The 807,500-nt window shown below is 44.4% G+C and overlaps 3 protein-coding genes and 1 long non-coding RNA gene across 5 annotated transcripts in view; 1 reads left to right on the top strand and 3 right to left on the bottom strand.

Moving 5' to 3' along the window:
- Positions 1-3,468, bottom strand: part of LOC141059138 (agouti-signaling protein-like) — a 484,013-nt gene extending 480,545 nt beyond the window's left edge. Inside the window, exon 1 of the mRNA XM_073555405.1 lies at positions 3,232-3,468. Within this exon, the coding sequence (XP_073411506.1) occupies positions 3,232-3,274 (43 nt within the window). The 5' untranslated portion in view covers positions 3,275-3,468. The remainder of the gene's footprint in view (positions 1-3,231) is intronic.
- Positions 3,469-94,803: 91,335 nt separating this feature from the next.
- Positions 94,804-178,216, bottom strand: LOC141059137 (uncharacterized). The gene is made up of 2 exons (XR_012222390.1): positions 178,164-178,216; positions 94,804-96,720 (listed from the first exon to the last, which is right to left on the bottom strand). It is a non-coding gene; the product is annotated as an uncharacterized lncRNA (long non-coding RNA).
- A 66-nt stretch (positions 178,217-178,282) lies between these two features.
- EIF2S2 (eukaryotic translation initiation factor 2 subunit beta) lies at positions 178,283-213,149 on the top strand. Its single transcript, XM_073555404.1, has 9 exons — positions 178,283-178,453; positions 190,839-191,019; positions 193,391-193,491; positions 196,210-196,345; positions 196,423-196,523; positions 199,562-199,710; positions 199,805-199,861; positions 209,842-209,927; positions 212,659-213,149. Exons 1-9 carry the CDS (start codon positions 178,439-178,441, stop codon positions 212,832-212,834), a joined length of 1,002 nt encoding a protein of 333 aa, XP_073411505.1. The 5' UTR covers positions 178,283-178,438; the 3' UTR covers positions 212,835-213,149.
- Positions 213,150-242,129: 28,980 nt separating this feature from the next.
- RALY (RALY heterogeneous nuclear ribonucleoprotein) lies at positions 242,130-748,536 on the bottom strand. Of its 2 annotated transcripts, XM_073555402.1 has the most exons (10): positions 748,211-748,532; positions 587,032-587,103; positions 391,681-391,950; positions 304,403-304,475; positions 291,373-291,420; positions 268,182-268,342; positions 267,984-268,094; positions 250,498-250,646; positions 250,139-250,178; positions 242,130-242,655 (listed from the first exon to the last, which is right to left on the bottom strand). In XM_073555402.1, the coding sequence occupies exons 3-9, from the start codon at positions 391,934-391,936 to the stop codon at positions 250,143-250,145; spliced, it is 834 nt and encodes a 277-aa protein (XP_073411503.1). In that variant the 5' UTR covers positions 391,937-391,950; positions 587,032-587,103; positions 748,211-748,532; the 3' UTR covers positions 242,130-242,655; positions 250,139-250,142. The 2 variants fall into 2 exon arrangements, with proteins under 2 accessions (XP_073411503.1, XP_073411504.1); XM_073555403.1 differs by lacking the exon at positions 587,032-587,103 and having other exon boundaries at positions 748,211-748,536.
- Between the last annotated feature and the right edge of the window lie 58,964 nt (positions 748,537-807,500).

Here is an 807,500-nt window from a genome sequence, read left to right as displayed (position 1 = left end):
ACATCTGTTTTATGATTTGCAATCGAGACATCTGACCTCCGTGTACTAGTTAAGGTCAAACAGAGTTTGTGACAATTCTTGGTTCAGTGTGCTACTCAAAGACAAATAAATCAATAGCTCAATGCAGAAAAGGCTGCAGATTGTGTATACTGTGGATATATTTTTATATTATATGCAAACAAATATAATTGAATTGCATCCAGCTTTGAGGCGCACCAAGTTCATTAACAGGTGCGCATGTCTTAATGAATTCAGCACTTCTTACTCCACTGTTCCCTCTAGTAAGATTGGCGTATAACCCGACAGTCTTATTGAATCAGGGCCTTAATGCATGTCGATTTGATGCAAGATATGTGCTGAAAATTCCCATTACTGACCTGTACAGCTGAATGGGTTTGTAAAACCCTTATACATGTCGCAGAGACATGTTCCTACATACCATTAAACTACTATTTTTCATATGTCTTTCGCATACTCGCCTGATTCCACATGTAAGAATGTCATAAATTTTATTCAAAGAACTAACACTCCAAGATCAGGTGCAAACAATGCATAAAAGACGAGACGAATAATATTCTGCTTTTGCTATCAATGACAAATGAAAAGTCTAATCATTGAATAACATAGCAATAAGTACAGTGGAGCTGTGGGTCATATTGAATGTTTACCAGGTTGTTATACAGGAATGGGCAGCTTAGAATAAAAAGCCCAGATTCTAAGTCCTGCACGAGGAAATGAAGGAAATGTATCATTTACAGTGACGTCTATATGCCCGCTTATTATGTTCATCCACATCTCCGCATCATCAGCTTGTAAATGTTTAGTATTTTATGCTGGGAAAATAGTTAAATTAAATCAAGTACACATTTTGATGTGCGATCCACCTTTTTCTTTCTCTTTAAAAGAACATAAAACATAGTGGGAACGTTCTAGAAAAAAAACAGCCACAAATGCTGAGTCAAACAGACACACCCAAGCCGTGTATATAGTTGGGTCACTTTATATGGAGTAATCTTCACTTCAATGGACGAGACAAAGTTCAGCTTCTCATTTTTCATTTGTTTTTTTTGTTGTTTTTTTTAATTTATGTTTTGTTCTACTTTCATCAATCAAGAACCTCAATGATTGCAGGGAGTTTGGAGTATATAAGGGTATGTGCACATATTGTGGATTACCTTGCGGATTTTTCCCCGTCGATTTAGTTAAAGGGCAATAGTACCATTCCAAACCTTTAGAAAGGGTTAATCGGTACAATCAAAGGTCCCAAATTGAGTGTCAGCAGATGTTGAGACTACAGATGTTAAGAACATATTAGATATTTATATGCCTTAAACACAAGTATATATATATAATGTATCATATATATATACTGTATATATAGTATAAAAATATAGTTTAAAGGAATGTAAAAATTAAATCTAAGTAAATGTTGTATTATTATTACTATCAAAGCTTTATCTTTTTTTTTTACTTATCCTACTTAGTAATCTTAATAGGCGCTTAACAAGTCATGCTGCATACATGGAGCTGCCAAGAGTCAGAAGTGTCAGACATCTGTGTATAAGGCCATGTGCACACGATGCAGATTTGCAGCGTTTCCGCAGCGGATTTTACCGCACAGAAACGTTGCATATCCGCATTGTGATGTACAGTACCTTTAGGCTGTGTGCACACGCTGCGGATTAGGTGCGGATTCATCCGTGCGGATTTTATAAAATCCGCAGGTGAAACCGCAGGTCAAAATACCTGCGGTTTTACCTGCGGATTGCTCTGCGGTTTTGTCCTGCGGTTTTTCATCTCCTCAATAGAGGAGATGGCAAACCGCAGGAGAATCCGCAGAAAGAATTGACATGTCAATTCTTTCTGCGGATTGAAAACCGCAGATAATCAGCACGGAAAATTCCGCACCGTCTGCACTGCGGTTTTTGATTCCCATAGGGAATCATGGTACTGTACACCGCAGCAGAAACTGCTGCGGGTCCGCAGCGGCCAAAACCGCTGCGGAACCGCAGTAAAATCCACAGCGTGTGCACACAGCCTTAAAATGAATGAAAAAAAAAAAAACGCTGTGCAGACGCTGCGGATTTTTCCGCGCGGTTTTCCTGCGGTACAAAATCCGCAGCATGTTACTTCTTTTGTGCGGTTTTCTATCTCCCCTGTTACCAAATCCGCAGGGGGAAGACCGCGATGGAAAACCGCACAAAAAACGCATGAAAACCGCGTGAAAAATGGAAGAAATCCGCAGGAAAAATGCAGGTCATTTGACCTGCGGTTTTCTTCCATTCTGCACGGAAAAATCCACAGGGCTCAAAACTCCGTCTGCACTCAGCCTCAATCAGTATTCAATAGCATCCAGTCAAAGGCAAATGATAATGCTTAACCTAGAACATCATATGAAAATGATATATGCTTACATTAACTTAGACTACGTTCCCACAAGTTTTCGTTGAGTTTTTTTTATATTGCGTATTTTCGAGAGAAAAAAAAAATGCAAGAAACCTATTTTTCTTAATTGGTGCAAAAATTGTACAGAAAATCGGTAAGATCAAAAAAACTCCCCCAAAGCTCATTGTGGGAACATAGCCTTCTAAAACTTGATATTAATGTAACTCAATATTTATACAAAATATTTTGATTAAAAAAAAAAATGCAAACTCTTATCAAAAGAAGTTGCAAAGTTAAATGTGAAAGGTTTGGGTTCTAGGTGATCTACAATTAATTTAAAAGCTATTTTTTAACTGGCTTTATTGGTAAAAATGACTTTATTTTCATTAAATAAAATAAATATACAAGATATTTTAAAAAATGTTGTATTTGTAGGAAACGACATCAGTCATTATAAAATATCTTCCCGCTCGTCTGTACTATGTTCGCAAACGCACTTTCAATGAAACCATATGTTTAAATATTTAGATGCCCCCTTATACAAAGCACCATAATTTTAAAAAAACTACCCAACTATTGGCTAATCTGGTTATAATACTGAGAAATACACTAATCCACAAAGATTAATTCAGCAACTGAATTCAGCTGCACTAGATCCATCTTTCTGTCCATCTTCCTTGCATTAGTCGCATTGTGTTTTCCAGTTAGATCATACCCACATAATGTTCCAAGTGACAGGGGGAAGAAAAAATGGATCTCAGTAGGTTAGACATATAGTAGAAGGTTGTGGAAAGGTCAATCTAAAATAGACTTAGAAGCCTCAAGAGTATCGAGCAGGACACCTACCTGATAACACGAGGGGCACGACCAAATTTGCTGTCTCTTTCATGAAATTTGAGCAACTTGAAGAGTAATAGCAAAAAAATCTGAAAGCAATTTTGAAAAGGAAGAGAAAAATGAAAGAAGAGCAGGTCAGTCAGAAAATAATACTGGCAAATAAAAATGATGGGAAAAGTAGAATTCTCCAAGTCCCGTCTCTTCACTGCTTAGCAGCAAAATGCACGTATTTTTTTCCCCAAATAAAGGCATTACATTTCAACAATGTGCCAGTAGGCTGGAGGTAGGGAATGTAAGTAAATACGCCTGTCCTCCTTGGAGACTTGTTTGCACTCTTTGTTTGGAAGTTATTTGGTGAAATCCATTGACTTTAACCCCTTAGTGACAGAGCCATTTTGCAGCTTAATGACCAGGCCAATTTTTACAATTCTGAGCACTGTCACTTTATGAGGTTATAACTCCGGAACACTTTAACCCCTTCACGGCCCATGACGCCTAAGTAGGCGTCATGAAAATTCGTGCCCAAACGACCCATGACGCCTACGTAGGCATCATTCTATAAATCGCCCTCCTGCGGGTCGGGTGACTGGGGTCACTGAAAGGTCACCCGACCCGCACACAGAGGACACTCTATGGTTAATCCCAGGGGGCGTGGCTTAGCCCCCACATGCCTACAATCGCTCTGATTGGCTGTTAAAAGTGAAACAGCCAATCAGAGCGATTTGTAATATTTCACCAATGAAATTTGGTGAAATATTACAATCCAGCCATGGCCGATGCTGCAATAGCAGTGGACATGGCTGGACACTGACACCTGACCCCCCCACACCGACTGGCGGTGCCGATCGGCCCCCGCCACCAATGGACGGCGGCGATCGGTTGCCGCCGTCATCATCTGCTCCCCCTCCCCTTCCTATCGCTCCCCCAACCTTCCGATTCACCCCCTGAAACCTAAGATATCCCGTCGTGGCTCCCGGTGTCCCGACGTCAGGATGATGGGCGCCGCCATCTTGCAAAATGGCGGGCGCATGCGTAGTGCGCCTGCCATTGTCCAAGATGGCGGCGCCCATGAATTTGCCGGCTGCCCGTTCATTTTTCGTTTTGATCACTGTGATACACTCTCACAGTGATCAAAATGAAAAAAAAAGTAAATACACCCCCCGTTTATCACCCCCATAGCCAGGCACAAATAAAAAAAAATATTTTTTTTTTTCCATTTAGGGTTAGAATTAGGGTTAGGGTTGGAATTAGGGTTATAGCTAGGGTTAGGGTTAGGGTTAGAGAAAGGGTTAGGGTTAGAAATAGGGTTAGGGTTAGAATTAGGGTTAGGGTTGGAATTAGGGTTAGGGTTAAAATTAGGGTTGGAATTAGGGTTAGGGGTGGAATTAGGGTTAGGGTTGGAATCAGGGTTAGGTTTGGAATTAGGGTTAGGGCTGGAATTAGGGTTAAGATTAGGGTTAGGAGTGGGATGGGGTTGGGATGAGGGTAAGGCTTGTGGTTAGGGTTAGAGTTGGGATTAGGTTTAGGGGTGTGTTGGGGGTTAGGGTTGTAGTTAGGGTTATGATTAGGGTTGGGTTAGAGTTTGGGGTGTATTGGGGTTAGAGTTGGAGTTGGAAGTGAGGGGTTTCGACTGTTTAGGCACATCACGGGGTCTCCGAACGTGACATGGCGCCACGATTTATTCCAGCCAATTTTGCGTTCAAAATGTCAAACAGCACTCCCTCCATTCCGAGCCCCGGCGTGTGCCCAAACAGTGGTTTACCCCCACATATGGGGTATCAGCGTACTCAGGAAAAATTGCACAACAACTTTGGGTGTCTAATTTCTCCTGTTACCCTTGGGAAAATAAAAAATTGGGGGCTAAAAAATAATTTTTGTGAAAAAAATGATTTTTTTATTTTCACGGCTCTGCGTTATAAACTTCTGTAAAGCACTTTGGGGTTCAAAGTGCTCACTACACATCTAGATGAGTTCCTTGGGTGGTCTAGTTTCCAAAATGGGGTCACTTGTGGGGGGTTTCCACTGTTTAGGCACATCAGAGGCTCTGCAAACGTAACATGACGCCTGCAGACCATTCCATCAAGTCGGTATTTCAAAACATCACTACTTCCCTTCCGAGCCCCGACGTGTGCCCAAACAGTGGTCCCCCCCACATATGGGGTACCAGCATACTCAGGACAAACTGGAAAACAGCTTTTGGGGTCGAATTTATCCTGTTACTCTTGTGAAAATAAAAAATTGCGGGTTAAAAAATCATTTTTGAGGAAAAAAAATGATTTTTTATTTTCATGGCTCTGCATTTATAAATTTCTGTGAAGTACTTGGGGGTTCAAAGTGCTCACCACACAACTAGATAAGTTCCTTAGGGGGTCTAGTTTCCAAAATGGGGTCACTTGTGGGGGGTTTCCACTGTTTAGGCACATCAGAGGCTCTGCAAACGTAACATGACGCCCGCAGACCATTCCATCAAGTCGGTATTTCAAAACGTCACTACTTCCCTTCTGAACCCCGACGTGTGCCCAAACAGTGGTTTCCCCCCACATATGGGGTACCAGCGTACTCAGGACAAACTGGACAACAACTTTTGGGGTCCAATTTCTCCTGTTATCATTGTGAAAATAAAAAATAGCGGGCTAAAAAATCATTTTTTGAGGAAAAAAAAAATATTTTTATTTTCACTGCTCTGTGTTATACACTTCTGTAAAGCACCTGGGGGTTCAAGGTGCTCACTATGTATATAGATAAGTTCCTTAGGGGGTCTAGTTTCCAAAATGGGGTCATTTGTGGGGGAGCTCCAAAGTGTAGGCAGACAGGGCCTCTCCAAACACAACATGGTGTCCGCTAACGATTGGAGCTAATTTTCCATTCAAAAAGTCAAATGGCGCTCCTTCCCTTCTGAGCCCTGCCGTGCGCCCAAACAGTGGTTCCCCCCACATATGGGGTACCAGCGTACTCAGGACAAACTGAACAACAACTTTAGGGGTCCAATTTATCCTGTAACCCTTGTGAAAATAAAAAATAGCGGACTAAAAAATCATTTTAGAGGAAAAAAAATGATTTTTTTTATTTTCATGGCTCTGGGTTTATAAACTTCTGTGAAGCACTTGGGGGTTCAAAGTGCTCACTACACATCTAGATAAGCTCCTTGGTGGGTCTAGTTTCCAAAATGGGGTCACTTGTGGGTGGTTTCTACTGTTTAGGCACATCAGGGACTCTGCAAACGCAACATGATGCCCGCAGAACATTCCATCATTTGCATTCCAAAATTGCGCTCCTTCCATTCTGAGCTCTCCCATACGCCAAAACTGTGGTTCTCCCCCACATATGGGGTACCAGCGTACTCAGGACAAATTGCACAACAACTTTTGTGGTCCAATTTCTCCTGTTAGCCTTGTGAAAATAAAAAATAGCGTGCTAAAATATCATTTTTGAGGAAAAAAAATGATTTTTTTATTTTCACTGCTCTGCGTTATAAACTTCTGTGAAGCACTTGTGGGTTCAAAGTGCTCACCACACATCTAGATAAGTTCCTTGTGGGGTCTAGTTTCCAAAATGGGGTCACTTGCAGGGGAGCTCCAATGTTTAGGTACACAGGGGCTCTCCAAACACGACATGGTGTCCGCTAACGATTGGAGCTAATTTTCCATTCAAAAAGTCAAATGGTGTTCCTTCCCTTCCGGGCCCTGCCGTGCTCCCAAACAGTGGTTTATGACCACATGTGAGGTATCGGTGTACTCAGGAGAAATTGCCAAACAAATTATAGGATCCATTTTATCCTGTTGCCCATGTGAAAATGAAAAACTGAGGCTAAAAGAAAATTTTTGTGAAAAAAAGTCCTTTCTTTTTTACAGATCAATTTGTGAAGCACCTGGGGGTTCAAAGTGCTCACTATGCACCTAGATAAGTTCCTTGGGGGGGTCTAGTTTCCAAAATGGGGTCACTTGTGGGGGAGCTCCAATGTTTAGGCACACAGGGACTCTCCAAACTCGACATGGCAACCGCTAAATATTCCAGCATATTTTCCATTAAAAAAGTCAAATGGTGCTCCTTCCCTTCCGGGCCCTGCCGTGCACCCAAACAGAAGTTTATGACCACATATGGGGTGCCAGCGTACTCAGGAGAAATTTCCCAACAAATTTTAGGATCCATTTTATCCTGTTACCCATGTGAAAATGAAATAATTGATGCTAAAAGAAAATTTTTGTTGGAAAAATTAAAATGTTCATTTTTTCCTTCCACATTGCTTTAGTTGCTGTGAAGCAGATGAAGGGTTAATAATCTTCTTGAATGTAGTTTTGAGTAGCTTGAGGGGTGCAGTTTTTAGAATGGTGTCACTTTTGGGTATTTTCTGCCATATAGAACCCTCAAAGTGACTTCAAATGTGAGGTGGTCCCTAAAAAAATGGATTTGTAAATTTTGTTGTAAAAATGAGAAATTGCTGATCAATTTTTAACCCTTATAACTTCCTAACAAAAAAAAATTTTGCTTCCAAAATTGTGCTGATGTAAAGTAAACATGTGGGAAATGTTATTTATTAACTATTTTGTGTCACATAACTCTCTGGTTTAACGGAATAAAAATTCAAAATGTGAAAATTGTGAAATTTTCCATTTTTTTCACAAATAAATGCAAGCATTATCGACCTAAATTTACCACTAACATGAAGTCCAATATGTCATGAAAAAACAATCTCAGAATTGCTAGGATCCATTAAAGCGTTCCTGAGTTATTACCTCATAAAGGGACACTGGTCAGAATTGCCAAAAATGGCCAGGTCATTAAGGTCAAAATAGGCTGGATCATGAAGGGGTTAAAGGATCCCGCTGATTCTGAGACTGTTTTTTCGTGACATATTTTACTACATGTTAGTCATAAAATTTCTTCTATATGACTTGTGCTAAGTTATGAAAAAAACGGAAATATGGCGAAAATTTTGAAAATTTTGCAATTTTCAAACTTTAAATTTTTATGCCCTTAAATCAGAGAGATATGTCACACAAATTTCTTATTAAATAACATTTCCCAATTGTCTACTTTACATCAGCACAATTTTGGAAACAATATTTTTTTGTTGGGAAGTTATAAGGGTTAAAAGTTGACCAGCGATTCCTCATTTTTACAACAAAATTTACAAAACCATTTTTTTTAGGGACAACATCATATTTAATGTCATTTTGAGGGGTGTACATGACAGAAAATACCCAAAAGTTACACCATTCTAAAAACTGAACCCCTCAAGGTGCTCAAAACCAGATTCAAGAAGTCTATTAACTCTTTACGTGCTTCACAGGAACTGAAGCAATGTGGAAGGAAAAAACTAACATTTAACTTTTTTTGCAAAAAAATTTACTTCAGAACACATTTTTTTTATTTTCACAAGTATTAAAAGAGAAAATGAACCATAAAATTTGTTGTGCAATTTCTCCTGAATGTGGGTGTAAACCAATTTTTGGGCGCATGGCAGAGCTTGCAAGGGAAGGAGCGCCGTTTGACTTTTTCAATGCAGAATTGGCTGGAATTGAGATCTGACACCATGTTGCGTTTGTAGAGCCCCTAATGTGCCTAAAAAGTGGAAACCCCCAACAAGTGATCCCATTTTGGAAACTAGACCCCTTAAGGAACTTATCTACATGTGTAGTGAGCACTGTGAACCTCCAAGTGCTTTTCCACAAAAATGATCTTTTCGCCCCCAAATATTTATTTTTACAAAGGTAACAGGTGAAATTAGACACCCAAAGTTGTTATGCAATTTGTCCTGAGTACGCCCATACCTCATATGTGGGGGTAAACCACTGTTTGGATGCATGGCAGAGCTCAGAAGGGAAGGAGCACCGTTTGATTTTTTCAATGCAGAATTGGCTGGAATAGAGATTGGATGCTATGTAACCATTTGGACAGCCCCTGATGTGCCTAAACAGGGAAAAACCCCCACAAGTAACACCATTTTGGAAGCAAGACCCCCCAAGAAGCTTATCTAGATGTGTGGTGAGCACTTTGAACACCCAAGTGCTTCATAGAAGTTTAGAACGCAGAGCCATGAAAATAAAAAATCATTTTTTTTTCCTCAAAAATGATTTTTTAGCCCACTAATTTTTATTTTCCCACTGGTAACAGGAGAAATTGGACCACAAAATGTGTCCTGAGTACGCTGATACCCCAGGAGGAACCACTGTTTGGGCACATGGGAGAGCTCGGAAGGGAAGAAGTGCCATTTTGGAATGCAGACTTTGATGGAATGTTCTGCGGGCGTCATGTTGCGTTTGCAGAGCCCCTGATGTAAATCAGAAGAAAAACCAATTGTATACACAAAAGAATTTTGCACATAAAATATAATAAATCCTCCTAAAAAATCAGTGCAAAAAAGACTAAAATATAATTATTAAATCATTTTTATTTATTAGAAAGCAACCTATAATTGATGAATATTAACAAATATATCCAATATAATATATATTAATTAATGATAAACAGCTGAAATTATGAGCACATAGTTTAGAAACCCAATAAATTATATATAATAATGAATATTTCAAACTACCATACTAAAATTAATTTTAATGAATATCACATATTAGATGTTCAAATATTAAATACCAATCATCTATACAAAAGGACAACTCCTTAAGGACTACACAGAAATTAAATAATGTGAAGAAATATACTGTATAAAATATATATGTAAAAAAGTATATATATGTTACCACAGAGTGTGCAAAAACATTTGTGCAAAAGCAAAACAGTGCTATGAATAAATAAAACAGCACAATAAATATTTAATTCATACAATATGAATAAATAAATTAGATATTATCACAAAAAGTGCAAAGTTTGAGCAATGACAATAAAGTGCTAAAAACGTATGAAAAAGTGCTGCAGTGCCATGTACTGAATAAAAATATATATAAAACTCAAAATTGTGCAAATACTGCAAATGGAGAGTGGCACTTTAAGAAAAAGAGTGCCAAGTGCTGCAATGAAAATAATCAAAAGGTGCTAACAGTGCCACTGTCCAAAGGGTTAATCCCAAGCAAGATAAAGCGCTGTAGCACTACAGAAACAATAAAGTGCCAAAGTACTAGAAAGAACAGGTAGTTCAAAAAATATATATATATATAACAAATCAGGGGTTTCACATACCAGGAAAGTAAAGTGTGCTCTATTCCCGACGTGCGTTTCGGTGCTTGCCTTCTTCCGGGGGGCGTGTACATCTAATGATGGTTTCCTCTCTATGATTTTACATTTCATGGTTTCTTTGTGAATGTTTCCAATTGATCAGCTGGTAGTATTTAATGCATGCATTTTTTTCTTTTTTTGTTTATGTTATGGTAATATTATTGATTAGTCATTTATGTAATATATTGGCTCTAGATATTATTCATTATCTAGAGTCAGCATGGGTTTGTAACTAATAAGTCATGTCAAACTAACTTAATTTCCTTCTATGACGGAATCACTGATTGGGTGGATCAAGGAAATGCTGTAGATTTAGTATATCTTGACTTCAGCAAAGCATTTGACAAAGTATCTCATACAATCCTTATTGAAAAAATGACTAAGTATGGAATGGACAAGGCAACTGTTAGGTGGATTCATAACTGGCTTAGTGATCGGACCCAAAGAGTGGTCGTAAATGGCTGCACATCCAGTTGGAAGAATGTCTCAAGTGGGGTACCACAGGGCTCTGTCCTGGGCCCTGTATTGTTCAACATCTTTATCAACGATTTAGATGAAGGAATTGAGGGTAAACTGATTAAATTTGCTGACGACACAAAGCTAGGAGGGATAGCTAATACTAGAGAAGAGAGAGGATTCAAAAAGATATAAATAAACTGGAGCAATGGGCAGCAACTAACAGAATGGTTTTTAACAGGGAAAAATGCAAAGTACTACATCTGGGCAATAAAAATGAAAAAAGCATATACAGAATGGGAGGAATAGGGCTAAGCAACAGCACATGTGAAAAAGATTTGGGTATACTAATAGATCACAGACTGAATATGAGTCAACAGTGTGATGCAGCAGCAAAAAAGGCAAATGCAATTCTAGGATGTTTTAACAGAAGCATACAGTCTAGATCACGTGAAGTCATTATTTCCCTCTACTCCTCTTTGGTCAGACCTCATCTGGAATATTGTGTCCAGTTTTGGGCACCACATTTTAAAAAAGACATCAACAAACTGGAGCAAGTTCAGAAAAGAGCGACCAGAATGGTGACCGGTCTGCAAACCCTGTCTTATGAGGAAAGGTTGCAGGATTTGAGAATGTTTAGTTTGCAAAAGAGAAGACTGAGAGGAGACTTAATAGCTGTCTACAAATATCTAAAGGGCTGTCACATTGTAGAAGGATCATCTTTATTCTCATTCGCACAAGGAAAGACTAGAAGCAATGGGATGAAACTGAATGGGAGGAGACACAGTTTAGATATTAGAAAAAATTTTCTAATGTGATTGTGGCAACAGTTGGACTCTTTTCCTCCTTGACAATATTGCTATTTTTTGAGTCACCATACAAATGGGTATGTGATAGGGATGGGCGAATCCTAAATTACTCGGAATCGCTAGACTCTAACGAGTCCGAGTGCAGGACTCGCTACTCGTTGCGAGTCTAGCGAGTCCAATGTTAAGTAATGGGGAAGCGAGTTTGCAGCGATTCCTCTGCTGCTGGACCCAGATTGACTGTCAAAAATGATCCTACAGTGATAGCGAGTTAGCAAAACTCTGAATGCTCTCGGATTTAAACTCTGAAAGCAAAACTCTGATTTAAACTCTGAAAGCAAAACTCGGATTTAAACTCTGAAAGCAAAACTCGGATTTAAACTCTGAAAGCAAAACTCGGATTTAAACTCTGAAAGCAAAACTCGGATTTAAACTCTGAAAGCAGAAAGCATTGATCTGAGAATCTGAGTAGAATACAAAACGGACCAAAACTAGGATTGCCATTGATTTACTTTGGACTCGTTACTGTGCGAGTAATCGCTTGGAAACTCGCAGAGTACCGAGTCCTGCGAGTCCCCTACTACTCGCAGAGTAACTAGTCCTAACGAGTAGATTCGCCCATCCCTAGTATGTGATTTATTACTGGTAAATTTATTTCAAGTCACCAGAGGTGTCTAATTCCAATACATCAAGGTCAGTCTACAGTGTTGTCACCTTCTCCACCTGATCTGTTGGTTAGTGCTGACATCACTGAAGAAAAGGAAGCACTGTTGCCCTCTCCACACACACACCTCCTGTGACAATACCAGTGACCAGTTCCCAGGAACATCCCTGTCTCTTGAAAGTTTTCCTCTGGACTATGGACAGAAGATGGATCCTGAGAGGATCCTTCAGATTCCATGTGGCAGGTGGATAAAGAAGTTGGAACAGAAACCTTTGTATCTGTTTTTCACCAACCTGGAAGAAGAGGTCCATTTTTCTCGGGATAACGGGCTGAAGTTGGACCCAGCGAGGGTGTCTTCAGTTTTCAGGTGACCGGTTGATTTAGAGGTCAAATCAGAAGCTTCCAAGTCCCTGCTTTCTACCAACCAGGAGGTCCTGGCTTTTGCATCTTCTGTGTCTGGAGCTGACCTCGCCGGGCACAAAGAGACTTGGCAGTCTGGGATCTCTGATGTCACACCTACCTCATTCTATCTGAGGGATGCCTCGATGGCTCTGACTGTGTGTGCTCCTATCCTTCTTCTACAAGTCATTCTGGTGGGCTTGAAGAAGAGGGGGCATAAAGTGGGGTACTGTAACAACTCTGCTGTTGTGACACCCCAGAGTCCGGTTGTCACAGTGACATTGCCTCCCTCTAAGGGGTGAAGTCATGCCTGGAGGCAGGAGGGGGGCCCCCATGCCAGGTAACACAGATTACATGACAATTCCTGCTGCAGGTCAGAAAGGGGAGCTTCCTTATAAATTCTGGCCAGGAGATGGGGTTAGTGAGTCAGTAAGGAGTCAGCTGCGAGAGTAAACAAGGGAGTTGTCATGGAAACGAGAGGAGCTTGAGCTCATGACAAGACAGTTAGTCAGTTGAGGAGGGGGAGTTGATCTGTGAAGAGGAAAAGGACAGGAGTGGAGACAAGAGGCTCCGGGGGGAACTAAAATTGCGTATAGGATACAACAGAGTGAAGCGCTGATATAAAAAAGATGCCAGAGTCCTTGGCTGGGCAAGAGCTGTATGCCCTGACCGCTGAATCTGGAAGTACAGGTGACTGCAAGTTCCTTGGCGACATTGAACACCTGAAGGCACGGCAGCAGATCAAGAGCCCGGGGCTGACAGTGAAAAGGACAGTACCCGTGATATAGGCTCATGCTGTCAGCCATACAGGTTTGAAAAAATCATGCAATTTAGGGTCGCAGCTTAGTTGCAAACAGCAGGGACCTGAAAACAGAGCTCAGAAGGAAGGTCCCAAACCCCATCTGGCAGGGTGGATCCCCTGAATGCCTCCAGGCGCGCCAGACTCAATCCATCACCTGTATGTGGTACCCTGGATTGCAACCACTTGCAAGTAAAAGGTAAAGAAAACTGCACCTCTCTGTGTCCTTCTCTTATTTCTCTGCACCCCAACGTTCACCGCCATCTGAACAATTAATCAAATATATTTGCCCTGTGGCCCCCGCTCTACCCAAGGGGAGCTGAACCATCTTGGCTGCGTCACCATCAGCCCCAGAGGACCAAAACCGCAGTGTTGGCGACTCATTGCCGAACACCACGGGTGGCGTCACAATTAAACATCACACAACTTTCCTCTATTTAATTACTGGACGCCCAGGGACACGGACTGGGTCACTGCCACCGTGACATCCCCTTCTAAAAGCCTGACCGGCCCGGTACTGAGTAATCTAAGGCCCTGCGGGGCGCTCCAACTGGGGTCACGATGAACAGTTGTACCTAGCAAAGCTGGGTACAAGGAGCCTGGCAAAGCTGGGTACTGTGTGCCATAGACTTTAGTAAATTGAGTGCTAGAGACTTTGATGAGCTTTTAAATAACCGCCATAACTGCGTCACACAGTGCGTGCGAGCAGAGAGGGGTGTGCCATTGTGGGCGGAGCCAGAAATAAAGCATGACGCGAAGCCCTGCCCGGGCTCAGACATTAGTGGGCGAAGTGAAGCTGGAGCTGCGCTCTATTGTGAGCAAGTGAAAAGCAGGAAGATCCGATTTGGAGACCAGGAGGAGCTCAATCCAGCCTGTCAGAGAGCAGCTGTTGACAACAGTAAAGGTACACTGAGGGAGGAAGAAAATGCCCAACTCGGGTGGAAATTCAGCGGCGGTCGCAGCCGCAGCCTCCATAATGCCACTATCAATGCCATATATACCAGGAGCGCCTGGTTACCACAGTACTCAGGGGAGTCGCACACCCTGAGTGATTTTAAGGAAAGACTATGTAGTTTGTTCAAAGTGTACCGCCTGTCTGGTCTGAGAGTCAAAAAGTCAGTATCCTCATTGGCCAGTTAACTGGTGCGGCCCAGAGGGAAGTAAAGTCCTGGCCGGACACTGATAAAGGAACTGTCAAACAAATCTTGGCCAGACTGAAGGACACTTTTGAAACCCGCACTGCAGCAGAGATAAAAATGAGATTCTTTGGGTGCAAACAAAGGGTGCAGGACAGTATAGGGGGCTATGCCCTTAACCTTCAGGAGGCGCTATGGGCCGTAAAGCAGGTTGACCCTGAGAGCGTGCAAGATTAAGATAGATTACTAACAGAGCAGTTTATAGAGGGACTCCAGTCTAACAATCAAAGGACACAGCTGCGCATAATGGCCCTACAAAATCCTGAATTGGGCTTTGCACACTTTACGGATAGAGCCATCCGGGTGCTGCGTGAACCAAATCCTAGCGGCACAGAGCCCTCTAGGCATCCAGCAATTACATACCAGCAGGAGACAGCATCCTTTCCAAAGACCCCTATTGAGACTGACACGCTGGCCCAAGATGATGACTCTGCCGCAGACTTACGTCTCAAAGTCAAGGAACTAACCAAAAGTGTGGCTGCACTCACAAAAACTGTGCAGTCTCTACAAGTGGCACCAAAGAAAAAGATCCAGCTGGCCTCCAGTCCAGATGATGTCCCGTGGCGACAGCAGCGGAGAATCCCACCGACCAGAGGGAGAGATAGCGATCGTTACGACGAGGACGGACAGCCCATCTGTCGCCGCTGCAGCAAGGTGGGACACCTAGCAAGATTCTGTTATTTAAACAAGCAACCCCTGGGGCAAAGGGTCAACCCTCAGGAGTAAGATGACCAGGCCCACCAAATTGGCGAGACAAGAACGTAGGAGGACGGTCAGTCCTGCCCGTTGTGATTGACGGCTTTCCGATGAACGCTTTACTGGACACGAGCTCCCAGGTGGCAACGATGCCATATGTTCTCTTTAAGCAGTACTAGGCTGATTCAGACATTACTCACAGCCAAGATAAAAACCTTGCCATCCTTGCCAGCAATGGTCAGCCCTTGCCTCAGCTGGGAGATAAATAGGTGACCATCAAGATTGGCCTATTAGAATTGCAATCACAAGGTTTGATTATAGTTGACATTGACAAATGAGAATGCCATCCTATGATCACTTTAGGCACTAATGTAATTGAAAATTGTCTTGGAGAAATTATTGTTTTGTTACAACAGGTAGCCGAGACCGCCAGCTCCAGTCAGCAGCGGGTCCTGCAAAAGGAGATCAGAGCCCTGATGCAGAGACAACAGGTAGAGCTGTCTGGTGGAGAAGTCGGTAGTGTCAGAGTAAGTGATCTTTTCCCCATTGCAGTACCTCCCAGAAGTGAAATGTTAATTTGATGTCGGGCAGCAATAGGCCTCAGGGGTCAAGATTACCAAGCCCTGGTAGAACCCATGTACTCTGATAGTAGGCCCACTATCCTGACAGCCAGAGGGGTAGTTGAAGTCCGCAAGGGGAGAGTACCAATACGCATCCTAAATTGTGGGGAGAGAGAGGTCCATTTACCCCGGTATGCCACCCTTGCTAAGCTGCTCACTGTCAGTAACAATGCAATAGAGGCACTAGAACCCTTGCTTCCATCTGGCAAGGTGGAAGAGAATGGCTCTGAAGGGCAGCAGGAGGATTGGTGTCAGCAGCTACACGTAGGCACTGACCCCACCCCTTCGCACCAAAAACATGGGGCTTACTGGGGGGCTCGAGAATTTGAACGGGTCTTCAGCAAACATCCTCTACACTTTGGGCAGGCAAAAGTGGTCCAACACCATATCCCCACCGGAGATCATCCACCCATCAAAGAGAGGTACCGGCCTGTACCCCCAGCGCACTATCAATGTGCCAAGGGTATGTTACGGGAGATGAAAGAGGCTGGGGTAATCAGAGATAGTTGTAGCCCCTGGGCAGCTCCATTAGTCCTCGTTAAAAAGAAAGATGGTACTATGAGAATGTGTGTAGACTACAGGCGGATTAACATCATTACACATAAGGACGCTTACCCATTACCTAGAATTGAGGAGTCACTACCTGCACTGAGAACCGCTAACCATTTCTTTACCTTAGATCTCACCAGTGGGTATTGGCAGGTTCATGTGGCAGAGGCAGACAAAGAGAAGACAGCATTTACAACACCAATGGGCCTCTGCGAGTTTAACTACATGCTGTTTGGGCTCAGCAATGCGCCAGGAACATTTCAGCGGTTAATGAAATGCTGCCTTGGACATAAAAACTTTGAAACCGTTCTGCTGTACCTGGATGACATCATCGTCTTCTCCAAAACCTACAAAAACAATTTGAAGCACATAGCCAAGGTATTCGAAGCCCTGTCCAACTTTGGCTTGAAAGTAAAGCCGTCCAAATGTCACCTTTTGAAACCCAAGGTGCAGTACCTAGGCCTTATGGTGAGCGTGGAAGGTGTGGCACCCGACCCTGACAAAGTCACCGTTATCCGGGACTGGCAAAGACCCAGCACTATTCATGAAGTAAGGCAGTTTCTTGGGTTAGTAGGCTACTACCTGTCACGGCACCGCCAGACTCAGGGCCTGCTGTCCCGGCCTCGGCCAGTAGGAGGCGCCGGACTATCACATCACCGTCAGACTCAGGGCCTGCTGTCCCGGCCTCGACCACTAGGAGGCGCCGGACTGTCCTATCACCGTCTGACCCGTGGCCTGCAGTCCCGGCCTTGGTCTCTGGGAGGCGTCGTGCTTCAACCCCGAGTGATGGCGGAGATAGTCATGAGGCTCCTGCGCAGGCGTCCGCTGGGCGCAGGCTTCGCTCCTCGGTCAGTCATGAAGGGGCTGGTGCATTACCATCCAGCCTGGTCCTGGGGGCGGTCCGGATGACATCATCAGCCCACGGGCCTGTGAGGGATGACCTGATCCCTCAAATACCTTGGGATTGCTCTTGCAGGCCGCCGGATATATTCTTGGTTCCCCTGCGTGTTACTGTGTGAATTACTGTTGACTGACTCTGACTTTTGCCTGGACTTCTGACCCTTCCTCTGCCTAACGATTCTGTACCTCTGCGACTCTCCTGGTTTATGACACTGACTTCGGCCTGGATTCTGACTCTGCTTCTGTCTAACGATTCGGTACCTCTGCGACTCTCCTGGTTTATGACACTGACTTCGGCCTGGATTCTGACTCTGCTTCTGTCTAACGATTCGGTACCTCTGCGACTCTGCTGGTTTATGACTCTGGCTTCGACCTGGTATCTGTCTTTGCCGCTGTCTACCATTGTTATACCATTTCTGCCTGACTGGTTTAGTCTCGGATATCATTACCTTTGTGTCCTGTGTTGGAATACCTTTCTGGCGACCGTCCTGCTCTGGTCATTGCTCCTATTCAGACAGCACCTCCTGGGCTCTGCTATAAATCCAGATCCCTGTATAGGGGTAAAGGGTATCAGTGTTTCTCGGGGTGTTGTCTGGCTGCAGCCCAGACCGCAGGCAGACGTCACACTACCGAAGATTTATCAAGGATTTCACCAAAATAGCTGCACCCCTGCAAGATCTCCTAGTGGGCCAATCCAAGAAAGCCAAGAACAAGAATCTTCCGTTCGAGTGGATCAAAAGGATAGGAGAGTCCTTCATCAGGTTAAAATTGGCCCTCACAGGAGATGAGGTCCTGACCTACTCTGACTATGACCAACTATTTGTACTTTACACTGACGACAGCAATGTGGGATTGGGAGCAGTGCTGTCACGTGCAGAAAGGCAGAGAGAGAGTGATTGCCTACGCCAGCAGGAAGCTTCATCCCACTGAGAGGAACCTCGACAACTACAGTTCCTTTTAACTGGACTTCCTCGCCATAGTCTGGACGGTAACAGAGCGCTTCAAGCAGTACTTGGCTTCTGCAAAGTTCACCATCTACAGGGACAATTATCCGCTAACCCACCTTGAAATGGCAAAGCTAGGGCACTTGAGTAGCGATGGATGGCCTGGCTGTCCAACTACGAGTTTACCATCAAGTACCGAGCAGGACAAAAGAGCGCTAATGTGGATGCACTGTCCAGGATGCCCAGTTCACCAGACGGGGGGAAAGATCCAGTAGAACTCGAAGAAGTCGAGTTACCTGCCTTCCACCGTCCAGTTGCAGCCCAGCGCTCCCAAGGAGTGAGGAATAAGCACTTTATCGTACAAGAGGTAACATTGAATCCATTACCCCATCATCAGTGGGAAGAGACACAAGATAGTGATCCAGCTGTTCGCCTAGTAAAGGAGTGGCTGGCACAAGCTGATTCACACCCTGGTCCAGATAACCCACAGGAAACACAGCAGTTATGGAAGGAGAGCGGCAAGCTGTTCATCTACGAGGGTAAACTGTGTTGGAGGAACATCAACTCGCGCACACACGAACTGGTCTGGCAGGTGGTAGTCCCGAAACGGGATGCGACAAAGGTCTTGGAGGCATACCACAATGGAGCAGGACACTTCGGGTGGAAGAAATTGGAGGTCCTACTTCGTGAAAGATTCTGCTGGGTTGGCATTAGGAGAGCAATTGAGAAGTGGTGCCGAGAATGTGGCTTATGCATCCTGCGCAGGAAAGACCGTAACAGCCAGCGAGCCCCATTACAGCCGATCATCACAAAACAGCCACTTGAACTGGTAGCCTTGGATCACGTGAAGTTAACTCCGAGTAGGAATGGCTACACCTTTGCTCTGACCATCGTTGACCATTACTCAAGGTTCTTGGTAGTCGTGTCTGTTAAAGACCAAACAGCGAAGACAGCAGCCAAGGCATTTCAGCAACACTTTTGTCGACCGCACGGATACCCTGAACAAGTGCTCACCGACCAAGGTCCAGCCTTTGAGGCAGAAGAGTTCCAGGAGTTCTGTAACATGTACGGTTGCAAGAAAATCAGGACAACGCCGTATCATCCACAGACAAATGGCATGTGTGAGAAGATGAACCAGGTAGTCATTGACTTATTGAAGACCTTACCTCTGGAAGAACGAAACCAGTGGCCAGAGAAGTTGCCAGATCTGGTAGATCTATATAATCATATACCGGTAAACGCCACCAATTGCACTCCGGCCTACCTGATGAAGGCAAGACCTGGCAAGTTACCCATTGATTTAGACATGGGAGTCTTAACACCTGAGACAACATCATCAGATGCAGACTGGAATACAGAGCGGCAGCAACAATACCACAAAGTGCAAGAATGTGTGGAGAAAAGTTTGCCTCAGGCAAGACAGAGGCAGGAAAGGAATTACAATCAACATGCCCCTGCAGTTCCCTTGACACCAGGAGAACAAGTACTCAAAAGAAAGAGATGAATTCACAAACTAGATGACCAGTGGGAGCCATACACCATTACACCTTCAGACTTTAATGACATCAAGGTATGCCTCATCAGCAAGGATAGAGGAGAAACCACAGAGGCAGCCTCAAGAGGTCATCTAAAGGTGTGCCCTGATCAATTGAAAGACAAAGAGGAAGTCCAAGACACTCCTCGGCCCACAGTAGAGGTGGAAGAGAAGATCCATACTATCCTTGGAGAATTTCCTCGGACGTGGACACAAGTGAATCAGGCTATCATAGTACCATTCCTAACTTTTCACCAGTCTACTGCACCAAATGAAGCAGAGACTCTTAATGAAATGGCTCCAGTAACAGATGCCACATCTGCAGTGGAATGCGGAAATCTTTCCCCTGCTAGCAGCTAATCTGTCAATCTCATGGTGAGTCTAAGAGTCAGGAGAAGGCAGTCCAGAATATCAATATTACACAAGTCCACGTATAGTGTAGTGACTAATGCACCAGCAGAAGACATTAGAGAACAGGGCAGGTCATCGGAGATACCTATACTGCGTAGATCCACTCGTAGTACCAGAGGTCAAATCCCTGTCCATTATAGAGAACACATAATGTGAATAAATTAATAAGAATGCATAGTTGTAACTGTTAAGCATGAGAGCCTACAGAGACTTACTGTATGAACTTTTTAAGTATTCGTAATAACCAGTTGAAGGACAATTGGGCCACAGGAATATGTGTGGTCAGAACTTAATTTGTAAATAGTTACCCCAACTTGGCCTTGAAAATAAGCCGCCGGCGTGGCCGAAAAACCAGGTCCATCTACAGAGTGCCCTGTAGCCATGCCCAGGGACGACACACAAAGTGGGCTAAGGAGGTTCCCACCAACCAAACCTGAGGTACAAGGACCAAGACAATTCCTGGATGGCAGCATAAGGACTGGTCGCTGCAGTAACTGTGTTATTGCTTCTTTTTATTTTCTGGTTTTGATCATTTTTACATTTTTTAAGACTTTCTAGATTTTCATTAATTGTTGTTGTTAACAATTCTTGTTATGTTTCCTCAGTCTGGGAGTACTGAACTTCACTGGGGGGAATGTGACACCCCAGAGTCAGGTTGTCACAGTGACATTGCTTCCCTCTAAGGGGTGAAGTCATGCCTGGAGGCAGGAGGGGGGCCCCCATGCCAGGTAACACAGATTACATGACAATTCCTGCTGCAGGTCAGAAAGGGGAGCTTCCTTATAAATTCTGGCCAGCAGATGAGTCAGTAAGGAGTCAGCTGCGAGAGTAAACAAGGGAGTTGTCACGGAAACGGGAGCAGCTTGAGCTCATGACAAGACAGTTAGTCAGTTGAGGAGGGGGAGTTGATCTGTGAAGAGGGAAAGGACAGGAGCGGAGACAAGAGGCTCCCGGGGGAACTAAAATTGCGTATAGGATACAACAGAGTGAAGCGCTGATATAAAAAAGGACGCCAGAGTCCTTGGCTGGGCAAGAGCTGTATGCCCTGACCGCCGAATCTGGAAGTACAGGGGACTGCAAGTTCCTTGGCGACATTGAACACCTGAAGGCACGGCAGCAGATCAAGAGCCCGGGGCTGACAGTGAAAAGGACAGTACCTGTGATAGAGGCTCACGCTGTCAGCCATACAGGTTAGAAACCATCACACAAGAGAGAGTTGCAGCTTAGTTACAAACAGAGCGCAGAAGGAAGGTCCCAAACCCCACCTGGCAGGGTGGATCCCCTGAATGCCTCCAGGCGAGCCGGACTCAATCCATCACCTGTATGTGGTACCTCGGATTGCAACCACTTGTAAGTAAAAGGTAAAGAAAACTGCACCTCTCTGTGTCCTTCTCTTATTTCTCTGCACCCCAACGTTCACCGCCATCTGAACAATTAATCAAATATATTTGCCCTGGGGCCCCCGTTCTACCCATGGGGAGCTGAACCATCTAGGCTGTATCACCATCAGCCCCAGAGGACCAAAACCACAGCGTCGGTCACTCATTACCGAACACCACGGGTGGCATCACAATTAAACATCACACAACTTTCCTCTATTTAATTACTGGATGCCCAGGGCCATGAACCGGGTCACTGCCAGCGTGACACCCCCTTCTAAGAGCCTGACCGGCCCTGTACCGAGTAACCTAAGGCCCTGTGGGGCGCTCCACTGGCATCACTGCATGGCCTTCCATCCCCACACACCAACTTACTCACTGCTCCAGGCCATGCTGTGAGTTCTATCTGCTGCCGGTTCCATGCTGCGTGCCTCTTGCTTCCTGCGTGCTCTCTGCATGCTTCCTGGCTGTGTGCATAGGGGGCGGCACCGGCACTCTCTGGTTTTTGTGGAATCAGTGTGCACCTGCCTAATGTGTCCCTGGCCAATTACCCAGAGGCCTCTAGCATTTAGGGCAGGTCCACTCGGTGGAAGCGGCCTATGCAATGCCTTTACTCAGTTAGTGTCTTGCTGCTGAGTTGACAGGTCCTGTCCTGTGTTTCACCTTCTCTGGAGGCTTGATTCCTAATCCTGTATCTTGTACCTGTCTGTCTGCCCTCCAGGAGGCAGAATATCCTGGTCTCTGTGTCCTTGTTCCTAGCCTTGCCTTTTACCTGTCTGTCCGCCCTTCAGGAGGCAGAATATCCTGGTCCCTGTGCTATTGTGCCTATCCTTGTCTTGTACCTGTCCATCCGCCCTCCAGGAGGCAGAATATCCTGGTCTCAGTGCTATTGGTCCTGACCTTGTCTCATACTTGTCCTTGCCGCCCTCCAGGAGGCAGAATATCCTGGTCCCTGTGTCTTTGCTCCTGTACCTTGTCTCGTACCGTTACCTTGTCTAGACTCGGTCCTACCTCTGTCTTGGTCTCCTTGTCTGTCGCTCCTTTCCCTGCTGTGTCTATCCTTGTGTCATCTCTGTCTGCCTGTGCTCTGCACTCTTGTTGCTTTGCCTGCTCTGCACTCTTGCGGCTCTGCTTGCGCTCCATACTCTTGCGGCTCTGCTTGTGCTCCACACTCTTGCGGCTCTGCCTGTGCTCCGCACTCTTGTGGCTCTGCATGTGATCCACACTCTTGCGGCTCTGCTTGCTCTGTACTTTTGCAGCTCTGCCTGTGCTCCACACTCTTGCTGCTCTGCTTGCTCCGTACTCTTGCGGCTCTGCCTGTGATCTGCACTCTTGCAGCTCTGCCTGTGCTCCGCACTCTTGTGGCTCTGCATGTGATCCACACTCTTGCGGCTCTGCTTGCTCTGTACTTTTGCAGCTCTGCCTGTGCTCCACACTCTTGCTGCTCTGCTTGCTCCGTACTCTTGCGGCTCTGCCTGTGATCTGCACTCTTGCAGCTCTGCCTGTGCTCTGCACTCTTGTGGCTCTGCAGGTTCTCCACACTCTTGCGGATCTGCTTGTGCTCCTCACTTTTGCAGCTCTGCTGGTGCTCCGCGCTGCTGCAGTTCTACTTTGTTCTGCTTCAGCTGCTGCAGAACCTCTTGCTGCTAACTGCAGCTACTCTCCACAGCCTTGCGGTTCCTCTCCAGTGTGAACAGGTCCAAACCTGTTCCTTCATACCCATCTATATTTCCATCCATCCCTTACCAGTACCTACACCTGAACAGGTCACTACCAATTCCATACACCACCCTTTCCTGTCCGTGTCACTGTGCATTCCCAGTCAGCCTTGCCCGCCTGCCTGTGTCTCAGCCGTGCCCAACCGCCAGTGTCTCAGTCGTGCCTGCCTGCCTGTGTCTCAGCTGTGCCCACCTGCCTGTGTATCATCCGTGCTCACCTGCCTGCATCTCAGCCGTGCCCGCCTGCCTGCTTCTCAGCTATGCCTGCCTGCCAGCATCTCAGCCGTGCCCGCCTGCCAGAGTACCAGCCGTGCTCACCTACCTGTCTGTCAGTTGCACCTGTCCTACCATAAATATCCTGCTCTCTGTGCTAATGTTCCTAGCCTTATCTTGTACCTGTCTGTCCACCCTCCAGGAGGCAAAATATCCTGGTCTCTGTGCTATTTCTCCTGACCTTGTCTCATACTTGTCCTTGCTGTGCCCTCCAGGAGGCAGAATATCCTGGTTCCTGTGTCTTTCTTCCTGTACCTTGTCTAGTGCCGTTACCTTGTCTGAACTCGGTTCTACCTCTGTCTTTTGGTCTCCTTGCCTGTGGCTCCTTTCCCTGCTGTGTCTATCCTTGTGTCCTCTCCGTCTGCCTGTGCTCCACACTCTTGTGGCCTTGCCTGCTCTGCACTCTTGTGGCTCTGCTTGTGCTCTGCACTCTTGTGCCTCTGCTTGTGCTCCGCACTACTGCAGTTCTGCTTTGTTCTGCTTCAGAACCTCTTGCTGCTAACAGCAGCTCCTCTCCGCAGCCTTGTGGTTCCTTTCCAGTGTGAAGAGGTCTAAACCTGTTCCTTCATACCCATCTATATTTCCATCCTTCCCAAACCATTACCTGCACCTCCTGTGTGAACAGGTCTCTACCTATTCCATACACCACTCCTTCCTGTCCATGTCCCTGTGCATTCCCAGTCAGCCATGCTCGCCTGCCTGTGTCTCAGCTGTGCCCGCCTGCCTGTGTCTCAGCCATGCCCGACTGCCAGTGTCTCAGCCGTGCCTGCCTGCCAGTGTCTGAGCCATGCCTGCCTGCCTGTGTCTCAGCCGTGCCCGCCTGCCAGATTACCAGCCGTGCCTGCTGTGCTCACCTGCCTGTCTGTCAGTTGCACCTGTCCTAGCATTCTGTTCCCCAGTGGGATCAGCAGCCACAGCCAGACACCACCATGGAGTGGCACCTGGCAGCTACCTGCCGCACTAGCCTGACATCACCATCAGAAGCTCCAGTGAAGACTGAGGTAGCTGCATTAGTAACGCCCCTTCCAGGGTAGTCTGGTTTGTGGCAAAGTGGGTCCACAACCCCCTCGCTCGTGCCAATCTGCCAAGGCGCGAGCGTGACACATTTAGCAGGGAACTTCAACTTTGCTGTCATTTATTGAAAGTTGACATGAAGACCTATGACAAAATCCCTTTTTTCTCGACCAAGTACAATTCATCCTGGGGAGGATGGTCCATGACATTACACTGGAAACTCATGACAAAATACATGGTTTAAGGGAATAAAGTTGATGATTCGCTCTCTAAATAGATAGAGAGACATTTGACTTAGTTAATGGTCCACTATTTATTATTCTCTTACAAAACTGGCTGCTCTCTTTCCCCAGTCCCGCACGCTCGGTGCCTTGGGGTGGTCTTCGACTCTGCGCTCTTTCAAACCACATATCCAAGCCCTCGCCTCCTCCTGCCACCTCAAACTCAAAAATATTTCTCGGATCCGCTCATTCCTCAACCACGAAACCACAAAAACATTAGTGCATGCTCTTATCATCTCCCGCCTCGACTACTGCAACCTCCTACTCTCTGGCCTCCCCTCTAGCACTCTGGCACCGCTCCAGTCCATCCTACACTCTGCTGCCCGACTAATCCGCCTGTCTCTCCGCTATTCCCCAGCCTCCCCCTGTGCCAGGCCCTTCACTGGCTTCCTATTGGCCAGAGGCTCCAATTCAAAGCCCTAACCATGACATACAATGCCATCCACAACCTGTCTCCTCCATACATCTGTGACATGGTCTGTAGGTACCTACCCACACACAACATTCGATCATCTCAAGAACTCCTTCTCTACTCCTCCCGTATCTCTTCTTCCCACAACCACATACAAGACTTCTCCCGTGCTTCCCCCATACTCTGGAACTCTCTGCCGCAACACATCAGACTCTCACCATCAACGGAAACCTTCAAGATGAACCTGTTCCGGCAAGCCTACAGCCTGCAAAGATCCTCGGTCTACTGAACCACCGCACGACCTGCTCTACCCTCTCCTACTGTATCCTCACCCATCCCTGTAGACTGTGAGCCCTCGCGGGCAGGGTCCCCTCTCCTTATATACTTGTGTGTCCCTTGTCTTACACATGTATATTATACTTGTCTATATTTCCCCTTTTCACATGTAAAGCGCCATGGAATAAATGGCGCTATATAAATGCATAATAATAATAATAATAATAATAATAATAATAAAAGTTGACAAAGGTGACGCTTTCAAAGGTAAAGTAATAACCCTCTATGATATTCCCTCTGCCAAGTTAAAGATTAATGATATCCCTTTAACACTATTCTCCTCAAGACAGGAATGCCCCTACCCTGCTTATATATTTTAGTAATGTGGCACCTTTTATCCTCTGTACATGACAGTTCCAAAATTAAATGCCAAACAGGCTATAAATGCAGGATGTTTGCAGATAATTAATTACTGTGCATAACTCAACACCACACGTCCCTTCAATTCATTCTAGCAGGATGTTGTTGAATTTTAATGTTAATGTTGTTTTCCAAAGATACTAATTTATCACTAATAAATTTATACTAATTTATTCATGCAATAGAAGATAATATACTGATTACTGAAGGTCCCACTCTAGTTACCCTAACAATCCTAAGAATGGGTCTCTATGCATGTTTGAATGAAGTGGATATTATGCATGTGTACATGCATTCATTGTTTATGAGACTGAAAAATACATGTGCTGTATTCGGCGATCCCCAGCAATCCCATAGATGACGAATATGCTAGTTGATAAGCCATTTGATGTAGTTTGGCATCTTGATTACTTCTTCCTCGATAATATAGTTACTGAAATGCAGACTAGATTTACCGTAATATCATGTGTAATGATTCCACTCCTCAATGTGTCTGGGATGCAGTTGCTGACAGCTCAGCCGTTCAATATCGTACAAGGGCATGCTGAAGCTGTAAGTACTTCAATTGACATCTCAGTGTTGTCATTCCCGTCATGCCGGCCATGCTGCTTGCGCTGCATGATCCCCATTGTCATGCCTGTCATGCCTCATTGTCCCCAGGTCCGGGTCCCTGCGAGCGCCCCACGGGTCTCGCAGTGTGCACATGCACCTCCTGACTGTGGTGCTGCAAGATGCCTGGAGCAGTGTGCACGCGCACCGAACTATCATGCCTGCCATGTCTGGTATGCCGCATGACTCTTGGAGTAGTGTGCACCTGCACTGAACTATCATGCCCGTTATGTCTTATGCAGCAAAACCCCTAGAAGCAGTGTGCACACGCACCTCGTGACTGATGAGCTGCAAGATGCCTGGAGCAGTGTGCACGCGCGCCTTATCTCATGGCTGCACGCCGCTGCTAGTTAACCATCCGTCTCTGCTCTGATTCTGCAATCCGCTGTATTCCTGGAGCCCCTGATCATGTGACCTTTCCTATGTTCCAGCACTATCTGATTCTGCAATCCTCTGTATTCCTGGAGCCCCTGATCATGTGACCTTCTCTATGGTCCAGCCAGTCTGATCTAGCAACGCTCTCTATGACCCAGGAGGATCTGAACTGGAAGTCCTTCCCTGGTCCTGACCCAGAAGTTCAGGTGCTATGGTGCTATATCAGACCACCCCTTCCTATGGTCGGGGCCTGAGTATCATGTTGCTTCCTGGCATGGCTGCTTGGTCTGCTCGGTCACTCCCTGTATTCTGTTCCCCTGCACTCTGCCCTGTCGTGCGTCTCTGCACATGCTCTGTGCTTCTACTCTTGTCTCGTGCCATGTCTTGTGTTGTCTTTCGTGCTGTGTTTGTCCCTGTTATGCTTTACCTTGTAGTACTTCCTCTGTTCTCTGCCTTAGCCTGTTTTGCCATGTCTTGTCTAAGCTCTTCCTTGCCTTGTTGTTCGTTTTGTGTCCAAGCCTAGTCTCAAGGCTCTGCCTTGACCCGGTTCTGGGCTCCGGCCTACGCTCCGCTGCTAGACTCGGGCGGCACGGTGGCTCCTGGGTTCGAATCCCACCAAGGACAACATCTGCAGGGAGTTTGTATATTCTCCCCGTGTTTGCGTGGGTTTCCTCCGGGCACTCCGGTTTCCTCCCACATTCTAAAGACATACTAATAGGGAATTTAGATTGTGAGCTGTTGTGAGTTCATTTTCCGTTCCACCAGTTGTGAGTTCTCCTTCCAGGCTCCCTCTGGTGGTAACTGGAGGTAGTGAGGCTGATTTAACCAGTAGAGATCTGCCACCTGATAATGAGGATGACGATTGGACCTCAGGAATCTCAGACTGGATTTAAGACAGCCGACGCCCTATTCTGCTGCTGGTGAATCCTTCTGGCTTTTCAGGTCCTGGTTTTCAGCTCTGTTCCAGTCATTTCAAGATAAGTTTTCTGCTAATGTTCACACTTGATTTTGTTGGTCTATTCAGTTTTTTGTGTGTTCAGCCAGCCCCGGCTGGGGCTGTGCTGAATTTCCACTCTTATTTATCTGTATTTGCCAATTTGCTTTTTGTCCCTTATTAGATTGGGCTCTTTTTGCTCTGTCTCAGAATATTTCAGAGTACTGATATAGTGGGAGAAGTCTAGTGACTTCACGGTTAATTTTGCTATCAGAAGTGTTGGACATTATTTTTGTAGGGTTTTTGGCAGATTGCAGACAGTGTCTTTCCTTTCCTATCCTTTCTAGTTAGTTTGGGCCCCATCATTTGCTCAGCCTATTTTCCTGCCTGTGTTTGTGCTTTCATCTTGTCTCACTGTCAATACATGTGAGGGGGCTGTCTTTCCTTTGGGGTCTGCTCTGGGGCAGTTAGTTTCCCCTTTTCTTGCTTTAGGCTTATTTAGTCCTCCGGCTGTGATGACGCGTCTAGGACCATCGTAGGTACGCTCCACGGCTGCTGCTAGTTGTGTGGTTAGGATCAGGGATCTGCAATCTGCATAGTTACCAACCTCTCTGGTTTTCTGTGACTTAGCTTGTTTAGTCTTTTTCTCCTCGGTGACCCATTCATAACAGAATCACCAGCCATACCGCAGATTCTAGGGTACTCAAAAGCAGAAAAAAAGTTGTTGAAAAAAGAAAAAGTGTCAGAATTTTTTTTTTTTAAATTTTTTCCTCTTTTTTTTCTGGTGCCGTAGGAGGATTTTTTTTTTCCTAATGGTGATTAAGCAATTGTCTGATCGTGTGGAGCAACTTGCTGCTGAAGTACAGGGAATTTCCACCTACCTCATTCAGTCACATGCTGCTGAACCTAAGATCCCTACTCCTGATGTGTTTTCTGGGGATCGGTCTAAATTTCTGAATTTTAAGAATAATTGTAAATTATTTCTTGCCTTGAAGCCTAACTCATCAGAGAGCTCTGTGCAGCAGGTTAAAATTGTCATCTCCTTGCTGCGCGGCGATCCCCAGGATTGGGCTTTTTCTCTGACACCTGAAAATCCTGTTCTGACTAATGTGGATGCATTTTTTCAGGCCTTGGGGTTGTTGTATGATGAACCTAATGCCGTTGATCAAACTGAGAGAACCCTGTTGGCATTAAACCAGGGTCAGGATTCTGCAGAGTTATACTGTCAAAAATTCCAAAAGTGGGCGGTCCTTACTACATGGAATGATAGTGCATTGGCAGCTCTCTTTCGGAAGGGTTTATCAGAGACCGTAAAAGATATTATGGTGGGATTTCCTGTTCCCTCTGGTCTGGATGATTCTATGTCATTAGCCATTCAAGTTGATCGGCGTTTACGTGAACGTAAGACTACACGGGAGGCGCTGACACCTTTTGAACAAACGTCTGAACCTAGTTCCTTTTGGCAATTACTCTGATCTGCTCCTTATCCACATTTTCTACTAAGACTTTCGTGGATTTAGGAGCAGCGTTGAATCTGATGGATTTGGACTTTGCTAAACATTGTGGTTTTTCCATAACGCCTCTGCAGATGCCTATTCCTTTGAGGGGTATTGATGCTACTCCTTTGGTGGAGAATAAACCTCAGTTTTGGACCCAGGTGATAATGCGAGTTGTCCCTTACCACCAAGAAAATTGTAAATTTTTGGTGCTGCATAATTTGCATGATACTATTGTTCTGGGCTTTCCCTGGTTGCAAACTCATAATCCAGTTTTGGATTGGAAGTCTGGGTCTGTAGTGAGTTGGGATTGTCAGTGTGTTCTTAGGGACACTCCTGTTTTCTCCACCTCTCCTCAGTCTCATGATATTCCTGATTATCTAGCCGATTTTTCTGATGTATTTAGTGACAGTAAGTCTGCGTCTTTGCCTCCTCATAGGAGTTATGACTGTGCAATTGAGTTGATGCCTGGGTGTAAATTTCCCCAGGGTCGGCTTTTCAACTTATCAGTACCCGAGCATGATGCTATGCGGTCCTATATTAAGGAGTAGTTGGCGAAGTGTCATATTAGACCATTCTCGTCACCTTTAGGTGCTGTTTTTTTTGTGGCCAAGAAAGATGGTTCATTAAGACCGTGTATTGATTATCGTTCCCTTAACAAGATGACGGTTAAACATCAGTACCCATTACCTCTGATGTCTGATTTATTCTCCAGAGTTAAGAGTGCCTGCTGGTTTACTAAGCTTGACCTCAGGGGGCGTATAATCTTATTCGCATCAAGCACGGGGATGAATGGAAGACGGCGTTTAATACTCCAGAGGGACATTTTGAGTACCTGGTGATGCCTTTTGGGCCCACTAATGCCCCTTCTGTCTTGCAGTCCTTTATGAATATTTTCCGTGACTTTGTGGATAAGTTTTTGATCATCTATCTGGATGATATTTTGATCTTTTCTAGTGATTGGGATTCTCATGTGGAACACGTCCGGACTGTGTTCCGGATTTTGAGGGAGAATTCCCTGTTTGTTAAGGAATCGAAATGCCTCTTTGGTGTACAGAGGATTTCATTTTTGGGATTTATCTTGCCTCCATCGACTGTTGTGAGTTCATTTTCCCCTTAACCTTTGATGTCTGATGAACTCCCTCTGCTGGTGAAGAGAGGTAGTGAAATTGATTGGGATGGGAAGAACCTGTCATCTGAACAGGCGGAGTGTGATTGGACATCTGGAATTTCTGAGTGGATATAAGGCAGCCAACGCCCTGCAGGGTTTGCTGGTGATCCTTTCTGCTCTGAGCTCTGGCATCCAGTTTTAGTTCCTGTCTACTAAAAGCTAAGTTTTTTGCCCTGCTATTATTCCATGAGATTTTGTCTGGTTTCCTTAGTGTTTGTATTCAGCCAGTCCTGGTTGGGACTGGCTGAATTCCATTTTTGTCTCTGATCAGTTGATTTCTTTGCTCTGTTTCCAGAATATATCTGAGTGCTGATATAGTGATTTTGATGTCTAGCAACTTCAGGGCCTTTTTTCCTATCAGATGGTTGGGACATTTTTGTAGGGTTTTTTGCGGATTGCAGCCAGCATCTTTTCTGTCCTGTCCTATCTAGTTAGTTGGGCCCCATCGTTTGCTCAGCCTGTCTTTCTGTCTGTGTTTGTGTTTTCATCTGTTTTTCACCGGCAATACATGTTGGGGGCTGTCTATTGCTTTGGGGTCTGCTCTGGGGCAGTTTAGATTTCCCCTTTCTTTCTTTAGGCTTATATAGTTTTCCGGCTGGTGATTCTGTTATGAATGAGTCACCGGAGGAGGAGAAAATAAAAATACAAGCTAAGTCCAGAAAACCGGAGAGGTTGGTAGCTATCGGATTGCAGACCCCTGATCCTATTCACCACAACTAACAGTAGCCGTGGGGGGTTCCTACGGTGCCCTAGACCCCTCGTCACAGCCGGAGAAATACATAAGCCTAAAGAAAGAAAGGGGAAATCTACAGTCATGGCCAAAAGTTTTGAGAATGACACAAATATTATATTTTCACATGATCTGCTGGCCTCTGGTTTTTATGTGTGTTTGTCAGATGTTTTTATCACATACAGAAATATAATTGCAATCATATTATGAGCAGCAAAAGGTTATATTGACAGTTAGAATGAGTTAATGCAGCAAGTCAATATTTGCAGTGTTGACCCTTCTTCTTCAGGACCTCAGCAATTCTCCCTGGCATGCTCTCAATCAACTTCTGGATCAAATCCTGACTGATAGCAGTCCATTCTTGCAAAATTAATGCTTTTATTTTGTCTGAATTTGAAGGTTTTTGGTTGTCCACCCGTCTCTTGATGATTGACCACAAGTTCTCAATGGGATTAAGATCTGGGGAGTTTCCAGGCCATGGTCCCAAAATCTCTGTTTTGTTCCCTGAGCCATTTAGTTATCACCTTTGCTTTATGGCAAGGTGCTCCATCATGTTGAAAAAGGCATTGTTGATCGCCAAACTGCTCTTGGATGGTTGGGAGAAGTTGCTCTTGGAGGACATTCTGGTACCATTCTTTATTCATGGCTGTGTTTTTAGGCAAGACTGAGAGAGAGCCCATTCCCTTGGCTGAGAAGCAACCCCACACATGAATGGTTTCAGGATGCTTGACAGTTGGCATGAGACAAGAATGGTGGTACCGCTCACCTGGTCTTCTCCGAATAAGCCGTTTTCCAGATGTCCCAAACAATCGAAAAGGGGATTCATCAGAGAAAATGACTTTACCCCAGTCCTCAGAAGTCCAATCCCTGTACCTCTTGCAGAATATCAGTCTGTCCATGATGTTTTTCCGGGAGAGAAGTGGCTTCTTTGCTGCCCTCCTTGAGACCAGGCCTTGCTCCAAGAGTCTCCGCCTCACAGTGCGTGCAGATGCACTCACACCTGCCTGCTGCCATTCCTGAGCAAGCTCTGCACTGCTGGTAGCCCGATCCCGCAGCTGAAACACTTTTAAGAGACGGTCCTGGCGCTTGCTGGTCTTTCTTGGGCGCCCTGGAGCCTTTTTGGCAAAAAGGGAACCTCTCTCCTTGAAGTTTTTGATGATGCGATAGATTGTTGACTGAGGTGCAATCTTTCTAGCTGCGATACTCTTCCCTGTTAGGCCATTTTTGTGCAGTGCAATGATGACTGCACGTGTTTCTTTAGAGATAACCATGGTTAACAGAAGAGAAACAATGATGCCAAGCACCAGCCTCCTTTTAAAGTGTCCAGTGGTGTCATTCTTACTTAATCATGACAGATTGATCTCCAGCCCTGTCCTCATCAACACCCACACCTGTGTTAATGGAGCAATCACTGAAACGATGTTAGCTGGTCCTTTTAAGGCAGGGCTGCAATGATGTTGAAATGTGTTTTGGGGGATAAAGTTCATTTTCTAGGCAAATATTGACTTTGCAAGTAATTGCTGTTAAGCTGATCACTCTTTATAACATTCTGGAGTATATGCAAATTGCCATTAGAAAAAATGAAGCAGTAGACTTTGTAAAAATTAATATTTGTGTCATTCTCAAAACTTTTGGCCATGACTGTAAACTGCCCCAGAGCAGACCCCAAAGCAATAGAATAGACAGCCCCCAACATGTATTGTTGGTGAAAAACAGATGAAAACACAAACACAGACAGAAAGACAGGCTGAGCAAACGATGGGGCCCAACTAACTAGATAGGACAGGACAGAAAAGATGCTGGCTTCAATCCGCAAAAAACCCTACAAAAATGTCCCAACCGTCTGATAGGAAAAAAGGCCCTGAAGTCGCTAGACTTCAAATTCACTATATCAGCACTCAGGTATATTCTGAAAACAGAGCAAAGAGATCAACTGATCAGAGACAAAAATGGAATTCAGCCAGTCCCAGCAGGACTGGCTCAATACAAACTCTAAGGAAACCAGACAAAATCTCATGGAATAATAAGGCAAGAAACTTAGCTTTTAGTAGACAGGAACTAAAACTGGATGACAGAGCTCAGAGCAGAAAGGATCACCAGCAAACCCTGCAGGGCGTCGGCTGCCTTATATCCACTCAGAAATTCCAGATGTCCAATCACACTCCGCCTGTTCAGATGACAGGTTCTTCCCATCCCAATCAATTTCACTACCTCTCTTCACCAGCAGAGGGAGTTCATCAGACATCAAAGGTGAAGGGGAAAATTAACTCACAACAATCGACTATTGAAATGGACCCGGCCAAGGTACAGGCCATTTATGATTGGGTTCAGCCTACTTCTTTGAAGGTCCTCCAGAATTTTTGTGGTTTTGCCAATTTCTATCGTAAATTTATTGGTAATTTTTCTGGTATTGTCAAACCACTGACTGATCTGACCAAGAAGGGCGCTGATGTCTCAAGTGGGATAACACAGGGCTCTGTCCTGGGCCCTGTATTGTTCAACATCTTTATCAATGATTTAGATGAAGGAATTGAGGGTAAAATGATTAAATTTGCTGATAACACAAAGCTAGGAGGGATAGCTAATATTAGAGAAGAGAGAGGATTCAAAAAGATATAAATAAACTGGAGCAGTGGGCAGCAACTAACAGAATGGTTTTTAACAGGGAAAAATGCAAAGTACTACATCTGGGCAATAAAAATGAAAAAAGCATATACAGAATGGGAGGAATAGAGCTAAGCAACAGCACATGTGGAATGTTTAGTTTGCAAAAGAGAAGACTGAGAGGAGACTTAATAGCGGTCTACAAATATCTAAAGGGCTGTCACATTGTAGAAGGATCATCTTTATTCTCATTTGCACAAGGAAAGACTGAAGCAATGGGATGAAACTGAATGGGAGGAGACACAGATTAGATATTAGAAAAAACTTTTTGACAGAGTGATCAATGAGTGGAACAGGCTGCCACGAGAAGTGGCAGATTTTAAGGGATTCAGAAAGAGAATTGGAGGGATCCAATGGCTGGATATCCTTAAAGACAAAAATGTCCAGGAAGGATGGGAAATCTTGAAAAATGAAATTCTCAAAGCACAGTTGTTAACAATTCCGAAAAGAGGGAAGAATAGGAAGCATTTAAGGAAACCAGGATGGATGAACACAGAACTTAAGCACATGCTAAAAAGGAAGAAAAAAATGTTTATAAAATGGAAAGAGGGAGGCATATCTAAAGAAGAATATAATGCTGTCTGCAGAACCTGCAGGGCACAAATCAGATTAGCTAAAGCTGAAAATGAACTGAGGCTTGCAAGAGATGTCAAAAGCAATAATAAAGGATTTTGGGGATATGTCAAAAGTAAAAGAAAAGTCAAAGATGCTATAGGATTTTTACAGGATGAAAATGATGAAATGGTAAGACAGGATGTTGAGAAGGCTGAACTTTTAAATTCCTATTTTGCATCTGTTTTCTCTCAGAAAGGAAATGCAACATCAACTGTTATTCACTGTCCTATTAAGGGAATAGAAGAATCCAGGATATCTATAAACAGAAAGATAGTGAGGAAACACTTAGCTAACCTAAATGAATTCAAGTCTCCAGGTCCAGATGAATTACACCCCAGAGTACTGAAGGAGATAGCAGAAGAAATTTTTGAACCCCTCTCCATAATCTTTGAAAATTCTTGGAGAACAGGAGAAGTGCCAGAAGACTGGAGAAGAGCAAATGTTGTTCCTATCTTCAAAAAGGGGAAGAAGGTGGACCCAGGCAACTATAGGCCGGTGAGTCTGACTTCTATACCAGGAAAGATCTTTGAACAAATTATTAAACAACATGTATGTCAATACCTGGATAAGAATGAAGTGATTAAACAGAGTCAGCATGGGTTTGTAACTAATAAGTCATGTCAGACTAACTTAATTTCCTTCTATGACGGTATCACTGATTGGGTGGATCAAGGAAATGCTGTAGATATAGCATATCTTGACTTCAGCAAAGCATTTGACAAAGTCTCTCATACAATCCTTATTGAAAAAATGACTAAGTATGGAATGGACAAGGCAACTGTTAGGTGGATTCATAACTGGCTTAGTGATCGGACCCAAAGAGTGGTCGTAAATGGCTGCACATCCAGTTGGAAGAATGTCTCAAGTGGGGTACCACAGGGCTCTGTCCTGGGCCCTGTATTGTTCAACATCTTTATCAACGATTTAGATGAAGGAATTGAGGGTAAACTGATTAAATTTGCTGATGACACAAAGCTAGGAGGGATAGCTAATACTAGAGAAGAGAGAGAGAGGATTCAAAAAGATTTAAATAAACTGGAGAAGTGGGCAGCAACTAACAGAATGGTTTTTAACAGGGAGAAATGCAAAGTACTACATCTGGGCAATAAAAATGAAAAAAGCATATATAGAATGGGAGGAATAGGGCTAAGTGACAGCACATGTGAAAAAGACTTGGGTATACTAATAGATCACAGACTGAATATGAGTCAACAGTGTGATGCAGCAGCAAAAAAGGCAAATGCAATTCTAGGATGTATTAACAGAAGCATACAGTCTAGATCACGTGAAGTCATTATTTCCCTCTACTCCTCTTTGGTCAGACCTCATCTGGAATATTGTGTCCAGTTTTGGGCACCACATTTTAAAAAAGACATCAACAAACTGGAGCAAGTTCAGAAAAGAGCGACCAGAATGGTGACCGGTCTGCAAACCCTGTCTTATGAGGAAAGGTTGCAGGATTTGGGAATGTTTAGTTTGCAAAAGAGAAGACTGAGAGGAGACTTAATAGCTGTCTACAAATATCTAAAGGGATGTCACATTGTAGAAGGATCAACTTTATTCTCATTTGCACAAGGAAAGACTAGAAGCAATGGGATGAAACTGAATGGGAAGAGACACAGATTAGATATTAGAAAAAACTTTTTGACAGTTAGAGTGATCAATGAGTGGAACAGGCTGCCACGAGAAGTGGTGAGTTCTCCTTCAATGGAAGTCTTCAAACAGAGGCTGGACAGACATCTGACTGGGATGATTTAGCGAATCCTGCTTTGAGCAGGGGGTTGGACCAGATGGCCCAGGAGGTCCCTTCCAACTCTACGATTCTATGATTCTATGATTCCTTCAATAGAAGTCTTCAAACAGAGGCTGGACAGACATCTGACTGGGATGATTTAGCGAATCCTGCTTTGAGCAGGGGGTTGGACCAGATGACCCAGGAGGTCCCTTCCAACTCTACGATTCTATGATTCTATGATGTGCTGAATTGGTCTCCTGAGGCTGTCTCAGCATTTCAGGAGCTTAAGCGGAGATTTACTTCAGCTCCAGTTTTACGGCAACCTGATGTCTCACTTCCATTTCAGGTGGAGGTAGATGCTTCTGAGATTGATGCAGGAGCTGTTTTGTCCCAAAAAGCCCCTGTGACTTCTAAGATGAATCCCTGTGCCTTCTTTTCTCGAAAGTTCTCCACATCTGAATGCAACTATGATGTGGGGAATCGGGAATTGTTGGCCATGAAATGGGCATTTGAGGAGTGGAGACATTGGTTGGAGGGAGCTAGACATCAATTTGTGGTCCTCACCGATCACAAAAATTTGATTTATCTGGAGTTGGCCAAACGCTTGTATCCTAGGCAGGCTAGATGGGCCTTGTTTTTCACGCGTTTTAATTTTGTGGTCTCTTTTCTTCCGGGCACTAAGAATGTTAAGGCAGACGCCCTTTCTAGGAGTTTCTTTGCCGATTCTCTTAATGTGACCGAGCCTACTACCATCCTAGGTGAGGGGGTAGTTCTTTCTGCCATTTCGCCCGATTTGAGACGCGCCCTGGAGGAATTTCAGGAGGATAAACCTGAGCGTTGCCCTATGGGAAAATTGTATGTTCCTGACCAGTGGAGAAAGAGAGTGATGTCTGAAATTCATTGCTCTGCATTGGCTGGTCATCCAGGTATTTTTGGTACCAGAGATTTGGTGAGTCCGTCTTTTTAGTGGCCCGCCTTATCTCGTGACGTTAGGAATTTTGTACAGTCCTGTGGGACTTGTTCTTGGTCTAAACCCTGTTCTCGTTCTAATGGGTTGCTGATGCCCCTGCCAGTGCCCAAGAGGCCATGGACCCATATCTCAATGGATTTTATTTCTGATCTTCCTGTCTCTCAGAGAATGACTGTTATCTGGGTGATTTGTGATAGATTTTCGAAGATGGTCCATCTTGTACCACTCCCAAAATTGCCATCTTCCGCTGAGTTGGTGCCCTTGTTTTTACAACAGGTGGTTCGGTTACATGGGATTCCGGAGAACATTGTGTCCGACAGAGGAGTCCAGTTTGTTTCCAGTTTCTGGAAAGCCTTTTGTTCCAATCTGGGAATTCAGTTATCCTTCTCCTCCGCGTTTCATCCCCAGACCAATGAACAGACTGAGATAACAAACCAGACCTTGGAGTCTTATTTAAGATGTTTTATATCTGCTGATCAGGATGATTGGGTCTCATTTTTGCCCTTGGCCGAATTCGCACTGAACAATAGAGCTAGTTCTGCCTCTTTGATGTCACCCTTTTTCTGTAATTTTGGGTTTCATCCTCGATTCTCTTCAGGGCAAGTGGAATCTTCGTTGTGAGTTCATTTTCCATTCCACCAGTTGTGAGTTCTCCTTCCAGGCTCCCTCTGGTGGTAACTGGAGGTAGTGAGGCTGATTTAATCAGTAAAGATCTGCCACCTGATAATGAGGATGACGATTGGACCTCAGGAATCTCAGACTGGCTGGGGCTGTGCTGAATTTCCACTCTTATTTATCTGTATTTGCCAATTTGCTTTTTGTCCCTTATTAGATTGGGCTCTTTTTGCTCTGTCTCAGAATATTTCAGAGTACTGATATAGTGGGAGAAGTCTAGTGACTTCACGGTTAATTTTGCTATCAGAAGTGTTGGACATTATTTTTGTAGGGTTTTTGGCAGATTGCAGACAGTGTCTTTCCTTTCCTATCCTTTCTAGTTAGTTTGGGCCCCATCATTTGCTCAGCCTATTTTCCTGCCTGTGTTTGTGCTTTCATCTTGTCTCACTGTCAATACATGTGAGGGGGCTGTCTTTCCTTTGGGGTCTGCTCTGGGGCAGTTAGTTTCCCCTTTTCTTGCTTTAGGCTTATTTAGTCCTCCGGCTGTGATGACGCGTCTAGGACCATCGTAGGTACGCTCCACGGCTGCTGCTAGTTGTGTGGTTAGGATCAGGGATCTGCAATCTGCATAGTTACCAACCTCTCTGGTTTTCTGTGACTTAGCTTGTTTAGTCTTTTTCTCCTCGGTGACCCATTCATAACAGAATCACCAGCCATACCGCAGATTCTAGGGTACTCAAAAGCAGAAAAAAAGTTGTTGAAAAAAGAAAAAGTGTCAGAATTTTTTTTTTTTTAATTTTTTCCTCTTTTTTTTCTGGTGCCGTAGGAGGATTTTTTTTTTCCTAATGGTGATTAAGCAATTGTCTGATCGTGTGGAGCAACTTGCTGCTGAAGTACAGGGAATTTCCACCTACCTCATTCAGTCACATGCTGCTGAACCTAAGATCCCTACTCCTGATGTGTTTTCTGGGGATCGGTCTAAATTTCTGAATTTTAAGAATAATTGTAAATTATTTCTTGCCTTGAAGCCTAACTCATCGGAGAGCTCTGTGCAGCAGGTTAAAATTGTCATCTCCTTGCTGCGCGGCGATCCCCAGGATTGGGCTTTTTCTCTGACACCTGAAAATCCTGTTCTGACTAATGTGGATGCATTTTTTCAGGCCTTGGGGTTGTTGTATGATGAACCTAATGCCGTTGATCAAACTGAGAGAACCCTGTTGGCATTAAACCAGGGTCAGGATTCTGCAGAGTTATACTGTCAAAAATTCCAAAAGTGGGCGGTCCTTACTACATGGAATGATAGTGCATTGGCAGCTCTCTTTCGGAAGGGTTTATCAGAGACCGTAAAAGATATTATGGTGGGATTTCCTGTTCCCTCTGGTCTGGATGATTCTATGTCATTAGCCATTCAAGTTGATCGGCGTTTACGTGAACGTAAGACTACACGGGAGGCGCTGACACCTTTTGAACAAACGTCTGAACCTAGTTCCTTTTGGCAATTACTCTGATCTGCTCCTTATCCACGTTTTCTACTAAGACTTTCGTGGATTTAGGAGCAGCGTTGAATCTGATGGATTTGGACTTTGCTAAACATTGTGGTTTTTCCATAACGCCTCTGCAGATGCCTATTCCTTTGAGGGGTATTGATGCTTCTCCTTTGGTGGAGAATAAACCTCAGTTTTGGACCCAGGTGATAATGCGAGTTGCCCCTTACCACCAAGAAAATTGTAAATTTTTGGTGCTGCATAATTTGCATGATACTATTGTTCTGGGCTTTCCCTGGTTGCAAACTCATAATCCAGTTTTGGATTGGAAGTCTGGGTCTGTAGTGAGTTGGGATTGTCAGTGTGTTCTTAGGGACACTCCTGTTTTCTCCACCTCTCCTCAGTCTCATGATATTCCTGATTATCTAGCCGATTTTTCTGATGTATTTAGTGACAGTAAGTCTGCGTCTTTGCCTCCTCATAGGAGTTATGACTGTGCAATTGAGTTGATGCCTGGGTGTAAATTTCCCCAGGGTCGGCTTTTCAACTTATCAGTACCCGAGCATGATGCTATGCGGTCCTATATTAAGGAGTAGTTGGCGAAGTGTCATATTAGACCATCCTCGTCACCTTTAGGTGCTGTTTTTTTTGTGGCCAAGAAAGATGTTTCATTAAGACCGTGTCTTGATTATCGTTCCCTTAACAAGATGACGGTTAAATATCAGTACCCATTACCTCTGATGTCTGATTTATTCTCCAGAGTTAAGAGTGCCTGCTGGTTTACTAAGCTTGACCTCAGGGGGGCGTATAATCTTATTCGCATCAAGCACGGGGATGAATGGAAGACGGCGTTTAATACTCCAGAGGGACATTTTGAGTACCTGGTGATGCCTTTTGGGCCCACTAATGCCCCTTCTGTCTTCCAGTCCTTTATGAATATTTTCCGTGACTTTGTGGATAAGTTTTTGATCATCTATCTGGATGATATTTTGATCTTTTCTAGTGATTGGGATTCTCATGTGGAACACGTCCGGACTGTGTTCCGGATTTTGAGGGAGAATTCCCTGTTTGTTAAGGAATCGAAATGCCTCTTTGGTGTACAGAGGATTTCATTTTTGGGATTTATCTTGTCTCCATTGACTGTTGTGAGTTAATTTTCCCCTTCACCTTTGATGTCTGATGAACTCCCTCTGCTGGTGAAGAGAGGTAGTGAAATTGATTGGGATGGGAAGAACCTGTCATCTGAACAGGCGGAGTGTGATTGGACATCTGGAATTTCTGAGTGGATATAAGGCAGCCAACGCCCTGCAGGGTTTGCTGGTGATCCTTTCTGCTCTGAGCTCTGGCATCCAGTTTTAGTTCCTGTCTACTAAAAGCTAAGTTTTTTGCCCTGCTATTATTCCATGAGATTTTGTCTGGTTTCCTTAGAGTTTGTATTCAGCCAGTCCTGGTTGGGACTGGCTGAATTCCATTTTTGTCTCTGATCAGTTGATCTCTTTGCTTTGTTTCCAGAATATACCTGAGTGCTGATATAGTGATTTTGATGTCTAGCAACTTCAGGGCCTTTTTTCCTATCAGACGGTTGGGACATTTTTGTAGGGTTTTTTGCGGATTGCAGCCAGCATCTTTTCTGTCCTGTCCTATCTAGTTAGTTGGGCCCCATCGTTTGCTCAGCCTGTCTTTCTGTCTGTGTTTGTGTTTTCATCTGTTTTTCACTGGCAATACATGTTGGGGGCTGTCTATTGCTTTGGGGTCTGCTCTGGGGCAGTTTAGATTTCCCCTTTCTTTCTTTAGGCTTATATAGTTTTCCGGCTGGTGATTCTGTTAGGAATGAGTCACCGGAGGAGGATAAAATAAAAATACAAGCTAAGTCCAGAAAACCGGAGAGGTTGGTAGCTATCGGATTGCAGACCCCTGATCCTATTCACCACAACTAACAGTAGCCGTGGGGGGTTCCTACGGTGCCCTAGACCCCTCGTCACAGCCGGAGAAATACATAAGCCTAAAGAAAGAAAGGGGAAATCTACAGTCATGGCCAAAAGTTTTGAGAATGACACAAATATTATATTTTCACATGATCTGCTGGCCTCTGGTTTTTATGTGTGTTTGTCAGATGTTTTTATCACATACAGAAATATAATTGCAATCATATTATGAGCAGCAAAAGGTTATATTGACAGTTAGAATGAGTTAATGCAGCAAGTCAATATTTGCAGTGTTGACCCTTCTTCTTCAGGACCTCAGCAATTCTCCCTGGCATGCTCTCAATCAACTTCTGGATCAAATCCTGACTGATAGCAGTCCATTCTTGCAAAATTAATGCTTTTATTTTGTCTGAATTTGAAGGTTTTTGGTTGTCCACCCGTCTCTTGATGATTGACCACAAGTTCTCAATGGGATTAAGATCTGGGGAGTTTCCAGGCCATGGTCCCGAAATCTCTGTTTTGTTCCCTGAGCCATTTAGTTATCACCTTTGCTTTATGGCAAATTGCTCCATCATGTTGAAAAAGGCATTGTTGATCACCAAACTGCTCTTGGATGGTTGGGAGAAGTTGCTCTTGGAGGACATTCTGGTACCATTCTTTATTCATGGCTGTGTTTTTAGGCAAGACTGAGAGAGAGCCCATTCCCTTGGCTGAGAAGCAACCCCACACATGAATGGTTTCAGGATACTTGACAGTTGGCATGAGACAAGAATGGTGGTACCGCTCACCTGGTCTTCTCCGAATAAGCCATTTTCCAGATGTCCCAAACAATCGAAAAGGGGATTCATCAGAGAAAATGACTTTACCCCAGTCCTCAGAAGTCCAATCCCTGTACCTCTTGCAGAATATCAGTCTGTCCATGATGTTTTTCCGGGAGAGAAGTGGCTTCTTTGCTGCCCTCCTTGAGACCAGGCCTTGCTCCAAGAGTCTCCGCCTCACAGTGCGTGCAGATGCACTCACACCTGCCTGCTGCCATTCCTGAGCAAGCTCTGCACTGCTGGTAGCCCGATCCCGCAGCTGAAACACTTTTAAGAGACGGTCCTGGCGCTTGCTGGTCTTTCTTGGGCGCCCTGGAGCCTTTTTGGCAAAAAGGGAACCTCTCTCCTTGAAGTTCTTGATGATGCGATAGATTGTTGACTGAGGTGCAATCTTTCTAGCTGCGATACTCTTCCCTGTTAGGCCATTTTTGTGCAGTGCAATGATGACTGCACATGTTTCTTTAGAGATAACCATGGTTAACAGAAGAGAAACAATGATGCCAAGCACCAGCCTCCTTTTAAAGTGTCCAGTGGTGTCATTCTTACTTAATCATGACAGATTGATCTCCAGCCCTGTCCTCATCAATACCCACACCTGTGTTAATGGAGCAATCACTGAAACGATGTTAGCTGGTCCTTTTAAGGCAGGGCTGCAATGATGTTGAAATGTGTTTTGGGGGATAAAGTTCATTTTCTAGGCAAATATTGACTTTGCAAGTAATTGCTGTTAAGCTGATCACTCTTTATAACATTCTGGAGTATATGCAAATTGCCATTAGAAAAAATGAAGCAGTAGACTTTGTAAAAATTAATATTTGTGTCATTCTCAAAACTTTTGGCCATGACTGTAAACTGCCCCAGAGCAGACCCCAAAGCAATAGAATAGACAGCCCCCAACATGTATTGTTGGTGAAAAACAGATGAAAACACAAACACAGACAGAAAGACAGGCTGAGCAAACGATGGGGCCCAACTAACTAGATAGGACAGGACAGAAAAGATGCTGGCTTCAATCCTCAAAAAACCCTACAAAAATGTCCCAACCGTCTGATAGGAAAAAAGGCCCTGAAGTCGCTAGACTTCAAATTCACTATATCAGCACTCAGGTATATTCTGAAAACAGAGCAAAGAGATCAACTGATCAGAGACAAAAATGGAATTCAGCCAGTCCCAGCAGGACTGGCTCAATACAAACTCTAAGGAAACCAGACAAAATCTCATGGAATAATAGCAGGGCAAGAAACTTAGCTTTTAGTAGACAGGAACTAAAACTGGATGACAGAGCTCAGAGCAGAAAGGATCACCAGCAAACCCTGCAGGGCGTTGGCTGCCTTATATCCACTCAGAAATTCCAGATGTCCAATCACACTCCGCCTGTTCAGATGACAGGTTCTTCCCATCCCAATCAATTTCACTACCTCTCTTCACCAGCAGAGGGAGTTCATCAGACATCAAAGGTGAAGGGGAAAATTAACTCACAACAATCGACTATTGAAATGGACCCGGCCAAGGTACAGGCCATTTATGATTGGGTTCAGCCTACTTCTTTGAAGGTCCTCCAGAATTTTTGTGGTTTTGCCAATTTCTATCGTAAATTTATTGGTAATTTTTCTGGTATTGTCAAACCACTGACTGATCTGACCAAGAAGGGCGCTGATGTCTCAAGTGGGATAACACAGGGCTCTGTCCTGGGCCCTGTATTGTTCAACATCTTTATCAATGATTTAGATGAAGGAATTGAGGGTAAAATGATTAAATTTGCTGATAACACAAAGCTAGGAGGGATAGCTAATATTAGAGAAGAGAGAGGATTCAAAAAGATATAAATAAACTGGAGCAGTGGGCAGCAACTAACAGAATGGTTTTTAACAGGGAAAAATGCAAAGTACTACATCTGGGCAATAAAAATGAAAAAAGCATATACAGAATGGGAGGAATAGAGCTAAGCAACAGCACATGTGGAATGTTTAGTTTGCAAAAGAGAAGACTGAGAGGAGACTTAATAGCTGTCTACAAATATCTAAAGGGCTGTCACATTGTAGAAGGATCATCTTTATTCTCATTTGCACAAGGAAAGACTGAAGCAATGGGATGAAACTGAATGGGAGGAGACACAGATTAGATATTAGAAAAAACTTTTTGACAGAGTGATCAATGAGTGGAACAGGCTGCCACGAGAAGTGGTGAGTTCTCCTTCAATAGAAGTCTTCAAACAGAGGCTGGACAGACATCTGACTGGGATGATTTAGCGAATCCTGCTTTGAGCAGGGGGTTGGACCAGATGACCCAGGAGGTCCCTTCCAACTCTACGATTCTATGATTCTATGATGTGCTGAATTGGTCTCCTGAGGCTGTCTCAGCATTTCAGGAGCTTAAGCGGAGATTTACTTCAGCTCCAGTTTTACGGCAACCTGATGTCTCACTTCCATTTCAGGTGGAGGTAGATGCTTCTGAGATTGATGCAGGAGCTGTTTTGTCCCAAAAAGCCCCTGTGACTTCTAAGATGAATCCCTGTGCCTTCTTTTCTCGAAAGTTCTCCCCATCTGAACGCAACTATGATGTGGGGAATCGGGAATTGTTGGCCATGAAATGGGCATTTGAGGAGTGGAGACATTGGTTGGAGGGAGCTAGACATCAATTTGTGGTCCTCACCGATCACAAAAATTTGATTTATCTGGAGTTGGCCAAACGCTTGTATCCTAGGCAGGCTAGATGGGCCTTGTTTTTCACACGTTTTAATTTTGTGGTCTCTTTTCTTCCAGGCACTAAGAATGTTAAGGCAGACGCCCTTTCTAGGAGTTTCTTTGCCGATTCTCTTAATGTGACCGAGCCTACTACCATCCTAGGTGAGGGGGTAGTTCTTTCTGCCATTTCGCCCGATTTGAGACGCGCCCTGGAGGAATTTCAGGAGGATAAACCTGAGCGTTGCCCTATGGGAAAATTGTATGTTCCTGACCAGTGGAGAAAGAGAGTGATGTCTGAAATTCATTGCTCTGCATTGGCTGGTCATCCAGGTATTTTTGGTACCAGAGATTTGGTGAGTCCGTCTTTTTAGTGGCCCGCCTTATCTCGTGACGTTAGGAATTTTGTACAGTCCTGTGGGACTTGTTCTTGGTCTAAACCCTGTTCTCGTTCTAATGGGTTGCTGATGCCCCTGCCAGTGCCCAAGAGGCCATGGACCCATATCTCAATGGATTTTATTTCTGATCTTCCTGTCTCTCAGAGAATGACTGTTATCTGGGTGATTTGTGATAGATTTTCGAAGATGGTCCATCTTGTACCACTCCCAAAATTGCCATCTTCCGCTGAGTTGGTGCCCTTGTTTTTACAACAGGTGGTTCGGTTACATGGGATTCCTGAGAACATTGTGTCCGACAGAGGAGTCCAGTTTGTTTCCAGTTTCTGTAAAGCCTTTTGTTCCAATCTGGGAATTCAGTTATCCTTCTCCTCCGCGTTTCATCCCCAGACCAATGAACAGACTGAGATAACAAACCAGACCTTGGAGTCTTATTTAAGATGTTTTATATCTGCTGATCAGGATGATTGGGTCTCATTTTTGCCCTTGGCCGAATTCGCACTGAACAATAGAGCTAGTTCTGCCTCTTTGATGTCACCCTTTTTCTGTAATTTTGGGTTTCATCCTCGATTCTCTTCAGGGCAAGTGGAATCTTCGTCCTGCCCAGGTGTGGACACTGTGGTTGAGAGAATGTAGCAGATATGGGACCAAGTGGTGGATAAGATGTCACTCTCTCAGGAAAAGGTCCAGCGATTTTCCAACCGGCATAGGACCATTGGTCCCCGGTTTAAAGTGGGTGATATGGTTTGGTTGTCGACTAAGAATATTCCTATGAAAGTTGCATCTCCAAAATTTAAGCCAAGATTTATTGGACCTTATAAGATTTTGGAGATTCTTAATCCTGTTTCTTTTGGATTAGCTCTTCCAGTTACGCTCAAGATCCATAACGTATTTCACAAGTCTCTGTTGAAGAGGTTTGTTGAGTCAGTGGTTCCTATGGCAGCACCTCCTGACCCTGTGTTGGTTGAAGGCAATGTGGAATATGAGGTAGAGAAAATATTGGATTCTCATTTGGTTAGACGGAGACTCCAGTATTTGGTCAAATGGAAGGGTTATGACCAGGAGGATAATTCTTGGGTCTCTGCCTCTGATATTCATGCCAATAGATTGGTTCGTGCTTTTCACCGGGCCCATCCTGATCGGCCTGGTGGCGTGGATGAGGGTTCGGTGACCCCTCCTCAAGGGGGGGTACTGTTGTGAGTTCATTTTCCGGTCCACCAGTTGTGAGTTCTCCTTCCAGGCTCCCGCTGGTGGTAACTGGAGGTAGTGAGGCTGATTTAATCAGTAGAGATCTGCCACCTGATAATGAGGATGACGATTGGACCTCAGGAATCTCAGACTGGATTTAAGACAGCCGATGCCCTATTCTGGTGCTGGTGATTCCTTCTGGCTTTTCAGGTCCTGGTTTTCAGCTCTGTTCCAGTCATTTCAAGCTAAGTTTTTCTGCTAATGTTCACACTTGATTTTGCTGCTCTATTCAGTTTTTTGTGTGTTCAGCCAGCCCCGGCTGGGGCTGTGCTGAATTTCCACTCTTATTTATCTGTATTTGCCAATTTGCTTTTTAGTCCCTTATTAGATTGGCCTCTTTTTTGCTCTGTCTCAGAATATTTCAGAGTGCTGATATAATGGGAGAAGTCTAGTGACTTCAGGGTTAATTTTGCTATCAGAAGTGTTTGGACATTATTTTTGTAGGGTTTTTGGCAGATTGCAGACAGTGTCTTTCCTTTCCTATCCTTTCTAGTTAGTTTGGGCCCCATCATTTGCTCAGCCTATTTTCCTGCCTGTGTTTGTGCTTTCATCTTGTTTCACAGTCAATACATGTGAGGGGGCTGTCTTTCCTTTGGGGTCTGCTCTGGGGCAGTTAGTTTTCTCCTTTTCTTTCTTTAGGCTTATTTAGTCCTCCGGCTGTGACGACGCGTCTAGGACCATCGTAGGTACGCTCCACGGCTGCTGCTAGTTGTGTGGTTAGGATCAGGGATCTGCAATCTGCATAGTTACCAACCTCTCTGGTTTTCTGTCACTTAGCTTGTTTAGTCTTTTCTCCTCGGAGACCCATTCATAACAGTGAGCCCCATCGTGAACAGTGATGATGATGTGTGCAAACTGTAAAGCGCTGCGGAATATGTTAGCGCTATATAAAAATAAAGATTATTATTATTATAGACTCTGTCCTATGGTGCTCTCTCGCACACTCCCTGACTAGTCTCAAGGCTCTGCCTGGACCCGGCTCTGGGCTTCGGCCTACGCTCCGCTGCTAGTTCTATGTCTCTGTCCCAGACTAGCCTCAAGGCTCTGCCTTGACCCGGCTCTGGGCTTCGGCCTATGCTCTGCTGCTAGTTCTATGTCTCTGTCCCAGACTAGTCTCAAGGTTCTGCCTTGACCCGGCTCTGGGCTTCGGCCTACGCTCTGCTGCTAGTTCTATGTCTCTGTCCTGAACCCTGACCCTGGCGTGTCCTCTGCACGCGCAGTACCTTGTCTTGAACTCTGTGCCTTGCCTCCATTTTTTGTGCGCCTTTGCACCTCTCGTACGAGGCTTTGCCGTGCTGTCTCGCACGCGTCTCTGTCCTGTACCTTTGCCTAGCCCTGCCTTGTGGCTGCGTGCCCTCTTGCACGCGCTTTTGACCCCCCGTGCCCTCCTGTTGTGCCTCAGCTGTGCCGCCTGTAGTCATGCCCGCCTGACTGTGCCTCGGCCGTGCTCGCCGGCCAGTGCTATAGTGGTTTCCGCCTGTCTGTGCCTCAGTCGTGCCACCTCTAGTCGTGCCCGTCTGCCTGTGCCTCCAGCCGGTACCGCCTGCCGGTGCCCCAGTCGTGGTTTCCGTGCTCCGTTGCACTCAAGCTGTTTCTCGCACTGTGCGTTTTTGTGCTACTCTTGCACAAGTCTTTTGCTTTCCTTGCTCTGTCCTGAACCTTGTCTCCCTGTCGTGTTCTGAGTTCTATGACCTGTCTTGAATCTTGCTTGTACCTTGCTCTGTGCTCTGCTCTTTGTCTTTAACCCTAACCCTGGCGTGCCCCTCTGCACGTGCAGGACATCTGTCCTGAACTTCAAAGCCCAACGTGTCCTCTAGCATGTGTGGGACCTGCCGCTAACCTTGTACCCTGGCGTGCCTCCTAGCACGGCCAGGACCATTCTTTGTACCGTGCCACTGGTGTGCCGCTAGCATGTGCAGGACCTTGAATCTTGAATCCTGGCGGCTTCCTTAGCGTGCCCAGGAATTTGGACCTCGAACCCTGGCGTGTCCCCTATACACGCACCTTGCCTAGTGTGTTTAACCCTGCCTTGCAACTTGCCTTGGACCCTGGCATGTCCCTAGCACGCACCCTGCTTCGAACTTTGCCTTGAACCCTGGTTTGCCTGCCAGATGCCCGGATCCTGCCGATCGCCATCAGAGTTCCGAAACCTGATGACCCTGTTTGATCATTGCCTGCTGTCTGGAGTCCGACATCATCGTGCCTTTGCCTGTACCCAGGCATGCCATCTAGCACGTACCATGCCATGGACCTTGCCGTTGCCTCGCACGCACCTTGCTGTGTTTTCCCTGTGTTATCACGTCTTGCACCTGATGCTACCCTGAAGTTTTCCTTAATAAAGATACCTTGAACCTACGTCTTGTCTTGTTTCCTGCACATCCCTGGTTGTCAGACACTCACATTGTGTCTTCATTGAGCCGGCCGTCTGGTCCCAGTAGTCGTGGTGGCTCACCCCCTTGGTCTTGCCCCTGACACTCCCTGTATAGGGGGTGGTTCCTCACAAGGTCAGCTCGCCCTCGGTGGGTGGGTGCCACGACCCAGAGGGTCCACTCTAAAGAAAAGTCGACTCAGCAGAAGCTGACTCGTCACAAGTGTCCAGTCTCGTGCAAGGGTGTGCTGAGCTGTCGGTGTTTTGATTGACAGCTCGGCCATCCAATCTGAGACTGGGTAGTGCTGGGCTGTCTCCAGGTGTGTTCATTTTCCCAGGAGGTTTCCAGGCTAATTAGCTGGGCTGTTAATCCAAGATCTTTGCCAGATGTAGCTTCAGTTAAGTGCGGTTGGTTTTCTATGTGACTAGTGTTTTCCTTGATGATCTTTTGTTGACTATCCTTGGACATCATTTTGACCCTTCATCTGTTTAACCCCTTTGTTCTGATTCGCTATTCTCCTGGTATTTTAACCTCGGACCATTATCTGACTACGCCTTTGTCTCCTCCCTCTGTTTAGGATGCACCCTCCTAGCGCTTGACCTTGGACTCCATGACTATATCAACTCATGGCTTGTCTCAGAAGTGACTCACATCATGGCTCACCATTAAAGCAAACTTGTCATCAGGATTTTGCAAAGTAAACTATAGCCATTGTAAGGTTAGCACCATTGCACTGATTAAAACGATACCTCTTGTTTAATGACAGAAAACCCCATAATGGTCACAGAAATAACTTGAATCTTGCAAAAGTAATAATAAATCAAAAATCTATGAAAATGAACAAATGAAAGTCAGACATTGCTTTTCAACCAAGCTTCCACAGATTTAAAAAAAACAAAAACTCATGAAATAGGCCTGGAGAAAAATGATGGTACCCCTGAAAATAATGTGACAAAAGGGACATGTTAAATTAAGGTGTGTCCACTAATTAGAATAACAGGTGTCTACAATCTTGGAATTAGAATGTCATCATATAGTGGAAAAATATTGTACACTAGAATCAACAATTACAAACATATACGTTTTTATTAAACATTAAAAATTTATTTAACATATATAAAGTAAGCATATTAAAAAGTGGGAAACCATAAGGTGGTGCAAAAATACTGAAAACCTCCACACACAAAGCTTACAGAGTCATTGTTAAGTTGTAAGTGAAAATAGGGCAGTTAAATACATACCTATAGTGGGGACATGCATACAAATAAAGATGTAGGTATCTATAGTTAGATATTAACCAAGGACCCTACATGGCCAAACATTACTTGCCACTCTGATAAACCCACTCCTAATGAAAAACAAAAAGACCCATTCTACTTCAGCAGCAGTATAAAAATGTATTACACATGAAGCAATACCTGTAGTGTAGGATACAGCACACACCATAAGACCCTAATGTTGGAATCAATGAGTAGGCATTATAGAGGGCTACAGATACTCACTGTGCTGTTTGGTGACATGGTGTGTATCACACTCATCATGGACCAGAGGAAGCGAAGGAAAGAGTTGTCTCAGGAGATTAGAAAGAAAATTAAAGACAAACATGTTAAAGGTAAAAGTTATAAGACCATCTCTAAGCAGCTTGATGTTCCTGTGACTACAGTTGCACATATTATTCAGAAATTTAAGCTCCATGGGACTGTAGCCAACCTCCCTGGACGTGGCCGCAGGAGGAAAATTGCGGACAAATAAATCAAAGAGATGAATAATATGAATGGTAACAAAAGAGCCCAGTAAAACTTCTAAACAGATTAAAAGTAAACTTCAAGCTCAAGGAACATCAGAGTCTGATCGCACTATCCATCGTTGTATGAGCCAAAGTGGACTTCATGGGAGACGAACAAGGAAGACACCATTGTTGAAAAAAAATCATAAAAAGCCTTTTCTTCATATGCTTCATTTTTCCGTCTGTGAACATAAAGCTGATGTGCCTGGCCAAAAAGTTCCATTTTGTCTCAATTGTTCTTTGAACATGCTCCCAGAAGCTTTTTGGCAAGGCACATCAGCTTTATGTTCACAGATGGAAAAGTGAAGCATATCAAGAAAAGAACACTGTCTCTACTGTGAAACACGGAGGATGCTCTGTTATGTTCTGGGGCTGCTTTGCTGCATCTGGCACAGGGTGTCTAGAATCTGTGCAGAGTACAATGAAATCTCAATACTATCAAGGGATTGATATACTATTGAGCATCTTTGGAAAGTGCTGAAACACGCCGTCTGGAAAAGGCAACCTTCAAACAAGAAACAACTGTAGCAGTTTGCTCTTGAGGAGAGGGCCAAAATGCCTATTGAGAGGTGCAGAAGTCTCATTGACAGTTACAGGAATAATTTGATTGCAATGATTGCCTCAAAAGGTTGTGCAACAAAATATTACTGTAAGTTAAGGGTGCCATCATTTCTGTCCAGGCCTATTTCATGAGTTTTATTTTTTTTTAAATTCTGTGGAAGCATGTTTGAAACGCAATGTCTGACTTTCATTTGTTCATTTTCATATATTTTTCATTTATTACTAGCTGAAGAGTCCGTCGCTGCCCGGGCATAGTAACTAACTACGGTTAGTTATAACAAATTATAATGATTATATCTATATATATATAAAGCTGACTTCAAGAACAACACAAAAAGTGTACTAGTCCAAGATATTTGTAAATAATGCAAATATTTTATTATTAAAAATTCATGAAAAAATATACACAGAACAACACAGGAGAAAGACATGAGGGAATGATGGACAAAATGTGCAAAATATGCTGCTGTTAATTAAAGGGCATACCACCTCACTGGAAAACAACCTCAGGAGCTAATTTATATATATCAAGATCTAAGTAATAACTCAATAGTAAATTAGAGCCAAGTGTCCAGAGTAACAATGGCTAACACAAACATCCACACCACATGTATGAATGATTGCTAATATGCTGATTAAACATATGGACATATGAACGGCGTTACCGGTTGTGATAGTGTGATATGTTATGTGGGTATCATTTTGTGTCTATTTATATTTTACAGATTTCCATAGTGTTCTCTTGTTGCCCTGTATCATTCCGTGTATCCCCCATATTGTCTAGAGTCTCAATTACCTTTCAAAAGTCTGATAATTGAATTAGCTTACTTACTGTCTGCAGCCTGACTGTATCTATGCCTCTTGATGAACCCCCTGTAGTGCCTTAATCCCCAAGGCACCTTTGTCAGGTCTGGGAGGCCTGAATACCGCCCCAACCTGTCTGACTACCCCTGGACATAAGGAGGGGGCTGGAGAGGACAGGAGCTGTGCAAGTCAGACCCTGTGTGGTGATGATCATGTGAAGACAGCACGTCAGAGAGAAGGAGAAGCATATGGACCCATTTTATCCTCTGTCTGCTGGATTATTGGACTCTCATCTCCTTGGACATTCATCCTGTTACTGAACTGCATTCGTGTTCTGGACTATTGTATCCTCAGTGTGGTGGATTGTTTATGGGCCTTTTAGTTTTGCCTATAATAAAGGTCTTGGGATTGTTCACACTTCCCTCGCTTTGTTGATTGTGTGGTATCGGAGAAGGACCCTGTGAAAACTGGTGGCAGCAGTGGGATCGAGTGTAAGGTAACCCAATGGAGAACCACCCACAGAGTGAATACATTGGACTGTATCCAGTTTACAGGAGAAAGCCAGAGACCTGGGCCTGAACTACCAGGGATTGACTAAAGAAGCCTTAATTGACCTACTGGTGGGTGCTAGCCCGGCCACCTCCTCCCAGATGTCTGAAGAACAGGCACTGGAGACAGGGATCCCCACCCCAAAAAGCCAGTGGTGGTGTGGTACGAAGAAGAGATGGCAGTTTTGGGCCCCGGCATCTCTCAGGAGTATAAGGAAGAGGCTGCCCACCGGGCACCGTGGAGACAAGAAGCAATGGAGCTTGAAAGAGGGAGTAATGCAATGTGGAGTGTAAACCCAATGATCCAGGAGCCTATACGGATCACCCGGACAGAGTTTAAGCCATTTGATGAGGCTTTCTGAGATATGAAGGGGTTCTTCAAGTACTTTGAGAAGCAGTGTTCTGTGATGGAGGTGCCCCACTCTGGCTGGATGTGTTTGTTAGTGGGACTCCTGAACAGAAGCATGGCGGAGGCTTACCAAACCATTGGCTCACAGCAGAATCGGGATTATAACACTGTAATGCGGACTATCCTGGATTACCATGCTATCACCCCTGACTCATATAGGGCCAAGTTCCGAGACCTCCCATGCACCACGGGGGGATCGTTTAGGATGTATGCACATAAGATGTCCCAGGCATGTCGGAGATGGCTGGAAGCAGAAAACGCCTTTACTGTGGAAGATGTTATACAGGCGTTCCTTATGGAACAATTTCTTCCAAGTGCCCCACAGAGGTACGGGAATGGGTACAGGAGTGCACGCCGTGTACCGTGGATAGAGCTGCAGCCCTGGCCGATGAAGCCCTTTCTATCCAACCGCAATGGAGGAGGCTTCTGGACAATGAACCACGGCCTGCTCCTGCGCCCCATCCACTTCTGATTATGTCTGCCCTTCAACCTAGTCGCAAGCCGATGACAATCACGCCTAACAATCCTGGGCCCCAACAGTTCTGACCACGACCTGAGGGTATCACAGAGAGGAGATGTTATGGGTGTGGGCAACCTGGACATTTGCAGTTTGTCTGTCCCTCAAGGATTCGGAGGGAGCCCCACACAGCCCCTCCTCGTCCAGTGCATCTTGTGCACTCCATCCTGCCTGAGGAAAAGCTACCACCACCCCCACCAGAGTGGACCATCGACCACGGCAGCATAGAAACCCCTCCTGGAGTGTACGGACTCTGGCCTTTGTCCTTTAGCTACCCAGAGCAACGGCAACGCCACCTGCAGGATATCTTAATTGATGGATACAAAGTGTCAGGATTTAGAGACACGGGGGCATTCCTGACTATTGCTGACCCCCCATGTGGTTCGACTTGAGGCAATTCACCAGGGTTCGGGAATTCCCTTAGTCCTGGCGGGGGGTGCCCGCAAATATATACAGCGAGCTTCTGTGCATTTGGATTATGGTTGTGGAGAAAAACTGTGTTGGATTGGAGATATGGGAGGACTTCCTTCAGATATCCTCCTTGGTAACGACATTGGGGAGTTACAGTGCCAATTTGTGGGAGCAGTCACCCAACTACAGGCCCTTCAAGCACTACGTCATCCAGACCTCACCAGGGAGCAACCACCACGAACCGCATCAGAGTTGGTAAGCAATGCGTTCGCTGCTACTACATTAGGAGAGTCTTGGGACAGAGAGGAGTTTAGGAGAAAAATAGAGGGTGACGCTACCTTAGCACCCCTTAGGCAAAAGGCAGAAACTGGGCACATGGGAGATAATAGGGATGGCTTCACTTGAGAAAATGGGATGGGGGCATTGCTCTAGATCACTGCGTTGAGAAACATGTGATGGTGTCTCCGCAGTGTTGGATGTTGATCTCCATGAGGTCACTCATCCTTATGTTCATAGCCTTTCACTAGGCATTGCTCCTACTAGCCAGTTTCCTACTCCACACTGATGAGGGGCAATACCCCGAAACAGCTGTCTGTGGATGGATACCATGTTTTGGCATAGGTGGTTTCCTTCATTGGAGACTGCCCTTCCCGTGGTTGTTCCTTCCCGGGGAAAGACCTGGCTAGTCATTGCTTGCGTTGAGAAACATGTGATGGTGTCTCCGCGGCTGTTGATTTACATGCTTTTGCATATTTCCCATAAGGGATGGGGGCATTGCTCTAGATCACTGCGTTGAGAAACATGTGATGGTGTCTCCGCAGTGTTGGATGTTGATCTCCATGAGGTCACTCATCCTTATGTTCATAGCCTTTCACTAGGCATTGCTCCTACTAGCCAGTTTCCTACTCCACACTGATGAGGGGCAATACCCCGAAACAGCTGTCTGTGGATGGATACCATGTTTTGGCATAGGTGGTTTCCTTCATTGGAGACTGCCCTTCCCGTGGTTGTTCCTTCCCGGGGAAAGACCTGGCTAGTCATTGCTTGCGTTGAGAAACATGTGATGGTGTCTCCGCGGCTGTTGATTTACATGCTTTTGCACATTTCCCATAAGGGATGGGGGCATTGCTCTAGATCACTGCGTTGAGAAACATGTGATGGTGTCTCCGCAGTGTTGGATGTTGATCTCCATGAGGTCACTCATCCTTATGTTCATAGCCTTTCACTAGGCATTGCTCCTACTAGCCAGTTTCCTACTCCACACTGATGAGGGGCAATACCCCGAAACAGCTGTCTGTGGATGGATACCATGTTTTGGCATAGGTGGTTTCCTTCATTGGAGACTGCCCTTCCCGTGGTTGTTCCTTCCCGGGGAAAGACCTGGCTAGTCATTGCTTGCGTTGAGAAACATGTGATGGTGTCTCCGCGGCTGTTGATTTACATGCTTTTGCATATTTCCCATAAGGGATGGGGGCATTGCTCTAGATCACTGCGCTGAGAAACATGTGATGGTGTCTCCGCAGTGTTGGATGTTGATCTCCATGAGGTCACTCATCCTTATGTTCATAGCCTTTCACTAGGCATTGCTCCTACTAGCCAGTTTCCTACTCCACACTGATGAGGGGCAATACCCCGAAACAGCTGTCTGTGGATGGATACCATGTTTTGGCATAGGTGGTTTCCTTCATTGGAGACTGCCCTTCCCGTGGTTGTTCCTTCCCGGGGAAAGACCTGGCTAGTCATTGCTTGCGTTGAGAAACATGTGATGGTGTCTCCGCGGCTGTTGATTTACATGCTTTTGCATATTTCCCATAAGGGATGGGGGCATTGCTCTAGATCACTGCGTTGAGAAACATGTGATGGTGTCTCCGCAGTGTTGGATGTTGATCTCCATGAGGTCACTCATCCTTATGTTCATAGCCTTTCACTAGGCATTGCTCCTACTAGCCAGTTTCCTACTCCACACTGATGAGGGGCAATACCCCGAAACAGCTGTCTGTGGATGGATACCATGTTTTGGCATAGGTGGTTTCCTTCATTGGAGACTGCCCTTCCCGTGGTTGTTCCTTCCCGGGGAAAGACCTGGCTAGTCATTGCTTGCGTTGAGAAACATGTGATGGTGTCTCCGCGGCTGTTGATTTACATGCTTTTGCATATTTCCCATAAGGGATGGGGGCATTGCTCTAGATCACTGCGTTGAGAAACATGTGATGGTGTCTCCGCAGTGTTGGATGTTGATCTCCATGAGGTCACTCATCCTTATGTTCATAGCCTTTCACTAGGCATTGCTCCTACTAGCCAGTTTCCTACTCCACATTGATGAGGGGCAATACCCCGAAACAGCTGTCTGTGGATGGATACCATGTTTTGGCATAGGTGGTTTCCTTCATTGGAGACTGCCCTTCCCGTGGTTGTTCCTTCCCGGGGAAAGACCTGGCTAGTCATTGCTTGCGTTGAGAAACATGTGATGGTGTCTCCGCGGCTGTTGATTTACATGCTTTTGCATATTTCCCATAAGGGATGGGGGCATTGCTCTAGATCACTGCGTTGAGAAACATGTGATGGTGTCTCCGCAGTGTTGGATGTTGATCTCCATGAGGTCACTCATCCTTATGTTCATAGCCTTTCACTAGGCATTGCTCCTACTAGCCAGTTTCCTACTCCACACTGATGAGGGGCAATACCCCGAAACAGCTGTCTGTGGATGGATACCATGTTTTGGCATAGGTGGTTTCCTTCATTGGAGACTGCCCTTCCCGTGGTTGTTCCTTCCCGGGGAAAGACCTGGCTAGTCATTGCTTGCGTTGAGAAACATGTGATGGTGTCTCCGCGGCTGTTGATTTACATGCTTTTGCATATTTCCCATAAGGGATGGGGGCATTGCTCTAGATCACTGCGTTGAGAAACATGTGATGGTGTCTCCGCAGTGTTGGATGTTGATCTCCATGAGGTCACTCATCCTTATGTTCACTACATTAGGAGAGTCTTGGGACAGAGAGGAGTTTAGGAGAAAAATAGAGGGTGACGCTACCTTAGCACCCCTTAGGCAAAAGGCAGAAACTGGGCACATGGGAGATAATAGGGATGGCTTCACTTGAGAAAATGGACTGTATTATCGAGTAACAAAGGTCAGTGACAAGGGCAACCCTGACGCAACGACCAGACAACTCATTGTCCCTCAGAAGTACAGGGCACAGCTAGTCCAACTGGCCCATGACATTCCCTTGGTTGGACATCAAGGGAGGAAAAGGACTGAAAAGAGACTCACCCAAAGTTTTTACTGTCCTGGCATCTCGCAGTCAGTTGCCCATTATTGCCGCACCTGCGATGTGTGCCAGCGAATGCGCCATCCACGAGCTCGACATAAAGTACCCCTGCAATCCCTACCCATAATTGAAGAACCATTTCAACGTGTAGCTGTAAACATCATAGCTCCTCTGGCCCTCCCCAGCCAGTCGGGGAAAAAATATATCTTGACAGTGGTGGACTATGCCACTCGGTATCCTGAAGCTGTGGCCCTGTCCAGTATTACAGCAGTCAAGGTTGCCAAGGCCCTTGTTACCATTTTTACCCGGGTAGGGTTTCCTAGTGAAATATTGTCAGATCTGGTCCAGTCCCTATGGCATACCTGTGGTGTTCGAGCCATTTGCACCACCCCATACCACCTGCAGACCAACGGACTATGTGAACTCTTTAATGAAACACTAAAAAATATGCTGAGGGCTTTTGCCGACGTTGAAAAAGACTGGGAAAAATACCTGCCACATCTCCTCTTTGCCTATCGGGAGGTTCCCCAAGAGTCCACAGGGTTCTCTCCCTTCGAACTACTGTTTAGCCGGAAGGTCTATGGGCCTCTCACTCTCCTGAAAGAACATTTGGAGGGAGACATTTCAGAAACTGGAATGCCCATCATTCCCTATGATCTAGAGTTCAGAAACCGTCTCGCCTAGCTAGCTACCTTGGCTAAAGAACATCAGCGAATGGCCCAGGCCAGACAAAAAACCTGGTATGACCGTAATGCCAGGACCTGGGAATTTATGGAAGGACAACAAGTGCTCATAATTACTGCTTCCCCTGCCAACAAGCTTCAAGCAGTGTGGGAAGTCCCTTATCAGGTTGTCAAGAAAATTAATGACACTATGTTATTGCCCTGGACTCTAGTGGTCGACGACAGAAAACCGTCCACATTAACATGCTGAAAGAATACCACGACCGATCTTTGCCTGATCTAGCCGTCTGCCAACCCCCTAGTGACACTGCCGCTGACGAGTGTCTCCCCAATCTTCTCCAGGTCACCCAAGAGGGAGGATCACTGGAACAAGTGCTCCTGGGCTCCCATTTATCAGATATACAAATGGACGATATTTTCGCCTTACTAAGGCCGAGAGTTGCTGCTTTCACCTTAAAGCCGTGGAAGACTACTTTTACCAGCCACCATGTGGAGACCCCTGGAAAACTCCCCATCCAGCAGGCTGCCTACCGGGTTCCAGAGGCTGTTCAAGGCATGATAAAGGACGAACTGGAGGAGATGAAACAACTGGGATTTTTTCAGCCATCTGACAGTTCTTGGGCCTCTCTTGTTGTCCTGGTCCCCAAGAGAGATGGTACAACATGATTCTGCGTTGATTACAGACGATTAAGTGATGCCACCAAGAGTGATGCTTACCCCATGCCCAGGATTGATGATCTATTGGATCATCTGGGCAGTGCCCAATTTGTGACCACGCTAGACTTGAGCAAGGGGTACTGGCAGATACCCCTAACGGAGGACCCTCGGGAGCGCTTGGCCTTCATTACTCCATTTGGGCTTTTTGAGTTCCTGGGAATGCCCTTTGGGATGAAAACTGCCTCCGCTACTTTCCAGAGACTGGTAGATCGACTGTTAGAACAATGTCAGTGTCATGGTTAGGACATGGTTACTGTCCTGTTCTCACAGGGTTAACTTTTGCCGGCCTCTCTTTGGATCTGGGAGGGGTACTCACTCCAGACTAGCATTCTCTGTCAGCTATACTGTTATTCTGGCTGTGTGTCTGACCGACCCCCCTGGTGTGCGTGTACTGCATTGCTTGTTTGATTCCCGTGTATGACCCGGCCTGTCCCCTCACTCTGAACTCCGTCTCACATTTTAGGTACTATTGTCTTCTCTGGTTCTGACCTCTTGGCTTGGCTATTGTTACTCCGCTACCATTTGCCCCTATTGTACCGTCTATTGCCCGTTCTGGTTTTCTGATCTATTGCTACATCCTGACTATCCGCTCTGTCTAACCCTTTGGTACTGTCCTGCTATCTCGTGCATTGACCCCGGCTTGATCTGGTTTCCGCCCCTGTCTGTGCCCCTTGGTAACTTTGTATACAAAAACACATGGAGTAAAGACATCCACCAAGGAAAATATAAAAAATAGTTTTATTCTGAAAAATTAATACTATAGACAATGAAGTACATAAAGACGGGTCACATAATAAAAGAGCTCCATATGATAAGGAATTCAGGTACAGAAAAAACAAACATGTAGCAATACTAACAGCAATGGAATATATATAATGGATATGCAGAGATAAGTAAAGTGCCAGTGCTTAAAATCTTACTTTCAGATATCCAGAGAATCCCACAAAGTGACCCCCTCATAGTAATAAACCATCACAGCATAATAGCTCAAAATCTTAGTCTGGAGGCCACATAATGAAAAACCTGTTCAAAAACGCTTACCCATAGCTAATTAGTATGCCACACGTGTAGCCCCTACGCGCGTTTCGCGTGGGCTTCGTCGGGGGGCTATGATGGCATGTTCTGTCCCACTCTCCCTTAAATCACCCCATCACAGCTGTGGAGAATCATCATAGATGGCGCATGTCATCACAACGGGACCCGGAGTTCGCGTCAACACATGGCGCCAAAATGGCGGTGCGGCTCACCCATAACAACTGGTGACGTCACTGAACCGCACACGTCATCAAACGGCGCCGGAAGTGGCGCGCCGGTTATCTCAGTGTGTAGGACATGCGCACTGATGATCTCCCAAGGCTGATCACCAGAACAACAGATGAAGTCATCGGACCGCCCACACAATACAGCGGCACCTAAAGATGACGCATCCATCGTCTCAGGATATGCGTTCTACCCATCTAGCGGTACAATCTAGCAACTGGAATCAAAAACAAATCCAAAAGCGCATCTCCAACAGCAATAAAGGAGATCTATAGATTATGAATCAATGCAATATTATATGCACCGCTGAACAAGATATAGAGTATAATATTCACAAGACAGTAACGCATCAGTGCACAATTAGCCCAATCCAGACCATTATAGACACGAAAGACACAAAATATATATATGAAAAAAAAAAAAAAAAAAAAAAAAAAAAATATATAAGTGTTATATACATAAGTGTATGATACCATATGCACTAGAGACACGAGGTGAGAAAAACCTCAATATGTATGAATACAGCTTTTTTCACAAAACTATCCCGCAGGATTATACAATAACATTATATATATATAATGTGAAAGAATTCGTTTAGAATATAAATAAATTCCAAAAGTGAAGTGAAAACGTAAAAAGTGAAATACAAATATATATTCAAACCACTATAAAGTGGAAACTCTACCAAATAGTGCAAAAAAAAAAAAAAAACCACATTTGTACATATATATATATTGCCCCTTGGTAACTTGTTCCGTAGTTACCTTTCTAGGAGTTTCCCTGCAGCTCCTAGCTCTGTGGAACTTAGGCCACACCCCCAGCAGTCACATGCTTCAGGTCCTGATAGTTTGAAGCACGCATTGTCACCACTGCTGCCCTGCTCCACAGGTATCTTTGAGCATGGTTTTTTGTACTCAGGACATGCGCACTGGCTCAGTGAGCGAGTGTAGTGCGGTGTTCCTGACATTATAGCTGACCGTTTCAGTTCTTTTTTTTTTCTCTGAAGGGAAAAAAAAAGTGTGTTGTCCTCATGGATCCCATACAAGCTTTGGCTGATCAGGTCAAGCACCTGACTCAAATGTTCCATAAACTCAATGTGGAACAGCGCACGATGGCCCATACCCAGCAACAGTTGGTGGTTACTGTGCAGGGGGCTGTCGATGCAGCCCCCGAATCTCCGGTCAAATTGCCAGACCCTTTCTCAGGGAATAAAAAGGAGTTCAGGTCTTTCAGAGAAGGATGCAAGCTTTTTTTTTCTCTAAGGCCCCGCTCCTCCGGGGATGAGTTCCAGAGGGTGGGGGTCATTATTTCCCTACTTCGGGAGGCTCCACAGGCATGGGCTTTCTCTCTCTCTTCCTCTGCTCCTGAACGTATGTCTGTGAATTTGTTCTTTGAAGCTCTGGGCACATTTATGATGAGCCTGATAGAGTGCGTCTGGCAGAGGATATGGTGATGAGTGTGACACAGAGGAGGCACTCTGTTGAATGGTTCTGCTCAGAGTTTAGACGTTGGACGTCTGAAGTATCCTGGAACGACGACGCCATGAGAGGGTTGTTTCGCAGGGGCCTGTCTGACCGTCTGCAGGACGCTCTGGCATTACATCCGCCTCCTGATACCCTGGAGGACGCCATGATGCAGGCGGTCCGTTTGGACTGGAGACTCTGTGCTAGAGGAATGATGCAACAAGAGTCTCCCTTGTACCCCAAATTGTGTGACACTGCACCTGTATCTGAGCCCATGGAGGTTGGGTCAGTCTCGGTTAAGGAGAAAGAGAGAAGGCACTGTAGAGACAACCTACTATGCTTTTACTGTGGAGCCTCTGGACATTGGAAAAGGAATTGCCCCTCCTGCCCTTCTTCAGAGAAACCATCAGAGAAACGACTGAGTCTGGGCAACAATCGAGGAGGTTGTCCAGACTCCCAGCTACATTTTTTCTCATGTATAAAAATAGTGCTCCAGGTTGAATTGGAACTTGCTGGCTGTCCTGTTATGACCACTGCCTTTGTCGACTGTGGTTCCTCCATTAATCTGATTGATGCCCAAGTTGTGACTCTTAATAAGATAGGGACAGTCAGGTTAAAAGACCCTGTTAAAATTGTGGCTGTGGATTCATCCCCTCTTACCCGGGATGAAATTTGTTTTATGTCTAATGTTTTATCTATGAAAGTGGGTTCCACTCATGTGGAAAATTTAAGTTGTTTTATTATGAATAATCTGCCTGCAGGACTGGTATTGGGAATGCCCTGGTTGCAATGCCACAATCCTCTTTTTGATTGGGTGAAGGGGGAGATCACCCGATGGGGATGTAATGATATTGGTCTGTGTTGTAACCCGGTTCCTTTTGTCAATCCGATAAAATCTGTATCTGTGTCATCTGTCGGTCTGGAGGGTATTCCGGAGTACCTGAGAGACTTTAAAGATGTGTTTTCCGAAAGCGAGGCTGAGGTGCTTCCACCACATAGACCATATGATTGTGCTATCGATTTAGTACCTGGAGCCAAATTACCCAAGGCTCATTTGTTTAATTTGTCCGGGCCTGAACGCCAAGCTATGAAAGAGTACATTAAAGAAAGCCTTTGCAAGGGGCATTGTTATGATTGAATGACCGTAGGAGGCAGACACAAAAATAGAAGCTACGTCCAGAAAACCAGAGGAGCTGGCAACTATCCGATTGCAGACCCCTGAACCTATCAACACAACTAGCAGTAGCCGTAGGGGGTACCTACGGTGCCCTAGACCCCTCGAACACAGCCGGAGAACTATATATCCTAAAGATAGAAAGGTAAATCTAAACTGCCCCAGAGCAGACCCCAAAGTAAAAGGCAGCCCCCAACATATAATGACGGTGAAGCAAGATGAAAAAACACTGACACAGATAGAAAGATAGGCTGAGCAAACGTTGGGGCCCAATCTAATCTAAACAGGAAAGGAAAGGAAAGCTGCTGTCTGCAATCAGCAAAAAACCCTATCAAAAACATAGGCCTGCAAACTGAAATGGAAAAAGACCCTGAAGCAACTAAGCTTCAAAACTAAATCAGCACTCTGGAATTTTCAGGAGACAGAGCTAAGGAGTTCAGCTCACCCCAGCAGGGAATGGCTGAAATCCAGAAAAAACAAAGCAAGGCACAAATGCAAAAAGCAAGGAAGAAAACTTAGCTTTAGCAGAGCAGGAATTCAGACTGGACTCCAAGGATACCACAGAGAAATCACCTGCAGGGAGAATGGGCGTATGCAGCCTTATATCCAGTCTGTGACTCCACTCAGCCAGTCATCATCATTAATCTCAGGTGTCTGATAATCAGACTCACTACCTCTCCTTACCAGAAGAGGGAGTTCCTCGGGCCTCAGTGATGAAGGGGAAAATGAACTCACAACAGTACCTCCCCCTTGAGGAGGGGTCACCGAACCCTCAACCATGCCACCAGGGCGATCAGGGTGTGCCTGATGAAAGGCACGCACCAGTCTTTTAGCATGAACATCAGAGGCAGAGACCCAGGAATTATCCTCCTGACCATAACCCTTCCACTTAACCAAATACTGGAGTCTCCGTCTAGCCAGATGAGAATCCAGTACTTTCTCTACCTCATATTCAATGTTACCTTCAACCAATACAGGGTCTGGAGGTGCCACTCCCGGAACAACAGGTTCAACAAATCTCTTCAACAAGGACTTATGAAACACATTATGGATTTTAAATGTGACAGGAAGAGCCAAACGAAAAGAGACCGGATTAATAATCTCCAAAATCTTGTAAGGTCCAATAAATCTAGGCTTAAACTTAGGAGAAGACACCTTCATAGCAATATTTTTTGATGATAACCACACCAAATCACCAACCTTAAACTGGGGACCAATGGTCCTATGTCGGTTGGAAAACCGCTGGGCCTTTTCCTGGGAGAGAGATAACTTATCCACCACTTGGTCCCAGATCTGGTGCATTCTCTCCACCACAGTGTCAACCCCTGGGCAGGCAGATGGCTCCACCTGCCCTGAAGAAAATCGAGGATGAAACCCAAAGTTACAAAAAAAAGGTGACATCAAAGTGGCAGAACTAGCTCTATTATTTAAAGCAAATTCGGCCAAGGGTAAAAATGAAACCCAATCATCCTGATCAGCGGAAATAAAACATCTCAAATATGACTCCAAGGTCTGGTTTGTTCTCTCTGTCTGCCCATTGGTCTGAGGGTGAAAGGCAGAGGAGAAGGACAACTGAATTCCCAGCTTGGAACAGAAAGTTCTCCAAAATCTAGACACAAACTGAACTCCTCTGTCAGACACAATGTTCTCAGGAATCACGTGCAAGCGAACCACCTGTTGCAAAAACAGGGGCACCAACTCAGAGGAAGACGGCAACTTAGGGAGTGGTACAAGATGAACCATCTTAGAGAACCTATCACAAATCACCCAAATAACAGTCATCCTTTGAGAGACAGGCATATCGGAGATGAAATCCATTGAAATATGGGTCCATGGCCTCTTGGGGACAGGCAAAGGCATCAACAACCCACTAGAGCGGGAGCATGATTTAGACCGGGAGCACGTCCCACAGGACTGCACAAAATTCCTGACATCACGAGACAAGGAGGGCCACCAAAAAGACCGACTCACAAGATCTCTAGTACCAAAAATACCTGGATGACCAGCCAAAGCAGAGCAATGAACTTCAGACATCACTCTCTTCTTCCACTGGTCAGGAACATACAACTTTCCACTGGGACAACGCTCAGGCTTGTCTCTCTGGAATTCTTCCAGAGCACGTCTCAAATCGGGCGAGATGGCAGAAAGAACTACCCCTTCACCTAAGATGGTAGCAGGTTTGGTCACCACAGGAGAATCAGCAAAGAAACTCCTAGAGAGTGCGTCTGCCTTGACATTCTTAGTTCCAGGAAGAAAAGAAACCACAAAATCAAAACATGTAAAAAACAAGGCCCACCTAGCCTGTCTAGGGTTCAAGCACTTAGCCGACTCTAGATAAATCAAATTCTTGTGGTCGGTGAGGACCACGACTTGATGCTTAGCTCCCTCCAACCAATGTCTCCACTCCTCAAATGCCCATTTCATGGCCAACAGTTCCCGATTCCCCACGTCGTAGTTACGTTCAGATGGAGAGAACTTTCGGGAAAAGAAAGCGCAGGGATTCATTTTAGATGTTACAGGATCCTTTTGGGACAAAACAGCTCCTGCACCAATCTCAGAAGCATCCACCTCTACCTGGAACGGAAGTGAGACATCAGGTTGCCGCAAAACCGGGGCGGAGGTGAATCTTCACTTCAACTCCTGAAAGGAAGAAACAGCCTCCGGAGACCAATTTAACACATCAGCACCCTTCTTAGTCAAATCAGCCAATGACTTGGCAATACTAGAAAATTTTGCTATAAATTTCCGATAAAAATTAGCAAAACCCAAAAACTTCTGGAGGGCCTTCAAAGAAGTGGGCTGAACCCAATCATAAATGGCCTGTACCTTGACTGGATCCATTTCAATAGTTGATGGAGACAAAATAAATCCCAAAAATGAAATCCTCTGTACCCCAAAAAGGCATTTAGATCCCTTGACATACAGGGAATTCTCCCTCAAGATCCGGAACACAGTTCGAACATGTTCAACATGAGAATCCCAATCCTTGGAGAAGATCAAAATATCATCCAGATAGATAATCAAAAATGTATCCACAAAATCTCGGAAAATATCGTTCATGAAGCACTGGAAGACAGAAGGGGCATTAGTGAGCCCAAAAGGCATCACCAGGTATTCAAAATGTCCCTCCGGAGTATTAAACGCTGTCTTCCATTCATCCCCACGCTTAATGCGAATAAGATTATACGCCCCCCTGAGGTCAAGCATGGTAAACCAGCAAGCACCTTTAACTTTAGAGAATAGATCCGAAATCAGGGGTAACGGATACTGATATTTAACAGTAATCTTGTTGAGGGCACGATAATCAATACAAGGTCTTAATGATCCATCCTTTTTGGCTACAAAAAAAACCCCAGCACCTAAGGGTGAAGAGGATGGTCTAATATGACCCTTCTCCAATGCCTCCTTAATATAGGATCGCATAGCATCGTGCTCGGGTACAGATAAATTGAAAAGCCGACCCTTGGGGAATTTACACCCCGGGTTCAGCTCAATAGCACAGTCATAACTCCTATGAGGAGGCAAAGACGCAGACTCGTTCTCACTAAATACATCATAAAAGTCAGCCAAATAGTCAGGAACATCATGTGACTGGGGAGAGGTGGAGAAAACAGGAGCATCACTAAGGGCACACCGACAACCCCAACTCACCACAGACAAAGATTTCCAATGGATTATGGATTTGTAACCAGGGAAACCCCAGAACAATGGTATCATGCAGATTATGCAACACCAAAAATCTGCAATTTTCCTGGGGCGACCCGCATCACCACCTGGGTCCAAAACTGAGGTTTATCTTTAGCCAAAGGAGTAGCATCAATCCCCCTCAAAGGGATAGGCGTCCGCAGAGGTGTCATAGGAAATCCACAACGTTTAGCAAAATCCAAGTCCATTAGGTTTAGAGCTGCTCCCGAATCCACAAATGCCTTGGCGGAAAATGTGGACAGGGAGCAGATCAGAGTAATAGCCAGAAGAAACTTAGGTTGAACACCACCAACAGAAAACGTGTGTGCAATGCGTTTCTCTCGTTTAGGACAGACAGAAATAATATGCGAGGCATCTCCACAGAAAAAGCACAACTTATTACGCCTTCTGAACTCCTGACGCTGCTCTCTGGAGAAAACTCTATCACATTGCATAGGTTCAGTCATTTGTTCAACAGGTGGCAACACCTCTCGTGCAGTTTTGCGTTCACGCAAACGCCGATCAACCTGAATGGCTAATGACATAGAATCGTCAAGACCAGAGGGAACAGGAAATCCCACCATAGTATCTTTTACGGCTTCTGACAAACCCTTCCGAAAGAGAGCAGCCAAGGCATTATCATTCCAAGTAGTAAGTACCGCCCACTTTCAGAATTTTTGACAGTACAATTCTGCAGAATCTCGACCCTGATTCAATGCCAGCAGGGTCTTTTCAGCCTGATCAATGGCATTAGGTTCGTCATACAACAAGCCCAAGGCTTGAAAAAATGCGTTCACATTAGTCAGAATAGGATCATCTGGTTTCAAAGAAAACGCCCAATCCTGGGGATCGCCACGCAGCAAAGAGATGACAATTTTAACCTGCTGCACGGAGCTCCCTGACGAGTTGGGCTTCAAGGCAAAAAATAATTTACAATTATTTTTGAAATTCAAAAATTTAGACCGATCACCACAAAATACATCAGGTGTAGGAATCTTTGGTTCAGCAGCATGTGAATGAGCAAGGTAGGCGGAAATTCCCCGCACTTCCGCAGCGAGCTGCTCCACACGATCAGACAATTGCTTTATCTCCATTGAGAGAAAAAAAAATTCCCCCTACGGCCTATATAGAGGATAGAGGAAAAAATATACACACTTTTTTTTTTTTTTTTTTTGCAATTCTTTCCTGCTATTGAGTACCCTAGGATCTGCGGTCAGGCGGGTGATTCTGTTATGATTGAGTGACCGTAGGAGGCAGACACAAAAATAGAAGCTACGTCCAGAAAACCAGAGGAGCTGGCAACTATCCGATTGCAGACCCCTGAACCTATCAACACAACTAGCAGTAGCCGTGGGGGGTACCTACGGTGCCCTAGACCCCTCGAACACAGCCGGAGAACTATATAGCCTAAAGATAGAAAGGTAAATCTAAACTGCCCCAGAGCAGACCCCAAAGTAAAAGGCAGCCCCCAACATATAATGACAGTGAAGCAAGATGAAAAAACACTGACACAGATAGAAAGATAGGCTGAGCAAACGTTGGGGCCCAATCTAATCTAAACAGGAAAGGAAAGGAAAGCTGCTGTCTGCAATCGGCAAAAAACCCTATCAAAAACATAGGCCAGCAAGCTGAAATGGAAAAAGACCCTGAAGCAACTAAGCTTCAAAACTAAATCAGCACTCTGGAATTTTAAGGAGACAGAGCTAAGGAGTTCAGCTCACCCCAGCAGGGAATGGCTGAAATCCAGAAAAAACAAAGCAAGGCACAAATGCAAAAAGCAAGGAAGAAAACTTAGCTTTAGCAGAACAGGAATTCAGACTGGACTCCAAGGATACCACAGAGAAATCACCCGCAGGGAGAATGGGCGTATGCAGCTTTATATCCAGTCTGTGACTCCACTCAGCCAGTCATCATCATTATTCTCAGGTGTCTGATAATCAGACTCACTACCTCTCCTTACCAGAAGAGGGAGTTCCTCGGGCCTCAGTGATGAAGGGGAAAATGAACTCACAACAGGGCATATTCAGCCCTCGGTCTCACCCGTGGCAGCCGGGTTTTTCTTTGTAAAGAAAAAAAATGGTGGGTTGCGACCGTGCCTCGACTTTCGAGAACTGAACAAAATTACTGTTAAGAACACGTACCCTCTCCCATTGATTCCTGATCTATGCAATCAACTCACGGGGGCCAAATGGTTTTCTAAGCTTGATCTACGAGGGGCTTATAACCTTATAAGGATCCGGGAGGGGGACGAATGGAAAACAGCATTCCTGACAACTGAGGGGCTGTTTGAAAACCTGGTTATGCCCTTCGGCCTCACTAATGCTCCTGCGGTTTTTCAGAACTTTATTAATGTGGTTTTTTCTGACTTGATTGGACGTTACATAGTCATTTACCTGGATGACATCTTGATTTACTCTGAGGACAGTCAGTCACACTTGCACCATCTGCGTACAGTTCTTATGAGACTCCGGGAGAACCATTTGTATGCTAAGCTGGAGAAGTGCTCATTTTTTATGCAAGAACTATCTTTTCTGGGTGTAATTGTATCCGGGGAGGGATTCCGCATGGATCCAGGGAAGGTTCAGGCCATTACAGACTGGGTGCAGCCTCATGACCTGAAGGGGTTGCAGCGATTTCTGGGCTTCACTAATTATTATAGGAAGTTCATTAAAGGGTTCTCGCAGGTGGTGAAACCCTTGACGGACCTCATTCTTAAAGGGGCAGATGTAAAAAATTGGTCCGTGGCCGCAAAAAATTCCTTCCTGGCACTAAAGAAGTGTTTTACTACAGCCCCTGTGTTGGTACAACCCGATTTGTCAAGACCTTTTATCGTCGAGGTCGACGCTTCGGAGGTGGGGGTGGGGGCAATATTGTCACACGGCCCCTCTACCCTGACTAACCTCAAACCCTGTGCCTTTTTCTCTAAGAAGTTCTCTTCGGCCGAGACAAACTATGATGTCGGTAACAGGGAATTGTTAGCAGTTAAATTGGCCTTCAAAGAATGGAGGCATTTGTTGGAGGGGGCCGCTCATCCCATTACGGTCATCACTGATCATAAAAACCTGGCCTATATCGAGTCTGCTAAGAGATTGACCCCCAGACAGGCTCGGTGGGCACTATTTTTTTCTCGATTTCATTTTACCATCACGTTCCGACCAGGGTCTAAAAATGTAAAGGCGGATGCCTTATCCCGAAGTTTTGATTCTGTGTCCCCTCCAGAACCTCCTTCCTCCATTCTTCAACCGGGAGTGGTTGTAGCCGAAATCTTCTCTGAGTTACAGAGAGAGATTCTGGAAGCACAAGCACAAGCTCCCAGGAATAAACCCCCAGGTAAATTGTTTGTACCCGAACAATTCCATCCCACACTTCTTCAAGAATTTCATGATTCTGTGTTAAGTGCACACCCTGGTATTGCAGCTACCCGGGGGCAGTAGCTAGGGGTTTTTGGTGGCCCTCTATGGGTACTGATATAAAAAGGTTTGTGAATACTTGTGGGGTGTGCGCGAGATCTAAAAGCTCTCAGGTCCGGCCGGCCGGGGAATTGGTGCCTTTGCCAATTCTGGATAAACCATGGACACACCTGTCCATGGACTTTATCACTAATCTTCCACCTTCCAAGGGCAACTCAGTGGTATGGATAGTGGTTGATAGATTTTCTAAGCAAGCCCACTTTGTGCCATTACCTGCATTACCATCTGCTGAAACCTTGGCCCGCTTGTTTATACAGCACATTGTTCGACTGCATGGAGTGCCTGTGAACATGGTGTCGGACAGGGGTGTGTAATTTGTGGCCAGGTTTTGGAGAGTGTTTTGAATGAAGTTGGGGGTCACATTGTCATTCTCCTCTGCCTATCACCCGGAATCCAACGGACAAACTGAATGCACCAACCAGTCATTGGAGAAGATTCTGAGATGCCTAACCTCCTCCAGACAGGAAGACTGGTGTGAGGTATTACACATGGCAGAATTTGCATTCAACTGTCGGATTAATCAGTCTACCAGAAAGTCTCCCTTTCAGGTCAATTATGGGTTTGTTCCGCAGTTTGGGGAATTTTCCCGTATGGATTCGGATTGCCCTGGTGCCGAGGGTATGGTACAACAATTAAAAACCCTCTAGAAGGAGGTGCAGGGGAACATCTCCAAAGCCCAGAAGAAGTTCAAACATTTTGCAGACAGGAGGAGGGGGGTGGTTCCTGTGCTGACAGTGGGGGGAAAAAGTCTGGTTGTCCACCCGTAACATCAAGCTTAAAATACCCTCTATGAAGTTGGGCCCCAAATTTATCTTGGGTAATGTGAATCATACATTTGGTCTATATTTTCGTGTCTAAACCATTATTTCCATAATCAGGGTTCTTGTTTCTATGATCATTTGTGGTTATCTATTTTCAGGTCCATTTGTTCCATCTTTATGTTATTTTCAGTGTTTAGTGCACTCCATGTCTTGTTATGCTATATATTTAGATAGTCTTTTTTGGGCACTGCCAACCATACATTTGCTTTACATTTTTTTTGTCCAGACCCTTACTTTAACATATAGGGGCCTGTGCATTTATGGTCATCTGTGGTCACTTACAATTAGATATATTTGCTCTATCTCCATGTTATTTATAGTGCTTAGTGCACTCCATGCTTTGTCATGCTATATTTTTTTTTCATCTAGTACATGGTTCAAATAGGTCTCTTTATATGTATGGATTTACATCTTTATGCATTATTATTCTGTAGGTCTTTGCCCAGCATATTGGAGGGGGTTAATACCAGGTTCCTATCTTAGAACCTGTTCTTTGGGAGTGTCTTCTATGGCCATTTTTGTTTCGGCCTTTTTAATTTGTTTTTATCTTTTGTCACTTGTGTGTGTTTTTGTATGCTAACAATATAGTAATAAAATATTTACTATTTTTGATAACATTTTGTCACATTTTATTGATTTTGGGGTCGATCGCATCCATGAAACACACTTCTTTTCTCCTTTTATTCGCATTGCTTCTTCAAGTGTGTGGATAGCAGTCCCCCGCAGATAGTTTGTAGTGCCCTCAAGTTCTTTTGCCCTTTGGAGACTTCAGTACCTTATTCATTGGAAGGGATATTCCGTTGAGGATCGGTCGTGGGTTCCGGCCAGTTCGGTGCACGCTGATCGACTGGTGCGGGCTTTTCATGCCAGATACCCTGAGAAACCTGGGGGTCCAGTGGCCCCCCATTAAGAGGGCAGTACTTTCATGGTTAGGACATGGTTAATATCCTGTTCTCACAGGGTTAACTTTTGCCGGCCTCTCTTTGGATCTGGGAGAGGTATTTATACTCACTCCAGACTAGCATTCTCTGTTAGCTATACTGTTATTCTGGCTGTGTGTCTGACCGACCCTCCTGGTGTGCGTGTACTGCATTGCTTGTTTGATTCCTGTGTATGACCCGGCCTGTCCCCTCACTCTGAACTCCGTCTCACGTTTTAGGTACTATTGTCTTCTCTGGTTCTGACCTCCTGGCTTTGCTATTGTTACTCCGCTACCGTTTGCCCCTATTGTACCGTCTATTGCCCGTTCTGGTTTTCTGATCTATTGCTACGTCCTGACTATCCGCTCTGTCTAACCCTTTGGTAATGTCCTGCTATCTCGTGCATTGACCCCGGCTTGATCTGGTTTCCGCCCCTGTCTATGCCCCTTGGTAACTTGTTCCGTAGTTACCTTTCTAGGAGTTTCCCTGCTGCTACTAGCTCTGTGGAGCTTAGGCCACACCCCCAGCAGTCACATGCTTCAGGTCCTGATAGTTTGAAGCACGCATTGTCACCGCTGCTGCCCTGCTCCACAGTTATCTTTGAGCACGGTTTTTTGTACTCAGGACATGCGCACTGGCTCAGTGAGCGAGTGTAGTGCGGTGTTCCTGACAGTCAGGACTTTGCCTGTGTTTACTTGGATGACATTGCCATTTTTAGCACAACCTGGGAGGAGCATCTTAAACACTTGGGCATAGTGTTAGACTGTATCCTTACTGCAGAACTGACCATTCGCCCTGATAAGTGCCAAATAGGGGTGGCTGAGGTGCAGTGCCTCGGGCATAGAGTTGGGGTGGGGCCCTAAGACCTGAGCCTGCCAAGGTGGAAGCCATTAGCAACTGGTGTAGACCCCAGACTAAAAAGCATGTACTTGCATTTTTAGTAACTGCTGGTTACTATCGAAAATTCTTTTCTAATTTCAGCACCTTGGCCAAGCCCCTAACTGACCTTACCCGCAAGAACATGCCTAGGAATGTGACGTGGATGACTGCATGCGAGGATGCCTTTTCAGCGTTAAAGACCGCCCTCATCACTGCTCCTGTCTTGGCTGCTCCTGATTATAAGCTCAGGTTCCTCATGCAGACAGATGCATCCATCTTTGGGATTGGGGCAGTGTTTAGCCAAGTGAACGCCGCCGGAGAAGAACATCCTGTGCTTTTTCCAGTCGGAAACTACTGGATCGGGAAGTTGCCTGCCACTATTGAAAAGGAGTGCCTTGCCATCGTATGGGAGCTAAAAAAATTGCAGCCATACTTGTATGGCAGAGACTTTACAATTGTTACAGACCACAACCCCCTCACATGGCTGAACCACGTATCAGGGGACAATGGAAGGTTGCTGTGGTGGAGCTTGTCCTTACAACCCTACAGCTTCTCCATCCAATACAAGCGGGGAAGCCAATGCCAGGACACCGATGGACTGTCTCCACAAGAAAAGCCATAGGCTCCCCAGGCCGACCTAGCCCTGCCACTGTACAAGGAACTATAAACGATTGAGCAATGTGGACTAAAGTGAGCAGGCCAAAGGTCTGTGTAGACCTCATGGCGTGCTCACTTATTATGAGGGGGGGAGAGGTTGTGATAGTGTGATATGTTATGTGGGTATCATTTTGTGTATATTTATAGTTTACGGATTTCCATAGTGTTCTCTTGTTGTCCTGTATCATTACGTGTATTCCCCATATTGTCTAAAGTCTCAATTACCTTCCAAAAGTCTGATAATTGAATTAGCTTACTTACTGTATCTATGCCTCTTGATGAACCCCCTGTAGTGCCTTAATCCCCAAGGCACCTTTGTCAAGTCTGGGAGGCCTGAAAACTGCCCCAACCTGTCTGACTACCCCTGGACATAAGGAGGGGGCTGGGGAGGACAGGAGCTGTACAAATCAGACCCTGTGTGGTGATGATCATGTGAAGACAGCACATCAGAGAGAATGAGAAGCTTAAGGACCCATTTTATCCTCTGTCTGCTGGATTATTGGACTCTCATCTCCTTGGACATTCATCCTGTTACTGAACTGCATTCGTGTTCTGGACTATTGTATCCTCAGTGTGGTGGATTGTTTATGGACCTTTTAGTTTTGCCTATAATAAAGGTCTTGGGATCGTTCACACTTCCCTCGCTCTGTTGATTGTGTGGTATCAGAGAAGGATCCCGTGACACCTGTGTGTATAGACGGGCTCAGCTGCTAGGTGGTCTAGGGAGGTGTGAGCACCCATCCCTTTAATGCGCATTTCGACCTTTGCCTTCGTCAGGGGGCACACGCACACTCTCCCTCATGCAGCCTTTTCATATTACCTATACTAAGTTATCAAGTTTTTTTATATATAAAAGTGTAGAGCCCCGCCCACTCTGCATAGCCACATTCACTATAATATCCCACATCATCCCGTCAGCCAGAGCTACCAGACTACTACCCCTAATATCCCACATCATCCCGTCAGCCAGAGCCACCGGACTACTACCCCTTTATATCCCACATCAACATTTGTGGGGTCTGTGCGGGGGTATGCAGGTCTGTGCGGGTGTATGCGGGGCTGTGTGGGGGCATGCGGGGCTGTGCAGGGGTCTGTGCGGGGGTAGGCGGGGCTGTGTGGTGGTCTGTGCGGGGTATGCGTGGCTGTGCGAGGATATGTGGGGCTGTGTGGGGGTATGCTGGTCTGTGCAGGGGTCTGTGAAGGGGTAGGTGGGGCTGTTCGGGGGTATGCGGGTCTGTGCGGGGCTGTGCGGGAGTATGCAGTGCTGTTCGGGGGTCTGTACAGGGATCTGTGTGGGGGTATTTGGGCCTGTGAGGGGGTATGCGGGTCTGTGCAGGTGATAAGCGTCGGGTTCCTGTCGCTGCACAACAGGAATCCCGAGCCTTGCATTCGACAGTCTCCCATTCCTCTCTGGCTGCAGAGGAGGCTGCTCAGCAGCTCTGTGGGTTTGGTTGCTGCTGCCACCTCTGGTCCAACTATAGCAACACATGCTGGTCAGCAGCGAGCTACTCCAGGGACTAAGTCCTCCTTTTGGTCCACTGAGCATGCTCGTGGGACGATCTCTCATTGGAGATCGAAGGTCACATGCGCAGGTCCTTCTCCAGCTCGGATTGGACCATCAGGAAGGTCAGTTAGGTCCTGGAAGGGCGCTGCTATAAAAGGTTCGCATGGCCGCTTGGCTATGCACTAATATAGAGAAAGATTTAGACCATGTGGAGTGAGTGTTGTATGCATGTATGAATGTCTCTGGTGAATGACTCATTGGAAACCCCTACCCTTGGAACGCATGTGTTGTAACCTAGCCTGCTAGCACCCAGGCTGAGGTCCAGGTAGAAGTAGAGTCAGAGACTGGCATCAACATCCACTGGTGGCTTTGTCTGTACGCCACGGTGCACATAGTCTGCACTCCTCTGTGTTCAGCGTTCATTAGAGGCGTCCGCAGGTGCGACGCCGCACACTCAGTAGGTCTAGAGGGACTCAGACTTCGTGTCCTTAGGGCTGAGTTCTGTGACCACATACTGAGCGCTCTCTTGCCAAGTGCTGTGAGTTTAATAGGCTCCGGCATTTATGTTCAGCGGTAGTGCGGCTCTGTGTCATAACAGAGTTCGCTTCTGTTCACACTGGGTGATGTTAACCCACGTGTGACTTTTTGTATACCGCTTTATTCTTCCACCATTACTAAGCAGCAGTTTACTACCCCTGCATAGTGGACCCCGGCCTGCGAACGCACCTTACTATTATTTTATTATTTGGTGCGTTCCGCCAGCCCTAACAGCAGGGGTATGCGGGGCTGTGCAGGGGTCTGTGAGGGGGCATGGGGTCTGTGCGGGGGTCTGTGCAGGGGTATGCGGGCTGTCAGCCCCCCACACAGACCCGCACATCCCACCACAGACCCCTGCACAGCCCGCTTACCCCCGCACAGACTCCCACACAGACCTGCATACCCCTGTACACCCCGCACAGCCCTGCATACCCCAGCACAGACCCCCGCACAGCCCCGCATACCCCCACACAGACTCCCACACAGCCCCACAGACTCCTGCACAGACGCCCGCACAGCCCCGCATACCCTTGCACAACCCGGCATACCCCCGCACAGCACCACACAGACCCCCGCACAGACTCCCACACAGGCCCGCACAGACCCCTGAACAGCCCCGCATACCCCCGCATACCTCCGCACATCCCCGCACAAGCCCCCGCACAGACTCCCACACAGCCTCGCATACCTCCGCACAGACTCCCGTACAGACTTCTGCACAGCCCCGCATACCCCCGCACAACCCCACATACCCCTGCACAGCCCTACACAGACTTCCACTCAGCCCCGCACAGTCTCCCGCACAGTCTCCCGCACAGACCTGCATACCCCCGCACAGACCCCCACACAGACCCTCACCGCCCCGCCTACCCCCGCACAGCCCCACATACCCTCGCACAGAGTCTCGCACAGCCCCGCATACCCCAACATAGACTCCCACACAGTCTCCCGCACAGACCTGCATACCCCCGCACAGACCTGCACAGACCCCCACACAGACCCGCATACCCCCACAGCCCCGCCTATCCCCGCACATCCCCACATACCCTCGCACAGACCCCTGCACAGCCTCGCATACACCCCCAGACTCCCACACAGCCCCGCCCAGTCTCCCGCACAGACCTGCATACCCCCACACAGACCCCCACACAGACCCGCATACCCCCGCCTATCCCCGCACATCCCCCCATACCCTCGCACAGACTCCCGCACAGCCCCGCATACCCCCACAGCCCCGCATACTCCCGCACAGACCCCCTCACAGACCCGCATACCCCTGCACAGACCCCCGCACAGCCCCACATAGACCCCCGCACAGTCCCGCCTACTCCAGCAAAATCTGTTTTGGTTTCATTTTCTTATGTTTTTTGGTGCACTGGTAAAAATTGCATGAATCTCTGACAAGATTGTTTAAAGCTGTGAACTAGGAGTCAAAAATGCTTCCAGGGGCAATGCCCATGATGTCCCCCTGTCATTTGAGCAGTGTTTCTTTCATTTTCTGACATTTTTAGACCGTGAAAGGACCCCCGGGGGGATCGCAGTAAAAATGCTCAGATCTCCCATAGACTTACATTGGGCTCGTTGCTCGGATCGAGCACCCAAGTATTCCAATGTGCTCGACCCGAGCAACGAGCACCCGAGCATTTTATTGCTCGCTCATCACTAGTAGCCAGTTATTTTCTGTATTCATTTGCTCTTTGAAACCTTATTTCACAGTGCTACAGTAGACCTTCTGGAGAGCAGATCTGACCTTTGTCACTTCTTAGACTCATTGCGCCTGAATTCGTCTCACATTTAAAGGTTAGTATTTTCTCTTTTCATTCATCACAATTGTTTATTTAGCTTGTTTCAGGAATGAATAATGTAAAGTGAATGGAAATAAGTAGGGTTTTCTTAGAAAGAGGGTGACCTTTAAGGCTCATTGCGACCTAGCACGTACTTTCTCGCTTCAGATTCTCTGCTGAAATGGCCAGTAAAATGTATAATTTTTCTAACCCCCTTCATGTTGAAGAAATAAAGAATCTGATGTTAAATGATGATGAGGAAGACTAAGTTAAGATTTAGGGGAAGAGAGTGACTGTAACAATTATATGTGTACTACAGAATCTGATTGCGTGGGATCATATGAAACTGAGACCAAAGTTGATGCAAATAAGTATATTTAACAAGTGTAACAAAACAAACAGAGCACTTCCTGCAATAGTAACGAAAACACAGCACAATATAGAATGATGCAAGTAAAGAAAAAACTAACAGCACTTCCTGCAATAGTAATGAATGCACAGCTCAATATAGAATTGTCCACAGTAACTGGAGTGGAGCGTGACCGCTAATATATCCAAACCAACAGTAATATAACGCAGGTGTGTACAAGTCACTAAACATAGAAGTACAGCAGAAAGTATGTGAGTAAACACATTGCTTTTAATGAGGCAGTCCAGCAATATTAAGAATAAGCACGCACACAGCGCTAAAGTGTAGAAGTCCAGCAATTATAAGGGTGGAAATGCACAAGTCACTTAAACGTAGGAGTCCAGCATTATATACAGTAGAAGTGGCATTAATCAGAGAAGAAAAATATTCAGGATTGAGAGTCCTCAGTAGTTGATACCTTTTAATGGCTAACTGAAAAGATGGTAACACATTGCAAGCTTTCGAGACTACTTCATCAGGCTAGACTAATAGAAAATCTGAAGTCACATATTTATGCACAATACAGCCTAGAAAAAATGCAATAGATAAGACAAGTGACGTGAAGCAGAACTATCAATATGGGAGAGGGAGAAACATAAATATAAACATTGGACCAGTTCATAGATAAGGAGTCCGGATGTTTTATGGTCCTCTGATTGGGGCCTAGTTCTGTGTTGTGATGCCCCCACACGGTTTTAAAAGGAAATTCCTTAATTGATGTAAAAAGACATAAATCCATGCGACACATTCATTCCAGCACTGAGAGTGTCAAAGTTCGTCATAAATTTGTACTCCCAAACACGTCTCTCTCTCTGAGATGTGAAGTTACCTTTCAATACCAGTAATTTCATATCCACGCTGCTGTGATCAGGGATACAGAAATGTTTTGCCACAGTAATCAGAGAAGGTCACTATGTGTATCTTTTGGGCTGAAAGTCCCGCACAAGTCCAGCACTGCAGCCCAGACTTACACAGACCTAGAAGAGATGATGATGTCAGGACTCCTTACTGGCCACAGCAGTTCCAGGGGTAAATAGCTCAAACTAGCAGTCCAGACAGTCGATAAGCACAGACATCACCAGGGAGACGCACAGACGACTGTAGACAGCAGAACATAGAGAGCAGAGCACCGAGTAAGGAGTAGCAGCAGCATGGAGTCCACCAGCTGGCAGGCAGGAGCTTAGGAGCCAACAGCAGCAACATACTTAGGCAAAGAGGAGCACACAACTCGAACTTAAATAATCAGGACAGACAGGAAGTTCCATGACAGGGCGAGATACAAGACTCCACATCTTGGATCAGGGCAAAACATGCACAAAGGAAAGTCTGGAATCCTTACAGTGACATTTCATCTTAAAATGAGGTGGTGGAAGAATGTGAAAGTGATTCAGGAACAGAGCAGGATGGTGAGGAGACTGATACAAATGACCAAGATACAGATAACACTTATTATTTGGGCAAAGATAAAAAGACCAATTGGAGCTAGAAGCCAATTACAGCATTAGCCAAAACACCAAGCGCTGGCTAATGGTCATCTTTTTTTTCACAATGTTGAATGTAGGTTGTATCTAGTGATGGGCGAGCACTAGAGTTGAGCGAAACGGGTAGGTCAAATTCAAAAAACGCCGACTTTAGCTAAAGTCGGGTTTCGCCGATCGAAACCCGACCATAGCGTGAGGTCAGCCATGAGGTCGCTGAGCCGAGCGCCAAAGTCGTGTTTCAAATAATGCTTCCAGTGCCTTTTCTCAGCCAATGAAGGTGGACGCACACTGTGGGCAACGCGATGACATGGGCAGCGGCCACCACCTTCTTAGAGAAGGGCATTGAAGTGATTGGCTGGCTTTGTGTGGCGTCACAGTGGCTATAAAAGGCCGTGACCGCCGACCGCCATCTTACTTCTGCTGATCTTAGACTAGGGAGAGGTTGCTGCTGCTGATGATTCTGAATAGGGAGAGCGTTAGGCAGGGAAGAAGAAAAAAAAAATAGCTTCTGCTGATAGCGCTTTTCACTGTACAGTTAGTGTCCAGTGAAAGGGGAGGATTTTTGTTGCGTGCAGCAGCGCTGGTGGTGAATAGGCTGCCTTTTAAGGCTACCTGATAGCTGCATTGCTGTGTGCACACTGCTGTTCAAACTGCTTTTTTCAAAGCACTCCAACTTTTATTACTTTGTTCTGGTGAGTTACCGAGCATTTTTTTTTCACACACAGTATAGCGGTGTACGCTCCTCACGCACTACCGTGTACCGGCTGGTATCACGGACAAATAGAAGCTATCTGGGTGTGACTCTGGAAAAACAAGCCTAGGAGATTTTCCATTTTTCCAGACTTACACCTTATAGAGCTGTCCACTTTTCAAACAGTTTCGTATATCTGCTGTTTGATCATGGTCAAAAATAGACAGAGACAGCGTGTGTAAGTCCGTATACAAATACACAGAGATTGACAAATTTCCATACATACACCGTATAGCGGTGTACGCTCCTCACACACTACTGTGTACCGACTGGTATCACGGAGAAATACAAGCTGTGTGTGACTCTGGAAAAACAAGCCGAGGAGATTTTCCATTTTTCAAGACCTACACCTTATAGAGCTGTCCGCTTTTCAAACAGTTTCGTATATCTGCGGTATGATTACGTTCAAAACTAGACAGAGACAGCGTGTGTCACTCCGTATACAAATAGACGGAGATTGACAATTTTCCATACAGACACCATATAGAGCTGTCCGATTCTCAAACAGTATTGTATATCTGCCATTTGCATTACAGTCACATCTATACAGAGTCAGCGTGTGTGTGTAACACTCCATAAATACATATATAGAGATTGTTAGTTACAAAAAAAGCATACAGCTGTACACTTCTGATACAGTTCCGCATATCTGCTTGTTGGAATACGGTCAAATACATACTGTGAGAGCGTCTGTGACTAACAAAATATATACGTAGATTTAACTTTTTTAATACACCTAACACAGCTGGATGCTCCTCATACAGTACCATCTCTCTGCTGGTATTTTTGGTACATTTTCCCAAACATGAGGAAGTAAGGTGGAAGAGTCCGTGGACGTGGGCAGGGGGGCGCAGCTGGTACTGATGGTGGTGGTGCATCGGCTGGTTCTGGCAAAAGCACAATAGCAGCTAAGGCAGGAGGTGTTGAGCCTGCGTCATCGTCTGGCCCAAGAAGGCCTGTAAGGTTCCCTTTTCTTGGAGTAGGAAAACCGCTTTTAAAGCCGGAGCATCAGGAACAGGTTTTGGCGTACATTGCGAAACAGCCACCAGCTCTATTGCCTCCTCTTCTGAACGTTCGAAACCTGCAAGCACGGAGTAGTCAGTGCAGGGTTCTGGTCAGGAAAAACACCTTTCCTTGTGTCCTTCACCCCCATCAAAAGTTAAGGATGCGGCAGCCCACACTTCAGATTACTTTATGGAGCTCTTTTCACATACCATGCCTGGGTTATCCAGTCAAATCCTGAATTCCCCAGTCCAAGATGAATCTGACATGGAGTGCACTGATGCACAGCCACTGCTAGATGATTCTGCTGGTACATTGACCCAGAGCACTACATTGCCCTCGCAGTCTACTGAGCCAGAATCTGACCCTGATGAAACTCAGGTGCCTCTTCCCGCATACTATACCACCTTACACGGTGACACAGAGGAAGGTAAAGAGGAAGATGCAGATGACTTTGAAGAGGAGGTGATGGATGACCCAGTTGTTGACCCGGATTGGCATCCATTGGGGGAGGAGGGTGGCGCTGGCAATAGTTCAGATAAGAAGGATCCGCAGCAGGCATTGAAATCACAGCAGCGGTTATCTGGCAGGCCCGTAGCTGTCCAAAAACGTGGACCAAAAACTAAAAGAGTTGCAGGACAGCATGGCCAGACGGTCAACTTAGCACAGTGTGCAAGGCCAGAAAATGTATACCATAGTAGGAAGAGTGCAGTGTGGCACTTCTTTGTCCAAAATCCTACTGATGAGGCAAAGGTTACCTGTAAGAAGTGCGGAAGGACCTTTAGCCGAGGTAAACAACTCAGAAATTTGAATACCAGTTGCATGCTTAGACATTTAATCAGCATGCACTTGCAAGCGTGGACGGACTACAAAACCTCAGGTACATGTGCACTTGCTGCGACTGAAGGTAGCCAGCAACGCTCCATCGCTTCCCCCACTGTAAGACCACCGCCACCGTTAAGCACACCACCAGCACTAAATGTTGAGGTGTCGTCGCAAGGCCAAAGCACTAAGGGAATAACAATGGTTTTGCAACACAACACTGAATCTAGGCCATCACCACCAATACCATCACCAACCCCCTCTCACTCCGTCCGGTCCACCGCTACTTCCCCCATATGCAGGTCTCCAGTCCAGCTCACCCTACCAGACACTCTGAGTAGGACAAGAAAGTACTCATCCTCTCATCCGCGTACAATGTGTTTGAACGGCTACATTGCTAAACTAATCTCATTAGAGATGATGCCCTACCGTTTGGTTGAAAGCGAAGCTTTCCGTGAGCTCATGGCCTATGCTGTCCCACGCTATGACCTACACAGTCGGCACTTCTTTTCTCGAAAAGCCATTCCTGCCCTCCACCAGCATGTGAAAGACCGCATTGTTCATGCACTCAGTGAGTGGAAAGGTGCACCTCACAACAGATTCATGGACCAGTAGGCATGGCCAGGGCCGTTACGTGTCCATCACTGCGCTCTGGGTTAATGTGGTGGATGCAGGCTCCACAGGGGACAGCGGTGGTGGAACAGTGCTGCCTAGCCTACGGTATAGGAAACAGTTGGCTGTAGGCTTTCAACCCTCCTCCTCCTCCATAAGCGAAAGCTCGTCCACAGAGCGCAGTCGCACGAGCACTCCATCCGCAGCTGGCAGTGTTGCACATGAGGTGTCCCGCTATCGAACAGCTAGTGGTAAGCGTCAGCAGGCTGTGTTAAAGATCATGTCTTTGGGCGACAACAGACACACCGCGGAGGTACTGGCCGACTACTTGCAGCGACAAACTGAGTCATGGCTGGGCAGTCTACATCTTGAGGCAGGCAAGGTAGTCGGTGATAACGGCTGGAATTTCGTAGCAGCCATAGCCCATGCAAAACCCACACACATACCTTGTCTGGCTCACACTTTGAACCTGGTGGTGCAGTGCTTCCTTAATAATTATCCGGAGTCAACATCCCTGCTACATAAGGTGCGAAGACTGTGCTCGCACATCCGTCGCTCGGCCGTACACTCCAGTCGTATGCAGAAGCTGCAGTGATTGCTCCACCTCCACAAGCACCTCCTAATCATAGACTTTGCAACAAGGTGGAACTCCACCCTGCACATGGTTGAGAGGCTGTGCGAACAGAGGCAGGCTGTAATGCATTTGTGGAAGGATACACGGGCAGGCAGTTTGAGGGAAGACATGGAATTGTCGGGTGTGCAGTGGTCAAAGCTGAAAGACCTCTGTGTTTTGAGGAATGCACACGACTGGTAAGCGCAGACGATGCCATCATAAGCATGAGCATCCCACTTATGCGTCTGCTCATGTAAAGTTTGACGCACATTAAGGATCTGGTGTCTGCAGCAGAGGAGGAGGAACAGGAGGAGGGAAGCCTTGCTGACAGTCAGCCATTGTCTGGTCAGGGAACTGTCCTGGATGAGGTGGAGGAAGAAGAGGAAGAGGAGGAGGATGGGGGGATGATTATTTTAGGCAGGAAGATGCTTCTCAGGGGGCAAGAGAAAATGATGGCATTCCAAGGTCAGGTACAGTGTTTGTGCGTGACTGTAGGGATGTGGATTTGCCAGAAAGTGCTCCTCCACCCAGCAGTGGCAGTGCATTATTGACACCTGGAACATTGGCCCACATGTGCGTTTATGGCTTGCGGATCCTAAAAAGGAACCCCCGCATTGACAAAATGATGAAGGATGACGACTACTGGCTGGCCAGCATCCTCGATCCACACTACAAAGGCAAATTACACAACATCATGCCACAGGAGAACCTAGAGATAATATTGGCTATCAAGCAACTATGGTAAAATGATTGTTTGAGGCTTTCCCAGCACACAGCAGTGGTGCTTGCTCTCCCTCGAGCCGTAGTGGGCACAATGGAAGAGGTGTTCATGGGGCACACAGCCCAAGTGGCTTTGGAGACAGGGGTTTAATGACCATGTTGTGGAATGATTTCTCAAGTACCGCTCACACGACTGCTAATATGCCCTCCTCTTCTGAAGTTTCAAAAAATGCAAGCACTGAGTTGTCAAGTGCTGGCTTCTGGTCAGGAAGAACCCCTTTCCTTGTGTCCTTCACCCCCACCAAAAGTGAATGATGCAGCAGGCCACACTTCACATTAGTCCATGTAGCTCTTTCTCACATACCATGCCAGGGTTATCAAGTCAAATCGTGAATTCCCCAGTCCAAGATGAATCTGACATGGAGTGTGGGTGGCCAGCCAGGGCAGTGGGGTTAATAGGTACCGGGCCAGTGTCTCAGAGGGATGTGTCACAGTGGTGGTGACCCGGTCCTTGGCCCTGGGCGTCCATGCAAAGGGGTGAATAGCATTTATAGGTGAATGATACGTGATGCCACCTGTGGTTTCTGATTAGATTGACCAGCGCTGCAGTGTCGCTTTTCTGGGACAGATTTTGTGGTGCAGCTAAGATGTAGAAGCCCTGCACAGGTAGGGCCATAGTTGCAGGGCAGATGAAAGATTTAGTAGATGGTGTGCAGTGCAGGATGTAGCAGAGCCATGTGCCAGGCGCAGGAGAAAGATGACAGACACAGTCGTGCAGTTCCTTTACCTGTACTTGGTAAGTGCCATCCAGGACCCAGAGTACAGATGAAGGAGTTGGTCAGCCTGGAAGCAAATTAGGAATTCTCTCTCTGCAGATAGGTAGTGTGGCCTCCGTTCTAGAGCTTATCTGAGGTACTCGCAGTACTGAGTTCACTGAAGTTCCCCCTGTTGACTCTCTTTTGGAACTTTCTCGTATGGCAGGCAGCCGTAGCCTTTTCCTTCTGGCTCACACACATCGCTGCTGGGGCATCCGAGCCTTAGTTGGGAACAGAGCATTTACAACTGCTACTTCCTCCTGTTTCTGCTGCAGGACCGTCAGTGTCCCTACAAACTCGGAGACCGGAATCCGGACCATGCGCTCCTGCTAGGAGTGAGCCTTAACTCTGCTCATCCTCCAGCTCCCCTTCTCACGTCCACACACTTCCCCTTCCCTTCACAGACTGCCCTAACTTCCCTCTTCCCGACCACAGAGAGCAGCTCCTCAGCAGTCAGGTTCAGAGTTCTCCCTGCTGGCCTGGAGTGGGAACTGTGTTGTGTGTTGGTTTAACTGCTTCGTTGCTCCCAAGCATGACATCACACTCCCTAGGAGGAAGGTAATGCCACTGTGGCGACCGTACTCCTGGGGGCGCCACAAGTGCACTGATGCCCAGCCACTGCTAGATGATTCTGCTGGTACATTGACCCAGACCACTACATTCCCCTCGCACTCTACACAGCCAGAATCTGACCCTGATAAAACTCAGGTTCCCCTTCCCACATACTATACCACCTTACACGGTGACAAAGAGGAACATGCAGATGAAAGTGCAGGTTCCTTGAGCAGGTGGGGGGCATACTCATGGGCGACGGCACCGGCACAGGGCCTCTCATAGTACGCAAAAGTGTCTTTGCTGGTGGGAGGGCCCACCTGCCGTCAGACACACTGCTGTACTGAGGGGCCCTGTGCCAGTGCCGTCGCCAACGAGTGGGCCCCTCCTGCTTGCTCAGGATCACAGCACTTGCAAAGTTGAAATACTTACCTCTCCCTGCTCCACCACCGTGACGTCTTCCGCGTTTCCTGACAGTGACATTCTGGTCAGACAGCGCAATGACATCACATCTGTACGCCCTCTGCCTAAACAGTCCAAGTGCAGAGAGAGATGGAAGATGGGGACGACGAGGAGTCCAGACTAGTACAGGAATTCCCTAGCGAGGAGACTTATTTAATTGTTTTAAAGGTTGGGAGCAATTTTTGGGGAGCACTATACTTTGGAGAATGATATATGGGGCCCACCATACACTGGAGCATTCCAAAGGTGGACATCAGACACAGGAGCAGCATTTATAGGGCCCATTATAACCTGGAGCATTAGAAATGGGGCCCATTATATATGGAGCATTATTTGGGCCCATAAGACACTGGAGCATCATCCATGGGGCCCATCATATACTGGAGCATTGTAAAGGGGCAGATTATATATGCATCATTATTTCGACCAATCGTACACTAGAGCATCATCCGTGAGGCCTATCATATGCTGGAGCTTTCCAAATGGGGGACATCAGACACTGGAGCAGCATTTACAGGGCCCATTATACACTGGAGCATTAGAAATGGGGCCCATTATATATGGAGCATTATTTGGGCCCATAAGACAGTGGAGCTTCATCCATGGGGACCAGCATCTACTGTAGCATTATGTGGAGCTCATCATATACTGTATCGAGCATTATATGGGACCAATGATTCTGTATGGAGAAATATATGGGCCTCATTACTCTGTATGGCGCACTATGCGGTGGCCGTAATACTGTATAGAGTAATATACTGTCTGTTTTTGGAGCTATTGGAGAATTTAAAATGGATATCAGTCATGTGATGTAAGAAGTGAAGTATTTTTCATTGTACTATACCGCTATTTCGCTGCCATATCAGAGGATCATGAATTGTGGCATATGTTAAAGGAGCCCAGTGACACTCTTTGGACCTGGGCCCACGAAAATCTGGAGCCAGCCCTACCCCCCCCCACAACTTTAGCCAAATATCCCCCAGTTTTCAATGCCTAACTATTACTATAAATTAAATTAAGGTTGACAATCTTAAGTAATAAGAATTGATGTTTTTGGCATTAAAATGGGCACTGTAGGTGTGTTTCCTGTCCTCCACTCACTGCCGACTTTTCTTCCCCATTGACTTGCATTGAGTTTCATGTTTCAGTTGGCCTTCGATTTTTGACGATAATCGGCCGATTGCGTTTGATTCGACTTTTGCGAAAGTTGGGAGGTCCGAACCTGACTCGACCCGAAAAAAGGGAAAGTCGCTCATCTCTACCTCCCACTATTAATATGCCTTCCTGAAAAACTTGGCGGGTGTCTATTGTTTTAATTATCCAGGAAACCTGATTCTGGTTGGGGGCATATACATTTGCAAGTGTCACCTTTGTATTTGCTAAAAAACCTTTGACAAAAACAAATCTGCCTTCCGTGTCACTTAAGCCAGTGGTCCCCAACCTTTTCTGCACCAGGGAGCAGCTTCAAGGCAGACCATTCTTCCATGGCCCGGCAGGGCGGGGATGGAGGTGTGACAGGGGTGGGGCTTTGGTCATAAGGGGGCAGGGCTATTGACGCGGTTGTAGTTTAGCAGTGCATACTTATCATTTAATTATAACATTTATAATGTGACTCAACTCACCATAGGTTTTGAATGAGTGGTAGCACCTGGCTTGTTTGTTTCTCTGTTTCAGTGGGAGCACTGGGTTACTTCTACTGATGACCGTCACTGCTAATGATGATTGGAACCTACAAGGAAATGGAGCATTGAGCACTTAAGAAAGATTGTACTGGAGTACTGTACATGCTGATTATTTTCTAATCATCAGAAAATGTATGTGTGGTTCCCCCCGTCCTGTCCAGCTCTGTGTGGCTCCCCCTGTTGTATGCATGGCTCCCGTCCCATCCTTGTATACATGGCTCTGCTCCCATCCTCCCATCCTTGTATACATGGCTCCGCTCCCACCCTCCCATCCTGTATACATGGCACCCCTGTCCCATCCTTGTATACATGGCTCTGCTCCCATCCTTGCATACATGGCTCCGCTCCCACTCTCCCATACTGTATGCATGGCTCTGCTCCCACTCTCCCATCCTGTATACATGGCTCCCCTGTCCCATCCTGTATACATCGCTCCCCTCCCACTCTCCCTCCCTTGTATATATGGCTACGCTCCCACTCTCCCTCCCTTGTATATATGGCTCCGCTCCCACCCTCCCTCCCCTGTATATATGGCTCCGCTCCCACTCTCCCTCCCTTGTATATATGGCTCCGCTCCCACCCTCCCTCCCCTGTATATATGGCTCCACTCCCACTGTCCCTCCCTTGTATATATGGCTCCGCTTCCACTCTCCCTCCCCTGTATATATGGCTCCACTCCCACTCTCCCTCCCATGTATATATGGCTCCACTCCCACTCTCCCTCCCTTATATATATGGCTCCGATCCCACTCTCCCTCCCTTGTATATATGGCTACGCTCCCACTCTCCCTCCCGTATATATATGGCTCCGCTCCCACTCTCCCTCCCTTGTATATATGGCTCCGCTCCCACCCTCCCTCCCCTGTATATATGGCTCCGCTCCCACTCTCCCTCCCTTGTATATATGGCTCCGCTTCCACTCTCCCTCCCCTGTATATATGGCTCCACTCCCACTCTCCCTCCCGTGTATATATGGCTCTGCTCCCACTCTCCCTCCCTTATACAGTATATATGGCTCCGCTCCCACTCTCCCTCCCTTGTATATATGGCTACGCTCCCACTCTCCCTCCCGTGTATATATGGCTCCGCTCCCACTCTCCCTCCCTTGTATATATGGCTCCGCTCCCACCCTCCCTCCCCTGTATATATGGCTCCACTCCCACTGTCCCTCCCTTGTATATATGGCTCCGCTTCCACTCTCCCTCCCCTGTATATATGGCTCCACTCCCACTCTCCCTCCCATGTATATATGGCTCCACTCCCACTCTCCCTCCCTTATATATATGGCTCCGATCCCACTCTCCCTCCCTTGTATATATGGCTACGCTCCCACTCTCCCTCCCGTATATATATGGCTCCGCTCCCACTCTCCCTCCCTTGTATATATGGCTCCGCTCCCACCCTCCCTCCCCTGTATATATGGCTCCGCTCCCACTCTCCCTCCCTTGTATATATGGCTCCGCTTCCACTCTCCCTCCCCTGTATATATGGCTCCACTCCCACTCTCCCTCCCGTGTATATATGGCTCTGCTCCCACTCTCCCTCCCTTATACAGTATATATGGCTCCGCTCCCACTCTCCCTCCCTTGTATATATGGCTACGCTCCCACTCTCCCTCCCGTGTATATATGGCTCCGCTCCCACTCTCCCTCCCTTGTATATATGGCTCCGCTCCCACCTTCCCCTGTATATATGGCTCCGCTCCCACTCTCCCTCCCCTGTATATATGGCTACGCTCCCACTCTCCCTCCCGTGTATATATGGCTCCGCTCCCACTCTCCCTCCCTTGTATATATGGCTCCGCTCCCACCCTCCCTCCCCTGTATATATGGCTCCGCTCCCACTCTCTCTCCCTTGTATATACGGCTCCGCTCCCACTCTCCCTCCCGTGTATATATGGCTCCGCTCCCACTCTCCCTCCCTTGTATATATGGCTCCGCTTCCACTCTCCCTTCCCTGTCTATATGGCTCCGCTCCCATTCTCCCTCCCTTGTATATATGGCTCCGCTCCCACTCTCCCTCCCTTATATATATGGCTCCGCTCCCACTCTCCCTCCCTTGTATATATGGCTATGCTCCCACTCTCCCTCCCGTGTATATATGGCTCCGCTCCCACTCTCTCTCCCTTATATATATGGCTCCGCTCCCACTCTCTCCCTTATATATATGGCTCCGCTCGGCTCCCCCATCCTACCCCATCATACTTACCCTCACATCGCTGACCTTCCTTCCGCTGAACTTCCCTCCCTGCATCTCGCAGCACTTCAGCTCCTGTGCGGAGCGGTCACGTGCTACCGCTCATTAAGGTCTATGAATATGGACGCCACGCCTATGGGAGATGAGTGGCGTCTATATTCATGACCTTAAATGAGCGGTACACTTGACCGCTCAGCGCTGGATGAAGCCGCCGCGCCGACAGGGACCGCTAGGTGAGTATCAGCTGCTGCACCGCTGCCAGCTCCCCTTGTGTCCGCGGACCGGCAAGGGCACTGCAACGGCCCGGTGCTGGGCCGCGGACCGGTGGTTGGGGACCCCTGACTTAAGCTATCTATAATAGTAAAGGGGAGGCCTTTTCTGAAGGCAATGCTCACTCCTTTTGACGCTGTGGAGGCGCAACTGTTATACCATATAGGAAACTGAGAGAAAAACATATTGGGACTCTACCAAGATTGAAATGGGTTTCTTGGATGAAAGCCACTTGTGTTTTTTGTTTTTTCAGGAGTGTGAGTATTTGGCTGCGCTTAGCTGGGGAATTGATACCTTTGACATTATAAGTTGCCACAGTGATCGAGCCCGAACCCTTCCGACTAGTCATTTAAAGTATCACCAAGAGAGTTCTCCGTCACAGCAAGATGCCTGAAATGATAACAGATACAGAAAAAAACATCATTTAACAAATTTTTTACATTAACATTCTCGCCCATCACGGGGGAGGTAAAAAGCACGCAAACATGAGCGGGAGAGTCCAAGTGGTGACCTTGGATTAATCAAATAAAAACGTTGCAAGAAAATTATCAAACATGTCTATAGTATAGAAACTATAAAAGGGTAATGATACATTCATATAATCATATATCAGAGATCAAAGATCCCTCGACTGAGGGTTCCTGTGTCTCTAAAAGACCTCCCTTCCGGTTGCATAAAGACATATAATATTCTGCTCAACACTGTCTAAGTCAGCCATACTCTAAAAGAATCTGAGGAAGGAAGGAATGTATGTAAGAGAATAATGTCCAACCAGAAATGTTAGAGGCCTAGACGACCAAATACTAAGATTTGTATTTGACTCAAAAAGCAACACGACCAGGCCTAGCGTTTCCTGGGATCAGACTTTTTTGGTTTAGGTGACATTTGTTTTTTCTTGAGAGACCACTCTTGTGGTCTTGTCAGTCTGGGCAAGGACCAACCCGTGTCAACGGGCATCCAAGAAGGGGGATCAATACCCATCTTTTCCCAGGCTGTCTCTAAATCTGTCGGGGATCGTATTATGATTTGGCGATTGTCTACATTGATCGCTAGCGCAAACGGATATAGCCATCTGTAGATCAAACCTTTTGTTCTGAGCTCAGTTAAGAGAGGATTGAGGATACGTCTTTTAGCCAAAGTTGAGGGAGTTATGTCCTGGAAAAGCTGAACTTGTGAGTCGTCATAAAGAATCTTGTCCTGTTCTTTTGCGCTTGCAAGGATGGCTGGGGTGTCCACAAAGCTGAGAATCCCGCAAATAATGTCTCTTGGTGGATCGTTTAGTTTCGGCCTGGGTTTTAAAGCTCGATGCACTCTCTCGATAACTATTGAGTCTGCTCTTTCTTGACCTAGCAGGTTGGCAAAAATTTCTTTAGAGACTTTAGCCAGTGTTTCCTTCGCAAAGGATTCTGGGATGCCTCTCAATCGGATGCTTTTTCTCCGACTTCGATTTTCTTGGTCTTCCGCTGCCAGCAGTGTCGTGTTCAGTTGTTGTTGTTGCTGAATAACTTAATCCCTGAGACATGATATCGCATCCACTAGTTCCACACTGGAGGATTCCAAAACCTCCACTCTTTGACCTAGTTGTTGAAGGTCTGAGCGTAGACCTGACAATTCCTCCATAATGGGTTTCATGCTTTGGGCCAGTAATTTTTTCATAAATGATCTGGAGATTGGTGTAGGGTCAGGCTGACCTGAATCGCACTCCGAGTCAGCACCACTAGTGTTTGACCCATCCAAATTATCTGATGAAACAGGTCTCTTAATGGACTTTTTGAGGTGGCCTGGTGTAGCTCCTGCCATCTTCTTTAAATATTTATCAAGGTCTCCCGGCGTTTTATGCATTTGTTCCTCAACTAAGTATTTACCTGCTTGTTTTCCACGCTCTTTACCTATTTTAACCATAATTGAGCTTAGGTCACCACTTGAACATGTAGGAGAGAAAAAAGAGTTAAGTATTGACTTTGGATGATGAACTGCCCGCCTTCGCTGTCTCCCCAAGCGATGTGAGGAAACAGTTTAGTAAACTAGAACAAAAAATCACACAAGCGCTTACCAGCAAAAAAGAAAACTGTCCTCTGCTGCTGAGGTCAAATAGGGGTCGGTGTCAGCCCAAACTACATAAAATAGCGAAAATAAACAGATTGACCTGCGCTATAGGACTAAAGAAAATAAGCAATGATAAAAACCAAATAGAAAACAACCCGCTCTAAAACATACATGGATAAAATAATGGCATGTACAGTATATATAACAAATAACTCACCAATAAAAGGCAGACCAAGCTGTCATTTGCATTGTTAAGGAGCAAGGCTCACTTAACCCCTTGGAGTAAGACCTCTGCCGTGCATTTTCTTACCTCTATCAAAGAGCAGCAGTCACAGCCACCAATTTGCATCACATCTATTGGTCTGCCTTTTATTGGTGAGTGATTTGTTATATATACTGTACATGCCATTATTTTATCCATGTATGTTTTAGAGCGGGTTGTTTTCTATTTGGTTTTTATCATTGCTTATTTTCTTTAGTCCTATAGCGCAGGTCAATCTGTTTATTTTCGCTAGTTTAGTAAACTAGCCATTGGCAGTCCATGTGTCCTAAAAGTGTGTGCAAACCAACTGTGTAATGTCTTTCAGCTCCTGTTTAACAGGAGCCTACAATCTCAGAGAATACCACAGCTGTGGAAGACCACCTGCCTGGTGCCGGTTCCCAAGATCACCTTTCCAACTTCCCTACACGACTATCGTCCAGTGGCCTTAACATCGCATGCTATGAAGTCGTTGGAGAGAATAGTATTTGACTACTTGTGCCCGAGGGTGAGGGCCTACATTGACCCCCTGCAGTTTGCATACCAGCAGAGATTGGGGGTGGATGATGCTGTAGTGTCTCTGCTACATACAGTACATTCATTCTTGGACAATGATGGAACTGCAATACGCGCCATGTTCTTTGACTTCTCTAGCGCCTTCAATACCTTACAGCCGCTCTTATTACGAAACTAGATGGTGGCCCGATTCTATCGCATTGGGTATTCTAGAGTCTCTGTTAAAATAAAAAATAATGATATACTCACCTTCCAACGGCCCCCGGACTCTGTCCCTCCTCTCACCACGCGCCCGGCATCTTCGGGTCCCAGTAATGCTTTGCGTGAAACACTGATGACATTGTGCTCTCGCGAGAGTGATGTCATCTCCGGCCCTTCTTGCTAAGCATTACCGGGACCGGTAATTGGTAGAATCGGGCCACCATCTAGTGTATTATAATCCTGTTACACTTGGAGCTGCTGTCACTGTTCTGCTGTTACCTAATGTATTGTACTCCATTTACACCCAGAGCTGCTGTCACTGTTCTGCTGTTATCTAATGTATTGTACTCCAGTTAATCCCAGAGCTGCAGTCACTGTTCTGCTTTTACCTAATGTATTGTAGTCCAGTTACACCCAGAGCTGCAGTCACTGTTCTGCTCCTACCTAATGTATTATACTCCTGTTACAGCCAGAGCTGCAGTCACTGTTCAGATCTTACCTAATGTATTGTACTCCAGTTACACCCAGAGCTGCTGTCTCTTTTCTGCTGTTACCTAATGTATTGTACTCCAGTTACACCCAGAGCTGCTGTCACTGTTCTGCTGTTACCTAATGTACTCGTTACACCCAGAGCTGCAGTCACTGCTCTGCTGTTATCTAATGTAGTGTACTTCAGTTACACCCAGAGCTGCAGAAGAGGTTCTGCTCTTACCTAATGTATTGTACTCCAGTTATACCCAGAGCTGCAGTCACTCTTCTGCTCTTACCTAATGTATTGTACTCCAGTTATACCCAGAGCTGCAGTCACTGTTCTGCTGTTACCTAATGTAATGTACTCCAGTTGCACCCAGAGCTGCTGTCACTGTTCTGCTGTTACCTAATGTATTGTGCTCCAGTTACACCCAGAGCTGCAGAAAAGGTTCGGCTCTTACCTAATGTATTGTACTCCAGTTACACCCAGAGCTGCAGTCACTGTTCTGCTCTTACCTAATGTAATGTACTCCAGTTACACCCAGAGCTGCAGTCATTGTTCTGCTGTTACCTAAGGTATGGTACTCCAGTTACACCCAAAGCTGCAGTCACTGTTCTGCTGTTACCTAATGTATTATACTCCAATTACATCCAGAGCTGCAGTCACTGTTCTGCTCTTACCTAATGTACTCCTGTTACACCCATAATATTAAAAAATAAAAAAAGGTTATACTCATCTCCAATCTTCTTTCCACGCGCCCGACCTTGCGTAATGAGTGATGCAGCAGTGATGCCTTTAACGGCTGTAATGTGCCTGTACAATAAGCAATGCGGCCGTGTTGCCGCGACGACTAAGCAACTGTCACTGATTGGTCGCGGCAGTTAGGCCGGATTTCCATTACAGACAGACAGAAAGACAGACAGACAGAATTAGACAATTATATAGTAGATAAGTTGACTGATATGGCAATGGATGAGGGGATGGTGAACTGGATAAGTGACTACCTGATGGACAGGCCGCAGTGTAAGGATGGAGGAGGTGGTATCTGGCAGTGCATGGAGCAGTGTGGGAGCCCCTCAGGGTACAGTGCTGTCGCCCTTCCTCTTCACATTGTATACAGCTGACTTTCAGTATAAATCCGATTTCTGTCACCTCCAAAAATTCTCAGATGACTCAGTGATTGTAGGGGGCATTGTGGGGGACCGGGGTGAGGAGGAATATAGAAGGGTGGTTTCTGACTTTGTAGATTGCTGCCAGACTAACTGTCTAGAACTAAATGTAAAGAAAACCAATGAGATGGTGGTGAGTTATAGAAGGAAAAAGGATTACTCAACGATCATTATTGCTGGCCAGGAGGTGGAGATGGTTGAGAGCTACAAATATTTGGGGGTTCACCTCGACAGTATACTCGATTGGAGGTGTCATACAGAGAAGGTTCACAAGAAGGGAATGAACAGACTGTACTTTCTGCGGAAGCTCAGGTCGTTCAATGTGTGCAGTAAAATGCTGGAAATGTTCTACCAGTCTGTAGTAGCAAGCGCCATCTTTTTTGCTATCATTTGCTGGGGCAGTGGTGTGCGAGTAGCTGACGCTAATAAGCTCAACAAACTTATCAAGAAGGCAAGATGTTGGCCTCCATCTTGACTCTTTTGAGGAGGTAGTGGAAGATAGGATTCAGAAGAAGTGCAGGGCTATAATGAACAATAATACACACCCACTATACGGGCTGTTCTTGAATCAGAAGAGTGGGTCGCCCTCCCAGGGCTGTGGGGTACTCGGTACCGGGCCGGTGTCAGCGGGATGTGTCACAGCAGCGGTGACCCGGTCCGTGGCCCTGGGTGCCCAAGTAATGGGGGAATTGAAATGGTGGAATGTAGTTAATGGAATAGTTCGTGACGCCACCAGCGGTGTTCGGCAAGTGAGATGTTAAGCCGATGCTGCATGCAGATCCACTGGGACTGATGGTATGGTGCAGCCAAGATGTGAAAGCTCCCCACAGGTGAAGCTGTAGTCCCAGGGCAGTGTAGATGTGGTTGGCACGGGGATGTAGCAGTGCCGGAAGGGTAGGAAGCAGACAAAGACACAGCGGGGTTCAATTTCTGTACCTTTACTTGATAAATGCAGTCCAGGGTCCTGATTACAGATGGTACTGGAGCAGGCTAGCCTGGAAGCAGCTCAGGGATTCTCTCTCAGCAGATGTACTGTGCAGTCTCCTTCTTAGCGCTTATTTGAGTGAAGTACTCCTCGTACTGAGTTACACTGAAGTTCTTCCTACTTCTCTTATTGTCTCTTAGAACTACCTCGTATGGCAGACAGCTGTAGCCGTATTCCTCTCTTGGCTCACTCCGTGCTGTTGTGCCTCCGAGTCTTAGATGGGAGTAGGCATTTACAGCCTCCTACTCCTCTGGTATCTGTTGCAGGACCGTTAGTATCTGTACAACCGTGGAGACCAGGCTCCAGTTCATGCGCTCTCGCTGTGAGGGAGCTCTCTTTCCTCAGCTCAACCTCCAGTTCCTCTCCACACGTCTGCACATGTGGACCTCCTCACACTAACTGACCATTCCTTCCTCTTGGCCCTCAGAGAGCACTCCTCCCCTCAATTCCGGTTCAGAGTCCCAACTGCTGGCCTGGAGTGGAACTGTGTTGCATGTATAGGTTAACTGCGAGAGAGACCCTTCACTGCTTCCAAGCATGACATCACCCTCCCTGGAGGAAGGCAAAGCCACTGTGGCGGCCATACTCCTGGGGGCGCCACATAGAGCACCTTCAGCAGCCGTCTAATCCTACTAAGGTGCAAGAAGGAGAAATTCAGGAAATCATTTGTGCCTACTGCTATGGGGATGTATAACAATTCACTAAGGGTGAAAGATGGCTATGATCTAGGGTTGGTGCACTAAGGGAAATGATCAGAGACTTGTGTACCTTTGTTTGTTACGTATTGTGGTTAGTCATGTGCAAGATCTGTGTCTAGTAACTACTCTATGTAATGCTGTTCTTAATGTTTTGTTTGTAATGCTGTTGTAATACCATAATTTCCCTCGGGATCAATAAAGTGTATCGTTTCGTATCGTATCATATTCATTATATCTAGGTATGCAGCATTCTTCAGATATTAACCAGTAGGTGTCGCTGTTGTTTTCTGGTGAACAGATTATGCAGTTTCAGACAATATCAGAAAATCATAGAAAACTGTATTCCGGGTTGTTCATAAAAAATACTTGACTGTATGTTCATCCACGGCAACATGGGGCCAGATCAGAGGGGTGCGCTCAGTTCTAATGTCCTAAGATGCTCCCAGCAGCCTATATAGCGACAGGGAGATTTCAATATGGTGCTTGTTTTTTTTTTTTCTTTTTCTAAGATGGCGCCATCCGCTCAACGGCGGGAAAAGAGAAAGGAGGCCGCACAGTACCGTATGTTTTGCGAGGATGCTGGAGCCGGGTGGGCTCCAGCAGCTCCGCTCACGCCACCAGGCTCAGAGGTCTCCCAGAACACCTCCTCCATCCGGTCAGAAGCTCACCAGCGCTGTCTCCGTGGCTCCCCAGCTCTCCCTCCTCCTGCCCCGCGCGCTCCCAAATCACGGCCAGGGAGAAGAAGCGCGAGGTCCAGGCAGCGCAGGTCCAATAAACTTCCATTCGCCTCCGCCAGGTGTCGAGATCGGCCCCTCAGCAGCTCTGCCTGTCCTCTCCTCCATCACAGCAGCCAGGAAAAGACGGCGTCTCCAGGCCTCACCAGAGTAATCCAGCCCGCAGGCCTCACCAGAGTAATCCCGGCCCGCTCCCACCGGAGCAACGACCTCAGCGAGTCGGTGAGTCAGCCTCCTCTCTCCCCTCTCAGGGCTTCAGGCGAGTGGGAGCGTGGTCTTTTTGCCCAGAAAAGTCTATTTTATAGTATATTTTGTGGCCTCAGATTGGGAGCTCAAACAACACACGTCTTGCTCTGTTGCTGCCTAGGCCATGCCCCCGCAGTTTGCAATTTTCACTCAGCAACATCCACTGCTGCTTGTTTCTGGAAAACAAAGAATAATGAAGACAGGAGACATGCACAAACACAGGGATCACAATAGATGAATCACAAAAATAAATTGATTTTATTTGAACACACACCACTACAAATATTTAAAAACACTTAAAACAATCCAAACCCAGTAAGCCCATGATAAGGCATGGAGGTACCCCGCCTTTCTATAAGGATACTATCTATATCAAAGATATAGCCCTACAAAACACTATCAATAAAAACACCAAGATAGCAGCAAAAAAATTTGATCCTAAAAATTAACTTTTATTCCAATATTTAAAACCTGGATGATACCAGTATAGGGAACAGGGTACATGATATTTTTAACATACAAATTATGCAATGTATCAGGGCACTACACTCGCCCTAATAGGCCCTAGTGCGTCCCTTCCTTGCCGCGGAGGTTGGCACCCTAATATATGCGATGTGGCGCCCCCGCTCAACGTCGGTGACCCTAATAACACCCTAAAAAAACCCTAATCCACGACGAGGATACACAAAAAAACACAAACACACAGAATTCCCGAAAATAACCCCTGGTGGAGAGACCATATACTGTCTCTAGGAGTGCACCTATTCTAAAACAGAGTGGTGGGTATATATCCACCCTAATATCTCGTAGTAAAAAATGCTTATGGTTGCAGCTCAATTAGAAACTTATCTCGTAGAAAAAATGCTAAATGCTGCATAAATGACAGACTGTAGCTTTCTATAAAAAATGTTTACACATAACAGCAATGCGTAGATCAAATCCAAAAGGAGTTCATCAGGAAAAAAATATTTGCTGATCTAACATATCCAAAGGACATAATAGTCCTCAAAATACACAATAGACACAATAGTCTCTTTTATAAGCGAGGATGGCAAAGAACACCATTAAATTAATTCATGGGGTAACCCAATGACCCAATATACAAATTGCCATCCATCAGTCTGTCAGCATAAAAATTCAAAAAGATACTTATCAGCCATCAGATGATATCGAGCCCAGCCCGACGCGTTTCCCCCTCTTAGATGCTGAGGGTTCATCAGGGGCAAAAGAGCACAAGGGGTCTCATCACCCCAGCCGAATGATCAATGCAGTGTGCGGCATGTTTTCTGTCTCCCGCCGGCTCATATTTACCGCCTTCAGACTGTGACGTCACTTCCGGTACCACGCCGTGATTGTGTGTCATACTTGCAATCATTGCAGTGGGGCACGCCCCCATACCATGTGACCACAATCATCACTTCCGGTAGCGCATCATGATTACGTGCACTGCTAGTGATCAATACACTGGGGTGTAGTCCCACCACCACATCATGTGACCCTAATCGTCACTTCCGGTGACATGCCCTGATCACGTGTGTCCCTCTCGGCGCATATCAAATCCTCTCCCCACGTGACCACACAGCCGTTGCCCACACTCGAACCACAGTGGGGGAGAAAACCACAATTGTTTTACAACCCACCAAAATTAGTGGGATTAACCACGGGCGTGTATTAGAGCAAAGGGGGCTAATATATACATAAACCCTAAGGCAGCATTATTCAGGGCTAGTAGAACCTGAAGAAAATTATATATCCGGATTACACCTCATTTTAAATATGTCAGTGTGCCATAATAACGTTACTTAGTCATAAACCGCATCAATAAGACATGATGAAAAATGTTGTTATTAACCCCTACAGGAGACACCTCTATGTATCCCAGCTAATCAAATGATCCAATAATAAGATGATAGATATCCAAGAACAATCTCTTTGCTCAGAAAGAGCATGAAAAAATAGCATGGTGGATCCATCAGATACACTAACTACAAGAAACTAGTAAAATTCAAATTTTCATTGAGGCCTTTAGGGCTTTGTGATTCTAGCCAGAAAATCCAACGCGTTTCCCGTTGTAGGATCTTCTTATCCCAATCCCCCTGCCTCACTACGGGTTGAACCCTTTCAATAACACAAAATCCAATCTGTTTCTCATCACCGCCATGAACAAGATTAACATGACGTGCTAGTGGAGTCTCTCTTTTATGTCTAATGTCTCCCAAATGTTCCCCAATCCGTATCCGGAGTTCCCGCTTAGTTTTGCCCACATAATCCAACGGACAGGAGCATGTGCACAGGTAGACAACTCCTGTAGTTTTGCAGTTAGCAAATGAGTTCATTTTATACGTTCTTTTCGTGTAGGCACTACTAAACGTTTTTGATGGTACCACATGCTTGCAAAAACTACAGTGTCCACATCTAAACGTCCCAGCCTGCCTATTTTGTAGCCAAGTCCCCTCCTTCTTATGTGGTTCCAGATGACTCTTAACCACTAAATCTCTTATGGATTTTCCCTTCCTATAGGTCACTGAGGGTTTGGGAGAAATTATCCCCCTGATATCTTGATCAGTCCTGAGTATATCCCAATGTTTCCTCAGAATCTCCATTACTCTTTTTGACTGGTCATCAAAGGTACCTATTAGTCTAGTCAAATTTTCTGTATCTTTCTTCTCTCTCGGGTTTAATAGTGAAGATCTCCTAGTCTGTCTGGCCAATTTAAAGGCAGGTTGAATGACATTGGTGGGATAACCCCTATCCTTAAACCTATCACACAGGTCCCTTGACTGGGCCTGAAAATCACCCCAATCGGAGCAGTTCCTCCTCAGTCTGAGAAACTGCCCCCTGGGGATACCACGTTTCAGGGGGAGAGGATGATGACTCTCCCACCTAAGAAGACTATTTGTTGATGTGGGTTTCCGGTACAGAGATGTTGTCAAAGATCCATCTTTTGCAATTGATATGGTGGTGTCCAAGAAAGTGATACTTTCTCCACCGATCTCATACGTGAAAAACAGGCCCATCTCGTTGGTATTCAGATGATCCACAAAGGATTTAAACGATTCTCCATTACCCGTCCACAGGACGAGGATGTCGTCAATATAACGTCCCCAAAATAAAATATTCGGGGACCAGATGACATCCTCATCACTGAAGACCACAGTGTCCTCCCACCAGCCCAGGAGCAGATTTGCGTACGTAGGGGCACAAGGGCTCCCCATCGCGGTGCCCCTGAGCTGGTGGTAGTACCTGCCATCAAACAAAAAGTAATTATGGCAGACTACAAACTCCAACAACTGCAACAAAAATTTATTATGTGCACCCATATGTACCCCCCTACCTCTCAGGAAATAGTTGACCGCCTTCAGGCCCTCCACATGTCTAATGCTGCTATACAGTGCCTCAACATCGATAGATGCTAGGATGGTACCTGGGTCAACTATAATCCCCTCTATTTTATTAAGAAGATCCATAGTATCCCTGAGGTAGGAAGGGAGGGTCACCACAAATGATCTCAACATTTTGTCAAGATAAACACTGGAGTTCTGACACAAGGCATCGATCCCAGAGACAATTGGTCTCCCTTTGATAGGGTCCGTGCCCTTATGGATTTTTGGTAATGCATAAAATGTTGCAATTACTGGCCATTTTGGCAACAGAAAATCGAATTCCTTCTTAGAAATCAGCTTGGTTTCTAGAGCCATTTTCAAGATTTTTGACAATCCCAAACTAAAATCCTTAGTTGGATCCATTCTCAAAATCTCATAGGTTGCTTCATCAGATAGGATGGCAAGACACATCTCAATATATTTGTCCCTATTCAAGATAACCATATTGCCACCCTTATCTGAGGGTTTAAGTACAATCTGCTTGTTATTCATCAGCCCCTCCAATGCTTTTCTCTCACGATACGAGAGATTGGGTAGGGTCTGTTCTACTTTGGGATTTATATTCCGTATCTCATCCGAGACTAACTGTAGAAAAATATCAATACAGCCAATCTCTCCTATCGGAGGTGTTTTTTTACTTTTTAATTTCAAATCTGAAAATGGTCCAGTTCCCACTCCCCGCTGTCCCTCCTCCGCCATCTCTGTTAAAAGGAGCACATCAGGGAGTTCGTCCAATGTTATACCAAGTTGCTGACATTTAGCCTTATCACTCAAGAAAAAAATTTTTTTCCATTTCAATTTTCGTGTAAATAAATTAATATCCTTTATCCATTCAAAGGGATCAAATTTGGTGGTTGGTACAAAGGAGAGTCCTCTCCTCAGTACAACAATCTCCTCATTGGAGAGAGCATATGATGACAAATTAATTATCTGATTCTTATATTCCTCCTCTGCCCTCACCTTGTTTGGTTGGTACGTTCCTTCAATTTGTAGGGGACCAAACCTTTGGTCTCTAAAAAAGAAGAAGAGGAGGAAGACGATGATACTCCCCCAACTGTGGTGGAGGGCTGATTTAGATTCCCTACAGTAGTATTCATTGATGCTCTCTCCGATGTTCTTGTATAGTACCTGTCTGTTCCTTGCCATCTCTTAAAGCCACTTCTACGGCTATGTCCCCTGTACCTAAAATGAGTTTTCCTACTGTTGTACCCCGAATTTCCCTCAGTGTCAGATGATTCAACCTCCGAGGATGATCTATCTGTGGGACAATAACTATTATCCGTGAGAGCTGGGTATGCTCTCTTTTCCTTGAATTCAGCTATGTCTCTTAGGAACTTTTTATGTTTCCGCTCCTTCATATACAGTTGATATTTTTCAACCGCAGTTTTAAGATTCTCCTCCTTGGTAGTAAAATCAGTAACTGTCTTAAATTTCAATACACTCTCTGTCAATTCTTTTACTTTCTGAGACGTTTTTTCAAGGGTAGTTTTTTCTTCATCCAACAGAACCTGCATCAGGCGTAAGGATGAAGATGTTAATTCTTCCTCCCACTTGGTTAACAATAGCGGGGTTCTACATCGAGGAGCAGGCATCAAATGTATCCGCAATCCACGTGGGACAATTTTTTGTTTAATATAGTTCTCTAATGACTGTACCTCCCACCAAGATTTGATGTTATCCTTAAATGCCTCAAGTAAATCAGAAAACAATGCCCTAAGGGATGGACCCGTAGTAGACAGGGAATCAGTTTCAAAATCAGAAAATACCTCTTTTGCATCATTCAGCCATTTTCTTGTGTCAAATGAACCCGACAGAAATCCAGCCATGCTAGTCCAGAAAAAACCTCAAAAAATATAATGGATCAAATACTCTGAAAAAACACCAAGATAGCAGCAAAAAAATTTGATCCTAAAAATTAACTTTTATTCCAATATTTAAAACCTGGATGATACCAGTATAGGGAACAGGGTACATGATATTTTTAACATACAAATTATGCAATGTATCAGGGCACTACACTCGCCCTAATAGGCCCTAGTGCGTCCCTTCCTTGCCGCGGAGGTTGGCACCCTAATATATGCGATGTGGCGCCCCCGCTCAACGTCGGTAACCCTAATAACACCCTAAAAAACCCTAATCCACGACGAGGATACACAAAAAAACACAAACACACAGAATTCCCGAAAAAATGACCCATGGTGGAGAGACCATATACTGTCTCTAGGAGTGCACGTATTCTAAAACAGAGTGGTGGGTATATATCCACCCTAATATCTCGTAATAAAAAATGCTTATGGTTGCAGCTCAGTTAGAAACTTATCTCGTAGAAAAAATGCTAAATGCTGCATAAATGACAGACTGTAGCTTTCTATAAAAAACGTTTACACATAACAGCAATGCGTAGATCAAATCCAAAAGGAGTTCATCAGGAAAAAAATATTTGCTGATCTAACATATCCAAAGGACATAATAGTCCTCAAAATACACAATAGACACAATAGTCTCTTTTATAAGCGAGGATGGCAAAGAACACCATTAAATTAATTCATGGGGTAACCCAATGACCCAATATACAAATTGCCATCCATCAGTCTGTCAGCATAAAAATTCAAAAAGATACTTATCAGCCATCAGATGATATCGAGCCCAGCCCGACGCGTTTCCCCCTCTTAGATGCTGAGGGTTCATCAGGGGCAAAAGAGCACAAGGGGTCTCATCACCCCAGCCGAATGATCAATGCAGTGTGCGGCATGTTTTCTGTCTCCCGCCGGCTCATATTTACCGCCTTCAGACTGCGACGTCACTTCCGGTACCACGCCGTGATTGTGTGTCATACTTGCAATCATTGCAGTGGGGCGCGCCCCCATACCATGTGACCACAATCATCACTTCCGGTAGCGCATCATGATTACGCGCACTGCTAGTGATCAATACACTGGGGTGTAGTCCCACCGCCACATCATGTGACCCTAATCGTCACTTCCGGTGACATGCCCTGATCACGTGTGTCCCTCTCGGCGCATATCAAATCCTCTCCCCACGTGACCACACAGCCGTTGCCCACACTCGAACCACAGTGGGGGAGAAAACACAATAGGTCACAACCCACCAAAATTAGTGGGATTAACCACGGGCGTGTATTAGAGCAAAGGGGGCTAGTATATACATAAACCCTAAGGCAGCATTATTCAGGGCTAGTAGAACCTGAAGAAAATTATATATCCGGATTACACCTCATTTTAAATATGTCAGTGTGCCATAATAACGTTACTTAGTCATAAACCGCATCAATAAGACATGATGAAAAATGTTGTTATTAACCCCTACAGGAGACACCTCTATGTATCCCAGCTAATCAAATGATCCAATAATAAGATGATAGATATCCAAGAACAATCTCTTTGCTCAGAAAGAGCATGAAAAAATAGCATGGTGGATCCATCAGATACACTAACTACAAGAAACTAGTAAAATTCAAATTTTCATTGAGGCCTTTAGGGCTTTGTGATTCTAGCCAGAAAATCCAACGCGTTTCCCGTTGTAGGATCTTCTTATCCCAATCCCCCTGCCTCACTACGGGTTGAACCCTTTCAATAACACAAAATCCAATCTGTTTCTCATCACCGCCATGAACAAGATTAACATGACGTGCTAGTGGAGTCTCTCTTTTATGTCTAATGTCTCCCAAATGTTCCCCAATCCGTATCCGGAGTTCCCGCTTAGTTTTGCCCACATAATCCAACGGACAGGAGCATGTGCACAGGTAGACAACTCCTGTAGTTTTGCAGTTAGCAAATGAGTTCATTTTATACGTTCTTTTCGTGTAGGCACTACTAAACGTTTTTGATGGTACCACATGCTTGCAAAAACTACAGTGTCCACATCTAAACGTCCCAGCCTGCCTATTTTGTAGCCAAGTCCCCTCCTTCTTATGTGGTTCCAGATGACTCTTAACCACTAAATCTCTTATGGATTTTCCCTTCCTATAGGTCACTGAGGGTTTGGGAGAAATTATCCCCCTGATATTTTGATCAGTCCTGAGTATATCCCAATGTTTCCTCAGAATCTCCATTACTCTTTTTGACTGGTCATCAAAGGTACCTATTAGTCTAGTCAAATTTTCCGTATCTTTCTTCTCTCTCGGGTTTAATAGTGAAGATCTCCTAGTCTGTCTGCCTTTAAATTGGAAGGGACGCACTAGGGCCTATTAGGGCGAGTGTAGTGCCCTGATACATTGCATAATTTGTATGTTAAAAATATCATGTACCCTGTTCCCTATACTGGTATCATACTGGTATCATCCAGGTTTTAAATATTGGAATAAAAGTTAATTTTTAGGATCAAATTTTTTTGCTGCTATCTTGGTGTTTTTTCAGAGTATTTGATCCATTATATTTTTTGAGGTTTTTTCAAGGAAGAGAGCAGGACAAAAACTGCCCAATACATATCACCACACTGGCTTCTTCATGGGCTGAAGATTCAGTGGTGTGGGTTCAATATAAATACTGTTCATAATAAATTTCAATGAGGCACAGCTAAGTAACTGTCACGGCCCCCGTCGCGCACCCTGCCACGGCCCCCGTCGCACGCCCTGCCATGGCCCCCGTCGCGCGCCCTGATACTCACCTTCCAGTGCCGCAGCCTCTCTCCTTCCTCCGTCGTCGGCGGCTTCCTCCTCTGACCGGCTCGCGGCCTGTGACGTCACTGCGAGCCCTGCGCATGCGTCATAGGCCGCGGCCGGCTCTCCCTGCCTGTTCTTATGCTCCGGCGGTGCCCTGACCAATGGGGGCAGGTCCTCGGCTATTTCAGGCCACCCTCCCATAATGGAGGCGCCTGATCGTTGATGTGCTCTCCGCACACTAGGCTCCCGTGCCCTTGCCCTGTGCACGGCTCCAGTCCTCTTATGTCCCCGCGCTTCCTTGCAGTTCCACTCCGGTCCTGTGTGTGTTCCTGCTCTGCCCTGCCTGCTTGTGTCTTGCCTGATTCCTGCAGTCCTACTCTGGTCCTGCCTACCCGTGCCTGTTCCTGCAGTCCTACTCCGGTCCTGCCTACCCGTGCCTGATTCCTGCAGTCCTACTCCGGTCCTGTCTACCCGTGTCTTTGTCTCCTGCTGTCCTACTCCTGTCTCCTCCTGAGGCCTACGCCTTCCCTGTGCTCGTGGGACCAGGTCATCTGTCTCGTTCTAGTCCATTCCGAGACGCCCCTCTTGGTACCGGCTGCCGTGGCATTCGAACCCCTGGGCCTGCTCCTAACGGTCCCTGTATAGGGGTCGGTCCCACCAGGTTGCTTGTCCGGGGCCCCTCGGTGCCACGGTCCAGAGGGTCCACTCCTGGAAGCCAGCCTTGCCTAGCGAAACGTTAACAATAACTTACTTTGAGCCACAGTCATGCCGGATGTGCTGCTCGCGTCAGACCAGAAGCAACGTTCTGCCACTATGCGTATTGATTACCAAAGTAGCATCAGAATCGTGCACGTCCAAAAAGACCAGAGCGGGATGCAGCACAAGTTCTGGAATACATCCATTAGGTCAAAATTTTCACTACACCTGTATATAAATTCCTAAAGGTGTATAATTTTCCCAAAATAGGGTAACTTGATGGAGATTTCTGCTCTTCTATTACTTAGGGGCTCTGTATTTTCAGTCCATAAACTATTCTAGCAACGTCTGGGCTCCAGGAGGAAGGTAGCTCTCCATCCCTCCTGAGTCTTGCTTTATGGCTAAGCAATACGGTACAGCCACATATGGGGTATTTCCACATTCAGCAGAAATTGTGAGACAAATTTGGGTGCCATGTTTACCCATTTCTCAGTGTTAAATGTAAACTCTGGGGCTAAAACAACATTTTGGTGGAAAAAATGTAATTATTTTTTCTTCACTGCCCAATGGTATAAAATTGTGACACATCTGTAGTGTCAATATGATCACTGCACTCTTAGATGAATTCATTAAGAGGTGTAGTTTTTAAAATGGGGTCACTCATTGGGGCTTTTGCTATTCTGGAACCTCAGGCACTCTACCAATGTGATATGGCATCCTTAAACCAGTCCAATCTAAACTCCAATATGGTGCTTCTTCCCTTCTGAGCTTTGCACAATGCCTCAAAAGCAGTTTTCATCCACATATGGGGTACTGGTGTACTCAGGATAAATTTTACAACAAATTTTAAGGTTTATTTTCCCCTTTTAACTTGTGAAAATAAAAAATAGGGCAAAAAGAACATTTTTGTGGGAAAAATGTGATTTTTTTATTATCACGGCTTAACATAATATACTTTTGTGATGCACTTGGGTGTTGGAGGTGCTCACCAAGCATCTAGATACGTTTCCTGAGGGGTCTAGTGTTAGGGTCGGCGGAACGCACCAGATATAAATAATGGAAGGCGCGTTCGCCGCCCGGGGTCCACCGTGCGGTAGATGACAAGACCGCTGCTGGACAATGGCAGATACGCTAGAAGTGCGAAACAGCGCTCGGGTTAACGTCGCCTGAGAGCGGACTCTGTTTAGTCACAGAGACGCCAAAGTATGAACTAGACGTAAAGGCTGAACCTGTTAGCTGCACAGGTCAGCCGGCGTGTGGCGTCGCAGCTGCGAACACCAAAAACTGCTACTACTGCAGCGCGGCCGTAACTGAAGCCGCTAAGCGACGATGCCGGAGGAGCCGGGCACCGACGGACGCTAGTGTAGGTGAGGAAGGCTCAGTGGCGTGTAGCCTGCCACAATCTGGAGCTGACTAACCCAACATACTGTCACCATTCGTAATATCCGAGGGAAGGGGTTTCATAATAAGTCAGACACCAGTCCATGCATCCATCACCATACACACACAGCATAATATGCTACACTAGCGCATGGCCGAGCCGCCATGCAGGCTTTTTATAGCCATGCGCTTCCGGGACCTTCCAGTACTATAGGAAGGACCAATCAGATCCGACATAGGACCTTCACATGTGACCCCTGCTCTCCACTGAGAGGACAAGTTGCGGGCATGCCCAGTCGGACGGCGCGAGGACTTAGCCTCTAGAGCAGTTCCCTGCAAAGCAGGTTGCGTTATCATTGCTGCACCAGAGGTGGCAGCAACATCCAGGCTCACAGAACGAGTCTGCGGGGAATGCCTGGTTCGCCGAGATTGCTGAGCAGGAGTCCGAGCGGTCGGAGGAGAATGGGAGACCGCAGGATGTCTGGCTCTGGATTCCTGCTGTGCAGTGCCAGGAATCCGACGCCTAACATTACCCCCCCCCTCCTAGGGCCCCCCCCCCGCTGAGCCTCACTGCGCTCAAAGGCCGCGATCAGGAGCGGTGCGTGAATATTTTCCACCGGCTCCCAGGTCCGAGCCTCGGGCCCATGACCCTTCCAGTCCACCAAATAAAATTTTTTGCCACGGACAAACCTGCGCCCCACGATGGCGTTAACCTCAAACTCATCAGACGATAAGTCTGATGACCCGGCAGATGACTCAGAAAACCGGACCATGTGAACTGGTTTGAGGAGGAACACATGGAACACGTCCGAAATGGCCAAATGTGGAGGTAGAGCCAGGCGGTAGACCACCGAGCTAAGTCGCTCGAGGACCTTGAATGGTCCAATGTATCGCGGTGCGAACTTGGGAGACTCAACCCGCAGTTTAATGTTTCGGGTGGAGAGCCATACCATGTCGCCAGGGGAGAAGCTTGGCGCAGGCCGCCGATGCATGTCGGTGGACGCCCTCATCCTTTCTTTAGATGCCCGGATAGCATCCTGAGTGCGATCCCAAATGTCCCGGGCCTCCACTGCCCAGTCTGCCACCCTGGAGTCAGTGGAGGACACTGGCATCGGGACAGGGACACGTGGATGTTGGCCATAGTTTAGGAGAAAGGGCGTCTGACCAGTGGAATCAGCCACCGCATTGTTTAGGGCAAATTCTGCCCAAGGTAGCAAGGATGCCCAGTCATCCTGCCTGGCAGAGACAAAATGTCGTAAATAGGTGACCAAGGTCTGATTGGCTCTCTCGACCAAGCCATTCGTCTCGGGATGGTAAGCGGAGGATAGATTTAGCTCGATGCTGAGTAAACTGCAGAGCTCCCTCCAAAACCGAGACGCAAACTGGGGACCACGGTCACTCACGATTTTGTCCGGCATGCCATGTAGACGGAATACGTGTTTAATGAACAAGGTGGCCAGACCTCGAGCGGAAGGCAGGCGTGCGAGTGGCACCAGATGCACCATTTTGGAAAAATGGTCGGTGACCACCCAGATGACCGTACTGCCACCAGACTTGGGCAGGCCAACTATGAAGTCCATGCCAACCATCTCCCATGGTCTATCCGCCACTGGCAGGGGAAACAACAGCCCCGCCGGCCTCTGTCTAGAGGGTCTGTTCCAAGCACACGAAACACATGCCTGCACGTACTCCTTGACATCTCGAGCCATATGTGGCCACCAATATGACCTTGCCAGGAGTTCGGCGGTCCGTTTTTTACCAAAATGGCCACCCACTCTGGAGGCATGTGCCCAGGCGAGGACCTCCGGCCGTAGCTGAGGAGGCACCAAGGTCTTGCCCGGTGGTACCGACTCGAGCGCAACTGGAGCCACGGTCGTAAAACTCTCCGGCGGGAGAATTAACCGAGGCTCAGCTTCTCCTTCCTCCGCTGAGACCACTGAACGTGAGAGAGCATCCGCACGGACGTTCTTCTCTCCAGAGAGGTAGTGGAGGGTGAAGCGGAACCGTGAGAAGAAGAGCGACCACCTGGCCTGACGGGAATTCAGGCGTTGGGCCGTCTGTAGATAGACCAGGTTTTTATGGTCCGTATATACCAGAAAGGGAAACCGGGCTCCCTCCAGGAGATGTCTCCATTCAGAAAAAGCCAACTTCATGGCTAGCAGCTCCCTGTCGCCGATGGAGTAATTTTTCTCCGCCGGTGAGAAGGTCTTGGAATAGAAGCAGGGGTGCTTCCGACCTTGAGCATCCTTTTGATAAAGGACTGCTCCTGCACCGACGGAAGAAGCGTCTACCTCAAGGATAAACGGCTTATCCACATCGGGACGATGTAATATGGGAGCGCCAGCAAAATGTGATTTTATAGCCGAGAAGGCCTTGGAGACATGTTCTGACCAAGCATTGGGGTTAGCTCCTTTCTTGGTGAGAGCAACCAAAGGAGCCACCAGTGTGGAAAAGTGTGGTATGAACTGGCGGTAGTAATTCACGAACCCCAAAAAGCGCTGCACCGCTTTGAGGGAATGGGGTTCCTGCCAGTCCATAACCACTTGTAGTTTGGCCGGATCCATGGCCAGCCCCTGGGCCGAGATGATATAGCCCAGGAATGGCAAGGACTCCTGCTCAAACTGGCACTTCTCCAGCTTGGCAAATAACGAGTTCGCCCGCAGACGGTCAAAGACCCTGCAGACGTCTCTCCGGTGGGTGGTCAAATCTGGCGAAAAGATGAGTATGTCATCCAGATAGACCACCACCGAGGTAGAGAGCATGTCGCGGAAGACGTCGTTGACAAAATCTTGGAAGACAGCTGGGGCATTACAAAGGCCAAAGGGCATAACCAGGTATTCGTAATGGCCATCCCTGGTATTAAAAGCTGTCTTCCATTCGTCTCCTTCGCGAATGCGGATCAGGTTGTATGCACCCCGCAGATCTAGTTTAGTAAAGATCCGGGCCCCCCGCAACCTGTCAAATAACTCCGAGATCAACGGTAGGGGGTATTTGTTTTTAACCGTGATAGCATTGAGACCTCGGTAGTCGATGCAGGGGCGTAGCTCTCCGTTCTTCTTCTGTACGAAGAAGAACCCGGCACCAGCCGGTGACACCGATTTTCTGATGAAACCCCTAGCCAGGTTCTCCCGGATATACTGGGACATAGCCTCCGTCTCAGGGAGTGATAAAGGGTAAACACAGCCTCGGGGAGGCTCTGTGCCTGGCAGGAGATCAATCGGGCAATCATAGGAACGGTGCGGTGGGAGCGTCTCCGCAGACTTCTTAGAGAAGACGTCCGCGTAATGGTGGTAGGGTTTGGGGAGCGAGGAGAGATCCGCAGGCACTTCTGTGGAAGCCACCTGAACGCTGCCCCTCAGGCACCTTCCCTCACAGTCCTTGCCCCAGCCCAGTATCCTCCCTGAAGCCCAGTCAATATGCGGGGAGTGGCAACGAAGCCAGGGAACTCCGAGGAGCACCTGATCGATGCCATTGGGCATAATTAGCAGGGACAGAGTCTCCCGATGTGAGGGTGAAATAGAGAGTCCGAGTGGGGCTGTCTGATGGGTCACCTGAGATGGTAACGGTGCCCCATTTACCACCCTGATGGTCAGAGGTTGGGGGAGTATCACCAGAGGGATAGCGTGTCTCTGGGCAAAAGTCGAGGACATAAAGTTCCCCTCGGCCCCGGAATCCAGGGTGACCTCTGCCTCCCAGGAGGAGGACCCACTATCTAATGTACCCCAGAACACCGGTTTGAGTGAAAAGGGTCCCACCTTGGATTGACCACCACCTACGGCCACTGAACGTGGTCGTCTTTTCGGCCGCTGAGGGCATGTGCCAGCCGAGTGGCCCAACTGTCGGCACTGATAACAGCGCACAGAGGTTCGCATCGGACGCAACTTAGTGCCGGTGCGAGACACCTCCATAGGCTCAGAGGGGAGGTGCTCCTGTGCGGGAAATTTCAGTGGCTCAGAAAAGGTGGGAGCCAAATTAACCCTACGTTTGGATTGCGCTCGTTCCAACCCGCGCTCCGTGTAGCGGAGATCAATGCGGGTGGAAACGGCGATCAACTCTTCCAAACTGGTGGGAATCTCCCTAGTAGCTAGAGCATCTTTTACGTGCTCAGCCAGGCCTCTCCAAAACACCGGGACCAACACTTTGTCCGGCCACTCTAACTCGGAAGCCAGTGTCCGAAACTGGACAGCATGATGGCTAACCGAAAGTGACCCTTGTGTTAAAGATAACAGTTGGAGAGCCGTATCGTGGGTGACCCGTGGTCCCAAGAAGACTTGCTTCAGAGCCGCGAGGAACTGAGCAGCCCCCTGTACCACGGGATCACCACGTTCCCACAATGGCGTGGCCCACTGTAATGCCCGGCCAGACAACAGAGAGACAATAAATCCCACCTTAGCACGCTCCGTAGGGAACCGTGCAGCCAGCAACTCCAGCTGGATGGAGCACTGACTAACGAATCCCCTACAGGAGGCACTATCACCCGAAAACTTATCGGGGAGCGGGAGGCGAGACATTGTCGGCAGGGGCAAAAGTGTGGGCGCACGTGAGACAGCCTCAGCGACTGTCTGAGCAGCAGCTAGCGCAGCATTCGCAGCTGAGTTGGTGCTCTCAATAGCCGCCAACCTGCTCTCCAGCTGCCGAATGTAGCGCTGCAGCTGCTGCACGTCTGCCATTGCCAGCCAGACCCTGGCGCTAGTGTAATGTTAGGGTCGGCGGAACGCACCAGATATAAATAATGGAAGGCGCGTTCGCCGCCCGGGGTCCACCGTGCGGTAGATGACAAGACCGCTGCTGGACAATGGCAGATACGCTAGAAGTGCGAAACAGCGCTCGGGTTAATGTCACCCGAGAGCCTGAGAGCGGACTCTGTTTAGTCACAGAGACGCCAAAGTATGAACTAGACGTAAAGGCTGAACCTGTTAGCTGCACAGGTCAGCCGGCGTGTGGCGTCGCAGCTGCGAACACCAAAAACTGCTACTACTGCAGCGCGGCCGTAACTGAAGCCGCTAAGCGACGATGCCGGAGGAGCCGGGCACCGACGGACGCTAGTGTAGGTGAGGAAGGCTCAGTGGCGTGTAGCCTGCCACAATCTGGAGCTGACTAACCCAACATACTGTCACCATTCGTAATATCCGAGGGAAGGGGTTTCATAATAAGTCAGACACCAGTCCATGCATCCATCACCATACACACACAGCATAATATGCTACACTAGCGCATGGCCGAGCCGCCATGCAGGCTTTTTATAGCCATGCACTTCCGGGACCTTCCAGTACTATAGGAAGGACCAATCAGATCCGACATAGGACCTTCACATGTGACCCCTGCTCTCCACTGAGAGGACAAGTTGCGGGCATGCCCAGTCGGACGGCGCGAGGACTTAGCCTCTAGAGCAGTTCCCTGCAAAGCAGGTTGCGTTATCATTGCTGCACCAGAGGTGGCAGCAACATCCAGGCTCACAGAACGAGTCTGCGGGGAATGCCTGGTTCGCCGAGATTGCTGAGCAGGAGTCCGAGCGGTCGGAGGAGAATGGGAGACCGCAGGATGTCTGGCTCTGGATTCCTGCTGTGCAGTGCCAGGAATCCGACGCCTAACATCTAGTTTCCAAAATGTGGTCGCTTGTGAGGGGTTTCTATTGTTTAGGCACATCAGGTGCTCTCCAAACGCGGCATGGTGTCAGTTAATGATTCCGGTACATTTTAAATGTCAAAAGGTGCTTTTTCCCCTTTGAGCCCTGCTGTGTGCTAAAACTGTAGTTTTTCCCCACATATAGGATATCAGTGTTCTCAGGAGAAATTTCACAACAAATTGTATGGTGCAGTTTCTCATGTTACCCTTGTGAAAGTGCAAAATTAGGGGCTAGAAACATTTTTGTGTGAAAAATGTGAATTTAATTTTTACGGCTCAACGATATAAACTTCTGTAAAGCACCTGAGGGGTTCATGGTGCTCTCCACACATCTAGATAAGTTCCCTAAGGGGTCTAGTTTCCAAAATAGCATCACTTGTTAGCAGTTTCCATTGTTTAGGCACATCAGGGCCTCTCGAAACAAGACATGGTGTCTGCTAATTATTCCAGCAAATTTTAAATTCAAAAAGCCAAATGGCGCTCCTTCCCTTCAATGCTCTGCCGTGTGTCCAAACAGTGGATTTCCCCCACATATGGGGTATCAGTATACTCAGGAGAAATTGCGCAACAAATTGTATGGTCCATTTTTTCCTGTTACCCTTGCAAAAATAGAAAAAAATGGGTCTAAGTAAAATTTTTATGAAAAAAATTTAAATGTTTATTTTTTCCTTGCGCATTCCATTAATTCCCATGAAGCAACTGAAGGATTTATAAACTTTTTGAATGTGGTTTTGAACATCTTGAGGGGTGCAGTTTTTATAATGGTGTCAGTTTTCGGCATTTTCTGTCGTATTTGCCCGTCAAAGTCACTTCAAATTTTATGTGGTCCAATGCTTTGTAAATTTTGTTGGAAAAATTAGAAATCACTGGTCAACTTTTAACACTTAGAACTTCCTAACAAAAAAAAGTTGCAAAAATTGTGCTGATGTAAAGGAAACATGTGGAAAATGTTATTTATTAACTATGTTGTGTGACATAATTCTCTGATATAAGAACATAAAAATTAAAAGTTTGAAAATGGCAACATTTTCAAAATTTTCACATAATTTCCAATATTTTCACAAATAAATGCAAGCCATATTTAAAATTTTTTTACCACTATCATGAAAACGATATGTTTCGAGAAATCATTCTCAGAATCAGTAGGACTTATTGAAGCATTGAAGCATTCCAGAATTATAACCATATAAAGTTACACAAGTCAGAATTGTAAAATTTGGCCTGGTCAGGAAGGTGAAAACAGGCTTCGGGGTGAAGGGGTTAAAATGAACGAATGATTGAAAAATTGCTTGAAAATTAGTGTTTAGTGCTTTTTTGACTCAAGGTAACTGGAAATATATGTAAAAATCAATGTAACAGTAAACATTCACTTTAAGGCACATTCCTTACATGTAAAATGCCAATTTGCTTTCCTTTAACCCCTTTCTGCCATGTGACGTACTATCCCGTCCATGTGCCCTGGGACTTAATTCCCAGGGACGGGATAGTACGTCACAGCGATCAACGGCGCCCACGTGGTGAGCGCCGCTGATCGCGGCCGGGTGTCAGCTGATTATCACGTAAGAACAAAACCGTTGGCACAACCCTGAGAATTGTAGGTGGTGCCCAAGTAGGATCCCAATCCGTGAACTAAATATATATAAACTTGGCACACACCAAAGGTTTCTGATGCAGAAAGGTGATTTTTAATTATACAACAGTACATACATACACAGACGTTTCGGTCTAGGACCTTCATCAATGTACGATATATTGTACTGTGAGATTCTTAGTGACAAGGCAGCACTTGGGATTCGCGGTGGATACTGCGTCCACACTCCACAAACCACTACGCAGTGGGACGGCTTCATGTGCCTCCTCACAGGATTGGTCTATCTCACAAAGCCCAGTCACTAAGAATCTCACAGTACAATATATCGTACATTGATGAAGGTCCTAGACCGAAACGTCTGTGTATGTATGTACTGTTGTATAATTAAAAATCACCTTTCTGCATCAGAAACCTTTGGTGTGTGCCAAGTTTATATATATTTAGCTGATTATCACGGACCGCCCAGACACGTTAACCCCTTGCACATCGCGATCAAACACGATCGCGGTGTACCGGGGGTTAAAGGGAAGCATCGGCAGGGAGGGGGCTCCCTCCGTGCTTCCCTGAGCCCCGCACAGCAGCGCAATGTGCAGCGCTGCTGCAGGGGGCTCCATCCCTGCAGGTCCCCGAATCCAAGATAGCGACGGGGACCTTCGGGGGCCTGCAGGGAGCTGGCTTCCTCATGCCTGCAAAGCGCAGGCAAGGAGGAAGTCTTGTGCAGTGCCTGTGACAGATCGCTGATCTGTCACAGTGATCTGTGATGTGACAGATCAGCAATCTGTCACAGGACAGTGATGTCCCACCTGGGACAATGTAATAAAGTTAAAAAAAAAAAGTGTAAAAATAATTTTAAAAAAATCGCTAAATTAAAAAATAAAAAAAAATATTCCCTAATAAATTCATTTTTTGGAAATAAAAAAAACCAATAAAAGTACACATATTTGGTATCGCCGCGTCCGTAACGACCGGCCCTATAAAACTGTCCCATTAGTTAACCCCTTTAGCGAACCCCTTAAAAAATAAAAACAAAAAACGAAGCAAAAAATAATGATTTATTATCATACCGCCGAACAAAAAGTGCAATAACGCGCGATCAAAAAGACGCATATAAATATGCATGGTACTGCTGAAAACATCATCTTGTCCCGCAAAAAACGAGTCATCAGTGAAAAAATAAAAAAGTTATAGCTCGCAGAATAAAGCGATGCAAAAATAATAATTTTTTATATAAAATTGTTTTCATTGCATAAAAGCGCCAAAACACAAAAAAGACCTAAATGAGGTATCGCTGTAACTGTACTGACCTGAAGAATAAAAGGGCTTTATCAATTTTACCGCACGCAGAACGGTGTAAACGCACCACCCAAAAGAAATTCATGAAACGCTGGTTTTTGTTCATTCTGCGTCCCAAAAATCGGAATAAAAAGCGATCAAAAGATGTCACGTGCCCGAACATGATACCAATAAAAGCGTCAACTGGTCCCACAAAAAATAAGACCTCACATGACTCAGTGAGTCAAAATATGGAAAAATTATAGCTCTCAATATGTGGTGATGCAAAAACTATTTTGACAATAAAAAGCGTCTTTTAGCGTGTGACAGCTGACAAATATAAAAACCGCCATAAATAGTAAATAAAAAAAATGTATTTATTTCCATTTTCCCATTAGGGTTAGGGTTAGAGCTAGGGTTAGGGCTGAGATTAGGGTTAGGGTTGTGTTGGGGTTAGGGTTGGAGTTAGAATTGGGGGGTTTCCACTGTTTGGGCACATCAGGTGCTCTCCAAATGCAACATGGCGTCTGATCTCAATTCCAGCCAATTCTGCGTTGAAAAAGTCAAATGGTGCTCCTTCCCTTCCAAGCTCTGCCATGCGCCCAAACAGTGTTTTACCCCCACATATAGGGTATCAGCGTACTCGGGACAAATTGCAAAACAAAACAACTTTTGGGGTCCAATTTCTCCTGTTACCCTTAGGAAAATAAAAAATTGGGGGCAAAAATATCATTTTTGTGGAAAAAAATGATTTTTTTATTTTGACGCCCAGGCGTTATAAACTTCTGTGAAGCACTTGGGGGTTCAAAGTGCTCACCACACGTCTAGATAAGTTCTGTGGGAGGTCTAGTTTCCAAAATGGGGTCACTTGTGGGGAGTTTCAATAGTTTAGGTACATCAGAGGCTCTCCAAACGCACATGACACCCACAGAACATTCCATCAAAGTCTGCATTCCAAAACGTCACTACTTCCCTTCCGAGCCCCGACGTCTGCCCATACAGTTTTCTCCCACATATGAGGTATCAGCATACTCAGGACAAATTGGACAACAACTTTTGGGGTCAAATTTCTCCTGTTACCCTTGGGAAAATAAAAAAATTGCGGACTAAATGATCATGTTTGTGGAAAAGATATTTTTTTATTTTCATGCCCAGGCATTATAAACTTCTGTGAAGCCCTTGGGGGTTCAAAGTGCTCACCACACATCTAGATAAGTTACTTAGGGGGTCTAGTTTCCAAAATGGTGTCACTTATGGGGGGTTTCCACTGTTTAGGTACATTCGGGGCTCTCTCCAAAGGCAACATGACACCCGCAGAGCCTTCCATCAAAGTCTGCATTCCAAAACGTCACTACTTCCCTTCCGAGCCCCGACGTCTGCCCATACAGTTTTCTCCCACATATGGGGTATCAGCGTACTCAGGACAAATCAACTTTTGGGGTCCAATTTCTCCTGGTACCCTTGGGAAAATAAAAAAATTGGTGACTAAAAGATCATGTTTGTGGAAAAAATACGATTTTTTTATTTTCACCCCCAGGCCTTATAAACTTCTGTGAAGCACTGGGGGGTTCAAAGTGCTCACCACACATCTAGATAAGTTCCTTGTGGGGTCTATTTTCCAAAATGGTGTAATTTGTGGGGGGTTTTCACTGTTTTGGTAAATCAGGGGCTTTCCAATCGCGACATGGTGTCCGATCTCAATTCCAGCCAAAAAAGTCAAATGGCACTGCTTCCCTTCTGAGCTCTGCCATGCGCCCAAATAGTCGTTTACACCCACATATGGGGTATCAGCAGTCTAGTTTCCAAAATGGGGTCACTTGTGAGGGTTTCCACTGTTTAGGTACATCAGGGGCTCTCCAAACGTGACATGGCGTCGGATCTGAATTCTAGCCAATTTTGCATTGAAAAAGTCAAACGGCGCTCCTTCCCTTCTGAGCTCTGCCATGCGCTGAAACAGTGGTCCCCCCCACATATCAGGTATCAGCGTACTCAGGACAAACTGCACAATAACTTTTGCAGTCCAACTCCTGTTACCCTTGGTAAAATAAAAAAAATTGAACCTGAAGTAATTTTTTTGTGAAAAAAAGTTAAATGTTCATCTTTTTTTAAATATTCAAAAGATTCCTGTGAAGCACCTGAAGGGTTAATAAACTTCTTGAATGTGGTTTTGAGCACCTTAAGGGGTGCAGTTTTTAGAATGGTGTCACTTTTGGGCATTTTCTATCATATAGACCCCTCAAAGTGGCTTCAAATGTGATGTGGTCCGTAAAAATAAAATGGTGTTGCAAAAATGAGAAATCGCTGGTCAACTTTTAACCCTTATAACTTCCTAAGAAAAAAAAAATTGGGTTCCAAAATTGTGCTGATATAAAGTAAACATGTGGGAAATATTACTTATTAAGTTTTTTGCGTGCCGTATCTCTGTGATTTAAGGACATAAATTTCCATTTTTTTCACAAACGCAACTTATATGAATGAAATTTTACCACTAGCATGAAGTACAATATGTCATGAGAAAACAATGTCAGAATCACCAGGATCCATGGAAGCATTCCAGAGTTATTACCTCATAAAGGGACAGTGATCAGAATTGTAAAAATTGGCCCGTCATGAACGTGCAAACCACCCTTGGGGGTTAAGGGGTTAATCAAGGAACCATAGTGATGGTGTCTCTGATTCTATTCATCATCCAGTGCCGATCAAGGGGCTTCTGCTGCTGGGGGGCAATATTTATCAGCATACCCATGGAAGGTCAGCATATCGGAGCTGACATTTGCAAAAAAAAACCCCTTTCTGTCCAAGCTCTTTAATTTAAGGAATATTTTCATTCAGTGAACCACTTATAAACTCTTTGATTCTTTTACATGTTATACATAATTGTTTTAGAAACGGCCTATATATCACGCACTTCTGTAAATGATATATACGGCAAGTCTACCTTACGTAGAGTTTAACACAAGCAAAATAGTTTTAAAATCTGTTGCAAATCATCAGGCAGACAGCCATTACTCACTACACAGCAATTGACAGTTGACAGGGTATGTATTCTTCGTGTGGGGTTTAATTAAACCTGTAAAATATATGAACAGCTCACAGAGGTGTTGCCTATGCTGGACTCTATAGGTAGTATAGAAATAACAGTGAAAGTTTCAATTGATTTGTGATAACTTACTACTTTTAAAGTTGTCAATCTAGTACTTTTGGCACAAATATTGTGGTAGGCATGCTGAGCCTCTTATTTCAATTATCATATGCTGGAAGGTGAAATGTTGCGGCTCACAGACAGCACTGAGCAATGTTTATAGTTGAGGATTTGTCACGCCACGGTCCCCGCTGGCTCCCACGCCGCTGCCATGGCCGCCCCGGTCACTGCCGCGGTCCCCGTCAGCTCCCACGCTGCTGCCGAGCATCCCGGGTCTCACCGCTGCTCTCCGCTCCCCGACACACTTACCCGTCGCGCGCTCCCGTTCTGTCGCCTGCTCTCCGACGGGCGCGCGCTCCTGCTTTGCTTCCTGCTCCTCGTCGGGCGCACGCTCACACTATGTTTAGGAGCGCACGCGCTCTCCGCCCCTCCTGAGGGCGCGCGCCCTCCTCACTCTGCCCTGGGGGGTCATGACCCGAAAGTCCTTGGCACATTCCCTATATCAGGCCGCCTCTCCTTCCTGGCGGTGCCTGACTATCATTTGTGCCTAACAAGTGATTCCGGCCCCACGTCCTGCTGTGCGTGTTCCTGCCTGTATCTCCACTCCCCTGCCTGTATCTTATCTGCTCTCTCCGTTCTCCTCTCTCCTAGTGCCTGGCAGCCCGTGGCTCCGTCCTGTCTTGTGCTGGTGTACTAGCTGTGTCCTCCAGTCTGGATCCTGCTGTCTTGTCCGTGTTTCCAGCCCCGTCCGCCATCCGTATTCCTGTCCTTGGGTGGTCCTCCGCCAGCTCCACCGGTCTCCCGCTGTGACTCCTGTGTCCGTCCTTGGGTACCAGCTGCCGTTGTGATAGTCTCCTGCGGGTCTGCCCCTAACACTCCCTGTATAGGGGGTGGTCCACCTGGTCAGCTCGCCTGTGGGGGGTTCGTTGCCACGCTCCAGCGGGTCCACTCCAGGAGTACCTCTTAAAGTCTCACAGGATAGTCAGGCTATGGATCCCGCTGGTACCCTGACCCCGACCCAAAAGGAACTTTTGTTCCTACGGGAAAATCAGGCGAGGATAATGTCGTTCCTCAAATCCATGGAGTCCCGTCTGTCGTCTTTGCAGGCCTCGGATCCGGGGAGTGCCTCCCAGATCGTCGACTTCCAGCAGGAGCTTGCCCAGCAACGCGACACTCAGGCCCACATTTTGAATTACATGGTCTCGGTGGAAAACCACCTGCTAGCTCTCCAGACCGCAGCCGCAGTCCCGGCTCAGGCTGCGGCTCCGCATCCGTCACCCCGTTTGGCTAAACCTCCGCGCTATAGCGGAGATCCCAAGCTGTGTCAGGGTTTCCTAAACCAGTGCCAGCTACATTTCGATTTGTCACCTCAGCAGTACCCCACCGACCAAGCCAAAGTGGCCTTTGTGGTATCCCACTTAGAGGATGAGGCGCTGGCCTGGGTAAGCCCCTTGTGGGAGCGAGACGATCCTTTGGTCTCCCAGCTTGCAACTTTTCTGGAGACTTTTCGTAAAGTCTTCGACGAGCCCGGTCGCCTGGTCTCAACCACCAAGTCCCTATTCAATCTCCGCCAGGGTACTCTCTCTGTGGGTCTGTACGCCATCCAGTTCCGTATGTTGTCCTCTGAGCTAGGATGGAACAACGAGGCCCTGGTAGGAGCTTTTTGGCGCGGTTTGTCCGCTCGAGTTAAAGACGAGTTGGCTGAGCGAGACACACCTACGTACTTGGATGACCTCACTTCCCTGGCAACGCGTATCGACCTACGTTTCCAGGAGCGTTCCCGCGAAGCTGCCAAGGAGAGAAGACTGCCTCATTCGTCCCCCTCTACACGCAGTCCTCCCCGCCCACGATTTTCCACCACGGCTTCAGCACCGGAGCCCATGCAGGTGGACCGACTCAAACCAGCGGAGCAGCGCCACCAGGAAAGACTCACACAAGGTCTCTGCCTCTATTGTGGCAGCGCCACTCATCTCCTACATTCCTGTCCGGTGAGGCCGGGAAACGCCTCCGCCTAGGGCAGGTAAGAGAGGCCTCCCTAGGTGTCACTGATACCTCTCTACCCTTGACCCTCTCCGTTTTGTTGAACCTGGGTTCCAAAAGTTTTTCTGAGGTGGCCTATATAGATTCAGGGGCAGCAGGGAACTTCATCCAGCTTGAGGCGCTAAAAAAATTGCGTTTCCTGTCAGGTCCTTGGAGACTCCCCAGCAGTTAGCTTCGGTCGACAGTGCTCTCCTGCTTGAGACCGTTACCTTGGTCATCGAAGAGGTGGAGTTACAGATTGGAGCCTTGCACCGAGAGAAGATAGCCTTCTTCGTACTGCCATCATTATCCCATACGTTTCTTTTAGGTCTTCCTTGGTTAAGGATACATGAACCTGTTCTCGATTCTCTGGAGACATTCTTCGTTGGGGTCAGTCCTGCCAGACTAAGTGCCTCCTTCCTGTGCAGCCTCTCAAAACTTCGCCACCCGCCACGGTGCCTGCAGGTTTGCCTCCGGCTTATTGGGCCTTCGCCGACGTCTTCAACAAGAAGGAGGCAGAGAGCCTTCCCCCGCACCGGCCATATGAATGTCCGATCGATCTTGTTCCAGGCTCTACTCCTCCCAGGGGTCGAATTTATCCTCTAAATCCCCTTGAGTCCCAAGCCATGACCGAGTACGTCCAGGAAAATTTGGCCAGAGGCTTTATCCGGAAGTCGTCTTCACCCGCTCGCGCAGGTTTCTTCTTTGTAAAAAAAAAAGATGGGTCTCTTCGTCCTTGTATCGACTACCGGGGTCTCAATGAAATCACAATCAAGAACAAGTACCCGCTACCTCTCATCCCTGAGTTATTCGATCGGCTGCGGGGGGCGCGAATCTTTACCAAACTAGACCTTCGTTTAGCCAACAATCTCATCCGCATTCTCTCCGGAGATGAATGGAAGACCGCCTTCAACACCAGAGATGGTCACTATGAATATCTGGTCATGACCTTCGGTTTGTGAAATGCCCCCGCAGTATTCCAGGAATTTGTAAATGATATTTTCCGAGACCTTCTGTACTCCTGTGTGGTGGTATATCTGGACGATATCCTCGTCTTCTCTCCTGACCTGTCCACCCACAGGAGAAATGTCCGTCAAGTACTGCTGCACCTGAGGGAGAATCGCCTGTATGCTAAGCTGGAGAAGTGCGCCTTTGAACAGTCCTCCCTTCCGTTCCTAGGCTACATCATCTCCGATGCAGGCTTACGCATGGATCCAGAGAAAGTGTCTGCTGTGCTCAACTGGCCGCGCCCCCACGGCGTTAAGGCAATTCAGCGATTTCTTGGCTTTGCAAATTACTACCGGCATTTCATTCCTCATTTTTCCTCTTTGACCGCTCCCATCTCCTCCTTGATCCACAAGGGAGCTAACCCTCATGTCTGGCCATCCGAGGCCGAGAACGCCTTCTTGTCTCTGAAACAAGCCTTCGCTACGGCACCCGTGCTCCATCGCCCTGAGGCTAATAAACCTTTCGCCCTCGAGGTTGATGCTTCGGCAACCGGGGCCGGAGCAGTGCTTTCTCAGAAATCCCCCTCCGGTCGGCTTGTTACATGTGGTTTCTTTTCCAAGACATTCTCCACTTCGGAATGGAACTATTCCATAGGAGACAGGGAACTGCTGGCCATCAAGTTAGCCCTGGAGGAGTGGAGGTACTTATTGGAGGGAGCCGTACATCCGTTCACAATCTACACGGGCCATAAGAACCTAGCTTACATTCGATCGGCACATAGACTCAACCCCCGGCAGGCCAGGTGGCCCCTGTTCTTCGGCCGTTTCGATTTTGACCTTCAATTCCGTCCCGGCAACAAAAACCTGAAGGCTGACGCTTTGTCCAGGTCTTTCTTGTCTGTGGATACTGAGGAAGAACCCACGCACGTCTTGGATCCTTCCAGGCTCATCACGGTGGCACCTGTCACGCTAATTTCACCACCTCCTGTAAAACTTTCGTGCCAGAGAAAAACCAGAGACGGGTCTTACACTGGGGGCATGTCTCCAAACTTGCAGGTCATGTCGGCCTTAAGAAGACGCTTGTCCTTGTGTCCCGCTACTACTGGTGGCCTACCCTTCTTCAGGATGTCTGAAGTTTTGTCGCCTCTTGTCCGTCCTGTGCCAAGAACAAGGTCCCTAGGCAGCTGCCCTCTGGTCTTCTACACCCGCTCCCAGTTCATTCGGCTCCCTGGCAACACATCGCCATGGATTTTATTACCGATCTACCAAGATCTACAGACTGCACCGTCATCCTTGTGGTTGTAGACAGATTCTCCAAGATGGCACATTTCATCTCTCTCCCTGGGTTACCCTCAGCGCCTGACTTGGCGAAAGTTTTCATCCATCATATCTTTCGTCTCCATGGTCTGCCTCAGCATATTGTTTCGGACAGAGGAGTCCAGTTCACCTCTGATTTTGGAGAGCCCTATGCCGGTCTATGAACGTCACCCTTGACTTCTCCTCATCGTACCACCCACAGTCCAACGGTCAAGCAGAGCGGACTAACCAGAGTTTGGTGAATTATCTCCGGCATTTTTCTAATGCCCACCAGAATAACTGGGCTGACTTACTCCCGTGGACAGAATTCGCTTACAACAATCATGCCAGCGAACCTTCTGCCAAGTCACCTTTTTTAGTCGTCTACGGGCAACATACGGGTGTACCTCTACCGGTTCCTCCTGTCTCGGGTGTACCGGCGGCTGATCTTCTGTCCGGGGATTTCTCCAGGATCTGGCAGGAGACCAAGACCGCTCTCGAGTTAGCATGTGACAGGGTGAAAAGACACGCAGACAAGAGGCGCTTAGACTCCCCTCTATATCATCCGGGTGACAAGGTTTGGTTATCCTCCAAGTTCATTCGCTTAAAGATCCCTTTGCATAAACTGGGACCCCGGTACATTGGACCCTTTGAGGTCTTGGCTCGCATAAACGATGTCTCCCACAAACTGCGGCTTCCCGCCTCGCTCCGCATCCCTAATTCCTTTCACGTGAACCTTTTAAAACCTGTCATTCTCAATCGGTTCCATGCCTCTACTACCCAGTCAACTCCGCCTGTCTCCGCTGACGAGGTATTTGAAATTAAGGACATTTTGGCCATGAAAAAGCAAAGAGGGAGGACCTTTTTCCTGGTTGACTGGAAAGGCTTTGTTCCCGAGGAGAGACACTGGGAGCCTCGGGAGAATATCCAGGCTCCTCGAATCTTGGCTACGTTTATTTCCAGCCTGCGTAGGGGGGCGCGTAAGGAGGGGGGTACTGTCATGCCACGGTCCCTGCTGGCTCCCACACCGCTGCTGCAGCCGCCCCAGTCACTGCCGCGGTCCCCGCCGGCTCACACGCCACTGCCGCGCTTGCCCCGGGTGTCACCGCTGCTCTCTGCTCCCGGCACACTTACCCGTCGCGTGCTCCCGCTCTGTCGCCTGCTCTCCGACGGGCGCGCTCCTGCTTTGCTTCCTGCTCGTCAGGCGCGCGCTCACACTATGTTTAGGAGCGCACACACTCTCTGCCCCTCCTGAGGGCGCGCACCCTCCTCACTCTGCCCTGGTGGGGGTCATGACCCGGAAGTCCTTGGCACATTCCCTATATCAGGCTGCCTCTCCCTCCTGGCGGTGCCTATCATTTGAGCTTAACAAGTGATTCCGGCCCCACGTCCCGCTGTGCGTGTTCCAGCCTGCATCTCCGCTCCCCTGCCTGTATCTTATCCGCTCTCTCCGTTCTCCTCTCCTAGTGCCTGGCAGCCCGTGGCTCCATCCTGTCATGTGCTGGTGTCCTAGCTGTGTCCTCCAGTCCGTGCCTGGATCCTGCTGTCTTGTCCGTGTTTCCAGCCCCGTCCGCCAACCATGTTCCTGTCCTTGGGTGGTCCTCCGCCAGCTCCTCCGGTCTCCCGCTGTGACTCCTGTGTCCGTCCCTGGGTACCAGCTGCCGTGGTGATAGTGTCCTGCGGGTCTGGTCCACCTGGTCAGCTCGCCCGTGGGGGGTTCGTTGCCACGGTCCAGCTGGTCCACTACAGGAGTACCTCTTAAAGTCTCACAGGATTATTGGCATGCTGAGAATAGAGTCCTATGTTTTGGAACAAAGATCACATCTTGGTGATCTTAGTGCACTTGTTATCTCAGTTCTGCAAGGATATTGCAATTCTTTAAAAAAAAGCAAGAAGCTTCCAGATGTTTATAGAAAATGGAATTCCAAAAACTTTTTCTTTGGGATTAATGTCAGAAAGAGGATTGCTTATAATGTATTGCTTAGCGTCTGCTCTGGTAAAGGGAAAATGGTGGTTGCACCTGTAAGCAGGTCACTAGATGAAACAAGCCGACAAGAACCAGGCAGAAGTAACCAACGTACAGTGGGTACGGAAAGTATTCAGACCCCTTTAAATGTTTCACTCTTTGTTTCATTGCAGCCATTTGTGCCTTGCCACAATTCTGTCTCTGAGCTACTTGGCCAGTTTCTTTGACCTCATGATTCTCATTTGGTCTGACATGCACTGTGAGCTGTGAGGTCTTATATAGACAGGTGTGTGCCTTTACAAATCATGTCCTATCAGTTTTATTAAACACAGCTGGACTCCAATGAATGGAGAAGAACCACCTCAAGGAGGATCACAAGGAAATGGACAGCATTTGACTTAAATATGAGTGCCTGAGCAAAGGGTCTGAATACTTATGACCATGTGACATTTCAGTTTTATTTTTTAATAAATTTGCAAAAAATTCTACATTTCTGTTTTTTTCAGTCAAGATGGGGTGCAGAGTTTACCAAATGGCTGCAATGAAGCAAAGAGTGAAAAATTTAAAGGGGTCTGAATACTTTTGATACCCACTGTAACTATTTATTCTCTGAGTACAAATATAGAAAGAGGGTGGTTTTAACAAAGTTATTTCTGGATAACAGGGTATTTACAGAGTATAATATTCAATATAAAATAATAGCAAAGCTATAATCAATGCACTAACTCTTGCAGAGCGACTTATATCTATCTAAGTACTAATGAGAACAATGTTCACAGTAACAATTATGCCACTATAACAATCTTCTCTATACTCTAGGCCCTAGCAGGAGTCTCCAGGTTCTTCCAGCTAGGATGCAATTCCTTTTTGACAAAGGCAAAGTCAATGCTCTCTGGGCTCGTGCACTCTGACTAGTCCCCACCCCATATATTGCACCACCTCAGACTGATCCTTGAACTTTAAGCAAATGTTGGAAGTAATGGCCCAGCTAAAAAAATGAAGGGAATTGACATGCTGCAGATTATTTTCTGAACCAAATTTGCAAGTCACAAATTGCAAAGTACGCAAGATGCTTCAGGTTTCTCATTCACTTTGCTGGCATCAGGATTCTTTCAATCTGCAAATGGACCAGGATGATTGATCCGTGTACATGAAAGCATGAATGAGGCCATGTACTGTGAGATTTTGAATGCAAATCTCCTTCCATCAGCAAGGGCATTGAAGATGAAGCGTAGATGGGTCTTTCAGCATGATAATGATCCCAAGCACACTGCCAGGGCAACGGAGTGGCTTCGTAAGATGCATAAGAAGATCCTGGAGTGGCCTAACCAGTCTCCAGATCTCAACCCCATAGAAAACCTTTGGAGGGATTTGAAAGTCCATGTTGCCCAGCGACCGGCCCAAAACATCAGCGCTCTAGAGGAGATCTGCATTGAGGAATGGACCAACAAACCAACAACAGTGTGTGCCAACCTTGTGAAGACTTACAGAAAACGTTTGACCTCTGTCATTGCCAGCAAAGGATATATAGCAAAATATTGAGATCAACTTTTGTTAATGAGCAAATACTTATTTTCCACCATAATTTGCAAAATAAATCTTGCCAAATCAGACAAGGTGATTTTCTGGATTTGTTTTCTCATTTTGACTCTCATAGCTGTGGTCTACCTATGATATCAATTACAGGCCTCTCTCATCTTTTAAGTGGGAGAACTTGCCCAATTGGTGGCTGACTAAATATTTTTTTACCCACTGTATGTACTGCATGTATACCAACTCAAAACAAGCTCAATTTTTGAGGGTTTTCTCTTTGTATTTTTGCATTCTGTGCAAGCCAGAGTATGGTCTCCCTCTCCTGAGCTGGAAATTGTATTTAAACGCTTCTCCAGACTGGTGTCCACTGGTTGGTACCCAGTCCTTTTGTCTGCCCTTATTCACACACTGAAGTAAACTTTGACACATGGTAAGGTTTTTATTATTAGACAGTGTAGGACCACCCCGATCAGAGTCACCTTGTCGACAGTGGGATGGCTTTTATGCTATTTTTGATCAAAATGAGTATTACTAAGAACTCTGAATTATTCAAATGTACTTTTGATTTTTACTTTTTTAGTTACAGCAGGGTTTTTGCTCATTTTGTCTCTTGTAGGTTTTGTATGCTTTATGGCCAATGTGAACATGTGTTATTTGCTGCATGTATACCAACTCAAACCATGCTCAATTTTTGTGTATTTCTTTGCATTTTTCTTCAAGTGCCTCCTTATGGTGCATCTTGAAACAGCCACACCGCTAGTTTTCAGAGAGTCCAGTTTTTCAGCTGATGTTATTTGTGGGATTTGAGGGTCCTGTTCCAATTTTTGGACCGAGCTGCGCCGAACGCAACATGTTGCATTTTGTTGCGGTCGGCGAAGCGTCAAAAGGACGCATGAGCAGGCATTCGCATACATCAGCATGGCCTGCGTTGGCGGAGCTGAATGAAGAGGTGCAACAGTGGGCGGGGCTTAATGGAGGAACTACCCAGCGCTCTGCAGCTCTGCTGAAAGCTAGTGTGAAACTAGCCTTATACAGAGAGTATGACTGCCCTAATTTAAGGTTTTATAAATTAACACTAATGTGCTACAATATTAACCTCTTTCAGGAATTGCTTATTTTAGGCGTTTAGGATGAAGTTTTTTTTTTCACTGTGGCATTGAAAGAGCTATGACATTTTAATTTTTCCTTTGGCTTAACCATATGAGGGCTTGTTTTTTAGCACGATGATTTGTATGTATCTGTGGCCACATTTTAGGGTTCATATAACTTATTAAGCTACTTTTTAACTTTTTAAGGAAAGAAATAGAAAAAAAGCATCAATTCTGCCAATGCTTTTTTATTAACATTTTAAATCGTAAAACATTCACCATGCTGCACAAATAATGTGTCAACTTCATTCTTTGGGTCAGCACAATTATGACAATTCCTCATTTTTATCAATTTACTTTTTTTTTTGCAAGATAATTACACTGAAAGAAAAAAAACACTTGTTTTTGTGTTGCTATATTTTATAGCCAGAATTTAACTTTTTTCCATCAACAAAGCTTATTTTTTCATGTTGGTACCATTGTGTGGTACATATGACTTTTTAATTTTTTTTTATTTCACTTTTTGGTAGGTGGAATGAACAAAAAGAAAAATTTTAGATCATGTATATATACATTTTTTGCTGTTCTGAATAATTATTCTGCGGGTCAATAAAATTGCGATGATTCATGTTGTTTTTTTATGTTACACTTCTTTTGGAAAGGAAAACACTTTGAAAAAGATTTTTTTTATTCTTAGACACATAACTTTTTATTTTTCTTTAGACAAAGAAGAATTATGACTTTTCTTTGCAGGAAAAACTGTAGTTTTGACTGGTATTATTTTGGTTATATACAACTTATAAAGTTATAATTGTGTACATTCAACTTATTTTATTTCAAGTCAATGAATGACTAGTCAAAAACAGTGACTGGCAAATTCAGATGCTCTAATGGGCATCCTGAGCCATTCACTTTCGATCAGAAGTTAGCGGTGCCAATGATATCACAACTCGAGCTGCACACATGCAGAGATGTGTGCACTGTCGGATAGTATCTGTCACAAAGTGACTGGCCCTGTGTGACACGACCCAACAATCGGTCAGTCACTAAATGGTAAAACAAACGCCGCTCTGAAAATTTGTGGCACTTCCCGAGCATATGTTATTGTCACTTCCATCAGTCTGTGTTTACCAGAAACCTGAGGGTCAGTTGATTGCCGAAGTGAACTCTGGTGGATCAAGGCGTCCTCACTGTAGGTTGCTTTCAGGTGAGGTCTGGTGTTGAGGGTCCAGAGGCCCCTCATTGAGGGAGGGGTACTGTCACAATCCATTTTTGGATCCGTGGCAGACCTGGATTCTGATGCAGGTGGTGACCACTCCCACCTTCCTGACTATTGGTTATACAGGTCCTTTTGGATACCAACTGTGTTGAATACAGGTGTTACAATCTGTTCAGTTTGTGACTCTCCGTCATTTTGTTGTAGTGTTCTGACAGCTGGTCTTTTTCCCCTGGTGCTGGGTTGTCTTTGGTCAGGTGATTGTATCACCCTTTATTAACCTGCACCTGTCTCCCATTCCTCCCATGGCTTGGAGCCTTGCTTTGCCTTCTGTGTGTTTAATTAGTGCAGTTCTGGGACCTCTGGTTCTGCTAGTCTTAGTTTCTGTTTACAGTTTGTTTCTGCAGCCATCTCTTTGTTTTCTATTAGGAGGTGACCCGTTTTTGTACCCAGTCCTTAGATCTTTCAGGGACCCCTTCCCTCTATCTATAGGTCTTCACTTGAGATTAGCCTAGGATCGTCGGTGGGTCTATTCACAAGGAAAGGGTCGCCCACTCCATCGTAGGGTATCAGCCTAGTCGCAATGCAGGGTCAGTTCTCCCCCTTCTACCCTAGCCCTGTGCTGCAGTACCGTAACAACAGGAGGTTGCTGGTGCTTTGGTGCTTCAGTTGAATGATATGATGATTCCCACCTGTTGTTCCTCACTCCCTGCTGAACGAGGGCGGTGCCTGAAGTACAACTTGCAGGCCTCCCGAAAAAACAAAAATGTATCTTTCATTCCAGAAAACCTTTCAGGGAGAGATATCTTGGGTTCTGGTTGAGCCTGCACCTGAGCCGAAGCCCCGAACCCCACCAACTGCTGCAGCGGCTCCAAACCTCACCACGCAGCACCCTAAGCTCATCAGTGAGGGTCTGAAGTAGTTGGGTAAAGGCCTGCATTTGTGCCATGGCTCACCAGAAAAAATGGGAGGGTTGGTTATAATGTCACGAAGTGAATGGCCATGTGTGACACGACAAAACATTCGGTCAGTCACTAAATGGCAAACCAACCAAGGGAACACAGGGACACAATTACAACGGTGGGCCCTGTGATAGGGGATGGGGAAATGGACACCTCCTACACTCTCCTGATGAGGTGCCCTGCTCTTACTAGCGTCTCTATACAGCTTCATTCAACCTGTCACCGAGCTGTACACCTTAGCCCTCACTTGCCCTGCATCTATCCCTAAGTAAGGAATTGGCAAGTGAAGACACTGGCCCCACCGCTGCACTAATACAACACAAGGTAAGGATTGACAGCCAGCAAAAGGTACAGGGTAACAAAAACCACACTTAACTTTCTGTGCTGCAATGCACCGCACAGCAGAGTAAGGCACCAGATAACAGCTGTCAGCTGAAGCACCACTGCACCAGCAACCTCCTGTCTTCAGCACAGCTGGTATCCAAAAGGACCTGTATAACTAACAGTCAGCTGATGCCTCAGGTGATCTATTAACAGAAGGTGGGAGTGGTCACCACCTGCATAAGCAAACTCACCAGCAATGTAATAACACGAGCTGCCACTGGGGGGGCAAAACTGATATTGTGAGAATCCAGATCTGCTACAGATCCAAAAATGGATCGTGACAGTATCATGCACACGTCTCGGCATATGGGGTTGTAACATCATCTGCATCACTTACTTCCTATTGTTAGTTCCAGGACATAATAGACCGTGTGTGATATGACAGTTATCCTTCAAAACCAACTAATAAGATTAAAATAAAATTCAAGGCACATTTCCTTTAATTTTCTCCATTGTCTAAAACTTTCTTATGCTGTGGAAACTATTTTCATTAGTTAGGTGCTAAGATAAATTCCAGATGGTTCAAAAATGTTTATAGACCATGGAAATGAACAAGAGCCTCTGAAACCAACCGTTCACTTTAGAAAGGTTTGTAATGACTCTATATATGAGTTTCACTTTTTGTATTGAATAACTAAAACAAACTAACTTTTTTATGATATTCTAATTTTGTCAGAAGCACATGTGAGTTGAGGTAAGTAAGGGTGCAGCCTAGTTAAGATTGGTGTACAGACCTTAGGACATGATGTCCAGGGAGCCTGGTGTGGAGATGCAAATATGCTCTAAGATAGTGGTGGTATGGGTGCATTGGAGGCAGTGGGTCTGTAAATAAGCGCCTGTGGTCGCACTTCCGGTTTCGGGGAGCCGGAAGCAGCTGTTGAGCAGATTTCCGAATGAGATCTGGAGCGCATAGTGGTGAAAGTGACTTGTGTAATGGCATCATGTGACGCTGAGGGGTTGTTATGGAGGCAGTGACTAATTAACATTGTAACATAGTAATATAGTTAACAAGGCCAAAAAAAGACATTAGTCCATCCAGTTCAGCCTATAAAATTGTCAGAATAAATCCCCAGATCAACGTCCTTCTAAAGAATCTAATAACTGTAAGATACAATATTGTTACACTCCAGGAAGACATCCAGGTCTCTCTTGAACCCCTCAACTGAGATTGACATCACCACTTCCTCAGGCAAGGAAATCCAGATTCCCACTGCCCTAACATTAACCCCTTTCTGCCATATGACGTACTATCCCGTTCATGTGCCCTGGGACTTAATTCCCAAGGACGGGATAGTACGTCATAGCGATCAGCGGCACCCCCGGGGGAGCGCGGCTGATCATGGCCGGGTGTCGGCTGATTATCACAGCTGACACCGGTACTATGTGTCAGGGGCAGTCGCGGACTGCCCCAACACATTAACCCTGGCACACTGCGATCAAACATGATCGCAGTGTACCGGGGGCATAGGAGAGAAGCGCGCAGGGAGGGGGCTCTCTCCGTGCTTCCCTGCGACCCCCGAAGCGACGCGATGTGCTGCTCTGAGGGTCCTCCTCCCTGCATGCCCCACAATCCAATATGGCCACAGGGTCCTTCGGGGGCCGGCAGGGAGCCGGCTTCCTCACTGCCTGTGCTGAAAGCAGGCATGAGGAAGCCTTGTGCAGCGCCTGTCAGTACGGCGATCTGACAGAGTGCTGTCTAAACTGTCAGATCGGCGATCTGACATCTCATAGTGATGTCCCCCCCCGGGACAATGTAATAAAGTTAAAAAAAATGTAAAAATAATTTATTAAAAAATCGCTAAATAAATTTAAAAAAAAAATATTCCCCAATAAATTCATTTTTTGGAAATAAAAAAAACCCCAAAACAATAAAAGTACACATATTTAGTATCGCCGCATCCGTAACGACCCGCCCTATAAAAATGTCCCACTAGTTAACCCCTTAAGTTAACCCCTTAAAAAAACGATGCAAAAAACAATTCTTTATCATCATACCGCCGAACAAAAAGTGCAATAGCGCGCGAACAAAAAGACAGATATAAATAACCATGGTACCGCTGAAAACGTCATCTTGTCCCGCAAAAAACAAGCCACCATACAGCATCATCAGCAAAAAAATAAAAAAGTTATAGCTTGCAGAATAAAGCGATGCAAAAATAATTATTTTTTATATAAAATAGTTTTCATTGCATAAAAGCAACAAAACATAAAAAAAAGACATAAATGAGGTATCGCTGTAACCGTACTGACCCGAAGAATAAAACCACTTTATCAATTTTACCACACGCGGAACGGTGTAAATGCACCCCCCAAAAGAAATTCATGAAATGCTGGTTTTTGTTCATTCTGCGTCCCAAAAATCGGAATAAAAAGCGTTCAAAAATGTTACATGCCCGAAAATGGTACCAATAAAAAAGTCAATTCGTCCTGCAAAAAATAAGACCTCACATGACTCAGTGGGTCAAAATATGGAAAATTATAGCTCTCAAAATGTGGTGATGTAAAAACTATTTTTACAATAAAAAGCGTCTTTTAGCGTGCGACAGCTGCCAAACATAAAAACCCGCTATAAATAGTAAATCATACCCCCTTTATCACCCCCTTAGTTAGGGAAAAATAATAAAATAAAAAATGTATTTATTTCCATTTTCCAATTAGGGATAGGGTTGGGGCTAAAGTTAGGGTTAAGGTTGGGGCTAAAGTTAGGTTTGAGGCTAAAGTTAGGGTTGGGGCTAAAGTTAGGATTAGGGTTAGGGTTGGGATTAGGATTAGAGGTGGGTTAGGGTTGTGGTTAGGGTTGGGATTAGAGTTAGGGGTGTGTTGGGGTTAGGGTTGGAGTTGGAATTGGGGGGTTTCCACGGTATAGGCACACCAGGGGCTCTGCAAACGCGGCATGGCATCTGTTGTAAATTCCAGCCAATTCTGAATTGAAAAAGTCAAACTGTGCTCCTTCCCTTCCAAGCTCTGCCATGTGCAAAAACAGTGGTTTACCCCCACATATGGGGTGTCAGCATACTCAGGACAAATTGCACAATAACTTTTGTGTACCAATTTCTTCTGTTACCCTTTGGAAACTAAAAAATTGGGAGCGAGAATATCATTTTTGTGGAAAAAAATATGATTTTTTATTTTTATGGCTCTATGTTATAAACTTCTGTGAAGAACTTGGAGATTCAAAGTTCTCACCACACACCTAGGTAAGTTCCTTGAGGGGTCTAGCTTCCAAAATGGGGTTACTTGTGGGGATTTCCACTGTTTAGACACATCAGCGGCTCTCCAAACACGACATGACACCCGCAGACCATTCCATCAAAGCAAGCAATCTAAAACATCACTACTTCCCATCCGAGCCCCATGTGCCCATACAGTAGTTTTCTCCCACATATGGGGTATCAGCGTACTCAGGACAAATTGGACAACACCTTTTGGGGTCCAATTTCTCCTGTTACCCTTGAGAAAATAAAAAATTGGGACTAAAAGATCATGTTTGCGGAAAAAATATGATTTTTTTATTTTCACGCTCGGGCGTTATAAACTTTTGGGAAACACCTGGGAGTTAAAAGTTTTCACCACACATCTAGAAAAGTTACTTGGGGGGTCTGGTTTCCAAAAGGGGTCACTTGTGGGGGGTTTCCACTGTTCAGAAACATCAGGGGCTCTCCAAACACGACACGTCTGATCTAAATTCCAGCCAATTCTGCGTTTGAAAAAGTCAAGCGGCGATCCTTCCCTTCCGAGCTCTGCCATGCGCCCAAACAGTGGTTTACCCCCACATACAGGGAATCAGCGTACTCAGGACAAATTGCACAATAACTTTTGGTGTCTTGTTACCCTTGGAAAAATAAAAATTGGGGGTGAAAAGATCATTTTTGTGGTAAAAATATGATTTCTTAATTTTATGGCTCTACATTATAAACTTCTGTGAAGCCCTTGGGGGTTCAAAGTTCTCACCACACATTCAGATTAGTTCCTTGGGAGGTCTAGTTTCCAAAATGGGGTCACTTGTGGGGAGTTTCCACTGTTTAGGCAAATCAGGGTCTCTCCAAACGCAACATGGCATCCGATCTCAATTCCTGCCAAATTTCTTTGAAAAAGTCAAACGGCGCTCCTTCCCTTCTGAACTCTGCCATGCACCCAAACAGTGGTTTACCCCCACATATAGGGTATCAGTGTACTCAGGACAAATTGCACAATAACTTCTGGGGTCCAATTTCTCCTGTTGCCCTTGGGAAAATAAAAAAAATTGGACCTGAAATAATTTTTTGGTGATTAAAAGGTAAATGTTCATTTTTTTAAATATTCAAAAAATTCCTGTGAGGCACCTGAAGGGTTAAACTTCTTGAATGTGGTTTTAAGCACCTTGAGGGGTGCACTTTTTAGAATGGTGTCATATAGACCCCTCAAAGTGACTTCAAATGTGATGTGGTCAACTTTTAACCCTTATTACTTCCTAATAAAAAAAATTTGGTTCCAAAATTGTGATAATGTAAAAATGTAAATGTAAACATATGGGAAATGTTACTTATTAAGTATTTTGTGTGACATATCGCTGTGATTTAAGGGCATGAAAATTCAAAGTTGGAAAATTGCAAAATTTTCAAACATTTCGCCAAATTTCCGTTTTTTTCATAAATAAACGCAAGTTATATCAAAGAAATTTTACCACTTTCACGAAGTACAATATGTCATAAAAAAACATTGTCAGAATCACCGGGATCCATGGAAGCGTTCCAGATTTTTTACCTCATAAAGGGACAGTGGTCAGAATTTTAAAAATTGGCCTGGTCATTAACATGCAAACCACCCTTGGGGGTAAAGGGGTTAATCAGCCTTTTTCTAAGCCTTAAAGACAATCTTGCATGTATTCAGATAACCAGTAACAAAGAAGTTTGACCATATGGTAATTAATTAACCGCCCCTTTCTATACGCAACTATAAAAACATGTATGAACAATAAAGCATCAGTATTGAAGGAATGTTATCATGTCACCCTTGGTGTGCAGTGTCATTTTTGATACAGGAAAGATGTATATCTTTGTACCATGTTAGCCAGTAGATAGAAAAATATTCAGAATTGAGAGTCCTCAGTGGTGATATCTTTTAATGGCTAACTGAAAAGATGGTAACACATTGCAAGCTTTCGAGACTACTCAGGTCTCTTCATCAGGCATTGACTAATACAAAATCTGAAGAATCACATATTTATGCACAACACAGCACAGAAAAAATACAATAGATAAGACAAGTGACGTGAAGCAGAGCTATCATTATGGGGGAGTGATAGACAGTTATGGCCATAAATATTAGAGCAGTTCATAGATAAGCAGTGAAGGTTTTATTGTCCTCTGATTGGGGTCTCCTAATGTGTTGTGATGCCCCCACAAGGTCTTAGGAGAAAATTCCTTAATTGATGTAAAAAGACATAAATCCATGCGACACATTCATTCCTGCACTGAAAGTGTCAAAGGTCATCATGAGCTTGTACTCCCAGACTCTTCTCTCTCTCTGAGATGTGAAGCTACTTTTCATCACCAGTAACTTCATATCCATGGTGTTATGATCAGGCATACAAAAATGTTTTGCCACAGGTAGATCTATTCTTTTTTCTTTTATTGTGTGGTGATGAGAATTCATCCTTGTTCTCAGTTTTTGCCCGGTCTCCCGATGTCATTTTTGAGAGCTCAAACACTCAGCCTAATTGGGAACGAATGAAGCACACACAGGGATATATTTATCTTAACCAAATTTCCTTCACAGCTATTTTAAAGACAAGTCCAGCAATGTTTAAATTGATATGCAAATTAGGCTGTAGATTTGAATCCTCTGCTACTCCAGCTCTATTTCCCCCCAGCACCACCTCAGCCTGTGTGACTGACAGCCTCTATGCTGTGTGACTTTAGAAAAATAAAGTCAGTCAAGAAGAAGGAGGCTGTGCTGTGTGGAGAATAGAGCTGACAGAGGCTTCAGATATACCACAACTATTAGTATATTAATTCAAATGCTGATTTCCCAGTAATGTAAAAATGGACTGGCGATGTGACCATATTGCTGGCATTGTCTCCTGTCCTGTTCCTAAACTTTAAACTAGTGCAATATGGGATGGGAAATATAAGGCCAGGAAAAATATGCAGCTACTGAATTCTTTTGAGAGCCCTGCTATTAGAAGTGGAAATAAAGAACAAAAACCACAAACTCTGAAAATAGAGAAGCAAGAGAAACCGACTGCAAACTAAAATGTGACTATACAAATGCACAGAATATGGGAAATAAAGAGAATTGAAGTTGCTAACACAGAGAGAGAGAGAGATATGATGTCATTGGCATCACTGAAACTTGGTGGGATGATACACATGATTGGAATTTAACCTTGAAGACTACAACTTATTTATTAGAAACGGAGTTAACAAGAAAGGAGGAGGTGTTGCATTGTATGTTAGGAAAACGTCTTCACAGAGATCCAAGCTTCAGAGACTGGTAGCTCTGTAGAGACTGCTTGGGTAAGAATTCAAGGAGAGAAGAACAGAAAGGACGCTATTGTAGGTGTTTGCTATAGACCACCTGGACAGACTGAAGATATGGATGAACTCTTTTTATATTGCAAGGCTCTGTTCTCAAAAACATATGACATAGTGATCATGAAAAATTTTAACTATCCAAATATTTGTTGGGAAACTCTCTCAGGCAAAATTGGTCCAGAAAATTCTTATCTTCTCTTGCTGACAACTTTAGCTTTCAAAAGGTAGAAGAGAAAACAAGAGGATCTGTAATATTGGACATAATTCTTTGCAACAGGGAGGAAATAGTTGAGGAAGTAAAGGTGGCTGAAAATTTAGGAGGCAGCGATCATGCTATCCTCAAATTTTGGATTACATGAGGAGGAAGACCAGTGAGGACTCAGACTTTAAAGTTGGACTTAAGAAATGTTAGGACTAGCGGAACGCACCAAGTAATAAAGGATGGAAACAAGGTGCGTTCGCAGCCCGGGGTCCACTGTGCAGAGATGTTTCCTGCTGCTCGGTAATAGCGAATGCTACAAGGCAAAATAATAGAAGAACACACATGGGTTAGAGTCCCCCGGTGTGTACAGGAGCGAGTTTTGTTGCTACCCAGAACTGCCTAGCCGCAGAGAATGAATACCAAAGCCTGTTAACGTCACAGGGCTCGGCCGGGTGAGCGCTAGTAAACAGTCTCAGGACTCTGCCCCAGAGGCAAAGGGTTAGAGTCCCTCTAGAGCACTAGCACTCGGCGCCGTAGCTGCGGTGCCAGCAAAAGAGTAACTGTACAGTAAGTGCACTAATGGTGCACGGCGCTGCGCTGACAGATGCCACTGTACATGTGGTACTGGGGTGCCTTAATCTGACCGGCACCGTATGGCGCTGAGGTGATGTGGCTTGGTAGCATAGTGGCGCAAGACAATGTCACTAGTAGGCACTGATTCTAAACCCTGATCAAAATCAGTAAAAAAAGGATTTTGAGGATTGTCATAGAAAATATTAAAAAAATCCTTGATGTCCCTCATCTCCCCCTCCCTTTTTTCTTTCCTTTACTATTTGTCATGAGGAGACAGGAGCTAGCACTCAAACCTGCATTTATGTAAAATGCAGTATACAGACATGTGAAGCAGCTTAATTAAGATGCAAGGAGTGCTCTTTATGCCCAAGTGACTGAAGAGGATGTGTATTGTCCAGAGAGAGAGAATGGAAAAGTCTTGTTAGATTTTGAGAGGATCAAAGAAGATCTCTCACCCTTTACAAATAGCTATGGTCACTGCAGTTAAAATAAATCAGCAGATAGTATGTCTCTGGGAGAAAATATAGAATATTGGAATTTCTATCCATCTGACATTCATTAGAAGTACATTTTCAGCACTGGGATAACTAGGCAAAAGTACACATATTTTCTCATAATTATAAACCCTGACAAAAGGCCCCAAATCCTTAGGGACCATATAACCGCTGGCAGCTAGGCCACGTTTGGTCTCTAAGCATAGATAAAATCCCAATACAAAATATTGACATCAGTCTGAAACTTCTGTGATTGCACTATGATGAGTTATTGCATAAATTGGGATTTCCTAAAGTCATGAAGGGCTGAGACCAGTCCACAACCCGGCCCTTGTGAGGTCAACGGTGTGTGGGTGGGACTCAGGGTCTGATAAAAATCAATCCCAATTATTATCACTGTTTGTGCAGAGAGTTATATATCATGTAATCAGGGACCCCATTTATTGATGGCCTCAAGCAAACTGCTCTCCTTCGGCTAAACTGAATCATCTCTGCGGTTAGTGTGGTAAGATCACTTGTTAATCCCTTTTATTTTCTGCAACTGTTTATGTTTTGTCCTCCTTGAAAAATCTTCTGTATATTTTTCCTAAACACTGCCTCCCTTTGGATTAAATATAAAATTTAATAGCTCTGATCATTCTGTTCTGGAAATTATGCCTCAAAGCATCCAATCGACCAAGGCAGAGTGGTGGTGGCTGCGAGTAGTCTGGAGTTATCGTGGAGTTAGCGTTGACTGTACCGGGGTGAATACACATATTCCCTGTATAGGAATTTGGAGGTGTACATGTCATATGCTCACCATTAATTTTCCCATAACCGGCCTAGTGGTGCGAACAGGCTGCAGTCTTCTCTGTTGATCATCGGCCGATGGTGTAATTGTCCGGATGATAGGGAGCAGCAGAGAGCTGTTCGCTCATAAGATCAAAGCGGGTGGTACTCGTCTCACCTTCCCGGCTGGTCATATCATGAATTTGTGGCATTAAGTCCTGACAAATAAAATCCCTGACAGCGGTATGTCAAAAGCAAAAGAAAACTCAAAGATGCTATAGGATTTTTACAGAATGAAATGGGTGAAATGGTAAAAAATTATATTGAGATGGCACAACTTTTAAATTACTATTTTGCATCTGTGTTCTCTAAGGCTGTGTGCACATGTTGCGGATTCTGCTGCGGATCCGCAGCGGATTTTGTCCTGCGGATCCACAGCAGTTTCTGCTGCGGTGTACAGTACCATTAAAAGCAATGTAAAATGAAAACCGCAGTGCACACGGTGCTGATTTTTCCTTGCGGATTTGCTGTGGTTTCAAAACCGCAGCATGTCAATTCTTTGTGCGGATTCCGCAGCGGTTTAGCACCTGCTCCATGACAGGTGTCAAACCACAGGGGAAAACCGCAGGCTAATCTGCAGAATATCTGCAGATAAACCGCAGGTCTTTTGACCTGGGGATTTATCTGCGGATTTAGACAAATCCGCGTGGAAAATTCCGCAGCAGAATCCGCAATGTGTGCACACATCCTAAGGCTAAGTTCACACGTAGCGGAACTCTTGCGGAAATTACCGCGAGAGTTCCGGAATTCCATTTCGCGGGAAAATCGCATTTTAAATTCCTGCGATTTTCCCGTGGAAAAACTAGCATTTTGCAAGCGTAATTAGCTTGCAAAATGCTAGCGTTTTCCAAGCGATCTGTAGCATCACTTGGAGAACTGATTGACAGGTTGGTCACACTCATCAAACAGTGTTTGACAAGTGTGACCAACTATTTACTACTGAGGCCGCCTATGCAGCATCAGTAGTAAAAGATAAAATGTAAAAAATAATAAAAAAAAATAAAAAATGGTGTTATTCTTACCTTCCGACGTCCCGCGCAGCCTTCCCGCCTCTCTCCACGCTCTCGTTCCCAGTAATCCTTTGCGAAAATGCCCGCGATGACGTACGTTCTCGCGGGATCGCGACGTCTCGCGGTAATTCGCGATGACGTCACGCGAATGACCGCGAGACTTCGCGATCCCGCGAGAACGGATTACTGGGAACGGGAGCGTGGAGAGAGGCGGGAAGGCTGCGCGGGACGTCGGAAGGTGAGAATAACAATATTTTTTATTTTAAATTCTATTTTTTACAGGGATATGGTACCCAAAGCCCGGAGGACAGTCTCCTCTCCTCCGGACCATGGGTACCATCCGCAATTGTTCTGCTTACTTTTCGCATGGTGTGCACAGCCACATGCGGGAAGTAAGCGGAACAATGCATTCCTATGGGTGCGGGATCGCCGCGATTCCGCAAAATTAATGAGCATGCTGCGTTTTTTACCGCAAAGCGATTCCGCCGCGGTAAAAACCGCAGCATTAGCACAGCATTGCGGAATCCCATAGGAATGCATGGGATGCTTATTTTTCGTGGCAAAATCTTGCGGTTAAAACCGCCGCAGAAACGCAAAAAAAACGCCACTTGTGAACTCAGCCTAAGAAAGTAATTGTAACATTAACTGAACTTAACGGTGCCATTGAAGTTCTCAGTTGCACATGGAAACATGAGAAGCAATGGAATGAAACTGAAAGGGAGATGATACAGATTAATTATTAGAAAAACATTTTGGATAGTGAGGGCGATCAATGAGAGGTTTAGGCAATCCTGCATTGACCAGGGGGATGGTCACGATGACCCGTAAGGTCCCTTCCAATTCTATCATTTTATGATTCTATGAAGAGGCTACTTGCATATAGGAATGAATACAGAGCTCCATGGAGATATCATACTGTGGTATATGGAGCGACTAAAGGTCTCTAGTATGAATTTGTAAGGATGCTACCATACAAGTTTAGGTAATGCTATTTGTATGTACCCTATTATTAAAACAAGCTCTTTATCATGTCTGACTGGGCATATATCTACTCTCATGTTAGACACTTACTATTTCCATGCTATGCCTACGCAACCCTTCTGTATCACTCCTTTTAAAGGAAAATAGTCAGAAATGTCTTTGGAAATGGTTTATATAGTGGACACCATCTGCAAAAATGTCCTTCTAATATCAGTTTTTCACATTTTTCATGTTCAACCCATATGGCTGTTCCTTAGTGTTTCTATAAAACCTCTAGGCATCTAGCTATATTTTTGCAACTGTGACTAAATGTCCATTACCTGCTGATTTCCTGCCTAATATTATTTCTCACATATTTACCATACAAGTCTTTTGACACAAACAGCAGGTAGTCCTGAAAATTACTCCCAAATGGCTGCTCGGATGCCTTTAAATCATATAGGTATTTTAATTGAAGCCACATTTAAACCGCTTGAAAGCAAAGCCTTTCTTCTCTGGACTTCTGAATAGTTTCCAGAGGTTAGTTGAGTTGTACTTTGTAACATGTGCCATACAATTTTAAACCATGTCTTAACCTTTCTGTGTTCCGAGATACAAATGCCTTAAGGTCCCATTACATTTAGCGATGCACCAGTAATCCCGACAACGACACGACCCGGTCAGGATCGCTGGTGCATCACTAAATGGTCGCTAGTGAGCTGCCACACAGGCAAATCTCACCAGCAATGCAGCAGCGGTTGGCGGTTGATACTTACCTGTCACATGCTGCGAGGGTGATGTCTTCCGCCCGCGTCCATGGAGTCGCTCGTCGGCGCCAGCAGGAAGCCGACGACGAAAAAAATGGACCATCCCATTCTCGCGCGATCAGCGCTATCCAGCGGGGAGCCAGGTCAGAGGTAAGTGTCACATGTAGCGAGATCGCTAGCAATATCACTGTTGCGTCACAAAATCAGTGACGTTTTAGCGGTATTGCTAGCGATTTCGCTATGTGTGAAGGGGGCTTTACTGTTACTAGAAAGATGCAAAGGAGGTGAAACTCTTAATAATCATCAGGGGAAATGTTTATTAATGTAAAATTCTGATTGGAGGGATTTTTTGTATATTTTTATCAGTCTGAAGCTCCAATATGCTACTATTGATGGCTCTCTTCACCACGATATCTGAAGAGAGATGAGTGAAACAATTCCTAATGAGCAGAATTCTTTACAATTGAAAACCAGATTCAACAGAATTCTACATTTTTCAGATTGAATTCATATAAATTCAGCAAAATGGCTGTCATTTTACTGGATTCATTATACAGCTTGGAAGGTATTATAAAGTAATAAAAACTTATACTCTTCACTCTTCTAGCTTTTGACTTCATGCTGTCATGTTTGGCACTGTGCAGGCCATCACGTGAGGGCTAATGCCAGAAAATCTGAAAAAAGAGAGACTCGAAAGAGCAAGTGGAAGACCTATTGGGACAAGACAGGTTAAGGAGGATCTAGTACTATGAAGTATAATTATCTTTAACCCCTTTCTGAGCCTCCATTTGGTGTCTGGAGATGGCAATTTTAATTTAGACTAACTTTATTTGGAAATCCAATCATATCTATATTTGACTTTCCTAGAGCTTGTCATGTAGGATCTCTCAGTTTAATACAGGAAGGATTTGCAGGAGCCTGTAGTTTATTTTATACATTGTAGATACAGATGATCTCTAAGATCTTCTTCAGTGCTCTATGCATTTTTTTTATTTTTTCTGCTATTTTCTATCATGATTTTCATTAGATCTGTTTTGTTAGTTTGGATTTGATAGGCCCTCTAGTTCCATCTAAAGGAAAATAGAAAAAAAGAAATCTTTTCCTCATGATAGGATTTATTTATACCATCAATCATATTGGTTGCTGTGTTAAATAACCTGAGTTTTTTGAATATACATTCTGATTAGAAAGATAGTTACTGTTACAGAATTGACCATTCAGTTTGGTACTATGAATTATGGCATCATCGATTTTTATAGAATATTTTTTCATCTTTGATATTTTCCCTACTGTTTATATTGGTTACCTGATTGATGTAATCCATGAAATTGCGTTATCCTTTCGATATATTTAAAGGTATATATATTTCTTGCTGATTGTCTGCGTTTCCACCATTTTTAGGATACATTGTTCACATGCTGCAGTTTTTGAGGTGCAGTTCCATGTCATTAGTGCATTATTATTATTATTATACTGCATGTGTTCTCCACCTGCCCACTTTTGTTTCATTTGTGGTTTTTCTCCCTTTTTTTTATTTAATCTTCTTGGCACATTGTTGCACCCAGTTATTATATTCATGTCATATTTTCCGTGGTGCCCACCTATATACTTATATATTATCTTCTTCAGTGCTGCATTACCGCAGTAAGTCCAGGGTGCCATACATTGAGCCTATTTTTCGCTGACGTCTCCTGCAAAGCAACTGTGACAAACTGAAATTGCCCTCTGCTCTACAGGCTTATTACCAATGTTACTCCAGTTTGTAAAGGGCGTGATTACAATAACATTAGGCTGTTTTCACATTTGTGTCTTTTTGCACAGCATTTCATCCGCAGCAATCCTTATCATGTTTCCCTATCTTTAACATGGTGTACACAGGGGCATGCGTTTTCATCAGTTCACATGCGTCAGCATACGCATGCATTGTTTTTCGGTGTGCGGCAGGGTCCGGCGAACACAACATGTTGGATTTTTGGAAGCAGCAAAAATCTGTAAAATATGTGCAGTCATGCGAATGCGTGCATCAAATAAATGCTTTACTGTCTATGGGAATGCATGCATACACAAGGACATGGGTACACACATGCGTTCTATATGCATGCGTTTTTTTTAATGAGTTGGCCCAGGAAGTGATTCATCAACCTGATAATTGAGAGCTCTATAAAAGGAAGTGTCGACACAGCAAGGCCACAACTCTCTGGACTCTGGATGATGCCACAACACTGGCTATTCTAAGTATAGAATCTTAGAAAATGTCATCCTCCCTCACTGCTGTTTGTACTTTGTACTAAATTTTTTTCTGTTTACTTTTAGACGTGTCGTCTGGCCTGGTAAAGTGGTTGGCTCCTGGTGCAGCAGGTTCCTTCAGTTTGTCTCCTGGTGTTGCTTTCTGGTGAGGACAACACTGTCTATGTAAGTATAGACACTTTAGAAATGTCTGTCTCTCTGAATGCTTTTTCTGTTCCTTGTAGACTGGCCGATTCTCTCTGGCTCAGTGGGTGTCTCCTGGTGCAGCGGTTTTCTCGTGGTCTCCTGGTGCCGTGGTTGCCTCCAGTTGCTGCCGTCTGTCCCTGACCTGTGCTGACTGCTGTGGTATTGGACTACTGCCTGTAATGTAAGTATTGTTGTCTTTTTTTTTGGTCTACATTGTTTTTGGATCTTTACAAGTTTAATTTTTCTTCTGTTCTTTTCTGTAGTGTTTCACTTGACTGCTGCCTGCTCTTCAAAATGTCCTCAAGTGAAGGACAGACTTCTTCCCAGGGTGGACCGGACAAAGATTATGTAATCACATTTGCTATACCGATTGGTATGTATTGACTGGCAATACTCTGCATGTGTTAAATCATTTAATTTCTTTACAGGTACCTGGCAGTGATGAAGAGCAGGAGCAGTGCAGTGAAGAGGATTCTTCCCAGGGTCGTCGGGCTCATGTGTCTCAGGTGGAAAGATGGAGTGTAAGTATTCCTTTCTTCAGAGTTGCAATACAATTTTTTTTCACTTTTACTTAAAACTCTTTTTTTCAATTTGATCTATAGGTTTCACAATGGTAAGAAGCCACACTGGATATAGACAACGAACAACTAATCCACCTTGTGCAAGAGCGAATGCCGTTGTGGGACACCCGTGACCATCAGCACTCCGACAATGTGGTGATTCAACGGTTCTGGGAAGAAGTGGCAATATCACTGCTGCCTGGTTGGTACCGTGCCACGCCGCGTGCCAGAACAGATTTTGGTAAGTATTGCAATGTGGTCTGAAACAGCAGTGGACCTGTGAATGGATGTGCAATGTTTTCTACATAGCAACATAGTAACATAGTTATTAAGGTTGAAGGAAGACTTTAAGTCCATCTAGTTCAACCCATATCCTGTCCTAACCTGCCCTAACATGTTGATCCAGAGGAAGGCAAAAACAACCCATGTGTCAAACAATAAGCTTCACATTGGGGGAAAAAAATTCCTTTCCGACTCCACATACGGCAAACAGACTAGCTCCCTGGATCAACGCAATATCAAGGAAACTATTGTTTATACCCTGTAAAATTATACTTTTCAAGAATGGCATCCAGTCCCTTCTTAAATTTTAGTTGGGAATCACTCATTACAACATCATATGGCAGAGAGTTCCATATTCTCACTGCTCTTACAGTAAAGAATCCGCGTCTGTGATTATGCTTAAACCTTCTTTCCTCCAGACGTAGAGGATGCCCCCTTGTCCCCATCACAGGTCTAAGAGTAAAAAGATCATTAGAAAGGTCTTTGTATTGTCCCCGCATATATTTATACATTGTGATAAGATCACCCCTAAGCCTTCGATTTTCCAAACTAAATAACCCCAAGTGTAATAACCTGTCTTGGTATTGCAGACCCCCCAGTTCCCTAATAACCTTGGTCGCTCTTCTCTGCACCCGCTCCAGTTCAGCTATGTCTTTCTTATACACCGGAGACCAGAACTGTACACAGTATTCTAAGTGTGGTCGCACTAGTGACTTGTACAAACTGAAACACAGAATAACACAGTATAACAAATGTATAAAAATACTCTGTTGTAAATTTGAATCCTGCTCATATAGTTACCATACACATGGTCAGGTTTTTAAATACATCGGATAGGGACTGCTCTGATATGGCAATATCTTGAAGTTTGGTAGAGCGGCTTAATATACATTTTTTGCAAAAAAACTTATCAACCAAATACCCTGTTTTGTTATCATCTTTTTACTAGCACTTGCTGTTTACTGTTACTTTTTTTACAACAGAGTATTTTTATTCGTTTGTAAAGGTACTGTCTCACTTAGCGATGCAACAGCGATCCCGACCAACGATATGATGCGGTCAGGATCGCTGGTGCATCGCTAGGTGGTCGCTAGTGAGCTGCCACACAGGCAGATCTCACCAGCGACATCGCAGGGGTCGGGGGTCGCTGCTTACCTGTCAGACGAGGCGATCCTGACGTCCTCCCGCCCGCGTCCACGCGTCGCTCGTCTCCACAGCAGGAAGCCCAGCAGGAAGCTGACGACGAGAAACAGTCCAGGACGTTCTCACGCGATCAGGGATAACCAGCGGGGGAGCCGGTCGGAGGTAAGTATCAGACACAGCGATATCGCTAGCAATATGGCTATAACGTCACAAAAACCAGTGACGTTATAGCAATATTGCTAGCGATATCGCTTAGTGTGACAGGCCCTTTATACTGAGTTTTTTTGTGTTTCAGTCTTTTGGTGGTGTGAACACTGTCCTACAGACTTGTTCACTGTGTGCATGGCCCATGTGTTTATATTCAATTTATATTCTAGTGACTTGTATAGAGGTAAAATTATGCTCTCCTCATGAGCATCTATGCCTCTTTTAATGCATCCCATTATTTTATTTGCCTTTGCAGCAGCTGCCTGACACTGGCCACTAAATGTGAGTTTGTCGTCCCCCCATACACCCAGCTCTTTTTCAGTGACAGTTTTGCCCAGTGTTTTACAATTAAGCACATAATTATACATCTTGTTTGTGCTACCCAAATGCATGACCTTACATTTATCCCCATTAAAGCTTATTTGCCAATCTAATTATTATTATTTTTTCCTCCTTCACAGTGAAGTGAATCAAAATCCGTTGGCGCTCGATGAAGGACCACTTCAACAAGGACATGTGAAAGGAAGTTCGGGTTCAAAGTGGTTTTGCTGCAAGGTTCCACAAATACAAGTACCACCGGGACCTTGCCTTTCTGAGGCCTACGCTTACTCAGCTAACGTAAGTATAGATTTTTTTCTTTTTTACTAATGTTTAATTTTTTTCTACACACAGAACCAGGAGCAGCACAACACAACCTTGATTTTTGAACTAATGTTTTCCCTTTTCCACACAGGACCTGGTGCAGCACCACACAACCCGGATCATCCTTGGTTGAAGTAGCCCCTTGGCTACCAGCCACTGAAAAGACACATTTCCAGTCCTCCACCAGCGATGGAGAAATCTTGCAGGCTTCAGAGGCTGGGGAAGAGGCAGCCGGTCCATCAGGTTTTCCCCTATCCCAGCCCTCTGCCTCTGCTTTTGTTGGGTCTTCTCGTCAGTGGCAGAGGGCCTGGAAGAGGTCAGGCATGCCCGAGTTTCTGCAATTAAGCTCAGCCTTCCAGGATGGGGTTAGGTTGATTGCTGACAGAGTGAAGAGTGGGTTCAAGGAAGTCAACAATTGCCTTGACCGCCTGGAAGCCGACCTTAATAGACCAGAAGGTAGTTTATATTTATCTCAGCAAACATTAAGGGTAAATTACATTACATGTACATGGTAACATCACAGGTACATTTAAACATAACAGGTATGTAATGTTTGACATTACAGGTATGTTTTAAACATAACAGGTACATTTAACTTAGTGGCTTAAATAATTTTGTCTTTCTATGCCACAAGTCCATTATCTGAAACAAAGTAAGCAGCAAACTTATCCCTCATCTGGGCAACTTCCACTGTGGTTCTCATAGGGTGAAATTGGTAATCATGCAATGTAACAGGTTCCTCAGGTTGTAAGCTTGGTAGCTCTTTTACCATGATGTAGTTGTGCAGAACTACACATGCTTTCACAACCTCGTCAAGAGTGTCAATTTTTAGATTAATGGATGTGCACAAAATGCGCCATTTTAATACCAGCAATCCAAATGCACACTCCACAGTTCTTCGTGCCCTTGTCAGTTTGTAGCTGAAATTTTTTTTTCTGTGATTTAAGTTCCGACTTGAGTATGGTTTAATGAGGTTGTCACAGATTTGGAATGCCTCGTCACCACCAACAACAGAAGGCATTAGCGGTCAGTGTTGGGCAGAGGTCGTGGCGGTGGAAAATTAAAATCATTCCCATACAGATGTTGACCCATGTCTGAGTTTTTGCACGTCTGTGAGTCATTGCCTTGTGCAAATGAGCCAATGTCCACGGCAACAAATCTACAATTGGCATCTGCAATAGCCATTAGAACAATGGAAAAATATTTTTTTATAATTGAAGTACTATGTTCCACTACCAGATGGTTTCATACTCCTAATGTGTTTGCCATCCACAGCCCCCACCCAGTTAGGAAAATTGCAAATTTCCTGGAATTTGGAAACATTTTCAATCCAGAGTTCACTTGTGGGTTGGGGGAGGAATTCTTGCCGCAGAATACCAACTAAAGCACGACAAGTGTCTACAATAATCCCAGAAAGAGTACTCCAATCCGGAATTGGAAATGTAATGAGGACAATGTCTCTCCAGTAGCCAGGAATCTGCAGAAAAGAAAATGAAAAACAAAAATCAGTACACTGCTTAGGGTTAGGGATAGGGTAGGGTTAGGGTTATTTGTGACAGGAGTTTCTTTTTCAACACTACATACCTCAGGGTGACCAAGAGACGTTCCTCAGCAGGAATTGCTCGACAGAGCTGTGTGTCCTGCCTGGCAATGGATCCTTGGACACGTAGCAGCAAATCATGGAAGCTCTGTTGCAACATCCTTGTGTAGTTAAAAAAACTTCTCCGGGTTTTGCTGCAGCTCGTTGTACAAAGAGTGGTAGGCTCCACGACTCTCTCAAAGTTCAAGGATGGGGTGTTGCCAATAGCGACGACGACGTCTTCTCAGTCTTTCTCTTCTTCAGTGTTCTTGACAAGCAAAGGCAGCAGCCAACTTCAATTGTAAATCCAGATCTTCTAGAAAGCAGTCCAGGTCATCTTGCAGCTAGGTACCGCAGCCAAAGACGAGGATTTCCTCAGTGCAGTGTGTCTATATATATATAAATCCCATGAGACACACCTACTGGGTGTCTGATGTCAAGGAAAATATACTGGAAAAAATTGGAAATTTCTAACGCCTGTGCATAAAAAATGCAAACGCATGCAAAAACGCATACACATGCATGTACATGCTGCATTTTTTGCCATCATGCGTAAGATGATGTGGATAAAAAATGCTGCATTAACATGCGTTTTTGCATGTGTTTGAGAATGTGGATGATACGCTGCAGAATCAAACGCAAATGTGAACCTAGCCTTACACAGGCAAATACAATTTCCTAAACAAGCACTGAGCAATAATATAGCAATCAGCATTCATTTACTTTCTTTTGTATGTATCAAAAATTAAGAGTTTTTTAATAATTAGGTTTTGTACTAATTTTCATCCTGTCCACCACCATCCAGTATCTAACACAAGTGGCAGACAGATGGCTGTTCACATGACGGTGCATTATTTAAACAGCATATATAGAATTAGTGTTTTGGGGTCCACAATATGAAAGACACTTGGAAAGACATATAATGGATTTGTCAGTATTAGTGATGAGCGAGTGTTCTTGTTGATTGGGTTTTCCCGAGCATGCTCGAGTGTCCTCTGTGTATTTTGGCATGCTCGGAGATTTAGTTTTTGTCAACGCAGCTGTATGATTTGCAGCTGATAGACAGCTTGAATACATGTGGGGATTCCCTAACAATGTATTCAGGCTGTCTAGCAACCGCAAATCATACAGCTGCGTTGACAAAAACTAAATCTCCGAGCATGCTAAAATACAGAGGACACTCGAGCATGCTCGGGAAAACCTGAGCAACGAGTATACTCACTCATCACTAGCTCAATATCTATTCTTATCATGTTGGATATTCAAACATAGTTCTAGGCATGGGATAGTATGTGGAAGCTTTTCTGCCTCAAGAACAGTTCAAGCAAGAAACCTGCTCATGGACTGTGTGTGGTTCTTCTCAAGCACATTCGACCCATGGACAAGAAGTTGTCATAGGTTGCACTGGAACCTGTAAAGGAAATAATTATAATCAAGAACATGAAGTTCCTGATGCTTTCACATAATGCTATTTGATGTATGCATTACGGCAGGGGTAGGCGTACCATTGGTACAACCTGTACACAGGGACAAAAGCAGTAAGGGGGCCACTTTCACTTCAAAGCATGAAGCAACTTCTGCCACAGTTCCATTTTTGGATTGCAGAGGTCCCATATCATGTTCTTGCCCAGGGGCCTTGTTATGTCTGTGTCCACCTCTCTAGTATGGTAAGAGAAACAATGCGGTCAGTAATACCCACTATGTACCAACGCAACGCAGGACCAAAGCAAGAAGCCTGACCAATAAGATTGAAGATCTGGAGTTGGTAATGTATGAGGAAAAATACCACATAGTAGGAATAACTGAGACATGGTTAGACGACAGCTAGGACTGGGCGGCTAACTTGCAAGGATATGATTTGTTTAGGAGGAATCGTAAAAAAAGGAAAGGGGGTGGAGTCGGTCTATATATAAAGTCCACTTTAAAGCCCACACTAAGAGAAGATATACAAGAGGGAAATGAAGAGGTGGAGTCTCTATAGGTGGAGATACAAGGAGGGAAAAGTAATAAAATCCTCATAGGGATTTGTTATAAGCAACCAAATATAACAGAAACCACTGAAAATGTATTATTGAAACAAATAGACAAAGCAGCAAATCACAATGAGGTGATTATTATGGGGGACTTCAACTACCCCGACATAGACTGGGAAACTGAAACCTGCGTATCTCAGAAAGGAAACCAATTTCTGTCAGTGACCAAGGAAAATTATCTGTCACAACTTGTGCAGGGCCCAACTAGAGGGACAGCCCTTCTGGACTTAATTTTAACCCCTTCGTGACAGAGCCATTTTGCAACTTAATGACCGGGCCAATTTTTACAATTCTGACCACTGTCACTTTATGAGGTTATAACTCTGGAACGCTTTAACGGATCCCGCTGATTCTGAAAATGTTTTTTCGTCACATATTGTACTTCATGTTAGTGGTAAAATTTCTTCGATATGACTTGTGTATATTTATGAAAAAAAACGAAATATGGTGAAAATTTTTAAAATTTTGCAATTTTCAAACTTTAAATTTTTATGCCCTTAAATCAGAGAGATGTCACACAAATTTCTTAATAAATAACATTTCCCACATGTCTACTTTACATCAGCACAATTTTGGAAACAAATTTTTTTTTTTTGTTAGGAAGTTATAAGGGTTAAAAGTTGGGCAGCGATTTCTCATTTTTACAAAAAAATTTACAAAACCATTTTTTTAAGGGACCACATCATATTTAAAGACATTTTGAGGGGTGTACATAGCAGAAAATACCCAAAAGTGACACCATTCTAAAAACTGGACCCCTCAAGGTGCGCAAAACTACATTCAAGAAGTTTATTAACCCTTTTCGCTCTTCACAGGAACTGAAGCAATGTGGAAGGAAAAAATTAACATTTAACTTTTTTTTTGCAAAAAAATTAATTTAGAACAATTTTTTTTTATTTTCACAAGTGTTAGAAAAGAAAATGAACCAAAAAATTTGTTGTGCAATTTCTCCTGAATACGCTGATACCACATATGTGGGGGTAAACCACTTTTTGGGCGCATGGCAGGGATTGGAACGGAAGGAGTGCCGTTTGACTTTTTCAACGCAGAATTGGCTGGATTTGAGATCTGACGCCATGTTGTATTTAGAGAGCCTCTGATGTGCCTAAACAGTGGAAACCCCCCCACAAGTGACCCCATTTTGGAAACTAGACCCCCTAAGGAACTTATCTGGATGTGTGGTGAGCACTTGCAACCCCCAAGTGCTCCACAGAAGTTTATAACGTACAGCCGTAAAAATAAAAAATCATTTCTTTTTCACAAAAATGATCTTTTTGCTCCCTATTTTTTATTTTACCAAGGATAGCAAGAGGAATTGGACCCCAAAAGTTGTTGTGCAATTTGTCCTGAGTATGCTGATACTCCATATGTGGGGGTAAACCACTTTTTGGGCGCACGGCAGGGATTGGAACAGAAGGAGCGCCGTTTGACTTTTTCAACGCAGAATTGGCTGGATTTGAGATTTGACGCCCTGTGCGTTTAGAGAGCCTCTGATGTGCCTAAACAACAGTGAAAACACCCCACAAGTAACCCCATTTTGGAAACTAGACCCCGTAAGGAACTTATCTAGATGTGTGGTGAGCACGTTGAACCTCCAAGTGCTTCACAGAAGTTTATAACGTAGAGCCCATGGGAGAGCCTGGAAGGGAAGGAGAGCCATTTTGAATGCAGACTTTGATGGAATGTTCTGGGGGCTTCATGTTGCGTTTGCAGAGCCCCTGATGTGCCTAAACAGTAGAAACTCCCCACAAGTGACCCCATTTTGGAAACTAGACCCCCTAAGGAGCTTATCTAGTTATGTAGTGAGCATTTTGAATACCCAAGTGCTTCACAGAAGTTTATAAATGCAGAGCCGTGAAAATAAAAAATTATTTTTTTTCCTCAAAAATGATTTTTTTAGCCTGGTATTTTTTATTTTCCCAAGGGTAGCAGGAGAAATTGGACCACAAAAGTAGTTGTGCAATTTGTCCCGAGTACGCTGATACCCCATATGTGGGGGGGAACCACTGATTGGGCGCATGGGAGAGCCTGGAAGGGAAGGAGCACCATTTTGGAATGCAGACTTTGATGGAATGTTCTGGGGGCGTCATGTTGCGTTTGCAGAGCCCCTGATGTGCCTAAACAGTAGAAACCCCCCACAAGTGACCTCATTTTGGAAACTAGACCCCCCAAGGAGCTTATCTAGATGTGTGGTGAGCACTTTGAACCCCCAAGTGCTTCACAGAAGTTTATAAACGCAGAGCCGTGAAAATAAAAAAAACGGTAATTAGACCTACCGGTAATTGTGTTTCCAGGAATCCATCCTGACAGCACCCTGGAGGACGTCCTTCTCATCCGTAGTGGGACAGGAAACCACGAGAGTTTAAAAGGATCCTCCCCCTACCATCCCTCAGTGATTTCACAAAGTAACACCTCTGGATGGATGCAAATATAGACTTTATTTAAACATCATTCTTCATACACATGTTACATCACAGTTGTATGGAAAGTATTATCGGGAGGGATCTAACAGTGCTGTCAGGATGGATTCCTGGAAACACAATTACCGGTAGGTCTAATTACCATTTTACAGGTCACCACCTGACAGCACCCTGGAGAAGTAACAAAGTATATTGGTTCTAGGGCGGGACTACTGCGTGGAGTACTTTTCTCCCAAATGCAAGCTGTGTGGATGCTATGTCAAGTTTATAGTGCTTGGAGAAAGTACTAAGACTGGTCCAAGACACAGCCCTGCAGATCTGTTTTGCCGAAGCCCCCCCCCTTTCTGCCCATGATGCCGCCATGGCTCTGGTTGAGTGGGCTCTAAGGTTCCCTGGGGGAATCTGACCCTGTGCTCTGTAGGCTATGCTAATAGTGGATCTAATCCACCTTGCTATTGTCGATTTTGACGCATTCTTCCCCTTGTTAGGACCTCTGTATTGGACAAAGAGGTTGCTATCCTGCCTCCAGGGTCTGGTTGCGTCCAGATACCCGAGTACAGTTTCCCTAACATCCAAGTTATGGTAGGCTTTTTCTCTGCTATTCTTGGGAGACTGGAAAAAAGAAGGGAGTACTACCTCCTGATTCATGTTGGAGTTTGAGACAACTTTGGGAAGGAAGGCCGGGTCGAGTCTTAAAGGTACTGTCACACTTAGCGATGTACCAGCGATCCCGACCAGCGATATGATGCGGTCAGGATCGCTGGTACATCGCTAAGTGGTCGCTAGTGAGCTGCCACATAGGCAGATCTCACTAGCGACATCGCTGGGGACGGGGATCGCTACTTACCTGTCACACCAGGCGATCCTGCGTCCTCCCGCCCAGCTCCACGCGTCGCTCGTCCTCACAACAGGAAGCGCCACAGGAAGCTGACAACGAGAAACAGTCCTGAACGTTGTCACGCGATCAGCGATAACCAGCGGGGGAGCCGATCGCTGGTAAGTATCAGACACAGAGATATCGCTAGCAATATCGCTATAACGTCACTAGTTATAGCGATATTGCTAGCGATATCTCTTAGTGTGACATGCCCTTAAGACTATGCGGTCACTAAACACCTGTAAGTAGGGATCCCGGGTCAATAAGGCCTGCAGTTCTCCCAACCTCTTGGCTGAGGTGACTGCGACTAAAAAAGCTGTTTTGAAAGAGAGATTACCCAAGCTCATTTCTGCCCCTATCTGATATGGCTGCTTGCATAGCATATTGAGGACTAGGTTGAGGTCCCAAGGTGCTATGCTCTTTCTAATTAAAGGTTTAAGTCTCTGTACTGGTCTTGAGAACCGGGCTACCCACGGGTGTGCCGACAGAGCTGAGTCGTAGAACACGCTCAAGGCTGCTATCTGTACTCTGAGTACTGGGTCTAAGGCCTTTCCTGAACCCCTCCTGCAAGAAGTCGAGTATTTTCGGGATGTCAGGCTGGTCAGTTCCGACTGTCTCCTCTCCACAGAATCTGCAGAATTTTTTCCAGATTTTATTATATACTGCCGCGGTCACGGGTTTCCTACTTGCTTGTAGGGTAGAGATGACTTCGTCCGATAGACACCTTGCTTTTAGGATCTGCCGCTCAGGATCCAGGCTGGAAGGCTTCTGGTTTTTGATGTAGGACCGGACCTTGATGAAGATCTTTCCTTCTTGGTAGGAGAACGGGTTCCTCGTCTGCCAGCTTTCTGAGCAGGGGAAACCAACTTCTTCTTGGCCAGTAGGGAACTACCAATATGACGCTGGCTCTGTCCTCGCAGATTTTCCTGAGGACTTGTGGAATGAGCGCTAGAGGCGGGAAGGCGTACAACTGGCCCCTGCTCCAGGATTGTGATAGGGCATCTATTCCTGCCGGATTTCCCAGTGGGTTCAGGGAATAAAAGGTCCTGAGTTTTGCGTTCCCTTTGTCCGCGAACAGGCCTACCGTTGGTTGTCTCCAACGGTCGCACAGGCTGCTGAATACCTCGTTGTTGAGCTCCCAGTCTGTTGCAGTTATCCTTCTCCTGCTGAGGAAGTCCGCGATCTGGTTCCGGGAGCCCTCCAGATGCACTGCTGTGATTGAGAGGACCTCTTTCTCTGCCCATCTGAAAATCTGATGTTAAGGCCTGGAGTGTTGGATGTCTTGGTCCGCCTTGGTGACGGAGAAAGGTCACTGTTGTGGTGTTGTCTGACAGAATTTTGACGTGTTTGTTCTTCACGTGAGACCCGGCAACAAGCAGCACTTTCCAGACCGCATGTATTTCTCTGATGTTGGAGGATCTTCTGCTGTCCTCCGGACTCCATCGCCCCTGGTAGTACTTTCCTGCAACGTGTCCGCCCCAGCCGAATAGACTTGCATCCGTTGTCACTACCACCTCTGGGGTCTGAACCCAAGAGACACCCGTCTTTAGGTTTCTCTGCACGGTCCACCATAGTAGCGATCTTCTGGCCCGGCGGGTTAACCGTATCTTGCTGTCCAGTGAGGACTGTTTTCTGTCCCAGGACGCTAGGACCGTGTGTTGCAGGTCGCGGGAGTGTAACTGACTCCATCTGACACAGGAAATGCAAGAAGTCATCAGCCCCAGGACTCTCATTGTGTCTCTGACCGATACCCAACTCTTTCAGAACTAACGAATTTTCTCCGGTATCAAGGTCTTCTTTTCGGCTGGTAGATAAGACACTCTCCTTTCTGAGTCTAACATGACCCCCAAGAATTTTATTCTGGGTTTGGGTATAAGATCTGACTTTGACCAATTTATGACCCATCCTAAATTCTGCAGCGTGGAGATTGAGGATTGACAGTCGACCCTGAGCTGGGTTACTGAATCGGCTATAATCAAGAAGTCGTCTAAATACGGGACCACCGTGATGTTTCGGGCCCTTAGGTGGGCCAGTACCTCTTTCATTATTTTTGTGAAGATCCTCGGTGCTAATGTTAGGCCGAAGGGTAGGCAGCGAAATTGATAGTGGTATATTGTGCTGTCTCTTTCGACCGCGAACCTGAGGTACCTTTGGTGATCCGGGTGGATAGGGACATTGTAATATGCGTTTTTTAGATCTAACGTGCACATTACCACGCCCTTCCCTAGAAGAGGAATCGTAAATTTTATCGACTCCATTTTGAAGCGCCTGTAAGTTACCCATTTGTTTAGGGGTTTGAAGTTTATTATAGTTTGGGTTTCCCCCAAAGGTTTTTTTATTGCGAAGAGGCTCGAGTAGTGTCCTCTGCCTTCCTCCTGAGCGGGAACCGGAGTCACCGCTTCTATGTCTAAGAGATCTTGAATGTCCAACCACATGGGGGAAGCTGAACTGAGGCGAGAACTGGTTACTAAAAATCTGTTCGGGGGCAGGGAGTTGAACTCTATTTTGTACCCCTTCGAGATGACCTGTAATACCAAGGGGCTGGAGGTGACTTTCTGCCATTCTCCCGAGAATTTGAGCAATCGCCCCCATACTCTGGTGGCGTCATTTCTTCCGGGAGCTGGACCCTGGGCCGGAAAAGATGTTATCTCTGTTCCTATTTCTACCCTCGCCTCCTTTGGGGTAGCTCCATCGACCTGATTTCCCCTTCCCCCTGTAGTCCGTTCTCTGGTTGTAACGGGGTCTACGAAAGGGCTGGTATCTTTTACTTTTCTCTTCCAGGAACCCCTTTTTTTCGTCTGATGCCTTCTCTAAGATGTCGTCGAGTACGGGCCCGAAGACCCTGCCTCCCGAGAAGGGAATTGAGCACAGTTTATTTTTTGACTGCATGTCGCCCGTCCAACTCTTAAGCCAGATAGCTCTTCTGGCTGTGTTGGATAAGGCCTGGCTTCTGGCCGTGAATCTAACTAATTCTGCTGAGGCGTCGGCCAAAAACCCCGTAGCTAACTTAAGTAAAGGAAGGGACTTTAGGATGGTTTCCCTCGGGGTTCTATCTGACAGGTGCTCCTCCAGGTCATCTATCCATAGATGCATGAAGCGTGCTACCGATGTCGCGGCTATATTCGTTTTTATGACCGCAGCTGAGGTTTCCCAAGCCTTCTTTAAGAGTCCATCTGCTTTCCAATCTAGGGGTTCTTTCAAACTTGAGGAATCCTCGAACGGAATTGCCGTCTTTCTTGATACTTTTGCTACCGGGATGTATATCTTAGGGACTTCCTCCCAGACTTTGACCTCCTCAGGGTCAAACGGCAGACGCAATCTGAAGTCTCTAGGGATAGTTAACCTTTTCTCCGCCTCCTCCCATTCCTCCAGTATCATCGCCCGTATGTGGGCATTTAATGGGAAGACCATCGAAGTTTGGGAGCGTAACCCTCTGAACATCTCGTCCTGTATCGAAAGGGAAGGAGGGGGTTCCTCAATCTGCTGCACCACCCCCAATAGTTCGTCTGTATCCCCCGACGAAAACAGGTATTTCCTTCCCCTTTCTGGGTGCTCTCTGATCTCTTCTTCCTCTGCGTCAGACTCGGATATAATGTCTTCGCATGATGTATCCGACTCCCTGTCTTTTCCTGGATAACTGGGGATTTGGCTGTGGGGTCTGGGGAGTGGTTAGACCGGATACTGAGGCCTGTACTTCCTCCCTGATTATCGCTCTCATGTTAGACATGAAGGTAGCCTGTTCCTCCCCCCACTACACGCCTTGCACAGGCGTCACAGAGTGTCTTTTGCCACGTGTCCTTCAGCTTCTTAGCGCAAACTGGACACTTTTTATCTTTCCGTTTAGGTTCCTTTCTCTCAGAGGTTGAGGCTCCCCCCTAGAACATACAAAACACGGGGTTCTGTGGGGTCTGTCCTTACGGGCTCTGCAGTGACCTCTTTCAGAGGTTACTCACGTGACCCTGGCTCTCTGCTCCCACCTCCGTCTTAGCCTGGTCCTCCATCTTCTCGTAGTGATGGAAACCACCGCTGCTGCCACTGTGGAAATACACATCCATAAGCTATGACGGGCCTCCTGGCTCTCTGCGCCTTGCTCCTCTGGAGTAGAGCCTGCGTACCACTGGGCTGCTGCCGACCTGCTCCTCCGGACGCCTGCCCACTTCACTGGTGGTCCTACACCGCTGCTGTGTGTGGTACTGACCGGTCGCTGTCAGAGGCCTTAGTGGCGCCGTGACCGGATGTGACGCGTCTGAGCCGATGACGCGACCGGAAGTGACGCGTCCCGCCTGATGACGCGACCGGAAGTGACGTGCTCCCGCCGGTGACACGCTCCCCGGCCTGCGCCGCACGCCCTGCGACGCGTGCCCCGGGCTGCGCGTCCTCCTCCGGTGGGGCGGCTTCCCCCGGTCCGTGATGCGCGCATGTTACCTCCGGTCCACCTCTCCTCGAACTCTCCGGGACAGGCGGGGAAGGCCCACTGCTGCCGGTGGACCGCTTGTGGGCTTGGAAGACTCACCAGAGGCGGCTGCAGTGGTGGCGTCAAGGGTCGAGAGCCCCCGTCAGGAGGAAGCGACCCGGCATCCGGGAGCAGCGCTACACCGGAGTAGCTGAGGGACCCTCTGTCGGGTGTCAGCTGCAAATATCTCCCGGTAGGAAGGGAAAAGGCTGTGCCCCCCGATCCTGACCATCTGCAAGGAACTGTCGGATACTCTCGTCGTTCCTATCCGCAGTGGGACAGGAAAAACAGTGAGGGATGGTAGGGGGAGGATCCTTTTAAACTCTTGTGGTTTCCTGTCTCACTACGGATGAGGACGTCCTCCAGGGTGCTGTCAGGTGGTAACCTGGAAACAATTCTAAAGCCCCCGTTACACACTGCGATATCGCTAGCAATATCGCTGTAAAGTCACCGATTTTGTGACGTTGCAGCGATATTGCTAGCGATATCGCTACATGTGATACTTACCTCTGACCGGCTCCCCCGCTGGTTATCGCTGATCGCGCGAGAAGCTCCTGGACCATTCCGTGGAGCTGGGCGGGAGGACGCAGGATCGCCGCGTCTGACAGGTAAGTAGCGATCCCCGACCCCAGCGATGTTGCTGGTGAGATCTGCCTGTGTGGCAGCTCACTAGCGACCACCTAGCGATGCACCAGCGATCCTGACCGCGTCATATCGCTGGTCGGGATCGCTGGTACATCGCTAGGTGTAACGATACCCTAAGGCTAGTTTCACACTAGCGTACGGGTGTGGTGCGGAGGGCTGCAGACAGCCGCACCTCCTCCCGTAAGCTCCGCCTACTTCGGCATGTGTACCCTATCTTTTGCATTAGGTATGCAGGCTGTGACGATGTATGCGGATGCCTCCACATGCGTCATTTTGACGGTGCGGCGACCCGCGTCGAACGCAACATGTTGCATTTTGGTGTGGTCGCCGCACCGTCAAAACGACACATGCGGAGGCATCCGCATACATCGGCACGGCCTGCATACCCAATGCAAAAGATAGGGTACGCATGCCGAGGTAGGCGGAGCTGACGGGAGGAGCTGCGGCCGAGGACGGAGCTGCACAGAGGAAGTCTGCAGCCCTCCGCACCTCGGGCATACGCTAGTGTGAAACTAGCCTTACCCTAACCCTAATTCTAAGGGTGTGTGCACACGTTGCAGAATCTGCTGCAGATCCACAGCGGATTTGGCCCTGCGGATCCGCAGCAGTTTCTGCTGCGTTGTACAGTACCTTCTTTTTCTATGGAAAATGAAAAATGCAATGCACACGCTGCAGATTTTTCTGTGCAGATTTGTTGTGGTTTGAAATCCGCCACATGTCACTTCTTTATGCAGAATTCGCAGCGGTTTGACACCTGCTCCATTACAGGTGTCAAACCGCAGGGGAAAAATGTAGGCTAATCTGCAATCCGAAGGTAAAATGCAGGTTATTTGACCTGCGGATTTAGCCAAATCTACGCAGAAAAATCTGCAGCAGAATCCGCAGTGTGTGCACACACCCTAACCATAAGGGTGTGTGCACACGCTGCGTAATGCTCTGCGGATTTTTCCCCGCGGATTTGAGAAAATCCGCAGGTCAAAAGACCTACGGATTATCTGCAGTTTTTCTGCAGTTTTGCCTGCGGATTTCCCCTGCGGTTTGACACCCTGTCATTGAGCTGGTGCCAAACCGCAGCAGAATCGGCACAAAGAATTGACATGCTGCGGATTTGAAACCGCAGCAAATCCACGCGGAAAAATCCACAGAATGTGCATTGCGGATTTCATTTTAGATAGATTAGAATAGTACTGTAGAATCCGCAGCGTGTGCACACACCCTAATTCTAACCCTAACCCCAACCCTAGCCCTAACCCTAATGAAAAATTTGAAAAAACAAAAAAAAAAATTATTATGTATTAGTGTGTGTGTGCGTTTTTTACTTTTTTTTATTTTGATACTTTATCACAGTGATCAAAATAAATGTATGGAATCTGCCGTTTGGCAGATTCCAGGCGGGCGCACTGCGCATGAGCCGCCCGCCATTTTCCAAGATGGCGGCGCCCACCGGAGCCCGGAACGGAGCCCAGGACCACCGGAGAATATAAGGGGGGGATCGGGGACCCTCTTTCTCTCTCCTCTGATGTGCGATCACATCAGAGGAGAGAGAAATTTAATTGAAAATCGCGGCTTTTTTTTTTTTTTGCGGTCGCCGTTAGGGTTAATAACGGCCATCGCAAAAACGGGGTCGGTAAAATCCGACCCGATTCCTGTTCTCTGGGGTCTCGGCTACCCCCGGCAGCCGAGACCCCGGAGAAAATCCGACACTGGGGGACGCTATTCACTTAAATCTCAGCGCCGTTAATTAAGGGGAAGCCGTTAACCAGGGGAAGAGTCTTGAGGAGATCATTTGCATATTCACAGTGCCTTCTGGGATAAGTGAAGAGTCTCCGCGAGCTCAACGATCACTGGGTTTTGGCCGTTGCAGCTGAAAAGAGGAAATCGGAAAAACCGCGCGCTCATCTTTCATCGTTTTTAAGAAATCTCAAGATGGAAGAGGCCAGGAGTCATTTGGTGAGCTGCATTTCTTGCTACATGTTCACAGATTTACCAGTGGAAAAGCCAAACTTCACATGCCACAAATGCAAGCTTGTGACCCTGTTGGAGGAAAAGTTGCAAAATCTCGAAGAGAGGTTAGCTACGTTGAAGATCATTAAGGAAGGTGAAGAGTTCTTGGACAGAGCAGAATTATCTCTTCATGTTACAGAAAGAGAAGAAATTCGAAGTGCACCTGAAGAAACAGAGGAATGGAGACAAGTGACCCAGAGAAGCAGGAGGATCAGGAGGCAGTCAGCACCCATACTGCTCAGAAACCAGTACCAGGCTCTCACGCAGGAAAACGATGAAGAAATACATCAGGATAAGACTTTGCCAACAAACAGCAACCTTGTACGCCTTCAGAGTCCTCCTGGATGGAGAAAGAAAAATGTTGTGAAGAAGAAACGGAGAGTGGTGGTCATGGGGGATTCCCTGTTGAGAGGAACAGAGGCCGCTATCTGCAGACCGGAAATAACTTCAAGAGAAATGTGCTGTCTTCCAGGTGCAAAAATTAAAGATGTGTCTGACAGGATATCAGGACTCTTCAGACCTACAGATGACTACCCATTCCTGCTACTACATGTGGGGACAAATGACACCGCAAGAAACGACCTGGAAACCATCTGCAGAGACTTTGAAGACTTAGGCAAGAAAGTGAAAGAACTGGGAGCGCAGGTGGTCTTCTCTTCCATCCTCCCAGTGGATGGCCATGGAACAAGGAGGTGGAATAAGATTCTGCAGGTGAACAACTGGCTACGTCGATGGTGCCGTCAGCAACGATTTGGATTTCTGGATCACGGAGTGAACTACTTATACGATGGACTACTTGCTAGAGATGGGGTGCACCTTACGAAGACTGGAAAGCAGGTATTTGGAAGTCGCCTTGCTACACTTGTAAGGAGAGCTTTAAACTAGAACAACATGGGAAGGGAAGCAAAAGACCAGAAAAAGCCATACACCTGACAAATGCTATTGAGAACTCTGCTATTAGAAGTGGAAAGGAAGAACAAAGACGAAAGAATCTAATTAATAAAAATATTGGAGAAAGAGAAACCAATCACAAACTAAAATGTTTCTATACTAATGCACAAAGCATGGGCAACAAACAAGGAGAATTGGAACTACTAACACAGGAAAAGAAATATGATGTCATTGGAATCACTGAAACTTGGTGGGACAATACACATGACTGGAATACAAGACTAGAAGGATACAACTTATTTGCAAGAAACAGACTTGATAAACGAGGAGGGGGTGTCGCATTGTATGTTAGAAATGCGTATATCTGCACAGAGATTGAAGCTTCAGAGACTGGGAGTTCTGTGGAAACTGTTTGGGTAAGAATACAAGGACAGAACAATGGAAAGGACACCATTGTAGGCATTTACTACAGGCCGCCTGTGCAAGCTGTAGATATGGATGAACTCTTTATGCATCAAATGGCCAAGTTCTCCAAAAAATATGACATAGTTGTCATGGGAGATTTCAACTATCCAGACATTTGTTGGGAATCTCTCTCAGGCAAAACTAACAGGTCAAGGAAATTCTTATCCTCTCTTGCTGACAACTTTATCTTCCAAAAGGTAAAGGAGAAAACAAGGGGAACTGCTACCTTGGATCTAATCCTTATAAACAGGGAGGAAATGGTTGAGGAGGTAAAAGTGGCTGGGACCCTAGGAGGTAGCGACCATGCTATTTTAGAATTTTGGATAACTAGAGGCGGAAGACCTGTGAAGACTCAGACGTCAAGGTTACATTTCAGAAAGGCAGATTTTAAGGGATTCAGAAAGAGAATTGGAGGGATCCAATGGCTGGATATCCTTAAAGACAAAAATGTCCAGGAAGGATGGGAAATCTTGAAAAATGAAATTCTCAAAGCACAGTTGTTAACAATTCCGAAAAGAGGGAAGAATAGGAAGCATTTAAGGAAACCAGGATGGATGAACACAGAACTTAAGCACATGCTAAAAAGGAAGAAAAAAATGTTTATAAAATGGAAAGAGGGAGGCATATCTAAAGAAGAATATAATGCTGTCTGCAGAACCTGCAGGGCACAAATCAGATTATCTAAAGCTGAAAATGAATTGAGACTTGCAAGAGATGTCAAAAGCAATAATAAAGGATTTTGGGGATATATCAAAAGTAAAAGAAAAGTCAAAGATACTATAGGATTTTTACAGGATGAAAATGATGAAATGGTAAGACAGGATGTTGAGAAGGCTGAACTTTTAAATTCCTATTTTGCATCTGTTTTCTCTCAGAAAGGAAATGTAACATCAACTGTTATTCACTGTCCTATTAAGGGAATAGAAGAATCCAGGATATTTATAAACAGAAAGATAGTGAGGAAACACTTAGCTAACCTAAATGAATTCAAGTCTCCAGGTCCAGATGAATTACACCCCAGAGTACTGAAGGAGATAGCAGAAGAAATTTTTGAACCCCTCTCCATAATCTTTGAAAATTCTTGGAGAACAGGAGAAGTGCCAGAAGACTGGAGAAGAGCAAATGTTGTTCCTATCTTCAAAAAGGGGAAGAAGGTGGACCCAGGCAACTATAGGCCGGTGAGTCTGACTTCTATACCAGGAAAGATCTTTGAACAAATTATTAAACAACATGTATGTCAATACTTGGATAAGAATGAAGTGATTAAACAGAGTCAGCATGGGTTTGTAACTAATAAGTCATGTCAGACTAATTTAATTTCCTTCTATGACGGTATTACTGATTGGGTGGATCAAGGAAATGCTGTAGATATAGTATATCTTGACTTCAGCAAAGCATTTGACAAAGTCTCTCATACAATCCTTATTGAAAAAATGACTAAGTATGGAATGGACAAGGCAACTGTTAGGTGGATTCATAACTGGCTTAGTGATCGGACCCAAAGAGTGGTCGTAAATGGCTGCACATCCAGTTGGAAGAATGTCTCAAGTGGGGTACCACAGGGCTCTGTCCTGGGCCCTGTATTGTTCAACATCTTTATCAACGATTTAGATTAAGGAATTGAGGGTAAACTGATTAAATTTGCTGATGACACAAAGCTAGGAGGGATAGCTAATACTAGAGAAGAGAGAGAGAGGATTCAAAAAGATTTAAATAAACTGGAGAAGTGGGCAGCAACTAACAGAATGGTTTTTAACAGGGAGAAATGCAAAGTACTACATCTGGGCAATAAAAATGAAAAAAGCATATATAGAATGGGAGGAATAGGGCTAAGTGACAGCACATGTGAAAAAGACTTGGGTATACTAATAGATCACAGACTGAATATGAGTCAACAGTGTGATGCAGCAGCAAAAAAGGCAAATGCAATTCTAGGATGTATTAACAGAAGCATACAGTCTAGATCACGTGAAGTAATTATTTCCCTCTACTCCTCTTTGGTCAGACCTCATCTGGAATATTGTGTCCAATTTTGGGCACCACATTTTAAAAAAGACATCAACAAATTGGAGCAAGTTCAGAAAAGAGCGACCAGAATGGTGACCGGTCTGCAAACCCTGTCTTATGAGGAAAGGTTGCAGGATTTGGGAATGTTTAGTTTGCAAAAGAGAAGACTGAGAGGAGACTTAATAGCTGTCTACAAATATCTAAAGGGCTGTCACATTGTAGAAGGATCAACTTTATTCTCATTTGCACAAGGAAAGACTAGAAGCAATGGGATGAAGCTGAATGGGAGGAGACACAGATTAGATATTAGAAAAAACTTTTTGACAGTTAGAGTGATCAATGAGTGGAACAGGCTGCCACGAGAAGTGGTGAGTTCTCCTTCAATGGAAGTCTTCAAACAGAGGCTGGACAGACATCTAACTGGGATGATTTAGCGAATCCTGCTTTGAGCAGGGGGTTGGACCAGATGGCCCAGGAGGTCCCTTCCAACTCTACGATTCTATGATTCTATGATTCTATGAAGGGCGCTGTGGTTTATGTTCCCTTAAAGACCGCCGCTAAAAGGTGTATCGGCGGTCGTTAAGGGGTTAAGCAACAGGCCAGATAGAATAACAGAAGTACAAGTCGATGGGCACCTAGGGAACAGTGACCAAAATATAACACAATTCCACTTGTCCTCCAGTAAGGTGCCTTGGAAGGGGGTTATGAAAACGCTGAATTTTTTAGGAAAGCAAAGTTTGATCAGCTTAAAGAGGACCTTCGCCGAATTGATTGGGACAATGTCCTCAAAAATAGGAGCACAGAAAATAAATGGGAAATATTTAAATCAGTTTTACACACCCACTGTGAGCTAGCCATACCGTACAGAAATAAAAGGGCTAGGAACAGGAGAACACCAATGTGGCTAAATAAGGATGTAAAAATGGCAATAAATAACAAGAACAAGGCATTTAGGAAGCTAAAACAAGAAGGCAATGAAGAAGCATTAAAAAGTTATAGGGAAAAAAATAAAATGTGTAAAAAACAAATACATTTAGCAAAAGTGGAAATTGAGAGACTCATTGCTAAGGAAAGTAAAACAAACCCCAAACTATTCTTTAATTATATAAACAGTAAAATGATTAAAATTGATGGTGTCGGCCCTTTAAAGAACAATGAGGGTGAAATCATAGAGAGCGATGTGGGAAAAGCAAATGTTTTAAATACTTTTTTCTCAACAGTGTTCACACAGGAAAAGGATTTGCCAGGGGAAATGCAGAGTGATAATGTAAACTCCCCATTAAGTATTACCTGTCTAACCCAGGAAGAAGTGCAGAACCGTCTTAGTAAGATTAAAATTGAGAAATCACCAGGCCCTGATGGCATTCACCCTCGGGTATTAAGGGAGTTAAGTAACGTGATAGACAGAACAGTGAACATAGAAAAAATTAAAAAAAAAAAAACTCACACAACAAGATATGGCCTTAACAGAACCCTGTCTGATGACAAATGCACATATAGCAGGAAGCAGCTGGCCTCCACTAAGGCTGGTTTCACATTTGCGTTTTTTAGCGCTGGAAAAAAACGCACACCTGCGCATGCGTTTTTTCCCCTATATTTAACATGGGTGCGCATACCTGCGCGCTGGTAAGCGCATGTATGCGATTTTCATGCGCTGCGTTTTTTTGGGGTGTGCGTTGGGATTTTCCAGACGCAGCATGTTGCATTTTTTGGCCCTGCAAAAAAGCGCATGCGCACATATGCGCACGTTTTGCGCTAAAAATGGCCATTATAGCCTATGGATGCGCATATGTGCGCACTGGCATGCTCATGTATGCGTTTTTTTGCATATGCGGTTTTTTTTTTAAACCATGGAATTTAGGGGTTTGGGTTAGAGTTAGGGTTAGTTAAGGGGGTTTAGGGTTAGGGTTATGGTCAGGGTCAGGGTTCGGGTTGGGTTTTGGGTCAGGGTTAGGGTTAAGTATGGTTTTGTTAAGGATTAGGGTCATGGTTAGGGTCAGGATTAGGGTTAAGTATGGTTTTGTTAAGGGTTAGGGTCAGGGTTAGGGTTAGGGCTAGGGTTAGGGTCAGGGTTAGGGTTAGGGTCAGGGTTAGGGTCAGGATTAGGGTTAAGTATGGTTTTGTTAAGGATTAGGGTCAGGGTTAGGGTCAGGATTAGGGTTAAGTATGGTTTTGTTAAGGGTTAGGGTCAGGGTTAGGGTTAGGGTTAGGGTCAGGGTTAGGGTTAGGGTCAGGGTTAGGGTCAGGGTTAGGGTTAAGTATGGTTTTGTTAAGGATTAGGGTCAGGGTTAGGGTCAGGATTAGGGTTAAGTATGGTTTTGTTAAGGGTTAGGGTCAGGGTTAGGGTTAGGGTTAGGGTCAGGGTTAGGGTCAGGATTAGGGTTAAGTATGGTTTTGTTAAGGATTAGGGTCAGGGTTAGGGTCAGGATTAGGGTTAAGTATGGTTTTGTTAAGGGTTAGGGTCAGGGTTAGGGTTAGGGTCAGGGTTAGGGTTAGGGTCAGGGTTAGGGTTAGGGTTAGTTAGGGTTTAGGTTAGGGTTAAGTATGATTTGGTTAAGGGTTAGGGTCAGGGTTAGGGTTAGGGTCAGGGTTAGGGTTAGGGTCAGGGTTAGGGTTAGTAAAGTCATGGTTTGGGTAGTGTGAGGGGCCACCTAAAAATGTTGGAAAAAAACGCAAACGCGGTAAAAACGCGCTAAAAACGCATACAAACGCATAAAAACGCTGCGTTTTTTTCATGCATGCTCATAAAAATGCTTGAAAAAAACGCAGCAGTTGTATGCTTATGTATGCGTTTTTTCAATGCGTTTTTTTGCGGGAAAAACGCGCTGCAAAAAAAAGCAAGTGTGAAACTAGCCTAATAGAGGCAAGGGGCAGCTCAGGTGCAAACTACTGATAAAAAACAACCACCCCACACCTAACAAACCATGGTGGGGTTGGCTGCCTAGTAGGAAAAATGCACATAGATAAGGCTTGCATAGGACGTCAGTCACACATATGTAAGTGTGATGCAAAGTATCTGGTTTGCAACCTATTAATGATGCCCATAGTATTAGCAGGTGGGCTGCTACAGAACTAAATGTGATAGACAGGCCTCTATTCCTTATATTTAAAGACTCTATAGAAACAGGGTCTGTTCCTTTTGATTGGCGGCAAGCAAATGTGGTACCAATATTCAAAAAGGGGTGTAAAAGGGAACCTGGAAACTATAGGCCGGTAAGCTTAATATCTGTTGTGGGTAAAATTTTGGAAGGGTTTCTAAGGGATACCATTATGGAATATCTCAATGTTAATAAATGTTTAGCTCCATATCAACATGGATTTATGAAGGATCGCTCCTGTGAAACTAACCTGATCAGCTTCTATGAGGATGTAAGCTCTCCAATGGACCAAGGAGAATCATTGGATGTCATTTATCTCGACTTCTCTAAAGCATTTGACACTGTCCCACATAAAAGATTGGTAAGTAAGATGAGAAAGCTTGGGCTAGGGGAAAATGTGTGTAGATGGGTAGGTAGCTGGCTTAGTGATAGAAAACAAAGAGTGGTTATTAATGGTGCATATTCAGATTGGGCCAGGGTTACTAGTGGGGTACCACAGGGTTCTGTATTGGGCCCCCTACTATTTAATATATTTATTAATGATCTAGTGGATGGCTTACACAGTAAAATATCAGTATTTGCAGATGATACAAAACTATGGAAGGTAGTTAACACAAAGGAGGACAGTTTGCAACTACAGACAGATTTGAGTAAATTGGGGAATTGGGCTGAAAAATGGCAAATGAGGTTTAACACAGATAAGTGTAAGGTTATGCACATGGGAAGGAGAAACAGATGCTACAATTACTTACTAAATGGGAAACTGCTGGGGAAATCAGACATGGAAAAAGACTTAGGCATCTTAGTCAATAAGAAGCTAAATTGGAGTGCCCAGTGTCAGGCAGCTGCCACCAAAGCAAATAGGGTCATGGGATGCATTAGAAGAGGTCTGGGGACACGAGATGAAAACATAATTCTCCCTCTGTACAAATCACTCGTCAGACCACACTTGGAGTATTGTGTGCAATTTTGGACGCCGGTGCTCAAGAAAGACATTACTGAGCTTGAAAGGGTTCAAAGGCGGGCTACTAAAATGATAAATGGAGTTGGTTCACTACAATACCCAGAAAGGTTATCAAAATTAGGTCTATTTACTCTAGAAAAGAGAAGACGTAGGGGAGACCGAATATATATGTACAAGTATATCAGAGGGCAATACAGAGATCTCTCCAATTAACTGTTTGTACCAAGGACTGTGACAAGAACAAGGGGACATTCTCTTCATTTGGAGGAAAGACAATTTCTGCACCAGCATAGAAGAGGGTTCTTCACTGTAAGAGCAGTGAGGCTCTGGAATTCTCTTCCTGAGGAAGTGGTGATGGCCAACTCGCTGAATGAATTTAACAAAGGAATGGATGCTTTTCTTGTGAGTAACAATATAGAAGGTTACGAATAACAGAATATTATAGGCAGATGATTGACCCAGCTGAGGGGAAGGAATTTTGTTCCCTATGGAGAAAATTGGCGTCTACTCTGTGGGTTTTTTGCCTTCCCCAGGATCAACAATGCAGAACAGCTGAACTTAAAATTGGCTGAACTAGATGGACATAAGGTCTTCCTTCAGCCTTCAAAACTATGTTACTATGTTACTGTACATCAAGGTGTGAGAGAAATGTAGACATCAGGGCCGCTTTTAGGTAAAGTGGGGCCCTAGGAAAAGTTTAAAATGGGGCCTCAAATGCTAACATATTGCACATCACACAGAAGCATTTCGGTTGTAGTTACATGCGCTGAGTTCAGGCCGCTAAATGAGTGTGATCGACAATACTGAAGTCATTCAACACTTGTTTCCCAGTTTCTTTCCACTGTCTGAGAAAGAATGATGGGGATCACTAACAGATCACCATACAGTATCATGTTATCAGCAGCACATCTACAGTTTACATCCCATAGACCTCCATATAATATAATGTGCCCCATAGTCCTCCATATAGTATAATACACTCCTCAGTCCTCCATATAGTATAATACACTCCTCATAGGCCTCCATATATTAAAATACACTGCCCAGTCCTCCATATAGTATAATACATTCCTCACAGTGCTCCCTATAGTATAATGCACAACCATAGTCATCCATGTAATACAATTAACTTCCCATAGTATAATGCACCCCATTGTTCTTCATATAATGTATTCCCCATGGTACTCAATACAGTATAATACAACCCACATATAGTATAATGCAGCCACCCCATAGAGCATAATGCAGCCACCCCACACAGTATAATGCAGCCTCGCTATACAATATAATGTAACACCCCCATAGAATATAATGCAGCCCCAGTCTTATAGTATAATGCAGCCACCCCTTAGAGCATAATGCAGCTACCTCACAGAATATAATGCAGCCACTCCAAAGAATATAATGTAACCCCCCATAGAATATAATGCAGCCCCCCCTCATATAGTATAATGTAGCCCCTCCATAGAATATATGGCAGCCCCCTCATAGAGTATATTGCAGCCCCCCATAGAATATAATGCAGCCCTTTATATAGTATAATGTAGCCCCTCCATAGAGTACAATGTAGCCCTCCTCATATAGTATAATGCAGCCCCCATAGAATATAATGTACCTCCCTCATAAAGTATAATGAAGCCCCCATACAATATAATCTAGCCCCCCACAGTATGTAATGCAGCCCCCCATAGAATACAATGTAGCCTCCTCATATAGTATAATGTAGCCCCCTCAGAGTATGATGCAATCACCCCCATAGAATATAATATAATACAGCCCCCCCATAAACTATAAAGTAACCCCAAATAGAATAGAATACAGCCCACCTCCCCACAGAATATAATGCAGCCCCCATATTATGTAACACAGCCTCCCCCATAGATTATAATGTAAAATGTACCCCCCATGGTACATAACACAGCCACATAGTATATAGCCCAGCCCCACATGGTATACAGCCCAGCACCACATGGTATATAGCCCAGCACCACATGGTATATAGTCCAGCACCACATGGTATACAGTCCAGCACCACATGGTATATAGCCCAGCACCACATGATATATAGCCCAGCACCACATGGTATACAGCCCAGCACCATAGTATATAGCGCCCAGCCACACTTGGTATATACAGTATAGCCCAGCCCCACATGGTATATATAGCCCAGCTGCACATGGTATATAGCCCAGCCCCACATGGTATATATTGCCCAGCCCCACATGGTATATACAGTTGTGGCCAAAAGTATTGACACCCCTGCAATTTTGTCAGATAATACTCAGTTTCTTCCTGAAAACGATTGCAATCACAAATTCTTTGGTATTATTATCTTCATTTAATTTGTCTTAAATGAAAAAACACAAAAGAGAATGAAGCAAAAAGCAAAACATTGATCATTTCACACAAAACTCCAAAAATGGGGCAGGCAAAAGTATTGGCACCCTCAGCCTAATACTTGGTTGCACAACCTTTAGCCAAAATAACTGTGACCAACCGCTTCCGGTAACCATCAATGAGTTTCTTACAATGCTCTGCTGGAATTTTAGACCATTCTTCTTTGGCAAACTGCTCCAGGTCCCTGATATTAGAAGGGTGCCTTCTCCAAACTGCCATTTTTAGATCTCTGCACAGGTGTTCTATGGGATTCAGGTCTGGACTCATTGCTGGCCACCTTAGAAGTCTCCAGTGCTTTCTCTCAAACCATTTTCTAGTGCTTTTTGAAGTGTGTTTTGGGTCTTTGTCCTGCTGGAAAACCCATGACCTCTGAGGGAGACCCAGCTTTCTCACACTGGGCCCTACATTATGCTGCAAAATTTGTTGGTAGTCTTCAGACTTCAAAATGCCATGCACACGGTCAAGCAGTCCAGTGCCAGAGGCAGCAAAGCAACCCCAAAACATCAGGGAACCTCCGCCATGTTTGACTGTAGGGACCGTGTTTTTTTCTTTGAATGCCTCTTTTTTTCTCCTGTAAACTCTATGTTGATGCCTTTGCCCAAAAAGCTCTACTTTTGTCTCATCTGACCAAAGAACATTCTTCCAAAAGTTTTGGCAAACTCCAGCCTGGCTTTTTTATGTCTCGGGGTAAGAAGTGGGGTCTTCCTGGGACTGCAGGGCAGCTTGAACTTGTTTGGATGTTAGTCGAGGTTCTTTATCCAACATCCGCACAATCTTGCGTTGAAATCTCTTGTCAATTTTTCTTTTCCGTCCACATCTAGGGAGGTTAGCCACAGTGCCATGGGCTTTAAACTTCTTGATGACACTGCGCACGGTGGACACAGGAACATTCAGGTCTTTGGAGATGGACTTGTAGCCTTGAGATTGCTCATGCTTCCTCACAATTTGGTTTCTCAAGTCCTCAGACAGTTCTTTGGTCTTCTTTCTTTTTTCCATGCTCAATGTGGTACACACAAGGACACAGGACAGATGTTGAGTCAACTTTAATCCATGTCAACTGGCTGCAAGTGTGATATAGTTATTGCCAACACCTGTTAGGTGCCACAGGTAAGTTACTGGTGCTGTTAATTACACAAATTAGAGAAGCATCACATGATTTTTCGAACAGTGCCAATACTTTTGTCCACCCTCTTTTTTATGTTTGGTGTGGAATTATATCCAATTTGACTTTAGGACAATTCATTTTGTGTTTTTTCATTTAAGACAAATTAAATGAAGATAATAATACCAAAGAATTTGTGTTTGCAATCATTTTCAGGAAGAAACTGAGTATTATCTGACAAAATTGCAGGGGTGTCAATACTTTTGGCCACAACTGTATGAATCATGGGGCCCTATAGCGAAAGCCCTACCACCCCCACCAAGAAAACAAAATAAAATGTGAAACAAAATATGAAGCAAGGTCACATATCTCATAATTTTGACCTTACAATGTAATTTTGCTCCTATTGCAGCCTCTTATTGTTCCATTGTTCCCACGCATTAAGATACCCCTTTCACGGGCCCCCCATATATTATGACACTAACGAAAGTGCCCCCACAGTATGATACCCAACAGTGAATCCCTCCACAGTACGTTTCACATGCATGGTATGATGACTCGTTGATAACCCCCTGAAAATGATGATATCCCCAACGTTCCCCCACATAGTATGATGCTCAACAGTCACCACAACACAGTATGATGGACCCCACGCATAGTATGACGGCTCCCATATAGTATGCTAGCCCTTCAAACAATATAATGGCATGCAAATAGCCCTCCAAACAGTAAAATATCACTCACCTAGCCCTCAAAATTGTATAACTGCGCCCATATAGCGCTCCAAACAGTATAATGACCCCAACACAACCCGCTAAACAGTATTATACCCCTGCATAGCCATTCAAACAGTATAATGCCCCCACATAGCCCTGAAAACAGTATAATAGCTCCCACATAGTATGATCAAACCTCATAGCCCTCCAAACAGTATGATTGGCTCCACATAGCCCTCCAAACAGTATAATAGCCCCTTATAGTCCTCCAACCAGTACAATGCCTCCCACATTGCTTTCCAAACATGAACCGAAAAAGATATGGAAGCTTTATACCAATAAATTTTTCAAAAATGTTTATTTCAATCAATATTAAGCAATAGTGCAAAAAATAGTATATATACATGGGGACAACAAATACAAAAATAAAAGCCGCAGGAATATTCAAGGTATGGATTAATGGGATATGTCCATTGCACAAATAAATAGCATAGATGTTATAAAGGCCAGATGGTAGAATATATATTAATTATAAATATAATGTGCAGAACAATGCTTGGCAATGTAAAAAATGTCATATATTCAAAGGCCTAAGTAGAGATATATAGATTTCGTAGATTAAAATTTCCCTGGACAAAGCCAAGTGCGAAACGCGCGTTGGGGTGCTGCCGCTCTCAGGTATGGATACTGACTCTCATTAGCACATGTTTTGATTCGAAACAATTGTTTTTCTATCTTCCCCATTAGTGCCTCTTTGTGCACAAGCACTTTACAAGGGATTAACCCTTTAATCAAACAATAGTTCCTTATGGGGTTATTTTCTCTCTGCACATGCACCTTTTTTACTAATTAATGGGAATCTATTGTTATGAGCACTAGTCACTTTAATCTAGGAAACATATATATCTCTACTTAGGCCTTTGAATATATGACATTTTTTTTTACATTGGCAAGCATTGTTGTGCACCTTATATTTATAATTAATATATATTCTACCATCTGGCCTTTATAACATCTATGTTATTTATTTGTGTAATGGACATATCCCATTAATCCATACCTTGAATTGCATAATATTGATTGAGATAAAATTTTTTGAAAAATGTATTGGTATAAAGCTTCCATATTTTTTTCGGTTCATGTTATTACAAGAAGCACCAACTGGTAGGCAAAACGTATTACTTTGAATCATAGCTTTCCAAACGTAGCCCACCGCACAGTAGGATTAAACCACATAGCCCTCCAAATAGTATAATGACTCCCACAGAGCCCTCAAAACATTACAATTTCCACCACATAACTTTCCAAATGCTATAATGGCCCCCACAAAGCCCACCACACAGTATGATGACTCCACATAGCCCTCCAGACAGTTTAATGCCTCCCCACATAGTCCCCAGAAAAGTATAATGGCACCCCAAATAACCCTCAAAACAGTATAATAGCCCTCACATTGGCCCTCCAAACAGAATAATGGCCCCACGTAGCCCTCCAAACAGCATAATGCCCCCACATAGTTGTCCAAACATTACAATACTCCCCATATAGCTCCCCAAAAGCTATAATGGTCCCCACGCAGTATGATTATCCCATGTAGCCCTCCAAACCCTACAAAGCCCCTGATATCTTTCCAAACAGTTCAATATCCCCCATAGTCTTCCAAAAGATATATAAAACATGACCTGCTGGGGTCTGTGAGGACTGGAATTTGGGAAACACTGATATAGAGTTGAAAGTGTGATGCTGGGGGTAGGTCAGCAGCGAGCCCCCTCTAACTCACAGGCCCCAAAGTGGCCACGTGGTCAGCCACTACGGGCAGGCAGTTGCTAACTATTAGAGATGAGCAAACCTTTTAAGGTTCGGTTTGGCGATGTTCGCCAAACAATTCACCGAACAGTTTGCCAAACATAATCGAACACCATTGAATTCAATAGGAGGGGAAACCAAACGCATAGAAAACACCTTCAAGGGGGCCCAAAAGCTGCCAAAACAGCTCAAATTAGGGGCAGACGGCAGAAAAAGTGGCATCAATTGACCCATCAATTGCACAATAAATAAATAAAAAACCATTGTCGTCGGTTCCCCCTGTATCTGCATCCAGCATATAGACACAGTTGAAAGTGTGATGCTGGGCAGGGGGTGGGCTGGCAGCGAGCCCCCTCTAACTCACGGGCCCCAAAGTGGCCACGTGGTCAGCCACTAATAGTGATATTGCATTGGGCTAAGAACCTACTGGCAGGCAGTTCCTAACTACTAGAGATGAGCAAACCTTGAAAGATTCAATGATGTTCGTCAAATAATTCACTGGAACAGTTTGCCAAACATAATCGAACCGCATTTAATTCAATGGGAGGGGAAACCAAACACATACCGGTATATAACACCGGGCCAAAACAGCTCAAATTAGGGGCAGACATCAGGAAAAGTGGCATCAATTGACCCATCAAATGCACAATAAATATATACATAAAAAAAATTGACGTGGGTTCCCCTGTATTTTTGATAACCAGCCAAGCTAAACCGACAACTGTGGGCTGCAGCTCTCAGCCTTCATAAAAGCTGGTTATCAAGAATTCAGGGGTCCCCACACAGTTTTTTAAATTATTTAAATAAAAATTTTTTTAAAAAGCATGGGGTCCCCATTTTTGCCAACCAGCTGACAGCTTGGGGCTGGTATTCTCAGGTTCATAAAGGACCATGGATATTGCCCCCCCAGCCTAAAAATAGCAGCTCACAGCCGCCCCGGAAAAGATGCATCAGTCAGATGCGCCAATTCTGCTGCTTTACCTGGCTCTTCCCACTTGCCCTGTGGTGTTGATGTCACCTTTGTATTGTCCGGTGACATCAAACCCATGGCTTAGTAATGGAGAGGCATCTATAACACATCTATCTGTAACTAACCCCATAGTGATATTAAATAAAAAACACACACACACAGAATAAAGTCCTTTATTTGAAATAATGACACAGACTCCTTTTTTAAATTAAACCATAATCATATCATTGCCCAGTCCACTGAAGCCAATGTCCCCTGCAAATGAATTAAAATAAATAATATAATAAACAACCATATTCCTCACTTGTCTGAAGTGAAGAGATAATCCATAATGTACCACGGCGACCCTGATGACTGGTAAAGCCTTCACTAATGTGACTGCTCTACCCGGCATCTGGAGACACACTAACAGGAGCATGTAATCACTCTTGCCATGTGTAGCACTGAGATGCAGTAAAAAAAAAAAAATCATCAGCGTTCATCACCTACAGCACCTTCTCACGCAGCAGTGCCGTGAGGTCACCAGGACTCATCAGCTCAAGAAGCCCCGTGACCTCACTTATGGCAGCTCAGGCCTACACACTGCAGGAGAGAACGCTCTGACCGACGGTAACGATCTTACCGGCGGTAACATTACCGCCGATCAGAACCGCCGTGTGCACATAGCCTTAATGGAAACATGATCATTTACCAAATTTTGCTGATTTTTAGGAATTTTGCCAAATGTGCAAGGTTCTTGCCAACTTTGAGATTGCCGAACGTTTTCCGAACACGTTTGGTCATCTCTACTGACTACTTGCCTGTTCTGCCCTGGGACGAGCTATCCCAGCTCAGGCTTAGGTTCTCCTGCTTACTTTGATCACATCAACATCTTCCGAGATCTTAGTGCCGAGATCTCCATCTGCGCATGCCCCAACAGCCATTTTCCCGGAGACCACCGAACAGTAAACCATGTAAGTGTGGGGGCTCTGGGCTTTCACAAAAAGTCGGTAGAGCTCTCGCACCGCCAAACTCCCGCAGCGGTGCACATCGGAACACCCCCTCATTACAGCCTGCGGCCTGCAGCAATGCTCGACTCTTGCCTCCTCCAGCAGCGACCCTAGGACCCCGCTCCTCCGTGGCCAGCAAGGTATATCCGCATTATAAGATGCACCCCCATTTTCCCCAAAAAGTTTGGGGAAAAAAAGTGCATCTTATAATCCGAAAAATACGGTATCTCTCACACAGTTAAACCAGATCACATGCTTTGAAACTGACAAGGGGCAGTACCCCGAAACACAGTGTCTGAAAATTGAGATTCTGGTTTTCGCTTTTATCCTAAGTCATGTAACAAGGCTCGTTAAAGGGTTGACATTGACTTCAATAATTGCAATTTCCTATAGGTGGCACTAGAGTTGTGTCATTGGCTACAGCAGAACAAAGTGAAGGTTCTGGAGAGGCCATCTCAGTCTCCTGACCTCAATATCATTGAGCCACTCTGGGGATCTCAAGCGCGCAGTTCATGCTAGGCAGCCCAGGAATTTACAGGATCTGGAGACTTTTTGCCAAGAAGTGACAGCTTTACTATCTGAGAAAATAAAGAACCTCATCCACAACTACCACAAAAGACTTCAAGCTCTTATTGATGTTAGAGGTGGCAATACACGTATTAAGAAATGGGGTATGTGAACTTTTGATCAGGGTCATTTGGATCTTTTGGGTTGTCATTATGATTTAAAAAGAGAAAACCCAGTAGTTTGACAATAAATGGCTTCACCCAACCACTAACCATGAGTGCAGAAAAAGTTTTGGTGTTATCATTCAGATTCTCTGAAAAAAGGCCAAGAAAGCAAAAATTCTGCTGGGACATGTACATTTTGAGCACGACTGTATAGCCTTGTTGTATTGAAAAAAAAAATCCTTCGACACAATTTCGAGAAATGGTTCCATGACCAAATCAAGGTAACACTGAGCTATTAGTGTACCTGAAATAAGGACTACAGGTGGATATAAATAGTCTACACACCCCTGTTTAAATGCCAGGTTTTTGCTGTATAAAAAGAAAAATATGCCAATAAAAATAATTTCAGAACTTTTTCGACCTTTAATGTCACCCATAATCTGTACAATTCAATTGAAAAACAAACTGAACTATTTTTGAATAAAATGAAAACCAAAGAACTAAAATAATGTGGTTTCATAATACTTACACTGTTCCCGAATAAGTATTTCTTACACTCAGTGGTTGCAAGTTTCAGACAAATTCTGGTCAAAGGTTTTGCACTAAGGTATGAAGGCTTTCTCTGTCCAACGAACTTGTGAATTGCGGTAGGTCCAACTCCTATGAACCCCAGAAATCCTGAGAAGTGGGCTCTGAAGTTTCCCATCAGAAGGAATTAAAGGATGAGGATATGCACCTCTGCCCCATATATTCCCGGTGGGAGTGGCTGGAACCCCAGCAATAAGGACATTTCTTCCTATCGTAAGGGAAAAGAGCCGCGTGCATGCGCGAGGTGTGAATGACGCCAGCACTTGTAAGCCATGTTATCACGCTCACATTGGTGCAATAGCATGTTATATGGGCCGACTAGTCTGGGGACACAAACGCACCATGGACTAGTCAAAGGCCTCATTGACATATCATAGAGGGACTTTAGAAATACTTCTTATAAAGATCTGCTTATGTGTGTAATGTAATTATGGGACAGTAAGGCAGGGTATTTCCATATGCACACACAACTGCTGGTGGTCCTGGGGGCACGGGGGACCTGACAGGTTCCTTTTAACCTCTTAACAATAGGCTTTTTAACGATGGCAGTTAAGGGGCCTTATTCCTCAGCGCCACTTTGTAACGGTGCTGAGAAATAAGTGATTAGCGCCCCCCCAGCGTCAGAAAATCTCCGAGGTCTCGGCTACCGGGGGTAGCCGAGACCCCAGAGAGTATGATTCGGGTCAGTTTTTACTGTTCCCAGTCTTGTGATCGCCATTATTCATCGAATAACGACGATCGCAAAACAAAAATAAAATAAAAATAGTCTGATTTCCTATTAATTTCCCTCTCCTCTGATATAACAAAACATGGGAGAGAGAAATGGGGTTAGAGTTGAGGCTAGGGTTGTGGGGTCTATAGAACGGGCTGTGTCGAGGGTGGAAAGGTTGAGGTAACGCTCCGCGCGGGCCACTACAATCGCCCTTTCATGATGCCAACTTCCAAAGTGCCCAACCCGCCTCCGGGGAGAATAAAGCTTTATTATTTTCTTTTACGAGACTTCAGCAGGATGTAGCCCCCCAACAATGTCACCTACAACCACAGGACTGCCCACCTTACTAACAGCACTAATGGGGGCAGGTTGGTAGCACTAGCATAATAGTGAGAGCAATATGAGGGCAGAGGTTACCCATAAATAAAAGACTCTGTCATGTAAACGTCGTCAGCTGGAATTCACCATAGAGATTGATGGGAGAGAAAAATTTACCATAACGGACGGTCACACTGCAACACTTAGGGCATAGGAGACGGAAGAACTACACTTCCCAGGTGGCATTGCGGCGGCGCAAGCTTTTTACCTGCTTGTCGTTATCCTGATGACGTCAGGGTTCCAGGACGCGTGCGCACAGACGAGTGAGTCGCTGAAGCTGATGTAAGAGTAGAGACCGGGTGAAGCGGGCATACAACGAGGCACAGCACGGCCGTGTACACACTGACCATCTCCACACCGCAGCGCAGGCAGCACCGGGAATCGACGCCATCATGTCAGGAGACGAGGTGAGGAAAGCGGAAGCACGAGGGCGCAGGACACATGTGCGTCGCCGGCTGCGGGAGGGAGGGGAGGCCTGAGCCGTGCGGCATGGCAGAGCCGTGTGAGCCGTGGTGAGGGGCGGCTCTGTGGCCTGCTCCCCGCCCTGGTCACACTCTGCTCCTGTGCCGATCAGTGAGGTGTGCCCCATCTGTAAATGTATGGGCGATGGGGAGCCTACCCGTCCTCAGTAGTGACTGCCCGCCCTACCATGAAGGGGGACTAGTGCCACCTCCTGATCCAGCCCTGCTCTGGTATTACAGCCCTGGTGTGTGGTGTCCCTGGGGGGAGGTTAATGGTGCTGCACTCACAGGGAGTAGGGATGTTCTGGGGGGAGGTTAATGGTGCTGCACTCACAGGGAGTAGGGATGTTCTGGGGTGAGGTTAATGGTGCTGCACTCATGGGGTGTAGGGATGTTCTGGGGGGAGGTTAATGGTGCTGCACTCACAGGGAGTAGGGATGTTCTGGGGTGAGGTTAATGGTGCTGCACTCATGGGGTGTAGGGATGTTCTGGGGGGAGGTTAATGGTGCTGCACTCACAGGGAGTAGGGATGTTCTGGGGTGAGGTTAATGGTGCTGCACTCACGGGGAGTAGGGATGTTCTGGGGGGAGGTTAATGGTGCTGCACTCACAGGGAGTAGGGATGTTCTGGGGGGAGGTTAATGGTGCTGCACTCACGGGGAGTAGGGATGTTCTGGGGGGAGGTTAATGGTGCTGCACTCACGGGGAGTAGGGATGTTCTGGGGGGAGGTTAATGGTGCTGCACTCACAGGGAGTAGGATGTTCTGGGGGAAGGTTAATGGTGCTGCACTCACAGGGAGTAGGGATGTTCTGGGGGGGAGGTTAATGGTGCTGCACTCACAGGGAGTAGGGATGTTCTGGGGTGAGGTTAATGGTGCTGCACTCATGGGGTGTAGGGATGTTCTGGGGTGAGGTTAATGGTGCTGCACTCATGGGGTGTAGGGATGTTCTGGGGGAAGGTTAATGGTGCTGCACTCATGGGGTGTAGGGATGTTCTGGGGTGAGGTTAATGGTGCTGCACTCATGGGGTGTAGGGATGTTCTGGGGGAAGGTTAATGGTGCTGCACTCACGGGGTGTAGGGATGTTCTGGGGGGAGGTTAATGGTGCTGCACTCACGGGGTGTAGGGATGTTCTGGGGGGAGGTTAATGGTGCTGCACTCACAGGGAGTAGGGATGTTCTGGGGGAAGGTTAATGGTGCTGCACTCACAGGGAGTAGGGATGTTCTGGGGGAAGGTTAATGGTGCTGCACTCACGGGGAGTAGGGATGTTCTGGGGGGAGGTTAATTGTGTTGCACTCATATTAGATCCTTGCCTATGTAGTCACTACACATCACAGCTAATGGGTGCCACCTCCCCTCTCAGTTTTTGCCCATTTACAAGCTGACGAGGGTACATGTGGCTGGTAGAGTGGGTGGTCCGATAATGGATACAGGAGAGGTTTGGGTATTTAGTTTAGGTAACACGTCCCCCAATCACTCTTATTGTCTAGCAGTATATGGCACAAACCCACAATGAATAGGCCCTATGGATGTAGTAGAGGTGGATATGTTGCACCCCATCTTAGCTAGAGAGGAGAGTCCCTGCAGTATATGTGTCTGAAGACCCCACTTGTCCTTTCATTACATAATCGACTTTGGGGGTCTCCTCATTGGTTAGTTCAATTCTCTAAAATCTCATTTCATATTCAGTTGAGCGCCTCCCGGCCATCTCTGACGGGTCCATAGACCACGATGGAGAGCATGTGAGATTATCGCTCCACTCAAACGGAACCGTTCAGTGCTGTGTGCCTGGGATCAGTGAGGGTCCCAGTGATCTACGGAATATGTGATAGCAGCACTGCAGCCTTGCAGCTCTGGGGTCAAATCCCACCAAGGACAACATCTGCAAGGAGTTTGTATGTTCTCCCCGTGTTTGCGTGGGTTTCCTCTGGGTACTCCGGTTTCCTCCCACATTCCAAAGACATACTGATAGGGAATCTAGATTGTGAGCCCCAGCGGGGACAGTGCCGATAATGTCTGTAAAGCGCTGTGGAATTAATGGCGCTATATAAGGGAGTAAAATTAAATAAACGTTAATTAATTGACTAGTATATGATGATCAGCATACTTTAAAGCAATGTTGGCACGCTCCAGTCCTTAAGGGTATACTCCCACGGTCAGTATTAAGGCTGCACTTTGGACGCAGCACATGTTCGCTCCATCCAAAGCGCTGCCGGCTTTTGAATGCCAGTGATTCTGCATGTGCTCATTGATCCTTGCAGATTTACAGCGTCCTATACATTGTATGGGTGACTTTATCTTGCGGAGACTGAGCGGCTCAGCAAGATAAATAGACATGCTGAGGTCTAGAAAGACGTGCCACATGTGCGTCTCCGCATGGAAGCCGGAGGCGTCCCTGCACGCATAGTGGACATGGGATTTCATGAAATCCCATCCACTATGCTGTAACATCAGGACGCTGCGGAAGTACACAGCATCCAATCCGCAGCGTTTACTCACCGTGGGAACATACCTTAAGAGAATTTAAAGGTACTGTCACACTAAGCAATATCGCTATAACTTGTGACGTTATAGCGATATTGCTAGCGAGATAGCTATGTCTGATACTTCCCTACGACCCGCTCCCCCGCTGGTTATCGCTGATCGCGCGAGAATGTCCAGGACTGTTTCTCGTCGTCAGCTTCCTGCGGCGCTTCCTGTGGAGAGACGAGCGACGCGTGGACACGGGCGGGAGGACGTCAGGATCGCCGTGTCTGACAGGTAAGTAGCGACCCCCGACCCCTGCGATGTCGCTGGTGAGATCTGCCTGTGTGGCAGCTCACTAGCAACCACTTAGCGATGCACCAGCGATCCTGACTGCGTCATATCGCTGGTTGGGATCGCTGGTGCATCGCTAAGTGTGACAGTACCTTAACATCATATTCTTAGGATTTCCTTCGTATTGCACAGGGGATGGAATTATCAATTGGAAAATACAATGCAAACCCTGAAAACAGGATATGCTGGGGAACACTGCTTTACAGGGACTCCGACAGTAGGTTCATGCTACCCAAACCAAGGGCGTGATGACTCGGACACCGGCTGCGTTTTTGCTGTGGCATTTCAGAGAAAACATACCCGCTCTAGTCATGCTGCCTGTGGTTTGGGCCGCATGCATCTCCTCTTAAGTTCCCTTTAATGCCTCCTTGCTCTCATGCTACTGTGGAATGCCTGGATGGATGAGACTCCCCGTTAGGAGCAGGGCTGTGGAGTCGGTGCTCATTTTGGTGGAGTTGGTATAAAATGGACCGACTCCGACTCCTAAAATATATAATAAATTGGGTACAGTAGTTCAATGCAGGATGTGCTGAATATTTTTTCATAGGAATTTGGGAAAGTTATGAAATGTCCTATAAATGGCTGTTATATTCCTGATCTAAGGCTACATTCACACACAGCGTTTTTCCTGTGTTTTTTGAGGATACGTTTTTCAGCTGCAAAAGCAGATCAGCTTTCTAAAAAACCGCATCACCTGAAAGGTTTTTGAGCTCATAGATAATGTTTTCAATAGCAAAAGCAGATTAGAAATCTGCTCTATCTATCCATTTATCCATATCTGTCTATCCATATCATATCTGTACCAAAAAGAATGAAAACCGGGTAGTACACCAATATATATTCTGTTCTATCTAAATATCTTGATTATTGGATCATAAAAATGATTAAATGTCTGAGGTTCACATTGTACTACAATAAATTTTTCACTTAAATATAAGCAATATGTGTGGGAGTCGGAGTTGGAGTCGGAGTCGGAGTCGCAGGTTTGGCTTACCGACTCCACAGCCCTGGTTAGGAGCCCACTGTATTAATCAGGGGTGCTGTTTCCAGTGATTAACCCCATTTTATGCATGCAGCTAAATACCCTGACCGTTATTGGTGAGGAGGATCCTAGATCTGTTTTCTGTTCTTAGTTCCATGTTTTTGCTAGTAGTAGAGCACAAATGGCTCTGTACATTGACTCTATTTACCAGGCTGCGTCCTCAGTTTCTCAGTGTCACGTCGGTCACCTTCCCGTGGCACTTTATTGTGCAGCAGTTCCATCAGGCTTTGCTTACACAGGAAATCCGCATACATCTAGATCTGCAGCGGCTGGTATATGATGTATTGTGCTTTCTCCTTGTGTGGCCATATATATTGAATAACAAGTAAGGAAATCCTTTTTTTCTTTCGTTTGTACATTGTCTTATCTTTTGGAGTTAGTGCCCTTTTATTAAAGAGACAGTGGCCAGAAACTGGCATATGACATTTGGCTTCAGTTGTGATTATCTGATCAGCTATCCATATGCAGGCAGCATTATTACAAGCTTCTTTTTTTTTTCCATGTGCTGACATCTATTAGACATCGGGCTCAGCGGCCCACACATCTGCCTTCAGCGTGAAGCTCAGTGTACCCACTAGAAGGTGGAGGATGTGGCCTTATTCCCTTGACAGTATTTGGAATCCAATGTCGACAGTAGATCGTACAGAAAGAAAATGATCAGCGAGAGAATCGCTTCTCTTCTGATTTGCCCATTTGTGGTTTTCACACAGAACTGATAAAATGGTGACGTGGATAAGGCCTAGAGTTGAGACCCTACGGAAACGTCTGCATCTTGTGAGTGATTAGCGAGAAAAGGCTGAGTACTGCGTTCAGCTTCTTTTTCTTTATTGTGGTTATTGGGGTTATTGTGGCACCTTAGATGCAGAATGACCCGTTACCTGTGCCACCTCTGAAGCAGGTACAGGGCAGATTTGGGGCCGGTGATGGCACTCTCCATACAAAAACTTCCCACCGTCATAGAATTTTCAGTGTATGTTTTCTAAGTGGAAAATCTGCAGCTTATTACACAAATGGCAAAGTGGATGAGGTTTTACCAAGTGACACCCACACATGGTGAAGTTTAGCCCTTTGTATATAATCTATAACATTGTAATAGTGATTACTGAAACAAGTCCTGCCCCATGATCCTTTACACTTTGTGGCAGGAGTCACTCTCCACCATATTGCCAATAAATCCGACGGGCGTAGCCAAGATGCCGGGTATATTTTTCAAGAAAGCCTTTTTAAGACATAGAAAAGTTAAAAATCGTGATGTTTTTTCATGCCATCAATTGGAAAATGACGAGATTTATACCTCGGCCTTATGTGGCTAAGATGCCGCATTTTTTAACTTTTTGATGTCTTAAACAATAAGATTTCTTGAGGAATATACTCATAATCCTCGTATCTTCTGAAAACAATCAGAAACGTACCTACTAGCGAATAATAAAAAAAATAATTTACGCCAAGATTTGACTGTAAGCCTTCTCTTAGGACATGGGCACGGGGTGAATATGTGGTGGAGAGTCCACTGCAGTATTTAGTCACTGCAGAATTGTCATGTGTGCATGTAAACCCATAGGTTTATGATCCCATGGTGATTTGCCTATAATATTCCTCTTAGAGTTTTTGTGGACAAAATTTGAAATATTCTCTTTTGCCGTAAGTGCAAAATATTCTGTTTTGCTGTATTTACCCCCCTTTCAATAGTGACAACTAGTAATGATCACCCTGCCCCCCCAGAAGAAGCACATTGCGTCACGAAATGCGTGTTGGGGTCTGCCTCATCCACGACTGCAGCAGGTTTGTTTCCTCAGTCTGCCCATGCTCTGTTACTTTGTGTCATCTAGTATACCGGATACCTGTTAGTGCCTGTACTTAGCCCGGTTCCCTCCTGGATCCTTACCTGTATTTGGAATGTCTTCGTGTGTGTGTGTGTGTGTGTGTGTGTATATATACAGTACAGACCAAAAGTTTGGACACACCTCATTCAAAGAGTTTTCTTTATTTTCATGACTATGAAAATTGTAGATTCACTCTGAAGGCATCAAAACAATGAATTAACACATGTGGAATTATATAATTAACAAAAAAGTGTGAAACAACTGAAAATATGTGTTATATTCTAGGTTCTTCAAAGTAGCCACCTTTTGCTTTGATTACTGCTTTGCACACTCTTGGCATTCTCTTGATGAGCTTCAAGCGGTAGTCACTGGAAATGGTCTTGAAGGAGTTCCCAGAGATGCTTAGCACTTGTTGGCCCTTTTGCCTTCACTCTGCGGTCCAGCTCACCCCAAACCATCTCGATTGGGTTCAGGTCTGGTGACTGTGGAGGCCAGGTCATCTGGCGTAGCACCCCATCACTCTCCTTCTTGGTCAAATAGCCCTTACACAGCCTGGAGGTGTGTTTGGGGTCATTGTCCTGTTGCAAAATAAATGATGGTCCAACTAAATGCAAACCGGAGGGAATAGCATGCCGTTGCAAGATGCTGTGGTAGCCATGCTGGTTCAGTATGCCTTCAATTTTGAATAAATCCCCAACAGTGTCACCAGCAAAGCACCCCCACACCATCCACCTCCTCCTCCTCCATGCTTCACGGTGGGAACCAGGCATGTAGAGTCCATCCGTTCACCTTTTCTGCGTCGCACAAAGACACGGTGGTTGGAACCAAAGATCTCAAATTTGGACTCATCAGACCAAAGCACAGATTTCCACTGGTCTAATGTCCATTCCTTGCGTTCTTTAGCCCAAACAAGTCTCTTCTGCTTGTTGCCTGTCCTTAGCAGTGGTTTCCTAGCAGCTATTTTACCATGAAGGCCTGCTGCACAAAGTCTCCTCTTAACAGTTGTTGTAGAGATGTGTCTGCTGCTAGAACTCTGTGTGGCATTGACCTGGTCTCTAATCTGAGCTGCTGCTAACCTGCGATTTCTGAGGCCGGTGACTCGGATGAACTTATCCTCCGCAGCAGAGGTGACTCTTGGTCTTCCTTTCCTGGGGCGGTCCTCATGTGAGCCAGTTTCTTTGTAGCGCTTGATGGTTTTTGCCACTGCACTTGGGGACACTTTCAAAGTTTTCCCAATTTTTCGGACTGACTGACTGACCTTCCTTTCTTAAAGTAATGATTGCCACTCGTTTTTCTTTACTCAGCTGCTTTTTTCTTTCCATAATACAAATTCTAACAGTCTATTCAGTAGGACTATCACCTGTGTATCCACCAGACTTCTGCACAACACAACTGATGGTCCCAACCCCATTTATAAGGCAAGAAATCCCATTTATTAAACCTGACAGGGCACACCTGTGAAGTGAAAACCATTTCCGGTGACTACCTCTTGAAGCTCATCAAGAGAATGCCAAGAGTGTGCAAAGCAGTAATCAAAGCAAAAGGTGGCTACTTTGAAGAACCTAGAATATAAGACATATTTTCAGTTGTTTCACACTTTTTTGTTAATTATATAATTCCACATGTGTTAATTCATAGTTTTGATGCCTTCAGAGTGAATCTACAATTTTCATAGTCATGAAAATAAATAAAACGCTTTGAATGAGAAGGTGTGTCCAAACTTTTGGTCTGTACTGTATATCTACATACATATAAAGTTACTACCTGTGTGATACTTTTTTGACTCCTATTAGGCGCTCATATAGGCCTATATATCACTACCTTGCTCTTACGTTGCACTAAGGTGTTGCTGCCCTTTGAATTTTATATATTTGTTCATATTTCTACCAAGCTTTGTTTGTATAAAACTTGTACTAAAGCTATATACTTTTTTAGTACTGCTGTTATCCATTTCTCTTTTGGTTATCCCATTCAGTAGTGACAGCTGGTGATGAGCGCAAGTTCTTGTTACTTGGTTACGTACCGAGTATCACTGGTGCTCGAGTGACATGTTGGAATCCCCATCGCCAATGTTTTACAGCTGTTAGATAGCAACAATACATGAAGGGATTGCCCTTGTTTGTCAGGCAATCCCCGCATGTTTTGTGGCTAACAGCTGCGGAAATCGAACATGTCACTCGAGCACCCGCGGTATTCTGTGCATACCCGAGCATCCTAGGCAAACTCAAGTAATGACCACCAGTGAGAGCCTTTCTTAGGAAAAAAAAAAAAGCCCAATACCCCGTAACCAGATAAGTGACGTTACCGTTATCGGTATAGTTTCCTCTCAAAACAAGTGAGTTTGGCTAAAGCGAAATCTGTCCTGGTAAATGTAGTCTTACCCAGCAGCAATCAGTATTTCAGCCCCCAGAGAGCCTGAAGTGTTGTCTGCTCCTCTTATCACCAGATCACCACAGAGAAATGTTTAATTCTTTGCCCCGCTCTCCTCTAAACAACTGTTTGCCATGTGTGTCCATATGAAGGAGGACCTCTCAGTCATCTGGAGTGGGGTGGGGAAAAGCCATCCAGGGACCTCATCAGACTAGTCGGGTGGACCTCATCAGACTAGTCGGGTCTCCCCAATAGTCCTCAGCTAGCTTTTCAAACTATTGTTTTCTATGCAATGCTGGAGCTTTTCAATCATGCAGCCAGACTCTGCTTCATTCTGACCATAGTTTGGGCAGTGTGAAGCTGTTGACAGGATTTCTTGCATTTGCACTGTATATTACCTCTGGTGTGGCTTCAACTTCCAGTAATCTTATCTGCCAGAAATCTTCGGGTTGAGTTCTCCTGAGCGAAGCTATCAACACAGTTACAACTCCTGCTATTGGGACCTAGCCCGGACATACAGTTTGTGATGCTCTGTGGATGGTTGTCTCCTGGTCTGGTACAGTCACTGTTGGGTTGGATGAATATATGTTGCACCAGGTTTATTAGCTTAAACCCTTAAGCCCCAAGGGTGTTTTGCACTTTCATGCCCGGGCCAATTTTTACAATTCTGACCACCGTCCCTTTATGAGGTCATAACTCTGAAACGCTTCCATGGATCCCGGTGATTCTGACTTTGATTTCTCGTGACATATTGTACTTCATGTTAGTGGTAAAATTTCATTCAAATAACTTGCGTTTATTTGTGAAAAAAAGGAAAATTTTGAAAATTTCACAGTTTTCCAACTTTGAATTTTTATGCCCTTAAATCACAGAGATACGGCACACAAAAAACTTGATAAGTAACATTTCCCACATGTTTACTTTACATCAGCACAATTTTGGAACCAAAATTTTTTTTGTTAGGAAGTTATATGGGTTAAAAGTTGACCAGCGATTCCTCATTTTTGCAACACCATTTTATTTTTACGGACCACATCACATTTGAAGCCACTTTGAGGGGTCTATATGATAGAAAATACCCAAAAGTGACACCATTCTAAAAACTGCACCCCTCGAGGTGCTCAAAACCACATTCAAGAAGTTTATTAACCCTTTAGGTGCGTCTGAGAAATTTTTTGAATGTTTAAAAAAAAAAATGAACATTTAACTTTTCACAAAAAAATTACTTCAGGTCCAATTTTTTTTATTTTACCAAGGGTAACAGGAGAAGTTGGACTGCAAAAGTTATTGTGCAATTTGTCCTGAGTACGCTGATACCTGATATGTGGGGGGAACCACTGTTTCGGCGCATGGCAGACCTCAGAAGGGAAGGAGCGCTGTTTGACTTTTTCAATGCAAAATTGGCTGGAATTCAGATCGGACGCCTTGTCACGTTTGGAGAGCCCCTGATATACCTAAACAGTGGAACCCCCCACAAGTGACCCCATTTTGGAAACTAGACCCCCTAAGGAACTTATCTAGTTGTGTGGTGAGCACTTAGAACCCCCCAGTGCTTCACAGAAGTTTACACTCCCGGGCGTGAAAATAAAAAAAACGTATTTTTTCCACAAACATGATCTTTTAGTCCCCATTTTTTTTATTTTCCCAAGGGTAACAGGAGAAATTGGACCCCAAAAGTTGTTGTCCAATTTGTCCTGAGTATGCTGATACCCCATATGTGGGAGAAAACTACTGTGTGGACACACGTCGGGGCTCGAAAGAGTAGTGACGTTTTGGAATGCAGACTTTGATGGAATGGTCTGCGGGTGTCATGTTGCCTTTGGAGAGCCCCTAATGTACCTAAACAGTGGAAACCCCCCACAAATGACCCCCTTTTGGAAACTAGACCCACCACGGAACTTATCTAGATGTGTGGTGAGCACTTTGAACCCCCAAGTGCTTCACAGAAGTTTTTACTCCCCGGCGTGAAAATAAAAAAATCATTTTTTTCCACAAAAATCATATTTTTGCCCCCAATTTTTTATTTTTCTAAGGATAACAGGAGAAATTGGACCCCAAAAGTTGTTTTGCAATTTGTCCTGAGTAGGCTGATACCCTATATGTGGGGGTAAAAACACTGTTTGGGCGCATGGCAGAGCTTGGAAGGGAAGGAGCACCATTGACTTTTCAACTCCGAATTGGCTGGAATTGAGATCAGACGCCATGTTGCATTTGGAGAGCCTCTGATGTGCCCAAACAGTGGAAACCCCCCCAATTATAACTCCAACCCTAACCCCAACACACCCCTAACCCTAATCTCAGCCCTAGCCCTAACCCTAGCCCTTATGGGAAAATGGAAATAAATACATTTTTTTAACTTTATTATTTTTCCCTAACTAAGGGGGTGATAACGGGGGGTTTGATTTACTATTTATGGCGGTTTTTATATTTGGCAGCTGTCACACGCTAAAAGACGCTTTTTATTGTAAAAATAGCTTTTGCATCACCACATATTGAGAGCTATAATTTTTCCATATTTTGACCCACAGAGTCAAGGTCTTATTTTTTGCGGCACGAGTTGACGTTTTTATTGGTACCATTTTCGGGCACGTGACATTTTTTGATCGCTTTTTATTCCGATTTTTGGGATGCAGAATGAACAAAAACCAGCGTTTCATGAATTTCTTTTGGGGAGTGCGTTTACACCGTTCCACGTGCGATAAAATTGATAAAGTGCTTTTATTCTTTGGGTCAGTACGGTTACAGCGATACCTCATTTAGGTCGTTTTTTTATGTTTTGTCGGTTTTATGCAATGAAAACTATTTTATATAAAAAATAATTATTTTTGCATCACTTTATTCTGCGAGCTATAACTTTATTTTTTCACTGATGATGCTGTATGGCGGCTTGTTTTTTGCGGGACAAGATGATGTTTTCAGCGGTACCATGGATATTTATATGCGTCTTTTTGATCGCGCGTTATTGCACTTTTTGTTTGGCTGTATGATAATAAATCATTATTTTTTATTTTTATTTTTTAAGGGGTTCGCTAAAGGGGTTAACTAATGGGACAGTTTTATAGGGCAGGTCGTTACGGATGCGGCGATACCAAATGTGTTCTTTTATTGGTTTTTTTTTTTTTTTTTTATTTCCAAAAAATTAATTTATTGGGGGAATATTTTATTTTTTTTCTAATTTATTTGGCGATTTTTTTTTTTTTTTTTTTTTTTTTTTTTTTTTTTTTTTTTTTACTTTATTACATTGTCCCAGGTGGGACATCACTGTCCTCTGACAGATCGCTGATCTGGCACATCACAGATCACTGTGACAGATCAGCAGGCTTCCTCTGCACTGAGGAAGCCGGCTCCCTGAAGGTCCCCGTCGCCATCTTGGATTCGGGGGCCTGCAGGGAAGGAGCCCCCCGCAGCAGCGCTGCACATTGCGCTGCCGTGGGGGGCTCAGGCAAGCATGGAGGGAGCCCCCTCCCTGCCGATGCTTCCCTTTAACCCCCGGTACACCGTGATCGTGTTTGATCGGTGTGCAAGGGGTTAACGTGTTGGGGCGGTCTGTGACCGCCCCTGACACATTGTGCTGGGTGTCAGCTGTGATAATCTGACACCCGGACGCGATCAGCGGCGCTCACCATGTGGGCGCCGCTGATCGCTATGACGTACTATCCCGTCCCTGGGAATTAAGTCCCAGGGCACATGGACGGGATAGTACGTCATATGGGATTAAGGGGTTAATAAATTTGGTTTGACTTTCAGCTGCGTATGCGCCAAAAAATGTACTCAAGTCATGTGATGATTAGTAGTGATGAGCGAGTATACTCGTTGCTCTGGTTTCCTTGAGCATGCTTTGTGGCTGCTGGACAGGCTGAATACATGTGAGGAATGCCTGTTTGTTAGGGAATCCCCACATGTATTCAGGCTGGCTAGCAGCCACAAATCATGCAGCTGTGCTGACAGAAACTAAATCTCAGAGGACGCCAAAATACTCGGAGACCACCTGAGCATGCTCGGGGAGACCTGAGCAATGAGCATACTCGCTCATCACTGATGATTAGTAATGTAGAATCAATTTGTTGTTTACTTGCCAAGTCTGAACAGGGTGTATTTCTACATTACGAGTCACATGATTGGAGTACATTTTTTGGCCCATAGGCAGCTGAAAGATGCACCCAACCTATTAAGTGTAGCATCCTGTTGGCTCTGGATCCTACTAAACATCAGTCCTGTTAAATTTCTCCATTTGCTTTTTATATGTAGAAATGATAAATTGATAAGTTTTGTATTTTAGATGATATTCGACCCTACCATGACCAGAAAGAAAAAAAAGAAGAAGAAGCCTTTCATGTTGGATGAAGAAGGAGGTGAACAGCCTGTGGAGGAGACACAGGTTCCTGAAACGAAAGAAGTAGAACCAGAACCCGTGGAAGAGAAGGATTTTGACCTGGATGAAGAGTCCTTTAGGAAAAAAGGTATTGTAAAGATATTCTATATGCTGTGTTGGCCATCAGGGTTATTTGTTTTGTCACAGACTGCAGCTTTTCCGTATGATTGTTTTTCACTTTGAGAAGACTGGTCCCATTCTGCTCCATCAGTAGTCTTCTTAAGCTCAGGAGACCTGTTCATCCTGTGAGACAGGAGGGCAGCCTGTAATACCTATACACTCTGTTCCAAATTATTATGCAAAAAATATTTCCTCATATTTTCTCTAAATTACCTATATGAATTGCAGTCATTGTTATTTTCCAGTCATCTAATATTCTAGTATAATTGCAATGTTTTTGAACAAACTGCCTATGAAAACAGTATATTTTTGAAAATAAGAAACACTCAAAATGCATGTTCCAAATTATTATGCACAGCAGAGTTTTCAACCTTTTTATTTTTATTTTGAGCAAATAAATGGTCAATTGTGAAATTATAAGCATTATCAGCTAATTACAAAATGAAATCAAACAGTTTTCAAGTCAAAACTTTATTCTAGGTGATGTTTCATTTGCACATAGGACCCCTTGTTTGAAAGAAGCTTCTGAACTCTCTCGTCCATTGAATTTGTCAGTGTTTGGATGATTTGTGCTTCAATTGTTTTCCATGTGGACAGAATACCCTCCCAGAGCTGTTGCTTAGATGTGAGCTGCCTCCCGCCATCATAGACACTCCTTTTGATGATTCTCCCGAGGTTCTCAATGGGGTTGAAGTCAGGGGAAGATGGTGGCCACACCATAAGTTTGTCCTCCCATAGCAGCCAGAGATGCAGATGTGTTATTTGCAGCATGAGACGGTGCATTATCATGCATGAAAATGATCTTGCTGCGGAAAGCACGGTTCTTCTTCTTGAACCATGGCAGGAAGTGCTGTTCTAGAAACTCCACATAGATTATGGAGTTCATCTTTACCCCTTCAGGGATCCTAAAGGGGCCGACAATCTCTCTCCCCATGATTCCAGCCCAAAACATTACTCCACCTCCTCCATGTTGGCGCCTTAGCCGTGTTTTCATGGGGTGTCCATCAACCAGCCATCCTCCACTCCATCCATCTAGACCATCGAGCATTGCACGGCACTCATCGGTGAACAAAACAGTTTGGAAGTCAGTCTTCATGTATCGTTTGGCCCACTGGAGCCGTTTCTGCTTGTGTGCAGTGGATAGAGGTGGTCGACAGGATGGCTTACGCACAGCTGCAAACCTCTGAAGGACCCTGCATCTTGTTGTTCGGGGGACGTTGGAGGCACCAGCAGCTTCAAAAACTTGTCTGCTGCTTTGACAAGGCATTTTTGCAGCTGCTCTTTTAACCTGACGCAATTGCCTGTTGGAAAGAGTCCTCAGTTTTTCCTTATCAGCACGCACACGTGTGTGCTGGGAATCAGCTACATACTTCTTGATAGTGCGATGATCACAATGAAGTGTCTTGGCAATGTTGATTGTAGTCATGCCTTGACCTAAATACTCCACAATTTGTTGCTTCTCAGCAGCCGACATCCTTTTTCTTTCCCATTTTGGCAAAAAATGTAGGCTGCTTAATAATGTGGAACAGCCTTCTTAAGTAGTCTTGCCTTTATTTGGACACACCTGCCAAACTAATGTGCACAGGTATCTGCAATTGCTTTCAGTGATATAAAGAGCCCTGACACACATCACCATCAATGAGTTTAAATGACAAACAAAAAAATTCTAACCTTATCACTCCTAAACTTTTTGCATAATAATTTGGAACACAGTTTATAGTAGTAACTGTAACAAAATCATGTCACAACACTTTTGTTAAACTGTAAAGTGGCCCACCTTTTTAAGGTGACCACCTACACTTAAAGTTGAGCAAAAAATTCCCAGTACCTCTTCCCCCATATTCATTACATATACATCCATTTGTGCCAAAATTGGTAGCTTTAAATGATCTTCAGCTGTGTGTGGCCTATAGGATCAGAAATTTCACTTGACACCTTAAAGGGAATCTGTCAGTTGGATGAACCCTCCTATATTGGCATATAGGTAATAGGAAGCCGAATAAAATGAAACCATAACATCTGCGATCCGATGTCTTCTTCCAGTGGAATCCACGCTTTTCTTAAATGAGCTGTTAAGATCTATCGGCCAGATCTATGGGCCAGAAACTGATCTACCTGGGAATCTGCCTCCACAGATTATTATACATAAAGGGTGTGTTAGCAGTGTGATATGCAATGGTTATTAGTGAGATGTAATGGCTGATCTCACTGCAGAGATGTGTGTGCGTATAACTGACCATTTAAATTCTATCCTATCCAAATCATTCCCTCCCTGAAAATCCTGCATTATTGCTCAAGGTCCATGACAAAGTTACTTGAGAATAATATTTCTTTCCTAGATGCACCAGATGATCTGGATGATTTAAATTTCTTCAACCAGAAGAAAAAGAAAAAGAAAACTAAAAAGTTTGATCTGGATGAAGCAGAAGATGGTGTTAAGGTACCTGGAAGTATTACTTGAATTTGTGCTATATGAACATTTATTTGGCAAGTACATTGAAATTAATGAGAGAGATTTATATTTAAAATAACATTTTTGTGGTGTTTTTATTGTTTTGTATTGTTTTTCCCCTATAAAATTTTGACAAGAAAACAAATAAAGTGGGTTTTTTGGCTGGCCTTGTGATATCGACCTGTCCTCAAGATTGGTCATCAATTTGGATTCGTGAGAGTCCAACACAAGGTCTCACACATCATCAACCGTGGTCTTCTCTGGATGTTAACATTCAAATGCCCCGATACAGCATGGCTCCCTTTTGCTGGTTAGTGATTACTGCAGAAAGTTGCATTGCAACTCCACCTTGTTCATCTCTGTTCACTGTGTACGTCTGGCCGCCGACAGAGGGGGTTACGGCTGATCTGTGGGGGATACGGACCCCTACCAATTTGATATCCATAACCTTTCTTAAAGATGGGTCCCCAATATCACAAGGTCAAAACAGTCTTGCAGTTTTCCCGTAGGCCACTAAACTTCATGATATTCTGATGCTTCCTGTTCTGTGGAGATGGTCTTTCAGGAGTTCTCATTATCACAGGTAGGATTAGAATTGCAGGTAACACGTTCACCATAAGTATAGGCCACTGTTCTATCTTACTACTCCCTCTTTTATCTTCATATGTCATCAAGCATGCAAACAGCACCTTGCCTGTGTTTTGTTCCCTTGGCTGCTGTAAACCAAATCTATAAACTGCTGTCCACAAATCAGCCGCTTAGGCAGGATGTTCCCCATAATCATTGGAAGAAAATATAATTGCAAACTGAAATGCAGAAAGCAATGTTTTATTCAAAGAAAGTTATCAACTTTCTATATTGTTTTTAAAAGGGGTTTCCAAGAAATGACACTATAATAATCATTTAAGGGATATTCCCACAATCACATTATTTTTCATAGTGCACTGTAAATGTGCACTTAGCCAGAATCCTACTCCACACTGATGAGGGGCAACACCCCGAAACAGCTGTCTGTGGATGGATACCTGGCCTTGGTATTTCCCTTGTCATATCTGTAAACTCGTAAAGAGCTGGATATTGACTTAAAGGACCACTCAATATGGTGGTAATGGTGGTTTCCGAAAGGAGCCACTCCTTGGCTGGGTCCTTCCCTGGAGGAAGATCTGGCTAGTCCCGTGTTTGAGACTCTTAAATGAGGCTCCACGGACTTTATTTTTATATAGACTACGTCCAACAAAGTTTTTCGTGTGTTTTTTTTTTTTTTTTTCAATTTCCGTGTGCACCTTTGTGCATTCTGTGTCACAGATGTGAATGGGTAGTCCTATTCTTACAGAGCTGTGCCTTCATGATGGGGTAACAATGCAGTCGTACCCTGGCCAGGAGATGATTTGAGGGCTCAAAGGTAACTTTGGCCCATCAGAGAACGATTAATATTATTAAAAACCCATGAGAGTTGTGGGTGCTGTTAAAGGGAACCTGTCTCCAAAAAACGCTATTAGCCTACAAATATGGGGTTAATCTGTAGGTTAATAGCGTTATTAACCTGCCCGGAGCCCGCATTTAAGCCGAATGCTGCGGGGAGAAAATGAACTTTATTCCCTCCTCCCTGACAGCATTGGGGTTTTAGTCACAGGGGAGGCGCTGACACAGCGGGCTCAATTACCGCTCTGAGTATACAGGGCGGCAGCTGTAGCCACACCACTGGCCTGGACTGACAGCAGCTCTGCAGTAAGGCCCCGCGATCAATCAGGGCCGGGGGTGCAGTTACAGCTGCCGCCCTGTAAACTCAGAATGGTGATTGAGCCATCACCGGCATCACCCACTTGACTGAAACCGGAATGCTGCTGGGGAAATAAAGTTAATTTGCTCCCTGCAGTGTTCGGTTAATAACGCTTTTAACCTGCAGATTAACACCATATTTGCGGGTTAAAATCTTTTTTTTTTTTTTTTCTATTGACAGATTCTCTGTTAAAGGTTTTACACTGGGACCCATTAGCCTTTGGTTACACCAATTACCTGACCCACTGATATTTGATACATTATAAAGTAAATCTACATGTAGAATACAGTTTTTCTGTGCCCTCTATGCCCCTGTACACAGTCTGATGTCTAATCAATGGAGGTGTTGTGACAGATAGCTTTCCCTTTTCATAACTCCTTAAACACTGGACTTTCCATGGGATAGATTGGGAGGAGTTGATAACAGCTAGTTGATAAATGTCACTCGTTTAGTGTCTATCCATGGTGTCTGAATTATTATGATGACAAATTCGCTTTAAGACCAATCACCAGGTTTTTGCTTCCTCATCTGTGAGTAGGAAAATACACCCTAATTCCGACCATGTATCATTTAGTTGGTGCAGCTATGGTAACACAGTCCTTTAATGTAGCATGAAGCAGAGCTGAGAAAGCAAACCCCGCTCCCTCCACAGCTTTCTATGTACATTGTCTATTGGCAGTAAGCTGCTCATCACAGAAGGGAGTGGAGTCAGATGACTTGGCATGAGGCAGGTAGTCACAGCAATCATAATGTCCTAGTGATAAAACCCTCATTGTAAGTAAACAGCACACAGCCTAATAACAGACACATTGCATTCAGTGTTTTAATCTCTACTTCTTGGTGTCCTCGGGTTACATAGCAAAACCTGCTGACAGACTGCTCTAAGTACCCCTTCAAATTAAGATTTTCCTAATGTTTACTTCTAGAATCTAAAGATTGAGTCTGACACTCAGGACGCCTCCGAGTCCCAAGAAGATGATTTGGAATTCATGTTAACAAAGAAGAAAAAAAAGAAAAATGTTAAATTCCCAGAGGATGACGACACCAATGAAAAAGATGAAGGTACGTGAGAAGGTGTTATCTGAAAAGCATTTTGTGATATGACTGAAAGTTATGACATTTTGCGTTCCACATTACAGCCTTCGAAGAGGAAGACCTTAAAAAAGATGATTGCATTTCCTTCAGTTCTCAGCATGGACCTGCATGGGCTGGAACTGAAAGGGACTACACATACGATGAGGTGAGTGCTAGATCACTGTACTGATATAAAAGGGACTGTTACCACTAAAATCATGGCAGAAATCTTGTAAAGTGAACACTTGGGTATGAAGAATATTAGCAGCTCTTAACCCCTTAATGCAGAATGACACATTAGCTTGTCAATGTTGGGGGTGCCTGTGGTTGGAGAGCGATATCGCTGTGTCCGTAAAAGTCCAGTCTATCAAGGTATAAAAATTTATCATCCGTAAGGTAAAAGCTGAGGCATGTAGAAGCAAAAAATATACAAAAGCAAAACGCCACACCAGAATTGCTTTTTTTTCAGTCACCATTCTCCCCCCTCAAAATGAGGTGTAAGAAAAATCTATGAAAATGTCATATGTACTCCATATTGGTATCGCTAAAATCGTCAGCTTGCCGTACTAAAAAAAACAAGCCGTTGCGGAAACAAACTTTACAAGTCTTTGAAAATGGCAACAAAAGCCAAAAACATTTATTTTTCATCACTTTTAAATAAAAAAACATGATCACACTGACCTGAAGCATCATGGTGCTAGGCGATTATTACTGTACAATGATTGCCATAAATAACAAAACACACAGAACCAGAGGCAAATAGAATGAAGTAGAAAAATAGAGCAAAAAAAACATATGAAGAGAAAAAAGACCCCTAAAATATAACTTTTATTTAAAGTTGTCTTAAAAATATCGCGTGACTAGGCTAGGACACAGTACAACAAAGAAATCAAGCCACAGTGTATCCATTTATAGTGAAAAAATGAAAGGCAAGCAGTCACAATTTTCTATGTCCAAAGGCACTATATCAGTAGTGAAGAAAGAGGAAACTCCTCGCTGTCTGTTCACTAAATGTATAAGATGGAATATACTTCTGTGTTTGATGTAACAGAACAGACATTTATAGGACTTTTAATGACTCCGACCCAACAGCACTGGTCACTACTGAGCCTGTGCATAAAGTGCAGCACAGATTCATCTCAGCTAAAAGCCCCGATCCTTAGATCAGGAACAGAACAGACATTTATAGGACATTTCATAACTCCGATCCCACAGCACTGGTCACTACTGAGCATGTGCATAAAGTGCAGCACAGATTCATCTCAGCTAAAAGCCCAGATCCTTAGACCAGGAACAGAACAGACATTTATAGGACATTTCATAACTCCGACCCCACAGCACTGGTCACTACTGAGCATGTGCATGAACTGCAGCACAGAGTCATCTCAGCTGAAAGCCCAGATCCTTAGATCAGGAACAGAACAGACATTTATAGGACATTTCATAACTCCGATCCCACAGCACTGGTCACTACTGAGCATGTGCATAAAGTGCAGCACAGATTCATCTCAGCTAAAAGCCCAGATCCTTAGATCAGGAACAGAACAGACATTTATAGGACATTTCATAACTCCGACTCCACAGCACTGGTCACTACTGAGCCTGTACATAAAGTGCAGCACAGATTCATCTCAGCTAAAAGCCCAGATCCTTAGATCAGGAACAGAGCAGACATTTATAGGACATTTCGTAACTCTGACCCCACAGCACTGGTCACTACTGAGCATGTGCATAAAGTGCAGCACAGATTCATCTCAGCTAAAAGCCCAGATCCTTAGATCAGGAACAGAGCAGACATTTATAGGACATTTCATAACTCTGACCCCACAGCACTGGTCACTACTGAGCATGTGCATAAAGTGCAGCACAGATTCATCTCAGCTAAAAGCCCAGATCCTTAGATCAGGAACAGAGCAGACATTTATAGGACATTTCATAACTCCGAATCCACAGCACTGGTCACTACTGAGCATGTGCATAAAGTGCAGCACAGATTCATCTCAGCTAAAAGCCCAGATCCTTAGATCAGGAACAGAACAGACATGTATAGGACATTTCATAACTCCGACCCCACAGCACTGGTCACTACTGAGCATGTGCATAAAGTGCAGCACAGAGTCATCTCGCCTATTGATTTATTCACGTAGGCTGCACACTCCGATTTATTTTAGCATGTGGAATTAAAGCAGAATTGAATTATTGCTGTTTCCTTCCTCCTTACGGAACAAAGATACTTCAAAAATAACTTAAAATATGTTGCTAAACAGAAAAAAAAAAAAGCTTTCAGTGACATGTCAGCATATAAATTCCTGTGATCATACCAGCATCAGCATTGATTCTGAAAGGTAGTGTATCACAGTGTCCACAAAAGTAAGGCTTACAAGCGTGCAATTTTACTTTACACTTTCTGGTCAAAGTCACCGGTGTTCAGTTTGGAGCTTAAGGGGGTTTTCCCACAAACAAAAGTTTATTTTAATTAATACATCTTGGAATGATAATCCTTTCCATAACTGGATGTGTTTAAATAAAATGTCCCTGTGCTGAGATAATCTTATAAATGAGCCCCTGCTGTGTACTGTGTAATGGTCGTGTCTCACCGTACAGGAACATGGTCTGATCATACTACAGCTCCTGGGCAGGGAAGGATACAAAAGAGGGTATACACACAATGGGACAGCACGGGATCACAGCAAATTATTTCTGTGTAAAACGTTGTTGAAAAACAGGCAGTGAAATGTCTTACCTCCGAAAAAGAATCAGCTGTGAGCCTGTGCTTTCTTGTCTGTATACTCTTTTTCTCCCCTGTCCAGGAGCTGTGGTATGATCAGACCATGTCCCTGCACAGTCAGACACGGCCATTACACAGTAGGGGCACATTTATATGATTATCAAAACTACAGCAAGGAACTCCGTACATGACACACCTCTGGAATCAGGATCTCTGTCTCTAAATTATGCTACCCTCAGATTGGATACTGTGAACCTCATGAGATTCCATTTAACACCATTAATAAAATACGGACCCAGAGAAGACATAGTACATGCTACATGTATAAATCACAATTTGAGAACTGGTAATGTCCTGAAGAGACCCAGCCAAAGCTTATAGAGCCTAGGTTGTAAAGTACAGTATCTAGGAACATACATATTTTCTATTCGGATGATGGCGGCATCTTCACGGACCAACAATTCTATTTCTTTCAGCTTCTTAACAGAGTTTTTAACATAATGCGGGAGAAAAATCCAGACATGGTAGCCGGAGAAAAAAGAAAATTTGTCATGAAGCCTCCCCAAGTAGTCCGAGTAGGCACAAAGAAAACTTCATTTGTGAACTTCACAGATATTTGCAAACTGTATGTGCTTCATTTTTATATATTCTATATATTGCATCATTTACGTTCTTGTTTTCGGTAGCATTTTTAATTCTACATATTTTTAACTTTTCAGATTACATCGTCAGCCAAAACATTTACTGGCTTTCCTATTAGCTGAATTGGGTACCAGGTATGTCTACGATACGCACACCCCTCCTCCATGGTCTGCAGAGAATCAAATGTGATGAGATTTGATAAGAACCCCCCGCTTCTTTACGACATGTCTTGATTAGCAAACACGATTATTCCCCATGTAATAACAATACTGATGCATATTTTCTCGTAATGCTCTAAAATACAGTAGGGAAAATAAATATTTGATATACTGCCGATTTTGCAAGCTTTCCCACCTACAAAGAATGTAGAGGTCTGTAGTTTTAACCGTAGGTACACTTCAACTGTAAGAGACAAAATATAAAAATCCAGAAAATCACATTGTATGATTATTAAATAGCATTTTATTGCATGAAATCAGAATTTGATCACCTACCAACCGGCAAGAATTCTGGCTCTCACAGACCTGTTATCTTTTCTTTAAGAAGCCCTCCTCCTCTGCACTCATTACCTTTTTAATAATTGCACCTGTTTGTGAACTTGTTACTTGTATAAAACACACCTGTCCACACACTCATCAATCACCCTCCAACCTCTCCATCATGGCCAAGACCAAAAGCTGTCCAAGGACAATATTGTAGACCTACACAAGGTTCGAATGGGCTACAGGACAATAGGCAAGCAGCTTGGTGAGAAGGCAACAACTGTTGGCACAATTATTAGGAAATGGAAGAAACAAGATGATTAAAAAATCTTCCTCCATGCAAAATCTCATCTCGAGGGGTAAGGATGATTCTGAGAAAGGTAAGGAATATGCCCAGAACTACGTGGGAGGACCTGGTCAATAACCTGAAGAGAGTTAGGACCACAGTCTCAAACATTACCATTATAACATGTGCAAGGTCACTCACTCCAGCACATATCCAGGCCCGTTTGAAGTTCACAAATGACCATCTGGATGATCCAGAGGAGGCAAAAAGGTCATGTGGTCAGATGAGATTAAAATAGACCTTTTTGATATCAACTACAGAATAGTATAGAATAATGGGTGCAATCATAAAAAAGATTCAATGATGAATCTGGGCTTTAGACTTGTATTTGGGTGAGATTGTAGAGGGCCCCTCTTGCAAATTATTATTATTATTATTTATATAGCACCATTGGTTCCATGGTGCTGTACATGAGAAGGCGTTACATACAAATTACAGATATCACTTACAGTAAACAAACTAACAATGACAGACTGATACAGAGGGGAGAGAGGACCCTGCCCTTTCGGGCTTACATGCTACAGGATGGTGGGGGAAGGAGACAGTAGGTTGGTGGGTTGCAGCAGTTTCGGTGTTGGTTGAGGTGATATCACCGGTAGTGGTGAGAGAGAAGAGGTAGCGGGGTCATTGCAGGCTGTAGGTTTCTTGAAGAGGTGGGTTTTCAGGTTCCGTCTGAAGGGTCCAAATGTGGTTGATAGTCGGACTTGTTGGGGCAAAGAATTCCAGAGAATAGGGGCTATTCGGGAGAAGTCTTGGAGGCGGTTGGGTGAGGAGCGAATAAGTGTGGAGGAGAGAAGGAGGTCTTGGGAGGACCAGAGATTACGTGAGGGAAGGTATCGGGAGATTAGTTCAGAGACCTATGGGGGAGACAGGTTATAGATGGCCTTGTAGGTCAGTATTAGTAATTTGAACTGGATACGCTGAGGGAATGGGAGCCAGTGATGAGATTTGCGGAGGAGTAGCGAGGAGATGAATTAGTCGGGCGGCAGAGTTAAGGATGGACTGGAGAGGTGCGAGGGTGTTAGCAGGGAGACCACAGAAAAGGATGTTGCAGTAGTCGAGGCGAGAGATGATGAGGGCATGCACAAGCATTTTAGTAGACTGAGGGTTGAGGAAAGGACGGATTCTGGAAATATTTTTAAGCTGGAGGCGACAGGAGGTAAAAAGAGCTTGGATGTGCGGTTTGAAGGACAGGGCAGAGTCAAAGGTTACTCCGAGGCAGCGGACTTCCGGTACTGGAGAAAGTGTGGTGTCATTAATTTTTATAGCTAGGTCGGGTAAGGAAGATCTGAGAGATGGAGGAAAGATGATGAGTTCAGATTTGTCCACATTGCGCTTGAGGAAGCGAGAGGAGAAGGAGGATATGGCTGATAGACACTCTGGGATTCTGGACAGCAGAGAGGTGATGTCTGGGCCAGAGAGGTAGATCTGGGTGTCATCAGCATAAAGGTGGTAGTGGAATCCGTGGGACTTTATTAGTTGCCCCAGACCAAGTGTATAGATTGAGAAGAGTAGGGGTCCTAAAACAGAGCCTTGGGGGACTCCAACAGAGAGAGGATGGGATGAGGAGGTGGTGTGGGAGACGCTGAATGTGCAATTGGAAAGGTATGAGGAGATCCAGGCTAGGGAAAGGCCTTTGATGCCAAAGGAGGAGAGGATCTGTAGTAGGAGGCAGTGGTCAACTGTGTCGAATGCAGAGGACAGGTCTAGAAGCAGGAGTATAGATTATTGTCCATTTGATTTGGCTGTAAGTAGGTCGCTAGTAATTTTGGTCAGGGCTGTCTCAGTGGAGTGATGGGGGTGGAAACCAGATTGTAGATTGTAAAAGAGCAAGTTAGATGATAGGTGGGAGGAAAGTTCAGCATGGACGTGCTGTTCCAGGAGTTTGGAAGCGAATGGGAGCAACGATATTGGGCGATAGCTGGACATAGCGGTTGGGTCGAGGGTTGGCTTTTTAAGGATAGGCATGATTCTGGCATGTTTGAAAGCAGAAGGGAAGGTACCGGACGTTAGTGATAGGTTAAAGAGGTGGGTTAGGGATGGGATAAGTGTGATGGTGAGGTTGCAGAGGAGATGGGATGGGGTCGAGTGCATAGGTTGTGAGGTGCGATTTGGAGAAGAGACGACTAAGCTCCCCTTCATTGATGTTGGAGAGTGAGGTTATGGGGTTTGGGCATTGGTCTGGTATACAAAGGGGTTGTGGTGGTTGAGTGATGAAGACTTGCCTTGTTTGGTCAATCTTGTTTTTGAAGTGTGTGGCAAATTCCTCAGCAGAGATGAGGGAGGTTGGAGGAGGTAGTGGTGGGCGGTGGAGGGAGTTAAAAGTTTTGAATAGCTGTTTGGCGTTGTAAGATAGGGAATATATGAGAGTTGTGAAGTAGGCCTGTTTAGCAGATGTGAGGGCAGATTTGAAATCGAGTGTTGCCTGTTTGAATGTGGTGAAGTCAGCTTGCGAATTTGTTTTCTTCCAGTGCTGCTCTGCAATCCTGGACACTTGCCAGAGCTTTTTAGTGGTGTTGTTGTGCCAGGGTTGTCTGTTGATACGTCGCATTCTGCCATGAACGAGATGGGCAACCGCGTCAATAGCTGATGCGAGAGTGGCATTGTAGAAAGCAGCGGCACTCTCTGTGTCATGGAGTGAGGATATGGATGCCAGTGGTAGAATAGAGTCAGAGAGCGCGTGGGTGTCTAGGTGCTGTCTAGGTGCGCAAGGTTTCTGCGGGGGTGAGCATGTTGCTGGACCTGGGTGCCTGGTGAGGAGGACAAGGATTAGAAAGTGAGTAGATGGTGGTTAGATAGAGGGAGAGGGGAGGTGGTGAGAAAGAGAGCAGAGACGGGTGAAGACCAGGTCCAATGTGTGTCTGTCTGTGTGGGTGGCCTGGCTACATCCATATGCTAGTAACGCCTTACACCTGATAACATCTCTACTGGCCCCAACATGGCTGTACAGCAGTAAGTATTGAGTTCAATGCAACAAATGAATTTAGCAAACATTCAGTAGGCACTGTTATATACCATTAAATGAAAGGTTGCACTAGATGACAGCAAGCAGAGATTGTACCATTAAATGAAAGGTTGCACTAGATGACAGCAAGCAGGGATTGTAAGCAGGAGCAGAGATTGTACCTGTGTGAAGAGAGGAGAGGAGCTTGATGTTAATTATTGGCCATAGTAGTAACTGCATCTTCAGATACTTTTGCTGCAGTGATACTTATGCTGCAGGGAGACACACGTGCCTGACCCGCACACGTGCCCCCCTAGGCGGCATCCGGCAAATTAAACAATATTTCTCCTACGCCTCATTGGGGGACACAGAGACCGTGGGTGTTATGCTGCTTGCCACTAGGAGGACACTAAGTAAACACAGAAAGTTAACTCCTCCCCTGCAGTATACACCCTCTCGCTGGCTGGGAATTCCCCAGTTCCTGCTTAGTGTCTGTAGGAGGCACTTGGGTCTGGTTTCAGACCCCACCGTTTTTATTTTATTTTTTAATTTTCTGTAAATTTTTATTTTTTAATTAGTGGAGTGAAGGGGGCGACGGTTCCTTTCTACGGCCTGCTCTCCCCCGAACCAACAACAGGCAAGCACATGGAGTAACCCTTCACATACCTTTCCTGCGACGAACGGGGCTGATTCCTCTGACGATGGTTGAACGGATACGAGGGCAAGCGCAACAATATCGCACAGGAGTGCATGGAGAAGGACCTGAACAGCGCTTTTTCGGATCCCCTGAATCAGCCACAGAGCTCTCCGTCCCCCTACCCAGAGGGAGGTCCGATTGAGCATACCTCTTTAAGCTCTCCATCCCCCTGCCCAGAGGGAGGATCGATCGAGCATCCCCCCCCCCCATTCAAGAACTCCTCGAGCTCTGCTACATCAGCCCAAGAGGATAAGAAGAATGGACTTCGGCGCTGACTTAGGCACTGGAGTTGAGGTATGGGGTCGGGTCCTGCCCCCGGGAGAAGCGCTGACTTAGCGGCGGCGCACCAGCGCCCCACCGCGGCCCCGCGCGCTCTCAGCATCTTCAGATGGCCCCAGAAATTTAGTCCCCGGCCTGCTAGGCTGCAATTTCAATAGCGCCGCCCACTAGCGCCTACGGCGGGTAGGCCAAAGATTGAGCCCCCTCCTTTTCCGGCCTACTAGGCCGCAATTTGAATAACGCCGCCAACGCTATTGCCGCCGCCCCCTCCTCTTTGCGCCTCCTGCTCCTAACGAGAAGCACAATTTTAATCTCGGGGGCCATGTCTGTTACCTCTGCTGCAGTTAACCCTTGCAGGAGCTGCCGAATACCGGGCGACGCCACAGGGCCACCGTTTCTCCTCCCGGGGGACATAACACAGGACAGAGGGTAAGCTGCATCTGCCCTCAGATTAAAGCTTAACCACTTCACGCCACATTCTCTGCAGCTGCAGCCAGTCCCTGCCGTTAACCCTTTCTGGAGCGCTATGCATCTCTCGAACGAGACTAAACGGGCTGTTAAGAAATACACCGCGTTTTTAATCGTGTGTACCACTTGCAAGTCTGCCCTACCCAGTGCACGTTATTTACGGACCGCACGGCCTGCACCCAAACTGCGCTCCAACGCCCCTCGCAGCGACTGGTGGCGGGTTTCCTGCGCCTGGTACCCCTGAGTGGGCTGCACCCTGTTACGGTCGGTGGAGTCTCTGACCCAGGCTATTCTCCCTCCGGGAGGACTATTTAAGTCAGGAGCCATACTCGTCCAAGGGATGGTCAGGTCTCTGAAAAAGCGGACACATGGCGCGTTCCCTAGTCACGTTCGCGCTTCAGCATCAGCGACTCCTGTCTCGCTCGCCTCTCCTGAGGTTCACAGCGAGCATGCCTCTGACTTCGTATCTGACGCGTCAGCCCCTCAGAATCCCCCAACTGATCAAGAGTCGCTCAATTCTCTTATAGAATCAGTCAACAGGATTCTGTAGTTGGACGAGGAAATTATTCCCGCTCCAACACTCCGTCTCATCTATGGAACAAGCGTGTGCGCTGTTATTTACCAGCGTCCAGTAACATAGGGATTGGCCACATAAGTGGCTCACTGGGCAAAAGTATACTCTGGCTAAATACTCCAGACCTATTGAAGGATTGATTACAGTTCCCTCCGGTGAACCTTCCTGTACCGCGTCTTGCTTCTACAACGCTCCTATCTGTTTTCTGAGGGTACCTCAGTCAGAAACCCCTCCAATCGTCAAAATTGACTACCTGCCGTTCAGTATTTGGAAGCTTCAGGAGCGTTTTTTTTTCTCCATCCTTCGTGGCAGTTTAGGTCACCAAAGCAATGGCCGCTTGGGCAGAAGTCCTGATTATTTCATTCCAGGGCACCAATCTTCTCCGCAGGCAACCACTGTCGCCAGCCAGATGATTCACACAGTGGTCTTTGTAGTAGACGCTTCTTTTGATACTGCCAATTGCGCGGCTCAATCTGCCGCTAATGCAATCTCCATTAGAAGAGCCCCACGGCTCCGCGGCTGGTGGGCGCATGCCACTTCGAAAAGATCGTTGACTTCTCCCCCCCTTTCAAAAGGGTTGTCCTTTGAAGAGAGACTAGACCAGCTCATTTCTGATTTTACCAGGGGGGAGAAAGTAAATTCCTTCCTCAGTAAAAGGGGCTGTTCGGCTGTTTTGCAACCAACAGCCGACACATTTTCGATCTTCTCGCATCATACGGACCTAACCGTTCTTGGAAACCCAGGCCTAGGGATTCTGGATCTGGGGGAGCCAGATCTCATAGATCTACCCAATGACGGCAATTGGGTCAGGAGGCTGGTCTTCTTCGAATACAATATAGAATTTCTTCTCCCCCTTCAACCCGGGGGTTTTACTTTCCTTTTCCCCCAAGAGAAAGACAAGAGTCTTCCTTCGGGCTGTTCAGGCTCTGCTAAAGGACGGAGTCATCATTTCGGTCCCCCTTCACGAAAGGTTTAGGATTATTCAGACCTTTTTTTTTGTGTCTCCAAAAGAGGACGGGACGATGCGACCCATTCTGGATCTCAATTTGTTAGATCAGTTTCTCAAAGTACGGTGATTCCGAATGGAAGCTCTCCCATCAGTTGTCGCTTCTATGGGAAAAGGGAGAGTTCCTAGCATCCACCGACATCAAGGACGCTTACCTTCACATTCCGATCTGCCCATCCCTTCAGGAGTCCCTGCATTTTGCAACTCATGAGAAACACTTACAGTTCTTGGCTTGTCCTTCGGACTCGCCACCGCTCCCAGGGTTTTTACCAAGGTCATGGCGGCTGTCATGGCCATTCTTCACTCTCCAAGATTGGTAGTGTTACCGTATCTGGACGCCCTGCTCATCAAGGGTCCGTCCCTTCCAGCCCGTGAGGAATCTGTGGATAACAGTAGATACACTTTTTCGCCTAAGGTGGAAGACTGTGAAAGGTCTTTCCCAGGACCGGCTCGCACTTCCCACGAGTTCACCACCCTCCCTCAGGAGAGACCCAAGCCTTACATCAAGCAGCGTGGTCTCTTTTTCGACCAGTTTCTCACTCCATCCGTTTCACCATGGGAGTTCTCGGAAGCATGGTGACAGAGATGGAAGCAGTTCCGTTTTCCACCGTTCCACCTCCGTCCTTTACAACATGCGTTGCTGTTAGCTTGGAACGAGAACCCGTTCTCCCCGGATCGTCGGATTCCTCTGTCCCTGCGGGACGGGCAAGCCCTTAGGTGGTGAACATTGAGGTCCTCCCTGAATCAAGGGAGGTCTTTACCCCCACTAAGATGGTTGGTAGTAACCACCAACGCAAGTCTCCTCAGCTGGGGTGCGGTCTCTCGTTGCCACACGACACAGGGTGATTGGTCAACCCGAGAGTCACGTCTCCCCATTAACATTTGGTGACACGAACAATCACATTAGCTCTACGGAGTTTCCACCTCACCCCATTGGGTCTCAATCCGACAACGCCACGGTTGTAGCGTATATCAACCACCAGGGAGGAACCCGGGACAGGATGGCCATGCACAAAGTGAGTTACATCTTCTATGGGGCCAAGACCAGCCATTCGCCCATCTCAGCAAGCCACATCCCGGGCTTGGAAAATTGGGAGGTAGATTTTCTCAGTCACCAAGGCATTACCTCGGGGAAGTGATCTCTTCATCTGGAAATCTTTCAGCAGATTTGTCTTCATTGAGGGACCCCGGATGTGGATCTCATGGCCTCAAGACTGAACAACAAGGTTCCTCGGTTCATTTCCCCGATCGCGCGATCCATGCGCCATCAGAGCGGACGCTCTAGTTCTGCCATGGCACTGTTTCCAACTCCTGTACATCTTCCCCCCTCTTTCCTTGCTTCCGAAGGTCATCAAGAAGATCAGAGCGGAAGGAGTACCAGTGATCCTAGTCGCGCCAGATTGGCCGCGCCAAGCATGGTATGCAGAACTAATACAACTGGTTGCCGACGTCCCCTGGCAACTTTCAGATCGTATGGACCTACTCTCGCAGGGCCCGATTTACCACCAGAGCTCTGAGGCCCGGTCTTTGACAGCGTGGCCGTTGAATCCTGGTTTTTAACTCGGGCTGGGTTCTCTCACGTCGTGATCTCCACCATGATTGGTGCTAGGAAGCCTGTGGTCATGCGCATATATCACCGCACCTGGACAAACTTCTTTTTCGTGGGCAAGGTTCATGGTCAATCACCTATGTTGTTTTTTATGCTGGCCATATTGGAATCCCTTCAATCTATATTTAGATCAGGGCTCGTGCTTTGCTCGCTCAAGGGCAAAATTTCAGCCTTGTCAGTGCTTTCCCAATTTGCCACCAGGCTTCAAGTCAAGACGTTCATTCAAAGAGTTTTCCATGTGGCGTCTCTTTATAGAAGGCCACTCATGGGGCCTTAACCTGGTTCTCGGGGCCTTCCTTTTCGGACTGCTGCAGGACGTACCACTGACCGTCCTCTCTTGGAAGGTGGTCTTTCTAGTGGCAACTACGTCAATCAGATGAGTTTCGAAATTGTCAGTCCTGTCCTGCCGTTCTCCTTTTCTGCATTTTCATCAGGAAAAGGTAGTCTCAGGATGTCCCCGTCCTTCCTGCCCAAGGTCCTCTCCTCTTTCCATCTCAACGAGGAATTTGTTTTTCCTTCCTTTTGTTCTGGCGCCAGTCCATCGCATCGAGAAGGTCCTCCACACCCTGGATGTGGTTAGGGCGCTGAGACGGTACACCTCGCGGATGGTTCCCTTCCACAAGTCAGATGCCCTGTTCATGCTCCCAGAGGGGCATAGGAAATGTCTAGTCGCATCATAAGCAACGCTAGCAAGGTAGATTCGCTTGGCGATTCAGGAATCCTACCGTGTCAGGAAGGCTCCTGTCCCAGCTAGGGATTAAGGCACACTCTACCCGGTCAGTGGGTGCCTCTTCGCCCATTCGGCACCAGGCCTCGGCAGACCAGGTCTGCAAGGCTGCGACTTTGTCCAGTCTGCATACTTTTTACAAGAAATTACAAAATTCATTCTCAGGCCTCTCCGTGAGGCTGCGACTTGGTCCAGTTTGCCTACCTTTACAAACACTGCCTAATTCATTCTCAGGCTTCTGCGGATGCAGCTCTCGGCAGACGCAGCCTGCAATTGGCAGTACCACGGTGTTCATTCAGTGGTACATGGGGTATTAGCAGAAATATGCTCCCCACCCAGGGACAGCTTTAGGACGTCCCACGGTCTCTGTGTCCCCCAATGAGGCATAGGAGAAATAGGGATTTTTGTGTACTCACCGTAAAATCCTTTTCTCCGAGCCAATCATTCTGGGACACAGCACCCACCCTGTTTGGCCTATTGGCTCACTGTAGCATCTTTAGGTTTTGACAGTTATGCTTGTCATTCGTTTAATACTCCCTACTGCTTTTTTTACGGAACTGGGGAATTCCCAGCCAGCGAGAGGGTGTACACTGCAGGGGAGGAGTTAACTTTTTTCTGTGTTTACTTAGTGTCCTCCTACTGGCAAGCAGCGTAACACCCACGGTCTCTGTGTCCCCCAATGATTGGCTCGGAGAAAAGGATTTTACGGTGAGTACACAAAAATCCCTATTTTCATGGCTCAATGTTTTGGTAACCTACAGATAACGATTGCTGGCCATGACTTAAACTAGCACTTCCACAACAATTGGCAGAATAAAGGTCACTGTCACCTGTGTATATTTTACATCCCATAATCAAGAGTGGGTCCAAACGATGAGAGGTGGCCAAACTCTTTTAAAGTGACTGCGATGGTCATTAGCACAGGCAAGTTTCTGCTAACTTGTTTTCTAACGCTTTTTTATTTTTTTTCTCTTTTCTGCAGTGGCTCTATAGATGGTAACAACCAGTTAGTCATCAAGGGTCGATTCCAACAGAAACAGATAGAGAATGTGTTGAGAAGATATATTAGTAAGTGCTTTTTATTTACTGATTAATGTTGTGTGATGGCTTACTTCTACAGTGCTGTGGAGTCAGTGTCCATTTTCAGACTCCTAAAAAATACAATAAATTCATAGTCGAAATAGTTAAATCCAGCTTTAGAAATCCGATGTATAAAATATATCAAATTTAGTAGGTAGATTAAAAATAAGACCGCAGCATGGTAGTCACTACCCTGGCTTGGGGAGATGATAGGCAGACGCGTTTTAGACCCTCAGGTCTTTAATCATTGCAATCTGATATATATTTGATATATTTTAAACATCAGATTTATGAAACTGGATTTACCTTTTTCCACTATCCATTGATCTCTCTGTGGCACTGCTGGATTCACCCTGAGGAAGCTACCGCCTAGCGAAACATGTGTTGGGGTGGGCGCATAGGAGTGTGAACTTGTCTTGGGTAATGACTGCTAGACTTCATACCTATATGGATGTGTCTATTACCGTAACTCTCACTAGAGTGTTTACTGCTGATTATTAAGTACCGTATATACTTGAGTATAAGCAAAGGCACCTAATTTTGCCGTGGAAAACTGGGTAAGCTTATTGACTCAAGTATAAGCTGGGTATGCATTGTCATCTCATCCCTGTCCTAGTATGCGTGGCTTCCCCCGTCCTGTCCTGGTATGTGTGGCTCCCCCTGTCGCTGTCCTGGTATGCGTGGCCCCCCCCTGTCGCTGTCCTGGTATGCGTGGCCCCCCCTGTCGCTGTCCTGGTATGCATCCTTCCTATTACAGAAGCTACAGAACTGCTGGAAGCCAGGACCAACGAGATGCTACGAGGGCACACTGAAGCGTGAGTAGGATGTCTTCTGGAAGCCGGCAACTGCGGGTGCCACTGTGCGCGCTATGAGAAATGAATATTCATTTGTCTTTAGCAACGGCACAGGCTTTAGCCGCAGCCGCTGGCTCCTCCCGCCGCTCCCCCTCCCCGCTGGCTTTCTGGGACAATTGACTCCTGTATAAGCCAAGGGGGGGCCTTTTTCAGCACAAAAAAAATATTGTGACAAACTCTGCTTATACACGAGTAAATACGGTATTTGGTGGATGTTCCATTGTTTGTGACATGGGCATCAATGTGGATGTGCAGCAGCAGTTGATCTGTTATTTATGACTATATACTGCTGCAGTCCAGATTTGATTACCCACTTGAATGATATACTTACTATCAAATGGGACCTAGTTACTTTAACTCAAAGAGATGGTTGCAACATTATGATTACTGTGTAGTAGAGTTGAGCGACTTTGGTCGGATCGGGTTTCGTGAAACCCGAATGTAACAAAATTTGAGTCGGATGAAACTGGTCTGACTAGGGCAAAAATAAAGTCGGAGTTTCATCCAAAACCCGACCCCAATGCAAGTCAATGGGGAATAAAAGTCGGCATTGAGTGGATTAATGTCATCCGCTCAATGCCGACTTTTATTCCCCATTGACTTGCATTGGGGTCGGGTTTCGGACGAAACTCCGACTTTTTTTTGCCCTAGTCGGACCAGTTTCATCCGACTCAAATTTTGTTTCATTCGAGTTTCATGAAACCCGATCAGACCAAAGTCGCTCAACTCTACTGTGTAGACATTACCTTATAGGGCATTTACATAGATAACACTCCCTGCTCTATTTACTCTGGTTTCAGTGTCACCTTTTTATGTTTTGTGCTCAGTTGATTACGTGTTTGTATATTTTGTCTGATTTTAACATTTTTTTCTAATAAAATGTATGTAGTTTTATTCATATATCATGGACTCATTGGTGATGTTATGTTAAAATATGTAATCGAGTCGCTAATTAATTGACACATGGGTATTTTCTGTATAGATATGCAGATGTTGATTAGGAGTTTCTTTGTTAGAATTAAAGGATTTGTTGGGTAACTAAAGTTTGATGGGCTCTCATGTATCTGATATTGATGACCTGACGCCCGCAGGCTGCGGCTCAATGTAATCTCATTGGATAGAGCTGCACGGTGCATCTCCAATTCTTGTGCAGTGCCCGCTGCCAGGTGCTGCAGAACAGCTCTTATTCAAGAGAAATTCTGAAGTACATGGCAGCGGCCTAACACAGTAACTGTTTAATGCTTGTTTCCACACGCTTGTCCTGACCCGAGCAGCCTGCCTAATGAGCATATATGAAACGGTTCGCTCATGTCAGGAGAACCAGTAGGAGAACACAGACTAACTCCCATGGACGTTTATTGACTGACCAGTAAAGAAAGATATGGAAAAATGTCTTTAATAAAAAAAATAAAATTCAGGTTGTGTGTGGTGTTGTAGCCTTGGATGAGCAGCAATTCCAGACTGAACCCTTGGAACAGGTGTGCAGTCATTTTTGGGAGAAAGTAGTCGATTATTACTAATCACAGAGGACCCCTTTGATAAATGCATCCTCCACCTGCTCCCTTTCTCCTCCTCAGCCATTTTTTTGTTATTACAGTACAAGTGACTGGAACCATCATGTTTATTACTCCGATTCGTTTTTGAGTTACGGCTCATCTAATAACGTGGTGTAGATTACTCTGCATTCTGTTTGCAAGCAGTGCGCCGGTTTTAAAGTTACCAAACTGCATGAATTTGCCCTTTCTGTTGTCATTCTCTTTGACATTTTTGTGACCTGCTTTATAATGGTCTTGACTATACTTGGCAATTTGCACATTTGTATTCTGGAGCTATCATTTACATATGCATTTTTTTTTTTCTAACAGAGGAGTATGTGACTTGTCACACCTGCCGGTCGCCGGACACTATCCTGCAGAAGGACACCAGGTTATATTTCCTGCAGTGTGAAACCTGCCATTCTCGCTGTTCTGTGGCTAGCATCAAAACTGGATTCCAGGCTGTCACAGGCAAGAGAGCACAGCTCCGCGCCAAAGCCAACTAGCCGGCCTGTCCACCCGGTTGGATTTTTACAAGTGCTGTTTATGGATCCAGGGCACAACCTGACAGTCAGGGAGTGGTAACCCTCTATATTGCAAAGAATGATTTGAGACTGGGCAAGAAAATATTGGCTTAATTTTTTCTGTTCTTGGGTAAAGAATTGCAAAAATACGACAGTGAAGCTTATCATTTGATAATCGCGTCACGTACAGAAAATGTTTTACCAGCTGTGAGGATAAATGGGAAGAATATGCATTTTTAACCAGACTTCTGTAAAATGCAAAAGTACATTAAAGTTATTATAAGATTCACAGAACAATCAGATTATATTTGTGTTCTTAAATGTATGTTTTCTTCTGGTTAGGTACTTTTGTCAAGTTGTAGATCTTAAGTGTCTTAAATGGTCACTATTGTTTTAAACAAATTTTGTATAGAGCAATCATACAAATGAATATAGGAAGCTTAGCAGAAAAATATTTTCTCCAATTACGGTGGCTCACTAAGGGACCAAATTAGAACTGGATATGGAGACTGCAGGTAGTCAGGGTTTATCTAACTCCAGCACTGGATTTACAGCTACACTGCTTAGAATTGCTTTAAAATGTTATTCATGCTGCTGCTGTTTGTCTGTGCTACATAAACACAGGAGAGCAGGAATAGATTATTTTTGTGTACGGGAGATATCACCGCATCTAGACTCCATCCTCTGACTCAGACAGCTAAAAACTAGAGTATGCAGAGAAAGCAATGAAAAATGCCAGATACAAGTCATATAATGGCTAGAAATATTTTTCTTTTTCATGGCATTGGGGGGACTTGCTACCATAGGCCCTGACACTAGATTTAAAACAAAAAAAAAGCAGATTCATCAAACAATTTGCATCAGAAATCTGGTGTAAAGTTGTTCGAAATGTGAAATTTTTGCACAAGTCCCTGCTTTCACCCCTTAGTGTCAGAGTCAAATTTTAAAAATCTGACCACTGTCACTTTTATGTGGTAATAACTCTGGAACGCTTCTACAAATTCCAGTGATTTTGAGATTGTTTTTTCGTGACACATACTTTATGATAATGGTAAATTTAGGTTGATGTGATTTTGTTTATTTATAAAAAAAATCAGAAATTTGACCAATTTAAAAAAAATAGCAATTTTCAAACTTTGAATTATTATCCCTTTGATTCAGATAGTCATACCATAGCAAAAAATTAATAAATAATTCCCACATGTCTGCTCTACACCAGCACCATTTGTAAAATTGTACTTTATTTTGTTACATTTTTAAACCTCCTAAAATGCTAGCAGCAATTTTTCATTTTTTTCAAGGAAATTTACAAAATTATTTTTTTTAGGGACCTTTCCAGGTTTGAAGTGACTTTCGGGGTCCTATATACAGTCATATGTTAAAGTTTGGGCACCCCTATTGATGTTAACCTTTTTTCTTTATAACAATTTTGGTTTTTGCAACAGCTATTTCAGTTTCATATATCTGATGGACTCAGTTATATTTCTGGATTCAAATGAGGTTTATTGTAGTAACAGAAAATGTGCAATCTGCATTTAAACAAAATTTGACCGGTGCAAAAGTATGGGCACCCTTATCATTTTCTTGATTTGAACACTCCTAACTACTTTTTACTGACTTCCTGAAGCACTAAATTGGTTTAGTAACCTCATTGAGCTTTGAACTTCATAGCCAGGTGTATCAAATCATGAGAAAAGGTATTTAAGGTGGCCACTTGCAAGTAGTTCTCCTATTTGATTCTCCTATGAAGAGTGGCATCATGGGCTCCTCAAAACAACTCTCAAATGATCTGAAAACCAAGATTATTCAACATAGCTTTTCAGGGGAAGGATACAAAAAGTTGTCTCAGAGATTTAACCTGTCAGTTTCCACTGTGAGGAACATAGTAAGGAAATGGAAGAACACAGGTACAGTTCTTGTTAAGCCCAGAAGTGGCAGGCCAAGAAAAATATCAGAAAGGCAGAGAAGAAGAATGGTGAGAACAGTCAAGGACAATCCACAGACCATCTCCAAAGACCTGCAGCATCATCTTGCTGCAGATGGTGTCACTGTGCATCGGTCAACAATACAGCGCACTTTGCACAAGGAGAAGCTGTATGGGAGAGTGATGCTAAAGAAGCCGTTTCTGCAAGCACGCCACAAACAGAGTCGCCTGAGGTATGCAAAAGCACATTTGGACAAGCCAGTTACATTTTGGAAGAAGGTCCTGTGGACTGATGAAACAAAGATTGAGTTGTTTGGTCATACAAAAAGGCGTTATACATGGAGGCTAAAAAACACAGCATTCCAAGAAAAACACTTGCTACCCACAATAAATTTTGGTGGAGGTTCCATCATGCTTTGGGGCTGTGTGGCCAATGCCGGCATCGGGAATCTTGTTAAAGTTGAGGGTCGCATGGATTCAACTCGGTATCAGCAGATTCTTGACAATAATGTGCAAGAATCAGTGACGAAGTTGAAGTTACGCAGGGGATGGATATTTCAGCAAGACAATGATCCAAAACACAGCTCCAAATCTACTCAGGCATTCATGCAGAGGAACAATTACAATGTTCTGGAATGGCCATTCCAGTCCCCAGACCTGAATATCATTGAGCATCTGTGGGATGATTTGAAGCGGGCTGTCCATGCTCGGCGACCATTAAACTTAACTGAACTGGAATTGTTTTGTAAACAGTAATGGTCACAAATACCTTCATCCAGGAACTCATTAATAGCTATAGGAAGCGACTAGAGGCTGTTATTTTTGCAAAAGGAGGATCTACGAAATATTAATGTCACCTTTTATGTTGAGGGGCCCATATACTTTTGCACCGGTCAAATTTTGTTAAAATGCAGATTGCACATTTTCTGTTAGTACACTAAACCTCATTTGAATCCAGAAATATAACTGAGTCCATCAGTTATTAGATATATGTAACTGAAATAGCTGTTACAAAAACTAAAATTGTAATAAAGAAAAAAGGTTAACATTAATAGGGGTGCCCAAACTTTAACATATGACTGTTTTGGGAAACCCCCCCCCCAAAGTTATACCATTTTAAAAGCACCACCTCGTGACATACTAAGAACTATCAGACAGTTTATTAACCCTTCAGGTGCTTTTCAGGATTTAATACATAGTGGCATGATAGGAATGAAAAAGTTGATTTTCACCTCCTAATTGTCACTGACTTTTGAACATGTTACCATAGCCGGCAGACTCTAAGGCCGCTATTTGCTAGTGAATTGACAAGGCAAACATCAGGACCACACAATCATGATCTCAGGGTGTCGATGGGGATAAAGAGGGAGAAGCCACACTCTTTTAAACATTTATATGAAGTAGTCAGTATTGGCAGCAGCATCTAAGGGGTTAAACAGATATGGACGGTGACAACACTGATCGTGGCTGATGCAGCAAGTTGTCAGCTATAGTGTACAGCCGACAGCTGCTGGATTGTTACTTGTATGGGGGTGCTAGTCTCTTATATCTCAGGTCAGTTAAAAGACTTATTGACGGTCATTAAGGGGTTAAAATGTTGCGAATTTTGGCATTCTTTCAGCTGTCCCAACTTTTTCAAAAGCAGGCATAATTTAGTAGGAAGTGCATGCCCAAGTGCACACACCAAATTCTAAAATTGCTATCGCTGATAACTGCGTAGGCATAGGCGGCGCTATCTTGGAGGAGGAAATTTTTTCTTTAACAAGATGGCGCCGCCGGTGCATGCGCAGTAGCACCTATTGGATCACCTCTAGATACACTGATAGCTGCTACTGCGCGGGCGCCATTTTGAAATGGATTTGTTTAATACTCCTCAGAAAAACATGAAGCATAGTTATTAACTACACATGAAACATGCGACTATGCCGCCGCCTGCCTGCAGAAGGGTATTTTGGTTTTCTTTAAGTATGTACATACAGTATATTTATTATGCAAACTAGGGAGGCAGGTCACTGAGGGATTAGAGATGTGTCAGAAGCCATACAGATGAATAACTAATCAGAGCACCACATGAAGACCCGCCCTGGAGCACGAGCAGATCATTAACTCAAAACTGAAAATACAGATTAAACAACAACCACAAGACGGACTTCATCACCCAGGTATCATTTCAATCAGTATAATAATAATAATAAATAATAATTTTTATTTATATAGCGCCAACATATTCCGCAGCACTTTACAATTAATATTGTAAAGTATAATGGTGCCAACCTGACAGTGTCTGTAGGTTACTGTGCACAATCCTGCTGACAGGCTCCCTTTAAAAGTAGTGAGCACATAGCCTTAGGTTATGTGCACGAGGAGTTTTTTTGTTTGTTTGTTTTCTCCTAAGCTTCTACAGCAGCAAAACCAAGTCTCAAAACTCATCTGAAGTCATTAAAGAAGACTCCATTTGCACATAGCCATGTTGTTTTTTTTTATGGTGGAAAATTGTTTTGTTTTTTTTTTGCCAGTCACATCACCCTATCTTCTATGATGCTGATAGGTCTGTGTGCTCTGCTTGTACTACTGCTCCTCATAGATGGACATAGTCTTCAAGACCTTGCTATCTGATTAGTCTGTGGGTTCAGATAGACTCCCTACTGGCCTGTCCCTCTCTGCTCCATCATGTCATTTTGGACCAGGAGGAACCCTGACACTATCCCCATTTGCAGTCACAACCCCTTTTGCTTGTGCTCTTCTTAACGGCTCACTCAGACTGGCGCATAACCAGCATACGACTCGGGACGAATGGTATCTGATGCTAATGTGACCCCGGCCTAACACTAGATCTGCATGGGATCCGTCGACTTCTCTCAACACTGATATGTACTGAATGAGTCTCTCTGAACAGATTTGGTCCATGATCCAGATCCAGGCAGGCTCCCCTACATCTGGGATGAGACAGGAATCCTTACCATCTCAACAACTGCCCATACAGGCCCATGTTTTCCAGAAGACAATATCTGCCGTTCCCATAAAAATGTCAGCCTCTCTTCACATAGGTCCACTTCGGCACCCTTATTCTGCTGTTGGGATAGAGCAACAAGGAGCAAGGGTGTTTTTGTTTTTATTTTTTGTTTCCCCCTGCCCTGCCTGAATTCTTAGGGGAACACCTCTGATGTTAGCCAAGAAAAATGCTACGCTGGCTTTGACTATCTGGTACCTTCATATTAAAGGTGAATCCGGCCTTGCCTTATAGAGAGAAGGTTTCTTTTCTGGAGGCAGCATATGTTTTCCTAGTCATTGAATTGGGGTAGTATGCCTGTAGTCATCAGGAGTAAGGCCACATGGAGTAACACGCCTGTTGCTCTCCAAAGAAAGTGAGCATCATGAAACCTCAACACGTGGGGGTTTCCAGTTAAAGGATTCCTAACAGACGAAAATCATGCAGCTGCAGAGACGCTAACATAATATACGAGCGCTCCCACATGCTCAGATAACACCTGAGCATGATATAAGATGTTATCCTTGCACATTCTCTCATCATTAGTTGGTATCTCTCCCTATTTTGTTTGTCCATGGAGTTTCAAGTTGCTCTGCTGAGCTTTTTCACAGATTCCATACCTGGAGAGTTACTTTTTACTTGCAGGATCTCTATACTAGCTAGATTCGTTTTTCTTACAGTGGGTACGGAAAGTATTCATTTTTTTTCTCATTAATGTACACTAGGGTGACCGGATCTCATATGGGGGGGGGAAAGATGTCAGAATCTTGTTCGTCTGGACCCCACAAAACGATTCCCCTTTCCAGATATTGAGAGAGCCAAAATTTGAGCTCGATCAAACGATGTTAACCCGTGCCGCTCGTCGCTCAAAGTTTGAAAAAATCCAAATTGAGGTATTTTAAGATTTAGGTATTTTGCATAGTCTGTTAGACTATAAAGAATGTGACAACAACATTGCAGAAATAGCCCTGACCAAATTTTCGAACCATTTGTGGTATTTGAATGCAGAGTTGGTGGGATTATCGTTTTTTGATCCCACCATTACAGACAATGAAAAGTTGTTAATGGCTAATAAATTGCTCAGTAGCACAGATGAACCATCAGAGCACGCTAACCTACATGAGTTGATAATTTTACATAGTTATCTATTCTAGAGCTTTTGTTAAAGTAGTTTTTGAAACGTCAGAATATAATGCTCGGCATTTGCTTACAACTTGCAGGACATATTGCTTTTGTTCTTCATCTTTTGTCAGATGGTCGTTAAAGTCGGTTACTTCCTACCTCTTTTAATTTTTCTTTCCTAACTTTTTGATTTACAACCCTAGCGTGCTCTGATGATGTCTGTGTCTTATGGATCATCCTTTTTTAAGTGAAGTGCAGGTTCCAGTTGTCCTGAAAACAATATGGTCAGTGGGGTTAAACACGAAGCTTCATACCGAGGGATGAGACTACCACTTGTATTGTGTTAAGCGTTGCATTTTCAGGGTGTGTGCACACGCTGCAGAATTTTCCGTGCGGATTTTGCTAAATCCGCAGGTCAAAAGACCTGCGGTTTGACACCGCTGCGGATTCCACACAAAAGTGACATGCTGCGGTTTTGAAACCACAGCAAATCCGCGCGGAAAATTCCGCACTGTGTGCACTGCGGTTTTTGTTTTACATTGATTATAATGGTACTGTACACCGCAACAGAAACTTCTGTGGATCCGCAGCAGAATACGCAGTGTGTGCACATACCCTTAGAGACAACTGAAAATTGGAGCCTTCAGAGAGATCAATTGGTGAAATAGGCATGTTACAATACCTAATGGCCAGCAATAGTGTCATTCCTTATAGTCATACAAATGACTAGAAATTCTGAAAAGTTACTTCAAATGATATTTTCCATGTAAAGGGTTTATCCAGTGCTGGCTAGAGCAGTTTATTACGAGAAGTGAGCGATGCCAACGATGTTATAACTTGCACACCTGTCAAGACGCCTGCACCAGACAGGTGTGTGGGTTATATTATGTATTTACCCCTTTAAGATCCTGAAGATTGAAGAGAACCAGTCACAAGGACAGACCTAATAAATGAGGGGCACAGATGAGGATTTCCTATTACACGAGTGGTTGCATGAACATCCATACGGGAGCTGATACAATGGTATTTGTATGCCAAAACCAGAAGTGGAACTTACAAAGAAAAGCTATAACTGATAGACCGACTCCTGTTCTGTTTTGGAGACACTCCTGGTTTTGGCATACAAATACTGATGAGATGCTGATGCAAAAATACTGATGTGTGAATAAAGCCTTATCAGACCATTGCAGTCAGCTACTCTGAAAAGGTCCTGATACCACAGTCTAAGCATGGATGGTGTCACAACATTGCTTTTAGGGCAGCTGTTTTTATTAGGAGGAATTAACTGAACTCACAGTGTGACTTGGGCAGTGCTGAGTATGAACAGCCCGTTGTATAATACTTAGTAAAAAAATATAGACATATCCTATGTCTTGTGCCATGCAGAAATAGTGCTAACTGCTGTTGCTTCAAAAGCATCCAGCACCTAGAGAGGTTAACACAGGAGACAGGGAGTGGTTAGCAGAGCCCCAGAGGGATTATGGGAAACTTGTTTACATTCTGGCAGCAGCCGAAAGGGATGAGTGGTCTATGATCTGTCTCTAAAATACGTTCAGGCAAGTGGACCATAGGGGCACAGGACTCCATTACAGAGTGGAGCTGGGCTACCCCTATACTGTGACTTGAGAAAGTCTATAAGGAACAGGAAGAGAAGTACGATAAGAAGTTGTGTTACAGGGATAATCTCCCTCAGCAAACCCTCCTCCATCTCACTGTCCTAGAAAAAATGTGTACTGCTGTGTCTTTTGTAAAGTGTCTTGAACTGTGCTAACAAAAGAGACTGTTAGTCAATGTGCCACTATGAAGCAGCTGTACTGTTATAAAGCCTGTGCTTAAGAGACTTGAATTGTACTGAATGTGCTGTGACATTAAACTACACTGTTCATGTTCATGAGGACTCTATTAGTGGTATCTGTGTGAGCAAGTGGATCCATCTTGTGCCTGAGGAAGCTGCAGTACATGGTCACCCTGAGTAACGGTTCCCCCCAGAGATCCAAAGAATTCATAAGAGCTGTTCCGCCCTTATCTGAACATAGCGGCGTGCACATAACACTTGGTTGACTGGACATGATGGGAATTGGGGTTTTGCAACATCAGGATTACCAAACGTTGGAGTTCACAGCATTACATAGTAGATTGATAATGAGTTGAGCCAGCAGGTGGCAGCAAAGTTATTCTCAGATCATCTATATCTAGTGATCTGTTGGACAAGAGTGGCATGCAGGAGGTGATTTATGCCGGGGTGCTGGCTGTCACTATTTGTGGGCCCCTTATCAGTGCCCACTAACAAAGAAACAAATCATCTCGGGGGCAATTATCTCAAAAAAACAAATAGGAAAAAAAAGCTAAAATCAATCCCTTTAATCGCTATTAAAACCATTTTATAATATATAAAAGTTGCAAAATCTGAGAGGTTAGCTACATTGAAAATCATTAAGGAAGGTGAAGATTTCTTAGAGCAGAATTATCTCTTCATGTTATAGAAAGAGAAGAAATTCGAAGTGCACCTGTAGTAACAGAGGAATGTAAGCATGTAACCCAGAGAACCAGGGGGATTCGGAGGCAGTTAGCACCCATACGGCTCAGGAAACAGTACCAGGCTCTTACGCAGGAGAATGATGAAGTACATCAAGAAAAGACTGTTCCCACTTCCCACAAAGAACAACCTTGTACGCCCTTAGAGTCCTCCTGGATAAAGAAAGAAATATGTTCTGAAGAAGAAACGGAGAGTTGTGGTTGTGGGGTATTCCCTGATGAGAGGAACAGAGGCCGCTATCTGCAGACTGGATATAACCTCAAGAGAAATGTGCTGTCTTCCAGGTGCAAAAACTAAAGATGTGTTTGACAGAATATCAGGACTCTTCAGACCTACAGATGACTACCCATTCCTGCTACTACACGTGGGGACAAATGACACAGCAAGAAACAACCTGGAAATCATCTGCAGTGACTTTGAAAACAGGTAAGAAAGTGAAAGAACTGGGAGCGCAGGTGGTCTTCTCTTCCATCCTCCCAGTGGCTGGCCATGTAACAAGGAGGTGGAATAAAAGCCCCTTTACATTTAGCAATGCACCAGCGATCCCGACCATGATACGACCCGGTCAGGATCGATGGTGCATCTCTAAATGGTCGCTAGTGAGCTGCCACACAGGCAGATCTCACTAGCGATGTAGCGATGCTCGGCGGTCGCTCTTGCCTTTCAGACGAAGCGATGACCGCCGTCTTCCGCTTGCGTCCATAGCTTTCTCGTCGGCGCCAGCAGGAAGCAGACGACAAGAAATGGACCAGGCCGATCTCGCGCGATCAGCGATAGCCAGCGGGGGGGCTGGTCAGAGGTAAGTATCACATGTAGCGATATCGCTGCTGCGTCACAAATCGGTGACGCTTTAGCGATATCGCTATGTGTAAAGCCCCCTTAAGACTGCAGGTGAACAACTGGCTACATTGATGGAGCTGTTAGCAAGGATTTCGATTTCTTGATCACAGAACAAATTATACAGTGGACTACTTGTTAGAGATGGTGTGCATCTTACGAAGACTGGAAAACATGTATTTGGAAGTTGCCTTGCTACACTCATCAGGAGTGCTTTAAAGTAGAACAATGTGGGAAGGGATGCAAAAGACCAGAAAAAGCCATACACCTGACAAATACTGTTGAGAGCTCTCCTATTAGAAGTGGAAAAGAAGAACAAAGACAAAAAAAAACTAAATAATAAAAATATTAGCGAAAGAGAAACCAATCACAAGCTAAAATGTTTCTATACTAATGCACAAAGCATGGGCAACAAACAAGGAGAATTGGAACTACTAGCGCAGGAAAAAAAATGTCATTGGAATCACTCAAACTTGGTATGACGATACACTTGATTAGAATACAAGGCTAGACGGATACAACTTATTTCCAAGAAACAGACTTGATAAATGAGAAGGTGTCGCATTGTATGTTAGAAAAGTGTAAATCTACACAGAAATTGAAGTTTCAGTGACTGGGAGTTCTGTGGAAATGGTAAGCAAAGATGTTGAAAAAGCCGAACTTTTAAATTCCTATTTTGCATTTTTTCTCTCAGAAAGGAAATGTAACATCAACTGATCTTCACTGTCCTATTAAAGGAATAAAATAATCCACACTAACCATAAACAGATGGTGAGGGAATACTTAGCTAACATAAATGAATTCAAGTCTCCAGTTCCAGATGAATTACACCCCAGAGCACTGAAGGAGATAGCAGAAGAATTTTTTGAACCACTCTCATAATCTCTGAAAATTCTTGGAGAACAGGAGAAGTTCCAGAAGACTGGAGAAGAGCAAATTATGTTGGTACCTTCAATAAGGGGGCGAAGGTGGACCCAGGGAACTATAGGCCGGTGAGTCAGACTTCTATACCAGGAAAGATCTTAGAGCAAATTATTAAACGTGTATGTAAGTACCTGGATTAGAATGAAGTGATTAACCAGAGTTATCATGGGTTTGTAACTAATAAGTCATGTCAGACTAACTTAAATTCCTTCTATGACAGAATCACTGGGTGGATCAGGGAAATGCTGTAGATATATATTTTTACTTCAGCGAAGCATTTGACAAAGTATCTCACACCATCCTTATTGAAAAAATGTATGGAATGGACAAGGCAACTGTTAGGTGGATTCATAACTGGCTTAGCGATCGGACCCAAAGAGTGGTCGTAAATGGCTGCACATCCAGTTAGAAGAATGTCTCAAGTGGGGTACCATAGGGCTCTGTCCTGGGCCCTGTATTGTTCAACATCTTGCACCCACTGTGAAATTTGGTGGAGGATGGGGATGCTTCAGCAAGGCTGGAATTGGGCAGGTTAATCTTTGCGAAGGACGTATGAATCAAGCCATATACAAGGTTATCCTGGAAAAAACAGTTGATTCCTCCTGCTCAGGCAATGTTCCCCAACTCTGAGGACTGTTTTTTCCAGCAGGACAATGCGCCATGCCACACAGCTAGGTCGATCAATGTGTGGATGAAGGACCACCACATGAAATCCCTGTCATGGGCAGCCCAATCTCCAGACCTGAACCCCATTGAAAACCTCTGGAATGTAATCAAGAGGAAGATGGATAGTCACAAGCCATCAAAGAACTGCTTACATTTTTCTACAAGGAGTGGCATAAGGTCACCCAAAAGCAGGGTGAAAGACTGGTGGAAAGCATGCCAAGACGCATGAAACTGTGCTTAGAAATCATGGCTGTTCGACAAAATATTGGTTTCCGAACTCTTCCTGAGTCAAAACATTAGTATTGTTGTTTCTAAATGATTATGAACTTGTTTTCTTTGCATTATTTGAGGTCTGCAAGCACTGCATTTCTCTGTTCTTTTGACCCAAAGAGAAGAATTAGACAAACTGAAAATTTTGAACAGGTATCTTAACGTTTGCCAGCACTGTATGTATACTTATCAGGTCCTGCTGATTCACTTGTGCAGATCCCAGGACAGTGGTTTAGGAGCAGTCATAGAGATGAGGAAGAGGGGACACAGGCACAGACAGTGCTGCAGACATCTTCCTGCCCTGATGTCTGACCACTGCTGTGAGACGGCCCCTCCCTCTCAACTTCTAACTCCACACTGCTGGGGGAGAGGAAGAGAGATGCACCGGGACTACAGAGGATGCACAGCATTATTCACTATAAGTAGTGCTGTGCACCCTCTGTGCACTTCATAAAGGGGCTGTAGACACAGGGGGCCTCCTTTGTGGGTGGGGACACTAGGTATCTGCATTGTTTCCCTGTCCCAAGCGCCGCCCTTGGTCCAAGCTTACAATTTCCATTCTAATTCTTATCAGGTGTTTGATCAGGTTGAGGTCAGGTCTAGTTCTTCCATAACAAATTCACCTATCCATTCCTTTATGGGCCTTGTATTGTATATGGGGAAAATTCATGCTGGAACAGAAAAAAGACTTTCCCAAACTGTTCCCAAAAAGTTGGAAGTATACTATTGTCCAAAATGTTTTGATATGCTGAAGCATTAAGATTTCATTTTACTGGAAATAAAGGGACCTGGTTCAACACCTGAAACTCTTCCCCTCAATAACATTATTCCTCCACCACCAAGTTTTCCAGTTGGCACAATGCAGGCAGGCAGATAACATTCTTCTGGCTGTTGCCAAACAAAAATGCATCCATCAGACTGACAGTCAGAGAAGTGTGATTCACCATCTCACAGATCACCTTTCCATTACTCCGAGTCCACTAGTGACTTACTCCATTTATTGCTTGGCATTGCCCATTATGATGTAAGGTGTGCATGAAACTTCTCGGCCATGGGTACACACAAAGCTTCCAACACAGTTCTTATGCTGTTAATGTCAGAGCAAGTTTGTAGCTATGCAGTTATTGAGTCACCAGGGTTTTGATAGCTTTTAAGCACTATGCGTTTCAGTTCTCTGCTACCTCACTTTAAGCATTATACACTTAGTGGCTGAGTTGTGGTTCCTCAAAGCTTCTACATTTTATAATATTCATAATATTACTAATAATAATATTTTATAATATTACCTACAGTTGATGTAGGAATATTTAAGAGTGAAGACATTTCATGAACTAACTTGTTACAATGGTGGAATTGTATCTGTCATGCTGTGATGGTCTTTAGTAAGGAAGGGGGGCCTCAAACTGTCCCTGGAACTGGGACCCTAACTATTCCTGTCTTAGGGGGACTCTTGAAGGTAGAGAGGCCCGAGTCTCTGACCTTACTAGACTCCTGTTAAACCCTTATCTGTCCCCTCTCCCATCCCATGAGGCAAAATGTAGCATGTTAATTGTTTCTGTTATGATAAATGATGCTGCAATAACTTACTTTGGCCACTAGAGGTCACAATTGCAGAAGAGAAGAAAGTTCTGGAAACAGAAAGTAGTTGGGACTGGAGCTTGTGAGGTAAAATGGAGAGAAGTCCTGCCTGAGATACACAGAGAGACTGGGAACCTGAAGTGATCCAAATTGGATGGTTTGACCCATAGGGAGCGGCTCCCTGAGTAAACTGGGATGTGTGACTGGTCACCGACTGTTTAGTTAGTTAGTGAGAGATAGATAGGATTCTCAGTATCTCCAAGAACATTCCTGTTACTGAGACTGCATATGAACTGATGGAGACTGTGTGAACTCCTGTATAACGAGATTCTGGTAAAAACGTGAATGCCATAGGAGAGCTCCATGAAGTACTACTGGGACTGATATGAATCTTCACCTGCACCTTTAGCAGAGAATTTCATCGTCTAGGAAGCTGATTAAATCTAGTGACCGGACATCAGAATAACAAGTCCAGTTGTTTGTTGTGGATATTCTGTCAGGGCATGCGCTCTGAGCACGCATGAAGAAGACAGTGCACTATGTACATATTGTGTTGGTTCATGTCATGTTGGTTTAGTCGTGTAAATATATATATATAGATAGATAGATAGATAGATATCTATATATATATATATATCAAGGGGAAAACAGGGTACCCGGAATCTATTGTAACTGAGGTGGGAGATGAGTTGTTACATAAACAAGACATAAAGACAAAACATGGATAACAGAAAACCTTTATCATACAAAAGCACTAGCCAACAATAGGGAGGAGGATAGGGACAGGGAGGAATGAACGAAATGGGACCCGGGACAACAAGATAAACAGACATGTACTACAGCAAACCACAGAACACTACTACAACTCTTCTACAACCACTTCACTTTAGCACACAGCACAGGAAGACAAATCTTTCACCAGCATGTTTCTGACCAGCATAGAAAGGGTCGTTAACCTCTTCAGCATCAGAGGAAACCAAACCCATTTGATATGGGACACAAATCACACCAAAGAAGACCTACGATTCATTACCTGACATGACTGTCTAATTACAGGTCTTCCAGGAGGATGTAACACCCTTGTGACCATAACCCCCTTTGTACAAGGAACCACTTGTCCCTCAGGACCGAGTTTATCTGGATAGGCCTCATGGAAGCACAAAATTATTTTACTGGCATTAACCTCAGATGCCTGTACCCATATCCTCTCCACTAGAGGACCATATCCCTTCCAGTGCACCAAGTATTCTAAAGAGCGGAGAACCATACAGTTGTGGCCAAAAGTATTGACACCCCTGCAATTCTGTCAGATAATACTCAGTTTCTTCCTGAAAATGATTGCAAACACAAATTCTTTGGTATTATTATCTTCATTTGTCTTAAATGAAAAAACACAAAAAGAATTGTCCTAAAGCCAAATTGGATATAATTCCACACCAAACATAAAAAAGAGGGTGGACAAAAGTATTGGCACTGTTCGAAAAATCATGTGATGCTTCTCTAATTTGTGTAATTAACAGCACCTGTAACTTACCTGTGGCACCTAAAAGGTGTTGGCAATAACGAAATCACACTTGCAGCCAGTTGACATGGATTAAAGTTGACTCAACCTCTGTCCTGTGTCCTTGTGTGTACCACATTGAGCATGGAGAAAAGAAAGAAGACCAAAGAACTGTCTGAGGACTTGAGAAACCAAATTGGGAGGAAGCATGAGCAATCTCAAGGCTACAAGTCCATCTCCAAAGACCTGAATGTTCCTGTGTCTACTGTGCGCAGTGTCATCAAAAAGTTTAAAGCCCATGGCACTGTGGCTAACCTCCCTAGATGTGGATGGAAAAGAAAAATTGACAAGAGATTTTAGCGCAAGATTGTGCGGATGTTGGATAAAGAACCTCGAATAACATCCAAACAAGTTCAAGCTGCCCTGCAGTCCGAGGGTACAACAGTGTCAACCCGTACTATCCGTCGGCATCTGAATGAAAAGGGACTGTATGGTAGGAGACCCAGGAAGACCCCACTTCTTACCCCGACACATAAAAAATCCAGGCTGGAGTTTGCCAAAACTTACCTGAAGAAAAAGCCTAAAACGTTTTGGAAGAATGTTCTCTGGTCAGATGAGACAAAAGTAGAGCTTTTTGGGCAAAGGCATCAACATAGAGTTTACAGGAGAAAAAAAGAGGCATTCAAAGAAAAGAACACGGTCCCTACAGTCAAACATGGTGGAGATTCCCTGATGTTTTGGGGTTGCTTTGCTGCCTCTGGCACTGGACTGCTTGACCATGTGCATGGCATTATGAAGTCAGAAGACTACCAACAAATTTTGCAGCATAATGTAGGGCCCAGTGTGAGAAAGCTGGGTCTCCCTCAGAGGTCATGGGTGTTTCAGCATGACAATGACCCAAAACACACTTCAAAAAGCACTAGAAAATGGCTTGAGAGAAAGTACTGGAGACTTCTAAGGTGGCCAGCAATGAGTCCAGACCTGAATCCCAAAGAACACCTGTGGAGAGATCTAAAAATGGCAGTTTGGAGAAGGCACCCTTCTAATATCAGGGACCTGGAGCAGTTTGCCAAAGAAGAATGGTCTAAAATTCCAGCAGAGCGTATCACACCCCATCACTACTACATAAACTAAACCCAACTATCCCTGACAATTGTTGGAGGTGTGGAGCTACAGGAGGAGACATACCGCACATATTCTGGGTATGCCCCAATATCCAGGGTTTCTGGAGGCTGGTGCAATCTCTTATTTATAAAGTAACTAACCTTCGGGTTCCCTTGGATCCTAAATTCTACATATTAAATATACCACTTGTTCAGCTGGGGAAGAGAGTGAAGCGGTTACTGTTGCATATGACCACAGCCGCCAGGTGTCTAATTGCCTGTAACTGGAGGTTAGCCCACCCACCCTCACTTGCCGATCTCCATTCTCGGATCCAAGATGTGAGAAGGATGGAGTATCTATCTGCCTTGTCAAATGACACGGTAGATCTTTTTGAAAGTGTTTGGTCACTCTGGGACACTTATTGGGCCAATAAAGAATAACAGTGAAACTTGGCCTTGATGGAAGCCTGAAATATTCACCTTCCCCGCTCCTTCCCCCCCCTCCTTATATTTCCCTGTCTAGTATTGTATTGTTCATCTTGTCATATTCCCTGTTTTCATTGTATTAGTGGATATTAAGATATGTATACTGATTTCTGGTTTACAGTTATTGCTAACAAGCTTGTGAGACATATCTATACATTCATGTACTTTTTCTGTATCTGTTTAAAAATGTTAATAAAATACACAGTTAAAAAAAAAAAATTCCAGCAGAGCATTGTAAGAAACTCATTGATGGTTACCGGAAGCGGTTGGTCGCAGTTATTTTGGCTAAAGGTTGTGCAACCAAGTATTAGGCTGAGGGTGCCAATACTTTTGCCTGCCCCATTTTTGGAGTTTTGTGTGAAATGATCAATGTTTTGCTTTTTGCTTCATTCTCTTTTGTGTTTTTTCATTTAAGACAAATTAAATGAAGATAATAATACCAAAGAATGTGTTTGCAATCATTTTCAGGAAGAAACTGAGTATTATCTGACAGAATTGCAGAGGTGTCAATACTTTTGGCCACAACTGTATGGGAATCCACAATTCTTGTTACCTGAAACTATATATGTTTTGAGCAATGACCTGTAGAAAACGTTGTGGATTTTAAGAGTTAGAGGAAGCTCAAGACGAAAGGCCACAGGGTTATTTACGGTGACAACCTTGTAAGGACCAATGAACCTATTACCTGATTTGCAAATTATTCACACTCAGGGCAGACCTGACTACTGTTTCTAATCAGCCTTGCGTTTGTATGTGTCCCCATGACCTTTCACTCGTTCTGAACCCCTTTCCATATCAGCAAGTGTGATGAAAAGAATTGTTTTCCCCCGGAACCCCATAGACCCCTACTTAATGAAGGTACAAACCTGAGAATGGAAGCCATATGAACCAAAAAATTGTGAGTTATCAGTGGACTCACTGTGACAATTGTTTAAGACAAAATCAGCTAATGGTAGAAAAGATGACCAATCCCCCTGGTTATCTGACACAAAACACCTGAGGTATGTCTCCAGACTTTGGCTTAGATGTTCAGTCTGACCATTAGTTTAAGGATGAAACGCCAAAGAAAAGGATGGATGCATCCCTAGGTGAGAATAAAATGGCCTCCAGAATTTAGATAGAAACTGGGTCCCATGATCTGACACTACATTGGAGGGAACCCCAGTGAAGATTCGGTATCTCATTGACAACACCTGAGCCAGGGTCTTAGCGTTAGGGAGAGCAGGTAAACAATGAAATGCACCTGAACCTATCCACCATAACTAAGATAACAGTCTTACCAGAGGAGGAAGGAGGATCTGTAATAAAATCCTTGGATAAATGTGTCCATGGCCGGTCAGGTATAGTTAGTGGTAGAAGTGCACAATGGAAGAAAATCCAGCTCCACGATAAAGTGAAAAAAATCCAATTCTTTATTCACTAATAAATTTCAGGAATAGAGGATAAAAGTATCAGCATAGATAGCAGCAAGCAGATGCGTTATTTGATAACGCATCTGCTTGCTGCTATCTATGCTGATACTTTTATCCTCTATTCCTGAAATTTATAAGTGAATAAAGAATTGGATTTTTTTCACTTTATCGTGGAACTGAATTTTCTTCCATTGTGCAACGTTCAACGCCTTGACACAGCGGTTCCGTGCTCCGATATTCATGAGGTCTTGACTGGTGAGCTGGACTTTATTTTATTATCTATTAGTGGTAGAAGTGCCCCAGGTGGACGAGTATGCACGCACAGACATTACAGGAAGACACAAAGTCGACTACATCCCAATGCAACTTTGGTCACCAAAATCAGTGAGGAAGGAGGTCTAAGGTTGCTTTACTACCTTGATGACCAGTGAGAGCCAAGCTATGATGTGCTCCTAAAACTTTGAGACGCAGATGCAAATAAATTTCCAGAAGGACAAGCAGGCGCATCCCCCTTGAGCCTACAATACCTCTCCCTCCAGCTCAGAACACATGGCAGAGATGACCACCCCTTCCTGTAAAATAAGGACAGAGTCATCCGAACAACCTTTCCCAGGAAAACTTTGAGACAAAGCATCAGCTTTGACATTCTTAATCTCAGGGTGGCAAGATTCAATAAAATTAAACCTGGTAAAAACAAAAAACTTCTAGCTTGTCTAGGATTAAGACGTTTAGTGGATCCGAGGTACAATAGATTTTTATGATCAGTAATGTCAGTGACAGGGTTGACTACCTCCTTCAAAAAGTGATGCCACTCCTCAAAAGCCAACTTGATGGCCAAAAGTTCTCTATTGCCTACATCATAGTTCCTTTCGGCCGAAGAAAATTTTTTTAAAGAAGAAGGCACATGGATGCCACTTACCAGGGGATGACCCTTGAAAAATCACAGCCCCAACCCCCACCTCAGATGCATCAACCTCAACAGTAAATGATTGGAAAATATTGTGTTGAATGAGTACAGGAGCCATGGAAAAGCATTTTTTCAAAGAAGAAAATGCCTGATGTGCGCAGTCAGACTACCTCGGGAAGTCTGTACCTTTCTTTGTTATGTCAGTGAGGGGTTTGACAATCGACTAGAAGTTTTTGAAAATTTTACGATAGTAGTTATCAAACCCCAAAAGTGTGGCAACGATTTCAATTTTCGACGGGTAAATTTATAGGTAGCATATTAGGGGAGCATACGTCACAGTGTTAGTAACATCTGTTTTTCTTTTGCAAAAAGAAAAAGGACATAATTATTAGCACCGGGTAACTTTTTAGCAAGTGCATTAGGGGAGCGTACCTTGCAGTGTTAGTGACGTCTGTTTTTCTTTTGACCAAAAAAAGAATAGTTAGCACTCAATAACTTTATACCTAGTGCATCAGGGGAACGTACGTCAGTGTTACTGATGTCCGCATTTCTTTTGCAATAAAAAGAATAGTTAATGCCAGGTAACTTGATAGCTAGTGAATAAGGGGAACTTATGTTGCAGGTGATGTGCTTTTCTTTTACAAAAAAAAAGAATAATTAGCGGACATTAATCTAGTGAACGTCACTGTAATTTCTTTTATACACTATTTTTTACTTCTGGATTTCTTTTCATTTTCTTTTTCTTCTGATCGTTTCTTCTAAATTTTTCCATTTTACTTTTTTCTTAACTTTTTTATTCTACATTTTTTCTCTCTACTTTTTTCCTCTCTACGTTCTACAATAAATAGTATTCTTTACACACAACCCACAGAATACACGTGTAAAAGCACCACTAACATAAACATCCCCAATGTTTTGAGCAATAAAATAAAAATGTCCCATTTGTCAAGAAGACACTATTCACCAGAGGAGGCAAATGCTTTCCCACATTCCTCAACTCTTCTTCCTCCTCCTCAGCATCATCTACCCAATATGGACTCCCAGCAAGGCGCCCTAGAACTGAAACAAACCCTTCAGCAATCAATTCCATATGGACTAAAATGATCAGTCTGTTATTCCGGAGTTTGTTGGCAGCAGAGGAATCCAATTTGATGCTACAGGCCTCACTGAAATTGACTTTTTCAAATTCTTTTTGAGGAAGGATATAATAAATCTTATGGTGATCCAGAAAAATGTGTAGGCCCATCAATTTTTCACAGAAAATCCCACATCATCATATGCCAGATGGATCCATTTAAAATTATATACAGCAGAAATTAGGATATTTTGGGGCATTGTGCTGCATATGTACATAGTCAAAAAACTAGAGCTTCTGCAATACTGGAGTACTGATATACTGTGCAGCACCGGTATTTCGTATGGCCATGAAAAAGACACGATTAAATTCGGCCAGTAGTTGACTTTCAGCAGAAAATCTGCTAGGGCATACAACCCCCAAAGATACTTTTGTATAGATGAATCTCTGGTTCATTTGAAAGGGAGACTAAAATTCTGACAATACTTGCCCAGGAGTGGAATTGAACTGTACAAGCTGTGCGAGAGTACCTCAGAGTACACCCACAGATTTATAGTCTATGAAGGTAGGGATACCCAAATGGACCGCCCTGAATGCCCCCCTATCCTGAGTGTGAGTGCAAAAATTGTGTGGGGATTGCTGCACCCAGTGCTGTATAAGGGTTATCACCTCTACATGGATAACTTTTACACCAGCATCCCACATTTCAAAACCCTCTCAGCCAAAATTACAGTATTGTAGAATGCAGCACTGCGTAGAAATCAGAGAAGCCTCCTTAAGTTGCTAATTCGGCAACTGCTGAAAAAGGGCAACAGCAGTGCCCAATGCAGCAGCAACATGCTGGTGGTCAAGTATAAGGACAATAGAGATGTCCTTAACCCCTTAGTGGCAGAGCTAATTTGTAGCTTAATGACCAGGCCAATTTTTTAAAATTCTGACCACTGTCACTTTATGAGGTAATAACTCCGGAATGCTTTAACGCATCCCACTGATTCTGAGATTGATTTTTCGTGACATATTGTACTTCATGTTATTGGTAAAATTTCTTCGATATTACTGGAAATATGGCGAAAATTTTTAAAATTTTGCAGTTTTCAAATTTTAGTTTTTATGCCCTTAAATCAGAGAGATATGTCACACAAAATACTTAATAAATAACATTTCCCACATGTCTACTTTACATCATCACACAATTTTGGAAGCAACATTTTTTTTGTTAAGAAGTTATAAGGGTTAAAAGTTGACCAGCGATTTCTCTTTTTTACAACGAAATTTACAAAACCATTTTTTTAGGGACCACATCACACTTAGGCCAGGATCACACATGCAAGGAATACGGCTGAGTCTCGCATGTTAATACCCGGGCAAGGCCGCCGACACGCGTGAGCGGAGCGTGCGGCTCCATGCATTGTGGCTGCATGCTCCGATCCGAGTGCCAGCGGCAGTGCCGGGTATTAACATGCGAGACTCGGCCGTATTCCTCGCATATGTGATTCCGGCCTTAAAGTCACTTCGAGGGATGTACATGATAGAAAATACCCAAAAGTGACACCATTCTAAAAACTGCACCCCTCAAGGTGCTCAAAACCACATTCAAGAAGTTTATTATCCCTTTACGTGCTTCTCAGGAACTGAAACAATGTGGAAGGAAAAAATTAACATTTAACTTTTTTACGATGATTTTACATCAGAACCAATTTTTTTGTTATTTTCACAAGTGTAAAAAGAGAAAATGAACCACAAAATTTGTTGTGCAATTTCTCTTGAATACACTGATACCCCATATGTGGGGGTAAACCACTTTGTGTGCACGGCAGAGCTTGGAAGGGGAGTGTCGCTTGACTTTTTTAATGCAGAATTGGCTGGAATTGATTTCGGATGCCATGTCGCATTTGGAGAGCCCCTGATGTGCCTAAACAGTGGAAACCCCCCACAATTGACACCTTTTTTGGAAACTAGACCCCTTAAGGAACTTATCTAGAATTGTGTTGAGCACTTTGAACCCCCAAGTGATTCACAGAAGTTTATAATGTAGAGGCGTGAAAATAAATAATCATATTTTTTTCTACAAAAATTATATTTTCATCTACAAAATTTTTATTTTTTATAAGGATAACAGGAGAAATTAGACCCCCAAAGTTGTTGTGCAAGTATGCAGATACCCCTTATATGGGGGTAAACCACTGTTTGGGCGCACAGCAGAGCTCGGAAGGGAAGGAGTGCCATTTGACTTTTTCAAAGCAGAATTGGCTAAAATTGAGATTGGACGCCATATCGCGTTTGGAGAACCCCTGATGTGCTTAAGCAGTGGAAACCCCCCACAAGTGACCCCATTTTGGAAACGAGACCCCCCCCAAGGAGTTTATCTAAATGTGTGATGAGCACTTTGAACCCTCAAGTGCATCACAGAGGTTTATAACACAGAGCCGTGAAAATAAAAAAAGGGGGGGTTATTTACTATTTTTTTATTTTGATCACTGTGATAGACTACAGTGACCAAAATGAACCAAAAGGAAAAATCGAAAATTCTTCCTATTGTTGCCGGGTGCCTGCTGGCAGATCTCCGTGGGCACACTGCGCATGCGCCGGCCATTTTCTTACCAGAAGAAGATGCTGGCAGCCGTGGGGGGAAGCAGGAGGACCCAGGGACACTGGGAGGTACCGGGGGATCAGGGACCCTATTTCTCTTTCCTCTGATGTGCGAACACATCAGAGGAGAGAGAAATTAAATGGCAAATCAAGCTTTTTCTTTTTTGCGATCGCCGTTATACAGTTAATAATGGCGATCGCATCACCGGGGTAGGTAAAAACCAACCCGAGTCATGTTCTCTGGGGTCTCGTCTACCCCCGGCAGCCACTGTGAATTCACGACGCTGTGGTTTACGTACCCTTAACTGCTGCCGTTAAAAGGCGTATCAGCGCTGTGAATTCACGACGCTGTGATTTAAGTACCCTTAACGGCCACCTTTAAAAGGCATATTGGCGGTCGTTAAGAGGTTAACTTGACCACCATACACCAAGACAACACCTTTGTTTCTGAGGTATCATAACAGAAATCCCAAAGCCAGATTGCATCCTAGATATAGGTTCATGGGGTGTGTAGATCTCTCAGATCTGGTACTCAAACCATACAGTGCCATGCAAAAAGCTAAAGTATGGTGCAAAAACGTGGCTGTGCACATTGTACAGATGGCACTTAACAATACTTTTGTGTTGTTTTGATGTGCATGTAATGCGGGGATCTTCCTTCAGTTTCAGGAGGTAATCATCAAGACCATAATGTTTGGCAGTCAGAAAGGCGAGCGTTCCAGTACCTTTGAAACTGATGATGCACGTATTATACCAGGTAAACATTTTTCAGGTTCCTCAAACAGGGAAGACGGGAAAAACACAAAAAAGGTACCCAGTATGCTCCAAGAGGGGGAATACGAAAGGACAAAATTTACCATTGTAAAACCTGCCCTGAGAAACCTGGCCTTTGAATTAAGGATTGCTTTAATGTGTAACACATGTCCATAAGTTGATAAATCTGGTTTTACCCTGTTGACACACCACACTTTTATATTCAGAAAAACTACACACAACTTACACAAAACCACATTATAAATTAATACACCAGTGCAACCAAAAACATCATCATCATTCCTATAACTATGCCTTCAGATGGGGTTTCCCCTCAGGTGTAAATGCACATCACATTTTGGGGTGCTTTTTTTCCTGTTACCATTGTGAAAATAACAAATTTTGGGCTAAACAACATTTTTGCTGTAAAAATGAGATTTTTTTTTAATTTCACAGCTCAACATTTAAAATTTCTGTGAAGCATCTGGCAGTTCAAGTTACTCACCACACATCTCGATAACTTCCTTGAGGTATCTAGTTTCCAAAATGAGATTACTTGTGGTGAGTTTCCACTATTTAGACACAATGGGGACTCTCCAAAAATGATGCAGATGTAAAGTAGACATATTTTAAATGTTATTTATTAACTATTTTGTGTGATATAACTCTGTGGTTTAAGGGCATAAAAATTAAGCGTTTGAAAATTGTGAAATTTTCACTAAATGTCCGATTTTTTCACAAATAAACACAAGTTATATTGAACAATATTTACTACTCTCATAAAGTACAATATGTCACGAAAAAACAGAATCTCAGAATCACTGGGATCTGTTGAAGTGTTCCAGAACTGACACTGGTCAGAATCGAAAAAATTGGCCTGGTCATGAAGATGAAAATGGTATTTGGGGGGAATGAGTTAAGCAGTTTTCTGGAGGTCTCGCACCAGTTTTGTGCTAATAGCTTTTCTATTGGAATAATGAGCCATCAGACTTTAATTTTATAGGATCCTTTATTTACAGCATCAAATAGCACAGATTTTACACGCTTTCCATACGTAGACACAATAGGTTTTACACACAAGTATATACTGTAGATCAGTTTGATCCTAGCCTTCTCCACCTGAGTTTGGTGATCGCCATCAACTTTTATTATTGTTGCTATGCACTCACTTCCCACGTAACAAGAAAGACCCATAATGTAACAGTACATTTATCTGTATTGAAATAAGGTATTTAAAAAAAGTTAGAAAACATTTTTATCTTTATCTGTAATTACATCCCTTATATGTACATACAGCAGCTTCTGCCCTTGTGTAAATTAGTGACACTGTGACTTCCACTAGACCAGTGACCAGTGCAAAATAAGGATATCACCAGGAACCTACTAATTCTGACCCCTCACATAGAAGGCGGAAGTGAGAAAATGGCTCATAGAACAGTACAGGGAATTTTTTCAGTGGATGAGCAGAAGTAATATATGTCTATGGTATGTTATATATATGATATATGTTGCTTATCTCAGCTTACTTAGGACAGTTTAATTTATTCAAAGTAGATTAAACCATTCAGATAAATCATATTAGCATAATTGTTTGACTTCGCTCATAAGCTCATATTCTTTCCTTTTGGCATAGGCCCTAAATGTAAAACCCATGTTACTCGGTGGCACTGTTCGCAAATATATATTTCTTATACAATCAAATTTCTATATGAACGTTATATTTTTCAATGTGCTCTATTTTTCCCACACAAATTAATGGAGACATTTACATGGTATTTAAAGAAATATTTCCAGTTTTTTTTCTTCTATAACTGCACCAATCGCAGGCTTAAATCTCACACTCTGGACTTCTGTTTTGTAAATCATTCTTATTTCCATGTAGAATCCAGACAAATTGGCAAAACCCCAAAAGAACCCTCACTAATAAGCTCTAAAACTTAACATATATTGATATTTAAAAAGTGGGGTGTTAAGATATTTGTCCCTACACTGCCTAAATCATTCTAATTGTAATTTGGGGGGGACTTGCGCTGTCCTAATAATTTGTCCTATCTTACCAAGAGATGTCACCATCAGATAATCTTTGCTCACGCATATCTATATAAATACAATCAGAAAGATTTAGGCAGTGTAGAGACAAAAATGTACAAATATCTAAATACTCTGCTTTTTAAATATCAATAAAGAAAAGTTAAGCTCATTAGTGAGAGTTGTTTTGGGGTTTCCCCAATTTGTTTGGATTCTACACACACACACACACACACACACACACACACACACACACACACACACACACACACACACACTTCCCTCAAATCCTTCATGTGGTTCCTTTTATAGAATTCTAATATATAATTCTAATTTCCAGTAGTTTAGCCTCCGCATTTCTTCACTTCAGCCTCCATCTTGATTCTAAAGGCCCGTCACACTAAGCGATATCGCTAGCAATATCGCTAAAGCGTCACCGATTTTGTGACGTAGCAGCGATATTGCTAGCGATATCGCTATGTGTGATACTTACCTCTGACCGGCTCCCCCGCTGGTTATTGCTGATAGCGCGAGAACTTCCTGGGCCGTTTCTCATCGGCCGCTTCCTGCTGGTCTTCCTGCTGGTACCGACGAGCGACGCGTGGAAGCGGGCGGGAGGATGTCTTCATCGCTGCGTCTGACAGGTAAGTAACGACCGCTGCTGCGTCGCTACATTGCTAGTGAGATCTGCCTGTTTGGCAGCTCACTAGCGACCATTTAGCGATGCACCAGTGATCCTGACCAGGTCGTATCGTTGTCGGGATCGCTGGTGCATCGCTTAGTGTGACGGGGCCTTTAGCTCTCATCCTATATTTTATTAATTTTTGCTCTACTATAAATCACATATTGCATCAGCACAGTATCACATGTCCAGCCAGAGATAGTAGCATTCTTATCTGCTGAATTTACAATGTGATTATCCTTCCCTCTATGTTCTCCTACATAAAGTAACTTATAAGTGTACATTAAGGGAAGTTAACCTGTGATCTCCTACATAATCTGTGTGTGACAGGAGCTGTGTAGTCATTATCATTACCTTTGATATGAGCTTATTTATTCCCCCTCCTCCAACCACTTCCCTGCTTGTTTAGAATGTCAGTGGTACATTCCATGTAGTTGAATCATATAGAAACTTCTATTGGCTGACATGGTGAACCATTGTGGTCATCATCGTGACCTAACTAAAATATACCATGAATTTCTAGAATGAAAGGTACAAAAAGGGACACCTAAATAAGGGGATACTAGCTGAATTACATATGGTGGTAGACTAGTAACAGGATATGTCAAAACACACAGCTGAAGTGCTACTTTAAGGTCTCAGGCACATATAATTATGGCACCATATAACCATAAAGATATACTAAGAGGTCATACTCCACCCATCTGACTCCAGTTTTAATATTGTAGAGATTATTGATGAAAAGACAGCACATCTAATAAAGGCTGGACTTTAAAAACCCTTTAAAATATGAATCCCATGCCAATTTATCATCATTATGTTTTGGGTTAGTGCAGGTGAATGAAGGGTACTGATACACGTGACTGGTTTGTAATTACATTTAAATTGCACTTGCATCCCAACTTTGAATGGCGTGATGATCCAGCATGCACCAGCCACTTCATTCATTTAATTCTCTATAATACCTCCAGAGATAGCTAAGTGTGCTCTTGTATCTGCAGCGTTCTATAGATATGAAGCACTGTGACCACGGCTTCATTCCAGCAATTTATGCTGGTAAGACCTGTAGTGATCTATAAGTTATCACTGATCCTGTCAATGGGTGATCACTTCTTACAGGAATATCCATATAAAATACAGTTACCAGAAACTGTCATTGCTACAATTTTGTCATACTCACTCATAGACTCTGTACAACATCTCAACATCTGTTTTAGGCCTCTTTCACACTTCAGTCTCTTGACGTCAGTTCCAATCCGTCAAAGTGTGAAAAAACGGATACGTTGCAGATTGAGAGAGAGAGAGATTTTTTCTGTGCCAGAACGGCTTTTGGGGTTAACTTTAATGAATGGAAATACTTCCAGGTATGCTCAGTTTTAAAAAGCGGAATCCGTTGACAGATTCCGTCATTTGATGGCTTGCAACGGATCCACCGCCCACAGGCTTCCATTGTAGCCAATGGCGGACTGCGACGGATCCACCATCCGCTATTTCAGCACAGACAAAAAATGTTACAGAGTCCGTGTGCTGCAGACGGCGGACGCTGAAATTCTGACGGATCCGTAAAATAACAGATGCAACGGACGACCATCCGTCACAATCTGCCGCTAATGTAAGTCTATGAGAAAACAACGGATTCCGCCCCCAAACAAACGTATCCTTTTTTTTTTTTCAAAAAAAGGGCGGATTTTGACTGACGTCAAAAGACTGAAGTGTGAAAGAGGCCTTACAGACAGGTGGCCACTTTGTATGGTAACTATGGATACTGTTACTGTATCCAACTTTTGGGATCAATGCTTCTAGGAGAATATCTGCATAAAGCCTCATTCAGACGGCCATAGTGAGACCATATCTTAACGCCTTTAGTATGCCTGCAACTCCAAGCGAAACTACGAAAGTAATGACCTGAACTAACAGGGTCATATACAGTTGTGCTCAAAAACCCAAAATATACAAATGACCCTGATCAAAAGTTACATTCCCTGGTGATTTTGGCCTGATAACATGCACAGAAGTTGACACAAATGGGTTTGAATGGCTACTAAAGGTAACATCCTCACCTGTGACCTGTTTGCTTGTAACCAGTGTGTGCATAAAAGCTGAGTGAGTTGATATTGTCAGTCATCAGTGTTCAAACTGTGATTAATAAATGGAAAATCAGGGGCTCTGTAAAAACAAAACTACGGTCAGGTAGGCCAACAAAAATTTTGCCCACAACTGCCAGGAAAATTGTTCGGGATGCAAAGAAAAACCCACAAATAACATCAGATGAAATACTGGACTCTCTAAAAACTAGCGGTGTGGCTGCTTCAAGATGCACAATAAGGAGGCACATGAAAAAAAATGGGCTGCATGGTCAAGTCACCAGAAGAAAGCCATTACTGCGCAAATGCCACTAAGCATCTCTCCTACAATACACAAAACAGCACAGAGACAAGTCTCAAAACTTCTGGAACAAGTTAATTAGGAGTGATTAGGCCAAAATTGAACTTTTTGGCCACAACCATAAATGTTACATTTGGAGAGAGGTCAACAAGGCCTATGATGAAAGGAAAACTATTCCTACTGTAAAGCACGGAGGTGTAGCGCTGATGTTTTGGGCATGTGTAAGCTACAAATCCACAGGAAACTTGGTCATAGTTGAAGGAAAGATGAAGGCAGCACGTTATCAGCAAAGTGAAGATTCTGGAGTGGCCATCTCAGTCTCCTGACCTCAATATCATTGAGCCACTCTGGGAAGAGCTCAAACGCGCATTTTATGCTTGACAGCCCAGGAAATTACAGGAATTTGAGGCTTTTTGCCAAGAAGAGTGGGTAGCTTTACCATCTGAGAAAATAAAGAATCTCATCCACAACTACCACAAAAGACTTCAAGCTGTCATTGATGTTAGAGGGGGCAATACACGGTATAAAGACATGGGGTATGTGAACTTTTGATCAGGGTCATTTGGATGTTTTGGGTTGTCATTATGATTTAAGAAGAGAAAACACAGTAGTTTGACAATAAATGACTTCACCCAACCACTAACCATGAGTGGAGAAAAAGGTTTGGTGTTATTTATATTCTCTGAAAAAAGGCCAAGAAAGCAAAAATTCTGCTGGGATATCGAAATTTTTGAGCACAGCTGTATATAGTGCTAGTCATTAGACCTACTATTGGTGCTAATCCAGCAATCTGAATGGGGCCTAAGGCCGGTTTCACATTAGCGCTTTTTCAGCGCGCGCACGGCCGGGGGTAGCTCCGCCCCCGAGCCGGCTCTCTGCCCGGCGTGCCCGCCCCTTGCTTGTAGCGCCGCCTACTAGCGGACAGCGGTGCCTGCGATCGGCGCACCCTATCTTTAGCATAGGGTGCGCAGATCGTGCGCAGGCCGTGCGCTGGTTGCGCTTTGACCTGTGCTGCGCACTTTTGACGGTGCGCCGTGCGCGCCAAAATCCGAAAAGTTTGATTTTGGCGCGCACGGCGCACCGTCAAAAGTGCGCAGCACAGGTCAAAGCGCAACTAGCGCACGGCCTGCGCACGATCTGCGCACCCTATGCTAAAGATAGGGTGCGCCGATCGCAGGCGCCGCTGTCCGCTAGTAGGCGGCGCTACAAGCAAGGGGCGGGCACGCCGGGCAGAGAACCGGCTCGGGGGCGGAGCTACCCCCGGCCGTGCGAGCGCTGAAAAAGCGCTAATGTGAAACCGGCCTTATACAGCATTGGAACACGGAATGATTTTTTGTACTATACAGATTTGTGATTCAGCCATGTGCATGAGACCTAAGGTGTCTCTGTTGTTATTTGAATCCAAATTTGCTTTGCAGTGAACCTGCTGCTAGATTCCAATTTCTATTCTTTCTAATCTTTACTAAAGTTGTGTATGTGGAGCACATTTAAGAATTTTCTTGCTACTGAATATGGGTATATTCACATCTGAAACTTTGTTTTCATGCAATTTTGCAAAACAGAAATTTTCAAAGAATTGTGTGGTAATTGCAGCAATAAACTGTGACTTGACCACACTGTGTGCATATATCCAAACTTAGAAGTGCTAAAACCAATGATAGGTTCACTTCTTCACCATTTTCAACCCCCAAGGCAGAGTGTCTTGTTGAATCCCTCTGCCTCAAGAGCACCCCCTATCTGACCCCTTGTAAGAAGCACAGTCTATTCTGTTCAAATATCCGTCATTTTGGAACATATTATAACATGGAATTGAAGGTCCAAATTCTGGCTCTCCATTCGTTCAGGTAAGGGTGAGTGCTTCCTTCATCAGACTGGTCACTGCGGTCTCATATTATAAAATGATAAATAATACTTCATGTTTTTACATCTTCTGAAAATCCAGCCAGCATTCTGTTTTCTCAGGGAGGCAGAATATAGGAGTCCATTCACAGAACCATAGCCATTACCCCTCGCAGATCACAAGCCGTCTTGTGCAGCTGCAAAGACAAAATAGAGATACCGGTAGTTATATGTAGAAAGCAAATACTAAAATATTCACAATATCTTTAGTGTCCAGGTAAATCCACTGAGTTACCTGAAAATTTAATTCATATAATTGTGACCTAAAGAGGCAATTTTTGAGGCTATTATCCAAAAATAGCAAAAGCATACTCCATACCAAAAAAGGCCACTTTATTTATTACAGTTAATGACAATAATGAAGAGAGATGAGTACTGAAAAAAACTCCAGATGCCTCTATGAAAAAAATATACACACAGAGGTACATTATAGGCTCATAGTAGTCTGTGCCTCCATACTACAGCCATGACCATGAATAAGATGCATTCAAAAAGGTTACTCATGGCCCTTAAAGGGAAGGTGCCGTGATTTTAATTTTTTATGTTAATAATTATTGATTATATAATCAATTATTTTTAATACAAAATTAAATGAACTACTTTAATAGGTTTTTTATTTATTAACTTTTAAGTTTGCCACTGGGGACTGCCATTTTCATTAGTGTGGGCGTAAGTGTCTGGGCACGACACTTGCACTCCTCACTTACGGCAGCCATGGGCATAAAAGCCAGCGGTCAGACACTAACCACATCTCTTACATTGAGGCCGCTCTGTTATGAGCTCATTTTCTGCTCCACCAGCTGGGAGTTCTCCTTCCATTCTCCCACTGGTAGTGACAGGAGGTAGTGAAGTTAGTTTAATTGGTAATGGTCTGCCACCTGACGAGGAGGATAGTGATTGGATTTCTGGAGTATCAGACTGGATATAAGACAGCCAGCGCCCTATCCTGTTGCTGGTGATTCAGTCTGTTTCTCAGATCTTGGACTTCAGCTCTGCTCCAGTCATCTCAAGTTAAGTTTGTTTTTTGCTAATGTTCACACTTGCTCGTGTTGGTCAACTCAGTTTTTGTGTGGTCAGCCAGCCCGGCTGGGCTGTGCTGAATTTCCACTCTTATTTATCTGTATTTGCCAATTTGCCTTTTAGTCCTTTATTAGATTGGCCTCTTTTTGCTCTGTCTCAGAATATTCCAGAGTGCTGATGTAGTGGGAGAAGTCTAGTGACTTCAGGATTAATTTTGTTATCAGAAACGTTGGACATTATTTTTGGTAGGGTTTTTTGGCAGATTGCAGACAGTATCTTTCCTTTCCTGTCCTTTCAAGTTAGTTTGGCCCCATCGTTTGCTCAGCCTATTTGTTTGTGTTTTCATCTTGCTTCACCGTCAATACATGTGGGGGCTGTCTTTCCTTTGGGGTCTGCTCTGGGGAGTTAGTTTTCCTCTTTTCTTACTTTAGGTTTATTTAGCTCTCCGGTTGTAAAGAAGGCGTCCAGGACCACCGTAGGCACGCTCCACGACTGCTTGTAGTTGTGTGTTAAGATCAGGGCTCTGCAGTCTGCAGTTACCAACCTCTCTGGTTTTCTGAGACTTAGCGTGTTTTGCTTTTTTCCTCCTCGGTGACCCATTCATAACACCGCTCCTCCTGCCTCTTAGCTGTGATCTGGGCATGCCCCCTGGGCTGTCCAGGTCACAGCTGTGAGAGGAGATTGTGGCCATTTTGCTGTAGCCCATAGTATATGCTGTGGGCTTTGTTCTCTCCTTGTCATTGTACACACTGCTCAGTGCGTGTGATGGCAGCAGCTGCCGGGGAGAAGCTGCTGGGAAGCGAGGGTTCGGGGTAAGTGTCTAAGTGTCTGCAGCAGAGAGCGGTGATCGCAGCTTGTAATTAGTATTACAGTACAGGCTGCGATCACCGCTCACTGCCAACCTGTTCAGAGCACAGCATGGAGATCATCACATTGCTGTGCCCTGACCAGGATGCAGCACTTTATGGGAGAGGGAGGGGCTAAAACAGGGGAAGGGAAACTCCGGCCGCCCGCGGTGACTTTTCATGCGGCCCATGGGCAGGTCCCAGGAGTCTGCAATCCTTGGGCGGAAGCTATATCCTGTCAGCTTCCAGCCCAAGTGCATGGTACACAGCGTTCATTACACAACGCTGCCTGCCTGGGAGCGGGGCTGGGTTAGCGTCCGGATGGGTGAGGATAGCATATGGGTGGGCGGGGTTAGCACCCAATGCGCTCCCGTCCTCCTGTCCCGGAAAAGGAGCTGCTACCATAGTGTCCAGGGCGATCTCTATGTTGGTAGCTCTGTGTGTGCCGACAACTCTGTGCCTGTCTGCTGGTGATTTCTGTACTTGCAGCTCTGGGCCTTTCTGATGGTGATCTGTGCCTCTCAGCTATGTGCCCCTGTGATCTCTGCATCCAGGTGGGTGGAGTTAGCACCCAATGCTCTCCATCGAGTCCATAGCAATCTCTGCCGGCAGCTCTGTGCCTGTCTGCTGTTTCCCTCAGTTATGTGCCCCCCTTTGATCTCTGTGCGTCCAGGTGGGCAGGGTTTGCACCCAATGTGCTCCCATCCTCCTGATCCAGAAGATCTCTGTGCATCTGGGTGGGTTAGCGCCCAGTGTGCTTCCTTCCTCCTGTCCCAGAAGAGGAACTGCTGCCATAGAGTCCAGAGCAATTTCTGTGCCTGCAGCTTTGTGTGTGCCGGCAGCTCTGTGCTTGTCTGCTGTGCCCCTCAGCTATGTACCCCCTGTGATCTCTGTGTGTCCAGGTGGGCAGGGTTAGAGCCCAATGTGCACCCATCCTCCTGTCCCAGAAGAGGAGCTGCTGTCATAGAGTCCAGAGCGATCTCTGTGCCCGCAGCTCTGCGTGTGCTAGCAGCTCTGTGCCTGTCTGCTGGTGATTTCTGTGCCCGCAGTGCTGTCCCTTTCTGTTGGTGATCTTTGCCCCTCAGTTATATGCCCCACTGTGATATCTGTGCCCCCTGCTATGTGCCCAAATATGATCTCTGTGCCCCCAACTATATGCCACCCTGTGATCTCTGTGGCTCCAGCTATGTGTCCCCCCTGTGATCTCTGTATCCCCAGATATGTGCCCCCTTGAGATTTATGTGCCCCCAGCTATGTGCCCTCCTGTGATCTCTGTGCCCCCCTGTGATCTCTGTGGCCTAAGCTATGTGCCTCCCCTGTTATCTCTGTGCCCCCCCAACTATATGCCCCCCAGTGATATCTGTGCTTCCCAGCTATGTGCCCCTAATTGATCTCTGTGCCCCCCTGTGATATCTCTACCCCCCAGCTTTATGCCCTCCTGTGATTTCTGTGCCCTCCAGCTATATTCCCCCAGTGATCTCTGTGCCCCCCAAGCTATGGGATGAAACTGAATGGGAGGAGACACAGATTAGATATTAGAAAAAACTTTTTGACAGTTAGAGTGATCAATGAGTGGAACAGGCTGCCACGAGAAGTGGTGAGTTCTCCTTCAATGGAAGTCTTCAAACAGAGACTGAACAGGCATCTGACTGGGATGATTTAGCGAATCCTGCTTTGAGCAGGGGGTTGGACCAGATGGCCCAGGAGGTCCCTTCCAACTCTACGATTCTATGATTCTATGATTCTATGTGCACCCCTGTGATCTGTGGCTCCCAGCATTGTGCCCCCTGTGATCTATGTGCCCCCCTGTGATCCCTGTACCCCCCTGCTATGTACCTCTCTGTGATATTTGTGCTCCCATGTCATCACTGTGCTCCTTGTGATCTGTCCGCTCCATCTATGTGCCCCCCAGCTATGTGCCCTCCTGTGATTTGTGCCCCCCTGTGATTTTCATGCAACCCCCAGTAATCTCTGTGCCCCCAGCTATGTGCCCCCCTGCGATCTTTGTGCCCCTCCTGTGACCTTTGTGCCCCTCCTGTGATCTTAATGCGAATATATAAATGAGGTATCGCTGTCATTGTACTAACCCGAAAAATAAATCCGCTTTATCAATTTTACCACACGCGGAACGGTATAAACGCCCCCCAAAAGAAATTCATGAATTGCTGGTTTTTGTTCATTCTGCGTCCCAAAAATCATAGTAAAAAGCGATGAAAATATACCATGTGCCCGAAAATGATACCAATAAAAACGTCAACTCGTCCGGCAAAAAATATGACCTTACATGACTGTGGGCCAAAATGTGGAAAAATTATAGCTCTCAAAATTTGGTGATGCAAAAACTATTTTTTGCAATAAAAAGCGTCTTTTAGCGTGTGACAGCTGCCAAACATAAAAACCTGCCATAAATAGTAAATCAAACCCCCCGTTATCACCCCCTTAGTTAAGGAAAAATAATACAATTAAAAAAATGTATTTATTTCCATTTTCCCATTAGGGTTAGGGTTGGGGCTAAAGTTAGGGTTAGGGTTGGGGCTAGGGTTAGGGTAGGGGCTAAAGTTAGGGTTGGGATTAGTTAGGGGTGTATTAGGGTTAGGTTTGTGGTTAGTGTTGGGATTAGGGTTAGGGGTGTGTTTGGGTTAGGGTTGGAATTAGAATTGGGGGGGTTTCCACTGTTTAGGCACATCAGGGGCTCTCCAAACGTGACATGGCATCTGATTTCAATTCCAGCCAATTCTGTGTTGAAAAAGTCAAACAGTGCTCCTTCCCTTCCAAGCTCTGCCATGCACCCAAACAGTGGTTAACCCCCACATATGGGATATCAGCCTACTCAGGACAAATTGCACAAATTTTGGGGTCCAATTTCTCCTGTTTCTTGGGGGTGAAATTATCATTTTTGTGGAAAAAAATATGATTTTTTTTATCTTTATGGCTCTACGTTATAAACTTCTGTGAAGCACTTGGGGGTTCATAGTGCTCACCACATATCTAGATAAGTTCCTTCAGGGGTCTAGTTTCCAAAATGGGGTCACTTGTCGAGGGTTTCCACTGTTCAGGCACATCAGGGGCTCTCCAAACGCGACATGGCGTCCGATCTCAATTCCAGCCAATTTTGCGTTGAAAAAGTCAAACGGCGCTCCTTCCCTTCTGAGCTCTGCCATGTCTCCAAACAGTGGTTTACCCTCACATATGGGTTATCATCGTACTCAGGACAAATTGCACAATAACGTTTGGGTCCTGTTTCCCTTTGGAAAATAAAAATTGGGGGTGAAAAGATCATTTTTGTGGAAAAAATATGATTTTTTAACTTTAAGGCTGTACGTTAAAAAATCTGTGAAGCAATTGGGGGTTCAAAGTGCTCTCCACACAGCTATATAAGTTCCTTGGGGGGGGTCTAGATTCCAAAATGGGTCACTTGTGGGGGGCTTCCACTGTTTAGGCACATCAGGGGCTCTCCAAACGAGTCTGATCTCAAATCCAGCCAATTTTGCGTTGCAAAAGTCAAACGGCGCTCCTTCCCTTCCGTGCTCTGCCATGCACCGAAACAGTGGTCCTCCCTACATATGGGGTATCAGCATACTCAAGAAAAGTTGCCCAATAACTTTTCGGGTCCAGTCTCTCCTGTTACCTTTGGTAGAATAAAAAAAATTGGAAATGAAGTAATTTTTTTTAAAAAAGAGTTAAATGTTCATTTTTTTAAGACATTCCTGGGAAGCACCTGAAGGGTTAATAAACTTCTTGAATGTGGTCTTCAGCACCTTGAGGGGAGCAGTTTTTAGAATGGTGTCACTTTTGGGTATTTTCCATCATATAGACCCCTCAAAGTGACTACAAATGTGATGTGGTCCCTAAAAAAATGGTGTTGTAAAAATGAGAAATTGTTGGTCATCTTATAACCCTTATAACTTCCTAACAAAAAAATTTTTGGTTCCAAAATTGTGCTGATGTAAAGTAAACATATGGGAAATGCTACTTATTAAGTATTTTGTGTGCCATAGCTCTGTGATTTAAGTGCATAAAATTCAAAGTTGGAAAATTGCAACATTTTCAAAATTTTTACCAAATTTCCATTTTTTTTAAACAAATAAATGCAAGTTATAGCAAAGAAATTTTACCACTAACATGAAGTACAATATGTCACGAGAAAACATTGTTAGAATCACAAGGATCCATGGAAGTGTTCCCGAGTTATTACATCATAAAGGGACAGTGGTCAGAATTGTAAAAATTGGCCCAGTCATTAATGTGCAAATCACCCTTGGGGATTAAGGGATTAAAGGACCACAAATCAGTGGTGGTTTAATAGCCTGTTTAGATAGGCCAACCACACCTTCATGTGATTGTTTTGCGTGCATAGGACATCATGTTCTCAGCAGCACATCTGTTTACACAGAGCGATTTGCTGCCAAGAATTTTTGAGCTTGCTTAAATATCATCCCACCCAATAAATAAATATTTTGCTCATTTGTTGGGTGTTTGCCAGGCTGTTTAGGCTGTGTGCCCATGTTGCGTTTTATAAGCGTTTCCGCAGCTTTTTTGTCGCAGCTGAAACGCTTAAAAATGCTTAAAAAGCGCATTCCCGTGCAATCCTATGGGATTCTGCAATTGCTCTGCCCATGCTGCGGATTTTACCGCTGCGGAATCGCATCACGGTAAAATCTGCAGCATGTCAATTAAATCTGCGGAATCGCGGCGATTCCGCCACCATAGGATTGCATTCAAATGCTCACTTTACGCATGTGGCTATGCCCACCATGCGTAAAGTGAGTGCTTCTTGTGCGGATGGTACCCAGGGTCTGGAGGAGAGGAGACTCTCCTCCAGGCCCTGGGTACCATATTCCTGTAAAAATAGAATTAAAATAAAAAATATGGTTATTCTCACCTTCTGACGGCCCCCGATGTCCTTAGCGGCACTCCCGGTACGTTCCGTTCCCAGGGATGCATTGTGCGAATCACCTGAGATGACGTCGCGTGACTGTGACGTCACAAAGGTCCTTCGCGCAAAGCACGCCTGGGAACAGAACGTACAGGGAGCGCCGCTAAGGACATCGGGGGCCGTCAGAAGGTGAGAATAACCATATTTTTTATTTATTTAATTATTTTTAACAATATATCTTTTACTATTGATGCTGCATAGGCAGCATCAATAGTAAAAAGTTGGTCACACTTGTCAAGCACTATGCTTCAAATCGCTTGGAAAAGCGCTAGCATCCTGCAAGCTAAAAACGCTTGCAAAACGCTAGTGTTTTGTGGGAAAACGCATGTGAATTCCGCATGCGTTTTACCCACGGCAGGGAGTTGCGGATATGCTGTGGAAAATTCCGCAGCATTTCTGCAACATGGGCACATATCCTCAATACGGCCAATAATCAGAAAACAAGAGTTCCTAGGAAAGCTCTTTTCCGATTATCGGCCTGTCTAACTGTACACTTAGACCCTTAAAAATTCTGATGAGTTGGGATAGAGCTGGATAATTGCAGTTTATCACTTTGTTTTAAATTTAGTAGTTGCTGCCCATCTACAAAAGCATCTTGAGTCCACATACATCCTGCATAAGAGGTCCTTTATCTAAGAGGTGAAATTTATTACTTTTCTCTCTTGACAGTAACTAAATTGGATATTACATAGAAAATTGAGAAGTCGTATAAACGTTGTTCCTTTTCACAATTGTGGAAGTAGAAATAATCCAGGACAATTATCAAGATAATAGGAATCAATTAAGTTTGAGTGGCATTTAGAGGAATTGGTGCTGTACCTTGTTAGTGGAGAGATGAGTTTGTATAGTGGCTGTTCTCCTGTAAGACAAAGAAGTGAAATCAGTGAGGACAACCTTCTGTACAATGTATCTACCATTAATTACCAATCTCGTTTATGCAGCAGATAATGGCTGCTCCCAATCTCAGGTAAATGAAGACTACTTAGAGTGACTTTTTAGCCGCAGAATTTCAATGATGGTCAGTTACCTGAGATAATTTTCTTCTTTGTCACAGATGGGATACATAATGAGCAAAATGGTAGTGATGACATTAATAATGTATGTTCTTAGCTAAGTTTCATCAGTTCATACATAGGGTCACTGCTCTGCTTGTCTTCTGTCTACAATGTAGTTCATACCAGGTCATCTGTGCAGTCATCATGTACAAGCTCTTCTCCTTCATCTCCATTAAGAGCCTCGTCTGTGACAGTGTCGCCCGCTTCTGAAGTGCTGTCGTCTTGGGAGAATTCACTCCGGCTGCAGTCTGATTTCTTCCTTGACGCTATGGCTGGGATAAGATGTTAGCATGTTTCAAATATACAGAAAAGTATTTATCAGTTTTACACATTTATCATAACCAAGCTTCTACACAGAGACTGAGAACTAATTCTACACAATTGTGGCACATATAGCAGATGACAAGACTGAATTCAAGGCCTTGCATAAGTATTGACTCTCCATTCCATGCCATGCTTACTGCTAAAATCCTGTCATGTTGGATGCCAACGATCTATAAAGCCAATAATATTAAGGGCCACTATCCAATATTAGTGGTGACTGAGGTCAGATGTGAAGCCTTGCAACTTTCATGGGGAAAAGAGTTGGGAGTGTTTCTCAGATGGCTGCAAATCACTGTCTAACTGTATTAGTAGCAAATAAATCATGATTTACTGCATCTCTATGGCCTTCAAGTGTCACCATTGCCTTTACAGTGGCTTCAGTGCATCCATTAAAGGAGCTCTCTGGGAGAAGGAAGGATGTTCCTAAATATTTAGCAAATCACACTTGTTTTGTCTAGGGAGGCAATTGCCAGCACACTACATTGGCCGCCATCTTGTTACACTGACAGAAACCTATCCAACAGTGTTAGAACAGGTGCCTGTGAGCATGTGCGGTAAGATGTGCTCTATGTGGATATTGTGACTGATCTAATATTGGAGATACCAAATGTGCTGAGGTAAGAGGATGCAGCTTACACTGCTGTCCACCATGCTTATCTACATATGTTCCAACTTTAAAAGGCAAAAAAACCCACAAAGTCCTTTAAATGCGCCCATACAGAAATAGTGAAGGCTATCCGTGTTTCCACATATTATCATACACCTTTCAGAGCCTCCACAGTGCGCCAATGCAGTATGTTGCCCCACAGCTCGCTCCCACAGTATGCAGGCTCCACAGTGCTGCCCAGAAAGAGTATGATTCTGCCACCATCCCCCTACTCACAGTACATTACCCCACACAGTATGATGTATTCACAGCCCCCCCTGCCAATATGTCAGCACAGTACATTCTCCCCACACAGTACACTCTTCCAAACGCGTTATGACACCCCTACAGTGCCCCCACACAGTATGATGCCCCAACAGTCCCTTCCTCCACATACAGTATGATGCCACCCACAATGCTCCTCTCACAGTATGATCTTCCCACACAGTAGGATGCCCCCTCCATAGTATGATGCCCCCACATTCCCTCTTCACATAACATGCTGTCCCCATTACACAATATCATGCCCCCACACAGTATAATGACATCCACAGTTTCTTCCCCACAGTATAAAGCCCCCTCATACACTGGAAAAAATTTTCTCACAGACCCTCCCCACTACCTATTTGACTGTGTGTCCTGTCACATCCCTGCTCCTGTGCTACTGACTTGGTAGCTGCTGCCCAGTCATGTGACCTGAAAATGTCATGTAAAACAATAACCTCAGCACTAACAAAGAGGGACAAATATGGAATTGCTGCAAATGTGATTTATTTTGATTTGGCGCCTATAATAAAATGGATATTTCCCTACATTTTAACCAATTTGTGACCTTTATCAAGGACAAAACTACAGGGTGGGCCAGGTATATGGATACACCTAAATAAAATGGGAATGGATGGTGAGATCAACTTCCTGTTTGTGGCACATTAGTATATGGGAGGGGGAAAACGTTTCAAGATGGGTGGTGACCATGGCGGTCATTTTGAAGTCAGCCATTTTGGATCTAACTATTTTTTTCAATGGGAAGAGGGTCATGTAACACATCAAATTTATTGTGAATTTCACAAGAAAAACAATTGTGTGCTTGGTTTTAACGTAACTTTATTCTTTCATGAGTTATTTACAAGTTTCTCTTTGTTTACAGCCATTGACATGTCGCAGTGGTTAACACATGAGGAGCGGATAGAAATTGTGTTGATGTCTAGTGAACGCAGTACCCGGGTCATTGCAGCAGATTTCAATGCAAGACACCCTATGCAAGAAAACTGTCACCACTCCCATTTTATTTAAGTGCATCCATATAAATGGCCCTCCAAAAAAGTTTGCCTCATTACTGAACATAATGTTCTGTGTAACTGAGGGTCCTATTCCAATTTTTGTTTTGCCCATTCTGCAAATTCAGCACGCCGATCTGGGTCACCAACTATTCCCATTTTATTTAGGTGTATCCATGTAAATAGCCCACCCTGCACTCTTACAGGTAGTGTTGCCGGCTTGACCTTACGTGGATCTAAAAAAAGGTCATGTGACATGGAGGTCTGTTGTGAATTCCCTTGCTCGGATTTCTGAGCCGAAGCTCCCTCTGCTCCCTCTGGTGGTTACTGAGAGTAGTGGAGATGACCAGGTTGATGGAAGTTCCCCACCTGACAATGATAATTGGGAACCTGGGATTACTGGCTGGGAGCAAATAATTGAGCTGGCTGCTCTTGAAGGTTGCTGGTGATTTTCCTCATTTGGAGTTCTTTTGTCCCCTGCTTGATCTGCATGGTTCAGTTAAGTGATTCTTTTGCTAATCCTTTGCATCTAATTTGGTTGTGCCTTTTTTTGCTTTCTGCTTTGTCGCTAGGGTTCACCGTACTCCCGGCTGGGGGCTGCGCTGGGCCCTGCTCTATATGTTACAGCTTGTTCAGTTTGTTCAGTCCCCTGTTATGTTAGTATCTTTTTCTTTGCTTCCAGTTTATACCAGAATGCTGATCTAGCGGGGGTGAGGTCGTGTGGCCTGAGGTTTTTTGTTTATCAGAAGTGTTGTTTTTTTTAGAGTTTTGTGCGTGATTGCAAACAGTGTCTTTTCTGTTCTGTCCTGTCTAGACAGCTTGGGCCCCACCGTTTGCTCAGTCTGTTTTCTGCCTGTGTTTGTGTCTCATCTTGTCTCACCGACAATATATGTTTGGGGGCTTTCTATTCTTTTGGGAATCTGCTCCAGGGCAGTTTAGATTTCACCTTTCTGACTTCAGGCTTAGTTAGTTCTCCGGCTGTGACGAAGCATCTAGGGCATCGTATGAACGCTCCACGGCTACTGCTAGTTGTGTTGATAGGATCAGGGGTCTGCAATCCGCTTAGTTACCAACCTCTCTGGTTTTCTGGTGGCTTAGCCTGTTCCTGTCATCCTCCTCGGTGACCCATTCATAACAGAGGTCATTGCAGGTCCTTCAGTCTCTACCCAGATGGAATGGTGGAGCAAGGATTTGATGGCTCCCTGATCCACCATTATACAGTTGAAGTCAGAATGTACCCCAGGCTCTTCGGATACTGGGAAAGCTCCCAAAAAAACAGTAGTGTCCTGCTGGATCTTGGATGTTTGTGAGAGGTATGCTTCCTGATATAACACAAGAAATACCAGGGGTGTTGAGGTAACAAGAGACAGATCATACTGTCCATATAAATGATGAACGGCTGTCTTGACCTGGACATAAGCTATAACTCTACTGTCAAGCTAGTTCAAGGTCAGCAGTCAAGCTTCTTACTGCACATGCTCACCAGCCCTGTCCTATTAATATTCTAAGGGCTCATACTTACGAGAGACTCACATGATTCTCGTGCGAGTCTCTCACTTGAAAACCTGGCACTGCTGACGGCACTCGGACTGGAGCGTGCGGCTACATGTATTTTTATGTAGCCGTACGCTCCGTTACGAGTGCCAGTGGCAGTGCCAGGTTTTCATGCGAGAGACTTGCACGAGAGTCGTGCGAGTCTCTCGCAAGTGAGTATGAGCCCTTACACTGTTTTCTGTCAGTATATCAAGATGGCAGTCATTATAACATATTAGTGATTAGTACCTCCCTAGAAAAAAACAAATGTGATTTGCTGATTGAAGGTATTTAGAAATTCATAATGTCTTTCTCTTTCTTTTTTTCTCCCTGGAGGAGCACGTTAAGATGGAGGTGGTTACCCATAGCAAACAGAACTCAGAACAACTAAAGACTGTGAAAAACCTCCAATATTATCACCAGCTGGAAGATTAAATAAATGTTCTGTCATCCTACATCCATCATTTTTGTAGCAGCAGTTGTAGATTTAATCTACTATATACTTACATTGTGATGTCTTCACATCCTGTTCCGTCCAGAATTCCAAGTGGCGGAAGTTCACCGACCGCCATATTGGGACACCCAAGTGATGGGTGTCTCAATATGGAAACTGCTGGTGGTACCAGCTTCTTGCGCGGTACCACCAGCGGAACACCGTCGCACCACATACACACACACACACACACTGTATACGCCGTATGCACCACACAAACACACTGTTTATGCCATACGCACCACACACACACACACACACACACACACACACACACACACTGTATATGCCGAACCCACCACACACTGTATATGCCGTACGCAGCCTCTTGCACGGTACCACCAGCATAACACCGTCGTGAACACGCCACCGCCGGGATCAGCCGAATGATTCACTGACCCCTTGATAAAGACGGGTCACCGTTGAAACGTTGCCACTTGAGGATCAGTAAAGTATCCACTTTTTTTTCACATTTAATTTGAGTGCTGCCTATTTTTTTACTTTTGTTAATTTGGCTGTTGGGACACTGCTGAATAGGTTTTGCACCAACTATTTAATTTTGGTAGTGCTGCCCTTTTTTTGATTTAATTATACATACATATATATATACTGCTCAAAAAAAATAAAGGGAACACTTAACATAATATTGTAGCAGAGTGTATCTTCTGAGAATCCACTGGTACACATAAGAGAACTTCACTGAGCAAGTTATCTTGAGTAAACAGTATTTAGTTCTTATGGGTAAACATGAGATAAGAGAATTCAGTAGCACAAAGCCCTGCTGCTGGCATAATAAACTCAAAAGCGAAAGTAAAAGTAACAACAACAAGAGAGAACTTCCCTCCCCACAATACAGCAAACATAACTTCACACTATCGCCATCTGCTGTCAGGCTAGTGTAAAGTCCTCCTTTACATAAACAGTAAGTCCATTTCTGTTGCATATGCCAACAAATATAACTTCAAGTAAATCAAACTTCTGTGAAATCAAACTGTCCACTTAGGAAGCAACACTGATTGACAATCAATTTCATATGCTGTTGTGCAAATGGGATAGACAACAGATGGAAATTATTGGCAATTATCAAGACACACTCAATAAAGGAGTGGTTCTGGAGGTGGGGACCACAGCTCACATCTCAGTACCAATGCTTTGTGGCTGATGTTTTGGTCACTTTTGAATGTTGGTTGTGCTTTCACACTCATGGTAGCATGAGACGGACTCTACAACCCACACAAGTGGCTCAGGTAGTGCAGCTCATCCAGGATGGCACATCAATGCGAGCTGTGGCAAGAAGGTTTGCTGTGTCTGTCAGTGTAGTGTCCAGAGGCTGGAGGCGCTACCAGGAGACAGGCCAGTACAACAGGAGATGTGGAGGGGGCCGTAGGAGGGCAACAACGCAGCAGCAGGACCACTAGCTCCACCTTTGTGCATGGAGGAACAGGAGGAGCACTGCCAGAGCCCTGCAAAATGATCTCCAGCAGGCCACAAATGTGCATGTGTCTGCACAAATGGTTAGAAACTGACTCCATGAGGATGATCTGAGGGCCCAACGTCCACAGATGGGGGTTGTGCTCACAGCCCAACACCGTGCAGGCCACCTGGCATTTGCCACAGAACACCAGGATTGGTAAATTTGCCACTGGCACCCTGTGCTCTCACAGATAAAAGCAGGTTCACACTGAGCACATGCGACAGATGTGACAGAGTCTGGAGACACCGAGGAGAGTGATCTGCTGCCTGCAACATCCTTCAGCATGACCGGTTTGCAGTGGGTCAGTAATGGTATGGGGTGGCATTTCTTTGGAGGGCCGGACAGCCCTCCATGTGCTCGCCAGAGGTATCCTGACTGCCATTAGGTACCGAGATGAGATCCTCAGACCCCTTGTGAGACCATATGCTGGTGCAGTTGGCTCTGGGTTCTTCCTAATGCAGGACAATGCCAGACCTCATGTGGCTGGAGTGTGTCAGCAGTTCCTGCAAGATGAAGGCACTGAAGCTATGGACTGGTCCGCCCATTCCCCAGACCTGAATCTGATTGAGCACATCTAGGACATCATGTATCGCTCCATACACAAACGTCACGTTGCACCACAGACTGTCCAGGAGTTGGCGGATGCTTTAGTCCAGGCCTGGGAGGAGATCCCTTAGGAGACCATCCGCCACCTCATCAAGAGCATGCCCGGGCATTGTACAGTAGGGAAGTCATACATGCACGTGGAGACCACACACAATACTGAGCATCTTTCCCTTGTCATAAGGCATTTCCACTGAAGTTGGATCAGCCTGTAATTTGATTTTTCACTTTGATTTTGAGCATCATTCCAAATCCAGAACTCCATGGGATATTCATTTTGATTTACATTGATAATTGTTATGTTCTATTGTTCTGAACACATTCCACTATGCAATGAATAAAAATTTGCAACTGGTTCATTCAGAGATATCTAGGATGTGGTATTTTAGTGTTCCCTTTATTTTTTTGAGTAGTGTATATATTAGCTATTGAACCCGTCCCGCCCAGGTGGTGTGCATTTTTATTGGTACAGTTTCGCCTCTCCCTCTCTCTCTCTCCACTCACAAACTCTCTCGCTCTGTCTCCTCACCCACCCACTCTCCATTCATCCACTCTCCCTCCTCACCTGTAAGGAGGTTGACGAGATCGTGGGTACCTGCGTGCCAGGTCCGAAACTAAAAGGGCTGCATCCTCTGTTTCCCGGGGGAAGCTTGAGAGAGGCAGACCTTCTCCTGTTGCTGGGGGGGAGCCTGAGTAAGCCAGACCAACCTTTGAACCCAAGAGGGAGGGGAGAGCCTGAAAAGGGCGCACAGCGTTGGAGGCATAAAAAGAGAAAGCGCGCGAAGCAGGGGGGTCTGGCACTGGCAGAGAGCAGTGCAGAGGGCAGCGCAGTGAGCAGCTAGCAGAGTGGTGGGCTCTGCTTCCCCCACCAGAGAGGACTGGCTTGGTGATGGGCTGTATAGAAGGAGCCCCCATTGCCTGCAGAGAGAGCCATGCAGAGCAGAGCCTGCGGAGAAGAGCCGTGCCAGCAGAGCAGAGCCAAGCCGGGTGCTGCAGCAGCCAGGGAGAGGAGTGCTCCGTCCAGGGAGCACCAGCGCCACACAGACCAACAGTGAGGACCGGAGAGAGAGACAGGCAGTGTGTGTCCGGTGACTGTCATAAAGGCAGGTGCCAGATGCTTCAGGATCGTGAGTATCGTGAGTGGGCTGCCTGAAACAGACTGGGAGCATGACCGTTATCCACACCCCGACTGTGCTAGAGAATATCTGCCCAGACACGTTTGACCTGACTTTACCAGTGCTTATTTTGTGGAGCCACGCTGGGCTCGCATAGGACTGTGGCCCTCACTATTGCTTAGCCACTACAGTATCACTAACTTGCAAGGATATGATTTGTTTAGGAGGGATCGTAAAAAAAGAAAAGGGGGTGGAGTCTGTCTATATATAAAGTCCACTTTAAAGCCCACACTAAGAGAGAATACACAAGAGGGAAATGAAGAGGTGGAGTCTCTATAGGTGGAGATACAAGGAGGGAAAAGTAATAAAATCCTCATAGGGGTTTGTTATAAGCCACCAAATATAACAGAAACCACTGAAAATGTATTATTGAAACAAATAGACAAAGCAGCAAATCACAATGAGGTGATTATTATGGGGGACTTCAACTACCCCGACATAGACTGGGAAACTGAAACCTGCGTATCTCAGAAAGGAAACCAATTTCTGTCAGTGACCAAGGAGAATTATCTGTCACAACTTGTGCAGGGCCCAACTAGAAGGACAGCCCTTCTGGACTTAATTTTAAGCAACAGGCCAGATAGAATAACAGAAGTACGAGTCGATGGGCACCTAGGGAACAGTGACCACAATATAATACAATTCCACTTGTCCTTCAGTAAGGTGCCCTGGAAGGGGATTACAAAAACGCTGAATTTCAGGAAAGCAAAGTTTGATCAGCTTAGAGAGGACCTTCGCCGAATTGATTGGGACAATGTCCTCAAAAATAGGAGCACAGAAAATAAATGGGAAATATTTAAATCAGTTTTACACACCCACTGCGAGCTATCCATACCGTACAGAAATAAAAGGGCTAGGAACAGGAGAACACCAATAATAGAACAAATCTCCAAACCATAATTTAATTGGTTATTAATGGCATAATTACCACATTACTAAGAGAAAAAATGCATAGCAACAACGACTCATTTATAGATCATGATAAACTGGAGAAAATAGAGTCTAGGCTAGTTTACAAAAAAATATCAAATTTTATTAATCATAAAAGGTGACATAAAATGTCAATGTATGCAAAAAGACACTAAACACAATACATGGGTGAGCAGACAATATGGAAAGGGGTACTTATATAATTAAAAGTGACCTCAAAACCCTGGAACGTAGCATAAATATCCTACCATCACGATTAGTACATGTGGGATAAAGAAAATATATATGTGCTGCCACTAGTCACAACGGTCTTAATAAGCAAAATAGTCCCAAGTGTAACAAGCATAATGCTAAACCCCAGGGTCCAAGGTTCCCCCAATTATGATCAATATCGTAAATAGACAAACCCAATAGCACTAAATAATATGGAGGAGCACCGGACGCTGCGGCATATGAAGAGACTAAAGATCCGTAACTATATTAAAAGTGTATAAGGCAGAACAGTTGAGATGAAATCAACCAAAATACATCGCTGATATGTAATTACCCATCATGCTTCCAAACGTGAAGGCAGGAGGACAAACCCCGACGCACGTTTCGATGTATAAACCTTCCTCAGGTTCATATGCCGCAGCGTCCGGTGCTCCTCCATATTATTTAGTGCTATTGGGTTTGTCTATTTACGATATTGATCATAATTGGGGGAACCTTGGACCCTGGGGTTTAGCATTATGCTTGTTACACTTGGGACTATTTTGCTTATTAAGACCGTTGTTACTAGTGGCAGCACATACAGTGGGGCAAAAAAGTATTTAGTCAGTCAGCAATAGTGCAAGTTCCACCACTTAAAAAGATGAGAGGCGTCTGTAATTTACATCATAGGTAGACCTCAACTATGGGAGACAAACTGAGAAAAAAAAATCCAGAAAATCACATTGTCTGTTTTTTTTTCATTTTATTTGCATATTATGGTGGAAAATAAGTATTTGGTCAGAAACAAGCAATCAAGATTTCTGGCTCTCACAGACCTGTAACTTCTTCTTTAAGAGTCTCCTCTTTCCTCCACTCATTACCTGTAGTAATGGCACCTGTTTAAACTTATCAGTATAAAAAGACACCTGTGCACACCCTCAAACAGTCTGACTCCAAACTCCACTATGGTGAAGACCAAAGAGCTGTCAAAGGACACCAGAAACAAAATTGTAGCCCTGCACCAGGCTGGGAAGACTGAATCTGCAATAGCCAACCAGCTTGGAGTGAAGAAATCAACTGTGGGAGCAATAATTAGAAAATGGAAGACATACAAGACCACTGATAATCTCCCTCGATCTGGTGCTCCACGCAAAATCCCACCCCGTGGGGTCAGAATGATCACAAGAACGGTGAGCAAAAATCCCAGAACCACGTGGGGGGACCTAGTGAATGAACTGCAGAGAGCTGGGACCAATGTAACAAGGCCTACCATAAGTAACACACTACGCCACCATGGACTCAGATCCTGCAGTGCCAGACGTGTCCCACTGCTTAAGCCTGTACATGTCCGGGCCCGTCTGAAGTTTGCTAGAGAGCATTTGGATGATCCAGAGGAGTTTGGGAGAATGTCCTATGGTCTGATGAAACCAAACTGGAACTGTTTGGTAGAAACACAACTTGTCGTGTTTGGAGGAAAAAGAATACTGAGTTGCATCCATCAAACACCATACCTACTGTAAAGCATGGTGGTGGAAACATCATGCTTTGGGGTTGTTTCTCTGCAAAGGGGCCAGGACGACTGATCCGGGTACATGAAAGAATGAATGGGGCCATGTATCGTGAGATTTTGAGTGCAAACCTCCTTCCATCAGCAAGGGCATTGCAGATGAAACGTGGCTGGGTCTTTCAACATGACAATGATCCAAAGCACACCGCCAGGGCAACGAAGGAGTGGCTTCGTAAGAAGCATTTCAAGGTCCTGGAGTGGCCTAGCCAGTCTCCAGATCTCAACCCTATAGAAAACCTTTGGAGGGAGTTGAAAGTCCGTGTTGCCAAGCGAAAAGCCAAAAACATCACTGCTCTAGAGGAGATCTGCATGGAGGAATGGGCCAACATACCAACAACAGTGTGTGGCAACCTTGTGAAGACTTACAGAAAACGTTTGACCTCTGTCATTGCCAACAAAGGATATATCACAAAGTATTGAGATGAAATTTTGTTTCTGACCAAATACTTATTTTCCACCATAATATGCAAATAAAATGAAAAAAAACAGACAATGTGATTTTCTGGATTTTTTTTTCTCAGTTTGTCTCCCATAGTTGAGGTCTACCTATGATGTAAATTACAGACGCCTCTCATCTTTTTAAGTGGTGGAACTTGCACTATTGCTGACTGACTAAATACTTTTTTGCCCCACTGTATATATTTTCTTTATCCCACATGTACTAATCGTGATGGTAGGATATTTATGCTACGTTCTAGGGTTTTGAGGTCACTTTTAATTATATAAGTACCCCTTTCCATATTGTCTGCTCACCCATGTATTGTGTTTAGTGTCTTTTTGCATACATTGACATTTTATGTCACCTTTTATGATTAATAAAATTTGATATTTTTTTGTAAACTAGCCTAGACTCTATTTTCTCCGGTTTATCAGGAGAACACCAATGAGGCTAAATAAGGATGTAAAAAGGGCAATAAATAACAAGAACAAGGCATTTAAGAAGCTAAAACAAGAATGCAATGAAGAAGCATTAAAAAGTTATAGGGAAAAAAATAAAATGTGTAAAAAACAAATACATTTAGCAAAAGTGGAAACTGAGAGACTCATTGCTAAGGAAAGTAAAACAAACCCCAAACTATTCTTTAATTATATAAACAGTAAAATGATTAAAATTGATGGTGTCGACCCTTTAAAGAACAATGAGGGTAAAATCACAGAGAGCGATGTGGGAAAAGCAAATGTTTTAAATACTTTTTTCTCAACAGTGTTCACACAGGAAAAGGATTTGCAAGGGGAAATACAGAGTGATAATGTAAAATCCCCATTAAGTATTACCTGCCTAACCTAGGAAGAAGTGCAGAACCGCCTTAGTAAGATTAAAATTGACAAATCACCAGGCCCTGATGGCATTCACCCTCGTGTATTACGGGAGTTAAGTAATGTGACAGACAGGCCTCTATTCCTTATATTTAAAGACTCTATAGAAACAGGGTCTGTTCCTTTTGATTGGCGGCAAGCAAATGTGGTACCAATATTCAAAAAGGGGTGTAAAAGGCAACCTGGAAACTATAGGCCGTAAGCTTAACATCTGTTGTGGGTAAAATTTTTGAAGGGTTTCTAAGGGATACCATTATGGAATATCTCAATGTTAATAAATGTTTAACTCCATATCAACATGGATTTATGAAGGATCGCTCCTGTCAAACTAACCTGATCAGCTTCTATGAGGATGTAAGCTCTCAAATGGACCAAGGAGAATCATTGGATGTCATTTATCTCGACTTCTCTAAAGCATTTGACACTGTCCCACATAAAAGATTGGTAAGTAAGATGAGAAAGCTTGGGCTAGGGGAAAATGTGTGTAGATGGGTAGGTAGCTGGCTTAGTGATAGAAAACAAAGAGTGGTTATTAATGGTGCATATTCAGATTGGGCCAGGGTTACTAGTGGGGTACCACAGGGTTCTGTATTGGGCCTGTTAGGAATCTGTGTCCTGCCATACTTATGCAGAGATCCAGATCCTCACATTTGTCTCCAGAGGCTAAGTCCTTTCAGCCAGCTTCTGAGCATGCTCCTGGAATGAGCTCCCATTGGAGTTCAGGAGTCAGGTGCTCAGGTCCTGCTCCTGATTCCATTGGTTCAGCTCAGGGCTCTAGAGATTTCCGGAAGGTCCCGGTCACTATAAAAAGTGTGCATGGCTGTTCCGCCATTCGCTAGTATTTTTCATACTTGCTGCTGTGTGTTTGGTGATGGATGCTTGGACTGGTGACTGACTCATTAAATATCCCCCTCCTTGGTTATTACGATTGTGTGAGTGATTGGGCAGCCGCCAGTAGCAGCGCTAGCGTGCTCCAGCTATACCTTCTCAGCAGCCAGCGTCCTGCATCGCGCCAGCGATATTGTGGTGTTTCCTTTGTGGTTCTATTCACACCGCGCTGCAATTGCAGTTCTCCCGTGTCTGCAGTTGCGACGCCTCCTGTCTTATTTAACGGTAGGTCTAGAGGGAGTAGTCCTGCTGCCTAAGGCTACTTCTGTGACTCTAAATACTGTGACAGTTTCGCTGTTAGTCTGTGTCCCTGAACAGACTCAGCGTATTAGTTTATACTTTTGCCTGCAGCTCTGTGAGCATAACAGAGCTCACTTCAGTGCACTTAGGGTGCAGTTAACCCCATGCACATTACCGCCACAGTGCTCTGCCTCTCTAGCAGCAGTTATATCACCTGCCGCACGGTGGACCCCGAGTGGCGAAGGAATTTCATTTATTTTTTATTTAGTGCCTTCCGCCACTCATAACAGGGCCCCCTACTATTTAATATATTTATTAATGATCTAGTGGATGGCTTACACAGTAAAATATCAGTATTTGCAGATGATTCAAAATTATGTAAGGCAGTTAACACAAAGGAGGACAGTTGGCAACTACAGACAGATTTGAGTAAATTGGAGAATTGGGCTGAAAAATGGCAAATGAGGTTTAACACAGATAAGTGTAAGGTTATGCACATAGGAAGGAGAAACAGATGCTATAATTACTTACTAAATGGGAAACTGCTGGGGAAATCAGACATGGAAAAAGACTTAGGCATCTTAGTCAATAAGAAGCTCAATTGGAGTGCCCAGTGTCAGGCAGCTGCGACCAAAGCAAATAGGGTCATGGGATGCATTAGAAGAGGTCTGGGGACACGAGATGAAAACATAATTCTCCCTCTGTATAAATCACTCATCAGACCACACTTGGAGTATTGTGTGCAATTTTGGACGCCGGTGCTCAAGAAAGACATTACTGAACTTGAAAGGGTTCAAAGGCGGGCTACTAAAATGATAAATGGAGTTGGTTCACTACAATACCCAGAAAGGTTATCAAAATTAGGTCTATTTACTCTAGAAAAGAGAAGACTTAGGGGAGACCTAATATATATGTACAAGTATATCAGAGGGCAATACAGAGATCTCTCCAATGAACTGTTTGTACCAAGGACTGTGACAAAAACAAGGGGGCATTCTCTTCGTTTGGAGGACAGACAATTTCTGCACCAGCATAGAAGAGGGTTCTTCACGGTAAGAGCAGTGAGGCTCTGGAATTCTCTTCCTGAGGAAGTGGTGATGGCCAACTCACTGAATGAATTTAAGAAAGGAATGGATGCATTTCTTGTGAGTAACAGTATAGAAGGTTACGAATAACATAATATTATAGGTACATGGTTGACCCAGCTTAGGGGAAGGAATTTTTTCCCTATGGAAAAAAATTGGCTTCTACTTTGTGGGTTTTTTGCCTTCCCCAGGATCAACAATGCAGAACAGCTTCACTAAAAATAGGCTGAACTAGATGGACATAAGGTCTTCCTTCAGCCTTCAAAACTATGTTACTATGTATATGGACTAGGGGCAGTGGAAGGTACCGGAAACCGACCACTGTCCCCAGAAGACAGGGTATTGTCGTTTGCCAGACCCCACTAGAAAAGACACTGCGCCCGCCGTTGCCAGCACTATTAAGTTCACAGCAGGAGCTGCAGTGCTAGGACTTCCTGATACGATGGCTACTGAATTGCCATTATTTGAACAGTTGCACTTCACTTCGCCATTTATACTGTTTAACTCTTTACCTCCTTGCGTGGACTAGTCCCCTGTAAATAAACCTGTTAACCCTTGCTCTGCCTCCCGTCCATCACTGCATCCCGCGTTCCTGTGATTTCTACACACCCACCCTATCTCCACTCACCCACTCTCTCCTCACTCACTCTCTGTCTTCACCCACCCTCTCTCCACTCACCCATTCTCTCTCTCCTCACCCACCCTCTCTCCACTCACCCACTCTCTTCACTCACCCGCTCTCTTTCTCTCTCTCCTCACTCACCCTCTTTTCACTCACTCTCTCTCCTCACCCACACTCTCTCCACTCACCCACACTCTTTCTCTCTCTCCTCACCCACTGGAGGCTTTGGACAGAAGGACACATCTCTGGTTATGTTATAGATATATTAGAGAAATTCACTTCTTTCTCATGAATTTATTATTCTTTTTCCCATGTAAGCCAGTAGATAGAAAAATATTCAGAATTGAGAGTCCTCAGTGGTTGATACCTTTTAATGGCTAACTGAAAAGATGGTAACAAATTGCAAACTTTTGAGACTAAAAGGTATCAACCATTGAGGACTCTCAATTCTGAATATTTTTCTGTCTACTGGCTAACATGGTACAAAGATATACATCTTTCCTGTATCAAAATGGAGGATACCAGAATGTACTGCATCTTTATGGAACTAAAACCACTTCTGAAGAAACGTGCACAAATGGACAGCAACATTTTTCTCTTATCTAAATGCAAAAAGGAGAATCTAATTCCCAAATATCTATTGCATTTTTTCTGTGTTGTATTGTGTATAAATATGTGATTCTTCAGATTTTGTATTAGTCTAGCCTGATGAAGAGACCTGAGTAGTCTAGAAAGCTTGCAATGTGTTACCATCTTTTCAGTTAGCCACTAAAAGGTATCAACCACTGAGGACTCTCAATTCTGAATATTTTTTTATTCTTTTTCAAAATTCTTAATTTACTGGTAAAATCTGTTTTTAGGGAACACAGACTTTCTCAATACTGAAATAGAATACAGTTATTGCTTATAAAGTTCTATAGAGAACTGTAACTGTCAATTCAGGAGAACCTCCCCCGCTCCATAGACCTTCATGAGCATCAACTGTTATATCTTATCTGCGTAATGTCAAAATCTGTCTTCACTGAATAAAGATTTTACAGATTTTACCCATGAAATGAGAGTGGAGGAGATACTGTAGAAGCAAATTTCTCTGATAAGATATATTACAAAGTTGATTATTTTCGTGTGTACTTTTGATTTATGAACTGAAAACTAAAACAACTGTTACTCTTTAACCCCTTAATGACCAGAGATTTTTTCTGTTTTGCGTTTTCATTTTTTCGCTCCCCTGCTTTCCAGAGCCATAACTTTTTTATTTTTCTGTCAACATTGCCATGTGATGACTTATTTTTTGCAGGATGAGTTGTACTTTTGAATGACACCATTGGTTTTACCATTTCGTGTACTCGAAAATAGGAAAAAAATCCAACTGCGGTGAAATTGCAAAAAAAACTGCAATCCCACACTTGTTTTTTTGATTGGCTTCTTTGCTAGGTTTACTAAATGCTAATACTGACCTGCCATTATGATTTTCCAGGTCATTACGAGTTCATAGACACCAAACTTGTCTAGGTTCTTTTTTTATCGAAGTGGTAAAAAAATTTCAAAGTTTGCTACAAAAAAAAAGAAATTGCGCAATTTTTTGAGACCCGTAGCGTCTCCATTTTTTGTGATCTCAGGTTGGGTGAGGGCTTACTTTTTGTGTGCTGAGCTGATGTTATTAATGATACCTCTTTTGTGCAGATACATTCTTTTGATTGCACGTTATTGCATTTTAATGCAATGTCGCCGCGACCAAAAAAATGTAATTCTGGCATTTCGATTTTTTTCTGGCTATGCCGTTTAGCGATCAGGTTAATACTTTTTTGTTGATGGATCAGGCGATTCTGAACGCGGCGATACCAAATATGTGTAGGTTTGATTTTTTTTTAATTGTTTTATTTTGAATGGGGTGAAAGGGGGGTGATTTGAACTTTTATGTTTTTATTATTCTTTTTCATATTTTTAAAAGCATTATTTTTTTACTTTTGGCATGCTTCAATAGCCTCCATGGGAGGCAAGAAGCTGCCACTACTCGATTGCCTTTGCTACATAGAGGTGATGCACAGATCACCTCTATGTAGCAGAATGACAGCATTGATATGAGCGCCGAGCACAAGGTGGCGCTCATAGCAATCTGTCATCAACAACCATAGAGGTCTCGGCAAGACCTCTGGTTGTTATGACAATGCACCAATGACCCCCAATCACATGATGGGGTCAACGGTGCGCGTATTTCGAGCCGCAATTCCACTCGCGCCTATTGCAGGCACATGTCAGCTGTTCAAAACAGCTGACATGTCTCGGCTTTGATGCGGGCTCACCGCCGGAGCCCTCATCAAAGCATGGGATACTGCCAGCTGATGTACTATCCCGTCAGCTGGCAGAAAGGGGTTAAAGAAATATTCACACGTGGCAGAATTTTTTATAGACATTTTTGGGTCTTGAAGAAATCCATTTGCTTATCACTGAAACAAACTGATTTTCAGGGCGCCTGTCATATGAATCATGCTTCCCTACCCATGAGCAGCATGAATCAGAGCTTGGCTGAATGATTGAATTGAGGAATATGTCTCTCCGAAATGCTCCAGCGTTTCAGAGAAACTATAGTTAGAGAATGAATCTGGGGACCATAGCTGAAGACAAGACCATTCAGGCTTCACCTGAGTGCAGGTTTTTCCCAGCATCAGTGCAGGTTGTTGACGGCTCTCTCCCTATGGTAGAGACCTGTTAATCACCTCTAGCAGCGCTGGGAAGAAGCTGTCGAGGTGGCGTTAGACTAATCTTGTCTCCGGTTATGTAATTATATTTTATCTGACACGCTGAAGCATTTCAAAGATGGTTATTACCTGGCTGCAGTCATGCAGGTACTGATTCGTGTGGCCTGTGGTTTGGGCAGCCTGATTAGAATGACAGGTTCCCTTTGAGGCTCATCCGTGTTGTTCAATGTTGTTAAATCTGAATGATTTTTGCTACCATTAGAATTTTTCCACATGGTGGCAGCATTATACTTTATTTGCAGATAAATATGTTTCTGTAACAGTCTTTTTTGGTTTTGCCAAATATGTAACGTAATATGAGCAGTGCCTACAGTCACCCAACATCAGCCCTTTAAACATGGAGAAGGATGAGACTAAAAATAAGAGGCACGTGGAACAAAAGACTTCTCAGCCTAGTTTAGGCTCAGTGTTCGTGGAGAATTTGTTCAGCTGACAGCTTTTTAATCTGAAGCATCAACCTGAGTCTGATTAACAACATACCAACCTGCACATGGCTTCTCATCTGTTATCTGCTCCAATCTTCCCAAAAGCGCATCAATGTTGGTTTTAATCTGTGTGAGCTCTGACTTGATGGCCTGAATCTCATTGCTTCTTACTACAGACAGCAGGGGAAATGCAGAACAATGTCATTGTTGTTCAGCAGAACATTAAGCCATTTCCCAAGTCCTAAATCTGTACTTACGCCTCAACTTAGCTGCATTTCCTGAGATGGCAGCTGATCTTGCTAACAGTTTGACTGGAAGAGCTGATTTTACCCGTCGCACCAGAGGCACTGTGACACGTGGCCGCTTCACTGGCACTGCCCTAGGAGCGGGCGACACTCTGCCTCGATACTCAAACAACCTAGGTGGAAGATAGATGAAATTACATTATTAGATAGACATTTTAGGTAGAAAAATCCTTTCCCCAACGTTCACTCAGTTTTTTCACATTCTCGTATGTCCAGAAACATTTAGGCTATCACTACACGACGACTTTGGCCGCAACATCTGTCCACCCATTAAACTGAAACAAACAACATTCGGATAACACAGGGAAGACATTTATATCCTGTCCATTTTTTTTCATGGAACTATTGATATAAATGAGCAAGTTTAATCTGTGAATTGGGTCACAAATAGACAAATGTATGGTTTTTTTGTGGGCAAAAATCTCCCCAGACATGTGAACATGACCATAAACTATAATGGGTTCGTGTTCAGTCTATGAAAATATGGAAATAGCATGTATGTGAAAAACCTAGTCTGAATGAGGCATTACGCAAGAGTAACACGAGCATATCATTTGGATGAGTATTATTTGATGTTTTATCAGATAGCACTTGGACCAATGTCATTCAATGGAGCTCAGCACAATTTCCGCGGACATGCACAATGGAGAAGATGGAGACATTTTGTTCTCCATCTTCTCACCTGTGCTACAGTTATTTCATCTGAGAGAATCAGATCACACTTTGCTAACAATTGGATCAGAGTGTCATTTGCATAATTGTACAGATTCTCTCAGATGAGAGGATCTACAGTTGTGTGGCCCTGGCCTTCAGGCAAGACTACAAGGTGTGGCTGGCAGCACTTGCCCAAAACTTCATCCACGGAAGTGGACAATGGAGGATGCATAGTTTTGTGACAAAGTGATTGGCCATCTCAAGTGTGTTGAAATTAGGCTATGTAGCAAGCTGCAGTGTGCAGGTCATTCCTTCTTCATACACCATGGGTCACGGCATAATCCTATACCCTGTGCATGCAGCCTGTATGACAGAATCATACAGTATCAACACAGAGAATTTTGACATGTATTTTTCTGGCTGAAAAAAATATATCCCTCCCCCCAAAAAAGCAATAACTCATTTTTTGTGTGTTTTCTTTAGGCATGGGGCATTTTTACTGCCTCTATCATCAAGAGACTAATTTTGGAACTTTTTTTCAGGCAAAAATCTCAGAAACAACTCAGGAAATGACATGTTGTTTCTATTTCCGTGCTGAAAAAAATCATGTGAAAAAGAGTATTGTAAGCACTATTGAATAAGTTTTTTAAGAGTATTTAAAGCATTTTTTAGGTGAATTTTGATGCAAAATATGTTTTAAAATCCTTATTGAAAGACTCAATGTGAACATACCCTTACTCAATAATCAGTAGCACACTGGTGAGCTAGTAGGCAGCATTTATTTTTTTTGCCTTGCTGATTTTTCACCTGTCAGTAGGGGGAGCTGTCACTCCACAGCTACAATGGATATCCATGTCTGAGCTATCAAGCTGCAGTTTAAAGGGGTTGCTGTTTAAATGACCATTTCGTGGATAAATTCCCTCAGTGTTCTCTGTTTCCCTCCATGTTTGACACCCTTGGTTACTTAGAAAATTACATAGTGACTGACATGTTTGTATAAAAGCAACGGTATTTAAAAATAAGAAAGCACATGGCACATCTTATACCTATGATACCATTTACACAAAGGTTCTCTTTGACTTGATCTTACCTGCTAGTTATCAAAGAGGTGTAAAGCCCCCTAAAGAGCTAATTGGTGGGGGAATTAGATCTATCCCCCACTTCTGTACTAATACAAACATCTAAAAATTCCCATAAAATGCCAAACCGGTGGCATGTTTTATTATATGCCTTCTACTAATATAGTAATGCACCTAAATTGTCATTGTTATGATAGATGGGATCTCTCTGTCCAAAGGGGCAAAATAAGGTCTGAGGTCTCTGAGATATATGTCCTCACATCCCCCAGGGTAAAAAAAAAAAAGATGGATGATGAAATTATTGTCCTCTAGCAAGTTAGAAATTCACGTTAGACATTCAGATGAGATTTCATAAAATCTCATTCACCATGAAGATCCTGCAATGTGCAGCAGGTTTTCCACAGAGAAATGCAGAGCAGAAAAGCTGCTGCCTGAATCTTGCCCCCTTGTTGTATAGACGTAATGGCATATATAATAGGTAAAGCCCCACGGTGAAGAATTAAATACCCCCCACCCTATATTTTATGGTGGGGGGATTTTGCCACTCAGTAGGGAGTCTACTTTTTGTTTTGCCCTCAACTCCATATCTCTTATTTGTTAACAGTGTTTCTCTGGAGAAGTAATAAAGTTTATGCTATCCACCTCGGCCTGTCTTTCCAAGGTTCCCATGGCAGTCAAATAGTCTACTGCTAGTATAGGTATACATACTATAGTATTTATAGAAAAACAAAAAGTCAGCTCACCCATCAGTTGTTACTGGACCCCGAGCACGGAAACTGTAGCGCAATAGGAAAAGCAATGGTCCAAGGTATAATCCAGCTCAAACAAGTCCGTTAAAAAATTCAAAAATTTTTTATTGAAAATACATTTTTCGTAAAACAATGGTCACACATGGGGGTTGTGATTTTTTTTTACACTGACCATTGTTTTAAGAAAAATGTGACTTGTTTGAGCTGGATTATACCTTGGACCATTACTATAGTATTTGGTGAATTTTGTTTACCTCAGTATTAGTAAGCCACAACCAGGAGTGGGTGATAAATCCAGAAGTGGTGACATGTTACTATTATACTTTTCCTCTGATTGTTCCTCTCCTGGTTTTGGCATACAGATACTGAGGAAAAAAACTCACCAACTACTCAACGTGTGCACATGGCCTTAGACTAATATCGGCAGAAACTGCTGACATCAATGGGTTCGGCAAACTGTCTAAGGCTACGTTCCCCTTATGAGCTTTGGTTGAGTTTTTGATGTTGTAGACTTTCTGCACCTTTTCTGCACCCATTAAGTAAAATAGGGTACTTGAATTTTTTATTTTCAATATGCAGCATAAAAAACTCACCAAAAAGATGTGCATTGTTGTAATTAGTAAAGTGTATTGTGGCATGCATTATTAGTGACAATGTTGAATTCTGCCTGACATAAGGGAGAGTTAGGGTTAATGTTTTGGACTAGCTCAGAGTGGGAGTGTCCAAGTGAAGAAACAGAGAGAGTTTCCTGTTAGGAAGTCAGATAGGGCCCAGCCTGCACTAGAAGCAGACCTATGGTATGACCAGAGGGCAGAGCAGCATGAAGAGGGTGTCCCTGATGTGATATACCAATAAAAAGGCTATGGATAGTGAAATCCAGAGCACAGATGAGGAAAAGCAATAGATGAAGTGAGTGATTTATTGGAAATGGGATCCGAGGCATGAGTCCTAGCGGGATAGTCCTGAGTTAGAAAGTCAAAGAGGTAACGGGGAGCATCAGAGCAGGAAATGCGAGATGAACAGAGTGCCCCGTGTGGTAGTTCCAAGGAGTTGATCAGCAGATAAGCTGAGGCTAAGAAGCTTCCTTAAGGGGAAAAGGATACGGGACTGCGGGATCAATTTCAGGACTCTCACTTACTAATTGTAGTACCGTCATTAGTGATGCGGTAAGCTCCTGAAGTACTGTGCTGAGTGGTGGTGATGACAGAGGAAGGAAGGACAGAGAAATGTGTAAGAAGTAGAGTTGAGCGATACCGTCCGATACTTCAAAGTATCGTATCGGATGGTATCGGCCGATCTTTAAAAAAAGTATCGGTATCGCCGATTCCGATACCGGAAGTCCCATTCAAGTCTATGGGACTTCCGGTATCGGAATAAGAAAAACCCTTTCCTGCCCTTGTACAGCCTCTCTGGGGTCTGTACGGGCCTTTCGGGGGGCTGTGCCGGCCTGCCAGGGGGTCTGTGCAGGCTCCGGTGGTCTGTGCCGGCCTGCCGGTGGTCTGTGCAGGCTCCGGGGGGCTGTGCCGGCCTGCCGGGGGGCTGTGCCGGCCTGCCGGGGGGCTGTGCAGGCTCCGGGGGGCTGTGCCGGCCTGCCGGGGGGCTGTGCCGGCCTGCCGGGGGGCTGTGCAGGCTCCGGGGGGCTGTGCCGGCCTGCCGGGGGGCTGTGCCGGCCTGCCGGGGGGCTGTGCAGGCTCCGGGGGTCTGTGCAGGCATCGTCCGATGGGACTACAAGTCCCATCGGGCGATGCCTGCTACCATGACAGTGATTGACACATTAGCCAATGATGGGACAGTAGTAGTCCCATCATCCGGCTAATGTGTTAAATGTAAAAAAAAAAAAAAAATTACATGCTACATACATACAACATGCATACTACATACATGCTACATTCATACTACATACTACATACATGCTACATTCATACTACATAAATACTACATGCAACATACATACTACATATATACTACATGCATGCTACATACATACTGCATGCTACATACATACCACATATATACTACATACATACTACATGCATGCTACATGCTACATACATAACACATATATACTACATGCATGCTACATACATACTACATGCTACATACTACATATATACTACATGCATGCTACATACATACTGCATGCTACATACATACCACATATATACTACATACATACTACATGCATGCTACATGCTACATACATAACACATATATACTACATGCATGCTACATACATGCTACATACTACATATATACTACATGCATGCTACATACTACATGCTACATACATACTACATACATACTACATATATACTACATGCATGCTACATACATACTACATGCTACATACTACATGCATGCTACATACATACTACATATATACTACATGCATGCTACATACATACTACATGCTACATACTACATGCATGCTACATACATACTACATGCTACATACTACATATATACTACATGCATGCTACATACATACTACATACATACTACATATATACTACATGCATGCTACATACTACATGCTACATACATACTACATATATACTACATTCATACTACATACTACATATATACTACATACATACTACATACATACTACATACATACTACATGCATGCTACATACATACTACATGCATGCTACATACATACTACATATATACTACATACATACTACATACATACTGCATGCTACATACATACTACATACATACTACATATATACTACATGCATGCTACATACATACTACATGCTACATGCATGCTACATACATACCACATACATACTACATGCTACATACATACCACATATATACTACATACATACAATACATTCATACAATACATACATAGACATACAGTACATATAACATAGAGTAACATACTTACCAATACTTGTCACATTGTTCCCCGAAGCCATTGTCTATTCCGGGATAAATATTAACATAACAAACCACAAAAATACTCACCCACGATCCGAAGCAGTCCACGAGTGTGTCCCACGACGATCTTGGGTAGAGAACTGCAGCATCAGATGATGCTGCCGTTCTCTACGGGCTGCAGGAATCCAATGACGGAAGGTAGGTATCCTTCCGCACTGTATTCCTCCGCCACTTAAAAAAAAAAAAGTCCCTAGTCTCACTTTATGCCATTGCTGCGTGGGAATTTCCCACACAGCAATGGCATAAAGTGAGACTAGGGACTTTTTTTTTTTAAGTGGCGGAGGAATACAGTGCGGAAGGATACCTACCTTCCGTCATTGGATTCCTACAGCCCGTAGAGAACGGCAGCATCATCTGATGCTGCAGTTCTCTACCCAAGATCGTCGTGGGACACACTCGTGGACTGCTTCGGATCGTGGGTGAGTATTTTTGTGGTTTGTTATGTTAATATTTATCCCGGAATAGACAATGGCTTCGGGGAACAATGTGACAAGTATTGGTAAGTATGTTACTCTATGTTATATGTACTGTATGTCTATGTATGTATTGTATGAATGTATTGTATGTATGTAGTATATATGTAGTATGTATGTGGTATGTATGTAGCATGCATGTAGTATGTATGTAGTATGTATGTAGCATGTATGTAGCATGCAGTATGTATGTAGTATATATGTAGTATGTATGTAGTATATATGTAGTATGTAGTATGTATGTAGCATGCATGTAGTATATATGTAGTATGTATGTAGCATGCATGTAGTATGTATGTAGCATGTAGTATATATGTAGCATGCAGCATGTATGTAGTATGTATGTAGTATATATGTAGTATGCATGTAGTATGTATGTAGTATGTATGTAGCATGCAGTATGTATGTAGCATGTATGTAGTATGTATGTAGTATATATGTAGTATGTATGTAGCATGCATGTAGTATGTATGTAGTATGTATGTAGCATGCAGTATGTAGCATGTATGTAGTATGTATGTAGTATGTATGTATGTAGTATGTATGTAGCATGCAGTATGTATGTAGCATGTATGTAGTATGTATGTAGTATATATGTAGTATGTATGTAGTATGTATGTAGTATGTATGTAGTATGTATGTAGCATGCAGTATGTATGTAGCATGTATGTAGTATGTATGTAGTATATATGTAGCATGCATGTAGTATGTATGTAGCATGCATGTAGTATTTTTTTTTTTTTTTTTTTTTTTTTTTTTAACATTTAACACATTAGCCGGATGATGGGACTACTACTGTCCCATCATTGGCTAATGTGTCAATCACTGTCATGGTAGCAGGCATCGCCCGATGGGACTTGTAGTCCCATCGGACGATGCTTGCACAGACCCCCGGACATCAGCACAGCCCCCCGGCAGGCCGGCACAGCCCCCCGGCAGGCCGGTACAGACCCCCACAGGGTGCACAGACCACCGGCAGGCCGGCACAGCCCCCCGGCAGGCCGGTACAGACCCCGGGCAGTCCACACAGCCCCCCGGCAGGCCGGCACAGCCCCCCGGCAGGCCGGCAGAGACCCCCGGAAGGCCCGAAATGACGGCGCATCATGATGCGCACACACCGCGCATCATGATGACGTCAGGCCGTCAATCAACTGAACTTCCGATTCCGATGCCGAATTCCGATATTGAAAAAATATCGGAAGTCGGTATCGGAATTCCGATACAGCAAGTATCGGCCGATACCCGATACTTGCGGTATCGGAATGCTCAACACTAGTAAGAAGTAGTGTTGAGCATTCCGATACCGCAAGTATCGGGTATCGGCCGATACTTGCTGTATCGGAATTCCGATACCGACTTCCGATATTTTTTCAATATCGGAATTCGGCATCGGAATCGGAAGTTCAAAGTTGATTGACAGACTGACGTCATCATGATGCGCGGTGTGTGCGCATCATGATGCGCCGTCATTTCGGGCCTTCCGGGGGTCTCTGCCGGCCTGCCGGGGGGCTGTGCCGGCCTGCCGGGGGGCTGTGTGGACTGCCCGGGGTCTGTACCGGCCTGCCGGGGGGCTGTGCCGGCCTGCCGGGGGGCTGTGCCGGCCTGCCGGTGGTCTGTGCACCCTGTGGGGGTCTGTACCGGCCTGCCGGGGGGCTGTGCCGGCCTGCCGGTGGTCTGTGCACCCTGTGGGGGTCTGTACCGGCCTGCCGGGGGGCTGTGCCGGCCTGCCGGGGGGCTGTGCCGGCCTGCCGGGGGGCTGTGCTGATGTCCGGGGGTCTGTGCAAGCATCGTCCGATGGGACTACAAGTCCCATCGGGCGATGCCTGCTACCATGACAGTGATTGACACATTAGCCAATGATGGGACAGTAGTAGTCCCATCATCCGGCTAATGTGTTAAATGTTAAAAAAAAAAAAAAAAAAATACTACATACTACATATATACTACATACATACTACATACATACTACATGCTACATACATACTACATGCTACATACATACTACATATATACTACATACATACTACATACATGCTACATACATACTGCATGCTACATACATACTACATACATACTACATACATACTACATGCATGCTACATACATACTACATGCATGCTACATACATACTACATGCATGCTACATGCATGCTACATACATACCACATACATACTACATACATACTACATACTACATATATACTACATGCATGCTACATACATACTACATGCTACATACATACCACATACATACTACATACATGCTACATACTACATACATACTACATACATACTACATGCTACATACATACTACATGCCACATACATACCACATACATACTACATACATACTACATACATACTACATGCTACATACATACTACATATATACTACATGCATGCTACATACATGCTACATACATACCACTTACATACTACATACATGCTACATATATACTACATGCATGCTACATACATACTACATATATACTACATGCATGCTACATACATACTGCATGCTACATGCATGCTACATACATACTACATACATACTACATGCTACATACATACCACATATATACTACATACATACAATACATTCATACAATACATACATAGACATACAGTACATATAACATAGAGTAACATACTTACCAATACTTGTCACATTGTTCCCCGAAGCCATTGTCTTTTCCGGAATAAATATTAACATAACAAACCACAAAAATACTCACCCACGATCCGAAGCAGTCCACGAGTGTGTCCCACGACGATCTTGGGTAGAGAACTGCAGCATCAGATGATGCTGCCGTTCTCTACGGGCTGCAGGAATCCAATGACGGAAGGTAGTTATCCTTCCGCACTGTATTCCTCCGCCACTTAAAAAAAAAAAAGTCCCTAGTCTCACTTTATGCCATTGCTGCGTGGGAAATTCCCACACAGCAATGGCATAAAGTGAGACTAGGGACTTTTTTTTTTTTTAAGTGGCGGAGGAATACAGTGCGGAAGGATACCTACCTTCCGTCATTGGATTCCTGCAGCCCGTAGAGAACGGCAGCAACAGCTGATGCTGCAGTTCTCTACCCAAGATCGTCGTGGGACACACTCGTGGACTGCTTCGGATCGTGGGTGAGTATTTTTGTGGTTTGTTATGTTAATATTTATTCCGGAAAAGACAATGGCTTCGGGGAACAATGTGACAAGTATTGGTAAGTATGTTACTCTATGTTATATGTACTGTATGTCTATGTATGTATTGTATGAATGTATTGTATGTATGTAGTATATATGTGGTATGTATGTAGCATGTAGTATGTATGTAGTATGTATGTAGCATGCATGTAGCATGCAGTATGTATGTAGCATGCAGTTAGTATATATGTAGTATGTATGTGGTATGTATGTAGCATGTAGTATGTATGTAGCATGCATGTAGTATATATGTAGTATGTATGTAGCATGTAGTATGTAGCATGCATGTAGTATGTATGTAGCATGCATGTAGTATGTATGTAGCATGCATGTAGTATGTATGTAGTATGTATGTAGCATGTAGTATGTAGCATGCATGTAGTATGTATGTAGCATGCATGTAGTATGTATATGGTATGTATGTAGCATGTAGTATGTATGTAGCATGCATGTAGTATATATGTGTTATGTATGTGGTATGTATGTAGCATGCATGTAGTATGTATGTAGTATGTATGTAGTATATATGTAGTATGTATGTAGCATGTAGTATGTATGTAGCATGTAGTATATATGTAGTATGTATGTAGCATGTAGTATGTATGTAGCATGCATGTAGTATATATGTAGTATGTAGCATGTAGTATGTATGTAGCATGCATGTAGTATATATGTAGTATGTAGCATGTAGTATGTATGTAGCATGCATGTAGTATATATGTGTTATGTATGTAGCATGTAGCATGCATGTAGCATGCATGTAGTATGTATGTAGTATATATGTGGTATGTATGTATGTAGCATGCAGTATGTATGTAGCATGCATGTAGTATACATGTAGTATGTATGTTGCATGTAGTATTTATGTAGTATGAATGTAGCATGTATGTAGTATGTAGTATGAATGTAGCATGTATGTAGTATGCATGTTGTATGTATGTAGCATGTAATTTTTTTTTTTTTTACATTTAACACATTAGCCGGATGATGGGACTACTACTGTCCCATCATTGGCTAATGTGTCAATCACTGTCATGGTAGCAGGCATCGCCCGATGGGACTTGTAGTCCCATCGGACGATGCCTGCACAGACCCCCGGAGCCTGCACAGCCCCCCGGCAGGCCGGCACAGCCCCCCGGCAGGCCGGCACAGCCCCCCGGAGCCTGCACAGACCACCGGCAGGCCGGCACAGCCCCCCGGCAGGCCGGCACAGCCCCCCGGAGCCTGCACAGACCACTGGCAGGCCGGCACAGACCACCGGCAGGCCGGCACAGACCACCGGAGCCTGCACAGACCCCCTGGCAGGCCGGCACAGACCACTGGAGCCTGCACAGACCCCCTGGCAGGCCGGCACAGCCCCCCGAAAGGCCCGTACAGACCCCAGAGAGGCTGTACAAGGGCAGGAAAGGGTTTTTCTTATTCCGATACCGGAAGTCCCATAGACTTGAATGGGACTTCCAGTATCGGAATCGGCGATACCGATACTTTTTTTAAAGATCGGCCGATACCATCCGATACGATACTTTGAAGTATCGGACGGTATCGCTCAACTCTAGTAAGAAGATGTTCCATGTGTTCAGAGAAACGTTCATGACGATATGCACCCACTATCTGTTGTATATAATTCCCACCAAGTTATTGTTCAGCAAAAGACAGTTTCTTTTAAGTGGTGTCTCCCTTATTGAACTTTAAGACCTGGTCCTGGCCAGCCAAAATTACCGTCACCATGCGGCCTGCAAAGGCGTGATGCCCCCATAGCTCAAGTACACACACCCAGCCAGGATCCTCATTTTCATATAGTGTGCCAAAGCATGAAATGCGAGTACCTCACCCATGGCTACTGCCCTGCGCCACGTTGCAAGGCAGATCTGATTTTAGACTGCTGATCATAATGTTGTTGCAGAGATAAGCCACCAGCTATGTCAGCCAGCTGTAATCATATAGAGAACACAGGATCGCTCATTCGGACTGTGGCATTCATAGATAAGCTTGAGAGCAGGGCTCTCACCCCACTTTGTATTTGTTGAAATATGTATTCTGTAATGTCTTTTCTGTACATGTTCCCTCTGACTTGTAAAGTGCAGCAAAATATGTTGGCATTATAGAAATATCAATGATTATTATTAGCAGTGCTATACAGTGAGCGTGCTTTACAGTCAAGGACAAAAGTGTTGGCACCCTTTAAATTGCTCAGGAAAATGAAGTATTTTTCCCAGAAAATGTATTTATGTATTTCCTTTGTGTGTATTGTAACTAGACAAAACAAAGAGAGAAAAAAAGGCAAATTCGACATAATTTCACGCAAACCCCCCACAAAATAGGGGTCACCTTTCCAAAATTGTGAAACTTTGTTTCAAACATATGATGCTCATTCAAATTCACTTGTGGCAAGTAACAGATGTGGGCAATACGAAGTGTAGTGAAGTGTAGATATGTATGATTGTGAATGAATGAGTGTGCTTTGGTAATACATTCATGTCATTATACTATTTTATACCTTTAGTGTTGTTTGCGCTTATTATTATTATTATTCCTTGATTGCGGATACATATAGGATATAGACAATGGTGGTTATTGAGTGCTATTATCTATACAATACTGGTCTCACATACTTTCCCATATAGTTATTTGTGTCTTGTGATTTCTTCACACCAAATATAGTAACATAGTTATTAAGGTTGAAGGAAGACTTTAAGTCCATCTAGTTCAACCCATATCCTATCCTCACCTGCCCTAACATGTTGATCCAGAGGAAGGCAAAAAAAAAACATCAGGCAATCAGCAAGCTTCACATTGGGGAAAAAAATTCCTTCCTGACTCCACATACGGCAATCAGACTAGTTCCCTGGATCAACGCAATATCAAGGAAACTAGTGTATATACCCTGTAATATTATACTTTTCAAGAAAAGCATCCAGTCCCTTCTAAAATTTTAGCAGGGAATCACTCATTACTAGTGTTGAGCATTCCGATACTGCAAATATCGGGTATCAGCCGATATTCGCTGTATCGGAATTCCGATACCGAGTACCGATATTTTTTCAATATCGGATACCGGAATCGAAGTCCCCATAATGCAATGAGCCACTGTTGTGGCTGTGATTGGCTGCTGAAATTATGTCATCATGATGCGCGGTCTGTGCCGACTGTGGGGGGCCTGTGCCGGCTGTCGGTGGTCTGTATGGGCCTGCCGGGGGCTTGTGACGGTTGTCGGGGGTCTGTATGAGCCTGCCGGGGGCTTGTGCCGGCTGTCAGGGGTCTGTACGGCCCTGCCAGTGGCTTGTGCCAGCTACCGGGGTCTGTACGGCCCTGCCGGGGGCTTGTGCCGGCTGCCGGGGGTCTTGTGTGTGTGCAGGCATCGTCCGATGGGACTACAAGTCCCATCGGGCGATGCCTGCTACAATGACAGTGATTGACACATTAGCCAATGATGGGACAGTAGTAGTCCCATCATCCGGCTAATGTATTGAATGTAAAAAAAAAAAAATATATACATACTACAAGCATGCTACAGACATACAGTACATACTACATTCATACAACATACAAACATACTACATAGATACTACATGCTACAGACATACAGTACATACTACATTCATACTACATATATACATACCTACATATATACTACATACAACATGCTACAGACATACAACATACATACAACATACTGTACATGCTACATACATTCATACAATACATACATACAATACATATAGACATACAGTACATGTAACATAGAGTACATACTCACCAATACTTGTCACAATGTTCCCCGAAGCCAGTGTCATCTATGAAAAAATATGAAAATAACAAACAAGCCATATACTCCCTGATCCACAGAAATCCATGAGGGTCCCACGCCGATTTCCTGTGGAGAACAACAGCATCAGCTGATGCGACCGCTCTCTACGGGGCTCCAGGAATCCAATGACGGGAGGTAGGTATCCTTCCGCACTGTATTCCTCCGCCACTGTAAAAAAATAGTCCCTGGTCTCACTTTATGGCAAAAGCTGCGTGGGAACTTTTTCACACAGCAATGCCAAAAGTGAGACTAGGGACTATTTTTTTTTACAGTGGCGGAGGAATACAGTGCGGAAGGATACCTACGTCCCGTCATTGGATTCCTGGAGCCCCGTAGAGAGCGGTCGCATCAGCTGATGCTGCTGTTCTCCACGGGAAATCGGCATGGGACACTCGTGGATTTCTGCGGATCAGGGAGTATATGGCTTGTTTGTTATTTTCATATTTTTTCATAGATGACACTGGCTTCGGGGAACAATGTGACAAGTAATGGTGAATACGTACTCTGTTATATGTACTGTATGCCTATATGTATGTATTGTATGTTGTATGAATGTATGTATGTAGCATGTTGTATGTACTATGTATGTTGTATGAATGTAGTATGTATTGTATGAATGTATGTATGTTGTATGTAGTATGAATGTATTGTATGTAGTATGTATGTTGTAAGTCTGTAGCATGTTGTATGTATGTAGTATGTATGTTGTATGAATGTAGTATGTATGTTGTATGTATGTTGTATATATGTATGTTGTATGAATGTAGTATGTATGCTGTATGTATGTTGTATGTCTGTAGCATGTGTGTATATATATATATATATATATATATATATATATATAATTTATTTTTTTTTACATTCAACACATTAGCCGGATGATGGGACTACTACTGTCCCATCATTGGCTAATGTGTCAATCACTGTCATTGTGGCAGGCATCGCCCGATGCCTACACACACACACGACCCCCGGCAGCTGGCACAAGCCCCCGGCAGGCCCGTACAGACCCCCGGCAGCCGGCACAAGCCCCCGGCAGGCCCGTACAGACCCCTGGCAGGCCCGTACAGACCCCGGCAGGCCCGCACAGATCCCACCCGCACACACAGACACGCACAGTGTCCGCCCACGCACCGCCCACACTCTTCCCCCCCCTCCCGAACTGGATGTGCAAGTAAAGAAAGGTTTTTTTTTCATTCCGATATTTCTGTCCCATTGACTTGAATGGGACTTTCGGAATCGGCGATACCAGATACTTTTTTTGTATCGGGCCGATCCAATCCGATCCGATATTTCTCTATATCGGATGGTATCGCTCAACACTACTCATTACATCATATGGCAGAGAGTTCCATATGTCATACTACATATTTATTTAACTATTTCTGGCATGTGATACCTATTATGGGCTAATTTCCATGTACTTTTTTATGATCTTTTCAATAAAGTTTATTTTTTTATTCTAAGATGATGTGGTGTTTCTACATCTTCATTTTATATGATTCATGCTGATTTGGTGTAAACAAATTTTTATAGTCCCCGTTATTTATATCATGCAAATGATTATAACAATATATGATTTATTTACTCTGTGATATCTTATACAAGTTGCTGTTTTTTTGCTTTTACCCATGGCACTTTAGCTAATTCCTCTGGATGTGGACGGCAGAGAAAAATTGATGAAAGGTTGCAACGAAGGATAGTCTGGATGGTGAATAAGCAGCCCCAATCAAGTTCCAAACAAATTCTAGCTGTTCTGGGTGTCATTCGTGTCAAAGAGAACTATCCATTGACATTTGAATGAAATGAAACGCTATGGCAGGAGATCCAGAAGGACCCCACTGCTGTCACAGACATAAAAAAGCTAGACTGCAGTTCACCAAAATGGACATGAGTAGGCCAAAATCCTTCTGGGAAAGGATCTTGTGGACAGATGAGACCAATATATAGATTTTTGGTAATGCAAATCATTCTATTGTTCACCAAAATCAGAATGAGGCCTACAAAGAAAAGAACACAGTACCTATGTCACGTCCGCCATGTCTGCCATGTCTGTTTGTCTCAAGAACTCCTGGAGTGATGTGCATGCGCATGTTTTGTCTGCTGTCCTGCATGTTCGCTAGAGCTGTGTGCAGACTCACCTCATGTCTGAGCTGCAGGATCCCTGCGTTTCTGCTCTGCCTTCTGTGATCTTCTCGTCATGTCTGGAGTCCTTGATCATGTGATGTTTCTTATGATCCTGCACTGTCTGGTTCTGCAATCATCTCGTCATGTCTAGAATCCCGGATCATGTGTTCTTCCTAGGATCCTGCACTGGTTGGTTCGGTGATCATCTCGTCATGTCTGAAACCCTGATCATGTGACGTTTCCTAAGATCCTGCACTGTCTGGTTCTGCTATCATCTCGTCATGTCTAGAATCCCGGAAGTTCTCCCCTGGTCCTGACCTGGAGGAGGAGGTGCTATGCCCTATATCAGGCCGCCTCTTCCTATGCTCAGGGCCTGATTATTGTGTTGCTTCCCTGCAAGGCTCTGGGTCTGTGGGGTTGCTCCCTCTATTCTGTGCCCTTGCACTTTGCTCTGTAGTGCGTCTCTGCACACGCTCCGTGCTCGTATTCCGCCTCTTGTCTTGTGTTGTCTCTCGTGCCATGTTTGTCTTTGCCTTGCTTTGCCTTGTAGTCCTTCTGCTGTTCTTTGTCTTAGTCTGTTTTGCTATGTCTCGCCTTAGCTATGCTTTGACTTGTAGTCCTTCCTTTGTTCTCTGCCTCGCCTGTTTTGCCATGTCTTGCTTTTGCTATGCTTTGACTTGTAGTCCTCCCTGTGTTCTCTGCCTTGCTATTCCTTGCTTTGTGTTCCTCCCTATGGTCTCAGTCTTTGCTTGCTCTGCCTCGCTCTCTCCTATGGTGCTCTGTAGTGCTCCCTGGCACACGCACCATTTCTCCTCTCCTTAGTGCTCGTTTCTTTGTCTAGTCCCAAGGTCTTCCCTTGGCCCGGCTCTGGGCTTCTGCCTACGCTCCGCTGCTAGACTCTGTCCTCTCTCTGACCTGGCTCTGTTTCTGCCTGTATTCCTTGCCTTGTTCCCTGCCTTGTCCTTGCATTGAACCCCGGCGTGGGTTCCCCTTGGCCGTCTCCTGTGCCGTGGTAAGTGCCACGTGTTTGTGTACAGCCGTGTGTACTGGCCAGTGTGGCGTGCCCCCTGCGTGGCTCTTGCACGCAGCCCTTCCTTGTGCCCTGGCGTGGCTCCTAGCACGCACCCTGCTCTGAACCCTGGCGTGTCTCTACACGCACTCTGTCTTGTGCCTTGGCGTGTCTCTACACGCACTCTGTCTTGTGCCTTGGCGTGTCTCTACACGCACTCTGTCTTGTGCCTTGGCGTGTCTCTACACGCACTCTGTCTTGTGCCTTGGCGTGTCTCTACACGCACTCTGTCTTGTACCTTGGCGTGTCTCTACACGCACTCTGTCTTGTACCTTGAACCTTGGCGTGTCTCGACACGCACTCTGTCTTATACCTTGTACCTTGGCGTGTCTCTACACGCACTGTCTTATTCTATGCTTTGGCGTGGCTACACACGCAGCCTGTCTCGTTTGCGAACCTTGGCGTGTCCCCTACACACGCACCTCGCTTTGAACCCTGGCGTGTCCCCTACACACGCACCTTGCCTTGCACCTAGTCTTGAACCCTGGCGTGTCCCCTACACACGCACCTAGTCTTGAACCCTGGCGTGTCCCCTACACACGCACCTAGCCTTGGACCTTGGCGTGTTCCCTAAACACGCACCCTGCTTGGATATCTGTCGTGCCTCCTTGCCTGAACCCTGGTTTGCCTGCCGGATGCCCGGAACCTGCCGACCATTGCCAGAGGTCCGGAACCAGATGACTACGGCCTGATGTCCGGAGCTGACGTCCGCAGCCTGATCCCTGGACCCTGTCGGCTTGCCAGCAGTCCGGAGTCCGATGCCATCTTGCCATTACCTGTGCCTAGGCGTGCCATTTGGCACGTACCATGTTATGGACCTTGGCGTGCCCACGCGCGCACCTTGCACGTTTTGCTTGTTTTCTCTGTATGTGATCTTGTGTTATTCTAATGAAGATACCTTGCACCTACGTCTAGTCTCGTCTTGCTTCCTGCTTGTCCTTGTCGTCAGACACTCGTCTAGTGTCCCCTGAGCCGGCCGTCTGGTCCCAGCAGTCGTGGTGGCTCACCCCCTTGGTCTTGCCCCTGACACTCCCTGTATAGGGGGTGGATTCTCACAAGGTCAGCTCGCCCTCGGTGGGTGGGTGCCACGACCCAGAGGGTCCACTCAAAAAATGGGCTCAGCAGGAGCTGAGTCCGTCACAACCTACAGTCAAATATGGTGGATGTTCAAAGATGTTTTCAAGTTGTTTTGCTTGGGCTCTGTGGGATGGCTGTGACACTGAGTGCTTTAACCATCCTAGATCATGGATCTTCCAGCAGGACAATGACCCCAAACATACCGTATTTTTCGGACTATAAGACGCACCCCAAATTTTCAGAAGGAAAATAGAGAGAAAAAAAAAATGTGTCAAATGGGGGTCCGTCTTACAGTCCGAATTCAACTTACCAGGGAAGGGATTGGCACAGGTGGAGGAGTGGTCATTCGGTGGTCCAGGCAGGTGCGGTAACCTCTGGGAAATCCTATCCCAGGCTGGAGCGGTGGCTGTGCTCTGTGGGGTGACGGGGCTCTGTGGGGTGGCTTAGGCTAGTTTCACACTTGCTTTTTTTTGCAGCGCGTTCTTCCCGCAAAAAAACGCATACAAAAGCATACAACTGCTGCGTTTTTTTCAAGCATTTTTATGAGCATGCATGAAAAAAACGCAGCGTTTTTAGTGCGTTTTTACCGCGTTTGCGTTTTTTTCCAACATTAGGTGGCCCCTCACACTAACCCAAACCATGACTTTACTAACCCTGACCCTGACCCTAACCCTGACCCTGACCCTAACCCTAACCCTGACCCTTAACCAAATCATACTTAACCCAAACCCTAACTGACCCTAACCCTAACCCTTAACAAAACCATACTTAACCCTAATCCTGACCCTAACCCTGACCCTAACCCTTAACAAAACCATACTTAACCCTAACCCTGACCCTAACCCTTAACCAAACCATACTTAACCCTAATCCTGACCCTAACCCTTAACAAAACCATACTTGACCCTAACCCTGACCCTGACCCTAACCCTTAACCAAACCATACTTAACCCTAATCCTGACCCTAACCCTTAACAAAACCATACTTAACCCTGACCCTAACCCTAACCCTGACCCTTAACCAAACCATACTTAACCCTAATCCTGACCCTAACCCTTAACCAAACCATACTTAACCCTAACCCTGACCCTGACCCTAACCCTAAACCCCCTTAACTAACCCTAACTCTAACCCAAACCCCTAAATTCCATGGTTAAAAAAAAAAAACGCATATGCAAAAAAACGCATACATGAGCATGCCAGTGCGCACATATGCGCATCCATAGGCTATAATGGCCATTTTTAGCGCAAAACGTGCGCATGCGCTTTTTTGCAGGGCCAAAAAATGCAACATGCTGCGTCTGGAAAATACAAACGCACACCCCAAAAAAACGCAGCGCATGAAAATCGCATACATGCGCTTACAAGCGCGCAGGTATGCGCACCCATGTTAAATATAGGGGAAAAAACGCATGCGCACATATGCGTTTTTTTCCAGCGCTAAAAAACGCAAATGTGAAACCAGCCTTAGGCTCTGTAGGGTGGCTGTGCTCTGTGGCATGGCTGTGCTCTGTGGGGTCTCTATGCTCTGTGGGGTGGCAAGGGCTCTGTGAGGTGGCAGCGCTCTGTCCGCAGCAGGAGTTCCAGGCTGGTGCGGCTGTGGTAAGACTGTGGTACGGCGGTGGCTGTGCTCTGTGGTGCGATGGTGTTGGGGCTCTGTGGTGTGGCAGAAGCGGGGCTCTGTGCTACATGGGGTGCTATGCCGGCATTTAATCAAAGCCCAGAAGCCCTGCAACTACATTGCTGCAATGCAGAGGCCTCCGGAAAGATGGCCGCTGGGGGCTGTGCATGCTTAGATTCACATCTCGGGAGACGAGATCTCGGGACGAGATCTCATTGCCAATATCTGAATATGAGCATGCGCTGCCCCTGGCGGCCATCTTTCCGGCCATCTGATGAAATACCGGCGGAACACCCCACACAGCACAGAGCCCCGACACCATCGCAGCACAGACCACAGCCAAGGCTGCACCACAGCTGTACCACATCCGCACCAGCCTGGGAAGGGAGGCTGCATTGGGACCGCCGCCACCGGGACCGCCGCCGCCACAGGATTTGTAAGTATATTGCGACCATAAGACGCAACCCCATTTTCCCTCAAAATTTTTTGGGGAAAAAAGTGCGTCTGATGGTCCGAAGAATACGGTACTTCAAGACGCACCCAGAAATGGATGGGTACAAAGTGCTGTAGAGTTCGTAAGTGGCAGCAATGAGTCTGGATCTAAATCCTATTGAACATCTGTGGAGATATCTTAAAGTTGCTGTTGAGAGAAGGTATCCTTCAAATATGAGAGACCTGGAGCGGTTTGCAAAGAAGAGAGGTCCAAAATTCCAGTTGAGAGGTGTAAGAAACTTGTTGATGGTTATAGGAAGTGATTGCAGTTATTTATTCCAAAAGATGTGCAACCAAATATTAATTTGAGGGCGCCAACAATTTTGTCAGGCCCATTCTTGGGGTTTTGTGTGAAATCATGTCCAATTTGACTTGTTTTCTCAGTTTTTCTTCTTCTGTTGTACCAAATACACACAAAGGAAATAATCGTGTATAACAAAATGTGTAATTGCAATAATTTTCTGGGAGAAATACTTCAATTTCTTGAATAATTTCAAGGGTGCCAACAATTACTCCACGGCACTTTGATTGACAGCCTGTTTTACGCACACATGCTGTACACACACGCTGCCGGAAAAGCTGTCAATCAAAATGTTGTGGAGTTACAGTGGAGTTATTTTCTGCACTGCCCCGATGACTAGAAGTGAGCAAGAATAACATTTCACTTTCCTCCGGTAGCCTCTGGTTCAGTAAGCAGTTACACAGGATTTACTTAACCCTATATCTGCAGGTAAATATAATTTCCCGATGAGACATGTTCCCTTTAAATAATAGGTAATTTTCTGATGCATATTCCCTTTATTGTCACACTTTTTATACCCACACTTTTCATGCATGTACACCAGTAAGGCTCTGATCACACATGCCTCTACTGCAGATTATATAATTTTTATTGAAAAAATAGTGTACCATGCTGTGCTTTTTTTCCTGAAAAATGATGGCACTCATGATAGTCAATGTCCGTTGGGCAACATTTAAGCATCATTCAGTTATCTGTGTTTTCTGGTACGTAAAAACACGGACTGTTGTTCATCAGTAAATAAACTACTAATCATCTCCTATGTATTAGGATAAGTTCCCTCATTGAGTTTTTGAGGCTGCATTTGTTTGCTGTGCAAAAGCACAGCATCTTGCAGTAACAGCAAAGTATATGGGATTTATAGAGATCTCATGCCCACTCTGCTTTTTTTATGTGACATAAATTGACCTGAGGTGCATGATTGAAATCCGCAACATGTCAATTTCTCTTGCAGGTATGCTCGCTGAGTTTAAGGTGCGGATTTTCCCCATAGATGCATTAGATGCGGAAAATCTGGAGGTAAAAGACTTTGTGTAAACACACTCAAAACGCGTATAATCTGCATATGACTATATCAATAAAGCTTTTTCAAAGCCAAATACCAGGAAGTATAAAAATGCAGCCTTATTTAAAACATAACATACCAAAAAGACAAAAAAACACAAAAATGCACGTGAAAAAGAAAAACAAAACTCAAAAACACAATGAAAAAATATGCAAGTTACCTAATTTACCTAATAGTTGCAGAAATGGTGGCGAAAATCTTCAACGTCAAAAACTCTCCAAATAGTCATCATTGGAATGTAGCCTTAGGCCAGGGTCACACCAGAGTATTTTCACTCTTCATAGAGAATTGGGACGATTATGCACATCACACTATGATCAGAGTTTTATCAGATTGTGATGATAGTGTGCTCCAATTTTACCAACTTTTCTATTCTGTCAGTCCAGGGAAATCAAGACAATGTCATCCGAAAGCAGTCTGATGATTTCCACCGACTCATTGACTTGCAAGGCAGAGTGCGTTCCGAATATTGGATCGAACTTGGGCGTGCTGTGATGTTTTCTTCTGACCTGCTCGGACCTCATGGTCCGAGAGCGATTCGATGTTTTGTCAGATCACACTCGGACCGAAAATACAGTCATGTGCATGAGCTCTTACAGTGTTAATCAGGGACCGCACTGTGTCGATCTGTGACTTAGAAAAAAACCCCAGATTTTTAGCAGATTACTGTCTACAAAAAAACAAACATGTGAACAGCCACAAAGAACATAATGGGTAAGCGTTCTATTACTGAAAAGCCAGCCAGAGCACCTATGTGAAAAACAGATGGCTGATTGAGGAATTACATAGTGATATAGGTTGAAAAATGACATAGGTCCAACATTTCTCGCTAACTTATTTATCATCACAAAGCTATTGGTTATCAGAAAGGCCTCCATGACCCCTGGAATGAGTTCCATTTTCCCATAACACGAGAGAAAAATATGTAATAGAGCTGTAAGCAGTCTAAGGCTATGTGCACACGTTACGGAATTGCCGCGGAAATTTCCACGGGAATTCCATAATTCCATTCAGCGGTAAATATGCGAGAAAACCACGTTTTAATTCCCACCTATTTCCCGCTGAAAAACTAGCGATTTGCAAGCTTAATTAGCTTGCAGAATGCTAGCGTTTTCCAAGCAATCAGTAGCATCGCTTGGAAAACTGATTGACAGGTTGGTCACACTCGTCAGACATAGTGTTTGAGGAGCGTGACCAACTTTTTACTATTGAGGCTGCCTATGCAGCATCACTAGTAAAAAGAGCTAATGTGAAAAATAAAAAAAATAAAAAATCGTGTTTTTCTCGCCTTCTGACGTCCCGTGCAGCGTTCCCGATCATCGCGATGCTCCCGGCAGGTCCTGTTCCCAGTGATGCATTGCCGCAATACATCACTGGGAACGGGACCTGCCGGGAGCATCGCGGAGGCCTGGGGACGCTGCGCGGGACGTCGGAAGGTGAGAATATGACGATTTTTTTTATTTTTATTCTATTTTTTACAGGGATATGGTACCCAGATCCTGGAGAAGAATCTCCTCTCCTCCAGCCCATGGGTACCATCCGCAAATGTTCTGCTTACTTTTCGCATGGTGGGCACAGCCACATGCGGAGAGTAAGCAGAACAATGAATTTGCAAAATTAATGAGCACGCTGCGTATTTTTCCGCGATGCGATTCTGCCGTGGAAAAATCCGCATTAGCACAGCATTGTGGAATCCCGTAGGATTGCATGGGATGCTTTTCTTTGAGTTTTCGCGGCAAAATCGTGCTTTTGAAAACGCAAAAAACCGCTATGTGTGAACACAGCCTAAGGGCTCATCCTCACTTGCGAGTGCCGGTGGCAGTGCCAGGTTTTCATGCGAGAGACTCGCACGAGAATCGTGCAAATCTCTCGCAAGTATGTGCCCTAACATGTATGATCGGAGGCAAAAATGTGGCTTTTCTGGGGACTCCAGTTCCTTCAAAATTATAGAATGGTAGATGTTATGATCTGCGGCTCACTCACAATTAGAGATGAGCGAATTTGTCCGTATTCGGTTTTGAATACGATTGGAATCGAATATTGTATTTGCAATATTCGTTGAACACAGTCGAACGTCATTGGAATCAATGGTTGTAGTAATTACTGAATATGTTGAAAACCGATCATAAGACATACATTTGACACGAATATTGTTCGAATATGTCAAAATCAGATTCGGGGACAAAATCCGAACAAATTCATTCATCTCTACTCACAATACCCACCATGCTCTTTGCCTTCATCCTAAATAAGATCAACATGTCTGGATAGGTCTTGTGAGCTTTCCCTTTCTAGGTTGGTCGGAGGATTGAGCACATTAATGCCATCCCTCCTGTCGTGCTGCCTTACAATGCAGAGATGTGATTGCATTTTGTAGACTCTGATTTCTCTCCTACCCCCCCCCCCCCCCGCCGCTTCAATGCAATTCACACTGTGACGGGAGAACAAAAATAGGTCAGAGTGCATTCACGCAGCTTCACTCACCTCTCATAAAACTCATCTCTGTAGTAATCAAAGTCAAAATCATAGCCGCTGTGGAGAGAGTAGAGAGAATTTTAAATTGCAAGCACACTGGGCTAGAAATGCTTTTCTAGACAGATAGGGAGGCATGAGCATAAGTGTCTGTAAGGCAAAGTCCTGCTTCTCGGACACATTACCCCTATTCCCCGATGGCTTCCCCCTGATCCTTCCATCCATCTGCAGAACACTAAATGACACATTTAATATGTCATTTATATTTAACCTTTCGTCTGCTGGGAGACTCGTCTACCATACTAGTCACATTTTCTACACATTGCGGTAACTGTGTGAAGCTGGGGAAAATACATTTCTCATTTTCTATTCCCTCATCAAAGAATGCATGTGTTACATTACAACACGGTTTCCTCTGTTTTAAGGATAAAGGATAAAAAGAGATATTGTACTTTTCTTAATACCAACAGTTGGTTACACAACAAGGCAACATAAATTTTGTCAATCCTGTGTTGTGCTCACATAGAGTTCTTTGATGTGGCATTTGAAGTGGATTTGCTTCAAAATCCATACAAAGAAATGCTTCAAATACTCGTTAAATACACGTTGGTGTAGATTTCGAAGCATATCAAAATTCACATCAATAGTTCACAGTGAACATAGAGTCTTTTCACTGAGTTTGTGGAGTGGAATTTGAGCGGAAACAAGTTTTTGAGGCGTTTTGAGATTAAGACTAGTGAAGAGCGACTATACTCGTTGCTTGGGTTTTTCTGAGCATGCTCGAGTGTCCTCCGAGTATTCTGGCGTGCTCAGAGATTTAGTTTGTGTCATCGACGCAGCTGCATGATTTACGGCTGCTAGACAGCCTGAATACATGTGGGGATTGCCTAACAAACAGGCATTCCTCACATGCATTCAGCCTGTCCAGCAGCCACAAATCATGCAGCCGTGTCGACAGAAACTAAATCTCCGAGCACGCCAGAATACTCAGAGACCACCCGAATATGCTCAGGGAAACCCGAGCAACAAGTATACTCGCTCATCTCTAATTAGGACTCGTAGAAGCGCCAGAAAGGCATGAGATGGCCGTACTCCGTCAGGTCTCCTATTCTTATGAATCACTCCCCTGACACTTGCACCACCGCATGTAACCATGTTTTCTACTTAATGGATTAAACTGTAAATTCATACAGGATTGGGTGAGTACTGCATTTCTTTCCATTTCTTATGATTCAAAACAATAATAATGTTCATTGTTAGGATAGCTTCCAAGTGGAAGGCACAAAGGAAAAATATGCTGGTGGAGGAACCACTGCAAAAATGACGGGTTTTTCCTGAAGTGGCTTTGCCTGGGAAAAATTGTCTAAAAAGCACCAAGCGCACATAGCCAGTTACTGCTCAGTTTCTGCTCCAAAAACCACACAGATTTTCAAGAAGTTTTTAAAGCAGAACTGAGCAAAAACTCTTCAAATCTTCCTCAAAACTGCTAAGATATTTAAAAACTAAGAGATTCTGCTATGTCCTAAAATAAATAAAAAAACTGCAAAAAGATGCCATGTGCACATAGGTACTGAGTGCAAACGTCAAGCTTTTGAGAAGTGTTGAGACTTGGAGATGGATTTGGAAGGTTTCCGCTTGAAAACCTGTTAAAAAAAAAATCTGTGTGCACATATAAAAATGTAAATTAAAAGCACGCTGAAGAAAAGTGTCAAAAATCACTTTAAAACGATGCTAAAAAAACATGTTCCTTCAAGGCAAAGACAAAATCCACATGTTTTTAGACGCCATAAGGCCAACATGCAAATTTGGTGAGTTTTTTTTACCTCAGTATTTGTAAGCCAAAACCAGGAGTGTAACAATCAGAGGAAAAGTAGAATAGTAACACGTCACCACTAGTGTTGAGCATTCCGATACCGCAAGTATCGGGTATCGGCCGATACTTGCTGTATCGGAATTCCGATACCGACTTCCGATATTTTTTCAATATCGGAAGTCGGCATCGGAATCGGAAGTTCAAAGTTGATTGACAGCCTGACGTCATCATGATGCGCGGTGTGTGCGCATCATGATGCGCCGTCATTTCGGGCCTTCCGGGGGTCTCTGCCGGCCTGCCGGGGGGCTGTGCCGGCCTGCCGGGGGGCTGTGTGGACTGCCCGGGGTCTGTACCGGCCTGCCGGGGGGCTGTGCCGGCCTGCCGGTGGTCTGTGCACCCTGTGGGGGTCTGTACCGGCCTGCCGGGGGGCTGTGCCGGCCTGCCGGGGGGCTGTGCTGATGTCCGGGGGTCTGTGCAAGCATCGTCCGATGGGACTACAAGTCCCATCTGGCGATGCCTGCTACCATGACAGTGATTGACACATTAGCCAATGATGGGACAGTAGTAGTCCCATCATCCGGCTAATGTGTTAAATGTTAAAAAAAAAAAAAAAAAAAAAAATACTACATACATGCTACATGCTACATACATACTACATACATACTACATACATACTACATACATACCACATACATACTACATATATACTACATACATACTACATACATACTACATACATAACACATATATACTACATACATACTACATACATTCTACATACATACTACATACATACTACATACATACTACATGCATGCTACATACATACTACATGCTACATACATACTACATGCATGCTACATACATACTACATGCTACATACATACTACATATATACTACATGCATGCTACATACATACTACATACTACATACATACTACATACATACTACATGCTACATACATACCACATACATACTACATACATACTACATGCTACATACATACTACATATATACTACATGCATGCTACATACATACTGCATGCTACATGCATGCTACATACATACTACATACATACTACATGCTACATACATACCACATATATACTACATACATACTACATACAATACATTCATACAATACATACATAGACATACAGTACATATAACATAGAGTAACATACTTACCAATACTTGTCACATTGTTCCCCGAAGCCATTGTCTTTTACGGAATAAATATTAACATAACAAACCACAAAAATACTCACCCACGATCCGAAGCAGTCCACGAGTGTGTCCCACGACGATCTTGGGTAGAGAACTGCAGCATCAGCTGTTGCTGCCGTTCTCTACGGGCTGCAGGAATCCAATGACGGAAGGTAGGTATCCTTCCGCACTGTATTCCTCCGCCACTTAAAAAAAAAAAAAAAAAAGTCCCTAGTCTCACTTTATGCCATTGCTGTGTGGGAATTATATGTAGTATGTATGTAGCATGTAGTATGTATGTAGTATATATGTGGTATGTATGTAGCATGTAGTATGCATGTAGCATGCATGTAGTATGTATGTAGCATGCATGTAGTATATATGTAGTATGTATGTAGCATGTAGTATGTATGTAGCATGCATGTAGTATATATGTAGTATGTATGTAGTATGTATGTAGTATGTATGTGGTATGTATGTAGCATGTAGTATGTATGTAGTATATATGTGGTATGTATGTAGAATGCAGTATGTATGTAGCATGCATGTAGTATATATGTAGTATGTATGTAGTATGTATGTAGCATATAGTATATATGTAGTATGCATGTTGCATGCATGTAGTATATATGTAGTATGTATGTTGCATGTAGTATATATGTAGTATGCATGTTGCATGTAGTATATATGTAGTATGCATGTTGCATGTAGTATATATGTAGTATGTATGTTGCATGTAGTATATATGTAGTATGAATGTAGCAAGTATGTAGTATGAATGTAGCATGTATGTAGTATGCATGTTGTATGTATGTAGCATGTAATTTTTTTTTATTTTTTTTTTTACATTTAACACATATTAGCCGGATGATGGGACTACTACTGTCCCATCATTGGCTAATGTGTCAATCACTGTCATGGTAGCAGGCATCGCCCGATGGGACTTGTAGTCCCATCGGACGATGCCTGCACAGACCCCCGAAGCCTGCACAGCCCCCCGGCAGGCCGGCACAGCCCCCCGGCAGGCCGGCACAGACCACCGGAGCCTGCACAGACCCCCTGGCAGGCCGGCACAGCCCCCCGAAAGGCCCGTACAGACCCCAGAGAGGCTGTACAAGGGAAAAACAGGATTTTTCTTATTCCGATACCGGAAGTCCCATAGACTTGAATGGGACTTCCGGTATCGGAATCGGCGATACCGATACTTTTTTTTTTAAGATCGGCCGATCCATTCCGATCCGATACTTTGAAGTATCGGACGGTATCGCTCAACTCTAGTCACCACTTCTGGATTTATCACCAACTCCTGGTGTTGGTTTAAAAATACTGAGGTAAAATACTGAACAAATATTCAAAGTGTACACATGGCCCAAGGCTAGAATCCCACGAGTTTTTGGTGGCTTTTGTACGCTGCGTATTTTTGAAAAAATGTAAGTAATTTATTCCACTTAATGAGTGTAGAAATTGTGCATAAAATCTGCAACATCAAAAGCTCACCGTGGCAACGTAGCCTAAAAGGAACGTTTCCTGAAGTGGTTTCCATTTGAAAAACTTGTTTTTAAATGTTTCAAAAACTCTGTTTCAGTCGAGCCTAAGGCCTCATGCACATAGCAGATTGTCAGAAGTTGTATCAGAGCACTCACTGTAGTGTATAGGGCCAGCATTATGAGCTGTAACAGTTTTAACAAAGCAATGTTGTACTTGTATTTGTGCAGTCGATATGTGACTACATATTAAATGCTAAGCACCATATTTCTTTTACAAGCCCCTATTTGATCCCTGGTATCTGCACAGCGAGATGTGGGTTACTGTAATTATGGTGTTTAACCAATTCTCTTTTGAAGTCATCAGTAATTTACATTCAAAGAGGCAAGATTTTACAACTTAATGGGATTGGGTTTAGATTTTTTTTTTTGTATCAAGGCCCCGATAAATCCTTAAATATGAGAAATCCAATAATTATTTTAATTGCCTTTGAAATTACTGCAAAACCGCTACAGATTTCTTTTATACTTTCAGTCTTACTAATTGGTTTTAAAAGATAATTGTGGCATGATAACCCTTTTAAAGCCAAGGGGAAAACTGAGCCCTTTGCAAATTGGGTTTTAGTGCGCTTTACCTTATAGTGCAGAATTCAGGGTTTGGTGTCAGCAACGCCCAGCAGGGGCCACACATAGCCACAAGGGAAAGATCTTTTGTATGATACGGGTCATAAATACTAGTGCAATAGTTACAGATATGATGTTTTGGTGTCTGTCACATTACATTGACTGTAAATTTGTTTGAGAAAAATGTCACCATACACAGTCTGAGATCAAAATAATCATCCTTTTTCATAAACCGCCTTCCACCCATCCTGCACAAACAACTACAGACCAGTCTCCAATCTCCCCTTCATCTCTAAACTGTTGGAGGGCCTTGTCTGCTCCCGCCTTACCCATTACCTCTCTACTTAATCCCTCCTAGACCCTTCACAGGCCTGCTTTTGCCCCTAAATGCGACAAAAACTGCACTCATCAAAGTGACCAATTACCTTCTGACAGAAAAATGTAACAGTGACCACTCTCTGCTCATTTTTCTCTACCTTACGGCAGCTTTCGACACTGTTTACCACCACATCCTACTCTCTAGGCTCCAGTCATTAGGCATTAAGGACACTGCTCTCTCCTGGTTCTCTTCCTATCTTTCTGACCACTCCTTCAGTGTTTTGTTCGCTGGTGTAGGGAATGTGGACTGACGTACGGACCTGTCTGTAGAAGAAGGGCGGAGGTGTAGTGTATAGAAGGTAGACTGTTGTAGTAAAAGAGGGAAAACAGCTGGAGATAGGAAGGAGGGCTGCAGTATTGGATTTTGACCATCAGCGGGCAATGGACAGCTGTGAGGTTAGGACTGAACAACAGCCATTGGCTAAGAAAACTGTTGAGTCATGGTGGGCAGGGTTACCAGAACAGAAGTGCATAAAAGAGGGAGAGAAGGTTCTGGAAAAGTCATTCAGCGAAGGGAGCACAGGAAACAAGAAGCATGGCTGAGGAGAAAGGAAGTTCCTGAGGGGACTGACAGTTGTGTCAGTTACGGGGGGTGGCCCTGACAGGATTAGACGCAGACAGAGACAGCAGAGGCCACAGACAGAGACAGCCTGGGGTACCACTAAATCGAACGGACTCGGACTGGTGAAACGCTGTGGTGATAGGCCTAGGGCAGCCACAGAGACAGAGCCGTGAGGGACGTCCATTTGTCAACGAAAGAAAGTGAAGGTACCCGGGCCTGTGTACAAAGTCAAGCAGCTACTGTGTGTAGCTGAGGGAATCGTCGAGCGGCTGCTGTGTGGGGCTGTGGAGAGTGACGAGCAGCTGCTGTGTGCGGCTGTGGAGATTGACAAGCAGCTGCTGTGTGCGGCTATAGGGATTGTTGAGTAGCTGCCGTGTAAGGCAGCAGAAATTAACGTGCCGTTGCTGTGAGGTGCTGTGGATCGTGGAAGGACGATCAATAAAGAAGACCTGTTGAACACGATCCTGTCTCTGTCTCAAGTCTGTCTGCGGCATGTAACGGACCACCCCCCGGTCGGTTGCCCTCACTCCTACCTTACCTACACTGGCTCAACTTCATCCCCTCTTTCTCTCACTGTTGGGGTACCTCAGGGCTCAGTCCTTGGCCCCCTTCTCTTCTCTCTCTACATGGCCCCAATTGGACAGACCATCAGCAAATTTGGCTTTCAGTACCATCTTTATGCTGATGACACACCACTATACACGTCATCCCCTGACATTACCCCCGCTATACTACAGAACGCCAGTGACTGTCTATCCACAGTCTCCAACATGTCGGCCCTCTATCTGAAACTCAACCTCTCCAAAACTGAACTTCTCCTACTCCGTCTACTAACCTCCTTAAATCTGACATTGCCCTCTCTGTGGGTGGCACCATAATAACACCCAGGCAGCAGGCGTGCTGTCTGGGTGTTACGTTTGACACCAATTTCTCCTTCACCTCCCATATCTAATATCTTGCCCGCTCTTGCTGCTTACACCTAAAGAATATCTCTAGAATCTGTCCTCTTCTCACCATGGAAATAAAAACCCTCACCGTCGCCTTGATCCAGTCACGTCTGGACTACTGTAATGCTCTATTAATTGACCTCCCCCTTACTCGACTTCCCCTCTCCAGTCCATCCTTAATGCAGCAGCCAGGGTCATCCATCTGGCTAATCGGTACTCAGACGTGTCCGCTCTTCGCCAGTCATTACACTGGCTGCCCATTCACTACAGGAGCCAATTCAAAGTTCTTGTTCTCACCCACAAAGCTCTCTACAGTGCGGCACCCTATATATATATATCTATATCCCAAGAAACACAGATAAATAAACTAACACTACTATATGAAAGTGGAGTGCATTATACCATATAGAGAACTATGGTGAGTGCAGTATACTGCATGGAGGACTATGGGGACAGCAGTATACTATATGGAGGACTATGGGGACTACAGTATACTGTATGGAGGACTATGGGGGTGCATTATACTGTACGGAGGACAATGGTGAGTGCATTATACTATATGGAGGACTATGGGGTGCGTAATTCTATTTGGAGGACTTCGGGGAGGGCAGTATACTATATGGAGGACTATGACAAGTGCTTTATACTGTATGGAGGCTTATGAGGAATGAATTATGCATTATAGAGGACTAAGGGGAGTGCATTATACTCTACTACAGTATACTGTATGGCGGACTATGGGGAGTGCATTATACTGTATGGAAGACTATGGGGAGTGCATTATACTGCATAGAGGACTATGGGGAGTGCTGTATACTGTACGGAGTACAATGGAGTGCATTATTATATATTGAGGATGGTGCTGGAAATGTGAGACATATGTGTCTGTTGAAATCTCTGCAGCCAAGTCCTGGCTGGAACAAGTTATGTCAGTATGGGCCAAATGGAAAAGACAGAAAAAGTGAATGACTTCACCAGAGAGAACATCAGCTGTAAGTCACTATCTGTAACTGTACTGTAATCTGTTACATGTTCTGCATGACTGATATCGACCACTATATGGTCACCATATGGCAGTAATATCAGTGCTGGTCTTTGTATAGAGATTGTTTTAGTAACAGCATGGTCATCTGCTGGGGTTCTCCTACATCCACTATTAGGGTTTAGTGATGGGTCATTCGCGAACGATCCGAGACAAAGAGCCGGCTTTCAGTGAGAACCATTAAATTCCCTGAATGGCTCTCACTGGGCATAAAATCCCGGTGTTCGGCAGATGTAACTCCACCCACTCATCAATTTAATTGGTTACTAGCAAGTGGGCAGAGTTTTGCCATGTGTGGGCATGGCTTCGGCTGCATTACGTCAGCAAAATATGTGCTCACATACTGTGAACACATTTTTAATAGGAATCCATTTAGGATCCAAAAAGAGCTGGCTCTTTTTGGTGAGCAGAACCATGAGAGCCAGATCACCGAAAAGAGCCAGACTGCCCATCACTAAGGCTAGTTTCACACTAGCATTCAGCAGCACTGCAGATGGCAGCCTACTTCCTCTTTTTGTTCTCCATTAAGCCCCGCCCACTGCCGTACCTCTTCATTCACCTCCTCCATGAACCAAACCCTACTACCCTATGCCTCTGCTAAGACATTATCGAGTGCATGGGAGCACTGGACTAACCACACCCTCTCCTGTGATTAGCAGATCACTGTCTATGGACATTCTACATAGAGCTGTGGTGTGGGCGAGGTCAGTTTACTCAGCTCTGCTTCATGCTACATCGAAGAACTCTGTGTCACAACTGCTGCTTCCAGTAAACTGAGTGATACATCGTTGGAATCAGGATCTCTTTTCCTACATCATGCTTCTTTCAGATGAGTTAGCAAAAACCTGCTATCAGATTCCCTTAATTATTTTTTGTATTTACATAGCCTTTAAAGACTGAAAAAAAAGTGTTCTTTTTTTTTAAGTTACGAGAAACAGCACCGCTCCTGTCTATGGACTATGTTTTTGGAATTGCAGCACATTCTCTTTATAGGGTTTGTGCAACAGCTCTCCCTTCAACTAAATATGGCATTAGATGCTGCTGTAGGGCATTTGCAGAGGGAACTGTGCAACATAGTTAGAATGGGGAATGTGCACAATACCTGCGGGTGTCAGATGTTGGTCTTGGCTGTCATGCATTATCATCTATCTATGTGGAAGTGTTCACTAATTTTGCAATCCATATTACTAAAATTACTAGGTAGTGATTTTTTGCTCTGGTTGCTTAGTTGAGGTTCAATTAAAGCCTTCCATTGCTTGATGCATACATCTATTGCTTCACTCCCCCTTGGCAAAGAGGTGTACAGTATTTGTTTTTGTCCAAGCCCAAAAGTGTGCCCCAACCACACTTTCTAAATTACTCTAGATTGTACTTAAAAGAATGTAACTATAACACACTGATAGCAACACTCAGAAGAAATGCTAGTCTAAGGGGGTCAGATTCCTTGTAGGAATGCTCGGACCTGACACTCATAATGTGGTGGTGCACTATTTGCTGGAAAAACTCAGGGAACGTGCCATCTTCAGTGCATAAAGAGGGCAACACATCATCATGTAGAAATTTTAGATATCCAGTGGCATTGATGTTTCCATTGATGAAGAGTAGCCCCACTATCTTTGTACTCCATATACCACACTATACTATCATTTATGGGTGTCAGGTCTGAGCATTCCTACATGAACAGTTTCCTGGAAAGTAGATTGGTTGTCGTGGGCCAGTTGAATGGCCACCAAGGTCTCCCGATCTGACCCCCTTAGACTTTTATCTTTGGGGTCATCTGAAGTCAATTGTCTATGCTGTGAAGATACGAGATGTGCAGCATCTGAAACAATGTATACTGGAAGCCTGTGCTAGCATTTCTTCTGCGGTGTTGCTATCAAGAGTGGGTGAAGAGGGTTGCATTGACAATCCAAAACAGTGGGCAACACTTTGAACAAATTTTATAAGTGGTCATAAACTTGTAAATAACTCATGAAATAATAAAGTTATGTTAAAAAAATGCACACCATTGTTTTTCTTGTGAAATTCTCAATAGGTTTGATGTGTCACATGACCCTTTTCCCATTGAAAAAAATAAAGTTGGATCCAAAATGGCTGACTTAAAAATGGCCGCCATGGTCACCACCCATCTTGAAAAGTTTCCTCCCTCCCATATACTAATGTGCCATAAACAGGACGTTGATATCACCAACCATTCCCACTTTATTTAGGTGTATCCATATAAATCCAAACACACAGTAATCTCCAGCGATCTCAGGCAGGATGGTAGTTATAAAAAAATATTCCTTTATTTCTTTTCGTTAAAAGAACATGTTACAGGTAGTGGATACCCCAGTGGATGGTAAAAAATCCAACGAGTTTCAACTCAGAAGAGTCTTAATCATGGGTTTTTTTTCATATCCATATAAATGGCACATCCTGTAGTACTAATAGTGGTCCTATTACCGGGCTTATTGGAGCCACTATTTTTACTAGATAATATTTAACAGAACAATTACGCACAAAAATAATCTTTGTCCTGAAATCTAAATCAAACTCTCCGGCAGCACGTTTTCTGACCATTATTAATTTCGGTGGTGGAGGAAGTGATTTTCAGTTGATGAATACGATGCCTGAGCCACTCAGGTGGCGTACAAACTTGTATATAGGTCCTTTATAGCTTCACTAGCTGAAGAGCCCGGCGCTGCCCGGGCATAGTAACTAACTACAGTTAGTTATAACAAATTATAATGATATATATATATATAAAGCTGAGTGTATAGCCCCGCCCACTCCGCATGGCCACATTCACTATAATATCCCACATCATCCCGTCAGCAAGAGCTACCGGACTACTACCCCTAATATCCCACATCGTCCCATCAGCCAGAGCCACCGGACTACTAATATCCCACATCATCCCATCAAAGCCACCGGACTACTACCCCTAATATCCCACATCATCCAATCAGCCAGAGCCACCGGACAACTACCACTAATATCCCACATCATCCCATCACAGCCACCAGACTACTACCCCTAATATCCCACATCATCCCGTCAGCCAGAGCCACCGGACTACTACCCCTAATACCCCACATCATCCCATTTGCCAGAGCCACCGGACTACTACCCCTAATATCCCACATCATCCCGTCAGCCTGGGGTCAGAACCAGAGTGCTGAGTGGAACGGTCCTAACTTCCATACCAGGGATCCCTTTAAGAGAGGCCTGGGGTCAGTACCAAAGCGCAGAGTGGATTTGCCCTGACTTCCATACCGGAGATCCCTTTAAGAGAGCCTGCGATCACAATCAGAGCGCTGAGTGGATTTGCCCTGACTTGCATACAGGAGATCCCTTTAAGAGAGCCTGGAGTCAGTACCAGAGCATTTGAAGGCAATTGCCCTGACTTCCATACCGGGGATCCGTTTAAGAGAGGTCTGGGGTCAGAACCAAAGTGCTGGATGGATTTGCCCTGACTTCCATACTGGAGATCCCATTAAGAAAGGCCTGGGGTCAGTACCAAAGCGCAGAGTGGGTTTGCCCTAACTTCCATACCAATGATCCCTTTAAGAGACCCTGGGGTCAGAACCACAGAGCTGAGTGGAACGGTTTTAATTTCAATAACCGGGATCCGTTTAAGAGAGGCCTGGGGTCAAAACCAAAGTGCTCTGTGCTACTTTCTGGGGGGCAGACAATGGCTGGGAGCTTATGTTCCCAGGGATGCTAGATTTCTCCCACCCAGTCAGCATAGGTCCCAACCCTCCTAATTCCCACGGGACAAACCCGATTTCTGGTCCTTATCCCGCCGTCCCGGCCGGGAAGCTTTCTATCCCGTGGTCGCATGACCGCAAAATACAGCAGAGGCCAGCCAGCACAGTGCGGGGATCGCCGTGTCACATCCACAGGGAGCACAGAGCTCACCTCCAGCCCAGCCCCAGGAAGCAAGAACCCGGAACTACAGCTACCGTATATCACCAAGGAGATGCGCCCCGTCCTGCAGCAAGTGCCCAGAGAGCGTGTGGTGCTGTGAGGACGCGGTCAGGAGCTCAGGTACACGGAACACGCTGAGTCTGCGGGGGGACAGTGGAGTCTCGGGGACAGAGAGGAGTCCGGAGGGGACAGAGAGGTCTGGAGGGGACAGTGGAGTCTGAGGGAGATAGGAGTCCGGAGGGGACAGTGGAGTCTGAGGGAGATAGGAGTCCAGAGGGGACAGTGGCATCTGGGGGAGAGAGAGAAGTCCGTAGGGGACAGAAGGGACAGAGGACTAGAGGGGTCAGATGACTCCAGAGGGGACTGAGGAGTCTGAGGGGGAGAAAGGAGTCCAGAGAGGACTACAGGGGACAGAGGAGTCTGGGGTGGACAGAAGGGACAGAGGCATCTGGGGTGGACAGAGGAGAACAGAGGAGTTTGGGGTAGACACAGGAGTACAAAGGGGACAGAGGAGTCTGGGGTGGACAGAGGAGTACAGAGGGGACACAGGAGTAAATGGGTGTGGCTTAAAATGGGTGTGGCTAGGGGCATGGCCTAAAATTTGTCGTAGCCGCCGCCGCCTTTACCCCTCTTTACCTTCTTCAAAACTTGGGAGGTATGCAGTCAGTGTGTGCTGAGGTGTTGTCAAGTGGGAAAACTTGCTCATAGCAACCAATCACAGATCAGCTTCTGTTAACCAGCTCTGGTGAAATGAGAGATGCTTAGTGATTGGTTGGTGATACACACATACATATATTCAGTTTTATATATATATAGATATACATAATTTCCTCTTTATGTGCAGGGAACATAGAACAGGAAAGTGATCCTTGTGTGACAGGAGAGCCCCATTGTGGATTTTAACAAGGAATATTCATTACAGATTAGCTAAACTACCCTAAAGAATTTTGCAGTATATTTTCTTATTGAAAAATGGTCCATGCTTGGAGGATTGAAAATACAATGAAGTAAGTAGACTTATCTAGCATTAATTTATCTTGAAGTATTCATTAGAGTTTACACTTATCTCTTACCTGTACAGTGCGGCCGTGGCACGTTTCAGGCCTTTGGGTCTGTTGGGCTTGGGCTCCCCTGCCATGTTGATATCTATTGAGAGAATTAAGATATGTTAAATCTTCTAGAAGTCTTAATGCGTGTCCAGTCATGAAAAAACTAAGCGCACCCTCTTCGAATTCTATGGCTTTAGGTATCAGGTCATCAAAAAAACAAATGGGCCTTAGAAGGTCTCAGATTACACCATCACTATGCATGTAACAAAACTAGCCTAAGCTGCGTAAGGATTGTGTGAAAAATTAAGTACACCCCATGAATCGGTGCGTTGTATAATCACCTTTAGCAGCAATAACTTGAAGTGATCATTTTCTGTGTGACTTTATTAGTCTCTCACATCGTCCTGGAGGAATTTTGTCCCACTCTTCCTGGCAGCATTGTTTAAGTTCATTGAGGTATGTGCTTGTGGAGAGTGACATATCAGCTCTGGCTTGTCAAGGTAAGGAGGCTTATTCTCCGTGAAATGCTCCTCTGGGAAAATAATAAATAATATGCAAGTTGCCTCTTCAGAGAGGAAGAAGACTTGAACTCATAGCGCCACCTGTTACATAAAGTAGGGTTCCCCAGCTCCAGTCCTCAAGGCCCACCAACAGATCATGTTTTCAGGATTTCCTTTGTATTGCACAGGTGATGCAATTATCACCTGAGCAATACCAAAGAAATCCTGAAAACATGATCTGTTGGTGGGCCTTGAGGACTGGAGTTGGGGAACCCTGATATAGAGTTCAAGTCCTCTTCCTCTCTGAAGAGGCAATTTGCATATCATTATCCCAGAGGAGCATTGCACGGCAAATAAAGCCTCCTTTCCTTGACAAGCCAGATCTGGTATGTCACTCTCTCTACAAGGAGAAACCTTACCCCTTAGACATCAAGTCCAGAGCCTCTCACCTAGCCAAATCAGTTCTCATACTTTGCACTGACGAGGTCCAATAGCCCGAAACACCGTGTCTGCAAATTGAGATTCTGATTTGGCTTTTATCCTTAGTCATATTACAAGACTTGTTAAAGGGTTGATTGTGACTTGTAGGATCGCTACTACCAACAGGTGGCGCTATAGAGTTCAAGTCCTCTTCCTCTCTGAAAAGGCAATTTGCATATCGAGGTATGTGGTCTTTCTTTATGCACAGCTGCTCTCTTAAAGCATAACTAAACCTTTCTACGTTTTTTTCATATTTCATTGCCTTCATAATTGCAAATAGATACGAAAAAAAACAAGAGGTGCACAGCTCACAAGATAAGACCACACAACTCCTGTCTAACTGTGCACACAACACCAAGTTCGGATTCAGTAGAAACCATAGGCAACGTAGCCTGTGCATTGAATCTGTACCTCACTCTGTGTAAAGGCCCCGTTACATTTAGCGATCCCGACCACGATACGACCCGGTCAGGATCGCTGGTGCATCGCTAAATGGTCGCTAGTGAGCTGCCAAACAGGCAGCTCTCACTAGCGACGCAGCGATGCTCAGCGGTCGTTAGTTACCTGTCAGATGTGGAGATGATGACGTCTTCCACCAGTGTACATGGCTTGCTCATCGGTGCCAGCAGGAAGCTGACGACGAGAAATGGACCAGGCCGATCTCACGCAATTAGCGATATCCAGCGGGGAGCCGGGTCGGAGGTGTCACATGTAGCAAGATCGTTAGCGATATCACTGCTGCGTCATAAAATCGGTGACGCTTTAGCGATATCGCTATGTGTAAAGCCCCCTTAAGCGATCAGCCAGGAGCTGTGCAATCCTCCCTCCTGAGCTGCTCATCTTTCAGGAGGGAGGGGTTTTAGCGATCAGTTGGGGTTTCAATATGAAAACATTCATCAATCTGCTGGTAATTATAAAGGCAATGAAATTTTAAAAAATATTAGAAAGGTTTATTAAGGCCCTGCCGCAGCATTGCAATACGCTTGAGGTCTGGACTTTGACTAGGCCATTGCAACTCCTTGGTTCTTTTCTTTTTCAGCCATTCCTTAGTAGATTTGCTGGTGTGCTTAGGATCATTATCCTGTTAGAAGACCCAATTTCGACCAAATTTTAGCTTTTGGATAGATGGTCTCATATTTTACTTTATAATTAATTATGAGCGAACGTGTTCGGGTAAGCCTAGATCGTCGCATCCTGGCACCATCCTGGTTGAAAACTATTTATCCCCCAGACATCGAATATAGTGTGGAATAGAACGACAGACAGGTATAGTATATTGTTGTTTGTTTTATTTTTGGTTTATTACAGGAGATCGAGGGCTTCGGTGGAATTAGGCGTTTGGTGAGTATAACTGTGTTTGTTATTTTTAAATAAAAAAGGAAAACTGTGTTTTGTTTTGTTTCTAATAAAGAACTTTATTCTGGCTGTGTGTTTATTTACAATATAACGATAGGATAACAATACAAAGGTGACATCAACCCCACAAATATGAACCCACTTGCCACCGCTACTGGGCAAGTGGGAAGAGTCGGGCAAAGTGCCAAAATTGGTGCAAATAAACATGTGCCTTTTCTGGTCAGCTGCAGGCTGCTATTTTTAGGCTGGGAGGGACCAATATCCATGGCCCCCTTACCAGCCTGGGAACACCAGCCCCCAGCTGTCTGCTTTAGCAAGGCTGGTTGTCAAAAATGGGGGTGGCCACGCCGTTTTTTACAATTTTTTATGTAAATAATTTTTTTAAAAAAGCGTGGGGACTAGTGTTGAGCATTCCGATACCGCAAGTATCGGGTATCGGCCGATACTTGCTGTATCGGAATTCCGATACAGACTTCCGATATTTTTTCAATATCGGAAGTCGGCATCGGAATCGGAAGTTCAAAGTTGATTGACAGCCTGACGTCATCATGATGCGCGGTGTGTGCGCATCATGATGCGCCGTCATTTCGGGCCTTCCGGGGGTCTCTGCCGGCCTGCCGGGGGGCTGTGTGGACTGCCCGGGGTCTGTACCGGCCTGCCGGGGGGCTGTGCTGGCCTGCCGGGGGGGCTGTGTGGACTGCCCGGGGTCTGTACCGGCCTGCCGGGGGGCTGTGCCGGCCTGCCGGTGGTCTGTGCACCCTGTGGGGGTCTGTACCGGCCTGCCGGGGGGCTGTGCTGATGTCCGGGGGTCTGTGCAAGCATCGTCCGATGGGACTATAAGTCCCATCTGGCGATGCCTGCTACCATGACAGTGATTGACACATTAGCCAATGATGGGACAGTAGTAGTCCCATCATCCGGCTAATGTGTTAAATGTTAAAAAAAAAAAAAAAAAAATACTACATACATACTACATGCATGCTACATACATACTACATGCTACATACATACTACATATATACTACATGCATGCTACATACATACTGCATGCTACATACATGCTACATACATACCACATATATACTACATACATACTACATGCATGCTACATACATACTACATGCATGCTACATACATACTACATACATGCTACATACATACTACATGCATGCTACATACATAACATATATACTACATGCATGCTACATACATACTACATGCTACATACATACTACATACATACTACATACATATTACATGCATGCTACATACATACTACATGCTACATACATACTACATATATACTACATGCATGCTACATACATACTACATGCTACATACATACTACATACATACTACATACATACTACATACATACTACATACATACTACATGCATGCTACATACATACTACATATATACTACATGCATGCTACATACATACTGCATGCTACATACATACTACATACATACCACATATATACTACATACATACTACATGCATGCTACATACATACTACATACATACTACATGCATGCTACATACATAACACATATATACTACATGCATGCTACATACATGCTACATACATACCACATACATACTACATACATACTACATGCATGCTACATACATACTACATGCTACATACATACTACATATATACTACATGCATGCTACATACATACTACATGCTACATACATACTACATACATACTACATGCATGCTACATACATACTACATACATACTACATACATACTACATGCATGCTACATACATAACACATATATACTACATGCATGCTACATACATACTACATGCTACATACATAACACATATATACTACATGCATGCTACATACATACTACATGCTACATACATACTACATATATACTACATGCATGCTACATACATACTACATGCTACATATATACTACATGCTACATACATACTACATGCATGCTACATACATACTACATACATACTATATGCATGCTACATACATACTACATGCTACATACATACTACATACATACTACATGCATGCTACATACATACTACATACATACTACATATACACTCACTGGCCACTTTATTAGGTACACCATGCTAGTAACGGGTTGGACCCCCTTTTGCCTTCAGAACTGCCTCAATTCTTCGTGGCAGAGATTCAACAAGGTGCTGGAAGCATTCCTCAGAGATTTTGGACCATATTGACATGATGGCATCACACAGTTGGCGCAGATTTGTCGGCTGCACATCCCTGATGCGAATCTCCCGTTCCACCACATCCCAAAGATGCTCTATTGGATTGAGATCTGGTGACTGAGGAGGCCATTTGAGTACAGTGAACTCATTGTCATGTTCAAGAAACCAATCTGAGATGATTCGAGCTTTATGACATGGCGCATTATCCTGCTGAAAGTAGCCATCAGATGCCTGTTCTTAGCTGAGAGGAGTGGTACCCAGTGTGGTCTTCTGCTGCTGTAGCCCATCTGCCTCAAAGTTCGACGCACTGTGCGTTCAGAGATGCTCTTCTGCCTACCTTGGTTGTAACGGGTGGCAATTTGAGTCACTGTTGCCTTTCTATCAGCTCGAACCAGTATGCCCATTCTCCTCTGACCTCTGGCATCAACAAGGCATTTCCGGCCACAGAACTGCCGCTCACTGGATTTTTTTTCTTTTTCGGACCATTCTCTGTAAACCCTAGAGATGGTTGTGCGTGAAAATCCCAGTAGATCAGCAGTTTCTGAAATACTCAGACCAGCCCTTCTGGCACCAACAATCATGCCACGTTCAAAGGCACTCAAATCACCTTTCTTCCCCATACTGATGCTCGGTTTGAACTGCAGGAGATTGTCTTGACCATGTCTACATGCCTAAATGCACTGAGTTGCCGCCATGTGATTGGCTGATTAGAAATTAAGTCTTAACACACAGTTGGACAGGTGTACCTAATAAAGTGGCCAGTGAGTGTATACTACATATATACTACATACATACTACATACAATACATTCATACAATACATACATAGACATACAGTACATATAACATAGAGTAACATACTTACCAATACTTGTCACATTGTTCCCCGAAGCCATTGTCTTTTAAAGGAATAAATATTAACATAACAAACCACAAAAATACTCACCCACGATCCGAAGCAGTCCACGAGTGTGTCCCACGACGATCTTGGGTAGAGAACTGCAGCATCAGCTGATGCCGCCGTTCTCTACGGGCTGCAGGAATCCAATGACGGAAGGTAGGTATCCTTCCGCACTGTATTCCTCCGCCACTTAAAAAAAAAAAGTCCCTAGTCTCACTTTATGCCATTGCTGCGTGGGAAATTCCCACACAGCAATGGCATAAAGTGAGACTAGGGACTTTTTTTTTTTAAGTGGCGGAGGAATACAGTGCGGAAGGATACCTACCTTCCGTCATTGGATTCCTGCAGCCCGTAGAGAACGGCGGCATCAGCTGATGCTGCAGTTCTCTACCCAAGATCGTCGTGGGACACACTCGTGGACTGCTTCGGATCGTGGGTGAGTATTTTTGTGGTTTGTTATGTTAATATTTATTCCTTTAAAAGACAATGGCTTCGGGGAACAATGTGACAAGTATTGGTAAGTATGTTACTCTATGTTATATGTACTGTATGTCTATGTATGCATTGTATGAATGTATTGTATGTAGTATGTATGTAGTATATATGTGGTATGTATGTAGCATGTAGTATGTATGTAGTATGTATGTAGCATGCATGTAGCATGCAGTATGTATGTAGCATGCATGTAGTATATATGTGGTATGTATGTAGCATGTAGTATGTATGTAGCATGCATGTAGTATATATGTAGTATGTATGTAGCATGTAGTATGTATGTAGCATGCATGTAGTATGTATGTAGTATGTATGTAGCATGCATGTAGTATGTATGTAGCATGTAGTATATATGTAGCATGTAGTATGTATGTAGCATGCATGTAGTATATATGTAGTATGTATGTAGCATGTAGTATGTATGTAGTATGTATGTAGTATGTATGTGGTATGTATGTAGCATGTAGCATGCATGTAGTATGTATGTAGTATATATGTAGTATGTATGTAGTATGTATGTAGTATGTATGTAGTATATATGTAGTATGTATGTAGCATGCATGTAGTATATATGTAGTATGTATGTAGCATGCAGTATATATGTAGTATGTATGTAGCATGCAGTATGTATGTAGCATGCATGTAGTATGTATGTAGTATATATGTAGTATGCATGTTGCATGCATGTAGTATATATGTAGTATGCATGTTGCATGCATGTAGTATATATGTAGTATGTATGTTGCATGTAGTATATATGTAGTATGAATGTAGCATGTATGTAGTATGAATGTAGCATGTATGTAGCATGTAATTTTTTTATTTTTTTTTACATTCAACACATTAGCCGGATGATGGGACTACTACTGTCCCATCATTGGCTAATGTGTCAATCACTGTCATGGTAGCAGGCATCGCCCGATGGGACTTGTAGTCCCATCGGACGATGCCTGCACAGACCCCCGAAGCCTGCACAGCCCCCCGGCAGGCCGGCACAGCCCCCCGGCAGGCCGGCACAGCCCACCGGAGCCTGCACAGACCACCGGCAGGCCGGCACAGACCACCGGCAGGCCGGCACAGCCCACCGGAGCCTGCACAGCCCCCCCGGCAGGCCGGCACAGCCCCCCGGCAGGCCGGCACAGACCACCGGAGCCTGCACAGACCCCCTGGCAGGCCGGCACAGCCCCCCGAAAGGCCCGTACAGACCCCAGAGAGGCTGTACAAGGCAAAAACAGGGTTTTTCTTATTCCAATACCGGAAGTCCCATAGACTTGAATGGGACTTCCGGTATCGGAATCGGCGATACCGATACTTTTTTTTAAGATCGGCCGATCCATTCCGATCCGATACTTTGAAGTATTGGACGGTATCGCTCAACTCTAGTGGGGACCCCTCTATTCATGATAACAGCCTTGTTGAAGCTGACAGCTGAGGGTTGCAGCCTCCAGTTGTGAGTTTTGCCTGGCTGGTTATCAAAAATACAGGGGGACCCATACCGTTTTTATAAAAAAATTATTTATTTACAGTGCAGGAGCGGCTGATGAATACTCCCATCCGCCGCTCCTGCTCTCGCTGTTATTAGCGGCTGCAGGTGTAGGATGATGGGATCAGTAGTTCTGTTAGCTAACACTAGTGACCAGAGGTAAACTTTATACCTCCGATCACAGCTGAGCGCTCACGCTGTCTTTTGACAGAGTGGAAACTGCGGCTCTCTGACCGGCGGGGATGATTTCATTGCCGATCAGAAGCGGTGTTTCCCACGCTGTCATGCACATGACAGTGTGGCAAACACTGGATGTTCGGGCCCCCCTTTCCAGTGAATTGGGTTCGGATCAGAGTACTGTTCTGGTACCTAAACCTGAACTTTTTGTAACTGTTCGGCCGAATTAGCCGTACCTGAACATCCAGGAGTCCGCCCATCTCTAGTCTTTGGCTCTCAGGAAATAACAGAAAAAAGTAATACCAACCCAGGTCATGTACAGGCTCAGACTTGCCCATAGTGTAAAAGGGGAATCCCCCGGTGGGCTCCTGTGCAGATCTGGGCTCCTAATCCCAATGTATGGGAACTACTTGGCATAATGCACTTGATTCATTCTGTACAGAAAAAAACAGCATCTCATCATTATTATTATATAGCGATAAAGGTAAATTTGTGAACGAGGTTAGTGTAATATTTGTATACAGGTGAAAAGTGGACCCCCCTCACAGTCACTGATACTGATGGGACCTTGGCACCCCAGTTCGACACTGGTCATGTACACCAATTATTTCACAGAAAATTACGACCTATAATATAAAACCTACAGTTTATTAGGTATAATTTAAAAAAATCACAAATGCCAGATATATATATATATATATATATATATAGGAAGTAAAGCCCCCAAATGGCAACTAAACATTTATGTAGGGGACCTACAGCGGGTTTGGAAAGTATTCAGACCCCTTTAAATTTTTCACTCTGTTTCATTGCAGCAATTTGGTAAATTTAAAAAAAAAAAAATTTCCTCATTAATGTACACTCTGCACCCCATCTTGACTGAAAAAACAGAAATATAGATTTTTTTTGCAAATTTATTAAAAAAGAAAAACTGAAATATCACATGGTCATAGTATCCAGATCCTTTTCTCAGACACTCATATTTAAGCCACATACTGTCCACTTCCTTGTGATCCTCCTTGAAATGGTTCAACTCATTCATTGGAGTCCAGCTGTGTTTAATTGAACTGATAGGACTTGATTGGTAAAGGCACACACCTGTCTATATAAGACCTAACAGATCACAGAGCATGTCAGACCAAATGAGAATAAAGAGGTCAAAGGAACTGACCAAGGAGCTCAGAAGACAGAATTGTGGCACACATCTGGCCAAGGTTACAAAAGAATTTCAGCAGTACTCAAGGTTCTTAAGAGCACAGTGGCCTCCATGATCCTTAAATGGAAGACGTTTGGGACCACCAGAAGACGTCTTAGACCTGGTCATCCAGCCAAACTGAGCAATCATGGGAGAAGAGCCTTGGTGAGAGAGGCAAAGAAGAACCCCAAGATCACTGTGGCTGAGTTCCACAGATGCAGTAGGGAGATGGGAGAAAGTTCTGCCAAGTCAACTATCACTGCAGCCCTCCACCAGTCGAGTTTTTATGGCAGAGTGACCCGACGGAAGCCTCTCCTCAGTGCCAGACATATGAAAGCCCGCATAGAGTTTGCTAAAAAACACATGAAGGACTCCCAGACTATGAGAAATAAGATTCTCTGGTCTAATGAGAAGAAGATAGAACTTTTTGGTGATAATTCTAAGCGGTATGTGTGAAGAAAACCAGGCACTGCTCATCACCTGCCCAACACAATCCCAAAAGTGAAACATGGTGGTGGCAGCATCATGCTATGGCGGTTTTTTCAGCTGCAGGTAAAGGACGACTGGTTGCAATTGAAAGAAACATGATTGCAGCCAAGTACAGAGATATCCTGGATGAAAACCTCTTCCAGAGTGCTCTGGACCTCAGACTTGGCCGAAGGTTCACCTTCCAACAACACAATGACAGCTAAAATAACAAAGGAGTGGCTTCAGAACAACTCTGTGTCCATTCTTGACTGGACCAGCCAAAGCCCTGACCTAAACTCAATTGAGCATCTCTGGAGAGACCTGAAAATGGCTGTCCACCAACATTCACCATCCAACAAGATTGAATTGGAGAGGATCTGCAAGGAAGAATGGCAGAGGATCCCCAAATCCAGATGTGAAAAACTTGTTGCATCATTCCCAAGAAGACTCATGGCTGTATCAGCTCAAAAGGATGCCTCTACTCAATACTGAGCAAAGGGTCTGAATACTTATGACCATGTGATATTTCAGTTTTTCTTTTTTAATAAATTTGCAAACATTTCTACATTTCTGTTTTTTTCAGTAAAGATGGGGTGCAGAGTGTACATTAATGAGAAAAAAAAAGAACTTTTTTGCATTTTCCAAATGGCTGCATTGTAACAAAGAGTGAAAAATGTAAAGGCGTCTGAATACTTTCCGTACCCATTGTAGGCCCTATTAAAATCATACTAGGTATGTATATTTTGACTTAATATTTAATAAAAAATCATCTCTCATATGTAAATGAGGGAGTTTTGGTACACCCTTAGCATGGCTTATCCCTTGGTGCACCGTCATGCCCCCTTATTTGAATAACAGAGTCCATACCATACAGTGATTGATATGTCTCCAAATGTGAAAGACAGCGCATTTACACTAGATGTAAATCAATGCTGACCCCTTCCTATCCTTGAAGGTTGCATCTTGTTAGAAATGCCATGAGGAGCCCCCTGCTCCTCATCTGCTCTCCATGTTCATCCCTGTTATATCCTATCCCATCAAAGAAGGAACTAATAGAAAAAACGGTAAATCCCATCTCTATGAAGTATAACTACAATTTTAATGTAGCAACCAGACCAAATAAAATTATATTGAACACTAACCATAATATAAAATTATACGCAGCAAGCAATCCACCAGAGGAAGTTCTGAATGTGTCAGCTATGCCTACTGAGGTTCAACATAACCCACGACAATAGAATAATAGAAAATGTGCTTATTTAATTTCTAGTCACATTCAGCAAATGACCTTTGATGAGTCAGATAAATACTCATTTATCTCAATGTGTTACTCTTCCCTTTATATGGAGGTTCTTCAGGAGATAATTAGGGGGGGGGGGTGTCCATAAGAAAAACAAACATTCTAGTTAGTTGTTCCCATGATCCCCAAATGTGCAATAAATGACAAGTAGAGAATGCTGGAGCACTTATATCAGCTGCTCCAACATATAGGCAGCACGCTACACTCGGTGGATGGTGTGTGTTTCAGCCAAGCTGTGCATGATTATGATCATTGTGTCTCAGGCACAATAAGGGACCTGGAAGAGGATACAAAACCAACGTACTACTGCTTCTGTCTTCTATTTTATTGAGAACTTTATCATACACAGAAGAAATTATACTTTTAAGGTCGGGATCACACATGCAAGAAACTCGGATGAGTCTCATAACTTAATACCCGGCACTGCCACCAGCACTCGGATTGGAGCGCGCGGCTGCATAGAAATATATGCAGCCATACGCTCCACTCCCGAGTGCCAGCGGCAGTGCCAGGTGTTAAGATGCGAAACTCATCTGATTTTCTCGCATTTCTTATCCGAGCCTAATGGTTCTATAGGACTTGGCAATCAGATGATCAGTAGGGGTTTGCCTGGCATAGCAGATCTGCTGTATTTTCTATTTTCCCCTGTTATTTGGGCATGTATGGATGCGCCGGTTACAGTGAGCAAAATCACTAAATGATCTGACATCTGACTGGGATGATTTAGCGAATCCTGCTTTGAGCAGGGGGTTGGACCAGATGGCCCAGGAGGTCCCTTCCAACTCTACGATTCTATGATTCTATCTCTCTGGGAACATATTATGTAAAAAAGTTTCACATCACAACATCAGTTAAAATACAAACAACATGAATAAAAAATAAGTACCTCACTAAAACCCTGAATAAAATACATTTTATTGCAAATGTTGTGTAAAACCAAAAAAAACAAGCAAAACATACATATATTTGGCACCACATGAGTAAATTAGATAATGAATTCAGCAGATTATTTGGTGTGAAACATGAATACTAAAAAAACTAACAAAACATACAAAAATTACTTTTTTTCTATAGCTGCATGATAAACAAACTTTATATATACACCACAATAATTTATATATATCCAAAATTAATACAATTTCTCCAACATAAAACAAGTTCTCATATAGCCACTTCCATTAAAAAAAGTTAGCGCTCCTTCAGATTTAGGTTTCTAATAAACGAGTTTTATCCATGTTTTTCACAGATAGAACTCATACCTTGTATAGACAACAACAACAAAAAACTAGATGTGTATTTCCTGTAGGAAGCACAGATAGTGCTTTGAAATGGTGCCCGGGCTGCCCCTTTAACAGAGACTTGCCTGCTGCCCCTGCAAGAATTTCAACTCAGGATCCGTTTTAACTGTGGTTGCCTCTCAGGGGTCACTTTGGCCTGTGGGGCCCCTCAGGGTCAGATTCGGTGGGCGGGGCCCCTCAGGGTCCGATTTTGTGGTCAGGGCCCCTTAGGGTCTAATTTGGTGGCCGGGGCCCCTCTGGGTCCAATTTGGTGGGCGGGACCCCTCTGGGTCTGATTTGGTGGCTGGGGCCCCTTAGGGTCCGATTTGGTGGCTGGGGCCCCTTAGGGTCTGATTTGGTGGGCGGGACCACTCTGGGTCCGATTTGGTGGGCCGGGCCACTCTTGGTTCGAATTGGTGGGTGGGGCCACTCTGGGTCTGATTTGGCGGGCGGGGCCACTCTGGGTCTGATTTGGTGGGCGGGGCCACTCTGGGTCCGATTTGGAGGCCAGGGTGGCTCAGCCTCCGATTTGTAGGCCAGGGTCGATCAGCCTCCGATTTGGAGGCCAGGGTGGCTCAGCCTCTGATTTGGAGCCTGAGGTCACTCAGCTTTCGATTTGTCACACCGGCCCTTTAAGACTCATTTTGGTGCGCCGGGCCTTTAAGAATCACTTTGGCGCGTTGGCCCTCTAAGAACCAGTTTGGCCACTGGGCTTCTAAATACACTTTGGCGCACATTCTCTCTCAGGGGCATGCGTCATGTGATGAAGCTAGATTTGCATTTGTGCTGTGGGTTTTGCTTTAAGAGCTGATATTATCTGGCAGAAACTGTGTCTTGGTAGGGTCATGTAAAGTTCATAGGCGTTGGCATAGTAACTGGGTTTGCCTGCACATATCAATGAGCTTAACTGGCATTTGAATCGCCTCAGACTGCCCAATGTATTCCTATGGCAAAATTTTCCCATTCAAATGCATTGAGACAATGCATTCCAATGACGGGAAAAAAAAATTTCAAATGCAAATTGCGCAAAAACTACAAATCCGATCGACATGAAAAATACTTAGCACACCACTCATGGATGCTGGCTTTGAAACGACACCTGAATGGAGTCTGTGCGTATAGCATTAATTGCAGAAATCAATTGAATAATAAGAACTAGATGTGTATTTCCTGAAGAAAGTGCAGATAGTGCTTTGAAATGGTGCCCGGGCTGCCCCTTTAAGAGAGACTTGCCCGCTGCCCCTGCAAGACTTTCAACTCAGGATCTGTTTTAACTGTGGGTGCCTCTCAGGGGTCACATTGGCCTCAGGGTCTGATTTGGTGGGTGGGGCCCCTCAGGATCCGATTCGGTGGCCTGGGCTCCTCAGGGCTTGAATTGGTGGCCGGGATCCCTCAGGGTTTGATTTTGTGGGTGTGGCCCCTCAGGGTCTGATTTTGAGGGTGGGGCCCCTCAGGGTCCAATTTGTGGGTGGGGCCCCTCAGGGTCCTATTTTGTGGGTGGGGCCCCTCTGGGTCCTATTTTGTGGGTGGGGCCCCTCAGGGTGCGATTTTGTGGTTGGGGCCCCCTCGGGGTCCGATTTTGTGGCCGGAGCCCCTCAGGGTCCAATTTTGTGGTGGGGCCTCTTAGGGTCTGATTTTGTGGGCGGAGCCCCTCTGGGTCCAATTTTGGTGGGCGGGGCCCCTCAGGGTCCAATTTGGAGGGCGGGGCCCCTTTGGGTCCGATTTGGTGGGCGGGGCCCCTCAGGGTCCGATTTGGTAGGCGGGGCCCCTCAGGGTCTGATTTGGTGGGCAGGGCCACTCAGGGTCTGATTTGGTGGGGGGGGCCACTCTGGGTCTGATTTGGTGGGCGGGGTCCCTCAGGGTCCAATTTGGTAGGCGGGGCCCCTCAGGGTCCGATTTGGTGGCGGGGCCACTCAGGGTCCGGTTTGGTGGGCGGGGCCCTTCAGAGTCCAATTTGGTGAGCGGGGCCCCTCAGGGTCTGATTTGGTGGGTGAGGCCACTCTGGGTCCGATTTGGTGGGCGGGGCCCTTCAGGGTCCGATTGGTGGGCAGGGCCCTTCAGGGTCCGATTTGGTGGGCGAGGCCACTCTGGGTCCGATTTGGTGGGCGGGGCCAATCTGTGTCTAATTTGGTGGGTGGGGCCCTTCAGGGTCCGATTGGTGGGCGGGGCCCTTCAGGGTCCGATTTGGAGGGCGGGGCCCCTCAAGGTCCGATTTGGTGGGCGGGGCCACTCTGGGTCCGATTTGGTGGGCGGGGCCACTCTGGGTCCGATTTGGTGGGCGGGGCCACTCTGGGTCTGATTTTGTGTGTCGGGCCCCTTAGGGTCCGATTTGGTGTGCGGGGCTACTCTGGGTTCGATTTGGTGGGCGGGGCCCCTCAGGGTCCGATTTGGTGGGTGGGGTCCCTCAGGGTCCGATTTGGTGGGCGGGGCCCCTCAGGGTCCGATTTGATGGGCGGGGCCACTCTGGGTCCGATTTGGAGGCCAGGGTGGCTCAGCCTCTGATTTGTAGGCCAGGGTCGATCAGCCTCCGATTTGGAGGCCTGGGTGGCTAAGCCTCCGATTTGGAGCCTGGGGTCACTCAGCTTTCGATTTGGCGCGCCGGCCCGTTAAGACTCATTTCGGTGCGCCGACCCTTTAAGAATCACTTTGGCACTCCGGCCCTTTAAGAATCACTTTGGCGCTCCGGCCCTTTAAGAATCACTTTGGCGCTCCGGCCCTTTAAGAGCTAGTTTTGCCCACTGGGATTCTAAATCCACTTTGGTGCACATTCTATCTCAGGGGCATGCGTCATGTGATGAAGCTAGATTTGCATTTGTGCTGTGGGCTTCACTTTAAAGGGAATCTGTCACCCCTTTTTTGAGATATCATATAATGATATCATTCAATTGTGTGTCACATAAGGATTCTCTTAGTACTTTTGCTTCCCCCTGACCCCGCACCTTTCATGCATAAATACCTTTTTTTATATCGGTAAAGATGTATGTAAACTGCCACGGTCCGGTCTGATGGGCGGGGCTTATTCAAAAGACGCATATAAATATCCATGGTACCGCTGAAAACGACATCTTGTCCCACAAAAAACGAGCCATGATACAGTGTTATCAGTGAAAAAATAAAAAAGTTATAGCTCGCAGAATAAAGCGATGCAAAAATAATTAGTTTTTATATAAAATAATTATCATTGCATAAAACTGCCAAAACATAAAAAAACGACATAACTGAGGTATCTCTGTAACCGTACTTACCCGAAGAATAAAAGCACTTTATCAATTGTACCGCACATGGAACGGTGTAAACGCACCCCCCAAAAGAAATTCATGAAACGCTGGTCTTTGTTCATTCTGCGTCCCAAAAATCGGAATAAAGAGCGATCAAAAAATGTCACGTGCCCGAAAATGATACCAATAAAAACATCAACTCGTCCCGCAAAAAATAAGACCTCACATGACTCGGTGGGTCAAAATATGGAAAAATTATAGCTCTCAATATGTGGTGATGCAAAAACTATTTTTACAATAAAAAGCGTCTTTTAGCCTATGACAGCTGCCAAACATAAAAACCCGCTATAAATAGTAAATCAAACCCCCCGTTATCACCCCCTTAGTTAGGGTTAGGGCCAGGGTTAGGGTTAGGGTTAGGGCTGAGATTAGGGTTAGGGGTGTGTTGGGGTTAGGGTGGGAGTTAGAATTGGGGGTTTCCACTGTTTGGGCACATCAGTTGCTCTCCAAATGCAACATGGCGTCGGATCTCAAATCCAGCCAATTCTGCGTTGAAAAAGTCAAATGGTGCTCCTTCCCTTCCAAGCTCTGCCATGCGCCCAAGTGTTTTACCCCCACATATAGGGTATCAGCCTACTCAGGACAAATTGCAAAACAACTTTTGGGGTCCAATTTCTCCTGTTACCCTTAGGAAAATAAAAAATTGGGGGCAAAAATATCATTTTTGTGGAAAAAATGATTTTTTTATTTTTACGCCCGGGCGTTATAAACTTCTGTGAATCACTTGGGGGTTCAAAGTGCTCACCACACACCTAGATAAGTTCTGTGGGGGGTCTAGTTTCCAAAATGGGGTCACTTGTGGGGAGTTTCAATAGTTTAGGTACATCAGGGGCTCTCCAAACGCACGTGACACCCGCAGACCATTCCATCAAAGTCTGGATTCCAAAACGTCACTACTTCCCTTCCGAGCCCCAACGTGTGCCCATACAGTAGTTTTCTCCCACATATGAGGTATCAGCGTACTCAGGACAAATTGGACAACAACTTTTGGGGTCCAATTTCTCCTGGTACCCTTGGGAAAATAAAAAAAATTGGTGACTAATTGATCATGTTTGTGGAAAAAAATACGATTTTTTTATTTTAACGCCCAGGCATTATAAACTTCTGTGAAGCACTGGGGGGTTCAAAGTTCTCACCACACATCTAGATAAGTTCCTTGGGGGGTCTAGTTTCCAAAATGGTGTCATTTGGGGGGGTTTCCCCTGTTTTGGTGCATCAGGGGTTTACCAATCGCGACATGGTATCCGATCTCAATTCCAGCCAAAAACGTCAAATGGTGCTGCTTCCCTTCCGAGCTCTGCCATGCGCCCAAATAGTGGTTTACCCCTACATGTGGGGTACCAGCATACTCAGGACAAATTGCACAACTTTTAGGGTCTAGTTTTCAAAATGGGGTCACTTGTGGCGGGTTTCCACTGTTTAGGTACATCAGGGGCTCTCCAAACGCGACATGGCGTCCGATCTGAATTCCAGCCAAGTTTTCATTGAAAAAGTCAAACGGTGCTCCTTCCCTTCTGAGCTCTGCCATGCGCCGAAACAGTGGTTCTCCCCCACATATCAGGTATCAGCGTACTCAGGACAAAATTCACAATAACTTTTGCTGTCCAATTTCTCCTGTTACCCTTGGTAAAATAAAAAAATTGAACCTGAAGTAATTTTTTTGTGAAAAAAAGTAAAATGTTCCTTTTTTTTTTAAATATTCAAAAAATTCCTGTGGCGCACCTAAAGGGTTAATAAACTTCTTGAATGTGGTTTTGAGCACCTTAAGGGGTGCAGTTTTTAGAATGGTGGCACTTTTGGGTATTTTCTATCATATAGACCCCGCAAAGTGGCTTCAAATATGATGTGGTCTGTAAAAATAAAATGGTGTTGCAAAAATGAGAAATCGCTGGTCAATTTTTAACCCTTATAACTTCCTCACAGAAAAAAAATTTGGTTCCAAAATTGTGCTGATGTAAAGTAAACATGTGGGAAATTTTACTTATCAAGTTTTTTGTGTGCTGGATCTCTGTGATTTTAGGGCATAAAAATTCAAAGATGGAAAATTGCAAAATTTTCAAAATTTTTGCCAAATTTCCGTTTTTTTCACAAATAAACGCAAGTTATTTAAATGAAATTTTACCACTGACATGAAGTACAATATGTCTCGAGAAAACAATGTCAGAATCACTGGGATCCATGGAAGCGTTTCAGAGTCATTACCTCATAAAGGGACAGTGGTCAGAATTGTAAAAATTGGCCCGGTCATGAACGTGCAGACCACCCTTGGGGCTTAAGGGGTTAAGGTCCTTTCAAGCTTGGTCATTAAAGGGAACCTGTCATCTGATTCATGCTGCCCAAACTACAGGTTCAAGTCAGACACAGGCTTCAGTCTGCAGTATGTATCCTATAAGTGTGTATCATACAAGTGTGAGATATGAATTAATCCAGAACGATGTATACAGACTGTGCCCTGCTATCTGCCACCATCGCACTTTAACCAGCATGTCTATATGTCTATTCTCCCTACAGGTACGTTACTCAGCTTTCCACACAGATTTTTTACCTCTGCTCCTAGTATTCACTTGGTACGTCACTTAGCTTTCCACACAGACTTCTTACATCTGCTCCTAGTTTTCACTTGGTACATCACTCAGCTTTCCACACAGATTTTTTACCTCTGCTCCTAGTATTCACTTGGTACGTCACCCAGTTTTCCACACAGATTTCTTACATCTGCTCCTAGTTTTCACTTGGTACATCACTCAGCTTTCCACACAGACTTCTTACCTCTGCTCCTAGTATTCACTTGGTATGTCTTTCAACTTACCCCTGCTTTACCCCAGTGTTATTTAAGAGCTTGTTTACTTTGGCTTGATCATACGCATCTGGTCTAGTTATCTGACCAAGATGAGCACAGACAACTCCTCTCTGCTTCACACCTGAATGCACTTTGTAGCACATACTATATATTGCATAACACAAGTCTGTAAACCTCAAAAAAAAGAATAATCTAGGGTTCAAGGGACAACAAGAGTATACCAGAAAGCACAAAAAGGGAAAACCCCTAAAAAATAACTTTTAATTCAATGATTAAAAAAGCCACACAAATGTGAAATCACTAGATACCAGGGGGTCACAAAAAAGAAAAACACACACTCACACCTATAATACTGAAAAAGCAATGATTTCTAGTGATTTCACATTCGTGTGTCTTTTTTAATCACTGAATTAAAAGTAATTTTTTAGGAGTTTTTCCTTTTTGTGCTTTCTGGTATACTCTATAACACAAGTCTGCCAAGACTTTAGTCTGCAGTGTGTATACTATAAGTCTGCATCATACAAATGTGAGCTATGAATTAATCCAGAACGATACCAGAAGAGAACTGAAGGTAACTGGATACACTCACTGTAAACAATCTTTCTGTTTGTTTTCACTCTCACTTTCTGCTAACCCCTAGTAAGGAACTGTTCATCTGTCCCTCCATCCTCCCCATCCATCTCACCTTCTCCTTAGTACTTTTCCTCAATGTACAATTCTCTGTCTCCAGACATAGACAGCCCACTCATGCCCTCTTCTGCTCCCATCTGCTAACACTTTCTCTGTTCCTCCTTACTGCTGGTGATATCTCTCCAAATCCTCCAAATCCTGGCCCTCCTCATCACATCCCCACAGTCATTTCTACCTCCTATCCATGTTCTATCACAACTTTCTGTATCCTCTTTAACCTTGTACCCATTCACCCGGGCCCCGCTTCTCCAGTCCCTCTAACAGGAGCTCTGTGGAACACTCACTCTGTGAAAAATTTAAAGAGGTCTGAATATTTTTCTTACCCACTGTACCACACTGCTCCAGTTGATTAACAGATCTCTCGCATGTGTTTACATAGGGAGAAATTTGTCAATCACCTTGAGTGGTGCTTGAAAACATCTAGCCTCAGTAGTAGAGTTGCGTATATTTGTTCGGGTTCCCCGCTTATTCAGCAAGCTATAGCGTTTACCAAATAGTTACAGCGGGAACTAGGATACATGGAGCTGATCGGCGCCGCAGCTACTTGTGTCATGGATGTGTCACTGTCATAGCACATGCATGGAGAGCCTGTGTGTTGGACTCTCCATGCATGTGCTGGGACAGTCGCGACACATGCAGCGCCAATCAGCTGATCAGCCGGCGCACTCCATGTATTCGGGTTCCCGCTGTAGCTTATTCGGTAAGCGCTATAGCTTGCCAAATAAGCGGAGACCCAAACAAATTCACTCAACTCTACTCACTAGTTCCTTCTCTGCCTATGTTCCCTGGATGAATTTTTTGACACTATATTTTCTTTGAAATATACCTGGTTGCAATTGTGTAGCCAAGCTTTGATTTATGCTGCCTGTGGTTTGGGCACCATGAATCGCTGACATGTTCCCTTTAGGAAGGACACACTGAATTTGTTTTTTATGACTAAGTCACTCTCAGCACCATTAAAAGACATTTCCTTTGATTGCCAGTTGCTGTCCACACATTGGCATTCATTGTGTAATGTGATAAGTACTCTGTCTTCTGTTCTCATGATCATGTCTCCTGTTCTGACCTTGCAATGGCCTCACTGATGTATTAGTTGCTGCTTGCTCCAGCCACTATCCTGCAAATCATGGTCTAAGGTTGACAACCAGCTCCACAGCAGTAATGTGAGCATGGATGTGTGTGCCAACCCCAGGAGAACCTCACATATATTATGCCAGGCGCTGCCAGGCCAGGGAGGGCAAGCATTTCATAGAGTGGAGAATCCAGCATTGCCTTGCAGAGACAGATTTAGAACATTCTGAGGAGTCGTTCTGAAGATTTACTGCTCTGTGCACAGCGACCAAGTCACAGTGTCAGTGACGTTTTATAATATTTGCTTGTCAGAAGCTAGAGGAGCTATAATCTGTCGGCTTTGCCTAACTGCGATGTGAGGAGTGAAATGTGCATAGAAATCTGAGAGGTTTTAGTTTGCCCAGAGATGAATAGAGAGGAAAAATCTTGATGGTCTTTTAGCACCAAATTATATGAGAGGCCTTGATGATGCTAATCTTTGATAAACTAATACAAAGGACTTTTTAATGAAGGTTATATTATGAAACAGAAGAAAATATTTCAGGGGCTAAAAGCTTAAAGGAAACCTGAGAGGCGATTCATGATGCCCAAATAGAGGACAGCAAGAATCAAAGCCTGTCTGCACAATTGACAGCCAGGTATATTATTCTCAGAAGCACTACAGCGTTTCATAGCAAATGAACTTTGAATCTCCAACTGAGAACCATAGCCGGAGACGACACTTCTCCAGCGCAGCCCTCGGCCAGCTCTTCCCAGTGCTGTGATTGACAGGTTTCACCATAGGTACGAGGGAAAGACAAATCAATAACCTGTAGATGCATTAGTAAGAGATAGCTGGAGGCCCTTTCCGGACTAGTCTGTTCCATAGCTGGATCTTCAAAGTAGATTTTTTCTGAAACTCCAGAACAGTTAAGTAATAATATTCCTGGCTGCAAATGTACAGACAGGCTATGATATATGCTGCCCACAGTTTGGGCAGCATAAATCACCTGATAGATTCCCTATAAAAAAATTTTTTTTAGGAACATATATACTTAGATTTCAGGGAAGTACACTATTATGAACATAATGAAGGTGCTTATATTCTTGAAGAGTTGAAAATGTTGTCCAGGACTTTAATATTGATGGACAATTCTTAGGATAGGTCATCAATGTCTAATTGGCAAGTGTGAAAAACCTGCCACCCCCGCCAATCAGATGTTCCCGGTTATGGCCACTATTTTGAGCTGTGCTGTACAGTTCTGAACTCAGCAGTTCCAGCCGTCAACATTAGGAACAGCTGATTGACAAGGGGCCGGGTGTCCTTAGGATAGGTCATCAATGTCTAATTGGAGGGGGTATTACATCCAGCACCCCTCACAATTAGACATTGATGACCCATCCCAAAGATAGACGGTCATTGTTAATGTCCCGGACACGTCCTTAAATAAGTCTATTATTATCCTTTACCTTTCAGTAGGTAACCATTCCACCATATTGAAATCTGGTCCTAACTATATTAAGGTTTACTAACAACTGAGGTTGAGGTTCTTGACAGCAAAGTTGGGACCATAATGCCACAAAGTGCTGCAGAAGATTCCACATGGCACAAACATAATAGAAAACTGTGATTTGCCTCAGAGGACAGAGATAATTAATCACGTAACCACTTGAAGTAAAAATCTTTAGTAGACCTTAATGCACATGATCAGCCTTAACATTAAAACCATCTGTTTAATATTATATGTCTCCCTTCTGCAGCCAAATCAATTATAACCCATTGAAGAATGTACCCTGCAAGAGCTGCAAAAGTGTCTTTATTATGCAAAGGGAGGAAATGGTTGAGGAGGTAAGAGTGGCTGGGACCCTAGGAGGTAGCGACCATGATATTTTAGAATTTTGGATAACTAGAGGAGGAAGACCTGTGAAGACTCAGACGTCAAGGTTAGATTTCAGAAAGGCAGATTTTAAGGGACTCAGAGAATTGGAGGGATTCAATGGCTGGATATCATTAAGGACAAAAATGTCCAGGAAGGATGGGAAATTTTGAAAAATGAGATTCTCAAAGCACAGTCGTTGGCAATTCCAAAAAGAGGGAAGGATAGGAAGCATTTAAGGAAACCTGGATGGATGAACACAGAACTTAAACACATGCTAAAAAGGAAGAAAGAAATGTTTATCAGATGGAAAAAGGGAGGCATATCTAAAGAACAATATAATGCTGTCTGCAGAACTTGCAGGGCACGAATCAGATTATCTAAAGCTGGCAATGAATTAAGGCTTGCAAGAGACGTCAAAAGCAATAAAAAAGGATTTTGGGGATATGTCAAAAGTAAAGGAAAAGTCAAAGATGCTATAGGATTTTTACAGGATGAAAATGATGAAATCGTAAGACAGGATGTTGAGAAGGCCGAACTTTTAAATTCCTATTTTGCATTTGTTTTCTCTCAGAAAGGAAATGTAACATCAACTGATCTTCACTGTCCTTTTAACGGAATAGAAGAATCCAGGATATCTATAAACAGAAAGATAGTGAGGAAACACTTAGCTAACCTAAATGAATTCAAGTCTCCAGGTCCAGATGAATTACACCCCAGAGTAATGAAGGAGATAGCAGAAGAAATTTTTGAACCACTCTCCATAATCTTTTGAAAACTCTTGGAGAACAGGAGAAGTTCCAAAAGACTGGAGAAGAGAAAATGTTGTTCCTATGTTCAAAAAGGGCAAGAAGGTGGACCCAGGGAACTATAGGCTGGTGAGTCTGACTTCTATACCAGGAAAGATCTTTGAACAAAGTATTAACCCCTTTCTGACATCAGACGTACTATCCCATCCATGGGACCTGGGCCCTTATGCCCATAATAATAATAATAATAATAAATTTTATTTTTATAGCGCCGACATATTCTGCAGCACTTTACATTTCAGAGGGGATTTGTACAGACAATAGACATTACAGCATAACAATAATCACATACAGTAGATTATAACAAATACCAAGAGGAGTGAGGGCCCTGCTCGCAAGCTTACAGTCTATGAGGAAAGAGGTAGACACGAAAGGTGGGTGGTAACAGTTGCCCTGATTGTATGGACCAGCCATAATGTTAAGTGTGTAACAGTACAGACACAGAGGGCTAATGGATGCATAAAGCATGTGGGAACATGATGCTGGGAACCTGGTTATGGTAAAACTTTTGGCTCTGCCACACAGGGATAGGTTAGGTTAATGTGTTGAGGCGATAGGCCAGTCTGAATAAATGCGTTTTCAGGACACGCTTAAAATTGTGGGGATTGGGGACTAATCGTATTGACCTGGGAAGTGCATTCCAAAGAATTGGCGCGGCACGTGTAAAGTCTTGGAGACGGGAGTGGGAGGTTCTGACTATTGAGGATACTAACCTCAGGTCATCAGCAGAACGGAGGGCGCGGGTAGGGTGGTATACTGAAACAAGGGAGGAGATGTAGGGTGGTGCTGAGCCATTGAGGGCTTTGTGGGTGAGGGTAATAAGTTTATACTGAATTCTGGAGTGGATGGGTAGCCAGTGTAATGACTGGCACAAGGTAGAGGCATCGGTGTAACGATTGGTGAGGAATATGATCCTGGCTGCAGCATTCAAGACAGATTGGAGAGGGGAGAGTTTGGTAAGAGGGAGACCGATTAGAAGAGAGTTACAATAGTCGAGACGAGAATGAATAAGAGAAACAGTAAGAGTTTTTGCAGAGTAAAAAGTAAGAAAAGGTCGAATTCTAGAAATGTTTTTGAGGTGCAGATGACAAGAGCGAGCCAGTGATCGAATGTGGGGGGCAAAGGAAAGCTCGGAATCAAGTATGACCCCAAGACAGCGGGCATGTTGCTGGGGAGTAATAGTGGAACCACACATGGAAATGGCAATGTCGGGTGTAGGTACATTAGTAGCGGGAGGAAATACAAGGAGTTCAGTCTTTGACAGGTTCAGTTTCAGATGGATGCCCATGGATGGGATAGTACGTCTAGCGCGATCAGCGGCACCCACGTGGCGAGCGCCGCTGATCGCGGCCGGGTGTCAGCTGATTATCACAGCTGACACCCGACACTATGTGTCAGGGGTGGTCACGGACCGCCCCCGACACAATAAACCCTTGCACATGGCAATCAAACATGATCGCAGTGTACCGGGGGTTAAAGGGAAGCATCGGCAGGGAGGGGGCTCCCTCCGTGCTTCCCTAAGCCAAACACAGCAGCGCAATGTGCCGCACTGCTGTGGGGGTCTCTTTCCCTACAGGTCCCCGGATCCAAGATGGCGACAGGGACCTTAGGGGGGCCTGTAGGGAGCTGACTTCCTCAGTGCCTGCAAAGCGCAGGCAAGAGGAAGTCTCCTTCAATGCCTGTGACAGATTGCTGATCTGTCACAGTGATCTGTGATGTGACAGATCAGCGATCTGTCACAGGACAGGGATGTCCCCCCTGGGACAACCTAATAAAGTAAAAAAAAAAAAAAGTGTAAAAATAATTTTAAAAAAATCGCTAAACAAATTAAAAAAAAGAAAAATATTCCCTAATAAATTCATTTTTTGGAAATAAAATAAAAAAACAATAAAAGTACACATATTTGGTATCGCCACGTCCGTAACGACCTGCCCTATAAAACTGTCCCATTAGTTAACCCCTTTAGCGAACCCCTTAAAAAATAAAAAACGAAGCAAAAAAGTAATGATTTATTATCATACCGCCGAACAAAAAGTGCAATAACGCGCAATCAAAAAGACGCATATAAATATCCATCATACCACTGAAAACGTCATCTTGCCCCGCAAAAAATGAGCTGCCACACAGCATTATCAGAGAAAAAATAAAAAAAGTTATAGCTCGCAGAATAAAGCGATGCAAAAATAATTATTTTTTATATAAAATTGTTTTTATTGCATAAAAGCGCCAAAACATAAAAAAAGACATAAATGAGGTATCGCTGTAACCGTACTGACCCGAAGAATAAAACTGCTTTATCAATTTTACCACACGCGGAACGGTGTAAACGCACCCCCCAAAAGAAAATCATGAAACGCTGGATTTTGTTCATTCTGCGACCCAAAAATCAGAATAAAAGGCAATCAAAAGATGTTACGTGCCCGAACATGATACCAATAAAAGCGCCAACTCGTCCCTCAAAAAATAAGACCTCACATGACACAGTGGGTCAAAATACAGAAAAATTATAGCTCTCAATATGTGGTGATGCAAAAACTATTTTTACAATAAAAAGCGTCTTTTAGCGTGTGACAGCTGCCAAGCATAAAAACCGCCATAAATAGTAAATCAAACCCCCCCGTTATTACCCCCTTAGTTAGGGAAAAATAATACAATTAAAAAAATGTATTTATTTCCATTTTCCCATTAGGGTTAGGGCTAGGGTTAGGGCTAGGGTTAGGGCTAGGGCAAGGGATAGGGCTGATATTAGGGTTAGGGATGTGTTGGGGTTAGGGTTGGAGTTAGAATTTGTGGGGTTTCCACTGTTTGGGCACATCAGGCGCTCTCCAAATGCAACATGGCATCTGATCTCAATTCCAGTCAATTCTGCGTTGAAAAAGTCAAATGGTGCTCCTTCTCTTCCAAGCTCTGCCATGCGCCCAAACAGTGTTTTACCCCCACATATGGAGTATCAGCCTACTTTTGGGGTCCTATTTCTCCTGTTTCCCTTAGGAAAATAAAAAATTGGGGGCAAAAATAACATTTTCGTGGGAAAAAAATATGATTTTTTTATTTTCACGCCCACTCGTTAGAAACTTCTGTGAAGCACTTGGGGGTTCAAAGTGCTCACCACACATCTAGATAAGTTCCTTAGGGGGTCTAGTTTCCAAAATGGTGTCATTTGTGGGGGGTTTCCACTGTTTAGATACATCAGGGGCTCTCCAAAGGCAACATGACACCCGCAGACCATTCCATCAAAGTCTGCATTCCAAAACGTCGCTACTTCCCTTCCGAGCCCCGACGTGGGCCCATACAGTAGTTTTCTCCCACATATGAGGTATCAGAGTACTCAGGACAAATTGGACAACAACTTTTGGTGTCCATTTTCTCCTGGTACCCTTGGGAAAATAAAAAAAATGGGGACTAAATGATCATGTTTGTGGAAAAAATACAATTTTTTTATTTTTACGCCCGGGCATTATAAACTTCTGTGAAGCACTGGGGGAGTTCAAAGTTCTCACCACACATCTAGATAAGTTCCTTGGGGGGTCTAGTTTCCAAAATAGTGTCATTTGTGGGGGCTTTCCACTGTTTTGGTACATCAGGGGCTTTCCAAACGCGACATGGTGTCCGATCTCAATTCCAGCCAAAAAAGTCAAATGGCAGTGCTTCCCTTCCGAGCTCTGCCATGCGCCCAAATAGTGATTTACCCCCACATATGGGGTATCAGCGTACTCAGAACAAATTGCACAATAATTTTTAGGGTCCTGTTACCCTTGGGAAAGTAAGAATTGAGGGTGAAAAGATCATTTTTGTGGAAAAAATATGATTTTATAATTGTACGGCTGTACGTTATAAACTTCTTTGAAGCCCTTGTGGGTTCAAAGTTCTCACCACATATCTAGATAAGTTCCTTGGGGGGTCTAGTTTCCAAAATGGGGTCACTTGTGGGGGGTTTCCACTGTTTAGGTACATCAGGGGCTCTCCAAACGTGACATGGCATCCGATCAGAATTCCAGCCAATTTTGCATTGAAAAAGTCAAACGGCGCTCCTTCCCTTCTGAGCTCTGCCATGCGCCGAAACAGTGGTCCCCCCCACGTATCAGGTATCAGCGTACTCAGGACAGATTGCACAATAACTTTTCCCATCCATTTTCTCCTTTTACCCTTGGTAAAATAAAAAAAATTGAACCTGAATTATTTTTTTGTGAAAAAAGTTAAATGTTCATTTTTTTGTAAATATTCAAAAAATTCCTGTGAAGCACCTGAAGGGTTAATAAACTTCTTGAATGTGGTTTTGATCACCTTAAGGGGTGCAGTTTTTAGAATGGTGTCACTTTTGGGTATTTTCTATCATATAGACCCCTCAAAGTGGCTTCAAATGTGATGTGGTCCGTAAAAATAAAATGGCGTTGCAAAAATGAGAAATCGCTGGTCAACTTTTAACCCTTATAACTTCCTAACGAAAAAAAATTTTGGTTCCAAAATTGTGCTGATGTAAAGTAAACGTGGGAAATGTTACTTAAGTTTTTTGTGTGCCGTATCTCTGTGATTTAAGGGCATAAAAATTCAAAGTTGGTAAATTGCGAAATTTCCGTTTTTTTCACAAATAAACGCAAGTTATATGAATGAAATTTTACCACTAACATGAAGTACAATATGTCACGAGAAAACATTGTCAGAGTCACCGGGATCCATGGAAGTGTTTCAGAGTTATTACCTCATAAATGGAAAGTGGTCAGAATTGTAAAAATTGGCCCGGTCATGAACGTGCAAACCACCCTTGGGGGTGAAGGGGTTAAACAACACGTATGTAAGTATCTGGATACGAATGAAGTGATTAAACAGAGTCAACATGGGTTTGTAACTAATAAGTCATGTCAGACTAACTTAATTTCCTTCTATGACAGAATCACAGATTGGGTGGATCAGGGAAATACTGTAGATATAGTATATCTTGACTTCAGCAAAGCATTTGACAAAGTATCTCACACAATCCTTATTAAAAATGACTAAGTATGGAATGGACAAGGCAACTGTTAGGTGGATTCATAACTGGCTTAGTGATTGGACCAAAAGAGTGGTCGTAAATGGCAGCACATCCAGTTGGAAGAATGTCTCAAGTGGGGTACCATAGGGCTCTGTCCTGGGCCCTGTATTGTTCAACATCTTTAGCAATGATTTAGATGAAGGAATTGAGGGTAAACTGATTAAATTTGCTGATGACACAAAGCTAGGAGGGATAGCTAATACTAGAGAAGAGAGAGAGAGAGGATTTAAAAATATATAAATAAACTGGAGCAGTGGGCAGCAAGTAACAGAATGGTTTTTAACAGGGAAAAATGCAAAGTACTACATCTGGGGAATAAAAATGAAAAAAGTATATACAGAATGGGAGGAATATGGCTAAGCAACAGCACATGTGATAAAGACGGGTATACTAATAGATCACACACTGAACATGAGTCAACAGTGTGATGCAGCAGCAAAAAAGGCAAATACAAGGATGTACTAAGAGAAGCTTACAGTCTAGATCACATGAAGTCATTATCCCCTTCTACTCCTCTTTGGTCAGACCTCATCTGGAATACTGTGTCCAGTTTTGGGCACCACATTTTAAAAAAGACATCAACAAACTGGAGCAAGTTCAGAGAAGAGTGACCAGAATGGTGACAGGTCTGCAAACCATGTCCTATGAGGAATGGTTGCAGGATTTGGGAATGTTTAGCTTGCAAAAGAGAAGATTGAGAGGAGACTTAATAGCTGTCTACAAATATCTGAAGGGCTGTCACATTGTAGAAGGAACATCTTTATTCTCATTTGCACAAGGAAAGACTAGAAGTAATGGGATGAAACTGAATGGGAGGAGAAACAGATTAGATATTAGAAAAAACTTTTTGACAGTTAGGGTGATCAATGAGTGGAACAGGCTGCCACGAGAGGTGGTGAGTTCTCCTTCCTTGGAAAGTCTTCTAACAGAGGCTGGACAGACATTTGTCTGGGATGATTTAGTGAATCCTGCTTTGAGCAGGGGGTTGGACCAGATGGCCAAGGAGGTCCCTTCCAACTCTACCATTCTATGATATAAACCCTTCCCAACCTTTTTTTGATGCAGGATTTATTAGACTCGGTTCATATTTTTATGTCTGCAGACGTATGATGTATGTATCAAACCTGTATGTCAATAATCAAATATGTTAATCTTCTCAACTATTCTTAGTGATACAAACAGGAAAAAGTATACTTTTTAGATACCGTATATACTCGTGTATAAGCCAACCGGTGTATAAGCCGACCCCCCTAATTTTGCCACAAAAAACAGGGAAAACTTATTGACTCGTGTATAAGCCTACGGTTAATGGTGGTCCAAGGAGGTGCTCCATTGATAAAACCCCCCCATATGCTGCTGCACAAGGGTTAATGCTGGCACATAAGATGCTCCATAAATACCCCCCATAATATGTTGCTGCACAAGGGTTAATGCTGCCCCGTAAGATGCTCCATAAATACCTCCATAATATGCTGTTGCACAAGGGTTAATGCTGCCCCATAAGATGCTCCATAAATACCATCCATATGCTGCTGCACAAGGGTTAATGCTGCCCCATAAGATGCTCTATAAATACTCCCATATGCTGCTGCACAAGAGTTAATGCTGGCCCAAGAAGATGCTCCATAAATACCCTAATATGCTGCTGCACAAGGGTTAATGCTTCCCCATAAGATGCTCCATAAATACCCCCATAATATGCTGCTGCACAAGGGTTAATGCTGCCCCATAAGATGCTCCATAAATACCCCCCATATGCTGCTGCAATAAAAAAAAAATAAAATGACATACTCACCTCTCCGTCGCTGGGGGCCAGGTGCCGGTGTCCTGAGCCCCCGGTACCGGCGATATTTACCAGTCCCTGTTCCATCGCCATCCACCACTGTGTCTCCCGGATCTCTGCAGTCAGTGAAAGCAGAGGGAGCACACTGACTACGTCATCGCACCCGCTGCCGTCACAGCAGGAGGACCCAGAGACACAGCAGTGCACGACTTGGAATGGTGACAGGTGAATATTACTCTGCCTCATCATACTCACCCCTCCTGGCACAAGGTCTTCTCTGCAGCGGCAGCCCCTGCTTCTCCCTCTGTCATCTGCTTCCTGCATTCAGCTGGTCATGTGGTACCACTCATTAAACTCATAAATATGTGCATATTCATGAGTTTAATGAGCGGTACCATGTGACCGCTGAACGCAGGAAGCAGATGGCAGAGGGAGAAGCAGGGGCTGCAGAGATGTGCCAGGAGTTGTGAGTATGGTCTCTAACACCCCCGCTCCCTTTCCCCCATCCACGCCCGGTATATGACTCACGTATAAGCTGAGAGGGGGACTTTCAGCCCAAAAAAATGGGCTGAAAATCTTGGCTTATACACGAGTATATACGGTAAATTGAAAAGTACTGCTATAGATTTCAGTATGTGCATATTTTTATATATATTTCTTTAAACAATAAAAAGGATTCAAATATTTTTTTTTAATATAAAAAAATGCAATGCAATGTAAAAAAAAGTACAAAACATAATGAATAGAAAGGGTTTTTTTTACAACTTCTGGCCCATTTTGGCCTATGGATACACTACATATTGCAGTAAGCACTAAACCTGCTGACATTTTCCATTTAAAGGGAACCTGACAGCTGATGCATGCTGCCTATTCCACAGACAGCATGTATCCGACCGTGGCTGCATGATTTCGGTCATATATGTCTAACTCTGAAATGCTGTAATGGGAGACTAGTCAGACAGGTTGGTTGCTGGAAGTTTCTCCCCATCCGCTAGTATATCCATATACATGTACGCAGGGAGAGACCTCTCAATACAGGGCAGCAGCAGGCAGGGAGAAGCCACCGCGGATCCAACTATCCCAATAGTCTCTCTTGCAGCTCAGTCCCCAGGAGCTATATGCTTTCCTTGAAATGCCACAGTGTTTTAGATTTACTGTATCTGGCTTAAATCATGCAGCCAGTATCTGATACATGCTGACCGCAGCTGTCTGATTTCTTATAATATAACCCACATCTTGATAAATGTGATTGTCACAGGATGATCAATGTTATTGTCAGTGCCTGAACTACGTAAAGCCCATGATTTTATTGATAATGATAGAGCAGTTATGCAACATTTTTCACAGCATATTCACATTTATTGGTTTCATGTTTGTGTTATAAACATTGAATGTTCAGAAAATATTGTCTTTTTGCAATGTTTATAAGCATTCCCAAGCAGAGTACCTTCAAAGTTTTCATAACCCTAAGAAGACTATTTTCTTACACTGTGTTGCCTATTTAAAGCACATCATTAACATCTAACAAGAAGCCTTGGTGTACACATAACGCAAGTGGAGAACCTAGATTCCGAAGCATAGACATCAAGAGACTATGTAAACCACTAATAAACATAATAGTTTTTGTCATATTATAATAACTACTGGAGTGAACCCTCTGGGCCGTGATACCAACCCACCCTGGGTGACCTGACCTATTGAGGACCACCCCCTTTACAGGGAGCATCAGGGGCAGACCCAGTGTCACGTGGACCCGTCCTGTGTGACATGACCCGCAGGCCGGTAACTAAAACAACAAGACACGGGGGAAGGGGAAACAGTTACAATGGTGGGCCTTGCGATAGGGAACGGGGACATTTAGACCTCCTGCACTCCCCTGAGTCTGTGTCCCTCACACACCTAACGTTCCCTAGGCTGGTTCCGCACCGGGTGCCAATCAGGATACCTGTCACCCTATACACCCTACACCTATCCCTTGCTAGGGAGCTGGGTAGTGCAGGCACTGGCCCCACCGCTGTACTAATACACACCAGGGAAAAATACAAACAGGGAAACACCACTTAGCTTTGCTCTGTTGCTCTTGCTCACAGCAACAGAGTCCACCACCAGAATGCAGCTTTCCTCCTGAATAGCTGCCACTAAGCTCTGTCAGAGCTGCAAGGAAATCCCCTCTGACTCCTTCCACACCAGGACTCTGACTCCTTCCACACCAGGACTCTGACTGTGCTGCAAGGAACTCTCTCTAGCTCCTTTCTCCACCCAGGATGGTTGGAAATGACCACTATCACCAACATTGATTGCAACACCAGACACTCTTTTATAGCAGAGCCAGAGCAATCACACCTGCTTTATAATCACATGCACTAAACTAAAGAAACCAGGGTGCAATGACCCTAACGGCCATCGGGGGCAAAACTAGAACTGAAACCACCACAGTGCAATGACTCTAATGGCCACCAGGGGGCAAAAACTATCTTTAAGCACCACAGCTTAAGAAAAAAGGTTACTAGTGATTTTATCTGTCATAATCCAACCTGGATCATGACACCCACGGGGATAAAGTACCACGACTGCTGGAACCAGGTGGCCGGCTAAAAGGAGGTGCAAGAGACCGAGTCTAGCAGGGTGAAGACGGGAGCATGCTGGGTACAGGAGTGCATAAAGTGTGTACACGGTGGCACGCTGGATACAGGAGTGCGTAGAGCATGTACACAGGGGCACGCTGGGTACAGGAGTGAGTAGAGCATGTACACGGGGGCACGCTGGGTACAGGACAGTGCAGAGTGCATACTTGGAAGCACACCTGGGTACAAGACAGTGCAGAGCGCATGCTGGAAAGCACGTCTGGGTACAACACAGTGGAGAGCGCGTACTAGGAAGCACACCAGAGTACAAGGTAGAGGACCGGAGTACAGAGAGCGACCATGCAGGCACCAAGCTGGCCTAGCAAGGAAGCAAAATGATAATCAGGCACAGTCTACAGGAAGAGGTTGCCTGATATAGGGAATGCACACCGAAGGACTTCCGGGTTAGGGACCTCCAGGACCATAGAGACGTCAGAGTTAGTGTGGCCACAGTCAGAGCTGCAGGATGTGCGCAAGTGCGCCCGATGGGGCCCGGAGCCGGGCACGAGACTGGAAGTGAGGATTTCGGGCAGCGCGCTTCAGCTCCAGAGGTGTTCCGGGATGCCGCGGACTGGGAAGTATGAGGAGGCACCGGGGAGAGCGGTGTGACACATATTTTGAAAACCATTTGAACAATCTAGTCTTGTCCTTTGTACTATTAGATTTTTATTGGTAAGAAATATCACCTTTAACTGGTGCACCAGGTCATGCATTATATTAACCCCTTCCTGACATCCGACGTACTATCCCATCCATGGGACCCGGGCCCCTATGCCCATGGACGGGATAGTACTTCTACCGCGATCAGCGGCGCCCACGTGGTGAGCGCCGCTGATCGCGGCCGGGTGTCAGCTGATTATCACAGCTGACACCCGGCACTATGTGTCAGGGGCGGTCACGGACCGCCCCGACACATTAACCCCTTGCACACCACGATCAAACATGATCGCGGTGTACCGGGAGTTAAAGGGAAGCATCGGCAGGGAGGGAGCTCCCTCCGTGCTTCCCTGAGCCCCCCACGGCAGCGCAATGTGCAGCGCTGCTTCGGGGGGCTCCTTTCCTCCAGGCCCCCGAATCCAAGATGGCGACGGGGGCCTTCGGGGGCCTGGAGGAAGCTGGCTTCCTCAGTGCCTGCAAAGCGCAGGCAAGAGGAAGTCTTCTTCAATGCCTGTGACAGATTGCTGATCTGTCACAGTGATCTGTGATGTGACAGATCAGCGATTTGTCACAGGACAGTGATGTTCCACCTGGGACTATGTAATAAAGTAAAAAAAAAATAAAAACAAAGTGTAAAAATAATTTTAAAAAAATCGCCAAATAAATTAGTAAAAAAAAAAAAAAATATTCCCCAATAAATTCATTTTTTGAAAATAAAAAAAACCCAAAACAATAAAAGTACACATATTAGGTATCACCGCGTCCGTAACAACCCGCCCTATAAAACTTTCCCATTAGTTAACCCCTTTAGCGAACCCCTTAAAAAATAAATATAAAAAACGAAGCAAAAAATAATGATTTATTATCATACCGCCAAACAAAAAGTGTAATAACGTGCGATCAAAAAAGACACATATAAATATCCATGGTACCGCTGAAAACGTCATCTTGTCCCGCAAAAAACGAGCCACAACACAGCATCATCAGCAAAAAAATAAAAAAGTTATAGCTCGCAGAATAAAGCGATGCAAAAATAATTATTTTTTATATAAAATAGTTTTCATTGCATAAAACCGACAAAACATAAAAAAACGACCTAAATGAAGTATCGCTGTAACCATACTGACCCTAAGAATAAAACCGCTTTATCAATTTTACCGCACGCGGAACAGTGTAAACGCACTCCCCCAAAAGAAATTCATGAAACGCTGGTTTTTGTTCATTCTGCGTCCCAAAAATCGGAATAAAAAGCGATCAAAAAATGTCACGTGCCCGAAAATGGTACCAATAAAAACATCAACTCGTCCCGCAAAAAATAAGACCTCACATGACTCGGTGGGTCAAAATACGGAAAAATTATAGCTCTCAATATGTGGTGATGCAAAAACTATTTTTACAATAAAAAGCGTCTTTTAGCGTGCGACAGCTGCCAAATATAAAAACCGCCATAAATAGTAAATCAAACCCCCCGTTATCACCCCCTTAGTTAGGGAAAAATAATAAAATTAAAAAAATGTATTTATTTCCATTTTTCCATTAGGGTTAGGGTTAGGGCTAGGGTTAGGGTTAGGGCTTGGGTTAGGGCTAGGGTTAGGGCTGAGATTAGGGTTAGGGGTGTGTTGGGGTTCGGGTTGGAGTTAGAATTGGGGGTTTCCACTAATTGGGCACATCAGGGACTCTCCAAATGCAACATTGCGTCTGATCTCAATTCCAGCCAATTCTGAGTTGAAAAAGTCATATGGTGCTCCTTCCCTTCCAAGCTCTGCCATGCGCCCAAACAGTGTTTTACCCCCACATGTAGGGTATCAGCCTACTCAGGACAAATTGCAAAACAATTTTTGGGGTCCAATTTCTCCTGTTACCCTTAGGAAAATAAAAAATCGGGGGCAAAAATATCATTTTTGTGGAAAAAAATGATTTTTTTATTTTCACGTCTGAGCGTTATAAACTTCTGTGAAGCACTTGGGGGTTCAAAGTGCTCACCACACATCTAGATAAGTTCTGTGGGGGGGTCTAGTGTCCAAAATGGGGTCACTTGTTGGGAATTTCAATAGTTTAGGTACATCAGGGGCTCTCCAAACGCAAATGACACCCGCAGACCATTCCATCAAAGTCTGCATTCCAAAATGGCACTGCTTCCCTTCCGAGCCCCGACGTGTGTCCATACAGTAGTTTTCTCCCACATATGGGGTGTCAGCGTACTCATGACAAATTGGACAACAACTTTTGCGGTCCAATTTCTCCTGTTACCCTTGGGAAAATGGAAAAATTGGGGACTAATTGATCATGTTTGTGGAAAAAATACGATTTTTTTATTTTCATGCCCGGGCATTATAAACTTCTGTGAAGCCCTTGGGGGTTCAAAGTGCTCACCACACATCTAGATAAATTCCTTAGGGGGTCTAGTTTCCAAAATGGGGTCATTAGTGGGTGTTTCCACTGTTTAGGTACATTAGGGGCTCTCCAAAGGCAACATGACACCCGCAGACCATTCCATCAAAGTCTGCATTCCAAAACGTCACTACTTCCCTTCCGAGCCCTGACGTGTGTCTATACAGTAGTTTTCTCCCACATATGGGGTGTCAGCGTAGTCAGGACAAATTGGACAACAACTTTTGGGGTTCAATTTCTCCTGTTACCCTTGGGAAAATAAAAAAATTGGGGACTAATTGATCATGTTTGTGGAAAAAATACGATTTTTTTATTTTCATGCCCTGGCATTATAAACTTCAGTGAAGCCCTTGGGGGTTCAAAGTGCTCACCTCACATCTAGATAAGTTCCTTAGGGGGTCTAGTTTTCAAAATGGGGTCATTTGTGAGGGTGTTTCCACTGTTTAGGTACATTAGGGGCTCTCCAAAGGCAACATGACACCCGCAGACCATTCCATCAAAGTCTGCATTCCAAAATGGCACTGCTTCCCTTCCGAGCCCCGACGTGTGTCCATACAGTAGTTTTCTCCCACATATGGGGTGTCAGCGTACTCATGACAAATTGGACAACAACTTTTGCGGTCCAATTTCTCCTGTTACCCTTGGGAAAATGGAAAAATTGGGGACTAATTGATCATGTTTGTGGAAAAAATACAATTTTTTTATTTTCATGCCCGGGCATTATAAACTTCTGTGAAGCCCTTGGGGGTTCAAAGTGCTCACCACACATCTAGATAAGTTCCTTAGGGGTTCTCGTTTCCAAAATGGGGTCATTTGTGGGTGTTTCCACTGTTTAGGTACATTAGGGGCTATCCAAAGGCAACATGACACCAGCAGACCATTCCATCAAAGTCTGCATTCCAAAACGTCACTACTTCCCTTCCGAGCCCTGACGTGTGTCCATACAGTAGTTTTCTCCCACATATGGGGTGTCAGCGTACTCAGGACAAATTGTACAACAACTTTTGGGGTTCAATTTCTCCTGTTACCCTTAGGAAAATAAAAAATTGGGGGCAAAAATATCATTTTTGTGGAAAAAAATGATTTTTTTATTTTCACGTCCGAGCGTTATAAACTTCTGTGAAGCACTTGGGGGTTCAAAGTGCTCACCACACATCTAGATAAGTTCCGTGGGGGGTCTAGTGTCCAAAATGGGGTCACTTGTGGGGAGTTTCAATAGTTTAGGTACATCAGGGGCTCTCCAAACGCACATGACACCCGCAGACCATTCCATCAAAGTCTGCATTCCAAAACGTCACTGCTTCCCTTCCGAGCCCCGACGTGTGTCCATACAGTAGTTTTCTCCCACATGTGGGGTATCAGCATACTCTTGGGAAAATGAAAAAATTGGGGACTAATTGATCATGTTTGTGGAAAAAATACGATTTTTTTATTTTCATGCCCGGGCATTATAAACTTCTGTGAAGCCCTTGGGGGTTCAAAGTGCTCACCACACATTTAGATAAGTTCCTTAGGGGGTCTCGTTTCCAAAATGGGGTCATTTGTGGGGGGTTTCCACTGTTTAGGTACATTAGGGGCTCTCCAAAGGCAACATGACACCCGCAGACCATTCCATCAAAGTCTGCATTCCAAAACGTCACTACTTCCCTTCCGAGCCCCGACGTGTGCCCATACAGTAGTTTTCTCCCACATGTGGGGTATCAGCATACTCAGGACAAATTGGACAACAACTTTTGGGGTCCAATTTCTCCTGGTACCCTTGGGAAAATAAAAAATGGTGACTAAATGATCATTTTTGTGGAAAAAATACGAATTTTTTATTTTCACGCCCGGGCGTTATAAACTTCTGTGAAGCACTGGGGGGTTCAAAGTGCTCACCACACATCTAGATAAGTTCCTTGGGGGGTCTAGTTTACAAAATGGTGTCATTTGTGGGGGGTTTCCACTGTTTAGGTACATCAGGGGTTTTCCAATCGCGACATGGTGTCCGATCTCAATTCCAGCCAAAAATGTCAAATGGCGCTGCTTCCCTTCCGAGCTCTACCATGCGCCCAAATAGTGGTTTACCCCCACATGTGGGGTATCAGCGTACTCAGGACAAATTGCACAATAACTTTTAGGGTCCTGTTACCCTTGGAAAAATAAGAATTGAGGGTGAAAAGATCATTTTTGTGGAAAAAATATGATTTTTTAATTGTACGGCTTTATGTTATAAACTTCTGTGAAGCCCTTGGGGGTTCAAAGTTCTCACCACACATCTAGATAAGTTCCTTAGGGGGTCTAGTTTCCAAAATGGTGTCATTTGTGGGGGGTTTCCATTGTTTAGGTACATCAGGGGTTTTCCAATCGCGACATGGTGTCCGATCTCAATTCCAGCCAAAAATGTCAAATGGCGCTGCTTCCCTTCCGAGCTCTACCATGCGCCCAAATAGTGGTTTACCCCCACATGTGGGGTATCAGCGTACTCAGGACAAATTGCACAATAACTTTTAGGGTCCTGTTACCCTTGGAAAAATAAGAATTGAGGGTGAAAAGATCATTTTTGTGGAAAAAATATGATTTTTTAATTGTACGGCTTTATGTTATAAACTTCTGTGAAGCCCTTGGGGGGTTCAAAGTTCTCACCACACATCTAGATAAGTTCCTTAGGGGGTCTAGTTTCCAAAATGGTGTCATTTGTGGGGGGTTTCCATTGTTTAGGTACATCAGGGGTTTTCCAATCGCGACATGGTGTCCAATCTCAATTCCAGCCAAAAATGTCAAATGGCACTGCTTCCCTTCCGAGCTCTGCCATGCGCCCAAATAGTGGTTTACCCCCACGTGTGGGGTATCAGCGTACTCAGGACAAATTGCACAATAAGTTTTATGGTCCTGTTACCCTTGGAAAAATAAGAATTGAGGGTGAAACGATCATTTTTGTGGGAAAAATATGATTTTTTAATTGTACGGCTTTATGTTATAAACTTCTGTGAAGCCCTTGGGGGTTCAAAGTTCTTGCCACACATCTAGATAAGTTTCCTAGGGGGTCTAGTTTCCAAAATGGTGTCATTTGTGGGGGGTTTCCACTGTTTAGGTACATCAGGGGTTTTCCAATCGCGACATGATGTCCGATCTCAATTCCAGCCAAAAACGTCAAATGGCGCTGCTTCCCTTCCGAGCTCTGCCATGCGCCCAAATAGTGGTTTACCCCCACATGTGGTGCATAAGCGTACTCAGGACAAATTGCACAATAACTTTTAGGGTCCTGTTACCCTTGGGAAAATAAAAATTGGGGTGAAACGTACGTACGCTGTACGTTATAAACTTCTGTAAAGCCCTTGTGGGTTCAAAGTTCTCACCACATATCTAGATAAGTTCCTTGGGGGGTCTAGTTTCCAAAATGGGGTCACTTGTAGGGGGTTTCCACTGTTTAGGTACATCAGGGACTCCAATCTGAATTCCAGCCAATTTTGCATTGAAAAAGTCAAACGGCGCTCCTTCCATTCTGAGCTCTGCCATGCGCCGAAACAGTCGTTCCCCCCCACATATCAGGTATCTGCATACTCAGGACAAATTGCACAATAACTTTTGCAGTTCAATTTCTCCTGTTACCCTTGGTAAAATAAAAAAAATTGAACCTGAAGTATTTTTTTTGTGAAGAAAAGTTAGATGTTCATTTTTTTTTAAATATTCAAAAAAATTCCTGTGACGCACCTAAAGGGTTAATAAACTTCTTGAATGTGGTTTTGAGCACCTTAAGGGGTGCAGTTTTTAGAATGGTGTCACTTTTGGGTATTTTCTATCATATAGACCCCTCAAAGTGGCTTCAAATGTGATGTGGTCCGTAAAAATAAAATGGTGTTGTAAAAATGAGAAATTGCTGGTCAACTTTTAACCCTTATAACTTCCTAACAAAAAAAAATTTTGGTTCCAAAATTGTGCTGATGTAAAGTAAACATGTGGGAAATGTTAGTTATCAAGTTTTTTGTGTGCCGTATCTCTGTGATTTAAGGGCATTAAAATTCAAAGTTGGAAAATTGCAAAATTTTCAAAATTTTTGCCAAATTTCCGTTTTTTTCACAAATAAACGCAAGTTATTTGAATGAAATTTTACCATTAACATGAAGTACAATATGTCACGAGAAAACACTGTCAGAATCACCGGGATCCATAGAAGCATTCCAGAGTTATGACCTCATAAAGGTACAGTGGTCAGAATTGTAAAAATTGGCCCGGTCATGAACGTGCAAACCTCCCTTGGGGGTGAAGGGGTTAATGTACTGAAGCTTACATAATATATACAGTTTGTATTAGAGGTTGACATCTGCTAGAAAATGTTCTGTTCTATTTCTTGGACACTACTATACTATAGCAATTATAGCGTACACACAATGGGGACAATTTATTAAGACTGGCTTTGCACCCACCATTCTTAACAAACAGGCTCACTGGATTAAAATGCGCCTATTTAATTAAGCGGTGCATGCCACTTAATGAATTAGGTGCATCTCAAGGACTGGAGTACGTTTCCGGAGTAAGTTACACCACCACCTTATTTACATAACTGTCTGGAACTGGCGTGAAAACATCAAAAGTCGCAATATATTTATGCAACCTCCGAGTTGCGCAAAAATAAAGCAGTATATCATAGTGTTTTACACCAGAATTCTGGCGACTGTCTGTGCTTTCTTTGCTTGTTCACCAAAACCAGGACCCTGCCACCTGGCTTTAACAAATCAGATAATGCTGTTACAATGCCATTCGTGTTTTGGATTTCTCTATTTTTACCCTTTAGTTTGAAAAACTCAATTTTTTTTAGTCCAGAAGCTCAGCTGTAAAATGCTTGCATTTTATTTTAACCATTACAGTCAAAACTATGCTAGTAAGTCTGTTACAGTATAAATTAGAATACACTCATGTCACGATAATTAGTGCTCTCATTATCTAGAGAGCTCCAAACAGCATCCCTAATGATGTTAAAGACATAGATATGAACACTGTACTGTCACAAATCATCCAGAGCACCAGACCTTGTGCACCTAGAATACATGTCCCTTCAGTACAAAGAAAAAAAGTTGATCCAACACTCATTGAAGTCCATCAATGAAAGCAAAAATGTATTAGAAAATAGTAAAATCCATCAATACATGATCAGAAATTTCTTTTCTTTGTCTAGTTACATGTTCCGAACCCCAACTCCCAGGTTCTGGTTACTAATAGCCTGGGAGTTAGGATTTCAAATGCATAACACTCTAAAAGCGTGTTACTCTTCTGATCAGGTACTGAGGGATTTTAATATTTTCTAAAGAATTTTTGTTTTCATTGATGGAATTTTTTTTTTTTGGAGTGCCAAAATAACTTTCTTCCTTGACATTATTTCACAAGACTAATTCCCTGCATTTTTCCTGTGCACCTTCAAATTGTAAATATTGAGAACGTGATGTGACTTGGAGGGTGGACAATTCGTCTTTATTTTGATAATGGCCTCTTAAGGTACTGTCACACTTAGCGATGCACCAGCGATCCCGACCAGCGATATGACGCGGTCAGGATCGCTGGTGCATCGCTAAGTGGTCGCTAGTGAGCTGCCACACAGGCAGATCTCACCAGCGACATCGCAGGGGTCGGGGGTCGCTACTTACCTGTCACACTAGGCGATCCTGCGTCCTCCCGCATGGCTCCGCGCGTCGCTCGTCGTCACAGCAGGAAGCGCCGCAGGAAGCTGACGATGAGAAACGGTCCTGGACGTTCTCGCGCGATCAGCGATAAGCAGCAGGGGAGCGGGTCGTAGGTAAGTATCAGACACAGAGATATCGCTAGCAATATCGCTATAACGTCACAAGTTATAGCGATATTACTAGCGATATCTCTTAGTGTGACATGCCCTTAAACCTCAAACCCCTACTAACAGGGTACACATTTGGTACCTATCCTTCACTTCTGTATCGCCTCTAAGTAAATTTCTAAGGAACTATCTAATTGAAAGCTGATAAGCCATTTGGGACATGGTAGAAGAAAGGAGGAGGCTGTGTGGCGGTAATTAAAATCGGAGATTATTGCCCTGGATCCTGGGATACTTAAGAAAGACACAATTCGTACAAATGTAATATTGGGGTTTGACTAATGTTTTCCTTTAAGAGACACCTACTGTTATACAAAAACAGAGGTCTCAAAAGCCATTTAAATATCTGTGAAGATTTTTCAGTTTTATTATGGCAAAGAATTTAAAGAGTATCCATAGTTTTAATTTTTATTTTATAAATCAATAGTATACATAAAAATAAGAAACTTTGCGATATATCTTATCAGAGAAATCTGCTTCTTTCTCCTCTAGGACTGATCATTCGTTCTCAAAATTCTCGATTCCTGGGAAAAATCTGCATTCTGTAAAAACAGAAAGTCCCATTGCTGACATAGGAGACGACAATTGGTACTGTGGTAGTGAGGAGATTCTATGTAGATGGAATGAGGTAGAGAAAGAGGCAGAGCTCCTCTCATCTACATAGAATCTTAGCAGCAGCAACTGTCATCTTTTGTCCCAGTAATGGTAAAATTTCTCTTCACTGAATACAGATTTTACCTGTGAAATAAAATTATAAGAGTGACAGTCTATAAGGGGAAAGGAACATTTTTCTCTGATAAGAATTATTACAAAGTTGCTTATTTTCACATGTATTATTGGTTTATGAAATATAATGTAAAATGATGGTTACACTTTAACCCCTTCCTGACATCAGACGTACTATTCCGTCCATGGGACCCGGGCCCCTATGCCCATGGACGGGATAGTACGTCTACCGCGATCAGCGGCGCCCACGTGGTGAGCGCCGCTGATCGCGGCCGGGTGTCAGCTGATTATCACAGCTGACACCCGGCACAATGTGTCAGGGGCGGTCACGGACCGCCCCCGACACATTAACCCCTTGCACACCGTGATCAAACATGATCGCAGTGTACCGGGGGTTAAAGGGAAGCATCGGCAGGGAGGGGGCTCCCTCCGTGCTTCCCTGAGCCCCCCACGGCAGCGCAATGTGCAGCTGCCGTGATCTGTCACAGTGATCTGTGGTGTGACAGATCAGCGATCTGTCACAGAACAGTGATGTCCCACCTGGGACTATTTAATAAAGTAAAAAAAATTAAAAAAAAGTGTTAAAATAATTTTAAAAAAATCGCCAAATAAATTACAAAAAAAAATAAAAAATATTCCCCCAAATAAATCCATTTTTTGAAAATAAAAAAAAAACAAAACAATAAAAGTACACATATTAGGTATCGCCGCGTCCAAAAAGACCCGCCCTATAAAACTGTCCCATTAGTTAACCGCTTTAGCGAACCCCTTAAAAAATAAAAAACGAAGCAAAAAATAATGATTTATTATCATACCGCCAAACAAAAAGTGTAATAACGCGCGATCAAAACGACACATACAAATATTCATGGTACCGCTGAAAACGCCATCTTGTCCCGCAAAAAACAAGCTGCCACACAGCATTATCAGCGAAAAAATAAAAAAGTTATAGCTCGCAGAATAAAGCGATGCAAAAATAATTATTTTTTATATAAAATAGTTTTCATTGCATAAAACCGACAAAACATAAAAAAAGACCTAAATGAGGTATCGCTGTAACCATACTGATCCGAAGAATAAAAGGGCTTTATCAATTTTACCGCACACGGAACGGTGTAAACGCACCCCCCCAAAAGAAATTCATGAAATGCTGGTTTTTGTTCTTTCTGCGTCACAAAAATCAGAATAAAAAGCGATCAAAAAATGTCACGTGCCCGAAAATGGTACCAATGAAAACATCAACTCGTCCCGCAAAAAATAAGACCTCACATGACTCGGTGGGTCAAAATACGGAAAAATTATAGCTCTCAATATGTGGTGATGCAAAAACAATTTTTACAATAAAAAGCGTCTTTTAGCGTGCGACAGCCGCCAAACATAAAAACCGCCATAAATAGTAAATCAAACCCCCCGTTATCACCCCCTTAGTTAGGGAAAAATAATAAAATAAAAAAAAAGGATTTATTTCCATTTTCCATTAGGGTTAGGGTTAAGGTTAGGGCTAGGGCTAGGGTTAGGGCTAGGGTTAGGGCAAGGGTTAGGGCTAGGGTTAGGGCTAGGGTTAGGGCTGAGATTAGGGTTAGGGGTGTGTTGGGGTTCGGGTTGGAGTTAGAATTGGGGGTTTCCACTGTTTGGGCACATCAGGGGCTCTCCAAATGCAACATGGCATCTGATTTCAATTCCAGCCAATTCTGAGTTGAAAAAGTCAAATGGTGCTCCTTCCCTTCCAAGCACTGCCATGCGCCCAAACAGTGTTTTAACCCCACATGTAGGGTATCAGCCTACTCAGGACAAATTGTAAAACAATTTTTGGGGTTCAATTTCTCCTGTTACCCTTAGGAAAATAAAAAATTGGGGGCAAAAATATCATTTTTGTGGAAAAAAATGATTTTTTTATTTTCACGTCCGAGCGTTATAAACTTCTGTGAAGCACTTGGGGGTTCAAAGTGCTCACCACACATCTAGATAAGTTCCGTGGGGGGTCTAGTGTCCAAAATGGGGTCACTTGTGGGGAGTTTCAATAGTTTAGGTACATCAGGGGCTCTCCAAACGCACATGACACCCGCAGACCATTCCATCAAAGTCTGCATTCCAAAACGTCACTGCTTCCCTTCCGAGCCCCGACGTGTGTCCATACAGTAGTTTTCTCCCACATGTGGGGTATCAGCATACTCTTGGGAAAATGAAAAAATTGGGGACTAATTGATCATGTTTGTGGAAAAAATACGATTTTTTTATTTTCATGCCCGGGCATTATAAACTTCTGTGAAGCCCTTGGGGGTTCAAAGTGCTCACCACACATTTAGATAAGTTCCTTAGGGGGTCTCGTTTCCAAAATGGGGTCATTTGTGGGGGGTTTCCACTGTTTAGGTACATTAGGGGCTCTCCAAAGGCAACATGACACCCGCAGACCATTCCATCAAAGTCTGCATTCCAAAACGTCACTACTTCCCTTCCGAGCCCCGACGTGTGCCCATACAGTAGTTTTCTCCCACATGTGGGGTATCAGCATACTCAGGACAAATTGGACAACAACTTTTGGGGTCCAATTTCTCCTGGTACCCTTGGGAAAATAAAAAATGGTGACTAAATGATCATTTTTGTGGAAAAAATACGAATTTTTTATTTTCACGCCCGGGCGTTATAAACTTCTGTGAAGCACTGGGGGGTTCAAAGTGCTCACCACACATCTAGATAAGTTCCTTGGGGGGTCTAGTTTACAAAATGGTGTCATTTGTGGGGGGTTTCCACTGTTTAGGTACATCAGGGGTTTTCCAATCGCGACATGGTGTCCGATCTCAATTCCAGCCAAAAATGTCAAATGGCGCTGCTTCCCTTCCGAGCTCTACCATGCGCCCAAATAGTGGTTTACCCCCACATGTGGGGTATCAGCGTACTCAGGACAAATTGCACAATAACTTTTAGGGTCCTGTTACCCTTGGAAAAATAAGAATTGAGGGTGAAAAGATCATTTTTGTGGAAAAAATATGATTTTTTAATTGTACGGCTTTATGTTATAAACTTCTGTGAAGCCCTTGGGGGTTCAAAGTTCTCACCACACATCTAGATAAGTTCCTTAGGGGGTCTAGTTTCCAAAATGGTGTCATTTGTGGGGGGTTTCCATTGTTTAGGTACATCAGGGGTTTTCCAATCGCGACATGGTGTCCGATCTCAATTCCAGCCAAAAATGTCAAATGGCGCTGCTTCCCTTCCGAGCTCTACCATGCGCCCAAATAGTGGTTTACCCCCACATGTGGGGTATCAGCGTACTCAGGACAAATTGCACAATAACTTTTAGGGTCCTGTTACCCTTGGAAAAATAAGAATTGAGGGTGAAAAGATCATTTTTGTGGAAAAAATATGATTTTTTAATTGTACGGCTTTATGTTATAAACTTCTGTGAAGCCCTTGGGGGGTTCAAAGTTCTCACCACACATCTAGATAAGTTCCTTAGGGGGTCTAGTTTCCAAAATGGTGTCATTTGTGGGGGGTTTCCATTGTTTAGGTACATCAGGGGTTTTCCAATCGCGACATGGTGTCCAATCTCAATTCCAGCCAAAAACGTCATATGGCACTGCTTCCCTTCCGAGCTCTGCCATGCGCCCAAATAGTGGTTTACCCCCACGTGTGGGGTATCAGCGTACTCAGGACAAATTGCACAATAAGTTTTAGGGTCCTGTTACCCTTGGAAAAATAAGAATTGAGGGTGAAACGATCATTTTTGTGGGAAAAATATGATTTTTTAATTGTACGGCTTTATGTTATAAACTTCTGTGAAGCCCTTGGGGGTTCAAAGTTCTTGCCACACATCTAGATAAGTTTCCTAGGGGGTCTAGTTTCCAAAATGGTGTCATTTGTGGGGGGTTTCCACTGTTTAGGTACATCAGGGGTTTTCCAATCGCGACATGATGTCCGATCTCAATTCCAGCCAAAAACGTCAAATGGCGCTGCTTCCCTTCCGAGCTCTGCCATGCGCCCAAATAGTGGTTTACCCCCACATGTGGTGCATAAGCGTACTCAGGACAAATTGCACAATAACTTTTAGGGTCCTGTTACCCTTGGGAAAATAAAAATTGGGGTGAAACGTACGTACGCTGTACGTTATAAACTTCTGTAAAGCCCTTGTGGGTTCAAAGTTCTCACCACATATCTAGATAAGTTCCTTGGGGGGTCTAGTTTCCAAAATGGGGTCACTTGTAGGGGGTTTCCACTGTTTAGGTACATCAGGGACTCCAATCTGAATTCCAGCCAATTTTGCATTGAAAAAGTCAAACGGCGCTCCTTCCATTCTGAGCTCTGCCATGCGCCGAAACAGTCGTTCCCCCCCACATATCAGGTATCTGCATACTCAGGACAAATTGCACAATAACTTTTGCAGTTCAATTTCTCCTGTTACCCTTGGTAAAATAAAAAAAATTGAACCTGAAGTATTTTTTTTGTGAAGAAAAGTTAGATGTTCATTTTTTTTTAAATATTCAAAAAAATTCCTGTGACGCACCTAAAGGGTTAATAAACTTCTTGAATGTGGTTTTGAGCACCTTAAGGGGTGCAGTTTTTAGAATGGTGTCACTTTTGGGTATTTTCTATCATATAGACCCCTCAAAGTGGCTTCAAATGTGATGTGGTCCGTAAAAATAAAATGGTGTTGTAAAAATGAGAAATTGCTGGTCAACTTTTAACCCTTATAACTTCCTAACAAAAAAAAATTTTGGTTCCAAAATTGTGCTGATGTAAAGTAAACATGTGGGAAATGTTAGTTATCAAGTTTTTTGTGTGCCGTATCTCTGTGATTTAAGGGCATTAAAATTCAAAGTTGGAAAATTGCAAAATTTTCAAAATTTTTGCCAAATTTCCGTTTTTTTCACAAATAAACGCAAGTTATTTGAATGAAATTTTACCATTAACATGAAGTACAATATGTCACGAGAAAACACTGTCAGAATCACCGGGATCCATAGAAGCATTCCAGAGTTATGACCTCATAAAGGTACAGTGGTCAGAATTGTAAAAATTGGCCCGGTCATGAACGTGCAAACCTCCCTTGGGGGTGAAGGGGTTAATGTACTGAAGCTTACATAATATATACAGTTTGTATTAGAGGTTGACATCTGCTAGAAAATGTTCTGTTCTATTTCTTGGACACTACTATACTATAGCAATTATAGCGTACACACAATGGGGACAATTTATTAAGACTGGCTTTGCACCCACCATTCTTAACAAACAGGCTCACTGGATTAAAATGCGCCTATTTAATTAAGCGGTGCATGCCACTTAATGAATTAGGTGCATCTCAAGGACTGGAGTACGTTTCCGGAGTAAGTTACACCACCACCTTATTTACATAACTGTCTGGAACTGGCGTGAAAACATCAAAAGTCGCAATATATTTATGCAACCTCCGAGTTGCGCAAAAATAAAGCAGTATATCATAGTGTTTTACACCAGAATTCTGGCGACTGTCTGTGCTTTCTTTGCTTGTTCACCAAAACCAGGACCCTGCCACCTGGCTTTAACAAATCAGATAATGCTGTTACAATGCCATTCGTGTTTTGGATTTCTCTATTTTTACCCTTTAGTTTGAAAAACTCAATTTTTTTTAGTCCAGAAGCTCAGCTGTAAAATGCTTGCATTTTATTTTAACCATTACAGTCAAAACTATGCTAGTAAGTCTGTTACAGTATAAATTAGAATACACTCATGTCACGATAATTAGTGCTCTCATTATCTAGAGAGCTCCAAACAGCATCCCTAATGATGTTAAAGACATAGATATGAACACTGTACTGTCACAAATCATCCAGAGCACCAGACCTTGTGCACCTAGAATACATGTCCCTTCAGTACAAAGAAAAAAAGTTGATCCAACACTCATTGAAGTCCATCAATGAAAGCAAAAATGTATTAGAAAATAGTAAAATCCATCAATACATGATCAGAAATTTCTTTTCTTTGTCTAGTTACATGTTCCGAACCCCAACTCCCAGGTTCTGGTTACTAATAGCCTGGGAGTTAGGATTTCAAATGCATAACACTCTAAAAGCGTGTTACTCTTCTGATCAGGTACTGAGGGATTTTAATATTTTCTAAAGAATTTTTGTTTTCATTGATGGAATTTTTTTTTTTTGGAGTGCCAAAATAACTTTCTTCCTTGACATTATTTCACAAGACTAATTCCCTGCATTTTTCCTGTGCACCTTCAAATTGTAAATATTGAGAACGTGATGTGACTTGGAGGGTGGACAATTCGTCTTTATTTTGATAATGGCCTCTTAAGGTACTGTCACACTTAGCGATGCACCAGCGATCCCGACCAGCGATATGACGCGGTCAGGATCGCTGGTGCATCGCTAAGTGGTCGCTAGTGAGCTGCCACACAGGCAGATCTCACCAGCGACATCGCAGGGGTCGGGGGTCGCTACTTACCTGTCACACTAGGCGATCCTGCGTCCTCCCGCATGGCTCCGCGCGTCGCTCGTCGTCACAGCAGGAAGCGCCGCAGGAAGCTGACGATGAGAAACGGTCCTGGACGTTCTCGCGCGATCAGCGATAAGCAGCAGGGGAGCGGGTCGTAGGTAAGTATCAGACACAGAGATATCGCTAGCAATATCGCTATAACGTCACAAGTTATAGCGATATTACTAGCGATATCTCTTAGTGTGACATGCCCTTAAACCTCAAACCCCTACTAACAGGGTACACATTTGGTACCTATCCTTCACTTCTGTATCGCCTCTAAGTAAATTTCTAAGGAACTATCTAATTGAAAGCTGATAAGCCATTTGGGACATGGTAGAAGAAAGGAGGAGGCTGTGTGGCGGTAATTAAAATCGGAGATTATTGCCCTGGATCCTGGGATACTTAAGAAAGACACAATTCGTACAAATGTAATATTGGGGTTTGACTAATGTTTTCCTTTAAGAGACACCTACTGTTATACAAAAACAGAGGTCTCAAAAGCCATTTAAATATCTGTGAAGATTTTTCAGTTTTATTATGGCAAAGAATTTAAAGAGTATCCATAGTTTTAATTTTTATTTTATAAATCAATAGTATACATAAAAATAAGAAACTTTGCGATATATCTTATCAGAGAAATCTGCTTCTTTCTCCTCTAGGACTGATCATTCGTTCTCAAAATTCTCGATTCCTGGGAAAAATCTGCATTCTGTAAAAACAGAAAGTCCCATTGCTGACATAGGAGACGACAATTGGTACTGTGGTAGTGAGGAGATTCTATGTAGATGGAATGAGGTAGAGAAAGAGGCAGAGCTCCTCTCATCTACATAGAATCTTAGCAGCAGCAACTGTCATCTTTTGTCCCAGTAATGGTAAAATTTCTCTTCACTGAATACAGATTTTACCTGTGAAATAAAATTATAAGAGTGACAGTCTATAAGGGGAAAGGAACATTTTTCTCTGATAAGAATTATTACAAAGTTGCTTATTTTCACATGTATTATTGGTTTATGAAATATAATGTAAAATGATGGTTACACTTTAACCCCTTCCTGACATCAGACGTACTATTCCGTCCATGGGACCCGGGCCCCTATGCCCATGGACGGGATAGTACGTCTACCGCGATCAGCGGCGCCCACGTGGTGAGCGCCGCTGATCGCGGCCGGGTGTCAGCTGATTATCACAGCTGACACCCGGCACAATGTGTCAGGGGCGGTCACGGACCGCCCCCGACACGTTAACCCCTTGCACACCGTGATCAAACATGATCGCAGTGTACCGGGGGTTAAAGGGAAGCATCGGCAGGGAGGGGGCTCCCTCCGTGCTTCCCTGAGCCCCCCACGGCAGCGCAATGTGCAGCTGCCGTGATCTGTCACAGTGATCTGTGGTGTGACAGATCAGCGATCTGTCACAGAACAGTGATGTCCCACCTGGGACTATTTAATAAAGTAAAAAAAATTAAAAAAAAGTGTTAAAATAATTTTAAAAAAATCGCCACATAAATTACAAAAAAAAATAAAAAATATTCCCCCAAATAAATCCATTTTTTGAAAATAAAAAAAAAACAAAACAATAAAAGTACACATATTAGGTATCGCCGCGTCCGAAAAGACCCGCCCTATAAAACTGTCCCATTAGTTAACCGCTTTAGCGAACCCCTTAAAAAATAAAAAACGAAGCAAAAAATAATGATTTATTATCATACCGCCAAACAAAAAGTGTAATAACGCGCGATCAAAACGACACATACAAATATTCATGGTACCGCTGAAAACGCCATCTTGTCCCGCAAAAAACAAGCCGCCACACAGCATTATCAGCGAAAAAATAAAAAAGTTATAGCTCGCAGAATAAAGCGATGCAAAAATAATTATTTTTTATATAAAATAGTTTTCATTGCATAAAACCGACAAAACATAAAAAAACGACCTAAATGAGGTATCGCTGTAACCATACTGATCCGAAGAATAAAAGGGCTTTATCAATTTTACCGCACACGGAACGGTGTAAACGCACCCCCCCAAAAGAAATTCATGAAATGCTGTTTTTTGTTCTTTCTGCGTCACAAAAATCAGAATAAAAAGCGATCAAAAAATGTCACGTGCCCGAAAATGGTACCAATAAAAACATCAACTCGTCCCGCAAAAAATAAGACCTCACATGACTCGGTGGGTCAAAATACGGAAAAATTATAGCTCTCAATATGTGGTGATGCAAAAACAATTTTTACAATAAAAAGCGTCTTTTAGCGTGCGACAGCCGCCAAACATAAAAACCGCCATAAATAGTAAATCAAACCCCCCGTTATCACCCCCTTAGTTAGGGAAAAATAATAAAATAAAAAAAATGTATTTATTTCCATTTTTCCATTAGGGTTAGGGTTAAGGTTAGGGCTAGGGCTAGGGTTAGGGCTAGGGTTAGGGCAAGGGTTAGGGCTAGGGTTAGGGCTAGGGTTAGGGCTAGGGTTAGGGCTGAGATTAGGGTTAGGGGTGTGTTGGGGTTCGGGTTGGAGTTAGAATTGGGGGTTTCCACTGTTTGGGCACATCAGGGGCTCTCCAAATGCAACATGGCATCTGATTTCAATTCCAGCCAATTCTGAGTTGAAAAAGTCAAATGGTGCTCCTTCCCTTCCAAGCTCTGCCATGCGCCCAAACAGTGTTTTAACCCCACATGTAGGGTATCAGCCTACTCAGGACAAATTGTAAAACAATTTTTGGGGTTCAATTTCTCCTGTTACCCTTAGGAAAATAAAAAATTGGGGGCAAAAATATCATTTTTGTGGAAAAAAATGATTTTTTTATTTTCACGTCCGAGCGTTATAAACTTCTGTGAAGCACTTGGGGGTTCAAAGTGCTCACCACACATCTAGATAAGTTCCGTGGGGGGTCTAGTGTCCAAAATGGGGTCACTTGTGGGGAGTTTCAATAGTTTAGGTACATCAGGGGCTCTCCAAACGCACATGACACCCGCAGACCATTCCATCAAAGTCTGCATTCCAAAACGTCACTGCTTCCCTTCCGAGCCCCGACGTGTGTCCATACAGTAGTTTTCTCCCACATGTGGGGTATCAGCATACTCTTGGGAAAATGAAAAAATTGGGGACTAATTGATCATGTTTGTGGAAAAAATACGATTTTTTTATTTTCATGCCCGGGCATTATAAACTTCTGTGAAGCCCTTGGGGGTTCAAAGTGCTCACCACACATTTAGATAAGTTCCTTAGGGGGTCTCGTTTCCAAAATGGGGTCATTTGTGGGGGGTTTCCACTGTTTAGGTACATTAGGGGCTCTCCAAAGGCAACATGACACCCGCAGACCATTCCATCAAAGTCTGCATTCCAAAACGTCACTACTTCCCTTCCGAGCCCCGACGTGTGCCCATACAGTAGTTTTCTCCCACATGTGGGGTATCAGCATACTCAGGACAAATTGGACAACAACTTTTGGGGTCCAATTTCTCCTGGTACCCTTGGGAAAATAAAAAATGGTGACTAAATGATCATTTTTGTGGAAAAAATACGAATTTTTTATTTTCACGCCCGGGCGTTATAAACTTCTGTGAAGCACTGGGGGGTTCAAAGTGCTCACCACACATCTAGATAAGTTCCTTGGGGGGTCTAGTTTACAAAATGGTGTCATTTGTGGGGGGTTTCCACTGTTTAGGTACATCAGGGGTTTTCCAATCGCGACATGGTGTCCGATCTCAATTCCAGCCAAAAATGTCAAATGGCGCTGCTTCCCTTCCGAGCTCTACCATGCGCCCAAATAGTGGTTTACCCCCACATGTGGGGTATCAGCGTACTCAGGACAAATTGCACAATAACTTTTAGGGTCCTGTTACCCTTGGAAAAATAAGAATTGAGGGTGAAAAGATCATTTTTGTGGAAAAAATATGATTTTTTAATTGTACGGCTTTATGTTATAAACTTCTGTGAAGCCCTTGGGGGTTCAAAGTTCTCACCACACATCTAGATAAGTTCCTTAGGGGGTCTAGTTTCCAAAATGGTGTCATTTGTGGGGGGTTTCCATTGTTTAGGTACATCAGGGGTTTTCCAATCGCGACATGGTGTCCAATCTCAATTCCAGCCAAAAACGTCAAATGGCGCTGCTTCCCTTCCGAGCTCTGCCATGCGCCCAAATAGTGGTTTACCCCCACGTGTGGGGTATCAGCGTACTCAGGACAAATTGCACAATAAGTTTTAGGGTCCTGTTACCCTTGGAAAAATAAGAATTGAGGGTGAAACGATCATTTTTGTGGGAAAAATATGATTTTTTAATTGTACGGCTTTATGTTATAAACTTCTGTGAAGCCCTTGGGGGTTCAAAGTTCTCGCCACACATCTAGATAAGTTTCCTAGGGGGTCTAGTTTCCAAAATGGTGTCATTTGTGGGGGGTTTCCACTGTTTAGGTACATCAGGGGTTTTCCAATCGCGACATGATGTCCGATCTCAATTCCAGCCAAAAACGTCAAATGGCGCTGCTTCCCTTCCGAGCTCTGCCATGCGCCCAAATAGTGGTTTACCCCCACATGTGGTGTATAAGCGTACTCAGGACAAATTGCACAATAACTTTTAGGGTCCTGTTACCCTTGGGAAAATAAAAATTGGGGTGAAACGTACGTACGCTGTACGTTATAAACTTCTGTAAAGCCCTTGTGGGTTCAAAGTTCTCACCACATATCTAGATAAGTTCCTTGGGGGGTCTAGTTTCCAAAATGGGGTCACTTGTAGGGGGTTTCCACTGTTTAGGTACATCAGGGACTCCAATCTGAATTCCAGCCAATTTTGCATTGAAAAAGTCAAACGGCGCTCCTTCCATTCTGAGCTCTGCCATGCGCCGAAACAGTCGTTCCCCCCCACATATCAGGTATCTGCATACTCAGGACAAATTGCACAATAACTTTTGCAGTTCAATTTCTCCTGTTACCCTTGGTAAAATAAAAAAAATTGAACCTGAAGTATTTTTTTTGTGAAGAAAAGTTAGATGTTCATTTTTTTTTAAATATTCAAAAAAATTCCTGTGACGCACCTAAAGGGTTAATAAACTTCTTGAATGTGGTTTTGAGCACCTTAAGGGGTGCAGTTTTTAGAATGGTGTCACTTTTGGGTATTTTCTATCATATAGACCCCTCAAAGTGGCTTCAAATGTGATGTGGTCCGTAAAAATAAAATGGTGTTGTAAAAATGAGAAATTGCTGGTCAACTTTTAACCCTTATAACTTCCTAACAAAAAAAAATTTTGGTTCCAAAATTGTGCTGATGTAAAGTAAACATGTGGGAAATGTTAGTTATCAAGTTTTTTGTGTGCCGTATCTCTGTGATTTAAGGGCATTAAAATTCAAAGTTGGAAAATTGCAAAATTTTCAAAATTTTTGCCAAATTTCCGTTTTTTTCACAAATAAACGCAAGTTATTTGAATGAAATTTTACCATTAACATGAAGTACAATATGTCACGAGAAAACACTGTCAGAATCACCGGGATCCATAGAAGCATTCCAGAGTTATGACCTCATAAAGGTACAGTGGTCAGAATTGTAAAAATTGGCCCGGTCATGAACGTGCAAACCTCCCTTGGGGGTGAAGGGGTTAATGTACTGAAGCTTACATAATATATACAGTTTGTATTAGAGGTTGACATCTGCTAGAAAATGTTCTGTTCTATTTCTTGGACACTACTATACTATAGCAATTATAGCGTACACACAATGGGGACAATTTATTAAGACTGGCTTTGCACCCACCATTCTTAACAAACAGGCTCACTGGATTAAAATGCGCCTATTTAATTAAGCGGTGCATGCCACTTAATGAATTAGGTGCATCTCAAGGACTGGAGTACGTTTCCGGAGTAAGTTACACCACCACCTTATTTACATAACTGTCTGGAACTGGCGTGAAAACATCAAAAGTCGCAATATATTTATGCAACCTCCGAGTTGCGCAAAAATAAAGCAGTATATCATAGTGTTTTACACCAGAATTCTGGCGACTGTCTGTGCTTTCTTTGCTTGTTCACCAAAACCAGGACCCTGCCACCTGGCTTTAACAAATCAGATAATGCTGTTACAATGCCATTCGTGTTTTGGATTTCTCTATTTTTACCCTTTAGTTTGAAAAACTCAATTTTTTTTAGTCCAGAAGCTCAGCTGTAAAATGCTTGCATTTTATTTTAACCATTACAGTCAAAACTATGCTAGTAAGTCTGTTACAGTATAAATTAGAATACACTCATGTCACGATAATTAGTGCTCTCATTATCTAGAGAGCTCCAAACAGCATCCCTAATGATGTTAAAGACATAGATATGAACACTGTACTGTCACAAATCATCCAGAGCACCAGACCTTGTGCACCTAGAATACATGTCCCTTCAGTACAAAGAAAAAAAGTTGATCCAACACTCATTGAAGTCCATCAATGAAAGCAAAAATGTATTAGAAAATAGTAAAATCCATCAATACATGATCAGAAATTTCTTTTCTTTGTCTAGTTACATGTTCCGAACCCCAACTCCCAGGTTCTGGTTACTAATAGCCTGGGAGTTAGGATTTCAAATGCATAACACTCTAAAAGCGTGTTACTCTTCTGATCAGGTACTGAGGGATTTTAATATTTTCTAAAGAATTTTTGTTTTCATTGATGGAATTTTTTTTTTTTGGAGTGCCAAAATAACTTTCTTCCTTGACATTATTTCACAAGACTAATTCCCTGCATTTTTCCTGTGCACCTTCAAATTGTAAATATTGAGAACGTGATGTGTCTTGGAGGGTGGACAATTCGTCTTTATTTTGATAATGGCCTCTTAAGGTACTGTCACACTTAGCGATGCACCAGCGATCCCGACCAGCGATATGACGCGGTCAGGATCGCTGGTGCATCGCTAAGTGGTCGCTAGTGAGCTGCCACACAGGCAGATCTCACCAGCGACATCGCAGGGGTCGGGGGTCGCTACTTACCTGTCACACTAGGCGATCCTGCGTCCTCCCGCATGGCTCCGCGCGTCGCTCGTCGTCACAGCAGGAAGCGCCGCAGGAAGCTGACGATGAGAAACGGTCCTGGACGTTCTCGCGCGATCAGCGATAAGCAGCAGGGGAGCGGGTCGTAGGTAAGTATCAGACACAGAGATATCGCTAGCAATATCGCTATAACGTCACAAGTTATAGCGATATTACTAGCGATATCTCTTAGTGTGACATGCCCTTAAACCTCAAACCCCTACTAACAGGGTACACATTTGGTACCTATCCTTCACTTCTGTATCGCCTCTAAGTAAATTTCTAAGGAACTATCTAATTGAAAGCTGATAAGCCATTTGGGACATGGTAGAAGAAAGGAGGAGGCTGTGTGGCGGTAATTAAAATCGGAGATTATTGCCCTGGATCCTGGGATACTTAAGAAAGACACAATTCGTACAAATGTAATATTGGGGTTTGACTAATGTTTTCCTTTAAGAGACACCTACTGTTATACAAAAACAGAGGTCTCAAAAGCCATTTAAATATCTGTGAAGATTTTTCAGTTTTATTATGGCAAAGAATTTAAAGAGTATCCATAGTTTTAATTTTTATTTTATAAATCAATAGTATACATAAAAATAAGAAACTTTGCGATATATCTTATCAGAGAAATCTGCTTCTTTCTCCTCTAGGACTGATCATTCGTTCTCAAAATTCTCGATTCCTGGGAAAAATCTGCATTCTGTAAAAACAGAAAGTCCCATTGCTGACATAGGAGACGACAATTGGTACTGTGGTAGTGAGGAGATTCTATGTAGATGGAATGAGGTAGAGAAAGAGGCAGAGCTCCTCTCATCTACATAGAATCTTAGCAGCAGCAACTGTCATCTTTTGTCCCAGTAATGGTAAAATTTCTCTTCACTGAATACAGATTTTACCTGTGAAATAAAATTATAAGAGTGACAGTCTATAAGGGGAAAGGAACATTTTTCTCTGATAAGAATTATTACAAAGTTGCTTATTTTCACATGTATTATTGGTTTATGAAATATAATGTAAAATGATGGTTACACTTTAACCCCTTCCTGACATCAGACGTACTATTCCGTCCATGGGACCCGGGCCCCTATGCCCATGGACGGGATAGTACGTCTACCGCGATCAGCGGCGCCCACGTGGTGAGCGCCGCTGATCGCGGCCGGGTGTCAGCTGATTATCACAGCTGACACCCGGCACAATGTGTCAGGGGCGGTCACGGACCGCCCCCGACACGTTAACCCCTTGCACACCGTGATCAAACATGATCGCAGTGTACCGGGGGTTAAAGGGAAGCATCGGCAGGGAGGGGGCTCCCTCCGTGCTTCCCTGAGCCCCCCACGGCAGCGCAATGTGCAGCTGCCGTGATCTGTCACAGTGATCTGTGGTGTGACAGATCAGCGATCTGTCACAGAACAGTGATGTCCCACCTGGGACTATTTAATAAAGTAAAAAAAATTAAAAAAAAGTGTTAAAATAATTTTAAAAAAATCGCCACATAAATTACAAAAAAAAATAAAAAATATTCCCCCAAATAAATCCATTTTTTGAAAATAAAAAAAAAACAAAACAATAAAAGTACACATATTAGGTATCGCCGCGTCCGAAAAGACCCGCCCTATAAAACTGTCCCATTAGTTAACCGCTTTGGCGAACCCCTTAAAAAATAAAAAACGAAGCAAAAAATAATGATTTATTATCATACCGCCAAACAAAAAGTGTAATAACGCGCGATCAAAACGACACATACAAATATTCATGGTACCGCTGAAAACGCCATCTTGTCCCGCAAAAAACAAGCCGCCACACAGCATTATCAGCGAAAAAATAAAAAAGTTATAGCTCGCAGAATAAAGCGATGCAAAAATAATTATTTTTTATATAAAATAGTTTTCATTGCATAAAACCGACAAAACATAAAAAAAACGACCTAAATGAGGTATCGCTGTAACCATACTGATCCGAAGAATAAAAGGGCTTTATCAATTTTACCGCACACGGAACGGTGTAAACGCACCCCCCCAAAAGAAATTCATGAAATGCTGTTTTTTGTTCTTTCTGCGTCACAAAAATCAGAATAAAAAGCGATCAAAAAATGTCACGTGCCCGAAAATGGTACCAATAAAAACATCAACTCGTCCCGCAAAAAATAAGACCTCACATGACTCGGTGGGTCAAAATACGGAAAAATTATAGCTCTCAATATGTGGTGATGCAAAAACAATTTTTACAATAAAAAGCGTCTTTTAGCGTGCGACAGCCGCCAAACATAAAAACCGCCATAAATAGTAAATCAAACCCCCCGTTATCACCCCCTTAGTTAGGGAAAAATAATAAAATAAAAAAAATGTATTTATTTCCATTTTTCCATTAGGGTTAGGGTTAAGGTTAGGGCTAGGGCTAGGGTTAGGGCTAGGGTTAGGGCAAGGGTTAGGGCTAGGGTTAGGGCTAGGGTTAGGGCTAGGGTTAGGGCTGAGATTAGGGTTAGGGGTGTGTTGGGGTTCGGGTTGGAGTTAGAATTGGGGGTTTCCACTGTTTGGGCACATCAGGGGCTCTCCAAATGCAACATGGCATCTGATTTCAATTCCAGCCAATTCTGAGTTGAAAAAGTCAAATGGTGCTCCTTCCCTTCCAAGCTCTGCCATGCGCCCAAACAGTGTTTTAACCCCACATGTAGGGTATCAGCCTACTCAGGACAAATTGTAAAACAATTTTTGGGGTTCAATTTCTCCTGTTACCCTTAGGAAAATAAAAAATTGGGGGCAAAAATATCATTTTTGTGGAAAAAAAATGATTTTTTTATTTTCACGTCCGAGCGTTATAAACTTCTGTGAAGCACTTGGGGGTTCAAAGTGCTCACCACACATCTAGATAAGTTCCGTGGGGGGTCTAGTGTCCAAAATGGGGTCACTTGTGGGGAGTTTCAATAGTTTAGGTACATCAGGGGCTCTCCAAACGCACATGACACCCGCAGACCATTCCATCAAAGTCTGCATTCCAAAACGTCACTGCTTCCCTTCCGAGCCCCGACGTGTGTCCATACAGTAGTTTTCTCCCACATGTGGGGTATCAGCATACTCTTGGGAAAATGAAAAAATTGGGGACTAATTGATCATGTTTGTGGAAAAAATACGATTTTTTTATTTTCATGCCCGGGCATTATAAACTTCTGTGAAGCCCTTGGGGGTTCAAAGTGCTCACCACACATTTAGATAAGTTCCTTAGGGGGTCTCGTTTCCAAAATGGGGTCATTTGTGGGGGGTTTCCACTGTTTAGGTACATTAGGGGCTCTCCAAAGGCAACATGACACCCGCAGACCATTCCATCAAAGTCTGCATTCCAAAACGTCACTACTTCCCTTCCGAGCCCCGACGTGTGCCCATACAGTAGTTTTCTCCCACATGTGGGGTATCAGCATACTCAGGACAAATTGGACAACAACTTTTGGGGTCCAATTTCTCCTGGTACCCTTGGGAAAATAAAAAATGGTGACTAAATGATCATTTTTGTGGAAAAAATACGAATTTTTTATTTTCACGCCCGGGCATTATAAACTTCTGTGAAGCACTGGGGGGTTCAAAGTGCTCACCACACATCTAGATAAGTTCCTTGGGGGGTCTAGTTTACAAAATGGTGTCATTTGTGGGGGGTTTCCACTGTTTAGGTACATCAGGGGTTTTCCAATCGCGACATGGTGTCCGATCTCAATTCCAGCCAAAAATGTCAAATGGCGCTGCTTCCCTTCCGAGCTCTACCATGCGCCCAAATAGTGGTTTACCCCCACATGTGGGGTATCAGCGTACTCAGGACAAATTGCACAATAACTTTTAGGGTCCTGTTACCCTTGGAAAAATAAGAATTGAGGGTGAAAAGATCATTTTTGTGGAAAAAATATGATTTTTTAATTGTACGGCTTTATGTTATAAACTTCTGTGAAGCCCTTGGGGGTTCAAAGTTCTCACCACACATCTAGATAAGTTCCTTAGGGGGTCTAGTTTCCAAAATGGTGTCATTTGTGGGGGGTTTCCATTGTTTAGGTACATCAGGGGTTTTCCAATCGCGACATGGTGTCCAATCTCAATTCCAGCCAAAAACGTCAAATGGCGCTGCTTCCCTTCCGAGCTCTGCCATGCGCCCAAATAGTGGTTTACCCCCAAGTGTGGGGTATCAGCGTACTCAGGACAAATTGCACAATAAGTTTTAGGGTCCTGTTACCCTTGGAAAAATAAGAATTGAGGGTGAAACGATCATTTTTGTGGGAAAAATATGATTTTTTAATTGTACGGCTTTATGTTATAAACTTCTGTGAAGCCCTTGGGGGTTCAAAGTTCTCGCCACACATCTAGATAAGTTTCCTAGGGGGTCTAGTTTCCAAAATGGTGTCATTTGTGGGGGGTTTCCACTGTTTAGGTACATCAGGGGTTTTCCAATCGCGACATGATGTCCGATCTCAATTCCAGCCAAAAACGTCAAATGGCGCTGCTTCCCTTCCGAGCTCTGCCATGCGCCCAAATAGTGGTTTACCCCCACATGTGGTGTATAAGCGTACTCAGGACAAATTGCACAATAACTTTTAGGGTCCTGTTACCCTTGGGAAAATAAAAATTGGGGTGAAACGTACGTACGCTGTACGTTATAAACTTCTGTAAAGCCCTTGTGGGTTCAAAGTTCTCACCACATATCTAGATAAGTTCCTTGGGGGGTCTAGTTTCCAAAATGGGGTCACTTGTAGGGGGTTTCCACTGTTTAGGTACATCAGGGACTCCAATCTGAATTCCAGCCAATTTTGCATTGAAAAAGTCAAACGGCGCTCCTTCCATTCTGAGCTCTGCCATGCGCCGAAACAGTCGTTCCCCCCCACATATCAGGTATCTGCATACTCAGGACAAATTGCACAATAACTTTTGCAGTTCAATTTCTCCTGTTACCCTTGGTAAAATAAAAAAAATTGAACCTGAAGTATTTTTTTTGTGAAGAAAAGTTAGATGTTCATTTTTTTTTAAATATTCAAAAAAATTCCTGTGACGCACCTAAAGGGTTAATAAACTTCTTGAATGTGGTTTTGAGCACCTTAAGGGGTGCAGTTTTTAGAATGGTGTCACTTTTGGGTATTTTCTATCATATAGACCCCTCAAAGTGGCTTCAAATGTGATGTGGTCCGTAAAAATAAAATGGTGTTGTAAAAATGAGAAATTGCTGGTCAACTTTTAACCCTTATAACTTCCTAACCAAAAAAATTTTGGTTCCAAAATTGTGCTGATGTAAAGTAAACATGTGGGAAATGTTAGTTATCAAGTTTTTTGGGTGCCATATCTCTGTGATTTAAGGGCATAAAAATTCAAAGTTGGAAAATTGCGAAATTTTCAAAATTTTTGCCAAATTTCCGTTTTTATCACAAATAAACGCAAGTTATTTGAATGAAATTTTACCACTAACATGAAGTACAATATGTCACCAGAAAACAATGTCAGAATCACCAGGATCCATGGAAGCATTCCAGAGTTATAACCTCATAAAGGTACAGTGGTCAGAATTGTAAAAATTGGCTTGGTTATGAACGTGCAGACCACCCTTGGGGGTGAAGGGGGTTAAGATTATGATGATAGTAATCTGCCGCTAAAGCCCTGATTAATTAAGGTGTTCACACTAGCATTCTGCAGAAAACAAACGCACTCAGAATCTTCACAACAGTATTGTAACTTTTGGTGTTTTCACACCAGTCCAAGCCAGCTATGTCAATATGGGCAGAGCATTATTTATTTATTATGCTTTGCTTGTACAGTCATGGCCGAAATTGTTGGCACCATGGAAATTATTACAGAAAATGAAGTGCCGTATATACTTGAGTATAAGCCGACCCAAACTTAAGCCGAGGCAACTAATTTTATCACAAAAAAACTGGAAAAACTTATTGACTCAGTATGATGGTATGCATGGCCCCCTTATCACTATCCTTTTATACATAGCATTCTCATCCCCTTACTAGTATGTGAGGCCCCTTCACCCCTATATAGGTATACATGGCCTTCTCATCCCCATCCTGGAAAAACATTAAAAAAACATAAACCATCCTACTTACCTTCCCTGCGCTCCCTGGCAGAGTCCTGTTCTGATGACAGTAGCTGATTTATGCTTGTAAGCAGCACATGGCAGTGATGTCATGCGCTTCTTACAAGCAGAAGACAGGTGCTGGAATACTCAATACTCTCGACACCAGAACTATGGGCGATCACATGTTCCCGCTACTAAAGGGAATGAATATTCACTGCTCTCCATGCCCATGGGAGTGGAGAGCAGTGAATATTCATTCTCTTAAGTAGCGGGCACACTTCAGAGCCCAGCAGCTGCAGGAATCCAGCTAGTGCAGCTAACAGCGTGTACGTTATTAAAGAGAAATCAATATTCACTGCTCTCCAGTCCCATGTGTATGTAAAGCAGTGCATATTCATTTTTCTTTAGCAGTGGGCACAGGTGTTAGCCGCAGCAGCATCCTGTGACTCACTGTTAAACCGCTGCCGCTCACCCTTCATCTTATAGTCTGAAAAATACCATAATGGGACCCTCACTTGAGTATAGGCTGAGGGGGGCTTTTTCGGCATAAAAATGTGCTGAAAAACTCTGCTTTATAAACGAGTATATACAGTATTTCTCCCACAAAATTATTGCAATTACACATGTTTGGTTATACAAATGTGTATTTCCTTTGTGTGTTTCGGAGCAACACAAAACCCCCCAGAGAAAATAGGCAAATTGGTGATATTTCACATAAAACTCCAAAAATGGTTCAAACAAAAGTGTTGCCACCACTTAATATTTGGTTGTGCACCCTTTGGAATAAATAACTGCAATAAATTTCTTCCTATAACCATTACAAAGCTTCTTCAACCACTCAGCTAGAATTTTGGACCACTCTTCTTTTGCAAACTGCTCCAGATCTTTCATATTTGAATGGTGCCTTCTCCTAATAGCAATTTTAAGATCTTTCTCACAGGTGTTCAATGGAATTTAGATTCAGACCCATTGCTGCCCACTTCAGAAATCTTCAGCGTTTTGCTTCCATCTATTTTGAGGGTGCTTCTTGAAGTATGTTTGGTGTCATTGTCCTGTTGGAAGACACATAACCTAGGACGCAAACCCATCTTTCTGACACTGGGCACTACATTGCTACCCAAAATCCTTTGGTAATCTTCAGATTCAATAACGCATTGAACACAATTAAAACACCCAGTGCCAGAGACAGTAAAATAACCACAAAACCTCTTTTACCTCCAACATATTTGAATGTAGGTACTGTGTTCATTGCTTCGTAGGCCTTATTCCATTTTCAGTAAACAGTAGAATTATATGCTTTACTAAAAAGCTCTATCTTGGTCTAAGCAGTAGGATCCTTCTGGGTCTCCTGCCATAGCATTACATTTCATTCAAATGTTGATGGATAGTTTGTGCTGACAAGGATGCACCATGAGCCTGCAGGATAGCTTGATTTTATTTGCACCTTGATTGTGGCTGCTTAAACATCATTCAGACTATCCTGTGTAGCAACAACCTTTCATCAATTTTTCTCTGATGTCCACTTTCAGGAACATTAGCTACAGTGTCATGAGTTGTAAACATCTTGATTATGTTGCAAACCGTGGACAAAGGAACATCAAGATTTCTGGAGATGGATTTGTAACCTTGGGATTGTTGACGTTGTTGAAAAATTTTGGTTCTTAAGTCCTCAGACAGACAGTTCTTTTCTCCTCTCTCTGTTCTCTATGCTTAGCATGGCGCACACAGACACAGAATGCAAAGATTGAGTCAAATTCTCCACTTTTTATCTTGTTTCAGGTGACATTTTTTTATTGCCCACACCTGTTAATCTCCACAGGTGAGTTTGAATGAGCATCATGTGCTTGAAACAAAGTTCTTTACACACAATTTTGGAAAGGTACAAACACAAACAGAGAGCACAGAATGACAATTGTGCAGACATATCCTGCATAAAAACATATACCAGTAGTCAGCAAGTGCTGATAAAAAGATGATAACAAATACAGGGTATTTAGTCGATACTTTTTTTTTCCAAAAAATGTATACCAAGCTGCTCCACCGCGTCAAGGTAACCCCTATTGAAGCAGTCCCTATCTAATGTATTTAAAACCTAAACATGTGAACAGTGTCTAAGTGAACAGGATGAAGACAGGCGCTTCCTGGTATGGGCACGTGGTGTAAGCCAGCTCTTTATGTGCATGTCACACAAGAGAGGGGTGGGGTCTCTCAAATCATGCATAGGCATGGAAAAAACTGGATTAAAAACACATGTGACATACACACATATGAACAAGTCGGCAGGACACTGTTCATACCACCCACTGACTCAAACACAAACAGAGAGCACAGAATGACAATTGTGCAGAAATATCCTGCAGAAAAACATATACCAGTAGTCAGCAAGTGCTGATAAAAAGATGATAACAAATACAGGGTATTTAGTCGATACGTTTTTTTGCTTACACCACGTGCCCATGCCAGGAAGCGCCTGTCTTCATCCTGTTCATTTAGACACTGTTCACATGTTCAGGTTTTAAATACATTAGATAGGGACTGCTTCAATAGGGGTTACCTTGACACGGTGGAGCAGCTTGGTATACATTTTTTTGCAAAAAAAGTATCGACTAAATACCCTGCATTTGTTATCTTTTTATCAGTACTTGCTGACTGCTGGTATATGTTTTTCTGCAGGATATTTCTGCACAATTGTCATTCTGTGCTCTCTGTTTATGTTTGAGTCAGTGGGTGGTATGAACAGTGTCCTACCGACTTGTTCATATGTGTGCATGTCACATGTGTTTTTAATCCAATTTTGGAAAGGTGCCAACAATTTTGTCTGGCCCTTTACCTATTTTTTGTGTTGTTCTAATACACACAAAGGAAATAAAAATGTGTTTAAGAAAATGTGCAATTGCAGTCATTTTCTGGGAGAAATGCTTAATTTTCTTGACCCCATCACTGCAAAGCAATTGTGCTATTTACTGAACAACTGTGCTACTCGAACAGGAATGGATGCAGCTAATCTCACCCATCTAATTCACCAGACGTTACTCCACTTTATGGTAAAGGCGCACGCCAGTTAAGAGATGTACCTATTTCATTATGTGGTGTGTGCCTCTTACTGAATTAGGCACATCGTAGTTGAGCCCAGTGATCCTGTTCTCTAAGGCTTAAAGAATCGGCCACTATGAAATATTCAAGCTGAACTTTGGTTACTACTTGTAACAAGACTATTTATTCTCAGACATACAAGAGTCCCAATGTCGTCTGAACATTCACTTAACACCATTATATGGTCTGAGATGCAAGGAAAATTCTCTAAAAGTAAGACCTCTTAGAGGCATTGGTAACTCCTGAAGGTGTGAATGCCTTCAAGCATAAAGAAGAAAACATGTTCACATCCACTTAGTTCATATTTACAAAGTGACCTTAACTGTTCACACATAATGTCACTTGTATCTGGAGGTCACTTTGGATGTACACACATTGAGGGACATTTGTTCAAGTACTTCTAAATATAAATTTTTCCTTCTTCTGTTCTACTTTTCACAGTGGACTTTTGGTTCTTTGGATGTTTTTTTCTAATGGAACATAGCCTATAGCTTGTATAATAAGTAAAATATCTCAGTACTTTCTCCCACAATCTTCCCTTATCCATTCAATTTTGCATAATATATAAAAAAAATTCTTCTTTGTGTGTCTACAAGGGTCAGCCATATCCTTTCTCCTCCTCACTGCTGTACATGTTGGTGTAAGACAACTGGCTGCATCAGAAGCCTCCAATGTGTCCTCTGTGTGCTAAAATATTACTAATCCCCATACTCTAACCAAGGGGCTAAGTTCAATCCAACCACCCATGGTGAAACTAATCAGCCAGAGATTAACTCTTTAGTAGAGATGAGCAAATTCGAACTGAGAGAGAAGAATTTTTTTCCAAATCCAAATTTCGGAGATCCATTGTTTTCAAAGGGGTTTGGGTTCCGTTTCACCAAACCAAACTTTGGACTAAAGTTCAAGTCAGGTACCAGAACCCATACTTTCACAGGTCAGCTCATCCCTACCCTTTAGTTATCTGCAGAATTTCTACAGAATTGACTGTTATAGGATCATAAAGAAAATTATGTTGGAAAATTAACTAAATTTAAGCATTCAACTTTGAAGTCCTTTAACTAGCTGAGTACTTTTTTAAAAAAAGTTACAAATCCCATCATCGCTCCAGCTTCTGTTTCTGAAGACTATTTTTGCTTCCCCTCTACCTTCTCTCAGTGACAGCATTAGCAACATGGAGGGGGATGTACAAAAGCTTCTATAACATGGAGAGGGGAGAAAGTTATTCAAGGAGGGAAGATAAAATAAGCTATACATAGTGAGGAAAGCACATGAAGAGGAAATACACGCATGATTAAAGCTGTGCTGATATGTGAGAAGTGTAGACAGCAGAATAATGGATACACAAAGATCTAACATCCTGCCTATATTAATGAGAAAGACACTCCCATATGAGAAAAATCTAAAACTTCAATCAGTGTGCAAACTGCATATTAGGGGCTGTGAAATTTAATGAAGTAATGAATTTCAAAATTAACGGTAACCACTAACATATGTAACATATTTTTTTCCATATCCTTTATGTCTCAAACAAAGAGTCCCTGCAGTTTAGTGCTCTGTAGACACAGGCATTTAAAGAGAAACCATCATCAGAAAATGACTTATTGTTCAAATCATATTTTTATGTTACATATATTTGAAAAAAGTCATCATATCATAATCTAAAAAAACAACTAAATTTTCACTCTTGCAATTTTCACACTGGCCACTGGAGATTTTTTAGACTCATGCTTCCCTTTAGCAAGCAGGATTACAATAAAACGTCTATACACATCTAGTAACACAAGATCCACCAATCTCATTAGGTGATGTCACAGCTGATCCTGATCCCCTCTCTTCACAAAGACCTTTGAAAAGGCTCATTAGTTACTTCACTAGAAAAGATAGAGTCAGGGTCTGACTATTGTGGCTATATACATGTGTTGTTTCCTGAAACAAAAGAGAACTTCATTGGCCAGTGAGAACATTACAATACTGATTCAGAAGTATAATAAGGAAAGTGCACAGGGCAAAATATAAATACATTAAAAGAATCGGTAATTGTCCCGTATAGATAATTCAAAACAAAGTGACCAGTGCATAACAGCATAACCAAGGCAAAGAGTATATGTCTCCTAATAAGGAAATATCCATAACCAATGGCTGATACAAGTGTATCAAAAGATAAAGTGGATAAAAGAAAAGTAAAAGTTACCTATAAAGAGCAAAGAGCAGGAGACACTGTGCACTGTGCACTTTCCTTATTATACTTATGAATCAGTATTGGTTTTCCTCACTCTATGTAAAGGCTTTGCTAAAGAACATATGTACTTTGTTAATTTTTGCACTTTGTAAGCACATGAGTGTTGGCATTTAGCTAGCAGGATTTCCTGTTCCCGTGCTCTTTTTCTCTTATGTTCCTGAGGCTTGATTATATAAAACCTCTCTTTTTCATCTCTTATGTGTCAAACAATTAATAAAGATTTCTTTTGAATCTTCACATTTTTACAAATTTATGGTCTAAAACCTCTATATTTTTTGAGGATGTGTGTATTATTAGTATCTAACAGAAGCAGCCTATGTTTAAAATTGGAGGCATACTTGGGTATGATAGGGCTCCATAGACGTTTTTAAATGTCATAGACAAAAGGTTGGGTTGAGTGATGGCAAATCATTTGATTATAAAATTTCTAAATGGGTTGTCACCCTCCTGTTCAGCTATGTATTTACATACTGCCAAAAAATATGCTAAAAAAATACTATCTAATAGACCTGACAGAATAACAAATCTGCAGGTCTTCGGGTATCTAGGAAATAGCGACCACAATATTGTACAGTTTCACATGTCTTTCACTAGGGGGACATGTCAGGGAGTCACAAAAACACTGAACTTTTGGAAGGCAAAGTTTGACCAGCTTAGGCCTCTTTCACACTTCAGTTTTTTGCATCAGTCAAAATCCGCCAAAAGGACGGATGGCGGATCCGTTTTAGTACTGATGACAACGGATGCCACCTGTCCGTTTTTTTGACGGATCCGACAAATGAAGAATTTTAAAGGAATCGCAGCCTGGAAAAGGAGAGAGAGAGAGAATTTTTTTTTTTTGTCCGGCACCCAGAAAGAATTTCGGGTTAGGCTACTTTCACACATCAGGTTTTCGGCGTCAGGCGCGATCCGGCGTCGTGCCGGAATGCCGGATCCGGCAAATGTTTTGTAAAACCGGATGTGACGGATCCGGTTTTCTGCCGGATCCGTCTTGTTCTTGACAGACAAAACCGGATCCGTCTCATCCGGTTCATCCGTTTTTCTATCCGTTTTTCGACGGATTACGCCGGATCCGGTTTTTAAAAACACCCCTTGTGGCCTTCCGAACGGGATTGGCTACTGGAAAACTATATATAGCATGTTCCTACAGCCCTTCTTTGACAGGTTGTAGAGAAGAAAGTGCAGGTTGGAGAGAAGAGCAAGTTACTGGCGAAGATGGATGTTGTCATTGGAAATATTTTGAAGAATTTGGCGGATTTTACAGCGGAGGCGAATTGTTTGAGGGTGATTGTTCTGGAGAAGGAGAGAGCGAGACAGCAGCGCATCAGGCATCGTAGACGACGTTTGTGGATCCATCCCATCACAGCCAAGAGAATGACGCGTGGGGTCTATTCTACACTCTGCATGGACCTTCGACGAAACCCGGATAAATTTTTTGGATATGTTCGGATGAAAATGGAGAATTTTGATTACTTGGTGGAGCGCATTGCACACCTCATAAGAAAAGCGGACACCTATTGCCGCTTCTCTGTTTCACCCGCAGAGCGTCTGATGGTGACTTTAAGGTAAGCCACATTTATTGGATGTGCTCGCATCAGAGCACACTTTCACTGCAATCTTGTTGGTGGTAGTTTGTATCTCCAAGTGTTATAGGTCAGTTTTTGTATGTAATGCTGTTATTTTAAACTAATTGATTGTTTTTTAATTCCCCACAGATTTCTTGCAACTGGAGAATCCCTTTCGTCACTGCATTTCCAGTACAGACTCGGGATTTCCACCATATCTGGAATAGTGAAGTACACATGCCGTGCACTGTGGGACTCCTTAGCTGAAGAGTTTTTACCAGAGCCCACAACAGAGAGGTGGATTGAAATTTCAGAAAAGTTTCAACAGATATGTCAGTTTTCCAACTGCTTGGGCGCTGTGGACGGGAAACATATCCGCATTGTAAAGCCAGCCGGATCGGGATCGGAATATTTCAATTACAAGAAATATTTTTCAATTGTCCTCATGGCCATCGCTGACGCAGAATACAAATTTATTGCTGTTGATATTGGGGCCTATGGCCGCTCCAATGACTCTCAAGTTTTCAAACTGTCTGCCATGGGGCGTAAACTGTATGGAAACACCTTCCAGTTCCCACCCCCTAGACCGCTGCCGCAAACATCTGGTCCACCTATGCCATTTGTCTGTGTAGGGGATGAAGCCTTCCAGCTGTCAGAACACCTTTTGAAACCGTACTCTAGCAGAGGATTGACAAGAACAAAACGCATTTTTAATTACCGCCTCACAAGAGCAAGAAGAATGGTTGAATGTACCTTTGGTATTCTGACAGCCAAATGGCGGGTCCTATTGACTGCGATCAACCTCAAGACAGAAACTGTGGACGAGGTGATCAAAGCTTGCGTGGTACTCCACAATTTTGTTATCTGCAAGGAACCCATTTCCATTGAGGACACCTCTGAAGAAACCACCTTGCAAGATTACCATGACATTACCACTAGAAGTTCTGTGACGGTTTCAGTAATGAGGGACAATTTTGCACTATACTTTATGTCACCTCAAGGCAGAGTACACTGGCAGGATGACAGAGTGTGAAAGATTTGTGCCCAACCAAACTTGTGTACCTTCTGTACCAACAGTATATACCTTTGCCAACCAAAGTTGGCTATCTTGTCATGGTCTCTATTTTTAGCTTTAGGCCACAGGTGTGTACCTGGTTGTGTTTTATGCAAAGTATTTCACCTTTTAACAAAAGTTGTGTACATTGTTAGGAAATCACCAACAAGATACACAGCTTTTTAGGTGAAATTCTTTGCTTCAAACACAACCAGGAACACAACTGTGGCAAAAAGCTAAAATTTACCCACAGTTATATACCTGGTTTTGAATACCTTTTTACCTTTTAAATACCCTGTATTTAACCTTTTTTTTAAACATATTTCGCCGCAGAAAGAAATGACAGACAACCAGTGTAAACAATAATTTAACTTTTATTTAAAATATTTTTTTTTTGTAAACTGTTTTTAAAGTTAAAAAAACTTTTTTAATAAAGGTTTGAAACCAACTGGGCATTTTTATTACAAAACACATCATAAATCTGTGTAGTGTGGGGTGGAAATACTGCTGGAGGGGCTGCGGGACACTTCGACACTGGGAGTGTGGAGAGAGGATTGGGATCGTGGTGGGGAAGGAACAGTTAGAGGTGATGGTGTGGAAAAAGCTACAGAATGGGTGGACATGTGGGAGGCAGAAGAGGTGGTGGGCGGTGGAGTGGAGGGTTGGGCAGGGACTGTAGGAGCAGATGATGTTGATGGCAAGTTGTATGGGGAAGGAGTTTGGTACGGGGCAGGTTGCTGGAAGTGGGGAGATGTCTGGTACTGGGGAGGTTGCTGGTACTGGGGAGGTTGCTGGTACTGGGGAGGTGGATGGTATGTAATAGGAGGGGGAGGATGGAAAGTGGCTGGAGGGGGTGCAGATGTAATTGGAGGGGGAGGATGGAAAGTGGCTGGAGGGGGTGCAGGTGGAGGAACTACTGTGGTGGGAGGAGGAGGTTGGGAGGTAACGTGCTGGAGAGCACCGTGGCATGAATGCATTACATGCATCTGCTGGGTAGGAGATAGCGTTTCCATGCGCTCCACAACAGACCTGAAAAAGGTGTGGTTTGGCGAAGATCTTGCTTCTGAATGCATGGTTTGCAGAAGTGTCTTCACCTCCAGAATGCTGGAGTTGATCTGCTGAAAGCCTGCGGAGATTTGCTCTGACAAGACTTTTAGACAGTTCTGGAAAGATGCATTCAGACGCAAGAACTCTGGTGCATAAGTCTTTTCCTGACCCCTCTGCCGCTGCCGCCCAGTACCCGCAGGTGTACTAGAGGTGGCAGGGGCAGAAGGGTGGGGTAAAGGGAAATCGATCTCCTCACCAGCAGCTTCATGTAATGTAGGCGGCCACGATGCTCCTGTGCTGGTGGATGGGACAGATGGGTCGAATGTGTGGGAAGGCTGGGAAGGTGCAGATGTACCGGGGCGGTCGAAGTGTCCCTCGGTGCCGGTCTCCTCAGGGATCGCCTCAGAAGGGTCCAATCGTGCAGGCTCCCGAGTGCTGCTCACCGTGCTGTGGAATAAAGAGAAAAAAAAAACAATTAAAATAGTGACATGGTATGGCCCTGGCTGAAAAAAAAAAGTTACATCTAACATTTTTTTTCACATGTGGTGTGTAATATTTACCTTCTAGTGACCATTGTTTCCCGGAGGAACGACAGGGCTTGTGCGCACTTGTACTTGCTCCTGCTTTCTCCAGATCCACTCGGGGCCCGCATCTCTTTATTGAACTCCTTCTTGAAACGATCCCTCACAGACCGCCACCGCTTCACAATTCTGTTCCCTGAAACGAGAAAGGAGTGGTTAGTATACAACATCAGTGTTTCCCAAACTCCAGTCCTCATGGTCCCCAGGGGTCATGTTTTCAGGATTTCCATAGTAAATAGAAATCCTGAACACATGATCCGTGGGGACCACGAGGACTGTTGTTCGGGAAACACTGGTTTACATCAAGCAACCGGTACTGTATATACTTATGCTCTTTAATCTGGGCCCGAGCATCGAGGTCCTCCCAGCGGTCCACAAGGAGCGAACAGATTTCTTCCCAGAGTCGCCGGGTAACAATCAGGTCAGCGTGGCGGCGGTCAGCCATATTCCAGAGCGGCTCCCTTTCTCTGACGAGATCGATGAGGTGGTCCACATCGATTCCTCCATCCTCACCGTCAGAGTCTGGAGCACGCTGTGAAGGCTGTTAAAGAAAAAGACAAAAATAACATAATTAGCCTCCACAAAAGAAATGAAATAAAAAGTGCAAAAAAACAATGCAAAAATATTTATACTTACACGCTGGTGACCGCCGCGTTGCTGTCGCCGACGACCCTGGGAGGCACTGCGAGGACCTCTTGGCCAAGCACCAGATTGGGAAGACTAGAGAAGAAAACAAAAAATGTTATGTCTTTGGATGTAGGCATTTGTTTGCTGTGTGTGGTCTGCAGAACATTGTTTTCTATGTGTTGTGTGTAGTGTGATGTTGTGTTTCTGCGTTTGATGCCAAAAACTTACCAATTGTGAGCCCACTCCAGGTGTCTGTCCACCCCTTCCTTCTTCTTCTGGGAGCTCCTCTTCATCTTGTGATTCCTGTTTTGAAATAAAAGGCAATGAATAGACATATATTACAGAGATGATGGATTTTGGAAATAAAAACTTACCGTCAAACGCTGACGATGCGAGGGAGGGCTCCCAGAAGAAGATGTGCTGTCTTCCTGCTGGCCAGACTCCATGCCTGTGGGTGGTGGTACTGCTGCTACCAGTGCTTCCAGTGCTGCTGCTGCTGCTGCTGCTGCATCTCTTGGGCGGCTGTTGAATAAAGAGAAACAAAGGGGCAATGAATATCTTGATATTCCATGGCCCTAGTTTGGAGGAATGGGGGATTTGATAATTACCGTCTCTCATCTGCTGCTGGACTCCCCTCCCGTTGTTCAGCATGCTGCTCCATTTGGGGTGGTGGTGGTGCTGATGGTGCTGCTGCAGATGTCTCCTGCCTTGTCCTGCGCCTGGTTGCTGTCTTGGGTGCCATGTTGGGTGTGGCTGAGGGTCCCACTGTCTTGCTTTTATATATGTGTCTTTTGGGCAGAGCTACTGAGCATGCTCAGACCAAAAAAACCGGATCCGGCCACCGGATCCGGCTTTCGCCGGATCAGGCGCATTGCGGCGCTCATAGGCTTTCATTGTGTGAAAAAGCCGGACGCGCCGGATCCGGCGTGTCCGGCTTTTTCGCCGGAGACAAAAAAGTTACAGTAGCCGTTTTTTCCAGACTCCGGATTGAGACACATTGCCGGATCCGGCGAAAACCGGATGAAACGCATGGCCATCCGGCGCGATCCGGCGCAAATGCAAGTCAATGGGGGGGAAACCGGATCCGGCATTGCATTTCGCCGGATCCGGTTTTTGTCAAAAGCGCCGGATCGCGCCTGACGGCGAAAACCTGATGTGTGAGAGAGGCCTTAAATGAGTGTCTAGAGGATCCGCCAGAGAAAAAAACGTTGCAAGCTCTGTTTCGAAATCTTTGAGGATGGTGACGGACAGCAACTTTTGGCGGATCCTCAAAAAAAACGGATGCAACGGACGGCAATCCGTCACAATCCGCCATTAATGGAAGTCAATGGGGGAAAAAAACGGATCCTCAAAAGAAAATTGAGGATCCGTTTTTTTCAAAACCTGGCGGATTGTGACTGATTGTAAAAAACTGAAGTGTGAAAGAGGCCTTAGAGATGCCCTTAATATGGTTGACTGGGACAATGTCCTCAGAAATAAGAATACAGATAATAAATGGGAAATGTTTAAGAACATCCTTAATAGGCACTGTAAGCAGTTTATACCTTGTGGGAATAAAAGGACAATAAATAGGAAAAATTAACAGCAAAAAGAAAGCATTTAAACTACTAAAGCAGGATGGCACCGTTGAAGCTTTAAAAAAACTATAGGGAGAAAAATAGTTTAAAAAACTAATTAAAGCTGCCAAAAAGGAAACAGAGAAGCACATTGCTAAGGAGAGTAAAACTAATCCCAAACTGTTCTTCAACTATATCAATAGTGAAATAATCATAAGTGAAAGTTTAGGCCTCTTAAAAAATTGTGAGGAAAGAATGGTTGTAGATGACGAGGAAAAATCTAATATACTAAACACCTTCTTCTCCACGGTATTCACGGTGGAAAATGAAATGCTAGGTGAAATACCGAGAGACAAAGAAAACCAATCGAACCAAATGTAACCCAAAAAGAGGTGTGAAACCAGCTAAACATGATTAAAATAGATAAATCTCTGGGTCCGGATGGCATAAACCCACGAGTACTAATAGAACTAAGTAAAGTAATAGACAAACCATTATTTCATATTTAGAGACTCTATAGCGACAGGGTCTGTTCCACAGGACTGGCACATAGCAAATGTGGTACCAATATTCAAAATGGGCTCTAAAAGTGAACCTGGAAATTATAGGCCTGTAAGTCTAACCTCTATTGTTGGTAAAATATTTGAAGGGTTTCTGAGGGATGATATTCTGGGTTATCTCAATGAGAATAACTGTTTAACTCCATATCAGCATGGGTTTGAGGAATCGCTTCTGTCAAACCAATCTAATCAGTTTTTCTGAAAAGGTAAGCTATAGACTGGACCAAGGTGAGTAATTTTATGTGGTATATCTTGATTTTTCCAAAGCGTTTGATACCGTGCCACACGAGAGGTTGGTACACAAAATCAGAATGCTGGGTCTGGGGGAAAATGTGTGTAAATGGGTAAGTAACCGGCTAAGTGATAGAAAGCAGAGTGTGGTTATAAATTGTATATTCTCTAACTGGGTCGCACACGAAACCCAATGCAAGTCAATGGGGAAGCAAAGTCGGCAGGGAGTGGAGGACAGTAAACACACATATAGTGCCCATTTCAATGCCAAAAACATCAGTTCTCATTACTGAAGCTTGTCAACCTTAATTTACATCATAATAATAGTTACGCATTGAAAACTGGGGGTTATTTGGCTAAAGTTGTGGGGGGGTAGGGCTGGCTCCAGGTATTCATGTGCCCTGGGCCAAAGAGTGTCAGTGCACCCCTTTAACACATACCACAACTCATGATGCTCTGAAACGGCACAGAAATATAGGTATAGTACAATGACAAATACTTCATTGCTTACATGACATGACTGATCTATTTAAATTGTACAATAGCTAAAAAAACGGACAGTATATTACTCCATACAGTATTATGGCCACCACATTATGAGCCATACAGAATAATGAGCCCCATATATTTCTCCATACAGAATAATTGGTCACATATAATGTTCCATACAGTATATGATGAGCTCCACATAATGCTCCAGTATATGATGGGCCTCACGGATGATGCTCCAGTGTATGATGGGCCCTAATAATGCTCCATATATAATGGGCTTCAGTGTCTGATGTCCCCCATATGGAATGCTCCAGTATATGATGGGCCTCATGGATGATACTCCAGTGTATGATAGGCCCAAATAATGCTCCATATATAATGGGCCCCTTTTCTAATGCTCCAGTGTATAATGTGCCCCATAGATGCTGCTCCAGTGTCTGATCTGCCCCATTTATAATTCTCTAGTATATGATGGGCCACATGGATGATGCTTCAGTGTATGATGGGCCTTAATAATGCTCCATATATAATGGGCTCCATTTCTAATGCTCCAGTGTATAATGTTCCCCGTAAATGCTGCTCCAGTGTCTGATATCCCCCATTTGGGATGCTCCAGTATATTATGGGCCTCATGGATGATGCTCCAGTGTATGATGGGCCCAAATAGTGCTCCATATGTAATGGGCCCCATTTCTAATGCTCCAGTGTATTATGGGCCCCATAGATGCTGCTCCAGTGTCTGATCTGCCCCATTTATAATGCTCCAGTATATGATGGGCCTCATGGATGATGCTCCAGTGTATGATGGGCCCAAATAATGCTCCATATACAGTGGGGAAAAAAAGTATTTAGTCAGTCAGCAATAGTGCAAGTTCCACCACTTAAAAAGATGAGAGGCGTCTGTAATTTACATCATAGGTAGACCTCAACTATGGGAGACAAACTGAGAAAAAAAAATCCAGAAAATCACATTGTCTGTTTTTTTTTTTCATTTTATTTGCATATTATGGTGGAAAATAAGTATTTGGTCAGAAACAAAATTTCATCTCAATACTTTGTGATATATCCTTTGTTGGCAATGGCAGAGGTCAAACGTTTTCTGTAAGTTTTCACAAGGTTGTTGTTGGTATGTTGGCCCATTCCTCCATGCAGATCTCCTCTAGAGCAGTGATGTTTTTGGCTTTTCGCTTGGCAACACGGACTTTCAACTCCCTCCAAAGGTTTTCTATAGGGTTGAGATCTGGAGACTGGCTAGGCCACTCCAGGACCTTGAAATGCTTCTTACGAAGCCACTCCTTCGTTGCCCTGGTGGTGTGCTTTGGATCATTGTCATGTTGAAAGACCCAGCCACGTTTCATCTTCAATGCCCTTGCTGATGGAAGGAGGTTTGCACTCAAAATCTCACGATACATGGCCCCATTCATTCTTTCATGTACCCGGATCAGTCGTCCTGGCCCCTTTGCAGAGAAACAGCCCCAAAGCATGATGGTTCCACCACCATGCTTTACAGTAGGTATGGTGTTTGATGGATGCAACTCAGTATTCTTTTTCCTCCAAACACGACAAGTTGTGTTTCTACCAAACAGTTCCAGTTTGGTTTCATCAGACCATAGGACATTCTCCCAAAACTCCTCTGGATCATCCAAATGCTCTCTAGCAAACTTCAGACGGGCCCGGACATGTACAGGCTTAAGCAGTGGGACACGTCTGGCACTGCAGGATCTGAGTCCATGGTGGCGTAGTGTGTTACTTATGGTAGGCCTTGTTACATTGGTCCCAGCTCTCTGCAGTTCATTTACTAGGTCCCCCCACGTGGTTCTGGGATTTTTGTTCACCGTTCTTGTGATCATTCTGACCCCACGGGGTGGGATTTTGCGTGGAGCACCAGATCGAGGGAGATTATCAGTGGTCTTGTATGTCTTCCATTTTCTAATTATTGCTCCCACAGTTGATTTCTTCACTCCAAGCTGGTTGGCTATTGCAGATTCAGTCTTCCCAGCCTGGTGCAGGGCTACAATTTTGTTTCTGGTGTCCTTTGACAGCTCTTTGGTCTTCACCATAGTGGAGTTTGGAGTCAGACTGTTTGAGGGTGTGCACAGGTGTCTTTTTATACTGATAACAAGTTTAAACAGGTGCCATTACTACAGGTAATGAGTGGAGGAAAGAGGAGACTCTTAAAGAAGAAGTTACAGGTCTGTGAGAGCCAGAAATCTTGATTGCTTGTTTCTGACCAAATACTTATTTTCCACCATAATATGCAAATAAAATGAAAAAAAAACAGACAATGTGATTTTCTGGATTTTTTTTTCACAGTTTGTCTCCCATAGTTGAGGTCTACCTATGATGTAAATTACAGACGCCTCTCATCTTTTTAAGTGGTGGAACTTGCACTATTGCTGACTGACTAAATACTTTTTTTCCCCACTGTATAATGAGCCCCATTTCTAATGCTCCAGTGTATAATGTGCCCCATAATTGCTGCTCCAGTGTCTGATGTCCCCAATCTGGAATGCTCCAGTATATGATGGGCCTCATGGATGATGCTCCAGTGTATGATGGGCCCTAATAATGCTCCATATATAATGGGCCCCATTTCTAATGCTCCAGTGTATAATGGGCCCCATAAATGCTGCTCCAGTGTCTGATGTCCCCCATTTGGAATGCTCCAGTATATGATGGGCCCCATTTTTAATTAACCCAGGCATGGTATGTGAAAAGAGCTCCTTGGAGTAATCTGAAGTGTGTGCTGCCGCATCTTTCACTATTGGTGTGGGTGAAAGACACAAGGAAAGGGGTTGCTCCTGACCAGAAGCCTGCACTGATGACTCAGTGCTTGCATTTTTTTAAACTTCAGAAGAGGAGGCGATAGAGCTGGAAGCTGTTTCAGCAATATAAGCCTAAAACAGTTCCTGATGCTCTGGCTTTAAAAGCAGTCTACCTACTCCCAGAAAAGGGAGCCTTACAGGCCTTCCAGAGCTACACCATGATGCAGGCTCAACACCTCCTGCCTTAGCTGCTATTGTGTTTTTGGCACTACCAGCACATGCATCACCACGACCATCAGTACCAGGTGGCCCCCCCATGCCCACATCCGTGTCCTCTTCCATCATACTTCCTCATGTTTTGGAAAATGGACCCAAAATACCAGCAGATATATGGTACTGTATCAGAAGCATACAGCTCTATACAGTCTAGGGATAACAGGCTCAGTATGGATTACACAATAAAATAAAAAGTTGAAAAAGGGTACAGTATCACCAGATACAAGGTATATATAGTATAGTGTAAACATTCTGAATCTCCGTATATATTTCAGGAGGCAGACACAAATGCTCTCAGGCCCAGTATGGATTACATAAGAATATGAAAAGCTGTAAATGAGTGATGTAACACAAGCGTACAGCTGTATACAGTGTTGGGGTAATCTTAAAGCTCCAAATATATTTCCGGAGTAACAGACAGATGTTCACAGGCTCATTATGGATTACACCAGAATCCTAATAGCAAAAAAGGTTACTGTATGGGAAGCGTACAGCTGTATACAGTGTTGGCCAAATTTGAAATCTCGGTATATATTTCCGGAGTCACCCTCAGACGCTCTCTCAGTCTGGGTTTGACATAACAAAAAATGTTATAAAAAAGGTACTGGATAACAAGATAGCAAGTATATATATATTACAGGGTACAATTGAAATCTCCATATAGATAGTCCCGTAGTCACTCTCAGACGCTTACCCAGTATGGATTTGACCGTAATACTAAATGTCGAACAAAGGTACTGTATAACAAGATGCAAGCTGTATCAAGTATAGGGTAAAAATTGGTATCTGCGATTCACAGTATATATAGAAGGCGTAAACCACACACGCTCACTCACTATGGATGATACCGTAATAAAAAATTTTGAACAAAGGTACTGTATCAGCACATACCAGGTGTATCCAGTCTATGGGTAATTGTAAATTTCCATCTATACTTCCGGAGTTAGACACAGACACTCACAGGCTCACTATGAATTACACTAGAATTTAAAAAGTAGAAAAAGGGAAAGGTAATCGAAGCGTACAACAGTATACAGTGTTGTGGTACTTTTAAATCTTCATATATATTTCAATCTCAGTAAGCCAGTCCAGACTCTCCGCTACATGGATACACGTACAGACGGAAAGTCGAGTGTTAGCCGAAATTTGGGAATTACTCATTTCGGGAAAACCTCCCGGTAGATGTTGCAGAGGCGATGCAGACCCTCAATTACTGTGTCTGTGGAGACAGCAAAAGCGGTTCTTTGTGAAGAAAGGATTGCTTTATCGCAGTAGCGTGGATCACATCACCGTTACTCATCTCCATCAAATTGTGATCACAGGGAGAGATGCAGACATGGTCCTCACTGCCTATCATGATGTGTCTGGCCATTTTGGAGTGCAAAAGACAGAAGCCACAGGCCGTAGGCAATTCTATTGGATTGGCATAAGAGGAGACATTGAAAAATGGTGGCAAGAATGTCACACGTCTGTGACTAGAACAACTGTGAACCACTGCATCTGCTTGTAAGATGACGTCCATTACAAATGGTAGCCATTGATCATCTGAAGGTAGAGGCCAGCAGGACAGGCCATAGCTACATTTTAACCATCATCGATCAATACACCAAATTTCTAGTCGCCGTCCCTGTGAAGGATTTAACTGGCCAGACTGCACAGCGGTGGAGCAGGGACAGGTAAGTATTGCAACTTGCAAGTGCTTTGGCCATGACCAAGCAGGGGGGCACACTCGTGGGCAATGGTACTGGCACATGGCCCCTCATAGTATGCTGGTGTGTCTGACAGCGAGTGGGCCCCCCCACCATCAGAGACACTGTATTGTACTATGAAGGGCCCTGTGCCAGTGCCGTCGGCCATCAGTGGGCCCATCCACCTGTTCAGAGTGCCCCAGGTGTTGACCCCATCCCTTGGGGGGAGTGGGCAGCCCAGTTAGGGAGGTTTAAAAAATGGCATATGTTGACGTGTAAGCTGCACATTCAGCTGCTGCAAATGGTGGAATTGGGCAAGTGTTGTGAGTTCATTTTCCCCTTCACTACTGAGGCCCGAGGAACTCCCTCTTCTGATGAAGAAAGGTAGTGAGCCTGATTGTCAAACACCTGGGGCTGATGATGATGACTGGCTGAGTGGAGTTAATGACTGGATATAAGGCTGCCGACGCCCTTCTGGCCTGCGGGTGATTTCTCTGTGGACTTCTAGGAAACCAGTCTTATTCCTGCTCATCTAAAGCTAAGATTTCTGCTTTGCCTTTTTGCATTAGTGTTTTGTTTTCCTTGCTTTTCTGGATTCTGCCATTCCCTGCTGGGGTGAGCTGAATCTCCTTTTGCCTATTGCTCTGTCTTCAGAATATTCCTGAGTACTGACATAGCTTTTTTGAAGCCTAGCGTCTTCAGGGCCTTTTTTACTGTCAGTTGGTTGGCTCTTATTTTCATAGGGTTTTTCACGGATTGCAGACAGCAGCCTTCCTGTCCTTTCCTATCTAAGCTAGCGTGGGCCCCATCTTTGCTCAGTCTATCTTTCTGTCTGTGTTTTGTTCTTTCTTCTTGCTTCACCGTCATTATATGTGGGGGGCTACCTTTTGCTTTGGGGTCTGCTCTGGGGCAGTTGAGATTTCCTTTTCTGTCTTTAGGCTATGTAGTCCTCCGGCTGTGATCGAGGGGCCTAGGGCATCGTAGGAGCCACCCACGGCTACTGCTAGTTGTGTTGATAGGTTCAGGGGTCTGCAATCCGATAGCTGCCAACTTCTCTGGTTTTCTGGACTTAGCTAGCATTTCTATTTTTGTCTCCTACGATGACTCAATCATAACAGGCAAGTCCGAGGAAGAGGAGGACAAAAGCGAGGCAGTTTTCTGGCAACGTATGTGTCATCAGGGGAAGGTGGGACAAAATCCTCTGAAACCCATGCATGGTTCATTTTAATGAAGGTTAGATCATCAACATTTTGGGTCGACAGATGGGTCCTTTTTTCTGTCAGGATTGATCCAGCAGCACTGAAGACTCTTTCCGATAACACACTAGCAGCAGGGCAAGCGAGCTCCTGTAAGGCATAGTGTGCCAATTCAGGCCAGGTGTCCAGTTTAGAGGTCCAATAGTCAAAGCGGAATGACCTGTGAGGGAGAACATCAATATGGGAGGAGAAGCAGTTTGTAACCATAGTTGACAACTGCTGTCACTTGTAATCGATGCAGTATTAGCAGTCATGTGAGCGGTACTTGAGGAAACATTCCACAACATGGTCATTAAACCCCTGTCTCCAACGCCACTTTGGCTGTGTGCACCATGAACACCTCTTCCATTGTGCCCACTACAGCTCGTGGGAGAACCAGCACCGCTGCTGTGTGCTGGGAAAGCCTCAAACAAACGGTTTACCAGAGTTGCTTGTTTGTTAGCCAATATTATCTCTAGGTTCTCCTGTGGCATGATGTTGTGTAATTTGCCTTTGTAACGTGGATCGAGGATGCTGGCCAGCCAGTAGTTGTCATCCTTCATCATTTTGGCAATGCGGGGGTCCCTTATTAGGATCCGCAAGGCATAATCGCACATGTGGGCCAATGTTCCAGGTGTCAATAATGCACTGCCACTGCTGGGTGGAGGAGCACTTTCTGGCAAATCCACATCCCTACATTCATGCACAAACACTATACCTGACCTTGGAACGCCAACATTTTCTCTTGCCCCCTTAGAAGCATTTTCTCTTGCCCAAAATAATCATCCCCCTCATCCTCCTCCTCTTCCTCTTCTTCCTCCACCTCGTCCAGGACAGTTCCCTGACCAGACAATGGCTGACTGTCAGCAAGGCTTCCCTCCTCCTCCTCCTCCTGTTCCTCCTCCGCTGCAGACACCAGATCCTTAATGTGCATCAATCTTTGCATGAGCAGACGCATAAGTGGGATGCTCATGCTTATGATGGCGTCCTCTGCGCTTACCAGCCGTGTGCATTCCTCAAAACACTGAAGGACTTTACAGAGGTCTTTCAGCTTTGACCACTGCACGCCCGACAATTCCATGTCTTCCCTCAAACTGCCTGCCCATGTATCCTCCCGCAAATGCATTACAACCTGCCTCTGTTCGCACAGCCTCTCAACCATGTGCAGGGTGGAGTTCCACCTTGTAGCAACGTCTATGATTAGGCGGTGCTTGGGGAGGTGGAGCAATCGATGCAGCTTCTGCATACAAAAGGAGTGGACAGTCTTCGCACCTTATGGAGCAGGGATGTTAACTCTGGATAATTATTAAGGAAGCACTGCACCACCAGGTTCAAAGTGTGAGCCAGGCAAGGTATGTGTGTGAGTTTTGCACGGGCTATGGCTGCCACAAAATTATGGCCATTATCACTGACTACCTTGCCTGGCTCAAGATGAAGACTACCTAGCCATGACTCAGTTTGTCGCTGCAAGTAGTCGGCCAGTACCTACGCGGTGTGTCTGTTGTCGCCCAAAGACATCTTCTTTAACACAGCCTGCTGATGCTTACCACTAGCTGTTTGATAGTGGGACACCTCGTGTGCAACACTGCCCGCTGCAGATGGAGTGCTCGTGTGACTGCGCTCTGTGGACGAGCTTTCGCTTATGGAGGAGGAGGGTCGAAAGACTACAGCCAACTGTTTCCTATACCATGGGCTAGGCAGCACTGTTCCACCACCACGGTCCCCTATGGAGCCTGCATCCACCACATTAACCCAGTGCACAGTTATGGACATGTAATGGCCCTGGCCATGCCTACTGGACCATGCATCTGTTGTGATGTGCACCTTTCCACTCACTGATTGCTTGAGTGCATGGACAATGCGGTCTTTCACATGCAGGTGGAGGGCAGGGATGGCTTTTCGAGAAAAGAAGTGCTGACTGGGTAGGTCATAGCGTGGGACTGCATAGGCCATGAGCTTGCGGAAAGCTTTGCTTTCAACCAAACGGTAGGGCATCATCTCTAATGAGATTAGTTTGGCAATGTAGGTGTTCAAACACAGTGTATGCGGATGAGAGGATCAGTACGTTCTTGGCCTACTCAGAGTGTCTGGTAGGGTGATCTGGATTGGAGAGCTGCATAAGAGGGAAGTAGCGGTGGACCGGACGGAGTGACAGGGGGTTGGTGATGGTATTGGTGGTAATGGCCTAGATTCAGTGTTGGGTTGCAAAACCATTGTGATTCCCTGAGTGCTTTGGCCTTGCGACGACACCTCAACATTTAGTGCTGGTGGTGTGCTTAACTGTGGCGGTGGTCTTACAGTGGGGGAAACAATGGAGCGTTGCTGGCTACCTTCAGTTGGAGCAGGTGCACATGTGCTACCTGAGGTTATGTAGTCCGTCCATGTTTGCAAGTGCATGTTGATTAAATGTCTAAGCATGTAACTGGTATTCAAATTTTGAGTTGTTTACCTCGGCTAAAGGTCCTTCCGCACTTCTTACAGGTAAACTTTGCCTCATCAATAGGATTTTGGACAAAGAAGTACCACACTGCACTCTTCCTACTATGGTATACATTTTCTGGCATTGCACGCTGTGCTAAGTTGACCGTCTGGCCAAGCTGTCCTGCAACTCTTTTAGTTTTTGGTCCACGTTTTTGGACAGCTATGGGCCTGACAGATAACCGCTGCTGCAATGTCAATGCCTGCTGCTGATCCTTCTCCCTATCTGAACTATTGCCAGTGCCACCCTCCTCCCCCAATGGATGCCAATCCGCGTGAAGAACTGGGTCATCCATCACCTCTTCTTCAAAGTCAACTGCACCTTCCTCTTTACCTTCCTCTGTGTCACCGTGTAAGGGGGTATAGTATGCGGGAAGGGGCACCTGAGTTTCATCAGGGTCAGATTCTGGCTCAGTAGACTGCGAGGGCAATGTAGTGCTCTGGATCAATGTACCAGCAGAATCATCTAGCAGTGGCTGTGCATCAGTGCACTCCATGTCAGATTCATCTTGGACTGGGGAATTCAGGATTTGACTGGATAACCCAGGCATGGTATGTGAAAAGAGCTCCATAGAGTAATCTGAAGTGTGGGCTGCCGCATCCTTAGCTTTTGGTGGGGGAGAAAGACACAAGGAAAGGTGTTTTTCCTGACCAGAACCCTGCACTGACGACTCCGTGCTTGCAGGTTTGAAACGTTCAGAAGAGGAGGCAATAGAACTGGTGGCTGTTTCGGTAATGTACGCCAAAACCTGTTCCTGATGCTCTGGCTTTAAAAGCGGTTTTCCTACTCCAAGAAAAGGGAACCTTACTGGCCTTCTTGGGCCAGACGATGATGCAGGCTCCACACCTCCTGCCTTAGCTGCTATTGTGCTTTTGCCAGAACCAGCCGATGCACCACCAGAGTGAGTACCAGCTGCGCCCCCCTGCCCACGTCCGCGGCCTCTTCCACCATACTTCCTCATGTTTGGGAAAATGTACCAAAAATACCAGCAGAGAGATGGTACTGTATGAGGAGCGTCCACCTGTGTAAGATGTATTAAAAAAATTAAACCTTCGTATATATTTTGTTAGTCACTGACGCTCTCCCAGTATGTATTTGACCGTAATCTAACAAGTAGATATACAGAACTGTATCAGAAGTGTACAGCTGTATACGTTTTTTGCATAACTAACAATCTCCATATATGTATTTACGGAGTGTCACACACAGACGCTGACTCTGTATAGATGTGACTGTAATGCAAACGGCAGATATACAATACTGTTTGAGAATCGGACAGCTCTGTACGGTGTCTGTATGGAAAATTGTCAGTCTCCGACTATTTTTATACGGATACTGTGTAAAATGAGGATGAATGAACTCATGGAGATCAACATCCAACACTGCGGAGACACCATCACGTTTCTCAACGCAGTGATTCTAGAGCAATGCCCCCATCCCTTATGGGAAATATGTAAAAATATGCAAAACACAAGCCGCGGAGACACCATCACATGTTTCTCAATGCAAGCAATGACTAGCCAGGTCTTTCACCGGGAAGGAACAACCACGGGAAGGGCAGTCTCCAATGAAGGAAACCACCTTTGCCAAAGCATGGTATCCATCCACAGACAGCTGTTTTGGGGTATTGTCCCTCATCAGTGTGGAGTAGGAAACTGGCCAGTAGGAGCAATGCCTAGTAGAAGACTGTGAAAAATGAGGATGAATGAACTCGTGAAGATCAACATCCAACACTGCGGAGACACCATCACATGTTTCTCAACGCAGTGATTCTAGAGCAATGCCCCCATCCCTTATGGGAAATATGTAAAAATATGCAAAACACAAGCCGCGGAGACACCATCACATGTTTCTAAACGCAAGCAATGACTAGACAGGAGGTCTTTCTTGTGTTTTGCATATTTTATACGGAGTGACACACGCTGTCTCTTTATAGTTTTGAGCGTAATCAAACAGCAGATATACGAAACTGTTTGAAAAGCGGACAGCTCGAGAAGGTGTAGGTCTGGAAAAATGGAAAATCTCGGTTTGTTTTTCCAGAGTTACACACAGATAGCTTGTATTTGTCAGTGATACCAGCCAGTACACGGTAGTGTGTGAGGAGTGTACACCGCTATATGGTGTGTGAAAAAATGAACGCTCGGTAACTCACCAGAACAAATTAAAAGTTGGAGTGCTTTGAAAAAAGCAGTTTGAGCAGCAGTGTGCACACAGCAACGCAGCTATCAGGTAGCCTTAAAAGGCAGCCTAATCACCACCAGCGCTGCTGCACACAACAAAAATCCTCCCCTTTCACTGCACACTAACTGTACAGTGAAAAGCGCTATCAGCAGAAGCAATTTTTTTTTTTCCCTGCCTAACGCTCTCCCTTATTCAGAATCAGCAGCAGCACCTCTCCTTATTCGAAGATCGGCAGAAGTAAGATGGCGGTCGGTGGTCATGGCCTTTTGTAGCCACTGTGACGCCACACAAAGCCAGCCAATCACTTTAATGCCCTTCTCTAAGATGGTGGTGGCCGCTGTGCATGTCATCGCGTTGCCCACAGTATGCGTCCTCCATCATTGGCTGAGAAAAGGCGCTGGAAGCATTATTTGAAACGCGACTTTGGCGCTTGGCTCGGCGACCTCATGGCCGACCTCACGCTATGGATGGGTTTCGATCGGCGAAACCTGACCTTAGTTAAAGTCGGTGATTTTTTAATTTTACCGACCCGTTTCGCTCACCTCTAGTTAATACAAATAAAGTTTTCTGCTACAGATGGATCTGGATAAGTTGGAAACTTGGGTCGAAAGGTGGCAGATGCAGTTTAACAACAATAAATGTAAGGTTATACACATGGGAAGAAGGAATCAATATCACCATTACACACTGAACGGGAAACCACTGGGTAAATCTGACATGGAGAAAGACTTGGGGATCCCAGTTAATGATAAACTTACCTGGAGCAGCCAGTGCCAGGCAGCGGCCGCCATGGCAAACAGCATCATGGGGTGCATTAAAAGAGGTCTGGATACACATGATGAGAGCATTATACTGCCTCTGTACAAATCCCTGGTTAGACCGCACATGGAGTACTGTGTACAGTTTAGGGCACCGGTGCTCAGGAAGGATATAATGGAACTAGAGCGAGTACAAAGGAGGGCAACAAAATTAATAAAGGGGATGAGGAAACTACAATACCCAGAGAGATTAGCAAAATTAGGATTATTTAGTCTAATAACCATGTATAAGTATATAAGCGGACAATACAAATATATCTCCAAGGATCTGTTTATACCAAGGAATGTAATTGTCACACGGGGGCATTCTCTGCATCTGGAGAAGAGAAGGTTTTCCCGCCAACATAGAAGAGGATTCTTTACTGTTAGGGCAGTGAGAATCTGGAATTTCTTGCCTGAGGAGGTGGTGATGGCAAACTCAGTTGATGGGTTCAAGAGAGGCCTGGATGTCTTTCTGGAGCGTAGCAATATTGTATCTTACAGTTATTAGGTTCTTTAGAGGACGTAGATCTGAGGATGTATTCTGATGGAATATAGGCTGAACTGGATGGACAAATGTCTTTTTTCGGCCTTGCTAACTATGTTACTATGTATGATACTATGCTTATGTGAACATGGGTCAAAACTGGTTCCATGTTCACACCATCTCAGAAATTACAGCCAACAATCAAATTTGTCATTTAGGCTACTAATAAACCTTAAAGTAAACCTGTCAGCAGGACTGTGCACAGTAACCTACAGACAGTGTCAGGTTGGCACCATTATACTGATTAAACCCATACCATGGTTGATGAAATCCATCTTGTGGTTGCTTAATTTTTATTTGTAGTTTTGAGTTAATGAAATTCTCGTGACCTGCTCCCTATTTTACATACTGTATGTCTTATTTTTTTAGGAAAGAAAAATACATTTATACATTCATCAAGCAGGTTCCTGCGCTAGAGCAAAAAAACCTGACCAGCACCTCCATATAGTATGGACAGGTGCCTAGTGCAATTAATACATAACTTGCAAAAAGGAGGAACGCAGCAGCACTCTGTAGAGACCAATACATATGCGAACACAAAATCTTTCATAATTGCTGAGTAAACTGTAATAAAAAGTGAAAAAAAAATTTTGATGGGCTCTACAGAGTGCTGCTGTGTTCTTCCTTTGTCCGGATCTATAATATCCATGTTTTCATTTTATTTAGTCATTTAAATTTGTTTAGAAAAAAAAAATTCTTCCTCAAAATGGCGCCGGCTGAGCCAGCGCAGTAGCATCTATCACGTTCTGAGATAGGCTACTGCGCACGTGTGGCCGCCGCCATTTTGAGGAGGGATTTTTTTTTTTGAATGAAATTTATATTACTAAATAAAATGAAATTTTGGAGATCATAGATCCTATCATGCTTGATTGCCGTCGCCTGCGTGATAAATGTTTTTTTTTTCCAAAACAATAAGACATGCAATAAGTAAATACGGGGCAGGTCAGTGATAGATCAGTGACCTATCAGAAGCCTTACTGATGAGCACCACATGAAGACCCCCACAGGCCGACCCAGAGCACGAGCATATCATTAACTGAAAACTACAAATACAGATTAAACAACAACCACAAGAAGGATTTAATCAACCGAAGCATCATTTTAATCAGTATAACAACGCTGACCTAACACTGTCTGTAGGTTACTGTGCACAATTCTGCTGAAAGCTTCCCTTTAATGTTGAAAAAAAATAGACTGGAACATTTTGGGATCAGCCGGAGCAACATTGAAACTCATAATGTCCATTGATCAATCTGTCATGGTCACTGAACTCAAAAAATGATTATCTTGACATAAGACGAAAAGTTAAGCAAATGTGTATTGCACGTAGGACATATAAATTACAAGAAGAGCAGTTATCCTATAATCCAATAATCCACTGTTGCACACAGTTCTGCTTTTACATACCTAGTGTCTGTCCAGCCAGTACTCGTCCATTCTCCCCAAGAACAGCACCTCTCGCATGTCTCTCATTCAGATACTGTACGAAAGCATATCCTTTATGCACTGAGCAGCCAACCACGCGGCCATATTTAGAGAAGATGGACTCCACATCACTCTTCTTCACCACGGCTGTGTTTAGGTTGCCAATGAAGACTCTTGAATTCAGGGACTTGGGATCATTTTTGTTGGTGATGTTGCTTGTAGCGGCTTTCAGGGACATTTTCTCCCCGGAGGCTGAAAATACAATGATGTTGATTTAGTGGCAGGAATAGTGATGTATGTATTATTACATATAGTTTATTTGCCCCGACCAAGTATTGAGTGTATTTACTGAATATACATTTCAGTAGGTCAACATTTCTGATTTTAAAATCATTTTTCAAGCCGGTGTTATAATGTATTCTAATTTACTGAAATAATGACTTTTGGGTTTTCATTGGCTGTAAGCCATAATCATTAACATTTACAGAAATAAACATTTGAAATAGATCACTGTGTTTGTAATGACTCTATATAATATAGGAGTTTCACCTTTTGTATTGAAGAACTGCAATAAATTAACTTTTTGATTATATTCTTTTGTGAGAAGCACCTGTATGTTTGCTGAACTATTCAGGTAGTCCCAGCTTTAGCTTGAGTAAACCTGGTCTGGACAGGTGAAGATATCTAGGCATTACTGGTGGTTGCTCTGTGATAGTTGTGTGCGGTTTTTGGTGAAAACCTTTTTATTTCCCGTTTAGTGTTTCATGTAGTTTTTTTTTGCCTCGTTGGCTTCTTACTCTTGTTCCCTAGTGTTTATTCCCATGTGAGTTCTGTGTGACTGAACTTCTGTTTTTCCCTGTCTGTCTTTTCTGTGTTAACCCTTTCACCTCTGCTCCTTAATCCCTGGGTGGAGGAGGGGATCAGATTAGTTTGGTGCAGGAGAATAGCGAGGTACAAGACCCAGGCATTCCTGCCATCAGGGGTAATATTGGTGATCCTAAAAATAAATATTTAGTTTCACTCATTGTTCAAAAGCCATTACTTCTTCACTTTCAAAACAATACACTTGTTTTGCCTCCATCAAAAGGTATATGTTTTGTATAGGTTATGAAAAAGCTATCACTACTTCATTTAGCAAAAAATTAAGCTCTTGATACTTCTGAATTTTTGCACTTTCCGTTTTAAAAAAACACAGATTCTTCCAGTTGCCCTGACTGCATATAAACACCAGCAAAGTAAGCAAAAAGATAATTTTTGAGCAGCTTATATAATTTACATTGCCTACAAAACATGAAACGGCTATGTGTGGTTAAATAGGCTGCTAATTATCACCAGTTACCATCTATTTTTCACAGCCAGATAGGATGAGGTCATTGGACATTAATAAGACTGTGTTTGCATTGCAGTGCTCAAAATGGGTCCAATACAGACCTAGGAGACCTTTGTCATGCACATATTTTACAGTCAATTAGAGGCTTTTCAATATTGCAATTTGCTGCAAATTTATTTTTCCCAAATTGAATTTTTGGGGAAAATGCATCGAAGCCTGTGAATTCAAATTTCAAATGATCCGCTCAACTCTAATTATAATTCTTCACTAGATTTGTTTTGCAACATGTAAATGTACAGGTTTTTTAAAACCCATTTAAAATAGCCAGGCTGGTTTGGGCCCCATAAAAGCCCCCTGGGTACCTAACCCTTTATAAATATCCATTGTGACCTAATGTATGTTTATTTTTAATTAATGTAGTTACATTTCTACTGCATCATAATAACACAGTGTACATGGAAATCACAGTTGGAACTAGGGAAAAGGCATATCAAGGTGGGAATCTTAAAGTGTATCTGTCACCAGATTTCACAATACAAAATATTATTATATTGATCTCTTAGACTTTATGACGCTAATGTGCTTTCAACATCCATGTCATAAAGGCAGATAAAGGATGAGCATTTGTGCTAATTTTATAAGTGCAAGAAAAGCTTAAAAAAAGAAAATGCAGCCATTCTGTTATTAATTTTCTAAGTAAGTACTTATCAGCCTTATGTCTAAGAGATCTATTAATGTATACAGATGGTACTATGAAATCTTGTGACCGATCCTCTTTAAAATCTTCAGCTTTGAAAAGGATTTGTTTATTGCCATTGATCCTATACATTGAAGTATTTTAGATGTCTATGCTCCCTCTTTTTATGGTATAAGATGTCACGGGTTTACTGCAACTGAAAGGGGCCAGAAGACGGCAGCGTCTGATTTCACGCACTTGTACACTTATTAGAACCACTTCTTCATATTAAATGGTGCTGGTTTCTGTTAGCAGTGCAGGGGTTAAACTGTTCATCTTAGAGTCTCTGAAGCGTTCCTGCTTGGATGTTCTCAGCAGTCCAATCCTCTCTTCTATATACTCGCCTCTGGCAATCTGGATTGCCAGTGTTAGTCTTAAGGCCCTGTTACACATAACGATGTCCCAGCGATCCCACCAACGATCAAAAAACGGCCCAGGATGATCCTGCACGATCAGCGATACCCGGCAGGGGGGCCGGTCACTGATTCATGTCACACACAGCGATGTCGCTGGCGAGATCGCTGTGGCGTCACAAAATCAGAGATCTCGCTGGCGAGATCGCTGTGTGTGACGGGGCCTTTACGCTGCCTGATGTGGCATGCTGGAGTCGTTTTTTGGTAGATGCATTTTGAGTGTTTATCTGTGACTGTTGCTTGGTCTTTTGGCTATGTGCAATTCTTCACCCTCTCCTATTTGAGTTATATTCCTATTCTCCATCGGTGTTCCCCTCTGTAGTCTATGAGTGAATATTTGTTTGTTTGGTATTTCATTTATCCCTGTATGTTCACCCTTGTTAGTCTGGTTTGTGTATGCACATTCAATATTACTCCCGCTTTCCTGGGTTGGGAAGGGAGACAGATATAGGGCTGATTCATGAGTTCAGCAAGGTACATGGCCCCAGCGTCTTCACCATCAGAAGTAGTCTGGGGAGCAGAGATAACTAAGGTGTCCCTAGTGTTAGTTTCAGGGAAGGAGCCCCTGGCCCCAGGTATTCCGACAACAGAGTTGTGACATAAGAGTTTTGACAGGAAATGTTGCATTCCAGAATTTTACACCATATTATTAGACAGATGCATTAATAGATAATCTTGATGCCTTTTCTTACATCAGTTGCATATATAATACAGATGTGGGATATGGGATAGGATACATAAATAATTTGTGTAGACTTAGACGCCCTGTTAGCTATCGCTTATATATATTGTGTAAACTCCTGCAAAAAGGTACACAATGAAACATAAAGTTGAAAGGAGAAATTTACACACACACTATAAAAAGACACATATGGATGTTTTTCTAATATCTGACATGAAATCAGAATAAACCTTTCCCGTTTTAGGTCAATTAGGATTACCATAATTATTAATATTTGCCAAATGCCAGAATAATTAGTGATAGCAAATGTTTTAAGGCATTACTAACTGCAAAGTCAAAAGTTTACATACACTAAGATTACTATGCTTTAAAACAATTCTGGTTTAATTCTGGTATTATGATGTCATGTGTTTGGAAACTTTTTTTTGAAACATGTGAGTTAAACAGAGACACACCTGTGCATGTATTTTAATGCACACCTGAAACACACTGCTTCTTTGTGCCAAGATATCAGGAAGAGAATTGTGGACTTGCACACGTCTGGCTCTTTCTTGGGTACAATTTCAAGATACCTGAAGGTGCCTAGTACATCTGTACAAAAAATTATACCCAAGTACAAATAATATGTGAATGTCCAGCCATTATACCGCTCAGGAAGGAGATGGATTCTGTGTTCCAGAGATTTACGTGCTTTGGTCCAACATGTGCATATCAATCCAAGGACAAAGGCAAAATAACTTTTGAAGATGATGGTGGAAGCTGGTAAGATTGTGCTAATATGCACAGTGAAACGAGTACTTCATCAACATGGGCTAAAAAGCTACTCTGACAAAAAGAAACCATTGCTCCAAAAGAAACATAAAAAGCCAGATTAATGTTTGCAAATGCACACAGGAACAAAACCTTAATTTTTGGAGACAAGTTCTGTGGTCTGATGAAACTAAAATTGACCTTTTTGGGCATAATGACCATCATTATGTTTGGAGGAAAAAGGGCGAAGCTTGGAAGCCTAAGAACACCATTCCAACTGTGAAACACGGGGGGTGACACTATCATTTTGTGGGGTTGTTTGCTGCAGGAGGGACTGGTATACTTCACAAAAACAGATGGCATCATGAGAAAAGAAGATTATGTGGCAATATCTCAAGGCATCAGCCAGGAAGTTAAAGCTTGGGCAGAAATGGGTCTTCCAAATGAACAATCACTCGAAGCATACTGCCAAAATGGTAACAAGTGGCTTAAGGATAACAAAGTCAATGTTTTGGAGTGGCCATCACAAAGCTCAGATCTCAGTCCTATTGAAAAGGTATGGGCAACACTGAAAAGGCAGGTGCGGACAAGGCGACTGACAAAAGTGGATCAGATACACCAGTTTTGTCAGGAGGAATGGGCCCAAATTCCGACAAACTATTGTGAGAAGCTTGTGGAAGGTTATCCCAAATGTTTGACCCAAGTCATTCAGTTTAAGGGCAATGGTACCAAATACTAATGGAATGTAAACTTTGGAAAGTAAACTTTGAACTTTGCAGTAAGTAATAAAAATGCCTTAAAACATTCTCTCTCTCATTATTCTGTCATTTGGCAAATATTAATAATAGGTAATCTTAACTGACTTAAAACTGGAAAGGTTTATTCTGATTTCATGTTAGAGATTGAGAAAAACATGCAAATTTGTCTTTTTGCATAGTAGATGTAAATGTCTGGTTTCAACTGTACTATTTTTTGTTATTTATCTCATATGAAACTTTGGTTAGAAATAAAACAAAACATGTGTGACTGTATGGGCACATAATAGACTATCAATGGCATACTACGGCTATGCCATGTTCACAAGCTTTTTAAGGTGTTCCCTGTGAATGCACAGTATATTTTAGAAACCACTCATTACTATACAGCTGCTAATTTTGATAATGAAGCAATATGACTGCAATGCTGTAAGTAGTGGTCCACCAAACATTGCTGCTGAGGCATACAGTTGAAAAGGAAATGTAGGAGGTTAACCACTGTGTCAAAGAAAACAACTGAGACGGACCCAAAGTATTAGTAGTGAAGGTGGCTGATTAAAACTTACTGAAATCTGTAATTGAGGTCTTGTGTGTGGAAGTGGCTCCTGGCCTTGAAGTTGATCATTATTTGTTTTTGCTAGATAAACAATTTCAGAATGTAACTCTCATTATTGCAGATTATAGGCTTCATTCTCCATGATATTGCCAGCTTACAATGTTATAAATATTTTATATGACTGTATTATCGCAGATTAATATACAGCCTAGATAAGACCTGCTTTATCCATGACTAGACTCCGCGTCCAGCACTTAGTGGGTAAAAAAGCTGCAGCAAACGGAACCTGCGCTGGCTTACAAAGAAAGACATACTTTAGTGTGGGCAACCCAAAAAAATCATGTAAATAATGAAAAGCAGCCATATTGGATGTCACTTCTCAGAAACTATTGTTTGTTTTATTTTTTCTTTTAATAAACTTAGTGACAAAACCAAGGTTGTCCTTTAGTTTCTGAGCTGCTGGTCCACAAGTGACAATATGGCTCCACCACAGTTAAATAAAAAATAGCCAATATCCCTTAATGCAAAAGGACCCTATTGGCAAAACTTTGCTCCTGCTCTAACTTCTAATTCATTAATAGATTGCCATTTTTAAGTTTTGGGTGCAAATTTTCATTTAATGCAATTTTTTTTCTTCACTTTGCATATTAATTGGATGATTTTGGGCACACGGCCACTGATCAGAGTAGTCAGTGAATAAAACTATTAAAAAGTACCTTTAACTACATTTTTCAAGATAAGTTGGACATGTGTCCAGTTGCTAAAGAGTGGATAAAATTTTTTTTTTTTACTTTTGCCTCTCTCCTTAGGATATCAATTGGTGTTTGAGACACCTTTCACAGAGGTTTAGGAGGTAAAGTCTCTCTTTGAGAAGAGCGTCAAGCCGGTGTAGGGAAAATTAAAAGATAGGCAGCACACCACACACTTTTGAAAAGCTTTTTTCTAATGCAGAAATTTATAGAAAAAAAACTGGAAAAAAATTCAAAAATGTTAAAATTACAATTTCAAAAATTTTAAAAATGCTCAAACTTATCAAACAAGTCACAAGAAAGCACAATGTTTTGCTCTCATCTTTTTAGTTTGAACTTTCACAAGCTTCATTTAAACCCCATGAACACATCCCATCCACAAATTTTTGAAAAATTGATTTTCTGGAAGAAAAAATAAGGAAATCATACAAACTCCATATAGATGTTGCTCTCGATGGGATTTGAATCTTGAATATCAGGGCCACAAAGCAAAAGTGCCAACCAATCATTTCTAATAGGGCTGCATTTCTTACAAGGTAGGGTAGAATGCGTATGTAAAGGTGGAGAAGATGGCGTAACAGCCTCTCTGAAGACCACTGTTGTTTTATCATGTGTGATCTTTACTTTATGGGGTGTTTGATCCTCATGGAGGCTGGATTTTCCTGCTTGTCAAAGGTGACAGGGATAACTGTAGGGTCTTTCCATAGGTAGGGAGTAGTAGATGTGCACTAGTGTTTTAGTTCCTATTTTTTAGAGAAGTGTAGAGAGAACTAGAGAGTTCCTCAGAGAGTTTTGGCATCACTGGGTGTGTGTGTAGATACAGACATGTAAGTGGGCACATTTCGGCAAGCAATCTACAGTGGTGGCAGCTATGCTCTTAGCAGGCAATTTGGGGCAACTAAGAAGGAAGTTTTAAAGCAAATCTCAGTGTTTGTCAGACCGGGAGGTCTTAGTGAAAGAATACGGGATCAGCCAGACTGGGGCATGTCAGTAAGGTGGTATCTAGTGAGAGATCCCTTACTCCGTTCACAAGAGTGCAGCTAGGGTGCAGTGATACAGCATAACACATTGATCCTTGTGGTCCTGTACCACCATAAACTGTTGTGAATATGCAACACTCTCCACAAGTATTGTGCCACCATCCATAACACCTACGAATGTGCCTCTGTGTTGAGAAGAATAGAAAGTGAGAAAGTCAAGCATTGTTCCTGCTACCAGTTGTATATACAGTATTTTTCAACCTCAATAAACAAGACTTTTTTTTGCAAACCCGACTGCTCTTCACCATGAGGTTAAAGGGCTCTGGTGCCGCACAACTTGTGCCAAAATATAATGATGTTCATAAACATGAAGGTGTCTGCAACGGCATGCACAAACCCAGGGAACCCTATGTAAGGTGTTTAGAGAGGTGAAAATAGATGTCAGCCAAAATCCCCCTTACAGATACATATGTATTATGTATTACGTCTGTATTACTTCATATGGTTTTAACCATAGATATAATAAAGCTGTATGTATGAAATGGTTACCAAAAAAGACACTTTCTTTATCATGGAATGAACTGCTGTCTTGCATTTTTACCCATTGCCTCAGTAATAAAAATAAGTCATTTGCTGACCTCGGAATAGGCAGATATTGTTACTCTAAGCAAGAGACAACCTTGTCATGACCGCGTTCTGCTTATTAAGAAAATTAAAACTGTTACAATGAGCAATTTATTAAAACAGAAAGGAAGGCAAATGATTAAATTTTGGGCTCGGTCTGAATGTGTCAGTCATCAATTAGGCATAAAAAACACTCGGTGAACTGATGGCTTGTTAAATGAAAATCATTTCCTGACAAGAGGCAATGCTTTTAGAAATGTATTATTAAATCACCCAATTATGGGATTTCTACTGATGAATGAGAGACACTGATCTGTGCAGTGTGTGCCTGCAATGTATCTGCAGTAGGAGGAGTACACAATACAATGTATAGTGCATGTATAAAAGACATTTGGACATCTACTCAATGTTATAAATAGACTTTATGAGGATGAGCATTTGTGGGCGCTGATACCAATGCAGACTTAATGTTATTTAATTTTCAATGCACTGTATACAATTTTTGTACCTTCAAAATTTTAGGTAAATATTGAAAAGTTAGCTTTTGACCGGAGCTTTTGATCTCTATATGTCACACTCACAGCTAAATCCTGCTCTGGGCTATTGATTCCATGTGACATTGTAATGGGTACAGTGAAAAAAACTCTATTTACTGGCCAGGTGAGCACCATAAAGTTGTTACCAGGCCAGAAAACCACTGCTACCTGCTATTGAAACTGGACAATTGATGTTGGTAACAATTTTTTATTGGCACTGACAAGTGACAGTAATTTTGCATAAGGCACGCAATCAAGTAATGTCCTATTTGGATCAGAAAATGGGATTATGTCAAGTGCTGAATTGATGCCAGCAGAGATTATAGCAGGCAAGGCAGCAGAGATGGCAAGACCCTCACATTAGCAGGTAGACATGCACGCACTGCTCTCTCGGAATTATAAAGTGCTAACAGTACTATGGTACCTCTAATATGAGACTATTAGTCTGATATTATGTCGATATAACTTGTACATGGTTCTGCGCCAGGTTTTTTAAAGTAGGGTCCGTTTTACTAGCTATGGCAGTATTACAATATTTTATTGAATTTTTTCTTATCTCCTCGAGTTAAATGGTGGCCAATTACCATGATTAATAATAAATTTATTAATTAGTAGTTTTCAGATCCAAGTGGCATTGCACACTCCAAAATCACACCCCATTTTATCCATGTATCCCCAGCCAGTGTTTTTGAGTTGGAAATGCAGTAAATTTATATGGAGCTGGGAAGATCCTTACATCATTTCTTTACTGTAAATTCATGTTCACGTGCACTGGATACATTGTGCCAACATTGCAAACGCATTGCAATTTTTAGTCACTATCTACGAAAAAAACATTGCAGGATGGTAAGGCTGCCCCATGCTCTTTGTCAATGGACTTGTGGAAGTTACCTAATTTGTAAGGCCACCTGTAGATCATCTCTTGATATTGATCATAGGTATGTGCCACAGATACTACGTTACTATTAATATTAACACCGCAAGCAAGGTCCCCAAGAAAAGCATTCACAATTGCTGAGTATAATGTATCTTAGTTTGCTTTGAGACTTCCATTTTTTTTGGCATTGAAAAAGCTCTTCAAGCTCATGGCACTATGAGGTGGCTGTAGTATGTCATCCAAGTCAGACTTGAAATGATAGTTATTTTTATATGCTATTCATTACACATTTGGCTCCTTTAATGATTAACTTTTTCTCTATACTCTAACAAGCTCTTAATGAGATGGTGGATTAAAGAAAAGTATTGCTACTCAGTTGATTCTGCCACGTATATTTCAGACATTTATGACCAGATGTTTTCAATTCTCTATGAAATGCATAGGATAGTTAATGCATTGCTGCTTTCATACTTACATACATACTTAAGCAGTGTGTTTAATGTAGATGTAATGTACATCTATATAGAGTAACCGGTTTGCATTAGTACACCAGCTTCATTGAAGTTCAGGGGTGCATATTGTAACTCCAAGTGACTTGTATGGAATTTAAGGGACAAAAGAAAATCATGCAAAGTTCAATCGATGGGTAAATGTAGCTACACCACCTATGTATAAGCTTTGAATTTTGAGGATAACTGCACTAGTGTTTCCTGCATCAACAACTAATCCAAAATTAAATATTCTTCCCTATAGTGCTCAGTGCAGATATGCACCCCCGGAAGAAGCAAGGCGAAACAAGCATTGTGGTGGAGGGACACAGTGCCTGGGACTCACTGTGTTACAGCAATTTGCCTTGCATAAAGTAATTGTACCTATTGATACACATGTCAACTCAGACTGCACATGTTGTAGGCTCTGGCAGGTTTTTTCTAAGGTGATGTAAGTTTATTCTAATGATAGAAGAGTCTATGATTAATACATTTACAGTGGGGAAAAAAAGTATTTAGTCAGCCACCAATTGTGCAAGTTCTCCAACTTAAAAAGATGAGAGAGGCCTGTAATTGACATCATAGGTAGACCACAACTATGAGAGTCAAAATGAGAAAACAAATTCAGAGAATCATCTTGTCTGATTTGGCAAGATTTATTTTTGCAAATTATGGTGGAAAATAAGTATTTGGTCACTTAAAAACATGCAAGATTTCTGGCATTCACAGACCTGTAACTTCTTCTTTGAGAGGCTCCTCTGTTCTCCACTCATTACCTGTAGTAATGGCACTTGTTTGAACTTGTTATCAGTATAAAAGACACTTGTCCACAACCTCAAACAGTCACACTTCAAACTCTACTATTGTGAAGACCAAAGAGCTGTTGAAGGACACCAGAATCAAAATTGTAGCCCTGCACCAGGCTGGGAAGACTGAATCTGCAATAGGCAAGCAGCTTGGTGTGATGAAATCAACTGTGGGAGCAATAATAAGAAAATGGAAGATATACAAGACCACTGATAATCTCCCTCGATCTGGGGTTCCACTCAAGATCTCACCCCGTGGCGTCAAAATGGTCGCAAGAACGGTGAGCAAAAATCCCAGAACCACACAGGGGGACCTAGTGAATGACCAGCATACAGCTGGGACCACTGTAACAAAGGCTACCATCACTAACACACTTCGCCGCCAGGGACTCAGATCCTGCAGTGCCAGACATGTCCCCTTGCTTAAGCCAGTACATGTCCGAGCCTGTCTGAAGTTTGCTAGAGAGCAAAGTATTGGGAGAATGTCATATGGTCTGATGAAGCCAAAGTAGATCTGTTAGGTAGAAACAAAACTCGTTTGGAGGAGAAAGAATGCTGAGTTGCATCCAAGGAACCCCATACCTACTGTGAAGCATGGGGGTGTTAACATCATGCTTTGGGGCTGTTTCTCTGCAAAGGGACCAAGATGACTGATCCTTGTGCATGAAAGAATGAATGGGGCCATGTATCGTGAGATTTTGAGTGCAAACCTCCTTCCATTAGCAAGGGCATTGAAGATGAAACATGGATAGGTCTTTCAGCATGATAATGCCAGGGCAACGAAGGAGTGGCTTCGTAAGAAGCATATGAAGGTCCTGGAGTGGCCTAGCCAGTCTCCAGATCTCAACCCTATAGAAAACCTTTGGAGGGATTTGCTGCCCAGTGACAGGCCCAAAACATCACTGCTTTAGAGGATATCTGCATGGAGGAATGGGCCAACATACCACCAACAGTGTGTGCCAACCTTGTGAAGACTTACAGAAAACACTGGACCTCTGTCATTGCCAACAAAAGATATATAACAAAATATTGAGATGAACTTTTGTTAATGACCAAATACTTATTTTCCACCATAATTTTCAAAATAAATCTTGCCAAATCAGACAAGGTGATTTTCTGGATTTCTTTTCTCATTTTGACTTTCATAATTGTGGTCTACCTATGATGTCAATTACAGGCCTCTCTCATCTTTTTAAGTGGGAGAATTTGCACAATTGCTGGCTGACTAAATACTTTTTTTCCCACTGTTTATTGATTTTACACTTAATTAATGGTTCTCTTCTCTTCCTGAGTAAGATGGGCATATTTCAGGATTTTGGTTGTTCTATATTTCACTGAAGTGCCATGTAAAATTTATGAATTATGTGTATACCAACATTTTTGGTAATTTGGTAATAATAGGTAATATTGTTACCTATTTGTGAAAGTTTTTGACAAGTGATATGTTCATGTCTTAGGCTGGTTTCAGATTTGCGGATGTGGACGCATCCGCATACATCCACATGGCCTGCATACTCAATGTTAAAGATAGGTATGCAGGCCACATGCAAATGTAGGCAGAGTTGAATGGAGAAGGTGCGGCAGTGGATGGAGCTTCACGGAGGAACTACGCAGCCCTCCGCAGCTCTGACATCCGCAAATCTGATCCTAGCCTTAGGTGCATCCTAATGAATGCTGAATTCTCACAGCACCAGAATATATTATGGTGTTTTGAATTGTACACTGCCACAAGAAAGAAGCAATAGATCAAAAGGAGAATTTCTCCATATGTAGAACAGCCAAGGGAGCAGCTATAATAAGTGCAGTGGTTGAAATCACACCTGGGCCCTGGAGCCTATGGGTTCCAAAAAGTCCACTTGGTGCATATAAAAAGACCATTACTGTTAAGGAACTGCAATAATTGGAGGCTCTGTTGAAGCCTTTGCATTGGGGCTGCCCGTAGGCTTCAAGTTACACTACTGACAACAGCTACATGTAAGGGAGCTGTTTCCTTGTACATGGCATTAACATGTGTATGAGCACTAAAGCAATATTGCTTGTCTTGTAAATGTATGACATAATGTAAAGAAGAAAAGCTTAAAAGGCATAAAAAGGAGGCGGCATCTTGACTAAAGCCCCCGTTACACACTGCGATATCGCTAGCAATATCGCTGTAAAGTCACCGATTTTGTGACGTAGCAGCGATATTGCTAGCGATATCGCTACATGTGATACTTATCTCCGACCGCTCCCCCGCTGGTTATCGCTGATCGTGCGAGAAGCTCCTGGACCATTCCTCTTCGGCCACTTCCTGCTGGGCTTCCTGTGGCGCCGACGAGCGACGCGTGGACGCGGGCGGGAGGACGTCAGGATCGCCGCGTCTGAGAGGTAAGTAGCAACCCCCGACCACTGCTATGTCGCTGGTGAGATCTGCCTGTGTGGCAGCTCACTAGTGACCACCTAGCGATGCACCAGCGATCCTGACCGCGTCGTATCACTGGTCAGGATAGCTGGTGCATCGCTAGGTGTAACGGTACCCTAACATGCCCGCTACCGTTCTCTGCCTTTACTTGACCTTGCGTTGATATTAAAGCCAGATTCACTGCCTTGTACACATATTGTGCCATGGCACATGCTATATATATGTTAAGGAAATCACTTTTAAAAGGGTACATTAAGGAAGGAATTTGGGAATCATAAATCCTTCTCCCCCCACATATCTAAGATCAATTTAAATTGAATCATGAATATATTGGGCTGTAGTCACAATTCCGCAATCGTTCGCTCCCAATGCTCGTATGAATATTTTATGTGTATGTTTATAGTCATTCATTTTTTAATTTAATAAAATGAGTATATTCATGTCTGTATTCCTACACCTCAGTGCATTATATGAGTGTTTATAGGTAGGAAGGGAAATTGTTAACCCAATGATGTGAAACTCTGTTTATTTGGTCTTAGAGTCATATAACATATCATTGCTCAGGGTTTACCAGCCATACTGGTGTAATGAGGTAGTATGCTACGGCTCCACCATATGCAATCTTATGTTTGCTGATGGCATCCGGCAATTTGCCTTTGTCCTGAGTCTTATCTTAGTAATGAAAAACAGACTGTATTGAATAAAGAGCGCATTTATTGCATACTGCTCTTTCCTTCCATTAAGTATGTTGCATGTGTATGTCTGAAAATAACATCAGACGTTAATAGTACTCGTCTTTTCAGATCTGACGCTTTCTGGAAGCCAAAAGGTTCAGCTTAACCTTCTCTCTAATCTCCATTTCAAAACAAAATATTGTAGACTACAATACCAGTCCAATTAACTAATAATGGGGCTGATTCATGGTTTCCATGGTAACTGCATCTCCATGGTAGAGTGAGGCCTACAGGCTTCATCTGTTTCCACGGTGACATAAATGAGCCTTGTCACTCTTTCACAATGTAGGTTTGTAGTGATATTGCTGCATAATTAATAGACAAGATAATTTGGTAATTACACTCATATCCATACAGCTTAATTATATGATATGCCTTACAGAAGACATGACATTGCCCTTCACTGGTGTAATGATTATATTATACATTCATAATTTTTTTAGCTCTGCTCCTTTTGAAGATATATGCAATACACTGTGTTTGCAGTACAGTGGGTATGGAAAGTATTCAGACCCCTTTAACCCCTTCACCCCCAAGGGTGGTTTGCACGTTCATGACCGGGCCAATTTTTACAATTCTGACCACTGTACCTTTATGAGGTCATAACTCTCGAACGCTTCCATGGATCCCGGTGATTCTGACATTGTTTTCTCGTGACATATTGTACTTCATGATAGTGGTAAAATTTCATTCAAATAACTTGCGTTTATTTGTGAGAAAAACGGAAATTTGGCGAAAATTTTGAAAATTTCGCAATTTTCCAACTTTGAATTTTTATGCCCTTAAATCACAGAGATACGGCACACAAAAAACTTGATAACTAACATTTCCCACATGTTTACTTTACATCAGCACAATTTTGGAACCAAAATTTTTTTTTGTTAGGAAGTTATAAGGGTTAAAAGTTGACCAGCGATTTCTCATTTTTACAACACCATTTTATTTTTAGGACCACATCACATTTGAAGCCACTTTGAGGGGTCTATATGATAGAAAATACCCAAAAGTGACACCATTCTAAAAACTGCACCCCTTAAGGTGCTCAAAACCACATTCAAGAAGTTTATTAACCCTTTAGGTGCGTCACAGGAATTTTTTTGAATATTTAAAAAAAAATGAACATCTAACTTTTTTTCATAAAAAAAATACTTCAGGTTCAATTTTTTTTATTTTACCAAGGGTAACAGGAGAAATTGAACTGCAAAAGTTATTGTGCAATTTGTCCTGAGTATGCAGATACCTGATATGTGGGGGGGAACGACTGTTTCGGCGCATGGCAGAGCTCAGAATGGAAGGAGCGCCGTTTGACTTTTTCAATGCAAAATTGGCTGGAATTCAGATTGGACGCCATGTCACATTTGGAGAGTCCCTGATGTACCTAAACAGTGGAAACCCCCTACAAGTGACCCCATTTTGGAAACTAGACCCCCCAAGGAACTTATCTAGATATGTGGTGAGAACTTTGAACCCACAAGGGCTTTACAGAAGTTTATAACGTACAGCGGTACAATTAAAAAATCATATTTTTTCCACAAAAATGATCTTTTCACCCCAATTTTTATTTTCCCAAGGGTAGCAGGACCCTAAAAGTTATTGTGCAATTTGTCCTGAGTACGCTGATACCCCACATGTGGGGGTAAACCACTATTTGGGCGCATGGCAGAGCTCGGAAGGGAAGCAGCGCCATTTGACGTTTTTGGCTGGAATTGAGATCGGACACCATGTCGCGTTTGGAAAACCCCTGATGTACCAAAACAGTGGAAACCCCCCACAAATGACACCATTTTGGAAAATAGACCCCCTAAGGAACTTATCTAGATGTGTGGTGAGAACTTTGAACCCCCATGGGCTTCACAGAAGTTTATAACATAAAGCCATACAATTAAAAAATCATATTTTTTCCACAAAAATGATCTTTTCACCCTCAATTCTTATTTTTCCAAGGGTAACAGGACCCTAAAAGTTATTGTGCAATTTGTCCTGAGTACGCTGATACCCCACATGTGGGGGTAAACCACTATTTGGGCGCATGGCAGAGCTCGGAATGGAAGCAGCGCCATTTGACGTTTTTGGCTGGAATTGAGATCGGACACCATGTCGCGTTTGGAAAACCCCTGATGTACCAAAACAGTGGAAACCCCCCACAAATGACACCATTTTGGAAACTAGACCCCCTAAGGAACTTATCTAGATGTGTGGTGAGAACTTTGAACCCCCATGGGCTTCACAGAAGTTTATAACATAAAGCCGTACAATTAAAAAATCATATTTTTTCCACAAAAATGATCTTTTCACCCTCAATTCTTATTTTTCCAAGGGTAACAGGACCCTAAAAGTTATTGTGCAATTTGTCCTGAGTACGCTGATACCCCACATGTGGGGGTAAACCACTATTTGGGCGCATGGCAGAGCTCGGAAGGGAAGCAGCGCCATTTGACGTTTTTGGCTGGAATTGAGATCGGACACCATGTCGCGTTTGGAAAACTCCTGATGTACCAAAACAGTGGAACCCCCCCACAAATGACACCATTTTGGAAACTAGACTCCCTAAGGAACTTATCTAGATGTGTGGTGAGCACTTTGACCCCCCCAGTGCTTCACAGAAGTTTACAACGCCCGGGCGTGAAAATAAAAAATTCGTATTTTTTCCACAAACATGATCTTTTAGTCACCATTTTTTTATTTTCCCAAGGGTACCAGGAGAAATTGGACCCAAAAGTTGTTGTCCAATTTGTCCTGAGTATGCTGATACCCCATATGTGGGAGAAAACTACTGTATGGGCACACGTCGGGGCTCGGAAGGGAAGTAGTGACGTTTTGGAATGCAGACTTTGATGGAATGGTCTGCGGGTGTCATGTTGCCTTTGGAGAGCCCCTAATGTACCTAAACAGTGGAAACCCCCCACAAATGACACCATTTTGTAAACTAGACCCCCCAAGGAACTTATCTAGATGTGTGGTGAGCACTTTGACCCCCCCAGTGCTTCACAGAAGTTTACAACGCCCGGGCGTGAAAATAAAAAATTCGTATTTTTTCCACAAACATGATCTTTTAGTCACCATTTTTTTATTTTCCCAAGGGTACCAGGAGAAATTGGACCCCAAAAGTTGTTGTCCAATTTGTCCTGAGTACGCTGACACCCCATATGTGGGAGAAAGCTACTGTATGGGCACACGTCGGGGCTCGGAAGGGAAGTAGTGACGTTTTGGAATGCAGACTTTGATGGAATGGTCTGCGGGTGTCATGTTGCCTTTGGAGAGCCCCTAATGTACCTAAACAGTGGAAACCCCCCACAAATGACACCATTTTGTAAACTAGACCCCCCAAGGAACTTATATAGATGTGTGGTGAGCACTTTGACCCCCCCAGTGCTTCACAGAAGTTTACAACGCCCAGGCGTGAAAATAAAAAATTCGTATTTTTTCCACAAACATGATCTTTTAGTCACCATTTTTTTATTTTCCCAAGGGTACCAGGAGAAATTGGACCCCAAAAGTTGTTGTCCAATTTGTCCTGAGTACGCTGACACCCCATATGTGGGAGAAAACTACTGTATGGACACACGTCGGGGCTCGGAAGGGAAGCAGTGACGTTTTGGAATGCAGACTTTGATGGAATGGTCTGCGGGTGTCATGTGCGTTTGGAGAGCCCCTGATGTACCTAAACTATTGAAACTCCCCACAAGTGACCCCATTTTGGACACTAGACCCCCCCACGGAACTTATCTAGATGTGTGGTGAGCACTTTGAACCCCCAAGTGCTTCACAGAAGTTTATAACACTCGGATGTGAAAATAAAAAAATCATTTTTTTCCACAAAAATGATATTTTTGCCCCCAATTTTTTATTTTCCTAAGGGTAACAGGAGAAATTGGACCCCAAAAATTGTTTTGCAATTTGTCCTGAGTAGGCTGCTACCCTACATGTGGGGGTAAAACACTGTTTGGGCGCATAGCAGAGCTTGGAAGGGAAGGAGCACCATTTGACTTTTTCAACTCAGAATTGTCTGGAATTGAGATCAGACGCCATGTTGCATTTGGAGAGCCCCTGATGTGCCCAAACAGTGGAAACCCCCAATTCTAACTCCAACCCGAACCCCAACACGCCCCTAACCCTAGCCCTAACCCTAGCCCTAACCCTAGCCCTAACCCTAGCCCTAACCCTACCCCAACCCTACCCCAACACACCCCTAGCCCTAACCCTAGCCCTAACCCTAATGGAAAAATGGAAATAAATACATTTTTTTTATTTTATTATTTTTCCCTAACTAAGGGGGTGATAACGGGGGGTTTGATTTACTATTTATGGCGGTTTTTATGTTTGGCGGCTGTCGCACGCTAAAAGACGCTTTTTATTGTAAAAATAGTTTTTGCATCACCACATATTGAGAGCTATAATTTTTCCTTATTTTGACCCACAGAGTCATGTGAGGTCTTATTTTTTGCGGGACGAGTTGACGTTTTTATTGGTACCATTTTCGGGCACGTGAAATTTTTTGATCGCTTTTTATTCCGATTTTTGGGACGCAGAATGAACAAAAACCAGCGTTTCATGAATTTCTTTTGGGGGGGGTGCGTTTACACCGTTCCGCGTGCGGTAAAATTGATAAAGCGGTTTTATTCTTCGGGTCAGTACGGTTACAGCGATACCTCATTTAGGTCGTTTTTTTATGTTTTTGTCGGTTTTATGCAATGAAAACTATTTTATATAAAAAATAATTATTTTTGCATCGCTTTATTCTGCGAGTTATAACTTTTTTATTTTTTCGCTGATGATGCTGTGTGGTGGCTCGTTTTTTGCGGGACAAGATGTCGTTTTCAGCGGTACCATGGATATTTATATGTGTCTTTTTGATCGTGCGTTATTACACTTTTTGTTTGGCGGTATGATAATAAATCATTATTTTTTGCTTCGTTTTTTATTTTTATTTTTTAAGGGGTTCGCTAAAGGGGTTAACTAATGGGACAGTTTTATAGGGCAGGTCGTTACGGACGCGGCGATACCTAATATGTGTACTTTTATTGTTTTTTTTTTTATTATTTTCAAAAAATGAATTTTTTGGGGAATATTTTTTTTTTTTTTACTAATTTATTTGGCGATTTTTTTAAATTTATTTTTACACTTTTTTTTAATTTTTTTTTTACTTTATTACATAGTCCCAGGTGGGACATCACTGTCCTGTGACAGATCGCTGATCTGTCACATCACAGATCACTGTGACAGATCAGCAATCTGTCACAGGCAGTGCACAAGGCTTCCTCATGCCTGCGTGGGCGCCGCTGATCGCGGTAGACGTACTATCCCGTCCCCGGTCATACGGGCCCGGGTACCGTGGACGGGATAGTACGTCTCATGTCAGGAAGGGGTTAAATTTTTCGCTCTTTGTTTCATTGCAGCCATTTGGTAAATTCAAAAAGTTCATTTTTTTTTCTCATTAATGTACTCTCTGCACCCCATCACGACTGAAAAAAACAGAAATGTACAAATTTTTGCAAATTTATTAACAAAGAAAAACTTTTTTGAATTTACCAAGTGACTGCAATGAAACAAGGAGTGAAAAATTTAAAGGGGTCTGAATACTTTCCGTACCCACTGTATATCATCAATGTATACATTTCTGGCACAATCGTGCAGAGTGTTCATAGAGTCCTATGGGCTAATAGAATGCAAAAATACCCTCTTGGCATCTAGTAGCCCGGTAAACATCAGTGTAGCTTTTGTTTTCCTGTATAGAAAGTATAGAAAGATGCCTTCTACTACACATTCTTATCCAATGATCACACAAAAAATTTATACCATTTTTGGCATAATGTGGCATTCGTGGCAGACATCTTTTGAATATAACATTTGTATTTGGCTCGTCTAAAAGAAAGCATAATTCTATATAAGAAGCTATGTAAAGTCTCTTTTAAATTCTCTTTTACAAGTTATTATTTTGTAATAACAGTATCAGGTAGCATATCTATTGCAGAGGCTAAAGCACTAAATAGTGCAAAATAATCCAAAAAATGGAAAAAGCATAAACTCCATACAAATTATAAACAAAGGAAAAATTGGAGTACATATATAAAATGCAAATATTTATTAATGTCATATCAAAAAGTCATAATAAAAACAATAAAGTGCAAATACAAGCAGCAAAAGATACAAAAGGATGGACTGATGGAGAAAACCCAAATGGTGCCCATCCCCTTGAGAAAGCAGTTACATTCTAAGCAAAACGCGCATCGGGGGTCTCTGTCGGATCCTAAACCTTTGTCCTGAGTACGCTGATACCCCATATGTGGGTGTAAATGACTATTTGGGCGCATGGCAGAGCTCGGAAGGGAAAAAGCGCCATTTGACTTTTTTGGCTGGAACTGAGATCGGACACCATGTCGCATTTGGAAAGCCCCTGATGTGCCAAAACAGTGGAAACCCCCCACAAATGACACCATTTTGGAAACTAGACCCCCCAAGGAACTTATCTAGATGTGTGGTGAGAACTTTGAACCCCCCCAAGGGCTTCACAGACGTTTATAACGTGCAGTCGTGCAATTAAAAAATCATATTTTTTCCACAAAAATTATCTTTTCACCCTCAATTTTTATTTTTTCAAGGGTAACAGGACCCCAAAATTTATTGTGCAATTTGTCCTGAGTATGCTGATACCCCATATGTGGGGGTAAACCACTATTTGGGCGCATGGCAGAGCTTGGAAGGGAAGCAGCGCAATTTGACTTTTTTGGCTGGAATTGGGATTGGACGCCATGCCGTGTTTGGAAAGCCCCTGATGTGCATAAACAGTGGAAATCCCCCCACAAATGACAACATTTTGGAAACTAGACCCCCAAGGATCTTATTTAAATGTGTGGTGAGTAGTGTTGAGCATTCCGATACCGCAAGTATCGGGTATCGGCCGATACTTGCTGTATCGGAATTCCGATACCGACTTCCGATATTTTTTCAATATCGGAATTCGGCATCGGAATCAGAAGTTCAAAGTTGATTGACAGCGTGACGTCATCATGATGCGCGGTGTGTGCGCATCATGATGCGCCGTCATTTCGGGCCTGCCGGGGGGCTGTGCCGGCCTGCCGGGGGGCTGTGTGGACTGCCCGGGGCCTGTACCGGCCTGCCGGGGGGCTGTGCCGGCCTGCCGGTGGTCTGTGCACCCTGTGGGGGTCTGTACCGGCCTGCCGGGGGGCTGTGCCGGCCTGCCGGGGGGCTGTGCTGATGTCCGGGGGTCTGTGCAAGCATCGTCCGATGGGACTACAAGTCCCATCTGGCGATGCCTGCTACCATGACATTGATTGACACATTAGCCAATGATGGGACAGTAGTAGTCCCATCATCCGGCTAATGTGTTAAATGTTAAAAAAAAACAAAAAAAAAACACTACATACATACTACATGCATGCTACATACATACTACATGCTACATACATACTACATATATACTACATACATACTACATACATGCTACATACATGCTACATACATACTGCATGCTACATACATACTACATACATACTACATGCATGCTACATGCATGCTACATACATACTACATGCATGCTACATGCATTCTACATACATACTACATGCATGCTACATGCATGCTACATACATACTACATGCATGCTACATACATGCTACGTACATACTACATGCATGCTACATGCATGCTACATACATACTACATGCTACATACATACCACATACATACTACATACATACTACATACTACATATATACTACATGCATGCTACATACATACTACATGCTACATACATACCACATACATACTACATACATGCTACATACATACTACATACATGCTACATACATACAACATACATACTACATGCTACATACATACTACATATATACTACATGCATGCTACATACATACTACATGCTACATACATACTACATATATACTACATACATGCTACATACATACTACATATATACTACATGCATGCTACATACATACTGCATGCTACATGCATGCTACATACATACTACATACATACTACATGCTACATACATACCACATATATACTACATACATACAATACATTCATACAATACATACATAGACATACAGTACATATAACATAGAGTAACATACTTACCAATACTTGTCACATTGTTCCCCGAAGCCATTGTCTTTTCCGGAATAAATATTAACATAACAAACCACAAAAATACTCATCCACGATCCGAAGCAGTCCACGAGTGTGTCCCACGACGATCTTGGGTAGAGAACTGCAGCATCAGCTGATGCTGCCGTTCTCTACGGGCTGCAGGAATCCAATGACGGAAGGTAGGTATCCTTCCGCACTGTATTCCTCCGCCACTTAAAAAAAAAAAAGTCCCTAGTCTCACTTTATGCCATTGCTGCGTGGGAAATTCCCACACAGCAATGGCATAAAGTGAGACTAGGGACTTTTTTTTTTTTTAAGTGGCGGAGGAATACAGTGCGGAAGGATACCTACCTTCCGTCATTGGATTCCTGCAGCCCGTAGAGAACGGCAGCATCAGCTGATGCTGCAGTTCTCTACCCAAGATCGTCGTGGGACACACTCGTGGACTGCTTCGGATCGTGGGTGAGTATTTTTGTGGTTTGTTATGTTAATATTTATTTCGGAAAAGACAATGGCTTCGGGGGAACAATGTGACAAGTATTGGTAAGTATGTTACTCTATGTTATATGTACTGTATGTCTATGTATGTATTGTATGAATGTAATTTTATGTATGTAGTATATATGTGGTATGTATGTAGCATGTAGTATGTATGTAGTATGTATGTAGCATGCATGTAGCATGCAGTATGTATGTAGCATGCATGTAGTATATATGTAGTATGTATGTGGTATGTATGTAGCATGTAGTATGTATGTAGCATGCATGTAGTATGTATGTAGTATGTATGTAGCATGCATGTAGTATATATGTAGTATGTATGTAGCATGTAGCATGCATGTAGTATATATGTAGTATGTATGTAGCATGTAGTATGTATGTAGCATGCATGTAGTATATATGTAGTATGTATGTAGCTTGTAGTATGTATGTAGCATGCATGTAGTATATATGTAGTATGTATGTAGCATGTAGTATGTATGTAGCATGCATGTAGTATATATGTAGTATGTAGCATGTAGTATGTATGTAGCATGCATGTAGTATGTATGTAGCATGCATGTAGTATGTATGTGGTATGTATGTAGCATGTAGTATGTATGTAGCATGCATGTAGTATATATGTGTTATGTATGTAGCATGTAGCATGCATGTAGCATGCATGTAGTATGTATGTAGTATGTATGTAGTATGTATGTGGTATGTATGTAGCATGCATGTAGTATGTATGTAGTATATATGTGGTATGTATGTAGCATGTAGTATGTATGTAGCATGCAGTATGTATGTAGCATGCATGTAGTATACTGTATATGTAGTATGTATGTAGTATATATGTAGTATGTATGTAGCATGTAGTATTTATGTAGTATGAATGTAGCATGTATGTAGTATGTAGTATGAATGTAGCATGTATGTAGTATGCATGTTGTATGTATGTAGCATGTATGTAGCATGTAATTTTTTTTTTTTTTTTTTACATTCAACACATTAGCCGGATGATGGGACTACTACTGTCCCATCATTGGCTAATGTGTCAATCACTGTCATGGTAGCAGGCATCGCCCGATGGGACTTGTAGTCCCATCGGACGATGCCTACACAGACCCCCGAAGCCTGCACAGCCCCCCGGCAGGCCGGCACAGCCCCCCGGAGCCTGCACAGACCACCGGCAGGCCGGCACAGCCCCCCGGCAGGCCGGCACAGCCCCCCGGAGCCTGCACAGCCCCCCGGCAGGCCGGCACAGCCCCCCGGCAGGCCGGCACAGCCCACCGGAGCCTGCACAGACCACCGGCAGGCCGGCACAGCCCCCCGGCAGGCCGGCACAGACCACCGGAGCCTGCACAGACCCCCCGGCAGGCCGGCACAGCCCCCCGAAAGGCCCGTACAGACCCCAGAGAGGCTGTACAAGGGCAGGAAAGGGTTTTTCTTATTCCGATACCGGAAGTCCCATAGACTTGAATGGGACTTCCGGTATCGGAATCGGCGATACCGATACTTTTTTTAAAGATCGGCCGATACCATCCGATACGATACTTTGAAGTATCGGACGGTATCGCTCAACTCTAGTGGTGAGCACTTTGAACCCCAAGGGCTTCACAGAAGTTTATAATGCCCGGGCATGAAAATAAAAAAATCATATCTTTTCCACAAACATGGTCTTTTAGTCCCCAATTTTTTTTTTATTTTCCCAAGGTTTAACAGGAGAAATTGGACCCCAAAAGTTGTTGTCCAATTTGTCCTGAGTATGCTGATACCACATATGTGGGAGAAAACTACTGTATGGGCACACGTCGGGGCTCGGAAGGGAAGTAGTGACATTTTGGAATGCAGACTTTGATGGGATGGTCTGGGGGTGTCATGTTGCCTTTGGAGAGCCCCTGATGTACCTAAACAGTGGAAACCCCCCAAAAGTGACCACATTTTGGAAACTAGACCCCCTAAGGAACTTATCTAGATGTGTGGTGAACACTTTGAACCCCCCAGTGCTTCACAGAAGTTTATAACGCCCAGGCGAGAAAATAAAAAAAATCATATTTTTTCCACAAACATGATCATTTAGTCCCCAATTTTTTTATTTTCCCAAGGGTAACAGAAATTGGACCCCAAAAGTTGTTTTGCAGTTTGTCCTGAGAAGGCTGATACCCCATATGTGGGGGTAAAACACTGTTTGGGCGCATGGCAGAGCTTGGAAGGGAAGGAGCACCATTTGACTTTTTCAATGCAGAAATGGCTGGAATTGAGATCAGACGCCATGTTGCATTTGGAGAGCACCTGATGTGCCTAAACAGTGGAAACCCCCCAATTCTAACTCCAACCCTAACCCCAACACACCCCTAGCCCTAATCTCAGCCCTAACCCTAGCCCTAGCCCTAAACATAGTGGGAAAATGGCAATAAATACTTTTTTTAATGTTATTATTTTTCCCAAACTAAGGGGGTGATAAAGGGGGACTTGATTTACTATTTATGGCAGGTTTTTATGTTTGGCAGCTGTCACACGCTAAAAGATGCTTTTTATTGTAAAAATAGTTTTTGCATCACCACATTTTGAGAGCTATAATTTTTCCATATTTTGACCCACCGAGTCATGACAGGTCTTATTTTTTGTGGGACGAGTTGACGTTTTTATTGGTACCATTTTCGGGCACGTGACATTTTTTGATCGCTTTTTATTCCGATTTTTGGGACGCAGAATGAACAAAAATCAGCATTTCAAGAATTTCTTTTGGGGGGTGCGTTTACACCGTTCTGCGTGCCGTAAAATTGATAGGGCGGTTTTATTCTTTGGGTCAGTGCGATTACAGCGATACCTCATTTATATCATTTTTTTATGTTTTGGCGCTTTTATGCAATGAAAACAATTTTATATAAAAAATAATTATTTTTGCATCGCTTTATTCTGCGAGCTATAACTTTTTTATTTTTCCGCTGATGATGCTGTGTTGTGGCTCATTTTTTGCGGGACAAGATGCCATTTTCAGCGATACCATGGTTATTTATAACCATCTTTTTGATCGCGCGTTATTGCACTTTTTGTTCGGTGGTATGATAATAAAGCATTATTTTTTGCTTTGTTTTTTATTTTTATTTTTTAAGGGGTTTGCTAAAGGGGTTAACTAATGGGATAATTTTATAGGGCGGTTCATTACGGACGCGGCAATACTATATATGTGTACTTTTATTGTTTTTTTTTTTCTTATTTCCAAAAAATGAATTTATTAGGGAATATTTTTCCTTTTTTTTAATTTATTTAGCGATTTTTTTATAAATTATTTTTACTCTTTTTATTTTTAACTTTATTACACTGTCCCAGGAGGGACATCACTGTCATGTGTGAGATTGCTGATCTGACACATCACAGATCGCTGTGACAGATCAGCGATCTGACACAGGCACTGCAGAAGGCTTCCCAGAAGCCGGCTCCCTGCAGGTCCCCGCCGCCATATTGGATCCGGGGACCTGCAGGGAAGGAGGTCCCCGCAGGAGTGCTGCACTTTGCGCTGCTGTGGGGATCGCAGGGAAGCACGGAGGGAGCCCCCTCCCTGCCGATGCTTCCCTAAACCCCCGGTGCACTGTGATCTTGTTTGATCGCAGTGTGCCAGGGGTTAACGTGCCGGGGGCGGTCCTTGACCACCCCTGACACATAGTACCGGGTGTCAGCTGTGATAATCAGCTGACACCTGGCCGCGATTAGCGGCGCTCCCCCCCGTGAGCGCCGCTGATCGCTATGATATACTATCCTGTCCATGGGCATAAGGGCCCGGGTCCCATGGATGGGATAGTACGTCAGATGTCAGGAATGGGTTAAAGGGAACCTGTCACCCCTCAGGGCTTTTTTAAGTAAAAGAACCACCTTCAGGAGCATTAAGGCTGCATTCTGTGAAGGTGGCTCTTATGTTTCTGATCCCTAGTAATGCTGAAATACTGACTTTTATAAATTTCCCGCCATACCTCTTTTGTGTCCAAGAGGCATGTTTTCTCCCCTGGAGTCAACAGTCTTAGAGTCGTCAATCATCTCCTTCTGTGCGCCGCCTCCTGTGCTCCTGTTACATGCCCGGCACCTGCGCTCTGCCAACAGTTCTCGGGCATGCGCCGTGTGCACTGCCTGGGTACTGACATCAGGTGATGATGTAATGCTCTCTCACCGCGAGGCCCCAGATCCTGTCCCACTGTGTGAATACATCATAACACACAGAGCGGGGCAGCACTGAGCACTTTAAGCGTTTTTACCATTTTTTTTGCTATTGGTTAACCATGTTTGATGCCAGAATTAAACACCATTATGGCTTTATGAAATCAACCGCCTTTGGCTTTTTTAGTGTTTTTAATGTTGTTTTTGTTTCATGTACAATAAACATTAATTTTAGGTGATCTTTTTTGCATATTTCTTCTCTTTCTTTTCAGTTTTAATATGTCATATTAACCTATAATTATGTTATAGCATAAGTAATACATACACTGTGTGTACATACATATTAGGCAATTTTTATACACATTTTCCAACTCCAAGCTGTATAAACCTGAATGCTTATTGGATGAAGCAGTTCCAGATGATGTATATTTGGGTAATGATGGATGATATGTCCTAACGATACAACACTCTTATCAAGATGTGCAGAATTATTAGGCAGCTTTTTTTCTTGCGGGCAAAATAGGCCAAAAAAGAGATTTAACTTACTCTGAAAAATTAAAAATGGTAAAAAGTCGTGCAAGGGATGCAGCAATTTTGAAATTGCTAAGATATCACACAAAAAATGTTTTGATAAAAAAGACACACATTAACTGACAATGATTTGAGAAGAATCAAATGTGAAGCAACCAAGAAACCATTAACATCCAGTGTTGTCATATTCCAGAACCACAACCTCAATGGAGAGCCCAGAAGTACAAGGCATTTGGTGCTCAGAGACCTGGCCAAGGTAAGGAAGCCTGAAACCCGACCACCACTGAACAACACAGAAGTTAAAGGGAACCTGTCAGGTCCCCCGCGCCCCCAGAACCAGCAGCAGTTGTCTGCCTATCTAAATTTCCTGCCTAACAATCCCTTTATTACATTGCACACATAAACAGATATTTAGAAAAAGTATTTTGAAAGTCCCTCTATGATATGTAAATGAGGCCTTTAACTAATCGACGTGGCGTCAGTGTCCCCAGACTAGTCGGTCCACTTAGTATGTTATCACGCTCCTGTGGGTGTGATAACATGACTTTTAAGTGCCGGAGTCATCACCAGTGCTATGAACAACACACAGAAACTGGGCCCAGAAATATCTGACGACAGAGTTTTCAAAAGATTTATGGACTGATAAGATAAGAGAGACACTTGATGGACCAGATGGATGGGCCTATGAGCTAGTCAAGCAGTGATAATCTCCTGCTGATAAAACAGTGATTTTTTTTAATTCCGTAATGACCGGATCTTTTTCCGATTTTTCCTTTTTTGTTTTTCACTCCTCTTTTTTCCTAGAGCCATAACTTTTTTATTTTTCCGTCAATATGGCCATGTGAGGGCTTATTTTTTGTTGGACGAGTTTTACTTTTAAACGACACCATTGGTTTTACCATGTCATGTACTCGAAAACGGGAAAAAAATTCCAAGTGGGGTGAAATTGCAAAAAAAGTGCAATCCCACGATTGTTTTTTGTTTGGATTTTTTTCTAGGTTCAGTAAATGCTAAAACTAACCTGCCATTATGATTCTCCAGGTCATTACGAGTTAATAGATACCAAACATGTCTAGGTTCTCTTTTATCTAAGTGGTGAAAAAAAATTCCAACGATTACTAAAAAAATGCAATTTTCCGAGACCCGTAGCGTCTCCATGTTTTTGTGATCTCAGGTTGGGTGAGGGCTTATTTTTTGCATGCTGGGCTGACATTTTTAATGACACCACTTTTGTGCAGATACGCTCTTTTGAGCGCTCGTTATTGCATTTTAATGCAATGTCGCGGCGACCAAAAAAACGTAATTCTGGCTTTTTGATTTTTTTTCTTGCTACACTGTATAGCGATCGGGTTAATCTTTTTTTTATTGATAGATCAGGCGATACCAAATATTTGTAGGTTTGATTTTGTAATTGTTTTATTTTGGTTGGGGCAAAAGTGGGGTAATTTTAAATTTTTTTCTGTTTTAATTTTTAAACATTTTTTTTTTTTACTTTTGGCATGCTTCAATAGCTTCCATAGGAAGCTAGAAGCATGCCATACTTGATCGGCTCTGCTACATATAGGCGATGCTTAGATCGTCTATATGTAGAAGATTAAAGCTGTGTTCACACACAGCATTTTTTTAGCTGTATTTTTAGCAGTTTTTCCGCTAAAAATAAGCTTCCCATTGATTTCTATGCATTTTGCACTTTTTGTGCATATTGATGCGCTTTTTACAGTGAAAAAAACGCTTTGCGTAAAAAAAAACGCAGCATGCTCATTAATTTCGCGGATTTTTCAGCGTTTCTGGCTATTTCTATGCGTTTTGAAAACGCGCAGAAAAAAACTCATAAAAACCATGCAGAAAATGCGCGGAAAGCGCACAGAAAAAAACGTGCGGTTTCTGGGAAGGGAGTCAGGTTTTTCAGCAGAAATTTTCTGCTACGTGTGCACTTAGCCTTACTGCATTGCTCATAGCAATCTGCCGGCAACAACTATAGAGGTCTCTATGAGACCTCTGGTTGTCAAGGCAATGCGTCGCTGACCCCCGATCACTTGAGCATTTGACACCGGGATTTAACTAGTTAATAGGTGTGTGAGAATCGCGATTCCGCCTGCGCCTATTGCGGGCACAGGTCAGCTGTTTATAACAGCTGACATGTCACGGCTTTGAGGTGGGCACACCACCGGAGCCCACCTCAAAGCAGGGGATACCGACCACTGACGTACTATCCCATCAGCGGTCGGTAAGGGGTTAAACTACAACACAGCCTAGTAAGTGATACATCCTTGGAATCAGGCTCACTTGCCCTACATCATGCTGCTGTCAGATTAAATAGCAAAAACCTGTGGAAAGATTCCCTTTAAACACAATTTATAATACAATTTTCAGTTTACACAGTATAAACTACTTCAAAAATTGAGCAATTTTGTCAATATATCTCTCAAATTTTTACTAATCGTAAATTTAATTTATTTAAAAAGCTGGAAACTGTCAACAAGCTTGACAAGGACATATTCTAACAGCTTATATGAACATGTGTAATAATATTTATGAGGCCCTTGGCTTTCTGCTTTAGCAGTGGGTGGTGCGCTCTTGAAGATTGTCTATGCTGCTGTCCCTGAGTGCTCTCCCATGCAGCAAGACAGAGGCTGGTCGGATCTAGCTAGCTTCAGAATGGTGCAAGCAGGCTCTAAGGCATAGATCCTTCAAGCAGCAGTCATTCAAAATGCCAAGTCAGTAACCTATGCTAAGTATGACATCAGCAGCGCCGGACTGGCCATTTGGCAATTCTGGCAAATGCCAGAAGGACCTGTCTGGTCATGGGCTGCCTTGTCTGCTACATCGTTAACAGAATCGGTGTTGTCAAGACACCCATACTGTTAAGAGTTGTGATGGAGCACAAAGTCGCTGACTTTGATCTTGTAGTAAATCTTCCTTTCCTCCATTCAGGGTAATATTAGTAATATATCCCATCTAGTTCTTGGGAACGGGGACAATATAGGCCTGTGTGTGATTTCAAATGCCAGGGCTGAATTTCAGCCCCAGTCCATACCTGGACATCAGCATTTTCCTAAATAAATAGCTTAAGCAAGACTATTGGGGCATATGTTGTCACTGAGCTATGTCGTTATTTTACATCGGCACTATAACTATAGTCGGTGAAGGTGCTAGTTTTACCTAGGCCCAGAAGCTTAGGATGATAATTAGGGGCCCTGTTGGAGATTTTTCATTTGGCCCCACAAACTTCAAATCATGCTGCTGCCAGACAGTGCTACAATTTAAGATATGGCAGATTCAACGCATAGTGTTAAGCCCCCTTCAAACGGCAGTGTCTCCAGTATGCATGGTGACAATATTCACATGTACTGGAGACACTCACATAGACCCATTCAAATCTATGGATGTGCATACATGTCAGTATGTTTCCACAAACTGTGAGTCTGTGTGAAAAAAAACACAGACATGTCTTTTTTTTTTTTCCAGCAGCACGGTCCACAATACGTCTTGCACATGTGCACACGGATGACACACAAATGATATCCATGTGTCATCAGTGTGACAAGTACTGACATCTGGGAAAAGCTTTACAGTTAAAGCTGTTCCTAGGCACTGAATCCAACTCCCATCATCATCGTCTCATCTCCCTGCGATCAGCAAGACCAGGCGACACTGATGGGAGTTCTAGTCAGCGCACAACATCTATGAATAGCGTGCATTAGGCAAATTAAAACAAATCGCATGGTCCCTTTATTTTTCTAAACCAGCTGAGGGACAGTAGACAGCTTATGGGAAGGGGCCAATAGCTATAAAGGTTCCCAGTCTATTAATACCAGCTCACAGCTGTCTGCTTAGCCTTTACTAGTTGTTAGAAAGGAGAAACCCCCCCAAAAAATGATGTGGGTTCTCCCCTATTTTTACTAACCAGCAAAGGCTAAACATTATTGACAGGCCCAGCCAGAGCCCTGACCTAAACCCAATTGAGCATCTCTGGAGAGACCTGAAAATGGCTGTCCACCAACGTTCACCTTCCAACCTTACGGAACTGGAGAGGATCTGCAAGGAGGAATGGCAGAGGATCCCCAAATCCAGGTGTGAAAAACTTGTTGCATCATTCCCAGGAAGGCTCATGGCTGTACTAGCTCAAAGGTTGCTTCTACTCAATACTGAGCAAAGGATCTGAATTCTTATGACCATGTGATATTTCAGTTTTTCTTTAATAAATTTGCAAAAATTTCTACATTTGTTTTTTTCAGTCAAGATGGGGTGCAGAGTGTACATTAATGAGAAAAAAATTAACTTTTTTGAATTTACCAAATGGCTGCAATGAAACAAAGACTGAAACATTTAAAGGGGTCTGAATACTTTCCGTACCCACTGTAACTATCTATCTATCTATCTAAATCAAGAAAAAAGGGCAGCACTACCAAAATAATACAGCAGGTGCAAAACCTATTCAGCAGTGTCCAAACAGCCAAAATGACAAAAGGCGGGTCACTGTCAAAACATTGCCATCTGAGGATCAGTAAAGTATCCACTTTTTTCACATTTAATTTGAGTGCTGCCTATTTTTTTCCTTTTTTTCCATTTATCTATCTATCTATCTATCTATCTCATATCTATATATCTAATATCTATATATCTCATATCTATCTATCTATCTATGTCTCTCATATCTATCTATCTATCTATCTATCTATCCATCCCATATCTATCTATCCATCCATCTAGCTATTGATCTAAAGGGGGCTTTACACATAGCGATATTGCTAGCAATATCGCTAAAGCGTCACCGATTTTGTGACGCAGCAGCGATATTGCAAGCGATATCGCTATGTGTGATACTTACCTCCGACCGGCTCCCCCGCTGGCTATCGCTGATCATGCAAGATCGTCCAGGTCCATTTCTCGTCGGCGGCTTCCTGCTGGGCTTCCTGCTGGCACCGACAAGTGATGCGTGGACGAGGGCGGAGGACGTCATGATCGCCGCATCTGAAAGGTAAGTAATGACCGCTGCTGCGTCGCTGCATCGCTGGTGAGATCTGCCTGTTTGGCAGCTCACTAGCGACCATTTAGCGATGAGCCAGCGATTCTGACCGGGTCGTATCGTTGTCGGGATCGCTGGTGCATCGCTAAATGTAAAGGAGCCTTAAGAAGAAGAAAATTAGAGCAGCACAAAGAAAGAGTCCGGGTGCAAAGCCCCCCCAGGCAAATACCAAACCCCAATTATGAAAATCCAGAAACATTGGATGCAGCACACCTTTTGTAGTGAAAAAAGCTATTTAATGAGCCTAAAAGGCGACTTTTTGGTCCAAACAACAGGAACCTTTCTCAAGCAGTGAACATGTGAAAGTGCCACGTATATAAATAGTATACATAATTATAATCATTTACATTAATCATCATTGTAAGAGCATGTATTATACATTATACATTATGCAGTATTGTACATTATAATTAACATGCATAAAGTGCAGACAGTGATACAGGAATTATTCATCACATAAAGTGCAGTGCATAAATATAGATAGAGAAGACATTGAATAATATGCATCAGTTGGTAATAATAAAACAGGTGTGCAACCTTGTTAATCTCATCCATGACTTGCGCCACTCTCTTAGGCCTCTTTCACACATCCGTGTCTCCGGTACGTGTGGTGACAGTTTTCACAAGTACCGTTGACACGTACACCCATTATAATCTATGTGTCTGTGCACATGTGAGTGTTTTCACACGGATTGTGTGTCCGTGTGCAAAACACGTAGATATGTCCGTTTTTTTCCGGCAGCACGTACCGCAATATGGACAGCACACGTGCACAAGGATGAGCATCCGAGTGCTGTCCGTGTGCGTTTTTGCAAACATTGTATCATTATTATAGACAGGTGTCCTGAATTTGAGATGGAAAAAACAATAAACTCTGTCTGGCCTTTCCTTAGGTTCTTTGGTGAGGTGAGCTAATTGTGTGTGGAGGCACATGTGTGTAGTTCTTCTCCTGTAGTTTCATGATATCATGGCACCTCGTGTTGATGCTGAGCACCTAATATCTCTTGTGGAACAACAGCCAGAACTTTGGGACACTCATGTGGAGGGATACCACGACCATCTGAATATAGAGCGTGGGTGGAGTGCAGTAGCAGCATCATTGTTTGCACGAAGTGGTTGGTCAACATATTCCCTATCCAAGCAAGCGAAGTATGGTGAGTGCACCCATGGATGTTCCTATGTCATAACAAACTGTACTTAATTCATATTTCAAATAGTGCTAACAGTGCTGGTGTGTTAGTGATTCAGTTATTAGGCCATCAAAATAGCATGTCATTTGTAAGCCCTTATTAGTATCATAGTCACTAGACTTCTGATTGTACTTGTTGACTGCCCAACATAACCATCAGGATGTAGATTGGAATAGTCTTTTTAAAGGGAATCTGTCACCCCTTTTTTGAGATGTCATATAATGATAGCATTTAATTGTGTGTCACATAAGGATTCTCTTAGTACTTTTGCTTCCCCCTGACCCCGCACCTTTCATGCATAAATACCTTTTTTATATCGGTTCAGATGTATGTAAACTGCCGCTGTCCGGTCCGCTGGGCGGGGCTTATTCACCTGATCCCCCCTCCCTGTCTTGCTCTACGCATTTCTTCTTGTGTAGAGCAAGATAGGGAGGGGGGGAGCAGGTGAATAAGCCCCGCCCATCGGACCGGACCGTGGCAGTTTACATACATCTGAACCGATATAAAAAAGGTATTTATGCATGAAAAGTGCGGGGTCAGGGGGAAGCAAAAGTACTAAGAGAATCCTTATGTGACACACAATTGAATGATATCATTATATGACATCTCAAAAAAGGGGTGACAGATTCCTTTTAAATATCCTCAAAAATCTTGTTAAACTTGTTGATTCACAATGTTATCACACATTACTGTTGGGCCGCCTGGTCTGGACAACCATGCTTCTGCAAGTCCCCAAAGTATAGTATCCCCTGTTCAGTGTTGGTCATACACAAGTGTTAATGGAGCAGGCACTTTTTCACTCTTCACTTGTTTCTTTCTGCAATAGTTGCGTGTTTTGCAAAACCCCAGCAAAAATCTTCCACCTATACTGCCCTTACAGGTGTCTGGCAGGCATTGTAAAGGCTGTGTATACTTACTACTCTACACACACAAATCTTGAAATGAAATTTTGCTGCTACTAACCCTAGCACTGTGTATTTTATGATGCTGGGTACAGTTGTAAACTTTATGCATGGCAGGAGGTATCTAAGTGTCAAGAATTAGATGTATAGTAATGCAATAGCTGTTGTTTCCTTTTGTGAACATACTGAACAAGTTAGCATTAAAGGCATATGATGTTTTAAATAATTCTCTTTGCGTATATTACATAGGCGGAAATTGTCAGATTATGAATGTTTTTTTACTTTGTCAACAGTGGCTTTGTTGAAACGACACTGGCGCTCAGCAAGGGACCAGTACCGCTGGGAATATAATCCACTTCCCACTACACCTGGGGCAACTAGAAAGCGCCAATATGTGTTTTTCCGGCAGTTAGAATTCCTGCGCCCAGTTATGGAACTCAACCAGTAAGTGTACTGCTTCAAACAGCTCAATTTCCAGTGTTGTTTCTCCAACATCATTATTGTTAGAGGCTAACTATAAAGGTGGTACTGTAAATACTCAAGTAATCATCATTGTACATGCACATGCAAAATGCCTTGTCACATGCATATTTGTGCTCTTTAAAATTAAGGTTCAAGATTAATCCTACAGAAAACAAAAAAGGGACAAAAATTGTTTGACTAAAGATACCAAGGTTGACAAAAATGACAGTTGAACTAGAAGGATCTGATCTCACATCCCCTATTGCTAGCTCCAATTTTTTACGGTTTGTACTTTTTAAAGAGAATATTTTAAACATGTTTATGTGACCCCTTCTTTACAATGTCCATTTCTTTCATCCTAGGACTGAGGACAACTTGGACGATTCTGATGAATCCCCAACAGCGGCAGCCTCTGCACCTTGTACATACATCAGCATCGGAGACGGATCAGACAGCTGAGGCCATTCAAACAACACAGCCACAACAGCCATCTGATGCTGGGGAAACAACCACTGAGGGTGCAATTGTAAGCAGCCAAATAACAACAGACCAACCAACACAGGCATCAAGCGCCCCAGCACCCCAGTCATCACAAGCATCACCAACCATTCCACCGCGGTAGTACACAGCACCTATCGTGAGAGGAAGACGCAGCAGATGACATGAGGAGATCAGAATGTTCCCTGAAGCAATTGATGCAAGAGTCCTGTATATCATGAACTCATTGACGCCAGAAACAGATGTTGACCGGTTTTGCCGCTCACTGTCTCCATGTCTAGCAAAAGTACCCACACAACATCAAGAGCGTGTCTGGGCAGCTATGCTCACCCTCCTTGCTGCCAGTCAGGGAGAGAATGAGAGGTGCTTTCACCCATAGAACAGTGGCGTACTGACCAAAATCTGATACATTTGACAACTACAGCGTCAAAACACCAGGAGTAATAGGTGCCTGCAACCTCTTATGGCCCTGAACAACCATCACCCAGCCAACAATACCCACAAATGGCTGCACCATATTCTGTCCATGAACCACCCCCTGCATCCAGCCAACAGATACAACATAGGCCACTCGGTGAAGTTGCTCAGACATTTCAAGTGCAACAGCAGTACACTGTGGCACCAAGGCAACTTACACCTGGCCTAACTAGATTTGTACATCCGACCCCTCTGCTAACACAACAAACAACTGCCCAAATATATAAAGGTTACATATCACGGGCAGCCACAAAGGCAAATTCAACCTGTTGGTCAGGTTGTACAATACTCAGTCAGTTAAACTACCAACAGCAACCACTCCACCCACAACAACCTTTTTATGGCCCCTCCTTAGAAACCCAAAGCTACCACACTACTACCTCAGGATACCGACAAATGTATGTTGGAACATCTGTCGATAATCCACCACTGTAGCAACAAATAATACAATCTCAAATGCCCCCACAATCTGCCATCCCCGAAGGTGTAGTCCTAGAAAACACTACACAAGAATGAGTGTCTACTTAGGATGATTTTCTAAATATTTAAATATCAAAAATATTTTCTACATTTGTTGGCAAATATCTGCCATGTACCAATGTCATGAATGCACATTATTCATCATATGTTGTGTGAAAAATAAAACAGTTTTTTTGTTTTTGTTGACTATTAATAAAAATAGTTTTGAAAAACACAAAAATGTTGTCCCTGTTGTGTTTTTTTGGATCACCATTACTAAATAGTTTTAGGGTAGGTAGCACCAATTGATCAAATGCACAATATAAAAAATACAATTAAAAATAATGTTTGAAAAAGGGAGGACATAAGTTTTGCAACACTGGGAAATAAATGGCATTCGCAAAAAAAAAATAACAACACAGGCAACACATACATTTAAAAAAAAAAACATATTTTAATTAGTACATTAAAAATTATAAAAAAAAATTTCAAGGGGAAACACATTGATATTATTTTTAAGAACAGCAAAGTCACTTAAAAATATAATGGCAAAAAAACAATGCCTCATTGTAAAAAACACATACAGTGGGGCAAAAAAGTATTTAGTCAGTCAGCAATAGTGCAAGTTCCACCACTTAAAAAGATGAGAGGCGTCTGTAATTTACATCATAGGTAGACCTCAACTATGGGAGACAAACTGAGAAAAAAAAATCCAGAAAATCACATTGTCTGTTTTTTTTTCATTTTATTTGCATATTATGGTGGAAAATAAGTATTTGGTCAGAAACAAGCAATCAAGATTTCTGGCTCTCACAGACCTGTAACTTCTTCTTTAAGAGTCTCCTCTTTCCTCCACTCATTACCTGCAGTAATGGCACCTGTTTAAACTTGTTATCAGTATAAAAAGACACCTGTGCACACCCTCAAACAGTCTGACTCCAAACTCCACTATGGTGAAGACCAAAGAGCTGTCAAAGGACACCAGAAACAAAATTGTAGCCCTGCACCAGGCTGGGAAGATGGAATCTGCAATAGCCAACCAGCTTGGAGTGAAGAAATCAACTGTGGGAGCAATAATTAGAAAATGGAAGACATACAAGACCACTGATAATCTCCCTCGATCTGGTGGTCCACGCAAAATCCCACCCCGTGGGGTCAGAATGATCACAAGAACGGTGAGCAAAAATCCCAGAATCACGTGGGGGACCTAGTGAATGAACTGCAGAGAGCTGGGACCAATGTAACAAGGCCTACCATAAGTAACACACTACGCCACCATGGACTCAGATCCTGCAGTGCCAGACGTGTCCCACTGCTTAAGCCTGTACATGTCCGGGCCCGTCTGAAGTTTGCTAGAGAGCATTTGGATGATCCAGAGGAGTTTTGGGAGAATGTCTTATGGTCTGATGAAACCAAACTGGAACTGTTTGGTAGAAACACAACTTGTCGTGTTTGGAGGTAAAAGAATACTGAGTTGCATCCATCAAACACCATACCTACTGTAAAGCATGGTGGTGGAAACATCATGCTTTGGGGCTGTTTCTCTGCAAAGGGGCCAGGACGACTGATCCGGGTACATGAAAGAATGAATGGGGCCATGTATCGTGAGATTTTGAGTGCAAACCTCCTTCCATCAGCAAGGGCATTGAAGATGAAATGTGGCTGGGTCTTTCAACATGACAATGATCCAAAGCACACCGCCAGGGCAACGAAGGAGTGGCTTCGTAAGAAGCATTTCAAGGTCCTGGAGTGGCCTAGCCAGTCTCCAGATCTCAACCCTATAGAAAACCTTTGGAGGGAGTTGAAAGTCCGTGTTGCCAAGTGAAAAGCCAAAAACATCACTGCTCTAGAGGAGATCTGCATGGAGGAATGGGCCAACATACCAACAACAGTGTGTGGCAACCTTGTGAAGACTTACAGAAAACGTTTATCCTCTGTCATTGCCAACAAAGGATATATCACAAAGTATTGAGATGAAATTTTGTTTCTGACCAAATACTTATTTTCCACCATAATATGCAAATAAAATGAAAAAAAACCAGACAATGTGATTTTCTGGATTTTTTTTTCTCAGTTTGTCTCCCATAGTTGAGGCCTACCTATGATGTAAATTACAGACGCCTCTCATCTTTTTAAGTGGTGGAACTTGCACTATTGCTGACTGACTAAATACTTTTTTGCCCCACTGTATATAACCTCACCCACAAAAAAAAGCCAAAGGAGAAATGGCTAAGAACAGTGTATTTATTAAGCTTTTAAATTCAAATTTGGAAATTAGTGCACCTTTTCCTCATCTAACCATTTTAATTACATGCCCAACCCTTTAATTGCAAACTCAAAAAATTCTCTCCGGTACGTGTCCACACGGATGGCACACGGATTACACATAGATGACTCACATACATTCTACATGGACACACGGATGATAAACGGAGTATACACATGGACATACGGACACGGATATCTCCGATACCGGTTTTCCCAGTACCGGGAAAAAATGGATGTGTGAAAGAGGCCTTAGGTAAAGACAACAAGATAAAAATAGACAACATGTTACCAGGAACAAAACCTCAGTGCTATTAAGTCACAGCGCTTTTTAAAAAAAATATATAAACAGAGAAATAAATACACAACGATGTTATAGCACGATTATAGTTCAGTTTTCATCTTATGTCAATGTAAAACACCATAGTCGTAGGTCTATCATTTTCAAGCATGTTACAAAGGGACAAAACCTCAGCGCTACAATATATTCATATAATGACTAATAAGCCACAGCACGCTTATAAGTATAGACAAAAAACTAATTATACAGCACATAAAGTCTTAATATAGTAGCACTTTGATATAATGACACGAATATTGTTCAATAAATATAATGTTAGTAAAGTTACATCGCACCATACATGTAAGACTCTCATTTTCATGCAGGCTTTAAAGAGGATCCCCATTATAATTAGATATTAGAAGGGCTGAGGAAAATCCATAAGGGGGAGAACACCGCCCATTAACTGAGGCTGGCAACTCACCACATGGAAAATGGGGGAGACACAAGCCTCGCTAAAGAAATGTGTCTCAACCCCAAATTCTCAAATGGATAATATACTTCTCTTAAGTCACATCTTAAATCTTTTCAATAGAAGGAATTATCCTAAAATCACTGAGAGGTCCCTTGTGTCAAGAACACATATGTCATGATCTCAGTGCGGGTTGGACCCGCACGCTTGGGGTTAATGTCTGGAACCAGTGCTGATGACCTGCACTTCTGGGGTTTAATGTTATGATCCCAGTGCAGGCTCTTACCTGCACATCTAGGGCTTATTATTGTGGCCTCTCCTTGGTTCTGGGAAAGCTTTTTATAGCCTCAGGAAGCTCCAATCCCCGTCAGTTATACTTTCACCCTTGGCAGAGTGTGTTGACCCCTGAGTGTGTTTGTGCTGTGTTCTTGTTTGACTGATACTTTGGTTTTGACTTGGTCTGTTCTCTGGATACTGCTTGTTGGATTCTGCTTGGTACCTTTTATGTCTGTTTGACTTTGACCACTGCCTGGCCCCGACTATCCGTTCTGTCTCATCCCTGGTACTTTATCTCTGTGCTATCTCTGTGTATGACCCCGTTCGTCTGACCTGAGTATTCCTGTAATAGTGTCCTGCCAATCTCTGGCAGCAGGATGCTAAGCCCCGCCCCTTGCAGTCACATGACCGTAGGTCCTTCACTGCTTGCTAACTCCAAGGTCTCCAGGTCCTGTTTGTCTGAGTTTCCCGGCCGTATCTGACCCCGGGCCCCTCTGCAGTGTGGGTGAGTCCCTGCTCAGTGGTGGCTGCACGCCGGCGCTGACAGGACCGTGACAGCATATATCTACAAATTATTGTTTAGTCTCAATTTCTAATTAAACTAAAAAACAAAAATAAAAAATAAAAAACACCTTGCCAATCTTTCTGAATGAGACAAGCCATGGATCATAATATTTGATTGTATTAACATTTTTCAAGTTTCTTTTTTCTAATTGTGTATCTGAGGTGATTCACACGGTTTAAAAGTCCCATGTGATTTGACCCACATAACACAATTTACATAGACATTCCAACAAACAATCACTTGAACATGTTATGTTACTCATCACTCATCAGTAATTGGATGGCGAAAATTATCAGTAGAGTTAAAACATCCCAGAGAAGGGTAACAACCAACTCTGTGTTTTCTTGTAATAGACATTTACATACTCGATTTTTTTTCTTTTGTCAGTAAAAAATATTAACCCGTGTGAATCACCTCAGATTTACAATTAGAAAAAAGAGACTTGATTAATATTTTGTAGAACAGGACCGCACTGGAAAACATCTTAAATTTGTAACATTGATTACCCCCCTCTTCGAGACGGGGCGATGATTCGGTTAAAATGCTTAAAACTATGGAATTATTATGGATCTGGAGGTTAAATATGTTAAAACCTTTGGATTAAATATGAATTATAATTAGTCCTTTTATGAGTTACTCTTTTCGGTGTCTCCTATATGCTTCAACTGAATTCTTTGTCTTTTTGCTTGGGTTAGTGCCAATTGTTTTAAAAACAAAATTTTTTTTCATAAACATTTTTTCTTTTTTGAAAAATGTGAATGCAATCAAGTATTATGATCCATGGTTGTCTCATGCAGAAAGATTGGCAAGGTGTTTTTTATTGTTTATCTTTGTTTTTTAGTTTAATTAGAAATTGAGACCAAACAATAATTTGTAGATATATTTGCTCTTGACACAAGGGACCTCTCAGTGATTTGAAGATAATTCCCTCTATTGAAAAGATTTAAGATGTGACTTAAGAGGAGTATATTATCCATTTGAGAATTTGGGGTTGAGACACATTTCTTTAGCGCGGCTTGTGTCTCCCCCATTTTTCATGTGGTGAGTTGCCAGCCCCAACTAATGGGGATGTTTTCCCCCTTATGGATTTTCCTCAGCCCTTCTAATATCTAATTGTAATGGGGATCCTCTATAAAACATGCTTGAAAATGAGAGTCTTACATGTATGGTGCGATTTAACTTTACTAGCATTACATTTATTGAATAATATTTGTGTCATTATATCAAAGTGCTACTATATTAAGACTTTATGCGCTGTATAATTAGTTTTTTGTCTATACTTATAAACGTGCTGTGGCTTATTAGTCATTATATGAATATGTTGTAGCGCTGAGATTTTGTCCCTTTGTAATATGCTTGAAAATGATAGACCTACGACTATGGTGTTTTACATTAACATAAGATGAAAACTGAACTATAATCATGCTATAACATTGTTGTGTATTTATTTCTCTGTTTATATATTTTTCTAAAAAAGCACTGTGACTTAATAGCGCTGAGGTTTCGTTCCTTTGTAACATGTCCATTTGGATCTTTTTGCCTTTACCCAAGGGCAGTCTCACACGTCCAGATAATTCAGGTACCGGAGCTGTCCATGTGGATACGTGGTACATCCATGTGGCATCCCTGTCATGTGGCACACGTGCCGCATCAGGACTGCACGGACGGCCGCCGGGGAAGAAGTGCTACAGTAAGCGCTGTTCCCAGGCGGTTGGTGCTGAACGTGGCTTTCATTCTTCTCTCCTGCTCTGCTGGCAACAGTGAGCAGGAGAGAATGAATGAATGAAAACCCGACATGGGGTCCCCCTCTGTTTGTGAACCAACCCAGCAAAACTCACAGCTGGAGGGCTGCTTTTCGCAGGCTGGTAAGGGGCCATTGATCTTGGCCCCCTCAGCCTAAAAACAGCAGCCCACAGCTGCCCAGAAAAGGCGCATCGATTAGATGCGCCTTTTCTGGGCAGCTGCGAGCTGCTGTTTTTAGGCTGAGGGGGCCAAGATCAATGACCCCTTACCAGCCTGAGAATAGCAGCCCCCCAGCTGTGAGTTTGGCTGGGTTGGTTCACAAACAGAGGGGGACCCCCATGTCAGGTTTTCATTCATTTATTCTCTCCTGCTCACTGTTGCTGGCAGGGTAGGAGAGAAGAATGACAGCCGCGTTCAGCACCAACCGCTGGGGAACATAGCTTACTGTAGCGCTTCTTACCCGGTGGCCGTCCATGAACACGGAGGACAGTGTGAACTGTTCTCCATGTGCACGTGTTCAGCACGTTTTGCGGACCGTGCGCTCCCACAAACACTGACATGTCTCCATGTTTTGGACACGGACACACATGGGTCTACATGTGTCAGTGTCTCCGCTACATGAGGAAGCTCTCACTACATGTACCGGAGCCACTGACGTGTGAAACCAGCCTAAGAGAGTGGGGCAAGTCATGGATGTGATTAACAAGGTTTACACCTGTTTTATTATTACCAATTGATGTTTAAATGCATATTTCTCAATGCCTTCTCTATCTATATTTAGGCACTGCACTTTATGTGATGAATAATTCCTGTATCACTGTATGCACTTTATGCATGTTAATTATAATGTATAATACATGCTCTTACAATGATGATTAATGTAAATGATTATAATTATGTATACCATTTATATACCTGGCACTTTTACATGTTCATTGCTTGAGAAAGGTTCCTGTTGTTTGGACTGAAACGTTGCCTTTTGGGCTTATTTAATAGCTCTTTTTTCCACTAGAAATGGTGTGCTGCCTCCAATTTTTCAGGATTTCTATCTATCGATCTAGCTATCATCTTTTTCTATCTATGCATATCTAACACTTAAACATCTGTCATTTGTATATTTTATTCTATTCTAGTACTTATTACACTGATGGTGCACACCTACGGTACACACGTACACACGGACATGGATATATGGACATACGTATGCTACACGGATGGTGTCACATTGTCACAAGGACAAAACACAGACATGAATCACGGAGCCCCCCGATACTGTTTTTGTCCAGCACCGTAAAAATCAAGACGTGTGAAAGAGGCCTTATACATGATAATGGGGGGTTTACTATATAGGGCATCATGTAATACCACATTTTTCTAAAGTGGCTGCACACAGTTACCCTCTACCCAGTGGATTGACAGGAGATTTGATTTAGTGACAGTATATGTAGAAGCCAGATCACCCTCTCCCCATTTACATTCTTTCTTCCAATTCTCAGGTTAATTGACATAGATACCTGCTTTTGCTTTCTAAAAAATATTTTGCAGAACTTGTTTTAAAAAGAAAAGAGAACTTCATAAAGTCCAAAGAGATAATTTAGCTCCGATACCAACCAGTAAAATTAGTATTATCAACAAATGGGCATTATTAGTGCACAATAAAAAAAAATGATTCTTTAAATTTTACTTGAAAATGTACAGTATCATATACAGTATATATGTATAATGCAAGCTGAAATATTGGGCAAAAAATTCACATCTCAATAAAATTGCTGTTAATTCTATTAATAATTAAATGTGCAAAATGACCATTTTATTATGCAATAAAATAAGGACAATTATTATGCAATTACATTAGCAAAAAATGATAACCACGTAAAATTAGGATTCATACAACATAGTATAATTGGTATTAATAGCATGCACTACAATGAACAATTAATACTATGCGATAAAATTGTGAACTGCACATTAAAAAAAATCTTAGAATAAAATATTATCACTACTTTCCAATAAAATTAGCATTATTAATATGACAAAACACTTTGCATTAAATTTAGATTAAATATAGAGTCATTTCATTAAAATTAATATTAATGCAATAAAAGTGTACACTAACGATGTTTTCCTATGAATTATTACCACTGCAATGAGCACCTCCCATTCTGCTGGACTCAGTGTGATGCACGACACATCCTAGTGTTGTCCGTTTGTTTCTTGGTCGACACACTGACTCAACCATAGGCCCCAATTCATCAAGACCAGCAATTCTTTTGCTAGTCTTGATGAGGAAGCGTGGTGGAGTCAGATGCTCTTAATCCATTTAGAGGCGCATGCCCCATCTCCACCCAGCTAGAAGAAACTGGGGTGAAAACACCAAAGTTTGCATCATTTTTGTACAACTAGAACTTGAGTAAAAATTTGCAAATTTTTCTAAGAAATTTACGCCATGATTCTGGCAAAAAATTGCTTGAAAGGAATGGTCTGAAATCAAAATGAATTTTCATCCTAAATCATCTACTTGATGCCATAATCTAAACTATTTTCTAATATACTTGAATTAAAAATTCCCTATCGTTCCCTAATTACTCTGTCTAGCTGCTTTTCTCTCTTTTTTTCTACTTCCCTTTGCATGACCCTTTGTTTGAAAATTCCAGTGCATGCTGGGATACTCAAATGATGCATCATCAGGCGGAAGTGATGTGCACAATGACAGCGTGCTTTTTATTGCCAGCTCAGAACAGCTGTAATGAGCTGGCAGAAGAGCACATTATAAGAATACCCAGATTGCCGAGACCAGCACCGCCCCTTTAAGTGACTGATGTCACTTGCAGGGTCAGCGCTGGTGTCTGCATGTTGGGTATTCTGACGACGTGCTCTACTGCTTGCTCATTACTGCTGATCTGATCCCGCAACAGTGAATGTGCTGTCATTGTGCACATAGCACAGGGACTAGCTCAGCCCCTGAAACAAGTGTTGCTGATGATGCTTCGGTACAGGGAGGGGGCAGAGACTGTGGTAGTGACTGGAATTCTCAAATAAAGCGTCATCAAAAAGAAAGTTATAAATTAGAAAGAAAGCTGTTACATAATGAAGTTAGGAAAGGATAGGAACATTTTAATTTATTTATTTATTTTACTCATTTATATAGAGCCATTAATTCCACAGTGCTTTACAGACATTATTGGCATTGTGCCCGATCGGGCTCACAATCTAAATTCCCTATCAGTATGTCTTTGGAATGTGGGAGAAAACCCATGCAAACACGGGGAGAACATACAAACTCCTTGCAGATGTTGTCCTTGAATGCAAGTATATTAGAAAATAGTTTAGATTATGGCATCAAATAGGGATTAAGGATGAAAATTCCGTTGTATTTTGGACCACCCCTTTATGTTTAGGCCAAAGAATTTTATGGATTTGTAAGGGGGTGGCATTTCTATGGACAGTAGAGACAAACTGCCACTTTAAGAGACAAAACCCCCTTGGCTAGAGCATTTGGACATTCTGATCTCCCCTGCAATAAGACTGTTTTTGGTTTGTTCTGCCTGCTAGGAGAGGGGAGGGGCTGTGCTTCCAGGGAGTGTTCAGAGCTTGGAGTCTGAAGGAAGCTGGCGTGCTGGATTCTGTGAGGAGAAAAACGTGCAGCTTAGAACTGACTGAACCCGTGGGATTGTGTACCCTTCCATGGATAACAAAGGTGATTTTTCCTATATTACTGCGAGGAGCCACGAAGATATGCAAGGAAGGAACAGGCTCGGGATCTTCACACAGGGACAAGACCACATTGCACAGAGCTTCCAGGGAGGATGTCGCATCATCTTGCAGAGAACTGCAGGGGGCCCCCAGAAAGGAACTGCAACACCAACTTCACCGTGAGTGTTAACCCCATGTGCGCACATGTTTAGGGCTTAGGAAAGGCTGCAATAGTCAGAGCATGGTAGCCGTGCGGCTCGTGTAGAAGTGGCCAGTCAGGCTAGAGTTAGAGTAGCAGCATACTGTATTTTATTGCATTGTTTTGCTTTTTTGAGAAATACACTGATCTGAAACAGATGATGCTCCGTGCCATTTGTACGGCCCAGCTAGAGAATATCACTTTTGTAAATTGTTTTATGTCATTGCATACCCCTGTTTTCCTCTTTCCTAACACTGCATTCCTTGCCTGTAAATAAATTAACACTCTCTTGCTTGCACCTCATCTTGTGTACCGTAGTCTCCCTGCATTGTGGTGGTCTCCCGGCCATCGCTTTAAGTGGCACCGCGAGCAGGGTGACTATCACCAAGATGCAGGCAGAAAGCGGCAATGGCAAGAATGCTAGTGTTAGTGGGGATGCTGTGGGCATTGGTGGAACCCTTGCAAGGACACTCCCTATGGGCACCATATTTACTGTGCTTCCAAAGTTTGATGGCAATAATATGCCCCTGTCTGACAGGGTGCTCCGGCTGCAAAGCACTCTGAAGATTTATAACATCAGCACAGACCTTGAAGTGGACATTGCGTTGACTGCCTTTGGAGGGAGAGGCCTGTAAAAACGTCTGTCTATAGTCGGAACTCACCCATAGTACCCTGAATGAGCTAGTGAAATTCCTGGAAGAGATCTATGGCGAGACTGCTAGAGCGGGACACCTCCACGCCAAATTTTTCTCTAGACAGCAGCAGGAAGAAGGGATCTCTCAGTATGCAACAGCACTGCAAGAAGTGCATGAGAAAAAGAGGGGCATGCACAAACGCAGGGATCACCAGACTGGAGTAAAGTGGAAAAATATATCTTTTATTGTAACAACACTGCACAACACACTGAAAGCATTAAAAACATTAAAAATGCCCAAAGGGCAATGACAAAAATACACAAAACCCACAATAGGGTTAAAAAGACCCCACCAAAACCCACCACTAAACAAAGCAAATAGAGGATACAAACAAATACCCCTTCAATCATAGAGTAGTGAATGAATTGGTAGAAGCAAAATCCCTCAGATGCAAATAAATATATATGTGGCTAAGCTGCTTACATAACCAAACTGGAAAGTGGCAATGAAAAATCCTATTATTAATGCAAGATCTAAACTAAAGGTCTAGAGACCAAAGAAAATGGTGCCTAATACAACCTGAAACCAGGAGATGAGAGCATTTTCTTAGACCCAATAGCACATCCAGCTGGAGCAGCGTAAGACCCCGATAATGAGGGAAAAAGTGGGGGAGGCGGGAGCCCACAAATGCCAGACGCGTTACGCCAGGGAACCTGGCTTCATCAGGGGCAGTATCAAATGTGTGTCCAAGCATCATATAAATACCGTTAGATGGTGTGATTTGTCAGGGCACAGCTGGAGGAAGTAGGCGTATTGATCCCCATAGACCAGGGCCAGCGTGTGACGCGATAGGAAGTGACGTCAGGCCTGCGTCTGCGTAGGTCCGATGTCACGGATGAAGGCAGCGCCGAGGAGCATAAAGATGGCCGATGTAATCATCTAGAGCGCATGAGCCGGTTCGCGCACGCGCACATCCTGGAAATCCAGGTTTTAAAGAACTCAAATAGTTCGCTCATGCGCAATAGGACATGCGTGCAAACTTAGCATATGAGAGAAAAAGAGGGCATAAGATGAAGAATGCAATACCCCATGTACTAAGCATGACAAATGCCTACAATACTAGAGCGGCCATAGCTACAAGTTTTGAAGAAATCACACCCTCATTTTGGACATGCAAGTTATGAATATTAATTTTAAAGGCACCCTAAGCACCCCAAAATAGAAAAAAAAAAAAAAAAAAAAAAAAAGATGGTCTATGGGGATCAATGTGCCTACTTCCTCCAGCTGTGCCCTGACAAATCGCACCATCTAACAGTATTTATATGACGCTTGGACACACATTTGATACTGCCCATGATGAAGCCAGGTTCCCTGGCGTAACGCGTCGGGCATTTGTGGGCTCCCGCCTCCCCCACTGTCTCCCTCATTATCGGGGTCTTCGGGTGTGTGCACACGATGCGGATTCTGCTGCGGTTCCGCAGCTGATTTGGCCGCTGCGGATCAGCAGCAGTTTTTGCTGTGGTGTACAGTACCATAATATCCTATGGATATTAAAAACCGCAGTGCAGACGGTGCAGTTTTTTCTGCGCGGTTTTCCTGCGGCTTCTAAACCGCAGAAAGAATTGACATGTCAATTCTTTCTGCGGATTCCGCTGCGGTTTGCCATCTCCTCCATTGTGGAGATGAAAAACCACAGGGCAAAACCGCAGGCTAATCCGCGGGTAAAACCGCAGGTCTTTTGACCTGCAGATTTACCTGCGGATTTTACAAAATCTGCGCTGCCAAATCCGCACCCCAATCCGCAGCGTGTGCACATATCCTTACGCTGCTCCAGCTGGATGTGCTATTGGGTCTAGGGACATGCTCTCATCTCCTGGTTTCAGGTTGTATTAGGCACCATTTTCTTTGTTCTCTAGACCTTTAGTTTAGATCTTGCATTAATAATAGGATTTTTCATTGCCACTTTCCAGTTTGGTTATGTAAGCAGCTTAGGCACATATATATTTATTTGCATCTGAGGAATTTTGCTTCTACCAATTCATTCACTACTCTATGATTGAAGGGGTATTTGTTTGTATCCTCTATTTGCTTTGTTTAGTGGTGGGTTTTGGCGGGGTCTTTTTAACCCTATTGTGGGTTTTGTGTATTTTTCTCATTGCCGTTTGGGCATTTTTAATGTTTTTAATGCTTTCAGTGTGTTGTGCAGTGTTGTTACAATAAAAGATATATTTTTCCACTTTACTCCAGTCTGGTGATCCCTGCTTTTGTGCATGCCCCTCTTTTTCTCATGCAGTTTGCTTTATGCATGCACTTCACTTTTTACATCTCATGACTGATATCCATTTTTAATAGCTCCAAAAACGGACAGTATATTACTCCATACAGTACTATGGGCACCGCATAGTGCGCTATACAGAGTAATGAGGCCCATATATTTCTCCATACAGAATCATTGGTCCCGTATAATGTTTGAAACAGTATATGATGAGCTCCACATAATGCTACAGTATATGTTGGTCCCCATGGATGAAGCTCCACTGTCTTATGGGCACAAATAATGCTCCATATATAATGGGCCCCATTTCTAATGCTCCAGTGTATAATGGGCCCTGTAAATGCTGCTCCAGTATCTGATGTCCACCTTTGGAATGCTCCAGTGTATGGTGGGCCCCATATATCATTCTCCAGAGTATAGTGCTCCCCAAAAATTGCTGTCCCAACATTGAAAACAATTTAATAAGTCTACTCGCTAGGGAATCCCTGTACTAATCTGGACTCCTCGTCGTCCCCATCTTCCATCTCACTGCACTTGGCTGTTTAGGCAGAGAGTGTACAGAAGTGATGTCATTGCGCTCTCTGATCAGAATATCACTGTCAGGACATGCGGAAGACGTCATGGCGGTGGAGCAGGGAGAGGTAAGTATTTCAACGTTGCCAGTGCTGTGATCCGGAGCAAGCAGGGGGGGTCCACTCGCTGGCGACGGCACTGGCACAGTGGCCTCATAGTACAGCGGTGTGTGGCGGTGTGTCTGATGGCGGGTGGGTGGCAGTGTGTCTGACGGCGTCCCACCGGCAGAGACACTTTTGCATACTATGAGGGGCCCTGTGCCAGTGCCATCACCCATGAGTATGCCCCCCACCTGCTCAAGGAACCTGCACTTTCATCTGCACCTTCCTCTTTGTCACCTTGTAAGGTGGTATAGTTTGCGGGAAGGGGAACCTGAGTTTCCTCAGGGTCACATTCTGACTGTGTAGAGTGTGAGGGGAATGTAGTGGTCTGGGTCAATGTACCAGCAGAATCATCTAGCAGTGGCTGGGCATCAGTGCACTTGTGGCGTCCCCAGGAGTATGGTCGCCACAGTGGCATTACCTTCCTCCTAGGGAGTGTGATGTCATGCTTGGGAGCAACGAGGGATCTCTCTAGCAGTTCAACCAACACACAACATATTTCCCACTCAAGGCCAGCAGGGAGACCTCTGAACCTGACTGCTGAGGAGCTGCTCTCTGTGGTCGGGAGGAGGAAAGTTAGGGCACTCTGTGCAGGGAAGGGGAAGTGTGTGGACGTGAGAAGGGGAGCTGGAGGATGAGCAGAGTTAAGGCTCACTGTTAAGGCTCACTCCTAGCTGGAGCGCATGGTCCGGATTCCCGTCTCCGAGTTTGTAGGGACACTGACGTTCCTGCAGCCGAAACCGGAGGAAGTAGCAGTTATAAATGCTCTGCACCCAACTAAGGCTCGGAGGTCCCAGCATCGACGTGTGGCAGCCAGAAGGAAAAGGCTACGGCTGCCTGCCATATGAGAAAGTTCCAAAAGAGAGTCAACAGGGGGAACTTCATTGAACTCAGCACTGCGAATACCTCAGATAAGCGCTAAAACGGAGGCCACACTACCTATCTGCAGAGAGAGAATTCCAAGTTGGCTTCCAGGCCGACCAACTCCTTCTCCATCTGTACTCTGGGTCCTGGACGGCACTTACCAAGTACAGGTAAAGGAACTGCATGACTGTGTCTGTCATCTTTCTCCTGCGCCTGGCGCATGGCTCTGCTACATCCTGCACTGCGCACCATCTACCAACTCTTTCATCTACCCTGCGACTATGGCCCTACCTGTGCAGGGCTTCTACATCTTAGCTGCACCACAACATCTGTCCCAGAGAAGCGACACTGCAGCGCTGGTCAATCTAATCAGAAACGACAGGTGGCGTCATGTATCCTTCACCTATAAACGTAATTCACCCCTTTGCATGGACACCCAGGGCCACGGAATGGGTCACCACCAACGTGACACATCCCTGTGAGACACCGGCCCGGTACCAATTAACCCCACTGCCCTGGCTGGCCACCCACACTCCATGTCTGATTCATCTTGGACTTGGGAATTCACGATTTGACTTGATAACCCAGGCATGGTATGATAGAAAGAGCTACATGGACTAATGTGAAGTGTGGCCTGCAGCCTCATTCAGTTTGGGTGGGGGTGCAGGAGACAAGGAAAGGGGTTCTTCCTGACTAGCAGCCAGCACTTGACGACTCAGTGCTTGTATTTTTTGAAACTTCAGAAGAGGAGGGCATATTTTCTGGAGTCTGTTTCGGCAATGTAAGCCAAAACCAGTTCCTCATGCTCCACCTTTAAAAGCGGTTAACCTACTCCCAGAAAAGGTAGCCTTGCAGGCGTTCCGGAGCCAGACCATGATGCAGGCTCAACACCTCCTGCCTTAGCTGCTATTGTGCTTTTGCCACTACCAGCAGATGCACCACCACCATCAGCACCAGCTGGCCCCCCCACGCCCACGTCCACGGCCTCTTCCACCAAACTTCAAAATTTTGCAGAAAATAGACCCAAAATAACATCAGATATATGGCACTGTATCAGAAGCGTACAGCTCTATTCAGTCAAAGGATAATTGTCAATCTCCCTATATATTCCATCAGTCACACAGAGACACTCACAGGCTCAGTATGGATTAGACAAGAATATAAAAATTAGACAAAGTGTACAGTATCATCAGATAGCAGGTTTATTTAGTATAGTTTATACATTCTAAATCTCCGTAGATATTTGAGGAGGCACACACAGACACTCTCAGGCTCAGTATTGGATTACAACACAATCTAAAAAGCCGTAAAACGGTAATGGATCTCAAGAGTACAGCTGTACACAGAGTAGGTGTCATTGTTGTCAATTTCAGTATTTATTTCCACAGTCAGAAAATAACTCTCACTTGGTCAGTTTGGATTAGACCAGAATATAACAAGCAGTAAATGGGTAATGTATCCCAAGCGTAGAGCTGTATACAGTGTTGGGGTAATTTTTAAATGTACATCTAAATTGCAGGAGTAACCCATAGACACTCACACGCTCAGGATGGATCTCACCACAATATAACAAGAAGATCCGCAAGAAATAATCACACATGTGGGACAATGTTCCAGGTGTCAATGATACACTTAGAGTGTTGGTTGGAGGAGGACTTCCTGGCAGAAAGGGTACAGTATCACGAGATACCAGGTATATATAGCATAGTTTAAGCATTAACAATGTACTTCGATATATCAGGAGTAGTGTTGAGCCACCCCGCTAGTGTTTTGGTTCGTCGCACAGGAGGCAAGTTCGTTGAATGTTCGTTGAATGTTCGAAGAACACCGTCGAACCCCATTGAAAACAATGGCAGGCAAACACAAACACATACAAACACATAGAAAACAATTACAAAACACCTTTAAAGGTGTCCCAAAGCAGACAAAATGCTCAGAAGACAAAAATAACATATGGAAAAGGGCAACTACATTTAGAAAAGAGGTGGAGGAGTAAAAGGAGGAGGTGGAGGAGACACAGATATAGGCTTGTCATGCCCTTATGAAGTCAAGAAAGGCTGGAATAAAAATGTAAAATGCAAACCAAAAAAAAAAAAAAATTCTGAAATCAAACACGAACATATACCGTCAGACTGCCCACCAATAAATTATGGCAACTGCCGATGGGGCGGCGTTATTCCCACGAACCTCCAAACTGCGTCCATGAAGGCAAAGTGTTTGGTTTCCGGGGGCTGTATGATTGCAAAGCTGAACCTTAAAGGAATGTCCAAAAGGGCACCACCAGGAGTGGAGCCTGTGGCTTAATTGGACTCCACCCGGGAAACCACAACCATACAAGCTACAGAAAAGATGGACAGATTGCAAGCTTTGTCGTTTCTGTTTGTGGTGTGGTATGTCCGTTTGTAGTTGTGCTAACGATTTCTCAGCTTTATTCCGTTAACGACCGAGACTCTGGAATGCCCCCGCGGTACGCGTCAAGCTTACTAAAGGGATACGCGAGGCTCTGGCACGCGAGATCGAGCAATAACAGGTCTATCATGCCCTTACATGTCTGGGGCTGCATGCGCGCTACACTGAAAGGACCAGCTTTTGTGACTTACAGGTGCTGATAACCCGCTGAACACCGTTAGTGATGGGGATCTGGGATTCCAATTATTCCCTGCGAACGATGATTTCCCAGTAAGTGCAGGTCAACCGCACTTAGGCCTAACTGGCATTCCTGACAAACTGAAAAAATTACGTGTCCAAACCACAGGTGCTGTAGCTTGCTTAACAGCTCGGCAGCGGTTCTCAGGCCCAGTATGGATTCGACAACATTGTAGAAAGTTGATAAAGAGTACAGTTTCACCGGATAACACGTATATATGTAGCATAGTTTACACATTAAAAACCTATGTCTATAGATCAGGTGGCAGGCTCAGACGGTCTCAGGCCCAGTATGGATTAGACGTGATTGGACAAAGGTGAGAAAGGGTAACGTATCACCGGATTACAGGTAAGTATAGTATAGTTTACACATTAAAAACCTATGTCTATAGATCAGGAGGCAGGCTCAGACGGTCTCAGGCCCAGTATGGATTAGACATGATTGGACAAAGGTGAGAAATGGTACATTATCACTGGATAGCAGGTATATATAGCATAGTTTAAACATTTAAAATCTCCGTGTTCTCAGTATGGATTAGACAACAATCTAAAAAGTAGAAAAAAGGAAATGTTTTTGAAGCGTACACCAGTATACACTTTTAGTGGTATTTTTAAATCTTCATATATATTTCTGTCTCAGTAATACAGTCCAGCCTCTCCAACATAGGAAATGAGATGCATACAATTACTGACATAAAGTCTAGTGATTGCAGAAATCTAGGAATTAACAATCACGGGAAAAACTGCAGTCACAATTCTCTGAGGCAATGCTGACCTGCAATTAATTTGTGTGTGGAGACAGCGAAAACATAACTTTATGAAGAAAGTGTTGCTGTATCGCAGTACCGTTTATCCCATCAGCGTTACTCATCTCCATCAAATTTTAATCACAGGGAGAGATGTAAACATGTTGCTCACTGCCTATCATGATCTGTCACGTAACTTTGGAGTGCAAAAGACAGAAGCCACAGGCCGTAGGCGATTCTATGGGATTGGCATGAGAGGGCACATTTAAAAATGTGCGCCGGAATGTCACGCGTCTGTGAGTAGGAAAACTGTGAAAGCTGATGATAAACCATCACTGCATGTCATTGTGAGTCGAGGTCCATAAGAAATGGAAACCATTGATCATCTGAAGCTAGAGCCCGGCCAGCGGGACAGGGCATAGGTACGTCTTAACCATCATCTATCAGTTCAACAAATTTGTAGTGGCAGTCCCAGTGAAGGATTTGACAGCCCAGACTACACAGTGGAGGAGCAGGGAGAGGTAAACATTGCAAATGCTGTGGCCCTGCCCAAGCAAGGGGGGTACACTCGTGGGTGTCGGTACTGGCACTGGGCCCCTCATAGTACGGCGGTGTGTCTGACGGCGGGTGTGCACCCCCACCATCAGAGACACTTGATTGCACTATGAGGGACCCTGTGCCAGTGCCCGCGCCCAAGAGTCGACCCACCCACCTGTCCAGGGCAATGGCACTTGCACGGTTGGGTGCGCTAGGTGGTGACCCCGGCCATGGGGGGAGGCAGCCCTGTTAGGGAGGTTTACAAAATGGCATATGTTGATGTTGGACATTCAGCTGCTGCAAAATGCGAAATTGGGCAAGTGCGAGGAAGAGGAGGACCAAAGCAAGTCATTTTTCTGGCAACCTAGGTGTCATCAGGGGAAGGTGGGACAAAATCCTTGGAAACCCATGCATGGTTCATTTTAATGGAGGTTAGATCATCCACATTTTGGGTCGACAGACGGGTCCTTTTTTCTGTCAGGATTGATCCAGCTGCACTGAAGACTCTTTCTGATAGCACACTTGCAGCTGGGCAAGCGAGCCTTGTAAGGCATATTGTGCCAATTCAGGCTAGGTGTCCAGTTTAGCGGCCCAATAGTCAAATGGGAATGACTTGTGCGGGAGAACATCGATATGGGACGAGAAGTAGTTTGTAACCATAGTTGACAACTGCTGTCTCCTGTCACTTTCAATCGATGCAGTATTACCAGTCGTGTGAGCGGCACTTGAAAAATCAGTCCACAACATGGTCATGAAACCCCTGTCTCCAACGCCACTTCTGATGTGTGCACCACGAACACCTCTTCCAAGCTGCCCCCGGCCCCTACGGCTCGTGTGAGAACCATCACCACTGCTGTGTGCTGGGAATGCCTCAACCAACCGGTTTACCAGAGTTGCTTGTTTGTTAGCCAATATTAGGTCAAGGTTCTCCTGTGGCATTATGTTTTGGAATTTGCCTTTATAGCGTGGATCCAGGATGCTGGCCAACCAGTAGTCGTCATTGTTCATCATTTTGGCAATGCGGGGGTCCCTTTTTAGGATCTGCAAGGCATAATCTGACATGTGGGCCAATGTTCCTGGTGTCAATGATGCACTGCGAGTGCTGGGTGGAGGAGCACTTTCTGGCAAATCCACATCCCTCCAGTCATGCACAAACCCTGTACCAGACCTTGTCATGCCAACATTTTCTCTTGCCCCACGAGAAGCATCCTCCTCCCCTAAATAATCATCCCCATCATCCTCCTCCTCCTCCTCTTCCTCTTCTTCCTCCACCTCGTCCAGGAGAGGTTCCGGAGCAGACAATGGCTGACTGTCAAGAAGGCTTCCCTCCTCCTCTTCCTCCTCATCTACCTCTGCTGCAGATGCCTGCTCCTTAATGTGCGTCAAAGTTTGCATGAGCAGACGCATAAGTGGGATGCTCATGCTTATGATGACATCGTCTGCACTTACCAGCCGTGTGCATTCCTCAAAACACTGAAGGACTTTACAGAGGTCTTTCAGCTTCGACCACTGCACACCTGTCAACTCCATGTCTGCCCTCAAAGTGCCTGCCCGTGTATCCTCCAACAAATGCATTACGGCCTGCCTCTGTTCGCACAGCCACTCAACCATGTGCAGGGTGGAGTTCCACCTTGTTGCAAAGTCGATAATTAGGCGATGCTTGGGAAGGTGAAGCAATTGCTGCAGCTTCTGCATACGACTGGAGAGTACCGGCGACCGGCGGATGTGCGAGCACAGTCTTCGAACCTTATGGAGCAGGCCTGTTAACTCCGGATAATTATTGAGGAAGCACTGCACCACCAGGTTCAAGGTGTGAGCCAAGCAAGGTATGTGTCTGAGTTTTGAAAGGGCTATGGCTGCCACAAAATTCCGACCGTTATCACTAACTACCTTGCCTGTCTCAAGATGTACACTGCCCAGCCATGACTCAGTTTGTCGCTGAAAGTAGTCGGCCAGTACCTCCGCGGTGTGTCTGTCGCCCAAACACATCTTCTGCAACACAGCCTGCTGACGCTTTCCACTAGCTGATCGATAGGGGGACACCTCGTGTGCAACACTGGCAGCTGCGGATGGAGTGCTCGTGTGACTGCGCTCTGTAGATAAGCTTTCGCTTCTGGAGGAGGAGGAGGAGGGCCGAACGCCTACAGCCAACTGTTTCCTATACCGTGGACTAGGCAGCACTGTCCCACCACCGCTGTCCCCTGTGGACCCTGCATCTACCACATTAACCCAGTGCTCAGTGATGAACTCGTAACGGCCCTGGCCATGCCTACTGGACCATGCATCAGTTGTGAGGTGCACCTTTCCACTCACTGATTGCTTGAGTGCATGGACAATGCAGTCTTTCACATGAAGGTGGAGAGCTGGGATGGCTTTGAGAGAAAAGAAGTGGCGCATGAGTAGGTCATAGCGTGGTACTGCGTAGGCCATGAGTTTGCGGAAAGCTGCGCTTTCAACCAACCGGTAGGGCATCATCTCTAACGAGATTAGTTTGGCAATGTGGGCGTTCAAACCCAGTGTACGCGGATGAGAGGATGAGTACTTTCTTGTCCTACTCATAGTCTCTGGTAAGGTGAGCTGGACTTGAGAGCTGCATATGGTGGAACTAGCGGTGGACATGGTGGACTGAGAGAGGGTTGATGATGGTGATGGAGTTGGTGTTCTTTCTGATGGCCTAGATTCAGTCTTTCGTTGATATAACATTGTGATTCCCTGACTGCTTTGGCATTGTGACAACACCTCAACATTTGCTGCTGGTGGTGTGCTAAACGGTGGGCTTACAGTGGGGGAAACAATGTAGCGTTGCTGACTACCTTCTTTGGGAGCAGTTGCACATGTGGTACGTGAGGTTTGGTAGTCCGTCCACGCTTGCAAGTGCATGGTGGTTAAATATCTAAGCATGCAACTTGTATTTAAATTTCTCAGATTTTTCCCTCGGCTAAAGGTCTTTGCGCACTTCTTACAGATAACCTTTGCCTGATCATTAGGATTTTGTTCAAAAAAGTGCCACAATGCACTCTTCCTACTAGGGAAGACATTTTGAGGCCTTCCACGCTGTGCTATTTTGACTTTCTGGCCAAGCTGTCCTGCAACGCTTTTGGTTTTTGTAACCTGTTTTTGGACTGCTCCGGGCCTGCCAGATAACAGCTGCTGCGATGTCGATGCCTGCTGTGGATGCTCCTCCTCCTCTTCTGAGCTATTGGCAGCAGCACCCTCTTCCCCCAATGGATGCCAATCTGGGTCAACAACTGGGTCATCCATCACCTCCTCATCAATGTCATGTGCACCTTCCTCTGTGTCACCGTGTATGATGGTATAGTATGCGGGAAGGGGCACCTGAGTTTCATCAGGGTCAGATTCTGGCTCAGTTCACTGCAAGGACAATGTAGTGCTCTGAGTGAATGTACCAGCAGATAAATCTAGCAGTGGCTGTGCATCAGTGCACTCCATGTCAGATTAATCTTTGACTAGGGAATTCACGATTTGACTTGATAACCCAGGCATCATATGAGAAAAGAGCTCCATGGAGTAATCTGTAGGGTGGCCTGCCGCATCCTTCACTTTTGGTAGGGGTGAAGGACACAAGGAAAGGTGTTGTTCCTCACCAGGAGCCTCCACTGACGACGCAGTGCTTTTATTTTTTGAAATTTCAGAAGAGGAGGTGATAGAGCAAGAGGCTGTGTCAGCAATGTAAGCCAAATCTTGTTCCTGAAGCTCCGGCTTTAAAAGCGGTTTACCTACTCCCAGAAAAGGGAGCCTACGAGGCCTTGTGGAGCCAGACAATGATGCCGGCTCACCACCTCCTGCCTTAGGTGCTATTGTGCTTTTGCCACAACCAGCAGAAGCACCACCACCAACACCACCATCAGGACCTGCTGGCAACCCCCACCCGCTTACTCGGCCTCTTCCACCATGCTTCTTCATTTTTTTGAAAAAGGTACCCAAAATAACAACAGCTATATGGTACTGTAAAACAAGGTAAAGGGTCTATAGAGTATTGGTGAGAATTTTAATCTCACTGTAGATTGGAGGACGCTGAACTATTGTCTCAGGCCCAGTATAGATTACACCGCTATGTGACAGGCAGAAATTGGCTGGTGTATGAGAAGGCAAAAGCTGTATAGAGTATTGGTGAGAATTTTAATCTCAATGTAGATTGGAGGACGCTGAACTATTGTCTCAGGCCCAGTATAGATTACACCGCAATGTGACAGGCAGAAATTGGCTGGTGTATGAGAAGGCAAAAGCTGTATAGAGTATTGGTGAGAATTTGAACCTCAGTGTAGATTGGAGGACGCTGAACTATTGTCTCAGGCCCAGTAAAAATTACACCGCAATGTGACAGGCAGAAATTGGCTGGTGTATGAGAAGGCAGAAGCTGTATAGAGTATTGGTGAGAATTTTAATCTCACTGTAGATTGGAGGACGCTGAACTATTGTCTCAGGCCCAGTATAGATTACACCGCAATGTGACAGGCAGAAATTGGCTGGTGTATGAGAAGGCAAAAGCTGTATAGAGTATTGGTGAGAATTTGAACCTCAGTGTAGATTGGAGGACGCTGAACTATTGTCTCAGGCCCAGTAAAAATTACACCGCAATGTGACAGGCAGAAATTGGCTGGTGTATGAGAAGGCAAAAGCTGTATAGAGTATTGGTGAGAATTTTAATCTCAATGTAGATTGGAGGACGCTGAACTATTGTCTCAGGCCCAGTATAGATTACACCGCAATGTGACAGGCAGAAATTGGCTGGTGTATGAGAAGGCAAAAGCTGTATAGAGTATTGGTGAGAATTTGAATCTCACTGTAGATTGGAGAACGCTGAACTATTGTCTCAGGCCCGGGACAGATTACACCGCAATGTGACAGGCAGAAATTGCCTAGTGCATGACTAACTACAAGGTGTATATAGAATTGGGCAGAATTGGAATCTCCCTAGAGTGTAGGTCTGTAAGAACGGACAAACTCCTCAACTTTTCCTTACAGAGTCACACACGTAGATAGCTTCAATTTGGCTATGATAACAGCCGTTACACGGTACTGAGAGAGGAGTGTGCAGGTACACCGCTGTACGGTGTATGTAAAATTGTCAAGCTCCATGTTTTTGTATACGGATTGACACACGCTGTCTCTCTCTAGTTTTGAATGTAATCAAACAGCAAATATACTAAACTGTTTGAAAAACGGACAAAACTATAAGGTGTAGGTCTGTAAGAATGGACAAACTCCACGAATTTTCCTTACAGAGTCACACACGTAGATAGCTTCAATTTGGCCGTGATAACAGCCGGTACACGGTACTGTGTGAGGAGCGTACACCGCTGTACGGTGTGCGAAAAAATGAACGCTCAGTAACTCACCAGGACAAAACAATAAAATTTGGATTGCTTTGAAAAAAGCAATTTAAACAAAATGATACTCGCGCTATTAATCAATGGAGAATAAAAAAAAAATATATATATATAGTTACCTGTAGGATCAAGGCAATAAACTCATAAGCATTAGATGTTAGAGGGTACTGAGCATTGATGGATCAAACTCTGAATAGGAGTGCAGTGGGAAACGTTTCCCACTGCACTCCTATTCAGAGTTTGATCCATCAATACTCAGTACCCTCTAACATCTAATGCTTATGAGTTTATTGCCTTGATCCTACAGGTAACTATATATATATATATATATATATATATATATTTTATTCTCCATTGATTCATAGCGCGAGTATCATTTTGTTTAAATTGTTTATTTTCACCCCTGGTGGTGTGGGTGTTCCTTACTCGCTGCTGAATCAACCCTGCACACTAGCGCCATTGGTATATTGTATATATTTTATCCTTTGAAAAAAGCAGTTTGCTCAGCAGTGTGAAAACAGCAATGCAGCTCTCAGGGAGCCTTAAAAGGCAGCCTAATAACCAACAGAGCTGATGCACCGAATTATAGCCTCCCCTTGCACTGCACAGTAACAGGTGTGTTGTACAGAAGTAGTTTTTGGTATCTTCTTCCCTGCCTAACGCTCTCCCTACAGAATCAGCAGCAGCAGCTCTCCCTATTCTGAGATCAGCATAAGTAACATGGCGGTCGGCATGCACACCCTTTTATACCCCCTGTGATGCCACACAAAGCAAGCCAATTATTTGCATGCCCTTCACAAACATGGTGGTAACCGCTGCCTATGTCATCACGTTGCCCACAGTGTCCGTTCTTCCTGATTGGCTGAAAAGGGCACAAAAGCATCTTTTGAAACGCGACTTTGGCGCGATGGTCGCCGATCTCGTAGCCTACCTCACGCTATGGTCGGTTTTCGTTTCATGAAACCCTACTTTGGCGAAAGTCGGCGACTTTTGAATTTTTTCGACCCGTTTCGCTCAACTCTATTATTTAGTCCTCTGGCTGTCTCAAGGTGTCTAGAATCATTGTAGGTATGCTCCACGGCTACTGCTAGTTGTGTGGATAGGATCAGGGGTGTTAGGAACGGCAGAACGCACTAAATAAAAATAAATAATAAAGTGCGTTCGCCGCTCGGGGTCCACCGTGCAGTAGGTGTAACAACCGCTGCTGAGTGATGACAGAGGAGCAATATGGTGATATAATGCACATGGGTTCAACTTCACCTGAAGTGCACAGGGTGGGCTTTGTTCACACACAGAGGTGCCGCAACAAAAACACACAAAACACTGAACCTGTTAGACACACAGGCTTCAGATAGCGTACAAGACGCTGAACCTGTTAGTAAAATAGGCTTCAGGTAAATGCACACACGGTATCTGGTCACAGGAGCAGGACCCAAGACAGAGGAGCTGCGTCCCTCTAGACCTACCATGTGTACGACGTCGCTGCTGCGAACACCTAGAAGGGCTGCAATTGCAGCGTGGCGTAGGACACTGCCGCTCGACGACAAAGCCAGATAGCAAGAGCGATGTCGGGCGCTAGCTTAGCGGTGTGGTGAGCACAGTGGCTTAAGGCTTGCCACTGACTGGCGCTGACTACTAAACTAATTCCCTATCACCATGCGTAATATCAAAGGGAAGGGGTTTCAAATGAGTCAGTCACCAGAGTCATACATCTGTCACCATTCACACATAGCAAGTATAGTCTATACTAGCGCATGGCGGAACAGCCATGCGTGCCTTTTATAGCAGCTGGGACCTTCTGCATGCTTTCAGATCTCTGAGATGGACCAATGAGAACCGGAGCAGGACCTGAGCACATGACTCCCGATCTCCAATGGGAGATCGTCCCATGAGCATGCCCAGTAAGAGGACAGAAGGACTTAGCATCAGGAGAGATTTGCTGCAGGGCAATCTCCTCTGCTGTGGAAAAATAGGAGGAGAATGGAGAATGTGAGGATCTGGATCCCTGCTGAGTAAACGCAGAAATCCGACTCCTAACAAGGGGTCTGCAATCTGCTTAGTTACCAAACTCTCTGGTTTTCTGTGGCTTAGCTTGGTCTTGTTTTCCTCCTCGGTGACCCAATCATAACAGAATCACCAACCTAAATCGCAGATTCTAGGGTACTCAAAAGCAGGAAAGAATTGTAAAAAAAGTGTCAGAATTTTTTTCATATGTATTTTTTCCTCTTTTTCTCTGGGACCATGGAATGATTTCTTCTTTAATGGAGATTAAGCAATTGTCTGATCGTGTTGAGCAGCTCACTGCTGAAGTGTGGGGAATTTCCGCCTATCTCGCTCAATCACATGCTGTTGAACCAAAATTCCCTACTCCTGATGTGTTTTCTGGGGATTGGTCTAAATTTTTGAATTTTAAAAATAATTGTAAATTATTTCTTGCCTTGAAGCCTAACTCATCGGGGAGCTCTGTGCAGCAGGTTAAAATTATCATCTCCTTGAGGCGCGGCGATCCCCAGGATTGGGCTTTTTCTCTGACACCTGAAAATTCTATTCTGACTAATGTGGATGCATTTTTTCAAGCCTTGAGGTTGTTGTATGATGAACCTAATGCTATTGCTCAAGCTGAGAAAACCCTATTGGCATTGAACCAGGGTCAGGATTCTGCAGTTATACTGTCAAAAATTCTGAAAGTGGGCGGTCCTTACTACATGGAATGATGGTGCCTTGGCAGCTCTCTTTCGGAAGGGTTTATCAAAAAACGTAAAAGATGTTATGGTGGGATTTCCTGTTCCCTCTGGTCTTGATGATTCTATGTCATTAGCCATTCAAGTTGATCGGCGCTTACGTGAACGTAAAACTACACGAGAGGCGTTGCCGCCTTTTGAACAAACGTCTGAACCCATGCAATGTGATAGGGTTTTGTCTAGGGCGCAACGTCAGGAGTTTAGAAGGCGTAATAAGCTGTGTTTTTTCTGAGGAGATGCCTCTCATACTATTTCTGTCTGCCCTAAACGAGAGAAATGTTTTGCACACACATTTGCTGTGGGCAGCGTACAACCTAAGTTCCTTTTGGAAATTACTCTGATCTGCTCCTTATCCACATTTTCCGCTAAGGCTTTTGTAGATTCAGGAGCAGCTTTGAATCTGATGGATTTGGACTTTGCTAAACATTGTGGTTTTCCCATGATACCTCTGCGGACGCCTATTCCTTTGCGGGGTATTGATGCTACTCCTTTGGAGGAGAATAAACCTCTGTTTTGGACCCAGGTGATAATGCGGGTCGCCCCAGACCACCAAGAAAATTGTAAATTTTTGGTGCTGCACAATTTGCATGATACTATTGTTCTGGGTTTTCCCTGGTTGCAAACTCATAATCCAGTTTTGGATTGGAAATCTGTGTCTGTGGTGAGTTGGGGTTGTCAGTGTGTTCTTAGTGACACTCCTGTTTTCTCAACCTCTCCTCAGTCTCATGATATTCCTAATTATTTGCCTAATTTTTCTGATGTATTTAGTGAGAGTAAGTCTGCGTCTTTGCCTCCTCATAGGAGTTTTGACTGTGCAATTGAGTTGATGCCCAGGTGTAAATTTCCCAAGGGTCGGCTTTTCAACTTATCGGTACCTGAACATGATGCTATGCATATGCAATCTTATATCAAAGAGTCGTTGGAGAAGGGTCATATTAGACCATCCTCTTCACCCTTAGGTGCTGTTTTTTTTTGTGACCAAGAAAGATGGTTCATTAAGGCCTTGTATTGACTATCGTTCCCTTAACAAAATTATGGTTAAATATCATTACCCGTTACCCCTGATTTCTGATTTATTTTCCAGAGTTAAAAGTGCCTGCTGGTTTACCAAGCTTGACCTCAGGGGGGCATATAATCTTATTCATATCAAGCACGGGGATGAATGGAAGATGGCGTTTAAAACTCCGGAGGGACATTTTGAGTACCTGATGGTGCCTTTGGGGCTCACTAATGCCCCTTCTGTCTTCCAATCCTTTATGAATGGTATTTTCTGTGACTTTGTGGATAAGTTTTTGATCATCTATCTGGATGATATTTTGATCTTTTCCAGTGATTGGGATTCTCATGTGGAACATGTCCGGACTGTGTTCCGGATTTTGAGGGAAAATTCCCTGTATGTTAAGGGATCGAAATGCCTCTTTGGTGTACAGAGGATTTCATTTTTGGGATTTATTTTGTCTCCGTCGGCTATTGAAATGGACCTGGCCAAGGTACAGGCCATTTATGATTGGGTTCAGCCCACTTCTTTGAAGGCTCTCCAGAAGATTTGGGGTTTTGCTAATTTTTATCGTAAATTTATAGGTCATTTTTCTGGTATTGTCAAACCACTGACTGATCTGACCAAGAAGGGCGCTGATGTGCTGAATTGGTCTCCAGAGGCTGTCTCGACATTTCAGGAGCTTAAGCGGAGATTCACTTCTGCTCCGGTTTTACGGCAACCTGATGTCTCACTTCCATTTCAGGTGGAAGTAGATGCTTCTGAGATTGGTGCAGGAGCTGTTTTGTCCCAAAAAAATCTAGTGACTTCTAAAATGAATCCCTGTGCCTTCTTTTCTCGAAAATTCTCCCCATCTGAACGTAACTATGACGTGGGAAATCGGGAATTGTTGGCCATGAAATGGGCATTTGAAGAGTGGAGACATTGGTTTGGAGGGAGCTAGACATCAAGTTGTGGTCCTCACCGACCACAAGAATTTGATTTGTCTTGAATCGGCCAAATGCTTGAATCCTAGACAGGCTAGGTGGGCTTTGTTTTTCACACGTTTTAATTTTGTGGTCTCTTTTCTTCCGGGCACTAAGAATGTTAAGGCAGGCACCCTTTCTAGGAGTTTCTTTGCTGATTCTCCTAATGTGACAGAGCCTACTACCATCCTAGGTGAGGGGGTAGTTCTTCCTGCCATCTCGTCCGATTTGAGATGCGCCCTGGAGGAATATCAGGAGGACAAACCTGAGCGTTGTCCTATGGGAAAATTGTATGTTCCTGACCAGTGGAGGAAGAGAGTGATGTCTGAAGTTCATTGCTCCGTATTGGCTGGTCATCCAGGTATTTTTGGTACCAGAGATTTGGTGAGTCGGTCTTCTTGGTGGCCTGCCTTATCTCGTGATGTCAGGAATTTTGTGAAGTCCTGTGGGACTTGTTCTCGGTCTAAACCCTGTTCTCGTTCTAGTGGGTTGTTGATGCCCTTGCCGGTGCCGAAGAGGCCATGGACCCATATCTCAATGGATTTTATTTTTAATCTTCCTGTCTCTCAGAGAATGACTTATCTGGATGATTTGTGATAGATTTTCTAAGATGGTCCATCTTGTCCCACTCCCAAAGTTGCCATCTTCTTCAGAGTTGGTGCCCTTGTTTTTACAACAGGTGGTTCGGTTGCATGGGATTCCTGAGAACATTGTGTCGGACAGAGGAGTCCAGTTTGTTTCCAGATTCTGGAAAGCTTTTTGTTCCAATCTGGGAATTCAGTTATCTTTCTCCTCTGCTTTTCATCCTCAGACCAATGGGCAGACTGAGAGAACAAACCAGACTTTGGAGTCCTATTTGAGATGTTTTATATCTGCTGATCAGGATGACTGTGTCTCATTTTTGCCCTTGGCCGAATTCGCGCTAAACAATAGAGCTAGTTCTGCCACTTTGATGTCGCCCTTTTTCTGTAACTTTGAGTTTCATCCTCAATTTTCTTCAGGGCAAGTGGAATCTTCAGCCTGCCCAGGTGTGGACACTGTGGTTGAGAGAATGCAGCAGATTTGGAACCAAGTGGTGGATAAGTTGTCCCTCTCTCAGGAAAAAGCCCAACGGTTTTCCAACTGGCATAGGACCATTGGTCCCCGGTTTAAAGTGGGTGATATGGTTTGGTTGTCGTCAAAGAATATTTCTATGAAGGTTTCGTCTCCAAAGTTCAAGCCAAGATTTATTGGACCTTATAAGATTTTGGAGATTCTTAATCCTGTTTCTTTTCGATTGGCTCTTCCAGTTACGTTTAAGATCCATAACTTGTTTCATAAATGTCTGTTGAAGTGGTTTGTTGAGGCAGTAGTTCCTATGGCGGCACCTCCTGACCATGTATTGGTTAAAGGCAATGTGGAATATGAGGTAGAGAAAATTTTGGATTCTCGTTTGGCTAGACTGAGACTCCAGTACTTGCTCAAATGGAAGGGTTATGGCTAGGAGGATAATTCTTGGGTCTCTGCTTCTGACACGCATGCCGATAGATTGGTTTGTGCTTTTCACCAGGCTCATCCTGATCAGCCTGATGGCGTGGATGAGGGTTCGGTGACCCCTCCTCAAGGGGGGGTACTGTTGTGAATTCACTTTCTGGTCTACCTCTGGTTGCTAGTGAGGGTGGTGGAGCTAGTTGTATTGACAGAGGAGTCGTGAGTTCTCTTTCCGGGCTCCCTCTAGTGGTTGCAGGAGTTAATGAAGCTGATCTAATTAACAGAGACCTGCCACCTGATAATGAAGACGACGATTAGACATCTGGAGTCTCTGACTGGATTTAAGACAGCCGACTCCCTCTATCCCTGCTGGTGATTTTTCCTGCCTCCTGAGGTCTTAGTTTCCAGTTCAGTCCCTGCAATCTCAAGCTAAGTGTTCTTTGCTATTGTTCACATTTGATTTGGTTTTGTCTATTCAGTTTTGTGTGGTCAGCCAGCCCCGCCTGGGGCTGTGCTGAATTTCCATCCTTATGTTACTGTTTGTGCCAGTTTGCTTTTGTCCCTTATTAGATTGGGCTCTTTTTGCTCTGTTTTCAGAATATGCCAGAGTACTGATATAGTGGGTGAAGTCTAGTGACTTCAGGGTTTTTTTTGCTATCAGAAGTGTTGGACATTTTTGCAGGATTTTTTGGTGTGATTGCAGACAGTATCTTTCCTTTCCTGTCCTTTCTAGTTAGTGTGGGCACCATCGTTTGCTCAGTCTATTTTCCTACCTGTGTTTGTGTTTTCATCTTGTCTCACCAACAATATATGTTTGGGGCTATCTATTCCTTTGGGGTCTGCTCTGGGGCAGTTTAGATTTCCCCTTTTCTTGCTTTAGGCTTATTTAGTCCTCCAGCTGTGTCGAGGCATCTAGAATCATCGTAGGTACGTTCCACAGCTACTGCTAGTTGTGTGGATAGGATCAGGGGTCTGCAATCCGCTTAGTTACCAACCTCTCTGGTTTTCTGTGGCTTAGCTTGGTCTTGTTTTCCTCCTCGGTGAACCAATCATAACAGACAGGTACTCGGAAGACTGCGGGCTTATAACCTGAAGGTGAATTCAAAGAAGTGCCACCTCTTCAAGAGAGAGATTGAGTACCTGGGCCACATAGTGTCACAAGATGGAGTTCTGCCTTCACCAGAAAAAATGGCTGCTATCCAGAAGTGGCCAGTTCCTCGAACCGTGCAGGAACTTCAGGCCTTCCTTGGACTTGCCGGGTACTACCGACGGTTTGTCAAAGATTTTGCAAAGGTGGCGAGTCCTCTGAATGAACTTCTGAGGGGGACCGCCTGAGTGCCGAAGACCCAGTGCGTCCCCTGGGTCCTGTGGCGAGATGAGGCCTTCCAGGCTATAAAGAATGCTCTTACCAATTTTGAACTACGCAGATTTCGATCAACCGTTCTTGTTGTACACAGATGGTAGCTTTCATGGCCTCGGTGCAGTACTTTCCCAAAATACAGGATGGACATAAGAGAGTCATCTTGTATGCCAGTAGGTCCCTGCGAGACAGTGAAAGAAACCCCCATAATTACAGCTCTTTCCGGTTAGAGCTCCTGGCCCTCGTGTGGGCCATGACAGAGAAGTTTGCGGACTTCCTGGCAGGGACCAAGATTCAATTTCGAACGGACAATAATCCCCTGGCCCACCTTGAGAATGCTAAATTGGGGACCCTAGAACAACGGTGGATGGCTCGCCTGGCCAAGTTTGACTTTACAATCCGTTATCGCTCTGCTACTGAAAATGCAAATGTCGATGGCCTGTCACGAGTGACGGTGGAAACTCCAGTGGGGGATCTCAATGAACAACTTGAAGAGGAAGAAACCCCAGACTTCCGTAAGTTTAAGACCCCAGTGGTTGCAGTCCAGTCAAGTAGGGAGGCCTGCGCACTACCCCGATCTCTGGGGAGAACCAATGAAGAGTGGGGAAATGTTCAAGATGAAGACGGAGGGCTGAGACAGATGAAATGCTGGGTAGCGCAGAAGCGGAAGCAAGGCAAACATGAGAGAGATAGTCTAGACGCTGAGATGAAGAGTGTCTTACACCAGTGGGATAGGCTGGAGGTGCGAGAATCGGTGCTATATCGCAAGAGGCAACAGCCGAAAGACACTGAAGTAAGGTGGCAGGTGGTCATCCCAGGAGGAATGGCCCAAGAAGTGGCTAAAGATGCCCATGAATTTGGAGCCCACTTTGGGTCCACAAAGACCCATCAGTGGTTACAGCGGCAAGTATACTGCCCCCGGTTGGAGTCCATGGTAGAAGAGGTTTGCCGGCAATGTGGGGTGTGCAACCTCATTAAGAGTACTGAACAAAGGGCACCCATCCAGACCATACATACTAAGGAACCGCTAGAAGTCTTGATGATTGACTATCTCCTCGTGGGACACTCAGCCCGGGGGCAACAGTACTGTTTGGTGATGACTGACCATTTCTCCAAGTTCACGGTAGTCACCATGACTAGAGATCAGACTGCCGAGTCGGCAGCATGGGCCATCTGTCAAGACTTCATCCGAGTGTATGGGTGCCCAATGCGCATCCACTCTGACCAAGGTGCATGTTTCCAAGGCAAGGTGATGGAAGAACTGTATTGTTTGTATGGCATCGAGAGGTCCTGGACCACCCCTTACCATCCTCAAGGCAACGGAGCATGTGAACGCTTCAACCAAACCTTACTTCAAATGCTGAGAATATTGGAAGAGGACAAGATGGCATGCTGGCCAGATTTCCTGCCAGAGTTGGTCTGGACCTACAACAATTCCACCACAGGTTACACCCCTTATCTGCTGCTGTTGGGACGAGCTGGACGAGAGATCATTGAATTGAAGTTGGAACAGCCAGAGGAGCAGATGGAGCGAAACGTCACTTCATGAGTGAAAGAACATCGGAACTGACTGCAAACAATACGGCGGTTGATGAGTCAGCAGATACAGGACAAAGAACATACAGGCCGTAAACTGATTCAAGAGATATCGCTCCGGCCCGGGGACCGAGTATTAATCAGAGAGAAATGCCCCAAGGGTAAACTAAGCGAGAGATGGGAAGTACAGCCTTACAAAGTCATCGAGTGAGTGTATGCTGACGGTCCGGTCTACAAGGTGCAGGTTGAGAGCGGGGCGTCCGTCCCTAGAGTGCTTCACAGAAATATGCTGCGGCCATGCCAGTTCGGGGCCCGTCCTGCATCAGTGCCGCCTGAAGATGTTGCTCCACTTCCTGAACCTGTCGTGCCTGCTGGTGAAATCAATGATGAATAGTGGATTGACCCTTACACCGCGGGGGGGGTCCTCAGCCGGACAGAGATGGTAATCCTCTGGAGGTGCCACTACCACCATGTGACAATGAGTCCAGACAAGAGTCTACAACTCCTGCAGCAAGTATTCCTTTGGAAGATTCTCAAGACCTCCGGAGATCCCAGAGGTCTACTGCAGGCGTTCTACCAGTCCGTTATGTAGAACAGTGTTCTCTGTCTGTTTTTCCGCTTGTGTTGTCTCCCCTATAGGTGCTATTCTGCATTGCAAGTTTCTTCCCACTACAACCATGATGCTGTGATGATCGAGGACGACCATCTTAAAGTAGGGAGCATGCAAGGGGGTGACATTTCTATGAACAGTAGAGACAAACTGCCACTTTAAGAGACAGAACCCCCTTGGCTAGAGCAATTGGACATTCAGATCTCCCCTGCAATAAGACTGTTTTTGGTTTGTTCTGCCTGCTAGGAGAGGGACTGTGTTTCCAGGGAGTGTTCTGAGCTTGGAGTCTGAAGGAAGCTGGTGTGCTGGATTCTGTGAGGAGAAAAACGTGCAGCTTAGAACTGACTGAACCTGTGGGATTGTGTACCCTTCCAAGGATAACAAAGGTGTTTTTTCCTGTGTTACTGCGAGGAGCCACGAAGATATACAAGGAAGGAACAGGCCCAGGATCTTGCACAGAACTTCCAGGGAGGACGTCACATCATCATGCAGAGAACTGCAGGGGGCCCCCAGAAAGGAACTGCAACACCAACTTCACCGTGAGTGTTAACCCCGTGTGCGCACATGTTTAGGTCTTAAGAAAGGCTGCAATAGTCAGAGCACGGTAGCTGTGCAGCTGGTATAGAAGGGGCCAGTCAGGCTAGAGTTAAAGTAGCAGCATACTGTATTTTATTGCATTGTTTTGCTTTTTTGAGAAATACACTGATCTGTTGGTGCTCCGTGCCATTTGTACGGCCCAGCTAGAGAATATCACTTTTGTAAATTGTTTTATGTCATTGCATCCCACTGTTTACTCTTTCCTAACACTGCATTCCTTGCCTGTAAATAAATTAACCCTTTGTTGCTTGCACCTCATCTTGTGTACTGTAGTCTTCCTTCATTCTGGTGGTCTCCCGGCCATCACTTCAGATTCATGCACACATGAATGTCCTATTCTCATCCATTTTGCAGATAAGAATTGGCCATTAAACTCTATGGGGATTTGTCTAAAATGGATGACGCCCTGAAGACAGACTTTGTAGTTGAGATTTCCATCTGAGTCTCATCCATATTTAGCTGATTTATTGTTAAGTGTCAGCGGATATAGCAAGCTCAGACAGTCTACCTACTATAGTGAAAAAAAGGGATGATAAAAAAACGGAAGCAACTAGGATGACACCTAAGAAAGAATAATCAGTCCTTTTCTCTCTGATGGTAACACACAGATGTGTGAATATAGGTTTATTCTGTGCTTGGCTTTATTCACGAAGGTGTCAACATCCCTTTTACTAGACCAATTATTCAACATGATTTGTTAGGATTATTTTTTTCCTATCTCATCTGCTTTTAATGGAATTTTTCAGTTCTGTCAAGAATCTAACAGTTTTTTTTCTAATGGGCTAGAAGACTGCAGCAAGCTAAATGGTACTGCTCATCAAAAAGCAGTAGAACGCATGATTACAGTTGGGCCTTAGAAAGCCACGCATTCCTTTAGATGGGCACCAAGGAAAGTGAGTGGCCACATGGATCTATTAGCAGTGATAACTGGAAGTTAGAAAATATAGATATGCATTTACCAATAAAATTTTCCGACATAGGGCCATATAAATATATACGGAAGACATTATAATGCTTAGGATCTTTTACCTTCATTGTAGATTCAGACAAAAATACCAGTAAAATATTGGACACCATGATAGAAGCCCAACAGAACCCATTCTCATCAATATAATCTGTTGGGCTCACACATGACAGAACAGAAAACTGGAAATGTTTAGCGTAGATGGAAACCTAGCCTAGCAGTTTTACTACTGCCATGATGTTTGCCTTATTATAGAAAGGCTGAAGCATGTAATGGTAACTGATTTTTGTGACACATGCTATGGTTTGTTCTATATTATCTTTTTCTTGCATAACTGGGAATAATTTCAAGCTGGTAACTTTAAATTACTTAGATTTTGTCACATATGGATTTTTCCTCAAGCATCTAAATTTCAAAGGCTTGATTCTGTTAACCTGAAGCTATACAGCTGGCAGTTCTGAGTCACCATGTTTGCAGTTATGCGCTTCGTGAAGCATCAGGCTACGCAGGTGCTGGTTAACTGTGACTGCCTCAGTGATGTGCAGCTGCCTGCAAACAGTGTGCACACTTGGCTGCACTTCTGCTATCTAACTCTGTCAGTTGCTTGTTTAGTTTAGACTCTTATCTCTTTTGCTGATATTTGAGACTTTAGGTTTAGGAAAATTGCGGCAGAGACATTTAATATAGAAAATTAGCATATATATATATATATATATATATATATATACAGTTCTGGAGAAAATTAGGAGACCACCACATCGAATCCCTTTCATGGGCAGCCCATTCTCCAGACCTGAACCCCATTGAAAACCTCTGGAATGCAATCAAGAGGATGATGGATAGTCACAAGTAGAGATGAGCGACTTTGCCTTTGTTTGGGTCGAGTAGGGTTTCATGAAACCCGACTTTCTTAAAAGTCGGGTCGAACGAAATCAGCCGACTATAGGGAAAAGTCGGGGTCCGACTGAAACACGGAACCCAATGCAAGTCAATGGGGAAGCAAAGTCGGCAGGGAGTGGATGACAATAAACACACCTACAGTGCCCATTTCAATGCCAACGACATCAATTCTTATTACTTAAGCTTGTCAACCTAAATTTACTTTATAATAACAGTTATGCATTGAAAACTGGGGGCTATTTGGCTAAAGTTGTGGGGGGGTAGGGCTGGCGCCAGGTTTTCGTGTGCCCTGGGCCAAAGAGTGTCAGTGCGCCCTTTTAACACATACCACAATTCATAATGCTCCGATACGGCACAGAAATATAGGTATAGTACAATGAAAAATACTTCACTGCTTACATGACATGACTGATATCTATTTTAAATTCTACAATAGCTCATAAAATGGATAGTATATTACTCCATACAGTATTATGGCCACCACATAGTGCGCCATACAGAATAATGAGCCCCATATATTTCTCCATACAGAATAATTGATCCCATATAATATTCCATACAGTATATGATGAGCTCTACATAATGCTACAGACAGTCTATGTTGGTCCCCATGGATGATGCTCCACTGTCTTATGGGCCCCAATAATGCTCCATAGAGTCAATAAACTGTATAATGGGCCCCATTTCTAACACTCCAGTGTATACTGGGCCCCACAAATGCTGCTCCAGTGTCTGATGTCCCCAATTTGGAATGCTCCAGTATATATTGGTCCCCATGGACGATGCTCCAGTGTGTTATGGGCCCAAATTATGCTCCATATATAATGGGCCCCATTTTTAACCCCTTCACCCCAAGGGTGGTTTGCACGTTCATGACCGGGCCAATTTTTACAATTCTGACCACTGTCCCTTTATGAGGTCATAACTCTGGAACGCTTCCATGGATCCCGGTGATTCTGACATTGCTTTCTCGTGACATATTGTACTTCATGTTAGTGGTAAAATTTCATTCAAATAACTTGCGTTATTTGTGAGAAAAACGGAAATTTGGCAAAAATTTTGAAAATTTCGCAATTTTCCAACTTTGAATTTTTATGCCCTTAAATCACAGAGATATGGCACCCAAAAAACTTGATAACTAACATTTCCCACATGTTTACTTTACATCAGCACAATTTTGGAACCAAAATTTTTTTTTGTTAGGAAGTTATAAGGGTTAAAAGTTGACCAGCGATTTCTCATTTTTACAACACCATTTTATTTTTACGGACCACATCACATTTGAAGCCACTTTGAGGGGTCTATATGATAGAAAATACCCAAAAGTGACACCATTCTAAAAACTGCACCCCTTAAGGTGCTCAAAACCACATTCAAGAAGTTTATTAACCCTTTAGGTGCGTCACAGGAATTTTTTTGAATATTTAAAAAAAAAATGAACATCTAACTTTTTTTCACAAAAAAAATACTTCAGGTTCAATTTTTTTTTATTTTACCAAGGGTAACAGGAGAAATTGGACTGCAAAAGTTATTGTGCAATTTGTCCTGAGTATGCTGATACCTGATATGTGGGGGAGAACGACTGTTTCGGCGCATGGCAGAGCTCAGAATGGAAGGAGCGCCGTTTGACTTTTTCAATGCAAAATTGGCTGGAATTCAGATCGGACGCCATGTCACGTTTGGAGAGTCCCTGATGTACCTAAACAGTGGAAACCCCCTACAAGTGACTCCATTTTGGAAACTAGACCCCCAAGGAACTTATCTAGATATGTGGTGAGAACTTTGAACCCACAAGGGCTTTACAGAAGTTTATAACGTACAGCGGTACAATTAAAAAATCATATTTTTTCCACAAAAATGATCTTTTCACCCTCAATTCTTATTTTCCCAAGGGTAACAGGACCGTAAAAGTTATTGTGCAATTTGTCCTGAGTACGCTGATACCCCACATGTGGGGGTAAACCACTATTTGGGCGCATGGCAGAGCTCGGAAGGGAAGCAGCGCCATTTGATGTTTTTGGCTGGAATTGAGATCGGACACCATGTCGCGATTGGAAAACCCCTGATGTACCAAAACAGTGGAAACCCCCCACAAATGACACCATTTTGGAAACTAGACCCCCTAAGGAACTTATCTAGATGTGTGGTGAGAACTTTGAACCCCCAAGGGCTTCGCAGAAGTTTATAACATAAAGCCGTACAATTAAAAAATCATATTTTTTCCACAAAAATGATCTTTTCACCCCAATTTTTATTTTCCCAAGGGTAACAGGACCGTAAAAGTTATTGTGCAATTTGTCCTGAGTAGGCTGATACCCCACATGTGGGGGTAAACCACTATTTGGGCGCATGGCAGAGCTCGGAAGGGAAGCAGCGCCATTTGACGTTTTTAGCTGGAATTGAGATCGGACATCATGTCGCGATTGGAAAACCCCTGATGTACCAAAACAGTGGAAACCCCCCACAAATGACACCATTTTGGAAACTAGACCCCCTAAGGAACTTATCTAGATGTGTGGTGAGAACTTTGAACCCCCAAGGGCTTCACAGAAGTTTATAACATAAAGCCGTACAATTAAAAAATCATATTTTTTCCACAAAGATGACCTTTTCACCCTCAATTCTTATTTTTCCAAGGGTAACAGGACCCTAAAAGTTATTGTACAATTTGTCCTGAGTAGGCTGATACCCCACATGTGGGAGTAAACCACTATTTGGGCGCATGGCAGAGCTCGGAAGGGAAGCAGCGCCATTTGACGTTTTTGGCTGGAATTGAGATCGGACACCATGTCGCGATTGGAAAACCCCTGATGTACCAAAACAGTGGAAACCCCCCACAAATGACACCATTTTGTAAACTAGACCCCCTAAGGAACTTACCTAGATGTGTGGTGAGCACTTTGAACCCCCCAGTGCTTCACAGAAGTTTATAACGCCCGGCGTGAAAATAAAAAATTCGTATTTTTTCAACAAACATGATCTTTTAGTCACCATTTTTTTATTTTCCCAAGGGTACCAGGAGAAATTGGACCACAAAAGTTGTTGTCCAATTTGTCCTGAGTATGCTGATACCCCATATGTGGGAGAAAACTACTGTATGGGCACACGTCGGGGCTCGGAAGGGAAGTAGTGACGTTTTGGAATGCAGACTTTGATGGAATGGTCTACGGGTGTCATGTTGCCTTTGGAGAGCCCCTAATGTACCTAAACAGTGGAAACCCCCCACAAATGACCCCATTTTGAAAACTAGACCCCCTAAGGAACTTATCTAGATGTGAGGTGAGCACTTTGAACCCCCAAGGGCTTTACAGAAGTTTATAATGCCCGGGCATGAAAATAAAAAAATCGTATTTTTTCCACAAACATGATCAATTAGTCCCCAATTTTTTTATTTTCCCAAGGGTAACAGGAGAAATTGAACCCCAAAAGTTGTTGTCCAATTTGTCCTGAGTACGCTGACGCCCCATATGTGGGAGAAAACTACTGTATGGACACACACAGAAAAGAGAAGCGATCAAAAAAGGTCCAAAAAACTAAATGATTCAAAGGATAAAAAATTGAAACTTTATTGAAATATGACCAAGGTACAGGGAAAGTGAAAACAAGCCAAACATGACCATGGTAGCACAAGGGCGACAAAGTGGGGCATACAGGGGTTTCTGGACAGTGTATGGGAAAGCAAATTGCTAAGGCATTGTTATGTTGGCAACATTGAAAATATAGCACCCATCCCCAGAATACACGTATTATAAATACCACCCAACAGGATATATTAATATAACAACACTAAGTCAAGGTATACACATCTTTACCTGTTGGAATGGGAAATAAAAGTCCACCCAAGTATGACCCCCCCCAACGCACGTTTCGGCAACTGGCCTTTCTCAAGGGGTGATGGGAAATGAGGGAAGTGAGGGATATTTAAAATAGAGTCCACCAATAGGATGATGAGTCACACACATGTGAGGAATCAGGCCGATCATATGATTAATAGGAATCACTCACAGGGGTGGCGCTTGTAACCATGGTTGCATCACACAAACCACATAGCTCCATATGACAACAACCCATGTAGCGATATCCAGCAGGAAGGGGGCAGACAAATACTACATCCAATATACAATTATAAGAACCATCACTATCCCATATAGGGTATCACAAAGGATCTCCAATATATAAACATGGAAGAGCAGAAACATTCATTTAACATATCAGTATGACATGACCAAGGTAAGCTTTCTTGATGTCAATGTGTGGAGAGATAATGATAATATACTCCAGACTAGCATTTTTAGGAAGGAAACTTCTTCCAATATGCTTCTTCATGCCTCCTCAGCTCACCCTAAATCACTGATAAATTCGATTCCAATTGGACAGTTCCTGCGTTTACGCAGGATCTGTTCCAGTGACAAAGATTTTGAATCTCAAGCCCAGGATCTTTCGGATAGGTTCTTGGAGAGGGGTTATAGCAGGCGAGCAATTAAGAGAGCTTACAATCGTGCTAGATGGTCTACGCGCCAATCCCTGCTATACAAGCAGAGAGATAATAGATCTTGTAATAAAATTCGCTTTATCACCAATTATCACGCTCAATTTTCTAAAATGAGAAGTTGTTTACAAAGGGCGTGGCCCATCCTTCAGACGGACCCCATTTTGAACCAGTTAATTCCTCATAAACCTAGTATTACCATCCGGCGTTCTATGAATCTTAAAGATTATTTGGTTCGTAGCCACTACCAGTCCGAACCCAAACAAACTTTTTTGAACGTGAGACGTCCTAGGTGTGGTTGTGCTCCCTGTGGCCGATGTGTCGCCTGCCCCAATATTGATCAGGCGGACGCGTTCTTCAATTCATCAAGGAATAGGACATTTACTATTCGGCATCGTATATCGTGTACTACCCGGTATGTCATTTACTTTGCATTATGTCCTTGTAACTTGATTTATGTAGGCATGACTACTCGGCCATTGAAGATTCGAGTCCGCGAGCATGTATTGGGGATACAGGCGGCAGTCGGTCATGATGATCCGGCCACACTTAGGACTTTACCGCGTCATTTTAAATTTAAACATGATTGTGATGCATCGTTGCTCCGCGTTCGCGGCATAGATGCTATCAATCCAGGAGTTCGTGGCGGTAATCTCACCCAACGACTCCTTCAGTGTGAGACACGCTGGATTTGGCTATTGGATACGGTTCATCCAAAGGGACTAAATGAGGCAATCAGTTTTGCTCCATTCCTCTAAACGGTTTCCATCTGCTTACATGGCCGTGTTGTGGCCTTGGACCTATGTTTTTATGTTTTATTTTTAAGTTTCTAATTTTGTATGTTTTTATTTTTAGAGTTCTCTAATTTTACACGTCCGTGTTTCAATCTTTGGAAATCTTTTTGGCCCTTTCATATTTGGATACCTTTGGGCATATCGAGTCTTTCAGATGAGGAATGATATGGGTATCTTCGTGGCAACGTACATCGTCTATTTATGATCTTTGGTGTACTTCTATTGATGTTCCATCTATTTATTACAAGATGCTATTATAATATATCCATGCTATGTCTTTCTTCTCTTGACTGTATATGCCCTATTGGCGCTATATGTTTATACTAAATCTTTATATGGTTGTATGTATGATCCACTAATCGCATTTGCTCCAGGCACTAGTAACTAATGCCATGCTATCTAGTTGTTATTATTATACCTGCCTTTGATTCCTTTTCCTCCTGTAGTTATAGTATTTACATTTGATCTGATTATGCTTTGCATCAACATGTTTTTTTCGATATGTGTTCGGCGGTTCCGCCGTACGCGCACGCGCCACTGTCTCCCACATGTCGGTCGGCTTTCGGCATCGGGTCATGTGACTAACCCTTGCGGCGTCATGACCACACGATGCCGACGCTGGCCGCCGTCAGGGTTGCCAGGGCGACGGAGCGCGTCATTATGGTTGGACGCCGCGTCACATATGACTCATAGGGGGGAGGAGTTGGTGACATGGCCATGATTGGGCGATGCTGACGTTGTCCGCCGCCAGGGTTGCCAAGGTGACGGAGTGCGTCACTAAGGTTAGACGTGTCGCCACCTCTGAGTCCTTAAGGGGAGGAGCTTATGACGTGGTCTCTTCTGGGACCGCGTCGTTATGATAGGACGTGCTTTCTCATGTGACCCAGTAGGGGGAGTGGCCGTCCTGACGTTACTACCGCCCATTATTAGTGTGCCCGCTGTTGTCATAAACATAGGACGGGGCGCAGCTCTTCCATGTTTATATATTGGAGATCCTTTGTGATACCCTATATGGGATAGTGATGGTTCTTATAATTGTATATTGGATGTAGTATTTGTCTGCCCCCTTCCTGCTGGATATCGCTACATGGGTTGTTGTCATATGGAGCTATGTGGTTTGTGTGATGCAACCATGGTTACAAGCGCCACCCCTGTGAGTGATTCCTATTAATCATATGATCGGCCTGATTCCTCACATGTGTGTGACTCATCATCCTATTGGTGGACTCTATTTTAAATATCCCTCACTTCCCTCATTTCCCATCACCCCTTGAGAAAGGCCAGTTGCCGAAACGTGCGTTGGGGGGGGTCATACTTGGGTGGACTTTTATTTCCCATTCCAACAGGTAAAGATGTGTATACCTTGACTTAGTGTTGTTATATTAATATATCCTGTTGGGTGGTATTTATAATACGTGTATTCTGGGGATGGGTGCTATATTTTCAATGTTGCCAACATAACAATGCCTTAGCAATTTGCTTTCCCATACACTGTCCAGAAACCCCTGTATGCCCCACTTTGTCGCCCTTGTGCTACCATGGTCATGTTTGGCTTGTTTTCACTTTCCCTGTACCTTGGTCATATTTCAATAAAGTTTCAATTTTTTATCCTTTGAATCATTTAGTTTTTTGGACCTTTTTTGATCGCTTCTCTTTTCTGTGTTTATTGTCATATTTTTGCGATTGTCCATATGTTTCCTAAACCCGTCACTCCATTATATACATTAATGTTTATGGGTTGCTTATCCTTAATGTGGTTATGTATGGACACACGTCAGGGCTCGGAAGGGAAGTAGTGACGTTTTGGAATGCAGACTTTGATGGAATGGTCTGCGGGTGTCATGTTGCCTTTGGAGAGCCCCTAATGTACCTAAACAGTGGAAACCCCCTACAAATGACCCCATTTTGAAAACTAGACCCCCTAAGGAACTTATCTAGATGTGAGGTGAGCACTTTGAACCCCCAAGGGCTTAACAGAAGTTTATAATGCCCGGGCATGAAAATAAAAAAAATTGTATTTTTCCCACAAACATGATCAATTAGTCCCCAATTTTTTTATTTTCCCAAGGGTAACAGGAGAAATTGAACCCCAAAAGTTGTTGTCCAATTTGTCATGAGTACGCTGACACCCCATATGTGGGAGAAAACTACTGTATGGACACACGTCGGGGCTTGGAAGGGAAGCAGTGACGTTTTGGAATGCAGACTTTGATGGAATGGTCTGCGGGTGTCATGTGCGTTTGGAGAGCCCCTGATGTACCTAAACTATTGAAACTCCCCACAAGTGACCCAATTTTGGACACTAGACCCCCCACGGAACTTATCTAGATGTGTGGTGAGCACTTTGAACCCCCAAGTGCTTCACAGAAGTTTATAACGCTCGGACGTGAAAATAAAAAAATCATTTTTTTCCACAAAAATGATATTTTTGCCCTCAATTTTTTATTTTCCTAAGGGTAACAGGAGAAATTGGACCCCAAAAATTGTTTTGCAATTTGTCCTGAGTAGGCTGATACCCTACATGTGGGGATAAAACACTGTTTGGGCGCATGGCAGAGCTTGGAAGGGAAGGAGCACCATTTGACTTTTCCAACTCAGAATTGGCTGGAATTGAAATCAGACGCCATGTTGCATTTGGAGAGCCCCTGATGTGCCCAAACAGTGGAAACCCCCAATTCTAACTCCAACCCGAACCCCAACACACCCCTAACCCTAACCCTAACCCTAGCCCTAACCCTAGCCCTAACCCTAGCCCTAACCCTAACCCTAACCCTACCCTAACCCTAACCCTACCCTAACCCTAGCCCTAACCCTAATGGAAAAATGGAAATAAATACATTTTTTTATTTTATTATTTTTCCCTAACTAAGGGGGTGATAACGGGGGGTTTGATTTACTATTTATGGCGGTTTTTATGTTTGGCGGCTGTTGCACGCTAAAAGACGCTTTTCATTGTAAAAATAGTTTTTGCATCACCACATATTGAGAGCTATAATTTTTCCGTATTTTGACCCACTGAGTCATGTGAGGTCTTATTTTTTGCGGAACGAGTTGACATTTTTATTGGTACCATTTTCGGGCACGTGACATTTTTTGATCGCTTTTTATTCCGATTTTTGGGACGCAGAATGAACAAAAACCAGCGTTTCATGAATTTCTTTTGGGGGGGTGCGTTTACACCGTTCCGCGTGCGGTAAAATTGATAAAGCGGTTTTATTCTTCGGGTCAGTACGGTTACAGAGATACCTCATTTAGGTCTTTTTTTATGTTTTGTCGGTTTTATGCAATGAAAACTATTTTATATAAAAAATAATTATTTTTGCATCGCTTTATTGTGCGAGCTATAACTTTTTTATTTTTTCGCTGATGATGCTGTGTGTCAGCTTGTTTTTTGCGGGACAAGATGATGTTTTCAGCGGTACCATGGATATTTATATGCGTCTTTTTGATCGCGCGTTATTACCCTTTTTGTTTGGCGGTATGATAATAAATCATTATTTTTTGCTTCGTTTTTTATTTTTATTTTTTAAGGGGTTCGCTAAAGGGGTTAACTAATGGGACAGTTTTATAGGGCGGGTCATTACGGACGCGGCGATACCTAATATGTGTACTTTTATTGTTTTTTTTTTCAAAAAATGGATTTATTTGGGGGAATATTTTTTTTTTTTTGTAATTTATTTGGCGATTTTTTTTAAATTATTTTAACACTTTTTTTTAATTTTTTTTTACTTTATTAAATAGTCCCAGGTGGGACATCACTGTTCTGTGACAGATCGCTGATCTGTCACATCACAGATCACTGTGACAGATCAGCGATCTGTCACAGGCAGTGCACAAGGCTTCCTCATGCCTGCGCTTTGCAGTCACTGAGGAAGCCAGCTTCCTGCAGGCCCCCGAAGGCCCCCGTCGCCATCTTGGATTCGGGGGCCTGCAGGAAAGGAGCCCCCGGCAGCAGCGCTGCACATTGCGCTGCCGTGGGGGGCTCAGGGAAGCACGGAGGGAGCCCCCTCCCTGCCGATGCTTCCCTTTAACCCCCGGTACACCGCGATCATGTTTGATCGCGGTGTGCAAGGGGTTAACGTGTCGGGGGCGGTCCGTGACCGCCCCTGACACATTGTGCCGGGTGTCAGCTGTGATAATCAGCTGACACCCGGCCGCGATCAGCGGCGCTCACCACGTGGGCGCCGCTGATCGCGGTAGACGTACTATCCCGTCCATGGGCATAGGGGCCCGGGTCCCATGGACGGGATAGTATGTCTGATGTCAGGAAGGGGTTAATGCTCCAGTGCATAATGGGCCCCGTAAATGCTGCTCCAGTGTCTGATGTCCCCATTTGGAATGCTCCAGTATATGATTCGCCAAATGGATGATGCTCCAGTTTATGATGGGCCCCATATATCATTTTCCAGTGTATATTGCTCCCCAAAATGCTCCCAACATTTAAAAAAATTAAATACCTCTCCTTGCTGGGCACTGCTCTACTCTGGAGTCCTCAGCATTGCCATGATGTCATCGCGCTCTGTAACCTGAATGTCACTGTCAGGAAAGGCAGAAGATGGAGCAGGGAGAGGTAAGTATTGCAAGTGCTGTGGCCCTGAGCAAGCATGGGGGGCCCACTCATGGGCGACGGCACAGGGCCCCTCATAGTACGACGGTATGTTTGACGGCGAGTGGGCCCTCCCACCGGCAGAGACACTTTTTCATAGTATGAGGGGCCCTGTTCCACTGTCGTCGCCCACGAGTAGGACACCCCCACCTGCTCAGGGAACCGGCACTTTTATCTGCACCTTCCTCTGTGTCACCATGTAAGGTGGTATAGTATGCGGGGAGGGGCACCTGAGTTTCATCAGTGTCACATTCTGGCTTTGTAGAGTGCGAGGGGAATGTAGTGCTGTGGGTCAATGTACCAGCAGAATCATCTAGCAGTGGCTGTGCATCAGTGCACTCCATCTCCGATTCATGTTGGACTGAGGATTTCAGAATTTCACTTGATAACACAGGCATGGCATGTGAAAAGAGATCCATGGAGTAATCTGAAGTGTGGGCTGCGGCATCCTTCACTTTTAGTGGGGGGGAAGGAGACAAGGAAAGGGGTGGTTCCTGACCAGAAGCCTGCACTGATGACTCAGTGCTTGCATTTTTTTAAATTTCAGAAGAGGAGGTGATATAACTGGAAGCTTTTTCGGCAATGTAAGGCAAAACCAGTTCCTGTTGCTCCGGCTTTAAAAGCAGTTTACCTACTCACAGAAAAGGGTGCCTTAAAGGCCTTCTTGTGCCAGATGATGACGCAGGCTCAACACCTCCTGCCTTAGATGCTATTGTGCTTTTGGCACTACCAGCAGATGCACCACCACCACCATCAGTACCAGCTGGCCCCCCCACACCCACGTCCGCGGCCTCTTCCACCATACTTAATAATTTTTGTGAAAATGGACTCAAAATACCAGCAGATATATGGTACTGTTTCAGGAGCGGACAGCTCTATACAGTCTAGGGATAATTGTAAATCTCCGTATATATTTCATGAGTCAGACACAGATGGTCACAGGCTCAGTATGGATTAGACAATAATATAAAAATTTGCAAAATGGTATAATATCACTAGATACAAGGTATATATAGTATAGTTTAAACTTACTGAATCTCTGCATACATTTCAGGAGGCAAACACAGATGCTCTCAGTCCCAGTATGGATCCGACAACAATATAGAAAGTTGAGAAAGGGTACTATGGTGCCCCTGAGGGTACGGTCACCACAGAGGTACTGCACCTCATCCAAAGGTGTGGTATCCCACCCTCAGGTAAGGAGGGATAACCACTCTGGACTCCTAACCCTGCCCTCAACACACACACTAGTTAGTCAGTACTTTCTGGGTGTACCTGGCGGAAGAATGGCCTCATCCCAGACTGACTAGGAAAGCGTGTTGGGGGTTAGTGTGGAAGTTAGGTACAGTGGGAGGAGCTTAGGTAGTGGAGTGATTGTGGGCATCCAGTCAGAGAGAGCAAGGTGACAGTTGGTGGGTGGAGCTTGTCTGAGGTAAATAGATCTTTCTAGAGAGTTGTCAGTCGGTGACAGGACAGAGTAAGAGCAGAGTAAGAGTAAGTATGGGTTGACACTGTTGTACCCTCGGACTGCAGGGCAGCTTGAACTTGTTTGGATATTAGTCGAGGTTCTTTATCCAACATCCGCACAATCTTGCATTGAAATCTCTTGTCAATTTTTCTTTTCCGTTCACATCTAGGGAGGTTAGCCACAGTGCCATGGGCTTTAAACTTCTTGATGACACTGCGCACAGTAGACACAGGAACATTCAGGTCTTTGGAGATAGACTTGTAGCCTTGAGCTTGTTCATCCTTCCTCACAATTTGGTTTCTCAAATCCTCAGACAGTTCTTTGGTCTTCTTTCTTTTCTCCATGCTCAATGTGGTACACACAAGGACACAGGACAGAGGTTGAGTTAACTTTAATCCATGTCAACTGGCTGCAAGTGTGATTTAGTTATTGCCAACACCTGTTAGGTGCCACAGGTAAGTTACAGGTGCTGTTAATTACACAAATTAGAGAAGCATCACATGATTTTTCGAACAGTACCAAAACTTTTGTCCACCCTCTTTTTTATGTTTGGTATGGAATTATATCGAATTTGGCTTTAGGACAATTCTTTTTGTGTTTTTTCATTTAAGGCAAATTAAATGAAGATAATAATACCAAAGAATTTGTGTTTGCAATCATTTTCAGGAAGAAACTGAGTATTATCTGACAGAATTGCAGGGGTGTCAATACTTTTGGCCACAACTGTATAGTATAGTTTAAACATTCTAAATCTCCGTAGACATTTCATGAGGCAGACACAGATGCTCTCAGTCCCAGTATGCATTAGCCAAGAATATAAAAAGTATAAAACAGTATTGTTTAAACATTATAAATCTCCTTATTTTTTTCAGGAGGCAGACACAGATGCTATCAGGGTCAGTATGGATTACACAATATAAAAAGCAGTAAAAGGGTAATGGATCAGAAGCATACAGCTGCATACAGTGTGGGCATCATTGTAAATCTCATTATATATTTCCAAAGTCAGAAACAGACTCTCACTGGCTCAGTATGGATTAGACCATTATATAAAAAGCAGTAAATGGGTAAGGTATCACAAGCATACAGCTATATACAGTGTTGGGGTAATCTTAAATCTACAAATATATTTCTGGAGTTACAGACAGACATTCACAGGCTCAGTATGGATTACACCAGAATCTAAATAGCAAAAAAGGGTAATGTATCATTAGCGGACAGCTTTTTCCATTGTTGGGCAAATTTTACATCATGGGATCGATTTCCGTCGTCACCCTCAGACACTCACTCACTATGGATTTGACCGTAATACAACATGTCGAACAAAGGTACTGTATCAGAAGATAGGAGGTGTATAAAGTATAGGGTAAACTTGTTATCTACGTATATATTGAAGAACTAAGCCACACACGCTCACTCACTATGGATTATACCATACTAAAAAATTTAGAACAAAGGTACTCTATCATCAGATACCAGGTGTATATAGTATAAGTGAAAATGTAAATCTCCCTTTATATTTCCGGAGTCACATACAGATAGTCAGCATGTATTTGTCCGTGATACCAGCCGGGACACGGTACTGTGTGAGGAGCGTACAGCTGTATACGGTGTGGGAAATAATGAATGTTCGTTAACTGCAGAAAAAAAGAATAAAAGTATTAGTGCTGTGTAAAAAGCTGTCTGCACAGCAGTGTACACACAGCAATACTGCAATAAGGCAGGCTAATAATCGGCGCTGCTGCACACAAGAAAATCCTCCCCTGTGACTGCACCCTAACTGTACCCAACAATTGCGTTCAGCAGAAGCACATAAGAGCTTCTGTTTACAGGCCTAAGTGTCTCCCTAAAGACAGGGGGCAGAGCCAGCCAAACCCCCCTCCCCAGAGGCATAAGTGGAGGCCCACATGACAGTGGGTTGGAGGGAGGGGGTTAACTGTCCCTGGGGGGTGGAGTATGGAATTAAGGGGGGGTATTTGAAGTTGGCTTATGGGGCGGTTACCTCAGTTCCCGCTACAGAGCCACAGAGACTGTCCCACGCCCAGACGGCATGAAGTCCATATCAGCTGGATTGGAGAGGCTGTGCGCTGCAGCCTAGTTGCAGCCTGCCGGCGTGGATCGAGGAGCAGGTCACAGGGATCATCGGTGGAAGCAGAGGGTCGCCCGCTGGTGTCTCTTCCTGTGCTAGGCGGCGGTCAAGGGCCACGGAGCATTTATCCCCTGATTCAGATCCCAGGACCCAGCGCTGGCGACGGAGCCCCTTCCAGGGACCCTCCAGGTCGGGTGCCTGCTGGTAAGCGTGTGGGCAGGCCCTGGGCTGGGAGGAATCCACGAGCCGAGCTTGGTCCAGTGGCGGTTGCAAGTCCTTCTCTCAGAGCAGAGCAGGAGGCGGGGCCTGCAATCGCCGGGTCAGCGATGAACAATGATGTCACGACAGGCTGTCTTGGAGCCGGGCGGTCTGCCTCCTCTTCTTGGGGCAGCGGTGGGACTTACCCAGAGGGGGGGTCATTGGGCAGCAGCCCCATCGCCCAAGGCTGTCAGCTATGCCCAGTACCTCTGGCACCCTGACCGTAACAACGGCGGTGGATCAGCATGGACGGTGCTTCAGATAGTCGGTGGAGGTCGTGGGGGGTGGGTGTCCGCAGGCGGAAGCCCCTGTGGCTGTGCAGCCCACTTGCCTCAGCGGGGGCCGGAGAAGCAAACAGCCCTGAATGGAGTTCCCCGTGAGGGCGTCGGCATCGAGAAAGCCTGTTTCACAATGTAGTTGACCTCTGGGGACAGAGGGTCCGAGGGGAAGCTCCATAGTCGATGCCCAGTGGGATACGGGATTGGCAGCTGGAGGAGTCACAGCGTCATCGCAGCCCAGTGAGTATGGCTCCATGTCTTGTTTGTCCTCATCGCTAGTGAGGTCCCCTGTGGTCGGGAGTGGGTTGGGGTGCTGGCCGGTGGCGTTAGGTCAGGGAGTTGTGTACCAAGTTCCTTCATGGATTGGGGGGCTGGGGGAGATGTTGACTTCCATGCGGGATGTCGCCCAAAGACATCATTTTTCAAACAGCCTGCTGCCACTTACCACTAGGTGTTCGATAGTGGGACACCTCGTGTGCAACACTGACAGATGTGGATGGAGTGCTCGTTCGACTGCGCTCTGTTGACTAGCTTTCGCTTCTAGAGGAGGAGGAGGGTCGACCGCCTACAGCTAACTGTTTCCTATACCGTGGGCTAGGCAGCACTGTTCCACCGCCGCTGTCCCCTGTGGAGCCTGCATCCACCACATTAACCCAGTGCGCAGTGATGGACACGTAACAGCCCTGGCCATGCCTACTGGCCCATGCATCTGTTGTGAGGTGCACCTTACCACTCACTGATTGTTTAAGCGCATGGACAATGGGGTCTTTCACATGCCGGTGGAAGGCAGGGATGGCTTTTCGAGAAAAGAAGTGCCGACTGGGTAGGTCATAGCGTGGGACAGAATAGGCCATGAGCTCTCGGAAAGCTTCACTTTCTACCAAACGGAAGGGCATCATCTCTAATGAGATCAGTTTGGCAATGTAGGCATTCAAAGCCAGTGTATGTGGATGAGAGGATGAGTACTTTCTTGTCCTACTCAGAGTGTCTGGTAGGGTGAGCTGGACTTGAGAGCTGCATATGGGGGAACTAGCTTTGGACCTGACGGACTGAGAAGGGGTTGGTGATGGTGAGGGTGTTGATGGCTTAAATTCAGTGTTTCCTCGTGAAAATATTGTGATTGCCTGACTGCTTTGGCCTAGCGATGACACCTCAACATTTCTTGATGGTTCTGTGCTTAGCGTTGGCCTTACAGTGGGGGAAGCGATGGAGCGTTGACGCCTAACTTCAGTCGGAGCAGGTGCACATGTGCTACCTGAGGTCTTGTAGTCCGTCCACGCTTGCAAGTGCATGTTGGTTAAATGTCTAAGCATGCAACTGGTATTCAAATTTCGAAGATTTTTCCCTCTGCTAAAGGTCCTTCGGCACTTCTTACAGATAACCTTTGCGTCATCAGTAGGATTTTGTTCAAAAAATGCCACACTGCACTCTTCCTACTATGGTACAAATTTTCAGTGCTTGCACGCTGTGCTAATTTGACCATCTGGCCAAGCTGCCCTGCAACTCTTTTAGTTTTCTTAGCAAGTTTTTTGACAGCTACGGGCCTGCCGGATAACCGCTGCTGCGATGACAATGCCTGCTGCGGATCCTTCTCCTGTTCGGACCTATTGTCACCGGCACCCTCTTCCCCCAATGGATGCCAATCCAGGTCAACTGGGTCATCCATGACCTCGTCTTCAATGTCATCTGCATCTTCCTCTGTACCTTCCTCTGTGTCACCGTGTAAGGTGTTATAGTATGCGGGAAGGGGCACCTGAGTTTCATCAGGGTCTGATTCGGGCTCAGTAGACTGCGAGGGCAATGTAGTGCTGTGGGTGAATGTACCAGCAGAATCATCTAGCAGTGGCTGAGCATCAGTGCACTCCATGTCAGATTCATCTTGGACTGGGGAATTCAGGATTTGACTTGATAACCCAGGAATGGTATGTGAAAAGAGCTCCATGGAGTAATCTGAAGTGTGTGCTGCAGCATCCTTCACTTTTGGTGGGGGTGAAGGACACAAGGAAAGGTGTTGTTCCTGACCAGAAGCCTGCACTGACGACTCTGTGCTTGCAGTTTTTGTAACTTCAGAAAAGGAGGCAATAGAGCTGGAGGCTGTTTCGGCAATGTAAGCCAAAACCTGTTCCTGATGCTCTGGCTTTAAAAGCGGTTTACCTACTTCCCAGAAAAGGGAACCTTGTGCCAGATGATGACGCAGGCTCAACACCTCCTGCCTTAGCTGCTACTGTGCTTTTGCCAGAACCAGCCGATGCACCACCACCACCTCCATCAGTACCAGCTGCTCCCCCCCACCCACATCCGTGGCCTCTTCCACCAGACTTCCTCATGTTTGGGAAAATGTGCCATAAAAAGCAGCAGAGAAATGGTACTGTATGAGTAGCGTACAGCTGTGTAAGGTGTATGTAAGAAGAGAAATCTCCGTATATATTGTGTGAGTCACAGATGCTCACCCAGTATGTATTTCACCGTAATCCAGCAAGCAGATATACAGTACTGTATCAGAGGTGTACAGCTGTATAGGTTGATGAAACTGTCAATCTCCATATATGGATTTACGGAGTGTCACACACACACACACACTGACTCTGTATAGATGTGACTGTAATAAGAACAGCAGATATACAATACTGTTTGAGAATTGGACAGCTCAATACAGTGTATGGAGAAATGGCAATGTCCGTATATGTATTTACGGAATGTCACACACACACGCTGACTCTGTGCAGATGTGACGTAATAAGAACAGCAGATATACAATACTGTTTGAGAATCGTACACCTCTATATGGTGTATGTATGGAAAAATGTTAATCTCCGTGTATTTTTTGACAGAGTCACACACATATAGCATGTATTTGTCCGTGATACCAGCCGGTACATGGTAGTATGTGAGGAGCATACACCTCTATACGGTGTGTGTAAAAATTTACGCTCAGTAACTACTGTGCAGAGAAAAGGAATCTTTTTTTTTTTGCTTTTAAAAAAAAAAAGCACTCTGCACAGCAGTGTGCAAACAGCAATGCAGCTATCAGGTAGCCTTATAAGGCAGCCTAATAACCACCAGCGCTGCTGCACACAAAAGTGTGAAAAAATGAACGCTTGGTAACTGTGCAGAGAAAAGGAATAAAAGTTTTTTGCTTTTAAAAAAGCAGTCTGCACAGCAGTGTGCAAACAGCAAAGCTGCTATCTGGGAGCCTTATAAGGCAGCCTAATCACCAACAGAGCTGCTGCACATAAATATAGCCTCCTCTGTCACTGCTTACTATACAGTTGTGTTGTACAGTGAAAATCGCTATCAGCAGAAGCAATTTTTTGCCAGCCAATCACTTGGATGCCCTTCTCTAAGATGGTGGGGGCCGCTGCCTATGTAATCGCGTTGCCCACAATGTGCATCCTTGATGATTGGCTGACAAAAGGCACAGGAAGCATTGTGGGAAATGCATCTTTGGCGTTCAAGTCGGCGACCTCATGGCCGACCTCACGCTATGGTCGGGTTTCGATCGGCGAAACCCGACTTTAGCAAAAGTCAGCTAATTCTGAACTTGGCCGACCCATTTCGCTCAACTCTAGTCACAAGCCATCAAACAAAGAAGAACTGCTTACATTTTTGAGCCAGAAGCAGTGTGAAAGACTGGTGGAAAGCATGCCAAGACGCATGAAAGCTGTTTTTAAAAATCATGGTTATTCCACAAAATATTGATTTCAGAACCTCCTGAGTTAAAACATTAGTATTGATGTTTCTAAATGATTATGAACTTGTTTTCTTTGCATTATTTGAGGTCTAAAAGCACTGTTTTTTTAAAAAAATGTTGATAATCAGAAAAAACACAAAATTTATTGCTTGGAAATTCGGAGACATGCTGTCAGAAGTTTACAGACTAAAAGATCAATTTACATTTTACTCAAAAATATACCTACTGTATAAAGAGAAGAATGAAACTGAACATTTGAAAGTGATCTCTTAATTTTTGCCAGAGCTGTGTATATGTATATATATATATATATATATATATATATGTATGTGCTCAGAAGATTACATACCCCAGCAGACTTTCTGCTTTCTTGGCCTTTTTTCAGAGATTAAGAATTATAACACCAAAACTTTATCTGCACTTATGGTTAGTGGTTGGGTGAAGCCATTTATTGTCAAACTTCTGTGTTTCTCTTTTTAAATCATAATGAAAACCCAAAACATCCAAATTACCCTGATCAAAAGTTTACATACCCTGGTGATTTTGGCCTGATAACATGCACAGAAGATGGCACAAATAGATTTGACTGGCTACTAAAGGTAACATCCTCAGCTGTGACCTGTTTGCTTGTAATCAGTGTGTGTGCATAAAAGCTGAGTGAGTTTCTGGGATCCAGACAGACTCTTGCATCTTTCATAAAGCCACTGATGCTTCTGGATTGTGAGTCATAGGGAAAACAAAAAAATTGTCAATGGATCTAGGGGAAAAGGTAGTTGAACTGTATAAAACAGGAAAGGGATACAAGAAGATATCCAAGGAATTGATAATGGCAGTCAGCAATGTTCAAATTGTGATTAACAAATGGAAAATCAGGGGCTCTGTAAAAACAAAACCACGGTGAGGTAGACCAAGAGATATTACGCCAACAACTGCAAGGAAAATAGTTCAGGATGCAAAGAAAAACCCACAAATAACATATTGGACTCTCTAAAAACTAGCGGTGTGGCTGTTTCAAGATGCACAATAAGGAGGCACTTGAAAAATGGGCTGCATGGTCGAGTCACCAGAAGAAAGCCATTACTGTGCAAATGCCACAAACTATCTTGCCTACAATATACAAAACAGCACAGAGACAAGCCTGAAAACATCTGGAACAAGGTAATTTGGAGTGATGAGACCAAAATTGAACTTTTTGGCCACAACAAGAAACATTACATTTGGAGAGAGGTCAACAAGGAAAACCATTCCTACTGTAAAGCACTGAGGAGGATTGCTGTTGTTTTGGGGATATTTGAGCTACAAAGGCACAGTATACTTGGTCAAAGTTGAAGGAAAGATGAATGCAGCACATTATCAGCAAATACTGCTGCGCATGCAAAGTACTTGGATGTTCCAACATGACAACGATCCAAAACACAAGGCCAAAGTGACCTGCCATTGGCTAAAGCAGAAAAAATGGAAGTTCTAGAGTGGCCATCTCAGTCTCCTGACCTCAATATCATTGAGCCACTCTGGGAAGATCTCAAGCACGCAGTTCATGCTTGACAGCCAAGGAATTTACAGGAACTGGAGGCTTTTTGCCAGGAAAAGTGGGCAGCTTTACCATCTGATAAAATAAAGAACCTTATCAACAACTACTATAAGACTTCAAGCTGTCACTGATGTTAGAGGGGGCAATACACGATACTAACCCCTTACCTACATTGGACGTACTATTCCGTCCATGTGACCTGCGACCTAAGTCCCAAGGATGGAATAGTGCATCCAGCGTGATCAGCAGTGCTCAAGGGGTGAGCGTCGCTGATTGCGGCCGAGCGTCAGTTGATTATCCCAGCTGACACCCTGCACTATGTGCCAGTGGCAATCACGGATCGCCCCCAGCACAATAACCCTCAGCACACTGCGATCAAACATGATCGCAGCGTATTGGGAGGCACAGGGAAGAATCAAACAGGGAGTGGGCTCCCTGCGTGCTTCCCTGCTTCCCTGAGACCCTCGGAGCAGCGTGATGTGCTCGCACTGCTCCGAGGGTCTCCTCCCTGCAGGCCCCCGGATCCAATATGGCCGCGTGGGCCTTTGGGATCCTGAAGGGAGGTGGCTTCCTCAGTGCTTGCTTGAGAGCAAGCACTAAGAAAGCCTCTGCAACGCCTGTCAGATCGCTGATCTGACACAGTGCTGTGCAAAGTGTCAGATCAGCGATCTGACACTTTATTGTAATGTCACCCCCTGGGACAAAATAATAAAGAAAAAAAAAACACGTGTAAAAATAATTTTAAAAAAATTTCTAAATAAATTCAAAAAATAAAAAAATATTCCCTAATAAATTCTTTTTGTGTAAATAAAAAAAAACAATAAAAGTACACATATTTAGTATCACCACGTCCGTAACGACCCGCCCTGTAAAACTGTCCTACTAGTTAACCCCTTTACTGAACCCCTTCAAAAAAAAAATCAAAGCAAAAAACAATGCTTTATAATCTTACCGCCGAACAAAAAGTTCAATAACGCACAATCAAAAAGACGGATATGAATAAACATGGTACCATTGAAAACGTCATCTTATCCCGCAAAAAACGAGCTGCCACAAAGCATTTTCAGCAAAAAAATATAAAAGTTATAGCTCGTAGAATAAAGCGATGCAAAAATAATTATTTTTTATTTAAAATTGTTTTTATTGTATAAAAGTGCCAAACATAAAAAATGATATAAATGAAGTATCGCTGTAATCGTACTGACCCAAATAATAAAACCCCTTTATCAATTTTACCACACACAGAACGGTGTAAACGCCCCCCCAAAAGAAATTCATGAAATGCTGGTTTTTGTTCATTATGCATCCCAAAAATTGGAATAAAAAGCGATCAAAAAATGTCACATGCCCGAAAATGGAACCAATAAAAACGTCGACTTATCCTGCAAAAAATAAGACCTCACATGACTCTGTGAGTCAAAATATGGAAAAATTATAGCTCTCAAAATGTGGTGATGCAAAAACTATTTTTACAATAAAAAGCGTCTTTTAGCGTGTGACAGCTGCCAAACCTAAAAACCTGCTATAAATGGTAAATCAAATCCCCCTTTATTACCCCCTTAGTTAGGAAAAAATAAAATTAAAAAAATGTATTTATATCCATTTTCCCATTAAGGTAGGGTTAGGGCTAGGGTTAGGGTTAGTGCTTGGGCTAGGGTTAGGGCTGAGATTAGGGTTAGGGGTGTGTTGGGGTTAGGGTTGGAGTTGGAATTGGGGAGTTTTTGTGCACATCAGGGGCTCTCCAAATGCAACATGGCCTCTGATCTGATCTCAATTCCAGCCAATTCTGCGTTAAAAAAGTCAATCTGTGCTCCTTCATTTCCAAGCTCTGCAATGCGCCCAAACAGTGGTTTACCACCACATATGGGGTAACAGCCTACTCAGGACAAATTGCACAACAACTTTTGCGGTCCAATTTCTTCTGTTACCCTTGGAAAAATAAAAAAAATTGGGGACTAAAACATCATGTTTGTGGAAAAAATGTGATTTTTTTTATTTTCACGCCTGGGTGTTATAATCTTCTGTGAAACACTTGGGGGCTCAAAGTGCTCTCCACACATCTAGATAAGTTCCTTGGGGGGCCTAGTTTACAAAATGGGGTCACATGTGGGGGTTTTCTACAGTTTAGAAACATCAGGGGCTCGCCAAATGAGATATGACACCCGCAGACCATTCCATCAAAGTCTGCATTCCAAAACGTCACTACTTCCCTTCTGAGCCCCGACGTGTGCCCAAACAGTAGTTTTCTCCCACATATGGGGTATCTGCGTACTCATGACAAATTGTACAACAACTTTTGGGGTCCAATTTCTCCTGTTACCCTTGGGAAAATAAAAAATTGGGGACTAAAAGATCATGTTTGTGGAAAAAGAATGATTTTTTTATTTTCACGCCTGGGTGTTATAAACTTCTGTGAAGCACTTGGGGGTTCAAAGTGCTCACCACACATCTAGATAAGTTCCTTTGGTGGTCTAGTTTCCGAAATGGAGTCACTTGTGTGGGGTTACCACTGTTCAGGCACATTGGGGGCTCTCCAAACGTGATATAACACCCAATGTCAAATCCAGCCAATTTTGCGTCAAACGGCATTCCTTCCCTTCCGAGCTCTGCCATGCGCCCAAACAGTGGTTTACCCCCACATATGGGGTATTAGCATACTCAGGACATATTGCACAATAACTTTTGGGGTCCTGTTTCCTTTGGGAAAATAAAAATTGGGGGTGAAAAGATCATTTCTTTGGAAAAAATATGATTTTTTAATTCTACGTCTGGACTTTATAAACTTATGTGAAGTCCTTCGGGGTTCGAAGTTCTCACCACATCTAGATAAGTTCCCTGGGGGTCTAGTTTACAAAATGGGGTTACTTGTGGGGGGTTTCCACTGTTTAGGCACATCAGGGGCTCTCCAAACATGACATGGTGCCCAATCTCAATTCCAGCCAATTTTGCGTTGAAAAAGTCAAACGGCGCTCCTTCCCTTTCTGAACTCTGCCATGCGCCGAAACAGTAGTTCCTCCCACATATCGGGTATTAGCATACTCAGGACAAATTGCACAATAAATTTTTGTAGTCCAATTTCTCCTGTTACCCTTGGTAAAATAAAAAAAATTGGACCTGAGGTAATTTTTTTTGTGAAAAAAGTTAAATGTTCATTTTTTTTAAACATTCAAAAAATTCCTGTGAAGCACCTGAAGGGTTAATAAGCTTTTTGAATGTGTTTTTGAGCACCTTGAGGGTTCAGTTTTTAGAATGGTGTCACTTTTGGGTATTTTCTATCATATAGACCCCTCAAAGAGATTTCAAATGTGATGTGGTCCCTAAAAATAAAATGGTGTTGTAAAAATGAGAAATCGCTGGTCAACTTTTAACCCTTATAACTTCCTAACAAAAAAAAATTTGGGCAATAATGACTTAACGTTAAGTGACTGCCAAGCTGTCGGGGCTTAGAGCCCATGTAGACTCTTGGACGCCCTGGTCCCGTCTGACTAAACCACTGTTTTGCACTAACCTTAACTCTCAGCAGCCCCTCCTACAATTAACCCTCTATGAACTTACTACCTGGCTCCACTAGTATGCACTACCTAGTTGCCTGCAACATTACTACAACTACCAAGTCTATGGGGGAACTATATACTAAAAGTGCCCTCTTCTAATGTCCCAAGGAGGATAAACTAACTTTCCCTGACTGTACATATACAAAGAACACATAATGTCAGCAATATTATAATACAGGAATATAAAGCAATATATAAAGTTTTCTATATAATGGTAACACTATCAAGTGGCAATACCATAAGCCGAACAAAAAGTGGAATAACACACAATCAAAAAGATGGATATAAATAAACATGATACCACTGAAAAAGTCATCTTGTTTCGCAAAAAAAGAGCCACCATACAGCATCATCAGCAAAAAAATAAAAAAGTTATAGCTTTCAGAATAAAATGATGCAAAAACAATTATTTTTTCCAGAAAATAGTTTTTATCATATGTAAGCGCCCAAACATAAAACAAATATAAATGAGGTATCGCTGTAATCATACTGACCCAAAGAATAAAACTGTCTTATCAATTTTACCACACACGAAACCGTGTAAACACCCCCTGCAAAAGAAATTCATGAATTGCTGGTTTTCACTCATTCTGTCTCCCAAAAATCGGAATAGAAAGCGATCAAAAAATGTCATGTGCCCCCAAAATTATACCAATAAAAACATCAGCTCATCCCACAAAAAACAAGACGTCACATGACTCTGTGGGCCAAAATATGGAAAAATTCTAGCTCTCAAAATGTGGTGATGCAAAAACTATTTTTTGCAATAAAAAGCATGTATTAGAGTGTGACAGCAGCCATACAAAGAAAAATGGTATAAGTCCTCTTTCACACGTCCTGATATTTCTGGTACCGGAGATGTCAGTTTCCGTGTGTTTGATACTTGAGACACATGTGTGGCATGTGTGTGCCGCATCAATACCACACGGACGGGCGCCAGGGAAGAAGCGTTGCAATAAGTGCTTTTCCCAAGTGCTGGGTGCTGAACACAGTTCTCATCATTCTCCCCTGCTCTGCCAGCAATCAGTGCAAGCAGGGGAAAATGATGAGGGATACATTTAACCCCTTAATGACCACCAATAAACTTTATAACAGTGGCAGTTAAGGGTACTTAAACCACAGTGCCGCTTTTTAATGGCGCTGAGGTTTAAGGTTATAGCACCCCCCCAGCATCGGAATTTCTCCAGGGTCTCAGTTGTTGGGGTAGCCAAGACCCCAGAGAGCATGATTCGTGTTTGTTTTTACCAACCCCGATGTTGTGATCGCCGTTATTAATGGTATAATGGCAAATGCAAAAAAAGTCAGATTTTTCATTTAATTTCTCTCTCCTCTGATGTGATCGCACATCAGAGGAGAGAGAAATAGGATCCCCCGATCACCCCCCTAGTACCTCTGTTGTTCCAGCAGGCCCCTGAAGTTCCCAGGGCTGCTGGTCTCTTCTTCTGGGAGAAAATGGTGGGCAAATGCACAGTGCGCAGGCCACCCGGCTACAATACAATAGGAGATATTTTTTCCAATTGGTTCATTTTGATCACTGTGATACACCCTATCACAGTGATCAAAATAAAAAAATAGTTAATCAAACCACCCTTTATCACCCCCTTAGTTAGAGAAAAATGATAAAAAATGTATTTATTTCCATTTTCCCATTAAGGTTAGAGTTGGGCTAAAGTCAGTTGGGCTAAAGTTAGGGTTAGTGTTGGGGCTAAGGTTAGGGTTGGGCTGAAGTTAGAGTTAGGGTTAGAGTTGGGCCTACAATTAGGGTTAGGGTTGATGCTAAAGTTAGGGTTAGGGTTGGGGCTAAAGTTAGGGATAGGGTTGGTGCCAGATTTGGGTTAGGGTTTGGATTAGGGTTAGGGTTGGGATTAGCATTAGGGTTAGGATTAGGGTTAGGGTTGGGATTAGGGCAAGGGGTGTGTTAGGGTTAGGTTTGTGGTTAGGCTTATGGCTAGGGTTGGGATTAGGGTTAGGGGTGTGTTGGGGTTAGGGTTGGAGTTAGAATTGAGGGTTTCCACTGTTTACGCACATCAGAGGTTCTCCAAACATGACATGGCATCCGATCTCAATTCCAGCCAATTCTGCGTTGAAAAAGTCAAACGGTGCGCCTTCCTTTCTGAGCTCTGCTGTGCGCCAAAGCAAGCCATTTACCCCCACATATGGGGTATTGGCATATGCAGAACAAATTGGACAACTTTTGGGGTCCAATTTCTCCTGTTAGTTTTGTGAAAATAAAAAATTGGGGGTGAAAATTTTTTAGTGAAAAAAAATATTTTTTATTTTTACGGCTCTACGCTATAATCTTCTGTGTAGCACTTGGGTGTTCAAAGTGCTCACCACACATCTAGGTAAGATCCTAAGGGGGTCTAGCTTCCAAAATGGGGTCACTTGTGGGGGGGTTTCCACTGTTTAGGCACATCAGGGGCTCTCCAAATGCGACATGGCATCCGATCTCAATTCCAGCCAATTCTGTGTTGAAAAAGTAAAACGGCGCTCCTTTCCTTCCGAGCTCTGCCATGCGCCCAAACAGTGGTTTACCCCCACATATGGGGTATCAGCATACTCAGGAGAAATTTCACAAGTTTTGGGGTCCAGTTTCTCCTGTTAACCTTGGGAAAATAAAAAATTGGAGGCAAAAAGATCATTTTTGTAAAAAAAATATGATTTTTCATTTTTACGGCTGTACATTATAAACTTCTGTGTAGCACTTGGGGGTTCGAAGTGCTCATCACACATCTAGATAAGTTCCTTATGGGGTCTAGTTTCCAAAATGGTGTCACTTGTGGGGGGTTTCCACTTTTTAGGCACATCAGGGACTCTCCAAATGCAACATAGAGTCCGATCTTAATTTCAGTCAATTTTGCATTGAAAAGTCAAACGGCGCTCCTTCCCTTCTGAGCTCTGCCATGCACCCAAACAGTGGTTTACCTACATATATGGGGATTCAGTGTACTCAGGGTAAATTGTACAACAACTTTTTGGGTCCAATTTCTCCTGTTACCCTTGGTAAAATAAAAAAACTGGATTTGACGTAAATTTTTTGTGAAAAAAGGGTAAATGTTCATTTTTTTTAAACGTTCCAAAAATTCCTGTGAAGCATTTGAAGGGTTAATAAACTTCTTGAATGTGGTTTTGAGCACCTTCAGGGGAGCAGATTTTAGAATTGTGTCACTTTTGGGGATTTTCTATCATATAGACCCCTCAAAATGGCTTCAAATGTGACGTGGTCCCTAAAAAAATGGTATAAAAATTATAAATCACTGTTTAATTTTTAACCCTTATATCTTCCTAACAAAAAAAAAATTGGTTCCAAAATTGTGCTGATGTAAAGTAAACATGTGGGAAATGTTATTTATTAAGTAAATAACAAATATACACCGGCGCTTCCTGATACAATAGGGGGTGGATATGTGCAATACAGCAGCTGCTGGTAAATACCCTGGGTCTGTGCACACCCAAAGGAAAACCAATGACAATTGAAAAATGAAAAAATATAAATACCTGCGCTGGCTGACTATATCCTGAGATAACCTCCTTAATAGATCATGAATGAGTATACTCATTCATGATCTATTAAGGAGGTTATCTCAGGATATAGTGAGCCAGCGCAGGTATATATATTTTTTTAGTTTTCAATTGTTATTTATTAAGTAGTTTATGTGACATATTTCTGTGATTTAAGGGCATGAAAATTCAAAGTTGGAAAATTGCGAAATTTTCAAAATTTTCACAAAATTTCCATTTCTTTCACAAATAATTGCAAGTAAAATCAAATAAATTTTACTACTGTCATGAAGTACAATATGTCATGAGTAGTGTTGAGCATTCCGATACCGCAAGTATCGGGTATCGGCCGATATCAGCGGTATCGGAATTCCGATACTTAATTCCGATACTTTTTTCATATCGGATTCCGGGATCGGAATCGGAATAGGAAGTTCCCATCATGCTATGAGCCTGCTTGCTTTGATTAAGCCAATGGGAATCCTCCGAAGTGTGGGCACATCCTGTTAGGCATGTAGGCATGTTAACTATTGGCATGGCTGTGATTGGCTGCCGAAATGATGTCATGATGCACTATAAAAGCCACCGCAGCCGCCATTTCTGGTCACTCTGCTGTGAATTCAGTTAGGGACAGGCTGCTGTAGAAGACTGTGAGGGACAGTTAGAAATAGCGATTCTAAAAACAATATTGTGCTTTATCCAGGCTACATAAACCACCACTGTAGCTTGCTTTTCCCTAGCAGCGCTGTTTTCACAGCTGTCTGCAAGGGCTGTGTGAGTGCAGCTCACGCTGTGGAGTGGGTCCTGCAGCCACGTCAGGCTGTAGGCCACCCAGTGTGATCACTGCTGCCTCATACATCTTTTATTTTTTGAGCTGCATTTTTTAAATAATTTCAATCTAGTGTGCTTCCATCCGTATCCATATACGTTGGTTGCAAACACTAGTAGTAGACAGCGGAGCCTTTCTGCAGCCTTTCAGTGCTAGTGTCCACTTTGCTGCACTGTTCACGGCTGTCTGAGAGGTCTCTGACTGTGTGTGAGTGCAGCTCACGCTGAGTAGTGTGTCCTGCAGCTACGTCTGGCTGTAGGACGCTCAGCGTGCGTCACTGCCTCACACATATTTTTATTTGAGTGCAGCTCATTTTTTCTTCTATTAGTGTGCATCCATCCGTCTCCATCTACGGTGGTTGCAAACACTATATAGGAGTACACAGCGGAGCCTTTCTGCAGCCTGTCAGTGCCAGTGCCCACTTAGCTGCACTGTTGACGGCTGTCTGAGAGGTCTCTGACTGTGTGTGAGTGCAGCTCACGCTGAGTAGAGTGTCCTGCAGCTACGTCTGGTTGTAGGACGCTCAACGTGCGTCACTGCCTCACACATATTTGTCTCTGAGTGCAGCTCATTTTTTCTTCTCCTATTAGTGTGCATCCATCCGTATCCATCAACATTGGTTGGTTGCAAACACTATATAGGAGTAGATAGAGGAGCCTTTTTTTCTGGCTTGTGCCCTGCCGGCGCAGCCAGATTAGTATTACCCAATTTTTTTGGAGCCTCATCTTTTGCATTGTAGGTTACCTGCCTGCATTGTAATAGCTCCAAAAAGTTGGTGATACTATCAGTTTCAATTCTTTGTTCTCATACTTTGAGTTTGTTTCAAACAAAGAAACCACATAAAAAGTTCACCAAACACTACATTTTGAACTTGTGTAGGCCACATCAGCTCCTATTAAAGTCTAGTCCACACACACACACTTCATAAAATTAGTGTTTCTTGTACCTGTAACCAGCTGTTCAGGAATAAGCACACTAAGGCCCCCCTTTGTCCTTTTTTGCCTATCTTAAGCAGTCTTGCAAGATGAAGAAGGCAGGGAGTAAGGCGCGGGGGCGTGGGCGTGGGCGTGGAGTTTCAGCAGGGAGAGGACGTGGGGATTCTGCAGGGAGAGGACGTGGGGATTCTACAGGTAGAGGTCGTGGGGATTCTGGGCCTGCTGCGGGCACCAGTGGATCAGCATCCCCCAGTTTTAGCAGGCAACAGTCCTTTATGCGCAGCTTTGTAGGACCTCAACGTACCCCACTGCTGCGGGAGGAACAAATTGAAGCCGTTGTCGGATGGATGGCAGCTAACGCATCGACTTCAATTACTTCCGCATCCTCTCAGGGTCAGAGCACCGAAGAGCAACCATCTGTCTCTTCACCACCTGCCAAAGTGCCCAGGCAGTCAGAGAGACATGGACAGGAGCCATCACAATCTCTACTTCTGTTCTCGGAATCTGTTGGCTTGGAAAGAGGGGGCCAGCCAAGCAGCATTCCTGAATGTGAAGAAGAGGGAGTATGCAGTGATGCGCAACTTCTTTGTCCCTCTGAATCTGAAGAGGCGAGTGGGCCAGTGCCTATGGTCAGCACACCTCAGTACGCATCAGATGATGACGAGACTCAGTTGCCACTTTCTGGTGCGTACGGTGCTGGCGAGACAACCCCGGAGAAGCAGCTGTTTGAAGAGGGGAGGGAAGATGATGAGGTCCTTGACCCATCATGGCGTGAGCAACAGGAAGGTGGTGGGAGCAGCTCGGAGGAAGAGATTCCCCTACCGGCCAAAACAGGAGGCAGAGGGAGGGGGAAGACTTGGTTGCCTGTACCCTCCACTTCGGCACCCGTTAGGAGCATTCCTCCTTCCAAAGGCAAACCGGGCGCTCACAAGAGTTGCAGTGCGTGGTCCTTTTTTGACACAGTTGCAGATGACATTTGCTTTGTCAAATGCAAGCTGTGTCATCAGAGAGTCAAAAGAGGGAGAAATGTCAGCAACCTCAATACCACAAATATGTGGAAACATGTGCGCACCAAGCACGAGTTGGAGTTGCAGAGACACCCTCAAGACGTAGGCCAACGTACAGCACCACCTACCACCTCTTCAGTTCGTGTTGGGCCCTCTTCCTCCAGCTCACACACTGCTGGTTCGGCTTCCTCACAGGATCGCCAAGGAAGAACCTCTGCCACTGTTGTCCGGAGACCCTGTCAGATTCCACCCATAACAGCACGTTCCCATCCATCACAGCCATCGGTAGCACAGGCATGGGATAAAAGGCGCCCTTACTCGGCAAACCATCCCCGAGCACAGTCTCTGAATGCTGGCATTGCCAAACTTCTGGCAGTTGAAATGCTGTCATTCAGGCTGGTGGACACTGACACCTTCCGGGACTTAATGGCATTGGCAGTCCCCCAATACAACGTGCCCAGCCGCTTTTATTTCAGCAGGCGAGCCGTCCCTGCCCTGCAGAAACATGTTGAGGGCAAAATAAAACATGCGCTACTAAACGCCGTTAGTAGCAAGGTCCACCTGACCACCGATGCGTGGACCAGTAACCATGGACAGGGACGATACCTTTCCCTCACTGCCCACTGGGTCAATGTTGTGGAGCCGGGTACGGATCTGGAGAGTGGCGCTGTACGTGTTCTTCCAACGCCACGGATTGCAGGACTCCAGTCTGTACACATAGACTCCTCCTCCTACTCAAGTTCCTCAGAAACAGCAGAGCAGGAGCCTGTTACGACCGATATGAGCACAGCCGTGGCCAAACGTCAACAGGCTGTACTCAAATTAATTTCTTTGGGGAATCGAAGCCACACAGCGCAGGAGCTCTGGAATGCTATCAAGCTGGAGAGCGATGTGTGGTTTGGGCCAGCGAATCTCCAGCCGGGCTTGGTAGTGTGTGACAATGGCCGAAATCTGGTGGCAGCTCTTGGCCTAGGCAACCTCACACACATCCCATGTCTGGCACATGTTCTTAACTTGGTCGTGCAGAGCTTTCTGAGGGACTATCCGGATCTTGATGCACTGTTGCACAAGGTCCGCATAGAGTGTGCTCACTTGCGACGTTCCAGCACGGCAAGATCGCGCCTCGCTGCTCTGCAGCGACGATTTGGCCTTCCAGAACATCGCATCATATGTGACCTACCCACCCGGTGGAATTCAACGTTACATATGTTGGAGCGGTTGTGTGAGCAGCAGGCAGCAGTCATGGAGTACCAGCTGCATCAGGCGCAAACAAGTCGCACTGTGCGCCGTTCACACTTCAGCACCATTGAGTGGGCCTCTATGAAGGACATCTGCCTCGTTTTGCGTGCCTTCGATGAATCCACGCGGATGGCGAGTGCAGATGATGCACTAGTCAGCATGACTGTCCCCCTTATCTGCCTGCTTCAACAAACACTGCAAGCACTAAGGGATGAGGTTTCAGAAGAGGTGGAGGATGAGGAGTCCCAAATGCCATCTGCTTCTGGACAGTCTGCGCTACGTGTTTCCTCACAAAGGCCTAGGCAGGGGACACTTTGTGAGGAGGATGAGGAGGAGTCGATGGAGGAGGAAGACATCTCTCCAGAGGAGGGAGGTACACAAACCTCTACTCAGTATGTACAGCGAGGGTGGGGTGATGCAGAGCAGGTCGAGGTCACGCCTCAAACAGGGGACAGCGGTTCTTTGGCAGTTGGGAGTCTGCAGCACATGGTTGATTTCATGCTGCAGTGCCTGAGAAACGACCGCAGCATCGCCCACATTCTCGTCTCGGCTGATTATTGGGTGTACACCCTCCTAGATCCTCGCTACCGGGACAGCGTACAAAGGCTCATACCAACGTTGAACCGGGAGCGTAAAATGCGGGAGTACGAAGAGTCACTGGTGCAGTCCATAATGTTTTCCATTCCACCCGACAGCATTGTTGCAAGTGCTTTACAAAGCAGCTCTGTGCGTCGAGGCAGTGGAGGAAACTCTGCACAAAGAGGGAGCAGAGGCAGTGCCGCAGCACAAGGCAAGACCACTATGGCCCAAATGTGGCAAAGTTTTGTGTGTCCACCACAATTGTCTACACCATCAGCGACGCCTCGAGTCAGCAGGAGGCAACGCTTCCGTCAGATGGTGTCAGACTACATGTCTTGCCCTGTCGCTGTACTCCCAGATGGCTCTTCCCCCTTCAAGTTTTGGGTCTCTAAGCTGGATACATGGCCAGAGCTTAGCCAGTATGCATTGGAGGTGCTGGCTTGCCCTGCTGCCAGTGTATTATCGGAACGTGTCTTTAGTGCCGCAGGTGGTGTACTAACAGACCGTCGCACGCGACTATCTTCCGATAATGTTGACCGGCTGACTTTTCTGAAAATGAACAAGGCCTGGATCTCCAAAGACTTTGCCATTCCTCTTACAGACTAAATTAGTGGTTGGCAACTGTATCCAGGTCTGCTGGTGTGTTCATTTTTCTACCACCTGAACTATAATCCCTGTGCTTCAACACAGCCAGTTGTCGCTCAGATGTGTCGTCTGCACAGAGAAACACACTAGCTCCTGTGTTACTGGGGTTCAGTAATGCCAGCTGATCCCCTGCTGTGTGGACGGCAGAGTCACCAGCTCCATCAACATTCAAACCACTACTGATTTTTAACCGTGCCCAACTTAGGTCTCTGGCTCCACTGTCTCTACTATTTCCCCTGACCTCCAACCCCGCCATCTACATCTCTGAAGTGGCGTCAGCACAATCTACACTTGTTCCTGTGTTCCTGTGGCTCAGTCCCATCAGTTTATCCCCTGATGTGTGTCCGGCAAGGTCTCCTGCTCTGTCCACATTCCCATAACCAGTAGTGGGAATGAGGACAGAGCTGGCGAACTTGCCGGACAAACATCAGGGGATCAACTGATGGGACTGAGCACCAGTAACACAGGAACAAGTGTAGATTGTGCTGACGCCACTTCAGAGATGTAGCTGGCGGGGTTGGAGGCCAGGGTAAATAGTAGAGACAGTGGAGCCAGAGGCCTAAGTGGAGCATGGTTAGAATCAGTAGTAGTCCACAACCTCCATAAAAACCGCTGCCCATTGGCCTCTGCATGCGGCATGCGTAATCCTGGGCACCAACAGCGTCAGTTGGTGTTCAGAAGTGTCGTCTCCACAGAGCCAAACACATTCGTTCAAGTGTTAGTGGGGTTCAGCACTGCCAGCTGTTCCCCTGCTGTGGAGATGGCAAGTCTCCTGCTGCCTTCACCTGCCAAAATCCAGTAGGCCCCAGCCTGCTCCTCGCCTAATCCTGGGCTCCAACAGCGTCAGTTGGTGTTCAGAAGTGTCGTCTCCACAGAGCCAAACACGTTCGTTCAAGTGTTAGTGGGGTTCAGCACTGCCAGCTGTTCCCCTGCTGTGGAGATGGCAAGTCTCCTGCTGCATTCACCTGTCAAAATCCAGTAGGCCCCAGCCTGCTCCTCGCCTAATCCTGGGCTCCAACAGCGTCAGTTGGTGTTCAGAAGTGTCGTCTCCACAGAGCCAAACACATTCGTTCAAGTGTTAGTGGGGTTCAGCACTGCCAGCTGTTCCCCTGCTGTGGAGATGGCAAGTCTCCTGCTGCCTTCACCTGCCAAAATCCAGTAGGCCCCAGCCTGCTCCTCGCCTAATCCTGGGCTCCAACAGCGTCAGTTGGTGTTCAGAAGTGTCGTCTCCACAGAGCCAAACACGTTCGTTCAAGTGTTAGTGGGGTTCAGCACTGCCAGCTGTTCCCCTGCTGTGGAGATGGCAAGTCTCCTGCTGCATTCACCTGCCAAAATCCAGTAGGCCCCAGCCTGCTCCTCGCCTAATCCTGGGCTCCAACAGCGTCAGTTGGTGTTCAGAAGTGTCGTCTCCACAGAACCAAACACATTCGTTCAAGTGTTAGTGGGGTTCAGCACTGCCAGCTGTTCCCCTGCTGTGGAGATGGCAAGTCTCCTGCTGCCTTCACCTGCCAAAATCCAGTAGGCCCCAGCCTGCTCCTCGCCTAATCCTGGGCTCCAACAGCGTCAGTTGGTGTTCAGAAGTGTCGTCTCCACAGAGCCAAACACATTCGTTCAAGTGTTAGTGGGGTTCAGCACTGCCAGCTGTTCCCCTGCTGTGGAGATGGCAAGTCTCCTGCTGCCTTCACCTGCCAAAATCCAGTAGGCCCCAGCCTGCTCCTCGCCTAATCCTGGGCTCCAACAGCGTCAGTTGGTGTTCAGAAGTGTCGTCTCCACAGAGCCAAACACGTTCGTTCAAGTGTTAGTGGGGTTCAGCACTGCCAGCTGTTCCCCTGCTGTGGAGATGGCAAGTCTCCTGCTGCATTCACCTGCCAAAATCCAGTAGGCCCCAGCCTGCTCCTCGCCTAATCCTGGGCTCCAACAGCGTCAGTTGGTGTTCAGAAGTGTCGTCTCCACAGAACCAAACACATTCGTTCAAGTGTTAGTGGGGTTCAGCACTGCCAGCTGTTCCCCTGCTGTGGAGATGGCAAGTCTCCTGCTGCCTTCACCTGCCAAAATCCAGTAGGCCCCAGCCTGCTCCTCGCCTAATCCTGGGCTCCAACAGCGTCAGTTGGTGTTCAGAAGTGTCGTCTCCACAGAGCCAAACACATTCGTTCAAGTGTTAGTGGGGTTCAGCACTGCCAGCTGTTCCCCTGCTGTGGAGATGGCAAGTCTCCTGCTGCCTTCACCTGCCAAAATCCAGTAGGCCCCAGCCTGCTCCTCGCCTAATCCTGGGCTCCAACAGCGTCAGTTGGTGTTCAGAAGTGTCGTCTCCACAGAGCCAAACACGTTCGTTCAAGTGTTAGTGGGGTTCAGCACTGCCAGCTGTTCCCCTGCTGTGGAGATGGCAAGTCTCCTGCTGCATTCACCTGCCAAAAACCATTAGGCCCCAGCCTGCTCCTCGCCTAATCCTGGGCTCCAACAGCGTCAGTTGGTGTTCAGAAGTGTCGTCTCCACAGAACCAAACACATTCGTTCAAGTGTTAGTGGGGTTCAGCACTGCCAGCTGTTCCCCTGCTGTGGAGATGGCAAGTCTCCTGCTGCCTTCACCTGCCAAAATCCAGTAGGCCCCAGCCTGCTCCTCGCCTAATCCTGGGCTCCAACAGCGTCAGTTGGTGTTCAGAAGTGTCGTCTCCACAGAGCCAAACACATTCGTTCAAGTGTTAGTGGGGTTCAGCACTGCCAGCTGTTCCCCTGCTGTGGAGATGGCAGTCTCTCCTGCTGTCTCCGCATTACAAAGACAGTAGGCCTCTGCCTACACCCTCCTATTTCCTGGGCTTCAACACAGCCAGTTGTAGTTCGGAAGTGCCGTCCACACGGAAAGAGATACTTGCTCCCGTGTCTCAGTGGGGTTCAGTAACGTCAGCTGATCCCCTGCTGTGTGGATGGCAGTCTCTCCTGCTGTAAACTCATTCAAAATACAGTAGGCCTCTGCCTACACCCTCCTATTTCCTGGGCTTCAACACAGCCAGTTGTAGTTCGGAAGTGCCGTCCACACGGAAAGAGACACTTGCTCCCGTGTCTCAGTGGGGTTCAGTAACGTCAGCTGATCCCCTGCTGTGTGGATGGCAGTCTCTCCTGCTGTAAACTCATTCAAAATACAGTAGGCCTCTGCCTACACCCTCCTATTTCCTGGGCTTCAACACAGCCAGTTGTAGTTCGGAAGTGCCGTCCACACGGAAAGAGACACTTGCTCCCGTGTCTCAGTGGGGTTCAGTAACGTCAGCTGATCCCCTGCTGTGTGGATGGCAGTCTCTCCTGCTGTCACCTCATTCAAAATTCAGTAGGCCTCTGCCTACACCCTCCTATTTCCTGGGCTTCAACACAGCCAGTTGTAGTTCGGAAGTGCCGTCCACACGGAAAGAGATACTTGCTCCCGTGTCTCAGTGGGGTTCAGTAACGTCAGCTGATCCCCTGCTGTGTGGATGGCAGTCTCTCCTGCTGTAAACTCATTCAAAATACAGTAGGCCTCTGCCTACACCCTCCTATTTCCTGGGCTTCAACACAGCCAGTTGTAGTTCGGAAGTGCCGTCCACACGGAAAGAGACACTTGCTCCCGTGTCTCAGTGGGGTTCAGTAACGTCAGCTGATCCCCTGCTGTGTGGATGGCAGTCTCTCCTGCTGTCACCTCATTCAAAATTCAGTAGGCCTCTGCCTACACCCTCCTATTTCCTGGGCTTCAACACAGCCAGTTGTAGTTCGGAAGTGCCGTCCACACGGAAAGAGATACTTGCTCCCGTGTCTCAGTGGGGTTCAGTAACGTCAGCTGATCCCCTGCTGTGTGGATGGCAGTCTCTCCTGCTGTAAACTCATTCAAAATACAGTAGGCCTCTGCCTACACCCTCCTATTTCCTGGGCTTCAACACAGCCAGTTGTAGTTCGGAAGTGCCGTCCACACGGAAAGAGACACTTGCTCCCGTGTCTCAGTGGGGTTCAGTAACGTCAGCTGATCCCCTGCTGTGTGGATGGCAGTCTCTCCTGCTGTAAACTCATTCAAAATACAGTAGGCCTCTGCCTACACCCTCCTATTTCCTGGGCTTCAACACAGCCAGTTGTAGTTCGGAAGTGCCGTCCACACGGAAAGAGATACTTGCTCCCGTGTCTCAGTGGGGTTCAGTAACGTCAGCTGATCCCCTGCTGTGTGGATGGCAGTCTCTCCTGCTGTCACCTCATTCAAAATTCAGTAGGCCTCTGCCTACACCCTCCTATTTCCTGGGCTTCAACACAGCCAGTTGTAGTTCGGAAGTGCCGTCCACACGGAAAGAGATACTTGCTCCCGTGTCTCAGTGGGGTTCAGTAACGTCAGCTGATCCCCTGCTGTGTGGATGGCAGTCTCTCCTGCTGTCACCTCATTCAAAATTCAGTAGGCCTCTGCCTACACCCTCCTATTTCCTGGGCTTCAACACAGCCAGTTGTAGTTCGGAAGTGCCGTCCACACGGAAAGAGATACTTGCTCCCGTGTCTCAGTGGGGTTCAGTAACGTCAGCTGATCCCCTGCTGTGTGGATGGCAGTCTCTCCTGCTGTAAACTCATTCAAAATACAGTAGGCCTCTGCCTACACCCTCCTATTTCCTGGGCTTCAACACAGCCAGTTGTAGTTCGGAAGTGCCGTCCACACGGAAAGAGACACTTGCTCCCGTGTCTCAGTGGGGTTCAGTAACGTCAGCTGATCCCCTGCTGTGTGGATGGCAGTCTCTCCTGCTGTAAACTCATTCAAAATACAGTAGGCCTCTGCCTACACCCTCCTATTTCCTGGGCTTCAACACAGCCAGTTGTAGTTCGGAAGTGCCGTCCACACGGAAAGAGATACTTGCTCCCGTGTCTCAGTGGGGTTCAGTAACGTCAGCTGATCCCCTGCTGTGTGGATGGCAGTCTCTCCTGCTGTCACCTCATTCAAAATTCAGTAGGCCTCTGCCTACACCCTCCTATTTCCTGGGCTTCAACACAGCCAGTTGTAGTTCGGAAGTGCCGTCCACACGGAAAGAGATACTTGCTCCCGTGTCTCAGTGGGGTTCAGTAACGTCAGCTGATCCCCTGCTGTGTGGATGGCAGTCTCTCCTGCTGTAAACTCATTCAAAATACAGTAGGCCTCTGCCTACACCCTCCTATTTCCTGGGCTTCAACACAGCCAGTTGTAGTTCGGAAGTGCCGTCCACACGGAAAGAGACACTTGCTCCCGTGTCTCAGTGGGGTTCAGTAACGTCAGCTGATCCCCTGCTGTGTGGATGGCAGTCTCTCCTGCTGTCACCTCATTCAAAATTCAGTAGGCCTCTGCCTACACCCTCCTATTTCCTGGGCTTCAACACAGCCAGTTGTAGTTCGGAAGTGCCGTCCACACGGAAAGAGATACTTGCTCCCGTGTCTCAGTGGGGTTCAGTAACGTCAGCTGATCCCCTGCTGTGTGGATGGCAGTCTCTCCTGCTGTAAACTCATTCAAAATACAGTAGGCCTCTGCCTACACCCTCCTATTTCCTGGGCTTCAACACAGCCAGTTGTAGTTCGGAAGTGCCGTCCACACGGAAAGAGATACTTGCTCCCGTGTCTCAGTGGGGTTCAGTAACGTCAGCTGATCCCCTGCTTTGTGGATGGCAGTCTCTCCTGCTGTAAACTCATTCAAAATACAGTAGGCCTCTGCCTACACCCTCCTATTTCCTGGGCTTCAACACAGCCAGTTGTAGTTCGGAAGTGCCGTCCACACGGAAAGAGATACTTGCTCCCGTGTCTCAGTGGGGTTCAGTAATGTCAGCTGATCCCCTGCTGTGTGGATGGCAAAGTCTCCTGCTGCCTACACAGTCGTACCACTACTGATTTTTAACCGTGCTCCAATTAGGCCTGTGGCTCCACTGTCTCTCGTATTTCCCCTGTCCTCCAACCCTGCCAGTTACAGCTCCGAAGTGGCGTCTGCACAATCCACACTTGTTCCTGTGTTACAGGTGTTCAGTCCGATCAGTTAATCCCCTGATGTGTGTCCGGCAATGTCGCCTGCTCTGTCCACATTCCCATTATCGGAATGTGGACAGAGCAGGCGACATTGCCGGACACACATCAGGGGATTAACTGACCGGACTGAACACCTGTAACACAGGAACAAGTGTGGATTGTGCAGACGCCACTTCGGAGCTGTAACTGGCGGGGTTGGAGGACAGGGGAAATACGAAAATCAGTGAATCCACAGGCCTAAGTGGAGCTTGGTTCAAATTAGTAGTCTACAACCGATCTTAAAATTTCTTCAATGCAGCCTAAGCCTGCTCCGTGCTTGTCCCTGGGCTTCAACACAGCCAGTTGTTGCTCGGAAGTGCCGTCTTCACAGAGTAAAACACTAGCTCCTGTGTTTGTGGGGTTCAGTAACGTCAGCTGTTCCCCTGCTGTTTTGATGGCAATCTGTCCTGCTGCCTCCCAATTGACAGCACATCAGGCCTCAGCCTGCTAAGTGCTTGTCCTGGGCTCCAACATCGCCAGTTGCTGCTCATAACTGACTTTGGCACGGGTACTCCCTCCTGCCCAGCTTGGTTCCAGCCCTGCCTGCTGTTTCCGGGAAGTGTCAATGTCAGTTTGCCACCCCAAGTTGCCATGTCGTGTTGCGGTTGGGTTAGCCGAGGCTAGGGTGCCAGCAGTTTAGGTGCTTCCTATGTGGACTGCGGGTTCTGGTAAGAAAGGTTTGTTCCATAGTGCCAGTAGGACAAGCACCCCCTGTAGGACTGTGTGATTCGGTAACTGCGGCCAGCTTGCGGCATGCCAACTTTGCTTTTCAGGGGTAACTTCTGATACCCCTCCGGGTTCCAGCACCGTCAGCTGGTTCTCATCAGAGCCTTTGGCCTAGGTGCCTCCATCTCGGTATCCGAGTTCCAGCAACGTCTGCTGGTCCTTGGTAGTGCTTTGTAGCACAGGTACCTCCTGCTTAGTAACCGGGTTCCAGCACCGTCAGCTGGTCCTCGGTTGTGCCATTGGCTCTTATTCCTTCTGCTGCCCCTCCGGGTGCCAGCACTGTCAGCTGGTCCTCGCTATTTCCATTTGCTCTTGCAGCTTATGCTACCCCTCCGGGTTCCAGCACCGTCAGCTGGTTCTCGTCAGAGCCTTTGGCCTAGGTGCCTCCATCTCGGTATCCGAGTTCCGGCAACGTCTGCTGGTCCTTGGTAGTGCTTTGTAGCACAGGTACCTCCTGCTTAGTAACCGGGTTCCAGCACCGTCAGCTGGTCCTCGGTTGTGCCATTGGCTCTTATTCCTTCTGCTGCCCCTCCGGGTGCCAGCACTGTCAGCTGGTCCTCGCTATTTCCATTTGCTCTTGCAGCTTATGCTACCCCTCCGGGTTCCAGCACCGTCAGCTGGTTCTCGTCAGAGCCTTTGGCCTAGGTGCCTCCATCTCGGTATCCGAGTTCCGGCAACGTCTGCTGGTCCTTGGTAGTGCTTTGTAGCACAGGTACCTCCTGCTTAGTAACCGGGTTCCAGCACCGTCAGCTGGTCCTCGGTAGTGCCATTGGCTCTTGTTCCTTCTGCTGCCCCTCCGGGTGCCAGTACCGTCAGCTGGTTCAAGAGGACAAAGAACAGGAAGACAACCACCAAGATGCAGAACAACAAGAGAGAGAAGACAAAGAAGCATAAAAAAAACAAAGCAGAAGAACATTAAGCATAAGACTAATACTCTGAGCAAATGATATTATCTTATTTATAAGCAGAAGAAGACTAAGCAGTGTATGGGGGTGAGTCCGTTCCTCCTCGTGGTGCCCCTGGAAAAGGCCTGCTTCTGCAGGCCAAACTGAACGCGGACAAATCCTGTTGTAAATCTTTTGTGACAGGCAGAACGGAAGGTGTAAACTTCTAACTTTTCTAGATAACAACTACAGGAATGCCTGACACAAACAAGAATATGATGAAGAAGAATAGGAAGAAGATGAAGAAGCTGAATATGTAGAATAATAATTGTTGAATAAGAAGAATATGAAGAATGTAAGAAAAGGAAGAAGAAGAAGAAGAAGAAGAAGAAGAAGAAGAAGAAGAAGAAGAAGAAGAAGAAGAAGAAGAAGAAGAAGAATGTAAAAAAAGGAAGTAGAAGAAGAAGAAGAAGAATGTAAAAAAAGGAATAAGAAGAAGAATGTAAAAAAAGGAAGTAGAAGAAGAAGAAGAAGAATGTAAAAAAAGGAAGTAGAAGAAGAAGAAGAAGAATGTAAAAAAAGGAAGTAGAAGAAGAAGACATACATGTCTGGCAAAATATAAATGAGGCTAACATAGTCAATATCTTTGTAACTCCTAACATCTTTAAAAAAAAAAGTTTAATTCCTGCTATTCCATTTGATTGGGCTAAACCTCTATGGCTTTAATGTCTCCTCCACCTCCCACAATACATTCTACATTATTCTTAGTTGTTTTTCTTCATGTAGAATTAACCTACAAGGAAAGAAAGGTTTTTTTTTAATTCCGATATTTTGGCCCCATTGACTTGCATTGGTTCCCGGTATCGGAATCGGCGATACCGATACTTTTTTTTAAGATCGGCCGATCCATTCCGATCCGATATTTTCAAGTATCGGCTGGTATCGCTCAACTCTAGTCATGAGAAAACATTGTCAGAATCACTGGGATCCATAGAAGCGTTCCAGAGTTAATACCTCATAAAGGGACAGTGGTCAGAATTGTAAAAATTGGCCTGGTCATTAACATGCAAACCACCCTTGGGGGTATAGTTGTTAAAATAACAGAATATGAACAACATGCTTTGAAAAGAAAATACTGTTCTTTTCCGACTATAAAATACACCTGACTAGAGTTGAGTGACTTTTGGTTTTTTAGGGTCGAGTTTCGTTTCGTGAAACCCGACTTTTCCAAAAGTCGGGTCGAGCAAGATCGGCCGATTATAGGGAAAAGTCGGGGTCATCCCGAAACACGAAACCCAATGTAAGTCAATGGGGAATAAAAGTCGGCAGTGAGAGGAGGACAGGAAACACAACTACAGTGCCCTTTTGAATGCCAAAAGCATCAATTCTTATTACTTAAGCTTGTCAACCTTAATTTACTTCATAATATTAGTTACGCACTGAAAAATGGGGGTTATTTGGCTAAAGTTGTGGGGGGGTAGGGCTGGCTCCAGATTTTCATGTGCCCTGGGCGAAAGAGCGCCCCTTTAACACATACCACAACTCATGATGCTCCGATATGGCAGAGAAATAGCGGTATAGTACAATGAAAAATACTTCACTTTTTACATCTCATGACGAGGCCCATCTATTTCTCCATACAGAATGATTGGTCCCATATAATGTTTGAAACAGTATATGATGCGCTCCACATAATGCTACAGTATATGTTGGTCCCCATGGATGAAGCTCCACTGTCTTATGGGCCCAAATAATGCTCCAAACATAATGGGCCCCATTTCTAATGCTCTAGTGTATAATGGGCCCTGTAAATGCTGCTCCAGTGTCTGATGTCCACCTTTGGAATGTTCCAGTGCATGGTGGGCCCCATCTATCATTCTCCAGAGTATAGTGCTCCCCAAAAATTGCTGTCCCAACATTGAAAACAATCAAATAAGTCTCCTCGCTAGGGATTCCCTGTACTAGTCTGGACTCTTCGTCGTCCCCATCTTCCATCTCACTGCACAGTATTTCAACCTTGCAAGTGCTGTGATCCTGAGCAAGTAGGGGGGGCCCACTCGTTGGCGACGGCACTGGCACAGGGCCCCTGATAGTACGGTGGTGTGTCTGATGGCGGGTGGGCCGAACCTGCACTTTCATCTGCAGCTTCCTCTTTGTCACCGTGTAAGATGGAACTGTATATGGGAAGGGTAACCTGAGTTTCATCAGGGTCAGATTCAGGCCGGGTAGCGTGCGAGGGGAATGTAGTGGTCTGGGTCAATGTACCAGCAGATTCATCGAGCAGTGGCTGGGCATCAGTGCACTTGTGTCGCCCCCAGGAGTACGGTCGCCACAGTGGCATTACCTTCCTCCTAGGGAGTGTGATGTCATGCTTGGGAGCAACGAAGGATCTCTCTAGCAGGTTAACTGATTGGGCGGCGTTATTCCCACGAGTCATGACCCTCCAAACAGCGTTCATGAAGGCAAAGTGTTTGTTTTACGTGGGCAGTATGGTTGCAAAGCTGAACCTTAAAGGAATGTCCAGAAGGGCACCACCAGGAGTGGAGCCTACGGCTAAATTCAACTCCACCTGGGAAACCTCAACCATGCCAGCTACAGAAAAGATGCACACATTGCAAGCTTAATTCCGTTAACGAACGAGACTCCGTCATGCCCCGCGGTCCGAGTCCGGCATACTAGAGGGACACGTGAGGCTCTGGCACATGAGATTGGCCAATAACTGGTGTGTCATGCCCTTACATGTCCGTGGCTGCATGTGGGCTACACTGAAAAGGCCAGCGTTTGTCGCTTACAGGTGCAGATAACCCGCTGAACAACGTTAGTGATGGGGATCTGTGATTACAATTATTACACGCGAACGATGATTTCCCAGTAAGTGCAGGTCAACCGCAGTTCCGAAATTAGGCCTAACCGTCATTCCTGAAAAAATGAAAAACTTACGTGTGCAAACCACAGGTGCTGTAGCTTGCTTAACAGCTCGCCAGCCGTTCTCACGCCCAGTATGGATTACACGTGATTGCACAAAGGTGAGAAAGGGTACCGTATCCCCGGATAACATGTATGGATAGCGTACACATTCAAAATATATGTCTATACATCAGGAGGCAGGCTCAGACGGTGTTAGGCATAGTATGGATTGCACGTGATTGCACAAAGGTTAGAAAGGGTACCGTATCCACGGATAACATGTATGGATAGCGTACACATTCAAAATATATGTCTATACATCAGGAGGCAGGCTCAGACGGTGTTAGGCCCAGTATGGATTGCACGTGATTGCACAAAGGTTAGAAAGGGTACCGTATCCCCGGATAACATGTATGGATAGCGTACACATTCAAAATATATGTCTATACATCAGGAGGCAGGCACAGACGGTGCTAGGCCCAGTATGGATTGCACGTGATTGCACAAAGGTTAGAAAGGGTACCGTATCCCCGGATAACATGTATGGATAGCGTACACATTCAAAATATATGTCTATACATCAAGAGGCAGGCTCAGACGGTGTTAGGCCCAGTATGGATTGCACGTGATTGCACAAAGGTTAGAAAGGGTACCGTATCCCCGGATAACATGTATGGATAGCGTACACATTCAAAATATATGTCTATACATCAGGAGGCAGGCTCAGACGGTGTTAGGCATAGTATGGATTGCACGTGATTGCACAAAGGTTAGAAAGGGTACCGTATCCGCAGATAACATGTATGGATAGCGTACACATTCAAAATATATGTCTATACATCAGGAGGCAGGCTCAGACGGTGTCAGGCACAGTATGGATTTGACGGCCCAGACTACACAGCGGAGGAGCAGGGAGAGGTAAAGATTGCAAATGCTGGGGCCCTGCCCAAGCAAGGGGGGCACACTCGTGGGCGTCGGTACTGGCACTGGGCCCCTCATAGTACGGCGGTGTGTCTGACGGTGGGTGTGCACCACCACCGTCAGAGACACTTGATTGCACTATGAGGTACCCTGTGCCAGTGCCCGCGCCCAAGAGTCGGCCTACCCACCTGTCCAGGGCAACGGCACTCGCACGGTGTCGTGCGCTAGGTGGTGACCCCGGCCATGGGGGGGGAGGCAGCACAGTTAGGGAGTTTTAAAAAGTGGCATATGTTGATGTTGGACATACAGCTGATGCAAAAGGTGAAATAGGTCAAGTCCCAGGAAGAGGTGGACCAAAGCAAGCCATTTTTCTGTCACCCTATGTGTCATCAGGGGAAGGTGGGACAAAATCCTTGGAAACCCATGCGTGGTTCATTTTAATGAAGGTTAGATCATCCACATTTTGGGTTGACAGACGGGTCCTTTTTTCTGTCAGGATTGATCCAGCTGCACTGAAGACTCTTTCCGATAGCACACTTGCAGCTGGGCAAGCGAGCTCCTGTAAGGCATATTGTGCCAAATCAGGCCAGGTGTCCAGTTTAGCGGCCCAATAGTCAAAGGGGAATGACCTGTGTGGTAGAACATCGATATGGGAGGAAAAGTAGTTTGTAACCATAGTTGACAACTGCTGTCTCCTGTCACTTTCCATCGATGCAGTATTACCAGTTGTGTGAGCGGTACTTGAAAAATCAGTCCACAACATTGTCATGAAACCCCTGTCTCTAACGCCACTTCTGCTGTGTGCACCACGAACACCTCTGCCAAGCTGCCCCCGGCCCGTACGGCTCGTGTGAGAACCATCACCGCTGCTGTGTGCTGGGAATGCCTCAAGCAATCGATTTACCAGAGTTGCTTGTTTATTAGCCAATATTAGGTCAAGGTTGTCCTGTGGCATGATGTTTTGTAATTTGCCTTTATAGCGTGGATCCAGGATGCTGGCCAACCAGTAGTCGTCATCGTTCATCATTTTGGCAATGCGGGGGTCCCTTTTTAGGATCTGCAAGGCATAATCTGACATGTGGGCCAATGTTCCCGGTGTCAATGATGCACTGCGAGTGCTGGGTGGAGGAGCACTTTCTGGAAAATCCACATCCCTCCAGTCACACACAAACCCTGTACCAGACCTTGGCACGCCAACATTTTCACTTGCCCCACGAGATGCATCCTCCTCCCCTAAGTAATCATCCCCATCATCCTCCTCCTCCTCTTCTTCCTCCACCTCGTCCAGGAGAGGTCCCTGAGCAGACAATGGCTGAATGTCATCAAGGATTCCCTCCTCCTCTTCCTCCTCATCAACATTGGCTGCAGAAGCCTGCTCCTTAAGGTGCGTCAAAGTTTGCATGAGCAGACGCATAAGTGGGATGCTCATGCTTAGGATGGCGTCGTCTGCGCTTACCAGCCGTGTGCATTCCTCAAAACACTGAAGGACTTTACAGAGGTCTTTCAGCTTTGACCACTGCACACCTGTCAACTCCATGTCTGCTCTCAAAGTGCCTGGCCGTGTATCCTCCCACAAATGCATTATGGCCTGCCTCTGCTCGCACAGCCGCTCCACCATGTGCAGGGTGGAGTTCCACCTTGTTGCAATGTCGATAATGAGGCGGTGGTTGGGAAGGTGGAGCAATCACTGCAGCTTCTGCATACGAACGGAGTGTACAGGCGACCGGCGGATGTGCGCGCACAGTCTTCGCACTTTCTGGAGCAGGGCTGTTAACTCCGGATAATTTTTGAGGAAGCACTGCACCACCAGGTTCAAGGTGTGAGCCAAGCAAGGTATGTGGCTGAGTTTTGAAAGGGCTATGGCTGCCACAAAATTACGGCCGTTATCACTAACTACCTTGCCTGCCTCAAGATGTACACTGCCCAGCCATGACTCAGTTTGTCGCTTCAAGTACTCGGCCAGCACCACGGCGGTGTGTCTGTCGTCCAAACACATCATCTGCAACACAGCCTGCTGACGCTTTCCACTAGCTGCTCGATAGGGGGACACCTCTTGTGCAACAGTGGCAGCTGCAGATGGAGTGCTCGTACAACTGCGCTCTGTGGACGAGCTTTCGCTTCTGGAGGAGGAGGAGGAGGAGGGTCGAACGCCTACAGCCAACTGTTTCCTATACCGTGGGCTAGGCAGCACTGTCCCACCACCGCTGTCCCCTGTGGACCCTGCATCCACCACATTAACCCAGTGCGCAGTGATGGACACGTAACGGCCCTGGCCATGCCGACTGGACCATGGATCAGTTGTGAGGTGCACCTTTCCGCTCACTGACTGCTTGAGTGCATGGACAATGCGGTCTTTCACATGATGGTGGAGGGCTGGGATGGCTTTGCGAGAGAAGAAGTGGTGACTGGGTAGGTCATAGCGTGGTACTGCATAGGCCATGAATTCGCGGAAAGCTGCGCTTTCCACCAACCGAAAGGGCATCATCTCAAACGAGATTAGTTTGGCAATGTGGGCGTTCAAACACAGTGTACGCGGATGAGAGACTGAGTACTTTCTTGACCTACTCATAGTGTCTGGGAGGGTGAGCTGGACTTGAGAGCTGCATATGGTGGAAGTAGCGGTGGACAGGGCGGACTGAGAGAGGGTTGATGATGGTGATGGAGTTGGTGTTCTTTCTGATGGCCTAGAATCAGTCTTTCGTTGATATAACAGTGGGATTCCCTGACTGCTGTGGCCTTGCAACGACACCTCAACATTTGCTGCTGTGCTAACCGGTGGGCTTACAGTGGGGGAAACAATGTGGCGTTGCTGACTACCTTCGTTGTGATCAGTTGCACATGAGGTTTGGTGTTGTGTCCATGCTTGCAAGTGCAAGGTGGTTAAATGTCTAAGCATGCAACTGGTATTCAAATTTTTCAGATTTTTCCCTCGGCTAAAGGTCTTTGCGCACTTCTTACAGATAACCTTGGCCTGATCATGAGGATTTTGTTCAAAAAAGTGCCACACTGTACTCTTCCTACTTTGGCAGACATTTTGCGGCCTAGCACGCTGTGATCTTTGACACTCTGGACAAGCTGTCCAGCAACTCTTTTTATTTTTGGAACCTGTCTTTGGAGTGCTCCAGGCCTGCCAGATAACAGCTGATGCGATGTCTGCTGTGGATGCTCCTCATCTGAGCTATTGTAAGCAGCACCCTCTTCCCCCAATGGATGCCAATCTGGGTCAACAACTGGGTCATCCATCACCTCCTCTTCAATGTCATGTGCACCTTCCTCTGTGTCACCGTGTATGGTGGTATAGTGTGCGGGAAGGGGCACCTGAGTCTCATCAGGGTCAGAATCTGGCTCTGTACACTGCGAGGACAATGTAGTGCTCTGAGTGAATGTACCAGCAGAATCATCCATCAGAGGCTGTGCATCAGTGCACTCCATGTCAGATTCATCTTGGCCTGGGTAATTCACCATTTCACTTGATAATCCAGGCATGGTATGTGAAAACAGCTCCATGGAGTAATCAGTAGTATGGCCTGCATCATCCTTCAATCTTGGTTGGGGTGAAGGACACAAGGAAAGGTGTGGTTCATGAACATGAGCCTCCAATGACGACTCAGTGCTTTTACTTTTTACAACTGAAGAAGAGGAGGCGATAGAGCTGGAGGCTGAGTCAGCAATGTAAGACAAAACTTTTTCCTGATGCTCTGGCTTTAAAAGCGGTTTGCCAACTCCTAGAAAACTAAGCCTTCGAAGCCTTATGGAGCCAGACAATGATGCAGGCTCAACACCTCCTGCATTCAGTCCTATTTTGCTCTTGCCACTACCATCAGATCCACCACCAACACCATCATTACCAGCTGCCAACCCCCGCCCAAATTCCACGGCCTCTTCCACCAGACTTCCTCATTTTTTGTAGCAATGTAGACAAAATCCAACAAACTATATAGTAATGTAAAACAAGGTACAAGGTGTCTATAGGACAGGGGAGATTTTGAATCTCTGCACAGTAGTGGACACTGGACACTTTTGGATTGTGTGAGGCCCACTGAATATCTGAGCGCTATGTCACAGGCTCGATGGCACAGCTGTGACAAAAGTGACTAGTGGATAAGGGAGATTTTGAATTTCTGCAGACACTTGTGGACACTGGACACTTTTGGATTGTGTGAGGCCCACTGAATATCTGAGCGCTATGTCACAGGCTCGATGGCACAGCTGTGACAAAAGTGACTAGTGGATAAGGGAGATTTTGAATTTCTGCAGACACTTGTGGACACTGGACACTTTTGGATTGTGTGAGGCCCACTGATATCTGAGCGCTATGTCACAGGCTCGATGGCACAGCTGTGACAAAAATGACTAGAGGATAAGTGAGATTTTGAATTTCTGCAGACACTTGTGGACACTGGACACTTTTGGATTGTGTGAGGCCCACTGATATCTGAGCGCTATGTCACAGGCTCGATGGCACAGCTGTGACAAAAGTGACGAGAGGATAAGGGAGATTTTGAATTTCTGCAGACACTTGTGGACACTGGACACTTTTGGATTGTGTGAGGCCCACTGAATATCTGAGCGCTATGTCACAGGCTCGATGGCACAGCTGTGACAAAAGTGACTAGAGGATAAGGGAGATTTTGAATTTCTGCAGACACTTGTGGACACTGGACACTTTTGGATTGTGTGAGGCCCACTGATATCTGAGCGCTATGTCACAGGCTCGATGGCACAGCTGTGACAAAAATGACGAGAGGATAAGGGAGATTTTGAATTTCTGCAGACACTTGTGGACACTGGACACTTTTGGATTGTGTGAGGCCCACTGATATCTGAGCGCTATGTCACAGGCTCGATGGCACAGCTGTGACAAAAGTGACGAGAGGATAAGGGAGATTTTGAATTTCTGCAGACACTTGTGGACACTGGACAATTTTGGATTGTGTGAGGCCCACTGATATCTGAGCGCTATGTCACAGGCTCAATGGCACAGCTGTGACAAAAGTGACGAGAGGATAAGGGAGATTTTGAATTTCTGCAGACACTTGTGGACACTGGACACTTTTGGATTGTGTGAGGCCCACTGATATCTGAGCGCTATGTCACAGGCTCGATGGCACAGCTGTGACAAAAGTGACTAGAGGATAAGGGAGATTTTGAATTTCTGCAGACACTTGTGGACACTGGACACTTTTGGATTGTGTGAGGCCCACTGATATCTGAGCGCTATGTCACAGGCTCGATGGCACAGCTGTGACAAAAGTGACTAGAGGATAAGGGAGATTTTGAATTTCTGCAGATACTTGTGGACACTGGACACTTTTGGATTGTGTGAGGCCCACTGATATCTGAGCGCTATGTCACAGGCTCGATGGCACAGCTGTGACAAAAGTGACGAGAGGATAAGGGAGGTTTTGAATTTCTGCAGACACTTGTGGACACTGGACACTTTTGGATTGTGTGAGGCCCACTGATATCTGAGCGCTATGTCACAGGCTCGATGGCACAGCTGTGACAAAAGTGACTAGAGGATAAGGGAGATTTTGAATTTCTGCAGACACTTGTGGACACTGGACACTTTTGGATTGTGTGAGGCCCACTGATATCTGAGCGCTATGTCACAGGCTCGATGGCACAGCTGTGACAAAAGTGACTAGAGGATAAGGGAGATTTTGAATTTCTGCAGACACTTGTGGACACTGGACACTTTTCGATTGTGTGAGGCCCACTGATATCTGAGCGCTATGTCACAGACTCGATGGCACAGCTGTGACAAAAGTGACTAGAGGATAAGTGAGATTTTGAATTTCTGCAGACACTTGTGGACACTGGACACTTTTGGATTGTGTGAGGCCCACTGATATCTGAGCGCTATGTCACTGGCTCGATGGCACAGCTGTGACAAAAGTGACTAGAGGTTCAGGGAGATTTTGAATTTCTGCAGACACTTGTGGACACTGGACACTTTTGGATTGTGTGAGGCCCACTGATATCTGAGTGCTATGTCACAGGCTCGATGGCACAGCTGTGACAAAAGTGACTAGAGGATAAGGGAGATTTTGAATTTCTGCAGACACTTGTGGACACTGGACACTTTTGGATTGTGTGAGGCCCACTGATATCTGAGCGCTATGTCACAGGCTCGATGGCACAGCTGTGACAAAAGTGACTAGAGGATAAGGGAGATTTTGAATTTCTGCAGACACTTGTGGACACTGGACACTTTTGGATTGTGTGAGGCCCACTGATATCTGAGCGCTATGTCACAGGCTCGATGGCACAGCTGTGACAAAAGTGACAAGAGGATAAGGGAGATTTTGAATTTCTGCAGACACTTGTGGACACTGGACACTTTTGGATTGTGTGAGGCCCACTGATATCTGAGTGCTATTTCACAGGCTCGATGGCACAGCTGTGACAAAAGTGACTAGAGGATAAGTGAGATTTTGAATTTCTGCAGACACTTGTGGACACTGGACACTTTTGGATTGTGTGAGGCCCACTGATATCTGACCGCTATGTCACAGGCTCGATGGCACAGCTGTGACAAAAGTGACTAGAGGATAAGGGAGATTTTGAATTTCTGCAGACACTTGTGGACACTGGACACTTTTGGATAGTGTGAGGCCCACTGATATCTGAGCGCTATGTCACAGGCTCGATGGCACAGCTGTGACAAAAGTGACTAGAGGATAAGGGAGATTTTGAATTTCTGCAGACACTTGTGGACACTGGACACTTTTGGATTGTGTGAGGCCCACTGATATCTGAGCGCTATGTCACAGGCTCGATGGCACAGCTGTGACAAAAGTGACGAGAGGATAAGGGAGATTTTGAATTTCTGCAGACACTTGTGGACACTGGACACTTATGGATTGTGTGAGGTCCACTGATATCTGAGCGCTATGTCACAGGCTCGATGGCATAGCTGTGACAAAAGTGACTAGAGGATAAGGGAGATTTTGAATTTCTGCAGACACTTGTGGACTCTGGACACTTTTGGATTGTGTGAGGCCCACTGATATCTGAGCGCTATGTCACAGGCTCGATGGCACAGCTGTGACAAAAGTGACGAGAGGATAAGGGATATTTTGAATTTCTGCAGACACTTGTGGACACTGGACACTTTTGGATTGTGTGAGGCCCACTGATATCTGAGCGCTATGTCACAGGCTCGATGGCACAGCTGTGACAAAAGTGACTAGAGGATAAGGGAGATTTTGAATTTCTGCAGACACTTGTGGACACTGGACACTTTTGGATTGTGTGAGGCCCACTGATATCTGAGCGCTATGTCACAGGCTCGATGGCACAGCTGTGACAAAAGTGACGAGAGGATAAGGGAGATTTTGAATTTCTGCAGACACTTGTGGACACTGGACACTTTTGGATTGTGTGAGGCCCACTGAATATCTGAGCGCTATGTCACAGGCTCGATGGCACAGCTGTGACAAAAGTGACTAGAGGATAAGGGAGATTTTGAATTTCTGCAGACACTTGTGGACACTGGACACTTTTGGATTGTGTGAGGCCCACTGATATCTGAGCGCTATGTCACAGGCTCGATGGCACAGCTGTGACAAAAATGACGAGAGGATAAGGGAGATTTTGAATTTCTGCAGACACTTGTGGACACTGGACACTTTTGGATTGTGTGAGGCCCACTGATATCTGAGCGCTATGTCACAGGCTCGATGGCACAGCTGTGACAAAAGTGACGAGAGGATAAGGGAGATTTTGAATTTCTGCAGACACTTGTGGACACTGGACAATTTTGGATTGTGTGAGGCCCACTGATATCTGAGCGCTATGTCACAGGCTCAATGGCACAGCTGTGACAAAAGTGACGAGAGGATAAGGGAGATTTTGAATTTCTGCAGACACTTGTGGACACTGGACACTTTTGGATTGTGTGAGGCCCACTGATATCTGAGCGCTATGTCACAGGCTCGATGGCACAGCTGTGACAAAAGTGACTAGAGGATAAGGGAGATTTTGAATTTCTGCAGACACTTGTGGACACTGGACACTTTTGGATTGTGTGAGGCCCACTGATATCTGAGCGCTATGTCACAGGCTCGATGGCACAGCTGTGACAAAAGTGACTAGAGGATAAGGGAGATTTTGAATTTCTGCAGATACTTGTGGACACTGGACACTTTTGGATTGTGTGAGGCCCACTGATATCTGAGCGCTATGTCACAGGCTCGATGGCACAGCTGTGACAAAAGTGACGAGAGGATAAGGGAGGTTTTGAATTTCTGCAGACACTTGTGGACACTGGACACTTTTGGATTGTGTGAGGCCCACTGATATCTGAGCGCTATGTCACAGGCTCGATGGCACAGCTGTGACAAAAGTGACTAGAGGATAAGGGAGATTTTGAATTTCTGCAGACACTTGTGGACACTGGACACTTTTGGATTGTGTGAGGCCCACTGATATCTGAGCGCTATGTCACAGGCTCGATGGCACAGCTGTGACAAAAGTGACTAGAGGATAAGGGAGATTTTGAATTTCTGCAGACACTTGTGGACACTGGACACTTTTCGATTGTGTGAGGCCCACTGATATCTGAGCGCTATGTCACAGACTCGATGGCACAGCTGTGACAAAAGTGACTAGAGGATAAGTGAGATTTTGAATTTCTGCAGACACTTGTGGACACTGGACACTTTTGGATTGTGTGAGGCCCACTGATATCTGAGCGCTATGTCACTGGCTCGATGGCACAGCTGTGACAAAAGTGACTAGAGGTTCAGGGAGATTTTGAATTTCTGCAGACACTTGTGGACACTGGACACTTTTGGATTGTGTGAGGCCCACTGATATCTGAGTGCTATGTCACAGGCTCGATGGCACAGCTGTGACAAAAGTGACTAGAGGATAAGGGAGATTTTGAATTTCTGCAGACACTTGTGGACACTGGACACTTTTGGATTGTGTGAGGCCCACTGATATCTGAGCGCTATGTCACAGGCTCGATGGCACAGCTGTGACAAAAGTGACTAGAGGATAAGGGAGATTTTGAATTTCTGCAGACACTTGTGGACACTGGACACTTTTGGATTGTGTGAGGCCCACTGATATCTGAGCGCTATGTCACAGGCTCGATGGCACAGCTGTGACAAAAGTGACAAGAGGATAAGGGAGATTTTGAATTTCTGCAGACACTTGTGGACACTGGACACTTTTGGATTGTGTGAGGCCCACTGATATCTGAGTGCTATTTCACAGGCTCGATGGCACAGCTGTGACAAAAGTGACTAGAGGATAAGTGAGATTTTGAATTTCTGCAGACACTTGTGGACACTGGACACTTTTGGATTGTGTGAGGCCCACTGATATCTGACCGCTATGTCACAGGCTCGATGGCACAGCTGTGACAAAAGTGACTAGAGGATAAGGGAGATTTTGAATTTCTGCAGACACTTGTGGACACTGGACACTTTTGGATAGTGTGAGGCCCACTGATATCTGAGCGCTATGTCACAGGCTCGATGGCACAGCTGTGACAAAAGTGACTAGAGGATAAGGGAGATTTTGAATTTCTGCAGACACTTGTGGACACTGGACACTTTTGGATTGTGTGAGGCCCACTGATATCTGAGCGCTATGTCACAGGCTCGATGGCACAGCTGTGACAAAAGTGACGAGAGGATAAGGGAGATTTTGAATTTCTGCAGACACTTGTGGACACTGGACACTTTTGGATTGTGTGAGGTCCACTGATATCTGAGCGCTATGTCACAGGCTCGATGGCATAGCTGTGACAAAAGTGACTAGAGGATAAGGGAGATTTTGAATTTCTGCAGACACTTGTGGACTCTGGACACTTTTGGATTGTGTGAGGCCCACTGATATCTGAGCGCTATGTCACAGGCTCGATGGCACAGCTGTGACAAAAGTGACGAGAGGATAAGGGATATTTTGAATTTCTGCAGACACTTGTGGACACTGGACACTTTTGGATTGTGTGAGGCCCACTGATATCTGAGCGCTATGTCACAGGCTCGATGGCACAGCTGTGACAAAAGTGACTAGAGGATAAGGGAGATTTTGAATTTCTGCAGACACTTGTGGACACTGGACACTTTTGGATTGTGTGAGGCCCACTGATATCTGAGCGCTATGTCACAGGCTCGATGGCACAGCTGTGACAAAAGTGACTAGAGGATAAGGGAGATTTTGAATTTCTGCAGACACTTGTGGACACTGGACACTTTTGGATTGTGTGAGGCCCACTGATATCTGAGCGCTATGTCCCAGGCTCGATGGCACAGCTGTGACAAAAGTGACGACAGGATAAGGGAGATTTTGAATTTCTGCAGACACTTGTGGACAGTGGACACTTTTGGATTGTGTGAGGCCCACTCATATCTGAGCGCTATGTCACAGGCTCGATGGCACAGCTGTGACAAAAGTGACTAGATTATAAGTGAGATTTTGAATTTCTGCAGACACTTGTAGACACTGGACACTTTTGGATTGTGTGAGGCCCACTGATATCTGAGCGCTATGTCACAGGCTCGATGGCACAGCTGTGACAAAAGTGACGTGAGGATTAGGGAGATTTTGAATTTCTGCAGACACTTGTGGACACTGGACACTTTTGGATTGTGTGAGGCCCACTGATATCTGAGCGCTATGTCACAGGCTCGATGGCACAGCTGTGACAAAAGTGACTAGAGGATAAGGGAGATTTTGAATTTCTGCAGACACTTGTGGACACTGGACACTTTTGGATTGTGTGAGGCCCACTGATATCTGAGTGCTATGTGACAGGCTCGATGGCACAGCTGTGACAAAAGTGACTAGAGGATAAGGGAGATTGGATTGCTTTTAAAAAAGCAGTTTGCGGAGCAGTGCGTAAACAGCAATGCCAGCGTGTCAGGAAGCCTTAAAAGGCAGCCCAACAACCAACACCACTGATACACCACTATATAGCCTCCCCTTGCACTGCACACACAGTGACTTGTGTGTTGTGCAGGCCAAATCGCTAGCAGCAGAAGCAGTTTTTTTGTCTTCTTCCCTGCCTAACGCTCTCCCTACAGAATCAGCAGCAACCTCTCCCTATACTAAGATCGGCAGAAGTAAGATGGCGGTCGGCGTGCACGCCCTTTTATACCCCCTGTGACGCCCACCAAAGCAAGCCAATCACTTGCATGCCCTTCTGAAAGATGGTGGTGACCCGTGCCTAGGTCATCACGTTGCCCACAGTGTCCGTGGATCCTGATTGGCTGAAAAAGAGCGCAAAACAAACTTTTGAAACGCGACTTTGGCGCGTAAGTCGCCGACCTCGTGGCCGACCTCATCCTAGGGTCGGGTTTCGTCTCATGAAACCCGACTTTGCCAAAAGTCGGCGACTTTTGAATTTTTTCGACCCGTTTCGCTCAACTCTAATTAGTGGGTGACTAATCACAGGGGTGTTTTTTCCCCCTAAACTAATTATCCCACTGTGGACATGATATTATGATTTACTGGTTTACTGATCCCTGACAATGCACAGTAAGCCAGGTGCAGCACTCCAGCTTCATCAGTGCTGGAGTGCTGCACCAGGGTGGCAATAGTAATGTTGGATTAACACAGTCATTACTGCAGATTCTATGGTGGGATATGTATTGCATCTCCTTGGGCATAAGCAGCATGCAGATGATGCATACATGAGACTTACTATGGGCATAGAGCAGGCACTGACGTTGTTCTTACAAGTCATAATATCATACCCACAGGAACATGATATTTATTTATTTATTTTACTCATTTATAAAGCGCCATTAATTCCACAGCACTTTACAGACATTATTGACACTGTCTCCTCATTTTTATAGTGCCATTAATTCCACAGCACTTTACAGACATTATTGACACTGTCCCCTCATTTATATAGCGCCATTAATTCCACAGTGCTTTACAGACATTATTAACATTGTCCTCTCATTTATATTGTGCCATTAATTCCACAGCACTTTACAGACATTATTGACACTGTCCCCTCATTTATATATCACCATTAATTCCACAGCGCTTTACAGACATTATTGGCACTGTCCCCTCATCTATATATCGCCATTAATTCCACAGCGCTTTACAGACATTATTGGCACTATCCCCTCATCTATATAGCGCCATTAATTCCACAGCACTTTACAGATATTATTGGCACCATCCCCTCATTTATATAGCGCCATTAATTCCACAGCGCTTTACAGACATTATTGGCACTATCATCTCATTTATATAGCGCCATTAATTCCACAGCACTTTACAGACATTATTGGCACTATCCTCTCATTTATATAGCGCCATTAATTCCACAGCACTTTACAGACATTATTGACACTGTCCCCTCATTTATATAGCGCCATTAATTCCACAGCGCTTTACAGACATTATTGGCACTATCCTCTCATTTATATAGCGCCATTAATTCCACAGCACTTTACAGACATTATTGACACTGTCCCCTCATCTATATATCACCATTAATTCCACAGCGCTTTACAGACATTATTGGCACTGTCCCCTCATCTAGATATCGCCATTAATTCCACAGCACTTTACAGACATTATTGGCACTATCCCCTCATCTATATAGCGCCATTAATTCCACAGCACTTTACAGATATTATTGGCACCATCCCCTCATTTATATAGCGCCATTAATTCCACAGCGCTTTACAGACATTATTGGCACTATCCTCTCATTTATATAGCGCCATTAATTCCACAGCACTTTACAGACATTATTGACACTGTCCCCTCATTTATATAGCGCCATTAATTCCACAGCGCTTTACAGACATTATTGGCACTATCCTCACATTTATATAGCGCCATTAATTCCATAGCACTTTACAGACATTATTGACACTGTCTCCTCATTTATATATCACCATTAATTCCACAGCGCTTTACAGACATTATTAGCACTGTCCCCTCATCTATATATCGCCATTAATTCCACAGCACTTTACAGACATTATTGGCACTATCCTCTCATTTATATAGCACCATTAATTCCACAGCACTTTACAGACATTATTGGCATTGTCCCCTCATTTATATAGCGTCATTAATTCCACAGCGCTTTACAAACCTTATTGTCCCTGATGGAGCTCACAATCTAAATTCGCTATCAGTATGTCTTTGGAATGTGGGAGGAAACCTGAGTGCCAGGAGGAAACCCACACAAACACAGGGAGAACATACAAACTCCTTGCACATGTTGTCCTTGGTGGGATTTGAACCCAGGACCCCAGCACTGCAAGGCTAACCACTGAGCCACTGTGCCACCCATATCATGTTTAGTGGAATAATTAGCCTGGGGCAAACAACGCCTCCATGACTAGTCACCCGCTAATTAGCATATCGCCACCACAGTTATAAAATGGATTTTTGGAGTATGAAGAAATCAATAAGACAATAAAATAAACTTGTTAGGTAGTGAATACTGGTAGCAATACATATATGATGGCAGCTTGGAGAGCTAGAGGAGCTGTCATGTTCCCTTTAAGTGGTTAATAATATGGCAGTATAATTAGACAATTGTGTCTTATTTGGAAAGGTTGTCATGAGAAAGCCTCTTCTTTCTAAAAAGCACATGACAGCAAAAGCTAGAGTTAGTACTGTTGCTACTGGACAATCCACAAGACGTCTGGAACAATGTTGTTTGGACAGACAAGATCAAAGTGTGGATATCTGGCCACATTTTCAGATGTGCTCAGTTGCAGATTGAAAATACACAGAGACCACGGCCGGGTACTGCACTCCGTCTCCTATTGATTTGAATAGAGAGCAGATATGCTGTACAGTGACATGACTACATAAAAAGCTGACGGAGCTGAGCATATTCACCTGCTATGAAACCATGTATAGCTGATCAGCAGGGGTGCCAGGTGTTACACCCTCACCATCAGATGTTGGTGACCTATTCTAAGATTAGGCCATCAATATAAAAGTCCCAGACATTTGTGGCCCCATTTTTCCAGGCACTGACCCTTTAATTCTTCATTAGACCGCATGCAGACACATGCAGTATTCATAAGTGAACTTCAAGGAACACGCTGCAGCACACACAAAGCCAATGTCAGAGTTAATATGTTTTTTATAGGCAGAGTTAGTGCACGCTGAACTCCCATTCTGCTGCTATGATGCAGCAGTCACTGTGTCTCCTATTTTATGTATGTAACAGAGTTGTAGTGCCTCCTATCAGCAGTTGCAGTGTTTCCCATGTGATGTATACATCAGATTCTCAGTGTCCCTATATGATGTATATACAGCAGTCTCAGTGTATCTTACAAAATGTATAGACAGCAGTCTCAGTATATCCTATGTGATGTACATACTGCAGTCTCAGTGTATCCTATTTAGTGTATATACAGCAGTCTTATTGGCTACAATTTCATATACGATATATACATTAGATTTGGTGTTTCCTATGTGATTTAGTTGCTGATTTTCAATGTCCCCACCTCTGCCTTAAAACAACATTGTGAGCAAAAGTTCCTTTTTATTGATGTCAGAGACTGATAGTCATATAGAAAATGATTACTTAAAGTTATTGCTGCTAAAGATTGTTCCACAAACTATTGATTCATGTGTGCACTTAATTTTTAATACACTGCTTTTTCATTTTGACCTAGTTTTTGCTAAATAAATAAATAACACTTTGTTATTTCTAACCTGTTGCCGATCAGAGATTGTATTTATCTCATTTTTTAATTACGGTATGTCCTGATATGTAAAACCATAGAATTCAGAGAAGGTGTACAGTATTTAGTTTTCCTCCATCCATGACTGTACATGGTCAAGCAGACCTACAGACAGTGGTTGTGACTGCAGTATAGGCTGTTATTTTCCAGGATAATAACAACAAAATACCTTTCTACAACCTGGTAAAGAGCCATTTATCATAGCTATCATATATACCCGTGTCTGTGTGGGTTTCCTCCACGTACTCCCATGCTCCAAAGACATACTGATAGGGAATTTAGATTGTGAGCCCCATCGGGGACAGTGATGATAATATCTGTAAAGCGCTGCGGAATAAGATAGCACTATATAAGCAAGGCATAATAAATAAATAATAATATATATGACAAACCGTACAGAACCTAACAGATCATCTGCTCATTGAGGGACTGTACTGGTTGTCATCTGATATGCTACATCACTAGTCACAGAGCTATGCTTCATATCTAGACCTCCTAGAAAATGGCATCTTTCACATTAGGTACTCTGTAATTTGGTTAGTGTACATCTGGAACATCACTGCACCCGGACATTGGACATTTCCCACAAATTGTATGGACCTATGACAATACCTGATGTACCATGGACCTCCCTGTACCATACTGATTGGCCAAGGATCAGCCTTACTTTGTAGTTACAGTTGGCTATTGTGACTGCGCCCCCGAACCATTAGCCTACAGATGAGTATGCAAGCTCCGCACAAAGTGGTCATGGGGGGGTCTGACTGATATGTATGTTTATATGTATATATATATATATATATATATATATATATATATATACTGTATATTTATATATTTCTTATCTTGCTAAAAAAGTTTGAAAAATATTGTATTATAATAATCTGAAGAAGAAAAAAAAAGATTTTTCCAATTATTATGGTAACATAGACATATGATTGATTGATTGTATATTATATGATGTTGTTAAGGGTTTTGGCTTATTAAGACAATACCTTCCAAAATGCTCTATTAGTGTATATGGTCATTGACTCGCTTATGTTCTCACCCCCTATATAAGTTAAAAAATGTCATTAAAAGCTGGCCGACATTCACTTTAGTGGTCCAGAACTGTCCTTGTACCATTTGGCCGACTAGTCATTTGAAAGGCCAGCGTATAATATTCTGCTACCGATGCTGGTAAAACAGATGGCGTAACAATCCAGAGCCCCATCTGCAACAATCCCTTTTAATTCTGCTGCTACCTTTCCATGAACGACCTTTGCTTCCTATGAAAGCATTGCTGACCCAATTGTCTTCTGTTTCGTATTGGACTGGATAACATTGGACCTGCCAGAGGAAATTCTTCTTAGATCCCAACATCTGACTGCTCTCGTTGCAGACAATGATGTAGGGACTTATTTGTTATTATAATTAGACAAAACAGCGAGGAAACAGCCTATAAAGATTATTTCTCCTAACATCCAATGCACTTCACTGGCTGGTATAAAAGTTTATATTGCCTACTGCCCTAACGGACATTGTTATATTGGTAGAACTTGTAGGATTATCTTTTTCTTAAAGGGTACTTATTATTTAACTCAAAACCACAGTAAAACATGGTCTCACTGCCCTCATGCCCCATAATAGGTTTCAACTGTTTTTGGTGCACCTATCAGCCTAATATGTCCCTATTCTAATACTCTGAAACTTGCCAGCCACACTTTTTATTGGGTAGTTCCTCTTCCTCAGCATTCTACCAGCACTATATGTGCTGAAATTTCCTTTCCCTCATTTCCAAACATGCATTGTTCAATGGCATTTTGGATCAATAAAATACTTAACAATTTTGCTACTCACTGCATTGGCCATCAGATGAGCCAAAGTTTACTGAACCAACAATATATCTAAATATAACAGTATTTAAAGAAGCATTCCCAGTTAAATTGCATTTCTAAGGCTGGTTTCACATTTGCGTTTTTTAGCGCTGGAAAAAAACGCATATGTGCGCATGCGTTTTTTCCCCTATATTTAACATGGGTGCGCATACCTGCGCGCTTGTAAGCGCATGTATGCGATTTTCATGCGCTGCGTTTTTTTGGGGTGTGCGTTGGTATTTTCCAGACGCAGCATGTTGCATTTTTTGGCCCTGCAAAAAAGCGCATGCGCACATATGCGCACGTTTTGCGCTAAAAATGGCCATTATAGCCTATGGATGCGCATATGTGCGCACTGGCATGCTCATGTATGCGTTTTTTTGCATATGCGTTTTTTTTTTTTAACCATGGAATTTAGTGGTTTGGGTTAGAGTTAGGGTTAGTTAAGGGGGTTTAGGGTTAGGGTTAGGGTCAGGGTCAGGGTTAGGGTTGGGGTTTGGGTCAGGGTTAGGGTTAAGTATGGTTTGGTTAAGGGTTAGGGTCAGGGTTAGGGTCAGGATTAGGGTTAAGTATGGTTTGGTTAAGGGTTAGGGTCAGGGTTAGGGTTAGGGTTAGGGTCAGGGTTAGGGTTAGGGTTAGGGTCAGGGTTAGGGTTAAGTATGGTTTTGTTAAGGGTTAGGGTCAGGGTTAGGGTCAGGATTAGGGTTAAGTATGGTTTGGTTAAGGGTTAGGGTCAGGGTTAGGGTTAGGGTTAGGGTCAGGGTTAGGGTTAGGGTTAGGGTTAGGGTTAGGGTCAGGGTTAGGGTTAAGTATGGTTTTGTTAAGGGTTAGGGTCAGGGTTAGGGTCAGGATTAGGGTTAAGTATGGTTTGGTTAAGGGTTAGGGTCAGGGTTAGGGTTAGGGTTAGGGTCAGGGTTAGGGTTAGGGTTAGGGTTAGGGTTAGGGCTAGGGTCAGGGTTAGGGTTAAGTATGGTTTGGTTAAGGGTTAGGGTCAGGGTTAGGGTTAGGGTTAGGGTTAGGGTCAGGGTTAGGGTTAGGGTTAGGGTTAGGGTCAGGGTTAGGGTTAGGGTTAGGGTTAGTTAGGGTTTAGGGTTTGGGTTAGGGTTAAGTATGATTTGGTTAAGGGTTAGGGTCAGGGTTAGGGTTAGGGTTAGGGTCAGGGTTAGGGTTAGGGTTAGGGTCAGGGTTAGGGTTAGTAAAGTCATGGTTTGGGTTAGTGTGAGGGGCCACCTAATGTTGGAAAAAAACGCAAACGCGGTAAAAACGCACTAAAAACGCATACAAACGCTTAAAAACGCTGCGTTTTTTTCATGCATGCTCATAAAAATGCTTGAAAAAAACGCAGCAGTTGTATGCTTTTGTATGCGTTTTTTCAATGCGTTTTTTTGCGGGAAAAACGCGCTGCAAAAAAAAGCAAGTGTGAAACTAGCCTTAGTCCTTTAGCAATATGTACGTTATGCTGTATGCATGTGTTCAAAAATGTATCAAACCCCATTTTCTTATACCCTCAGTGCGGTTCATGTCTTTTACTGAACCACGCGACCACAATTCAGATGAACAGGCACTCATAGCTTCTTCTGTCTGACTGGTAGTTGCTTTCTCAATGTAAGTCTATGAGACACAAACTTACATTGAACATTCAATATGTGAACACATGGCCATTTTACAGCATACGTATTTCTAAGGGACTAAGATTAAAAATAAAATTGTGAATTCTACTTTAATTAGACCAGTCATTGGCCATTTTCACCTGAGCATTGCTTTATTACTTATACATGATATAAAAACATTTATCGCATACTGACTTCCAAATGACATGTACCAGCATGTGTATAATACTGTATAATACTGTATTTAAAGAAGCACTCCCAATAATTTTTTTATTTGCTAAACTTTTGCAAATGTAGGGTAATGTAAGTGCAGTAATCTACTCACCAATTGCCTTCTTCCCTGGTTTCCAGCGCCGTTCCAGCTCTTTTCTGGGTCACATGATGGCTATTCCATCTTGTCCGCTCACACTGGGGTCTATACGTGAGTCACAAGTCACTGTATAATGTAAGTCTATGGAGCATCAGCACGTGGTTCCGTATGCTTAAACTGTAAAAGTGACTTTCAAATCAGACATAGACCACAGTGTGAGTTGGCAAGACAGAATAGCCAGCACATGACCCAGAAAAGAGCCGGAGTGATGCTGCAAACCACAGAAGACTGTTAGCACTGAGTATATTACCAGAATAACACTATACTGTACATCTGTTTATATAATTGCCTTGCAATGTTTTCATTTCCTGTTCTGTCCAGATGTCACCGTATCCCAGAATTCCAAGCGGAGAAAGTTCACCGACCCAAGTGATGGGTGTCTCAATATGGAAACTGCTGCTGGTACCAACCAATTGCGCGGTACCACCAGCGGAACACCGTCGCACCACACACACACTCTATACGCCGTACGCACCACACACTCACAGACACTCACTCACATACACTCACTCACAGAGAGACACACACTCACAGACAGACACACACTCACAGACAGACACACACTCACAGACAGACACACACTCACACACTCACAGACAGACACACACTGGCACACTCACACACTCACGCTGCCTCTTGCACGGTACCACCAGCAGAACACTGTCGCACTGTGCAGGTGGAGTGAATCATTCGGCTGATCCCGGTGGCAGATGCGTGACGTATTTACAGGCAGAGGAAGTCGGTCACATTAAAGGGGTTTTCCTATGAACGAGAGGTCATCTTAAAAATTGTCTGTGTCTGACCGTGTACGGCGCATACCACATCTCCTGGGCAGGGGAGGAAGCAAAAGACAATGCTGACATTACAGCAGGGGATCACAGAGGATTCATTTTGTGAGGTAAAATATTTTACTGACTGTTTTTAAACAACATTTTACCTCACAAAATGTATCCTCTGCGATCTCCTGCTGTAATGTCAGTATTATCTTCTGCTTCCACCCCTGCCCAGGAGCTGTGGTATGCTCTGTACATGGTCAGACACAGGGGTGGGAGAAAAAGCATAGGGGGAGACATCTTAAATGGGACAGCACATGAGGGGAGAATACAGGAAGGAGAGAGACAGCAGACAATGGGGATAGCACATTGGGTAGATAAGTCAAAGAAGAGAGCAAAGACAGGAGAAGTCAGCACATGGGGAAAGAGTTGATAGGCTGGTGAGCACATGGGGGAGAGAGATTCTCAACACTGCAAAGCCTGCCCCCATCGTGACATTACCGTCCTCCCGATGCGATAGCATCAGGCCTCCATCTAGTTTACACATGATTAGGTAATAAAAAAATTATCCGGAGTGCTTCTGTATCTGTAAGGTTGCAAATTACCCAGACAGTCTGGGGGAAATTCATCAAATCATGTATAGGAATTTTCTGGCTTATAAAAGTAACGACTGATAGATTCACAATAATTTATGGCTAAAATTGAAGTAAATTATGGCAGAAATGTACTACAGCTCAATGTTGGCATACATTATTTTTTGCTGTGTACGGAGAGCCCAAAGATGCCCCAAATTTATTTCAGAAGTTGAGCTTATTACAAAGTTTGGCGCCTCATACTCCTGAAGGACTTTGATGAAGACTGGCATATGAAGCGCCATTCTTGAAGAATTCCTTCCTATGTGTATATGCGTTCTTATTCTGACTTCAATATATAAAGATTTCACTTCACTTCTGCCTTCAGAGGTTTTGAACATCAACATGAAAGTTTTATTTTTTTGCTGCCTGTATATTCTCTATGCCTATTTTTGTTCAACAATAATAAAAGGGCAAAATACATTTTAAAAAAGCCATGTCCTGTAGAAACCCCCTTAAAGAAAATTAGGAGGGTAAGAATAATTACTTTTATTGCACATTTTATTATGGCTGATTGCTTAAGTAACATGTGAAATTGTGCCTGACTTGCATACGGACGGATAGAAAATAGAGTAATGCTGGTTGATGTGCATTCATTCACTTTATACCCCGCTGTCAATCAATTGGAGGTCTTGCTACTCTGACCACAGATTGGATGAGGTTTCCAGTAATGTTTCTGAGATCTCAGTCTCTTAATAAAGAGCTCTGAAAAGGTGGCAAGAAACATGGTTTGTGTGCCTGCCAGCAAGGCTAGGGCACATAGGGTGAGGAGGTGAGTCGGGAGATGCGACAAGCTGATAATTCAAAGAAGCAAAATAATAGAAACTACAAAAAATGGTGCCTGCAATGCAAATAGAAACACAGGGTGCTGCCAATGTAACCCATAATAGATGCACTTATGATGGAATATTTAGAAAAAAATCAAAATTTATGCTATATATTATAGCATTATATGGTGCATCAATGGTTAAAAAAACTCAAAGTATGCTTTTCTCTGAAACACGGCAGAATTTCAGAGTGAAACATGCCTGGATGATATACAACCAGTGTCTGATACATACTGCCCACTGATGGGCATCATGTATCAGGTGTCAGGGTCACTTTAATGAAGTAATCAGGATTAGAGAACATGGTCTGTTGTTTTTCACGAACAACATCAGCCTTGTTCATGGGCTGTGATTGGTATTGCAGGTGAAGTCCATTTCAGTGCCAAAAATGACACTTTTTTAAATGTAGACCAGGACAATCCCGTTAAATCACACAAATGCCATGTCTGATACAGAATAAAAAATGTATGTAGAACCGTCAACACATAGAACTGTGTCTTACTTTTGTAAAACCTCATACGTTTTTGATCAAAATTCTTTGATTCTGGAAACCATTTACTTTAAAGTGTTTTAATAATTTTATATTTGAATATGATACTTATTTTCTGATCACTTCTGCATTGGAACCTAAGTGTATGTGCACACGCTGCGGAATGGGGTGCGGATTTGGCCGCACGGATTTTGTAAAATCCGTAGGTAAATCTGCAGGTCAAAAGACCTGTGGTTTTACCTGCGGATTATCCTGCGGTTTTTCATCTCCACAATGGAGGAGATGGCAAACCGCAGCGGAATCCGCAGAAAGAATTGACATGTCAATTCTTTCTGCGGTTTAGAAACCGCAGGAAAACCGCGCGTAAAAATCTGCACCGTCTGCACTGCGGTTTTTAATATCCATAGGATATTATGGTACTTTACACCGCAGCAAAAGCTGCTGCACATCCGCAGCGGTCAAATCCGCTGCGGAACCGTAGCAGAATCCACAGCGTGTGCACACACCCTTAATCACAGATTCAGCAAGATTTCCTGTACCACATACTGTGCTGGTAAATTGAAGGATATCATGACAGAAACCAGACAGACCCCATTATAGTTAATTGGGCCCATTGTGCAACTTTGGTGTCCATCATGTGATTGGTTTAGCACTTCCATTAATTTAATTGTTCTTATGATTGAGCTGAATCACTGAACTGCAAACATCAAGGTTAACCTTAACTCCGGATTTATCCGTCATTGTACGCCTCCCTCTGTTAGGTGTGGGTTCCGTCGATGAGCCCGCACCTTTCTCCAGCACATGACAGCTGATCTGATCAGCTGACATGTGCCACTAACAGCCACAGAGGGAATTACAATCCTCCCACATGTGTTAACCTGTTAAATGCCACTGTCAAATGCTGACAGTGGCATTTAACATGCATATCCGGCAATCGTGCCATAAATCCGCCCATTGGTGACCCCCATCACGTGATCACGGGTCACCAATGGGTTGGCATGTCAACCAGAGGTTCCTGATGAACTCTACGATTGTCACTGCCGGATTGCTATGAGCGCCACCCGTTGGTCGGCGCTCATAGAAAGTGAGGTATTCTGCTACATGCAGGCGATTTGATCATCGCTTGTATGTAGCAGAGCCGATCGGTTTATGGCAGCTTCTAGTCTCCCATGGAGACTATTCAAGCATGCCAAAAGTGAAAAAGAATGTTTTTAAAAATATAATAAAAATAAAAAAATCTAAAAGTTCAAATCACCCCCCTTTTGTCCCATTCAAAATAAAACAAAAAAAAAATCCCCATATTTGTAATCACCGCGTTCAGAATCGCCAGATCTATCAATAAAAAAACCTGATTGCTAAACGGCGTAGCGAGAAAAAAGTAAAAATGCCAGAATTATGTTTTATTGGTCGCTGTGACATTGCATTAAAATGTGATAACAGGTGATCAAAAGATTGTATCTGCACCAAAATGGTATCATTAAAAACATCAGCTCGGTGTACAAAAAAAATAAGCCCTCACCCAACCCCAGATCACGAATAATGGAGACGCTATGGGTATCAGAAAATGGCACAATTTTTTGGGGGAATTTTTTTTCACCACTTAGATAAAAAAGAACCTAGAAATGCAGTGTCGGACTGGGGTGCCAAGGGTCCACCAGTAGCATCACTTATTGGACCCCCTCCTCTCATGTACATGCAAAAATTACTTTCTCCTCATTCACAAAATTCTATAGCAATAAATTGGCTTGATTGTTAAATTAATAAGATGATTCCTTGCCTGTATATGGTGAATCAAGTGTATTGTGCCAAGTACTGCTCATATAAGAGGGTTGTAGCCACTCCTGCATGGGGGCCCACCAGAGGATTCTCCTGTTCTCCTGTGGGCCAGTCCAAGCCAGACATGTTTGGTGTCTATGAACTCATAATGACCTGGAGAATCATAATGGCAGGTCAGTTTTAGCACTTAGTGCACCTAGTAAAAAAGCAAAACAAAAAACAACTGTGGGATTGCACTTTTTTTGCAATTTCACAGCACTTTGAATTTTTTTCCCGTTTTCCAGAATATGATATGCTAAAACCAATCATGTCGTTCAAAAGTACAACATGTCTCGCAAAAAAAAGCCCTCACATGGCCAGATTGACAGAAAAATAAAAAAGTAATGTCTCTGGGAAGAAGGTTAGCAAAAAACAAAAACGCAAAACCAAAAATAGCTCCGGTCATGAAGGGGTTAAAGGAGATTTCCCATGAACAATGTACATTTCAATTAATAGATATTGGAACAGTAATAAGCTCCACAATTTGAACTGATAAAAAAAAATTCTTTTTACTGATATAATCTTATAAATGTGCCCCTGTGTGTATTGTTGTTTTTGTATCTGACCATGAAGAGCTGCTTTAGTTCATAGATGGCATATACCACAGCATCAGAGGAGGAAGCATAAGTCACTTATGATAAGTGAGTATACAGATGAAATAGCAGGGGTTTATAATTCTTTTGATAAGGGAACACTTTTCCTTGCCTGTATGTTTTATCACAGAACTGAGTATTTCTGCTGCATCACCAGTCCTGCGACCTCCTCATAAATTATATAAATGATATACAAGCTCATTGGTCGCTGGATCTCCTACATAACTGTCTTGATTTATACTGAGCCCATAGGGTTGGAGATGCGGCAGAAACACTTCCTCCTGTTGAGGTCCTCCTTCCTCCAGTTGAGGAAATGAGGATTTAGCAGCTGCTGTCTGTATGCTTACTTATCAAATGACTTGTGCTTCTTCCCCTCTGCAGCTCTGCATGGTTGAATTTGGCAAATAACTGTATATAGCAGGGACTATTGTTGAGCATTCCGATACCGCAAGTATCGGGTATAGGCCGATATTCACTGTATCGGAATTCCGTTACTGAGTTCCGATACTTTTAGCCGGAATCGGAAGTTCCCATAATGCTATGAGCCAGTTTGATTTGATTCAGCCAATGACAATCCTCAGAAGTGTGGGCACATCCTCTTAGGCATGTAGGCATGTTAACTAATGGCATGGCTGCGAATGGCTGCTGAAATGATGTCATGATGCACTATAAAAGCCGCCGCTGCCATTTCTGGTTCACTCTGCTGTGAATTCAGTTATGGACAGGCTGCTGTTCAAGACTGTGAGGGACAGTTAGAGATAGCGATTTTCACAATCATAGAGTGCTTTACCCAGGCTACATAATACACCACTGTAGCTTTCTTTTGCCTTGCAGGAGTGTTCACAGCTGTCTGCAAGGTCTGTGTGAGTGCAGCTCACGCTGAGTAGTGTGTCTTGCAGCCATGTCTGGTTGTAGGCCGCTCAGCGTGTGTCACTGCCTCATACATATTTTTTCTTTTTTTGCTCCTCATTTTTCATTCTCCTATTAGTGTGCACTGTGCATCCATCCGTATCCATATAATTTGGTTGCAAACACTATAGGAGTAGACAGCGGAGCCTCTCTGAAGCCTTTCAGTGCTAGTGCCCAGTTTGCTGCACTGTTCATGGGTGTATGAGAGGTCTCTGTGTGTGAGTGCAGCTCACGCTGAGTAGTGTGTCCTGCAGCTACATCTGGTTGTAGGCCACTCAGTGTGCGTCACTGCCTCACACATATTTTTCTTTTATTGCAGCTCATTTTTTATTCTCCTATTAGTGTGCATCCATCCGTATCCATATACGGTGGTTGCAAACACTATAGGAGTAGACAGCGGAGCCTTTCTGCAGCCTTTCAGTACTAGTGCCCACTTATCTGCACTGTTCACAGCTGTCTGAGAGGTCTCTGTGTGTGAGTGCAGCTCACGCTGAGTAGTGTGTCCTGCAGCTACGTCTGGTTGTAGGCCGCTCAGCTTGTGTCACTGCCTCACACATATTTTTCTTTTATTGCAGCTCATTTTTTATTCTCCTATTAGTGTGCATCCATCCGTATCCATTTACATTGGTTGGTTGCAAACACTATATAGGAGTAGATAGAGGAGCCTTTTTTCTGGCTTGTGCCCTTCAGCTGCAGCCAGATTAGTATTACCCTATTTTTTGGAGCCTCATCTTTTGCATTGTAGGTTACCTTCCTGCATTGTAATAGCTCCAAAAAGTTTGTGATACTATCGCTTTCAAATCTTTGGTCACATCCTTTTAGTTTTTTTTCAAAAAAACAAAACAAAATAAAGTTCACCAAACACTCCATTTGACAGTTGTGTAGGCCACATTAGCTCCTATTAAAGTGTAGTCCACACACACACACTTCATAAAATTAGTGTTTCTTATACCTGTTACCAGCTGTTCAGGAATAAGCACACTAAGCCCCCCTTTGTACTTTTCTGCCTATCTTTATCAGTCTACCAAGATGAAGAAGGCAGGGAGTAAGGCACATGGGCGTGGGAGTGGAGTTTCAGCAGGGAGAGGACGTGGGGATTCTGCAGGGAGAGGACGTGGGGATTCTGTGCCTGCTGCGGGCACCATTGAGTCAGCATCCCCCAGTTTTAGCAGGCAACAGTCCTTTATGCGCAGCTTTGTAGGACCTCGCCGTACCCCACTGCTGCGGGAGGAACAAATTGAAGCCGTTGTCGGATGGATGGCAGCTAACGCATCGACTTCAAAGACTTCCACGTCCTCTCAGGGCCAGAGCACTGAAGAGCAATCATCTGTCTCTTCACCACCTGCCAAAGTGCCCAGGCAGTCAGAGAGCTCTGGACAGGAGCCATCACAGTCTCTACTTCTGTTCTCTGAATCTGTTGGCTTGGAAAGAGGGGGCCAGCCAAGCAGCATTCAAGAATGTGAAGAAGAGGGAGTATGCAGTGATGTGCAACTTCTTTGTCCCTCTGAATCTGAAGAGGCGGGTGGGCCAGTGCCTATGGTCAGCACACCTCAGTATGCATCAGATGATGACGAGACTCAGGTGCCACTTTCTGGTGCGTACGGTGCTGGCGAGACAACCCAGGAGAAGCAGGTGTTTGAGGAGGGGAGTGTAGATGATGAGGTCCTTGACCCATCATGGCGTGAGGAACAGGAAGGTGGTGGGAGCAGCTCTGAGATTGCCTGAACGGCCAAAACAGGAGGGAGAGGGAGGGGGCAGACTTAGTTGCCTGTAGCCTCCACTTCGGCACCCGTTAGGAGCATTCTTCTTCCAAAAGCCAAAACAGGCGCTCCCAAGACTTGCAGTGCGTGGCCATTTTTTGACACAGTTGCAGATGACATTTGCTTTGTCAAATGCAAGCTGTGTCATCAGAAAGTCAAAAGAGGGAAAAATGTCAGCAACCTCAATACCACAAATATGTGGAATCATGTGCGGACCAAGCACGAGGTGGAGTTACACAGACACACTGAAGACATAGGCCAACGTACTGCACCATCTACCACCTCTTCAGCTCGTGTTGGGGCCTCTTCCTCCAGCTCACACACAGCTGGTTCGGCTTCCTCACAGGATCACCAAGGAAGACCCTCTGGCACTGTTCTCTGGAGACCCAGTGATATTCCATCCACAGCACCACGTTCCCAGTCATCCTCACACTCCCAGGCCACGCTACAGCCATCGGTAGTACAGGCATGGGATAAAAGGCGGCCATACTCAGCAAACCATCCCCAAGCACAGGCTCTGAATGCTGGCATTGCCAAATTACTGTCCCTTGAAATGCTCTCATTCAGGCTGGTGGAGACTGACACCTTCCGGAACTTCATGGCATTGGCAGTCCCACAATACACCGTGCCCAGCCGCTTTTATTTCAGCAGGCAAGTTGTCCCTGCCCTGCAAAAGCATGTGGAGGGAAAAATAAAAAATGCACTACTAAAAGCCGTCAGTAGCAAGGTCCACCTGACTACCGATGCGTGGACCAGTAACCATGGACAGGGACGATACGTTTCCCTCACTGCCCATTGGGTCAATGTTGTGGAGCTGGGTACAGATCTGGAAAGTGGCGCTGTACGTGTTCTGCCAACTCCATGGATTGCAGGAATCCAGTCTGTACTCATTGACTCCTCCTCCTACTCAAGTTCCTCAGAAACAGCGCTGCAGGAGCCTGTTACAACCGATATGAGCACAGCCGTGGCCAAACGTCAACAGGCCATACTCAAATTAATTTCTTTGGGGAATCGAAGCCACACAGCGCAGGAGCTCTGGAATGCCATCAAGCAGGAGAGCGATGTGTGGTTTGTGCCAGCGAATCTCCAGCCAGGCTTGGTAGTGTGTGACAATGGCCGAAATCTGGTGGCAGCTCTGGGCCTAGGCAACCTCACTCACATCCCATGTCTGGCACATGTGCTGAACTTGGTCATGCAGAGCTTTCTAAGGGACTATGCGGATCTTGATGCACTGCTGCACAAGGTCCGCATAGGGTGCGCTCACTTGCGGCGTTCCAGCACGGCAAGATCGCGCCTTGATGCTCTGCAGCGCCGATTACGCCTTCTGGAACATCGCATCATATGTGACCTACCCACCAGGTGGAATTCAACGTTACATATGTTGGAGCGGTTGTGTGAGCAGCAGGCAGCAGTCATGGAGTACCAGCTGCATCAGGCGCAAACAAGTCACACTGTGCGCTGGTCACACTTCAGCACCACTGAGTGGGCCTCTATGAAGGACATCTGCCTCGTTTTGCGTGCCTTCGATGATTCCACGCGGATGGCGAGTGCAGATGATGCACTAGTCAGCATGACTGTCCCCCTTATCTGTCTGCTTCAAAGAACACTGCAAGCACTAAGGGAGGAGGTTTTGGAAGAGGTGGAGGATGAGGAGTCACAAATGCCATCTGCTTCTCGTTCCTCACAAAGGCCTAGGCAGGGGACACTTTGTGAGGAGGAGGATGAGGAGGAGTCAATGGAGGAGGAAGACATCTCTCCAGAGGAGGGAGGTACAAAATGCTCTAGTCAGTATGTACAGCGAGGGTGGGGTGATGCAGAGCAGGCAGAGATGACGACTCAAGCAGGGGACAGCGTTTCTTTGGCAGTTGGGAGTCAGCAGCACATGGTTGATTTCATGCTGCAGTGCCTGAGAAACGACCGCTGCATCGCCCACATTCTCAACACGACTGATTATTGGGTGTACACCCTCCTAGATCCTCGCTACCGGGACAACTTACAAGGCCTCATACCACCGTTGAACCGGGAGCGTAAAATGCGGGAGTACCAAGACACACTGGTGCAGTCCATCATGTTCTCCATTCCACCCGACAGTAGTGCTGCTAGTGCTTTACAAAGCAGCTCTGTGCGTCGAGGCAGTGGAGGAAACTCTGCACAAAGAGGGAGCAGAGGCAGCGCCTCAGCACAAGGCAAGACCACTATGGCCCAAATGTGGCAAAGATTTGTGTGTCCGCCACAATTGTCTACACCATCACAGATGGCTCCAGTCAGCAGGAGGCAACGTTTCCGTCAGATGGTGGCAGACTACATGTCTTGGCCTGTCAGTGTACTCCCAGAAGGCTCTTCCCCCTTCAAGTTTTGGGTCTGTAAGCTGGATACATGGCCAGAGCTTAGCCAGTATGCATTGGAGGTGCTGGCTTGCCCTGCTGCCAGTGTATTATCGGAACGCGTCTTTAGTGCCGCAGGTGGTGTACTAACAGACCGTTGCACGAGACTATCCTCCGATAACGTTGACCGGCTTACTTTTCTGAAAATGAACAAGGTCTGGATCTCGCCAGAATTTGCCAGTCCTCTTCCAGAATAAATAATTGTTTGGCAACAGTAACCAGGTCTCCTGTTGTGTTCATGTTTCTACCACCTGAACTGTAATCCCTGGGCTTCAACACAGCCAGTTGTCGCTCAGAAGTGCCATCTGCACAGAGAAAAACACTAGCTCCTGTGTTAGTGGGGTTCAGTAACGCCAGCTGCTCCGCTGCTGTGTGGATGGCAAAGTCTCCTGCTCCCTCCACAATCGAACTACTACTGATTTTTAACCGTGCTCCACTTAGGCCTCTGGCTCCACTGTCTCTAGTATTTCCTCTGGCCTCCAACCCCGCCAGTTGCTGCTCTGGAGTGACGTCTGCACAATCCACACTTGTTCCTGTGTTACTGGGGCTCAGTGACGTCAGTTGATCCCCTGATGTGTGTCCGGCAATGTCTCCAGCTCTGTCCACATTCCCATTACTAGTAGTGGGAATGTGGACAGAGCAGGAGACCTTGCCGGACACACATCAGGGGATCAACTGACGTGACTGAGCCCCAGTAACACAGGAACAAGTGTGGATTGTGCAGATGCCACTTCAGAGCAGAAACTGGCGGGGTTGGAGGCCAGGGGAAATACTAGAGACAGTGGAGCCAGAAGCCATAGTGGAGCACGGTTACAATCAGTAGTAGTCTACAACCTATATAAAACTTGCTGCAAATTGGCCTCCGCCTGCTCCATGATTGATCCTGGGCTTCAACACAGCCAGTTGTTGCTCGGAAGTGCTGTCTGCACAGAGAAAAACACATGCTCCGGTGTTAGTGGGGTTCAGTAACGCCAGCTGCTCCCCTGCTGTGTGCACGGCAAAGTCTCCTGCTGCCTCCAAAATAACACTACATCTTATTTTCTACTTGCTCCAAGTAGGCCTCAGCCTGCTCCATGATTGATCCTGGGCTTCAACACAGCCAGTTGTTGCTTGGAAGTGCCATCCGCACAGAGAGAAAAACTAGCTCCTGTGTCAGTGGGGTTCAGTAACGCCAGCTGCTCCCCTGCTGTGTGGACGACAAAGTCTCCTGCTGCCTCCAAAATCACACTACATCTTATTTACTACTTGCTCCAAGTAGGCCTCAGCCTGCTGCATGATTGACCCTGGGCTCCAACATCGCCAGATGCTGCTCAGAAGTGTCTTTGGCACGGGTACTACCTCCTGCCCAGCCTGGTTTCAGCACGCCTGCTGTTTCCAGGGAGTGTCAATGTCACTTTGCCACCAATACATTGTCCTGTCGTGTTTCGGTGGGGTTAGCCGAGTCTATGGTGCCTGCAGTTTAGGTGCTTCCTATATGGGCTGGGGGTTCTGGTAATAAAGGCTGGTTCCGTAGTGCCAATAGGACTAGCACCCCCTGTTGGACTGTGGGTTTCGGTAACTGCGGCCTGCTCGCGGCCTTGCAACTTTGTTTATTGTGGGTACCTTCTGCTACCCACCCGGGTTCCAGCACCGTCAGCTGGTTCTCAGCACTTCCTTTGGCTGAGGTGCCTCCTTCTTGGTTTCCGAGTTCCAGCAACGTCTGCTGGTTCTTGGTAATGTTTTTTAGCACAGGTACCTCCTGCTTAGAAACCGTGTTCCAGCACCGTCAGCTGGTCCACGGTTGTGCCATTGGCTCTTGTTCCTTCTGCTGCCACTCTGGGTTCCAGCACCATCAGCTGGTTCTCGGTAGTTCCATTGACTCTTGTAGCTTCGGCTACCCATCCGGGTTCCAGCACCATCAGCTGGTTCTCGGCAGTGCCTTTGGCCGAGGTGCCTCCTTCTCGGTATCCGAGTTCCAGCAACGTCTGCTGGTTCTTGGCAGTGCTTTTCAGCACAGGTACCTCCTGCTTAGAAACCGTGTTCCAGCACCGTCAGCTGGTCCTCGCTAGTTCCATTTGCTCTTGCAGATTCTGCTACCCATCCAAGTTCCAGCACCGTCAGCTGGTATTCAGCAGTCCCTCAGCCTTCTTGTACCTTCTGCTACTTTTCCAAATTCGAGCTTGTGGAAATGGTTTTTGGTTTTCACTCTTGATCTCCCTGACGACGACACTGAAGACGACGACCCTGGAGATAACACCGAAGAAGACCAAAAAGATGACCCTGAAGAAGTTGACCAAGAGGACAAAGAACATGAAGACAACCACCAAGATGCAGAACAACAAGAGACAGAAGACCAAGAAGCTGAAAAACCAAAAGCAGAAGAACATTAAGCATAAGACTAAAAATCAGAGCAAATGATATTATCTAAATTATAGGCAGAAGAAGACTAAGCAGTGTATGGGGTTGAGTCCATTCCTCCTCATGGTGCCCCTGGAAAATGCCTGCTGCTGCAGGCCAAACTGAATGCGGACAAATCCTGTTGTAAATCTTTTGTGACAGGCAGAACGGAAGGTGTAATCTTCAAACTTTTATAGATAACAACTACAGGAATGTCTGTCACAAATAAGAATATGATGAAGAAGAAGAAGAATAGGAAGAAGATGAAGAAGTAGAATATTATTATTATTATTATTATTATTATTATTATTATTATTATGCATTTATATAGTGCCATTTATTCCATGGCGCTTTACATGTGAAAAGGGGAAATATAGACAAGTATAGTAAACGTATAAGACAAGGGACATACAAGTACATAAGGAGAGGGGACCCTGCCCGCGAGGGCTCACAGTCTACAGGGATGGGTGAGGATACAGTAGGACACACATTTATTTTTATTTTTTAGTTCCTTCCTATTTAGAAACACCCAATTAAGAAACAAGAAACACAGGCACTGCTATACATCAAGTTAAAAAGGATTTTATAAATACAACACAACTGAAAAATTCTGCAACACTCACCACTGATGAAAAGCTTCTCTTACACAACACGACCCACTGATGCAAAGTAACAGATTGGCAACAGATGTTGAATATGAAGAAGAATAATCGTTGAATAAGAAGAATATGGATAATGTACAAAAAAAGAATAATAGGAAGAAGGTGAAGAAGAAGAAGATGAATAAGGTGAAGAAGAAGTTGATGAAAAAGTTTTTGCTGCTGAGGATGATGAAGGAGAAAGTGTGAGAGAAGTAAAAAAGGTGAAGAGCATGGAAGTAGTGAAACATACATATCTGACAAAATATAAAAGAGGTTAACATAGTCAATATCTATGTAACTCCGAACGTCTTTAAAAAATTTTTTTTAATTCCTGCTATTCCATTCGATTGGGCTAAACCTCTATGGCTTTAATGTCTCCTACACCTCCCACAATACATTCTACATTATTATTAGTTGTTTTTCTTCATGTAGAATTAACCTACAAGGAAAGAAAGGGTTTTTTTAAATTCCGATATTTTTGTTCCATTGACTTGAATGGGACTTCCGGGATCGGAATCGGCGATACCCGATACTTTTTGGATATCGGCCAATCCAATCCAATCCGATATTTTTCAATATCGGGTGGTATCGCTCAACACTAGCAGGGGCACATTTATAAGATTATCTCAGTACAGGAAAAAAAATTTTATTGTGGAACTCATTTTATTCCACGATCTATTGATTAAAATGTACTTCGATCATGGGACAACTCCTTTTAGTTGTTGCTCATGTTTCGCTTACTTTACTTTCATACTTCTTGAAAATTTCATTGATAATCGCAATTAAAGATTGAAGTTTGAAGCAAATTTGAAAGTTATCTTCACAAATTAAATGTATGAAAAAGTCAACATTTTCTCCATTCGCCTTTAAGGGTTAATGCTTCCTCGCTTCCTTCTCTTCTAATAGCATCTGGTCCTCTGTACAAGATGATAAAGTGTGCTGCTGTCTCTGAATGATTTAATGGGTCGCTCGCTGTGGTTTGCTGAGCTGTGCAGGCAGATCGCTGTATTTTTCCGGCAGCTAGATTAAATCATGGAGAGGGGAGAACAGATCCATCTCTAACAAGCTCCATACAAAAAACATAATTACACATCGCAATTTGTTTTTTTACAACTCTAAATTGAACACTTGTTGATGCAATGAAATTTGTGTGTGTGAAAATCCTCGGTTATTCGTGACTCCAGGTGCCCGCTCATCAACTATAGTTTCCTAAATGGCTTTTATGCCACTATCACTTCTTCCCAAATTAGTTTTTAATCTGCGTGTTGTCAATGATGTTTAGAATTCCCTGTTCATAACTGTCCTGTAACATTATGGCATAGGAAGCCTGTTATTTGGATCAAAGTGCTGCATGTACATGTTAAAGGGAACCTGTCACATTGTATATGCAATCTGATCTGCGGAAACTAAGCAGAATTCTATATAGGTTTGTTGGAAAAGGTTCTGGATAACTTTTACGTTATTCATTGAAATCCCTAGTGTCTGTATGCATATGAGCCCATGTTGGCGGTGCTACTAGTGATTGACACTCATCTTCTCATATACATTTGTCTTCCCTTCTTTTGAGGTCCATGCCGTCAGACTCTACACCCCCCTCTCCATGCGAGTGGCAGTGGTGTATCGTCCTCCCGGCCCCTCCCATCAGTTCCTGGATCATTTTGCCACTTGGCTTCCACATTTTCTCTCCTGTGACATCCCTACCCTCATCATGGGAGATTTCAACATCCCCATTGCTCTTCCCCTCTCACCATCTGCTACTCACCTTTTATCTCTAACCTCCTCATTTGGCGTTTCGCAGCTTACTAATTCTCCAATGCATGAAGACGGAAACTCCCTCGACTTGGTCTTCTCTCGGCTTTGTGCAGTGGATGATTTTGCAAACTCCCCTCTCCCGCTCTCTGACCACAATCTTCTTTCATTTTCTATAAAGAACTGCCAGGCTGCTCAGGTCACCCCCACTGTCCAGACTTATAGAAACATACAGGCCATTAACACCAAGAAACTTATGAAGAACTTGCAGTCTTCATTGGCCCCTATCTCCTCCCTCTCATGTCCTGATTCTGCATTGAAGCATTACAATGAAACACTTCAAAGTGCCCTGGATGAATTTGCACCCCCTATAAATAGAACACCACAACGCAGACGGCGACAACCCTGGCACACGGTGCAAACACGTTTCCTGCAGCGGTGCTCCAGGTGCGCCGAACGTCTGTGGAGAAAATCCAATCTACACGAAGATTTCATCCATTTTAAGTTTATGCTTAGAACATACAACACTGCCCTTCACCTCTCCAAACAAACCTATTTCAACACCCTCATCACCTCACTGTCCAATAACCCGAAACGTCTCTTTGACACTTTTCATTCTCTACTCAATCCAAGAGTACAGGCCCCAACCACAGAGCTCAGAGCTGACGATCTGGCCAATTACTTCAAAGAAAAAATCGACCAGATTCGACAGGAAATTATCTCCCAATCACCTCATACCATGCACTGTCCTCCCTCCCCCACTGCATCTAGCTCACTCTCTGATTTTGAACCAGTCACAGAAGAAGAAGTAAGCAGGCTCCTTGCATCTTCTCGCCCAACTACTTGCACCAGTGACCCATTTCTGTCACATCTCCTCCAGTCCCTTTCCCCTGCTGTCACCCCTCACCTAACTAAAATATTTAACCTCTCTCTCTCTTCTGGTATTTTTCCCTCCTCATTTAAGCATGCCATCATACATCCACTACTTAAAAACCATCCCTTGACCAAAACTGTGCCGCTAACTATAGACCTGTCTCTAATCTTCCCTTCATCTCTAAACTCCTGGAACGCCTGGTCCACTCCCGTCGTATCCGCTATCTCTCAGAAAACTCTGTTCTCGACCCTCTCCAATCCGGTTTCCGCTCTTTACACTCCACTGAAACTGCCCTCACTAAAGTCTCTAATGATCTGCTAATGGCTAAATCAAATGGTCATTACTCCATGCTAATTCTCTTGGATCTCTCGGCAGCATTCGACACTGTGGATCATCAGCTCCTCCTCACTATGCTCCGTTCCATTGGCCTCAAGGACACCGTTCTCTCCTGGTTCTCCTCCTATCTCTCTGACCGCTCCTTTACTGTATCTTTTGCCGGTTCCTCCTCCTCTCACCTTCCCCTTACTGTTGGGGTCCCCCAAGGATTGGTTCTAGGCCCCCTCCTCTTCTCCTTGTACACTGCCCCTTTTGGTCAAACAATCAGTAGATTTGGGTTCCAGTACCATCTCTATGCTGATGACACCCAGTTATACGCTTCTTCTCCTGACATCACGCCAGCCTTTCTAGAAAACACCGGCGATTGTCTAAACGCTGTGTCTAATATCATGTCCTCACTATATCTGAAACTGAACCTGTCAAAAACTGAACTCCTGGTGTTTCCTCCCTCTACTAATGTACCTATACCCGACATTGCTATTTCTGTGGGTGGCTGCACTATTACTCCCCAGCAACAGGCCCGCTGTCTTGGGGTCATACTTGATTCCGAGCTTTCCTTTGCCCCCCACATTCGAACACTGGCTCGCTCTTGTCATCTGCACCTCAAAAACATTTCTAGAATTCGACCTTTTCTTACTTTTGACTCTGCAAAAACTCTTACTGTTTCTCTTATTCATTCTCGCCTCGACTATTGTAACTCTCTTCTAATCGGTCTCCCTCTTACCAAACTCTCCCCTCTCCAATCTGTCTTGCATGCTGCAGCCAGGATCATATTCCTCACCAATTGTTACACCGATGCCTCTACCTTGTGCCAGTCATTACACTGGCTACCCATCCACTCCAGAATTCAGTATAAACTTATTACCCTCACCCACAAAGCCCTCCATGGCTCAGCACCACCCTACATCTTCTCCCTTGTTTCAGTATTTCACCCTACCCGCGCCCTCCGTTCTGCTGATGACCTGAGGTTAGTATCCTCAATAGTCAGAACCTCCCACTCCCGTCTCCAAGACTTTACACGTGCCGCGCCAATTCTTTGGAATGCACTTCCCAGGTCAATACGATTAGTCCCCAATCCCCACAATTTTAAGCGTGCCCTGAAAACACATTTATTCAGACTGGCCTATCGCCTCAACACATTAACCTAATCTATCCCAGTGTGGCAGAGCCAAAAGTCTTACCATAACCAGATTTCCCGCATCATGTTCCCACATGCTGTATGCATCCATTAGCCCTCTGTGTCTGTACTGTCACACACGTAACATTATGGCTGGTCCATACAATCAGGGCAACTGTTACCACCCACCTTTCATGTCTACCTCTTTCCTCATAGACTGTAAGCTTGCGAGCAGGGCCCTCATTCCTCTTGGTATTTGTTATAATCTACTGTATGTGATTATTGCTATGCTGTAATGTCTATTGTCTGTACAAATCCCCTCTGAAATGTAAAGTGCTGCGGAATATGTCGGCGCTATAAAAATAAAATTTATTATTATTATTATTATTATTATTATTATTATTATTATACATTCAAACTGGGAAGACTAAGACTGTTAATTGCTGAGTAGGACCTCCCACTGGAATCATATGAATGCAAACACCATGGATTACAATGAATAAATTGTAAATTTTACAGAACCCTTTCCAACAAAATTGTTAACAATCTGATCAGCACCTCCTGCTCAATATCAGCCCGTCAGCAGATTAGACAGGGATCAGATTGCGCTATGGCAGTCCATTCAACGTATGCGTTAAACAGACGGCGCTAATGCAACTGCCTTTTTTGGATCGCGTTATGCGATCCCGCTAGCGCAGATGCTCCATCTGCATCAGCAGTGATGGACCCTCGAACGCTGTAGACCGCGTCCGAGGGTCCGTCACAGCATGATGGCACATCGCTAATGCATGCTGATTAGGACATGCCTTAGTGTTGCGCCGCATTATGGCAGTCTATGGCAGCGTTAATGGATGTATTACATCACATTAATGCCGCGGTGTAACGCAGTCTTGTTAGACGGACTGTCATAACGCAATCTGAACCTTGCTTTAGAAATAATTTTAATCATAATAGGTTCCCTTTAAAGTGAATTTGTCAGTAGGATCAACCCTCCGAAGTTGTATATATTCGAATGTAGGCCATAGGAAACTGGATACAATGATAACTTGATATCTGCGATCCAATTCCAGAGAAATCCACATTTTCTTATATGTAAATAAGCTTTTAAGATATAGATCTCCCTGAGAGTCTGCCTCTAGAGCTTCTTTTTTTTTTTATCGCCATGGAAACAACAAAAACCCTCACTGTCGCATTGATCCACTCCCGCCTGGACTACTGCAATGCTCTATTAATTGGCCTCCCCGCTACTCGACTTTCCCCTCTCCAGTCTATACTTAATGCAACAGCCAGGGTAATCTACCTGGCTAATCGGTACTCGGAAGCGTCCGCACTTCGCCAGTCCTTACATTGGCTGCCCATTCATTATAGGGTCCAATTTAAAGTACTTGTTCTCACCCACAAAGCTCTCCACAGTGCGGCACCCCCTACTTCTCCTCCCTCATTTCTGTCTATCGGCCTAGCCGACCGCTACGCTCTGCAAAAGACTTTCGACTTACCTCTACACTAATCCGCACCTCCCACTCCCGACTCCAAGACTTTTCCCGCGCTGCGCCAATCCTCTGGAATGCTCTACCCCAAGAAATTAGGACTATCCACAATTTGCACAGTTTTAGGCGCTCTCTCAAAACACATCTATTCAGAGCAGCCTATCACGTTCACTAATCAAAGTCATTTTATGTGCAAGTGTGAGTATGTAGCCCATTCACTATCTCTGTCCCCCACCTTCTCAAGATGGCTGGACCATCATTGTAAATACATCATTGTAAATACACACCTGTACTCTGTATCTCCCCCACCTCATTGTAGATTGTAAGCTCTCACGAGCAGGGTCGTCTTATTTTACTTTAATTACTGTATTGTTAACGTTGTTACTTATGACTTGTGTTTTGAAACTGTTAAACTGTAAAGCGCTGCGGAATATGTTGGCGCTATATAAATAAAGATTATTATTATTATTATTATTATTATTATTATTTTTTAATAAAAGGAGTTACCTGTGCGATTTGTGATTGCTGCTCTCTACCCTTCTGATCTCACTACAGAACAGTGTGTGATTATCACTGCCACATTTGCCGGTTCCTATCAGAGCTTCAGCTTCCATCTCACAGGCAGACAGTGTTGCAATATTGTTATAATACAGTAGAACTGTGAGAGCTGCAACTGCTGATGTGTTTGTTATAAGACAAAGTTCAGCTCTACTGTTCTGTTTTAGCTCCATGTCTCACACTGGTCATGAACCCTTTCATTTAAAATAAACTCTAGAGGCAGATTCTTATGTAGATCAGAGTCTGGCCCATAGCTTGGAACAGCTCATTAATATTTAAGAAAAACATGGATTTTTCTGGAATAAGACATTGAATCGTAGATAGCAAGTTATCATTTTATTCAGCTTCATATGACTTTTATTTCCATATAAATGACTTAAGAGGTTTGGTCCTCCTGACAGATTACCTTTAAACAGTGCTTACATATTTCATACAGGCATTACAATGTCATGTGTGAAAGCACTTGAATTGTGAAATACATCTAGATATATTACTCTTGCCATTCAATGAAGCTACTCTAAACATAAGCCACATACTAAAAAAATTAGGATGCATTTATAGAACTATACCGTTTATGTTTGTCACATCAGAGCAGAGACATGCCCGGTGTGTGAAGGTGAAGTGGAAGGGAAGAACAAAGACAAAAGAATCTAATTAATAAAAATATTGGAGAAAGAGAAACCTATCACAAACTAAAATGTTTCTATACTAATGCACAACGCATGGGCAACAAACAAGGAGAACTGGAGCTACTAACACAGGAAAAGAAATATGATGTCATTGGAATCACTGAAACTTGGTGGGACAATACACATGATTGGAATACAGGACTAGAAGGATACAACTTATTTGCAAGAAACAGACTTGATAAACAAGGAGGAGGTGTCGCATTGTATGTTAGAAACGCGTATATCTGCACAGAGATTGAAGCTTCAGAGACTGGGAGTTCTGTGGAAACTGTTTGGGTAAGAATACAAGGACAGAACAATGGAAAGGACACCATTGTAGGCATTTACTACAGGCCGCCTGTGCAAGCTGAAGATATGGATGAACTCTTTATGCATCAAATGGCCAAGTTCTCCAAAAATATGACATAGTTGTCATGGGAGATTTCAACTATCCAGACATTTGTTGGGAATCTCTCTCAGGCAAAACTAACAGGTCAAGGAAATTCTTATCCTCTCTTGCTGACAACTTTATCTTCCAAAAGGTAGGGGAGAAAACAAGGGGAACTGCTACCTTGGATCTAATCCTTATAAACAGGGAGGAAATGGTTGAGGAGGTAAAAGTGGCTGGGACCCTAGGAGGTAGCGACCATGCTATTTTAGAATTTTGGATAACTAGAGGCGGAAGACCTGTGAAGACTCAGACGTCAAGGTTACATTTCAGAAAGGCAGATTTTAAGGGATTCAGAAAGAGAATTGGAGGGATCCAATGGCTGGATATCCTTAAAGACAAAAATGTCCAGGAAGGATGGGAAATCTTGAAAAATGAAATTCTCAAAGCACAGTTGTTAACAATTCCGAAAAGAGGGAAGAATAGGAAGCATTTAAGGAAACCAGGATGGATGAACACAGAACTTAAGCACATGCTAAAAAGGAAGAAAAAAATGTTTATAAAATGGAAAGAGGGAGGATATCTAAAGCTGAAAATGAATTGAGGCTTGCAAGAGATGTCAAAAGCAATAATAAAGGATTTTGGGGATATGTCAAAAGTAAAAGAAAAGTCAAAGATGCTACAGGATTTTTACAGGATGAAAATGATGAAATGGTAAGACAGGATGTTGAGAAGGCTGAACTTTTAAATTCCTATTTTGCATCTGTTTTCTCTCAGAAAGGAAATGTAACATCAACTGTTATTCACTGTCCTATTAAGGGAATAGAAGAATCCAGGATATCTATAAACAGAAAGATAGTGAGGAAACACTTAGCTAACCTAAATGAATTCAACTCCAGGACCAGATGAATTACACCCCAGAGTACTGAAGGAGATAGCAGAAGAAATTTTTGAACCCCTCTCCATAATCTTTGAAAATTCTTGGAGAACAGGAGAAGTGCCAGAAGACTGGAGAAGAGCAAATGTTGTTCCTATCTTCAAAAAGGGGAAGAAGGTGGACCCAGGCAACTATAGGCCGGTGAGTCTGACTTCTATACCAGGAAAGATCTTTGAACAAATTATTAAACAACATGTATGTCAATACCTGGATAAGAATGAAGTGATTAAACATAGTCAGCATGGGTTTGTAACTAATAAGTCATGTCAGACTAACTTAATTTCCTTCTATGACGGTATCACTGATTGGGTGGATCAAGGAAATGCTGTAGATATAGTATATCTTGACTTCAGCAAAGCATTTGACAAAGTCTCTCATAAAATCCTTATTGAAAAAATGACTAAGTATGGAATGGACAAGGCAACTATTAGGTGGATTCATAACTGGCTTAGTGATCGGACCCAAAGAGTGGTCGTAAATGGCAGCACATCCAGTTGGAAGAATGTCTCAAATGGGGTACCACAGGGCTCTATCCTGGGCCCTGTATTGTTCAACATCTTTATCAACGATTTAGATGAAGGAATTGAGGGTAAACTGATTAAATTTGCTGATGACACAAAGCTAGGAGGGATAGCTAATACTAGAGAAGAGAGAGAGAGGATTCAAAAAGATATAAATAAACTGGAGAAGTGGGCAGCAACTAACAGAATGGTTTATAACAGGGAGAAATGCAAAGTACTACATCTGGGCAATAAAAATGAAAAAAGCATATACAGAATGGGAGGAATAGGCTACTTTCACACATCCGGTTTTCAGCATCAGGCGCGATGCGGCGAAAAGTGTAAAAACCGGATCCGGCGCCTGTTGCCACCGGATCTGGTTTTTCCCCCATTCAGTTTCATTATTGCCGCATCGCGCCGGATACCTATGCGGCGTATCCGGTTTTTGCCTGATCCGGCAAAAACAGCCTGTCCGGCGTCTGGAAAAAACGTTCCATGTAACTTTTTTTGCAGCGCCGGACCGGCTTTTTCCACAGCGCATGCCCGGACTCTGTGAATGTTAACCCCACAAGTGCCCGGCGAGAGAGAGAGAGATCTCTCTGTCACCCGGACACTTGTGAGAGATCTCTCTCGCTGGGCACTTGTGGGGTTAACACTCAGTGTCTGGGTGAGAGAGAGAGAGATCTCTCTGTGGGGTCAACCCCACAAGTGCCTGGCAAGAGAGAGAGATTCTCTCGCCTGGACACTGAGTGTTAACCCCATATGTCTCTCTCTCTCTCCACCCCCCTCTCCTCTCCTCTCCCCTCCCCTCTCCTCCCCTCCCCTCTCCTCCCCTCCCCTCCCCTCTCCTCCCCTCCCCTCACCTCCCTTTCAGCAGCTGTCTCTCTGGCTGCCTCTGTCCACCTCCTACTGCGGCTCCTTTAAATCTTGTCCGAGCCGTATCAGACGCCGCACACACATCCGGTGTCACGGCTGCAGGCCGGATCCGGCGGCTCGGCTTTTCGCCGCACGCCGCCGGACCCCACACACCGGATGTGTGAAAGTAGCCATAGGGCTAAGTGACAGCACATGTGAAAAAGACTTGGGTATGCTAATAGATCACAGACTGAATATGAGTCAACAGTGTGATGCAGCAGCAAAAAAGGCAAATGCAATTCTAGGATGCATTAACAGAAGCATACAGTCTAGATCACGTGAAGTCATTATTTCCCTCTACTCCTCTTTGGTCAGACCTCATCTGGAATATTGTGTCCAGTTTTGGGCACCACATTTTAAAAAAGACATCAACAAACTGGAGCAAGTTCAGAAAAGAGCGACCAGAATGGTGACCGGTCTGCAAACCCTGTCTTATGAGGAAAGGTTGCAGGATTTGGGAATGTTTAGTTTGCAAAAGAGAAGACTGAGAGGAGACTTAATAGCTGTCTACAAATATCTAAAGGGCTGTCACATTGTAGAAGGATCAACTTTATTCTCATTTGCACAAGGAAAGACTAGAAGCAATGGGATGAAACTGAATGGGAGGAGACACAGATTAGATATTAGAAAAAACTTTTTGACAGTTAGAGTGATCAATGAGTGGAACAGGCTGCCACGAGAAGTGGTGAGTTCTCCTTCAATGGAAGTCTTCAAACAGAGGCTGGACAGACATCTGACTGGGATGATTTAGCGAATCCTGCTTTGAGCAGGGGGTTGGACCAGATGGCCCAGGAGGTCCCTTCCAACTCTTCGATTCTATGATTCTATGATTCTAAAGGTGACGTAAAGGGAGAGGTGGGGAAACAGGGAAAGGGGAGTCATGATGATAGGGAGAGATGGCGACCCCTAATCACTCACCTAACACTGAAACCTGTGCTCCCAATCGCCCTAGATGGGTCCTCCCCCCACCTGTGCGCCATCACATGTCTAACCCTGGATAGTGTGCAGGACAGCAAGACACTAGTCTTACTGCAACAACAAGGCAAGACAGGGAATGGGACAGACAGGGGAAATCACACAAACAAATGAAACAGCATAGGAATCAAAAGGAACGGAACTGCTTCTCCTGGAAAACCTTCTCCAGAGAGGTACAGCACAGGCTACAAACTCTATAGCTCACAAGGGAAGAAGCTAGGAGAGGGTTTAAATAATGAATGGTGAGTAGACCAAATAAACCACAGCTGACACAGAAGCTAATGATAAAACTCAGCAGAGTTACCCCTTCCATACCACAAGAAACCATAAACCTGTTTAACTCATGAATGGCCGCGCAGAAACAAAAGAGGTAATCCGAGACACACCACAGGTCCCAGAAAGGTGCTCCTCTGAAACACTGCTGTGATGGATCTTTTGTGGAAGAACTTTAAAGGAAGAATACTAGATGAAAGAAAGCTTTGTTGCATGATCCTCTCCTCACAGAGATCAGCTGGAAAAACAGCAAGTGTTCAATTCCCCTGCAGCACCACTACAAGGGAAATTAATGCCTTAGAGATCGAGCCTATTTTGACCTTAATGACCAAGACAATTTTTACTATTCTGACCACTGTCATTTTATGAGGTTATAGCTCTGGAACGCTGCAATGGATTCCACTGAGTCTGAGCTAGTTTTTTGTGACATATTGTACTTTATGTTAATGGTAAATTTTCTTCAATATGACTTGCATTTATTTATGAAAAAAACTGAAATTTGGCAAAAATGTTGAAAATTTTGCAATTTTCTAAATTTTATTTTTTGTGCACTGAAATCAGAGAGTCGTGTCACACAAAATAGTTAATAAATAAAAATTCCCACATGTCAACTTTACATCAGCACAATTTTTTGTTAGGATGTTATAAGGGTTAAAAGTTGACCAGCAATTTCTCATTTTTCCAGCAAAATATACAAAACCTTTTTTTAGGCACCACCTCACATTTGAAGTGAGTTTGGTGGTCAATATGACAGAAAATACTCAAAAGTTACACCATTCTAAAAACTGCACCCCTCAAGGTTCTCAAAACCACATTCAAGAAGTTTATTAACCCTTCAGGTGTTTCACGAGAACGGTGGAAGGAAAAAAATTAACATTTTATTTTTTTTCGCAAAAAATTTACTTTAGACCCAAACTTTTTTACTTTCAAAAGGGTATCAGGAGAAAATGGACTATAAAATTTGTTGTGTAATTTCTCCTGAGTACGCCGATACCCCATATGCAGGGAAAACCACTGTTTGGGCGCAAGGCAGAGCTCAGTAGGGAGGGAGCACAATTTGACTTTTTGAGCACAAAATTGGCTGGTATCAATGGCAGGCGCCTTGTTGCGTTTGGAGACCCCCTGATGTACCTAAACAGTGGAAACCCCCCAATTCTAACTCCAACCCTAAGGCAGCCCTAACCCCAACCCTAACCCCAACACACCCCTAACTCTAAGCCCAACCCTATCCACAACCCTAAACTCAATACCACCTTAACCCCAACAATGTCTTAACACCAACACTACAACCGTAACCCCAACACAACCCTAATCCCAACACAGCCCTACCCATACATAACTGTAACCCCAACCGTAACGCCAACACAACCATAACCCCAACACAGTCCTAACCCCAACACAACCCTAATCCCAACCCTAACCATAGCCCCAACCCTAACTTTAGCCTTAATTCTAGCTCTAACCCTTACCCTAGTCCAACCTTATCCCTAGCTCTAACCCCAACCCTAACCCTAGCCCCAACCCTAACGCTAGCCCCACCCTAACCGTAGCTCTAACCCCAACCCTAACCATAGCCCCAACCCTAAACCTAATTGCAAAGAATGGAAAAAAATATTTTTTTTATTTTGTTATTTTTTACCTAATGGGGTGACAAAGCGGGTTTATTTGCTATTTTTTATTTTGATCACTGTGATAGGATCTCTTAGTGATCAAAGTGAAACAATAGGAAAAATCTCCTATTGTTACCGAGGGGGCTCAAAGGACCCCATTTCTCTCTTCTTTTGTATACTAGGTCATATCAGAGGAGAGATAAATTAATGGGAAATCTGACTTTTTTTGCGATCTCCATTATTCAGTGAATAACAGCAATCATAGACTAGGGACGGTAAAAGCCAACCTGAATCATGTTCTCTGGGGTCTCAGCTATCAGAGATTTTCTGATTTTCCGAAGCTGGGGGGCGCTATATTGTTATTTCTGACCGCCGTTAAAAAGCGGCACCGTTAAAAGGCGTATTGGCGGTCGTTAAGGGGTTAAGCACTACACAAGTCTCATTGCAATCTCCATTGAGTCAGTGTAATTCATGGATATGTCAGGTCCTCCAGAACAATTGCTCACTCTGTCTGATTTTGCTAATAAAAGAAGATTTTGAAGTCAACTCTGTCAACTTAAAGCTGGTTAATATGGACTGTAAACCGAACTGGATTATCAGCCACCTCTGAGTTATAAACGATGTTGCATTAAGTTACAATCATGAAACCAGTTTATACACATCAATCTTGACAGCATTAAAGAGGTTTTACACTACTTTAATATTGATGACCTGGTATTCAATGTCTGATCAGTCGGGGTCCACCACCCAGCACCCCTGTTGATCAGCCAACCGTGGTGATGGCGGCAGCAGCTGCCGAATGGAAATGCTTTATTGAGCCACTCCCTCTTCTGATAGTGGCCACAACCGGGTACTGCAGATCTGCCTTCAATTCATAATAATAATAATAATAATAATCTTTATTTATATAGCGCCAACATATTCCGCAGCGCTTTGCAGTTTAACATTTTCAAAACAAGTCATAAGTAACAATGTTAACAATACAGTAACTAAAGTAAAATAAGACGACCCTGCTCGTGAGAGCTTACAATCTACAATGAGGTGAATAGGAGGCGGTGTGCAGTATCCAGCCGCAGCCACTGTCAGAAGACAGAACAGCTCTGCAATGTGGAGTATTTCTGGAGGAAAAAAAAATCTAGAGAAAAAAATGACTCACCTCTAAAATGTAACTTTTAGTATTGCAGCTCTACTGTTCAAATGTATCTATAGACCTCGTATGTGAGGGTCCTTCTACAATGCATGAGACAGTCGATGCTGCCTAATTAATCTATATATGTAAAATTGAATGTATGTGTGTGTGTATCACCAACCAATGGCGAAGCATCTTTCATTTCACCAGAGCTGTTTAAAAGAAGCTGAGCGGTGATTGGTTGCTATGAGCAACAGTTTTCTTTGCAACCAATCGCTAAGCATCTTTCATTTCACCAGAGCTGTTTAAAAGAAGCTGAGCTGTGATTGGTTGCTATGAGCAACAGTTTTCCCACTCGACAACACCTCAGCAGACACTGACATGGTGGGAGAAATCTAGTGGATCGCCCTCGCACCCAGGGCGGCGGGGTACTCGGAGCCGGGCCCGTTGGTTTCAATGGGAAATGTCACGGTAGCTTTGACCCCGTCCGTGGCCCTAGGCGTACATTGTAAAAGGGGAATGTTGAGCATGGGGATGATAATGATTAAATTTTATTAGTGAATAATTTGTGATGCCACCTGTGGTGTTCAGCAATGAAGATGTTAAGCTGCAGACGGATCCTCTGGGACAGATGGTGTGGTGCAGCAATGATGTTGTGGCCCTCCATAGGTAGGGCTGTAGTCCCAGGGCAGTGGAGATGAAGCGCTAGTGAGGAGAGTATGATGGTGTAGTGTTAAGCACAGAGATGTAGCAGTGCTGAGGGTGTTGGCGCAGGAATCAGCGGAGGACACCAGGGCATGTAGTTCCAAAGCTTTACTCACAGTCTGTTGAGCATACAGGTGCCCGCATCCGTGCCGTGTCCTCCGGGTCAGGAGCTCAGCCAACTTCCAGGCAAGATGAAGTACTCCGTTCCAATGCTCCGCCAACATATGTGCCTTTTCTGAACGTCTCCCTTTTGCGCCTATAGTGAAGTACTCACAGTACTGAGTTACACTGGAGTTCCTCCTGTCAGATGTTCCTATGAACTCTACTTGTATGGCAGACAGCTGTAGCCTGCTTCAGGGACTCCTTGCTACTAAGTCCCGGCTCAGTCTCATTGCTGTTGTGCCCTCAAGTCTTGTGTGGGAATAAAGTGGTGACAACTAGAGTTGAGCGACTTTTGTTTTTTTAGGGTCGCGTTTCGTTTCGTGAAACCCGACTTTTCCAAAAGTCGGGTCGAGCAAGATCGTCCAATTATAGGGAAAAGTCGGGGTCGTCCCGAAACACGAAACCCAATGTAAGTCAATGGGGAATAAAAGTCGGCAGTGAGAGGAGGACAGGAAACACACCAACAGTGCCCATTTGAATGCCAAAAGCATCAATTCTTCTTACTTAAGCTTGTCAACCTTAATTAACTTCATAATACAAGTTACGCACTGAAAAATGGGGGTTATTTGGCTAAAGTTGTGGGGGGGGGGGAGGGCTGGCTCCAGGTTTTCATGTGCCCTGGGCGAAAGAGCGCCCCTTTAACACATACCACAACTCATCATGCTCCGATACGGCAGAGAAATAGCGGTATAGTACACTGAAAAATACTTCACTTTTTACATCTCATGACAAGGCCCATCTATTTCTCCATACAGAATCATTGGTCCCATATAATGTTTGAAACAGTATATGATGAGCTCCACATAATGCTACAGTATATGTTGGTCCCCATGGATGAAGCTCCACTGTCTTATGGGCCCAAATAATGCTCCAAACATAATGGGCCCCATTTCTAATGCTCTAGTGTATAATGGGCCCTGTAAATGCTGCTCCAGTGTCTGATGTCCACCTTTGGAATGTTCCAGTGTATGGTGGGCCCCATCTATCATTCTCCAGAGTATAGTGCTCCCCAAAAATTGCGGTCCCAACATTGAAAACAATCAAATAAGTCTCCTCGCTAGGGAATCCCTGTACTAGTCTGGACTCCTCGTCGTTCCCATCTTCCATCTCACTGCACAGTATTTCAACCTTGCAAGTGCTGTGATCCTGAGCAAGCAGGGGGGGCCCACTCATTGGCGATGGCACTGGCACAGGGCCCCTGATAGTACGGTGGTGTGTCTGATGGCGGGTGGGCCGAACCTGCACTTTCATCTGCAGCTTCCTCTTTGTCACCGTGTAAGATGGAACTGTATATGGGAAGGGTAACCTGAGTTTCATCAGGGTCAGATTCAGGCCGTGTAGCGTGCGAGGGGAATGTAGTGGTCTGGGTCAATGTACCAGCAGATTCATCGAGCAGTGGCTGGGCATCAGTGCACTTGTGTCGCCCCCAGGATTACGGTCGCCACAGTGGCATTACCTTCCTCCTAGGGAGTGTGATGTCATGCTTGGGAGCAACGAAGGATCTCTCTATCAGGTTAACTGATTGGGCGGCGTTATTCCCATGAGTCATGACCCTCCAAACAGCGTTCATGAAGGCAAAGTGTTTGTTTTACGTGGGCAGTATGGTTGCAAAGCTGAACCTTAAAGGAATGTCCAGAAGGGCACCACCAGGAGTGGAGCCTACGGTTTAATTCGACTCCACCTGGGAAACCTCAACCATGCAAGCTACAGAACAGATGCACACATTGCAAGCTTAATCCCGTTAACGAATGAGACTCCGTCATGCCCCGCGGTCCGAGTCTGGCTTACTAGAGGGACACGTGAGGCTCTGGCACATGAGATTGGCCAATAACTGGTGTGTCATGCCCTTACATGTCCGTGGCTGCATGTGCGCTACACTGAAAAGGCCAGCGTTTGTCGCTTACAGGTGCAGATAACCCGCTGAACAACGTTAGTGATGGGGATCTGTGATTACAATTATTACCCGCGAACGATGATTTCCCAGTAAGTGCAGGTCAACCGCAGTTCCGGAATTAGGCCTAACCGTCATTCCTGAAAAAATGAAAAACTTACGTGTGCAAACCACAGGTGCTGTAGCTTGCTTAACAGCTCGCCATCTGTTCTCAGGCCCAGTATGGATTACACGTGATTGCACAAAGGTGAGAAAGGGTACCGTATCCCCGGATAACATGTATGGATAGCATAGTGTACACATTCAAAATATATGTCTATACATCAGGAGGCAGGCTCAGACGGTGTCAGGCCCAGTATGGATTGCACGTGATTGCACAAAGGTGAGAAAGGGTTCCGTATCCCCAGATAACATGTATGGATAGCGTACACATTCAAAATATATGTCTATACATCAGGAGGCAGGCTCAGACGGTGTCAGGCCCAGTATGGATTGCACGTGATTGCACAAAGGTGAGAAAGGGTTCCGTATCCCCAGATAACATGTATGGATAGCGTACACATTCAAAATACATGTCTATACATCAGGAGGCAGGCTCAGACGGTGTCAGGCCCAGTATGGATTGCACGTGATTGCACAAAGGTGAGAAAGGGTTCCGTATCCCCAGATAACATGTATGGATAGCGCACACATTCAAAATACAGTATATGTCTATACATCAGGAGGCAGGCTCAGACGGTGTCAGGCCCAGTATGGATTGCACGTGATTGCACAAAGGTGAGAAAGGGTTCCGTATCCCCAGATAACATGTATGGATAGCGTACACATTCAAAATATATGTCTATACATCAGGAGGCAGGCTCAGACGGTGTCAGGCCCAGTATGGATTGCACGTGATTGCACAAAGGTGAGAAAGGGTTCCGTATCCCCAGATAACATGTATGGATAGCGTACACATTCAAAATATATGTCTATACATCAGGAGGCAGGCTCAGATGGTGTCAGGCCCAGTATGGATTGCACGTGATTGCACAAAGGTGAGAAAGGGTTCCGTATCCCCAGATAACATGTATGGATAGTGTACACATTCAAAATATATGTCTATAGATCAGGAGGCAGGCTCAGACGGTGTTAGGCCCAGTATGGATTGCACGTGATTGCACAAAGGTGAGAAAGGGTTCCGTATCCCCAGATAACATGTATGGATAGCGTACACATTCAAAATATATGTCTATACATCAGGAGACAGGCTCAAACGGTGTCAGGCCCAGTATGGATTTGACGGCCCAGACTACACAGCGGAGGAGCAGGGAGAAGTAAAGATTGCAAATGCTGAGGCCCTGCCCAAGCAAGGGGGGCCCACTCGTGGGCGTCGGTACTGGCACTTGGCCCCTCATAGTACGGCGGTGTGTCTGACGGCGGGTGTGCACCACCACCATCAGAGACACTTGATTGCACTATGAGGGACCCTGTGCCAGTGCCCGCACCCAAGAGTCGGCCTACCCACCTGTCCAGGGCAACGGCGCTCGCACGGTGACGTGCGCTAGGTGGTGACCCCGGCCATGGGGGGGGAAGGCAGCACAGTTAGGGAGTTTTAGAAAGTGGCATATGTTGATGTTGGACATTCAGCTGATGCAAAAGGTGAAATAGGTCAAGTCCCAGGAAGAGGTGGACCAAAGCAAGCCATTTTTCTGTCACCCTATGTGTCATCAGGGGAAGGTGGGACAAAATCCTTGGAAACCCATGCGTGGTTCATTTTAATGAAGGTTAGATCATCCACATTTTGGGTTGACAGACGGGTCCTTTTTTCTGTCAGGATTGATCCAGCTGCACTGAAGACTCTTTCCGATAGCACACTTGCAGCTGGGCAAGCGAGCTCCTGTAAGGCATATTGGGCCAATTCAGGCCAGGTGTCCAGTTTAGCAGCCCAATAGTCAAAGGGGAATGACCTGTGTGGGAGAACATCGATATGGGAGGAAAAGTAGTTTGTAACCATAGTTGACAACTGCTGTCTCCTGTCACTTTCCATCGATGCAGTATTACCAGTTGTGTGAGCGGTACTTGAAAAATCAGTCCACAACATTGTCATGAAACCCCTGTCTCCAACGCCACTTCTGCTGTGTGCACCACGAACACCTCTGCCAAGCTGACCCCAGCCCGTACGGCTCGTGTGAGAACCATCACCACTGCTGTGTGCTGGGAATGCCTCAAGCAACCGATTTACCAGAGTTGCTTGTTTATTAGCCAATATTAGGTCAAGGTTCTCCTGTGGCATGATGTTTTGTAATTTGCCTTTATAGCATGGATCCAGGAAGCTGGCCAACCAGTAGTCGTCATCGTTCATCATTTTGGCAATGCGGGGGTCCCTTTTTAGGATCTGCAAGGCATAATCTGACATGTGGGCCAATGTTCCCGGTGTCAATGATGCACTGCGAGTGCTGGTTGGAGGAGCACTTTCTGGCAAATCCACATCCCTCCAGTCACGCACAAACCCTGTACCAGACCTTGCCACGCCAACATTTTCGCTTGCCCCACGAGATGCATCCTCCTCCCCTAAGTAATCATCCCCATCATCCTCCTCCTCCTCCTCCTCTTCTTCCTCCACCTCGTCCAGGAGAGGTCCCTGAGCAGACAATGGCTGAATGTCATCAAGGATTCCCTCCTCCTCTTCCTCCTCATCAACATTGGCTGCAGAAGCCTGCTTTTTAAGGTGCGTCAAAGTTTGCATGAGCAGACGCATAAGTGGGATGCTCATGCTTAGGATGGCGTCGTCTGCACTTACCAGCCGTGTGCATTCCTCAAAACACTGAAGGACTTTACAGAGGTCTTTCAGCTTCGACCACTGCACACCGGTCAACTCCATGTCTGCTCTCAAAGTGCCTGGCCGTGTATCCTCCCACAAATGCATTATGGCCTGCCTCTGCTCGCACAGCCGCTCCACCATGTGCAGGGTGGAGTTCCACCTTGTTGCAATGTCGATAATGAGGCGGTGGTTGGGAAGGTGGAGCAATCGCTGCAGCTTCTGCATACGAACGGAGTGTACAGGCGACCGGCGGATGTGCGCACACAGTCTTCGCACCTTCTGGAGCAGGGCTGTTAACTCCGGATAATTTTTGAGGAAGCACTGCACCACCAGGTTCAAGGTGTGAGCCAAGCAAGGTATGTGTCTGAGTTTTGAAAGGGCTATGGCTGCCACAAAATTACGGCCGTTATCACTAACTACCTTGCCTGCCTCAAGATGTACACTGCCCAGCCATGACTCAGTTTGTCGCTGAAAGTACTCGGCCAGCACCTCGGCGGTGTGTCTGTCGCCCAAACACATCATCTGCAACACAGCCTGCTGACGCTTTCCACTAGCTGCTCGATAGGGGGACACATCGTGTGCAACAGTGGCAGCTGCAGATGGAGTGCTCGTACGACTGCGCTCTGTGGACGAGCTTTCGCTTCTGGAGGAGGAGGAGGAGGAGGAGGGTCGAACGACTACAGCCAACTGTTTACTATACCGTGGGCTAGGCAGCACTGTCCCACCACCGCTGTCCCCTGTGGACCCTGCATCCACCACATTAACCCAGTGCGCAGTGATGGACACGTAACGGCCCTGGCCATGGTGACTGGACCATGCATCAGTTGTGAGGTGCACCTTTCCGCTCACTGACTGCTTGAGTGCATGGACAATGCGGTCTTTCACATGATGGTGGAGGGCTGGGATGGCTTTGCGAGAGAAGAAGTGGCGACTGGGTAGGTCATAGCGTGGTACTGCATAGGCCATGAGTTCGCGGAAAGCTGCGCTTTCCACCAACCGAAAGGGCATCATCTCAAACGAGATTAGTTTGGCAATGTGGGCGTTCAAACCCAGTGTACGCGGATGAGAGACTGAGTACTTTCTTGACCTACTCATAGTGTCTGGGAGGGTGAGCTGGACTTGAGAGCTGCATATGGTGGAAGTAGCGGTGGACAGGGCGGACTGAGAGAGGGTTGATGATGGTGATGGAGTTGGTGTTCTTTCTGATGGCCTAGAATCAGTCTTTCGTTGATATAACAGTGGGATTCCCTGACTGCTGTGGCCTTGCAACGACACCTCAACATTTGCTGCTGTGCTAACCGGTGGGCTTACAGTGGGGGAAACAATGTAGCATTGCTGACTACCTTCGTTGTGATCAGTTGCACATGTGGCACTTGAGGTTTGGTGTTGTGTCCACGCTTGCAAGTGCATGGTGGTTAAATGTCTAAGCATGCAACTGGTATTCAAATTTTTCAGATTTTTCCCTCGGCTAAAGGTCTTTGCGCACTTCTTACAGATAACCTTGGCCTGATCATGAGGATTTTGTTCAAAAAAGTGCCACACTGCACTCTTCCTACTTTGGCAGACATTTTGCGGCCTAGCACGCTGTGATGTTTTGACCCTCTGGACAAGCTGTCCAGCAACTCTTTTGATTTTTGGAACCTGTCTTTGGAGTGCTCCGGGCCTGCCGGATAACAGCTGTTGCGATGTCGATGTCTGCTGTGGATGCTCCTCATCTGAGCTATTGGAAGCAGCACCCTCTTCCCCCAATGGATGCCAATCTGGGTCAACAACTGGGTCATCCATCACCTCCTCTTCAATGTCATGTGCACCTTCCTCTGTGTCACCGTGTATGGTGGTATAGTGTGCGGGAAGGGGCACCTGAGTCTCATCAGGGTCAGAATCTGGCTCTGTACACTGCGAGGACAATGTAGTGCTCTGAGTGAATGTACCAGCAGAATCATCCATCAGCGGCTGTGCATCAGTGCACTCCATGTCAGATTCATCTTGGCCTGGGTAATTCACCATTTGACTTGATAATCCAGGCATGGTATGTGAAAACAGCTCCATGGAGTAATCAGTAGTATGGCCTGCGTCATCCTTCAATCTTGGTTGGGGTGAAGGACACAAGGAGAGGTGTGGTTCATGAACATGAGCCTCCAATGACGACTCAGTGCTTTTACTTTTTGCAACTGAAGAAGAGAAGGCGATAGAGCTGGAGGCTGAGTCAGCAATGTAAGACAAAACTTTTTCCTGATGCTCTGGCTTTAAAAGCGGTTTGCCAACTCCTAGAAAACTAAGCCTTCGAAGCCTTATGGAGCCAGACGATGACGCAGGCTCAACACCTCCTGCATTCGGTCCTATTTTGCTCTTGCCACTAACATCAGATCCACCACCAACACCATCATTACCAGCTGGCAACCCCCGCCCAATTCCACGGCCTCTTCCACCAGCCTTCCTCATTTTTGGTAAAAATGTAGACAAAATCCAACAAACTATATAGTAATGTAAAACAAGGTACAAGCTGTCTATAGGACAGGGGAGATTTTGAATTTCTTCTCACACTAGTGGACACTGGACACTTTTGGATTGTGTGAGGCCCAATGAATATCTGAGCGCTATGTGACAGGCTCGATGGCACTGCTGTGACCAAAGTGACTAGAGGATAAATGAGATTTTGAATTTCTTCTCACACTAGTGGACACTGGACACTTTTGGATTGTGTGAGGCCCAATGAATATCTGAGCGCTATGTGACAGGCTCGATGGCACTGCTGTGACCAAAGTGACTAGAGGATAAGTGAGATTTTGAATTTCTTCTCACACTAGTGGACACTGGACACTTTTGGATTGTGTGAGGCCCAATGAATATCTGAGCGCTATGTGACAGGCTCGATGGCACTGCTGTGACCAAAGTGACTAGAGGATAAGTGAGATTTTGAATTTCTTCTCACACTAGTGGACACTGGACACTTTTGGATTGTGTGAGGCCCAATGAATATCTGATCGCTATGTGACAGGCTCGATGGCACTGCTGTGACCAAAGTGACTAGAGGATAAGTGAGATTTTGAATTTCTTCTCACACTTGTGGACACTGGACACTTTTGGATTGTGTGAGGCCCAATAAATATCTGAGCGCTATGTGACAGGCTCGATGGCACTGCTGTGAGCAAAGTGACTAGAGGATAAGTGAGATTTTGAATTTCTTCTCACACTAGTGGACACTGGACACTTTTGGATTGTGTGAGGCCCAATGAATATCTGAGCGCTATGTGACAGGCTCGATGGCACTGCTGTGACCAAAGTGACTAGAGGATAAGTGAGATTTTGAATTTCTTCTCACACTAGTGGACACTGGACACTTTTGGATTGTGTGAGGCCCAATGAACATCTGAGCGCTATGTGACAGGCTCGATGGCACTGCTGTGAGCAAAGTGACTAGAGGATAAGTGAGATTTTGAATTTCTTCTCACACTAGTGGACACTGGACACTTTTGGATTGTGTGAGGCCCAATGAATATCTGAGCGCTATGTGACAGGCTCGATGGCACAGCTGTGACCAAAGTGACTAGAGGATAAGGGAGATTTTGAATTTCTGCAGACACTTGTGGACACTGGACACTTTTGGATTGTGTGAGGCCCACTGATATCTGAGCGCTATGTCACAGGCTCGATGGCACAGCTGTGACAAAAGAGACTAGAGGATAAGAGAGATTGGATTGCTTTTAAAAAAGCAGTTTGCAGAGCAGTGGGTAAACAGCAATGCCAGCCTGTCAGGAAGCCTTAAAAGGCAGCCCAACATCCAACACCACTGATATACCACAATATAGCCTCCCCTTGCACTGCACACACAGTGACTGGTGTGTTGTGCAGGCCAAATCGCTAGCAGCAGAAGCAGTTTTTTTGTCTTCTTCCCTGCCTAACGCTCTCCCTACAGAATCAGCAGCAACCTCTCCCTATACTGAGATTGGCAGAAGTAAGATGGCGGTCGGCGTGCACGCCCTTTTATACCCCCTGTGACGCCCACCAAAGCAAGCCAATCACTTGCATGCCCTTCTGAAAGATGGTGGTGACCCGTGCCTATGTCATCACGTTGCCCACAGTGTCCGTGGATCCTGATTGGCTGAAAAAGAGCGCAAAACAAACTTTTGAAACGCGACTTTGGCGCGTTAGTCGCTGACCTCGTGGCCGACCTCATCCTAGGGTCGGGTTTCGTTTCATGAAACCCGACTTTGCCAAAAGTCGGCGACTTTTGAAATTTTTCGACCCGTTTCGCTCAACTCTAGTGACAACTTCTATTCCTCCGGTGTCTGTAGCAGGACCATTAGTATCCATACAACCTCGGGGACTGACCCCGGCCTTGCGCTGTGAACTTGGGAAGGGTTCTGCTCTAACCCTGATCCTTAGTCCTCCTCTCCTTACGTCCGTACTAATCCTTCTTTCCTATGGAGAGAGTCAGGTTTTCTATCAATTTTCCTTTCCTGTGCCAGCGGACCCAGGTCACTGAGGTCGGCTGCAGCACTTCCTTCATCCATCCCACTCAGGGAATCTTCACTCTTCCGCTGACTGTCAGACTGACTAAATCCTAAACTCTTCCCGCTCTTTTGATGCTAACTAAACTCCACCCGCCTCCCAGCACGCTTCATGTTCCAAGCAGGGAGCCACCAAAGGGTGCTTTGCTACACTACTGTGTTGTGTGGGATGCAGGTGTTGGAGCGTGGTCAGGTGTCTCCACCTTACCTGAATGGTGGGGTACCACACCTCAGGAGGAGGTGCAGTACCTCTGTGGCAACAACCCTCAGGGGCGCCACACTAGCATCCCCGGCAACATAAGCTCCCAGCCATTGTCTGTCCCCCAGAAAGGAGCAGAGAGCACATGACAGAAATGAAACCCCCCTCCCTGCCCATATACCCATCACACATCCTCCATCCCATAGGCACATCTTCCCTCTTAAAGGGATCTCCGGTATGGAAGTTAGGGCAAATCCCTCAGTGCTCTGATACTGACCCCAGGCCTCTCTTAAAGGGATCATTGGTATGGAAGTTAGGGCAATTCCACTAAGCACTTTGGTTCTGACCCCAGGCCTCTTTTAATGGGATTCCCGGTATGGAAGTTAGGACCATTCCACTCTGCTCTGTGGTTCTGACCCCACAGGGTCTCTTAAAGGGATCCTTGGTATTGAAGTTAGGGCAATTCCACTAAGCACTCTGGTTCTGACCCCAGGCCTCTCTTAAAGGGATCCCCGGTATGGAAGTTAGGACTGTTCCACTCAGCACTGTGGTTCTGAACCCAGGGTCTCTTAAAGGGATCATGGGTATGGAAGTTAGGGCAATTCCACTAAGCACTCTGGTTCTGACCCCAGACCCCTCTTAAAGGGATCCCCGGTATGGAAGTTAGGGCAAATCCCTCAGCGCTTTGATTCTGACCCCAGGCCTCTTTTAAAGGGATTATTGGTATGGAAGTCAGGGCAAATCCATCCAGCGCTTTGGTTCTGATGCCAGGTCTCTCTTAAAGGGATCCCCGGTATGGAAGTTAGGGCAATTCCACTCAGCATTCTGGTTCTGACCCCAGGCTCTCTTAAAGGGATTCCCGGTATGGAAGTCATGGCAATTGCCTTCAAATGCTCTGGTACTGACCCCAGGCCTCTCTTAAAGGGATCCCCGGTTTGGAAGTTAGGACCGTTCCACTCAGCGCTGTAGTTCTGACCCCAGGGCCTTATAAGGGATCATTGGTATGGAAGTTAGGGCAATTCCACTCAGCGCTCTTGTTCTCACCCCAGGCCCCTCTTAAAGGGATCCCCGATATGGAAGTGAGGGCAAATCCATTCTGCACTCTGATTCTGATCCCAGGCCCCACTTAAAGGGATCCACCGGTATGGAAGTGAGGGCAAATCCACTCTGCGCTTTGGTACTGACCCCAGGCCTCTCTTAAAGGGATCTCTGGTATGGAAGTTAGGGTAAATCCCTCAGCGCTCTGATTCTCACCCCAGGCTTCTATTAAAGGGATCATTGGTATGGAAGTCAGGGCAAATCCACTCAGTGCTCTGGTTCTGATGCCAGGCCTCGCTTAAAGAGATCCCTGGTATGAAAGTTATGGCCATTCCACTCAGCGCTCTGACCTCAGACTGACATGATGATGTGGGATATTAGGGGGAGTAGTCCAGTGGCTCTGGCTGACGGGATGATGTGGGATATTAGGGGTAGTAGTCTGGTGGCTCTGGCTAACGGGATAATGTGGGATATTAGGGGTAGCAGCCCGGCGGCTGTGATGGGATGATGTGGTATATTAGTGGTAGTTGTCCGGTGGCTATGGCTGACGGGATGATGTGGAATATTAAGGGTAGTAGTCCGGTGGCTCTAGCGGATGGGATGATGTGGGAAATTAGGGGTAGTAGTCCGGTGGCTTTGAGGGGATGATGTGGGATATCAGTAGTCCGGTGGCTCTGGCTGACGGGATGATGTGGGATATTATAGTGAATGTGGCTATGTGGAGTGGGCGGGGCTATACACTCTGCTTTATTTATATAAATATAATCATTAAATTTGTTATAAGTAACCGTAGTTAGCTACTATGCCCGGGCAGCGCCGGTCTTTTCAGCTAGTATAATATAAAATGGTCCATACATGTATATATAGGGTGCTAACCAATAACTAGGCAGCTACATTATTCAGATACATTCACAAGACTTATAATTCTACAATATTTAGGAAGCTTAATAAGGTGCATCAAAATACATGCAACCACATGCTCCGCTCCCGAGTGTCGGCGGCAGTGCCGGATATTAAGATATGAGACTCGTGCGAGTATCTCGCAAGTGGCTACAGGACCGTTAGTAAAAGTGTGAAGACTGCACTCCACTGTGTCCTCAGATTATTTACTGCATCATCTGCCTTGGACTACAACCATTACTAACATCTTTAACACCATAATTGCCCTGGAGCCTAGCTCTACCCAAGGAGAGCTGTATCAACTCTGCTGCATCATCAACAACTCCAGCGGCCTCCTTAAGCAGTGTCGGTTATCTCCTTATTGCCGAATACCACGGGTGGTGTCACAACTTTATTTCAACTAACTTCCCCATCTTTATTTGATTGTACGCCCAGGGCCACAAACCAGGTCACCGCTGCCCTGACAAAACCCCTGAAGAACTGACTAAGGCCCGGACGGAATCCCCCGGCCCTAGCTGGTGTTCCAGTTACATTACCATGTTAGGCTGGAGTCACACTAACCTGTGCAAAATACGGTCAGTATTTTACATGCGTAATACGGATGACAGACCCCTAAATAGTGCTCCGTATGTCATCCGTAATCAAGGTGTGGTCGCGTATTTTGCGCATGTCAGCATCCGTATGTAATCCGTATGGCATCCGTATGGTGAGATTTTCTCGCAGGCTTGCAAAATGGACATATAATGGAGCCCTATGACAGTTTTAATAAAGAAATGAAAGAATAGATATAGACACATAGAATGCATATATATATATATATATGTATTCTATGTGTCTATATCTTTTCTTTCTTTCTTTATTAAAATTGTCAGTGTGAGTTTACTGTATAGCTCACTGAATTGCCGGCTTTGCTAAAAGACACCTGGTGCGTATTTCTCGCAAGTCACATGTGTGGTCCGTGTGTAATCCGTATTTTTTGCGCACCCATAGACTTGCATTGGCGTATTACGGCCGTAGTACGCTGACAATCTCAGCATGCTGCGATTGGCATGGAGCCTAGAATACGGATGAGAAATATACGGCTGGTGCGAGGGACCCCATAGAGAATCATTGGTCCGTGTCTAATGCGTGCTTTTAGCGCCTCTCTCTCGGCTGTATTCCTCGCCAGTGTGACCCTGGCCTAAGAGTAGAGCATGGATAACTAATCATCAACCTTGTATGCGGTGAAGCTTGGAAAGCTAGATAAAGTTTCATAATGTTCCTAGAACATTCAGGTTGTAAGCCAGCCTTCCCGGAAACAGATGAAACTTAGAAATAGACTAAATAGAATTGTTAATAACTTCACATACCAGGACAGAACATAAGGCCTTGTATTTACTGGTGAAGTGTTCTTAAATTCTTCTGTAAAACCTAGTCCGGTTTTTAGACTTTTCCCTTACAGATAAATGTTCCCCTCACACATTTAGCTGAAACCAGATCTTACTAAAGAAGCAAATTGCTAAAAACTCATAAAAGCCAACTTAGGTCTCGAAAATAACTAAACTGCTTTGAGCCAGTTGATATTCACTGACATTTAATATTTACCTCGCTTTGTTTTGCATTTTACCAGTTCACTTTTTTTGACTGATTTTGTTTCCCACTTGATGTTCTCTTTGACCTTTCTGCTCAAAAGAGGTTCAGTAAATTCAGACAGAAACCAGGTAACATCTACTTTAGCTTCCCAAAACAACTCAAAGGCAAAAGTAAATCTTGGCTTGGCAATAATTGTACATGCTTCTGACAGCTGTGGGTATTATTCTTATGAAATGATCTTTACTATGCACCTTTGTATTATTCCATCATCTCCTAGTGAGTACTAATCAGTCGTCTTGGCTTATTGGGGTTTTTGGCCACTTTCATTACCGCCAGAAGGTTGAGCGTTGAAGCCACTTTCCAGTCCAGAAGTCTGTGTTGCCCATATACATACTAAAGATCTCTCTCCACTTGTCCTGGCCGTATTTACTCTAACTTTAGTAGCATAAGCTATGTCCATGTAATATATGTTCTTTTGAGATATTTCAGTCTTCGGATAGGTAGTGGTAGAAAAAAATAATTACATGGAAGTAGTTATTTCTATTATTTAATTCTACTTCTTAAGAAAATATCTGCACTGCTTGGGGAATTGGCTTAACTTTAGGTATCTATTTTTGATAAATTTGCAACCTCTGGTCCTTTTACAGTAAAATCTGAACATCACCAACTCTAATATTGCCTAGAAAGACAATTGCCATGTTTTCTGACATTCTTGATCGCTACCAAAGTCCTAAAACCGACATATTTTTCTTTTTGTTTTACATTTCCAAGAAAGCGTTGAGTAGAGACAGCCTTTTTTCTCCCAGCATCTCCCATCTGCTGGCTGCTCATTTGTTCCTTTAATTAAAACAAAATCAGCCTTTGCTGAAGTTAATTACATTTTGGCAGAAGTTCCCTGGCTTCGGTGTTTGAAGTGTGCACTTCTTTGAATTGCAGCCTGTTTGGGCTATCAGACCTGTGCCAGGTAGAAGAGTAGGTGGGCATTGTCCTGGTAAAAAAAAAAAAAAAAATACAATCTCTTTGGAGCCACAACATACTGAAAAAGCTTGCATAATAGATCTCATCCCTTTCTTCTGACCTTTCCTAAACCAGAATTACGTTCCATAAAAGATCAAGGATGTCCGTCGTATGTTTTAACTGGTGAAGAAATGTTTGTTGTGGGAGAATTGTTCAAGTTTATTTCCCTTTAGGAAGATGCTGAGATTAGAATAGCAATTAGTTTGCTAAAATACCACTGGCTCCTGATGCGAAAATCATTTGTGGCTAGCTGATGAGGTCATTCTTTTATTTAGCAGCTGAGGCTAAGCTGAGGTTATTTGGAAGCAATTAAAAATATTTGCAGTTTTAGTTTAGACATGTAATATATTTTTAAAAATTCTTCCGCTAAAAAACACATACGTACATAATAGGCTTTATAAACCTGAGTATTTCATATATTCCTTTTGCGTGACGTACTGTAGCTTAGTGACGCAAAAGTAGCTGTTGGGCTCTGGTGCCTAAGGAGGGTCTAATGACTCTTTTGATGGATAAGAATACAACAGTGTTTAATGGGAATCTCTCATCAGGTCTTTGCTTGCTGCCCCATCTGAGAGCAGAATGGTGTAGAGGCAGAGACCCTGATTCCAGCAATGTTTCACTTACTGTACTGGGTGCTGTCATTTTTAGTAAATACTACCAGTTCTCTGAATTCTGAGCTCTGCATAACTCCAACCCCACCACCACTGATAGACATCTTGTACTCAGAGTACGCAGGAACATGCCAATAAGTGGTGTGGGTGTGGCTGTGACTGGATTACCTGGCAGCAGGCTAAGTAGTCCTCTAGTGATAATCTCCTGCTAATAAAACAGTGATTTTCTTAAAACTACCCTAAGCACACCAGCATCAGGGTCTCTGTCTATACATTGTGCTTTCCAGAAACCACTGGAGCCATAGGCGGAGGAGGACATGACTTGGGGATGGGTGGACCTTTACTCCTGCAGCTTTTTTGGTATAGTGGTGTAGATTTTAAGCAAGAGTGATGTTTCTTTCAGAGTAAGAAGCACAGTATGTCTGTGCCTGGGGGGTTACTGTGAGGAGAGTGGGGCTTATATAGAACAGGAAATCTGTCTCTCTCCCTCTTTCTTGCACAGGATGAACAGGAGGAAGCATGTCTGCAGTTTCAGGGAGTTCACACGTGGCGTTTTTTTCGCGTTTCCGCGGCGGTTTTAACCGCGCGATTTTGCCGCGAAAATGCGAAAAATAAGCATCCCATGCATTCCTATGGGATTCCGCAATGCTGTACTAATGCTGCGGTTTTTACCGCGGCGGAATCGCTTCGCGGTAAAAACCGCAGCATGCTCATTAATTTGCGGAATCGCGGCGATCCCGCACCCATAGGAATGCATTGTTCCGCTTACTTCCCGCATGTGGCTGTGCTCACCATGCGGAAAGTAAGCAGAACAATTGCGGATGGTACCCACGGTCCGGAGGAGAGGAGACTGTCCTCCGGACTCTGGGTACCATATCCCTGTAAAAAATAGAATTTAAAATAAAAAATATTGTTATTCTCACCCTCCGACGTCCCGCGCAGCCTTCCTGCCTCTCTCCACGCTTCCGTTCCCAGTAATCCTTTGCGAAAATGCCCGCGATGGCGTCCGTTCTCGTGGGATCGCGAAGTCTCGCGGTCATTCGCTACTGGGAACGGATGCGCGGGACGTCGGAGGGTGAGAATAACACCGTTTTTTATTTTTTTTTACATTCTATCTTTTACTACTGATGCTGCATAGGCGGCCTCAGTAGTAATAAGTTGGTCACACTCGTCAAACACTATGTTTGACGAGTGTGACCAACCTGTCAATCAGTTCTCCAAGCGATGCTACTGATCGCTTGGAAAACGCTTGCATTCTGCAAGCTAATTACGCTTGCAAAATGCTAGTTTTTCCGCGGGAAAATCGCATTTTAAATTCCCGCGATTTTCCCGCGGAAAAACTAGCATTTTGCAAGCGTAATTAGCTGGAATTCCGGAATTCTCGCGGTAATTTCCGCGAGAGTGCCGGTACGTGTGCACTTAGCCTAATACTCGGGTTATCACCTCACATGACAGATGATAGGAGCACATTCACCTCAGACATCATGTACCAGTGTAGTATCAGCTCCTACATTATGTATGGGATCAATATTACCTCAGCAATTCATGTAGCTGCCATGTCCCTCATGTGCATGCTACATTTTCCTCACAGACTGTGACCTCCCTGCAGACATGTTTGAAATACTACTCTGCATTCACCTCAGACATTGTGTAGTGTGTACCAGGGTAGTATCAGCTCCTACATCATATCTGGGATCAAGATTACCTCAGCAATTCATGTAGCTGCCATGTTCCCTCACTTATTGCAGAGGCAACTTTTGTGTGACCTCCCTGCAGACATTTCTGATATACCACATTACTGCTGTATTATACAGAGTCTTCATGAGTTCTGGGTATATGTATGATAGGACAGGGCAGGGACACATACAGTGTCTGCCATTACTATGGTGGAGTTGTGCAGTCACATATATTAGAGACACTGGTGAGAGGAGCAGTCGGGGGATGGTATATGTATGATGATGAGAGGCTGCACTTCATGTCAGTGCAGTGTATACTGACCCTGCTGTGTGCGGATTATCCCCCCTTCCCAGTTATGGAGTCTGTTGATCTGTATGTGACCTCATCTATGTTACATACTGTGAGGCTGGGTGTGCAGCTCCTGTGTAACCAGGTTACTCACTATATGTGGTATATGTGTAAAGGCTCTATTCCTGTGCTGTACACTTAACCTGTACCACAGGTCTGTATACATGATATCACTCCTCACTCTGCTATATACGGATCATGCTGGGTATAGACATCCTGTGTCTCCAGGTCATTTTCCTGGCTGTACATATAATCTGGACATGACTTCCAGCTTAGTGCTTGATTTCTGTAGCTATGGCTGCCTTTAGTCCTCTTATGTTACAGGCTGTCCTGCCAGATATATCCATCCTGTTTCTGTATATTGTCTCCCTCGTATGTTGCATGATCAGAGTATACCCACCAAGAGCTTATTTTATATTACCTAGGATGGTGGATAGAACAGGTCTGAATGGATTATGTTTTATCATGTGTAAAATAAATAATCGGGGAGTAACTCGGCACATTTGAGTGGGCAGTAATATCTCAGCACATGGCGGGCAGTGAGTGGGCACTCCTAGTGTGAGGCTGCACATTGCTCTGGAAAACACATCATGGGCTCAGTTTTCAGCCCTGTCTCTCGTCTATTAAGATAAGATAAGATAAGATAATCCTTTAATCGTCCCACCATGGGGAAATTCAGAGCATTACAGCAGCAAGGCAGGAACAAGTACAGATACAGATGCATAAAGGCATTACATTGACAATAGGTAGGTACATATACGAAAAAAAAAAAAAATGTAACCGGACTGTCACAACTTTGGATCTATCAGTTCTCTGTTTGGACAGTGCTGGTTATACAGCCTAACTGCAGCAGGAAGGAAGGACTTTCGATAGCGTTCCCTCTCACATTTAGGATGAAGTAGCCGGTCACTGACAGTACTGCACATCTTTGTCACGGTCTCATGCATGGGATGGGAATCATTCTGCACCATGTAGCTCACCTTGGCCAGTATCCTCCTGTCACCTACTTCCTGAACTGGGTCAAGGGGGCATCCCAGGACAGAGCTGGCCCTTATACTCAGTTTGTCCAGCCTATTCCTGTCCCTGGTTGATATGCCACTAACCCAGCACGCCACACCAAAGAGGATGACTGATGCCACAACAGAGTTGAAGAAGGATGCAAGGAGTGCCCCTCTAACTCCGAAGGCTCTCAGGCTTCTGAGCAGATAAAGCCTGCTTTGGCCCTTCCTGTACACTGCATCCAAGTGATGGACCCAGTCAAGCTTATTATTGAGGATCACACCAAGGTACTTATAGGTGTCGACTATCTCAATGTCATTTCCCTGAATGTTCACCACTACTGGTGGATTTTTGCCCTTGCGAAAGTCCACCACCAATTCCTTGGTCTTCCCGGAATTAATCCTAAAGTGGTTCCTCTGACACCACTCCACAAAAGCTTGGTTAGTATCTCTGTACTCTCTTTCATCTCCTCCTGTGAGGAGGCCTACTATTGCAGAGTCATCAGAATACTTCTGCAAGTAGCAGCTAGATGAGTTGCACCTAAAATCCGCAGTGTACAGTGTGAAGAGAAAAGGGGCAAGAACTGTACCTTGAGGTGCCCCTGTATTGCAGATCACTGTGTCTGACACACTGTCCCGAACCTTTACAAACTGAGGTCGGTTCGTGAGGTAGTTAAGGATCCAGGTGGAGAGTTGGAGGTCCACACCAACAAGGCCCAGCTTGTCTCTCAGTAGACCTGGCTGTATGGTGTTAAAAGCACTAGAGAAATCGAAGAACATTATTCTCACAGTGTTCCCAGGTTTCTCCAGGTGAGAGAGAGTCCTATCTAGAAGGTGGATAATGGCATCATACACACCAATGCCCGGCCTGTAGGCAAACTGGAGAGGGTCCATATCCGAGCTCACAAGAGGACGGAGACGTGTGAGAACCAATCTCTCTAATACCTTCATCAGGTGTGATGTCAATGCTACAGGTCTATAGTCATTAAGGTCTTTCGGATAAGGTTTCTTCGGAACTGGTACCACACACGATAATTTCCACAGTTGTGGTACTATACCCATTCTCAGGCTCATATTGAACAGATATGTAATGATCTCACTCAGCTGGTGCCCGCAGGTTTTGATTAGCCTTGCACTGATGCCGTCAGGACCTGCAGCCTTCAAAACTTTGATCTTATTCAGTTCTTTTGCAACCTGGCTACTTGTGAAGAACAGACCCTGGCTCAGTTGACAAGTTGCAACAGGGGGTGAGGTTAGCAGAGAGGTGTGAATGTTATGCAGGGGCAGGAGCAGCCAGTGTGTGATTAAATCTGTTAAAGAATAGATTAAGTTCATTAAGCCTCTCTTTATCTACAACCATCCTGGAGACAGTCTGTCTATGCCCAGATATAGACTTTAGACCCTCCCAGACTTCATGGATCCTTTTCTGTGACAATTTCAGTTCAATCCTTCTCTTATAATTAGCCTTTCCCTGCCTGATTAGATACTTCAGATCCTTCTGAACCTCTCTCAGCCTGCCTTGTCACCTGATCTGAAGGCCAACTTCTTCTCTTTGAGAAGAGCCTTTATTGTAATTGTATGTAGTAGAGTGACTGACTGGGATACAGAACTTGCAGTTTTCTGCATATACACCTATGGCTGCAGGCAGCTTATATTAGACCTACATATTTCTTACCATTTATGCGCAGCTGGTGATTAGAGTCTGTCTGTAACTGCTGTAGAGGAGCAGGCAGCTTCTCATTTATTGTTACAGCATATAACACAGCATTGCCCATCTCTGTCTATTTCTGGACCTTTCGATGGGATATTTTCCCTTATTAACCTGTTGTATACCTTGGTTGTAAACCTGCATGGTTTTCACCCTCACTTATCCCACATCTTGTGCGGTTGGAGGGGTCATTGAAGTTGGTTAAATATGGTCTGGGGGATACAATGGGATATGGTTTGCTCCTTTTGGAATTTAATATGGTTCTGGATCTGGTGAAAGGTGGAGGGGAGTTTTGGCAAGGGTTTGTCGGATCCCCAGTAAATTCAAGTGAACATTGGAACCCTTGCGGTTATGGTGCTTCCGAGCTAGTGGGGTAACAGCTGGGAGTAATTGTTGGTACATTTTATGTTCACTTTATGTTTGGTAATCACTGGATTTTGGGAGCTTCAAGGACTCCGTGTTATTATTATTTATGCTTTGATGTTTTATTGTATGTTTGTTTTAATAAAGGCATGAATAATAATTTAAAAAAAAGGGATCGGTGTCTACCCACCAAGTGCTTATTTTATATTACTTAAGATGGCGGAGAGCACAGGCCTGGGTGGATTACCTGGAGCCTGGTGGTTGGGGGGGTCGTTGAAGTTGGTTAGAAATTAGTCTGGGATATGGATTTCTCTTGTTGGAAATTAATAAGGTTCTGGACCTGGCAAAAGGTGGAGAGGAGTTTTGGCAAGAGTTTGTCGGATCCCCAGGAAATTCAAGTGAACATTGAACCCTTGTGGCTATGGTGCTCCCGAGCTGGTGGGGTAACGGCTGGGAGTAATTGTTGGTACATTTTATGTTTGATAATCAACAGATTTCGGAGCTTCAAGGACTCCCCCCCCAGCGTGTTAATGTTATTTATGCTTTGATGTTTATTTTATGTTTATTTTAATAAGAACATGAATTAAAAAATTAAAAATAAAACAAAAAAACAGTTATTTGTTTTCCTTTTAGTGGGTCCTTGAAGTTATTTATAAATTGGTCAGTAGGGGTAACCATATTAAGTAGGGACCTCTGGGGTGGGGTTCTTGGAGTTGACGCTGAATCAGCGAAAAGGAATTGGAAGTAAAAATTCCGGACAGTTAAAAATTGTTTCGGTGGATCTGGCTTTTTGGTTACGGCTCTGGACGGGGTTTTACCCGGGAGCTTTTGGTGGTTGGACTTCCCGGAATGGGATGTTTGGTGCCCTCGAGCTGGGGTTTACGGCTGAGGGTAACTTGGAGTTTTAAGTTCTTGTGTTTTTGCCAAATATTTAGCCAGAATTTTGGGGGCTCCAAGAACCCCCCCTCAGGTTGTGATTGTGTATTTAATACTTATTGTAAATGTTTATGTTATTGGTTAATAAACTGGCCGCTGACCCCCCTGGGTTTGGAAGGGTAAGAATTTCAGGTATGGCACCCTGGTTTTGAGGGGTAATCTTCTCGTGTATGGCCCCCTGGTGTGGAGGGGGTAACCATCTCAGGTATGGCCCCCCCCGGTATGGAGGGGTGACCATCACGGTATGGCCCCCTGGTCTCCAGAAGCATTTATATTTTATAGGACCCTGTTAGGGTAAAGTCCCTGGGGTCATGGAAATCATATTTTGCATGCCTACAGAATAAATTGGCTCCTCTGAGCCAGGAACAGCAGCTGGAGGGGAGAAGAGAACAAGGTAGGCATGCTTTTCAATACAATCTATAGCTTCAAGGACCCTCTCTCTTTTTTCATGTGACTTGAGAATGCCGAGGCATGGTTTTGACTGTTTATATTGACCAAACCATGTTTCTTTCAAGGTTGTCGTCTGGACAATGCAGTTATCTAGTGCATGAAACTAAAGAGCAATGTACCTAATCTGTGTGCCCTTGAGTCAATGGGAGTGACTAAGGGTAAAGTAATCAAGTGCATTAACATGAAGGGCAATATGCCTATTCCCGATGCCCTTGAGCTGGTGGGAGCGGCTAAGGGTAAAATCTAGTGCATTAACACAAAGGGCAGTATGCCTATTCCTGATGCCCTTCAGCTGGTGGGAGCAGCTAAGGGCATAATCAAGTGCATTAATACAAAGGACAGTATGCCTACTCCCGGTGCCCTTGAGCCAGTGTGAGCGGCTAAGGGTAAAGTAATCAAGTGCATTAGCATGAAGGGCAATATGCCTATTCCCAATGCCTTTGACCCAGTTGGAGAGGTCAACAGTAAATGTTATCAAGTGCATTAAAAACAATTAACAATGGCGTGGCAGGGTTATTAATAATGCCTTTGTAGACTTATTCTGCTTTAGGTTTATTTAAATTACTACTTATAATGTTGATGTTATATTGTGTATAGTTTTTAATTACTCCCTATTTATAATTTCTTTCTATTGATATGTGCGTCACTTTTCGGGTAGTGATAGTAAGTAGGTTTAAGAAATTTTACTGCACAGCTACTGTAAATAATGGTGGTTTCTAGAACTAAAATCTGTGAATTGGTGAATTATTAGAGCTGGCTACAATACATGCGGTATAATAGTTTTTTGAGGCATGACAGATGTCATTATACAGGTATTCAGATTGTAGCTATGACCTTAATTATGGTTTACTTTCCACATTCCCCCTTATGGGATCCTCATTGCAGGATGTTTAGCAACTGTTATTTTGCTGTAGTTACCGTATTATCGATCATAACTTGGCAGCATGGCATTGATAAAATTCCAGAACTCCGACAGATTAATTTTATTTTTTATTACTTGTGTGCACAGTCTTTCCATAGCTTGTAGAAATGGTTGATGGCTTTATTAGGCATGGTTGATGGGGGTCGAGTCCATTTAAGGTGTCAAATGGCCTCTCTGGTGGCAGTTTAGGAGTCAGGTGGAAGTTGCAGACAAGTTAAGGTGGACTCAATTTAACTAATAGAGAATGTAAAACCTCATGGTGGTGAACAGGCTCGGCTTTGGTGGCCAGCCTCAAGGACGTTGTAATGGTAACGTCAATCAGGGGCTGGCACAGTGGTTAAGCACAGGAGTGAGGATAATAGGGTCATAGGTGCATTGAAAGTTTACTGGCTCTGCTTGAATGGCAAGCCAGTGCGTGCCACCCCTTTATGGCTGTCTGTCCTGGTTCTGTATGTCAGACAGCTGGGATATCACAGTACTTGTGAATCCCAATGTACTAGCACTTCACCTGACTCCTACTGTGATTGTTTTAATCCTGTGATTTAAATAAAGCTGTGGCCATTTTGACAACCAAAATATTGTGTTGTGTATTTATTCTAGTGCCTAGGTTTACTGTAGTTATGGTGGTTTTAAGATGGAGTGGGGGTCCGTTCCATATCCATAAGTCATTATATTTGCTATAGTAAAAACCTGGCAACAGAGTAGGTATAGTGCCCTATCCAAGCTTAATAGAGGCGCATAAACAAAGCTATGAATGTCAATACCTAGTTAGATAGATATATAAATGAAAACGTTATTAAAAAAATAATGTCTCAAAGACAACAATTTTTAAGTTTTTTTTATAAAGCTAATCGAGTCATATAATATTTTAGATGCAACCAAATAAATAATGGGTTATATTGGTCTCGAATTTGTAAAATATTGGATGCAGTATGCTTTAAATAAGAAAATATGTATGTAAAGATGGACAGCATTGATCTTTCAAGAAGATCAGTGGGAAATCTAGATTATAACAAGATTCTAAGGAGCCAGGAATGATGTTCATCATAGGCATTGATACATTTAACCCAAGGCACTAGCACGAGTAAGCACAATAATAACCTGACACTTGAGATTTGGCTTGCTTTATATTGGTGTGTCTTAATGCAATGATTCCGTTAATTAATTTAATTACTTGATTACTACGGTTTATTATTTTCCTCCTAGGGCATAAGACAACTTCTCTTTGCCAAACTGGCTACTGCCTTGAACCCAAGACTCTTCTCTCTAGCCATGATTAGTTGTAATCACAAAGAGTGGCACGGCACACCACTAAGATGAGGGTACATAACTGGTTGAAAAGGAGCTGTCTAATTGATGAGGTTAAAGGGGGTTTTACACATAGCGATATCGCTAGCGATATCGCTATAACGTCACCGATTTTGTGACGTTGTAGCGATATCACTAGCGATATCGCTATGTGTGATACCTCCGACCGACTCCCCCGCTGTCCATCGCTGATCGTGCGAGAATGTCCACCTCCACGCGTTGCTCATCGTCACAGCAGGAAGCCCAGCAGGAAGCTGACGACGAGCGACGCGTGGAGGCGGGCGGGAGGACGTCAAGATCGCTGTGTGTGAAAGGTGAGTATCGTGCGATGCATCGCTGCTGCATCGCTGTGAGGTCTGCCTTTGTGACAGCTCACTAGCGATCATTTAGCGATGCACCAGCAATCCTGACCGGGTCAGATCGCTGGTCGTATCGCTGATGCATCGCTAAATGTAAAGGGGCCTTTAGTTTTCGATGGGAATTTGGAGAACATGGCATGATAATTGTGCTCGATCATTGGAGTTGATCACTTTGTCATGAGCCTAAATGACCATAAAGTGTTGCAGAGCCAGACTCTCAGTCCCTGCAGTGTGCTGCTATTTCACCCAAGAAGCTCCTTCCTGGCTGCAGCAGCAGCAGCAGCAGTTACTTTCTCTCTGTTCAGACTCTGATTAGCTCAGACACTCTGGATCCTAGTTCCCTCCTTGCATTAAACTGGACACTTCCTGGTCCTGCCTCACTGTGTGTCTGCAAACTTCATCAGTAAGAGGGGATGGAATTTATTAGATTCATTTAGTTTGGGCATGTCATGATCACTGTGGGTTGATTGGGGGGTATTGTGGGGGCTAGGGCACTGGGGGGTGAATGTGAGAGGATGGGTGTATTATGGGGAGAGGAGACAGGGCACTGGGGGGTGAATGTGAGAGGATTGGGGTATTATGGAGAGAGGAGACAGGGCACTGGGGGAGAATGTGAGAGGATGTGGGTATTATGGGGAGAGGAAAAAGCACTGAGGGTGAATATGAGAGGATGGGAGTATTACGGGGAGAGGAGACAGAGCACTGAGGGTGAATATGAGAGGATGGGGGTATTATGGGGAGAGGAGACAGGGCACTGGGGTGAATGTGAGAGGATGGGGGTATTAAGGGAGGAGAGGAAACAGGGCGGTGAGGGTGAATGTGAGAGAATGGGGTATTATGGGGAAAGGAAACAGGGCACTGAGGGTGAATGTGAGAGGATGGGGCATATGGTGCTGAGGTGGCTGTCAGTCAGTGCCGTGGTGCTGTTACAGCCGCCACGTTCTATACACAGAGCGGTGACTGAAACCGTGGCAGTGCAACCACTATGACTGGAAGAGCAATGTTTCCAGGAGGAATAAAGTTAATTTCCTCCCTGCAGAGAGGCTCTTAGTGCAGGCACCGCACGGTGTCAGAACACTATTACCAATTATACTGTGTATTGGAGAAGCAGCGTGGACATCATTCTATATATAGGGGAACTCTGGGGGACATCATACTGTGTGTAAGGGAGCTGTGGGATCATCAGATGGTGTATAGGGGAGCTGTGGGATCATCATACGGTGTATAGGGGAGCTGTGGGATCATCATACTGTGTATAGGGGAGCTATGGACCCAGCATACTGTATACAGGGGAGTTGTACATGGGGAACCTAGGGAACATAATTGAATGTTAAGTGGGCACTTAAACATTATTGTTATAGGGGCACTCAGTATTGTGACCATGAAAGTTGCACATGGAGTATTATTACTTTCTAGGGACAAAATGTGGAGGGCACATGCACATGAAATTAATATTTTCTTGGCAATTTTACCATCTAGAGATCACAAAGGAGGCATTATTATGATGTAAGAGGCACAGTGGTGGCATTACTATGTAGATATAATCATAATTACCTGGTTAGGGGCCACAAGGAGACAGACAGAAAGTGCCCCTGTGCAAGAACAATATATGGGCCCTTTGCAGGCCAGGAGCTCCTTCTTTGGAGGTAGATATGGGCCTCCTTACCTCTTACGCCCATGTGCGGTTGCGCAGGTTGCACCAATGATATGTCCTCCTGTTAGGGGCCCACTCAGATGTTTTGCCCCCCCTGAGCTGAATCCCTAGCTATGCTTCTGATTAAAGTACATATAGAATTGCTCAATACAGTTATGTGAAGCCCTAAATTGATTCAACATTTTTGGAAGAACCAAACATGATTACATTTGCAGGAATTGAATGCGTAATGGGGGGCAAACAAGGACTTGGATAGAAATACGCTTTTGCTACAAAAAGAACCACATTGGTTCACTCGTACTTACAGTATGTGTAATGGAGCTTTGTCAATGGTTGCCTCAATGTTCTGAAATGACTACCACAGACAGACTTAGTGCAAACCACTCCACTTACCAGATCCCAGGGGTTACCATGGCCATCACCCTTCACCCCATGTACAGGGATCTGGACTTAAACAGGAGTCCCTAGTCTCGGGACACAGTGATCTGCTGTTCAGTGGTGCAGGCTGGCAGGAGTGGTTAGATAAATGGGTCAAAACTAAGAGGGTGGGAAAAGTAAAAAATCAGCAGATGCTAAAATAGTCAGTGAAACATTACAAGGTCAAAGCAGGAAACAAATACACTACACGGTAGATGAGTAGACAAGGCTAAACCAGAGGAACACAAGGCAATATCCGGAAGATTCCAGCAGTATGCTTGATGTTTAAGTAGGGTGTGGTGCTTTCCAATGGCTGGCACGGGTAGCTGATAACTCTAGCTGGACAGCACACACACCCGTACTATCTGTCTGGGAGGCACTACAGGTCCTGGCCATTCTAACCTTAGTGGCTAGACAGAGCCACCAGAGAATGAATGCGGCGGCACCTGGTGATAGAAGCAGACATTGTAGGAGCAGTTTCTGGTGGATATGTGACAGAATGCTCTGGGTGCAATGATATGAATAAACACAGTGACTTGGTGCATTACAGCCCTTCAAATAGTATGATGTACTGTAGGCAATGCAATATGTTTTGCTTGACATACAATAGTAATTATATTCTACAACTTTTTTGGCAGCCATTTTCTCTATAGGAATATGACGAAAATCCAGAATTGGATTCTTCTGTTAAAAGAAATGTATTTTATTCGCACAAAAAACATAAAAATGTCACAACTCCAACACCATAAAAAGTTAACAATAAACGCATGTATATTTCAGATGCGCAATGAGTAAAGACTCAAATTTGAAATGCGTTTGTATCTATTTTTTACCTACTACATTATGCTGATCTTAGATTATATAACAAAAGTTGCAGACAAATTCCCTTTAAAGGGAACTGGCCATGTAAAATAACATGATAAAGGGTTAATCTGCAGGTAAATAAAGCTCCAACACCATGCGGCACCGACCCTAATGCTGTGCCTACTGTCAGTCAGTGCCGGGGGTGTGGTTACAGACACCGCTCTCAATAGTGACTGAAAGCCTGCTGGCCCACAGTTATGACTGGAAGCTGAACATCACCGGGGGAATAAAGTTAATTTCCTTGCGGCAGAGGGGTTCTTGGTGCAGGTTCTGTACAATGTCAGAACTAGAGATGAGCGACTTTGCCTTTTTTAGGGTCGAGTCGGGTTTCATGAAACCCGACTTTCTCAAAAGTCGAGTCGAACGAAATCGGCCGACTATCGGGAAAAGTCGAAGGTCCGACTGAAACATGAAACCCAATGCAAGTCAATGGGGAAGCGAAGTCGTCAGGGAGTGGAGGACAGTAAACACACCTACATGCCGGACCGCTTTTTTAAAGTGCGTGAAATCTCTCTCTCTCTCTCCCCGGACGCTACACATGTCATCTCGTTGCCCACAGTGTAAGTCCTTGCTCAGTGGATGAAAAAAGTCACATGCAAGCATTCTGGGAAATCTGACTTTGGCGCTCATTTTGCCGACCGCATGGCCGACTTCACATTGTGGTCGGGTTTCGGTGGGTGAAACCCGACTTTGCCATAAGTCGGCGACTTATGAATCTGGCCACCTGTTTCGCTCAACTCTAGTCAGAACGCTATAAACCTGCAGATTAACCCCATATCTGCTGGTTAAAGGAGTTATTTTACATGACAGGTTCCCTTTAACTACTTTATCTTGCATGTTGATAGTCCTCTTGCAGATACATATCACTTTATCTGGTAAATGTGTCTGTATTGTCGAGTCATGTTTCTGGATGTCCCTTTTTAATTCTTGTTTATTTTTGATTACCTTGCTGTTATGCAGAATGACAAAACTATATGTAAATTCTTCATCTTTATTTGTATTTTGCTCTATATTCATTACACTATTATTATTTAAACAAATCTTTGTTTCAAGACGGACGTATTAATAATCAATTTTAAAGCCATTTTTTTATCCTCCCAAACTGTCCATTTAGAATATTTTCTAAATTCTTAACAGTTGCCCTAAATAAGGTAATTTCTCATTTCATTTTCTACAAAAATTTGAGATTCGAAAAACTGACCATATTCTGACTGATGGATTCCATAAAAATGATATTCCACTTAAATTACTGGCTAAAATCCAGACAGACAAAACCCCACGATTCCTTGCCTCAGCACTGCAATAGTCTCTTCTGCCTCGAGGCACCTAATGCATATATCGTTAACATTTAAAAATGGCTGTTATGGAGAGATTGTTGCTGAGAATAGATCTCACTATGAGATTTCTGGAAATAAAAGTGGCATATTTGAATCCATCAGTCTGTTTTGCTGCAAGGAACCAACATCAGCAATCCTGCCAACTGGCGAGACGATACATATCTGGGAATGAGCGCTGGCCATAGCCCAGACAAATAAACTACTCACTACACAAGTTGCCTATGCAAATCAGTCTCATTATGTAAATTAAGCATGCAGGATGCCTAATCGAGTCCTGTGACAGGGATATTTCCCGCTGTGACTGAACTGTGTTTGTGCTTACCAAGGACACATACAAAGTGGATCACGGTGACACAACCTTAGGCTCTCACACCTTTCGAAGTGTAACTCTCTTTGCCGCTGTGACCACTTTTGGCTTTCAAGAAATCTGTGTCTAAATCAAAGCAAAGTTGTCTTCAAGTATAATTACCACATTCTCTGGCCAATTTTTTAATGGTTGCTACTAGTGGTTCCTCCTGTTTCTTCACACGTCATGTACGCTATACTGAGGATGATGCCTGATAGCAACAAGTGATGGAAAATTGAAAGCATTTGCTCTCCTTCCTTCAGTGCCTGATCAGGTGGCTTTTGGGATCATTCACTTATTTCACTCTTCACCAGTGTCTGCGACACGGACAGGGTGCTTCTGAGCAAAAGCTGGATATGGACCTTGTTCTCCAACTGATTTGATGATCCCTTGTTGATAATGATAGAGCACCTCATTGCTCTCCTGAAAATGACTTACTGGTGTGTCAACTTACATGAAATTACGGAACATGGATAGGAACAAATATACTCCTTTACTTGTGATTTTCACAAACAGTAGGGAGCTCTACTTTAAGAATGCAATGGCGCCTACTTGCTTGCAGTGCACATGTGCAACTGCACAGATGGCATAGATCTTGTGTTTCGCAGGATCTTAAACAGGTTGCCCAGTACTCAGACAACCTCTTCTCTATAATTATATTTTCCACAGGTAAAATAATAACAGTTATACTCAGCTCCGCTGCGGTGCCATTCCAGCGATGTCAGCTCCAGGTCTCTAGGGGCTCTTGTATTGTTATGGTTATGGTTAAATTTTAAGATAAACCATATAACCTATGAGTACTCGTCAACTGGAAAAATCAACTATGGGATTTCTTATCATGATTCTTTGGAATAAAAATAAAGTCTATATATTTTTGATGTTTTGATGTGCTGGATGGGACTTTCTGTAACTTGTGCTTTACGCTGTTGATTTGGGATCCTGTGCACGGACAGTGCAAGTGAGCTGATTAACCAATTTATGTTTAATATATTCACATGAATGGATAGGGTTCTTCATGAACTTTGAAATTGATGGCCTTTATTTTTGATAGGCCATCAACACAAGATCAACATTAGATTCCCGGCACCTCATCCGATCAGATTGAAAGGGCCGAGGCACTCTAGGGGATAAATAAACATGGAAAGATATTTACACTCTCCAGGACATAATGGAGTACAGCATTCTCCGACAGGGATCAGGCAATCACATGGGAGCAATGTATAGTTACTACACTAATACTACCAGTTGTTTTTCTGCATTGTCGTCCAGAGCAAGAAAAAATCCCTATCAGAGAGCAGATGACTATATTAATTATTCTAACTCTTTCAAAACAAATGATGTAAACTTGCGCAATATGCCGGCTCCCTGACATTAATGCAAGCACACATGCTGAGCCGCCTATTTCCCCACACATGACAGCTGATTTAATAACAGGGGCAGATGTAGTAGAGGTCCGCCCATGGCTGTTAACCTGCTAGATCCCGCTGTCAATGTCTGACAGCAGTATATATAAGTGCTTCTCACTAAATTAGAATATCATCAAAAAGTTAATTTATTTCAGTTTTTCAATACAAAAAGTGAAACTCATGTATTATATACAGTCATTACAGAGTGATCTATTTCAAGTGTCTATTTCTGTTAATGTTGATGATTATATGACACAGCCAATGAAAACCCAAAAGTCATTATCTCAGTACATTAGAATACTTTATAACACCAGCTTGACAAATGATTTTAAAATCTGAAATGTTGGCCTACTGAAATGTATGCTCAGTAAATGCATTCAATACTTGGTCGGGCTCCTTTTGCATCAATTAATGCATTAATGTGGCGTGGGAAAACATGATTTCACTAATATATCATTTCCTAGGCTTCTGATTATAAGAATGACAAGTCGTTCAGCAGAGGAATGTCATATCCAATAAGTTAGTTTAATAAAATAATTTGATTCTTATTAAAGAGTACCTATCATCAATCTAGGGCTGCCCTTTTTATTTAATAAAAAAAGTGGGCAGCCCACACAAGTAGTAAAAAAAAACACTCCCAAGGGTCCCCAATATTACCCAAAAGGGTCTGAATTTTGCTTCTGGGATGTGAAATCCTAGCATGCAGGGTGGGATTCCACAACCCTCCATGGCTGCTTTCATAGTGAAAGAGCCAGAACTTGTGACATCTTTCTCTTTGCACCAACTGAATTCTACCGAGTACTTTCCTAAACTGTTACCATATGGTAACATGATTAGAGCGGTGGGCATGTGGTAAGAACTTAGTAAAGTACATGACACCTCTTTGTTAGTGCAATGAGCAAGATCACCCTCTTTCACTGCGAAAGTAGACATGGAGGGTTGTGGGATCACGCTCTGCATGCCGGAATCCCACAACCTGAATGTTCAAGCCCAATTTTTGCTAGAAAATTGGCACTTCTGGGGGACATTAGGGATCCTTCTAAACAGATTTGTTACTAAATGATATTTAGACAAATCACCAATCTGGGACTGCCCCAAAGAGGAGCTAGCACTAAATTGGTGATAGCTGCTCTTTAGATGATAATTTATTAAAATGTTATGTTTCCAGTCTTTTAAGCATTTCTTGTGTAATTTATTGATAATTAAACTTGCACATTAAATAGATATTTTATTCCTAATATTTCAAAGGGTTGTCCCATGAACAATGTTCATTTTAATCAATACATCTTGGAATAATAAATTCCACAGTTGTATGTGCTTAAAAAAAATGTTCCTGTGCTGAGATAATCTGCTGTGTACTGTGTATTGGCTGTGTCTCACCGTACAGGGACATGGTCTCATCATACCACAGCTCCTGGGAAGGGGAGGAAGCAAAATATTATAAAAGATATTACAGCATGGGATCACAGCTGATTCTATCTTTGAGATAAAGCATTTTTTACAAAAACAGGCAGGGAAATGTTTTATCTCACAAAAAGACTCAGCTGTGATCCTGTGCAGTAATCTCTGTATACTCTTTTGCTTCCTCCCCTGCCCAGGAGCTGTGGTATGATCAGACCATGATAGTGCATGGTCAGACATGGCAATTACACAGTACACAGCAGGGGCATCTTCTTAAGATTATCTCAGCACAGGAACATATTTTTAAACACATCCAATGGGGCAGCATGGTGGCTCAGTGGTTAACACTGCAGCTCAAGGTCCTGGTTTCAAATCCCACCTCACATCCCACCAAGGACAACATCTGCAAGGAGTTTGTATGTTCTCCCCGTGTTTGCGTGGGTTTCTTCCGGGTACTCCAGTTTCCTCCCACACTTCAAAGACATACTGATATGGATTTTAGATTATGAGCCCCAATGGGTGATGACAATGTCTGTAAAGCGCTGCGGAATTAATTGCGCTATATAAGTGAGTAGAATAAAAAAAAAAATAAATTGTGGAAATTAATATTATGACTCAAATGCACTTTAAAATTAACTTTGTGTAAAAACTCCTTTAATGGTGTGATGTATATTACTCGCTTTATAAATTTGGCACTACACAGTTTTTCTTTATTTTATCTGTTGTTACAATTACACTATATATGTTCCGCAGTGCACTCTAAAAGTGAACATGATAAATCTACCTTAGTATGTGGAAACCAAAATGCTGCACAACCCCTTCATCATTTCTCCTCTCATTTACAAGCACTATCATTAGTCTTCACACCCCCACCATAGACACACAGTTCCATATCCTTTATTTGTCGCAGTGATGGATGAGTTTGGGATTTCTCATTCATCCAATGGGCAGGTTCATTTAGGCAGGGGTGCAGTTTTTGGGTAGGCTGTTATTATTTTCCCAGCTCCCTCTGGGTTGGACAGACCAATGTACTTGATTAAAAAAAATATTCTCTCTTTTGTTCAGAGATCGATATTTTCTTCATTACCACTTTCAGTCTCCTCATCTGTACATGGTGCTGAGGGGAAAAGGTTACAGTGTGTGTATAGAAGGTGACTGTACTGTTTGTCCAAGTTCCCTGGCCTCATAGACTTGTCAAAAAGATACATGTTGTAGCTTTTAAACCATTCACAGTGATGTAGGTACTCAGATTGTTTTGTTCTTGTGTTTTTTGTACATTTATATATCATTGATGTCCTTGATTTGTGAGGATAGTGACAATTGCTCTGTGTGATGCTAAAAGCTGGTTGAACAATTAAAACCAAAAAGCTTAGAGTAATTTTTACATAGAACACAATAAAGCTGACGTGTTGGTTAAGAATTCCATGTCATAATTATGGACTGTCATAGAAATTGCCCATATACTACAGTATTAGTATATCAGAAGTTAGAATAATAGTCAAAACTTGCAGAAACATCGTTTTTTTTCATCTGATAAGACTGAACACAGCTTTAATGAACCTGGGATTCAGGAACGCAGTGATGCTGTCACTGGTTTACCGCAACAGAGAGGAGCCAAAAGACCACAGCGTCCTACTCCTGCACTGATTAGCAGCACTTCACTTTCATATTAAATGGTGCAGGTTTATTTTAGCTGTGCAGGGGTTAATCTGCTTAGTTAAGATCTCCTGGAAGCTTTCCTGCATTAAGGCTCTCAGCTGTGCACTGTTAACCACTCCTATCTCCTATATAATCTTGGCCCTGGCAAGCACTCATTGTCAGAGTAGCTTTTGCTGCATGGCTAAAGTTTGCTGGTTGGTGATTGTTATTCGAGGAGGCATTTGATGGATTTATCTGTGACTGTTGCTATGTTTTGGGTGCGTGCTAATTCCCCTTCTTCTACTTTGGTTTTACCCCATCCTCCACTTCACAGTGTATACCTCTGTGTATGTGTGAGTATATTTGTATGTTTGATATTTTTCATTATCTCTGTTCGTATTACCTTGTTAGTATGGTTGGTGTATTATGGAACACTACTACTCCTCTCTTCCCTGGGTGGGGAAAGGGTACAGACTGAGGGCAGATTCGGGAGCTAAGGCAAGGTACGTGGCCCCAGCGACTTCACAATCCGCAGTGATCCGGGAAACAGGGCGAGCTTGGGTGACCCCTAGCGTTAGTGATAGGGAAGGAGCCCCTGGTCCTGGGACACCCGACAACAGAATCGTGTCACATGCTTTTGTTTTTAGCTGGATGTATGCCTAGTACAACCTTCCAAGGTCTTGAGATTCATTTTTTTTCTGGATATTTTATTCAAGTAAATTCCTAAAAATTTGTATTGAAACCTATGCAGTCTGATACACCTTAAAAATCCCGAGTGACCAATTGCCTGAAGAAGTCACATAATTAGTAAATTGAGCCCACCTGTGTGTAATTGATTCTCAGTATATCTACAGCTGTTCTGTGAAGGCCTCAGAGGTTTGTTGGAGAACATTAGGGCTCACTCAGCATCATGAAAGGGTTACGTTATAAAAAATAGCCCAAGCTCTTAACATCTCACAAAGCACTATTCAATCCATCATCCAAAAATGAAAAGAGTATGCCCCAACTGCGAACTTACGAAGACATGGCCGTCCATCTGAACTATTATGCCAAGCAAAGAGAGCAAAAATTAAAAAAGCAACCAAGGGGTCCATGGTTACTCGGGATGAGTTGCAGAGATCCACAGCTCAGGTGGGAGAATCTTTCCACGGAACAGCTCTTCATTGTATACTCCACAAATTTGGCCTTTATTGAAGAGTGGCAAGAAGAAAGCCATTTTAAATGCAAGCTATAAGAAGTCTCATTAGCAGTTTACAAAAAGCCATGTAGGGAATACAGCTAGCATGTGGAAGGCGGTGTCCTGGCTGAAGCTAAATACAGGACAATTCTGGAAGAAAACCTAAAATGGAGTGGTTTAGATCAAAGCATATTCATGTGTGTGAATGGCCCAGTCACAGTCCAGATGTAAATCCCATTGAGAATCTGTGACAAGACTTGGAAATTGCTGTTCACAGACATCTCCATCCAATTACAGGGATAAGGCACATAGTGATGTCACATTACAGGGATAATGCACACAATGATGGCACATTACAGGGATAATGCAGAGTGATGGAGTAAGATTAAGTTCATGTGCACAGTGATATCACAGTATAACGACAATGCACACAGTGATATCAGATTGTTGGCTTACAGTCCAGGGATGATCTACTCAGTTATGTTACAACTCAGGAATTACACAAAAATTATGTCACAGGTTTAATTTGCACATGATGTCCCAGAATTGGAACAATACAAAAATTAAAGCAGCAAATGTAGTAATCCGTATAGGGGTAACCATGAGACTTTATAACAAAACATCAGATGGGACAATATTACATTTGTCATGCCGCCTTACTTGTATTTCACCATTTATTCACCTTTTGTCTGAGTGGAAATGGGCGCTATTGGTTGTTTAGCCCAAAGCAGCTGCCATTACTGCTAATCTGGTAGTTACATCAATTCTCCCAGTTATATGGCTACCCCTAAAAGACTTATTTATGCTATTCTGTAATTCTGCATCATATGTTGTGTGATACATGTTACTGATATGTTTGTTTCTATTGAGTGCAGATGGATTTACAAACTTGAATGATTGAATTATATGAGCATCTGGCAATTACCTGGGGACATTGAATCTTGATTAATGAGCAACCAAACCCAAATGCAATGCTCCCTGACACAGCCGTCACTTGATTTGATGCCTGTTTTTCATGCCACACGCTTAATTTCTCCTCATAAGGAACCTGATTTATGACTTACAATGAATCATGAAGCAACTAGGATGCGCATATATACTGGTCCATAACACTCTTATTTTCCAATCTATGCTAGTAAACCCTACGGGGTTGGGGTCTTGTCCGTTATTTAGCTCCACAAAGTAGAAGAAGCTTTAGGGACAGCAGTATGTTGCTGATAATGACAAATTTGGCGACGTTACCACTTTTATGAAATCTGCATCGCCCTAGGCAAAGGCTACTTCTGACAGTGAATGGAATATGCCATATGCTCATTCTTACCTGGTGTGGATTGTCTGCTAACAAATGCAGGAAAATGTTTGATCTGAACACACGGCAGATTTCTTACGACACCTGTAGATAGAAGAAAAAAAATACCTTTTTAGAAAAAAGGAGTTCTTAAGAGGAACCAGGAAAATATCTTTTGGTCTGATTTTTTTTTTTTCTTATTATATTACTAAAGCAGCAGCATTCAGTGAGAGACAGGTACATTGTATGTATGTGTATTATTATTATTATTTCTAGCCATTGTGTCCTCTATCATCAAAGAGGTCAGGGTAAAACTCTCAACTCTTCTCAGCTGGTTAGGATCATTGAATACAGTAGACATCTAAAAGAGGTGTGGAGGCCTTCCAGGTCCCAAAAGTGTTATATGACGTAGCAGGTTGTCCCTCAAGCCCTTTCTATATTCAGGCCATGTGTGCAGCGTAAGGAATATGTAGAAGAGATTCAAAAAGATCTGCCCATAGCAAAAGTCTAAACTGTTCCTTTTTCCTGATGCTAGTTCAACTCGTTCCAGTTCTTTAGATAAGAAGACCAGACTCTTGATCATCTTCCACCTCCTTTTCATATATACCCCATGGACAGAAGGGTATCTTTGAATGTTTCCACACTTTTCTAGTTAATGTTGCCTATATGAAGAGGAGATGTTCTGCTCAGGTTCTTATTTCTCTCGGAAGAGAGGTATAAGGCCAACCTGAGTTTGGTGCTCCATAGCAGCAATAGGGACCTTCTCTAGTACACATGCATTCTGTTTTTCAGGGATGTTTTATTGAAAATGACATGGCGCCTTTTAGAAGATTTGGATACCTGGTTTGACTTAGTATTACACAAAAATGTTTTGTCTCGTAATACTGAGCTTCATGCAGGTGTAGGAGGAGAGGCCTTCGCCGAGTACCCGGGCCAGAACCGAGGGGACCGTCTTCCAGGTTCCTGGGGTATCTGTTTCCAGGGAGCAGAACTAGGGGATGGACTGCTGAGACTAACAGGGCAGTTGGGGGAGGAGTCCAGAGCAGAGGGGTGGAGAGGGCCGGACTGTATGAGTCAGCAGAACAAGGGAGAAGGAGGTGGAGACTTGGGGAGGGCCAGAGAGTGAGAGCCTCGAGCTACCGGAGAGGAGGACTGCGACAGGAGGGAGACTCTCGGTGGACCGCAGGGAGACGGTGCCGAGCGTACCGACCAAAGAAGACTGCTGCCTCACTCCAGCTTGCGTCTGCGGCCTCCTCGCTGCTGTGGATCCTCCAGTGCGGCTTCAGACTGCGCCTGTGGCCTATCAACCGCCACTTATCACCGCCGCTGCCAGTCCCTGTCAGGGAGTTGCGGCCTCCACTCTCCCACTCCCAGGCGGTATCCCTCTACCTCCACTGGGGGACATCCTGCCAAATAACTCCGTGGGCCTGTTGTGCCCCTGCTCCTCCTGGGCGTTGGAACTCCCGAAGACAACGTCAGATCTTCAGTGGCAGGGCCCAGTGGCTGCGATGCAGACACACCATGGAACAGGACGCCGAGGGACGTCAGGACGGATAAGTGATACATAGTGACTAAGGACCCGTAGTCGGCCATTCCGCGGCCATATAGTGACCGGTCTTTGCCGGATTAGTCGTGTTCTCCCAATCCTTCTTTATGTGTACTGGTTCCCTGCGAGGACAACTACTGTTATTCTGTTGGTTGCGTAGCAATAGCCCTAACGGCATTTATCTATAAAAGTTAACGTTTAAAGTCATATCTGTCTTGTGTCTCGTCACTGCATCCTGCATACCTGCTATTACCACATTTGGCTTAGTCGGCAGGATGCAGCATCCGAGCGCAGACAGTGGCACCCCAGGCCAGAGCGGGGCCATAGACACAGCAAGCAACCAGGGACCCCTGTCCAGCATTTCTCTGGGGGCTATGCTAAACAACCTGCCCAGGTTCTCCGGCTCCAACACCATGCTGTGGAGCTGGGCAGAGCGAATGCGAGGCCTCTTCCGAATGCATCCGATGACCCCTGACCTGGAAGCCAAGGTAGCTCTCATGGCACTAGAGGGGGAGGCCCGGGATTCAATAATGTTGAAGACTCCTGGGACACTGCAACACCTTTGCTAGGGTCTTGCGGGTACTGGAAGAGACCCATGGGAATCCGACAGATGTGGGAGAGTTGAGGACCCGGTTCAGTCAAATGCAGGGAGAGGGGGAGACTATCACCCAGTATATGAAAATCCTCCAAGGGTTATACACGGCCATCGAGCGGAAGGACGGCGTAGGGGTAGGACCCATTAACATTACCTTACGCGACTTGTTAGTGACTGGACTCCGAGACCCGTTGATAAAGCAGGCACTACAGAAGCAGGTCCAAGTGAACCCACATTTAGCTTTCTCTGAGGTGGTGAGTCAGGCGCGTGCACTAGAGCAGGAGCAGGGAATAATGGTCCCCGTGGGGAAGGTCCGGAGTGTGGAGGCCGCTGTGACTGCTGTCGGGGAGCCCCAATGGATAGAAGAGATGAAACAAGAGCTGAAGAACATCAGGGGCGAGTTGGCCAAAGTGAAGAGAAGAACCCAGGTCACGTCTGGGTGGCCTAATTTCAATTCCGGGCCCTGGGGGCCTCGCAATGCTCAGAGCGGCTGGCCCTCACAGCCTCAGTGCTATGAGTGCAGGGAGCTGGGCCACTTCGCACAAGAGTGTCTGCGGCGTGGAGGCACCCACCCCGGCTGCCATTAACTAGAGGGCCCCGTGCTGGAGGGACGCCGCTCGGAGCCAGAAGCCACGACATGGGGTGGTGGAAGTCCCGAAGATCTGGTCGCAAAGTGTCCAGTGGTATGGGCAGAAGTCGGGGGCCGTGCCGTTACGGTGCCTAGTGGACACGGGGTCACAAGTAACGACCATGCCTGGAACTTACTTTCGGCAGCATTTCCCTGAGGCAGTGAGACTCCAGTGGGAACCCATGATAAAACTGGTAGCCACCAATCAATTACCGATCCCTTTCGCCGGGGTAGTTTGGGTGCAGATGACACTATGTGGCAAATCCCTCGGACGCTGGGGAGTGGTCCTGACTCATGGAGAAACCAATGACAAACATCCAGTTATCCTGGGCATGAACATCCTGCGGGAGTTTGGCAATTTACTCCTCAATGAACCCACGCAAGAGACTCTGAACCAGTGGGGTTCCCACAACACGCCTCAAGGGCAGGTCTTCCAGCAGTTGGTGCAGGAGGCGTGAGTTCTCCAAGACTGCCAGGAGGGTGAGGCACTGGGCAAAGTCATTGCGCCAGTGGCTCCCTCACTCATACTGCCCCCCGGGCAGACAGTGGTGGCCCTGCCCTTTCGGGCCCCAGTGCCTTTGAAGGGCGTGGAGATGCAGGTGGAGCCATGCTACTTGGAACGCCTGCCTCCTGGCATACTGGTGGCCCGCTCCCTGGCCACTATGCGGAGAGGGACCGTCCTGGTGCGCTGTGTCAACCTAGAAGACCAAGACATCGTCTTAAGGCCCCGGGTCGAGATGGCCAAGCTGGTGAGGCCGTTGGAAGAGGTGCTGCCATCCCCTACGGTCCAATTGAAGGTGCAACCCGAGGATCCTTGGGCAGTGACTATTCAAACTCTGCAGGCTGCTGAGTCCTCGACTCAGGGAAAGGGCCGAAACATCCTGGAAAGAATGCGGGCTGAACTCTCTGGCCTGGCTCCCGCCCAACTTCTCCAGGTCGAAACACTACTAGGACAGTATCACAGGGTATTCGCTAGTCATGAGGATGATTTTGGATGCACCACAGTCATCACGCACGGAATTCCCACGGCAGGATCGGCCCCCAGACGGGAATGATACAGACAAATTACCCCACAACTATGCCAGGAGGTAAAAACTTTACTGGCCCAAATGCTGCAGAAGGGGGTCATACGAGAGAGCCAGAGCCCCTGAGCGGCTCCCATCATGTTGGTCCACAAAAAGGATGGCACCCTGCGGTTCTGCGTGGACTGTAGAAAGCTGATTGCCTGTACCATCAAAGACTCGTACCCGTTGCCTCGTATAGAAGAATCCCTGTCCACCTTGGGGAAGGCGAAGTACTTTTCAACATTAGATCTGGCCAGCGGGTATTGGCAGGTGCCGATGTCGGAAGATGACAGGACTAAGACAGCGTTCTTTCTTCCTATGGGACTGTTTGAGTTCAACCGAATGCCGTTCAGGCTGGCCAATGCCCCGGGGCCTTTCAGCGGCTGATGGAGCGGTGTCTGGGGGATCTCAACTTCGAGGCCACGCTGATATACCTGGACGACATAGTCATCTATGCCGCCACGTTTGAGGACCACCTGCGGCGGTTGGAGCAGGTTCTCGGCCGGCTGCAGAAGTATGAGTTGAAGTTGAAGCCCCGGAAATGCCACCTGTTTCACACCCAGATGGAATATCTGGGGCATGTCGTCTCTACTGAGGGTGTTAGACCATTCCTGGAAAAGGTTGCTGCCATTCAAGGATGGCCTACCCCCGAGACAATAAAAGACGTGCGGGCCTTCCTGGGGCTGGCTGGATATTACCATCGCTTCGTAAAGAATTTTGCATGCCGAGCCTGAGCCCTGCAGGACCTGCTAAAGGGGGCTCCTGCCGGGGTGAATGGACAGAAAATCCAGTGGAAACAACCGCAAGAAGAGGCCTTCCAAGACCTTAAGGCTGCGCTCTCGGGTGCCCCAGTGTTAGCTTATGCGGATTTCTCGCAACCGTTCATATTACACACCGACAGGAGCCTCCATGGGCTAGAGGCTGTATTGTCACAAGTTCAGGACGGCCGGGAGAGAGTGATCGCGTATGGCAGCCGATCACTTCATGACTCCGAGCTAAATCCTGACAATTACAGTTCCTTTAAGCTCGAGCTCCTCTCGTTAGTGTGGGCCATGATGGAGCGGTTCGCAGAGTACCTGGCGGGCTCCAAAGTGGTTGTGCGGATCGACAACAACCCGCTGACCCACTTGGAAAATGCCAAATTGGGGGCTCTGGAGCAGCGATGGGTGGCCCGGATGGCCATGTTCAACTACAAGATCATCTACAAAAGAGGAGCAGAAAATGTGCACACGGATGCCCTCTCCAGGATCCGACACACAATGCCAGGGAAAAGTCGAGACAATGAATTGGAAGGAGAAGAGACACCGTATGCCCTCACAGCCGCCGTGCTCACAGCTGCCAAGCAAGAAGGACCCCCAAGGTGCTGGAGCAATCACGTGACAGATGGATCGAACCTCAGCAAGAAGATGAAGAAATTGGGCTCCTACGCTGATGGGTGACCACAGGCAGACTACCCACCAACGCCCAGAGACAGACTTTGTCTCAGGATATGTTGCTGATGCTACGCCAATGGGAGAAACTAGTCATCAAGAAAGGACTGTTGTATCGCAAGACAGTATCACGGGCGACGTCTGCAACAACTTGGCAGGTAGTCGTGCCCAGAGCCCAACTCAGTGAACTGGCATGGGAAGCCCACAAAAAGAGGGCTCACTTCGGAGTCCAGAAAACCTTGCAATGATTGCAGCAGATAGTTTACCATCCGTGCTTGCACGCTGCTGTGAAAGAAACTTGCCGGGCCTGCCGCCTATGCGAACTAGCTAAACCACCCACACAATGGGCCCCAGTGCAAACGATAGTGACATCAGCACCCCTCAAGCTCTTGACGGTGGACCATGTGACCATGTGCCCTGCATACCAGGGGCATGGTCTCGTCATGGTGGATCACTTCACCAAATTTGCCGTGGTAACCCCCACCCAAGATCAAACTGCGGAGTCAGCCGCCTATGCAATCTGCAAGAAATTTATCCAAGTGTACAGCTGCCCTCAACGGATACATTCAGATCAGGGAGCATGCTTCCTGGGGAAGGTCATGGAGGAGCTACAGTACATCGTCTCTATGGTATCAATAAATCTCGGACCACACCATATCACCCACAGGGAAACGGGGCCTGCGAGCGCTTTAATCGGACACTAATTCAAATGTTGCGTACCCTGGAGGGGTGACCAGAAGGCCCGCTAGCCGGAGTATGTCCCTGAACTAGTGTGGGTCTATAACAACCGGGTGCACCGAGTTACCGGCTATACCCCCTACTCACTGCTATTCGGGCGAGAAGGCAAAGGGATCACGGAGGTGGAACTAAACCCGGAGGAACCCCAACCCTGGTCTGGAGTGTCATCATGGGTCCGAAACCACCGACACCGGCTACAGACCCTTCACTGCATCGTCCAGACAAAACTCCAGGACCTAGAGCACCCAGGGGGGACTCTACCTCCACCCATCGACTTTCAGACTGGGGATCGAGTACTCGTACTAGACCAGCGCACCCAGAACAAGCTAGAACCCCGAAGGGAAGAGAGTCCTTACCGAGTATTGCGCCGAATAAGCCCCGATGGGCCTGTGTACGAGATACGACGTGAAAGGGATGGGGCACTTCCCACTCATACTGTGCACCGTAATATGTTGTGGCCCTGTACATCCAACGATCCCGTGCAACCCGAACCCACTCCTGGCGAGCATACAGGATGGGGGAGTGTAGGAGGAGAGACCTCCGCTAAGTACCCGGGCCGGAACCGAGGGGACCGTCTTCCAGGTTCCTGGGGTATCTGTTTCCAGGGAGCAGATCTAGGGGATGGACTGCTGAGACTGACAGGGCAGTTGGGGGAGGAGTCCAGAGAAGAGGGGTGGAGAGGGCCAGACTGTGTGAGTCAGCAGAACGAGGGAGAAGGAGGTGGAGACTTGGGGAGGGCCAGAGAGTGAGAGGCACAAGCAACTACCAGAGCGGAGGACTGCGACAGGAGGGAGACTCTCAGTGGACCGCAGGGCGACGGCGCCGAGCTTACCTTACCTCACTCCAGCTCTCGGCTGCGGCCTACTCGCAGTCGTCCGCGGCTGACGCCGCCTCACTCCAGCTCGTGTCTGTGGCCTCCTCGCTGCTGCCCGCAGCCACCGCCGCTTCACTCCCGACCGCGGCGGTGAGCCCTTCTTTGCCGCCCGCAGCTGCCACTGCCCCGCTCCAGTCTGCAGTAGAGACTGGGTCTGTGCCCGCTGCGGATCCTCCAGTGCGGCCTCAGACTGCGCCTGTGGCCTATCAACCGCCACTTATCACCGCCGCTGTCAGTCCCTGTCAGGGAGTTGCGGCTTCCACTCTCCCACTCCCAGGCAGTATCCCGCTGCCTCCACTGCGGGACATCCCGCCAAAGAACTCTCCGTGGGCCTGTTGTGCCCTGCTCCTCCTGGGCATCGGATCGCCTGAAAACTACGCCAGATCTTTAGTGGCTGGGCCCAGTGGCTGCGACGCAGACACACTGTGGAACAGGATGCCGAGGGACGTCAGGACAGATAAGTGATACATAGTGACTAAGGACCCATAGTGGGCCATTCCGCGGTCATATAGTGACCGGTCTTTGCCGGATTAGTCGTGTTCTCCCAATCCTTCTTTATGTGTATTGGTTCCCTGCGAGGACAACTACTGTTATTCTGTTGGTTGCGTAACAATAGCCCTAACGGCATTTAAGCATAAAAGTTAACGTTTAAAGTCATATCTGTCTCGTGTCTCGTCACTGCATCCTGCGTATCTGCTATTACCACACAGGTTTTCTCATAGCTGAACACAAACAGCATGTAGAGTATGAATGGTGTACAAGGAAAAAATGGATCACACACACAAGACTGTAATGGACTTCACATTATGACTCTGAGTGTTTGCTTCACACTCCACATCCTTACCATAATTTCATAATTCTAAAGCATTACAATATTTGCATTTTAAAGGTGATGCTGTCAACCTTGATGAGAATGCACTATTGAAAGATCACTCTATGTAGACAATGTCATTGTCATGATCAGAAGAAAGGCATTGGAAGAGACACCAAAATATCAGGAATGCTATAGATCAGGCAAACAAGGAGTAGGAAAGGGAATATCATCCATATCACCAAATAGATCTTGAAAGGTGTTGCCCGGGCTTGTCATAAAAGTCTGTTGTCACGCTACGTGACTGTAGACTTGTGAATCCTCACAGAGCATGCTGTAAGCAATGCAAGGATTCACAAGTCTGTAGTCACATAGAGTGACCGTACACTCTAGTGGTAAGCCCAGACAACTCCTTTAAGCCTTATGGTGCATTTACATTTAACGATTATCGTGAATGAGTGTTCTTAAAGGGAGTTTGTCACCAAGTCTTTGATATACCATCTGAGAGCAGCATGATATAAGAGCAGAGACCCTGATTCCAGCAATGTATCACTTACTGGGCTGCTTGCTGTAGTTTTGATTAAATCACTGTTTTATCTGCTGTTGATCTTGCAGTTCGCTAATGCTGAGATAGCCCCGCCTCCACCACTGATTGGTGGCTTTTTGGGGACACAGTGCATAGGCAGAAAGCTGCCAATCAGTGAAGGTGGTGGTGTTATACAGAGCTCATAAATATGGAGGCGTTCATGTCATCAGGTTTACTAATCCACTAGTGATAATCTCCTGCTGATATAACAGTGATTTTATCAAAACTACAAGAAGCAGATCAATAAGCGACACATTGCTGGGATTAGCGTTTTTATACTACACTGCTTTCAGATTAGATGGCAAAATTCTAGTGACAGATTTGCCTTAAATATGCTTATTTCTCAATGATCATTCAGAATAAAGAGGCTCGTTCACTGGGTGAAATCTTTGCCGTACAAAAGATCATCATTCTCGGCTGTGCAGACAGGGCTAGCTCTGCCGAAAAAAAATGGCATCCTATAAGCAATTAATTATCTATTACAGATCGTTCAGCACACATCGTTCACTGTGATCTTCCTGTGTAAGCAGGGTATTAAAAGCACCACTCCAGCAGGTTTTTTTAAAGCGCTGGAGAAGTGCTTTTAATCTAAGGCCACTGACCGTAGTCTTACCTACCTGTAGTGTTCACCTTCTATTGGCCCTGTTTAGGTGCTGCACTGCCATCTTGCGACCGCAACTTCTAACTGTCTGGAAGTCATAAGTAATGGTCACAAGCTCTTAGTGTAAGTCTATGAAAGCCAGAACGAGCCTCTCATAGACTTGCATTGAAAAGTAAACTCTGGCTCAACCCAGGAAACATTGGAGTGATCTGGCAGGTCACAAACTGCTGGAGACTGATGAGACCGGCAACAGGAGGTGACGACGGAGGCTGGTAAGTATAAGACTATGGGCAGTCACCTTGGATTAGAAGCACCACTCCAGCACTAGAATTAAAAATACGCCGGAGTGGTGCTTTAAGTGACCACCGATGGATAAATGTTTATCAACTCGTCAATCATTTAGTGCTTCTGATTAGTTTACGTAAGTTACTGTGTAGAGTAAGTGAATATTGATCAACACAGCATTCTTGATCATGGGTAATCATCGCAGAAGAGTCAGGACCTTCAGTCACAATCACCACCAAACATCGGGCCACAAATTTCCTGGAGAACATAACCTGTTCTCCATTCGTGTAAGAATGTGTATCTAACCGTAGCTCTAAAAGTGCAGACAAATCCGACACAGACGTAGTCACACAATTATGGTTCATACATTGCCTATTTCTGTCCGATCAGCATAAGCAGCTTTCAGCATCACAGAGAGGCCTCTGGCACTTGTCTGACAAGTTGCATCTGATCTGACATTAGAGTTAGAACCCATCCAGTGAATCGTTCCTCCTCTGGGACAGAGGTATAACAAGCTACTGAACACATCCCCCAGGGCCTACCTACACTGGGGAGCATAATGTGGGGGAACCTATTCAAGTTACTAGCAGACAACATTCCTTGCATTCACTATACTGTTAGGTTAGAGAAAGAATTCATCCTGGTAAAGATACTATAGAGGTGTAGGTGGCAACTTGTACTTGTTCTAGGTTTTTCGGGAATTCTGAGGTTACAGGTAGGTGTTATGTGAATTCTTTTTGTTACACAGAATATACTATTGAAGCAACTTCAAAGAAACAGCAATTCTTTAATAAAATGTTATTGGAAATACTTCCTTGAGATGTAGGCGTCTATTGATTTGTGCGTACGAACAAAGAAGATAAAGTAAGCTGCAGTTTACAACATATTTTTTAATGGATTATGATGGATCTTATGTATTTTGATTGGTCTAAAATTAATTCTAAAGTTCAATCTAATTCCCTATACAGGGATATAAACTAAGGTTCAACATTTGGGGGCTACTAGGCAATGACATTATCCAGTCGGATAATACATTTTTCTTCCAGATGTACCCTACATCAGCACTGGGGGAGCCAGAAACTTACTGTTCCTCTCCGTTTCACATCCAAAGAACCTACTCCTCTCCACTTCACACCCAATCACAAGTAATACGTACATTATATTTACCAACAATTTAAAACATTTCGAATGTTCTTTACTTTCTGCCCTACCAGAGTCAGACTGTGGTGCCTGGGACGACTTATAAAATTGATTTTGGGAATCCAACAAAGGCAAATGCAACCTGACCTCCATTAACCAGTTCTGTGCTGCAGCATTCTCCATACACTTCAGTAGAAAGTTGTATAGGTTGGGATGTGGCCACATCTCACCTGATGTATTTATATATTTTACATACTTATATAGCTCCATTAATTCCCCAGCGCTTTACAGACATCACCGTCCCCATTTCCCCATTAGGACTCACAATCTAAACCCCATAACAGTATGGGAGGAAACTGGAGAACCCACAAACATTGGGAGAACATACAAACTCCTTGATAATGTTGACATTGGTGGGATTTGAACCCAGGACCCCAGAGCTGCAAAGCTAAGCACAGAGTTATCATGCTGCCCTATGTAAGGATACGCCTGGAATGAATAGACATTTATGACATGGCATGTTGTAATTGCTTGGTTTAAACTCTCCCTTCACAGGATGTTATGTGGTTTTAGATAAAAACTAGCTGAAGAGCCCGGCGATGCCTGGGCATAGTAACCAACTGGCTAATCCTGGCCTGTGTGATACTGACTGCTGAGCCGTGTATCTAATCCTATTCTGTGTGATACTGTCTGCTGAGCTGTGTATCTAATCCTATCCTGTCTGATACTGTCTGCTGAGCCGTGTATCTGTTCCTATCCTGTGTGATACTGACTGTTGAGCTGTGTATCTAATCCTATCCTGTGTGATACTGACTGCTGAGCTGTGTATCTAATCCTATCCTGTGTGATACTGACTGCTGAGCTGTGTATCTAATCCTATCTTGTGTGATATTGTCTGCTGAGCCATGTGTCTAATCCTCTCCTGTGTGATACTGACTGCTGAGCTGTGTATCTAATCCTATCCTGTGTGATACTGACTGCTGAGCCTTGTATCTAATCCTATCCTGTGTGATACTGGGCTCCCCCTGCAGTCTGTGTCAGAGGGTGGTCTGTGTTGGCACGGTAATAAATTGTGTTATTTCCAGCTTTACAGAAGGACGATAACACCATAGAAATGATAAGAATAATAGGCCTCAGTTACCACAACTGTCTACAAAGAAAATTGTTGCTGATAGCAACCAATCACAGCTCATTTTTCATCTTTTAAACAGCTCTGGGACAGCATGGCGAGTTTTGAGTGGCGACTTTTGTCTTTCGACTTTTATGTGGCGAGGTTGGTGTATGTGTGGTGAAATGTGTGCTGAGGGTGGTATATGTGTTGAAGCACGTGGTAGAGCATCCGGAAAAATTTTACCAATACTGTCACATGAGCCTTGCAAAATTTGATCTACTCTTGGAGACAGTGCGCCCAGGGATAACCTTTCAGGACACAAGGATGCGCAAAGCTATATCTGCAGAGGAGCGACTTCTAATCACAATACGGTATGTACTACACAACCACATTCTCTATGTTCATGATGTGTTGCCCAAAGTATGTATTTTTTGCTTAATGCCCTCATCTTATTCCAGATATATTTAAACTTACAGACCAGAATGTTATGTATAATATGTACTGAATATTACTTAGTCATTGTGCGACCAAATATATGTGTGTTAGTAGATCTGAAATCCTAACAAGTTTGGTATGTATGTACCTGGTCTTTTGTTAATTTGTGCATTCTAAAATGTTCCATTTCTGTTGTTCTTCAGCTTCCTGTCCACTGGCCTGTCTTATGCCGCCCTCCACCATGAGTTTCTCATTGGAAGATCTACCATTTCTGGCATAGTCAGGTCGACATGTAGTGAAATATGGTCACGACTACATCAACTCGTCTTGCCCGAGCCCAGGATGGAAGACTGGTTGAGGCTATCAAGGGACTTTGAGGAGGAATGCCAGTTTCCTAATTGTATTGGGGCCCTTGATGGCAAACATATCCGGGTGCGTAAGCCGCCGAACTCAGGCTCCCAATTCTTCAAGTATAAACAATACTTTTCTGTTGTATTGTTGGCTCTAGAGTCTTCAATACTTCCATTATGGGTCGGCGGCTACGCACCAACCAGTTGGATCTACCACCAACACGCCAGCTACCAGGCTCCACTCAAGAATCAGTCCCTTATGCCCTTGTGGCAGATGAGGCATTTCAGTTAACGCGCAATGTCATGAGGCCATATCCCCGGCGCAACCTGGACCACCGGCGCAGAATTTTTAACTTGCTCCTATCACGTGCTCGGCGACTGGTGGAGTGTTCCTTTGGCATTCTTTGTGCCAAATGGTGGGTACTCCAGTCTGCCATTCAGCTGAGTGAACAAAATGTTAATGAAGTTGTTAAAGCCTGTGTGGTTCTTCATAACTTCACCTCTGCTCGTGTTGTGCGTGGGTCCGACAATGTGCGTAGGGTGAGACCACCTATCAACCGTCAATGTAGACCGCTCTCTGGGCACAAAGTGCGTGATATTTTCACAAATTACTTTATGTCACCTGAGGGGGAAACTTCTTGGCAAGAGCATGCTGTGTCTATGTTCTAATTTTTGGTTTATGTCTGTCTAAATATATATATTTAAACCCCTTATGATTCTATGACTGTTTAATTGCATTGGTAAGCATATGTTAGTATGCTGACACCTTTTTTTAGAATTGAGACAGAGATATAAAATGTAGTAGACAAATGTTTACTTTTGCCTTATTTTTTTTTTTTTTTTACAAAAACATATTATTGCCGTATGATAAATGTGGCAATGGGCCAAATTGGCCTTTGTGCAGATGTGAAAATTGGGTACAAATAACATTTTCTGACAAACAAAACAACCACAAAACCATTAGGCAATACCAAAATGGCAACATTATAAATTTTGGTAGGTCGGGAGAGGAGAAGGCGGAAGACCAGCCTGTGTTTGCTGCTGGCTACTTTGCCCAACTTGGCCATCGCTCTGTGTGGGGGCATACTGTTGCCTATGATGTGGGTAGTGTACTGCCTCCTGTGATTGTGGTTGGTACAGGCCAGAGTGATACTGGAGAGGGGCCTCTTGTTGGGGCTGGTAGGCCCGTGTCTCATACCCACCAAAATAGCCATGTCATCCCCAACCAGGTTGGGACCAGCCTCCAACACTGGGTGGGAACAAGTGGCCATATTGGTGAGGTTGGCTAGAGCCAGACATATGTGGCTGCTGTTGGAAAGGTTGGGTAGGGGGAGGAAGGGGGTGAGGTGTAGACCCACATATTTGAGGATCCTCAGAGCCTGCTTGAGCAAGCATGTGTGTGGGGTGTCTAAGGTGCATCAGATTCCTGGGTGAAATCTGCCACCTCTCCAGATATTCAAATAACTCATATGGGGTACTGGTGTGTGTGCTTGCATCAAACAGGATCTGAAAGCATCCTGGAATAAGTAGCCTCACCTCACAGGAAAGGGCACGAAGATAAAGGGCCAGGCTGCGTGAGTATGCCACCTCGCCATCATCATTATTGACTCAAGCCAGATAGTTCAGTACCCCTGTGTCAACATTGGTACAGGTATCTTGGGCAGGGATATGGCGACTTCTTCTTCCTCGCCGGTTTGGTCCAGCAGGCTGTGAGGAGCCCCGGATCTGGGCAGTTGGGCTTCTGCTGATGCTGCCCTGCTCCTCCTGTATGGCTGATGTTGCAGCAGCAGACGGTCCTGCTTGTGGATGTGGTCCTGGTGGTGTGGTTTGTGGTGCAGGCACTGGGTTTTCCTGAGAGGAATCTTCACCCATGCTTCTTGGAGGGGGAGAAGATGGGCCAGCCACCTCTTCCCCTACAGACCCAGGATCTATGATGGGCTCGGTATCTGAGCAAGTTTCTCTCTCCGTAAGGTTGGTCTGAGTTCTCTAATGAAATAGAACAGTGCCAAAAATAAATCAATTTTTTTGGCCCTGTAAAGTATCTGTGTAATGTTGTGTGAGGTATCTACTTACGGTCTCAGATCCAGAATAGGAGCGAGGAAGGAGAGGTGATCATAATAAATATATTTTCGCTTTGTGTGGCCTGCATCACCACTCCTGGCCCGCTGCTGACATTCCCTCCTGTATTGGTTGCGGATGCTGCGCCAGCGTCTCATCACATCTTCCACTGCAATGTGACAGGAAATATTCTCAATTTCACACATTTGCTAGGTCAAATTTGCTACCAGTAGTCTAGGCATGTGGCCTTCTAGGGTGTGCTTTCTACCCAGGGTGGCATATATAATTGGGGCATCCAGGCCAGATACACAGGGTCACAATAGTTCAGGCATCAAGTAACTACACTTAATAACTTGGTTGGCTAGGAGGATGAGGAGCTTGTAGCCTGGGCCAAATTATGTCAGTGTAAAACCATGGGTCACATAAAAATCTACCCGTCTCATGAGGCAAAAAGTCCAAGCACAGGAAGGGGGGTGGCCCTGATTCTAAATGCCTTTTTTGATGTGAGGTAATTTTAAACACTTTTTGGGTTGTACTTACTCATTTGCTGCTGCTCCTCACGTGGCCGATCACCAAAATCGTGGAACATCTGGCGACATATGCGCCTCCATGACGCCCCCTTTCTTGCCCAGTTGGCATAATGGGCATCACGTTGGTCCCAGATTTCCGGTCGCTCCTGCACTAGTACAATCAGCATCTCCACATTGAGGAAATATGGTGCCATGCTGCTGCAGGACTCCGTGGAGGCGTACTTCCTGGATGTCTGGAGTGCTTTTTGAGCTAATTAGCATGTCTAAGCTTCCTGATGATGGATTGGCCCATTTCCTGTCACCTGTCAAAAGATCTGCGTATTTCTCGCAGGTCACACGTGTGGTCCGTGTGTAATCCGTATTTTTTGCGCACCCATAGACTTGCATTAGCGTACTACGGGCGTAGTACGCTGACAATCGCAGCATGCTGCGATTGTCACAGACCGTACAATACGGGTGAGAAATATACGTCTGTTGGGCGCTACCCCATACCCCATAGCCTGCTGCACAGGCTGAATACATGTGGGAATTCCCTAACAAACATTCATGTATTTAGCCTGTCCAGCAGCCACAAATCATGCAGCTGAGACGACAAAAACTAAATCTCCGATCACGCCAAAATACTCGGAGGACACCAGAGCATGCTCGGGAAAACCCGAGCAACAAGTATACTAGCTCATCACTAGTCAGAATGCATTTGTCTCTTGTGCATGCTGAAAAAGTTTAGTGCATAAAAAAATATGATTCTACTTTATCAGGTTTTGGCCCTAAAAATGCAACAAAACCTAATACCTGCCTTTTTGTCATCGTTTTTTTCAGTACCCATTGCTTTCAATAGGTGAAAAAAACTGAAAGAAGTAACATGTTGCATTTGGCAAAACCATAGCCTTAGACACCAGCCAATCACATTCACCCGAATGTTGCAAATTTATCTTTTTATCTTCAGCTAACACCACTAATACTGCCACCACATTAACCACGAGGCTACAGCCACGTATCAATAGTAGGCCACCCCCTTTTAATAATGCAATAAGTTGATTCAAGCTACTGGCTTTCTACACAACTCAGAATGACTGAAAAGGGGCCTCTATGCGTCTGCATTGGCTGCATTGGGGACGGGGCTCTGGGAGACTGGGCCCGCTATTATATCTGCTATGAGCCAGATCAAATAATAGTTAACTGGTAGTTTGGCCTAGTTCTTTATATGGATACATAGTTTATTACATTGATACATTGACCATCAGGAGCATCTTATCGGCATAGAGTACAGCTAGACGTACGATGTTGTGTACTATGCTGTGTGCTGTTCCTGTGGGGGATCTGCAACACAAAGTCATAAAACAGAATTCCCATCTCCTTTGGCTCTTGAGCCAATGCAATTGGAAATGTTTCTCTCTCCATTCAATTTTATGGGAGTTTCTAAAACAGCTCCAACAGACATGAATGGATAGAGTCGTAGGCCCTTCTGCATTGACAGCGAGATGGGACTCCGTTCTCCACCTACAAAGGTGTCATAAAATGCTGAAATGGGAATACTTCTTAAATCCCGTCATGGTTCAACATACAAGTGCTAATATGCCTGAATAACTTTTAAAAATATTCAGAATTGAGAGTCCTCAGTGGTTGATACCTTTTAATGGCTAACTGAAAAGATGGTAACACATTGCAAGCTTTTGAGACTGGCTAACACGGTACGAAGATATATATCTTTCCTGAATACCTTTTAATCACCCTGCCCTATTCCTAGACCGTTGATGGTCAACCTACCACTTTATGGGGGAATCAGATGTGCACTATTACAGTATATTCAATGCCCCATACCCTCCATTTCCAGTAGAATTATGGAGCTACTAGAAACTTATTATCGATTATAGTCTATGGGAGATACAACAATTGCCAACCAAGCAAGCTCTGTTGTTTCTTTATCTCAATTCTTCCACTATGAAAAGCAATGGCACCTCCCCGAAATTTCTCCAAGAATTACCCCACACGTGTACAAGGATTGGGACATTCTTCCTTTCCACTGAATTCAGTCCTTCGTGTAGTCCCATTACAACATTTGAATAAAATCCAGTCCCTAGCCATGCAGTCTGCCTTTATACACATTTGTGGCATAATTGGCTATTTTATATTTTAGGAACAGCAGGAAAGGAATGGCAGACCATGTGAAGCTACAGAGCCGGGTCTCCAAGTGCTGAGGTGCATAGTGCATAAAAGACCCTAATGCTCTACTGACTCAAGAGTCCAAAATGAAAAGCCCAAACCTCATCTGTCATCCATATTAGTGCTCAGACTATGACCTTCGAACTTCATGACAGGAGTTTATGCTTCTCTATTTCTATCTATGTCTGATAAAGGAATCTGTTTTTGGTGAATGCCAGGAGAACTGTGTGATGCCAATTGTAAGTTTGTTGGAGGAGGAATATCTCTATGGGGTTCTTGAGAGGTTTGCATAGGCCTCTTAGTTTTAGTGATGGCAAAACTTAATTCTTCACCATATCAACACAATATGGACAATTGTAGATTCCAACTTTGTGGGAACAGTAGGCGAAAGACTCTTTTATGTTCTAGCATGGTTGTGCCTCAGTGTACAAAGCAAGTAACATGTAACAACGGCAACCGGTGTGTGTGTGTGGGGGGGTAGTTGTGGCGAGTTCTTTAAAGGGACAGTACATAGAGTCCACTGAGCACACATTCGGCGAGTACCCCCCGGCCCCTTGTACATGTAATACGGGATTGATGCAGTTTTTCCCCACAGATTACCTTCTCTTCTGTTGACAGCGGTCCAGATGATTCGAAGTTCACAAAGTCAACTGTTGTCCAACAGGGAAAAGGAATTCTTTAATGAACAGTGGTAAAGAAGAAGAAGAAGGGCACGAATACAACACTGGTTTTCCTACTCTCTCCCTGTCATGCTCTCCAACTGCACCCACAACAGCTGCAGCAACCAGATATTAGAGGAATTCCACGTGCCGGGATAACCCCTTCAGAAGCAGGGGCCCTTCCACAGTCTCTGGGGCCTGTGTTGCAGTCCTTAGCCCTTTTGTCCAGTCCTTGGTCCAGAGCAACAGACCCCTCCTGTCTGGAGGGGTGGGGGGTGGGGGGGTCTGGCAATGCCCCATCTTGAAAACACATCTGCCCGGGTCAACGTATCCAGGCAGTTCTGAGGAAGGAACAGCTTCCTATCCCCTTGTGGCTGCAAGTCCAGCCTCTCTGCTGCTGCTGGACCAACCCCTATTTTAACTATTACCTGTCCCTAACTCTGCAATAGTGACACATATAGGAACATTATACATTGCATATACAGCACTTAAAGGTAAACATCCCAATACATTACAGGTACATAACACATACAGCATAATGACAATATAACTTACAGGTGCATCATATGGCGGTATGCAGGGTACATCACATACATTGCAATAATGAACATATCTATATCGAGTGCACGGAGGGTCACAAGGAAGGAGGAGGGGGAACAACTGAGGGGATCGGCCACCTCTTTACACATAAACGGATGGTTGGGAAAATTTTGTGTGGATGAACTTGCCTTGACCACCACAGAGTCCTGATCTCAACCCCATCCAATACCTTGGGGAAAAACTAGAATGGAAATTGTCTGGCAGGACCTTTTGTCCAACATCAGTGTATCTCAACACGAATGCTCATACAGATGAATGGGCAAAGATTCCTGCACACATATTTCAAAATCTCGTAGAACATCTTCCAAGAGTTCTGGAAGCTCTTATAACCACAAAGGGAGAACCAACTCCATATTAAATTCTATGGATTTAGGATGGGAGATCATAAAAGCTCCTGTATTTGTAATGTGATACTTTTCTCCATACATTGTAAGTACCTTAAAAATGTGTTAGAGTAATCGATCTATGTTACCATAAACAGCTCCTCCATTGTCTAATATTGCAGCTCAGTCTAAAAATTGCTAGCTGCAATACCAGTAACTGCCAGATGGACAACGGTGGTGCTGTTCCTGAAGTAATGCACTTCTAATCCCAAATAATCCATTTAAGAAACAAACTAGTAACTATATCATTTTAAGATGAAGCACCACTTTGGATATTTTTGCTGGGTATCTGTAGTCAGACAATGAGAGTGATGTGGAAGGGAGTGAAGCTTTTTAGTTACTACTCTCTATAAATCTCATAATTGCTATTACACATAAAGTTTTTGCAAAAGAGCAGTTTCACAGTAACACAAAAGCATCTTGCTTTAATTCCTGACATTAGCTGTTTACGTGAAAGAAGCATTGCTCTTAGCTTTTCCATATTAACTATTCCTGCTAAATAACCTACATGCACAAAGCGAGCAAGAAAAATCTCTGCTAATGGAAGCACAGTAGATTCTTCCATTACTCTCCGTCCTACCTTTGTATGGTAACCTACATCGGCGAATATTTTATGTCAAGGCTGCTCGTCCGGTGTCTCGCGTCTAGCCATTCAATAACTGGAATCCAATGCAACAGATGCTCGTTCTTCTAAGATGAGTGGGTGATATACGTCAATATGCTATAAGAGAATAGTGGCACTGTACCCCATGAACTCTGAGTGATTTTTTTCCTGGATTCTTGCAGTCATTACGACAGAAGTGCCAACAATATCGGTGTAATGACATCCAGAACTGCTCCTCTATATTATGAAGAGAGATGGATATTGACTAGTGCTTATAGATAAGTGCCGCCAGGCAATGAGCGGCCTCCGATAATCATGCGATATGAAGAGGGATCTTCCCTTTGTCTGCCAACGCATCACAGCAGCGGAAGATGGATGAGCAGGAAACATCTGAAGACCAGCTGGGTCCAGCGCTCTATCACCAAACGGCAAACACTAATTAATCCCTGGTGTAATCACTTGTCCGGCTCATTAATCAACTTCCCCAAAGATCCTACTTAGAGAAAAAGCACTAACGGGTGTTTGAGATGTGTGCAACGCAAAACAGGCACGTAAATGACACTTCAAGAGACCCAACAACAGCCCCAGAAAATGATTGTGCTTCATTCTTAGGGTCACTAAATCAGCTCTATGGTTCAGTCCATTGTTGGTAACAGCTTGAAATCACTCAAGTACTTGGTGTAATTATAGAACATTGTACTGATGTCTGTAATTCATGGAAAGAAGCAAGAGAAAAATGGGGATCTGCCCAAACCACACATGACTTAACCAAGGGAATTGAATTTCTTTGGATGCAAACAAGCCTAGTGATGTCTGGGGGAAACGATAATTTTCATTTGAAGCCATGAACACACTATGTCATATAAAGTGTGTTATGAAGGCCCCCTAAGGTACATATGTAAGAAGGTGGCGGGAACACTCATGTACCTTCTCTCTCCTTAATGCTGTTCAGCTGTGTCACATGCAGCATCCTGATGTTTTATTAATGTTTTGCTATTGTGTGCACTGTAATGTATTTGTCGTGTACTGTAATGTGATGAATTGTGATTTAGCTTAGGAATAGATTAGTACGTAGTGCAGGACTATAGGGGGATTAAAATAGAGGGGGCATAGTAGAGATAGAGCATAGAATAGGGGGAAGTGTTAGTTAAATACAGGCAGCATAGGGGTTAAGCAGATGGGAGGGGTCACAGAGCAGAGCAGCACAGAGCAGGGGGGTATAGGGCAGATACTTCCTGATTCTGTCAGATGCCCAGGCACCTTGCCCATGGTCAGGACATGTGAACAGAGTATTATATGCCGTGGGGATAAAGCTGTTTCAGTACGAGACCCCGGGCTGAGAATCGTGCAGGTGGTCACCAGCTTATACAGAACTGTTCCAAGGAAGGATCCGAAGCTAGCGGCTGGGATTAGGAGGCAGCTGAATCGGTGAGACCATTACCCTATAATTCACGCCGGACCAAGGAACGACAGGAAGCTGGTGGGCCTGGAGCACGAGTGGGACAGATATTGTCCAGAAGAGGGACAGAGATTGTCCAAGGAAACAGGTGGGACACAGATTATCCAGGGATATAGTTGAGCTTGCCGGGAAAGGGAAGCTGATGCAGAAGATAGAGTCTGTCCGGATGACAAAGAAAAATAAGAAGATGACTCTGTGTTTAACTTGTGCTGCTTGTGTAAAAAATGCAGATAAGAAGATGTCTCTGTGCTTGACTTGTGCTGCCTATGTGATGAAGAGGCTGCTGTCTAGTAAAGTTCAACTGTTGGAAAAAGACCTCGTCTCTGAATTGATTTGTGGAGCTGACAGAGCCTGTGAGTGTGCTGTGGTGCATGCTGCACATGCAGTACAAGAGACTTTATCTTTTCATATACAAGGTGCCGGGGTGCTCACTGACTGTTATTTAGTGAACTCGCTCATGACTACCACCCCGTGCCACCTTGCTATATTTGGTGTAGTTGGCAGGATCGAATCAAGAAGCCCTGCAGCTGCAGAGCTGGTGGAAAAGATTCCAGCGACTTGTGGTCTGATGACGGAATTGTGGTTCAAGATGGTGCCAAACACTGTCAAGGAGATGGCGGTCAGAGGTGCGAAAGCTGAGAGCGGTGCCGTGGGCATCCTAAGAAGAAAAGGACGTGAAGACAGAAGAAGCAGAGGCCAATTCCCATAGTGACTGGTGTCCGCCTGAGATGGGCACGGCAGGAGAAGAAGCCCCAATTCCTGCAGCAGGATCTGAAGGAATGAGTGGGGCAACCAGAAGTAACTCCATCCATGAACGGGTGGAGCCCAGAAGAGCAAGACGGCGTGCCTGGAAGAGAGACGCCATTACCAAGTGAGATACCTGTGTGTTATGAATGAGTCACCGTAGGAGGCAAAAACAGAAATACAAGCTAAGTCCAGAAAACCAGAGAAGTTGGCAACTATCAGATTGCAGACCCCTGAACCTATCAACACAACTAGCAGTAGCCGTGGGGGATTCCTATGATGCCCTAGACCCCTCGATCACAGCCGGAGAATTAAATAGGTCTAAAGAAAGAAAGGGGAAATCTAAACTGCCCCAGAGCAGACCCCAAAGCAATAGGCAGCCCCCAACATATAATGACGGTGAAGCAAGATGAAAACACTAACACAGACAGAAAGATAGACTGAGCAAAGACGGGGCCCAAAACTACCTAGATAGGAAAGGACAGGAAGGCTGCTGTCTGCAATCTGCCAAAACCCTATCAAAGACATAAGCCAACAAGCTGATATGAAAAAGGCCCTGAAGACGCTAGGTTTCAAATACTAAATCAGCACTCAGGTATTTTCAGAAGACAGAGCTAAAGGAATTCAGCACACCCCAGCAGGGAATGGCAGAAATCCAGAAAAGCAAAGCAAAACAAAGTCAAAGCACCAATGCAAAAGGCCGAGCAGCAAACTTAGCTTTAGAGGAGCAGGAATTCAGACTGGTCTCCAAGGATCCCACAGAGAAATCACCCGCAGGGCAGAAGGGCGTCGGCAGCCTTATATCCAGTCAATAACTCCACTCAGCCAGTCATCATCATCAGCCTCAGGTGTTTGATAATCAGGCTCACTACCTTTCTTTATCAGAAGAGGGAGTTCCTCGGGCCTCAGTAATGAAGGGGAAAATGAACTCACAACAGTACCTCCCCCTTGAGGAGGGGTCACCGAACCCTCAACTACGCCACCAGGGCGATCAGGGTGAGCCCGATGAAAGGCATGCACCAATCTTTTGGCATGAATATCAGAGGCAGAGACCCAGGAATTATCCTCCTGACCATAACCCTTCCACTTAACCAAATACTGGAGTCTCCGTCTAGCCAGACGGGAATCCAGTACTTTCTCTACCTCATATTCCATGTTACCTTCAACCAATACAGAGTCTGGAGGTGCCACCCCCGGAACAACAGGTTCAACAAACCTCTTCAACAAAGATTTATGGAACACATTATGGATTTTAAATGTGACAGGAAGAGCCAAACGAAAAGAGACCAGATTAATAATCTCCACAATCTTGTAAGGTCCAATAAATCTAGGCTTAAACTTAGGAGAAGCCACCTTCATAGCAATATTTTTTGATGATAACCACATCATATCACCAACCTTAAACTGGGGACCAATAGTCCTATGTCGGTTGGAAAACCGCTGGGCCTTTTCCTGGGAGAGAGATAACTTATCCACCACTTGGTCCCAGATCTGGTGCATTCTCTCCACCACAGTGTCAACACCTGGGCAGGCAGAGGGCTCCACCTGCCCTGAAGAAAATCGAGGATGAAGCCCAAAGTTACAAAAAAAAGGTGACATCAAAGTGGCAGAACTAGCTCTATTATTTAAAGCAAATTCGGCCAAGGGCAAAAATGAAACCCAATCATCCTGATCAGCAGAAATAAAACATCTCAAATATGACTCCAAGGTCTGGTTTGTTCTCTCTGTCTGCCCATTGGTCTGAGGGTGAAAAGCAGAGGAGAAGGACAACTGAATTCCCAGCCTGGAACAGAAAGTTCTCCAAAATCTAGACACAAACTGGACTCCTCTGTCAGATACAATGTTCTCAGGAATCCCGTGCAAACGAACCACCTGTTGTAAAAACAGGGGCACCAACTCAGAGGAAGACGGCAACTTAGGGAGTGGTACAAGATGAACCATCTTAGAGAACCTATCACAAATCACCCAAATAACAGTCATCCTTTGAAAGACAGGCATATCAGAGATGAAATCCATTGAAATATGGGTCCATGGCCTCTTGGGGACAGGCAAAGGCATCAACAACCCACTAGAGCGAGAACACGATTTAGACCGGGAGCACGTCCCACAGGACTGCACAAAATTACTGACATCACGAGACAAGGAGGGCCACCAAAAAAACCGACTCACCAGATCTCTAGTACCAAAAATACCTGGATGACCAGCCAAAGCAGAGCAATGAACTTCAGACATCACTCTCTTCTTCCACTGGTCAGGAACATACAACTTTCCACTGGGACAACGCTCAGGTTTGTCCTCCTGGAACTCTTCCAGAGCACGTCTCAAATCGGGCGAGATGGCAGAAAGAACTACCCCTTCGCCTAAGATGGTAGCAGGCTTGGTCACCACAGGAGAATCAGCAAAGAAGCTCCTAGAGAGGGCGTCTGCCTTGACATTCTTCGTTCCAGGAAGAAAAGAAACCACAAAATCAAAACGTGTAAAAAACAAGGCCCACCTAGCCTGTCTAGGGTTCAAGTGCTTAGCCGACTCTAGGTAAATCAAATTCTTGTGGTCAGTGAGGACCACGACTTGATGCTTAGCTCCCTCCAACCAATGTCTCCACTCCTCAAATGCCCATTTCATGGCCAACAGTTCCCTATTCCCCACATCATAGTTACGTTCAGATGGAGAGAACTTTCGGGAAAAGAAAGCACAGGGATTCATTTTAGATGTTACAGGATCCTTTTGGGACAAAACAGCTCCTGCACCAATCTCAGAAGCATCCACCTCTACCTGGAATGGAAGTGAGACATCAGGTTGCTGCAAAACCGGGGCAGAGGTGAATCTTCGCTTCAGCTCCTGAAAGGAAGAAACAGCATCCGGAGACCAATTTAACACATCAGCACCCTTCTTAGTCAAATCAGTCAATGGCTTGGCAATACTAGAAAATTTTGCTATAAATTTCCGATAAAAATTAGCAAAACCCAAAAACTTCTGGAGGGCCTTCAAAGAAGTGGGCTGAACCCAATCGTAAATGGCCTGTACCTTGGCCGGGTCCATTTCAATAGCTGACGGGGACAAAATAAATCCCAAAAAAGAAATCCTCTGTACTCCAAAAAGGCATTTAGATCCTTTGACATACAGGGAATTCTCCCTCAAGATCCGGAACACAGTCCGAATATGTTCCACATGAGAATCCCAATCCTTGGAGAAGATCAAAATATCATCCAGATAGATAATCAAAAATATATCGACAAAATCTCGGAAAATATCGTTCATGAAGCACTGGAAGACAGAAGTGGCATTAGTGAGCCCAAAAGGCATCACCAGGTACTCAAAATGTCCCTCCGGAGTATTAAACGCCGTCTTCCATTCATTCCCATGCTTAATGCGAATAAGATTATACGCCCCCCTGAGGTCAAGCTTGGTAAACCAGCAAGCACCTTTAACTCTGGAGAATAGATCAGAAATCAGGGGTAACAGATACTGATAGTTAACAGTAATTTTGTTGAGGGCACAATAATCAATACTAGGTCTTAATGATCCATCCTTTTTGGCTATAAAAAAAAAAAACGGCACCTAAGGGTGACGAGGATGGTCTAATATGACCCTTCTCCAACGCCTCCTTAATATAGGATCGCATAGCCTCGTGCTCGGGTACAGATAAATTGAAGAGCCGACCCTTGGGAAATTTACACCCCGGGCTCAGTTCCATTGCACAGTCATAACTCCTATGAGGAGGCAAAGACGCAGACTCATTCTCACTAAATACATCATAAAAGTCCGCCAAATAATCAGGAACATCATGCGACTGAGGAGAGGTGGAAAACACCGAAGCCTCACTAAAGGCACACCGACAACCCCAACTCACCACAGACACAGATTTCCAATCCAAAACTGGATTATGAATCTGTAACCAGGGAAACCTCAGAACAATAGTATCATGCAGATTATGCAACACCAAAAATCTTCAATTTTCTTGATGGTCTGGGGCGACCCGCATTACCACCTGGGTCCAAAACTGAGGTTTATTTTTAGCCATAGGAGTAGCATCAATCCCCCTCAAAGGGATAGGAGTCTGCAGAGGTGTCATTGGAAATCCACAACGTTTAGCAAAATGTAAGTCCATTAGATTTAGGGCTGCTCCCGAATCCACAAAAGCCTTGGCGGAAAATGTGGACAGGGAGCAGATCAGAGTAATAGCCAGAAGAAACTTAGGTTGAACACCCCCAACAGAAAACGTGTGTGCAAAGCGTTTCTCTCGTTTAGGACAGACAGAAATAATATGCGAGGCATCTCCACAGAAAAAACACAACTTATTACGCCTTCTGAACTCCTGACGCTGCTCTCTGGAAAAAACTCTATCACATTGCATAGGTTCAGACATTTGTTCAACAGGTGGCAACACCTCTCGTGCAGCTTTGCGTTCGCGCAAACGCAACCTGAATGGCTAATGACATAGAATCGTCAAGACCAGAGGGAACAGGAAATCCCACCATAGTATCTTTTACGGCTTCTGACAACCCCTTCTGAAAGAGAGCAGCCAAGGCATTATCATTCCAGGTAGTAAGTACTGCCCACTTTCGGAATTTTTGACAGTACAATTCTGCAGAATCACGACCCTGGTTCAATGCCAGCAGGGTCTCTTCAGCCTGATCAATGGCATTAGGTTCGTCATACAACAACCCCAAGGCCTGAAAAAATGCATTCACATTAGTCACAATAGGATCATCTGGTTTCAAAGAAAACGCCCAATCCTGGGGATCGCCACGCAGCAAAGAGATGACAATTTTAACCTGCTGCGCGGAGCTCCCTGACGAGTTAGGCTTCAAGGCAAAAAATAATTTACAATTATTTTTGAAATTCAAAAATTTAGACCGATCACCACAAAATACATCAGGTGTAGGAATTTTTGGTTCAGCAGCATGTGAATGAGCAAGGTAGGCGGAAATTCCCCGCACTTCCGCAGCGAGCTGCTCCACACGATCAGACAATTGCTTTATCTCCATTGAGAGGAAAAAAAAATTCCCCCTACGGCCTCAGAGATATAGAGGAAAAAATATACACACTTTTTTTTTTTTTTTTTTTTTTTTTTTTTTTACAATTCTTTCCTGCTATTGAGTACCCTAGGATCTGCGGTATGGCAGGTGATTCTGTTATGAATGAGTCAGTAGGAGGCAAAAACAGAAATACAAGCTAAGTCCAGAAAACCAGAGAAGTTGGCAACTATCAGATTGCAGACCCCTGAACCTATCAACACAACTAGCAGTAGCCGTGGGGGGTTCCTACGATGCCCTAGACCCCTCGATCACAGCCGGAGAATTAAATAGGTCTAAAGAAAGAAAGGGGAAATCTAAACTGCCCCAGAGCAGACCCCAAAGCAATAGGCAGCCCCCAACATATAATGACGGTGAAGCAAGATGAAAACACTAACACAGACAGAAAGATAGACTGAGCAAAGACGGGGCCCAAAACTACCTAGATAGGAAAGGACAGGAAGGCTGCTGTCTGCAATCTGCCAAAACCCTATCAAAGACATAAGCCAACAAGCTGATATGAAAAAGGCCCTGAAGACGCTAGGCTTCAAAAACTAAATCAGCACTCAGGTATTTTCAGAAGACAGAGCTAAAGGAATTCAGCACACCCCAGCAGGGAATGGCAGAAATCCAGAAAAACAAAGCAAAACAAAGTCAAAGCACCAATGCAAAAGGCCGAGCAGCAAACTTAGCTTTAGAGGAGCAGGAATTCAGACTGGTCTCAAGGATCCCACAGAGAAATCACCTGCAGGGCAGAAGGGCGTCGGCAGCCTTATATCCAGTCAGTAACTCCACTCAGCCAGTCATCATCATCAGCCTCAGGTGTCTGATAATCAGGCTCACTACCTTTCTTTACCAGAAGAGGGAGTTCCTCGGGCCTCAGTAATGAAGGGGAAAATGAACTCACAACACCTGTGCAGATGAAGATCACTGAGAGCGAGGAGACCGCGGACACAGAGAGGCTGGAACCAGAATAAAAAATAGAGAAACCGAAAGTTGTGGAGAGAGGGACTGTCATGGCCGTGATTCCAAATTTGGGCGGCCGCAGTGGAGGACCGTTGCAGCTGGCTTCCACTTCGCTAAGTGTAACACCGGCCCTCACCCCAGTCCCTGCACCTGTTCAAGCCCAGACATCTTCTCTGGTCCTCACATCTCCCTAGAGCGGGTACCCAGATGAGACTCGGGTCCATACAGCGAGAGAAGCTCGGTGGGTGAGGAAGGTTATTGAGGAGAAGAAACAGCGGGAGTGCCAAGTTTTAAAGGAGCAGCAGCACCCTGGGGAAGGAACCATGTCCAGCTGGATGACACACGGCCCCACAGAAAGCCAGAGGGAAGAGGCGCCCTTAAAGGAAGCAATGGCCACAGGCGGGTCACGGGAGCGGGAGGCTCCAAGTCTGCTGAGTCGGCTGTTGCCGAAGGAAACAAATCGGAAGAACAGTGGTGAGTTGTCCTCCAGTGGACCTTCGGGCCATACTTCTATTGTTAACTGGGGCCCGATTGCGGCCCACTACTCTGGTTAGCGGCCCTGTATTGTCTTATGTGGCCCCTTTTAGAGCGTTGTGCCAGCTGCACCGAAGTAACAGAAAAATGTGTGAAGAGACTGTTCCCCATCTCTGGAAGGGCAGGGAGCCCTGAACTACACCAAGACTGAGTATCGTGGGTGACCCGAATGGTCACGGATAAAGGACTGTTGTTTTTGTTTTCCCCCTTCCTCATCCAAATTTCACTTGTGCACATTTGCGCAACCCCTGCTGGATTACGGGACTGCAAACCTGAAAGGGTTAATCACTATGGACTATGTGTGCGGCTGCTTTAAGGACTGTGTTGTTTTAACCATACATCTTACCTGCATTTGCCCCAAATTTTACCTATTTTAACCTTGAACTGCTCCTTGATAAAGCCACCCATTTGTGTTTAGGAGCCCATGATCCACTAAAAGGAGAGAGGGGGAAGAACTTGTGCAGGAGGACCCAAAGATCGAGCCGGGTCAGGACTAAATGGATTGTTGCTAAGTGGGCCACTGGGCCTTGTGTTTATAGTAATTTCCTATGTTTGGCTACCTGGATCATGAAAAGACTGGCCCATAGGCCTGAATGATTGTTGTGCGACACCATTTATGTCTGAGTCCCTGGAGTAAGGGGACTGGGGTCCGCCGGACCTGAGCTAAAAGATACTTGAACTTTTCTGTTCCAGGGATCCAACCGAGTGGAGTCGAGGTCATGGTTAACCCAACAAAAGTTATCAGATATAGACTGTCTTATATTGTAAACATGTTAAAAAAATGTTTTCTAACAGTTTTACATTGACAGGTGCTGCCATGGTGGGGGATGACCATATTCTAGGAGGGAGGAGTGTAAGGAGGTGATAGGGAACCTCATGTACCTTCTCTCTCCTTAATGCTGTTCACCTGTGTCACATGCGGTATCCTGATGTTTTATTAATGTTCTGCTATTGTGTGCACTGTAATGTATTTGTCATGTACTGTAATGTGATGTATTGTTCTTTAGCTTAGGGATAGATTAGTAGTGCAGGACCATAGGGGGATTAGAATAGAGGGGGCACAGTAGAGAGAGCATAGAATAGATAGAAGTGTTAGTTAAGTACAGGCAGCATAGGGGTTAAGCAGATAGGAGGAGTCACAGAGCAGAGCAGCACAGAGCAGTGGAGTATAGGGCAGATACTTCCTGGTTCTCTCAGATGCCTGGGCACCTTGCCCAAGGCCAGGACATGTGAGCAGAGTATTACAGGCCGTGGGGATAAAGCTGTTTCAGTAAGGGACCCCAGGCTGAGAATCATGCAGGTGTTCACCAGCTTACACAGAACCGTTCCAAGGAAGGATCCGAAGCTAGCTGTGACGACCAAGGAAGGCAACGTCCGATAGTGGACCCTCTGGATCACGGAACTGGAGCTCCCGATGGCGAGCGCGCAAGGTGGAGCCAACCCCTATACAGGGACCGTTAGGGGCAGACCCTCGGAAGACAGATACTGCGACAGCTAGAACCAAGAGGGGTGGCTCAAGGGACCAGAGAACAACTGGGGGAACCAGAGCACAGGATGAACCAGAGATACAGGACGGATCAGGAACACAGGGCAGAGTACGGAGTACAGGATGGAGTTCGGGGTACAGGATGGAGTACGGGGTACAGGACTGAGTACAGAGTACAGGATGGGGTACAGAGTACAGGATGGCGTACGGAGTACAGGACGGAGTACAGGACTGAGTGAGGAGAACAGGACGGAGTACAGAGTACAGGACATAGTACAAGACTGAGTGAGGAGTACAGAGTACAGGACGGAGTACAGGACAGAGTGTGGAGTACAGAGTACAGGACGGAGTACTAGACTGAGTAGAGAAAGAAGTTGTAGGGAAGTCCCCTAAACTCGGCCAGAATACCGCAAGGGGTAGCACACAATAATCCGGTGTCTCTACCATCTTGGAGACGCCTGATATACCATACGCTGCTGGATGATTGGGCGGCCAGGGCCTCTGGGCGGGCACTGCTGGGTTAAGAAACCTGCAGAGTGCGCGCCGTGGCCTAGGGCACCTGCGCGGGACAGCCACGCACCGGGAGGACAGGCACAGCGCGATGAGCCATGGGCGAGTAAGTGGAGGCGGTGGCGGGCCCCACCGCTGCTGGAATGGCGGCGGTCACTGCCGACGTGACACTAGCAGCTGGGATTAGGCAGCAGCTGAGTCAGCAAGCCCGTTACCTTATAACTTGCAGCTGGACCAAGGAACCAGCAGGGAGCTGGTGGGCCTGGAGCACGAATAGGACAGAGATTGTCCAGAAGAGGGACAGAGATTGTCGAAGGAAATAGGTGGGACACAGATTATCCAGGGATATAGTTGAGCTTGCCGGGAAAGGGAAGCTGATGCAGAAGATAGAGTCTGTCCGGATGACAAAGAAAAATAAGAAGATGACTTTGTGATTAACTTGTGCTGCTTGTGTGAAAAATGCAGATAAGAAGATATCTCTGTGCTTGACTTGTGCTGCCTACGCGATGAATAGGCTGCTGTTTCGTAAAGTTCAACTGTTGGAGAAAGACCTCGTCTCTGAAGTGATTTGCAGAGCTGAGGGGAATCTGACAGAGCCTATGAGTGTGCTGTGGTGCATGCTGCACATGCAGTACAAGAGACTTTATTTATCTTTTCATGTACAAGGTGCCAGGGTGCTCACTGACTGTTGTTTAGTGAACTCGCCCACGACTACCACCCTGTGCCACCTTGTTACACATACCCATCAAGGTCTGATTTGCACTTGTGGCTGAGCTTGTGGCGCTCAGCAGTATGTTACAGTCCAATTCATAGGGCTCGCTCACACGAGCATATACATGGGATAAGTGCAATTCGAATATCACTTGGACCAATATTATTTTATGGGATAGTACAGATCTGCGTTCATCTTTATGCCGATTTGGCAAGTAAAAAAAATCTCAGCATGGTTCAGCAAGTAACTCTTTTACAAGTCTATGGGTGCGTGTAAAACATTGAGCGGCATTTGGCTGTCAAAAGAGTGCAACCTGATTTATATGGACACAGATCATGGAGCAGATGGAGTAAGTAACTTTTCCCTCTTCTTCGCACCTGAGCTGCGATTCTCTCATGCGAGAAAATAGCATCATAGTAAGTTGATACTTTGACAAAGTTTGAGCCAAGCGTCAGTAGCAAAATTGGCCCTGTTCTCTCGCATGAGAGAACATACGCTTGTGTAAACACAACTTCATAGTAAGAAGAAAACTATGGCACACTGATATTTGCAGTTCATCATGTATTGCTGTTATGTGACGGCGTAAAAACAAAACAAAGGCAGCCAACATTTTGGTCTATGAAAGACTTTGATCACTGCCTAATTGCACTGTGACTAGTCTGACACATGTATTATGAACCTGTCTTATATGGAGCCATGTTATAGTGTCCACAAAAATCCTTGGGACCATACAGTACCAATATGCATCATAAATACAGAATGAGCCACGCAAAGGTTATTTTCTCTCAGATTTATAAGCAATCTTCTGCAGTTAAGATTGACTGTCCCACAAAGATATACTACATGGCGATTAAATGAGTTGTTCTTGGTTGGAAGCAAAAGGACCTGCATTTTTTTTTCCCACAAATCCCCCATCATCACCCTTATTCATCCCCTAAATGAGTAAGAATAATACAAGATATGACCCATGGACAAGAATAATCCAGTTCTGGGGAATTAAAAAGCAGATTATTTGATTTACCCAAGAAAACCATGCCTCCTTCTGGAATAGAAGTGCAGTGCATAAAATATTATGTATATGAATAAGCAACTATTCATAAACAGCCATGGGGAGCTTAGAAACCCCATGTAAGCTAGTAGACTCTATGAGACTGTTTTGCACGGGCAGGCTAGAGCCCTGTAACGAGTAGTCTATTGCTTGCCTTTCCTTTCAAAGGCCATCACAAGACATTTCTATCCCTTGCTGTCTTTTTGTTGTATCCCTTGTTATAACCATTGCTCTCCTATGATTCTACCCCATAACTATGCCATTCTGCATCTCATATATGAAATATGCCCCCGAATCTGAGCTCTGAATTTCATAGCTTCTGAAAGCTCAGCCCTATTTCTTCTACTGTGTCCCCAGGCGATGATGCAGATAGGGCCTCGGTGACATTTCTGGTATCTGCAGGTGGGAAGTCTGGGCTCTGTCTGACTGATTCTGGCTCTTGTTTCTTCCCATCTGACATGACATTAATTGCTGTTAAATATTCTTATCTCCTTCACACAGCTCCCTTTGCAGAAAGGTCAGCTTCTTACAGGAGAACCAAGCTGCCTATCTGTCAGCACTTCATTTCATTTTCTCCAAATCCCAGCATGCTTAGGTAAAATACTTTTGGCTATATACTGCCTTTTTTAGGATCACAGGCGTTCTGCTCCTATGCGCTCTTAGTGTCCCACATTACTTATTGTTCCATGAACTATATTTATGTTGATTTTTTTATATCTAAATGTGGCACAATGTAATTAGCCACAGTAAGCAACCTTGGACTGGCCCACAGGAGAACAGGAGAATCCTGTGGTGGGCCCCTCTGCTAGAGTGTGCCACCACCCTCTTATATGAGCAGTACTTGGCACAATATTCTTGAATCACTACGTACAGACAAAGGCAGCTTCTTATTCATTTACCAAACCAATCTACCCACTTCATTGTTATGTACATTTGTGATTGAGGATAATGTCACATTTGCAAAAAGAGGAGCCCTGGAGTTGGATAGTGGTGGGCCCTTGGCACCTAGACCAACACTGACATTAAGTAATGCATCAGTGACATTGGGAATCACAATTAGGGGGTAGAGGGAACACCTGTTTGTCTTGTGCCTTAAAGGGAACCTGACAGCTCTTTTGGCCGCTATAAGATGCGGCCACCGCCTTTCAGGGATTATCTGCAACATTCTATAATGCTGTAGATAAGCCCCTGATCCGAACTGCAAGATAAGAAAAATATGTTTTATTATATTCACCGGGGGGGGGGCAGTCTGGGGCGGTCCGGTCCGATGGATGTCGCAGGTACGGGTCTCCCATATTCTTATGATCACCGCCCTCCTGCTTGCTTCATGGCTCCCCAGCATCGCGATCCAGGGCAGTCGTACTTCTGTGCTCTGTTGAGGGCAGAGCAAATTCCTGCAGTGCGCAGGCACTGGGCCTCTCTGACCTTTCCCGGCACCTGCGCACTGCAGTACTTTGCTCTGCCCTCAACAGGGCAGAAAAAGTACACCTGCGCAGGAGAGCAATGCCGGGGAGCCATGAAGCAAGCTGGAGAATGGAATCGCAAGAAGATGGGAGGCGCCAGACCCAGACCTGCGACACCCATTGGACCGGACCGCCCCCTGGGTGAGTCTAATAAAAGTTATTTTTCTTATCTTGCAGGTGGGACCGGGGGCTTATCTACAGCATTATAGAATGCTGTAAATAAGCCCTGAAAGGCAGCGGCCATATCTTATAGCAGCCAAAACAGCTGACAGGTTCGCTTTAAGAATTCTAAAGTTTCCTTTTTCACAAAATGAGAAACCAATCTTAGTTTAGGGATAGGTGAGGACTGTGCAACCAAGAACAACTGAGTGATTTGGTTGAGACTATAACTATTTAGGACCTACCACTTTGGCTGTAAAAAACACAAGTCAAAGTAACACAACTTATGTGGAAGTGTAAGAGGCGAAGACGCATGAGATTTGTATCCGAAGATTCGACAGGTTTGAATCTTTTTGGATGATGTAAAAGCTGAAAGATCTAGTCCTGCTGTTGCCAGAGAGGTGCACACAATATATCCTGTATAGGAAATGCTTGGAAAGCTAAACTGAGATTGGAAAAGAAAACGGAGGTATCTCTCATGCGCTGCTGACAGTGAATTGTTGGTGAAATAAAATACTTTTCTTGAAACAGGTTTAAAAGTCAACGCGTTTCAAGGTCAAGCAGGACCTCTTCATCAGGACAAAACCTGGCCAAAAACTCAGATTGATACACTTTTCTGACACCTCTGAATATTGCTACATTGCAAACAACAATGTCACTATTGATGCTGCTGCCTAACTAGATAATTACCCCTCAGCTGTAAAGACCCCATGCACATTAGACTAACTCACCGATATTAATAGGTTCAACCAACAGTCTCGTATGTATGGGAGCCCCGAACAGATCAGGGAAGTTATTAATTTGGCATGTCCCATTTTAGGCAGCCAATCTTTTTGTTCTCTAAGAGATAAGCTGTCCCCAGACATGTCTGACTGGCTGCTCTAATAGAGCGATTGGTAGAGCGCGTAGTCCAGTGTATGGGAGAGTCGAGCGAGATGGCTGCCAAGCAAATGTTATGAAGTAGTAAACATGACATTGTTTTTCAGTCTTTGAATGCGAACATTAAACTTAGCATCCACTGGCAGAAAGCCGAGATTTTGGAAAAGGTGAACAATTAAAATACATAGGGGCATATTTCTAAAAAACAGGGACTATGTGTCACAGATGAATAGTCAAGGTTTTCCTCTATATGCACATACATAGAGAGAACTGTAAGTCTAGGGAACTAGGTGAGGAGAAGCTGCTAGAGAACTGCTTTAGACTGCTAATCCAAGGTATCTCTGAAACTCTACAATGTTTCAGAGTAATAATGATGATGTTTTGCATTATTTAATGACAATGACCGGCCCTTATACATTTATTACAGCAGTATATGAACGAAAAAAGAGAACTGGATAATAGCAAGTGAACACCATCTCAACTCTCCACCAAAAAAACAACGCTGAAAGAGGCTCCTGATTCTGAAATGTGCCATGTACATCTCGCTTTCCCCCTAATGGAGATGGAACTTGTCCTGAGGACACATTCTCTCCAAAACCACAATGCATAGTTGCGAGCAGTCTGCTGGGCAGGCCATTTAAACTGACCTTTAAAAAAGAACAGTATGAAATGGGTACAGACTGCATCACTGTATGTCAGGGTGAATTCATTATGGCTTTACAATAAGTAACTTTATTTTATTGTCACACTCATTCAAAATTGCAGTGAAACCAAAAAACTTCAGATCCTCTCCAGATCTTAGTTGCTGGCATAATAAAGTGCCTAGTTCTGCCTAACACATGGATATTTTCTAAAGATCATGAGGTTCCTCTCCCAGGGGAATGGTGGTGAAAACCGCTGATTTTACATTACATATTCTCTCCTACTAGCTGGTCTGAAAAAATAGAACTGTAGATTCCATCCAACATTCCCTAGGATCTTATCTTTCTTGCATAGCGCTATGAATGATTTGCCAAGTGATGGGAAACTATCCTTTATGCTTCAATGGAAGGTTGATCTGAATGCCACCCTATCACTTTAGCATTGACACCACCACATCACAATGATAAATCCCACCGTAGACAACATTTGCAAGGTGTTTGTATGTTCTCAATGTATATCTGTGGGTTCTCCGGATTCCTCCCACACTCCAAGCACATACCGGTAGGGAATTTTGATTGTGAGAACCAATTGAGGACAGTGAGGATGTCTGTGAAGAGCTGTGGAATATTCAGACACTATATATTTGGTAGCTATAAAATGTCTATACACTCCTGGTAAAATGACAGGTTTTGTCACGTAAAAAAAATCATACAAAGAAGAATAATTTCAGAACTTTATCCACATTTAATGTTACCCATAATTTGTACAATTTCATTTGGAAAGAAGTGGAAATCATTGTCAGAGAGAAAATAAAAATAAAAAAGCTAAAGCAACATTTTTACATAAGTTATAAATATAATTGGAGATTTAGCAGTGTCCAGAATTAGCCAATCACTTAACTCATATTACATAGTAGCCAGCACACAGCTGCCATTACTTAAAGTAATTCTGATTAACTCCATATAAAGTGTAGCTGTTCTGATAGGATTTTCTTGACATTTTCTTAGGGATTTCATAATTGAAAGTCAGAAGAAGGGTACAAAAAAATTCCAAGGCATTAGATATAACATGGAACACTGTTAAGAAGGTCATCAAGTGGATTAGATATGACACAACAGTGACAGTACCTAAAACTAGGCGTCCCTAAAAAAACTGATGAAAAGACAAAAAGAACATTAGTCCAAAATGCTGGATGATGCCAATGGTTGTGGCATACTGCAACATGAAATGAACTGCAGTCATTTCTGGAAAGTATTGGTTGTGTATTGCATGTGACAACAATCTCCCTTATCTCCATTTGTCTGGCCTGTGGGATAGAGTGGCCAGATGGAAGCCTTTTCTCACAAAGAAAAGCATCCAAACTTGGCTATGTTGTACCAAAACCTGCAAGCCAAAAGCTTGTGGGAAACCATGTTTTGGTTTGATGACACAATAGTATAATTTTGTGGCCATGATTCTAAAAGGTATGTTTGGCACAAAGTCAACACTGCACATATCCAAAAGACCATCATACCCACAGTGAATTGTGATGGAGGCAGTATTATACTCTGGGCTGTTTTTTGTTAAAGCTGGGGCTTTACTCATTGTAGAGGGAATCATGAACAGTTCCAAATATCAGTCATTTTTGCATCAAAACCTTCAAGCCTTTGCTAAAAAGCTGAAAATGAAGAAAAATTTCACCATTCAGCAAGACAACCGCAATAAACTTATCTCTAAATCAGGAAAAGAATATCGTCACTAAGAGAAGATCACATTTTTGGAATGGCCCAGTTACTGCTGACACCTGAATCCAATTGTAAATTTGTGAGTTAACCTGAAGAGAGCATTGCACATAGGAAATGTCCTTACAACCTGAGAGATTTGGAGCGGTATTGCAAGGAGAGAGTAGACAAAGATTTCCAGTTGTAGATGTGCCATGCTGCTAGACTCCTACTGAAAAAATGGCACACACCTTCTGAAATTAAGAACTGGTCCTGTCATCCAGTAGTAAAAAAAATCTAATTTCTTATTCCGTTAATCTTCTATAGCATATCACTTTTGTATCTAGTATACACGTATCACAGTGGTGGAAACTGCCATCTCTGTTGATAGAAGTTAGGACTTGTGAAAGGATACGATTGTGCTATTTCATAATTGTACCTTCTGAGTATCATATGTACTACAACCTAAACAATTATACGTAATTGTCATTATTTCGTGTTCTTCTATGTCAGACTTCAAGATATATCAATATGCACCAAATGTATAATAAACTTGTATGTCTTGTTATCTATATATGCTTTATCTTTTATTTTATTTCTGGTCCAATGCAAGAGGCAATTGGCAGAATGCTGCCATAAATTGCTTAGAAACCCCAATAAATACTACTTGAAACATACAGATCATGATGTAAATCATGACAGCGCTTTCTTACTGCTGAAAACCTGAAACTGCTAGTATGCCAAGACAGCTTGCAGCATAACATCATGTAGCTTAAAGAAGCACTCCCATCAACTTTTTTTATCTTCTTAATATATTGCAGCCATCATCCTATATATAATGGTGGATGCATCCTTCTGTCCGAAGCCGGGATGGGCAGTGCCTGAGCAGTGTGGGGCTGGAGTCAGCGTATGCGCATACTGCACTACGGTGCCATTTTATTGAAGACACTTTGTATGCGAATTCGCAGGCACAGTGTGTTCAACAAAATGGCGCTGGAAATCGTGGGATGTGCTCGGGTTGACTCTGGAGCCATTTTATAGAAGAACTGTACTACAACATCAACATAGCAGTGCGCACGCACCGGCCATCGCCATTATGCCTATTACAGGAGTGTCAGCACTACTATGTTGACGTTGTAGTACATCACTTCAATAAAATGGCCCGGGAGATAGCAGTATGAGCATGCGCTGACTCCTGTGCCATTTTGTTGAAGTAATGTACTACAACATATTATGTTGACGTTGTAGTACATTACTTCAATAAAATGGTGGAGTCAGTGCATGCGCATACCGCAATCTCTGGTGCCATTTTATTAAAGACACTGTATAAAAGTACCAATAAAAATGCTCACCACCCAGGAGTAGAACGGGTTCAATAGCTAATATTATATAACACTGTGTGCTTACAATTGCTCATTTTGCCTTTCTACCCAGTAATTAATCTCTTTTCTTTGCTCTATATAGAAACAGGAAGTCTTTGCCCTGCATTAATCTGCCAAGGACCTTTGCAATGACTTATGACTTGTACATGGAAAATTGACCTCCTATTTCTACATAGAGATTAGAAGTATTCAGCTAGTCAGTTATTAATTATGTGATGTCATATATCGAATGGAAAAGAGAAGATTTAACTGGAGAGAAGGGGAAAATTAACAATTGTAAGTACACAGTGCCATATAATATGGTGATTGCAATATAATAAGAGGATAAAAGCTTTGATGGGAGGAGGAGTGCTTCTTTAACATCAACCTTTTGAGTCCATTGTTCTACACAGTCAATATTAGTAAAAGACCATGAACATGAAAGACAGTTGATTTCAATTTGGACCATGCAATATGGTACTTCATTTCATTTGATGTCATCCTATTCTTGCTGAAGGATTTCCACACAAGTTATTGCTGATTGTTGGGGCACCAGCATTCTGAAATCATACATCTAATTTCTCTGGGTACTTCTAGTAATTGTACAATAGGTATACTGGGTGCAGAGTTAGAAGTGGCTCCTGGGTCCTGGTCTCCTGAGTGGACCCAAAGCCCTCACATAAGAAGACAGCAATAATAATGCTGCCATATAGTAGGGTGGGAGACAAGAATAATAAAGTATTTGTGTGGAGTTAATGCAGATTCCGAGAATTAAATAAATGTGCTCAGCTGGCAGCTCTTTTTGCTTTTCGTCAGTATTCTTTTGTGCCAGCAGTGATTCCTGCACCTTTCTGTAAATTTGAAAGCAGCGTGGCATCCCCACTGTGAAACATATGAGGCAATGACCTCAATCATTGGAGGCTGGTGTCTCCCTGCTGGATCTCCATACACTAAATTCCTAATGAAATCTAACCAGCAAAAAGAATATGATTAGAAAACCTGACACTTGTAAAAAAAATCCCATTGTAATACAATTTCATGGAACATAACCTTTGATCTCAAAGATTCCTAGTTTATCTAAGGTGAATTTCTGATAAGATCTACCTGTTATTACGCATGAATTTGAAGATTAAATTGTCGAGTGTGTACATAACAAATAATACTATTTATGACTTTTTGCTGGCATTTATCAACTCTTTTCACGACTGCCACCTTTATTTCTAATTGTAAGTTTTTCCTGAGCTCAGCTTCAGAGTGAGCATTGATTAAGTGCTTTGATTTCTTCCAAACACATCACATAGGAGAGAAGATCCTGCTCCTCTGTTTCTCCCTCCATGCAGCATTGAATACATTATACCACTAAACTGAGCAGTGTTACTGTGAATCCAGCACTGGGCAATACAGAACACTCACATTAAGCTGCAGCTGCCTCACTATGGCTCTCTTTCTCTCTGAAGCTGCTCCCTCCTCTTATCTCCTTGAACTTCTATGGCAAGCAGCTAGAATCTGATCTCTGAGTGAGCTGATAATTTGCCTTCATCTTTGCCTCTCTGAATAAACATTGTATTAGTGAATTACGAGTGAGTGATCAGTTCAGAAGGCAAGAGGAAGAAGCTGGTAATCTGATTATTTAAAAAAAAGCAACGTTCTCTAGCAAGATGACAAAGTTTCCAATTTGTATTATTGATTTAAAAAAACATTGAAATTATAGGGGAAACTTGACCCTCTTGGTAAGGCAGAAACTCGAGCAATTAAGAGCTTGTGAAGCTGTAGTGTGATGACTTCTGGTCTGTGAGAAGCCGACCTCAAAGTAGAGGATGGTTTGGCTGTCTTGCCAAGAGTGGCCTACTGAGTAACTCATTGAGAGAACTGTCCCATCAGTGGCCTTGGACTCAGCCGGCTCATGCTGACTTTTGACAGCATAATGGGAGGTTCCACTTTTGAGGACCCTATTTCTTAATGTATCTCCCTATTTATTCATTTATTTATATATTTAGGTATTTATCTGTATAAATATCCACTCACCTTTTAAAATGCACTATTCTGCTTTGTATTTGATTGTTTTGGCTTTTTCCAGGGGCACTTTTAGTTTTTCGTCACCCCTGAACGCTATGTATTTCCTTCATTCCAATGTGATTTTTTTCATACATTTGCACCCTTATTGGAATATATATTTTCCTGTCCTGTTTAACCCTTGTATGTTGTTTTATCTGAAAAAGAAAAAGGGACCTGTCCGGTCCAGAAAAGTGTAACAAATACCACTTTAATGGTATCCAAGTGCTTGGATCCAGTGATTTTACTTCTGCATGGCAGTCATTCCTTCTACATGCAGGTGAGGCTGCAGTACCTGATTTTTTATGGGTTTAAGGGGGTGGCGTGCCTTACACATCCCCATAAGGTGAGCATACATCTCATCCCATGAACCCTTTCTACCACCGCTTGTATCTTTCTATCTAACCAGTAATGTATTGCTAGCTTGTTTGGTCAGCTCTGTGAGACTGCTGAATGTTTAACCACATGTGGAACCAGTGTGGGTGAGAGCAGTGGTGTGGAATCGGATCACTTTTAGCAGGTTGGGACTGAGTCTCCGCAGCTGCTCCAGATGTTATTATTGGCAATGCTGATGTCACATTGACAGCACTGAAGCCAATCAGTGAGCTCAGCATTTCTGAGCAGCTCATGACCTTAACTTGACAAAGCTCAGTGATTGGCTGAAGTGCTGTTGTAACTGGAAAACCTTTCTAACTTCATTTAATTACCAATTGTTTTCTTTTTCAAAGGGAAACCAACTATATATTTTGATGTGTTACTTACTGGTATTTGGCTAATGTTTGTAATGTCTAGCCTTATCCATTCAGTATTCTGACAGTGTTCGCTCTGGGAAGTGAGCACTGTCCATCAGATGTGGGGGAAAACCCCCAACATGCAAATGAGTAGAAATAATGGTGAAACAAACTCTTGACCATGCCAAATGTCCACCAAAGTCCCATCATTTGCATGTGAATTAAACGTTATTTTCTTAGGCACTGTACTAGAAAAGTGCAGGTTGTTATAGGGGTTGCCAACGGCTCTCCCGAACTGAAAGCTGCATAGAAATACATCCTGCAACTCTCGGGTTAGGAGAGCAATCAGCCAATCCGAGCAATGTACCATGTGACTCTCCCCTAAGTAAAATAGCCTCTGGAATTTTCCTGAAGAGACTTCTACTTGTAAAACTTGGCAGGTTTGCCCGAGTTTCACGTCGTGTACACACTGAGCATCTGGTGAGTTTTTTACCTCAATATTTGTAAGCCAACACCAGGAGTGGGTGATAAATCCAGAAGTGGTGACGTGTTTCTATTATACTTTTTTCTGATTGCTCCACTCCTGGATTTGGCTTACAGATACTGAGGTAAAAAACTCACCAAAGGTACTCAATGTTTGCACATGACCTAAAACTTTTTTTCCAAAAAGGGAAGACTTTAATTTGCAGACACTTGTTTCAGGGTTCTTATCACTCATCAGTGCAAGGTAGAAGACTGGCTCGCTGGGAGAAAAACATTTGATGGAGGTCTGGTTGGTAAATTTCCAAAACAGCTCTTGGCAATAATAGATCTTTCTCCTTTTGGAACTTATTCCAGTATGGCTTAATGTCACAAATCATTTGCCAAGGCTCTTTAAAGGGTTAATATTGACTTCTAGGATCGATATATAAAATAGGTGGCACTTAAGACTCTGTTTTCTTTCTCTTTGAATAAGCTACATGCATTACTTTTTCCCAGGGAGGATTTCTTGGTCAAAAAGATATTTGCACATATTAGATAGCTGTCTCCTGAATTTGTGTGTCTGAGGCTAGTTTCACACTAGCGTTCTCGGACGCAGCGCAGGGCCGCGGCTAAGCTCCACCCCCGGCTGCGCCCCCTCCGGTCAGTTCCTCCTCTGATCGCATGATGCTGCATGCCATCAGTATACCCTATATTTAGCGTTGGGTATGCTGACCGTGCGCTGGTCGTGCGCTGATGTGGTTTTGCTGACGCTGCGCCCAGCGCACAAAAATGCAACACAGCGCGCTTTTGTGCGCTGGGCGCAGCGCCAGCAAAATCACACCAGCGCATGACCAGCGCATGGTCAGCGTACCCAACGCTAAATAAAGGGTACACTGATCGCATGCAGCGTCATGCGATCAGAGGAGGAACTGACCGGAGGGGGCATGGTCAGGGGCAGAGCTTAGTGGCGGCCTTGCACTGCACCTGAGAACGCTAGTGTGAAACTAGCCTGACAGCGTTTTTCCCCAACTTTCCAATACACTGGAAGTCTTGGCTTGGCTGATCACTCTTGTGTTCCCTCTGAGATATCCGCTTAGGCCGGGATCACACGTGCGAGAAACTCAGACAAGCCTCGCATGTTCATACATGGCACTGCCGCTGGCATTCGGTAGTGGAGTGTGCGGCTACATAGAAATACATGTAGCCGCACGCTCCGCTCCCGAAAGCCGGCGGCAGTGCCGGGTATTGATGTGCGAGACTCATTCGAGTTTCTCGCATGTGTGATCCCGGTCTTACACACACTCACACCAACTGTCCTTCATATTTCACTTAATGAGCATATGAAGAGTAAAGTGTAGTGCATCTTTTTAAAGCTCAAAGTTAAAGGTATTTCTTAAAGGTGTTGTTTTACATTAAACAATAGATTATACTTATGAAGCACTCCTCCCATCAAAGTTTTTATCCTCTTAATATATTGCAATCATCATATTATATAGCACTGTGTACTTACAATTGCTCATGTTGCCTTTCTACCCAGTTATTCTCTTTTCTCTTGCTCTATGTAGAAACAGGAAGTCTCTTTCCCCTGCATGAGTTATCCCTTTCTTCAACTTCTGACCCACCTGCTCTGCTCCTCACCCCTGCCAAGAACTTTTACTGTTATGACTCATACAGGGAAAATTGACCTCCTATTTCTACACAGAGCTTAGAAGGATTCAGCTAGTCAATTTTTAATCACGTAATGTTATAAACCTAATGGAAAAGAGAAGAATTAGCTGGGCAGAAAGGCAAAATGAGCAGTTCCAAGTACACAGTGCTATATAATATGACAACGGCAATATATTAAGAGGATCATATTTTTGATGGGAGTGCGCTTTTTTTAAAAAAAACCTGCCATACTTGTCCAGGGGTTGCATCTGGTATTGCAGATCAGCCCCATTTATTTGAATGTGACTGAGCTTCAACACCAGATACAGCCCATAAATGGCGATATTTCTGGGGACAAAAAGTTGCCTAATGTCATTGAATTTGTAAAATGACATATCTGATATCTCAATAAATTGACTACAGTGATAGTACCATCAGTCCCCTGTAGCCTCTCATTTACTGTATACATGCTATGAGACTGCTTGTGTGTATTTTATGAGCATCTGCCAAATGTGTAAAGACGACTTGTGTGAGGATATGGATGTAGTCTAGATAGACCCTATAACATTGATTTATTCTGTCATGATTCGCCTCCCAGCAGCTGATATGAAAGCTTTCCATTATTTGGAACTACACTTTAAATACCAACTTTCCCTTTTTTGAGGCATTTGTTTTAATCTGTTATGTATTTATTGACCTGAGGGTATCATATGCTCTTTTCTTCTCTTATCTGGAGATATTATAAAGTGTCCATCTTCATTTTTTCTCTGTCCAGTGCACATAGAACTGTAAACAGGAAAATGTTATCTGCTTTGTTATAAATACGTTGCATTCATTCCTCCTGGGGATCAGGATTGTCTGTTATTGTAGTAGTTCCACCTTAGAGTAGAAAAAGAATAAATCCCTCTCCCCACAATGCAAGCAAATGTCATTGTCAATGATTTCTGTAACATATACAACAGTCTGTGCAGGGAAGTTTCTTTTAATGATGTTCACAATCTAAGAAAAGCAAATAATGATTTTAGTTTTAGTGCATTCTATAGAAAGTTCAGTAGGAACTCTACATGCACAGTGATAAGGTGAACAGGCAATATTGGCCAACAATTACCAATCAGAATTATGTTGAAGTAGAGATGAGCAAATTAATTTGCAGGACAATAGCCCAGTGGTCACGTCGTTAGTCCGTAGCCTCCGGACGGGAGCCCTGCAAGACACTTCCTACCTGTAGACATCTCGGGCTCTTCTTTTGATTTGTAGTCCTCAAGCAATGTCATGCATACAATTATAATGAAGCACCAATACTACAAATCAAAAGAGGAGCAGAGGATGTTGGCCATTAGGAGGTGGACTTTGTCCTGCCGCCATCGTCTCTGCTACATACAAGCGGCGATCAGATCACCTGTATGTAGCAGATTTGCTCACTTGCTATGAGCGCCAACCACCTGGTGGCACTCATAGCAATCCTGCAGTGACAACGATAGAGGTCTCCAGGAGACCTCTGGTTGTCATGCCAACCTATCGGTGACCCGCGATCACATGACGGCCAGAAGAGCTTGTTAAATGCCGCTGTCAGAGTTTGACAACGGCATTTAACGGGTTAATAGCGGTGGGTGGATCACGATTCCATCTGCGGCTGTTTCGGGAACATGTCAGCTGTTCAAAACAACTGACATGTCCCAGGAAGGATGTGGGCTGACTGCTGGAGTGCACATCAAAGGGGGGAATCCGACATTGGTGTAAATGTACGCCCGATGTCGGAAAGGGGTTAAGAGCATCAACATGGGATGAGCGAGATAGAGTTGAGCGAATTGATTTGCAGAACCTGATGGTAGAGGAGATGTCAGAACCAAAAGCTCTTGATGGCAGGCTCTGTCCAGCCACTAAGGTTAAAGTGGCTGGGACCTGTAGTGACCTGTAGTGCCATCCAATCTGGCAGTATGGATGTGTGCTGTCCAGCTGAATGTATCAGCTCCCTGCTCCAGCCAAATGGAGAGCACCACACCCAACTAATGCCTTAAGGTTGTTGCTTGAAGCTGCCATTTATAGCTAAGTGCTTCCCTGGATTGGTGTGCATCTTCTGCTCCTGTTTGGGTTAGTGTATTCCTGTTTTGACCCTGACCTGTCGCTAACTATTCCTATGGATCCTGTCCTTGATGTGACCTTTTTGGCTTTGAACTTGCTTGGCGACCATTCCTACCTCTGGACAGCAGTCCTTCAATGGTAGCATTCCACAGAGTGTTATTGTAAAACCAAATTCTTGTACAGAGGTTAAAGGGTATTGCTATTTCTCTGGAGATTGCCAGACGGAGTGGCTTGTGCCAAGTCTGTCTTTCAAGCTTGTGGCCTCAGGTTACTAATTCGAATTCGAAGTACTGTGTAAGGTTATGTTCATATTTTTGTGCCTTTTTTGCAATGTTTTTTACTGCTTGTTTTTTTTCCAGAAAAGAAGCCGTGTTTTACAGTACAGACAAAGGCAATGAGATTTCTGAAACCTAAACCACACGTAGCTTTTTTGCTTTCCTAAATAAATTTCAGAACTGCAGTATTTTTTTAAATCTGCAGAATGTCATTTTTTTCAGCATTTTTGCAGTGTTTTTCACCAATAGAAAGCAATGAGAAAATGTAAAGATGCTGCAATATGCAGCATAACATTTGTGCTGCATCTTTGCAATGTTTTTTGCAGCGTCTTTGGTGAATAAAACTAATTTTATGAATATATTGTAGACAAATCACATGTGTGATTCTCCGCAAGATAAATTTCACCCGTCCCGGTGCATTGGTCGCGGTGATTCCACACGGTTCAATGAGCACATGTGGAATCACCTGCATTCAAAAGCCGGCATACTGAACGTCTGCACATACCCTGAAGATTTTGCCTGCATAAAAAAGCTGGAAAACCGCCACATGTGAACATACTCTAATGCTTTCTTTCCCCTGTCATGGCACTGCAAAGAAATTGAACACTTGTTGCAACGTTCCCCCATAACTGATTGTTGGGGGGACTCCAACAGGTTGACACAAAAAACTGTTCTGTGATGGCATCAAAGAGACAAAGGCTTTGGTCACATGACTGTAGATTCTATCATTTGAGAATATAGGGTCAGTTATGCAAATGACACTCTGATCTAAGTCTGAACAGAGTGACAACCTGGTGTGATCTGATTCTCTCAGATGAGAGATCCATAGCACAGGTGAGAGGAGAAGATGGAGAACAAAATGTCTCGATCTCCATTCTGTGGAAATCATATTGCACTCAGATGTCACCCGAGTGTAGTCCAACGTTTCCCAAGCAAACGCAGACTGGATTGGCATTCTATTTCAAAATGAAATTGCAGCACACAGAGATTTTATTCACTGACAAATTCTGGGAAAGAAATGGTCATCAGCACGGTCCCATAGAATAACATCGTTCCGAGTGCTGTCTGATAAAAAGTCGAATAGCACTCGTCCAGTGTATACACTGTGGTGTAGTAACCACTGTGTCCGCTAGGGGGTGCTGTGTGGATGTCCCAGGAGAAAGAATGAATGGCAGAATACTGAATGGCCATTATGTATCTCAAAGTGGGTGGCTTTGAGATGGAGACTTATGTGTTGATCAGCAGTGAAACTGCTGAGGTGCTGCTTTAATGTGACAGGGCAAAGTCTCCAGGTAACTAGGGAGATGGATGGGCCAGTTACCTACAAACCCACCCAGGGGGTGTGTTTAAAGAACGCTGTTGTAAAGAGTGTGTAAGTGCCTGAAGGACCTGTGATGAGGTCAGTCATGTGGGCGTGGCTATGAACCATATAATGTGGCCAGGGTAGGTCACATGTGGTGAATGCTTGGACCCGGTTGGTCCAGTGTGGAAGGTCCCGCTGAGATGGGGCTTCCTGCCTGACAGCACGTGTGGGCGCTGTGAGTAATGGCTGCAAGTGCCTGAGAGTTCCCTGGAGGGAAAGAATGTCTGCAGTATGGAGAAGCAGCCATGAAAGAACCCTGACTGGGTGAGATATAACTGTGAGGCTGAAAAGCCTGCGTATTGGATATTGCTAACGGAGTGAAGCTCTGTTATGGACGCTATGCCGTTTATATGTTGCTGGTCATGGTTTATGATGTTTAATAAACCGCATGGACTATACTGGTTTATGGAAAACCTGTGCCAGATCTGATTTTGTGGCTGCCAAGTGAGTGATCCCCTACTTAAATGACAGCGCTACCTCACAACGCTCCTATGAGCGAGCTCTTACATTTTGTTTTTTGTTTATTTCTCTTCTCACTTTGCCTTTGAATATTATTGGAATCTATTGTATTAGTTCCACTCTTCTAGTGCCTAACTACAGAACTGGTGATATTTTACATTTCAAACTGAAATGATAGTGGACTGAAAGGGGTTGTGCAATGCGTATTTTTTTTCAAACAGCTCTGTTTGGTTTGAAAAGAATGTAAGAAGAAATTTACCGCAGCTCCTTGTCCGAAACACAATACACTGGAAATGGGGATAAATGCCTGCGTTACCAATCACTGGCTGAGGTGGGTCCGGCTGTGGTGATGGACTGGTTAAGCAGGCGCTTTCTGCCAGAACGTAGGGGCCAATGAAGACACGGGGATGTAGCTGTGAGGGGAGGGTAAGTTTAACTTTTATTTTTTTTTTAACCAGTCTGAACTCTATTGAAATTATTTTTCTGATGATCAACCTCTTCACTAAATAGGGATGTTTTTTTTTTTTTTTTAAATTTGCGTATTTTAGTATAAATCTGTTGTAATTCAGACCTTTGTAGTTATTTTTCACAGCTTAAAAGCATCTAAAATTAAAGAAACTGTAGACCAAAATATATCCTACCATTTTGTGCGGAATTTTCCTATAATCATTCTTCTGATCTTTCCATCTGTACCACTTCTTCCTAGCTACAAATTATTTACCGGTGAGTTTGATTGCAGGGTCAGACTACACAAGGTTATTTGTAGTCTGTTACCTTGGTGACACAAAAACTGCATAGGAGCATTAAACACAAAATGGAAGCATACCTTTAATTAAGACTATTGTAGAGCTGCTCTTTTCTTTATTTTAGATTCTTTGGAGTGGAAAAATGAACAATAGCCTTTAAAATTGGCCAATCATACAAATTGTGCATCTGCCACATAAGCACTCTCAATAATAAACTTGCAGACAGGTCATTTGGTGCCGATTATTCCCACAAAAATTGGGGATCAGTCTAAAATGAAAATTTTAAAAACTTTCTTCCCATTGTTATTTGTTAATATGTGTTAGATTCTCTTTAACTCTAAAAGCAAATATCTAACATCCCTTTAAACTAATATGAGACTTGATTCGTATCCCCGACCTCACAGCGTCACTGTGAGCCTGAATGTAGAAATGATGCAGCTCGTAGGTTATCCTCCAAGTCTATACAGTCGCTGTCCCACCGGTGGCTCCAGCACAAGTGATACCTGAGCTTTGCCATCGCTTTGACATGTATATAACCCCCATAAAATGGGCATTTAGCTGTTTTAGTAGAGCAGAGATGCAGAGATGTCTCAGAGCATTTGTGTTTTCACAGGCGCATCATGCCATGATAAAAATAACTAGTAGATCTGAAATTTACACTAGAAAACAACCTGCTTTTCGCTTGTGTTAAACCATTTTATATAACACATCTACAATGAACTGCACTGACGCAAGAACATTTTTTTCTTGAACTCCTGAGATACTAAACTATAGATATAGGAAACTTACAGAGTTTGACAGTGGCATTTAACTAGTTAACAGCCACGGGTGGATCGCGATTCCACCCACAGCTGTTAGAGGCAGATGTCAGCTGTTCAAAGCAGCTGACATGTGCCTGAAAAAATGTGGCCTCAGCTACAGAGCCCACATCAAAGAAAAGATGTCAGAAAAGGGTTTAGGATGTTCAATATTGGAAATCAGGGAGCTCCACTCATCACCATAGGTTGTGTTTAGCATTGCAGTTCATCATTATAGGGGTAAAAGTAGTTGCTTTAGGGAAAGGTACAGGTAACAGATGATTGTCCATAACAATGACATTATACTGTAAGACGGAATAGTAGTTGTGAGATGGGCTGATATGTGGCAACGGACATGCAACAACGTAGCCAAATCAAGTGACAAAAAAAGATCCATTTTGTTAATATGTGCCTATTAACTCTTATCTGAAACGTCTGTTCCTATTAACCGCTGTGTCTTTGGTGGCAACAGGAATTCCCCATGATACAGTATTGCTCAATCCCTCCAGTTCCATCCAGATGAGCCAGTGCCGTGTGTTTTGCAGTGTGCATATTTCAAGGCTAGTGATGGCAATCTGCACGGATACAAGTAATTACAGCAATTTAATTACCCTGCTGTACAGCTAATGAGCACACTGGAACTAATTGCTGTGCAGCTCTGGTAATTGGAATGGTGCAGCTAATTGCAGTTTTCACTGCCTCTTGGTTAACGCTTTACGCACCATAGTGTAAAAACAAGCTTCTTTCAATACAAGAGGGACAGAGAATTCATAACAGCAGATTTACCCTTCTGTGCCAATAGTAGTGGAACATATCCATCAAGCATCGTCACACTGTCTGGTTTTGTTTTCAGTGTGTTACAGATGCTATAACTAAATTTGATGATATTTTTTAGGCCCCTAAATTTCCTGCATATCTGTGGGGCGTGGGTTCTGAGAAAGAGAATTTAATTCGTGCTTACGTTAGTACTCATGCAGAGACAGGAGTTGTGTGCTTTTGTAGCTTAACCCCTTAACGACCAGAGGTATTCCAGTTTTTGCGTTTTCGCGTTTTTGCTTCCCTTCTTCCCAGAGCCATAACTTTTTTATTATCATTCAATACAGCCATGTGAGGTCTTATTTTTTGCAAGTTGATCTTTTGGACGACACCATTGGTTTTAGCATATCATGTACTGGAAAATGGGAAAAAAATTCCAAGTATGGTGAAATTGCAAAAAAAAGTGCAATCCCACAGTTGTTTTTTTTCTTTTTTTACTAGGTTCACTAAATGCTAAAACTGACCTGCAAATATGATTCTACAGGTCATTACAAGTTTATAGACACCAAACATGTATAGGTTCTTTTTTATTTAAGTTGTAAAAAAAATTCCAAAGTTTGTTTAAAAAAAAATTGCACCATTTTCCAATACCCATAGCGTCTCCATTTTTTATCATCTCAGGTTGGGTGAGGGCTTATTTTTTGCGCACCAATCTGATGTTTTTAAAGATATAATTTTGGTGCAGATAAGATCTTTTGATAGCCTGAAATTGCATTTTAATGCAATGTCTCCTCAACCAAAAAAGCTTAATTCTGGTGTTTTGACTTTTTTACTCATTGTGCCATTTATCGATAGGGTTAATTCTTTTTTGTAATGATACATTGCGTGATTCTGAGTGTGGCGATGCCAAATATGTGTATATTTGATTTTTTTATTGTTTTATTTTGAATGGGGTGAAAGGAGGTGTTTTGAACATTTATATATTTTTCATTTTTTTAAATATTTTTAAAAACATTTTTGCTTTTACTTTTTGCATGCTTCCATGGGAAACTATAAGTTGCAGTTGTCCGATCGGTTCTGCTACATACAGGCAATGATCAGATTGCCTGTGTGTAGCGGAAATGCTCACTTGTTATGTGGTCTGCTGGAGACCTCTGGTTGTCATGCCGACCCATCGATGACCCGCAATCATGTGACGGGGTCACCGATGGGCGGGATAAAGGACACGCTTCCAATAAGCGTGAGTTAAATGTCGCTCTCAGAGATTAACAACAGCATTTAACTAGTTAACAGCCGTGGGTGGATTGTGATTCCACTCGCGGCTGTTGCAGGCACAAGTCAGCTGCATAGATCAGCTGACATGTGCCCAGAAAGGTGTGTGTTCAGGGCTGGAGTCCTCACCAAACAGAGGATGTCCAGTCTAAATCCATAAGTTTGCAGTCCCTGTGCTGCGGGGATTCATAAGTCTGCAGTGACAGAGTGACTGCAGGCTTATCGATTTTGGACTGGACCACCCCTTTAAGTTACTCACTTCTGAGCAATCTTGGAGTGATCGGTGGAAGTTTTAGGACTTTGACTCCCAATGATCTGCAGAGAATTTAAGGGACTAAAGATATAAAAAAAAATGTTACCAAAGTTTTGTTACACTTTAGCAGCCATTATAAAACAAGAGCACATTTGCTAAGTTTTGGTTTTGTTAAAGCTTACAATGTGAAACCTCTTTCAGATGTCCGTGTACCATGATCCATGTACAGACTGGGATGCACAGACCGGCCATGGGTCTACTATAGTCCTCATAGCAGAATATGAAGCTGTCAGGATCAGATCAGGAGACTAGCAGCCGGTCCATGCATCACAGCATGTACATGGATATCCGAAAGAGGCTTTACACGTAGTGAAAAACTGTTGCAAAGAGCTCTACCATAGAGCTCTGGGGCAGATTTTCTTAAGCCTCGCCCATACAGGTTAGATAAATGTCGGCCGAGTGATGGTTTTCCTGATTGTTCGGCTGACAGCTACCTCACTCGACTCTCCCATACACAGGAGTGCGTCCGTGTTCTCTACAAAAGAGCCGCTGCCAGAATCTGTGGCTCATCTAGGGAACAAAAGGAACGGCAGTCTGAAATGGGACAAGCTAAATCCATAATTCCTCTAACAATCATCAGTCTGGGGACAATGACGGTCTAGTGAATGAGGGCTTTTACTGTTTCAATATAGAAAAACTGCAGGCATATGTATGATGATCTTTAATTGGTCCTACAACTAGACAGTTCATTTTTAATTTTAGTTATCCTGACCATTAGTGATTGTAGATAATGTGCTTTCGATAATACATGTCATCGAATATTAACCATTAATATAAGCAAAACTACAGTAATAAAGCCACACAAACATCTAAAACCTAGTAGCAGTTTCCATGGCAACATGACCCGGCAGGCCATAACACATCAAAGATCTTGGCCGAAGAGAAAACTGTGCTAAAGATCCTTCCAAGAAACCATTCATGTGTTAGGTTTCTGACTTGGACAACACAACAATGTTCTGGCCTGTTTGCATTTGTATGGACTGACATAGACAAGCATTACTTGGGGGAAAATAATGATGACTACCTGCCAGTCTGACAAAAGTTTTCACTAGTCCACACAATGCCCACTGTTTTAATGCCTACTCCTCCTCTTGTTGGGCTGCAACCTTCCAGTTCCATTGAAGTCATGTACAGTCTCTCTTCCGGCTTGGACGGAATGAGAAGGCTGCAGCCAAACACCTATTACAGATTGGCTGCAGCAGTCATGTGATCTCACCCACCATAAGAAGAAGAAGCTGGTGGAGTGGTCCCAGTTCAGTAGGGGAGTACCACATTTTTCCCACAACTATAGGTTCAATTTTGAATATTTTTTAAAGTATTTAACAAGTAAGAAAAGGATGCAACTTTAAGAAGAACAATATGGAAAAAAAAAAATATAGGACCTGTGGTGTAATGACTACTGTGTCCGCTAGGGGGCGCTGCATGGATGTCCCAAGAGAGAGGATGAGTGGCAGAATACTGAGTGGCCATTGTGTATCTCAAAGTGGGTGGCTTTGAGATGAAGGCTTAGTTATGTGCTGATCAGCAGAGCTGATCTTTCGTGCCTAGGTGTTAGGGAGAAGCCTTCAGGCAGCTGGAGAGATGGGCGGGTTCTAGCTGCCTACAAATCCACCCAGGGGTGTGTCTGATAACACCTATTGTAAAAGGCTATGTGAGTATGTGAAGGACCTGTGATGAGGTCATAGCCATGTGACCCGGTGGGCGTGGCTATGGACCATATATGGTGGCCAGGGTAGGTCACATGGGGTGAATGCTGGGACCTGATTGGTCCAGTTTGGAAGGTCCCGTAAGGAGAAGGATCTCATCACTAACATCCTGTGGAGCGGCTGTGTGTGAGCAATGGCGATTTGTGCCTGAGAGCTCCCTGGAGGGAACTAACGTATGTGATGGTGAAGCCGCATAAGGAACCCTGATGGGTGAGATAATGATGAGGCTGAATAGCCTATATAATGGACGCTATGCTGATATGAACTTTGTGGTGCTTCCTTTGGTTTATGCTGAATAATAAACCTCACTGACTGATATGGTTTTATGGAAAACCCGTACCGGATGTGATTTATTTGCTGCCAAGCGAGTGTCCCCCAACCTTGAATCTCAGTGCTACCTCACAATTGGTGGAGAAGGCTATGGGCAGTGGTGTAGCCTTTTTGCTGGGAGCAATGGATAAGGACTGCAAAATTCGGTGGCAAAGAGCAACGCTGAGCAAGGAGGGCTGACGGTTGTGGAAGCCGTGTGATGTGTTGCTGACCGGCCACGTGTGAGCAGAGCCTGTGACGGCCTGCAAGTGGGGAAGCCACTGTCCGGCTGTGGTTCTGGAAACCGTGGGCGGCCTAGTGAGTAAGGCACTGTCCGGATCGGTGAGCCCAGTGCGGCTGCTTCCCCAGGAGAAAGAGACTGGTGATTGCTAGGGTGCCTCTGCGGAGAAGAGGTACCCGAGGACCTGTGTGGGCAACACAGGACAAACGGACTGGTGTTTGTGTGGTACTGACCTGGGTCAATGAGTAAAACGGTGACCTGTGTGGCCGACACAGGTATCGGACTGGTGTTCTTGTGGTACTGACCTGGGTCAGTGAGGAAGACAGTGTACCTGGAGGGTTCAGTGAGGAAAGGTCCTGGAGGGTCAGCCTGGGGGAAGAGTCGGATCCCAGGAGCACGTGGTGTGACCTTGGACCTGGTGAGGGGCGAGTGTTGAGCAGTCTCAGGCAGAGACAGATGTCCTGAAGAGCACCCGCTGAGCCCCTGGACCTGGTGAGGCCGGTGTGTGGGGAGACCCTGGGAGGAGGGTCGCTCCCTGAATCGTGCCCTGTGTGTTAGACGGTCTCAGGTGGAGACAGGAGCGTCCGGAATAGCACACAGTCAGGACACGTGAGTTTTTTAGCTTTTTGTGGTGTGTTTTTTCTTCTTTTTTCTCGACAGTGGGAGTCAAGAAGGTGACAAGCGGCTTGATGTTGCTCAGTGGAGTCACGAAGGTGACAAGCGGCTTCCGGTGGATCGGCGGGTCCACGAAGATGGCGCAGCAGGAGCTGCAGTGACACCAGCCGCTGTGTGTGAACAGCAGCCGGTGGTGCCGGTGATCGGTGACAGCAGGAGCTGTCGTGGTGCCAACAAAGACTTGTGTGGTATCGTAAGAGACATAAACTGTGTGGTGTGAACTGTGGTCTGAGAAGACCTGTATAACAGACAAGGGGAGATCCCGAAAGGAGGTGGAGTCCAAAAAGGGGGCGGTGACCCAAATCGGGGTGGTAGCCCAAAAGGGGATGGAGTCCCAAATTTGGGTGGTAGCCCAAAAGGGGGTGGAGTCCCAGAGGGGGGCAGTGACCCAAATTGGGGTGGTGGTCCAGAAAGGGGCCGAGTGGGAGGAAATGGCAGCACGGGTTGGCTCAGTGGGTATGTCTGGGAAACTGCAGTGTTCGTGTATGTCATTTCCAGAGTGTGGGATATTCTTTCTGAGTGATGACTGGCCGCAGGTGTGTACTGTGATGCTGCACCGGGAAGGAATCTCGGGACGGTTGGACTCAAAGAGTCAGGTGACGCTGGTAGGAACTCCTCTCACTTTCTGTCTGACCGAGAAAATGGTCCAGGTTCGCTGTGCACATGGGGTCACAGTGAACTATGCGGTAGACAGAATAATGTTTGAGGGGCTCGAAGGCAGTGAGTGCCAAGGGGGCAGTATACGATCAGACTTAGTGTATGCCTTGGAGTGGGGCCGGGACTTTATTATTATTATTATTATTATTTATTGTTATAGCGCCATTTATTCCATGGCGCTTTACATGTGAGGGGGGTATACATAAAAACAAGTACAATAATCTTAAACAATACAAGTCATAACTGGTACAGGAGGAGAGAGGACCCTGCCCGCGAGGGCTCACAATCTTCAAGGGATGGGTGATAATACAGTAGGCGAGGGTAGAGCTGGTCGTGCAGCGGTTTGGTCGATCGGTGGTTACTGCAGGTTATAGGCTTGTCGGAAGAGGTGGGTCTTCAGGCTCTTTTTGAAGGTTTCGATGGTAGGTGAGAGTCTGATATGTTGTGGTAGAGAGTTCCAGAGTAGGGGTGATGCGCGAGAGAAATCTTGTATGCGATTGTGGGAAGAGGAGATAAGAGGGGAGTAGAGAAGGAGATCTTGTGAGGATCGGAGGTTGCGTGCAGGAAAGTACCGGGAGACGAGGTCACAGATGTATGGAGGAGACAAGTTGTGGATGTCTTTGTATGTCATGGTTAGGGTTTTGTAATGGAGTCTCTGGGCAATTGGGAGCCAGTGAAGGGATTGACAGAGGGGAGAAGCTGGGGAATAGCGGGGGGACAGGTGGATTAGTCGGGCAGCAGAGTTTAGAATAGATTGGAGGGGTGCGAGAGTGTTTGAGGGGAGGCCGCAGAGCATGAGGTTGCAGTAGTCAAGGCGAGAGATGATGAGGGCATGGACTAGGGTTTTTGCAGATTCTTGGGTGAGGAATGAACGGATGCGTGAAATATTTTTGAGTTGAAGTCGGCAGGAAGTGGAAAGGGTTTGGATATGTGGTTTGAAGGAGAGATCAGCATCAAGGATTACTCCGAGGCAGCGAGCTTGTGGGACTGGGGAGAGTGGGCAGTCATTTACTGCTACTACATGACTTTGTCATGTTTGATGATATATGCCATGAGGGTGGAGACGTTCCTACTGTTGGACTAACCAATACGAAGACGCTGACGCCTCCTAACGTGGACAGGCCAGACGTAAGGGCGACCAGAGAAAGAATTGCGTTAGATGAATTTACTAACCTGATGTCACCTGAAGGGTACCACAGTGTGAATGAGAATGGTGTGGTAAACAAAAAGAGCGGAGCTGGCACACCGATAGAGAGTGTCTTGGGGGTTCACTGTACGATATGGTGTGACTGTGACGTGTTGTTGCCACTAGCCACCACTAGGACAGAATCTAGTGCTGTGCTGACTGAAACTCGTGACAAAACTGACGCTGACCTGGTGGGTAAGACGGCGGAAGTAGTCACCCGGTTAGTGAGTAACTGGAGGGATGACTTAATCTCTGGGGGTGACTGTGGCTCTGAAAAAGAAAGGGAGCACAGAATAGAAGGGCTAGAGAAAGAAATCTCTGAGCTCAAAGGCCACATGGTAATGTGGCAAGGACTGAATAAGGCTCTCAGAGAGGAGGTGGATGAATGTGTCAAACGAGAAAGAGTCCTGAGACAAACGGCTGAGCACTGGGTCGATGAGCTCGAGAAAGAGATCTTGGAGCTCAGAGGTCACCTGTCCACCTGGCAAAGTATGAACAAGAACCTCAAGGAAGAGATGGAGGAACTCAGAGGAGTAGTTAACAGTCTTCGGCGGGAGAAATTGGACGAAGACTTACCGCGGGTGAGCGTGAGTGATAAGACAGAACTGCCAGTAGCCATAGTGGCCAAGGGTCATGAAGTGATCCAATCGTGTGAAGTTGATGAGTTAAGAACTGAAGAAGACAGTCACCCGGTCGGGTCAACTGTAGTGAGGGAAGTGTCCGTGGTAAGGCCAGAGACTCCTGGCCTGGAAGAGAGCAAGACCACGTCCTTCAAGACTGTGATTGACATTCCAGAAGACATGCAAGATGCCTGTGTGGAGGAAGGTGTACATGAGGCTTTCAAAGAGGCGGTCAAGGCGTGTGAGGTGCACTGGGCACCTGAGACGCGGCAGTTAGTGATAATATCCGCCGGAGAAGATACAGCAAACCTGATAGCTGTCCTGAAAGAGATGCATTTGCAGTGTCTCCACGTCAAATGGTTGGTAAGGCAGAGTAATGTGAAAGCTGCTCGACGCCTGGAGTTAGCCAGGGAGGCTATGGATCGGCTGGGTTTGCGGAAAGACGTGGTTCCGGTACCCAAAGCTCTGATTGGGAGAATCATTGGAAGATCCGGGAAGGTAATGCAAGACCTTGTAATTATCTCCGGTGTGGTGAGGGTGAGGATCCCTCCTGATGATGAAGACCAGGTATCTAGTGAAGTGGGTAGAATTCCCATCATCGTGGTTGGCTCCATGGAGAGCCTGAGAGACTTTCGGATGCTCATGGAGTATCGAGTGGGGTACCTGCGAGAAATTGAGCAGTTGAGGCTGGACCGTCAGCGAATTAATAAAGAAGTACGGAATACCAGGTGGCGGTCGCCTGCAACCCAACAAGATGTAAGGACCCGAAGAGTTCCGCCAAGAAGTGACAGGGCAGATGGCCGAAGAATGTCAGCAAGTGGCAGTTCGATGGGCCGTGCGAAGCTGAGAGACATTAGTTCCTGTGAGACGCTGAATGAGTCAGACTCAGGCCAGACATTAGGACCGTTTAAGACTGATGACTGTACCAAACGGGAGAGCCGGTCAGTGGGAGAACGGTTAGGTGACGAAGCGCACTCTAGGAGGGTGGTGATTAAACAGTGTCTGATGATGCAGACAGACTGCAACTGGAGGGTCAAAGACAATGACCGATATTTTGACCGCTGGGGGCGGGGGAGGCCTAACACAGAGATAAGGCTGTATGACAGATGGAGACGGTTCTCTCGACCTGGGGGGCAAAGTGTAATGAGTGCCCAGTCTCGAGATCCTGTTGTAAGATTGTGTGTTCAACCCCACAAGTTTGAACAGAGGGGCGGGGTATGTGGTGTAATGACTACTGTGTCTGCTAGGGGGCGCTTTGTGGATGTCCCAAGAGAGAGGATGAGTGGCAGAATACTGAGTGGCCATTGTGTATCTCAAAGTGGGTGGCTTTGAGATGAAGGCTTGGTTATGTGCTGATCAGCAGAGCTGATCTTTCGTGCCTATGTGTTAGGGAGAAGCCTTCAGGCAGCTGGAGAGATGGGCGGGTTCTAGCTGCCTACAAATCCACCCAGGGGTGTGTCTGATAACACCTATTGTAAAAGGCTATGTGAGTATGTGAAGGACCTGTGATGAGGTCATAGCCATGTGACCCGGTGGGCGTGGCTATGGACCATATATGGTGGCCAGGGTAGGTCACATGGGGTGAATGCTGGGACCTGATTGGTCCAGTTTGGAAGGTCCCATGAGGCGAAGGATCTCCTCACTAACAGCCTGTGGAGCGGCTGTGTGCGAGCAATGGCGATGTGTGCCTGAGAGCTCCCTGGAGGGAACTAACGTATGTGATGGTGAAGCCGCATAAGGAACCCTGATGGGTGAGATAATGATGAGGCTGAATAGCCTATATAATGGATGCTATGCTGATATGAACTTTGTGGTGCTTCCTTTGGTTTATGCTGAATAATTAACCTCACGGGCTGATATGGTTTTATGGAAAACCCGTACTGGAAGTGATTTATTTGCTGCCAAGTGAGTGTCCCCCAACCTTGAATGACAGCGCTACCTCACAGACCCCATTCATTGTGGCTGGTGTTGTAAAATGGTGTGAGGAAAATGGTAAGAGGACCTTGATTTATTAAGAAATGCACACCACTTAATGAGTCAGGCGCATCTGAGAAGTGGTGTTAATTTCTGTGCACCTTGGCAGAAATCTTATTCCAGTCTAGGACTGGAGCAACATTGCTGGAAAAAGGTGTTCCACATCTGGTCAGGAATAAGTCACCAGTCCCCACTTTCGTGCAACTGGCCGGGACTGGTTTGAAAATGACAAAAATCACTAAATTTTTGAACAGCTTCACATTACCAAAATATTTTAAAGCTTTTCGCAGTGTTTTATGCCAAAGAACTGAAGTAATCTTATGAATCAACCCCATAGTTTCTATATTATCAATACACTGCAAATATCCAAGATATACAAATATCATATTCTTATGTGAACAGATGCTCCCATTTACATTACTGTGATCTTATTAATGCATTCTAAGGCACTGATGACCTTTACTTGAGATAGATCATAATTATCAGATCATGTAGGTCCAACATCCGACACTTCTACTAATCAGCTCTTTACAGCTCCTGCAAGAACCATATGTACAGTGTATAGAGGCCGAAAAGCTGAGCTCCATACACTATTTAGTGGCTGTTCTTAGTAAGCTGCAGTACCTAAGAATGGCCACTACACAGTGTAAGCGCTGTGGAGTCTTGGCTGCATACACTGTTCATTTCTGAACATCGCGGGACCTGCAAAAAGTTGATTGATCCAAATGATATGATCATGACGACATCCTATATAAAGATGGGTAATCAATATCTAAATTCTAGTGAATCCCTTTAATTAATACATTTTGATCTTTTGAATACTTTTTATAAAATGGAAATATTGATGTGTAAGACGGTTAAGCATTACATTCCCGTTATAAAGGGTGGTCTTCGACAAATATTTTTTCTTTCATAATGTTCAGAATTGGTTAAAAAGAACAGTAAGTAACTGGGTGCAGTGAGTATCGATGAGGTATCAATTATTTCTATACCATTCTGAGTCTTTTTTTAATGATTGGAAAAGTAGAAACCCTCTGGAGACTATTGAGTTCCTGAGAGACTTCTCAGCTGCTTGAAGAAAAATTGCTTTATTGTTCCTTTGTTATTACTCTGTACATTTAATGTGAATATAATGTATATTTGTAAGCATCACAATGCTAAAAGAAGGGACAGACAGTAGAAAATAAATGGAGTGGTTTTGGACATAATGTGTATTATCTGTATGTAATGCCAAGACATGATGCAACTGGCCTACAGTAAGTCTGGGGCTTGTCAACTAGAGTTGCACTCTTGAGCTTGAAGTAAATGAGGCGCTTGCTTATCATTGGGACATAAGTAGGCTGTGGGCTATAGTTGCTTGTTTTCTGCAGAAGAATAATTGGACTAGTACTTGGAGAGTATAACGTTGGGTCTGTGGCCCACTTAAAATGGCCTTTGGAGTCGGGACCCATAATTTGCGAAATAGTTATTTCACATAGCAAAAAGTTGTTGCCACTATTCCCTCTAAGCAGGGCACTCTAAAGGTAAATAGCTAAAGTAACCTATTAATGAAGGTTAATAAGCCCAATCACTGCTAATTTTACTGCTGTCCAAGGAAAATTATATAAAGAGTCTAATAAGAGGTTTTCCCTGGATTTGGAATATTTGTTAGATACATACAAGCCTCCAAAAGGAGTTACATGGCATGTCATGTAAAAGTTTGGGCACCCCTGGTCAAAATGACTGCTATTGTGAACAATAATTAAGTTGAAGATGATAACATCTCTAAAAGGCCTACAGTTAAAGATTACATATTTCCTTCATACCTTTTACATTTTAAACATTATAAAAAGAAAAATGGGCCACAGCAAAAGCTTATGTGCTCTTGGAGATTTCTGAGTTTAGATAACTTTGACCCAAGGTTTCAGACCTTAATTAGCCTGTTAGGGTTATGACTTGTTTAATATCATCATTAGAAAAGGCCAGGTGATGCAATTTTCCCAGCTTTGTAAAAACCTTGCCTCCTCTAACCTTGTGCCAAAAGAACAGCAGCCACGGGTACTTCTAAGCAGCTGCCTTACACTCTGAAAATGAAAATGTTGGAGGTCCACAAAGCAGGAGAAGGCAATTGGAAGATAGCAAAGCATTTTCAAGTTGCTCTTTCCTCAGTTTGAAATGAACTTAAGAAATAGCAGTTAACAGGAACAGTGGAGGTCAAGATAAGGTCTGGAAGACCAAGCAAGATTTCAGTTAGAGCTGCTCGTAGGATTGCTAGAGATGCAAATAAGAACTCCTGCAGAGCTCTTTAGAAAGATTTAGCATTCTCTAGAGTTGTAGTACATTGTTCTACTGTTCAGAGACACCTGCACAAATAGGGCCTTCATGGAAGAGTCATCAGAAGAAAATCTCTCCTGAGTCCTCACCATAAAATTGAGCATCAGAAGTATGCAACAAAACATCTAAACATGCCTGATGCATTTTTGGAAATTAGTCCTGTGGACTGATCAGATTAAAATGGAACTCTTTGGCCACAATGATCAATGCTATTTGTGGAGAAAAAAGGGCACAGAATTTCAGGAAAAGAGCATCTTGCCAACCATTAAGCATGGGAATGGATCATTCATGCTTTGGGGTTGTGTTGCAGGAAATGGCATGAGGAACATTCATGCAAACATAACACCGTCTGTAAAAAAAAATGCTGAACTTGAAAAAGGATGGCTTCTACAAATGGATGATGATCCTAAACACATGTCAAAATCCACAGTAGATTACCTCAACGTGTCTAAGCTAAGCTGAAAGTTTTACAATGGACCTCACAGTCCTGTGATCTGTACATCATTGAAAATCTGTGACTAGACCTCAAAATGGCAGTGCCTGCAGGTCGACCCAGAAATCTCACAGGACTGGAAGAATTTTCCAAGAAAGAATTAACTAAAATCCCTCATTCAAGAATCAAAAGACACTTGGCTGGCTACAAAAGCTGTGATACTTACAAAAGGTGGGTGATAATAGGTTCACGCTATGCTGGTGCCCAAAATTTTGCATCCGCCAATTTTCCTTTTTGTTTTAAAAGATGACAAATTGTGTGTGTCTATATACAGTGGGGAAAAAAAGTATTTAGTCAGTCAGCAATAGTGCAAGTTCCACCACTTAAAAAGATGAGAGGCGTCTGTAATTTACATCATAGGTAGACCTCAACTATGGGAGACAAACTGAGAAAAAAAAATCCAGAAAATCACATTGTCTGGTTTTTTTTCATTTTATTTGCATATTATGGTGGAAAATAAGTATTTGGTCAGAAACAAGCAATCAAGATTTCTGGCTCTCACAGACCTGTAACTTCTTCTTTAAGAGTCTCCTCTTTCCTCCACTCATTACCTGTAGTAATGGCACCTGTTTAAACTTGTTATCAGTATAAAAAGACACCTGTGCACACCCTCAAACAGTCTGACTCCAAACTCCACTATGGTGAAGACCAAAGAGCTGTCAAAGGACACCAGAAACAAAATTGTAGCCCTGCACCAGGCTGGGAAGACTGAATCTGCAATAGCCAACCAGCTTGGAGTGAAGAAATCAACTGTGGAAGCAATAATTAGAAAATGGAAGACATACAAGACCACTGATAATCTCCCTCGATCTGGTGCTCCACGCAAAATCCCACCCCGTGGGGTCAGAATGATCACAAGAACGGTGAGCAAAAATCCCAGAACCACGCGGGGGGACCTAGTGAATGAACTGCAGAGAGCTGGGACCAATGTAACAAGGCCTACCATAAGTAACACACTACGCCACCATGGACTCAGATCCTGCAGTGCCAGACGTGTCCCACTGCTTAAGCCTGTACATGTCCGGGCCCGTCTGAAGTTTGCTAGAGAGCATTTGGATGATCCAGAGGAGTTTTGGGAGAATGTCCTATGGTCTGATGAAACCAAACTGGAACTGTTTGGTAGAAACACAACTTGTCGTGTTTGGAGGAAAAAGAATACTGAGTTGCATCCATCAAACACCATACCTACTGTAAAGCATGGTGGTGGAAACATCATGCTTTGGGGCTGTTTCTCTGCAAAGGGGCCAGGACGACTGATCCGGGTACATGAAAGAATGAATGGGGCCATGTATCGTGAGATTTTGAGTGCAAACCTCCTTCCATCAGCAAGGGCATTGAAGATGAAACGTGGCTGGGTCTTTCAACATGACAATGATCCAAAGCACACCACCAGGGCAACGAAGGAGTGGCTTCGTAAGAAGCATTTCAAGGTCCTGGAGTGGCCTAGCCAGTCTCCAGATCTCAACCCTATAGAAAACCTTTGGAGGGAGTTGAAAGTCCGTGTTGCCAAGCGAAAAGCCAAAAACATCACTGCTCTAGAGGAGATCTGCATGGAGGAATGGGCCAACATACCAACAACAGTGTGTGGCAACCTTGTGAAGACTTACAGAAAACGTTTGACCTCTGTCATTGCCAACAAAGGATATATCACAAAGTATTGAGATGAAATTTTGTTTCTGACCAAATACTTATTTTCCACCATAATATGCAAATAAAATGAAAAAAAAAACCAGACAATGTGATTTTCTGGATTTTTTTTTTCTCAGTTTGTCTCCCATAGTTGAGGTCTACCTATGATGTAAATTACAGACGCCTCTCATCTTTTTAAGTGGTGGAACTTGCACTATTGCTGACTGACTAAATTCTTTTTTTCCCCACTGTATACACAGCTCTGGCAAAAATTAAGAGACTACTGCAAAATTTTCAGTTTGTCTGATTTTTCCCTTTATAGGTATATTTTTGATAAAAATTTAAATTGCTCTTTTATTCTATAAACTACTGACAACATGTCTTCGAATTTCCAAGCACTAAATTTTGTATTTATTTTCAGAAGATGAGAAATGGTCAAAATAACAAAAAACATGCAGTGCTTGCAGACCTCAAATAATGCTAAGAAAACTAGTTCATAATCATTTAGAAACAGCAATACTAATGTTTTAACTCAGGAAGAGTTCAGAAATCAATATTTTGTGGAATAACCATGCTTTTTAATCACAACTTTCATGCATCTTGGCATGTTTTCCACCAGTCTTTCACACTGCTTTATGGTGACCTTATGCCACTCCTAACACAAAAATGTAAGCAGTTCTTCTTTGCTTGATGGCTCTTGACTATCCATCTTCCTCTTGATTACATTCCAGAGGTTTTCATTGGGGTTCAGGTCTGAAGATTGGGCTGGTCATGACAGGAATTTGATGTGGAGGTCCTTCATCCACACATTAATTGACCTAGCTGTGTGGCATGGTGCATTGTCTTGCTTGAAAAACCAGTCCTCAGAGTTGGGGAACATTGCCTGAGCAGAAGGAATCAACTGTTTTTCCAGGATAAACTTGTATGCGGCTTGATTCATACGTCCTTCGCAAAGATTAACCTGCCCAATTCCAGCCTTGCTAAAGCATCCCTAGATCATCACCGATCCTCCACCAAATTTCACAGTGGGTGCAAGATAATGTGGCTTGTACACCTCTCCAGGTCTCCATCTAACCATTAGACAACAAGGTGTTGGGCAAAGCTGAAAATTAGACTCATCACAGAAGATTACCGTACTCCAGTCCTCTATGGTCCAATCCTTATGGTCTTTGGCAAACTTCAGCATGGCTCTCCTTTGCATCTCATTGATGAAAGACTTTTTTCTAGCTTTACATGACTTGAGCCCTACCTCTAGGAGCCTGTTACGAAATGTTCTTGCCCTGCACTTCACCCCAGCTGCCATTTTCCATTCCTTTGGTAGGTCACTTGATGTTATCCTGCAGTTGCTGAGTAACATTTGAATAAGATGACGGTCATCCCGGTCAGTGGAGAGTCGTTTTCGCCCTCTGCCGGTCTGTAGATTTGTCGTCCCCAATGTCTGCTGCTTGACCTTGCTGTAATGGACTGCAGTCTTAGAAATTTTAAGGATGGAGGCAACATGACGCTCGCTGTATCCCTCTGCTAGTAAAGCCAGAATTGAGCCCTTATTTTCCTCAGTCAATACTTTTTTTTTCAACTCCTTTGGCATGGTTAAACATTATTTTTTCATTCCTATTACTTTTCGGATATTACAAGCACTTGTTTTGCAATCCAGCTTGTCCTATTTCAAGGGGATTGTGAACACCACAGCAGGGTTTTTTTTATACAGGCTGTGCCATTTATATGGATACACCTAAATAAAATGGGAATGGTTGGTGATATCAACTTCCTTTTTGTGGCACATTAGTATATGGTAGGGGTGAAACTTTTCAAGATGAGTGATAACCATGGTGGCCATTTTGAAGTCGGCTATTTTGGATCTAACTTTATTTTTTCCAATGGAAAGAGGTTCGTGTGACACATCAAACTTATTGAGAATGTCACAAGAAAAACAATGGTGTGCTTGGTTTTAACCTAACTTTATTCTTTCATGGGTTATTTACAAGTTTATGACCACTTGCAAAATGTGTTCTAAGTGATTCCCATTGTGTTGGATTGTCATGTGTGACAATGTGTCATCTTTGACCTGTTTTGGTCATTTAATAGAGATGAGAGAAATAAATTCTTGATGAATTTTAGGAAACTTGCAATTCGACTCTCACAAATCATCAAAAATTCAGCTGCCATTTTACTCATTGCAGAAGATTGCATCAGCCACAGAAGACTCACATGATCTTAGGCACAGCCACGTGAGCATCCCCATAATGTTTTGCAGCTATCATATCACATGGTATAGTGCAGCCAATTATGGGGGTTTATCTAAGCCTGTATATAAACCAAGGCTGGGAATGCAGCTGCCACTATATATGGTGATTTAAGATTGTGAGAGTATATCACACTAAGCAATAAAGAAAAGTGCAAACAACTCCTAAAACATTAGATCAATGCTTTAGATTTTAATGCGTTGTACAAATGCAACACTGCAGAGGATGAGTGTAGTAGTCTGTGAATACAGAGATGCAATTGTTAACTTGACAAAGAGATAGAAGTGCCACCAGCTAAAGTAACACTCAGTGTGATTATTTGATGATATAGTGTAGCTGGCATTTATCTTGCTGCATTTTAGTTATGCATTTTTTCTTCATTCTTAATGCACTAGAAAGCAGTGGTAAGCCTGTGTAATTTTTTTTCAGAAACAAAATCTGAAATCAATGACTGTACTGAACTTTTACATTTCTTGCGCCATTGATTTTTTGAAAAGGGAATTGTTTTTTTTTAAAATAATAGTCCAATTTGACACCCGTTTATACAACAGCATTAAGTAAAACATGGGCCCTGTTGTTACACCATTTTTTTGGGACATGTACCTACTTAAAATTTATTGTTGCATGCTTTTTAGCAAGAGTTGCATTATTGAGGTTGGAAAGATTGTCAAAAGCTAATTACAGTGTTGCCCGAACTACATGGTAAAAGAAAAAAAAAACACTATAGCTGAATAAGAATAATATGCTTTTGGGCATCAACTAGGGTTTATTTCTTCAATAGGACCCTGCACTGGACTTGGCTTCTGTACAGAGCTTGAGACAAAAGGCAGACATTTTTTCAAATAAATATTCTTGGTTTTCTGTGACTACAGTTTTCTTTAACCAAATTCTCATTTTTTTGTAAAATGAAGAGTTTTTGTGTATTTCAACTGGTGTGGACTTCGTCAGCAGGATTTAGTCCCTGCCCAGACCAGGGAACATAAAAGGTTGTTATTTTTAGTGTTATTTTTAGTCTCTAATTCACGTGGTTGCAGAGTATGATAAAAGCAGGATTTGAAGCCTCTCTCTAAATTTTCCATGGTCTGTGCACAATGAAAGGCATGAAAAGTAACAACCAAAGCTGATAGGGCACACAGACACGATGTTATAGAATCATGGAGTCATAGAATGTTAGAGTTGGGAGGGACCCCCAGGGTCCTCGTGTCCAATCCCCTGCTCAATTCAGTATTCAATAAACCATCTCAGACAGATGTCTGACCAGCCTTTGTTCCATTTAAGAAGAATTTATCACATCTCGTAGCAGCCTGTTCCACTCATTGATCTACATCTTCTTCCTTTCAGTTCCTTCCGTTGCTTCTCATGTTTCTATGTGCAAATGAGAATAAGGATGATCCCTCTATACTGTGGCATCCCTAATATATTTGCAGACAGCTATATAGTCTACACTTTGCCTTCTTTTTGCAAGCTAAACCGTCACAGATTTTTTAACTGTACCTCGCAGTACATAGTTTGCAGTCCACTCACCATCCTGGTAGCTCTTCTCTGAACCTACTCTAGCTTTTCAATATCTCTTTTAAAATGTGATGCCCAGAACTGGACACAGTATTTCAGATAATTTCAGATGATGTCTGACCAAGGAGGCATAGAGTGGGATAATTACTTCATATGGTTTAGAATCTATGCTTCTCTTAATATATCCCAGAACTGTGTTTGCCTTTGTGGTTGCTGCATCACATTGTTGACTCATGTTTAGTCTGTGATCTATTAATATACCCAAGCCTTTTTCACACTGGAGGTTGCTTAGTTCTATTCTTCAAACTCTTCAGATGTAATTTTCGCTTTTAATACCCAGATGTGGAATCTTGCATTTCTCCCTGTTGAATACCATTTTATTATTATATTATTATTATACTCATCTAAATCCTTCTAAATCCTTTATCTGTATTCTCTAGTATTAGTAGTGTTCAATATCCTTCTAGCTTTGCATTGTCTGCAAATTGTAATAGTTTACCTTCAGTTCCCTTATCTAGATTATTTATAAAAATGTTGTACAACACTGGGGCCTGGACAGAGCCTTCTGGTTCCCCACTTGAAAAACACTTCCAATTGGATGTGCAGCCATTTATTACCATTCTTTGGTTACATTCACTGAGCCAGTTATGAATCCATCTAACCGTAACCTTTGCTGAAGTCGATATTTACTGTATCTACTGTATATCGCAGATCCACCCAATGATTCCATCATAGAAGGAAATTAGATAAGTCTGGCATGACTTGATTGCTACAACCCCATTCTGGCTTTGGTTAATTACTGTTTCCTTATCCAAGTACTTACATACATGCTGTTTAATAATTTGTTCAAAGATGTTTCCTGGTAAGGCTCACTGGCCTGTATTTTCCTAGCACCATCTTTTTTCCCTTTTTTCAAGATAGGGACAACAATTTTCTTTCTTTAATCTTCTGGAACTTCTCCTGTTCTCCAGGATTTTTCAAAGATTCTGGCTATCTGGCTACTTGTTCTGCAATTTCCTCTGCTATCTCATTCAGCACCCTAGGAAGTAATTCACCTGGACCAGGAGATTTAAGTTCTTGTAAATTATCTATTCGGTATATTAGTTTTCCCTCACCATCTTTCTCTTTGTAGATAGTATGGATTATTTTATTTCCTCAGTAGCATGGTGAAGATGAGTTTTTGTTACATTTGCTTTTTTAGAGAACACAGATGCAAAATAGGAATTTAAAACAAAGACAGTGAAACAAGGAAGGAATTCATGTCATTAAGTCCAGTAACCTGCATGCACTGTTTATAAAATGCATGGTCAACCAGGTTTAGCATAGTCCACTGGTCCATAGGCATGTGAATTCTCAGAAGGCCCCTGTGCAGGAAATTTTAGCTGTTCTCCTAGACTTACAGGCAGCGACAGAATGTTCTGATCACAAAAGACAGAAAAGGGATAGTTTTTGGACCATTTTTTTAAAGCATGAAAAGTCTGTCTGTGTTGTGTGCTAAACATGCTTTTGATTACTGGGTTAAAAGAGAAAGTAAAACATGTTTCAGATCTTGAGGATAAAATCATACAATTTATTCCAATATTAAGTTAAAATTCCATGATTAAGATGATTGCAACATGTTGGTTTTTATTCTGTTTGTATAAACGCAACATGCATTCGTAGTCATGGCATAGTGCATACTGAGCACCGTGAAGTTAAATAGACTATCTGGATGTGTTCCACAGAAAATGGATACCAGGTGAAAAAGCACCTGAAACCTCTTACTATTGGGTTACCATCCCTTTATATGATGAGGTCACTTTATTAAGGCTTTGATGGTGGTATAAAGGGGATTTAGCACAGTCCTAGGGGTGCTACACTCATCCTTTCTGGGCAACTAAAGGATTAAATGTAATGCAATTTGCAAATTGCTGAGCTGTGAATTCAATTTTTTTCAAATTTGATGAAGCTGGTGAATTCAAATTTCAAGAGTCCCTCTGTTATTTCCTATCAATATGTTCCTGAAATTAACATAAGGGTTCAGCTACAGTACAAAACTGTGAGATTTAGTAAACCTGTAAAATGAAATACAAATTTGCTGTAAATTTCTCCTTCATGTTTTCTACCATTCCAATGTAAGGAAAAAAAATAGTCACTGCATTATCCAAATGATCCTTGCTGCAACGCAAAAGTTTTTCTTTTCGTGAGTCATTCTGCTCGCCGGGGGAGTTGCTAATTAAATAAATATGAGGCATCGGAAAATTTCCATTTTCTCTGATCATTTTCTCTTGGAAATGCAATGGTATGTACAGTACGGTGTGCTAACATCAATCTGCTCTTCTTGTCAGGTGAGGGCAGTGGATATCCTAATGCTGTTTATTCAGGACATCAGATATAATTGATGGTGACACATAATGGTGCAGGAGCTGACTGGAGAAGAGAGTTCCTCACTATGATAATAGATTTGTGTCATGTGTAGATAGCAAATCATGCCAGGGCAAACTAACAGTAGAGTATGGGATCTTTAATAATTAAAAACCATGGAGCGTAAATGACTCCGTCAACATGACTGACTATAAGAAATCATAGCCTATTTTATTTTGGTATACAACCAATTTTTCACAGCACAGCCTATGTTATTTTGGTATACGACTTTTTGCAAGTCTAAAAATATTTTTTTAAAAATATCAAATTTTAGTGAACAATAGTGAGCCTAGATAAACCCACATTAAAATAAAAGTAAAATGGCAAACACATCAGTAATCATTACCCAACAGATGTGTTTTTGATGTTTTGTTGCCCGTCTGTATTAATTAATGCTAAAAAACATAGGTAAATGTAAGGGTAAAAGACTATGCTCACACTAGACAAACTTCTACTTTAACGGTAGACTCTGATACTAAATATTATCAGATCCCTATCACTACCATCTAGGACGTAAGTGACAGAATGACAGCACAGTTTTAGTGCCGGAGCCAAGATAAGCTGCTTTCACGCATTAAATGAAACAATATAAAAAGTGGGCTGTAAATTAATTCTCCTACACTGGAAAAATGGATAAATGGTATTATTAAAGATGACCTGTCACCACCTCTGACATGTCTGTTTTACTAATATTCTACATTAAATTGCAGTTTTGGAGCATGTTTTTTTAAACTGTGTTATGATGCCGCTCAGTTATTTCTGCTAGAAATGAATAAATAGATTAACACTTGAGTGTTCAGGCAGGTGCAGACCACCATTTTCTCTCCATCAGAGGAAATCGGTCTGATTATGCTAATCAGACTGATCCAAGTAAGGTCCGATATTCGCAGAGGTTTGGAGAAAATAAAAAGTTTCTCCCATCTTCTCCATCCAAATCTAATGGGAGAAAATAAAAAGTTTCTCCATCTTCTCCATCCAAATGTAATCGCACTTGGATGTTAGAGTGCGGTCTGAGTTTTTTCAAGAACCCCGTAGACTTTAATGGGTGAGTGCTATCTGACTTTCAGAGGCATTTTGTGCATGCTGTTATTTTATTCCTTGGACCATTCAGTATAATATCATGGGTACGAATGCTTTCTATCAAACTACAGATGGCACTCATCCACTACGGTCATCTGCACAATCACTTAACAGTTGTGGATTTGTCCATATACAGACTGACACAGTTCAATCTGGGCTGACCATAGCAAATTCTAAAAAAAAATAGATATACAGTGACATGGAAAAGTTTGGGCACCCCTGGTCAAAATGACTGTCATTGTGAATAGTTAAGCAAGTTGAAGATGAAATGATATCTAAGAGGGTTAAAGTTAAAGCTGACACATTTCCTTTGCATTTTAAGCAATATATATATATATATATATATATATATATATATATAGTGGTGTGGCAACCACTGAGTCTGCTAAGGGGCACTGTGTGGCCGTCCCAGGGGAAAGGATGAATGGCAGAATACGGAATGGCCGTTATGTATCCCAAAGTGGGTGGCTTTGGGATGGAGACTTATGTGTTGTTCAGCAATGATATTGCTGAGGTGTTGTTTCAATGTGTAAGGGAGAAGTCTCCAGGTAACTAGAGAGATGGGTGGGCCTGGTTACCTACAAACCCACCCAGGGGATGTGTTTAAAGCACTGTTGTAAAGAGTGTGTAAATGCCTGAAGGACCTGTGATGAGGTCAGAGTCATGTGACCCGGTGGGTGTGGCTGTGAACCATATAATGTGGCCAGGGTAGGTCACAGGTGGTGAATGTTTGGACCCGGTTGGTCCAGTGTGGAAAGTCCCGCTGAGATGGGGCTTCCTGCCTGACAGCACATGTGGATGCTGTGAGTAATGGCTGCAAGTGCCTGAGAGTTTCCTGGAGGGAATGAATGTCTGCAGTATGGAGAAACGGCAATAAGAGAACCCTGACTGGGTGAGATATAACTGTGAGGCTGAAAAGCCTGCGTATTGGACATTGCTAACAGAGTGAAGCTCTGTCATGGATGTTATGCCATTTATATATTGCTGATCATGGTTTATGATGTTTAATAAACCGCATGGACTATACTGGTTTATGGAAAACCTGTGCCAGATCTGATTTTGTGGCTGCCAAGCGAGTGATCCCCTACTTGAATGACAGCGCTACTTCACATGTGGTGGAGAATTGCAAAGGGCAATATTGTAGCCTTGTTGCTAGGGGTACTGGAAAAGGACTGCAAAGTTTTGGTTGCTAAGGGCAACGCCAGGAGGGCTGACGGTTGGGGAAGCCACTGCCCGGCTGTGGTTCTGGAACCGTGGGGCGGCCTAGTGAGTAAGGCACTGTCTGGTTGGTGAGCCCAGTGCAGCCATTTCCCCAGGAGAAAGAGACTTATAGGATACCTCTGCGGTAGAGGGGGTCCAAGAACCTGCGCGGCCAGCAGGTGATGGTCGTGAAAACTATGTTGCACTGACCGGGGTCAGTGAGAAAGAGACTGGTGATTGCTAGGGTGCCTCTGCGGATATGAGGTACCCGAGGACCTGTGTGGCCGACACAGGTAACGGACGGGTGTTCGTGTTGTACTGACCGGGGTCAGTGAAAAAGACTGTGTACCTGGAGGGTTCAGTGAGCAAGGTCCTGGAGGGTCAGTGTTGGGAGATTCTAGGAGAAGAATGGGATCCCAGGAGCACGTGGTATGACCTTGGACCTAGTGAGGCGTGAGTGTTGGGCAGTCTCAGGTGGAGACGGATGTCCTGAATAGCACCCGCCGAGCCCCTGGACCTGGTGAGGCCGGTGTGTTGGGAAACCCTGGGAAGAGGGTCGGCTCCCTGAATAGCACCCGGTGCGCCCTGTGTGTTGGACGGTCTCAGGCGGAGACAGTACGTCCTGTATAGCACACAGACAGGACACGTGAGTTTTTGTATGGTGTGTTTTTTTTCTTCTTTTCTCAACTCAGCCTGCGGTGGCTCAGTGGGAGTCAAGAAGGTGACAAGCGGCTTCCGGTATCTCGGCAGGGTTACGAAGAGGACACCAGCTGCTGTGTGTGAACAGCAGCCGGTGGTGTCGGTGATCGGTGACAGCAGGAGCTGTGGTGGTGCCAGCAAGGACTTGTGTGGTATCGTTAAAAGACATAAACTGTGTTGTGTGAACTGTGGTCTGAGAAGACCGCTATAACGGACATGGGGAAGTCCCGATAGGGGGCGGCGGCCCAAATCGGGGTGGTAGCCAAAAAGAGGGTGGAGTCCCAGATGGGGGCGGTGACCCAAATTGGGGTGGTAGCCCAAAAAGAAGTGGAGTCCCACAGGGGGGCGGTGACTCAAATTCGGGTGGTAACCCAAAAAGGGGTGGAGTCCCGGGAGGGGGCAGTGACCCAAATTAGGATGGTTCAGGAAATGGCAGCACTGGTTGCCTCAGTGGGTATGTCTGGGGAACCGCAGTGTGTCTGTATGAGTTTTGAGGAGTGCGGCATGTATTTTCCGGATAATGACAGGCCACAGGTGTGTACCGTGATGTTGCACCATGAAGGAGTCTCTGGTAGACTGGACTCAAAGAGTCAGGTGACTCTGACAGGAACTCCTCTCGCTTTATCTCTGACCGAGAAAAATGCCAGGGCTCGCTGTAAACATGGGGTCACAGTGAACTATGCAGTAGACCGTGTAATGTTTGAGGGGACCAAAGGTGGTATGTGCCAATGGTGCGGGATACCACGAGACAGTCTATGCCTTGGAGAGGGGCCATGATTTTGTGTTGTTTGATGACATATGGTCGGACGATGGAGACATTTCGACTGTGAGGCCAGAGGACGCTGAGACAGTGACGCCTCCTAAAGTGGACAGGTCAGAAGTAGAACTGACTGGGAAAAGAAGTACATCTGCCCAACTGACGGACCTGACGTCTTGTGACAAGACAGATGGTGGGCTGGGAAATGAGGTGACTGGAGTGGACACACGGTCAGAGGGTAACTGGAGGGTTGACTCGGATGATCGGCGTGACTCAGACTCTAGGGGTGACTGTGGCTCTGAGAGAGAAAGGGAGCACAGGCTGGATGAGCTAGAGAAAGAAGTCTTCGAGCTCAAAGGTCACCTGGCATTGTGGCAAGGTCTGAATAAGTCCCTGAGAGAAGAGGTAGGAGAACTAACAAAAACTGTAAGAGGTCTTCTGGGGGAGAAGAAGTGGGAAGAAGACTTACAGCTGCCAGGCCTGAGTGAGGAACAGTGTGAAGACAAAAAGAAACTGAAAAGTATGGAAGCAGAGGTGATTCGTTTGCAGACGGAGCTTGCTGCTGCAGTGTGCTAAACGAAAAGCACAGCAGGAAAGACATGAACTGGCTGATGTGATTAACAACAACAGAGGTGAAGGTGCTCTGGCTTTGGAAGAAAAGAGGCGGATAGAGTCTCGCATTGTTCAGTTTGAAGAAGAAGTGGAGGAAGAGCACAGCAACATTGAATTAGCCAATGACAAGCTGAGAAAGGCCACACTTCAGGTTGGCCAGATGGATGCTGATCTGAAGACAGAACATAGCAATGCTCAGAAGAATGAGAATGCCCATCAGCAATTAGTTTGCCAGAATAAGGACTTAGAAGCAAAGGTTGCACTACTGGATGAACAGCTTGATGTAGAAATTAAAGTGCGACAATCTGCTAGCAAACAAGTACATCGTACGGAGAAAAAACTGAAGGTTGTACTAAGGCAAATGGATGATGAAAGGCGTAATTCTGAGCAGTACCAAGACCAGGCGGAGGCAAATGATGTGCGTCTGAAACAGTTGAAACGCCAGGTGGAAGAAGCAGAGAAAGAGGCTCAATGTGCCAATACGTTGCACCGTAGATTACAGTGTGAACTGGAGGTTGCTACAGAGACAGCAGATGCAAAGAACCAGAGATTAATGCACTGAAAAGTAAACTTAGATGTGGTAGGGTACCATTTGTTACAAGACGCTTAGCTAGAGAAAGGATGGTGACTAACCAGTGTCTGACGAGGCAGACAGACCGTGACTGGAGGGTCAAAGCCAATGACCGATATTCTGACTGCTGGAGGCCGGGGAGGTCTAACGTAGGAACGAGGCCGTATGACAGATGGAGACGGTTCTCTCGACCTGTGGGGCAAGGTGTAGTGAGTGCCCGGTCACGAGACCCTGGTGTAATGTGTGTTCAACCCCACAAGTTTGAACAGAGGGGGAGGTATGTGGTGTAGTAACCACTGAGTCCACTAGGGGGTGCTGTGTGGATGTCCCAGGAGAAAGGATGAATGGCAGAATACGGAATGGCCGTTATGTATTCCAAAGTGGGTGGCTTTGGGATGGAGACTAATGTGTTGTTCAGCAATGATATTGCTGAGGTGTTGTTTCAATGTGTAAGGGAGAAGTCTCCAGGTTACCTACAAACCCACCCAGGGGGTGTGTTTAAAGCACTGTTGTAAAGAGTGTGTAAATGGCTGAAGGAACTGTGATGAGGTCAGAGTCATGTGACCCGGTGGGCATGGCTATGAACCATATAATGTGGCCAGGGTAGGTCACAGGTGGTGAATGCTTGACAGCACGTGTGGATGCTGTGAGTAATGGCTGCAAGTGCCTGAGAGTTCCCTGGAGGGAATGAATGTCTGCAGTATGGAGAAGCAGCCATGAGAGAACCCTGATGGGGTGAGATATAACTGTGAGGCTGAAAAGCCTGCGTATAGGACATTGCTAACAGAGTGAAGCTCTGTCATGTACGCTATGCCGTTTATATATTGCTGGTCATGGTTTATGATGTTTAATAAACTGCATGGACTATACTGGTTTATGGAAAACCTGTGCTGGATCTGATTTTGTGGCTGCCAAGCGAGTGATCCCCTACTTGAATGACAGTGCTACCTCACAATATATATATATATATATATATATATATATATATATAGAGAGAGAGATATACCGCTCAGCAAAATAAAGGGAACACTATTCCTTTTGCAACAGGCTGTTTGTGTTCCCTTTTTTTCTTTGAGCAGTATATATATGTATATACTATACATTCATATTTTTAATATATCTATTCAGATTTGTAATACATATATATATATATATATATATATATATTCATATTTTTAAAAATAACAAAAAGGAAAATGAGCTGATGCAAAAGCTTGGGCACCCTATATGGTTAGTACCTAGTAGACCCCTATTGAAAGTATCACAGCTTGTAAATACAACAATATTTCAGTTCCTGCTTGAGGAATTTTCATCCCTTCTTCTTTGGAAAATTCCAGTTTTGTGATATTCCTGGGTCATCTTGCATGCACTGCTATTTTTAGAGACAGATTTTCAATGATGCTCATATCAGGGGACTGTGAGGGCCATTGTAAAACCTTCAGCTTGAGCCTTTTGTGATAGTCCATTGTGGATTTTGACATGTGTTTAGGATACTTATTCATTTGTAGAAGTCATCCTGTTTTCAACTTCAGTTTTTTTTTAACAGATGGTGTTATGTTTGAATGAAGAATTTGATGAAATTTAATTAAATCCATTCTTCTCTCTACCCGTGAATTGTTTTCTGTGCCATTGACTGCAACACAACCCCAAAGCATGATTGATCCACCCTCAGCTTGTCGAAATGTTCTTTTTCATAATTTCTGGACCCCCTTTACTCCACACATTCCTTTGATCATTGTGGGCAGAGAGATCTATTTTAACCTCATCGGTCCACAGGACTTGTTTCCAAAATACATCAAGCTTGTTTAGGTGTTCTTTTGCATCCTTCTGATGTTGAATTTTATGGTGAGAATGCAGGAGAGGTTTCCATCTAATGTCTCTAACATGAAGACCATATTTGTGCAGGTGTTCCTGAACAGTAGAGCAATGTACCACAACTCCAGAGTCTGCTAAATCTTTCTGAAAGTCTTTTGCAGTCAAGAGGGGCTTTTCCTCCCTAGCAATCCTACGAGCAGCTCTCACTGAAATTTTGCTTGGAAGCTGCTTAGAAGAACTCATGGCTGCTGTTTTTGGCACAAGGTTACAGGAGGCTCGGTTTTTATAAAGCTGGGAAATTTGCATCACCTGGCCTTTCCTAACAATGTTAGTGAACAAGCCATAACCCTAACAGACTAATTAAGGTCTGAAACCTTGGTCAAAGTTATCTGAGCACACATCTCAAAGGATGTCCAAACTTTTGCATCAGCCCATTTTCCTTTTTATAAAGTATAAAAAAATGACTTTTTTTAAATACAAAGGAAATGTGTCATCTTTAACTTTAGCACTTTTACAGATTATTTCATCTTTAACTTGCTTAACTGTTCACAATAATAGAAATTTTGACCACGGGTGCCGAAACTTCTACATGCCACTGTATATCCTTCTTCATTTTTTTTTTAATATAATTTGCTATGGTCAGCACAGATTTAAGTGTGACTGTATATGGGCAAACCTGCCCAAATCTTTTAGATGCCACAGTACCTCATCAGTATAATTGCTTAAGCTCATGCACGGTGCAAGGAACCTGCCAGCTTGCAGATGAAACTATAAAGAGGAAGAAAGCATCAAGGATCCTGGGAGACTCCAAAAAGCAATCCAGCACGTGAGTAAAATTTCCTTATTTATTGGTTAACATAGGACAAAAACAAATCATGACTACAGCTACATAATGCCATGAATAAGAACCATATTGTTCGAAACGCGTAGGAATCACCTTTTGCTGAATATGTCACTATAGCCATTATTTGTTTTTGGCCCATTTTAACAAATGGAATTTTACTCACTCATGCTGGATTGCATTTTGGAGTCTCCAAGGATCCTGGATGTTTCCTCTCTCTTCATAGCAAAATATATAGGTACACATCCAATTGGCAAGGTGAATGGTAATTCCCAGTTGTCAATTAATAGATAAGGAATCAGGAGAACCTCACAATGCTGAGTTATGCAAATAAGCACTCAACAACTGTTATTTGATTAAAAATGCAAGGGATTCATGCATCGGAAAAATTAACAGGCCATTTAAAGGACCACTTCAAGCGTTTCTAGTTAATTGAATGAACATATAAAGAAATATACCTACATCACAATATCATGGATACAGCACATCTTATAGGCAATGGTAAAAGCAATGTTAAAGCACTAAATTTAATGGTCAGGTATGCTATCACCATTGGGCAACATAATCAATATCTTCCTACAACTTTAAGAAATATAATTTCTTGCAGTGAGATATATGCATTCGTTACCTTTAAATGATGTGCGTAATGAAATGATTCATTGAAAACCAACACGACATGCAAATTACATTACTATACACGCATTGGTTTGTGGATGGGTTGACATATTTTATGCTGGTTAGAGGTTGACGTTTTTTTTTCCTGGCGGCCCTTTCTGCAGATCAGAAGAGGTTGTGCTTTGCAATACGCTTGGTTTCTGATGCTGATGTCGGTAGACAGCAGGATACACAGTCTGTGGGAGACACAAACTCTCCATGTCAGGCCCTGCAGGGTGTCTGAGACACAGCAGAAAATTCTAGAGTGAACCTCCAGAGGATTGGGTGGGGGCTTTCATGCTAAGAACAAATTTCTTTCATGTGGGGGCAAAAAGCGATGGTCTTTTGATGTTAAAGAAGGACATGATCTGTTATCCTAAAACTGCCTATTCAATTTCTTTTCATTGCAATGTAGAGATGTCTTCCTCACAAAAGATCTAAGCTATTTAGGCTTTTATATCTCTGCACCGTGTTCTGAAAGTACATGTTTCAAGAATATGCCTAATTCAAAGTAGCAGAGAAATCACTGCTGATCTCCCAATGTCCACATTACCAAGCATCGGCCTTTATCGAGAGTCCTAGAAACTGTCCTCACCCTCCCCTGGATTCTGCTACTGTTTTAATGGTTTCTAATTTTACTCCTGGCAGATAGTCCCATGTGGGAAAACTTCAAAATCTGTGTGTATGATCAGACTCTCAACTCTACACACTTGGTCTTTATTTAGAAGTGAATAGAATTTAAAATGTGTTCTTCTCTATAACTGAAAAGCAAAGTAAGTAGTATAGACAAAGAGCGAAATTATAGGTGAGCAGCAGGTAGTATGAAACCGCATATATGGTTCCATTTTACAATAATGGTACAACAAAATTTGTGCTCATTAGTGAAGAGCAAACATGCTCAGGTAAGGCATTATCCTAGTAGACAAGCCGCGAGACATGCTGCCGCGGGGACTCAAACATATTTTTCGAGCACGCCGAAGACACTCAGACCCCGAGCTGATAACACCTTTGATAGTGGCATGTCTACTGGGATACCAAACATTAAAGGATCAATTAATTTAAAGGAACCTGTCATGTAAAAAAACACTATTAACCTGCAGATATTGGGTTAATCTGCTGGTTAATAGCGCTATTATGTACAGTAGATAGGAGGAAGAGTAGGAGGGAGGAGCTCTGGCTCTAGCTCCTCTCTCCCGCCATCTACATAGAATTTTATCTGTAGCAGCTGCCATCTCCTATCTCAATAATGGGAAAGTCAGTCTTCACTGAATGCAGATTTTACCTCAGAATTGAGAATTTTGATAATGGCTGATCAATTTTGGCAGGGAAAGAAGCTGATTTTTCTGATATGATAGGTTACAAAGTTTCTTATTTTCATTGTGTACTATTGATTTATTAAATAAAAATTGAAACGGTGGATATGCTTTAAGACACCAGTGGAAGAAGATCTATAAGGATAATAGTAAATTTTGCTGCAATAGGGGAATGCAAGAGAAAAGGGCAATATTATAGCTACACAAAGACTCAGTAGCCAAAGGAGACAAGTGATCCCACATTTGGACCCTTTGAACAGCTGTTCACATTTCCATTTATAGATTCTGGCCTCTAGCCCTGCCTGTTTCTAGCGGGAAATGAGGAGATCGCGTGTAGGAATGCCCAAATATTTGCGCAGCCATGTTCACAAGAAGATGATGGTGAGAAAATGCAATTACTGTTGCAAGAGGTGGATGATGATGAGACACAATCACCAACAAGGGATGTTGTTAAGTCAGAAAGTCAGGAGGAGGACCAGGGTGCGAAAGTGGAAAACGAGGTGTTGGACGATGAAGTCACTCACCCAACCTGGGAAGGTGACATGAAGAGAGAGGATAGCAGCGCACAGGAGGAGAGATCCGCAGCACCACAGCAGGCAGTAAGAGGCAGTGGGGTTGCCAGAGACACAAGGCAGGCAAGTGTTTCCCAGAGCACCAACATGGGTGAACTTGCCAAACCAAGGTTTAGGTGTTCGCGAGTCTTGACACTTTTTTAAAGACAGCCCAGTTAACCCAAAAAATACTATTTGTAACATGTGCCATGTCAGCATCAGAAGGGGCAGCACAACTACCAGCCTGACCACCACCAGCATGCTCAGGCACATGACAGCAAAGCACCCGACTAGTTGGGTCAAATGCCAGGGTACAAAAACTGTGTCTGCGTGCGACAACACTGCCTCTTCAACTGTTCAATGTGTATGCCAATCCCTGTCCATGCCTCCCACCCCGCACCTGTCATTGCATATTTGCAACAACCGTCAGTGTCCATATCCTTGTACCAGCGCAGCATTCATTTGTCCCTACCCTAGTCCATACGAGAAGTCAGATCACCACTTTTAGTCCATCTAGATGTCCAGCTTGCTTGATAGTACTCCGCACGGACAAGGGTGAAGTAACCACAGCAGGATCCAGTAATGAAGAGTAATATCCAGCGAATGATCAAAAGATAAAATGTTACTTTTAGTGCAAACAATGGTTAAAATTCCATTTAGCTAATGTCCAGCACAATACACAGACTGGCTCAATGCCTCTAATGATCAAGGCATTTTGACCTGTGGGTCTTAATCATGATGGAATTTTAACCATTGTTTGCATTAAAAGTTAAATTTTATCTTTTGATCATTCGCTGGATGTTACTCTTCATTATTGTACCCTAGTCTTTGAAACACAAGCGTAAATATGCAGCAATTCATCCACAGGCCACAATGCTTAAAGGCCACATTTTCAGACTGCTTGCTCAGGAAATTTTGCCGTTAAGGCTTGTGGAGACAGACGCTTTCCACAATCTCATGGAAGGCAGCCGTCCTTCGGTACTTGGTCCCCAGTCGGCACTGTTTCTCATGGTGTGATGTTCCCGGCTTTCACATGCACGTGTCCCAGAACATCAACCATGCCCTGACCAACGCTGTTACTAGTAAGGTCCATTTAACCACGGACACATGAACAAGTGCTTGTGGCCAGGGACTCTACATTTCCCTGAGTGCAAACTGGGTGAACAATGCAGAAGCCAGGACTCAATCAGACCCGGGGACAGAATATGTGCTACCGACACGGATCAGTCTCAAGCTGGAAGCAGTGCACCACTGCCATGCGGCAACAGGCTCTGCTGAAGCTAGTCTGCTTTGGTGAAAAACCACACAATTTCACTGAGTTGTTAAAAGGTTTAACAAACCTAACTGATCTGTGGCTCTCACCCCTAAATCTACAACAAGGCATAGTCATGTGTAATAATGGCAACAATAGCCATAACCTGATTGCAGTTCTAAAGCTTGGCAACCTCTCACACGTTCCATGCCTGGCCCAAGTGCTCAATTTAGTAGTTCACTTATTTCTGAAAACCTACCAAGATCTGCCTGAGCTTGTGAAAGTATGCCACGTGTGTGCCAATTAGCTACATGTGCTGCTGCCCTGGCAGTGCTGCAGCAGCGTTTGAAACTTCAAGATCACTGACCGATGTGCAATGTCACCATGTGTTGCAACTCAATAGAGTTGAGCGAAATGGGTCGGTCAAATTCAAAAATAGCTGACTTTAGCTAAAGTCGGGTTTCGCTGATCAAAACCCGACCATAGTGTGAGGTCGGCCATGAGGTCGCCGATCAGAGCGCCTTTTCTCAGCCAATGAAGGTGGACGCACACTCTGGGCAACGCAATGACATGGGCAGCGGCCACCACCATCTTAGAGAAGGGCATTGAAGTGATTGGCTGGCTTTGTGTGGCGTCACAGTGGGTATAAAAGGCTGTGACCGCCGACCACCATCTTACTTCTGCCGATCTTAGAATAGGGAGAGATGCTGCTGCTGATTCTGAACAGGGAGAGCCTTAAGGCCCCGTCACACTAAGCGACTTACCAGCGATCCCGACACCGATATCAAGGTGTCAGGATCGCTAGTAAGTCGCTATGTGATTGCTGGTGAGCTGTCACACAGACAGCTTCACGAGCGATCAGCACAGCGATGCCGAGCGCTCGGCATCGCTGGCCATCCCTGTAAAAAATAGAATCAAAATACAGGTCCCGACCAGCGATCAGGTGTAAAAAATAATAAAAAGAATAAAAAATATAGTTATTCTCACCTTCCGACGTCCCGTTCAGCCATCCTGCCTCTCTCCACGCTCCAGTCCCAGTGATCCTTTTTGAGAATGACCGCAAGATGTCATGGTCTCGAGGGATAACAAAGTCTCGCGGTCATTCGTGCAAAGGATCACTGGGACCGGAGCGTGCAGAGAGGCAGGATGGCTGAACGGGACGTCGGAAGGTGAGAATAACTATATTTTTTATTCTTTTTATTATTTTTTACACCTGATCGCTGGTCGGGACCTGTCACACACAGCGATGCGTGCTGGCCAGCAGGAGACCAGTGACCAAAGAAATGTCCAGAGGTTTCTTCCAGCGATCAGCGATACCGGCAGGGGGGCCGCTCGCTGATCGCTGTCGCTGTCACACACAGCGATCTCGCTGGTGAGATCGCTGTTACGTCACAAAAGTTGTGACTCAGCAGCGATCTCGCTACCGAGATCGCTTAGTGAGACAGGGCCTTTAGGCAGGGAAAAAGAAAAAAACTGCTTCTGCTGATAGCGCTTTTCACTGCACAGTTAGTGTGCAGTGAAAGGGGAGGATTTTTGTTGTGTGCAGCAGCGCTAGTGGTGATTAGGCTGCCTTTTAAGGCTACCTGCTAGCTGCATTGCTGTGTGCACACTGCTGTTCAAACAGCTTTTTTCAAAGCACTCCAACTTTTATTATTTTGTCCTGGTGAGTTACTGAGCATTCATTTTTTCACACACCGTATAGCGATGTACGCTCCTCACACACTACCATGTACCGGCTGGATTCACAGACAAATAGAAGCTATCTGCGTGTGACTCTGGAAGAAAAAGCCGAAGAGCTTTTCCGTTTTTCCAGACCTACACCTTAGAGTGCTGTCCGCTTTTCAAACAGTTTGGTATATCTGCTGTTGGATTTCGGTCAAAACTAGACAGAGACAGCATGTGTCAGTCCCTATACAAATAGACGGAGATTGACAATTTTCCATACAGACACCATATAGCGGTGTCCGATTCTCAAACAGTATTGTATATGTGCCGCTCGCATTAGTCAAATCTATGCAGAGTCAGCGTGTGTGTGTGAGACTCTCCGTAAATACATAGACGGAGATTGTTAGTTGCACAAAAAATGTACACAGCTGTACACTTCTGATACAGTTCTGTATATCTGCTTGTTGGATTACGGTCCAATACATACTGGGCGAGCGTCTGTGACTAGCAAAATATATACGTAGATTTAATTTTTTTAATACACCTTACACAGCTGGACGCTCCTCATACAGTACCATCTCTCTGCTGGTATTTTTGGTACATTTTCCCAAACATGAGGAAGTATGGTGGAAGAGTCTGCAGACGTCGGCAGGGGGGAACAGCTGGTACTGATGGTGGTCGTGCATCGGCTGGTTCTGGCAAAGCACAATAGCAGCGAAGGCAGGAGGTGTTGAGCCTGCATCATCGTCTGGCCCAAGAAGGCCGGTAAGGTTGCCTTTTCTTGGAGTAGGAAAACCGCTTTTAAAGCTGGAGCATCAGGAACAGGTTTTGGCATACATTGCCGAAACAGCCACCAGCTCTATTGCCTCCTCTTCTGATCGTTCGAAACCTGCAAGCACGGAGTCGTCAGTGCAGGGTTCTGGTCAGGAAAAACACCTTTGATTGTGTCCTTCACCCCCACCAAAAGTTAATGATGCGGCAGCCCACACTTCAGATTACACTATGGAGCTCTTTTCACATACCATGCCTGGGTTATCCAGTCAAATCCAGAATTCCTCAGTCCCCCACTCCATGATGAATCTGACATGGAGTGCACTGATGCACAGCCACTGCTAGATGATTCTGCTGATACATCGACCCAGAGCACTACATTGCCCTCGCAGTCTTTTGAGCCAGAATCTGACCCTGATGAAACTCAGGTTCCCCTTCCCGCATACTATACCACCTTACACAGAGGAAGGTGAAGATGACTTTGAAGAGGAGGTGATGGATGAGCCAGTTCTTGACCCGGATTGGCATCCATTGGGGGAGGAGGGTGGCTCTGGCAATAGTTCAGTTAAGGAGAAGGATGCGCAGCAGGCATTGACATCGCAGCAGCGGTTATCTTCCAGGCCTGTAGCTGTCCAAAAACGTGGAACAAAAACTAAAAGAGTTGCAGAACAGCTTGGCCAGACGGTCAACTTAGCACAGCGTGCAAGGTCAGAAAATGTATACCATAGTAGGAAGAGTGCAGTGTGGCACTTCTTTGTCCAAAAACTGCTGAGGCAAAGGTTACCTGTAAGAAGTGCAGAAGGACCTTTAGCCGAGGTAAACAACTCAGAAATTTGAATACCAGTTGCATGCTTAGACATTTAATCAACATGCACTTGCAAGCGTGAATGGACTACAAAACCTCAGGTAGCACATGTGCACCTGCGCCAACTGAAGGTAGCCAGCAACGCTCCATCGCTTCCCCCACTGTAAGACCAACGCCACCGTTAAGCACTCCACCTGCACTAAATGTGGAGGTGTCGTCGCAAGGCCAAAGCACTCAGGGAATCACAATGGTTTTGCAACACAACACTGAATCTAGGCCATCACCACCAATACCATCACCAACCCCCTCTCACTCCGTCCGGTCCACCGCTACTTCCCCCAGATGCAGCTCTCCAGTCCAGCTCACCCTACCAGACAATCTGAGTAGGACAAGAAAGTACTCATCCTCTCATCCACATACACTTTGTTTGAACGCCTACATTGCCAAACTAATCTCATTAGAGATGATGCCCTACCATTTGGTTGAAAGCGAAGCTTTCCGCGAGCTCATGGCCTACGCAGTCCCACGCTATGACCTACCCAGTCGGCACTTCTTTTCTCGAAAAGCCATCCCAGCCCTCCACCTGCATGTCCATGCACTCAAGCAATCAGTGAGTGGGAATGTGCACCTCACCACAGATGCATGGTCCAGTAGGCATGGCCAGGGCCGTTACGTGTCCATCACTGCGAACTGGGTTAATGTGGTGGATGCAGGCTCCACAGGGGACAGCGGCGGTGGAACAGTGCTGCCTAGCCCACGGTATAGGAAACAGTTGGCTGTAAGCTTTCGATCCTCCTCCTCCTCTATCAGCGAAATCTCGTCCACAGAGCGCAGTCACATGAGCTCTTCTTCCGCAGCAGGCAGTGTTGCACACGAGTTGTCCCTATCGAACAGCTAGTGGTAAGCGTCAGCAGGCTGTGTTAAAGATGATGTCTTTGGGTGACAACAGAAACACTGCGGAGGTACTGGCAGACTACTTGCAGCGACAAACTGAGTCATGGCTGAGTAGTCTACATCTTGAGGCAGGCAAGGTAGTCAGTGACAACGGCCGTAAATTTGTGGCAGCCATAGCCCGTGCAAAACTCACACACATACCTTGCATGGCTCACACTTTGAACCTGGTGGTGCAGTGCTTCCTTAATAATTACCTGGAGTTAACATCCCTGCTCCATAAGGTGCGAAGACTGTGCTCGCACATCCGACGCTCAAACGTCCACTCCACTCGTATGCAGAAGCTGCAGTGATTGCTCCACCTCCCCAAGCACCGCCTAATCATAGACGTTGCAACAAGGTGGAACTCCACCCTGCACATGGTTGAGAGGCTGTGCGAACAGAGGCAGGCTGTAATGCATTTGTGTGAGGATACACAGGCAGTTTGAGGGAAGACATGGAATTGTCGGGTGAGCAGTGGTCAAAGCTGAGAGACCTCTGTAAAGTCCTTCAGTGTTTTGAGGAATGCACACGGCTGGAAAGCACAGACAACGCAATGTTAAGCATGAGCATCCCACATATGCGTCTGTTCATGCAAAGTTTGATGCACATTAAGGATCAGGCGTCTGCAGCGGAGGAGGAGAAGGAGGGAAGCCTTGATGACCATCAGCCATTGTCTGGTCAGGGAACTATCCTGGATGAGGTGAAGGAAGAAGAGGAAGAGGAGTAGGAGGAGGATGAGATCGATGATTATTTTGGGCAGGAGGATGCTTCTCAGGGGGCAAGAGAAAATATTGGTGTTCAAGGTCAGGTACAGTGTTTGTGCGTGACTATAGGGATGTGGATTTGCCAGAAAGTGCTCCTCCACCCACCACTGGCAGTGCATCATTGACACCTGGAACATTGGCCCACATGTGTGATTATGCCTTGCAGATCCTAAAAAGGGACCCCCGCATTGTCAAAATGATGAGGGATGACTACTACTGGCTGGCCAGCATCCTCGATCCACGCTACAAAGGCAAATTACACAACATCATGCCACAGGAGAACCTAGAGATAATATTGGCTAACAAACAAGCAACTCTGGTAAACCGTTTGTTTGAGGCTTTCCCAGCACACAGCAGCGGTGCTGGTTCTTCCACGAGACGTAGTGGGCACAATGGAATAAGTGTTCGTGTTGCACACAGCCAAAGTGGCGTTGGAGACTGGGGTTTAATGACCATGTTGTGGAATGGTTTCTCAAGTACCGCTCACACGACTGCTAATACTGCATCGATTAAAAGTGACATTAGACAGCAGTTGTCAACTATGGTTACAAACTACTTCTCCTCCCATATTGATGTTCTCCCTCACAGGTCATTCCCCTTTGACTATTGGGCCTCTAAACTGGACGCCTGGCCTGAATTGGCACAGTCTTCAGTGCTGCTGGATCAATCCTTACAGAAAAAAGGCCCTGTCTGTCTACCCAAAATGTTGATGATCTAACCTTCATTAAAATGAACCATGCATGGGTTTCAAAGGATTTTGTCCCACCTTCCCCTGATGACACATAGGTTACCAGAAAACTGCCTCACTTTTGTCCTTCTCTTCCTCGGACTTGCCCAATTCCGCCCTTTGCAGCAGCTGAATGTCCAGCCAACACATCAACATATGCCATTTTTTAAACCTCACTAAGTGGCCTGTTCACCCCTCTCCAATGGCTCGGGTCAACAGCTGGCGCACCCGGGCAAGTGCCATTGCTCTGAACAGGACCCCTCATAGTACAATACAGTGTCTCTGACGGTGGGAGCGGCCCACTCGCCGTCAGACACACCAGTGTACTATGAGGGGCCCTGTGCCAGTACCGTCGACCACCAGTGTGCCCCCCCTGCTTGGTCATGGCCAAAGCACTTGCAAGTTGCAATACTTACCTCTCCCTGCTCCACCGCTGTGTAGTCTGGGTAGTTAAATCCTTCACAGGGACGGCAACTAGAAATTTGGTTTATTGATCGATGATGGGTAAGATGTAGCTATGGCCTTTCCTGCTGGCGTCTACCTTCAGATGATCAATGGCTACCATTTGTAATGGACGTCAGCTTACAAGCGGATGCAGTGGTGCTTTATGATGACCTTTCACAGTTGTGATTGTCACAGACGTGTGACATTCCTCCCACCATTTTTCAATGTCTCCTCTCATGCCAATCCAATAGAATCGCCTACGGTCTGTGGCTTCTGTCTTTTGCACTCCAAAATGACCAGACACATCATGATAGGCAGTGAGGACCATGTCTACATCTCTCCCTGTGATCACAATTTGATGGAGACGAGTAACGGTGATATGATCCATGCTATTGCGATAAAGCAATCCTTTCTTCACAAAGAACCATTTTCGCTGTCTCCACAGATACAGTAATTGAGGGTCTGCATCGCCTCTGCAACATGTACCGGGTGGTTTTCCCGCGATGAGTAATTCCCAAATTTCTGCTAACACTCGACTTTCTGTCTGTATTTGTATCCATGTAGTTTCCAGTAGCGGAGAGTCTGGACTGGCTTACTGAGATTTAAATATATACGAAGATTTAAAATTACCACAACACTGTATGCTGTTGTACGCTTCGACTACCTTTCCCTTTTTCTACTTGTTAAATTCTGGTGTAATACATACTGAGCCTGTGAGTGTCTGTGTCTGACTCCGGAAGTATAGACGGAAATTTAAAATTACCCCTAGACTGGATACACCTGGTATGTGCTGATACAGTACCTTTGTTCAAAATTTTGTATTACGGTATCATCCATTGTGAGTGAGCGTGTGTTGTTTGCGTCTTCTATATACACGGTGAATCGGAGATACCAATTTTTTCCCTATACTCGATACAGCTTGTATCTTGTTATACAGTACCTTTGCTCAGCATTTAGTATTACGGTCAAATCCATACTGAGTAAGCGTCTGAGACTGACTATGGGACTATGTATACGGAGATTTCAATTGTACCCTCTAATATATATACTTGCTATCTTGTTATCCAGTACCTTTTTTACAACATTTTTTATTATGGTCAAACCCAGCCTGAGTAAGCGTCTGAGGGTGACTCCGGAAATATATACCGAGATTTTAAATTTGGCCAACACTGTATACGGCTGTACGCTTGTGTTACATTACTCATTTACAGCTTTTCATATTCTTGTGTAATCCATACTGGGCCTGAGAGCGTTTGTGTCCGCCTCCTGAAATGTATATGTAGAATCACAATGTTTACACTATACTATATATACCTTGTATCTGATGATACTGTACCCTTTTTCACTTTTTTATTTTATTGGGTAATCCATACTGAGCCTGTGAGCTTCTGTGTATGACTCATGAAATATATACGGAGATTTACTGTTATCCCTAGACTGTATAGAGCTGTACGCTTCTGTACTGTACCATATATCTGCTGGTATTTTGGGTCAATTTTCTAAAACATGAGGAAGTATGGTGGAAGAGGACGTGGACGTGGGGGGGGCACCTGGTACTGATGGTGGTGGTGGTGCATCTGCTGGTAGTGCCAAAAACACAATCGCAGCTAAGACAGGAGGTGTTGAGCCTGCGTCATGGTGTAGCTCTGGAAGGCCTGCAAGGCTCTGTTTTCTGGGGGTAGGAAGACTGCTTTTAAAGCCGGAGCATCAGAAACTGTTTTTGGCTTACATTGCTGAAACAGCCTCCAGCTTTATCGCCTCCTCTTCTGAAGTTTAAAAAAAAATGCAAGCACTGAGTCATCAGTGCGGGCTACTGGTTAGGAGCAACCACTTTCCTTGTGTCCTTCACCCACACCAAAAGTGAAGGATGCGGCAGCACACACTTCAGATTACTCCATGGATCTCTTTTGACATGCCATGCCTGGGTTAATTAAAAATGGGGCCCATTATATACTGGAGCATTCCAAATGGGGGACATCAGACACTAGAGCAGCATTTACGGGGCCCATTATACACTGGAGCATTAGAAATGGAGCCCATTATATATGGAGCATTATTAGGGCCCATCATACACTGGAGCATCATCCATGAGGCCCATCATATACTGGAGCATTTCTGATTGGGGACATCAGACACTGGAGCAGCATTTACGGGGCCCATTATACACTGGAGCATTAGAAATGGAGCCCATTATATGTGGAGCATTATTTGGGCCCATAACACACTGGAGCATCGTCCATGGGGACCGTCATATACTGTAGCATTATATGGAGCTCATCATATACTGTATGGAACATTATATGTAGCCAATTATTCTGTATGGAGAAATATATGGGGTTCATTATTCTGTATGGCGCACAATGTGGTGGCCATAATACTGTATGGAGTAATATACTGTCCTTTTTTTGAGCTATTGTACAATTTAAAATAGATCAGTCATGTCATGTAAGCAGTGAAGTATTTGTCATTGTACTAAACCTATATTTCTGTGCCGTATCGGAGCATCATGAGTTGTGGTATGTGTTAAAGGGGCGCACTGACACTGTGGCCCAGGGCACACGAAAACCTGGAGCCAGCTCTACCCCCAACAACTTTAGCCAAATAACCCCCAGTTTTCAATGCGTAACTATTATTATGAAGTAAATTAAGGTTGATAAGCTTCAGGAATAAGAATTGATGTTTTTGGCATTGAAATGGGCACTGTAGGTGTGTTTACTATCCTCCACTCCCTGCCGACTTTGCTTCCCCATTGACTTGCATTGGGTTTCGTGCTTCAGTCGGCCTCCGACTTTTCCCTATAGTCGGCCGATTTAGTTCGACTTGACTTTTGAGAAAGTCGGGTTTCATGAAACCCGACTCGACCATAAAAAAAGCAGTGTCGCTCACCTCTACAACTCAACATTACATATGTTGGTAAGGCTATGTGAGCAGCAGAGTAGTTGACTACCAGCTACACCATGACAATTGGTATTCCGGTCAGCCTCTGCACATAAGAGCTAGTGAGTGGATTTGGATGTCTGACATCTCTGCAGTTCTCCAAAACTTTGAGGACTCGTCCAAGATGGTGAGCATTGATAACGTCATAATCAGCGTCAACCTCCCACTTCTTTGTCTACTGAAACACTCGCTGCTCACAATTAAAGAGGAGGCTTTGCAGGCAGAGCAAGTTGAAATGGAGCAAGAAACTACACTGGCTGATGCTACACAGTCCAACCTCATCTTATCTTCTCAACATGGATTGAGTGATAATGAGGAGGTGGAGAAGGAGAAACAGGGGATGGTTGCCTGTGCTACAGATGATAGTATCCACACCACCCCATCCCGTCTGTTCTGGGTGGATGGCCTGAAAACAAGGAGGAGAGGGAGGACAAGGAGGACAACATGGACATTATTCCTCTTGGTGGTGACATGGAAGTCTTGGCTGTTAGCAGTCATGGCACACATGACTGAGTTTATGTTCCGCTGCATTTCCAAGGACCCTGGTGTTGTATGCATTTTGGCCAACATTGATTACTGGCTGGTCACTCTTCTAGACCCATGCTACAAGGAGAACTTTACATCCCTCCTTCCCATAGCAGAGAGGTCTAATAAAACGTTGCAGTACCAGAAGGCCCTAGCTGAAGAATTATTTAAAAAAATTCCCATATGACAATGCTGGTGGCAGAGGTTACATTTCTTTAGACAACCAAGGAGTGGAGACTCGGAAGACACACAACAGATGCAGCAGAGGCAGGGGAACACTATCAAAGGTTTGGGACAGATTTCTCAGACCCTGCCATCACCCAGGCCCTAATGTGCGGGGTACTCTGACATTCTGACGCTGCTAGCGTTTTGTCAGAATTGGTCTTTAGTGCCACTGTGGGTATTATAACAAATAGACGCATCTGCCTGTCAATACTGACAGGTTGACTCGTATCAAAATGAAAAGGGCTGTATTTGCCCAGACTTCTCAACATAACCAGATGACAGAAGCGGAACTTAAACTCAAATCCAGTGTTTTTATAGGTCTGTTCCTATGCACCATTTCCCACCCAAACATGTTTATATGCTTCAGGATTTTGCCTTTTTTGTGTCCTCCTCCTTTTTCTCCTCCTCCACCACCACCACCACCACCATGTCAACAGGGTGATGATGTCTCCCTCACTATTAATATTTTAAGGGTGTTTATGGTGCTCACATTAAGAATTTTAAGAGGCCTACCTCTAATATTCTTTGATATATTTTGATATATATGTATACCCCCAAGAGGTAAATGTTTTTCAGCCCATGCACTTAGTGCATGTGCATTACCAGTCAAGAATACCCACTCCTTAAAAACGGGAAAAGAATGTTTTCTGAGGCCCTCCACTTCCTTAGTAATGTGAAAAAATGCTTTTCTGAGGCTCCATCTTCTAGTTGATGGGACATTTTTGGAAAGCAAAAGAGCCAGTGGGTTCTATTATTATATGATCCAGTGCATTGTTACGGGCTGTCAGGTGGTCGTCACATAGGGAGTTCTCACACTGCATACAGAATTTCACAGCTGGGACAGGATACTTTGTACAGTAAGTAAAGAAAATCCTAGTCTAGTCCAAATCAGTTAAAGTATTTGAGAAATGCTCCAATTTATTCCCCAGCAGGGTTGATTAAATAACAGTCATTGATGCTGCTGCGCTAAACTAATTGTTTTGTCCGGACTAATTCAAATAGATTCTGTTCTGTAATAATACCGCTCTTATCTGCAATTCATGTGGGGTGAGCTGCTGCAGTATGGATAGCATAAGACAGGCATCTAGTCAAGGATTATTACCTTATAAATTCTAATCCTTGCTGCTGCATTTTTCCATGCACCCATTGACCGGTTCCAGCTTTTACAGCGATCTCTACACAGAAATTTATCAAAACTGGCAGTGTTGCTTACGTTCCTCCAGAGTTTGATGCAGCCACTTATAAGAAAATAGCTTTTCAGGTCCGATTCAAATCCCTTCCATATTCTACACTAATACCACTCATCTGCAATTCATCTACTGTGAGGTGTGGCAGTAGGAATAGCATATTACAGCCGTCTAGTCAGGGATTATTGCCTTATAAATGATAATCTTTGCTACTGCTATTTTCCATACATCCATTAGCAGATTCTTTTTTTTTTACAGTGATATACACTCAGAAATTCATCAAAGCTAGCTGTAGTGCTTGCATTCCTTCAAAACTTGTTGCTGCCCTATACGAAAAAAATCTTTTTAGGGCTGGTTCAAATCACTTCTATATTCTACAATAACACCGCTCTGATAAGCAATTCATCAACAGTGAAGTGTGGCAGTAGGGATTGTGTATTACAGGTATCTAGTCAGGGATTATTGCCTTATAAATTATAATCCTTGCTGCAGCTCTTTTACATTCATTCATTGACCAATTTGTGTTTTTATGGTAATCTGTACTCAGAAATTAACTGATTTGATGGGTTCATTCACAGTTTTTCTGTAGTATCTGTATGTAAGAGGTAGTGGTGGGAGACGTTACATTACTAGAGCTGGAATTACCACTTCTGAACTCTCCAGTGCTTTGTTTCCATCCATTTCTGGGGGCTTCTTGAAATATATTTGGGGTCATTGTCCTGCTGTAAGACCCATGACCTATGATGTAAACCCAGCTTTCTGACAGTGGGAACAACATTGTGAACAATAATCCTTTAAGAAACTTCAAATTTCATGATGCCTTGCACACAGTCAAGGTACCTAGTACCAGTGGCAGAAAAACAACCACAAAAAATGTTTGAGCTTACTCAATATTTGACTGTAACTACTGTGTTCTTTTATTTGTAGGCCTCATTCCATTTCCAGTAAACAAAAGAATGATCTGCTTTACCAAAAGGCTCCATTTTGGTCTCATCTGTTCACCTACTGATTCTGAAAAAATTGTGGGCTGCCTGCTAGCCCTCCAAGTTTCAAACTTTAAAGTATTAATGCGAAAAAAGAAAACTTGCCCACCTCAGATGAATAAATTATATTGCAGTAGTAATTTATGGCTATGCACTGCATAGCAATCTGCTAACCCTTCGAAAATGCTTAGTGAGGGCAGGCTGCTGGCACTCTTAAATTAGAGCGAGGGCCACCTGATGAACCTCTGACAATAGTGAGGGCCACATGCTGGCCTTCTAACAATAGTGAGGGCCGAGTGATGGCCCTCGAACAATAGTAAGGGCTGCCTGGGTCCTCTACAAATAGTGGTGGCCACCTGTTGACATTGAAAAAAAAGTTGTGATTTCAGAATCCCACCTTCACTAACTAAACAGGATTTGTCTGGTCATGTCTCACACACAACATGGCAAGACAAGGTAGTAAAATGTTAAAATTACATTTCCTGTAGAATGCTTTTGAAAAAACGCAGTGAAAACACTACGTTTGAACATAGCCCTGAGTTGTTGAGGAAAATTTTTATTCTTATTTACATTGCCTTATATACAAGTCACTATCCTGGAAAGAATGTTTCTTAACTTTTTTTTACAGTAAAATCCATTTTATCTTTTATCTTTCGTTTTGTATGTTTTATTGTCAGTCGGTAAAAGTGGCATAATACTCTTACAACATTGTTCCCAGCAGCAACCTGGGCTTCAGAGATGCTTTCAGTGCTCTTCCCCAAGCTGTTCCCATGCCATTTCATATCAGCTTCCATTGATCTCAGCAATTTTTAGCCCCTTTTCAGATCTCGGGGAAGAGTGCGAGGTGCTGGAAAAATACTTGAGTTTCCCATTGACTTCTATTATATTCATTACTTAGGTAGAGAGCATTAGCATTTGCTCAACTCGAGCAACGAGCACCCAAGGATTTAAGTGCTCACTCATCACTAGTATTAACATTTTTCTGCTTCTTTGCAAAGTAATCTCTCAGAGTTTTGGGTGATCTGTACCAAGGTGTAGTCATTGTTCTCAAGTCCAGTTGGTTGGGAAAAGGCGTTCCTGGAAGAAGAATGGACAACGAGGGTGACTAAGATGGCTCCAGGGAGAGCTACAGTATATAGTCGTGTATAAGCTGACCCCCCCTAATTTTTGCCACAAAAAACTGGGAAAACTTATTGACTTGCGTATAAGTCTAGGGTTAATGGTGGTCCAAGAAGATGCTCCATAGATAAAACCCCCCATATGCTGCTACACAAGGGTTAATGCTGCCCCATAAAATGCTCCTTAAATACCCCCATAATATGCTGCTGCACAAGGGTTAATGCTGCCCCATAAATACCCCCATATGCTGCTGCACAAGGGTTAATGGTGGCCCAAGAAGATGCTCCATAAATACCCCCATATGCTACTGCACAAGGGTTAATGCTGCCCCATAAGATGCTCCATAAATACCCCCCATAATATACTGCTACACAAGGGTTAATGCTGCCCCATAAGATGCTCCATAAATACCCCCATAATATGCTGCTGCAAAAGGGTTAATGCTGCCCCATAAGATGCTCCATAAATACCCCTTATTTGTTGCTGCCGCTGCAATAAAAAAAATTACATACTCACCTCTCCGTCGCTGGGCACCAGGTGCCGTGTCCTGAGCCCCTGGCACCGGCGATATTTATTGGTCCCTGTTCCATCGCCATCCACCGCTGTGTCTCCCGGGTCTCTGCAGTGACTTTCAGCAGAGGGCGTGCACAGACTGTGTCATCGCGCCCTCTGCCATCACAGCAGGACGACCTGGAGACACAGCGGTGCACGGCTTGGAACGGGGACAGGTGAATATTACTCTGCCCCGTCATACTCACCCCTCCTGGCGCAAGGTCTTCACTGCAGCGGCAGCCCCAGCTTCCTCTGTCGACTGCTTCCTGCATTCAGCTGGTCACGTGGTACCGCTCATTAAACTCATAAATATACGCATATTCATGAGTTTAATGAGCAGTATCATGTGACCGCTGAACGTAAGAAGCAGACAGCAGAGGGAGAAGCAGGGGCTGCAGAGATGTGCCAGGAGTTGTGAGTATGGTTTCTGACTCCTCCGCTCCCCCTCCCGAGCCCACCCCCGGTATATGACTCACGTACAAGCCGAGAGGGGGGGTCTTTCGGCGCCAAAAAATAGGCTGAAAATCTCGGCTTATACATGAGTATATACGGTAGTATTCATTTATATACCTTGAAATGCTTAGCAAAACAGTGCATTTAACCCAGTACCCCCCCCCACTACATTCAAATCTGCAATTTGATGGGACAGAGAAGCATAAAATATGAGAGGTTATCCAGTGCCACAATTGTGAGGGCTTGGTATTCTAACATCAGTGTTGGTTTACAATGATCAATGATTAAGGCGGCAGGACCGTTGAAACGCGTATGATTTTAAATGCACTTTAAGCCTGTGATTGTCATTAGTAAGAATCACCCGTTTTTGTGTCTCTGGATATAAAAATAGAGTTTGGACTTATGTGCTTTTAATGAAAATGGAATGAGGCTGAGTGCAGACGTACTTTTTGGCCCTGCGGATTTTTCCGCGCAGAATGGAAGAAATCCGCAGGTCAAATGACCTGCATTTTTCCTGCGGATTTCTTCCATTTTTCATGCGGTTTTCATGCGGTTTTTGTGCGGTTTTCCATCGCGGTTTTCCCCCTGCGGATTTGGTGACAGGGGAGATGGAAAACCGCACAAAAGAAGTAACATGCTGCGGATTTTGTACCGCGGGAAAACCGCACGGAAAAATCCGCAGCGTCTGCACGGCGGTTTTTTTTTACATTGATTTTAAGGCTACTGTACATCACAATGCAGAAATGCAACGTTTCTGCGCAGCAAAATCCACTGCAGAACCGCTGCAAATCTGCATCGTGTGCACACAGCCTAAAAGTTAGTTTTTATGGATATCACCCACGCTGGACTTCTGCTTCACCTTCATACTGCTTGCAGCACTGAATGATCCGTGCAGTGGGACTATAGAGGAGGTGAGCTGATCTTTGTTGCTTCTTTTGTGAACCTTGTGAAGACTTACAGAAAACGTTTGGCCTCTGTCATTGCCAACAAAGGATATATAACAAAATATAGAGATGAACTTTTGTTAATGACCAAATACTTATTTTCCACCATAATTTGCAAAATATTTCTTGCCAAATCAGACAAGGTGATTTTCTGGATTTGTTTTATCATTTTAACTCTCATAGTTGTGGTCTACCTATGATGTCAGTTACAGGCCTCTCTCATCTTTTTAAGTGGGATAACTTGCACAATTGGTGGCTGATTACATTTTTTTTCCCCACTGTGTATAATCCCCCACATGTATTATAATTCTCATGTATTGTGCCACAGTGTGGTTCTGAGGTGGGAGGAGGGGAGACCATTGGTATGTCCAGTCCATGTGCTGATATAACAAGGTGGCACTGGGTGGTAGTCATGACCGAGTCCATTAAAGCAACAGTCCATAAGCAACCGAGGCCCCTTGCACAAGAAAAATACAGGTGAGGTCTCAATCCTATAGCACAGTCAGTTACCTTCTTTCCACGCTCACTGCAGCCACTGGGGATGAGGATCCAGGAAAACACACCAGGTACAGTCCTGATCCAACAGGGAAAACTCTACTGAACATGATACATTGCTTCCTGCTCTGTCCCACGGTCCGTCTACACTGCCTGGCAGACTGAGTCAGCAGTCTGCGGCAGCTTTGTCTTTTCGTCCGGGGCACCTTCAGCTCTTGGCTGTGTGGAGCATCCTGCCAGGGGCAAGCTTGCCCAGTCCCTGACTGGGAGACAGACACTTTCTGTCCCTTTGAGGCTGCTGATCCAGCCTCCTTAGTTAACCTTTTACTATCCCTAGTCTAACATCTGCATATGGTATATTGCAATGCACAATAGTAAAACGTTAAGTCAATATAGGACATGCAAACACAGCACATGAATAACAGCAAAACATCATATTTACAGAATGTTATGGTTGCGGAAAGCACTAAATATAAAATATAATAAAGTGTGATCGCAACCCGGAGTCCACCGTGGAGAGATGACAAACTGCTCTCGGTAATGGAGGACGTTATATGGCGGTATAATAGAGAACACAGAGAGTTAACCCCACCTAGTGTGTACAGAGGCGGTCTCTGTTACCTCATAGAGCTGCCCGACCACCAAACACAAATGTTATTCTCACAGAGCTTGGCAATGTGAGCCCTGGTGTATAGGCACAGGACTCTACCACTGAGACACTGGGTTAGAGTCCCTCTAGTCACACTAGTGCTTGGCACTGCAACAGTGGTGCCAAGAAGAAATAAATTAAATAGCTAAAGTGCAGTATGTGCGAACTGCACCGCTCTGGTGGATGCCACTAACCACCCGGAAGAATGGAGGAAAGCGCTAGACTTGCGCACAACGTCGCATTGGCGGATGCAGCTGCTTAATGCGGTACTGAAGGTGCCCAGCTCTGGATGGCACCATATGGCGCTGAGAGAGGTGCTGAGATGTGGAAGCACTGTGGCGCAGACCAAGCCACTAATAGGCGCTGACTCTAACTCTATAACCCTATACCATACGTATCCAAGGGAGGGGAGTCATAATGAGTCAGTCACCAAATACATGCATCCATCATCACTCACACAATATACAATAAGAGTCTATACTAGAGCATGGCAGAGCGGCCATGCGGCTCTTTTATAGCAGCGTCCTTCCAAGACCTTCCCAGTAGTGGACCAATCCGAGCAGGAACGGGACCTGAACATGTGACCTCCGGCCTCCAATGAGAGGTCGTCCCACGGGCATGCTCAGTACCCAAAAGACAGGACATAGTCCCAGAAGCATCTACTTGCTGCTGACTCAAGGATGGAGTTATAGCAGAGCCAGAAAAAGCAACCAGACACTTAGCATCAGCCTGGGCAAGATGCCTGGACTGACGTCTTTTGCTGAGCAGGAATCTCTGTGGCTGCAGAGGACATGGCTCGAGATTTCCCCTGTGCAGTGGGGAAAACTTGTTGCCTAGCAGAGAATAGTTATAACCAAACCGTCAGGGCACCACATGAGGGACACCTGCCCAGCATAAAGGAGAGAGGGAGGAACTGAAGGTCCCCGCCACCTTCTTACACTGGAACAGGTTTTAAACCGGATGGGTTGTGAACCTTAGCCAGTGGGTGGGGAAATATACAATAGACTAGTGACATCATTCCCTCACATCTGAAATTGGACATGTCTATTTTGCAGGACGTAAATTTCCCAGACACACATGCTCACGTTCTCTTATACCATAGACAGCCTAAAGATCACATTGGTCTAAGTATCTTCCTCTGTAATCCCTTACTTACTGGGCCCTGCATACCCTTGAGTTATATATAAGACAGTTAGCAATGTTAGGTGGGAGGGCTGCTTACTGGAGGTGATTTTAGGGTGGAAATTATTATTAAGTAATTGTGAAGTTAAATACCGTATATACTCGTGTATAAGCCGACCGCCCTAATTTTGCCACAAAAAACTGGGAAACCTTATTGACTCTTGTATTATCCTAGGGTGGAAAATGCAGAAGCTACTGGTAAATTTAAAAAATAAAAATAGATAGCAATAAAAATAAAATTAATTGAGACATCAGTAGGTTAAATGTTTGTGGATATCCATATTGAATCAGGAGCCCCATATAATGCTTCATACAGTTCATGATGGCCCTATAAGATGCTCCATACAAAATACACCCCATATAATGCTGCACAAAGGTTAATAATGGCCCCATAAGATGCTCCATAGAATATTCCCCATATGCTGCTCCATAAGATGCTCCATAGAATAATATGCCCCATATGCTGCTCCACAAAGATTATGGCCCCACAAGATGCTCCATAGATTATGCCCCATAAGATGCTCCATAGATTATGCCCCATATGCTGCCCCATAAGATGCTCCATATAATAACATGCCCCATATGCTGCTCCATAAAGGTTATGGCCCTTTAAGATGTTCCATAGATTATGCCCCATAAAATACTCCATAGATTAAGCCCCATATGCTGCTCCATAGATTATTCCCCATAAAATGCTCCATAGATTATGCCCCATATGCTGCCCCATAAAATGTCCATAGATTATGCCCCTATAGCATGCTCCATAAAATGCTCCATAGATTATGCTCCCATAAGCTGAGATATTCACCTGTCCCTGGTCCACCGCTGCCGCTCTGTCTTCTGGATCCTCTGTCAGTGACGTTCAGGCAGCAGAGAGCATGGCGCTCACTAACTACGTCACCCTCTGACCTGAACATCACAGCCAGAGGAAGTGGAAGACAGAGCGGTGCGCAGTGGTGGACAGGGGACAGGTAAATATTGCAAATACTTACCCCCTCCTGGCGCGGTCTCTGCAGCCTCGCTTCTCCCACGTCTCAGGCTCCTTCCTTCAGCGGTCATGTGGTACCGCTCATTAAAGTCATGAATAAGCGCATATTCATGACTTTAATGAGTGGTACCACGTGACCGCTGAAATATGGAGCCTGAGACCGTGGCAAAAGCAGGGGGACTGTAGAGACCACGCTAGGGGGTAAGTATGATCTGACACCCCCGCTCCCTCTCCCCTACCGACCCCCTGGCGTATATAACTCTTGCATAAGCCGAGAGGGGGACTTACAGCCCCAAAAAATTGGCTGAAAATCTCTGCCTATATGCGAGTATATACGGTATATACAGAATATATATATATAGAGAGAGAGCGTCACTAAGCTGTATATTAATTATTATTAGTCAAGTTCAACGTTCATAGGTAATATCGGACCTCAATAGAGGTATAGGAATTCCTCCTTTAATAATTAATATTTTTGCAATAATGTTTCCTGCTTTTTATACATAATGTTCCAGCAGAACAACAACCTGGAGCATACATCAAGATTGGTGAAGAAATGGTTCAATGACAATGAAGTAGAGGTGGTGGATTGGCCCCCACAGATTCCAGACCTCAACCCAATCGAGCACTTTTGGGTAGAGTTGAGGAAAAAACTGTATACATTCCCAAGTGAGTTGACTAGTATGTACCAACTTTGGCAACATGCAGATTTCGATTAAGACATGTTTGAATCTGATCAAGATCACGTCCAGAAGGATTCAGGCAGTGTTAAAAGCCAATGGTGGATTTACAAAATACTATCAAAATAATAAAAATTGAAATCAAAATTTTTAAGAGCAAAACAGTAATAATGCAATGATATAGCAAAATACTGTATAAGTAATCATATCCTAAATACTTGCAAGTCAAATCTATGTATGCGATAGCCAAGATGATTGTCTATAAAATGTTGGTAGCCTGATGTTTGAAGTAGTAGTGAATGGGGAGGTACGGTGCCTGGAAGTCAAAAATTTAAAACATTGTTACCTTTTTGCTCATCACTGTATGGACCTTTTTATTTACTGCTAATTCTCATGGCCTTCACCAAAGGGGCAGTGCTCACAGGGCAATAATGCAGAGCAGCCTAAAGACACAGCCCCAAAAAATCCAATGAGCAACAACCCCTTGGTAAAGATAATAAAAATTAGCATTAAATAAAACAGCCCATTTCACTTTTCACCTGGTGATAGGCCTTCTTTAAGTCTCATACACATAGCATAGCTTAGAGAAGAAGACGGTACTGTGACATACGAAGTGTCACCAGATACTCCATGGGTCACTGTATTTGCATGGTAATGATCTCTCGAATCACAATTTATAAGTGAAATTGTCTCAGAATAAAGCATCTGATGATCCAATTAAACATGGCCAAATTTCAACAGAAAAAAACTTCATATTAAAGCAACGCAAGGGTGTCCAATGACATACAGCTCTGTACATCCATGTCATAGGTTGTAATAAGGTCCACCTTATGAGGTCCAAGTGACACCTTCCATAGTACAGTGCTGACTAATTTTAACTGGTGTTTATAGTTTTTGACACTTTTCACTATTCAAATCAAAATAATGGTCTATTTCCAAGCTTAATTTATAAACAATAAGAAACTAGGAAACTATTATTTAGTAGATATTGTTAGGGTCGGCGGAACGCACCAGATATAAATAATAGAAGGTGCGTTCGCCGCCCGGGTCCACCGTGTGGTAGATGACAAGACCGCTGCTGGACAATGGCAGATGCACCAAAAGGTGAAGTACTGCGCTCGGGTTAACGTCACCCGAACGCTAAGAGCGGCTCTGTTAAGACATAGAGTCACCTTACAAAAGAATGTAAGCACACTGGCCCTGCCTCTGGAGCGGTTCCCTGCAGAACAGGTTGCGCTACCATTGCTGCACCAGAGGTGGCAGCAACAGCCAGCCTGTCAGAGCAAGTCTGAGCAGCACGCCTGGCTCGCTGTGATTGCTGAGCAGCACCCTGAACGGTCGGAGGAGAATGGGAGACCACTGGATGTCTGGCTCTGGATTCCCACTGTGCAGAGTCAGGAATCTGATGCCTAACATCACCCCCCTCCTATGGCCACCTCCCCACTGCGCTCAAAAGCCGCGATCAGGAGCGGTGCGTGGATGTTTTCCACCGGGTCCGAACCTTGGGCCCATTACCCTTCCAATCCACTAAATAAAATTTTTTGCCACGGACAATCCTGCGCCCAACGATGGCATTAACCTCAAACTCGTCAGACGACAAGTCTGATGACCCGGCTGATGACTCAGAAAACCGGGCCATGTGAACTGGTTTGAGGAGGGACACATGAAACACGTCCAAAATGGCTAAATGTGGAGGCAGAGCCAGGCGGTAGACTACCGAGCTAATTCGCTCGAGAACCTTGAAAGGTCCAATATACCGCGGGGCGAACTTAGGGGACTCGACCCGTAGTTTAATATTTCGGGTGGAGAGCCACACCATGTCGCCAGGGGAGAAGCTTGGAGCGGGTCGCCGAGTCGTATCGGCGGACGCCCTCATCCTTTCCTTAGAAGCACGGATAGCATCCTGAGTGCGATCCCAAATGTCCCGGGCCTCCACTGCCCAGTCTGCCACCCTGGAGTCAGTGGAGGACACTGGCATCGGAACAGGGACGCGTGGATGTTGGCCGTAGTTTAGGAGGAAGGGCGTCTGACCAGTGGAATGAGCCACCGCGTTGCTTAGGGCAAATTCAGCCCAAGATAGCAAGGATGTCCAGTCATCCTGCCTGGTGGAAACAAAATGCCGTAGGTAGGTGATCAAGGTCTGATTGGCTCTTTCGACCAAGCCATTCGTCTCGGGATGGTAAGCGGAGGACAGATTTAGCTCGATGCTGAGTAAGCTGCAGAGCTCCCTCCAAAACCGAGACGCAAACTGGGGACCTCGGTCATTCACGATTTTGTCCGGCATGCCATGCAAACGGAATATGTGCTTAATGAACAGAGTGGCAAGACCACGAGCGGAAGGCAAGCGTGCGAGTGGCACCAGATGTACCATTTTGGAAAAATGGTCAGTGACCACCCAGATGACCGTACTGCCACCAGACTTGGGCAGGCCAACTATGAAATCCATGCCAACCATCTCCCATGGTCTATCCGCCACTGGCAGGGGATACAACAGCCCTGCTGACCTCTGCCTAGAGGGTCTGTTCCGAGCACACGAGATGCATGCTTGCACGTATTCCTTAACATCTCAAGCCATATGTGGCCACCAATATGACCTAGCCAGGAGTTCGGTTTTCCATTTATTGCCAAAATGACCACCGACCCTGGAGGCGTGTGCCCAGGCGACAACCTCCGGCCGCAGCTGAGGAGGCACCAAGGTCTTGCCTGGTGGCACTGACTCGAGAGCGACTGGAGCCACGGTCATAAAACTCTTCAGCGGGAGAATTAGCCGAGGCTCAGCCTCTCCTTCTTCCACTGAGACCACCGAGCGTGAGAGAGCATCCGCACGGATGTTCTTTTCCCCTGATAGGTAGTGCAGGGTGAAGCGGAAGCAAGAAAAGAAAAGCGACCACCTAGCCTGACGAGAGTTCAGGCGCTGGGCCGTCTGCAAGTAGACCAAATTCTTATGGTCAGTATATACCTGGAAGGGAAAGCGAGCTCCCTCCAGGACATGTCTCCACTCTGAAAAGGCCAACTTCATGGCTAGCAGCTCCCTGTCACTGATGGAGTAATTCTTTTCCACTGGTGAGAAGGTCTTTAAGAAGAAGAAGCATGGATGCTTCCGACCTTGAGCATCCTTTTGGAAAAGGACTGCTCCTGCACTGACGGAAGAGGCATCTACCTCCAGAATGAATGGTTTATTCACATCGGGACGGTGTAAAATGGGAGCGCTAGAAAAATGAGATTTTATGGCCGAGAAGGCCTTGGAGACCTGTTCAGACCAAGAATTGGGATTAGCTCCTTTCTTGGTGAGAGCAACCAAGGGAGCCACCAATGTAGAAAAGTGTGGTATAAACTGGCGGTAATAATTCACGAACCCCAAAAAGCGCTGCACCGCTTTGAGTGAATGGGGTTCCTGCCAGTCCATTACCGCTTGTAGCTTGGCAGGATCCATGGCCAGCCCCTGGGCCGAGATGATATAGCCCAGGAACGGCAAGGACTCCTGCTCAAACTGACACTTCTCCAGCTTGACAAAGAGAGAGTTTGCCCGCAGACGGTCGAAGACCCTGCAGATGTCTCTCCGGTGGGTGGTCAAATCCAGCGAAAAGATGAGTATGTCATCCAGATACACCACCACCGAGGTAGAGAGCATGTCGCGGAAGATGTCGTTAACAAAATCCTGGAAGACAGCTGGCGCATTACAAAGGCCAAAGGGCATGACCAGGTATTCGTAATGGCCATCCCAGGTATTAAAAGCTGTCTTTCATTCGTCTCCTTCGCGAATGCGGATCAGGTTGTATGCCCCTTGCAGATCCAACTTAGTAAAGATCCGGGCCCCTCGCAACCTGTCAAACAACTCAGAGATCAACGGTAGAGGGTATTTGTTTTTAATCGTGATGGCATTGAGACATCTGTAGTCAATGCAGGGATGTAACTCTGCGCTCTTCTTCTGAACGAAGAAGAACCCTGCACCAGCCGGCGACACCGACTTTCTGATAAAGCCTCTAGCCAGGTTCTCCCGGATGTATTGTGACATAGCTTCTGTCTCAGGGAGAGATAGTGGATACACACAGCCTCTGGGAGATTCTGTGCCTGGCATGAGGTCTATCGGGCAGTCGTATGGACGGTGTGGCGGGAGCGTCTCCGCAGATTTTTTGGAGAAGATGTCCGCGTATTGGTGGTAGGGTTTAGGTAGCGTGGAGAGATCCGCAGGCACTTCAGTGGAAGCCACCTGAAGATTGCCCCTCAGACATATCCCCTTGCAGTCCTTGCTCCAGGCCAGTATCTTCCCTGTCGCCCACTCGATATAAGGAGAGTGGCAACGAAGCCAGGGAACCCCGAGCAGCACCTGATAGATGCCATCTGGCAGGATTAGCAGGGACAGTGTCTCATGATGAGAGGGTGAGATAGTGAGCCCAAGTGGAGCTGTCTGATGGGTCACCTGAGAGGGTAACGGGGCTCCGTTAACCACCCTGATGGTCAGAGGCTGTGGTAATAGTACCAGGGGTATGGCGTGTTTCTGGGCGAAGGTAGAAGACGTAAAGTTCCCCTCGGCCCCGGAATCCACGGTAACCTCTGCCTCCGAGGTGGAGGACCCACTGTCTAAGATGCCCCCGGAACACTGGTTTGGGTGAGAAGGGTTTCATATTAGACTGCCCACCACCTACGGCCACTGGCCGTGGACGTTTTTTCGCCCGCAGAGGACACGTGCTAGCCGGGTGACCAAACTTTCAGCACTGAAAGCAACATACAGAGCTTTGCATCGGCCGTGGCCTTGAGCCGGTGCGAGACACCTCCATAGGTTCGGAGGGTGAAAGCTCCTGGGCGGGGTACGTTAGCAGCTCGGTGAATGTGGGAGCCAAGTTAACCCTATGTCTGGATTGTGCCCGTTCCAGCCCGCGCTCCGTAAACCGGAGGTCAATGCGGGTGGAGACGGCAATCAATTCCTCCAGACTTGCGGGAACCTCTCTGGTAGCTAGAGCGTCTTTAACGTGCTCAGCTAACCCTCTCCAAAACATTGGGACTAAAGCTTTGTCCGGCCACTCCAATTCGGAAGCCAATGTCCGGAACCGGATGGCATAGTGGCTGACCGAGAGTGACCCCTGTGTTAGGGATAGTAATTGGAGAGAGGTGTCGTGCGTGATCCATGGTCCCAAGAAGACCTGCTTCAGGGCCGCGAGGAACTGAGCAGCACCCTGTACCACAGGATCATCACGTTCCCACAATGGTGTAGCCCACTGTAAAGCCCGGCCAGACAAGAGTGACACAATAAACCCCACCTTAGCCCGCTCTGTAGGAAACCGTGCAGCCAGTAACTCGAGCTGAATAGAGCACTGGCTCACGAATCCCCTACAGGTGGCGCTGTCACCCGAAAACTTGTCGGGAAGCGGGAGGCGGAAAAGTGTCGGCGAGGGCAAGAGAGTGGGCACACGTGAGACAGCCTCAGCGACTGTCTGAGTAACTGCTAGAGCGGCATTCGCAGCTGAGTTGGCGCTCTCAATAGCCGCCAACCTGCTCTCCAGCTGCCGAATATAGCGCTGCAACTGCTGTACGTCAGCCATTACCAGCCAGACCCTGGCGCTAGCATAATGTTTGGGTCGGCGGAACGCACCAGATATAAATAATAGAAGGTGCGTTAGCCACCCGGGGTCCACCGTGCGGTAGATGATAAGACCGCTGCTGGACAATGGCAGATGCACCAAAAGGTGAAGTACTGCGCTCGGGTTAATGTCACCCGAACGCTAAGAGCGGCTCTGTTAAGACACAGAGTCACCTTACAAAAGAATGTAAGCACGCTGGCCCTGTTAGCCTCACAGGATGACCAGCGGGTGGCGTTGCAGCCGCAACTGCCAATGGACGCTGCTACCGCAGCGCGGCAATAACTATAGCCGCAGGATGGCCGGACACCGTCGGATGCTAGTGTGCAGTGCAGGAGACACAGTGGCGTGTAGCTTGCCACAATCTGGCGCTGACTAACCAACACTTTGTCACCATTCGTATTATCAGAGGGAAGGGGTTTCTTAATAAGTCAGTCACCAGTCCATGCATCCATCACCATACACACACAGTATAACATGCTACACTAGCACATGGCCGAGCCACCATGCTGGCTTTTTATAGCCATGCGCTTCTGGGACCTTCCAGTACCCTGGAAAGGACCAATCAGATCCAACGCAGGACCTGAACATGTGACCCCTGCTCTCCCGTGAGAGGTCACCTTGCGGGCATGCCCAGTAGCACGGCACGAGGACTTAGCCTCTGGAGCGGTTCCCTGCAGAAGAGGTTGCGCTACCATTGCTGCACCAGAGGTGGCAGCAACATCCAGGCTGTCAGAGCAAGTCTGAGCAGCACCCGGAGTGGTTGGAGGAGAATGGGAGACCGCTGGATGTCTGGCTCTGGATTCCGGCTGTGCAGAGTCAGGAATCCGATGCCTAACAGATATATTAGTGTTTCTATGGCTTATACAATGATGCAGTCAAGACTTTTATTGGTTTAATATTTCTAAAATGAGAAATAAAGGAACTTAGAACATTCTCCTGATTAAAAAAGAATTCCATCATCTTGTATATCTTCAAAGGAGATGGATGTGGCTCTGATGCTGTGTGCACACAATGTGTTACAGATGTGTTTTTGTTGTTGCAATTTTCCTAAAATGTGGTAAAATAGTTGCATTTATTATGTGTTTGGAAAATCAAGGCAAAAAAATGCACGTTCATCTTAAAGGGAACCTGTCACCAGTTTTGGCCGCTATAAAGTAAGGGCACCACCTTTCGGGGTTGTTATACAGCATTCTATAATGCTGTATATCTGCCCCCAACCCGACCTGTAGGAGAAGAAAAATAACTTTTATTATACTCGCCTGCGAGCCAGTCCAGTCAGAGGGGTGTTGCAAGTCCTGGTCTTGCGCCTCACATCTTTAATGATCGCCGTCCTCTTGCTTGCTTCATGTGGATGATGATCTCTGCATCATCCACACAGTTTCCTCTGCATCGCCCTCCTGCACAGGCATACTCGTCTGACCCGTTGAGGGCAGATCAAAGTCTTGCACTGCGCAGGCACTGGGAAAGGTCAAAGATCCTCGGCACATGCGCTCTACAGTACTTTATTCTGCCCTAGTCAGGGCAGAGAAGTATGCCTGCATAGGAGCGCGATGCTGGGGAGCCTGTGTGGATTATGCAGGGATGCGTCGTCCACATGAAGCAAGCTGGAGGACGTCGATCGAAAGAAGATGAGAGGTGCCAGACCAAGACCAGCGACACCCCACAGACCGGACTGCCCCGTGGGTGAGTATAAGAAAACATATTTTTCTTATTTTTCAGGTCGGTTCGGGGGCTTATCTACAGCATTATATCAGGTTCGTCCTTATGAAGAGGTCCTGCATGAACATCGAAGAGCGTTGACTTTTAACCTGTTCTAATATATGTTTTTATTCTAAGGATATTGCATCTCAGCAGCATATAAATGATAACTCCGCTCATTTTTTATTTCTAATAATATATGGTACACTTAATCCTTTAAATAGAGAGGGTCACATTTTTACATATCTCTTTGTGAAAAAGCCATTAGTCCATCAATCCCACCTAAACCAGCTGTTTAGGTTGACTTTGTCTAGTGTATATTGCAGGTTTATTAGTGAAATAATACCCACACCAGCTAACATTATTTGAAATGGAATTCTATAAGGTTAAGTCAACATATTCACTGATGAGCATTTTCCAAGAGATGGTTAAGAGAGACTTTTGAATTAACACTTTAATCAATGAGGAACAACAAGAGAAAAGCCTGGTGCCCTAACACTAAGATCTATTAGTCCTAGCTCTGAGACATACTGATTGATCATTCATGATCATGATCTATTATTTGACACTAGTGCATTTACACTGGACAATTATCGGCTCAAATTCCTGTTTATTGGTCAGTCTAAACAGGCAGCCCGCCACAGGACGAGCAAACAAAATGCTTATTGTGTGTTGAAATGATTTTAAAGCCTGCCCAAAAATCATTGTTCTCGGCAGCACATTATCCTGTGTAAGCCAGATGTGCTGCCCAAAGCAATGATGTGTGTGCACAGAACTAATGTATTAACGATTGTTCTGTGTGCATGCAGGTGTTGTTAGTCTGTCTAAACAGGCCATTAAATGACCTCAAATTAGCTTCTATGTAGCCAATTGGCAGTCATTTATCGGCTACTGCATGCAATTGTAAATGCAACTTAGCGCTTCTTATTTTTTAAGCAAACCTGAGCATTACAGAGTTAACTAAGACAGGTCATTTAAATTCCTAAATCAGCAGCATACTGTGAAGACAGAACTTCAGAGACATGGAGGCTGAGTTTGTATTATTGAAATGTACATGCCCCAGGCAACAGTAGGATTGTTATATAGTGGTGTGTGTCTGAAGCACAGAGTGTTTGTCACCAGACACATTTCAGTTTCCTACTTTGGAACATGAGAACATCTAAGCTGATCTAAGGTTCCATATCACATTATTGTGCATGACTCATAGGCAGGCATATAAATGATATCTAACCTTTGACTGCAAAACTCTCTCTTGTTTGCGAGAGAGTAGAATACAAATTGACGCTGCATTGTGGGATGTCAAGGCTCTTCTAATGTTAAGCTCAACATTGTTGTGGCATTTTAGAGTCACTTTATCTCAAGCTTCAAATTGGCATTAACCATAGTACAACATCACCCTTCAGCTATCAGGTTTTGTATTCTTTACAACACTCAGAAGAATAATTGCATGCGGCTGGCTTCCAAATTTTATTTCAAGTGACACGAATTTCTCTCTTTTACTAACCATTTTATTTTTATGTGTTTCTTTCAGTGTCGGTAATATAACAATGGACATTGATGTAATTAGGATTTGAAAGTCCGTGTTGCCCAGCGACAGGCCCAAAACATCACTGCTCTAGAGGAGGTCTGCATGAAGGAATGGGCCAACATTAGTGTTGAGCGATACCGTTCGATACCCAAAAATATCGTATCGGATGGTATCGCCCGATACGAAAAAAATATCGGGTATCGCCGGTTCCGATACCGGAAGTCCCATTCAAGTCAATGGGACTTCCGGTATCGGAATTTAAAAAAGCCCTTTATTTCCTTGTTGGCTAATTCTACATAACTGAAAACAAATAAGAATCATGTAGAATGTATTGTGGGAGGTGGAGGAGACATTAAAGGCATAGTGGTTTATTCAAATCACATGGCATAGCATTAATTCCAATTTTTTTTTTCAAGACGTTCGGAGTTAAAAAGATATTGACTATGTTAACCTTTTTTATATTTTGTCAGATATGTATGTTTCACAACTTCCATGCTCTTCACCTTCTTTTGTACTTCTCCCACACTTTCTCCTTCATGATCCGCAGCAGTAGCATTTTTTTCATCAACTTTTTCTTCACCTTATTCATCTTCTTCTTCTTCATCTTCTTCCCATTAATTTTTTTTTTCCATTCTTCATATTCTTCTTATTCAGCTATTATTAATTTTAATATGCTATTTCTTCATCTTCTTCCTATTCTTCTTTTTCTTCATTTTCTTATGGTGACAGGCATTCCTTAGTACTTATCTATAAAAGTTATAAGATTACACCTTACGTTCTGCCTGTCACTAAAGATTTACAACAGGATTTGTCCGCGTTCAGTTTGGCCTGCAGCAGCAGGCATTTTCCAGGGGCACCACGAGGAGGAACGGACTCACCCCCATTTACTGCTTAGTCTTCTTCTGCTTATAATTTTGATTTCTTCTATGCTGATTTTTAGTCTTATGCTTAATGTTCTTCTGCTTTCTGTTCTTCTCGCTTTGCTTCTTCTGCTTCTTGTTCTTCTGTCTTTTGTTCTGTATCTTGGTGGTTGTCTTCATGTTCTTTGTCCTCTTGGTCTTATTATTTAGGGTCATATTTCTGGTCTTCTTTGGTGTGGTCTTCAGGGTCGTCGTCATCAGGGTCGTCGTCATGGAGATCAATAAGGATTACCAAAGACAATTTCAAAAAGCTTGATCTTGGAAATGTAGCAGAAAGTACAAGAAGGCTGAGAAACTGGCGAGAACCAGCTGACAGTACTGGAACCCGTAGTGGCAGCAGAAGGAACAATATCCAATGGCACTATTGAGGAACAGCTGACGGTGCTGGACCACGGTTACTATGCAGGAGGTACCTGTGCTAGAAACCACTACCAAGGACCAGCTGACGTTGCTGGACCTCGGATACCGAGATGGAGGCACCGAGGTCAAACGCTCTGGCGAGAACCAGCAGACAGTGCTGGCACCCGGATGGGTAGCAGAAGGAACAAGAGCCAATGGCACTACCGAGGACCAACTGACGGTGCTGGACCACGGTTACTAAGCAGAAGGTACCTGTGCTAAAAAGCACTACCAAGGACCAGCTGACGGTGTTGGACCTCGGATACCGAGATGGAGGCACCTAGGCCAAAGGCTCTGGCGAGAACCAGCAGACAGTGCTGGCACCCGGATGGGTAGCAGAATGAACAAGAGCCAATGGCACTACCGAGGACCAACTGACGGTGCTGGACCACGGTTACTAAGCAGAAGGTACCTGTGCTAAAAAGCACTACCAAGGACCAGCTGACGGTGCTGGACTTCGGATACCGAGATGGAGGCACCTAGGCCAAAGGCTCTGGCGAGAACCAGAAGACAGTGCTGGAACCCGGATGGGTAGCAGAAGGAACAAGAGCCAGTGGCACTACCGAGGACCAACTGATGGTGCTGGACCACGGTTACTAAGCAGAAGGTACTTGTGCTAAAAAGCACTACCAAGGACCAGCTGACGGTGCTGGACTTCGGATACCGAGATGGAGGAACCTAGGCCAAAGGCTCTGGCGAGAACCAGCTGACAGTGCTGGAACCCGGGTGGGTAGCAGAAGGTACCCATCCAAAGCAAAGTAGCCAGGCCGCAAGCCGGCCGCAGTTACCGAAACCCACAGTCCTACAGGGGGTCCATGTCCCATTGGCACTACGGATCCAGCCTTCAGTGCCAGTTCCCGCAGCCCACATAGGAGTCACCTAAACTGCAGGCACCGTAGAGTCGGCTAACCCGGCCACAAGACGACAGGACAACGGATTGGTGGCATAGTGACCTTGACACTACCCGGAAACAGCAGGCGTGCTGAAAACAGGCTGGGCAACAGGGAGTACCCGTGCCAAAGACACTGCCGAGAACCAGCTGACGGTGCTGGACCACGGTTACTAGGCAGGAGGTACCTGTGCTAGAAACCACTACCAAGGACCAGCTGACGGTGCTGGACCTTCGGATATCAAGATGGAGTCACCTAGGCCAAAGGCTCTGGTGAGAACCAGCTGACAATGCCGGAACCCGGGTGGGTAGCAGAAGGTACCCATTCAAAGCAAAGTAGCCAGGCCGTAAGCCGGCCGCAGTTACCGAAACCCACAGACCTACAGGGGGTCCATGTCCCATTGGCACTACGGATCCAGCCTTCAGTGCCAGTTCCCGCAGTCCACATAGGAGTCACCTAAACTGCAGGCACCGTAGAGTCGGCTAACCCGGCCGCAAGACGACAGGACAACGGATTGGTGGCATAGTGACCTTGACACTACCCGGAAACAGCAGGCGTGCTGAAAACAGGCTGGGCAACAGGGAGAACCCGTGCCAAAGACACTGCCGAGAATCAGCTGACGGTGCTGGAACCCAGATGGGTAGCAAAAGCTACAAGAGCCCATGGCACTACCGAGGAACAGCTGACGGTGCTGGACCACGGTTACTAGGCAGGAGGTACCTGTGCTTGAAAGCACTACCAAGGACCAGCTGACGGTGCTGGACCTTCGGATACTAAGATGGAGGCACCTAGGCCAAAGGCTCTGGCGAGAACCAGCTGACAATGCCGGAACCCGGGTGGGTAGCAGAAGGCACCCATTCAAAGCAAAGTAGCCAGGCCGCAAGCCGGCCGCAGTTACAGAAACCCACAGTCCTACAGGGGGTCCATGTCCCATTGGCACTACGGATCCAGCCTTCTGTGCCAGTTCCCGCAGTCCACATAGGAGTCACCTAAACTGCAGGCACCGTAGAGTCGGCTAACCCGGCCGCAAGACGACAGGACAACGGATTGGTGGCACAGTGACCTTGACACTACCCGGAAACAGCTGGTGTGCTGGAACCAGGCTGGGCAACAGGGAGTACCCGTGCCAAAGACACTGCCGAGCACCAACTGGCGTTGTTGGAGCCCAGGGACAATCATGGTGCAGGCCGAGGCCTACTTGGTGGCAGTTTTAGATTGTTTGTAGGCTACAACAGACTGTCAACGTGCTCCAATTAGGCATCTGTCTCCACTCTGTTTCCAGGATTTCACGTGACCACCAACACCGCCAGTTTATGCGTACAGCAGCCGTCTGCCCAATCCACACGTGTTCCTGTGTTACTGGGGTTCTGTAATGTCAGCAGATCCCCTGATGTGTGTCTGCCACTGTCTCCTGCTCTGTCCACCTTCCCACTGCTTGCAGTGGGAAGGTGGACAGTGCAGGAGACAGTGCCAGACACACATTGGGGGATCTGCTCACGTAACAGAACACCAGGAACACAGGAACACGTGTGGAATGCCTGGATGGCAACTGTGAGCAGGAACTGGCGGTGTTGGAGGTCAGGGGAAATATTAGAGACAGAGTGGAGACAGAGGCCAAATCAGAGAATGTTTAAATCTGAAGTAGTTACAATTTGGAGGCAGCAGCACTTTGCCCTCCACACAGCAGGGGATCAGCTGACGTTACCGAACCCCACTTACACATGAGCGAGTGTTTTGTCTGTGCGGACAGCACTTCTGAGCAACAACTGGTGGTGTCGGAGCCCAGGGAAAATCAGGTAGTAGGCCGAGGCCTACTTGGAGCCAGGTGTAAATCTGAGGTTGTTTGACTGTGGAGGGAGCAGGACACTTTGCCATACACACAGCAGGGGATCAGCTGACATTACCGAACCCCACTTACACATGAGCGAGTGTTTTGTCTGTGCGGACAGCACTTCTGAGCAACAACTGGCGGTGTCGGAGCCCAGGGAAAATCAGGTAGTAGGCCGAGGCCTACTTGGAGCCAGGTGTAAATCTGAGGTTGTTTGACTGTGGAGGGAGCAGGACACTTTGCCATACACACAGCAGGGGATCAGATGACGTTACCGAACCCCACTTACACATAAGCGATTGTTTTGTCTGTGCGGACAGCATTTCTGAGCAACAACTGGTGGTGTCGGAGCCCAGGGAAAATCAGGTAGTAGGCCGAGGCCTACTTGGTGGCAGTTTGCGATTGTTTCTAGACTACTACTAACTGTCAACGTACTCCAATTAGGCCTCTGTCTTCACTCTGTTTCGAGTATTTCCTCTGGCTTCCAACCACGCCAGTTGCTGCTCTGAAATGCCGTCTGCACAACCCACACTTGTTCCTGTGTTACTGGGGTTCTGTAACAGCAGCTTCTCCCTAGAGGCGAGTCAGGCAATGTCTCCTGCTCTGTCCACATTTCCACTACAAGTAGTGGGAATGTAGACAAAGCAGGAGACATTGCCGTGCTCACCTCTGGAGATGAGCAGAAGTTACAGGACCCAGGTAACACAGGAACAAGTGTGGATTGTGCAGACGGCACTTGAGAGCAGAAACAGGCGGTGTTGTAGGCCGGAGGAAATATTCAAAACAGAGTGGAGACAGGGCAAATCAGAGAACATATTAAATCAGAGGTAGTCAGAAGTTGTAGGCAGCAGGAGAGTTTGCCGTACACACAGCAGGGGATCAGCTGACGTTACCGAACCCCACTTACACATGAGTGTTTTGTCTGTGTGGACAGCACTTCTGAGCAACAACGGGCGTTGCTGTAGCCCAGGAAATAAAGTTCAGGTCATAGAAACATGAACACAACAGGAGACCTGGATCCTGTTGCCAGCCAATTATTTATTCTGGAAGAGGACTGGCAAATTCAGGTGAGATCCAGGCCTTGTTCATTTTCAGAAAAGTAAGCCGGTCAACATTATCGGCCGATAGTCGCGTGCGACGGTCTGTTACCACACCACCTGCAGCACTAAAGACACATTCCGATAATACACTGGCAGCAGGGCAAGCCAGCACCTCCAATGCATAATGGCTAAGCTCTGGCCATGTATCCAGCTTAGAGACCCAATACTTGAACGGGGAAGAGCCGTCTGGGAGTACACTAACAGGGCAAGACAAGTAGTCTGTCACCATCTGACGGAAACATTGCCTCCTGCTGACTGGAGCCGTCTGTGATGGTGTAGCCGTTTGTGGCGGTCCCACAAAACTTTTCCACATTTGGGCCATACTGGCCTTGCCTTGTCCTGCGGCACTGCCTCTGCTACCTCTTTTTGCAGAGCTTCCTCCACTGCCTCTACCCACATGGCTGCTTTGAAAAGCACTACCAGCAACACTTGCGGGGGGAATGGAGAACATGATGGCCTGCACAAGTGTTTCTTGGCACTCCCGCATTTTTTGCTCCCAGTTCAACTGTGGTATGAGGCTTTGTAAGTTGTCCCGGTAGCGAGGATCTAGGAGGGTGTACACCCAATAATCAGCCGTGTGGAGAATGTTGGCGATGCGGCGGTCATTTAACAAGCACTGCAGCATGAAATCAACCATGTGCTGCAGACTGCCAACTGGACCGGAAACGTTGTCCCCAGCTTGAGGCAGCATCTCTGCCTGCTCAGCATCACCCCACCCTCGCTGTACACACTGACTACTAGAGCCTTGTGTACCTCCCTCCTCTGGAGAGATGTGTTCCTCCTCCTCTATTGACTCCTCGTCATCCTCCTCACTAAGTGTCCCCTGCCTGGGCCTTTGTGTGGAAGCAGGTTGCGCAGACTTGCCAGAAGCAGATGGCATTTCTGACTGCTCATCCTCGACCTCTTCAAAAACCTCCTCACTTAGTGCTTGTAAGGTTTTTTGAAGCAGACAGATGAGGGGGACAGTCATGCTGATTAGTGCATCATCTGTACTGGCCATCCGCGTGGTGTCATCGAAGGCACGCAAAACTTGGAAGAAGTCCCTCATAGTGGCCCACTCAGTGGTGGTGAAGTGTGTCCGGCGCACAGTGCGACTTGTTTGCGCCTGATGCAGCTGGTACTCCATTACTGCTGCCTGCTGCTCACACAACCGTTCCAACATATGTAACGTTGAATTCCACCTGGTGGGGAGGTCACATATGATGCGATGTTCTGGCAGGCGGAACGCCGCAAGTGAGCACACTCTAGGCGAACCTTGTGCAGCAGTGCATCAAGATCCGGATAGTCCCTCAGAAAGCTCTGCACGACCAAATTGAGCACGTGTGCCAGACATGGTATGTGAGTGAGGTTGCCTAGGCCCAGAGCTGCCACTAGATTTCGGCCATTGTCACTCACTACCAAACCTGGCTGGAGATTCGCTGGCACAAACCACACATCGCTCTCCTGCTTGATGGCATTCCAGAGCTCCTGTGCTGTGTGGCTCAGATTCCCCAAAGTAATTAATTTAAGGACAGCCTGTTGACGTTTGGCCACACCTGTGCTCATATCTGGCCTAACAGGTTCATGCAGTGCTGATTCTGAGGAACTAGAGTAGGAGGAGGACTCAATATGTACAGACTGCATTCCTGCAATCCTTGGAGTTGGCAGAATACGTACAGAGCCACTCTCCAGATCTGTACCCGGCTCCACAACATTGACCCAATCGGCAGTGAGGGAAAGGTATCGTCCCTGTCCATGGCTACTGGTCCACGCATCGGTGGTCAGGTGGACCTTGCTACTGACGGCGTTTAGTAGCGCATTTTTAATTTTTCCCTCCACATGCTTTTGCAGGGCAGGGACGGCTTGCCTGCTGAAATAAAAGTGGCTGGGCACATTGTATTGTGGAACTGCCAATGACATCAAGTTCCGGAAGGTGTCAGTCTCCACCAGCCTGAATGACAGCATCTCAAGGGCCAGTAGTTTGGCAATTCCGGCATTCAGAGCCAGTGCTCGGGGATGGTTTGCCGAGTATGGCCGCTTTTTCTCCCATGCCTGTGCTACCGATTGCTGGTGAGTGGCCTGGGAGTGTGCTGATGACTGCGAACGTGGTTCAGTGGGTGGAATTTCACTGGGTCTCTGGACAACAGTGGCAGTGGTTCTTCCATGGCGTTCCAGTGAGGAAGCCGAACCAGCTGTGTGTGAGCTGGAGGAAGAGGCCCCAACACGAGCTGAAGAGGTGGTAGGTGCTGCTGAAGGTTGGCCTACATCTTCAGTGTGTCTGTGTAACTCCACCTCGTGCTTGGTACGCACATGTTTCCACATATTTGTGGTATTGAGGTTGCTCACATTTTTCCCTCGCTTCTCTTTCTGATGACACAGCTTGCATTTGACAAAGCAAATGTCATCTGCAACTGTGTCAAAAAAAGACCACGCACTGCAAGTCCTGGGAGCGCCCGTTTTGTGTTTTGGAAGAGGATTGCTCCTCACGGGTGCCAAAGTGGAGGCTACAGGCAACCAAGTCTGCCCCCGCCCTCTCCCTCCTCTTTTGGCCGTTCGGGGAATCTCTTCCTCAGAGCTGCTCCCACCACCTTCCTGTGGCTGATGCCATGATGGGTCAAGGAAGGACCTCATCATCTCCACTCCCCTCTTCAAGCACCGGCTGGTCCTGGGTTGTCTCGCCAGCACTGTACGCACAAGAAATTGGCAACTGAGTCTCATCATCATCAGATGAGCACTGAGGTGTGCTGACAATAGGCACTGGCCCACCCGCCTCTTCAGATTCAGAGGGACAAAGCAGTTGCGCATCACTGCATACTCCCTCTTCTTCACACTCTAGAATGCTGCTTGGCTGGCCACCTCTTTCCAAGCCAACAGATTCTGAGAACAGAAGTAAAGATTGAGATGGCTCCTGTCCAGGGCTCTCAGACTGCCTGGGCAATTTGGCAGGTGGTGAAGAGACAGATGGTTGCTCTTCAGTTCTCTGGCCTTGGGAGGATGCGGAAGTCATTGAAGTGGATGCGTTAGCTGCCATCTATCCGACAACGGCTTCAATTTGTTCTTCACGCAGCAGTGGGGTACGGCGAGGTCCTACAAAGCTGCGCATGAAGGACTGTTGCCTGGTAAAAGTGGGGGATGCCGGGTCACTGGTGGCCGCAGCAGACACCGAATCCCCACGTCCTCTCCCTGCTGAATCCCCCTGTCATCTCCCTGCTGAAATTCCACGGCCACGACCACATGCCTTACTCCCTGCCTTCTTCATCTTGGTAGACTGATAAAGATAGGCAGAAAAGTAAAAAAAGGGTGGCTTAGTGTTCTTATTCCTGAACACCTGCTAACCAGTATAAGAAACACTAATTTGGCTAAGACTGTGTGTACTACACTTTAATATGATCTAATGTGGCCTACACAACTGTAAAGTGGAGTGTTTGGTGAACTTTATTTCCTTTTTTTGGGGGGGGGAAAGAAAAGGATGTGACCAAAGTTTGAAAGCTATAGTATCACAAACTTTTTGGAGCGATTACAATGCAGGAAGCTAACCTACAATGCAATAGATGAGGCTCCAAAAAATAGGGTGATACTAGTCTGCCTGGCCCTGAAGGGCACAAGCCAGCAAAAAGGCTCCTCTATCTAATCCTATATAGTGTTTGCAACCAACCAATGACAATGGATGCGGATGGAAGCACACTAATATAGGAACAAAAATCTGGATAAATTAGCTGCAAACAAAAGGACTATGTATGAGGCAGTGACGCACGCTGAGCGGACTACAGCTAGCGGTGGCTGTAGAACACAATGCAACGTGAGCTGCACTCACACACAGAGAGACCTATCAGACAGCCAAAAACAGTGCAGAGAAATGGGCTATAGCACTGAAAGGCTGCTGAAAGGCTCCGCTGTCCACTCCTTTAGTGTTTGCAACCAACGTATATGGATACGTATGGAAGCACACTATACAGGAGAAAAAAAAAGCAGCAATAAAAGAAAAATGTGTATGAGGCAGAGACACACGCTGGGCGGCCTACAAGCAGACGTGCCTGCAGGACACACTACACAGCGTGGGTCTGCACTCACACAGCCCTTGCAGACAGCTATTAAAACAGCGCTGCTGGGCTACAAAAATGCTAGGGTGGTGGATTATGTAGCCTGGGTAGAGCAATAGATATTTTTGATGATCGCTATTTCTAACTGTCCCTCACAGTCTTCAACAGCAGCCTGTCCCTAACTGAATTGACAGCAGAGTGACCAGAAATGGCGGCTGCAGTGGTTTTTATAGTGCATCATGACATCATTTCAGCAGCCAATCACAGCAATGCCAGTAGTTAACATGCCTACATGCCTAACAGGATGTGTCTACACTTCTGAGGATCCCCATTTGGCTGAATCAAATCGAGCGGGTTCCTAGCATTATGGGAACTTCTGATTCCAGTATTTGATATGAAAAAAGTATCGGAACTAAGTATCGGAATTCCGATACAGCGAATATCGGCCGATACCCGATACTTGCGGTATCGGAATGCTCAACACTAGCCAACATACCACCAACAGTGTGTGCCAAACTTGTGAAGACTTACAGAAAACGCTTGACCTCTGTCATTGCCAACAAAGGAAATACAGCTCATTTATTTTGTAGGTCACTTGATATCATCCTGCGGTTGCTGAGTGACATTCAAATAAGATGACGGTCATCCCGGTCAGTGGAGAGTCTTTTCACCCTCTGCCGGTCTGTAGCTTTGTTGTCCCCATGTCTGCTGCTTGACCATGTTGTAATGGATTGCCATCTTAGAAATTTTAAGGATGTAGGCAACATGATGCTCACTGTATCCCTCTGCTAGTAAAGCCACAATTGAGCCCTTCTGTTCCTCACTCAAGACTTTTCTTTTCAACTCCTTTGGCATGGTTAAAAGTTATTTTTTCATTTCTATTACATTTGGGATATTACTAAACCTTGTTTTGCCATCCAGCTTGTCCTATTGCAAGAGGATTGTGACCACCACAGTAGAGTTTTTTATATACTGCTCAAAAAAATAAAGGGAACCCTAAACAATACATTGTATTGTTTAGTGCTCCCTTTATATTTTTGAGCAGTTTACTTTCCTTCATTAAATATGATTTGGTTCTGGTGATCACCTAGTCAGAAGCACATTAAGTAGGATGAGGTGTACTCTGGTTGGAATTCAACTGACATTGGAATGGAATGGCTGTCAGACACGTAGAGAAGCTGATTTTTATAAAACTGTGCAGTGGTCTCTTAATTTTTGCCAGAGCTGTATAACAAAATATTGAGATGAACTTTTGTTATTGACAAAATACTTATTTTCCACCATAATTTGAAAAATAAATTTTTCCAATACAGACAAGGTGATTTTCTGGATTTGTTTTCTCATTTTAACTCTCATAGTTGTGGTCTACGTATGATGTCAATTACAGGCCTCTCTCATCTTTTTAAGTGGGAGAACTTGCACAATTGGTGGCTGGCTAAATTATTTTTCCCCCTTGTTTATAATCCCCCACATGTATTATAATTGTCATGTCCACCATGTCTGTCATGTCTGCCATGTCTGTTTTGTCTCAAGAACTCCTGGAGCGATATGCATGCACATATCTTGTCTGCTATCCTGCTTGTTCCCTAGAGCAGTGTGCACACTCACCTCATGTCTGCTGAGCTGCAAGATGCCTGCGTTTCTGCTTTGCCTTCTGTGATCTTCTCGTCATGTCTGAAACCTTGATCATGTGACGTTTCCTAAGATCCTGCACTGCCTGGTTCTGCAATCATCTCGTCATGTCTGAAACCTTGATCATGTGACGTTTCCTAAGATCCCGCACTGTCTGGTTCTGCAATCATCTCGTCATGTCTGAAACTCTGATCATGTGACCTTTCCTAGGATCCTGCACTGTCTGGTTTGGTGATCATCTCGTCATGTCTGAAACCCTGATCATGTGACTGCGCACTGTGATCCTGGAGCATCTGAACTAGGAAGTTCTACCCTGGTCCTGACTCGGAAGAGGAGGTGCTATGCCCTATATCAGACCACCGCTTCCTATGCTCAGGGCCTGAGTATTGTGTTGTGTCCCTGCATGGCTGCTTGGTCTGTGGGGCGCTCCCTCTGTTCTGTGCCCTTGCACTCTGCTCTGTAATGCATCTCTGCTAACGCTCCGTGCTCATATTCCATCTCTTGTTTCGTGCCTTGTCTGGTGTTTGTCCTTTGTGCAATGTTTTGTCTTTGCCTTGCTTTGCCTTGTAGTCCTTGTTTGCTCTGATTCTGTTCCGTGTTTCTTTCCATGTTTCCTGTCTCGCTTTGCTTTGTGGCTTCAGGTACCCTGTCTCTGTACCCTGTCCCTAGCGTGTCTCTACACGTGCAGGCCTCCGCTCTGAACCTCTCCCTGGTGTGTCTCTACATGTGCAGGCCTCGCTCTGTACCCTGTCTAGTCCCAAGGCCCTGCCTTGGCCCGGCTCTGGGCTTCGGCCTACGCTCTGCTGCTAGACTGTCCCTGTCCATGGCATGCTCTCTTAATGCGCAGGTCTCTGCCTCGTTCTTTGTCTTTTCCCTGATGTTTTGTGCCCTCTTGCACTTTTCATACTAGGCTTTGCCGTGCGGTATCACACGCGTCTCTGTCCTGTACCTTTGCCTAGCCCTGCCTTGTGGCTCCGTGCCTCCGTGCACGTGCCTGGTCGCCTGTGCCTGCCTGGTGTGCCTCAGCCATGCTCGCCTGTGTGCCTCAGTCATGCCCCCATCCAGTGCTAAAGTGGTTCCCGGCTGTGTGGCCCCGCAGCGGTGTCGCCTCTAGTCGTGCCCGCCTGCAACTGCCTTCGTCGGTACCACCTGCCAGTGCCCCCGCCGTGGTCTCCGTGCTCTCTTGCACGCACGCTGGTTCTCACACTGTGCCTTTTCGTGCTACTCTTGCACAAAGCCTTTAGCCTCTTTTGCTCTGCTCTTAACCCTAGTTTGCCTGCCGGATTCCATAACCTGCCGACCGCTGCCAGAGGTCCGGACCTAGATTACTGCGGCCTGGTGTCCGGAGCTGATGTCCGTAGCAAGATACCAGGATCCTGTCGGTCGATGCCAGTACCTCGGTTTCCGATGCCATTGTACCTGTCCCTGGCGTGCCCTCGCACGCACAGGCCACCGTCCTTGTGTCACTCCCTGGCGTGCCCTCGCACGCGCAGGCCAACATCCTTGTGTCTCTCCCTGCCATGCCCCTTGGCATGCGCAGGTCTTGTCCTGTGAACCCAAACCTGGCATGTCTGTTGACACGCATCATGTTGTTAACCCTGTCTTGTTTCCTTGCATGGAACCCTGGTTGACTTTCGGATGTCCGGATCCTGATGATTGCCTACAGAGCTTCAGAACCTAATGTTCCGGTTGATCTTAGCTTGCTGTCCGGAGTCTGATGTCATCGTGCCTCCGTCTACCATTTGCACGTTCCATGCTTGGACCATGGCGTGCCCTTGCACGCACCTTGCTATGTTGTCCTTATTCTGGTTTTGTTTGTACCTGATGTTATCCCTGAAGACTTCCTTAAATGAAGTTTCTTTGAACCAACGTCTCGTCTCGCCTTGTCTTGTTTCCCTGAGCCGGCCGTCTGGTCCAGCTGCCGTGGTGGCTCACCGCCTTGGTCTTGCCCCTGACACTCCCTGTATAGGGGGTGGTTCTCACTAGGTTATCTCGCTCTAGGTGGGTGGGTGCCACGGCCCAGAGGGTCCACTCATTCAAAGAAGAAACGACTCAGCGTAAGCTGACGCTCGTCACAATAATTCTCATGTATTGTGCCACAGTATGGTTCTGAGGGGGTAGGAGGGGAGACAATATGTTTGTCCAGTTCATATGCTGGTATAGCGAGGTGGCACGGGGTAGTAGTCATGACCGAGTCCATTAAAGCAACAGTCAATAAGCACCCCTTGCACATGAAAAATACAGGTGCGGTCACTATCCTATACTATCCTAATACTTTTTTCCCCCACTGTACATAAGAGGCTAAAATCTGGGTGAGTAACAGCCAAATTCAAATTGAGTTTGGGGAAGACTGTGTCATGTCAGAGGGCATAGATCATGGTTTGTCTTGGCACAGAAACAAGATATGAGGTAATTATACTACATCAGCAAGGTGTCTCCAAGGCAAAGGTTTTAAAAACGACTGGGGTTTCAAGATGTGCTGTTCAAGCTCTTTGGAAGAAGCACAAACAATGGGAATTGTTGAGGACTTCTGACTTAGAGGTCAATGAAGGGGACTTAGTGCAGCTGATGAAAGACACATTATGCTTACTTCCCTCTAAAATGGGAAGATGTCCAGCAGTGGCATCAGCCTAGAACTGTCAGCAACCAATGTGGCCCAACTGTACCTTTTTACAGTTTTGAGAAGTCTGGCCAGAAGTTTTGTTCATAGAAAAATTGCAGCCAAAAAAACCCTACCTTCAACAAGGAAGAAAGGCCAAGAACTCAACTATGCACAAAAATGTTGGAATTAGTCTTCATAAAAATGGTAGCAGCTGCTTTTAACTGATGAATCAAAATGTGAAATATTTGGCTATAACAGAAGGCACTTTGCGGAATGGCAAAGGAGCCATATAATACTGAGAGTCTGCAAGCAAAAGTGAAGCATGGTGGAGTTTACTTACAAATTTGGGTCTGCATTTCAGCAATGAAGATGGAGATTTGGTTGTGATTAATGAAGTTCTCAATGCTGAGCAATTCAGGCAGATAATTATCCACCATGCAATGCCATCAGGAATGTATGTGATTGCCTCCAAATTTATTTTGCAGTCGGACACTGACCTCAAACATACAGCCAATGTCATTATGAACTACAGTCATATGTTAAAGTTTGGGCACCCCTATTAATGTTTACCTTTTTTCTTTATAACAATTTTGGTTTTTGCAACAGCTATTTCCGTTTCATATATCTAATAACTGATGGACTCAGTTATATTTCTGGATTCAAATGAGGTTTATTGTACTAACAGAAAATGTGCAATCTGCATTTAAACAAAATTTGACCGGTGCAAAAGTATGGCACCCTTATCATTTTCTTGATTTGAACACTCCTAACTACTTTTTACTGACTTCCTGAAGCACTAAGTTAGTTTTGTAACCTCATTGAGCTTTGAACTTCATAGCCAGGTGTATCAAATCATGAGAAAAGGTATTTAAGGTGGCCACTTGCAAGTAGTTCTCCTATTTGATTCTCCTATGAAGAGTGGCATCATGGGCTCCTCAAAACAACTCTCAAACGATCTGAAAACAAAGATTATTCAACATAGCTTTTCAGGGGAAGGATACAAAAAGTTGTCTCAGAGATTTAACCTGTCAGTTTCCACTGTGAGGAACATAGTAAGGAAATGGAAGAACACAGGTACAGTTCTTGATAAGCCCAGAAGTGGTAGGCCAAGAAAAATATCAGAAAGGCAGAGAAGAAGAATGGTGAGAACAGTCAAGGACAATCCACAGACCACCTCCAAAGACCTGCAGCATCATCTTGCTGCAGATGGTGTCACTGTGCATCGGTCAACAATACAGCGCACTTTGCACAAGGAGAAGCTGTATGGGAGAGTGATGCGAAAGAAGCCGTTTCTGCAAGCACGCCACAAACAGAGTCGCCTGAGGTATGCAAAAGCACATTTGGACAAGCCAGTTACATTTTGGAAGAAGGTCCTGTGGACTGATGAAACAAAGATTGAGTTGTTTGGTCATACAAAAAGGCGTTATGCATGGAGGCTAAAAAACACAGCATTCCAAGAAAAACACTTGCTACCCACAGTAAAATTTGGTGGAGGTTCCTTCATGCTTTGGGGCTGTGTGGCCAATGCCGGGACCGGGGATCTTGTTAAAGTTGAGGGTCGCATGGATTCAACTCAGTATCAGCAGATTCTTGACAATAATGTGCAAGAATCAGTGACGAAGTTGAAGTTACGCCGGGGATGGATATTTCAGCAAGACAATGATCCAAAACACCACTCCAAATCTACTCAGGCATTCATGCAGAGGAACAATTACAATGTTCTGGAATGGCCATCCCAGTCCCCAGACCTGAATATCATTGAACATCTGTGGGATGATTTGAAGCGGGCTGTCCATGCTCGGCGACCATCAAACTTAAGTGAACTGGAATTGTTTTGTAAACAGGAATGGTCACAAATACCTTCATCCAGGATCCAGGAACTCATTAATAGCTACAGGAAGCGACTAGAGGCTGCTATTTTTGCAAAAGGAGGATCTACGAAATATTAATGTCACTTTTATGTTGAGGTGCCCATACTTTTGCACTGGTCAAATTTTATTGAAATGCAGATTGCACATTTTCTGTTAGTACAATAAACCTCATTTGAATCCAGAAATATAACTGAGTCCATCAGTTATTAGATGTATGAAACTGAAATAGCTGTTGCAAAAAGCAAAATTGTTATAAAGAAAAAAGGTTAACATTAATAGGGGTGCCCAAACTTTAACATATGACTGTATATTCAGAGTAAAGTAGAATAAAGAGTCCTTGAAGTGATAATATAGATCCCACAAAGCCCTGATCTCAACATCATCAAGTCTGTCTGATATTACGTCCGTGTGGGATTAATTCTCCTAAAATGTCTGGGACAACCTCCATGCCTTATTCCGTTAATAACTGCGTGCAAAGTTAGAAAAATTGTTGCTGTTTTAAAGACAAAGTGCAGTCATACCAAATATTAACTTCATTCAGATTTCTATGCTCTTCATTCACTTTCCATTTTGCTATTGTATAAAAAGAAAACTTTAACACCAGCTTAAAACTTTCGCACAGTACTATGTTTTTTCTTTCTCTACAAAAAAAAATGGCTGTAATGAGAAAAGCATAGTTTGGATACACACAAACTAGAGATCATCATTTTATCCAAATTTGCCTGTTTTGTCAATTTTTTCTCTAAAAAATTTGATTCACAATTGCCAATTTGCCGTGAATTGCAATACTGCACAGACTTTAATTATGTTGAAAATATGTGTAACATGATGTCTCCTATGACTATTTCCAACCCATTTCAAGCTCTTTAACACAAACACAGCTTTAGTTATGTCAAAGTCACCGCACCATAGAAATGGATGGTAACCTGTAACAACTAACAGCCCATTTAATTAGATGGTGCTCTGAGAGGCTTATCAACCTTTTTAAAATAAAAAATCGTCCAAAAATTATGCCGCTTGGCAATTTCTGGTAAGACAGACTATCCTTTGCAGAACACTAACAGAAACTGAAGGGGTCACTGTGAAAGGTAACATGATCCTGCTGTGACTGAGACAAGTGATTGGCCATATATTGCATAACAATCCTCCATTTTCTCGACACTATGCTGCCGCAAACAAAATGGACCGATTGAGGCCTGTGCTTGCCTGGATGTATGTTACCAATGGTGGTGCTTCTGCTGCAACTAGCAGCTCTTACATTTTTAGCCATCATATGGGTTTTCTTTATTTTACACTTCCTTGTCTGTGGCCATTGCCACTTTTTATTTTACCAAACATTTTGTACAGTCTGATAATTAACTTTTGACAAGCAAAACTTGCCAAAAAGAAACTTAGAATAAATGCTGGCTAGGTATACAAATGTGGCAACAGTGTGTCGTGTATAGCTGCCAAATCTGACTAATAAAATAGGTGTGCAAAAACAGACATGCACAGGTATACATCTACATTTTTTTAAACCTTTGTTTACTATTTTTTAACAAAATTCAAACCCCTTTTCCAAAATAATGGGATAAGAATTTATAGGTAAGTACACATTCAAGAAGTCAGCACCTGCAGCAGGGTACTCCATTCATGTGGCATGTACAGTTATAGTATTTGACTAGTAAAACAGATGTGCAAAAAAAATTGTTTGTGACATGCAGATTTTGTGATGTAGGTAATCATAGTTATATTTCTGGGCTTTGGTGAATTTGTTTGTATTTTTAAAAAAATAATTGTTCCCCTTGTCATAAAAAAGAATTGCACAAGAAATATAAAAATTCAGAACAGCTTCATATTGCTAATAAGCACATTGTCTCTAGATGACAATGATTTTCTTTTTTTCTCTTTCTTTAATCTGCAAAAAATACTGAGTGGCCTTGCTGCTGCTTTCTAGTGCATTATCAATAAAGAAAAAAAATGTGCAATTTTAATCCAAATGCAGCAGAACAGGTACCATCTACACCATATAACTAATGAATCACATTGAGTCTGCTACTTCTGCTTCTATAATTTTTATGATCTCTGCATCCAACCAAACCAAATGAATCTCTCTATTATTTACAGGTTTCCACACTTATCATCTTGGCTACTGCAGTTATTCCGAACATGACTGGAGTATTTATCCATTGGTGTAGGACTTTTCATCGCTACAAAGCATTATCGGAAAAGCCTGTGCGGTCTCACTTCAGGTCATGTCAGCCTTCTGTGGTTGATGCTATATTTTGCAATGTGGAAAAAGCCAGCGGGCACATTTTTGGCAATTTGCTTAAATTGAATCGCAAATTATTCCAATTCACTGGGACCTGAAAACATGTTTTAATTTTATTTAACTTAGTTTGATTTGCATCTAATCAACTTGGTCAGCTATTTGGCAGATCACTTGACCTTACTTTGTAGTTCTAATCATGCCAACATGGCCATGAGTACGTAGGACAGACTACCTTTGCAAAAACTTGTATTCCTATAAATTCTGGCGCATCACAATTGACGCATCTTTAGTCTGCACTTTTCTGTTAATTAGTGATGAGCGAGTATACTCATTGCTTGGTTGTCCTCCAAGTATTTTGGCGTGCTCGGAGATTTAGTTTTTGTCGCCTAAGTTGCATGATTTGCGACTGCTGGACATCCTGAATACGTGTGGGAATTCCCTAACAAACAGGCAATCCTCACATGTAATCAGGCTGTCCAGCAGCCGCAAATCATGCAGCTGCATCGAAAGAAACGCCAAAATACTCAGAGGACACCTGAGCATGCTTGGGAAAACCCGAGCACCGATTACACTCGCTCATCTGTTAATCTGTTATTTTTCCTGAAAAAATATAAATAAATTAACAACTAAATATTATTATTAAACTTCACAAAGCGGTATGTCCCACACAGGTCTTACTGTCCAGTCAGGATTAACAGTGTATCAGACAGTGTCAGACATCCACCTACGTCTGGCAGTCGGCGACCCAACGGACTGCAATTGCCATGTAAAAGTGTCAACTTTGTTTTGCATCTAGGTCTTATTTTCTTAATTGCTCCACCATACAAATATATATGTGTCTTACCCTACCACATCACTCCCTGAAGAAGCATTGGAGAAAGGTATGTTGGAGGGGGAAGGATGAGTAGCGCTTTTGGACAACCTGGGTTTGTAGCCCTTTATTATCTAAGTGCTCTTCTGTATTACTTAACTGATATGGCCTTCTATTGCCTCATGAATTTATATTGCACTATTTATTCCATTATAGATTGATGATCATGTTATTTATTATGCACTTTCACTCTATTTATCCATGTACAGTTCTTCTTTATGACCATCCATCTATTTAATTTACATATTACATGTACATTGATGAACTTATAGTCCTTACACCTTTTGTCCATGAACTTGTGTTTATTATATAGTTTGCAGTCATGCATAAATGTGTAGGTCATTTCACTTTATTTATATCTCTTTATCTTGTTTATAGTGTCATTATCCATGCACTGGACTCCACCAGTATTACCTTTATTTTTTGCTTGTCTTGTCTTTATTGTTTTAATTATTTTGTCCTGTCCATTTTATGTTTAATAAAGATTAATTTTATTAATTCTGGCCTGGTTCTGGATTAATGTATCGATTTCCAGTTTAGGGACAGGGTCTCAGGTGGTTGTACCTTAGTGTCAATTTATTCCTAAATTTCTAGGAGGGATAATTGAACAACAGCACAGCACAAAGTTCTAAGAAAAAAATTCTGTTGAATTAATATTTCCTATAGAATACCTAAGTTTAATAAAACAGACATAACGAGAGCCGAGGACGACTCCGTAAATCTATCCCTAGCAAACAGTAGAAGTGGATGAATGAAAAAAATAACGGCATTATGTTAACAGAGGATAAAGGCCTGTTTCACACATCAGTTTTTTTCGTCAGTTAAAATCCGCTAAAATGGCGGACAACGGATCCGTTCCTGTACTGACCACAACGTTTGACACCAGACCGTTGCTTTAACGGAACCGGCGAAGGAAGAATTTTAAAGGCACCGCTGTCCGGGGGAGAGAGAGAGAGAGAGAGAGAATTTTTTCCAGACGCCAGAACTGAGTTTAGGGTTAAATTTCCGACACAGGCATTTCTCCCGGGCATGCGCAATAGAAAATGCGGATCCGGCCAGTGAAAAAAAAAGTTTCATTGTCCGTCCTGTCCGCTCAGTGAACAGCAAAATCTTGGTGGATCCGTAAAAAAACGGATCGAACGGATGATCATCTGTCAAGATCCGCCGTTAATACAAGTCAATGGGGAAAAAAACGGATCCGCCAAGAAAAATGGCGAATCCGTTTTTTTTGCAAAACGGCGGATTTTGACTGATGGGGAAAAACGGATGTGTGAAACAGGCCAAAGGGGTAAATACCATCTTTATAAATGGCCAAAGGGTTATGGAATAGGACTAAGAAATGGGATAAACACCAGGTCCTTTTGTTCTGGATGGTAAAACTTGGCACTATAATGGGGAGCTGCTTTGGTCTCTGCATACGTCTTTGTACACAACTCAGTTGGTATGTAATCCTATACTGTAATAACACTTGGATCAGTATTCTATTATTTTAACTTGCACCTTGAAACAAGATATGTCTCAGTGAGGTCAGTAATCTAATCCTAATGTTTTATACTAACATGCATTTTGCAATTGTGCATAATAGTATTTTAATGTAACTTTGACATTAAATGCAGGGTTATCCATTTTACTTATTAATATAGAAAAATGAATTACAACATTTTCTCTCTTACAAGATGCACCTAACAGTTTTATACTGCCTTACGAAGTTACAGGGCAAGACCAATTTTCCTTTCACAAAAAAAAGTTTAAGGGCTTGTCTGACTTAAAAAAATGTCCATGGAATGTCAAATGAATCATCAGTTCAAACCCCCTTTGCTCTAAATGCTGTCACTTTGGTGGTCTCTACCTAGAGCAGAAGTAATGACATTACAAGAACAATAAGATAACAAAAATTAAAGAAACGCATTAAAAAATAGCTATGTGCACATCCAAGTGCATAAACTAATGGATTGATATCAACTTATTTAGCAAAAATTCAAATACAAGGTCAAAAACGACGATTAAAAAATAAATAAACCTGTTCTTTATTGGTGCAAATAAGTAATGGTGTCCTACTACTATCTACTCTTCCCAATGGTAATAGATGAGGGCCAAAGAATATGGGTCATCCCTTATGCAGGACCCTGCAAGCTATGATACAAAACAGCAATAATAGAATATACAAAACCTCCACAATACTGGAATAGGAATAGCCACCATAAATACGCAAAGCAATTCAAAGTGCAAATGTGAATAAATATACATACAAAATGGAAACACACTGTCATAGAGAATAATTAAAGTCCATCAGACGTCTCCAGAGAGGAAACATATCATTCTCATATTGTACATATGGCATTACTTACTAACACTTCAGCCTCCATTGAAGTAGAACTCAACATTGAACATATAGGATTAATTATAGCTGGAAAAACTAATTATAACTAGGAAGTGAGAAAGTGAGCTAGCACTTCAACTTCCATTGAAGTAGGGACCGCCTTCAGTTACAGCAGAGACATGCTTTGAAAAAAAGACAGCAAGTCTGAGATTTGTTAAATCAGAGGCAGAGAAGTACCAGTTCCAGGGACAGAATTTCCTTTTATCAAAGAACTGTCCTGAGACTTTAGCCTCTGGTGTCCAGATATGAATATTTGGGTTTTACATTGATCTGACATTTATGCAAAATATATATTTTTGGAGTTACAGCGAAGGGACGAACATCATGCATGCAATCACATCATCGTAGGGCCATTAGAACCCTTTCAACTTAATATTGATCCTATGGATGGTGCCATACATGTCATGTTTCATCTCCATAAAAAGATAAAATCAGGATAGGAAATATGACAATGATATCTACCACCTGATACTTCCAAGGACAAAGATATCATGTAAGTTGGGGATCTCATAAAATTTGGAAGGACCTAGCACATTCTGTCTTTGCTCATTTTGGATGACAAAAGTTCATTGTGAGAGTGTCCCATTTTCACAATTGAAGTGCTTCCCTTCGCTAAGCTGTGAGCCATTTCCATGACATCAGGTTTAGTAATTTTCTTTGGTTATTCCTTTCCATTTCATATAATTTCATATATCATATTGTTTTTTTCCCATTTTATTTCCCATTTTATTCATCTTTGACAAAGTGGTTACAGCGGTGGGTTATGTGTGGGTGGCTTCCCTGGCTATTATCCATGCACACCTCAACTACAATGTATCAGCGTAAAAATGGGAACACTGGCTGTAAACGAGCATAGGGCACAATACAAAAGAGGTAATGCAAAAAAAGGCCTTTTTCTGCTACACCTAGGTCTTTCACCCTCCCCACTCTTACAGAAGTAGTTGTTTTTTACATTGCCTCTTTTTACAATGTGCCCTTTTGCTCATTTACAACTGTTCCCATTGTCTTTCTGAGATACATTGTATTTTATCAGCTGATTTGCTTCCATTTCATATGTATTGTAACAATGCTACTCACTTGGAAGCGATCTGAGGTATTACAGGAACCATTTCTATTTCAAGTCTGGCTGGTTTATTGCAGTCCTCATTTTTGTGTTTTTACACATAGCAGGAAATTCACATACAGCTCTTGTGTGGCCCAAAGTACAAAATAAAGCATAAAGTCCATACAATAGTGCTGATTAGCCCGCCTAGCTTAGAGTCCAGCTTCTTAGTCCTTTTGCTAAGGCATGCAATCCAGGAGTTCTGCACACCATCACACACACAGGCATGTGTGAGACAAACAACTATCAATTTGCAAAGTGAACCATTCCTTTTCTACCAAGGAATAATTTTTCTCACATCCAGTTTCCTACTCAGGTAGAGAACAGGATGCTTCTCTCCGTGTTCTCCTGAAACAGGAAAAGTCATAATCCAACGTCTGAGGAGATCATTTAGAGTTCAAATTCCTTCTTAAAGTCGGAGCAATCATTACTGGCTGCTTACACAGAGCTACTTTCAGTTCTTGAAAGATCGTCTCTGTCTCCAACGTCCATTTGGCAATGACTAATTTTATCCCCTTAAGAAGTTGGTCAGGGGTGTGGCCACCATGGCAAAGTTTTGAATGAACCTCCTGTAGTAACCCACAATCCTCAGAATGGCCCTAAATAGCTTCTTTACGAGTTGTTTTGGCTAGTTCTGGATGGCATCCACTTTATTCATATGGGGTTTCATTTCACCTCTGCCTACTACATATCCAAGTTATTTTGCCTCTTCTTTCCTTGTGGCACTTTTTTTGGATTTAAATCGTCCACATATGCTACAGCGTAATTTTAATGGGGTGCGTGGATCCAGTCCATGGCCCTCTGGAAGGTGGCCGCAGAACCCTGCAGTCCAATCGGCACCAGGACATATTGGAAGCAACCAATGGCCGTAGAGAAAGTTGTTTTCTCCTTGGCTTCTTCTGACATGGGGATTTGTGCTGAACTTGGAGACTTTGTTAAGCTTCTGATAATCAATACTGAATCTCCATTCTCCATCAGGTTTTGGAATTCGATAGGGCTTCGAATTCATACGCACATGCAATTCTTTTAGAACCTCATGTTCTATGATATTTGTACACCCTGGCAAATCTGAGAACAGGTCCCAATTTTGCTTCATCAATTCCCAACTTTGCACTCTGTTTTACAGCTGCTTTCACCCACGACATGCAATAGTTCTATAGCAGACACGTGTTCCCTGGGTACGTTGCCCGCACTTTTAACACCAAATGTATCAATGCTACTCACTTGGGAGTTATCTGAGGTATTACAGGAATTATTTCTATTTAAAATCCAATCGGTTCATTGCAGTCCTTATAAACCACATCACAGGAAGCTCAAATACAGCCCTTTTTCGGCTCAAAGTACAAAAGAAAGCATAAAGTCCATACAATAGTGCTGATTAGCCCACCTGGCTTGGAATCCAGCTTCTTAGTCCTTTAGCAGTAGTATTCACTCCGGGAGATCTGCACACCTCCATACACATATTCATGTGTGAGACAAACAGCTCTCAATTTACAAAGTGAACAACACCCAGGGATGGAGATATGGTGAGCGCCAGTCTCTCCCAACCCATCAGCTGCTCACAGTCAATTTGTCATGGCCAATTAACCCCTTTTCGTCCAATATGTACTAAAGCATTACTTCAAGTTTACCTCCCAATCACTAGGTGTCCGACAGCCATGTCTGATCACAGACTGGAATGCATGAACTGTCCGCGGCTCTCCCAACCCGAGCATGACAGCCTCATAGAAATACATTAAACTTTCACACTCGGGTCGGGAGAGCCGTGACCAGGCTACACATTGTGGCCCGGTATCAGACTGATTTGCACAGACATCTGCATGAGCTCTTAGACATTGGTCTGTGGTGCCCATCCACATTCCTGTTTTCTATCAAAACTTACCTGATCACTGTAGCCAATCACTGGCTTCAGCAGTCAGGTAACTGAAGAATGGGATATCATTACTTCCTGTCACAATGAAGACCACCACAGCAGTTGTGCAAAGCAACAGGGGGTTGGTTGTAGGGGTGAGTATAGGATCATTTGTCATTTTATAGCATTTTCTGACTTTCAACAAATTTTGGAAAACCTCTTTATAAGCGGTAAATGAAGTTATATTACGTGTAATATGGACGTCATATAGAGAAGACCATGTCAGATATACTGTAGGCCACCACAGGATAAAGGTAAACCCACACACATTTTCCCCAGGTGATGCCTGTGGTTATAAAATCTGCTTCTATTTTTAAGCAACAATTCAAAATAATATGCGAGTTTGTGAAATTGAAAATGATGACGCCTGAACTTTTTGGGCTTAAGGAAAAAAAACTCATATGAAGGCCTGGGTCTATAAACTATTTAAAAAAAAGTACATCTGGGCTGGTGGTAAGGTAGGTATCACTCCATTGTTCCGCAGGAAGAGTATGCTCAGTGATCCCACACGTTTTAGGCTTAGAAGAAGTTGGCTACACATGCTTTTTAGATTTTTGCAGCTTTACTCTACATTACGAAAATAATTACAATTTTATAATATACCTGGTTTTTAACCTAAGCATCTAGTAAAGATTTTCCATAATTATTATGACATTGAGTTTGTGTATAATCTGCACAGGAAGCACAGCAGTGTTAAAGTAGTAAAGTTTAAATGCTGACTCTTCCTTTTTCATGGTATTTAATGTTACTTTGGTCGTATAGTTGCTCTTTAATTAAAAAGCCTATTAACATGACCTGCAGTTTTTTCACTCCAAATTGGTTCTAGCAACCATTATCATATTGTGTGGCACAGGCATAAAACAAATATTCAGCAGCTAATTTTAATATCTGATCTCCATTTACTGAATGTTATTGTACACACTGTTCTCTCTGAAAGAACTTTCATTAATTCTGAGTGTTTGAAAAAAGTAGCAGAAGAAGTTGGAAAGGGATTTTACTCGATGAGAACCGTACAATAATAGTTAACGGGGTTTTCCACTTTTGGAAAATTAGGAGTCTGACCAATAGGACTACTAATGATCCCGGAACCCAGAAAATGGGTCTCTGCAGAAACCCGTCTTAAATAGAGCAGAGATGTGTATGCTCAGCCTTCGTTCCACTCAGTGTCAATGAGACTGCTGGAAATAACCAGGTGCTATATTCTCCTATGTAAGGGGATAACTTTCAACTTTGGGAAAAAACTTCAAAAGATATTATAAAGTCTCAGCATTTTTTTATCCTAAACCTTGCTAAGAGGCCTTTGCTAGCAGTATGAGACAGTCATTAGTTCGGACCAACGGAACAACCAAGCCGCTGGTCCAAACTGTTAATCTTTATGAGTGCCACACCCCCTGCCACCATGAAGCTGGGAGGCAGAGGACCAGTATGTTCCTGAAGAAAGATGATGAGACAAACCCTTTAAAGGGAAGGTACCGCGTTTGTAGATCACTAATAAATCAATGTAATGAAGCATAACATGCTGTTATAATGAAGTTTTGATTGCATGTGAAACATATTTTGCGGTTATAGGAGTTTAAGGAATGCACTGGGGGCTGACATCTTGCTTTCACAGTAGTAGCATGACACTTTAAGTGTCCTAATACGGCATCTCATGGTCATAGGAGATAATAGGTGGACTCCAACCCTATCTATTTGTAAGGCAACTGTCACTGCTGTGAACTGGGCATGCCTCTGAGGGCTGCACAATTCACAGTAGTTGGAGTTTTCTGCTGCCATTTTCATGGAGCCCTCGGATCTGCTAACATAAGCAGTACTGCTTCCAGCAGAACAGATCCTAGATTGACAGGAGTAAAATGCAGGAGAAAAGCATGGGCAGAATATCAGAGACTGCAAAGACATCAAGAAGGAACAGTGTACCATCAGCATTATTGGAGCAGGAGTTGTTCACAGGAGCTGTGATTCCTCCCCACAGTAAGATAAGATAAGAAGGTGTTGCAAGTCTGCAGTGAATGGCCAGACATTGAGAAGGGGGGTGAAAGATACATGTAGTCTGGGTGACAGAGACATATGAAGACTTATATGAGAGAAATAGACAGTAAAGCTGGAGTCACACATAGCAACTTACCAGCGATCCCGACAACGATATCAACGTGCCAGGATCGCTGGTAAGTCACTATGTGATCGCTGGTGAGCTGTCAAACAGACAGCTTCACCAGCGATCAGCACAGTGATGCCGTGTTCGTTAGCGCTGATGTCATGGATCCATGTAAAAAATAGAATTAAAATAAAAAATATTGTTATTCTCACCTTCCGACGTCCAGCGCAGCATTCCCGCCTCTCTCCACGCTCCGATCCCAGTAATCCTTTGCGAGAATGACCGCAATGACGTCCGTTCTCGCGGGATCGCGAAGTCTCGCGGTCATTCTTGCAAAGGATTACTGGGACCGGAGCGTGGAGAGAGGCGGGAATGCTGCGCGGGACGTCGGAAGGTGAGAATAATAACAATATTTTTTATTTTTTTTATTATTTTACAGCTGATCGCTGGTCTCCCGCCTGTCACACGCAGCGATGCGTCCTGGCCAGCGGGAGATCAGCGATGAAAAAAAATGTCCAGATATTTCTTGCAGCGATCAGCGATACTGGCAGGGGGGCCGGTCACTGGTTGCTGTCACACACAGCGATCTCGCTGGTGAGATAGCTGTTGTGTCACAAATCGCTATGTGTGATGGGGCCTTAACTGCTGGTGATAGCAGATCACAGGGCAGCCACTCACAAAATGGCACTGCCCTGTGATGCTACTCTTCATTCTGCCCCAGAGATACTAGAACACCCAAAAGGGGAGGGAAATGGTGATGTCAGCAGTTACTGCCCCAATTTTCCAGCTAACAGTAATGCTGGTAAGTCTTACTATAGCTGCTTGAGGTCTAAAACAAAATATTCTCCCCCTAGTGGGAGTGAATGTGCACAGATATGGTGTTGTCTGAGCAAGCTCAGGGGCTATCTGAGTGTCTTTGGCTCACTTGAATAATATGCTCAAGTCCTCACACCTGCATGTCTTGCAACTTTTAGACAGCTGCAACACATGCCAAGATTGCCTAACAAACAGGTAATCTCTACATGTGTTGCAATTGTCTAACAGCCACTGTTAGGCATTGGATTTCTGGCTCTGCACAGGAGGAATCCAGAGCCGTACATTCAGTGGTCTCCCATTCCGCTCCAACCGCTCAGGGCCCTGCTCAGCAATCACGGCAAGCCAGGCATGCTGCTCAGACGTGTTCTGTGAGCCTGGATGTTGCTACCACCTCTGGTGCAGCAATGGTAGCTCAACCTGCTCAGCAAGGAACCGCTCCAGAGGCTAAGTCCTCGTGCCGTGCTACTGGGCATGCTTGCAACTTGACCTCTAACTGGAGAGCAGAGGTCACGTGCTCAGGTCTTGCGTCGGATCGGATTGGTTCCTTCCAGGGTACTGGAAGGTCCCGGAAGCGCATGGCTATAAAAAGCCCGCATGGCGGCTCGGACATGCGCTAGTGTAGCATATTATGCTGTGTGTGTATGTGATGGATGCATGGACTGGTGACTGACTTATTAAGAAACCTCTTCCCTCTGATAATACGAATGGTGACAGAGTGTTGGTTAGTCAGCGCCAGATTGTGGCAAGCTACACGCCACTGTGCCTCCTGCACTGCACGCTAGCATCCGACGGTGTCCGGCCTTCCGGCGCTGTCATGCAGCGGCTATAGTTACTGCCGTGCTGCGGTAGCAGCATCCATTGGCGGTTGCGGCTGCAACGCCACTCGCTGGTCATCCTGTGAGGCTAACAGGGCCAGCTTCCTTACATTCTTTATTGTAAGGCGACTCTGTGTCTTAACAGAGCTGCTCTTAGCATTCGGGTGACCTTAACCCGAGCGCAGTACTTTACCTTTTGGTACAACTGCCATTCTCCAGCAGCGGTCTTACCATCTACCGCACGGTGGACCCCGGGCGGCGAACACACCTATTATTTATATCTGGTGCGTTCCGCCGACCCTAACATTACACCAGCGCCAAGATCTGGCTGGTAATGGCAGACGTGCAGCAGTTGCAGCGCTATATTCGGCAGCTGGAGAGCAGGTTGGCGGCTATTGAGAGTGCCAACTCAGCTGCGAATACTGCACTAGCTGCTGCTCAGACAGTTGCTGAGGCTGTCACACGTGTGCCTGCACTTTTGCCCATGCTGACAATTTCTCGCCTCCCACTTCCCGACGAGTTTTCGGGTGATAGCGCTATCCTGTAGGGGATTCGTGAGCCAGAGCTCAATTCAGCTCGAGTTACTGGCTGCACGGTTTCCTACAGGGCGGGCTAAGGTGGGCTTTATTGTGTCACTCTTATCTGACAGGGCATTACAGTGGGCTACACCATTGTGGGAACGTGATGATCCTATGGTTCAGGGTGCTGCTCAGTTCCTCGCAGCCCTGAAGCAGGTCTTTTTGGGACCACGGATCACACATGACACCTCTCTTCAACTTCTGTCACTAACACAGGGGTCACTCTTGGTCAGCCATTATGCCGTCCGGTTCCGGACATTGGCTTCCGAATTAGAGTTGCCGGACAAAGCATTAGTCCTGGTGTTTTGGAGAGGATTGGCTGGGCATGTAAAAGATGCTCTAGCTACTAGAGAGGTCCCAACAAGTCTGGAGGAATTGATTGCAGTTTCCACCCGCATTGATCTCCGGTTTACGGAGCACGGGCTGGAACGTGCATAATGCAGACGAAGGGTCAATTTGACTCCCACTTTCACCGAGCCGCTGAGATATCCTGCATAGGAGCTCGTACCCTCTGAACCTATGAAGGTGTCTCGCACCGACTCCGTCACCACCGGTGCGAAGCTATATTAGTTGCTATCAGTGCCGACAATTTGGTCACTCGGCTAGCACGTATCCTTTGCGGGCGAAAAAAACGCCTACGTCCTGTTGTCATAGGAGGTGGTCAGTCCAGCATGAAACCCTTCTCACCCAAACCGGTATTCTGGGGTACCTTAGACAGTGGTCCCTTTACCTGGGAGGCAGTGGTTATCGTGGATTCCGGGGCCTAAGGGAATTTTATGTCCTCAACCTTCGCCCAGAAACACGCTATCCCTCAGGCATTGCTGCCTCAACCACTGACCATCATGGTGGTTAATGGGGCACATTTGCCCACTGAGGTAACCCATCAGACAGTTCCACTCAGGCTTTCTATCTCTTCCTCCCATCGAGAGATCTTGTCCCTGCTCATTTTGCCTGATAGTATTGACCAGGTGCTACTTGGTCTTCCCTGGCTCGGTTGCCACTCTCCTCATGTCAAGTGGGCATCAGGGAAAATACTGGTTTGGAGCAAGGATTGTGAGGGAGGGTGTCTGAATGGCAGTCTTCAGGTGGCTTCCACTGAAGTGCCTGCGGATCTCTCCGCGCTTTCTAAATCCTACCATCAGTACGCGGACGTCTTCTCCAAAAAATCTGCAGAGACGTTCCCGCCACACCGTCCATATGATTGCCCGATAGACCTCATGCCAGGCACAGAACCTCCTACGGGTTGTGTGTATCCCCTATCACTCCCCGAAACAGAAGCTATGTCACAATATATCCGGAAGAACCTGGCTAGAGGTTTTATCAGGAAGTCGGTGTCGCCGGCTGGTGCAGGGTTCTATTTCGTTCAGAAGAAGAGCGGAGAGTTACGTCCCTGCATTGATTACAGAGGTCTCAATGCCATAACAGTAAAGAACAAATACCCTCTTCCGCTGATCTCTGAACTATTTGACAGGTTGCGAGGGGCCCGGATCTTTACGAAACTAGATCTACGGGGGGCATACAACCTGATCTGTATTCGCGAGGGAGACGAATGGAAGACAGCCTTTAATACCAGGGATGGCCACTATGAATATCTGGTCATGCCCTTCGGCCTGTGTAATGTGCCAGCTGTCTTCCAAGATTTCGTCAACGACATCTTCCGTGACATGCCCCCTTACTTCTGTGGTGGTCTATCTGGATGACATACTCATCTTCTCGCCAGATTTGACCACTCACCGGAGAGACGTATGCAGGGTCTTCGACTGTCTACAGGCGAGCTCTCTATACGCCAAGCTGGAGAAATGTCAGTTTGAGCAGGAGTCCTTGCCATTCCTGGGCTACATCATCTCGGCCCAGGGATTGGCTATGGATTCGACCAAACTACAAGTGGTGATGGACTGTCAGGAACCCCATTCACTCAAAGCGGTGCAGCGCTTCTTAGGGTTCGTAAATTATTACCGCCAGTTTATACCGCACATCTCCACATTGGTGGCTTCTTTGGTTGCTCTCACCAAGAAAGGAGCTAATCCTAATGCTTGGTCTGAACAGGTCTCCAAGGCCTTCTTGCCTATCAAATCCCACTTTGCTGGCGCTCCCATCCTACATCGTCCCGATGTGAACAAGCCATTTATACTGGAGGTAGACGCCTCTTCCGTCGGTGCAGGAGCAGTCCTCTTCCAGAAGGATGCTCAAGGTGGGAAGCATCCATGCTTCTTCTTCTCAAAGACCTTCTCACCGGCAGAGAAGAATTACTCCTTCGGTGACAGGGAGCTGCTGGCCATGAAGTTGGCCTTTACTGAGTGGAGACATCTCCTGGAGGGGGCTCGGTTTCCCTTCCAGGTATACACGGACCACAAAAATCTGGTCTATTTGCAGACGTCCCAGTGCCTGAACTCCCTTCAGGCTAGGTGGTCGCTCTTCTTTTCCCGCTTCCGCTTCACCCTGCATTATCTCTCCGGAGAGAAAAATGTCCATGCGGATGCTCTTTCACGCTCGGTGGTTTCGGCGGAAGAGGGAGAGGCTGAGCCTCGGCTTATTCTCCCGCCGGAGAGTTTTACGACCGTGGCTCCAGTTTCACTCGAGTCAATGCCACCGGGCAAGACCTTGGTGCCTCCTCAGCTACGGCCGGAGGTCCTCGCCTGGGCACATGCCTCCAGGGTGGATGGTCATTTTGGTAATAAACGGACCACCAAACTCCTGGAAAGGTTATATTGGTGGCCGCATATGGCTCGAGATGTCAGGGAATATGTGCAAGCATGCGTCTCGTGTGCTCGGAACAGACCCTCTAGACAGAGGCCGGTGGGGCTGTTATATCCCTTGCCAGTGGCAGATAGACCATGGGAGATGGTTGGCATGGATTTCATAGTTGGCCTGCCCAAGTCTGGTGGCAGTACGGTCATCTGGGTGGTCACCGACCATTTTTCCAAAATGGTGCATCTGGTGCCACTCGCACGCTTGTCTTCCGCTCGTGGTCTTGCCACTTTGTTCATTAAGCACGTATTCCATTTGCATGGCATGCCAGACAAAATAGTGAGTGACCGAGGGTCCCAGTTTGCGTCTCGGTTTTGGAGGGAGCTCTGCAGCTTACTCAGCAGCGAGCTAAATTTGTCCTCCGCTTATCATCCCGAGACGAATGGCTTGGTCGAGAGAGCCAATCAGACCTTGGTCACCTTCTTACGGCATTTTGTCTCTGCCAGGCAGGATGACTGGGCATCCCTGCTACCTTGGACTGAATTTGCCCTGAACAATGCGGTGGTTGACTCCACTGGTCAGACACCCTTCCTCCTAAACTACGGCCAACATCCACGCGTCCCTGTCCCGATGCCAGTGTCCTCCATTGACTCCAGGGAGGCAGACTGGGCACTGGAGGCTCGGGACATTTGGGATCGCACTCAGGATGCTATCCGTGCATCTAAGGAAAGGACAAGGGCGTCCGCCGACACGCATCGGCGACCCGCTCCAAGCTTCTCCCCTTGCGAAATGGTGTGGCTCTCCACCCGAAATATCAAACTGAGGGTCAAGTCCGCCAAGTTCGCGCCGCGTTACATTGGACCTTTCAAGGCCCTCGAGCGAATTAGCTCGGTGGTCTATCGCCTGGCTCTTCCTCCACATTTAGCCATTTCGGACGTGTTTCATGTGTCCCTCCTCAAACCAGTTCACATGGCCCGGTTTTCTGAGTCATCAGCTGGGTTGTCTGACTCATCGTGCCCAAAATAGACTGTCTAAATATATAGAAAAATGCAGCATAGGATATACTGCATGCCATATATAACATGAAAACAAAAGGCCCTAATTACAATTAGCCACAAATAATCATGCATACAAGGACCCCTAATTATAAAGATGGCAGTGCGCACACAAAAATATGGACCCAATATATGATATATGGTGCCCAAAAAGAGCTCTCTGGATAATCCATGAAATAAAGTGCCTCCAAGGAAATAATGGAGCCTCCAAATATAAATGAATATATGCAAAATAACAAATGTATGCATAGAATTGCAGTAACCACAGACAAAAGCTAAAATGTCTCTAAAATGAGAGACAAATAGGATGATAGAGTGCCTGTGGACTGCACAAAGGTAATCCAAATGGAGGTCTTTAAAGTGAGGCCATATGCCCGCAAGATCTAATACCAGGAGGGGGAGTACACCCCACGCGTATCGCCACCTCTGGCGTGGCTTCCTCAGGGGAGACCGAGGTGAATCCTAATCACAAGTGCCGTCCTTTTTATATGCCACAAGATTGTAAATAAAATACTTACATATGGTAGACTAGTACAACGTGCACGGAGCTGGCGTCCGGAAGTTACAAAGGCGCAGGCGCTGAGATGAAAAACGAAACCGAAACTTAGGAATTAGGAAACGGCGCAGGCGCAGTTTGTATGAGTGTCAAACAAATAAAACTGTGCATGTGTAGAAAGGTAAGATTGTAGCTGATTCAATAACCAAGAGAAAGGGATAAATGCGCAGGCGCCAAGGATGAATCAAGACCAAGACCTAAGAGTCAAATACGGCACAGTCGCATTAATGAATGAAAAACACACAAGTGTGACCGCACATACAGAGTTGCCAAGCGCCCTCTAATAACATCCAATGACATATGGCAATAGTAAAGCATCAAAGCATGGTTCTGAAACTATGAAAATCACATCCTAACAAATAACGCGGTACTGATGTAGAAATATAGCACACACGCTCCCTGCAATAAAAGATGATGACAATAACGGGGAGTTAAATCATGCGTATGCGCCATAGAAGCGAATCCAATGCTGGTGGACGACGCCATATGGAGAAAGGAAGCAGAGGAACACATATATACAAAAATGAAAAAAAAATTAATGAAAATAGTACCCACGCTTAGTGAAAACACACGCATTTCTTATAAATAGATTGATATTGCTTATAAAGTACTTTTATTATTATAGTATATGTTTATAAATACGTAACGCTTTCGAGACAGATGTAGCTTGAAACATAACGCCTCATAGCCAATTGCAAAAACAAAATGCATACACAAATATAATGAAAATAATAAAAAATGCAACAAAAAAAATGCAATAAAAAACAATTAAAGCCCTGTGTCATGGTAGAAGGCTATTTATCATACAGATGATAAAAAATAAGTGGACGTTAAAAGAATAAGGCACCCAAAAAGGGGGCCCTATACACATCCACTGACAATGAAAATATTCATCAAATGACAACAAATGATGTGGGAGCAATTTTAATCCAATGTATTACCACAAGGCCAGAAAGACCCCCACATGGTCATTGGTTGCAAGGCGAATATTACAAAGACAAAGTAAAAGAAGTTGACATGGCTTTATACTGCCCAAAATGATATTATATCTTGTCCTTATTCTCGCTTATCCCTTTTGCTTGAATTATCACATTGTTAACATTTTTCTTTTTCCTTCTTCTTCTTGTTCCTACTGTCTTTCTTTCTTTTCCCTTCATTACTTGATGACAAATGCCCCACCCTAATGAGTATACATCTCTGGGTAGAGAGAATGGAATAGACTGGCCTTAAGCCACAAAAGATTGGACCTGACTGGAAATGCCAACCATCCACACCATGTGATAAACCCATAGAGCCAACACTGTCAATGCAATGAAATAGATCCATGAGTGCAACACTGGGCCAGATGCTCCCATACCGAGACAGGAGGTCCTGAAATAAGTCCGCCACCATGGACCCCTCAAGGGCTGAAGTCAGGTGAGAGGCTTGACAATGAATAGAATTGCCTGGTGGGGCAAAAAAAGGGTGAGACACATAGAAGCAATCCATTCAAAAAATTAATGATAGTGTTAAGTCAAAAAAGCCCAGCATGTAAAGGTGAAGATAGAATAAACACTATGTGGCCAAAGATGGCGTAGAAAATGTATTTCTTATAGAAACCAGCAAACAGCAATTCTTCGTTGAGGCCTTCTGGTGCCGAACTATGTAAATCGAAAATCCATCTTGACTCCTTTCTGAGAAGAGCATCAGTACAACGACCACCCCTTATGGAAGACTCCACCTTATCAATGACCATGATGCGAGTTTTCCCCGGAGAACCATTATGGCAAAGTAAATAATGGTTGGCCAGTGAAGTGATGGGTTTGCCCAAACTATGGTCCCTGCGTGCACACATAATATTTGAAAAATTATGTTGTATACGTCAGCGGAGCTCTTGGCCTGTTTGGCCAACTTAGATTTTTGGGCAACTGCAAACCATGATGTAAATAACATTACGTGTATGACAATTGGAAGGGGGGCCGGTCGCTGATCGCTGTCACACACAGCGATCTCGCTGGTGAGATCGCTGTTGTGTCACAAAAGTTGTGACTCAGCAGCGATCTCGCTAGCGAGATCTCTATGTGTGATGGGGCCTTAACTGCTGGTGATAGCAGATCACAGGGCAGCCACTCACAAAATGGCACTGCCCTGTGATGCTACTCTTCATTCTGCCCCAGGGATACTAGAACACCCAAAAGGGGAGGGAAATGGTGATGTCAGCAGTTACTGCCCCAATTTTCCAGCTAACAGTAAAGCTGGTAAGTCTTACTATAGCTGCTTGAGGTCTAAAACAAAAAATTCTCCCCCTAGTGGGAGTGAATGTGCTCAGATATGGTGTTGTCTGAGCAAGCTCAGGGGCTGTCTGAGTGTCTTTGGCTCACTTGAATAATATGCTAAAGTCCTCGCGCCTGCATGTCTTGCAGCTTTTAGACAGCTGCAACACATGCTGAGATTGCCTAACAAACAGGTAGTCTCTGCATGTGTGGCAATTGTCTAACAGCCACTGTTAGGCGTTGGATTTCTAGCTCTGCACAGCAGGATTCCAGAACCGTACATTCAGTGGTCTCCCATTCCGCTCTGACCGCTCAGGGCCCTGCTCAGCAATCACGGCGAGCCAGGTGTGCTGCTCAGACTTGTTCTGTGATCCTGGATGTTGCTGCCACCTCTGGTGCAGCAATGGTAGCGCAACCTGCTCAGCAGGGAACCGCTCCAGAGGCCGTGCTACTGGGCATGCCCGCAACTTGACCTCTAACTGGAGAGCAGAGGTCACGTGCTCAGGTCCTGCATCGGATCGGATTGGTTCCTTCCAGGGTACTGGAAGGTCTCAGAAGCGCATGGCTATAAAAAGCCTGCATGGCTGCTCGGCCATGCGCTAGTGTAGCATATTATGCTGTGTGTGTATGGTGATGGATGCATGGACTGGTGACTTATTAAGAAACCCCTTCCCTCTGATAATATGAATGGTGACAGAGTGTTGGTTAGTCAGCGTCAGATTGTGGCAAGCTACACGCCACTGTGCCTCCTGCACTGCACGCTAGCATCCGACGGTGTCCGGCCTTCCAGCGCCGTCATGCAGCGGCTATAGTTACTGCCGCGCTGCGGCAGCAGCGTCCATTGGCGGTTGCGGCTGCAATGCCACTCGCTGGTCATCCTGTGAGGCTAACAGGGCCAGCGTCCTTACATTCTTTATTGTAAGGTGACTCTGTGTCTTAACAGAGCCGCTCTTAGCATTTTTCTGACGTTAACCCGAGCGCAGTACTTTACCTTTTGGTGCATCTGCCATTCTCCAGCAGCGGTCTTACCATCTACCGCACGGTGGACCCCGGGCGGCGAATGCACCTCCTATTAATTATATCTGGTGCGTTCCGCCGACCCTAACAGCCACTAGACATGCAGGCGCTGGGACTCGAACATATTATTTGAGCATGCTGAAGACACTCAGATAGCACCCGAGTATGCCTGGATAACGCGTTATCCAAGTACGTTTGCTCATCTCTAGTGCCCACCACTCTCTTATCGATATTCATACTTTGATGACTTCATTGACCCTCTATCTTTTTAAATATTAGTAGACTTATTATTATAGTTATAATTTTTTTCTCTAGAATGTGTTATGTATTATGTGTCTGTAATAATTACGTTGTTTATTACCCATTCTTCATTTGATAATAACCTTTGAAATGCAAATGAAGGTGCGTCACATGATTGATCATTATTAGATAAAAGGGCAGTTCATGGGGTAAAGTGAAAATTGGCTCTTATTGAGAAGCATTACCCATTATAAAGCTTATTTAATTAATTCAAAGTAAAGTATCTATTAAGATGTCTGTTAGAGGATTGATTTGAAATCTGTATTAAGATAATAGCTCCAGAACAGCATATTCCATTTTTAATTGCTGTCATGCTACTGTAATCTTATATTGTATTGATATCTTTCTGTAGTTTCAGTAGAGAGTAGCTTTACATCTGTGTATGTATAAGGATTAATTAATAACTGCATAATTTACATTAGCTCATATTCCAGAACTCACAAGTGCTTGTCTCTTGCTTTTTATTTCTCGTCATTTAGTTTTATGCATTGCCACGAAAGAGGACCAAAGAGTTTATCATTTTTTACTCCATTCAATCTCCAATATACTCTGTATAAACCAGCCAAATTCATAAATCAAAAATTTTGTGAATAAAGACTTAAAAGAGATTTTTTTTTGCCTTTCTATGTGATAACCCAGGTTTAACTAGTTCAATAGTTGATGCTGAAAACATAAGAGGAGGTATAAATACAGCAAGTTTCTCCGTATTTGCGTAATGTAGCGCGGGGCGATAGCCGTGTACAAGGTACTCATAATTCATGCCCTGGCATGCTACATGAAAATGGGGGTCCTGCCTGGGTGTGTGGGGACCTTAGCTATGGTGGAGCTACGCCCTTGTAGAAAACATGGTTCCATTGGGTTTGGTTGTCCAGGACAAACTGTTCCATAGTTCAGTGACGGTGACCACCACTCCAAAATAAACGGGCTTTTACTAAAGAATAACTTAGGGTAAATAATATAAAGCAGATAGCAGGTGTACAGCTTCATGCGTGCTTCTCTTGTAACATAGAACATCTTCATACATTCTCTTTTCTTCCTAGCTTTGCTCTGTTCTGCTTCAGTTAGTTCCTCTGCCTTCACCACAGCCCAGCACGTAGTACGTGAGCTTCCCTAGTCCCCAATAACAACACTACAGTCCAGTAAGCATGAGTCCTTTACTTCCACCAGCAGTTCCACTTCTTTCTCCTCCTTTGGGAGTTTCTAATGCTACTATGGCTGCTACTAAGCTTCTTTCTATGTTGTGAAACTACTGCACGGGGCACTCTCTTCATCTCACTTTCCTTTCTCTGCTCTGTTCAGTTACCTTTCGACTTAGATCTCTGTACCATGCCGCTAGGCTTTCTGTCTCAGGTGCCGACATTTCTTCCCTTTCTCTCTCTGTTCTGATTTTACAAATCACTTCTTCTCTAACACTTTCTTCATTCTGTTCTGGCTCGTCCTCCTCTCACCACAGGGACACCCACTACATCCGGTTCTGCCAACTAATCAGACCTGAGGTGTCCTTTTGCTTGCAGGCTGTACCTATCTAACATCATGGCAGGAAACTCCCTGCTCTCCCTTCTTTTAGCCCCTCCCACTCTGGGCTAGTCCTGACAATTAATTCCATCTCTTCCTGCGAACTACCTGTGGTTGGGCAGAATATAACTTCATAACAAACAATATAAATGACTAGACATACTACACATCATAATGCACTACAGCAATACACATGTCTTCAAGGGGGAACGTGGGTGAGACCTTCCCTTCCTTACACTTTTATATCTTCAGCAGTCCCATAGCCAATGAATGAATTAGGGTGAACCTTTGTTCAATTTATACAGGGGTCTCCATAACTCTTTATTATGAATATTGGTGGAGAGACTTCCAGTAATCAACAATTAACCACATATCGTCCTGAAATCTGCTCTGTATAAATCCACCTTTCTGGCAACGCAACATAGTAGAGAAGTAGATTAGTTGCATAGTAGAGATGCAATTGTTTTTTTCACTTGAAAACACGTTGAAACACACTGTGGAAATAAAAACTGTTCAACTCATCTTGGTCCTAAAGATTTTTTATTACAACAGCACAGCCTGATATCGTGTTATTGTTCAAATTGGTCTATTATCCTGGAAGAGATCATCAACCTGCCAAGAGGCAGCAGCAGCTGATATGTTCAGGCGCTCATAGGAGTTGTGCCTGCACCCAACCTGCTCAGATGAGCACCTTCTTTTTACTTTTCATTGCTGCTAAAAGGGTATCACCATGAATTTGAAAAGATCCTCCCATTTCTAGCTAGTGCCTCAATACCACAGATTCCGTGAGTCAAAAATGTTTTAAATGTTTAAAGGATTTGATTTTAAATATGGATAGCTTTTGGTCGTGATGATAAAATGGAGAAAAAGTCATCAATTTTATTTTTTAAAGTTGCAGTTTTAATTCTAAACAGCACCACTTTTGTCTATGTGGTTGTGTCTGGTATTGCAGATAAGCCCCATTCAAAGTGATTTGGATTGAGCAGTAACTGTCACTAAAGCTGGAAAAAATAAAATAATAATACTTGCCAACCTGTTTCAGATCATCACTTGAAACATGATGGACATGTTGTGATATTTGGAGCAAGCTCCACTTGTTAAGACCTGTTGTCCTTAGTATCAGTCTAATCTATGTTCTAGACCTTTTGCATCACATATTTAGGCTACTACTATCGAGACAGAGAGACTAAGCTATTCAAGTAGTTTTAAATGTCACATTTTATTCCTAACATTAAAAATACAACTTGACTGCCAACCAACTACAAATTAGTCTGTGGTCCCTAAGAATTTAAGAGAGTACAAAATAAACTTCTTACTTCAGGTGACATCAATCTGACCTGGCAGGAGCCAGAGTATCAAACATTCTGGAAAAATTGTACATGTTTGGAGAAGCAGATATAATTACTAACTCATTTTCTGAAGTAAGAAATCTACTCGCATACAACATTACCTTTTTCTGTAGGAGATTTAGTGTTTATGCTCTGGCGGTCTTTCCAGTTATGTTTTCAAGCGGTTGGCATATGACTGCTTCAGCCAATTGGTAGTCAGAATAGTCACATGCCATATTACTGGCATCATGACACTATAATGTATTGAGCAGTGATTCCAGGTCTGCAGCCAACTTGCTAAAAGTCTATGCAATAATGGGAGCCTAGCTTAATTTAGAGATAAGGCACTATTGGTGATAGTGACTCTGAATGTAGAAGGTAAGAGTCGGAAAATACAAGGAAAGAAGGACTAAAATGAACATAGGATTTTTATTTTTTGAGAAGCTTGATTATAGAGCCCCAAGAATATTTGTTATGTCCCTGAAAGTAATAGTATTATATATTTGTAGTATGATTGAAGAATTGCCACTTGCATTAAGTGGAATTGGGAAAGATTTAGAAGGTATAAATGAAGAATTTAAAAGAATTGCATTGGAAACACTTAGTTCCTTTCTTCTTGGTTTCACAGCTTATTCGGCATTTATTCAGGTCCAAGGGTTAAGAATATCTGTTATGTTCAGGATCAGCAAACAAACTCAAGGTCAGGGAGACGTCTAACCCAAGTGACCCTGTCGTTGACAATACTTCTTCCAAGCTCTAAGTATCTAATCACTGTCATATATAATAAGCCAGCTGCCTCTGACACATTGAGTTTCAGCAAGATGGGACTGACAGAACAAAGTAGAGCTAGGGACATCGAGAAGGAATGCAGGGAATATGATGAGTAACAACCTTTTATGTGGAAACTATAAAAAATTACCGTAGACCGCCAGGCCTTTTTGATTTGTTTGAGATTTGTTACCTGCAGACAGAAGGAATAAGCAAAAAAATTCCTATAGGTGACCATGGTCTAGAAAGATGCTCAAAAATGTAGCCATTCTCTGAAAAGAATGTGGATGCAAAATTGCTAAAGTATAGATTGTTCTTCTACTTCATAAGAGTCCAAAAAACTTGGAGGTTTTAGTGATCCATAAAGACAATAACTCCACACTCCTCTACTGAGCAGTGGGGATATCCAGCCAACCATACATGTCTGGTCCTGATGAGGAAAGTAAAGTTAATTCAGTGAGACAGCCTGATCTGATATCTGGGATAGCGTTAAGATAATGTTTATAATAAGTGTCCACCCTAATTTCAGAATTTTTTACTGATTTTTTTTAAATAGTGTTTGCAGATCCATTTTTACTCATAATGACATCCAAATCACTCATACAGATTAGCTTATATAATTCTTCTTTTCTGATGCCATCATTAAAGAGACATTAGACTCAATAATAAAGCAATACACAATCCTATTTATCACATGGTCTAAAATATTGAGATGTCAATACCCTGCACTTGCCAGAAAAGATTGATTAGGATAAAGCCAATCAAAGCATAAACCCACATGGGGCCTAAACATGTCCAATACTTAGCTATTGATCAGCTATTCATCAATATCAGTTTGGTGGGGGTCCATCACCCACCACCCACACTGATCAGATGTTACCAAACCAACTCCAGCCAGGTTCAAAAAGTATATGGAGCCAGAACAGCACATTGTGTAGTGCCGTCCCTAAGTACTGCAGTTGAATTATTTTTTCTCACATAGGAGCTGAGCTGCAGTACTCAGCAGCAGCCACTACACAGCTGCACTTTACCAGCTCCGAACAATGTTTGACATTGATGACCTATTCTAACAATAGTTTGTCAATATCACACTCTGGACAAAACCTTTCATTTGCAATCAAACAAATTCAGGTGCAGATTTTACCATGGATTTACACAAAAATTTGCAGCAAAATCTGCATATTTTATTTAGTCATGATTTTGCTGTAGATTCACTACAGACTAGAAATAAGCATATCTGGCAAGATTCAAATTTACCAGTTTGCATGTTTTTCCTGAGAAATTTGATTTGCAAAGAAGCTCTCCTCTGTGAATTTAATGTCCCTTATTGTGTTCTGGGGTCTTTCCAGAATCCAGAGCATAATAAACGTATGATGTAAAAATAAGACCCTTTTCATGATCAGCTCACTTCTCCAGCCCCACTGTCACCTGTCTGGTCGTCATCGCATCTTCTGATTGCCAACACTTGCGCTGAAATCCATGGACTTCTCACGCTAGGCTGGTACTTCTGGCTCTGATGGTGCCTGGAAAGGTTCTGCACAAGCGTATGCAAGGTCATGGCTAATGCTGCAAAGTAATGCGTGAACTTTTGCGGAGAGCCTTCACAGGCCCTCATCAAAGTCTAAAGTGTTGGCCCAGTGTAAGAAGCATAGGGATTTCAGCGTGAGTCGAGGCAATCTGATGAGGACAAGACTGGTGATGTGGAGGTGTGAGCCTCAGGATTTTTTTTCACTGAATCCGCGCAGAATCAAATTACAAAAAAGCCCCATTTTTTCAAATGCAGATTTTTTTTAAAAGTTAGTAAAATTCTATTCTACTCAAATGCAATGGCTCATCTATACTACATATTTTATCCCATTTACAGAGCAAGGTCAAAGCTCAGCTGTGTTTGGATGCAATGAGCATAGTTCTCATAAATGAGGCCAATATTATTTTTTGCCATATTGTTGAGTAATAGGAGAAGGAAGGAAGGAATCCTTCACAACCATCCAATGCTAAACTCCAGTATATTCACAATCCACTAAAAACAAAGATCTAAGAAAATCGTATAAAACCTGATGCAACACAGGCACCCTTAGTCATAAGACTAAGAGGTGGCACCCTCCACGTGTATCTCCATCCTTGACATTGATTACCTCACAGTGTGGTGAGCTCCATCCATTTTCCATTTTTCCCTTTTCTCTTTACTTTTGTTGTTGAGTAATAGTGCAACTTGTGCGGTATTACTCAACACAGCACATGGATATAGCTCCCCCCCTCTGGTCTATGTAGAAATAGGTTGGATATCTTTATTAAATGAATAGTATATAGGATGGCAGGTCACATTCACCTTTTCCAAAATGGAAAGTTTATGAATGCTAGTAAATCAGGTGTGATACTAATAAAAAAAGGGAGGTAGGAGGAACAATATGTGACAGCTTTAATAATCAACATACCCAGTAGACTAAAGTTGGCCAAAGTCACTGATTTTGGCGTTATTGGCTGACAGTGTAATGTGTATGGGGCTTCCTAAGGCCATGTGCACTCAATTAGTATTTGGTGAGTTTTTACCTCCGTATTTATAAGCCGAAACCAGGAGTGGATGAAAGTTGCAGAAGTGGTGCATCACAGGAAAAGTATAATAGAAACACTATTATACTTTTCTTCTGAGTGTTCCACTCCTGATTTTGGCTTACAAATACTGAGGTAAAAACTCACCAAAGACTCAATGTGTGACCATGGCCTAACTCTCCGTCTACAGATATTGGGGGAGAAAAAGATGCACGAGTCTTTTAGCGAAACACATGATCTCACTGACAATCCCAATATTCCCATGTATGCTGGATTTAGGAAAAACAGATGTTTCCTAAAATGTATCTTATGTTTATTGGGACCTTTAATTTATGCTACTGATGTTATTGGATTGTGAATTGAAATTTTTATTTTTCCTTATGTATATGTAGGCTTTTTTTTTATTGGTCCAGTTTTCAATACCTTAGAGACATAATGAAAAAAAAAAAGCTGATGTTGCAATTTGTACTCGGGTCTTGTTGTCATAGAGGGACCTGGGCTCAAATTTTGCATTCGGGCCCAGAGGCTTCAAATTACGTCTCTGGTTTACCTTATAGTTCTTGAACAGGTCAGTTAGTGTATTAGTAAAATGGCCACACTGCTTATGAGACTGTATGCCTCAGCTAAAAAATGTAACCACTTCGGGAACCAGAAGTGAGGTGAATAGCATTTTGTCTACAATTCAGCCTATGTTGGCCTACAATTAACAGGCAGAAATAAGTGCAGTAAGAGATTACATCTTACAGAGGCGATTACTTTGAAATATATTGATGTACTTTATAGACCACAGATTACCAAAATGATTACATTTCAAAGAATCCAACAGTTGTGACAAAATCCAAACAAACCAGAAAGAGCACAACAGAAAGCCCAGTACACTAGAGTATGTTAATATTTAGGACCCAAGTCAGCAAGTAAATAGGTCCTTATAGTTAGGATAGTATCTTTATAAGCAACTCGGCTCATAAATCGCAGCAAGCAACCAGGCTACTGATGGAGGGAACGGCCACTCTACAATTTATGAGGACCCTTGATAAATGGGGGACTCTGGTCCAGATTTTGCCCTGGCACCTAGTGATTATTGAACTAGATAATGAAAAATCAGTTTTCTGGTTTAGTCAAACGCATTTTCCAAATAGCATAAATTGTGAGCATACATAGAAGTAGTAGAGTTAAAGAGTATCTGGATTTTATTTTTTTTCAGAAATTAATAGAATATGTGAAAATAAGAAACTTTGTAATATATCTAATTAAGAAAATATTTTTTCTGTCTCTTCTAGAATTGATCATTACTTCTCAATATTCTCATTTCATTGGTAAAATCTGTCTTTAGTGAATTCAGCTTTTCCCATTAATGAGATGGCAGGTGACAGTTAGTACTGATAGAAGTTCCATGGAGAACTGTAACTGTAATTTCAGGACAACTTGCAGCAGAATGTCTCTTCCTCAATAGAATTTTAAAAGCACCAAGAGTCATCTCCTATCTTAGTAATGGGAAAATCTATCTTCATTGAAAACAGATTTTGCAGATATTACCCATGAATTAAAAGTTAAATGTCAATTCAAGAAGAGAACTAAGCAGATTTTTCTGATAAGATATTTTACAAAGTTGCTTATTTTCAATGAAATAAAAATTAAAATGATGACAACTATTTATATTATACCTCATTGAAAGCATATGAGGGACACCCTGCTTTATTTCCAGCAAAGGACGATCTATCTCCACTTCATTATGCTGTACTATAACCAAGTCTGGTAAATAAGACATTTTGAGATTGAGTTTAATTTAGCAGAAATCCAATGCTAATATACCATGGCGTACCCTTTTAATGTGCATATGTGCTTCCACTTCAAAAGAAACTAACATAAAATATCTCTGAGAAGCAATTCTGTCCATTATTTACATGTCAGAGACAGACATCTATTGTAGGCAGTAGAGAGCCATTAAGCTTATGGCTCCAGCTCATTGCAATACCATGTCCCCTTTGGGTATTTGATTTTCTTTTCAAGGCATTCATTAACTACTAATTATAGGAAACCTACCACTAAATATTTTTCAATGGAATTAAACAGAATTTATAACTCTATACCTCATCTTCAAGACCTACAATAGAAAGGCTTAGGGGCTGGTATTAGTTCTAGTTGAAGGACTTAAAGAATACTTTTCATACCTCATGCTTGGACCCGATCAAATTTAAAGCTTATACTCCTCTCCCATGCTGGAGCCGTTCCTGTGTTGTCAGCGCTAGCTCTCACCAGGGCTCCTGCACTGTTGTTGTGATACGTGACCCCTGCATCCAATCAGCATCGGCGTCACTGTCCCCACCTCCTATTTTATTGAACATGAAGATGAAGTCAGGGATCAATTGCAGCCTCTCTTCCTCTTCATGTTTGATTTGCCCGAAGGCGGCAACAGTGAAGCCGATGCAGATTGGGCGCTAAGATCACATGTTACAACCACCACATGAGAGCCCCGGAACTGTGAGTACTGACACCGCTGGAACGACGCCAGCATGAGAGGTGAGTAAAAGCATTTTTATTTTATGGGGGCTAAACATTTAGATCAAGAAGGGTTTGTGTCTCAGTAGTGGACAACCCTTTTAAGTATGAACTAACTGCTTATAGCAGTAGACTAGATTCAACCTTTCATTTTTTCAATTAATCTTTGGAAAATGAAAGCAACAACCTACGGAATATGCCGAATGCAAAATATGAATCATGGTCGCTACCTAACATGTGCCATTTATAATAATAATATTTTCGCATGAGACTTTAGCTTTTAAGCTCCCATAAGCAATTGAAGCTGAGGGCGACTGCTTTGAACGTGTCCTGGATAACTCCTCCACTTTTCATTTTCACCAGTTTCTAGCAATGTGTTTTCCTAGGAAGAGTTGTTCAAACATAACATGTAACAGAACTTCAAATGGTGGTCCAATTACTTGAACTTCATACCTCTGTATATTTTTACTACATTCTCATTAATAAAATGTGTTATTATATATGCATGAAAGGATGACAAATTGGTCAAGAGGAAATACAGTAAATAAATGATTGCATAGCTATAAAAATTGGAAAAAAAACCTATTAAGTCCAATTGATTTGCTCATCCAGTAGTTATATAGAATGCCCTTCAATACATATCTATCATTCTACACACTTAAGGCCTGAGTAATCAAGACCGGCATTGTTCACACCCGTCTTGATGAAAGGGCATGCTGAAGTCCGAAGCTCCTGAGTCATGAAAAGATATGCTTCTTCATGAATCGAGAGTGCCTGGAGAGTGGTGTATAGTACACCTCTGTGTGAGCCTCGCCACAAAACTTACTCCAGCCCCTGCGGGGCATGGAACGGATGGAGCGCCATTTGACTTTTTCAATGCAGAATTGGCTGAAAGTGAGTTTTGATGCCATGCTGTGTTTGGAGAGCCCCTGATGTGCCTAAACAGTGGAAACCCCCAACAAGTGACCCCATTTTGGAAACTAGACCCCTTAATGAACTTATCTAGATGTGTAGTGAGCACTTTGAACCTCCAAGTGCTTCACAGAAGTTTATAATGTTGAGCTGTGAAAATAAAAAATCATTTTTTTTCCACAAAAATGACATTTTTGCCCCCAAATTTTTATTTTTTGCAAGGGTAACAGGAGAAATTAGACCTCCAAAGTTGTTGTGCAATTTGTACTGAGTATGCACATACCCCATATGTGGGGGTAAACTACTGTTTGGGAGCACGGCAGAGCTCCGAAGGGAAGGAGCACTGCTTGACTTTTTCAATGCAGAATTGTCTGGAATTGAGATTGGACGCCATGTCGTGTTTGGAGAGCCCCTGATGTGCCTAAACAGTGAAAACCACTCACACATGACACCATTTTGGAAACTAGACCCCTTAAGGAAGTTATCTAGATGTGTGTTGAGCACTTTGAACCCTTAAGTGCTTCACAGAAGTTTTTAAACTCAGAGCCGTGAAAATAAAAATCATTTTTTTCCTCAAAAATGATTTTTTAGCCCGCTATCTTTTATTTTCTCAAGAGTAACAGGAGAAATTGGACAACAAAAGTTGTTGTGCAATTTGTCCTGAGTATGCCGATACCCCATATGACATATAACAGGGGAACCACTGTTTGGGTGCATGGGAAAGCTCGGAAGGGAATGAGTGCCATTTTGGAATGCAGACTTTAATGAAATGTTCTGCAGTCATGTTGCATTTGCAGAGCCCCTGATGTGCCTAAACAGTAGAAACCCCCCACAAGTCAACCCATTTTAGAAACTAGACCCCTCAAGGAGCTTATCTAGATGTATGGTGAGCACCTTTAACCCCCAAGTGCTTCACAGAAGTTTGTAACGCAGAGCTGTGAAAATAAAAAATCTTTTTTTCCACAAAAGTGATTTTTTAGTCCCCAATTATTTTCTCAAGGGTAACAGGAGAAGTTAGACCCCAAAGTTGTTGTGCAATTTGTCCTGAGTACGCTGATTCCCTATTTGTAGGGGTAAACCACTGTTTGGGCACACGTTTGGGCTTGGAAGGGATGGAGCACCATTTGACTTTTTGAATGCAAAATTGTCTGGAATCAGTGGTGGGGCCATGTTGCGTTTGGAGACCCCTTGATGTGCCTAAATAGTGGAAACCCCTCAATTCTAGCTCCAACCCTAACCCCAACACACCTCTAACCATAGTCCCAATCCTAACCCTAATCCCAACCCTAACCCTAATCCTAACCCTAATTCCAACCCTAACCCTAATTCTAAACCTAACCCTAATTCTAACCATAACCCTAATTCCAACCCTAACCCTTATTCTAACCCTAACCCTAACTCTAATCCTAATGGAAAAATGAAAATAAATATATTTTCTTTATTTCATTATATTTCCCTAACTAAGGGGGTGATAAAGGGGGGACATTTACTATTTTTTTCATTTTGATCACTGTGATAGGGTTTATCACAGTGATCAAAATATACATTGAATGAATGAATGGAATCTGCCAGTAGGAAGACTTGGCGGGCACACTGCGCATGCGCCCGTCATTTTCTTCCCAGACAAAGATGGTGGCGCCCACCGGAGGATGCGATCACATCAGAGGAGAGAGAAATTAAATGCAAAATTGCATCTTTTTTTTGCTTTCACCGTTATACGGTTAATAACGGCGATCGCAAAAGTGGGGTAAGTAAAAACCGACTTGAATCATGTTCCCGGAGAAAATCCGACTCTGAGGGGTGCTATACACTTTTTCCACAGCGCCGTGAATTCATGGCGCTGTGGTTTAAGTAATTTTAACTACCGCCGTTAAAAGGCGTATCGGCGGTCATTAAGGGGTTAATATTGGGCATAAGGAATAAATATGTTTAAGTTTTTGCCATTTTCTCAATGAAATACTTTTTTCTGGCTTTCCTGTCCATTATAACAGGTAGAGTCTGGACTCTGCTGTATATCACAAATTTCATGATGTTTTATACATATAGGCTCCATATAGCATGAGCTATACATGTAATGAGCTACTTTATGCTTTATTACAACAGGAAGCAGGTGTAATATCAGACCCTGAAACCCAGTAGGAATAGGAATTAATATAATGGGAACAGAATTACAGAGTTCCTATAACAATAATCCCTGGTGCCCACATTATGTGATTAATTACTCAAAACTCTGCTGATATTTCCAACTCATAAAGTTCCTAACTACATAATTATGATCATGAGTTTCTGGGAAAACTCAGGGGATGGTGATCATGACAGCTTATCACATGCTAGAGTGACTGTCCTTAAGATGCATCAATCTTCTACTGCCACTGGGGGTAGCCATTTTGTTGGCAGGGTCAATACTTATGAAGTTGCTCATATGAGTAGTCAAATCAGTAAGGAATTAGCCTATGTATGTTTGGAGGACTTCAACATAGAGCCTTGATCAGGTGTCTGATTTTAACCATTAGGTATTATTACATTAATGGGATTTAATTAGTGCTTTGAGTTTGGCAACATCCTGTTCAGTAACTCATAAGTCTTCCCCTTAATTGTGTCCAAGGAATACAAGTATACCTTCTGCACCAAACCATAGAAAATAGTGACCAAATGACACCGACAGCCAGTTGTATCTTGAGCATTCAGGTGCAAGTTTTGGGATTAACACTAGAAGTCCCAGAAATTTCGAGCTCCCCCCTGAAGTCCCGAAAGAGGGTCAAATGACCCTTAGTCTGAACTGACGACTCTGATGGCTCCAATTAGCATCCTTTCATTTGTAAATGTGGCCATTGTCTGAGGAATCTGCAGGGGGGAGTAGAGCTGAATTCATCCTCAGAACACTGTGTGAAACACAGGTCAAGAGACTTTGCATTTTGAGGGAACTGACAATTTGTATAAACCACACATTTTGTTTTGAAGCACACATGAAGTGTTTTGGGAGAGATGTGACTTTTTTCTGCTGATCCGTGATGTTGTGCTGCATTATCCAGGTCATTTTGCCAAATGTACATATAGTTTTCAAAACATACAATCTGTTTCAATTTTTCAAGTTTTTCTAAAAGAATTTAGTTGTTTTTCTTTTAAAAAAGATGTCAAAGAAGTGGGTTAAAAATGACAGACAAAAACAAAACAAATTAATTGTGTTATCCCACCTCAACAAAGGTCTTGTAAAAGAGAAAAAGAATGTAAGCTGCTCCTGAGTGTGTCTGCCCACCCCCAGCTGCATTGTTGTGTGGGGAATATGCATAAGGTTGCGAACACCTTAGCAAATTTGCATGCAGCCTTTTGTGCTGTGGGGGATAAATAGGTGACTGCTTCACCTATTTTGTTCACAAGAAACAAAATGCAGAGAAGGCTCACCACTCAACCACTCACAAATACACGTGTGGCAAATGTACCAGGGACATACCCAGGCAGTGCCAGGTATGTTCCGACAGTGCAGACAGACTGCTCGGTGAGTGCTGAAATGCTAGTCACACAAGAAGGACATGCCACTCACTCACACACATGCAGCCCCCACTGCAGCCTATTGTAAATATGTGTGGAATTGTTTTATTCCTTGTATTTTTTTTATTATTTTTATATAAAAAATAAAAAGCATGGAGACAAATAACAGTTGTTCTTTTATATATTTTTCACACTGACATTTCAGTCATTTTGACTTAGACACAAATGATTCTGGTCATTACTCACAGCTGTACCTTGCTCTAAAATTTCTAATTGTCTATTTAAAATATATAAAAAATGATTCATTGTTTCAGTGCTTTTTTGCTCAAATCAAACTAAACTAAATACAATATGTATAGTCTTTATATTATCAAATACAATAAACTGAATCGCACTAACTAGAAACTAAAAGGCTAAACTCAATGGAAAACAACCTCCTGTGGTGTGACAGTAGTGGCCTTAATTACAGAACAAAAGATGGTGATTATAGGATGTTAGATAAAATCCTTCAGGTCATTCGACCTGTCTCTGGGTTACAAAGGTAGAAATGTTAAATGACCCCTGGGACTTCTAGGGTTAAGGTGTATGCTTCAGATGTTCAGGTCATAATGGCTAGTGATGCCACCCTTAATAGTGACAACTGAAGCACCCATGTGCTAATGTACAAGACATTTACCCCTAAACCTGGTTTATTATTCAATTTTAGGCCACGCTCACACTTTCAGTATTTTATATCAGTATTTGTAAGCCAAAACCAGGAGTGGAACAATCAGAAGAAAGTATAATAGAAACACGTCACCACTTCTGTATTTATCACCCACTCCTGTTTTGGCTTACAGATACTGAGGTAAAATACTGACCAAATACTGAACGTGTGCACATGGCCTAATAGAAACACGTCACCACTTCTGTATTTATCACCCACTCCTGGTTTTGGCTTACAGATACTGAGGTAAAATACTGACCAAATACTGAACGTGTAGATGTGGTCGAATAGAAACACGTCACCACTTCTGAATTTATCACCCACTCCTGGTTTTGCCTTACCGATACTGAGGTAAAATACTGACCAATTACTGAATGTGTGCACATGGCCTAATAGATACACGTCACCACTTCTGTATTTATCACCCACTCCTGGTTTTGGCTTACAGCTACTGAGGTAAAATACTGACCAAATACTGAACGTGTGGATGTGGTCGAATAGAAACACGTCACCACTTCTGTATTTATCACCCACTCCTGGTTTTAGCTTACAGATACTGAGGTAAAATACTGACCAAATACTGAACGTATGCAGCGGTGGATACTGCGTTTTCCTGATACACCACGCCGCCACCCACCAACGCTTCAGCATACAGCGTGGTGTGGGTTCTCTAGTGTATTGAAACCTACAGTTGATTCCTAATCTGGCTTTAAACCCTTCATATAGGATTCTTTTCGGTATCTCACAGATTACTCCAGTCATAAAATCCTTATCGTCACAATTTTCTTCTCTTTCAAGATGAATGAGAATCATTCTCAACACGGAATAGATCATCCACACCACTAATATAGTGGTACCTTACTATTGAATACATTACAGACTCTTTCAAGAGAGCAGTCTGGCTTACTGATGAAGGCTTATATGTGAAAGCCGAAACGTCTAATTATTGAGACTGCAATAAAAATCTTCACTTTGCAACAAGTTGAGTGCCAAAAATTTATTACATTAACATGGCCTAATAGAAACACGTCACCACTTCTGGATTTATCACCCACTCCTGGTTCTGGCTTACAGATACTGAGGTAAAATACTGACCAAATACTGAATGTGTGCACATGGCCGAATAGAAACACGTCACCACTTCTGAATTTATCACCCACTCCTGGTTTTGCCTTACCGATACTGAGGTAAAATACTGACCAAATACTGAATGTGTGCACATGGCCTAATAGATACACGTCACCACTTCTGTATTTATCACCCACTCCTGGTTTTGGCTTACAGCTACTGAGGTAAAAAAAACTCACCAAATACTGAAAGTGTGGATGTGGTCGAATAGAAACACGTCACCACTTCTGTATTTATCACCCACTCCTGGTTTTAGCTTACAGATACTGAGGTAAAATACTGACCAAATACTGAACGTGTGCACATGGCCTAATAGAAACACGTCACCACTTCTGTATTTATCACCCACTCCTGGTTTTAGCTTACAGCTACTGAGGTAAAATACTGACCAAATACTGAATGTGTGCACATGGCCTAATAGAAACACGTCACCACTTCTGTATTTATCACCCACTCCTGGTTTTGCCTTACAGATACTGAGGTAAAAAACTCATCAAATACTGAATGTGTGCACATGGCCTAATAGAAACATATCACCTCTTCTGTATTTATCACCCACTCCTGGTTTTGGCGTACAGCTACAGAGGTAAAATACTGACCAAATACTGAACGTGTGCACGTGGCCTAATAGAAACACGTCACCACTTCTGTATTTATCACCCACTCCTGGTTTTGCCTTACAGATACTGAGGTAAAAAACTCATCAAATACTGAATGTGTGCACATGGCCTAATAGAAACATATCACCTCTTCTGTATTTATCACCCACTCCTGGTTTTGGCGTACAGCTACAGAGGTAAAATACTGACCAAATACTGAACGTGTGCACGTGGCCTAATAGAAACACGTCACCACTTCTGTATTTATCACCCACTCCTGGTTTTGGCTTACAGCTACTGAGGTAAAATACTGACCAAATACTGAACGTGTGGATGTGGTCTAAGTGATATTTCCACATTTCATGGTAGACATATAATTTTCCATGTTTTCATTGTACTGGTTTGAATATTGCCGTAGAAAGTTTAGTTGACTGTAGATGAACGAAATAAGCTTAACATGCACCCTTATGCAACCATAGGAATTACAGGTACACAACGCCAAGGTGAACTTTCCAATGCCTCCTGTTCATTTCTGCCGTTTTTTTCCTTTTCTCCTTTATCACGCCCACGTACTTAATTGGTGCTCAGAGAGAAAAGAGCAACATAAATCCAATTACCTGCTTACTAGGATGGACCTCGCAAGATCTGACAACTAGAGACCCTGATACTGATGCGACATTACGTACCACACTTTACATGCTCGTAGCAATGGTCAAACTGAAATATTTAGATCTCAGCCATCATTTAATTGAAGTACATTGGACATGCATTGCTTTACAACGCTAAGGTGAGAGTGATATTAATGTATAGATGCTTTTATCCTAGTCCCAGCAACGCAGTGCATTGTAGGGATAATTCAATGAGAGGCATTTCTACAGTCTATATATTGACTGAATTAAATACCGGGAGAATTCTCCTTGGTCTTTCCTCTATCCCACTAGGTAATGCTATTAGTTTGGCATATTTCTGGATTAAATCCATCAAAGTGATGTAAACATCTATCCACAAAAAACAGCAACGTCAAAGCTTAAACTGCACCTTAGCAAACAAACAAAATTCACAATAACCTCTAAAATCTCAAATATATGCAAAAATCCATACAAAAGCGCTATCGGTTTAATGTATCATTTATTGCAATTCTCACCAATGGTTTAGCAATACAATTATTATTAACATTCGTTCTATAATTTGTCAGACTTAACCCTTAGCGTTTGGGCAAAGACTCTAAATTGAGTGCTGATCAACGTAATGAAGGCCTGTATATATCACCAGAGGTGTCCATTCAACATTGTCAATGTTCTGGTGATAATACATATAAATTATGTTAAAATCACTTGGCATCACAAAAAAAAAAAAAAAAAAAAAAATCACATTGGTAAGTCACATGTATTCACACAAATACATTCACTTATAATTGTTCAGAAAAAAAATAAAACAATTATAATTCCATTTTTTTTTCAAGCAAGATCAAAAAATGTCAAAGAAAAAAAAAAGAAAAGAAGAGCAAAGCAAAGAAAAGAAAACGAAACGGCAGGAAAGAAAAAAATATCAAACAGAGAAGATTTTAACAGAATTCATATATTCTAAAAATGTAAGAAAATAAGAAATGAGCCCATAATTATGTGGGAAATGGAAGGAAAAATCTTTTTTTTTTCCTAACAGGAACAAACAAAAAATTCAGAGCCTAAAAGTTGTGACATTCATCAGAATACAGTACACAGCAAAATTGGTTGATTTTTGGGCAATGTTTCAGAGAAAAAAAAAGAAAAAGAAAAGAATGTAAAAAAAAGGGAAAAAAGTACTCACCGAGCAAGAAAATGTCAGAGGTAAAAAGGTCACAAGAAGAAGAGAGTTAATAGAAGGAAGGTAGGAGGAGAGTGAGGAGTAAGTGTGGAAAAGGGCAGATGCTCAGATACAATGTATCAGCTGCTGTACCAGTCTGGATACAAAGTAACAGCATCAAGGGACTACAGGCTGCATACTACCCACTGGATCAAACCATTGCACTGAAGTGGGGGTGTTGGGCTATCCAGGGCACTTCAAGCCACTAGTAATCAAAGCTGTCAATGCTTGATTATATGTCTATACACTGCAGAGGTTTTGTAGAATTATTCTCATTGCTATATTTGTTAATGATGAGTATCCAGAGAAAAAATGTTTCTCCTTTTCATCTCTGGCACCCCTGCTCCTTGCTCTAGTCATGGTCAAGTCCAGTTGATGCCTTATTAAATAGCTGGAGCTGTATAATGTTGAGCCTCCGATGAGAAAGGAGGGGAGAGAGGTGGATCTGCTTGTGCGAGCTGTCTGTGCATGATTAATCAAGACAAAATCACACTATTTGTATGCCTGTTAGACTTGGGTTCATTTGTGTGTCTGTGGGCATGTGGGCGCGTGTATGCCTAATGCAGGAATGCAAATCAATGCATACATTCACACAGAAGAAGAATCGCTAAGCGCTCGGGACAGTGGGGACTCGTGTATCAATGGTGGCATTTGTAAGACAACGTCTTCCATCATGATCTCGGAGAAAGTGGCAGTGGCTGCGACATGCGTAAATGGTGGCATAATAATATTGCATTGGGCACAATTCAGACAGAAGTAAGAAACCTGTATGATCAACTTTAGATGTTTCTTGTTTAGTTTGCTTTTAGCTTCTGTGTTATGTTGTATGCAGGTTGGTAAATACTCTCCAAAAGTCAAACTTAGAGCAATTGTAATAAATAAACTAAACTAATTGTTTTTTTTTTCCAAAACAGTTACATGGCCTTGTATACATGAGTTTATCAAGTGAACTTTAATATAGTATCATTTCTACTTTGTTCTGCAATTCCATGTGACATTATGGCCCCAATTCATTAAAGAAGCACTCCTCCTTCCATGAAAATTTTCATCCCCCTAATATGTGCACTTACAATTGCTCATTTTCCGTTTCTACCAAGCTAAGGCTGCTTTCAGACTAGCGTTACCGGGTGCAGCGCACGGCCGCCGCTAGGCTCCACCCCCGACCGTGCCCCCTACGGTCAGCTCCACCTCTGATCGCATGGCACTGCATGCGATCAGCGTACCCTATATTTAGCTTTGGGTATGCTGGCCGTGCGCTGGTATGATTTTGCCGGCGCTTGCACCCTTTTGGCGCTGCCCCGAGTGCACAAAAACGCACTGTGTTGCATTTTTATGCGCTCGGCACAGTCCCAAAAGGGTGCAAGCGCCTGCAAAATCATACCAGCGCACGGCCAGCATACCCAAAGCTAAATATAGGGTACGCTGATCGCATGCAGTGCCATGCGATCAGAGGAGAAGCTGACAGGAGGGGCGCGGCCAGGGGAGGAGCTTAGCGGTGGCTGTGCGCTGCACTCGGTAACGCTAGTGTGAAACTAGCCTAACTCTTCTCTTTTCCATTAGGTCCATGACATCATATGATTAAAAACTGACTGATTTCAATTTTTCCTGTATGAGTCATAAGTAGAGTTGAGCGAAACAGGTCGAAAAATTTCAAAAGTCGGGTTTCATGAAACGAAACCCGACCCTAGGATGAGGTCGGCCACGATGTCGGTGTGACGGACTCAGCTCCGGCTGAGCCCATTTTTTGAGTGGACCCTCTGGGTCGTGGCACCCACCCACCGAGGGCGAGCTGACCTTGTGAGAATCCACCCCCTATACAGGGAGTGTCAGGGGCAAGACCAAGGGGGTGAGCCACCACGACTGCTGGGACCAGACGGCCGGCTCAGGGGACACTAGACGAGTGTCTGACGACAAGGACGAGCAGGAAGCAAGACGAGACTAGACGTAGGTGCAAGGTATCTTCATTAGAATAACACAAGATCACATACAGAGAAAACAAGCAAAACGTGCAAGGTGCGCGCGTGGGCACGCCAAGGTCCATAACATGGTACGTGCCAGATGGCATGCCTAGGCACAGGTAATGGCATGATGGCATCGGACTCCGGACTGCTGGCAAACCGACAGGGTCCAGGGATCAGGCTGCGGACGTCAGCTCCGGACATTAGGCCGTAGTCATCTGGTTCCGGACCTCTGGCAACGGTCGACAGGTTCCGGGCATCCGGCAGGCAAACCAGGGTTCAGGCAAGGAGGCACGACAGATATCCAAGCAGGGTGCGTGTTTAGGGAACACGCCAAGGTCCAAGGCTAGGTGCGTGTGTAGGGGACACGCCAGGGTCCAAGGCTAGGTGCGTGTGTAGGGGACACACCAGGGTTCAAGACTAGGTGCAAAGCAAGGCAAAGACAAACATGGCACGAGAGACAACACAAGACATGGCACAAGACAAGAGGCAGAATACGAGCACGGAGCGTGTGCAGAGACGCACTACAGAGCAAAGTGCAAGGGCACAGAATAGAGGGAGCAACCCCACAGACCCAGAGCCTTGCAGGGAAGCAACACAATATTCAGGCCCTGAGCATAGGAAGAGGCGGCCTGATATAGGGCATAGCACCTCCTCCTCCAGGTCAGGACCAGGGGAGAACTTCCGGGATTCTAGACATGACGAGATGATAGCAGAACCAGACAGTGCAGGATCTTAGGAAACGTCACATGATCAGGGTTTCAGACATGACGAGATGATCACCGAACCAACCAGTGCAGGATCCTAGGAAGAACACATGATCCGGGATTCTAGACATGACGAGATGATTGCAGAACCAGACAGTGCAGGATCTTAAGAAACATCACATGATCAAGGACTCCAGACATGACGAGAAGATCACAGAAGGCAGAGCAGAAACGCAGGGATCCTGCAGCTCAGACATGAGGTGAGTCTGCACACAGCTCTAGTGAACATGCAGGACAGCAGACAAAACATGCGCATGCACATCGCTCCAGGAGTTCTTGAGACAAACAGACATGGCAGACATGGCGGACGTGACAGTACCCCCCTCTTTAAGCCCCCTCTCACCGGGGCTGGAAAGAAGAAAAAAAAAAAAAATTTCTTCGGCAGAAACCAGAGTTTAGTACAAACCACTCCAACAATGTTGATCCGACATCTGAAACGGACACCTGCACCGGTCAAGACACAGGAGCCGCTAACGAGACATAAAGATCCAGTGGGGAGGACTGCGGTTAGACAAGCAAGTCTTCTTACTCTGGCTGCCATCATTTCCAAATGAGTCCAGAGGTCAAGGGCCAGGTCTGATTTACATCAGAAGAGTGGCCGGGGTACCGCCATATTCAGGAGAGTCCAGGAGACAGAGCAGATCAGATTCTATAACAGACGGGTCATCAGACGGGTAGCCGAGGTACCAGCGGAGTCCATGGCCTGATTAACTGTGACGGACTCAGCTCCTGCTGAGCCCATTTTTTGAGTGGACCCTCTGGGTCGTGGCACCCACCCACCGAGGGCGAGCTGACCTTGTGAGAATCCACCCCCTATACAGGGAGTGTCAGGGGCAAGACCAAGGGGGTGAGCCACCACGACTGCTGGGACCAGACAGCCGGCTCAGGGGACACTAGACGAGTGTCTGACGACAAGGACGAGCAGGAAGCAAGACGAGACTAGACGTAGGTGCAAGGTATCTTCATTAGAATAACACAAGATCACATACAGAGAAAACAAGCAAAACGTGCAAGGTGCGCGCGTGGGCACGCCAAGGTCCATAACATGGTACGTGCCAAATGGCATGCCTAGGCACAGGTAATGGCATGATGGCATCGGACTCCGGACTGCTGGCAAACCGACAGGGTCCAGGGATCAGGCTGCGGACGTCAGCTCCGGACATTAGGCCGTAGTCATCTGGTTCCGGACCTCTGGCAACGGTCGGCAGGTTCCGGGCATCCGGCAGGCAAACCAGGGTTCAGGCAAGGAGGCACGACAGATATCCAAGCAGGGTGCGTGTTTAGGGAACACGCCAAGGTCCAAGGCTAGGTGCGTGTGTAGGGGACACGCCAGGGTCCAAGGCTAGGTGCGTGTGTAGGGGACACACCAGGGTTCAAGACTAGGTGCAAAGCAAGGCAAAGACAAACATGGCACGAGAGACAACACAAGACATGGCACAAGACAAGAGGCAGAATACGAGCACGGAGCGTGTGCAGAGACGCACTACAGAGCAAAGTGCAAGGGCACAGAATAGAGGGAGCAACCCCACAGACCCAGAGCCTTGCAGGGAAGCAACACAATAATCAGGCCCTGAGCATAGGAAGAGGCGGCCTGATATAGGGCATAGCACCTCCTCCTCCAGGTCAGGACCAGGGGAGAACTTCCGGGATTCTAGACATGACGAGATGATAGCAGAACCAGACAGTGCAGGATCTTAGGAAACGTCACATGATCAGGGTTTCAGACATGACGAGATGATCACCGAACCAACCAGTGCAGGATCCTAGGAAGAACACATGATCCAGGATTCTAGACATGACGAGATGATTGCAGAACCAGACAGTGCAGGATCTTAAGAAACATCACATGATCAAGGACTCCAGACATGACGAGAAGATCACAGAAGGCAGAGCAGAAACGCAGGGATCCTGCAGCTCAGACATGAGGTGAGTCTGCACACAGCTCTAGCGAACATGCAGGACAGCAGACAAAACATGCGCATGCACATCGCTCCAGGAGTTCTTGAGACAAACAGACATGGCAGACATGGCGGACGTGACAGTCGGCGACTTAAGCGCCAAAGTCGCGTTTCAAAAGTTTGTTTTGCGCTCTTTTTCAGCCAATCAGGATCCACGGACACTGTGGGCAACGTGATGACATAGGCAGGGGTCACCACCATCTTTCAGAAGGGCATGCAAGTGATTGGCTTGCTTTGGTGGGCGTCACAGGGGGTATAAAAGGGCATGCACGCCGACCGCCATGTTACTCATGCTGATCTCAGAATAGGAAAAGCTGCTGCTGATGATGATTTTGAAGGGAGAGCGTTAGGCAGGGAAGAAGACACCAAAAACTGCTTCTGCTGCTAGCGATTTTGCCTGTACAACACACCAGTCACTGTGTGTGCAGTGCAAGTGGAGGCTATATTTTGCTGGATCAGCGGTGTTGGTTGTTAGGCTGCCTTCTAAGGCTTCCTGACGGCTGCATTGCTGTTTACCCACTGCTCTGCAAACTGCTTTTTTAAAAGCAATCCCAATTTTTTTTTTGTCCTGGTGAGGTACTGAGCGTGCATTTTTTCACACCATACAGCGGTGCACACTCCTCACACAGTACCGTGTAACGGCTGTTATCACAGCCACAGTGAAGCTATCTGTGTGTCACTCTGTAAAGATAAGTCGAGGACATGTTCCGTTCTTACAGACCTGCACCTTCTAGTTTTGTCTAGCTTTCAAACAGTTAAATATATTTGCTGTTTGATCACATTCAAAACTATAGAGAGACAGCGTGTGTCAGTCCGTATACTTAAAAAACACGGAGCTTGACAATTTTACGTACACCGGACAGCCGTGTACGTGCACGCTCCTCTCTCAGTACCGTGTAACGGCTGTTATCACGGCCACAGTGTCGCTCTGTAAGGATAAGTCGAGGACTTATTCCGTTCTTACAGACCTACACTCTAGGGAGATTCCTATTCTGCCCAATTCTATATACACCTTGTAGTTTGTCATACACTAGCCAATTTCTGCCTGTGACATAGCACTGTGATATTCACTGGGCCTCACACAATCCAAAAGTGTCCAGTGTCCACAAGTGTGTGCTGAAAATCAAAATCTCCGTTATCCTCTAGTCACATTTTTCACACCTGCGACATCAAGCCTGTGACATAGCGCTGTGATATTCAGTGGGCCTCACACAATCCAAAAGTGTCCAGTGTCCACAAGTGTGTGCAGAAATTCAAAATCTCCATTATCCTCTAGTGACATTTTTCACACCTGCGACATCGAGCCTGTGACATAGCGTTGTGATATTCAGTGGGCCTCACACAATCCAAAAGTGTCCAGTGTCCACAAGTGTGTGCAGAAATTCAAAATCTCCCCTGTCCTATAGACACCTTGTACCTTGTTTTACATTACTATATAGTTTGTTGGATTTTGTCTACATTTCTACCAAAAATGAGGAAGGCTGGTGGAAGAGGCCGTGGAATTGGGCGGGGGATGGCAGCTGGTAATGATGGTGTTGGTGGCGGATCTGATGGTAGTGGCAAAAGCAAAATAGGACCGAATACAGGAGGTGTTGAGCCTGCGTCATCGTCTGGCTCCACAAGGCCTCGAAGGCTTAGTTTTCTAGGAGTTGGCAAACCGCTTTTAAAGCCAGAGCTTCAGGGAAAAGTTTTCTCTTACATTGCTGACTCAGCCTCCAGCTCTATCGCCTCCTCTTCTGAAGTTGTAAAAAATAAAAGCACTGAGTCGTCATTGGAGGCTCATGTTCATGAACCACACCTTTCCTTGTGTCCTTCGCCCCAACCAAGATTGAAGGATGACGCAGACCATACTAATGATTACTCCATGGAGCTGTTTTCACATACCATGCCTGGATTATCAAGTGAAATGGTGAATTACCCAGGCCAAGATGAATCTGACATGGAGTGCACTGATGCACAGCCACTGATAGACGATTCTGCTGGTACATTCACTCAGAGCACTACATTGTCCTCGCAGTGTACAGAGCCAGATTCTGACCCTGATGAGACTCAGGTGCCCCTTCCCGCACACTATACCACCATACACGGTGACACAGAGGAAGGCAAGCTCTACACACAGTGGCTATTCATCTCTAAGCTCCTCAGTCTGTTCATATAAAGATCATTCATTGTGCAACACCCAAGTAGTGATCTCCGAGGCAGAGGTGATACGCATCCTGAAGGGACTTAAGGTCAAAAAGGCACCTGGCCCTGATGGTGTATCTCCAATGTGTCTGAAAGTATGTGCTACCCAGCTTGCCCCTATACTGACAAATATATACAATGTGTCACTGAAAGAGTGCGTTGTACCTCAGTGTTGGAAAAATTCCACAATTATCCCTGTCCCCAAGAAAGTGGGATCCTCTGAGTTGAACGACTATAGACCAGTAGCACTCACATCTGTAGCTATGAAAGTCTTCGAAAGAATTATGATGTCCCACCTGATAAAATTCACGCAGAAGCTATGGGACCCGCTTCAGTTTGCCTATAAGGAGAATCGTTCGGCAAACGACACTGTCAATCTGGCACTGAAGTACATTTTGGATCATACAGATGAGCGGCACTCATATGTCCGGATTCTTTTCATGGACTTTAGCTCAGCGTTCAATACCATTGATCCGAATTTACTTCATAAGAAAATGGTAGCTCTTGGAGTCCCTCTCAACTTATGCTTGTGGATTTATAACTTCCTGACAGCCAGGATACAGAGTGTAAAAGTTGGACCATTCACTTCGGACACCTTGGTCACAAACATCGGGGCACCTCAGGGGTGTGTTTTGTCCCCGTTACTGTTTTCTCTCTATACGAATGATTGCATCTCTTCAGCAGACTCAGTAAAAATCTTGAAATTTGCCGTTGATATGACACTGATTGGTCTCATCAGGGGAAATGCTGAAGACTTGTATCGGAGTGAGGTGGAAAGAATATGTGACTGGTGTAAAGCCAATAATCTTGTACTCAACACTAAAAAAACTGCTGAGATGGTTGTGGATTTTAGGAAAGATCAACATGAGATACTTCCAATCTACATCCATGACGAAGTGGTTCTTAGGGTCACAGAGACCAAATTCCTTGGTGTTATCATCTCTCATGATCTTAAATGGGGGAACAACGTGGATGCTGTTATAAGAAAAGCACAACAGAGGATGTTCTTCCTGCGTCAGCTGAAAAGATATGGTTTGTCTAAGAATCTGCTGATCTTATTCTTTAATGCTGTCATCAGATCTGTGATTTGTTCCTCTCTGATAGTCTGGTATGGGGGAGCCACTGCGCATGACAAACTCCGCTTACAAAGGACTTTCAGAACAGCAGAGAGAAAATCCAGGATCTTTATGATAAGAGTATTCGATCCCACGCATTGAAAATTTCCTCCGATCCCTCTCACCCGGGACACTCCTCATTCCAACTACTCCCTTCAGGACGTCGCTTCAGAGTCCCCAAATGCAGTACCAACCACCATATGAACAGCTTCTATCCACTCTCTGTTCAACAGTTAAATCGTCATGTGTAGACTATATACTGTATCTGTCTTGTTAGATGTTACTTGTTGTATCTGTTGTTATATATTATGTTGCCTCTTTGCCACAAAGAATTCCTTGTATATATGTAATATGTACTTGGCGATAATACATTTGATTGATTGATTGATTGATTGAAGGTGCACATGACATTGAAGAGGAGGTGATGGATGACCCAGTTGTTGACCCAGATTGGCATCCATTGGGGGAAGAGGGTGCTGCTTCCAATAGCTCAGATGAGGAGGAGGAGCATCCACAGCACACATTGACATCGTAACAGCTGTTACTGGCAGGCCTGGAGCACTCCAAAGACAGGTTCCAAAAATCAAAAGAATTGCTGGACAGCTTGTCCAGAGGGTCAAAATATCACAGCGTGCTAGGCCGCAAAATGTCTGCCAAAGTAGGAAGAGTGCAGTGTGGCACTTTTTTGAACAAAATCCTCATGATCAGACCAGGGTTATCTGTAAGAAGTGCGTAAAGACCTTTAGCCGAGGGAAAAATCTGAAAAATTTGAATACCAGTTGCATGCTTAGACATTTAACCAGCATGCAGTTGCAAGCGTGGACACAACACCAAACCTCAAGTACCACATGTGCAACTGATCACAAAGATGGTAGTCAGCAACGCTACATTGTTTCCCCCACTGTAAGCCCACCGGTTAGCACAGTAGCAAATGTTGAGGTATCGTTGCAAGGCCACAGCAGTCAGGGAATACCACTGTTATATCAACGAAAGACTGAATCTAGGCCATCAGAAAGAACACCAACTCCATCACCATCATCAACCCTCTCTCAGTCCGCCCTGTCCACCGCTACTTCCACCATATGCAGCTCTCAAGTCCAGCTCACCCTCCCAGACACTATGAGTAGGTCAAGAAAGTACTCAGTCTCTCATCCGCGTACACTGGGTTTGAACGCCCACATTGCCAAACTAATCTCGTTAGAGATGATGCCCTATCGGTTGGTGGAAAGCGCAGCTTTCCGCGAACTCATGGCCTATGCAGTACCACGCAATGACCTACCCAGTCGCCACTTCTTCTCTCGCAAAGCCATCCCAGCCCTCCACCATCATGTGAAAGACCGCATTGTCCATTCACTCAAGCAGTCAGTGAGTGGAAAGGTGCACCTCACAACTGATGCATGGTCCAGTCGGCATGGCCAGGGCCGTTACGTGTCCATCACTGCGCACTGGGTTAATGTGGTGGATGCAGGGTCCACAGGGCACAGCGGTGGTGGGACAGTGCTGCCTAGCCCACGGTATAGGAAACAGTTGGCAGTAGGCGTTCGAACCTCCTCCTCCTCCTCCAGAAGCGAAAGCTCGTCCACAGAGCGCAGTCGTACGAGCACTCCATCTGCAGCTGCCACTGTTGCACACGAGGTGTCCCCCTATCGAGCAGCTAGTGGAAAGCGTCAGCAGGCTGTGTTGCAGATGATGTGTTTGGGCAACAGACACACTGCCGAGGTGCTGGCCGAGTACTTTCAGCGACAAACTGAGTCATGGCTGGGCAGTGTACATCTTGAGGCAGGCAAGGTAGTTAGTGATAACGGCCGTAATTTTGTGGCAGTCATAGCCCTTTCAAAACTCAGCCACATACCTTGCTTGGCTCACACCTTGAACCTGGTGGTGCAGTGCTTCCTCAATAATTATCCAGAGTTAGCAGCCCTGCTCCAGAAGGTGCGAAGACTGTGCGTGCACATCCGCCGGTCGCCTGTACACTCCATTCGTATGCAGAGGCTGCAGCGATTGCTCCACCTTCCCAACCACCGCCTCATTATCGACATTGCAACAAGGTGGAACTCCACCCTGCACATGGATGAGCGGCTGTGCGAGCAGAGGCAGGCCATAATGCATTTGTGGGAGGATACACGGCCAGGCACTTTGAGAGCAGACATGGAGTTGACAGGTGTGCAGTGGTCGAAGCTGAAAGACCTCTGTAAAGTCCTTCAGTGTTTTGAGGAATGCACACGGCTGGTAAGCGCAGATGATGCCATCCTAAGCATGAGCATCCCACTTATGCGTCTGCTCATGCAAACTTTGATGCACCTTAAGGAGCAGGCGTCTGCAGCCAATGTTGACGAGGAGGAAGAGGTGGAGGGAATCCTTGATGACATTCAGCCATTGTCTGCTCAGGGACCTCTCCTGGACGAGGTGGAGGAAGAAGAGGAGGAGGAGGATGATGATGGGGATGATTACTTAGGGGAGGAGGATGCATCTCATGGGGCAAGTGAAACTGTTGGCGTGGCAAGGTCTGGTACAGGGTTTGTGCGTGACTGGAGGGATGTGGATTTGCCAGAAAGTGCTCCTCCACCCAGCACTCGCAGTGCATCATTGACACCGGGAACATTGGCCCACATGTCAGATTATGCCTTGCAGATCCTAAAAAGGGACCCACGCATTGCCAAAATGATGAACGATGACGACTACTGGTTGGCCAGCATCCTGGATCCACGCTATAAAGGCAAATTACAAAACATCATGCCACAGGAGAACCTTGACCTAATATTGGCTACTAAACAATCAAATCTGGTTAACCGGTTGTTTGAGGCATTCCCAGCACACAGCAGCGGTGATGGTTCTCACACGAGCTGTACGGGCCGGGGGCAGCTTGGCAGAGGTATTCGTGGTGCACACAGCAGAAGTGGCGTTGGAGACAGGGGTTTCATGACAATGTTGTGGACCGATTTTTCACGGACCGCTCACACAACTGGTAATACTGCATCGATGGAAAATGACAGGAGACAGCAGTTGTCAACTATGGTTAACAGCTACTTTTCCTCCCATATCGATGTTCTCCCGCACAGGTCATTCCCCTTTGACTATTAGGCCGCTAAACTGGACACCAGGCCTGAATTGGCACAATATGCCTTACAGGAGCTCGCTTGCCCAGCTGCAAGTGTGCTATCGGAAAGAGTCTTCAGTGCAGCTGGATCAATCCTGACAGAAAAAAGGACCCGTCTGTCAACCCATAATGTGGATGATCTAACCTTCATTAAAATGAACCATGCATGGGTTTCCAAGGATTTTGTCCCACCTTCCCTTGATGACACATAGGTTGCCAGAAAAATGGCTTGCTTTGGTCCTCCTCCTATTCCGCGAACTTGACCTATTTCACCTTTTGCATCAGCTGAATGACCCACATCTACATATGCCACTTTGTAAACCTCCCTAATTGGGCGGCCCCCCCCATGGCCGGGGTCACCACCTAGCGCACAAAACCATGCGAGTGCTGTTGCCCTGGACAGGTGGGTAGGCCGACTCTTGGGCACGGGCATTGGCATAGGGTCCCTCATACTGCAATCAAGTGTCTCTGACAGTGGTGGTGCACACCCGCCGTCAGACACACCGCCGTACTATGAGGGGCCCAGTGCCAGTACCGACGCCCACGAGTGTGCCCCCCTTGCTTGGGCAGGGCCCCAGCATTTGCAATGTTTACCTCTCCCTGCTCCTCCGCTGTGTAGTCTGGGCTGTCAAATCCTTCACTGGGACTGCCACTACAAATTGATTGAACTGAAAGATGATGGTTAAGATGTAGCTATGCCCTGTCCTGTTGGCCGGGCTCTAGCTCCAGATGATCAGTGGCTTCCATTTCTTATGGACGTCGACTCACAATTACATGCAGTGGTGGTTTATCATCAGCTTTCACAGTTTTCCTACTCACAAACGTGTGACATTCCGGCGCACATTTCAAAATGTGCCCTCTCATGCCAATCAAATAGAATCGCCTACGGCCTGTGGCTTCTGTCTTTTGCACTCCAAAGTTACGTGACAGATCATGATAGCCAGTGAGCACCATGTTTACATCGCTCCCTGTGATAAAAATTGGATTGAGTAACAGTGATGGAATCAACGGAAGTGCGATACAGCAAGACTTTATTCACAAAAAAATGTTATCACTGTCTCAACACACAAATTAATTGAGGGTCAGCATCGCCTATGAGAATTGTGACGGAAGTTTTTCCCGTGAATAATAATTCTTAGATTTCTGCAATCAATAGCCTTTATGTCACTAATTGTATGCATCTCATTTCCTATTGCGGAGAGGCTGGACTGTATTACTGAGACAGAAATATATATGAAGATTTAAAAATAACACCAAAAGTATATAGTTGTGTACGCCTCAAATGCATTTCCTTTTTTCCACTTTTTAGATTGCTGTGTAATCCATACTAAGAACACGGAGATTTTACATGTTTAAACTATGCTATATATACCTGCTATCCAGTGATAAAGTACCCTTTCTCAACTTTGTACAATCTGGTCAAATCCATACTGGGCCTGAGAACATCTGAGTCTGCCTCCTGATCTATAGACATATATTTTTAATGTGTAAACTAGGCTACATATATACATGTTATCCGGTGAAACTGTACCCTTTATCAACTTTCTACAATGTTGTTGAATCCATACTGGGCCTGAGAACGGCTGCCGAGCTGTTAAGCAAGCTACAACACCTGTGGTTTGGACACGTAATTTTTTCAGGAATGACGGTTAGGCCTAACTCCGGAATTGCGGTTGACCTGAACTTACTGGGAAATCATCGTTCGCGGGGAATTAATCTGAATCCCAGATCCCCATCACTAACGGAGTTCAGCAGGTTATCTGCACCTTTAAGCGACAAAAGCTGGTCCTTTCAGTGTAGCGTGCATGCAGCCCCGGACATGTACTGGAATGCTAGACCTGTTATTGCTCGATTTCACGTGCCACAGCCTCGCGTATCCCTCTAGTAAGCTTGACACGTACCGCGGGGCCATGCCGGAGTCTCGGTCGTTAACGGAATAAAGCTGAGAAATCGCTAGCACAACTACAAATGGACATACCACACCACACACAGAATCGACAAAGCTTGCAATCTGTCCATCTTTTCTGTAGCTTGTATGGTAGCGGTTTCCCGGGTGCAGTCCAATTAAGCCACAGGCTCCACTCCTGGTTGTGCCCTTTTGGACATTCCTTTAAGGTTCAGCTTTGCAATCATACTGCCCGCGGAAACCAAAAACGTTGCCTTCAGGGACGCTGTTAGGAGGTTTGTGGGAATAACGCCGCCCGATCAGCAGTCGGCATATGGGTCGCCCTCCCAGGGCTGTGGGGTACTCGGTACCGGGCCGGTGTCAGTGGGATGTGTCACAGCAGCGGTGACCCGGACGGTGGCCCTGGGCGCACATGTAAATGGCGTGGTATAATGGTAAAGAGTTTATATAGATAGTTTGACGCCACCTGTGGTGTTCGGCAACATAGATGTTAGGCCGACGCTGCATGCAGATCATCTGGGACTGATGGTGTTGTGCAGCAAAGATGGTGAAGCTCCCCACAGGTGGAGCTGGAGTCCCAGGGAAGTGTAGATGTAGTGATGGGGGAAAGGCACAGGCGGTGTAGGTGCTGGTACCCAGATGTAGCGGTGCTGGAATAACTGTAGGACACCAGAGCGTGCAGTTCCAAAGCTTTACTCACAGTCTGCAGGTTACACAGATGCCTGCCTCTGTTCTGTGTCCTCCGGGTCAGGACCTGTGCCAACCTCCGGGACCAGAATGGAAAGCTCCCTTCCAACACTCCGCCAACATGTACCTTCCTGAACGTCTCCTTTCTAGCGCTTGTGGGGGAAGCACTCACAGGACCGTGGTTTCTGCTGCAGGAACGTCAGTGTCCCTACAAACTCGGAGACCGGAATCTGGACCATGCGCTCCAGCTAGGAGTGAGCCTTAACTCTGCTCATCCTCCAGCTCCCCTTCTCACGTCCACACACTTCCCCTTCCCTGCACAGAGTGCCCTAACTTACCTCCTCCCGACCACAGAGAGCAGCTCCTCAGCAGTCAGGTTCAGAGGTCTCCCTGCTGGCCTGGAGTGGGAAATGTGCTGTGTGTTGGTTTCACTGCTAGAGAGATCCTTCGTTGCTCCCAAGCTTGACAACACACTCCCTAGGAGGAAGGCAATGCCACAGTGGCAACCGTACTCTTGGGGACTCCACAAGTGCACTGAGGCCCAGCCACTGCTGGATGATGCTGCTGGTACATTGACTCAGACCACTACATTCCCCTCGCACTCTACACAGCCAGGATCTGACCCAGAGGAAACTCAGGTTCCCCTTCCTGCATACTATACCACCTTACACGGTGACAAAGAGGAAGGTGCAGATGAAAGTGCAGGTTCCTTGAGCAGGTGGGGGGCATACTCATGGGCATACTCATGGGCGATAGCACTGGCACAGGGCACCGCATAGTACGCAAAAGTGTCTCTGCCGGTGGGAGGGTCTAAACAGCCAAGTGCAGTGAGATGGAAGATGGGGACGACAAGGAGTTCAGAGTAGTGCAGGGATTCCCTAGCAAGGAGACTTATGTAATTGTTTTCAATGTTGGGACAGCAATTTTTGGGGAGCACTATACTCTGGTGAATGATATATGGGGCCCACCATACACTGGAGCATTCCAAAGGTGGATATCAGACACTGGAGCAGCATTTACAGGGCCCATTATACACTAGAGCAGTTGAAATGGGGCCCATTATATATGGAGCATTATTTGGGCCCATAAGACAGTGGAGCTTCATCCATTGGGACCAACATATACTGTAGCATTATGTGGAGCTCATCATATATGGTTTGAAACATTATATGGGAATAATGATTCCATATGGAGAAATATATGGGCCTCATTACTCTGTATAGCGCACTAAGCACTGGCCATAATACTGTATGGAGTTATATACTGTCCGTTTTTGGAGGTATTGGAGAATTTAAAATGGATATCAGTCATGAGATGTAAGAAGTGAAGTATTTTTCATTGTACTATACTGCTATTTCTCTGCCGTATCGGAGCATCATGAGTTGTGGTATGTGTTAAAGGGGCGCTCTTTGGCCCTGGGCCCACGAAAACCAGGAGCCAGCCCTCCCCTGTAGCCAAATAACCCCCATTTTTCATTGCGGAACTAGTATTATGAAGTTAATTAAGGTTGACAAGCTTCACTAACAAGAATTTATGCTTTTGGCATTCAAATGGGCACTGTTGGTGTGTTTCCTCCTCTCACTGCCGACTTTAATTCTCCATTGACTTACATTGGGTTTCGTGTTTCGGGACGACCCCGACTTTTCCCTATAGTCGGCCGATTTTACTCGACCCGACTTTTGGAAAAGTCGGGTTTCATGAAACGAAACTCAACCCTAAAAAAACAAAAGTCGCTCAACACTAGTCATAAGTCTCGGCAAAACTCCCTGGCAGGGTAGTGAAGCGGAGTGGCTAAATCAGGAGTTAAAGACAGGAATGATAAATGCAAGGACAAAAAATTTCCTTTTTCTGCATAGAGCAGAGAAAAGAGGAGAATTAGCTGTGTAGAAAGGCAAAATGAGCAATTGTAGGTACACAGTGCTACATAATGTGATGAGAGTGCTTCTATAGATAACTTTTTATATATGTAAATAGAATTTTAATAAAGTACATATTTTTTTAGCCAAGACCTCCTTTTTCTTGTTTTGCATTAAATTCTTTTTTTGGAGTTGCAAATAGTTATCACTGTGCTTTTCATTCTGATTCAATGACCAAGTTTATTAGCTAAACATGTACCCGTTGGATTTATTGATCTTAATGAAGGAACATAATGGAATAGGAGGTGTCTGACTGATTAAGGCCAGGTTCACATTAGCGTTTCAGTCTGCAGCGTGGTGCTGCGGACTTCTTTCCTTAAGCTTCGCCTATTCCCACATGCGTCCTGCATACCTATCTTTAACATTGTGTACGCAGGGACATGCGTTGTATGCGGATGCGTCCGCGTGCGTCTTTTTGAAGTGCTCTCCGAACGCAACATATTGCTTTGGCTTGCGTTCTGCAGGCACATCAAAATGACGCTAACGGTCGGATCCACATACTGTACAACGCATTTCCCTGCGTACACCGTGGATATCTGAAATTGGTACATGATGATGTGTTGCCCTCTTTATGCATTGAAGATGGCACGTTCCCTTAGATTTTCAAGCAAGTTGGTGCACCACCACATTATGGGTGTCAGGTCCGAGCATTCCTACAAAGAATCTGACCCACCCAGACTAGCATTTCTTCTGCGGTGTTGCCATCAGTGTGTCAAGAGTGGGAGAAGAGGGTTGTATTGACAATCCAACATAATGGGTAGCAATTTGAACACATTTTATAAAATAGCTTATGAAAGAATAATGTCACGTTAAAACCAAGCACACCATTGGTTTTCTTGTGAAATTCTCAATAAGTTTGATGTGTCACATGACCCTCTTCCCATTGAAAAAATAAAGTTGGATCCAAAATGGCCGCGTTGCTCACCACCCACCTTTAAAAGTTCCCCCCTCCCATATACTAATGTGCCACAAACAAAAGTTAATATCACCAACCATTTTATTTAGGTGTATCCATATAAATGGCCCACCCTGTATATATAGAGGTGTTGTGAATTCCCTGGCTCAGACTTCTGAGCCGAAGCTCCCCCTGCTCCCTCCGGTGGTTACTGGAGGTAGTGGAGCTGGCCAGATTGACAGAGGCCTGCCACCTGATGATGATGATGACGATTGGAGATCTGGGGTTACTGACTGGAGTATTTAAGTCTGCAGACTTCCTGCAATCCCTGCTGGTGATTGCTTTCCTGTGCATTCAGAGGTCTGATGTCTCCTGCCCTGATCCTGCATTTGTTCAGCTAAGTGGTTCATTTGCTAATCCTTTGCATCTGATCTGGTTTTTCTCTCTCTGCTTGTTGTGCGGGTTCAGCTTGCTCCTTTGGGGGCTGTGCTGGACCATCGCTCCATATGTTACAGCCTGTGTCAGTTTGTTCAGTCCCCTGTTATATTGGTCTCTTTTGCTTTGCTCCCAGTTCATACCGGAGTGCTGATATAGTGGGGGCGAAGTCGTGTGAATTCAGTGCTTTTTTGTACATCAGACGTGTTGGATTTTTCATGGTTTTTGCATGATTGCAGACAGTGTCTTTCCTTTCCTGTCCTGTCTAGTCAGTTTGAGCCCCATCGTTTGCCCCGTCTATTTTTCTGCCTGCGCTCGTGTTTCATCTTGTCTCACCGACAATATATGTTTGGGGGCTATCTATTCCTTTTGGGGTCTGCTCCGGGGCAGTTTAGATTTCACCTTTCTTGCTTTAGGCTTAGTTAGCTGCTGTGAATTCTCTTTCTGGCTTCCTTCTGGTGGTTACTGAAGGTAGTGGAGCTGATCTGATTGACAGAGGCTTGCCACCTGATAATAAGCAAGACAATTGGAGATCTGGGGTTTCTGAATGGGATTTAAGACAGCTGACTCCGTCTATTCCTGCTGGTGATTTTCTTCCTGTTCCTGCTGAGGTCTGATGTCTCCTGCTCTTTCCCTGCATGTTCAGCTAAGTGGTTCATTTGCTATTCTGTTTGCATTTGATCTGGTTTTGTCTATCTCTGTTTGGTGCGGGTCAGCCAGCTCCGGCTGGGGCTGTGCTGAATCACCGCCCATATGTTTCTGCATGTGCCAGTTTGTTTTGTTCCCTTTTATATTGGTCTCTTTTTGCTTTGCTTTCAGAATATACCAGAGTGCTGATATAGTGGGGGGCGAAGTTGTGCGACTTCAGTGTTTTTGTGCATCAGACGTGTTGGAAATTTTTGCAGGGTTTTTTGTGTGATTGCAGACAGTGTCTTTCCTTTCCTGTCCTGTCTAGTCAGTGGGGACCCCATCATTTGCTCAGTCTATTTTTCTGCCTGTGTTTGTGTTTTCATCTTGTCTCAACAACAATATATGTTTGGGGGCTATGTATTCCTTTGGGGTCTGCTCCGGGACAGTTTATATTTCCCCTTTCTTGCTTTAGGCTTAGTTAGCTCTCCAGCTGTGCCGAGGCGTCTAGGATCATCGCAGGTACGCTCCACAGCTACTGCTAGTTGTGTGGACAGGATCAGGGGTCTGCAATCCGCTTAGTTACCAACCTCTCTGGTTTTCTGTGGCTTAGCCTGGGCCTGCTATCCTCCTCTGTGACCCATTCATAACAGAATTACCAGCCTAACTGTAGACTCTAGGGTACTCTAAAGAAGGAAAGAATTTACGAAAAAAAAGAGTGTCAGAATTTTTTTTTTTCATATATTTTTTCCTCTTTTTTTTCTGGGGCTGTAGGAGGATATTTTTGGTCTAAATGGAGACTAAGCAATTGTCTGATCATGTTGAGCAGCTCGCTGCTGAAGTGCGGGGAATTTCTGCTCTCGCTCAATCATCTGCTGTTGAACCAAAAATCCCTACTCCTGATGTGTTTTCTGGGGATCAGTCTAAATTTTTGAATTTTGAGAATAATTGTAAAATATTTTTTGCTTTGAAACCTAACTCATCGGGGAGCTCTGTGCAGCAGGTTAAAATGACCATCTCCCTGCTGCACGGCGATCCCCAGAATGGGGCTTTTTCTTTGACACCCGGTGATCCTATTCTGGCTAATGTGGACGCGTTTTTTCAAGCCTTGGAGTTATTGTATGATGAACCCAATGCTATTGATCAAGCTGAGAAAACCTTATTGACATTGAATCAGGGTCAGGATTCTGCAGAGTTATATTGTCAAAAATTCCAAAAGTGGGCGGTCCTTACTAAGTGGAATGAGGATGCCCTAGCAGCTCTCTTTCGGAAGGGTTTGGCAGAAAGATGTTATGGTGGGATTTCCTGTTCCCTCTGGTCTTGACAACTCTATCATGTCATTGGCCATTCAAATTGATCGGCATTTACGTGAACGTAAAACTACACGAGAGGCGTTGCCGCCTTTCGAATGAATTTTTGAACCCATGCAATGTAATAGAGTTTTGTCTAGGGCGCAACGTCAGGAGTTTAGAAGGCGTAATTAGCTGTGTTTTTTCTGTGGGGACGCCTCTCATACTATTTCTGTCTGCCCTAAAGAGAAAAGCGTTTTGCTCATGCATTTGCGGTGGGCAGTGTACAGCCTAAGTTCCTTTTGGCGATTACCCTGAACTGCTCTTTGTCTACATTTTCCGCTAAGGCTTTTGTTGATTCAGGAACAGCTTTGAATCTGATGGATTTGGACTTTGCTAAATGTTGTGGTTTTCCCATGATACCCCTGCGGACTCCTATCCCTTTGAGGGGTATTGATGCTACTCCTTTGGCGGAGAAGAAACCCCAGTTTTGGACCCAGGTGATAATGCGGGTCGCCCCGGACCACCAAGAAAATTGTAAATTTTTGGTGTTGCACAATTTGCATGATACTATTGTTCTGGGTTTCCCTTGGTTGCAAACTCATAATCAATCCTGTTTTGGATTGGAAATCTGTGTCTGTGGTGAGTTGGGGTTGTCAATGTGTTCTTAGTGACACTCCTGTTTTCTCCACCTCTCCCCAGTCTCATGATACTCCTGACTATTTGGATGATTTTTCTGATGTATTCAGTGAGAGTAAGTCTGCATCTTTGCCTCCACATAGGAGTTATGACTGTGCAATTGAGTTATTGCCCGGGTGTAAATTTCCCAAGGGTCGGCTTTTCAACTTATCGGTACCCGAACATGATGCTATTAGGGATGGGCGAATCCTGAAATACTCGGAATCGCTAGACTCTAACGAGTCCGACTCGGAAACTCGCTATTCGTTGCAAGTCTAGCGAGTCCAATGTTAATGAATGGGGATGAGAGTATTGCAGCGATTCCTGTGCTGCCATTTTTTTTACTCTTTACTCTCGCAAGTGGCCCCTAGCTTAGCGATTTAGAATTCATCCCTAAAGCACAGAAAATCATTTCTACATCACGCTAGAAGCTAAACAGGAAGTCGCCTGTGCTAACCGATTTACTGCACAGGCTGATGTGATATTCTGCACACACAGGCAGATCTGATCTGCACACACAGGGCGATCTGATCTGCACACACAGGGCGATCAGATCTGCACACACAGGCCCACCAAAGATGTGTAGCAGACGTGATACAGAGAGGCTGATCGGCCTGGTTGAAGAGTGGCCCCAGCTGTGGCAGCCCACCCACCCTGGCTATGGTGATGAAAGACAGCGAAATATGGCTTGGAGGTCCATCGCCAGAAGTATGTTCCCGTCATTTGATCACGCTGGAGAAGATGGGCAGGCAAACATGGGTAAGAGTTATGTGATGTCATTTCTTCTATTTTCTTTTACTGTACCCTTTTTTGGATTAGGAGAGAGTGAGATTTCTTGTGTCACCATTGGCGTCTGTGACGCACTGAAACCGTGGTACCCAGCACCGGGCCGGGGTCTGCTTCACTGGGGGATGTGATGTGACCCGTGCTGTAGTCTCAGGGGATGCACAGTGCAAAGGGGATAACTACAGGGGACTGTAACAGGAGGACAATCAAGGCTAGTGATGCGTATTGGCACAGCAGGAAGGTAACGTGTGTGCTATTAGCTGGTAGCAGAGAAGCCCTGCACTCTCCCTGAAAAAATTGTTTAGTGCGCAAAGGCAGTCACCTAGGTGGACTGTGGTGCTGTCTGCGTCACCGCTCTGGGGTGAAGTGCGTGCTGTAACTTAGCAGAGAAGCAACGCACTCTCCCTGAAAAAATTGTTTAGTGCACACAAGCAGGCAGCGTGCGTGCTATTAGCTGGTGGGATAGATAGCGGCAACGCAATGGTCTGCCACAGAAACAATAACGCTGCAGGGGTAAATATGACCCCAATAATATCTGGTGGAAAAAAAAAAAGAAAATTTGCTCAGCTATGCTTCTGATTTCAGCTCTGATGGAAGCTGAGAGAGTAAGCTAAGCTCTGAGGATGGTGCTGTATGCACTGTAAGGCTGCTCCTGCCTTTCTCCCTGCCTACAGTCCTCTACAGTACTCCTCCGTCCTGGTAGTTCTGAAAAGAACTTTTGTGTTATATGTGAGGAATCTTGAGGTCCTACACTGACTAACAGTCCCTAGATCTGCTCTATGTCTCCAACTCGCCCTGCACTAGCTCAGATCGTCACAGGAATGTGCCCAAAATGGCGGGGCAGGGTTTATATACAGTCTTGCCTGTGATACATGACATAGGCATCACGATGGACAGCAGCCAATCATAGTAGTGCTCTTCACAGTTTTCTCACCTAACAAACTAGGCTGTCTCTGAAAATTAACATATTCTGTATTCTGCGAGTCCCGAATACAGTATATAGGAGTCCTGGACTCGCTAAGACTCACTGCTGACAGCGGGACACAAAATCGCTAAGAAACTAGGACTGCTTGTATTAAACTCTGAAAAAACTAGGATTGCCATTGATTTGCATTGGACTCGTTACTGTGCGAGTAATCGTTGGAAACTCGCAGAGTACCGACTCCTGCGAGTCCCCTACTACTCGCAGAGTAACGAGTCCTAACGAGTAGATTCGCCCATCCCTAGATGCTATGCGATCTTATATCAAGGAGTCGTTGGAGAAGGGTCACATTAGACCATCCTCTTCACCTTTAGGTGCTGGGTTTTTTTTTGTGGCCAAGAAAGATGGTTCATTAAGGCCATGTATTGACTATTGTTCCCTTAACAAAATCACTGTTAAATATCAGTACCCGTCACTAGAGATGAGCGACTTTGCCTTTTTTTAGGGTCGAGTCAGGTTTCATGAAACCCGACTTTCGCAAAAGTTGAGTCAAACGAAATCGGCCGTCTATAGGGAAGAGTCGGAGGCTGACTGAAACACGAAACCCAATGCAAGTCAATGGGGAAGCAAAGTCGGCAGGGAGTGGAGGTCAGTAAACACACCTACAGTGCCCATTTCAATGCCAAAAACATCAATTCTTATTACTGAAACTTGTCAACCTTAATTTACTTCATAATAATAGTTACGCATTGAAAACTGGGGGTTATTTGGCTAAAGTTGTGGTGGGGTAGGGCTGGCTCCAGGTTTTCGTGTGCCCTGGGCCAAAGAGTGTCAGTGAGCTCCTTTAACAAATACCACAACTGATGATGCTCCGATACATAGTAACATAGTAACATAGTTATTAAGGTTCAAGGGAGACTTTAAGTCCATCTAGTTCAACTCATATCCTATCCTAACTTGCCCTAACATGTTGATCAAGAGGAAGGCAAAAAAAACCCATGTGGCAAACAGTAAGCTTCACATTGGGGAAAAAAATTCCTTCCCGACTCCACATACGGCAATCAGACTAGCTCCCTGGATCAACGCAATATTAAGGAAACTAGTGTATATACCCTGTAATATTATACTTTTCAAGAAAGGCATCCAGTCCCTTCTTAAATTTTATTAGGGAATCACTCATTACAACATCATATGGCAGAGAGTTCCATAGTCTCACTGCTCTTACAGTAAAGAATCCACGTCTGTGAGTATGCTTAAACCTTCTTTCCTCCAGACGTAGAGGATGCCCCCTTGTCCCCGTCACAGGTTTAAGAGTAAAAAGATCATTAGAAAGGTTTTGGTATTGTCCCCGCATATATTTATACATTGTAATAAGATCACCCCTAAGCCTTCGATTCTCCAAACTAAATAACCCCAAGTGTAATAACCTGTCTTGGTATTGCAGACCCCCTAGTTCCCTAATAACCTTGGTCGCTCTTCTCTGCACCCGCTCCAGTTCAGCTATGTCTCTCTTATACACCGGCGACCAGAACTGTACACAGTATTCTAAGTGCGGTCGCACTAGTGACTTATATAGAGGTAAAATTATGTTCTCCTCATGAGCATCTATGCCTCTTTTAATGCATCCCATTATTTTATTTGCCTTTGCAGCAGCTGTCTGACACTGGCCACTAAATGTGAGTTTGTCGTCCACCCATACACCCAGGTCTTTTTCAGTGACTGTTTTGCCCAGTGTTTTACAATTAAGCACATAATTATACATCCTGTTCGTTCTACCCAAGTGCATGACCTTACATTTATCCCCATTAAAGCTCATTTGCCATTTATCAGCCCAAGCTTCTAGTTTACATAAATCCTCCTGTAATATAAAATTGTCCTCCTCTGTATTGATTACCCTGCAGAGTTTAGTGTCATCTGCAAATATTGAAATTCTACTCTCTATGCCCCCTACAAGGTCATTAATAAATATGTTAAAAAGAAGCGGGCCCAAAACTGACCCCTGTGGTACCCCACTGCTAACTGTGACCCAGTCCGAGTGTGCTCCATTAATAACCACCCTTTGTTTCCTATCCCAGAGCCAGCTCTTAACCCACCTACACATATTTTCCCCTATCCCCATTGTTCTCATTTTATGTATCAACCTTTTGTGTGGCACCGTATCAAAAGCTTTTGAAAAGTCCATGTACACCACGTCCACTGCATTCCCTTGGTCCAGTCCGGAACTTACCTCTTCATAAAAGCTTATCAGATTAGTCTGACAGGAACGGTCCCTTGTAAACCCATGTTGATATTGGGTCATAAGGTTATTCTTCTCCAGATACTCCAGTATAGTATCTCTTAGAAAACCCTCCAGAATTTTACCCACAGTTGAGGTTAAACTTACTGGCCTATAATTTCCAAGTTCAGTTTTTGTCCCCTTTTAGAATATTAGCACCACATTTGCTATACGCCAGTCCTGTGGTACAGACCCTGTTATTATGGAATCTTTAAAGATTAAAAATAATGGTCTATCTATGACTGTGCTTAATTCCTGCAGTACTCGGGGGTGTATCCCATCCGGGCCCAGGGATTTGTCAATTTTTGTGATTTTTAAATGCCGCCGTACTTCCTGCTGGGTTAAGCAGGTGACATTTAATGGAGAATTTTTATCCCTGATCATGTTATCTGTCATGGCATTTTCTTGTGTAAATACTGTTGAAAAAAAGTCATTTAGCATATTGGCTTTTTCCTCATCCTCATCCACCATTTCACCCAGACTATTTTTAAGGGGGCCAACACTATCATTTTTTAGTTTCTTACTATTTATGTAGTTAAAGAATATTTTGGGATTATTTTTACTTTCTCTGGCAATGAGTCTCTCTGTCTCAATCTTTGCTGTTTTGATTTGCTTTTTACAGAATTTATTTAATATTCTGTATTTATTTAATGCCTCATCACTACCTACTTGCTTTAATTCTCTAAATGCTTTATTTTTATCTCTTATTGCACCCCTTACAGCTCTATTTAGCCATAGTGGTTTCCTCCTATTTCTAGCATGTTTGTTCCCATACGGTATATATTGTGCGGTCCTATTCAGGATGCCAATAAATGTCTCCCATTTTCTTTGTGTATTTTTATGTCTCAGGATATCGTCCCAGTTAATTGCACCAAGATCATCTCTCATCCATTGGAAATTTGCCTTCCTGAAGTTTAGTGTCCTTGTAACCCCTCTGCTACACATCTTATTAAAGGATACATGAAAACTTATTAATTTGTGATCACTATTACCCAAGAAATTTACAGCGCAGAAATATAGGTATAGTACAATCACAAATACTTCACTGCTTACAAGACATGAGTGATCTATTTTAAATTTGACAATAGCTCAAAAAAAGGACAGTATATTACTCTATACAGTATTATGGCCACCACATTGTGTGCCATACAGAATAATGAGCCCCATATATTTCTCCATACAGAATAATTGGTCACATATAATGTTCCATACAGTATATGATGATCTCCACATATTGCTACAGTATATGATGGTCCCCGTGGACGATGCTCCAGTGTGTTATGGGCCCAAATAATGCTCCATATATAATGGGCCCCATTTCTAATTCTCCAGTGTATAATATGCCCCATAGATGCTGCTCCAGTGTCTGATCTGCCCCATTTAGAATGCTCCAGTATATCATGGGCCTCATGGATGATGCTCCAGTATATGATGGGCCCTAATAATGCTCCATATATAATGGGCTCCATTTCTAACGCTCCAGTGTATAATGGGCCCCGTAAATGCAGCTCCAGTGTCTGATGTCCCCCATTTGGAATGCTCCAGTATATGATGGGCTGCATTTTTAATGAACCCAGGCAAGGTATGTGAAAAGAGCTCCATGGAGTAATCTGAAGTGTGTGCTGCTGCATCCTTCCCTTTTGGTGTGGGTGAAGGACACAAGGAAAGGGGTTGCTCCTGACCAGAAGCATGCACTGACGACTCAGTGCTTGCATTTTTTCAAACTTCAGAAGAGGAGGCGACAGAGCTGGAGGCTGTTTCAGCAATGTAAGCCAAAAACAGTTCCTGATGCTCCGGCTTTAAAAGCCATCTACCTACTCCCAGAAAAGGGAGTCTTACAGGCCTTCCGGAGCTACACCATAACGCAGGCTCAACACCTCCTGCCTTAGCTGCTATTGTGTTTTTGGCACTACCAGCAGATGCACCACCACCACCATCAGTACCAGGTGGCCCCCCACGTCTGCGTCCTCTTCCACCATACTTCCTCATGTTTTGGAAAATGGACCCAAAATACCAGCAGATATATGGTACTGTATCAGAAGCGTACAGCTCTATACAGTCTAGGGATAACAGTAAATCTCCGTATATATTTCAGGAGTCATACACAGATGCTCACAGGCTCGGTATGGATTACAAAATAAAATAAAAAGTTGAAAAAGGTTACAGTATCACCAGATACAAGGTATATATATTATAGTGTAAACATTCTGAATTTCCGTATATATTTCAGGAGGCAGACACAAACGCTCTCAGGCCCAGTATGGATTACACAAGAATGTGAAAAGCTGTAAATGGGTAATGTAACACAAGAGTACAGCTGTATACAGTGTTGGGGTAATCTTAAATCTCCAAATATATTTCCGGAGTAACAGACAGACGTTCACAGGCTCATTATGGATTACGCCGGAATCTAAATGGCAAAAAAGGTTACTGTATCAGAAGCATACAGCTGTATACAGTGTTGGCCAAATTTGAAATCTCGGTAAATATTTCCGGAGTCACCCTCAGACGGTCACTTAGTCTGTGTTTGACCATAATAAAAAATGTTGTAAAAAAGGTACTGAATAAAAAGATAGCAAGTATATATACATTATACGGTACAATTGAAATCTCCATATACATAGTCCCATAGTCACTCTCAGACGCTTACTCAGTATGGATTTGACCATAATACTAAATGACGAACAAAGGTACTGTATAACAAGATACAAGCTGTATCGAGTATAGGGTAAAAATTGGTATCTCCGATTCACCGTTTATATAGAAGGCATAAACCACTCACTATGGATGATAACGTAATAAAAAATTTTGAACAAAGGTACTGTATCAGCACATACCAGGTGTATCTAGTCTAGGGGTAATTGTAAATTTCCGTCTATACTTCCGGAGTCAGACACAGACACTCACAGGCTCAGTATGTATTACACAAGAATTTAAAAAGTTGAAAAAGGTAAAGGTATTCGAAGCATACACCTGTATACAGTGTTGTGGTACTTTTAAATCTTCATATATATTTCAATCTCAGTAAGCCAGTCCAGACTCTCCACTACTGGAAACTACATGGATACAAGTACAGACGGAAAGTCGAGTGTTTGCAGAAATTTGGTAATTACTCATCGCGGGAAAACTTCCCGGTAGATGTTGCAGAGGCGATGCAGATCCTCAATTACTGTGTCTGTGGAGACAGCGAAAACGGTTCTTTGTGAAGAAAGGATTGCTTTATCGCAGTAGCATGGATCACATCACCATTACTCAACTCCATCAAATTGTGATCACAGGGAGAGATGTAGACATGGTCCTCACTGCCTATCATGATGCGTCTGGTCATTTTGGAGTTCAAAAGACTGAAGCCACAGGCCGTAGGCAATTCTATTGGATTGGCATGAGAGGAGACATTGAAAAATGGTGGCAGGAATGTCACACGTCTGTGACCATCACAACTGTGAAAGGTGATCATAAAGCACCACTGCATCCGCTTGTAAGTTGACGTCCATTACAAATGGTAGCCATTGATCATCTGAAGGTAGAGGCCAGCAGGACAGGCCATATCTACATCTTAACCATCATTTCTAGTGGCTGTCCCTGTGAAGGATTTAACTTCCCAGACTACACAGCGGTGGAGCAGGGAGAGGTAAGTATTGCAACTTGCAAGTGCTGTGGTCATGACCGGTGGCCGACGGTACTGGCACAGGGCCCCTCAAAGTACGCTGGTGTGTCTGACCGCGAGTGGGCCCGCACTGTCAGACACACTGTATTGTACTATGAGGGGCCCTGTGCCAGTGCCGTCGGCCATCAGTGGGCCCATCCACCTGTTCAGAGCAACGGCACTTGCCCGGGTGTGCCAGGTATTGACCCGAGCCCTTGGGGGGGTGGGCAGCACAGTTAGGGAGGTTTAAAAAATGGCATATGATGATGTGTAGGCTGGACATTCAGCAGCTGCAAAAGGCGGGATTGGGCAAGTCCAAGGAAGAGCAGTACAAAAGCGAGGCAATTTTCTGGCAACCTATGTGTCATCAGGGGAAGGTGGGACAAAATCCTTTGAAACCTATGCATGGTTCATTTTAATGAAGGTTAGATCATCAACATTTTGGGTCGACAGATGGGTTCTTTTTCCTGTCAGGATTGATCCATCAGCACTGAAGACTCTTTCAGATAACACACTAGCAGCAGGGCACGTGAGCTCCTGTAACGCATATTGTGCCAATTCTGGCCAGGTGTCCAGTTTAGAAGCCCAATAGTCAAAGGGGAATGACCTATGAGGGAGAACATCTATATGGGAGAAGTAGTTTGTAACCATAGTTGACAACTGCTGTCTTCTGTCACTTTTAATCGATGCAGTATTACCAGTCATGTGAGCGGTACGTGAGAAATCAGTCCACAACATGGTCATGAAACCCCTGTCTCCAACGTCACTTCAGCTGTGTGCATCACGAACACCTCTTCCATTGTGCCCACTACAGCTCGTGGGAGAATCAGCACCACTGCTGTGTGCTGGGAAAGCCTAGTTTGTTAGCCAATATTATCTCTAGGTTCTTCTGTGGCATGATGTTGTATAATTTGCCTTTGTAGCATGGATCGAAGATGCTGGCCAGCCCGTAGTCTTCATCCTTCATCATTTTGGCAATGCGGGGGTCCCTTTTTAGGATTCGCAAGGCATAATCACACATGTGGGCCAATGTTCCAAGTGTCAATAATGCATTGCCACTGCTGGGTGGAGGAGCACTTTCTGGCAAATCCACATCCCTACAGTTATGCACAAACCCTGTACCTGGCCTTGGAATGTCAACATTTTCTCTTGCCCCCTGAGAAGCATCCTCCTGCCCAAAATAATCACCCCCCTCATCCTCCTCATTTTCCTATTCTTCCTCCACCTCTTCCAGGACAGTTCCCTGACCAGACAATGGCTGACTGTGAGCAAGGCTTCCCTCCTCCTCCTCCTGTTCCTCCTCCACTGCAGATGCCTGATCCTTAATGTGCGTCAAACTTTGCATGAGCAGACGCATAAGTGGGATGCTCATGCTTATGATGGTGTCGTCTGCACTTACCAGCCATGTACATTCCTCAAAACACTGAAGGACTTTACAGAGGTCTTTCGGCTTTGACCACTGCACACCTGACAATTCCATGTCTTCCCTCAAACTGCCTGCCCGTGTTTCCTCCCACAAATGCATTACAGCCTGCCTCTGTTCGCACAGCCTCTCAACCATGTGCAGGGTGGAGTTCCACCTTGTTGCAACGTCTATGATTAGGCGGTGCTTGGGGACGTGGAGCAATCGCTGCAGCTTCTGCATACGACTGGAGTGTATGACCAAGCGACGGATGGAGGAAGTAGATGGGGGAAGTAGCAGTGGACCGGGCGGAGTGAGAGGGGGTTGTTGATGGTATTGGTGGTGATGGCCGAGATTCTGTGTTGTGTTGCAAAACCATTGTGATTCCCTGAGTGCTTTGGCCTTGCGACGACATCTCCACATTTAGTGCTGGTGGTGTGCTTAACGGTTGCGGTGGTCTTACAGTGGGGGTAGCGATGGAGCGTTGCTGGCTACCTTCAGTCGGAGCAGGTGCACATGTGCTACCTGAGGTTTTGTAGTCCGTTCATGCTTGCAAGTGCATGTTGGTTAAATGTCTAAGCATGCAACTGGTATTCAAATTTCTGAGTTGTCTACCTCGGCTGAAGGTCCTTCCGCACTTCTTACAGGTTACCTTTGCCTCAACTGTAGGATTTTGGACAAAGAAGTAACACACTGCATTCTTCCTACTATGGTATACATTTTCTAGCCTTGCACGCTGTGCTAAGTTGACAATCTGGCCAAGCTGTCCTGCAACTCTTTTAGTTTTTGGTCCACGTTTTTGGACAGCTATGGGCCTGCCAGATAACCGCTGCTGCGATGTCAATGCCTGCTGCGGATCCTTCTCCTTATCTGAACTATTGCCAGCGTAACCCTCCTCCCCCAATGGATGCCAATCCAGGTCAAGAACTGGGTCATTCATCACCTCCTCTTCAAAGTCATCTGCACCTTCCTCTTTACCTTCCTCTGTGTTACCGTGTAAGGTGGTATAGTGTGTGGGAAGGGGCACCTGAGTTTCATCAGGGTCATATTCTGCCTCAGTAGACTGCGAGGGCAATGTAGTGCTCTGGGTCAATGTACCAGCAGAATCATCTAGCAGTGGCTGTGCATCAGTGCACTCCATGTCAGGTTCATCTTGGACTGGGGAATTCAGGAATTGACTGGATAACCCAGGCATGATACGTGGAAAGAGCTCCATAGAGTAATCTGAAGTGTGGGCTGCCGCATCCTTAACTTTTGGTGGGGGTGAAGGACACAAGGAAAGGTTTTCTTCCTGACCAGAACCCTGCTCTGACGACTCCGTGCAGGTCTCGAATGTTCAGAAGAGGAGGCAATAGAGCTGGTGGCTGTTTCGGCAATGTACGCCAAAACCTGTTCCTGATGCTCCGGCTTTAAAAGCAGTTTTCCTACCCCAAGAAAAGGGAACCTTACAGGCCTTCTTGGGCCAGACGATGCAGGCTCAACACCTCCTGCCTTAGCTGCTATTGTGCTTTTGCCAGAACCAGCCGATGCACCACCACCATGAGTACCAGCTGTGCCCCCCTGCCCACGTCCGCGGCCTCTTCCACCATACTTCCTCATGTTTGGGAAAATGTACCAAAAATGCCAGCAGAGAGATGGTACTGTATGTGGAGTGTCCAGCTGTGTAATGTGTATTAAAAAAATTAAATCTACGTATATATTTCGTTAGTCACAAACGCTCTCCCCGTATGTATTTGACCGTAATCCAACAAGCAGATATACGTTACTGTATTAGAAGTGTACAGCTGTATATGTTTTTTGTGTAGCTAACAATCTCTGTATATGTATTTACGGAGTGTCACACACACACACTGACTCTGTGTAGATGTGACAGTAATGCGAACGGCAGGTATACAATATTGTTTGAGAATCGGACAGCTCTATACGGTGTCTGTATGGAAAATTGTAAATCTCCATCTATTTTTATACGGAGTGACACACGCTGTCTCTGTATAGATTTGACCGTGATCAAACAGCAGATATACGATACTGTTTGAAAAGCGGACAGCTCTATACGGTGTAGGTCTGGAAAAATGGAAAATCTCCTCTCTTTTTTTTCCAGAGTCACACACAGATAGCTTGTATTTGTCCGTGATACCAGCCGGTACACTGAAGCGTGTGAGGAGCGTACACCGCTATACGGTGTATGTATGGAAAATTTTAAATCTCCGTCTATTTTTATACGGAGTGACACACGCTGTCTCTGTATAGTTTTGACCGTGATCAAACAGCAGATATACGAAACTGTTTGAAAAGCGGACACCTCTTTACGGTGTAGGTCGGGAAAAATGGAAAATCTCCTCTTTTTTTTTTCCAGAGTCACACACAGATAGCTTGTATTTGTCCGTGATATCAGCCAGTACATGGTAGTGTGTGAGGAGCATACATCGCTATACGGTGTGTGAAAAAATTAACTCTCGGTAACTGACCAGAAAAAAATAATAAAAGTTGGAGTGCGTTGAAAAAAGCAGTTTGAACAGCAGTGTGCACACTGCAATGCAGCTAGCAGGTAGCCTTAAAAGGCAGCCTCATCACCACCAGCGCTGCTGCACACAACAAAAATCCTACCCTTTCACTGCACACTAACTGTACAATGAAAAGCGCAATTTTTTTTTCTTCTTCCCTGCCTAAGGCTCTCCCTATTCAGAATCAGCTGCAGCACCTCTCCCTATTCTAAGATCGGCAGAAGTAAGATGGCGGTCGGCGGTCACGGCCTTTTATAGCCACTGTGACGCCACATAAAGCCAGCCAATCACTTCAATGCCCTTCTCTAAGATGGTGGTGGCCGCTGCCCATGTCATCGCCTTGCCCATAGTGTGCGTCCTCCATCATTGGCTGAGAAAAGTGCTGGAAGCATTATTTGAAACGCGACTTTGGCGATCGGGTCGGCGACCTCATGGCTGACCTCATGCTGTGGTCGGGTTTTGATTGGCGAAACCCGACTTTAGCTAAAGTCGGCGACTTTTGAATTTGGCCCACCCATTTCGCTCAACTCTATTAGGCATATTTCTTGTTTAACCCCTTAGTGGAGAAAATCTCTCTTAGCAGAAGACTTCATCCACTATAAGTTCATGCTCAAAACCTTTAACTTTGCCCATCATCTGGCCAAACAATCCTACTTTACCACCCTCATCACCTCACTATCCAACAACACAAAATGACTTTTTGAAACGTTAAACTCCCTCCTGAAACCTAAAGTACAGGCCCCCATCACCAACCTCAGCGGTGAGGATCTGGCCTATTTCCTTGAAAAAAATCAACCACATGCATCAGGATATCTCAGCCGAATCTCCTCAGTGCCTGCATCCCCTTCCCTGCCGCACCTCAAGCTCACTAGACATCTTTGAGCCTGTTTCAGAAGCAGAAGATTCCAAGCTCCTCGCCTCTGCTCGGCCTACAACCTGCAACAGTGACCCCATTCCTTCACATCTCCTGCTGTCTCTCTCACCAGTGGTCACCACTCACCTGACTAAAATATTTAACCTCTCTCTCTCTTCAGGTATATTTCCCACCTCATTTAAACATGCCATCATAACCCCTTTACTTAAAAAGCCATCCCTGGACCAGAACTGCACTGGTAACTACAGCCGGTCTCTAACCTTTCCTTCATCTCTAAACTCCTGGAATGCTTGGTCCACTCCCGCCTAATCTGCTATCTCTCGGATAACTCTCTTCTCGACCCCTTACAATCTGGTTTCTGCTCTCTACACTCTTCTGAAACTGCCCTCACTAAAGTCTCTAATGATCTAATAACAGCTAAATCGAAAGGTTATTGCTCCCTGCTGATTCTCCTGGATCTCTCTGCCGCATTTGATACTGTGGATCACCAGCTCCTCCTCACTATGCTCCGCTCTATAGGACTCAAGGACACAGCCCTCTTCTGGTTCTCCTCCAACCTCTCTGACCGCTCCTTCACTGTATATTTTGCCGGCTCCTCTTCCTCTCCTCGTCCCCTTACTATCGGGGTCCCGCAGGGCTCAGTCCTTGGCCCCCTCCTCATCTCTCTATACACTGCCCCTATTGGACAAACAATCAGCAGATTTGGGTTCCAGTATCATCTCTATGCTGATGACACCCAATTATACACTTCTTCCCCTGACATCACCCCTACCCTAATTCAAAATACCAAGGATTGTCTGTCTGTTGTCCCTAACATCATGTCCTCCCTCTATCTGAAACTAAATCTCTCCAAAACTGAACTTCTTGCATTTCTCCCCTCTACTAACCTCACTCTACTTAACATCGAAATAACTCTGGAGGCTTCAACCATAACTCCCAAGCAGCATGCCCGCTATCTTGGGGTCATATTCGACACCGAACTTTCCTTTACTCCCTATATCTGATCACTCACTCGCTCTTGTCACCTGCATCTGACAAGAGCGACATCTCCAGAATCCGACCTTTTCTCACCTTTGAAACTGCTAAGACTCTTACTGTCAATCTTATTCATTCTCGTCTGGACTACTGCAACTCTCTTCTGATCTGTCTCCCTTTTACCAAACTTTCTCCTCTCCAATCCATCTTGAATGCAGCAGCCAGGGTCATATTTCTGTTCAGCAGCTTCACCGATGCCTCCATCTTGTGCCAGTCATTACTCTGGCTACCTATTCGCTACAGGGTCCAGTATAAACTCATGTCTCTCACCCACAAAGTTCTCCACAGTTCTGCACCACCTTATATCTCCTCTCTCATCTCTGTCTATCGCCCTACATGTGCCCACCGTTCTACAAATGACCTAAGACTAACATCCCCCGTAATCCGAACCTTGCACCTCCGTCTCCAAGACTTCTCTCATGCTGCGCCAGCTCTCTGGAATGCACTTCCCCAGATGATCAAACTGATACCTAGCCCCGACCTATTCAAGCACGCTTTGAAAACCCATCTCTTCAAACAAGCCTACTACATCAACTACTCAGTAAACTAACTTTGCCCTGTTCCCTCCTTCTAAATATTATTCTGCATCTGCACCCTACTATTCATCTGTCTCCACACCCTCCATGCACACGATAACTGCACTTGATACTTGACTATTGCACTTAAGTACATTGGCTGATGACCGGATCATGCAGCTTTATATGAAAATCCCTATTTATTATGATTGCCAGACCTGGCAATTATAATAAATAGGCGCTATATAAATAAAAATTATTATTATTTTTATTAGTAACTTAGCCAATTTTGTCCTTAATGACCAAGCCAATTTTTACAATTCTAACCACTGTCACTTTATGAGGTTATAGCTCTGGAATGCTTCAACGGATCCCACTGATTCTGAGACTGTTTTTTCATGACATATTGTACTTCATGTAAGTGGTAAAATTTCTTCTATATAACTTGCATTTATTTATAAAAAAAATGGCAAAAATTTTGCAATCTTCGAACTTTTAATTTTTGTGCCCTTAAATCAGAGAGCCATGTCACACACATGTCTTCTTTACATCAGGACAATTTTGGAAATAAAATTTTTTTGTTAGGAAGTTATAAGGGTTAAAAGTTGACCAGCGATTTCTCATTTTTCCAACAAAATTTACAAAACCTTTTTTTATGGAACACATCACATTTGAAGTGAGTTTGGAGAGTCAATATGACAGGAATACCCAAATGCAACACCATTCTAAAAACTGCACCCCTCAAGGTTCTTAAAACCACATTCAAGAAGTTTATTAACCCTTCAGGTGCTTCACGAGAGCTAAAGCAATGTGGAATGAAAAAATGAACATTTTACTTTTTTCACAAAAAAATTAATTTAGACCCAAACTTTTTTATTTTCACAAAGGTACCAGGAGAAAATGGACCACAAAATTTGTTGTTCAATTCCACCAAAGTACTCCGATACCCCGCATGTGGGGTAAAGCCACTGTTTGGGTGCATGGCAGGGATCAGAAGGTAGGGAGCATTGTTTGAGTTTTTGAATGCAAAATTGTCTGGAATCAATGGTGAGACCCCCTGATGTACTTAAACAGTGGAAACCCCTATTTCTAACTCCAACCATAACATAGCCCTACCCATCACCCTAATCCCAACCCTAAACCTAATCCCATCCCTAACACTAACCATAACCCTAACCCCAACCCCAACACCACCCTAACCCCAACATGCCAACCGTAACCCCAACACAACCGTATCCCCAACACAACTGTATCCTCAACACAACCCTAGCCCCAACACAACCCTAACCCCAACACCACAACCGTAACCCCAACACAACCCTAACCCTATCCCCAATCATAACTCTAGCCCCAACCCTAACCCACACCTAACCCTAGCCCGAATCCTAATCCTAGCACCAACCCTAACCATAGCTCTAACCACAACCCTAACCCTAGCACCAACCCTAACCCTAACTGCAAAGAATGGAATAAAACACATTTTTTATTTTATTACTTTTACTTAACTAAGGGGGCAACAAAGGGAGTTTCCTTTACAATTTTTTATTTTGATCACTGTGATAGGGTATATCACAGTGATCAAAATAAGCCAATAGGAAAAATCTCCTATTGTTGCTGGACACCACCAGCCATTTTCTTCCAGGAAGAAGGTGCCGAGGGCTGGGGGATAGAGCCTGAGGGTCCAGGGATGGTAGAGGTACCGGGGGACCCCATTTCTCTCTCCTATGCTAGATAATATCAGAGGAGAGAAAAATAAATGGGAAATCAGCCTTTTTTTGAGATCGGTGTTATTCAGTGAATAACAGCGATCACAAGACTGGGGATAATAAAAACTGACCCGAATCATGTTTTCCGGGGTCTCAGCTACCCCTAAGTAACCTTAACTGCTGCTGTTAAAAGGCATATTGGCGGTCGTTAAGGGGTAATTACATTTAGCCATTATTTTAAAAAAAGCCTGAAAGAACTAAAACATATTACAAAAAACCCTCATCATATAGCTATAAAAAATGAAAAATAAAGTTATAATTGTCCTAATTCTATGACATAAAAACTTTTTTCTTGTTCTTGAGGCCAAAATTGTCCTTGTCCTCAAGGGGTCAACAACATAATTTGATCTTAGTCAAATCTGACTTCATGATATACTTACTGTATATTTTTAGTTCTGCATTTACTGTAAGCATAATTTGCAAAGAGACAAGTTGACTAATTACACAGGTCAACGAAAAAAAATTTTTTTTCTGGTGTCCAAAATATTTTAATGAATTTGGGGTATTTTTGGGGTGCTGATTCTGAATATGTCATCAGTTTTGCCAGATTGGCTCAAGTTTTTGAGATTTTTGGTATCTTATTTATAGCACTTGTTGGTAAATGCGACGCATCATCTCATTAATTTCTTTGGATTAGTACTTGAACTGAGCAGTTCTCAATATAGTTTTGTGTTAATTAGTGTTCTAAAAGTTTGTTCATAGCTTGATTTTTGCACTAACTTTATGTTGTTGTCTGTTTTCCAGTGAAAAGCATGAACTCATCATGAAGAAGTTGTCTTAACGATCCAGACTCATTCTGTTACATTTGTGGTGAATATACACTGCCAAAACATAGAAGAAACATAACACACTTCGTAAAAAAAGTGTATTTTGCCTATTTTGGGGTTATGCTTGGGGACCAAGACAAGTTTTGGGCACCACACATAGTGTGCAAAGCATGTATCGAATTATTACGAAAATGGAGCAAAGGACAAAGAAAAAGCTTCAAATTTGGTGTTCCAATGGTGTGGAGAGAGCCAAAAAATCATCATGATGACTGTTATTTCTGTGCAGTGCAAGTGCAAGGATTCAATAAGCATAAGAAACGAAAATGGGAGTAACATGGAATCTGCAAGAAGGCCTGTCCCTCATTGTGAAGATGTGCCTGTACCTGTGTTTACCATAAATAACAGTCATCATGATGATTTTTTGGCTCTCTCCACACCATTGGAACACCAAATTTGAAGCTTTTTCTTTGTCCTTTGCTCCATTTTCGTAATAATTCGATACATGCTTTGCACACTATGTGTGGTGCCCAAAACTTGTCTTGGTCCCCAAGCATAACCCCAAAATAGGCAAAATACACTTTTTTTACGAAGTGTGTTATGTTTCTTCTATGTTTTGGCAGTGTATATTCACCACAAATGTAACAGAATGAGTCTGGATCGTTAAGACAACTTCTTCATGATGAGTTCATGCTTTTCACTGGAAAACAGACAACAACATAAAGTTAGTGCAAAAATCAAGCTATGAACAAACTTTTAGAACACTAATTAACACAAAACTATATTGAGAACTGCTCAGTTCAAGTACTAATCCAAAGAAATTAATGAGATGATGCGTCGCATTTACCAACAAGTGCTATAAATAAGATACCAAAAATCTCAAAAACTTGAGCCAATCTGGCAAAACTGATGACATATTCAGAATCAGCACCCCAAAAATACCCTAAATTCGATGAAATATCTTTGGCACCAAAAATGCTGTTGACCAGTGTTATCCTCTCTCTTTATTTATAATGACTTCATGCTAAATACACAAAATAAGCAAATCCCAAGTAATTGATGATGGAACTTCCTGAGACACTAGGTGATCTCTAATTCTCTTCTAAGGGGTCAGCACCAAGATGACAGAAATTACAGGATTTCTTCTTTTTTATCTTTGCTTTTTCCTGGCAGGATACGTGGACAGGTGTCTCTACTGTTTTAGTGAAGGAAAAAACCTTAAATGCCTAAAAAGGATTTCCACCTAAAACATACAAATGGCCATACACTGGTAATTCATCATTTACATGCAGAGATATCGGCAATAGAGTTGAGTGGTCAATCTGTGGAGTATCAAGTTTGGGTTTCCTGAAATTCGCGGTTTCACGCAAATGTAAACATTTTGAGACTCATTTTGCGGTTTTCTGAAAAAAAAATCCCCACACTGCTGAAGTATCACAGAGGTGGCTAAAGTCAATTTGCATGGCCGCACGGACTTTTCCATAATACTCTGTAGCTATGACATTTTATTATCATCTTATGGACATCTTACGGATTATGACATATTACAGATTGCACAGTGGTGGTCAGTACCTGGGCTATCAGAGATCAGAGCTTCGCAGTAGAGCACAGTTTTAATGCAGAGTCATTTTTAATCTCCAGAGTCACTGGGTAATGTCGGGATCACACATGTGAGGAATACGGCCGAGTCACGCATGTTAATACAAAGCATTGCCGCCTGCACTCGGATCGGAGCGTGTGGCCGCATAGCAATACATGGAGCCGCACGCTCAGCTCCATGATCATTCAGAGATCCACAATGAAATTCTGGAGTGAGTTTGCTGCACTGAAAGTAAAGGGGCCGAATAATATTGCACAATTATTTAAAATAACCAATAACATTCATTCAACTTCACAATTGTGTCCCACTTGTTATTGATTCTTCACCAAAAATTTACATTTGGTATCTTTATGTTTGAAGCATGATATGGGGTAAAAGGTTGAAAAGTTCCAGGGGGCCGAATACTTTCGCAAGGCACTGTATCTATAGATAAGCCCATAAATTGCAGGCTTAGCCCAGTAGTGACATGTTTGTCCAAAATTGTAGGCTGGTGGCCCGGAAGTGGCTTGTAGTGTAGAGCAGGGACCAATCAGAGGGAGGTCACCTTGCCATGGTTGATGGGCATACATGAATTTTGCATGCAATTTGTGCACTAAGAACCTTCATTTTTTCTTCTATTACTGTAAGCAAAAATTTTTTTTGTAAAACATTTTGCTACATTGAATGCTTTTACTCTTTTTTTGTGTTTTCACATGGCCTAGATTCATGCACATGTGCTGCTGTGTTCTTTTTTGTCTATATTATGCAGTTTTCACAGCTTGCACATGTTCACACTAGGAGGTGATGATTGTTTGTTTTGGTCTATTTAAGTAATACTGGATGCTAGCTGCCTCCAGTCTGATCTTGCACCCCTCCCATTGGCTTTGTAGGTGCCTCAATCAGCTATACCTGCCCATAAATTGTAGGCTTAGCCCAGTAGCGACATGTTTGTCCAAAATTGTAGGCTGGTGGCCCAAAAGTGGCTTGTAGTGTAGTGCAGGGACCCATCAGAGGGAGGTCACCTTGCCTGGGTGATGGGCATACCTGAATTGGTCAATTTGTGCACTAAGAATCTTCATTTTTTCATCTATTACTGTAAGTAAAAAAAAAATGTTTGCAAAAAATGTTTTGGAACATTTTGCCAAATTGAATGTTTTTAATGTTTTTCTGTGTTTTTCACATGGCCTAGTGTTCTGCTGTGTTCTCTTTTGTCTATATCTATAGATAGATACATCTATAAATATATCTATCTTTCTATGTCATTCCTTCTATTTATCTCATTCTATCTATCTATCTATCTATCTATCTATCTATCTATCTATCTATCTATCTATCTATCTATCTCATTCTCTATCTATCCCATATCTATCTATCTATAAATAGATAGATAGATAGATAGATATGGGATAGATAGAAAGAATGAGATAGATAGATAGAAGGAATTAGATAGATAGATAGATCGACAAGACAGATCAATAGAAGGAATTACATAGAAAGAAGGAATGAGATAGACAGATAGGAGGAATGAGATGTATAGATAGATAGATAGAAGGAATGAGATAGTGTGGTGCAGTAACCTCTGTTAAAGCTAGGGGACGCTGTATATGCTACTCAGAATATTCATGTGGGCGTGTGTCTGAACGCCCAAGATAAAGCCTGTATGTGTCTGGCTGTATGAAATAGGTCATGACCATGTGATCCATACCTCACTTGTGGGTGTGGTCACGTACCATATAGTGTGACTGAGGTCTGGTCACATGGGTTGTGTGTTTGATCCTGAGTGGTCAGAGTGCAAGGTTCCGGAAGGCCTGGGTGTGTTGGAAGCAGGGCTGCCACTAGGAATTTCGGGGCCCCATACTGGCAATTTATCGGGGCCCCCTTGAGACTCCGCCCAGGCTCCACCCCAGCCCTGCCTCCACCCCTCGAACTCTCCACAGTCCCACTGCCCTCTCTTGGAAAAACTCTTCTCACCAATCACACATTAACAGTTCCAATCACCAGATCCCACATATAGCCAGCAGCTTTTGTTTTGGCCAAAAGATTTTTTAAGCCGCCACCATAACACGGTAGACACTTTTGGACGAGCTCTACTCTACTGTAACCTATTAAATATTTGTTAAAACATGCAATACAATTTAGGTATATTTTTATTTATTTTTACATTTTTAAAATGACCAATAATATCACATACAAGGCACAAATACCACCGCACCATGACCAGACCACATATTACCACCACGGTGATCGAATAATATCACATACAAGGAACAAATACCGCTACACCATGACCAGACCACATATTACCACCACAAATTGACCAAATAGCACATACAAGGGACAAATACCGCAACACCATGTCCAGACCACATATTACCACTACAGTGACCGAATAATACCACATGCAAGGAACAAATACCGCTACACCATGTCCAGACCACATATTACCACCACAAAGTGACCAAATAATAGCGCATACAAGGGACAAATACCGCAACACCATGTCCAAACCACATATTACCACCACATAATGAATGAATACTACAATACTGATCAGTAATAAAAAAACACAATACTATCACCATAAGTGCCATTATACACAGGATATCTCTACTCAGTATGGAGTGTGTGCGCACAGGTAATACAGTGATCAATGACATTATACACAGGAGCTCTGTATATAATGTACAGGTAATACAGTGATCACTGGTTTCATTATACACAGGAGCTCTGTATATAGTGCCAGTGTACAGGTAATACAGTGATCACTGGTGACATTATGCACAGGACCTCTGTATATAGTATACAGTGTATAGTGTCAGTGTATAGGTAACACACTTACTCACCAGTGACATCTCTAGGTGAAGTCCTTCATTTTTGCTTTTCATCTTTCATCCAGAACAGACCGCCATCACGTCTTCCAGCCAGGGCTCATCTCTGCAGGAAATAACACAGTTATCTAGAGCACCGCTTGCAGAACAAATTACTTATTTTTTCCCAACTTCTACATTACACCACATGAAGAAAAAAAGGTGACATAGTGGTCCTGTTACTGTGCAGAGGGACGCCTCCCCATTTAAAACAGTATACGCAAAAAATAAAATAAATACATCACTGCAGTAAAAATATCCCTTAGTTAGCCCCTATGGTAATATCCCCCATCCTAGCCCCCGTGCGTCTCATTCCTGGCTTCAGCCATATGTTCTCCCATCCCACCGTCATGAGTATCCATTCTTCCCCATATGATCTCCCCATCCTGCCTCATCTGTCTCCATTGTATCTGACTAAAAGGATAGGAAAACAGCTAAGCTGCAGGTGGAGACAGTCAACATGCTGGTACTGTTCAGCATAATCTGTGCTGCCTAAAAGGAGAGGACTACGACTGGACTGCAGGTGGAGACAGTCAACATGCTGGTTCTGGTCAGCACAGTCTATGCTGACTAAAAGGATAGGACTACGGGCTGAACTGCAGGTGGAGACAGTCAACATGCTGGTATTGGTTAGCACAGTCTATGCTGACTAAAAGGATAGGACTACGGGCTGAGCTGCAGGTGGAGACAGTCAACATGCTGGTACTGGTCAGCACAGTCTATGCTGACTAAAAGGATAGGACTACAGGCTGAGCTACAAGTGGAGACAGTCAACATGCTGATACTGGTCAGCACAGTCTATGCTGACTAAAAGGATAGGACTACAGGCTGAGCTACAGGTGGAGACAGTCAACATGCTGGCTCACCCCATCAGCCCCCTGGCTCACTCCATTATCAGCTGGGCCTCCTAGCTCCCCCCATCATCAACCGGACCCTTATGTCCCCCACGAACAGCCGGGCCCCTGGCTCCCCCACAAGACCCCCATGAACAGCTGGGCCCCTGGGTCGCCCACGAACAGCTGGGCCCCTTGGTTCCCCACGAACAGCCGGGCCCCTGGGTCCCCACAGAACCTCCATGAATAGCCGGGCCCCTGGGTCCTCCATGAACAGCTGGGCCCCTGGGTCCCCCACGAACAGCCAGGCCCCTGGGTCCCCCATGAACAGCTGGGCCCCTGGCTCCCCATAGGACCCCCACCAACAGCCAGGCCCCTGGGTCCCCCACCAACAGCTGGACCCCTGGATTTCCCACCAACAGCCGGGCCCCTGGGTCCCCACAGAACCTCCATGAATAGCCGGACCCTTGGGTCCTCCACGAACAGCCGGGCCCCTGGGTCCCCCACGAACAGCCAGGCCCCTGGTTCGCCCATTAACAGCTGGGCCCCTGGGTCTCCAACAAACAGCTAGGCCCCTGGCTCCCCACAGGACCCCCACCAACAGCCAGGCCCCTGGGTCCCCCACCAACAGCTGGACCCCTGGATTCCCCACCAACAGCTGGACCCCTGGATTCCCCACCAACAGCCGGGCCCCTGGGTCCCCCACCAACAGCCGGGCCCCTGTGTCCCCACAGGACCCCCATTAACAGCCGGGCCCCTGGGTCCCCACAGGACCCCCACGAACAGCCGGGCCCCTGGGTCCCCCACAAACAGCCAGGCCCCTGGCTCCCCACAGGACCCCCACAAACAGCCGGGCCCCTGGGTCCCCCATGAACAGCCGGGCCCCTGGGTCCCCCACCAACAGCCAGGCCCCTCGGTCCCACACCAACAGCCGGGCCCCTGGGTCCCCCACCAACAGCTGGCCCCTGTGTCCCCACAGGAACCCCATGAACAGCCAGGCCCTGGGTCCCCCACAGGACCCCCATGAACATACCAGCTGGGCCCCTGGCTCCCCACAGGACCCCCCCATCCCCACAGCCAGGCCCCTGGCTCCCCGACCCCATGATCAGACCAAATGACAACCGGGCCCCGGGCCCCCAGAATCCCCATGATCAGCCGCCAGGCCCCCCAACAGACATAAAAAGAATACTCACCTTACCTGCTCGCTCACCGGGCGCAGCCTCGCCGTCCACCGCACCGTCAGACCGACTCCACGTGCACACTGCTCTCCTTCTTGCTCAGGAATGAGGAAGTGAAGAGCAGCGTGTGATGTCACGCGAGCCTGGGGGCGGTGCTGGACCATAGTGCACTGGGGGGAGGGAGAGAGGAGGAGGAGCCAGGCGCTATGCCGATGTCCTTCCCTGACAGTGAAGAAGAAGCCAGTGCAGGCTGAGGGGGGTCTGGGCGGGCCCGGGACGCTTAACAAATTGTATGGGGGGCCCGGCCGGCTGGGACCCGAGCGGCGAGTGCAAACCGGGCTGCCAGCGGCTCGCCCAGCGTGCTCAGGCGCTGCCGGGCCCCCCTAATGACGGGGCCCCATACAGCTGTAATGCCTGTCATGCCCTGATGGCGGCCCTGGTTGGAAGTGTCTGGGACTGAACTTCCTGGAAGAGCACGTGGAAAGGGCCGGACCTGGTAGAGTCTGTGACGGCTCTGCGTAGGGGAGCTACTGCCCAGCTGCGGGTCTGAAACTGTAGACGGCCTAGTGAGCAAGGCTCTGTCCCGAATGGTGATCCCAGTGCGACCGCTTCCGTGATAACCCGTGAGGGATAAACCGTGAGTAATGCTGACTGGGGTCAGTAAGAGACTGTGTTCAGGCTATAGAGCATGCGTGCTGGACATGGCACAGCCTGTGTGCCCACAGGCCTGAGAGAGCGAAGCTCTACTATGGACATTAAGAATTCATCTGTCTGATGTAAGACTGTTTGCCTTGTGTTCCTGTGACGTTGGTTTATGAAGAAAATAAACCACACAGACTGTAACTTTAAACAAAAGTGATCCTGTGTGCCTCAATATCGCAGCCAAGTGAGTTAATCCCTGTCCACTCATATGGTGGATCTCTACAATAGATAGATAGAAGGAATGAGATAGATATATCTATCAATAGAAAAAAATCTGTGTTAGGTCGGGGTCACACTTTATGAGAAACTCGCACAAGTGTCGCACCTCAATACCCAGCACTGCCGTTGGCGCTCAGACCGTAGCCTACAGCTGCATAGAAATACATGCAGCCGCACACGCCATTCCGGAGTGCTGGTGTCACAGTCCAATTCTTGGATCTGTGTCAGATTCTGGATTCCCTCATTTAAACCTTTTTCTTTTCCTTTCAGGCCTTGGGGCCACAGGTGTTATTACATGTCTGATAGCTTTTTTTTGCTTTACCTTTTGCCCCCGGTGGTCACTGGGGTTATTACATGTCTTTGGTTTCTCTGCTGATGGTGGCTACTCCTCATTTGCTATATTAGGTCACCTGGTGTATCAGCTGGTGTTGGTTATAGCAGGTCCTTGGTGGATTCCTACCATGGTGAAGTTAGCAGCTGGCTCTGAGGTGTTTAGCCACTGCTGAAAGCTGATCTGGTGCTGAACTCTGCTGCCCGGTGATTGCAGCTGAGAAAGATGGTGAACATAGCAGCTGGCTCTTAGGTGTCGAGCCACTGCTGAAAGCTAATCCGGTGGTGAACTCTGCTGCCCGGTGACTGCAGCAGAGAAAGATAAGTCTTTTGTTGTTTTCCCCCGTTTGGTGTATTTTTTCTTCATATTAGTGCAGCGGTGGGACCAGTGTCCGCACTATCCAGTTCCCTAGTAAGGGATAGGTGCAAGGCTAGTGAGGGATTCATGTATCCTGGTCGGCAACAGGTGAAGAGCCTGTATAGGGAACGTTAGGAGTGTTCAGTGACACTGCCTCGGGGGAGTGCAGGAGGTCTTCACGTCCCCATTCCCTATTGCAGGGCCCACCGTTGTATCTGTTTCCCGGTGTTCCCCTTTTGTCTTGTTGTTTCAGTTGCCGACCTGCGGGTCGTGTCGCACAGGACAGGAACACGTGACAGTTTATAACCAACCCCTCATTTTCTCTGGTTAGCTATGGGCCAAGTACAGACCTGTGACCAATTGCTTCTGGTCCTCACTGAGGAGAGTGAGGTGCTGCATGGTGTGTTGGAGCAGCAGCAGCTGTTGTTGGGGTCTGGGGCCTCCCCTCTGGCTCAACCAGAACCCCAATGTGCAGCTTTGGCAAATATGCCCCCTGTAGTCCCTGCTAAGGAGCAGGACGCACCCAGGCAGGTGGGAGGAGTTGGTGTCCCCGAGGTGCTGCCTGATGTTCCCCGTGGTGAGGGGGCACGTCCCTATTGTGAGCAGACTGATAATTTGGTCTGCGGGGCTCACGCCGAAACTTCTATACTAACGAAGAAGCCGCCTTCCCCTGGTCGTGTGGGGGAAGACAACCAGGGAGAGTATATTTCCATCATTTCTTTGCGGCTCTGGTAAATATGCCCCCTGTAGTCCCTGCTAGGGAGCAGGTCTTGCTCATACTCGAGGTCTCACCCAGGCAGGTGGGAGGAGTTGGTGTCCCCGAGGTGTTGCCTGAGGTTCCCCGTGGTGAGGGGGCATGTCCCTGTAGTGAGCAAACTGGTGATTTAGTCTGTGTGGCTCACGCCAAAACTTCTATGCCTTTGAAGAAGCCGCCCCCTCCTGGTCGTGTGGAGGAAGACGAACAGGGAGTGTATATTCCCTCCCGTCCCCTTCTCCTCAAGTAGTGGCAGCAGGGGTGCTGCCAGGTAGTAGGGGCAAGTCGCAACCCTCACCACAAGCTGCACATCAGAGTCGGAGTCCTCTTAGGGGGGGCAGAGAGGAGTGGTTACTTCTGAGCCTTGTGGGGGTGTGACTGTTACGACACGGGGGGACGCCTCTGTTGTCGGTTCTGTGAGGAGTTCACCATCTTGTGGCAAGAGAGTGAATGACAATAAACGTTCAGGTCCGGACCTGGGTGTGTACGTGTTTGTATGGGTGTCTTCCATTCTCGCATCAGCGAGTTATCATCTGGATTTACCCTTTTTTATACCCAGGCCTAGCTCATTCCCCAGGTCGGCGCTCTGGAGATTTGTGGTACCTCCGGAGTATACGTCGTCACCTCCATCTGCCCTCTCTTGCCATGACCTGGAGTGTCAGATGATGGCTGAAGTGAACTCTGGTGGAACAAGGCGTCCTCACTGTATGTCTCCAGTGTAATATGGTGTTGAGGGTCCAGAGGCCCCTCATTGAGGGAGGGGTACTGTCACAGTGCAATTCTTGTATCTGTGTCATATTCTGGATTCACTCATTTAAACCTTTTTTTTTCCTTTCAGGCCTTGGGGCCTTAATATGGGTTTTTGCCCCCGGTGGCCACAGGTGTTATTACATGTCTGATAGTTTTCTTTGCTTTACCTTTTGCCCCTGGTGGTCACTGGGGTTATTACATGTCTTTGGTTTCTCTGCTGATGGTGACCACTCCTCATTTGCTATATAAGGTCACCTGGTGTATCAGCTGGTGTTGGTTATAGCAGGTCCTTGGTGGATTCCAACCACGGTGAAGTTAGCAGCTAGCTATGAGGTGTTTAGCCACTGCTGAAAGCTGATCTGGTGCTGAACTCTGCTGCCCGGTGTTTGCAGCTGAGAAAGATGGAGAAGGTAGCAGCTGGCTCTTAGGTGTCGAGCCACTGCTGAAAGCTAATCCGGTGATGAACTCTGCTGGTCGGTGGCTGCAGCAGAGAAAGATAAGTTTTTGTTGTTTTCCCCGATTGGTGTATTTTTCCTTCGTGTGTAATTAGTGCAGCGGTCGGACCAGTGTCCACACTATCCAGTTCCCTAGTTAGGGATAGGTGCAGGGCCAGTGAGGGATTCAGGTATCCTGGTCGGCGACAGGTAAAGAGCCTGTATAGGGAACGTTAGGAGTGTTCAGGGACACTGCCTCAGGGGAGTGCAGGAGGTCTCCACGTCCCCATTCCCTATTGCAGGGCCCACCGTTGTATCTGTTTCTCGGTGTTCCCTTTTGTCTTGTTGTTTCAGTTACCGACCTGTGGGTCGTGTCACACAGGACAGGTTCATGTGATAGCCGGCGACAGTGCCGGGTATCAAAGTGCGAGACTCATGTGAGTTTCTCGTAAAGTGTGACCCCCGGCCTTAAATGCAATATCTGTTTAATTTAAAAAAAAATAGAAAAAAAATTGTGTGGGCTCCGGCGCAATTTTCTGCGCCTGAGAGGGAAAGCCAACGGCCGTAGGCCAATATTTGCAGCCTGGGAAGGGGGTAATACCAATGGATCTTCCCAGGCTATGAATATCAGCCCACAGCTGTCTGCATAGCCTTTACTGGCTATTAAAATAGGGGGACCCCCCCAAAAAAATGACGTGGGGTCCCCCTATATTTTATAGACAGAAAGCCTACGCAGACAGCTGCAGGCTGATATACATAGCCTAGGAAGGGGCCAAGGATATTGACCCGCCCTGGCTACAAACACCAGCGCACAGCAGCCCCAGAAATGGCGCATCTGTACGAAGCAGCAATTCCGGCACTTAGCCTCTCTCTTCCCACTGCTGTTTATAGGCATATAGGGTAATAAGGGGTTGATGTCACCTTGCTATTGTAAGGTGACAATAAGCCTGGTTAATAATGGAGAGGCGTCAATAAGGCGCCTATCCATTATTAATCTTATAGTAATAAAGGGTTAAAAAACACACACATTAAGAATAAAGTATTTTAATGAAATAAAACACAACACAGTTTTTCATAATTTCTATTGTACGCTTAAATCCATTTGAACCATTGATCACCTGCAAAAAAATTAAAAAAACAAACCAACAGTATACTCCATGTTCTGACGTAATCCCTTTAATAACGAATGTCCCACGACGATCTCCCCTATAGAGCTGTCACATCAGCAGATGTGACCGCTCTATAGGCCTCCGATGACACACTGACCGGAGATAATCCTCCCGCAGTGTGTCATCGGAGTTAATCCTCTTGCTTTATGGCACTACAGCATGAAAGAATTCTCACGCTGTAGTACCGCAAAGTGACATGATGAACTCCAGTGACCTGTCAGCGGCAGAGTGATACAATGTGGAGGATTATCTCCATCACTGTATCACGGGAACTTCTGGAGAGCGATCGCATCTGCTGATGTAACAGCTTTCCATGGGTGATCGTCGTGGAACAATTGTAATGGACTATGTTGGACACATGGAGTATATTGGTTGTTTATTTTCTTTATTTTTTTCAGGAGAGTGAGGGCTTCGGGGATTAGCTGATTATAATAATTAAGGACTATATATGTGTGTATGTGTTTTTTTTTTACATTCAACACTTTAGCCAGATGATGGGACTACTACTGCCCCATCATAGGCTAATGGTGTCACTGTGGCAGGCATAGCCGGATGGGATTAGTAGAGCCATTGGATGATGCCTGCATACACACTGACACACATACACACTGACACAGTCCCGCAAACCCCCGCCGACACCGCACACAGGTCCGCTGACACCGCACACAGCCCCACAGACCCACACACACACACACAGATTCACGCAGACACCGGCACAAACATAGACATGCAGACCCCCGCACACACACCTACATGCAGACACTGCCCGCACACAGACACGCACACAGTCACAGCCCACACTCCGCCCACACACTTCCCTCCTCTCAGTCTGTAGCGTATCTCACACCCACATCCACAGCAAAATTGCAGATCTTTTTTACACCAGTTTTGCTGCAGGTGTGCCTGACTCAATGCAAGTTAATGGGTGCAGAAATGCTGCAGATCCACACAAAGAATTGACATGCTGCGGAAAATAAAATGCTGTTTTTTCTGCAGCATGTGCACAACAAGACTTCATTTCCCATAGATTAACATTACACTACACTGCTGATTTGATGCAAATCCGCACGTCCAAAAATGCTGCGGATCTGCATCTATATCTGCAACGTGTGTACACAGCCTAAATATGTGACAGTACAGACACAGAGGGCTATTAAATGCATAAAGCACGTGAGAACATGATGCAAGAAATCTGGTTATGGTAAAAATTTTGAATGGGCCACACAGAGATATTTAGGTTAATGCGTTGAGGCGGTAGGCCAGTCTGATCAAATGCGTTTTTAGGGCACGCTTAAAACCGTGGGGATTAATCGCATTAACCTGGGTAGTGCATTCCAAAGAATTGGCGCAGCACGTGAAAAGTCTTGGAGATGGGAGTGAGAGGTTCTGATTAATGGAGGGCACGGGTAGGGTGGTAGGCTGAGACGAGGTAGGAGATGTAGGGTGGTGCTGAGCCATGGAGTGCTTTGTGGGTGAAGGTAAAAAGTTTATACGGAATTCTGGAGTGGATGGGTAACCAGTGTAAGGACTGGCACAAGGTAGGGGCATCGGTATAACGATTGGTGAGGAATATGATCCTGGCTGCAGCATTCAGGACAGATTGGAGAGGGGAGAGTTTGGTAAGATGGAGACCGATTAGTAGACGAGAATAAATAAGAGAAACAGTAAGAGGTTTTGCAGAGTCAAAAGTAAGAAAGGGTTTGGAAATGTTTTTGAGGTGCAGATAACAAGACCGAGCCAGTGATTGGATGTGGGGGGGGTGAATGAAAGCTCGGAATCAAGAACGACCCCAAGACAGTGGGCATGTTGCTGATGAGTAATGGAGAAACCACATACGGACTCTTGCGCTGAGTAGGGAATGAAAAGTGTCAAATAGACGTTTCGATTAGTGGATAGTGAGGTGATGAGGGTGTTGAAATAGGTTTGTTTTGAGAGGTGAAGGGCAGTGTTGTGTGTTTTAAGCATCAAACGTATTGAGAATTTCACAAGAAAACAATGGTGTGCTTGGTTTTAACATAACTTTATTCTTTCATGAGTTATTTGCAAGTTTATGACCACTTATAAAATGTGTTCAAAGTGCTGCCCTTTGTGTTGGATTGTCAATGCAACCCTCTTCTCCCACTCTTCAAAACCACCGCTATTAGTCTGACACTAACCCACAGTGGATAGATCCCTCCAAGACTGTTGGAACACAAAAATTGATGGTATGGTGTGGTATATTGGGTACAAAGGTAGTGGGGCCATTCTTCATCAATGGAAACCTCAATAGTGTCAGACTAATAGTGCTGGTTTTGAAGAGTGGGAGAAGAGGGTTGCATTGACAATCCAACACAATGGGCAGCACTTTGAACACATTTTATACATGGTCATAAACTTGTAATTAACTCATGAAAGAAAAAAGTTACATTAAACCAAACACACCATTGTTTTTCATGTGAAATTCTCAATAAATTTGATGTGCCACATGACCCTCTTCCAATTGAAAAAATAAAGTTGAATCCAAAATGAAAGACTTCAAAATGGCTGCCATGGTCACCACCCATCTTGAAAAGTTTTCCCCCTCCCATATACTAATATGCCACAAACAGGAAGTTAATATCACCAGCCATTCCCATTTTATTTAAGTGTATCCATAGAAATGGCCCACCCTGTACTTTAAACTGTAAGGCGCTGCGGAATATGTTGGCGCTATATAAATAAAGATTAATATTATTTTGATCGCTGAATAATTCCATCACGTATCAGTTTTTTTTCACAAAGACTGACTCCATAAGCTTTCTCTTGCACATACTTTGACCCCTTTGTGCGACCTTTGGACAGATTTTCTTTTAAACAGAGTTCATTAGCATGTGATGGTGTGCTTACCACAATTCCTTTCAGTATTTAGTGTTTGTGGTGGATTAAGCTTCTGTTTCTATCAACGTGATCGAAATGACTACAAGGGGGTATCATAATTCACCCGACAACTTTTGCTACCTTTGTGGTTTTGTAGTGAAGAAACAACAAAGAACATTACAGACTTTGTTAGAAAAGTGTATTATGCCTAATTTGGTGTAAAACTATGCGATGAGGACAAGTCATGGGGTTCACAAGTAGCATGTTCTGCTTGTGTAGAAGAACTATGACAGTGGGCTAATGGTAAGAAAGAGAGCTTTTGTTTTGGCTTGCCTGTGATCTGGAGGAAACCACAAAATCATAGTGGTGACTGCTACTTTTGTACAAGCAACGTGGAGGGATTCAATCTTAAAAATAAGAAGGAAATTATATACCCCGACCTCCCATCAGTGATTTGCCCTGTATGTCCTCGGGCCAGGAAATTCTGTCCCTTCACCTCCAGAAAAACTTGAAGATACACCTGACTCAAAGCTCTAGGCTAATGCATAAGCTCCTAAGAAAAGGAATTATAGCCATACTTTTTTCAAGACGGTGCTCTAGTATATTGCTGTGATGTTCCTGGGCTGATGGAAAAATTTAACATTGAGTACATTGTGCAAGTGAAGAATATTATCCCTCAAAAATTGGAAAAGCTGCGCTACTGCACAATGGCAACAAGTTTGTTTCAGTGCCTGTAGGGCATTCTGTGCTCTTGAAGGAAAGCTATGAGAATTTAGACTTCATTCTCAAGAAACGTAACTACGAAGATCAAAGATGAATAATATATAGTGATCTGAAAGTTCTATCTTTGCTCCTTGGGCAGCAAGGAGGACACATGTACCCATACACAGTACCCATACACAGTACCCATGTTTTTTGTGTGAATGAAAAAGCTGGGATAGGACTCATCACTGGGGTGGAAAAAAGTTGTCCAACGAGAACATCTTTGCAATCTGGACTCAAGAACATAGTTGCGGAAAGTTTAGTTGATCCCACTAAAGTTCTGCTGCCACCACTCCACATTTAGCTTTGACTGATGAAGCAGTTTGTGAAAGTTCAACCGAAGGGAGAGATTTTTAAGCACTTGTGTATCGAGTTTCATGGATTTTCTGAAGCGCTTACCGAAGAAGCTGCATCAGGAACCCAGATACCTGGAGCGCTCCCGATAATCAGCTGTTCGGCTGCATGTGTTGCTGCTGTATGAAAGTCATAACACACAGGTTCTCCATGAATGTGTTGTGACTATCACACAGTCGCGATACATGCAGCTGCGATGCTGAACAGCTGATTATCGGAAGTTCTCCACGTATCGGGTTCCTGGTGCAGCTTCTTCGGTAAGCGCTATAGCTTGCCGAATAAGGAGAGAGCCGAAAATGTTCCCTCATCTCTACTAATGATAGTGTGATTGAAGCAAAAGAGGCAGCACAATTTTTAGCACTGCTGCCTTGCAGCGCTGGAGTCCTGGGTTCAAAACCCACCAAGTACAACATCTGCAAGGAATTTGTATGTTCTTCCCGTGATTGCATAGGTTTCCTCTAGGTACTCCGGTTCCCTCCCTCATTCCAAAGACATACTGATAGGGAATTTAGATTGTGAGCCCCATTGGGGACAGAAATGATAATGTTTGCAAACTGTAAAGCGCTGTGGAATATGTTGGCACTATATAAATAATGAGATTAATAGAATATTATTTAACAAAAATGAAAGCCGTTGAGAAAAGAGCTTCATACCTTTAAAGAAGTTGTGAAGAAATTTCTAGGTAACAACAAAGATCCGAAATTAATAATAATAATAATAATAATAATCTTTATTTATATAGCACCAACATATTCCGCAGCGCTTTACAGTTTAACAGTTTCAAAACACAAGTCATAAGTAACAACGTTAACAATACAATATTGAAGCAAAATAAGACGAAATGAGATGACCCTGCTCGTGAGAGCTTACAATCTACAATGAGGTGGGGGAGATACAAAGTACAGGTGTGTATTTACAATTGTGTATTTACAATGAAGGTCCAGCCATCTTGAGGGAGTGAAGGATAGATGGAGATAGTGAATGGGCTACACAAGCACACTTACACAGAGAATTACTTTGATCAGTGAACGCGATAGGCCTCTCTGAACAAGTGTGTTTTGAGGGAGCGCCTAAAACTATGCAAATTGTGGATAGTCCTGATTTCTTGGGGTAGAGCATTCCAGAGGATAGGAGCGGCACGGGAGAAGTCTTGGAGTCGGGAGTGGGAGGTACGGATTAGTGCAGAGGTTAGTCGAAAGTCGTTTGCTGAGCGCAGCGATCGGCTAGGCCGATAGACAGAAATGAGGGAAGAAATGTAAGGGGGTGCTGCACTGTGGAGAGCTTTGTGGGTGAGAACAAGTACTTTGAATTGGATCCTATAATGAATGGGCAGCCAATGTAAGGACTGGCGAAGAGCGGATGCGTCCGAGTACCGATTAGCCAGATGGACGATCCTGGCCGCTGCATTAAGTATGGACTGGAGGGGGGGATAGTCGAGTGACGGGGAGGCCAATTAATAGAGCATTGCAGTAATCCAAGCGGGAGTGGATCAATGCAACAGTGAGGGTTTTTGTTGTTTCCATAGTGAGAAAAGGGCGGATTCTAGAGATGTTCTTTAGGTGTAAGCGGCAAGAGCGGGCAAGAGATTGTATATGGGATGTGAAGGAGAGATTGGTGTCAAACAAAACACCCAGACAGCGTGCCTGCTGCCGGGGTGTTATTGTAGTACCATCCACGGAGAGGGAAATGTCAGATTTAGGGAGGTTAGTAGACGGCGGGAGCAGAAGAAGTTCAGTTTTAGAGAGGTTGAGTTTCAGATAGAGAGTGGACATGATGTTGGAGACTGCGGACAGACAGTCACTGGTGTTCTGTAGTACAGCCGGGGTGAGGTCGGGGGAAGATGTGTATAGTTGTGTGTCATCAGCATAAAGATGGTACTGAAAGCCAAATCTGCTGATGGTCTGTCCAATTGGGGCTGTGTAGAGAGAGAAAAGAAGGGGACCAAGGACTGAGCCCTGAGGTACCCCAACAGCAAGAGGAAGAGGAGATGACGTGGAGCCAGAGAACAAAACACTGAAGGAGCGGTCAGAGAGATAGGAAGAGAACCAGGAGAGAGCAGTGTCCTTAATGCCTAGTGATTGGAGCCTAGAGAGTAGGAGATGGTGGTCAACAGTATCGAAAGCTGCAGATAGGTCAAGAAGAATGAGCAGAGAGTGGTCACCGTTACGTTTTGCTGTCAGAAGGTCATTGGTCACTTTGATGAGTGCAGTTTCAGTCGAATGTAAGGGGCGGAAGCCAGACTGTGAAGGGTCTAGAAGGGAGTGAGAGGAGAGGTAACGGGTAAGGCGGGAGTAAACTAGGCGTTCCAAAAGTTTAGAGATGAAGTGGAGATTGGAGACTGGTCTGTAGTTGTTTGTGCAGGATGGGTCGAGAGCAGGTTTCTTTAGTAATGGAGTAACAATGGCGTGTTTGAAGGAGGATGGGAAAATGCCCGAGGAGAGGGAGAGATTAAAGATTGTAGTTAGGTGGGCTGTGATGACTGGAGAGAGAGACTGGAGGAGATGTGAGGGCATGGGGTCGGTAGTGCATGTAGTCGGACGAGAAGAAGAGAGGAGTCTGGAGACTTCTTCTTCTGTGATGGGATCAAAGGTGGAAAGTGAGCCAGGGGAGATGCAGGAAGGGATGGGAGTCACAGTACTTGGTGGTTGGGAGCAGATTTCTTGACGGATATTATCTATTTTTTCTGTAAAGTGGGAGGCCAGGTCATCAGCACAAATGTCTGTGATAGGGGCTTGTGCTTTAGGCCTGAGGAGGGAGTGAAAAGCGTCAAAAAGTTTCTTGGGGTTGTTGGCTAGTGAGGAGATCAGGGTGGTGAAGTAGGTCTGTTTGGCGAGGTGAAGGGCAGCGTTATAGGTTCTTAACATAAATTTGAAGTGGATGAAGTCTTCTGGTGTGTGGGTTTTTCTTCATAGGCGTTCAGCACTACTGGAGCATCGCTGGAGAAGTTGAGTTTGCGATGTGAGCCATGGCTGTTTTACTCTGTGTTTGGAGGTTCTGAGGGTGAGGGGAGCTACTTGGTCAAGGGTGCTTCTAAGAGTGTCATTGTAGTGATGAACAGCCAGATTAGGACAGGAAAGAGAGGAGATTGGGGACAGTGATGAGTGTAGGGAATCTGAAAGTGTCTGAGGGTTAATGGCTTGTAGATTTCTGAATGTGTGATAGGTAGGAGTGTGCTGGGGTGGATGAGGATTTGTGAGCGTGAAGGAGAGAATGTTGTGGTCAGAGAGTGGAAGCGATGAGTTATTTAGGTGGGAGATTGAACAGAGCCGGCAGAAGACCAGATCAAGGGTGTTACCGTCCTTATGTGTCTCAGAGATTGAATGCTGTGAGAGGCCTAGAGAGGTGGTTAGTGATAGAAGCTGGGATGCAGATGTGGAAGTAGGGTTGTTAATGGGGATGTTGAAGTCTCCCAGGATGAGGGTTGGTAGTTCTGAGGACATGAAGTCTATTGTGGAGAACATGCTGAAATATTTCAGAACCTTGGGTTGGCTGATAAATTTGAATTTATATTTTTTTATATTCATATTTGGACTACTTTCCTGTAAACCTTGGTGCTGTTAGCGAAGAGCAAGAAGAGAGATTTCATCAAGATATCAAGGAGATGGCAAAATGATTCCAAGGTAGATGGAACATGAACATCATGGGGGACTACTGCTGGATGCTTCACAGAGAAGATCCTCAGGCCTTCTGTAAGAGAAAAGTTATCAATAGAAGCGTTGAAGAGAAAATGAAAAGGTGAAAGAATAGATTTCCAATAAAGTTGCAGAATGAATGTTCAATAAATTTTTATAAATAATATTGTGTAAATTTTTGGCTACAATAAAGATTTGTATTGTTCAGCTCACTTGTATGTAATTTCACATGCATTTTGTGCAAAATCCATATGTGATGGTTAAAAATAGAAGTGTCTCGTTTTTTGTTTTTTTTTTTAAATCAGGACATAAGAAAACATAAGAAGCAGCCATTGGATTTGAAACAATTTTCATAAATGTAAATTTTGCATACCTGTGTTATTTAGTAATTAAGAGCTATCATTATTTTGCGCTGAAGCTCATTGGACATGTCGACATTGGAGACTAACGAGTTTGTGTTAAGATATGAAGAGGTAATTTTTGGGGAAAATTAGGAAAAGTTGATGAGCTCGAATTTCAAAAGATTCACTCCTCTCTGACTGGCATTTTTCTCTTCAATTAATTTTTCTCTTCATATTTGCAAAAACAGGAAGTTCAGCAAAATCTCCCAAAATTAACATAAATTTCACTTTTTTAATAAAAGCCACTCAAATGGAAAAGCCATAGTGGTATTGTACTCATTCATTGACGAGATGCTGTCATTGCTGGATTATCATTCAGAGTCCTTGAGGTTGGTCATCCTCTATTCAAATTTTGAGGGATTTTCTAAAAATCCACCATCAATGTTAAGATCCTGGCTAAGCCCTTTAACTGTTAAAGTAAAGTGTTACTGTCCAGGCAGGAGTTGCTACCTTTTGAAAAACTACAGGAGGTTTAAGGGCTGCCAGAGATCTGTAGGTTTCAGTACAGGCAATTTCACCATGCTTACAGGACTCAGAGTAAAGGTACTGTCACACTTAGTGATGTACCAGCGATCCCGACCAGCGATATGACGCGGTCAGGATCGCTGGTGCATCACTAAGTGGTCGCTAGTGAGCTGCCACACAGGCAGATCTCACCAGCGACATCGCTGGGGATGGAGGTCACTACTTACCTGTCAGACGCGGCGATCCTGCGTCCTCCCGCCCGGCTCCACACTCGTCGCTCCACAGGAAGCCCAGCAGGAAGCTGACGATGAGAAATGGTCCAGGACGTTCTCGCGCGATCAGCGATAACCAGCGGGGGAGCGGGTCGTAGGTAAGCATCACACACAACGATATCGCTAACAATATCGCTATAACGTCACAAGTTATAGCGATATTGCTAGCGATATCGCTTAGTGTGACAGGCCCTTAAAACAGTTAATATGAAGGTTCAGGCAGATATTCTGGTAGACTATGTTTGTGCAAAAGGGGGAACGAGAGGTATTGTTTCAGGTATATATAGGAACCTACTGTTTGCCTTCCTACAAAGATATCCTATTAAAGCAAAAGAGAAATGGGAGAAAGAGGTAGGGGACATAGAGGAAGATAAATGGGAAACAATAATGGAATATATACCTAAGTTATCACTGAGCAAACCGGCCAGACTGTCTCAGTTATATGTGCTCCATGGAGTGTATAGGACTCCAGACAGGCTATACAAGGCCGGGTTGAGACAAACCTCTGAATGCCAGAGGTGTTGGACCGAAGGGGACGGGATTGCTCACATGCTGTGGCAATGTCCAAGACTAAATACGTTTTGGGTGGAAGTGACGGCCGCAATTGGGAGGGTATATAACTGTAGAATTGAAAGGGAACCTCTGATATGTATTTTGGGGTATGTAGAAGAGATTGGGGTATCGAATTGCCATAAGCTAGCAATAGCTAGATTATTGTATATTGTGAGAAAACTGATCGCCAGATGTTGGATAAGTGAAGAACCACCGACAATGCAAGAGTTCTATAGGCAGTCTGACTACATCATGAGTATAGAAAAGAGTATATATGCTAAAAGGAAAAGGACTGGTACCTTTGAAACAATATGGAGTCCCTGGGCGGAGAGGTGCTGACCTCAGAAGATCTATGCTGCATTACTGTGTACTTTTATTTAAATAGTTGTATATGTGCTTTACAGAGGGAAGGGGGGTGGGGGAAAGGAATGGGAAATATATTGAAAAATGTATAACTTGTCTACTGTTGACAGATTGAATATGCTTGTTGTCTTGTACTTTGTTATACAATAAAAATTTATCTAATTTAAAAAAAAGTGTAATTGTCATTTCAAAAACATTTCATCATGTCATAGTGACAGGTGCTCAAGTACATAGATCCCCACATAATGATCAAACTAGCATAAAGGCAATGATAGAGGACTAAACAGAAGGTCTGTGGAGTCTGTTTTCAGTTTTCAGAGGAGAAAAAATGACTTCTACACCTTCATTTTAGCCATTGATATGTGGGTCTCAGAGCTGAGATTCTAAGAACAAAACCTTTGACAGGTGACCTTTGTGAGGCTAGTTTCACACTAGCGTTTTGAGGTGCAGCATACGCTCGGCATGAAGCTCCACCCCCTGCCGCGCCTCCTTTGGTCAGCTCCGCCTATTGGCGCATGATGCTGCATGCGTCCTGCGTACCCTCTCTTTAGCATTGGGTACACAGGCTGTGCGCAGGAATGTTTTTGCCGGCGCATGGGTCCTTTTGACCAAAATGCAACACGATGCGTTTGGTGCAGGTCGGCGCACCGTCAAAAGAACGCATGCCCCAGCAAAAGCATACTTGCGCACAGCCTGCGTACCCAATGCTAAAGATAGGGTACGCAGGTCGTATGCAGCGTTATGCGCCCATAGGCGGAGCTAACTGAAGGAGGCGCAGCAGGGGGCGGAGCTTCATGGCGAGCGTACGTTGCGCCTCAAAACCCTAATGTGAAACTAGGCTAAATGAAAAAAAGCACAGTTACTGAAATAAATTGCACTACACACAATATATTTGCATAAACTTGAAAAAGTGTAGGGGATTAAACAAAAAACTACAATATCTCTGACCATATTGCAAATGATCCATAATAGGCACCTTGTTTTATTTTAAGATATATATTAAGTCACTTTTTGTGTTTGGTCTTGTAAGCATTGCCTTTCGGCAACATAATCACAAAGGACCCAACACCTGTAAACTATGTACTGGAAAAATGAAAAAAATATAGTTATTGTAACATCCATATCCAAACTTGCCCTTGTTACCTATGTTGCTAATCGGTGTCACACTATGATTGTGGACAAGGCAAGGTGACACAGCAGTGCTGTTTAAGGATTTCTGAGACTTGTGCTGCCATCCAAGCAGGAAGATTATGGGTTAATACCTTATCATTGTACATCTAAATAGCTTCTTGCTGTGAGCCCACATTCTATGTAAACCTGCTACGACCTGCCAGTGTTGCCAGTTATAGTTTGCAACTACCCTGGTCTAATGCCTGTCTAGTCCAAGTATCCCATATTTTTGATGAATAGTTCCTGAACTTTGCTTGTATTCTGACTACCAACTATTTCTCGATTTTTCCCTGTCTTTGATCTTCTGGTAACGACCCCACTTTCTGACCCTTCTTTCTGTCAGATCGCTCAACCGTCCAGCAGCCACTCCATGGGCATAACCAAAGGAGTCCTAGGTCTAGGTCTCTGTATAAGGATTAAGAGATGATGGCCAGGATAGCCTGAGCAAAACTTGCCCCTGGTGGCCCTATTAAAGCTATTCTTCCCTTTCAATTACGATTTTATCCCAGCTGCAGTTTGCTACAAAACAATAAATTGTGCTGTACTAACCTTTCCCAGGTCTACTGGCAAGTCTCTGCCACTGCTCCCAATGCCTGGCATTAGCTGTTGCGTCTATGTCATGTCAACAACACAGCAAACAATAAGTGAACTGAGCGGCTCCGAAAGGGGAATTCCATCTGCAATGGAAGAACCACTGAGCTCACTGATTGGTTCTTTCCCAGTCAGGGTAATGTCAGCATTCTTGCCAGACATGGCAATGCCAGACCAATTTCAGAAACTGGGAGAGAAGTGGACGCTCACCGGGGGACCTGGGTGAAGGCGAGTACTGTGTAGTTTGTTGTTTTCTAGTAAATTGCAACCGGGAAAGAAACTTAATTGAAAGGGAACAACCCCCATAAGAGCTGCAAAGCTACCATGAACAGTGCTCCCTCACAGCTATTGTATGAGAATGCCATCTTATTCATATTTAGCTGAACTAGTTTCTAAGAACCACATTTCTCTAACATTGCCATCTCTCACCACACAACAAAGGATCTGCACGTTGAACTCCAACATGCCTGATGTTTCATTTGTGGTGGAACATATTAGATTATATGTTCTTTATTTTTAACCATACTGCCACAGACCCTCTAAGGCTAGTTTCACACTTGCTTTTTTTTGCAGCGCGTTTTTCCCGCAAAAAAACGCATTGAAAAAACGCATACAAAAGCATACAACTGCTGCGTTTTTTTCAAGCATTTTTATGAGCATGCATGAAAAAAACGCAGCGTTTT

The sequence above is a fragment of the Dendrobates tinctorius genome, unplaced genomic scaffold, assembly GCF_039654945.1.
Source record: "Dendrobates tinctorius isolate UK_male_01 unplaced genomic scaffold, ASM3965494v1 ptg000223l, whole genome shotgun sequence".
Classification (NCBI taxonomy): domain Eukaryota; kingdom Metazoa; phylum Chordata; class Amphibia; order Anura; family Dendrobatidae; genus Dendrobates; species Dendrobates tinctorius.
The sequence above is the reverse complement of the archived record's forward strand: the minus strand, read 5'-3'. Positions and strand labels throughout refer to the sequence as shown.

Coding starts and splice junctions, on each gene's coding strand:
- EIF2S2 (XM_073555404.1), top strand. Junction 193,492..196,209: donor AAGCAGAAGATGGTGTTAAG/GTACCTGGAAGT, acceptor GTTTACTTCTAG/AATCTAAAGATTGAGTCTGA. Junction 196,346..196,422: donor CACCAATGAAAAAGATGAAG/GTACGTGAGAAG, acceptor TCCACATTACAG/CCTTCGAAGAGGAAGACCTT.
- RALY (XM_073555403.1), bottom strand. CDS start 391,936: ATGTCCCTGAAAGCCGCTACAAGCAACATCACCAACAAAAATGATCCC. Junction 304,476..391,680: donor ACTGGCTGGACAGACACTAG/GTATGTAAAAGC, acceptor TTCTCTCAATAG/ATATCAACATGGCAGGGGAG. Junction 268,095..268,181: donor AAATGCAGCTAAGTTGAGGC/GTAAGTACAGAT, acceptor TGCTGTCTGTAG/TAAGAAGCAATGAGATTCAG.